At 40.3% G+C, this 1,153,433-nt stretch overlaps 4 protein-coding genes and 1 long non-coding RNA gene across 6 annotated transcripts in view; 2 read left to right on the top strand and 3 right to left on the bottom strand.

The window, feature by feature from the left end:
* The window catches only part of LOC126470304 (protein unc-79 homolog), an 857,658-nt gene extending 766,077 nt beyond the window's left edge, over nt 1–91,581 (top strand). The window contains exons 47-50 of the mRNA XM_050098074.1: nt 28,957–29,203; nt 55,792–55,932; nt 90,070–90,192; nt 90,414–91,581. Coding sequence (XP_049954031.1) covers nt 28,957–29,203; nt 55,792–55,932; nt 90,070–90,192; nt 90,414–90,608 — 706 coding nt within the window. The 3' untranslated portion in view covers nt 90,609–91,581. The remainder of the gene's footprint in view (nt 1–28,956; nt 29,204–55,791; nt 55,933–90,069; nt 90,193–90,413) is intronic.
* A 31,672-nt stretch (nt 91,582–123,253) lies between these two features.
* Nucleotides 123,254–131,413, bottom strand: LOC126470303 (uncharacterized). Its single transcript, XR_007586164.1, has 5 exons — nt 130,182–131,413; nt 130,024–130,058; nt 129,776–129,891; nt 127,838–128,156; nt 123,254–124,453 (listed from the first exon to the last, which is right to left on the bottom strand). It is a non-coding gene; the product is annotated as an uncharacterized LOC126470303 (long non-coding RNA).
* A 26,789-nt stretch (nt 131,414–158,202) lies between these two features.
* LOC126470302 (conserved oligomeric Golgi complex subunit 2) lies at nt 158,203–240,243 on the top strand. Its single transcript, XM_050098073.1, has 12 exons — nt 158,203–158,423; nt 158,516–158,743; nt 173,774–174,043; nt 178,396–178,697; nt 185,912–186,032; nt 186,135–186,274; nt 205,457–205,624; nt 211,236–211,302; nt 215,513–215,717; nt 216,454–216,736; nt 220,470–220,650; nt 240,025–240,243. The coding sequence occupies exons 1-12, from the start codon at nt 158,346–158,348 to the stop codon at nt 240,115–240,117; spliced, it is 2,136 nt and encodes a 711-aa protein (XP_049954030.1). The 5' UTR covers nt 158,203–158,345; the 3' UTR covers nt 240,118–240,243.
* Nucleotides 240,244–285,143: 44,900 nt separating this feature from the next.
* LOC126470301 (protein purity of essence) lies at nt 285,144–760,387 on the bottom strand. The gene is made up of 83 exons (XM_050098072.1): nt 760,116–760,387; nt 739,087–739,184; nt 722,094–722,339; nt 709,030–709,232; nt 694,783–694,964; nt 663,267–663,457; nt 661,840–661,973; nt 654,656–654,804; nt 652,203–652,446; nt 648,595–648,793; nt 643,969–644,144; nt 621,916–622,090; nt 607,310–607,524; nt 606,280–606,403; nt 605,941–606,167; nt 605,628–605,828; nt 604,167–604,339; nt 596,462–596,603; nt 595,994–596,138; nt 584,296–584,428; nt 584,088–584,186; nt 574,577–574,790; nt 574,326–574,483; nt 571,883–572,113; nt 566,928–567,148; nt 564,636–565,059; nt 563,733–563,924; nt 563,336–563,588; nt 560,526–560,744; nt 544,662–544,851; nt 542,596–542,798; nt 540,986–541,145; nt 538,116–538,297; nt 531,641–531,886; nt 527,637–527,789; nt 523,815–524,082; nt 517,960–518,157; nt 517,077–517,166; nt 515,399–515,524; nt 503,315–503,448; nt 502,931–503,088; nt 496,677–496,823; nt 494,657–494,861; nt 494,294–494,471; nt 491,182–491,304; nt 479,063–479,296; nt 454,232–454,363; nt 441,797–441,945; nt 440,429–440,572; nt 421,521–421,703; nt 416,910–417,084; nt 416,619–416,769; nt 416,283–416,523; nt 414,005–414,154; nt 408,510–408,776; nt 393,872–395,835; nt 388,334–388,478; nt 385,667–385,864; nt 385,399–385,573; nt 383,861–384,095; nt 377,295–377,514; nt 377,016–377,183; nt 376,327–376,677; nt 375,474–375,685; nt 372,854–372,989; nt 360,853–361,011; nt 356,694–356,894; nt 348,922–349,141; nt 339,645–339,842; nt 339,229–339,419; nt 334,101–334,277; nt 333,767–333,958; nt 321,039–321,254; nt 318,874–319,155; nt 318,621–318,734; nt 318,386–318,520; nt 315,776–316,012; nt 315,080–315,312; nt 311,543–311,704; nt 310,300–310,458; nt 309,668–309,992; nt 304,692–304,851; nt 285,144–285,829 (listed from the first exon to the last, which is right to left on the bottom strand). Exons 1-83 carry the CDS (start codon nt 760,232–760,234, stop codon nt 285,762–285,764), a joined length of 17,307 nt encoding a protein of 5,768 aa, XP_049954029.1. The 5' UTR covers nt 760,235–760,387; the 3' UTR covers nt 285,144–285,761.
* A 299,193-nt stretch (nt 760,388–1,059,580) lies between these two features.
* Nucleotides 1,059,581–1,153,433, bottom strand: part of LOC126470300 (host cell factor 2) — a 280,358-nt gene continuing 186,505 nt past the window's right edge. Inside the window, exons 13-17 of one of the 2 annotated variants that reach the window (XM_050098071.1) lie at nt 1,122,392–1,122,907; nt 1,121,993–1,122,252; nt 1,090,462–1,090,617; nt 1,089,979–1,090,183; nt 1,059,581–1,062,012 (exon numbers count right to left, since the gene is read on the bottom strand). In XM_050098071.1, the coding sequence (XP_049954028.1) occupies nt 1,061,996–1,062,012; nt 1,089,979–1,090,183; nt 1,090,462–1,090,617; nt 1,121,993–1,122,252; nt 1,122,392–1,122,907 (1,154 nt within the window). In that variant the 3' untranslated portion in view covers nt 1,059,581–1,061,995. Of the gene's footprint in view, nt 1,062,013–1,069,973; nt 1,074,426–1,089,978; nt 1,090,184–1,090,461; nt 1,090,618–1,121,992; nt 1,122,253–1,122,391; nt 1,122,908–1,153,433 lie in introns of those variants that run through there. The other variant, XM_050098070.1, reaches the window with a different exon arrangement.

Here is a 1,153,433-nt window from a genome sequence, read left to right as displayed (position 1 = left end):
GCCCATGTTAGAATTCAATAGCAGCGGAACTGTGACCTACTGAGGCTGCAACTGATCATTCTGCAGTATTAGCACTCACATTAATTGACATATGATACACTGCCATGCATGATCTAAATGGCTATGCATGATTAGTGCCCAATAGGACAGACATATTGATCCTCCACCTGTGCAGCATTGTACTGCCACATCAGATAACTTGAGCCTTGTTTGCAGTAGGAGAAGTATCCACATGGACAGCACCACAGACTATCAGCATGGTGTCCATCCTTGTGGCTTCTCTTGACACAGCAGCAGAGACAGGCATGATAAAAAGTATAGTGCACCCAATAAAAGCACTGGAAACAAGAGTGGTACTATGTGATCTTTTCCAATGAGTCACAATTTTGCTTGTACTATCCCAGTTCACATATATGAGTATGTGTGGATGTTCTGAGGAGAACAGATGTTGCCACATTTGCATTTGTCATCATCACACGCCCACCACCTAGCATGATGTTATGGGGTGCCACTGGGTACACAGCAGTATTACCTCTTGTTCATATAGTCAGTAATAATTGACAGCAATCATTACATCTCTGATGCGTTAAGGCCAGCAGATGTACCATGTTTTCAAGGTCTCCATGATATTGCCTTTCAACAAGATAATGCAGGGCTAAATTTCTCCCATCTTATACCAACTTACCACAATACAAAAGAGTTGAACTGGTGCCCTGGTAACTGTGTTCTACGAAACTATAAGCCAATGAAAATATTTGGTCATAGGCTGCAAAAGGCTGGAGCAGCTCAGCTTCTCAGCCAGCACTGTGAACTAAATTTTGCACCCTATATGCCTCCAAAGCAACTATGAATTTAATCATGTGTTCTTACTCCTATACTGTATATGCACAATAAATAAAATTTTATTATTTGCTGTCTGTCCTGGTGTTTCACTTATAATAGGCAGTAGTGTAATAAAAACAACTTTTAACAGCAACTTTCATATTATCAGTAATGCCATTAATTATCAAATATGGTATAAAGGCCATGCAAAACAACAGTTTTCACATGCCATTCAAAAGCATTTCTTTTCAATCCATTAGGTAGTAATGAATGTTGTTCCTATAAATTTATGGCCAACAAGTTACTATCTCTGTCACCAAAAAAGTGTTTTGTTATAAATGAGCATATTCTTATGAACAAACATAATCAATCTATAAATGGCCACAAATTGTACATTAGATCAGCATTTTTGTGTGAAGATTTTGCAGCATCACCTTCGGATAAGACAGATTTTGAAGGTATTTACATTACTCCAAACACTGCCAGGGTGTTGAATTTATTACTTAATGTATTTCCTAAATGTTTAATTCCACTTTTTATAGGTGAGACATCTTAACACATTATTTTAGTTCAGGGATTTTGCACACCTCCTGTGTCACACTCTGAGATACTTTTCATAAGGCTTTATAAGTTTATTTTGCAAACAGTGACTCTGACATGCCTATATTTATGACTGGGCCTAATTTCCTCCAGTCATCCATAGCAAAATGAACAAGCTTTTATTTATTGCTAAAATTTCTACAAAACTCATGACAGTGAAAGTGCTTTTGTCTTTGACTTTGACACTATAATTACACCCTCTTGTAGCAAAGATTTCTATGGCATCAGCCGTTTTTTTGTTAATGTCTGAAGATGTGAAATGACCATGGTGTTTGCTTAACATAAGTTATAGCTGTTAAGGTGTTCAGTATATACTACAAGTTATATATCAGTATATGGAGACAAGTGTTTAAATTAAAAATATTCAAATTATATAACCTTTATCTTTTCATTAACTGATTAAGTCACTGCACTTAATCTTAGAAAGAGTATCAACCTATGTTTTATCGTCAGCTTCAGTTTAGTTTGCATATCTGTCTGTTACAATAGTTCCATTATCAGTAGTTGCTAAGAAGCCATTTCTTTTCTGGATTACACAATATTAATCAACACTGTTGATATCTACATTTTTTATTTAATGATTCCATAAACAATGCTCACTTTCCACTTTTTCTTATTGGCAAGGTGCATGTCCAAGCACAAGTAAAGCCATCATCAACTAAAAGATTGATTCAAACACTGCACTGCATTACTAAACGTGATACTATTGGAGGAAGCATGGTCTTACATTCCTCCAACCTTTTGGCTCACTTACTTAGCCATTTATATAGGGACCCATAGTATAAAATGGACTACAAACCACTATGAAATATAGCATTATTCATATTTTTCTTTCACTGACAGAGGTGGAAGAAGTGATTAGTGATAGAAAAACTTCCAAGACCAACAAATAATTGAAGCACGCCTCTCTTTATTTGTACCCTGGCACTTACCTACATAGCAACCAAGCCACGCTAAGCAATGACACCACATACAAGGTGTTAGTGGTATAAGTGCAGATATTTCTGTTGATGTCTGAGGACAGTGTACTGAATGACATTACATTAGTATTTGCTTCATCTTCAGACCAATAGGTATAGCTGTTATAAATAGTATGTTTTTAGGTTGGTTAGTATTTCCAAGTATGTGTGACGTGAGCAAACCATTAATGTTTATTCCCCCCCCCCCCCCCCCCACCCAGGAAGTCAGTCAGATATTGAAATGTGGACATGTGGAGGCAAAACAAATAGTCTATACTGACAGGTGCAATCCACTTCATGGTGCAGTTACAACTGTTCAGAAAACATTTGATGTGTTTGTGGGTTTGTGGGAAGACTGTTAAACACAGAGAGAAAACAACTAACACACTGAAGTGGGTATAAGTTAACAATGACAACTATATCTGTAACACTCTGGATATATTTCCAGGAACCTTATAATGAAATTTATTACAATCCTCAGTTTTATGTCCTGGCAGGTAAATATTTTTCAGTATCCATGGCAGGGAATCCATACCCTCTGTAAAATAGATTGTCATGTATGTGGCTGGATGTGTGGGAACTGCAGCAATTGAGAGGTAGAACCAAGGACCAGTGTGTATGTGTGTACCAACTCCTCCCCCTCCCTCCCCCCAAAGCATATAATGTGTTACTGTTTCTATTCTTAGACAACTTTCTTTTTCAGTGTTAGGTGAATGACACTTTTGTGGTGTGATCTCTTGGTCCAGTGTAATTACATTTTTCTATTTTTTTTAATTTCATGAGCAATTGAATTCCCTTCATCTGAATAACTCCACTCACTTTGACTTGCACACACCTTCCATTGTACTCACAAGGTGCATTTTGTGACAATCGCCCATTAACACTGGAAATTCTAGACCTTGGTGACATACAAATTAATGGTTCAGTTGTCAGGATTGTGTACGGCTCTTTTTACCTGAGTGTTTGGGGTTCAGTGGGCTTGTGAGGGCTACAGGAATCCACTGGAGGAGTAAGATAACTGCAGAAAGCCGTATGGTGTTCGTGAACACTCTATATTGTTCTAACACACCTAGAGCAGCTACAGGTGTGCACCCTCATCATGTGGAACATCCTAGTCTCAACCCACAGAGTCCACATTCCACGGGCAAGGTCAGGCGTCAATCTCACAGACCTCAGCAGTGAAGCATTGTCATGAAGATGACAATAGCTGCTACTCTCAGCCCAGCCCAAGTGGATAGCAACCTTCCATGGTAAACATTCTTCTACAGTACTGTGTCAGGTACAGGTGTGGCAATCATGGTTCTTATGCTGCCAGTGGGGTGGCTGAGATCTGTCCAGCTGCTGCAAGTGACACAGGCATAGTTGTCTGGGGTGTGGTGCCAGTGTGGCATCTGGCTAGTGGTGTCTCACTGATGGCACCTGGCTGATGGTATCTGACACTGGCAGGTGCCAAGTGGATCAGTACCTGAGAGGGCCTCAGTTTGGCACTCAGCCCATCAATCCTGCAGCTGGACCCACTGGCAGGTAGTTCAGTCAGGATTATGGTGGAACAGTAGCAACCTCCTGATGGAAGTCGACACTGTGACATGTCTTACCAATTTGTTCCGGTGAGCTTCTCGGTCCGATAGTTAATATTTATATGCACCAGAGTGGGTTTGCTGTGATGTTTCTGCTGCTTATGTCACACACACCACCTGCCGAAGTGTCCTCGGTTTAAGTAAATAGCCAGGCACTGGCTGGCAGGCAGGTGGTGGCACCCAGTGATGACATGCCATAATTCTGTACCATCATGTGTCCTTTTTATGGATCAAGCCCTCTTGCGTAGGCACATGCCATTACACTCTCCTCTCTTCAAAGAATTTTGCTCCCCAGATTTTCTTTGCCGCTGTACCTGGAACTACTTAATGCTTTACATTTCATTGACAGCTCATTCAGTTATTGTTTGGTTCACATTAATTTTAGAGTTCCCTTCTGTAGCTCTTCAGTGGCTAATCTGATACATGGATACATTTCAAAACTTTCCACAGTCACAGGCTGCTCCTGGAAATTAGCTCCGGCCAGAGTGGCCGAGCGGTTCTAGGCACTTCAGTCTGGAAATGTGCGACCGCTACGGTCGCAGGTTTTAATCCTGCCTTGGGCATGGATGTGTGTGATGTCCTTAGGTTGGTTAGTTTTAAGTAGTTCTAAGTTCTAGGGGACTGATGACCTCTGCTGTTAAGTCCCATAGTGCTCAGAGCCATTTGAACCATTTTTTTTTTTGAAATTATCACTAGTCCAGTAAATATCAGGATAGCTGAGATGTGTTATCATGCTTTGACTTTATTTGTTACATACATGATTAAGTCCACTTTTTAATATTTCACTCACTGCTTCCTCTGACTCTCTCCAAGATATGTCACTAAGGAGTCCATAACACACGGTGTAAGACATTGACAAGTCTGTTAGGCAGTGGTGTCAAACCATCTCATATGGATTGGGTTTTTGGATTTGCAGCAGGAATCCTACCACAGCTACTTCCAATTGACTTCCATAACATTTCATAACTATTTACTTAATCTTTCCTATAAATTATCCTCCCCAATTCCATATCTAGCTTCATTTATGAATCATTCTTCATCATCAACTTAGTCATCCTACTTCCTACATAATACATTATCTTAATAGCTTCTTATGCCTTAGAGCCACATCATGAAAAAGCACAAAGACTTGGCAAGAAGAACTTGACATAAATTATATATAAAAAAAGGAATCCATGATATAGTAACTGCAGCCACATTTTGAATTATAATGTCTAGAGAACTGTCAATTAAATCCCAAAACTTCTCCTGCCATTCCTGGGAGACTGGCTCGGCATACTGTATTTCATGAGCTTCGTGATACCACTCCTGTATTTATGCAACCACTGATACTCTGCCAGCTACAACCTGTGCCACTTAATTCAACTCCTCTTACTCAAAAATTATTTTCTACTCATCATATTTCTCTGAAATCTGGTACATTCTTCCATTATTACTGATTCTGATAGTTATCTTAGGTAGAATATCTTCTATCATGCCAATTGAATTTCAAGGGACTACAAGCAGTATAATGACGATGTCATGGCCAATGGCCTATGCAATATCTCAGTGCCCTACTTTACTGTTTTAAGTATGACGTTGCATGAGGGAAAAAAAAAATTATTATTCTGCCTATGAAATCATCCTCAACAGACTTGGGTTTCATAAAGTTTGTGCAAGATGGGTCCCAAAACAATTCACACAGTTGCATAAACAAATGCACTTAGGCAACTGCAAAAAACATTTGGATCTCTATGGTAATGAAGGGGACAACTTCTTAAACAGGATCATTACTGGTGACAAAAGATGGATCCATCATTATGAGCCGGAGAGTAAACGGGAGAGTATGGAATGGAAAGATCCTAATTCGTCATGCAAGAAAAAGTTTAAGACCAAACCGTCCACAGGAAAACTGTTTCTTACAGTTTTTTGGGATGCATAAGGTCCAGTACTGGAAAACTATGGGGAAAGGGGCACAATAATAAACAGTGTACATTACAGTGAGATATTTACTGTCAGGCTAAAGCCTGCAATTCGAAGCAAATGCCAAGGATTGCTGTCAAAAGGTGTTGTGTTGTTGCACAGAAATGCCCGTCTGCATACTGCTGCCCAAACTGCTGAAACACTCCAGAAACTTAAATTTGAAGTACTGGATCATCCTCTGTATAGTCCCAATCTTGCTTCTTCTGACTATCACTTGTTTGGTCCACTCAAACAGGCATTAAGGGGCCATCTGTTTGCCTGGGACAAAGCAGTGAAAGAAGAACAATGGGCCAAGTGCACTGAAACGCAAGGAGACTATGTCGAAAAATGATGTTCTTGTAAGTTTCCTATTTGATTACAATAAAAATTTATAACTACTTTGTGGATAATAATTGACTTACCCTTGTATCTGCTAGTTTAGGCCCTTGAAAGACTCCTAAACATATACTTACATGACAGCAATATTTACAAGAAGTTACACCTTCTATCCCATACTACTTACATTTACCTAAACTTCCATAGTATCAATGTGCCACTTCATCTGAACTATTCTCCTTACACTTACTGCTGTAATGCCCTCTTTGGTGGCATGTCCAACATATCATGTCATGTGACTTAGTGCGTGGAGATACATAAACTTGCAGGCATTAATACAACTGGTTTCATTGGTTCCTCCCTTGGGCCCTTCCCAGGTACCACAACCAAATTTATTCATGACATAATTAAACAGGACAATAGGAAGAGGACAAATCCAGGGACAATAAACACGAGGAACTAACAAGTGGTTATAGAAGCATATGCTGCAACTTATTCTTGACTGGATTAGTGATGACTAAACTTCCATTGATCCCTCTTCTGGCACCAAAATGAAGTGGCCCGGTAGGTAATTACTGCTAAAGAGGTGCAGATGAGTTATTCTTCAGATTGTAGAAATGGCATTCAGCTCTCCCACTTAGGCATTTGTGAAAATTATTTCTTGTTCCAACAAGCTTAGAGCATTTTCAGGTGTGCATCCTCATCATGTGGTGCACCATGGTCTTGATCTATGTTGTACCTGGTGATCAAAAAGTCAGTATAAATTTGAAAACTGAATAAATCACAGAATAATGTAGATAGAGAGGTAAAAATTGACACACATGCTTGGAATGACATGGGGTTTTATTAGAACCAAAAAAATACAAAAGTTCAAAAAATGTCTGACAGATGGCGCTTCATCTGATCAGAATAGCAATAATTAGCATAACAAAGTAAGACAAAGCAAATATGATGTTCTTTACAGGAAATGCTCAATATGTCCACTATCATTCCTCAACAATAGCTGTAGTCAAGGAATAATTTTGTGAACAGCACTGTAAAGCATTCCGGAGCTATGGTGAGGCATTGGCATCTGATGTTGTCTTTTAGCATCCCTAGAGATGTCGGTCGATCACAATACACTTGCAACTTCAGGTAATCCCAAAGCCAATAATCGCACGGACTGAGGTCTGGGGGCCTGGGAGGCCAAGCATGATGAAATTGGTGGCTGAGCACATGACCATCATCAAACAACGTGCGCAAGAGATCTTTCATGCATCTAGCAATACGGGGTGGAGCACCATCCTGCATAAACATAGTACATTCCAGCAGGTATTTATCAGCCAGGCTGGGGATGATGCGATTCTGTAACATATCGGCATACCTCTCACCCGTCACGGTAGCAGTTACAAAACCAGAATCATGCATTTTCTTGAAGAGAAAAGGCTCGATAATGGTAGATGTGGTAAATCCAACCCATGCCGTGACTTTCTCGTCATGCAATGGGGTTTCCACGGCAGTTCTAGGATTTTTGGTAGCCCAAATTCTGCAGTTGTGGGTGGTGACAGACCCTCGTGAAATGAGCTTCGTCGGTCCACAACATGTTACTCAACCAATCGTCATCTTCCACCATCTTTTGAAATGCCCACACCACAAATGCCCTCCGCTTCACTAAATCGCCAGGTAACAGTTCATGATGCCGATGGATTTTGTACGGATAGCATGGGAGGGTACGCCTAAGTGCCAACAAAACAGTAGTGTATGGAATGCCGGTGCGACGTTCGACTGCACAAGCGCTGACTTCCCCATGCATAGACGAACCCGCTACAGTCTCCATTTCTTCCTGAACTGTCTCAGCAGCATTACACCTTGTGCTCGGTCGGCCACTACAGGGTCTATCATCTAAACAACCCATGACTTCGAACTTCGAAATCATTCTCGCCACAGCTGCATTTGTCAATGGACCTTTACCCATTCAAGTCCCCTTCCTACGGCGATAGGATCATAATGCTGAACTAGCACATTCCCCATTCTCATAATACAGCTTCGCTAAAAGCACCTTTTCAGGTAACATCAACATGCTGTGACTGCTGGCGCATCTGATTCTCTCCCTCATTACAGCTCCTTTTATACACAATTGTGATGCGCAGTCACTGACGTTTTGCTGTCCAGCACCATCTGTCAGACATTTTGTGAACTCTGTTTTTTTCTTTTTTTTTTCTAATAAAACCCCATGTCATTCCAAGCATGTGTGTCAATTTTTACTTCTCTATCTACATTATTCCATGGTTTATTAAATTTTCAAATTCATACCGACTTTTTGGTCACCCGGTATATGTTCCACAAGTGTGGGTAGATGATGATCTCACAGACCTGAACTGCAGAGCATTTTCGTGACATCAGTAACTGCTATGCTCAGTGGGGCCTGAGCATTGAGTTGCTTTCCATGGCAGACATACCTGTACTGTGCTGTGTCAGGTGTTGGCATGGTGGTCTGGATTGTTGTCAGGGTGTATACACCCTGGGACAACTGGGAAATCTGGGAAAAATGTGGGAATTTTTTCATCTGGGAGAAAGTCAGGAAAAACCCAGAAATTTTTCAGAAGTCTGGGAATTTATCATTGTTTTAGTTTTCAGTTAAATTTTTGTAAGTCTGACTGGTAAAAATTGATACTCTAACAAATAATATTACTGTATCCTACTACTGCAAAATAATACTGCACCAATAAAACATAAGTAAGAGAAAAATACTAAAATAAGACTTTAATTGCAAAGGAAATGCACCATTTACAACAACAAAACACTGTGCACACACAAGCGTCTGCCAACAGCAAAATGTGTCAGAGACCTTAGGACAAAGACTATGCAATACTTTGTAACAACAAACTGCTTCTGATGAGTGTGACATCACAACTGTTTACATCAGATTCGTTTGAACAGTTGCCAGCAGGCTCATGTGCATGCCCAGTTCAGTCACATATGAGCTGTACAGTCTCCCGCTTCTCTGGCTACTTGAAGCCACATGCTAACTGGAAAACATTTTTCTGGTGTTCCGGAGCTGCCAGATTCATGCATGCGCAGAGCAGTCTGAGTCACACTGGGGAGAGGGGTAGTCTCCACATGACCCATGTTTATGTTGAGTGATTTTGCTGTTTCCTCTTTGTGTACAGCTCCCACATCAAATGAAAACAAAACAGATTTCTGTGGCTGCGAGCTATCAAATGAATTAAAATACATTTGCATAATTACAGAAGGTGAAATATATTATTAGTTTCAGTTTTCTGATTTTATTTCATTTCCACATTTTTGGCAGTCAAACAATAATCACCGGGCAGAACAATGAAGTTATTTTTATCAAATGTTAAGAAGTTTGGTTTTTATTAATCTTTTCCACTGAAGGAGTCAGTTTATTTGAAACAAACCAGTTCATTCCACAGTGTAGGCTAGTTCCTACTGTTTGCTGAATTTCAAGTGCAGTTTTCATCTTCTGGCACATACGGAATTTTGCCATAATAAAGAACCAAAAATGAGATAGTACAGTACTGGTACTTCAAGAAAATTTACATCCCAAAAACCACACTGAGAAGCTTAACATCAGGTTGTGGCCTACTTCACCGTGAATCAGGACATATGAATGTGCACTTCAAGCAGAATTATGCAATTTAGTATGGTTTACAAACTCCCAATCCTCTTGGTGTATCCTCTGATATCCAGTATCTTTTGTGATGTAATATAAGATATCTTAATGCTTAATATGTATTAACATACAAGCTTCCATTGCCATTGTAGCTGCGCAAGTGCGGTAATGCCTACTTTCTGTCACACTCTGGCAACTGCTGAAATGAACTTATTTCTAACAGGTCTTAGGAAAATATTGCAAATGGTCATTTGAACAGCATTACTTTCAAAGTAAACTTCCTTTTACGTTACGTTTGGAATGTGTGATTAATATTTTAAATAATAGAGCATTTGACTCTCATTTAAAACATAACAATTTGAGGACCAGCCACTTAGAAGTATTTCAAGCCCAAAAGACCAGACATTTATGTCATTATTTTAAATTTTACTGGCACATTTGTGTGATGTATCTTAAAGCGTAACACACACAAAAAAGACCAATATTACATGTGAAAGTTTAGCTTCTATTGTAGCTTATTAATCTTCAAGATCAGTATTATACGTGAAAGTTTAGTTTTCCTTGTAGCTACACTATGTATAGTAACTTAAACCATTAACTTTTCCTATTTGTGTGTTTGCTCTACTTAAGTGCTGTTGCAATTGACTAACAATATCATGTCCTATGCTCTGAATATTAGCTGTCATCGGCTGGTGAGATCACATAACATGAGCTATGATTTTTTTTTTCTTTTTTTCTTTTCTTTTCTGGGTTTCATTTTCTAAAGTGGTGTTAGGAAGATCTATGCCATTGTATAAAACATTAACCATCCAAAGGATTGATAAGTGTAAAGAGTTCCATGGGAAAGTATACTGTCATTTAACGCTGAAAAAGTGTATTTTCACCCAGGAAAAAGCATATTTTGTAACTGGGAAATCTGGGAAAAATCTGGGAATGTTTTTTCTTTGTCCCTGTATACACTCTGGTTATGCTTTCAGCAAGGCACCTGGTACCTGCCCAGCTGTGGTGAGTGACTGAGGTGTAAATCTTCAGGGTGTAAGCCCCAGTCCAGCATGTGGCTGTGACCATGTAGGCTGCAGATTACTCAGCTTGCACCATAGGGTGATGGTATTTTGGTTTCTGCTAAATATGCCAGGAGACCATTACATGCAGAAGGTGGCTGCATGGGCAGTGGACACTGTGTGGCGTGGACTGGGCAATTTTTTAGGTTAGAATGTCTCAGGAAAACACAAAGATGGCTTCAGTCTCAAGGGGGGCATGTTGAACACAGGAATAACTTATATCTAGGAACTATTGGTATAACAGTGGTAAATTGTCATAGCTGTGCTGTGAAATTACCAGAGCTGCAAACACTAATAGAAATCAGTGATGCTGAAACTATTATAGGCACTGAAAGCAGGCCAAAGCCGGAGATGAGTTCAGACAACATTTTTATGAAGAACCTAACGGTGTTCAGAAAGGATAGGCTAAATACAGTCAGTGGTGGCGTGTTGGTTGCTGTTAGTACTAGTTTATCTTGTAGCAAAATTGAAGTAGATAGTTCCTGTGAGTGAGTATGGGTAGACATCATTCTTGGCAACCAGAACAAAATAATAATTTAATCCTTTTACTGACCTCCCAACTCAGATGATACAATTGCTGAAAGGTTCAAAGAAAATTTGAGTCTAATTACAAGCACATATCTGACTCCTACAATTATAGTTGGTGGTGACTTCAATTTACTTTAGTTATGTTGGCAAAAATACATGCTTAAATCCAGAAATCATCTGAAATTGTGCTAAATGCATTCTCTGAAAATTATTTCAAGCAATTAGTTCATGAGCCCATTCAAATAGTAAACAGTTGTGAATTCACACTTGACTTCTTAACAGCAAATAATCCTGAACTACTAACGAGCATCAAAAAAAGATACTGGGATAAGTAAACACAGTGTTGCTGTAGCCAGATTATATACCCTAACTCCCAAACCGTCCAGAAGCAAATGAAAAATATATCTAATCAAAAAATGGATAAAAATTCACTTGACACCTTCTTGAGAGATAATCTCCACGTGTTACAAATTAACAATGTAAGTGTAGATCACATGTGGCTTGAATTCAAAGAAATAGTATCAACAGAAATTGAGAGATTTATACAAAATAAATTAACAAACGATGGACCTGATCTCCCATGGCTGCCAAAACTAGTCAGGAAAATGTTGCAGAAACAACAAAAAGCATGCCAAATTCAAACAAATGCTAAATCTCCAAGATTGACAATATTTTACAGAAGCTCAAAATTTAGCAGGTACATCAATGCAAAATGCATATAATAGTTTCGACAATGAAAACTTGTTTCAAAAAATCCAAAGATATCCTGGTCTTATGTAAAGTATACCAGTGGAAATACACAATAAATGCCTTCTCACAGGTGATAGCAAGGGAAATGCTCTTGATGACAGTGCTGCTAAAGTAAAAACAGCCTTCTGAAATTCCTTCACCAATGAAGATGAAGTAAATATTCCAGAATTCGAATCTAGAACAGCTGCCAGCATAAGGAACTTAGAAGTAGATATCATCAGTGTACTGAAGCAACTTAAATTACTTAATAAAAGCAAGCTTTCAGGTCCAGACCATATATTAATTAGGTTTCTTTCAGACTATACTGATGCAATAGCTTCATACTTAAGAATCATATACAACTGTTCACTTGATGAAAGATCCATATCCATAGACTGGAACATTGCTCAGGTCACACCAATATTCAAGAATGGCAATAGCAGTAATCTACTAAATTACAGGCCCATATCATTAACAGCAATATGCAGGAGGATTTTGACTATACAGGGTGGTCCATTGATAGTGACCGGGCCAAATATCTCACAAAATAAGCATCAAACGAAAAAACTACAAAGAACAACACTCGTCTAGCTTGAAGGGGGAAACCAGATGGCGCTATGGTTGGCCCGCTAGATGTCACTGCCATAGGTCAAATGGATATCAACTGCATTTTTTTAAATAGGAACCCCCATTTTTATTACATATTTGTGTAGTACGTAAAGAAAGATGAATGTTTTCATTGGACCACCTTTTTCGCTTTGTGATAGATGGCGCTGTAATAGTCACAAATGTATAAGTATGTGATATCACGTAACATTCCACCAGTGCGGACAGTACTTGCTTCGTGATACATTACCCATGTTAAAATTGACCATTTACCAGTTGCCAAAAAGGCGATATCATGTTGATGTATGGCTATTGTGATGAAAATACCCAATGGGCTTGTACAATGTATGCTGCTCTGTTTCCGGGATGACATCATCCAAGTGTCCAGACCATTCGCCAGATAGTTACGTTATATAAGGAAACAGGAAGTGTTCAGCCATATGTGAAACATCAACCACTACCTGCAACAAATGATGATGCCCAAGTAGGTGTTTTAGCTGCTGTCATGGCTAATCCGCACATCAGTAGCAGACAAATTGCGTAAGAATCAGGAATCTCAAAAACATCGGTGTTGAGAATGTTACATCAACATCGATTGCACCCGTACCATATTTCTATGCCCTTGGAATTGCATGGTGATGACTTTGAATGTCATGTACAGTTCTGCCACTGGGCACAAGAGAAATTATGGGACGATGCCAGATTTTTTGCACGCATTCTATTTAGTGACAAAGCATTATTCACCAACAGCAGTAACATAAACCGGCATAATATGCACTATTGGGCAACAGAAAATCCATTATGGCTGCTACAAGTGGAACATCAGTGACCTTGGTGGGTTAATGTATGGTGCAGCATTATGGGAGGAAGGATAATTGGCCCCCATTTTATCGAAGGCAATCTAAATGATGCGATGTAAGCTGATTTCCTACGTAATGTCCTACCGACGTTACTACAAGATGTTTAACTGCATGACAGAATGGAAATGTACTTCCAACATGATGGATGTCTGGCACATAGCTCGTGTGCGATTGGAGCAGTATTGAATAGCATATTTCATGACAGATGGACTGGTTGTCGAAGCACCATATCATGGCCCGCACGTTCACCGTATCTGACATCCCCAGATTTCTTTCTGTGGGGAACGTTGAAGGATATTTGCTATCATGATCCACCGACATGCGTCAGGGCATTGTCAATGCATGTGCAAACGTTACGGAAGGCGAACTACTCGCTGTTGAGAGGAATGTTGTTACACGTATTACCAAATGCATTGAGGTTGACAGATAATTATTTTGAGCATTTATTGCATTAATGTGGTATTTACAGGTAATCACGCTGTAACAGCATGCATTCTCAGAAATGGTAAGTTCTCAAAGGTACATGTATCACACTGGAACAACCAAATAAAATGTTCAAATATACCTACGTTCTGTATTTTAATTTAAAAAACCTACCTGTTACCAACTGTTCATCTAAAATTGTGAGCCATATGTTTGTGCCTATTACAGCACCATCTATCACAAAGCAAAAAAAGTGGTCCAACTAAAACATTCATATTTCTTTACGTACTACACGAATATGTAATAAAAAATGGGGGGTTCCTATATTTAAAAAATGCAGTTGATATTCGTTTGACCCATGGCAGCACCATCTAGTGACCCAACCATAGCGCCATCTGGTTTCCCCCTTCAAGCTAGACAAGTTTTGTTCTGTGTAGTTTTTTCATTTGACACTTATTTTGTGAGATATTTGGTCCAGTCATGATCAATGGATCATCCTGTATATTGTGTTCAAACATTATGAATCACTTCGAAGAGAAAAATCTATTGAAACATAGTCAACACTATGAGCTCTTTACTCAGATGAAGTGCTGAATGCTGTCAACAAGGTATTTCAAATTGATCCCATATTTCCAGATTTCCAGAAGGCTTTTGATACAGTACCTCACAAGTGACATGTAATCAAATTGCGTGCTTATGGAATATCATCTCAGTTATGTGACTGGATTTGTGATTTCCTGTCAGATAGGCACCGTTTGTAGTAATTGATGGAAAGTCATTGAGTAAAACAGAAGTGATTTCTTGCATTTTCCAAGGTAGTGATATAGGGTCTCTGCTGTTCCTTATCTATATAAATGATTTAGCAGGAAAACTGGGCAGCTGTTTAAGGTTGTTTGCAGATGATGCTGTCCTTTACTGTCTAGCAAAGTCACCAGAAGATCAAAATAAATTGCAAAATTATTTAGAAAAGGTATCTGTATGGTGCAAAAATTGGCAGTTGATCCTAAATAATGTAAAGTGTGAGGTCATCCACATGAGTGCTAAAAGTAATCCATTAAATTTTGCTTACTCAATATATCAAAAGACAATTAATTCAACTAAATAGCTAGGAATTACAATTATGAATAACTTAAATTGGAAAGAACATGCAGAGAATGTTGTGGCGAAGACAAACTGAAGACTGTGTTTTCTTGACAGAACACTTAGAAGATGCAACAGATTTACAAAAGAGACTGCCTACCCTATGCTTGTCTGTCCTCTTTTGGAGTACAGCTGCATGGTGTGGGATGCTTACCAGATAGCATTAAAGGAGTACATTGAGAAAGTTCAAAGAAGGGCAGCACCTTTTGTATTATTGAGAAATAGAGGAGAGAGTGTCACAGACATGATGCAGTATTTTGGATTGATATCATTAAAACAAAAGCATCTCTCATTGCGGCAGAATCTTCTCACAAAATTTCAGTCACCAACTTTCTCCTCTAAATGCAAAAATATTTTGTTGACACTGACCTACATAGGGAGAAATTACTATCACAATAAAATAAGGGAAATCAGAGTTCACACAGAAAGATATAGGTGTTCATTTTTTCAACATGTTGTTCAAGAGTGGAATAATAGAGAATTAATTGTGAAGGTGGTTTGATGAACCCTCTGCCATGCACTTAAGTGTGATTTGCAGAGTATCCATGTAGAAGTAGATGTAGGTATAGAAGGTTGGTGTTGTTGGGTATCCAGTGGTCCAATGGCTGGGAGAGTCTTACTCACCCCTCAGCACATCAATGCTGTGGCTATATGCCCTATTGGGCAATCCTATCAGAATGATGGTGGGGTAGTAGTGACCTCACAGTGGGTTTGTTGTTGTGATATTGCTGCTGCTAATGCCACATACACTGCTTGCTTAAGTGTCTCTGGTTTCGGTAACACTGACTGACGGGCAGGAGGTGGCACCCATGGCCATAACATGAGTCTGTACCAGCATATTGCTGCAAGTGTCCTTTTTATGCCACTGAATCCTCATGTGTTGGCTCATGCAATTACATTGAATCAGATATAATGTTGACAGTTGCTTTTGGTACTTTCCACTATATTCTGTTGCTCCCATTAAATTGTTTTTGATGGAGTAAAACCAAACGTGACCACAATGTAAAAAGGAGTTGTCATTTGGACGATTTAATTATACCAATTTATATTTTGTTACTGCTGTTCTTCTGGACACTGTTGATGTTATAAATCAAGTTTGTATTTAATAATGAGGATTCATTTATTATTGCAGTAAATGTGTGATTAAAATTTGTGCATTTTGTTGCCTAAGTACATATGAAATCTCAAGTTGGCTTCCTCCTTTTCTATTAACTTGAAGAACAACTTCAAAGGGTGCAAGTGGAGACTGAAATACTCATGAAAATTTAGAAGCCCATTCCCAGTCATCATCTATTTCACAGATTTCCTGAATTAATTTGTCTGTTATTCTAGGAAAGATTAATTAAAGTCCATCTGTCCGCATTATTAGCCTTGGTTTCCTGTGACACCTCTTGTGCTATCAATGAAATTTCATTACTTAGCAGTAAAGGTCTTCTTCTAATAGTTTACTTTTAATTGCATCAGTTAGTTAATTCTTCTATGTATATCATTTGAGTTCATGTTGGTAAAAGTTTTTCCAGTCAGAGATCATTGTAACTGTAGTATTTTGTTTCACACAACAGATTGCACATGAGATGTAGGTGATGACTTTGACACTGGAAAGGTCTTATGCCAGATCTTTTTGTCTATAAAGATCTTAGTGTTGTATTTCTTACTACATTCCATGCAGCTTTCATGTTTCCTACTGCAGGAATGATTTTAAATATTTCCCCAATGCTAATAAAGTATGTCATCTGTAAAACTCTCATTGTCATCAGGCATTTACTTTTGTATCAGATGAAGGTAATGAATTTTAAATGTAGAAATTTTGCCGTGGTATCTGTACTAGATTTGGAAACTCATATTGTCAGTTGTTCATGACTTGATGCGTTGTCCATCTGAAAGGGGGCATCTCTTATGATGTGTATAATTCTCAAATGTTGTATCACTTCTGGACAAAGACAATTTTTAAACCAGTCTGTGAACATTGTAGCTGTCATTCAAGACATCTTGTTGGACTTCATTTTTATAGAAAGAGTAGATTTGTCAATGTTCATAAACATACAATGATATTTGGAACTGTAGATAAGAAAAGGCTTGGATCTTAAATGTCCTCTTGCACTGGTGCAGAAAAGTTTAGTGTAATTGACTTCATTTGCTTTAAATCGAGAAACTTATCTTTTAAAATTAATGTTTAGTAAGGCAAAGGTTTTAAGCTTAAACCAATCTTACCAGTATTAAATAGTTCCTCTGGAGTGTAGTCTTGATTTGCTATAGTTTCTTTTAATGTATCTATAAATAAGCTTGCTGAAGTTCCATCAGGAAGTTGCTGCATCTTTTCTGAATTTTATATTGTACAATTTATTTTGTTGTTTAAACCTACGTAGCACTCCTTATATGTGTAACTTTCCTTTGTTAACAGAAGTTTCACAGTCCTTTTTCTGAAATTATTATACAAAAGCTTTGCTTTTGTTCCGACAGTTACAGTAACTGCACCAATTTGTTTGTTATTATTGTCTTCTACTTATTTGTACAGAATTTCTTATAGTCTTTCAGATATAGGGTCATAGACATTTCCAGTGATCTTTCCAGAACTAGGGCTGTATTTGTATAAAATTGTGTATGGCAGAGCAGTCCTACTCATACTTCAGGACTACAAGAAGAAGCATTGTTACATAATGCTTCACATTGTGTGATCCAAGCAATCTCTCTCTCATTCAACAAGCACACAGAGCCCATTGTAGAAGTAGGAACAATTATCTGTAGACATAATTATTATTTACTAGTGGATGGGGTTATATGGCACAGTTGCCTTCCAAGATTTTTAGGCTGTATTTGTATAAGAATAAATAAATAAACTACAAATAAAAATTCCGTATTCACTAATATGCATCACCTTATTTTTTTTGACATGCATGGAGAACAGGAGTTACTAAATGCATCATTCAGAATGAGTGGAAGAAAATGGAAGAAATTAATTGGTCCTTCAAATTCAAAATCATGTTAAGCATTTCACAAAATATGTCGTCATTTATGTTCTAACAGCCTTCTGAGGTGCCATGCCTGAATAAAATCTTCTTGGTTTGCAAGCTGCAACACGTGAGCTTTTGATAGCTGTATTTACCATTGTCATCAAGAGTAAAAGCCACTGACTGCTGGAGCTGGCACGGTGCTTTGCGTATAATGGTGTTAGTGCAGCATTTGGAACCTCTCAGAGAGGGCTAAAGTGATGCAGGCATGGAAAGACAATTTGAGCAACTCCTAGTAGCTTTGGTCCACCATGGACACTGTGACATGCATGGAAAGACAAGTGGAGCAACTCCTAGTAGCTTTGGTCCACCATGAACACAGTGACATCAAGTGGCACAACGGTCTGGCACCCCAACTGAAGTAGATTAGATGTACTTTTCATTCCATTTGATCCATAGTGAGGAGATCCTCTGGAATGTGGAACATGACAGAAAACAAGAATACACAATAAAAATTTACAAAATAAGAACAAATATGTACCTTCCACAGATCCCAAATGAAATTGCCCTTATGGATGTGGAATCAGTCAAAAAAACTATTATAAATCTTGAGCCTATTTACATTTAAAAGGATATATAACTTTGCACCAAATATTAAATGTTCAATACACTTAGTTGCATATGATAATTCTTAGGCTGTTGGAGCAATGCAGCATCAAATAAAAAAATAAAATAAAAAACATCTCAGTGCACTTATTTGCAATGATTCCTTTAATGCTCAAAATTTATACAGAAGGCAGACTGTACACAATATTCACATTAGGTGGTATTATTAGTAAGATACATGCATCAATCAGTTCTGCTCAGAAATTCATCTGTGGAGTAGGAGATGGCCACCAATAAATCCTTTAGACTCTTCTCAAACTGAACTCTATTATTAGTTAAAGTTTTTGTAGCTACTGGGACTGTACACAATGTTCACATTAAGTGATATTATTAGTAATGTACACACATCAATCAATTCTGCTAAGAAATTCGTCTGTGGAGTAAGAATTGGCCACCAACAAATCCTTTAGACTCTTCTCAGACTGAACTGTATTATTAGTTAAACATTTGATGGCTACTGGGACTGTACACAGTGTTCATATTGGGTGATATTATTAGTAACACATTGAAAATGTATTTTGCTGAACAGTGGACACGTTTATGAACCAAAATAAGTGACTATAACCTTTGTGGAAGTTATTCTACTGATTCCATGAACTGAGCCGTTGGTTTGAAAAACAGATATTTTTTAATAAAAAATTTCATTCAGGAATAAATATACACTACTGGCCATTAAAATTGCTACACCAAGAAGAAATGCAGGTGATAAACGGGTATTCATTGGACAAATATATTATACTAGAACTGACATGTGATTACATTTTCACGCAATTTTGGTGCATAGATCCTGAGAAATCAGTACTCAGAATGACCACCTCTGGCCGTAATAACGGCCTTGATGCACCTGGGCATTGAGTCATGCAGAGCTTGGATGGCATGTACAAGTACAGCTGCCCATGCAGCTTCAACACCATGCCACAGTTCATCAAGAGTAGTGACTGGCATATTGTGATGAGCCACTTGCTCGGCCACCATTGACCAGACATTTTCAATTGGTGAGAGATCTGGAGAATGTGCTGGCCAGGGCAGCAGTCGAACATTTTCTGTATCCAGAAAGGCCTGTACAGGACCTGCAACATACGGTCGTGCATTATGCTGCTGAAATTTAGGGTTTCGCAGGGATCGAATGAAGGGTAGAGCCACGGGTCATAACACATCTGAAATGTAACGTGCACTGTTCAAAGTGCTATCAATGAGAACAAGAGGTGACCGAGACATGTAACCAATGGCACCCCATACCATCACGCCAGGTGATACGCCAGTATGGTGATGACAAATACACACTTCCAATGTGCGTTCACTGTGATGTCGCCAAACATGGATGCGACCATCATGATACTGTAAACAGAGCCTGGATTCATCCAAAAAATGATGTTTTGCCATTTGTGCACCCAGGTTCATCGTTGAGTACACCATGGCAGGAGCTCCTGTCTGTGATGCAGTGTCAAGGGTAACCGCAGACACAGTCTCCGAGCTGATAGTCCATGCTGCTACAAACGTCGTCGAAGTGTTCATGCAGATGGTTGTTGTCTTGCAAACGTCCCCATCTGTTGACTCAGGGATCAAGACATGGCTGCATGATCCATTACAGCAATGCGGATAAGATGCCTGTCATCTCGACTGCTAGTGATACGAGGCCATTGGGATCCAGCATGGCATTCCGTATTACCCTCCTGAAACCACCGATTCCATATTCTGCTAACAGTCATTGGATCTCGACCAATGCGACCAGCAATGTCGCGATACGATAAACCACAATCACAATAGGCTACAATTCAACCTTTATCAAAGTCGGAAACATGATGGTATGCATTTCTCCTCCTTACACAAAGCATCACAACAACTGCTGTTTGTGTATGAGAAATCAGTTGGAAACTTTCCTCATGTCAGCACATTGTAGGTGCCACCACCAGCGCCAACCTTGTGTGAATGCTCTGAAAAGCTAATCATTTGCATATCACAGCATCTTCTGCCTGTTGGTTAAATTTCACGTCTGTAGCATGTCATCTTCGTGGTGTAGCAATTTTAATGGCCAGTAGTGTATTAGGAAGCAGTATTTAGTATCCCCAGTTCCGTAAAGAGCCCTCTGCAGGATGTTCTTGAATTCACACCACAATGAATTCATATTGTTTGTTTTTGGGTTCAGGCGATTTTAGCTTGGCTTGATGAGTTACCCCAGAAAATAATCCAGTATGACAATATGGAACGAAAGTAAGCATAGTAAGCTAGCTTTTTTACTTTTATATTCGTATGTCTGACATCATCTGCATAGCGAATAGAGATTTGGTTAGGCACTTTATCTCCTTTCTTACACAAATACTTAACTTCAACATATTTCAAGCATTCAGGAAATGTTCCACAAATGAAAGACTGGTTACACAATGACCTTAAAATATCATTAAACTCAGAGGCACATTTTTTAATCAACTTTGTTGATATATTATCATATCCTCAAGAACTTTTTTTGTTTTAAGGATTTTATGGTGAAGATTACTTCTAATGGTATTGTGATGGTCATACTCATATTAAACAATGGAAATCCAGGATGGAATGTAGCGGTATAATGAGAAGGAAAGTTGCTACTCAGCATATAGATGAGATGCTGAGTCGCAGATAGGCACAACAAAAAGACTCTCACAATTAAAGCTTTCAGCCATTAAAGCCTTTGTCAATACTAGACACACACACACACACACACACACACACACACACACACACACATAAACAAACAAACAATCAAACACAACTCACACACACGACTGCAGTCTCAGTCAAAACTGTGGAGAGTCAGTGAAGCAAATGGTTAGTATCTATTATATAGGAGGGTAGATTCCGGGTAATAGACTGAATGTTATGGTCTACATCTGTGTAAATACAGAAAAATTTTCTTATTCCTAGCCCGATCCCAGTCCCTTATACTGTTCCTGCATTGTTGCTTGGCTCATGGGATCCCACCTAATGGTCTTACCATCAAATTACCCATCTTGGGCTGCCACCTCTCCTTCCCCAATGACTTCCACCTGTTCAGATTCTGTCAATCCTTAGCCCTCACCAACACAGTCCTGCAAAATCATATCAACCAAGCCCATAAATCCTTGCAGTACCTTCTCTCCATATGCAAAATTCTCCTGTTATGCAATCCCAAATTCCTGGAACGCATAACACACAGTGAAATTCTTGCCTTCCAGAACTTGAGCAACAAGCACAATCCACCTCAAAAAGCTCTCCATTCTGCTCACTTCCTACTCCCACCTTGGAGTACCACTGTCCACCACCTCTACAACAACCTCCAAACCTCCCCCACATCCTCTCATACCTGACAAATCCTCTCTCGCATACCTACTACATTTACCCTGCCCTCCAAAACTCCCTCCCACCACCACACAGAATTCAGAACCTAAACAGTCCCACAAAATGGTCATGAACCTTTCCTCCAGAAGCCTTAGCCCCACAGAGATATCAGTCTTTTTCAAAGGCCTCACCTTTTGCCCCACTCCCAAATTCAGTAATGCAGAACTTGTTAAAGACCTTCAGTGGAAACACTTTTTCACCTCCAACCCTACCAATCAGACTCAACCAAAGACCAATATTGAACCTTGCCTAACTCAGTTCACTCCTCCATCCAACTGTGATCCACCCCCACTGACCCCAAACCACCCCCTTCTAACTTTTCAGAGTTTCTTGATCTCAAACCTTGCCTCACCATCATTCCCCAAATCCCTCAACATGCAAACTAACCTTACATCTGCAGAAATAACCGCAGTCCACCACCTAAAAACTGATCCCATCCTTATAATCCTACCTGCGGACAAAGGCTGTTGTTTTGAACTGCAAGGATTACCTGGTGGAAGGACTCAACCAGCTGTCATATACTTCTACCTACAAACCTTGCCACAGTGACCCCATTCCAGTAATACAGCAGGATTTCCAGTCACTACTCAAATCCTTAGGCCCATCCCAGAGCCTCTCCCCAGAGTCCATCTCTCTAATCACCCCTACCACTTCTCACACTCCTACCTTCTACAGGCTTCCCAAAGTCCATAAACATAACCCCCATTGTGGCTGGTTATCGTGCCCCCACTGAGAGAATCTCTGCTCTCATAGACCAACACATTCAGCCTATTACCCCGAACCTACCCTCCTTTATAAAAGATACCAACCATTTCCTCCACCAACTCTCCAATGTCCCTGTCCCTTTTCCAGACATTGCCCAGCTCATCACTAGTGATGCCACTTCCCTGTACACTAACATTCCTAATGCCCATGGCCTCACTGCTATTGTACACAACCTTTCCCAATGCCTGATGGATACCAAACCAACAACCTCCTTCCTAGTCGCCATGACCAACTATATCTTTACCCACAATTACTTCTCCTTTAAAGACATTATCTACAAACAAATCAGAGATACAGCTATGAGCACCAGCATGGTGCCATCCTATGCCAACCTATACATGGGCAATCTAGAGGAATCATTCTTAAAAACCCAGAATCCTAAACCCCTAACCTGTTTCAGATTCACTGATAACATCTTTGCTGTCTGGGTCAAAGGTGAGGACATCCTATCCACATTCTTCCAGAACATCAACAACTTCTCCCCCATTTGCTTCACTTGGTCCTACACAACCCAGCAAGCCACCTTCCTCGGTGTTGTCCTCCACCTCAAAGATGGCTACATCAGTACCTCCATCCATATCAAATCTGCTAACCACCAGCAATACTTCCACTTCAACAGCTGCCAACCATTCCATACCAAGAAGTCCCTTCCATACAGCCTAGCCACCCATAATCATCACATCTTCAGTGGCAAGCAGTCCCTCTTGAAATATACCTAGGGTCCCACTGAGCCTTCACTGGCCATAATTATACTCCCAACCTTCAACAAAAACAAATCTCCTGGGCCTTATCTTTCCAGTCTCCCACCACCTCCCAAAGTCCCACCATCCAGCCACAGAGGAGCATTCCCCTCGTAACTCAGTACCACACAGGACTGGAGCAACTGAATCACATTCTTTGCCAGGGGTCAATTACCTCTGGTCATGCCCTAAAATGAGAAATGTCCTGTGTGCTACCCTTCGAACCCCACCCACAGTCGTTCACCACTGTCCACTGAACCTACACAATATACTTGTCCACCCTTGCACTACCCCTGCTCACAATCCCTTACCTCATGGCTCATACCCGTGTAATAAACCTAGATGCAAGACCTGCCCCATACATTCTCCCACCACCACCTACTCCAGTCCAGTCACTAACGTAACCTATGCTATCAAAAGCAGGGCTACCTGTGAAACCAGTCATGTGGTCTACAAGCTAAGCTGCATCCACTGTGCTGCATTCTATGTAGGCTGTCTGTCCACATGAACAGCCACTGACAAACTGTGACCAAGAAACAAATGGAGCATCCTGTTGCTGAACACACTGCCAAACATGATATCCTTCATTTCAATGATTGCTTCACAGCCTGTGCCACATGGATCTTTCCCACCAACACCAGCTTTTCTGAATTGTGCAGATGGGAACTTTCCCTGCAATACATCCTACATTCCCATTACATTCCTGGCCTCAACCTTCATTAGTCACTGTCATCACCCATCCAGCCCCTTCCCTGTTCCCATTCCATCACTACATTGCCGTCATTCCACCACCACATCCAGTCTCTTTATTTCTCTCCTTCTTTTCTGCTACTTCTCACCCTCCCCCTCCCCACCTCTCCCCAACCATCATTTGACCTGCAGCACTTCACTGTCCACCATCCTCCACCATACTGTTCCTCCCCCTCCCCACCCCAGCCTCCTACTTACCTCCACCCGGTCGCAACTCCCATCATGATCTGGTGCTGCTGCTCGCAGTGTGGTTTCTGTTTCAGTTGCCTGAGACTGCAGTCATGTGTGTGAGTTGCATTTGCGTGAGTGTGTGTGTGTGTGTGTGTGTGTGCGCATATGTGTGTCTAGTGTTGACAAAGGCCTTAATAGCCAAAAGCTTTAATTGTGAGAGTCTTTTCATTGTGCCTATGTGTGACTCAGCATCTCCGCTACATGGTGAGTAGCAACTTTCTTTCTAATAATATCATCATGTTAATATTATTGTCATTATTTGTAGTGACTGGTCTGAGATATTTCTTGGCAGCATCTACTGAACCTGACAACCCCATCTTTTGCATAACAGTTGTGAAGTGCATATTGAAAAGTTCAGCAACAGTGCACACATCTGTTACCCATGTATCATTTACTTTTAATGATTTGTGCTCCTCTTTTTCTCTGGTTCTACCAGTCTCTTCCTTCACTATATCCCATATTGTCTTTATTTTGTTTTCTGAAGTGACTATCCTTCTCTAATAATGCATTTGCTTTGATATTCGTATTACTATCTTCAATATTTTGCAGTATTTTTTACAATGATTTATAGCATTTACATCAGAGATGTTTCCAACTGATAGATATAGCTTCCTTTTTGTCTTACAGGATACCTTTATTCCTTGAGTAATCCATGTCTTTTTTATAGACTCTGGTTTAACCTGAGTTAGTTTTGGGGAAAAACAGTTTTCAAATAAGTTAAGAACATTATTAATAGAAGTGTTGTATTTCTCATTCATGCTATGAGCATTATACACACCATTCCAGTTTATGCCTTTGAGGAGTTTCCTAAAACAATCAATTTTTGACTTACTGACTACACTTTTGAACGCACATTTAGTAGAGTTTATACCCTGATCAGTATTAATATTTAGCAAAAGAAACTGCATGTCATGGTCTGGGAGTTTACTTATTATTGCGTTTGTAATATAGTTTTGTTCACTAACATTACTATAGAGATATGATCAATGACCATCTTTGAGTCCTTAGCTATTCTAGTGGGAAAGTTAACAGTATAAATTAAGTTGAATGACAATGCTACTGAGTGCAGTAAGTTCTTACATGAAGAGTTTTGAATAAAATCTACTTTAAAATCACCAGTAACCACTAATTCCATGTTTTCTGCTGTTAAATAGGCCAATAGAGCTTCAGAGTTATCTATGAACAGGTTAAAATTACCTGCTGGTACTCAGTTTATACTTACTGTTATGAATGGATTGTTACAAAATTCTACTTCTGTTGCACATGCTTCCATATGCTACTCTAGGCAAAATTTGTGAATGTCTATTGTATATATGTATTGGCCACGACATCTTGGTAGATGATTGTTGCAGTGCTGAGGCAGGAGCAGTGGTAGCATTGCAAAGCTTTTTCTGCCTTAATCTATCTAACAAGCCCTCATCATGCTTCGACATTCCAGATGATATATAATCACGCCACTCTGGTCTCATGCTAGCCCGTGCCTCCCATCTGTTTGTGTCGATTCCAAAGCTCTCCATATCTCGTTTACAGGAGTCCTTGAACCTCAATACAGGATGTCCTACAGGTCTTTTGGCTATAGAGATCTCTCCAAGCATCACCTCACGTGGAAATCTGTCAGGATCCATACGGTGGACATGTCCCAGCCAGCGGAGTCATCTCTGCTTCAAGATAGCTGAAATACTGTTGCAGTTAGTTTTAGATAGCACTGCTTCATTGGTCACTCGGTCCTTCCACGTTACTCTGAGAATGGATCTCAGGTACCGCATGTGGAAAGCATTAAGGTGATGTTCTTGTTTGGCATAGGTAGTCCATGTTTCTGATGCATACAAAAGGATGCTGAGGATGCAAGTTTGATATACAAGAATTTTGGTGGTCAAAGAGAGTTTGTTGTTTTTCCAAACATGTGTAGAGAGTTTGCCAAAAGTTGTCGCAGCTCTTCCAATGTGAGCATCAATTTCCTTGTCAACAGACATGTTTGATTCTATAGTAGATCTAAGATAGCAGAAGTCTATGTTATTACATTTATGGCAATAACTGATGAATGTGGCAATTTCTCCATTGTCCAATTCTGCCCTCCAAAAGTGAGAAGCTAACCTAACTACTGAAACACTTAACACATTTTCACCAGTCGTCACATGATGTTCAGAGATACAGACTATGTCAGCTGGGTTGGATGACTTAATCATCAATGCAGATAAGTAGTTCATTAATATCACTTCTTAGCCCTCCAGTATTTTGATGCACTAGAGATAGTTGTATTTAACATTGACTGATATAAAACTTGGTGGAAATTAAATGTCTGCTGATTGATGAAAATTTTTAACCAACAGCTGTGTTTGTTGATCCACTGTACCAGAATTATGTTGTTTAGTTTCTTTCTTGAACTGAAGGTTCATTTCAATCCTGAACTCTCTTGGAACTCAACTTCTTTCTTTTGTACCTATCCTAAAAAAAAGAGGCTGCTCCAATACCTGTAACCACTAGTATTTTATCACTCTGAAACTGCTGATCCTGCCTCTGTACAAGTGCAAGCATCTGTCTTTACTTTCACTCGATACCCAAAGCCTGCCCCCATGCCCTACTAAGTGTGTACCCCTGGCCTTGGTTAAAATTGTTGTGGTTGATTCTAATCTTTGTAGTCTCCTTTAGAATGGAATCCCAATAAAATGATGTGTGAGCCAAGACTCATGTCTTTTCAAATTGTATTTTATGTCAGTTTTCCAGGCACTGTTCAGATATGGCTGACTTCTCAAGATCTCTTTGTTTAATGGGTCACTTTTTCTCATTACAATGCTCAGCAATACTGGAAATAGTTTGACAAAAAATGCTGCCACATTCACAGCAGTCATATACACACTGGGCACTGAAAGAGCTATGTTGTCTTTAATGTGGAATAATTTACCTTGTATTTTGGAGGTGGCCAGAACACTGGTCTCCTGAAGAAATATTTCTCCACAACTTTCAAACAGAATATTTTATTAGTGGATTCATCTACTGTATTATATCAATGATATACATATTGACCACATACATAATTGTGTCAGTATAATTAAATTAAAAAGGAATTGGGAATATTTAAGATCAGCATTTGACTAGACGCTCTGAGGAATGATAAGTTTCTATTGTGTCACAATGTACTATAATTTGATGAGATCATTATCACTGTTTTTTTAAGCAATGCACCCAAATAGTACCAGCTGGTTACTATTTTCATTTTCTTCTTTAACAGTTATTTCAGATATTCTCCTTATGGGACAAGTTTGTCAATTGAAAATTTCATTTTCTCTCACTGTACTTGAAAAATGACATTGCAGTATCATTGCTCTTAGATAAGTCATTTTTGTTCAGTCACAGCTCCAGGCATTTGCTGCATAATACATCCACATTAAAAACACACAACCCTACAGATGAGACTTTGTCATTTGTTAAACACAGTGGACACCATATCAGTAAATACACTGGAAATATCCCAACAGACCAAGTGTACAAATGTTATAGAAACATAATTACAGGCACCTTGAGATTAGAGATGTGCAGAAAATTATTATGTTTGAAAAGACCTATTATATGGTCAGAAAAATATTGAATAAAAACTTATGGAACTACATAAAATGACTGTACAATTAATTTCTGTAGTAATAGAATGAAGCAATATCTAGTTCACAATGTTAAACATTAATGGGACTAATGGAAACTAAAAACAAAAGCATCAGTTCATAATTTACAAGAAAAAATCAAACACACATGTCCTTTACAAAAGGTTTGTTTAATTAACACTTCTACAGCTATGTTTTTCTTTTATCACTGATCCATTGTTCTTTGATGTAGGCAGTTGCAGTTGTTGTGGACATCAGCCTTCTGGCTGATACAAACAGTTGTAATCTAAATCTTACAAAACAGAAAATTAAAAATGTTGTCCTTAGTGATTAACACACTTTTAAAATCTCCATTGCTGCTAAAATTTCACTGTTAATTTCCTTCTTGCCCTGCTGGGTTTCCTTGCATGCAGAATTGAGAACTGCCTTATTGTGTTCCCTTCAAATGGTCTCATTTTCTATTGTCTTTTTCTCTGTTTTATCTAATAAAGGAACCTTTGGTTTCAAAAGTTTTTTGTTTGTGTGTTTGCTTGTCAGTACCTAATGAATGAGAGTCTTTTCTAGCTTTATGAAGATATAATTTAATTTTTGATTCTGTTTTATCAGTCCTTGTTACTCAACATCACATTAATTTACTGTTCCTTCTGAACATACTACTTATATTTTATGTATTGAAGTGAAAGGTTTGTGAGAGATTTCAATTTTTCTCAGGCCTCGTGAATTCATTGAGTGTGTTGGTCACATACGCTTACTTTCATGGCTTCTATTGGGAGCACTGACCCACACTGCACTACATAGTGGATCAGTGACAAGTCACACTCCTTGTCAACCAGTACCACAAGAAGCCTCCTGCCACATTGCTGACCACATCCAAGTCATTATGGCAGGTTTTGCCGAGCAATCAAAAGCATCAGTTTTGCATATGTCTTCTCTTTTCCATGCCTTCATTCTTTGTCAGGTATGTATGACTGCAATGTCTAAGATGTGCTGCTGTCAGGTAAGTTTGTTGTATAGCTTTAACAGTTAAATAATATTGCTGTCTTTTTGCAATTCAATTCCAAAGCTTTTTAAAAAGAAATAAAAGGATAGCAATGACAAAGAAATGATTCATAGTCATTTAATTGGAGATTTCAGCTGTATTTTAAAGTATCAGTAATATGTACTATATTCAGAGAGGTGTAGAGGGTATCAGATAGATTATGATTTTTGTACAAATTCCTCTTCAGAAGTGTACCTTTTCTGTTCTTTCAAAACAAACATGTAAGGTAACATGTTCCATTCATCTTTATCCGCTGTGTGAAACAGCAATAGCATTTAACAGTGACTCTGATATTTATTAAATTTGTAACTAACTAACTAATATGCTAATCATGGCTGGGACTAACCACTGTTGTAATGATGAAAAGGGGATGCAAATCATAAGTGCATGACACTAAATGTGTAATGTGACACATGCAGGGTGTTAAAAGAAAGTATTCCATATTTTGAGAGGTGGTAGTGTGGACCAAAAGAAGACAAAAATGTCCAGTAAAATGCATACCTTAAGAGCTATGAGCACTTGTTTATCTTCACTAATGTGTAATACATATCATCCAGTGAAAGCTATGTCAAATTGCCTGCAGAATGCAGTACACAAATGAGGACACTTTCCTTTATTACTATGCATGGATACAGCATGCAGTAAACATGTGTTAGTGTTGTTACTGTTCACTGGCAAATAGAAGCAACTGTCAAGCCTGTATTCTGAAAAAGTACCCAGAATGCAAGGTGCCATCTGGACAGTTATCCATCCATGCTTTCCAGTGACTAGCAGGCAAGTTCCGTACCTTCAACAATGGCAGATCATGGCAGAATTCACACCACTCTTACTTCTTTATGATATTTTGTGGTTGAATGCTTCTAGTTATTACTGTTAACATATAACAATCACTAACTCACTGTTCTGGCATAATGATAAGTGACAGCATAAAGATGAAGAATGCAAGAGCAGAGAAGGCTGTGAGATGTCAGCCAATAGCCTTCTGACCATGACCGCATCATGACAGGAGCGCCCTCTAGCCGAAGAGAATATAAGTGCTGCTCCTGCCAGCCTCAGTCGCATAGTACTAGATGGACATTAGTAGCGCAGTACTAGACTGGTTATAGCAGAGAGGCCTAGATGAACAGTAATATTAACAATAGTGGTTATTAGTGATCCATATTCATTGCTTGTATGGACATTGTCTACAGGAAAAGACATTGACTGTTTGCATGTTGCCCATCGCTTGTGACAGCATTGTAATTCAAAGTTAAGTATTGTCAATCTTCTTATTTGTAATAAAAACTATTAATGTTCTTTGTTTAATTGTTGAATAGCTATCCAAGAATGCAGAATCCTTTAGACACCCTATAAGCAACAAGTTGGCAGGACCACACACTCACATTCTTAAAACTGATAATATAAAATTGCTAGCGCCAGGTGAGGTTTGGAGGTAGTGTACAAATATAAAAATCTATTTTATGAATGCCACAAATGTGCTAGTATATTTTGAGTGTTTTAACCTAATGAATCACATTTCACAGTCTCATGAGAGCACTGTGTCTGGAAACGAGTTGTTGAATTGTGTGGGGGACATGAAATGGTTGAATGCTACCAGTTATTACTGTTATTCATAACTCTGCTGTGAAGGAGCAAGTATTGCAACAAGTGGAAGAAGATCCTGGAATTACAATACACAGAATTTCAGCATCTATTGGTGTTAGTCATCCTCTAGTCTGGGTGATCCTTTATGAACAGTCACTATAGCCCTTTCATGTACAACATATCCAAGCCCTTTGGCCACAAGAAAAGCCAGCCAGGATGCAGTTCTGCCAATTGCCATTGGAGAACTATGGTGAAGACCCATTTTTCACAACAAAGATACTTTTCAGAGACAATACCGATTTCACAGCACATTGGATTGTCAATTTTCATAACCAGCATGTGTGGGCTGATACAAATCCAGTGGAAAATGGAAGATGCAAGGCATCAGCACCAATATTCATTTAATGTATGGGCAGGAATTATTGGTGTAAACCAGGGCTTCACAACATACATGCTCGCGGAGCAAGCTGTGAGCAGCAAGGTGCAAGCACGGAGCAGCGCGAACACGCTACCCCCACTACCGGACCAGAGCGGAGAGTGGGGAGAGTCACGTGGGGCACACAACAGCTGCTGCCAGTCAATGTAAATCCGCAGCCACCTGCAGGGATATCACTCACGAATTATACTGCGACAAATGAAACAAATAAAGGAGAATGTACACGTGCCAGATAATTTTATTAGCTTAGTGTATGCCTCTACATTCGTATTAATTTGTGAACTGTTACACAATAAAAGGTGTCACTGAAGTGTGGGATTCTCGGTTATCTTGTACTTTTTGCCCTTTACAATTGCGTTTATGTTCGGAGTAATTGTTCTTGTGCATTGTAGGCGCAGCATGCAGTTTAAATTTCGATCAGAAAATGCGTTTCTCAGGCGCGTCTTGTTACATTTCATTGCAGAGAACAGTTGTTCACAAACATACATGGAACTGAACATTGATATTATTGTAGCCACCAGTTTGTGCAAACGAGGAAATCTATGCTGAGGGAAGTGTCTGTAGAATTCCAAAATGTTTTTCTTGTTCTGAAATTTGTCTCCGTATTCTCTGTCACACTGCAGGTCAATAATTTCTAGTTGCAGCTCAGGACGATTCTCTTCAATATTCGCTGAATATGGAGAGGAGAACAGATCAAAATCACTGTCTAGTGCTGTCAGATCTTGAAAGCGTTGATCAAATTCTTCCTTAAGGGCAACTAAACTATGTGAATAACATTCACAGTTTTTGTGAACATCTTGCATGGATGGTAATTTAGGAAAATGAGCTAGATTTCCTGTTTCCAGCTGACTCACCCAAAGTGTCAATTTCATTTTAAAAGCTCGTATTCGATCTATGAAATGAGTAATTAGCAGATCTTTACCTTGTAGTGAAATGTTCAAAGCATTCAGATGGCTAGTTAAATCTGCTAAGAACGCGAGATCACATTTCCATGAAGGTTCTTTTAATTCAGGAACACACATGTTATTTATTTTGATGAACATATTTATCTCATCTAATAGGCAAAAATTTCGATTTAATAATTCGCCACGACTAAGCCAGCGGACCTCGCTGTAATAAGGCAGGCTACCATACTGGTTTCCTATATCCTCAAGAAAGCTTTTAAATTGTCCGTGTTTTAGCCCATGCTTCCTTATATAATTGGTTGTATGAACAACAACACTCATCACATTTTTTAGAGTGATACTCTTTGCACATAAGTTTCCCTGGTGGATCACACAGTGAACACCGCTTATTTCATTCTGCACGGTCAGTTTTTGCATTTTCTCCTTCAACAACGCAACAAAACCTGATTTTTTCCCTGCCATCGCTAGTGCACTGTCTGTAGACACTGAAACTAAAGAATTCCACAACAATCCTATATTTTCAACACTTTCTTCAACACTACTTAAAATATCACCTCCAGTTGCAGTGTTCTTCATGACTACTACATCGAGGAGCTCCTCCCTCACCTGAAGATCTCTATTAACACCTCTAATAAATGTGGCAAGCTGTCTGTTCCAGTGATATCAACACTTTTGTCCAGAACTAGAGAATACGCCATAAAATCTTTACAGATATTTGCAAGCTAGCTCTGGACGTCGTCTGCCATGTCCTGTATGCGACGCATAATGGTCATGTTAGATAATGGCACAATCCGAAACTGTTCAACTTGAGATGGACACAAATGTTCCGCTGCAGCTACCAAACATTCTTTTATTAAACTGCCATCAATGAAGGGGCACAGGGATTTTGCTAAAAGCAAAGCAATTTTGTAACTCACTCTGAGAGCTGCCTCAGTTGATTTTTCTTCGTCGTCCAGATCTTCTTTGGATAGCTTCCTTTTAAGTTTAATAACTTCCTGTGCATGATCTGGTCCATCACATTTTCCACTTCCATAGTCTTTCACATGGTATGACATATAATGTCGCTGCAAATTAAATTTCCTAAAAGAATTCAGCGTTTTGTGACATACTAAACATTTTGCAACTCCATCTTTTTCTGTAAACAGATACAATTCCTCCCAATGGGGATTGAACTGCGAAAGCATGATTGGGGTTACACAATGGCGACTTGACATGATTCTTAACCAGCGAAGTGACTGTTAGAGCTGATTGTAGTACTTTAAACATTACACAGTCAGTGTGAATTCAATAGGCATGCTGCGGCCGTATTCAAACGTGCGCGCGCATTTCCCCTCCCTCCCCTCCTTCCCTACTCCGCAACCTTGCACATGCTCGCGAGCACGTGCCTGAGCAGACACGAGTACTCATGCTCAAAACCAGCCAGTTGTTAAGCCCTGGTGTAAACTAACAGCCTCTTACATCTTCAGTTCCTATCAAATAACTTACCTGTCTTGCTAGAGAAGGTACCTCAAATTTTGGAGGACAACAGTTCAAATCCATGCTGATTTCCCTAAATCAGGTGCCAGGATGATTCCTTTGAAAGGGTGCAGCCGACTTCCTTCCCCATCCTTGACAAAATCCAAGCTTGTACTCTGTCTCTAATGACCTCATTGTTGACCATATGTTAAACCCAATCTTCCTTTCCTTAGAAGAGGTACCATTCCAATAATGGCGGAAATGTGTTTCATGCAAGTGGTGCACCAGCCCATTTCCTCCTAAATGTCTGAGAAGGTCTGACATGGACATTTAATGGGCAATGGATTAGTCCAGGAGGTCCAGTACATTTGCCAGTGCATTCTGCCAATCTTCATATTTTGGTTATTGGGCCACTTGAGATCTTTAGTGTATGCAAGCCCTCATTAATGATGTAAACACAATACGGTAATGTACCATCAATGCCTGCCAGCAGATATCTAACCAACTTAGAATATTTAAGAGAGTCTGTGTTTTCCTATGATGTCAGACAGAAGCCTGCCTTACTGTGAATGGACGCTATATTATTAATGACTCACAAGTGCAGTTCATATGTAATGGCAAGCAAATTACATCAGAAATGCTGCTGTTTTGTAGTAACAGAATAATATCTTCTCATTTGTTTACTGCATTATGTAGATTGTTCATAATAGCAAAGAGCTTGCAGTAGAAGAGATATGCTTCACAGAAGTGAAGATGAACAAAGTATGTATTTTAAAACCCATCTCTACTGAACACTTTTGTCTTGTTTTTGTCCATGCTACCACCATGGATTTTTTTAAGCACCCTATATCCACTGAACGTTTTTCTGTGCATGTATACACTAGTTGCCAGAACAGTAGGTAGTGCAATAATTACTGGAGTTACATTAAATTACTATTACTCATTTACTTGGCACACACATAGAGTGAAATGCATGGGTATTCCTCTGCTGCTTTTGCCCTTGTATATAATATGTTTGGTCACTGTATAGTTCATTTCAGGAAATCCACGTGTGCTCTTTAAAATAAATGTTGATTATATTTACTGCATAGATCCCTAAGAGTCTGTCTCCATCCAACCCAAACAAACTTTCTTGCATTATGGGGTTCTAGTTACCTGTAACTTTGATGATCCTCTCTCCCTTTTCTTTTGTGCACATTTATAGTTCTCTAAAGGCAGCTTTTTCATAAGGCATCTCATTTGTTGTTACAGCATGCACTTGTATTAGACATATTAATTTGTATTGCCTTTAATCTTTCACAAGTAGGTTGTTAATTCTGAGAACTGGATTATTGAAGTTTCTTTCCTTACAATAATTCCATCTGTTTTCTTCCACTGACTTGACATTAGACAAAAAATTATCCAATTTGAAGTTTCATAGACGCATCTGTTGTAGGTTACTGTACTTAAAATGTTCATTTGCAGGTTTATCATTTCCCATCTGATAATGTTTAATTTCTTGAGACCCATATGCTTTATTGCTTCTACTATTCAGTGAATGGTCGCCTTTGCTTGTAAACTATGTTTACAACAAATAAATTAGCATTCTTTGAGAAATTTAAAAGGCTCTGTTAGTTAATGAACCTTTTGGCACTAGGATCACACTTCAAAGCAGCAACCAGTTCTGTCCCAGGCACTTTTAAGGCTGCTTCCAACTGTGAAATGCACTAATCCAATGATGTTCTTATTTCTCTTTCCATTCTCCAGCACATTTATTTAAACATGGAGGACATTTTCCATTTTTGTCTCTGATATTTTATATCTCTTGCTGGAGATCATAAAAACATTTTGGAACACAGTTATCTCTGCAGTTAATATTGGTATGCTGTACAGACAATGTTGAAAAGTTCTAACTAAAAATGGAAATAGTGTTCACACTAGAAACTGAAAATATTTTGTGCCTTTAAAAGGCTTTTGGCTGTGTAAACCATGATATCTTCACATAAAAAATTAGAATCTACAAACATACTCTGAAAACCACTGTGAAGTTCATGGCAGAGGATACTTCTCATTGTATCACGTATTAGGTTTTCTTCCCATTCCAGTCACACATGCAGTAATTGTTCTTGAAACTTTGTAAGTAGTCTTTTGTGGGATAGTTAATGTCTGCCTTTAAGTACCTGTCTGTTCAAGTTTTTCATTATTTCCGTGATGCTGCCCTGTGACCATTTGACACCCTTCTTTGTATATATTCAGTATCTCCTGTTAGCCATATATTTTATGGGTTCCACACTTGAGCAGCATTCTGGGATGGATTGGGTGAATGTCTTTTTTAGCAATCTTCTTTGTAGACTGATTTCATTTACTTTGTATCCTACTAATGAACCAAAGCCTGTCTCGTGCTTTACATGAGACTGAGCCTATGTAATCATTCCATTTCTGATGTTATGTTGGTAATCTGGCACCTTATTTCATCTTTGCTGCAAGCATAAATGAGGTGGTGGACTATCTTTAAGGAATATCCCAATCTTTTTATACAATATAACGCTGTTGTGTGAATAGAAGTATTTTGAATAATGTAATTGTCATTTATTCAGATCATCAAAACACCATCACATTCGAACATGCTCTATGCCCAGGGCAGTAAATCTGTGCAGTTATCTATGTATGTTATGCTGACAGGATTATAAATAACTGGACATGCATATTAGGTTATGTGACCACATTGTTTGTGATACTTAGTATGGTTTACCATTACATGATTAAGTGCATGTGAATTCAGGTTTCCAGAAAGTCTTCAAATTTGTCAATATTATGAGTAGTATACATTGCTGCTCACCATAAAGATGACTTGTTTTGTTGCATACAGGCACAATAAAAAGACTGTCACACATTGAGCTTTGACCACAGCAGCCAGAGATAGTGGCCATCTGTGCATGAGGTGTGCTTGTTGTGTGAATGTGTGTGTGTTTTCCTTTTTAAAGAAGGTTTGGCCAAAACCTCAATGTTTAACAGTCTTTTCATTGTGCTTATCTACAACTCAATGTGTCATTGTGAAGTATGATGTAATGTTTAATTAATAAGTGAAAGGAAAGTAAATGTTATTTTCAATACACAAGATATTAGGTAAGGTTAGGTTAGGTTAGGTTCTTCTATCAGAAATCATATATTTGTCCCTGGCTTGGCTTGTTCTCAGTTTCTGCTTTGGTTAAGAAAGGCATCAATGTTTTTGGCAAATGTGGGTGTAAGATGTTCAAAAGGGGTTATCTACTTTGTTCTGAGTCAGAATCAAATAGCATTTATAACTAAAAAATGTTGAACCTGTGTCAGCTGAATATGCTCTAGCTGTTAGTAAAATTAGTAACACTGAAGGCTTATGGCATCCTAGACTTATTCATCTTGGGCTTGGCACTTTCTCCAGAGGCAAGACAGAGTGAAGGGATGAAGTTGGAGTGTTGTGATTCTGAACCTGTTGACAAGTATAACTCATGTTTGCTTGGTAAGATGTGTAAATTTTCATTTAATATGGCTGGAAGACAAAGGACAACTGAGATACGTGACTTGGTGCATGTCGATTTGTGTGGTCACATGGAGCAAATATCACATTATGTGGTTAAGTACATGTATGTACTAGCGAATGATGATTGCAGAGGAACATTCTCTTTTCCTCAGTGGTAACGATCAAACATTTGGTTGGGGTTGAGCATTAGATTATTGTGTTGTATAGTGTAAAAAAGAATGGTGCTGTAGAAAGGATAAGAGATCAATTTGTGAGATGCCATGATGCATGTCATTTGATTCTGGTCTGCATAAGCAATATAGGGCAGAGGCATGCAAATGGCTGTATACATGAAGAACCTTGTTCCACATAGAGCACATAAAAGTAAGACATCACAGGAGTTATGGAAGGGTAAAGTATCTTCTCTGAGCCATTTAAAAGTGTTTAGTTCTCAAGCCTTTATGCATATACCAGTTAAAAAGAGGACAAAGTGGGATGCCAAGGCTAGGGAACTACTTTTGTAGGTTACAATGAAATGACTAAAGGTTACAAACTAGCTGATACCCAGGAACTCAAGAAAACTCTTAAAATCAGGAGTTTTGGTTCTCAAGAGAATGAGTGCAGGACTGCCAGTACCAGGGCACCAGCTGTAAGTGAAGATTACTGTGTGTTCTGGTCAAGTGAACAGCATGCTGAATGCTGTGAGACAGAGGATGTAGTGAAAGTCGTTAGCACTGGGAGTGACAGTACAAACACAGATCAAGACAGGGACAACATCTCAGATGCTCAACCAGTTGTGGACACAGAGGAATCTGATGTGGTTCTGATTTACCCTAATGTTCCAGCAGGTGATTAGCCATTCATAGTGTCAGCTTGTGTGCGGGAACCCAAGGAGTACCCAGATTATGCCACCTATTTTGTAAGTAATTTTTCCAGTTTTGGAGAAAATTCTGTGAACCTGGATGATAGCATGTTAAGGAGTGAGAGAGGAGACTGGATAAAAGCCTTGATAGAAGAAGTAAAGTCTTAACAGAATAATGGTGTTTGGGAACTTGTGGACACACTATTTCTTTAAATTTTTGTGTAATTTCAGTCAATTGGCTTAAAATTTTTAAGATCAGATGGCACTTATCTGTAATTAAGGAACAATATTCATAACTGAATTTTCAGAGAATATGTGCAACTGTTCAAATATGACTATCACAACGTCCAAAATGAAGCAACTTTGCATTGCTTTCCATTCTTGGTGACTGAAGTAGCCCCCATAACATTAGTCATGTCAGTGCTTTTGATTTTTTCTGTATGAATTTCATTTACTAACCAATTAGTACTATAATTATTATTCCCTGGAGTAATCCTACATAGTGTTTTGATGGCAATGTAAACATATGCATATATATGAAGGATTATTTGTAATAGTTGAAAAGCAATGGCCAGTTTTTTTATGAGATATAACATTATGATTTAAAAATCAATGTAATGTGTGTTTTTATTCCTTAAGTATGAGATTATTGTACTGTATATGGTGAAGTCTATTAATCAAATCATATGGAATTTCACTGTACATCTCCTGGCAGAAAAGACATGAAGTGTACTAGAAAGCTTAGGTTTTCCATGTGGCCACAAGTATTCCACCAGTGCTCATACACAGAAAAACAGGATCATCATCAGTGCATTTCAAAGGAAAATTAACTGTGAACATCATTTCATGACCTACTTAAATCATAAGTAATGTTTTGTAAACCCATTTAACTGTACAGGGTGTTTCTGTAAGAGCATGCATAAATGTAATAGGACATAGAGAATGCTCCACTGAACAATTTGAGGTAGGGAACCTGTGGCTGGAGAAGCCAGCTTAAGGGGATATGGAAATAAACTTGTCTACCACTTTGTCTTGAATTACTGTTTTCCAGCTTATTTACAACTAACGTGCATACAAGTTTACACATGCTGTGCTGTTTTTTTACATGTACATTCTTTATTTCCTGCAAGACAATAAGGAAGACAAGTCTGATTACTGCGAAGTCATGATGCAGGTTTTGTTTACTTGAGGTTTGTGCGAAGAGTTGCACCTGATTTGTTGGAGAATGTACCCTTGGCTGTTCATCAGAGGACGTGAATATAACACAATGGTGCACTACTTCAGTTCAGTGTGGATGTCCACAATGTCTCACTGCTGTATTTCCTGGTCACTGGATTGGAAGGGCAGGTCCTATTCCATGGCCTGCAAGGTCATCTGACCTGAATCCGCTTGATTATTTTCTATGGGGATATCTAAAGTCACTTGTGTATGAGACCCCAGTAGATACAGAGATGGAATTAGTTGCAAAAATTGGAGCTATCTGTGATGTGATTCAAAACATACCAGGGGTATTTGTCAGGGTGCATCAGAATCTTGTTCGCTGAAGTTATGCTTGCATTGAGGTTGATGGCCATCAGTTTCAGCACATTTTGTAAGATACAGTACAAATGGTATGTCCATTGTGTCAGTGATGTATTTGCAGTTAACTGTAACTAATGTGAATTAAAAAAGTACAGAGTAATGTGATTTTATGCCTATTATCTCCTTAGGCTCTCTTCTATAACCCCAGGTTTCATACCTCAAATAATTCAGTACCGCATCCTCTATGTCATGTTAAATTTTTGCATGCTCTTATGGAAACACCCTGTATAATGTTTCTAAATTCAAAATAACAAGTGAAGTGAATGTTGTTTAAAAATATGCATACACTGAAATGACAAAAGTCATGTAATACCTCATAATATAATGTCAGACCTCCTTTTGGCTGGTACACTGCAGCAACTTGACACAGCATGGACTCAACAAGTCGTTGGAAATCATGTGCAGGAATACTGAGCAATGCTGCCTCTATAGCCATCCATAATTGCAAAAGTGTTGCCAGTGCAGGATTTTGTGCATGAACTGACCTCTCAATTATGTCCCACAAATATTTGATGATATTCATGTTGAGTGACCCAGGTAGCCAAATCATTCACCCAGACTGTCCAGAATGTTCTTCAAACCAATTGCAAACAGTTGTGTCCCACTTTCATGGTGCATTATCATCCATAAAAAATGCCATCATTGAACAGCTGCAAGTTGTTTCCAAGTAGCCAAACTTAACCATTTCCAGTCAATCACCAGTTCAGTTGGACCAGAGGACCCAGTCCATTCCATGTAAACACAGCCCACACCATAATGGAGCCATCACCAGCTAGCACAGTGCCTTGTTGACAGCCTGGGTCCACTCAAACCCTACCATCAGTTCTTACCAACTGAAATTGGGCTCATCTGACCAGGCCATTGTTTTCCAGTCATCTAGGGTTCAATTGATATGGCCACAAGCCCAGGGGAGGTGTTGCAGGAAATGTTGTGCTGTTAGCAAAGGCACTTGTGTCATTTGTCTGCTGCTGTAGCCTATTAATGCCAGATTTTGTTGCAATGTACTAATGGATAATGTTTACACATACATCCCACATTGACCAAGCCGTGGTTTTCCAGTCATCTAGGGTTCAACTGATATGGCCACAAGCCCAGGGGAGGTGCTGGAGGCAATGTTGTGCTGTTAGCAAAGACACTCATGTCAGTTGTCTGCTGCTGTAGCCCATTAATGCCAGATTTTGTTGCAATGTACTAATGGATATGTTTGCACATACATCCTACATAGATTTCTGTGGTTATCTCATGCAGTATTACTTTTCTATTAGCACTGACAATTCTACACAAATCACACTTCTCTTGGTCATTAAGTGAAGGTCATCAGCAAATGAAATGTCCATGGTGAGAGGTAAAGCATGAAATTTAGCATTATTTGCACAGTCTTGACACTGTGGAACTCAGAATATTGAATTCCCTAATGATTTCTGATATGGAATGTCCCATGTGTCTAGCTCCAACTACCATTCCACATTCAAAGTTGTTAATTCCCATTGTCTGGCCATAATCACATCAGAAACCTTTTCACATATATCACCAGAGTACAAATGAAAGCTCTGGCAATACACTTCTCTTTTATATCTTGTGTATGTGATACTACTGCAATCTGTATATGTGCATATTGCTATCCCATGACCCTTGCCACCTCTGTGTATATTTTCATCACATAAAGCACACTTTTATTGATCATAAAGAAATATGCAATATGTGTAGTTTCAGGAGCCTGATCATCAAACTTTTCTGTTGCATTCAGTGCACTAGTAAAGATGTTGTGTCATATCTGTCCTAGCTGTATTGTCCTACACAGAAATTACAGTAATCAAATCAACATTTTAAAATGATTTTTTAAAGAATTTCTTTGGACTGTAAGTAATCCATCATGACTACCAGTTTGCCTATTTTCCATAAAGAAGACACTTTGAGTTGCAGACAGGCACAATTAAAAGACACTTACATAAAGCTTTCGGCCATGGTCTTCATCAGTAAAAAACACACACACCCAAGCAAGCACACCTCATGCACACACTACCATCAACTGCAGCATCTCAGGCTGGAATGCAACTATCATGTGGGATTCAAGCAGCAGGGAAGGGGAAAGGATAATAGTGTACACGTGGGGAGAGAGACAGATGCTGTCAGGTTTAGAGAGCAGGCACTATACTGCCAACAGGCACAGTGCCAGGAGGTTGTGGGGCAGGCTGGTGGGGAAAAAAGGAGCAAAATTGAAGAGGAGCAGCAAAGGATGGGCAGACATGTTGGCAGAGGACTGCAAATAAAGGGGTGGAAGATGAGAATTGGGGGGAAATGATAGGACAGAGGAGATGGAAACTGTTGGGTGGAGATTGTGGAGACAGTGTGTTACCATAGGTTGAGGTCAGGAAAATTACGGGAGAAGAGAATGTGTTGTAAGGATAGCTCCCATCTGCACAGTTCAGAAAATTTGCTGGTGCTTGGAAGGATCCAGATGGCTCATGTAGCGAAGCAGCCATTGAAATCAAGTGTGTTATGTTCAGTTGCAAGTTGTGCCACAGGGTGGTCTACCTTTCTCATGGCCACAGTTTGGCAGTGGCCATTCATCCTGGTAGACAGCTAGTTGGTGGACATACCAATATACAAAGCTGTGCAATGATTGCAGCATAGTTGGCAAATGAATGGCTGATTCACAGGTAGCCCAGCCCTTGATGGGGTAGGATAAACCTGTAACTGGACTGGAATAGGAAGTGCTGGATGGGTGGATTTGACAGGTTTTACACCTGGGTCTTCCATGGGAATATGGTCCCTGTTGCAAGGGGTTGGGACTGTGAATGGCATAGGAATAGACAAGAATGTTGTGGAGGTTGGCTGAGCAAGAGAACACCACTTTAGGAAGGGTGGGAAGTATCTTGGGTAAGAAGTCCCTGATTTCAGGATATGATGATAGGTAATCAAAGCCATTGTGAAGGATGTGGTTCAGTTGTTCCAGTCTGGAGTGGTACCGGGTGATGAAGGGGGCACTCTCTTGTGGCTGGTTCTTGGGGTTCGTGGGAGGATTGAGGGCATGAGGGTAAATGGCATGGGAGATCTCTTTGCAGACTAGGTCTGGGGGTTAGCGCCTGTCTGTGAAGGCCTTGGTGAGCCCCTTAGCATATAAAACAAGGGAGTTTTTGTCACTGCAGGTATGCCGTTTCCAGGTGGCCAGACTGTACGGGAAGGATTTTTAGTGTGAAAGGAGAGCTGTCAAAATGCAGGTACTGTAGGTGGTTGGTGGGTTTAATGTGGAGAGAGGTGCAGCCAGAGCCATTAGAGAAGAGGAGGTCAACATCTAGGGAGGTGGCATGCTGGGTTGAGGAGGACCACATGAATCAGATGGGAGAGAAGGTGTTGAGGAGGGTGTCTCAGCTCTGAGTCCAGATCATGAAGGTACCATCAATGAACCTGAAACAGACTAGGGGTTTGGTGTTTTGAAAGGTTAGGAAGGTCTCCTCTAGGTGGCCCATAAAAAGCTTGGCATAGGAAGGTGCCATGTGGGTGACCATGGCTGCATTTCAGATTTGTTTATATACCTTTCCTTCAAACAAGAAGTATTTCTGGCTAGGATAAAGTTAGTAAGGTGTATGAGGAATGAGGCCCTGGGTTCGGAGACTGCAGAACGTTGAGAAATGTGGTGCACAATAGCAGTAAGACCATGTGCATGAAGGATATTGGTGTATAAGGAGGTGGTATCAACAGTGATGAGTAGGGATACTGGAGGTAAAGGGGTGGGGATGGTGGAAAGTCGGTGAAGGAAGTGGTTGGTGTCTTTGACTTGGGAGGCTAGATTATGGACAATTGGTTGGAAGTGTTGGTGAATGAGGGCTGAAATTCTGTCAGTGGGGGCACAATAACCAGCCAGAATGGGGCATCCAGGATTGTTGGGTTTGTGGATTTTGGGAAGCACGTAGAAGGTGGGTGTGCAGGGTGTCATGGGGGTGAAGAGGAAAATGGATTCTTGGCAGACGTTCTGGGAAGGGCCTAAGCCTTTAAGCAGGGACTGGAGTTTGTGTTGGACTTCTGGAATGGGATCACTCTGGCAGAGTTTATAAGTGGAAGAGTCAGATAATTGGCAGAAGCATTCTGCCAGGTTGTCACTGTGATTTATAACAATAGTGGTGGATCATGTCTGCAAGTAGGATGACTAGGTCAGGAGTCATTTTTGGTTGTGTGTGGCCATTCTTTCCTCTGCTGATAGGTTGGTGTTCTGAGGAAGCGACCTGGGGAAGAATGGTGAGGCTAAATTGCAGGTAAGGGGTAAGGAATTCCTGGAAGGTGATCAGCAATAATCAGCATTTGGTTAGGTGGGAGCAGGGGGGGGGGGGGGGGGCATCACGGTTGTATGGTGGTATGAACTGGAAGAGACAGGTTTCAGTGTTGGAATTGGAGTTGTTTTGGTTGGATGGATTGGCAACAAAGGAATGCTTCCATTGCATTGATTGGGAGAAGGAGAGTAGGTCTTTGACAAGTCCAGTAGGGTTAAATTTGGGTGTAGGGCTAAAGGTGAGGCCTTTCGATAGGACTTAAACTTCTGTGGAGCTGAGGGTTTTGGTGGAAAGGTTATCAACAATGTCACAGGAATGTTTTGCATCTTGGTTTGGTGGAGAGTTGGTAGGGAGTTTTAGGGGATGTGACAAGTTGAAGAGGTCAGCTAGGAAGGTTTAGCTGCTATGACGGGTGGATGAGGAGGAACACTGTTGGTGCGATAGGGGTTGGATAGTGGTGCTCCAAGGTGCCAGTAGAATGTCAGCAGCCCAGGGCCGGCCGAAGTGGCCGCGCGGTTCTGGCGCTGCAGTCTGGAACCGCGAGACCGCTACGGTCGCAGGTTCGAATCCTGCCTCGGGCATGGATGTGTGTGATGTCCTTAGGTTAGTTAGGTTTAACTAGTTCTAAGTTCTAGGGGACTAATGACCTCAGCAGTTGAGTCCCATAGTGCTCAGAGCCATTTGAACCAATCAGCAGCCCAGATAACTTACCAAGGTGGTGTCTGGAATGCTCCTCCAGGTGCTGGAGAGCAAAGGATTCAATTTCAGAGATGTGATTATGGAATAAGTATTGCAAAGTAGTAGTATCTTGTGGAGGAAGCAGAGGTGGTTCTGGGATACCTGCGCCTTGGAGATGTGTTTTTGCAGTACCACAGTTGTTAAGACAAGGAATTGGCATAATCAGAAAAGGAGTGGGTCATTGTGAAAGGAGGGATGGGATCCAGAGAAAGGAATTTTAAAGTTAGGGCATTTGGAAGGACTCCATGGTTTAGGCAGCATTTGAGAAATAAGATGTGGGACTGGTTTTTATCCAGGGAAAGGGATACTCTTCTAAACTTATGCAGAAAGATGGACCAAGGCTCCATTTTGGCAGGAATGGTCTATAGGAAATGGGATTGACACAGAAATGGGCAAAATAAGTGTTGATATTTGTGACAGGAGCAGCTAAGTGAGAAGATGCATAAAAAATACATAAAGGCACGCAAAAACACGCACAGGTATGCAGAAAATGCACAGATATGTAAAAATATGCACAAATACATAAAAATGCATGAAACCACATGAAAATATGCACAAATACATAGAAAACGTACAGAAACGAGGGTTAAAGTAAACGATGAGGTATGTGTGTGTGTGTGTGTGTGTGTATGTGTGTGTGTGCGTTACGATAAGTGTGTGTGTTATGAGAGAGGGAGGGAGGATGGTTTAGGTCGAGGTTCAAGCCGCTGGTGAAGTATCAGTGCAGCAGCAGTGCAGTAGCGAGTCGCATATTTAGCTTTCACATTTGTTTTGTAGTTTGATTCTTAATTTCTTTCCGAGTGTTTGTGCTCTTCCATATTTAATTACATAAAATCCTTGCATATTCTCGTATTTGAGAGGAGTAATATTGCTTATTGATAGCCATAGGGTATAAATTCGCAGAGTTGTTAGATATTAGCAGTTGGATGGATAGGGTGTGTGCGTGCTGTGTGCAGGCGCAGGAGGAACTGGCCACAGTTCGTGAGCAGCTGAGCATGCTGTTGGTCATGGTCAGCCACCTTCGAGGCAGAAGGCCAATGTGGAGGCTGGCCGGGTGGCCTTGCCCATTCATCCTGTCAGTGGGCATGTGGCCGCTCCTTCAGCAGGGCCTGAGCAGGCTCACGGGGGCAAAGGCTTGCTGGTTATTAGGAGCTCCAACGTTATGCAGGTGATGGAGCCCATTAGGGAAATAGCATACAGGGCTGGAAAGAAATCCAAAGTGCACTTGGTTTGTCTGCCGGGGGGCCTCATCCAAGATGTGGAGGCAGCCTTGCCTGTGGCTATCGAGCGTACGGGGTGCAGTCGTCTGCAAGTAGTTGCTCACATCGGCACCAATGATGCCTATCGCTTGGGTTCTGAGGTGATCCTCAGTTCGTACAGGTGGCTGGCAGATTTGGCGAAGACCGCTGGCCTCACACGTGAGGTGCAAGCAGAGCTCTCTATTTGCAGCATCGTTCGCAGAGTGAATCGGGGTCCTTTGGTTTGGAGCTGAGTGGAGGCTCTCAACCAGAGGCTTTGTCGACTCTGTGACGGTCTTGCCTGCAGATTTCTAGACTTGCACAATTGAGTGGGGAATTGTAGGATGCCCCTAGATAGGTCAGGGGTGCACTACACAAAGGAAGTGGCTACTCGGGTAGCAGAGTACTTGTGGCGATCACGTGGAAGTTTTTTAGGCTAAGCAGTAGTGCGAGGTGTCCTGATGAACACCCAACAGTCGACGTGCAGGCAGGGAAATCAGGATGTGATCTGTGTAAAGACACTTATGCTATCAAGATATTAGCAGTTAATTTTCAGAGTGTTCGGAATAAGGTTCCTGAATTTACTGCCCTCCAGGAAGCATGTGGCGCGCAAATTACTCTTGGGACTGAGACCTGGCTGAACCCTGAAATAGTTCTGAAATATTTAGTGAGGGTTGGAATGTGTATCAGAAAGACAGAGTAGACAGCGTAGGAGCTGGTGTCTTCAATGCAGTTGACAAAAATATTGTGTCTACTGAGGTCGAAGTAGAGTGTGATTGTGAAGTTATCTGGACATGTTTAACAGGGCTAGGAGAAATAAAGTTAATTGTTAGGTGTTATTACTGGCCACCAGGTTCCACCATGAATCATTCAAAGGGAGTCTACACTCTGTATCGCAGAAGTACCCGGATCATGCTATATTAGTCGGAGGCGACTTCGACCTACCTAGTATAGACTGGGATGTCTATGGATTCATTACAGGTGGTACAGACAAGCCATCATGTGAATTACTTTTGAACACATTATCCGAAAACTGTCTTGAGCAGCTAAATTGACAGCCAACATGTAATCGAAATATTTTAGATCTGGTAGCCACGAACAGACCAGATCTCATCGACGGTGTCAGTGTTCAGACAGGGATTAGTGATCATGATGTTGCCATTACGACTATGGTTACGAAAGTAAAAAGTTGGTCAAGAAGGCTAGGAGAGTATTCTTACTAGAAAGAGCAGATAAGCAGTTGTTAGCATCCCACTTAGTAAATGAATTTACTTCATTTACTTCCGGTATGATGGACATGGAAGAATTATGGGCAAATTTTAAACACATTGTAAATCATGCATTTGACAAGTATGTGCCAAAAAAGTGGGTTACGGCCAGAAAAGATCCACCATGGTTTAACAGCGCAATGTGGAGAATGCTCAGGAAGCAAAGACAGTTGCACTCACGGTACAAGAAAGATCGGGAGAATGAGAACAGGCAAAAGTTAGTAGAGATTCATGCTGCTGTAAAAAGAGCGATGCGCGAAGCATTCAACCACTACCGCTGCCATACCTTAGCAAAAGATCTTGCTGAAAACCCAAGGAAATTCTGGTCTTACGTAAAATTGGAAAGTGGGTAGAAGACTTCCATCCAGTCACTCACTGATCAGTCTGGCCTGGCAATGGAAGACAGCAAAACGAAAGCTGAAATTTTAAATTTAGCTTTTGAGAAATCTTTCATGCAGGAGGATCATATAAACATACCGCAGTTTGAGTCTCGTACAGATTCCCATATGGAGGACATAGTGATAGACTTCCCTGGGGTTGTGAAGCAGCTGAATGGGTTGAAAATAAATAAGTCACCAGGTCCTGATGGGATTCCAGTTCGGTTTTACAGAGAGTACTCTACTGCATTGGCTCCTTACTTAGCTTGCATTTATCATGAATCTCTTGCCCAACGTAAAGTCCTGAGTGACTGGAAAAAAGTGCAGGTGACGCCTGTATATAAGAAAGGTAGAAGGACGGATCCTCAAAATTACAGACCAATACCCTTTACATCGGTTTGTTGCAGGATTCTCGAATATATCCCCAGTTCTAATATAATGAATTTCCTTGAGACAGAGAAGTTGCTGTCCATACATCATCACGGCTTTAGAAAGCATCACTCCTGCGAAACGCAACTCGCCCTTTTTTCACATGATATCTTGCGAACCATGGATGAATGATATCAGACAGATGCCATAATCCTTGACTTCCGTAAAGCGTTTGATTTGGTGCCCCACTGCAGACTCCTAACTAAGGCACAAGCATATGGGATTGGTTCCCAAGTATGTGAGTGGCTCGAAGACTTCTTAGATAATATAACCCAGTACATTGTCCTCAATGTTGAGTGTTCATCGGAGGTGAGGGTATTGTCTAGAGTGCCCCAGGGAAGTGTGGTAGGTCCGCTGTTGTTTTCTATCTACATAAATGATCTTTCGGATAGGGTGGATAGCAATGTGCGGCTGTTTGCTGATGATGCTGTGGTGTACGGGAAGGTGTCGTCGTTGAGTGACTGTAGGAGGATACAAGATGACTTGGACAGGATTTGTGATTGGTGTAAGGAATGGCAGCTAACTCTAAATATAGACAAATGTAAATGAATGCAGATGAATAGGAAAAAGAATCCTGTAATATTTGAATACTCAATTAGTATTGTAGTGCTTGACACAGTCACGTCGATTAAATATTTGGGCATAACATTGGAGAGCGATATGAAGGGGGACAAGCATGTAATGGCAGTTGTGGGGAAGGCGCATAGTCATCTTCGGTTCATTGGTAGAATTTTGGGAAGATGTGGTTCATCTGTAAAGGAGACCGCATATAAAACACTAATACAACCTATTCTTGAGTACTGCTTGAGCATTTGGAATCCCGATCAGGTCGGATTGAGGGAGGACATAGAAGCAATTCAGAGGCGGGCTTGCTAGATTTGTTACTGGTAGGTTTGATCATCATGCAAGTGTTACAGAAATGCTTCAGGAACTCGGGTGGGAGTCTCTGGAGTAAAGGAGGCGTTCTTTTTGTGAATCGCTACTGAGGAAATTTAGAGAACCAGCATTTGAGGCTGACTGCAGTACAATTTTACTGCCACCAACTTACATTTCGCAGAAAGACCACAAAGATAAAATAAGAGAGATTAGGGCTCGTACAGAGGCATATAGGCAGTCATTTTTCCCTCGTCCGTTTGAGAGTGGAACAGGGAGAGAAGATGCTAGTTGTGGTACGGGGTACCCTCCGCCACACACCGTATGGTGGATTGTGGAGTATGTGTGTAGATGTAGATGTAGTGTGGCACAGGCAGGTATGGAAAACAAAATGCTTAAGTACATCAGGATGAGGGATGAAGTGGGATCAATGGAATAAATATAACTATCAGAGGAAAGAATCTGGATCATCAGAAGCTCCCTCAACACCTGTAAAAGCAACCATGTCATTTATAAGCTATGCTGCCATCATTGTACAGCTTTTTATATTGGTATGACTACCAACCAGCTGTCTAGCCGGATGAACAGCCACTGCCAAACTGTGGCACAACATGCAGCTGAACATAACACACTTGATTTCAATGACTGCTTCAGTAACTGAGCCATCTGGATCCTTCACTCCACCACCAGCTTTCCTGAACTGTGCAGATGAGAGTTATACCTACAACACATTCTCTGCTCCCATAATTACTGTGGCCTCAACCTATCATAACATACTGTCCTAGCACCCTCCACCCAAAAGTTTCCATCCCCTCTATCCTGTCATCTCCTCCCCATCTCATCTCCCACCCTGTTTATTTGCAGGCCTCTGCCAACACATCCACCCATTTTCCCTCATTCCTTGCCTTTTTTGATCCAAAAAGGATGTCCTAAAACCTCCTGACACTGTACAGACAGCATTCATCTCTCTCCCCATCCATACAATACTATCCCTTCCCCTTCCCCACCCTCTCCAGATTTCTTCCTGCATCACACGTGATAGATAAATTCCTGCCCAAGACACAGAAGTTGCCAGTCATTGTGTGTGGCATGTGCTTGCTTGTATGTGTGAATGGTGTGAGTGCCTATCTTTTACTGTTGAAAGCTGTGGTTGAAAACTTTACGTAAGTGTCTTTTAATTGTGCCTGTCTGCAACTTGACGTGTTTTCTTTATGGTAAGCAGTAGAACTTCCTACATAGTTGACATTCCTACCTTTAGTTTACACTGTTTCATTTTTACCAAACAGTTTTCTTCCATCCCAAAACCCTGTGATGTTTTCCTTTGTTACTCTTCACTACAGCATTATTCTTGTCAGTGTCTGATCTTTCTATTCTTTCTTTGTGTTTCTTCACCGCACCTACCTCTGAGCCATACTGCATCCACAATCATCTGCACACAACACAGACTCTGTGACTCCAAAGATTGTTGATGCAGTATCAAATGCCCCAGATTCTTTCCTCTGATACACACACACACACACACACACACACACACACACACACACACAGACACACACACACACACCTCATCGTTTATTTCACCCATGTTTCTGTACAGTTTCAACATATTTGTGCATATTTTTAGGTATCTATGCATTACTTTGCATACTTGTGCATGTTTCTGAGTGCCTTTACATATTCTTTGCGCATCTTTATGCATCTTTTCACTTAGAAGCTCCTGTCTCAAATATAAACACCTCTTTTGCCCATTTCTGTGCAATTACCATTTCCTTTACACCATTCCTGCCACAATGAACCCTTGGTCCATCTTTCTGCATTAGTTTAAAAGAGTATCATTACTCATCACTGTTGATGCAACCTCACTATTCACCAACATCCCTCATGTCCATGTTCTTCTGTTATTGAACACTACCATTCCCAATGTCCTTCAGACTCAAAACCCACTACCTCATTCCTCATACACCTTACTAACTTTATACTAACCCAGAACTATTTCTCATTTGAAGGAAAGGTAAATAAATAAATCTGCAGCACGACTATGGGCACCTACATACACCCTCCTATGCCAATCTTTTTATGGGTCATCTAGAGGAGACCTTCCTAGCCTCCCAAAACACCAAACCCCTAGCCTGGTTCAGCTTCACTGATGATATCTTCATTATGTGGATTCACAGCCAAGATGCCCTATCTTTGTTCCTTCACAACCTCAACACTTTCTCTCCTATCCGCTCCATGTTGTCCTCCCCGACCAGTGTGCCACCTTCCTAGATGTTGACCTCCTCCTCACTGATGGCTCCATCCACACTTCATTCCACATGAAACCCACCAACCACCAACAGTACCTACATTTTGTCAGCTCTCATCCCTTGCACACCAAAAAATCACTCCCATAAAGCCTGGCCACCTGAGAATGGCATATCTACAGTGACAAAAACTCTCTTGCTCAGTGTGCTGAGGGTCTCACCAAGACCTTCACAGACAGGCGCTATCCCCTAGACCTAGTCCACAAACAGATGGCATGGGAGCATGCCATTTCCCCTCACACCCTCAATCCTCTGACAAACCCCAGGAACCAGCCACAAAGGAGTGTGCCCTCCATCACCCAGTGCCACCACAGACTGGAACAACTGAACCAAATCCTTCACCAGGGCTTTAATTACCTATCATCATACCCTGAAATGTGGGACTTCCTACCCAAGATACTTCCCACCTTTCCTAAAGTGGTGTTCTCTTGCCCACCCAATTTCCACAACATCCTAGTCCATCCCTATGCCACTCACAATCCCAACCACTTGCAACAAGGATCATACCCCTGTGGAAGACCCAGGTGCAAAATGTGCCCAGTCCACCCACCCAACACTTCCTATTCCAGTCCTGTTATGGGTTTATCCTATCCCATCAGGGGTTGGGCCACCTGTGTAAACAGCTCTGCTGCAGTCACTGCACAGATTTTTATATTGGTATGACTACCAACTAGCTGTCTGTCGAGATGAATGGCAAGGAGTAAAGTAGACCACCCTGTGGCACAACGTGCAGCTGAACATAACACACTTGATTTCAATGGCTGCTTCACTACCTGAACCATCTGGATTCTTCCCTCCACCACCAGCTTTTCTGAACTGTGCAGATGGGAGTTATCCTTACAACACATTCACCGCTCCCGTAATTCTCCTGACCTCAACCTATGGTAACATACTGTCCCCACACCCTCCATCCAACAGTTTCCAGCCCCTCTGTCCTATCATCTCCTCCCCATTCTCATCTCCCATCCTGTTTATTTGCAGCCCTCTGCCAACACATCCACCCGTCCTTCCCTGCTCCTCTTCTTTCTTTCTCCTTTTTTCCCCACCTCCCTGCCCCACAACCTCCTGACGCTGTGCCTGTTGGCAGTCTAGTCCCTGCTCTCTCCAGCAGGCAGTGTTCATCACTGTCCCCATCGGTACACTACTATCCTTTCCTCTCTCGTCCCTGCTCCAGATTACTGCTTGCATCCCATGTGATAGTTGCATTCCAGTCTGAGATGCTGGAGTTCATCATTATGTGTGAATGAGGTGTGCTTGCTTGTGTGTGTGTGTCTTTCTTCACGTGTTGAAGGCAGTAACCAAAAGCTTTATGTTAGTGTCTTTTAATTGTGCCTGTCTGCTACTTGAAGTCTCTTCTTCATGATAAATAGCAATCTGTCTTTTTCTACATTGTTGATATCCCTACCTGGGGTTTCCATCATTTGAGTTCACCTATTTTCTAATTCTGTAGAATTTATTTTCAAATTTCAGCAAAACTTGTAAATATTTGGTTGATAAACATTTATATTCAGGTACTGACTGTGGCAGAAAATTTTATTTTTGTTAATTTTTATCATTATTTTGAGTCATGTTATATGAAGTAGAGAATCCACACTAATAACTACAACCACTAAATATGATAAGGTATATCAAAATTAATGCTCATAGTGCTCAAACAAATAGGTCATTCATAAGGAAGTTAATTTCAGTAACAGTTCAATAAAAATAGAAAGCCTAGTATCTATTATATGTAGTTATTTCAGGATAGATCACTATTCACCACACAGAAGAAGCATTGAGCAGTAGACAGGCAGGTAAGAAAGGAAAATTAAATTATTCAGAGAGCTCACAACAACAATAAACAAACACACACAAACACACACACACACACACACACACACACACACACACACACACACACACACACACACACAAAAGCCACTTTCTACTTCACAGCTGTATTCAGGTCTTGCTGCAGTATTCTTCTTCTGCAGCTTCCGCTTCTTCTTTTTAATTCACTTTATAAAAATTTACTATGTACTTGTCTGTGAGTGTGTGTCTGTGTGTGTGTGTGTGTGTGTGTGTGTGCGCGCGCGCGCACACGTGCACGCGCACTTTTGTGCATGTGGATGGGCCGGTGGGTGAGTGTGGGTTTGGTATTGCCATGCTCATGTCCCATATTTATGAAGTATCTCATCTAAATGTCCAGCTAGAAATGTCCTTTTTAATTGCATGTCTACAGCCTCACTCCTTTCCTAATCAGTGACTAGTGATTTACCTGAGATAAATATTTATATTTAAGCCTGGAGTCTCCATCAGTTTTAAATGTAGGACAAATCAATTTAAAATTCAAGTCAAGGGATACAAAGTGAGGAAGAGTAGTTAGTAGAAAATTATTTGCATTTACTGAAATTATTTAAAATACATATTTATCTAATCACTGGTATTAGTTCCTTTTTGAAGCTAATATCATTGTTGTTGTAGTCTTCAGTCCAGAGACTGGTTTGATGCAGCTCTCCATACTACATGCAAGCTTCTTGATCTCCCAGTACCTACTGAAACTTACATTCTTTTGAATCTGCTTACTGTATTCATCTCTTGGTCTCCCTCTGTGATTTTTACCCTCCACGCTGCCCTCCAATACTAAATTGGTGATCCCTCGATGCCTCAGAACATGTCCTACCAACTGATCCCTTCTTCTATTCAAGTTGTGCGACAAATTTCTCTTCTCCCCAATTCTATTCAGTACGTCCTCATCTAATCTTCGGCATTCTTCTGTAGCACTACATTTTCAAAGCTTCTATTCTCTTCTTGTCTAAACTATTTATCATCCGTGTTTCATTTCCATACATGGCAACACTCCATACAAATACTTTCAGGAACGACTTCCTGAAACTTAAATTTATACTCGATGTTAACAAATTTATCTTCTTCAGAAACGCTTTCCTTGCCATTGCCAGTCTACACTTTATATCCCCTCTACTTTTACCATCATCAGTTATTTTACTCCCTATATAGCAAAACTCATTTACTACTTTAAGTGTGTCATTTCCTAATCTAATTCTCTCAGTATCACACAATTTAATTTGACTACATTCCATTATCCTCATTTTGATTTTGTTGATGTTCATCTTATATCCTCCTTTCAAGACACTGTCCATTCCGTTCAACTGCTCTTTAAGGTCCTTTGCTGTCTCTGACAGAATCACAATGTCATTGGCAAACCTCAATGTTTTTATTTCTTCTCCATGGATTTTAATTCCTACTCAGAATTTTTCTTTTGTTTCCTTTACTGCTTGCTCAATGTACAAATTGAACAACATCGGGGATAGGCTATAACTCTGTCTCACTCCCTTCCTAACCACTGCTTCCCTTTCATTCTCCTTGACTCTTATAACTGCCATCTGGTTTCTGTACAAATTGTAAATAGCCTTTTGCTCCCTGTATTTGACCCCTGCCACCTTCAGAATTTGAAAGAGAGTATTCCAGTTAACATTGTCAAAAGCTTTCTCTAAGTCTACAAATGCTAGAAACATAGGTATGCCTTTCCTTAATCTATCGTCTAAGATAAGTCTTAGGGTCAGTATAGCCTCACGTGTTCCAACATTTCTACGGAATCAAAACTCATCTTCCCCGAGTTCAGCTTCTACCAGATTTTCCATTCATTTGTAAAGAATTTGTGTTAGTATTTTGCAGCCATGACTTATTAAACTGATAGTCTGGTAATTTTCACACCTGTCAACACCTGCTTTCTTTGGGATTGGAATTATTATATTCTTCTTGAAATCTGAGGGTATTTGGCTGTCTCATACATCTTCCTCACCAGATGGTTGCGTTTTGTCAGGGGTGGCTCCCCCAAGGCTATCAGGAGTTCTAATGGAATGTTGTCTACTGCCGGGGCCTTGTTTCGACTTAGGTCTTTCAGTGCTGTGTCATACTCTTCACGCAGTATCATATCTCCCATTTCATCTTCATCTGTGTCCTCTTCCATTTCCATAATATTGTCCTGAAGTACACTACAACTTCTGGTTCTTTCAGTTTATCCATGTCCCATCTCCTTAAATTTCCATCTTTTTGTAGTTTGTAGTTTGTAGACCCGCTATATACTCCTTCAAACTTTCTGCTTTCCCTTCTTTGCTTAGAACTGGGTTTCTATCTGAGCTCTTGATATTCGTGCAAGTGGTTCTCTTTTCTCCAAAGGTCTCTTTAATTTTCCTGTAGGCAGTATCTATCTCACCCCTAGTGATATATGCCTCTACATCCTTACATTTGTCCTCTATCCATCCCTGCTTAGCCATTTTGCACTTCCTGTTGATCTTGTATTTGAGACGTTTATATTCCTTTTTGCCTGCTTCATTTACTCCATTTTTGTATTTTCTCCTTTCATCAGTTTAATTCAGTATTTCTTCTGTTATCCAAGGATTTCTACTAGCCCTCATCTTTTTACCTACTTGATCCTCTGCTGCCTTCACTATTTCATCTCTCAAAGCTACCCATTCTTCTTCTACTGTATTTCTTTCCCCCATTCTTGTCAATCGTTCCCTAATGCTCTCCCTGAAACTCTCTACAACTTCTGGTTCTTTCAGTTTATCCATGTCCCATCTCCTTAAATTTCCATCTTTTTGTAGTTTCTTCAGTTTTAATCTACAAGCTAATATCATAATGACATAAATTTATATTGAAAAATAAAAGATAACACTGGCAAAATCTTATATGTGAACATTATCTTTCAGTTGTGGACTGTATACTTGGAGCAAATTGCGTCACATAACTTGCCAAGTAGTGAAGCTCATTCATTGACCATGAGCATCTTATTTGACTTCTGGGGTAAGGTTACACCATGTATACTGCATCTTGTGGCCCATTCTAAAGTGGTGAGTGCAGAATAAATTACAAAACTATACAGATGTTATATAATGCATTTAAATGTTGCATGAGTGTAATTACATCCCTTAGTAACTATTCTAAACTATATTTCTCATATTTACATTATAATGAAATTACCAGTTTTTTGTTTCACTTTGCATCCAGTAGAATAATTTGAATTGTAATCTGAGTGTTTGCAAATGGAGTTGTTATTTTAAGGTCATTTTAGCTTTCAGTAAATGTTAATGATATTTAAAACACTCATTCTTACTTAAATCTCATATGTACAATAACTTGTGAATGTGAAAGAAATCTCTGAGCAAAGTCTTCCATTTGAAAATCTAGTTCCTAAAACAAACGTTCATCATTGTTACCTTTGCCCTACATTGTTTTTTTATTTTTCTGATCTTATATTAGACTTGTTTTGCTATAGAATTTTGTTTCAGATACAAATGTCAATTACCACTGCCTGAGTGATGCATGTGTCAACAAATGTTGACCTTCTCCAATTACGGAACTATTTTACATGGTCATAAACACTTCTGTGCTACCAAGTCACTCCTTGAATATAAGAGGAACATCTTTTCTCCAACACACTTTTCGTTTCATGTACATTATCCTGAATTCCTTATCCTAATATCTTTCTCCTCCTCTTCCCAAAGCTCACTATAGGAACTGGCTACTAAATCCTTGCTAACAATCACATTTTAAATCTTATTGTTTTTCTCCCACAGCACACTGTTCCCTCATATTTATAGAGAAAGTCTGGACTCTCAGTCAAGTTCATGGAAAGACCTGGAATTGCCCAAAAAAGGATTGCTTCGCAGTTTCTTATCCACATTCACATCTAAAATTACTTTCTTCCTTACAGGTTTACTTAAACTACCTACAGCATTCCTCACCTTTGTACATGGCACAGAGGACTCTTCTGTCTTCTCATGTTTAATAGTATTATAAAAAGATTCAGCAGTTCCTAAAACATTGCTTCCAGTGTACAGGAGGCAGTCTCCCACAATCTCCTCCATTTTAACTTTGATTACAGACTTGGGCTTTACAGTGGTAGCTTGAGATATGTGTTTCATTCAAAAAATCCTCTCTTATATCATGAATGCACTATTTACTCTCCCTTCTGTATTTTCTGTTCTTAGTCCTGTTCCTTCTGCAGCCTACTGTCCCATCTCTGGCTACAGCTGAGGAAAATTTCAGTTTTCCTGACTATGTTCTGACTACTCTGTTCTGCAAGATTTATTAAGGAATGCTCTCTCTTTAGTGCTGCACTTCTTATTATTTCTTTGGTAGTTGTTCCTTTGATAATTATTTGTGCTACCATACCTGTCCTTTTTGTCACATCAATTACTATTATCTCTCCTTTGATTTTCTGTCTCTGATTAAAATTCTATGGCTGGTTGTTTACTCATGTGAATTTTTATATTAATACTTGATACAGTTTTTCAATGTAAGCTAATAATTTTCAGCTGAATCAGTCAGACTGTGAATCAGCTCCAACTACAGCTGTTCTGACAGTGTTCATTTTTAACATAATGTTATCAGTTAAAATACTTAGCAGACTATCAAAATGAATTAGTTCTAGCAATTCTTCATGATAAAAGTCTGCCACTGACTGCCTGAACTATATACTGAGAATTTAAAAGTTTGTTCTTCGGATGGCAGTCTTTCACTTGGCTCCAGTGCTTATGCAAGAACAGCTGTTCAGACATCTATTATGATATAAAGTCAACTGAATGCTGATTTGCCAGGGTTTCTGCAAGACCTTCTAGCAGCCTTTTAATACATTTTACCTTAACTTCATCATCCATCCTGAATGAAACTGTCTTTATAAGATGCAAGGGATTCAACAGCATGATACCTATTCTTGCAGGATAAAAACTTAAAGTTTGTGTGTGGCATACTAGGAAAATGTACATTTGCCTGAGCACAATTTAATTCAAATTATATAGATTAACATTTCAAACTTCTTTTGAAGATCGTCAATGCTGCTAACTATTTCTTACCTTAAAACTAATTTAATTTCCTCATTACATGTCTGAACATTCCCATATACCTCTGCCAGAACTTCCCCAGCTGAAACTTTATGAGGATCTAACGGCCGCCTGCATAAACTAATTTCCCCTTGAAGCACTATTTTCACTGAATCTATTTTTGTATCCAGTCTCTCTTCAGCTGCTCCCATCTTAACTCTAATTTTCTCAATCATTATTTTATTTCCCTCTATAGCTTCATACTATTTTTTTCCCTAAGTTATCTTTCTATCCCTCAGTTCACCACTTAACTTCTCTAGTTCACCTCTGAATTCAGATTTTAGGCCTTCTATTTCACCACGTGGACTCCCTAGTGACACACTTCTCTGTTACATTGCATTGCTCAGTACAGTTGTCTAAGCAACCTCTGTTTCTACACCCATTTTACTTAGACATTTAACACAACTGATGTTGCATTGTCCAAAGCACTCATGTGATCTTATTGGCTGTTGACTGTTACTACGTAGAGACTGTACATATGTGACAGAGTCTGCCACTGCCTGCAAAATCATTAGATATTTGCCTATCCCTGTAAACTTTCTAAGTCCAGAAGTATGCACCACAAAAACTAAGTTAAAAGTGAAAAACTAAGTTAAAAGTGAGCACGAATTATTCAGAGTCCAAAGTCTCATTGAAAAAACTTCAGAGAATCCGCCAGAGTCAACACTGTGCAGCTAATGTGCAATGCATATCATGAACTGCTCATAACAACAGACCTCCAACCTGGCTGTCATGATTAACCCCAGCACCCATGTCCCAGCATTCTTTTATAGCCAAGGTTGGTAGATGTAATGTTGTCAGCTTCCATTAAAATTATATTTGGTGTCTTACTCAGATTTATCATATTTTATATAGGCATCTGACATGTGCATGGAATTTTGCCAGATATTTTGCTTATGTAATCAGAATTGAGGTATTATTAACAGTATTCAAATAATCTTAAAAAGAATTAGTAGATTTCTTGTCATATTTACTAATGACAAAGAAAACATCACTATTTACTATGTAGCACTATTATTTTATTGTTTCATGAGAAACGGCAGATCACTAGCTTTTATGTGGTGTGTGTTACTGGGACTGGGATCTGTTTTTATGATCTATTTTTGATGATCTAAACCCAATAGCTGATTTCTAGAGCTTGATTATGTGCACCATGCGTTGTGGCATGTCAATCACTCCATCTCTAAATGCTAGTTTTACATGCTGGTTTGGCATTACCTGTGTTTATTTTATCTATGCTATATATATTGTTTTTTTTTTTTTTTTTTTTTTTTTTTTTTTTTTTTTTTTTTTTTTTGTAAGGAACTACCAAAAATTTAATGATACACAAGAAATTCATTATTTTTGTCTAGAAATTGTTTAAAATCAGCAAATCTGCTACAGGATTCTTATTCTTCATTACTTTCCTTTAATTTGACATATCATTTGTGTCCCTGCTGCACATATTAACAAAGTTATGAATTTTTAATTTTGTCTGCCTTTAATGCTCTGTAACTCTTGAACCAATAAAATTATCATTTTCTACCAGGCCTAATTTTCTTTACCTCCTTGAGACTTCTTATTTGCATATCACAGTAGTATGTAAATCAATCAGCTCATTCACTTTCCTTGTTAGAATTGTGCTTTTTCACTTTCACTGGAGCTTTACTGGCCCAGGCAAATGTTTGGCAGACAATAACCATGCTAGTTATTTCCAGTAGCTCTAGATAACTTCTTTCCCCTCTTTCTTAGTCAGTCTCTGTATCTGCCCACTTGTTTTGGACAGACAAATGACCAGTCCTTCATCTTGGCCAGTTCTTTATTTCTGGTATGCACGTCACCTGTCTGTCAGATTCGTGTGACTGGTGCAGTGTCTCCCTCTCAGCTAGGGTCACATTCACCATTCACTTGCTGTTGTGCACATAGCCTTGAGAGCTGCCATCTTGTATGAGGTAGAAGACGATATAGCATGCTGACAAACTCGATAGAATGTTTATACTAAGGATCCCAGCAAGTGGTGAAATACAATAGAGGGCAAATTTTAGCTGAAACCTACCTATTCAGAGAGCTATTTATGATGATGTAATATGGGGGGAAGGGGTTAGAACTTCTCAAGGTGTAGATGTAAACATGAGAATTTTTGAAACTGAATCTGATTCAGTCTTATGAAAAACATCAATAGTCTACTGTATAAAGGAAATGTGCTACAATTAACCTAATCATACTAGGAACATTCTGGTAGAATGTAAATAATTAAAGAGTAAAGGAGGCCCCTCCTCAAATATCAGAAACACTGATTTGTCAACAGGCACTCACAAATAGAAATAAAACATTTTTGATAGAAACAATATAATGAAAAGGGATAGTTGCTTCTCATCATATAGTGGAGATGCTGAGTTACAGATAGGCACAACAAAAAGACTGTCAGAAGTTGAGCTTTTAGCCAACAAGGCCTTTGCTGAAAACAGACAACAAACACACACACACACACACACACACACACACACACACACACACACACACACACACACACACACATGACCACAGTCCCTGGCACCTGAATCCATACTGTGAGCAACAGCGCATGATGGGAGGGTCAACTGGGTGGTGGGGGTAAGGAGGAGGCTGCGACGGGGAGGAGGGGGGATATCAGGGTAGGGCTGTGGGACGGCAAAGTGCTGCTTGTGGGAGTATGCAGGAACAAGGTGGAGAGAGAGTGGACAGCTAAGTGCAGTCAGGAGGTATGATGGAGGGTGTGGGAGGGGGTTAGTGGACAAAGAGAGAAGTAAAAAGCCTGGGCGTGTTGGTGGAATAGAGAGCTGTGTAGTGCTGGAATGGGAACAGGAAAAGGGCTACATGGGAAGGACAATGACTGATGAAGGTTGAGGCCAGGAAGGTTACATGAGCATAGGATATATTGCAGGGAGATTTCCCACCTGGGTGGTTCAGAAAAGCTGGTGTTGGTGGGAAGGATCCACATGGTACAGGCTGTGAAGCACTTCTTGAAATGAAGAATATCATGTTGGGCAGCATGCTCAGCAACAGGATCAATCAATCAATCTCTTTATTCATTTGTTAACAATATACATTGTATGGATGTAGTCAATTACGATATAGTTTCTTATCTTTAATTTGTTTCAAAAACTTGGATAATAAATACAAATATTTTATATCAGTATATATAAATAATATTACTTTTCCATATTCAGATATTCTTCAATGCTATAAAAACTATGTGTTTGTAAAAATTGTTTAAGATCTGCCTTGAATTTATGAAATTCTTTTATTTTCTTTAGTGTAGAAGGCAATGCACTAAAATGTAGACTCCTGGAAATGGAAAAAAGAACACATTGACGCCGGTGTGTCAGACCCACCATACTTGCTCCGGACACTGCGAGAGGGCTGTACAAGCAATGATCACACGCACGGCACAGCGGACACACCAGGAATCGCGGTGTTGGCCGTCGAATGGCGCTAGCTGCGCAGCATTTGTGCACCGCCGCCGTCAGTGTCAGCCAGTTTGCCGTGGCATACGGAGCTCCATCGCAGTCTTTAACACTGGTAGCATGCCGCGACAGCGTGGACGTGAACCGTATGTGCAGTTGACAGACTTTGAGCGAGGGCGTATAGTGGGCATGTGGGAGGCCGGGTGGACGTACCGCCAAATTGCTCAACACGTGGGGCGTGAGGTCTCCACAGTACATCGATGTTGTTGCCAGTGGTCGGCGGAAGGTGCACGTGCCCGTCGACCTGGGACAGGACCGCAGCGACGCACGGATGCACGCCAAGACCGTAGGATCCTATGCAGTGCCGTAGGGGACCGCACCGCCACTTCCCAGCAAATTAGGGACACTGTTGCTCCTGGGGTATCGGCGAGGACCATTCGCAACCGTCTCCATGAAGCTGGGCTACGGTCCCGCACACCGTTAGGCCGTTTTCCGCTCACGCCCCAACATCGTGCAGCCCGCCTCCAGTGGTGTCACGACAGGCGTGAATGGAGGGACGAATGGAGACGTGTCGTCTTCAGCGATGAGAGTCGCTTCTGCCTTGGTGCCAATGATGGTCGTATGCGTGTTTGGCGCCATGCAGGTGAGCGCCACAATCAGGACTGCATACGACCGAGGCACACAGGGCCAACACCCGGCATCATGGTGTGGGGAGCGATCTCCTACACTGGCCGTACACCACTGGTGATCGTCGAGGGGACACTGAATAGTGCACGGTACATCCAAACCGTCATCGAACCCATCGTTCTACCATTCCTAGACCAGCAAGGGAACTGCTGTTCCAACAGGACAATGCATGTCCGCATGTATCCCGTGCCACCCAACGTGCTCTAGAAGGTGTAAGTCAACTACCCTGGCCAGCAAGATCTCCGGATCTGTCCCCCATTGAGCATGTTTGGGACTGGATGAAGCGTCGTCTCACGTGGTCTGCACGTCCAGCACGAACGCTGGTCCAACTGAGGCGCCATGTGGAAATGGCATGGCAAGCCATTCCACAGGACTACATCCAGCATCTCTACGATCGTCTCCATGGGAGAATAGCAGCCTGCATTGCTGCGAAAGGTGGATATACACTGTACTAGTGCCGACATTGTGCATGCTCTGTTGCCTGTGTCTATGTGCCTGTGGGTCTGTCAGTGTGATCATGTGATGTATCTGACCCCAGGAATGTGTCAATAAAGTTTCCCCTTCCTGGGACAATGAATTCACGGTGTTCTTATTTCAATTTCCAGGAGTGTATTTTGGGCTGGTGGTTCACCATTTTATGGTAGAGCACTCCTTTGTGGGTGTCTCTGTGAAAATCATCTCTGTTCCTTGTTTCATGGTTATGAACCTGATTATTTAATGTTGAAAATTCCTGGTGAGTTTTCAGAAAGTATACACATTCATAGATGTTTAAGCTAGGAAGAGTCATTATTTTAAATTCTTTAAATATTTCCCTGTATGACACTCTACAGGGAACTCCTTTCATTTTTCTAACAGCCCTTTTTTGAAGTTTGAAAGCTTGTTTTGCCATACCTGTATTTGCCCAGAAGATCACACCATATCTAAGGGAACTGTTCATGTAAGCATAATAGGATGGCCCAGCTGTTTCTTGGCCACAGTTTGTCAGTGGCCATTTCTGTGAACAGACAGCTTGTTGGTTGTCATGTCCGTGTAGAATGCAACACAGTGATTGCAGCTTATCTTATACATCACATCACTGGTTTCACAGGTAGCCCTACCTTTGATGGGATAGGTGATGTTTGTGACCGGACTGGCCTTCACAGGCCATAATTACCCTCCCAGCCGTGTACAAAATCAGAACTCCCATGCCTTATCTTTCCAGTCACCCACCACCTCCCAAAGTCACTCCATCCCACCACGGAAGAGCATTCCCCTTGTAACTCAGTACCAACTGAATTACGTTCTCCACCAGGGTTTTGACTGACTCTTGTTGTGTCCTCAAGTGAGAACTGTCATACTCACTATCCTTCCCATCCCTTTCACAATGGTATTTCATCATCCACCAAACCTTCACAGTAACCTCATCCATCCCTACACAACCCCTGCTCCCAACCCCTTGCATCATGGCTCATATCCCTGGAATAGACCTACACGCAAGACTTGTCCCATACCTCCTCCCACCATCACCTATCTATTCTGTTCATAAACATCACCTAACCCCATCAAAGGCAGGGCTACCTGTGAAACCAGTCATATGATCTTCAAGCTAAGCTGCAACCACTGTGTTTCATTCTACATGGGTATGACAACCAACAAGCTGTCTGTCTGCAAGAGTAGCCACTGACAAACTGTGGCCAAGGAACAGGTGGACTACCCTGTTGCTGAGCATGCCACCCAAAATGACATTCTTCATTTTAATGCTGCTTCACAGCCTGTGCCATCTGGATCCTTCTGACTTGCCCATGTGGCAACTCTCCCTGAGATATATCCTATGTTCTCGTAACCATCCTGGCCCCAACCTTCATTAGTCATTGTCGTTCCCATGTAGCCCTTTTCCTGTCCCCATTCCAGCACTACACAGCTCTCTACTCCACCAACACACCTAGGCTTTTTACTTCTCTCTTTGTCCACTAACCCCCTCCCCCACCCTCCATCATACCTCCTGACTGCACTTAGCTGCCCACTCTCTCTCCACCTTGTTCCTGCATACTCCCACAAGTGGCACTTTGCCATCCCTCAGTCCTACCCTGCTATCCCCACTCCTCCCCTCCACAGCCTCCTCCTTACCCCCACCACCCAGATGCCTCTCCCATCATGTGCTGCTGCTCGCAGTATGGATTCAGGTGCCAGAGTCTGTGGTCATGCGTGCATGAGTTGCATTTGCGTGAGTGTGTTTGTATATGTTGTCTATTTTTGACGAAGGCCTTGTTGGCTGAAAGCTCACTTTCTGACAGTCTTTTTGTTGTGCCTGTCTGCAACTCAGCATCTCCACTAAATTGTGAGTAGCAGCTATCCTTGTCATAATATTCTTACATCCCATCCCGGATTTTCCACTGTTGGATTTTTTAAAGAAAAACAGTCTAGGTTGCAGGGGAAAGAATACTTTTATCAATGCATTTCACTCTTCTGGGGCATCATCAGAAAATTTTAATGTACTGGAAAATTTTGCATTTGTCACATCTGTGTGTGGGGGGGAGGGGGAGGGGAGGGGGAGGGGGGGGGTATTGTGTGTACCTTAACATGTTCACACTAGCATGTACAAGTGGTGACTCACACTAGATACTCCCACTGGGTGACATGAACTACTGGTGGCTCACACTCAACTCTACCAATTATGTTACCAACAATACACTAACCAAATGCTGTATTACCTATCAGCTAGGTGCAATGAACAGTTGTGAATACAGTATTGTATGACCTTCCAAAAAGAAAGATTTTAGAGCAAGTGAGATATCACATAATTCTTCATTGATTTAGTGTAAATTCATTTTATGAGATCTCTCATTATTTTAAAAGAATCAGCTTTCAAAATAAAAGGTAAATATAATAAAATAATAGGTTAGGGTATTGAATATGACAATTGCCCCACAGAAAGAAACAGGGTTAGCAGCACCATCACATGCAGGAAAACTTTAATATGTGTGCTGCCCTAGAGCAAGAAACACAAGTCTCAGTGCCAGTGTGATTAAATGAAACACATTGGAGTCAGCTGAAAAGTAGTGTTGAAATATGACCACATTTATTAGTTTTGAAACTACATATCATAATCTGTACACTAAGCAGTAACTCATTCCAATGAGACTCATTTGCTAGCTTTCAGAGCAATCCTTACTTAAGCTAGAGTACAAATACACATACAAAACACACACACACACACACACACACACACACACACACACACACACACACACGCGCTCACCTGTGTCCCTACATAGTGCCGGCCGGATGCACAACATATGAGTATTACGGAGATACTTTGTAAACTCAAATGGGAATCCCTGGAGGGAAGACAACGTTCTTTTTGCAGAACACTATTGAGAAAATTTAGAGAACAGGCATCTGCAGCTGACTGCAGAATGATTCTACCACCACCACCATACATTTTGCACAAGAACCATGAAGATAGCATAACAGAGATCGGAACTTGTAGAGAGGAGTATAGGCAACCGTTTTTGCCCCATTCTATTTGCAAGTGGAAGAGGAAACAAAATTATTAGTAGTGGTACAAGGTACATCTATATATACATAGATACTCCGCAAATCAGTGTACATTGCATGGCAGAGGGTACCCCGTACCACTCTTAGTCATTTCCTTTCCTGTTCTACTCACAAACAAAGCGAGGAAAAAACTGCTGTCTGTATGCATCTGTATGAGCACTCTCATATCTTATCTTTGCGGTCCTTACATGCAATGGCTGTTGGCGGCCATGCACCATATGGGGACTTGTAGCATACATACGTAATGTAGCTGAGACCCCTGACATTATCTTCACAATTTGTATAAGTCATTTGTCTCTCTTTCTAATGTATGTCATAATAATGGACTGGCAAATAAACAAGCCATTTGGAAAAGCTTTGCCATGGTCAGTCATTGATAGGCAGAACACCATGCACCTGGTGAACACAATAAAGACACATGAACAGCCTGTGAAGTGCCCTCAGTGTACTGTGAAATATGTTAGGAATCACAGTAATGTCTTACATGCTTATACAGGGATCTTCTTTTATACAGTCTTTCTGTTCAGGCATTCAAGCAAATCAAGTATGGTGGTCCAGAATCTGTGATACTACAGATCCTGTCTCAACAACACAATGATTAACAGCAGCAAATATGGAATTACAGCTTCTTCTATTTGCAAACATATTTTTGTCCAATAACATTTGCATGGCTGTACATAAAAGTCACATCTGCCTGTTCTGGATATGAATATCCCATGTTGGTTAAATGGATCACTTAGCACACTGCTACTAGTCAAATGAAAAATAAGTGAATCAGCAGGTTGACTTGCATGGATGTGACTATTCAGATATGTATAGAAATGAGTTTTAATTATTGGTTACAAACTTCAGTTATTGGATTATATTGAGTGTCCTTGAATAAATTGATCTTAAATTTTCATTACAATTCAAAAATTAAGTATCTTTTGATGTATGTTGGTGTGGACTTTTATTCTTGTTTTGGTGTGAGAAATATGCCTCTAGGGTTTGTAAAGTTCTACTAATGGTTTCTGTAGATCACCCCAGACTTTGATAAGCATTTTTAATGTTTATTTCCTGTTTCTCCATTAAGAAGTGCTATTAACTAACACAGATTATATTTTATTGACATCTGTCATAATTGTTTCAGTTGTTCTGATTTTATTTTTATTTCAGGTTTTCAGTTTTCAAAGTCAAACAGATGTTGTTGGCATAGAAATAAACATATCTGTTGTGAAAATGTTTCTCAATTTGCGTTCTAAGGTTTTGATCATTTTGCTGAAAATTTATTGGATATAATCAAATTACGATAAAATTTCACATCATGAAGTTAACCTTCCAATAGGCGCGCCTCCTAATTGGACAAGGGCGGTCGCACGGATCTCACAGATACCACTTGTTGTTAATAAACTTTATGTCTTCTTAACCATTAAATTTTTATGATAAAAGTAATACTGGGTATTATCAGTGGGTCATACAAATAAAAGCAACATAATAAAGTTATGTTTCCAAACATACATTTTCTTCCCTCACCTTCTCGAGGTACAGATACTTACTTTCCGTGTACAAATGTCAAATTTATACAGAATTATGCTTGAAATTTTGGTTTCTCAATACACTAAAGTTATTTAGAAGCTGAATTACTATCAATGCAGACATTTTTGAATGCGGTAAGCAAATAAACTGCTGCTGTTGGTGTTCTTCTTCTGCATGCAACACACTTAAAACTTTTGTACGGAGGTTTCCAGCCTCTTTAGTACTTCTCCTTTTTACATGTTCCTGCACAAGTTCATTCAAAAGATATCTGAGATATTTTCTTCTCTTGAGATTATCACTGGCGTTTCCTTTCCAGGTTATAAATGAATTTATGGCAGCAATGTTCATCATAAAAAAAAACACCACCACAAGCCATCACTTTTTGTTTCTCATAATGTTGAAAGACCTACAAAATTTGTTGACAGTGTCAATGCTTCCTTTTGTGTGACTGTAAAAACTTATAATTTCTGGTTTCTTGAGATACCTGTTCCTTCATCAATTTTTCCATCATTGTGAAGGCTGGGTATCAACAAAACATTCTTGTACTTTTTTGGCATGTATGAAAGAAGTGTTGCCTCTTTGAGAAACATAAATTTTCATACTTTTTTTTTTTTTTTTTTCCATATATTAATGAAATCACATCTACCTCGAAAAGCATTGAGTTTTTCATCGATTGTGACATTTTCACCAAGTGAATAGCATTTTTGGCAGTTCACAACAAATTCTTCAAACATAATTCTTATAGGAGCTAGGCGGTCAGTTTTTCTTCATTCTCCTCCTGTTTCCTCATCATCTAAATGAATAGATTGCATTAAAAACTGAAATCTTTTTATACTCATGATGGCTAAGAAGTCATCCATCTGCCATAAGTAGTCAAGATTCAGATGATTCATGTGGTACACCCCAGCAAGATAAAGCAGCCCAAATAAAGCTTTCATTTCCACTGTGTCTGTCTGTTGAGCAGCCCTTTAATGAGAATAGTTGCCTTGCAGCGTAAGAATAAATTTGTTTGTATTTTCTGCAATACATTGAATCATTGTGTCAGAGATGAGGCATTTCCATGAATCTAGAATATTAGTCACATTTTTTGCAGGTCTGATTACTCTGGGCAGATGTAGTAAAATATTTTGTTTACCTCACCTTTGTCTGTTCCTTGGCTTTTTTGTGCCATGAGCAAACCTTGATAATTTTTTTTTATTTTTCCTTTGAACAGCTTGAAATGTCAATGTGGCACTCTCATCTCTGTTGTTTTCTGAGCTGGACTGAGCACTCAGTTCCATATCAGAATCTCCATCTCTTTCTGATATGTGCTCTTCTTCATCATTGTCACTATCCTCTATAAAACTGTTGTCTTGATCATCCTCATCATCAGTATCACACAGAATTGCATTTATCACAGCATCAACATCCAAAGGATTTTTTAAATTATACTTGTCTTTGTCCCCCATTGTACCTAAGAAATAAATATGAAACAAAACTCAATAAATAACATGAAACAAGCATTGAAGGTTGCGCGTATCTGGTACATACAATTTAGTTTAATTTCATTGTCAATTCAAGACACATGTAAATTCACCATGTACACTTCTTTAAATTATTAATAAGCACTAAACATTTAACAATAAATAATGGAAAATGGAAAGTTAAAATCTTACACAGAGAGTTGCACATATTCCTCAGATACAAAACACGTGTTACTAGCTTGCTGTTTACCATAGCAGGCAGCAACCAGGACTGAAGTAGGGTGGCATTGAAAGAGGAGGCTAGAACAAAGGGGGATTTCCCTCCTGCCCACTTTCCAAGGAAAGGTAACAAACATTGTCACTGCGTATCTGACACATACACACACATATCTCAAGGTTAAAAAGAGACATAAATAATCATATTATGATAACAATAGGATGTACATAGTACATACTTATGACATCATGTGTACCTTTCAGGCAACACAGTTATCTTCCAACAAAAATATTGAATTTATAGCTACCAATCTCTTGGAATATAACCATAACTCAAATTATATAATAAATGGCGAATTTAGAAACTCCACACTCCTTTTGGGTAGATAAACTTTAATAGTGCTTGTCTGCATTCACAATTTTTCGTAGTCTACTTGTAATTTGACAGAATAGGTTTTTTAGCACAGTAACAAGTCTAATATACAATGTTTCTTCACCATACATAAATAACAGATCAGTTGAATAATGACAGTAATTTTAAAATCATTCAGTATCAAGATACAAATAATGACACTAATTGAAATTAAGATGTAAAGCTGTTACCATGCAACAGACTTCATAATTTTCAGCTATTAACTGATGTTCAATGCAAAACAGGTTTGCAAATGTCTGGGAGACAGTTTGAAAACTTGTGTAGGCCCCTATTGTGTAGTTGATAGCTGGAAATCATTATCCATTAAAATATTCCTAGCCTTATATTTATTAACATATGATACTCATTGAAAAATACTGCAAAAGAAACATCATACATTAAAATAAATTCCTCATTTTTTATGACAGCATAGATAATAGCAACACTGTTTTGATATATGAAAATGTTATGTCTTCCCCAACTGAAGTTTACTGCAATTAATTAAAGATTATTTTCAACTGGATCTGTTTCACATTTATTTGCAAAACGTTTTCTGCAGCCATTCTGGAAATATGGATACATATGTTTTTACATTTTGGTTGTTATAGATTAAAAATACTGTTTCTTTATAAAGTTGGTGTGCAATTTACTTACAGTGTTTCTACCTCTTGTTCACATATTCTGCAAATCATTGTTTTTTCCATCAATGTTAGCAGAGGTTTCCAATGGCCTTGTCACAGTGGTAACATCAGTTCCCGTCAGACCAATGAAGTTAAGCACTGTCAGGCTGGTCTAGCATGTGGGGGTGACCATCCGGCGTGCAGAGTGCTGCCGGCAAGCAGGGTGCATTCAGCCCTTGTGAGGCAAACTGACCAGCTACGTGCATGAGAAGTAGCAGCTCTAGTGTTGTAAACTGACGTATGGCTGGGAGAGTGGTGTGATGCCCACATGCCCCTCCATATCCACATACAGTGCCACCTGTGGGTTGAGGATGACACAGCAACCAGTCTGTAGCATTGGGCTGTTATGACCTGTTTGGATGAAGTCTAGTTTAGTTAGCAGAGGTTGAGGATGATTGAAACTTTGTTGCATACATATGCTTGACAGTTTTTGCCTTTTTGAAAGCACTTTCTCGTATGCTGCATTGGCGTTATTTGCACTTCATCTCACTTTACAAATAGAACTGTAGTTACATGTGTTCTGCTTTCAGCACAGAGTGTGTGTGTGTGTGTGTGTGTGTGTGTGTGTGTGTGTGTGTGTGTGTGTGTGTGTGTGTGTGTATGTGTGTTGAGGAGGGAGGAAGAGAGAGAGACAGAGAGAGAGAGAGAGAGAGAGAGAGGGATGTAGTCATGTAGAGAACGTGTATTCCAATATACCAACAACTTAAACAATAATCTTTATTGCACAAAATCTTAAGACATACAGTACACTTCCATGTGAATACATCAAAGAAATAGTCAAGCTGCTAGAGCCAATAACAGAACAGAACTATTTCCAGTTCCATAATGATTTCTATTTATATAGTGAAGGATTATCAATAGGATCCCCAGTGTCTGGAACCATAGTAAGCATTTTTATGGACCATATAGAACAGGTCATATTTTTAAAAAATAGTGCCAAATAGGTACAACATCCTACACTGGATCAGGTGTATGGATGACACCTTTTGCCTGATAAATCAACCAAGCAATAAAATTGACCAGTTACTTAAATTCTGTTCATGAAAAGCTAAATTTTACAATAGAAAAAGAGCAAAATATGCAGTTAATTTCGTGGACCTTGCCATAAAGATCCAGAAAAACCAGCACACATTTCACATATGCCAAAAACTGTCAACAAAAGACACAATTATACATAAGACATCAACTCATCTTAATTGTCAAAAACAAGCAGCACTTACATTCATACTCCCTAGACTACACATGGTACCATTAGATATGGACAACTATCAAAAATTAATACATAGTACAAATAGCCACAATCAAAGGGTACAAAGATAACTTACTTCTGCATCTATACTCCACAAGCCACCCTAGGGTGCATGGTGGAGGTTACCACTTCCTGTCATCTCCTTTCCTGTTCTACTTGCAAATGGAACAGGGGAAGAATGGCTGTCTAAAGGCCTTCATAAGAGCCCTAATTTCTCACATCTTACATGAAATGCATGTTTTCAGCAAGAGACTTATTCTGCAGTCAACCTCAAACGCTGATTCTCTAAATTTCCACCATACTGCCTCCCAAAAAGAGCATTATCTTCCCACCTGGGATTGCCATTTGGGTTCATGAAGCATCTCTGTAATATTTGCATGCTAATCAAACCTACTAGTAACAAATCTAGCGGCATCCCTTTGAATTGTTTGAATGTTTTCCTTTAATCTGGTATGCTGGGGATCCCAAACAATTGAACAGCACTCAATAATAGGGTGCAATAGAACTCTGTATGCCATCTCCTTTGCAGATGAACCACACTTTCCCAAAATTCTCCAAATAAAACAAAATCAACGATTTGCCTTCCACACTACCAACCTGTCATTTTCATTCCATTTCATACCACTTTACAATATTACACCAAGATATTTAATCAAGGTGGCTGTGTCAAGCAGCACCTTGCTAATGCTGTATTGAAGCATTACAGGATTGTTTTTTGTACTCATCTGTATTCACTTACTTTTTCTACATTTAGAGCAAGCTGTGATTCAACACATAAACTAGAAATTCTGTCTAAGACATCTTGTATCCTCCTACAGACACTCAATTATGACAGTATCACCAGTAAACAGCCATAAATTGCTGGTTTCCCTATACATCATATCATGCATGTATATAGAGTGTGGTCCTATCACAATTCCGTGGGGCATTCCTGATGATAACCTCGTGTCTGATCAACACTTGCCTTTGGGGACAATGTACTGGGTTCTATTATTTAAAAATTCTTTGAGCCACTCACATATCTGGGAACCTAATCCTTATACTTGTAACTTCCTCAGCAGTTTACATTGGGTCACCATGTCAAATGCTTTCCAGAAATTTAGGAATATAGAATGTGCCTGTTGCCCTCCATCCATGTGAGAAAAGGGCAAGCTGAGTCTTTTACAAGTGATGCTTTCTAAATCCTTGCTCATTTGCTGACTGAGTGTCCATTCTTTCTGATATGGCTGAAAGAACAGAGACCATTTTGATCCAGCAGCCATTATGAACTAAGACACAAAGGAATTACTGACATTGGCTGCAAGTGGACATTGATTGAAATCAATGGGGAAAGATGAAAATTTGTGCTGGACCAGGATCTGAACCCAGATCTCCTTCTTACTAGGCAGATGCTCTGACCACTAAGCCATCCAGACACAGCAAGTATTGCAACTGCACAGACTCCCTACCACACTTCCCATCAGACCCAAATTCTCAACTTCTCCATACTACTAATGTAGTGCGACTTGCTGATTATCCCCATTACTCATGGCATTTTGCTGATTTCCATAAGAGTTTGAGCCTGATGTGCATCTGCACTGAAGAGATCATTGGCCGTCTCACCTGAATTTTACCTATATACATGATGCCTGAATTTTTATATCAGGCAAGATGGCCAACGATCTCTTCAGTACAGAGGCACATGAGGCCTGAATGCTTACAGAAGTTGGTAAAATATCTCAAGTAATGAGGATAATGAGCAGGGGCACTACATTAGTAGTGCGTGGATAAGTTGAGAATTTGGATCTTATGGGAGGTGTGCTAGAGTACTCAATGCAATTACAATGACCACTGTGTCTGGATGCTTAATGGCCAGAGCATCTTCCTAGTAAGAAGGAGACCTGGATTCAAATCCAATTCTGGCACAAATTTTCAAATTTCCCCATTGATTTCAATCAGTGCCGACTCACAACCAATGTCAGTAATTCCTTTGTATCTTAGAAGCTTTTCTGTCTCAAGGAAATTTACTACATTCAAACTGAGAATGTTTTCAAGAAATTTGCAACAAATTGATGTTAAGGATATTGGTCTGTAATTTTGTAGACCCATTCTCTTAATCTCCCTCTGTACAGGAGTCACCAGTACTTTTCTCCAGTCACTTGGGACTTTGCAGTAAGTGATAGATTTGTGATAAATGAAAGTTAAGTAAAGGGCCAGTGCCATAGAGTATGCTCTGTAAAACCAAATTGGGATTACATCTGGATCTTGCAACTCTTTTGGTTGCTCCTTTATGCCAGGGATGCCTATTTCTATGTCCTCCATGTTTGGGTCTGTGTGACAGTCAAATGATTGTATATCTGTATGATCCTCCTGCGTGAATGGTTTCTTAAATGTGAAATTTAAAACTTCATCTTTCCTTTTGCTGTTTTCTATTGCCACATCAGACTGGTTGATGAGTTACTGGATAGAAGCATTTGATCTGCTTGGTGATGTTACATATGATCAGAATTTTCTCAGGTTCTCAGCAATGTCTTTCTCTAATGTATGATAATGGAAGCTGTTGTATCCTTTGCACATTGATCTTCTTATGGACACACAATTTTCTACTAACTTTGCCTGTTAACATTTGCACATTCTTTCTTGAACCAAAAGTGCAACAGTCTTTGTTCCCTCAGCATTTTCCATATCTGATTATTAGATCATGGAGGGTCCTTTCCATCCTTAATCCACTTACTTGGCACATACGTCTCCAGAGCACAATATACAGTCAGTTTAAATTTTACCCATAATTCATCTACATCTGTCATATTAGTGCAAAATGATGAACATTCATTGTCTAAATGGGATGCTAACAACAGCTGTTCTGCTTTTTCTTGCATAAATATACTCCATACCATCTTGACAGATTTAATAACCATTGTCACAAAGATGACATCATGATCACTAATCCCTGTCTCTATGCTGACACTGTCTATAAGTCCAGGCCTGTTTGTAGCTACAAGGTCAAAAATATTTCCAATGGGTGTGTGTTGTCTAACTAGTCATTCAAGTTGTATTTGTAAAACATGTTCAAAAATACTTCACAAAACTGTCTGTCTGTACCACCTGCAGTGTATCCATCAGATTAAAGTCACCTCCAACTAATACTGCATGATCTGGGTATTTCTTTGTTACTGTGTGTAGATTTTCCTTGAATAATTCTGCAGCTCTTACGGTGGATCTTGGTGGCTGGTAACATCTGATAATTAACTAGAGTTCACCTGGGCTTTCTCCTCATGTCCAGATAACTTCACCAAGTAACAAAGCTAAACAACAAAAATCTAGAAACAGGAAAAAGCAAACCCCAACTTTCATCTACAAAAGGGCAGAACCCCACACAAACAAACATTCAAGACACAAACAGCAACAACACAGTGTGAGAAAGAAATGGAAAAGAAAATATGGTAATCAGTGATGTAAAACCATAAATACACACAAAGAATAAGCAATATTTTCAAAACAATAAGGCATAAAAATAGTCCACCAACCGAATAGTTCAATTCAAAAGTACTTTCCAAAAGCAATAGGGATAACTGACCCATGTCAGAAAACAGGAATATACCAACTGAAAAATAATAAACATGACAGAAGATACATTGGTCAAACCAAAAGGACATTTGACACCATATACAAAGAACATGTAAGAGCATGGAAGTATAGGATGAAACAGTAAACTTTTGGTGAACACTTACGCCAACATCAACATAAAATTACCATCAGAGACACAGACACGGGAATTATATGGATAAACATCAACAAAAAATACCTCTTCACCATACAAGAAAACTAACACATTCAGAAACTGTAACAGAAAAGAAACAAGTCATAAATGATAATACCAACCTGAGAAACCACACACTGTTTAAACTAATTGACCATTTAATACAATACCACTTAATACAGTCAGACCTCCACATATTTCACCCACTCACTACCACCCACTAGTCAGGCCTCATTCACCACTACCATCTCCTCCCAGTTTCTCTTTTATGATCATTATCCTCAAAGGTTCAAACCACAACTCTCAACCCAACCCCTCCCCCCAAGCCCCACCATATCTCTGCTGAACATATAAGAATGTCAAGTTTTAAGAGAAGTTAGGATTTAGACAAACCTTTAGTTTGAAAAAGAAATGAAAAAACATAATTCTAGCTTATTACATCAGCATAAACAGATGTTGTTTCAGAATTTTCAACAATCAGCAGAAATTTCAACTGTACCCAATTTTAAATCAGTCAATGTGAAGTGTCAGTTATCTTTATTGCATCAAAATATTCGAGGACTGAGAAATAAAATTAGTGAATTAATTATGTGCATAGATGACATAATCTGCCTCTCTGAACATCAAGTGACCACTGGTATAGAACTTTTAAGTGTTACAGGATTTAGATTAGCATCTCACTTTTGTACAGCACAAATGGATAAAGGAACTGTCATGAACTGTCATAAATTTAAGAACATAGACATTCATAAATTTTGCCTAGAACAACATATGGAAGCATGTGCAACAGAATTAGAATTTCACAAAAATCCTTCATAACATTAAGTGTATATTGAGCACCTGCAGTTAACCTTAATCTGTTAATAAACCACCTTGAAGCTCTACTGGACCATTTAACAACCAAAAACAAAGAAACAGTGATTGCTGGTGACTTCAATGTAGATTTCCTTAAAGACTCTCCCAATAAGAACTTACCTGAGTTAGTAACACTATCATTCAACTTAATTCCCACTGTAAAGTTCCCCACTAGGGTAGCCTATTGCTCACAAACAGCCATTGATAATATCTTTACAGAAAAGTCCAATGAACAAAATTGTACTACAAAACCAATAGTCACTTGCCTCTCAGACCATGACATGCAGTCCCTTCTGTTGAATGTTAATACAGAACAGGATATAAAATCTGTTAAAACTGAGCCCAAGAGTGTAATAAATAAGCCAAAAATTGATTATTTTAGGACACTCCTCAGAGACATTCACTGGAGTGATGTTTACAGTCCTCAAGGCATGAATGAAAAATATAACACTTTTGCTAATACAGTGCTTACATTATTTGAACACTGTTTTCCCCCAAAACTAACCAAGGTTAGAGCAAAGTCTACAAAGAAACCATGGATTACTCAAGGAATAGAGGTATCTTGTAAAACAAAAAGAAAACTGTATCTGTCAATCTGAAACAGTTCTGATCTTGATGCTATAGCACATTACAAAAAATACTGCAAAATATCAAAGACTGTAATGTGGATATCAAAGCAAATATATTACAATGAAAAGATAGTCATATCAGATAACAAAATAAAGACAATATGGGATATTGTGAAAGAGAAGACCAGGAGAACCATTCATGAAGAGGGACAAATAGCATTAAGAGGAAATGATACATTGGTGACAGATGTATATAGTGTTGCAGAACTTTTTAACAAACATTTTATAACTGTTACTGAAAAGATGGGGTTGTCAGGTTCTGTAGATGCTGCTATGGAATACCTCAGACCAGCCATTTCAAGTAACTTCAATAATATGAATTTGACCCTCACTACCCCAGCAGAACAGAAATAATGTCCATCATAAAATCTTTAAGCTCAAAAACATCTAGTGGGTATGATGAATATCAACAAAGTTAATTAAAGAATGTGATTCTGAGTTAAGTAACATATTAAGCTATCTGTGTAACCAGTCATTTAACCAGTCAAGCTAAGCTACTACTTTAAGAACGGAGATAAAGAAATAGCATCAAATTTCTGTCCAATTTCACTTTTGCCAGCATTCTCAAAAATTTTAGAAAAGATAATGTATAATTGGCTTTATAACCATCTTATCACAAATAACATACTGTCAAAGTCACAGTTAAGATTTCTAAAGCGTTCTGATATTGAGAAGGCTATCTACACTTACAGTGAAAATGTTCTTAATTTATTAGACAAAAAATTGCAGGCAACTGGTATATTTAGTAATCTGTCAAAGGAATTTGACTGCATAAATCACAATACCCTTTTAAGTAAATTAGAATGTTATGGTGTAACAGGAAATGCTGCAAAATGGTTCAAATCTTATATCTCTGCCAGGTAACAAAGAGTATTATTAGGAAAGAGACATATATTAAGCTATCAGGCATCATCCAACTGGGAACCAATTACATGTGGGGTCCCACAGGGTTCCATCTTAGGGCCCTTACTTTTTCTTGTGTATATCAATGACCTTTCATCAGTAACATTACCAGATGTCAAGTTTGTTTTGTTTGCCGATGATACAAACATTGCACTAAATAGCAAATCAAGTGTAGTCTTAGAAAGATCGGTTAATAAAATATTTGTGGACATTAATCACTCGTTCCTAGGCAATTCTTTGTCACTAAACTTTGCAAAAACACACTACATGCAGTTCAGAACTTGTAAGGGGTGTCCCACGAGTATATGCCTAACATGCAATGACAAGCAGATAGAAGAAGTGGACAGTGTCAAATTCTTGGGATTACAGCTTGATAATAAATTCAACTGGGAGGAGCACACCACAGAACTGCTGAAAGGTCTTAACAAATCTCTATTTGCAAAGCAAAATTGTGTCAGACATAGGGGATATAAAAATGAAAAAGCTGGCATACTATGCTTACTTTCATTCCATAATGTCATATGGGATTATTTTTTGGGGTAATTCATCAAGCCATGCTTAAGTTTTCCAGGCACAAAAGTGAGCAATAAGAGTTATATGTGGTGTGAACTCAAGAACTTCCTGCAGAAGCCTGTTTAGGGAACTAGGGGTACTAATTCCTTAATGAAATTTGCCATTAAAAATACATCACTTTTTCAAACCAACAGCTCAATTCATGGAATCAGCACTAGAAATAAGAAAAATCTTCACAAGGATTTAAAGTCACTTACCCTTGTACAAAAAGGTGTGCATTACTCAGTAACACACATTTTCAATATCTTGCCAGCAACCATAAAAAGCTTAACAACCAATGAAATTCAGTGTAAGAGAAGCCTAAAGGATTTATTGGTGGCCAAATCCTTCTACTCCATTGATGAATTTCTCAGTAGAACCAATTTTTGTGTGTGTGTGACTGTCTATATATATGTTGTAGTTCTATATGTTTATTACCTTATAAATAAATAAAAAACTTTTTTTATTTTAAATTTGGTGCATTAATGTGATCTTAGTAAATGAGTGTTTGTAAAATGATTCTTTCCTATAGTGTTCATTAAAAAAATGATCATTCCACTTGGGTCCTGTGGAAGGTACATTAGCTCATTTGCTTCAGTTGTACATATTTGTCATGTATTATTTATTTATTTATTTGTTTAGCATCCAATAGATCACACATGTGATACAGGATTTGTCATTTGATTACACGTAACACATAACAACGCATACACATAATAAATTGACAAACATACACAAACAGCAAACAAATTACATACACATAGTACATAAGTAGTGTACAAGAACTTATTACCCAAAAAACAAAAGTACGTGCTCATGATAAACAATTTTAGAACATGAACTATGCCTTATACACAAAACGTATTACAGATATACACAAAACGTATTACGGATATTTAACAGATTTTTCCTAGGTACCATAATTACAAAGTTGAAAACATCATTAAATTAGTTTGAATTTTTAAATAATAAGTACACCTTTCAATCCACAGTCTGAGACGGGTATTCATTTACACTGTAGTAGCATTTTTCCATCAAGTATTTTTTTACTTCATGCTTGAAATTATTTTTGCCTTTCAATTCTTTAATTTGAGATGGAAGTGCATTTAAAAGCTCTATTCCTAAGTGGCTAACATGTTTCTGACTTCTAGTTTTTGCTACATAGGGAATGTGGAAGTCTTTACAATGCTTTGTATTGTGATCATGGTAGCTTGAGTTGGTCTGGAGTTATTTTTACTTATCATTTCCAGGCATTTAAAAATATATATTGATGATATTGTCAGTATCTTTAGTTGTCTGAATAAGGGCTGTGTGTCATGATACGAATAGCTCTTTTTTGCATAATAAAAATGTTATTTAGTCTTGACCTGGTTTTTCCCCAAAAACTTATGCCATAGCTTGCAACTGATTGGAAATAACTAAAGTACACCACTCTAATACGTTCTTTGCTGCATGCCTTGGATATTATTCTTAAGGCAAAACATGCTGAGCTAAGTTTCTGAGTAAGATATACACTGTGTTAATTCCAGTTTAAATCTTGGTCAATTCGTATTCCCAGAAACTTTGTGGTGCACCCTTTTTCTATTTGTTTGCTATCTAGCATAAGGCACATATTTTCCTCTTGACACTTGCTTCCATACTGTATAAAGTTTGTTTTCTTTGTATTTAATGTCAGCTTATTTGAATAAAACCATGACTGTATGTATGAAAGCTTTTTCTCTGCTGTAGTACACAATGATTCTTTTATATCACTAATTATGATACTCGTGTCATCTGCGAATAGTAGAATTTTGGCTGAACTGTCTGGAGCCTGTATATCATTGATATAAATTAGAAATAACAATGGGCCCAGAATGCTGCCCTGTGGAACACTTACTTCAATTTGTTTTGGTTCAGATATGAGTTTAAAATTGTGAATATTGTTGGATGACCTCAGCTCAACAACTTGTGACCTGTTTTGCAGATAAGATTCAAACAATTTTTTAACAGTACCCCTGATGCCTATTGCTTATTGTTATATATATACAAGGTGAGGCAGCTAAGTCATAACACCCATTGTATCTCCCCAACAAAGATGCCATTTGGATAGTGAATTGCAGTGACAGGGCCTATTTGAATTCGTCACAAATCGTGTTTCTGCTAATTTTTTATTACAGAGGTATGAGGCCGGCCATCTTTGGTTTTTTCAAATCAAACTGTATGTTGAATTTACCGTAACATGATGGTTTTAAAAAGACAGTTTCAAATATGTGTATATTATAATATTTAGGCAAATAGTTTATGTAACACAGATATATTCTCATATTGTGTTCATCCTTCGAAGTGGCATTGTCCAATGTGACCTTTCCTTTTGTGCAGAGTACATGGCAAATGTTGCGAGTCCATCCTTACACAAACACACCCATTTACTCAACAATAGTATTACATACTGTGATATTTTACACAAAAATTAACTGATGGTGTCACGCAAATATTATTCAGTTATTTCACAACTGTGATACCAAAGTAGTAGACAACATACAGTATTAAAATACTAAAAGATTTTAATATATTTTAAGTAACAGAAATACAAATGTAAATGATGAGGCCCTTATTCATCACAATTATTTCGTATGTATTTGTTTTTCATTTGAAAATATTTACTATTGATCACAATACGAAGAAAATAAACACAAAGATGCAAAATACATACTATGCATGATACAAAACTAAACTGAAGCATGTGCTCAAAATGCTTCCCCTCTCCTGCAATGTACATTTATAGTTGCCGTTCGAATGATTTGTGAATGGCTGCGAGGATGTCACATGAGATATCAGCGCACGCTTCGATGATGTGTTGCTTCATATCATCTGGTGTAGTTGGTATTTGAACATACACTTTATGTTTTATCGCTCCCCACGGAAAAAAATTAAGAGGGGTCAAATTAGAAGACGGGGCTGGCCACTTCACTTCAGCACATCGTCCTATCCTACAATCCAGGAACTTTTCATTTAACAGCTCTGTAGCCACACAGGAAGAGTGAGCAAGGCAGCCGTCATGTTGAAACCACATGAACTGATGTGTAGTTAGTGGTACCTCTTCCAGCAAAATGGGAAGAACGTTTTGCAGAAACTGTGCATAGTTATTGCCATTTAGTATACCAACAATCCAGGAAATTTTCATTTAACAGCTCTGTAGCCACACGGGAAGAGTGAGCAGAACAACCATCATGTTGGAACCACATGCACTGACGTGTAGTTAGTGGTACCTCTTCCAGCGAAATGGGCAGAATGTTTCGCAGGAACTGAGCATAGTTATTGCAATTTAGTATACCCAGAATGACGTACATCCCCACAATGACATATCTGACGATGCTGCACCACACGTTCACACTCCACGGTTGCTGATGCTGTACCTGTCGAAGCCAGTGAGGCTTCTCTATTGACCAGTAATGCATATTATGCAAATTCACATTACCGTGGTTGGTGAAAGTCGCTTCATCAGTAAAAAGCACCCATTCAAAAAATGTTGGATCATCTTGTAGGTGCTGCAGAGCAAACTGGCAAAATTCCTGGTGCTGTTCGAAATACATACCAGTGAGTGCTTGATGTAATGAGAGGTGAAACAGGTGAAATTTATGCCAGTGACTTATACCACATTCTGAGGCGATATCTTGTAACGAAACAGTAGGGTCATTATGTGTGAATGCTAGAACGCTATCTTCATGTACCTCACCAGCTGCAGTTTTCTGCCTTATCCACTGTATGGCATTCCATGATCCCTATTCAAGTAGCTTCTTGAAAATATGTGCAAGAATCTCGTGCATAGGAGGCTCACGATCAGGATACAGCTCTCCATATTGCTTTATTGTTCTAACAGCATTTCTTCTGCTTTCACCATACACTAGAACCATATCTAACTTTTCTTCGTTGGTGTACATGTCTGCTCCAAGGAACTGTGACAGAAATGCGATGTCTCATTACCCGAGCAGCACATTTATACACTTTTCTCCAGCTACCTCGTGTATCACCTTGCGGCGTTATCGAGAAGCAGGAAAACAATGCCTTTTCTGTTAAGTTCCTCAGTGGTCAACAGGAAAGGTCATATTGGACAATGATGCTTTGAAGGACGAACACAATATGAGAACATATCTGTGTCTCAAAAACTATTTACCTAAATATTATGATATACACATATTTCAAACCGTCTTTTTAAGTCCATCATGTTATGCTAAAATTTAACATAGGGTTCCATTTAAAAAAACCAAAGATGGCCTCATATGTCTGTAATAAAAAATAGCACAAACATGAAATGTGATGTATGCAAGTAGCCCCTGTCCCTGCAATTCACTGTCCAAAGGGCACCTTTGTATCTATTATGGTTGGTGAGATACAAGGGATGTTATGACTTAGCTGCCTCACCCTGTGTGTGTGTGTGTGTGTGTGTTGACAGTGCTCATGATCTACACAAAAAATAAATGAACAAATATAAACACTGTAATACTGTTCTGAGAGCAGAACACATGTAACTGCAAGTGTATATGTACAACGAAGTTTCTGCTGATCTCAGCCTCTGCTACCAACGAGGGGGAAACAACCAGAATATAGCAGTGGAAACTACAAGTTGGAATATCAACAACATAGGGAAAGACAGACTGGTACTCACTGTAAGGTGACATTTTGAGTTGCAGTAAGGCACAATGAAAAGACACTTAAACATCAGCTTTCAGCCAAATTCTTCTTCAGAAAAGGAAACACATACACATTCATTCACACAAGCAAGCACACCTCACACATACATGACCACCATATCCTGACATACTTTTAGTTTCATCCATATGAGAATAAATATTAGGTATTGACAGATCATGCAGCAATGAAGTGGTTGTTAGGTTTGAAGGATCAATCAAGCAGACTTACACGTGGGCATTACAGCTAAGTGAGGTTGACTTTGAAGTGATTCACAAACTGACTAAGAACCATGGTATTTTAGATAGGGAGCATATGATGATGTATTACCTGGGCATGGGGGTGATAGAACCACAGACAGAAGAGTAACAGAATGTTAGTGTTGGAGAACAAGGAAACAATATGTAGATCAGTATGTACAAAATTCTGTGTCATTTTCACAATGTGAAGATTTAAGTCATCAATGAGTCATGCCACAAAGGTTGCCAGAGACAACTAAGACTTAAAAGATAACAGGGATGGGTATTTTAGCACCTTTTATCCAGACACCAGTGGGAAACTGCTACATTCTGACTATTATAGATCATTTCTCCTGGTGTATGGCATTGATCACTACTCCAAATCAACAAATCAATAGGTGGACAGGATAGTGTGTGTGATGGTAAATAAATAGCTGCTAAAGTTCAGAGTTCCAGAAATGCTAATCCCAGACCAGTGCACCAACTTCATGTCAGAGCTGACAAAGCAGTTATACCACTAGTTACATGTTTACAAACTGCAAACTAGCCTATTATCCATGGGCTAATAGAAAGTTGGAATGCATTGATTGCAGGATAAGTAAGATGCTGAGATATTACTTCAATAGCCACAATAATGACTGGGATCTTTTCTTATCATAGATGGTAGCAGCTTATAATTCAAAAATATATGACAACACAGATCTGTTACCATATGAGATAGTGTATGGAAGCAAATTACCTCCACCATATGAGGTTATCAAAGATGGGAAAGAATGGGAAACCTGTATGGAACTTCACTAGGGTATTGAAGGAGTTATGGAAGCGAGTGCAAAAGGTGAACACCAAGACCCTTAAATGCCAGGAAAGAATGGGGCATCATAATAATACATTACAAGAATGTTAGTTAGGGCAATGGGTAACATTGACAAGCCCGTATACCCAGGAAGGTAAGACAAGGAATGCCTTCACTCAGTATCAACATTCATACCAAGTTGTTGAAATGCCATTGCCAGTGCATGTCAAATTACAGTTACCTATGCGTATGACTATTGTGTATGTGGGGTGCTTTCATCCTTTTAAAGGTGCACCAGAAACACTGCTGCAGGTGGTAGCATTAATCTCTAAGAGGAATGTAGGGGGTAAGAAGATGAATAGACAACCAGAAGCACTCATGGAAGCCACATGCAAAATTCCATTCACATTAAGGTCTTAGAAAGAGGGGAGCATAATAATGTGTTTTATTTTTAAGTGAACTGGCAAAATTCTGTTATAAAATGACATCAGGTGACATAACTGGAGTTTTGTATATACTTGATAGTGTATTTCCAGGTGTGGATCATGGACACTGGATATTCTAAACAGGGGAAGGAAGAGTAATTGCAGCTACCTTTTCCCAGGCACCATCACCAGAATCATAGATGGTTGAGAGATTGACTGCATTTATTGTGAATAATTTTGTCTACTAATGTCTTATTTTTTGTGTGTGTGAAGTTTTGGTGATGATGGTAATTATAGGGTTCTTTATGGTATTCTGAATGTACATTTTTTTGTGATTTAAAGTAGCAGTATGTTTTTTCCATGTTTGCAATATGTAGTGGATTATGTTGTAGACTTCTGGTATCTGAAGTGATTTTGTCTTGTCCTATATCTCACTGATTGGTATATTGGAGATTAATCATGTAGTGCCTTTAGGTGACTTTTGTATGATGATTAGTAAGGGATTTATATGATTTATGGCACATTGAGGATTTCCCTGTTGTTACATGTAGAGGAATATACAGGATCTAGGAGAATCACTGTTAACAGTTATATTTCATTCTGATTTTTTTATTTTGTCTCGGTTATTTGTCTTGTTAGTATGGGGCTTTGGGAGATTGCTCATTTTGATTTGTTTCACTTGTCAGTGTACTTAATATGAGATTTGTTTTGGTGTAACTGATTATGTAGGGGGACATATGGTGACATACTATCCTTACTGTGGAAGTAACAGAAAGAGAATGGGTTTGTGTGTGAGCCTGACCCAAGTGCTCAAGAGTGTTACAGAAGCATGTGAGGTGCAGTTATTTCTAGGGGGAGCAGAGCAAAAGGATAATCATGGGATGTCCTGGCACTGCAACCCTATTTTCAAAAGCAGAGCTACATTAGATAAAATCCATGTATGAGCATGGGGTGGTTGTTGCAAGTCATTATGAGCAAGATCAACCAAGGGGTACAGTATGACTACAGCTGCAAGGCAGTGGTTTGTTAATCAATCGTACAACTTACGACATATCTGGACCAACTTTTCATCTCCTGGATACCACAACTGGTACTATCATTGTGAATATGGGGTAATACTTATTGTACTATCCAGATAAACTACTGGGAGTACTCCCAGCCCAGAAACTGACCCATCTCAATGACACCACTGGATACGACCTTCTTCACTCACTGCACAAGCTAATAGCAACTCAAAAAGAAGGGATGAATGTGGAGCAGATGCTCACACATGCAGCAGTACCATAATAATTGGCCCCACAGAGTTTTGATGATAAGTGTTTCAGTTTTTGGTACCACTGTAGTTTTAACTCTTCCTAGTGCAGCCTGTATCTATTTAAGGAGAAAAACTGCTCTCCCACCTGTGAGCCAATTACACCAGCTACCTGTCGACTGAGTCAACCTTAGGAAGTAAGAATTGGCTGAGTAAATACCCAATGGACATTTTGGTTCAAGCTGAATTACAGTAAAGAAAATCTAACATGTCAGGTGCAAAAAGTGAGTTGAGACCTTTTCCAGAAGGATGGACACTCTGTGATCTGGTGGAACAGATCTTCCAAATAGAGGACACACACTGCACCACAGATTTGTTTAGCCTAGCAGAAGAGACCCCTGACTGACTCAGCAGATAGACGTCACTGCAGAGTGACCTCAGTGCTAGGTGTTCTTGTGCAAGAACCTGTATTCAGACTATCTTGAAATTGCTAAATTCATCAGTCCGGTCTCCTGAAAAGTGAAGTTGCAACACCATCATGACACGCTACGCCTGTGGAAAAACTGGGTCCATGGGGTGGTAATGTCATGATTGCCCAATGAGTACACCTTGTGACCCAGTTCTGACGGAGGGAAAGCACTGACTTTTCAAAAACTTTGGTGGACTACATTCATGCAATAACTGCCCATTCTAGAGAAGCAGTACCAGTCACTACCAGTAGCCAGCTATGAGGGGAAGCCTACACTGATCAACATCCTGAAATGGATCATTAAGCTGTTGCTCCTAGACACTAGCAGCGAGTCTGCCTAAGTCCAAACGCTGCTGACTTGGTGCTTCCAGCTGGTGGGCCATCTGCTGATTAACTTTCATTTAGTGCAGGCTGCCTACCTTGGGGATCCACAGTTTGTTTTTGGGCCACTTAACAGCATAGCGGCCATCACCTTGTGCAGGCAAGCTCTGCTGTTGTTCATTGTCCTGTGCAAACACACCTCTTAGCTGTCCATAATGATGCTGTCATCTGTACTGTGCTCCACAGTTTAACTCTGTGTGCCTTGGCACATCCTGCACTGAGTCGTACATCTGCCCAATTATTGCAACTGACTAACAGTGTGTTGACCAACTCCTCAGCAGGTGATGCAGTGCTATAGCTCTCTACTTATGATCATGTAACCTAGCTACCAGATGGGACACAAAATAAAGCAATATATGAAATTACTGTTTTTATGACTGGATGACAGAATCACCAGGTAACTACCCACCATACCATTGCAAACACACCACAGATGGAGATGACCAACATCTTTGAAGTAATGTACTCCGGTCACATATTTCATATTGCTTTTTCATTTGACAACACAGTCTTCACACTATTGACATTTTCAAAATACTAAAACTGATTGTTGCAGATAATTTGTAGGAGTAGACTTAAGGTGCATTGTTGCACTATTTTTTATTATGCTCAGGCTACTTGAGCATTGTAAATCCATACATTTACAGCTGTGTTCTCTTTGACAGAAATATTGACATGAAACTCTTTAACAGTGATGAAATACATAGCTATAATGTCAGAACAACTGATTAATAGACAATCTACGCTGATGAGCCAAAACATTAGGACTACTACCATCCATAAGACTGAATGCTGCCTGGTGAACTTTCAGGCAAGTGACGCAGCAAGGAAAGTATATAAGCAGAGCACAGGTGAATTGGGACTTATTCTTGCAATGATACAGGCCACAAATGGGAAAATTCACAGACATAAGTAAATTAAACTTAAGGCATATTGTTATGGCTCAGGACCTGAGAATGAGCATCTCATAAGCACCAATGCTGGTTGGCTGTTAGCATGCTACTGTCATGAGCATCTACAAAAAATGGTTGAAGTATAGTGAAACTACAAGTAAGTGACCAGGTGTTGGACATCTGTACCTCATCATGGAATATGGAGGTCAGAGGCTTGCCAACCCTGTAGCAGGTCTGATGCAGATTTCAATATTGGTGCAGGCACAAATGTTATGAAGCACATTGTTTAGCACACTGTGGAACATAGGGCTCCAGAGTAGTTGACCTCTATATGTCACTATGTTGATCCAATGACATCATTAGTCATAACTGCAGTGGGTTGGAAAGACATTGAGATTAGACCATGGATTGATGGAAACATACCTCCTGGTTAGATGAATTACATTAATATTCACTGCACCTTGGATGTAGGATGGCAGGGAGTATTGTGCCTTGGAGAATGTTCACTTAGACCTCCATGGGGCCTGTAGAAGTAATCAAAAACTCCATGACAGCACAGCTGTGGACTACATGAACATTATTGATACTCATGTGCTTGATGTCTCCCCTGATGGCCATGTTATCTTCCAGCAGTACTATTATTTGTCTCACAAGGCCAGAATCATACTACAGTGGTTTGAGGAGTGTGATACTGAACACACATTGACACCTTGGCCATGAAATTTGCCTGACGTTAACCTGATGGAACACACCTGGGATCTTATCAGGCACTAGCTTCGCACCCACAACACACTCACCTGTAACTTACAGTAGTTGCATGACTTGTATGTAGACATCTAGTGTCATATACACTCAGAACTCTACTAAGGACTTGTCAAAGCCACACCATACACAACTGCTGCTGTGTTGTGTTCCAACACACTATTAAGCAAATGGTCATAATGCTTTTTCTCATCCATGTATTTTACAGTATAATAGAATTTTATGAACTAAACAATGCAGATATCATTTTGTAAGATAGTAACTGTACTTATGGTCTTGATTATTCTGCTTATGTGCTGTTGTTATTAGCTTCACAGATGATAAGTATATTCATTGTCTTATTAGCTCATCCTGTATATCTATTTATATTAATTTATTTATTGTATTTAAATGCTTGACTAATTACTTTACTCAGTGTTCTAACATATATTGTATTTAGTACATGTTTGTATATTAACAGTATTTATGAATAATATTCACTGTCATGTTGATTTTAATCATGTACCAATGACAACGCTTATCTTACTTCATGCGATAAATGGCTAAAAGGAATCCTGATTCTTGTCCAGAGTGACTACATGCAAACATTTTGTGGTCATTCACTCATAGACACAAGTGGTCTTCATATCTGAAAGCTACACCATGTGATCATAAGTATCCAGACAAATGGCTGAAAATGACTTACAAGTTCATGGTGCCCTCCATCAGTAATGCTGTAATTGAATATGGTGTTGGCCCACACTTAGCCTTGATTACAGATTCCACTCTTGTAGCCATATGTTCAGTCAGGTGCTGGGAGGTTTCTTGGGGAATGCCAGCCCATTCTTCACAGAGTGCTGCACTGAGGAGAGGTATTGATGTCGATCAGTGAGGCCTGGCACGAAATCGGCTTTCCAAAACATTTCAAAGGTGTTCTGTAGGATTCAGGTCAGGACTCTGTGCAGGCCAATCCATTACAGGGATGTTATTGTTATGTAACCACTCTGCCACAGGCTGTGTATTATGAACAGGTGCGCAATCGTGTTGAAAGATGCAATCACCATCCCTGTTTTGCTCTTAAATGTTGGGAAGCAAGAAGGTGCTTAAAACCTCAATGTAGGCCTGTGCTGTGACAGTGCCATGCAAAACAACAAGGGGTGCAAGCCCCCTCCATGAAAAATATGACCACATGATAACACCACCACCTCCGAATTTTACTGTTGGCACTACACATGCTGGCAGATGACATTCTCCGGGCATTCGCCATACCCACACCCTGCCATCAGATTGCCTCATTGTGTACCATGATTCTTCACTCCACACAACGTTTTTCCACTGTTCAGTCATCCACTGTTTTATGCTCCTTACACCAAGCGAGGTGTCGTTTGGCATTTCCAGTGTGATATGTGGCTTATGTGCAGCCACTCGACCATGAAATCCAAGTTTCCTCACCTCCTGCCTAACTGTCATAGTACTTGCAGTAGATTCTGATGCAATTTGGAATTCCCGTGTGATGGTGTGGATAGATGTCTGCATATTATGCATTACAACCCTCTTCAACTGTCGGAGGTTTCTGTCAGTCAACAGACGAGGTCAGCCTGTATGCTTTTGTGCTGTATGTGTCCCTTCGCGTTTCCACTTCACTATCACATCAGAAACAGTGGACCAAGGGATGTTTAGGAGTGGGGAAATCTTACATACAGACATGTGACACAAGTGACACCCAGTCACCTGACCACATTCGAAGTCCTTGAGTTCCGCAGAATGACCCATTCTGCTCTCTCGTGATGTCTAATGACTATGGAGGTTGCTGATATGGAGTACCTGGCAGTCGGTGGCAGCACAATGCCCCTAATATGAAAAACATATGTTTTTTGGGGGTGTCTGGATACTTTTGATGACAGTGTATGTGCTCCGACTCTGTATCTTGCCATGACCTCTTGACAAGATGGCATTCTAATCCTTACTGGTCATGGTGGTTGTCTGAAAGGTGTTGTGGTGGGGGTCAATGTGTCCTTAACCAATTGTCACTGAAACATTTTACAATGGAATGACTGGTTGTAGGAAGGTTCAAAACCTCCAGTTAATGCTGTCTGCTTTCTCTGATCCCTTTCTTCTAATACAGTATGGTAGTCACACCTGCACATCACATGCATTCCATAATTCTCCAAAAGGTCACACTGTTTCCTTAAAGTTGCATGCTGTGGATTTATTCTTCAGCTGATATCATGTGTGAATCTTCCTCTACAGTATTTTCCACTTGCCATGTGTCTAGCATGAGATATATATTCTCAGTTGCGACATCTGTCTTATAATATATGCTGTCACTTGTTTAAACAATCCTGCCTTTTCTATAGCTGTATAAAACGTGTTGCTGTTTCAGTTGGCAGAAATGGTCAATTTACATTTTCTAAGCCTCCTAGAAGCTCTTCTTGAATGCAACTCTGCTGTTTTGAGTAAACTTCTGCCAATTTGGAGTCCTGTTCTGTTTGCTTATCATATCCAGGTAAGAGTAAAAAAAATTGTATTATTTGAATTTCTACATTCGTTGAGATAATGCTGTATTTACAGTTCTTTCAATGCATTTCTTTAATTTTGCCAGATAATCTTCAAACTTGTGGTGTGTGATGACTCATATGAAGTCCAATCTTTTGATTCACACCTTGCAACCAGTTATTTGAGTTTCCTGTAGTAATTAGTGCTTATTGCTATTTCCATATTTCACAGCTTCCAGGACATCTGCATGTTCGCCTTCAGGGATGTCGTAACTTTCCACCTGTGGTCACACCAGCAATGCCACCTCCAGATGAGACTCATTCCTTGAGTAACATAGTCCTTCTACGATGGCTTCAGCGGCTTCAGTTTAAGATGGGACAAATAGAGTTGCAGTCATCTGCAGCAACACAGTTCTACTCTGTATAACAATGTTCTGCAACTGCTTTACAGCAGACCAATTTCCAAAAGAAATTCAGATCAACTCAGTGAATCTACTGGATAACTGCACCTAATATTTCAGTTCCAGAAAACAGCCTTTGGCCAATAGATACCATTAAAAGTGGTGTTCATAAAACACAACAGTTTTGTTGTTTGCACATGAAACATCAGTTGTAGTGCATAGGACACTTTTTGCCTTGAAATTAATTTAAAATATCTTACAAAATTTACTGTTTGCCATTACATCTCAGTATACACAGTATTTTATAAATGAGAGTCAAATTTAAAGAACAAAAAGGTACAAAGTAAAAGTTAAAATAAGTATTGAACTAGATTGTTTAAAAAGCCTTCTCTATAAAATAATACTACTCACACATTACTTGTAAGAAAAGAGTGGCTAAGGTTTTTGTGATCATGGGTTTGAAAAATTGTGTTCCATCCATCACATAAAGCTAAAATATTAAATATTCACATTGTACTAGCTATTCATATTGTAGTTTTTATATATGAGAATAAATCTGTTGTTACACAGAAGGAAACAATTCAATACTAGTGTCACTTCTCTCATAAAAATCTCATCACTGTCACGACAACAGATGGGTACACTTGCTTTTTTGTTATCTTTCCACCCAGAAATCAAGATCTCTTTTCCCAGCCCAGATGGACTCTTGTGCATAGATCCATTATTACTAGTATGTTTCTTTGATACTGAGTTGCTTTATATGAAAGAAACTAAAAATGTTCCATCTCTGATTCCATAGCAAGAATTTGGCTGTCATATTAAACATGCAGTCAGTTATATAACTACAGCTGTAGCACCACAACCAGTAATAACATTGATAATTTGTATTTTTTGTACTCATATGTATTTATTTTAAATGGCTATATGAAATACCTGCAAATTTTTATCTCAGCTACTTACTTGTTGTTTGATCATATATGATAATATTATGTAAGTTGTGTAATGTAAGCCCATTCTTTCTTTAAAATAGCAAAATATTAAAAGCATTTTGTACCATTTAATTATAAGTGACTGCACACATATAGATGTAGTATTCTGTCACAATTCCAAATCTCTTACCAGCTATAAAAAAACAGTATTTTAAGTCTGAAATTCCGACTTACATTCATATATCACTTACTTTCACAATACTTCACTTTATCTCAGAAAAACTCAATCAAAATTTATTTATTTCCTCCATGCAACTTATAATGTACATATATAAAAGATACAGGACAACAAAAATATATGCTGCACAAGAGCCAAATATAAAAAGAAGTTATATGCATAGTTGAACACTATGCATATAATATTTTTAGAAAAATTGTCTATTAATTAAATTATACAATGACCCATATACTTTGATTTCTGAGTACCTTATTTATGAACATGGTTTTTGCAGCATTTCCTATTAAAACAAAAACATAGTGCTAAGAATAAATAGCAAACTACCAGTGCATACAGGAAATTAACAATTTACAGCACTTCTTGAATTGTGTCAGACTCATCAAACATGAAACTTTTGAAACTTTTCATGGAAAGTTGGAAATAATGCAAAACCTGATAATTATAATAAAAGAAATAATAAAGTAGTGGACATAAGCATAAACAGGGTAATAAATATTTTTCAGCAGAAACTTAAAATATTCCAGATTCATGAGACATGAAACCTTTCATTGGTCAAACACTAAAGGAAAGAGATTCAAAGACAAGGCAAAAATATGAGATAATAGAATAACCACTACAAGTGCCCTAGAAAAGGAAAACATTTTAAAGCAAATATTGGAACTGCCTTTTGTTTGAATATTTTTACTATGCTTGGTGAGGAAGATGATACACAAACTCAGCCATTTGGAACATTCTATTGTGTGGCTGCTGTGTTCTCACAGAAAGCATGGACAATCTTGTAAATCGGTAGCTTCAGTCCAGTAGTTGTAGCTTAATTTCGTACATTATGGACAACAACCACTTCTTTTCCATAATTCGTTCTCCATTAGCAGCAGGTGCTTTGCTGTCACTGTGAATGCCACCTGCCTATGCTAACCGTCTCCTTGTTCCCACTGAACATTATTTCCTTCAACATTCAGTCAACTCCAAACCTCCTTCCTTGGTACTATGTCAACTGCAATTTCATGAATAATGCCTTCTCTTTCAGAAGCGAGATTTACAAAAGCTCTATGATACAACATGTGTCCTTACATTGCTTATTCCTGTGATAACATTCTACAAATAGCTTCATCCTTTGTCTAGTTCCAATTCTCTGAAAACTGAGATTTTTCATGCTTCAGTTGGGGTCCTAGTCTTGAGTGAATGTTCCTCAAAATTCATACAAATCCTTCACTTGCTGCATGACAACATGAGCACTACTGTCCTCAACAATTAAAGTGGATCCAGAGAATCTTTTAAAATAAAAACAGGAATTAAGCAAGGATATGCAAGGATTGCTCTTATCTTGTTTTCAATATTTGTTGGACCTTGACTACACCCTTTGAAAGTAAACTATCATCAGAAGTTTCAATAGTGTGCAGGATGGGTGGTGGGATTTTCATTTTTAGTAGACTAAGAGCTATGACTTAGTTGATCATAAATTCCTTCATCAAACTTCAGTATGCAGATTATAATGTGACTAACTCAGAGCCCTCCATGCAATTTTGAACATATTCATAATTGACCATCTGTCTAGATTTTAACAGCAGGAAAGCTTACATCTTGCATTAACCTTCACTATATACCAACTGTACAGATACGGTCATAACACTCAGTGGTGAAATCCTGCACTGTGTTGAGTACTTTCCTTACTGTAGTAGTCATCTCGTGACTAATCCAAATATTGTTGCTGAAATACAGTATTGCATAATGTCAGAAGTTCCATGAGGCTTTCCACAGATGATGTTTTTTTATACTGAGCAGTCACAGTGCTAGAAAATTGTAGAGAGCTGCAGGAAGACTTGTGGAGGACCTACAATTGGTTCAGGGATTGGCTGTTGACTCTCTACAAATGTAATCTGTTGTTCATAAACAGACAGAAAGACACAATTTTGTATGATTACATGACTGCAGAACAAGTACAGGAAGCACTGACATCCATAAAATATCTAGCAGTATGCTTAAAGAACAATTTAATGTGGAATGGCCTCATTAAACTAATTTCAGGTAAGGTAAATCCCAGACTGAGATTCATTGAAAGAATCCTCAATAAGTGTTTCCACCCACAAAGGAGGTATCTTATAAAATCCTTGTTCGAACAATACTTCAGTATTACTCATAGGCCTAGGATCCATTCCAGACAGGATTGATAGAGGAAGCAGAGAAGATCCAAAGAAGAGTAGTGCATTTCATTATAGCTTCATTTATTCAAGTGCAAAACCATCATGGAGATGCTCAGCCAACTCCAATGGCAGACACTGCAAGAGACACATTTGGCTTCACAGTGTAGTTTACTGAAAAAATTCTGAAAGCATACATTCCTAAATATTTTAAGTAGTGATTGCTCCCTCCTATTTATATCTCGCAAAAAGACCATGGAGATAAAATTAGAGAGATTTGATCTTGCATTGAGGTTCTTCCCACAAAATTCTGAGCTGGAACAGGAGAGGTGAGGACTGACAGTGGCACACATAGTACCCTCCACCATACACCTCAAGGTGGTTTCTGGAATTCTAATGCAGCTTTTGGCCATTTTCAGGAGGTCTTCAACAACCATGAGCTCAGCACTCTGACCAAGCTCTTTGTTTATGAGACAATCATTATACAGACTCTCACTTACAATTGTCAGGCATGGATCACCTATAGAATGGGAAACAGATCGTCAGTGCTGCTTCAGAAGACTGCTGAATGTGAAATGGCAAGACCAACATAACAATATTGGTATCCTGGAGGAAACAAACGCTATTGATCTTTGATGGGGTGGACATATTACCTGCATGCCAGACAGATATCTACCAAAACAAATAATATGTCCCCAATTCTACATGAATGATGAAAACAAGGAAGACAAATGAATGGTACGAAGCTGTTCTGAAGTCATAATTTTGAAAATGCCAAATCAGCACCTAAAACTTTATGAAGGTTTTTCACCCAAGAGAACTTGAACAAGCTAAATGCCCTCCTTAGTAAAGAAAAGTGGACAGAGATGTACACAGCCAATGATGTCAACATAAAATTCAACATATTTCTTGACAAAATGATCCACCACTTTGAAGAGGCCTTTCCACAAAAACCAGTAACAATAAATAATAATAGAAACAAGAGTTGGATTACACCAGCTATAAAAATCTCTTGCAAACATAAAAGAATACTCCACATGTTATGTACACAAAGTAGTGACTCTCCCCAACTAACAGAATACTATAAAAACTACACATGTATCCTAAGAAGAGTGATAAGACAATCAAAAAGGATGCAGAATGATGAGTACATCAACAAATCCAGCAATAAAGTAAAAGCAATGTGGAATATCACAAAAAGGGAAAGAGGGGAAATGAAAGCTTCACATACGAACATAGAAATCAAACTCCACAATGAATCTATATCTGATCCCGAAGTTGTGGTGAACTTATTCAACAATTTCTTTACAAGCATAGCTGAAAAACTGGTCCAAAATAATCCTAACACAAATTACCAACCAGCAAACCAAAAATATCACACATGTGCAGAGTCAATTTTCATTACCAAAGTCACTGAAAATGATGCTGCAAAAGCCCTCAGAGAGTTAAAAAATTCATATTCAGCTGGAATTGATGGTATCCCAGCAGTTGTAATCAAAAATTGTGAACACACAATTGCTGAACCATTAACTCACCTCTGTGACTGTTCTTTCCAGGCAGGTCTCTTCCCTGAAGCTCTGAAACTTTCTAAAGTAATTTCTGTCTTCAAAAAAGGTGATAATAAAGATATGAATAACTACAGGCCTATCTCAATCTCATCCTACTTTTCTAAAGTTTTTGAAAAAATAATGTCCAAAAAAATGGTGGACTTCATTGAAAAAAAAAGATTTACTAAGTTTAGCTCAACATGGGTTCAGAAGCAACAAATCTACTGAAACTGCAGTATATGATTGCATAAATACGCTTTTAGAACTGTTAGATAGAAAACAACCCATAACAGGCATATTTCTGGATCTGTCAAAGGCTTTTAACAATGTTGACCACAAAATATTACTGGAAAAATTAGAACACCACGGTATCAGAGGAATTGCAAACAACTGGATTGCTACATTCCTAACCAATCGGATGCAGAGAGTCAGTATGAAATATACTAATAGACAAAGCAACTCAATAACCGAAATACTATCAAGTAATAAAATTGTAAAGCAAGGTGTTCCACAGGGCTCAGTATTGGGACCCCTACTTTTCCTCCTGTATATTAATGACTTGAGCCTGAATGTTGATGCACACAAAACAATAATATTTGCTGATGACACAACTGTACTCCTCAAAGGGGAGAATACAGAGGCTGTGCAAAAAGCTGTGAACTAGCTGTGAACTATCAACACCAAAAAGACAGCTTCCATGAACTTCCACACAACACAAAATGCAAATTCCTCTCTGCCATCTGTCACTATAAATAACCAGTCAATAGAACCGACACTGTTTTCGAATTCCTAGGTCTGTGGGTTCAAGATAACCTGAAATGAAATACACATACAGGAAAGGTAAATGCCAGGATTTGTACTGGCTGTTATGCATTGAGTGTACTGAAAACATGTGCTAGCCTGAAAACATTAACCAGTGCATACTATGCTTATATACAAGCCCACCTAAAATATGGTGTAATATTCTGGGGAAATGCTCCAACTACTCTGAGCACATTCAAAATCCAGAAGAGAGCAATGAGGATTATTACTGGGAGCAAACCCAGAGACTCCTGCAAACCCATCTTCAGAAAGTTGGAAATCCTTACACTGCCTTGCATCTACATTCTTGAGACTCTAAAATTCTTCAGAAAACACATAGTGCCAACTGACCCCAGAGTCCTAAAAAATAATGAAATACATGAACACAACACCAGGAAAAATGCAAACCTACATGTTATATGTACAAACACTCAACTGTGTAAAAAGGGAGTTTACCGCATGGGCCTCCAACTGTTCAACAATCTTCCCACTAGTATTAAGTCCATCGAAGACAACATAAAATTTAGCAAAGCCATGAAGTCATATTTGTTGTGTCACTGTTTTTACTCGGTAAATGAATACTTAGAACACTAATCTTGCTGTTTGTGTTAAATTGAAAACATTGAGCAATATAATACATTAGGATACTATAGGCTTAAGTTAATACATGTTAACAATGTTAAATGATATTTTCCGACATCTGCAACACACTGTCTACCATCAGATCACAATGAACAAATAAATAAAGCAATTGGGAAACCACTGCTTCTGATTATCTGACATGGCATCAGATCATTTACAATGTCTCACAATACTTCAAACAGCAATGACAGACTCTACAACCAGATAAACCGAACCACAGAAAATAATGATAAAACCTCATGACAAACATTTTGCAGCAATCTGTAGCTGGTATTGACAGGATATGCCCTCACTGTAGTAGAAAACATGGTGTCAGGATTGGTCTTACCTTTTCATGAATTCATAGAAGAAAATGGTCCTCATGGAAAGAAAAAAGAAAAAAAAATCTTTTTAGTAAGCCATTGCCTATGACAATGAGAAACTTGACTGTGAAACAGGTCAGAACTTCCTCAAGTATGTCATTCACATTAGACCCTAATTTAAAAACTGGCATATTATCCACTACAATCCTTATGTCATCAGCAAACATTGTGAAATTATTTAAATTATTTATTTTGCTGGTGGGTAGGGGCAGGACATTCACACAACAGTAAGGTCCCAAGCACAGAACCCTCAGAGTCTCAGTTCCATATTGTGCCCAACTCTGAGGTCACTGCATTTTTGAATGTGCAATCTGAAACATATGTAATTCACTATCTTCTGCCATCTGTCTTGAAGGTATGCTTTTAATCAGTTACCTACAGGGCCTGTGATTCCGTAAGCCAGGCCACCTCTAAGGGTATCTTGTGATGTATCCAAGAGAAAGATCACATGAGACACTGATTGACAATTTTTACTATTTAAGAATACTAACAGATCATTGGCAAATTAGAAGATTGCTTGATCCATAGTAACCACTTTCTGAAAAACCAAACTGTCAAACATTACTGCTGTTTATGTTTCTGAAGTGTGCCAGTATTATGTTATATGCAGCTTTTTAAAGAACATTCAAAAATATGATTTAAAGCAATATGGGATGATAGTCTGCAACACTTGTTGGATCCCCAGTGTTGTGAAGAGGCCTAACAACAGCATATTGCATTCTTTCTGGAACAACTACTTTTTATTTGGACATGGTGCAAATATGAGTCAAAACTTTGCATTTTTCACTGAAACATGCATTAAGCACACTGCTGGAAATGTAATTTATACCAGTGGAGGTTTTACTTTTCAATGATTATGTGATTTTCCTTATTTTATCAACTATCACAGGGGATACACGTCTTTGGCTGTCTGTTTAAGTAGAGTTACATTTTTGTATATCTGCAGCTTTCTCTGCAGAACCATTTCACAGGCATGTGTGACTGTAACCTTCCCAACATGTTATGTGCCTTAGAAAAAGACAAATTTCTACTCACTGTAAAGAAGAAACATCAAGTTTCAGACAGGCACAATTAAAAGACACTTACATATAGCTTTTGGCCACAGCCTTCATCAGTAAAGGAGAGACACATGCACCATTCACATACAAAGGCAAGCACACTTTATACACACACAAGTGCCAACTCCAGCATCTCAGGCTGGAAAGCATTCCACCAACCAGCTGTCTACTAGGCTGAATAATGTAAAATTTGAAATTTTCCCAGTGAATCAACTGTTCAAAAAGATTTTGGGCTTGCAGCCAGTTGTCATAAACTTCATTGCATGATATTTCGGCAGGACAACGGCCAGCCATCATCAGGTGAACCCAACTAGCACTGACAAAGACATTCTGCCCTCCGTCTTATATAGTGCGCTGATAGTACTGCCACGCATGCATTGCAGTCGCGGAGACACAAGGGCCACACTGCCCAATGACAGTGCCCTTGCTGGTGGAAGTGCAATACTCAGCTGCCATTGGTATTGTCACTGGCCACAGCTATCAAAGTCTTGTGGCGTCTTCGTCTTGAGCAAATTTCGGAGATGATGAGATTCCATGCATTATTCAATTGGTAACCAATGTCACGGTTCATTAGATTTCCTGCAATGCATATTTCAATGGATTCTTTGAAAAATGGAGCCCCAAAAAGTTGTTGCTGTGGCCAAAATCAAAGTTTTGTTGTACTCCATTGAATGTCTGTTAGGAATACAATGTTCTGCAACTGCAGACTTACTGGATTGCAGTAGGTGAGTGAAACACAACATCGCCCTTCCACTGTATGCGTTGTCTGTCCCATATTGGCCATACCACATTGAAACGGTATTTTGTAAATTCCCGCCTTCTGCAGTAACAAATCATCCTTCACCGATCCCAGCAAATCCGAAATCTTAGAAGGAGGATGAAAAACCACTTTCACATGAAAATTATTAAGAATCCTCGCTATCTTGAAGGAGATATTTCCAACAAAGGGAAGAAAAGCTAGGGACTTGGCTGGCGCGTTCTCCTCTTTATCTACTTCCCGGTTCCTGGCTCTAATTGAGAAGGCTCTGTTAATTTGGCGGGTCAAGTATCCCAGCAAATTAACAGAGCCTTCTCAATTAGAGCCAGCAGAGAATGTCTTTGTCAGTCCTCATTCAGCTCACCTTAAGATGGCTGGCAGTTGTTCTGCCGAAATATCGTGTAGTAAAGTTTACAACGACTGGCTGCAAGCCCGAAATCTTTTTGGACAGGATGAATGGCCACTGACAAACTGTGGCCAAGAGCAAAGTTGACTGGACTTGCATTCGGGAGGACGACGGTTCAATCCCATGTCTGGCCATCCTGATTTAGGTTTTCCATGATTTCCCTAAATCGCTCCAGGCAAATACCGGGATGGTTCCTTTGAAAGGGCACAGCCAACTTCCTTCCCCGTGCTTCCCTAATCCAATGAGACCGATGACCTCGCTGTCTGGTCTCCTCCCCCAAACAACCCAACCCAAAGCAAAGTCGACCATCCTGTGGCACAAGATACAGCTGAACATAACACTCTTGATTTCAATGGCTGCTTCACTACCCTAGTCATCTGGACCCTTCCCTCCACCACCAGCTTTTCTGAACTACGCAGATGGAATTTAGCCTTACAACACATTCTCTGCTCCCATAATTATCCCAGCCTCAACCTGCAGCAACATACCATCTGCACACCCTCCACCCAAGCTTCCACCCCCTCTCTGCTATCATCTCCTCCCCATTCTCATCTCCCACTATGTTTATTTGCAGCCCTCTGGTAACACATCCACCTGTCTTTCCCCACTCATATGCTTTTTTGCACTTTTTTCCCCACCTTCCTACCCTACAAGCTCCTGACACTGCCTTTTGGCAGTCAAGTCCCTGCTCTCTCCACTAGACAGTGTTGGTCTCTCTACCCACCCATACACTACTATCCCTTCCCCTTCCCTGCCTCCTCCAGATTGCTGCTTGCATCCCACATGATAGTTGCATTGTGGACTGAGATGCTGGATTTGGCAATCATGCTTCCTGTGTGTGTGTGTGTGTGTGTGTGTGTGTGTGTGTGTTTGTGTGTGTGTGTGTGTGTGTGTGTATGTGTGTGTGTGTCTTTTACTGATGAAGGCTGTGGCTGAAAACTGTATGTAACTGTCTTTTAATTGTGACTGTCTACAACTTTGTCTTCTTTATGGTAAGTAGTAATCTGTATTTTGCTACATTGTTGGTATTCCTACTTGGAGTTTCCATTGCTTAATTATAAGCCAGTTAGGTTATCTTCTTCTGGTCATTGTTAGGTTCTTCAAACAGTTACTAATTATTCAAAACAAATATGTCAGGTTTACTTTTTAGTTCATTTAGATTCACTGTTTTGAAAACAATTTGCACTATCTCCAAGTAAAAAGTAGTAGTCCCTGAAAGAATACAATATGCTGCACTTAGACCTTTTCACAACATAAGGTGATCAGCTTGCAGTCCATATTGAAAAACAGATTAGTAACTGACATAGGCCCTAAGGAGCCTAGCAAAATTTTACAAGTGGCCTTTCATAACTAAAGAAAGTGGTTAAATATTACAGACAATCAAACAAGTTTCCATTTGAGAGCACAGCTGCAGCATATATGTAATGTAACATCAGTACCGATATGTAGACAAGGGATTCATGTGACATTCATGTCTTTCGACGTGCATTCAGAACCTGGTAGACATCCACCAGAGAATGAAGAATTAATGCAGGGAATGGTGCACCAAGTTCTGGGCTGGACATGATTCGACACAAGATGTCAGTCGATCTGGGATGCCAGTAAAGTTTTCCTTGCTGTTATAGCACCCTCAGTTTTTTCTACTGGGTGCCTATGGTCTGTATGTGAGTAGGCTGTCATCATGATTCTGTGTTTCATGTAGTCATGCTGAGTATCATCTAGCTGAAATGGGAACAATGTATCCATTGGTGTTTCAGCCTCATGACAATGAGGCAGATAGAACAGTGAGAAACGTGTAGTGTCTTACCTTGCTGAGTATATGCAAGTGTCACAATGGGCAGTATCATGTCCCAATATCTTATTAACGAGTTCTTTGAGGCCATTCATTTTGGGTGGTAGGCAGTTATCCTGTGGGTGATGTCACAACTTGAAATTACCTCTGATAGTAGTCTCCACGGGAAAAGTTTTCCACGATCACAGATCATCTCACTGGGTGCTCCATGCTTTAAAATGATGTCTTCTACAAGAAACCTTGCACTTAAATGTCCCTACTGGATTGAACATACATGTGGCACTTGCATGGGGGGATAACTAATGATACTATGGACAACAATGAAAAAATATTTGATATAATACCTCAATGTGGGGTACCTGATACTACTTGTTGTTGATTGTGACTTTGTAGTGATGGAAATCTTGTGTTGTTCACAGGATGTCAGAATACATAAAAAAAATTGTCCTACCCTTACAGAAAATTTAGGCTATTAAGCTTGATAAGTAAAATACTGAAGACAACAGTGTCACAGGTCTTGCTGAAATTTGATAGCATATGGTAATTTCATCTTGTTTGTTCATAGCTAACTATAGATTGTTTTTTTACATTTGATGAAGAGTTGAGATGTTTGGGGAAGCCTGATTGCTACTCATGTAGTAGATTATTTTTCGTTAAGTAGTTGGTAGTTTGAGATGTGGTTTATGTGTTTTAAAACTTTGGGTGGTGCCAAAGACAAATGAGGTGATAGTTGCAGGGTGCTGTGACAGTAGTTTTGATTGGTGGCTTGACAAGTCTCTGTTCCCAGGCAGTCAGGCGATGGTAGCAGATGATTGTTACTGTGAGCAGGAGAGTGTTATTAATGAACATAAGTAGCATAGTTATGAAGTCATGATTATTAGGTGTTGTTACAGTATGTGCAATAAATTTTGTATGGTATTTACTGTAACAATCACAAGAAAGAATTTTGCACTCAATACCATTTTCTCTCCAAAATAATAAATGTTATTTTGTTTGTGGTCCAGTAATGCTCCCAATAATGTGGTGTATTGGTTCAGCTTTTCACCCATGGCAATGGTACAACTGCGGCTTTTGCTTTTATCTTATTTATTCCTGGACCACACAGTTTATTCCATATTAAAGCTGCTCTTTGTGTGTTGTGTATCAAGGTTTCAGGATGTCAAAGTTCAACATTACTCACAGACTCAGACCAATATCTGCCTGTAGGTAACATGATTTTCCTTGAGATGAGACATTGGTTTTTATGTCTTGTGGGTTGCATCTCTGAGATTTGTGAGCCATTTAGTTCATCCATGATCCAAGGTGCAGATTTCAGTTTTCTATTTCTGATGATGATAAAAAGAATGTGCAGTGGAACCTCACTTTACAAGCACCCCCCATAATGTACAATTCTTGTATTGAGGAAAACAAATTGTAAAGAAGTGACTCACTTAATGAATGATGTTTCTCGTAATGAGTGACAATGATCTTTAGTACATACTGCAGTCTGGGTTTAGTGCTCTTTCTGCTACCATCTTAGTGCAGCTTTTGATCACACATTCTTCTGAACTTGTGTTCACACAGTGTTCTCTTTTTTGTCCATATTTTAATAACCTTCCTAAATATGTCCCCAGAGGCTAAAAGATGGCCATAAGAGAAAGAAAATGAACTTAGAAATGAAATGTAAAATCATTGAAAAACCTGAATGTGGTGTGAGCGTTGCTGATTTAGCATGCACATACAATCAGTCTACATCAAGTATCTGCACTGTCCTCAAGAACAAGGACAAAATTAAGGAGATGATGCTTCAAAGGGAGTGACAAGAATATCTAAACAGTGGTTTCATATTCTGGATGATGTCGAAAACTTGCACCTTATATGAATACATGAAAAGCCGTTGCAATGCGACTTATTAACAACATACCTTGTGAGAAAATGAGAATGATTTTCGCTGACCTTGTTAAGAAGATGCCAGGATCAACAGTAGCCAAAGAGGTGTTTAAGATAAGCTGGGGGTAGTTCGAGAAGTTTAAAAGAAGTACCAGCATCCACAGTGTTGTGAGGCACAGCAAAGCGGCCAGCACCAACACACAGCAGAGAACTTCATCAGCAATTTCAAGATGCTCGTAGATTCTAAGGGTTATCTTCTGCAATAGGTTTTTAACCATGACTGATGGCTCTGTTCTGGAAAAAGATGCCAAAGCATACCTTTATAACAGCAGAGGAGAATGCATTTCTGGTCACAAGCCAATGAAAGACCATCTCAAATTGCTGTTCTGTGCCACTGCAACAGGGATTGAAAAATTAAATTGCTACTTGTTTATGATTCAGAAACTCCAAGAAGTGTAAAGTCCAGAAAAAGGAAGTTAAATGTGATGTGGAGGTGCAAAAAGAAGGCTTGGGTGACACATGATCTTTTTTGTGATTGGATCAATGAAGTGTTTGGTACTTCAGTGAAAAAATATTTGCTTGAATAAATGGCATGAATAAGATAGAACTTTTAGTGCTTTTTCTGCATGGGATGCATTGTTGTATTTTACATTAATTTGTATGGGATAAATTTTTTCGATCAAGGAGTGTATTGCACTATGAGTAAGATTCTGGAATGAATTATGCTTGCTATGCAATGTTCCACTGTATGAAGTCATTGTAATGATGTGTCAATTAAATTAACAGAAATAGTTATTTGTATTCACGTTAAAACTCTGATAGCACAGCAAATCTGTGACTGACAACAGTTCTGTTGGTTTTGAAGAACAAAATTTTATGGTATGGTCAAAGGACTCTTTAAGATTTTTGCAGCTAGGAGTAAATTTTCACAGCTTGTTGGAATTTATGGTTATTATATATCTACAGATTCAATAATGCTCACCTAAATTATGATACTTTTCTACAAAAATTTTAATGTGTTTTTTGTTATATATGTTATAAACTCTGGGTGTGAAAAACTGGATCAACAGGCAGCCCTTTTCTACAGATGCAATATACACAGTTTTCAGGGACTGTGGTTTGAACCCTATCACACATTTCTCAAGTACGTTTCTGATTAGTTTCATGCATTAAGTCCAGCTCTGATGAGAGGAGACATAACTGCATAGCCTGTTAATGTAGTCTACTAATAAACTAATGTAATGCTTTGTGTGTTTTAAAAACTCAAGGCTTCACCATGTTCTGAATTTCTCAAACTAACTGGGTGAGTTACTCAACAGATTTGAGTAATATTATTTTTGTTAACATATGTAGATAAAAAAGAGATGGAACCATTCCGTAATCAAACATTTATTTTTTTAAATGAAATTAGAGTGTATTCAAGAAGAAAAATGGATGAGAAGCAGAAAAATGGATGAGAAGCAGAAACACTTTTTACTCAAATTTAATGAATTCACTGAAGCTGGAAAATTCAAATAAGCCATTACATACATAATCAGAGCACTTTTAGAGATTTCATGTGAAAGAGTACTGTGCAAAAGACCACAAAAATATTAAATTAATAATATCATTATTTACTGTAGTCAGACACAGTAATATAATAAATGTTATTACCCTAAAGAATGACCATTTAGCAAAAGGGTAAAATCTTCTAGTTCATTGTATCACATCACATTCCTCTTGAATTTCTTCTATATAATAGACGTTTTGAACCATTTACTGGGATATTCTTCGGGATCTTCTTGTGCTCACAATTAGTTTTTCTACTAATGGAAGTTTCCTCAAAATATTTTGTTGGGACAAAATGAGAGCATATGGGCAACAAAAGGATATCAAAACTTGTAGACTAAAAAGCCCTTTAATAGTAAGACATTGCCATAACTAGTATCAATAGGATACATAATCCTTTTCAAAGGGAAGCAGAAAGTACCAACTACAGTTTTGTTTATTTTTTAACACTTTCATTATTTTTTATATATTGTAATTTATCAAACAAAAGATAGTTAGTGAGGTACTACTTGTTTGCAATGAACTGTCCAACACTGAAACTACGAGCAAATTACTTAACCATGCCTAGCCCTCCCCCTATCTGGACTCCACAATCCATGGGTTCAATGATCTACTTCTTTTCTGTGAAATTTGAACACCTGTCCTTCTTTGAAGTCATTTCTAAAACTAATTTATATACTGTGGTAAGCTACACTTTGTTGAGGAAACAAAGTAGTGTAGTGAGTTATCTGAACAAGTGACAAAGAAATTTGAACTGCAGTGTGTTATTCTCTGAGTTTGCATTATAATGGGTTTGTCATGACAATTGCTTTGATTTATCAAGTGTACATAATATTTCTTTGATTTATGGTGTGTGTGTGTGTGTGTGTGTGTGTGTGTGTGTGTGTGTGTGTGTGTGTGTGTGTGTGTTTGTTTGTTTGTTGAAATAAATGAGTGAAATTATGTTTGGAAGTATGTATTTGACACAACTGAGTATAATACCTCCTTTTGTGTGAGTGGGGGAGAAATATTTTTTCCACTAAGCAGCTACTAAAATTTATTTATTTGTATACCAGTTCTGCAGCATTAAAACCATGTTTCCTTTAAAGAGACTATGGTTTCAAATCATCTCAAAATATTTGGAGAACTGTGTTTCTCATGTAGTTCTACTGTAATGGTTTTATCAATGTTAAAAAACTGAAAGAACAGTACTCAGATTAACCTCAAGTAATATAGAGTGGTAATGTAGTTACCCACGTTTATTTATGTAATTGTATTATGTGATTTCTGACCATTTTTAGGTAATCTTGTACTTTCATGTGATTTTATTTAGTACAGAAATGTCCTGTTGGCAGTTGTTAAATGGATATTAAATCAATAACCCACTAAAGATATCCTACAGCCTACGTTTCAGACATTGATTTTTTTTCCTGGATGTCAAAATCTGTGTTACTAAATATTTTATTTTCTTGTGAGTATTGGGAGTTCCTAGTGTTTGCGTTATTATTAACAAAGTGGTTTCATGCTTTGATAATTTCATGAGGTATTAAATAATGGCCACTATATTACTAATGTCATTTCATCCTGTTTCCAGACTAATATTTTGGTGGATATTTTTGTGTTTCATAAACCTGGCTCACAGTAATAATTCTTTGGATGCAAAGTAGGGAATCATTTATTAAGTACTGTTAACACATTGACCAATTGATGCTGTGAAATACCATAGTTCAGTGTCATTCACAAATGCATCAGCTTTAAAAAAACAGAAGTGAATGTTTTAAAAACTTCCTTCATCACTGTTCATGTCAGGTTTAGTGCCCAAATACATAGAACGAGTTAAAGTTCTACTACCTTTTGTAACGATCACATTCTTTTACACTGAGGCAACAAAAGTCATGGGATAGTGATATGCATGGATACAGATGACAGTAGTATCGCATACACAAGGTAGAAAAGGGCAATACATTGGAGGAGCTGTCATTTGTATTCATGTGATCCATCTGAAAAGGTTTCCAGTGTGATTATGGTTGTATGACAGGAATTAACATACTCTGAATGCGGAATGCTAATTGCAGCTAGGAATGTGGGACATTCCATTTTGAAAATCATTAGGGAATTCAATATTCTGAGATCCATAGTGTCAAGAGTGTGCTTAGAATACCAAATTTCAGACATTACCTCTCACCATGGACAATGCAGTGGCCGACACCCTTCACTTAACGACAAGAGCAGTGGTGTTTTTGTAGAGTTGTCAGTAGTAACAGACAAGCAACATTACATCAAATAACCATAGAAATCAATGTGGGATGTACAACAAATGTTTGCTTTAGGACAGTGTGGCAAAATTTGGCATTACTGGGCTATGGCAGCAGGCAACCAATGTGAATGCCTTTGGTAATGGCACATCACCTGCAGCACTTCTTCAAGGCTTGTTACTGTCTTGGTTGGATCCCAGGTGATTTACAACTGTGGCCTGGTCATATGAGTCCTGGTTTCAGTTCATAAGAGCTGATGGCAGGGTTAGAGTGTTGAGCAGCCCCTCAAAGCTATGGACACACCGTGCAAGCCGGTGATGGCTCCAAAATGGTGTGGGCTGTTATTACATGGAATGGAGTGGGTCCTGGTTATGTTTGACTACTTGGAGACCATTTGCAGCAATTCATGGACAACAAAGGAATTTTTATGACTGACAATGTGCAATGTCACTGGTCGACAATCTTTCGCAATGGGTTTGAAGAACATTCTTGACAATTCAAGCAAATGATTTGGTCACCCAGATTGCCCACCATGGATTCCATTGAACATTTATGAAACATAATTGAGAGGTCAGTTTATGCACAAAATCATGCTCCAGTAAAACTTTTGCAATTATGGGTGGCTACAGAGGCAGCATGGCTCAGTATTTCTGCAGGGGTCTTCCAACGACTTATTGAATCCATGCCACATCAAGTTGCTGCACTACACTTGGGCATAAGGAGGTCTGACACAATATTAGGAGGTATATCGACTTTTGTCAATTAGTATATTTTTGGTATAGGTTTCTGCTGCAGTATTGATTTATTTACTCGTAGTGATTACAAAGTTAGACAATAAGCCTGTTTCAGCATTTTTGCCATTTATGAGCATATCTGTGTACATTTTAGTTTCTGTGTCTATGTATGACACATTATACTTGTGTCTTAGCTGGTATGATACAGTCAATACTGTATCTTGTAGCATAAGTATCAGTTAGCGTGAAATATAATTTCCATTGTAAACATACAGCACTTTTGGAGACGGAGTTCATAAAAAGCTGTCAAAAGTAATTTTATCAAGATCACAAAAACAAAGGTGCTTAGAAAGAATGTGATCGTAACATACCAGAAAGATAACTGATGCTTACACTCAAAGATGCAGCTATGATGTAAGCATAATGTGCCATATCCAGTCACAGACACTAACATAGGCATAGGGAACAATATTATACTTATTAAACCATCTGTAAGGGTATGCTTAATAATGCCAAAAATGAGCTTGTAGTGTAACTTTGTAATCACTACGACTAAATAAATCAGTGGTGCAGCAGAAATCTCTGTCAAAAATACTATGTCATTCCTTGACCTCAGGCATGCTGTGGGACCACAAAAAAAGATATTGTGATCAGATTAATTACATTAGCAGTGAGTGTGCATAACTGAAGTACTTTCACTGTTAAATTTTATTGCATTCTCTTAATTTTTATGCAAACAATGTGGGAGTGTGGTACTTCCACATAAATATCCTTTATTGGTTTATTCGGCATTTACTTCACCAAAAAAAAAAAAAAATATTACTAAACAGGAGAAAACCATGGAGAAAATACCGAAGTTACAGAACAATCCAGCTGCACACAGGGTAATATACTGCACACAACAACAGCCACAAAGTCATTTAGTGTTATGTTGTTTAAATGACTAAATAATACACTGAAGCACCAAAATGATTGTGATTGCGATTTTTGTGATTTTTATTGGTCCCATAAATTACCTTTTGCACAGATATGTACTTGTATCATAGGACAGATTATTTGGCTTACAATCTAGGTAATATGAAATATAAAAGTATATAAAATAGCTAACACATTAAATATACATAGGAGCTTTCGCAGTATATATATAATATTACATGGTACACAATGACTTATGATGCAGTATATTCATAATATTACATGGTACAAAATGACTTACGATACATGATACATACAAAAAATAATAATAATAATTTTGTGAGATATAATTAGCTTATATTATACATCAGTGGTTCCCAATTATAGTTATTTCCTTAACAATGATTTCTGTTACTAGTTCTTTTTATGATGCATGTGACAAAGAAATAATGAACTCAATGTGGGATGTACAACAAATGTTTTCTTTCGGACAGTGTGGCAAAATTTGGCATTACTGGGCTATAGCAGCAGGCAACCAATGTGAATGCCTTTGGTAATGGCACATCGCCTGCAGCACTTCTTCAAGGCTCGTTACTGTCTTGGTTGGATCCCAGGTGATTTAAAACTGTGGCCTGGTCATATGAGTCCTGGTTTCAGTTCGTAAGAGCTGACGGCAGGGTTAGAGTGTTGAGCAGCCCCTCAAAGCTATGGACCCAAGTTGTCAAGAACACACCGTGCAAGCTGGTGATGGCTCCAAAATGGTGTGGGCTGTTATTACATGGAATGGAGTGGGTCCTGGTTATGTTTGACTACTTGGAGACCATTTGCAGCAATTCATGGACAACAAAGGAATTTTTATGACTGACAATGTGCAATGTCACTGGTCGACAATCTTATCACTCACAGGATGAACTTTTGATCTCTATTTGCTAATGTAGTCAGCTACACTATAAAATTCCCATTGTATCAGGAACTTTTTTAGAGTTGTGGGGAATGTTTTCTCAGTTTTGAGGTCTTGTAATTTCCTTGGCATTGCTTGTATTAACTTGATGCCAGGGTATGTGGGTTCTTTTTCAAAAATCTTAAGTCTATGTGGAATGCACCACAGTTGTTTTCTGTTCCTTGTGTAGTATGTATGAACAGTCTCATTAGTCTCCAGTTTTGTGTGATCACGTAATGCACTCACAATGGTCTTGAATATATACAATGATGGAAATGTTAGAATGTTTAGTTCTTTGAAACAAGTTTTACACAATTCTTTTTGCTTCTTTTTCAATATAATTCGAATGGCTTTCTTCTGTAATGTGAATATTCTCTTCATTCCTGTGATAGTTGAGTTCCCCCATACTGTGATTCCATAACGCATGTATGGTTCAGAAAGTCCATGATAGACAGTGCACAAGAGGTATCCGTGAGTGTACTGTGTGAATTGTTTCATTACAAATATCACTGAGCTTAGCTTACTGGAAACAGTATTTATCTGCTGTTTCAAATTTAGCTCACTGTCTATTGTAATGCCCAAAAACTTAACTGAAGGTACTTCTTCCAGTCCTCTTTCATCTAAGAAAACATCCATAAGTTCTTATTTTTGTTTATTTTTGAAGACCATGTACATAGTTTATTCAGATTAATAATTAACTCATTTTCAGAGAGCCATAGTGCTGTACTACTGACTGATATGAATATATTTTGCTCAAGTGCCTCCAAATTGTTGGAAACATTTAGCACAGTCATATCATCTGCATAAAGTATTTTGATTTCATTTTCACATGTTTGTATATTATTAACAAATAAATTGAAGAGAACAAGTCTCATTGCAGATCCTTGAGGTACACCATACTTAATGCTTCTAACTTCTGATCTGTATAAGTTATTAATGGCTACATATTGCCTCCTGTTACTTAGATATGATGTTATCCAGTTTGCTGCAAGTCAACAAATACCAGTATTCTCTAGCTTCTTTAATAGGACTGTATGATCAACTGTGTCAAACGCCTTGGATAGGTCAAGAAAAACTCCAGGCACTACCATCTTGTTGTCCAAGGCCTGTACAATTGATTCTGTTAATGATTCAATTGCCGTTTCCATTAGTTTCCCTTTCTGATATGTGTGCTGTGCTGGAGTTATTACATTATGTTTTTCCAACTAAGCAGTTAGTCTGTTTAGCATGAGAATTTCTAATATTTTGGAGAAGCCTGATGCTAAAGATACTGGCCTGTAGTTGTTAGGGTCGTCATATTTCCCTTTTTGTATACAGGTACTACTTAAACTAATTTGAATTTATCTGCAAATACTCCTTCTTGGAAAGAGCAGTTGGCAACATCCAGTAGTGGCATAATTATTTCTGCTGCCACCTGCTTGATTAGGTAGTTTGACACTTCATCATGTCCAGCGGACTTTTTTTGCTTTCAGCTTTTTCATAACATTTGTCACTTCCTTTTCAGACACTGGTTTCAGGAACATTGAGTGGCTTGGCTTATCTGTCACAATAGTTTGGCGAGTTCCTTGGCTGTTTCCAGAATGAGATTTTCACTCTGCAGCGGAGTGTGCGCTGATATGAAACTTCCAGGCAGATTAAAACTGTGTGCCCGACCGAGACTCGAACTTGGGACCTTTGCCTTTCGCGGGCAAGTGCTCTACCATCTGAGCTACTGAAGCACGACTCACGCCTGGTACTCACAGCTTTACTTCTGCCAGTATCTCGTCTCCTACCTTCCAAACTCTACAGAAGCTCTCCTGCGAACCTTGCAGAACTAGCACTCCTGAAAGAAAGGATATAGCGGAGCCATGGCTTAGCCACAGCCTGGGGGATGTTTCCAGAATGAGATTTTCACTCTGCAGCAGAGTGTGCGCTGATATGAAACTTCCTGGCAGATTAAAACTGTGTGCCCGACCGAGACTCGAACTCGGGACCTTTGCCTTTCGCGGGCAAGTGCTCTACCATCTGAGCTACTGAAGCACGACTCACGCCCGGTACTCACAGCTTTACTTCTGTCAGTATCTCGTCTCCTACCTTCCAAACTCTACAGAAGCTCTCCTGCGAACCTTGCAGAACTAGCACTCCTGAAAGAAAGGATATAGCAGAGACATGGCTTAGCCACAGCTTTCGCCCGCGAAAGGCAAAGGTCCCGAGTTCGAGTCTCGGTCGGGCACACAGTTTTAATCTGCCAGGAAGTTTCATATCAGTGCACATTCCACTGCAGAGTGAAAATCTCATTCTGGAAACATCCCCCAGGCTGTGGCTAAGCCATGTCTCCGCTATATCCTTTCTTTCAGGAGTGCTAGTTCTGCAAGGTTCGCAGGAGAGCTTCTGTAAAGTTTGGAAGATAGGAGACGAGATACTGGCAGAAGTAAAGCTGTGAGTACCGGGCGTGAGTCGTGCTTCGGTAGCTCAGATGGTAGAGCACTTGCCCACGAAAGGCAAAGGTCCCGAGTTCGAGTCTCAGTCGGGCACACAGTTTTAATCTGCCAGGAAGTTTCCTTGGCTGTTATATCCATACTTTAGTTTTTCTATTGCATCTGTGTAGTTATTATTCAGGTTGGCAATTTTTATTTTATCTGTGATGATTTTGTTATTTACTGTCATAATTTATATTTCATTTGTTTTCTGTGAGTATTTTTTCTTGCCCCTCTCAAAGTTAATTATATTCCAAGCAGCTCTCATTTTATTTGTTGATTTTGAAATAGTCTCATTAATTGCTTTTGCTTTTTCTTGTCTTATCAACTGCCTGTATTTCTTCTGGTGCTGTCTGTAGGTTTCAATATTTTCTCTCTGTTTCATTTCTCTTAAGTTAGCTCTCTGTTCTATTATTTCCTTCATGATTAACCGCTTATTTTCGAGATTTTTTCTTTTCCTCTTGGTTTTTGAAAATGCTAAATTGAAGTAATGTGTTATGGTGTCTTGGAAAACATTGTATTTTTCATCTGTTCCTTGGGCTTGAAGTGTGTCCGTCCACTGTTCTTTTCTTAACATCACTTTGAAGATGTTGATATTTTGTAGGCTGATAAGTCTAACATCTCTTTCTACACTTCTATCTTCCATTTATGTGTTCAGATTTCCATATACTTCACAAAGCTGTCCAAAATGATCAGAAATTCCTGTTTGTAGGACCTTTGTTGTATATGCATTGCTATATATATTATTATATTGTCAATAAGTGACTCAGTTTTCAAAGTCACTTTCGTTGGTTCCATAACAGTTGCCTTCATGTTGTATTGTAGTAGCAGCTCCTCAAATTTTTGCTTTCTCTGTGTCTCTCTTCCCATATTAATGTTAAAATCACCACATATTACACAATCTTTCATTTTGTTTTTTTCTAGTAGAATAGAGGAAAGGATTTATTTTGCCACTTGGTGATCGCTACATACAGAATACTCTTAACTCATTGTAGATCATACCTGTAATTTCAAAATCTGTTTCTTTGCAATTTGGTAAAGTTTTGTGTGTATCATTCATACTACTATCATAATTCTCTGCTGTTTGGACAAATATTGCTACTCCTCCACCTCTATATTCTGATCTGCAGAAATAGTTTACAAGAACATAATTTTTTATAGTAAGACTGCAAATTTCATTTTCTTTTAAGCCATGTTCACTTATACACAACATGTCTGGGAATATTTCATTTGCCAGTAGTTCTACTTCTAGTTTTTTATTACTCATGTATTGCAGATTTTGATGCAAAATTCTGAGCTTAATTTCTTTTTGCTTACTAATAAAATTCTCAGTCTCTATTTGATTAGCATATTCATGTTCTTGCCATTAATATTTAACTTCCAGTTTTTTGCTTCCCTTGGCTGTACCATGAAAAATCATCTCCATAATGTTGAGACGTAATCTTCCTTCTTACTAAAGTTCTCATGGGCACTGATTTACTAGGCTTTCCTTTATCCCTTTGTGCAGTAGTTTGCTGCTGTTCTTCATCTTTATTGCTTTTGCATTTTGGGCTTAGTTCCAGTAATATATGCTCTTCTTCTGCAGTGAGTTTTGGGTTTTTATTTAGTGTCCTTGTTTCTATTGTGGATATGTTACAATTCAGCTCAGTCTTATTAGGCCTAGCTATTTTTTGTTGCAACAGTTTTGCCTTTCAGATTAATTTGCAATGATATTGCTTTTTCTGGTGTTGGATATTTTGGATTTTGAATTGGTTCTATCATTTCTACTATGGAGCTCTCAAAATTCACCACTTTTTGGTTTTCAATTACTGTCTTCATTTATACTGTGGATAGGCATGCATATTCAAATACAGAGATATACAAACAGACAAAATACGGCACTGCAGTCAGCAATGCCTACATAAGACAACAAGTGTCTGACGCTGTTGTTAGATCAGTTCCTGCTGCTACAATGGCAGGTTATCAAGATTTAAGTGAGTTTGAACATGGTGTTATATTTGCCACACAAGCCATGGGACACAGCATCTCTGAGGTAATGATGAAGTGGGAATTTTTCCACATGATCATTTCACAAGTGTACCGTGGATATCAGAAATCTAGTAAAACATCAAATCTCTGACATCGCTGCATCCGGAAAAAGATCCTGCAGGAATGGGAGCAACAACAACTGAATAGAATCATTCAACATGGCATAAGTGCAACTCATCCACAAATTGCTGCAGATTTCAATTCTGGGCCATCAACAAGTGTCAGTGTGTGGACCATTCAACGAAACATAATCAGTATGGGCTTTCGGAGCCAAAGGCCTACTTGTATACCCTTCATGACTGCACAACACAAAGCTTTACAGCATCTCTACAGATGGTATTATTTAGAGGGTTTCCTCCAGCACTAGAAACAAAATAATTTTCAGAAGTCAGCCTATTCCACTGGATCAAACCAAGTAACATTTGTGAAAACAAGCCAAGGAGTCATTGTTGTGGTATGGATTGACAGTCATTTAATTCTGATGCAATGAGTCCACTTTCATTATAGTTTGGCATAGGCACTTCATTAAATGAGCTCTATATGATTATTGTGTGTCTTTTAAATATATGTAAGTGTGCATGTGGAAAATGAGTGTTATGTGTGCCCATTGGTGAAATGCACTGAGTATCTAAACTTGGATTATATGTGATACTGGCAGAGAATAGAAATCCCACCTGTCACATGGTTGGAATGAGTCTAACAAAATGACAAAAGTTACATTTTATGTTTTCCTTCAACAATTCTAAAACTGTGCCTTCTAGCAAACATATTTCCCAGTGCAAAATTAAGGTACATTGAATTTCCTACAAAAAGGGTCCTATTTATTTTTTCTCTATGCCTAATAGTTTCTGCATTACAGCAGGTAGAAAAATCACAGATTATTATTAGAAACAGTGCTTTAGTGGTATAAAATTTATGTTGACTGTTAAATGGAGTGAGTTAAAAACAAATATTAAATGTATGTAGCATGTCTAAGTGCCATGGAGCTGAGCTGTACTAAGGGATAAATAGTGTTCTGGGCGGGAGGTGGGGGGGGGGGGGGGCAGAACAGAGTGGAGGGTAAAAGCTCAAGGGAAGGTAGATCACTGAATTGCAGTCATGCAAATCTCTCCTTCATAGGTCTGCAAAAGAGCAAGCTGGTAGTTCCTCATTCCCTCTACTACACTTCGTCACTAAAATCAACTGGAAGGGAGGGGTGGGGCAGAGCTTATTTTCCACAAAGTGTGTTAGCACTACTTTGAATACAGATGTGAGTTGTTAATAATAGAAACACAAGCAAAGCGTATGGACAGATTCAACCTAAATCTCCACACACTTTTCTACACTGCCACAGAGGATATTGACTCTTAGTCATCCTGTAGGGCAGATGTAGCATTCTTCCAGGAGAGGCATCTTCCTGTACAATGAGCACCGCTTGCTTTTTATTTCGAGGACAGACTATACTTGTGCAGCATTTTTTCTCCAGCTCTCTTATGGAAGCAGACAAAATAACTTCACTGGGGTCATGATTATACAGGGTGAGTCACCTAAAACTTGCACCGCAAATATTGTGGAAATGGAGCATGTTATTTATGTGTGGTTTTAATAGAATTGATTGGTAGTCAGAGAACTGCTCTCATGCGCATAGTCATGTCATACCCCTCCCCATCCACCTCTCCCCCCCCCCCCCTCCCTCCTCGACTTATCTGGATGATTAACTGTTCAGTTGCAGCATATTGCCCAGCCTTCCCACACCACTGTATTTAGTGTTCACCTAGGGAATCAATTGCACTAGTACACAAATAGTTTTATTTTCCATGATAGAGTCATTAATCCATTTATGATTCACTTTCCCCACAGTGTGTGTTTACAAGAAGGTTATATCATATTAGTCAAAAACATGCCACATACTATGCACATCATGTGACAAATGGATATACAATGTATCCATCACAGAAAGGAGGTGACAATTGTAGTGTGACTCAACAGTGTATATCACGCCAATGTGAAAATTCTTACCACAAGGAGATTTAGTGTATATCACTTAAGTGTATATACATAATGAATAATGACTAACTGCCTAAAGAATAACCTGCGAGATGTCATTGGATATAGTTTCTATTTTGCTTCACGATAAAATGCTTTTAGTAAAGGAATGAAATCCTCTTCAATGTTTCAACCTTGCCTCATTCATTGGTATTATTACTTAAACCTACAGTGAGCGGATAGGGCAACACTACTCTAGGCCCTAGCAGACAGGAGTACTTCTTGTAAGCAAAAGCCGTATCTCCTCCAGTACCTATAAAAACAATAAAGAGTATGAAGGAAGAGGGTCACCAGATCACATCCTTGGCCTGTTCAAAGACCTGGTCATTGAATAAAAACTGTTGTCATCCTCATACAATAATCTAAATCTATTTGTTTGTCACCAACCTTTACCACAATTAACTCTTAACAGTCATATGACAAAACCAGACAGGATAAACACATCAAAACTTACTAAAATATTGGTCTTATTGCAATCAAATCTTGAAATCCTTAGTTCCTGATATGGTTTATGTATTAACCTTTAAGGGGTCATATCAGTAAAGTGACATGCTGCTGGACTACATGGCACAGTAGTACTGTTGTTGCACATAATAGGCCTTTAATTTTAGAATAGGGACTTGTCATCTCTTCCTCCCCCTCCTCCTCGTCTTCCTCCTCCTCACAGTCTTGTTACATAGGTTTGATTTATCTGACCTTGAGGCACCATTTTGTTTGGGGTATGCACATTGTTAGACCAATCTGCATCTTCTTTATATACTTTTAAACAAATGTCTGCCAGGTGGCTAGAGACTTAAGTCATCTGGTCTGCATAAGATGAGTCATCTAGTCTGCATAAAATGTAACCATACCATCTTTGTCTGAAAACAGTACCCATTACGGATCATATTGCAGGTTCCAAACTACCCCTTATATATTCATTAAGGATCTTATCCTTAAGGATGATCCCACTTGAGACATCACAGTTAATGCATCTCCTTTGAGTGTACTTTTTGCTCATGCCTCTTCTCTGTGACCTATACCTCACTGCCAAAAATCATTGTAGGACTAATAGCTCTTCTGTATAGTTTCTCTTGATTTGGTTCCTTTTAATTGGACAGAGACCTGAAGAGATCAATCCTACCTAATTCTGTATTCTGTTGTAGTTGTGCTGGTGGTCATACCAGCACTCTAACGCCTCTCACCACTTCTCCAGCAACTCTTGACTGTTTTGTTCGTCTTATATCAATACCATGTCATCAGCTTACAAAATATTCTGGTGACTTTTATAGTGAGGTACTCCGATAATTCATAATAATATTAAACAGGAGTGGGCACTAGAGTTCTGTATAGATATACTCCAACATTTACATTGAAACTCTCCCATTGTCCTTCTGAACCCCAGACATGCATACTAACATTATTGTACATATTTTCAAAATGCTCACATAATGTTCAGGCACATCAGGTTCTTAAGCATGCCATATTAACAACTGAAGCATGCAGTCAAAGGCTTTTCTAGACCAGTAAATCACAGCCACAGATTTACCCTTACCCATTGCCATTCTTACAGCATTTACTTTGTGTGGTGCCTTTGCCTAGACAGAAACAATATTACTTTTCTGTTCCTTCTCCTATCCTTCCTCCGCTTCAGCATTTTAGGTTACGCTTTTTCATCTTCCTCCCTGTGTGCTCCTGAAGACCGGTTCATCCATCTGACATGGTGACTTGGTAAAGCATAATTCCCAGCCGTGGGTCGACAGGTAGGGTTCGCATGTATTCCTTGGTACAGGCCAGGCCCAGGGAGGGGTGATTGCATCAGCTGTTACCTTCCCAAATTGCCAATTGATCCCTCTTTCAGGTGTTCAGGAGATGTGACCTGAGGTGTAAACAATCATTTAAGGTGTGTACGACCTCCCTCTGAGGGGGAGGGGGGAAAGGGGGGGGGGGCAGTTGGAAGGAGTGCACCATCAGAGATGCTGGCAATTGTGGGGGATTTTCTTGCACTGAACCAAAAATCTTCTTCACAGTCTAGGTCTACTAAACATAAACAGAATGAGGCTAACGATTCAAAGACGCAGGTTGAGCTTACTAAACAAGCCTGTGACGAAATGTGCTATTATTCTTCAAATCTTCTCTCCTTTCTCTATCAGTCCTGCCTCATAAGGGTCTCATACTGAAGAGAAATACTCAGGCGTACAAGGCAGAAACGCAACTGCTTTCAGGCCATTCTTCTGTCCGTGAGCACTATAATCTGACAACTTTTTCCCATTGAAATGGCGAGAATAAGTGGAGCAATAATAAGTGGAGAATAATTGGAATGAATTAGCAGAGGTTTTTAACTTGGCGGAGGCATCTCTTACAAATCGAAATCAGGTTCATTCAATTGCCGTAGATCGGAGACTGGAAGACTCGTGAGAATACGGCAAGTAAACAATACTCTGACGAAAGGGGATTTTAGGAGTGAGCCCTATACCGTTTCTTCTAAGTATTGTGGGCAGACATATTACAACCTCTTTCATACGTCTCATGAAGTGATTGTAATGAGAAAATTAGGGCCTAATATGAAGGCTTGCACAAAGCGATGATCAGCAGTATAAGTTCTGACTTTTGATTTTCTCGTTTAATAAGATACAATATTCTCCCATGAGTTTTGTGGACCTATAAATGGATGGACTGACGTCTTAATAGGTAGACTAACACTAATTTCTTGTATCTTATTTTTGTGGTCTTTATGCAAAATGTACAATAACAGCAGTAGAATCCTTCTGTGGTCAGCTTCAAATGTCAGCTCTGAATAGTGTTCTTCAAAAAGAACATCATCTTCCTTCAACTGGTTCTCAACTGAGTTCTCAAAACATTCACCCACTAATTTGGCGGCTGCCAATAGGAACACTTCTATAGGGCTGTATGCTGAAGGAAACCTAGGTCTTCAGACTCGTACATGTGTGGGATGTGGTGGTCAGTAGACAGGTATTTTGTTATTGCCCACTGTGTCAGCTTTTCTGGAATATTTCGAAAACACGTTTCGGTTTGCAGGAGGGCTGGGGGGAAGCATATTGTTCAACATCCTGGTATGTACCCCAACACATTTAAGTGCCCAGTCCTTCTGAGAAGAACAGAACTACTTTTGTGAGACTGGAATAATTAACAGCTGGCTGCCACAGCGAGCGAGGGGTTACAGGTACAGAGACTCCCCATCTCCTTACGATCCAAGAAAAAGTCCGCAATAGATGCTGCCTCCTGAAACTCCTCTTCGGCTGGACATGGGGACGGCATCGTTCCACCATCCTTCACATCTACAAATCCTTGATCTGCCCCATCCTTTGTTATGCCAGCATCTCCTGGATTTCCGCCCCTCCCAGATTCTGTAAAGCCCTCCAAATCCTTGAACGCCATGCACTCTGCCTCCTGTCCCCCACACAGATCCTCTACGACCTCATCCCCATCCCACATCTTCTTCTTTTACTCGAACACATCCACACCCTGTACATCGTCTACAGACTTGATCCCCCCCACCTCCTGGTGTCTTCTATCCTCTCTACCCCCAGCCCATTGCCGTGCCTTCACTGTTGTTTCCCCCCCTCTCTCCATCTCCACACCCTCCACCTTCTTTCCCAAGGCAACTTCCAGCACCTATCCCTCCCGCATGATGAGCTTCACCATAATATCTACCCCTCTTACCAACTCTAGTTCTACCTTCCCCCCTCCCACTCCTCAGGGATCACTCTGACCTCCTCTTCCCTTCCCCTGAGTGGTTTTCCTCCCTCCTCCACTCCCTCCCTTTCCAGTGCACCCCTTCCATGTCTCTGTGCTCCCTCCTGACTTGTCTTCCCTCTCCGTCTCCCACTGCACCCATCTCCTGCCCCTTAGTGCGCCCCCTGACCCACTTTCTTTTCATCCCAACCCCTCGAGCCCCCCTCCCCCACCGTCCTTTCTTGTCCCCTCTTTTCCCTTCTCACAGGCCTCTCCTCCCTCAGCAAGTCCCTCCCGGTGGGTTTTATTCTTTGTCGTGTGTGCTCCGTCCTGTGCAGTGGTTTTAAAGTGTCATCGTTCTGGAATGCATTAATAGTGTGCCCAACTTTTCACTTGTGCACATGACTTCAGTGTATTTTATGTGCTCTGCAAATAGCCATCTGTGTTTATTATCTTTATGTGGACTTTTTAAACTGTTCAACAATGAACATCTCCATGTGAGTGTGTATTTTAAGCCCCACTGTCTCCCCTTGTTATGTTGTTATGTCCCCTTTTTATCGCCTTTTATGTGTATCATTTCATCTTTCTATTTATACTGTCACTTGGCTGAAGAGCGATGGAGAGTGCCACTGACAGTCCTTCTGTGATCATATGGGGCTGGGGAATGAAATTACAATAAAGGAAAAAAAACAGGCACAGTGAGAAAGTGGGTTGCCGTTCTAATAGTATTATTACTCATCCTTATGTTCTTCCCAGCAGCAGCTATTCACATATAGAGCAGCAGGAGGCTACTCCCCTGTACTTCAGTTACAGCTTGCACTCCTGTGATTACTTCCCATGTAGGGGTATTGGCTAGACTGGCTGGAGCAACTCTTTAGTGCTCTCTGCTAGGCTAATAGAGAAAATATCCTCTCCACATCCAACAGTTATTGACAAATGTGGTGTAAGCTACTGTCTAGCGGCAACCGAAATTGTTTAAATAAAGAATATTCCGCTGTACATACAAAATGAAGACTTATTTCCATCCTAAATAGCGGCCCAGTACAGAGTGAGTCTTCCCAGATGGGGGAGGTGAGAGGAGAGGGCCAACAGTGCCCTGTGGTGGTGTTGTGAACTAGGTCAGTTGGTCTCCAAATATCGAAGTGATCACAAAATTTTACATTCCCTCTAATAAATTTAAATTTCCCTTCATTTTTTGAATTTCCCCTCCAAAATTTCAGTTTCCCAGGATTTCCAGGGGAGGGGAAAGGGGTGTACATGCCGGCTACGGAAAACCCGTGATATTATCAGGTGATTGGGCTAATTAATTGATCAATTAATTAATGTGCATAATTAATTTGATATCAAAATTGCACCCACGCTCTCATCACCTCACTAATATTGGTATTTCACAGCTACTAAAGCTAAATAGTGACTGCACAACTCTGCCTTATTCAAAAATATTTATGTTACGACAATTAGCCTTCAAGACTATGAATTCACTGGTGAAAGACAATGTTACTGCATACAAAACGTTTCAGTGGGTGAAATCACAAATTTTTTCTAATGTGCTTTTGGTTATTTATATGAAGAGTCGTTACAACTTGAATGCTCTCCATTACTACATGTTCCCTGCTCACTTTGTATGCACAGACTCAATTTGCTTAAAAGGAATGAACTCATTTCAAAGTATAAGCCCTGCTTTAAGAACTGTGAGTCAAATACGCAATGACAGATTGATGGACCACCATCAATTAAGATGTATTGTGTTAGAAGTATAGGTGAAATGACTAGTAATAAATAATGATGTCTGTTCCATAGTCACAACAGCCAAGTAAGATGTTACAATTTTTTAATAACCTGTAGCTTTACTTCATGGTTTCTATTATGATGAACATACTCACTTCATATTGAAATATGTTGCATTCTTAGTATACACAGAAGATGCCAGAATAATAGAGACACTCCCCGACAGCATTGAATCACTGTGTTCTTTCGAGGATGTGAAATGTAGTAGTAGTACGAGGCTCGGAACTTTACAATTGCCAACTACTTGTTTACATGTTTCAAAGTTTTACTGAGCTTCAAAGTAGTCATCAGCATTGTGTATAACCCATTGCCAGCAATGTGGAAGTCATAGGATAATCTTAGCAGTGCCAGTTGTGTTGTCAGTTCAAGTGGCGCGGTCTATTGCCTGACGAATTTGTAGGAATTCTGAAGTGAATGCCATGAAGTGTTTCCTTCAGTTTAGAAATCGAGTTTAGCTCACGAAGGCTTAAGTCAGGGGAATGCAGTAGGTGGTATACCACTTAGCAGCCCCATCAGTCAAACAAATTAGTAATAGCTTGCACTGTACGTGCTTGAGCATTGTCCTGCAAAATGATAGTCAGGTCCTGCAGAAAGTGTCCTCACTTCTGTCTCTATTCTGTTCATTTTTGGAACACAACCTACGACCAGCTTAGAAACAGAAGTGATGACACTTTCTACAGGGCCTGCCCATCATTTTGCAGGACAATGCTCAAGCACGTACAGTGCAAGCTGTTACTGATTTGTTTGACTGATGGGGCTGGCGAGTGCTATGCCACCTACAGCACTCCCATGACTTAAGCCCTCGTGAGTTAAACTCGATTTCTAAATTGAAGGAAACACTTCATGGCATTTGCTTCAGAACTGCTACAAATTTGTCGGGCAATAGACTGCGCTACACGAACTGTCAACACAAATGGCGCTGCTAAGTATATCCTACGGCTTCCACATCGCTGACAATGGGTTATGCACAGTGCTGGTGACTGCTTTGAAGGTCAGTAAAACTTTGAAACACGTATCTGTTTTGTACGAGCAGTAAATAAATAGTTGCTACTATTAAAGTTCCAACCTTTGTAGTAGTAGCTTTATTCATCCGTAGATCTCTTTTTACAAGGATATAGGACATGTCAAAGTATTTACAAATTTAGACCAATTTAAAGTAAGCTAAATGTGGAGGAGAAGAAAAGGTTGTCGCAAAATTCGCCAGTATCCCCTATAAACATATGATGATGTCACTTTGACTATTCAACCATCATATACATCAAGGAGAAGGAGAAGATGGCATGGATGCACCGAATCTTATGTTCGCTGCTATTCAAGACCCAGAATTCTACAGGTTTCCTGCTCTCCATCAACTCAGGAAGATGTGTGAAAATTGTGTTGCTGTGTCTGCTTATGAAAATATAAAATTACTTTTAGCTGGATGACAAATAAATGAATTTTTACCTTGCAATCTGTGTATGACTTTTCTTCAACCTGTTCCCACTTTGGTTGGTTTTCTTCAAGTACTGGCAATATAATTTTAGACATATTTGCTATATGTCTTTGAAAGTGGACATGGTCATGTGCCTCCTGCTCCCATAAGCGAATTCGTGCTGCACAATAGGAGTAATCCCATGCAGCCTTTCTGTATATTTTATTATCTTCCGTAATGAACTTCACCTTCATTTTCAAAACCAATGTCATTTGTGTCCTGAACATCATTTATATACACAAAGCAATAGGGGAAGGGTGTTTTTTGTAAATAATAACCACAAAGACATTCATTTATTCAATTAATACAGATGCAATTTTATTTTTGAGATAAAGTTCCGTTCTTGAGATACAATTTAGTTCTTGAGGTACAGATCAGTTCTTAAGGTACAGTTCAGTTCATGACATACAATTCGGCTCTGATATTTCAATTCATAGATGCTTTTAACATATATGCTATTACTAAAGCAAGGAAAAAATGATCCTCTCAACAGTAAAACTGACTGAGAATATTTTTACATTTTTTCCAGTAGCATTAAATGGGAATATTTTACAATTGTTTTATAAATCCTCGCTAAAAACTAATGCAGAGATACTTTTTTACTACAGTATAATTTCATACTCCCAACAGCATACGCTTTACAATAATTCTGATGGACTGTGAGCTATATACACTTAAAAACTAATTAGTCTTTGACAGCTAGTGCCATGTGAAACTTTAAAAACTATCTTATTTACATGGCACACATTGTACATTGATATGTAATAGAGGGAAACATTCCACGCGGGAAAAATATATTTAGAAACAAAGATGATGTGACTTACCATACGAAAGTGCTGGCAGGTCGATAGAAACACAAACAGACACATACATACACACAGAATTCAAGCTTTCGCAACAAACTGTTGCCTCATCAGGAAAGAGGGAAGGAGAGGGAAAGACGAAAGGAAGTGGGTTTTAAGGGAGAGGGTAAGGCGTCATTCCAATCCCGGGAGCAGAAAGACTTACCTTAGGGGGAAAAAAGGACGGGTATACACTCGCACACACATACATATCCATCCACACATATACAGACACAAGCAGACATATTTAAAGACATAGTACACCCATGCTGTCTATGAATAAATAATTATTTAGATGATATATATTTGCTTATGCTTTTATACATTTCTCAATACATTTTACTTTTTTAACTTTTCTCACAGCACACACACACACACACACACACACACACACACACACACACACACACAAACTCTCTCTCTCTCTCTCTCTCTCTCTCTCTCTCACACACACACACACACACACACACAATGCGGTGACAGGCCGATTTTAGACTGCAGCACAGTGTACACCTCATGTCGTCTCGACTGAATACTAGTTTTCCATACCATATGCAGTGGCTGCGGTGAAGCACTGTGAACACCATTGTCAGGCACTGCAAATAGTCTTTGATAGAGAGATCTCAATATCATATGGTTCACACCATTAGCCTGTCTCTGGGTGTCGCCTTCCAACCTGCGATAAACATACATTTTTGATTACAGACCCACAAACACAATCAGCAGTGCATTCACCTCATCTTTCATAAGGTCGATAAGCTTCTTGTTCTGTGAATATACCAACAGGGTTATTGGCCATGTAAGATGACATGTGGAATTCATTACCATGGTACCTCATTAATTCATATGGATTGCAGTTCATCGCCCAATATATGATGCTGTCTGTATCCATATGATGTAACTTAGGATCAGTGGAATGAGGTATCACAAACTCATAATGAAAGCAGTATGTGTGGAATTTGGACAGGTTTAGTATGCACATCTCCACACAGATAGGTCTCGTGAAAACTACTGCTACCTTTGCCATCCCCACAGCAACAAGTTCTTAATGAATGTTGTGACACGTTTAAAATTTTGTCTGACAATGCATTCTATCACTCCCCAAAGCCCATCCCATTTGGTGTTGATCAAAATTTCACGATATTCCCTCAAATTCACCATTGTTTTGCAGAAAATTTATTTATTCATTAATTTTAAAAACTCATTCTCAAAGTCACTCATTGTGGAAGCTCTCTGCCTCAGATTCAAGTCAATATACTCCTTCATCCAGAGGGACTGCTTGAAGGAGATAGCCCATGTGATTCTAACCAGCTTCATCTTGAATCTGAGATACTGTTGGAGAATACAGAATGAATCATATATCTCCACTTATTCCCCAGCATTGTTATCGGTTATTTTGGGGTGAAGCCTCCTCACCAGAGAAGTTGCTCTGGACACAGTGGCAAATCATGCATATTAATATGGTATTTGAGTTCTGTCTTCACCACATACCCCACATCAGAATCAACCAACATAACCCCCTTGATTTTTCCACCTAATTCCCTTGATTCATCTTCGGGCACCTGTCAAAACTCCTCAATCAGCAGTGATCGTTGCATGGCATGCCCATATGTTATTTACATTCAGATACATGACGTAACTCAAATCAAGGGATGCCCTGAACCTGTCACCCATCTGTGAGATATTTGCCTTGGTGTGCCTATGGACACATTGGCCAAGTCCACCATACATCTCTCGCTCAAAGAAAATAAGCATGTCGGTATCGGTCAGTAGTTCAATGCTGCACTTCATTTTCTTGAGCATAGCATCCCAGGATAACCCAGGTGCCATGCAATAAAATACAGGATCCAGAGAATATGTGGCTATGCATAGACTCTGGAATTTCTCGGAAACATCCAAAAGCAATCCCACGTGTGTGTTCTCGTGAAGTCATGCGTACTCTCCTAAAGATATGATCCTGAATTCCTGCCAGACATTCTCAGCATGCTCATACTCTACATCTGACATGGCATCACCTGTGAGGTTACTGCAGAATGCAGTTACTTCAGATAGCCTGGTTTCATTGAGTTTTACCGTAGTATCCAGATATTCATACAGGAAACTCCATTTCCTAGTCACAAGTTGAAACTTTTCCTCATGGGGAAATGCAGTTCGAGTGATGTGTATACCCTCCTGAGGTAGAGTTTCAACGAGTTTCTGGAGTGGCCCCTGGATAAAACGTAGCAAGTCAAGGAAGCGGAGTGTAATTCTTGGCATCATTCGTTTGGAGAATGAAGCATATTACTCGACATTGTCAGCCAGGACACTGACATAATTTTTCTCCCACCCGAAATAAGCCAAGTGCTCAATAAGAAAGTGAGTCATACCAGCTTAAATTATGGAGGAAAACGGGTATGTGCCTTGCTAACTGGTACTTCAAATTGCATGTATTGTGAGCTGGCCACAGAACTTACCCTAATGACAGTGGTACCTATGAGGAGTTTCAGCTTTTTTATCTAACAGCAGCCCACTGATACGACAGTCAACCAGGTTATGGTACAAACCTTCACTCTCCTTTGCTTTGGTCATGGGAAGGTTGTTGCTGTAAAGCTCATCAACCTTCCATGAAAGTTTTTCGAGCTCATTGAGAAGCCAAACAGCAGAATAATTCCCAAAATAAGATTTGTAATGGTTGAGACTTGAATCATAGTATGATAAAATTTAGTATGCTGCCACATATGGTATGTGTTTTTCTGTGAAGGTAGTATTTGAAGCTGTGCGTCATCTTCACAGCGGGTCACAGGAGCGAGGAGACATTCAAAGTTGGCATACACTACAAATGGGCATCACTCCCGATGATGAGCATTTTTAAACTTAATGAATTTGGTTTCCTCAGTAGCCATAATAACAGGTACCTGATCCTTGGAAGCGCAGTCGACTAGATGCTTTGCAAAATACTCGCTTTTGGAAAAAGAAGTCAAACATCTTAAGCAAATATGCTTTACACATGATTGGTTGACAATTGGCAGGAAAGGAGATGGGACATGTCTTTGATCCAAACGTAATGATAATTGCCTTTCTCCTTATATTTCTCATCGGAGAATAAGAACATATTTACATGAATCTTACACTCATCAGCAAATTTTGAGAAATGGAGGGGGCCGACAACTATACGCTTGTTCTGCTCATCTGACTAGCATTTCTCCAGGCCATAGACATGAACCAATACTCCAATATTCTGAGCCTCAAATTTAGGTATATCCTGGATCTTAATGGGAAATATTCGATACAATCAAAGCTATAACACTTACGAACATCAATACCTTTGCCATATCAAGATGAGCACTGCGAATCTTTTGGGTAATTTCTCTCACAAGCCAGAATGGACCATGCAAAATTAGCCAGATCGGTTTTATTTTGGACATTAATGCATGCCTTCTTATCAGCTATATCCTTAGGGAGCTTCATATAGCTAGACCCTCCTTTTACTGGATCATAGATGTGTGTATGTATGTCAAGGTGTAGTATTTGGCTGAGCACTGTAGCTGACACTGTAACTTCCATATTGGAAAACCAGGCCAGTATAGCTCTCAAGGTGGATTCACGAAACCACTCGGTGATTGATGTGTTCCATGCTATCACGAGAACGAAGACTTGTGTCTTCAACAGTAGAGGTGGCTCCAGGGGGGGATTAGGGGTTGGGAGGTGGGGTGGGGGTGGTGCGACAGTTCAATGCACACCACTGCACCACATCTAATGATGGGACATCACGGATCATTAACAACCTTGAGGAGTTCTGTTTCCATGAGAGGAAGACACACTCTTAGAAACCCACCAGGGTCGCAACACCCTCCAGCCGGATTCTGAATCCTAGTGAACAAGATCCACTCCTTCACTCCTCAAAGGTGTCTGCAGTCACTGAGTATTCTAACTGCAACACAGTGTAACTGATCTAAAGTCTTTCACTAAAGGAACAGGTGAAGGAGCTGCCGCTAGCCATAGGATCATTGCTATTACTAATACTACTACAACTACATGACGAAGCTGCTTGCAGTGAGGTTTTGTGAGGTATGTGCCCTACCTTGCGAGATCGGTGAGGACAAGAAGGTAGAGAAAAAGGAGATGCTGCGGTATCAGACCAGTGTGAGCATCCTGGCTGCGGCTGTTGCTGCAGCCCTGAACCACTTGCTGGAAGAAAAGTGACCCATGGATGTCAGAGCGGTGCTGGGGCGGCAAGAGTGGGGCAGTGGTGGTGGCGGCCGCAGTTTCCTGCATGGCGATGAGGTCCGTCTTACATGGCGAAGCATGCATCACCCAGCCCCGCTTTGGCAAAACAAGCTCCGCCGTCCTCAGTACCTCCGCTATGGCGTATTGAGGGAATTGTTCCCCTGATGCAACCGCTGTAGAAGAGAGAGATAATAAGGAAAATTAACTACAACATTTCAGACATCGCCAGCTGCTGCTGCTACAAGGAAAGAAATAACACTGACTATTATTATTTGTAAATAGAATGAGTACATTCATATACACTGAAGAGCCAAAGAGACTGGTACATCTGCCTAATATTGCATAGGGCCCCACCGAGCACGCAGAAGTGCAACATAACATGGCACGGACTCGATTAATGTCTGAAGTAGTGCTGGAGAGAACTGACAGCTTGAATCCTGCAGGGCTGTCCATAAATTCGTAAGAGCACGAGGGGATGGAGATCCCTTCTGACAGCATGTTGCAAGGCATCCCTCACATACTCAATAATTTTCATATGTGGTGCCTTTGGTGGCCAGCGGAAGTGTTTAAACTCAGAAAAGTGTTCCTGGAGCCACTCTGTAGCATTTATGGACTTTTGGGGTGTTGCATTGTCCTGCTGGAATTGCCAAAGTCCGTCGGAATGCACAATGGACATGAATGGATGCAGGTGATCAGACAGGATGCTTACGTATGTGTCACCTGTGAGAGTCATATCTAGACATATCAGGGGTCACACATCACTCCAACTGCACATGCCTCACAGCATTAGAAAGACTTCAACAGCCTGAACAGTTCCCTGCTGATATGCAGGGTCCATAGATTCATGAGGTTGACTCATACCCATACACGTCCATCAGCTCAATGCAGTTTGAAACGAGACCTGTCGGACCAGACAAAATGTTTCCAGTCATCAACAGTCCAATGTCAGTGTTGACAGGCCCAGGTAAGGTGTAAAGCTTTGTGTTGCACAGTCATCAAGAGTACATGAGTGGGCCTTCAGCTTCGAAAACCCATATCGATGATGTTTCGTTGAATGGTTCACACTCTGACATTTTGCTGCCTCTGGATCTCGGGGTCCCAAGTTCGATTCTTGACCGGGGTTGGGGATTTTCTCTTCTTGGGGACTGTGTGTTTGTGTTGTCCTCATCATTTCATCATCATCATCGTCATTCGTGACAGTGGCTGGATTGGACTGTGTAAAAATTCGACTGCATAAAAATTGGGACTTTGTGTGGACGCTGATCACCATTCAGTTGAGCACTCCACAAACCAAACATCATCATCAAACGCTGGCACTTGTTGATGGTGCACCATTGAAATCTGCAGCAATTTGTGGAAGGGTTGCACTTCTGTCATGTTGAACGATTCTCTCCAGTTGTTGTTTATCCCATTCTTGCAGGATCTTTTTCCGACCACAGTGATGTCGGAGATTTGATGTTTTACCAGATTTCTGATATCCTCAGTACACTCGTCAAATGATCATATGGAAAAACCCCATTTCATCGTTACCTCGGAGATGCTGTGTCCCATCGCTCATGTGCTGACTATAACATCACGTTCAAACTCACTTAAATCTTGATAACTTGTCATTGTAGCAGCAGTAAACGATCAACAACTGCGCCAGACACATTTATATAGACGTTGCCTTCCACAATGCCGTATTCTGCCTGTTTACATATCTCTGTATTTGAATACGCATGCCTATATTAGTTTCTTTGGCACTTCAGCGTAAATTAACTATTTCAAACTGGCTCCTTGGCATCTCCCTCACATCATCCAACAGCTTCTCGCACCGATGAAGGTCTTTCTCCATCTCCTCCACCCACTGTGTCATTTTGTCCTCGCCTGAGTTGGGGAAAAGTCATCTGTCCATCTCACTTATATCACCTAAAACCACATATTAATTTTTGTTAATATTAAAACATATGCACATGAAAAAAATTACTAGAAAAAAACATATTTTTAAAATATACACTCAAAGGAGATCTGTAATGGCTCCTGCTTATCCTCGACACATACCCCTCTCTGTTCCTCTTCTTCTGCCAGGAAATAGTCTACAACAACAATAAAGAATATGCACCATATTACATATACGACGAATTTTTTGTCAAACAGCAACATATTACGTATACACAGTACTATGAAGAAGAAAAATATATAGGCCCTATACTACTTACAATGCTGTTGCTGCTTCTCAGCATCAAGCTGGTCAATTATCCGTTGGGAAAATACTGAACCAATAAGCCGATATTTACTTGATATTAATACAAAATTCTTAGGGGAAGAAAAAGTTACAGTTACTGACTTTTGTCCCTAAAAATCGTCTACACTAGTAAAGCATATGCAACATATTATGTATATAAGAAAAGTGTTTAGAAAGAAATTATGTATACTACGATGAGGAAGAAAAATTCACCATTACTCTTTAATATCATTCTTGAAAAAATTATCAGGACATGGGAAAAAGAAGTCTAAGGAATCCAAATTGGCATTAGAAAAGATAATAGATTCAATGTGAAGTGTTTAGCTTTTGCAGATGACCTTGCAATCCTCACAAATAATAGAAACGAAGCCACTAACGTCATAGAGAAGTTACACGAAATTGCACAAAGAACTGGCCTGCAAATCTCATATGAGAAAACCCAATACGTAGAAAGAGTGCCACAAGACAAATTGCCTATTGTGACAACCCATGGGAAAATCGTACAATTACCACATTTCAAGTTTCTGTGAGAAATCATCCAGCCATCAGGGATCAACCTAAAGGCCAATGAGGAAAGAGTAAAAAAAACTACAGAAAGCATATAAACTCACGTGGAACTATTATAACAAAAAGTCCATATCCATTAACGCAAAATTGAGGCACTACAACACTGTCGTACTTCCGGAGGCACTGTATGCATCTGAAACAACACAAATAGGTGGGCAAACTAAAATCAAAGAAATAGAGAAACAAGAAAGGAAAATTCTCAGGAAAATTTTTGGCCCGATACAAGAGCAAGGAAACTGGAAGAAGAGACCAACATCAGAATTATATAAATACACAGAGAAGATTACGGATACAACAAGGAAAAGAAGAATGCAGGTCTATGGACATATCCACAGGATGAATGAAAACAGAATTTCAAAGCGAATTCTTAAAGTCTTCAACTCAAGCAGGGGAAAAACAAAATGGATAAAAGAAATTGAAGAGGACCTCAGACAAGCACACATAACAGTAAACGATGCAGAAAATAGAACTGAATTCAGGAACATCATCAAAAAACATAAATTTGACACCACAACACAGAAGAGACCAGGATGCAAATGGACAGCGGAGCGAAAGAAACAACACAGAGAACACATGAAGAAAATTTGGACTCAGAAAAAACATAAACAATCATCATAAAGGAATTCAAGTTCAAACGCTCTCTTTAAATGGGAATAATCGAAAATAATAATAATAATAATAATAATAATCATGCTACGATGTTTCTGCTGCTGTTGTTTTTCAGCACCCAGTTCGTCAATTATCCGCTGGACAAGTGCTGAAACAATAAGAAAGTTACGTTTATCGATTTTGGTCCCTCGAAATCATCTACAACAACTTCAGACACGTTGTCGCAACTGCGAAGATGAAGAAAGAAATATACATTTAAGACGCTATAACCATGGAGGTCTTATTTTTACCTCCATGGCTATAACTGCTGCTACTGCTGGCGCTGATGCATCTCAGCACTTTGTTCATCAGCTATTCGGTGGATATACGCTGAAACAATAAGACGACACGTGTTCAATAGTACGAAATTCTGAGTAAAAAACAAGTTGCAGTTTCTGATTTGAATCTGTACTTAAACAGATTATGCTCCATCCTCCTCTATGGGTCTCTGCCGCTTGCCGTCACTGGCACTACTGCTGCTCGATGCCGCTGAACACTTCATTTTAGGTCAGGACGAATAACCTAACGATTAACGCACACGAGTGAGAACAAGGAAATCGACCTTATGCAACAGCGATGAAGATGAAGGCAGAATGAGACTGGGAAGCCTCAGTCACTCTCATCTAATACTTTCCCCTCTTTGGGTAAGTCTGTGGGGGAGTTTGTAGCCTTACGGCTTTTACTCCACTTTGCACTTGCGTGTGGTTTATTTCTGTGATTTTTGGTTGTCTGCGTGATGTGATGATTGTTCTGTTTGTGTCTGGTACCTGCTGGGGGTTGGCGAGATGATTGATATGATCGGGAAGGGAGAAGGATCAAGAATTGGATATACGGATTTTCTCTTCTACTTAGTCATCGAAGATCATCATTGGGCGTTTGTGCTTGTCGCGGGACATGGCATACCGACCTAGGGACTGGATGAGGACGTTTTCTGACCTGGAAGAGCCTTCATAGAAGGCCCTTGCCAGATCTTGGAAACGCTCTTTTAGGAGTGGGATTTCAGCTGTGGCGTGCAGATCGTCAATAGGGAATCTGAGGGGTAGACGCAGTGCCCTCCTGAAGGTGTGGTTCTGCAGCTTCTGGAGTTTGTCCAGGTGCTCCTTCGCCGCATATACCCAGACGGGGCATGCATACTCCATTACTGGCTGTATCAGGGCCTAGTATACATTCACACCCACAGAGCAGGGAAGGGAACTGGTTGAGATTACGATTGGGTATAGGATGGACATTCTGGCACAGACCTTCCTGTGGACCTCATCTATCTGGGGTTTCCACATAAGGCGAGAGCCAAGGTTATGCCAAGGTACTTGGCGGTTGGCGGTTCTGCACCAGGGGAGTTGGGTTCAGTTTGGGTGAAGGCAGAGGGGGGTGGGGGCGTTGAGTTTCAGTGTCATCTAGAACCCTTTGTAGCCTACGGATGACCAGGTCTTTATTTGCATTTTGTGTGCACCAGGGGAGCAGTTGGTGTGTCCGCAGTGTACAGACTGTACAAAACGGGTCCCAGGACCGATCCCTGTGGCACCCCAGCACGAATATGATTTTTGGTTGAGGTGGCGGTTTATACTTTGACAGAGAAAGTCCTATTCGTGAGATAGATTTTGATCTGCTTAACTATGATTCCAGGAAACCCTTGTGAGTATAGCTTGTAGTGTGGCCCTCTATGCCATACTGAGTCAAAGGTTTTGGCTACGTCTAGTAGCACTGTCCCACACTAGCCTCTGTGGTTGAAGCCCTCTCGCCGTGCAGTGGCGGCATCCTAGCGCGTCTTTTTGTGAATTGCTTGGTTGCTTCCCATAGTGTGTGATCGTCTACTTCGAGAGCTGTGAGGCGGTTTTGCCATTGCTGGTTTTTGTGCTCATTGAAAACGACCTTCAGCTCTCTCTGTAGACGATAGAGCAGCCTGCTGGTGGCCTGATTTCTGGTGATCTTCCACTCTTTTGCCACTCTATTCTTATGTCGAATTTGAGCTAGCAACTGTTCCGGGAGCTGTATTTGTGGGGGTGGCCCGTCCCTTTACGGGGGTGTGGCCTCTTTCGATGCTTGCAAGATGGAACCTGTTAGATCGTGTAGCGCTTGTTCTACTGTTTCAGCAGTAGGTGGCGGAGCGCGAGCGATATCAGAGGCGGTATCGCTCCCAGTCTGAACGTTTGTAAGACGTCTGGTACCGTGGGAGTGCTACCCATTCTCCCACATCGATCTCTAGAATCAGTTGGTTGTGGTCGGAGGACATTCTGTTGACTGTCCTTGCGGTCACAAACCCCGCGATCCTCCAAGTGAGGGCTATGTCTAACACGTCAGGCCTACCTCCATTTTTTGGAAAGTTTGAAGTGGTGGTCACATGCTAGTCGTTGCAGTTTGGCGCCTGCTCTGGAGGTTACTATACCACGAAGAGGACGTGCTACAGACGCGAAATTTAACCGACAGGAAGGAGATGCTGTGATATGCAACTGATTAGCTTTTCAGAGCATTCACACAAGGTTTGCGCCGGTGGCGACACCTACAACGTGCTGACATGAGGAAAGTTTCCAATCGATTTCTCATACACAAACAGTAGTTAACCGCCATTGCCTGGTGAAACGTTGTTGTGATGCCTCGTGTAAGGAGGAGAAATCACGTTTCTGACTTTGATAAAGGTCGGATTGTAGCCTATCGCGATTGCGGTTTATCGTATCGCGACGTTGCTGCTCGCGTTGGTCGAGATCCAATGACTGTTAGCAGAATGTGGACTCGGTGGGTTCAGGAGGGTAATACGTAACGCCGTGCTGGATCCCAACGGACTCGTATCACTAGCAGTCGAGATGACAGGCATCTTATCCGCATGGCTGTAACGGATCGTGCAGCCACGTCTCGATCTGTGAGTCAACAGATGGGGACATTTGCAATACAACAACCATCTGCACGAACTGTTCGACGACGTTTGCAGCAGCATGGACTATCAGCTCGGAGACCATGGCTGTGGTTATCCTTGATGCTGCATCACAGACAGGATCGCCTGCGATGATGTACTCAACGACGAACCTGGGTGCATGAATGGCAAAACGTCATTTTTTTTTTGATGAATCCAGGTTCTTTTTACAGCATCATGATGGTCGCATCCGTCTTTGGCGACATCGCGGTGAACGCACATTGGAAGTGTGTAATCGTCATCGCCATACTGGCGTGATGGTATGGGGTGCCATTGGTTGCATGTCTCGGTCACCTCTTGTTGGCATTGACGGCACTTTGAAGAGTAGACGTTACATTTCAGATATGTTACGACCCGTGACTTCACCCTTCATTCGATCCCTGCGAAACCCTACATTTCAGCAGGATAATGCATGACCGCATGTTACAGGTCCTGTACGGGCCTTTCTGGATACAGAAAACGTTCGACTGCTGCCCTGGCCTGCACATTCTCCAGATCTTTCACTAATTGAAACCGTCTGGTCAATGGTGGCCGAGCAACCGGCTCATCACAATATGCCAGTCACTACTCTTGATGAACTGTGGTATCGTGTTGAAGCTGCATGGGCAGCTGTACCTGTACACGCCATCCAAGCTCTGTTTGACTCAATGCCCAGGTGTATCAAGGCCGTTATTATGGCCAGAGGTGGATGTTCTGGGTACTGATTTCTCAGGATCTATGCAACCAAATTGCGTGAAAATGTAATCACATGTTAGTTCTAGTATAATATATTTGTCCAATGAATACCCGTTTATCATCTGCATTTCTTCTTGGTGTAGCAATTTTAATGGCCAGTAGTGTAAGTATGCCTTCAATTTGCCCTAGAGCAGCTATGTCTCCCTCATCTATTTCGTCTTGTGGGGGTCGGTAGATTGCAACAATAGTTAGTGGTCCGGTGGCAGTGGTTACTTCCCCAGCCACTGCTTCGATTTTATTGGTAGCTGGTAAGAATACCTGGTGGTGGGGGATCCCTCCTTTTTATGTGAATGGCCACTCCTTCGCCTTGGGTTGGCCTGTCCTTACGGTAGCTAACACTGTTGGGGACTGTCGCTTTTATTCCCGGTTTTAGGTGGGTTTCCCCCATCATGCATATGTCGATGGAGAACTCCTTCATGAGTTCTCTGAACTCGACCTCTTGATTAACAATGCTGTCTGCGTTAAAGACAAACATTGTCAGGCCTTGGATGTTCGGTCGTTTATCCATGATGGGGTTTTGAAACTACTGAAGAAGTCGCGAAGGGAAGCGACTGCTGGACTGCTGCCTGAAGGGCAACGAGGATCTGCGTGTTCTACTTCTGGGCCTCCCTGAATTCCTTCATCATTTCTGTGACGAGGGTCATGGTCTGGACCATAATCCCTGACACCTGATCCGAGGGGGTGGACTGAGTGTGAGGTTCCCTAGGGCTTCCTCTGTATTGGTGGACCGGGTTGTTGTAGTTGTGTGTTTCCCGGTGTTGTTCTTGTGGGTTTGGTGTTGTGGTGATAGGGCTACGTTTTCATGGTTCTCGTAGGAGAAACCACTTCTGCGTATGTTGCCCTTGGTGTGTCTGGTCTTGGTTTTACCCAAGCCTTGTCAGTGTGTGTTGATGTGTTTTGTTTCTTTGTGTGACTGGTTTTGGTGGTTGTGTTTAGTTTGCGTGTGTGGCGGCCGGCCTTTGCGCCCTTTGCGTGCTGTGAGTGTCTTTTGTGGACCTCGCAACCTTGGTAACCCGCTGTGTAGTTTTTGTCACACAGCGCGCACCTTATGTGCGGTTTTAATGCGCAGGACCTGGGGTCATGGGCTTCAGCGCACTTGCTGCATCTTATCGTCATGATGCAGTGTGCAGCGATATGGTTTAGGCCTTGGCACCTGAAGCACTGCACCGTCTTGTTTCTGTGGCACAGTGGCTCGGTGGTGACAGGCACAGCCAAGACCATTTTTATCTCCCTTTTGTTTTGAGATATATCAGGAAGTGTGACCTGGAATAGGGGACACTTATTTTCAACTTTGCCCATCTGCTGGACAGCTGTAACGACGTACCCCTATGCAGTCAAGTCTGTTTTGATTGCCTGGGGGGACAGTCCTCTTGGGAGATCACTGATTACAATATTTTTGTTGCGTGTTTTTGTTGTAGGGAAAGTGTAGTGGGGTATGTTTTAGTTTGTGAGAAGTGTTTTGACTGTGTTGTAGTTTTCCAATGTGTGAAGTGTTATTTTTATTTTGTCACCACCAGCAGGTTTTGCCTTAAAACTGTCTCCCCTGATTTCCGATTTTAACAGCTCGAAGAGTTCCTCGTAATTCCGAGGAAACTCTGCGACAATCGGAAGGAGTTGGTGGGTGACTTGTTTCTGTGTTTGTGTTTCTGTCATGTTGTTTTGTGTTGTCTCTGGCTCACCAGCCACCACCTGAAACCTGTTCAGGGTGGGTTCCACTCTCCGGGGCGCAGGAAGCCTCGGCTGGCGAAAGATTTTCTTCGCCAACACGAAACCATCCAAATCCTGCCTAGTTATGTGGTTCCCTTCCAGAGCGATGGCTTCCTGTTTCCCTCCCAGGGCGACTATAGGTGCTGCCGGGGACGCACTCTCCTTAGAGGGTGAGGGAGTGGTTGTGATAGTGGTGGTGGTACGTTTCTTGCCCTTAGGGTGCTTGTCCTTGTGGTCCTCCTTTACACGCCGCTGTTTGGATGAGGTGGACATGTGTGTGTGTGGGGGGGGGGGGGGGGGATTTAAGGTATTTGGATTGGGTGCAGGGTTGGATCGAGGGAGTGGCTTTGCAGAGGATTTCGATCGGCAGATGGGTCGTCTGCTTACTTTTACTCAGGGATGCAATGTAGTCTGGTAGGTTGTTGGTGGCGTTGGCAAGCAGGAACCGACTTAGGACAAGGCGAGGAGGGGCGGGATCGCAAGTACTGACTATGTATGTCGATGTCGGCGTTTTGTGTGTTACAGCATTAGGTGTTTTTCTCGCCATGTCCGGGGCAGAAAAGGGGGCTGCTGCCAAGGGGGTGACAGTTACAGCCATTGTTGTCACTGTTAGGTTACTTGGCTGCATTGCTGGCCCTACTGCGCTGATGGACGCGGAGGGCTGGACGGCGGCGACGGAAACCTTCTCCTTGCTTCCGCGGCCGGCTTCCCGGTCCTGGCTCACAATTTACCTAACCTTATGGGGAGCAGAGACTGGCTCTGTGGCAGCTGGGGCACTCGAAACGGCCGACGACGCGGCCCGCGGCAACAAGACGCGCCTTCTGTCAATGCTTCGACCCCAAGGCACCACTGGAGCTCGACATCCCGCAAAACGAAAAGAAACACGACAATTCTGCTGTCAGGCGTCGCTAAACAAAATATCCTGCTCTCCGTAATCGCTTACTGCAGACCTTTAATAAAAGCAAATCCGAGGGTTCTGCTGATTTGTCACCAGTGCAAGCGGGGTCCTATGGCTGACAGTGCGCGAGTTAGAGGAACAGATGTTCAACCTTTAACTGCCACTCAGCGATTGAGGCTGGAAATGGAGGGGGCAGGGTTTACATACCTTCACTGATTCAGTGTCAGCAACAGGAACTCAGTATTCCGGAACGCTGAGCCAATAGGAGTGCAGTATTCTGAGACAAAAAAAAAGTGTGTGAAATCTTATGGGACTTAACTGCTAAGGTCATCAGTCCCTAAACTTACACACTACTTAACCTAAATTATCCTAAGGAAAAACACACACACCCATGCTCGAGGGAGGACACGAACCTCTGCCGGGACCAGCCGCAGAGTCCATGACTGCAGCGCCTTAGATCACTCGGCGAATCCCTCGTGGCATTCTGAGACACCTTGGTCTGATGCTGCAACTGGGAGTAGCCACTTGAGGTGGTAAATAAATTTAATTACATATACACAGTACTATGGAGATGAAAAAAATGATGGATATATAGTCTGAAACAATACGAAATTCTTAGTGAAAAGAAAAGAAGTAACGTTTTATCGGTTTTTATCCTCAAAATCAACTACATCAACATCATGTTACGTAAATAATAAAATTTTTGAAAGAAAATATGTATATACGACATATACTGCAACAATACGAAAAACTTAGTGAAAAAATAACATTTAAAGTTTTGGTCCCTCAAAATCATCTACAACAACCTTAGACTTGTTAGTCACAACATATGACACATATGATGAAAAATATGTGTATCACTTATGATTGTACTGCTGTTGCTGCTGCAGCTGCTGTCACTGCTGTTGCTGTTCCTGCTGGTGCAACTGCAGCCACTGCTGTTGCTGCTGGTACAGGTGCAACCACTGTTGTTGCTGATGCTGCTCGTATTGCACCTCTGCTACTTTTGCTGCTACTGCTGTTGCTGTTGCTGCAGCTGTTGCCTCTTGGTCTTTTCTTTTACCAGCTGGATATATGTTGAAACAATAAGATATATATTCAGAACGAAATCCTTTGTGAAAAAAAGTTATTGTTATCGATTTTGATCCCTCAAAATCATCTACAGACCAGTTGGCACACCAGTACTACAAAGATGGAATATATACCTATAATGCTGCCGCTGCTGCAGCTGCTGCCACTGCCTCTGCTGTTGCACCTCTGCTATCACACCATCCACGACTCTGTGGATACATGTTCTACATCTACATCTACATACATACTCCGCAAGCCACCTGACGGTGTGTGGCGGAGGGTACCTTGAGAAACCCTATCGGTTCTCCCTTCTATTCCAGTCTCATATTGTTCGTGGAAAGAAAGATCGTCGGTATGCCTCTGTGTGGGCTCTAATCACTCTGATTTTAACATCATGGTCTCTTCGCGAGATATACGTAGGACGGAGCAATATACTGCTTGACTCCTAGGTGAAGGTATGTTCTCGAAACTTCAACAGACGGCCGTAACGAGCTTCTGAGCGTCTCTCTTGCAGAGTCTTCCATTGGAGTTTATCTATCATCTCCGTAATGCTTTCGTGATTACTAAATGATCCTGTAACGAAGCGCGCTGCTCTCCATTGAATCTTCTCTATCTTTTCTATCAACCCTATCTGGTATGGATCCCATACCGGTGAGCAGTACTCAAGCAGTGGGAGAACAAGTGTACTGTAACCTACTTCCTTTGTTTTCAGACTGCATTTCCTTAGGATTCTTCCAATGAATCTCAGTCTGGCATTTGCTTTACCGACGATTAATTTTATATGGTCTTTCCATTTTAAATCACTCCTAATGCATACTCCCAGATAACTTATGGAATTAAATGCTTCCAGTTGCTGACCTGCTATATTGTAGCTAAATGATATGTGATCTTTCTTTCTACGTATTCGCAGCACATTACACTTGCCTATATCGAGATTCAATTGCCATTCCCTGCACCATGCGTCAATTCGTTACAGATCCTCCCGCATTTCAGTAGAATTTTCCATTGTTACAACCTCTCAATACACTTCAGCATCATCCACAAAAAGCCTCAGTGAGCTTCCGATGTTATCCACAAGGTCATTTATGTATATTGTGAATAGCAACGGTCCTGCGACACTCCCCTGCGACACACCTGAAATCACTCTTACTTCAGAAGACTTCTCTCCATTGAGAATGACATGCTGCGTTCTGTTATCTAGGAACTCTTCAATCCAATCAGACAATTAGTCTCATAGTCCATATGCTCTTACTTTGTTCATTAAACGACTGTGGGGAACTGTATGAAACGCCTTGCGGAAGCCAAGAAACACAGAATCTACCTGGGAACCCGTGTCCATGGCCCTCTGAGTCTCGTGGACGAATACCACGAGCTGGGTTTCACACAATCTCTTTTTCGGAACCCACGCTGGTTTCTACAGAGTAGATTTCTAGTCTCCAGGAAAGTCATTACACTCGAACATAATACGTGTACCAAAATTCTACAACTGATCCACGTTAGAGATATAGGTCTATAGTTCTGCACATCTGTTCGATGTCCTTTCTTGAAAACGGGGATGACCTGTGCCATTTTCCAATCTTTTGGAATGCTACGCTTTTCTAGAGATCAACAGTACACCGCTGCAAGAACGGGAGCAAGTTCCTTCGCGTACTCTGTGTAAAATCGAACTGGTATCCCATCAGGTCCAGCGACCTTTCCTCTTTTGGGCGACTTTAATTGTTTTTCTATCCCTCTGTCATCTATTTCGATATCTACCATTTTGCCATCTGTGCAACAACCTAGAGAAGGAACTACAGTGCAGTCTTCCTCTGTGAAACAACTTTGGAAAAAGACATTTAGTATTTCGACCTTTAATCTGTCATCCTCTGTTTCTGTACAATTTTGGTCACAGAGTGTCTGGACATTTTGTTTTGATCCACCTAACACTCTGACGTAAGACCCAAATTTCGTAGGATTTTCTATCATGTCAGTACATAGAACTTTACTTTCGATTTCGTTGAATGCCTATCGCATAGCCCCCCTCACACTACATTTCGCTTCGTGTAATTTTTGTTTTTCTGCAAGGCTTTGGCTATTTTATGTTTGCTGTGGAGTTCCCTTTGCTTCCGTAGCAGTCTTCCAACTCGGTTGTTGTACCATAATGGCTATTTTCCATCTCTTACGATCTTGCTTGGCACATACTCATCTAATGCATATTGTACGATGGTTTTTAACTTCGTCCACTGATCCTCAACGCAATCTGTACTTGAGATGAAACTTTTGTGTTGAGCCGTCAAGTACTCTGAAATCAGCTTTTTGTCACTTTTTCTAAAAAGAAAAATCTTCCTACCTTTTTTTTAATATTTCTATTTACGGATGTAATAACCTATGCTGTAACGCTTTATGATCGCTGATTCCCTGTTCTGCGTTAACTGTTTCAAATACTTCGGATCTGTTTGTCACCAGAAGGTCTAATATGTTATCGCCACGAGTCGGTTCTCTGTTTAACTGCTCAAGGTAGTTTCTAGACAATACACTTAAAAAAAGTTCACTGGAATCTTTGTCCCTGCCACCCATTATAAACGTCTGCGTCTTCCAGCCTAGATCTGGTAAATTAAAATCTCCACCCAAAACTATAACATGGTCGGGAAATCTACTCGAAATATTTTCCAAATTTTCCTCCAGGTGTTCTGCCACAACAGCTGCTGAGCCAGGGGGCCTATAGAGACATCCAATTACCACGTTTGAGCCTGCTTTAACCATGACCTTCACCCAAATTATTTCACATTTCAGATCTCCGTCAATTTGATTCGATACTATTGCACTTTTTATCGCTATAAACACGCCTCCCCCTTCACTCTCCAGCATGTCTCTGCAGTATACATTCCAATCTGAGTTTAGAATTTCATTACTGTTTACATCTGGTTTCAGCCAACTTTCCGTCCCTAGTACTATATGGGCATTGTGACCGTTTATCAATTAGAACATTTCTGGGAGCTTTCTGTAGACGCTCCTGTAGTTTACTATTACTACATTAATATTGTCATTCCCTGTTGCGTTTTGCCCGCTGCTACCTTGTCGCATCTCAGGAGGCGTTTTGTCGGGTCTAGGGGTGGGAATTCTCTAACCCAAAAATAACCACATGTGCATTCCACACATACTCCGCTACCCTTGTAGCCGCTTCCTGCGTGTAGTGCACGCCTGACCTATTCAGGGGGACCATACATTTCTCCACCCAATAGCGGAGGTCGAGAAATTTGCACCCCAGATCTCCGCAGAATCGTCTGAGCCTCTGGTTTAAGCCTTCCACTCGGCTCCAAACCAGAGGACCGCGATCAGTTCTGGGAACGACACGACAAATAGTTAGCTCAGATTCCACCCTGCGAGCTAGGTTTTCCGCCTTCACCAACTCTGCCAACCGCCTATATGAACTGAGGACGACCTCTGAACCCAGACAGCAGGGGTCTTTGGTGCCGACATGAGCAACAATTTGCAATTGGGTGCACCCAGTGCTCTCTATCGCCGCCGGCAGGGCCTCCTCCACATCTCGGATGAGACCCCTCCAGCAAGCAGACAGAGTGAACACTTGCCTTCTTCCCTTACTTTTCCGCTATTTCCCTAAGGAGCTCCATCACCTGCCTAACATTGGAGCCCCCAAACATTAATAAACCCTCCCCCCCCCCCCCCCTCCCTGTGCCTGTTCAGACCTTGCTGAAGGAGCGGCCACATGTCCACTCACAGGCAGAGCAGGCGATGCCACACAGCCAGCCTCCACATTGACCCTCCGCCTCATGCGATGCGAACGCTGTTGAACCCGTCACTCCCCTTGGGGTGAGGATGGCCTAACCGCGCCCAGTACCTGCGAAGATGTCTCAACAGCAGGAACTGTGGGTGAAGCATGTAACACCTGGTGTGTACCATGCAACGCATTAGACTCCCCACTGCCGCTACACTCCGAGGCAGCAGCCTGAAGATGGCTGACTGTGGCTGTCAGCACGTTCAGTTGTTCATGAACAGTGGCCAGCTCCTCCTGGGTCCATACACCAGTCACACATCCTATGCATCCTAAGAAATCAACAATTTACTGTAGAGAGTTAAGTAATCAACTTTTAACTAGACTGCTAATTCACTAAAGTCGGTTGATAGCTGACTAAACTGTGGTTACTAGACGCTTCTCGTTTGAAACAATAAGACAAAATTTATTCAATGTTACGAAATTCTTAGTGAAGAAAAAAGCTGTAGTTTCCTATTTGAATCTGTAGTTATTGGGTAATTCTCCATCCTCATCCTCTCTCTGCCTTGGCCGCTTGCTACTGCCACTGACACCGACGTTGCTGCTGTTGCCATGCTTCATTGTTCACCTACACAGGTAACACGCATGCAAATAAGGAGCAAACTGCCGACTAACGTACATCAGCAAGAATCAGACGATCCACCTCACACTACAGTGGTTGACTACAGAATGAGGGCGACTGGGGGTGGGGTGGCCTTCATATGCCCTCTGCCCCCTCCACCCACCACTTCCCCCAGGGAGCCAATAGGAACGCAGAATCAGCCCACCTGCTGATGAATGCTGGTCTGATTGTGCTCGACAGGTCGGTGCCGGTTTGAGCCCCCTGGAAATGTCTATGCTGGTGTGCGTGCACAGCCTGGGTCCTACTGGTTGTGGGGTTCTGTTATTCGACAAAACCGAATGTTATATTAAATGTAAGTAATTCTCCCCCCATTTCACGAGAACTATACATTCAGCTTCCTATGTATCTAGGGTTGCCATAATTTCTGTCTGACAAACCGGGACATTTCTCTCAAATTGACTAAAAATGGACGTAATTTGGGAAGGAGAAATCGGGACAAAGCGGACTACTTCTCTTAAGATTGGAGCAAATGCTGCTTTCAGTTGCGAACAGTTGCTGCTATACCAAAAACAATGGAACTCTGAAAGACCACTGCATATTTGTTTGACAGTGGCGGCCACTAACAATGATTTCACAGTTACTGTTGATTTTCTCATGCCCAACGTCACTTTTTTTTTCTTTTACCTTCGGAAACATTAAAATTTTGGAGCCTAGCATGAAAGTATAGTTCACTGATTTCAAAGATATAACGATGTTTAACGGTATGACAGCACACTGCTAATTTCGCTGCTCTTACTAATTGACCTTGTTTGACTGATTTGAAACGAAGGAACTGTGCATTTCTTTAAGTGCTTCCAGAGTGCACGTTTGATTTGTACTTTATGTTAGCTAAATGATCCTTACTATCTGATCTTCACCATCCGCAATGGTATCATAGCACTTAAAAATTACACATTCTGCTTCATAGCCATGCCTCCCTCGTTTTATGAAGAACCATTCATCTGAATATTTTCCTTGGCATCAACACTTCCTCTTCGGCATTTTGAGTTCACTTTTTACATTCAAATACTTTCATAAAAAATTAACCATGATACGACTCAGAGAAACAGTGAATCACGTTGCTGCAAACCTTAAACTAAACTTAGATAAGGGACACTGATGGTGGTCCATCAATCTGGCATCGCGCATTCGAGTCATGGTGCTTAAAGCAGGGCTCATACTTTGAAATGAGTTCATCCCTTTTAAACACGTCAGGTAGCAAATAAAATCTGTATGATGGATATCATACAATAACGGTACAAGTTGTGTAGGAAACATGTAGTAATTAAGAGCGTTCACATGGTGATGACTCTTAAACAGTTTCATACATATAGATATAGAGAGCACATTACACACATTTAAAGACACTATTAGCTATGCATAGCCACCTATGGCGAGATAACATATACCCATAAGCGACAACATTGGTAAGTCCATTCAAATCAGGAACATTGACAGGATATGCCAACTGCTATTAAAGCCTACCAACAGGCTACAGCAGGGAAGCCGACAAGCTCGCACGCTAAGGCACAAACAAACCACCAAAACTACCCTACACTGTCTATCCGATATACGACCTATCGGACACTAAATGATGATGAACCCAACTGTTACAGGCATGCTGATGCTGACCGAGAAGACAACATCGGTACCCAGCTGCAGCTGCCGAGTAAACCGCTCCATAACGTGAAAGGTATTCGCCAGCACGATACCCACTACTAACAAAGCCTACCCTTGCATGACCTGTCGCAGGCAACAAGAAAACCATTACTGCTCTTACAACCCGACCCAACTGTCGCAGAGGTTTCTTTCCCATGGCTCTTGACTTGGCACTTTTTTTCTTCTGCCCTTTAAACCGCTACCCTTTGTTCAACATTCAACCCAGTCTATCTCCAGATGAGCACGTGTTAATAGTTAATTATAACCAGACGTACGCAAACATCGCAGTACCCACATCCTGCGAGACTTTCCTTAGTGAAAACTAAGCAATATGCAGAGATGGCAGCAAACCCACCCTAAAACAATTATACACGTTTCTTGAGTTCACCCGCTCAAACACGTTGTAAGCAGAAACATTCTCTTTTACCAGCGAATCCATTAGTCCTCAACGCTGTCGTAACATATTGAGGAAGCAAGGGCACTAGAATATGTTTTTCTAATGTGTGGCTACAGCTCTGTTCTTCAATAAGCAGAGTTGTGCAGTCACTGTCCGACTTTAATAGCGATAACTAAAGCATAACCTCACTTTCAACAATACACTTACTACCACTCCTCAAATTTACTATCACAATTATGCCATTACCTTATTCATGGACATCCTGCACACACATGAGGTTTAATAACTGAATGATGGATTCATAGTGATTGTCTATTGTACGTTTGGAATAAGTGAGTCTTTGCATTCAAGCCGATCAGAGGTTTCTACATAACATGGTATTCCTTTCCAAAACTTCAGCTCCCACACACACACATGTTATAGGATCTAAACAAGTATGTATCATTATGTTGCCCTGCCTCGCACATGTACCAACCAAATCTTTGTATGATACTCTGACAGGCTCTTTTGTTTTTTCGTAACAAACACAATTTTGCCAGCTGCAACAATAGATCCGTCTCGCGGTGATCTTCATCCTACTTCAAAGTGTTAAACAGGTGTAGTGCTTAGCATCAGAAACTTAAAATGAGCTTAGAGTAGACACAGAACAGTTTTGTGGTTTCTTCACCCATTTGCTTGGCCCCTGAAAATTAATTCCGAACGGACATACTCTAGTATATATTGCACTCGGAATGATTTCTTAGTCAGGAGAAATTTCTATGATCTGGGTGGTAGGTCTAGGGTGCTATGCATAGAATGCACTGACACAAACGCCGACTTGGCGATCTGAATATATATAAGATGTCACTGCGTGTTGGCTGGATTTACAAGTATTAAAAATACGAAAACGTTTCGTGGAAGTGGCGAAATCGATAAAATAAAAAAGATGCTAGGGCTTTTTTAAACTGTGATTATATCCTTTATTCATCAATTAATATGTGACGGCGGGAGGCCTTTTAGCTACTGGGCAGTGCGAAAACGACACCCACCTGCCGAGAGCGGATATATTACAATTTTTTATACACTTATAAATGATAGTCAGAAATGTTATCAAGCTTGAACGTAACGGTACTGTGACTTATGTTCCAACATATCACCAGAAGTTTGTGGGAAGTAATCAGACTACTATTCATGTAAAAAAAAAAAAAAAAAAATACGTATGTCCAGTCGTAATGGGATGATAGATTTGATGTGGTGAATTGTGATTTCAATGCATTGAGGAGTATATCCAAACATAAGGAGTTAGATTCATTTCGGAAATAGCTGTGCAACATAGCAATACGAGGGTTCAACTGGATCTGCTTTAGTGTACAAAAGGATGAGGAATACGGCTGTAACAAAATGGATATACAGACTGTCCTATCATGTGCTACCCTATGTAGATCCCCAAGTTTTATTTTTTGTCCTGTCGACTGCGATGTTGATTACAGTACACCAACCCATACTGGTGATGTTTTTCCAATCCTTTTGTCCATGGGAGCCCTTATATAAACGATAACTACACTGCTTGTCTGAAATGCGTATATGTTGCAGTGTAAAGTTACTGTGGCTAATGTTCTGGCATGTGCAAGGAAAATGGCTTTGTCTAGTCGTAAGGGAGAGATTTTACATGGAAAATTATGTACGCTATAGATATTGATATTTCAACACGAGATGCATTCCAGAACTACAGCTGTCAAGATGAGACATTTCCAGTGTGTCGCTCAGTGTCAGATTGCAGCAGCAATCTTAATATGTAATTGTCATTACACTGATAAAAGATGTGCCTGGTTCCCAATATATTTGTGTGTCTAGAGATAGCAGTAGAAAGCATAGTAGCAAACAAACAGGTCGGGGCTGGAAACAGTAATGACTTTGTTCCAGGCTAGTGGTGGTCCATCCTTTGTACACCAGTTCAGAGAGTCCGAGAAAGCTTCCGATCTGTCATGGCTTATGACGATTTGGCTCGAAGCTCCCTCTTGTTGGATGAATAGTGAACTAGTACCTAGTTTGCATTAGCCACCTTCAGAAGAAGAAGATTCAATATGACGAGTGTTGGCACCGGGAGTATTGATAGCATTCGAACTCCTACCACTCAGATCATCCTGGGCGGAGGACCCTCCACTGCTGGTAGGACTCTCTCTGTGGCTGACATGCGCTTCTGCAGTTGTGGCCATGGCAGCCATGGGCCTCGTATAGGGTGGTAGTTTTCTCCGGTCTCTGAGCATTGGTTGCAGCATGGTGCACTGCGTGTGGACGTCCAGAAAGCAAGTACATGGGATGTAAGAGTGCTTCCAGCAATCTCAGACATCTAGCAGTGAATGGATCGTGTTTCTCAAAACAACATTTGTTGTTGTTACTATCCTATCATGCGGTAGACCCTTTCCTCTCTCCTTCTTTGTCTTGGTGTAGCTGAGAGAACCAGTCAACTTAGGAATTCTGTAGTACTTTTAAAAAGAAAATACACTTAGCAGGCCTGTAGTTGTCAGGAACTCCACAACTGTGACGGTATAAATTTATGTCGGAATTTGAAATTTCAACTATCATTTCGTACATCACCACTTCCAGTTGAGATATCAAATAATAATAGGTTTGGATTATTTAATGAAATTTCTCGTGAAAAACATAACACTATTTTTATGCACACAAACCACTACGCAGTGTCGATATTTTTATTTCGAGTAGTTTTAAACTGTGTATATGAGTGTGTGTGTGTGTGTGTGTGTGTGTGTGTGTGTGTGTGTGTGTGTGTGTGAAGCAAATTGTTTAAATGTCTATATTAACGATTTAATTAATATTTCCTATAGAACATATTCAGAGGCAACATTTGTGACATCTTCGAGAGATGATATACCACACCAGATTTAACATCTCGTGTTCAATGACAAGTGCACCACAAAGAAAGTGCGCCAGGAACGCTGGGGCAGTTTAGAGTCCATGACAGAAATAAAAAGTGTAATTCAAATATCCCATGTTAGTTGCTATGTCATCTGCAAAGTAAACTACAGCTCTCTCTCCCTCTCCCTGTCTCCCTCACCCTGTATACAATATTTAGTTCTGATCTTTTTTAAAGTGTATCCTGAGTCAGCCTGCTAGTAGTTTTGTGACATCGTCAATTAGTGTGCGTGTGTGTGTGTGTGTGTGTGTGTGTGTGAATGAGTGAAATAGATACCGTATCTGCCTTATATCCCCTACATCACGATCATGTGACAGGAAATTAATTATTTATGAACTTCAGCAGTATTTCTGGATCTGAAAGGAAGATAGCTCTCATGTGCTCTGGTATCTGACTGGTTGATTCATGCATACATACCACTTGAGATGACAGAGGATGTCAACAGGTTGTGTGCTTTTGTTCCAGGTATTAGCACCGTAATTCATGGGGCTGTGGAGCAGCTGACAGCTGACACCAGTGCAGTGAGCTGGCTGGTATTTCCAAGTCCCTCTAGGGCGTCCCGAGTCTGGCCAATCTGAATGGGTAGCGAGACACAAGAAACTTTTTCAGATATGTTTAAGCAGACTGTCACAGAGTAATTACGTTTCTCTTACGGAATTGGAATGGAAAAAAGCGCCCCAATTGTTTAAATATTCCACACACAGCAATCGATTTCCCGACAAATTTGTTAAATAAACTGTATTCCATACATCTCATGTATCCCATAAATTGGTTAAATAAACAATATTCCACACGTTGTCTAAATTGTTTCGGCAATATTCCATACACTGCAATCAATTTACGCCAATCAGTCAATATTTCCAGAATGGAGGGACAAGGAAAAGTAAAGGATATCGATTTAATTAATTAGTCAATCAAATTGATAGAGTGGTAGGGGAGAGGCTGTTCAATAACCTGAAGCAGCTCATGAATGCCGAAAGGGGCACAATTGAGCTATTTCCCACATATTCTTTTCAATCAATTTAATTAATCAGTCAATTAATTTGACATGAGAAGGGGTGCCAATTTCTGAGAGGAGTGGCGAGGGGGGAGGAGTAGGAGTGACATGGACAACCACCTAACTGAACAACAGGTTAAGGACAGATTATCCCCAGGGGGGTCATAATCAGCTTAGCAGAACAGTACGTTAAGGATCTGTCAATCAGAAGAGAACAACAGATTTGCCCCTGAATGTCCCTGATGTAGGCACTAACAAATTGTGCTCATGGTGCAATTACCCTAATAATATGGGGAAGGAGGAGTCAGAGGAATAACATTTCATTAGGAAAGCTTGGTTCAACTGGCCCTGATTGATAGAACCATGTCATGCCCTTTGCCAGGGTCTTGGTGAAGACCTTAATAGCACGAACAGTGGAGGAGGAGGAGATCACTGTTTAACATCCCATCAACAACCAGATCCTTAGAGACAAAGCACAAGGTCTAATTAGGGAATTATGCAGAAGGAAATGAGTCACGCCCTTTCAAAGAAACCATACCAGCATTTGCCCTAAACGATTTAGGGAAATCATGGAAAACCTAAATCTGGATTCCCAGACATAGGTTTGAACCATCATCCTCCAAAATGAGAGTCCAGTGTGCTATCCACTGTGCTACCTTGCTCGGTAGTGAAATTTCAGAATGATGAAGCTGGTGGAAGAGGCACCGATTCTCCTTGGGGGACAAATAGCGACTGTACTCCAGACAGACTCTGACTCATCGTGAGTGGTTGATTTTAGGCTGGGTAACCTACTGCCTATGTGCAAATTAATGGGATACTATCATATAAATTTCCCAAGCAGTACATGGTATACCTCTGACCGTGAAAGAGTCAGGAGTTAAAACCTCCCATCTCTCAGATCTCTGGGAGGGGAACACATTGAGAGAAAACGTATATGAAAGGAAGAAAGAGAAAATGAAGAAAGGAAAGATAAAGATAGGAACATGGAAGTCCACACTCAGCTTCAAGGAGGGAAACTTGAAAATGCAGAGTAGGAGACGTAAAGGAACTGATTAGATGCACTTGGCACATGGGAAGTAATATGGGGAGAGACTAGACAGGTAAAAAGTGGAGATTATAAACTTTTCTACTCAGGGGAAATCAAGAATGGTGAAAAAGGAGTAGGAATATATTTACTAAAGAAACTAAAAAATGAGGTAATAAAGGTGCAATATGTTCGGAAGATGTGGTATTAATGCAGGTATACATGCTGACCAGCTAGCTTAGAGGTGAAAAGTTGGAAGAATATCATGAGAAGATTCAAGAACTTATCGAGAAAGAAAGTAGAAACACCCGCATTATCATTATGAGGAACGTAAATACTGTGGTGGGCGAAGGAAGAGATGAAGATACAGTGGGAAATTTAGATTAGGGATAAGAAATAAGAGAGGGAACAAGTAATTAGTTTCTGCAAAGAAAACTCACTGGCAGTGGGTAACACATTATTTGAAAATCTCAAAAGGAAACATTATTCATGGATCTCAAATCTGAATAGAGAAAGGTATCAACTAGACTAGATTCTGATACAAAAAAAGGTTTGGAAACAGTCTGAGTGACGTCAAAGCTTACACGGGAGTAGACATAAGCTCAGACTAAAACCTCATAGTGGGAGATATATAAGTGAATTTGAAGAAAGTGTGGAGAGGTAAAGCAAAAGAAAGATTAAACTTGGAAATATTTAAGGAGAATGTGTAAATGACAAATAGGTAAAAATGAGGGAAGGACTCACGAACTCTGCCAAAGAAGTACTAGGAATTGATGACTCCAAACGTATGAGGAAAGAATAGATAACAGAAAACATCTTGACAAAGATGGAAGAAAGGAGAAAATCGAAAAATGTAGAAAATGAAGAAGGCAAAAAGTGATACAAGAAATGAATAATGAATTAAGAAGATAAACTGAAGAAGCAAGAGAGAGAGAGATGAATGAAACGGTAATGGGAAAAAATAGATTAAATGGAGAGAGAAAGAAATATTGAAATGATGTACAGATTACAGGGAGACAGTTTTTGAAGGTAAAAGAAGGAAGACTAACACAGAAATAGAAAAAGTGGATAGTACATTAGCTGAAGAACCACAGGAGGTTCTGGGCAGATGTCAAGAACATACAGAATGTCTGTATAAGATGGATCAAATACCAAGTGAATTCAAGCTTGAACAGGAGGAATGTGAACCAGAAGATGGAAAGATGTTCAGTATCTTGGAAGCAGAAGTAGAAAACGCTTTGAAGGAGATGAAAAATTGGAATATAACTTCCCAGCAGAAATGTTGAAGAGTTTGGAAAATGGGGGAAAGAAGGAAATAGTCTACATTTGTAGTCAGATATATGACAAAGTCAAATGGCCTGATGACTTTCTTGCAATGGTAACGACACCAATTAAGGAAAAGATAAATACCAAAAAATGTGAAGAGCAGAAGACTAGCAGCCTAATTTCTCATGCACCTAAAGTATTGCTGGGAGTGCTGAGTAGAAGGCCATTTAACAAGTTGAATAGCTGGATTGGGAAGGAACTATTCAGATTTATAAGGGTAAAAGGAACAAGATATGCTACTAGACTGATAAGAATCATAGGGGAAAGATGTACTGACACAAGATAGAAGTACACACATCAAAAAAAGTTTTGCATTACCTCAGTTCCGAGAATTCCGGAACCCGTACAAAAATTGGAATAGAGATCAACATAAACATCATTTGTGCCCTTTTTATTGCTCATGAAAACCACACATTGCATGTTGTACCACCATACAGTGAGACCTTCAGAGGTGGTGATCCATATTGCTGTACACACCGGTACCTCTAACACCCAGTAGCACGCCCTCTCGCATTGATACATGCCTGTATTCGTGGTGGCATACTATCGACAAGTTCATCAAGGCACTGTTGGTCCATATTGTCCCACTTCTCAACTTCGATTCGGCATAGATCTCTCAGAGTGGTTGGTGGGTCAAGTCGAATATAAACTGCGCTTTTCAATCTATCCCAGGCATGTCGATAGGATTCATGTCTGGAGAACATGCTGGTCACTCTAGTCAAGCGATGTCGTTATCCTGAAGGAAGTCATACACAAGATGTACATGATGTGGGCGCGAATTATCGTCCATGAAGACGAATGCCTCGCCAATATGCTGTCGATATGGTTGCACTATCTGCCGGTGGATGGCATTCACGTATCTTACAGCCGTTACAGCGCCTTCCATGACCACCAGCGGCGTACGTCGGCCCCACATAATGCCACCCCAAAACAACAGGGAACCTCCATCTTGCTGCACTCGCTGGACAGTGTGTCTAAGGCGTATAGCCTGACCGGGTTGCCTCCAAACACGTCTACGACGATTGTCTGGTTGAAGGCATATGTGACACTCATCGGTGAAGAGAACTTGATGCCACTCCTGAGTGGTCCATTCGGAATGACATTGGGCCCATCTGTACCGCATGCATGGTGTCATACTTGGAAAGATGGACCTCGCCATGGATGTCGGGAGTGAAGCCTATCGCACACAGTTTGAGTCATAACATGGCGTCCTATAGCTGCACCAAAAGCATTTTTCAACATGATGGCGTTGCTGTCAGGGCTCCTCCGAGTCATAATCCGTAGGTAGCAGTCATCCACTGCAGTAGTAGCCGTTACAGCGCCTTCCATGACCACCAGCGGCGTACGTCGGCCCCACATAATGCCACCCCAAAACAACAGGGAACCTCCATCTTGCTGCACTCGCTGGACAGTGTGTCTAAGGCGTATAGCCTGACCGGGTTGCCTCCAAACACGTCTACGACGATTGTCTGGTTGAAGGCATATGTGACACTCATCGGTGAAGAGAACTTGATGCCACTCCTGAGTGGTCCATTCGGCATGACATTGGGCCCATCTGTACCGCATGCATGGTGTCATACTTGGAAAGATGGACCTCGCCATGGATGTCGGGAGTGAAGCCTATCGCACACAGTTTGAGTCATAACATGGCGTCCTATAGCTGCACCAAAAGCATTTTTCAACATGATGGCGTTGCTGTCAGGGCTCCTCCGAGTCATAATCTGTAGGTAGCAGTCATCCACTGCAGTAGTAGCCCTTTGGTGGCCTGAACGAGTCACGTCTTCAACAGTTCCTGCCTCTCTGTACCCCCATGTCTGAACAACATTAATCTTCCAGGAAGTTTCATATCAGCGCACACTCCGCTGCAGAGTGAAAATCTCATTCTGGAAACATCCCCCAGGCTGTGGCTAAGCCATGTCTCCGCAATATCCTTTCTTTCAGGAGTGCTAGTTCTGCAAGGTTCACAGGAGAGCTTCTGTAAAGTTTGGAAGGTAGGAGACGAGGTACTGGCAGAAGTAAAGCTGTGAGTACCGGGCGAGAGTCGTGCTTCGGTAGCTCAGTTGGTAGAGCACTTGCCCGCGAAAGGCAAAGGTCCCGAGTTCGAGTCTCGGTCGGGCACACAGTTTTAATCCGCCAGGAAGTTTCATATCAGCGCACACTCCGCTGCAGAGTGAAAATCTCATTCTGGAAACATCCCCCAGGCTGTGGCTAAGCCATGTCTCCGCAATATCCTTTCTTTCAGGAGTGCTAGTTCTGCAAGGTTCGCAGGAGAGCTTCTGTAAAGTTTGGAAGGTAGGAGACGAGGTACTGGCAGAAGTAAAGCTGTGAGTACCGGGCGAGAGTCGTACTTCGGTAGCTCAGTTGGTAGAGCACTTGCCCGCGAAAGGCAAAGGTCCCGAGTTCGAGTCTCCGTCGGGCACACAGTTTTAATCTGCCAGGAAGTTTCAACATTGCTTTGGTTCACTCCAAGGCGCCTGGACACTTCCCTTGTTGAGAGCCCTTCCTGGCACAAAGTAACAATGCAGACGCGATCGAACCGCGTTATTGACCGCCTAGGCATGCTTGAACTACAGACAACATGAGCCGTGTACCTCCTTCCTGGTGGAATGACTGGAACTGGTCAGCTGTCAGACCCCCTCTGTCTAATAGCGGCTGCTCATAAATGATTGTTTACATCTTTGGGTAGGTTTAGTGACATCTCTGAACAGCCAAAGGGACTGTGTCTGTGATACAATATCCACAGTGAACATCTACTTTCAGGAGTTCTGGGAACCGGGGTGCTGCAAAACGTTTTTTGATGTATGCATATGCTGTTTTTGTTTATTTGGAGAAAGCTTTTGACAGAGTACAGCGGAACATTCTGAAGGATATTTTGAAGAGGAAAAGTGTAGCTTGGAAAAAGAGATGATGGATACAGAACCTACCAGGTGGCTATAATTAAACTTTCCCTGTTTAACATGTTAATTACGGTATGAGTACCAAACTTACTAGCATTAATGTCGAGAGTATGGGGCGCATGATTTCCATGTGTCACAGCACCCCATCCAGTTCTAACTATAGCCACCAGGTGCCTTGACCAATCATTGTGATTCATAGTCACACACAGCTGCCCAGTCACAGTGCACTTGTTGATGTGTCATCATGAGCTTGGACAAAAGGAGAAGGGCATTATTGGTGAAGCTCTATTGTCAAAATAACAGTAATGCTGTAGCTGCACTTGGAGAATATCGCCAGCTGAAAAGATTATGGAAGGATCCTCTTTTCACACCTGCTGTGCAGAGCATGGTGAAAAACTTCAAATCAACTGGAGAACTGGGGGTCGCTCCAGGAAGAGGCCGACCACCATTGCGCCACAGGTGGTTGATGATGTTGCTGTCACTGTGGCGGACAATGCTGCACACAATTCCCAAACGTCAGGCTGTGTGCGTGCTGTGTCACGACAGCTGAACATCCTGTGGTCCACTGTACAGAAGATTATTTCAACCATTCTCAAATGATATCCATAGAAGATGCATATCGTACAGCAGCTTGCACCACAGAACACACAACGACATGTTGACTTCGCTCTCCACTTCCTTGCAAGGATTGAAGTTGATGAGGGCTGGCACAGGACCATGCTATGGACAGACACAGCTCATTTTTCTGTTTGTGACCTCCAGTCACTGTGCATGAAGTTCCTCTGTATGGTGAATGAGTCATCATATGGTGTGGCTTCACAGCTACATTCATCATTGATCCATTCTTTTTTGAACACATTGGTGCTCAAGGACCAAAGATGTGGAATGTGACTGGCCAGTGTTACTGCTATATGCTTCGCCAGCATGTCCGTAGGAGGGAGATGCATTGAATTGAATAGTTATCATGGAGGGTAGGGCCCCACCACACATCACTTGTGAAGTTCACCTGCTTCTCCGAAACACATTTGGAAACGATCGAGTTATCAGCCTATCGTTTCCAAATACTTAGCCAGCATACCTATGGACATGCTTCGTTCTGCTGTGCATAATGCAATCCTGCGCTTTCAGACGCTTCTGGACACTGATGGGCGCCATATTGAGCTCCTTTTGGAGCAGTAATGGTACTGGCACATAATGGTGTGGTGTACTGTAGCAGCACATTAAAATTGTTTCAATTGAATTGATTCTATATTATTCTCTTGCCCATGTCCTTGACATTAATACTGCCAAATTTGGTTCTCGTACGGTAATTAGTTTCCGTGTTATGACATGTTAAATAGGGAAAGTTTAATTATAGCCACACGGTATATTTACAACAGAAATTAAGAATATGGATTGGAAATGAAATGCCTGAAGGAAGAAGCATTGGAAGGTGTGTTAGAAAAGGTTGTTGCCTCTCTCCTTTAACATTCAGATTACACCTAGAAGAGATTATATCGAATGATTTAGATGGAAAAAAAGGAATCTATATTGGTAGACAGAGAATAGAATGTATACGATTTGCTGATGAGATAGTGGCAGAAAGTGAACGAACTATAAATAAAATGCTAAAAGATCTGAATGATGCTTGTGTGGAATATGGGATCTAAACACAGAAAAAGCAAAGAGTATGGTGACCAACAAAGGAAAGATATGGGCACATATTAAGTTAGGACAAGTTGTTAGTAGCCAAGTAAGACCATTTAAATATTTTGGAAGTACAAATACTAAAGACTTGAGATATCATCGCATTGCTAAAGCGGAGGAGGCATTCAATAGAAATATTATTATGTGGCAAACTATATAATGATCTGAGAAAAATACTTGGCAAATGTTTTGTCTGGAGTGCGGCACTCTATGGGGCAGAAACATGGACAGTGAGACGAGAGAATGAGGAAAGGCTAGAAGTACTTGAGATGTGAATATGGAGGAGAATGGAGAGGATAAGCCAGATGGAAAGAGTAAGTAACGAAAGAGTGTTGGAAAGTGTCTGTGAGAGAGGATTGCCTTTTAATAAATGCTTTCGAAGATCTAGTTCATAGGAGGAAACTGGGAAGAAAGAGGAGATAAAAGATGATAGACAGCATAAAGGTAATGAAAATTATACGAACCTGAAGAGGTTGACAGAAGACGGAGAACATGGAGAGTTACCACGTGAAAACCTGCCATTGAGCAGAAGACTGATGATGATGATATTTTCTGTTTTCTTTCGAAGGTATTTTATTGTATAGATCGTATTACTGATTCAGAAAAACTTGTGTTTCATGAAGTCATAGATTTAAACACAGTTGATCTGAATCATACTTAACAAACAGAATGCAAAAAGTTGTACTGAATGATTCATACCATGTTGAAAGGAGAGAAAAGTTTGATGATTGGGGAGAAATCACTTAGTCCCACAAGGTGCAATTCTGAGTCCACTCCTGTTCCTTAAACCTAAGTATGACCTTCCACTTAACAGTCATCAAGCAGAATTGATACTTTGTGCAGACAATATTAGCGTTATAATAGAGCCCATTAGAGAGAAAACGACAGATGAGATTGTTAATGATGTTTTTCAAATAATTATTAAGTGGTTCTCTGAAAATGAACTCTCACTTAACTTTGGGGAAATACGTTATGTTCAGTTGTGTATAACAAACAGACACATACCTACAATTGATGTAGCACATGGACAGGAGTCAGTAATTGGGATAGAATGTTCCAAATTTTAGGTTGTATATATTGATGGAAACTTGGAATGGAAGAAGCATGTTACTGAGCTTCTCAAACGATCAAGTTCAACTACTTTTGCTCTTTGTATAATTGCTAGCCTTGGAAACAAACTAATCAACCTTATAACATATTTTACATGTTTCCACTCAATGTCTTATGGAGTAATTTTGTGAGGTATCTCAACACTTAGAAAGTGAGGAGTAAGAATAATATTTTTACCCACAGTCACCATGTAGGCACCTCTTTAAGGAGTTAAGCATATTAACTGCACCATTACAATTCATATAGCCCCTAATAAAATTCTTCATAAATGATCCATAAGAACTTCAGAAGAATAGTGACATCCATACCTACAACACTAGAGGAAAAAATAAACTTTATCACACATTATAGCTGTCGGTGGCTAAGAATGGAGTTCAATAGGCACCAACAAAAAGTTTTGATCACTTGTCCAATGATATAAAATATCTGACAGCTGGCAAAGAAGGTTTTGCACCTAGCCCAAAGTCATTTCTCCTGGACAACTCCTTCTATTCCATGGGCGAATTTGTATCTAAGAACTGGCAGCATGTAAAAAAATCCAATTTTTAGCAGTAGTTGCTTGATTAGGAGTAAAAATATCATATTCATTGATGTAAACAGTAATCACGTGTAATATATCCTGTAAAGCGACTCTTTTCACACCATTTCGATAAAAGAACCGTTCAAACAATCTATTGAACGTGTAACTAACAACCAAAGAATTCATCACAACTAACCAGTCAACCAGCCACTTTGCATGCACGAATGTCATGCGATCTATTATATTATCTGGAATTTCCATGCGATCAGCTACCTATCGGTCAACTGGTTCACACATATGACAGCCACGAAGGGATCGCATGCTCATACGACGGATCACTCCGATCATGTGTTGGGCACTTTCAGTGAGTCACTGAGCCCTTTGCATACATGCCAAAGGTCTAAAAGTTATCCAGCGCTCTCAATGCTATTGTCATAGTGTGCGGGGAGGTTATAACAGTGAACTGAATACTGAGCTCGAATTGCACATCCTTGTTCTTGTGATACCGAGGAACGATACAAGGAAGTGCAGAGTCTAATATCTTTGCGGCGAGTCTATTCAGATGCAAAGCCTTTGGTTGCTTGTTTTATTTGTTATTCGTATGACGTGTAACCTATGTTTACAAACACGAGTAGTTGATTAATGTCACGTTACTAAGTAAGTGTTTATTGTTGGGTCGACTTATTTTTCTCAAGTGAGTAAACATGCCAGTGGAAAGCGACGTGTATTCTCCACCTGTTTCATTGTATAATCTGTCATTCGACAGCAACGAATTTTTGAAGGTGAAGTACTGACAGTATAATTGTATTTCATAGTTGCTGAATATATCGTAATTTCGAAATAAATAAGTTTCTAGCAGTTTTTATTCACATAGAAATCATTCTCCGTCGATGAGTATCTTCAAGAGCACCGTAATAAGACCAGTTTGGAAACACTCAGAGATGATTTGGGAATATACCTAAGGATTTTACGATCGTCGATGATTGAACTCATAAACAAAGACTATGCAGATTTTGTAAATCTGTCTAGTAACCTCATCGGCCTCGATAGAGCTATAAATGGCATGCAGTTTCCGCTTGGACAGCTGAAAGAAGAAATTGTTGTAAGTATGATGTTGCTTGCCAGTTAGTGTAAGAGGAAATTAATTCTATAAATTCTCTTAACATATACACACAGATAGTCAACTCATTGAAGTCGTTCCGATCGCTCAGCGCTGGATTTGTTTGCCCAAGGAAAACGTTATTGTATAAACGTAATAGAAACATTATATCTGTTATTAACAAGAGACCTGTCTGCAATAATAATTGAAATTTCACAGACAGATCTTCTGTGCCATTGGAATACCACATTCCATATGTGATCCAGTCGTGTATCTCTTCACTGTGTTACAAGGCATGTGTCTTTTTTTGTTAGTGGATCAATGTGTCAGGTGCAACAACGGTAGATATCATAAAGCCTTCAGGAAGGAAAGAAGGGTGGGGGAGGGGAGCAGCAAAATCCTGCGTGAGCTCTACATCATTTCTGGCAAAATTTAAGGAGACTTAGGAATTCCACAGAGCAGTCACTTGTTGCCAATTCTGCTGAGCTGCAGCAGTTATTTATAAATACTGTAGAAATCATGAGTACATAAAACGATAATCTAAATTTTTTGTGCTAAAGTAGTGGAAACTTTCCTATCCAATTACTAAATATTAACACTTTCAAGCTAAGGTTGAAATAAATTTGCGTGGATTAGATTCAGTTTTCGTTCTATAGACCAAAAAAATTAGATGATTCTTGTGGGTGTGGAACATGTCAGAAAGCGTAAACTTAGAACATTTGAATATAATACTTGCTTCCCTTATCATTTCTCAAGAGATTGTCAAAATAGGGCCGGCCGCGGTGGTCTAGCGGTTCTAGGCGCTCAGTCCGGAGCCGCGCGACTGCTACGGTCGCAGGTTCGAATCCTGCCTCGGGCATGGATGTGTGTGATGTCCTTAGGTTAGTTCGGTTTAAGTAGTTCTAAGTTCTAGGGGACTGATGACCATAGATGTTAAGTCCCATAGTGCTCAGAGCCATTTGAACCATTTTGTCAAAATAGGTGAATTCCTTACAGTAAACTGGAACTGCTAATATTTGCAGAATTAATACACTGTCAGAATGAAATGTTGTTATGCACTTTTAATAAATTTATCACACACAAAATACCTAATCATGACTGTTGTGACCAAGTGCTGTAAAACTGAACTCTAACTGACACTTTTACTTAAGCTGGTCTAACAGTCCGTATTACGATATACATGTATTGAGCAGAAGGAGTTGCCTATCAAAAAGTCTTCCAAACTCTGTTTAAACCGTGCTTTATCTGAAACCAAGTTTTTAATGGTTGCTGGCAGTGTATTGAAAATGTGTCTTCCTGAATATTGGACCCATTTTTGGGCCAAGGAAAGTGATTTTAGGTATGTATACTTCTCACAAACATACATAGAAAATGATTTTCATGAATTACTTTTGTATAAAAGAATAAAAATATTTGTTTATTAGCTAAATATTTGTTATTCTATCAACTGCAATTTGCGATTACAGAAGTGTCTGATTTCACCCATCTGCTTTGACTCATGATGTCATCAATATGATGGAAATGGCTATTCTAAGCGTCTCCAGTATGGTGCCTATGACATCACTACACACACACACACACACACACACACACACACACACACACGGCAACAATACCAAAATATTTATAAATAAGACAATAACATCTCCCTCCAAAAATACAATCACACTAACGGGACAACGCAGGAAATTGGAGGTTTTAGGGTGAGGACAAGCTAAATATAACAGTAAAAAAACACACCACAATCCCAAACCACACAAAATGATGAAAAAAATTACAACATTCTGCTACACCAACAAAATCTATAGGAATCAGACATTGCCCTTTACCTACGAGGGTAATCTCAAAAGTAAGGTCTCCTTTTTTTTTTTTATAAGTTCATAGACCTGTTTATTTCTACAATGGTTGACATCGGTTTACAGCTTGAACAATTAGCTGTTTTTCGACATAATCACCATTTCTGTCTATGCATTTTTGTAGATGCTGTGGCAGTTTTTGTATGCCCATGTCATACCAGCTCGCCACCATGCTGTTCAGAAAGTTGTGAACCTCTCCTGTCACCTCCACATCGGAGCTGAATCACTGGGACCATAATTAACGCTGACAGGTACTGTGAGACTCTGAAAAAACTCAAACAGTCAATTCAGAACCGGAGCAAAGGCACACACATTCTCCATGACAATGCTTGTCAACACATTGCTTGGCAAACTGTTGCTCTCCTGCAATAGTTTCAGTGGAACATAATGACCCATCCACCTATAGTCCTGACTGGGCGCCCAGTGACTATCACCTTTTCCCTAGGTTAAAAGAACATTTGGCCAAAAAGCAATTCAGCTCCGACGACGAGGTGAAAGAAGAGGTTCATAACTTTCTGAACAGCATGGCACCGAGCTGGTATGGCATGGCCATACAAAAACTGCCACAGCGTCTACAAAAATGTATTGACAGAAATGGTGATTATGCCGAAAAATAGCTAAATGTTCAAGCTGTAAACTAATGTAAAGCGTTGTAGAAATAAACAGGTCTATGTACTTATAAAAAATAGGAGACCTTACTTTTAGGATTACCCTCATATATAGTTCAACCGCAGCTGATGATACCAAGACAACACCTACAGCTAAAAAGTACAAAAATTGGAATTGGACATTTCCCTTGACTGCAACTGACGATAACAATACACCAATACCTACACCTAAAACTACGAAAATTTGAATCGGTCATTTCCCGTGACCTCCATAGGTTAGCCACAATTATTGATACCAAAAAACCAACACCTACGACTACGGAAAAAAAAGCACAACACCTCAATATAAAAATCAAATATCCCTACATAAATTAAAAGACATTCAGTATGCCATAAATAAACAAAACATCACAACTTGAGAAGAATAGACACAAAATAACAATTACTTACCACCAACAAATTCCTATGCTGCAAACTAAGTCCCCCTGCCTCCTCCCCCCCCCCTCCCACACACACACACACACACACACACACACACACATGTACCCGTCACTGGTCTGAGACAACGGCACTCTGATCAACCTCATGTTCTCGCGACAAATACTACACTTCACAATCTCAGCAATCAGTACAATTTAATAATGGACAACATGTCCTCCCCGGTCTCCAGCCATGATATCAATGCCTAACAACAGAAACCACACAATTAATTAAATGTCTTAACGCACCTTAAACAGCAAACCAGCAATGCCAAACACATAAACAAAAAATAATAATTAAATGATAATTCACTGGGAAAGCTTCCAAACCTGACGTTCCTAACTACAAACACTGCCAACAATTTCACACATCCGATTCAACATATTACACACACACACACACACACACACACACACACACACACCAGCAGAGACACAACAAGACGACATCTGCAAACACAACCAGCTCATAAACGCCATGCCGTAATGACATCACGCACCGTAACACCCTTATGTCATGGGCCAAAGCAGACGGGTGGAATCGGACACTTCCATTGAACCAAAATTTTTTAATTGTTTTTATACATAACAGTTCAGTTACTACATTATGACTTTGGCTCAATTCATGATCCTTGAAGAAAACCAAACCCATGTTTATGCTGTCAGAAATGTGTTTATCCTCCTCCTTGCCTTGGCATTGGTGGGACACTCACCTACAGTTTAGGATTTCTGGCTTTATTTATCGATCTGGTTCGAACTAAAAATTTTGAAGAAATTTGAATTGTGTGTCCAATAGACAATCATAATCAACAGTGCTGATATTCCAGAAGTAATAACCTGTCTGCAAGTTTCACTTTGACCTAGAAGAATCTTGTATTTTATGTAGTCTTAAGTCCTGTTCTTGCAATTAACACACTAAATTGTCCAAAAGTCTGTCAGGGTCAATAGCTAGGTTCACTTACCCTACACGGAATAAACTGTAATTAGACTCCTTTGTGCTGTGACACCTTTAAACTTTCTATTTTAACTGGTGGTTTTACAACTAATTGCTCATTGCTCACTACTCACTTGGACTCAGATGTGGCTAATTTTGTGTTTTAATTTAAGAAGGAGACAAGAACAGACATTCACTCATTCACCCATCTACACATTTACACTTTGAATAATTGCGAATCTTGGGGAGAGACAAATGAGTAAGTTGACATATTTTGCATATTTTCATTCATTAATGTCGTATGGAATAATGTTCTGGAGTAATTCACCTTTAAGAAAGAAAGTGTTTATTGTTCAAAAAACACAATGTAAGAATATTATTTCATGCACTCCCATGATCATCTTGTAGACTTATGTATAAGGAGTAGGACATCATGACTACTACTTTGTAGTATATTGATTTCCTCATTAAATTTGTTGTAAATAATCCGCAGTAGTTCAAAAGGAACAATGATGTATGTAATTGCAATACCAGAAGAAAAAAGGACATTCATTACATCACATTGAGGTTGTCTTTAGCAAAACATGGGGTACACAATGCTGCAACAAAAATTTTTGATAACTTACCCAGTGATATAAAATGTCTGACAAATGACAAAGTAAAATTTGAAAATAAACTGAAAAAGTTTCTCCTTGACAACTCTGTCCAATCCACAGAAGAATTTCTATTACTGCAATTTCTAAAAGGTGGTGGCTAGGAATTACTAACTCACATATGTAAGTCTTCTCTCTCTCTCTCTCTCTCTCTCTCTCTCTCTCTCTCTCTCTCGCTCGCTCGCTCACACACACTCTCTCTCTCTCTCTCTCTCTCTCTCTCTCTCTCTCTCACACACACACACACACACACACACACACACACACACACACACACACACACACACACACATCAAACATACAAATTTGTGGTACCTGAAAACCAGAAATCATTTAAAATTAAATATAAGAAAGATCTACAAATGTTTGATGGCAGTAACTAAAATTAAGAAAATTGAAGATGAAAATATTTAATTAGTCTAATGTTGAGCAATAAATTTTAATGATGTGGAATGAATCATTTTACATTCATATTGAAAATTATTTTGTAAATATGGGTACATGCAGTTGGTAGTTTATTATTATTATTATTATTATTATTATTATTATTGCTATTACTATTATTGTAATTATACAGAGGTAGCTTCGTAATTCCTGACTTCTCTGCAGAACTACTAAAGTTCACTAATATACTTTGCTCATCAAAAAAGTTATTCCAGTCACAAAATGGTTCAAAAACTGCCACAATTTATTTTACTTGTCTTTGATCTGCTGTAGCCTGAAAATATGTAAAGACAAACCACTTGAAATTGCAATAGGATGTTGAGCACATCAATTTGTGTATGTAATCTGAATATCCCCCTTTACACTTTGTTTTAATTTGATGCCATCTTAAATTTGCTCAAAACTGTAGCAGAAGTTTTATGATATTTTCCTGTCCCTCACTGAAAGCCCCCTCAAACCTTGCATGTTTTGATGTTTTAACCAAAGTTTTGCGTAACATATTTTCATTCTGTGTAGAGCAACTGTGCAAAATTTCTTTCAAAATGGAGTACTAGGGACGGAAAGTTGGCTGAAACCAGATGTAAACAGTAATGAAATTCTAAACTCAGATTGGAATGTATACTGCAGAGACATGCTGGACAGTGAAGGGGGAGGCGTGTTTATAGCGATAAAAAGTGCAATAGTATCGAATCAAATTGACGGAGATCTGAAATGTGAAATAATTTGGGTGAAGGTCATGGTTAAAGCAGGCTCAAATGTGGTAATTGGATGTCTCTATAGGCCCCCTGGCTCAGCAGCTGTTGTGGCAGAACACCTGAAGGAAAATTTGGAAAATATTTCGAGTAGATTTCCCGACCATGTTATAGTTTTGGGTGGAGATTTTAATTTACCAGATATAGACTGGAAGACTCAAACGTTTATAATGGGTGACAGAGACAAAGAAACTGGTGAAATTTTTTTAAGTGCATTGTCTGAAAACTACCTTGCGCACTTAAACAGAGAACCTAGTCGTGGCGATAACATATTAGACCTTCTGGTGACAAACAGACCCAAATTGTTTGAAAAAATTAATGCAGAACAGGGAATCAGCGATCATAAAGCATTACAGCATCAGTGATTTCAGCTGTAAATAGAAATATTAAAAAAGGTAGGAAGATTTTTCTGTTTAGCAAAAGTGACAAAAAGCTGATTTCAGAGTACTTGATGGCTCAACACAAAAGTTTTATCTCAAGTACAGATAGTGTTGAGGATCAGTGGACGAAGTTCAAAACCATTGTACAATATACATTAGATGAATACGTGCCACGCAAGTTCGTAAGAGATGGAAAAGAGCCAACGTGGTACAACAGCCAAGTTAGAAGACTGCTACGGAAGCAAAGAGAACTTCACAGCAAACATAAACATGGCCAAAGCCTTGCAGACACACAAAAATTACACAAAGCGAAATGTAATGTGAGGAGGGCTATGCGACAGGCATTCAACGAAATCGAAAGTAAAGTTCTATGTACTGACATGATAGAAAATCCTACGAAATTTTGGTCTTATTTCAGAGTGTTAGGTGGATCAAAACAAAATGTCCAGACACTCTGTGACCAAAATGGTACTGAAACAGAGGATGACAGACGAAAGGCCGAAATACAAAATGTCTTTTTCCAAAGCTGTTTCACAGAGGAAGAGTGCACTATAGTTCCTTCTCTAGATTGTTGCACAGATGACAAAATGGTAGATATTGAAATAGATGACAGGGGGATAGAAAAACAATTAAAATTGCTCAAAAGAGGAAAGGTCGCTGGACCTGATGGGATACCAGTTCGATTTTACACAGAGTACGCAAAGGAACTTGCCCCCCTTCTTGCAGTGGTGTACCGTAGGTCTCTAGAAGAGCATAGTATTCTAAAAGATTGGAAAATGGCACAGGTCATCCCCGTTTTCAAGAAGGGATGTCGAACAGATGTGCAGAACTATAGTCCTATATCTCTAACGTCGATCAGTTGTAGAATTATGTTCGAGTATAATAACTTTCCTGGAGACTAGAAATCTACTCTGTAGGAATCAGCATGGGTTTTGAAAAAGACGATAGTGTGAAACCCATCTCGCGGTATTCGTCCACGAGACTGAGAGGGCCCTGGAGATGGGTTCCCAGGTAGATTCCATGATTATTGACTTCCGCAAGGCATTTGATACAGTTCCCCACAGTCGTTTAATGAACAAAGTAAGAGCATATGGACTATCAGACCAGTTGTGTGATTGGATTGAAGAGTTCCTAGATAACAGGATGCACCATGTCATTCTCAATGGAGAGAAGTCTTTCGAAGTAAGAGTGATTTCAGGTGTGCCGCAACGGAGTGTCATTGCTATTCACAATATATATAAATGACCTTGTGGATAACATCGGAAGCTCAGTGAGGCTTTTTGTGGATGATGCTGTAGTGTATTGAGAGGTTGTAACAATGGAAAATTCTACTGAAATGCAGGAGGATCTGCAACGAATTGATGCATGGTGCAGGGAATGGCAATTGAATCTCAATTTAGACAAGTGTAATGTGCTGTGAATACTTAGAAAGAAAGATCCTTTATCATATAGCTACAATATAGCAAGTCAGCCAGCAACTGGAAGCAGTTAATTCCATAAGTTATCTGGGAGTAGGCATTAGGAGTGATTTAAAATGTAATGACCATATAAAATTAATCGTCGGAAAAGCAGATGCCAGACTGAGATTCATTGGAAGAATCGTAAGGAAATGCAACCCGAAAACAAAGGAAATAGGTTACAGTACACTTGTTTGCCCACTGCTTGAATATGGCTCACGGGTGTGGGATCCGTAACAGATGGAGTTGATAGAAGAGATAGAGAAGATCCAACGGAGAGCAGCACCCTTCTTTGCAGGATCATTTTTAATCGCGAAAGCGTTATGGGGATGATAGATAAACTCCAGTCGAAGACACTGCAAGAGAGACGCTCAGTAGCTCGGTACAGGCTTTTGTTGAAGTTTTGAGAACATACCTTAACCGAGGAGTCAAGCAGTATATTGCTCCCTTCTATGTATATCTCACGAAGAGACCATGAGGATAAAATCAGAGAGGTTAGAGGCCACACAGAGGCATAACGACAATCTTTCTTTCCACGAACAATACGAGACTGGAGTAGAAGGGAGAACTGATAGAGGTACTCAAGGTACCCACCGCCACATACCGTCAGGTGGCTTGCGGAGTATGGACGTAGATGTAGCTGTAGAGTTGATTAGGGGTAGATAATTTCAAAGATTAGTGCAGTTGATGTGGAATGACCATGCTGATCTTGACATAAGAGTGAATTTTCCTCAAGAAGGCTCACAGACTAATGAATTTCAAAAGAAAATACTGTGCAATAGATGAAGCTGTAAGTGTCTCTGCAACATTGCATTACTCTAGATCATACTCCCTTCCCTTTTTCATAAAACGTATGGTCACTGAACTAGTGCCGGCCGGGGTGGCCGAGCGGTTGTTCTAGGCACTACAGTCTGGAACCGCGCAATCGATACGGTCACAGGTTCAAATCCTGCCTCGGGCATGGATGTGTGTGTTGTCCTTAGGTTAGTTAGGTTTAAGTAGTTCGAAGTTCTGGGGGACTGATGACCTCAGAAGTTAAGTCCCGTAGTGCTCAGAGCCATTTGAACTGAACTAATTTTAAGTGTTTTTATTTGACCACAAAATGCATCGTGTTGTAGTTTAGTGATAACTGCTTTATCTTGTGTATAGTTTCAAAACACGGTGAAGGCATGGATAAGAAACCGAAGGCTTTGTGACCATTGTTGCTAATCATGAACATTCCTGGGTATCCAGTTAAGTGCATTTTTACAAGAATATACATTTCTGCCATGTAGAAGAAATGCAGTTTGACAAGGTATAATTGTTAAGCTGAACCGTCCCCATGAATAAGAGTGAGCAATTGTGTCAACATGTCAGTAAAAGGCAACAGGACAAGTGGTGAAGTACAAATACCCAATACTTTTGAGCTCACAAACCTCAAAACTAGGAGCAGACATTATGATAATAAATGAGAGAAAATATTCTCTCTGGCCAAAAGACGAACAAGATTGTACACATTCGGTATTAGACAACTTTATCATGTACTGTTATGTGATAGATCATACATTGAGGGGCCTCCAAAAAGCAGAATTAAGAGTATTTTGAAGTGATCTGTAGGCATTATATTTTCCTAAAGTTATAGGAAACACAAGGAAACTGATGTGTTATGCAGCGCAATCAAAACCACAAGAAATTGTCAAGTTTGATGTGTTTTTCCCTACTTTAACTGATACTGAACCAGTGGGAAACACTTTATGTGCTGTGGAATGGTATAAGTTGATACTTTCTTTCCGATGTGACACCAGGGCAGTCCGGTGTTGGAAAGAGTAGAGGCAGCCCCCACAAGTGACTAAGACAGACTAACAGGTTGGTGGAACAGAAAGCATTTTGTGGACAGTGTGACATCCTGTACTCATAACTAGGAGCACCAGGTCACTTCAATTATAAGTTAATTTGAGTATGTATTAGTATTTAATTGCATAAACAATCAAAATTAGCCCGGCTTCTATGATGCTGTAATTATAACTGATTATTTGGCATCAACCGTGCAATTTTTTTTTTTTTTTGACACTGGAACTTCGATTTTACGTTCTTCAAGTTTACTTTTTTTGTGGATCTACACCATAAATTCGCAGCCCCTGTGAAAAACCTATAAGATCAATGCTAAAAAATTCCCAGATTTTACATTTCTTCCTAACAAAGTTTACATCTATTCTAAGTTCTTACTCGTCTTCGTCCTGTTTCTTCCTGTTGACATTTGATGTGACTAAATTAGTTATAAGTGACACAAAAGACAGATGGTTCGCACCATGGGTGTTGGTGGCGTCAAGGGAATATTTTAGGCCATTGTGGAGAGGGGAAATGATCAGTGTTGCCAGCACAACTTGCAACATTTAGCTTCATGGCACAATTATGATGCAACTACTTCTAGGTTGCAGCAGTAATGGAAAAACAAGACGGTAGATGCAAAGTGTTCCAGACTGAGCCAATACGTGACGAAGGAGCCCAGCCATCAGCTTTTCTCGTGCCATTCAAACCCAGTCGTTTTGCCTGTTTTTCAGATGTACTGTATTCAGTAATAGTATCAATCATCAACATTTTAAATTCAGACATAGTCTTGAAGAATATGCTCAGTCATAATCAAGGAAATGTCACCCATTTCTGGCAAGTGAACTTCTATCACATGTTGACTTGTTAAGCCACCCAATAGCCAGCGCAGTCAGCTCACCACATTAACTCACATAAAATGAGCTCGGCTACTGGATGTGTGGAGAGGGAAGTGGCCCTTCAGTTACCGGAGTTCTGGTAGGTGTTGTTGTTGTGGTCTTCAGTCCTGAGACTGGTTGATGCAGCTCTCCATGCTACTCTACCCTGTGCAAGCTTCTTCATCTCCCAGTACCTACTGCAACCTACATCCTTCTGAATCTGCTTAGTGTATTCGTCTGTTGATCTCCCTTTGCGATTTTTACCCTCCACGCTGCCCTCCAATACTAAATTGGTCATCCCTTGATGCCTCAGATCATGTCCTACCAACTGATCCCTTCTGGTCAAGTTGTGCCACAAACTCCTCTTCTCCCCAATTCTATTCAATACTTCCTCATTAGTTATGTGATCTACCCATCTAATCTTCAGCATTCTTCTGTAGCACCACATTTCGAAAGCTTCTATTCTCTTCCTGTCCAAACTATTTATCATCCATGTTTCACTTCCATACATGGCTACACTCCATACAAATACTTGCAGAAACGACTTCCTGACACTTAAATCTATACTCGATGTTAACAAATTTCTCTTCTTCAGAAATGCTTTCCTTGCCATTGCCAGTCTACATTTGATATCCTGAATACTTCGACCATCATCAGTTATTTTGCTCCCCAAATAGCAAAACTCCTTTACTACTTTAAGTGTCTCATTTCCTAATCTAATTCCCTCACCATCACCCGGCTTAATTTGACTACATTTCCTTATCCTCATTTTGCTTTTGTCGATGTTCATCTTGTATCCTCCTTTCAAGACAATGTCCATTCCGTTCGGCTGCTCTTCCAGGTCCTTTGCTGTCTCTGACAGAATTACAATGTCATTGGTGAACCTCAAAGTTTTTATTTCATCTCTATTGATTTTAATTCCTACTCCAAATTTTTCTTTTGTTTCCTTTACTGCTTGCTCAGTATTCAGATTGAATAGCATCGGGGATAGGCTACAACCCTGTCTCACTCTCTTCGCAACCACTGCTTCCCTTTCATGTCCCTCGACTCTTATAACTGCTATCTGTTTTCTGTACAAATTGTAAATAGCCTTTCGCTCCCTGTATTTTACCCATGCCACCTTCAGAATTTGAAATAGAGTATTCCAGTCAACATTGTCAAACGCTTTCTCTAAGTCTACAAATGCTAGAAACATAGGTTTGCCTTTCCTTAATCTTTCTTCTAAGGTAAGTCATAGGGTCAGTATTGCCTCACGTGTTCCAATATTTGTACGGAATCCAAGCTGATCTTCCCCAAGGTCAGCTTCTACCAGTTTTTCCATTCATCTGTAAAGAATTCGCGCTAGTATTTTACAGCCGTGGCTTATTAAACTGACAGTTCGGTAATTTTCACATCTGTCAGCACTTGCTTTCTTTGGGATTGGAATTATTACATTCTTCTTGAGTTCTGAGCGTATTTCACCTGTCTCATACATCTTGCTCACCAGATGGTAGAGTTTTGTCAGGACTGGCTCTCCCAAGGCTGTCAGTAGTTCTAATGGAATGTTGTCTACTCCTGGGGCCTTGTTTCAACTCAGGTCTTTCAGTGCTCTGTCAAACTCTTCACGCAGTATCATATCTCCCATTTCATCTTCATTTACATCCTCTTCCATTTCCATAATATTGTCCTCAAGTACATCGCCCTTGTATAGACCCTCTATATACTCCTTCCACCTTTCTGCTTACCCTTCTTTGCTTAGAACTGGGTTTCCATCTGAGCTCTTGATATTCATACAAGTGGTTCTCTTTTCTCCAAAGGTCCCTTTAATTTTCCTGTAGGCAGTATCTATCTTACCCCTAGTGAGATAAGCCTCTACATCCTTACATTTATCCTCTAGCCATCCCTGCTTAGCCATTTTGCACTTCCTGTCGATCTCATTTTTGAGATGTTTGTATTCCTTTTTGCCTGATTCATTTACTGCATTTTTATATTTTCTCCTTTCATCAATTAAATTCAATATCTCTTCTGTTACCCAAGGATTTCTATTAGCCCCGGTCTTTGTACCTACTTGATCCTCTGCTGCCTTCACTACTTCATCTCTCACAGATACCCATTCATCTTCTACTGTATTTCTTTCCCCCATTCCTATCAATTGTTCCCTTATGCTCTCTGTGAAACTCTGTACAACCTCTGGTGTAGTCAGTTTATCCAGGTCCCGTCTCCTTAAATTCCCACCTTTTTGCCGTTTGTTCAGTTTTAATCTACAGTTCATAACCAGTAGATTGTGGTCAGAGTCCACATCTGCCCCTGGAAATGTCGTACAATTTAAAACCTGGTTCCTAAATCTCTGTCTTACCATTATATAATCTATCTAATACCTTCTAGTATCTCTAGGATTCTTCCATGTATACAACCTCCTTTTATGATTCTAGAACAAAGTGTTAGCTATGATTAAGTTATGCTCTGTGCAAAATTCTACCAGGCGGCTTCCTCTTTCATTTCTTACCCCCAATCCATATTCACCAACTACATTTCCTTCTCTCCCTTTTCCTACTATCAAATTCCAGTCACCCATGACTATTAAATTTTCGTCTCCCTTAACTATCTGAGTAATTTCTTTTATCTCATCATACATTTCGTCAGTTTCTTCGTCATCTGCAGAGCTAGTTGGCATATAAACTTGTACTACTGTAGTAGGCGTTGGCTTCGTGTCTATCTTGGCCACAATAATGCGTTCACTATGCTGTTTGTAGTCACTTACCCGCACTCCTATTTTTTATTCATTAGTAAACCTACTCCTGCATTTACCCCTATTTGATTTTGTATTTATAACCCTGTATTCACCTGACCAAAAATCTTGTTCCTCCTGCCACCAAATTTCACTATTTCCCACTATATCTAACCTTAACCTATCTGTTTCCCTTTTTAAATTTTCCAACCTACCTGCCATTCCACACTCCGATCCGTAGAATGCCAGTTTTCTTTCTCCTGATAACGATTTCCTCTTGAGTAGTCCCTGCCTGGAGATCTGAATGTGGGACTATTTTACCTCCAGAACATTTTACCCAAGAGGATGCCATCATCATCTAATCATTCAGTAAAGCTGCATGCCCTCGGGAAAAATTACGACTGTAGTTCCCCCTTGCTTTCAGCCGTTTGCAGTACCAGCACAGAAAGGCCATTTTGGTTAGTGTTACAAGGCCAGATCAGTCAATCATCCAGACTTGCCCCTGCAACTACTGAAAACACTGCTGCCCCTCTTCAGGAACCACACGTTTGTCTGGCCTCTCAACAGATACCTTTCCATTGTGGTTGCACCTACGGTACAGCTATCTGTATCGCTGAGGCACGCAAGCCTCCCCACCAACGGCAAGGTCCATAGTTCATGGGAGGGGGGGGGGGGGGGGGTAGGTATGAAAGCATTTTGTGAAGTGCTGAAAATATACTTTTCATGCAGGTGATGTGCTATGATGGAGATTTCACACGGAAATAGTACAAGGGTTTTTTTGCGATAGCACCTTTTAAATAGTTTCATATTGAAAGCTGACCTGACGCAGTTGCAACAACTACATACACTACTCAGGTATATACTTTGTAACCCACACACCACACACTGTAGATTGGCAGCAGTGATAGAGGGCGTGAAGCGAAACTGTAGCTCCTGAGTTTTCTTTCACATTTACGTTTTACACAGTGTACAGAAATTCACTGAGCTGACATCTGATAAGGATGTAATTTTAATTGTTTTTCTTATCAAAACTAAAATAACAATTTAATGGTGGTGAGCATATGAGGTGTGATTCGTAAGAAAAGCTATAAACGATAACAGCAGTGGTGACAAAGTATAAATCATTAAGCAGATGTCCCCGTTTATGCTTGTGGTTTAACCTCTTAGCTGCTGCGATGGTTTTTAGTTTAATTCAACATGTTCATAAATTTTTGCTTTTTTCTGGATGAGCACAGAGGACAATCTCTCAAAAATGTGTGTTTTTGATGAATAATTTGTTGTTGTAGCTTGTTGGAAAACAGCTTGATTACCTTATATGTAGGCACCAATTTCAGTTTTTTGATGAATTTTTACTTGTTACACATCTGTGATTTTTTAAGAACTGATGAATGTCATTACCACAAATTATTGTGTAAACATTTTATTGTGCATTTAATTTCCTTCACTTAGACAGATTTTATGCAAAGTATTAGAGAGGATTGCAGTTTTTAATCATATATGCCAATTACATGTGTTTTTTCTTATATTTTGGGGGTTTCTAACATTTTCGTTGATTGTGCATTTTCCTCAGTTTTGCATTTTGTAAGTCTGGACCATACGGAAACATAGACTAGGGGTTTCACTGTAGATCTAAAAATTTCTGCTTCCTCTAAATTGATAGCAATTGAATGACATCAGCTAGTATTGACTGATTTCTGATCATTGTCAACTACAGCTTGCAAACAACACTGTGTTTTGTGCATCTGCTCTTACATAATCAGAATTAAGAGGTGGAGCCAACAATTGCTGAAATGTTAGCTGTAGTTAAATTGGAAATAATCTTATTTACTGATGTGTTAAATCCATTAAACACAGTTTTCAATTCTACCTGAAGTTAGTAGTGACTGAAAAGGAATACAAACTGGTCAACAACATTTGATTACCATCAATTCAGCTACTCCCATCAGCCTCCTTACCAATAGTACTCTTTAAAAGTCCACATAGAGTACAATGAGTTCATTTTAATTCTCATTATGTAATACCTGTTGTTAGCAATAAAGACTAAATTCCAACTGAAATAGTATCTCTTTTTTCATGCAGCAGGTAAAGATTGCTTTAGAAGACGCTCTGAATGGTGTAACAGATCTACTGAAGTGCCGCCACGATGTATTTGTGAAGAAGTTGTGCCTGCAGAATCTGATTAATGTTGAATTCTTTTTAAGTAAATTTGGCTATGTACTTGACTCAGAAGAAACACGTCATAAATATTTTCTGGATCCAGATTTCACAGAACGAGTTGCATCAGAATATAACAAGCTGCTGTTTTCTATTTCACAGTGTGAGGTTTATTTAACTAATTTACATTCAAAGGTAAATCTTTTGAAAACCATTTATGATACATACTATTTCTTTTGTCATAGATTGTAGTGCTGTCTGTATTATTATTATTTTCATGCTAGTATCAACTATTCTGTATTGATAGAAAGAAATATGGATTACTGATAGTTTGCAGCCACATTTCTGTATATGTTTGCCTTGCAGTTTTTGCACATGCTCCACACACTAAATAGATTGACTGACTTCCCTTTTGTGTATGTTAGTTGAAGAAGATAAATAGATTGAATGTGAATGCTGTTACGTTTTTTCAGTATAAGTCAGATAGATAAAATAACTTTTCTAAGACTGGAGTCATTTGTTTAACAGTGTAATATGTAAAACTGTATTATATTATTTTCAGTAAAAGGTGTTCATTAAACATGGAGCACAAGCTTGAATTGGATGAGGGCAGGATAACAGATAAGCTGTGTCCTTGTCAAAGGAACCATCCCAGCATATGCAATGTAGAGTGCCCAAGGAACTTTATAAATCTGAGTGGCTAGTCAAGGATATGATTCACACTTCTGTCAAATCTAAATCCAGGACTTTAGCTAGTTGGACACAGTGATTAATATTTCTTTTTAACACCATACCCAGAACCCTAATTACTATCTGGCCCGAAGTAGCAGTTGAAGTAAGGAAATCAGATACTTAAACATGATAAATCTAGATATTTAAAACTATATTCTTGTCTACTAAAAGAGGAAAGCAATATGTGATAAGATAACAGGAAAATGTTTGCAGAAACATGGATCAAGTTGAAATCTGAAGGCAGGAAAAAGAAGTCAGAATGTTTCTGTCTTGATGATGTCTAGCTACTATTTGTGTTGCTCTTAACCCAGGCTCTTGCATGAATTTCCTTCCACTCTTGTACCTTGCAACACATATTCCCTTATCACATAGTTTTATCTCCATGCGAGGGACTAACCATTATCAAACACTCATAGTTAATTGTATGATTGACCTGTTGTTACTCCTGTGTTCCAGCAGTTGATAAGTGTATTTTATTCTGTTATTGTTGGAAATTAATGCCTCCTATCCTTACTCTCATAAAATATTGTTATTGACACTGCTGCCAAAGTTCTGAGCTACAGTCCTAGCGTCTTCTGTTGAAACACAAGGTTGCACCGTAGTATGTAGAACATGGCTAACACTTACGTGCATATTATAATTCCTAAATTATGAAAGTGAAGTGCTAATTTACATTCATAAAAAACTGGAGACTGTTGTTTGGAGGTGCCACATTAGATATCAGCACAGTTAGATGCAATGTTTGTTGCTTTAGAGAAGTTACAGAGGAAATACTATCAAGTAATTGAAAGCAGGTGGTTGGTCACCACTGCAGTGGCTGTGTGAAAGATCAGTGACAGCACCTGTGCCAAATACCAGGTAACAGCTGAAGGAGTCTGTCACAGATTTTTCATTGTTCTAGGCAGTGTGAGTACCATATTGATTTACTACATTACTAAAAAGATTGTGCACACAGAGTGCTGTGAATGACTGAGCAGACTAACAAGACTAGAAAAACAGTAGGCACCAACTTAATGCACCTCTCCATAATTGAAGGTGAGTGGTGGAATATAAGACATATGTTCACATTTTTGAATTGGACTCAGAAAGACAGGTGTTGTTCTAGAAGAAAAAAAAAGTATTGAATTTTCAGGGAAATGGTGATGGATGGCATATAGGATCAGGAGGACATTGCTGTCAGTAAGTTGAATATTAAAACACGTTGTCATTAAGTTTCTGATGTCATATTTTAACTTTTAGTTTATCATCTGCTTCATTCCTTATTATAAAATAGGTGTGTTTTTTACCTAAACTCACTATCTGTTGTTGCCATGACCTTCTTAGGTATTAGTAACCAATATATTAACATTTTCTTGAATACATACACTTTTTGTGTTATGCATTGTGGCACTAGTGAAGTCAAATATGGGGTATGCCATTTCTCAGAGTTTAAAAATGTTTCAGCCTAACTGTATTACGTTAGAATATGACAAATAAATATAATCATCTACTTATTTAGAAGGAATGCGTTATACACTAAATGTTATTGTAGGTTATGAGAATAGGTTACAGTGCTGCTGTAAGACATTATGCAAAATACAAGAAAGAGTTCATTAAACTTCAGGTCTTAAATTTGGTATATAATTATTTTTCCAGTTTTGTTGTGTTTCCTTTTTTTCCTATATTTAATAGAAACTTTTACGTCAAGCCCTGAACACACACTAGTTTATCACATACACATATTAACACAAATTGTAATTGTTTGCCATTTGTATTACTAAAGTGATGGTTGATTTTCAAGTTTCATTTGTTGTATTAATACTGAAGACTACACTCCTGGAAATGGAAAAAAGAACACATTGACACCGGTGTGTCAGACCCACCATACTTGCTCCGGACACTGCGAGAGGACTGTACAAGCAATGATCACACACACGGCACAGCGGACACACCAGGAACCGCGGTGTTGGCCGTCGAATGGCGCTAGCTGCGCAGCATTTGTGCACCGCCGCCGTCAGTGTCAGCCAGTTTGCCGTGGCATACGGAGCTCCATCGCAGTCTTTAACACTGGTAGCATGCCGCGACAGCGTGGACGTGAACCGTATGTGCAGTTGATGGACTTTGAGCGAGGGCGTATAGTGGGCATGCGGGAGGCCGGGTGGACGTACCGCCGAATTGCTCAACACGTGGGGCGTGAGGCCTCCACAGTACATCGATGTTGTCGCCAGTGGTCGGCGGAAGATGCACGTGCCCGTCGACCTGGGACCGGACCGCAGCGACGCACGGATGCACGCCAAGACCGTAGGATCCTACGCAGTGCCGTAGGGGACCGCACCGCCACTTCCCAGCAAATTAGGGACACTCTTGCTCCTGGGGTATCGGCGAGGACCATTCGCAACCGTCTCCATGAAGCTGGGCTACGGTCCCGCACACCGTTAGGCCGTCTTCCGCTCACGCCCCAACATCGTGCAGCCCGCCTCCAGTGGTGTCGCGACAGGCGTGAATGGAGGGACGAATGGAGACGTGTCGTCTTCAGCGATGAGAGTCGCTTCTGCCTTGGTGCCAATGATGGTCGTATGCGTGTTTGGCGCTGTGCAGGTGAGCGCCACAATCAGGACTGCATACGACCGAGGCACACAGGGCCAACACCCGGCATCATGGTGTGGGGAGTGATCTCCTACACTGGCCGTACACCACTGGTGATCGTCGAGGGGACACTGAATAGTGCACGGTACATCCAAACTGTCATCGAACCCATCGTTCTACCATTCCTAGACCGGCAAGGGAACTTGCTGTTCCAACAGGACAATGCACGTCCGCATGTATCCCGTGCCACCCAACGTGCTCTAGAAGGTGTAAGTCAACTACCCTGGCCAGCAAGATCTCCGGATCTGTCCCCCATTGAGCATGTTTGGGACTGGATGAAGCGTCGTCTCATGCGGTCTGCACGTCCAGCACGAACGCTGGTCCAACTGAGGCGCCAGGTGGAAATGGCATGGCAAGCCGTTCCACAGGACTACATCCAGCATCTCTACGATCGTCTCCATGGGAGAATAGCAGCCTGCATTGCTGCAAAAGGTGGATATACACTGTACTAGTGCCGACATTGTGCATGCTCTGTTGCCTGTGTCTATGTGCCTGTGGTTCTGTCAGTGTGATCATGTGATGTATCTGACCCCAGGAATGTGTCAATAAAGTTTCCCCTTCCTGGGACAATGAATTCACGGTGTTCTTATTTCAATTTCCAGGAGTGTATTTTAAATTAACTTAATTTTATAACAACTTGCTGTTATTGTCTATAACACCAGTTTATTTTTTAGGCTGTACCTGTACAAAACAGTGAAATGTGTTTCTGTCTGAAAGAGAGCATGGGAAAACTGAGGAAGTTTGAAACATTCTTGTTTATTGGCTTTTGTCATTCAGAAATATCTTTATAGAGTCCCATAACTGAAATAGTGGTCAGTGAAATCAATTGTTGAAGCAAAAGAAAGTCAAGGAAATTAAAGTACTACAGAAGATTCACACTATTTTTCATTGTTGTTCATGTAATATTTAAAGTTTTTTTTTGTGTCTTGGGTCATGTTTCCCAAATAACTACAAGTTTTTAATTGTGTTAATTTTAAGATATTGGGAGTTTTTCAATTATTTGCAAATTCCTGTACATATTAGAGAAGAATTATCTGAGTTGCTACATGCTGTATATACTGTAGAGGAAACTCAGTTATTCATACATAGATTTCCATGTGTGACTTGCAAATCAACCATTTTTAACAAAGTTAAGAAGCTGTATTTTAATTGTAATATTTCTCTTGTGTCATCCATTAACTTTTTTCCAGAAAACAAGCAGAATATCTGAAGCCATGATGTTGGGCCTGGATGATATGTTTTTGAAGAGTTTGAAAATGAAAGACATGAGTTCCATTGCACGTTGCTTAAGAACCTATGCAGCATTAGACAAAGTACATGAAGCAGAAATGTTGTATCGTAAGAACATGGTTGCACCAGCTATTTCAAGTGTTATAAGTGAAACAGCAATGGAATCCAATATAATGGGCCTGAATGGTGTTTATAACAGATTACTTGACTTTGTAAAGGTTGACATGAGTAATCTTTTAGAACTCACCAAACTCACCAGAAGGTATGATAACTCTCTCTCTCTCTCTCTCTCTCGCTCACTCTCTCTCTCCCCCCCCCCCCCTCCCTCTCCATCTTCATCTCCCTCTTCCCTCCCCCTCCCTCCTACCTTCCCCCTCCCACCTCATGCCCTACACCCCCTCCGCACTTCCCTTACTTCCTTATCCTTCCTCCTTTCCCCCTACCACCCCCCTTCTCTCTCCCTCACCCACTTCCCCCTCCACAATGCCTCACCCCTTCCCCCTCCTCACCTCCTTCATCCTCAGCCTTTTCTCTCTTCTGATTTCATCTCAAATTAATGCGTCAATAAAAGAATGCTTGCCCATTGGGATTGCACATTTGGAAATACATTTGATGCACAGATCAGTCAACCATGCCTGGTAAGACTGCACTGGTTATTTGTAACAGTGTTGAATATGCAACATTTTTACATTGTGTGGTATATCTGCATATAAATACAAAACTCTACAAATGGTAGTGTTGTATGATTTACTAACAGTGATCAGTGAACCAAAGTGCAGTAATATTTTTCATTGTAACAATGAAATGTTTTCATATTTTTGAGCCACAGTCATGTAATAATGTTTGAGTGATATTACCGCAATTTGACTATACAGTCAGATGGCAGAAATATCATTCAAACAATGAAATGTATTTCATAGTCAGCACGAAGTAACTTTTACAAGTACACAACAGCCATTGTGAAATATGCAGGAACTTATCCGCAATATTGTTCATTCTTTATATTCATGTTTCAGTTCTTAATGTTTGTTTCAAAAATATGGCATCAGGCATGAAGCCTTCTCACTATTGACACACCAATAGAATATCTCATTTCTCTTTCCTTTCTTTCTGGACATGGCATATCATTTTGTAGAGTATTTCTTGAATGAAGATAGCACCATTTCATCTACATCTACATCTACATTGATACTCCGCAAGCCACCCAACGGTGTGTGGCGGAGGGCACTTTACGTGCCACTGTCATTACCTCCCTTTCCTGTTCCCTTTCCTGTTTTGGGAAGCAGCCTCCCTGGAGCCAGGTTAGTTTCCCCTTGTTAAATATAATACTAAAAGGAGAAATGATTTATACTATCTATCACTTCTTGTTAGTGTGGTACAGAAAGGATGAGGTATTCAGACATAAATATCCGTGACCACTTACCCAGTGCCGGCCGAAGTGGCCGTGCGGTTAAAGGCGCTGCAGTCTGGAACCGCAAGACCGCTACGGTCGCAGGTTCGAATCCTGGATGTTTGTGATGTCCTTAGGTTAGTTAGGTTTAACTAGTTCTAAGTTCTAGGGGACTAATGACCTCAGCAGTTGAGTCCCATAGTGCTCAGAGCCATTTGAACCATTTTGAACTTACCCAGTAGAGTGATGTAAGGAATTTAATAGATAATAAAATTAACTTCAAACAAATTCTGAAAGCATATCTGCTGGACAAATCCTTATGTTTTTCATATTTTGTTTTCATCTGCATGATGTCACAGTCTTTCCTCCCTGCAGTGTAACCATTCTCACATGCAGGAAACTCCTTACCAACACGTACTCGTCATTTAAAAAATAATGTATCTAAAAGTTAGGTCCACATGCACCTGTCTCTTTGGTACAACCAGTGCCCTTGTCGAGCAAATCTTAATAAAGTTCTAACACAATTCTTACTGAAGTTTGTCATGATGTCCTTACCATAAACAGTATAATTATATTGATGATGAAATTCCATAAGTATCCAGCGTTGCTTCTGCATGTATCGGTAAGTAGCCAGATAGTGGTGCACACGTCAGAAAAACAGGAGAGAAACGATGATGACCCAAGGCAGGAAAACCGCCTGCAGATGGGACTCAAACCCACACCAAAGTCAAGCAACAGGGCTGACTGAACAGCAGACCTGTCACAGCAAGAGCAAGTCAATAACAAACTATGCAGCAAAGAAGTGCAACAAACTTTCGACACAGTGCTGTCAACGGGTCAAGTATGAGCTACCATCCAAATAGAGACCGAAGAGGAAAACCATTACCAAAGCGAAGTTGTAGATGAGCAGTCAGTAGTGCAGTGGAGACTGCTATCAGATGAAGTAAACGACTGACTAAGTGGTCGAGGTGCGACGGTATTTATGTCAGCCAAGAGGGACACTATTGGCTGGTGTATTCATGTGGTGAGACGGAGGCGCACTCACTAGTGTGGCAACACTGCCCTCTATCGTCCATCAAGGCCCATTTGCTGCAGCCTGATACCAGAGCTTCCATCTGTAATCTTTCAACATTAAATCAACTTCGCTTCAACAAAATGTGCTGAATCCATTCCCATCTTCCTTACCAAAGTGCAAGAGATTTATCAACACAGATATGTTGTTTGGAAGTGTAGGAGAAATTTGACATGAGATGTTGAACAGATTTTTATGCAGCTTCTTTTTGAACACAAGAGTATCAAATGTGGAATTATGTACAAAATGGAGGCTTTTTGTATAAGATAGGTTGTATGTTCTTTGCACAAGTTTTGAGAAATAAAACTGGATCTTGGATTCAGGTTGTTCCCAGGTTTGTATAAAATTCCTTTGCAAATTAATAATCTGATCAGTGCCTTTGTTTCCTGAGCATTTATTTCAGTCAAGCTCCTAGTTCAAAAAATGGCTCCATGTTGGAATGTGATGTCAAATTCTGACAGATGGGTGTATCTCTTCAGCCACATTCTTCTGAATTTTTCAAAATATTACATCGTATTATCTTCATTTTCAAGAGTCCACCTACACATCACTAGTACCAATGTACAGTAGAACCCTGGTTAACCGAAATAAAGAGGGGAACCTGTTCCAGTTAACAGTTTTTTCAGTTAAGCCATAGACATCTGATATGTGCTACAGTATTTTGCATTGTATGTATTTTTGAAAATTTTGAAGCAAAAGAAATCTCTTTTCAGGGTGCTCTTAAATTCTTATGAAAGTTAAAATTACAGCATTATGATTACCATAAATTAATATACAGTGCACTGTACATCATTGTTTATAACATAGCACAAAAATACACTTGCAGTGGAAAGAAACAAAGACTCCAGTGCATTAGTGTTAGAAATGTAGCTTTGTTTAGACTGGTGAGTCAGTGGGTGTTTTTTGGATTCATTTCATATAACCCAGGGTTTGGTTGACCCCAGTTCGGCTAACCCGGGTTTTACTGTACATAGATTTTGAATGCATGACCCCATGACATTCAAAAGGTATTATCACTGTTTGCAGCTAATTTTTCTCTTCATACAATGTCATGTCAGCATTGAATACAATTTTTTTTTTTTTTTTTTTTTTTTTTTTTTTTTTTTTTTTTTTTTTTTTTTTTTTTTTTTTTTAGTTTATTCAACATTGTCAGGTCAGCCATCAAACTTATTTGGAGAATTACTCATTCACAGCAAGATATTCATTGTTGCATATCCTTCTGTTGTGATGTGCAGTCCCCCCCCCCCCCCTTTTTCCCTGACACACACACACACACACTGTCCATATTATTATTATACAACCACAACAATATTGATCAGACAGCCATACCAAACATGGTCATCAATAAAAATGACTTGCACATTTCACAACAGAGTCCATTCTAGCAACTATGTGAGTGAAGGTAATGTGGAAAGCAATTTCAGCAATTTCATGTTGGGAACAAAATATGAGGAAACAAAAATTTTGTCATACCGTGAGGAAATAAAATGTAGACAAACATGATCATAGTACACTCATGTCCAAGGGGTCTTTGAGATCCTTGAAACAACGTGAGACATGCCAATAATGCATGTGCTAATAGGTATACTGGAAAAATAGCGACATGTTGAACAGTTATTTGATTAAAAATCATACTGGAAAACTAACTGTGGTCTACAGGTAATGCTACATGGTTCAAATGGCTCTAAGCACTATGGGACTTAACATCTGAGGTCATAAGTCCCCTAGACTTAGAACTACGTAAACCTAACTAACCTAAGGCCATCACACACATCCATGCCTGAGGCAGGATTCAAACCTGCCAAGCACCTAGAACCGCTCGGTCACAGCGGCCGGCTAATGCTACATGTAGTGTCTCTTCATTGATTGACATTATGTCAGTACAAATTGTGAAGCCGTTGCGTGCCAGTATAGGATTCACAGCATCTGTCCAGACTGTGGAACAAGACAACAAGCATGGCCTATAGTAACACATCATTTTGATATGTAAAACCATCTCAATTTCAGCAGCTGGCACTTCGGCAAGATAATGACCCTAAGTCTGGGTTGTTACACATGGCAACCTTGACCATACTCTCGTTAAATATTTTTCTTTCTTTAACACTTTCGAGACGAGCGACGTAGCTCCTACATTGGTCCGACAGTACCCCAAAAAGATCACCGACATAGCTCCTACGTCGGCCGATTATCAGCGATGTTAACGACTCCCAGCGCATGACTGTCATATTCTGTAGGTTTAAAAGTACTCTCTGGTTATCCTAGTACCAAGAAAAAATTATAGATGGCAGCATATGTCACTGTTGGAGGTGGTACAGGAGTACATTTAGAGTAATTTGCTTTGCCGCGCTCACGCTCGACCTACAACAGGCGCGCGGCAGTTCGAAACTTTAGATTGTTGTCGGCTGATAGCTTTGCGCTTTATTTTCGTCATGGCCTTGTGAGATGAAGAAGTAGAGTTTTTATTGGACAATAGTGGTTCAGAATTAGATGAAGAAATTGCAGATTTTGATATTAGTGATGGTAAGCTATTTTTTGTCCGAATTTTCCGTAATTCTGTGGTTTGATTCCTGATGAGAAAAAAGATAATTTTTACGAATTTTCTTGTAGATGAAAACGATCCCTCGGACAGTGAACCATCAGGAAGACCTGAAGATGAGGCTGTTGACATCGTTGGCACAACAAACACAACTGGTCATTGCAATTTGCCATATTCTTCTGGCCAGTGGACAGATGACGATACAATCACTCCCCAGCTTCCTGTTTTTTCTGAATCCTGTGGAATACAAGATGGGATTGACCAACATTCTTCAGTGTTTGATTGTTTCACGTACTTTTTCAATGAAGAACTGGTGAGAGTGATCAAACGAGAGACAAACCGCTACGCTAGAATGACAATAGAGACACTAAGTGCTACAGGAAAACTGAAGCCTCAGTCAGTGTGGCGTAAGTGGACAACAGTGAAACTCAGTGAACTGTATAAATTTTTTGGTATTATTTTGCATATGTGCCTAGTCAAGAAACCAAAACTGTCTGACTACTGGTCAACAAATCCCATGTTGCAGTCCTCATTTGCGGCAAAGTGTCTGCCAAGAGAGAGATTTTTGTCAATTCTACGAATGTTACATCTCGTAGATAACGCAACATATATTCCTAAAAACCAGGTAGGTCACGATCCTATTCATAAGGTAAGACCTATATTCGACAGATGTGTGACCCAAAGTGGAAAGGCTTACAAGCCAGGGGAAAATATTATTATAGATGAAGGAATTTGCCCTTTTCATGGTAGACTGAGTTTTAGAGTGTATATAAAAAATAAACCTAATAAATATGGCGTAAAATTTTTTATGCTATGTGAAAGTGGGTACGTCCTGAACTGTGAAATTTATTCTGGGAAACAGTCTAATGCCAATAACAGCATTTTACACATTGTAGACAGATTGTGTCATTCATTTCATAATATAGGTCACACATTGTACATGGACCGATTTTACACCAGCCCTGATTTACTGTATTATTTATGGGGGAAAAGAACTAAGGCAGTTGGTACTGTGCAGAAAAATAGGAAAGGACTACCAAGGGATCTTGTAGGCCAGAAATTGAAAAAATATGAACTTTCGTTTTGCAGACGAGATCACTTACTGATTGGAAAATGGAACGACAACAGAGACATTTTTCTTTTGACAACAAAGCATAAAATGACAGCAACAAATGTCAGTGTAAAAACTATATTTGGAATGGTGGAAAAAATGAAGCCAGACTGTGTTTTGGACTACAATAGTAAAAAAGCTGGTATGGGTCATAGCGACCAGCTAATGGCGTACTATCCTTTTGAACGAAAACAAATAAAGTGGTGGAAAAAAGTTTTCTTTCACATTTTCATGCTCATGACTGTAAATTCATACATTTTGTACAAAACGTCGCGAAATACAAGCAAACATCTGGTTGAATACATTACAGAGTTAGCAGAGAACTTGGCTCACAAAGGTGGCCTCTTAGAGTCATGCGCTTCTCAGAATAGTTCGCCCATCAACAGACTAAGCGGAAGACATTTTCCAAAATTCCACCCACAAAATTGTGTAAGTGGCCTCAGAGAAGGTGCAAAGTACACGCAGAAACAAGCAAGGCCAGATATGGTAAAGTTTCACGCGATATTATTGTGAAACCTGTGACGTAGGGCTTTGTTTTCCAAAATGTTTCGAAATATTTCATACAAAAGCCAATGTAACTTTGTGATTATTAATAAAATAAAAGTTCATATTTCAACAGTTATTCATTTAAAACTAACAACTTCAATCCTATGTCCCTTAGAGGTCCTAAAACCTAAAAAAAATTAATATACAACCCTTGTCACTAATGTAAATGTTTATTTCTTTGCAATACTCTACAGGGAATGGACGTAGTTTCTAAATGCAAAAGAACAATCTACTTTCTGTGGTATAGAACCTGCTGTAGAAAATTCAGAAAAACTGTGAAATCGCTCAGTACCAGCCAGTTGAGCGTCCACACTCTCGCTCAGTCCTCAACTTGTTAAATTTTCTCCACAGCAATGATAATGTGCTACATGCAACATTTTTACTTCCAGCCCACATTGCAGTGACTATGGTCGGCATGTAATCTGCCAGTATGTTCACTTTACAGTCCCATTTCGTACAGCTGAAATATTCTGTGCACACAGAATGCAGTCCCAACTACTTCAAATAAAGTGTTGACAGACACAGAGTGTTTGTAAGCACTCTTAGTAGCTTTCTGCTAACCATCTATGTCACATGTTTCTGTGTTGCCCTGCACAGTTTACTGCACACGTTGTCATCATGACATAGTGTTGTTTTGTTGATCTCAATGATTCTTTAATTTATGGTCACAAGTGTTCTGTGATGTCATGTAACAAGAATGTATAGGTTGTTATGTTCAGTTAAATACTGCTTATTTTTGTATAATTATTTCTTTCTTATTGAATTTACAGATCTCTGTACATTTTAAATGTAATTTAATTTTTGTGCATACATGTTTCCAGATTTCCAGCTGTAAAGAGTTTTAGTTTTGTCTTGAACAGTTTTTGGCCTGAAGTTGAAGAGAGGCTTGAAATGAATTTATCATCTATATTTGCTCCAGGGAATCCAGATTTGTTTTATAAGGTTTGTTGATTTTGCTGTTGAATTTACACTGTGATTGAGTCAAATTTATTTATATTTAAAATAAAGAACTTTAATGTCAGATTTTAATTTAATTGATTTTAGCATTTTTCAGAAACTGAGATGTTTATGAAAAAGTTGGAGTACTTCTGTGGAGTGGAAGAGGACATAAGTAAATTCCGCAGTCACCCACAGTACCAGTCCTTCATAAACAAATGGAATTTATCCATATATTTTCAGATCAGGTAATACAATATATATATTTGGGTTACATATATGTAAAGATTGTTGTGTTTGTGGGTTAAAAGGAGACCATTCGCTGAAAGGCACAAGTGTTGAGTTGCACACACAAAAGAAAGAAAACTTCTTAGCTTTTGGAGTTAACCTGGAGTTATCCTTGACACGGTAACAGAAAAAAAAGAAACACACACACACACACACCTATGCCCGTGCCCCTACATCGTGCCAGCTGAACTAACAGTGCCAATGCTTCTTTTCAGCAGACAGGGTTGTGGTGGGGGTAGTGTCGGTTGTGGTGGGTAGAGCGAGAGGGAGAGGAACTTGGGACGGCAGCTAGCAGCTCGGCGTGAGATGGCCAGTTTGCTGGCTAGGAATGTGAGAGGGAGGGGTGGCACGTATAAGGGTTGGCACAATTTTAGAGGCCGGTGGGAAGCAACACATGCTGAAGGCGATGTGGGGACATGCATTGGGAGGAGGTGACAGGATGGACGAAGGGAAAATTGTTGGGTGGAGGGTGCAGGCACATTGTGTTACCTGAGATTGTGGCCGGACAACAGGAGTGGAGAATGCGTTGTAAGAATAACTCCCATTTGCATAGTTCAGAGAAACTGGTGATGGAGGGAAGGATCCAGATGGCTCAGATTGTGAAGGAGCCATTGAAATTGAGCATGTTGTGTTCAGTTGGATATTGTGCCACAGGATGGTCAACTTTATTCTTGACAACAGTTTGGCATTGGCCATTCATCCTGTTGAGCAGTTGGTTGGTAGTCATACCAACATAAAAGGCTGTGCAGTGTTTGCAGCAGATTCGATACATGACATGGCTGCTTTCACAGGTGGCCCAGCCTGTGATGGAATAGGATAAGCCTGTGACAGGACAGATGGAGGTGGTGCTGTGTGGGTGGATTGTGCAGGTCTTGCATCTCATTCTACGACAGGAATATGTCCCCTGTGGCCAGGGACTGGAAGTGGCATCAGGATGGACTGGGATGTTGTGTAAATTGGCAGGCGATGGAACAGCACTTTAGAAGAGGTGGGAAGGATCTTATGTAAGATGTCCCTCATTTCAGGCCAGGGTGGTAGATAATGAAAGCTCTGGTGAAGTATATGGTTCAGTTGTTCCCGTATAGGATGATGTTGGGTGGTGAGAGGGCACTCCTTTATAGCTGATTCTTGGGGGTGGTGGGAGGATTGGGGGTATGTGAGGGTATGGCATGGCAAATCTCTTTGTGGACTGAATTTGGGGAGTATTGCCTGTCTGTGAAGGCCTTTGTGAGGCCTTCCGCATACTGGGCAAGGGAATTCTCATCACTGCAGATATATCATCCACAGGTGGCTAGACTGTGTGGGAGGAATTTTTGGTGTGGAAGGGATGGCAGCTGTCAGAATGCAGTTACTGTTGGTGGTTATTGGGTTTAATGTGGACAGCGGTGTAGATGGAGCCATCAGAGAGGTGGAGCTGGCTATTGTGCTTCCATTGAAAGAATTTCTGCTCTTGTTGACCATCACCTCAGCCAATTGCCTGAATCTTAACCTCCCACATCAAAGATACTGACCACTTGCCCACTTACCAACTTTCCACCATCCCCACCCCTTTACCTCCTGAATCCTTACTCATCACTGTTCATGCCGTCTCCGTATGCAGCAACATCCCTCATGCTGACGGCCTTGCCTTTATCAACCACTATCTCTTCCAATGCCCTTCATACTCTAAACCAACCACCTCTTTACTTGTACACCTTACCAACTATATCCTATCCCACAATTAAACAATTTTTTCAGCCTTCAGTTGCAAGGTAATTTTTACTCGTTAACCTAGGTTTCGATTCCAGTAATGGAATCTTCTTCAGAACAAAAAATTAAATTATTTTGAGAGCCAAACACAGGCCATGTTACAGATTAAAAATTAAAAACAATAAAGACGCATAATCATAAGATTATGTCTGTCAAAATTAAAATCATTAAGGCGAACGTAGACGGAGCTACGCCGACCAGAAATAAGGACCACACGTGAGCAGCACGGAAACTTACTTTTCATTTGAAGGGAAGGTTTACAAAAAAATCTGCAACACAGCCATGGGCATCCGCATGATACCCACTTATGCCAACCTGTTTATGGGTCATCTAGGGGAAGCCTTCCTAGCCTCCCATACTCCCAACACCTAGTCTGATTCAGGTTCATTGATGGTACTGTCAGGATCTGGACTTAGGACCAGAGTGTCCTATGCACATTCCTTCTCAACCTCACCACCTTTTCTGCCATCTGCTTCACCTGGTTGGCCTCCTACCGAACTCATCACCTTTGCTTGATGTTGACCTCCACCTCTCTGATGGCTTCATCCACTCCAAAGTCCACATTAAACACATTAACAAACAACAGTACCTGCATTTTGGCAGCTGCCTTCCCTTACACACCAAAAAATCCCTCCCATACAATCTAGCCACCCATGACTGACATCTGCTGTGGTGAGAATTCCTTTGCCCAGTATCAGTATGCTGAAGGACTCACAAAGGCTTTCACAGACAGGCAATACCCCCCTGCCCCACAAACCCAGTCCACAAAGAGATTTACTGCACCATATCCCTCTCGCAGACCTAGTTGCAAGATCTGCTCAATCCACCCACTCAGCATTTGCTACTCCAATCCTGTCACAGGCTTATCTTATTCTGTCAGGGGCCAGGCTGCGTACAAAAACAGCCATTCATGTATCAGTTCTGCTGCAAACACTGCACGGGTTTTTATGTTGGTATGACTACCAGCCAGATGTCCGCCAAGATGAATGGTCATTGCCAAACTGTTGTCAAGAACAAAGTTGGCCACCTGGCAGCACAACGTGCAGGTGATCACAGCATGCTCAATTTCAAAGGCTGCTTCAAACCATCTGGATCCTTCCGTCCCCTGCCAGCTTCTCTGAACTATACATATCATTATGGGAGTTATCCTTACAACACATCCTCCACTTCCGTAATTGTCCTGGCCTCAATATCAGGTAACCTACTGTATTTGCACCCGCCACCCAACAGTTTCACCTTCCTCCATCCTGTCACCTCCTCCCAACTCATGTCCTCACATCGCCTTCAGCATGTGTTGCTTCCCACTGGTCGCTACATTGTGCCTGCCTCTATACCTGCCACCCCTCCCTCCTGTATTCCTAGCCAGCAAACTGGCGGTCTCCCGCTGAGCCGATAGTCATCCACACTCAATCCCTCTCCCTGCCTCCCCCTCCCCTTCCCCCCTCCCCTCCCTCTCCCCATCCCTCTCCCTCTCCCTCTCCCTCTCTCTCCCTCTCCCTCTCCCTCTCCCTCTCCCTCTCCCTCTCCCTCTACCCACCACACCTGAAACTACCCCCACCATAACCAGTCTGCCTGCTGAAAAATAGCATTGGCACTGTTAGTCCAGCCATTACCATGTAGAGGCATAAGTGTGTGTGTGTGTGTGTGTGTGTGTGTGTGTGTGTGTGTGTGTTTTATACTCTAGCTCATCAAAGGATAACTCTAAAAGTTAATAAACTTTTTCTTTTGTGTGTGCCTATTGACAACTTAATACTTCTGCCTTTCAGTGAGTGGTCTCCTAAAATCCAAAAGTATTTACATTCTTCGAGAAGTTTTGTACAACATTTAGAGATTGCTTCAATTATTACATACCACAGAATATACCATTACATAATTACTGCCATTCTGCTGTGGAAATTAGCATGGGTAGATCATATTGTGTGCATTTGATGCAGTATAAAATTATGTCACAGGTACCTGTAATTGAAAGAAATATTTTGGTTCACTGTGTGTTCATGTAATGAGAGAGTTATTGATTTAAGTAACTTTGACAAATGAAAGAGTGTAATGACTAGCATTCTCAAAAACATATAATGTGAATGGCAATTACTCATTGTTTTCTGTAAAACTGATGACAAAAATTCTGGAAGATTATAAAGCATTTAGTATCAGTTCCTTGTACAGAAATATGAATGTTGAAAGCTTCTCTGCTCTGTATAGTATAAAAAATTGTAATCTTTGTTACAACTAACAGTGGGTTGTAATCTTGGGGAAAAACATAAAAGTTTTTGCACACACCACTTGCACGACTCCAGAGCCGATGGTTTAACTTGAATCACTCTTGGCATGGAATCAACAGTTACTGTTGCAGTGGGCGTGGGTATATTGTGGTTGGAAATTGAAACAATGGAAAAAGAAATTTCTGGTCAAATGTATTGTGCTTCCTGTTCCAACATCTCACAGATTGTTTTCCTGATACATTGTCTTCTGGGAGACTACCTGATACGAGGAGCGACCAAAATGTAACTAGAATTCCATTCCTACTGGTGGAGAGGAGGTAATGACTGATTTTCCTGTTAAGTGCCACATTTCGCACTGGTTTTAATCAGTTGACCATGCAGCTGTTTATTTGGAGTACTTATTTTCACAGATACTTTTCTCATGTTCAGAATTTTCGAGTTCAGGCAAGAAAACCTACTAATATCAAGATTTTCTCAAAAATCATTATAGTTGAGATTTAGTGCTCTGAGTGTGACACAGAAATCAGTCAGTTTTCAAAATGTTGGAATACTGCTTAATCACTGCAATCAAAGGAATCAGAACAGATTAAAACTAGTGTGAAAACACTTTTTTACACACAAAGGGGATAGTTCAGTATGAATTCATTTCTTAAGGTACCACAGTTAATGAGGTTAACGCATTACTACTTTCAATTGTTAAAGAAATTTCATGTGGTACTGCTACAAAAATTCCCCATTTTGTGGTGATCAAGGGACTGGTTAATCCACTGTGACAGTGCTTCTGGTCCTACAGGATTGACTGTTAGTCTGTTTTTGACCGTAACCAAAGTGTGGTTTGAGATCCATCCTACACAATTTTTCTTGTTAATTACAGTTAAAATGAACAACAATTGGAATGTTTTCAGGACATAGTTCAGATGAACCAAAAATTATTTAATACATGGAATAGTTAATACACTGCAAGAAGACACATCAACAGATAAACTCCGTATCTTCCTGTGTGCAATCTCTGGGATCTCTAGCTGTCACAAAATGTGCTATAAAACTGTGGGCTGCATAATTGTTACTGCAAAGAACTTGGATGACTTCATGTCTGATGTCCCCCTCCTCCCAACGTCTCCTCCAAGTCAATATATTATTAGATGAGTGGTCATAATTTTGTAGCTGGTAAGTGCTCAATACGTCACTTCAACTGAAATGCTTAACTTGTTAAAATTTTCTTTGGAGCTATTCAAATTTATATTTGTATATATACTGGCTAGTGTGTAGCAGTTTCACCTACTTTTTAATTCTTTCTTTGTTGTTCTCGGTGTTGACGTACTGCGTTGCCTCACTGGCTGAAAAATTGGGGTTTTTAATGTGGACACTGACTACTGTAAATAATGTAGCCAACAGGTACACATTTGTGTTTCGCTGTAGTTTACTTTCACTTTGCACCCCCCCCCCCCCCCCCCCCCCAAAATAATACACAGTTATAGATGTATAGCCAGTGTACATTTGTTTAAACTTTTCATAAGCCTCATTAATAGTTTGCAGGCTAACCTCCACATACTGCTACAATAGTTTTCTGTTGAACATCTACGAGCAATAAAAACATAACCACATAGTTCACAGTCCTTCAAATAAGTTGAACAGTCACTGTCATTGCTTTAACACATGGCCTATTGGTGTAACACTTATTTCACTGTTGATACGTTGTTTTCGTTCTAAGCAACACAGGTTCCTCGACTGAAATTCAGCCATGGACTAACTGTCTTGTGACCAAAAATTGGGCCCTTATATATCATCACAATAATAGGTACTGAAACTACACATTGTTCAAAGTTTAATTTACAGAAATTACAATTAAAACTTAACTCATTAAATTAACTGAATCCATTGAAAAATTGGTTCCTTTTAACAGTTTCTTGTGCTATGAGGGTTAAGCCGAATTATTTGTTTAAATCATGAAATTAACATATATAGTTATGTAAACAATACTTTTGACAAAACTGTTAATTACTTTGGAATTAATTAAGGTCTGGCTTTGCTAACATGTTTTTGAATAGAGCCAAATAAATACTTTAAGAATACTATTAGTTGTTCCTCCAAATGTTTATAACTAGTACACAGTTTATATTTGTATATACATCAAATAGAATTTAACTTACTAAACAATCACTAATTTCTCTCTATAATAAAAGATACTAACTAGGAATAGTCAAAATAAATTATAAAATCAATTACATACATAAAACTAAGCACAAAATTAGATCTGGTGTTGTATTTTTTAAAACTGAGGGCCAACGTTTCTCCATTATGAAAATATAGATTATACTCATGTATGTTAATGGTAATTAGTTCAAAAATGAAAAAACCAATTTCAGTAGGCAGATGGCAAAAACAAGAGGTGAATTAAATATATTCCAGCTTGCTTCGTCTCTAGCAATTCAGTGAAAACTGTTGGCGCTTATCATTAGACATAGATTCCACAAATGATATAAATCTCTTTATTTAAATTTTCACTTTGTGACTGTGCTGCTCACCCATTCCATTCACAAAAGTCTCTGTTTTCATACATTACATATACATAGCTACATATGCCATCTGAGGGCTCTCAGCCATTAATGGCTAGGTTCAGGTTTGTTGAACTTGGGGTTCCTTTGCTGCAGGCTGAACAGTTCCACAAGTCATCTGTTACCATTAAACAGTGTATACTTCTGAGCATCTGTTGACTTGAAAAGTGGAATATTGTACACGAGTAGAATTGTGTGTGTGTGTGTGTGTGTGTGTGTGTGTGTTGTGTGTGTGTGTGTGTGTGTGTGTGTGTGTGTGTGTTAGAGAGGGAGAGAGCGGGGGTGGGGGGGAAGGTAATTTCTTCTTCTCATTCTTCACTGCATGTATAAGGCAAATTTCTGTTATGGCACTCCATCTCGTGTTTGGTCTTCCTACATCATTTCTTCTTCACTGCATTCATAATTGAGAAACTTTTCAGGAACTCTTTCTCTACCCATACGATCTACATTTTCCTTCCATTGTCTCCCATTTTCCTTCAGTTTTTATTTTAAGTCATATATTCCTTAATCTTTCCTTATATCTTCATTTCTTGTACAATCTTCCCTTGTACATCCTTCTGCTCTTCTTAGAAATCTCATTTCTGGAGCCTGTATTGTACTTTCTTTGTGTCTTGTCCATGTTTCACTTCCATAAATAAGTGTTAGTAATGCTATTGTTTAATAAAACTTCAGCTCAGTTTCTTTCTTGGCTTTATTTTGCAAACATTTTATGGTCATTACACATGTGGAAGTAAATTTATTTAATTTTTGGTCCATGTCGTGGGTATATTAGTAAGCAACATCACATCCTAGATATTTAAAATGTTTTAACTTACTCCGAGATTTTATTATCTAAAACTATTTTAGATCTTACTGGTTGTCTGCACTGAAATACCATTACTTTCATTTTATCTACAGCTTTCTCCCATCCCCTGCTTTTTCTCTTATGACTCCCCCACCCATTCTCTTCCTCCAGTCCCTGTACATGACTTTTTACAGCAGAGCGCAAGAACACACATGTTGGTAACTCTAAAACTGCCACTGAGTTATTTGATTTTGATGAAACTTGTCAAAATGGAAAACAAATTACTATGTGAAAAAGCTGCTGAACTCTTAATATGCCATGACAGGTGAATGAGGATTCTGTTATATTAAGGTCAATGGCTGTGCACTATGTACCAGCAGGTAGTATCGCTTGCTGCTGATTGCAGTTTATCATTCTTCAATATTTCTGCTCATATTGGTCATGACCCACAAGTGCTGTATAAATATGGAATCAGTAGATTTTTGAGGGCTGTAGTCAGTGCCATGCACAGTATCAATGGCCCTAAGTAATTAGTGCCCAAGAGGAAGGACACATTTTTCACTTGGTGATGCATGATCACACAGCCACATCCTGTTCCTTGGCTCAGGAAATGGACCCATCAACAACATTTTATTTTCAGATGAATCCTAGTTCTGAATACAGCATCATGAGGGACACGTGTATGCGGAGGCTTGGAGAAGACCGAACATTACCAGATTGCATTTGTCACTGTATGGGCTGGCAGCCAGTGTGATGGTATGGGATTTCATAGGGTACACAGATATATGGTAATTTGGACATCTGATTTACTAAGGTCAATGGCTGTGCACTATCAACAATATTACTTGAGAGACTGCATGTTGCCTGTGCTGTTGCAACCTGCCTCAGTGTGGATGGTGTTCGACTGTTGTCCTCACTGGCATGTTCTGCAGATGTGTCACCTTCTGAAAACATCAGGTCACAGAATGCCAAGAGACTGGCCTGCCATTACTCACTGGCCATTATGATTGATGAACTCCGACATAGAGTTGATGCATTATGGAATGATATACCTTTATCTATCATCCAGACTCAGTTCACTGAATGCCCAGCTGAGTTAAGAGTTATTGCTGCAGCCAGAGGTGTTTGCTCTGTGTACAAAATTTCACACCCTGTATAACCCCAGATCACCAACAAATGTACAATTTTAATAGCTGGTGTGTGTGTGTGTGTGTGTGTGTGTGTGTGTGTGTGTGTGTGTGTGTGTGTGTGTGTGTGTGTGTGTACTTCTGTTTATTTCACTGGTCATGGGGTCTAATGTGATGTCTTTGACACTCCAAATGAAATGGAATGTACTGTTGTCAGTTGGTACTGGCATCCAAATAATGAAAATAGTTACATGCTTAGTTCTCCCCAGAAAATAATGGAAAAGATGGCTTTTAATAGCAGTTACAGGTCAGAAGTTTTTCATAGTGCCTATATTGTTATGAAGATGGGGAATCTCTAAAAAGTGCCTAACCAAGGGTTGGAATCGGTAGCCATGCCTTTGAAGGCAGCTAGGTAGCTTTCTAGTGGAAAAACAAAGATGAATAGTCAATGTTGTTGAAGTGCATAACATACTTAATTTCATTACTTGCTATGGCACAATAGGGACTAAGACAGAAGAGTTAACGGAAAGATGAGCACATGTGGGGAGTTACAGTGCTAAAATCATTATGAACAAAAATTGTATGCTAAGAAAAGCCACAGTATTTATTTAACCTTTATTTCATTACCCAAAAGAAAATATCACAATCTTTCAATACTTCATAACCCTGAATGTTGAGCCAAACTGGCAATAGTCAGAAAGCAGTCAACGTGTTAGAGATGCTTGCTGAAAAGTTACTGGAGCTTTAAGGACAGTTCAAGGGATCTTAGACCATCTACAGTAAATTTTTGCATGTTATTTGAGTAGCAGATAAAACTGTTTTAAGCAGAATGAAAAAACTCTGTAGGTCACTGCTGTTAACACATTGTTTACAAACATTTAATAATGTACTTAAAAATTGTTGTTCTCAGTCAAGTACTTGGATCACAAACTTTTTCACTACCCACTTCTGTGTAATTGAAATTAGTTGGCACCATTGATCTGATCCCATCAAAGTAATCAGTAACAGCATGTTCTTGGTACTTACAGACACTCTATCATAAAACAGGTGTTAAGTGAACATAATTCCTTTACAAATGTTTCTAATGTTACATTTATTGAGAATGAAAAATTAATATATCTGAAAATATGGCTATGGAAAAACAAAAACTTTTTGCTGCAAGCTAGGGTGTGAGCATGGATGCTACGCACATCTCTTCCACACACTCTTCCTGACTGTGCAGCCTGCCATTGGTAGTGTAGTGAAATATGCCAACTGAGGTATTGATTATACAGAGTTGATTTTGGAGTAGATTCTGCCCTGGCATTAATGGTTTTCCTTTGTCAGTACAGCTTTGACAGAAGATAGGCAGCAGCAAAGTGTGTCAGGTTTTGGCATACAGGATCAACTATGCCCAAAATGGTAGTGTATTGATAGCCAATAGATTTTACACATCTGATGTTTATTGAGGGAGCATCAAAAAGTAGAGGGCATACCCATATCATCCAACCAATTCCGGTGCTCTTCCTACATTGTCAGGGAAACATTTTCTTCTAGCAAGGAGATGTCGATGCACACGTATTTTGCATTATGCAACAAACTCTTTCCCTCCCATGAGACACAGCCTTATTGAAGGCACCTTCAGTGATGGGTGGGAGTGACTGCAAGCTCCAGTGAAGTTGAGGACTATACCAGTAGCATAGCTATTGTCAAGGTCACCCAAGCCAGACAGGCCTGGACAGAGGAATGAAATGAATCATGTCTCACATAGGGCAGGGGGGGAGGGGCTCGATAGCCATTGGGAAACAATCACTGTAGGGGAGTAAACCCCAAGGGAAAATGCTGGTCCTCCAGATTGGGGGTTGGGCGAGGGGCTAACAATCTCATCTCATAAAATGAAATTTTTGCAGATACCACACATTGGTCTCAGAAGGTTACAGATACAGTATGATGACGTGTGATGAAGCAGGCTGGGATATTTTTAATTCCCCTCTTGTTTTGCCATCTGCCGACTTAAATTTGTTTTTTCATTTTCAACTAATTATCATTAACATACATGAGTATAATCTGTATTTTCGTAAAAGAGAAAGGTTGGCCCTCAGTTTTAAAGACTATAACACCAGATCTAATTTTGTGCTTAGTTTTAGATATGTAATTGATTTTCTAATTTATTTGGACTATTCCTGGTTAGTATCTTTTATTATAGGGTGAAATCACTAATTATTTTGTAACTCAAAATTCTATTGTTGACATATAAACAAATAAAAATTCTGTACTTATTATAAACATTTGGAAGACAACATACTAGTAATCTTAAAGTATCTATTTAGCTCTCTTCAAAAACATGTTAGCAAAGCCAGCCCATAATTAATTCCAAAGTAATTAACAGTTTTGTCAAAAGTGTTGTTTGCATAAGTATATGTGTTAATTTCATGATTTAAACAAATAATTCGGCCTAACTCTCGTGGTAGACGAAACTGTTTACAAGACAGAATTTTTCGATCTATTCAGTTAATTTAAAGAGTTAAGCTTTAATTGTAATTTCTGTAAATTTAACTTCAAACAATGTGTAGTTTCAGTACCTATTATTGTGAAGATATATAAGGGCCCAATATTTGGTCCTGAGACAGTCAGTCCACAGCCAAGTTTCAGACAAGAAACCTGTGTTGGTTAGAACAACAATATTGCTTCAGATTGACTGTGGAATAAGTGTTAAACAATTAGGCCATGTGTAAAAACAATAACAGTGTCTGCTCCACCTTTCTATTCTTCAAGAACTGTGAACTTTGTGGTTAGGCTTTGCTGCTCGTAGATGTTCAACGGGAAACTATTATAGCAGTATGTGGAGGTTTGCCTGCAAACTATTAATGAGGCTTATCGACAGTTAAACAATAGCACACTGGCCATATAACTGTGTATTATTAGGTGCTTGTGAACAGTGAAATGAAAGTACTGTGAAACGCAACTGTGCACCTGTCGGCTTCATTATTTACAGTAGTCAATGTCAGAATCCACAACCCAATTTTCAGCCAGTGTAGCAACGCAGTACGTCGACACAGTGGACAAGAAACGAAGAAATAAATAAAGCAGGCAGAACTGCTACGCATGGTGAGGAAAAAGGTTAAGGAGAAGGAAAATGAATATTATGTTAGCCACGTGGAATGTGGGGACATTTAAGAGACCTGACAAATGGCAAGAAATTAGAGAAGAAGTGGATTAGTATAGAGGGAAAATAGTGGCACCACAAGAAACATGATGGAAGGAAGAGGGAGTGATAACATCGGGGTAACATATACTCAGTGGTGGCTGCTGTGTAAGAGCAAAAGAGCATGCGAACACCCTACCTTTCGACACCTTGTGGATTTATTGATTATTTTTCTGTGAATGCTGTTAAAAATAAAATAGGTGCTTCAATATGAAAGATATGGCACTTACATCTACCATGCTACTGCTCCTATAGACTCCATGAAACTTGGCAACAGGGTCATGAGGATACCTTCAGTTGTGCACATTTTAAGGAGCTTTTGCACATGCGCAACTCACATGGTGTATTCACCTTATGGGCCAAATACATACAGGTTTGATAAACAATGTGCACTGTTCACGATGTGCACTTCTAGCCCTTGTCACTCAACTAGAGGTTTACATCAGTGCCAATGGGTGGCAGCACGCTGCAACAGACTTTTATCCCTGTTTGCTTGACATAAATTCTGCTAGATGATAGCACACTCTTCAGATATGCTAATTCACTCACTATATACTGCAGTAAAATTACATCAAATGTCAGTATATGTTAAAGTTGTACCAAAAGTAAACCTAGTTTATGGGTTTCTGAATGAGTTATAGTATATTAACTTATGAATTTTATCATCAGTAATGCATCTGAGGCACTGACAATGAAAACTCCCCCTCAGATTTAGTGCTAAGAGGGCCCAGTGAACAGCCCGTCAAAAACTGAACACAAATCAAGCATGAAAACAGGAAGAGGGTGTACTGAACTGTGAAAAAAAAAAAGCAAAATAGAAACAGTGAATTGTCCAAGGACAAGAAGTGCAGTTATAGAGAAAGTGAGCAGAGCAGTGACATCATCATTAAGTGCATACAGGTTGGACTGCAACGCGGTCGAGCCTTGTTCGAAACTCTGTCGTGCCAATTTTTTCCGCTGTATTCAAATTTGTGTCTGTGTCATGATGTGATGTCCGTTTGCAACAGCAAGGTGAAAGGACGGGACCAGTAATGACAATTGATTCTGGATTCTGCACAACTCCTCTATTAGCAACCCAAAGTAAGTGGCTGTCAAGTGGGAACCGCAAACATTTGATGACAAGGCAACAAGTCAACCAAATCCTCCACTGGAAAACATGTCTGGTGTGTCATACATGGCATTAGTGACACCATTTGTGTCACATGGTGGGAATCTCTTACCGATGCACCTAATTTGTAGCCTGGTGAGTGAGTGAGATATGCCTCCTTGGCCAATTTAGGTGTTCGTATGAATGTGATCAGGGGAAATGATGAAAAAAGCAGTTTCACGATCACACAGTTTCTCTGTGCTATGTAACATATGTTTTTATTGGTTTTGAAGTTGCTTTCTGTTTTTGAAGTTTTGACTGTTGAATTCCTTTGTTGTAACATAGTTGACACCCATTTATTTTTTGTGTTCATTTCTATGAGATGTCTATGTGTTAGCTCACGTGCTCTCACAATTCTCACGTTTACTTACAATGTTAACATATTTTTGGCTATACTAAGAAGATGTTTGTAAACAACAGATAAGATGGATTGAAATATTGTCATGACATGTGTTTTGTCACAGGTTTCAGGAGATTGGGGGTCCTGTGGAATTTATTTGAGGTGGTGACAGAAATCTTGCATTTTCAACAGCAATGTTAACTCATATTCTATATCGAGTCTATAGTATGACAACTGCTAATACTACAAAAAGACAACAAAGATTTCAGTGACTGGATGGACAGTTCACAGTGTTATGAAAAAAAAATGTAATTGCCATGAGGGAGTTTTGAACATGGCTCGCACGCCAAACAGTCTATCACTGTGACCACTTGACCACGATGCTGCGACTGTTTTCTTTCATTCAATATTGCACTTGTTAAGCTTGGATCATTTACTGTTCCTATTTTTCCACAGTTCACAATAATTTCTTCTTGTTTTCATGCTTGATCTGTGTTCAGTTTTTGACTAGCTATCCACCAGGCCATCTTACCACTAAATCTGAGTGGGGTGCGATGGGGAGTTTCCCTTGTGAGAATCATAAGGGCCTAAAGTACATCACCGTTGATTGTGAGAGTGTAGCATTTATTCTTGCTTTTGAAATCTGTTGATCTTATGGTGAGTCAGGTTTATCTGCGCTGTAGGCCCACATTGCATATATGAAAATTCATGAAAAGCTATATCACTGGTTTCTCTGATATTTGCTTAAATGTGTGATTGATGATAATGTGCTGTAGACCCTTATGAATCTGAGAACCTCATTTGTATTCTCATCAAATGACCATGTTGGTAGACGTTACTATACGAGTTTCATCATTTCGACAAACGGCACTTTGTGTTTGGAGTTGGTTATTTTACTGTGCGGGAATCAGCTTTCATGTGCAGTTTAAACATGAACTATGTTGAATCTATATTAAATGCTACCAGAAAAATAAAGCTGTGAGGATGGGTCGTGAGTTGTGCTTGAGTAGCTCAGTCGGCAGAGAACTTACCCATGAAAGGCAAAGGTCCCGTGTTCGAGTCTCGGTCTGGCACACAGGTTTAATCTGCCAGGAAGTTTCACATCAACATACACTCTGCTGCAGAGTGAAAATCTCATTCTGGGAACAGAAAAGTAAATTACCAAGAAAAGTTAGCCGCAAAGGAACTAGAGCCTCCAAGAACAGATCCGTTGATTGAGAGAGTGACGAAATCAAATAAGTGTGACTAAAAGTGAACAAGGAAAGTGTACAGTTAGCACAGGTTGCTGTGTGGGTGCAGCATAAGAATATCTAATTTTCAGTCCAGAGGTAAATTCGTGATCTGATGCATCTCTTAGGGATCTTGTACATTTGTCCAAACAAATGGAAAAGCGTGAAAACTCCCACTTACACAAAAAATGCAAAATGGAGAGTTGCAAAAGCTTACACATTATTTCATTATTGCCCTAAACCATACTTAATCATGTACAAAACAACAAAATTCCACAAAAACAATTCTTTCTTGTGTCAGATAAGTTATACATATTATTATTATTATTATTATTGACTTTTTTTTCTCAGACTTAAGTCTGTTAAAAATGGAACGTGATGCGGACCTCGGTCAAGCATGACTTCCTTGTAACTGTATGGTATATGTTATATTGCATTTAGGAACTTTCGGGTAATTGAACATGTATCAATAATTACAGATTTTTGTAGTTGTATATATATGTTTGGATGTAGCTGTATTGCATTGATGTACTGGTGGATATTGTGAGGTATGACTCCTGTAGTTGATAGTGATGTACTGGTGGATATTGTGAGGTATGACTCCTGTAGTTGATAGTATAATTGGGATAATGTCGACTTTATCCTGATGCCACATGTCCTTGACTTCCTCAGCCAGTTGGATGTATTTTTCAATTTTTTCTCCTGTTTTCTTCTGTATATTTGTTGTGTTGGGTATGGATATTTCAATTAGTTGTGTTAATTTCTTCTTTTTATTGGTGAGTATGATGTCAGGCTTGTTATGTGGTGTTGTTTTATCTGTTATAATCGTTCTGTTCCAGTATAATTTGTATTCATCATTCTCCAGTACATTTTGTGGTGTGTACTTGTATGTGGGAACGTGTTGTTTTATTAGTTTATGTTTTATGGCAAGTTGTTGATGTATTATTTTTGCTACATTGTCATGTCTTCTGGGGTATTCTGTATTTGCTAGTATTGTACATCCGCTTGTGATGTGATCTACTGTTTCTATTTGTTGTTTGCAAAGTCTGCATTTATCTGTTGTGGTATTGGGATCTTTAATAATATGCTTGCTGTAATATCTGGTGTTTATTGTTTGATCCTGTATTGCGATCATGAATCCTTCCGTCTCACTGTATATATTGCCGTTTCTTAGCCATGTGTTGGATGCGTCTTGATCTATGTGTGGCTGTGTTAGATGATACGGGTGCTAGCCGTGTAGTGTTTTCTTTTTCCAATTTACTTTCTTTGTACCTGTTGATGTTATGTGATCTAAAGGGTTGTAGAAGTGGTTATGAAATTGCAATGGTGTAGCTGATGTATTTATATGAGTGATTGCTTTGTGTAGTTTGCTAGTTTCTGCTCGTTCTAGAAAGAATTTTCTTAAATTGTCTACCTGTCCATAATGTAGGTTTTTTATATCTATAAATCCCCTTCCACCTTCCTTTCTGCTTAATGTGAATCTTTCTGTTGCTGAATGTATGTGATGTATTCTATATTTGTGGCATTGTGATCGTGTAAGTGTATTGAGTGCTTCTAGGTCTGTGTCACTCCATTTCACTACTCCAAATGAGTAGGTCAATACTGGTATAGCATAAGTATTTATAGCTTTTGTCTTGTTTCTTGCTGTCAATTCTGTTTTCAGTATTTTTGTTAGTCTTTGTCTATATTTTTCTTTTAGTTCTTCTTTAATATTTGTATGATCTATTCCTATTTTTTGTCTGTATCCTAGGTATTTATAGGCATCTGTTTTTTCCATCGCTTATTATTATTATTATTATTATTATTATTATTTGCAATGGCTGTAGTTGTATAAATTTGTTAGTAAGTGAAATTGTTATACAGCAGATGCTATTAATTTCACACTCTGAGACTGATCTGAATCTAAAAATTTGTGAACATCCAGAATGTATATTCACAAGCCGCCACTGCATATACTGATGTGTAGTGGAGAATGTAAAGGGCCATCATGGTACTGGCTTTCTTATGCATTGTGCAGTGAAGGCAGATGTAATTAGTTTCACAGCAATTTGTGGTAGGATGTGCCCTTTGAGACCTGGGGCAAAGTTTTTTTAATGTTACAATGATGTCTACTACAGAGGATGCAGATGAAGATGAGAAGGTTGTTTTTACTCCAAACTGGGGGAGGAAATGAGCAAAGTTCAAAGTTGTGATGTGAAAATGATACATGGGAATCTGAATGCAAAAATAGCAAAATAAGAAGTGTATAGAAACACAAAAGAAGAAGAAAGCCAGCATGAAGTCAGTAATGATAACAGACTAAGGCTGATAGACTTTGGCAGAGGGAAGAGGATGATGATAATGATAAAAAGCACATGAAATCCAAGACTAGATATTATGAAGTGCAGTTGGGTACCCCTGGACGGAGTTACAAGAAACCAGATAGGCCATGTAATTATAGATAAACGGCACACATCAGACATTATGGAAGTTAGTAGCTGTAGAGGGGAATCTGAGACACAGATCATTACTTAGTGTGAATCAGATATAGACAGGAGATAGAGCTGGTGAGAAACAGAAAGAGTAGGGGAAAAGTGAAACACAATACAGAAAGTCTCCAAATTAAAGAAAAGTAAGAAGAATACAAGAATAAATAAGAAGTGCTTTTCAAGAAAAGGAAGAACATGGAAGATAAGGGGACATGGAAACTAAATGGGAGATGCTAAAACAGCCATCAGTGTAGCCATAGAGGAAATACTGTGGAGGGTAGAATACAAAAAACAATAAAATGGTCCGATGGGGAGTGTTCACTGGTGTCCAAGAGAGAAATCAAACAAGGCAAAGAATACTGGGAAAAGAAAAAAAGAAAAAGAAAAAGAAAAAAGGCTAGCTGCAGAAGAATATTGAAAGCAGGAGAAAAGAACAGATAAGTTATGCAAGGTGACAGAAAGGCAATATGAGAGGAGGAAGATAAAGCAGTTCGACAAAATGAGGGAAAATAATGAGATATGGAAGTTCTATGAATGATCTAGAGAACTGAGGAGAGAACTCCAACTGAGAGCAGTCTTATGTAAGGATGAAGATGGTAACCTAATTCTAGATAAAAGCAAAGCTTTGGACAGAGAGAAAGCCTTGAATGAGGAATAGGAGGAACAGAATTTGAAATTGGAATTTGAAGTAGAAACAGAGGAGCAGGAAGTCAAACCACCAGACTTAGAGGGAGGGAATAATGCAATTAAAAACTTAAAAAATAATAAAGCAACATGAGAAGAATGCATAGAGGTTGATGATTGTCATGATTTGGCAAATTTAGATTATTTCAACTTCGTGAGCACATGCACTCCCTGTCACTACAGCTGTCAGTCAATCTGAGGAAGGGAATTAGTGTGCACTATCTATCAGTGCATCGTGTTAATGTCATTTTATGTATTATCATATTTAACTGGTGGTAGTTCATGTTTTTTGAGGTGGAAATGGGGGACCAGCCTAGCATTCGTCTAAATTAGTGTGAAAAATTACCAGACCAGTGGCCTTTTGCCTGCTACATAGATCTGATTCAGATCTGACCCACCCACATCCCTGTCTCTCAAGATAGTTTGCTGCACATTAAGCTATATGAGTCTAGTAGTGTTACGTTCCAATTTTTTGCTTCCATTTTACTGTTGTTTTATTTCATTTTATGTTTTTCACAATAATGTTTTATATGAAATTCAATGGGCAGTCTGTTTTTGTCAGAAGTGCTCAAAATGAGGATGTAGAACAAGATAATTTTCTGTAAGTTACCTCTTGTGTTATCAACAAAATAAAATAATTCTCTCATATGAAACAATAACATCCCTGCATCTTTCATAGCATATGGCTTCACAGAAATAAACTAGATGAAGTTGGCCAATGAACTAGTTCAATTCAGTTAACTTTTTTGTCCTTCACAAGATGACCAACTTCACAGCATTAATATTATTGATATTAAATCCAAATAATAAAGTGAAGGTAAATTTCTTTGGTCAGCTTTGTAGTAGTAAGACATACCTCATTGTTCAGTGATAATATATCACTTTAATATTCACTGTACGTGTTAAAACACACAGCAGGCTCTTTACAAAGACTCCCTCTAAGCTGAAACATGAACTAACAATTTCTATAGAAATTGACTTCAAAATATTTTGGAAATTGGGAAGGAATGTAAAGTATAGGAAGTATTGTCTCTACAAAGTTGTTGCCAATGGGATATTAATGAACTGAAACAGTAGAATGGAATGAACAAAAAATGTAAGTTGTATGTATAGCATTACAGGATGGTCTGCCGTAATTCATTTACTCTATGGAAGCTACAAAATTTTGTATAGATAACACAAAATGTCTATATTATGAAAGTTTTGCCACTTAACATGTTGAAAAATAAAACATTGAGAAGTACATGTGAATTAACCTTTGTTCTTCTTTCTTAGTCATCTTTATGAAGAATGCATATATTTAGTGCATTTAAATGTTCAGTAACAACATTTTAATTTAATGAACTAACATCATATTTATGATGTCTTTTTCCTTGTATGATAATTAATGGCTTATGCAAATAGTTTAATTTTATTTACCAGTAATAAATCTTCACTGGCAATAACATTGTAAACTTCAGTTCATAAAAAGAATTATACATTAATATAATTACTTATTTTTATTGAAGAGTGCTAATGTGATAACTTCAAATGCCACACTTGTGGGGAGGCAGCGTAGAATATCACATAAGTTATTTTTCGGGTATACTAAGAAGATGTTTGTAAACAACAGATAAGATGGAATGAAATATTGTCATGACATGTGTTTTGTCACAGGTTTCAGGAGATTGGGGGTCCTGTGGAATTTATTTTAGGTGGTGACAGAAATCTTGCATTTTCAACAGCAAGTAATTCCAGTTTGAAACTTGTGGCATCTGAAACAGTTTGGAACAACATTAACAGGTGTTGGTCTGATGGCATTTTTCTGAAGCAACTAACACACAAGTAAGAGCTCTCTTGATATAAAATCTGATCATAAAAGTGCCAACAAATTTTGAAAGGGAAGAAGAATAAGAACAAGGTGAATTTGCAAATTGTCATAGGAGTGGCTGTATCACTACACAGAAAATTTTGAACATTTATTTCTGTAAATCCTATCTTGTGGGAATTTTATTCTTTTACTTACATTTCTTTTTGCATGTAGTCATCAAATGATGACATCATTGAAAACATCATGGTATGTACATATAATATGTATAACATTTGTGTACAACTTTTACTACATATTATAATTATGTACAAAGGTCACTGTGTAACATATATAACTTAAAAAATCATGTCTGTGAACACACACATTTATTTACAAGAAAAGATTATAATTTTTTTTTTTTTTAAATTCCTGCCCAGGCATGCTCTTATGGATTCTAGCAATTTGTTATGCAACACTGAGCCCCTGATATATGTTCTGGGATCTATTCTTTTTAATTTTGTTTTTGTCTGTAGTAACTGTGCTTACTACTTGTGTTGTAGATCGTAACATTTGGGTGTGCCACTCTGATGGTCTACAGAAAAAGTGATAAGTCTGTATACATCAAAGGAGTATACAGTTAGATATTTGTTTCGAATAAGAGCATCATGATAGGTCTCATGTATGCCAGACCACGTAGCAGCTTAATAGCTCTCTTTAGTGGCACTAGTATTGTTCCAGTGTACTTCAGCAGCACAACCCCACAGTTCTATCCCATAATTTATGAATCGGAAACTGACCCATAGAATGCTGTTTTCAGCATTGTGTTACCTACTGTTTTGTACAGCTGTCTATGCAAGTGTAATTCACTGCATATTTTACTGCATACATATTTAACATGGTTTTCCCATCAAAGATTACTGCATACATACATAACATGATTTTCCCATCAAATAATGCCATCCAAGTGCGGACCAAGGAATTTACAGTCTTTGTTGTCTGTGTATGACATTCCACAAATATTTCCTTTACATCTGTGGCATGAGTTGCCTGCTTTGACCTCCTACAATTCTTACTTTGTAGTATTGATATTTACACCCTGGTTACAAAAATATTTAGTCACTTCAGATTTCCCATGTGTTGACGAATGAGTTACCTTCTGCTTGTTATCTCCATAAAACAACAGAGAAGTGTCATCAATATAAGTAATTACATGGAAATTATAGGTTGTATAATATCATTTAGACATACATGAGAAATAGAAATAGTCCCAGTTTTGACACTTACGATACATGCCACAGTTCTGTTTCTGGCATACACTGTAAGTTGAATTTTCTCACCCTATTTTGATAGCTTATGTTCGTGCATTGTTTACAGTTTTAAGGTATGTAGGTAGGAGTAAAACAGATATGTGTCTGATATTGCATGCCCTCAGTTTCTGTAAAAGCAGTGCATGGTTGACCAGATTGAATGCCTTTATAAGATCTAAAAATTTGCCCAATGTATTCTTCCCTTCATCTAGATAGCTATAGACTTTGTGCAAAAATCCTGTAACAGCTGTTATACTTCTGTGTTGTTTTTTTTTTTTTTTTTTTAATCTATGTTGGGTTTCTGAGCAGAGAAGGCAGTAAGCTGAGCAAAAATCACTGACTCAGAAATCTCACTAAATGTGAGAATCAGTGACACTGGTCTGTAGTTTGATGCTTCCTCCTTTGATCCTTTTTTATAATTGGTCTGACTATGCTTCTTTTCAGTGCACTGGGAAACATAACTTCTTTGACACCACAATTGACAAGATCTATAATTGGTGTAACCAAAGTGTTAACCCAGTTTTTAATTAATTTACTGTGCAAGGACCATCCTATACACTTGAGTGCAACTGTAGAATCATTTTGCTTATCTCTTGTTTTATTACTTCCTAAAATTTAAAGCCCTGCATTAGTCTGCATTTGTCTGTACCAGTCTATAGTCAAGTTTCAGTCTGTGCCTAATAAGATTATCATATTCCTGTACATAGCCATGAAGAGAAATGTATAGACACTCTGTCAAGTATCAGAGATATGTGAGAATAAGGTGAATGTACCAAGACCAAAGGAACTTCAGATTGTCCATTGTAAACAGCATCCAGAATCAAGTTACGTAATATCCATGCCTTTTTATTATTTTAATAAATGTGTGTGAAAATTAATCAAGTTCTGTTTAAAGTTGGTCGCCGTCAATCTGCTACTCTAAGCGTGCAAGTGGCATTTCTATCATCTGACCTAATGACAGAAGATAAACACGCCACGATAAGACCACGAGACATATTGCTGACACTCGCCTACTTCATTAGAGCGACAAGTCAAATAATCTGATGGTGTGTGTACCGAAGGTCTTACAGTTCGCACACCACACAAACTAAACTCACTTGGTTAAGCACAAACAGTCTTTCAATACTTGGAAGGAGAAAACAAAGTGTTATAGTTCTGAACTATCTTAGTCAACTGAGTAGGACATTAAAATAGTTCAACTGTGTGGTAATGAGGAAAACAAAGTGATGTACTAAGCCTTGGCTCTGAAAGATAGGAAACCAGCTCTGATCATAAATTGTTAACACACTTCAGATAAACATTTTTGGAGTAAAGCTCTTGAGTATCTTAGAAAAATAACTAAGTCTGTTCAAAGTTCACAACACATTTATGATAATGGCAAAGTCCGATAGAAACTAAATCTGACAACATAGTCCGGCTGTTAGATTCCAAGTTTCAAAGAAGAATGTTCTATGTCCAGTGAGGCCAAAAAACTGGCAGTCTCATAAATATTATGAAATCAAGAATCAGTCTTTCTGTGAGGGCCACAGGTTTTGTAAAGAGGCCATACTGCAGGATCAAGAATGAGGAGACTGTCTCATACAGTGATACCAGCATAGTGACAACCCCAGACTGAGCTCCTTATTGTGAAAATGCAGTAAGCATCTGGCACCAGGTCCAGGAAGCTCCCTCTGTGGGAACTCACTGCCCAGGACCCATGCATCACCCTAAATACAGCATTGGTGCCAGGATATATTCAGTCTTGCTTCCTGTCACATGGCTGCTGTAAGATATAGGTCTGTGGTGCCAGTGACCTCTGCTGGAGCTTTGGTCACCATCTGGCAATTGTGTGTGTCACGATAGCCCCGAATATCTTCTGCAAGGAAGCAGGCTGCCTATGTAACTGGGATGTAGTTTGGGTTGTAGGCTGGGTAAGCAAAAGGCCTAACCATAGCAATTTGTTTTCACAGACATAACCACGATGAAACACATCTTTGTGAGCCAAGGCCCCTTGCATAAAGCTTCAGAGATGCCTTACCAAGGCCCCTGCCTGGCTATTGAGTGTGGTGAGTGGACACTGACTTTACAGATAAAAGGGCAAAAGAAAATCGTGTCCATCGATCTTTGTGAACCAGCATACGAGAGTACTGACAAAGTGCTGAATCACAGGCCACTACTGCATGGGCCTACGTTCACCCCCCACCACCAGCAACTCAACTGGCAGCTGCCACACAGCCAGACCCAGGTGCTGCACCACACTAGATGTCAACAGAAAAAGGGACAACTGTGACAATGTGATATGGACAATGAGAGCAGTTCCAACTGAACCCATAGGCGATTTCAAAAACTGACAATTGTTTTTTGATGACTACTGGTTTTTTTATAAACTCTTTATTAGCCAAGGTCACATATTGGAAATTTCATAACTGATTTTGACCATTGCCAGTCATATTTAGATCAAAATATACACAGCAGGATTGGCTGTTGACAATGCAAAGGTATGTCAGCTTCAACTCATACTTGTAATATTTATAAATCATAAGTACAGACAAGCATTGTCATCGTGCCTTTCAAAGTAACAAACCTAATAGCCAAGCTGTCTGTTGACAGTGACAGTCAAAGCCAAAAATTCCTAGCAGTTGAACGAAAGCTCAGGTCACATCCATCTAGAAGAAGGGCAGCAGAACTAACCTGTTCGAGACAAACAGGTCTATTTGCCGATCTGCCCATGCGAGCTGGCTCATGCTCATGCCTCAGCAGTGGGCAACCAGACGGTGTAGGGCGAGTGATGAAGGGTGAAGGGGACGGGAGCGGAGGGATGTATCGGAGAAACTCATTGAGGAGTCCATTCTACGACCACTAATGTTAGTTCTATGGAGATATATTGCTTTATGGTGGTTAATTACTCCCTTTCATTGCAAATTTATTTTCTAGACTGTTGCAGTGATGAGAAATGACAACAAAATGAAACTTAAATTTCTTTTAATTGATGAAGTGAAGAACGTGGCACATCTAAGTATGAAATGTGACATTTCTTACGATTGATGCTGCCTTATAATGAATATCGTTTTCAGATGATTTTCATGATCTCCTATTTTAAGCTTTTAAGTTGAAGTGTGTCAGTGAGCTTCTGAGTTTTCATTCTCATCATTGTGGAAAGCAGCTACTCATATGAGTATGTAGGTCCAAACATTGATGTAACTGTAGCTGCACTTAAAAAGTCATGGAAATTTATGTTGAGGAAAATTTTCATACACATCTTTGAGGGTTATTTTATAATGAAACTTGTGATGTGGCTCTGTTTGCTGATCTGCTCATGTGAGCTGGCTCATGCTCGTGCCTCAGCAGTGAGCAACAGGCTGGTGTCGGGCATAAGAACAGTGGTTGTGAAAAGATTCAACCACAGGGACCAGAGGTGAATGTCATGCCTTGTCAATTACAACTGATTTCAAATTGCTGCTGCCAGTGAATGCAGGTCCATCTCAAGCAGTTTTTGAGCAAACACTGTGAAGGGAATTGTTTGCATTGGATATTTGGAGTTGTGTACCTTGCAAAAGGTCATTGCTCACAGCAGTTTATAAAGTTGCATGTTTTCAGTGGGCCAAACAATAACAAAAATGGTCAGTACCTGACTGGAGAAGTGTATTATAGTCAGACAATTGGTGACTATGTCGCTTTTCAAATTATGTAAGGTGGAGTGCACCAGTGACCCAATGAAGCATTTAACCCAGTAAGTGTGCAGAGTGTAGTTCAGGGTGGAGGTGATTCTTTATTATTATTATTATTATTATTATTATTATTTTCTTGATATGTGGTGGCCCACTCATTCAGTGTACCGTGAACATGAATCAAGAAGTTTATTTCATTCTTGGTGACCAACTGTTGCATTTTCTTCTACATCTTTTCGATGAATGTGCTGTGGACATTCTCAATTCTCACCTTCCAAGTTGACAGTAGCTGTGTCACAGGGCTGCACACACATGTTCCTGGCTTGATAAACATGGAGGCACCCTATAACACCTCGACTGGCCTGTTAAATCACTCGGACCGAATCCCATGGAATATGCATGGAACTTTTGGAACAGCAGGTGAAATGTGGTGTTGAACGTCCCTGCAGTCAGGTAGCTCTATGGGATCTAATCATCAGTGTGTGGCTTTAGCTGAATGTGGTATGCCTGAAGGAATTAGTGGACTTTCTTACTTGCTAAATTGCGGCCATTATTAAGGTCCGAAACTCCTGAGTGTGACTGATCTTTTATCAAATGTGCTTATTTGATACTCTAATAATCAACATGATTAGTATAGGCTGTGAAGGATAAAAATTAGATAAACTTGGATGAATTATCCTTTGCTGTTTCAGGTTTTGGAAATTAAATCTACTGATCCTTGCAAGATACAACTTTTGGATTAGTGCAGTATTACATAAGGTAAGTTTGTTGTGTGAACAGATTTTTGCAGTAAGAGAAGAGGCATTTTGTGTAAAACTAAAATTTTGAAACTTACTGTAAATAACAGTGATCTCTCTCTCTCTGTCTCTCTCTCTCTCTCTCTCTCTCTGTGTGTGTGTGTGTGTGTGTGTGTGTGTGTGTGTGTGTGTGTGTGTGTGAGAGAGAGAGAGAGAGAGAGAGAGAGAGAGAGAGAGAGAGAGAGAGGGGGGGGGGGAGGGGGGGGGGGTTAGTATTATGAACTATCTAGTTCCTGTGCATATGATTTATTTAAACCTGTTCTGTATAACATTTTTGGTAAATAGGGCATTGCACATGGCACTAAAATATGAATAAGAAAACATTATGATTTATTAGCATTCTGTTCAAAAGGAACCTTGTTCAAGTCCCAGGTTAACAAACAGAACACTTTTGTTTATTACAAGAGTTCTGTAAAAACGTAGTCTATGTACACTGCACCTAAAAGTATTATTTTCTGTTGTTCTAGTAAATGGGAGTCTTCTTATGCCCACCAGATGGAAGAGATTGAAGGTACTGACAACTGTACTGTTAGAGTTGTAAAGCATCACACAGAGATACTCTGGAAATTCAGATTGATGTCTTTAGGTGGTGGATTCTTCTCATGGAAAGGGAGTAGCTACCTTATATGGGAATTGTTATACTCAGGGGTCTATAAGAGTGGAGAGAGGAGCAGTAGCATTTCAGAAACTGTGTTATGGCTAGGTAAAGGCAAATTTCTTTTGTATGGGGACAGGTAGAAAGAGTGAGAACACATGGTGAGGTTTGAAGGTGCATCAGTACTCAATGCTTTGTTTATGGTTGTACACAGTGGCCAACACTTTTTTTTCCAACAGTCTCTGCCACTGTCATTAACACCAAGTTTAGACAATTTAGCACTTGCTGAAATTGGGATAAAGCCAAGTACAGAGCAGAGAATCTTGATATATTGCCTTTCTTAGTGCAGAATATTTAGCCTGTGCTCCTCTGTAACAAAGTAAATGACTGTCTTTGTCATCATCATCATCATCATCATATAACAACTTCGTATATGATTAGGTTTATGCAGTGCTCCAGAACAAATAAACTGAAAAATTGCAAAGGGCCTGTGCCAGAAGCTGTACGTGGACATATGTTTTCATATAATAGTCACTCTTCCTTACATTTTGGTTTATTCCCATTTGTTTTTCTGTGAACACTGGCATTAACAGTTTTTTTTTTAGTGTAAAAAGTGCTATAAGGAACATTCTCTGTTCATCTCTGAAGCTGCTAAGTGAGATTTATTTATCTTATGTTCATATTATAAAAATTTTAATTGTCGGTGAAAAATGGTCAGAATTGGATTGAAAACAGCATATTCTCTTGGTCACTGAAATTATATATGAGTTTGCAGTGATGCGTAGAAAAATTTATTTTCTGTTTCACAACTTGTAGTAATTCTTGCAGTTGGCTATGTAATGTTACTAGAAGTTGGTTATTCAAAGATATTTTCAGTACATCATATGCACATTGCCTCTTAGCCTAATCTTTCTGTGAGTTCTTCCTGAAAAACAATTCTTTCTTGTTATGGATTTTCTTCATGAAGTTTATCAGCAGTTAAATATTTATCAACTGAAATCTGTTTCTTATTCTATCTCTAATAACCTTGTGACAGATAGAACATTAATCCCATACCTTCCTTTCTACTTCCCCTCTTTTGCATTATCATTTGAACTATGTCACTGATTATGAAATACAAACTTCAGATCTTGCTATTGTCATTAGCAGCCTTCTGAATGCACCTTACGAGGTTTTCTTTCACATTTTGCATGGTCATACCATCTTCCTCACAAACATAAAAGTGTTTACAATACTTTTGGCTGCAGTTTTGCTTTTCAAATGCAGAGAACATAACGCAACATGAACTTTGAACTATGCAGGACTTGAGTTTGTGAACTGCAGTACATGCAGGAATGAAGTCCATGATGAAAAATCATCTTTTCTCAAATTTATTTTAACTTTACTCTGACTTTGCAAATGTTGCTTATAGTTCAAATGTTAATCTCAAAAGATGCTCTGTTGTGAAGTTACAGACATATTAAAGGCTGAAAGATCCCATATATTAACATTTGTGAAGTTTGTAGATTTGTGTGCTACCTTAATAAAATAAACAATCATATTTTGAAGGACTTACACAACCAAGCTCAGCTTGCTTTGTTGTCAGAATACTATTTATTTTTATTATTTCTGTGCTTGGTGGGGGGAGAATAGTTACCAGTACTGAAATTTATCAGAAAATTGGTACGAATAACTAAGATAACTAACTATAATTTTGTGTACAGATAGGTGGAGGGGCCTCTTCATGACTGAACACATTTATATCTTCATACCAATGATTAGCTTGTCCAGTGGAAGACCACTAACAACAAAAGTCAATTTTGACCAGATTAAATTATAAAGTATTAGGGCACACTGTAGGAAAATAATTTTATTGCATTTTTGCATCCCTCTTTGAATTTTGCATTTTCTGACATTAACAGACTAACACAAAGTGGAAACTGCATTCTAAGTAGTTTCCGAAGAGGAAAAGAAGTGTAAACCACAAGTCACAGCTTCTATAAATGAAGATACAAATGCCTATTAGACCACACTATTGGAAGGTGTGTTGCAGAATAAACCTCCATCTTGTGTTGTTACATACCTGCAGTTGTGTACATGGAATAAAGGGTTCATTAACTGTCTTATACACTAATATACACTGAAGTGCCAAAGAAACTTATAGTCACATGTATCCAAATACAGAGATATGTAAACAGGCAGAATACGGAGCTGCGGTCAGCAACACGTATATAAGACAAGTGTCTGGCTCAGTTGTTAGGTTGGTTACTGCTGCTACAATGGCAGGTTATCAAAATTTAAGTGAGTCTGAACGTGATGTAATAGTTGGTGCATGAGTGATGGGGCACAGCATCTCCAAGGTAGTGATGAAATGGGGATATTCCCATACGACCATTTCACGACTGTACCATGAATATCAGGAATCCGGCAAAACATCAAAGCTGTGACATCACTGTGGCCAGAAGAAGATCCTGCAAGAACAGGACCAATGATGACTGAAGAGAATCGATCGGCATGACAGAAGTGCAACCCTTCCGCAAATTGCTGTAGATTTCAGTGCTGGCCATCAGCAAGTGTCAGCATGTGAACCATTCAACAAAACATCATTGCTATGGGATTTCAGAGCCGAAGGCCCACTCGTGTACCCTTGATGACTGCACGACACAAAGCTTTACACATCACCTGGGCCCATCAACATTGAATTGGACTGTTGATGACTGGAAACATGTTGCCTGGTTGGACGAGTCTCGTTTCAAATTGTATTGAGTGGGTGGATGTGTATGGGTATGGAGTCAGCCTCATGGATCCATGGACCCTGCATGTCAGCAGGGGACTGTTCAAGCTTGTGGAGGCTCTGTGACGGTGTGGGGCATGTGCAGTTGGAGTGATATGGGACCCCTGATACATCTAGATAAGACTCTGACAGGTGATACATATGTAAGCATCCTGTCTGATCACCTGAATGCATTCATGCATGTCCAGTGTGCATTCCAACGGACTTGGGAAATTTCGTCAGGACAATGCGACACCCCACACATTCAGAATTGCTACATAGTGACACCAGGAACATTTTTCTGAGTTTAAACACTTATGCTGGCCCCCAAACTCTCCAGACATGAACATTATTGAAGGTATCTTGGATGCCTTGCAATGTGCTGTTCAGAAGAGATCTCCACCCACTTGTACTCTTACAGATTTATGGGCAGCCCTGCAGGATTTGTAATGTCAGTTCCCTCCAGCACTACATCAGACATTAGTTGAGTGCGTGCCATGTCGTGTTTCGGTACTTCTGCATGCTCATGGGGGCCCTACATGATATTAGGAAGATATACCAGTTTCTTTAGCTCTTCAATGTAGAATACATATGCTAAGTAATTATCATAGACACAAAATTAACATTAATGGTTTTCTGTAGTAAATGTTTTTGGAGGGAATACCTCTTAGCAATTCTGCTTCATAGTGCATACACGCGTGCTTCCCAGGTACACAATGCTCTTCGATTTGCAAACTTTTGGTTTTTTTCACACAAAATTTGTGCTTTATCCACCTAAGATTTGAGTATTACAATATTTTGACATTATATTCTACTTTTATGCAGTGGCCATTAAGTGTGGAAAGTGCTGGAATTGCTTCAACATCTACTGTTAAGGAAGGGCATGAAAAAAGTGCAGTACGGAGCCTCCAGTATCTTGTGTGTCTGTACAATGATATTGAAAAACTGATAGAAATGCTTCCTAGTCTCCAGAGCATTGTCATGAGCAAAGCAACACAAATATCACAAGAAGCTCAGAAAATATTTGAAAGTAAGCATTAAATTTATATACAGGTAATCTAATATAGTATTTATAATAATATAAGGAAAAGGAGAGAATGCTACTCATCATAAAAATGACACATTGCGTTGCGGACAGGCACAATGAAAAGACTGTGAAACATTTAGCTTTCAGCCAGTGTCCTCTTCATAAAAGAAAACACACACCTCATGCACAGATAACAGCCATCTATAGCAGCTTGGACCAGAATGCATTCCAGTGTGTGTGTGTGTGTGTGTGTTTTCTTTTGTGAAGAAGATTTTGGCTAAAAGCTAAATGTGTAATAGTCTTTTTGTTGTGCCCCTCTGCAACTCAACATGTCATCTTTATCATGAGAAGCAAACTATCCTGATAATGTTGATATTCCAAACTGGAGTTTCTGTTGTTTAAAATAGCATTTCTTACATCACAGTTTGAACACAGACACCCTTACTGTTTCATAAGTAGTAGAATACTCTTAAGTATAGTCAGATTAAGTTCTGAATTTATTATTGCGTGTATGCATGAGTGCATGCAACTGCATGCACCCCCTTCCACCCCCCCACCCCCCACCCCGCTCTCTCTCTCTCTCTCTCTCTCTCTCTCTCTCTCTCACACACACACACACACACACACACACACACACACACAGAGAGAGAGAGATGAATTTGGAAACTTGGAAACTATAAGATAATTTTTATTGCCATGTACTCTGAAAAAAAAGTTCATGCTTAACTTCATATTGCAGGGAGCCAGCATTCAAGCCAAGAGCAGTTGAAACAGCAGCTTCCGAAAGTCACACAAGAGATAGTGAATGCAGTAAGCCATCAGAGTATATTACAGCTCAAACAAGTTAATGATATACCTCGACTCTACAGACGCACTAATCGAGAGGTTCCTACCAAGGCATGTTCATATGTTCTTCAGATGTTAACTCCACCGACAAAGTTTTGTGCAGCTAGTGCTTCTTCAGTGTCTTCTAAGCTGCTTGATCACTGGTTATTGCTTATATTCTCAGCTATTACAAAGCAGTAAGTTTAATTTTACAACATTAACAGCATTTATTCCAGCAATTGTGGTCTAGTTGTCTGTTATCATGTGGTTTGCAGATTTAAGAAAATGCTTAAACCATGAACTTATATTAATTGAATAGTTTCCATTCAGGAGGGAAATGTTTGCAGTTTTCATTCATGAAACACATTGCATTAAGGGTGGAACCAGTTTATGGTTCCACTCAGTTCTGTCCATTTACTGAGCTAGGTGGCACAGTGATAAGACATTAGATTCTTAATCAGGTTGATGGTAGTTCAAGTCTCTGTCTGGCCCTCTAAATTTAAGTTTCCTGTAAATCCAGTAATTTGCGTAAATTCTTTAAGGTGAAAACTGAGATGGATATTTTGAAAGAGCATGACCAACTTCCTTCCTCTATCTAAGCTTTTGGTCTGTCTATAACAATCTCATCATTGACACACAGCTAAACCCTAACCTTCCTTACTTCCTTTCCTTCCCAAGTTCCCAATTCATTAATGAGACCTGAATTATGTGTAACATGCGGAACCAAGGCCAAGACAATCTGTCCCCATTCCTCTACAGTCTTAACACCTTCTCTCCTATTCATTTGCATGCCACCTTTCTGGGTTTTGACCTACACCTTTTTATGGTAGCTTTAAAACCTTCTCCCAAATAAAGCCCACCAACCATCAGGAGTACCCCCACTTCAATAGCTTTTATCCTCTCCACACTAAAAACTCTTAAAGTGTAGCTGCCCAGCAATGATGCATTTACAGCGACAAGAAATCAATTGCCCACTATACTGAAGATCTTTTAAGCTCTCCTTCAAACCTATACCTCCCCTCTCATATCCACACATGCTCCAGATTCTTCAACCATTTTCATGAGCCATTTGCAATGGATCATGTTCCTCATTATCAGATATCACCATGGGCTCTAACAACCTAACCACATTGTTCACTATGTCTTCGATTGCCTGTTATGATGCATTGAAATGAGGAACATACTGCCAAAAATGCTATGCAATTCTCAAAACAGTATTTTCTCATCTACTGAGTCTATGAGTACCAAATACCACATGGGTCATATCCCTGTGGAAGACGCAAGTACAAGATTTGTCCTGTATACCCACCAAGCACATCCTGTCCCAGTCTTGTCACAGACAAATACCACTCTATCCAAGGCAGAGTCACCTGTGTAAGCAGTCTTGCCAAATTCCAGCTCTGCTCCAATTTCTGAATGAGTGACAACCATCCAATTGAGGCCAAAACAAATTTGACCACCCAGTGGCATAGCATAACATACTACTGAGCTCACCATGCTCATCTTCATTGACTAATTCACAACCTGTGCCATTAGACCCCACCCCCTCTCCAAATTACAATCATCTGTGAATTATATAGATGGGAAGTGTTCTAACAACACATCCTTTGATCCCACAAATCCCTCGACCTCAATCTTTGCCAGCCCCTATCCCACATCCACTTCCACTCCTGTCTCTTATGAGTTCCTACCTCACTCCATTAATCCACACCCATACTGGTCTCTCCTCAGTCTAATTTTCCATATTCAACTTCCCCTGCCCGTGCCAGAGGGCAGGATCAACAGTACCAAAATCTTTTGCTGCCTCTCCCTCCCAGTCATCAGTCTCCCTTCCGCCACATCTCTCTTTCCCACCCCTTCTCCTAGTTCCTGTCACTCCTCTCTGCCAAAAACAACCCCTCACCCTAGTTGAGCTGCAGAACCAGAACAATGTGGCTGATTAGGGTACAATTTCTCTCTCTCTCTCTCTCTCTCTCTCTCTCTCTCTCTCTCTCTTTCTGTGTCGGGGTGTGTGTGTGTGGGGGGGGGGGGGGGAGGGGGTGCGCATGCACTTGTGCATGCATGCATGCATGTCAGTCAGTCTGTCTGTCTGTCTGTCTGTCTGTCAGTCAATCAATCAATCAATCAGAGACAACTTTCAGGAAGGACATTATTCGAAAGTATTGTATGATTTATTCTTGTTATCTCGTTTATGTTCCTGTCAGCCGCACAATACCTCAACTATACAGTGAGTGCCTACCTTTACTCTTTCCGCTAACTGTTTGAAAGTTTCATAATCCAATCCAGGCATATGCTAACCTTTTCTCTTTGAGAAATCTGTAATTCTTGATTCCAGAAGAAGCATCTGCGTTTGTCAGAAGAATAAAATTGTAGTTTTGTGAAAGTAAAGTCCTGAGGTACACTATCTGATCAGAAGTATCCAGACAGTCCTATGTAGTGCAAAGTTGACCAGTGGATGTCACATATGGTGGATCTATCAGTATAAAAGGAAGCTTGACAATAGAGAAGCAGTAACAGCAGAATGGGTTGATCAGAAGAGCTCAGTGACTTTGAACTTAGACCAGTAATTGGATGCCACCTGAGTAACAGAGTCATCAGGGACATTTCAACTCTAGTAAAGCTGCCTAAGTCAACTGTTGGTGATGCGATTGTGATTGTGAAGTGGAAGCACAAAGGGACAACACAGCTAATTCCAGACCAGGGTGACCTCATGTACTGATGGAAAGGACCATTGAGTATTGCGGGGCTGATTCTAAAAAAATCACAAGAAATCAGTGGGAAGAATCACTTGTGAAATCCAAAATTCTACCACCAGTCCAGTTAACCCAGTGATCGTGTTTAGAGACTTAAATCGAATGGAGTACAATGTTCAAGCAACTTCTCAAAAGCACACATTTCTGTAGTCAGTGTTAAGTGACACTTGAGTAGGTATGTCGAGCGATGCCACTGGACAGTGGATTACTGGAGACAAGTGATTTGGATTGATGACTCGAACTTGACCCTCAGGTTATCTGATGGAAAGGGTGGTGTTTGGCAAACGCCTGGAGAACATTACATGCCGTCACAAGTAGCGCTAACAGTGAGGTACAGAGGAGATGGTGTTACAGTATAGGAATGTTCTTTGTGGTTAAGGTGTGGTCTTCTCATTGTGTTTGAGAGAACAATAAATGCGGAAGGATATGAACACATTTCATGGCAGGCTGTAACCCCATACAGTAGAGGAATAGTTCGGATACAATGATTGATTGTATGAGCGTGAGAGTGCACCCTGACATAAAGTAGCATCTCTGAGGCAGTGACTTGTAACAATAACACTCAAAATGTACTGGCCTGCTGAGAGTCCCGATCTGAGCCCAATGGAACACCTTTGGGATGAGTTTGAACATTGACTTCACTGCAGACCCCACCTTCCAACATCACTATCGTCTCTGGTTTCAGCCCTTGAGGAAGAATGGGCTGCCATTCTTCCACAGGCATTCAGACATCAGAAAGTGTCCCCAGCAGAGTTCTAGCCATCATAAAGGTGGGGTGTGGAAATATCCTATATTAATGTACACTAATAGGTGCCAAGATACTTTTGATCAGATAATGTATGCTTAGATAAGGCAGTTCTTGACCTTCGAGATCATATGTCAGTCTAGAAATTCTGCTCTAGCACAAACTTATAATCTTTCATCAATGAAAAACCTACTCAAGGAATAACTTAATTTTAATATAAGATGTCCATTTCTTTTATAATTTGTATTATTTACTGTTCTTTCTCATGCCAGACCCAAGGACATAAAACATTCATGACTATAATTAGTAGAGATGATAAAATACATAGCCAGTGAATGGACTTTGATCTGTAATTTTTTAAATTTATTCATTTTTTTGTTGTTTTCTTAGGAAGTTGCCATATTTCATCTCTTTTACACTGTTATGTTTCAGATATTTTATAGCTGTCAGTGATGTGTTAACATCCGTGCAGAAAACTGAAGAAAGCCTTCGTCGGCTGAAGAAAATTAGAGATAGATCTACATCAGCAAATCTTGTTGAGGGAAGAGGAATTGGTGATGATGATAAAATCAGACTACAGCTTGCCCTTGATGTAAGGACTTTCTGTGAAGAGGTAATTATCAAAGGAGTACAATGATGTGACATCATAACTTTATTAAACAGCAAAATGAAGGTCATTTCAAACTGTTAAAGTGCAAAACCATGCTTGCCATTAATTCTGCTTAATGCATTGAGAATCAAGGAATTTCTGATGAAATTGACAATGTGACAGAACAAACATGGTGCTTGGTAACTATGCTTACGGCTTAGGGAGGAGATGCTTGTTGAAACTGCTGGAAGCTGACTAATCGAGAAAGCATGATGATAAGCCCGGTGTAGCATTATGTATAGACCGTGACTGGTAAATTACAATGCATTGTGGAAATGACATTTTGAAGACGAATCAGATTTCTTTACATTCAGCAAATGTAAACAGCTTACTTTTGATACATCTGAGTGTGCCTTCTTTTCCAAGGAAGCATTGTGTGCAGAGATGGATAGTCTGAGGAGAAATAACATTATAGATAATCCTGCTATCCCTCCACTCAAGATTTCAACTGTTAGAGTGCTACTACAATAAACTGCTGAATTTTTAGAGTTGTCAGGTATTATTTAATGGTAGAAACAGTAAGGGAAGAGGTACTATAACAAGTTGACAAATACCAGTTATATGCTTTAATAAATATTTGAATAAAATTTTACATATTGTCCAGAAAGTCAGTGTAAGTGCAGTTGCAGTGTCACAGCTGCTTCAATGGAATTTTGCATATGTTACCAAAGAAATTTACATTTTTCATAGAAAAATAATAAAATGACAATTTTGCTTGCTTCTTGCAGACAACAAAACATCTTTTGCAGAAGTTCATAGACAGAGTTAACTGAAGGTTCTTTATGAACATATCATTGAGGGACTTGTAAGATAAATTCACAGCTCTAAAAGAATAGTCAGACATGGTAAACATGTGGCAGAAGTTTCCTAGGCTCAAGACAATCTTCAACCCCCATAAAAGATACACTATATGAGCAAAAGTACATGAACACCTATTAGTGGACACTAATATTGGATATCCACACTTCACATTTATGACAGCTAGAACTCTTCTGGGGACACTTTCAGTGAGGTATCTGAATGTCTGTTGAGCCCATTATTCCTCAAAAGCCAAAACCCAGGGCAAGTAGTGTGTTGGACTCTTGGGTCTGAGATGAAGTCAACATTTTGACTCATCCCAAAGGTGTTCCATTGGGCTAAGGTCAAGATTCTGGGTATGTTAGTCCATTTTGGGAGTGTTATTGTTTACAAACCACTGCTTCACAGATGTTGCTTTCCAGTAGACTGCATTGTTTTGCTGATACAAACAATCGTATTCTCCAAACTGTTCCTCCTCTATTGTGTTCATATCCTTCCATGTTTATCATTTTCTTAAGCACAGTAAGGGGACTACATCATAATCGTAAAAAATATCCCCATACCGAAACGTCACTTCCTGTGTACATCACTGTTTACACTACACGTGATGGCAGGCAACATTCTCCAGGCAGTTGCCAAACCCAAACTAGGGACAGGAAAAACTGACCAGTCAAAACCAATACAAGTATTTTAGTTCTGAATAACTGGTATTTTTCATTATTTACTAATAACCAGGTAAAAAATTATTTTTGCATGAAAGCCTGTACCTTAATCTACTTTTCTACATAATTTCCATCAATATTGAGGCACTTGTCATAACGTTGTATCAGTTTTTGAATACCCTCCTCATAGAAGTCTGCCACCTGACTTGTTAACCACTGCATCACCATTGTTTTGACTTTGTTATCATCTTGAAGATGCTGACCGCCTACGTTTTTCTTCAAGTGCAGGAACAGATGATAGTCACTGGGCGCAAGATCGGGGCTGTACGGAGGATGATCTAGAGTTTCCCATTGAAAAGATGTGATGAGATCTTTGGTCTGATTCGCCACATGCGGACGGGCATTGTCTTGCAGCAAAACGATGCCCTTGGTCAACTTACCACGTCTTTTGTTCTGAATCAAACGGCGCAGATTGTGCAATGTCTTACAGTAAGCTGCTGCATTCATTGTCTCATTACGAGACAGAAATTCCACAAGCAATACTCCTTTTCTGTCCCAAAAAACTGTGCACATGATTTTCCGGGCAGAAATTGTTTGCTTAAACTTCACTTTACTGGGTGAATCTGAATTCTGTGATTCCGTGGATTGTTGCTTTGATTCTGGTGTGATGTAGGCCACCTATGTTTCATCGATCGTAACAATTTGGCTTAAGAAATCATCACCGTCATTGTGGTACTGCTCAAGGAAAGTCAATGCACTGTCTAAATGTTTGGTTTTGTGAACATCTGTCAGCGTTTTCGGTACCCAATGTGTGCACAATTGTCGGTAATTCAAGTGCTTGGTCACAATGCCATACAAAACACTACGAGAAACATTAGGAAAGTCATCCTGCAAGGAGGAAATCGTAAAGCGTTTGTTTTCTCTCACCTTATTGTGCACTTCCTGCAACAAACGACCGAAGGACGCCCACTCCGTTGTTCATGCACATTTGTGCGGCCATCTTTAAATGCTCTCACCCACTTTCTTACCATTCCATCACTCATAATGTTTCTCCATAAACTGCACAGACCTCACGATGAATATCGATCGCTTTTAGGCCTTTAGCACTAAGAAATCTTAAAACAGCCCGTACTTCACAGTCGGTGGGACTCACGATTATTGGAGGCATCTTAAACACTCAGTACACAACGTAAATAAGGAAGAATCAGACTGTAATGGCGTCAGTGCGTAGACAACAGATGTAGGTACCCAGTGCGCATGCGCAGAACATCGACCGCAGCGCTGCGGCCGTGGTGTGGCTAAACGGTACCCACAAAAAAAAAAAAAAAAAAAAAAAAAAGACTGTTGACATAGCTCAAGTTCACAGGCCATGCACTAAGTATTACGGAATAGTGTGGCATAGCGTACTGAGAAGATAATAGGAGTCTTTTTCTGATGACACAAGTTGATATGTTATTGTATGATTCAGAATTGTGGCAAAAGCAGATAAACAGAGCTATGCTGCATCACTCCCAATAAAACTTAGGCTGTTCATCAGATAGAATGGTACAAGATATGATCCTTCTCTTATAGGGGTAAGAAAAGGAAATAATTTTCTGTTGAGTCCTAGGAAATGTAGTCATCCAGAGAAATGAAATTGCTGATGATGTTACTGCCAAGGAAGTTTGATCCTTCCACCTCCTGATCTCTGTTCAGTCCCCCTACAAGCTTTTACCACATACATGACCCAATTTTTCAATCTCTTTTATGTGCCTATTGACAACTCAACACTTCTTTTATTTAGTAAGATGATACATTCGTTCCTGAAGTACTTGTGTTCTGCTAGAACACTCCATTACCATATTTATATACAATATTCTCTTCTTTTTTTTGTGTGTGTGTGTGTGGGGGGGGGGGGGGGGGGGACTTCCAGATTTACACATTCTGGCATGAGGCTAGATTACAACATTGGACCTGCATGTTGCATGCCAGCAAATACCTGTCACACCACCGTGGATGACGCACAGTCTTCAGCTCTTTTGTCCTTCCAGTGAAAACAGCAATCTGCAGCACCACAGCCTTTTTCTGAGATGATTACATACTCCTGGCTTGGATCTTGTCAGAGTTCCATATACGGCAGAAGTTAAGCATTCCATAGTCATATTCTCACAAACGGAGTACAACTATGACATTCAAAGAAAGTAATTTTTGAGAACATTTCTCATGGAGAAAAATAGGGGTCTGCCTAAATACTTTAAAAATGGATTAGAAGCAGTCTTGACTGCAATAAATATTTGTAATCCATTTTTAAATTCAAAGATAGCTTCTCCGACCAAGACTATCTGGTCACAGAGTAGGTCTTCAGGTATCTGAGTTTTTAATAAGATTGTAATCCTTGGCTTTGCATGTAATAATATCTAGCAAAAAATATAGGATTCTGTAGGGCCTAAGGACAAGTTCAACAATTATTATGACAATTGTATGGGTGTAAAAATTCATACTCCACTCTATAAGATACTGAACAATGTTTGATGTTTTGATACTCTTGGTCTATAGTCTTGTTGTTCAAGGTTTGTGTGTGGGCCACTTGTTCTGCTTTTTCAGTTTTATTTTAAGTAATCATTCTGAATATTATCAGGTAGAAACAAAATTAAGATGTTCATTGTCGATTTGGCCTTGTGACAGTGGTACAGAAAGAGCATAATGAAATGTACACTATCTGACAAAAACAGTGAAGCACCCAAAAGGGGAGAAGACGACAAAATGAAGCTTCACAGGTTGAGAGGGTATGTGATATTATTTCAGTGATTACAAAACTGAGTCAAATTTACTAAGAACTTGGCAGTATGAGTCCACATGTCAACATGATGTTGCATCCCCTCTGGCCTAGGTGCATGCACTGATTCAGTTGAGAAGGTTGTCATAAAGCCATTGTATCCTCTCCTGAGGCAAGCTAGCCAACTGTTGTAACTGAATACTGTCACTGGAATGGAGGTGACATCCAAGCTGGTCCATCATGTGTTCTTTTGATGACAGGTGCTGGGATTGTGCTAGCCAAAAGTGTACCTCAACATCGTGCAGACAGTCCATGTGGTGACGAGCATTCTCCTGTTGAAAAATGGCACAACAATACTGTCACATAATGGTTGACACATGAGGATGTAGGACGCCTGTGATGTAATGCGTGTTGTTAGAGTTCCCACGATCACACCATCAGCAGTCTGAAGTCATACCCAATGGCCACCCACACTGTGACACCAGGAGTAACACCACTGTGACTCTTAAAAATCTACATCTACATCTACATCCATACTCCGCAAGCCACCTGACGGTGTGTGGCGGAGGGTACCTTGAGTACCTCTATCGGTTCTCCCTTCTATTCCAGTCTCGTATTGTTCGTGGAAAGAAGGATTGTCGGTATGCCTCTGTGTGGGCTCTAATCTCTCTGATTTTATCCTCATGGTCTCTTCGCGAGATATACGTAGGAGGGAGCAATATACTGCTTGACTCTTTGGTGAAGGTATGTTCTCGAAACTTTGACAAAAGCCCGTACCGAGCTACTGAGTGTCTCTCCTGCAGAGTCTTCCACTGGAGTTTATCTATCATCTCCGTAACGCTTTCGCGATTACTAAATGATCCTGTAACGAAGCACGCTGCTCTCCGTTGGATCTTCTCTATATCTTCTATCAACCCTATCTGGTATGGATCCCACACTGCTGAGCAATATTCAAGCAGTGGGTGAACAAGCGTACTGTAACCTACTTCCTTTGTTTTCGGATTGCATTTCCTTAGGATTCTTCCAATGAATCTCAGTCTGGCGTCTGCTTTACCGACGATCAACATTATATGATCATTCCATTTTAAATCACTCCTAATGCGTACTCCCAGATAATTTATGGTATTAACTGCTTCCAGTTGCTGACCTGCTATTTTGTAGCTAAATGATAAAGGATCTATCTTTCTGTGTATTCGCAGCACATTACACTTGCCTATATCGAGATTCAATTGCCATTCCCTGCACCATGCGTCAATTCGTTGCAGATCCCCCTGCATTTCAGTACAATTTTCCATTGTTACAACCTCTCGATACACCACAGCATCATCTGCAAAAAGCCTCAGTGAACTTCCGATGTCATCCACAAGGTCATTTATGTATATTGTGAATAGCAACGGTCCTATGACACTCCCCTGCGGCACACCTGAAATCACTTTTACTTTGGAAGACTTCTCTCCATTGAGAATGACATGCTGCGTCCTGTTATCTAGGAACTCCTCAATCCAATCACACAATTGGTCTGATAGTCCATATGCTCTTACTTTGTTCATTAAATGACTGTGGGGAACTGTATCAAACGCCTTGCGGAAGTCAAGAAACACGGCATCTACCTGTGAACCCATGTCTATGGCCCTCTGAGTCTCGTGGACGAATAGCGCGAGCTGGGTTTCACATGACCGTCTTTTTCTAAACCCATGCTGATTCCTGCAGAGTAGATCTCTAGTCTCCAGAAAAGTCATTATACTCGAACACAATACGTGTTCCAAAATTCTACAACTGATCGACATTAGAGATATAGGTCTATAGTTCTGCACATCTGCTCTACGTCCCTTCTTGAAAACGGGGATGACCTGTGCCCTTTTCCAATCCTTTGGAACGCTACGCTCTTCTAGAGACCTACGGTACACCGCTGCAAGAAGGGGGGCAAGTTCCTTCGCGTACTCTGTGTAAAATTGAACTGGTATCCCATCAGGTCCAGAGGCCTTTCCTCTTTTGAGCGATTTTAATTGTTTCTCTATCCCTCTGTCGTCTATTTCGATATCTACAATTTTTTCATCTGTGCGACAATCTAGAGAAGGAACTACAGTGCAATCTTCCTCTGTGAAACAACTTTGGAAAAAGACATTTAGTATTTCGGCCTTTAATCTGTCATCCTCTGTTTCAGTACCATTTTGGTCACAGAGTGTCTGGACATTTTGTTTTGATCCACCTACCGCTTTGACATAAGACCAAAATTTCTTAGGACTTTCTGCCAAGTCAGTACATAGAACTTTACTTTCGAATTCATTGAACGCCTCTCGCATAGCCCTCCTCACACTACATTTCGCTTCACGTAATTTTTGTTTGTCTGCAAGGCTTTGGCTATGTTTATGTTTGCTGTGAAGTTCCCTTTGCTTCCGCAGCAGTTTTCTAACTCGGTTGTTGTACCACGGTGGCTCTTTTCCATCTCTTATGATCTTGCTTTGCACATACTCATCTAACGCATTATGTACGACGGTTTTGAACTTTGTCCACTGATCCTCAACACTATCTGTACTTGAGACAAAACTTTTGTGTTGAGCCAACAGGTACTCTGAAATCTGCTTTTTGTCACTTTTTCTAAACAGAAAAATCTTCCTACCCTTTTTAATATTCCTATTTATGGCTGAAATCATCGATGCCGTAACCGCTTTATGATCGCTGATTCCCTGTTCTGCGTTAACTTTTTCCAATAGTTCGGGTCTGTTTGTCACCAGAAGGTCTAATATGTTATCGCCACGAGTCGGTTCTCTGTTTAACTGCTCAAGGTAGTTTTCAGATAAAGCACTTAAAAAAATTTCACAGGATTCTTTGTCCCTGCCACCCGTTATGAACGTTTGAGTCTCCCACTCTATATGCGGCAAATTAAAATCTCCACCCAGAACTATAACATGGTGGGAAAATCTACTCGAAATATTTTCCAAATTATCCTTCAGGTGCTCAGCCATAACAGCTGCTGAGCCAGGGGGCCTATAGAGACATTTAATTACCGTGTCTGAGCCTGCTTTAACCTTGACCTTCACCCAAATCATTTCACATTTCGGATCTCCGTCAATTTCCTTCAATACTATTGCACTTCTTATCGCTATAAACACGCCTCCCCCTTCACTGTCCAGCCTGTCTCTGCGGTATACATTCCAATCTGAGGTTAGGATTTCATTACTATTTACATCTGGTTTCAGCCAACTTTCTGTCCCTAGTACTATATGAGCGTTGTGACCGTTTATTAATGAGAGCAGTTCTGGGACCTTTCTGTAGACGCTCCTGCAGTTTACTATTAGCACATTAATATTGTTATTCCCTGTTGCATTTTGCCTACTCCTACCTTGCTGCATCTCAGGAGGCGTCTTGTCGGGCCTAGGGAGGGGATTCTCTAACCTAAAAAACCCCCATGTGCACTCCACACGTACTCCGCTACCCTTGTAGCCGCTTCCGGCATGTAGTGCACGCCTGACCTATTCAGGAGGACCCTACATTTCTCCACCCGATAGCGGAGGTCGAGAAATTTGCACCCCAGATCTCCGCAGAATCGTCTGAGCCTCTGGTTTAAGCCTTCCACTCGGCTCCAAACCAGAGGACCGCGATCGGTTCTGGGAACGATACTACAAATAGTTAGCTCTGATTTCACCCTGCGAGCGAGGCTTTGCGCCTTCACCAATTCCGCCAACCGCCTGTACGAACTGAGGATGACCTCTGAACCCAGACGGCAGGAGTCATTGGTGCCGACATGAGCAACAATTTGCAGTCGGGTGCTGGAAGAATGGGACCTCTCCCAAGGTCACTGCCGTACTCATTGACAGTGGTCATCCTGGCTAGTGCAGACTACAATGTGACACCATTCATCAGCAGTCCATGCTTTCTGACCACAACAACACTAAATATAGCCTTTTGTGTTGTGGTGTTAATGGCAGCCTACCAATGGAATGGTAATTCCATAGTCTGGCTGCTGCTAGCCTCTGATGATTTGGGATGACACGAAACATTGCAGGCAGTCCGTTACGTGTTCTCAAATTGGGAGTCCATTACTTGTTCTCTAGTGGCAGGCATAGATGTGAAGGGGCTACGCTTTTCGTAGTGCACAATATGGTGATCCCCCTTGTAGTGGTCAGATATGGTTGGCTGGAAAAGTGACAATTAATATGCCTGCCTTCACATTCTTGTGCATTCCAACATTGGACCACTGTCTCATCCGAATGCACCACAAATCTGGATATTGTATGATTCAGCCAGCTGGCCAAATGGAGACCCACAATCAGGACCCCTTTAAACTCTGGCGGGTGCTGACAATACTGTCTCACACAATTATGTAGCGTATCTGTGTCCTTCACAGTGATCACTCAACATCTGACGCTGTTCACACCCTTCATATATCTTATGAGGCCTGGTAACAACACTAAAACATGAACAACACGAGTGCACTCTGGTGGCCATTCTGTGTGTCACAGAGAATTCCAACTCTGATCATTCACATACCTGCCATTGGTGTGAATTTATATGAAGTTACATTTACATCTGATCACGTCTTGTGGACGCTTCCCCTTTTTGTTAGTCAGTGTATATTTATTGCAATGGCAGTCATAGGTACACTTGCTTCAATTACACAAAAAGTAAAAATAATAAATAATTTTGTGTGTGTGTGTGTGTGTGTGTGTTTTTAACAAAATAATATTGTTTTTAACAAAATGATAAAAACAAAAGGAAAATTTGATTGAGAAAACTAAGAAATTATGGAACAGAAATGCTGTACAATACCTATCTTCAGGAGGTAAAATTCATTATACATATATCTGTTGTGTCACAATAGGTGGGACATTCTCATCCTGGTGCCTGACTGGCCCTTCCAATTTCAGTTTCTGTACCTCTTCCACTGTACGTGAAATTTGTATTGGAATCAAACACAGCAGTTTAAATCTTGTTGGAAAGTATCTCTACCCAACTTAATAAAATAATCACAAAAATTTAACTGAAGTTGAGGACAAGAGGACAGGCATGTTGTGTACTGCACAATGAATAATGTTCTCAGGGGTTTAAGAAAGACAACAGGTTTATTCAAATAACTAAATTACAACATGGACGACTGAATGGTCTCAAAATATAACAGATTAGTCATTTGCTGATATGGTAACACTAAATACAACAGCGCACGAGAATAGGTTCTGTAGTGGTGACCCGCCCAAAAAGTAAATGCTCTACAACTGTTCCAGTAATTATAGAACACAAAACCGAGTGTCACTTCTTCATTGCTGAGTATTCACCTGCGTGAACACAATTTTCACCAACACAATGTGCAGACTCAAATGTCTCTCATGGGAGAAATGGCCAGGGCAAGAACCAGAGAAATGGAACACAGTTATCACATGAATGTACCAGCTGTGATGGGTGTGAGCTTGAAATTCAGTTAGTATCCACATCTTGACAACCCCAGGGTTCCTGAGCTGGGGACTGGTAAGTACCACCGGTCCCCTGTCACCGTAAGCTATGGGCATGCTTCAGCAACCATTCTACAGTGTGGGTGTGTCTCAGGAAAGGTCTTGGCTTGACTGTCCGGATTGTGAGGATTGTAAAAATTTCTATAAAAAAACCCTCAGCCTCAAGGTGTGCTGCACATCGATGAGATGCTTGGCTGTTGAGGTGTAACAGCCATTAGTAGGCAACCTCTGGGGAAACTACAGAGCCTCATTTGTTTAAGGCTTACCTAGGCACATGGGGCTCTGTCTAGGTGGACTTTTATTTCCCTACATGATAGCGAGACCAAGATGTATCCTTCAAAATTTTCTCTTCCTCCTCCATGCGGAAAGGGTGGACCACTAATAAGTACCAACACCCAATGTAACAAGAGGGCTTGTGTAACCAATCCTCCTGACTCAGATATTATACAGAGTTCCTTAGTACATAATAACAGAATGCACACTGCTGGTCAGAATGTGTTTTTGATTGTGAAGTGAAAAGAGAGCAGCTTTGGGAAGGTTTCACATTTTTATATTCATAAAGGTTTAGAGGGTGTCACAGGTACTCTGAAATCAGTGAAGTGATTGTGTAATTGCATGCTGTTGGTTGCAACTGCAAGTTCCCAACAAGTCACCAATCACTGGAAAGCAAGTCCCTTGGGGAATATGCCATAGAAATGGAGCTCCACAATAGCTTGAACTGTAGCAAAGGTGTTGTGACCTGTAGAGATCTGTTCGACATTCCCAAGGAGGAATTGAAGGATGATTGGGTTTAGAAGGGGGTCACTGATGTGCAAAATATATTGAAAAGGGTGAATGGGGATCTCATAAAATCTGATTCCTTCATCCTTACATTCAGTAGCATATAACTCCCAGAGCATATCAAGGCAGTTTTTGTTCATCTAAGCATACAGCTATATGTCCCCAAACCAGTGTGCTGTTTTCAGTGGCAGCACCTTGGGCACACCACTGTAGGATGTAAGGGTGAAACCACTTGTGACAAAAGTGGCAAGATAACCCATGATGAAGTTGGATTCTCCTCCCCTCCAAAATGTGTAACTTGCTCTGGGAATCATCCTGTCTTGTCTGGAGTAGCATTTGCAGTGTCTTCCATGAAGAATGGAAGCTGCAGGAGATTAAGACATGGTAATGCATCCCATATGGAGATACCAAGAAGATCTATTAGGTCATGCAGCCTCCCCCATTCACTACATCTTTTGCTTTGCCCTTGAAAAGCCTGTTTTGACAGCCAGTGCTTCTACACAAATGGAGGTTGCTAGTGTCAGCACTAGTACCTGTGTTTTTCAGTGCACGTATCAAGCTGCAGTTCTTTCAGAGCCCATAGCCCCTCAGAGAACATCAGCTAAAGCGATAGTTGCCACCACTGCATACATTGCAGTACCTCCAAAGGCAGAGCCCAGTAAAAAATATCGCATTGCCTCCACCACTGCTGCGATACCTCCTCCAAAACCCTTCCAGTCTAACAAAAGCAAATGGGTAGCTCCTACAACAGAGAAGAACAGACAATAAATCAGATGTCGGTGTCATTTGACTTGATGCTCTGCTGATTCTGCTTCAGAGCCAATGGACTGTGAAGTCTGCCTGGAGCAACCATCTTGCCCAAAGGCTGAACCTCCATCTGTTGTGGGCTCCCCACCATACTACAGTGGAAGATGAATGGGTTCGGGACTCATGTGAAGGAGCTGAAACTCGTGGCACAGGCATTGTCCCTGTGCTTGTGTTTACAGGAAACGTATTTCAAGAGTCACTGATGCCTCTGTGCTACGGGGCTATGCTCTCCACCAAAAGGATATTACTGGGGATGGAACCAAGAGGGGTCTTCCTATGTTTGTCAATAAAACACACCATTCCTGTGCTGTCTCCTTGGTTACTGACCTACAAACAGTAGCTGTTGTAGTTCATGTGGATCAGAAGGTCGCTATCTGTTCCCTGTCTTTACCTCTCCAGGATGCAATAGACTCTGAAGCTCTTGTGGGCCTTATTGAACGCTTCCCCTCTCCCCCATCTGTTTCTCCTACTGGGTAATTTCAGTACCCACACTGTATTACGGGGCTCAAACTATACTAGCCCCAGGGGCCAAGTCTGAAGGACCTTGTGAGCTGTGCATCCTCAACACAAGCAGTCCCACTCATTTCTTGGCTGCTACTGGGTCACCCTCAGCCATCAACCTCTCATTCTGCTCCCCAGCGCGTGCAGACTCAGCACAGTGGGAAACAACTGAAGACTTTCATTCCATTGACCATGTCTGACTGTGGATCCACCTAATGGACAGAGGGTTAATTGAACAGAAGCCATCAAAATGGATGATCAGCAAGGTTAACTGGGTGCTGTTCAGCCCGCTGGCTGTGCTTGAACACTGCAACAGTTTCCAGGAATGGGTGGACCACATCACACATGTGCTGCTGACCTATCCATCCCAAAGTGTTCATGTCATCATAGCAGGCAAACTGTTCCTTGGTGGACAGATGAGTGCTGTTCTGCAATCCAGGACGGGCATGTAGCTCTCGGACAGTTTAAGTGCCGACTGACGCAGACAACCTCAGAGCCTTTCACATTATTAAGGAGAGCAAGAAGTGGTCATGGCAAGCATTCCTATAATTTATCAACCATTTTACTTGTTCTACTAAAGTATTGGAAGCCATTGGGAGGATTTCTGGTAAACATATTCGCTTACCAATAGCAGCAGTGCTGGGACAGGGATGTCTCCAGACAACACCTGGAGACATCACTCAGGTGCTGGCCAAGCATTTTGCAAAAACTACTGCTAATGCAAGCCAGGATCAGGCATTTCGTCAAAACAGTGTGGCTGAAGAGAGGGGCAAGTTGGACTTCAGATCCAGTAATTCTGAGTCCTTCAACTTCCCTTTCTCCATTTGGGAACTGGAATCAGCACTGTCTGAGACTTGTGACACTGCACCTAGGCACAACCAAATCCACTACTGCATGATTCAACATTTGCCAGTGGCATCAAAGGAAGTCCTCCTCAAATTTTTAATCATATGTGGCAGACAGGTAACATTCCCAACTCATGGAGGGAGGGAATTTGGATACCTCTCCTCAAACCAGTATCTCCAAGTAGTTACAAAAGTATTGCCTTAACGAGCTGTGTGGGAAAGGCCCTGGAGCGAATGGTTAATCGTCATCTCATCTGGTGGTTAGAGATTAGGCAACTCCTTAGCCACTCTCAGTGTGGATGCTGGAGGTTTTGGTCTGCTGTCGACAACCTGACACTACTAGAGGTGGCTATTCAGCAGTCCTTCCTATGTAAATGTCAATATGTTGACATATTCTTTGTATTCTTTGATATCTGTTATGCATATGACACTACTTGGAGGCACAGTATTCTCGTGCAACTGCATCAATGGGGCTTTTGTAGCCGTGTCCCCATCTTCCTATGGTCCTTTCTGTCTCAGCAACCTGAGTTGGTGACTTGCTGTCCAGTGATTCGGAACAGGAAAATGGTGTCCCTCAAGGCAGTGTTTTAAATGTCACCTTCCTTGCCATAGCCATAAACTGTGTCAAGTTTATGGTAAGATGTCCTGTACAGTGCTACTTATTTGTGGACGGTTTTACTGTTCCTCCTCCAGTGTTGCAACAGTGAGCCATCAGAGTGTGTGTGTGTGTGTGTGTGTGTGTGGGGGGGGGGGGGGGGGGGGGAGGGGAGGGGGGGGCACACACGCATGCGCATTTTAATTGTTCACGTCATATTTTTAATTTACCTGACTTGCATAAGAGGGACACCATCCTACATTCGTGAAATCTTCTCGGGTGATCAGCCGAGTAAAGGCGTCGTCTTCTCGCAACGTTTCGAAGGGTTTCGTACCCATCATCTTCAAGCGAAGTGTCGAGATGCTGTGTTGCGCGGTCCTATAAAGGCTCCTGGACCAGTGACTGATTCCGGGCGCCGACCAATCAGGTACCTGCGGAATCGGCCGCCGCGCCAGCGGTGGAGGGTTCGCGGCGCGGACCGGGCGTCGAGTCCCTGCCGGTTCCTAATACGTCTGTGGCCGCTACCGTCTTCGTGCCAGAGCGTTCTCTTCTAATTTTAGTTATTGCGGGATTCCAAGCTGTACTGATCACCCGAGAAGATTTCACGAATGGAATACGCCGAGAAAGTCTCAAATCACATTTACCATCCTACATTTTAGAAACTGAGTGTGGTTTCTGGGCCTCATTTTTTACTCCAAATTGTCGTGGTTGACATACCTGCGAGAACTCTCAAGGCACTGAACATCATAAAATGCCATGGGCACAGGTCTTGGGGAGTGGACAGTGCACATCTTCTCCAGGTTTATAGGACTTTCATGTGTTCATGACCAGACTATGGGTGCATGGTGTAAGGATCGGCGAGGTCTGCTTATTTTAAGATCATTGGCGCTGTTCATATGAGGGGATTCAGCTGGCCATGGGTGCTTGTAGGATCAGTTCCATAGCAAGTCTCTGTGCTGAGGGTGAGGAACTGCCACTCACCACCTTGTGGCAGCTCCTCATGGTGCGTCAGCCATGTAAGTTCCTCACAGCTCAGTTTTCACCCACGTACTATACTGTTGCTTGTCCGCCTCTGGAACACCTTTCCTCCAACCGTCCATGAGCCACAATGCCAGTTGGAATCCGCATGCATCATAAGCTGGAGTCATTCCGTTTAGAGCAAGTGCAACCCCAAATCCAGAGTTTTAACTGTCTGCTGCCCTGGGTACTGCAGAGGCCTAGAGTAATTTTAGATTTGGTGCAGTGAGAGATTAGGTGAGAGACTGCACTCCTGCTTATGTTTTTAATGCAATATGTTCTGACATTTTATATGACCTCCACAACTATGTAGCTGCCTTTACGGGTGGGTTTAAGCAGTAGGCCTTGGCTGGTTGCTGTGTTGTGTTCCTGGATCATGTCATCAAGGTCCTGCTGCTTCAGTACTTTACTGTCTTTGACACACAATTATATGCAATATTGGGAGCACTGGAGCAGATGAGACATTCTTCCAGTGCTACATTTCTGATCTGTTCCGATTCTCTGAGTGCCCTTCACTCTCTGCAACATTTGTACCCAGCAGGTAAAGTCGCCCACAACATCCAGGGTGCCCTCCTCCCAACTATGACAACTCAGGAAGAAGGTGTCTTTGTGCTGGGTACCAGCATACTGCGGGGAACAAAAGGACAGATCTTAGCAGCCAAGGAGGCATGTTGTGATCCTCAGTTATTTCAGTGTTCCATCCCTTTGCATGCTATAGGCTTGCTGTTGAGCTCCGGAGTCTTGCGTTGGTGGGAGGACGAGTTGCTGTAAGTGACAGACAATAAGCTCCATCCAGTAAAGTCCACAGAGCTGCCTTGGTGTTCCTGCTTCCAGCCATGATGACAGGGTGAGGTCCTCCTTACATGTTTTCACATAGGCCACAGCCCTATGGTGCCTGGGTTCTTGCTCTGGCTAGAGAGCCCTCCAATGCGTGGTGCTTGTGGTATACAGATCACTCCAACATTTTCCCTAAGATTTTAAGAAAATGATTTAAATGTGTTAACAGGGTGACTGGCTCACCCAAATTTTTTTTGAAATTGGACAGCCAGTGACGTTTGCCTATGCCTTTCTTTTAGCTCGTTTGTCATTATACTTATGTTTTAATTTCATGTATAGCTACTTTTACTCATTTCCATTGTTTTAGTGCATGTGGGATAGAGTGATTGTGTGGTCAGTTCGATTGCATGAATGAGGAACAATTTTAGAAATTTTATTCACATTCGTTTGTTTTAATGAGTGTAAAGACACTGAATACCTTGCCATTGAGCACCCATAACACACACACACACACACACACACACACACACACACACACACACACACACACACACACACAGGTGTCAGGTTGAATGGGGTCAGGTTGAATGGTGTGAGGTCAGGGAGCATATAGTTGGGCTTGAGCCTATCAATTGTGGTGCTGGTACGTGTGCCGTGGAGATGAAGGAACATCTTGGGGTCCCACTTCAGGACCCAGTGGGGGCTGGTGAGCATTTATGCACAGTATTACTTGGGTGAGCAAGTCTAGGTTGCATGGCATTGAGGGGGGAGGGTGTCTCGCAAGTGAGCCATGCAGTCCTGTAAGCTGTGGATGAACTCGGACATGACATCACCTGCAGGCAGGTTGGTGGGCTCCAGGAAATAACCCGGAACAGCAGCTGGCTAGCTGTGACCAGGTCAGTGGTTGATGTCTCCACGTTGGTCTCATGAGCGACGTAAATGCCGAGAAGTACCAGTGCAGTCTACCTGCTAGTGTGGTTGGCAATGGTGAGAACGTAGTGTCTGCTATCAGAGGAAGATAGATGGCTGCTGATTTTCATGTGAATATGGGCAAAGTGATGCCCAGCATCTGGGAAAATCGCGACAGGGATGTGTATGTGGTGACTGACATTGCCCACTGGCAGGCAAGGTAGGTGTGGGCCCAGGTCTTGTAGCCCCTTTGAACACCTGGCCACACAAAATGCTGTATCACCAGAGTGGTGGAAATGTGCACACTGGGGTTTTTGAGGTTGTTTAACTAGTTGAATGCTGCCTTGCAGAAGGCAGCAGATAGGAACAGGCATGGCGAGCCAATGGATATGCTACGCCAGATACTGCTGTCTGAGCCAGGGGTCAACATACATTGAGGCAGTGGCTGAAAGTGACACCTAACCAAGGGCAGACGAGTTTTGAGTTGTGCTCCTGGGTAGTATTGAGTACCTGATAGTCAAGGGATGAAGTGATGGTGCAGGTGCAGCTGAAACAGTCAGTGATGACGTTGCCAATCATGGCAACATGACTTACGTTGGTGATAAACTCAGAGATTAACAACTCGCCGAAACTTACATGGGGAGCAGTGGTCAGTGTCTTTCGAGAGGGCAAACATTATAGGCTTGTGGTCGATGAAGACTGTGAAGTGAAAGACCTTCACTGATGGCCAAAAGTATTTGATTGCCTTGTAGATGACAAGGAGCTCTTGTCGTACACACTCCAGTGGCATAGTGTGGCAAAGGGCTTGCAGGAGAAAAAAGCGAGTGGCTGTCAGGTGTCACTGACATGCTCCTGCAGGATAGCACCAGTGACCATCTGGCTGGTATCAACCATGATGGAAAGTGGGATGGTGGGGTGGGGCTAGATGAGCAGAGTAGCATTTGCCAAGTCATACGTGACAGCAGCAAAGCTGTTTTCCATTTGGGGCATCCATGGCACTGACTTGTTCCCCTTTGTTTTGAAATCAGGACCAATCGGCTCCTGCACAGTAGTGACAGCCCATAGGTGTCGGTGGACAAAGTTTAACAAGCCGAGAAAGCAGCAGAGGTCCTTCAAATTCTCAGGGCGTGGGAAACTGAGGATGTCTTGCACTTTGTTGGACAGTGGGTGAGAGCTGGTGGCGGAGGTGGTCTGGCTCAGGAGTACCACCTTGCTGACACCAAAAATGCACTTAGCTGTGTTGACAGGGATGCCGGTTTCCTGGAGGTTCTCAAAGATTATGCAGAGGTGCTTTCCATTTCCTTGGGCATTGTGCAGAAATCAAGGATGTCATCCAAATAGGCGAAGCATTAGTTCAAGCCTTGCAAGGTGCCATCCAGGAAACACTTCCGCATTTGGGCAGCTTTACAGAGAGCAAAGGTCATAAAGGCATTCTCATGCAAGCCAAAGGGTGTGATAGTGGCAGTGTTCTGGTTGTCCTTATGTGAGACAGGGATCTGGGAAAAGCCTTGGTGCAGTCAAACTTGTTGAAGATTGTAGCATCTGCCAGCAAATTGTTGTAGCTGCGTAGGAGTGGCACACGATACCAGGCAGGAATGGTGCTGGAGTTTAGCACCTGGTAATTGCCCCATGGGCACCATCTGTTCTTGACAAGGTGGAGAGTGGATGCCTACGGGCTCTTCAAAGTGTGCAGCACACTGGCAGTGACCAGGTTGTCAAACTCTGCCTTGACAATTTTGCAATCATGACCTTTTCTGGTGGTAGGGGTGATGGTCAGCAGAAAAAGGGATGTCTGAAAGTTAAGCATAATCTTGAAAAGAGGACATACTGCCTTATCAGTATGGCAGAAGGGTTACTGGACAAGCTACAGTTTAATCACAAGACATTTGACATACAACAGTGCCCAAAACAGACTGTTAAAAAAATCTGATAGCTAAGATGAACGTTTGTAAGAAAATAAAACAACTAGGAAATAAGAAGAATAAACTGTTAATATGTGATATGGTTACCCCTAATAACCATACATGCTGCACTGTGACGGTAAGATGTTTCAAGGACTCTCTTGGCGATCGACCCATTCCTCAGAAGAGCAATGTGGAGGTCTGGGGTTGTCCTTGGTGGAGGCTGACAGGATGCTGTTCATCTCCCTAATGCGTCCCAGGCATGTTTTATATGATTCAGGCCTTTGCTGTCCACTCCGTGCAATGGATATTGTTATCTTAAATTCATTCACCAGAGCAACTTGATGCGGACGAGCATTATCGTATGTAAAGAGAAAGTGTGGACCAGTTGCACCTTTGAAGTGGTGAGTGTATGGTAGTAGCACCTCATCTCTGTAGCTGAGTGTTTAAAGTAGTCCTTTGACCACCAACGAAGATGTGCATCTCCATATGGTCATTCATCATAATGTCACCCTATAGCATAATGCCATCACCATCAAACCAGTCTCTTCCTACAATGCTCCTGGGGTTGCATTGGCTCTCTCCAGCATAATATGCAATGAAAATTGTTTTGTAACCTGAAATTGGATTGACTGTAAAGAGCACATTCCTCTCATCATTCATGGTCCATTTTGATGTTGCTGACTCCACAATACATGGGCCTGTCTCTGTGCTGTAGTGAGTGGAATGCACGTGTCCTGCTGTTCTGAACCTCTGATACATAGTTTGTCAGCAAACATCATTTCCTGAGGCAGGTGCAAGCTTTGCAACCATGCAGCCAATTGTCTTGCAGGTGTACTCTGATTTTATCAGACACTTATGGCCTGATATCAATCCTGCTGTGGAGGACAAACATCTCCCATGTCTTGAAACCATCGTCAAAACCTCAAAATGACACTGGCACATACAAGGATAGTGAGATTTCGGTCTGTCTCTGGCCTGCTTCCAGGTGGCCCAGTATTCTGCCCTGCATAACAGGTTCCAAATGGCGTCTTTGTTGGATTATGTTGTCAGCTTCAGCAAGAGATTACACTCCGATCACTATGAATTGACAAGTAAGACTGAGACGCACATTGTTTGTGTTTACCTTTCAGTTACACCACTGTTCACAGCAGGGAATACTCCTTTCCTGTACAAAGCAGGGATTGTAGGTAAATATTTATGGTGACATTGGGTGATTACTCACCTTTTCTCTTTTTATTTACGTGTTTTTGTGATTATGCTTAACTTTTAGACATTAGTGTATAAAGAAAGTTTTTGAAAGAAATGCCATTCAGATACAAAGTAGTGCTTGGTAGTAATCATCATATGATTTTTTAAAGATCTCATATTAATCTCTACTGGTCTCTTCATAAGATTTTTGGTGAACTTGTCCATCATATTTTTGTGATATTAAGTAACTTACAGCAGCTCCCCCTCCCTCTCCCCCTCCCCCCTCCCTCTCTGTCACACACAAAGTAAGTTGTTATTATATTTGCCATATTATGCAATTGTTTGTTTTTCAGGTTGAAAATAAGGGCCTAAACAGATCAGAAGTTGAAAAACTGGAAGAACTTATTAACCTCGTTGAAGAGGCTACACTTAAATCTGAAAAATGACCATCAGTCCAGTGAATAGAACAGAAAATACATGTGTCAGATGAAATGTAACTTATATTAAGAAAGATGTAAAAGTAAGGTTTCAAAGATTGAAGTTATGGCTTTAATAAAGAAAATTGAGAAATATATTGTAATTAAAATTTTTCTGCATCACGCACACAATATTTACTATTTTTGATAGTCATGAGATCTAACGAGATATCTTAATCAGTTGTTACACAATGAAATATCTATAATCCCACGTATATGCCACTTAGTTGACAATATCTATGACAGACCTAATTATTCCACTTTAGAACATGAATTGGTTTGCCATACACATCCTCTTCCACCAGCTCTTGGAAAACATGTTTGTCCAATAATACTGACAAATGGAGTGATATGTAAATGGCACTGTGTGTTAAAAATGCATCTGTGGCAGGCCTGGATAAGATTTTTGCTATTGGCAAGCACTTGCACTTTGGGAGTGCAGTCAAGCCTGCTCAGCACTGGAGCTTCCACCAGCACTGCACTATTTTGAGGAGGTGTGTAATAGAGACAGCTATATGCCACAGGTTGCACAAGTGGGAAACATAGGAAGATATGATTGCAACACAGTGGGTTTATTTCTGGGAGACAAATATTGCACATACTTTTATAATCAGGATTTTATCACTAATGTTTATTTTCAATCTTTTATCTTTGTACGAAAGCAATAAATTTAATACTTAGTTAAATGAATATATTATATAGTGTTATTATGATGAGTGAAACTAAACATCCTTTTTGCTAAACAAAATACTTTACATACAGGCACATAACATTAGTTGTAATGTTTATAAATTTACACTTATTCCAATAATATGATGTGTAAGATCTGAAACTATGGTTCCTGATACAGCCAAATGTGGGGAGCTATGAAGTGTAAAATCTGTTAAACCCAGATGTTGGCCAGATTGTCAATTTCATAATTGGAGTGCGTGAAGGGGGGGGGGGGGGGGGGGCAGTAACACATCACATCTATACACACATGCTAACCTGACATCAGACATCGAAATAACTTTGACAGCTTGCCTGTGCACTCAAGGGTATTACTCTTGGTGCAACACTTTATTAAAGTCTTGTAAATTTGTGGATTGGACAAACAGGCCGTACAGCCAGGTGCTACCCTATTGGTCTATCAGCTCAAGTTGGAATTAATGGCATACCAGCAGCTAAAAGCAAGAACTGTCTTAACAAGTAAATTGAAATTAGTCTTCACTCTTAAAAAGCCTTGGAATCTCTTTGGGAACTAATGATGAAAAATGTAATGATATTACAATGCGTGTTTTTTCCAGCTCATAATAGTGTGATGACATGTCAAGCACATTGGTGTTCAAGTGATATGAAAGAGTGAAACAGTTCCCATTTCACACTGAATGATGTGTTTCTGTGGTTTCTCCACTTCCTCCCCCCCCCCCTTCCCCCCACCGCACGGACACAGTAGCATTCCTAATGCAGACTGGAAATCAAATTTAACACTACTGGTTTACCTAGCAGATTGTTTGGCATGTAACAAGGCAACTGTCTTGCTCTAGTCGCATCTGGCTGCAGTCTTCCTTTTCCTCCTCACCCTTCTTCAGCCCCACTTACTGCTGTGCTGGGAGTGTTAGGTAGGCGTGCAGCCAGAGACCTCGCACCACTGGTGTGCTCATCTAATTTTGCTCTTTGTGTAATTGCTTATCTTTGAAACAAATTAATCAACCTCCTGATGTATTTTGCATATTTGCACTCAATAATGTTTTACAGAATTCTAATATTTTTGTAAGTCATTACTTAGGGAAAAAAGTATTGACTGTACAAAAATGAGCAATAAAAATAATATGTGGTGTTCACCCACGGTCATCCTGTAGCCTCCTCTCCAATTTTGGACCATTCGCCCAATAATGTAAAATGTCTGACGGGTGGCAAAGCAAATTTTAAACCTAACCTAAAATTATTTTTCGTGAACAACTCCTTTAATTCCAATTCAGTTGTGTGACACAACCACAAAACATTCTTTATATGTGGCTGTGACATCTACCTCTGGTGTTGTGTTCTGTTCTTCAGGTGTTCTTAAGCTGTGTTGACCTATTGCTTGTTGTTGCCAAATGCCATATTAACTTCCACCTGTAATTTGTCCCAGCTCCTGAGCTTTTCCTCATTGTTGTCAATCCCCTGCTGGGCTTTATTGCCCAAGTAAAAGCAGAAATTTGTGAGACACAGTGTTTGATCCTATCTATTGAATTTTCTGACATGATCACATTATCCAATTGGATCCTGCCCAGGATCTTTCAAACCTCTGTTGTATGCTCAATGTACATTTGACCCGCTTAAGCTTTGGTATCCGTTGGTACCTTGGCAATGAGGACCATCTGAGGAATGTATTGTTTGTGTTTGATTCCTACCGGTAAGGGCAACAGCTTTTGTGTAGCCGTATGGGAGCTATGGCAACGTTGTTGTCTGAGATATCCAATGTCACCACCAAACTGTCTCATGTAGAATTCAGTACCAAATACCATTTACAAGAGCAGTTTCAGTAGTGCGTGCTTCTACAGGGTGATTCCTTGATGATGTTACAAACTTTCAGGAATGATGGAGAAGGGTAAATGTATCAAGGGACCCTGGTCCAGAAAGTACAGATTCAAAAGTACAAACAAAAATCACTCTGATATCTCTGGCAATGGAATACATGTAACGGTACTGTGTTGTTAAGGTTGTAGGGTAGTTGACTTTCAGAGGTTATAGTATGGATCAAATCAAGGAAAAAATGTGTAGCAAACATGGGCTTTAAAATGGATACCTTAAGAGCTATGAGCACTTTTCCGCCTTTGCTACTGTGGAACTCATCTCTTCTACTGGACAAGTGCCCATAGCTCTTAAGGTACATATTTTGGAGCCCATATTTATCAGACCTTTTTTCTTGTTTTGGTATCTATTATGACCTCTGGAAGTTGCCTACCCACAATCATATTATCAACAATACTGGTACATGTATTTCACTGTCAGTGGAGGCAGGACAATTTTCACTTATAACATACCACACGACTCACTTATATCCAAACCAAACCCATACCTCAAACTGATACATTTACTCTCCTCCATCATCCCTGAAACTTTGTATCATCATAATCACAGAATCACCTTGCATACGTGGAATGTTATATCAAATTACAATATTTCATAAACAAGTAAATCCCACAATGTTTTAGAAATAAAATGTCAAATCCTAAATAACTGTAGAAGGCGAGAATCAAACCAATGATTAAATGTTGCCAGCAGCAACTATAACCTCAACACCACAATACATGATTCACAACATGTGGCAATATTAAAAGTTTGGATGGTACAGCTAGTCACCAGAGTTAAAATTATAGTAATAACTTTATGAGATTCTTTATTACAGTAACTTCTTGTTTTCTGTAGTGCATTGAGGACTTGAAATAATTTTCTACATAAATTGATACACAATCTTACCACTATCTCAAAGAAGGCCATTTGAAGTTTTGATTTTGACATTTCATTCAGTTGTGCTGTGGTTTGGCTGTCACTTTTATGGCCTTGCTGCAGTGTGAGATGTAACTATCGGATTAGGAGATTCACATAATGCAAGTCCCGATATCGGTGCCGTACAGGAGTAGGTGATACACTTTTTGTTTGTGCTGTACAGTACATATGTCTACACGATTACTCAAAACATCATACTGTACTTTTATTATTTTTATCTGTGTTTTGTGTTTGTGCTTCTTACTTTCACACATATTAAATGTTATTTAAGATCATTTAAAGAAGATTACTAAACTACAAAAATTTAGAGATGTTAACTTCTAGTAAACAATATTAGGAAAAGGATAGATTGCTACTCACTGTAAAGATGACCTGTTGAGTTGCAGACAGTCACAACAAAAAGCATGTTACACATTGTAGCTTTCAGCCAAAGCCTTCTTCAGCAAAGAAAACACACATTCACATAGGCAAGCACACCTCAAGCACACATGATCACTACCACCAGCAGCTCTGATCACAGACCCAGGAGCTGCCGGTGGTAGCGGTAATGTATGCATGCTTGTGTGTGTGTGTGTGTGTGTGTGTGTGTGTGTGTGTGTGTGTGTTTTTTCTGTGCTGAAGAAGGTTCTGGCTGAAAGCTATAATGTGTAACAGTCTTTTTGTTGTGCCTATCAGCAGCTCAATGGGTCATCTTTACAGCAAGTAGCAAATATATTAATATTGTTGATATTCCAACCTGGAGTTTCCATTGTTTAAACTTTGAGTATACACATTTCAGTTCAGTCTATTTATTCATTTTAATGTCACCGCAATTATTTGATTCAACCTTTTGACAAAAATATGTGTCACTGAATTTTCTAGACAATAATGCAGTACAAGATGGGTGCACATTCAATATATAGCACTTAAACATTTGAAATATTATCAACTTAATGACTTTAAAAACATTTCTGCTTGTGAAATAATAGTGCCTTCGTCTTGGATATCTTTAAATGAAGGCAAGTGGAATCTATAAATATTTTTTTCCATAAAATTAACGTCTTCACATTTCATTATTCAGATATAAAATTTTACAAATTTTTCAGTAGAAGAAGATAATGTTTAAAAAAACGGTTTGTCTCAGATTTTTGTGTCATTATACAGAATATGTAATCCTCATACTGGGAATTACACTATTATTTAATTTTCCATTATAAATTTGCAAATGTATTGTTGACAGTAATACCTGTCATTATTATTTGCGTATGTAAAGGATAACACTATGAACACAAAAGTTCCATTTCTTTATGATGTTTTTTTGCACGGTCCATGTCAGTCTAAGTTGAGAACAGATATATGATACTGTGACATGGATATCAGCGTCATATTTCATAGTTCGTAAAAGTTACCACACCTCTCCCCAAAATATGGCAATGAGCTGATTACATGAAGAAGTCTTTAAAAATTCTACATATTACTCCTGTCATAACATGATGTGCTGAATTATTTTTTTTTTTAATTAACAGGATTGTTCAACAGCATATTTTATTATTGACTGGATAGTCTGTTACGGACGTCAGTTCATAAGTCAGATTAAGGCTTCCTTTATGGAGAGTGCATTGTCATCATTCGATAGCACACACTAATCATTGCAACTACTGTTCATATTACATGTGAAGGATGAACTCAGCAGATAGAAGGTAGCAGTAAAAACTTTAAACATTACCATTTGAGATGCCAGTAAAATGATGTATTTATGTTCAGTGTTAGTGGAGGAAATGACAGTTGCTTCTGTGCAGTAGGCTTCTTACTGCATTTAACTTGCTCTGGGAAGTTTGCTATCAGATCTCTGATGAGATGCTGCTCAGTAACTACGAGACACAAAATTCCTTGGTTAACGGCTGGCAGTTCAATCACCTAATCATATTCTGCTGTTTCTGCAGCAGCTATGTGCCAATACTCACTAACTATATCTGCGAAAGAGCTAGTTAATTCATGTTGTCAGATATCTCAAACTTTGTATTAAGTGTGCACCAGCAATGAAGATTTCCATAGTTATCAAAAATGTTTAAGGATTAGAGCATCCTGGAATATAAGAATGTACTAGTTACTACGGTTGATAAGAATCATTCTTGTCTATGTTTCATCACTTGAAAATGTATGTGGGTATTGCAGTTAGGTTGTGAAGCATATTTTTTTGCTGCCTTATTATACTGCAACTTTCTAAACTCTAGATAAACTTGCAGTAGTGTTACTGTTGTATTATTTCAACTTTATCTGCATTATTGAGGGTGAAATTTATTGGCACATGCCTATGAGCACATTACTCCAACTATGTCAGCTTGATGCACATTCCTTAACTGGATAAGAGGACCTGTTAACCATGTTTACTTTTCCTGCTCCAGTATGTGGTTTGATAGTTGTATTCTGACAGTTTTAGCTTTATTTTCATGTTACTGGAGGAAATATTTCCAGTGCTGCTGAGACTTGCAGCAGTTTGTGGTCAGTGCACTCAGTAAATAGCATCTGAAATACCAGCAGATAATTCTTTTGGAAGTGTGTTCTACTTTTGTTTCTGCTGGTGTCCTATGACGTTCCCCAATTATATTGAGCTCTGGCTTACATCTATGATTGTTTCTGTTGCACTTGGTGTGCATATTTATTCCTGTATTATCCCTTTAATCCATCAACACTTTCAACACTTCTTCCTGTTTACTCTGCGTAGGTTTCCCATTCCAACAAGCAGATTTCCCACTTCACAAATCAGAAGAAACCTCAGAGTAAAATACCATATATACTCAAATAATCTGTGTTCTCGAATAATACGTGCACCCTAATTTTGAGGGAGGGATTTTTTTTCTTTAATTCTATAATGATGTATTCAAAATTACATATAATATCAATTGGTTTGAAGAAATGTGTCATAATCTTCGCATGCTGTTGTACAGGTTAATAAATCATTAAAACGCAACCAGTTCAGTGGCGTGCAGCTGGCCAGCTGTCGGGCCTGCCGACTTGCCCATTAGCTGGGCGGCTGGCCTGGGAACATTATCTGCGCCATCTGGGACTCTGGGCCTACCTGCAATAGGAAAAAAAAGTGAATTACCATGTTTAAGAATTTAATGTTGATATATGCAATAAAATATTTTAGTCAATACGTATGCTCCCTTACCTCTCTATTCATCATCACTTTCATTGTCATCACTAGTGGGAGAATAACTGTTGTCTTCACCATCTTCCCATAGAGCGTCGTCCTCTGCTCCATCCAGTGAATTTGTGATACCACATTTTTTGAAGGATTTTTTTCCACCAGTGGGCAGAATGGAGTCCCAGGCACTTTTCACCCACTCACAAATCTGGCCATTTGATTTTTCCACTCGGTCCATTGTGTGTATCACTGTTTAAGTGCAGTTTTGAATGGTCAATTTATACACACATCTAGTGGTTGTAGGATGGATGTTAGACATCCAGGGATAGTGACCAAGTCAGTTTTCCATTTTTGTAATTTGTCTAGCAGTTCCTTAGTTGTATGTCTTCTGAAGCCACCCAGGACCAACATGTTACATAAATTCAGTAACACATCAGATTGACATTGCCAAACATGCGTCACCCAGTCAATCATAAGGTCACTGTCCATCCACCCTTTCAGATTCGCTCTCATTAGTATGCCTTTCACCGATATTTTCGGAATGTTTTTCCTTTTAAATATCATGTAAAGTGGTAGCTTTCATCTATCGCCAATCACACACAACATCACTGTACACCTTTGCTTCTCACTGCTGCCAGTTTGTATCATGATGCTAGACTCTCCTTTCCTGTTCACAGTGTTGTTGAGCGGATCTCAAAATAGACTGGCATTTGATCTGTGTTACCAATTTGCGATAACATATAGGACTCTTTGTGTAACAGATTTATCACGTAATGATGGAAGTGCACTATTTATTTCTTCATAATCGCTGGGAAGCCATTGAGCAATGGTACTTTTCCTCCGGAATTCTAATCCATTTCGGTTGAAAAGCTGGAAAGCCATTGAGCAATGGTAGTTTTCCTCTGGAATTCTAATCCATTTCGGTTGAAAAACCTTGATAGCCAGCCCTGGCTAGCTTTGAAACTGGTAATGCCTAGTTCTTTGGCTAAAGTCAATACTTTAAGCTGGCACACTTCACTTGTCACCGCGCATCTGTATTGTCACTTCTCATCTACATAATCGCAGAGCCTTTTTTTGAGATCCAGATGCTTTGCTTTTTGGCTGCAAAATGCCTAGTAATTACTGTTAGTTTCTTGAAGCCGCGTTTTGTTTTTCCATCAGTCATGAGCACAACTCTCACTCACGCCGTACTTTCTTTTCGCTGCACAGTTTCCAGTGTTCTTGGCTTCTTCAATAATTTCTGTTTTTCTCTAGTATTGTAAGAGTGATAACAAGAACTTGTAGCCATGATTAACAAGTTTTAAGACATCAATACTTCACTTCTATCATGCTACTGATGTGTTACAGATTGAGCCCACAACAATGCAATAGTGTAATGGGATGTGTTATTGGAGGCGGAGCAGTTCCAATATTGTTTCGAATAATCTTCGTATCCCAGTTTTTCATCATTAAATTCGGGAAAAAACATGTGGATTATTTGAGTATATACAGTATGTACTATATCGTCAGCTTATGCACAATTCCCAGTTAGTATACCTTATGTGTATGAGTGGGCTTGCTTGTTAATCCCTCTCCCTCAGGCATGTTTCCTGGCGATGCAGGTTGGCTAACTACTAACTGCAAGTGCATTGTTGTGCATTATGTCCATCCAGTTACATTGTGTGAATAGTACTGTTTGTATGCCATATGTTTCCCTGCTGTTTTCATGAAATGATTCTGTGTCTGTTTCCCCACATTCCTGCTCCATATACGCATGAAGTTGCTCTGAAGGAAGAATTCATGTGTAGCATGACTCATTCTTCTAGTACATGTACTCTTTGTGGGCATGCTCACAGTATAATGTTAACTGTTGCAGTGTTTGGTGACTATTCACAATGGCTGATATTTGTTTTATGGGCAGAAGGCCATGGTCTAAGGCATAATTCTCTGCCTAATGTTTTGTCTTCCAATGCTGGAGACATCATCAGAGCATTTAACGACTCAGAAAACTGTTCTAGTCTCAAATAAGCTCAGAAAACAGAACTTTTTATATGCATCTATGCAATGGCAAGTTCATGACATCATCAGACCTCTGCCTAAGATTGCAGAGTCACTCCAGAGTATGTTATGGAGCTTGTAGTGGGGACGAATTGGCTCAGTTTGTGTTATTTAGCACTAAGGCACACAACTTGTCTAATTTCAATCCTCCTTCCTTTCTGTTAGGCAAGAATTATGCCTTGGACCACAACCTTATGCCCACAAAACAGCTATCAGCAATAAAGCAAATACTAGTCATGGTCCGCAGCTCGTGGTCGTGCGGTAGCGTTCTCGCTTCCCACGCCCAGGTTCCTGGGTTCAATTCCCCGCGGGGTCAGGAATTTTCTCTGCCTCGTGATGACTGGGTGTTGTGTGATGTCCTTAGGTTAGTTAGGTTTAAGTAGTTCTAAGTTCTAGGGGACTGATGACCATAGATGTTAAGTCCCATAGTGCTCAGAGCCATTTGAACTGGTCATGAAAGCCTGCATTGTATGATCTATTCACAGGGTTCCTCAGCAGGAGTGATAGTGCAATCTGTTCTCACTGCACCCAAGAATTAATAATTCCTTGTACAGTGCAGCATGACTAGATTTGTGTATGAGTGCTAGGCTAACTGTGAACCTGTTTTTATCTGTAATTCCTCAGACTCATGAAAGTAGTGTAATACTATAACCTCTACTGCTGCCTCTTTGGAGATTTCCTCACTGTAGAAATGCATTGCTCTTAAGTCATATAATCTGTTGTTTGAAGTCTATTATAATTTTAGAAAATTGTAATAGACTTCAAACAACAGATTATATGACTTAAGAGCAATGCATTTCTACAGTGAGGAAATCTCCAAAGGAGACTGTGAAGGTTGGTCCATTCTACTAATATTAGATACACTCCTGGAAATTGAAATAAGAACACCGTGAATTCATTGTCCCAGGAAGGGGAAACTTTATTGACACATTCCTGGGGTCAGATACATCACATGACCACACTGACAGAACCACAGGCACATAGACACAGGCAACAGAGCACGCACAATGTCGGCACTAGTACAGTGTATATCCACATTTCGCAGCAATGCAGGCTGCTATTCTCCCATGGAGACGATCGTAGAGATGCTGGATGTAGTCCTGTGGAACGGTTTGCCATGCCATTTCCACCTGGCGCCTCAGTTGGACCAGCGTTCGTGCTGGACGTGCAGACCGCGTGAGACGACGCTTCATCCAGTCCCAAACATGCTCAGTGGGGGACAGATTCGGAGATCTTGCTGGCCAGGGTAGTTGACTTACACCTTCTAGAGCACGTTGGGTGGCACGGGATACATGCGGACGTGCATTGTCCTGTTGGAACAGCAAGTTCCCTTGCCGGTCTAGGAATGGTAGAATGATGGGTTCGATGACGGTTTGGATGTACCGTGCACTGTTCAGTGTCCCCTCGACGATCACCAGTGGTGTACGGCCAGTGTAGGAGATCGCTCCCCACACCATGATGCCGGGTGTTGGCCCTGTGTGCCTCGGTCGTATGCAGTCCTGATTGTGGCGCTCACCTGCACGGCGCCAAACACGCATACGACCATCATTGGCACCAAGGCAGAAGCGACTCTCATCGCTGAGGACGACACGTCTCCATTCGTCCCTCCATTCACGCCTGTCGCGACACCACTGGAGGCGGGCTGCACGATGTTGGGGTGTGAGCGGAAGACGGCCTAACGGTGTGCGGGACCGTAGCCCAGCTTCATGGAGACGGTTGCGAATGGTCCTCGCCGATACCCCAGGAGCAACAGTGTCCCTAATTTGCTGGGAAGTGGCGGTGCGGTCCCCTACGGCACTGCGTAGGATCCTACGGTCTTGGCGTGCATCCGTGCGTCGCTGCGGTCCGGTCCCAGGTCGACGGGCACGTGCACCTTCCGCCGACCACTGGCGACAACATCGATGTACTGTGGAGACCTCACGCCCCACGTGTTGAGCAATTCGGCGGTACGTCCACCCGGCCTCCCGCATGCCCACTATACGCCCTCGCTCAAAGTCCGTCAACTGCACATACGGTTCACGTCCACGCTGTCGCGGCATGCTACCAGTGTTAAAGACTGCGATGGAGCTCCGTATGCCACGGCAAACTGGCTGACACTGACGGCGGCGGTGCACAAATGCTGCACAGCTAGCGCCATTCGACGGCCAACACCGCGGTTCCTGGTGTGTCCGCTGTGCCGTGCGTGTGATCATTGCTTGTACAGCCCTCTCGCAGTGTCCGGAGCAAGTATGGTGGGTCTGACACACCGGTGTCAATGTGTTCTTTTTTCCATTTCCAGGAGTGTAGATCTTTATTTTCCACTTTCTTAAGCAGTTCAACTGCTAAATTGCAATTGCTCAAGGTCTCAGTTAACTAACTCCAAAGTGCATCACCCAGCTGGGGATTAACATCATCAACTCTTGGATGTTTGCACAATGGATTGTGCTATCTTTACCATTTGGTGGCCCCTCAGGAGCTCTGGTTTTCGGCATGCTGTCAGGTTGATTACTTGGCAGGTCAGTGACCCAAGTGCTAAATAATCTGTGGTGGTGGTCCACATTAGCATGTGAGTGCTGATAAATATTGTCATTGCAACTTCTTTCACTTTAGTCATATGTCTGGATTGATGTCCCAGGAATGGTTTCTGTCCCATACCCTCAGACGTCAAGAAGAATATAATTATTCCAATTCCAAAGAAAGCAAGTGTTGATAGCTGTGAAAATTACTGGACTATCAGTTTAATAAGTCACAGCTGCAAAGTACTAATACAAATTCTTTACAGACAAATGGAAAAACTGGTAGAAGCCGACCTCAGAGAAGAACAGTTTGGATTTGGTAGAAATGTTGGAACACATGAGGCAATACTGACCCTACGACTTATCTTAGAAGATAGATTAAGTAAAGACAAACCTATGTTTCTAGCATTTGTAGACTTAGAAAAAGCTTTTGACAATGTTGACTGAAATACTCTCTTTCAAATTCTGAAGGTGACAGGAGTCAAATACAGGGAGTGAAAGGCTATTTACAATTTGTACAGAAACCAGATGGCAGTTATAATAGTCGAGGTGCATGAAGGGAAGCAGTGGTTTGGAAGGGAGGGAGACAGGCCTATCCCTATGTTATTCGATCTGTGTATTGAACAAGCAGTAAAGGAAACAAAAGAAAAATTTGGAGTAGGAATTAAAATCCATGGGGAAGAAATAAAAACTTTGATGCCGACAACATTGCAGTTCTGTCAGAGACAGCAAAGGACCTAGAAGAGCAGTTGAACAGAATGGACAGTGTCTTGAAAGGAGGATATAAGATGAACATCAGCAAACGCAAAATGAGGATAAAGGAATGTAGTCATATTAAATCCGGTGATGCTGAGGGAATGAGATTAGGAAATGAGACACTTAAAGTAGTAGATGAGTTTTGCTATTTGGGGAGCAAAACAATTGATGATGGTCAAAGTAGAAAGGATATAAAATGTAGACTGGCAATTAATTGCAAGGAAAGCATTTCTGAAGAAGAGAAATTTGTTAACATTGAGTATAGATTTAAGGGTCAGGAAATCTTTTCTAAAAGTATTTGTATGGAGTGTAGCCATGTATGGAAGTGAAACATGGAAGATAAATAGTTTAAACAACAAGAGAATAGAAGCTTTCAAAATGTGTTACAGAAGAATGCTGAATATTAGATGGGTAGATCGCGTAACTGATGATGAGGTACTGAATATAATTGGGGAGAAGAGGAATTTGTGGCACAACTTGAGAAGAAGGGATCAGTTGGTAGGACACAGTCTGAGGCATCAAGGGATCATCAATTTAGTATTGAAGGGAAGTGCAGAGGGTAAAAATCATAGAGGGAGACTAAGGCATGAATACACTAAACAGATTCAGGAGGAGGTTGCAGTAGTTACTTGGAGATGAAGAAGCTTGCACAGGATAGAGTAGCATGGAGAGCTGCATCAAACCAGTCTCTGGACTGAAGACCACAACAACAATTACAAGCAGTATTAAAAGTATCACAGCCCACTTATGAGATAATTTTGTAGTCCACTACTGTAGCATGCATCAAAGAGCATACAAGAAGGATATATGCATTTTGAAATGGAAAGACTGAGGTTATAACAGTTAGTTTCTGTAATACGCCCTCCAAACCTATATGTGAGGAAGTATCTTGTACATATACAGTAGACAAGACTCAGAATAAGTTTTGAAATTCCAAGAAACAAATAGTTTAATATGTTCAAGAATGCAGTACCTTCTGTGACTTGGCAAATTTAAAATTCTTCAATAGCCATTGTGACAATTGCCTCTAACCCTGGGTTAGGGTTGAATCATGACACTCAGTTCCACATAGAGACTAGCAATGGTTTTGTATGGCAGAGATCTGGAACTGACTGAGCATTAGGAGTTACTACTGGATGGCGAGTGGCAACTCCTCAACTTCATCACAGAGGCTTGGGTATTGCTGGATCTGTAGGAACATGTTGCCAGCTTTATACCCTCGCAATAAATGGTATAATTTTTCTGCTTTTCTTAACAGTATGTAAAACATCATAATTTACGTTGTATGTTATTTTAAAATGCTGGAAACTGCAGCCAAACTTCAACATTTTGAAAGAAATAATCCGCATTGGCTGTAGAATAGTTTTTATTGCAGTAACTATGACTGTAACTAACTGCCTTACAACCACTCCCCATAATTCAAATCATGTTGTAATCACATAGCCTGCTAAAAGCTGTAGTCCTTATTTAAAATGGAGAGAGTAGCAGAACCCAGTAAATAAGAACAGCCTTACTGCATAACCTTCTTTTTATTTTGTAAATAAGTACTAGCACTTTTAGTGTGTTATTTGTTTACAACATGATGTGAATGATGGGGAGCAGCTCTAAGCCAGTTAAAGATACCTTTTGGCAATGGCCTAGTGAAAAGAATCCTTTTCACCTGAGGATGCATCTTCTAGTGGTGCAAAACCAGTTGTGACTTTTACTAAAAAGTATTCTACAGCTAAATTGTATGGGTGGTTTTCTCTAAAAAGATTATCTCCACAGAAAAAAAAAAAAAACCAAAAGATTGAAACTTCTGTAAATTTTTGAAATTATTAAACGTGTAAAACAGGACACCAGCTTAGTTTTCAATGGTCAAACACAATTACTATGCAGATTGTAGATTACAATAGTAAATTCAGTTTTATTTTTTATCTTTTGTTTCATGTAATAATTTACACATAAGATAAAAAAGCTTGACTTTTGTTAAAAGTAACAGTCTGTGCATAACATGAAAAAGTAACATTTTTCCTTTGTAAGCACTCTGTATTTTATCATTTTACCCATCATCTGTATAAGTTAAGTTGCATGTCATTTTGTGTATGATTGTGACATTCACTTACTTATAACCTGACTAAAAGCCGTTTCGTAATGAAATGAATAACGTTTTTCAGAACATTGGGAAAGTGTTTGTTTCTTTTTAATATTACTGCCATGTTCTGTCAGGCATCGATGCACAATTCGGTTAATGTTAACGATTTAGGTTACTTTATAATTAGAATTACCTCTATAATGCAATAGTCTCTTGTAATGTTAAGTTATATCATTGCCTTGCACTTAAATTACATTAAATATATATCTGACTTCCTTCTACATTCCAAAAATCATGTTCTGTGGGATCCATGGATTAAAACTAATGTAATATATTGAGCCATACAGCAACAAATTCAATCATTGGGAGGAATGGGCAGAGGAGTATTTTATAAAAACACTGAGGACTTTTTGGTCCAAATCGTCTGCTGTTAACAGATAAGTGGGAGCATATCCTGGTGACAACTGCTTTAGCCCTGTTCTCACCATGGTCATGCTGTCCAGTGTTCCAGTGGTGCAACTTTTTACACCATTCACATTTTTATTAACATGTTAATTTTTTGTAGTAGTTACTTCACTTAAGTAGCAAGTTAGACTGAAAAATGAGGCACTTGCCATGCCTCCTTATACACCTTTTCTCCTTTGCAAAATGTTACACATTTGATCCCTTCAATTTCCTGGAGTGTCTCCTCCTCCAGGTGAATGAGACAAATACTATTCCAGGCAGCATGGCTCTCAGTGGAATTAACACTTTGTGGTGCAGATTAGCATGAGATGCAAGACTTATGAGCTGCTTTGTCATGATTTATGCATGCCGCCCTACCATTATGTGCCAGTATAATGAGTCTGAAATGCTGACCCCTAAACATTTTAAAGCCTTTGATATTCTGGAAGACTTATGTTGAAATTCAACAAAAATGACGATCACCTGCAGTTAAACATTAACTTCCAACGTAATGTAGCATTTTCCAGTTAAACACTCCCTCCCCCTTTCTCCTTTGCTTTCTGGAAATTCTTCACTGTTGTCTAAATCCCTTACTAAAATTAATGATGATGTGCAATTTTGCCAAAATAGGATACTCTCCAAGTAATTTATATTCTGCAGCAGAGCAGCTTGATGCAATGTGACTGTTACCACTAGTGAAGTCCCAGTTCAGAGACTTCTCACCAGGTTTAGGATTCCTCCTATTCTGTAGAGTGCTTTCTGTATTTTTTTAGTGTACCATATTCTCTTTATATGACTCAAAATATATTCTGACTATTGATGTGTAGTTTGTTACTGTTGCCTAGTTGGATTTTGATGTTAAAGCTACACAGCAGCTCACCCCAAGCAACTGTGACTGTTTTAATAAAAATTATGTCCACCATAGAAGTTCCACATGTCCACATGGAGCTGGGGAAATAAAAGTTGACTTGACAAAACCCCAGAGATTGCCTTTCACATTAACAACCATCTGATCAACATTGCACACTGAGGTTTGCAGCACCCTCACAAAGCAGGAGTTTCTTACAAAACACAAATTTCCATTCTACCATCGACTCTGGTCATGGAAACATGACAACAAAACAGAAAACACATGTGACATATCAACCGTTACAAATACATTGAGCATTACAACTCAAACTATTGTTGTCATAAATAATGCAAAGGTTTTTCTTCTGAAAACAGGTTGGTTTTATTCAGGATTCAAATAAATTATATTATTTCTCACTCTTTTTGGCTACAAAACCCATTTCTCAACATAATCTCCATTCAATGTGATGGCTTTACACCACCTTACTGGGAGGGGCTTGTATGCCTACATGGTACCACTCTACTAATCGACATCATAGCCCTCATCTTGCTTCATCAATAACCTCCCCATCATACATGTACTGCTTCCCATGGATTTTTCTTTGGCCAAACAGATAGAAATCAGAATGTACGAAATGTGGACTGTAGAGTGTATGAGGAAGAACAACAGTCCAATCAAGTTTAGTTGAGTTCCTCTCAGGTGTGCACACTTATGTGAGGCCTTGCATTGTCATGGAGAAGGAGAAGTTTGTTTGCATTTTTATGGTGACAAACATGCTGAAGTTGTTTCTTCAGTCTCCTGAGGGAAGCACAACACACTTCAGAGTTGATCATTGCATCATAAGAGAGGACATCAAACAACATAACCCCTCAAACAGCATAACCCCCTAAGAGTTCTAGCACCATCACCGTGAGTTTACCAGCTGAGAGTATGGCTTTGAACTTTTTCTTTGGAGAAGAGGTGCTGTGGTGCTACTCCATGGATTGCCATTTTGTTTCCAGGTCGAAGTGATGAGTCCACGTTTCATTGCCTGTGATGATGTTCGACAAAAAATTGTCACAATCAGCCTCGTAAAGTGCAAGCAACTGTGCACAGATCGTCCTTCACTGCTCTTTATGGTCTTGTATTAAGCAGTGAGGAAACCAACAAGCACACACCTTTGAGTACCCTAACAGGTGTAGGAATGTCCAACTGTGCAGCGAGGTGTTTGTGACCTGTTGGTCACCTCACATGAGTGTGTCAAAATGTTCTAACGTTGCAGCAATCACAGCTGCATGTTCCCGTCCAGCACGCGGGATATCGGACAGGTTTGCGTGACCTTGTTGTGATGATGACAGATGCCTTACGCAATCACTCACTGTGCTTTTGTTCCCTGCCAGGTTTCTGTAGACAGTCCACAAGCACTTATGAATATCTGTGATATTCTGGTTTTCTGCCACAAAAAACCCAATGACAGCTCTCTGGTTGGAATGCACCTCCATTACAGATGCCATTTTCAAGGCTATACATAGCACTGCCACCCATCAGCACTTCATGGAACTATAGAAGCTGAAGGTGGAATATTCCATGTCTCACAACAAATTCCGAATTTTTTCAGCCGAATTGGCCAAGAAAAAAGTGTTACATTACTTACTGAACACACCTTGTAGTTAGTATTCAATCTGAAAATGGTCATTTGGAAGCTTTACAGGTAATGTACATGGGTCTGGAAGGCATTTTCAGTTAATAAGGTAACAGATATTTTTCAAAAGGTACAATTTATGAATGTGAGTACAAATAAGGTAGTGACTTTGAACATTAGGAGGAGACACAAATCACAAGGTAATGAATGTGTACAGTATGAACAATTACAACTGCAACACCAGCAAGGATAGCAAATAAAATTTTACATGTGGTGCATATGAAATATAGTAGGAAGAATGCTTGATTAAATTTGTAGGTAAGTTGAGGATATACAGAATGTGAAATTTAGTGTACAGAGCTGCTACCTTGGAGTAAAAAAGGCTTTAGCCATCCCAACTACCAAGTGAAACTGAGCTTGGATGACAGGCATGGGTTCATCATTTCTTGCAGTTTCAAATCTATGGCAGAGTTCATCAGTCACAGTGGCTGAAGAGTCATGGCATAGCAGTGCCTCAGCAACACATGCCCGTATGTTTTCAGTGTGTGAGGGAACTGCAGTACCTGCTAGCTGGGGCAATAGTTGAACTCTGTCTGTATCAATCTACATCAGGACAGCATGGGCAACACGCAGTCTTGCATTGTCTAGTCCCCAGATAGAGCACAATTACTGGCCTTAACACATCAGAAATATATCACCTACTGTACTCAATGGTATCTCACACCATTATTCCAGCTGCTAAGCCAATATGATGACAACAAATGCAATCCAGCAAGGTTCTTTCTCCTTGGAGGCTCCACACATGGATATGTGCAGTGTGATGCTGTATTCAGAACTGGAACTCACCTGAAAACATGATGTGTGTGCCACTCCTGTGTCCATTGGTGTCATTTTTGAAGCACCTCTGCCTGCTGTTGAGTCAAGGAAAACAGAAACAATGGTCACTGTGCTGACAGTCCTCAGTGCTCCAGATGTCATCACACTGCCTATTATAATAATTATCTTCCTGCACACAAGCCCATTTTCTGACACACAGCTGTGTGATCTTGAATGGGTGAGTGACCAATATGTCCAGTCTCTTGGGAGTAAGTCTCACAGGGTCATTAAGATTGTACATGATATTGAATATGGCCCTCCTGAGCTCACTGACTCCATATTCGTATAACACCTGTGGAATCCTGATGACATGAGCTGCCAAACAACAGTAAACTGTAGTCTCGATTGGCCACAATCCTGCTGCTGAGGAATTCTGACACTTGCCAACAGACACTTCTCTTGCTTACATGAGACATGACATGATCTCCTGACAAACAACATTCAAATATGATTTCTGAATGAGAAAACCATTGTACAGTCTTTGTTTGTATACAGAATGTAGATGGCACCACTTTCACTTACTTTTTGTGGTTGCATGAAATTTTAACCATTTGGGTAACTGAAAATGTAGAACTCTTCATGCCATTTTGACATCTGTTGCATGCTGCCTTCATGATGTTGCAATTTTGATGGCTAGCAGTATATTCGCATGGTGTAAAGTGCAGTGCAGTGTGGATGAAATAAGTTTTCTTCTGCATGATACCAGTAATATCATATTTTTTCAAAATCTTTCTTGTCTTTAGACAATAGAAACACAGGGTCTAAAAGACAGTGAATCAGTCCTGTTAAAAGCACTTTTTTTACTATGATTTGATTGTCACTTCATCTCTATACTTCAGGAAAACAAATTATTGTAACATAATATTATCACATTACATGAGATCATAAGTGGAGTACTACAGCATTAAAAGCATCCCTTTCTAGTACGATAAGTATACCAATCAAGAGGCAAGCCTCAGTACTTTATTGACTAGCAACTAGACTTGCCTCAGCACTCGTTATTTGACATGCATCATTTCTTGATTTTTCTGTTCAGTATAGTGTCGGTGTATGTACCTGACTGTTGCACAAGTACAGTTCACGCACTGGTCACTGTGTTATGCAATGATGGGAAAAATACACTTGTTTATTTTTCCCATGGCACTGTGCAGTGGAATTGCATTTGTAATTCCAGTAAATTCTGTTCTACAATCATGAAGAGAGAGTGTGAAAAATGATAAATTACTTGAGTATTCTCATAGTTTAAATTGTTTAGCAGAAATCACAATCAAAGTCCTACACAGCCTCAAATGAAATGCAACATGTCAGTGTTTGAGTCTATGTGGGAAGAACCATTCAGAGGAACTTAAAATAACAAAGTTCTCAAGTTTTTAGCTGAGTGAGTTCATCAAAAAGGTGCCGGTTGGAAATCGGAAAACTTTATATGAGAGCCACTCACTTTGGGAAAAAAAAGAGAGAGAGAGAGCATATTACTTGAAATATTATGTGACAACAGTCCTCTTGACATACCAGTCCCATTCCAAGTATAACAAATACTTCCTTGTAAACAGATTAAGCTGTCACTGTCTAAAGATACACTGCATAGCTACTTAACAGGTAAATATTTGCTGTTGGTTTCTGTGGTTGGATGGTCAACATACGTACTTTCCATAGAGGGGCCTGCCCTCTGCAGGATGTGCATATGCCTGGCTAGACAACTGTGTATGACAAAATATCATTACGTTCTGTCAGTTTCCTACACTAGATGGTGTGTTGACTACAGATAGATGGTCATGTCCATTGGGAGGGATGATAAAACTGTTGGCAATGTAGCAGCTCAATGGCAGCATCATCTACCCACTAACTAGTAGTGGCTCTGATGTGGCATTCCTAGCTTCTGGGAAGTACATGAAGGATAATTACTGACAATATGAGAACTCTTCTCTGTAGTTTTCATACCCCTGATTAATCACAATAATGCATTTTTAATGGAATACCATAGGAAATTGTGGCAACTGCACACTATCTGTTGGGGAATATTATTCATAGCCCTCTTATACGGACTCCGCTTGCAGAAGATTTTGTCTTGTAATTGCATTGGTCACACATACCTTTACTTTGAGAGATGATGTCTGCAAGACAATCAGCAATACAAAACTAAATTATTTGAGAATTATTTTAATAAGTTACCAATTACAACAAAATGTTATGTTGCAACTATTTTTGAATAACTTACCCTCATTCCTTATCCAGAATATTAGCTAGGGTATTTCAGGAGGAATAGTAAATATTCTAGGAAGTGGAAGTACAGACTAATGTGTTAAAACATTCTATTTAAGATGTGTCCAATTTTTATTGGTTACAGATATGCAACCTGGTAGTACATGTAAGTTTTCATTTCACTTGTCAGTACTCCATCTTCTATGGGTTTATTAATCAGCTGTCTTTTTCGTTTTGTAGTCCATGTTGTGGGGCTGTACTTGAGTTTACGTGACAGAATTTGTCAACTATGGTTGTGATTTGTTGGTCAATTCTACTGTTTCAGTTACACACATCTCATCTCACATATTAACAAATTCTGAGTATCCCAATATGATATTTTTGTACAGGCTTTGTAATGGAAATGCTGCTGTGTTTGCAGAAAATATTCTAGACAATTGTATAACCACAGTTTACTGACTCAAGAGTATTTATTCATGTTTTCACTAAACTGCATGAGACTGATACAATGCCCAGCAGTCAAATTTCATCTGAACATACAAATGAATAGTTTGGGGATGTAGTTTGACACTCAGTCAGTAGAACATATTGTGATATTCAGTCAGTAGAACATATTGCTTCAGCAAGCACATAAAGAATTTCTACATGTATCAATGTTCCACATACAAGAATATGGTATACGTTATGTATGCATGACCTCTATCCTTATCATTTACAATGGATACAACACCTCCAAGGAGGAGATGGAATTTTGTCATTGGCTAATTGCGAATTACTAAGTAATGCCATTAATACTGTTGACTGGCGAAGTCACTACCACCTGTGATGGTATCAGCAACACATTTAACTCTCATGAGTAGTCTGACAAAAACCCACATGGCCTGTGAAAACATTTTTTCAAGAGCAATTCTTTGTAGATGTGTGGTGTGATATGCTAAACAATCAGATGATGAGCCTGTTTCATTAACTGCATCATCTTATAAGGCCTCATTACCTACACTTTCTTGAAAATAAGCTTCCAGCATTATTGGAAGAGGTTCCTATGACTACAAGATTGGATGTGTTCTTTCAAAATGATTGGGGCTTGGAGACCCTAATCAGCAAGCAAAAATATAGTTGCCAAGGAGAGACTCTGCAGTAAGTTGATGACAACTTATACTGCCAGGCAGTATTTGTATATGCCAATGATTGTATGATAATGGTATACGGGCCATAAGACAACTCACAGGGCTCATTCTCTTTCTGTGGGCTCCAAATGATTTGGATGACTTGATTCTACTCATTATCCTCATATTGTGAATATCATGATCCTATTAATATATGTAAGGTAACATTATTTGTTTCTTTTTAATCTTTACAATGATTTGAAAATTGGATTGCAAGCTGTGTGTATTTTATTGTAACACATTATCTCTGCATATACAACATTATGATTAAGGTTAAATTGATTAGACCTAGCACGAGTTAAGGGATCAGAAATTAATGTCCACTGTCTTATTTTATTTATTTTATTTTTTCCACATTGTTGAAACCATAACTGTGCATTACTGACAAGAATGATACCAGTGCCATATACTATGGGCACCAGAAGTCTTTTGAAAGGCAACTGTGATTCACGGGAATTGCTGAATTGGTGTGTGTGTGTGTGTTTGATTTTGTGGGATACAAGTCATGATAAAAAATTTGTTTTTTACCTACGGTTATAGAATACAGGGTGTACATAAAATCTGGGAACACTTTCAATTATTTATTGCACAAGAACCAAACAACCAAACGTCGTACAGATATCATACATACGTCATTTTGATCATTTTGATGAGAAACCCTGAAAGTGTTTTTTTTTTCCCCCCATGTATACCGCCACAGCGTAGTTTGGTAATTTGCTGATAGTCAGCACTAGTTGCAAACATGGCGAGTTCAGGTGCGTAGCGACCTTTCTGTGTGTTGGAGTTCAACAAAAACAAGTGTGCTACAGCTGTTCAACGGATGTTTAGCTCAAAGTACAGTAAGAAGCCACCAATAAGGAAGGCCATTTACCACTGCCACAACAAATTCGTTGCGATGGGTTGCTTGTGCCTGGTAAAGAGAAGCGGACGTCCCAATGTGAGGGAAGTGAATGTGGAGCACGTACGAGACACATTCATAAGGAGTACAAAGAAATCGGTGCGTCGTGCATCCTGTGAACATTGATATTGGGCCACGATTGATGGAAATGTGTTGTCTGGCCAAATAAATCACATTTCTCACTACATCAGGTCAACGTTTGTGTCCAGATAAATGTCACCCAGGTGAATGGTTTTGCACTGTGCCATGGGCACAGGTCTTTGGGGGCAGTATTATGCTATGGGAGAATCTTATCTGGGCTTCTGAGGGAAATTGTCCATATCACATGGCCAGAATTGTGCTACAGTGGTTTGAGAAGCATGACAAGGAACTAATGTTGATGTCTTTGGCCACCAAATCCACTTGATCTGAAACTGATGGAACACATCTGTGTCACTATCGGATGCCACCTTCATGCTCACAAACCACTGGCCCACAATTTACAGGTATTGCATGATCTGTGCATAAATGTCTGATACCACATACATACAGAAACCTACCAATGGCTTGTTGAATCCACACTATGCAAAATTGTTGCTATATTGTGATCCATAGGTGCACCAACAAGCTATTAAGCAAGTGGTCGTAATGTTTTAGAGTATCGGTGGATGTATAGTCACGGTTGCCTTGTAGTGTGTAGCAATGGAAATGCAACTAATATGAGTTGCAAAATTTAACCTAGAGAAGGTTATTTCTGTCTTTAGCCATCACCTTGATACATTTGCAAACATATCTCTTGTAAAGTATGTACTATGTAATGTTTTCCCCATATGATTATTTCACACCATTATATTCTCCTGATGGTTTATTTGCAGGTTTGAATTTTTACTACCCCAATGTTCACTGTATTTTTGGATATTGGTCTATTTGCCACAAATATGCTTCAAAATTGTTTATTTTAATTACTTTATGCAAAATAGTTACATGCTTCAAGGACAATATATGATTGTGGCTGGTTACCCCCGGAGCATTACTACTATGTTACAGTTATGTTACAGACTGTTACATCCATTTACCTTAGTTCAATCACATTCCAATAAACATTAGTGATTGTGTGCAAACAGCATGAAACTGCTGTTCTTGACCATCTTCTTCTTATGGACCAGCTCCATTGAAAATGTATGGATGGTGACAGTGACACTCTACACAGCAATGGATATAACATCTGGAATTTCACACTAGCTGTCTACGTAGGAGATGGAAGAAGAAAAGAGATTTAATGCTTATCTCATAGACTTCCTTCTCATAGAATTTAGAGTATCATTGAAGTTAAGACTGCTGGACAGGATATTTTGAGGCAAGAAAACTACATAATTTTTTAGGATTCACATTATCTTGATGAGAACTATTGAGTTCACATTTACATATATCTACACAATTTCTCAGCAAGCCACTGTACAGTGCATGGCAAAGGACACTATGCAACAACATTAGTCCATAAAGTGAGAGAAATGAGTGTATGTGCCTTGGTACATACTCTATTAACCTGTATCTCATTCTCAACATCTCTATGTGAGATACAACAGAGGAAGTAGAATTGTTGTATAGTATTCCTTAAATGCAGTGTCTCTTAATTTACCCAACAGGGTTGAACCAAAAAACTTCCCTTTCGTCAAAAGATTCATCATTTAAGTTTCATGAGCAACTCTGTGACACTTCCATATGGGCTATATTACCTGTTAAAATCCTAGCAGTCATTATGGGATGTTTATATGTCTGCTTTTATGCTTGCCCGATAAGATGTCTAAAGTGCTGGATCTGTATTTGGTTGTTGTACTCGGTTTCCTTTGCACATACACTGCAGAATCTTCCCAACAAATTTAAGTATCCCATTCATCTTCCTTACAACTGATTTTAAGAATTACCCCTAAATAATTAATCCAAGTGATGGGGTTAAGAAGTTTACCACTAACTTTATAATCAAATACTATCAGGTTCTCTCTCTTCGAGATATTATCTTGCAATTATCTACAAATATACAGAAGAACCATTTAGTACACCAATTGGAAATACTAAGTCACTGTGCATTTATTTATGGTATTTTTTTTCTGATAAGTCATTTGCGTGTGTTAAAAACATTACTGGTTTTATTACACCATCTTGGGGAACCCCTGATGTTACATTCATTCCTCTGGTGTATTTGGTAAAACATTCTTTGAGCCAATTAAATATTTATGAGCATAAGCTGTATGATTGTATCTTAGTTATTAATTATTGATCAACTATCTCAAGAATTTATAAAAACTGGATATACCTGTTCACCTGCATCTACTATTTGGAAAATTGGTCTTCATTGTTCTTCAGTAGAGATGCTTGTTTCAGTACCTCTCATTTGTGTGTGTGTGTGTGTGTGTGTGTGTGTGTGTGTGTGTGTGTGTGTGTATGATAGTCTAACAGAGATAGGGCAGTAACCTCCACTGTGAACACATTTTTTTACTACTGAATTTAATATTTCAACTTTTTGTCTGTTGATTGTTTTTCTACATCAGGCTGATTCATACAATGTGCTGGAAGGTTTGTAATCCACTGATTCCATATAGGATCAGTTTCCGAGTCTTTTCTGATAGATCTTACACCAGGATCTGACAGAGGAATTTATTGTAGATTTGTCATATAGCCCTTTTTATGCATGCATATTTTGCCACTAACTTTTCTCTGCCAGTTTCCTTATATACTTTTTAGCATTGAGAACATAACAAAACGTACCTGTTTTTGCTCCATTATCCAAATGGTACAAATCAGAACACATTTTTTTAACATATTTCATTACAGAGTAATTTGAAGTATGTTTGAGCTTTATTTGCTACCTTTTATTAATTTACTTCAAACATATTTAATTACAGGGTGATTTACAGTACATTTGACCTTTATTCATAATTCAAAATGTATTGTATTATGACTATAAGTTTTCAGTTTGTCTTTTTTAAGTAGGGTACCAGTGACTTGTCTATTAGTTCTACCAACTGCAAACGTTCTCCTAAATTATTTGAGAATGTTTTCACTTTTGGCGACAGTCAGTGCAGTGAAATTAAATGAAATGACCATATGGCATTGTTAGCCAGGATGTCCCAATCGGGTATGGCCGGCAAAAGCAAGTCTTATTTCATTCGGCGCCACATAGAGCGACTTGTGACTGATGATGAGGATGAAATGATGTTGAGGACAACACAACACCCAGTCCACGGGTGGAGAAAATGTCTAACCCAGCCGGGAATCGAACCTGGGCCCACTGCATGGGAGGCAAGCACATTACCACCCAGCTAAGCAGGCAGACACTCGGTGCAGTAAAGTCAGTATGACAGCTGATCTTTATCTCTCTCGTGAAAGAAAGATCAGGTCTGCTTGTAGCCTCTCAGATGTGGGTTGTCAGACTATCTGTTTGAATCTGTTGTCTGATAACTTGTTCAGTATTACTTCACTGTTGGATAACTGGGGCAGGTTAGAAATACCCAAGTTGTTGAAATGCCATCCCATTGAGAGATTTGCAGCAGTCCATTCAGCCATATGAACTTATTATTACTTCACAAGGCTGTTTGTCCTTACTGCTACTAGCAACATAGGCATAATTTTCCAGTTAATATTTGGCAAATTAAAATCACCTGCAACTGCTACTACATAATTCAGGAAGAGACATCCAACTTTAACAGTTCAATAAACAGGCTATGGCAGAATACTTAATCAACATTGGTCACTCTATGCTGTATGACAATGTCAAAATTCTAACACCAATTTCTTAACTCTAGGAACTTGGTGCTGAAGGAAGTAGCAGAAATTGTTTATCTAAGTATTTAATTAATTGAGGTCCTGGCTTCAGCCTGATCAAAGTGTTGAAGCTAGCAATGTGTGAGATTAATTCCGTAACATGTTGCTATAGTGTAATTTCTACTGACTCACCAATATCCCATCCCAGCATGGATTGGGTGCCACCCACAGATTCAGTTAATAGAAAGCTGTTTGTTGCTGATCATCATCACAGGCCCTTGAGTATTCTGTGACCACAACTACAGGGTAACTTTTACGTGTAATATAATTAGGCCTTAATAAGTGTGCTGTAGCTTCAGTCTGTAAGCCAAAAGATATATGGCCAAAACATTAGTTGCTCTAAATGAAGCAAGTAACAGAAACAAGTTTTTATTCTTACGTGAGGTTGAACTTTTTTTTTTTTTAAAAAAAGCAGCATCTCCTTTCATATGACCCACCATTGTATTTGCATCATCACATACAAACGAAATTAAATTTTTCCAGGTAATTCCTTTTCTTTGCAGCTGGTCATTCAAGAGATTAAAATTTCCTTCACCAGTATTTAAAACTGATCTTTTCCTGTCTAACATCAAGGTAAGTAAGAACAATTGGATACACTTTAACATCTTTAGTGTCTGTGCTATTATCACTTGCAAGAGAAAAGATGTGTACTTTTAAATATTATACTTCATTCTGTGTTCCAGACGACGGCAAATGCAGCTATTTTAGTTCTACAACAACTGTATTTTTTAGCAATCTGAGAATCATGACATTCTTTTGAACAACTATGAAGTATGATTTGCACAAGAAATCGAACGGCCATGTTCAACAATAAATGAAATAAAAAGCATTTCTGCAGTGGTGACAGTCATCCCGATCAGTTTTTATTCCAAATTATGACAATGGTGTCTGTTAGGTCTAGATGTACGTTAGAGAATCCTAAACTCAGATTGGAATGTATACCACAGAGACAGGCTGGACAGTGAAAGGGGAAGCGTGTTTATAGCGATAAGAAGTGCAATAGTATCGAAGGAAATTGACGGAGATCCAAAATGTGAAATAATTTGGGTGAAGGTCACGGTTAAAGCAGGCTCAGACATGGTAATTGGATGTCTCTATAGGCCCCCTGGCTCAGCAGCTGTTATGGCTGAGCACCTGAAGGATAATTTGGAAAATATTTCGAGTAGATTTTCCCACCATGTTATAGTTCTGGGTGGAGATTTTAATTTGCCGCATATAGAGTGGGAGACTCAAACGTTCATAACGGGTGGCAGGGACAAAGAATCCAGTGAAATTTTTTTAAGTGCTTTGTCTGAAAACTACCTTGAGCATTTAAACAGAGAACCGACTCGTGTCGATAACATATTAGACCTTCTGGTGACAAACAGACCCAAACTATTTGAAACAGTTAACACAGAACAGGGAATCAGCGATCATAAAGCGGTTACGGCATCGATGATTTCAGCCGTAAATAGAAATATTAAAAATGGTAGGAAGATTTTTCTGTTTAGCAAAAGTGACAAAAAGCAGGTTTCAGAGTACCTGATGGCTCAACACAAAAGTGTTGTCTCATGTACAGATAGTGTTGAGGATCAGTGGACAAAGTTCAAAACCATCGTACAATATGCGTTAGATAAGTATGCGCCAAGCAAGATCGTAAGAGATGGAAAAGAGCCACCATGGTACAACAACCGAGTTAGAAAACTGCTGCGGAAGCAAAGAGAACTTCACAGCAAACATAAACATAGCCAAAGCCTTGCAGACAAACAAAAATTATGCGAAGCGAAATGTAGTGTGAGGAGGGCTATGCGAGAGGCGCTCAATGAATCCGAAAGTAAAATTCTATGTACTGACTTGGCAGAAAATCCTAAGAAATTTTGGTCTTATGTCAAAGCGGTAGGTGGATCAAAACAAAATGTCCAGACACTCTGTGACCAAAATGGTACTGAAACAAAGGATGACAGACTAAAGGTCGAAATACTAAATGTCTTTTTCCAAAGCTGTTTCACAGAGGAAGACTGCACTGTAGTTCCTTCTCTAGATTGTCACACAGATGACAAAATGGTAGATATCGAAATAGACGACAGAGGGATAGAGAAACAATTAAAATCGCTCAAAAGCGGAAAGGCCGCTGGACCTGATGGGATACCAGTTTGATTTTACACAGAGTACGCGAAGGAACTTGCCCCCCTTCTTGCAGTGGTGTACCATGGGTCTCTAGAAGAGCGTAGCGTTCCAAAGGATTGGAAAAGGGCACAAATCATCCCCGTTTTCAAGAAGGGACGTCGAACAGATGTGCAGAACTATAGATCTATGTCTCTAACGTCGATCAGTTGTAGAATTTTGGAACACGTATTATGTTCGAGTATAATGACTTTTCTGGAGACTAGAAATCTACTCTGTAGGAATCAGCATGGGTTTCGAAAAAGATGGTCGTGTGAAACCCAGCTCACGCTATTCGTCCACGAGACTCAGAGGGCCATAGACACGGTTTCACAGGTAGATGCCGTGTTTCTTGACTCCCGCAAGGCGTTCGATACAGTTCCCACAGTCGTTTAATGAACAAAGTAAGAGCATATGGACTATCAGACCAATTGTGTGATTGGATTGAAGAGTTCCTCAATGGAGAGAAGACTTCCGAAGTAAGAGTGATTTCAGGTGTGCCGCAGGGGAGTGTCATAGGACCGTTGCTATACACAATATACATAAATGACCTTGTGGATGATATCGGAAGTTCACTGAGGCTTTTTGCAGATGATGATGTGGTGTATCAAGAGATTGTAACAATGGAAAATTGTACTGAAATGCAGGAGGATCTGCAGCAAATTGACGCATGGTGCAGGGAATGGCAATTGAATCTCAATGTAGGCAAGTGTAATGTGCTGCGAATACATAGAAAGATAGAGCCCTTATCATTCAGCTACAAAATAGCAGGTCAACAACTGGAAGCAGTTAATTCCATAAATTATCTGGGAGTACGCATTAGGAGTGATTTAAAATGGAATGATCATATAAAGTTGATCGTTGGTAAAGCTGATGCCAGACAGATTCATTGGAAGAATCCTAAGGAAATGCAATTCGAAAACAAAGGAAGTAGGTTACAGTACGCTTGTTCGCCAACTGCTTGAATACTGCTCAGCAGTGTGGGATCCATACCAGATAGGGTTGATAGAAGAGATAGAGAAGATCCAACGGAGAGCAGCGCGCTTCGTTACAGGATCATTTAGTAATCGCGAAAGCGTTATGGAGATGATAGATAAACTCCAGTGGAAGACTCTGCAGGAGAGATGCTCAGTAGCTCGGTACAAGCATTTGCTAAAGTTTTGAGAACATACCTTCACCGAAGAGTCAAGCAGTATATTGCTCCCTCCTACATATATCTCGTAAAGAGACCATGAGGATAAAATCAGAGATATTAGAGCCCACACAGAAGCATACCGACAATCCTTTCCACGAACAACATGAGACTGGAATAGAAGGGAGAACCGATAGAGTTACTCAAGGTACCCTCCGCCACACACTCAGATGGCTTGCGGAGTATGGATGTAGATAAAGATGTAGATGTAGACAAAACATGATGTTGGTAATCATCACAACCACCCCCAGTGTGCTTTATAGAAATGCCTTGTGAATACACTGTATGAAACACAGGCTGGTATGATTTATTAGATTTTATCAAACGTGGCCATTCTATACTACACTGTTTCTGAAATTTCTGTCCAGTTCTACGTTTTTTTTGTAACAGTACCATCCACTGCATTAACACTTTCGTATTTCCCAGTATTACTATCTGAATTTGCTACATTACTTAGGCCTATTTTTACTTTTTTATTGTGATTGTTTTTCACTTTCCTTCTTAATACAATCAACATATGTAAATCCATGACTATTGGTACTCAGAACATGTACAGAAGCTTCCATCTTATTATTTTTTTCACTTTCATTTCAGACATCATTTTCACTGATAATTTCGCATTATCATTTGTTTTGTGCTGTGTTTACAGGAACTTAACAGTGGCTGAAGGAAAAAAAAGACAACCAATGCCTTGCATTTTTGAGAAAGCAACTAAAAAGTTGCTAATACTATATGAACAGTGTTCTTGATTTCTAGCCACTAAACAAACAACATCAGAAAATTACAAAAAATTCAATTGTCTACAATAATTTGTGCCTGGCACAGTAAAAGGGAAGGAGAGAGGATGGAGGAGAGGGATGGGGTAAGGAAGGGGAGGGAGGAGAAGAAGGTAGGGAGTGGGAGAGGGTACGGAGGGGAAGGGGTAGGGAGGGGGAGAGGGTACGGAGGGGAAGGGGTAGGGAGGGGGAGAGGGTACGGAGGGGAAGGGGTAGGGAGGGAGTCGAATGGGGTAGGGATGGCGGGAGAGAGGAGAAAGGGGTAGAGAGGGAGGGGTAAGTAGGTGGGGAAGGAGGTGGGAGGGGAAGGAGGTGGGAGGGGAGAAATGAAAGCAGATGGCCATTACTTTAAGTGTCAGCATGTTGTGTATTATTGATTATGGATAAATAGGTAAATTGCATATCTTGTGACATCTGCTAGTCAGAAAAAACAGCGAGAGCTTATAGATGAATGCCTTGAACCTTCTGACGTCACTTGGTACAAAGGCAATTTTATTCCTACCCTTTAAGTTGACATGCACAGAACAGAACATTTTCACCATTACTCAGCATGAACTATCTTAGTAAGATGTAGTGATGAAATCATACATAGACAGGTTTACTATGTACTCAGGAAGGAAATCATTACAATCCATAAAACTTTTAGTAGCATAGGAGTAGGGAAATTTGAACAAATTGTGGTTATAAATCTGTAACAATTAGTTGGCACTCATGGGTGTGTAGTGCTATTGAATCGGATATCAATAACTCATTAGGGAATAAAAAATCCAGGACGGAATAATGACAATACTATGAAAAGGATAGATTGCTACTCACCATATAATGCAGGTACTGAGTCGTGGACCTGCACAACAAAAAGACTGCTAAACATGTCAGCTTTTGGCCAAAAGTCTTCCTCCTGATCCCCCCCCTCCACACACACACACACACACACACACACACACACACACACACACGACCTTTAGACTGGACTGGTAGTCTGGCCTCAGAGATGGTGGTCGTATGTGCACGTGTGTGTGTGTGTGTGTGTGTGTGTGTGTGTGTGTGAGAGAGAGAGAGAGAGAGAGAGAGAGAGAGAGAGGAGAGAGTGAGTGTTGTGTTTGCGTGCATGTGTGTGCGTGTGTGGTCTAATTCACTAATTCAGAAGAAGGCATTTTTTTGATAGCTTACTCATTTCACATTCATTTTGTTGTGCCTGTCTATGACTCAACATCTCCCTTGAATGGTATCAATCTGTTTTTCCATAATATTAAACACCATCTACATGCAAATGATATAAGGAAGTTATTGAAGACACTAAAATTAGTGTGCCTATACTCAAACTGGACTCTAATCTATCAAAAGTTAGGAACATTGTGTGTTGGAAAGACATTGGACAGATAAGCATAGTAAAGGTCAGTATGGTAGCTAGAAACACAAAATATTTCTAGCAACATAGTTCAAATTTAGAATGGTAAAGAAATCATAAACAATTTTATCCAATTTGGTGTTAATATCTCATCTCCCTCTTACCACGAAAACATCACAGAAGCCTACAATAATGTAAAAGTGCATATGTTGACATACATACTCCATTTGCAGTTCTTCAAAAATTTATACATGGTATATGGAGTTGCCTGAATCCCAGATTACATTATTTATATAATGGATCTTCACATGTACACCCCATCTCTTATGCACATTCTTCAATATGCAGATGTCTGCATTTATACGGTCTGCTAATCTCAGGGTCAGAGGAAGATCTGAAAAGGCTGATAAAGGCCATTAATAAACAGCTTTTCAACAATGAGGTATTAATATCAGCAGAGGAATTATCAGTTGTTCCATTTCTAAAGAAGGTAATATAACTTAGTACTTTGTCACATGAATCTGGACTTCAGACTACAGTAACTGATAAAAAGTATCTTGACATTTATTACTGGATACTAATATGGGGTGTGTATGTACTCTTTGCCTTAATGCTGGCTTCAATTCTGCTGGGAACACTTTCAATGAGGATCTGAATGTATCTGGTGGCAGGGCAGATCATTCTGCCTCAAGAGCTGAAAGCAGAGAAGGTAGTGATGTTGGACGCTGGGGTCTGAAGTGAAGTCTGAGCTCTAATTCATCACAAAGGTGATATACAGGGTTCAGGTCTGGACACCAGGCATGCCAGTCCATTTCAAGTGTGTTCTTGCCAACAAACTACTGTCTTACAAATTGTGCTTTACGACAGGGGCCATTGTCATGTTCATACAATCCATCATCATCATCATTTAACTGTTCCTCTACTGTAGTGCTTTCTTAAACACAATAAGGGACCACACCATAATTACAAAAAACTCCCTCATATCGTAACACCACCTCCTGCACAATACATCATGGCAAGTAACGTTCCCCAAACACAAAACCCTTCATAATATTGCTAAAAGGTATAGTGTGAGTCATAACTCCGAATCACTCATTCCCATTCATCCACGGGACAGTGGCATCGTTCTTTACACCAACTCAAGGGTCACTTAACACGGATTACAGACGTGTGTGACTCATTAGGAGCTGCTTGACCATTGTATCCCATTCTTTTTAACTCCCTACACCCAGTCACTGTGCTACCAGGATAGCTGCTAGTATTCTGGAACTCATGACTGATTCCTCTTGCTGATTTCATGTGACTTTTTACAACCACCCTCCACAATGCTTGCCTGTTCCTGTGCTTCAGTAGATGAGGTCCGCCTTGTCCTGGTTTAGCTGTGTCTGTTCCTTCAGGTTTCCATTTCACAATTACATCACCACAAGTTAACTTGGCAGCTTTAGAATGGTTGAAATGCCTGATGGATTTGTTCATCAAGTGACAGCCAACACCTAGTTCACTTCTGAAGTCAATGTGTCTCCTGACTGACCCATTCTGCTGACAACACAGACTCCCCACCTTCTTTTATACTGATGAGTTCTCCTCTCATGACATTTAGTGGTCTGTTCTGCATTACATAGGAAAGTCTGTATACTTTTAATCAGATAGTGCATTTGCAACAACACCGTTATTCAGCTTCCTGGGAGTGACATTTGATATCTAGTTCAGCTGAATGTCCTATACCAATCCTGTAATCAGGAAGTGTGAATTGGCATTTAATGTTACTCAACCCACCTTACGAATAAGATGGAGAATGCACTCCAGCATTTTGCTTGTTATATATGGGGCACTTGTCATATGTAGAATACATTTTATACCATTAATCCTAGTGACACCTGCCTAAGAAAGTTAACCGAATTTCAGTATACAGGGTACCCAGTGAAGGAGTCCCCAATTTCAAAATTAAATACCTCTAAAACTAAGATCAATAGAAGAGTGCAACAAAAATGGTGTTCATTGTGAAGGCTGCTGACAGATGGTGGTGTATACTGTGCAGTTCATACAGTATTTTGCATAACTAAACTCATTCTCTGCATTCAGTCATTGTAGTCCCATCACAATCTTTTTGAAATTTACACCACTCACAGTACGGAGGTTGTGCAAATGAACAATGAATTTTCCTATCACAAACTGTGGTGTCTCAGCAGAAATGGTTTCAGATCCACACAGATAGAAGATTCAAGCTCATCCAATATGGTGGGATGGTTCTTGTAGACAATGTGCCCTAAAAGGAGTCAGATTGGGCAAATATGGAGGCCAATCTATCTCTGTGCCAGTAAATTTGCAATACAAAGTGAAACACTTGGTCGGTGCAATGTGGACCGGCCCCATCTTCATTTCTCACATTAAAAAAGGATCAATAATCCATCTGTTGCAAACTGCAGCCCAAACAGAAACTCTGGGAGAATACAGTAGTTTTGCCTCAAAAAATAGGGATTTTCAGAACCCCAAAATCACCAGCTTTGTTTATCCACGACTCCATGCAGGTGGAAATGTGCTTCAGCTGAGAAACAGATGCAGCAAACGTCAAATCCTTAATTATCAATCATTGTGAGAACCTGGTTCAAAAACTCGGCCCTCTATCGCACATCTTGTACAGGTATGGCCTGGTATGGTGGCTTTCGATTCTGAATGGAAACGTGCATGCTCTATCTCATTATTTTCTGTATTCTGGATCATTTTAAACCAGTCTCTGCCACATTTATTCAGATGGATTTTGCAGAATAATTCCAGAAACCATGGCGACCTTTTCAAGAGTAATTAAGTTTACCTGGGGCCAACATTCCCCATCTGAGCATCAGCCATGCTGCCCGTCCACTGGAATTTGGCGATGAGTTTGTGAAGGGTTTTTGCATCGTGTCCTTTTACAACATTAAATTGTGTTTGAAAACTGTGTCTTGTTGCCACAGCATTCTATTCTAACCTGTGATATTCCAGTACCAGAAAAACACATTGTTTAATGGAATACACGATTTCAACATCTTCCTTCGGTACATTAATCTTCATTCACAATTCTGCGGTGGATTACACTGAGCTGCAGTGCACTATTTATAGGCACTATCTAGTGTTATTACAGCGCCATCTGGTAGCAGCTTTTCAACTATTTCAAAATGTCTTTATAAAATTCTTACAGCTTTGGCAATAAACATACCCTTTGTTGCACTCATCTACCGTTTTTAATTTTTGAAATATGTAATTTTGAAATCAGGGAATCCATCACTGGACACCTTGTAGATGTGAAAGTACAAGTCTAGGAACAAAAAGGGGTATACCTACAAATTCACAGATAATACAGGCATCAGAGAACTAGCTGAACCGATAAAGAGAGCAGTTATCCGGTAAGTCCCTTCTTTCTGACTCACAGTTATAGAACATCTAGCTTATGCAAAAATATGGGCATTCGTAGCTATGCTAAGTCAATAACAAATTAACATATAACTATAAGCATTGTATTACTTTTATATGGCTTCATATAGCACAGTCAATTGTGAAGCTATGATATATATCAACTCATAATGGAAACTGAAGAATTTCAAGACCCCTGTTACATTTAAGATTTTTTTAAATACTACAAAATATATGGCCATGTTATTTTCCATTTCATACAGAGTTTTCTAAAAGAAAAACTGAAACTCATAGAGGACCTGCAAGAAGCTGTAACAGAAGCAATGAAATTTGTTAAAATGAGTTTGACAGTTAAAATCATGAGTTTGGTGGTGCCAGTGTCTGTAGCAAATTCTCTTGAAGGCACTGTTGCAAAAGAAAGAAGCTATTCCATTTTAAAATAGTGGAGGAGCATATGGAATGAAGAAAGTACAATAAAGCATTAGAATTTGTTTGCTCAAAATCTTATTTGGAGATCATCATCAGCAACTGAGAAACATGACAACTGAATAAAAAAATCCATTTCAGTTGTAGCTAATGTTCTTTTTATTGCATGACTAGTTTCAGAGGCTGGCCAATTAATCACAATGGATCAAACACTCACTTATTTGACATGAGCGAACAGGGTAAAGTGAATGAGGTTTTTGACTCGCCACGTTGTCTGCTTGTGTAAAAAAAAAAAAGGGCGTAGATTAACTACAAGTGAAGTGGATTTCAATTCAGTTACCACACTTTGCTTCGATTTAAACTCATTAACTGATAATGTGAAAGATGTCTAGATGACAAAAGGAAGCATTCAATAATGAGCTGAGTAAACCTGGAGAGGGAGGGAGGGAGAGAGAGAGAGAGAGAGAGAGAGAGAGAGAGAGAGAGAGAGAGAGAGTACATATATGTACATATACAAAACAAAAAACAGGGCTGCATAAATTCAAAACTGGATATGAATGGTAGGAGGTACGGATCATACCAAAAATCAATAGTGGGTGATGGTGAGCAGAGCTACAACCTCCAACAATAAGTACAGTCCACTTTATGTAGGACGGCACTTCCGTACATAGAGGTGGAGCTATAGGGAAGCATGGAGGGGATGGAGGCTTGGGCATGGATGGCAGCAGAGTGTGGGCATACGAAGTCTGTGTTGCCGAACTATGTTGCTGTGGACAACAATCAGGTTCATTTGCCTTCAATACAATGTATTATACGTTCAAATCTATGACAGAATAATACATTTTAAAACCAGTTTCGATAATTTGTCTACATAAGAGAAATCTTTCTTACGGCTCCACAGCAATTGTCTGTGTGACGTTGGAAGGCAAGAACAATTGATACAGCAATGTGAAGACCTCAAGTACATTTTTTCTCAAAACAACAATAATCTAAAATAGTTGCAATAATTGCCACTTATTGAAATTTGGAATATATTATAAGTAAAAATGTAATACATAACAAAATAAACTTCAGACTCAAACCGAAATCATTATATTTGTTTGACAACTGCTTCCCCCCCCCCCCCCCCCCCCCCATATGATTTTTTAAATGTGTCTAATGCACATGCGTGGCTGTTTTTCACTGCAGTTCAATGTAAATCACTAGGTGTAAAAAAGAATTAGTGGTAGCACACACTAGTGCAAAATACGATTGTAAAAATTGTCAGTATATTGTCATATATTTTGGTGTCAACAGGCATTATGAGTTTAAACTAACTCATTCGACATTACAGTGGGAGAACACATTTATGATCCATTGGAAAAGCTAACAACTTGCCATCTTCTGTGAATAACTTGACAGAATGCTGGCAGATAACGTCAAAAACCACTGATATCTCAACAGGTAACTGTCCCTTTCATTTTAAGGTATTTTCCAATTCGAGCCATGAAAATGACGGGGGTTTACATGTTGAAATACTGGAGTTTTTGACGAATTTATCCAGCCACCTTATCACGAGTAATACAACAGGCTGGGAAAAGCTTAACTTCTCCTTTGACAATGTGTTGAACATTACAGTCTGAATACTTCACAGGCTACACATTCTTAATCAATAAAAGCTAAGAAGTTCTCGGGTACAGCGCACGCAATTGATATGTTGACAAAAATGTTTTTAAACCATGAGTCTTTAAAACAATGAAACATCATTACTTTACTTTGTTCCAAAGTGTACATCATAATACTATCAGCTATCCGAGTCCACGTACGAACCATCTGATAGTAAATTTAGGATGATACGCACAATCTTCCATCTTCACCTCCCTGTGAGAGTCTTATTTCTGAAACTTTTCAGCGCGACACACACAGTGTGCCCAAGCTGAAAGGGGATGCTGTCTATTGGTTCATGCTCAAGCCTTTCAGTGTCTTATCTTGAATGTGTTTTTTTCTGTTTTCACATAGCTTGTAACCTGTGTGACCACTCTCACAAGCAAGAAAGTCAAATTTGTACATTCTGTTGCGTGACTTTATAAATTAATGAGCTGCTGGAGTTCAGCATGACCCTGGCTTATATTGTCCGGAATATTTTCAGTTTTCAGCCAGAGCACAATATTCCCTTTTCTTGGTCTTTTCTCTGTAACAGCTGAACGACAACTGGTATGGTAATTACAATGACTGACTTTGAAGCTAGGTATGGCAAGAACTGTTTAGAGAATCACTTCTTGAAAGTGACAGCATTCATTTCTGAATGGTAGTCACTACTGTTTTTCTTACATGTAAGTAAAGGTTTGCTATCAGGAACCATATGAGAAGAAGAGCCAGCATGCGGAATAAGTATCTGAGAAACTTTTCCTAAGGGAACTTTAAAACCGCCAGTACCATCACTCATTTTCCAGCAGGTATTCATGGAATGATTCTGATTCACCCATGTTTCATCAAGGAAATATGCTCTAGAACTACTTTTGTTGATTAATCCTATCTGCTGTGAATCCCACACTTGACAGCAATACTCAAGAGGAGGGTGGAAAAGCATAGTGTAAGTAGTCTCTTTAGGAGACCTGTTGCATTTTCTAAGTGTTCCACCAATAAATCAACGCTTTAAAGTCAGTACCACCATTAAACTGTTGTTTATTTACTGTGTTACATTTAAACTTACACAATCATGATTTCGGCTTCAAAGTGCCATTATCAAGTGTTTTCTGAAAGCAGATTAGACAATAACAGTGAAATACGTAACATGTGATATAACCATATAACAATCCATCCATATTTGTAATGCTTACTTACGAGTGTAATAAATTGCCTAAGATGGTATACTGTCATATTAAAATACTCTATTAGACACATTGTCAATGACTAGCTGGACTTTTATATTTATGGATGCAGCGAATATTATAAAGAGGTTTGTTACTGTTTATGTTTATGAGCAGGCAACTTGTTGTATACTAAGATAAACAGGTACTGCAAAGATGTAACAACTCCCATAGAAAATAAATTGCTCCTAACTTTTCCTTTGGACACTGAACCCAAAGACTAAAAAAGGTCACCTGCTTGTAACAGGAATTTCTTTGACCAAGACAATTTGACACTTAGCCAATTGTCATTCAGCCAAGATGGTGTACTCAGTAATTAAACAAAGCAATTTGGCTCTGCCAGAAATATCGACTCTTAGACAATGTGTCTAATAGAGTATTTTAATATGACAGTACGAGGTGCATTCAAGTTCTAAGGCCTCCGATTTTTTTTCTAATTAACTACTCACCCGAAATCGATGAAACTGGCGTTACTTCTCGACCTAATCGCCCTGCAGACGTACACATTTTTCACAACGCTGATGCCATGATTCCATGGCAGCGGCGAAGGCTTCTTTAGAAGTCTGTTTTGACCACTGGAAAATCGCTGAGGCAATAGCAGCACGGCTGGTGAATGTGCGGCCACGGAGAGTGTCTTTCATTGTTGGAAAAAGCCAAAAGTCACTAGGAGCCAGGTCAGGTGAGTACGGAGCATGAGGAATCACTTCAAAGTGGTTATCACGAAGAAACTGTTGCGTAATGTTAGCTCGATGTGCGGGTGCATTGTCTTGGTGCAACAGCACACGCGCAGCCCTTCCCGGACATTTTTGTTGCAGTGCAGGAAGGAATTTGTTCTTCAAAACCTTTTCGTAGGATGCACCTGTTACCGTAGTGCCCTTTGGAACGCAATGGGTAAGGATTACGCCCTCGCTGTCCCAGAACATGGACACCATCATTTTTTCAGCACTGGCGGTTACCCGAATTTTTTTTGGTGGCGGTGAATCTGTGTGCTTCCATTGAACTGACTGGCGCTTTGTTTCTGGATTGAAAAATGGCATCCACATCTCATCCATTGTCACAACCGACGAAAAGAAAGTCCCATTCATGTTGTCGTTGCGCGTCAACATTGTTTGGCAACATGCCACACGGGCAGCCATGTGGTCGTCCGTCAGCATTCGTGGCACCCACCTGGATGACACTTTTCGCATTTTCAGGTCGTCATGCAGGATTGTGTGCACAGAACCCACAGAAATGCCAAGTCTGGAGGCGATCTGTTCAACAGTCATTCGGCGATCCCCCAAAACAATTCTCTCCTCTCATGTTGTCAGACCGGCTTGTGCGAGCCCGAGGTTGTTTCGATTTGTTGTCACACAATGTTCTGCCTTCATTAAACTGTCGCACCCACGAACGCACTTTCGACACATCCATAACTCCATCACCACATGTCTCCTTCAACTGTCGATGAATTTCAATTGGTTTCACACCACGCAAAATTCAGAAAATGAATGATTGCACGCTGTTCAAGTAAGGAAAACGTTGCCATTTTAAGTATTTAAAACAGTTCTCATTCTCGCCGCTGACGGTAAAATTCCATCTGCCGTACGGTGCTGCCATCTCTGGGACGTATTGACAATGAACGCGGCCTCATTTTAAAACAATGCGCGTGTTTCTATCTCTTTCCAGTCCGGAGAAAAAAAATCGGAGGCCTTAGAACTTGAATGCACCTCGTATACCATCTTAGGCAATTTATTACATTCGTAAGTAAGCATTACAATTATGGATGGATTGTTATATGGTTATATCACTTGTTATGTATTTCACTGTTATTGTCTAATCTGCTTTCAGAAAACACTTGATAATGGCACTTTGAAGCCGAAATCATGATTGTGTAAGTGTAAATGTAACACAGTAAATAAACAACAGTCTAATGGTGGTACTGACTTTAAAGAAATATATTATGACTGTGGTCCCACATTATGAAAAAATTATTAAATAAATCATTGACTTTGGTTTGCTTTCCACACAACATTATCCATGTGTTAGTTGAATTTTAATTATTCGTAATTATAATCCCTAAGTATTTAGTTGAATTTACAGCCTTTAGAATAGTGTGTTTTATCCTGTAAACCAAATTTAGCAGATTCCTTTTAGTACTAATGTGGATGACTTCAGACTTTTCATTACTTAGAGCCAATTGTCACTTCTCACCATACAGATATCGTGACCAAGTTGTTTTCTAATTTATGATGACTTTATAAGATGGTAAATCACAGCACCATCTGGAAACAGTCTAAGAGGGCTGCTTAGATTACCTCCTAAGTCATTTATTAGATCAGGAACAAAGGAGCGCCTATAACACTTCCTTGCAAACGCCAGACATCAATTCTGTTTTACTTGATTATTTTCAGTCGATTACTACATACAGTGACCTTTCTGACTGGAAATCATCACGAATCCCGCCACAAAACTGACAATACTCCATATGCACGTAATTTAATTAAAGTTGCTTGCGAGGAACTTCACATTTAATTCCGCCACATGACACATCACACTAAAACGTTTACAAATACACATTCATAGCTATACTGCTACAAGAAAGTAACATCAACATCTGAATGAATAATTCGGTCGCACTGTGAATGAAACTGCATTGTTACAAAATATGGCAACTGCGCGGCATGTGGAAGAGAGATTTTTGCAGTCTAATTTGTAATTCGCGGCTAGCCACTTGGAAAGAGAACGATTCTTATTGGTTGATAGCAGTTGATGGTGGAGGAAACACAGAACAGCTGAAAATAGGGCCGTCTTCCAACATGACGTGAACTATACGTCTTGGTTTGAAGACTCAATTTGCCCAGAACTACCGCTACAATCTGCAGAATGTGAATAGAAGAACGGAAGAAGAATAGGATTCAATGTCCTGTTAATGACACGAACATTATACACAGAGCAAAACTGATATTGTGGAAATACAGGCAAGGAATTTGGCAATGTCCTTTTCAAAAGAAGTATTTGTGCATTCGCCTTAAGTGATTTAGGGTAACTATGGAAAACCTAAATCTTGATGGTCTCCCAAACATCTAGTAACATTGCCACTGCACCAGAATAAGATTTGCTTATGTGCTTTTCCCCCATTCACATCTGTACAGAATCAGCATAAAGGAAACCATATCCTGTGTCTGAGAAAATACATTAAATGGAGATATAACACCATTCTCATGTTGGAAGCATAAAGCTCTGAAGGGGGGGGGGGGGGGGGGGGGGGGGGCAGATCACCCAACAACAAATGTTCAGTTATGATACAATAAGTAATTTATTGAAAATATATACGAGAGACCATAATGTGCTAAAACAAAGTATTACTACCATGACCATCCAATCTTATCCAGCTAAATGCCAATTTAAAGAGTGTAATTCTAGGAAGAAGCCAGTGCAGGTTTTCTAGTATATTTAGCAGGGTGTGTCATCATGCTGTTTAAGAAGAAGCTCACATTTACAAATAATAATACTCTTAATGAGCAGTACTGGATGCCCTGTAAAGCAATTGGGTTTTGTGTACCATGGCAAGCCCAGCTCAAATTTCAGTACTAACTGTTTTTTTATGCATTTTAACACAGCAAGTGTATCCTGCAGTAGAGATAATTTTCTATAATAAAGGTGCCATCTACCAAAATGAAAATGCCCCAAATCACAGTCAGGCAAGTTCGAACAACAAACAGATGAAATCTGACATTTTCACGGGTCTAACAAACCAAATGATTACTTTACCAGACAAAACAAAAATTTACATACAACCCACATCATAAAATCTCTGTGCCAAAAAGGCACTTTCCACATGGGAGTTTATAACAAGCTTCCTGAAAACATAAAAGCTATTACTGATGTCAAAACCTCTGGAAAATTCTAATATCATACTTACAGTAACTCTGCTTTTACTCCATTGAAGAATATTTAAATTTATGAAGTGTGTTATGTAAACACCTAATGTATGAAGTGCTTAGTTGTAACCTTAAATAAGTACGCCTAGAAATCACTTTCAGAAGTGTACTTATGACTTGATTTGTCCAACATCTTATGCAAAAGACACTTTTGCACACAACAGGAGCAATAAATACACAATACAATTGAGGACTTTTAGACAGATCAGAAGTAGGTGCTACATTGCATGCCAAACAATAAAAATTTCATTTGGAAGCAATCGTAACTTGTATCCATGATGAATCACAACTGTGAGACAGGTTAAATGAGATCTATTTTGATATCAATTATTTCCATTCACACCGTCCCATTCTCTTTGAAGATATCAGAATTAATCTCTACCTCTCTGATGGCTCCATCCATACTTCTACACCTATCGAGCCCACTAACAACCAACAGTACCTGCATTTTTACAGCAGTCATCCCTTCCTGCCCCCCCCCCCCCAAAAAAAAAAAAAAAAAAAAAAAAAAAAAAAATCAATCACATATAGACTGGCCACCTATCTGCGGTGCATCTGCACTGATGAGAATTCCTTTCTGAAGGTCTCCTTAAGGCCACCATAGACTGGCACTATCTCCCTAAACCTAGTCCACAGGCAAATTTCCCACGCCATATCCTCATACCAGATGCAAATAAGCATCGCACTTACCAATCAATACAATCCCAGACTGGAAAAACTGAACTATGTCCTTCACCGGGGCTTGAATGTCTATCATCGTGCCTGAAAATGAGGAGCATCTTACCCATAATCCTCCCATCTGCTCCTGATGTGGCATTCTGCCATCCCACCAGTCCACACAACACCCTGGTCCATCCCTATGCCACACCCATTCTCAGCCCCCTGCCACAAGACTCAGATTCCTGTGGGAGACCCTGTTGGAAGATCTGTTTGATTCACCTATCCAGCACATCCTACCCCAGTCGTGTCACATGCTTATCCTATCCCATCAAAAGCAGAGCAGGGCCATATGTAAAAGCATCCATGTCTTATACAAGCTCAGCCACAATTTCTGCATGGCATTTTATGTGGGCATGACCACTAGATAACTGCCCATATGAATAAACGGCAACCACCAAACTGTCACCAAGAGTTAAGTTAACAACCCAGTGGTGGCAGAACATGGTGTCGAGGACAATGTGTTTGATTTTAATAGCTGCTTCACACAACCCATGCCAATTGAAATCTTCCCCCCTCTCCACAGCACTAGCTTTTCTGAACTACATAGACAGGAGTTGTACTTGCAACACATTCTCTATTTAATCCTCCTAGCCTCTATCTCTGATAACTGTCTGCCCCCCATCCACCTGACCATAACTTCACTCATCTTCCACCCACACCTCTGCCCCAGTTTCCGTTCTGTCACCTCCTCCCAGTCCGCTCGATCATGTAATTATCGTGCGATGCACAAACTCCCTGGTGCCCACGTGTCACGTTCCTATTCTGTGCACCTGCTGCCTCTTCTTCCTATATTCCCATCCCATACACCTCTTCCTCCCTTCCTCAACTCTCCCTCCTGATCTCTGCCTCCTTTTCCCCACCCTCGCAGACTCCACTCAATACAACCCCTCAACCCCAGTCTACCTGTCGAAATGTGCTCCTGGCACTGTGTACTGAATGAAATGGTACAGATCTGGGTGTATGTGTACTCTAGCATGATAAGGGATTCGACCAAACGCTAGCAAAATTTTCAGTCTTGTTTATGTGACTGTTGACGACTCCATGCCTCTACTAATCGATGAATTGTTACCTTTTCTCCTAAATTATTTATCAGAATTATGATGAAAGTGGTAAGATGAAGTTCAGTGTAGGTTGCATAAATTTGGCACTGATTAAACTTAAGAGAATGTGATGAGGGTAGGTCTACCCTCATTCCCACTATAGGTGGGTCCCTCTCAGTTGGGGGGGGTCTGACTGATCTGTCCTTCATTTCTAACCTTCCCATCTCTAGCCCTTTCTCTTCACATATTAGTTATAAAAGCTAGAGTACTTTTTATTGACAGTACTCACATTTCTCACGAAGGCAAGTACTGGTCAGAAACTGTTTTATTGTATAGTTTACTCAAGAGAATTGTCTTTTTGATAAAATTTATCATTCATTCTGGTGATGTACATGACATACTCTTATACAGAAATTTGCCCTTCAATGTTCACCCAATACCGCTTTAATATTAACATGGAAGCATACAATGAATATACCTAGCATTGACGACATACAGTGAGATTCAGATAGAAGGAGACAACATACAATCCAAAAACACGTATCACAGTAATTTTATTGTATGATTAAAAAATAAGGGCACTTCAGCTGGTAAGGCAACTCTTGGCCTCATCATGATGTAAAACTCATTAAGTTACAACATAGCACACCGCCATATGAAGATATAATTATTTATTAATGGCTGGAAAGATGAAGACTACGGCCGAACACTCAGTTTAATCAACCACAGAGTGTTAGCCACCTTCCTAAGCAACTTATCTTCCCAATGGTGCCTTGCAACTAATCTGACTAAGGAACTTTTGGCACATACAATGACAGCACACAAAGTCACGCTATGAATCCTACTTGAAGATGAGGCTGCACTATCTACTATTGAACAGAAGATACACACGTAAGAAACCTTTGTAACTTCCTGAATGCTTGAAACTTAACTGCAAGGTCACATCTTTCCTCTAACAAAGTCCGACACTGCTCTTGACTTAAACTACAAGAACTTAGAATTTTGCATTAAGATGTATAATATGACAAATTATTATTCAGATGATGATAATCAGTTCTAAGTACCTTTAAAGAATGAATAAGTACTGTTTTGCAAGGACTACAGACTCATGATAGTGCACAATGTGATGCTTTAACTCTGAATAGCACTTTCCTCTCAAAAATATTTCTTTATTTGAACAATTATTTCTGAAGAATACTGTATTTGACTATAGAGAGTTTGTAAGCATACTAATATGCTACAGTGATGCACTCATATCACTAACTGGACTATTGTTACCTACATCAATGCCACAAGAGACCTAGATTGTGTAACATATTGACCTTACCATAACTGCATCTGCTTCAAAAAATCGATGAAATCATAGGCCACACTACAGAAATATCTTTAAAAAACAATTTATTCAACACTTGGGGTACTTCTGATTAGACATACTGCAACAGTAGTGACTTTTTTTTAAACTGTTTGTTGGGCTTTGCATATGTTTCTTGACAAGCAAACTGAGTATCAGGGATACATACCATTGATTTTACGCAAGGCAGAAGCCGTCAGTTCCTCTCTTCAGGGGTGGAATAAACAAAAGGATGAAGCACCTTCTCTCAAATTTATCACTGGGAGTAATTATATAGGAAATAATTTTCACTCGGGCTGAAACACTACAATCTACACTGCATGAAAGGTTACACAATGTTATGTTCACTAATTATTATTAAAATGTCACTTTCTACACGGAATTTTGTAATTTTTATTCCAAAAAGTCCACACTTTATAGACACTCCTAACATCCAAGGACTTAAAAATAACACCATCAAATTTGCTGTATTTGTACAGTCCATGTCACAAGTTCACTTTTCATTATGTACATCTGTTCACAAAAAATTGCACTATTTAATTTTTTGAAGTCACATGGTTTCATGTTTACGTAAACACAATGTGTAAAATCACAAATTGCTTCTCCAAAGGAAATTACGAACGTCTTTTCGATATTCGGGGCTGGTGACTAGGCTCCATATGAAAGGACGAGCTGGATGTGTGCTAATGGCTCTGTATCCAATGATGCTCTTAACTCTGTAACAGAAATAACTGGTATCACAACTTAGTACATCAGGAAAGTTTAAATTTATAAGCTAAAAAATTTCATGTGGATCGAAAAGGAGACCTAAAGTATTAGTTACATAGACAAAATACAGGTGCTTCAGTGGTTTCCTTATTGTTGATTTAATACTGCTGATGGCAATGACAAAAAAATGATATTACCTACTCTTGCTTGGGATACACCATTCACTTGAAAGAAGCAATTTGACACCGTGTCTCTGACACTATAATGCAAGTAACATTTTATCAAAGAAGAAGTATAAGAAGAGGAAGGTGTCCTCATATTCCCAATCGATCAAGTGGATCAGCAATTTTGTGCTTTCAAGATAAGCTTTCTCAATATCAAAGAAGACTGCAGTAAGGTGGTATGTTCTAAATCCATATTGGGAGCAGCTACGTAGCTTTCTGGATTCCAAAACCTAGACAAGATGATGGTTAGTGATCATTTCTAGAGTCTTTCCCCATGCAAGATGTAAGGGTGATATCACACACTATCCTTTTTTGATTTTAGGAAAGGCATTAATTGCAGTAGTGGTCATCACTCCAAATTCTCCTTAAAGCAGCTAGGCTGGGTACTTCTGATCACAAATTGGGATTATGTAGAATGCTACACTGAATCTTACCTGTTTCTGGCAAAGTAGGGATTGTAAATGGATAGTTGTACACTTGACAGCAAAAGAACTGAAGCACTGTGACAAACAGCAGAAAAATTGGATCACTTGGCAACAGCAGCATAAAAGTCAGGCCAGGGCATGATATCAGACAGGGCAAGTGGGTCACTGATTGAGATGATAACTTATATCTGACACTCACTATGTATTCACCTATGCCCTATGTGCTAAGGATTGCTTACTTTACAACATGACTACAGACCTGACAATGTTCGAACTGCAGCAACAACATCTGGATAACTACAAATATGAGGCACAGAGGCTACAAAAGTTTTAAGAATGTGCTTATAAGGCCTCACTATGTACCATTCATGATTAATCAAGAATAAAAGATCAATTTTACAACTATTTTTTTTCTCTTTTTTTCAAAATTGCTCATTCTCATCTTTTGCAAGCTGAAATGATAAATTCACACATTTTAGAATGAAGTTCAAAGCCACAAAATTACATTAGATGAACATATGTTCAAGGAGACTTCTCCAACACCCGTCTTTCATTACATAATCGTTAAAGGAGTGGAATGGTAATCTGAAGGTGCAGAGTTCAAAGCTCCATGTTTCTATTTTTTTTTATTATTTGTATGAATTCACTAGAATATAAAAGATGGCGAAAGCTTGGACAATGTTCATTCAAATTTTGAAATCAAGTATGAGAGTAATGAAATAGCTCACCTTACTGCACATCAGTTTCACTATAATTCAAACATTTTTCTTCCAGTAGCTTATGTTGTGAAAGATATGGTGCCTTGGGTCAGAGAAAATATCCAGCTCCAAAAGCAACTTTTGGAGAGCTATTCTCAAAGGACAGAACCAAACTTTATAAATCCGTACAGCTAAACTTAATACTTAACACCCCTGAGTGTTTGGAAGCAGTGATTACATTTTCCCAATAAATTAACAGTAGAATACTTCGACCAGCAGTGCACTAGTAAGGATGTTAAAGAGTACTTATACACCTCTAAAACAGCTATTAACCCGTAAGTACTTGCATGACAAGAAGTAACATAAAAAAAAGAAATGCATTGATCTATGGATGATCTTTGGACATAAATGAAGAAAACAGCATGTAATTAACAACATTTAATGACACTTTGATTTATTATGTGAGGAACAAAAGAAGTGTAACCTAATACTTAAAACTGCTATACAGCAGTAACACAGAGCTTTTCAGAACATCAGAATATTTCAGTGAGCTAAGCATCTTATGTAGATAACTTTGGAATGCACTTTGCATACATGTTCCATACAAGTAGCACACACTGTTTAATGCTTGTTGTCATTTGTACTTTGACTGATGAGGCATCTCTTCTGTTTGTGCAATGTTAGTCCAATTTCTGTTTGCAGTGTTTGATGTTGCTGATCCTGCTGTTGTATTCCTGTTCCTATGGCCATCAGAAACTACGTTATTCTGTTCCTAACATTGAGGGGTATATGGCTGTTACCTATTCTCCTGATAACACTCCCCATGATGAAGTTGGTTGGTTGGTTTGGGGGATTAAAGGGACCAGACTGCTATGGTCATCGGTCCCTTTGTCCAAAGGCAAAGAACACCCACAGAGAATAAAAACGAGGAACAGAAGAGATCACAGACGATACAGAACAAGAGAAACTGAGACAAAGACAAGACAAAACGAACTAAAACCACACAGAGTGTGACGGTGGTTGGCCGACCATAGAAATAAAAAAGGAAAAGCCAACCACTTAGAAACACATTAAAAAAAAATCTGTTGAAAATCATAGGCCAAAGGCCAGCATCAACACAAAACAATAAAATAAACAGAAACACTCAAATTAAATGATAAAATCCCCCTGCCCGAATAAAACGTAAAACTAAGTCAGCCATAGTGGAGTTGTCTGTTAAAAGGGCAGGGAGCATATCAGGCGGCGCAAATGTCTGCCTGACCACAGTTAAAAGGGGGCAGGCTAACAGAATGTGGGCCACTGTCAAAGCCGCCCCGCAGCGACATACAGGAGGGTCCTCCCGGCGCAGTAAATAACTGTGTGTTAGCCGGGAGTGGCCAATGCGGAGCCGACAAAGGACGACGGAGTCCCTGCGGTTGGCTCGCATGGATGACCGCCACACAGTCGTCGTCTCCTTAATGGCACGGAGTTTATTGGGTGTAATCCGATCGCGCCATTCAGCGTCCCAAAGCGCAAAAACTTTTCGGCGGGGGACCGCCCGCAAATCAGTCTCTGGGAGGCCAACATCCAGAGATGGTTTACACGTGGCCTCTTTCGCCAGGCGGTCAACATGTTCATTGCCCGGGATACCGACATGACCGGGGGTCCACACAAAGACCACAGAGCGGCCGCAACGCGCAAGAGTATGCAGGGACTCATGGATAGCCATTACCAGATGAGAACGAGGAAAACACTGGTCGAGAGCTCGTAAACCGCTCAGGGAATCGCTACAGATCACGAAGGACTCACCTGAGCAGGAGCGGATATACTCTAGGGTTCGAAAGATGGCGACTAGCTCAGCAGTGTAAACGCTGCAGCCAGCCACCAAGGACCGTTGTTCGGAATGGTTCCCCAGAATTAGCGCATACCCGACACGACCAGCAACCATCGAACCGTCGGTGTAAACAATTCCAGAGCCCTGATACGTGGCAAGGATGGAATAAAAGCGGCGGCGGAAGGCCTCTGGAGGGACCGAGTCCTTCGAGCCCTGTGCCAAGTCGAGCCGAAGGCAAGGGCGAGGAACACATCACGGGGGTGTACACAGAGGTGCCTGGAAAGGAGGAGGAACAGGGAAAAACCCAAGCCCGCAGAGAAGCTCCTTGATGCGTACGGCGATCGGACAACCCGACCGGGGCCGACGGTCCGGCAGATGGACGACCGACTGCGGGAACAGGACACGGTAATTTGGATGCCCGGGCAAACTAAAAACATGGGCAGCATAAGCAGCCAGTAATTGTTGGCGTCGTACCCGCAGTGGAGGTACACCTGCCTCCGCTAGTACGCTGTCCACAGGGCTGGTGCGGAAAGCACCAGTGGCAAGGCGTATCCCGCTGTGGAGAATTGGGTCCAGCACCCGTAACACAGATGGGGATGCTGAGCCATAAGCCAGGCACCCATAATCCAGACGGGACTGGATTAACGCCTGGTAGAGCCGCAACAGGGTAGAGCGGTCGGCGCCCCAGCGGGTGTGGCTCAAGCATCTCAGAGCGTTTAGATGCCGCCAACACGTCTGTTTAAGCTGCCGGATATGAGGTAGCCAAGTCAACCGGGCATCGAAAACCACCCCCAAAAACCTGTGAGTCTCCACCACAGCAAGAAGTTCGTCGGCAAGATAAAGCCGCGGCTCAGGATGGACTGTTCGGCGCCGGCAGAAATGCATAACGCGGGTCTTGGCTGCCGAAAACTGAAACCCATGTGCTACAGCCCAAGACTGCGCCTTACGGATAGCGCCCTGTAGCTGACGTTCAACAGCTGCAATGCCAGTAGAGCTGTAGTAAAGGCAGAAGTCATCAGCATACAGGGAAGCGGAGACAGAATTTCCCACGGCCGCAGCAAGCCCGTTAATGGCTATTAAAAACAGACAGACACTTAAAACAGAGCCCTGTGGCACACCGTTCTCCTGGACGTGGGAGGAACTATACGAGGCCGCGACTTGCACGCGGAAGGTACGACACGACAGAAAATTGCGGATAAAAATCGGCAGAGGACCCCGAAGACCCCATCCATGAAGCGTAGAAAGAATGTGATGACGCCATGTCGTATCGTACGCCTTCCGCATGTCGAAAAAGACAGCGACCAGGTGCTGACGGCGGGCAAAGGCAGTACGGATGGCTGACTCCAGGCTCACCAGATTGTCGGTGGCGGAGCGGCCTCTACGGAACCCACCCTGAGACGGAGCCAGAAGGCCCCGAGACTCCAGTACCCAATGCAAGCGCCGGCTCACCATCCGTTCAAGCAACTTGCAAAGAACGTTGGTGAGGCTAATGGGACGGTAGCTGTCCACCGCCAGAGAGGTCTTTCCAGGTTTCAAAACGGGGATGACAATGCCTTCCCGCCATTGCGACGGAAACTCCCCCTCGACCCAAAGACGGTTGTAAAGATCGAGAAGGCGCCGCTGGCAGTCCACTGAAAGGTGTTTCAGCATCTGACAGTGGATGCCATCTGGCCCAGGAGCGGTATCAGGGCAAGCAGCTAGGGCACTGCGAAATTCCCACTCACTGAATGGATCATTGTAAGATTCCGGGTGGTTGGTGCGAAACGAAAGGCTCCGACGTTCCAGCCACTCTTTAATGGAGCGGAAGGCCTAGGGGTAATTCGCAGAAGCGGAACTTATAGCAAAATGCTCTGCTAAGCGATTTGCAATGACGTCGGAGGCAGTACAAACGGCTCCATTCAGTGAGAGCGCAGGGACGCTGGCAGGGGTCCGATAGCCGTAGACGCGTCGAATCTTGGCACAGACCTGCGAGGGAGTGACATGGAGGCCAATGGTGGACACATACCGCTCCCAGCACTCCTTCTTGCCTTGGCGGATAAGGAGGCGGGCCCGCGCACGCAGCCGTTTGAGGGCGATAAGGTGGGCTAAGGAGGGATGTCGCTTGTGACGCTGGAGCGCCCGCCGGCGATCTTTAATCGCTTCAGCGATCTCAGGCGACCACCAAGGCACAGCCTTCCGCCGAGGGGACCCAGAGGAACGGGGAATGGCAGATTCGGCGGCAGTAACGATGCCGGTGGTGACCGATTGAACCACCGCATCAATGTCATCAGTAGAGAGAGGCTCAAAAGCGGCAGTGGAGGAGAACAAATCCCAGTCAGCCTTATTCATAGCCCATCGGCTAGGGCGCCCAGAAGAGTGACGCTGTGGTAGTGACAAAAAGAGCGGAAAGTGGTCACTACCACACAGGTCGTCATGCACACTCCATTGGACAGATGGTAAGAGGCTATGGCTACAGATGGAAAGGTCAATGGCGGAGTAGGTGCCATGCGCCACACTGAAGTGTGTGAAGGCACCATCATTTAACAGCGAGAGATCGAGCTGCGACAATAAATGCTCAACGATGACGCCTCGACCTGTGGCCACTGACCCACCCCACAGAGGGTTATGGGCGTTGAAATCGCCCAATAGCAAGAAAGGTGGCGGCAATTGGGCGACCAGTGCAGCCAGGACATGCTGCGAGACATCACCATCCGGTGGAATGTAAAGACTGCAGACGGTAACAGCCTGTGGCGTCCACACGCGTACAGCGACAGCCTCTAAAGGCGTCTGGAGAGGGACAGACTCGCTGTGCAGAGTGTGAAGGACATATATGCAGACGCCACCAGACACCCTTTCATAAGCTGCTCGGTTCTTATAATAACCCCGATAGCCACGGAGGGCGGGGGTTCGCATCGCTGGAAACCAAGTTTCCTGGAGAGCAATGCAGAAGAAAGAGCGAAGGCTGAGAAGTTGGCGGAGCTCAGCTAAATGGTGGAAAAAACCGCCGCAGTTCCACTGGAGGATGGTATTGTCCATGGCTGAGAAAGACGTGAAATGACTGGGAAGGCAATTTACGCCGCTTGTTCACTCACTGCCACCGATTCAGTACCCGTACGAGAGGCATCCATGGCGTCTGAGGGACCAGCGAGATCAAGGTCCTCAGTGGACGCTAGAATCTCGACTTCATCCTCAGACGCAGAGCGCGAAAGGTGCGGTGGGGTTGGTGCCAACGCAAGTTCTTTGGCCTTAGAGGTCTTTCTCTTGGACTTCTCTCGGTGAACCTTGGGTTTCACCGGCTGGGAAGGCTTCACCGATTCAGTCTCCGGGACAGAGGAGGATCGTGACGCCCTACGCCCAGCCGCTGGTGAGGACTTATGCCACTGGCGGCCGTCATCCTTCCCGCTGGTGGAACCCTGGGAAGGCAGGGTCCCAAGGGAACTCTTACGAGCGAGAGTAGCCGAAGAAGTTAGACGCTTCTCCGGCTGAGAAGCGGGGACGGACGTCCCCGACGGGTGGGAGGAGGTTGCTCCCGAGGTAGGTGGTGCAGGAGCAACCGGTTGGGTAGAGCCCCCCATGGGCAAGGTGGCAGGAGGAGTCTTACTGCTTATCGAGCTGGCTGGAAGTCTCGAAACTGATGGAGCTAGCACAGTTGTTGTAGCAGCTGCATAAGAAGATGTCATTCTCACAGGATGGAGTCTGTCATATTTCCGTTTGGCCTCAGTATAGGTCAGCCGGTCCAGGGTCTTATATTCCATGATTTTGCGCTCTTTCTGAAAGACTTTGCAGTCAGGCGAGCAAGGTGAATGGTGCTCCCCGCAGTTGACGCAGATGGGAGGCGGGGCACATGGAGTATCGGGATGAGATGGGCGTCCGCAATCTCGACATGTGAGGCTGGAAGTGCAGCGGAAAGACATATGGCCGAACTTCCAGCACTTGAAGCACCGCATCGGGGGAGGGATATAGGGCTTGACGTCACATCGGTAGACCATCACCTTGACCTTTTCCGGTAATGTATCACCCTCGAAGGCCAAGATGAAGGCACCGGTAGCAACCTGATTGTCCCTCGGACCCCGATGAACGCGCCGGACGAAATGAACACCTCTACGTTCTAAGTTGGCGCGCAGCTCGTCATCAGACTGCAAAAGGAGATCCCTATGGAAAATAACACCCAGGACCATATTTAAACTCTTATGTGGTGTAATAGAAACGTTAACATCCCCCAACTTGTCACAAGCAAGTAACCTGCGGGACTGGGCGGAGGATGCCGTTTGTATCAGTACTGACCCAGAGCGCATTTTAGACAAGCCCTCCACCTCCCCAAACTTGTCCTCTAAATGCTCGACGAAGAACTGAGGCTTTGTGGAGAGAAAAGACTCCCCATCAGCTCTCGTGCAAACTAAGAATCAGGGCGAATAACTGTTACCTCCATCCTGAGACTTACGCTCTTCCCACGGCGTGGCCAGGGAAGGGAACGTTTTCGGATCGTACTTCTGAGCATTAAATTGAGCCCGAGAACGCTTAGAGACTGCTGGCGGTTGGCCGCCAGCGAGAGATGATGTACCACGCTTCATTGCGGGTCATCCGCCCTGATGCCACCTACTCCGACCAAGGGCCCTCCCCACGGGCGCCACCCAGCCACAGCAATAGCCACCTGGCAGGATGGCCATTGCCGGGAGTCCTGATGCCCCAGGGAGATGGGCATCTACTCCTTGGCATACGTGGGGAGTGAACGGCGCAGGCATCAGCAGAGCGATCCCTGTGTTGTCAGGGGGCTACAACCAAGATGGTACATGGCGGCCCCACCACAACGGACTGGCTACCGTGCTGGATGTTAGGTGACATGTGGTCCATGGGCGTCGTCAGTGCAGAAAATGGCCCTGCACAGTGCTTGGCAGAAAGTGCACGCAGGGGCGCATCGATGCCCAAGAGATGGAGAGCGGGCAAGACTGCAATGCAACGACGAATAAGATGGCGAAAGTTCTCAACACAACACGGACACAATGCACCAAGTAAGGCGCCCTTCCCCAATCGGCTCGCTCTTCGGAAAAATTTTGAGATATGGAGGTCAAACCCGACAGGGGACCATCACATAAGGCCGAAACATTTGAGAATCCTTTTAGTCGCCTCTTACGACAGGCAGGAATACCGCGGGCCTATTCTAACCCCCGAACCCGCAGGGGGTCATGATGAAGTTGTTTGCAAGCTTCTCCAGACATGTTGTTCTTTGTATATTTTGATTAGTGTTCATTTTGTAAATGGTATATGAGTTTAGAGCAGAGAGATTTAGAAAGTCGAACAACACAGCTAGATGTCATCTTCTTCTTTGGCCTACGCTATAATTGCTGCATACCTGGTCACATGTGTCCACTGCTTCATTAGTGTGATTGTAGAAATTCACAATGTGTGTGTGTGTGTGAGGGGGGGTAACAACACCTGTCTCTGAATCTATCTTGGAATCAGTTTGAATTGATGATGTTAGCACATTTCTTTCGCGAAACCAAATGAACTTTAACTCGCATTCGTGTTTTTACTGGGCAGGAACTTGGCAGGAATTTCATGCTCTCCCCCCCCATGATGTTTCCACTAAAGTAAGCTTCATGTCCAGCAGTGTTCTGGCAAGTGGGACAATGGTATACCAGTTAATGGTATACCAGTTATCAACAGTTATGTTCCTTCCAAGTCTCTTATGTGAGCAACAAGGCATTGAACAACATCTGAAGGACTGTAACACTGCCTGAACGGACCATCAGGCAGCATTCTTGCATACACCTCAAATGTGTGCAAGTAGAATGTTCTATTATATACTAAGGCAAACACTTTTATTCCACATTTCTTAGGTTTTTCAGGCAAATACTGCCTAAATGAGCAACCACCTTGAAATGGAATGAGTTGCTCATAAATCGCCAAATAATCCGTAGAGGTGTAGACTTTCATAAAGTTTACTCCTGTGAGTAGACGAAATGCACAAATAGCAGCCAATTTGCCAGCCTTCTTTCTCTCATCTCAGTCAGTGGCGTTATCAAACTGAATAGAGAGAAGCAAGAACGAAAATCCCTGGTAAGACATAGCCTGGGAAAAAAGTTCCATTTCCGTCCCGCTCACGCGTATCTCTGAAGTGGAGATGGTAAGCTGTAGGTTCCAGCAAACAGTAATAAGCCAAGCAATGCCTTCATTTCAAATTGACCTGTAACTTGAGCATCACGACTCCTCTCAAAATTTGTGGCAGTTTTCATAAAGCAAGTAACTAATCTCTCAATTATATTCTCGTCAAAGTAAAGAAAGAAGGTCTGTTCCGATGTTTTTGTTCCCTTTGCCACAGATGTGTGTTAATAATATTGTGCTTTTTAGCATGGTACTTCAACTAAATGGCTGGCTGCTCAATTTGCTTTTACCATCTCTGCCCAGAAAAAAAAAGTGTGTCATTTTTTAGAGTCACCATTCCACCACCAGAAGTAACAGAAATGACTGAATCAGTTTCATGTTCATTTTCTTCAACACAGTTGTCTTCAAAATCAGAGAATCTTCCCACAGATTCGCATCATCTTTGTGAAGTAATTCTGCAATACTTTCTTCATCAGTCAATATTTTAGGCATTCTCTGACAGGAAATGAAGAACAGCCAGTCTCTTTCCTTTTGGCTAAGAAAGAAAATGTGATATAAAAATAAAATTGGTAAGTAATTAAATTTACTTACGCCAAAAAGAAGACACCCACTTCTTCAAACTCTGTTATTTGTGGCCGAAGACACACACTCGCGTAGGGTCACAGACTAATTTAATAATGTTTATTCAGGGACACACAGACAGGCATGCATGGGTGAACACGAACTCAAGACAAAATCATCAATTTCATAGGCGGGATTCTACTCCACGATCTCAAAAAAAAAAGCACCTTAGTAACTTGGCTCACTCAACCTCCACAAGCTGAAGCCACATTGGCTTAAGGGCAGACCTAAAGCAGCAAGAATTTTTGAACATGTCTTCCTCGGTATGACACAACTACTGCTCCTTTTGACAGAGATATAAATGTTTATTTCTTCCCTCAGGCATCAGTATAAGAATGGCAAGCAGAAATTGCCCTTGCAGGCTGTCAGTTGCAACTGCTTACTGATAGCATTCAGTTCAAGACAGAGTCAAGCTCTGACTGAAGAAGGTAAGTTTTCAGGTAGAGATTCTGCAGGATGTGTGGTGTGCCACCTGCCACTGCAAAGAGATGTTGGAGGAATTATTTTGAAAGATGCACTACCAACAGATTTCCTGACTCGGGTAGGAACAGACTGAAAATGCACCAGGACAGAGAACTTGTGCAGAAGAGCCGACAGCTTGCTTCTTACACATGAAGCAGTTGTGAGAGATCAACTCCTACAGCTAAAGTGGCACTGTTCACTGAAGGGTGAGGCAAACTGGACTGCATGCACACAGACCTGCTGTAAAACAGGAACTCAGAGAGCAAAATGTTTAATACCAGGTGGCATTTGTGGAGCTCCACCTGAACGCAGCATGTGAAAACAGAATTTTCATGCGCAACGATGGTTCAAGAGCGATTTAAAGGTCATGAAGGGCAAGACATTGTCAAGACTATGTAGTGACTATAAGGAGAAGTCGGTAGCTATCAGCTTCCTGACGGAGCAAGGAGAAGTTGGTAGCTATCAGCTTCCTGACGGAGCTGGATTTCTGCAAAAGAATCAGGAGGGCTTCACAGAATCTAGGGAACTCATGGTATCAAGCCGTATGCCCATATAGTGAAGAATGTGAGGCTTCATTCAGTGCAAATGGTATGCACTGAAGAAAAAAATGAAATGTGTGTAAGGCATTAATGGCCAAGAGACCCTAGTCGCCAGTTGCGGTTCAATTCGTTTTTATTTTATGCCACTTCAGTGAATTGCATGACAATGATGAGAAAAAAACACACACACACACACACACACACACACACACACACACGCACGCACACACGAACGTTCCGAGCACAAAAAAAATCCTCGATGCTGCCAGGAATTGAACCTGGAGCACCATGACTGAGAGCCATCTATCAATGTAACCATGAGCTCATGACCTATGCATAATTCTGCATTTGTTCAGCATCGAGACAATCTTACTAGGATGAAGCATAAAAAAAGGGGATTTTTAGGATTGATCTAATGGGTTTTTCACAGGGACTACAAATTTATGGTGTAGAATAATGAAAAAAGTAAAATTGGAGAATGTAACATCAAAGTTCCACTCTATTCTAATAATCATGTTGTTATAAGACATGTATTATACTGTTGGGCCTAAAGGAGAAAAATTGTTGATGATATCAACCAATACAGTCTGGGGGTCATAATTCTGACTGGGGAGAAATCGTGCACAGGAGTTCCCCCAAGGATCAATCGTTGGTCCACTACTGATCCTCATCTACGTAAATGATCTTGCATCTAATATACAACAAGGAGAATTAGTTCTTTTGCAGATGACACTAGTATTGTAATCAATCCAAGCACATATACAAGAACAGAAAAAATTGTAAACAAAATTCTTAAAAGTTTCATTGACTGGTTTTCTGTGAATGGTCTCACCCTCAACTTTAAAAAGACACAACATATTCATTTCTGCACATCTAGGGGTACTACACCAACGATAAGTGTAACATATGGCAAGGAAATAATAAATAGGAGGGAAACTTCAAAATTTTAAGGTGTCCATAATGATGAGCACTTAAATTGGGAAATGCATATTTTGGAACTCCTAAAACAACTCAGTTCAGCTACATTTGCATTTAGAATCATTGCAAATCTTGGGAAGACAAAAATCAGTAAGTTGACACATTTTGCATATTTTCATTCAATAATGTCATATTGAATAATGTTTTTGGGCAACTCATCTTTAAGAAAGAAGGAAAAACATGCTGTAAGAATATAATGTCATGCTTGCCCATGATCATACTGTTGGGCATCCTGACCACTGCTTCATACTATATTTATTTCCTCATGAAGTTTGTTGTAAATAATCCACTACAGTTCAAAAGGAACAGTGATGTACACAATTACAATACCAGTGACGTTCGTAACTCCACATGAAACTGCCTTTTGCACAAAAAGGGGACACAACACTACAACAAAAAATTTGACCACTTAACCAGTGATATAAAATGTCTAACAGACAGCAAGATAAAGATTTGAAAACAAACTGAGAAGGTTTCACATTGACAACTCCTCCAATTCCATAGAAGAATTTCAGTTACTGTAATGTGCAGAAAGTGGTGTGTAGGATTTACTAACTGTATATCTTTTTTCTTTTTTTTATGGGAGCAGGGAAGAAAAAAGCTGAGAAATGTTCAGAATGTAGCCATACGTACACATTAATTTGTGGTGTGAATTTAAAATGACTCATTCCATATGACTATGATCTTTTGGGCACAATGGTTCATGGAACACGAAACTAAATAACTAAGGAAAACTTCTTTTGATGCACTTTGAGACTGCATTCTTGAAGCCTGGAAGAAAGTTGTCTCTTCTGGCCATTATGTCCGACTTCTCACAGAGTCCATGTCAAGATGCATGATTAAAGTTACAAATAATGAGGAGAGTCTGGACAAGATATTACTGCACTGAAAACATTTTATTTTCTTTACTCGTATTTTCTCAATTTTCCATCAGTGATAGCTGGTGGAAGATCACTTTGCGACAGAAATGTGTTGAACCCGAGGTGATAAAATATGAGTTAGTTTTCCTTTATTTTTAAATATTAAATTTATCTTTCATTTGTTCTCTGCATACATACTTGAAAAGTAATAAATTATGAGGGAATTTTTAAGGCTATTTTTTTGTTATTTCAAATTCATTTCTTCTTGTCCTCTACTGCCACCTTCTGCATCCCACGCAAAATATGTAAAAGATTTCTTCTAATGTTTGTTCAAACCCTCCACCTCTTTTGCTCACTAACAAACTATGGGCTGAGAATGGTAGGCAAGCTGGATGTTTCCATTTGTATACAACTATTAATGATGTGGGTTGGCCTGGATCTGATGTGACAGTTTCTTGTGATATCTTGAGAACTTTTCTGATGTTTACAGTGAGATAGTTACCTGAGATTTGGTCAAAACTCGGCACATTGTACAGTAGTAGTTTTAGGGGCAAAGTAGCCTATAGTAGTGTAAAGCCTCATGGGTGCATCAAGACACCAAACAAATAGTAGCTACAGTGGCAATTAGCAAAAATGCATTAATCTTAAAACTTCTGCGAACTGGTAGGAACTCATGGAATTGACGAGTTGGTTGTTGTCCCTTGTTGGGGATAGAAGAGAAGTCTGTGGTCAAATCGATGCAGATTTATTTTTGCAATATATCAGTTTATCAAAGCTGACATATGGGATCAACAGAAATTGTTTGAGCTCATTCTGGGTACCGCAAGAATACAAGAATAAATTCTGTTTCTGTGTGTGGACACAGAATTTCATAACCAGTAAACATCTGAATATGAGCATTGTGATTTAGTGCAGAAGTGCTGGACGTGACAGTGGGAGCTTTAGGTGCTCAGCAGTTTTTCCCCCAAAGCATAATGTATGGAGACAGAAGAAGATGGTGTAACTAAGCAAAGGTAGCCTTGCAGAGCAAATGACTAGCTATGGGAGTTAATGGCTGTTACAAGACTTGTTGCACTGAGAATAAACCATGTTATTTTGTTTGACCTGCTTCTGAGTTTAGCCAAAATTCTGACGACATTGTTACATTTTCCAATGACTTTTTCATGTTTGTCTGTGCTGGTGTCATCTGTGAGATTACTAAGTTTTCTGTATATTGGTCATTCTGATTTTGCACTAGTTGTCTGCACAATTCTTTCAGTTAAAAAGTAGCTGGTGGGCTGCTTCTGCAGACAAGTAAATGTGCTCTAGGCATTATTAACCACAAAGTAGTGTACAGACTTTATGACTGTTTTGGGACATGCTGAAAAATGCAAGCGTTGAGCTCGGGCAATGATCGCTAACTTATTTCACTAATTGCTAGTTAATATAGCAGTTTGTTCTAACAATTGCTCCTTGACGATTCTCACATAAATACTGCGATGGCCTAGAGAGGTTAATATCGACCCGTCAGACAATAACCTAACAAAAAATTGGACAGGCTGCAAGGCACTACATTGGTAATATGAGCTCTACTCTCAACTAGATAAACTTCTTATTGCTATTTCTGTCTCTTTCTATTATAAGCCTACTGCAAACTGAACAGTTTGTTAATATGGATGTTCTTGCTTTTAAGAAAGTACCATCAACAATGATTGCTTTGTAATCATTATGGTCAGAAGTTACTTAGCATTGTTCTGTTTATTATAGATTACTGACAGTTTTACTTTAGAATGACATATTAAAAGATTGTGGAGTCAGCATACTGCATTCCTTTTTACTCATACACTCTCTGTTTTAATTTCTGGAACCTTTTGCACCGCACTTTTTCAGTAATTGCGAATATTGAGCATAGTTCCTTTGCACAGTTAACTTGTATGATATGAGGCTTTTTATTATAAGTAGCTTGCAGAATTTCATTGTTGATGTTTGCATTTTGCAATGAATGCTCTGTTATTGGCTTTGCGTTCCTCTGTTTTGGGGTAGTGCCAATGACACTGTTTTCATGAAATCTTTTTGAAGTCTATAATGATCATAAGTTGTGTTAGGTGTGTATAATTCTTACACTACAACCAGTGATTGAATTTTCAGTTTTCAGCATCCCTGAGAAAGAAAAACAATAATAATTGTTACAGCTATTGATTAAGGATTTTCAGCTTGCAGTCAGTGCACCTGAGTGATTTTAGTATCTACATCCTAGCCCGTAAGCCTAGTTTCAGAAATGGGAGTAAAAAGTCATTGGTTAACACTGGTGATATTTCTGCCCTTTGTCAACTGCCAAACGCATCTTTGAGAGGCAAGATACATTCTGCACTTTCAAGCCTGCTCAAGGAAACATAGGCAGCATAAACATACTACTCCTGTGGCTATTAAAACTGGCAACACTGTATGATATGTTTGGCTACTCTGCGATTGTCAACTTGCTTTCAGGAATGGCACAGATTTATCCTGCTAAATTAACCTGATTTTTTCTGTCACTTGCATTAAATAATCTAAGCGATTTTCATTTAATATGCAAACTTGGGTTATTAGATTTATGGTTCTGAGTCCAGAAACGTCATTCCATCGCAAATTATATGTGTCAGCTGTCACTATGGCGATGACAGAGCACGAAAAACAGCACTGGCTTGCTAACATTTAATGTGATCACTGTCTAAAGCAATAGCTGTTTTTGCTGTGGGTTTGAAGCTCACTGGAGGACTATTACTTAGCATTTACATTTTTCATCTTCTTTAAATTGCCAGACCAACAACTGGCAAGTAATATTCATAAAACCTCTGCATCATACGTCTTCTCATAAACTTCACTCATAACTTTACTGGGAACATCAACCTGTCTTCTCATACTACTGCTCATCAGCTCTTGCTTAAATGAAAAATTGTGGGTCACGTAAATATAACATAAGGGAGCGACAAACAGATATCTGTGCCTCATATTTGTTTGTATGCAGACTCTGTCACTGCGATTCAAACATTCAGTCAGGTCCATAATCTGTGTCGTACAATAAGCAATCCTTGGCACAAAAGGATAGGTGAATACACAGTGAGCATCGGATATCTCTCATATCCTCAATCAGCGACCCACTTCCTCTGTCTGATCTCTCACCCAGACCCAGTTTTTATGCTTCTATTGCCAAATGGTCAGATTTTCCTACAATTTTGTTTACAGTGGCCAAGTCTTTTTGCTGTTGAGTGTGCACCTGTGTGATGTCCAACACAAAAATTTAGCCTCTCCCTGTTTATAGTGTCATGATGCAGATCAAATTTGTGACTAAGCTGGTGATATGGATGAAGTGTTGTGCCACACATCTGTTGGACTGGACACTAGGATCTCATTATTCAATGCAGTTGTGACAGGGTATATTTATGATGTCTCAGAAATCTTCCTTAAACACCTTTCGAACTTTAGCTCTGGCTAACTGAAACATTGTTATATTTTCTATGAATGGACTGCTTCTGGATCTTCATAGCATCAGCTGTCTGTTTCTTAATGAATATTATAACTGCTATACCACCACAGAACAGGTTGTCCCATAAAACAAAAGGCAAATTTCTGAATGGACCCATCAATGGCTTTGTGGGTTACTTCTGTAATATGGTCTGCCCATTCCTGGACAATGTCACAGTTAGGCTCACTGAGCATCTATTTCTGCTGCTGTCATTCAGAAATTTCTCTCTTTTCCTCTCTTGAAACTTCTTGGCTGTGTGTTGCTGGACAAGAAGTCACTTCCTAGTTCCCATGAAGCATTATCTGTAAGGGCATGAGAGCAAATATGATTGTGTTTGGAATAACACCAATGCAGTGCTGAAATCCATTATTTTATCCACAGTTAGAAAATGAAGTTCTTATAACTGAAGCAGATCTTCTAAAACTCAACCTCTGGGGCAGGTGCTGGAAGAGTCTCAAAGCACACTGTGTCCGTTAATGTATACAAGGAGAATAAATGGCAGAGATTTCTTTAGGATCTCACTATCAATATAATTATGAGGGAGTAAGCAGACACTGCACAATGTTACTAAGGGTGAAGTATGAACTGATACACCACATAGTCAAGTGGTGTGTGTGATTTAAGTCACTGATAAACACAATGGTGCCATCATCCATACATTCATCAATGATGTCATTGTTCCTATGTCATTATTCCCATAAAAATTTTAACTCCGTGGTACAGGAGATTCAGGGAGCCTAAAATATCTCTCTTTTGGACATGGACCAGTGTTGTCCACAGTAGAAGTTACAATTTCTCCATGTAAGTTCTGCTAAAATCATCAGTGCCATCTTTCCAATAGATTTCTGTATCTCCTTCTTTCATCATCGTGATAACTCTGCAACAAGAGAGAGAGAGAGAGAGAGAGAGAGAGAGAGAGAGAGAGAGGAGCAATATGAGTAGGTCGTTCCGTTACTGGTGCTTCTAAGTTCATACCCCCACAGCCTTACGGCTTTCACTATACATTTTTAGTCCACGGTTCTCCTATTGATGCAACCTTCCTCTTCTTTAGTAAAGATCGTTGCACTGTCCTTGGATATAAACTAGTTCTAGCCACTAGTGATTGATCTCTTTAGTTGCATGAATAATTTTAGAACTGAGTGTGGATTTTTTTCTCAAATGCAGCATTGTATGTTTATTTGCATATGCTGATCTTGGTGCCAGAATTACATCTTTCTACTTGAATTAAGCTGGCTTAAGACACTCAGCATGTCATCAACCATTTTTTACATTGCATCCCAGGGATCCTCTTCTGGTTCCCATTCTTTCTATTGTGTCTATATTCATCATATCTTAGCATGTTGCAACCCCTTTATTTGAATTACGTGTTAAGTGCAGCTAAACTATGAATGCGTACTTTCCAGTTTTCTTAATTTTTATTAACTTTATTACTTCCTGTACTGCTATTGTCTCAACAAAAAGATCATTATTTCCTAGTTGCTTAATGGATTTATGTAACAGTAATACTTTATCAAATGATCCTCCATTTTTATCATAACAAACATGTTTTGTATTATGGGGTATGTTCTGTTACTATCTCTAAGGGAATATTCCAACAAGCAGCTGGTGAGTACAGAGTCCATCGATGCAGGGCCATGTCAGGTTCCCCAGAGGTTGCCTACTAGTGATCGTTTTGCCTCAAAAGTGTTCCATCTTATCAACAAACATTCTGATGACAAAAAATTTTTTTTTCATTTTTCTAATTGAGGTTTGTACTTTCATTGCAACCAGGGCAGTCACACATTCATTCCCACAGGTTGTCACTGAAACATGCCCCAAATTAATGGTAATAGACTGGTGGCATTTGGCCATCATCCAGCTTGTGGCCTTGGGGTCCTCACACTCTTACACAGCCATTACTACTAGCTAGCCCTCTAAAGGGAGGAATACATAGGACAGTCAGAGTTACACTTCCCATGTGCAAAGGTTAGTAATGGAACAGTGGCTTGGGATCCCTTTTGTTCATCAATCATGTAGTCGAGACGTGAACCCCCTGAGGACAAGAAAATTGATTTCATGGTAAGGAATGATACCATTTGAAATGACAGAAATTCTAGAATAAAAGAGCCTGTATGCCCGATGCACTATCTGCTTTTGCATGGTAAATGGCATGTCTGCGGCCTCATCACAAAGGATGTCTATTAAATTGTCCTACATGCATCTGTGACCAGCTTAATCATATCAGTGTGGAAAATGTTGTTGGTTTTGGGCTATGTAGGTCATACTTATCTGCACACTGAGCATCCAAAATGAAGCAAGAATAACACAAAAGATTTATGAAAATGGAGCGCACACATCCTGTCTTCTCTCAAAGACCCCTATTTAATGCACTTCAGAGATGTTCAGTGCCTTCATTGTTCTTGTCCTCTGATTTCTTGTACGTAGTAACTATTAAGAGCCTGCAATACCGTGACGTCCATAAATATCATTGTATATTTGTAACTTCAAATAGTATCCCTCATGTGCAGGAAGGATACACACAAAGTACTTTCTTTATGGAGAGTTTTCATTATCATTTTCTCTTCACGAAGAATTACTTCATTTGATGTGGGATCAGAATAAATAATGTAAAAAAAAAAAACTTAGCATTTTCATCACAAAGTTCATAGGTGCAACCAAGAAAAGTAAATGAAAAAACATACTTACCTAACACATCAAACGCTTCTTCAAATGAAGCACATGGTAAGAGGTCTTCTGTGTAAAAGGCGAACATTTTTTCTGACATCTTCAATAACAACTCATCGTTATGTCGCAAAAATGTTGAGAGAGTCGATGGCCACAGTTTCTCATAGGACACTGCCAAATTCTGCAACACATCATTACACAATATCACTGAATTTCATTAACTTTATACACAACAATGAAAGTAATAGTATTTAGTTTTTTGCATGTTGCAAAACATCAGCTTTTTCTTGTGCTTTTGTCCCAGATCAGAGCAGTGCCAGCAGAGTTATGGACAGATTTGGCATGGTTAATTTAAGGGGTGGCTGCATGCACTTCCTGTTGTCACACTGTTACCCCCTGGGAAGGGTTGTGTGCACCCCAACTGTCTGCATGTAGTGTTATTCTTGTGAAAGAATCACGCACCTAGTCGTATGTAGGAAACATCCTAAAAACCACATCCAGGCTGAGCATCACACCGACCTTCATTGTTAATCCACTGGGTAGATTCAATTTGGGGCCAGTGTACCACCCCATGCTGGAACTGGTGCTTTAACACTTTAATGGTGCTTTACTTGATGAATATAACATCTGACTGAAAAATAAATCTACAAATAGTATTGATAAAGTGAAGGGCAGTAGCTCTTTTATAAGGGAAAAAATAATTTGATATCCGTAGGGTCCTCTTTTAACAGAGAAGAGCATGTTTTGATTAATATGGCAGGAACACTGAATTACATATTTTTAAGAGAGAAATTTAATATTAAAAGATAATAAACTATCAAGAAAGTATTGTTTTAAGTTGTCAAAATGACACTGGATAAAGTTTTACTAAGAAACAGCAATGATAAAAGTGAAATTAAAAACACAGACAAAAAGATCCTAACAAGAGTTCAGTGTAGTAACTATAAATACTGATAAAAAGGAAGTGTGAAATTTATAGGTGATGACTGTATGTGGATATGTGATGTGTATATTGTGGAAGCACGTGAACAAAGTTTTAGAAACAAAATCTTAAACAAAGACAAAATAACAAAGCTTCGCAGAGACATAGACATATTACAAAAAAATAAAAGTATATGCTCTGAAAGCAAACTTCATCAATAAAGTAATGTGCTGCCAAAACACAGTTGCTAACATCAAATGCTTTAAATCAAACACCAGAAATACAGTAAGCAAAAGATAAAATTGGCAACAGAATTCATAGCTCTTGATGTGAAAGCTAATCTACAAACCATAGTGCAAATTCAAGATGGTTTATAGTTGTAAGCTACATTCAAGTTGGCAGCACCATTTGCCAAACTTGTGAAGCCTGGCAAGCAAGACAATGTAAGTGTTTTATCAACTAAATGGCCATACCAGAGGTTCAAATGAGGTTCCAAGAAATCAAGCAATTAAGCTATAAGCTCATTACAAAATAGCCTCAGGAAGTGAATTCACACAAAAGTCATTATTGTAAATATTCCACATGGATGTGATCTGATATGGCAGTTTGCTGGAGAAAAAGCTGTAAACTAATGACAATCTTAAAAGCATACATACTTATCTTCCTAATGCAGCACTTGTTCAGCCTAAGCAGTTTAAATACAAAAAGCCGTTGTGTGATGCGGTGCAATGGTTAGCACACTGGAGACGCATTTGGGAGGACAATGGTTCAAACCTGCGTCTGGCCACCCTGATTTTGGTTTTCCGTTATTTCCCTAAATTGCTTCATGAAAATGTCAGGATGGTTCCTTTGAAAGGGTATGACTGACTTCCTTCTTCATCCCTCCCTAATCCAATGGCACCGATGACCTGGCTGTTTGGTCCCCTTCCCCAAAACCAACCAACTGACAGGTCCTTACAAATTGGGGAGTGCACCATCATTAACCTTGTGGAAACAAAGGCTAGTAAATTAAATACAGGAGCTATGAGAGGCAGCCAATAACTGTACTGCTGTGGAACAATATAAACCAAACACACATGAAAATTTTAATAATCAGACAAATTTAAGAAACCAGGCAAGCATGCCGAGTAAGTTGAACAGTTTGGCAGAACCTAATGTGATCCAACACACAAAAAATAGTCTTAAAATAATTAATACACATTTTGGAAGCCTCAGAATTAAGTATAAAGATTTAGATACAGCATAAAACTTATAAACTCGTCATAATTCAAAACTGCGGTAATTGGCACTTGTAGCCCACAATCCGTGATCTACTGCATCACTTTCAATAGAAAATACAAGCTAAACAGTTGCTTAGTGACTATCAGTGTGCAGCAGATGTCATAAGCTATAGGTTGAAGGGCTTGCAGACTATAGGACACTAAATTTAAAACCGAAAAAATGGAATGCCTGATAATCACTGTTGTATAGATCTTGAGAAGTGTTGATAGCTTCATAACTACATTTAGAGACTTGCTAATGCATACGGACTGCGAATGCCATGGGAAAGGAATGTCTATAAAACTGTAACTACTGTGGTCATATACAATGTAGACAACTGGCATCAACAGAAAAGTTATCTTGCGTACTTACTTAATCTGGTCTGAATTCACTAATAAAGGAGCTAATTAGGGACTTGAGAAATATCTTATTCACCTAAGAAAAACAATTAATGATTCTTAAACCTGCAAGTAGTTTATGATCTGAAACTACCAACATTAAATACAGCTTCCCTCTACATCTACATCCACATCCATACTCCGCAAGCCACCTGACGGTGTGTGGTGGAGGGTACCCTGAGTACCTCTATTGGTTCTCCCTTCTATTCCAGTCTCGTATTGTTCGTGGAAAGAAGGATTGTCGGTATGCTTCTGTGAGGGCTTTAATCTTTTTGATTTTATCCTCATGGTCTCTTCACGAGATATATGTAGGAGGGAGCAATATACTACTTGACTCTTCGGTGAAGGTATGTTCTCAAAACTTTAACAAAAGCCCATACCGAGCTACTGAGCGTCTCTCCTGCAGAGTCTTCCACTGGAGTTTATCTATCATCTCCGTAACGCTTTCGCGATTACTAAATGATCCTGTAACGAAGCGCGCTGCTCTCCGTTGGATCTTCTCTATCTCTTCTATCAACCCTATCTGGTACGGATCCCACACTGCTGAGCAGTATTCAAGCAGTGGGCGAACAAGCGTACTGTAACCTACTTCCTTTGTTTTCGAATTGCATTTCCTTAGGATTCTTCCAATGAATCTCAGTCTGGCATCTGCTTTACCGACGATCATCTTTATATGATCATTCCATTTTAAATCACTCCTAATGTGTACTCCCAGATAATTTATGGAATTAACAGCTTCCAGTTGCTGACCTGCTATTTTGTAGCTAAATGATAAGGGAACTATCTTTCTATGTATTTGCAGCACATTACACTTATCTACATTGAGATTCAATTGCCATTCCCTGCACCATGCGTCAATTCGTTGCGGATCCTCCTGCATTTTAGTAGAATTTTCCATTGTTACAACCTCTCGATACACCACAGCATCTTCTGCAAAAAGCCTCAGTGAACTTCTGATGTCATCCACAAGGTCATTTATGTATATTGTGAATAGCAACGGTCCTATGACACTCTCCTGCGGCACACCTGAAATCACTCTTACTTCGGAAGACTTGTCTCCATTGAGGAACTCTTCAATCCAATCACACAATTGGTCTGATAGTCCATATGCTCTTACTTTGTTCATTAAACGACGGTGAGGAACTGTATCGAACGCCTTGCGGAAGTCAAGAAACATGGCATCTACCTGTGAACCTGTGTCTATGGCCCTCTGAGTCTCGTGGACGAATAGCGCGAGCTGGGTTTCACACGACCGTCTTTTTCGAAACCCATGCTGATTCCTACAGAGTAGATTTCTAGTCTCCAGAAAAGTCATTATACTCGAACATAATACGTGTTCCAAAATTCTACAACTGATCGACGTTTCTGTCTTGTATGTGTTATTGATAACAAAGTTCTAGTCCTAAAATAGTTTTATGAGCAGGTGATATGCCTGATATTCACAAAAGTGCAGTCTGAATTACAGATCTGCTGTGAATTGGTATTGTACAGCATTTGAAAGACAGTGCTCAATATACTGGTCATGGAATTTAATATACAAATGCACGAACGACAGTGGAAGAGTACATTGACAATACAACCATACAAAAAGGAATAGAGCGTAAAATATCTGGGAATATATAAAGTTTTTTGCAGGTCAAGGCACTGCAACCAAAAAACTTATTTATTATTATTCTTATTTTTAACTGCATACACTGTTCTTTCAAGCTACACCTATTCACTGCAAATTTACTGAAATACTAATACACAAATCACATCTCTCTCTCTCTCTCTCTCTCTCCCCCTCCCCCCCTCCTCCCACACAGACGTACATATACAGGGTGAGAGCATTACTGATTCTGAACAAAAAACTTGATCTGGACATATACCCTATTCTGAATGGCTTCCGAGATAGAACACTTTTAATGTACATTTCTATTTATTTTCTGTATTATTCATTGTCATTATTTACACTGTACCACAGTAGTATAGAGGAAGTTGAGAACAACATTTTGGTACAGGATGCTTGTGGTCTATCAAGTCAGAAAACTACACCATACTGGCCTACAAAAAGTACTTAAGCTACAGTGCTCGCGCGTTACACAAGGTTTCCAATATTCTCACGATCTCTTCGTGCAAACTGTTAGTCCTAGACAAAAAATAAATAGGACCTTTTTTGCTGCAAATTTAATTTACTTTAATTGTGAACTGAGACACGTTTTTGTTGGAGTGTGTGATTTTCGAGTTATTAAAGACAATCATACGAAAGTGATACTAAATGTGTTCTATCTCGGAAGCCAATCGCAATAGGGCACATGTCCATAAAAAGTTTTTTATTCAGAATCACTAATACTATCGCGTTTCAAAGCATGTATCTTTCCTCCTGACTCACCCCGTATATATAAACATTTCTTACAAGAGTGAGTTTTGTTACTAACCTTCAAAATGTATTTGTATATGCCATCAACAAGACCAAAGAAGACAACGTAAGGTTTGTAAACTGAGTAGTCTTTGACTTCCAGATCCAGCAGTCGATTTTCTGGCCCTGGACCACTGGGTTGTGTTGCACGAGCTTGAGCCAAAACTATGAGCCTGTTAAGGTGACGGAAGCGATCCTCCTTCCACCGGGCAGGTGAATGAAGTAGTAAGTACATGACACACTTATATAATGGACCTTCTGCAATGTAACAGTCTTTTATCCAGCCATGTGGGTTGGAAAGATAACTAATCATTTCTTCTTCCTCACGTGCCCATGAACGTGTTCTATAAAGACAGAAAACTATTTTTTAGAAACTAAGTACTCACTGAAAACACACACAAAAAGAATAATTTCAATTGCTCAGTAATGCACAAGGTGTTTAGAATTTACATTAGGGCATTGCTTTTTTCATGATTTTTTTCCAACTACATACAGTACCAAAATACTGAGTACAGTATTGTGACTAAAGTGGATTGATTTATCATTAAAAACTCGCGATTTAAGTACACACTTAAGAGGAAGACCAAAGAGAAAAGCATACAATAAATCAGTTGGGCAAGGAAAAATCAGTGTTCCAGTAACAATACTTACGTAGTGAATATATATAGTGCCATATGCAACAAATATGGCACAAGAAACATGTTGGACTGTGGACCACCACCACCTGTATCTTCATGGAAACTCTTCTCCTGGGCAAAGCGCAGAAGTAGCAGTTTCAAGTCGTGCACTGTCGATCGGTATGTTATGTCCCTGTTGACAATGATACAACAAAGTTACCAAAAATCAATTTCTGCACAGTTATAAAAAAAGTTGCTGCACAGTTATCCATGAACACACTCCAGCCCAATTACACAGAAGTAAAAACAAAAAATTATGAGAAACATTAATAGCTCCAAGTCTTACAAAGAATAAAGGGAATGTGTTTTACTTTCCCAGTTTAGGATTAAAAGTCACAGGTATGCTGCTTTCTGTTCTATTATTAACATTTATTTTAGACATCAACCAAAAATGTTGCAAAATGAGCCACAGTTAATGAACAAAACTTCAAAAACTAACTGTTACAACAAATTGTTTTTGATTTGAAGTTATTCAGTGGGGACCTACAAATGTAACATCATAAATCTACAGTAAATGAAAATTAGCATTATAGACAAGCTTTTGTTCATTGTTTAGATAACTGTCGAGGTTATTTTGAGAGAAAAAAAAAGTTACAATGTTCAGATTCTGGTGAAACTCTGTAATGCGCAATTCCCAAGAAAGTGGCCTGTTTAATTCAAATCTCAGAAACTTCAGGTGTTCAACTTCAATTACTTGCCCATCGTAGTTTGAAACTGAATAAGTTTTATTTTAGTGTCTTTTGTTTTTGGCAAGGAATTTATTTTTAAAATCAATACGCAAGTTATTATGTAACCCATTTTTTAAAAATTGTCATCTTCAGAGATGAAAAAGTACACTCACAGAACTTTAAAAAGGAAAAACACTACAAAAAAGGACATGCTTATGTTAATTTTAAAGATTCCAAGTTAAATGTTCCTCACCGACATGGAACAAACTGAAACACATTTTCATTTAATACGTAATACAAAAACTGCACAAAAATGAATTAAATGCATATACACTGAGGACGATAATCTTAAGTTACTGTAGTTGTGCATCATTCAACAGAAAGCTGTTTATATCATTGGCTAAATTCCTGCACTGACAATCATTTTGCCATGTTTTCTTAGAGATATGCGGTTAAATGAGAAAAATTACAGCCAAGGATCAATGAATGTTCACATGAAATAACATTTATCACAATGAACATCATTTTATTTGTTACAAAGAACCTAACCTGTGTCCAGTGCCTTCCTGAAGATACGTATTGTGACGCGCCAGGCAACTTGCGAAAGCTGATTCTGGGACATGTGGACCCCAAACTGGTAACAATCCATTGCATCTTGTGTTGGCATTCTGCAATGCAGCTGAATCCCATTCATCTCTAGTACGAGCCAATCTGTAACATTGAGATGAACACTCAATGAGGAAGATAACGGGAGGTAGTTAAAGCACTGATGTAGCTAAACTTCTGATGAAACACTGCTGAAATGGGACTGGGAGGGAGGGAGTGTGGCATGAAGAGAGGGAGGGAGGGTGGCGTGAAGAGAAGGAGAGGAGGTAGAGAAGGGAGGGGCTGGAGAAATCTCATGAACTTCTTTTATGCTGTTACATAAATCCCATTTTGTTATTTTATATATCTGTGTAACATTTATAGTTGGTTGGTTAGGAGTTTAAGGGAGTAAACAATGAGTTCATCTATCCCTTGGTCAAGAGAGTGTGATTTCATCCAAAAAATTGACTGAATTATGAAATTATGTAAGAATGGTAAAATGTAGGCATTGTAAGCAATATTGATGCCAGAGCTGAAAAATAATTTAAAGAGAAGTAACAGTATATGAATCAAGTCAGTACATAGGTCAGAGAGCAGGCATTGGCTAACTCCACCTATATTTGACTCCCCACCAACCCAGTTAAGAGTGAACACAGTTACTATTAGATTTATAGTTTTCCGTAAGTTCCAGATTTAATAGTCATGCTGATGGTTGCAGGCATGTCCTATAGATGTTGAAACTGTGTACACAAATAAATGGGCCATTATTTATGATTTTCTAACTGAACTCTACAGAGATCATCTCATGAAATACAAATATTCTGACACCAAATGCACATCATTACACTTAAAATGACACTACTGACAACTTTAAGAACATTAATAAAACATTCTTGGGGTTCAAGCTGCATCAAGTGGTTTACTGCCCACGAGCTTTCGGCAGAGATCCCCTCTGCCATTGTCAATTGGATGACTGTCATGTAGTTGTCACTGCCATGCTTATATAGCTGCGCCGTCGCTCGTGACGTCACTGGTGCTCGGTCCCGCACCACATATGGTAATGTTTTGGATGTGCGACCGCCGGGCCTGTTTCAACTCCTTCTTCACCGGATCCCATGCTGTACTTAGCTGAAATCCACCATCTGCAATGCACCTGAGTACAGCATGGGATCCGGTGTTTAGGAGTTGAAGTGGGCCCGGCAGTCGTGAGACCAAAACATTACCATATATGGTGCGGTACCGAGCACCAGTGACGTCACAAGCAACGTCACGAGCGACATCATGAGCAAGGGCGTGGCTATATAAGCACGGCAATGACAACCACACGACAGTCGTCCACTTGACAATGGCAAAGGAAATCTCTGCTGAAAGATTGTGGGCAGTAAACCACTTGACGCGGCTTGAAACCCAAGAATGTTTTATCAACGGTTATCGCCGCGAAAGCATGTATTCATACATAACTTTAAGAACAAATTGTACTTACCAGTTTCAATCAAAAATTACTTGAAGCGGCTTCAATGAAAAGGGATAAGCAAAAGAAGAAACTGAACACAAATATTGTATAAAACAGGCCCTTTACCAAGTTTACAACTTGAATGTGACCAAATTCCACTATGTGAAATATGTTTCGGCAATATGACCTGAAGTAGCAATGAAATGTGGCTGCAAAGTATGTCACTGAAGATGTTTAACTTAAAATCTTTTTGTCCTTTTAGAGAGTCTGTGATGACTATGAAAGAAAACATCTGAGCATCTGCAATGTGGTGTCAGTCAGATTTTTGCAAAATTTATCACACACAGTGATGATGTCTTATTGCTATTATAATAAGAAAAGGACTAGTACAGGATGTATTAGATATTCTTCTTTGCATTTTCTCAATGATCTTAAATTATGTTCCGGTACATATAACCTAATTCCTGCAGAGATACACTACAGGAACTAAACACACACACACACACACACACACACACACACACACACACACACACACTCTGTGCATTTCACTGGAGAAGGTGAACAACATTGTGGGCAGCCCACATCATCAATAGACCAAGCAACAATCTCTATTGTCCATATGTGGATTCTTGAAGAACACTGAATACGTATTAAAAAGATACCCAAAATGCTGGACATCTACCAGGAGTTGGGTTGGTTTCATTTTTAACAATTTCTTTGACATGAGAAAGTTTTCAGTGATGTGAGTGCCAAAATGTTTTAACATTTAGAAGACAGCAAATGTTGGGACATCGAGTTATTTTGGACCAATCTGATATTTAATGGACTTCTTGGCTAGGCTAGAGACTGAGAATTACAGCTGGTCCTACATTAATGATCCCCAAATCAAGGAACAGTCAAAGTAATGATGGCATAATGTGTTCTTATGACCGAAGAAATTCAACACCCAGAAATCTGTCAAAAAACAAACGGTACCATTTTTCTGGGACAAAGATAGTATTCTGTTGGTGGTCTATCTAGCTAAGGACCGTAATATAAACAGAGAGTATTACATCAGCTTTCTTAACCAGCTGATTTGGGCAACTATGATGAAATGCCTTGGCAATTTTACCAAAGGAATTCTTTTGTTGCATGGCAATACACCACCACATTCTTCCCCAGTTGTGAAATTAAATCAAAGCCACATTTTTTCCAACCTGTTCACCACTGTCTCCCCCTTCCTCAATTCACCTGGCCTGGTGCCTCTGAACTAGCTTCAATTTCCTAAGCTGAAGAGACACCTGAAGCAGCAAAAAGTTATCATTGTGATTACACTGACGGTGTCAAAACATGCTGTTGAGAGCTGGTTTGATGGTCTGTCATGTGACTTCATTTGAATGGATTACAAGAACTGCAACAATGACAATACAAATGTATTTGTTTGAAGAAGGGAAGGGGGAAATGTTGAATAAATGTATACTGGCAAAACTCTGATTATTCTTCCTGTGCAAGCAAAATGCATAGGACAGATGACACAGATCTTTCCCATTACACTTAAAATTGTGGACTGGCATCTACTTGTGAAATAAAATGTTAGAATACTTAGTGTATGAAAACTCCACCCAACTTCTCCCACTTCCACAGATCTGACTAAGACTACTACGTTTTTTATCACAACTTTAAGCCTATATTACACAGCCACATATCAAGTACTGATTCATTCTTCACTTTTCTTGCAGAAGTGCTGTCCATAGTGGTGGTGGTGGCGGCAGTGGTGAGAGGAGAATGAAAGGATAAGACAAAAGCATAAAGAGAAGTTAAGCATATTATCAGTTCATCACTTTCATAAATAATTTTCATAGTTTGAATGTGTTCAATGTGTTTCCACTAATAGTGATGACATAAGGTCAATTAAAATCCTCTCTCTTGAGCTAAGTAAAACCAAATACTTATTGAATGTGCTACTACATAATATTACAACTAATAACTACAATAATATTACAACTAATAACTACACTAATAATAATAATAATAATAATAATAAATAATAATAATAAGTTTTTTACCTAACTGCTGCCATATGACAATCGACATGAACTACATTGAAATGAGTCACTGTAGTATACCCTAAACTTCTCCTGTGCTTTGGTTCAAATTCTTCAACATTACATCGTTTGCTAAATGTGTAAATACCTAAGACCTTCTTGGGCTGAAACTTATAACCTTCACGGCATATAACACACACAAGACCTGTTTCTTCACCAAGATCCTCCATCAGATGAGGGCTCTTAGATGTAACCTATATGAAAAACAAAAGAAAGAACCATTCATAAATATTTATACTATATTCTATCTACTTGCTCCAAATTTCTCTCTTACATTTTCTATACTTTGTATACAAATTTTCGAGGAAGCATTTCTAAAATCAGCTGATCATGTCACTAGCCATTACAAATGTAAATGCAGTTATCTCCAAAGTTCACTTGTCTGCATGAAGTCTATACTAGAACAAGCATGTTACATGAATATAAAGACTACATTAAAAACAAAATAAAACATTCCACCTCATGTTTTTTTTTACAAAAAATTGTCTAACAAATTAGAATCAGCTCATATATTAATAGGCTATTACAAACATATCAACAAAAGATCTTCCAGCCACCGATGCCGTAACTTCATCCAAGAAATTTCATGGACTGGTTGAAACCAGCGACACTTAAATACATAAAACTGATAATGTTCTAAATTTATAAGCTTCAAACCTGTCCTTTTTCATTGCTTCTCATTCCAAGTGCTCCTAGTTGTTTCTCCCGCATAGCCATTGCAAGACGTTTTTTCTCTGCACGGGTATACTCCCGAACCTCTTCAATGCGGGAAGCCACTTCTGGATGCTGACGCAGAGCTTCCAGTAAGTTTTCAGCCAAGGAACCTACATGTTCATCTGATGACATTTGTTCGAGCTGATGGATGATTGGTACACACTCTGCTGAAACTGCCAGCTGAAACACAAAAAAATCCACAAACTGAAACAGAAGTTCGAGTTGGGAATGAGGGTGTGGGACAGATTAGGAGAGAAGTGGGGGCAGAGAAGACAGGCATGGGGAAAGTTTGAGCACGGGAGGGGAGACAGACAAGAGGACAGGAGAGAGAGGAGCTGTAGGACAGGCGGAATGTAGAACGGAGGAGAGGGCCCATAGGACATAGCGAAGAGGAGCTGTAGAACAGTGGGTTTTGGGGGGGGGGCGGGGGGGGGGGGGGGCGGGGAGTTAGAAGAGGAGTAGGGAAATAGGGATAATGTGGGTGAACAGTAAGAGGACAGTGAAGGAGGAAGTAGGTAGGAAGGAGAGAGAGAAGAGGGGACAGGGTGAGGAGAGGGAGGAGGAGGTAGGGAGAGAAGGAAGAAGATGGGGGGAAAAGGAGAGATGGGATAGGGATGAGAAAAGGGATAAGGGTTGAGAAGAGGGGGATGGGCGCAATGGTGGATATAGAGGGAAGGGGAGAAGGGAGCAATAGGGAATATAGGACAGAAGTGGGCAAGGGGTGGCATGCGAAACGGGGCAGAGGAGGGAAAGGGGAGGTGGAGGGGAAGGGGAAGACTGGGAGGAAGGGGGAAAAAGGGGCCAGAAGGGACAAAAGAGGGGGCAGAGGGAGAGAGAAGGGAGATAGGAGGAGGGGGCGGAGGGAGAGAGACGGGAGATAGGAGGAGGGGGCGGAGGGAGAGAGAAGGGAGATAGGAGGAGGGGGCGGAGGGAGAGAGAAGGGAGATAGGAGGAGGGGGCGGAGGGAGAGAGAAGGGAGATAGGAGGAGGGGGCGGAGGGAGAGAGAAGGGAGATAGGAGGAGGAGGCGGAGGGAGATAGGAGGAGGAGGCGGAGGGAGATAGGAGGAGGAGGCGGAGGGAGATAGGAGGAGGAGGCGGAGGGAGATAGGAGGAGGAGGCGGAGGGAGATAGGAGGAGGAGGGGGGGGGCAGAGGGGGGGGGAGGGACACAAACTTGAGACACCTACAAAGAATAAAAACAAACAATGGAGATGACAAAAGATGACACAGGTAAAGAAAGACATGGACAGAGACCATAAAAAAGAAATTAAAATCACACCGAGTGTGGCAGCGGTTGGCCGACCACACAAAAAAGGAAAAGCCAACCACCAAGAAACGCACAAAAACCCCAGTCTAAAATCGTAGGCCAAAGGCCAGACTAAATACAAAAACAGGATAAACACTTAGATCAAGCGATAAAAACCCCCTGCACGAATAAAACTATATCTGCAATTGCAACGTCATCTGATAAAAGTGCAGGAAGCGTATCAGGCAGCGCAAACATCTGCCTGAGCAGAGTTAAAAGCGGGCAGTCCAACGAAGAGGGAGCTGAAGCTTTGGGGAAGAGGGAGCGGAGGGGTTGGGGAAGAGGGAGCGGAGGGGTTGGGGAAGAGGGAGCGGAGGGGTTGGGGAAGAGGGAGCGGAGGGGTTGGGGAAGAGGGAGCGGAGGGGTTGGGGAAGAGGGAGCGGAGGGGTTGGGGAAGAGGGAGCGGAGGGGTTGGGGAAGAGGGAGCGGAGGGGTTGGGGAAGAGGGAGCGGAGGGGTTGGGGAAGAGGGAGCGGAGGGGTTGGGGAAGAGGGAGCGGAGGGGTTGGGGAAGAGGGAGCGGAGACTAATAGACTAATATACAATCAATGCTAAATGCTCTATGTACAGCCCTCAGCGCATTCTACATACAGACACACAGATCTTCTTCATTAAGAAGAAATGTATTGCTACAAAAGCTAAGAGTCCCCATTTCTGCTTGAGGTGTGTGTATTGGCAGTGCAGGTGGCTGTTCATGCTAAATGTTAGTACTGGCCAGTCTTCCTAATTTTATCCATATTCTTAAGTGAATTTCACTTTTTGTTCCATACACTGTTGGAGGATGAATACATACAGATCATAGTTTCAAGAAATCTTCTTGGTAATAATTTTTTCCCCCCCACATTCTGCTATCTTCACCACATTTTTCCCCACAGTACATGTGATCATTACATCTTATGTAACTTTTATTTTCAATTGTGATATTTCATACACATATATTTGTATTTACAACCTCTAAATTTAATCTTTTAACTTTCAACGCCTTAATACTAAGGATAGAAAAATTTAAGACTTATGAATATTTAATTTGCATTTTTCTGTTTGCAACGTGAGTACTGGTGGCACAAACTGGAAAAAGTTACCTATTCAGATTCATGAAACATTAAATAGGTTCTGGGAACAACAGTTATGTTGATCGACACACTAGATTCCAGTTACTTAACAAGCGGATTCTCTAAGCAGGAGCCAATATTTAATGTACTAGATTAATTTAGAATACTTTGACTTTATAATTAACTGCGCAACTCACCTGTGTTGCAGGGTGATTTCCTGCAAGTCCTGTCAGGAATCTTAGAATGTATTTAAGTGAAGGTTTCGAAATAAAATCCTTCCACAGCTCACAGTCACTACGTACCAATATTGGCTTATCTGTAGGTGCACGGACCTGAAGCACATAATAAAATGCAATTTTTTAAAATAATCTTTTTTACAGTTACTGTACTAATTCAGTCAAACCATAATCATAACGGCAATGAACAACTTACCATTATATAGTCCAATGCTTTCTGTACAATACCAAGGCTTATAATGTAATCCTTCAATGTGTTTCCAATGTCATTTCGTTCAATTCCATCCGTTAGTGTACAGAAAAGTTCAAGCTGCAACATAGTATCATCATAGTAGCCACAAAGAGCTGTTGTACAATATCAGTTTCTCAGACAATAACAATAAATGGTAATGAGCAGAAGAAGAAGAAGAAAAAGAAGAAGATGATGATGATGATGACCACAAACTAACCTTCTGTTCATCATCTGGTGTATGCTCAGAATCAAACTTATTGAAGTCTATCACAGACTTGAAATGATTACACAGCAAAGCCATTCTCTCCTCATTGCAGTATGTAAGAGCTGCCAAAATCCGGGTGAGATGCAACAGCAATGGTGGGTTGCTTGTCACAGGAGGAACTGATGTAAAAGGCAACAGTGCCTCTACATGTAAAGTACCTCCAAAAGAAGCAGAAAATCTCTGAAAGTCTTCAACAGGTCGTGAAGTGGCCTTCAGCAGTATGGTTTCTGTGATCTGAAAGATTTAACTTGTCAGTAACTCAACATGCACAGAACCGAGATGTAATATTAATAACTACAACCTTAAAAACTAAAACATTGGCTAAGTTCATGATAAAACTTTTCCCAGTTATATTTTAGATATGACTACTGTCCTGTTTGAAGTAGTCCTAGCAGTATAACTAATGCACCTACAACCTTACTTTCTACAATTAGTTGACAGATTTTGCAGATAAGGATTCAAAAGTGTTCTACCAGTCATTATTCTTGCCACGTCACACGTCTGTTTTGTTTTTCCATATCATAATGATCAAACACACAAAGGACAAATGTAGATGAAAGATCCTAGCAATCACAAAAATTGGTTAGGAAAAAAATCATCTTGGTTAAGGACAGTATCACCAACAGCATGCGGCTGTTGAAAGGGCTCTAATAATCCAGTATCCTGGGAATTGTAAAGGCATCACCGAACTTTACTGTATGGATTTGTCTCTAAAATGTTATCATTATGGACTCAACCACAATGAATCCTATTTAAAAACACCTTACCATGCAAAGGAATCAAGAATAACAGAGCTGGGGTATACTGATGAATAGCCGGTTGTTTGTAAGACATTTTATCATGAAAAATTGTGTATTCCAGACAGAATAATGTTTTTGGTGTTAAAACAAAAGCAAGTAATTAGTGTGCTTGTTCTTAAAGTTGAGCAAAATGTAAGCACTTAAAGCACAGAAAGGAACAGGTCTTTCAGTTTAATGACCTGTTTCCAATACAGGCGTAAGATTTTTCCCATCAGGCATGAATATATCAATAACAAAAGATTTATACAAAACATTTAGCACCAACGAAGGAGACATGTCTATCTGTCTGTCTCTGTGTCTGTATATCAGCTAATCTTCAAAACACACTGTAATTTATGTTTCCACCAGATTGAAAAAGGAACATGCCACACTTGTGATTTGAATGCTGCAGCACTGAGACCAATGGCATATGGCCCAGGACAAGAAATTTTTGAGCATTAACAGCACCCATAGGGGACAGAGGAAGCACGCCCTTATTGTAAGCAGATTTTTGAAATGGCAAAATGAAGTAATGGAACAAGACGTGTACTGAACCTTTATTTGGAGAAGACATTACGAACACCTTTGTTGTCAATTTGTGTAGCATATTATGACGACACATGATGGACCCACATTCCTGGGATACACAACAATGTACACAATTTTTGTCACATGCATCTATGAAGTGATGCTATCCTATGCATCATACAGTGCCAGACAACCGTTTCAGTTCTTGTGACACTGAATTTGTCACCACTGTGGAATGTCAAAAAGTACTATCTTAATGTTTATAATACAGTAGAAAACTGGTTAAGATTCACCTGAATCCTTTTCATTTAGTCATACTTTTCCCAAAATATTACTGTTGACAATTTTGAAAACTGGTTGGCTAATAATTTCACAATAGGTATACTGTGTTTACATTAGTCAATTCTGAACCAGTTTCTGACAAACACATTACATAACAGAAATTTTTTTGTTTTGTTTGGAGTGTGTATTAGTAACTCACTGATTTACTTTATTGAGAACAATGATTTGCCTCTTCTACAACTAGTAATTTTCTAGCATAGATTTCTACTATTCTTGGGTATTGTACATCGTACCTGGATGGCACGAACAAACTTAAAAATATGCATTCCATCTCCTCAAACTGTGTTAACATTCCTTTTACTTGTTTACAATGATCAAATTATTGTGTAACAGAAAATATGAATTAATTTATAAAATATTCTACTGGAGAAATTCCTTGCTGGTAATATCAGACACAAGATTATATTCATTCTCAAAATATTATTAAGATTTGAATGTACACTGCTCTTGCAGTAAAAATATCCTCACCTGTAATAGCTGTTCTGTGATGGTTTTCTCACATTTATTTACCAAGCACAAGTGGACTATTCTGAGAAGAACAGGAACAGTTCCTAATTCAGGATCGATCAGCAACTCCTGATTACGTTGTACCTTAAGGCAGAGCTTAAATAATTTCAATAGTACTTGAAGCAATGGTTTTGACTTTGTTGTCTCTTTAATAGCAGCAAACCGGTCAAGCATAATCTGAAAGTAAAATTTTGATAAGTCACGGATCAAATAATTGTCACAACAATAAACTGTAAATATACACAACAATATGAAAATCCTGTCTGCTCTTTGAGACTGAAGACCTGATAATACACAAATACAAACCTTTTGTAAATGCTAAATTACTACTAATGCATTATGATTTACTCTTAACAGATGCAATCCTGTAACACATGTGAAGGTGGACATGCATGGAGGCTTCTGTAGCTGTTGTAAATTCCAATATGAAATTTTGTCTGGATGCACGGCCAAAGTCATTTTGGCATAGTGTCTATAATGTTTTGCCCACTGCTACAAGTGTCATTCATCAAGCTTGTTTATTTAGTAATTACATCATGCCATTGCAGCCACACATCGTATTTACTCGAATCTAAGCCACACTTTTTTTCCGGTTTTTGTAATCCAAAAAACCGCCTGTGGCTTAGAATCGAGTGCAAAGTAAGCGGAAGTTATGAAAAATGTTGGTAGGTGCCGCCACAACTAACTTCTGCCGTTGAAAATATGTAGCGCTATACAGGCATGCTTTGCAGGCATAAAGATAAATACTGGTGCCAAAACTTCTGCGTCAGTAAAAAAATTAAAAAAAAGTGGGAGACGAGCTTTTTTCTCCGCCCCGAGTTTCGACCACTGCATTTTCATACATTATCCAACAAAGTAAATACAAATTCCGTATTGTTCATCTTCAAATGTAGCAGCATTTCAATGTACTACGAAAATCCTACTGTCAAGACTGTTCAGGATGTTTATCAATATGGCCAACTCTACGTTCTGAATTTTTTGCTCCCTGTGAGAAGAGATGGTTTCTAATAGGAACTTTTATGAATTGTGAATCACATGCAGCATTCTCTTCACCATAAGAATAATACGAATATAAACATTTTGCCATGTATTCTTTCGTGTTTGCTGCTATCTCATTTAAATCCTGTCTGCCTAATAAACTACGAAACTAGTGTGAGACAACAGCAAATGCGGAAGAATATACATATCATGTCATGTTTATATTCGTATTATTCTTATGCCTAATAGTGATACAGTCAGAAATGAAGCACGGAAATTGACTAGATTTTTAAATCTAAGATGACTCTAATTTCTGTGCAGAATATAATGTACAAAAGAGGTGTCTGCAAAGATTTTCAAATGGAGAAAAATTTTAGCTAAACTCTCGTTCAGAACGTCTTCTATCATACGCAGTCTATTATTTGGTTCTTGTTGATCATTATCAAAGAAAGCAGCAGTGTAAGTAACAACAAATAGCAGTCTCTCGCCATTGTTTTGCTAATGAGACAATTCCTCTCTTTTTTTAATTGTAAGCAGCGACAGGGTGCACAAAAGCAAGCCATGCCGCGAGCGGCGACAGGTCGTAAACACACATCATCAGAATGTGACAAACAATGCATGACACAGTACAATAATGCATTTTCAGCTAGAGTGATGTAAACACCCATAACAAAGAGAACGGCACTTATCAGATCAAAGAAAAATAAGCAAATGATTCAAACCAGACGAAGCACGGGGAAAAGGAAGGGAACCCATATAAATACGGACGGAGTGCCTGACGCATAGTAATGGCTACCTGGTGAAGCGTAACTGCTAAGCTTATGACTCGAACCAAACTACTGTAGCTGTATCATCATTCATTCGACCTAAATTGTGTCTCATAGTTTAGCTTTGTTTCGATTTGGAGGTGCGGCCTTAAACTTTTCTCTTCCCTTGAATTTCGAGTCTCAATTTTTAGGTGCGGTTTAGATTCGGGAAAATTTTTTTCCTTGATTTCGAGTCACATTTTTCAGGTGCGGCTTAGATTCGAGTGCGGCTTAGATTCGAGTGCAGCTTAGATTCGAGTGCAGCTTAGATTCGAGTGCAGCTTAGATTCGAGTGCAGCTTAGATTCGAGTGCAGCTTAGATTCGAGTGCAGCTTAGATTCGAGTAAATACGGTACTCAGAGGACCAAGAAAAAGGAATGGTATATCAAGGTTAATCACATTTTTTATTTTTTGCAGACCACTTTGTAGGTAGGTAAGAGTGAAACAAATAAATGCAAAATATGTAGGGAATGTAGAGGAGTTTCACTCAGACTCTGAAGGAATCATAGGGACATGAGCTGTCCAACAAAAACAAAAACCAACCATATTCTTCTCATGAAATCCAATCACCAACTTTCTACTCCAAGTTTTCAGCGCTTTTTTTTAGTTACACACACTGACATGCACACATGGCAATGGAGAGACTGATTATTGATGAGCAATTTTTGAAAGCAGTTTCCTCTGCTGATGGCAGTGGGGAGGGGCTAGGGAAGGAAGTAAGGAGGGTTTAGTGGGAAAGAGGTATCATCCTTCCCACAGGCAAAGGATTCACCATCGTGGTCATGAATTGTAGTGGCTAGGTGGCTGAGGGTCTTCACCAACGTTTGAATACCTATGCATACAAACCCTGCGACAATGATCCCAATCCAGAAGTGCAACATGACCTCTAACTGCTCCTCAAGGCCTTAGGTCCATCCCAAAACCTGACACCTGAAATCCATCTCCTTCCTCACACCAGCAATCGCTGTCCTCACATCTTTTACCTACTCCCTGAACTTTACAAACCCAAACCCACAGGTCTCTCTAACGGTCATCCCACTGTGGCTGGTTACAATGCTCTCACAGAAGGAACGTCTGCCTACTGCCCAAACTACCATCCATAACCTCCCATCCTACCTCCCAGACACTGCCCACTTCCTTCACAGCCTCTCTACAGTTCCTGTCAAATTACTACCAGATTCCTTGTTGGTCATGGTTGATGCAACGTCCTTGTACACTAAAATCCACCCATGCCTATGGCCCTGCCGCCATGGAATACCTTTTCCAATGCCCTTCCAATACCAAACACACCACCTCTTTCCTAATCCTTCAAGCAACCACATACTGACCCACAATTATTTCATTTCCAAAGGCCAAATGTATAAACAAATCTGTGGTACTGCTATACGTACTTGCATGTTACCATCCCATGCCTGCTTATTTACAGGCCATCCTTCCCATCCAATCAACACCTAAAACCCTTTCTCTGGTTCAGATTCACTGATGACATTTTCTTGATTTAGAGTCACAGCAAGAACAGCCTTTGCACTTTCCTCCATAACCTCATCACCTAATTCCAAATTTGCTTCACCTGGTCTTTCTCAACTAAGTGAGCCACCTTTGTAGGCACTAATCTCCACCCCTCAGATGGCTCCATAAGTACACATTTCATATGAAGTGCACCAACCACTAACAGTGCCTCCATCAACAGCTGTCACCCATTCCATGTCAAAAAGTTTCTTCCTCACATGTACACACCACATCTGCAGTGGAGAGCAGGAGTTGTCGAAATATACCGATAATCTTATCAGAGCCTTTTTTTGATGGACAATATCCCATCCAGCACATCCATAAACACATCTCCTGTGCCATCTCTTCCTCTGTTAAACAGCCACTGGCCACACTCCTCTGATCACTCAGTATCACCCTGGCCTTGAAAGCCTCAACCACATATTCCACCAGGACTTTGATTATCTCTCTTCGTGCCCTGAGGTGAGAGATATCCTGTCCAAATCCTACCCACACCACCTTGAGTAGTGTTCTGCCATGCACACAACCTAGAAAATGTCCTTGTCTGTCCCTATTACTGCTCTTAATCCTGTGCCTCATGGGTCAATTGCCTGTGGTCAGCACAGGTGCAAGACCTGTCCCATAAACCCATCCACCAATTCCCATCACAGTCCAATCACAGGCATTTCCCACCCAAAAAAGGAAGAGCCATGTGTGAAAGCAGCCAAGTTATATATCAGCTATGATGCAATGACTGTACAGCACTCTATGTGAGGCATAACACAGCCAAACTGAAAACTTGTGGGCATATTCTCTCTCTCTCTCTCTCTCTCTCTCTCTCTCTCTCTCTCCCTCCCCCCCCCCACCAACACACACACACACACACACACACACACACACACACACACACACACACACACACACACAGTGGCAACAATGATAGCTTTCCGATCTGTAGAGTCCTTTACATGGCAGGGAGGAAGAAAGTAATTTACTTAACTTGGCAAGATTAGAGCCATCAAGCCCTATCTTACATCTAACCACGCATTCTACATATTTTGTATTATATGTATAATACACATCGGAAAAGTAGTTGGATAGAGATATGTGCATATACAGACAGCGGTAATACTGCATACACAAGATAGAAAAGGACATTGTATTGGCTGAGCTGTCATCTGTATTCAGGTGATTCATCTGAGAAGGCTTCCAGCGTGATTATGGCCACATGCTGGGATTTAGTACTCTGAAAACGGAATGGTTGTTGGAGCTAGATGCATGGAATATTCCATTTCAGAAATTGTTAGTGAGTTCAATATTCTGAGATCCACTGTGTCAAGAGTGTGCCAAGAACACCACATTTCAGGCATTACCTCTCACCACAGACAAAGCAGTGGCTGACAGGCTTCATCCAACGATGAAGATCAGTATCGTTTGTTTAGAGTTGTCAGTGCTATCAGACAAGCAACACTGTGTGAGTAACTACAGAAATCAATGTGGGATGTACAAATAATGCATCTGTTAGGACAGTGTGGCAAAATATGGCCTTAATGGGCTTTGGCAGCAGTCAATGGACGTAAGTGCTTTGTTAACAGCATGAAACTGCCTGCGGCATCTCTCCTGGATTTGTGACGGTATCAGTTGGACCCTAGATGACTGGAAAACTGTAGCCTAGTCAGATGAGTTCTGATTTAAGTTGGAAAGAATTGATGGTAGGGTTCGAGTGTTGTGCAGACCCCACAAAGCCAGGGACCCAAGTTGCCAACACGGCACTGTGCAAGCTGTTGGTGGCTCCATAATTGTGTGGGCTGTGTTAACTGGAATTGACTTGGTCCTCTGGTCCAACTGAAGTGATCATTGATTGCAAATGCTTATGTTTGGCTACTTGGAGACCATTTGTAGTCATTCACGGACTTCATGTTCCCAAACAACGATGATGTCACCAGGCCACAACTGTCTGTGACTTGCCTGAAGAATATTCTGGTCAGTTCAAGCAGATGATTTGGCCACCCAGACTGCCAATGTGAATCCCATCGAACATTTATGGGACGTAACTGAGAGGCTAGTTTGTACACAAAATCCTGCACTGGCAATACTTTTGCAATTATGGATGGCTATAGAGACAGTATGGCTCAATTTTTGTGCAGGGGACATCGAACATTTTGTCGAGTCCATGCCATGTTGAGTTGCTGCACTATGCTGGGCAAAAGGAGGTAAGACATGAAATTAGGAGGTATCCCATGACTTCTTGTCACCTCAGTGTATTACGATAAGCATGTTGTAATGTTTGTACATGGTAAGAACAAAAATAAATAGACATCTACATTGCTAATCTGCAATTCACACTTAAGTGCTTGGCAGAGAGTTCATTGAAACATCTTCAGATCATTTCTCTACCATACCACTCTCTAACAGTGCATGGAAAAATCCAAACACTTACCGTATTTATATTTACCCATGTATAAGACGACACACCTTTTTTTTCTTTTTTTTTAAAAGCTCCTAGGTAAATGTGTACTTTTTTAACATATTCCTACTAATAAAAATTAAAGACTTCTATTGAACTATGGTAGATCTTTGCTGTCACAAATATTTAGCTGTTTCTTCCAAATATGTTAATTTCTGAGGTTTTGGTTACAGTGGGACTTGAGAAAGTAGCTTTTTTCTCTCTCTGAATAAATAGTGGATTTTGCTTCTGTACTGATGTGAGAATGTTACAATGTCTGTTGCTTCCAAACATATTGTCTGCCCGCCACTCTCTCATCGGCTGTGTAGAACCAGCAGCTGACGCCCTCCCTATCGTTCCTGTTACACCTCATAATAAGCATCAACAACATTGTTGCATAAAACATGAACTATGCCACTAGCTCCAATCTAGACTTTTACAATTTCCTGCAGAAAAGTGTGCTATTGTTGAGTATTTGTCCAAGATAGGTGGTTTACCTAGTTCGGGTGCATACCGGAAGATCAACAACAAGGTGACAATAAGGACTGCTGCCTTGCTGAAAGTCTCATCACTACAAAAGGAAGTCATAAGAAGTTTAAAAGTGCGAGATACAGTAGCACAGAGATTTTATGGGCTTGCTAAAGTTCACAAGATGGATCAGGATGAATTTCTAGAGGATCTGTTCATGAGGCATGTAACGAGCACTACTGGCTCACCAATATATTTTTCTGCCAAATATTTAGCTTCCTTATTAAAACCATTGGTAGGAAAATTTAGTCACCACATTCGTAATTCTATGGATTTTATTCAGTGACTCAGCAAAATCAGGCTAAATAGTACGGATGTGCTCGTTTGTTTTGATGTGGTACTATATACCAAGGTACCTTTAAAGGACTCTGTCTCTTATCAGCCAACATTTTGATAAGAACATCATGGTCTTATTTGAACATTTGCTTTTGTCATGTTATTTTCAGTTTAATGGTGAATTTTATGAGCAGATTGATGGAGTTGCTATGGGACACTCCCCTCTCCCTTCTGATAGCTAATTTATGCATGGGAGACTTCGAGGACAAGGCCCTGGACTCAGCAAGTTTTAAACCAACTGTCTTCTGGAAGTACATGGACGACACATTTGTGGTACAGCCGCATGGGATGGATGAATTACATCAATTTCTTGAGCATCTGAATTCTATACATGTTAGTATCAAATTTACTATGGAAATAGAAAAAGATTGCTGCCTCCCCTTTTTGGATGTTGTTGTTCACTGTAAAGTTGACAGCACATTAGGACATGCCATGTATCATAAACCTACACACACACACACACACACACACACACACACACACACACACACACACAAAAATCTATATCTACGAGGGTATTTCGGAAAGTAAAGATACACCGTACGCCAGAGGAACAGAAGAGTTTTGGCGAGCAAGTTGGCAACACTGGTGTTAACCTTGAACCGTTAGCTTTCTCCTCGCAGTTGTTCGGCAGTTGAACATTGCTTCTGGTTGGAGTAGGTCGTGTTTAAGATGGCTGCACCGATTCAGAATCCCGCCAAATGCGAAGTGCGCTCTGTCATACATTTTCTTCATGCAAAAGGTCAGCGACCAGCGGATATTCACAAAGAAGTTTTTTCTGTTTATGGGAACATTATGAATTGACAAAATGTAACAAAATGGTGTCATCATTTCTCTGAAGGTAGGACTGATGTCCATGACGAACAAAGAACAGGTCGGTCATCTGTGATCTCTGATGCCCTTCTTCGGAGAACGGAGGAAGCAATTCGTGCGAATAGACGTCTCACATTGAAAGAATTGCATCAGATCATACCGGACGTGTCAATGACAACTCTTTATGACATTGTGACTGTCAAGTTAGGCACAGGAAATTTTGTGCGTGCTGGGTTCCAAAACTGTTAACGGAAGAACACAAAAAAAAAGGAAGGGCTTTGCACTCGCCTTTCTCACATGCTATGCTGAAGCACGTGATGAGTTCCTTGATCACATTGTGACAGGTGACAAGACGTGGGTTTATCACCATACACCTGAATCCAAGTAACAATCAATGCAATAGAGCCATTCGAATTCACCAAAAGCCAAGAAATGCAAAACGTCGATTTCAGCGAAGAAAATCATGGCTTCTGTTTTTTGGGACAGACAAGGCATTCTCCTGTTGGAATTTATGCCTCCTGGAACGACAATTAATGCTGCTGCATATTGCCAGACTTTGCAACGCAGGGGAATGCTGACAAGTGGAGTCTGCTTGCTTCATGACAACACTCGGCTTCACACAGCGCTTGTAACCAAAGCACTACTCAAACAATTCAAACGGGACATATTGGACCATCCGCCATACAGCCCGGACCTTGCGCCCACCGACTTCCATGTCTTCCGTTACCTGAAGTCACATCTTGGTGGAAAATCATTCCACGACGATGAAGTGATCAAAGATGAAGTTGAAATGTGGCTCTGACAACAGGCGGCAACCTTCTATGACTGTGGGATACAAAAGCTTGTGCACCAACTTAACAAATGTTTGGATAACGGGTGTGATTATGTCAAAAAATAACAGATAATCCAGTTAATAAGATGTAACTGACGTTTTCTAAATAAATGTTCTATTGAAGGACTGCGAGCCATCGTATCTTTGCTTTTCGAAATGCCCTCGTACATGCCAGTAAGCTGCCATCACCCTTCAAAGACTACAGGTGTCCTTAAGACCTTAGTGCACAGGGTGCACTGTATATCCAATAAAGATAATTTGCAAGAAGAGCTCACACATCTAAAGAGCATTTTTAAAGCAAATGCATTTTCTCTGCAGCAAATTCGTAAAGCATTCAATGTAAAACCTAGAATGCAGGTATGTGATGGGGGAAGAAGATGGTAATTCCTTCAGGTCAAGTGGGTTTTTGGCCTATGTGGGCTCTCTTTCCTTGAAGACAGGCCATATTCTCGAGAAACACAGCATTAAGGTGACGAAGATTGCAGCTTTACTTGGCTCTGTAAAGGACAATTTATTGCTTTCCTTATGGAAATTGTTGTCCAACAATGTAGGCCAAACAACACACTCCGTTCATGAGAGGTGTGTGGAACATCAAAGATACACACACTTATCGCAGCCAGACAAGTCAGCCGTGGCCAAACATTGTCGTGATATAGGGCATTCCATGAACTACATCGATGAGGAGATCTCAACATCCACCTCTTCCTTTTGGGATTCTGTCTTCAAGGAAGCTACAGAGTTGGATTAGGTAATAATTTAATTTGGACAAGGCATGGAATACAGTTCTTGGGGTAAGTTCAAATTTGTGTCTTGTTTCCAGTACAGTGACTTGTGACAAAACAGCATACACTATGGTGACAGTGAAACTCTAGTATAACACAACTGGTCCATTATTTACATGACATAATGAGTGCTCCTGACAGGTGATGTCAAATGAAGAGAGGGCATTGAGTGAAACAGAAGTGATATCTTGGGTCCCCAGAGAAGTATTATAAGCCCTCTGCTGTTTTTAATCGATATAAATGATTTAGGAGACTACCTGAGCAATCATTTATGATTGTTTGCAGATGATGCTACCATTTACCATATGGTGAAGATCAAAACCTATTACAAAATGATTCAGCCAAGATGTCTGTATAGTGAGAAAAGTGGCAACTGTCTCATAAGAATAAATAAATAAATAAATAAATAAAAAGTGAGGTCCTCCTTACAAACAACAACAGGAATACATTAAATTTCAGTTACACGATAAGTAACACAAATTTAAAGGTTGTCAATTCAACTAAATACCTTTGGATTACAATTAGGAACTACTTAAATTAGAACCTTCACACAGGAAATGTTGTGAGGAAAGCAAACAACAAACTCTGCTTTGCTGGCAGAACAAATTTACTAGACTGCCTACACTACATTTGCCTGTCCTCCACTTGAGTATTGTTGGATTGAGTAGTGTCCTTACCAGATAAGGTTGATGGAGGACATCATCAAAAGTTCAAAGAAGGGCAGCTTGTCTTATATTACCACGAAATAGGGGAAAGAGCATCACTGATACAATTCGGGAGCTGCGTTGGCGTTCATTAAAACAAAGGTGTTTTTAGTTGTGGTGAGACCTTTCCACAAAATTTCAATCACCAATTTTCTCTTCCAAATGCGAAAATATTTTGTTAATGACCACCACCACAAGAAGAAATGGTCATTGTAATAAAATGACAGCAATCAGAGATTGCACAGAAATATTTTCGTGTACATTTTTCACACATGCTATCTGGGGATGGAACAGGAGAGAAATGGTCAAAGTAGTTCGATGAAACCTTTGACAAGGACTTGAGTGTGAAATGCAGAGTAGTCGTGCAGATGTTTATGATGAGGATGATATGTTTGAGTGGGCACATGACAGCTAGGTTTTCAGTGTCCATACATCACTATTATGAGACAAGTGTTGCTTAAAAGAAGATAAGACTAAAAAATTTATCAATGAACCCACCAATAGCTCTTTATGAACTAGCTCTGAAATTTTTGTTATCATGAGAAATAGAACAATGAAAAATGGCAATCGTAAAATGAGGCTGGCTGATCTCCAGACTTAAAAAGCATGAGCCAGACCTAATGTTACACAGAACAGGCTATAAGTTTAGGCACAAGTCCAAATAATACACTAAATTGTCAGAAATTACTATAATTGTCTTGTCATTGCCCAAGACAGAAAGCACATCTTCAATTTACAGATATCCTGTCATCATAATATAAAATGCACTTATAAACTATGACACACTAAAATGTTTATGTCACAAACACCATAAATGGGTGGGCCCTTGCACTGGAGCACACTTGTGTAAGGAGGCTATGTCATAAGCAGAGCCAAGTAACTAAGACCTGCCATCAGAAGCTTTACAATAGTGATGCTTCGTTTTGAAACTGGTGTGACTGGTGGACAGGAGAACACTCCAACACTCCATTGATGGTTACTCATTGTAATGAGTGTGACTAGTACTTTTTTGTTATGGTGTCAGATAGTTGACTTGTTATGGCTCATAATCATTTCAGCTTATGAAGCACAGGTTTCAGTTGTTTCAAAAGAAACCATAAAAAAAAGTAGATGTGCTTGCTGTGGCCAGATGAATCAATGATAAAGCAAACAATAAAACTTATTTCTAGTCTTTATTAGACCTGTGACAGAGAGCTAGTGATGGATTGTATGCAACTCATATTAAAATCAAGTTTTAATATTGTACATTTGACCTTTGTTGAATTACTAAGAACAAAAGGTGAAGCAGCCAATTATGGTGATACATGCTCGCAAATAGCTATATACATTGAAGCATTTTGACAACAGTCTTCATAGATATGCTTTGGCCTCCCACAATCCAGATTTGGCAAGTAGCAATTATAATTTCTAAACAAAAATAGAAATGAGAATATTAATGAATAGTTGACAAAACAACTTGAGTCCTAATCAGCAAATTTCCTCAACAAAAGTATACTAAATCTTGTGTCACATGATGCCAGAGGCCATAATAGCTTTCTTCTATTAATTTTTTCTCCCTTTCTCCATGTAGCAAATTGAGTGCTATACACACATGTTGGAGCAGAGGAAATGCCTGTTTTTCATTACTGAATAACAATTACTGCTTCATTTAGAGAAAAAATTGCATTAAAAATAATTTATTATTACATTTTTTAATTTACATACATTACTTAGGCTTGGAAAACAATGCCTGGAAAATTTTCAGGTCACAGAAAAATCACTGAATCATGAAATGTTATGTCCAGGAAGCATTTGTCGAATCACTTACACAGATGCTCTGGCAGTGAGAGCTATGTCACCATCTTGTTGGAACCACATTTATCTATTTATCTCATATTCATCCAATTCCTTTTCAGTTCTGAATGCATGAAGTTATTTAACATTTCAATGTAGCAAGCTGATGTCAGAGTAACTGCAGCCCCCCCCCCCCCCCCCAAAAAAAAAAAGTTTTGGCTGTGGAGTAGTTTTTGGTGTAGTTCACATGAGCTGTCTGATGCCCAGTACCAACAGCTCTGTACATTAACATAGTCACCCAGATGGAAATAGACTTCTGACACCCATCATTATTAGTATTTCCGCATCTTCCGTAAGAATTGAGTCCGTTATGTCACAAAATTCTTTGCATTGCACAGAATCCCCTTCACTTAGCTGTATGACAATCATTATTTTTATAGGTGAAAGTTGATATCATCAGGTAAGATGTAAAGAAGTAAATGATGTGACACACCCAGTGTTACAGCCTATTGCCTAACTGGCCATTTCGGACTGTTCTTTTCACTCTATCTATATTTTCCAGAGTTTGGATTGTATAAGGAAGACCAGATGGTTTTTTCCTTCATCACAAATCCATTAGTTGCAAAACACCTCAGCTCATTTGAGTAGAGTGTTTCATTCTGAGACTGCACCTTGACATTTGATATCAAAATTTCAACAGGAAAGATGTTGAACTGTGATTACAGAACCATTGTTTCAAAAATACCCACCAATTGATCGACAACAAACACACAAGGCTCCACACTCCATAGTAGTTGCAACTGCGTTGTATGAGCTCTCTGCCTGATGCTGTTCAAGGCGAATAGCCCCAGTTCCTGCTGAGTACTAGTAATTTACAAAACGTGTTTCCTCTGCTCGACCCTGTACAGTGATATGGAAGATGGACAAAACAAATGTGCCATAAAATATACATGTACCATTTTAAGCAAAAAAGGTAACCACTGAGGTAGTTTGGAAAATGTCCATTAAGCACTATCATTAGGCACATGTTGGATGCCAGCTTGAAGTACCTTTATGGAAAATAAGGGTGCATATCAAATGGAAATGACACATGTATCTAAGTAATAAAATATGATACCGTAATGAACGCAGTCAAAAAAGGTAAATACTTATTTTATTGGCCCATTAAATCTGCAGGGCATAATACATTATATCATTACATACCTGTAAGCCTCCACAGTCAGCCATGACATTGGCCATCTTGTACAAATCTTCATCATTTACTTCTTGTTCACTTTTGGCATCCAAAGTCTCCACAAATTCTTCTGTAGCATCACCAAGAAGACCTCGCATTCTGTATACAACTCTCATAGCATCACCCTCACCCCCTTCTGCAACCCAAACCTTTTTGTAAACCTGTATTAAAAAAGAGAAAGTTTTTTAAAGAACCTATATGTAGTGGGTGTAAAGTTTCTGTTTTAGTCTCTCTCTCTCTCTCTCTCTCTCTCTCTCTCTCTCTCTCTCTCTCACTCACTCACTCACTCACTCACTCTCTTACCTCTCTCACTGGTAAATCCAGACTGATTATCTTGTTGTTAACTAATAATTCCATTCCATTATCATCTTCTAATAATGCCACAAGTTCACAGTCCTGGCAGATTTTATTTTTCACATCACGCATCAGAGGGCCAAGTCCTGGTTCTGTGCTTGCATATGGGTTCCCAACCATTCTACCCTGTAATTATACGGACATTAATCACAAATTTCAAGACATACTCACAAAGTTTAGAAATGTATTATCCTATTATCAATTCATTAAGTAATTATTCTGGTTCTGAATAATGGATTAATCTACATATAATTTACATACTTCCCACTTCAAACCTGTTTTGTGTGTGTGTGTGTGTGTGTGTGTGTGTGTGTGTGTGTGTGTTGGGGGGGGGGGCATCTGCTTTAATTTTCTCACACTACACCCAACTCTCAAAACAGATGATAAAAAGTTTTATACCATTTTCCTTAAAATAAGGTATTATACTTCCAGCATTTTGCAAGAAAAGGTTCCAATTCTTGCAAAGATTCTCACTTAAGTTTCCTGAATGTCTCTGTTACCACTTTCATATGCCTATACCAATTTGTTATGATCCAGTAGCAAGTCTGTGATATTTTTGACACCTACTGTCATACACATTTGACAAAGGATTGAAATACTGCACCAGTATGCTGGAATTGGTGGAACTCAAGTGCTGTATGAGACTTCCTTTACAGTTACTCAGTACACTCCCAGAATCCAGAACATACATTAGCCTCCATTGCCCCTCTATACTACTGACCTTACTTGTTGGTCACATTTCATATGGCTTCTTAACATTATCAATAAATATTGTTATAATGGGACATGCACCAGATGTTCACCATTAATGTAGTAATATTATACTATTGGGTTGTTTGACTTTGTTATGGATATTATCTGGCATTTTCTACATTTAGAGACCTAATATTCAATATACCAAGCAGAAATTTTGTTCAATTCTTTCTGCATTTTGTCATGATCCTCCACTGGCAACAATACTTTCTTATGGACAACAGCACCCTTAGTGAACAATCTAATGGTGTGTGGAGCATATCTGATAAATCATTTATGTATATTAAGAATATTAGTGGTTGTATTATGCACAATTAAATTACTTTCATCTCTGTTGAACTTGTCACTTTCATACACCGGAGTATACTAGCCAATCTGTATCTGCAAAACCGATATGATCAAAAGCTGACAATGTGATACAGTGTCTGTTACTTTTCCGTTCCATAGATCGTAAGCATGATAAATTAAAATGATGTGGAATGAGTCATTTTACATTCACATCACAAATTATGTTGTTGTTATGTGCCGGCCGGAGTGGCCGAGCGGTTAAAGGCGCTACAGTCTGGAACCGCACGACCGCTACGGTCACAGGTTCGAATCCTGCCTCGGGCATGGATGTGTGTGACGTCCTTAGGTTAGTTAGGTTTAAGTAGTTCTAAGTTCTAGGGGACTTATGACCACAGCAGTTGAGTCCCATAGTGCTCAGAGCCATTTGAACCATTTTTGTTGTTATGTCTACATGCTGAACATTTACATTTATTTAATTTATTACATATAAATTAAATATACAGAATGATAAGTAATTCCTACACATCACCTTTTACACGTTACAGTAAGAGGAACTATTCTATGAAACAGGAGAGCTTGTCAAGGAGAAACTTTTCAGTTTGGTTTTAACTTTTGCTTTGCTATCTGTCATACATTTTATAACAAATTTTAGTTGCAGCACTGGATACCCCTTTTTGGACTAACGACAACCTTAACATGGAGTAATGAATGTAGTTTTTCCTTCTGGTATTGTAATTATGTACAGCATTGTCCCTTTTTAACTGCAGTGGATTATTTACAAAAAAATTTCACAAGGGAAAAAATATACTGGGTAACAGTGGTCAGAATGCCTAACCCTTAACACTTTGGAGACCAAACCCAAGCGTAGGTCAGGCTGCAATTTTCTCACCGTATGAGCCACTTATCGTGTGAAAACTGGACTCATTCTGTATGAGAACGATATATGCATGTCTCATGACCTGCCCCTTGACTGGTGCTGCCTTCTGTTGCGAATTTCTAGAACTATTTTGAAAGAAACATTAGCGAACAGAACAGCTGCTGATGCGAATGGCTGACCCAATATGATTACATTGACATAATTTCATGTGTGTATTCGTTAGGTTTCACAGTTTGCTGTAATTCTGCTACAAATGTGTCACGTCCGTCTAGTGCGAAAGAAATTTTTGAAGCTCAAGAGGAAGAAATTATTCGATAAATCACATCACACTTTTTTCTTGAGAGGAAAATTGTACTTTCTGCTATCATTATTTTAAAATTTGTGGTCTATTAAAGAACTAAAGTAAATACGAAAATTGAACCTAGGTTCTTTTTTACTATTTATTATTCTTAAAGATATATCAATTACGTAAGTGCCAGTAACACATTAAAAAACAGCATAAATGGCTGGTTCCCTAGGCCCAATATTCTTCTAAATAGCTTGACTCCAGTATTAAACAGATGTCTACACATATGTTTTTGAGCAATGAAGACTTTCTTAAAAGTGAGTTACTCCAGAAAATTATTCCGTGTTACATTATTCAATGAAAATATGTCGACTTGCTGATTTGTCTTTCCCCAAAATTTGCAATGAATCTATGTGCAAATGTGGCTGAACTATGTTGTTTTATGCATTCCAAAATGTGCTTTTTCCCAGTTTAAATTCTCATCAACATGGACACCTAAGAATGTTGAACGTTTCCACTCTATTCATTATTTCCTTGCCATGTGTTCCACTTATCGCTGATCTAGTACCCCTAGATGTGGAGAACTGAACAGAGGTTTTAAAAAGAACTGAGGGCAAGACCATTTGCAGAGAAATCAATCATTGATACTTCAAGAACTTTGTTTACAATTTCTTCTGTTGCTGCAAAAAGCATTAATTCTGTTTGTTGTGTATTAGATGAAAGATCATTTACATATGTGAAGGACAATAGCATACCTGACATTGGGAATTGGGAAACCCCATATGTGACAAATGGCTTTCGGAAATCTACAAAAACTTGTTTACCTGTGACTACTACTTGCAGTACATAATGTCTGAACAAAGAAAACTGTGTTTCGCTAAAGTGGCTTTTCCTGATACCATACTGATTCTTTGAAGCTTCTTTACTCTGGGCATATCATAATAACTGAGTTCGAAATATGCTCTATGATACGGCAACAGCATGAAGTTGGCAACACAAGTCTGTAATTTTGTGGATCCATTTGTTTGTCCTTTTTGTACACAGGAGGACTTGTGCTATTTCCAGTTATATGAAACTATTCGCAGTGCAACAGATTCCCAATGAATATGATGTTGAAAGTGGCTATTCACTCAGCATGTTCAATGTAATATCTACTAGAAGTTCAGTCTGGAACAAGCCTTGTCTCACTTCCATACTAGAGGACGGTCACCTTAACAAAGGTCATATACATATGAACAAACTGCCCCCCCCCCCTCCCCCCGGTTATCTGTGGTGCAACAGAAATTATAATTTTCACATTTCATTTTTAATCTCGGAAAGAGTCAACAGTGGCAATTTTCTAGGATGAAAGGAATGCACACATAGTAAAAACCACAATAATCAGACACACAGAACTGTGTCTCTGTTTAAAGCAAAGACGGTTCAAAATTAAAATAAACAATGGAAATTGTGACTAATATTTCTAATAATGAGTGCAACAACAACAACAACAACAACAACAGCAGAGTGCAAGTAATATCGAAAGAAATTTCTCATCACTAACACTCAGAAATTTATTTCAACAATCAAGTGTTGTGGAAGATGTAGAGCACAAAACTTGCAGATTTTATACATTAAATTTCTGTGAGAATACTTTTCATTCATGGCATAAATTAAAACTCACATAATTCAGTACAAATTCAAGTGAAATTATGAAATTAAAGTTAGTCAAAGTGTGCAAACTTAGGGTAGTTACTACGCTTCAATATTTATAGAACCTCTTAGGAATTTTGTTGTCATTAATTTTTTGAACATCACGATGACTGTACTGAAGGACAACTGTTACAGTTATGAATCATGGACATGAAGAAAATATTTGCTATTAAGAAATTAAAAACCTGAGACAGTCTCAATGGAAGAAACGAGAAACGCTTTATTAGACATTGGAGAAACACACACTGATGCAAGTCTATGTCCTTTTTTTTCTTATTTCTTGTATGGAACACTTAAAAAAAAATAAATAAATAAAAAAAGGGGATACTATGCAGATGACACTACTACAAAACAAGACGAAAAACATCAACATCCATACCAACTACAATTATAAGTTAATAGTTAATGGCAACACTAACTCATCAGGAAAAATGGGGCGTTACCGGTGTTTAACTGTACTTCACATGTAAAAAGGAAAATACTAATTAGATAGGAGTGCAGCTCCAAAACTCAACATTACTGATGCAAAAATCAGGAACGGCATGCCATGCCCTAAATTAGGACTCCAGTTAACAGCGTAAAACATCACTCCTGGAAAAAAAGAAGTCTACTAATTGGATAAAACCATGTTAACCCAAAATTGCTGACAATATCTATCAAGGTGACAGTGAATATGCACACGAAAAATCCCTATGTAACAGTAAGGCAGCTATACTCAAAGATATGTCCTTAACTAAAATGTTACAATTGTGGCTACAGAAATAAAAAAATTTCACACTTCAATTTACTTAATGACTATATAATTACTCTACAGATATCATCATGAAATAATCTGAACGTTAAGCAATTGGAATGTGCAATCACTAAACAACCAACATTCTTTTTCCCAACAATATAAGGAAGAAGAAAGATTGCTACTCACCATAAAGAAGACATGTTGAGTTGCAGACAGGCAGTATGAAAAGACTATTACACATTTAGCTTTCAGCCAGTCTTCTTCATAAAAAGAAAACGGATATATAGACACACACACACACACACACACACACACACACACACACACACACACACACACACACACACACACACGACCACCATCACCAGCAGTTTGAACCACAACCAGCCAGTACACATTGACAAACTATATGAGCACTCAACTTTCTAAAGGGTGTAGGTTTTACCTGTAAAAAGTCTTCTTGCTGTGGATCCTTCTCAAGTGTAAGATAAAATTCACCTGTATCACTATCTTCAGGATAAATTATTGAACATATTCTTTCAAATATGAAAACTGGTGTACGCATATCATGCAGACTATACTTTTTAACAGCATCAATACAAATTGCCATAAATTCCTTTGTTTCATCTTCTGTTCCTGTAAAATATTTTTGATACATTAAGCCTACTTCAAATAAACATAATTTATAATTCATGGGTATCTACACTTCTCTATATTTTCAGCATGAGTTGCTTGAGACATAATTTTAGCTTCAGTACGGCAGTTGACAAATCAATACAGCAAAATTGCAAGTATTAGTATTAGCTGCAAATTTGAAATATAAAATACAATTTCTCTTTAAAGCGTAATCTAATCTCTTACCTGTTGTTATTTCCTCCAATATTTCAAGGAGCTTCTCTTGAGTTTCATCAATAAGCCTTGTTCTCTGGATCACCAGTCTTCGAAGAGATACATAGCCATTAAGAACAGCACTGACAAGCTGGCCTTTATATTGCTGCTTGATACAGTCTTGTTCCAGGAACAGTGCAAGCAGTTCTGTAAGCATCTTCAGGGCATACCCTAAAAGCACAATTTGTAGGTTCAGTATTACAACCACAGGCAGTTAAGTTTTACTTCTGTAATGTTAATTCACAAAGCTCTACTGCACAGGTAATGAGAAAATTGAACTACTTTGGAAGTTTCAGTTTCATAACTTATCTCACAGCAAATCTCAATGTACCTACTATAAATTTTGGTATAATTCAGCCAACATGAAAGTCATCTAGCCTCAGAAACGTCTGTTGGGTGTTTAATAGGAGGTAGGTGGAACAGGGTACGAAAGCGAGGCCATTTGTTTACATTCCGTTGTACTTATTAGTGAAATTTTCATTCTACTAGGTTAACACACTTTGTGACTGTGAATGATGACATAATTAGGAAGTTTAGTGCTTATTAAAAAGAGCATTGGCCACATACAAAAAAGTACATGAATGTAATGTGGAAGAATTAACTGAACAGAATAAAGTGATTAAGTTTGAAGTTTATCATCAGGTGTTGGAGAAGCTGATTACCCAACAAAAGGATCACAAAATGAATTACTACTGAATTTGAACAAGTTTACTAGAACTTTCCTAGATGTCTTGACCATAAGTACCATATGCAATCATTCAACCAATAATGTTGTTACTGCTGAGCCCCTATGGCCAGTGTTCTTGGCAGTTGGGGTATGTGACCACAATTCTTAATGTATTCCCAAAGAAATAAATCACAAGACGTTACATCAAGTGACCTAGGGGGCCAAGGGAATAAAGCCACATTTTCACCTCTATGAGAAATCCAATGATGCAGAAGTTCATTTTTAGGTAGCGACAAACATCGATGCTCCAATAATGGGGGTGCCCTATCTTGTCAGCACATGAAATTAGCACTCATGCTGGGGAGGGGGTGAGCAACGACAACCCACAACTGCAACATATCAAGGCAAGAGGGAGCTGTCACTTTCTTTTCACGGAAGAAAAATGGCCCATACAGCTTTGCCTGGGGCACTGCATGGTATACATTAACCTTTTTTGAATCTCGTTAATGTGCCACAATTTCATAAGGATTTTCAGTGTCCCACATGGGAGGTTGCTTTGTTGTTGACTATCAGCTTGCAGGCAATATATTTATCCTCAAGTGCTTCCTAGTGTTACTTAAACATCGATAGTTGACACGTCCGATATTATCGATTTTATTTTTAAAAACAGTCGATGTATTTATTAAACATTGATTGTGTTGGGCAGGCATTTTAAATGAAAAATATATTTCTAAGAATTTTTATTGCTTAAAATACAACAATACAAGATATGCAAATTTTGTTTTATAAAAATTAAGGTATTTAAATTCTTGTCCCTTGGTCTGTTGTTTGAAATACAATATTACAAGATAATCTAAGGTGTTTAAATTCTTCTCCTTTAGTCCACTGCATTTTTAAGTAATTATTATATCCTGCCTTGGAGAAAACCCTTTCTGCAGGAATTGAAGTTGCTGGACACCACAAAAATTTAATGGTCATTACATGCAACATACTGTTACATTTTGCACAATATTCTAATACACAAGCAGGCTTGTCTGTTACAGGTTTTTCAAAATACTGATGTAGGTCAATTATGGAATCACCGACTGGTGTAACAGCATCGACATTACACTGTTGCTAATTGGACAAAGAAAGTAGATCATCCGATTTCAAACTGTTAGACTATCAGTAGGTGTATCAGCACTGCTCATGGATGCTCCTGTTTCAGGTATTATTCTTGTAGTTGATGCGATGATAGCAGCATACTCTTTCTGAAGTACTTGTGCAACATTATGTTGCTCGTGAAATGTCCTGAAACAAGTTTTTTAAACCTAGGATCTAATAATGTCACAGGCATATTAACAGTCAATGAGTTACACGCTTTCACTCTTTCACTGACTGATTTAATCAGGGAATTCAGAACACTTTGTCTTTCATTAGTTGTTAAGGTGCTTTACAAGTCTGAAAACTTTGCAGCAATACCTCGTATAGGACGTATAATTAAAGGAAACAGTGCTGTACGACTTAACTGAGATGGTGGTTGTTGTTGCTTCTCTTGTATAGCTAAGTAATTTTCTCTGTGAGGCTAGGCAGTGCTTTTGAACTTTAATTGATCGCAATCTCAAGCTAACTTTGTACTTCCAAAATTCTTTTGACCAGGTGGCATGAGCTGTTCCATCGAGTTGGCACCTCTTGTACCAGTCTCAGTTCTTTTTTGTTTGCTCTTTTTCAAACATTGTGCAATTTGTCACTGGCTAGTGTAGAGTTATGAAAGAAAGTCACAAATGGTCGTTGTTTTCAGTAAAAGTTTTTGAAAATATTTCTGCTCTGAAACAATCTTGTACTGTTAAGTTCATGCAGTGGGGAAAACAGGGTGAATGTCGAATCCTTAAGATTTAGGCAGCTCTTTCATAACTGCAGCATTGTCTGTAACCACTACTACTGTCTTATCACAGATATTGTATTCTAGTAAGATTTGATAGATGACCTGAATAAAAAAAAAAGTAATTTAATGTCAAAGTAACCTGCCAGAATGTCCAAAATTTTGCATAATACTGTCAAAAAATGTCTTTTTTTTTTTCTTCAACGTCTTGTTATCTGAAAAATTACTTTCATATATATAAAAAAAAAATTCTCATAAAACTGGGGAACGTATTTATTGTCGATGTTACGTTGAGCTTCAGCGTCTAGAAGCATGGGGAAAGCATGAAGAGGAAGAGGAAGAAGAAGAAGAAGAAGAAGAAGAAGAAGGTCACCATAAGGAATAGGGATGCGAGAGGGGTAGTGTTTACTGGTTTGCCATGCAATGCTGCTACCTTAGGTGTACATGCTTGCTGATGAACTGCAGCAGATACGATATAAACTGCACATGGGAGTAAAACTGCACATGGGAACAACAAGATTCAAACTGCATTGACGAGATCAAGGGCGGCTTCTTGAAGAGATCAAGGGCGGCTTCTTGAAGAGATCAAGGGCGGCTTCTTCACTCCTTATGTTTTTTCTCCGTAGAAAACAGAAGGGCCATCACACTACCGCAGTTTTACAGCTGCTACATCTCTGAGATCGGACTTGTGATCTTAGTGCAGTCGACATAAAGTGTGTAGTTTGTAGAGGAGGAGGAGATTAGTGTTTAACGTCCCGTCGACAAAGAGGCCATTAGAGACGGAGTGCAAGCTTGGGTGAGGGAAGGACGGGGAAGGAAATCGGCCGTGCCCTTTCAAAGGAACCATCCCGGCATTTGCCTGAAGCGATTTAGGGAAATCACGGAAAACCTAACTAAGGATGGCCGGAGACGGGATTGAACCATCGTCCTCCCTGTAGTTTGTAGAAGTTTTGTTGGGGGAAGCGGGCAAAGTGGTATAAAAAGCACAATACGGTATTAAGGAACACTAAGGGAAGGTGTGGCGAGACACAGCAGTCCTGCCACCTTCACTCATCATACCAATGTATTCCTATAATATAGCCATGCCACTCAAAGTTTGCACTTGACAGAACGTGACAGAGTTTCGTTGCAGTAAAAAAAAAAAAGAAGCAGGGGTACATCCATGAACTTGGAATATTGTGACAAACCATGGAAGATTTTGTGATGGCAGTTACATTTACCACTGTACCGTCCACAGCTCATGCACCAATTAAAACTACAAGTGGCGCTTTCAATTTTCCATCACAGTGCAGCAAACACTGGTGTTACTTAAACATCGATAAACTATCGATAGTATCTGCACCATCATCACTATCGGTAGTCTGGTTTAAGTATCAGTAGTCCTATCATTTATAATAAAATTCTTTTTGACTTGGCGCCTGAAAAATTGTTGGTCTTCCAGTGATGACAACTCACAGTTGTGTGCATCTCATACTCATCATCAGATTCTTATGGTAAAACCTACACACGTAAATAACATGGATTCGTCAATGCTCGTTATACTGATTTTCATCTTCAAATGTGTGAGCTTGCTTACTTGTAGCAAGGAATACAAATGTAAATAAGGCTGTTGTAATACAACGCATTTAGTAGAGGAAAAAATGACATTTTAATGTTTGTTAAGTGTTCTGATTGTACTGTGTAATGCATTTTAAAATAAATACAGTTCTTGTTGTTATTAATTAAACACACCTGCTACTGTCCTCTTCTGTTTCTGAGTTCTCATGCACTAAGAAGTGTTTCCAGTTGTACGTGTTAATGTGTAAAGTGATTCGAAAATGCAAAACCCTGACTCAATCCTAATGCCCCTGTGTCACTTCTGCTTTTGCCCATGATGTGGTTGATTAGCGGAGTTTGTTCCTTCAAGGTCACATCAGCTCCCTCAAAACTGAATATAGTAAAGGCACAACCCGTCGAGTGTCAAGTTTTTTTATTTGTATGGTGACTGGACATAATCACTAAAATACTCAGCTGTATTTACATGCTATCTGCTTTCAAACCATTGCAGTGCATATTCATAAGTAATTCTGGTGAAATGTGAATGTTTCAGTGGAGTTGATTGTGAACTCCAGATCTTGTAGATATTTCAAAGCTCTTGCCCATTAATGCTGAAACCCCTTGTTTGAAATTTGTGCAGGGGGTGATAAACTCACCATTATTTTATTATTTTTTTCTTTTAAATTTTATTTTATTTCCCAAGGTGCCTCGGCAGCAGAGCCCACGGGCAAAACAAGTGACACCTGAGGTGTCCCAAGTGACGTGCTGGATTCTCCACCACTGCTACATCCTGAGGCAGCCATAAGCGCATTCAGCTATTCGTGAATTGTAACCAACTCCTCCTGTGTCAGCACATAGCATGCACATGTCCTCATCATCCTGAGGAAGTGAACTATAGAAACAGACAGAATCCCAGATATGCAACTTGCTACCCTCCTGATGTGTCACCAATGGACACTGATGCATTAAGGAGTTATGTAGCTGGCTGTTCACAGAGCAACTACTGCACTATAGACAATGAATTTACCCTAACAAAAACATGAGATTTAACCTGTTAAAACAGAACAGCGTGCACAGAAATTAATAAACATACTATGAGGAAAAGATAGAAAAAGATGAACATTTAACTTGCCACTCTGTAGATGAATATCAGTGGAGAGCTAGCTTACCTTGCAAACTGGAGATGGAAGAAGGAAGATTATGGTATAATGTCCCATTAATGACAAGGTCAACTGGCACATAGCTCAAGCTTTGTCTAGGGAAGGAAATTGAGGCCTATCATTTTCAAAGCGCTATCACGGTATGTGCCTTAGCATTTTAGGCAAACCATGGAAACCTGAATCTGGATGGGAAATTGTAATGCCCTTATTCGACAAGCAAATTCAGCATTTTAACGACTGCAGAACATTGTTCAACCACTGCAGATGGAGAGATGAACAAGATAGAAATATGAGCATGGCATTAAAATAAGCAAAACAGAGAAAAATCACTAGAAGAGCATTATGTCTATTCATATAAAAGATTTAACTCTTTTTTTTCTCAATACACTGCTCTGTCCAAGAAAATATGGTAATAAGAATATACTGCTAGGTCTGGTACTGGACTGAGAATTACTTCCAAGACAGATGCAGCATACTACCCTGTACCAAGAGTTATTCACGGACAGAGAAAAGTTTATGTGTACTACAGGGAAGTTGCTGTGGCTATTTCAGTTCATGTTATACATTAATTACTTATTGGATGATATGCTTTAAAAGGCTGACGAACCATGGAGGAATTATCCTAATGCGACGGAAATTGGTAGATGTGATGTACATGTACAGACAAACAAATGATAACAATTTCAGAAAAGGGATGCTTTATGCAAAGAGAGAGCACTGTAAATTGATAAAGTCAGTAATGTATTGGTCCATCTTTGGCCCCTAGGCATGCAGTTATTTGGCTTGGCATTGACTGAAAGATGTGTTGGATGTGCTCCTGAGTGATATCATGCCAAATTCAGTCCAACTGGTGTGCTAAATTACATAATCCTGAGCCCATAATGCTACAAAATTCTCAGTTGGGGAGAGATCTGGTAACCTTGCTAGGCAAGGTAGGATTTGGCAGGTGCGAAGAGAAGCAGTAGAAACTCTTGCCATGTGTAGTCGGGCATTATCTTGCTGTAATGTAAATCATGGATGGTTTGACGTGAAGAGCAACAAAATGGGGCATACAATATGATTGACATACTACTGTGCTCTGGATGACAACCAAAGGGATCCTGCTATTAAATGAAATGGCACCCCAGACTATCTTGGGCGTCAGGGCCATATGGCGACAAATGGCTCTGAGCACTATTGGCCATATGGCGACAGATAGGTTGGTATCCCACTGCCATTCTGGGCATTTCAGACATGTCTTTGGCCTGGAATCTCAGTGATAGCAGCGGAATTGTCTGCAGTGATGAGTCCTGCTTTGAACTGAGCCCTGATATATCCAGCAAAGATGTGTCTGGAGCTGACCTATACAGCAGAGGGTACCAACCTGACTGTCACCTCCCATACAGACCAACAACCAGGAGTGATGGTCTGGAGTGCCATTTCTTTTCATAGCAGAACCCCATTGGTTATCATCTGTGGCACCCTTAAAACACAGCAGTATGTTTCATGGTCAGGAATCCTGTGCTTACATTTCACCAAGATAATATCAGCGCACACTCCGCTGCAGAGTGAAAATCTCATTCTGGAAACATCCCCCAGGCTGTGGCTAAGCCATGTCTCCGCAATATCCTTTTTTTCAGGAGTGCTAGTTCTGCAAGGTTCGCAGGAGAGCTTCTGTAAAGTTTGGAAGGTAGGAGACGAGATATTGGCAGAAGTAAAGCTGTGAGACCGGGCGTGAGTCGTGCTTCGGTAGCTCAGATGGTAGAGCACTTGCCCGCGAAAGGCAAAAGTCCCGAGTTCGAGTCTCGGTCGGGCACACAGTTTTAATCTGCCAGGAAGTTTCATATCAGCGCACACTCCGCTGCAGAGTGAATATCTCATTCTGAAGTTAATACCTACCTGCACACAGTGAGATTTTCTACTGCTTATATTCGTGCTTGCCAAACCCTACCTTGGGCAACAAATCTCTCACAAGTTGACAACATTTGGAGGAGTATAAGCAGGGCCCTCCAAACAATCCCAGGATTTTGATGATCTAATGTTCCAATTGGACAGAATTTGGCATGTTATCCTTCAGGAGAACATCCAACAACATGATCAGTGCCAAGCCAAATAACTGCTTGCATAAGGGCTACAGGTGGACCAATGCATTACTGACTTGCTAAATTTGTGAAGCGCTTTCTCTTGAATAATCATATCATTTTTCTGACATTGTAATTATTTGTTTGCCTGTACAAGTAAATCGCATCTTTCAATTTTTGTCCTATTTGGAAAGTTCCTTCGTGATGAAAATTGGCTCTGAGCACTATGGGACTTAACATCTGTGGTCATCAGTCCCCTAGAACTTAGAACTACTTAAACCTAACCTAAGGACATCACACACATCCCTGCCCGAGGCAGGATTCGAACCTGCGACCGTAGCAGTCGCGTCCTTCGTGATGAGGCTTCTTTTTCTTACAGTGTATTAGTTGCCATATCTGATTTTTTACAGCTATGGAGAAGCATTATTATACAAAACTATTTGAAACAAACAGTAAATTATGTCACTGTACCAACCTGGTACAAAAACACAAAGTGACATAGTGAATTTCATGAATTTTGAAGTACAGACTCAAGGGGTCACAAATGGAGCCAACCAAGTTAACAGGAATAGGAGTGGCAATGTGTAGATACACACAGTGCAATAAATACACAGGTAAAGTATAGGGGAACATAATATTAGCCTTCAATTTAAGGTAGGATGTTGGGAAACTACATTATGTCTATGAAAGAAATTGCTTAAATATAACTTTAACAGCCTGTAGTGGAATACTGATTGAATATGAAAGGACCATATGTGTGCCATTTTGAAGGAAACCATTCCTGCATTCACATTACTTGATTTAGTGCAAAACAAAAGAAATCTAGATCTGAATGGCTAGATAGGGATATGAGTGTTACTACACCAAAATCCAAGTCCAGCACTAACTCACTGTGTCACCTTGTTCACTGCATTCATATTAAGGGAAAAAGAGGGGGGAGGGGGGGGGGGGGAGGAGGGTCACAACATTAATAGTTTTGGAAAAAAATAAATTGCAATGAAATCCAGACCATTAGCTGCTTACAGGCGTTGATAAATATCAACGGGGACAGTCGAAAATGTGTGTCCCGTCATGTCTGAAAGAACAGATCCCATCTTCATATACACAAGACTTACCAGCCAATGATCTTCAGTGCAGATGCACTCACATTACTCAAACTCTTACGGGAATCAGTATACTGGCTGCCACGAGTGATGAGTATAGTGGGCAGGGGCGCCACAAATGTAGCGTGTGGACAGTAAGTTGGAAATCTGGGTCTCACAGGGAGCATGCCACAAATAAGTCCCTACAGTCGCACTATCTTCTGTGTCCTCATGAGTCAGTCCGATAGAGCATCTGCAATGTAAGCAGGAGATCCCGGGTTAGAGTCCCAGTCGGGGCACACATTGGCGCACAATGGTCTGGATTTCATTGTAATTTCATTCGTTGAGAGCTGCAAGATCTGTTCTTTCGGACATGTCCAAAAGAACAGATACCATCTTCAGATAGTTTTAGGCTTGTTCATTTCAGAAGAGAGTGTAATGCAAACACTGAAAAATCTGAAATGGCATTCATTCTGAGAAAAACATCACATACCTTATGAAAATTTACTTGCAAAATTTTCAAAAACCACTTTAGAGAGTAGAAAAATATGAATATTCTTAAGCCCTGTACAGGTCATTAATGGAGATGAAATTACACTAATAACAGCATGCACAGAAGCAGATAAGTAATAATTATTCCCACACACCATCCATAAATTGAAAATGATGAACCCCTTACTATTATTATTATTATTATTATTATTATTATTATTTTTTTAAAAAAAGAGACTTCAATATATACCAAATTGTAGTTTGAAGAGTATGGATGTGGAGGTCAATAATATCTAACATGGAATTTATCTCTAATTACAGTTTACGGTGATTCTCGCAAATCGAAACTATATGCATTGACAATATACAGCAAGGATCATCCATTACAGTACCTTGAGAAAGGTTCGAAGTTAGAGTAGTCTCTTCAAGGTGATGTAGCTCCTCAATCTCCTGTGTAAGAAGACCAGCTATGTGTACTAATATGCCTCTCAACGCTAGGTACTCTTTCCATGGAGGAGGCTGAATTAAGGACTGATACAATGAGAGATATTCAGCAGCACTCTCTCCAGCAGTACTAAGCTCACTAAGATATGCTGTTAAGAGATCAATTATCTGCAACATAAAGACAACATGATCAGCAAACAAAATATTTAGTACACATAAAAGTTGAGTATTCATTAAACAGCCCTTACTATACTAGTTCATAATACTTAACCAAGGGAATCTCCCTGCAGCCTGATGAATTCCACCTGAAGGTTTGATTTCCACATACAGTAAAACCCTGTTTACACACTTTTCAGTGGTCTGACCAAAAACATGTAAAATGTAGGAAAGTGTAAAATACAAGAAAGAATAAGAAAAACAACAAGCAAAAATGAATAAATTACTCTTGCTGTCATTCTCTTTATAATGCTCAAATTATGAAATTAAAACAAATTGTACTTTTTTAAAAGTTCTAACATAATTGTTTTTATTTTTTTCTAACATCAATTAGCTCTACTCTTTCATGAAACCACACTAAAAAGGCATTCATGTTCTAATATGACACTTATTATTGATAACCGTTATAAACTTATGGTACATAAAACTTGAAACACAATACTGGTTAAAGCACTAAGTTGGTAGTCTACGTAAACATAGAACAATAAGCACAAAATACAAAGCTTGTTGCCAACAAGGTGGTCCCTCGGTTCAGAGACATCCAGGGTGAGAAAGAGGGCAGAAATTGTCGTTATGTTACAGAGCATCTTGAGGAGGAATGTTTACGACTGATATCATGTTGTACCAACATAAGACTGCATGCCTAGTGTGGATTAGTGTATTTCATGCAGAAGTAACAACTATTCATGATGGCCTATTACAGAGATGGCCATCTTCAAAAGTGGTGTTTATTTGTATACATGTCTGTGCAATCAAATTAAAACTGTTGTATTACAACACCGTGAGCAGAAGAAGATACCTGCTAGAGTCATTATTGTCAGATTGTGATTACCATTAAGGCAGTGACTCAGCATATTTATACTTCTGCGCACTTCCCAACACAACATACCTATAATACAGGGACTATGATGCAACACGCTGACAATGAAAATCTGGCTTACTGTGCGAACGGTGCTTTATGTGATCAATAACTTTGTGTATAATCTGCGTTTTCTGCTTTTTCCAAGGCTGACTTTGAGCAGAAATATGATGCACTTTTTGCAGAAATCTGTATGAAAATCAGTGTTAAAGATCGTGATAACGTCAAAGAAAACTTAAAATGTGGGAAATGTACCACAGAATTGTTAGTGACAGGAAAGCATTGTATTGAGGTAATAGGAGTTCTGTTGTATCCGACAAAAGTGAATGTAAAAAGACGGAAACGTAAAATGTGGGAATGTAAAAATGGGTTTTTACTATAACAGAATGGGATTACTTCTTGGTACAATAGGGGAATGTAGTCATTGTACAACAGCAAAAGCTGGAAAATAATATTAAATACAATTTGCTAGTCACACTGTTCAAAATAAGTATGCAAAGCAAAGTGAAATGTGCACTTTTAACAGCAAGCAATATAAAGCATTCGGGAAGGAGTTGGTGATGAATTTTTAAAGCACTAATGACAATCGTAGCACAGCACTGAAAGGTATTATTCAACTTTAAATGACAGGTATAACTGATCTTATGATAATACATACTGTTTTTTTTTTTTTTTTTTTTTTTTTTTTGTTTAACACTGTTATCCATATTTACTTTAATTACTTTTGGAAATATCCTCAACTTTGTCTCATTTAAACCGTTTAAAGTCGTTATTACATAATTTATTTATACAAAAAATGGAAATAAGATGATGCTGATGATGATGTGAAACATCTTTGGACAGGTCAGCTGTGTACCAATGAATTCAAGAGCCTAAAATTTTGGTGATCCAGTTTTATTAGCACATTCTTTTTACTCCGCTTGGTTCAAATCAACACCAACACAACTGCTTACATTATAGACACTGTTCATGTATTAAAATGCTATTTCAATTCTCTTTAACAGTTAAAGACTTGCAGAACAGTGGAAGAACAGCTTAACATTGACCTTTCCAATGAAGTGTTAGGTGGCAACGAGGCACACAAAATGACAGAGTCCTACTTTCTGTGTGTCTATCTGGCATATAATACTTCACTTCATATTGGAAGCAGGAGATGGTCTACCCTTACATCAGCAGATAACTACCATCCGCGAGAAAGAAAAAGGAGCGAGTTTAGTGTCCCAATGACAGAGATGTTATTAGAGATTCAATCTCAGATGGGCAATGGCAGATGCATATATTGGCCATACTTTCGTTAGTGAATTTATCTCAATAATCAACAAAAGAAAAGTTTCTCTCTCTGTATTTCTGTTTTATTTTTTGATAGCAGAAATTTATTCTGATTACATATGAAGGACAGATGCACAAGATGATCAGCAGTCACAGTGCCATAAGACACCTATCCCTTTTCATGCAAGTGTATAATCATGAAAGACATAGCCATGGTAGCTCTCGTATATGGATCTCATGGCTAAACCATTACTGTATCAGAAACTGAAGATCACTGATTAGATATGAAATGTTTACAGAATACTTGATGTCTCATGGTTGCAACTTCATTTTTATAGTGGATACAGAACTCTCTTTAGAACAGTTCTTGAGCATTGTTCATCAGTGTAAGACCCTTACCGGTAGGATTAATAGAGGAATTTGAGAAGACCCAAAACGTAGTTAATCAAAGTTTCATTTAGTAAGTGCAAGAGCATTATGGAGTTACCCATTAAACTACACTGGCAGAAACTACAGGAGTGCCACATGCATCATGGAGATTGGAGATATTTTACATTTCATGAAATGATAATGATGGGAAAGTCAGAGGGATCAGAACTCATATGGAGGCTTATCAGCTCTCATTCTTACTGAGAACCATTTTCAAATGGAAAATTCATGAGTTTAAATGGGTTTGTGGAGTATCGATGTATTTTGAACAATTAAACCACAGTATTTGTTGGACCAACACAAAATGGTGCTGATACACACGTGCACAGTCAGGAACAATGGGGTAAAGACTATTTAGTCTCTACATACATTCAATCTAGCTATGATGTATAATTTCAACAGAAACTTTATGTACAGAGGGTAAGAAATCCAGAAAGATGCCTCTTGTTGTTTCACCACTGTCTTCCAAGACCCTATGATGGATATGGGAGAAGTTGTATGTTAACCATGAACACCTTTTTTGTATCTACACATCATAGTAGCATTTGTACAATCAGGATGACTGTGCAATGAACATACTGCTCAGTCATGTATGCAATGAACATACTGCTCAGTCATGTATACTTTCATTGTACAACCCTATCTGAAAGTACCCATAGTCATTTTACAATACAGTTATGTCGAAACCACATTTATTCATTTATTGCATATTCAAAGACCTGTGACCTAGTATTTTAAAACATGTCATACATTCTACAGTTTTCATCATGTAATAGCATAAATTATTCCACTGTATTGTTCATCAGTGTAAGACCCTCACCAATAGGATATTTTTTAGCAAAAACTGATTAAGGAAATAATAATGAGTTGAAAAGAAAGTTAAACAAAACAGAAACTGCAAATTAGTTACAGGTTACAGTGTGTGATAAGTAAAAATGTCAGTAAAGTAGAAGAGGAAAAAAAGAAGATAGGTAAGTGCAGATCAAATAGTTGCCTGCCACTTACAATGATCTGCTCTCAAAATAGTGTCTACTGTTTTGTCTAGGTCTGCCCACTGATCTAGATTCCTACGCAAGTTATAAGTGTTGTCGTTTGCTATCCTTTGTCATCTAACCTGTGTATGAGAGATGAGGTGTGGTATTCCATGTTTGGGGTGGCCAATTTCACTACATGCATATTCTTGGCTCAGATGGATGTTCATCCGATTTAAGCATGTTGGATATGGACCATGTCCGGTTAGTAAATGTATCATTTTTTGGCTTGGAGTAGTGTGTTGTATTCCTAATCTTTCCCGTATGTTGGAGAAGAACTTAGACTGTCTTGGCCTTCTTACATTCCCCTAACTCTATTCTTACAACTATTCTAATTAGCAAATAAAAATACTCCATGATTTTGTGCAGAAAAATTGGAGGCTCGTCCACTATTAGAAGCTCAAGTATGACGAAGTGTTGTGTTCAAGGAAATTGTTAGTTAATTTTTTGTGCATAGGTTGTTGCAATATGCCACTGGCTTTCTCCTCATATCGTGCATGGGAGACTGCTGACACTACCACGAACAGGTTATTGCCATATACTGTAATTCTGTCAGCATAGTGAATGCTCTTTATGAGATGTAATAAAGGTTCTACTACTAGATCCCAAAAGATGGGAATACTTGTTGGTTCTTGTGAGGATCTCTTATGGAGTTTTTTGACCACTACTAGTTCCATTTGCCATTCAACAACCCTGTTCCAATATTACCTCCATAGGCTGCAGTACAGCATGGTGTTACCCACAGATCCATTAGATGAGCAAAAAGAGCAGGCCAACCGAGGCTGTCCAATGTACGTGCAATGTCTACCATTATGGCTATCACATATTTCTGAACTGTGTTTTCCACTATGCAGGCTGCTTGATTTATTGCATTGTCGATTGATTTGTTTTTACAAGGCCTATGAGGAGCACGTATTTGCTATTTTCCACACTACGGGTATTGTCCCCTGCCACAGGGAATCAGTTGGAAAGGGGATAATAAGCAGCGTGATCTGTTGTAGCACTTCTAGTAGATGTTGTCAGGTCCAGTGGGCTTATTTCTTCTTCAGTCTCGGATTACTCATGTGACCTCCTTTAGCACAAAGGGACAAGTGATGGTTTCAGTTCCGTAGTAAAGCTGCTGTTCTGCTCGTAGGTTGGTGAGTATATGTACAGCTGTATTTTGATCATCACGTAGGAGTTTTTGGAGTAAGTATTCAGCAGTGCCTCTCCACCTTTGCATTTGAGTGCCACCATCTTGTTGCAGAGCTGACAAGGCCAGTTGGGTTTTGATGTTTTCCGCTGAAATTTTGTAAGGTAATCCTTACACATTTTCCTGTAATTGTGTCTGTGTAAAGCTGTCCCAACGTTATTTCTTTGTATGAAAAATGGCTATTCTGTATCTACTTTTCACCTCTCTGTGCATATCCAGTCTTGCCTGCCTTTCTATAGCATTGTTTGTTCACTGGTAGTAATTTTTAGGTTGCCTTGTTTGTTTTCTTAGGATTGTAAGCTTGAGCTACCATGGGATTTTAGAGTGTTGTTTTGGTTTATTGTTTGTGTGGTGTTTCTGTCATTTGTGCTGTCTGTGTCAGTTCAGTCAGTGTACGGATTTTGTAGTCCATGCTTGCAGTTTGCAGAGGCTAATCTGATACAATTTCTCAGAATATACCCCAGTCTGCTTATGGAGTAAGAGTCTCTTCTCAGAGACATCATCTGCTGCACTGCTGGTCTGGGTTTTTACTGTGATTACGTTTTGGTCACTTTGTTGGCAATCTTCAAGAATGGCCCAGTCTCCTATTTCTGTGCGAGCTTTATTATTAATAAACATATCCATGTTAGTTTTCTTTCATGTGATTCCTTGAAAGGTAGGTGGTAGCTGAGAATCAGTAGGTTCTGTTCTTTAGTGTACTGTTTACCACACAGGGTGGATATAATTACACTTTTGCCATATGAGAGAGTTTCTCACGAAAAATTAGTGATATTCAGACAATGAAACTTTGTGGACACATTTGCAAGGACGTGCAGAAGAGAAATAATGAACAAACCACTGAAAGAAACAAATTTTAACTTTCACATGAAATTTGTTAATTGTGTACCATGTTTACATTCAAGGTTACAAATGTTGCCCAATGTGCCGACCATCTGCATCCACAACAGCCTGCAACTGCAGAAGAGATACCATTCCACAATTTTTCATAGCAATTTTCCACCAATGAACCATGGAATGTTATAATAATGTGAAGATCACACATTGTGTCTGGCATTCTCAACCACAGCAACAGTAATTTTTTCAACAAACTGTGATGCTATTGGCTGTCGGTCTCTCCCAGGAGTAATTCCCTATTTGCTAGTTAATTTGATCATTTGAATTAGTCTTCAACTCCAGTGTGGAAAGAGGACCTCTCCGTTTTCCTTTAGTGGGTTGATACTCTCGAAGAGCAACAGCACTATTGCTGTTGTTTTGATAAAAAATCTTTGACTGAAGCCCTGCTCATCTTGAGTGGACCCATTTTGACTATCTGCAACTGTAATGCACACTGATGCTCGTGTTTCAACCCTACATCACCACACCAGTACCAAAGCTTAATGGGAAGTTGTGATAGTAACACTACAAACACTGCAAATCCTGCCACCCACAGTCTGAACATCATTCCCACAAAGCTGGATACTCATATGGTAAAGAGCTATCCATCTACACTGGCTCAAGTAATGAAAGTTAAATTACAACCACCCCATACTTCCTCTATCGGTAGTTGTGTTGGAGTGCCATAACATCGACTTTGCCTTAAAGTCTGCACATACTTAAAGGCTTTCGTTTTGTGCAATGTTCCTAGTGTAATGTACATATGGTTCTATACCGTTAGAGTATTGTGCATAGACACAGGCTATGACCCAGATGGTCCTATGGTTACCATATGCTCACCACAGTTTTTACTTACTTCGGTTGCAACATTTTTATAGAGTACTATCATGACAACCACTGGCATTTAGTCACCAGTAATTGTTATTGTTCCCAAAGGAAGGCATGAAAGCTAACCATCTTTGAAGTATAGGTCTTGGGGCAAATTACATTTGCATCGAGTTCCACATCAACATTTGTTTGTTTTGCAATAACGGGCCTACTTCTTCTGGCATTAAGCTGCATTATTCTCATCACGGGCATTTCATAAAGACATAGCAGTGCGGCATTGTCTTTGTGTGGTTGAACACAATTCTTTCATGTATTCTGTAGAGGTTTAGTTAATCAGAATGATGCCCCATCAATTAAATATAATACTTAGCAGATAAAGCACATTCATTATTACATCAACATACAGCCAGAGCAAAACTGAACTCATGCATGAAGAATGTTGCTATTTATAGAAAAGATCAACTGTTCCAGAAGATACAAGCCTTACAAACGTAAGAGATTTTGAGAACATTCTAGAAATGACATATACTAAATAACAAATATGGAGGCCAGCTTCAAACTGGTGCCCCAAAGCACACCAGCCAGCAGAATTAACCATTACACCACACTGCATGCAGCATAGCTTATGGCAATATTTATACAGACACACACACCACATGAAACATTCTCACAGTATTGCGAGGTACATAGCTACAATATGTTTATTATATATATCCAATTGCCAACTAAGGCACTGAAAAATCTTTTTTTAATTTTTTGAGTTAACACATTATGACACTTTTGTTGTATAAAAAGCATATCATGAAAGCAGAGCAATATATTTACAGGTGGGTTTTAAGCTGCTTACACACACCAATCATACCTAAGATGTGTTGGGACATGCTCGGTTGAGAAAGCAGTAAAGATATGCATGCAATTCATTGATTTTCTTTCAAGCCAGTTGCAATACAACACAGAGCGAGTCATCTCGTCCACCTCATGCAGAGAGATTTAATGAAATATTGTTACTGACTATTAACATACCTTTCGCTTTCGTACAGCTACTTGACAAAAACTTTCAAGCATGTTGCAAGTAACTTGTCGTGCTAATCTGCTGCAGGGATTGAACAGGACATTTCTCAACCATGATCCTTCCCATAACAACAAGGGTTCTGGTTCACCAAAAACTTTACGGTGCCAACGGCCAAAGTATTTTTCTGCTAGGTATATCTTCCTCCATTCATTCTGTTAGCAAAGCAAGTAATTACAACAAATTCACCATTTTGTCATAATATATAATATTCTCTTAGATTATGCAACTATAGAAAAATCGAATACAGGGAATTTAATTGATCCCAGTATATCACAAATGGTGTGTGTGTGTGTGTGTGTGTGTGTGTGTGTGTGTGTGTGTGTGTGTGAGAGAGAGAGAGAGAGAGAGAGAGAGAGAGACACACACACACACACACACACACACACACACACACACACACACACACACACACGGGCGCGCACACGCACACAAGATAATTTTTCCACAATGGGAGCTCTACTTCTGTTGTCAGTGAAAATAAATATTATGCTAGAGTGCATAACTGAAGGGCTTATTATAAAAATCCTGAAAGGATATCTTCCAAGATTCATCACAAAATATATTTCTTTTCACATAATACATCTCACTTAACGATGATGGGAATAAAATTAGAGAAATGTGAATTTATAGAGAAGTGATGTTATAGTCAGTCTGCTGATTTATTTACCCAATGGGGAAACCCTCATTTTCTACTTTATGGGATCACACAGACTTCTCTTTGATCACATCTGTTGTTGTTGTTGTTGTTGTTGTGGTCTTCAGTCCTGAGACTGGTTTGATGCAGCTCTCCATGCTACTCTATCCTGTGCAAGCTTTTTCATCTCCCAGTACCTACTGCAACCTACATCCTTCTGAATCTGCTTAGTGTATTCATCTCTTGGTCTCCCTCTACGATTTTTACCCTCCACGCTGCCCTCCAATACTAAATTGGTGATCCCTTGATGCCTCAGAACATGTCCTACCAACCGATCCCTTCTTCTGGTCAAGTTGTGCCACAAACTTCTCTTCTCCCCAATCCTATTCAGTTACTTCCTCATTAGTTATGTGATCTACCCATCTAATCTTCAGCATTCTTCTGTAGCACCACATTTCGAAAGCTTCTATTCTCTTCTTGTCCAAACTATTTATCGTCCAAGTTTCACTTCCATACATGGCTACACTCCATACGAATACTTTCAGAAATGACTTCCTGACACTTAAATCAATACTGGATGTTAACAAATTCCTCTTCTTCAGAAACGCTTTCCTTGCTATTGCCAGCCTACATTTTATATCCTCTCTACTTCGACCATCATCAGTTACTTTGCTCCCCAAATAGCAAAACTCCTTTACCACTTTAAGTGCCTCATTTCCTAATCTAATTCCCTCAGCATCACCCGACTTAATTAGACTACATTCCATTATCCTTGTTTTGCTTTTGTTGATGATCATCTTATATCCTCCTTTCAAGACACTGTCCATTCCATTCAACTGCTCTTCCAAGTCCTTTGCTGTCTCTGACAGAATTACAATGTCATCGGCGAACCTCAACGTTTTTATTTCTTCTCCATAAATTTTAATACCTACTCCGAATTTTTCTTTTGTTTCCTTTACTGCTTGCTCAATATACAGATTGAACAACATCGGGGAGAGGCTACAACCCTGTCTTACTCCCTTCCCAACCACTGCTTCCCTTTCATGTCCCTTGACTCTTATAACTGCCATCTGGTTTCTGTACAAATTGTAAATAGCCTTTCGCTCCCTGTATCTTACCCCTGCCACCTTTAGAATTTGAAAGAGAGTATTCCAGTCAACATTGTCAAAAGCTTTCTCTAAGTCTACAAATGCTAGAAACGTAGGTTTGCCTTTCCTTAATCTTTCTTCTAAGATAAGTCGTAAGGTCAGTATTGCCTCACGTGTTCCAGTGTTTCTACGGAATCCAAACTGATCTTCCCCGAGGTTGGCTTCTACTAGTTTTTCCATTCGTCTGTAAAGAATTCGTGTTAGTATTTTGCAGCTGTGACTTATTAAACTGATAGTTCGGTAATTTTCACATCTGTCAACACCTGCTTTCTTTGGGATTGGAATTATTATATTCTTCTTGAAGTCTGAGGGTATTTCGCCTGTTTCATACATCTTGCTCACCAGATGGTAGAGTTTTGTCAGGACTGGCTCTCCCAAGGCCGTCAGTAGTTCTAATGGAATGTTGTCTACTCCGGGGGCCTTGTTTCGACTTGGGTCTTTCAGTGCTCTGTCGAACTCTTCACGCAGTATCACATCTCCCATTTCATCTTCATCTACATCCTCTTCCATTTCCTAACATTGTCCTCAAGTACATCACCCTTGTATAGACCCTCTATACACTCCTTCCACCTTTCTACTTTCCCTTCTTTGCTTAGAACTGGGTTTCCATCTGAGCTCTTGATATTCATGCAAGTGGCTCTCTTTTCTCCAAAGGTCTCTTTAATTTTCCTGTAGGCAGTATCTATCTTACCCCTAGTGAGATAAGCCTCTACATTCTTACATTTGTCCTCTAGCCATCCCTGCTTAGCCATTTTGCACTTCCTGTCGATCTCATTTTTGAGACGTTTGTATTCCTTTTTGCCTGCTTCATTTACTGCATTTTTATATTTTCTCCTTTCATCAATTAAATTCAATATTTCTTCTGTTACCCAAGGATTTCTACTAGCCCTCGTCTTTTTACCTACTTGATCCTCTGCTGCCTTCGCTACTTCATCCCTCAAAGCTACCCATTCTTCTTCTACTGCATTTCTTTCCCCCATTCCTGTCAATTGTTCCCTTATGCTCTCCCTGAAACTCTGTACAACCTCTGGTTCTTTCAGTTTATCCAGGTCCCATCTCCTTAAATTCCCACCTTTTTGCAGTTTCTTCAGTTTTAATCTACAGGTCATAACCAACAGATTGTGGTCAGAGTCCACATCTGCCCCTGGAAATGTCTTACAATTTAGAACCTGGTTCCTAAATCTCTGTCTTACCATTATATAATCTATCTGATACCTTTTAGTATCCCCAGGGTTCTTCCAGATGTTCACATCTGTATGCCACAGAATATCATCGTAGGCCAAAATATCATTAGAATTATACTATATTCCTTTCACTTGAAAGAAACACAAATTTGGTTTCATAGCTTAATGAAAATATGGTGTTACACACACACACACACACACACACACACACACACACACACACACACACACGATAGACATTACTTTTATTTATTCATTGCCAGACTAGTATCGACAGAATGTATTTTTATTTGTTCACTGCCAAACTAATACTGAGTACATATGCCTATCAGTAACGGTATCGGCAACATAGAAGACAAAATATCTTTCAAAATACATTTACCTATAGTGCATTTGATATATATACACTAGTTGCTTAGCATATGCCAAAGACGCTTGCCATTAATGTTCATCTAATTTTATATACCATGTAGTGTGACCACTGTGTCCGGATGGCTTAGTGGCCAGATCATCTGTCTACTAAGCAGGGGACCCAGGTTTGAATCCTGGTCAGGCTCAAATTTTCAGCTTTCCTCATTGATTTAAATAAGTGTCCACCCATAGCCAATGTCTGTAATTCCTTTGTGTATTAATATCTAATTATTTGAGAGTGATAATCAGCATGAACAACAGTGAATGGCAATGTGCTTTGCATCCAAAGATAGTGACTGACTTGCTTATATCATAAATATAATTTGATTTCTAAATTGAATTATTTGTGTTAACAAAATATCTAGACAAAGGAATGTACTTTGGTGGTGCGTAGGACTGACAAGCATTGTCTTATATCACTGTCTCTGTGCTTTGGTGTCGATAGATTCGTGCTAATGAAATTCACATGTTCTCTGAATCTCGTTTTGAAATTTGTTCCGATATGTTGTACATCTATTTTCTTGCATTTATCGTAGTTTAGCTTATAAACACAGGTTTGTTATAAGGAATGAGAAGTACTTGATCACACTAGGTGGTGAGTTCTGAAGCTTAATCCCAGGTTGTTATTTGAAGATGAAGTTTCATTTTATTTGAATTTTTTCCCCAATGTGATATTTGAATATCTGAAAGCTGCAGAGCACTATATATACAAGATAATCTTTCCAGTACTTACTTTGTTTAGATTCCTTGATGACAAATCTGCAATCTTTTCTGGTTTACGCATGTACCAGTAGGCATAGTAATATTTTGGATCTCCTTGTAAATATTTTTCCAATACTATATTGATTCCCTCTTTAGGGCTGATATTAGCCAGAGCGTCCACTGTCTTATCCTAATAAAAAAAGAGGGTATAATAAGTGGCTTGTTCATTTTAAACAACATAGAATGAAGTAATATGATTAATATATACACACAGTGAGCATAAGTTTATGGTTAAGAATGTGAAGTACCAGCTGCATTATAATAATAAAAAAAGTGATCTGTTGTTAATAGAAATCACATGAAAACTGACCAAGAAACAAAAACAGGTTTTTATTATTCTACTACAATGTGTAGAAAATCTGAAACTTTTGCTCCTCCTGGCATACCAAGTATTCAAATAACCTAAAAGAATGGAATTTGGTAACAGTCTCGAAAACCACTGATATTTTGAGATGTGAAGCAGTCCTCTTGCATACTGTGTGTGTCTCAAACACACGATGATGACCTTTGTTCATCTGACAAAGTATCTAGCACTACTGATTTTTTCTAACTTAATCCTGCCTTTATTAATTGTCAACCAGAAAGTGCAAGGTCTTGGATATCAAGTAAGTATGGAGTACAGGTCACACAGAATTTACCCAAATATTGCACAACTCAATTCATATCATTACATCGCAATGAAGTACCCTCCCATTATGATACAGTTGGGGTCATTTCTTTGAAACATGGCTCTTCAGTGTCACAGCACAAATGTTAATTATGCTCTCTCAGTGGTACTTGGATGGGGAAAATGTGTTGTAGTAAATCCCCACCTTACATCTGATGTTAAATGTACAAATTCATTACTTTGTACGTCTTGTTGCACATCATCTCCATTTTGTACAATATGAAATGCATGCAAATGCTACAATGCACACCACATGTGTGTGATGTTTTAGGCCTGATGGACTTTTCTGTAGAAGTGGTATAGCATATCCTAAATATTACAAATGTTTCTGAACCTACTGGCTGGCCCAGTCGGGGCATTGCTATTGAAGCAACTCTATGTAAATTGGAGTTATTTTAGGATGTCACAATCAAATCTAGACATCACAAATCTATCATTATAAATGCAAAACATGGTACTAACAAGAACAGCACATTAGAGCATAAATTTTATTATGCCCATTATAGCATACATAATGATGACAAACTAACAATATAAACTGCTACTGTGCCTTCCAAAATTTCTATAATTAGCAGTATTCAATTTTCATTTCAAAAAATCAACTTGCAGTTACAGATTTCTCATTGAGTAAATCTGGTGAAAGCAATTATACATTTCAGTTAAGCACACAGCCATTAAATTCTTAGATGTAAATAGTGCACAGTCAAGTGCTATGTGTGAAGTGTAAGAAGAATCTGATGCAGGGCACCCACTGACACGACACGGCATGGCATGACATGACATGACATGTCACGTGAAGTAACACTTGGTGTGACAGAAACTTGTCAGCAACATGTAATTCTTTTGGCCATACGCCAACAGAAGGAACGAGGTGCCATGTTTTCTTTGGATGACGACTGCATTCTGGCTTCAGTAACTTAATGTTTTACGCAAATGAACCAATTCTACATCCATCTCTGTCATTAGTTTCTCGTAAAATTTTTACTTTTTAAAAACAATTGTTTTTGGATTCACATGTGTTCTCCACTATGCAATCATCTTTCTCATTCTATTTCAAGGAAACTATATGATACAAAAAATTGGGTCTTTTGCACCTGATGTTTGACATTGCAGCTTGACAATGATCTGGCGCTCTATGTTATTGCTTGTAGTTATTATGCTACTTCAAAATTAAGTAAACTACCAACCTATTTTGTTAAGTTCACAGTGAAAAATATAACTGCTGGCCAGTTTACATTTTAGGCCATATCTGGATGCATACAAAATCTAGCTAACACATCGAAATTTTTTTAACACTGGAAGACGAGTCATAAGTATTTCAGCTCTCGAGTAAATAGGTGATACTCCTGGTATTCTGCCATGATGGGCTCAAATGTGCCACACTCAATGATGCTGTGTGGATTTCTGGTATGTGTTTCTCTTTTGTATGTGCTTTATGAAGTCAGTTACAGTCACATTTTTAACATTGCATTAACAGTTATTTTCATTTTAGAACTAGAGATTGACCATCACATATCCAGTGGCAGAGTTGGTATATACAGTATGCTCAATTTTCCTTGCCTGCACTAATATCACTAGTCACAAAACATTCAGTAACTATTTTTGTTCAAATACTGTTGAACAATTGGCACATGTTATAGTGAGCAATGAATGTGAAATTGGATTTCACTATTTCTATAACTAAAGCATACCATGTTCTGGACAGCATGCCGTGTTCTGCGCAATACATGAGAGAGATGGCCACCAACTTGAAGACACATTTACTGTGAAATGTTCTGAGTCTGCCACAAACGTGGCTGTAAGAAGAAGAAATATGTCAGCTGTAAGACAAAGAGATGCAATGCAGTGGCCAGTTATTTTGTAAGTGAGACTGAAAAGAGGACAGCAAAATCCGAAGTGTTACATAAGGCAGAATATAAGCTGTCATATGCCATTCCATTTGCATGTGTATCAACATTTCCATGAATACTCTGCAGTTCACAGTTAAGCATCTGGCAGAGGGTTCGTCATGTCATCTTCAGACTAATTACCTACTGTTCCACTCTTTCACAGCCTGAGGGAAAAATGAACTCTCAAATCATCCTATGCAAGCTCTGAATCCTATTATTTTATTACGTTGATGTTTACGAAGGAAATGACAAAGCTATAGCAGCTGCTATTTTTTTTGGAAATAGCTGACTGGACACGGAAATGAATGATCACATTGATCATTTCTCCCTATGTAGGTGAGCATCAATAAGATATTTTCACATTTGGAGGAGAAATTTTGTGACTGAAATTTTGCAAAAAGGTCTCGCTGCAAAGAAAAACACCTTTGTTTTAAATATTACCAACTGAACTCTTCTATCATATCCGTGACATTTTTTCCCCTATTTCGCAATAATACAAAAGTAGCTGCACTTCTTTGACGTCCTACATCAAACCTATCAGGTAAGGATCCCATACCATGCATCAATACTTCGGAAGGGCATGGACAGGTGTAATATCGGCAGTTTAATATATCTTATTACGTAGAGTCAATTGCCCCTTTTTATACCACACAGATATTTTGTCTAAATCACTTTGCAATTGGTTTTTGATCTTCTGATGACTTCACTAAATGGTAAACAACAGTATCATCTGCAAACAATCTAAGAGGGCTGCTCATATTGTCCCCTAAATCATGTGCATGGATTATGAACAGCAGAAGACCTACAATGCTTCCTTGGGGAACATTAGCTATCACTTCCGTTTTACTCGATGACCTCTTACTACAAACTGTGACCTATCTAACAGGAGATAGCAAATCCAGTTGTACAACTGTGATGATACTCCTTAGGCACATAATTTGATTAGGAGCTGCTTGTGAGAAATATACTATTTTGTTGATTTCACTGTAAAATTAAAAGCCTTCCACAAATCTAGAAATATGGAATCAATCTGAGATTCTCTGTTGGATAGCATTCATTACTTTATGTGAATAAAGAGCTCATTGTGTTTCACAAGAACAATATTTTCTGAATCCGTGCCGAAAGACCATTTTCTTCAAGGTAAGATATAATGTTCAAAAACAGTACATTTTAAAAAATCCTACAGCAAATTGATGTCAGTGATACTAGTCTGTAATTCAACAGATTACTTCTATTTACCTTCTTATATACTGGTGTGACCTATACAACTTCCCAGTCCTTAGACACATGATCTTTCATTGGGCAAATGGTTGTATATGATATCAGCATACTCTGATAAGAACCTATCTGGACCAGAAGACATGCTTTGGTGAGTGATTCAAGTTTCTCTGCTACACCGAGGATAACTACTTTTGTAAGTTATTCATATTGACAGCTGTTTTATTCGAATTCTGGAACATTTACTTCGTTTTCTTTGGTGAAGGGATTTCAGAAAACCATGTTTAGTTACTCTGCTTTAGTGCCATGGTTATTCGTGCAGTGAAGGCATTGATTGTACGTTTTATATACTATTTTGTTGATTTCACTGTAAAATTTTTATTGTTGTTTCCAGTAGTTGTAAATTCTTCTAAAACATAGTATAACAAATTAATCTGCTATTGGTCTCTCTTCCTCACACTATCCAAAAATCCATTTTAAAGCAGTGCTTACTGATCATGGTTTGTTTAAGGCTGTTGGTTTACTGATTTAGGTATCACTCTTTCCAATAACATCATTGTCTAAGGAGATCCTGTGGCTCACTTCATATGATGCCAAGGAGTCGACACCATTAATGTTGCTTGTTCATGAAATGAGTGTGGGAACAGTGTCATTTGTCACACCTTGTAAGAAATTATACGCATGCTGCAACCAATGATTGATTCTTATCCTTCGTTATTTAATTTGTTATGCATGTTCATAATATAGTAATTCATAAATTACAACACAATTGTCTTTATATAAAAAATGATTGTATTAAGACATGTTTCTCAGTATCCAACCTCTGATCAATCACACCAGGTGTTGTATGTGTTCCATTCATAATGTACAAAATATTCTATCCAGAACTGATGGAACAGTCAATCAATGAAATCTCATAGTTTTGAATTTTTGTAGTTATTTTATGTGTCTTGACCTTAACTGCTGTGTTAAGAAAAAACTCAGTATCAGATTCTGTCATAATTGCAATGGAATTTTTCTATTTGTTAGATTGTGTCAAAAGAAGCATGACGCAACATGCCAACAATAAGAGAAATTTAGGAGTTTCTCAAAACTTCACCATGCAGCTCACTTTTCACAAACACTCCACTTATGTGAACTCAGCCTTAGGTGTTCAAAGAGTTGAATACATATCCTGCTTTCCTTTTATTTTATCTGAGGATACACTACCATTAGAAGAATTGTGGCTTAAACAGCAAAGCCAATTTCGAAGCATCTGCAGTCTGAATACTTATCAACATCAACTCAATAATTCTGTAAGAGAACAATTGATTATTTGTGCAAAACAGAAAGCACATCTGGGTTGAAACTAATGGAAATCTTGATCAACATTTTATAATTCCAACCCATAGTTGTCTCAGCTGTTTATATATGCAGCTGCATTATTTTCATCATTTTTGACATCGGGGAGCATGATTGCAAGAGTGATTATAGAGCATTAAACGTGCTTCCAGGATCTAAACCTGTAACTTTTGTTTTGTTATAGATGAAGCATTTCCTCTCACAAAATACACTATTTCTATATATAGAAGGCAATGTCCTGACTGACTGGTCATCACCCAGCCAAAACTGCTAAGAATAGAAACTTGGAGAAGGTCTGGATCTTCTACTGGAGGCATCGTTTAAGAAGGGATTTTTTTAAATTCCAACCCTTAGGGGGTGAAGGTTTTTCTCTTTTTTTTCCCCCTCTCTTCACTATTAAGGCAATTTTGAAGCTAGACCTATGAAGATTGGTATTTGGTTTCTCAGTCAGAAAAAAAGAAATAAGTTTTTCAGGATTTTTGGTAATTTAACCCTAAGGGGATGAAATAGTGAGTGAATTTTTTTTAAATATACCATTATTAAAGAACTATTAACTCATATGAATGCATGGTGTCTGTCGTTCCAGACATGTCCGAAAGAACTGATACCACATAGAATCTGCAACTGTGATACACTAATGCATTGAGTCATCACGCAAATCATTGGTGAAGAGTGAAAATGTGTGCCGGATTGTGATTCGAACCTAGGATCTCCTGCTTACCAGGCAGGTGCATTAACCACTGTGCCATCTGGGACAGTGTTATCACAACTGCGCAGACTATCTCAGCACGCCTCACGGCCGAATACGTGCTGAGATTTTTTATGAAAAATATTTTATGATGAAAGCACATTTAAAGCTAAATCTATGAAAATTTAAATTTGAGTTCTCAGTTACAAATAAAGAAATACATGTTTCACTGTTTTTGAAAATTCGACTCCTAGGGGGTGGTGAAAAGGAGGATGAAAGTTTTTATGGAAATATTTCACTGTGCAAGCACTTTTGACGTTAAATCTATGAAAATTTATATTTGGCTTCTCTGTTAGAAATAAAACAAACACATGTCAGCATTTTTGGAAATTCAATCCCTAAGGGCGTGAAATATGGTCAGACTGATTCACTGACTTATCATTGCCTAGCCCAAATTGCTAAGGATAGAAACTTGAAGTTTGGAGAGGGTGCAGATCTTATACTGTAGGAATCGTTTCAGAACGGATTGTTTGAAATTCCACTTCTAAGGAGGTGAAATAGAGGATGAAAGGCTTTTTGGAACTATGTCACTGTTCAGGGAATTTTGAAACTAGAACTATGAAATCTGGTATTTGGTTTCCCCGTCAGAAAATAAGAAATACACGTTTCAATATCTTTGTAAATTCAACCACCAATGGAGTAAAATAGTGGGTGAAAGCTTTTTTGAAAATAAATAATTCCTAACAAACTATTAAAGGATTTTTAAGGTTACATCTATGACAATTGGTATTGGACTTCTAGGTTAGAAATATTTCAGTTTTTCTGGAAATTCAACCCCTAAGGGACTGCAATTATAATGGACAGTAGTGTATTCTATGCCCTGTTTTGTTGCCCACCCTGGGCTTAGATTTCAGCAAGATAATGCCTGCCTGCACATTATGAGAGTTTATACTACTTGTCTTTGTGTCTGCCAATACCTACCTTGTCCAGCAAGATTGCCACATCTCTCCCCAATTGAGAACATCTGGAGCATTGTGGGCAGGGTGCTCCAACCATCTCGGGATTTTGACAAACTGACATGCCAACTGGATAGAATTTGGCACAATATGACACCCCTAGCAATTAATGCTGGCCAAATAAATGCTTGCATAAGGGCCAGAGATGGACTAAAATTTTACTGACTTGCTCAATTTGCGAAGCTCTTTCTCTTGAATAAATCATCCAAGTTTTCTGAAATTGTTATTTGCTTGTCTACACATTTACATCACATACACCAATTTCCATCCCAGCCTCCAGTGGGGTGTATCTTTTTCCCTCAGAGTGTAGTTTTTTAGCCCACTGCAGGTAGTTTTTCAAATGATAGTACTGACACGGTTTCTAGGTTACCCTCTGAGAGACTGGCATCAATCTGTCAACGCAATTAAAAAATAGCCCCTCATAGTCTACATTGGAACACTGAATCTAAGTAGCCTTCAATGCCACAATTAAACATTTGGTTAACATCTCCTGTTGCCTGCAGACATTTGACTATGCCAACATTTCCTGATTGCACAGACATTTGATTTTCAACAAAATTCTGAAGAGATTTATACCTTTTCAGAATACCCGCACTAGTGCGGCCAGTCATTCCAGGTACAAAGTGTAAGATCCTTGTGATGGCTACATTAAAGGGGTTCAAACTTAATATCTCAGTTAAAACATGAATCCAAGGTTTTGAAAACAGTTGAAATCTCATCCGAAGCTGCAACCTTTTGTGCTTTGATCCTCCTTAACTTCATTATCTTTTAAAAATCTTATTTGTTTCATGAGCAAAAATTCCTTCATCCATAATACTGAAACATTCTTCAAGCTCTTGTATAAAGTTCTTTTGAAGTATTTTATTTCGAAGCAGACAGTCACATTAAATAAGTCACTAGAACGTACTCCACAAAACATGGTCTCCAGAAGAAAGTGATTCACTTTGTTGTTTGCCAGTGAATAATGCCTGCATCCCATAGGTTATCACTGTGGAAGAATTCAATTATTTTTCAAAATATTCTGCCACGTAATTTGCCGTGGATAGCAATGAGTTTGAATGTGTCAAATTGGAAGACAAAAATCCTTTAAAACTCTGTTGTTTTCTTTTGTAAAAAAAAGAATGTACAAATGTTTCCTCTTCCTTATGTTCAAGAAAGCACTCTTTGAATAGCTTTTTTTAATATTGCACTTACAAAATTCCTTTACAAAAAAGGTCACTATCACATTCTATTTATATGCCGAGCACTGAACGTATTTTAGATAACTACTGATGATTGTTTTCAAAGAGTCAACAAATTATTTTTGTTCATGAATCTAACATTGTAACTCACTATTGTTTTCACTTTATCATACTGTATATTTTATTCCTGAAGAGGAACCCCCAACCCCAAAAGGTTGCACGAGCGCACGTGTTGAATTTTCTGTCTTGAAAATCTGTATACTAGCTAAAAAATGTTTCTACTTGTTTCACAAATCAACTGTCTTCAAAAAAACACATGGCCTCTTCTGTCATCAGCTAATACAATCTTTACCTGCTAGCTGTTCCACTACATTATTTTTCCGTCATCATTGTACTAAAGGCACAATATTCTCCCTCGTTGTTTCTGCATGTGGGATGTTACCATCAGCCAAAAAGGAACAGTTATTCTATTTGTTACCAAATAATTTCATATTACACTAGAGTAAAATATATTACTTGGTTTAACTTTTAATAGTGCGAAGGTCAAACTATGTTTTTATTGTGAACAATATACTGCTCACCTTCAATGAATTCATTCATAAACTGCCAAATGTCTTCATTTTCCATTTTCTCGAGTGGAATGTTGGCCATCAAAAAATGATTCCACAGTCCTTTGCGACAAACGAAAACTGTTGTTTTCTTCTTTTTCACAGCTTCAAAGCTGCTACTAATAGAAGAAAGCCACTTTGCTGGCAAAACTGACTACTTCATTTTGTATGCTTTCACTATGTATGTTTCAAAATAATGTCTTTACACTCGAAATTCTGCAATTTCAGTATTTAAAAAAACTACTGATTTATCAGGAGCGTAAAACCCTTTGGTGGTTTTGAATTCCTGTGCTCCATCACCAGCAGTCACTGCAGACTGGCATTTTCAGTCACAAATTGCAGGGGTGGACAAAAACATGGAAAAACTGAAAACACAAGACATTACCATGCGTCAAACAGCTTCCAGTCATCTCAGAAAGGATGAATACCATTCTTCCTGAAAAATAGTGGCCAGTTGTGGTAATGATGGTGGTGGAAAGACATTATGCACCCTTCAATCCAAAGTAGACCACAAGGCACAATAATATTGATATCTGGTGACTGTGGTGGCCCAAGTAGATGCAACAATTCATCCTCGTGCTCACAAAACCAGTCCTGGACAATGCTAGCTGTGTGAATAGGGACCTTGTCATATTGGAACACATCATCACCATTGGGGAACAAACACAGTGTTCCATGGGATGGACCAGATTAGCCAATATGGTCACATAATCCTGGGCAGTAATGCAACTATGGGGCTCATGAAATTCCAATAGGGGCTGCCCAAATCATCACCGAACCCCCACCACGTTTGACTCTTGGGACGTAAACATGGCCAGAAGTTGGAAACAGCATGCAACTTACTCATCCGGCCATACAACATTCTTTCATTGCTCCATAGTTAAGGTTTTATGGCTTCAGCACCATGTTTTCCTGTTACAGGCATTTACATCTACATTCATCTACATTTATACTCCGCAAGCTACCCAACGGTGTGTGCGGAAGGCACTTTACGTGCCATTGTCATTACCTCCCTTTCCTGTTCCAGTTGCGTATGGTTCGCGGGAAGAACGACTGTCTGAAAGCCCCCGTGCGCGCTCTAATCTCTCTAATTTTACATTCGTGATCTCCTCGGGAGGTATAAGTAGGGGGAAGCAATATATTCGATACCTCATCCAGAAACGCACCCTCTCGAAACCTGGCGAGCAAGCTACACCGCGATGCAGAGCGCCTCTCTTGCAGAGTCTGACACTTGAGTTCGTTAAACATCTCCGTAACGCTATCACGGTTACCAAATAACCCTGTGACGAAACGCGCCGCTCTTCTTTGGATCTTCTCTATCTCCTCCGTCAACTCGATCTGGTACGGATCCCACACTGATGAGCAATACTCAAGTATAGGTCGAACGAGTGTTTTGTAAGCCACCTCCTTTGTTGATGGACTACATTTTCTAAGGCCTCTCCCAATGAATCTCAACCTGGTACCCGCCTTACCAACAATTAATTTTATATGATCATTCCACTTCAAATTGTTCCGCACGCATACTCCCAGATATTTTACATAAGTAACTGCTACCAGTGTTTGTTCCGTTATCATATAATCATACAATAAAGGATCCTTCTTTCTATGTATTCGCAATACATTACATTTGCCTATGTTAAGGGTCAGTTGCCACTCCCTGCACGAAGTGCCTATCCGCTGCAGATCTTCCTGCATTTCTCTACAATTTTCTAATGCTGCAATTTCTCTGTATACTACAGCATCATCCGCGAAAAGCCGCATGGGACTTCCGACACTATCTACTAGGTCATTTATATATATTGTGAAAAGCAATGGTCCCATAACACTCCCCTGTGGCACGCCAGAGGTTACTTTAACGTCTGTAGACGTCTCTCCATTACTGCTGGGTGGTTTTGGAATTCAAGCTCGCCCTGCAATTCTCTGCTTATATTCACATTGTTTTGGTGTTGACAGGGTTCATGAGTGCGACACTCAGTTCTGCAGTGACTTTTCTAGTTGACATCCTCCACATCCTCTAACTGTTCCTCACAATCGTCTTCAATGACAACCGGTTGGGATTGCTCAATGCACAATTTTGTCCACATTGTGACTTAGTGGATGATGCTTTTTCTGCTTTCCCTGTATGTGACTTAAATGTTTGATATGTAGCCTCTTTAAACACTGAACACTTCAGTTCATCATGTTATGGAAGCACCCACCACTGGAGCACCAACAATTTGCTGTGTTCAGATTCACTTAGCTCCAACGTTATGCACTCACAATTACACAGGACACTATTCTGACCATAAATGACAATTGCAATGTCTTGACAACATTAAACAGGTGTCGTTCGTGGTCAAATACAACAGTGCAACATGCACACTTGGCTAGCATCCGATTAGATGTTTAAGCATGTATTTCTCACTATGTTTCCATATTTTTGTCCACCTCTGAACATTAGCATACAGTTGTCATCAAGTTTAGGATATTCTGAAGAGAGAGAGAGAATTTTGTCCTCACTTGAGATTTCCCAAGAATTTTAGAGAAAACTGTAGTGCCACACTGCTTTGAATTTTGAAGAGCTGTGCGAAACAGCTACATGACTGAAAAACATGCAACGAGACAAATTGTGACTTGATAAATAGTCGCACAAATTTTTCTCTGAATGCAGAAACTCTTCAAATGACTTTTGAAAACAATATCCAAACAATTATCGAAATATTTAATAATATTTTCAAAGTTGGTATCCATCAACAAGTTGAGTATATATGGTGATAGTTCTGCAGTTTGTCCTCCTTTTACCATATGATGGATGCTGGAATATTGTATTCAATTTAAATTTAAATAATGTACTAAATTTACATGTTCAATAATGGAATTTTGTTACAAAAGCACACATTAGCGGTAATTAAAAACAACTTTCAGCCTTGACTGCCACAATGCTGCAGCATACATACAATATTGTGTAATAGCCTAGGTTGGCATCGAGTACACACAAAGCACCTCTAAGTCGCATTTCTTGGTGCATGAAGCGAACTGTTACTTTAAACTAGGTTATATGGCTGATGATAAAATCAGTACCTAATTTCAACATTAAATAGCTATCAGCCATCACTGATGTCCTCATATTTATGACATGTTTTTATTCAGGAAGAGGGGAAAATGCTATTTTCTGCAAAATTTCATTAAAGACAGTCAATTTTATGGACAACACACAATTTACCGGCTCCTATGTAGGGTATACGAAAAATCACACTAATGTTGTTTACCTTGTTGAAGCACTTTCCAAAAAGATCTAACATTTCAACCTTAATTAACAAATTCCTAGCTTATTTTAACATTACACATAGAGAAATAATAAACTTTTCGTATTTTATTGACCAACCTTGTTCTTTTTGGATAACGGCTGGTCAGGTTTAATGAGACTCTGAAGCATTTTGAGGCATGGCAGAATAATAGATTGCATGACAACAGGTGAATGAGAATCTTCACACGCAATAATGAACAGCTGCATCACACACCTAAAACAAAACCATAGCAGCTTATGTAGCTTTTTAAGACTATTTTTACATGTCAATAAAGTAAAATAAAGCTTGACACATAATTTCTATATCCAACTACTGATTTCACACACACACACACACACACACACACACACACACACACACACACACACACACACAGAGAGAGAGAGAGAGAGAGAGAGAGAGAGAGAGAGAGAGAGAGAATTATACGTATATTCTAAAGGTGTTTTATTTTGAATGTTTTTTTTTTTTTTTTTTTTGCTGTTTTATCTTTCACTTCCTCCAACTCAAATGATTTTATGGTACTTGATATTGCTCTCTTTTTCTCATTTTTACAAACTGGAAGAAGAAGAAATTTTCATTAAAGAAAAATTTAACCTCGCGCCACAAAACAAAGTAGGTCCATTTATAAGAACAAATTGAGCAGTTTTACCTACTCCCCTTACTTCGTTCTTTTTGCCCTTCGCGGAAGATGTCGAAGCACCAAGAGTGCCGTCCACATTTACAAGTGTTTTGTAAACAAGCAATCGTCGGCGACGACGATAACAACGTTTACGAACCATTTTAAGAAGCAGTGCCTCAGTGGCTATTCACTCACACAAGAGTGAATGCGCTGGCAGGACAGTGTGCTCCTTATGTAGCATCAGTCCTGGCGCACGCAGAGGATGTGGACTGATAAGGCGGCCCATTCATAAACAGCCGCCGGAAGTTGCGCAATCTTGATAAGCGTTTTATTTTAGTGCAACGCGGCCCTAGTAATACTAGAGGCCGCGTTGCCCGGCTGCCTCGCTCAGCGGCTAAGTCCCACTCAAGGTCACGAGTTCTACTGTGAGAGCCATCTATTGAACAGCCCAGGGAGTTACACACACACACACACACACACACACACACACACACACACACACAGAGAGAGAGAGAGAGAGAGAGAGAGAGAGAGAGAGAGAGAGAGAGAGAGAATTATACGTATATTCTAAAGGTGTTTTATTTTGAATGTTTTTTTTTTTTTTGCTGTTTTATCTTTCACTTCCTCCAACTCAAATGATTTTATGGTACTTGATATTGCTCTCTTTTTCTCATTTTTACTGGATAACCAGATTTTTTTGGTACTTTTTCCCCATTTTTGTAGGCATCAAATATTACCATTTACTGTGAATCATATTTAAAGCAAAGCTGCCCTCAAAACAAAACCTGGTTTGGATATCACAATGCTTTAATAGATATGGTCTATGTGGGGGTGATATGTCCTTGCCTTCCTTAGACCTCTGAAATAAATTACCCAGCCAGTTATAGGGGGACTTACAGTTTAACATTTGTATTTTACCATAGAGCTACTTCACACTTTTTCTCATCACCAAATCAGTGACAGAGGTAGCAAGAGAGATTAGTGACATAAAAAACCTAAGACCAACTGGGGACTGATTTTGGACATTAGGATTCAAGTATAAAACTAACCTACTGAGAAATCGAGCCACATTGAATTTAATGTAATTACTTCTAATGACTGGTGTCATATTGTTCATCAGGTTCTATGGTGACTTTTTTACAGCATTTTTTTCCTTTTTTGTTCATGCTCTCACAGCTGATCTTGTAGGTCACGTGACCATTTAGTGTTTATGTGTATGCGTATCCAAAATTGCATTGGCATAGAATATCAGTAACTCTGTTATTCATATATGTTTCCATTACTGTTACATATAATTTTTAATGGTGACTAGTTTTGAATGCTTGTGTTCACTTGCAAACCATTACCTGCAACAGAAATGTTTGACTGTAACGTAACTCCTATGCATCATTAAAAAGATTTGTTCACTAGAATTACGTTACAGTCAAACATTACTGCGGTTTGAAAATGAACATAAATATTCAAAACTAGATGTCATTAAAATTATATGCAACTGACAGAAACATTAATAAATGAGAAATTTAGTGTTCAGCTATTAGTGGTCAATATCAGACCTTTGAGTCACGTCAAATGCAATAACTTGAGTTTTGATGTCAGGACTCAGAACACAGAGAAAAAAGGTGAAGCTCAGATGGGTAAGTGTAGAAACAGGAAATTTATTTCAGTGCAGGTAATTTCAGGACACGAGAAGGTAGCTAGTTACACACAATCCATTCTTAGTTACACATCACCCACTTCTAAACTATTCACCATATTTTAATGTTATTTATTAAATGTTGCTCTTAAGTATTTCAATTTATTGAGGCTGTGCCACCTGTGCTTCAAAGGAAGCTTTCACGATATTTTTAATAAATAATACATAAATTCATGTCATTTAAATGACTTCCTTGACATTTTAGTTACTTAAAGTCAGCATTCTCCATTTTCTACTGTTTTGTTTGACGTTCACGTTACACAAAAACGAAATTACTGGACAATACTTTGCCAAAACGTCAATCATCAAACCAGTGACAAATATGCTAAAAGCTATAAAAAACAACTTGAAGACAAATTTACCATGGAGTAATAAAAGTTAATACCTTATCTTCTGCTCCCAACATGAGTCATCTTTTTGCACCAGAGTAGACAACAAATTCATTTCATGGCGAACGGCAAAGGTAAGTTCTACACTCGCTCTGTGTCCTCTCAGTGCTAGAGAGATACGATCCATCAGCATCTGACGTAGATGCTCAGTTGCTTGTAGGTTATCACGAGTTAATAAACACAGTAATTGTCTGACCTCTTCTTGTACCTACGGGTAAAGATTAAAATATACTGAAAATGCAAACTTTCACATTTTGCAGACATATTTTGTTCATGGATTTTCAGAGACGAAATTAGAGAATGCTACAAAGTTATATTGCTGTATGAAGGTCACAAGTGACTTCTTTATATGTGTACAGCTGCTGTGCTGACTAGATTTTCATATTTTCTTGTAGCAGTTTTACAGCAAAGAGAAATAGTAATTAAAATCTAAACCTTGGTTATTTAAATTCAAATCCAGTAAAAATTCTGCTGAAACATATTTTGGCCTCATCCAATGCAATAACTATTTCAATTATTAATAATGAGTACAATCATATTTCAATTGATATAAAAGTTAAACCATGGTATTGGGATGAGTGACACTTCGAAATGATTTACTACTATCAATATTAGCATATTTTCAATACTTATTTTCTGACACTATATCTTTATACTTGTATTAATATCAACTATAGGCATGAATTATTATCTCCGTCACTGTTCTAGAAAACTTTAGTACTCTTCTACTACAGCACATTTGGATACCATTCAATCAACATGAATTCAAATGGAAATAAATCACCACTTGTTCATTTAATACACATATCATCTTAAAACAACTGAATACACTGAAGGAGAATGAAATACCTGTCCAGTTCCACGACGCAAATTATATTCAAGAAGTTCTGCAATTAGGCCTTCAGAGATAAGCAGAAGTCGTGACTCCTCCTTAGATGCAAGAGCACGAAGCAATGTGAGGCAGAGTTCAGTGGCTGATGATGCACAACCATAACAACTGCTGATTAGAGGCTGTGGCAGAACACGAATGTTTACTTCAAGTTCTTCCTCTTGTAATTGCAAAGGCGGCAGTGCCTCTGATTCACAAGGCTGTTGCAATTCATACTCTTGATCGGTTACACTATTAGCTTCACCTGTTTCACTGTACACTCGGTCATTTTGGTCATATGCTAAGAGCTCTCTTCGGCATGCAAGCACTTTCTGGAAAAAAATTTTGGATGAAAGAGAAACAATTGAGCCAATTCAGTACTAGAACAAAGCTGACAAAAAAGCAATTATAGGAAAAAAATTAAGCGGATGAAGATCAAATTAAGCGGATGAAGATCAAATTAAGCGGATGAAGAGCAAATTAATATTGATGCAGAGCAAAGTATGATCATTTACATAAAGAGAGAAAGAGGTAACATGTAATTCTCTTTCCATGGGTAGCTGCAATTTCACAGCAATGATATCGGAATAAATGTAACTACACCTGGTTTCAAATATTTAAATAGAGCCTATATAAATTCAAGATAAAACACAAAAAGTTTCTGAAGTACCTGCACAATTTTGCTTAGTTCTTCAAATGAATTTTTACATTCACCACAATATCGTTGCGCTAACAGTTGGATAGCGCGATTAACCTGTGTGCTTCCTGAACTTCCAGTTTGTATTCCATCTTCAACTGTGCGGTCCGAACGGTGCTCACTGATTTTCAGTAACAGGAGCTTAAAATTAAGACAGATGCAAATAAAGGTTTAATGAAAACTTCATTTACAACAATTCTTTCAAGCTTCTACATTACAAAATTCCTAAAACCCAAAGAAATGTATTATTACCTCCAACGCTGGTTTATTTGTCATGATAGTTTTATAAATTCTGTCAGCTTTTTCAAGGAGTGTGTTTATAACAGAAATTGTCTTCTTACGGTCTTCATCATTTTCAATTTTGTCCACTGCACAGCATGGTCTTGCAGTCAAGGAATAATCAAATTTTGCATACTTGCAGAATCCACAAGCATGACATAAAAATGGGTCCTTTTCATCATAGTTAATTGCCCTGTAAAAAGTGTCAATTTAGAGAATTCAAGTATCTACAAGTACTCAATCTGAGGGATAACATGCTTGTGTCTGTGTATGTGCGGATGGATATGTGTGTGTGTGTGTGCGCGCGAGTGTATACCTGTCCTTTTTTCCCCCCAAGGTAAGTCTTTCCGCTCCCGGGATTGGAATGACTCCTTACCCTCTCCCTTAAAACCCACATCCTTTAGTATTTCCCTCTCCTTCCCTCTTTCCTGATGAAGCAACCGTTCGTTGTGAAAGCTTAAATTTTGTGTGTATGTTTGTGTGTGTTTGTGTGTGTGTCTATCGACATGCCAGCACTTTCGTTTGGTAAGTCACATCATCTTTGTTTTTGGATAACATATTTACATTTAAATAAAATTGAGCAGAACTTCCTCTGTCGAAAACATGATTTTGGCATCTAGTTACTTAATGTCATTTCAGCTTAACGCCAATGCCGACTGAGAACCTCTGGATATAATACTAAAAACAATACCAATGGGACATACATTAGAACAATAATTGTTTTATTTGTGGTGGAAATAGAAAATGTGTTACTGCGGGTTCCATTACAAAAATAATAGTTAAAAAAACCACATATAATGTAAGCTGTGACAATGATGATGTTTGGTTTGTGGGGCACTCAACTGCGCAGTAAGCAGCACCCGCTCTCTCCTGGAGAGAACACGGGAAGCGGCTGCCACAGTCGACGATGCCATACTGGGAGGGGTATGGCAAGAATTCGATTACCATATTGATGTCTGCAGAGTCACTCATGATTCGCTTATCGAATATTTGGGAAAAAAAACAAACTTTCAGAGTTTCTCTTCAAAATGCAATATGTATGGCATCTGTACAATGTTTAGTTCTTGTGCAATAAATAATTGAAAGTGTCCCCAGACTTTAAGTACACTCTACATAACAATCTGCGTGTGTTCCTCCTGTGATGAAGAGCTCACACTGTAAGGAACAAATCATACAGGAAAGTATCAAAGAGATCTCATACAACAATAATCAAATGAAAAAGTAATTTCTGTAGATCAAAATTAATGCCAATGAAATTAAGTGATATCACAAACAGTTTGCATATCTCATTCATCACGTGACTTAATAGGACAAATTGCACTACAAAAACACTTTATAGTAAACTACACTCCTGGAAATGGAAAAAAGAACACATTGACACCAGTGTGTCAGACCCACCATACTTGCTCCGGACACTGCGAGAGGGCTGTACAAGCAATGATCACACGCACGGCACAGCGGACACACCAGGAATCGCGGTGTTGGCCGTCGAATGGCGCTAGCTGCGCAGCATTTGTGCACCGCCGCCGTCAGTGTCAGCCAGTTTGCCGTGGCATACGGAGCTCCATCGCAGTCTTTAACACTGGTAGCATGCCGCGACAGCGTGGACGTGAACCGTATGTGCAGTTGACGGACTTTGAGCGAGGGCGTATAGTGGGCATGCGGGAGGCCGGGTGGACGTACCGCCTAATTGCTCAACACATGGGGCGTGAGGTCTCCACAGTACATCGATGTTGTCGCCAGTGGTCGGCAGAAGGTGCATGTGCCCGTTGACCTGGGACCGGACCGCAGCGACGCACGGATGCACGCCAAGACCGTAGGATCCTACGCAGTGCCGTAGGGGACCGCACCGCCACTTCCCAGCAAATTAGGGACACTGTTGCTCCTGGGGTATTGGCGAGGACCATTCGCAATCGTCTCCATGAAGCTGGGCTACGGTCCCGCACACCGTTAGGCCGTCTTCCGCTCACGCCCCAACATCGTGCAGCCCGCCTCCAGTGGTGTCGCGACAGGCGTGAATGGAGGGACGAATGGAGACGTGTCGTCTTCAGCGATGAGAGTCGCTTCTGCCTTGGTGCCAATGATGGTCGTATGCGTGTTTGGCGCCGTGCAGGTGAGCGCCACAATCAGGACTGCATACGACCGAGGCACACAGGGCCAACACCCGGCATCATGGTGTGGGGAGCGATCTCCTACACTGGCCGTACACCACTGGTGATCGTCGAGGGGACACTGAATAGTGCACGGTACATCCAAACCGTCATCGAACCCATCGTTCTACCATTCCTAGACCGGCAAGGGAACTTGCTGTTCCAACAGGACAATGCACGTCCGCATGTATCCCGTGCCACCCAACGTGCTCTAGAAGGTGTAAGTCAACTACCCTGGCCAGCAAGATCTCCGGATCTGTCCCCCATTGAGCATGTTTGGGACTGGATGAAGCGTCGTCTCACGCGGTCTGCACGTCCAGCACGAACGCTGGTCCAACTGAGGCGCCAGGTGGAAATGGCATGGCAAGCCGTTCCACAGGACTACATCCAGCATCTCTACGATCGTCTCCATGGGAGAATAGCAGCCTGCATTGCTGCGAAAGGTGGATATACACTGTACTAGTGCCGACATTGTGCATGCTCTGTTGCCTGTGTCTATGTGCCTGTGGTTCTGTCAGTGTGATCATGTGATGTATCTGACCCCAGGAATGTGTCAATAAAGTTTCCCCTTCCTGGGACAATGAATTCACGGTGTTCTTATTTCAAATTCCAGGAGTGTATAATATGGATGGTCTACATCCCTCTCACACATGGTACACATCAGACTTCCTGGCAGATTAAAACAGTGTGCTGGATGGTCTACATCCCTCTCACACATGGTACACATCAGACTTCCTGGCAGATTAAAACAGTGTGCTGGACTGAGATTTGAACCCAGGACCATTGTCAGCAAAAGGCAAAAGTCTCAAGTTTGAGTCTGTCTGGCACACTGTTTCAATCTGCCAGGAAGTTTTGTATCAGGACACATTCTGAAAACTTCATTCTGGAACATCTGTATTCCTTCAAACATTAGCCTATGAGAAGTGATCTATTAATTATTTGTGTAGCTATTGACAAATTTGTTAATATCTTGTGCTATAACAGTGAGGAATTTATGCAAAACAATTATTATACGCATATTGCAAGAAAATAATGGTGAACAACTGAAATGATCCAGAAACAACATAGCCTGCTGAATTTTAACATCTCTCTGAATTTGCCATTACAATAACCAATTGGAAATGCCGTGTGGCTACGGCCTCCCGTTGGGTAGACTGTTCGCCTGGTGCAAGTCTTTCGAGTTGATGCCACTTCGGCAACTTGCGTGTTGATGGGGATGAAATGATGATGATGATGATGATGATGATGATAAGGACAACACAACACCCAGTCCCTGAGCGGATAAAATCCCCGACCCAGCCGGGAATCGAACCCGGGCTGTTAGGTATGACATTCCGTCACGATGACCATGCAGCTACCAGGGCTGGACAGTAACAAATTGATACAGAACGTTCCTAGTAAGAAAGGGAGGAGAATCTACCAGTTTCTTCCTAACATAAAAGAACGTTAAGAATGACATACTTCCTTCCCACCAAGGGAGTTATATACTACCTGTTGAGACATGGTCCATATCCCAGCTACATACTAAGAATACAACAGCGCTAAGCAGACACTTGTGAATGGGGAGCATTTGGCAGCCCTGATTGTATCTTCTGATTGTTAATCCCTTGACCCCTCCCCTTCCCTTAGTTGCGACATGGAGATCTACAGTGTTTGTTAATTACAGAAAACAATTTTATTGTAATACAACTACAGAAAGTCTATGGACGGTATTTTAAGTGGGCCAACTTTAAGCAATTCCCTTGCAACCCTCTAGTAATCTATATAATTTTAACTTTTATTAAATCTTCACAAAATTTTACTTATGGTATTAATTTATGTGCTGTAAGTTGTAAATAAAATAATTGTTTGTTAACTGACTGTTGGCCCAGCGCCAATAAACGTGCTCTTCCACTGTATTGGGGGGGGGGGGGGGGGAGGTTGAGAACCTGTAACACATCGTTCTGTAAAGTAAGATCTTTAGTAAAACATTGTAACTAACTCCCATAATAACTGATGAAATTTTTTATACGTTGGAATGAAGAAAATTGATTGTTCACAAAAAAAAATTGCAGCATGTACCACACACCCAGCGCCGCCTGGTGGTTTTTTCACTTGGTAGCAGGTTACACTTGTCTCGTGCTCGAGAATGTTGACGTGATACAATGTATCTAATGTTTTTGTATGACTAACATAGAAATGGTAAGCTAGGAAGTCAAATTCTAGTCATTGTAATATGCCTCTTATCAATGGTGAAACACATCATATTTTAATATCGTCTGGTACCAGTTTTATGTTGTATTTCTGTAGCCTTTGAAAATGACGGAAAGTCAAAATGTGTGAGGATGATGAAAAATAAAAGTGTGGTCAAGACTTCACTAAAGTTATTAAAAGTGACCTCCTATTAGTATAGCATGGAAAGCAATGAATTCTGAAACAATGGGACATAAAACTCACTAAATCTTAAGATATAGCCAGGAAAGCCACACTGTGCCTCTGATGATAAACCCCTTGTTCAGCAGGATCTGTATCATAACAAATAGAGAGAAATTCTATTCAAATTACATTAAATAACAGTCAATCTTCTACTGTCACATAGTGAAGTAGAATTCAAGTCTATCAATTCTACATTGACATCCCCAAACACATACACTGCCTGACAAAAAAAAATTTTACCCAGAATGGGAAAAGGAATCGAAATGAGACTTCACAAATTCAGATAGTATGTGCTGTTGTTTCATTGGTTACAAAATAAGAGGCAAATTTAGAAAGAAGCTTGCAGCATGAGCCCACTTAAAAGTTTGAAGTTGCATTCCACAGGTTGAACGCATGCACCAATTCAGTTGGAAAGGGTGTCAGAAAACCATTGTACCTTCTCTGGCCCACAACTGTTGTAACTGGTCCTTGATATACTGGAAACTGGCACTGGGATTGAGTTGTCATTTGAGATCTTCCTAATCACGGGAGTACCTCACCACCATGCAGACAATTCAGAGTCATGTGGACAAGCATTGTCCTGCTGAAAAATGGCACCACAATACTGCCGCATGAAGAGGCAACACATAAGGGCGCACGGTGTCTCTGATGTACCACTGTACAGTCAGATTCCCTCTTCGCTACCAGCTGTGAGCTGAACAGATTCCCAATGGATCCCCACACCATCATGTCAAGAGTAATACTGTTGTGCCTCTCCAACACACAGGAAGAATGATACCTCTGCCCAGGTCACCACCACACTTGTTGACAATAGTCATCTGGTGCAGTGCAGAACTGCAGTTCATCACTGTTCACAATGTGGTGCAATTCATCAGCAGTCCATGCTTTCTGGTCACAGCACACCTCCAAATACAGAGTGGTGTTGATGGCAAGGACAGTAATGCCCCATTCTGGTTGCTGCTAGTCTCCAAACAATGGTGCTGGATGTCATACTATGTTGCGGTGAGTCCATCACTTCTTATCAGATGGCAAGTGGAGATGTGACGGGGTTACAATGTGCCTGGTGCAGGATATAGAGATCCTTCCTTGTGATGATCAGATGCCGTCAATAGGAAGCTGGACGACGAGCATGTCTGCCCTCACGTTCCACACAGTCTAATATTCGGCCACTGTCATATCCATATGCCCCATTATTCTGGATACTGCACACTTTAACCGGCCAGTGAAATGGAGACCCACAATGAGTCCCCTCCCCCCGTTAGTTGCCAATAACAGTGTGTTAACGTGAGTACATGGCATCTCTGTGTCCTTCACAGTGATAACTCCACATCTGATGCTGTTCAAGCCCTTATATAACAGTACTCTGCTGGGCCTGGTAACCACAATACATACAAACACAAATGCACTCTGGTGGTTGTTCTGTCACAGAGAATACAACTTTAAACATTTATATACCAGCTGATGGTGTTTTAAGTGAATGAAGTTACATTGACATCTAACCCTGACTTCTAGGTGCTTCACTTTTTTTGTCAGACAGTGTACTTACTGAAAAGGTTTATTGTTAGTAATGAACCAGGACAAAAAGAGGGTTAGCATTTCTTCAGCAATCGACAAAAAATTACACTGAACTCTGATAATACTCATTTAATTGTTATGCAGAGAGCTACATACTATTTTACATCTAGGTGCAATAAAACCACAATACAAACAGCAGTGACATCAGCCTCACATGATCAAATGGTTCATGAAAGTTCAGATTTGTCAGTCCTGAATCTAAATGCAATTCCACCAAGATAATACTACCTCTGTTTCTCAAGAATTGAAACTAACAGAAAATTAATGAAACTTCTCACCTAAAAGTTATATGTATTCTCAGTGTAATGTTTAGCACATCCACATAGACACACTGGTTTGGCTAACATAGTAGAGCAACAAACAGATACAGGAGAGCAACAAACAGATTTAGGATCTTACCTGCATTTGTGGCACTGAAAAACATTTTCACCACAGTTTGTGCAAACACCAGGATTAGCAGGTACAGATGCTGAACACCTTGGACATTGGAGTGTTTCTGTGGAGGCCTGGATATTTTCATAAAAATCTGCATACTCGATCATAAGGTTGCATGCAACAATTGGCAATGGGAAGTCAATTTTGGATTCTGTCTGTCCAGATGTCAACGTCACTTTCTTAGCTTTATTCCACATAGCTACAAGAAACACCAAATAAATTAGCAGGTGATACGCAATCCAGCATATCAAAAATTTCAGTTTATACACTTTCAACTACAGTATAGCCCCACTTTTACATTCCGAGAATTAACGTTTTCCAGACATCTATGACTTTTTTTTTATCAACCCCAACAAATTTCCGATGTGGACAATGTTAATTCGCACTGAATTTTGTGTTAACATATTTATAATTTTCATAAAATGATACTGTTATAGTGTTGCCCTTCAAGTAGTGTTTGCGAATGTTACGTGATTAAGTTTCTTAACACCAGGATGCTACAGTCAGCAACTCTGGATCAGTGAAAGTCTAAATAATTCATATTTTATCTCTTGCTGCTGTCAAGCTCTACTTGGTGCGGTAGGTGATGTGAGTAATTAGGTCCATTTGAATGATGACCGACCCCGACTGTTTTCAAACTGTCTCTACTGTGCACGTGCAACTTCATGAATGTTATGATCATCATGATACCTCGAATGCATATTTCATATACTTTATTGTTTGGCCACTTGTAGCATTTCTTGATGTCTTTGCTTTGCTTAAACATTTCTGGTTTAAACAACAAAACACTACAACAGTTACGTATTTTTCCATGCTTAGCAAAATATGTTTCGAGAATTTATTCTTATTGCCAAGCGAAAATATTTACGTAAGTATTTTTTGTTGTTTCACACACAAACAGTATGAGTGATAGTCTGCATGTGTGTGGTTTTCTGCATAATGGAGGAGGCACAGTATCTTATAACCTCAAAGAGATGACTGCAGTGCAAGAGACATAGAACAGCATAAGTGCAATCATCATACAAAATACTTATGTAAATATTCACACTTGACAAAGAGAATAAATTCTCAAAAAGTGTTGTGCTAAACACGAAAAAATACGTAAGTAATGCAGTATTTGATTACTTAAATAATGAATGACACAACTGCATGCTTTTCAAAAACATTGATTATGATGAATCGAATTAAGTAAAACATTTCTGCTTCCCAGACAGTTACCAGTCCCAGTTATGTCAGTGACTAAATTTAGTACAAAATTCAGATAATCTTTATTGGATAATAAAGGAGCCCTTGACAAGTATTTTGATGCCTATTATGGAACTATATCACACAAACTACAAAAATGGAAAATGGAAAATAACATTTACGGCTTCCACATTTTACATTTTCCTGCATTTTACACCATATTTTAAAAAGACCCTTGAAAAGTGTAGAAGTGGGGTTTCACTGGGCTCCTTATACCTTAATTAGTATTCTGGTACACCTGCAAATTTCAGACTCACCTGGTTTATTTTTCAATTCAACAACAGCTTGCACTGTTCGATTGTTGTAGTAAATATTGATTGTTCGCACCATTTTTGTCCTTTTCAATTCACTTATACGAAGTGTGATTCTGCTAATCGTATGACTTCCAATGAGTTTCACAATCTGAGTATGAGTTGTAAACTTTGAATCAATCTGTAACAACAGGTTTTTTTTAAATACAAACTAAAAAATTACAGCATAGCACAATTGTAGCATAGCACACACAATGATATTTACTGTACTTACCTTTATAGTAGAAAGTTTAATTGAGGTATATGGTACCTCTGGGTTATTACACACTAGGCATGGCTCACTTTCCAAATAAAAACCATCAAGTTCCACAAATTGTGCCACTTGGCTGTACAGATTGGAATTAGGATGACAAGATAAAACTCTGTTCTGGGCTTGCAGTAAATTTACAGCCTCTTCTACATACTCCGACAGCTGTGGACACGGCCAAAAATGATCATGGTTCACCAAGAATTTACAAGATCTTATTTACAACATTTATGTTGTAAAGTCCTGCAACAGAAAGTATTGAACATACAGAAGTACAAACAAAAACATAAAGGGTTTCTCTCTCCACTGAGACAGATTATATGGACTCCATATGTTGTTAGAAGCAAATGTACCGATTTCCCTCCCTTTCACATGAGTTACAAAGTTAAATAACCTGACATCATAACAAAGTGGCACTAAAAACAATATATCTGGCAAAATAAACAACAGTGCTCTAGAGGTTAAACAATTTGCCTGAAAATTCACCCAGAAGACAATTGGCAGGTATGTAAATGATTATAGAGTTGCAATTTTCTGTGACAGGTAGAGCAGCCACACAATGCATTAGTATTATTTGTGCTTAGTGGTGTTACCAAGCCTGGTAGAATCCATAAAGAGCGTGAACAGAGTCAGATGTTGAGTGATCAAGAATCCTGCGTACTTGTGAAAGACAGTATTATCAGCACCTGACACATTTGAAAGGGGCCTTATTATGGGTCTCCATTTTGCCACTGGTCAAATCATGCAATATCCAGATTTGTGGGGCATTCGGATGTGACAGTGGCCCAATGTTGAATTGCATGGGAGCATATGGGTACACAAACTTAATGTCAAGATACCAGTCTATCATATCTGACAACCAGAAGGGAGCCTCACCTTATTGTGCTCCCCCCCCCCCCCCCTCCACACACACACACACACACACACACACACACACACACACACACACACACACACACACACACACACACATCCCCTTCACAACTGTGCTTGCCATCTGAGCACTAGTAATGGACCCACTGCACAATTTGTGTCATCCTCACCATGTATCAGAAATAGCAGCAGCTGGACTGGGAAAAAACATCTCGTGTTGACCACAGTTAACGTCACAACACAAATGGCAATGTTCACAGTGGTGTTGTGACCAACAAGTATGGACAGCAGATGAATGGTATCACATAGTGTTCAGCAATTAATCATAGTTCTGCACTACCCGTGATGCCCGTCATCGGCGAGTACGGGAGCAACCTGATGAGATGCTCCATTCTCCCAATGTTTTGAAGAGGCACAGCTGTGTTACTCCTGGCATCAGGGAGTGGGGAGCCTTTGGGTACGACTTCACATCATAGACGGTAGTGACCAAGGGAACTCTGACAAAATTGTATCACAGACGACCTACCTCCTCACCTGTTACCTCTTGTGTGACAATATTATCGTACCATTTTCTCAACAGGACAATTCTTACCACATTTGGCAAGTCTCTCTATGAACTGTCAATGTGATGTTGAGATACTTCTGTGGCTAGGAAGATCCTCAGAGACGTTCCCAACAGAAAATATAGGACCAGTTCAAATGTTCTCCGCCCCGGTGCCAATATCGATAATATCAAGAACCAGGTACAACAGCTGTGGGACAACTTGCCTCAGGAGAGTACACAACAGGTCCCGGATTCCCTTCCCAACTGAATCATTGCATGTAGCCAGGCCAGACAGGGTGCAACACCATACTGGTAAGTGGGCTCATACTGTCAACTCCACTGTAAATATGAGTAGATTTTGTAACCAATGAGGTAATATCACACACCTTCTCATTCTATGAAGTTTCATTTTGTTTCACCCACCTTCTGGGAGCTTCTTTTATGGCAGTGTAACCTGATGTAATGAAGACTTAGCACAACAACATTTTTGTGTGAATTTTTAAAATCCATGGACAATCACCGACACCAGTGCAGTATAATACCAGTGATCATTTAAACATCAGTATTTGCATAAAAAGATGGAAATTTTGTATCTGTATTCAATGGGTTTAGAAAAAACAATAAAATAGTTTATATATTGGAAACAAGAAGGAAGGATTTGTCCCGGCATTTGCCTTAAGCAATTTAGGGAAACCACAGGAAACACAAACCTGGCTGGTCAAAGCACAATTTTATCTGCCATCATCCTGAATACAAGTTCCTGTAACAACTGCATTAAGGTGAACCTGGGTTACTATAACAATGACAGTAGGATGAGATAATAATTATATTAAATGTTCTTGTAACTGAATTTTATTTTAATTAGTATCACCTGTGAAGAATTGTGCTGGTACTGAAATATTCTGAAAATTCCACCACTGTTGCTAAATCTAATGATGCTCTACAATAAGCTGTAGAATGTAAAGGTCGATGTAACTGCACACCATCTACATATTGATTTTACACCTGTCATAATTCTGAACATATCTGTTACCCATTAAGATAAAGGCTTCTTTTTTGTGTGTGTGTGTGTGTGTGTGTGTGTGTGTGTGTGTTTCTTTCAAAGATATCTGATTTTCTCACAACTAGAATGCCACTGAATGGGACAGATCATTACATAAAGCTTTCACTGCTTTTTGATTATTTTAAGACATATTTGAAACAATTATACAACTTACATCCCTAGGAAGATTTTCTGTGTTTAATGTGAAATAGCCCAACAAGTCCACATACTGGGCAGCTTTCCGACCAAAAGCTGATAACTGAGGCCATAAGCTCCACATAATCTCCAATAATATATCACACTCTGCTTCTTGGGAGTGCCTGTAAAAACAAAACACGTAATGTCACACATAATACAAAATGTCATTGTAGATGTGATTTAATACAGCATTATGATATATTTTGAACCATGAACGAACACTGAACGATAATGGCAATAAGGCTAATACCACTACATCATTTGTTTACAAAGTTTAGCAGAATACAAAACATACACAGGCCCTCCCTGAAGACTACAGATTTTTCTTGATACAGATGTAAGGAAACAATAGATAAAGATAATGTGAACAAATAGTATGTACCATGCAATCATTTCCAAGTCATGTCAAGCTTCTGAAATCACATTACTTTACTTTCCTTTTTGGGATGATTCAGGTATCTAAACAACTCTTTACTTGAACTAAACCAATAAAAATGTTATTTTGGACTGCTGAATGACAATTTAAAGGAAAGAATGTGGGGAAAGATAATCATCTTGGTCTTTTACATCTATAATATATATGACAATAAAATATGCATGTAGTCATAGTAGAATTGGCAGATTAAACAAACAATGTTAAAGTCTTTACACTATTGGTGGAAGATTCCTAAATGAAAAATGGAATTTGGCTTCCAATTTCCCCACTTAGAATAAAAGAAAAAAAGAAAGACAGCAGAATGTGCAGGCATGGGTGGATGGGCAGGATAGGGTGGAGTATGCTACTAGGAATCCAGGAAGCCTAATCTTGCTAGTCAGTGATATGTTCCACTATTATTAATTTCCATACACTACCTATCTTCTTCTTCTTATTCTTGAAGAAATCATCTAACCTCAAAATTTCTCTCAACTGATGTGAGTGTAAAGACTGTGTACGACACTTCTGTTTAAAAGCCAAATATCTCTCAAATACATAAATATGATCATCGATGAGGAGCAAGTAAAAAGTAATAGCACTCAACTTATAAGTCCCAAGAAAGAAACAATTAGAAGGAACCTTTCCAACACTATTTTTACAGCTTTAAAATTAGAAGGAAGTGTCCCAACAATGTTTTCAAATCTTTAAAACTGAAGGGAAACATTCCCTCTTATAAAACTTTTATCCATTCTGGATCTGGAACACTGTGACACTCTTGTTAAAGGTTTCAGGAATTACTGCATCCAATCACCGTTTTTTCTTCAGTTTTTATTTATTCATGACTTGTTTCAAATTACCTGGCGATTCATCATCAGATGATACAATTTAGTTTGAAGTATTGTGGGGGTCATGCTCACCTAAACACCATCCCCTTTGCCTCTTTTTTACTCTCTCTCTCTCTCTCTCTCTCTCTCTCTCTCTCTCTCTGTCTCTCCCCCCCCCCCCCTCTCTCCCTCCTCCCCTCCCCATATGTATACTATCCTCTTTATTGAGCAATGAGAAACATGCCAAACAGAACTTCTCTACCAGAAATATTGTCCTAAACACTTTGTTGTAGATTTTGTAAATAGCATAAAAAAATTTGCAATGTCGAAACATAATACTATTTTTTTTAAAGAAAGTCATGTAATAAATATATATTTTATTACAAATGCCACACAAAAGGAAAAATGAACAAAGAAAATCTCTGCCTCAACAAAACTCTTTGGAGACAACAGCCACACTCTTTGGTTTGTTTATATGTTGTAAAGTATGTGGGAGTCTCCAACAGTGGAAAAGTGTCTGTTTCACTTGATATTTAATGATACTGGAAAGCATACATTATGTTTTCCAGAGCAGTGCTTGCAACAAGAATAAAAACAGTGAGTAATACCATCAAATTAATCTTACAATCTGAATATTCTTCCCACATACTGTGCTCACTTTTTCGTCTCTGTATTTGCCACAGGAGCATGACCCCAACAATACTCCAAACTAAACTGTATCATCTGGTGATGAATCGCCAGGCGATTCAAAACCAGTCATGAATAAATGAAAACTGAAGAAAAAACAGAGATTGGTTGCAGTAATTCCTGAAACCTTTATTCCCTTTTATGACCAGCTACCTCATAACAACTTTGTCTACAACTAAAACTGAAATAATGAACAAATGGGATTTTATCCTCACTGGCCAGCCCACAACTTAATGTAAACAAAACTTTAGTGAGATCATTTGTATACAAAACCTAATATTTTGGCTTGGTTCTCTAAGGTGCCCGGTCAGTCCAATTTGTTTAACAGTACTGTTGCAATTTTACTTGTATTCAGCAAATTGTCCAATATTTCATATTTTAATGTATTCTAATTTGACATACATCCAGAGCATTTTTTCTGGGGGAATGATTGCAGACGATTACCCCTAAACTTTTCTGTCCGCAAAGTAAGTTCTTCACAATGCTGGAGAGCTTCAGCAGGCAACCAATCTCAGTAACTGAATCTCTAGCACCCTGTCAGTGAGTCAACTTTACTGTTCTGTGAGTGAGCCGACATGTGGGACATTACATACTTTATTAATCACTTACCGTTCCTTTCTCATAGGTTATATGCATGACTGTACAGTGTGTCCTGCCTTTCATTGCAAGTTAGCCTAAGAGTTTCAGATAAGATGAGCAGCAAAATAACGAACTATTTTATTTGTTCTCCTGCATCTAAAAAGGTAAAACTTGCCAATAATTCTTGTATGAAGGAAAAGTCTGGAATTTCGACATTGTCAGTGGATGACAAAAGATGTAAACCTGAATACTGGACCCATGGGTAAAAATACAGTCAATGAACTTACGCACAACAGAAAGTCAAGTGATCATCTAGAATGTTGGACCTTGGCTCAAGAAATTGCATTTTGGGAGACAAATGACTGGTTGATCGTTTCAAACAAAAAACTTCATTGCAAAATTTGCAAAGTAGTAAGAAATTTGGACAAAGAAAGAAATAAACAAGGCATAAACGCTGCACAACTGTTGGCTACCATACCTGTGGCATCTCCAAGTGATTGAAGAAAAGATGAGATGATTTCTTCGCGGGGAGGGGGAATATTAAAAACAAACTTCCATTCATCAAGCTGCTGTGCAAATACTACTTTGTGCTAAATAGAAGACTTTGGAAAATGCCTGCACTAAGGCATTTCAAAACGAACAGGAGGTGACAGCAAATATATTTCACACTGCTTTTAAAGTTGCACAAAAGAATTGATATGTCATAGTTATGTTCTGAGGGAACACCAGAGTCTAACTGCATCACCAGGTGAAAGTGACTTGCCCTACCCTATTTGGAGATCGCTCAATCATCTTAGGGTGGGCGTTCCTCTATGCAAGACCAACATGCAAAAATGGCGATACATCCTGCGAGTGTGGAACAACACAAGACCAGACCCACCTGCTAATTTGTCCTCAACTAGAACAACCCTGCACAACACAGGACATCTTGAGCCAAGCAGATTTTATGGTTGTTTAAAACAGCAGATGGAGAATCATCATCTGCAGACAGACGATGTTGCTATCTCTGAATGTGCAGAAGTATTGGACTAATCGACGTGGCCTAAAAATCGCGGAATATCATATGATAAAACGAAGTATAAAAACCTTATGTTGTTGTCATTTTGGTCTTCCAGAGAGAGGAATGCTTAGAGGATTTCGGGAGTATTTGATTGAGAAGAGAATACCAGAATCCCTCCTTCCTCTCCTCCATGCAGGGCAATGTGTTCCCATATCATGCAGGGCAATGTGTTCCCATATCTACTAGTGAATGTGTTTTTTCGCAAATGAATCTCATTATCTCACCTTTCCATCTTTTTACTGTCAGCAATCTCACGCTCGTTAAATTGGTTGGCCCTCAACAGCAGTCGTTTCAACCTATGCGTTACGTACACTCTAAGTTTATGAAACCTACTGATACCATGAGTAAAATAGAGGGTTCACCAGCCAGAACTAATGTCAATCTGGAAACTGTTATAATGCTAGGTAATGTTAATTACAGTGTAGTTTTATAGTTAAACAAGTTATCAGTTTTACTGGAAAGTTCAGCAATTGTCACCGCATTATATCTCGTGCAAGAGTACCCCCTTCTTTTTCTGTTTTTTGAAAAAGAGCACTGTATATTCCATTTCTGAAAGCATTGAAATAAAGAACTAATTGTGATAAAACAAAGTTTAGTTCAAAAGAAATTCACAAATGCACAAAGCATTAAATATGTTTCTTCAAAAATCATTCCATTCCTTGGTGTACTTCCTAAAAACTTTTCAATCCTATTTTGTGACTAGATAGCCAGCATGAAACTACTGCACCATTTGTATTTCAAATATCTGCATGTACAGTCTGTTAACTAAGATCGTGGTCTGGTTACTGTGACTAGATAGCCCGCATGAAATTACTGCACCATGTCAGGTTAATCACCAGAAAAATGTATCTGGCAACAACAAACTAAAAGATATACATACATCATATATGAATGAAAGAAAAACGTCAGGTTAATCACCAGAAAAATGTATCTGGCAGCAACAAACTAAAAGATATACATACATCATATATGAATGAAAGAAAAACAAACAATTGCAACTAATAATACACCCAGTCACCCACAGCGTCAATAATTGCTTGGCATCTCCGACGCTTGCTCGAAGCAAAGTTTCCCCGCATATTCATATGGAATAGATCTCCAAATGCATCGAATTTGGATTGACAGCTGTTTCAAAGTGAAGACCAAACTTTTAATTACAACTTATTTTTTATGCAAGACCAGAAATTTTCAATAGGGTTGGCATCAGGCGACTGTGAGAGCCAATCCAGAACTTGCACACTTTTCTCCTTTTTCCAGTCGCTGCAAAGCCTGCTACAGGGCTTCAGATCATTGTCCTCCTGCAGTATCCAATCTTCGTTTTTGACAATGAATTAACATTTGGCAGCCAGCATCAAACATCGTTGATAAATGTGACACATAAGCTGCACTCACATCTCTTCCTGTGTATCTCAGTCAAGAATTCAAAGTAAGCTAATGCTTTATGGACATTGCAAGAAGGACAAAGGTTCCCCCTGTCAGGTTGTGAAAGAACTAAGGCGATATCTTTTACCATCTTTGTGTAATGTCGATCATGCTCTTACTTGACAGACTGTAGCTTGTATTTATGAAGAAACAAGATACCTGTGTGGCATTTACATACTGAAATGCGGCAAACCACTTAGAAAATATACAGAGGATGCAACAGGAGAAGTATCATTTTTACAATACAAAGAGTGAAAATGGATTTCAGTAACTTGTCTGCCTCATATGCTAAATACAAGGAGTGCTAAAGTTCTAGCAACTCGAGTTGTAATACTAATTTGGTGTAGTAGAGGCACAAATAACAGAGAAAATATTTGTCAGAAAATCACAAACATCTACCCAAGCAGTATAGCAATAACAATTCCATTCTGTCAACAATAACCAGCAACTAGAAAAATTGATCAAGTATCTAAAATAAATTTTAACAAACAATTGTTGGTATACTAAACTTTTGTAACAATTACTTACTTGAATATACCCAGAAGCAGTGCATGAGTCTGCCAGCGAACAGCAGTGGCATTTGTCTCTAAAAGGAATGTCCTTACAAAGCGTGTGAGGAAATCCCTAGAGACCTGAGAGAAAATTGAACTAACGAACACACTACAGAGGTCTTCCTGAAAGCTAGCTTCACTCAGCACACACTCTATTTTCTCACTTTCCTCTGTTCCTGTTGTGACACCTGTCACTGATGATTCTGTTTCGAAAGGTTCTACTAGTTCCACTGAGGATGAGGAAGGGTGCATCCATGTTGGTGGGCCAGATTCTATAACAATTGAAGGCTGCTGTTGTTCTGATGTAGAAGGACCTTGGTCAGCACCACCAGAGGCATCAGGTGCTGCAGACAAGGAAGGTCCAGGAGCTCCAGCAGATGTGGATGGCCCAGGAGCTACAGATGTAGAAGGACCAGGTAGACCAGTGGCCGGAGTACCAGATGTACCAGAAGCTGATAGTCTGGGAGAGACAGAAGTAGAGGGCCCAGCGGCACCAGAGGTTGATGGTCCAGGAGCGCCGGAGGCAGACAGTCCGACAGAGCTAGGAACTGAAGTGCCTGGGGCACCAGAAGAAGATGGGCCAGGAGCTCTGGAAATTGCAGAGCCAGGAGCTCTGGATGACAATGAGCTGGGGGCCCTAGAAATGAAGGTGCCAGAAGCACCAGGCACAGATGGACCAGGAACTGTCCATGTTGACTGTCCTGGAGCTGTTGGTGCAGACGTTCCCGGAACAGGCCAAAGTGATGAACCTGGGGCTGCCCAAGTGGACGGACCAGGAACTGTCCATGTAGATGGACCTGGGACAGCCCAGTTTGATGGGGGCAAGAGACTTGTAGACAGTGGGCCAGTTATAGTTGACAATGTCACACCTGATGTTGGCTGGGTCCTGGGTGAGGACTGTAATGAATATGATGTACTAGTTCTTAAATAAGTTGTTGGAACAGGCCATGCTCTTGCGGCAACATCTGGGTGCACATTTCTGAATGCAGCCCCTTCTTGGTCTTCCGCAGTGGCTGACTCAAAGGTGCCAGATGAAGGTTGCGTTGTAGTGGGCGGCATCCTTGCTGTGGTCGATACAGCTGTTGGTGCACTCTGCACTGTACTTGTGGCACACACACCTTGTGCAGTGGAGCGTGTTGTTGATGTTGTTGAGTGTCTTTGAAAAATTACAGTAACAGGAACTGAATCAAGAGAAGTAGATGAACTAGATGACAATGATGCATTACCAATTGAGATCCTCGATGTGGATGGTGATAAGGGTAAATTAGTCGAACTGTAAACAGTGTGTGCACCAAGGGAAATTGCTGAAGGAGCTGCTGTCACGAAAGACAGAGTTCCTGGGGAGGGGTACACAAAGGCTACTGACACAGGGAAAGATGCACTACATGTAGTGGGAAAAGATGGGTTATAATCTGGGAAAGATGCACTACATGTAGTGGGAAAAGGTGGGATATAATCTCGGAAAGATGCACTACATGTAGCGGGTAAAGGTGGGTTATAACTTGGGAACGATCCACTAGTAGTGGGAAAAGGTAGGTCATAATCTGAGAAAGATGCACTACATGTAGGTGGGTTAGCACTACATGTAGTGGTAAAAGGTGGGATATAATACGGGAACGACGCACTACATGCAGTGGGTAAAGGTGGGATATAATTTGGGAACGATGCACTACATGTAGTGGGAAAAGGTGGGTTATAATTTGGGAACGATGCACTACTTGACACTGTTCCTGCTGATGACAGGGATGATAAGGATATAGATGATAACAATAGTGATGAACTTGACGGAGTAGTTGAGGGCACGAGGGATGTAGTTGAGGGTGCAGATACTGGTAGAATCGTCAGTGTTGAGGCAGCAGCTGCAGCTCCTGCAGATGTAGCTGCTGGTACTGAAGTTGCTGATGCCACTGATCGAGGTGTCCTTGCACTCTGAACAGATTCCTGGGAGAACACACAGAAACAAGTATGTATGAAAATTTAGAAATGGAAATGAACTAGACAACTATAAACATAAAGTTAGCTAATTATGATGTAAGGGAGGGGAGGGGGGATTTGGCTATAAAATAATGAGACTACTGCTGCAAAATATTTTATTTCAAAAACACACTTATTTAGTTACTGTCATCCTCAATATACCCCCTCCTCTATTCCTACAACACTCCATGTGAATTTTCCATTGATGGAAACTGCTGGAAGTCTACCTCTGCAAGCTTCTTTATGACTCTTGCCACTTTTTCTTTCACTGCTTAAATGGACAGAAATCTTGATTCTTTTAATGCAGATCTGACATTGGGGAATATATGAAAATCACAAAGTGCTAGGTTAGGCAAATAAGGTGGGTCGTCTAACACTGGGATGCTGTATTTCGCCAGAAACCTCTTAACAGACAATGTGGTACGAGCCACTGCGTTATCTTGATGCAGAACCCATGACTTGTTCTTCTGCAATTCAGATGATTTTTCCTTATTTTATTTGGAGTTGAACAAGAATCTCAAACTAGTAATGTTGATTAATAGTTTGACATTCAGGAACTCAGTGAAGATACCCAATTCCATGAAAATAAAAAAAATAAAATCAAAATCATCATCATCATCATCATCATCATCATCATAGCTTCGAATCTTGACTGGTCATTAGAGCTTTTTCTGTTCACAGTGAAGTCGGGTGCTTACAATGCATGGATTGCTGAAAAACTTAGATTTGACATATTTTCATACTTTCCAAGAAATGAAGACTACTTTCAGTGGTATAAAAGGTGATAGTACAAACATCTTCACAAGTTACTTTTTGTTTTATCGTGATAATTTTTGGCACCTGTTTTACACACACTTTTTTCATGTTAAATCAGTTACATAAAATTTGCCTTACACATTCTTTGTCAATTCCTACAGCTACAGCAATTGATCAAATACTCAACTGGTGGTCAGATCAAATAATATTACCTACTTTTTTCGATATTTTCACCTGTTTTTGATGTTGAAGGGCATCTGACGCGTGGGACAACTTCATCATCATCTCAGCCATCTTGGAAATACTTTAAGCACTCAAAAACTTTTATGTGATAAACAGTCTTCGCTGTACACTTCCTCTACTAAAAGATAGGTTTTATTAGAAGTTATTCAAAGTTTCACATGAAAAACTTCATGACAATATGTTGTTCTATTATTACACTTATTTTTCTGGCAAAACAAAATAACAGTTCCTACAAATATTATGGTCACGGCCATACTGATTTGTCTACCAACACCAGATATGCTACATTCAACTCAGAAAGCTTTACACTTCACAGCTATCGATCGTTCATATTCCGCGCATGTGTACTTGGTGACAGTGTCAGTCCCACTATTTTATAGCCTCATCTCATATGTTAAGTTTAAATACATTACTACTCACCATTATGAATAATAAGTTTATGAAACACTTCACTGTTATTACTACATACATCTTCAATATATACATAATTCTTAAAGTGGCTCAGATCTTTAGAAATGAATACTATTCATTTTTAGTACTTATGCTCACTAAATCAATCAATAGGAGGGCTAGGATGGAATAAGAATATTATGAAAACAATAAGATTGCTACTCACCATAGAGATGAGGCACTGAGGCACAGATAGGCACAGAGGAAAGACTACTAAACATTTACGATTTTCACCAAAAGGCCTTCTCCTGCTAAAGAAATAGCACACCACTATCTCTGGCTGCTGTGACCAGACTGTGGCTTAAATATTTAATAGTCTTTTCTAAATATTGTATTTATTACTCACAGTCTTACATACTACATTTCAGGTGACATAACCAAATTTACAATGCTCTTATGATATCTCCACATACAGCCTAATGACTCCGTGTTGTTGTTGTGGTCTTCAGTCCAAAGACTGGTTTGATGCAGCTTCCTCTCCTCTAGTCAGGTTGTGGCACAAATTTCTCTTCTCCCCAATTAGGTCAATACTATGTCTACATACTTCCAGAAAGTACATAATATAATTTTTTAGACACAGGTACATTTCTTAAGAATTTTGGCAAGACTATAATTCAGACACTTGTGACTGCCACTGTAGTAACATCCAGTTCTATAAATCACACACATATGCAAGTATGTTCATTTTTCACTCTTCATATTTTTGTGTACCTGTACATCATGTGTGTGTGTCTTTGACTACATACTTCAAGAATAATATTCAACAATACACTTTTGTGACATGATGCATCTCTTTGTATGTCTAGCATCGAGGAAATTTTTTTTGTCTTCTAAAACAACTAATTTATCTTCCACTCCTTTTCCTCTGCCTCACAACCTCTGTTTAGAATAGTAGATAATTTTAAGTGCTGTGTGTTCCTGTCTACACTCCTCCAGTTCCTTAGAATGTTTCTGTTGTATGTATTAAGTTTCCCTTTGCAATTCTACAGATGATGAGTCTATGATCAAGATCCACCCCACAAAATCATCCAAGGTCACCAGTGCCCACGTACAACCTTAAAACACTAATACGGAAAAGCTTAAAAGCTATTACACATTAAGCCCAATCCACAAAATATGCCACAGAGACAGCGGAGGTCCCAAACTAAAAATTACAGGTGCTTCATCATATTTCTGCAACAGTTAAAAAGTAAAACACGGTCAAACAGCCTGCAAACATACACTAGAACACAAATGGTTAAAACAAGGGCATTTGGTCAGGAAATGGCAAACCATCGAAGGTTGATGACAATGAGCACAAAGCAATGGGGGATCACCTCCTAACAATTGGTGATGGCTGAAAAGACAGTCCCAGAGGGAACAGACCACTCAAGACGGCGGGCAAGCTAGGCAGTGCACACTCAGAGGTCCAAATGGGAATAGGTGTATGTGCAGTCTGAAAGGATTTGGGTGCTGCAGTGTTAAGACAAATAAAGTCGAGTTGATTGAGAAGGTCATTCAAGAGGGCACCTCTCAGACATGTTCTGGGAGAGCCTCAAAGGAGATGGCATGCATTAAAGTCACTGAGTGGCAAAGAAGGGGTGAGGGACTTGACCAATAAGGTGGAGAAAGTCAGCCCTGGTGACACCGAATGATGGAGGGATGTAGACGTCGCAAAGAGAAATGATGGGGCAAAGAAGGATAATGCGGACTGCAACAGCTTGCAGCAAAGTGTTTAGTGAGATGGTTTGGCTATAACGTCATCCAGGATGAGCAGTGTGACTCCCTCACGAGATTGAATGCCGTCCTCAGAGGGGGGGGGGGGGGGGGGGGGGGGGGGGGGGGGGAGGTCAAAGTGGACTGGAAGGAAATGCGAGAGTTCGAAGTGGTTGCAAGGGGACAGTTTTGTTTCTTGGAAGCAGAAAACAAGCAGATGCTTCAGTTCCAAGAGCAGCCGTAATTCCTCCTTATTGGATCTAATGCCACGAATGTTCCATTGGAAAAGAGTAATAATGAGGAATGAGGAGGAGGGAACAAATGAAGGGTAGTCACCTCAGTGGCTGCCAAGTACCAGCCTTCGAAAACTCACTGCTACAGGGTGCAGAGACTGGAGGGTCCTACAGAGGCGTCAGCATTATCCCTGCAGATCCCAGGGCAGAAAAAGGGTAGGCGGTGCACACCAGCAAAACGGAGATCTGCTGGGTGAGAGTATCATGCGGCAACACCGTTTAAGACGATCTCTGAGTCGGGGAAGGAGAACATCATTTGTCTTTGATTTCTTACAACCTTTTCGGCTAGCAGCTGAAGACTCGGATGTTTGTTGGCTGGATGGATGCAAAAAAATCTTCATGGGAATATCCCTTTTCTCCTCTCCGGTCTGCTGGTTGTGTAGCAGGTGATTTTGCCGCTGGCAGTGAAAATTTAGTGATCTGTTGTGCAGCTGGAGGAGGAGGAGGAGGAGGAGGAGGAGGAGGAGACAGGGAAGCTACCGCAATACTGGGCAATTTTACAACTGCAGTACTGAACTGAAGGTCGCAAGTCTGTGTGGCCATGTCCTTTGTGGAGCAAGGCATGTCATATCGTAAAATGCAGGGCTTTTGACTAGCCAACAACTTGTGAGCAACAGGGTAAGGTCCTTTTTCCTTCACCGGATCTCCTCGATGTCCTCTCATTGAGATACACAGGACATTCTTGGGATGGTGGTGGTAATGATGATGATGATGTTTGGTTTGTGGGGCGCGAAACTGCACGGTTATCAGCGCCCGTACAATTTCCTAACCTTTGCTCAGTCCAATCTCGCCATGTTCATGAATGATGATGAAATGATGAGGACAACACAAACACCCAGTCATCTCGAGGCACATGAAAATCCCTGACCCCGCCGGGAATCGAACCCGAGACCCCATGCTTGAGAAGCAAGAACATGACCATGAGACCGCGAGCTGTGGACCTCGGGATGAGGCTGCATGGTCCCCATTGCAATTGATCCAGTAGGGCGGAGGAGGCGGGCTATCACCCTCATGAGCATCCCTACCACAAGTAACACATTTGGCCGAATTTTTGCAGGGCATGCAAGTGTGGCTGAAATGTTGGTACTGGTAACAACTCACTGGGTTTGAAATGTTCAGTCAGACCGTGATGACTTCATAGCCTGCTTTGATCTTCAATGGAAGCATTACGTGATCAAACGTGAGAAAAAGAGTGCTTGTAGGCACTAAGGTAGCATAAACCTTTTCCATTACCTGATGAACTGCAGTGATGCTCTCATCAAAGAAGTAAATTTGGATTTCTCCCTCAATCAGACCATCAAGCAGCTCAGCGTAAATAACACCATGTGAAGAATTCAGTGTTTGACTGGCCTCAACATGAATAGGATGCCTGTGGAGGACCAAAGCTGTAAGCAGTTGTTGGGCTTGAAAAACCACAACTGGTCTTCGGAAGCTAAGTCCCATTATGTAAACGAGAGCAGAATTTCACAGGGCCTGCAACTGCATCAATGCCTTTCAGAATACTAAATGAATTAACCATAGCAAAGGACTGACCTCCTCCAGTATGTGATACAACAAGGAACCGAGATGCAGCTGGGAGATTCTTTGAATCTTTAGCATCATTCCATTTACGTTAATTAGACATAGACTGAGATGGTGATTGGCTCACTGTGAAAAAATCCTCCACGATTGCCAGTGTCTCAATGGCTCGCTATCCCCCCCCCCCCCCCCCCCCCACAGGAGGGCCACCTGTCTTAGGTGATTGTTCATACCTCAGGTCACATCTCTCGAACTCTTGACAGAGGCACCAACTGACAATTAGGGAAGGTAACAACACTCGTGCAGTCACACCTCACTGTGCCTGGGCTGTACCAGGCAGTATGTGCGAAACTTACCTGTCAACCTGTGGCTGGGAATTATGCATTACCCAGTCACCTGCTGTGTGTCAAACACATGGGCTGGCATTCAGGAGCACACAAGGAGGAAGAAGAAATGTAGGGAGACCTCAAATGCCAAAGCAGAGAAAGGGTAGGAGGTGTAGAACAAAGAAACAGATGAGGGGCTGTTCTGATGTCAGGCCATTAAAACTTCAGAACAAATTACCAAAAATATACCATACATGTTGCTATAGGGAGGGGGAAAAGGAATGGTAGCCAAGCAAGAACTCACCCAAGAGTGGTGAGGCCCACAGGAGGGAGGTTGTGATCAAGTTCATCTCACATTCAACATAAAGTGCGTTAAATCTATTCAAAAGCATTGTTGATGCAAGTTCGTGGTTCTAGTAAGTGTAACAGCAAAGGTAGTTAAAACACACAATATTTCATTGGTAGTCAAAACACACAATATTTCATCAGATACTAGACAGAACAACATTTAGCATTCTTGACATTCAGGAATATGAAGCACTTCAAGCTTGTGACAGTAACCTGCAATGAACTTTGTGGAATCTAGAGTAGCACTGCAACTTGTGAGAGGTAAAGCAGTACCAGTTTCTCTTTAAAAAAACCTCAGCATTAACAGATTGCAATCGACAACTTGAAATCTTTCAGCAATGTCATAAACAGTATTGCCATTTCCTCTGGGCATTATCACCTCAACTGCTCCTGAATCACACTACTCTGATTTCTACCAATTCTAGCAAACCACCCAGTAGTTAAATATAATAGTAGTGGATAATATAAAAGGAATCAAATTTTCAATAAATAGCATTATTTGTAAAATGCCTGTTTACTTACTTATGTCTCAGCTATAAATGTGAAACAATGGAAAGTCTGGGATGGAATGACAATAATATGGAAAGGATAAATTGCTACTCACCCCATACAGGATGCGTTGAGTTGCAGACAGACACAATGAAAAGACTGCTAAACATTCACACTTTTGGAGAAAAAAGTGGTCCTTCCGAAATAACACATATGCATGCGCAAGCGCACGTGCACACAGCTGCTGTCTGCAGCCACTACAATCCAAATGTGGGCTGCGCCTACATCTGATGTGTGCAGCAATCTGATGTAGGTGGTGGGGTAAGGAGGCGGCAGGGGCTGGGGAGGGGGCAGGATAGCAGGGTAGAGGTGGAGGAACATGATGTGCTGTTTGTGGAAGTCTGCAGGAACATGGTGGGGACAGGATAGGGCTTCTAGTTCTGGAGAATGTGCTGGGAGGGGCGATGAAAGCTACAGAGAAGGGGAAAAGACTGACAATGTGTTGGTGTAACAGAAGGCGTGGGTAGTATTGGAATGGGAGCAGGGAAGGGGTTAGATAGATGTAGGACAGGGAACCCTGGTGGAGAATGTGGTTCAGTTGCTCTGGTCCTGGTTGGTACTGAGTCACGAGGGGAGTGCTCCTTTGTGGTTGAACTATGGGTATGTGAGGGGTGGTGATGGTGGTGGTGGTGGTGGTGGTGGTGGTGGTGGCAGGTTACTGGAGAGACAAGACATAGGAGATCCTCTTTCTGAACCAAGTTGGAAGGGTACTTTCAGTCTGTGAAGGTGTCAGTGAAACCCTCGGTATATTTGGAGAGGGACTGCTCATCACTACAGGTGCAATGACCATGGGTGACTAGACTGAATGGAAGGGACTTCACTGTATGAAATGGGTGGCAGCTGTCAGAATGGAATTATTGTTGATGGCTGGTAGGTCTTATGTGGACGGAGGTACTGGTGCACCCATCCTTGAGGTGGAAGCAGACATCGAGGAAGGTGGCTTTTCAGGTTGAGGAGGATCAGATGAAGCAAATGACAGAGAAGGTGTTGAGATTCTGGTAAAATGTGGATAGTGTGTCCTCACCCTCGGCCTAGATCACAAAGGTGTCACAAATTAATTTGATCCAGGTGACAGGTCTGGGATTCTGGGTGGTTAGGAAGGATTCCTCTAGATAGCCCAGGAATGGATTGGCATAGGATGGAGCCTGGTGGATGCCCATTGCTGTACCATAGATTTCTTTGTAGGTGATGCCTTTAAAGAGAGGTAATTCTGGGTGAGGATACAGTTGATTATTGTGACCAGAAAGGAGGTTGTACGTTTGGAATCAGCTGGGTGTTAGGAAAGGTAGTTTTCAATACTGGCAAGGCCAGGGCCATTTAAGATGTTAGTGCAGAGGGAGAAGGCATTGACAGTGATGAGCAAGGCATTAGATGGTAAAGGAACAGAAACTGTGGAGAGCTGGTGGAGGAAATGACTTGTATCTTTTATACAATAGGGTAGGTTATGGGTATCAGGCTGAAGGTATTGGTCCACAAGAGCGCAGAGAACCTAAGTGGGGGCACAGTAACCAGGCACATTAGGGGCCTTACCAAACCACCCACCACAGGTTGCTGCACATGTCAGGCACAGGCACAGGCACAGGCACAGTCCTCAGTTGGGCCCCAACAGCCGGAGACAGTAGCCGCCTACTCTATGTTGAGAATAGTAGTTTATCCTTTCCATATTGTAAATATAAATCACAAATTTTCCCTGAAACTCTCTGACTGTACTATTGTACACTGTGTGCTATATATTTGGCATCTACATCTAGAGGAAGGGCAAAAAAAAGTGGCCTCGACGAGTCGATATAATTGGACGTGAATGTATGCATATATACCAAACTCAATGATTCACACACACTTGTGTCCTGAGAGTGTCCCACAACATTTTATACAAGAGGGTAGGTTATGGGTATCAGGCTGAAGGTATTGGTCCACAAGAGCACAGAGAACCGAAGTGGGAGCACAGTAACCACGCACAATAGGGGCCTTACCAAACCACCCACCACAGGTTGCTGCACATCTTCTTATCCACTCCTAGTCCTTACCTAATTCCCTTTCCCAACCCAAGGTGTGATGCGATCCGTGCCAAGGGGTGCGTGGCATGTGGGAAGATGTGTTGCAAATGGAGCCTCAGGTATACCAGGCGACCTCCATGAGTAAGTAACTTTACACAGCGCGGGGTTGCCATGGGGTGGACCATGTAGATCCCCAAATCTCATGGGACCAAGATGGTTATGACAGACGAAAATAAATTAAAGAAAACTGAGACCTCAGACATCCAAACATAAGGGTCAGGACTGACAGAATACACTCCCACTACTGAATCAGGGTCTAGACCTGAGCAAGAGGAACTGGGAAGTTGGACCAGATGAAGATTAAAGCCTTGTCTGGGACCCAGAGAAGGAAACCTCTCAGGGAACAGAAACAAAAGGAAGGCAAAGAATGGCTTTCTAGACATAAGTGGAGGGAATTAAAAGGGCTTTAGCCCAAGACCCCCCAAGAAAAAACTGTCTCAGGTTGAAGGGGATAAGCAGACCCCCACAACGTCGAAGACAGGTAACAAGAGGATAAGGGAGGAATCTAAAGCCGTTGGCACACAGACCATACATCTGAACATAGAGCGTGCCGAGTTTCAGATATCATAGCGTGGAATAGCATGTTCAGGAGTCTTTCCAAACGTGCAGAGCAATATCTAGCATGTCAGATATTCTGAGCATATGTCTGAACATTGACCAATGAGATGGCACAACGCCACCTACATCACATGCACTCCATCTCCAGTCAGCACAGAGTTGTGAGGCACCATACTGGCATTCATTTCAAGCCTATACGTATATATGCTGTTTCTGAGCACCAGCAAATTGAGAATCACTCGAAAACCCATTGTTAACTGTGTGATTTGTTGCAATAAAATAATGAGAATCATCAGATTCATGGCAAAAGAATTATTGTAACTTGCGTGCTGTGAGAGTATGCTATATGAAGGCAATGACACACTGAGGCTCCACCAAAAATGCATTGTTCTTGGTACAAGTTGTTATAATTAAATTTCAATTAGTAACATAACTATGATTAAAGCTTTTAGCAAGTGGCAACATGCTAGGATTGGCTACCGACACTGTTATGTTGATTTACCATAGTGCGTAGCGTCACTGACCCACATGAAGATGCTTGACAGGGCGGTGGTTCGTGTCTCGCCACGTCAAACTTTTTTTTCCCTAACATTTGCATTTTTATTAGGTTCTGATGCTTCATTATTAGTTTAATATAAGTATATACTATAATATTTGATGTTATGTAAATATAAGTTGAGGGGGCCTTTAGTAACACAACCTTTGAATCCATGGTTAGGGCAGCAGAGGTGCATAACCTAGGGACCACTATATGTAGGTGGCCTAGGGCCATGCTTAGTGGAAGGAAGGTAGAGGCCACCATGATGAATGAAAAGATGGTAATTAACATCACTAGAGGTTGTCTACAAGGAGGAGTTTTGTCCCCTTTATTGTGGAATCTAGTGGTGAATGAACTCATTGAGAAACTAAATTCCAGACAATGCTTTTGCCAAGGATACGCAGATGAACTTGCCATAGTAATACTTCGCAAATTTACTGACACAATTAGGAAATTGGCACAAGGTGCACTGGACATTGTGCAAGACTCATGCATTAAACAGGATCTAAGGGTTAATCCTAAGAAGACTGTTGTGGTACCATTCATGAAGAAGCATATCCAACAACCAAGTTGGAATCTAAAGCTCTTCGATGAAACTCTACCTGTGAAGGGGATAGTGAAATATCTAGGGGTAACCTTAGATGAGAAATTAACATGGGCCCCTCACATTAAGAGCATCTGCTCCAATGTGAAAGGTACTCTAGTGAGTATTAGATGGTCTTGTGGCAAAAACTGGGACCTAAGCCATAGAGGTATGCACTGGATATACGCAATGGTGGTTAAACCTAGGATCGCCTATGGGGCTGTAGTGTGGTGGAAAAAGGTAAAACAGCAGGTTGCAGCTAAGGAGCTTGCTAAGGTGCAGAGACTAGCCTGCTTAGCCATAACAGGCGGAATTAGCAGCACGCCAACTACTGGGATGGAAGCCATGCTGGACATGCCTCCACTGCACCTTTGGGTGAAGATGAAGGCAGGAGCTGGTGCATACAAGCTCAAAACTGGTAAAAGCTGGATCCCATTGGGATATCCAGAATCACACACTAAAATAGTAAGTGAGGTAAATATAGGAATGGCTGGGGAAATGCCGGCCAACTATATAACAACTCCCAACTGCTTCAACAAGCCTTACAATATAATAATTGGAAGTAGGGAGCAGTGGGAATAAAACAGTTCGACACCGCACGGGGAACATTGTCTGGTTCACTGTTGGGTCGAAATCAAACTAAGGCGCTGGGGCCAGAGTGTACGGGGTTCAGCCAAGACTGGAGGGCATCATCTCTCTATGAAAACTGGCCTCAGTATTCCAAGCTGAAATTACTGCAATGTGTGGAGGAGAGTATGCATAGGTGCTACAAAGAACGTAGCATCTACATATATTCAGACAGCCAGGCAGTCCTGAAAACACTGGCAGCTCCTGCAACACGATCTAAGATTGTTGGAGAATGTCACAGTGCTCTGGTGGAGCTCGGGGGAAGCAATAGGGTAAACCTAGTGTGGGTCCCTGGCCACTCAGGGATCGGTGGCAATGAACAAGCTGACAGATTGGCCAGGATGGGGGCGAAGACTCCATACGTTGGACCAGAACCTGTCCTGACAATCACCAAGGCTCTGATCAAACTAGAACTACGGATCTGGCTTAGAAGTCAGCAGAGAATACTGGACCAAGGTCTATAAACAAAAACATGGTAAGGTAGTGATGCCAAAGCCATGTTTTAAAAGAAGCTCTGTAATCCTGGGCTTGAACAGGAAAGAGATTAAACTCATGGTTGGATTGATGACCAGCCATGGGAATTTCAAAAAACACCCACGTACAATGGGTATAAAGGAAGAAGACCCTAAACGTAGGATCTGTGATGAGAGTGAAGAAACTGCATCACACCTATTCTTCGAATAATGCACAGCATTGGAGAGCAAGAGACACAGAATTTTCGAGACAACTAGACATGAAGAAATTGTGTCTAAAAAAAAAAAAAAAAAAACACTGGTAAAGGGACTCCTTGTACAATTTATAGGCATTGGTTGGCTTTACTAAATAAACAGGAAGTGATATCCACAATCAACTTGGTTTCAGTGTGGGAGGGGGTGGTTTAGACCAAAGCTGTTTTAGCTTCCCTGCCAAAATCAAATCAATCCTACCAAATCGACCCAACACCTGTGTTTCTTTGTACCCCGGACCTCTGTTCACTGGGCCACTTATTTGCCCCATCTTGTACATCTATACTCAGTGAATCACTGTGAAGTGCATGGCAGAGGGTATGTCCCACTGTACCAGTAACTAGGGTTTTTTCCCCTGTTCCATTAACATATGGAGCGTGGGAAGTATGGTTGTTTAAATTGTTCCGAGTGTGCTGTAATTAATCTAATCCTGTTCTTACAGTCCCTAAGGAAGCACACATAGGGTGTAGTTGCATATTCCTGCAGTCATAATTCAAAATTGGTTCTTTAAACTATAAGTAGGTTTTTTAGGGATAGTTTATTTCTGTCTTCAAGAGTCTGCCAGTCAATTTTTTTTCAGCATCTCTGTGACACTCTACCACAGATCAAACGAACTGCAACAGTGCACGGGCAACTGTCTTCTTGTGAGATAGTGTGTAGATCCTTCTAAGAGACAAGCATCACAATGTTAACCATGTTTAGTGTTTCGTAGAATCTGCAAGTCATCATCTAACTGCTAAAGGTTTTGTTTGCGTCATTCAAGTCAAATGGTAATTGGTATTTAAAGGCATTATGTAGTAAGCTTTTTTTATGGTGTTCACTTTCTTGCTGAACTGCAGTGAAGCCATGTATGCCCGATACTTGCAATACTACCACATCATAAATTCCATCCCAAAAATTTTCATTCATGATATATGTTTGAGCATGCTTCACTATGTTGCTTTGAGCACTGTCAGGTCCACAACATTGCATAAAAATGCCTGATGACTGGCTATACCTTAAATTAGTAGCATTTATGTCTAGCATTCCAGAGATTATTCAGCATACACTAATTACAACAGCTGCAAATAATGCTACACTGGCCGCGCCAAAATCTTGTCATTAAGATTCCTTAAAACTGCTTTATTAAACTGAGCTATTGCACTATCTCCAGTGCGTTAAATATTACTGGAATGCCATACTTCACTAGATGTTACATAATCATGTGCAGGATTTTTGGCAAGTTGTTAACTGCTTGCAAAGGTTAATTTCTAAACATGACTTAGTACATTCCTGGAGCAATAACTAGCTACTGGATTTAATTCATAAAAGAAATTACATACAAATTATAAAATACATCATGTCCTGAAACATACATCAATGGACTGTTATTTACCTTGTCACAAACAAGGCACTGTAGCAGTTGCAATATAGTTGGAGCAACACCTTCATCCAGCAAACAACATGCCTTAATGAGGAATGGTACAAGTTGTGTGTCACGTGCACAGTATGTTTGCCAGTGACCAACACGAGAAGATGCAACTTCGACACATGCCTTCAAATGTTCAACTAGTTCCACCAAAGTATCATAAGGCAGTGTATTGCATCGAGGATATGGAGACTGTGGGTCTAATCCGTGTGAAGAACATACTTGCTGAATCCACTGTAACAAAAAGATACAATATTGATTTTGGAGAAAACTAACTAACAATTCACTTTGTACATTAATCTCTTAACATTTTAAATACTATTGTATATATTAGGTTGGCACATAAGTTCATAACATTTATGTTTTGCATGTTGGTATTCAAGTAGCGACGGGTTTATTTATCGACTGTCTTTTTCTTTGGTAGTTCACTGTTACTATTTCAGTTTGTATACTGTCATTTTCTCATGGAGATAGCGAGTGGAGCTGTGCATGCTAGAAAATAGAGTGAGAAGTAGAGAAATCTGAAGATCTGACATTCTTCTGTTTCAATTCAATAGAGCAGTGACAGCAACAGAGGCAGCCAGAAAAATTTGCGACAAGTATGGATAGAATGCCATTAGACAGAGCATGGCAAGAATTTTTTTTCTTTTGTTAACAAGGATAGTTTTGACATTAGTGACTCTACTTGTTCAGGAAGGCCTTTGGGGTTTGATGAAGAGCATTTAAACACATTAATCCACAATGATCCATATCAGTGTATACGAGAACTGGCACATGTGATGAACTGTGATCACTCCCCCATCCATTCTATTTGCATTCTATTTGCATGCAATGGGGAAAGTTTAAAAATCAGGTGTACAAATACTGCACGCTCTGCTCTAAGTCAAAATCACAAAAATCGGGAGGTGGCCATATGGGTTTATCTGCTTGTTTGTTATCAACTGGCTTGTGAACGATACTGATCATTCCTGTCTTGTATCATTACTATAGTTCAATTCTTTTACCTTGGCGGCTCACGCATGCCCGCCCAGACGCGGGACATTGCTGCGTTGCCAGTTGCACACGACGCACGCGCCAATAGAAGCAGCGCCATAGTATAGCATAGTTCGCAAGCTTACGTTTAGGGGGGAGTGCGCAGTTCATGAAGTAAAGCCACCACGGCCGCATTAACCCTTTCGCTGCTACAAAGACGTGCTCCCTGCATTCCGCGCTGTGCGAGATTTTGTCACTGCACTGCTCGCCTGTGCAGACACATCGTGTTCCGACTGCTTTAACACTCTTATCATTCGATTCCACAAAAACTATTTGGCCTAAAAATTAGATTTCTACACATCTTCTTGACTGATACCTTCCCCCCATAAATGACTTAATTTTGTTTCGATGTTCAACGTAGTTATTATGCAGCATTAAATATAGTAAACCATTGCACGAAATTTTGAAGAGTTTGCAGAGGTAAAAGTCCATAGAGTATACTTTCCGTATGGTCGACTTTAGTTGCTATAATGTTGAGAATGAAATGTGGGCAAGATACCTAAATTTTATATAAAATTTACTGTATAACAATATCTCATTTAAGTACCACATAGGTGTCGTATGTAATATTGAGAAATATTCCGTCTTTCGCGACTGTAACAAAAGTTTTATTTACACTGAGCACGTTTGGATTTATTTTAAAGCACTTCAATCAATCAAAAGGAAGTAGACAAAATACATTAAACAAAACTGTGGACTTACAAAAACATTAGGACTTGAATATACCGTCTATCAGTGAAGTGCTCTGAGCTATGTCAAATATAATTTTTGTGTATGGCGCACACACAAACATCATTTATTTGCTAAAACACTGATCAGCCAACACAAACGTTGAATATTGTGTTACCGCAGCACAAAACTACGAAAGGTGACTTGGCAATGGAGGAGACAAAATACTGTCCACTGAAGATGCTTCAAAAGAGAGAAATGCGTCTGGTCTAAATAAGTGGCTTATTACAGTTGCAGAAGAGGAATATATTTCAGTACCATTGATAAACAAAAACAAGAAAGAGAACATAAGTACCATTGTGAATGTGCCATACCTTTCATTAATTGAAGTGCTTTAAAATAAAGCCAAACGCGTCCAGTGTAAATAAAACTTTTATTACAGTCGCAAAAGACGGAATATTTCTCAATATTACATATGACACCTATGTGGTACTTAAATGAGATATTGTTATACAGCAAATTTTATATGAAATTTAGGTATCTTGTCCACATTTCATTCTCAACATTGTAGCAACTAAAATCGACCATACGGAAAGTATACGCTATGGACTTCTACCTCTGCAAACACTTCAAAATTTCGTGCAATGGTTTTACTACATTAAAATGCTGCATAGTAACTGCATTGAACATCGAAACAAAATTAAGTCATTTACGGGGGAAGGTATCAGTCAAGAAGACGTGTAAAAATCCAATTTTTGGGCCAAATAGTTTTTGTGAAATCGAATGATAAGTGTGTCAAAGCAGTGGGAACACCATGTGTCTGCACAGGCGAGCAGTGCAGTGATGACAAAATCGCGCACAGCGCGGAATACTGGGAGCACGTGTCTGCAGTAGCGAAAGGGTTAATGAAGAGACAAAGCACTAGAAATTTCAAAAAATTGCATTCAAACGAATATAATTCGTGAAGTAAGACAGTTCGATATTGTTTTTAAATAATGAAAATATTAAGCACCACACAAGGTTTGAACTCAGAACCTTTCACGTAGAAGCCCAACACCTTAACCGTTACGCTAACGCAGCTCGTCTGCCTACAGAACGCCATTAGGTCTCTAACACGTCCCGCAAAATACTGACAAACACTGTTGGTATGACTATGAATTACTCACGTTTCGTCGACATACAATAGGAAATAAACAATTACCGCCGTTCTTTATTGCGAAAAAGCAGTTCGTGAGATTGATACGAACACCTTTCCTTGCTATCGCCTGAATTAGGAGTCTTATTACTTGTTTTGTTTAATTAATTACTAGAATATGAAGCAATTGGTATAAAGAATGCTTTTTCCAAACTTTCTATAAAAGAAAGTCTGCTATCAAGACATTGCTTTTGTTCTATTACTTTATTTATGACTGAACGTATCTAAAACTGAAGACACTCGTCCATGCTCTGGACTGCAGTCGAGGTCTGGCAACGTCGTTCTCTGTTCATTGGCTGACTGTGTTTTGTGACGTCAGATGCGCAGAACGAACCTAAACTCGGCCGCCAACATAAATGACGCGCACTTTAGTGAAGAGAAATGGCATCTTTATGGTAACATAAGGAAAACAAAGGGATGGCTGAGCAAAACAGCAACTCTCCGTACAAAGACCTGTGCACATCCACAAAACAATGTAATGCGTCCAGCAGAAACGCACCAGTGTAGTGTACTACAAATTAGTTACCCAACGTGTAACCATCAATGCTGACATTATTGTCAACAATTACCAGGAAGACTGTGTGAAGTGATTCTCCACCACAATACCCCCTGCTTGCATACTGACAAAAAAAACACTATACAAGAGTTGGGTTGGGAAGTCATTCTGCAACCACCTTATTCATTTGATCTTATGCCCTCAGATTTTCACCTAAAAACCGCATGATTTCTACAGTTGTGGAAACAAAAAGTTACTGACTGGTAGTCAGTAGACTGGTAGACTGTTGTAAACAGTGGAGGAGAATATATTACTGACGACTAAAGTCTCCATTACATTTATTTGTTGTGTTTATTAAACTTTTGGAAAAATGCTACATACTTATGCATCAACCCAATAATTCACATCAGAATATAATGTATGCTGTTCACAGTAAAAACCTACATTTAAAAAAGTTTTCAGAAATTCTCATTTGTAACACATACCTATCGACTCAAGCGTAACTGCAAAACTGGTTCAAGAAAAAGTTTTAGATAATTCGTAGTTTTTTTGGTTGATGATTTCTGTCTCCCTTCTAGTAATTATACAAAGGGAGTTACGGTTTCAACACAAGCCGTATAACTACACAGAAAAGCTACATTTTTATAATCAAGATAAGAAGATAGGTCCAGGAGGAAAAACGATTGTTGTTATTGGTACATGAGGTGAACATCCAAAGGTTTCTCAGAAGTGTTAGTGTTAGGTTTCTTCCTGCTACTTGCACACACCATGATGTCAATTTCAATTCTTGAGAGAAATAAGGTAGTGAAAGTTTTACAGGCCACACACACCTTTGTTTTTGATGCAGGCTGCAACATGTAATTGCTGTAGAAGATTATTTCCCTGGAGAACAGAATGCTATCACAAGTTTTTCCTGTGAGTGTATGACACTCCAAGATTTGGTTTCATACAATGACATCATCTTAACTTCTACATCCCAGATGGGTAGATCTGAACTGTGTAATGATTTTGTAGATGAATAATCTGACATAAATAGGGTTGGTAGTTGTAGTTTTTCTGTAGCTTGAGAAACTTCTGCTTCTCCAGTATGAGCGAGTCCGTTCTTTTCGGCATCAAGTAGTTTGAACAAAAACTCAGCAATATGTTATTTTGAAAGAAAGAAGGGATCCACCATTCGATTAACAAAATAAAAAAGGAGTTTTTCAGGAGTTTTCCATAGTTACTCAATTAATCATTTCCATCCTGTGCCATTGATTGAATAATACAAGTCCTTAACAATAATAAATCATAATTTGAACTATATGTGTATTAACGAGTAAATCCCTAGGCATTTGATGACAAGATCTTCTAATAGTGGAACAAGGAAATTGCCTGTGTAAATGCAAAATTAAGAATATATATATAATTACAAATACAAATATTCTCACACATAGAGAAACCACACAAACTGTTACATATTCTATTACACATACTTGTTAATTTAGTAGCTTGTTAACTTTCAAAAATGTATTAACAAGTGTAATTTAGATTCATTCTTCTCATGTAAATTTTTGCTAATAAGAAGGGAAGTGTGCCTGTCATAAACCCCATCTCAGTTTTCAAATGTATGTCAGATGACACAAATTAATTTTAATGTGATTCTTCAGTTTCTTTCAGCGTATTTGTTGATCGAAGAGTCCATTGGTGTACTGCCAATTTACAGTGTTTAACTACACCAACACTGCCACAGACACCGACCTCTGCGACTCCGCAACTGCCAACGTGTGCCAACCACATAGGAAATGGCCTGTAAGGCAGCATCCCGCCCTCAGGAGATCAGTGCACCTGACGATGACGACATGTCTGATTGCCGAAATATTTTGCCCGTTGGACCCTATGAACTGACAATATGCCCGTGGACTCTTCAATAAACTAATTTTAATTTTCCACTGTCCCTTTATGTCCCCCCCATTACCACGCACGAGCGCGCGCGCACACACACACACACACACACACACACACACACACACACACACACACACAGAGAGAGAGAGAGAGAGAACTATATTTTGAAATAATGTCATCACTTACATTGAAATGCGAGTTCAGAGAATGCAAATCCCGCAATTGCCGGTATTCTTCTTTTGTACCACAGATAGAAAGTAGTAATTTTCTAACTTGCCGACGTACGAAAGGCGTCTGCTGAGTCATCATATATTCGCAGAGGTAATAGCGCCATTCCTGTTGTATAGATAATAAAGAACATTGACACAAATAACTACATCGAATATTTCTTGTAACTACTATTACTACAATAATAGCTGTAACACACGAGTAACTATTAACTACTATTTTGACATCCATCTAAGGGACTCACAATTCCTCCCAAATCTGATAATATAAATTCAGATAAACAAAAGAAGAAGAAGACGAAGAAGAAGAAGACAGGTTTAAATACTTGAATGTAAATAATTACGAGACATGTTTTTTCAAGTATCATGTTGAAAATCTGCTGTTGCAGCACCAAAGTCAGTATTTGGTGTATGCATGCAGTGTAATACACTCTGTCAGCAAGTCACAGACACCATTACGGAGTAATTTGGTGTGTTTACATTTGGTTGTGAGTACTTGATATATTTTGTCAGATTGAGAATCCTGCCGACTGTGAAATATGCGCTGATATTTGTTTTCTTAGTGCTAAATGTGCGTAGGTGATCAGCATGATGATGATGATGATGATGATGATGATGATGATGATGAAGATGTCAAAACAGAGGAAGATTTCTACAAGGATGGTTTTGAAAAAGTTGGTTTTACTATATGATAAATGCCAGTGGGAATTATGTCAAAAAGTAGATTAAAGCACAGGAATTCATGTAAAAATAAAATTGCAACTTGTTTTATTTTAATGTCAAAATGGTACTTACTTTAAAAAAACACGTCTTGTATAAATTATGTAAATGATATCCTATGATAGGGCTGAGTGCAAAAATTATGTAAATGACTTTCTATGATTGGACTGAGTGCAAAAATTATTTAAATGACTTTCTATGATTGGGCTTAGTGTAATACGATACAGCTGGTAACAAGCCTTAAAGTGTACAGCTGGTAACAAGCCTTAAAGTGTAAACTTTGAAACTGCCAAGTCACAGCACTGTAATTTGCTGTTAAAGCAATCAAAACAAAATGGTGCAGCACACTTCCACTTCATCAATGGACTGCATCATTTCATTTTGGCTTCTCTAGCAGCATGCTACGATATTGTAGCACGAGGATAAGTGTGTACCAGGACTGCATATAGGTACCTGTAAGCACACAATACATTAATTACGTAACCGTATCTTTTTGAGGTGGCAATTAAACTATATGACTACCCCTTGTACATAATGTTGCTGTACCAAAAATAAGCAACTAGCCCAAATTTAATCCTCATTTTGTCATCAATTTTGCATACTATACAAGAATCAGACATAATTCCTAGCTACAAATGTGTGTCCAACTACCTAATGGTAACTTCCACATGCAAAATATTTGCAATTTCTTGGAATATGGCTACTACAGTTCCTTGTGACGTGTTATAGGAGGTAGAAAGCCACCGATATTCCTATTCAAACTCCCATATTAAATGGCAGTGATTTGTGCACTCTGACATGGATGTATTTTATAGGGTAATTATACAGAAAATCAGGGTGCTTTGCAAAAAGGAGATCTGTCATGAAATGGTGCAAACAACAACATAAAATACTGTTGTAGTCAAAATGTCTCATGATGCCACCTGCAAGAACCAAACATCCATGGTATCTCAAGTAAATACACCCCACAGCATAACAACTTGCACTAACAGCCTGCGCTAAGTCCTGCAGTGAAATATCTCAAACTGTCTCTCTGAAAGATTTCACCTTCTAACACGATCAAACAGATAATTCGTCTGAATAGGGATATTTCACTGTCGTTCCAGTGTCTGATCATAGGTTTCCCCACATCCACTTAAACATATCAGGGTTTAACACTGTTGACAATACAGCAATTAGAAATAGAGTACAATCTCTGACTGGACATGAGTAGCAAATGAAATCAGCCATTTTTCCAATGACAGATGTTTTCATAATACTACAGCCGACCATAATTTCCCTTGTCAACACTGCTAAAACTGGTGACTCCACCGTTCTGCCTACAACTAACAGATTTTTCTCTGTCCCCAAACTCTTGTCATATACCTTTTATATCACAAAATGTGCCCTCTACATGACTGACAAGTATACATTTCCCTGGTAGAAGGTGAACACAACATTCTGAGTAATCAAAGTTAACAAGTAATAAATGAATAAAAATATCACATTTTAAATGTGCCAGGAAATTTCAAAAATACCTGTTCACTTGCCTCATCAACAAGTATGGTCTTTGCTTGATTCAAACTACTCTTATGGATTTGATAAGGTAGTCTCAACACCATTTCGGTCAACAATTGAGGATAAGCTTCAAACACATCAGCTGCATGGCTCTTCACATACTGTCGGAGGAAGAATGGTGCCATATCAGGTGGTGGGATGGTTGGACGAGCCTTAAGCAAGGTTCCACCTACTATAGAAGTTCCTTCTTCTGGCGATGAACTGAAACAGGGGAAAGCATTACCTTTCAGTTCAGAAAGAAATTTCATGATGGTGGTGGTAATAATAATAATAATAATAATAATAATAATAATAACCTCTTCCAGTAATTTAAAAGTGACTTCAGTAATGCCAAACAATAGTTAATTAGATCAGATTCCCTCAAGGTGGTGGAGGTAACACTTGATACAAATGATGTATTCTCTGTTGTTGCCTTACTGGTTGACTTGGTACGAGATAACATAACACCTGAAAGAAAGATGAAGTTTTCTGTCAAAGTACAATAAAATGAATACATGATTTCAAATAGTACCAAAAGGTATTTCACACATTCAATCAATAATGTCTTTATTTGAACAAAACTAGAAGATGCACACTTTGAAACTTACTAAGAAGCCTCATGATTACTAAACACACTTCACGGTTCTTATTGCGCTCCGACACATTGCTTGTATCAGGTTGTTTCAGGTTTAACTCATTTAGAAGTGCAGATAGTAACTGTTTCAAGCAGTCCTGACTTCTTTCTTCATTGCCATAAAGATCACTTGTCAGCATCAACACAACCTGTACGACAAACATAGATGAATAGTCAAAATTTGAAAAAGTTAAATTCTTTAAAGAACCAAATGTATACTATAAATGCAACATACTTTAAGGACTTCAGTTTTCTCAACACAAAACACCTCTACATCAGAAATGTTAGTCAAATGGACACGGGATAACATAAGCTATAAATTTTGACTGAATTTTCTCATTCTGAGAGAATTGAAGGGCGATCTGTTTAACTGTTAGAAACCTTTCAACAGCCAAGATCACACAAAATATTTTTTCATTTAAGGCAACCGGTTTCAACAGACTATGTTGTCATCTTCAGGTCTTTCACAACAAAAAGACTTTAAAATCTGAAGAAGATAGCATAGTCTGTTGAAACAGGTTGTTTTCAATAAAGAAATATTTTATGCTATCCACGAACTATGGACCTTGACCATGGACCACGCCATTGATGGGGGAGGCTAGCATTCCTCAGTGATACAGACGGCGGTACTGAAGTGCAACTACAATGGAGGGGTATCTGTTGTGGTTCCTGAAGAGGGGCAACAGTCTGGATGATTGCAACATCAACCAAAACAGCTTTGCTGTGCTGGTACTGCAAAAGGCAAAGAGCAAGGAGAAACTACAGCTGTAATTTTTCCCGAGGGCATGCAGCTCCACTGTACGATTGAATGATTATGGTATCCTCTTGGATAAAATATTCCGGAGGTAAAATAGTCCCCCATTCAGATCTTCAATTGGGGGCTACACACGAGAATATTGTCATCAGCAAAGAGAAAACTGGCATTCTACATATCAGAGCATGGAATGTTAGATCCCTTAATTGCAGAGGTAAGTCATAAAATTTAAAAAGGGAAATGGATAGAGTGAAGTTAGATATAGTGGGAATTAGTGAAGTTCGGTGGCAGGAGGAACAGGACTTCTGGTCACGTGAATACAGGGTTACAAAGACAATATCAAATAGGGGTAATGCAGAAGTAGGTTTAATAATGAATAAAAAACTAGAATGCGGATAAGTTACTATGAACAGCATAGTGAACATATTATTGTAGCCAAGTTACAGGAGGAGGAGGAGATTAGTGTTTAACGTCCCGTCGACAACGAGGTCATTAGAGACGGAGCGCAAGCTCGGGTGAGGGAAGGATGGGGAAGGAAATCGGCCATGCCCTTTCAAAGGAACCATCCCGGCATTTGCCTGAAGCGATTTAGGGAAATCACGGAAAACCTAAATCAGGATGGCCGGAGATGGGATTGAACCGTCGTCCTCCCGAATGCGAGTCCAGTGTGCTAACCACTGCGCCTCCTCGCTCGGTAGCCAAGTTAGACAAAAAGTCTGCTCCCACCACAGTAGCACAAGTTTATATGCCAACTAGCTCTCCAGATGATGAAGAGATTGAAGAAATGTATGATGAGATAAAAGAAATTATTCTGGTAGTTAATGGAGAGAAAAATTTAATAGTCATGGGGCACTGGAATTTGATACTAGGAAAAGGAAGGGAAGGAAAAATAGTAGGTGAACATGGACTGGGGGAAGGAATGACACAGGAAACCGCCTGGTAGAATTTTGCACAGAGCATAATTTAATCATTGCTAACACTTGTTTTAAGAATAATGAAATATGATATGTGGAAGAGTCCTGTAGACAGCGGAAGGTTTCAGATTGATTATACAATAGTAAGATAGAGATTTCTGAATCAGGTTTTAAACTGTAAGACATTTCTATGGGCAGATGTTGACTGACCACAGTTGGTTGTTTATGAACTGTAGATTAAAACTGAAGAAATTGCAAAAAAAGGTAGGAATTTAAGGAGATGGGACCAGGATAAACTGAAAGATCGAGGGGTTTCAGAGGGAGCAGTAGCGAATGACTGATACGGACATGGGAAAGGAACACAGTAGAAGAAGAATGGGTAGTTTTGAGAGATGAAATACAAAAGGCAGCAGAGGATCAAATAGGAAAAGAAGTCAAGTGCGAGCAGAAATCCTTGGGTAACACAAAGAGATATTGAATTTAATTGATGAAAGGAGAAAGTATAAAAATGCAGCAAATGAAGCAGGCAAAAGGGAGATCGACAGGAAGTGCAGAATGGCTAAGCAGCAATAGCTAGGGGACAATTGTCAGGATGTAGAAGCATATATCACTAGGGGGTAAGATAGATGCCACCTACAGCAAAACTGAAGAGGCCTTTGGAGATCAAAAAGAACCACCTGTATAAATACCAAGAGCTCAGATGAAAAACCAGGCCTAGGCAAAGAAGGGAAAGCAGAAAGGTGGAAGGAGCGTGTAGAGGGTCTATACAAGGGGTATGTACTTGGGGGCAAATATTATGGAAATGGAAGAGGATGTAGTTGAAGATGAGAGACATATGATACTGCATGAAGAATCTGACAGAGCAATGAAAGACCTAAGTCAAAACAAGGCTCTGGGAATAGACAACATTCTTTTAGAACTACTGATAGCCTTGGGAGAGCAAGATGTATGAGACAGGTGAAATACCCTCGGACTTCAAGAAGAATATAATAATACAAATTCCAAAGAAAGCAATACTAACATGAATTTTTTACAGACGAATGGAAAAACTGGTAGAAGCAAACCTCGGGGAATATCAGTTTGGATCCCGGAGAAATGTAGGAACACACAAGGCAATACTAAGCCTACGACTTCTAATAGAAGATAGGTTAAGGAAAGGCAAACCATTTGTAGACTTAGAAAAAGCTTTTGACAATGTTGACTGGAACACTGTCTTTCGAATTCTACAGGTGGCAGAGTAAAATACAGGGAGTGAAAGGCTATTTACAATTTGTACAGAAACCAGATGGCAGTGATAAGAGTCAAGGGGCATGAAAGGGAAGCAATGGTTGAGATGGAGTAAGACAGGATTGCAGCCTATTGCCAATGTTATTCAATCTGTACATTGAGCAAGCAGTAAAGGAAACAAAAGAACAATTTGGAGGAGGAATTAAAAGTCCATGGTGAAGAAATAAAAACCTTGAGGTTTGCCGATGACATTGTAATTCTGTCATAGATTGCAATGGATTCGGAGGAGCAATTGGAAGGAAATTGACAATGTCTTGAGAGGAGGATATCAGATGCATATCAACAAAAGCAAAATGAGGTTAATGGAATGTAATCGAATTAAATCAGGTGATGCTGAGGGAATTAGATTTGGAAATGAGAGACTTAAAGTAGTAGATGAGTTTTGCTATTTGGGGAGCTAAATAACTGATGTTGGTCGAAATAGAGAGGATATTAAATGTAGGCTGGCAGTGGCAAGGAAAGCATTTCTGAAGAAGAGAAATTTGTTAACATTGAGCAAAGATTTAGTGTCAGGAAGTCTTTTCTGAAAGTACTAGTATGGAGTGTAGCCATGAATGGAAGTGACATAGACGATAAGTGGTTTAGACAAGAAGAGAATAGAAGCTTTCGAAACGTGGTGCTACAGAAGAATGCTGAATATTAGATGGGTAGATCATGTAACTAATGAGGTGGTACTGAACAGGCTTGGGGAGAAGAGGAATTTGTGGCAAAACTTGACTAGAAGAAGGGATTGGTTGTAGGACACATTCTGACGCATCAAGGGATCACCAATTTAGTACTGCAGGGAAGCGTGGAGGGTAAAAATCATACAGAGAGAATAAGAGATGAATACAGTAAGCAGATTCAGAAGGATGCAGGTTGCAACAGTTACTCCGAAATGAAGAGGCCTGCACAGGATAGAGTAGTACGGAGAGCTGCATCAAACCAGTCTTTGGACTGAAGACCACAACAAAACAAAAACAACAACAACAACAACAACAAAAACAACAACAACAACATGCTGTCATCTTCAGGTCTTTTATTACAAAAAGATTCTGAAACCTGAAGGCGACAGCACAACCTGTTGAAATAGATTTTCTTCAACAAAGAAAAATTTTATGCCATCTTGGCTGTTGAATTGTTTTTAACTGTACAGTTCCATGAATGACTTACAGAACCAACTGCAACACACCACCCTTGTGTGTGTGTGTGTGTGTGTGTGTGTGTGTGTGTGTGTGTGTGTGTGTGAGAGAGAGAGAGAGAGAGAGAGAGAGAGAGAGAGAGAGAGAGAGAGAGAGAGAGAGAGAGGGGGGGGGGGGGGGGAGATGAGGATGACGATTACAAAAAAGTCATGGATGTATTGCTTGTACATGTCTTGTAAAGTCCTTTACATTATTTCCCTAAAAAAAGGAATGGCAATAAAATGAAGACTACATGCAGTTATGGGACACACAGTTTAAGATACGACAGACCATACTAGACGTCATCTGCAGCACTAAGATTTGTTGATTTAATTCAAATATAAAAGTAGTTCTGGGTTTTATGACACTTCATAATGTATGTAAGATGTTCAGCTTTGTATTCATTTAACAAGTTGCAAGTAAACTTATCAAATCATAAAGCATCATTTTAGTACAATAAATATATTTACTTGCAAAAAGGGTACAGATTTGACTCCTCCCAGGTTTTTGAGCTTAGAAACGGCACCAATGAAGTGCTCCAATAGTGCAAGCCGAAGAAAGTGAATACGTGGACTACTTGTTTCTTCTTCAGCATCTGTATCTTCATCATGTTCCTGTTCCACCTTCTGTTCTGGTTCATCTGCATCCTGCATCTGAAAACAGTAACAATACTAAGTAACTGACTTGAAGAAATTAACTTTAAATGTAGAATAAACAAAAGTTACTTATGTTTGTATTATTCAAGAGCATATACGAACAGTTGGCTGTAGCAATTTTGATAAGGAAGATTTTAAGCAACATTTCCACTTTCATACAGTTAAACTGACTATTTTTCCCCTCCTGCTTATGTAACACCTGCGCAAAAGTGTACTAATGAGATTTCTTCTCCTCCTCCTCCTCCCTCTCTCCCCCCCCCCCTTCCTTTTTTTATTACACTGACTTCAACTTCAAAGGATGTGAATAATGCTCCTACTAAGATCTGTGAGTATTTACTGAATGATATTAAATGTTTTCGAAATAGCACAAATAAATTCATAATTAAGTTAAAACAAAGAGAGATCCTATAGGTCAACTCCTTATATACCACAGAAGACTTTTATTGAGGACTTTTTAGCTTATTCACTGTTAAGTATTATATAATTGGTTTATAAAAACAAAAACAATCAATCTTTGACACAATAATTTAATTGGACGGATAAAAAAATACTCACCAAGTGGCGACAGATCTCACACATTAAAAATGGTTCTAATTAGGCAAGCTTTCAGAGCCAGTGGCTCCTCTTCAGGTAGAAGGGTTGAAGGGGAAGGAAGAGGGGTGAAGGAAAAGGACTGTAGAGGTCTAGGAAAACAGGTAGATTTTGGGAAAGTCACACAGAACTGTGGGTCAGGAGAAACTTACCGCATGGAATGAGAAGCAAAGACTGATTGGTGAGGACTGCATCAGATGAGATTGGAAAACCTGAGACCTTAAAGGTGGAAAATAGGGTAATATGCAAGACAGGGATTACTGCTTAAACATTGAGCATGAATTAATAAGAGTGAAAACCTAAGTGTATTGTATGTAACGGAAGTGGGAGGAGGGAGCATTAAAATAGACAGGTAAGACAATGAAAGATGTAGAAAACTAAAATGGAGTGAAGAAAAGAGCAGTTACTGTGAAGAAATGCTGAGACAGAAGAAATTAACGTAAATTAAGGCCAGGTGAGTGGAGAGAATTAAGGACACATTGTAATGCTAGTTCCCACCTGCATAGTTCTGAGAAACTGGAGTCTGGAGGAAGAAACCAGGCACCAAGATCACGATTGTCATGTTGTAGAGCATGCTCTGCAAGAGGATATTGCGTGTTGACAGAATGAACATACAGCCGTACAGCCTTGGCACTCAAGGCAAACCTATTTGTTTGGATGCAGATTCTTTACAGCAATACACCACCATTCTCATGCGAGTCTTCACTGTACATAATCACCCCACCAACCTAGTTCAAAAGCAGATTGACTGGGCCATCACATCCCATCCTGGTACTGCTGATCTCTCTCTCAAAACTTTGGAGCACACCACTAGTCACTCAGTATTTTGCTGGTGTGGAATGTATTAATCAGCTACTTCGACAAGGCTATGACTTCCTAAAATCATGCCCTGAAATGAAACCCATTCTGTCTGAAATTTTGCCCACCACACCTAGAACAGCTTTTTGTCACCCTCCCAATCTCTGCAATATTCTTGTCAGACCCTATGCTCCTTCTGCACCCATCTCCCTACCCCACGACTCCTACCTCTATGACCATCCCCACTGCAAGACTTGCCCTATGCACCCTCCTACCGCCACCTATACCAGTCCTGTAACTGGCAAAACATATACTACTAAAAGGAGAGCCACTTGTGAAACAACACTTGTCATACACCAGGTGTTACGTAAACACTATTCGGCCTTTTACATTGCAGTGACTACCACCAAATTATCAATTAGGATGAATGGGTGTAGGCAGAGAGTGTATACTGGCAACACACAACATCCTGTTGCAGAGAATGCTCTACAACATGACAACTGTGATCTCAGTGCCTGTTTCACCACATGCACCATCTAGATTCTTCCTCCAGACACCAGTTTCTCCACAGGAGGGAACTAGTGCTACAACATGTCCTTAGATTTCGTCAACTACTCAGCCTTAATTTACATCAATTTCTTCCATCTCAGCACTTCTTCACAGTGTCTACTATTTTCTTCACTTCGTTTTAGTTTTCTACATTTTTCATCTTTCATCGTATTACCTGGCTATTTTTCGTGGCCCTCCTCCCATCTGTGTTACATACAATGAACTTAACTTTTCACTCTTATTAACTCATGCATGATGTAATTTTGAAGGCAAACTTTGGTTTAAAACTTCTCCTGCAACACAGCTCAAATTGTTGTGCATTTGTCCACCATTCAAGCATTTCATATAATTTGTTATTTACATTTTATTCAAGTTTTAGCTTCATTTAACAAAATTGATAACAACAGTTGTGGACTGCCTATACTCGAGATGAGAAGAATCTTTTCAAAATATAGAACTGACAAAGGTCCCAAGTAGCAATTGTTATGGGAATTAGCAAGAGATAGGAACAGTGTTACAGGTACAGATTAGTTACACATTCCATGGGTCACTTGTACGATATATCATAATGATGTGGACAGGGTCTAATAAGATATTATTATTTTCATTTGTATTTGAATATAGCTACATGCTAATTATCTGCAGAAGAATTAATGTAGCTGCAAATAATATTTAGTTAAATAGCTAAAGCAAGTCTGAAATTCTTTGACACTAAATGAACTAACAAGTACTGAACACAAATTCTTCTATGGAATACAACGAAGTTGCACTGTATGAGCTCTTTTAGCTTTATTACAATTTTGGTTTGGCCATCTGTAAGGCATTTACCATCACTGGATAAATGCTCAAAGATTTAATAAAATTTCATATAATGATTGATATTGGTTGTCAGTTATATCATTTTATTAACTACGTATAAATTAAAATGAAATTAATGAAGGATCCTATGGAAGAAAGTAATGCAGAGTGGTTGCTGGATTCGTTCCGATGAGCACGTATTTTCCATGTCAATCAATGATACAATATGACAAGAGATCTAATTTTTGCCAGCAGTTGGCCAGTGTTGGTTTCAAAATTATTATTGAATGGCAGTGAAAAAAAAATTTTAATACATCACTTTCATTTTATTTTAAACATCCTGATGACTTTTCTGTAATATGTAGTTATATACACAAACCTTCCTCGTGATTCAGTTTATTAGTGAAAACTATTTCGAAAATGTCATGCTGTTTTACTTAAAAATTAAATAGTTTTAATTACTCACCACTTCGCATAACAATTAGTAATCAGTTTTACACACTGGAGACACATGTGAGAATGCTGCAATATTGTCCTGGAAGAGTAGGTTAGATGTTGCCTTTCTCCAGCTTGGTAAAAAGTTTTAAAGTATCATATTTGTATCCAAGTTGTGTGGAGGAGGTTTTTTTTTCCTCTTTAAGAGCTGCTTTTCAGAAGGGGCCCCACAGTATGCACTAGGCCAGTGAATGAGATATTAAATATTTTTCTGTTTTCTGCTGCAGACTGATTTCAGTATCTCATTACCTACATATGAGTCTCATCCTGGCAATTTAAGATTTTCAAATAATCCTACAATACATAGCTTTTACCGTATAAATTTACATGAACATAAATTTGCTTGCTTATGCGTATTTCGGTAGATATTTATGTTTTATGGATAACAATATAGTGTGTTGGAACCATAGAATTTTCATTGCATTTTTTATGTCTGTATTAATTGTACGTAAAATGAAAATATAACAAGTAAAAGTAAAAATTCAAATTTTCTCAAACCCAGGAAATTTATAAAATCTCATGTGATGATTGTAATCAATTTTACAGTGGACAAATGGCTAGGAACTACTCTATTAGATTTAAAGAACACATGTGAAATTGTGAAAGTCATGAATCCACGCTTAATAAATGCTTACATGAGCATATATACTTCCAGACAAAATTCATAATGAACAAACAGAATTAAAGCACAAGCAATATTTTGACAACCTTACTTATTTCCTAAAAGAGAAAGGATAATTTTCAGCAGCTCGTGATGCCAAGAAATAAATCAAAACAATAGAACACTCAATGGAAATTATATATCTGCAGAGTAAATGAAAGTGCAGAATAATATGAGCTTTTTCTCAAGTTACTGAAATTCTGTGAATATGAATTGTAAATTTATTGTGAACATACAGAGTTATTACAAATGATTGAAGCGATTTCACAACTCTACAATAACTTTATTATTTGAGATATTTTCACAACGCTTTGCACACACATACAAAAACTCAAAAAGTTTTTTTAGGCATTCACAAATGTTCGATATGTGCCCCTTTAGTGATTCGGCAGACATCAAGCCGATAATCAAGTTCCTCCCACACTCGGCGCAGCATGTCCCCATCAACGAGTTCGAAAGCATCGTTGATGCGAGCTCGCAGTTCTGGCACGTTTCTTGGTAGAGGAGGTTTAAACACTGAATCTTTCACATAACCTCACAGAAAGAAATCGCATGGGGTTAAGTCGGGAGAGCGTGGAGGCCATGACATGAATTGCTGATCATGATCTCCACCACGACCGATCCATCGGTTTTCCAATCTCCTGTTTAAGAAATGCCGAACATCATGATGGAAGTGCGGTGGAGCGCCATCCTGTTGAAAGATGAAGTCGGCGCTGTCGGTCTCCAGTTGTGGCATGAGCCAATTTTCCAGCATGTCCAGATACATGTGTCCTGTAACGTTTTTTTCGCAGAAGAAAAAGGGGCCGTAAACTTTAAACCGTGAGATTGCACAAAACACGTTAACTTTTGGTGAATTGGGAATTTGCTGCACGAATGCATGAGGATTCTCTACCGCCCAGATTCGCACATTGTGTCTGTTCACTTCACCATTAAGAAAAAATGTTGCTTCATCACTGAAAACAAGTTTCGCACTGAACGCATCCTCTTCCATGAGCTGTTGCAACCGCGCCGAAAATTCAAAGCGTTTGACTTTGTCATCGGGTGTCAGGGCTTGTAGCAATTGTAAATGGTAAGGCTTCTGCTTTAGGCTTTTCCGTAAGATTTTCCAAACCGTCGGCTGTGGTACGTTTAGCTCCCTGCTTGCTTTATTCGTCGACTTCCGCGGGCTACGCGTGAAACTTGCCCACACGTGTTCAACCGTTTCTTCGCTTAATGCAGGCCGACCCGTTGATTTCCCCTTACAGAGGCATCCAGAAGCTTTAAACTGCGCATACCATCGCCGAATGGAGTTAGCAGTTGGTGGATCTTTGTTGAACTTCGTCCTGAAGTGTCGTTGCACTGTTATGACTGACTGATGTGAGTGCATTTCACGTACAACATACGCTCCTGTCGCCATTTTGTCTCACTGCGCTCTTGAGCGCTCTGGCGGCAGAAACCTGAAGTGCGGCTTCAGCCAAACAAAGCTTTATGAGTTTTTCTACGTATCTGTAGTGTGTCATGACCATATGTCAATGAATGGAGCTACAGTGAATTTATGAAATCGCTTCAATCATTTGTAATAGCCCTGTACAAGTGTCACTGGACTGGATTGTGCTGCCAAACAAATGTGGTAAGTGCAATTAAAAAAGTGCACACAAGTCAAAGTTCTGACGAACGCCAACAGCACAGAAACAGACACGCACGCATTATATCAAGTGTTTCAAAATGAATGTAGGAGTTTTAAGGCCTTGTAGTATTTACTACATTCAACTTGTAGTATTTATTACATTTAACTTACAATTGCAACTAAAACACTCTTAGGAAAAAAAGGAAAAGAAAAAAATATACACCACAAACAAATTATCCAAATGGGGCGGAAATCGGTAGATGTGATGTACACATACAGACAAGCAAATGATTACAATTTCAATCACAGAAATGTGTTAGTCAAGAGAAAAAGCTTCACAAATTGAGCTAGTCAATAACACACTAGTCCATCTCTGGACATTATGCAAGCAGTTATCTGGCTTGGCATTTATTGATAAGAGTTGTTTGATGTTTCCATGTGGGATATCATGCCAAATTCTACCCAACTGGCATGTTAGATTATAAAAATCCTGAGCTGGTTGGAGAACCCTGTCCATAATGCCCCAAATGGTCTCCTTTCAGAAGAGATCCAGCAAGCTGCAGGCCAAGGTACGGTTTGGCAAGCACAAAAACAAGCAGTAGAAATTCTCGCCATGTGCAGGTGGGAAATATCTTGCTGAATTGTATCCCACCGCTCTCTGGGGTGTCTTGAGGTCTGTCTTCACTTATCTTTGGGGCTCAATTTGAAGTGGGACTCATCAATGAAGACAATTTTACTCCAGACAATGAGGAGTGATGGTCTGGGGTGCCATTCCTTTCATAGCAGGACCTCTTTGGTTGTCATCCGCATTACACTTACAACACTGCAGTATGTCGACGACATTGTACACCCCATTTTGTTGCCCTTCATGGCAAGTCATCCTGGGCTTACATTTTAGCATGATAATGCCCGTACGCATATGCCGACAGTTTCTACTGTTTGTCTTCGCGCTTGCCAAACCCTGGTTTGGGCAGCAAGGTCACTGGATCGTTCCCCAATGGGGAATGTTTGGAGACCTCCAACTAGGTCAAGATTTTGACAGTCTAACATGCCAATTGGATATAATCTGGCATGAGATACACCAGGAGGTCATCCAACGACTATCAATCGATGCCAAACCGAGTAACTGCTTGCATAAGGGACACAGAGAGCCTCACGTTTTCTGTCTTAGTGTGTACATCAAATGGAAGAGAACCAGTGTTGTTTGTATACCTGTGCATTTGTGCGTGTACTGTTTCCTGTGCCACCCATCAGAAAGCATTCATAGAGCCTCACGTTTTCTGTCTTAGTGTGTACATCAAATGGAAGAGAACCAGTGTTGTTTGTATACCTGTGCATTTGTGCGTGCACTGTTTCCTGTGCCACCCATCAGAAAGCATTAGTAGCAAAGATGGCAACTCGTGAACTGAAAGCTTATTGTGTTGGACTGAATCTGTTGCAGTTCAACATGCATTCCACACTAAGTTTCATTGTAGTCCTCCAAATGATAGTAACATTCATAGACGGTGTCATCAGTTTGAGGACAGTAGTTGTTTTTGATAAGGGAAGAGTATGGGACAACCAGGAGTGACTGAAGAATGTGTTGAAGGATTCAGAGACTTTTATATGTAGCCCCAAGAAATCAGATTGGAGGGCTAGTTGCGAATTAGCAATTCTGCTGATATCTGAGAGAATACTTTTAAGATACGGTTTACAACTATGTCCTTATTTTTTGCAATTGTTACAAGCTGTAAAGCCTGCAGATTACAGTTTACAGCATTGTATTCGACCGCTGATTGGCTGCAAGGGGCCAGATAACAGATCTTGTTTGACAGATCTGCTTTCGTATGGTATCCAGGTTCACTTAGTGCTATTTTCACATTTGGGAGTTCGTAAAAGGATAATGTTTATGTACCTCCACTATTAGCTGATCTACCCGACTTAAAAAACAAGACTGAAGCACTTGTTGCAACAATTACTTCAGACGCACTGATAACCTTTTGGGAAGACAGTGCCTACTGGATCGATGTGTGTCAGGTGACAAATGGTGTTAACATTGAATAACTGTAAGATAAACTGAGCAGCTCTTTCATTTGATGTACTATTTACAGCTGTGGAAGTTGAATGTAATAAACGCTACAAAGCCTTAAAACGGCAATATTCATTTAGAACACCCAGTATTGTAACACATAAAACACAAATATCTACCAAAATTAATATTCTTATAATTTTATATGAAAAAACTTAATTTTATATTGCAGAAATGCCTGAATATGGGATACCACCGAGTTGAGACTTGTACGTGAATAATGAGATGATAACTTCAGTATGCAGCACAAAACAGAAAAATATTTAATATGTCATTTACTCTTAGCTATGAGAGATGAAAACCAGTTAACACAATTATCTATGATACCACAATATTTGAGCTGCTCTAGGAGAATAATGTGAACTGCATAATCAAATACTTCTTACAATCCACAGAAAATACTACTCGCAATACTTCGTCATGTCTTCTTATGGATGGATGAATTTCTACTAACTTTTGCCTGGCAACATTTGCGCATTCTTTTTTGAACTGAGACTGTAATGAACTGCATTTCCTCAGCATTTTCCAAATTTGATTATTAAACCATGGAGGGTCCTTTCCATTCTTAATACACGTACTTGGCACATACGTCTCCAGAGCGTAATTTACAATCAGTTTAAATTTTGCTGATAATTCCTCTACATCCATCATATTGGAGTTAATTGACATCCATTCACTGTCTAAGTGGGACACAAGCAACTGCTTATCTGTTTTTCTAGCGTAAATACTCTCCTAGCCATCTTGACAAATTTATTAACTTCAGTAACCATCACTGCTATGAGGACATCATGAGTGCTAATCCCTGTTTGTATGCTGACACTACTGATAAGGTCAGGCCTGTTTGCAGCTACAAGGACTAAAATATTTCGATTGTGTGTGGAATGCCTAACTAGTTGCTCAAGGCAGGGCAGGTTTCAATAAAGTGCACTAATATACATCAATTTTCACAAAACTAATGTAACTTACAAGATAATTAATATCATATTTTCTATTGTAAATTTTGCCACTACACTCGTTAAATTCTGAATTTTGACAAGATACTTTTGTCACCATAATTTTTATGAATCCAATGACTCCTATACTAATTAATTAAGCCACTAATTAAGAATTTCTATGCATGATTACAATTCTAAAAAATGGCTGATGAATAGTACAATTCTCAAGGCTGTCAATTCAACTAAGTACCTGGGTGTAGAAATTACGAACAACTTCAGTTGGAAAGACCACATAGATAATATTGTGGGGAAGGTGAGCCAAAGGTTGCGTTTCATTGGCAGGACACTTAGAAGATGCAACAAGTCCACTAAAGAGACAGCTTACACTACACTCGTTCATCCTGTGTTAGAAGATTGCTGCGTGGTGTGGGATCCTTACCAGGTGGGATTGACGGAGGACATCGAAAGGGTGCAAAAAAGGGCAGCTCATTTTGTATTATCACGTAATAGGGGAGAGAGTGTGGCAGATATGATACGCGAATTGGGATGGAAGTCATTAAAGCAAAGACATTTTTCGGCGCAGCGAGATCTATTTACGAAATTTCAGTCACCAACTTTCTCTTCCGAATGTGAAAATATTTTGTTGAGCCCAACCTAGATAGGTAGGAATGATCATCAAAATAAAATAAGAGAAATCAGAGCTCGAACAGAAAGGTTTAGGTGTTCGTTTTTCCCGCACGCTGTTCGGGAGTGGAATGGTAGGGAGATAGTACGATTGTGATTCGATGAACCCTCTGCCAAGCACTTAAATGTGAATTGCAGAGTAATCATGTAGATGTAGATGTAGAATGCTATGGAGTATATGCTACTGTTTCAGAGATAACATTCTGCAACAAGAGTGTCAATTATAAATAAAACCTGACGCACCTAAGAATAAAACATACCAAGTGCAAATCCACAGTGTTTAGAAATTATGTGATTAAATATTAAAATAGATGATGTGTGTCAGAACGCCAGGCAGCAAAGACTTGGAACCATAATTCCTTTGAGAGTGCAGAAAAGGAACAAGTGGTTTCCATGATTTGTTGATTTGGAATCCCTTGTTTCAGTTGAGCAGATTGTCTGCTAATTGTATTTCCAGAGCTTTCTTGACTTCTGTAGCCCAATAGGATGAGGCTGTGCCCAGTATCTTCAACTTTCCCATAATCCACAGAAGGACTAGTGGAAATGAATATTCAGCCATTGCAGATCTGTTGAGCTGTACAAGGTGGGAGTGTCACTGGTGTTTGATTTGTCATTCATGTAGAGCATGTATTATTTGTTCTGGGTACGTTCCTTTAAAAAAAAATAAAGGTCTGCACCTCTCTCTCTCTCTCTCTCTCTCTCTCTCTCTCTCTGTCTCTCTCTTTCTCCCCCCCCCCCCCCCTTATTTTGATGTTATCATAATACTTCATGTAGACAAAACAGTGTGAGTGATGAAACTTCCTGGCAGATTAAAACTGTGTACTGGACCGAGACTTGAACTCGGGACCTTTCCCTTTCACGGGCCAGTGCTCTACCATCTGTGCTTCCCAAGCATAACTCACAACCTGTCCTCATAGCTTTACTTCTGCCAGTACCTCGTCTCCTACCTTCCAAACTTCAGAGAAGCTCTCCTGTGAAACTTGCTGAAGTAGCACTCCTGGAAAAAAGGATATTGCGGAGACATGGCTTTGCCACAGCCGGGGGATGTTTCCCCATGCAAGGCAAAGGTCCCGAGTTCAAGTCTCGGTCTGGCACACAGTTTTAATCTGCCAGGAAGTTTCATATCAGTGCACCCTCTGCTGCAGAGTGAAAATTTCATTCTGGAAACATCCCCCAGGCTGTGGCAAAAGTCATGTCTCTGCAACATCCATTCTTCCAGGAGTGCTAGTTCTGCAGGACAGCATCTGTGAAGTTTGGAAGGTAGGAGATGAGGTACTGGCAGAAGTAAAGCTGTGAGGATGGGTCGTGAGTCGAGCTTGGGAAGCTCTGATGGTAGAGCACTTGCCCGCAAAAGGCAAAGGTCCCGAGTTTGAGTCTCGGTCGGGCACACAGTTTCAATCTGCCAGGAAGTTTCATATCAGTGCACACTCCACTGTAGAGTGAAAATTTCATTCATTCAGTGTGAGTGATGTGTGTGAATTTCTACACACTGAAGGAGGCATAGTACCTGCAAAGGAGATAAACAAAAATGCTATTTTCTAACATTAGCATTTTTTTTTAAATTCTAGATCTATATTTTTCAATTGCAGTAAAACCATAAAAAGATAACTGGAGAGTACGAAATGTAGTCACGTCACTACAATGGAGGGGTATCTATTGAGAGACCACACAAATGTGTGGCTCCTGAAGAGGAGCAGCAGCCTTTTCAGTAGTTGCAGGGGCAACAATCTGGATGACTGACTGAACTGGTCTTGTAACACAAGCAAAACAGCCTTACTGTAAGGGGAAACTAAACCATCATTTTTCCCAGGGGCATGCAGCTCACTGTAAGATTAAATAATGATGGGGTCCTCTTGGGTAAAATATTCTGGAGGTAAAATAGTCCCCCATTCATCAGGGCAGGGACTACTCAGGAGTATGTCGTCATCAGGAGAAACATACTGGCATTGTGCAGATCAGAGCATGGAGTGTAAGATCCCTTAATTGCGGAGGTAAGTCATAAAATTTAGAAAGGGAAACAGATAGGTTGAAGTTAGATATAGTGGGAATTAAGTTCAGTGGCAGGAGGACAGGACTTCCGGTCAGATGAATACAGGGTTATAAATACAAAATCAAATAGGGGTAATGCAGAAGTAGGTTTAATAATGAATAAAAAACCAGAATGCGGATAAGTTACTATGAACAGCATAGTGAATATATTATTGTAGCCAAGTTAGACACAAAGCCTGCTGCCACCACAGTAGCACAAGTTTATATGCCAACCAGCTCTCCAGATGATGAAGAGACTGAAGAAATGTATGATGAGATAAAAGAAATTATTCTGGTAGTTAATGGAGAGAAAAATTTAATAGTCATGGGGGACTGGAATTTGATACTAGGAAAAGGAAGGGAAGGAAAAATAGTAGGTGAACATGGACTGGGGGAAGGAATGACACAGGAAACCGCCTGGTAGAATTTTGCACAGAGCATAATTTAATCATTGCTAACACTTGTTTTAAGAATAATGAAATATGATATGTGGAAGAGTCCTGTAGACAGCGGAAGGTTTCAGATTGATTATACAATAGTAAGATAGAGATTTCTGAATCAGGTTTTAAACTGTAAGACATTTCTATGGGCAGATGTTGACTGACCACAGTTGGTTGTTTATGAACTGTAGATTAAAACTGAAGAAATTGCAAAAAAGGTAGGAATTTAAGGAGATGGGACCAGGATAAACCGAAAGATTCAGATGTTCCAGTGAGTTTCAGAGGGAGCATTAGGGAATGACTGACAAGAACATGGGAAAGGAGCACAGTAGAAGAATGGGTAGCTTTAAGAGACGAAATAGGGGAGGCAGCACAGGATCAAATAGGTAGAAAGACAAGGCCAAGTAGAAATCTTTGGATAACACAGGATATTGAATTTAATTGATGAAAGGAGGAAATATAAAAAGGCAGCAAATGAAGCAAGTGTAAGGGAATAGAATCGTCTAAAAAATTAGACTGATGGGAAGAGCAAAATGGCTAAACAGGAATGGCTAGAAAAGAAATGTAAAGATTTAGAAGCATATTTCACTAACTGAAAGACAGATATTGCCTGCAGGAAAATTGAAAAGGCCTTTGGAGAAAAGATAAGCAGTTGTATGAATATCAAGAGCTCACATGGAAAATAAGCCCTAAACAAAGAAGGGAAAACTGAAAGGTGGGAGGCGTATCGGAGTGTGTATACAAGGGAGATGAACTTGAAAGCAATATTATAGAAATGGAAGAGGACATACATGAAGGTGAAATGGGAGATACGATAGTGCAAGAGAAATTTGACAGAGCACTGAAAGATCCAAGATGAAACAAGGCTCCAGGAATAGATGACATTCTGTCAGAACTACTGATAGCCTTGGGATAGCCAGCTATGAAAGAACTCTTTGATCTCGTGAACATGATGTATGAGACAAGCAAAATACCCTGAGACTTCAAGAAGGCAATACTGCTTCTACGACTTATATGTTATTGTTGTTGTGGTCTTCAGTCCTGAGACTGGTTTGATGCAGCTCTCCATGCTACTCTATCCTGTGCAAGCTTTTTCATCTCCCAGTATCTACTGCAGCCTACATCCTTCTGAATCTGCTTAGTGTATTCATCTCTTGTTCTCCCTCTACGATTTTTACCCTCCACGCTGCCCTCCAATACTAAATTGGTGATCCCTTGATGCCTCAGAACATGTCCTACCAACCGATCCCTTCTTCTGGTCAAGTTGTGCCACAAACTTCTCTTCTCCCCAATCCTATTCAATACTTCCTCATTAGTTATGTGATCTACCCATCTAATCTTCAGCATTCTTCTGTAGCACCACATTTCGAAAGCTTCTATTCTCTTCTTGTCTAAACTATTTATCGTCCATGTTTCACTTCCATACATGGCTACACACTCTATACAAATACTTTCAGAAATGACTTCCTGACACTTAAATCAATACTGGATGTTAACAAATTTCTCTTCTTCAGAAACGCTTTCCTTGCCATTGCCAGCCTACATTTAATATCCTCTCTACTTCAACCATCATCAGTTATTTTGCTCCCCAAATAGCAAAACTCCTTTATTACTTTAAGTGCCTCATTTCCTAATCTAATTCCCTCAGCATCACCCGACTTAATTAGACTACATTCCATTATCCTTGTTTTGCTTTTGTTGATGATCATCTTATATCCTCCTTTCAAGACACTGTCCATTCCATTCAACTGCTCTTCCAAGTCTTTTGCTGTCTGTGACAGAATTACAATGTCATCGGCGAACCTCAAAGTTTTTATTTCTTCTCCATGAATTTTAATACCTACTCCAAATTTTTCTTTTGTTTCCTTTACTGCTTGCTCAATATACAGATTGAACAACATCGGAGAGAGGCTACAACCCTGTCTTACTCCCTTCCCAACCACTGCTTCCCTTTCATCTCCCTCGACTCTTATAACTGCCATCTGGTTTCTGTACAAATTGTAAATAGCCTTTCGCTCCCTGTATTTTACCCCTGCCACCTTTAGAATTTGAAAGAGAGTATTCCAGTCAACATTGTCAAAAGCTTTCTCTAAGTCTACAAATGCTAGAAACGTAGGTTTGCCTTTCCTTAATCTTTCTTCTAAGATAAGTCGTAAGGTCAGTATTGCCTCACGTGTTCCAGTGTTTGTATGGAATCCAAACTGTTCTTCTCCGACGTTGGCTTCTACTTGTTTTTCCATTCGTCTGTAAAGAATTCGTGTTAGTATTTTGCAGCTGTGACTTATTAAACTGATAGTTCGGTAATTTTCACACATGTCAACACCTGCTTTCTTTGGGATTGGAATTATTATATTCTTCTTGAAGTCTGAGGGTATTTCGCCTGTTTCATACATCTTGCTCACCAGATGGTAGAGTTTTGTCAGGACTGGCTCTCCCAAGGCCGTCAGTAGTTCCAATGGAATGTTGTCTACTCCGGGGGCCTTGTGTCGACTCAGGTCTTTCAGTGCTCTGTCAAACTCTTCACGCAGTATCATATCTCCTATTTCATCTTCATCTACATCCTCATCCATTTCCATAATATTGTCCTCAAGTACATCGCTCTTGTATAGACCCTCTATATACTCCTTCCACCTTTCTGCTTTCCCTTCTTTGCTTAGAACTGGGTTTCCATCTGAGCTCTTGATATTCATACAAGTCGTTCTCTTATCTCCAAAGGTCTCTTTAATTTTCCTGTAGGCAGTGTCTATCTTACCCCTAGTGAGATAGGCCTCTACATCCTTACATTTGTCCTCTAGCCACCCTGCTTAGCCATTTTGCACTTCCTGTCGATCTCATTTTTGAGACGTTTGTATTCCTTTATGCCTGCTTCATTTACTGCATTTTTATATTTTCTCCTTTCATCAATTAAATTCAATATTTCTTCTATTACCCAAGGATTTCTACTAGCCCTCGTCTTTTTACCTACTTGATCCTCTGCTGCCGTCACTACTTCGTCCCTCAAAGCTACCCATTCTTCTTCTACTGTATTTCTTTCCCCCATTCCTGTCAATTGTTCCCTTATGCTCTCCCTGAAACTCTGTACAACCTCTGGTTTATTCAGTTTATCCAGGTCCCATCTCCTTAAATTACCACCTTTTTGCAGTTTCTTCAGTTTTAATCTACAGGTCATAACCAATAGATTGTGGTCAGAGTCCACATCTGCCCCTGGAAATGTCTTACAATTTAAAACCTGGTTCTTAAATCTCTGTCTTACCATTATATAATCTATCTGATACCTTTTAGTATCTCCAGGGTTCTTCCATGTATACAACCTTCTTTCATGATTCTTAAACCAAGTGTTAGTTATGATTATGTTGTGCTCTGTGCAAAATTCTACCAGGCGGCTTCCTCTTTCATTTCTTAGCCCCAATCCATATTCATCTACTATGTTTCCTTCTCTTCCTTTTCCTACATTCAAATTCCAGTCACCCATGACTATTAAATTTTCGTCTCCCTTCACAATCTTAATAATTTCTTTTATTTCATCATACATTTCTTCAATTTCTTCGTCATCTGCAGAGCTAGTTGGCATATAAACTTGTACTACTGTAGTAGGTGTGGGCTTCATATCTATCTTGGGCACAATAATGCGTTCACTATGCTGTTTGTAGCAGCTTACCCGCATTCCTATTTTCCTATTCATTATTAAACCTACTCCTGCATTACTCCTATTTGATTTTGTGTTTATAACCCTGTAGTTACCTGACCAGAAGTCTTGTTCCTCCTGCCACCGAACTTCACTAATTCCCACTATATCTAACTTCAACCTATCCATTTCCCTTTTTAAATTTTCTAACCTACTTGCCCGATTAAGGGATCTGACATTCCACGCTCCGATCCGTAGAACACCAGTTTTCTTTCTCCTGATAACGACATCCTCTTGAGTAGTCCCCGCCCGGAGATCTGAATGGGGGACTATTTTACCTCCGGAATATTTTACCCAAGAGGACGCCATCATCATTTAATCATACAGTAAAGCTGCATGCCCTCGGGAAAAATTACGGCTGTAGTTTCCCCTTGCTTTCAGCCGTTCGCAGTACCAGCACAGCAAGGCCGTTTTGGTTATTGTTACAAGGCCAGATCAGTCAATCATCCAGACTGTTGCCCTTGCAACTACTGAAAAGGCTGCTGCCCCTCTTCAGGAACCACACGTTTGTCTGGCCTCTCAACAGATACCCCTCCGTTGTGGTTGCACCTACGGTACGGCTATCTGTATCGCTGAGGCACGCAAGCCTCCCCACCAACGGCAAGGTCCATGGTTCATTGGGGGGGGGGGCTTATATGTTAAGAAAAGGCAAAACTGCATTTATAGAATTTGCAGACTTAGAGAAAGTTGTTGACAATGTTGACTGAAATACTCTATTAAATTCTGAAGGTAACAAAGATAAAATACAATGACTGAAAGGTTATTTACAACTTCTACAGAAACCAGGCAGCAGTTATACAAGTAGAGGGGCATAAAAGGGAAACAGCAGTTGAGAAAGGAGTGAGACAGGGTTGTACCCTATCCCCGATGTTATTCAATCTATAGACCGAGCAAGCAGTAAAGGAAACCAAATAAAAGTTTGGAGTGGGAATTAAAGTTCAAGAAGAAAAAACAAAAACTTTCAGGTGTACCGATGACATTACAAGACTGGGAACAGCAGCTGAATGGAATGGACAATGTCTTGAAAGGAGTATATAAGATGAACATCAACAAAAACAAGACAAGGGTAATGGAATAGGAAATCTTTTGAGAAGGTATTCGTCTGAATTGTAGCCATGTATGGAAGTGAAACACGGATGGTAAGCAGTTTACACATAAAGACAATAAAAACTTTTGAAATGTGGTGCTACAGAAGAACACTGAATATCAGATGGATAGATCATGTAAATAATGAGAAGGTACTGATTACAATTGGGGAGACAAGAAATCTGTGGCACAACTGACTAAAAGAAGGGATCGGTTGATAGGACACATGCTGAGACATCAAGGGATTACCAGTTTAGTGGTGGATGGAACTGGTGTGTGTGTGTGGGGGGGGGGGGGGGGGGGGGCGGTAAACATTGTGGTAGATGACCAAGAGATGAATACAGTAAGCAGATTCAAAAGGATTTAGGTTGCAGAGGGAAGAGACTTCCACAGGATTGAATGGCATGGAGAGCTGCTTCAAACCAGTCTATGGACTGAAGACAACAACAACAAATATTTGTACTTGATAATGAGAATAAATTCCCAATATGTGCCTTATTATGCATGAAAAAACATAACTGGTTCAGCATTTCATTACTTAAACCATTAATGACACAGTTTCAGGCTTCCTATAATAATAATAATAATAATAATAATAATAATAATAATAATATATCATCATCATCCTAACTTCTACCACACTGACAATGGATTTCATGGATACCTATCTTTTGTAAAAAGCAGGTGATCTTTCATAGTTCTCCTAAGAGCTGGCAGTGGGCGAAGATTATATTCACTGTAGAAGAGCGATGCATCCAACACGAGCGATACACCCACCTTCTAAAGCCCAATTTACTAAGGAGTTGGAAAAGGATAAATATATCCTTTTTCTTGTATATCACAGTTCAAAGATTGTGACATGGTGCCTTTTGCAAACCGACATATTCAGATCTGTACAGTTATCAACACCCTACACAGAAGAATGGTGTGCTGAAAACATTTGTACAAAAGGTGCATGTTACTGCTGTAAAGGACCACACACAAGAAGAACTTTAATATCTCAAAAAAGTTTTTGAAGATATGGAATCTGTACAAGGCTTTGCAAATCCAACCAAAGGCTCATGTCACACCTAAAGTAGCTGATGGGGAAGGATCAAATTCATTGTCTTCATACGACCTGTAGAGAATTTTTCTTCACAATCGGTCATATCCTACGTAAATACAAAGCCGAGTTTATTTTTCTGTCAACAACAAAGACAGCCATGCTCATTGGCTCTGTATACAATGACCTGATTTTATGGAAGGCAGGTATGAATATGATTACCATCAATGTGGACATACCTTAGATACAGGTCAAGAACATGGCACAAAACATCAACACTACATCTGCCTGCTACAGTCTGATAAATTTATTGTGTCGAGCACTGTATGCTGGCAAGCCACAGAATGGGCTGTAAAAATATCCAGATTTTAACATAAATTTCGCTCTTCTAGAATTCGTTTTTCAGGGATTCTTTTGAAACATGTTTGATAAATGATTCAATTGACTGTGATGATGGTTTTAATCTCGACAAAATGAGGAATTCAGCACTGATGATGCCCAACTCTCAGAGAACAGTGCAATGTTTGTGTAAACAAGTTAAGTCCTCCAGTCATGGCTTTGAACACCGAATAATTTTATATAAACTCAATGAAAATTAAACCTGGGTTAATTTCTGTTAACAGGCACTAAGTACTCCAATACTTAGACTTTTACATGAAACAGAAATGCAAACAAATAAAGCAAGCAGATTTTAAATTCTGTTTATGATAAACAAATTTAAACCTGGAAGTTCAATTATCTTCTTACAAACTTTCTCACTTTTAATATGTCTGGACACATGGAACTTTTGTATTATGAACTGGAACAGACACTATAACATTTATTTACTATGTAACATAGATAATTAACTGTGAAAACCAGATTAAAAACTTGATTTTATGACAGCACAAAATTACTGTTTGTTAATTATACTGATAACATGGAAGCAATATAAATTATGTGTTCATCAGAAAATTTATTTCCATTATTATATTTGAAGAAATGCCTTCCAGCAGTTACATTTATAAATTAACAATTTCATGCTGAAGTCTACCAAAAAGACAGCCACCCTGTATCTTCAATTTGAAATGTGTACAATAGGTACAACTGAACAAAAACATTATCCACATTTGATGAAGCTGCTCAATGCTAGTGGTTTCAAACAAAATCTTTATCACCATAACCATGGATAGAAAAGCTCTGCTACAGACAGCATTCTATTCAACACATTGTTTAAAAAGTAATTATCATAAAAATGTATGCACTAGTATTGTCACCTGTTCAGTGGGAGAAGTACGTAGAGTACTACCGTCAGTAGCAGCAGTGGACCCTTCATCATCTGATCCACCAGCAGATGCTGTAGTATCCGAATAATGACCAGCCTCCTGATGAGTTCCTTGGGCTAAACTAGGATCCATTCCCTATGAATATGGAGAACAATTTTAATATTAAGTTCTACTTCAAAATAATACTACTGACATGAAAAGTGCACTTTTAAATTTAATATGATAATGGAAATTTGAAAGTCAAGAAAACATTGCATGAAGAAATCTGGGACTGTTGTCTTGATTATTCTTACAATTCACACAAACCAAAACTGAACAAAAGTTTAATACAAAATCTAAAATAATCTGCTTCTTTGTGTCCCTAAAGACTTCTCAATGTTTTCATTCCACAGTGAGTGTTTGCCTTTAGTCACACCATACTTTACATTGAATTGGCAAAATACATATCATACAATGAGTGCAGTTCCATGAGAAATAGAAATAAATAATAATAATAATAATAATAATAATAATAATAATAATAATAATAATTTTTCATGCACTTTAATTCTGGAAGAAAGGATCAAGATTACGTCTATATTTTTAGCATATTTGTGTCTCATCGTTTAGTATCATTATCATGGTATGAACTGCTGTTTATTATGAATGCCTTTTTTAAAAATTTTATCAGTCATGGAAATTAGCAATTAAAACGAAGTTTAAAGATATGAAACACAATCTCCCATTCAATTAGAGGACAAAGTATTTTTTTGAAAGTGAACAACAGTCACCATGCAAGGATTATTCAGGCATCAACTTGACAATGATAGTGCAAATCACTAAAGGTAAAAGATGAAAAGTTAAAAAGTTCACATTAAATAGTTGACTGAATAAACCTTTTATAGGTGCCTCTATACGTATACCACCATGCCACCATCAACATACAAATGGAACGCTACTCATTCTTCCAATTCTTTAAGGACCAAATTATGATGCATATCTAACCACTGTTGAAGTAATGTACACTTTTTCTGTTTTAATATCACAAAAACTGATTTAATGGGGCACACAACAGGCCATAAACTTAATGAAGGAACCATTCATACATCATACTTTCTTTTTGAACCCTAAACACAACACTGGAAAGTTGACTTCTCTGATACCTTGGGATATTATGCTCATTTTTATAAAGCACATCCTTTAGCACTGCCTAGCAATATGTGCATTACAAAGCAGTTCCCCACATCCAAGAAAATAAATACTTCAATTGCTGCAGACAAATTCAAGTACACCTTTGAAACAGTGGATTAGCGGCTTAGTAGAATTGATCAGAAATAAAAAAAAAAAAAAAAAAAAAAAACACATACATTAAATACAGACCTGTAAACTGAGTGCTATTGCCAGTTCAACTAATGTTTCATCATCAGTGTCAGGAGGTATGTCCATCAAAGCTGGGAAGTTACCGGCAGCATTCAACAGGGTTTCTACTGACCCATCACTTATTGAGCTTGAACTAGCACTATAACCTGCTGAAAGAAAAAGTACAAGTCTTACCTTAAATGGTACACAATTTCCACAATGTCACTGCTACTACAATTTTTCTAATAAAGAGCATCAATGTTTCACACAAGACCTGTTGTTAACAGTACTGTGTGTGTTTCCTCAGCTCCTCTTCCAACACTGGTTTACAAAAGTGATGAATATTTAAGGTCTAATCTTTGGTAATGAAAGGCTCTCCCTCTTGATGGGCAGCGAGTTACCTTAAGTTCAGGCCAGGAAGGTTACAGGAGCGATGGATGCGCTGCGAGAATAGCTCCCATCTGCGCTGCTCAGAAAAGCTGGTGGTGGTGGGGAGGATCCTGATGGCACTGATTGTGAAGCAGCCATTGAAATCTTGAATGTTGTGTTCTGTTGCATGTTGTGCCACTGAGTGGTCTACCTTGTTTCTGACAACAGTTTGGTAGTGGCCACTCATTCTAGTTGACAGCCAGTTGGTTGTCATGCCAGTGTAAAATGTTGTGCAGTGGTTGCTGCAGAGCTGGTATATAACATGGCCACTTTCACAGGAGATCTCTAATGGAGTAGGATAAGCCAGTGACAGGACTGGAGTAGGTGGTGCTGGGTGGGTGGATTGGGCAGGTCTTGCATCTGGGTCTTTCACAAGGGTATGATCTCTGTGGCAGGGGATTGGGGGTGGGAGTGGCAAAGAGGTGGACTAGGATGTTGTGGAGATTGGGTGGTTGGCATAACATCACTTTGGAAGGGTCAGAAGTATCTTGGGTAGGATGTCTCTCATTTCAGGTCATGATGATAGATAATCAAAGTCCTGACGGAGGACATGGTTCAGTCATTCCAGTCCCCGATGGTACTGGGTAAAGAGGGGGCACTTCTTTGTGGACGGTTCTTGGGATCACTGTGATGATCAGGTGTGTGTGAGGATATGGCACAGGAGATCTGTCTGTGAATTAGATCATATTGCCTGTCTGTGAAGGCCTTTGTGAGTCCTTTGGTATACTAGGCAAGGGAGTTCTCATCACTGCTGATGTGTCTATCATGGGTGGCCAGGTTGTACGAGAGGGATTTTTTGGTATGGAAGGGGTGGCAGCTGTCAATGTACAAGTACTGTTGGTGACTGGTGGGTTTGATGTGGACCGAGGTATGGACAGAGGCATGTGAGAGGAGGAGATCGACATCTAGGAAGGTGGCACGAGGGTGTAGGAGGACAAGGTGAAGTGGATGGGAGAGAAGGTGTCAAAACTGTGGAGGAATGATGATAAGGTGTCCTGGCCTTGGGTCCAGATTATAAAGCGGTCATCAACAAACCTGAACCAGAGTGTGTTTCCTCTATGTGGCCTCTGAAGAGGATTGCCTAGGAGGGTGCCATGTGCGTGCCCCTGCCTTTGCCATGAATTTGTTTGTTTGCTTCCCTTTCAAGTGTGAAGTAGTTATGGATTAAGATGTAGTTGATTACGTGTACAAGGAATGAAGTTGCGAGTTTGGAATCTGCAGGACGTCAGGAGAGGCAGTGTTCAATTGCGGCAAGGTCATAGGCATGAGGGATGTTGGTGTATAGGGAGGTTGCATCAACAGTGACTAGTAGGGATCCTGGAGGTAAGGATGTGGAGATGGTAGAGAGCCATGCAGGAATGATTGGTATTTAACGTGGGAGGCTTGGTTTTGGACAATTGGTTGGAAATGTTGATCAACAAGGACTTAGATTCTTATGGTGGGGGCACTGTAACCAATCACAATGGGACACCCAGAATTGTTAGGTTTGTGGATTTTGGGGAGCACGTAGAAGGTGGGTCTGCGAGCAGTTGTTAGTGTGAGTAGGGAGAAGGATTCACAGAAGAGGTTCTAGGAAGGTCTTAAGGATTTCAGCAAGATTGAAGGTTATGTTGCACTTCTGGGATGGAGTCACTTTGGCAGAGCTTGTAGGTGGAGGTGTCGGACTACTGGCGGAGGCTCTCTGCCAGGTAGTCGCTCTGGTTCATGACAAAAGTGGTGGAACCTTTATCTGCTGGGAGGATGATCAGGACCGGATCCATTTTTTGGTTGTGTAGGGCAGTCCTTTCTTCTATTAAAAGGTGGTTGTTCTTAGGGAGGGACATGGGGAAGGATGATGAGATCGGGCTGGAAGTTAGGAACTCGTGGAAGGTGACCAGGGGATTGTTAGGTGGGAGTGTAGGAGGGTCATAGTTGGATGGTGGTAAAAATTGAGACAGGCAGGGGTTTGATGGTGGGATTGGATTGGCTTTGGTTAGAGGGGTTGGTGGCAAAGAAGTGTTTCTTCTGAAGGGAGCGGGAGAAGGAGAATATGTCTTTCACAGGTCCAACATTGTTAAATCTGGGAGCAGGGCTCAATGTGAGGTCTTTGGATAGGACTGAAATTTTTGTGAGGCTAAGGATTTTGGTGGAAGGTTAACACCAGAGTTCTGGGATTGTTTAAGCTCTGGATTTCATGGAGTGTTGGTAGGGGTTTATGGAGGATGTGGTAGGTTGGAAATATCAGCTAGGCAGAGTATATAAGGGATTGAAAAGGAAGAACACTATGGGTAGGATGGGGGTTGGACAGTGGTGGTGCCCCAAGGTGGGAGTACGATGTCAGCATGTTGGATAATTTGTGGAGCTGGTGTTTGGAATGTTGTTCTATGTGATGGAGTGCCTGGATTTCAATTTGGGTGATGAGGTATAGGTAGTGGGGATTGTGCAAAAACAGTATTTTCCAGATGTGGTGGAGGTGGGTCAAGGATGCTGTGCTATGGAGATGAGTGTTTGTAGAACCAGGTTTGTGTGGGAAAGGGACTGGCAGAATCAGAAAAGTTGGAGATCATTGATGAAGGTGGGGTGGGATCCAGAAATACAAGCTTCAAAAAGGAAGTGCATTCTGAAAGCTAGCCAAGCTCTGTACCTCTTGTTTGTGTACCTATCAGTGATTTAGCATTTCTGCCTTTTGGCGAGTTATCTTCTTTATTCCTAAATAATTCAAAAGTTTTAGTATGTTACAATTTTATTGGCTACCAACTAAAAGATGCATTTACTGCAAAAAGATTTGCATCTGCCACAAACTTTAATGAAAGAAGAAGAAATGCCAGCAAAATGAAACAGAGATGCAACGTCTAATTATTTTGTAACTGAAACCGATAAAGTGCCTGTGCAGAACAGCAAAACCTGAGGCGTTACATAAGGTGAAATGAGATGTATCATATCACTTCTTTCATCTGTTGCAATGTTTGTTCATGTGAAAAATGCTCGCGCAAGGGGTGGGGGCACCCGATAAGTTGTGTGCAGGAAGGGAGTGGTTCCTCAAAGTCAGCTGTCGACAATCTCTTGCACATCTGCTCAGCTCCCGAATTCAACACAGGGTAGAAAGAGGTTGTGGTCAGAGGCTTAAAGCCATTTCATAGATGTTGTGTGTTGTTGTTGTGGTGGTCTTCAGTCCTGAGACTGGTTTGATGCAGCTCTCCATGCTACTCTATCCTGTGCAAGCTTTTTCATCTCCCAGTACCTACTGCAGCCTACATCCTTCTGAATCTGCTTAGTGTATTCATCTCTTGGTCTCCCTCTACGATTTTTACCCTCCACGCTGCCCTCCAATACTAAATTGGTGATCCCTTGATGCCTCAGAACATGTCCTACCAACCGATCCCTTCTTCTGGTCAAGTTGTGCCACAAACTTCTCTTCTCCCCAATCCTATTCAATACTTCCTCATTAGTTATGTGATCTACCCATCTAATCTTCAGCATTCTTCTGTAGCACCACATTTCGAAAGCTTCTATTCTCTTCTTGTCCAAACTATTTATCGTCCATGTTTCACTTCCATACATGGCTACACACTCCATACAAATACTTTCAGAAATGACTTCCTGACACTTAAATCAATACTGGATGTTAACAAATTTCTCTTCTTCAGAAACGCTTTCCTTGCCATTGCCAGCCTACATTTAATATCCTCTCTACTTCAACCATCATCAGTTATTTTGCTCCCCAAATAGCAAAACTCCTTTATTACTTTAAGTGCCTCATTTCCTAATCTAATTCCCTCAGCATCACCCGACTTAATTAGACTACATTCCATTATCCTTGTTTTGCTTTTGTTGATGATCATCTTATATCCTCCTTTCAAGACACTGTCCATTCCATTCAACTGCTCTTGCAAGTCCTTTGCTGTCTCAAAAACCCTAAAATGCAGATGCTGTGAACTGAGGCCCAATGTCGGAAACCAGGGTTTAAGGTGCCTCCTGACTGAGAGGGCACGGATAGTAGATACTGTGGTGGTGGTAGCCATTCATGCCACATATGGAAAGTTAGAGAGGGCATCAACAACTACCAACAACATTGCTCCCCAGGATGGTCCAGCCAAATCAAAATGCACTCTTTGCCACAGGTGGTCAGGTAGCGGCTAAGGGTTTAATTGCTGTGATGGGGCTGGCTGACTATGGGTACAGGCCTGATAGTTCTCGATGGTGTATTCTATGGTGGCATCAACACCAGGCCAATATACTTTATGCTGCAGTATTACCTTCATTCTCCACATTCGCTGACGTGCAGTGTGGAGTACTTTGGTTATGCAGGGGCAGAGAATGGGAGGAACTACCACCCGACATTCAGAATCAGCTGTAGCTAACAAAATGACACCCCAAGTGATATTAAGCCTGTGCCATAATGACAATTAGATGCACCACTCCTTCTCAGTGCCCTTAGGCAGATGCTCTGGTCAACCCCGCTGTGTCGCAGACAACATCCTGAGGAGCAGAGGATCATGGCCTGTTTCTGCTGCTACTTCACACACTATAACCAGGAATTCATAGAGGATATATCAGTGACTTGCATGCAAGGCAAAAAACAGCACTTTGAGACTATCAAAGTTTGCATTTGGAATGCATGGCAAGCAGGAAAGGGCATATGCATATCAGTGCTGTGTGGCGGGCCGATAATGGATGTCATAGGTATAGTTACTCAGTAACAATTCCCAGCCTTGCATTTGCTACACTGACTTACAGGGAGGTGTTGAATGAGGGCCAAATAGCAAAGCAAGGGGCATGTGACTGGTGATCAGTTGAAACATAGTACCACAGAGATACACTTGAGACTTCTCAACACTGTATGTGATAGCCAATGCCTCTTTCTCAGTTTGTGAATAATTCCTCTGGGCTACATTTAAAGTTTTACATGCAAACGTAATGGGCTGTTCCAGCTTATCGGTGTATATGTGGGACAACATTAACATCAGTGCCACAATCTAACACATCAGTCACAAGCGTTTAGCATTTGCAAGGATGGAACGTTGCTGAACAAGGGATCAACATAAGGTTCTTTTTAAGTTGCATGAAATTCCTCTGGTAAGTTTCTGGTCACACAAATTACACACCATGTTTACTCAATTGATAAAGTGGATTGGAAATCTGGGCAACGTTGGGAATAAATGTTGCATAACAATTCATTTCCTCTGGAATGACTGAAGTTCTTTCAGGTCCTTAGGAGCCAGTAAAAGAGCAATTGCATCCACATGAACCTGTAAGGGTGTGAGCCCATCTTTACTTAATACCCATCCTACGTACTTTTCATTTGGTTCACAGAAACTACAATAGTTGAGGTGACAACAAATATCATGGACCTGGATCAGCTCAAACAAAATCTGTAGACTACACAGGTTCTGCTCCCACATGACCCTGGTAATCAGCAAGTCATCTAAATAATTAAGACAGGCATTTCTGAAATATCACGGGAGAGCTTTGTGCCCAAAATTGCAACCTGTTATAATGATACAAGCCGAATGGCATATTATCCCCTTAAAACTGTTTCATCTGAATCACCTATACGCACCTGAAAGAATGTGACAGCGAGATCTATCTTTGAAAAATAATGGCCCTCAGCATGGGAACTGGATACAGATAACATTTGCTTGAGCACTAATAGTAGACTTAAAATCAACAAAAATTCTAAGTGATCCATCGGGTTTCTTAACTAAAACCATAAGCATTGCCCACTGGCTAGACAATGCTAGGGATATTACTCTCATAGTTTGCAATCTATCTAGTTCAGCTTCAACTTGATTGCGCATGGCGAAAGGCATTAGATGTGCTCTGCAAAACTTATGCACTGCCAACTGCTTGAAGTATACAGGGGCTTGGAGACCTGTTGCACACCCTAATGTAGGCTCAAGCAGCTGCTTATACTACACACATAATGTACTAAGTTTTGTGAACCGTTGGTCAGGAATTTGGAAACCAAAAAGTGCATAAGCGTCTAAGTAAAAAATGTTAGTTGTCATCCACGAGCTGACTACCAGCAGTGTTAGTTGCTGAGCTACATAAGGTTGGACTGAAAGCTGACCCTGCAATGGGATCAACTGACCATTGTGCATCACTACTCTGTGTTGAGGGTACCAAAGCTATGGGCAGCCGATGCACCAATACCTGTCCACGTTCATCAGTCACATGGCCACTCTTGTCCAACTGCAAATCTGTCATTGCTTCATTAGTTTCAAGCTGCAGCATGTGCTTCTGCATCCAATCTGCAACTGCTATGAGCACTGGCATGCAGTGTACCAATGGTAATTTTTTTTTTTGTTGCACACCGAGGCAAACATTTGTAGATGCCCTGGATTGCAGCATGCAAACCAGGTTATGTCACAGAAAGAGCAGTGACTCCACTGATGCTGTGGGCTGCAATTGGTACACAATTTGACGGCACAAACTCCTCTGGGTGCCTTCAACAACAGCAGGAAGGAAACTGACGTATGAGCCTCAGCTTGCTTTGGGATACACCAACAGCAAACAAAAGTTCTTCTGTGTTTGGGCATCTAGCAATAATGAGATCGGTGAATCGCAAACTACTGCACTAACTACTCAGAAACCCGTGTCTTTGGAATACAAAATGAACACGTGTTTGGTAAACTGGATGATGACGTTGACTGGAAGTTCTCACTTGATCATGGAGCATAACGGCAACCAATACTGCTAACAAAGTTGACACAAGAAGTAACATAAAACATAGCTTGAGCTTATGCGGTTACTTCTAAAGGTTTGGCAATTTTTAGAAAATTGTTCTGGGTTGGATGAGATGACTCTAAAGCCTTCTTTCTTACTTCTCTATCAGGAGAGAGATGTATATCATCATCATGGATTAAGGAGTCTGCATATGATTGACCACAACGTTTATAGGGAAAAATAATTACACCTCTGTGTGAAACCTTGCAAGTCAGCAGCCCATGCTCTATTTGTTTGTTTATGGTGCTTAACACATTTGTTAAATTTGAGCCTCGCTTCGACTATGTGGGTTTGGTGACCGTAATAGTCAGCAAACCACAAACATCAGGAAATCTGAAACTGCTGGGGTCGTAGTGTGGGTGGAGCTTCTTCATCACTTTGTACATATTATTGCTAGAAGACTATAAGAGTGCATTCTACGGTTCTGCATCAGTTATTTTACTTGCCTTACAGTGAAGGAAAAACTGACATAAACAGACCTCCAAACACTAGTCTGCCTTGTTGGAGCAAGCGAATGGCAGAGTGGGAGGTGATGAAGTTTTAGCTTTAGGCTGTTGTTGGCTTTGCAGTAGTTTTAAAAACAATTTATGTTATTGCTGTCTGAATTTCCACTGCTGTTCTTCTCACAACTGTTCCTGTTTCTAGAATTTTCACTGCTTTTCTTGCTGTTGTTGCAGCTGTTGTTGTCGCAGCTGCAACCACTACTCCCACAACTGTAGAAACTTGAGGGCCATGCTTCACTAGATAGTTGCAGAGTAAAAGTCCTTGTCACCAATATTTTATCACACTCCGTGTAAGTAGAACAAAGTTTACAATCCTTCGCAATGGCACTAATGCAGAGACCGGTGGAATGACGGTTCCTGAGGTCAATGACTGTGGAGTTCATGACGTGAATGTCTAGCCAAAAATGAAGTCCAGAGCATAGTGAAAGTCATCATAAGTGTACACAAATGTGAATCAAAACATTACACAGGCAAGATCAAACACACTATTAATCAATGGTGTGTATCTAAGTCTTCAATAAGCCATGGAAAATACGGGATGGAATAATGACAATATTATGGAAGTATAGTTGTCACTCAGCATATAGCGGACATGCAGAGTCACAGATAGGCACAACAAAAAGATTGTCAAACCAAGTTTTCGGCAAAACAGGCTGAAAGCTTTGTTTGGCAGTCTTTTTGCTGTGCCTCTCTGCGACTCAGCATCTCAGCTATATAATGAGTGGCAACCAACCTTCAATGAACTAGCTGGACTGACTGGATGGTCTCAGGATATTGTATTTATCGGCACACTTGCATCAGTGAATGGGCCCATGCGATATGTCTGCACCTGCAGTGGAACCCCTCGTGGCAACAAACTACGATCTGAGTACGAATCAATAGTCGATCTGGGTAGGGAACCTGAATCACTGTTGGGAACGAAAACCGGAATGTGTGTTCAAGGATAAAAACACAAAACTTGTTTTCTTTAAGTCCTAATTGTCAAGAAAAATACAGTGGTTGCTTTTTTCACTAAATGAGAAGTGTTGACATATGTTGTATTTAAATCTCATTTGAAAGTGAAATGCATGCTCGCTCTATATTGGAAAGTGATTCATCTAATATTGAGACCAAATTGTTGGATCATTCATTGCACAATATTACTCAAAACTGGTACTGACAACTTAGCTGCAGTAGACTTAGCATGGTTTTGAGACTGCTCTCTGTAGACCTGAGTGTGCACAAAATAATTTTGACCCATCTTCAAAAGTGGATGCTCAGCTGAGAAAGTGAAAGCCAAAGAAAGTTAATAGTGAGGAAAGCTATACTGAGTGTGATGAAAATTATTTTGGGAGTAAATGAAATAAATAGTGCTGTATTGTAAGAACCAAAGTGAAGCCTCCAGGGCATGTTGGTAGTCATGCCTGGGTAGCTTAGCTTGGAACAGCACTGCCCACAAAACTCCAGGTTATCGGATTTGAACCCTAGCCTGATCCACAATTTTAGTCTGCCAGAAATACGTTTACTCCCACTATTATACAGTTAACAGTTTTTCAGCTTCCTTTATACCCCATCCCTCTCTCTTACAACCCAACAATATTTTCTTACACAAATGTTGACAAAAACAAATCCCAGTAAGTATATTTAAAATATTTTTACACACAAAAATGTACTAGTCCTTCTTCTTTATTGCCTGATATTCACCACCCCTTTTCCATCCAGTAGTCTTGTTTCAGTGGTTATCTTGGTGTGTGTGTGTGTGTGTGTGTGTGTGTGTGTGTGTGTGTGTGTGTGTGTATAATTATCTTTCAGCACTGTTTCACTGGAGAGCATACCATAAAATCTCTCTATTTGAGTACAAAGAAGTTCTAAACAATATGTTCTCTGCAAAACTATTAAGTAACATTTTAACAGGTGGATTTGAGGGCAAGCATATCTACTGCATCAAGGAATCTAAAGAGTGTGAGAGAACCTTTTTGTCAATATGAATAATAAAAAAATCAGAGTGCACGACTTCAAAGAATTGAATGAAATGCAGGAAAATGCAAAATATAGGAAACAACTTTTTAAGCAATGAGCATTATGTGCAAGATCCCCCTTGCATTTTTGTAGTTTATGTATGATACATGTGCATGATAGGCATTAAAATACTCATCAGGGACTTTTTTATTATCATCCAGTAAAGGTTATCTGAATTTTGTGTTATGTTTAGCCACTGAAGAAAGTGGAAGTGGCTATCTGTTTGGGACACACAAATGTTCAACTTAATTTCACTCATCATAATCAATGTTTTTAGAAAGCCTGCAGTCGTGTCATTCATTATTTAAATGATCACACAATGCACCAGTTACATATTTTTCATGTTTAGTGTGACATATATAAAGAATTTATTCTCACTGTCAAGCACAAATATTTACACAAGTATTTTTTGTGATGTTTGCAGATGTGCTGTTCTGCTTCTCGTGCACTGCAGCAGTCATCAATTTGAGGTTATACAGTACTATGCCTCCTCCATTATGCAGAAAACCACACATATACAAACCATCACTCATGTTATTTGTGTGCGAACAATTCACAAAATATACTTACATAAATATTTGCATCTGACTACGAGAATAAATTCTCAAAACCTGTTTTGCTAAGCATGAAAAAAATATGTAACTTGTGTAGTGCTTCATTATTTAAACCAGAAACACTTGAGCAATGCAAGAAACACAAAGGTGGCAAAACACCATGTGAAATACGCATTTGAGAAATCATAACGATCATACAGTTGCATATGCAGAGTAAAAGCAGTTGAAAATGGTTGTGATCAGTCACAATACCATTACTTGAACAAACCTAGCTATTCCTATCAGCCACCAAGGTGAGTAGAACTTTGAAGTGGCAGGAGGTAATGAACTGGTTTGAATCTTACCTATTCAGATCTGCTGAGCAGAGTGTCATGGTGTCTAAACTTAACTGTGTAACATTTGTAAACAGTACTTGAAGGCCAATGCCATGATAGCATCATTTTTCTCCACAGACATTGTTTCTTAAAGCATGAATCATGGGAAAGTTATAAATTTGTTAACACAAAATCAAGTGTGAATTAACATTGTAACCATTTGATGGGAGAGATACAAAAGTAAAAAAAATCGTAGAAACGTAAAAGAGGGTTTATACTGTATATGTAAAATAATTTCACCATGCAGGTACTAAACAAGTTTATTTATCAGACTCTCCTTGAATTGAAAATGGAGCTATAATGCTCCAAAACCTCCCTGCAATATATATATATTTACTAACTGCATTGTGGCTCCACCCCCCCCCCCTTTTTTATACAAGGAATCTGCCGTAAGTTGTGAAAAGCCTTAAAATATGGATACCTCTATAAGGAAAGAAAACTAACACAGTAGTTTCAAACAATGAGACGATACACCACATCAGGGAATAAAGTTACCACAATAGCAAAAGCAGGTGTTTTCAGAAGACATATATCATGACACAAGCAAAAAGTGCCACAGATTCAGACACATTTGACACAGTAGACAACGCTCTTCAGTGATATGTTACACCAATGACTGTGACAACAGTACTGAACACTATTTTCTTCTCAAGTATAAATTTTTTAAAAATGCACATCATAGCTTGGATGTTAAACCATTAATAATTAAATGTTATGAAGACAACTGGAAGGAGGCACCTAATACCACTAACTACACCACATACAACAATTTCATTTTTCCAAGGGAAGATAAAAATGCTGATGATGGGTATGCCAATTGTGCGTTTGACTGACCAACACAATATCGCTTCACAGGGGAGGTCTCTCTCTCTCTCTCTCTCTCTCTCTCTCTCTCTCTCTCTCTCTCTCTCTCTCTCCCCCCACCCCACCCCCCTTCCCCAGCACAAAGGATTTGTGCAAAAACTAGCAAAGTTTTAATTCTCTTTCACGTGTCAATGATACAGTGCTTCTACTATTAGGTGAGGGTCCCTTTCACCCTATATCAACTGAGATGAAAATAAGCAAAGCAAAGCAGTGGAACTATTTATTTTGGTGCGATTCATCTACATGGATAGAAACATGTACAGGAGGTTCACCAAAAGTGCAGTATGATGACATTCACTTCAGAAGGAATGGAGACCTAAATTACTTCTGAATCGATAGTTTTTGAATGAAATATTATCCACAGATGAGCAATTTCAGTGGAATATGAGTGAATTTAAAGACAACAAAGCAGGACTATGTAAGAAATGAATTATTAACTAACACTACTGATAAGTATCAAATTACTGTGAAATGTATGGGATCATGAAATGACTTTCATTTGGAAAGAAAGGGGTAAAAGGGGTAATAACATTTAGGGCTTTCAATACAAATTAACACAGCAAACAAATTCAAGACTTAACTTCACAACGGAACTGCTGTGTAATAATCTTTGATATTAAACACAGTCATTAATTAAAGATGTGTTTGTCAGCACATTGTAAAATATCTGTATCAAATTTTCTATGTATTTTGGGGAAAAAACTGTTATAAATCTTATAAAAAGTTCCTCCGATTTTTTCTTTGTGGTTAAAGAAGTTAGAAAGAAAATGTTGTCATTAATTGCCTCGTGTTTCACTGCATCATGAAAATTACGATATAACACGAAAAAAAAGTATATTAATTTTCTTTGATGACCTATAATTTTAAAGAACAAGAAAGTATATTTCAAAGACTATCCCACAGTTTAAGACAACTTACACTTTGTGTTCTGCCACGCAGCAGGTCTTGTCATGGGATAAGCCTTGTCAGAGAGGTCCACAACATGAATAACATGGCATGGTAATAAAATAATCTAGATACAGCACTCACTCGGTTCGGGAGCCAAGCTGACAGTCGGTTCTGGAGGCTCTATAGCCTCGGCCTGCTCCTGCTGTGTGCGTTCTTGTGACTGTACAGATCCTGGCGACTTTTCATATGTAACTTCTGTGACAGTGAGACCACCTGCAATGGAAGAAGTATATGTTATGACCTTGTATGACAATGGGAAGACATGGAAAAAATAAAAACAACAGTAGACTCAACTCCCCAGTAATTATTAACAAATGAACACAGTAACTATTACAAAATTTATTCGACAAAAATGTTGGATCATCCACAAATAATCAAAAGTTCCTAGCATTGCGAATATAACAAATCAAGTATACAACTTGTTAAACATAAACATATATAAAATTATTCCCTACCCCTAATAACTGGCACTATGTACTGTGATTATGATATGAGTTACTTTATGGGTTATTCTACAAGAGTAGATATATGAGCAGATGCTGACCATAATCAAGTATAGACGTTAGTGTAGAAATAATAAATGACTGATTCTTTAAAGAATTGAGCTCCCATGTATAAAACAGATTCAAATGTCAGTTATGCTTGAAGATTTTTGGAAGTCACTAAGTGCTCTCATTATGGAACACCAGAGGAATATAGACTGAGCAATTTGGGCTCCATTATAAGGAAAAGCAAATTTTTCTTGCATTTCAATGTTTATGATGTCATATCTCCTGAACTATGTGTTGTACAATGGTATAATTTTGCAGGTACATTCAGTTTTGTTTGTGGGTACTGTCTGCAAACTGTGTTGCAAGAAGTCAGTAGTAAAGAAAAGTAATAAATTAAAACGTCATGTCTGATCCTGAAGTTTTACTGTATGAACAGCAAAAATGAAGTAGTAATAACTTTTTTCCTCTCATCGTGTGTGTGTGTGTGTGTGTGTGTGTGTGTGTGTGTGTGTGTGTAGCTTGTAAGAAATTGCTAAGTGCTCTCATTCTAAAATACTAAATGACTGAAGTCCAGGTATTTGCATACCATGAATTATGCTGCCTGAAGACATATACTTACTGTATTAAGCTTTTAACCTAGCATTATACCTCTTAATGTGTAGATTTGACTGCATTTTAAATTTTTTAATACACTCAATAATTATGCAAAATATTGAAAATCAAATTTCTGTCTCTGGAAGCCATTACATATGCAACCTGCAACTGGTACTGGGTTCTGAGACAGTTTCTTAATTATACGGATACTAACACAAATACGAAAACACTCCTATGTAGAACATAACTCATTTTCAGAAGATATATAACTACTTAACATGTAGCACTCCCTCTCTTTTTCTAAATGCTGTGACGGAACTACAATGGAATGTACTTTGAGGTGACAAAAGTCATCGAATATCGACATGTACGCACAAAGATGGTGGTATTGTCAAGTACACAAGATATAAAAGGGCAGTGCATTGATGGAGTTGCCATTTGTATTCGGTGAGTCATGTGAAAAGGTTTCCCATGTGACTATAGCCACACAGTGGGAATTAACAGACATTGAATGTGGAATGGTAGTTGGAGTTAGATGCATGGGACATTCCATTTTGGAAATTGTTAGGGAATTCAATATTTCAAGGTCTACATAGTCCACAGTGTGCTAAGAATACCAAATTTGGGCATTACCTCTCACTGTGGACAATGCAGTGGCCAACGGCCTTCACGTAATGACAGAAAGCAGCTGTGTTTACATACAGCTGTCAGTGCAAACAGACAAGCAACACTGAATGAAACAACTGCAGAAATCAATGAGGGACAACGGCACAACATCGCCTGCAGTGTCTCTCCTGGACTCTAGACTATCGGTTGGACGCCATGTGACTGGAAAACAATAGCCTAGTCAGACAAATCCAGATTTCAGTTGGTGACAGCTGATGGATGGGTTTGAGTGGGGCACAGGCCCCACAAAGCCATGGACCCAAGTTGTCAACAAGGCACTGTGCAAGCTGGTGATGGCTCCATAATGGTGTAGGCTGTGTTTACATGGAATGTACTGGGTCCGCTGGTTCAGCTGAACCAGTTATTGACTGAAAATGGTTATGTTTGTCTACTTGGAGACCATTAGCAATCATTCATAGACCTCACATTCCCAAACATGTCACTGGGCCACAATTGTTCACAACCGGTTTGTAGACTAAGCCAAGTCATGTTGCTGCACTACACCCATCAAAAGGACGTCCAATACTATGTTAGGAAATATCCTATTACTTTTGTTACCTCAGTGTATATACAGGTGAGGTGAGCAATGTGGGAGAATTAGGATACATGAGCAAGAACAGCTTCCACAAGTGTATTTAAGGGTATTGCAGGTTGGTAATATGGTTGCGCTCGCTCGCGTGTGTATGTGTGTGTGTGTGTGTGTGTGTGTGTGTGTGTGTGTGTGTGTGAACACACTCACGGGCTACAATTACTTTTAAAGTGCCCTTGTATCTTAAAGGATAGGTTACACCAGTGATAAGTTCGGAACTGTATGCAATATGTAAATACATAGGATAGGTCTCGTGGTTTGTTCTTACACATAGGTACAGTCTGGGATCGCAACAGGCATAACAATGGACAAGGATACTTTGTAAATTGGTAGAAGTGGAAAGATACTTTGGAGTGAATAGAAACAATTTCGATCAGGATGTCTAGGCATTGTAAAAGATAGTTCTCTTTTTCATGGGGTATTGGGATTTAAATGTTCCCACCCAGAATAGTAATCTGTAATGATGAAGGTGGACCTGGTTAGAGGGTTAGTAGGAGTATTTATATTGTATAAGGGGTGATTGAAAAGGGTTTGTTTGAGGGTGTTGCTGCAGCGTAGATTCAACATAGCATGACTCAGATGCAGGTATATAAGCACCAACATGTAGTGGAGGGATTAGTGTTGCATTTATGTCTTCCTGATGTGCATGTGGTAATGTGGAAAAGCGATTCCACATAAAACACCAGTTGATGTGGGAGGCTAGCCTCATCCAGTAACGAAATGCAAAACTTATGTCAACTCCAGTGGGAGACACTCATACATCTGCCCTGTAGTCTTGATCTCTTTCCATGTGATCATCATACCTTCAGTCCCTTACAAAAGGCCTTTGAAGGGTTGACAATTCCTGTCAAATGAGGATGAGTAGCAAGCAGCTGCAACTTCTTCACACGGCAGGACATTGTGTTTTACCAAACAGATATATTCAACCTGGTACGGCGGTGGGATGCCTGCCTCACTGGCATACTGACTGGACTGTGAATCCTTTGAATGGATACTATTTGTTCGCCCCTTATAGGATGACATGGCACTGAAGCAGCTTTTGTGAGCCATATTTGTAAGGCAGTTCCTGCTCATAAACATCTCTGAAAGATTTTCAAGTAAACTTGTAAATTTTTAATATGCAAAAGGTGATAAACTACTTTTGGTGGTAGGTTGATGAATGACAGACATTTTAAATAAGTTATGATACGGATTGTGGATATAGTCTATTGAGGTAGCTTAGAATGCAAAATCGAACCAAATTAAATAGATTGGACTGATAATAAGGTTTTGGTGAAATAAGGATAGTATGTCTTAATCATTAGCCCACAATTTTTACAGCAGCTTATGAGGAAAGATGTAATAGGTTTGGCTCCTTGCAGCCAATTCATCGAAGGTGACTTGTCAATGATCAGGGAAATCCTTTTAGTGGAAGCCACAAAAAGTTGTCTTCGATGCCTATGTTTGTTGATACTGAGAAGTACACAAATGGTACGTGTACCAGAGAGGGGAAATGGGGATATGGCAAGGGAGAGAGGGTTTCAAAAAAGAATATAGACTCAGCTGAAAGGTTTTGATATGGACTGAATACACAGTGACGAACGAACTTCTAATATGCTTTAAGTTTGCACGTAGTGCACTGGGAAAACTTGATAATATCCTCTGCCCAGGTTTTACTGCTGCTTATTGCTCCCTGAATTTTCTGAAGTTAAATAATGTTATTTACTGAACTTGTGAAACTTTCTTGTTCAAGATACACTTTAAAGAGATGTCTACAAGATCAGCATTAGTTATCACCAAATACTATTTCTACAGCATGGTTTCATGCAATGAGAGCTTTTAAGATCTTGTAACAGAGTATACCACATTCTGGGGCCTACATATTAACTCCGAACCATATATTACTACATGTAGCATATAGCTGTTCTCACTCACTCCCTGAAACATAACTCAAGTTGGGATGGCATCTGGAGCTCTTCCTTTTCTTTTTTTTTAAAAAATAAGCATTATCATTTAGCACTCTATTCATAATATATGTGCCAACTGCAAAATACGGACTAGCTCTGCTGCTTGTATACCGAAAGGAAAATCATTTTCTGTAACAGTTATTGTGTAAACTCATTTTTCCTATTAAGATGTAATGATTTATACGGTAAGCGAACTTGCATGTCACAAAAATATCAAATATTGCTGCATGAACCATGGGAAAATTTATTAGCCTATCATAAGACTATTCTTTTAAAGTCAAAAACACACTTGTTTTCAGATATTATCCCCTTTTACTTGACACTTTATCCAATGAGTATATTCTATCCCTGAAGTGGAATTCTGGAATGTCTGCATAATACATATCTATGGTTGTAATAACTTCAGGAGTGAAGGAGGAGTGAAGGAAACCACTCACTGAAAAGCAGAAGCATTGAGTCATCAACAAGGACACACAAAAAGAAAGAAAACTTACTAGTTTTCAAAGTAATCCTTTTTTGTGCTAGACTACAAACACACATGCCTGTGCTCCTAACTGGCACTGGCTGGATGCACAGTACCACAGCTACATTTTAGCAGGTGGGCTATGTTCTTGTGAGGTTTGTGTCAGGTGGGTAGAAGGGGAGAGATGCGGAACACGGGAAGAGTGGTAGGGGCTGTGCGACTAGTGGCTCTGAGGGAGGCAGCTGCTTTGTCAGATACAAATGTGGTAGGGAGGGGTAGCAGGTGCACAGAACAGGCATGTGATGCATAGTTGTCAGAGCCAATGTGGAGCAGCACACGCTGAAGCTGATGTGCGGACATGAATTCAGAAGGAGTGACAGGATGGAGAAAGGGGTGGGTGTGGAAACAGTGGGTTACTGGAGGTGAAGGCCTGGATGATTACAGGAGTGAAGGCTGTGTTGCAAGGATAACTTCCATCTGCCTAGTTCAGAGAAACTGGTGGTAGAGGAAAAGATTCACAAGGGCTGTGTTGTGTAGCAGCCATTGAAATTGTGCCTTTTATGCACAGCTGCATGTTGTGACACCAGGTGTGCAACTTTGTTCTTGGCAACAGTTTGGTGGTGGAGTTTCATCCTGGTGGACAGCTGGTTAGTAGTCATATCAGTATAAAAAGCTGTTCAGTGTTGGTAGCAAAGTTGGTATATGATATGACTCAGTATCTGTTGGGGTAGGATAAGCCTGTGATGAGACTGGAGTATGAAGTGCTGGGTTGGTGAATTGGGCAGATCTTGCACCTTTGTCTTCCACAGGAATACAACCCTTATGGCAAGGAGTTGGAAGTGAGGGTGGAATAGGGATGGACTAGGACATTGCATAGGTTGGGTGGGGAATGGAACAGCATTTTAGGAGGCTTGCGAAGGGTCTTAGATAGGATGTTCCATTTCAGGGCATGATGAGAGATAATCAAAGCCCTGATGAATGGTAAGGTTCAGCTATTTCTGTCCATGTTGATACTGGGTGTCAAGGGGGAAACACTCTTGTAACCTCACCCCAATGACAACCTGCGTACTCACATTCTACATGCTTCCCAAAATCCATAAATCCAACAGTCCTGGACCCCCCACTGTAGTGGGATATTGTGCGCTCACTGAACAACTTTCCACTCTTGTTGACCAACACCTCCAAACCAGTTCCCCAAATCCTAGCAACACATATCAAAGACACTAACCACTTCCTTCACTCAATCTCCACCATCCCCACCCCTTTATCTCCTGGATCCCCATTTGTCACTGTTGATGCCACCTCACTACATACCAACCTCCCTCATGCCCATGGGCTTGCCACAAATGAACACTTACTCTCCCAATGACCTTCAGACTCCAAACCTGCAATCTCATTCTATATACGTCTTATCAACTACACACTTACATACAACTACTTTTCCTCTGAAGGGAAGATATTTAAACAAATCCTCTGCACAGCCCTGGGCACTTACATGGCACCCTCCTTTGCAAACCTCTTTATGGGCCATCTGGAGGGAACTTTTGAAGCCTCCCAAAACTCCAAACCCCTAGTCTGTTTCATGTTTCTTGATGATATCTTCATGATCTGGACTCTGTACCAAGACATCCTATCCTTATTTCTTCAAAAACCCTACACTTTCTCTCCCATATGCTTCATCGGGTAGACTCAACATGCCACCTTCCTGAATGTTGACCTCCACCTCTCAGATGTCAACGACCACACCAAGGTGGATAAATTGGTTCTCATTGGATTACCAAAGTTAAGCACTGTCAGGTGTGGCCGGGACTTGCATGCATGACTGACTGTGTACACCATCCACTGTCGACAATTTCCCCTTTGCCTTTATGGCATAGGGGATCATAAGGGTGGTGGGGTGAAGACCCTGAACTCCAGTCTTTGCACCAATGCCCCTGATTAAATTCCAAATGTCTCCACAGTATCTTGTGGAATGAGAGCACGTGACACCAGACACCATTGTCATGTACTACCGTTCACCCTCTACCTTCTCTCATCATCTCAAAAAAAAAAAAAAAAAACAAACACACACACACACACACACACACACACACACAATAGCAGTCATCAACAATAATACACATAGCTCTCGCACTTCACGAAGGAAAGGTGCCTGCGGGCATAGAGGATGGGAAAAACCTTTCTAATGTGGCATTTGAACCTGTTCTGGGAAGTCTCCCAACTATTCATGCCATACGACTTCACTTTACTGACCCTTGTGATGGCTCCATCCACACATCTGCCCACATTAAACCCACCAACCACCTACAATCCCTGCATTTTGACAGCTGACATCCCTTCCACTCCAAAACATCCCTCCCACACAGCCTGGCCACCTCTGGGCGGTGTGTCTGCAGTAACAAGAACAAGAACTCCCTTGCCCATGATACTGAAGGCCACATGAAGCCCTTCACAGGCCACAGGCACACACTACCCCCCCCCCCCCCCCCCCGGACAACAAAGAAATTTCCTGTGTGTCATACCCTCACACACCACCAATCATCACACAACGCAAAAAGAAAGCATGAAGGAGCACCCTTTTCCCCCTTGTCGCCTAATACCAACCTGGACTGGAGCAACTGAACTGTATCCTTTGACAGGACTTTGATTATCCCTCACCATGCCCTGAAATGAGGGACATCCTACCCAAGCTCCTTACCAAGCATCCTATAAAGTGGTGTTTCCCACCTCACCCAACCTTCACAACATCCTAGTCCACCTCTATGCCATTCCTACTATAAACATCTACTATGATCCCTGTGGAAGAAATGCCCAACTCACCCACAACCACTCCCCACAGAAGCCCAGTCACAGGTTCGTTTATCCTACCCCATCAGAAGCTGGGCCACCTGTGAAAGCACCCATATCATATACCAACTCTGCTGCAAATACTGCACAGCTTTTTATGACGGTATGACTGCCAACTAGTCAAATTGTTGCCAAGAGGAAAACTGACCACCCAGTGAAACAGCTGAGCACAAGATTCTCAATTTTAATGGCTGCTTCACAACCAGAGCCATCTGGATCTTTCCAGATTCTCTTAACTATGCAGATGGGAGTTATCCTTGCAACACATCCTCACTCCTGTAATTGTCCTGACCTCAACCTCCAGTAACCCACTGCCCTCAAAGCCTCCACCCACCACAACCAAGAGCTTTCCTCCCCCCCCCCCTCCCCCCTCTGCCTGTCATCCCCTTTCAATTCACATCCCCAAGTTATCCCATCATGCACCACTCCGACAACTGTGCATCATATGTCTAGCCCATGCACCTGCCATCCGTCCCTTCCACATTCCTAGGTGGCAAACTGGCTGGTTCCCTCAAAGTTCCTAGCCACCCACTCTTTACCCCTCTCTCTGCAATTCTCCTTTCCCCCCGCCCCCTCCCCGTACCCAACCAACCCAAACCCCCACCCCAACCTAGTCCACCTGCTGAAATGCAGTTCTGGTATTGTGTGTCCAGCCAGAGACATATTGGAGCATAGGCACGAGAGTGTTTTTCTGTTTGTATTTGTATTCTGGCTTGAAAAAGGATTACTACAAAAGCTAGCATGTTTTCTTTCTTTTTGTATGTGACTCTAGACACATCAATGTTTCTGCTTTTCTGTGAGTAGTCTCTTTTACATTCTACTGTCCGCCTGCTTAGCTGAATGGTAACATGTTTGTCTAGCACGCAGTGGGCCCAGATTTGATTCCCAGTCAGATTGAAGATTTTCTCCGCTCATGGACTGGGCGTTGTGTTGTCATCTTCATCCTTTCATCACCACCACCACCAATGTGCAAGTCGCCCAATATGGCGTCACCTGACAAAGACTTGCAACCCGGTGGCTGAACTTCCATGGATGGGGCCTACCGGGCCAACAATGCCATACGATCAATTCATTTTTTACATTCTACCACAACTTTCATACAATATAGCTGTAATAACCTCTTTACTGTACTCAACTTTTTTTCTTATCCACAAATTTCTTTGTGTGTGAAACAAGTGTATTCTTGAAAATATCAAATGTGGCAGTCAAAGTGACTGTTCGAACAATTTAACTTCAAATCTTTCTTTTTCCAGTGCCACAACATACTTTAGGCAGACATCTGAAGAAAGGCAACACTTTATTTTGTGATTCAGTCCGCTTCCACTGTAATTTTTAACCTGGTTGACACAACGGGCTTGTACAGTATTTGCAAGGTTTTTTTGTGATGTAATCAATAAGAAGAATCACTTTTCCATGGCAGAAAAGACTCACCATAACCTTTTTGATAGATGAAATCAATTTCACATTTCATTTGTGGTGTGAACTTGACTCATACACAACAACAAATCCACACACAAAATCAATTGGCTTCTTTTTAAATTGGTTTTAGCACTGCTGACTTTTCTTCCAAAAATTGTGTAAGTAAAGCTATTCTACAGATTAAGATGCCATTTAAATTATAGGGCAACACAAGATACTGGTAAGCAAACCATAACTGGTAACAGACCCGTTTAATTCCACCCAGTCTTTTCAAAAGGTTTTTGAGAAAGTGTCCTATGATAAAACACTGACAGATTAGTTGGAGCACAACTTGTAAACTGCTTCTCGGTGTGACTTTTGTCACGAATTCTCCACAGATAATGCAGTTCAAGACCTCACAAGACCTGGCAAGCTAAAAAATATCCCACTGGTGTATTATATGATCTTGCCAAAGCCTTTGTGTGGATTACAAAATTCTATTTGGGAAACTACAGCACTATATGGCATTAACGGAATTCCTTTTGTACAGATAAAAGTCTCACCAGAACAGAAAGCAGATAACCACACTAACATGTCACAGGAATGAAACTATCCTCAAAAACAGGGAACATAAAATATGGGGTACCAAAAAGATCAGTACTGATACTACCCGTTTTTAAGATATATTAATGATGATCTAATCTTCATAGTAAACAGTCAAAGTCTTCATCTCGCGAAGACTCATAGTTTATGATTTCAAACAAGTAAAAATGACTTGCTCCTATCAAACAGGCGTTAATAGTTATAATTAAATGAAACCCTTGAGATCCAGGTGGAAAACAAGTTAAAAAGGAATCCATGCATGTTTTGCCCTTAATGGTATACCTCACTGTGTTGAGATACAGACACAAGTGTTGATTTCTTTTGCATATTTTCACTCCTTGTCATCTTATGACATTATCCTTTGAGGCACCTCACCTAAGGTAAATAAAGTATCTATTCAGCAGAAGCAAGCAGTAAGAATACTGTGTTAAGTACACTTCTTGCAGAGGCCTTTCTAGTGATCTCTGAATTCCCACACTCCCTTTCCAAGATGTTTATTCCTTAATGGTCTGTTTCAATTATGCCATGACCCATACAATCAGAAAACACAAAAATAATTTTCATTTACTCTTTGACCCTTGTCAAGGGTTCAGAGTGAAGTTACGTACTCTGGAGCAAAGGTACTGAACAAGCTCCCAACCAACATAAAGCAAGAAATACGAAAATTAAAAACATACCTCACTAGCCACTCTTTTTAGAAATTATCAGAGTAGCTACATTTGTGGATTGAAAAGTTCTGTTACCTACATAGAAAACAGCAGTATGCTATGAACAGGACACTATTTACAGTTATAGGTCAGTTATTTATCCTGAAATACCGATGTAACTGATAGTAAATTAAGCTACCAATGGGAGATAAAAAGCAGCTGTGTAGTGCAAAAGCAGCAGCCCTTCTTCTTCTTCTTCTTCTTCTTCAAAGTAGCAGCTTTCTTTCTAATTTGAATTTACTGGCATAATGACAAATAGCATTAAGTGGAATAGTGATGGTTTGAAGTTAACAGTGTACTGATTAAGTTTCCATGATTCATTTGCCTTTTGTTAATGTATACCTTGATCATTCTACTTCCCTGAATGCTCTCCTACTTGATGGCATCAACAGAACAGAAAGAATGTTGTGCCAGGCCGAGCAATTTTCCCCTTGCCCTAGTGCTATTTAACTTTAGTAGTAGCATTTCTTAAGTTAATGTGTAGGTGCCATTTTTCAGTTGACAAAATTTGTGAATTACAGATAGATTTACTAAATACATTACTAATGTACATCACTAAAATACACTGCCCATCAAAAGAAAGTGATGCACCCAGAACAGACAAGGAAATGAAACAGAATTTTGCAAAGTGAGAGGGTATGCGACGTTATTTCAGTGATAACAAAATCGAGTCAAATTTACAAAGAACTTGGCAGTTTAAGACCACTTACTGGTAGAACACTGTGACCCATCTGGTCTGGATACATACACTGATTTAGTTGTGAAGGGAATCAAAGTCGGGACATCCTCTCCCGAGGCAAGCTGGTTCCCAATTATTGCGACTGGCCCTTGATATCGTGGTTATTGGTACTGGGGTGGAGTAAACATCGAAGTTGGTTCAATGCATGTTCTATCACCTACATCTACAATCTGCAAACCATTGTGAGGTGCATGGCAGCTGGTACATCCCATTGCATCAGTTATTAGGGTTTTCCTTCCTAGTCCATTCTCGTAAGGAGTGCAGAAAGAATGACTGACTGAATCCCTCTGTGCATGCAGTAATTACTCTGATCTTATCCTCAGGATCCCCATGTGAACAATATATAGGAGGGTTGTAAGATATTCCTAGAATCATCATATAAAGTCAGTTGTTCAAATTTTGTTACTAGATTTTCTTGGGATAGTTTATGGGTATCTTAAAGAGTCTTCCACAGTGCAGTTTCTTCAGTAGCTCTCTGACACTCTCCTATGGATCAAACAAACCTGTGACCATTTGTGTGCTCTTCTCTGTAGACATTCAATATCTCCTGTTAGTACTATCTGGAGTAGGTCCCACACACTTGAACGATATTCTACAACCGATTGAACGAGTGATTTGTAAGCAGTCTCCTTTGTAGATTGCTTGCATTTCCCCATTATTATGCCATAAACTTAAGTCTACCACCTGCTATACCCAGAACTGAAGCTATGTGATCATTCCATTTCACATCCCTAAAAAGTTTTACACTTTGGGTATTTGTATGAGATGGCAGATTCCAACAATGACTCATAGATATTATGGTCATAGGACACTACGTTTTTTCATTTTGTGAAGTGCATAATTTTACGTTTCTGAACATTTACAGCAAGTTGCCAAACTCTGCACTACTTTGAAATCTTGTAAAAACCTGACTGAAAACTTGTGCAGCTTCTCTCAGAAAGTAATTGATTATAGATAACTGCATCATCTGCAAAAAGCTTGATTTTACTATTACAAGGTGTATATGCAGACAAGGAAAAAAATTCCCGGATTTCCCAGTTAAAAACACACTTTCTCCCGGGCGAAAATACAGTTTTTCCGTGTTAAGTGGCAGTATACTTTTCCTAGAAACCGTAAAACTTATCAATCCTTTGAATGGTAGTGGTTTTATACACCGGCGTAGAATTTCTAAGCCATTTAGAAATGAAACTCAGAAAAGAAGGCCATGTACACTGCATATTTTCGTATTACGAATGTATAAATTCGAATTCCACCAAACACCGCATGTTACTTTCCAAAGCATTGAAATCGAGATTGCGATGCGCTTTTGCAAGCCAGTCATTACTCATGTCACGTGATCTCGCCAGCCGATACAGCGGATATTCAGAGCTTAGGACACGTGATGTGGTCAGCTAATAGCATTATCACTGTTAAGTGGCGCATACACACAAATAGGAAAAGTTAATGGTGTACATTACCGTATATACTCGAATAATCTGCGCCCTCGAATAATCCGCGTACCCCAATTTTGAGGAAGAGGAAAAAAATTTTTTTTTCCTTTAATTTGTTTTATTTACAAAACGAAATTGCTCCAACGTTATGATGTGTTCAAAAGTATGTATAATAACTACTAGTTTGAAGCAACGCTGCTGTACAGGTTGATAAATCGTTAAAACACAACCGATTCAGCGGCGTGCAGCTGGCCAGCCGGCGGGCGGACGGCCAGCGGCGTGTAACTGGCCGGCTGGCCCATTACACGGGCGTGCGGCCGGGGATCATCACCACCGCCAGCCGGGACACTACGCGTACTTACAATAGCAAAAAAGAAATGTGAATTATCTTGTTTAAGAATCTGTTAATACAGAATGTGCACTTTAATATTTTAGTCAATACCGGTACGTTTCCTCTCTTACTACTCTATTCATCACTTCCATCGTCAACACTAGCGGGAGAATCATTGTCGTCTTCACCATCTTCCCATAGAGCGTCGTCCTCTGTTCCATCCAGTGAATTTGTGATTCCACATTTTTTGAAGGATTTTTCCACCATTGGTTGCGGAATGGAGTCCCATGCACTTTTCACCCATTCACAAATCTGGGACAAATCCGGCCGTTTGATTTTTCCACTAGGTGTGAACTTATGGTTTTCATCAGCCATCCATTGCGTATACCGCTGTTTAAGTGCAGCTTTGAATGGCCGATTTATACACACATCTAGTGGTTGAAGGATGGATGTTAGGCCTCTAGGGATAATGAACAAGTGTCCGCAGTAGCGTTCTCGCTTGCCGCGTCCGGGTTCGATTCCCGGCGGGGTCACGGATTTTCTCTGCCTCGTGATGACTGGGTGTTGTGTGATGTCCTTAGGTTAGTTAGGTTTAAGTATTTCTAAGCTCTAGGGGACTGATGACCATAGATGTTAAGTCCCATAGTGCTCAGAGCCATTTGAACCATTTGATAATGACCAAGTCACTTTTCCCTTTTTGCAATTTGTCCCGCACTTCCTTAGTAGTACGTCCGCGGAAGCTGTCCAGGACCAACATGTTGCGTAAATTCAGTACCGCACCAGGACGATGTTGCCAAACATGTGTCACCCAGTCAATTATAAGTTCATTGTCCATCCACCCTTTCGAGTTCGCTCTCACGAATACCGGTAATTCCTTTTATTGTTATTTTCGGAATAGTTTTCCTTTTAAATATCACGTAAAGTGGTAGCTTTCGTTCATCGCCAGTTACACACAACATCACTGTACATCTTTCTCACTGCCGCCAATTCCTATCGTGATGCTGGATTCTCCTTTCCTGTTCACTGTGTTGTCGAGCGGCATCTCAAAATAGATTGGCGTTTGATCCGCATTACCAATTTGCGAGAATATACAGGGTGGTCCATTGATAGTGACAGGTTCAAATATCTTACGAAATAAGCATCGAACGTAAAAACTACAAAGGACGAAACTCGTCTAGCTTGAGGGGGGGAAACCAGATGGCGCTATGGTTGGCCCGCTAGATGGCGCTGCCATAGGTCAAACTGATATTAACTGCATTTTTAAAAATAGGAATCCCCATTTTTATTACATATTCGTGTAGTACGTAAAGAAATATGAATGTTTTTTCGCTTTGTGATAGATGGGGCTGTAATAGTCACAAACGTATAAGTACGTAGTATCACGTAACATTCCGCCAGTGCGGACGGTATTTGCTTCGTGATGTGGACTGTTTGCCAATTACGGAAAAGGTCGATATCGTGTTGATGTATGGCTGTTGTGATCCAAATGCCTAACGGGTGTGTGCTATGTACGCTGCTCGGTAACCTGTGTCCAAGTGTCCGGACCGTTCGCCGGATAGTTACGTTATTTAAGGAAACAGGAAGTGTTCAGCCACATGTGTTACGTCAACCACGACCTGCAACAAATGATGATGCCCAAGTAGGTGTTTTAGCTGCGGTCGCAGCTAATCCGCACATCACTAGCAGACAAATTGCGCGAGAATCAGGAATCTCAAAAACGACGGTGTTGAGAATGCTACATCAACATCGATTGCACCCGTCCTATATTTCTATGCACTAGGAATTGCATGGCGACGACTTTGAACGTCGTGTACAGTTCTGCCACTGGGCACAAGAGAAATTACGGGACGATGACAGATTTTTTGCACGAGTTCTATTTAGCGACGAAGCGTCATTCACCAACAGCGGTAACGTAAACCGGCATAATATGCACTATTGGGCAACGGAAAATCCACGATGGCTGCGACAAGTGGAACATCAGCGACCTTGGCGGGTTAACGTATGGTGCGGCATTATGGGAGGAAGGATAATTGGCCCCCATTTTATCGATGGCAATCTAAATGGTGCAATGTATGCTGATTTCCATGGTAATGTTCTACCAATGTTACTACAAGATGTTTCACTGCATGACAGAATGGCGATGTACTTCCAACATGATGGATGTCCGGCACATAGCTCGCGTGAGGTTGAAGCGGTATTGAACAGCGTATTTCATGACAGGTGGATTGGTCGTCGAAGCACCATACCATGGCCCGCACGTTCACCGGATCTGAAGTCCCCGGATTTCTTTCTGTGGGGAAAGTTGAAGGATATTTGCTATCGTGATCCACCGACAACGCCTGACAACATGCGTCAGCGCATTGTCATTGTCAATGCATGTGCGAACATTACGGAAGGCGAACTACTCGCTGTTGAGAGGAATGTCGTTACACGTATTGCCAAATGCATTGAGGTTGACGGACATCATTTTCAGCATTTATTTCATTAAAGTGGTATTTACAGGTAATCACGCTGTAGCAGCATGCGTTCTCAGAAATGATAAGTTCACAAAGATACATGTATCACATTGGAACAACCGAAATAAAATGTTCAAACGTACCTACGTTCTGTATTTTAATTAAAAAACCTACCTGTTACCAACTGTTCGTCTAAAATTGTGAGCCATATGTTTGTGACTATTACAGCGCCATCTATCACAAAGCGAAAAAAGTGGTCCAACTAAGACATTCTATTTCTTTACGTACTAAACGAATATGTAATAAAAATGGGGGTTCCTATTTGAAAAAACGCAGAAATATCCGTTTGACCTATGGCAGCGCCATCTAGCGGGCCAACCATAGCGCCATCTGGTTTCCCCCTTCAAGCTAGCAAAGTTTCGTTCTTTGTAGTTTTTTCGTTTAACGCTTATTTCGTGGGATATTTGGCCCGGTCACGATCAATGGACCACACTGTATAGGACTGTTTACGGCGCAGATTTATCACATAACGATGAAAATTCACTACTTTTTCCTCGTAATCGCCTGGAAGCCGCTGAGCAATAGAAGTTTTCCTCCGGAATCCTAAACTATTTCGGTTAAAAAATCTTGATAGCCAGAGCTTGCCAGCTTTGAAACTGGTAATGCCTAGTTCTTTGGCTAAAGACAATGCTTTAAGTTGGCACATTTCACTCGTCACCGCGCATCCGTATTGTCGCTTCTCATCTACATAATCGCAGAGCCTTTTCTCGAGTCCGGATGCTTCGCTTTTTGGTCGTGAAATGCCCGGCGATTACTATTAGTTTCTTGAAGCTGCGTTTTATTTTTTCGACAGTCGCGAATACAGCTCTCACATACGTCGTACTTTCTTCCTGCTGCACGGTTTCCAATATTCTCGGCTTCTTCAATAATTTTCACTTTTTCTTTAGCAGTGTACGAGCGATAACGAGAACTTGTAGCCATAATTAACAAGTTTGAAGACGTTAATACTTCACTCCTAACGTGCTACTGATGCGTCACAGACTGAGGCTGCAACAACGCAATAGTATAATGGGATGTATTGTTGGAGGCGGAGCAGTATCAACAATGTTTCGAATAATCCGCGCACCCCAGTTTTTCGTCCTAAAACTCGGAAAAAAACATGCGCGCATTATTCGAGTATATACGGTAATATACATGGTGTTGGTAGAAGAAAAACACGGCTTTCACATATAATACTGGTCTTGATGATTAATAAGCTGCAAGAGAAGTTAAATTTTCACGTATAATGTTGATCTTTTTTGCACGTGTTACACTTTAAGATGCATCACACAATTGTGCCAGTAAAATTTTTAATACCGACATAAATGTCTGATTTTCTGGGCTCGAATTTTTTTTCTAAATGGTTGTCCTCAAATAGTTGATTTTTCAATGAGAGTCAAACGCTCTGTGATTTAAGAAATTGATTGCACATTCTCACACTTAGTTCATCTTGCGTAAAAGGAAATTTACTTTGAAAGTAACGCTTTTCAATCAATCATTCGTAATATTGTCCCACAGCCTGTTAGAAAGAGGTTCTTTTCAGTAGTTGTCACAGAACGCCAGATAACAGGCGTCACTGCGCTTGCACAGCTACGATGACGCAGGAAGCCCATACGTTCATACGTGTAAAACATTAAAAGATCTTACATAATTTCATAAAAGAAACAAGACATCAGAGGAATTTCGTGAACCATACTAAAATGCATAAATCGGCTTAAAAGTGCACACTCGTAGGTCCAGATTCGGTTGTAAATTGTCTATGAGTACCAGTACTGTATTATCTCATTTTTGGTTCTTTATTATGGCATAATGCCATACGTGCTAGAAAACGAAAGCATGTTCTTTTGAAATGCAGCGAACAGTTGAAACTAGCCAATAGTGTGGAATTAAACACTTCGTTTCAAATAAATTGACTGCCTCAGCGGAAAAGCCGTATTTCTTTAGCAAACCGACTAAAATAACTTCATTGTTCAGCACGGTGATTAATGATTGGCTGAAATTGCCGCCCAGGGCAGATAGCCCGGTTTGCTCCCAGTGAATATGGCAGCTTGGGCACGCCAGTAAAACTTTTCCAGGTAGCATCTTGCTGCTTGCTTATACAGCTAACAGTCACACTTTTGTGGCCAGAAGCGGGAGAAGGTACATGCCCGACTCAACTCAACTGCGCATGCACATGGGCCCGCTTGCAACTGCTCAGTAACTAATGTAAACAGTTGTGACGTCATGCTCATCAGAGGCAATTTGTTATTATAAAGCACTGCATAGTCTTCCTAAAGCCTTTGACACATCCTGCTACTGGCAGACACTTGTATGAGCACTGTGTTTTGTTGTTTACATGGCGCATTTCCTTCGCAACTTAGGTTTTATTTTAGTTTTTTTTCTCTTGTTCATATTTTATTGCTGCAGTATTATTCTGCAGTAGTGGGATGCAGTAATATGCTTTGTTAGAGTATTATTTCTTACCAGTCAAAATTACAAAAATTTAACTGAAACACCCTGTATTAATATTGCCTGAAAGGTCATTAATATACAACATGAACAGCAAAGATCTCAACACACTTCCCTGCGACATACCTGAAATTACTTTTACATCTGATAATGGCTCTCCATTCAAGATAACATGCTGCATCCTCCCTACCAAAAATTCCCCAATCCAGTCACTAATTTCACTTGATACACCATATGGTCATACTTTTGACAATAAACATAGGTGTGGTACTGAGTCAAACACTTTTCGAAAATCAGGAAGTACAACACCTATCAGATTGCCTTGATCCAAAGCTTTCAGTATGTCATGTGAGGAAAGTGTGAAACGGGTTTAACATGATTGATGTTTTCGAAATACATGCTGGTTGGCATTGTGGATGTCATTCTGTTCAAAATACCTCATTACGTTTGAGCTCAGAATATGTTCCAAGATTCTGCAACAAATCGATGTCAAGGATACTGGACGATAATTTTATGGATCACTTTTGCTACCCTTCTTGTAGATAGGTGTGACCTGTGCCTTTTTCCAAGAAGTGGGCACATTTTTTTTGTCCGAGGGATCTATGATAGATTATAGTTAGAAGAGGGGCTAACTCAGTCGCAAATTCAGTATAGAATCCGACAGGGATTCTGTAAGGCCCTGGTGCTTGGTTCAATTTTAAAGATTTCAGCTGTTTTTTCAACACCACTGACACTGATACTTTTTTCATTCCTCTTTTCAAGGCAATGAGAATTAAACTGGGGCAATTCTCCTGGATTTTTCTTTGTAAAGAATCATTTGGAATTGGAGTTAATCTTTTCAGCTTTTGCTTTGCTGCCCTCAACTTCAGTTCCTGTTTTAACCACTAGGAACTGGACACTGACTTTGGACCACTAAGAGCCTCTACATACAACCAGAATTTCTCTGGGTTCTGTGAAAGATCACTTGACAATATTCTGCTATGGTAGTTATTGAAGGCACCATGCATTGCTCTCTTGACAGCCAAACGCATTTCAGTCAGCTTCTGTACCTATAGCCCTACACTTTGTTTTATACCTATTATGCAGTAATCTCTCTTTCTTTAGAAGTTTCTCTACGGTAACTATATACCACAGGGGTTCCCTCCCATTATGAACTGTTCTACTGGGTACGTATCTATTCAAGGCACGGTCAACTATTCTTTCAAACTTGAGCCATAGATCCTCTGCATGCTCTTGCCCTATGCTTAAAGTTTCAAGTTCCTCATTGAAATATGCCACTACTGATTTTTTATCTAGTTTATTGAATATGTATATCTTTAATCTTGTTTTAGTTGTCCTTTGTACTATGGTAATCATTGTTGCCACAACCTTGTTATAGTCACTGATACCAGTCTCGATGTGGACATCCTCGAAGAGGTCAGGTCTACTTGTTGCCATTATCTTCAATATACTTCCATCATGAGTGGGGTTCCTAACCATCTGTTCCAGTTAGTTTTCGGAGAAGGCATCCAGTAAAGTTTAACAGCATGTATTATCATGCCCATCTCTAAAAAACTGTAATTTTCTCCAGATAATTGTTGGATGATTAAACTCTCCAATTGATGATTATAGTATGACTGGGGAACTTACATACAAAGTGACCTGAGGTTATCTCTAAAGTGTTTGGTTACATCATCAGGAGCTGAGTCTGGCAGGTGATAGAAGGATCCAATCATCATTTTATGCCCACTCGAGATACTGGGTCTTGTGCAACAACCTCACATGCAGCTTGAATTTCTGCCTCGGTGGATTTGAGTTTCTTGTCTACTGCAACAAATAACCACCTCAATCTCCCATTTGCCCGTCCTTACAATACACACCTAAATTTTCCCACAAATACCACTGCTATCAATTTCCGGTTTCAATCAGCTTTCTATACCTAGTGTTATTTGAGCTTCACTGCTTTTCATGTGTGATTTAAACTCAGGCACTTTATTGCAAATGCTTATGCAGTTTACCATTCAGATTTTACTACTCTTACTTGTGGGAGGCAGTTCTTTCCATCTTACACTGATACTTCTGGGTTTCCTACACCTAACATTGTCTGAATTGGATGTGCAGTTGCCTAATCTAAAAAACCATTGTGTGGACCCCACACACAGTCAGCTATCTCAGTAGCAGGCTCTGATGAGTAGTGCACACCTGACCCATTTAGGGGACCCTACAGTTCTCAACCCTATGGCACAAGTCTGGGAAGTCGCCACCTAGCTTGTCACAGAACTTTCGAAGTATCTCACTGAGTCCTTCCACTTGACTCAGAACCAAAGGGCCACAATCAGTTCCGAGGACAATGGTGCAAATTGTGGGCTTCCTTGAAACTTCTTGTGCAAGGCTGGTCTTTTCAACCTTCTCTGCCATTCACTGGAATGACCCAAGACTGACCTCCGAGCCAAATGACAGGCATAAGTTGTTCCAATGTGCACCACAATCTGGAGTTGGTAGCACCCTGTTGCCTCGATGGCTGCTGGAATAGCCTCTTCAGCATGCTGAATGATGGCCCCAAGCACACATACTGAGTGCAAATGGTGTCCTTTCCCGTCCCTTGCTGCCATTTAACTAAGGGGTACCATCATTTGCCATACATCTGAACTGCCAACGATTAATAGAGCCCTACCCTTTTGAGTTTGCCTTCTGAAACCAGACAAAACAGGTTTCCCCAAAACAGGTGAAGTGAGTCCTGCTAGTTCAGCTTCAGTTTCAGTGAAAGACAGCACCTCAAACTTGTTGGTTAATTGAAGTAAATACACAAAATGAGATTTCTTTTAAGGCAACACAGAAACCTATGGTAAAAACTACTTGTCACCTAAAACGTTTTGAGGTTAATTGTAGCTGTTAGTTAACTTGAAAACAATGTTAATTTATGATAAATACTGGTAATATATAGGGCTACTCCTCTTTAAGGGAACTTGATGCAACACAATACATAGCTAGAAAATCTGTTACAGTAACTAAATCACAGAAGCTGATTAGCTACCAATTGCTCATAGATTATGGAAGGGATAATGGTAGCTTCCGAGAAGTCTCAAAAATGCATGTTTATTTACACTGATACAATCATAATGTGTATACGTAGTCAAGGGGGGAAAATGAAATTTTCACCAATTTCCTGGTTAAAAATACACCATTCTGTGTTAAGTGACAGTATACCTTCCCTTGGAACTGCAAATCTTACCAATCCTTTGAATGGTTAAGGTTTTATACACCGGGTTGGAACTTCCCAGCACTTTAGAAAATGAAGCCTGGCAAAAACAAGTACACTGTATATTTTCATATCACAAAAATATAAATCCGAATTCCACTAAACACAGCACATTAGTTTCTGAAGCCAGAATGAGATTTTCATTCTGCAGCGGAGTGTGCGCTGATATGAAACTTCCTGGCAGATTAAAACTGTGTGCCCGACCGAGACTCGAACTCGGGACCTTTGCCTTTCGCGGGCAAGTGCTCTACCAACTGAGCTACCGAAGCACGACTCACACCCGGTACTCACAGCTTTACTTCTGCCAGTACCTCGTCTCCTACCTTCCAAACTTTACAGAAGCTCTCCTGCGAACCTTGCAGAACTAGCACTCCTGAAAGAAAGGAGTGAAAATCTCATTCTGGAAACATCCCCCAGGCTGTGGCTAAGCCATGTCTCCGCAATATCCTTTCTTTCAGGAGTGCTAGTTCTGCAAGGTTTGCAGGAGAGCTTCTGTAAAGTTTGGAAGGTAGGAGACGAGGTACTGGCAGAAGTAAAGCTGTGAGTACCGGGCGTGAGTCGTGCTTCGGTAGCTCAGTTGGTAGAGCACTTGCCCGCGAAAGGCAAAGGTCCCGAGTTCGAGTCTCGGTCGGGCACACAGTTTTAATCTGCCAGGAAGCTTCATATCAGCGCACACTCCACTGCAGAGTGAAAATCTCATTCTGGAAACATCCCCCAGGCTGTGGCTAAGCCATGTCTCCGCAATATCCTTTCTTTCAGGAGTGCTAGTTCTGCAAGGTTCGCAGGACAGCTTCTGTAAAGTTTGGAAGGTAGGAGACGAGGTACTGGCAGAAGTAAAGCTGTGAGTACCGGGCATGAGTCATGCTTCGGTAGCTCAGTTGGTAGAGCACTTGCCCGCGAAAGGCAAAGGTCCCAAGTTCGAGTCTCGGTCGGGCACACAGTTTTAATCTGCCAGGAAGTTTCAGTTTCTGAAGCATTGAAAGTGAGATTGCAAAGTGCTTCTGAAAGCCAATCGTAGCTCATGTCGTGTGTTCTCACCAGATGATGACAGCAGATGTTCATAGCATAGGACACGTGAGGTAATCAGCCAATAGCAACATCATTGTTACATAGTGTGGACACAGAAATAGTAAAAGTTTTGGTTTAAATTAATAAACAAGTGTGGTTACAAGAAAAGGTAAGCTTTCACATGTAATATTCGTCTCTAAGATTAGTAAGCTACCAGAAAAGCTAAGTTTTCATGCATAATATTGGTCTTTCTTTAAGTGTGTTACATTTTAGGATAAATCACACAAATGTGCCAGTAACATTTTAAATAATGACATAAATGCCTGGTCCTCTGGGCTTGAAATTCTTTAAGTGGCTGGTCCTCAAAGTGTTAACTTTAAATGAGGGTCAAACAATCTGTGAATGTTCATCGCATATTCTCACATGCAACATAATTCGCCTTGCATAAAAGGAAATTTACTTTTGAAGTAATGCTCTTCAAACCACCAGTCTCAATATTCTCCCACAACCTGTTAGAAAAGCATTAGGTCATAAAAGAAACAGGACATCAGATGATACTCCAAGAGCATCGGAATTTTGTAAACCATGCTAAAATGTATAATTTCGGTTGAAGTGCACATTCGTATGTCCACATTCACAATGCAGTAGGCCCCAACCTGATATTAAGCTTTTCCATGTGGCTTTCGGGATGTAAATTTTGTTGTAGTACCTGTTCTTTATTATGGCATAATGCCATACCTGCCAGAAGATGGTTGGTTGGTTTGTTTGTTGTTTAAAGGGGCTAAACTACTAAGGTCATCAGTCTCACCAGAAGATGAAAACGTGCACTTGAAATTCAGTGAACAGTTGATGCTAGCCCATAGTGTGGAATGAAACATTTCGTTTCAAGTAAATTGACTGTCTCAGCAGAAAATATTAATACAAGCAACATTTCTTTACGAAACCAACAAAAAAAAAACTTAATTGTTCTGCAAGGCGATTAATGCTCAACTGCCAAAAACATGGAAGTAAAATAAAATCAGAAAACTGAAACTAATAACATATTGTAGCCTTCCATAATTATTTGAATCTATTTTAATTCAACTGATAATACCCAACCACAGAAATCCATTTTGTTTTCATTTGATGAGAGAGCTGTAAACAAAGAGGAAACAGCAAAATCACTAGACATAAGTATGGGTCACGTGGATACTACCCCTCCCAACACCAACTCAGGCTGCTCTGCGCATGCACAAATCTGGTAGATTGGGCATGCCAGAAAATTTTTTCCAGGTGGTATCTGGCAGCTTGCTGCTCCTGCTGATAAAGCTAACAGCCATGCTTCAAATAACCAGAAGTAGGAAAACGTACTGCTCATACAAGACTCAACTGCACATGTGCATGAGCCTGCTAGCAACTGTTCAAACAAACCTAATGTAAACAGTTGTGACATCTTGCTCACTGAAAGCAGTTTGTTATGGGTACTGCGTAGTATTCATTGTCATGCCTTCGACAAATTTTGCTGTTGGCAGACACTTGTACGCGCACTGTGTTTTGTTGTTGTAAATGGCACATTTCATTGCAACTTAAATTTACTTCTTTTTCTCTCATTTATATAACATTCCCAGGTTTTTCCTGGATTTCCTGGTTGTATACATCCTGAATTAACAATAACAGCCAGAATTTATTGCAGCACTCACAAATGTTCAAAATTTCACAATATATCACAATACAAATGGGTATTGGTACAATCAATGAAAGAAAGACTACGCAGAAACGACATGAACAGTAAAATATGCGAATTTAAAACTTTAAATCGACATACGATCTCGTGAACACGGTTTCACACAAAGGAAAATTCGTAATTTCATTTTTATATATAAATAAATATGTGTATTGCACGGATTTTTCATTTAGCTGATTCTGTGTACACTTCTACACTCACGTGCCAAAGAAGAACAGCAACAGGTATGGGGATCTTGCTGAACACAGGAGTATCTCAACAACATGTAGACATTTATAGACACATGCCGTGTGGACAAATATTGTCTTGTTGAAAAACTGCAATTCATTTTTCAACACAATTTGACGCCATTGGTCCACAGTGTATGTTTCCTGGTCATGGCACTACTCCAAAACAGCTGCATGTGGTGTTGTGTTGACTGCAGCATACGCATGGGACAGTGATAACCGAGACATGCTGCTCTTACTTTCTGACTAACGGTGCAGGATGACACAGAATGTTGCAAGGAATCCATTACTTGTTCTTAGATTGCAGGTGCAGAAGTGAAGGGGCTACAATGTGCTTAGTGCACTACATGGAGACCCTCCCTTCTGGCACTGAGATGTGGTTGTCACATTCAAATGCCCCACAAATTTGTACAGATAAGAACAAGTAATGGATTCCTTGCAACACTCTGCGTCATCCTGCACTGTTAGTCAAAAAGTAGCAGCAGCATGTCTAGGTTATCACCACCCCATGCAAATGCTGCAGTCAACACAACGCCACACGCAGCTGTTTTAGAGTAGTACCATGACCAGGAAGAATACATTGTGGACCAATGGCCATAATTTGACCAACCAGCCAAATGGAGACCTACAAAGAGGTCCATTTAAACTCTATCAGGTGCTGATAAAACTGTCTCATGTTAGTATGTGGCATCTCTGTCCTCTGAAGTGATCATTCAACATCTAACATGTTTGCAAACCTCACATACCCTACCAGGACTGGCAACAACCCCAAACACAAAATGACACTAATGCACTCCAGTGCCTAACCTACCTGTCAGAGACAATTGCAACTCTAAATCATTTATGTACCTGTTACATTGACATCTGACCGTATCTTCTGAGTGCTTCACTTTTTATTTGCCAGGAAATGTACTAGAATTTTTCTGAAACAGTCAATCCCAAAAGAGTACAAATATAAGTTAAACATACCTGGTGTGCTACAAACTGGTGGTGTTGCTACAGCACCTCGCTGTCTCTGAACTCTTGGTCTTAAGACTCTAAGTAATGCCTGTTTTGCACTGAAGCTCACTAGCACATCCTCACACAGCAAAAGTTGTAAGTAGAGTGCTGCAGCAGTTGGGAGTGTATTTTCAGGATCAGAAATTGTGAATGCATGAATAATTTCCACAACAGCCTGTACAGTTGCTTCTATCTGTGTTAATCCTGGAAGAAATATGAAAAACAAACAAAAATGTAATTTCAACTGCTAATTTGCTCAATGTAAATAAAGGTATCAATTCACAAGATAAGGTACGGGACACACTTCATACTGACAGGTTGTAAACAGTAATTGAAGCTGCTCAGAAGAAAATAAAACATTCAAACACTAAACCTAGCATACAACCTATTTGCACATTTACTTTATCTCTTGGCTTCCTTCAATAGGTACAAGTTCGGAGACTTAGGACATATGACGTACCTGTGCAATCAACTGTATGTCGTATCAATGACAGCTAGGAGAATAGTAAGGATGAATAACTCGAATACAGAAAAAGTAATATACAAGGCACATCTGCAACTCATTCTTGAGTACTATACATACTTTGAGCCTTATTTTGTCAAAATGATGTCATTGTAATAATTCAATGAATCGTAATGGGGCTAATGGTCAGTGTAAGAATGTTAAATGTTTCTCACTACAAGAGTATATACAGAACACATTCACCTTCTGCCCGCAACCACATCAGAATAGAAAACAAATTCATAACATTTCTTATTCCTCCTTCAGTACATTGAAGTTAGTTTTAAATGACATCAATAGCCATGTTCTTCAACACAGACAACTTTATCAGTTGCATTATGTGACAAACACTTGATAACGACTTGCTGAAGGAACTGTGTACCATTTTGCTGAAATGAAAACAGACTGCCCTTGATCATACAACTCATTCATGATACTGCCAGTTATGTAAAGGAAAAGTACAGCTGGTATCAACTGGATGTTTATTCTGAATGTCACAGCACTTTACTAGGCATATTACTGGAAGTGGCATTGCCTAGATGGACTCTGTCCTGAGCACTTGCTAATTCATTCCAATTTAACAAGGATTCCAAACCATGGAGCAACTTTCTGTTTGTACACATTCAACATCCTGCCAGAGACAAGTGCCAATTTAAACCTTTGACTGCTGCGGACAAGTTAACTCGTCATGGTCCACTGCTCCCTACATGCCAGGGATGTATTTAAATGCAGCCTCCGGGTTTTCCTTAAGAGCTACTGATGTGTATACATGTCCCGTTACATTCATGCTCTCACTACTGTGGATGAGATACTTACATATCTTGGTGAATAAAAAAGTTTCGAGTATTTATCATACAACATATGAGCTTCTTTACAGGCTATCATTTGCATAAAACGTTTCACACATTTAAGAAATATGACTGCTTGACCTTGATTCCCGATGCACACGGACAGAATATATAAACCAGTATCTCGAGAACAAAATGAGATAACACTGTGCTCTCATAAAAAGTCTACACAGTGCATTCTTCCTTTGCAAACTCTTTAAAATTTTGTGCAATGCTTTAATTAATTGGATGCAGCACAGTAACAATGCCGAATAATTAAAACAAATTCAGTCCTTCACTAAGCAAAGGTGTCAGACTGTAAAATGTGCAAAAATCAAATTTTTTCGTCCAAACAGCCGGAATGCCATCTCTCAACAAGGGTAGCAGCATTAGGTGAGCAGTAACAGCAACAACAAAGCTGTGCACAGTATAAAATGCAGAGTGTACATCTCTAGCAGTCAAATGGTTCATTAGGAAAAAATTCTAGGACTTGGCATGCAAAGAAAACATGAAATAAATGCTTCTCAGAATGTTTTGGTTTTGTCCTAAAAGTGTTTCCCCATCTACTACAAAGCTGTCCAGCATTTTTGTTTTTGAAAGAAAGTAAGAGAGACAGAAATGCTCCACTAGACTTCAGACAGGCTGTTATGTGAAAGAGTTATTCTAAACATGTGTGCTATCTGGCTGAAAATGAATGTTTTAATCACTGCTAATGAACTGCAAATTTCATTAATATTGCACTGACTGGCTTTTATGCTTTATTTACACCTTTTTTGGTAGATTACTGTGAAGTGCTTTCTTAAGCCCTGTTGCTTTCCAGTTAAGTACCACTCTTCCAACTGGATCATCAAAGTGAAACCATACATACAGGCACTTAGAATAACTTCTCATGCCTTTGAGGTCAGGCTTCATCATCTGAAATTCTTAGCAGTGATTTTTCAGCCTCACTGGACACCTGTTTGGCACTTGTAAGTCCGAAAGCAAGCCTGCTGTCTCATTATCATCCCCTCCTCTTCTAATGTTCATTTCCAGAAAGCTACTGAATTACTTCCACTGAAAGGTATCATACAATTTCCAGCATACATTTTTTGATATGCGAGATAGTGAAGAAAGAAATGTAATTTGCTAATGCAAGTTACTATCATCACATTGTGATGCATAGCAAACCAAAATTTAAAAACAACCTGAAATCTGATAAATTTCTGGAAAGGCTGACTACTTATGAGTACATTAGTTCTAAAGATGAACACCACACTAGATGTTTGTATTGAGCTTCTTTAATGACCACTCCACAACCAGACGCAGTTTGGGGTTCAGTATCTCATACACAGTAACTAGTAGAGCTTAAGCAGCCAGTGGTGCTATTCTGCTCATCTGATTTTTATTTTTTTGTCTGCATCAAAGGTGCTGAAATCCAAGATAAGTGGTGGATAGCTGTATGGCATTGTTAAATAATTTAGCAGTGACTGCATTCAGGGTGATGGATTTGTTGTGAGATGCCATATTTGTAATGTCTAAATCATAACAAATAAAAATCAAAAACAAAATTATGTTCAGCAGCATGTAAAAGGCACAAAGCATGAGAAGAATATGGTAATAACACATTGAAATAGCAGTTTATTAGTGAGGCAAGGTATCTTCAGGTTAAAAAGGTATAAATGACTTTTCTAAATATACAACACAGCAGCATCATTTGCAGCATGTGGTATCTGCCTATTCAAGCTCAAAAATCCCATAATGAAATATCTGGATCAGTATACTGGCAAGTTTGTTCCTGATGAGTGTACTTTAGGACAGTATCTTCACTGTCCATATGAACAAAAAAGTATCGCAAATCATAAGAAGAACAGCTAATGATCCAGTTAATTCATTCTAGATGAAACTACCAACAGGAAGAACAGATATGTATTGAATATTTTAGCAGGAGCCCTAAATAGAGAGTAAGTTAATTTCATACCTTCATTTACCCATTTTCTTGTGAATGCAAACACTTTGAGGATGCAATGTTTCAATAATGCACATTTTGTGCTGTGGCCTGGTGGAGCAAAATAGTATTCTGTCCTGGATAGTGCTTTAAGATCAAGCTTTCTTATCTGCATTTTCAAATTTCAAGCCTATGATATGTAACTGCAAACACTCGAGTTTGGTGGCCATTAAAAGAGAAACACCAATATATGAATGAATTTGTATCTTGTGTTAAGAAAATCTTTAAAAGAGCTTCTGCCAGAACATGAAAGGACATACAAATTATAGGACTTTCTTAGCCACCTTCTCCCACCATCACTAGAAGAGGCACTGGGTTGCTAGCCTTCATCTATAACAATTTTCAGGTATATCTTTTTCCATCATATTTTTGCACCTATCAATCCTTAGTATAGTAATGACTAGAGACCGGATTATATGCATCATAAAAACTTTAAAATGAGCATGAAAAATGCATGGTTCAAATGGCTTTGAGCACTATGGGACTTAACATCTGAGATCATCAGTCCCCTAGAACTTAGAACTACTTAAAACTAACTAACCTACGGACATCACACACATCCTTGCCTGAGGCAGGATTTGAACCTGCGACTGTAGCAGTCATGCGGTTCCAGACTGTAGCGCCTAGAACCGCTTGGCCACTCCTGCCGGCCAAAAATGCACGAAAAGTGTCAAAATATGCACGAAAAATACTTAACAGATGCATGAAAAGTGCCGAAATATGCAAGATCAAGTAATAAAGAAACATGGCAGTTACTGCATGCATTATATCTCAAATTCAAACCTGTGCATATCAATTACAAGGAAGAGCACCGGCCACGCAAAAAATCAGTACATTTAGAACTACTATCATTTTCTGAATACTTTCTGGTAGAGTTTAGGAAAGGGGCTTTTCTGGGATTATTTTCTAAAAATCTGCAAAATGGGGACGCATGCCATGTTTCAAGAATTGTTCCTTCTTTGCTATTGTTGTTGGTAACAAGCAGATGCGATGCGAGATAGTCGCAGCATAAGAATCGATATATACAGGACCAAATTGAAGATATATCGCATGCAGGGGGGGCACGCACAAAAACACCACAATATTTTATTTAAAAAACAACACACGATCATTAATTTTTTGGAATAGTATTAACTTTTAATTAATACTATTGGGCCAAAGCATCATCTACAGTTTATTTTGCATTTTTCTACCACCGTAAACAAACTACCAAGTACTGTTACAAATGTTCGGTAGTAACATTGTGACTTTGATCAATCAAAACATTTTTATAAGCAGAAAAGAACTGTACTACATCAACTGAGGTAACTGGGCAGTATTTGAATTTGGGTGCTATGTTGGCACTTATTGTTTCTGGTGAAAGTTTACCCGTCCCGTTAATAAAACCATCAATTTGGCACAAGGGTTCAAAGCCTGGGTTATTGTTTAAAATGTTTTTAAACTTTTCTTTAAGTTTTCTTGGGAACACCTCGGGCAATGAAGAGTTCACTAGAATAATTTTATTCATTAACTGAATAGATTCATTCTACACCAAACCCTGAATTTCAAGCTTTTTGGTGCTTACAGGCATATGGGAAAAATGAGTGCTAATCACAGCAATATATATTTTTAATACCGATATCATTAAAAGCTTCCTTGCACTGGTAAACTGCCAAAGCCTCTGCACTCTCAAAGTCATTTACTATCCCTCTAATGGCCTCAAAATATTCACTGTAAAACAACACCGGTTTGACCCACATACCCCAATTTTGAATTACCACTGGTTCGGGAGGTAAAGTTTTTCTTTGTAGGTCTTGATGCGAGCAGGAACCTTTAGAAACACTTTCTTTGTGGATGAAATCAGTTTATTTACATTCACAAACATGGAACGTACTTCTTCAGCAAGGTGATGTACTCCACGAGCAAAGCATGTCACATGACTCAAATTGGGATAAAATACTCGGGGGAGGGGGGAGGGAGGGCTTTTCCTGCTTTGATCGTATATGGAACAGCATCTGAAATAAACACGAACACCCTTTCATCTGCGGAAGATTCTGGAAATATTTTTCTAATACCCTCATTCACAAATCTGGCAATCGCAGAATGATTTACTTTTTCAAATTCTTTGCAGGCCACTAAATCGTAGAAAGAAGTATCTTCTTTTAAAACACCAACAATGAAATTCAGAATGTAATGGCCAGAAGTGCCTGAAGTTTCATCAACTGAAATCCAAATAACGCTGTCCTTGAGTTCATTGTGTATTTCTTCCAGAACATTTATGTAAATTGCTGGTATGCAATTTTTACACGTGTTGACTGATCTGGTATATTTTGATTTAAGCAATATTTATGCAGGAAGCATTTGAGGATAGGGTTTGTAAGTTTGTGAAGAGGAATACTACTTCACATAGATCCATGTTAAACCGATTTTTTTGATTACCTTTGGACAGACCCCTGCTACTGCAACTTGCTGTTGTCATAAGTTGTTATTGTGATCCTTTCTTCTACATTCCTGTGATATGAGGACTTATCTTGACATGCTGGTCTATCGAAACTTTTTTTTTCTTTTTTCTTTTTTTTTTTTTTTTGCACAAAATGCTTTTTTCGCAAACTCTACAATATAAAACAATTCTGTCATTTGTAAATGTCCCAAGACGGTCAACTTCCCACAGAATAATGTTTCATTTTTCTCACAGCACGGCGCACAACATGTCTCACACTAAATGTTGTAAACACGTTCAACTGTGTACAAGTAAATAGAAAGCGCAACTGAAACAATGGACATGCAACTGAAAGCTTGCATAGTTTAATTTAATTGTTGCCGACGCATACAATATAACAGTGGAGGCGATCAACTGGGGGCGCAGGCACAGGAGTGTTGACTCTGTCTTCCTGTTCCTCTTCTGTAATGATTTCGCTACGCAGTGGCCTCTCGGTTAGCGATTGCACGCCGTTTTAGGTTGCGGTCAATCTGCGAGACATCGAAACTAGATTGAGCTAGAGACTGCCTGACTAAATTTTTAAAATATTTTAAACATAGAGTGAAAATATGCATCGTCACTAGTTTTTAGCTGAAATATTCAATAACCAATGAAAAGGAGCAAAATATGCAAATGAATATGCAACATGCAAATGCATATAATCCGGTCTCTAGAAATTACTAACTATGGTGACTTTCATGTGGAAATAGATTGTGAGTTTCACGTGAAAATAGATTCTCTAACTTAAAGAAAAAAATTCTGTTGTGTGATACACAATGTCATTCTTGTTGATTACCTCACTGCATAATACACTCTGAAGGTAGTGGTGGAGGGGGTTGGCCAAGATGCTGCCACATCACGAAGGAATTATCTGAATAGCTGAATGGGATGGAAATCAGTAAATGTGATGTACATTTACAGACAAAGAAAGGACTAAAATTTCAGAAAAATTGGATTATTTATTTAACAAAAAGAGCTTCACAAACTGAACAAGGAGATAACATGTTGGTCCACCTCTGGCTCTTGTGCAAGCAGTTTTAAGGGTTGCCATTGATTAATGGAGCCAGTGGATGTCCTCCTGAGGGATGTCATGCCAAATTCTGTCCAATTGGAATCTTAGATCATCAAAGCCTTTAACTGGTTGGAGGGCCCTGCCCGTAATGCTCCAAACATTCTCAGTTGGGGAGAAATCCATTGACCTTGCTGGACAAGGTAGAATTTAGCAAGGACGAAGACAAGTGGTAGAAACTCTCACTGTGTGCGTGTGCAGTAAGCCCAAGATGGCTTGCCATGAAGGGCAACAAAACAAGGCATAGAATATCATTGACGTGCCACTGTACTGTAACCAAATCGATCCTCCTATGAAAAGAAATGGCAGCCCAGAGCATCGCCTCTGGTTGTTGGGCTGTATGGAGGGCGAAAGCGAAGTCGGTATCCTAACGCTGTTCGAGGCATCTACAGGCACATCTTCGATGGTCATCGTGGCTCAATTCAAAGCGGGATCTTGTCTGGGATTCCATTTCTTTCCATAGCAGTATTCTTTTGGTTGTCAGCCACAGCACCCTTAAAGCACTGTGGTACATTGACAATATCCTATGCCCCTTTTTGTTGCCCTTCATGGCAAGCCTTCCTGGGCTCTCATTTCAGCAAAATAATGCCTGCCGCACACGGTGAGAGTTTCTACTGCTTGACTTTGTGCTTGCCAAACCTTACCTTGGCCAGCAAGTTTGTCGGGTCTCTCCTCAATTGCAGTGGCAAAGCATCCATTAATGCTTGAAGGCTGAGCTAACCCAAAGAATTCCAAAGTAATTCATTCAAACTGAATTTAATCCAATTTGATCACACGCCCTCGTAAATGTTTCCAAACAGTTTACATTTGAACTTTGTACATGCATCCGCTTGTACAATGCATCACTTCTCTAGCTCTGCAACCAATAACAGCTTGGAATCCCATGCATGTTACGAGCAAGTGACATAAGCTTGTTTCTGTGTTGTGGCTGGCTGAGGTTCCTACAGCTTAGGTACGATTTTTAAAAGCTGGTGTTTGATTTGTTTCTGCTTCTTGCCTGCAAGTGGATACAAGCATCAGTGTAATGACAAGTCATTCAGCAGTTCCCTGACAGACAGTGCTACTTTGCATCATCTATCACTGTAGCAGCAAGCCGAGCAAAATGAGAAACCATTAACTCTTAATTAAACTTTTTATTTAAGACACAAAGAACAAGAAGACATTCATAATCCACAGAAAATAAATGTGAGTGCATCACTGGATGTTGTTGCCAGATGATAGGAAATAGCCTATGTATTTTCACTGTTCCTGAGATTAAAATTTAGTGGCCTTACTTATTTCAAAAGTTGGTAGTTCCATAGCGTGTCTGTAGGTTTTCATATCAACAGTACTAGACGGGCTTTGAAACACTGAACATGAATTGTTTCCTCATAATAAGATTTGCACTCTGCAGCAGACTGTGCACTGATATGAAACTTCTTGGCAGATTAAAACTGTACGCTGGACCAAGAGTCAAACTTGAGACCTTTTCCTTATCTCAAGCGTATCAGTGCACACACTGCTACAGAGTGAAAATCTCATTCTGGAAACATTCCCCAGGCTGTGGCAAAGCCATGTCTCTAGAATATCCTTTCTTCCAGGATTGCTAGTCCTGCAAGTTTCACAGGAGAGCTTCTGTGAAGTTTGCAAGGTAGGAAACAGGGTACTAACAGAAGCAAAGCTGTGAGGACGGGTCGTGAGTTGCACTTGGATAGCCCAGTTGGTAGAGCCCTTGCTCACAAAAGGCAAAGGTCCAAGTTCGAGTCTCGGTCTGGCACATAGTTTTAATCTGCCAGGAAGTTTAATGAATTTTGTAGTTACAATGTAGTTAGTAGTTAGTGATTAACCTATTAGTGAAGTATATTTTGGTATGCCCTATCACGTGTGAGGTATCATCATCAATTTGTCTTGTCACTGTGTTGCCGGAAGGGAAACTGTAAGTTGTCTAACATTTTTAAATCATTATCTTGTAATGGACGGTATTGCGGACTACCTCAAACTGGATCACAAGATCCACTGAATATTTTAACTGAACACCCAGTGTTCTTCACTCGTCTTACTTTGGATGATAAACTCTTGGTGAAAGAGTGAAAGCCGACACAGAGTTTGTCTATTAAAAACATCTGATGGAAAATCTGTATGACATTTCCAAACACAATGGTACAATTCTAAACCATCATTAAGTGGCAACTTTGTAAGGAACAAAACTTTTTTGTTTTTACTGTGTACTATTTGGAATGGGTAATGGCGGCTTTGAATGGCATAAGTGGCGAGTAGGTGAAAAGAATTTTCACAATTTCCTTTCGAAAGCTAAAAGCTATGAATGTTCCATTTCACATACCACAGCAGTTGTTAAATACAATCAGCTAGGTACAGTAAGAATTGACAATGTTCCCTCAGAAGAGACACATCTGTAAGCTTTGAAACATAATGAGAAGGCTGATCGAAACGAAAGTATATAATGAAGAGACATTTCGACTACCTGCTTCTTAGCATGGCAAGAGTTGGCTCTTTGAGGTCACGAAGACTCTGAGATGTCAGTAAATAAAGGAAATTAGTCAGAACTTCTGGATTCCTTGGTAAAAAAGAACTATATATGAAAGATCATTTAGCATCCGATGGAATATTTAAAGGCACTTCCTCTGAGTCAAAGAAAGCATCAATAGCTTGTACGATCGATGATGATGAAGAACAAACTTCATTTGAAGTTACAAATAGTCCTTTTGTATCAATAGAAGCTAACTAAACAATGGATGTATCAACTATAAGTCAAATGAGTGTAATTTTTTGTTTTGCAAATAATGAATCAGATGAAATACAAGAGAGATTCTTAAGGTTTTGTAACGTAGCCAGAGGTCAGAGTGCACAAGCCAATGCCATTGTTTTGTTGCAAGTGCTAAGCAGTTGGAATATTGATAAATAAAATTAGTAACGAAAACAAATGAAGGCTGCAGCGCAATGTTGTCCATTCTATTGTTAAACAAGCATATCCTCCCGCTCTTTTATCCACTGCTACGCACATCAGTCGAACCTAGTCCTCCTCTACGCTCGTAAGAAAATTACAAAAGTAAATATTGTTGCGGCAAATCTATCAGGATTTCATCCATTTTTTAGGCATTCCAGTAAAATAGGTGAACGTTTGAGGCAAAGGGGATTTAAACTACCAAGCCCTAAGGTGGAATTTTCATTTATGTGCTGTACAAACCATTTTTCTTTTTAACACAGACCTGAAAGCAGCATTTAATGATGTGCTGAACAATGTAGGTTGGGATGGTAATTCTTTACATCAAGCAATTCGACTAAATTTTATACTAAATTATCAATCCCCCCCTACTGTGGCTGTACAATTCGATTTTCCAGTATAGAAGTATTGCTTGTAATCTTGCAAAGTAAAACTGTGGGTATACGACACTGTAAGCTTGAAACTGCAAACTGTGTTAAGGCTGTTGAAAGACTAAGGTGCGAGGAAATTAGTCTGAAATGCATAGACGAAGCATAGCCTTATAAATTCAGGAGGGGTATCTGAAATTAATTTTAACACAACAGATGCAAGTACTCAGAAGGTTAACATTCGAAATAACTGATACAGTAGTAGTAAACATGGCAACTAGATTCCAGGACTTTCTTGAAACAGATTTCACAGAACTTGTAATCAAGAAAAAGCTCTCAGGTTATAGTAGGCCAAACAATTTCACAAAATGTGAAGTTGAAAAACTACTTAAATATATCATTTCTTTGACAGTGAAAACTGGAAAGGGAGCTTACATTTATTAACAGCAGTGGGGATAAATGTCTACAGCCTCAGGGCCTCCTTAAATCCATTATAAACAATGGATTAAAATACGTGGTCTCTGAATGTGAGAAATTACTGTCATTGGTTCTTACAATTCCACCAACCACTGCATCTTGTGAAAGAAGCGTAAGGACATTAAAATGCGTTAAAACCTACCTTTGCAACACAATGACAAATGACAGACTGTCAAACTTCGTGGTTTTGGCTACAGAGAAGGCAACTGTGAAATCTTCAACCAAAAGGCAGGAGTTCATATCTGATGTTATCAACTTTTACACCCAGAAAAACGACACGAGAATAGAACTAATTTATAAAAATATGTAACAGTGAGTTACTGTGTGTTATATTTTTATAAATGTGTAGCTGTTCAATATTTTCATGCATTTATTTATAACAATTTCTGTAGTAGTTTCAAACTGAGTACAAATATGTAACTAGGTTACATTTGCAGCGTTTCTATTTTACAAGTTTTTGTTTTAAGTTTTTTTCGAAATTCGTTATTCTCAGCCTACGCTACAAAAAATTACATGCTTCACCACTGAACATTTGGAGAAGTGTGGGGCAACAACTAAGAATAGAATAATTTTAACATGAATGGAATGTTTCAGTCAAATATAAATTACTGTAAAACATATGGAACACGTAATATGTTTGAGATCTCGCTCTGCTGTGAAAACAAAAAAAACGTAGTTTCGTATCTACAATATATGGTTCCATAAGGATTTTAAAAGAATGTACACTACTTTCAACAGTTTACAAATTATTAACAATTCAGTTCTAAGTTCCCAGAATGAATTTTCACTCTGCAACGGAGTGGGCTTTGATACGAAACTTACTGGTAAATTAAAACCATGTGTCGGATCAAGACTCAACTTGTCTCGGAAACACACAACTTAGATGGTCAGAAAAGGATTTGAAATGCTGTTTTTCTGAATGTGAATCCAATGTCTTTAATAAATTCACTAACTTACTCTGTGCTAAAAAAAGAGAGAGAGAGAGAGAGAGAGAGAGAGAGAGAGAGAGAGAATTTGTTATGCCATTTAAGACCTCATGGAAACATTCCAGATCACAATTTTAATATTTATTGGAAGGAATATTAAAAAAAATTAATATGGGGTGCCAATGACGATCATATTGAGCAAGTCCAAGACACCAGAAAAGTACCTATGACATGATTAACATTCTAAAAATCTTACTTAAGAAATGTGGCTACAAACTCAGCAACTAAGTCAAGCAATAATCAAAACTAGATTTACATTAAATGCAGTACTCTTCTCTTGTGAGTAAAAATATGTGCCACATGTATTCTTACAAACTAAATGCCACAACTATTCTTGCAAACTAAATGTGTATCACTGTAACAAATGGAATACAGAATTAAAGTAGTACTTATTTTTCAAAATCAAAGCCCCCTTACCAAAATCTATTCAAAAGTTATATGACTACTACATAATAATACAAAGTAACTTGTTCTCACCTATTATATACACTGGAGCTAATGTCATATTCACTGGCCGGGCTGAATGAATACGCCACAATGTTTCGACTACTCTCACTATAAAATGTTTTGCTCTTTCTGCAGCTTCACTTGGACATGATGCTGGAAGTAATGAAAGTAATTTAGAATGTAAGACAGCACTTATCATACAAGTAACAATAAAACTATGCGCACGCGCACACACGCGCACACGCACACGTGCGCACGCACACACCACTCACTAACACACTGCAGATGTGGGTGTTTAATAAGAATGTATGCTAATTGACTGATGTCCATTTGATTCTTTCTGTGAATTTTATTTTACTGCCCCATCTTACTCAGTTTCTTTCTTCCATGAGAACTACTCCCAAAAGGCACGCAGGAGAGCTTCTGTGAATTTTGGAAGATAGAAGAGGAAGTACTAGTAGAAGTGAAGTTGTGAAGGCAGGTATGAGTTGTGCTCTGATAGCTTGGTCAGTAGGGCACTTAAAGGGGACAGTCTCAGGTTCAAGTCCTAATCTGGTAAGTAGTTTCAATAATCATTTCAACAAATACAAATTTAATTTTGCCATCTGCATCTGTCTGGATGTTTGGACTAATCTCAGGAACTCCTGTAGGGATTTTTATATGGTTTCTACAAATAGGTAGACTGATTTACGAAGAAAGTCTGTGAATATATATTATAAATATTTCATGCAAACAAGCTGAACTATAACAAACTGAAGTCAACTGATGCCATTTCCATGTAGTGGGGAATAGCACAACTCACAGTGCAAGGTATTGCTGCACCAATGAGAGTATGCATTTCATCTTAACTGCTCCCTGCAGGCGATGGGGGGGAGTGGAATAGAGGGGGGGGGGGAGATGGCCAGGTGGGCGGGGGAGATGGCCAGGTGGGCGGGGGAGATGGCCAGGTGGGGGGGAGATGGCCAGGTGGAGGGGGGTGAGATGGCCAGGTGGAGGGGGGTGAGATGGCCAGGTGGAGGGGGGGTGGAGATGGCCAGGTGGAGGGGGGGGGGAGATGGCCAGGTGGAGGGGGGGGGAGATGGCCAGGTGGAGGGGGGGGAGATGGCCAGGTGGAGGGGGGGGGGAGATGGCCAGGTGGAGGGGGGGGGGAGATGGCCAGGTGGAGGGGGGGGGGAGATGGCCAGGTGGAGGGGGGGGGAGATGGCCAGGTAGGGGGGGAGATGGCCAGGTAGGGGGGGGGAGATGGCCAGGTAGGGGGGGGGAGATGGCCAGGTAGGGGGGGGGAGATGGCCAGGTAGGGGGGGGGGAGATGGCCAGGTAGGGGGGGGAGATGGCCAGGTAGGGGGGGGGGAGATGGCCAGGTAGGGGGGGGGAGATGGCCAGGTAGGGGGGGGGAGATGGCCAGGTAGGGGGGGGGGAGATGGCCAGGTAGGGGGGGGGAGATGGCCAGGTAGGGGGGGGGAGATGGCCAGGTAGGGGGGGGGGAGATGGCCAGGTAGGGGGGGGAGATGGCCAGGTAGGGGGGGGAGATGGCCAGGTAGGGGGGGGAGATGGCCAGGTAGGGGGGGAGATGGCCAGGTAGGGGGGGGAGATGGCCAGGTAGGGGGGGGGGGAGATGGCCAGGTAGGGGGGGGGAGATGGCCAGGTAGGGGGGGGAGATGGCCAGGTAGGGGGGGGGAGATGGCCAGGTAGGGGGGGAGATGGCCAGGTAGGGGGGGGAGATGGCCAGGTAGGGGGGGGAGATGGCCAGGTGGGGGGGGAGATGGCCAGGTGGGGGGGGAGATGGCCAGGTGGGGGGGAGATGTCCAGGTGAGGGAGGAGATATCCAGGTGGGGGGGGAGATGGCCAAGTGGGGGGGGGAGATGGCCAAGTGGGGGGGAGATGGCCAAGTGGGGGGGTGGTGGCCAAGTGGGGGGAGAGGTGGCCAGGTGGGGGGGAGGTGGCCAGGTGGGGGGGAGGTGGCCAGGTGGGGGGGAGGTGGCCAGGTGGGGGGGAGGTGGCCAGGTGGGGGGGAGGTGGCCAGGTGGGGGGGAGGTGGCCAGGTGGGGGGGAGGTGGCCAGGTGGGGGGGAGGTGGCCAGGTGGGGGGGAGATGGCCAGGTGGGGGGGGGGAGATGGCCAGGTGGGGGGGAGATGGCCAGGTGGGGGGGGGAGATGGCCAGGTGGGGGGGGAGATGGCCAGGTGGGGGGGGGGGAGATGGCCAGGTGGGGGGGGGAGATGGCCAGGTGGGGGGGGAGATGGCCAGGTGGGGGGGGAGATGGCCAGGTGGGGGGGGGAGATGGCCAGGTGGGGGGGAGGTGGCCAGGTGGGGGGGGAGATGGCCAGGTGGGGGGGGAGATGGCCAGGTGGGGGGGAGATGGCCAGGTGGGGGGGGAGATGGCCAGGTGGGGGGGGGAGATGGCCAGGTGGGGGGGGGAGATGGCCAGGTGGGGGGGGAGATGGCCAGGTGGGGGGGGAGATGGCCAGGTGGGGGGGGAGATGGCCAGGTGGGGGGGGGAGATGGCCAGGTGGGGGGGGAGATGGCCAGGTGGGGGGGGGAGATGGCCAGGTGGGGGGGAGATGGCCAGGTGGGGGGTGAGATGGCCAGGTGGGGGGGGAGATGACCAGGGAGGGGGAGGAGAGGGTGTGAGGGAGAGTGGGAGGAGAGGGTGTGAGGGAGAGTGGGAGGAGAGGGTGTGAGGGAGAGTGGGAGGAGAGGGTGTGTGGGAGAGAAGAGAGAGGGAGAGAGGGGAGAGGGGGAGGAGAGGGTGTGGGGGGAGAGTGTGGAGAGAGGGGAGAGGGGGAGGAGAGGGTGTGGGGGGAGAGTGTGGAGAGAGGGAGGGAGAGGGAGAGCATGGAGCCCTTGTTCAATTGCATTTTTTAGTGTTGAACACCCTGAAACTGGCAAAAGTAGTGCACCATTAAAATAGTTCCAAAGTACCATTTTATTTACCTACATCAATCATTAAAAAGTTATTTCACGATGTGTCATAACTGAAGTAAGTCCAATTAGTCAAAAAAATCCGCAAAATACATTACTTGGGGCAAATTGTTTCTGCTGAATGGATTATGGCTACAATACAGGTGGAAAAAAGTTGTTTGAAAAATCAAACTGTGTTATATATTGAACTATCTGTACACAGTCAAGAAAAAACCAACTTACGTGGATGTTCTTCATTTACAATTTTCTCAAATTTTGCTAAATTGTGGGGCCTTGCAACAGCTATACTTCTTATGGTCATAACCAGTTGGTAAAATGCCTCTGCATCTATGGTCTTAGGATCTTGTTGATCTCTCATAAGTGCAAACTCTGTGTTTACGTGGCCTAGAAGAACATGGTCCTGCAAACAAGAAAAACAAGTTCCAAAATTAAAGAGAGAGCAAATCCTGTTATTTTACACAACAGGAAAGGAGAGACAAAGGTAAAAGTAGTAGAAGAGTAGGAGAGGGAGTAGTGAAGTGAAACATGTGGTGTCTGCTTTTAATCACCAATAAAATGAACAGTAACAGTATATAATTTACTTACTTTATAATTGAAATACGCAGTCCTTGTTGGATGTAATGTTGACAGAAGTGATTCTGCAGCAGTCTCAACACAGGATGGAACAGGTATATATAACAATAATGTAACAAGGTCCTTAGCATGAGATTTGAACACCTGGAGATCATCTGTAGCTGGAAGGTTTACTCCAAAAAAGTTGTCAATAACAGACAATATAGAAGAGAGGACCCTGAAAAATGAAAAGAGTACAGTAAATCTAAGACAAGACTGATTCCCTCATGAGCATACTAACTTTATTATTGATTCAATCAGTCACATGACATCAAGTCTTCCCCTGAAAACAAAATTTATGAAGACCTTACTCATTCGTTGTCTGAGCTTCGGCTCTGCCTCTTTCACAACAAACGTAGATATTGACCATTTTTTTAAGTACCATTTCTTCTGCGAGCATATAGAATTCCAGAATATCAATCAACAAAGGATGCTATAAATGCAGATTAATACTGCGATTCATGTAATGCCACAAAGATATCCATCTTAATTGAACTTAGTATTATGAAAAGGATAGATTGCTACTAACCACAGTGAGGAGGCACTGTGTAGCAGACAGGCATAATGAAAAGGCTACGAAACATTTACGCCTTCAGTGAAAAGAGCTTCCCCCCTCCCCCCCAAACACACACACACAAACTGGACAGTGTGATCTCCTTTAGTGGAAACTCTTCAGAAACAGGGCATATATCAACTTATGTTAATATACTTATTAACATGTACATTGAAAGAAAATTTAAAGAAAGTCAGACACAGTTATTCCGTACCCATCAAAATATTCTCAACAGCAATAGAGTATACCTTCTAATCTGTAAACTGAGAAAAAGAAGGACTGTGAGTTAACTACTTATGTTTTCCTAATAACATACCATTTGCCTCTAGTCCAGATAAACTTTAACAATGAATGGTAAAATTTAAGTCTGAAAGTAAACTATAGTAAGAAAATGGTACAAATTAAGAATGGAGCCACAGAAGCAACTGATAAATACCTGTATTTAGGGCCACTGAAGGAAAGTGGAAGGGGCAGCAAACGACATAAACAGAAGAGTAAAATTGCCCTGGAACACTTTTGATAAACTAAATTGTGTATACAAAATGAAACTTCTGATTTATTTGAAAAGGAAAGTTTATAATCACCTTGTATTATCAATTTTGACTTACAGTAGTGGTACACAGCCTTTTAATTTGGGAACAATTATAAATGGGAGGGGAGGGGGGAGGCTCACTGAGTAATAGGGAGATCCATGTTGGGAATTACTAGGAGAGAGAGGAAAAGAAATTTATCAAGAAACGGCCTGGGGTGGAAGACTTAAGAACAAAGAGAAAATGAAATGGAAGGTGGGTGCACGACATTTAACCAGATAAATGGGTAGTAGCTAGATCAAGAAAGTTCATTGTTCAACTCCCAATGATGATAAAAGATTGAAATGACAATCTGATTTAAGGTGTAAATGACAATAGAAAATACATATATATAAACCGATGAAGACTGTGATGACATGGAACACTCTAGAGGAGGCATTTATCTTGCACAGATGTCAAAATCCCTGAGGATGATGACAGCTATTCCAATACAGAGAGACGTGAAGTTGAAAACACGGGACCAATGTGAGTAAGACTCTCACTAAGACGGTTCTGCACAAACGACATTATGCATACATAGTGGGTTCATGTATAGGTTTTGACGGGCGAGTTTGAGATTCAAAATATGTGACAAATGGTCATTTCTCTCAACTGCATTGACATTAAGACTTTTTTTTACACCGTCAAGGCAGTACAGATGTTACTATTTGACATAAATTTAAACTGCCCCCCCCCCCCCCCACACACACACACACACACCAGGGGGCAAGGGGAGGGGGAGGGAGGGAGAGGGACACACACACACACACACACACACACACACACACACACACACAGAGAGAGAGGGAGGAGAGAGAGAGAGAGAGAGAGAGAGAGAGAGAGAGAGAGAGAGAGAGACCAAAATACTTACTTTTCAAGGCATGACAGATTCTGTGGTACATCAATACCACTATCATCTCCATCAGTTGCTGCTGCAGCTTGTGGATGGGCCGTGGCACTGGTTACCAATTCTTCAGTGTCATCACTCCAATTGTAAATGTCTTTTAGCTTCCCGTAACTAGAAAAAAACATAGTCCCAACATTTTTTAGCTACAACAAGTCAGTCAATTAATCAATTTCCAACTACACTTCAAAACAAGTACAGTTTATTCCAAATTGATGTGTGACTCAATATTTCTGTCTACACTTACAGTAAAATAATTTTACAGTTAAGAGTACAAAATTTGTTAAAAAAGACACTAAATCAATTAAGACATTAAAGCCTGGAATTCAGATTATTGGATAACATATCTTTAAGTGTTTACCTAAGTCATATCATAATTGCTACTTTTTATGCACTGAATAACATTCTGCTATCTCATCTATAATTTTACAATAACTCCATTACTTTATAACAATATGTCAGATCGTGATTTCAATCTCTCCGCCCCCCCCCCCCCCCCCCCCCCCCCCCGTCCCCCATTTTCTTTTATATACAGGGTGAGGCAGCTAAGTCATAACACCTCTTTTGTCTCCCCGACCGTAATAGATATAAAGATGCCGTTTGGACTGTGAATTGCAGGACAGGGGTTACTCGAATAAATCACATTTCATGTTTGTGCTATTTTTATTACAGAGATATGAGGTGATCTTTCCTTTTTTTTTCTTTTTATGGAACCTTATGTTAAATTTTAGCAAACAAGACGGGCTTAAAAAGACGGTTTCAAATATGTGTATATCATAATATTTAGGCAAACAGTTTTTGAGACACATATGTTCTTGTAACGTGTTCATCCTTCAAAGTGGCATTGTCCAATGCCACCTTTCCTGTTGTGTAGAGTACATGGTAAACATCGCGAGTCCGTCCGTACACAAACAAGTCTATTTACCCGACAATAGTAATACATACTGCGATATTTTGTGCAAAAATTAACTGATGATGTTGCACAAATATTATTCAGTTATTTGACAACTGTGATACCAATATAGTAGACAACATACAGTATTAAAATACTACAAGATGTTAATACATTTTAAGTAACAGAAATACAAATGTAAATGAGGAGGCCCTTATTGGTCAGAATTATTTCATACGTATTTGTTTTTTATTTGAAAAATATTTACTTTTGATCACAATACGAAGCAAATACACACAAAGATGCAAAATACATACTGTACATGATACAAAACTTTACTGAAGCATGTGCTCAAAATGTTTCCCCTCTGCTGCAATGCACATTTGTAGCCGCCGGTCAAATGATTTGTGAACTGCTGCGAGGGTGTACACACATCAGTCCATGCTTTGATGATACATAGCTTCATATCATCTGGCATAGTTGGTATTTGAGCATACACTTTATGTTTGATTGCTCCCCACAGAAAAAAAATCAAGTGGGGCCAAATCAGGAGACCGGATTGGCCACTTCACTTCAGTACGTCATCCTATCCGACAATCCGGGAACTTTTCATTTAACAGCTCTGTAGCCACACGGGAAGAGAGAGCAGGATAGCCATCATGTTGGAACCACATGCACTGACACATAGTTAGTAGTACCTCTTCCAGCAAAATGGGCAGAATGTTTCGCAGGAACTGTGCATAGTTATTGCCATTTAGTATACCCGGAATGACGTACGGCCCTCACAATGATATTTCCGACGATGCCACACCACACGTTAGAACTCGATGGTTGCTGATGCTGTGCCTGTCGAAGCCACTGAGGGTGCTCTATTGACCAGTAATGCATATTATGCAAATTCACATTACTGTGGTTGGTGAAAGTCGGTTCATCAGTAAAAAGCACCCGTCGAAAAAATGTTGGATCATCTTGTAGGCGCTGCAGAGGAAACCGGCAAAATTCCTGGCGTCATTCGAAATTCACACCGGTGAGTGCTTGATGTAATGAGAGGCGAAACAGGTGAAATTTAGGCTGGTGCAATATGCGTAGAACACTGACTTCTACCACATTCCAAGTTGATACGTCGCGACGAAACAGTAGAGTTGTTATGCGTCAACACTACAATGCCCTCTTGATGTACCTCACCAGTTGCAGTTTTCTGCCTTGTCCTCTGTATGGTGTTCCTTGATCCCAATTCAAGTAGTTTATTGCAAATATGTGCAAGAAGCTGATGCTCACGATCAGGATACAGCTCTCCATATAGCTTTATTGCTCTAATAGCATTTCTTCTGCTTTCACCATACACTAGAATCATATCTAACTTTTTTTCGTTGGTGTATATGTCTGCTCGAAAAAACTGTGATGGAAATGCGCTGTCTCATTACCTCAGCAGCACATTTATACCCTTCTCTCCAGCTGCCATGTGCATACCTTGCAGCATTACCGAGAAGCAGGAAAACAACGCCTTCCCTGTTAAGTTCCTCAGTGGTCAACAGGAAAGGTTGTATTGGACAACGCCACTTCAAAGGATGAATACGATACGGGAACGTATCTGTGTCTCAAAAACTATTCGCCTAAATATTATGGTATACACATATTTGAAACCATCTTTTTAAGCCCATCATGTTACGCTAAAATTTAACATAGGGCTCCATTTAAAAAACCAAAGATAGCCTCATATCTCTGTAATAAAAAATAGTACAAACATGACATCTGATGTATTCAACTAGCCCATGTCCCTGCAATTCACTGTCCAAATGGCATTTTTGTATCTATTAGGGTTGGGGAGATAGAATGGGGGTGTTATGACTTAGCTGCCTCACCCTGTGTGTGTGTGTGTGTGTGTGTGTGTGTGTGTGTGTGTGTGTACTGAGAAAATGGACAGATGCTATTATTTGTCTCCTCTTCCAATGTCCATTCTCTACATCATTAAACAGTTTTAATTAAAAAATAAAAAACAGGTTTTGTACTTATGAGTTATATTTTGCTATGTCCATTCATCCTTATGCACTGTTTTATGTACATGCACATTTTTCACATACCATTTAGTATTTCATGTTGCCATGTTTCAAAATTTGGTTTCAAAGCAAATACTCCATCCTTCACTGCACTTCCAAAAGAACCAAATCTAAAATTTAGAAGTCAAAAGTTCTGTGCATGTATGGAGGTGGTACACAGTCTTCCAAAATAGTCTGAAAATTATTATCGAATTTTTAAAGCTGCTGCTACCACATTCTTAGTTGCATGATTTTATTTTTATATAATCCTGCACTTTTCTGTCACAACTGCTTCACGTTTCAGTAAACTTTTCAGTGTATCAAAAAGAAACACCTTAGTTATTTTTCCTGCTGACATAGTTCATGTGAAGACTATAATCCCATATCCAAACACAGTTAAATATTTTTAAGTCTTTTGATATTGCACCAAACGTTGGCACTATTGCTGAATAGCATTACTGAAGTAGAAGTGTGGAGAAGGTCATGTGACTGAAGTGGACATGTGTGTAGAGTGAGCAGAAAATCAGTTGTTTCTGGGTAGTCAGACTGTATGGTCGATACTCTCAGCTGTGTGGCTGGACAGCAGTTTATATGAGTTTCCCATGTTTCAGAAGTGACTATATGGTATGGAGTGCGAGTTGTTCCGGGTGGAAGCAGTACAGTATGACAGATGTAAGCAATGGTGAGAGTGCTAAGCATGTTTTTCCTCAAGTGGAGCCTTAGGAGCCTCTGTCAAGTGTAACTGGTGTGTACAGCATAGTGTGATATATGTGGATACAGGATCACTGCCCCACTCCTTACTGATGCATGTTGTAGTGAAGTAGACTCAACATGATCCCGTATTTACATGGTGCATTCTGTATGTTAAGCATTGGTGGCATTTTATTGGTGCATGGATGCCATCTGGTAAGAGTAGAATAATTACGTATTATATGTGATTATTTCATAACTCTCAAACAAATATTGATATCAACTCTTTGTTCAGCAAAACATTTTACATTCATGCTGATGATATACATATGTTGAAAATCTATGCAGAATACACGTGCCTGTCGCTTTTCACCTATTAATGTACAGCCATATGCCTTCCTGCTACTTATTTTACATGTTTGCCTCTTACATGAAGCAATTTATCAGAATGGGGAAAATTTTTCTCTATCCCTACAGTATAAATTTGCTGCCAGTGTTAATAGCCAATGAATGACATTATTTGTTTATTTCATATTGGCAGCCAAATGTTAGCTGTAAAGTGGAGAAGTGTGGTGATGAACGATGAAAAGGGGGTCTATGTAACAGTGGGATGGGTGTTTACCGATGAGGTGGCTAGCACTCACACAAGGAGTAAGAGCATGAGAGTGGGCTACTGGGAGAAAAAGCAAGAAAACAGTACAAAGAGAAGGCGGAGGATCACGGATAAGACTGTAAAATTTAGAAAAGGAGATAAAGATGAGTGTGAAGCTTGCGAGGGAGAACAGATTGATGTAGAAACAGAAGAGGGAGAAGAGACAGATGGAGGTCAGTGACTTGTGGAGACTGAGCTGTGCACAATTGAGAAAACCATTTTTGAAGCCAAGGATCACGATTATATGCCTTGTGCAACAGCAATTTACATCAACTACATTATATAGAGCCGTTATAATTATGCTCTTCAATCAGGTGGGGGCTACCTGGACCTTAGCAACAATTTTGTAGTGACCATTCATTTGGGTGGATAGTTAGTTTGGGAGTTATACCTATATACCATGTCAGACAAAGGTAATAACAAAGTCGGTAGAAGACGTAACTGATGAATACTGTAAATATCAGTGGCGATGTGTGTGGGACACATTTTACATCTAGGCCTTCAACATAGAATGTGACCCATAGATAGAACCTGAAAAATTTGCATTTTGCGATAAATGCAAATTAGATGCAAATTCTGCATCAAAATGGAAAAATCTGAAAGTACCTAATTAGATGCTATTTCACTGCAAACCGTATCTAGATGTACTATTTTGTCAGAGATACTTTGAAACAGCATTCTTTTCTGCATACAAATATGGTTACTGCTACTGATTGTCATTTAGCAAAGCCTGATTTGGAAAGATAATGTGCGTAAGAAAATGTTTGCAAAACAAAAAGTGCACAAATGCAACGACATATTAATGACTCGAGTGTCTGGTGCCACGCCAACTGTGAGCAGCAAAGATACATGCCACTTAATGCAACATGGTACTCAGCTGTGGAACCTAACATCTTAGAACAAAGGCATGTGTATGTTTGTCTACTAGACAAAGTTCACAAGTTTTACTAATGTGGATACCTTTAACATGGCAGTTTTAGGCAGTGGGTGTTTTGAACTGTTGTTGCATCAAATACTGCAATAGGTCAGACTGTAACTATTTTCTTTAAAACACTCTGTCAACTTCAGCAAGCAACTAACTGCAAAGTAACCATTTGATGGCTTGCTGTTTTCTTTTCTTATTTTGAAATGAGTGAAAAAGACTCATCCTGGTTCATCAGAGATTTCCATTATGATCCTCACAACACCAGAATGGATCGGTGATTACTGGTATCATGTGCCAGTTCTGCTTTCACAGAAACACAAAACATGGATGTAGGTTGGCTGCGCTATGAGAGAGAGGTGGGGCTTGTTTCCTTGCAGCCCCCTCCCCCCTGTGGAGATCAGATTTCAAGTTTGTTTATACTTGCAGGCGTCTGCCCACATATAGTATCCAAACTCTGCACTACAGTGATCAGATCACAAGATGTGTCACTGTATTTTGACTGTGCCAAAATTCTTCCCCTAACATGTAAGTAGAGTTATTTTGATTTCTATTTTTATGCTAAGTGCCTTTTTATTTCTATCTGTAATGTCATCAAGTATGGGTAGCACGGCTATTAATGCCAACAAAGGGGTCAAAATTAACAATCTGCAGATTTTGTCATTATCGAATTGGGCTGGAAAAGAAAAATAATGTCGAGAGAAATCTTAAATTTGAGACACCTTCATTAGAATAATCATTTATTGAAAGCTTAAATACACCCAAAAGAAGAAAGCAAAGGCCATTTTGGAAAAGCTGCTAAAGCTTTTCCAAGCCAACAATCAATTTCGAAGTAAGAAGGTGTTGTCTTCAGGCACATATTGTGACAACCTTTTAAATGTGTGTGCCTAACCATTTACCAAAAAAAAAAATTTGTGCGAATTTTGCCAAAAATAGGTGCAAATTTCAACCCTTTTCCCACATACATACCTCTTGCTTTTCTAAGGTCAAGTAGTGATTATTCTCAAACATAATTAGAACTATACTTACATTTTTATGCAGTCAACCATGGATATATGTTCCACATCTGCTGAAGGTCCAAAAGTGATGGTGAACTTTTTATCTGCCTGGAGACTTTCTTCTCTAGTGAAAGGCACATCAAACCATCTGCTACGTGTCAGATTTGTTTGGACAGTTCTACCAAATACCTGAAAAAAAAAAAAATATTTCTATAGACAGACAGTGTGAGTCTCTCTCTCTCTCTCTCTCTCTCTCTCTCTCTCTCTCTCTCTCTCTCTCTCTCTCTCTCTCTGTGTGTGTGTGTGTGTGTGTGTGTGTGTGTGTGTGTGTGTGTACACATGAACATGTTGGCATGAAAACAATCCAGCAATCTCAAGTATACCTCACAATTGTAAATTATATACTATTATGTACCTCAATGTAAGTTGGAGCTTTCTGCACATCTTGTGTACCAAGCAGAACTCTTATCCCCATTATCATTGTAGCAGGGTCAGGGTTGGTAACTTCAATACTGAATCCTGAAGCTTTTGACGATGCAACATACAAACCTGTAAAATTAGAATAGTGAAATTACATACGTTTACTGAAAGAGGAATTTTGCATTATGAGTACTTGCAATATTATTTCTTGTTTACATGACCAATAATGCCATGTTCAATAATATCAATTGTAATTTCTCTGATATGGTGTAGTAGATAAAATCATCATTGAATGAAAGGTATAGATGAGTCAATATGAAAATTTTCTTTTCACCTTGCACTGTAACCTATATTTTGAGTTACAGTGTGTCTGTAATCACTATGATGATGTGCTGACCTACTGTCATGTAAGGCCACATACATTTCCAAGACAATACATCAGCAAGCACACAGTTCGCACATCTGTGCAACAATCACAAATCAGTCAAGGCTGCCTCAAGTTACTACATCTAGTTCTTTTGACAACTCACAGAGTTTACGTGAAAACACAATACTGAAAGGAAAAACTACACTTACTGACAGAAGTGCAATGAAGCAGCTAGATTGTTCAGAATGTTTATCATCAGCCATTCAGTATTTTTTAACACAACACGCCTTGTCCACAAATACAGTTGACACTATCACTTTGCACAATTCAGTGCTTAAATCTAACAATGTTAATTAAATACATTGTGGACACACACACACACACACACACACACACACACACACACACACACACGCACGCGATAAGGCATAATTCTTGTACAGTACTCGCCAAGAATTCATTCACTGGGTATAATTCATGCTCTTTCAGACCGAAGTTTCTAAAAAAAATTTAAATTTGTGCAAGGGCATCAAGTGCACTATTTTTTGTAGTTAGTTGAAGAATTTCAGACGCGCGCGTGTGTGTGTGTGTGTGTGTGTGTGTGTGTGTGTGTGTGTGTGTGTGTGTGTGTGTTGGGGGGGCCGCTATTTTTGTATTGAGCAAATGAACATTATTTCTTACTCCAAGTTTGTGTAAATTTTCTTTGGCATAGCTGAAAGAACTATAGGTGTAAAGGCTGGGGACTATCATTATATTAAGTGACCTGAATTGAATTCTACCAAGTGTCATTGGAAGGCAAACCTAAACACATCTAATAGGCTTTTCCCTGTAATTGGCAAATGCAAGCCAACTCCATTATAGTTCTCCATAACAGTATTCCATACTGCAGATGTGAGTGGAAGGGTGTGTAGAAGGATATAGTAGTACAGTCATACTGTCCTTTTTCCTTAATTTAAGTGTAACTAAATCAGTATTTGTGATATATTGCTACTTAAGTAAGTTCACTTGTCCATTCCATGACAATCTTCTATCAATCATAAGTCCAAGTAATTTCACATTCTTATTCTCAGACTCAACTGCTCGGTTTTTGTTTTATTGGCCAGACACCAGCAATTAGTCATCTCAATTAGATCTCTGTTGTAATGTTTAACACTGTGTACATTTTCACCTAATAGCTTAGAGTACATTCTCACATGGATAGGACTTGAGAAATCATTTAAATAAACAATGAAGAGAAAGGATCTAAGAACCAACCCTTGTGAGATTCCACATTTTATCTCGAATAATTGGGTTTGACTATTTGTACATACTTCTTGTAACCCATCAGACGAACATTCCAAATAAACTTAGTGACTTATCTCTTACGCCATAGTAAGCTAACTTTATTATTATAGTCACATGTGTCATCATGTCAAATGCTCTGCCCAAGTCTACAAACATAGCACCAGTAATCTGTCCATTTTACCATCCCATCATATATGGTATCTAAAAGGTTTGCTATGCCTTTTATTGTCCACAAGACTGACCGGAAGTAAACTGGCTTCCTTTCAGTATTATGTTGTTTTCAAAACACTCATATACATGTTTGTGTATATAGATTTTTATTATTTTCGATACAATTAGAACAATGGGGGTTGGTCTCTGGTTACTATGGAGGTGTCTTTCTCTTTTCTTAAACACTTGGAATGAAACATGGATATTAAGAGCTTCAGGAAAAATACCATCTGCCACAATTCTGTTGGCAAGGTAAAGCAATGGCATTTTAATTTATTTGCTATGCTTTTTGTCATAAAGTTACTAATTCCATACTAGTCCTCTGCTTTGGAACTCATTAAAACAAGGGATCAGTTGTTAGGTCGACGAACAACGACAACCACCACCACCAACTTATTAATTGCTGTGCTATAAGCGACAGTCAAATGAAAATGAGGCAGATGGTAAAAAGTAAGTAAACTGGTTGTTATTTCAAAAGTAATCGCCATAAATGTTAGTAAATTTATCCCACTGTGAGACAAGACAGTCAATGCCTTCACGGAAAAATATTAGTGGTTGCCTATGGAACCACGATTGTACCAAGGTGTGCACCTTTTCCTCTGAAGCAAACCGACAATGGGAAGAGATTGGCACTGTATGGAGGATGTGTAAGGGCTTCCCAACAAAACTTCTGCAGCATAGTCAAAACAATCTTGGCAACATGGGGAGGTCACCACAGTTCACAAAATATTCATTTGATGCATCACAATTATTTTTGAATTTTAAAACGTAGTCACTATTTGCTTCACATTTGGCTATTTTAACTTTAATTTTGTAGATTTTTCAAGTTTTGTGTAGATTTTCTAAATTCAGCACTTTTACTAGATCTGTGTTTAGGTATAAAATGCAGAATTATTATTTTATTCAGTTTCTGAGTACACCATATTTTAGTATTTTGTGATCTACGTTTAGTGCTGTTAATATTTTTCTCAGTGATGGTTGGTCAGATTCTATTTAGCATATACTGAACATTGGCTAGAAAAATAGAAGTGTGTTCATTAAAAGTTCTCTTGGTGGCCAATTACAGGACCAGACAACACTGGTTTTAGTTCCCTTATCATATTGTAATGTCGTTTGTATTTAGTATAATTCACAAACTTATTTTCTAATTTTTATAGAGTATTCAATAATTAGCTATACCTAATTTAACCACACTACATTCTACATAGTCTCTATGTCCATTGGTAATTATTTTGTCTAAGTGTGCTCCTAGTCTTATGCATTTTTCATTCAGGCAGTAGAGATTTAAGATACTTCATTGTATTTATTAAGTGAAACATATTTTCTTTTTCCCTTATGTCTGTGTTGATGTCAGCAGCTACAAAAAGTCTATGCTCTTTGAATTTTGGGATTAACAGTATTACTGTATTAAGTTTATCTAGGACAGTTCTTTCATGAGAGCATCATGTAGGAAAGAGTGATACACTTTCAAGCTTTTGGGGATATACTACTACTACTACTACTACTACTACAAATATACCTTCTTGACACAGGTTACTAATATCTACAATTGAGTACTTCACATGTAGATTGTTTCTAACATAATTATATTGATATCCCACATGTGCAATGCTTGTTCTCCAGTAACTATAGACAACTGAGTAGCTAACTCAACACACAAGTCTATACCTGAAATATTTAGCAAGTTTCATTAATACAAAGTATGCTACATTTTGTTTATTCAGTCCAGTACTGTAATTCACTGAGTTTACATCTGGCTCACTGGACTCTAATGTGAAGTAAAACTTCCTCACTTGTGGTGCATTTAGTTACATGTCCTTCATTGTAATTTCTATTTCTTTCTTTCTTCCTTCCTTCCTTCCTTCCTTCCTTCCTTCCTTCTTCTTTTTTCCCTTCTCTTTACAAATTACATGGTTGGTTTTTCCCTGACTTTTGTGGAATGACTGTGTTGAAAAACAGGACATTTCTTTAGTGCTTCTTTGCGACTTCATTGCGGAATGAACTAGCTAACAATTTCTTACCTAGTTCATTCAGACGCAAAACCATATGTCGTATGCAATCTACAGCCTGTACAATTTACATCTATAACAGATGGAGTGTTTACATATTCTCACATACTATTTGTTTTCTGCACTAATTTTCTGGTTTACGCAGGACCACTGCAGTAAACCACATTCATGTGCAATGCTGAACAATCTTACATTAGAGGGAGCTAGGAGAAACTGACATTTCTTTAATTCTTGACAGACGATTGGTATGCCTTTTTTGTAAATGTCATTTGAACCACCAAACAACATTGGAAGTTAGCTTGATGACTTCTGATAACTTTAGAAGTTCATGAACTTCACCAAACAGCATTCCTGGCTTGATGAATGCTGCAGCAGTTATGTGAGATGCCAAACTGTGTCCGTGGCTATCAGTAATAACCGAGTTTTCTCCTTTGCTAGAATTTCTGACAACAGTGAAATCATGTCAATGTCTTGAAGAACTGGTGGAGATCCCATATTGAATTTGAGTTACTAGCAATCACCTCGACACTGTTTTCTGAAGACAGTCTGATGAACCTTTTTTCTTTTTTTTTTTTGTGAAGCTATCCCATTGAGGACACCAAAACTGTTCTTTCAGGAGGGTTATCAGAAAAGCACTTCATTACAGTGCTGATCTTCACAGTCTGACAAGGCATAGTCCCATTACTGTATCTAAATGAGGTCTGCATGACTCACATTTCCATTGCCGAACATAATCTGTTTAGTAAACAAAACTGCCTTTTCTTTCTGTGCTTGCCGCGAAGAATTGTTATCGAAACAAACTTGATAATCTGAATTATTTTTGACAGGCGGATCCATCTTACCATACCAACACTGCTACATTTGCTAGTATTGGATACACATTGTACCAGTCTTTGAAACAGGCAAACTTTTTACTCACTTTCGTGTGTAGCTGCAATCGTGTGTGTTCTCTTGGGACTTGGTTTCACTAGTACACCTACTTGTAATCAATTCACTCCCTAAATCATGTCCTGGTAATTTCTGTTTTAAAATCGATGTGTCTTCTCATAGAACAGAGAACTGTGCCTATGCAGTTCTTTCCATTCAGGATCGTGGCTAATTTCTTGTCCTTGCATTTCGTAAAAAATCATCTTTTGTTTTGGATCAGCTCTCGCACAACTATAGTGAGAGACTTGCATGTAAAGCACATTATTCCTTTATGTACTTGTTTTTCACAAGAATAAAGTTCTGGGTATCACTTTTCTCGCTCAAGTTTGTAACAATGTGATCAAGTGCTTGCAACACATACAAAAAACCTAATGTGGTTAATCCCTCTGTTGTACAGATTCTAGCCACTATCAATGTATCATGAAATGTACATAGTGCCTCTGTGTGTATCAAATTTTCTACTCTTCACAGCGATTTGTTTACAGTGTAAAGTATCTCTTAATTTCCACTTGGTGCCACCTTTAGCACTGACTACTGTTACCTCTATTAAGACTAATACTACTATGAAACTGGTTGCTGTGCTCAATATCCACCTAAAGAATGCAGTGTTCATGGAAACAAAGCAGTGCAATGATAACTACATAAACAAAACATCCAATGTGCAGTAGCGAGTGCCATACTTTCTGTAAACATATGACGGGCACCAAACCCGGAGAACCAACCCCTTTACAGACTTACCTTAAGGGTTACGAGTGCTTTTTCATCTTCTACTATACTGTGAAACACATCTCTTCTACTGCAAGCTCTGTGCTTTCCATATTTTGGGAGGCTCTAAAAAGTAAACTTCAACAACTATGAGCACTTGTTCATATTTACTGCTGTGAAACATGCCTTGAATAAGTGCTCATAACTCTTATACATACATTTTAGAGCCCAACCACTTAACCTTTGTGCACATCGTTGTCTACCACCCCAAGTTCACCACAGGATCAACATAGCCCAGCTATAACCAACACCTTTTCGCCTTTTTTCACATCAGATCTCCAGTTGCTTTCTAGTTCACCTTATCTCTCGCCATATATTTTTATTTTCATTTTCATTTCAGCCTCATGTTACACTTTCCTCCTTCTAATACCATGTCACCCTCACAATATCCCCACAACGACCCCATTAAGTTTTATTTACATTCCCTCCGCAAACATGCCTTCGCCCTAGCCAGATTACACTCCCATATTTTATTTTCCCAGGCTTGTCTGACATTTGGCATTACCCCCAAAGGCCTCACACTTAAAGTTCCCATCTCTGGCTGTAATCCTTCTTTCCATCAGTCCCTATACCAGTTCCAAACTGAACAATCCATTGCCCTCACCCATCTAATCCTTCACCTACACATCAACTCAGCCAATGAACACACCTGTCAACTCCTATCCTTAATAAAAGTCCTCAATCTTTCCTCTCCCACATCCACACCGGCTGTTCAGAGCATCCTCCTACAGGCCAATCGCAAATTAGAACAGCATGCCACCCTCCACCTCAAAAAACTATCCAATCTCCTGGTTTCCCACCTCCGGAAAGGCAACTCACTCACCCTTCACAACCTTTCCAGCAAACCTCAACCTCCTCTCATTGCACACACACCCAGTCTCTCCCATCTACTCAATCTCCCACTTCCAGCTCCATTCTCCCCAAAACCTCAAAATTCCAATCAACACAATCTGGAACCACAACACCCTAATTCAGTAGTTAACATTTCCTCCAAACCTCTCTCCCAATCCGAAACTTCTGTCCTATCCAAAGGCCTCACCTTCAGCCCCACTCCCAGATTCAACCAAACAGCCCTTGTCAAAGATTTACTGTCCTACACCCGTACTCTCTGCTGGAAATATCACTTTGCCATGAAGAAAAATGATCCTAATCCTACTCCTAATGGTCCAACTCCCCAAGACACTATCCAAATTGAACCCTGCCTGGAACAGTTCCGTCCTCCGTCACAGCGGGACCCACCTCCTCTTCCTCAAAAACACCCTCTCCAAACTTTCCAGGAATTTCTGACTTCCAGCCCTGCCTCTCAATCCTTCTTAAAAAACCTTAATCCTACTCCCAACATCACCACTGCTGAAGCCCAGGCTATCCGTGATCTGAAGGGTGACCAATCCATCGTCATTCTTCCGGCGGACAAGGGTTCCACAACCGTGGTACTTGATCGTCGGGAGTATGTGGCTGAGGGACTGCGTCAGCTTTCAGATAACACTACATACAAAGTTTGCCAAGGTAATCCCATTCCTTATGTCCAGGCGGAGCTTCAAGGAATCCTCAGAACCTTAGGCCCCCTACAAAACCTTTCACCTGACTCCATCAACCTCCTGACCCCACCTACACCCCGCACCCACCTTCTACCTTTTTCCTAAAATTCACAAACCCAATCATCCCGGCCGTCCCATTGTAGCTGGCTACCAAGCCCCCACAGAACGTATCTCTGCCTACGTAGATCAACACCTTCAACCCATCACATGCAGTCTCCCATCCTTCATCAAAGACACCAACCACTTTCTTGAATGCCTGGAATCCCTACCCAGTCTGTTACCCCAGGAAACCATCCTTGTAACCATTGATGCCACTTCCTTATACACAAATATTCCGCACGTCCAGGGCCTCGCTGCGATGGAGCACTTCCTTTCACGCCGATCACCTGCCACCCTACCAAAAACCTCTTTCCTCATTACCTTAGCCAGCTTCATCCTGACCCACAACTTCTTCACTTTCGAAGGCCAGACATAGCAACAATTAAAGGGAACAGCCATGGGCACCAGGATGGCCCCCTCATACGCCAACCTATTCATGGGTCGCTTAGAGGAAGCCTTCTTGGTTACCCAGGCCTGCCAACCCAAAGTTTGGTACAGATTTATTGATGACATCTTCATGATCTGGACTCACAGTGAAGAAGAACTCCAGAATTTCCTCTCCAACCTCAACTCCTTTGGTTCCATCAGATTCACCTGGTCCTACTCAAAATCCCATGCCACTTTCCTTGACGTTGACCTCCACCTGCCCAATGGCCAGCTTCACACGTCCGTCCACATCAAACCCACCAACAAGCAACAGTACCTCCATTATGACAGCTGCCACCCATTCCACATCAAACGGTCCCTTCCCTACAGCCTAGGTCTTCGTGGCAAACGAATCTGCTCCAGTCCGGAATCCCTGAACCATTACACCAACAACCTGAAAACAGCTTTTGCATCCCGCAACTACCCTCCCGACCTGGTACAGAAGCAACTAACCAGAGCCACTTCCTAATCTCCTCAAACACAGAACCTCCCACAGAAGAACCCCAAAAGTGCCCCACTTGTGACAGGATACTTTCCGGGACTGGATCAGACTCTGAATGTGGCTCTCCAGCAGGGATACGACTTCCTCAAATCCTGCCCTGAAATGAGATCCATCCTTCATGAAATCCTCCCCACTCCACCAAGAGTGTCTTTCCGCCGTCCACCTAACCTGCGTAACCTCTTAGTTCATCCCTATGAAATCCCCAAACCACCTTCCCTACCCTCTGGCTCCTACCCTTGTAACCGCCCCCGATGTAAAACCTGCCCCATGCACCCTCCCACCACCACCTACTCCAGTCCTGTAACCCGGAAGGTGTACACGATCAAAGGCAGAGCCACGTGTGAAAGCACCCACGTGATTTACCAACTGACCTGCCTACACTGTGAAGCTTTCTATGTGAGAATGACCAGCAACAAACTGTCCATTCGCATGAATGGACACAGGCAGACAGTGTTTGTTGGTAATGAGGATCACCCTGTGGCTAAACATGCCTTGATGCACGGCCAGCACATCTTGGCACAGTGTTACACCGTCCGGGTTATCTGGATACTTCCCACTAACACCAACCTGTCAGAACTCCAGAGATGGGAACTTGCCCTTCAGTATATCCTCTCTTCTCATTATCCGCCAGGCCTCAATCTCCGCTAATTTCAATTTGCCGCCGCTCATACCTCACCTGTCTTTCAACATCTTTGCCTCTTTACTTCCGCCCGACTGACATCTCTGCCCAAACTCTTTGCCTTTACAAATGTCTGCTTGTGTCTGTGTATGTGCGGATGGATGTGCGAGTGTACACCTGTCCTTTTTTCCTTTTTCCCCCCTAAGGTAAGTCTTTCCGCTCCTGGGATTGGAATGACTCCTTACCCTCTCCCTTAAAACCCACATCCTTTCGTCTTTCCCTCTCCTTCCCTCTTTCCTGATGAGGCAACAGTTTGTTGCGAAAGTTTGAATTTTGTGTGTGTATGTTTGTGTTTGTTTGTGTGTCTATCGACCTGCCAGCACTTTCGTTCGGTAAGTCACATCATCTGTGTTTTTAGATACATTTTAGAGCCCATGTATGTATATACTTTTTCCTTGTTTTAGTGCAAGGAACCTGTCCTCAAAGTCTCTAAAGGAAATTTAGTTAAATCCCTTACTGTCTTGACAAGTCAGCGTTTACTCTGTTCTCTTCCACAGCAAGTGTAGATATATGGAGAATACCAGGCCGCCAGTTTTTAATTTGGATGTTCTTCATCCAAATACAAATAATGGTGCACATTTATAAAAACTTTGCGCTAGTCATATGGTGATCTCCAGTGGGTCTCAAGGACACAACAAAAGGAAAGAAATGATAAGATGGATGATAACTATTTATGTGATTACAATCATAAAAAAGATAGTGGACAGGGTGAAGAAGAAAGCAACTAAAGGTAGGTTTCAACACCCCATCAACGATGACGTCATTATAGATGAAACACAAGCTATAACAGGGCAAGAATGAGGAAGGATGCTATCATATTTGAGTTAATAACATAGAAGAAAAATCACCATTCCCACAAAACACAGAAGCATTTAAATTTTCAGAAAATGTTTGTAGTGTGATAATGAGCAAAAAAAAAAAATTATGAAAGAAAAAGAAGGGTTATTTAATTTTGAAAAACTCTGTGGCTAGTAACAGGTTTAAGTTGACATCAACCGCAGATCTTTTTCTGTGTACCCACATCACCATGTTGCCTCTTTTGTAGAAATATGGGCAACTTTGAGAAGCCAGGAGGTAGGATGGCAAAGTGAAGTATATTGTATTGTGTGTTACACATGATTTCAGATGCAGAGAAAGCTCTGGCCTAAAAGTACAAGACCAAATTTACACAAGAGATTTTTCCACATAATTTACAACCTTCTACTAAGAGGATGATCTGCTCCAAAGCAAGACACCATTCACAATAATGAAAGGAACCAGTCATATACTGCTTCTCTTGATATTTCTCTGTCATCAGTAGAAATCAGTCTGCTATGCTTTGAACTAGCCTTGCTCTAGTGTGTTAATCACTCAATCTTCAGAAGTAAATGCACTGAAGGTTGATTGTTGACCTCGGAGAGGACCACAACTAGTATTTCTCCAAGCACAAGACCACAACTATAATGATTTCTGAAACAAAATTTTGGGAAATTTCATTCATCAATATTCCAACAGACTGATGGTTGCTGTGTTACTAAAGGACCATAACTTATGTACACTGATGATCCAACTGCTATGACCACTGGCCAATGCGAAATTGAATGATGGCTTGTGGCACTGTTGGCGCATCCCAGTGTGCAAAGTATATAAATGGAGCAGAGATAAATGGGGAATCATTCTAGCAATTACACAGACTGAAAATGGGGAAATACACTGATATAAATGACTTTGAGAAACAGCACATTTTCGTAGCCCATCACCTCGAAAGAAGTATCTTGAAAGCAGTGAATCTTTTTGGCTGTTCCATTCCATTGTCATGACCATCTATTTGAAATGATTGAAGAACTGTGAATCCATGAGTAAGGGATTATATGTTAGACGCCCACACATCACGGAATGTGGGGGCTGGAGGCTTGCCACTGGGTAAAGGATAAGCAGTGATCTGTAACAGATCTGTCCACTTATCATAAAGCTGGTGTACGAACAAGCCTTTTGGGGCACAACATTCGCCACACATTGTTGAACATGTCATTTCACAGCAGATGGCATCTACGTGTTCCCATGTTGACTCAACACCGCGGTCAATTACAATTACAACTGCAGTGGGCATGAAATCATCGAGATTTGACTGGGGATCAATGGACATGTGTTGTCAGGTTGGAGGAATCATGTTCCTTGATACACCAGGTCAATGGTCTTGTCTGGATATGCCTTCACCCAGGTAAACAGCAGAAACAGCAGCAGAAATCATGCACCATACCAAGGACACAAACTGTTGGGGGCAGTATTATGCAATAGCAACCAGTCACCTGAGTTTCCCTGGGACCTGTAGTATTACTCAAAAGCACCATGACAGCTATGGACAACACAAACATTATTGCAGACAATGTGCATTCCTTCACGTTTGATGTCCTTCTCAACCGTTATGGCATCTTCCAGAAGGACAAATGTCTGTACTACAAAACCAGAACCATACAACAGTGATTTGAGGTGGGTGATAGTGAACTCATGCTGATATTTTGGTCACCAAATTTACATGATCTAAATATGATGCAACACATCTGGAAAACTATCTGGTACCAGCAAAGCACCCACACACCACTGGCCCATAATTTACGGGAATTGTGTGTGCTAAGCATCCAAATCTGGTGCTGCATACATCCAGAGAACTACCAATAACTTTTTCAATCCACGTCACACACAACTGCTGCTGTATTGGGTTACACAGGTGGGATAACGTGCCATTAAGCAGGTGGTCATAATGTTTTGGCTCACTGGTGTATTCTTAGCATTATCTAAATTACTATGTACACTATAATTCCATAGGAAGGCACACACTTCTGGAGTATCACTTCAGAAGAAATCAAACTTATCTTCCCAAGATCTTCAGAACCTATTTAGCTGTTTTATAAGTCTTAGTTCATAAGTCTAACAGAAAATTAACTGGACAGAAAAACACTACCAACTACACTTTCAAGACAATAAAATTGTTTCAAGTATTGTTTATCAGGAATTTATTTAACACTGAGTTTATGTCTAAAAAAGGAATTACTAGTCTATTAAAATTAAACTTGATAAAGGTCCACATCCTGTAGATGATTGATTTTCCACAAGCACAAGACCTCAACCAATATTGTTGAACAAACAAAATTTGAAGGAATTTCATTTACCAATATTTAAAGTGATTGTCAGCTTTGTTACACTAAATAATAGTATCCGATAAGTCTTCAGCATTGGTTGAAGTACCATGTATTTACACTAAAGAATTTTAGTACCTTTGCTTTCAGTACTTACCTGTAGTATTGAGTCGATGTTTTATTTGATGAGCACTGTATATCTGTAGGAGGTCATTACCTCCAAATTCAACTGAATTTATTGGTTCACAATGTTCAAAGAAATCAACTGGAAACACAACTGTGCCTAAAATGAAAGAAATAAGCTAATAGTCATACTTATGTCAAAAAATATTTTTACAGTTTCTTTTTTTTTTTTTTTTTTTTTTTTGCGACATCTACAACATTACAGTATTATTAAGAAACACAGATAGTTTTGATATAATTCTGAATCATGCCAACAATCTTTCTTATCTATATTTGAAACACATTTTTATAGATGAAGTACTTGGATTCCGATAGCAGAGGAATTCAAAGTGTATTTCAAGTAGCTCCAAAAAGAATGAAGTAATAAACAGCATTTTTTTAAACAAATGGCAATATTATGAAAAGGACAGATTGCTACTCACCATTTAGTGGAAATGTTGAGATGCAGACAGGCACAACAAAAAGACTGCTGAACAAGTGAGCTTTTGGCCAAAAGGCATTCTTCTGAATTACGTCTCTCTCTCTCTCTCTCTCTCTCTCTCTCTCCCCCTCTCCCTCTCCCCCCCCCCCCCCCACACACACACACACACACGACCACTGTCTATGGCTGCCAAGGTCAGCCAGACAGTGTTCATATGTGTGTGAGTTGTTTGCATGAATGTACGTGTATGTTGCCTAATTTAGAAGAAGGCCTTTTGGCCGAAAGCTTACTTGTTCAGCAGTCTTTTTGTTGTGCCTCCCAGCAACTCAATATCTCCACTGTAAGGTAAGTAGCAATCTATCCTTTTCATAATTCTGTCATTATTCCATCCCAGATTTTCCATTGTTTGTTTTTTAACACATGTTACACTGGAAGTTGTATGTGAGGCAACTATAAAATAAAACAATTTAAAATGGCATGCTGCTTCCACACAAATTTTTGCGGATGCCAGCCTAAGAGTGGGTGAAGAATTCCCCAAATCTATTGCAACAGTAGATGAAACCTGGATGGAGAACTGTACACCAGAATTAAAAAAAGGAAGTGATACAGTGCAAACATTCTATGTATCTGTCAGCAAAACCCTCAGAAGGCTTCAATGAGCAAATCAAAGAAAGAGATGAGAATAGTTGTCAAAATAGGTCAGTTTTTTGCAGGATTATGCTCTTTTGGCTAACACGGCATGACAGACTGCCGAGTTCCTCAATAGTTGTTGAGATATTCTAAACCATCCAACCCATAGTCATGATCTAACACCAAATGACTCTCTTTCCATAGTTCTGAAGGTACACATATTCTAAACCATCCAACCCATAGTCATGATCTAACACCAAATGACTCTCTTTCCATAGTTCTGAAGGTATACATATGCACCAAATATTTTTCAAATGACCACATAATTGAAGAATGCTGGGTGTAAGTCACGGGTATTGGCAGCAAAGATATTCAGTTTCCCCCAAATAATTATTATGTAATGGCAATTACATAGAAAAAGCGGTATACGTGTGTCTTTCTTTCCAAATATGCTTTTCAACAAAACTTATTAATATTTATATACTTGGTTTTATTCAAGACATTTGAAAATTACACACTGCATAATACACTTAAAAATGTTTCACCTTTTTTATGCACTTTCTGTTTGCATAGTCTGAAAAGTAATATAACGAGAACTTACCAGTAGTTTTTCCTAATTTATATGGTTTCTTCTTCTTAGGAACTTTGTGTGTCTTGGCAATATTTTTGATACTAGGTAACAGCCAATACCCTGCAACATTCGAAAGTTCATGGAAAGAAATTTAAATTCACAAGGAAGTGGATTCACACACACAAAACACACACACACACACACACACACACACACACACACACAAAACACACACAGAGACAGAGAGAGAGAGAGAGAGAGAGAGAGAGAGAGAGAGAGAGAGCGGGGGCATAAGGTAATTACAACACTATGGTACTTTTAGCAAAAACACCAGTTTTACTTTTCTTACATATGTTTATTGGATTCTGAGCTCTTTAAAGCATTTAAGGTTTTAATTCATTTCTTGTTTCATTTCCATACAAGTAAATATCACCTTTCCATCCATTCCTGGTGATATTTAAAATTAATATGTTTTTCAAAACTAAGTGAAATTAAGGCCTCCTTATAACATCTAACCTTCACAGACGTATATGGGCTTCTGTCCCTAAACTTTATACTACTGCTTATTCCTGTATTCTACTTATAACACTTTTTCTTCACTAATATCTTGATAATCCCATTTCTCCAACATCTTAGACCACTCGATAGATATCCTTTTTGTTCAGTATATCCATAGAGAGAGTACCCTGAAAGATGTAGAACATCTCACTTATCTTTTCAGTGTTACCTTCCTACAACTCATTCTATCGTTCCGAGATTCACTGTCCAGGTCTAACTCCTGCAGCTCTAGCTACAGCTTCCACTGCTGATAACAACTAACGCCCTGCAACTACTCCATGTCACCCCCCCCCCCTCTCTCTCTCTCTCTCTCTCTCTCTCTCTCTCTCTCTCTCTCTCTAAGAACTCCACATACCTGTTGATTCCAAACCAGCCATATATATTCTCAGACTTCCATCCTCACAAAGTAAGATTAGTGTTGTGCGATATTCACAACTAGACGAAGGATGACGAACTACAACCATGTCCATAATTTTAGCCTTTGATGGTACAACTTTAATTTCTTGCACCAGAAATACATCTGGTTTTAACATCAGTATTACAGGATTGTTACCTGAAATAAATAAATACATACATACATAATAATATTTCAATAACTCAAAAAATTATTTGAATTATTACAACTTTTAAGGAATGTTGGCAGCACAGACTTTGCAAACTTACTTATAAACGAGAGTAGAAAAACATTTTGCACTACCTGCATATACGCAAATGTCTGTGGGCTTAAATTTAAGGGTGGCAGAGAGTGAAAGAATAAGCCTTTCGAAACTAGGAAAACTCGTCCAAAACAGGAGTGATCCAGTACCCTGCTGAACCCCCCAAATGCATTCCTAAGTCATGCATTGCTATCTGGCCACCTCCCCATTCTTCTATGATGTAAGACAAATCCTGTACTTGTCAGTGAGGTAAACCCAATGCCATTAATCTAGGTTCCATTCATGGTGTTCCCCAGCCCACCTTCACACACGATGGTGGCTAGGGTGTTTATACTGTTGTTGGCAATGGACACCTAGTAGCAAAACTGATCGTGTCAAGATGGTTTCATACTGTCTTAGTCAACAAAGCTCTTCTAGTTGCTTCGAAAAAAGGAAGTATGCAGTTCTGTTAAGCTCCCCTCATGATACCCATGTACCATAATTTGTAGGTCGCACTTTATCAGCTGGAGTTGTTAACTTCAGGGGTACAATAGCAGTTAAACAATGAAGTGACATCGCTGTAGTGTATGCGAATTCAGCAGGTAACTTTCAGATTGTGCACGCAACACACTACACTTAACAGTACTGAGAATGTAGGTTTACTTTTCCCTCCATTACTCAGGTGACTGTACATAACGATTTTGTGTGATCAAAGGAGTACTGAAAGAAAAGTTTCTGATTTAAAAAACACACACAAAGTATGCAAGTAATGAAGAACGTTTTAAAGATTTGAATAATTTTAAAAGACATTAGCTGCATATTAAAACACCAGATTTATTCCCATCTCCGCACGATGAAAGGTAACAAGGTTAAAGTTAAATAGCATGAACTCTGTGAGGGACTCAAGTTACCCAGATTCTCCCTAGTGGCAGTTTACCATGCATGTATAGCTGTCCTAACCACTGTGGACAACACTAAGAGAAGTACCAGGAAGTGCTTCCTGCTATTTCCCCTATTTGCTAAGGGTTGTTGAGATGGCTGCCATTCATAAGTTAAGGAAATTGCGTTAGCTAGGTTCAGTACACTGCATTTCAGGGATGGTTCTAAGATTATTTTCAGTTTGAATAGTGTTGTAGCATAAGCTTATTTTCAATAATTTAAATGAATGCAATACATTTCATTTTACTTCACTTTCATTAACCATGTGGCACCGTGACTAGAAAAATTTGTGGATATGACATTTAGATGCAAATCAATAGAGTTTAAAAATTATAGAACTGTGTATCGTTACTAATTTGGGAGTTTATTTGTTCAACATTCCATCACACCCAAGCATGAAGCCAATTAGGCAAGTACAGTCACTAACAGCCTTCTTAATGCAGCTGACCTAGCATTTACCTTTTAAGATTTCCAAAATCAGGTAAGCTGGACTGGCTACTCCCAATTATGAGGTCAGTCAGAAATCTCTGGAGCCTTCCTGTCAATTTTATTTGATATAGGCCCAATCACAGGAAAAGGAAGGGAAAACGAGTTTCAACATGTTGTCAGCAAGGCCATCAGGGAAGGAGCCTGGGTTTGACAAATACAAGGCAGAAAAGTATCCATAACCTTTACAATATAATCATCACCATGAAATAATTGTGGATGACTGAATTGGCATTTGAACCTCAGTCCCCCCAAATCAACACTAACAATTGTACCATCTTAGCCATTACAGTCACGTGACATGGATATTCAACATCTTATACCAGACCTCATAGCAAAATGCTATAGAATTGTGATTATTCAATGCTATGGAATTTTGATTATTCAATGGGACATCCATCTCCTCTTCCCAGAGGAAGAGGACACTGCCTGATGTATTTTTTATGTCATGATGAAAACACAAACAATAATATGTTGCTTTATATGTATATCACAGGAGAACAGAAAATGAACAACCTAAAGCTATTGTTCCACATGAATGAGGTTTAATTGGACTATTATACAGACATGCACCACATATGAGTATAATCATAGTCTCATGCACTTCAGAAGTAATTTGTTAAGTAATAATTCTACAATTGTGAACAGGCTTCTCTATTCACAACATAGTTCTTTGATCTCGAATAGATGAAACTATATGTAAGATACAGTCCCATAAAATTTCCACATGTTGTCATGAATGGTCACCTGATGATGTAATGGATGCCAGACTACACACCATTCCATACACCACACATATACTCAATGAAGGAGCTTCTCTCGTGATCAATTGACCACAAAGTCAACAAATACTTTTGAGGATGCTTTGGGCAACACGAAAAGAGTGTTCAAGGGCATATTCCTGCCAGATGATTACTTCTCCCTGAAACTAAGAATTAACTGGATAGCAGTCTAGATCCATGCTGCATTGTTCACTGTTCCCTCCAAAAACATTAGACTATGGTTCCACACACTATGATGTCCCGAGTCGGTCCTATACGTTGCTGTTTGGTATTATCCAGTAGGTGCTCCTCTTCTGTTTGATGTTACCCTTGCAAATGGTTATTTCTGACACCAGGGCAGACACTTATGATTAAATATAGTTTTGCGTACTTACCCCTGCAGTTGTACCCTTTGGTGCACCATAGGTGGTGGGACAGAGAATGGTTAGATATAAACAGAAGCCTGGAGAATGGTACCTTGCTCATAACCTAGCATACAGCAAACAACTGCTGATGTATTGGGTGCAAAATTGGTCCTAGTCTCTGCTGTAGCCACAATGTAATCAGCAATGGCTGCTTTTATACCATGGTGGTTCAAGTGTGAATCTGTATGTGCCTGTCAACCTGAACCAAAACATGTGCACTGTCCTTGAACTACTGACATTGTTAAATATAGCAGACACATCACAACATTCAATGTGTTGGGGATTACTTCAGGACCATCAAGCCTCCCAATGGCACATAATATTACCTGGCCAGTTAATTGTGGAAATTGTGTTCAACAACACTACTCTCACATGTCTATGTTTTCTAACCCAGCACAATACTTGTAATTAACGACAATTTTAGCAGTTGTTATGAGTTCAACATTATACACTCAATATTCATTCTTACTCTGTCCACAAAACGGCACTTTCAATCATAGCCTTTACTGTTCCCTGCTGGTTTTCATTTAACATGAAATCCAAACCATGGAATGCAAACTGGCATTTTTCATAAAGGCAGATCACTGTTGGAAGTGACAGTCATGTTAAATTACAGAAAACATCCCTATGCCAATAATCATCCAGTCCAAATCAAATTTCTCTTATATTTGTAGTCCTTATTTGAAATCTAAATATGCTGGCAGTAGGTTCGTTCCGCAATCAGCTTCTCTCAATTGTGTTCCTCAAAAAGAATACTGTCTTCCCTCCACAGATTCCCACTGGAGTTCCCAAAGTAACTCCGTAATACATGCATGTTGTTGAACCTACCAGTAACAAATCTATCAGCCTGCCTGTAAATTGCTTTGATGTCTTTCTTTAATCCAACCTGATGCAGATCCCAAATACTTGAGCAGTACTCAAGAATGAGTCACACTAGTGTCTCATATCCACTCTCCTTTACAGATGAACCACACTTTACTAAAATTCTCCCAATAAAATAACGTCGACCATTCACCTTCCCTACTACAATCCTTACATGCTCGTTCCATTTCATTTTGCTTTGCAATATTATGCCTAGATATTTAATCAACATGATTATGTCAGGAAACTTACTAATAATGCTTATTTCAACATTATGGGTTTGTTTTGCCTACTCATCTGCATTAACTTACATTTTCCTTCATTTACGGCCAGTTGCCACTCACCACACAACCTAGAAATTTTTATCCTCGTATAGTCACTCAACGTCACCTTCCTGTACACTACGGAATCACCAGCAAACAGCTGACGATTGCTGCTTTCCTTGTCCACCAGATCATTTATGTTACTAGATAATAATAGTGGTCCTATCACACTTCCCTGGGGCACTCGTGACAATACCCTTGTCTCTAACGAAAATTTGTTGTTGAGAACAATATAATGGTTGGTGACTCCATGGAGTATAGTGTAGACACCACGCAACAAGCACCTCGTTACAAAAGAGGTACATTATATAACAATATAATGGTTTCTATTACTTGAGAAATCTTTGATCCACTCTCATATCTGGGACCTATTCTGTATGCGCGTACCTTCATTAACAGTCTGCAGTGGGGCACCACGTCAAATGCTTTACGGATATCTCGGAATATGGAATCTGCCTGTTGCCCTTCATCCATAGTTTGCAGGGTATGTGTGAGGACAGGGCAAGCTGAGTTTTGCACGGGTGATGCTTTCTAAAACTATGTGATTTGTGGGCAGAAGCTTTTCCATCTCAAAGAAATTTATTACATTCAAAATGAGAATATGTCCAAATTCTAAAACAAACTGACATTAAGGATACTGGTCTGTAATTTTATGGGTCTGATCTTTTATCCCTCTTATATATAGGAGTCACCTGCACTCTTTCCAGTTGCTTGGAACTTTGTGCTGTATGAGAGATTTGTGATAAACGCAAGTTAAATAAGAGAACAATGCCGTAGAGTACTCTTTGTAAAACTGAATTGGGATTGCAGCTGGACATGACGACTTATTTGTTTTCAACTTCTTCAATTGTTCCTTGATACTTATTACTATGTCGCACATACAGGAGTCTGTTCGATGGTCAAAAGATGGTGTCTTTGTATGATTCACCTGTGAGAATGATATTTTAAATGTCAAATTTAAAACTTGTAGCTTTCCTTTTGCTATCTTCCACTGCCACACCGGATTGGTCCAGTGACTGACCAGAAGCCTTAGACCCACAGTTATTTTACATAGGACCAGAATTTTCTCAGGTTCTCAGCAAGATCTTTTACTGAGGTACGACAGTGGTAGTAGTTGTATGATCTGTGCATAAATCTTTTTACAGATGCACGAATCTCTACTGACTTCTGCCAGTTGTCATTTACAATTGTCCACCCAACCAAGCTCTGCTGCAATCATAATAACTAGTTTTATACTTGTCAATGGCTTATTTCACTTTATAAAAGATGGAAATCTGCATTGCCACTCTATTACTGGAAAAAGTTATTGTCTATACCTTTCTAATTTTACGCTATGGAATCTTTTTTGGCTGGTACTTACATAAGAATTTGTACTGACATCACTTATTTATATTTTACGTAGTGTTTTTTGCCATGTTACACAGGACACGTAATGCCACAACTCAATACAATATTTCTGCCAGAGATGAAACAAGATTGTGATAGCCAATAAATCATAATATGTTCGTAAAAATAAAATTGAGTAATAAATGCCATTAATCTACTGGAATTTCTCAATTTGAATACCTTTTACACACTGGCATAAACTGCACCAATGCATTCTTCATAGGTCAGGAAACAGACTTGAGACACGCAAAGAACTAAATAACATAACTTTTTTTAAAAATAACCATATATGGAAGTGAAATACACACAGAAACTAAAATTAAAATCAGTGGAGACGTGAAGGAATTGCATTCATGATGTGTACTTTAACAAATATTTCTGAATTTATACTTACTTCCTTGCATGAGGCTGCAAACAAGTCCGGGGTGATTTGGCACTTCTGTCCACTGGCACAAAGGCTGAGGTTGAGAATTATTTGCTTTATTGCCATTTGTTGTTTGTTTTCCAAACTGGATTGGAAATACAGCTGTAACACAGTCAGCTAAACAGCGCAATGGTGCCATAAAGCTCTTTCCATTTACGTAGCTCCAAAATAACATCTGTAGGCTATGAGAGTAGTAAACAGAAACTCCACCTTGGGATGCGATTTGTCCAACAACTTCCTAAATTAACACAGAAGAAACAAATTATTACAGCAGGGAAAAATTGCACAAGATGATAAACAAAACTGTCTACTAAACATGGGCTCCAAAAAGCATACATTAAGACCTACGAGCCACTACTTCATCTTTCATATTGTGAAACAAATCTCTTCTACTGCAAGCTCTTTGCTTCCCATATTTTGGGAAGTATAGAACAAAAACAAACAAAAAAGCATGTCCAGTAAATATGCACTCTAAAATGCGTACCTTAAAAGCTGTGAGTACTTGTTCATCTTTGTTACTGTGAAATATCTCTTCTACTGAACAAGTGCTCATAGCTCTTAGGGTGTGCAATTTAGAGCCCATGTTTATTAGACATTATTTTCCTTGTTTTGATACATACTACTTCCTCAAAAAATATGGAAACCAAAGAGCTTGCTGTAGAAGAGATTTGTTTCATAGTATCAAATATGAAGAAGTGTTCATAGCTCTTAATGTATGCACTTAGAGCCCATGTTTACTCAACTTTTTGCTTTGAATGAATAATTTGTGTCCTACCCCTGAATACTGACCTTTCCTTCTGGAATATATTATATGTACAGCAGCTTCCCACAATATTAAACTGAAGGAAAGCATAAATTTGGGAAAATTCTGTAAATATTAGTCAAAAGTTTTACACCAAACTTCTTTCATAAACTACAATTGGTGCAATTTATATTTCTATAGCTGGGGAAGAATGGGTGAGAGAAATAATCAGGCTGGTAGCTGGGTGGGTGGGTGCAGTCAAGAGCCACTGGGGCTCAGAATGTGGCGGGAGGTGTCACTCCCACAACTGTCCCAGCCCAGATGCAATATAATAAAAGAGTTATAAATGTGAATAGAATACACTCTCTTGCAGGAAGCATGAAATAATGCTTTACAGCATTGTTAGTGTGTTCTCTGTCTCTGCCCCACACCTCCCATTCCACTCATTGCCTACCCTGATAACTGACAACACTCGGTAAGAGCTGCACTGGACTGCTATTTCTGCTTCTGACTTGCCCTCGTAGAATTTACATGCTCAGAAAACTCACTTAGTGTCTTCGTAATGTAATACTTGTTGTGTTCACTTTATGCCTCCCATAATGAACACTGCATTGGCTAAGTAACCTCCCCATGTCTAAACACGAAAATGAGTGCTATATGTTCTACAGAGACCCAGAAGCCCATGTTACATGCCGGCATGGCAGAACGACTATTGGCTGGAGTGTTACATTGTACACTGTTCCTTGCCACTGCGCACTGCCCCTCAAGCTGCCTTACGTGCACACGAGGGATAATGAATACTTACGGTCAAGAGTGTTATATGAAAGGGCACTCCTAACGAAGTAAAACAAGGTACTGGAGAAAAAAGACTAATCACATCTAAAGGTAATTAAAAAACGAATGACCAGGGCAGCTGACAGAGGAGATAATGTCAAGGATCCCCGGGTCTAGCACATGGCAGGTGATGGTAATGTCCAACCATCCCAAAAGCATTTTAAAATGTCAGGTCTGAGAATGAAAATGGCTTTCTCAATGGGGAGGGGGGGGGGGGGGGGACCACATCACTAGTTCAACTACTCATAAGTCATGCACCAATACTAGGGGCTCCGTGTGGAGAGCCAGGAGGAGGTTACTGTCTTTGCTCCGTGGCCATAATATGTGGGTGACCATTTACGTAAGATAAAGCAATGAGTTAATCTGGTACAACTGATACAGAGGCAAAACAGAAATTTCTCCTGGAAGGAGGAACACCATGCAGCCTTACTCTCCTTGTTAGTGCCAAATTTATTAGAGGAGTCAGAAGCCCACCAGGTGCTTTTCAAACTCTGAGTGAGTAAAGGCTTTATCTGCATCCAAAATTCTGCACCTCACATTGTCAAAGTCACTGCTGGACAAGTAATCAGCAAGTGGGCAGCGAGTGCATTCCCGGGATACCCATGACATACGTCCCAGAGAAAGACAACTGAGCAGCTATTTCGACTAAGGTCAGAGAGAGGATTGTGAGTAACAGATATTACAGAGTGAGAAGATTAACATCAACAACAGCCTGGAATCAGCTTACTGAGTCAGTACAAATTAAAACATAGTCAAGGGAGGTTTGTTCACTAAAATGAAGAGCTCTTTTAATGGCTACAACCTCCTCCACAAAAACACTAAATGTTTCTAGAAACAAATGTACTTCCTGGTAAGCAGGATATGTAGAAGCATATCCACTCCTATCCACGGTTTTAGAACCGTCAACGTAAATAATGGTAAAACTTTGATACTCCTGAAAAAACTGAGAGGAACAGACACCAAATGGTCACAGGGGGGTAGGACTGGAACTTACATCACCGAAATATATTGGTTCTAGCTCATGGAGCGGATGTGCATTCAGCCAATCAGTTGTAAGGAAGCAGATGTGTGACAGTAATGTGTCAACATTGTGGTGTCACAAATCACAATGGAGCAGCATTTCTAAAATCATTTGTTCAAGACATTCTCCAGAATGTTTTGAAGAAGACAAGTGTGTGCAAGATTTGTCCCACACACCTTGACTGCCGAACAAAAACGATGACACTCAGATGCCTGAAGTGACTTGACTAAAATGCATAATGTGGACATTTCTTTACTGGAAAAATTCATCACTGGTGACAAGACTTGGCATTATCAACAAAAACCTAGTGTAGAAATTCATATGATGGGTCAACACTTCGACAACATAACTGTCATTCAAAGTAATGTGATGCTGGATTTGAAAAACATTTGAAAGGACTTTTCTGATGGGAAGTGCACACTACAATTAAGTGGAGAAGGACTAGGTAGGACTCGAAGCATTAAAACCACAATATTAACACTTTTCTATTTTTTTTTATCAATTCAGTCTCAATACTTTTTGGACTGCTGGGGTATGTTATTTCATCTTTTGGGTGTGCATCTGGGATTGTATTTTTTCTTCTTCCAATATTTCGACTGATAACCTTACAGGCATCTTCAAAGTGAGTCACTGGCAGAATTTAAACTAATTGACACAGTACTATTCCAGATGGATGTCCAAAAGATGAGGGAATATTTTAGCCACCAAAAAAATTCAAGACACACATGGAATATGTCCTCAGCGGATGCATGGGACACAAACAGGAATTGAAGATGCTTCTATCCACGGCAGATTTAAATTTTGCTTTCCACAGTTATAAATTGTAATAAAACGGATTTGAAATCATGCATCTACTTAATTTCTCAAGCTACCATAATGCAAATTTATTACATATCCAGGAAAACTAAGGGGAGTATCATTAAAAATCATTTCATTTTTCACCTAATCCCCAAGTGTAATTTCCAGGTAAAAATAATGTGCAGTACTTCATTCTCTTAGCGCTCCCTGTGATCCAATTGCATGACACTAAACAGACACACACTCAACATGTAACGTAAGTCTAAACTGAGGTGTTAATAAATATATGCAGGCAACAATATATAATACACAAAATTCTTGTATGCTACTTGTAAATTTTAAGAAAAGCACAGAAAAAGTGTGCAGAAATTTCTTTCAATAAGCTGTAATTACTCACTCCAATTTCTGGATGACAAAGTGTCAATGTATTGGTAACATAGAACGGACCATTCAGTGCAGAGCTTTCCTCATTCATAACCTGATCATATATATGACCATTTGAACACATCAGAAGCATATGATCACAGCCATCTGGATTTCTCTCCAAATACTGAAAATAATTAGTGAAAACACGAAACAGATTACCTTTCTACATACACAATCCAGTTAAAGCAATACAAAAAGTTATATTACTACAAACTATATAAAGAATTTTTCAGTTTGGTTAAATTAAGTGCTTCCCTTACCACCGAACTTTAATACCAGGAATAATATGGAAATTTGTAGCCTACATTTAAAAAAGTTGCATTTAATAGGAAATTGGAAATTTGTGGAAAGATCCTATGGGATCAAACTGCTGACGTCATGGGTCAGTAGGCTTACACACTACTTAATCTAGCTTTAACTTACACTAAGGACAAAACACACACCCATGCCCGAGGGAGGACTATAACCTCTGACGGAGGGGGAGGATGGGGGGGGGGGGGGGGGGGGGGAGAGCCACGCGAACTGTGACAAGGCACCCTAGACCATGCAGCTACCCCGGGTGGCACATTTTATAGGGTATTGCGTTATTGTTTCACAATAAACTTAGACTGTGATCTCTGGGACTGGTAATAAAACAACTTGTAAAACAATTAGAAATTGTGATAACTGGAAGAGTAAAGACTGTGAAGATTCAAGGTAGGAATATCAAATTACTTACAATAGAGGAAATGCCCAGCACAATACAGGATTAGGAAAATAATGGTTAAGACCACCTTTAGGTGCTAGATATCAGGGCCATCAGAAAAGTGTGATGTAAAACCAGAAGAAATGAAGTAGTTAATTCCATGTACCATACATAGATCAGAAACACAGTTTCTGTCACAGTTATGCAAAAGTTGTCAGTATTATTCTGTATTCCTAGATTTCCAGAAGGTTTCTGACGCTGTCCCTCCCAAGTGGCTTGTACTTTTAATTGTGTGCTAATTGAATATTGTCTCAGTTATGTGAAGGGATTCATGATTTCCTGTCAGAGAGGTCACAGTGTTATAAACCCTCTGCTGTTCTTTATCTATATATACGACTTAGGAGACAATGTGTGCAGCCGTCTTACATTGTTTCAAGATGACATTTATCGTTAATAAAGTCATCAGATGAGGGAAACAAATTTCAAAACGATTTAGAAATGCTGTAAATTCAACTAAATACCTAGGAATTACAAACAACTTAAATTGGAAAGAATACACAAATAATGTCATGGGGAAGGCGAACCAAAGACCGCTTTATATTGGCGGAATGCCTAGAAGAGGTAACACAGCTACTAAAGAGACTGCCTACACTACACTTGTCTGTCCTCTTTTGGAATACTGCTGCACAGTGTGGGATCCTTACCACATAAGATTCACAGAGTACATCAAGAAACTTCAAAGAATGGCGGGGCGTTTTGCATTATCGAGAAATAGGGGGGAGAGAGTCACTGACATGATACAGGGTTTGGAGTGGGCATCAATGAAACAATGGCTTTTTTTTGTTGCGGTGAAATCTTCTCATGAAATTTCAATCACCAACTATTTTGTTGATGCCAACCTACATAAGGAGAAACGATCAGTAAAATAAAATAAGGGAAATCAGGGCTCGCACGAAAAGATATAGATGTTCATTTTTCCTGCACGCTGTTCGAGATTTGAATAATTGAGAATTATTGTGAAGGTGGTTTGACGAACCATCTCCCAGGAACTTGAGAGAGATACGCAGAGTATCCACACACACTACATGATCAAAAGTGTCCGGACACCTGGCTGAAAATGACTTACAAGTTCATGGCACCCTCCATCGATAATGCTGGAATTCAATATAGCGTTGGTCCACCCTTAACCTGGATGACAGCTTCCACTCTCGCAGGTACATGTTCAATCAGGTACTGGAAGGTTTCTTTGGGAATGACCACACAGAGGAAAGGTATCAATATCAGTCGGTGAGGCCTAGCACGAAGTCGGCGTTACAAACCACCCCGAAGGTGATCTACAGGATTCAGGTCAGGACTCAGAGCAGGCCGGTCGATTATAGGGATGTGATTGTCATGTAACCACTCTGCCACAGGCCATGCATTATGAACAGGTGCTAAATCGTGTTGAAAGGTGCAGTCACCATTCTTGAATTGCTCTTCAACAGTGGGATGCAAGAAGGTGCTTAAACATCAATGTAGGCCTGTGCTGTGATATTGCCACACAAAATAACACGGGGTGCAAGTGCTCTCCATGAAAAACACGACCACACCATAACACCACCGCCTCTGAATTTTACTGTTGGCAATACACACGCTGGCAGATGATGTTCACCGGGCATTCGCCATACCCACACCATGCCATTGGATCAACACATTGTGTACTGTGATTCGTCACTCCACACAACGTTTTTCCACCGCTCAATTGTCCAATGTTTACGCTCCTTACACCAAGTGAGGCGTTATTTGGCATTTACCGGCGCGATGTGTGGGTTATGAGCAGCCGCTCGACCATGAACTCTAGGTTTTCTCACCTCCCGCCTAACTGTCATAGTACTTGTAGTGGATCCTGATGCAGTTTGGAATTCCTGTGTGATGGTCTGGATAGATGTCTGCCTCTTCAGCTGGTGGTGGTCTGTGACAGTCAACAGCCGAGGTCGGCCTGTACATTTTTGTGCTGTACGTGCCCCTTCATGTTTCCACTTCACTATCACATCGGAAACAGTGGACCTAGGGTTGTTTAGGTGTGTGGAAATCTCACATACAGACGTATAACATAAGTGACACCCAATCACCTGACCACGTTCGAAGTCCATGAGTTCCGCAGAACATACCATTCTGCTCTCTCACAATGTCTAATGACTACTGAGGTTGCTGACATGGAGTACCTGGCAGCACAACGCACCTAATATGAAAAATGTATGTTTTTATGGGTGTCCAGATACTTTTGATCACACAGTGTACATGTAAATTGATACAGGTACTTAATGTGTTTGTGTACATAGGTGCTGGTAATTTACATTAAAAGAAATTAGATTTAAGATTTACTTTGCTACCTTAAAAACATTTTAATGTTATTGTACAAATAAGGGAAGTTGATGTTCCTGGGGTATTTCATTGATTGCTTGAAATTAAATGGTGAGAATCTGTCGTGGTGGTAACCGAAAATCATATATATAAAGATTTTTCTGAAATTCTCAATAGATTATTTATGATGAACTGCGTTCAAAACTGAAATTGAACAGGTCTGGTTCTTCCAAAATATATGAATGTGGATCACCACTGACAGCTTCTCATGGTTGACCTTCCAGCAATCAATGAATGATCCCAAAAATTATTCAACAAGCCACTAATGACTGGAAAAATGGAATATTCAATATGTTGATTTTTAGTATATGAATGTCCATGAATATGAAATTATTGGTAAGACTCAATGTCACGTTTGAATTCTCATAAAACATTTAAATTGTTTTTAGCATATACGGAATTTCCAACCTTGCTTTACAGCTTAAATGCTGGCATGGTGAACCTTACATTTAGAATATAATTTGAAGTGTCATGGTGTGCCACAGCACTGATAAAAAGACGGGTAGAGTGAAGTTTAAGAAGGGGGAATTATTAACACATAGTAACTCATTAAAGGGCTACAGAGAAAGATAACATGATGGAACCACGGAGATCACAGTGCTCAGTTCTGGGATATTTATTTTAAGCAGGACATTTGAAAAGCACAACAAGTTCAGAAGAGTGCTACTTTCCGTCATCAACCTGAAATACTACATAAACAAAATTTACGTATGTATTCTTCAAAGCTGCAGAGTTTGGGATGAAAGGTACTTTGCATCCTTATTAGTATTTTCTTTGTACGTCAGTTCACATTTGATACATGTAAGGAAAGGTAGTTTGTAAGTCACAATTACTATTTCAGTGCAAAATTACAAAATTTCAATGGCACTAACAGATATGACACTCACCTGTGATGAGACAAAAGTGCAATCCCTAACTTTCCCCGCAGGAATTAGGAAAAAGTACTGTGGGCTAAGAGCGTCTTTGCTTAAGTCATAGATTTTAACAAAATCAGCTGTAACCAATGCCAAATTTGTTTGTGATCCTGGCAGCCATATGGCTCTTATGATGAAGTTTCCAGTCTCTAGTTGAGGATGAAGAACCAAATGATCAACAACAGTTCCACTGCTGCTAAATGTCAGAACATGGCAGTCCTGTAAAAATAATTATGAAAATGTGTGTGCTAAGTGTGAAATAAAAGTCAAAAAATTATTTGATATTCAGTGGAGTACAAAATATTTGCCTCAATATCAGTAAAATACACGAAATTCGTATATAACAGCCACAATATATTCCTCATATCTGTTTTTATATATATATAAACAAAGATGATGTGACTTACCAAATGAAAGTGCTGGCAGGTCAACAGACACACAAACAAACACAAACATACACACAAAATTCAAGCTTTCGCAACAAACTGTTGCCTCATCAGGAAAGAGGGAAGGAGAAGGAAAGACGAAAGGATGTGGGTTTTAAGGGAGAGGGTAAGGAGTCATTCCAATCCCGGGAGCGGAAAGACTTACCTTAGGGTAGGATTGGAATGACTCCTTACCCTCTCCCTTAAAACCCACATCCTTTCGTCTTTCCTTCTCCTTCCCTCTTTCCTGATGAGGCAACAGTTTGTTGCGAAAGCTTGAATTTTGTGTGTATGTTTGTGTGTCTGTCGACCTGCCAGCACTTTCATTTGGTAAGTCACTACATCTTTGTGTATGTAGTGACTTACCAAATGAAAGTGCTGGCAGGTCAACAGGCACACAAACAAACACAAACATACACACAAAATTCAAGCTTTCGCAACAAACTGTTGCCTCATCAGGAAAGAGGGAAGGAGAGGGAAAGACGAAAGGATGTGGATTTTAAGGGAGAGGGTAAGGAGTCATTCCAATCCCGGGAGCGGAAAGACTTACCTTAGGGGGAAAAAAGGACGGGTATACACTCGCACACACACACACACACACACACACACACACACACACACACACACACACACACACACATATCCATCCACACATATACAGACACAAGCATATATATGTTGTAACATTTGCTTGATTTTACTACATTCTGAGAAAATATAAATTTTGGAAATCTCAAAAACATCCCTTTTGTTTCTTGATAAAGAATATTTTTTTTCCATATGTGTGTTTACAAATGCAGTGGTTTAAATGTCAAGATGGAGAAAACATGATTTTTTGAAACATAAAATTAAGAATATAATGTAATCTAAGAGATTTTAGTAACAAATTATAAAATCGGCATTTACCTTGAAAAACCCAAGCTCCAATATTAGGCTTATTAAGATCTAGTCATACAGTATAAACACTATAAGATATTTAAATAACAAAACTTACATGAAAAAGAAACAATTTTTTGAGAACAACCTTAAATAACAGCATTTTAATTTTTTGTCACAAGAATTTTAAGCTATCTTTATTCTGATACAGAGAGTAAAATCAAATATAAAAGCTCCAAAAAGGAATCACTTGCAGTATGATACTTAAAGTATCACTCATATGATACCTTTCATTTTGGCCTGTTTTTAAGAACTGATAATACCTCATCCATGGTCAATGTAGATCCTCTTCCAGTAGGCATCCTGGGCTCAACGTTACTGAAGATATGATCAGCTAGCACATTTAAGGTTTAATGTTTTATATCCCTTTTCACACTGGTCTGCACAATCACGCAGCTTTGGTGTCGCAGTTTAACTACATAACTTTTGTGTGTCACTGCTTAAGGCAATTGTAACCAATCCAGTTTACATGATACTCATATCATCTTAGGAAGTATGCTGTTTACAATCAATTTGGATATTTTATTTTCCACTCAAGGATTAAGGCTTAATTTCAATGTGTTATTCACATACTGGATTGTGAATGTGTAGTACAAGTCCTAGAGATGATTTTTTGAATTACTCAATATGGAGCGCCTTTTTCTTTTGCTTTTACCCTGTACTTACACACAGGGTCAGCATGGTTATTATCGAATTTGGATCATTAATGTTAAGTGTGTGGCTGGATGCCCTTTGTCTCACCAACCCCTTACCCCTTGAAAGAGAAATTGAGTAAACCAGTTGTCTGCGTGAAACTTTTCTAAATGTTTGTGGATGATGTAACTGAGGCTGGATGTGGGTACCAGCCTGCTATTCACCTAGTCTGATGTCGTGTGACGCCTAAAAACCACAATCCAGGCTGGCTGGCACACTGCCCCTTGTCATTAACACGTCATACGAATTCAATTTGGGGCCTGTGTGCCTGCCCAAATCCCGGAAGCGCCAAGCAACCACACACGGATACCCAGGTGGGTGAATTACTGAATATGGATAGTAAATTTATTTCACTTTGTTAGTATTTGTCAGTTGTAACAATTTACATTTGATGCCAGGAATGAATGGCTTTTCCAGGCTTGCTTTAACAGCAGGTCTTTACAGTTACCCCATGTCCATTCCAAGCACTTTCACCATGTGTATGGCAAAATAGTGCCATTCTGCGCAAGTTTTGTAATTCTTGTGTAAGGTATATGTTTCGAATTTTTTCCTGAGTGCATATTGTGTAACATTACCACTAGAAAAGGAAAACCTCTTTTGTATGTTAGGCAATTTTTTTCAATACAAACATAAGCTTTGAATGGAAAATATTAAATGTCACTTTATCATGTTCTAAGCAGTCAGGAATAAAGACGTAATTCAGATCTTGAATCACAAATGAGCAGTTTGCACCGAAATCATAGATTAGAAGAACTTTCTCCTTTAAGCTATTTTATACAACCAGAAAACTGGTTCATCACATTTTGTACATTATATATGAACCATCAAAGGAGCTGTGACTTATTTTTTTCAAAAGAAGTTTCTGTGGGGGACTAACATCATTAGTAAGTTGTCTTTACCTGATTCGAAGACGAGGTTTCTTCCCCAAATTTGTCATTCGAAAAACATAGTCTTATTATAGTTACAGATTAAACTATTGCTGAAGAGGTCAATATTTTTGAGTAGCTTAATACATTACTATAGCATTCATCTTACATTTACTGATAAAGCCTTGGCTTCTGAGGTCACTTGCAGATTTATTTTGAAAAATTCTGAAGAGCAGAACTGGGCAAACAATTCTCTCATTTGAACGGGATCAAAATTTTCTGATACACCAAAGTGCTTGATACAGTATTGACCTTGCTCAAACAATCATGTGACTTTTGACTCACATGACGCTCGTGCAAGAGATGCATGGGACACTATTAGCTAGCCACTACAATGATCTAGTGCTCTGCTTAAAATTTGAAGATTTTTTGAAACATGAGACAAAATCGCATTATATTCTATCATCTTACAAACTCTTGTTGTATCTGAACAGGTTTACAATGAAATTTCTCATACACCTGTCGATACTGCGTACAAATACTTATGCCGCTTTTTAAGTAGAGGTAACACTGATAGGGGAAAATGTTGTCCTTCAGAAAATATTACTCAATTCTAAACCAAATTCAGTATTTTATTTGATGATGAGAGACTGTAATGATTTCCCAAGTGGGTTGCAAATGAATCGGCTGCTGTCCACATGTTACAGTACCATAAAAACATTACTAGCTTTTAATCAGCTTTACAACAAGATGGTGACATTCAGATGAAACAAGAATGAAAATTAGTTGCTGTTGTTACATAGGTCCCGAAACCTAGAAGACACTGCAGTCTATGTTTCACACTTGCTCAACCACAGCACTATGAAAGGGTTGGGGATGGAACTGGGATACCAGTTTGGCTGAGAACTAGGATGAGTGCAGAAATGGGAGTGGTGAGTGAGCAGCAAATTTTGTTGTGCTGCCAACCATGGGAATCTATATCATGTACTTTGAATTTTTATGAACATCTACCAAGTTTAAGCTGCAGTTTGTCTGAATCAATTTGTACATAGAATTGAAATGACTTTGAACTTGGACAAATACGCAACAATAGCATACATTGCTGCAGGAGACGGTAAAACTATAGATTAGGGCCAGTGGCATGCTTACATGTTTAGTGCAGCAATGTTGTCGAGGCTCACCATGAGGTATGATGGGAATATTTTCACTTGAGTATAGAAGCAAAATCCTCTATGTATTCAGGAAAAAAGCTCAGTTTTCAGTTCTCACCATAACCAACACCTCAGAAATCACAATATACATTATGTGATCTATAGTATTCGGACAAGTTTGTGGTGTCCTCCATCAGTAATACCGAAATTCAATATGGTGTTGGTCCACCCTCAGCCTGGATGACAGCTTCCACTCTCGCAGGCATATGTTCAATCAGGTGCTGGAAGGTTTCTTGGGGAATGATAGCCCATTCTTCACAGAGTGCTGCACAGAGGAGGGGCATTGATGTTGGTCGGTGGGGCCTGGCATGAAGTCGATGTTCCAAAACATCCCAAAGGTCCTATAGAATTCAGGTCAGGACTCTGTGCAGGCCAGCCAATTACAGGGATGTTGTTATTGTGTAACCACTCTGCCACAGGCCATGCATTATGAACATGTGCTCGATTGTGTTGAAAGATGCAATCGCCATCCTCGAATAGCTATTCAACAGCGGCAAGCAATAAGGTGCTTGAAACATCAATATAGCACTGTGCTGCGATAGTGCCACACAAAACAATAAGAGGTGCAAGCCCCCTCCATGAAAAACACGACCACACCATCACATCATAATACCATAATACCACTGCCTCCTAATTGTACTGTTGGCACTACACACGCTGGCAGATGATGTTCACCGGGCATTCGCCATACCCACACCCGGCCATCGGATCACCACATTGTGTACCATGATTCGTCACTCCTCACAATGTTTTTCCACTGTTCAATGGTCCAATGTTTACGCTCCTTACACCACGCAAGACATCGTTTGGCATTTACCAGCGTGATGTGTGGCTTATGAGCAGCTGCTCAACCATGAAATCCAAGTTTTCTCACCTCCCAGCTAACTGTCTTAGTACCTGCAGTAGATCCTGTGTGATGGTCTGGATAGATAGACTAGGTCAGCCTGTTCACTTTTGTGCTGTACGTGTCCCTTCATGTTTCCACTTCACTATCACATCGAAAACAGTAAACCTAGGGATGTTTAGGAGTGTGGAAATCTCATGTACAGACATACGACACAAGTGACACCCAATCACCTGATCAAGTTCCAAGTCCGTGAGTTCCGCGGAGTGCCCCATTCTGCTCTCTCATGATGTATAATGACTACTGAGGTCACTGATATGGAGTACCTGGCAGTAGGTGGCAGCACAATGCACCTAATATGAAAAATGTATGTTTTTGGGGGTGTCCCAATACTTTTGATCACATAGTGTCTTTGCAAGAAACAGCCAAATATTTGTGACAACAAAGATAACAATTATACAACTATGGTGATGATTAAAAAATAGTGATACCACAGATGTCAGGCTTAGTGAGCAAAAAAGGCAATTATTATAAAAATTAATTTTGTATTATCAAAATATACACAACCAATAAGTGGTATAATATTAATTTTTTAGGCAGATACTTTATGTCAATAAAACAGTTTGAAACTTTGCTTAGTCAGCATACGTATATTAAAAATAAATTTTTCTCAAGGAGACTCATCTTTTTCTTTAAAAAAAAAAAAAAAAAAAAAAAAAAAAAAAAAAAAAAAAAAAAAAAAAAAGAAGGGGGGTGGGGGGAGGGGGCAGGGTGCCATTTTATACTCAGGTGAATCTTGTACTTTAATGGACTAACCCACCCCTGAGAGGTTAAGCAAATCTCATATACTTTTTATCTGTAAAAACTACAGAGGAGACACTATCATCCAAATGTACAATAAAAGCTCCTACAAAAATTCCAAATGTTTTAACTGCTAATCATTACTTGCAATATGAGCTGACAAGAAAAATGCAATTCTATATTAGAAATCAGTTTCGCTTTCAATCCATTATTTCCTTTATCTTCAAATTTTAACAAAAGCAAACAAAAACACAATTAGAAAACACACACTTTTCTGCAAAAGATCAGAAGGAGCATTTTTGAGATTCTGAAAATAGCAACTTTTTGGATTTTTGCATTATCAAATCACTCTCACAGAAGTGTTATGTTGTGTAACAAATTAAAGCCCAATTTAAGAGCACTGAACAACAACAGACTGACCTGTGCCTGTATTTAATACAAGTGACAACCATATAACATTCACCTCATACAATTACTGACACAAAGTGCTACAACAACATCAAAACATTATTTATAAGACAGATAATAAAGAATAACATATAAAGAACAATAAAAGAATTTCAACACACTTTCAAAAATAATATACAAAAATTAGAAAACGGGAGTGTTACAGAATATTATACAAATGAAACAAAAAATAATGTAATGTATAACATTAGTTAATTTACTTACCTTAAGTCCACATACTGCTAGAAAGTCTTCATTGCATGGATTGCCTGTTATTGACAAAACTGTAAATGGAACTGGTGCAGAGGATAAACGAGTTAGAGTCAGTTTCCTCTTAGAAGCCTCTGGTTGTTTCAACAATGCACTTAACTGTAAAACAGTTATTTTTCCTTTCTCATGAGAAACCGCTGGAAAAAGTAGTATTACGAACATAAAAATTGAAACACATTCTGGAAAATTAAATGGCTATAATCTTTTTAGTTTTCAATATATTTAAACTTAATATGGATTATCTTTACATTTTCAACAGTAATATTTGTTACATTACATAGATATATGGTTAGTGAATATGAAAGCCCCAAACAATTATGTCTAGCATTCCCAAAACAAAGAAAACTGTAATTTAACCAAATATTAATGAACCTGTGATTTCCTGTGTACATGTACAAATCTGTATATGAAAGTACACTTTATATAACTTGACTGTAAATTTTAACTACGAAACATTCAGAAAGATTTATGCTGACAGCAACATAACAAATCGCTATGCATAGGTACCTCCCCCAATAAGAGAAACTGTGAGACAAGGCAAACTGCTCAAAACAGAAGTGTCAGTATAACAACATGTGGAAGTGGCAGGTGGATAAAACATGAGAAGTAGAAACGTAGTTAGTGATTTTCGTGTTTCATGGACCATATTTGTGATACAGGTTTGCATAGAGAAATGGGAACATTTGAAGTTGATGTTGGCAGTCCTGTAAATGTTCAAGAAGTGGGGGAAAATTAAAAACTGCTGAGTAGTAATGGACACTGTAATGGAGTAGTGAGGCAGTGCAGAGAATGCTGTTGCTGTGAGTGCTTATTACCAACATAGTGACAGCTGCACAAAGACTGTTTTGGCATCACTATAAGATCTCACCTCAAAATCAAGTTTTTCTTCTTCTCACACAATCAAAATGGGGGATATGTAACTTTGTAGAGACTTTTTTTTTTTTTTTTTTTTTTTTTTTTTTTTTTTTTTTTTTTTTTTGGGGGGGGGGGTTAGTCCTAGATGGTGAGTACTGTCTGCATGGAAGCCAGAAAACAATGATGTGTAAATAATCCTTGTTGTTTGGTGTGAAAAACTGTCTTGTCAACTGCGCTCAATCACTGGGGCATGCAAGAAAACTCCATAGCCTTCAATTTCATACTTACAAACATCAACTTGATCAAGAACTGAAACCAAATGATTGTGTGTATAATTATGAGAAAATCCGTCAGCTAAAATCAATGAGAATACTAATTCATTAAAATTTTTTGGATGTCAGATGAGCCTATTTTCACTTTAAGATGATAAAGGAATAAGCAGAACATGCGTTACTGGGCGGACTGTTGTGTCATGCGGTGATAGGCTCTTACTTCTTTGAAGATGAGGAAAGCTCCACTATTGGTGTGGCATTTCAATGCTATGTCAACATAATAAACAAATTTTAACTTAAAGTCTCCATTCTCTTCCAAATCTTGACAGTCAGCATACTGGTTTAAACAGGATAGAGTCCCCTTACACACTGCCAGACTGTCTATGGCTACAGCGTAACATCTGTTTGTGGATCATGTAATTTCTATGAATGCTGACATCCTGTGGCTGCGCCAATCTCCAGACCTCTGCCTGTGACTATATTTTACGGTGACAGCTGAAGAGTGTTGTGTACCTGAATTGACCAATAAACCTTGCCCTGCTCAAGACCAAGACTGAAGACAAAATCATCAACCTGCCACAGAATATATTGTGCCATGCTGTGCATATCTCTAGAATAGACTTCCGGAATGATTGTGACAGAATGGGCAGCACTTAAATGATGTAATTTTTTAAAATGTGAAGCCTAATAAAATTTCCACTTTTTTACAACACACTTTTCAGCATCAAATAAAGTTTTGAATGTTTATTCCATTTTTTGTAATTATTTCAAATTTTATCATTTATCTGTGCCATCCTGCACATTGTTATGGTGTGAAACATTGTAAGGGAGGGAGAAAGTAATGAGGAATTATATGCAGAAGTGAAAGCAGAAGACACTAGCTTCTACATCATCATCCATCGATTTTTCCATTATTCCATAAAGTGTTCTTTGAAGAGAGAGTGCCAATAAAAAGTCTGAGGCAGATTAGATAAGAAACCACTGCACTTATAACCTTGCCATACAAGAGTCAGTCAAAAAGCAATACCTCCTTTTTTTCTCCTTACCTTAAGTTTGTTAAGTACAAAATTTGAATTTGGTAGTATTCTGCAAGGTTTCTTCTCCAGTCTACCGGAAAAAAAAACTGTGACTGGAGGTGCAACATGGATTCATTTTTTTGAACTACACTCAAAGAGGCAGTCAATGGAATGGCATCACAAAACTCGCCACAGAAACAAAAGTTCAAAACTGTGTGATCGTTAGAGAAAGTTCAGCTCTAGTATTTTGTGATGCCGAGGATGTGATTATGGCTGACTTTTTGGAGCAAGGATGGACAGTAAATTCTGTCCAATACACCAAAAGCCTCAAACAGATTACAGCACATCTTCAGCGAGTTCGCTAAACAAAAGTTATGGTGGATGATGTAAATAAATTTGCTTACTGATATGCTAGAAATTATTATTTAATAATGGCCCGAGTGCTGAAACACATATCCAAGTTTCTGCTGGCACTTCGCACATGCTATCATCTATAACTGTTTCACTCATGTACTGCAGAGAGAAGATTTATGTGCATTACATTACACAGGAAACAACACCCGCACTTTTCCAGTTACAGTAAAACCCAATGCTGACGGGAACACCACATTTCATGCAACACGCAAATGAAATGTTCTTTCAGTGAATCTAATGGAAAATGAAGGAATGTTACAACACTTACCAAGATGATGTCTCTTCCCATGAGGGGATGACATACAGCACATTGCTACCCTCCTGATCATCTGTGCAGATAACAGCTGTCTGATAGTTTGACCTTGCTCTCCAGAATATGTCATACGCACATTCTCAAAAGCACCTTCTTGAGAGCCAAGTGTTGGAACCTGAACAATAATTCAAACAAGATTTCAATGTACTGCAATGAATGCTCAGCAGAATATTACATTTACAATGTTCTAGTGTCCATACACATGTGCATTTGTGAGCAACCCCTCTCTCTCTCACACACACACACACACACACACACACACACACACACACACACACACACAGAGAGAGAGAGAGAGAGAGAGAGAGAGAGAGAGAGAGCGAGCGCCTCTTGTGAAGTTAAGTATGCACTGATGCCCTGTTCAGACTAAGGACTGGAACTCTTTGTTGCGAACGTTTTGCAGCAGACTTCATCACTCAAAGAATCATGACCGCATATGGGTATGATTCAAGGAATTCAGAGAGCTGAAAGTTTAATCATCTGCTATGCTGCTGAAAGAAGTACTGTATGTAAATGAAGCAAAGCTGCATACATTGCTATTGCTGAGGCAGTTTTTTGGAAAACTTTTCCCTCTTAGTATAAAAAATTAAAACCCACAGATTTTTGATTCACTTTTTTTCATTACACAATTGTTCTCAAATGATAGCAAGGAAACTATTGGATAAAAATATCTGGTTCACTCACATTTTAAGTCAAACTTCACAGCCTGATTATGAGGTGGTACTCTTTTCACTCCAGGTCATATTTGGTATGGTATGTTCAAAAAACTTGCAGTGAATTACGAGAGTGAATTGTGATTGTTAATGTGAGGGAAGCAGAAATCGGTACTCTGAAATTATCATTTTTTGACGTGTGTCCATCAACCATCTGTTAAACCATTGTGAAATCTTCTTTCATCAACCTCAAATAATTTCTGAATCCCATCCAAGAAGATCGTGCCCACATCTTTACGATCTTTAAAATACCTAAATCTCCTTTTTGCCAGCAGAAATTCCTTTACCAGTGTTCTGTATAGTATGGAAGTGTCCAAACAAATACTATCTTAATATGTTAAGGCACATGCACACTGAACACACTGTGCTGAACACATTTTGCCTATTGTTGGTAAATGAAAGGAAGAGCCATGCTGTGGAGAGCTGTGGGTCCAACGAGTTCTGCCATTCAATGCTTGATGGCTATGCCTTTGTTTTCACAGTGGCAGTTGACTAATTCACCACAGTAAAGCCAATCTGCATGAAATACTTATAAATTATATACACGACCCTTCCTTGAAAATCAGTCCACCCATTTTTAAAAATCATATCAAAATCACTACAGTATTTCTTGAGATTAATCTGAGCACACAGAAAGAAGCAAGCAGAGGACTTCAATTTATATTTGCAGAGAAGAGATACTACTCTGTATCTTTGTGAGCAAATACATAAATATTCTGTTGTTACAGCTGTAAGAAGGCATCAATATTTGGCAGCTGAAGATTTCAGCACTACAAAATGAAACTATTATCTGCTACTTTAGCTTCTAAACTATTTCTTATTCCAGCAAAAATTTTTCTCCTGACTGCTTACCATTAACGTCTCTGTCAATTCAAATTTCTTTGGGGTCAGATGCAGAGTAAATAAAGAATCTCTTGCTCTTTTGTAGCTGCCAACAACTTTGCTTGTTCTACAGGCACATTGCATAGCTGGCACAAACCCAATCAATAAATCCATTAGGCATGACATAACACGGTTGTCATTAAGTTCATGAAGAATTTCTTCTCTATGGTTAGCTGGAACACACAAATTTCATTTTTATAAGCAACAAAGATTTTACAATAAAAGAGCACTGACAAAGCAACTTCGTTCAACTACACATATTTCTATCTGCTGAGCAAAAGTTTTAATTTGCTAGTTACTTCAGGATGGTTTGATAAAATAAATGTCAAATAACATAATAACTACATACATCATTTATCAGTCTTAAATTACACACACACACACACACACACACACACACACACACACACACACACACTCACACTCACACTCACACTCCATGATAATTAAAGCTGCAAATATGGCAAACCATACGCAGTTTGTACATATTTTTCAATCTAATAGGTTAATAAAAGTGGTTTACAAGAATATGCAAAAATATACGAAAGATACAAGAATGATAAAGGAGAAAGAACAAGGAGCTACAAAATATTTGATTTTTGAATTAAATGTAGATACCATGTGAAAATTTTTTGAAATGGAGTAGCAGGAGAGTAGTGGGGCACAATAGCAATGTGTCAGACAGAAGAAGACCAGATATTCATGACTTTGGAATATCTGAACACACAAGCAAAAGCAGTCACTATATACCCAGCACTGGTAGATTTCTAAACCCTAACTGGAAAATATGACATAGGTGCTTTCACCACTGATAACGTACAAGGTCTCTTAAGTTTCAAATTGTTTAATCATTTTTTGTTTGTGTGTACACATATTCATTTATGTCTATTTTTACTTCACCATCCCCTTCCCCTGAACACCACCACTTCATTTCTAACTACTATTCCCGCTCTAATCTTCTCTATATGCTACTTCTTTTGCGTTTAGCAACCACTTTTGAACTCATTAGCAACAGCTCACCAACAGAATTCTTATGCCCACCTATCTCTCCTGAAAATCATATAAAATGCCAGCATCATTCCTGGCAAATACTTTGTGTACAGACAAAGCAGTAGCTAATAACTGTTGATACATTTCACTATTTTGAATGACCAGTTTCAAATGGAGTAAGTGCCATCACAGTATGAAAATGAGTTGAGAAGAGTCATGAAACCCCCTGTGATAATAATATGGTAAACTGACCATCGCCTTCTCAAAAATAATGTATGTTGAAAGCTACAGTAGCACAGCAACACTAAACTCTATAAAATCTGACTGACTGCTACAGTTTCGAATATCACCTAAATACTGTGGAATTACCACAGGCCAAAATTATGAGGGACAGCCATGAGCACAGACAGAGCTTGCCACATTTTGAGCCTAATAATGCTTCCCAGTTCTCATCCCAGGACCCTGTATTTGCCAACTGTATGCTCACTCAATGTGGGACATATTTCCCAGGGAGCTCACCCCAAGGTAACAGCCACAAGGCATGTATAACTTAAGAAATTCTACACAGACAATGAGAAACAATGTTTCTTTTAACACTTCCTGAATGTAATGAAATTTCTATTGCTATAATAATGAATAGAAATGTGATCGTTATAATTCTGAATGAACAAATCCATTTCTTACAATCAACCATCCTTATCACACGAGTTCTGACAAAACCTCACTAATTTACTCTACAAGATGAACTCAACAGCATCAATGCCATTTTAAAATATACACCTGCACTATTGAAATGACTGCCAAATAATCCTCAAAATCCTATTAAGATGCTTAGGGCAGAAACATAAGATGGAGCAATGTAACTAAGAAGCACAGCTTTGGTAGTGTCTGAAACTTCAAAAGCAAATATATAATCATTTGTGACAACTAACATCCCTTTGGAGAAGGCTTATTTTGAAACTTTAAAAAGCAGTACAAAGGAGAGGATGGAATATTTAGCCTTGTAAAACATGTTTAGTGTCATCAAACAGAAATGACACACTTACCAATTATTTTTGAAGTATGATGAGACTGCTTTGCTGCTTCTGCATTAGCAGTTCCTTCTGTACCAGATTCCACATGAACAGGAGAGACATTCCGCTGCTGCATTGGAGTGGATGACAATGGCTGATCAGCCGAGGGCATGTTCTGTGTATGGGCATCCTCACTTGCCAGACGGCTACGTTTTGATAAAGCCTGAAATAATTTGGAAACAGCATATTTTACTGCCTTTGTCAAGTTATTTTCATATATAACCTTTACATAATTCAAAACTTCATGTTATGTCTTTGTGTTTTGATCAATACTGTAGAAAACAGAAAGTGGATTCAATCAGAATGTTTACTGTGGTCTAGAATGTTATCATACAAGAATGGAATATCTTTATGATCCCTCTCACACCTGAAATAAGTCTAATTCAACAAAATGGGTGTCATTTTATTTCAGAACAAAAACAGCAACAGTCACTTTAAACAATTTTGATATTGCATACAATTTGGTGACTTGTTGGCTCTACAATAAGCACACTTCACCCAAGCCCTCAGATGTGTTCCTGGCACTGGAATTAATTTTTTGTAACATTTCTGTACTCCGCTTTTTAATACATGGTTTAGCTCTATAAAACTCCTAATTATGCACAGCAGCACAATACTCATTGCTTTTATGTTTCTGCCTGTCTGCCCAGGTTTCTTATGTGACTGCCTTTTTTTGAAATACGCCTAGGGTGAGGAGGCTTTGGAAGGGGGCAACTTCACTAGGCTGGATACGTGGTGGATAATATTTCTACAGCAAAAAGATTGAGATATTGTTATTTATCAATAATAAGTTTTATTAGTACACGGACAATCACACAAGACATGGAATATTGGCAAAGATCAGCAATTACTGTGTTCAGCAATTCAGTAATTATGTACATATTGCTGTAAATTCACCATCACCCACATCTGTGGTACAATGAAATACTACTACTACTACTACTACTACTACTATTAATAATAATAATAATAATAATAATAATAACAATAAAAGTAATTAGATGACAATCTCAAATAAAAAGGTTACTGTCAATATGCACAGAAACTTATACCGACATAAAGGTGGAAAAAGGAAAATTAGGGTTTAACATCCAGTTGTTGATGATGATGATGATGGAATACAAACTCGATGGTGGATGGTGGGGTAGGGAAGGAAAATGGTCATGTGCTATTCAAAAACACCATTTCAACATTTGACTTAACGACTCAGGGAAATCACATCAAACATTGAACTGTGTGGTCAGATGGGAATTTGACCCTCAGTCCTCCCAAATTCAGAACTAGGGTGTTAATCACTATGTCATGTCATTAATATCTTAATTATGGCATTAAGAAGCCCAGCATGCACAAGTTAACCTCACAAAGAATATGACACGTAATTTGAATGCCCAGTCTGCACAGAACACAAATGCTAACTGATTTAATGTGGTGCTAGCCCGAGAAAGGAGACTCAGTGTCCATCAGATGGGTTAACAAAACTTGCCACCAAAAACAAGTCATAAATGAGAGGAGACTGATAATTTCTTTTAAAAGATTTTTGTTTCTAGCCACTAATGATGCTTAGTTATGGTAAAACAAATTTTAACACACAAAGAGCCCAAACAAAAGGCATCAGAAAAATGTGTTACAATACTTTTCCACCTAATCAGAGTACCATAAAAAAATAAAATGAGTCATCAATCTTTTGCTTATTTTGGAGTGAGACTGATCATATCTATTTCTTGTTACAGCAACCCCAAGTGATTCCTCAAATATCTTGGGAACTTTGGTTAAGCCATTTTTGAGATTATACAGAAAATTAAGTGGGGTGATGAATTAGAATAATAAATTGTTCTAGATTTTTTATTTCAATTGTGTTGTAGAAATAATATCAAAATTAAAATGAGAAAAACTGAGATGTTTATGGCTATGAATGTTTAGCATTCCTTAACATCAGTAGTCTTTGGAAATGCATACTTTAAACAATCACATCCTTCAATAGAAGGTAATGGTAAGATGCATAAGATGACCTGCACAGACTGTACTGAGATGTCAGTTTCTTCAACTCTACACAATTTGTGAGACTCACCAATTTGTCTCATTCCGAGTACCTCGATTTCCCAGTCTTCCAGAATTTCTGGCACTACACACGCAAATCTGTAATCTGTGGGTTTTTTCTATAGCTTTCTCAAAAAAAAATTCACAGGTACAAATGAACATTTCTATAAATTGTCTACAATTGCTTCTGCAAGATCCTGCACATTATGTTCACTTTACTTGTTGACACCACCTCCCCCTAAGACCCTTCTGAGTACACATCTCTTCTAGACCTGAAGAAAGCCACAGATTTTTTTGCATTTGGTGGCATTCAAATATATTACACTATGAACACTACAAAGAGAGAGAGAGAGAGAGAGAGAGAGAGAGAGAGAGAGAGAACATCTGGACTGAGGTGAAATAGTAAATAGTCTCCCAGAATAACTTTAACACCTTCCAGATGCTAGGCATACGAAAGAAAAGTTTTCTCAAACCAGTCCATAAATGTTGGCATTCAAATTCAACTATGTGAAGTACAATTATATCAAGCCGTAGCAACACACCATGATTTGTTGCAGCAAAGGTTGGCCTTTGTGAACATTTTCCAGCCACAGTTTCTGAAAATACTCATACCTCTGTCTATCACATAGAGAGGGAGTAAGTCACCAGCAACTGACCCCAAAGATAATGATGCTTGTTTCAGACTTATAGTGACTGGATATCTGTTCATGGCATTTCTTACCATGTCTATCAGTAACAAATGATTTTCCAAGATCGACACTGACATTGGTTTAATCATAATCTAACACAATACATGGAGGGACACTAGCAAGGTTATCTTTAAAATTTATTACTAGCTATACGACTGCGTATTGCATTACTTGTATAGCACTACAGTGTGGTCCGTCTCACCCTATTGGACTTATATGGTTCTAGATAAGAAATTGTACCACACTGCAGATAAGACTACTAAAATAGACAGAAAACAATAATATAAAATACTATGTCCAGACAATAACACACAAAAACAATTCTCACTTATACTCAAAAGCATTTTGCACCACAAAAATGGGTAAAATTGTAAGCAAATTTTATCCTTTTAACAGACTGCACAGGTCAATACTAGATTTGCTCACCAATGGGAATCCCCTTTGAAGACATTTAAGTCTCTGCCAACATGAAGAGAGCAAACATTTGTCTTCATATTATCTGGAAATTAATTACCCCACAGACAACTATATAGTCACCATTCTTATCGTGTAGTATCAATCTCACCCCATTCTATGATATGTAAACAAACACAAATGTGAACCAAAAGTACAGATGAAAAGTAATCATCACACAATATGTGGATTATACACTAATGGTTGGTCATAGTGTATCTTGGGCAGCTGTGTTCTCTGACAATTAACTTCTGCCTGAACTTTTTGATTAACAGTTTCTACTGTTCTCTTAAATTATATCAGATTCAGAGGGGCTTGTGAATTCTGCAGATGATTTATAATACCATGATAAAAGATTTACTTGTCTCCTGAAACTGTAGACAGACAGAGGATCTAGCACTAAAATCTGCAGACTGAGTATGTTGATCATTGTATATGGTCATTCAGAAAATTTATTATTAATAGTGATGTATAATGGAAAGTTGACAACAAATTTTAATAATCCAAAGACATTTTCCCTTGAAATTGATCTCTGGCAACCCATTTTGGGACTCATTAAGTAATTATTATTATTATTATTATTATTATTATTATTATTATTATTATTAGTAGTAGTAGTAGTAGTAGTAGTCTTCTTAATCTGTAGATCTCTTTTTACAAGGATATAGGACATGTCAAAGTATTTACAAGTTTATATCAATTTAAAATAAACTAATTCGTATACACATATATTTACAGACTTCTAGTTAGAGACAATCATTAGATTTACTCCTGATATACAATAATTTTTTTTTACAAATAACTTTTTAAATAATGTAATGCCACACTGTTCACTCATATCTCACTATCAGTCACTGCACACACTATACACACACTGTTTCATAACATTTCACTCACTACACACACTAATTAAGAAGAACATACAATAATTACTAACATACAACATCTGTTAAGTACCAACCATTGGTCATAATTACCACAGGTACCCAATTACAAAATGTGTCAAATTCTACATTCTTGTGCTTAAAACATAATACCACCCTGTTTACAGATAAACCTACACCACTGTCACATGTATACATGCTGCACTCACATACATTTAACTGTTTTAGCACCTTATAGTAATTGTCATATGTGTTCCAAAATTTTATCTGCTTCAGATTCACTAGTATCATCATCATGGTCTCTCAACTTCTTGTGTTGGCACCATTTTTTTTAATGCATTTCACCTGATCCTCTCCACATAAACTTATCAACTTCTTCAATGTTAACTCCTATCTCTCTGATGGCTCCATCTGTAGTAAAACCACTTCAAGTAACTCTGCATTGGAATATGTCACGCCTCCACAGCATGGGTATATCAGACAATGTATGTGAAATATCAAATATTATCTGTTGAGTTCCCTCAAGGGCCTGTTGATGCCTTTACTTATAAGAATACCTCACAAAGGCCAGCCACAAATCTCTCAGTATCAAGTTGTAAGAGATATTAGCAATGTTCCTTACTTTTGCCAAACCTGACAGTTATTGCAAAGTGAAATAGAATGTTCTGCATCACCATCCTCATTCAGTCTTGTAAGGTGAGACCATGGATTTGGTTTCTAGTAAAATGGCAAAAATCAAACAATGGAAACCCGGGATGGAATGTAACAATATTATGAGAAGCAAAGTAGCTACTCACCATATAGTGGAGATGCTGAGTCGCAGATAGGCACAACATAAAGACTCTCACAATTATGGCATTCGGCCATTAAGGCCTTCGTAAAAAAAAGAGGACATCATTCTCTCTCTCTCTCTCTCTCTCTCTCTCTCTCTCCACACACACACACACACACACACACACACACACACACACACACACACACACCCGTGCGCAAACGCACGCACGCACGCGCGCGCCTGCAGTCTCAGGCAACTGAAATCACACTGCAGTGGTCAACACCACACACACACACACACACACACACACACACACACACACACACACACACACCTGTGTATGTGCCTTAATGGCCAAATGCTATAATTGTTGTACCTATCTGTGACTCAGTGCCTCTGCTATATGGTGAGTAAAACAGCAAAAATATTAGAAGTAAACACAGTAGGTAGCAGTTTCTTGATTATTTCTATCAATCAGCATATTTCTGTAGAGACGACTGATAAATCTGATGCAAACTTAATTTCTTCAACTTTTGTAGAAATACAAGTGGGCCAGCATATTTGTTACAAGATTTCCTAACTAATGTCATAATTGGAATTAATATCCACCACAGCAATGATTAAACTAAAAGTTCAACACTGAGTCTTTCGGATGTGCCTCACTGCAACAGGGTATATACTGCAGGCCAAATCACACTGGCCGTCACATCAAGGCACTGTCACTGTTATGTCGGGTGTGTTCATACTGTCTGTCAGGTCACATCATTTCGTTTAGCCCATTCCCAACTGCAAATGTGAGGTTATGAGTTACCATCTATGATATCAAAAGTCCAAGGGTGGTAGCAGAATTGAGGAACTAACGGTGAAGAAGTTTATCAAGGGCCAAAGCAAACTTCATAACGTATGACCTTCATCAATTTCATATGATACTGCACTGAGAAGTGAAATAACATTTCAAAACATCAACAATTATTTGCTAGCAAAAATATATTACATGAAATCTCATTGGCACATTCCTAATTACCATGTTTTCTAGCTTAGTGCATCCAGTTTTGAAAGTCCCAGTTATCTTAAACAATCTGTTTGTACATTATCGCTTCTCTATTAGTGCGTACAAACTCGGCAGCACTGGTACCATTACTGTTTGCCCATAGCAACTTTTGCTGCCATGACTTCTGAAAGTGGTGGGAGTAGCAGTGTTTGTAGCTGCAGGATGCAGAAATGTGCACGGAGACAGTGTTGTTTAGTGCCAGCAACTTTGTTTGCTATGGTAGAAATGATGTGCAGAAGTAATTTTTATAGGTTGGCTGTAGTTCTGATGACTTCTTAGTGGTCTAACAGTAAAACAAATAGCATTTAATTCTGTCACTGATGTTCTTTGTTGGTGTTTAGCATTCGACTGACTCTCGGTCTGTGATTTTTTCGTGTTGGATGGTATACCAATAAATCATGGATAAAGTCAGTGAGACAGTTAACAAATGAAGGAAAGTGGAACATTAATCAGGAAAGGGTAAAAAAATCTTCACATGAAATGTGTTGATAGTGTGTGGAAGTCAACATTCCTCCATCAACATTAAATACAATATTCCCCAAATGAAAAATAATTTAAGCAGCATGTTTGGAAGGAGGAAATGGCCAATGAAAATGAATGCACAATGGTCAGCTTCCACAACTGGAAAATGTGCTACTGAAGCGGATAAAATAAGCTTGTGTTTTGAGTATTCCAGCTGATCGCAATGTGGTTCATGCTAAAGCAAAGTATTTGGCACTAGAGTTCGGACTCGCAGATTTCACACCTTCCAATGGTTGGATTGAAAGGTTAAAAAACAGACATAATTTAGTGTATAAACGTGTTTTAGGTGAAGCTAGAATTGTAAACACTGACACTGTTCAGTCATGGAAAAATACTCTTCCATCAATGTTTCTAATGCACATGAAAAGGGCTTATTTTTTCACCTTCTCCTTGATAAAACTCTTGAATTTAAAGGAGAAAACTGCCATGGCAGAAAATTTAATAAAGAGAGGCTAACTGTTTTATTATGTTGTAATGAAAGTGGAACAGAAAAGTTGGAGTCGCTAATAATTGGGGATACAAAGAACCCACAATTCTTTAAAAATAAATGAACATTTCCATGTAAATATAACTCTAATGTGAACGCATTTGTGACAACTACCATATCTGAACAATTCATGTGTGTCTGGGATGCAAGGCTGTGTGTTAGAAATTGGAAAATCCTCCTGTTTATTGATCAATGTGCAGTGCATCCCAAGATATGACATATGTACATAGCATAAATTTAGTGTATTTTTCCTCCCAATTGCACAAGCCACATTCAGCCACTTCACCAAGGCATTATAAAATGTCAAACAAAAATATAGGATGAAACTTGTACAGAAGAGGCAGACCTGGCTAACTATGAAAAAAGTTATGATCTTAAAAGCTGTGCATTTTGTAAGAAGTATCTGCAATTCTGGCCAAGAAAGTACAATCTCAAACCGCTTCAAGAAGGCTGTCTTTCACTGGTAACTTACAGAAGAATTCACACCTGGAAAGGAAGAAATTGCAATTGAATAATGGCAGCAAATACTGGAGCATGAAGAAAATGCTGATTAACTTAGCTTCAATGAATATTTTGAATGTGCCGTTTGTCAGTCCATGACAATTAATGAAGTCTTGAGGGAATAGATGGCATAAAAACAAGAAGTGAATACTAGGATGATCCAGAACCTTTTCCAGACTCATTGTTGAATATATTAACTAAGATGGACAATAAAATATTAAAATTATGACAAATGACATAATTAACTATCGATATGTTCCCACACCTTTCTGAAGACAGGGCCATGCACTTTACCTTATTGTGTTACAGTGTAGGTAGACTAACAAGATGTAAAATATAACAATAGTTTGTTGAAATGACATCTCCTATTCAGTTACCAGTAGCGATTTACCAATGGAGAGACACTAGATGAACGAAGTTCATTTGTTTTGAAAAGTGTAATAAAAATTGAATTTTAGTGTATTTTAGTTTTTTAAATTGCAATTTTAGTTTTTTTCTGCATCACAAGCCACGTAAACATTTTGGACACTAGAGGTTCTGAACTCGAATCTCATGACTTTCCTGCATTCCAACTGGCTGATGGTACAGATTCCACAGTTTTGCTTAGCACCTTAATGGACGATGCTGAGAGCGAAATCATTTGATTGGCTGCAACTGGCTGCTGATTAAAGGCCAGCCTCCTCCTCTCAGGGCTGCCAGCTTATAGCTTATAAAAGAAACAAACATGTAATAGACTACTGCATCATAGAAGTGACATGAAAGTTGATGGTGAGTCAATAGAAGGACCTGGTACAGCTTCTTCGTTCATTTTTTAAAATAATATTCACAATCACTTCGCACAACACAGCACTTGAATCAACACTACAATCACAACAGCTATGGCACATAATATTGTTTCATAGCTAAGGTTGGTAAAGAAAGTAAACATTCCAAAGTGGCATAAAATTGTTCAACTATCACCAATCACAGGGAGAGGCCAAGATAAAGTGTGCGACCGGAAGTAGTGTCACATGTTCAATATACTGGATTTAAGCAATATCGCCGTACTTAACACATCTCTGCTTCTCGTATTCTAATACATAATTTTTAGGGATTCTGGGTGCGATATTCTGAACCTGTTCTTGAAAAAGCACATTCTCAATTATAACTGATCGAGATAGGGTGCACGAAGTGTGGCGTTATGAATTCGCATATTACCCCTAATATGCACCCTTAATTCGGTATTTTTAATTACAAAAAAAATCAAATTGTTACAGAATTAGTTATTTTTTGGTAGTATGTTTCTCCGCTTATAATGTTCAGAACCTGTGGTCCTTTAAAAACATGCTACCTAGATTCCACAGTACGTACAAACTAATCAAACAATATTTATATGGAAATAAATAGATCCAGACTACCTTACCTATATTTTTTTTCCCCCTCACATTATTAATAATGTCATAAACAACTGTATTTCTCTCCTTCATTATAGCTGACATGTACACTTAAAACATTATTTAATGAAAATTGCTTCATGAATTTATGTTCTTATTTACATAAATGTGGGTGTCAGCTTTGTTCTGTTATTGTAAAATTTAAATAATTTTTCACTTTCAGATATCTGACCCCACTTGTCGAAGAACACTCAGTGGAAAATATATCGCAGTCACCACGGATCATTTGCAATTTGTCGTGAAAACAAAGCGCAATAATAAAGTAAATATTAAGAAGACACAAAAGCACTACTGTAACATGAGTGAGTGTGGTGAACATAGGACAACTTCCGATGTTATCAGACGATGAAACCATCAAAACTTTCTTCCCAAGAAACCGTGATGCGATGTGACAGTCTCTATGGATGCTACAATTTGAGATGCATTGTGGAATGTTTTGATGTGATGTGGCAACTGGTGTGAACTGGCCTTAAAACAGCTGAAGCAGCACCTGCTTTTCCATTCTCACTTTACAGTATCAATTCTACAAATATCTTTTTTTCTGCATATTCTACTCCCAAGGAAAATGGCATACAATATAATCTGGATAGTAAGATTAATTTAAAATTATCTAGTTCCTGTAAAACTGCGTCTTTTCTTACAAATTCACTGTCTAATATGTAATTACATACAACAAAACTGCAGCTAGAGCTAGACAGAAATGCAGGCAGAGAGAGATACAATTTTTGCAACAGAGATCATGTTATATTGCTGATTCTCTAATAGCATTTAAAATTCTCAGTTTATAAGATGTAAATTTTAAAGATGTGGAGAAGAGAGGACAGGAACAAAATCAACAGACAATGGCAGTAGGTCTAAAAACTGATTTAACTTATTTGGAGAGAGAGATTTATTGCCATTAACTTGCTTAAGATGGTTGTATAACTGTAGTAACACTGTTCACGTTTACGTAGCACTTCACTTAGCATAGACTGGGACTGTGTCCTAGGAATGCCCGATGTTAACTGACTGGGCACAGCCCGTGCTGCCTGAGTTGTTGTTGTTGTTGTTATGCCGGCAGAGGTCGCGTCTGAATTCTCGCATGCCCTCTGGTGGACGGGACTCTTCTTGCGGCAACTACCGTCCGTGACGCACCGTGCCGATGTGCGCCTCCCGCGATTTTTTTGGTGGCTAATGCACTCCTCCTCCTTCGGGGGAGGGGGGGGGGGGGGGAAGCCACTGTGATCCACTGTGTCGGAAGGTGGAGCGTCGGGCACGAGCGATGACCTCCACATCCATTGAAAGGCCAGAGTCGAGGGGATCTGCCAACCCTCGAGCCGGAACCTTCGAATACGGCTGGAAGTGACCCACACGAAGAGGCCCCCGTCGTCCCACCACCAGAGCCCGGGACAGAACGGGGACAAGCTGTCGAACTCCGGATCCTGTTCCACCTCTGGAGGGGCAAGACCCAGTGGCGGGGACGATGGGGAAGGGACGACCACAGGTGAACCAGCCTCCTGAGAAACCGGGCCTGCAAGGGGGGCCGGCTCACGCTGGGGCATCTCGAACGATGGCGATGCCGGTGTTGGAGCTACTGGGGGCTGCCAAGGCTGAGAACCATCGCAGTGTGGTAGAGTCACAGCGGGGAGAGGCGTTAACGTCCCCTGAGAAACCAACACTGGTGCCGGCAATGGGGAAGCCGGTGTCCGAGAGGTTGGAGGGTGGGTGCCCAAACGTGGACGTAGCTGATTTTGGTGACGACGTACCACCCAGTCCCCAGCCTGCAAGGTATAGAGCCGGCGGCCATTTCGGCGAAGGACCACCGCCGGTATCAAATGTGGATTGCGACCAAACCCACGGGCCCAGACAGACATACCCAGTGGAAAGCCAGGTACTCCGTTTTGCAAAGACTGGCGAGGACCAGGCCGGAGGAGGTGCAGCAGAGTCCTAGGTTGGCCCCCATGGAGGAGCTCTGCGGGGCTGCGTTCTCCCATTGGTGTGGTCCGGTATGCCGTCAGGAAAAACGTCAATGCTTCCTCCGCAGGAAATTCGTGCACATACTTTTTCATCTGCGTCTTAAATGTGTGCACCATGCGCTCGGCTTCCCCATTCGATTGTGGATGGAAGGGGGGAGAGCAAACGTGCCGAATACCGAAGCGCCCACAAAAATCCCGGAAGGTCTGCGAAATAAACTGCGGTCCATTGTCCGAGACCAGGGTGATTGGCAGACCTTCCACAGAAAAGACTTTTGCTAGTGCCTGGATTGCAACTTCTGAAGTGGTTGAGGAGCAGCGAACCACATATGGGAATCGGGAATAAGCATCAATGACAATGAGCCAAAAGCCATTGAGAAACGGGCCCGCAAAATCGATGTGAACACGTTCCCATGCTTGGGTTGCTGGCGGCCATGAAGAGAATGCTGCCATGGGAGATGCCTGTTGGCTCGCACACTGGGAACAGGCGGCCACCAAGTGCTCAATTTCTCTGTCAATACTGGGCCAGTACACATGTCTGCGAGCCAAGGTTTTAGTACTGGAAACACCCCAGTGCCCCGCATGTAATAATGTGAGGACCTCCCTTCGTAAACTTGCAGGAACAACCACGCGAGGAGCTGTATCATTGGCAGCCAGAAGGAGAACTCCTCCCAAGAGCGAGAGGCGGTCTCGTAGAATAAAATAATTACGAAGAGGGTCTGAGGCCCGGCCTGGAGGGCGGGATGACCACCCCTGCTGAATGAGGCGAACTACTTGCCGGAGAACCGGGTCAGCTGCCGTTTCCCTGGCGACTCGAGAACTAGTGATCGGGAAGCCATCAACCGCTTGGCGGGACACCACATCCAAATGAAAACACATAATCTCCTCTCGATCGAACGTAGGATCCGGGCCCACCGGAAGACGGGAAAGAGCGTCGGCGTTGGCATGCTGTCCGGTAGACGAAAATGAATGTCATAATGGTACTTAGAGAGGAACAAGGCCCAGTGCTGTAGTCTGTGGGCCACCCTATCCGGAATCTGAGAGGCGGGGCCAAATAACGATATTAACGGCTTATGGTCAGTGATTAACTGAAACTTCGTGCCATACAAGAAAGGGTGAAACTTGGTAACAGCGTAGACAATGACCAAAGCCTCTTTTTCCACCTGGGAGTAATGGGCCTGCGCGGGACAGAGTTTTAGACGCAAACGCCAGTGGTTGCTCTGAACCATCTGCGTTGCGATGGGCCAGGACCGCCCCCACCCCATACTGCGAAGCATCTGTAGCCAGGACCAACGGCTTATGGGGGTCAGAAGTAGCCAAACAAGGCGCTGACGTGAGGAGGCCCTTCAACGAGGTGAACGCTTGCTCGCATGCAGGCGACCAATCAAAAGGAACACCCTTGCGCAGAAGGCAGTACAGGGGGCGGGCTATGGTGGAAGCCCTGGGAATGAACCAGTGGTAATAGGCTATCTTGCCTAAAAAAGCTTGTAACTCTTTCAGCGAAGCGGGCCGAGGAAGGTTGACGATACCGTGGACCAAACTTCCTAGTGGCTGGATGCCATGCCTAGAGATGGTGTAGCCCACATACTCAATGAACGGTTGGAAGAAGTTTGACTTATGCAGGTTGCAACGCAAGCCAACAGACCTGAATTTGAGAAAGAGGGTGCGAAGGTTGTGCAAGTGTTCCTTCGTGCTGCGGCCTGTGACAATTATGTCATCCAGGTAATTAATACAATGAGGGATTGTCGACGTGACGTGCTCAAGATAACGCTGGACTATTGCCGGGGCACTGGATATTCCGAAGGCCAACCGCTGGTATTGGTAAAGGCCAAACGGGGTGTTGACAACCGCCAGCCGTTTGGAGTCCTCATGAAGTGGTATCTGATGATAAGCCTCCGAAAGATCGATTTTCGAAAAATATTGGCCTCCCGCCACGGCGGAGAACAATTCATCAGCACGAGTCAAAGGATAGGTGTCCACCACCAATTGGGAATTAATGGTGGCCTTGAAATCGCCACAAAGACGTAATTTTCCGGAGGGCTTCCTTACAATAACGAGGGGCAAAGCCCACTCACTAGAAGAAATGGGAAGAACGACCCCTAGGGCTGTCAGCCGGTCTAGCTCTTCCTTTACCTGAGGGCGGAGAGCCAAGGGGATCTGCCTCGTGCGTAGAAAACGCGGGCGAGCCGACGCCTTCAATGTTAAGTGAGCTTCAAAATCTGAAACACGCCCCAGGCCCTCCTCAAAGATATCTGGAAAGTCTGAGATCAAAGATTCCAACGATTGATAGGGAACGTCTTCGGAGACCAACTGTATGGTGTCAGCGATAGAAAAACCGAAAGCTTGAAAGGCATCCAGGCCAAACAGGTTAGCGGAGCTTGCATCACTGACAATAATAAAAGTAATAGGCCGAGTGACTGATTTGTAAGTCACGTCGGTAGTGAATTGACCCAGTAGGGGAATGAACTGTTTACCATAACCGCGTAGACGCCGGTAAACTCGCGCCAACGGGGGCGATCCAAGGTCGGAATAAATTTGTGATTTCAACAACGAAACTGCCGCGCCTGTATCTACTTTCAGTTGTAATCGGTGTGACCAAACCGACACCTCGATAAAAAGTTTGCATGCCGATGCGCCGGGAGCCTGGCCCCATGAAACTTCCTGAATGTCTACGTCCATGTCCTCTGTACCTGCTTCCTTCGATTCTTTTGAGGCTGAGCGGCAAACTTTAGAAATGTGACCTTTCTTATTATATTTGCGACAAACGGCCCAACGCTGGGGGCACTCTGACCGATCATGATGTATATAGCACGACGCACAGGACAGCAACAGGGGCCGGCAGCCAGAATTCTGTTTACACGCCGTGCGGGAGCGGCCATAACGGCCGGATTGTACCGCTTGCACGTCGTCCACCCCGGACACAGTGGACGTGGACGCGCCGCCCTGAACCGCCGCGACATCGCACCACGCTTCCAGCTGTTGACCTGTGGCGTGAGAGACTTCATACGATTGAGCAATGGACAGGACTTCCTCCAGGGAAGGGTCTTCTAACTGCAGGGCCCGTTGCCGGACCTCCCTATCAGGGGCCGAACGAACAATGACGTCGCGTACCATACGTGGGCATACGACTCTCGCGACTGCTCCGTGACAAAATGACACTTGCGACTAGACTGTGCAGGGTAGCAGCCCACGCCCGGTAAGACTGATGGGACTGTTTCTTGCATTGATAGAACTCGACCCTAGCTGCCACAACATGCGTGCGGCGGCGATAATATGAAGACAGCAATGAACACAATGCGTCAAAAGACAAGGACGAGGGTTCCTGCAACGGCGCTAGCTGCCGCAAAACGTGATACAGCGAGGGAGATATCCAAGACAAGAAGAGAGCATGACATACCTCTGCATCGGCAATATGAAACGCCTGGAAATGCTGCCGAAGTCGATGTTCATATGCGTCCCAATCCTCCGCCGGCTCGTCATACGGGGGAAGGGAGGAGGGAACGGCGCTGGAGCAGACTGTGTGGAGAGCAACGCCGGAAGCACTTGTTTCATGGTGGCCATGAGCTCCGTCTGCTGCTCAACCAAAACCCGCACTAAATCCTCCATGCCATGGAGAAGCTGCGAAACCGGAACAACGACGCAACATGCGAAAGAACGACCCTACTCGTCGACAATTGTGTAGTAACATTGTTCACGTTTACGTAGCACTTCACTTAGCATAGACTGGGACTGTGTCCTAGGCATGCCCGATGTTAACTGACTGGGCACGGCCCGTGCTGCCTGAGTTGTTGTTGTTGTTGTTGTTGTTGTTGTTGTTACGCCGGCAGAGCTCGCGTCCGAATTCTCGCATGCCCTCTGGTGGACGGGACTCTACTTGCGGCAACTACCATCCGTGATGCGCCGTGCCGATGTACGCCTCCCGCGATTTTCTGGTGGCTACTGCAATAACCTCTTAAACTTCTTTGTGTATATTTACTTCGGGAAAAATGCTTTGATAATTGTCTAAATTGCTGTAATGAGAATTATGTTTTACTGGCCAACCCCGGACATATTAGAATATTTTTTTGGGTGCAACCCAGGACATGATTCTGAAATTACTTAGAAATTTAAAAGTTTCCTGAAACATTGAACTTTTTTTCAGTAGTATTTTTCATTTTTTTCATTATACATTACTTTTTTCAGAAAAAGTTTGTTTGTTTTAATTATATCATAAAATTTGCAACAAGAAAGTTCAGACTTAATTCTAACATTTGACAGAGGTTTTACCTGCTTCCATAGAGCAAATGTTTCCCATAAAGGGAAAATACCCTAAAACCCTCTCAACTGGAACAGGTGTTCCTGATAAACTCAACCATTTTAGAAGTACTGCAACATAAATATCAGTCTTTAATAATAATCTTTCCTTTATGTGCAATGGAAAATTCTACAGTAGACAGTGTGCAACAGACACATTCATTGTTGCTATCATCACACAACTTCAGAAATGCGCATTCCTGTTGCAGGTTAACATTAAACACACAATCTCTTTGGCCTGTTGCCAAACGATGAAACAAAAACAAATAGAGATTAAATGATCTGAAACGTATAGATAACTTAGGAACTTCACACATGAAAACAACATAAAGTCATTGTCCTCATTTTGTTGGCAAACGTTTAACTGAAAAGTTGTGACACAAGCAATAGCCATGCCTCACCACCGGCACCAGTGCTCGTTCCATGATTGGCTGAGAGAGGCATGGCTGTAAGAGAAAAATGTCCTCAGCAGTAAAAATCCTCAAACCCCCAGCATTAAACTGGACATCACTAAAAAATCAGAACTGTCAGAGCTAATTCCAAATGTATGGTCAAGTATGATAATACACTATATAATTATTTAATGAAAAATGTTCCCTTAGTTGTATATAATACTCCAACAGTTATCATTCAATGACGGAATAACTGGATCTTTTCCTTTAGAACCCTGGGCCATTTTCGTTTTTATACACCTAAGAAAAGCAATATCTGTACAAGAAAAATTAATCAGCTCCTGGTCCAAATAAATGCAAAAACTTACAATGCACGAGTTGTCTTCTTGAGCACCACAATCACAAAAGAAATTGCCATACTTGGCGTAAGTAACATCATGTCCCTTATGGCATACACGGGCACAAACTGAGCAAACACCCACACCATCAACCATCTTGCATGTGTGACAGTGATACCAGTGCTGGTTCATAAATTCTCGCTGAGTAATCGTAAATGTGCATAATCTGTTACACAAACTATCTTCATCCTGAAAATAAAATCTATGTTATTTTTTTGGCAGCAGACAAGATAAACCACTAAAACTAAATTATTACATTTACAACTATGAATTTATAGCAACTGTTATTATGTACTGTTACTTTAATTATATGTAGTTATTGTCCCCTAGTGAAATTAGGTTAAGAATTTGCACAAACTGGTGAAATTATGAAAATAACTTCTTTTCTGGCATGGCAAAGAGACTGCCTCTTTGAATTTAATCAGTGAGTACCTCTCGAAGGTAAAATCTACACTATTTGAAACACTAACACAAGTGGCTTTACTATCTTCAATGAACATGTGCTGCTATACTATCCATGTATGAGACGACCCAAAATATAAGACGACCCCATTTTGTAAGAAAATCCATGAGAAAAATTTATTTTTAACATTCTGGCTAATCAAAATTACAAACTTTTATGGATGTCACATATCTGCCTAAAAAGTTAACAATGCCTCTAGTCTAAATTTATGCCATTTATTGTTGTCTATATTTTGATAATACATGCACAAATAAAATAAACAAAAATCCATTTTTATTTTTACTGTGTTTTGTTTACTGTCGTCTGTGGTATCACTATTTTTAATCATGAATGTCATCATTCTAATAGGAGAGCTGGAAATATGTACCTTTGCTGTCACAAATATTTGGCTAGTTCTTCAGAATGTGTTGTGATTTCTGAGGTTGTGGTTACACCCATTTTTTATTTTTGAACACACAGCAGATTTTCCTTCTATACTGACATGAGAAAGTTACAATTTCTCTTGCTTCCAAACAGACTGCCAGCTGCTCTCTCATTGGCTGTGTAGAATTGGTAGCTGAGACACGCCCATCATCCTCGTCATACCTCATGGTGAACACTGACAAGAGTGCTAAAAAAAAATTTTTAAGTACACCACTGGTCCCAATCTAGATTTTTAGCATCTCCTCCAGAAATGTATGCTGTTGCTGAGTATTTGTCCAATTTGAAAGTAAATTTCATTCAGAGTGCAAATGGATTCAGGCAAACTATAGTTTAAACATGGTAGATGTTCATAAAAGCCTAACTATCCAATATACATTCCCGTGGGTGGCTGCATGATGAAACTTTCTCAGCCTAGATGGTGTCTTTCACAGTGAACCACGGACGGCAATATCTTCTGGGGTACAGGCGAAGTTTCGCTCATCCTGCAATCGACTAACATCTGTGGTACTATATCCACAACAGGTCTTTCTGTTGTAATTTATTCTTGTGATAACAATAGCAGTCGATTTCTCTTGTACAATATCTAATTCTAGATTAACTTTCTTTCTAGTTTCATTTGAATGCCACCATCTTGTTCTAAAGTGGGTTAACAAGCTCGTGACATTTTTTTCCAGTGTTCTAATACGTGAACAGTGACCGAATTTCTCATTTGCAACGCACTTGGGAAATCATTACTGTTTCTCATAACCAAATAACATACTGATTTGGTTTCAGAATGAAGTAATGGTTTTTGAAGGGCATGATTTTCGCCTTTGAATGTCACCTTTATTTAAAAAGGAACGCAACTGTGTGCATATGGTATCCATACATTAATGAGAATTTTTATTGCAAACCTGTTCAAATACAACAAAAGTTTGCAAAATGATAGAATTTAATGCTATTTCCTCCTGTGTTTCACAAACCCATCAATTTTTTAGCAGATTGTTGTAGTGGATAGTTCATAGTCTCTTGCATGTCCCTTGCACTAGCACTGCAAGTCGACAGTCAGATGATTGTTCAAGTAAGGTTGATATTGTATCGAGTGCTTTGGCGCATTGAGAAACCTCGAGCCTATTCGATGAAAGCATTGCTATGCTCAATCACTCAAAATTCTTCAAAATAAATAGTCAAACCTTCATTTGTAAGTGTAAGACGATCTTTATAATAATCTATTAAACTACGCAAAAATGTTGCTCTCAGCAGCAAAGGTTTAATCTACACATATAAGACAACTCTGTATTTTTCGAATGGCACATTCGGGAAAAAACCTCATCTTATAATTGGGTAAATATGGCAGATGAGAAAAAATTATATTTTATATTATATATATAAAACACAATATATATTATATATATAAAACACAAAATCATTTTTAACGACTTCCACATGAGAGGTGTTCAGTCTTATACGCCCTTAAAATACATTTTTGGTATTTCATTCTCCATTGACATGGTGGGAGGAAGGATTATGACACATTTATTCAGTCTCATTCTGATCTCCAATACTGATCTCAGGTTACAATTAGTCAGAGGACTGCCAAGTGAGGCTAATAGAAGACTTATGGAGAGAGGAGAGTAACATGGGGGTTAGGGGAAGAACAGGAGTGAGGCGGGGTCAAGGGGAGGGGTATGATGGAGGCAAAGGAAAAGTCACAGGGAAGAAGAAGAAGAAGAATTGTGGTTCCCCAAATAATTGTCCCTGGCGGTACAGCACACCAGCAGCATCAAGATGTAGTGTAGTTTGCTTCATAATCACACTGTTCCATGCCTATTATACATTTTATTACCTTACCAATTAATTTCCATACAAAGCTTGAAATTTTAAAGTACTGAAGAAAGATTATTCTATAACTCACAGAATCATCTTCTTCACTTTCATCGTCTTCTGGTTCCATGTCTTCAATGAGGTCAGACTCTCTATCTGATGTCATATCATCATCCCAAGGCGTTTGATTCTGCAGTCCTAGGCTTGGAGGGCTGATTGCCTCAAAAACACAGCTCATAAAATTCATAATACCACATGCTGCCTCACACATTCCTTTGTGCTTCAGAGGTGATTGTTCCTTTTCTAACACTTGTTGTATTTCCCAGAGGTTTAAATAAGACTTGCTGAAAGCAAAATATAAATAATATTAAGTTGGTTAAGTGTGAAGAGCGTGTGCACGTGTGTGAGTGTGTGTGCGTGCGGGCGGGCGCACGCACGCATGCTCACACCCGCAAACCAATAAGTAACATAAAGGATGAATACTATACCATATGTCAAGCCAATCCGTAGCAGCTTTGAAGAGCAGAATGAATCCATTTCCAGTGCCACTTTCAGCAAGTGTCCTCATTGTGACCATAAGATCAGCAAAACCTTGGCCATCATAAGGAGATGTCAAAAATGTAGATGTAACTTTTATTAGCGCTTTTAATAAAGTTATGGCAACGTCTTCTGATATACCACTGCAAAATATAACTTGTAGACAGTATTTCTTTAGTACTCTACATACAAGACTACTAAACGATATGAAGACTCCAAGAGCATGCAACAAGATTACATACTAACAATGTTAAATATGACCACGTAAGTTATGATAGCATAGTAATTTACTGTTATAAATAAATAAAAATACTGAAATGTAAGTATTAAATAAAGCAAAACCAAAGTTGTGAATCTTCAGATTCTGGCGGCGTAAAGACTGTTCCATGAAGTTTCAGGAGTGCAGCCACAAGAATTCTCCTTCTCCCTCTAATATTTCGGCTGTATAACGCGTGGTACATGAGTATAAAGGGACGAAGCTGCACTGGAGCAGCAGTCTTGTGGCTCACTCTGAAGATGGCTGAACGTTATACAGCCGAAATATTAGAGGAAGAAGGAGAATTCTTGTAGCTGCACACCCGAAACTTAGTAGAACAATAACCAAAGTCGTTCACACTAAACTATTTCAATGTTTAATTTTTATGAAAGAAATATTCAACAAAGTAATGAGGAATATAAGGATATTACATATTCACAATAATAAGAATTTATTATTATTATTATTATTATTATTTGTATAAAGTTTCTGCCCTAAAGAGGAATTATACATCTCCTTTTTTATCACCCAAGAGAGGTGGTGATAGCAACATCACTACCACAAACAAAACCCAAGATGAGTAAGTATTCTGACTTACCTGTCTTCTTTTACAAAGTAGGCACACAGACTTTGTAGGAGCGTATAATTTTCCTTCACAAGATTCCTTTGTTCTTCAGTTGTGGCTGGGACATCCGGGTCAGGTGGAGCTGCATCTGTGGAAGATTTGTTCTGAGGTGTTGATGACTGGCCTGCTGATAGTGAATCTCCCATGGGAGACAGTGTTTTCCAATCTGCCGGGGCATAGTTTGTGGATGGCTGTGTAGCCTGTGTAGAACTTGGTTGTACACTTGGCATTATTACGACTGGCTGCATTGCTAAATCCGCTATTTCATCACTGCTAGGCCCTGTTAACAGATGCATCAGCCAGCCATGAAGAACTGCACTGTTCACCTTGGTGATTTCGGAGAAAGTGCCTATCACTCCTTTCACACTTGAGTACAGTGTGGTGTGGGCTGGAGATTCTGCAATTTAAAAATGTAATACGTTTTAAATTCCTTGAAAACCCCAAATAATCAGTGATTATTTTATTTTCCCACTATAATATTAATGTGTCACTTTTTTGAAATATAAGTCAATCAATCTCTACAGCTCCTATCTTTTAAAAGTTATGTCATAATTATTAGACATTACTGACAATGTAAAGGAATACAAAACTTTCAAAATTTTGTGTTCCATATTGCAAAGATAGTCACTACGAGTATTTCAGTGGTAACCCAGGATAAATCAGTGGGCTGTTATCTCACCTACATCGTCTAGCTTGATCATGCGAAAGAATGCAACAAGAAATGAAGGAAGATCAGGGTTTGACATCCCATTGACATCAGTCACAAGAGGCAGAAAGAAAATGACAGGTTGATATTACATTTCCAGATACTCTCTTATCAAGTATAGTGACAGTCATTTTCACAACTTCATATATCATTGAAATTTCCACAATTAGCTTTTCTCAGACCATTTCAAATCAGATGTAATGGCCTTTATGGTTAAAGTTAAACTTCTAAGCAGATGTATTTTTTTCCTTTTTATTGTTACAATAGAAAGTTGGCAGTTTTCCCAAATTGTTGGCCGTGAGGCCCCAGAGTGGGGAGGGGAGGGGGGAGCAAGCTTCATTGCATTTGCATTTTTGTGTCACATGTATATGACAACTCAGGTGACTTGAAGAGTGTATGTGTGGAGTTAAATATTATGTTTGTCCTGCTGATGTTAACAATCGGAGAAAAGAGTGGCTGCTGCTTCTTGAATAACTCCAAGAGAGCACCTCACTTATCTGAATGTCTTTATGTGATGGACAGATTACCATCAACAGCTTCACATGCCGTCTTTCTATGGCACACTGCAGACAGATTCAAAATTTAACTACAGTCAATGTCTAGTGTGTGGTGATCATTAAGTGTGCACACCACCACCACCACCACCACCACCACCACCACCACCACGCCACTCCTTGCTGACCAGTGACTGGCAAATGAAATTTTTTCTCCATTTCTCCAGTATGATTTAAAATGGCAACCTTACAAGGTGACCGACACCACATGTGTATTCACAGCCTCTGCTATGGAGGCACATATATTTTGCTAGTAACATATGGATTAGCTGGCCGAAGTGGCCGAGCGGTTCTAGGCACTGCAGTCTGGAACCGCGCGACCTCTACGGTCGCGGGTTCGAATCCTGCCTCGGGCATGGATGCGTGTGATGTCCTTAGGTTAGTTAGGTTTAAGTAGTTCTAAGTTCTAGGGGACTGATGACCTCAGATGTTATGTCCCATAGTGCTCAGAGACATTTGAACCATTTTTGAACATATGGATTGTTATAAATTATCATTTATGTAAATACAGTGGGATTTACTAGGTAGGTAGGGTAATCTTGCAACTACTTCTACAAGCATTTACCACAACTTTATTATTCTTCAACATCTACAACTCTCTCATTAAATTTCACAGTCGCTTTAAGCACAAAATATTCTTATCCTCTTTCCATCATACAACTTCTCTGCATCCACCTTTGTCTCTTCCTCTTCCATCTTCACTTCCTTCTCTCCTCCTCCATTCTCATCTCCTTCATGTCACCCCCCCCCCCCCCCTGCTACCTCCCCCTCAACAAATGTTTCAGTTAGTAGCAGGAAATGACTCTTGCATTACTGCCATAGATGCAATGAAGTTTTAGAATGCTTCATACAAAAAAATTAACATACATTTACAAAACCAAATATACACTTCCAACATCTCAATGAAAATTTCACAGTCTGCATTGTACATAATGTAAACCATATTTTCTGTCTTCCAGAAAGAAAATTTTCATTCAAGAAAAGCTGGCAAAATTCTGCTCTTACCTCCAGCACACATTTTCTGCAACATCCTGAGACTAAACATTACATATGTGGTTGACAGAGTTCCTTGCGATGTTGGTACAAATTGAAATAAGTCCAAAAATGGATGATTTGAACTTTCTTCAAAAAAGAACTTGTTTAACGTTCTTATACCATAAGGTTTCTCCAACAAAACTTCAATAAATTTAAGGCATTCTATTAATGCAACTTCATCAGCTGGTAATCTGAAATCCAAATTAATGTTAGCAAAAATTAGAATAATCTACGAAGTTACATCCACAGAGAACTCAGAGTGTCAATTTAATGTTCTTTCAGTAAGCCACAATTAAAACAATATGAATTACATTTACCCAGACTTAACAAGTAGTTCCACAGACCATATGAAAGCCCTCTACCACTGAAAATATCAGAAATTCTCAAATGCAAGGCTGAAATCCTGCTCCATGGATAATGGTATGTAAAACTAGCATTTATAAAAACAGATCAAAATATTACTGTTTCAGGGGAAACACGACCTTACATGCTAGGGCTGTTCAAAAAGTATCCGATCCTATTTTTTTTACAGTTAAAACCAAGGATGGTATCAGGGCATGCACACTCTCTATGTTTGTAAGCATACATAGTGCACACACATGATTTCTTTCCCTACCAGGGAAACAACCAGTCACAGATTAGCCACTAACAAGTCAACACATGTATGTGGTAGTCATTGGATTTTGTGTTGTGGACAAAATAACAGAAAAAGCGGAGTAATTTTATTGCATCAAATTTTGTTTTATGCTTAATTTTCCTGTTGAAACAATCCACAAGATTTGACAAGTGTTTGGGGACGAAGCAATGGGTATCACACAGTTAAAAGAATGGTACAACTGTTTCAAAGATATCCCCTCATTAGTGAAGAGTGAAACACATTCAGTAGGCCCTCAACATCTGCAAATGATGATGATATTGATCGTGTAAGGGCCCTGTTGATGCAAGATAGACGAATCATGATCAGAGAATTTGCAGGAGGAGGTTAAAATTAGTACTGAACCCATTATTCCATTTTAATGGAACATTTGGACCTCACGAAGATCTCATCAAAATGTTTGCCAAAGTTGCTACCAGCACATCAGAAGCAACTTTGGTTGGGCATCCACATTGAATACTGTGAACAGTAATTCCAACTTCCTTGATACAGTGATCACTAGTGGGTGATAAGTCCTGGGTTACGGGTACGATCCAGAAACAAAGTTCTAGCTATCACAAAGGAAGCTTCCATCAACCCTAGAGACCCAAAAAAAGCGACATAACTCTGCAGCAATGTGAAACTCACGCTGACCATCTTTTTTTACTCTAATGGCATGGTCCATCATGAATATGGCACACAAGGTACTAATATCAATAAAGAGTACTACCAAGAGGTTCTGCATCGACTTTGGGTAGCAGTGAGGTCAAATGGCTAGACTTGTGGGGCGATGGACGCTTGGCATTTTCACCATGATAATGGACAAGCTCATTGTTCGCAACTAATTCAGAGTTTTTTGGGCAAACACAACAAGGCTGTGGTTTTTCAGCTACCCTATTCCCCTGACCTAGCACTAAGTGACTTCTGGCTTTTCCCAAGACTCAAAAGGACCATATTTCTGAACAGGCACGACAGTATGCAGAATTTCACAGAGCAGCTGCACACCATATCAAAAGAAGCTTCCCAGCTATGTTTTCAGCAGTGGCAGCAGCCTTGGGAGAGGTCTGTAGAAGCTGAATGGGACTTACTTTTAAGGTGACTAGGGTCAGACAGTTGTATCTAAATCAAGATTGATTTTATAAATAAAAGTCAGATACTTTTTGAACAGCCCTTGTACATACAAGCTTAGTCAATAAAATGTAGAGTTTTAACAGGTGTTAGGGTTCGAACACAAAGAAAGAAGGTTACTGGCATGTTGGGTGACAACTTGAATCATCCTCAAGCGATGGGAAGAACATTCAAGTTATAAATAATGGGGAAACACATAGTGGCAGTCAGGCGCCAGCACTGACAGCTGCTCAGAGCCACTGAACTGTTAGCTGAAAACACTTTTTGCTGATTTGAGCACAGCCAATGGCCAAGAGAATACCCTGGGTGAGCAGTATGTTCATGCACAGGTTACTTTAAAGAAATTAATTGGGGGAAAAAAAAAACTCACATCTTATAATGTCACATGGTGAACTGCCCATATTCCCATTAATGGTCATAGCTACTGAGAATACTTCGAAATTATGTAACCCACTGAAAACAATTTAAATGGTTTGCAATGTACAATTCAACATCAGTTCGCATACGGTTCACTTTAGGTCATACATTGCTACGTATGGTATGTAGCTAACATATTAGTATTATTTTTTAACTTGGGTGACATATATTTCTATTTCCAATCTCAATAAAATAGATAACATATAGCTCAATTACATCTGCCCAGCCACACACAACTATGCAGTGAGTGTTAACTTTTCATAACATCCACCATATTTCACAAATGGTTCAAGATGCAAAATAATCAAATTATTTTGGAAAGCAGTTTTCTTAAATCATTTGACACATATTGTAAAGCAGCTGATGTACTGGTACTTCTGCACCTTGAGTGGTAAGTTAACCAGTAATTTTCTGCATGTATCTGCAGGTACACATAGCTGCACAGGACCCCATGGTGAGTCAGCACACACAATACCGGTTTTCTTTGTGCTCTTAAATCTTACCTTCAGTGACCGTAATTTATATATACCCTAACTCCAACTTTAGGATTCATCTGAGCAAGCTTGAAATTCTAAGTTCTACTTACAAGAATAAAATTTCTACAACAATACTGTTTTTCTTAAAAAGAAAATAGGAAAGTAACAGCACAGCTATAGATCCTATACCTTTTTAAGTGATATTACTGATGGAGCACTGATCTTAGCACTGGGAAATATTGGTAAGTAGAAGAAAATATCACTTTCTTTATAACTTTTTTTCGGATTATGGTGGTGTATCCTTTTTTTTGGTTACAATGGTTTTCTTTCCAATAATGTATTTTCATTTTGGGTCATTCTTTGTGCATTTTTCTCTGGTATCTTGAAAAAAGTCTATATCTACACTCCTTAAGTCATGGTATCATGTAACAGAGGATACTTATGTTCCACCTTTCTCCCTTTGTTGGTTTACATTACATGTATTAAACATTGCATTTAGTATAGTTAACTGAGAACCTAAAAGATAATGCTAAACCTAAAAAAGAAGATGTCATTTTAAGCAAGGAGTTTAACTACACAATTTATTTATTTATTTATTTATTTTTAAATAAGAGAGCAGTCTTCCACGAGATTGTGCTATTCATCCATCAACACACTGCACTGGGAAAATAGGTCCTTATTGTTTATATATTAACATGGGAGCCAAACTGCCTTCATTACTGTAACATCAAGCTGGAAAAAAGCGCTTTTGTCATCTGTTACTTTACGAAAATAACAACATTTCCTTGTATCACGGGGATGACTTCAATTGACTTATGAATAGCAAAATTAGAGTGGCTGGAATAATTTTACATTAAACAGAAAGTTACATGCACAATAATGACTGGGACCTGACTTAACATCATACTCTTACTAAGAATGCTCAATGGGCAAATTTTTCCAATTATTTTAACAGTTAAATTTTTCAAATGATGTTGATAGTCAGTGTGAAATTCATTACTCACATTTCATGAAAAGATATTTGACGTTGACATTCCATTTCACTAATGTGCCACCGAGTCTGAACCAACCTTTAAAGTTATATATCAATCGCAAATTAATAATCAAACTTTCATGGTGGAAGAAGGGTTTCATTTTCTACGTGGTATCTTTTCACACCTACCTACAGGTGTCGACACGTCATTTTCCAGTACTAGTAGTTTATTTGTACACAATATGGCTAAATTTAATACTTTCAATTGAGCAAGTGATGGAGATCTAATTCAATACATGCTGCTACAAATTATTAGACGTAATGATTGCCACATATTGCAAACCACAAACCCAACATTAACTGCTGCCCTTAATATTAATTTACCCTCTCAGTAACCGAAAAAATTCTAAATTTCACAATACAACATTACAAACCACAAAAATCTTAATGTATTGTTTAAAACAAAAACTTTCAGGGGGAAAAAGAACTCTAATCTCAAGTAAAAAGAAAGCACTAATTGGACAAGGGCATGGCTTACAGAATTATCAAACCATCTGTTGTAGATCACAATAGATAATACAGGAATGCTATTAGAGTGGGATAGAATAGGTTCTTTGCAGGTAAGGTATATGTTTCTCAAACCAAAATGAGAACACTACAGAATACAGTGAGGACAATGCCAGGAATGCAAACAGTAAAGTCACTGAAAGGGGAGAATGAAGATTATGATCATTCCTTGACTCTTGTTATAAACTGACTCTAAAGTTCTTGCATATAAATTACCCTAAAAGCTCTCTCATAACACCAGTTACACAGATTTCACATCTGAAAGAAATTACCATAGTTGGATGAATTTAAAAGTATGAAACACTTCTCAAGTGAAGAGCATTCAGGTTTGTTTATTTTACCGGACCATCTTGACTTGTATTTTCTATGGTTTTCTCAAATCCTTCTATGAGAATGCCATGATGTATCCTGTGTAGAGGAGATTGCCAACATCTACCTCAAATTCTAGCCTATTATTTAACTTGTAAAATTTCATATTCCAATGCTTAATAATTATTATTGTCATCACTATTTTCATTTTTACATTTTAGCTGATCTTTTTCATATATTTTTCCTCTTTAAAAAATCCTGGATGTACGACATTTTCTATCTATGACCCTCTGAAAAAGTAACAGGACACACACACACACACACACACACACACACACACACACACACACACACACACACACACACACACAAGGGAGGGGGGAGATGAGTAATACTATAACTACATATTTATTGAACTAACATTTGCTCCCCGTTTTTAATGCGACGGTCGACCAGTTTCATTAGATTTTCACAATGCTCCAATACAATGGTGTAACAGTGAACTAAAAATTGTTCGTTATCACTTGGACCATCAATATCTTCGAGAATTGGAAGAACTTCACGCACAACATATTCTGTGCGGATATCTAGTGTCAGCGGCATGAGTATTTTTGCACCCTGACGTTGCAGATCTCCTTTATATGGACATCTCCTGCAACAAACAAAGCAGTAAATATTACTTATCCTCTCATCGACCCAGACTTAATTGTCATACTAAGTGTCAAAAATTGAATCCCTTACCACTCTTACTCCTACAGTGCTCAGAAAACTTAATAATAGAAAAGAAGAAATGATTTCACACCCACAGTTATTAATGTTTTGACTACCTGATGATGCACACACTACACAATACTGAAATTTTTGTATTTGCATTTTATAATGAGATACAAAAAGGCGAAAGTTATATCCATTAAAAATTAAACATACTGTCCATATCAATAAGTTACTACACAAGAAATTACACATGATTGGTTTTAAAATTGTATTGTTTTCTTTACAACTAAACTGAGAATAGGAGAAACGCTTATTACTAGCGTATATTCAAGTACCAACACATCATCACTGAATCTCAAATTCAATTACAGATTTTGCCATGTAAAATTACAGAATAAAAATTGTCATTATTGTTGAGCTTTAAATTTTCCTGAATATTTGATGAAGTCTCTAGACAGCAGCCAACAGCTGCTTTCTTTCAAGCACCATATTTCAACTTGACACTTGCCAGTCATCTTCAGATGAGTTAGCAATGACCAACAAACTATACATACTGCAGTATTTATTGATGATGATGATGATGATGATGATGATGATGATGATGGGTCCCATACTCTGAGGAGTGTAGGGGACGATGTGGGAGACCTTCACCTCCGACTAGGCAAGGTCCTAGCAGATGTGTTTTGCCATTGCCTTCCTCCGACCATAATGGGGATAAATGATGATGACGTGCAGACGACACAACACCAACCAGTCATCTCCAAGCAGGGAAAATCCCTGACCCTGCCAGTAATTGAACCCGGCACCCTGTGCATGGGAAGCAATAACGCTACCACAAGACCATGAGCTGTGGACAAGCACACTGTAAATTTCGCTCATGTAGTAAATGGAACTCAATCCATGTAATGCCAATGACTTACTTAGATTTGATATGGTGTTGCTTTTCACAGCAGTTCCACCTACAGGGTCTTTGTCAATACATTTACAGCAGGCATGTCTGCTTTGTTCTTGTATGGAATTTCCTCAACATATTTCATGTTTATACATGATTTTTTTAAATAGATGAGTGAAACACCACAGGAAGTCCTCTGTCTCCCAACACGGCCAACTTTTGCAGCAGTGAACTTTGAGGAGAGGCCTTGAATGAACCTTTGTTTTGGAGCTCTGCTGATACTTTCACAGTACAGCATCATGGAGAATGGAAATGAATAGAGTTCTAATAGAATCTTAACTCTATTGATCAGAATACCCAGCTCAAAATACACACAGAAAAAGATCACTGTTTGAAATTCCTGGACATTCTCAGCTGGCAAAGGAATGATGGCTCTTTGGGGCATCCGGTTTATCGTAAGAACACACACATTATAAGTTGAAATCACCCACTGCAAACAGTCGTTGTACTGTAAATACTTGTTTGCTGATCTCCGACATGTGGAAGGTGATGTAGGGCCACAACATTAGCTTAAATGAAATAAATGGTTGGAGTACTGTTGTACGTTGCATTTGGAAGTCATTGAATTCAGTTATGCATGCATGGAACAACCAGTCAATAATACAAATGGTAATACAGATACTTAAACATACAATACAGAATTTAAAAAGAGCAGTGCAAAGAGAAATATGACCGAACACCAATTTTGGTTACAGCAACATTCTTCGGGTTCCATTTGTAGCGATTCTATTGAGATAAGCATTTTACAAAACTATATTAACCATGTCAGTGGTTATCAGTTCCACAATACACAAAATATGTTATTTCTACTGTCTGCTCTCAGCACAAATTATACAAAATATCAAAAGCCAAGGCCATCAGACAGCTCAGTTTAGCACTTTGACCATTGATGGTGCTGATCATGTCACTGAACAGCACAGTCAGTCTCATTATTACATTCATCAACAATATACAAATTACATACAATACATTAATAAACAGCACAACACAGAAATGCTGCATCAGTATTTGTTGACTCACATGAAGATGACTGTTCAATAACACCCAAAAGAGTGTACTTGGAAGTAAACGATAACCAGCTCCAAATACTGAAATTTAATTGAGTTGTCCTTGTGTTTATCTGACAAAGGTGACAATATAATAGCTGCACTTCACACAATGAGAGATTTGGAATTATAACTGTGATAATGTCACTTACTGTATATGTTTAGTGATAAAAGTCACAAGTGAATTTGTTAAATATTTCAGTGACATATTAAGGCTAGAAGACAGTTCACATGAGAGGGCTGTGACATGATTTCCTAATATTTCCATCATAAAACTCTCAGGAGGGATGATGTCACCACGGTATTTCACCTGCAAAATAAAATGCAAAATTTTAAACAATTATGACAAATGTAAATTAGGGAACTACATAGTGTAATAAGAATGGATAAAATGTATCATTACCCAATCATATTTAACAATGTCTTGTCCCCATTTGTCCAAGAAGCTTATTACTGTGTGAGGTAGAAGACCCAATAGCGTTGCTGAAATTGCAAATGTTTTCACATTTCTGTTTGTGCTAATGAATAACATTTCTCCAATGGTTGAAAGATCCTGTAGGTAAAATCGATCAGTTACAGAGCTCATCATGTGTTCAATCTGATATAAAATGCCTGACCTAAAAAGAGAAAGAAATTACAGACAAATTTTAAAAATTATTAGTGTGCCAAAAATACAAAATACAATTCCATTTTTTTAATCACAAGATATCAACTCTTAAAATAAGGAACACATTCACAACAAGCACAGAAAAATTGTGAAAATGAAGTGTATACATTGTTACAGATTTCTCGTAATATAAGGTACTTCATTTTTTTAATTACTGACAAGTAAGAGTGTTTACTTGCTCACCAACCTTTAAACAAGGACACACGGCTTACAAACACAAAAGACAAAAACTGTTGAACAAAAACAATGAAAAATTTACCATTCCTTTGTTAACACAAAAGACTAAGTTTTAAAGGATACTAATCAATAAATATTTACCTGTATTGTGACTGGAGATGAACCTAACTATTGAAAACACTATGTTGGAATTAAATATCTATTTCATGAAAAGAAGAAAATGTCCACATCAGGGATCTCATATGCTCCAACTATCAGGTAACAGCTTTTTATTTTTTGAATAATCAGTTGCCTGGCAAATAATTGAGTTTCACTCATACCTACACTTTTCAGATTTTAGTAAATGAAATGAGGAGGATGAGAGCTGTTCAAAACTAGTTGAAACACCTTCATCAGCAACAAAAAGACAGGGAAGGAGTCTACTTTTTGCGACAAATTACAGTCCATGTGTCCCTGAACCTTATTGAGGCACGAAAAGGAGTGCATGTATGAATGTATCAGCCATTAAAATTTTAGATGACTTATCCATTGATGCAATGACTCTTGACTGACGATAGAATTCTCTTCAAACATACGTTGAAATCATGACTGCTTGATAGTTCCTACTCCGTACAGGAATTTCTGAATATAATACTGTACTGCACTGAGTGTTATGATTAATTTTAAAGGCAATTGTTTGAACCATCAGCTACTAGAGACAATATTTATGTATTTTAATATGATCCAGTAACGAAATGTCAAATTTATTAACAATACTCTTCAAGACCAACCATACTGACAGCAAAAGACTAGATTTGTAATAATATGGCACATGAAACTTGAAATAAATACATTGGATTATGGTCCTTATTACTCAAAATTAAACACCAGAACTAATATTAAGAGATGGGAGATCTATACTGGAAATTCACATGAAAAAATTGGCAAAAAATGTATCAAAGGATCTCATAGCTTACCAATAGCAACAATAATAAAGTGTGGCACTGATCTCCATTGAGCAAGTCTGTATTTGAGCGAGTCTGTATATAGGAGTTTGACATAACATGTAGGTGTTTCATCCAACTACACAGACGGTACTAAATTATAGAAATATCAGCCGAAAGTTGGAAAGTGTCAGTGAAGAGAGCCATCATTTGCCTAAAATTTAAACAAACAAGTCCTGAACTGTAGCTATTAGAATCTTTCCACTCGTGCAAAACTTACTCCAGATTGAGTAGTAGTGCAAGTGACAGATAATAAGAGTGGAACAGGTCTAGTGGTTCTATTGTATCAAGATATGCTGCCTGCAGCAGCTGGAGACAAATATAAACCCTTGTTTGCATCCTCAGCAAAATATGACTGCCTAACAACTACATCCATCAGGGTGAAAAATAAGCCCTTGATGGAAACAGATTACATAGATAGATATTCTTCTACTGAGCAGCAGTAATTGGGAAAAAGAAACTTCGTTAATTTGTTTTCAAATGTAGTTGTGCTGTCTATTACACATTTTATATCACTAACTAAGTGATTAAAACTTTTGGTGGCAGCACTGTGCACCCCTTCTAGTGCTATAGACAACCTTAATGTGGAATAATGGTCATTTTTCTTCTGGTATTGTAATTATGTATACCACTGTTCCACTTGAACTGTAGTGGGTTACTTGCAACAGAATTCGTGAGTGAATAAATATACTGTGAAGCAGTAGTCAAAATGCCTAATTCCTGAAACAGATGCCTACAAGGTGATTGCTTGTGAGCATGAAATTCTTACTGAATGTTTATGAAATATAAAAACTTACTTTCTCAACAGTAGAACACCCAGAGGGGTCAAAATGACTGGAGCAACATTTCCTTTCACAAAATTTATATATTTGGAATGTATTAACAATATATTGAAAAACAATGTATTTTGCACAATGATTATGATATTTTCCAGCTTTCACCTGTAACACCCATAGTGCTCATACTGAACCCTTTATGATAATACTATAATTTTGTTTATTGGTGTGCCTTACATTTATTTCAGGCACTTCCAGATTTCAACTATTTTACTCTATGCTGCAATAATTAACTTCTGTTCATAATATTGATGTATGAATGGACAACAATAGTGTGTCTTGGGGCCTACCTTTTCGTGTGGAAACCCTGAGTAGAGAGAGATTCTGTGAAATTATGAGATTTATGAGGTTAGAGGAGAAGTCAACACACTCTATATGTTTACAGACTGATAAATTAGCATTGGTTCCAGTAGCCTGAAACAAATTCGTAGAAAACTGCATGTGTTACACAGCCGGATCTGACGTAATGATAGACAAGCAACTCTTCCCGAACAAAACTAACTGTGTGTCCATCCGTACAATTCATGGCTTCAAAGCCTGACAAGTTTGGACAAAAGTACTGGATAAATGTTGATAGCAAGTACCTTCTCAATGGTTTCCCTCATCTCAGTAAGGACAACGCACAATCCAAAGATGAAAGGGTTCCAGATTATGTAGTGATGCATCCTATGGAACCATTTCCATCCAAAGACGGAAATGTCACTATAGTTAATTACTTCACTTCCGTCAAACTCACCAAGAAATTGACATAATAGTCAATCTCCATTGTAGGAACAGTAAGTAGAGCAAGAAGAGAAATACCACATGCTCTTAAGTCTTTGAAGGCCTGTCTGCATTAGGCAACATTCTTAAAATGTGATGGTGTATCAAGGAATGAAAGTAAAAAATGTGCTTTTAATGAGTTCCTTTCATCCTACAACTTCAGAAACTGTAAGTTATTATAACAAGACAAAGTTAGCAGTTGATATTGTAAATACATGGCCAGGCTATATTCAGTCAAGGTCTCCTCAACAAGATAGCCAGTACACCCATTCTACAATACTCTTGATCCAGTAGGAATAAATCCATCTGTAGTATTCAGGGCTGTTACTGGGAAGAAGATCAAAATAAGAAATTTTATTCAGCAACTTGCACAGGAGCTACACACCAAGTGTCTGAAGAGTCACTCACTTTGTGGGACGACAGATTATTATGAAAATAATGGAAATGAAAACTGAGACAAAATAGTACAGAAACATCAAAAAAAGTCACACTCTTAAACTTAGTGAGTGTAATGAAACTATTTCCAAGTTCACTGTTTGTAACAAGATGGTTTGTGGAAAATAGACAAGAAAACTGAATAGACATGTATCAATTGTATGGAAGTATGAATAGCTAAATTACTGTAAACATGAATAATTCAACTTTTCTAAGCATTTAAAACTTCATAAATGCCCCTCACTTGCTTAACTCTTGTTTGAGTTTTACAGGTTCCAGTCCAATTTGATTATTTTTTAACAAATGATGTTATTGAAATGATAATTAAATCAAGACCCTAAGCTGTCAAAAGGCGTCAATATACATCAACGGAGACAGTTGAAAATGTGCCCCCTGACCGAGACACAAACTCGGGATCTCCTGCTTCCATGGCAAACACTATATCCATCTGAGCCACTGAGGGCACAGAGGATAATGCGACTGCAGGGATTTATCCCTTGCATGCTCCCCATGAGACCCACATTCCCAACTTAATGTCCACACACTACATCGTTGTGCCCCTGCCCATTACACTCACTACTCGTGGCAGACAATCTTACCGAGTCCCATATGAGTTCGGGCAATGTGTGTGCTTCCAGCACAGAAGGATGAGGTCAATGGCCGGTTAGCCTTGACTATATTAAGATGGTGTATGTTCTTTTGGACACTGATATTATTTGTCATCTGTTAAATTTCATTTACAATTCTGTATCTTAAAAGGTTACAAATCATGTAAAAACATTAAAATGTAATAATTGCAGACAGTTTGAAATAATAATTCAAAACATTACTGTCACAGAGTGGGGGTCAAAATGACTCCTCTGGGCCTTAGAGGGGACAGGAAAAGGCTGGGCATCCTAGTGTCAAAGATGAATTATCCAGAACATTATTCCATACAACATTATTAAAAGAAAATGTGCAAAGCATGGCAACTTAGTTATTTGCTTGCAATGATATGAAGTGAAAAAGGAGCCGAACTGAGTTGTTTCAGGAGTTAAAAATGTTGTTTTTCCCATTTAAATTTTCACAGTTTCCAATAGAGTTATTATTTCTCACCATGCGTTATATTTATCATCGCTGCAGTACCTTTACATGTGTTGAACTGAACATGTGTCTTTTTGAAGTTGAGAGAGATCATTTGCAAACAACCACTAAATAATAATTTTAAGAACATTATCAACCTTTTATTCAGTTGCTTTATGTATGTGTGGACTGATTACAATACTAGTGTCACCTGCAAAAGAATTACTTCAGTTTCTTGTATATTAGACAGAAGACTGTTGACATATACACTATGGATCAAAAGTATTCTGACACCTGGCTGAAAATGACTTACAAGTTCGTGGCGCACTCCATCAGTAATTCTGGAATTCAATACGGTGTTGACCCACCCTTATCCTTGATGACAGCTTCCACTCTAGCAGGCATACATTCAATAAGGTGCTGGAAGGTTTTTTGGGAAATGGCAACCCATTCTTCACGGAGTGCTGCACTGAGGAGAAGTATTGATGTCTGTTGGTGAGGCCTGGCACAAAGTCGGCGTTCCAAAACATCCCAAAGGTCTTCTATAGGATTGAGGTCAGAACTCTGTGCAGGCCAGTCCATTATAGGGATGTTGTCATGTTGAAAGGTGCAATCACCATCCCTGAATTGCTCTTCAACAGCAGGTAGCAAGAAGGTGCTTAAGCTTTCAATGTAGGCCTCTGCTGTGGTAGTGCCATGCAAAACAACAAGGGGTGCAAGCCCCCTCCATGTAAACCACGACCACACCATAACACCACCACCTCGGAATTTTACTGTTGGCACTACACACACAGGCAGATGATGTTCACTGGGCATTCGCCATTCCCACACCCGGCCAACAGATTGCCACATTGTGTACTGTGATTTTCACTCCACGCAATGTTTTTCCACTTTCAATCGTCCAATGTTTACGCTCCTTACACCAAGTGAAGCGTCGTTTGGCATTTACCGGCGTAATGTGTGGCTTATGAGCAGCCGCTCGATCGTGAAATCCAAGTTTTCTCACTTCCAATCACCTGACCACGTTCGAAGACCATGAGTTCCGCAGATCACCCCATTCTGCTCTCCCACAATGTCTAATTACTACTGAGGTTGCTGGTATGGAGTACCTGGCAGTAGGTGGCAGCACAATGCACCTAATATGAAAACGTATGTTTTTTGAGGTGCCTGTATATTTTTGATTACATAGTGTATAAGACTGAGCCTTGTGGAACTCCTAAAGACAATCTCCTGCAACAGTGGGAAGTGTCAGTGTGGCTGTGCTTTGCGCACTTAAGTTTCCCTGAGCTGGCTTCAGGTGGGCAGAGTCTGTGCATGCCTTTAGCTTCCTGCCCAGCCTCTAGCTGTGCGCTAACAGTTCTTCTATTGCCTACTGCTGTTCCTCCGAGGTCACCATCTTGCTTTAGTGCCTAGTTCTCAATGGTTTGTCCAGATACAAATCATAGTTTGTATGCGAGGATGGAAGTGTTAGACCACTCATGGTTCCGTATCATTCACACTGCTGGAACTTCAGCACATGTTTAGCCTATAGATCACATCTGGGAATTTGAGTAGGATCATCATCTCATTTTCATCTTGGATTTCAGCCAGAGTCAATTCCAGTTAATGCATGAAAATCTTGTTTATGTTGTGGTTCACAACTTTTCTAACACAAAAAGCTGTCTAGTGCTATTAGAAATAAACACACATCCTTAACAGAACCAAAGAAGACAACATTGGAAATATTTTATGAACAATAGGAAAGGAGGGAGTATGTTCAGTTGTGAAGCACAGGCTCAGATCAAGGGCAGGAAAGAAAACTGGCCATGTGCATTTCAAAAGAACCATCTTCATATATGCCTTGATCTATTCAGGAAGATGACAATACTCTGTCGTCTATGGCCCAAAACTAGCTCTCCCCGAATGAAAGACTAGTGTACAAACAACTGCACCACCTCACTTGCATTTTTGATTAGTATGTTGTATGCAGCAAAGTAAAGAACAAAAGTATATTTTTAATACTACAGTAAATAACTCTAATGCCAAAACTAGAGAAGGTAAGGGATTTGATTTCACAGTAGACTATGGATTGTGCGAAGTCAACCAAATCAGAGAGGCTATACCCATTTTGCCAGAGAGAAGGGCTAGGTGTCTGAAATTTTGATGTCCCTCCAGAAACAGTGATTAAGCACATGGATCCCACTGGAAGAAATTAAGCCTGGGAGAGTTACAAGAGCATCAGACTGACTTCACTGTTAAGGAAAGACTTAACAATATCTTAAAATGCGTAACAATACATCCTGGAACATATACAGATTATGATCATGTCCCATTAGTTAAACACGAGAGACTGAAATTTAAACTGCTTAGCCCTAAATTAAACTGAAACATTATTAACATTTCAACAAAATGCAACACAAAGAGGTAGTGAAAAATATCTTGATAATGACCTGCCAGGCGTAAAAGTCTATTACAATACTGGCAAGGGCACTGGGGAAGCCTGGATAATGTCAAAACAATGAAGGGGACAAGAAATAAGAGTGCATGCAGGTGAGATTCGGACTCTGAACATCACAGGCAAGCAGAAAACAAAGCAGAGGGTCACCAATGTGTACACGGAGAAATTAAGAGACAATTTTGTTCAAAAGAGACAAACAGTAAAAAAATGTGTCGAAGTGAAACCATGTCAGGAAACACCCTCTTTGATGACACAATAATCAAGTCTAGATGAACAAGAAGCAGAACACACTGAAAGTCAGTACATAAGTGAGCTTCTAGATGATGGAACTTTTTGATAATAAGCAATTTCAAGACGTAGTTGCAGCCACAGATAACGAAATATGAATTACTGCATGGTGCAACCCTAACCCTCTCCCAGTATTTGGGTGTTCTTCGGAACAACCACTTAAATATACCGAGACTGAGATACAGATTATAAAATGTTTTAAATAGTTTTTTATTTGTTTTAAACTCTGCTACATGGTCTAAATTTCTGTCAAATATAAACAAAATATTGTGGTTTCAGAATAAATGATGTGATTGTGTAATATGTAAGTTGGATTTCAGTCAAGTCATCATTCCAGAGAATGCCTCAATTAACACTTGGAAGATAATAAATTACCAAATTTTTCAAGGATTCAGGTTCCTTGACTCACTTTAAAAAAACAGCATTCAATAAAATATTTTGTGTTACCACTGATAACACCAATAGAGGCTCTACTGTCACTATCAACACAATATTCAGTCAGCAATGAAGCTACGATTGGTGCACTTCCATACAATAATTTTATGACTTTAAAGTGGGCTTGACAGGGAATTGGTTTGTTGAATAACTGAATTTTCATTCGAGCATTATGCCAATTCCAAGAAAACAGACGACACTGGACCAACAAATTCAAGCAGAAGAAATTCCCTGTAAGATCAAAGTTCGTTCATACAGCCAGTAAAAGTCCCAATTGTTGAAGCCATTGCCAAATTGCCCAGGAAACAAAATAGAAGTTATGCATATGGATCTCGAACAAGAATGCACATCTCACAAAAGTGGAGAGAGCAAGGAACATGAAAATAATTCTACAATCATACCTGAATGAGGTAGCTTAATAACAACATTTTAGTGTGCCTGAGTACACCCTCTTCAAAGAATAAAGGAGAAGTGGTTAAAGGCAAATCAACTTAGGACATCATTCTACTCAATGTATTCTTTGAAAGGTGCCCAAAATGCAACTATTCCTTGAAGAACACAAAGTCCAGATGATTCTGCATCCCCTTCAGCAGTCTGACAAGGAAGGGTCTGCAGGTCATTCCACATCCAGCTTCCATATCACCATCAGACGCACATATGTTGGGCAAGGAATTGCTTGTGGTCAAAATATCTGCTCTGTGACTCCACCGTACGCGGGGTGAGTGTTGCTTGCATTTGGCAGTCCCTCTTGAGTTGCAATCTTCCTGCTTCAAACACGTGTACTCCAAATCAGTCACACACAAGTGCTGCCACAGATCCTGCTAACTCGATCTTCCGTCGCTTGCATTAGCGTTGTGAATTCTTCTCGCTTTTGCGCTCTTACAGTTTCCGAGTTTTTTCTTGATCATGCTTTTGGACTCTTCACTTGCCAATTAGGTTGGCTCCCAGGGTTTTTGCTGACACCAAGTGTTGTGGTATGCCGTGCTCATCCTGCGTAATTTTTGTAGATGCTCATTATCTCACTACGCAAGATATAACACAAGCTAAGAGGGCTCCATCTTGTAATAAGGAGGAGGCAGGGTATCACCCCGAACCAATTCCTCTTTCCTCCATAGAGAAGACATCTGTGGTCCCAAAAGTTACTACTGCTGTTATCTATTTTCTTACATGTTTTATCAGCAGGACTGAGAGTTATGCTAGCTGTAGGTAAGTGATGGCCAATCCACCTGTCTTCTGTGAATTTAATTATTTCTGAGTGGGATTTTTCTTATTTCTGTATCCATTAAACAGTTTAAGAGACTGTGCATAAAACGTAAGAGGTGTACATTTAGAAGGCGTAATACAATATTTTTGGAAAACCAGACTTAGCTACATCAAAAAATTTCAGGCTGTTTCTCATATTCAGGAGTCTTTCTATCATTTACAATTTTATAAATACAATTTAGCAAATACTAATGACAGTGCTAAAATCTGTAACTGTGCATACATCTATTGTATAATATTTAATGCATCCCAGATATTGTTTGAAAATTTATTTTTGTCAGGCTATCCCATTAACTGTGGAGGCTGTTATATAAACAATGTGCATATTCAATTTAGACAAGAATGTGAAAAGCAACATACTAAGCATTTATTTAACGTCATTTACATAAACCATAAAAAATTTACAAATTTAAATACGGATTACTACCCTACGTTTACAGGCCCTTTTTGGGGAGTAATTCAATATTGACTAAATTCAATGTTCAAGCATATCTGATTTCAGTAGGACATTAAATTAATCAACATATTTCATAATGATTGCTGTAATATGTGGAGAATTTAGTTTTTACCTCATGCAGGCTAGTACACAGTCCAGAAGCTTAAAAATGTGTGGCAATAACTCTTCAGTATACAGTGCAGCAGCAGTAGCTACAGCAACTGACTCTGGGCTGGAAAAATGATAGATTATATATAAAAATTTTAAAAAATAAAACAATGTGACTAATGTCTTAAGACAAAGTATGCATGTTTGCTCTTCATTTTTAAAAGTCTGTTTACCCTTGTGTGTCTGAATCAGAGTCTTCATTTTCGAGGAAACCATCTTCAACAGTAACATGAAGCCTTGTCATCAAAACATCTAATAAGAACACATCTGTCAATTTTGGCATACTGGACTTGGGAACAAGTTGCTCTATAACAAAAGAAATGCGGCATTAACAGTTTCATATTTCACTTTCTACATAAAAAGATCTCTGACTGTCAATATTTTATTTATTTATTTTTCCAGGTAAAATTAAGGTCACCAGGCCCTGAGTAACATCTGGCAAGGCATTGCACATGTTTTACATTATATTCATTAGGACACACATGCTATAAGAAGTCTTACATTTACTAGTGGATAAGGAATAACTACAAAATAAATTGTGGGAACCTTACTACACACAGTACAAAAAAAAAAGAAAACTTACACATATTTTATATTAATTAATGAAATATAGCTGCAATTAGCGAACAATCTGTTCTACAACTACAATTAGCGTCAAACTGTAACTATAGTAGCAAAATTTATGCAATACATGTCATATGTTTATGAAATAACTTCCCGCAAAGAAAGTTCTCTTAAATGTAAAAAGTAAGTTTCATATTTTCTCCTATTACGACTAGATCTGCCTCACCCAAACATCAGTTTTCATTCGAGCAAAATAATGAGCCATGATTGACAGAAAGATCTTATTCAGGAGCTTACTCGTAACTATACTGTTGTGAGTCTCAGTTTTTTGTGGTGTTCTGACAAAAAAAATGCATTCACAGATTATTTTTCTTTCCAGCAAGAAAAACAGTTCTGAAAAGTCAGATACTGAAATAATATGGCCATGTAAATCAGTGGTTTTGCTTATTTTCTGAAACTATATACCCATCCCTTACAAAAGTGTATCTTGTTCAAAATGGCTGATTGAGTATGAAAGTAAATGTTTCTCTTGTATCCTGGCCAGGCAAGTTTGAAAGCCCACCAGAGCGTATGGAACTCTAGGACAGCTGTTAGACAGCACTGCAACACCTATGGGTGTTGGTGTTGCCGTTGTGATTGTCACCACGAGGACATGCCCGCCTTGCTGGTCTATCAGAATCCACTACTGCCCTTTAAAGCCAGCAGCACAGCATCTCTGCAGTCAGACATGATTTCTATGGACTGCTGCATTGATCTTGTTACGCACTGATGTCTTTGTTCTGAAAGTGGTACGTCTTACATTCTTTACTTGCTGGACATGTTATTCTGCTGTGCCGTTCCCGCTGTTTGCCTTCCTCTCACTGTTGTCCACCTGTTTACTGTCAAGTGACTTGCTGTGATACCCTCAGCCAGTCGGTCTGTTACTACTGGGTCTTGGGTCGTTTCCAGTCTTGTCCAATTCCACTGATCAACATAACAGACGATAAGGTAAAAGGTTAGTGGTGCTCCAGTGGTGGAAAACTCATGCAACTCATGGAACAGCAGCAGCTGCAGCAGTAGTTCCAACAACAGTTCCAACAGCTATTACAACAGCTACAGACATCGTTGCTCTGTCAGGATATTCAGCAGGCTCAGGGTACCTAACCCCTCCAGGCTGTGGTCACTATAAGGTGGAAACCTGCCCACCTGTGCTTTTGCTGCTTAATGATAGCAAAGAGGATTGGGGCATGTATTCACAGTGGTTCAAACATTACTTTGCCACTTTTAGGTTTCCAACAAAACTCTCAAAGAGATGCTTTTCCTTTCTTGGGTTTCCTCAGAGACATTTTTCTTGTTAAAGAAATTGGCTACACTCTAGATTCAAGTTGTGCTCATGTTTGAGGAGATGTGATTGATGCAATCAAATTATTATTAGTAATGATTCCATGCAGTCTGATCACATTTCGAGTTCCATCAATACCACACACAGCTGGGGTAGTGATAATGCTCGTGGGTGAGTGAGTGAGAGAGAGAGAGAGAGAGAGAGAGAGAGAGAGAGAGAGAGAGAGAGAGAATTGTCTTTGCTCACATTAAAAGAAATAAATGTCAATAAAAAGAGGAGGGAACCTATAAAATGCCAATCATTCACTCAATCCCACCCTACTCGCATTGACACACACGATCACTATCTCACAAGCTTTAATACAACAAAGGGGATTAAAAAATAAGTAAAACCACAGAAGAGCGAAAAGAAAAGCACAGGGAAATGTGACTAGCTGACTTCTTACAAAAAAACACATTGGTGAGTCAGTCACCCAGTTAACACATTACGAACATTAGCATAAAATTTTTGGAAACAACAAGTTGAACACACTACAAAATCTTAACACTATAACCACATTCATTTCAACATCATTTAAAATAGAGGGCAGATCTGCCAGTTAATCTGCCGCTGTCCTCTGGACAAAAATAAAACGAAATCTAGTAAAATTTGGTGCACACAGATTGTATGTCACAAGCACCACACATTGGAGGATCCTCTCACTGGAGCAAGAAGCCATGTGGTTGGAAGACTGTGGCCTATGTGAAGACAAGTAAGCAGGGCCTCATCCATCTTTGTGACCGAAAGGAGGTACACCACGGTCGCAGAATGTGGTTTACAACACATAGCTTATTATCAGTCCCTTCCAGTCAGTCTTCTTCCAATCGACACGACTCTGTGCATCAACAGCGAGGTGATAGCATGTAGGAGGATGGCACACTGAAATAACTGAGGATCAGGACACGCCTCCTTGGCTGCGAGATCCACCCTTCTGTTCCCCGCAATATCCATGTGTCCTGGAATGCTGCAGAATGACACCTCCGTCCCCAGACGTTGTAGCTGAAAGAGGGCACCCTGGATTCTGGACTACTTTATCTGCTGGGTGCAAGCATTGTAGAGAGTAAAGTGCACTCATAGAATAGGAACAAACAAGTAATTTAACACACAAAGCATGCCCCATCTGCTCCAGTGCCTGCAAGATTGCATACAGCTCTGCATCAAAGACAGTAAAGTCTCAAGGCAGTTGGGCCTTGAGGACACGATCAGGGAAAAACAACAGAGCAACCAATAGAGTCCCCCCTGTTTTGACCTATCCGTAAAGACAGCTGTAGAGTTGTGATGTTCAGTTAAAATGGCAGAAAACAGAGTATTACAACATTTGCAGGAGTGCTATCTCTCCTGTACTACACTAAATTTTATTTATTTATTTATTTACACGTCAAGTTCTGTAGGACCAAATTGAGGAGCAAAACTCCAAGGCCATGGAACATGTCAGTACATGAAATTACAACATAAAAATAATAACAAATAAAAATAAAATGTTTATGAACCCAAAAAAGTCTATCCATGAGTTTAAGTAAATGCTATCAACAATACAAAAAGAATCAGCTTAATTTTTCAAGGAACTCCTCAACAGAATAGGAGCGATCCATGAGGAAATTCTTCAGTTTCAATTTGAAAGTGCATGGATAACTGCCAAGATTACTGAATTCGAGTCGTAGCTTATTGAAAATGGACGCAGCAGTGTACTGCACACCCTTCTGCACAAGAGTTAAGGAAATTCAATCCAAATGCAGGTTTGATTTCTGCTAAGTATTAACTGAGTGAAAGCTGTTTATTTTTGGGAATAAGCTAATATTATTAACAAGAAATGACAGTAAGGAATACATATATTGATAGGCCAATGTCAAAATACTCAGACTCGTGAACAGGGGTTGGCAAGAGGTTCATGAACTTACACCACTTATTGCCCGAACCGCCCGTTTCTGAGCCAAAAATATCCTTTTAGAATGGGAAGAGTTACCCCAAAATATAATACCATACGACATAAGCGAATGAAAATAAGCAAAGTAGACTAATTTTCGTGTCGAATGCTCACTCACTCCAGACACCAAATAGTAAAAATGGCTGCATTAAGTCTTTGAACAAGATCCTGAATGTGGGCTTTCCACAACAGTTTACTATCTGTCTGAAACACCTAGAAATTTGAACTGTTTAGTTTCACTAATCATATGCCAATTCTGTGAAATTAAAACATCAGGTTTTGTTGAATTGTGTGTTCGAAACTGTAAAAACTGAGTGTTACTGTGATTTAGCGTTAGTTTATTTTCTACAAGCCATGAACTGCACTATTTGAAACCGAGCCAATGTTGCACACAACATCCCTTACTACCAAGCTAGTGTCATCAGCAAACAGAAATATTTTAGAGTTACCCAAATACTAGAGGGCATATCATTTATATAAATAAGGAACAGGAGTGGCTCCAACCATCCATCCCTGCAGCACCTCCCACTTGATTGTACCTCACTCAGACCCCACATCACAGCCATTCTCAACATTGTTAAAAATAACCTTTTGCTGTCTGTTGCTAAAGTAAGAGGTGAACCAATTGTGAGATACTTCCCATATTCCATAATGGTCCAACTTCTGGAGACATGTTTTGTGACCAAGACAATCAAATGCCTTAGTTAAATCAAAAAATATGCCTAGTGTTCAAAACCTTTTGTTTAACCCATCTAGCACTTCACAGAGAAAAGAGAATATAGTATTTTCAGTTGCTAAACAACTTCTAAAGCTGAACTGTACATTTGATAGCAAATCGCGTGATATAAAATGATCAATTATCCTTACATACACAACCTTTTCAATAACTTTAGCAAACAATGTTGGCATAGAAATAGGTCTAAAATTGTCTACATTGTCCCTTCCTCCTTTTTTATAAAGTGGCTTTACTACTGAGTACTGTAATCATTCAGGAAACTGACCATTCCTAAAGGAAAAATTACAAATATGGCTACATACAGGCCTAACATGTGCAGCACAGTACTTTAATATTCTGCTAGGCACTCCATCATATCCATGAGAGTCCTTAGTCTTCAGAGGGAAGTGGTCACTGGAATGAAGGTCATCAGTTGCTTCCCACTGTGCTGCATCAGCAAGGGCTGGAGAGAAGAAAGAGAGGTTGATGGCTGACGATGACCTAGTAGCAGCTGAGAAATGATTGGGACTGCCCACTGCACAATTCCTGAGACACCGTTAAGTTCTCCAAAACTTGACCTATGGAACAAGTATAGTTCAAGGCCCATAATACATTGTGGACATTGAAATCACTCATGAGGAGAAACAGATGGAGGAGTTGTGCAGTAGGGCCTCTGAGTCTATCGCATCTGTGGAGCTAAATACAGGGATCAGATAGTGATCTTCTGACCTACATGAACAGCAGCAGCTACTGCTTGGAGGTCAGTAACCAAGGAGAGAGCAGCAGATTGGTTTGTGTTATTAACAAACACAACAATCCCTCCACTGGCTCTTCCCCCCAGTCAGGTCATCCTATCAGTGGAGGGTATAGCCCTGTCGCATAGGGGCATCAGTGGGTTTGAAACATGTTTTCTGTAAACACAAGCACATGGGGTATGCTTGTGTCAGGAGTTTCAGTTCCTCCACATGAGTCCTGAACCCAATTATGTTCTACTGTAGTATGCAAGCCATTTACCATGGGGGTTGCACTTTCACACTGTCTTTCCACTGGGGTGGGGAGCCCACAACAGGTAGAGATTCAGCCTTGGCGCAAGATGGTTGCCCTGGACAGACTTTGCAATCCATTGCCTCTGAGGTAGAAGCAGCAGAATCATCAAGTTGAATGACGTTGACATGACCTGTTTTCGCCTGTGGTGGAAGTTTCTCATTTGCTTTTTCAGTCTGGGAGGACTTTTTAGGAGCTACCACAGCAGCAGTGGAGGCAAAGCCAGACTTTTTTTTTGACAGACAAACTTTACAGTACTGGGAGCTCAACAATGGTGGCAACTGTGGCTTTATCTGATGTTCTCAGGAGTGCTATGGGCTCCGAAACGAATGCAGCTTGACAAGTGCACTGACAAATGCAGGTACTACTGCTGATACTAGCAAACTCCATTTGTGTAGAAGTGTTGGTTGTCAAAATAGGATTTTTAAGGGTCGAAGCTAAAGATGTAGTGAATGTGGGAGGCTATGTGGCCTTATATATCTTCTTGGCCTCACCATATGGGACGCGTTTCGATGTTTTAATTTCCTTTTTTCTTCCTTTCTTCAATGAAGATCCTGCATTCTCCACTACAGAACGGGTGATCCCTAGAGCAATTTACACACTTTGGAAGAGAGGAGCAACCAACTTCATCATGGGTGGCCTTGTCACATTTGTCACAAGTGGCTCCTTCTTTACATCCTAGAATGGTGTGCCCACTGGCATTTAAATCAGCACATTGGGTTGGGGACATAGGGCCGTATGCTTAGGCGAAGGAAACCTGCCTTGATACACTTTGGGAGTTTTGTGCTATTGAAGGTAAAGATGAATGTGTCAGATTGTACGAGATCCCCATCCGCCCTTTTCAAAATATTTTTCCACATCAACGACTCCTCCTTGAGCCATTTCATCTTTCATTTCCTCCTTGGGAATGTCGACCAGACCTCAACACAACACCTTTGCTGTAATTCAAGGTGTCATGGAGCTCCGTTTCTGTGGCATATTCCCCAAGTCACTTAGCTTTCCGGAAGTTGGTGACATGTTGGAAACTAGCAGTTTCAACCAATAGGGTGCCACTATGCAATCTCTTGACTGATTTCAATGTCCCTGTAATGCTGTCTGAACCTTTCTGAATTTAAAAAGTAAGACCTTCTCAAAGTTGCTCTCCTTACATTTCATGATCAAAAACACATTCTGACCAGTAGCATTCATTCTGTTACTATTGACAGAAGAAATCTGCGAACATCCTGCATCTGGAAGACTGGCTACATGAGCTCACTTGTTAGATTGAGGGTTGGTGCCTACCAGTGGTCCACTCTTTCCGCTCGGTAGATGAAGAGAAAATTTCGAAGGATCCATCTCAGTCCTGCGAGCAGCTAGGGAAATAAAGGTCCACCTAGAACAGAGACCCCCCCAGGCATGCCTAGGTAAACCTAATAAAACTGAGTTGTGTCAGATTCTTTAGAGGTTGCCCACTAGTGACTTTCCATCTCAACAGTCATGCATCTCCTCAGCACGCAGCACACCTTGAGATTGAAGAGCTTTTTATAGAGGTTTTTACAATCCTCACAATCCAGGTGGTCACTGAAGCATGCCCAAAGCTTAAGGTGACAGAGGACTAGCGACACTTACCAGTCCTCAGCTCCAGAGCCCTAGGGTTGGCAAGCTCGTGCCCAGAAAACGAATTCAGAGCCCCTAACAATGTGGGCAATGGATTTGCAAAGGTTGATTCAACATTGAGATTTCACTGTCGTGAAACTGACTTGTAAAACCTCGTATGCAGATTCTTTGATTGACAATTTAGTGATCCAAATACCTCCCCACCCGAAAGTACACACTGCAAATTTGAAAGTGGACAACCCTTCCTTGTATGATATCTTGAAAATTGTGTACGCTTTTGAGATTGCAAATGCCTCATGGCTTGTCCCCAGGTCACAGGATCCAGCTACTGCCTTGGGGGTGGAATTATCTTTAAGTCTTTTACCCAAAGGCAGAGTTGTGATTCTTCACTTTCAGACATGTCAATGGCCTCTGAACAGCCAGTATGCAGCAGGGTCTCCCATTGTGGCCCCGACTGCTTCATGGGACACTCGCATGCAGACTGTCCAGAATGTTGGGTGCACTGCAACCATTGTGTGCGAGACATGGGCATCTCTGAACAGTCCATGATAAAACATTGAGACAGTTAGATCCCAGTCCCCACAAGTGCCAAGAAACTAAGAATGGACTTCAGGTGGCTGTTTCTCATGGTGATCCTTTTGCTACTAAGATGTTTAGCAATCTAACAATTGTGAATCCTTGATAAACCTCCAAATATATGCTCATCAGTGTTCCCCGACTTGGACCTGCCTTCCTGTGCACTGGTTGCATATGGTGACTGTTTGATTCCTCTCCGTGGTCAATTCACGATCATCACGGCCTAAGGATATGCCACACGAACAGTAACACTGTGGTCAATCGTCACTCTGCTGGCACCATTTTTGGTCTGGTTGTCTTGTCACGGTTTGGATTTCCATCACTGATGAGGTTCAGGTCGTCTCTGATATAGTTTCCTTCCAGAAACTCTACGAACTCTGCATTCATGCCTTTTTTCATACCTGGCCTGAGGTGTACCACACATCTACAGACTCATATCTCCTTAACATTAGATGCAGTGCCCCATTTCTAATGAGCTCATCCTATTCCTGTCTCCCTATAGACAGCCATTAAGCAGGCACTCTTTCATCCCCACGAAGCTAGGGTTATTTAACGTGTAAAAACCAATGCTTCGGCCACACTTGTGTAAAGGATCCCAATGGCTCCCTCCGGCTATGTGGAGGTTTTAAATTGGCAATCAATGCGCAGTCGCATGAGGAAATCTAACCAATACCATGCCCACAGGACCACCTCATAAAGTTTGTTGGAGATTAATATTTTTCGAAGATCCTGCTGACTCCTATTTGCATATCACACTGGATGAGGAATGACAACACATTACAGTCATCAACACTCCCTTTAGAATACACAAATATGAGCACTTACCCTTTGAGATCTCTTCCGCACCAGCAATCTTCCAGAGATACCTGGAACAGTTAGTAGGTTCTACCATTGCATGTACCAATTACTTTGACGACTCAATTGTCATGAGCACTTTGTCTCAGAATCACTTGCAGACCCTATGTGCCCTCCCTATTATTTTGCGTAAAGCAGGGCTCAAGTGCAACCTATACAAATGCTGTTTTTTTTTTTTTTTTTCAGGAGCAGGTGGAATGCCTAGAACACTTTCTCAACAAAGAAGGGATCCATCACACAGCTGAAGCATCTGCTGTGCTCAGCGCCCTGCCTTGTGCACTGTTCTCAGATGTCCCCTGGTTTTGGCTGCTGATACTTCCCCTTATGGCACTTTTGCAGTGCTGGCTCATAGGAGTGATAACAGTACTGCACCTGAGTCCCTGAGACCTGCTCAAAAGAGCTACTTCTAGATTGAAAAATATAGCTTTAGTGATTATCTTCGCTATTAAGAAGTTCTATGTTTACCTTTCCAGGACTAAGTTTACATTCATGACAGACCACATATCATTGGTAGCAGTCTTTAGACCCTACTCTCGGTTTCCCGAGTGGACAGCTAAATGGCTCCAGTGTTGGGCACTTTTGCTCAGCTCCTAAAATTACACCAATAAGTATAAGTCTACAGCACAACATGCAGAAGTGGATTCTGTCTCTTACCTGCCCTCAGGAGCAGACCCCGCACTTGACCAATGAGAAATATCCCATTTCCACACTGATGTTGAATGGCAGCATGGCTTGGAAGGATTTCCTATTACACATCCACACTGCTGCAGACACATGCCACAATCCTATCTTCTGGTGTGTCATGCACTATGTGCTCCATGTGTGGCTGACATTTTTTCATGTCTACTGATCCAGAACTCTGGGTCTTGGCTCCCCTCTCACACCACCTGTCAATCATCTCTGATGTTCTCTTGCTTCACACAGCAGTGTATAATTACAATGTTGTCACCCTGCTTACCCTGCACCCTCATATTTTGCGACTCCTCCATCGTGGGCATTGGGGTATGCCACAGATGAAAGCTCTTGCAAGGTGCCATGCCTATTGAGCAGGACTGACAAGAATGTTGAGGCCATAATGTGCAGCTGCTCTGCTTGCACCTGGCACTATGTTGCTCCACCCCAGCCTTTCACCCCAAGGCCCAAGCCCCCACCCTGTCACCCCCTGGGTATGCATTCGTCTGGACTTTGTTGTCTATGTGGCCTTGTCATTGACGTTTATTCTAATTACCCCTATGTGGTCACCATGGTGTCCACCATCACTGATGACACCCTCAATGCACTCATCCAGATTCTAGGAATCAAAGTTCTTGCCAGCACCACTGTGTCTGACAACGGGCCTCAAGTCACAGTGACACCTTCTGAACAGTTTTGTGTCTCCAATGGCATGAAGCTCCCATTTAGACCACCATTTACCTGTCCTCCAATGGAGTAGCAAAGCATATGATGTGAAGACAAACAGCAAATGTTAAAGGTGGTGAGCACTTCCACTGCCAAATCTGTGGTCATGATTTTACTGAGCCCGTACAGGACCACCCTTGTCCACAACCGTAACTAGGCATAACTGTTCCATGAGTGAGTGGAAGCCGTGTACTTTCCCCCATCTCCTGTACCACGAAATAATGGATTCGGCATTCCAGGTGCTTTCTGCTGGGTTCAGCTCTGTGGGCAGGGTAATATGGGGCAAAATGCGAATGGGTGCAGGCCACAGTTGCTGCCACCCATGGGTGATGCCTTGCAACAGTGGACACTCCAAGGGTTTTGGAGAGCCAGCATATCAACCATCTCTGCCTGTGCCTACCAATTGCATCACAGTTGCACAGTTGGTCGGCCCTGGAACGCCTGCCCTTCCTGCTCCCACAGCCGCACAGGTATCAATAGTGCTCCAGAGCACCAGAGGCAGTTCCTGTAGGTGTAGGCATAGAGGTGGTGATTTCAGAGCACACTTCACCCTCTTGTCCATCATCACCCACAACATTGTTGCCCATACCACAGTGCCCCAGCACATTGCCAGATGCCCTGGTTCCTTTCTATAGGCCAGTGGGTTTCTGTGCCAAGACTCCACCCATGCAACAGTTCGCCTTCCCATGCACTGTCCAAAGCACTTCCAGCCCTATGTGCCCATTTCAGGGGGAAGGGATCTAGTATCTTGGCTGGGTGAGCTTGAAGGCCCACCACAGGGTATGAAACTCGACAACAGCCGCTAGACCATGCTGCACCTCTGCGGACACTGGTGTCATTGATGCAAGTGCCACCACCAGAATATGCCCATCTTGCTGGCCTAGGAGCACCTGCAGCTGTCCTTTAAAGCCAGCAGCGCAGCAGCTCTGCAGACAGTCAGGATTTCTATGCACCACTGTACTGCTCTCCCAGCATATCATTGGGTTTACTTGTTAGCCTTTGTACTCTGGTGTGCTGTCTCCATCGTATGTTTTCCTCTCCTTGTTGCCCACTTGTTTACTCTCAGGAGACTTACTGCGAGTCCCTTGGCAGGTCAGGCTCTTTTTACTAGTACTTGAGTCATTCCTGGTCTTGTACTATTCTGGTCACTATACATTCTCTGCGACATTAAAACAGTGACGCCATTTTGGACTGTTAACACATCTAAGAAACAGCATAGTGGAAAAACCATTGAGAAGGCTGACTATCTGAAGAAAATGATAACTAATAACACCATAAGCAATTACTTGGGTACCTGGGCGGAGTTAAAACATGGTACAGTGTAAATTTGGGAAGGTTCCATTTTGTGTGAGTTAGCTGGAGGCACATGTGCGGGCAGATGAGTGAATGTGAAACTAGACACTTATCAGAGACAAAAATCTTCAAAAGGATCTCTGACAAGAAGCAGTGAAATGGTAGAAAAACATAACAAGAAGCATATAGTGAACTGAGAAAGGAATAAATAATGTACAAATAGAAACAGGAATGTAAGAAAAATTATAATGAGCCCAACAAGCATAAACCCAGAAAGATAACGTTTAACAGTGGCCATGGTTTATGGGAAATGAGATACAGAAATGTTAGTGAGAGACTGTAAGGAAAGAAACTAAACAGTATAGGTTAAAATATACGGTTAAATGACAGACTGACTTAACCAAAAACTAGGGAGTGGCAAGATGTAGCAATTGTGTTGAAATGTAAAATTAAAGATGAAATATAGAAGTATATTACGTAAAAGTATATTAGCAAAAAAAAGTTACCAAAACCCACACAAATGATTTTTTTGTGTGAATAACTTACTTGCATTAGTGACTTTGGGTGTAAATCTTGCAATAAATTCTTTCACAAGTGAAATATCCAGTTTTGTTGTAGTCATGTTTACATTTACATTTTGAATAACATCTTCCAAAACTTGACCATTTGCTGTCTGTTTCAGAAGGTATTCCTGGAAATAAAATAAAAATGATGTGGAAGTGGAAATTCAGAAACTATCAAAAACATCATGATCAATACAGATATAAAACTATGTGAAAATTGTCAAGGTTGCTTCTAATGTAGGCCACTAAAGCAATGGCCGTGCCCACACACACAAACTGTCTGCTCTACGCTAGGATCCTTTTATGGTGTAACGCTAACCTCTCAAATAAAAATGATATTAACTTCCTCCCCCCCCCCTCAAATTCCATGCTGAAATTATCATTAACAGCACTATAGTTAAGTCAATGGAAAAAAATGGTTGCTTGTAATAAATTGAGGATTTTATCATACCAGTATCCATGTATTAAAGTTCCGTGCGCTCAAACGTGGTACCCACAACGTATGGTGAAGTCCATGAGAAGCACAACATTTATCTTGTGCTCTAGTTATTCTCTCCATAAATTGTATAGATGGTGGCAGCATCTGAACTATCCTGGAAACAACAGCACTAGGTAAAAAATATTCACCACAAGGGAAACAACAACAATCTCCTTCCCCTACGCGCGCATGCATACAGACAGGCAGGCAGGCAGACAGACAGACAGACAGACAGAGAGAGAGAGAGAGAGAGGGTGGGGGTTGGGGTGGGGGAGTTAATTTCAAATAGACTTATTTTGGAAGGCAATAATAGGCCAAAAGACTTCAAAATGTATTACATTTTCCAAGTACTCGTGCAAAAATGAACACTGTGATCTACTACTGCATGCATATTCTGCAAGCCACATGGTGCATGGTGGGCCTTCTACCACTATTAAGTCATTTTCTTTCCTGTTCCACTAGCAAATAGAACGACGTACAAATGACCATCTATATGCTTCCGTACAAACCCTAACCTCTCGTATCTTGTCTTTGCAATCCATACACAAAATTTGCGTTGACAGCAGCAGAATCATTATACCAATTCTCTAAATTTTCTCAATAGTGTTGTTCAAAAAGAACATCACCTTCCTCCAAGCATCTCCATAATACTTGTGTGTTGTTCAAACCTACGGGGCAGTGCTGTAGAGTACTCCCTGTAAAATAAAACAGGAATTCCAAGCAGAACTGGCAACTTATTTGTTTTAAACTCTTTCAGTTGCTTCTCTGCACCATGTTTAACTATTACTATGCCCTCCATACAGGAGGATCAGAATCGAACAAAGAAGCTTTAATGTAAGAATCAAACAAGTCAGCAGAACATTTTCATTTCTTATGGAATCAACGAAGTACACCTTCCATGACCTAGTGCATGGATTTTAATATTGCTAACCATATTAGACATTCAATATTTCCTATGTAGATTGTTCTTGTGTAGATGCTCCTGCATAGCAGCTATATTCATAAACTGCAATAAAAATAAATACAATGTGTTGTGTGTTACAGTCTTCGGTCCGAAGACTGGTCTGATGCAGCTCTCCATGCTACCCTATCCTACGCAAGCTTCTTCACCTGCAAATAACTGTTGCAACCTACATCCATTTGCACTTGCCTTACTGTATTTATCTCTTGATCTCCCTCTACAATTTTTATCCCCCCCCCCCTCCCCTCCCACCACACTTCCTTCCAATACCAAACTGATGATCCATTGATGTCTCAAAAATGTCCTATCAACTGATCATATATATAATAAAGGGAAACATTCCACGTAGGAAAAATATATCTAAAAACAAAGATGATGTGACTTACCAAATGAAAGTGCTGGCAGGTCGACAGACACACAAACAAACACAAACATACACACAAAATTCAAGCTTTCGCAACAAACTGTTGCCTCATCAGGAAAGAGGGAAGGAGAGGGAAAGACGAAAGGATGTGGGTTTTAAGGGAGAGGGTAAGGAGTCATTCCAATCCCGGGAGCAGAAAGACTTACCTTAGGGGGAAAAAAGGACAGGTATACACTCGCACACACACTCATATCCATCCGCACATACACAGACACAAGCAGACATTTGTAAAGGGTAAAAAGGAGAAGGTCAATACAAAGTGAAACTACTGGCAAAAAGAAAAACAGAAAATAAGACGACAGAAAAGATTTCGAAATGCAACAGTGACAATAACAAACTTAATTGTTGGGTTCATATCATTAATTCATATCATTAATTTGAACCCAACAAATACGTTTGTTATTGTCACTGTTGCATTTCGAAATCTTTTCTGTCGTCTTATTTTCTGTTTTTGTTTTTGCCAGTAGTTTCACTCTGTATGGAACTTCTCCTTTTTACCGTAATCTACAGCTTTACAAATGTCTGCTTGTGTCTGTGTATGTGCGGATGGATATGAGTGTGTGTGCGAGTGTATACCTGTCCTTTTTTCCCCCTAAGGTAAGTCTTTCCGCTCCCGGGATTGGAATGACTCCTTACCCTCTCCCTTAAAACCCACATCCTTTCGTCTTTCCCTCTCCTTCCCTCTTTCTTGATGAGGCAACAGTTTGTTGCGAAAGCTTGAATTTTGTGTGTCTATCGACGTGCCAGCGCTTTGGTTTGGTAAGTCACATCATCTTTGTGTGTGTCTATATATATATATATATATATATATATATATATATATATATATATATATATATATATATATATATATATATATATATATATATATATATATATAATTTCTTTTCTTCCAATTTCCACTGAGCACCTCCTCATTAGTTACATAATCCACCACTCTAATCTTCAGCATTCTTCTGTAGTACCACATTGCAAAAGCTTCTATTCTCTTCTAGTGTAAACTGTTTATCGCCAATGTTTCACTTCCATACAAGGCTACACTTCAAACAAATACCTTTAGAAAAAGACATCCTAACACACAAACCTATAGTCAAAGTTAACAAATTTCTCTTCTTCAAAAGCACTTTTCTTGCCATTGCTAATCTATGTTTTATATCCCCTCTTCTTCGACTTTCATCAGTTACTTTCCTTCCCAAATGGCAAAACTCATCTGCTGCTTTTAGAGTGACATTTCCTACTCTAATTCCATTAGCATCACCTAATTTAATTCAAATACATTCCATTACCCTTGTTCTGCTTTTATTAATGTTCATCTTACATCCTCTTTTCAAAACACTTGCTCTTCCAAGTCCTTTGCCGTCTCCAACAGAATTACAATGTCGTTGGCAAACCTCAAAGTTTTTATTTCTTCGCCCTGAATTTTGTTCCCTTCTCCAAATTTTTCTTTGCTTTCCTTTACTGCTTGCTCAATGTACAGACTGTGAACAACATGGGGATTACAATACAAACCTGCCCGCTACATTCTCAACCTATGCTTCCCTTTCATGCCCCCTCGACTCTTGTAACTTCTGCCTAGTTTCTGTACAAGTTGTAAATAGCCTTTTGCTTCCTGTATTACAACAGAGAACTACACTGCTGCAGAGATTATAAAACCAAGTTAAATGTGGTGTCTCCTACCGAGATACTGAACTGTATATGGAATTATCCATCACTTCATCTCTATGAAATGCAGTTACAATTGACTGCAAAGCATTGCATAGTGAAACAGGAAAGGAAACAATCAGCCTAGGCAGGAAGAGGGGAAAGCATACCATAAAATTGTTAAGACATATTTTGTGAAATAATTTACATCAAAATAAATATATCAATCCACAAAAAACTAACCTAAGCATCATAAATGAGTCAAGAAAGGAACTGTCAATTAACTAACATAGTTAATCAGTATAATTTCAGAGAAATGTTTGTGGCTTAGATACCCTAAAATGTGTTGCTAATACTGTAATTTACAAAAATAAAAGCTATTTAATCCTGTAGCTATGCTTCATATAACACATTTATAACGTACTTATTATTATATACTGTACTACAGAAACATATTTCATGGTGTACTACTCTTGATATTCCTACATTCATAAAATGAAGACAAAGCCTTCAGTGTGCACAAAACACAGTAACAACAGCACATAAAGAGAGATTTTACATAATTAAAAAATGAAAAACTGTAAGTACAGCTTTCAAAAGATGGTGTTGTATGGCTTTTTCACCACCATTCACAAAACTACTTATTATTATATCAAAATCTGATTACCTGTTGCCACACATCACAACAAAGAGTAAATGCTCAACATTCTGTTGTCAATTTCACAGAGAAAAATTTGGACAATGGTCTGCTGTATGTATTAAGCAAGTGATTCAATTTTGCACCAACACCTACAGCACCACCTTTAATAAGCTATACAACACCTTCCTTTGGATGTTGCAAAACAAATAAGACAGGAAACTTGCCACACTTTTTTGAAAACTGTTCCTCAAAATAGTAACTCAGCCTCTGCACAAAACGCAGTACTACGAAATCTACAAAAGGATCCTGATGTAGTACTGAAGGCTGACAAAGGAAAGTAAACATTTCATTACCTCTTAATTTGTACAATGACAAGATATATGGACTACTAAGTGATTCTACCTATGGAGGCACTGATTACAACCTTACAGGATGTGTGAAACAGGAAACTCCTGCACTCCAGAATTCCTCCTCCTAATCTCAAGAGTTCATCAGGATGTTAAGGCCACATGTTTGTGTACCACGAAGACTGTATGGCCTTCCAAAAACTCACAGTCTACCTTTACATCCAACAGTGAGCAACAATGGAGCTCATACAGTTTAGCCAAACGCCTAGCTTTTTCGCTCAGACCTTAAATTAGATGACTGTATCAACAGCCTGAGGGCTCTGTTTCCGTGCAGTCTGGATTGTTTAGTTAGCCTTGATGTGGAATTTTTACAAGAGTCCCGCTTGCAAATTCTTTGGCACAAATTAGTAATAAGTTTCAGGTGAAGAACGTCACTGGTTTGTTTTGGCATGCTCTTTCCTTGAACTATTTTATTTTCAACAAAGAATATTTTGAACAGATTGACGGCATGACCATGGACATCCTTTGTCTCCCTTACTGGCCACCTTTTTATGGAGGATTTCAAGGAGAGAACACTTGAATCAGTTGCCGTGAAACCACATTTTTATAGTGTGGTCTCATGGAAAAGATTATTAATAGAGTTTCTTCATCAACTCAGCATCATTCATAACAATGATCGATTAACTATGGAAACAGACAAAGAAGGTTGTGTCTCTCTCTCCCCCCCCCCCCCCCCCAGTACTAATGATTACATTACATTCATGTTTCTTACGATACACCACTGTAACACACACACACACACACACACACACACACACACACACACACAAACTCACTTCCAATCTTCTATTTAGATCACCATGTTTTATTACATCAACTATCAGATTCAATCTCTGCAACTGATCATCTTAGAAAATAGATGGTAATGTAAGTACATTATTGCCTGCATTCAACAAACAGTTAAAAGCAGCAGCTAAACTGAATTACAGTCTGGTTAGTAAAACGAAGTAGGATATAACTAAATTCCTTTAAATTTAATATTGCAAAATGATGGCATTCAAAGATGTGTTACATTAACCCTTTCATGGCTGCAAGGACCAAGCATCCTGTCTTGCCAGCCGGTTGAAGAGGGTGAACGTATTGTGCACCTCACCAGCAGGTGGGTTACACAGCCACACAACTGCTGCAGGCTACAGCCACTGTGGACTAACCACAAATTCCATCTTACATAGAACCACTCTTCAATACTACCTTATAGAACAATCAGTACCACAATGTGTGGTCACAGTGGATGCAGTTTCTGATAACGATGAAAGAGAACTTCAAAACTAACACATGGTTTCTGTTGTAAATTCATCCTGGCTGAGGAAGTTATTTCCGAAAAATGACAAGAATTTTCAAGATATAGTTTTAAAGTGAACAGTTCCTAGTGAAGACCTGCAGAACTTGGACCATCTTGTGTTCCACACGACAGTAAGTGTTGATGAGAAATGGCACATATTTTGCTCCCCTGTTCACCTTTATTAAGTATCCAATATGGCAGCTCTGTAGGATAATTCATGCCCTTTCACACTGTGTGTGTGTGTGTGTGTGTGTGTGTGTGTGTGTGTGTGTACTTTGAAAAATAGGAAATCAAATTACATTTACTTGGCCATGTATGTGTGCCATTTTCTGTTCTACATGGCTGCGAATGTTGGTGAGAATCTGCATGTATCTACTGCACTGTTCTCCTTTTGTAATATTTGATACGTATGCTCATTAGGATAATTTATTCCCTTCAGATTATATATGATGCTGACATTTGTCTTGTGTAGGTCAGGAAATCAAATTTTATCTACTAGATTGACTCTTAAGCAGAAAGGAGATAGGAGCAGGTGTATACTGTAGCACTTTCTGACAATACAAATAAGAGAAGATAATGGCAGAGTTGGCAGGAATGTTGAAATGCGGAAAGCAGAGTGTTGCCATTCTATTGTGCACTTTTACCTGCTCCCATGCCCAGGCATACATGAATACCCTTAGCCACCAGACCTTCCTATCTGATGGGTTTACATAAATGCCTATAGCTGTCTGAAAGTTCTACCTGCCAGGTTTAAATGAATGCATTCAAAGCTATTTGGGCACTAACTGCTGGGCATACATGTATGACCATAGTCACGAAAGGGTTAAACCAATATGGATGTACTGCGAAGGTTTACCAGACTACAGCAAAGTTTTAAATTATATCTTTTTAGGGCAGACCTATTCTAGAGCCATACTGGAATCCTTTGCCAATTCATATTATTTAACTCATCTCACACAATTTGAAATCAGCATTATGGGAACCAGCAACACTTCTATTTACATTCTTGTTATGATCATACTGATATGGCCATAGCTTCAGTTCTACAGATAATTTTCTCTTAGATCATGAAACCAAAACCCTGACATTAAATATAATTATTTATGATATAAACACCAAGTAGAAAACCTGAAGAGTAATAAAAGAAAATTAAGAAAAAAAAATAACGCTAAAGTAAACAATTACTGGCCCATCTCAGTACTGTCAAGAAGAGAAACATTATTAGCGACAAACAGACTTCAAAATGGACTGTCAACAGGTTCTCTCTCTCTACACACGATGGATTTAGAATCAATAAATCAAAAATTATTTTAAAGTATTATGTATACACACAGCAGATCCAGAGAAGTTCATTTTATTTGAATGATCAAAAGCAGTATCAGTTTCATGTTAATTATGTAGCAATAGGCAGTAGGCAGTAAATAACCTTCCACTTGCACTGTCAGAAGAATCCATATCCTTTCTGTCTGCAGATGATACCAATTTAGGACTTAAGAAAGAGGTACTAGTCCTCTCACTAAGTGGAGCTAATAAAAGATTTGAAAACATTAGCAAATGATTCAAGGCAAGTGGATCTTATCAGATTTTTTATAAAACTAATAATGTATACTTCAACACTTCTCACAGAACTCCACAACCCATGACCAAAGTCCATTCAAACAATGACATACAAATTGCATATAGTGTTCAGTTTTGGGACTACAGATAGATCACAACCCATTTAGGAAAACCCATACCCCAGAATTAATCGAATGCCTCCATTCAACTACACCTTCAGCAATGATGATTTATTTTAAAATGATAAAACAAAGTTTATTCTAGATCTTCTACACCATAATGAGTTATGGAACAATTTTCGGCAAACTTGGGCTGCTTACAGGGTAACACGTTATAAAAAGTATTTGGTGTTAGTACTGGAACATCCTGCAGTAGTACGATGTAGGATGGTAATATTAGGAAAGAAAATGACCTTGACTATAACCTCCAAAAAACATTGTTGGGCAACTCATCATCAATTGAAGAGTGTCTTCACAATGACATATAAACTTAAAGTATTACATTATAATACAACTAATTCCAGTTCTGCAACACCACAATACTTCATACTTGCACTGCACTTAAATGAAATGTATGTCCTTGATTATTTCCATATCCGACTGACTAGTCTTCAAGAGATCCCCAGAGTAAGGCTCAGGTTACATAACACCATGTTAATTTTTCTACTTGTCCCCACAATGTCCTTTCAATCATCCCTTTCACAATCTTTTAACTTAAAATAATCCTAGTAAGAGTTATAACAAGGAATTTGATCTAGTATAGCTACCTCCAGCAGACAGTGAAGCAGTATCTCACTGAACAATGTCCAATAACAGACATTTCCGTCTCCCGTTTCATTGCTGGGCACAATTGATCAGCTACATTAAGAATTTCAATCACTGAATTCAAAAGAGAGTCATAACTCCACTTTCCAGGTGAACCAACAATGAAGTTACATGCCTATAAACAAAAAACAAAAAGAAATATCAATATTTTGTATCAATTTTGATGTGTCAGGATGGTTTAAAATAACACTTAATTGATATAATGTACAACAAGAAATGCGTATTATTTTAGCAAAAAGTAAGCCAGAATTGATAGCAAACAAGTAACCCAATTTATGGTGGCCATCACAAATAGTAGAAATAAATGCAAATCTGTTAGAAGAAAGGAATCCACAACAACAAATTGCTGTCAATCTAATCATCCACTAATTATGGTGAGCTGGGAGAAATGGTCCACTGGTACACTCTAACAGTGTTTTGCAACAGCGATCAAGTTCTAGAATTAAGAAAATGTACACTTTCACGAGTATATATTATTTATAGCCTAGAAAGAATATCCTAGCAATACTGCCATCCAGCAGTAACAACAACTAGCAAGGGGAGGCCACGACACTGGGACCACGGATTTACATCATCAAACTTTGTACACTTTTAGTAGGCCATTAAAACAACATAATGTGCAAGTAGTAAGGTGCACTACTCCAGCAATTCCATAAAAATCACAAGAGAAGTTTTACACATCTTTTATGTGGTTAATGTACCTGTGCGAAGTAGGTACTTTTAAGAAGTCATTGTGGTCCAGATGTTGGCGTTCGCGCAATGCGAGAGGTTGTGGACAAGGTGATGGTTCGAATCTTGGCACCTGATCTGCGCATTTTCATGATGATGTAGTGAATTTCATGTGCTATTTGATTATTATTTTTAATTAAATTTTCAAGAACTAGTGACAGTCTTGGAAAGCCCACATGAAACTTCAATAAATAATTATGTGAATCACGTTATTCAGTAATACAGTGAGTCACAATGTGGCAGACCACAACAGGTAATGTACAATTACTCGTCAGATGTGCTCTCAACATCACACACTGCAGGACAGTGTTTGCATACTGACATGGAAAATATAAATTGAAACAGCATCTACTACATCAAATGAAAGCATTTTTCCTGTGTTTACAGAGAATGTTCAGAGATTCTAAGGGAAAACACACCTCCACTAGGACCCCACAAAGTAGACTAGATGGGCTTTCCTTGAGAGGCAGAGCTCAATATAATGTACTAAACAGAAGGTTATTACCTGAAAACAAATGTCATATCTAGAATGTAACAGAGAATGACTTAATACATAGGTTGCATTATGTTGTCATTGCTAGGGAAGTGGTCTTTCAAGAAACCTGATGTGACTTCCAGTCAACTTTAAGAACAAACAGCAGCTGAAGTAACATATTTAGCCCTTCATATCTTACCAGTCCATCCAGTTTCGGTACATCTTGATTGCTTCCCTCTGGCATGGTCAGGAAATAGAATCTTGGGCGGAACTGGCTCTCTTGTTGGTTTGCAAGTCTTTGGAATGTTGCTTCAACTTCAGCAGCAATGAATGCATGCTCTGATTTATTTCTGCTATTATCATATACAACAGCTGGTGCTCTAAACAGTATCCAGTCAACCTATAAGCATGAGAGACTCAAGAATTTCTAATACACTAAAATAAGCAGGTCTCCTGCAAATGAAAGGTGAAATAAGTTTACTGTTTAACTAAATCAGTCAGCAGGGCCTTACCCGTTCCAAAAGTGACTGTGGAGCTTCGTACAGATATTTCAGCTGATATTCAAAGAGAAGAATCAGTCTTGAAAGATATAAGATTTGCAAGTCACTCATTTGCTGCTTGACTGCATCAGCACAACGAATAGCTGCACTGGCAGTCATTAACATAACTGATTTCCTTGGTATTAAGTTCAGGGAGTGAAACAAATATAAGAGAACATAAGCATGTTCAATGTTTAAATCTGCAAATATTGAAAAGATACAAGCAGTTCAGATTAATCATAAGGAATTAATCATAAGGAACATGTTCTTAAGTCAGACATTGACATATAGTGGCAAACTGAAACATCTTACCTTCAGAGTCTGGTTCATACACACCAATTGGACGTGTGACACTTTCTACTATTGTATTTATCAATCGTTTCCAAACATTTAATACTGCATTTGTTCTTTCCTGCAGAGGCTTTAACATAATCATCTAAAAATTGAAAAACAAAACAACAAAAAATTATCATTAATAATTATGACAATAAAAAATAAAAACTCAAATATTTTCAGTCTGACAACATGATCAACACTGTAATTATTATTATTATTATTGAAAGACATGAGGGAGTCAAAGTGGATACCCAGTCCATAACATGGACTCCAGCAAATATCATAAGCTTCATAATAAATCTTAGTAGTTTATGTGCAACAAAAGATGGAATGAGAGGTAACACAGCTGAAATGCAGACACAGATTAAAGAAAGGGGAAAGAGAGTGTAGATGAGCTAAGGGGCAGAACCGGGGAGAGGGGCTGGAGTGGGGGATGAGAGCAAAGCTGTGAGGGTGGAGAAGATGAGGTGCAAGGATGTAAGAATGAGGAAGTAGTGGTAGAACACGGCAGAAGATGAAAGAGGTGATACGTAATTAGGAAGAAGGACAAATTAACAGTAATTATGAATTTACATTATGGTACTTAAACATATACTTTTCAGCAATGGTGAACTTGGATGTGCACAAAGTATTTAGATGGAATGAACACACTGGAGTGCGTAAACTTAAGTAGAGGGGTAATTGTCACAAACTGCACATGCCTGATATAACTATTATTTTTATCTGTTTAAACATGATGATAACAGTTGCATAAGAATATTTGTGAAAGCCAAAATCTCTCAGTTTTTAACTGTGAATAAGACAGATAACTGATAGTGGAGTTATTTATTTATTCATCCACGTATCATTTCAAAGTGATACAGAATTTGTCATCATAATGCAATGAAAACAGATAGCTCAAAATACACACACACAAACACACACACACACACACACACACACACACACACACACACACGCACACGCGCAAACGTGCTTTTTTGTTGACAGAACTTCTAGTACACACCTGCGCTACAACTGCCAAAGAGCGACAATGTAGTAAGAGTGGCCACATGCTGGGATTACTGTGATCCTTCACCAGAAGATTTAGAAACTGCTTCTGCATTGTGTCAGTCAGAATGCGGCTCATCACCATATTATGTGTGAATTGAGAGAAAGCTCCTGAGAAACGATTGTACAGCACTTCCAAATTAGAATATATTGTTTCAGCTGCAGAATCTTCTGTAAAAATGAAAGACAAGTAAAGATATGGTTGTCTGAAGCATATTCAATATTTGGAAATAATGGTTTGGCAATTAACATTAATTACATTAACAGTTCTGGCTGGTCATTTGGGGGATTTTCTTAGTTACATGCAAAAAGGAAAAACACTCATTTGCCACCAGTTCTCAGTCAGAGAAGAGTGTGTTCTCATATTCTGGAGATGGGAGAGGTATGCATGAGCTACAATAATGAGTTGGAATCTATCGCTATGGTGTAAAGTTGTGTATGCATTGGCTCTGTTGAGAAAGACACTGTAATAGTAAAAACTGGACATATATAATGATCTCTCATTTGGATGACTGTTCTGACAAGTTACTTCGATGAAGTAAAACAGACCTTCATAACTGCATGTCACAATTCTGTGTGGCAAATTATGCATAAGTTGCTCAGAAATTAAGTAACATATTTTGCCATGCATAACAACATATTTACAATCAAGTGAAATTTGGACTGTTTAATAACAGGTGATAAACCTGAAGTAACTACGGAATGCTAGTGGGAAAGTCACATATGCTACTGCAGCAGAACTCCGAACAGTAATTTTTGAATAGTGCACCACACACTTGTAGTTATAATTAAAGCAAAGGCATTGAAGCAGTTTTGTGATTTGGTTAGCCTGCCCCCCCCCCCCCCCTTTTCAATTTCAATCGACACACAGCTGCTCTCATCAAATGTCATGCCAAGTGTTAATTGTGTGTATTGTGTAGCATTGTGTGTAGCCTTGCATAAATGATCGAAGTATGGTGTTGTTTGTTATTTCCTTCAAGCAGAAGTTTAGTCTTATCCTGTCGCAATGTTAAGATGGAAAATACAGGTATTACCAAACAAGGTGGGAAAACCCTTTTGATGGAAGAGAAAGTAAAAATTCTCCCGAAATAGTTTAAGTTCATCATGGAACATGCATTGCATTAGCACAGAGTTTAGGAATATCTGTGTCTACACGGAACACCATTGTCAAAAACAAAGACCACTGTGGAAATTGTAAATAACAGTAGAACAAATTAAAATGAAAAAAATTAAGTATCTCGGTTATTCTAAATAAACAGAACTGAAAGAAATTACGAAGAACTGGTTTCAGACAGCATGTGCTTTGAACATCCCTATGAATAGTGTGATGTGTGAAAAGGTGCTGAACATGGACAATGTGCTTGAAATCCAGGATTTCTCCGCACCTAATAGGGGGAGTGACAGGTTCAAGATGTGGTACAATGTAGTGTACTAAACTGTATGTTGTAAAGGAGACAGTGTAAATCTAAAAACTGCTAGTGAATGGCAGATTATAACAACTTATAAATCAACATAAACTGAAGGATATTTTCAATAAATATGATACTGGTCTTTCAGCATCCTTCCAAACAGAACACATGCCTTCAAAAGTGAAAATAGTCATGGGGGGAAACACAGTAAAGAGAAGTGGTTATTATCCATGGTGTCAAAACCTACTACAGGAAAGCCATTGTGCATAAGGCATTAACTTTGACAGAACCTGGAAAAGAACCAGTCTCTTTTAAAGCATAAATTTTAGCTGCTTTGCACTATATTACCAAGGCATGGACAGAGGTTAAGGAGTCCACCAAATCCAAATGCTTTCGAAAAGTGTGATTCATTCAAGTAGATGAAGGAAATGAATCTGACACAGAAGACCTGAGAAATAAATGTTTTCACTGTTTAAAGCAAATCTGTTAAAAATGTGACTGACTGTCATATACAGGAAAACAATGATAGTGCAGAAAGTGATAGTGATGACTATAGTGGTGGTCCCTCCATCACAGTTGTAAAAGCAGCAGTGAAGACAATAGAAACAATATTTCTGCTGCCAATGTAGATATCAAAGCTGTACGCTGTGTTTACGAACTAGAAAACCATGATGAAAAATTCCATAAAAAATGGCTTATAATGTTTTATGAAGTGTGATATGGCACCCTCCCCCTAAAATTTTAGCTGCAGTGACAGACTGATCTGTGTCATAGCCGAGGTCTACAATGATTTGAAGGTTGCAATTTGGTTGTGAGTTGGTGAAGCCAGTGACTGAAATAAAGGCTACGAAGAAAGACTGATCTACAGTGTAGTGCTACATGCAATGCACTTAACAATTTTTCAAGCGCTTTCCATTACACAATCAAAAACCACTACATAAATTCAATGTAGTATGTTCACCCATTGGCATCTTTTTTGCAGGACACGTTACAGTAAAACTGATATCTTTTGGAGAGATCTTTAATGTAGCGTACACTAACTGCATTTTAATAGGCTGCAAGCATAAATACAAAAGCTGCAATATGGCGTCTTCACTTTGCAAGCCAATAAATCAACATGACAGCTGCTCAGTTTGCTCTCTCCACAATGCCTAATTTTTAGTGTGATTTGTTGTGCTAAAGTTTGGTAAATGACATGTAAGTGACTAAGCATAGCATAAAATGCCGATAACCTTTATTAGATAAATAATTAGTCCTTTATGAGTATTTGGACGCCTATTATGTACATACATCATACACTCCTGGAAATGGAAAAAAGAACACATTGACACCGGTGTGTCAGATCAACCATACTTGCTCCGGACACTGCGAGAGGGCTGTACAAGCAATGATCACACGCACGGCACAGCGGACACACCAGGAACCGCGGTGTTGGCCGTCAAATGGCGCTAGCTGCGCAGCATTTGTGCACCGCCGCCGTCAGTGTCAGCCAGTTTGCCGTGGCATACGGAGCTCCATCACAGTCTTTAACACTGGTAGCATGCCGCGACAGCGTGGACGTGAACCGTATGTGCAGTTGACGGACTTTGAGCGAGGGCGTATAGTGGGCATGCGGGAGGCCGGGTGGACGTACTGCCGAATTGCTCAACACGTGGGGCATGAGGTCTCCACAGTACATCGATGTTGTCGCCAGTGGTCGGCGGAAGGTGCACGTGCCCGTCGACCTGGGACCGGACCGCAGCGACGAACGGATGCACGCCAAGACCGTAGGATCCTACGCAGTGCCGTAGGGGACCGCACCGCCACTTCCCAGCAAATTAGGGACACTGTTGCTCCCGGGGTATCGGCGAGGACTATTCGCAACTGTCTCCATGAAGCTGGGATACGGTCCCGCACACCGTTAGGCCGTCTTCCGCTCACGCCCCAACATCGTGCAGCCCGCCTCCAGTGGTGTCGCGACAGGCGTAAATGGAAGGACGAATGGAGACGTGTCGTCTTCAGCGATGAGAGTCGCTTCTGCCTTGGTGCCAATGATGGTCGTATGCGTGTTTGGCGCCGTGCAGGTGAGCGCCACAATCAGGACTGCATACGACCGAGGCACACAGGGCCAACACCCGGCATCATGGTGTGGGGAGCGATCTCCTACACTGGCCGTACACCACTGGTGATCGTCGAGGGGACACTGAATAGTGCACGGTACATCCAAACCGTCATCGAACCCATTGTTCTACCATTCCCAGACCGGCAAGGGAACTTGCTGTTCCAACAGGACAATGCACGTCCGCATGTATCCCGTGCCACCCAACGTGCTCTAGAAGGTGTAAGTCAACTACCCTGGCCAGCAAGATCTCCGGATCTGTCCCCCATTGAGCATGTTTGGGACTGGATGAAGCGTCGTCTCACGCGGTCTGCACGTCCAGCACGAACGCTGGTTCAACTGAGGCGCCAGGTGGAAATGGCATGGCAAGCCGTTCCACAGGACTACATCCAGCATCTCTACGATCGTCTCCATGGGAGAATAGCCGCCTGCATTGCTGCGAAAGGTGGATATACACTGTACTAGTGCCGACATTGTGCATGCTCTGTTGCCTGTGTCTATGTGCCTGTGGTTCTGTCAGTGTGATCATGTGATGTATCTGACCCCAGCAATGTGTCAATAAAGTTTCCCCTCCCTGGGACAATGAATTCACGGTGTTCTTATTTCAATTTCCAGGAGTGTACGTAAACTACAAAAATGTAAGGGGGGATCCTATATGTAAATTTTAACACTTAAAACATTATTTCCCACATTTTACATTTTCCCCACATTCTTTCAAGTACCTTGAAAGGTGTAAAAGTAGGGTTTTACTGTAACTCTGAATTAAAATAATACACAGAGAAATAAAATAAACAAAAAGTAATGGTTTACATCAACTTTTATCTTCGCTTCCTTTTTTGCTTACTATATAGGCTAGCCATCTGTAGTACCACTACTTCTAATTATGATCAGCAGCAGCAGCAGCAGCAGCAGCAGCAGCACTGGTATCATTATCTGAGTTGATAGTTTCATCTAACTAATGACAAGTGAGAACAGACGCAATGTATTTCTACAGTGTGTTGACTGTAACTTAGCCAATGCCTAAGGAGGATTGTAGAGAGTGCATGAAGCAAGCCCAGCCTCCTCATAGACCACCATGGGGGTGAAGAGCCATGCAGCTGACACACCTCTTTTTCCCCAGTGAGCATTTCCAACATTGCTGCACAAAACACAGAAGTACGCCACTGACCCCTAGGTAAACTTTTACCGTCTCGTGCAGAAATGTACACTGATGGGCCAAAACATTATGACCAATGGCCACCACGAAGTTGCATGCTGCCTGGTGGCACTGAAGGCATATGATGCAGTAAGAGAAGTATATGAGTGGAGCAGAGACGAATGGGGAATCATTCTAGCAATGATAAGAGGCACACATGCGGAAATCTGCTGACATAAGCGACAAAGCCACATTGTCGTAGTCCAGTGCCTACGGGCAAGTATCTCGGAAATGGTAATGCTGGTTGGCTGTTAGCATGCTACTGTCTTGAGCATCTATGGAAAGTGGTTGAAGAATGCTGAAACCACGAGTAGGTGGCAAGAAGTTGAACGTCCATGCCTCAATCGCACAACATAGAGATCAGAGGCTTGCCCATACTCTCGGTGAGATGAATCCCGTTTACTGTTCAACTCGGTCAATGGTCATGTCCAGATAAGCTGTCATCCAGATAAATGACTGCTTGAAGCATGCAGCGTACCGTGGACGCAGGCCACAGGGGGCAGTATTACGTTATGAGGGACAGCCATCTGGCCTTCCATGCGACCTGCAGTAGTAATCGAAAGCGCCACGATAGCTGTGGACTACGTGAACATTACTAGGGACCACCTGTAAACCCTTATGTTTGACGTCTTCCTCACCAGTGATGGCATCTTCCAGCAGAATAAGTGTCCATGTCACAAGGCCAGAATCGTGGTGCAACGGTTTGAGGAGCATGATAGCAAACTCACACTGATGTCTTGGTCATCAAATTCAACTTATCTGAGTCTGTTGAAACCCAACTGGGATGCTATCTGGCACTAGCTCCACACTCACAAACCAACTGCCCGTAAATTACGGGAAGTGTGTGACCTGTGTGTAAGCACCTCATGCCACAAACCTCTGGAAACGTGTCAAGCATTTGCTGAATCCACGGCACGCAGAATCACTGCCGAATTGCATTACAGAATTGGACCACACTTTTATGTAGGGGCTTATAATGCTTTGGATCATCTGATTACAGACTTCAATTCTGACTGCAAACAGATTCTGGCACACTGCAATTTAAGTGTGATAGGTGTTGATAAAAGCCATGGTATGTGGTACACATCCTTGTTGTTAGTAGCACAACAAAATATGTTGCTCGCTCACCACTTCTCTCGCCACACACATCCTAGCTCTCAGCTAAGATAGTGTCACTGTTCCCTCTCCAAGCTTTCCAAAGTCTTCAAAATAAAGTTGCATATGACCTCAATTACCAAAGCTTCATCTGGGAAAAAAACCACCTATATTAATCTATTAAACAACATAAAAACATTAACCTCAGCAGCAACAGTTTAATCTGCAAATGTAAGATGACCCCGTATTTTTCAAATGACTAATTTCAGGGGAAAACCACATATTATACACAGGTACATTAGGGACATCATTTCTTCTTTACAGTCCTTATTTCGAGTAGTAGAACCTAATCCCTAACCTATACTGAATTTTTGGCTATTTCAAAGGGAGTAGTGCCGACAGGGACTCACGCATTGCAGTCATAGTTTTTCACAACTTTTTGTTGGCTGAAGAACTTTGTGATGCCCTAGGTCATTAAAAAGTATGTGTTGAGCTTATTCAGGTGAATGAAACCATCTCTTGCAGTATTACCGTAAAATTATATTATGTTATATGACTTAATTTTATATTTATTTATACATATTCAGGATGGATTTTACATTAAACAGAAAGAACACGAATTTGTCATACAGTTTGAAGAGAATCTGTAACATAGGATGCAGGGAAGCTGAAATTCATTTGTAATCACTGAACAGATATAGTTTAATGATAATCAAAAAGTAACTTCACGCCAGGAAACAACCCAAAAACAATGCTACATTTCGAGACTATCACTACAGTTTGATGGTCGGAGGGGGGGGGGGGGGGGGGGGGGGGGGGGGCGGGACAGAAAAAAATACATATGAGTTTTCAAACAAGATACACTACAGAAAAACGTTTCTGAAATAACTGCCTATGAATTCAGCAGGAAATGTTAGAATAAGAGAATTAAAAATATTATCATATTTAACCTCATTTCCTCAACAGCGTATACAAAACTGCTATGAGATAATTGTTAATGATTTTCAGGGCAGAAACTTTGAAAACATTCTGTAAAATATTCTAATGATACTTGAGGAATGAACCTACAATGTATTTAATTTTATTATGTTAATAGGACTGTCTTCTCTTCAGTGCTGTACTGCTCATAAACAAGTTTTGTTTGAAAATGGTGCTATGTCTGACTGTGTGTACATTAATACCAGAAACATGTAAGTGTACATGCTGTGTAGTTTTATTCCACATTACCATAAAATATGTTATGATACCCCAGACCTGACCCGATTTGATTGAGACAAATTTAAACAAGTTAAATGTAATGTAATGACAAAACTGATCTCAGCTGCCTCACATGGGGCTGCACAACTGAAAGACAAAGTGTCAAAACAGGCACTTTTTCTAGACAAAAAAACATCCTCTCTGAGAGCTACTGTTCCTACAAGTTTTTTTGTAGACACCCTGAGCATTGTACATGGCTCTGTATCTACTAGTGGAAATTATGAAACTGACTATATTTGCACCTGCCAAACAGCTCATCTGCAACCTTCTTTTTAAACATGCTTCAAATGTCTGCAGAGAGAGATTTCCTTGGTTAGTGGACCAAACAATTTCACGGCTATGTTTTCCATACCCACTGAAACACAGTAAGGGATTCATAACTTCTGTCAGAAGTTCGGTATTTGTTAATTACATCAATATTCTTAAAGAGAGAGAGAGAGAGAGAGAGCTACCTCATAGTTGCACAGAATGGTTCATCAGATTATGAAAATATGCTAAATATGTTAACTTCACATTTTGTGTATCCCGTTTGGTACATTAATATTCACTGAAAATTTTATATTGTTGCAATATTAAGCCAATTGTAAAGTATCATATCAATGTTGCAACATTTATTTGCAGAAAGTCATTTATCATGCAAAGATCCGGCAGGGAACACGAGAAAATTCTGGACCTATGTAAAATTGCTAAGTGGGCCTAAGGAATCCATTCAGTTACTTCTTGATCACTCTAGGGTGGCAGTTGAAGATAGGAAAATAAATAAATAAATAAATAAATTTCACGTTTAAGAAATCATTGACACTGGAAAATTGTACAAACATACCATTGTTTGAGCATCAAGCAGACTCCAGTATGGACAACATAGTAATAAGCATCAATGGTGTAGAGAAACAACTAAAAATAGTTGAAAACAAATAAGTCACCAGGTCCGGATGGAATCCACATTTGCTTTTTCAAAGAGTACTCTACAGCACTGGTCCCTTACCTAGCTTGCATTTATTGCAGATCTACCACCCAGCGCACAGTCACAAGCGACTGCAGAAAAGTGCAGGTCACTCCTGTATATAAGAAGGGCAAATGAAAGGACCTGCAAAATTACAGACCAATATCTCTAACATCGGTTTGCTGCAGAATCCTTGAACACATTCTCAGTTCGAATGTAATAAATGTTCTTGACTGACAATCTTATGTCCACAAATAAGAATAGTTTTAGAAAGCATCACTCCTGCGAAACTCAGCTTATCCTTTCCTTACGCGACATACTGCGAACTATGGATGAAGGGCAACAGGTATATTCCATATTTCTAGATTTCCGGAAAGCATCGGAGACGGCATCCCACTGGAGGCTGTTAAATTAGGTATGAGCATATGGAATAATTTCCAAGATATGTGAGTGGTCGAAGACTTCTTAAGTAATAGGTCCCAGTATAATGCCCTCGACGGCGAGTGTTCATCAGAGACAAGCGTATCATCACAGTGCACCAGGGAAGTGTGACAGGACAGCTATTATGACTATAGGAAGATACAAAATGACTTACATCAAATTTCTCGTTGGTGTGGTGAATGTCGGCTAGTTCTATATGTGGAAAAATGTAAGTTAATGTAGATGAGAAGGATAAACAAACCCATAATGTTCAGGTACAGCATTAGTTGTGTCCTGCTTGACTCAGTCACATCATTTGAATATCTGGGTGTAATGTTGCAAAGCGATATGAAATGGAATGAGCATCTGAGGATTGTGGTAGGGAACGTGAATAGTCAACTGCAGTTGGAGAACTCCAGGGAAGTGTGGTTCATCTGTAAAGGAAACCGCGAATAGGATGCTAATGTGATCTACTCTTTAGTATTGCTGGAGTGTTTGGTATAGGTAGCCGGTCAGATTAAAGGAAGACATCGAAGCAAATCAGAGGCGGACTGTTAGATTTGTTACTGGTTGATTCACATAACATGCATGTGTTATGGACGTGCTTCAGGAACTCAAATGGGAGTCCCTGGAAGGGAGGCAATACCCCCCCCCCCCCCCAGTAGCAGTACTGAGAAAATTTAGAGAACCAGCATTTGAAGCCGATTGCAGAATGATTCTATTGCCTTCAACATGCATTGCACACAAGGACCACAAAGATAAAGATATGTGAAATTAGGGCTCATAAGGAGGCATATAGACAGTCGCTTTTCCCTCACTCTATTTGTGAGTGGAACAGGAAAGGAAACGACTAGTAGTGGTACAGGGTAAACTGCGCAAGCGCCATATGGAGGATTGTGGAGTATTTATGTAGATGTGAACAGGTTTCACAAAAATATATTTACAGTTATTTCACAACTGCTTCTTTGACAATCCAGATGCTTGCACAGTTGTGAAATGTAAATAAATCTACCTATTACTTCAGATACAATGGGAGCTCATTTGAGTGTAGTACGTTAGCTGTGATGACTGAACATCATGGAACACACCCAGCACACTATCCCCCACATAACAGATAAAACAGGGTCTTCACATAAATTACTTTAATTACTTGAGTTACCATTTTGTATTTTTCTTTATACAAAATTCACAGATAAATTCTGCTACACACTACCAGCCCCATTAAGATAACTTCTTCAAAAGTACGTCTTTATACCTACAGTCAGACACCTTGGATAACTCACAAAATGTCACCCCTAGAATATCCATTACATTATCAGATTTACTACACTGATGGTGCAGCCATAAAAATGTCATACAATGGGGCTGTCCTCTGGAAATTCCAACTTCTTTACACAAATAACAGTTTATGGTTACATTATTGTAGTTACATCAGTTGCAAATTAAAACTCATTGTTAGTATGATAACCACACTCCTTTTCATCAAAAGCGAAACACAGCGGCCACATCCATGTATCCTCAAAGCTACTACTAGACCTGGCGAAATTCCTCAAAGCCATCATCATGGCTCAAAATGGGGCTCACGTTACCTGCAGTTGGGGGGAGATTAAATGCTGAACAGATCATTTGCACCATATAAAAAGCTTAGCAACCACAAAAAATCTGTGGATGCAAGAACAGACTGGTCAATGGGCACAACATTAAAGATTTGGCTGCTAAGGTTTCCACAGGTGCTGTGACATCTTAAAGCACAAGAGTATTTCTGTCATAAGTTGCAAAATTCAGATTGTTTAGCTAGGATATTTGCAGATTTTTACTATACGTGTTGCTGGCTATTCTTCTGCATTGAGAGATTATAGTTATCTCTGTTATCCTTATCTATATAGGTAGAGTACTTATTTCAGTTTCTATAAGACTGTCAACTTGCATAGATGGTGAAATGCTACAGATAATAGGCATGACACTGAGACCTAGTTTTCAGCATCAAAAATTGTGATGATCTTCCATAGAATCCTAAAGTTAGAGTTCTGAACCACAAACTTCAGAAAGCATAGAGACTACCATTCGAAAACACAGTAAAATGTATTGGAGATTTAAAAAAATCTCCTCAAACAGCAGTGGCAGGAAAAAAAAAAAGACAAATGATGTGGAAGTGAGCTTTTGAAACCAGTCACTCCTGCTTCTGGCAGAAGAAAAAGGAAGAGGGATAAAGGAAAAGGACTGTGAGGTCTAGAAAATGGAAAGCGTAACGAGAAAGCCACCCAGAACCCAGAGTTTTCCATAAATCTTCCCATTTCCTAAACTTAACCAGTCCTTTTCCTTCATCCCTCTTCATTTCCATTGAACCCTTTTCCCAGGAAGATGAGCCACAGGTTCACATTCACACATCTTTTGTGCATTTTCTCCTGCCACTTCATGTTGAGTAGATTTTTTTTATCTATCCACATTTTATTATATTTTGAAACATTGATTATTTTATTGTTATATTAGACCACTATTTGTTCAACAGAGTTAGCTGATAACTGTTCATAATCTGATAGAGATGTGAAACTCTCGAGAAAAAAAAAGTTCACATGGCTCTGAGCACTATGGGACTTAAAATCTGAGGTCATCAGTCCCCAAGAACTTAGAACTACTTAAACCTCACTAACCTAAGGACATCACACACATCCATGCCCGAGGCAGGATTCAAACCTGCGACCGTAGCGGTAGCGCGGTTACAGACTGAAGCGCCTAGAACCACTCGGCCACCGCAGCCAGCAAACTCTCGAGAAAGAAGCATGTTTTAATGACATGCTTTATTGAGAAAAAACGATTTTCATCCATTTCCTTGTGCATCTCATGATCTGACTTCTGTATTCAAGTGTCAAGCAGGTAATGGTCATCTTCCATGGAAGTTATAACATAACACCTGATGTTATTTATAGCAACTGAATCCAATGTATTTTATTCATAAACACGCAAATCTGCCAAAATCTTTGTATTCTTGGTTGTCAGAATGGAGAGACATGGAATAGGAAACTCTGCCTTGCTTCATTGACAACTTCTTCTCATGGCTCATGGGAAAAATCTGCATATGATCAATTTCAATTAAAACACTGCCAGTACCATAGAAATTCAAAATTAATTCAAAATTCAAAATTAGGAACATTATCACTGAAGTTCAAAAGACAACCAACAGTGCATCTTATCCACATTGAAAGTGTTTCATTTACCAAAACCTATTGTACATGAAACTGTATGTTCTTTTTAACAATTTATTTCATACAAATGAAGTCCGTTTCATTCTGACAAGTAGTATGAAACCTATACCAATTTATTTCATCCAAATGAAGTCCGTTTCATTCTGACAAGTAGTATGAAACCTATACCTCTTTCTCTGTATTCTCAACCAACAGGAAGACATGGTGGTGGAGGGAGCGGCCACAGGGGAAATCAAGGGACTGACATTTGGTGATTAAATTACACGGCGGTTCACCTACCTGACCTGCCACAGAGTTCAATCCGGTGATTAGTGACAGTGAAGAAATTTCATTTTATACATTCTGAACCCATGCCTGCCCCCCCCCCATAACCAACACTATTTGGTTCTGTATGACAATGGTCCTGTGTAAAATGTGTACTGACTTCTTGTTATCAATTCCACATACACCATGCATACACTAACAGCGCAAAATTTACTGAATGAAAGAAGGAAGGAGTTTAAAATTCCATCGACAGCACGATTATTGGAGATGCAAACAAGCTCCGATTGCAAAAGGATGCAGAAGGAAATCAATCATACCCTTTGTTTGCCTGGATCAATTTAGGGCAATCACAGAGAACAGAAATTTAAATGGCCAGATGGCAAATTGAATAGTCATTGTCATCCTGAATGCCACTCCAGTGTGTTAACCATTGCACATCCCACTCTGTTACAAAAATTTGCTGGCAAATATCATTGCCATAATTCATGACCACTACTGCACTATAAATATGAAATGCCACAATTCAGGTAGTCAATTTATTTGGCGCGATACAGAATGAGTATTATTACGTCAACATCACACAAAAATGCCTGTCAGTATGACAACATGGCACAAAATTTTTCTGCAAATGGAATGTATGAACACTATTTACAGCACCCTGCATAACAACTGAATTAGTGGGCTTGGGGTTCCCTTTCAGTGGTAATATCTATAGCTGGTCAATGTTTAGTGGGGTCATGACAAGAATCTCAGGCTCAACTACTCCCAATCACAAATAAGTCTGGCGTTAGAATTGGATATCTATTAATTTCAATATACATTAAATACACCATAAATTGTAAAAAAAGTGAAGCTAATTTCCTCACAGTCAAGATGATGCTATTTTCGTCTAGATATCAAGAAGGGTGACTTCCGCAGCAGTAACAATATAAATGATTGCAGCTCCCGACTTCTATCAGGAATAGCGAGAATTATTATTGATGAAAAAGGGCAAATCAGCACACTATATTCAGCATTTTCATTCTATCAATAGTCTGTATAGACTAATTTACAGAGATAAAATGCTTAACTCCTGTATTAGAACTCATCACATGAACTGAAATAGTATTTTGGAGCGATTTATTACAAAACAATATTGCACATTACACACCATACCACATATAATAGAATTATCCTGCTGCAAAGAATGAAAGTCAAATCTGGTGAGTTATCTGCATGAATCATTCGCTCTGTGACAGGACATGACTCAATAGGATATTATTGCACAACCTTACTTCTGGGTACAATTTATCCACAAGTCATGCCTCACCATTACCTGGGTATCTGTGGATGCATCATTGCTCTTCCATGGAAAGAGAATTTCATATCATAGGTCAATGCATGCTGTAGAACACCTGAACATATGAGACAGTGGCAAGAACAGTATCAACAGCTGTGGAATTCAATAATCATGCAGGAACTTTGCTTTGTCATATTACAACATTGTCTTCAGTATTTTCTTGAATAAACACTATTTCAGTAATGTGCCTGAACATATTAGTAAATTACAGCCTTCCCACTGTGTTTTTCTGTCCAAGTAAAAGATAATGTCAGAAACTACTTTAGGGATTTTTAAAGCATTTTCACTAATTGATAGATTGATTGACAAGGAAGGTATGTGTACATAATCTATTACTGCTAAGTCAGATGAGTCACCCAGTCGTAGATACTGAAGCCAGAGCGCGTCACTAGTAGTTGAGACTCATATGTCTCAAGGGAAATGTTATTACATCAGTTAATTGTTTTTGTTTCTTTTTAACAGCAATGAGCTCTACATGCTGTCCACCGTATACAAAGCATCAATCACAAAGGCAGTGGCTGAACACTGACACACACGAACGTGCATGTGGGTTTCCCTCTTCGGCCCAACTGTGTCCAATGGTGTAAATAAAGCACAGAAGTAGAAGTCTCTCATTAAACCACATTAAAAACATATTTGTGTCCTACTGTGAAACTTATTATTCATAATCATTACAAAATTATATTACATAAAATTTGAAACACAAAATTGATAAAACACTAATGTTGGCAGCCTTCGTAAACAGAGAACAATAGGCATGAAATCTACAGCTTGCTGCTGACAAGGAGGTCAGCTGGTTCTGGGCAAGAAAGAGGGCAGAAATTATTGTTGTGTTACAAAGCATCTTGAGGAGGAATGCTTACATCTGATATTGGGTTGTACCAACCTAAGACTGCATGCCTAATGCGGATTAGCATATTTCATGTGGAAGTAACAACTATTCATGAATGCCTATTACAGAGACCATCATCTTCAACATTCGTGTTAATCCACATAAATGACTGTGCAATTAAATTACAGCTGTTTTAATACAACACAATGAGCAGAAGGAAGTTTTTCCAAACACTGCAGAACTATAACACAGGCAGCCATGACCCAACATGCCAACAATGAAAATCTTGCTTACTGCGCTAATGCTACCTTATATGATCAACAACTTTGCTCACACTCTGAATTTTCTGCTTTGTTACAAGGCTGACTTTAAGCAGGAATATGATGCACTTTTGTAGAAATGTGTTTAAAAATCAATGTTAAAAGTCGTGATAATGTCAATGGGAAATTGTGGAAAATAAACAGACATTATTCGAAAATGTAACTACAAAACAACACCGGAACTCACCTTGTGTGCTGCTCTTGCTGGACTCTCTATCCAAGTCCCTAATTATACCACATATTGAGGCCAATTGTTGCTCTCCAATTCCTTCCTGAATGCTAGGTACCAATGGCCGTGGTGTTTCTACATTGACCATATATTTGTTGAGGAATCGTATAATTTTTAATCCCAATGACAGGAACTGAAAAAAAAAAATAAAATAAAAAAAATTACAGGAAACAATTTCTTAAAGTATCATGCTTTTGCAAGCATAATATTTAAATGTATATAGACTGAAGAGGTGAGTTAAAATTTGTACCACGGGTGGGTTCAATTCCCAGCCTTCATACAAATTTTCACTTGCTGCTTCAGTCTATATACATATCTGTATGAGACCAGTTAAGTCACTGAAATTTTGTCACTTCATTTGTATAATATTTAAAGCTCTGCAGCAACAGCCATGAAAAATATCCATCACACTATTGCATAGTTCACTGGAACACTATTCACTAACAATATGCCAGGTGTGTACCCTCATAGAAATATGAAAATGGTTCAATGGATAATTCAAAAACAAAAACTGAAATATATTTGAGTAAGTCCTAGAAGCAATAATGTTGTTCTCTGTTATACACTGACACAATGTGTCTGAATAATATGTAAAAAGAGCATTGTGGACACAGCAGCATTACCTAGTTTAAGGAACACACCGACAGTCAATGAAACCGTATAAGGAATTAGACTGGCCCATTCAATGGGATTTGTGGACTTCAGGTCTATTTGATGTGTGTATGGAGACTGGTTCTGTGACTATCTTCATTAGAATGCCTAATATCAATCACAGTCATTTTAAGAATAATTTTAGAATCTTTTGTCTTGACGTTTTATATTCCTTTACGGAATGACTGTACAAACATTCCGATCTGCTAATCGACGATTTTTATTAGAGATAGTCACAAGTTCTACAAAATTAAACACATCTCATGTGAAAATTGCACAGTTGCTATGTTTAACAAATCTTGGCTAGATGTAGTGTAAAACATACACCTTTAAAATTGTAAACATCTGTAGTATCATAACAATATTTGGTATATGAAATATATGGTTGGTCAGGGAATTTGTAGTTACCCCTTGAGCACCAAAGGGGGAAGTTACATTGCTACTAAACAATCTTAGATTACACTACTCAAAATTTTATTCAAAGGAAGTCGTCATTTATATGTTATGCACCAGTTAATTACAATTATTAGATTTCCAATGGTGATACATACAAAATAAGTACAAAATATCCTGTTTCATACGCTATAATGACAATTTTACAGCTCGAAATATTATTGGAAAAGAAGTCATTATTTATATTTCACCATAGTTACAAATTATTATAATTACGACAACTCCAAGAATATTTTACACAGAATGAGTAGAGTATTCTGCTTTAGATGCTATTATTATAATCTAAGCAAGACCTAGCTCAGTGTTTCTTCCACATTCACCCAAGGATTCTTCTTCTAGTTTCTCATTTTCATCATTTGCTCCTTTAAAGCCTGGGTCTACATCACTGTTATCTGTACACAGAAAATTTTTCTTGTCTCTAAATTCCCCATTGTCTGCGTTTTTATCAGCTTCTTCAAGCAAATGACCCAGTATCTTTAGAGTCAAAATCAAAATCATATGGATGGGACTAATTTCAGTAGTAAAAGACAACATTTGCACTAAAAGGGCCTAACTGATATAAGCTAACACTCTTCTGACCGACTGCTTGATATTTAACCCAAGATGCCATACTGCAATAAATTCTAAGGGATGGAACAAACATGCAGACATCAGAAAACAGGCATACGCATACACATTCATAATATTTACAACAGCAGTGCCAGTGTCAGAAAATCACTGGAGTTGGGCAATAAATAATTCAGCTATTGTTACCAACACTGTTTGCTACAAAGGTACTCAAGAGAATGTGTCACTCAGGTGTCCAGATTGGCAGGATCTGTGATGAGATACCAATTGCAATCTTAAGTTTTATGAGAGTATAGTAATCTAGGAGTGAATAGTACCTAATACATCAATCTAATCAGTGGGGTGCTAGAGAGTCAACAACAATTATAAGAAAGGCTGGAACTGTTGTTCAAACAATACATTAGTGCTTTAAAAAACTGCACAATGTGCTACAACTATTTACAGGTAAAGCTGCTGGTTATGGAAATTTTATCCTCAAAAACAGTCACAAAAAAAAAAAAAAAAAAAAAAACAACCCTGCATGTTATGCAACCAATGGCTGCTGAATCTGTATGACTAGTAAGTTGTTTCACTTGCTTTCATATCATTGATGTTCCACAAAACGAATGATGTAAATAAATGGAAACCATTCAGATTTTAGTCAGAACATTATAATTATTTGGAATATAGGATATTGTTACTGGCAGAAATGATACTGTGAATGTGGATCATGAATTGTGCCTGGATAGGTCCATGGTAAAAATATTACTCATACAAGGCATGGGTCAGATTTGTGTCTTGGCCCAAACTTGGTCTGGTGTATAGTTTAAATCTCTCAGCATATCTCACTACAAATGCTTGTGTGTCTGGTTTCCACCTCATAACATGTTCAAGTGGCAACCTAATTTGACTGACACCTATTGTATTATGTCTTCTGTGATGGTTCAACACTAAGGATGATACCGGTCACCAACTGTCAATGACTAACACTCCATGTGTTACTGAGATGTTAACACATGGCTCTACTGCGAGAGCCATCTATTGAGCACCCAGAGAGCTACAACACCAAGAAGAATCGCTTCTCGGCTTTTGGCAAGATCAATGTGTAGTATTGTGGCCCTTAAAAGGGCCTTTTTTGAGGACTGCTTTCAATGGTTGTACAGAGTACAGTCACCCACAATGCGACAATCTTCCAAAGAGGATGACCCACTGGCCTTAACCCATAAGTGAATATTACAATCAGAATTTATCTTCACACGTCTACGACAAGTCAAAGATAAACTCCCATGTGGCATAAGGTAGGAACCCTCACCAGAGATAATAATCTCAGATACAGGTATAGTACGGTAAGCCAAAATTTCACGAGTTTCAAAGGATTCCAAACCAGCTCTCCCTGCACTATTACAAGCAACGAAAGCAACAGTTATCCATCCATTACCTAAACCTGAAGAAGTAGAACTTTTGTTATCGTGTTATGTGCTCAATAGATGGCTCTCACAGTAGAACGCGTGACCTTGACTGTGCGAGAGAGAGCGCTGTGGAGTGTGTGAGAGAGAGGTGCCGCGAGCCCTAGTATTACTAGGCTCGCGGCGGGCTAAAATCAAGTTTGCGGTTGCGCAACATCCGGCGGCTTATGAATGGGCCGCCTTATCAGTCCACATTCGCTGCGTGCGCCAGGACTGATGCTATATAAGGAGCACACTGTCCTGCCAGCGCATTCACTCTTGTGTGAGTGAATAGCCACTGAGGCACTGCTTCTTACAATGGTTCGTAAACGTCGTCGCCGACGATTGCTTGTTTACAAAACACTTGTAAATGTGGACGGCACTCTTGGTGCTTCGACATCTTCCTCCAAGGGGAAAAAGAACGAAGTCAGGGGAGTAGGTAAAACTGCTTAATTTGTTCTTATAAATGGACCTACATTGTTTTGTGGCGCGAGGTTTAATTTTTCTTTAATGAAAAGTTCTACTTCTTCAGGTTTAGGTAATGGATGGATAACTGTTGCTTTCGTTGCTTGTAATAGTGCAGGGAGAGCTGGTTTGGAATCCTTTGAAACCCGTGAAATTTTGGCTTACCGTACTATACCTGTATCTGAGATTATTATCTCTGGTGAGGGTTCCTACCTTATGCCACATGGGAGTTTATCTTTGACTTGTCGTAGACGTGTGAAGATAAATTCTGATTGTAATATTCACTTATGGGTTAAGGCCAGTGGGTCATCCTCTTTGGAAGATTGTCGCATTGTGGGTGACTGTACTCTGTACAACCATTGAAAGCAGTCCTCAAAAAAGGCCCTTTTAAGGGCCACAATACTACACATTACTGAGATGTTAACACATGGAGTGTTAGTCATTGTTACTGAGATGTTGGGGGACAAGAAAGGAGCCTCCACGAAGAGTATGTGAATGCAATACACATACTCGGGCATCCCCTGGGCGGTTGTATACAGGCTGATCCTTTCACTCCAGAAGCAACACGACAATCCTACAGAAAAGGACATTATCAGGCCCAGCACTGACGATTATCTCTGTAAATATTGAAGGCCTGTCTGCATGCAAAGAACGTCTACTACTACAAGACCTCTGTCAGAAAGAGAAATGTGACGTCCTGTGTCTACAAGAAACTCACAGAGATAGTACACTCAAAAGACCCAAGATGAACGGCATGCGACTAGTAGCTGAAAGGCCACACTGACAGTATGGCAGCGCAATCTTTACCAGGCCAAACATACAGATCCTTTCAAGCAGTATAAACGACATCAATGATACTGAAGTGCTAACCATTGAACTTAGTGACTGCACTGTTACATCAGTGTACAAACCACCAACTGTGGACTTTTCCAGCTCCAACGTAAACAATTTTAATAAAGACAGAATTAATTTTGTAATCGGTGATTTCAACAGCCACAGTACGCAGTGGGGCTACCAAGAAGACGACGACAATGGCACGGCTGTGATCTGCTGGACCGAGCTAAACAACCTAAAACTGATACATGACAATAAACTGCCTGCTTCCTACAACAGTGGCAGATGGGGGAGAGGTTATAACCCGGACCTCATCTTCGTTAGCCATCAAGTAACGTCCCAATGCTCAAAAGGAGTTTGCTCACCAATACCAAACACCCAGCACCGTCCAATAATGTGCCAGATCACATCTGTTGTTAAACCCCATAGCATACCATTTCGCCGTAGGTACAATTTTAAGAAAGCAGAATGGTCAACCTTTCAAAACCTCATGGAAGATTCTGTAAACAACCTACCACCTGAACCAAGATTCTATGACAATTTCGTGAGGGCTGTGCAGTGGTGTTCCAAGTAATCGATCCCTAGAGGATGCAGAAGCAATTATGTTGAAGGCCTTACGCTAGAAGTAGAGGATCAGTTGCAGCAATACCTGACACTGTTTGACGCAAACCCTCTATCCGCGGAAACTATCACTGCGGGCGAGCAGCTAACCGAGTCACTAGCTAAAACCAGGAGAGAGAAATGGCTGAGGACAATAGAGGAATTGGACATCAAAAGGAGCAGTCAGAAAGCCTGGACACTCCTTAAATGTCTCAACAATGACCCGACTTTCTCTCCAGGACATGCACCCGTCACAGCCGACCAAATAGCCCACCAACTTCTCAAGAATGGGAAACCTGACACCAAAATCAGGAAGTCGGAGACCAAAATAGACAGGATTGAACACCAAGAAAATTCAACTCTGGCCACCCCTCTCACAATGGCAGATCTGGACAAAGCCATAGCGAAATGCAAGCTAAGGAAGGCCCCGGGCCTGGATGGGACTTTTGTTGAACAGATTAAACACTTTGGTCCCAACGTTAAACAATGGCTACTGAAACTGTTTAACAATTGCATGGAAACAGGTCAGATTCCCATAATCTGGAGGAACGCTAAAGTTATTGCCATTTTAAAACCAGGCAAAAATGCTGATGACCCCAGAAATTTCCGACCCGTATCACTTCTCTGCAATATCTTTAAAATCTTTGAAAGAATACTCCAGGATCGCCTCTCCAGTGCCATAGAACCCTATCTAATCCCCCAACAAGCAGGTTTCCACCCAGGGAAAAGCACTACATCTCAGGTAATTAACGTCACGCAGCTGATTGAAGACGGCTATGAGAACCGGAAAATAACCGGTGTCGCCTTTATAGACTTGACAGCCGCATATGACACCATCAACTTACGTCTGCTAATGAAGAAGCTGTATGCCATTACCAGGGACTTTAAATTCACATCCACAGTTAGAAGTCTGTTAGAGAACTGTAGGTTCTCTGTGGAATTCCAAGGGATGCATAGCAGGTGGCGGGCCCAGAAAAATGGTCTCCCTCAGGGCAGCGTACTGGCACCCTTACTTTTTAACATATACACCAACGATCAACCACTGCCAGCTGGTACAGAAAACTATATCTACGCCGATGACCGTGCTATGGCCGTACAGGGTGACTCCTTTGAGGATGTTGAGACAAAGCTCACGGATGCGCTAGACATGCTGTCAGTACTACGCCGACAATCAACTCAAGCCGAACCATAGCAAAGTTGCGCCTTCCATCTCCGTAACAAGCAGGCATCCCGTAAGCTGCGTGTCTTCTGGAAGGACACACTCCTCGAACACTGCGCTAACCCCAAATACCTAGGAGTAACCCTAGACAGGGCTCTGACGTATAAACAGCACTGTATTAACACCAAAATGAAGGTGAGCGGCAGAAATAATATTCTTCGGAAAATAACGAACTCCTCCTGGGGCGCAAAGCCAGAGGTAGTGAGGACCACAGCACTAGCAGTTTGCTTCCCAGCAGGCGAATATGCAAGCAGTGTCTGGTACAACTCTACCCATGCTAAACAGGTCGACATTGCTCTGAACGAGACCTGCAGGCTCGTCACTGGATGTCTGAAACCGACGCCAACAGACAAGCTCTACCATCTTGCTGGGATTGCACCTCCTGCAGTGCAAAGAGAAGCGGCAGCCTATAGTGAAAGAGCGAGGGCTGAGATGGCAGAGAGCCACCCCCTCCACAAAACTCAGCCAGCCACCAAACGCTTGAAATCTAGATGCAGTTTTCTGAGAGCAACCGAAGATTTTAGTGACCAACCTGGATCTAGGGTGGAGAAATGGAAGCGGTCGGGAAAAGGGCACTGGATGGAACCAAAGGAAGAATTGGCACCAGGTTACGATGAGGACTGGGTGGTCTGGAGATCACTAAACAGGCTACGCACCAACACTGCACGGTCAAGAGATAACCTTCTGAAGTGGGGATATTCTACTACATCTAATCTCTGCGACTGTGGAGAGGTGCAGACGATCCAGCACATGTATAACTGTCCTGAATGTCCTTCACACTGCACTTTAGGGGATCTGATGTTGACAACCCCAAATGCTGTCGACGTAGCCTGCTTATGGGCCAAATGCCTATAACATTTTGTTTCTGTGCACACATATTTGTATATATATTTATATATATTTTCATATGCCTGTATTTTTTTTTTTTTTTTGCTATTCATTTTTTTATATTCCTGTATCCATGGTGCTTCTGACACGAATTAAAAAAAAAACTGAGATGTTATCACACTCCACCGTGACCTACTAAAATACAATATAATGTATGCTGATTTGCCCAACTCCTTAATGTTCTGCGGCTTGTGTATAGTTCTGTGGCTGGAGATAAAGCAATGATGGCGGGGGTTAAAGATTATTTGACTGACTTAGTTCTAAAACAACGTTGCACAGTCAGGAGCTGCAACTAGATAGAAAGTGGTGGCTCACGAGCTTTGGCACAAAGGCTAAGGACAGGCTTGTTCTTGTTGTCAGTCTGTTATCCACGAGGTGTACTGCACACAACATCTGTAAACGTGCAGGCTGGGCTGAACCGTAAATGTTACACCTTTGGTCTATACTGGATGAGACAATTGCTTTATAAAATAGTTGTAGCTTGGAACTGCCTGCACATAGGACCTACCCACCGAGACACTTTAAAATGCCTAAAGCTAAATGCTTTTACTAAGAAGTTCATAAAGAGTGGTAATCACATGAGCCTTTGATGAAATATGTGCACCAGGTTTAGATTAGATTAGATTTACTTTCATTCCAGGAACCTGAAAGACTCACTAAAGTGGAGAATGGTATCATTAAATTGGTGTTCTGGATCATTAAAAGTGTGACAAATATAATTAAAACAAACACATACTGTTTTATCCACTGAAAACTTAAAACCTGTCCTTTGTGTACAATCTTTCAGTTCCTGATTTGTCAACTGTGACTGACGAGCTGTTAAGTGTGAAGGGAGGAGGAAAAGTAAAGCGTAAGATCACCAACAAACAAATAAGTTTTCACTTTACTCTTCACTTTGTTGGTATGCTATTACAGTAAAACCCCTTTTTAATGAATCTCAGGGGACCAAAAAATTTGTTCCTTAAAAGAGGGTTTTCCTTAAATTAGGGTTTAGGTCAAAATGCACTAAATAAGTGTTCCAGAATCAAATTGGAACCTAGGCTATTTAGGACATATAAATACTCCATAATCACAAACTCACCTTGTGCTGCATACAAAAATACAGTGAACATGAAAATGTTTCTTGGCAAATTTAAAATACTCTATATATTTATAATACTTTTTTTTTGTAAGATATTTTGGATGTTAGCTCACATCAAAAGTCATCAACTGGTATCTTGATTTAAAAGGAGAAAATTTTATTTAGCCAATGGCACTCAATGAATTAGATATCACAATAATGAATAAAACTGCTATGCTGTCATTATTTATGAAAAAGAATCTAGAAGAGTAGTCTGCTGCTTCCTTCCAGCACAGCGTACTCCTAGAAGTTGTCGTTCCAGCTGGTTAATACTGTTAAGAACTGACTCATCCACAACGAAGGATGAGAAATACCTTCTAACAGTCTCAAGTCCTTCCACAGCTGCAGAAAAACTTGGTGTTGGTGAGTCCACATCTTCATCATCATCATCATCATCATCATCATCATCATCATCCTCGTCACCACCACTGTCACCACCAATTTCAGTTTTGTCACCAATATCAGCAGCAAACAGCTCACTCATGTCCATAGTGGGTGTAGAAGTAAGTACATTATCATCTCATCACACGAAATAAAATCTTGTAATTTCACAGTCTCAGGAACATCTATAACATTCCAATCTTCTTCAGGAATATCGTCCTCCACAAACAATGTTGCACCACAGCCAGCATTTGCAAAGCAGTTTATGACAGTCTGCTGTGTGACTGCATTCCAGGCAGCAACAAACATATGCATGGCCTGTAAAATATTCAATTTCATAACTTGCTTCCTCTGCACGAATGAAATTGATTTCTGCACTACAGCCAGTCTATATTTAGCTTTAACTGAATGGATTGTGCCTAAGTCCAGTGGTTTCAAGTGACTTGTGCAGTTAGCAGGAAGGTACACAACATTTATATTTCTTAAAAATGAGGTATCTTTGGGATGAGCAGGGCATCTATCTACCATAAGTACAATATTTCTTCCTGCTGCACCCATCTTTGAGTCCTAGCTCCTCAGGAACCTTATAAAAATATCTGTCATCATCCAGGCATTTTTGTTAAACTCATATTTGCACGGAAGTGTCTTTATGTTCTTAAAACACCTCAGAGTTTTAAATTTACCAATAATTAATGATGGCAACTTTTCACTTCTGTCATTGTTTACGTACAATAATGCTGTCATTCTCTTTACTTTTTTGTCCCCCATGAAATTTTTCACCCTTAATTGAAAGTGTTTTAGATGGAAGGAGGTTATAAAATACACCAGTATCATCGGAATTAAAAATTTTTTGGAATCATACCTTTGAATCAGACGTGGCAAAGTACAACTTCTCCAATGCTCCACACTTTCATTGTCCACAGACGCACTATCTCCACTTAAATTTTGGGTTGAGAGATTGTGACGTTTTTTAAAACGATCTAGCCACCCGTCAGATGAACTGAAGTTCTCATATCCCATCCTCAGTGCAATTTCTCGCACCTTCTCACGCAACACATTTCCACCTATGGGAATATTTGCGGCTCTTATTCCCTGAAACCAGTCTAAAAGAGCAGTTTCTACGGCTTTGAAAGACGACTCACAAATATTCTTCCTTTTTGATGAACATGAACTGTGTGCTTCTAAATTTAATAAAGCCTACTTATTTTTTATTATTCCGCACAAAGACGATGGCATCAAATCGTACTTCTTTGCAATGTTGCATAATTTCATACAGGTATTGCGATTCTCTTCAAAATACCAAATAATTATTAGCTTCTGCTGTATCGTCACTTTTCTTTGTTTGCTGGCCATATCACACGTACAAAAACAGTACTGTAAGTAGACTACACAACTACAGTATACACTTCATGCTTTCACTTTATAACGTCAGACACAACAGCTGGAGCGTGGTAGTGCGGAAGAATTGTGTTTTCAAATGATCAGTTTAACATTCACCAATCACGATAACTTCAAAACTATTGATACGAGACCAATGTCCGAACGCTAATGCGAACATCGATTTTAAGAATGCAAATGATCAAAGCCTAACGTTATGATTTAATGTCCGAAAACTAGAAGTGCAGCTGCAGACCGTATTTTAATTTGCGAATTGTAACACACATATTCCTTAAAAGCGGGATTTAAAAGAAAGAGCGATTCATTAAAACCGAATTTCAGGAACACTGTTTTTTATGGTGTTATTGCCGGGACCAATGCAAGTATTCCTTAAAAGTGGGATTTCCTTAAAAGCGGGTTTGTTAATACGGAGTTTTACTGTAATAGCAATGGTGAACACGGTTACACTTAAAATGCTCCCTTGAGGGACACCATTCTCCTATATAAAAATTTCTTGACCATGCTCTCCTATTTGGTAATAAACTGATTGCTCTGTATGGAAAGATTCAATAAAATTAACAATCTTCCATGGAAGCTCCAGTTATGAAGCTGGCTGAGTATGCTGGACCTCCAGGCTGTGTCATATGCCTTTTCAATATCAAAGAATAACCCTACAAGGTACTATCCATGTAGCAAAACAGACAGTCACTAACTATCTGTTCATGGGTTTTTTCTATGCCGTTTATAAGGACAGCGCTAAGAAAACTGCTTGTGGAGGTACGTTACACTTTATTATGGCTGGCTAATTAGCTTTTATTGAATTAGGCACAATACTTATAAGTGACACAGATACATCACAACACTGTTTTTCAGTGTAGTCATTAGTCTTTGTAAACAATGGCTGGAACATTACACCAATTGCTCAAATTCTCAATGACAGAAATCCACTCCTTGGTCACAGAGCCATTTGAGTACTGCTGTATGAACATCCTCACTGTCAGAAAATCTGAGACTGCTGCAAATCAATTCCGTGAATGTCTGGAAATTGTCGTTTTTGGTTTGATGTCTATGGCTTTACCTCCTGATCAGTATCACCCACATCTGTACAGCCCTGATCAAATTGTGGGAACCATTTCACGACAGATGGAGTCGACACTGCATTTGGTCCATATACAGTGGAATCTCATTAACACGTTTTTGAAAGGACCACACATTTTGAATGCCATAAGCATGAAAACATACTTCCAAAACATACATATTTTTGTAATGATTCGATTTTGTCAGTGAAAACGCAGAATTAAGGGTACCATAGTTGGAGTAATGTGCCATCACATAACACCCACTTTCTGCCACGGCACCTCAATAAATTATGATTCAAAAGACACTTTTCAAGAACACATTCAGAATATTGCACCCAGAAACTCTCAAAATTACTTGTTACTATGTTAGAGGCAAAAATATGTTAAATACGGCAGCACTGACTAAATCCTATACGATACAATATTTTTTATATATACTTCTGCCCTCAGCCAACCAAAGTGTAGGAATGTCATGTGGCACAAGAATGTAACCTCCACCATCCAAAATATGTACATACCTGGTACATGATGCAGAAAGAATAAAATATGCTAAAATTGCAATTTTTATTACACTTCTAAAAACAAACCAAAGTCATTCATTTAGCATCACTCCATTAGTGAATCAGTACAGTAACTGAATAGGGGTTGTCATTTCAACAAACTACTATTATATCATACATCACATTAGCCTAATTACATAACACAGTAAGATAAAAGATACAAGTTTAAAAAACATATCAAGAGCTGACTGTTCCTTTTGTATTAATTTTAATGATGTATTGTCCAGCTTAGTAAATACATTCATCACTTCTTCGACGACTGCAAAACTCAAAACATAGGCTTAACTGTGTCTATTCCTTTGACAGCTTCTGACATTTTAGGAACTGGAAAAGGTTCTGATTCATCCATGTCTTCAATTTCTTCTTGTATCTCTGCCATCTGTTCCTGCAGGACTCCATCAAGTATGACGGAATAACAGACAGAAACACCATCACATTAAACATGAATATCGTAGGTCAGGTAGTCAGTCTTTTCTTCTTTCGCCATCATTTGCTGCAATTCCTGCATCTTCTGTAAGTATCCAATAAAAGCCAGCTTTCTTGAAGCAGCTCAAGATTGTGCTTTTTTTGTACAGCATTCCAAGCATCTCTTACAATATGCATAGCATGTAAGTTTGTAGCCTTTCTCATCGTAGTATCAAGACAGGTCTGCCTCTGCTGTACAAGTAACATTGTATATTTTTGTTTCAAGCATTTTATAATGCCTTGGTCAAGTTGCTGAAGGTGGCTTGTATATTTGGGAGGAAGAAACACTAAATTTATATTACATAGGTACGACATATCTTGGGGTGCACTGCACAATGGTCAATAAACAGGGGGATTTTCCTATTCCTAACACACAACCTTGCCTCCTAGGCAAGCATGAATTGTTCGAGTACAGTAGTTATTACTAATGAGTTCACATTAGACATATATTTACATGGAAATGTCTGCACATTTTTCAAGCATCTTGGACTCTTTTGTCTTTCCACTTATTAGTGGCAATAAATTTTCTGCCATGGCATTTTCCTCCTTTAAACTCAAGAACTTTGTCAAGCAGAAGGTGATAAAATACGTCCATTTCATGGGCATTGAAAACATCATTGGGACTATAATTTTCTATGATTAATGGAACACTTATTTTTCCATGACTGAACAGTGTCATGTTCATGCTTCCAGCCTCACCTCCAACAAATTTATACACTAAATTATATCTGTTTTTTGAACCTTCTGATCTAACTACTGGATGTTTTGAAATCTGAGTGTCCCAACTTTTGTGCCAAATATATTGCCTTAGCACAGAGCACAGTGCCATCAACTGGAATATTCGAAACAAGAGCTTGTTTTCACCATTTCAGTAAAAGTGACTGTCATGTACTCGTTTTCATTTGGAACGTCATCATTTCAAATGTGCTGCTTCAATTATTTATCATTTGCTGACTATTATATTTGATGTTGATGGACAAATGATGAATTTTCACATAATGTGAACACATTTCATGTGAGGATATTTGACCACTTTCTGAATACTGACTGAATTACACACTATTTGGTTTACTGTTTGGTCGTTACAAAAGTCTGAAGTAGACAGAGCTACTGCCAATCTCTACAAAACATTTGTACAGTAGCAAAAGTTTTGTACGACTCATGAAGTTGCCAGCACTGAACAACACCTCTCCATGTACATTTCTGCTTCCCGTGGCCGCAAACATCTTATTCCCACCACTCGCAAAACTCTCAGCAGCAAACGTTGTAGCAGCCAAACAGCACCAATACCGCCAAACTTGAAAACACACAACGGTGAGGGAAAGCATGAAACCGAATCATTTAACACGCATTTAAAGAACTGGAACCACCAAAATTGGCCATAACATGAAGGAAAATACAATTATGAGGAACATACTAATGAGATCCTACTGTATCACCAGAATTTCATGATGAATCTGTGTGCAATTCAGATACTCCTCCCCACAAGTATCATACTGTCCCGTATACTTCAACTTTGGATAACATTTTCACCTGCCATGTCATTTCACTCCTACAATGTGACGTACCTATATCCATACCATAACAGAACTGTCTGCAGGAAACTGACCATGCACACTCTTCTGACAATGCAATATTCTTGCTGCACAGCAGTCTTAGCATGGGACAACAAGTGTAACTTACTTTTTGAAGTCCCCTCATACATACCTTTCCTAGTTTTAGGAGAGGTACACTTACAAGATTCCTTCCATGAATGAGGGCATAGTCCCTGTGACCATATACCATTGTTATACCATTGTCTGAACATGCTATACATAACAGCATCTTGTCCTTGGGCTTCTTTCTGAAGGAATGTAGGCTCTTTTTTTGTGACTAGATGTTACATTATGTCTGTGCTACACTATGTGATCAAAAGTATCCAGAAACCTTGTTGAAAATGACTTCAAAGTTCACGGTGCTCTCCATCGGCAATGCTAGAATTCAATATGGTGTTGGCCCACCCTTAGCCTTGATGACAGCCTCCACTCTCGCAGGTATACATTCAATCAAGTGCTGGAAGGTTTCTTGGGGAATGGCAGCCCATTCTTCAAAGAGTGCTGCACTGAGAAGAGGTATCGATTTCCATCAGTGAGGCCTGGCACAAAGTCGGCATTCCAAAACATCCCAAAGGTCTTCTATAGGATTCAGGTCAGGACTCTGCAGGCCAGTCCATTACAGGGATGTTATTGTCGTGTAACCACTCCGCCACACGCCATGCATGTGCCTGTTGGCTCAACACAAAAGTTTTGTCTCAAGTACAGATAGTGTTGAGGATCAGTGGACAAAGTTCAAAACCGTCGTACATAATGCGTTAGATGAGTATGTGCCAAGCAAGATCGTAAGAGATGGAAAAGAGCCACCGTGGTACAACAACTGAGTTAGAAAACTGCTGCGGAAGCAAAGGGAACTTCACAGCAAACATAAACACAGCCAAAGCCTTGCAGACAAACAAAAATTACGTGAAGCGAAATGTAGTGTGAGGAGGGCTATGCGAGAGGCGTTCAATGAATTCGAAAGTAAAGTTCTATGTACTGACTTGGCAGAAAATCCTAAAAAATTTTGGTCTTATGTCAAAGCGGTAGGTGGATCAAAACAAAATGTCCAGACACTCTGTGACCAAAATGGTACTGAAACAGAGGATGACAGACTAAAGGCCGAAATACTAAATGTCTTTTTCCAAAGTTGTTTCACAGAGGAAGATTGCACTGTAGTTCCTTCTCTAGATTGTCGCACAGATGACAAAATGGTAGATATCGAAATAGACGACAGATGGATAGAGAAACAATTAAAATCGCTCAAAAGAGGAAAGGCCTCTGGACCTGATGGGATACCAGTTCAATTTTACACAGAGTACGCGAAGGAACTTGCCCCCCTTCTTGCAGCGGTGTACCGTAGGTCTCTAGAAGAGCGTAGCGTTCCAAAGGATTGGAAAAGGGCACAGGTCATCCCCGTTTTCAAGAAGGGACGTAGAGCAGATGTGCAGAACTATAGACCTATATCTCTAACGTCAATCAGTTGTAGAATTTTGGAACACGTATTGTGTTCGAGTATAATGACTTTTCTGGAGACTAGAAATCTACTCTGTAGGAATCAGCATGGGTTTAGAAAAAGACGGTCATGTGAAACCCAGCTAGCGCTATTCGTTCACGAGACTCAGAGGGCCATAGATACGGGTTCACAGATAGATGCCGTGTTTCTTGACTTCCGCAAGGCGTTCGATACAGTTCCCCACAGTCGTTTAATGAACAAAGTAAGAGCATATGGACTATCAGACCAATTGTGTGATTGGATTGAGGAGTTCCTAGATAACAGGACGCAGCATGTCATTCTCAATGGAGAGAAGTCTTCCGAAGTAAGAGTGATTTCAGGTGTGCCGCAGGGGAGTGTCATAGGACCGTTGCTATTCACAATATACATAAATGACCTTGTGGATGACATCGGAAGTTCACTGAGGCTTTTTGCGGATGATGCTGTGGTGTATCGAGAGGTTGTAACAATGGAAAATTGTACTGAAATGCAGGAGGATCTGCAGCGAATTGACGCATGGTGCAGGGAATGGCAATTGAATCTCAATGTAGACAAGTGTAATGTGCTGCGAATACACAGAAAGATAGATACTTTATCATTTAGCTACAAAATAGCAGGTCAGCAACTGGAAGCAGTTAATACCATAAATTATCTGGAAGTACGCATCAGGAGTGATTTAAAATGGAATGATCATATAATGTTGATCGTCGGTAAAGCAGATGCCAGACTGAGATTCATTGGAAGAATCCTAAGGAAATGCAATCCGAAAACAAAGGAAGTAGGTTACAGTACGCTTGTTCGCCCACTGCTTGAATACTGCTCAGCAGTGTGGGATCCGTACCAGGTAGGGTTGATAGAAGATATAGAGAAGATCCAACGGAGAGTAGCACGCTTCGTTACAGGATCATTTAGTAATCGCGAAAGCGTTACGGAGATGATAGATAAACTCCAGTGGAAGACTCTGCAGGAGAGACGCTCAGTAGCTCGGTACGGGCTTTTGTCAAAGTTTCGAGAACATACCTTCACCGAAGAGTCAAGCAGTATATTGCTCCCTCCTACGTATATCTCGCGAAGAGACCATGAGGATAAAATCAGAGAGATTAGAGCCCACACAGAGGCATACCGACAATCCTTCTTTCCACGAACAATACGAGAATGGAATAGATGGGAGAACCGATAGAGGTACTCAAGGTACCCTCCGCCACACACCGTCAGGTGGCTTGCGGAGTATGGATGTAGATGTAGTAGATGTAGATGCATTATGAACAGGTGCTTGATCATGTTGAAAGATGCAACTGCCTTCCCTGAATTGCTCTTCAACAGTGGGAAGCAGAAGGTGTTTAAAACATCGATGTAGGCCTCTGCTGTGATAGTGCCACACAAAACAGTAAGGGGCGCAAGCCCCATCCATGAAAAACACAGCCACACCATAACACCACTACCTCTGAATTTTACCGTTGGCACTACACACACTGGCAGATGACATTCACCGGGCATACGCCATACCCACACCCTATCATTGGAGTGCCACAGTGTGTACCGTGGTTCATCACTCCACACGACGTTTTTCCACTGTTCAATCATCCAATGTTTATGCTCCTTACTCCAAGTGAAGCATCATTTGGCATTTACCAGTATGATGTGTGGCTTACGAGCAGCCACTCGACCATGAAATCCAAGTTTTCTCACCTCCCACCTAACTGTCATAGTACTTGCAGTGGATCATGATGCAGTTTAGAATTCCTGTGTGATGGTCTGGATAGATGTCTGCCTACTACACATTACAACCATCTTGAACTGTCGGCAGTCTCTGCCAGTCAACAGACGAGGTCAGTCTGTACGCTTTTGTGCGTTACGTGTCCCTTCATGTTTCCACTTCACTATCACATCGGAAACAGTGGACCTAGGAGTGTTTAGGAGTGTGTAAATCTTATGTACAGATGTATGACACAAGTGACATCCAATCACCTGACCACATTCAAAATCCTTGAGTTCCGTGGAGTGCCCATTCTGCTCTCTCACGATGTCTAATGACAACTGAAGTTGCTGATATGGAGTACCTGGCAATAGGTGGCAGCACAATGCACCTAATATGAAAAACGTATGTTTTTGGGGGTGTCCAGATACTTTTGATCACATAGTGTGTGTCAGGTTGAGAAATCAAAATAATCCCATTATTCATTCTGGCAAGAAAAAACGTCAAACTTACTTTATTAGAAACCCTCGTTATCAACTTCCATATTCTTGAGGCTGGTGTGGAATGTATTTCATGAACTCTTGCTACAATCTCTTCCTGTTGACTTTAATTGTTCACCATACCTTTGCTTTCTCAACCCAAAAGGCTGTTAGGTTCACTCCTGATGGTCTGACCTTAAATCTTTACAGTGCTTCTCATGTGATCCTAACTGAATGTTGGCATTAGGGAGTTCTACAGTCTTTGGTACAGATACCTTAGCTGCACGGTCGCTCACACTTTTAACGTGATCCACCCACTCCTAGATGCTGTCTCTCTGTTCAAACTTACTAACTGGCAACAGTTTCCAGTACACTAAGCTGAGCTATTTTGGCGACTACCTTTTGGGTTCTCTTCTGTCTGGAAAATGTATCCAGAAAGGGATGTGATCATTTGAGTGCAGCAAGTGTCCACTTCCCACTCTCCTCCACTTAGCTGTAAGGGTAGGGGACAGAAAGTACACTCAATCACCAGGAATGTGCCTGTGGTGAATCTAAAATGTGCTGCTTGAATCCTGTTCACAAATGGTGTCTTCTGATACAATGAGGCTCTCAAAATAGTGACCCCTGGGGTACATGTGTAAGAACCCGAAAGCACATCACATGATGTACCTTAAAATCCTCAATAAGCAGGAATAGTCTGGGGAGGTGGTTAATTAGGTGGGAAGCACACTTAGCAGAGGTGATTTTCAGCAGAATGACAACAGCTACTGCCTTCAAGCCTGTTGTGTGGGAGACAGGTAAGAAGTGGTATGTGTTACTAAAGAATAATGCCACCCCAACCATAGCTTTGTCACCACCAAGGTTATCTTGCCTGACGGAAAAGTAGGTTCCTTCAACAGTGCACATCATCTTTTTCATGTGTGTAATCTTGCAGACACAGATACAGTGGTTCTTTCTGTGTGTGTGTGTGGGGGGGGGGGGGGGGGGGGCGCACGCACGAGCGTGCATTTTTCTTTTTTTTTTTGGGGGGGGGGTGAGGTGGAGGTTGCAGTTGCTTAGGTGTGGCCAAGACCAGGGCGAGGAGGAGAGATTTTATATGGCGGCTTTTTAATTATAAAGTAAATATATACACAGTGGCACCACTATGAGTCATACTTTCTGTTTGTGGCCTACAAGAAATATTATGTAGTATCATCATCATGCATGGGGGAAGGGAAATTGCAACAAAATACAAAATTAAGTGGACTACTGGCATAATGAAGTCAGTAACTCAGAGGGAACAAATAAGATTGCACTAATTCCACCAAATAGTGAAAAGCAAATACTGTCATATTAGCCAGTATCTACAGATGGGAGTCAAATTGACTCCACATTGTTCCTCAGATTCGCATTGCTGTACTTACGTCAACCACACCTTGCTATCAGTACCTTCAATTTAATCTTTTCTCAGTCTGCACTGTGCAGCAACGAGGTTCGGTACCTGTTTCTTAGTGGGTTTTTTTGTTGCTGAATTTAGTGATGTACCAGGTGATCAAAAAGTCAGTATAAATTTGAAAACTGAATAATGTAGATAGAGAGGTACAAATTGACACACATGCTTGGAATGACATGGGGTTTTATTAGAACCAAAAAAATACAAAAGTTCAAAAAATGCCCGACAGATGGCGCTTCATCTGATCAGAATAGCAATAATTAGCATAACAAAGCAAGACAAAGCAAAGATGATGATCTTTACAGGAAATGCTCAATATGTCCACCATCATTCCTCAACAATAGCTGTAGTTAAGAAATAATGTTGTGAACAGCACTGTAAAGCATGTCCAGAGTTATGGTGAGGCATTGTCATTGGATGTTGTCTTTCAGCATCCCTAGAGAGGTCGGTCGATCACGGTACACTTGCGACTTCAGGTAACCCCAAAGCCAATAATCGCATGGACGTAGGTCTGGGGACCTGGCAGGCCAAGCATGATGAAAGTGGCGGCTGAGCACACGATCATCACCAAACGACGCGCCCAAGAGATCTTTCATGCGTCTAGCAACATGGGGTGGAGCGCCATCCTGCATAAATATCGTACGTTCCAGAAGGTGTTTATCAGCCAGGCTGGGGATGATGCGATTCTGTAACATATTGGCATACCTCTCATCCGTCATGGTAGCAGTTACAAAACCAGAATCACGCATTTCCTCGAAGAAAAGTGGCCTGATAACAGTAGATGTGGTAAATCCAACCCATACCGTGACTTTCTTGTCGTGCAATGCTGTTTCCACGACAGTTCTAGGATTTTCGGTAGCCCAAATTCTGCAGTTGTGGGCGTTGACAGACCCTCGGAGCGTGTAATGAGCTTCGTTGGTCCACAACACGTTACTCAACCAATCGTCATCTTCCGCCATCTTTTGAAACGCCCACACACCGCAAATGCCCTCCGCTTCACTAAATCGCCAGGTAACAGTTCATGATGCCGATGGATTTTGTACAGATAGCATCGGAGGGTGCACCTCAGTGCCAACCAAACAGTAGTGTATGGAATGCCGGTGGGATGTGTGACTGCACGAGCGCTGACTTCCCCATGCAAATACGAACCCGCTACAGTCTCCATTTCTTCCTGAACTGTCTCAGCGCCGGCCGAAGTGGCCGTGCGGTTAAAGGCGCTGCAGTCTGGAACCGCAAGACCGCTACGGTCGCAGGTTTGAATCCTGCCTCGGGCATGAATGTTTGTGATGTCCTTAGGTTAGTTAGGTTTAACTAGTTCTAAGTTCTAGGGGATTAATGACCTCAGCAGCTGAGTCCCATAGTGCTCAGAGCCATTTGAACTGTCTCAGCAGCATTACGCCTTGTGCTCGGTCGGCCACTACAGGGTCTATCGTCTAAACAACCTGTGGCTTCGAACTTCGAAATCATTCTCGCCACAGCTGCATCTGTCCACAGACCTTTACCCGTTCGAATCTCCTTCCTATGGCGATAGGATCATAACGCTGAACTAGCACATTCCCCATTCTGATAATACAGCTTCACTAAAAGCGCCTTTTCAGGTAACGTCAACATGCTGTGACTGCTGGCGCATCTGATTTTCTCTCTCATTACAGCTTCTTTTATATACGATTGTCATGCGCAGTCACTGACATTTTGCTGTCCAGCACCATCTGTCGGACATTTTGTGTGTTTCCCCCCCCCCCCCCCCCCTTTAATAAAACCCCATGTCATTCCAAGCATGTGTGTCAATTTTTACCTCTCTATCTACATTATTCCATGGTTTATTAAGTTTTCAAATTTATACTGACTTTTTGATCACATTTTACAGTCAGTTTAACTCCACATCTTTGATCGCATAACAAAAAACTGTAAAGAGTCATGCTTAATTTATTTCCTTAGGAAAAGATTTTAATTATTTAAACACAACAAAATATCTTTTAACCACTAAACCTCATATTCACGATGATGTGAGATCATCAATCATGAAGATTCTTCATCAAGAAGAGGAGCAAACAGTATCAGCTGGAGATAAGATGGAACTAAAAAATATTGCACGATATGTCCCAAGAAACTAAAAAGGGAAACACATACAACACGAAAATGTTATAATCATCTAATCTGTGGACAGTGCTAATCACCTGTGTGTCACGATTGTATCTGATATAACATTTTTTTTCTAACAGAGTATTATTTTTCATTATTTATACCTGATATAGTGACAAAGAATGCTTACTGCTTTCTAAGGAATGAATGATTCATTATGTGAAGTTCCTCTCTGATAACTGCATATTTTTATAACACTAGCAACAGTTTTTATGCCTTAGAAATATTTTGGTGTTAAATAGGCTTTGATTTACCAAATGTGGTAACTTCCTTCCCTAAGTCTTCTTAACTCTTCTAATAATACATAAAATAAAGAAAAGTTGTGATAGTAAGGAGTAAAAGACACACAGAATATACAGAGTCAATTTGACTCTGCGTCTGTAGTTTCACATCTGTAGTCACAGGTTAATCCTGTTGAATGGACATCCACAACTGAGCATTTTAGTGAATTTGAAAACAAATCACTTCAGCTGTAAAAAGTTTTTATTTTTTCAATATCAAGACCAGTTTCAGGCTAACATATGCCCATAATCAGGTGTAATATTACCAAATACAAGAAAGAGAAAACGTTAAGGTAAAACTTTTCACAAATCCTTGTACTCATAAAGCAATGAACACTAATAAGAACTATCTTAGCTAAAACTCTACTTGTGGTTGGGCTAATTGCAGTGAGAAATATAAGAAACATCACAAAACAGCTGTGACTGAGGAACCAACTACTTACAGTAAACATAAAAGAGAGAATATTTTGTTGCATATTAAATTGCTACTATAATATCAAGAAATAGTAATGAATTCGCATTACTTTACAAAAGCTGCCACTTGTGTAAGTAAGGTATAAATATATGTACTACCTACTAGTCCATATCATAGGAGCACATGATTATTAAACATACTCCCAATTTTGTATCCTACAATGTCTGCAACATCACTATAGTTTTACTTAGCACAGTCCTATTAGAGGTGGGAAGGACCTGTCTTCCTTCGACTGTGAACTAGCTCAACCAATATTGTATACTGAACCTTTGGATTTGTAGTTTCATGCTTAAATCAATGAGCCAACAATCCAACAAATAATATCAGTTATATTTTTTGGCATTAGAAGGCACTTACAGCATCAGGTCCCTTTGATGGAATGTGTGTGTGACATGGGCCACCTGTACCTCCTGTACCAGTTGCACCTGGTCCATCTTGTTTCTCTCTACTGCTTTCTGACAAAGCAGCAACTGAAGATTCAGGGGCCAAGGTTTCCTCAAGCCAAAGACCCAATATAGGTTCACTGTCTTCATCTGGAAAATAACAGCAAACGAAGGAAGAGTAAAAGAAAAGTGAAACCATCGCTCTTTTGGCTGACCAGCTAAAACTCAAAATTAAATATTTTCATACTAATATCAATCATCCTCAGCAAATAGGCTTCAGATTTCATCCAACACAATTATTCATTCACCACTGCATACATAGAAACATCTATGAGGTTTTTATACATCTAGTTTACCAGCAAAGTATCTACAAGGAAAATGGCATGACCATAGAGGAATAACAATAGATGGAGAAGAAATTGATGTTCATCATCTTGAGCTCCACAGCTTTTACTTGCTAATATTAATCAGAAACCACCACAGCAGTTTTGATGCATGTTTATTAGGTCACAAATGGTTTTGGTGAAAGATGATCAAATTACACTACTAAGAGTCTTCATAAAAAAAATCCCCACACAGTTGTGCCAGTATCATGACTTAATGAGTCTAGTTATCTTAAGTAACATAAAAGGAAAATTCTGGAACATGACGATCACACGAACATTCTGTCAACTGCCTGGCAGATGCATGGTGAACAGTGAGTGCAGGAAAACAGGAGACTGACTATGAAAGTTGGCATCTACATTGAGAGCTATGAGAGGGAAAACAACATGAACATAATGTTAAATGAAGGTATGGGAAGGAAAATCAGCATTGGGAAGAACAACAGTTGAACCTCTAGAGCTTAAGGAATGGCGGAAACGGTAGACAAGCAGCTGAGAAAAGGGTAGAAGAGCATGACTACAGAAGAGTAGATCAGGCAAAGATGGACAAATAAATCAAACAAGGCAAGAAGAATCATATAGTTAAGGACAACAAAAAACTAAAATCCTGTAAGAAAACTAGAAGGAAAAATTAAACACAAACAACGTGAAAAAGGAAGAGAACAAATAATCTAGGAAAGGAAAACAAAGTACAACCCAAAGGTAAGTGGGCAAACTATAACAATGGAACACTCAAGATAGTGGGGGAGGAGGAGTGGGATGATCGTCATCCCAAGTCGTGTCTACTTTGTTTAGGTGTGACTAATATGATATGGGAAAACTTGCAGTGGGATTAGTTCAATAATACCAAGAAACAAAGGCAATGTATGTGTGTAGTATCTCAGCACAGGACCAGAAATATTTACCCTTGAAGCTTAAGTTACAGATAAAGGAGCATTTTAAACATGGATCATTGGCAACTTTCCAAAATTCTGAGTGGAATACAAACAACAGAAGGATTAGTGATAGTCAGTTCATGTACAGTCAAGTTTTTTTACAATGTCCTTCCTCAGAGCTAACTGACACTACAGCTCAATTCGGTTAGCAGACAAATAGCTATCACTTGGTTTATTTAAATGTTAACACGTGCTATTATGGAAAATCTATCATGTTCCAAAGTTCATGGTATTCTCAACTATCGTAAAACTCCAAATGAACAAATGTATTTTCAATAAATTCCCAGATTTGACAACTGGTTCCTTCAGTCTGTGTGTTACTGCCATACGAACAATATTCATAAACTTGTTTCTAACAAACACGACTTTGGTGAGAAATTTTGCTTTTAAGAAATAAATATGAAACAATTTAGAAATTAAAGCCAAATTTTTCAAAATTCCTAACACGGCTGGAAGGGTTTCCTTTTACATTTTTGAACAGGTCATATTCAAAGCAAATGGCAGTATCTGAAGTTTATTCTTTCAGGTGAAAGGTAGGTCATAGGTGTTTTGGTCAATATTTTCATACTCCATCCCAGTGAGTTCAACTGGAGTAGAGTGACCTACATCAGTCTTTGTGAAGTAATAAGACCACATTAAACAGTTGCACAATCATCAGGGTATGAATTATTTGTTTTTGCAGGTAACTGCACATTAAGGTTTGAACATGAAATATGCATATTTGTACAGCATAAATGTGTTTGGAGATACTTCAAAACTCATCAACATCCTTCTGTTGGAACAAAGAACTAAGTATGGAGAGATAGAGAGATAGAGAGAGAGAGAGAGAGAGAGAGAGAGAGAGAGAGAGAGAGAGATACGAGACCAAGTAACAATGGCGAAAATTGATTTTTTTTTTTTTTTACACAATCAGAATGCAAAAACACACACAAAACCTGCTGCCTACGCCTGAATGTACTGTGTGATGTAACCACATAATCTAATATCACATATGTTGCCTTGAAAAATAATCGTGTGACTGCAATACTTTCTGTTTATTGAAATCTGCTATTAGAAACAACAGTTTCATTTTTAATATCAAAAAGACTTGCTTCAGCGAGTCGTAATTTTTATTTAATTCATGTACAATGTGTTTCAGGAGACAATCAAAATTTCAAATGTATTTTTCATTAAGCCACAATTGAAATTTAATTCTTGCTGTGTGTGAACTGCTGCACTGCATCATCGTGGAAACTTCATTCTAACCCAAAAATGCAAAAAATTATTGCTTTTGTTCTAAAGATACCGTAAAGTAAAATTTCTTACACATTTCCGAGGGTGCAAATCTGTAGGACATCAGTAACTATAAATTTTCACTTGCTTATATTACAATGAATTTTCAATAATGAAGCAACAGCTCACACATTAAGTACAATATTTAACTCACCATAATGTATCAAAAAATTCTTTTGGAAATGGGAATCATTTTCTGAAATGCAGCATATATAAGAAAAATTAAACTAAAATAATGTCCAGCAGTATCAAACAATTTTATGGTACAAATGAAACAATTATCACAGTCTATTGTTCATTAAAATGTTCAGTCATGCAGCACCTGAGATATTATAATGTCAGTAAATGAAGAAAATTTACTGTTCTGCACATATAGATTCCTGATGTTGAGGACAGTTATGATTTTAAACTCACTACCATTGCAAAGAAGTGCAAATTGTCATCACCTTTTTTTATGCAGTCTGCTGAAATGCATTTACAAATACTGAAATTCAACATTCTGAAAACTAAAAATGTTTGTGAGTCATCACTCAGAGATTTCCATTCTCCTAAACAGGTTCCACAAAACAGGGAGTGAAACATTTCTACAGGTGGCAATTTATTGCAGGAAAAGGTGCAAGAAACCATGTTCCAGTTCGGAACTGAAGATTAAGACCACTGAATGAAAGGGTAGATCAGTTCAAAAAAAGTCAGATTTACGTAGAAAACGTGACGCTGTGGAATACTGGAAGAACAATATTTTGCTACTGATGATACAAACATTTTGTTTCACTGGAGTTTTTTACACTTTGTTTCTCTCAGAAATCTATTCTTTTCAAATAGGAAATATGTGAAGGAGGCAAAATGCGTAGAGAAAAAGTTGTGGCCATTGATAAATAATGGGAAACTGTACAATCAGATGCTATAAGACTACGTAAACACTACCTTTCACTCGAGCTGTAATGTAATGTACAGATGACTGCAGACATTTTTGGAAGACTGCCCAACAGTTTAGGTGACAAGACTGGAGCAGAGCAAAAAACACTGTTTTTATGACTCTACACCACAAGGCAATTCATTTATCATGAACATTAATTTTGTGTTTTTCGTGCTATCATAACAGCCCAAGTCACCTGCACATCAGGAGGATAATCCAATCTGTGAAAGCAATTTTGATTGCTGCATAACACAGAATTTCATACTTTGAGAGAAAGACAGTCAAGAAAATGAGCATTTTACAGGCTACACACTATGTTGAGACTGAACAGACAGCATTGAGCTGTTTTGTAAATTCTGGATTTGGTATAAAACTATTTGCAGTTGAAGTAGATTTCTGTACAGAATGGAAACTCATCACAGATATTTTAGCAAAGGAGACAATGTGTAGGACTGTTTCTCACAATGGGAGTTTGACTTCCATATGCAAGATAGATAAAAGTGAGATTTGAATTCTTTTGTATATGGACCAGATAAAATATATTATGGCACAGGTGTCAACAATGATGATGAAAAGGAGGATTCACCTGCAAGAAGTTTTTCTGTAGCTGTGCAAGAACTTGATACCGTAATGAACTATTTTTCACCAGTTTAGTCAGTTTCTGCAATATCAACCAGATGTAGCAACACCACCTCTCAGTACATTGTATTGGCCAAAAGCGGGAAGCTATTTTTTTTTCAGTTTTTTTTTTTTTTTTGTGCAACAAAAGACATTATTCAAGGAATCGTCTTTAATTTCCTGTATGGTCATCCTGTTGCATTTGTCAAATAACACATTTTTGATATTTTCTTTAAATCACAATACAAACTGGTAATTTTATCTGTACTTAAAAATGACAACCTTTTGAATTCTTGCTAAGCTATACTTTATATCTGTAGGGTAATAAAGCCAGCACGACAACTATCCAAATAAAATTTCGCTGCTTAAGTACACAAAATGATGAAATAAAAAGCATTAATCTGAATCCCCTAAGCAAAAATATAAATATCTTAAATTGTACAGATTTAAATTTTTATCACGTTTCATGAAAATACCTTCTTCTCCACGACGGTTATCATGCTGAGTGTCCTCCCTGTTTGTTTCATCTCTCTGAGATGATTCTTCATTAGATCTGTCAGCTTGTGGTTGCTCACCACTCTCCGCAGAAAAATCATCATCATAATCTGTAGATGCTTCCACAGGTACAAATTCCTCCTGGTTTGCAACAGATGTAACTCTCTTCAAAGCACATGCCTTAAAAAGAAAACCAGAGTGTTACAAAACATATAAATTACACTCAAATGAGACATGTTAACGTAACTCTTTCAGCCCTTCCCTTATAGCCCTGGCTCAGCACACTTAATTTCCTCTTCCCTCAACATCATTCTTCTTTCACATACCCAGAACCCCATGTTATATTCTACTTTCCTCCACTCCCGACTAAGTAATGCATTTTCCTTAATTTCATTTTCACAACCTTACTGGTCCCTCTCCACCTTCTTAAACCATGGTCTTCCTTCTTCCCCTCCCCTTTCTGTCCACCCCTTTCCTCACTCTCTTTCCCCTATTACATTTCATTTAATTTGGAACTGCTTTAGCAATTTTCTTAATTTGTCATTATTTGCCCTGCTATTACATTCTTTGTTAACACTAATAACATATTTTTAAATCATAATATTTATTTGTCCACCCTCTGTTTAACAACATTTTCTCTTTCTTGTGTCACCAGTATTGTATATGTAATAGCATACTGCAACTGTTATTATAATGTACATGTTTACTTTCTTCTGCTTCCTGTAAAGGAAAAAAAAAATCATAAAATGATCCCAAAGAGATTTCTCCTTTCGTTTGTTTAAAGTTTTTCATTAGTCACACAACTGAGTTGTTAAGAGAATCAAAATGCAGGGTTTGTTTAACGCTATGAGTGTGGTGGGCTGTCACAGTAGCTGAAATGCGCCATGCCTAAATTCTGTACCTGTAGTGCCTTCACCTACTGCATACCCTTGTCAAAGGGTTAAGATTTTTTAAAACATTCATTCTGGAGCTGCAATATGGAAGTGCAAGGAGCAGAGGAAGAGAGCTCATACCAAACTGACTGTTACAAGGTGATAGGGCGTTCAGAGAGAATAAGCTGTGCATCCCTTGTACAGGGCAGCCATTAACAAAAACTTGTCCTTAATACACAGCATGTATGACGATAAAAATGGCACACACAAGAACAAAAAGTTTACTTCATTTCGTTCAATCAACATTGAAACATTAACAGGTGAAGATGCTGTTGGCCATGCTCAGCCATCTGCAGGCTGCTGCCTTGGGGTGTAGTGGTGGCAGAGATACTGACGCACTGCAAAATGCACCACAAGCGTCACTCAGTTCAGCCACGTGTTCTGCTGCTGAGGCACCTTAGAGCATACCCAACTGAAGGGACCAGTGCTCAAGTCAAGGTCATTGGCAGTGTGCAACTCGTTCGCAGTACTAGAGGTGGAGGTGGAGGGTGAATGTGGAGACTGCCCATCTGCCCTCACGCATTTCCCCTAAGAGTGGACAAAGGGTTGCTCCATCAGCAGGGTCCAGGCAGGCAAACAGGGGGAGTTACAATGCTAGGCACCTTACGGAGCCCCTTAGGGGAACAGAGGACAGGGCTAGAAAGAGGTGCAATGTGAGCTTGATATGTCTGCAGAGGGGATGCATCCCGAGATGAGGCGGCGGCCCTGCCTGCAGCAACCAAGTGCGCAATGTGTAATCATCTTCAAGTTGTGGCTCATGTCGGCACCAATGACTCCTGTTGCTTAGGTTCTGTGGCCATGATCAGGTCCACCACGTGGCTGGTGGAACTGATGAAGCCTGCCAGCCTTGCTTGCAAGGTGCAAGCAGAGCTTACAATTTGCAGAGGTGATCGAAGTCCTTTGATGTAGATCTAACTAGAAGACTTCAACCAGTAGATCTACTGATTCTAAGACTCGGTCACAGATTTCTGGACCAGCATTATGAGGTGGAAAATTGTAGGCCTCTGATTATTCCACAGGTGCATGACACAGAGGAAGAAGCTTCTAGGGTGGTCAGTAAGATTCAGCAATACCATCAGGCGCGACTAAATTCCAGATATTGCTAACAATATAGGTACAAAAGAATTTACGGCTTCTGATAGTGGAACTGGACACTTCAAAATGATGGCATAAAATTGTGTCAGGAAAAATTACAAAATTTTATTGAGAGACAGACCAAAAATGAAGTGATTGTAACTAAAGTGGTCAATGACTATTACAAACTCACAGCAGAACATTTTTAGGGTTCCAGAATCTTGCATTTACATTGCACCTAAGTCTAATTTTGAAAAAGGAATGGGAGCTCAAAGGATGTTTTCACTGAAGGGAGAAACTATACAGCACTGACTGCACAGTCCACAGTTGCACTCACACATCCACACATAATGCCCATAATCAGTGTGGATGGTCCATTGCTATCTGTGCATATATTTTTGCCTTCAAGAATTGAAAGGAAATTTTCGACTACGTGAGAAAAGATCAATGTTCTTCACTGATGTACTTTGGGTAAACCCATCAAATCCTGGAAAATTGAAGATGAAAAATACTTTTAATGTGTCACACATCTCTTCCATTTCGTGGACACAAGCCATCCTCCTACATCCTTGTCAAGTTATACAAGTTCTGAATCATTAATTGCTGCATTTCAAGCTCATCCTGACAAGGAGGTAGAGAGACTTCAGATCCAAGCTCATATGATAAATGAACTGAGAGAATTTTTCCATCAACGGAAAGCATTTTAAAGAACATTCACAGAGAAAATTAGCATGGGCATATCATTGCAGTTTCCAGTCCACCACCGTGACAATGTTCTCAAGTTGCAATCACTAGTAGAAAAGTTTTCTTCTCCTCATTTCCAAAATCTGATTAAATATGCATGGCACTCCTCAAAACATATCAGCATGAGGCCCAATTCATTCATAATTCTGATCCATTTTTGTCTAAGAATGTCTACAAATAGTTGTCAAATTTCATTCTTAATTGGACACTCATGGTACACACAAAATATATATTTGGAACATTTCAGTACTATTTCACATTTTTGCAATTGTTAAAAGGAATAGAATTAATGGTGACATGCTGGAAATGTTGTAGTTATTATATATACCAATTTGGGAGGATAAATATATACACTGAAGCATCGAAGAAACTGGTATAGGCATGCATATTCAAATACAGAGATATGTAAACAGGCAAAACACGGCACTGTGGTTGGCAACACCTATATAAGACAACAAGTGTCTGGCGCAGTTGTTAGGTTGCTTACTGCTGCCACAATGGAAGGTTATCAATATTTAAGCATGTTTGAATGTGGTATCATAGTCAGCACACGAGCGATATGGCACTGCACTGTATACATTTAGAATGTATATGTTTGCTTTTAAAGTCCTGTGTCATATATTTACATTCATGGCATACATTACACATTGTAAGTAATGACCAATGCAATACGATGGCTTAAACCATTTTAACCCTTCATCCATGAAGATGGTCGAAGACCGAAACTGGTAGATGTTTGGGTGTAAAATAAAAACAGCTGATGGTTCAAATATACATTTTATACATTACTTAACGGCTGTTGACAGTAACCTTCCAAAAATGTTTAAAACTTATTTTACCTTTCTGTAACTAACAGTTGCCAAGTTAAGTAATAACTGGGCAACAGGAATGCCACACAGGAGACGAAGGACTCTTTGCAATGCTGTGTAATTTCCCATAATATTTAGATTTGCTGGTTGCTGATCAGATCCAGCGTCATCCTCCAAAGACAAGCACTCTGTCATCATATCACTCATTAGTGACTTCATGAATTTCAACAATGAACTTGTTACAGCCACAGACAGTACATTGAAACCTTGTTGTCTGGAACAGAAAGGAGAAAACAATTCAGATCCCAAAATAACTGTTGTATATATATATATATATATATATATATATATATATATAGAGAGAGAGAGAGAGGGGGGGGGGGGGGGGGGGGAATATTCCAACATTCCCCGTGGGAAAAATATATCTAAAAACAAAGATGATGTAACTTACCAAACGAAAGTGTTGGTATGTTGATAGAGATAGACACTAACACACACACACACACACACACATTCAGGCTTTCGCAACCCATGGTTGCTTCATCAGAAAAGAGGGAAGGAGAGGGAAAGACGAAAGGATGTGGGTTTTAAGGGAGAGGGTAAGGAGTCATTCCAATCCCGGGAGCGGAAAGACTTACCCTATAGGGATAAAGGGACAGGTATACACTCGCGCGCGCACACACAAACACATATCCATCTGCATATATACAGACACTAGCAGACGTGTGTGTGTGTGTGTGTGTGTGTGTGTGTGTGTGTCTCTATCAACATACCAACGCTTTCGTTTGTTAAGTTACATCATCTTTGTTTTTATGCCATTTTCATATAGATGTAGAGAAAACATTACACATTCTTCATGGTTTTTACTTCCAATTTTAGTGAAAACAACGATTTACCTGGCAAATTCACACATTAATGCCACACAGAAGTGCACAAGAAAGGAAGTCCAGTCAGAAATGTATTTACTGCAACCAAACACTTTACTCACATCTGCTGCCCTTTTGTATTCCAACCATACTATGTAATGACCTAGCCAGTCAACCAGCAGTTTATTAAGTAAGAACACAGTATGTAAACTGATTATTATAGAGCTTATTAAGTTTCCTCTACATTAATAAAGATTATAAATATTACTTAATGCCAGGTCTGGGAAAGTTGACCACTCCTTTATTGCTTCAGTTCATTAGTAAGAGTTCCCAGCCTTCAAACACACATGGGACAAGGTTAAATCAATATCAACCCCTGCAACAGAGTATTTGAGCTGTGTGTGTCAGATCAAATTTTCAGATACACTGGAAAATTACACTAGAGTGAAACACAATGTTAATCTTAGAGAAACAAGAAATATGCTGGTTACAGTACATAACAGTTTGCTTGCATTTCATTTTGATTTAAACAACTGCCTTGACAATGGCTCAACTGTTCCCAACTGAAATATTGGTACAGAAATTACACCACAAAAATTTTAATATTCCTGTGCACTGTTTAAGTGGAGCTGTAAAACTGTTGTATGATGGTAAAATATATCTGTTAAAATGTCTACCATAAGACAAGTGGATACAAAAACAGTGCAATAGCTGAGCACCAACAAACATTCACACAATTTTATGGACTGGAGTATGCAACTATACACATGCTATTACACCTCCACTGAGTGTGTAACGTGTTATAACACCTTCACTTGTTTGTGCAAATTATTTACATCACCAGGAGCTCTAAAAAGCCAAAAGAGTTTGCAGCACAAATTCAAGACAGCCACTTTATGTCAACATTCAAGTACCAAAGACATTACTGAGAGGTTTAAGTTAGTGATTAAGTCCTTAATGTTGCAAATAATTTAGGAGTAAAGGAGACCACTCACCAAATAGTCATTGACTGGCAGACACAAAAGAGAAGGGAGTTGCTGTTTTCGGAAATAAATCCAAGATAGGCTTTGCATGGTGTGTAGAGGGGGCGGGGGGGCACGTGCCTCTAACTTGAGAAACGATCTACTTCTGAGGACTAGCAAGTTTTGCTCATCTTTTATGTAAGCATGTTGATGACTCTACACCTCTGCTATTTGATGAGTGATCTCCTTTACTCCTAAGATATTTACAGTCTACCAGAACTTTCCACTAAATTTATGAACGATGATGGAAGTTTGCCAACCTTGATATAGTTTTTTCACACAGTAACATGTTCATCAAAATTTCATTACTTCACTGTTTATAGTTCCAGAAACACGAGTCACAAGTGTCTTTCCCTGAACACAATCTCTGTATCACTTCAACATTCCACTGAGAGACTTCTCTACTGAACAGTATCAAATTACCATCAACATAGGTACCCAATGTGAGATGAAAAAATTTCACCATATTCTTTAGGTTACACACATGATCAAACACATCTATGAACTACTACAATTATGACCAGTGACCTTAAAGATAATGTTCCTTTATCTATTTTAACTACAGCTACAACTTTTACAACTTAGGCCTACTTACAGTTTAGTCAAGTTCATTTTTTCAGCTGCTTTTCTGGGTGACTTCCCTCTTTCTTCTTTAGGAAGTGGGAAATTGTTTGAGACATGTAGCTGATTGTGAAGTCCTGTTAGCAGGACCATAATACCTATCATGGCATGATTACTTGGTATCTGCAACATGTAAAATAACACAAATAAATGATTCCTGCTAAAAGGATCCTGAGCAACAGGACAAGCCAATCATATTCACTGCTGTATGAAGATTACATTCTTCAATATCACCAATTCAAGATGTTTAACTTCAGAAATTTGGGGAAAATGCAATCAATCTACTATGAAAATAAGCAGTAGTCTTCATGAGACTAGTTCTCTCTCTCTCTCTCTCTCTCTCTCTCTCTCTCTCTCTCTCTCTTCTTTGTATTTTCAATGTTATCTCCCTGCTTGGAAGAATCTAATTTTCGTAGTCTTGAATTTTCACTGCATCATTCTTGTCCTTGCTCACAGATCATGTTTCAGGCCAACAATTGGGTCAATTCTTGAGTCCCTCACATTTTTAAGCATTAACTGGTGTAACATGGATGTTGATAACTGATTCCCACAAAGTAGCAATGCTTTCCTCCTTGAGAGTAAAATACTCATTTTTGCCATGAACATGTTCCAGTTATGTCCATGCACTTTGTAACAGCTTCTGCTACCACCATAAAATTATACCATTTACATTATTCTAATCTCTCTACACAATGCTACCCCCCCCCCCCCCCCAATCCATCCATCCATCCATCCATTTCATAACTGCATTCATTCAGGTTTCTTTGGCACAAAGGTTACTAGATAAATTATTTCATCTTTGACAACATCATGGCATATTATGTTCTATGTTATTTACAAACTTACAAATCGTTGTTCTCCAGGAACATAATGTTTGAAATGGAATATAATAAGAGACCTGTGGTTTTGAAATTCAGGAAATCAGGGATATATCACATAATATCACAGTACTCTTAATTAATAAACTGCTGAATTTGATCGATAGAGACTGACTGAGTGAGGACTACAGGTGGATAATACCTCTTATCCTGGGGTCTGAGTGACTTGCCTTTCCTTTCTAACCTTTCCCACCCCATCAATCTCACCTCTCTGAGGAAGAAACAAAGTAGTTCCAAAAGCTAAGATAATGTCATCACTTTTATTTGCATCTGCCAGAAGTATTAAACATTTATCCTCCTGGAACCTACCTACAGCTGTATGCTTGTCTAGAGTCCCCAGAGCTAGCCCCACCCACCTTCCCATACGTTGGTCGCATATAGTGACAGTTCGATTCTCCTCCGGAGTCAATTCAAAATCACTGCCATCCACTAGAAGGTCCTACAGCTGGCCCCACTGTTTGTTGTCAATAAGCACTCAGCCAGCAACAGCTGGGGTTTGAATGCCTTCTCGTTGTTTGGATTCTCCATTACTGATGAGGTTCAGGTTATCTCTGACAGTTCCCTTCCAAGAACTCTATGATTTTTGTGCCACTTTTGCATATCTATTCATACCTGGCCTGAGTTTGCCATAGATCTGCAGGTTCATATCTCCTTGCATTCAGACACTATGCCATGTTTGTGCCAGGTACAACCTATTCCAGTTTCCTTGCAGATGGCCATTAAGCATCAACTATAGCCTTCAAAAGTCTGGGGTGATTAAACTTGTTAAATCCAGCACTTAAGTCCTGCCCCTGATAGTAGTAACAAAACCAAATGGCTTGCCCCAGCTACGCAGACACTTTAAATCAGTCCTGCCAAAGCACGGTCGTGAAGTATTCCTCTCCAGTGAGTGCTTCCCCCACCAACTCCACTGGTGTGGTGCTGTCACAGCCTGCAACAGCCACACCGGCCAATTTCAGGGGAGAATGTCAGTCATCGTGGATCGTAAGCCTTAGCTACTTCCTACACGCAAACTTCGTAAGATATTAATTGCTAAAACTTTGAGACTTTTAGTTCTATTTGTCTCAAACTCTTGTACATACGTTAATGATATATTTAAATAAATGGTCTTTAAATACGTCTGCTTGTGTCTGTATATGTGTGGATGGATGTGTGTGTGTGTGCGCGCGCGAGTGTATACCCGACCTTTTTTCCTTTTTTCCCCCCTAAGGTAAGTCTTTCCGCTCCCGGGATTGGAATGACTCCTTACCCTCTCCCTTAAAACCCACATCCTTTCGTCTTTCCCTCTCCTTCCCTCTTTCCTGATGAGGCAACAGTTTGTTGCGAAAGCTTGAATTTTGTGTGTATGTTTGTGTTTGTTTGTGTGTCTGTCGACCTGCCAGCACTTTCATTTGGTAAGTCACATCATCTTTGTTTTTAGATATATTTAAATATTTAGGTAGACTTATTTAACTTGGTGTCAACATGGTCTATAACATTAATTTGGGTTTTAGCAGAATGAAGCTGAAGCTCCAACAAGTCATTCATCACTGCATTATACTGAGCTGATTTAATGTACTTTATTGGGGGGGGGGGGGGGAACATAATTTCACATGGGAATCCTTCAATGTCTATTAGCATGTAAGAAATAATGTTTTCCTTTCCTTGCAAATGTAAATTAAAATTAGTTAAATGAGCTGTAAAATCTGCCAGAAATCCTAATTCTGATTTTAGAAAAGTGAGTCCTTCAGCTTACCTTCAAATTCCAGGTTTTACTTCTTTATTCAGACTTCAAAAGTTCTTTTCTAAGAGCAGGAAACAACAAACATTTTCCTGCACTCAACACATGAATTTCAGACTGAAGAAGAGTGTGTGTGTGTGTGTGTGTGTGTGTGTGTGTGTGTGTGTGTGTGTGTGTGTTCTGCCTCAACTTCTTCCTTAAAATTGTTTCAATTTTCGGTGAGATTTTAATCAATTTCCTGCATGTATTATAATTTTAGTTTTCATTACCTCTTTCACTGTGGACACTTTTGTCGCAACAGAAAGTTAAACAGTTAATCTCATTTTACCTTAACCGACCAATGTAGTCGTTTATCCTACCCATGAAACTGGTGCACCATTGGTACAAATTACAGGGCATTTTTTAAAACCACCAATTTTGTAAACCCAGTTTTAACTACATTAAAAGCACCCAAACCTGCTGTTCTAAGCAGTGAACCAAAGTGAAAAACTCTTCATATACAGAAAAGTCATCCATAACAACACAGATAAAAATTGGTAGTTGACTGAAATCTGTTCAATGAGTACTCTCATCCACACACAAAGCCTGATACAGAGACTTTGCAACTAAATTGTTTATGCTGTGTCCCATATCAAAAATTTGACTTTCTACATTAGTTTACACTAGAATCCATTAATATTCATAAACAAATCTGCTGTTTTAAAATGTTTAGCGGCATCATCATAACCAAATGATTTTGCCATTTCTACTGGACATTCATTCTGTCACTGAAGCATTTCCGACCATTTGCTAACTTTAAGCATACTGCATATGATGCAGATAAACTCCCTTTCTTCTTAACCACTAAAGTACATTGGTCGTTATGGGTGTAACGTCTGTGTGTTGCTTCAGGGAGTCAAGAGAAACACTGAGCAAGATTACTACCTTTGTTTTGACTACAGCATTTTTTACATATTAAGTATTGAGGCTGTTCAAAGGAATAGTGTACAATAAAATCTCCCACTCCTCACTGAAAATATTTTTCAGAATTCTTTCTTTCCTAAATTCTTGTCACAGAAAACACAATAAGAGCCGGAAACAAAACCAGAATAATAACCACAGTAATAACCAAACTAACAACCTGAGCAATAGGACAATGTTAAGGTGAGTAAATCTGAATAAACATCAAGAGCAAGTTGACTACCAAAACAGCAATGCCTCTACAAAATCTGACAGTGAGTGAAGGTGTGAGAGCCTATGCATTGAGGAAATAGTCTAAGAGAGGCTGCGCCACTTGATTGCTGATAAATAAGTGAACCGTAAGCTGTGCGAGTAGAGTTGAACAGGGAAGCACTCACTGGAGGAGAATGGCTCGCAAGCCTCTCTTTTCCAGGCCTGCTTCAGACCAATCACCATCACATTGGCGTAAGTGGAAACCTACCCTATACAACATCCTGAATGCTACCTCACAGAGCTTGTTGGAGGTGCATATTTTTCTACGACAGACCTTGCCGATGCATATTTGCAGATCCTGCTCAATGAGGAGTCACAATGCATCATGGTTACCAACACTACCTGCGGCTTATACAAATAAAAGTGCTTGCCTTTTGGGATCTCTTCTGCTCCAGTAATTTTTCGTAGATACCTGGAACAATTAACCCCATCCTTACCAGCTTGAACTTTCTTGATGACTTACTGTCACGAACATTAAATGTCAGGACCACCTGCGAAGCCTTTGCGCGCTATTTGCTACAGCATATGATGCTGACCCAATGTGTCATTTACACAAATACCAGTTTTATCAGTAGCCAGAGGAGTATCTTGGGTCCCTGCACAACAAAGAAGGGATCCATCCTATTGACCACAATGTCACAGCTGTTAACTCTCTACCCTGCCCCCAAAACTTAAAGAAGAGGCAAGCTTTTTTGGGAAAGGTAAATTATTATTTTAAGTTCCATCCACAAGTGATCCATATCATGCATCCGGGAAACCAAATGTGGAAGAAAGGTGTTCCAAGTACGAGTGGACAGCTGCCTGTAAGCATGCTTTTATGCAGCTGAAGCATATTCTACATTCAGCACCACACTTTACACCCTTTCTCACTATCATGTCCAATGGTTCTAGTTACGGAAGCCTCTATGTATGGCATCCATGCAGTGTTAGTGCATAGGAATGATGATAGTAGTGAGCAACCAATTGCCTATGTGTCAAAGACACTAACACCCACTCAAAAAAACTACTTGCAGGTTGAAGAAGCAGCTTTGGCAAATGTGTTTCCCATTAAACAGTTCCACATTTACCTTTTCAGGACTAAGTTCACTTTAATGATGGACCACAAATGCTGGTAGCACTAGTCAGACCACAGTTCAGTCTTCTGGAACGCACGTCACGATGGTTCCAGTGGCTGGAAATCTCCTGCTTCCACATAGACATGGAATGGCAACAAACCTTGGATGGGTTTTCTATTATGGCTGCTCATCCTGCTGCAACTGTGTGCTGTAATCCTGTCTTATGGTGTGTTATGCACTACATTCTCTATGAGTGGGCCACATACTTTTAAAAAAAAGTCAATCTGGAGCTCTGGGTGTGGGCTCGCCTTTCTCACCATCTGTCAGTCATCACCAATGTTCTCCTGATTGACGCTGAGGCATATATATACTCACCAAGTCATCATCCCAACTGCCCTGAGGCCTAAAGTTTTACAACTCCTACATCATGAGCACTGGGAGTAACCCATCAGGCTGATACACACCAATCTTTTATTCCCTGGCCCACCCCCAGTGACCAAACTCATTTGGATTTTGTGGGCCCATTTCTTTACTTTATGTGGCTCGCTGTGATGGAGGCTTAACCTAACTACCCCTATGTGATCAGTATGGTGTCCACAAGATGCAACAATTACTGCACTCCTTCACATACTTTCCACTGAAGGGCCTCCATGAAGCATGTCAAACAATGGGCCCCAGATGACAGTGGCAGATTCTGAACAATTCTGTACCTCAAGCAGAATCAAACATATCCAATGTGAGCATGCTTGTAGGGGGCAAGAGATGGGTGGACATTAGCTACAGTGGTTACCATCCATGGGCAGCACTTTACAACTGTTTACACTCCCAAGTGGTTTGGAACGCTGTCATAGCAACCAACTCCACCCGCGCCAGCTGACTGTGCCACCACCGGTGGTGAAAACGAACCTGGAAAGCCGACCTTAGCTAGTCCCACAACAACACAAGTATGACTTTCGGTCCTGTACACCAGCGAGAGTTTCTGTGAACACAGACATGGAGGTGGAGGTCTTTACTATTGTCGCCCATGTTGACGCATCCCAGCACATTTAATGATGCTACCAGTTACTCACACCAGACAGCTGGCTTTCGTGTCAGGACACCTACTGTGCCACCAGTTCTCCATCAGAAACACTGCCCAAGTCCCATCCGTTCCTATGCACGTGTTTCTGGGGGATGATGTGGTATGACGACCCAGTGATCTTTAAGCCTGTCGGAGGGCATGGAACTCAATGATGGCCACTAGAGAGCACTGTTACATCTTTGAGCACTAGTATCACCACTGCAGTGCTGGTCAATTAGTGCTTGTGGATGTACTATAAAGAAAGCAGCACCACTGTAGTATATTCACAGTGCTCTTCTACCAGCACATTGTTTATTTGATCTCAGATTTCCCTGTGTCTTAGGTTTTCAACTCTATGATTACTCATTTGGGCTTTGTTATTCTGCTGTGACATCTCCACTGTCTGTGTTCCTCTTGTCATCAGCTTCTTGTTTGCACTTGGCGAACCGCTGTTGGTGACTTCTGGCTGGTCGATCCAGTCTCAGCGGGTTCTTTGGTCTTTCCCAGCTTTCTGTCAAATCTTGGCCAAAAAAATTGTCAGTGTTTAATTTTTCCATTATCAGTCAAAAGTATGAAGTGATTACCAAAGTGGGCTTTGTTGTGCCCCTGATGATTATTGAGGAAATGTACAGAGATAAGACAGTTTTACTAACTGAAATGTCCAAAGAATGTAAATGAGATTTCATTATTGAACAAGGGACACGGGCAAAGCAAGACGTAAGATACATTGCAGGAAGCTGCTGCTTGAGGAATGACATTGCTGTATTTGTAAAACTTAATATGAATGTCATCTCAGCCTTGACAATATATACAGACAAGAGACTCAGGTAGGGTCCACAAAGTCTACCAACAACTTAAGTTAGCTCCAGCTTATATAAGATTAAAGGTAGCTCCAAATACAAAGAGGACCAAACAGGAGAAACCTCCAGTAATTTGCTTTCCAGACACTCCAGTAACAAGACATCCAAAGCCCATGGAAAGATCCTTAACAAGAGCCTGTAATCTGGAAGAGTCACGTAAATCTGACAGAATTATCAGGTGACATTCAAGTCCCAACAAAAGAAATTATTACAAATTTACTTTAAGTTTCTGTATAGTAAATCTTAAATTAAGGGATACAGACAATAAATACAAGGATACCTCGCCATAGTTCAGAATCACTGTAAAACAAAACCACTGATTCAGATGTTTATTCAAAAAGGGTGCAGAGTATTAATCAATCTCAATACTTACATGCCCACCAGCTTTAGATGAATTTTTCATCAAAGATGACACATAATTGAAGAAATCCAGTGCTCTCTCCACAATCGCCACAGCATGTTTATCAGTCGCAATTTCATCATCATTAGGTCTCTGCGTGCCAGTACCTGAAATAACAGTCACAGAAAATATTAAATTTTTCCAAATTGGTTTTAAACAGATTTTGCAACAGGTTCAAATAAGATGAATAACTGTTAAAACAACAGTATTATCTACAAGTGACAGACGAATCGTAAAAGGAAACGGGCATGAAAAAATTACAGAAGCTCACTGAACAAAAAAATTAGTCACCACTGGAGAAAGTGTAACAAGCATCATTTAACAGTGCGTAATTCTGCCCCTGGACTTGATTGTTGTTGTTATCGTCACCTTGAAAAACAGGGGTATCAATAGCATACTCATCACACACATGTTGACTGGAAGAAAATGTCTGATCATTCTGAATGTTTAAATAAACATGCTGGGTCATGTTAGTGGTCACCTGAGTGGGGTCCAATTCATGGAAAGAAACACACCCACAAAGCACCACAGACCCACCTCCGGGTTGAACTTGACCTTACACACACACACACACACACACACACACACAGGGTGAAACACTTAATTTGGCCTTTGGAGAACACGATGACGTATGTCATTTGAATATAGACAAAAACATGATTCGTTGAATCACATTACATTCCACCAGTCAGCTACTGTACATGTTTGATGATTTCTGGCTCACTGAAGACACACAGCTTTATGTACCTATGTGAGCAATCACCTCTTGTGAGGTGACTGACTCCAAACGGTCATTGCATGTAGTTCCCGTCACAATGTCCTGTCAGGTTTGGAAGGAATTTTGATTCACAAGCCGTGGAATGTGTCTTCGGTTCCTCTCAGTCAAGATCTTATTCTGACCACAATTATAATTCTAACATGTTTTGTGGCCATGCATGGTAAACCAGTGCTTGTAGACACATTGAACAGTCCACCACGAAACACCAACAAATCCAACAACTTCACAAACCATATAGCCATGGACACAGCCCTTGTTTGTCACTCTGTCAGTCCTTAAATTTACCCATGCTAACATACGATGTCCACTGGAAACATAAATGTCTCACTGATGACTTCTACTTCCCTGTACTCACATAGGGGCAATGCAAACAAGGTTAAGCATGTGACGCCATCACTGCATCATCTGTAAAGGCTTAATGATTCGCATGTGCGTGCGCAATGGGGTGATTAATTTTTTGTCCTGTGATGTTACACTATTTTTGTGTTCCAACTCAAAGTCAAAATTAATACAAAAGAATATATGTATGTACACCATAAACCAAATCTGATGAAAAAAAAGTACTCAGATAAGTGTCTTGAATTTACTAATAATTCAGTTTTTTTCCAAAATAAATTCTTACCAGACTGCTTTGGAACTGAAGACATCATTATCCCATGTATTGTTGCAGCAGTTGCTACAGATACAGCTATGTACAAACTTGCCATTGTCAGAATAGTTAATTTTTCAAGTTTGTCAGGAGTCAGTGGCTCCAGGAGTGGTAACTGCAGTGTACTATGTAACACATTCAAATCGTTCTCCAGTAAACTCAAACTGTAAAATATTTCATATTTCATATTAGTTCATACACTACAATTTATAAAAACTTCCAACATGCTGAAGTAGCTTGGTCAGCAACTTCTGTTAGTCAGTAGAACAAAAAACCAGACTAAGTTGCAAATTATTATTTTTTATTCATTTGATGACTAGTTTCGAGGTGAGACCCATTTTCAAATCATCACAACAAGATCGAAAATGGCATTTCTGAAGATGCCAAATGTGTGTACAGTTTTGGCATCTTCAGGAATTGATGATTTGAAAATGGGTCTCGGTCCAAAACAAGTCACCGAATGAATAAAAAGTAATGATTTGCAACATGGACTGGTTTTTGTTCTACTGAATAATTTATAATTTGTGCAAGTCCTCAATAAATTAAATTTAAAATGCGTTCAAAATAAAGTTTTTCATGTATAGAATGTTTGCCATATGAATGAAAATTGTTTTTCAATATATTCTCCAATATTAATCAGAATACCTCTAATAATTACACCAAATATGAATACTTAGTATCATTTACAGTATCTTACAGAAATACAGAGGTGCCAAATTACACTAAAACACACCATCAAGTTAATTATGTGGAGTAGGGGCTGTGTAGATTTGAATTACTACAGGAGCACATCAAAATTAATAACTTTGCAACAACTTTCAAACACTCAATTTTTGCCCTTGATGGGAAAACCTCTGGATATACATGGTCAGCATGTGGGAGAGAATATTGAGGGACACAGACTTTCAGTCAGGCTGTTAAGTGTGCCTAACGGTACAGCATCTGCTCACGAAAAGCTGGAAATCAAGTTCTTCACAAAGTGTTCAACTGTTACTAAATTTTGACACTCTAAAGTATAGGTTGTAGCATAAGAAAGAATAGCTCTATCTTAAGAACTGAAAATCTACTTTCAGATATCTTTTTTGAGCAATAACTAGCTTTTAGCCTGTGTGCTGCAGCACTGAGAACAATACAGGTGGCATCCAGACAGTAAGAAAGCTGTTTAACTCTCACAGCATACTCATTTAAAGTGTTTTGCCATTTTGGTAAATAATGTTGAAATATTCCACACACTAACAGAATGTTCTATGAAGTTATGTATTTTATCACAGCTTGTATGAAGAACATGTCTACACATAGAAAATTGTTTGTAACTACTCTTACATCACACACGCATCATAGTCAAGTAATTCCTTGTGTACATTGAATTCTGATAACTGCATGTCATTTTGGAAAACATTTGGTGAACAGACTGTAACAACCTGAGTAATGATTATAGCAAGCATACAGGTAGAATAGTTAAACAGTATGGTCCTGCTGCTTCTCATAGTGTGAGCTCTGTCAGTCATTGCTAAAGATGGCAATGCCCTGGCACATGATTATTACAATATTCTGATTGCTTACTTAAGACATTAATATTAGAAATAGGAAGTACTATGCATACCAGTATGAAAAATCTTCTGCCCATACAATAATGGTTTGCAGGGAGGAATGATTTCACTACAAGGTGCTATCCAAAATTTTCAGGACTGGTGCTGCCATCTGTTGAAAACCTTACCTTTGGACTAATGGTTACCATCACCCTCGAAGTAGTTCCCATCCGCACGAACACACCGGTCCCAGCACTTCTGCCACCGGTCAAACCTTTTCTGGAAGTCCTGTTCCTTGAGGGTGTTTATCTCCGCCAGTGATGCTTCTTGACTCCTCTCTAGAGTGTCGAACCGACAGCCTTTCAACATGAGTTTCAGTTTTGGGAATACCGCGAAGTCCCAAGATGCCGAATCTGGTGAGTACGGAGTGTGGGATACAACCCTCATGTTGTTTTTTGCCAAAAAGGTCCTGGTGAGCAAGGACGTGTGACAGGGTGCTTTGCCACGATGCAGCAGTCAGTTTCCTCGATGTCAAAGTTTGGGCCGTCATCGCTGCACGTTTCCACGGACCCGTTGCAAAATGTCACAGTAGTATGCAGAATTCACTGTTTGGTTGGGTGGGACAAATTCTTTGCGCACAATTCCCTTGGTATCAAAGAAAACGATGATCATGCTCTTCACTTTGCTCTGCACGTCTCGCTTTTTTTGGGTCTTGGAGAGCCCAGGCTCTTCCACTGGGACGAATGTTGCTTTGTGTCTGGGTCATAACCGTAAATCCAGTTGAATCATTGCAAGGTTCTCCGTAGTACTTTTCCCGAGATTCGCACAGAATTTGTTACAACACACACACACTGTTCTGTTCCCGGATCCATCGTAAAATCACCACACACCATACACAGAGTATTACGGAAATCACTGAGGACACACAATATGTCCTCCCAGCTGAATGCCACTCCGCACACTGACTCACCAGATATGCAGCTTTCACCACCTAGCAGTGCAAAGATCTTCTACTACTACTACTACTACTACTACTACTACTACTACTTTCCAGATGGCAGCACCAGTCCCGAAAATTTTGGATTCCACCTCCTATAATAGCAACATGAAAATAATAATAAATTGTAGTTCACTGGCCAGTGCATCAAACTAAATATTAATTGAACTCTAATAAAAATAGTTCACTGGTTACTAGAAATTATCAATTTAGTGTCAGATCCAAAGGAGACTCACTGCCTTTGCCCACTGAACGTATCCATGCAAGAGGGATAAACTTACCCCCCAGAAAACATTTGACACTCAAATCCTTAGTATGGCAACAAAGCCTCTCCTGGGTACACCGAATTGTCTCAGCATCGGCTGTACGGATGAAGAGACTTGCTTATTCGTATGAATCTGAGGGCTATGCCAGCTGTAGAGCAGTTACTGCCAAGGTCTCTCTCCCTCGACAGGTCCGAGTGGATGAACCAGATGGAACATGTCCCAAATGCCCCATCTCTCCCACATCCATTCCCAAAGTATGATGTGATCCATGCCGAGGGGTGTGTGGCTTGGCTCTGAGCACTATGGGACTCAACTGCTGAGGTCATAAGTCCCCTAGAACTTAGAACTACTTAAACCTAACTAACCTAAGGACATCACAAACATCCATGCCCGAGGCAGGATTCGAACCTGCGACTGTAGCGGTCGTGCGGTTCCAGACTGTAGCGCCTAGAACTGCTCGGCTACCCGGGATACCAGGCAACCTGCCTGAGTAATTAGCCTTGAACTGCACGGGGCTTTGCTAGTGTCGACCCGTATTTCCTCAATTCTTGTGGGACCAAAATGGTAAACACAGAAGACAAAACAAAAACTGACGGACTTGATGAGACCTCAAGCACCCAAGCATCAGGGCTCGAACTGATGGAAACTGTTTCAACAGCCAGATTGGGTGACAGACCACTCCACGAACTGGACCGGATCAAGATCAAATATATGACTGGGGTTCAGAAGAGAAAATTTCTCAAAGAATAAAAAGAAAAAGAAGCCTTCCAAAACATAAATGGAAGGAATTGAAAGGACTCAAACCTAAGACCTCCAGGAAAGAGAGTGCCTCAGAATTAAGGGGGTATACAGACCCCTTCCACTTAAAAGAAAAGGAACAAGAAAACAAGGGAGTAGTTAAATACTCCCAATACTCAAAATATTTGGATACAGAAAAATCCGAGGTGATAAATGGCAAAACAGATCTATAGTACTACTGTGGCATTCCTAACAAAGAACACCAGCAGCTGCATGTCTGCCGGCCACATGATTCAAATGCTCGCAGCTCCTTTTAAACCGTGGCAGGGCCAAGAAGTCAGTGAGTAGACCAGAGGTTCCCAAACTGGGGGGCACGCCCCCCTGGGGGGGCGTGATGATGTTGCAAGGGGGTTGCGGGTGGAGTTAGCGCTATAAACCTAATATTTCTTTTTAGTATTGATATTTTAATAAAAATGAATGAGCAGGTATTAATGATAGATTATGGTGCTAAATGCAATCGTTTGGCGTCCCACTTCCTGCAATCCTATCTCAATAACCTATCCTAGAACGTACAGCTTCTGATGATCACATTTAGAATGTCACGTTTAGAATGTCACACACAGAAATTCTCAAAATTACGAAGGCGATATGCGTTAATTCTAATATATCAGATTTGTAAACAACTTACTTCTGACAATTGGAAAACAGGAAAGTCAGGTATTAACTATTCCGTACATTTGTACACATGAACTGAACATAATCATGTTACAACTTTTAGCCGTAGTAGGCTATGTTCATCAGAGTAATAATCACTTATACTGCGTAACTGCAAAAATGCCGTTTTATTACCCTGTCAACTCGCGGATACCCATGTGATGCGATTACAGTGACTTTAATAGACTGTATACGCTTCAAATGAACTGGCGGGTTCGTAATTTGGACGCCAGGGTTATGCCCTTTGTCACCAGAAAAATGTGCACGACATGAGTGCGAAACAAGTACAAGTGTTTGTTCTGAGCAGAGTACTTCATACAGAAGTACGCTGGCTCTCAAAAGGAAATATGCTAGGAAGATTATTTGAACTTCGAGACGAAGTGATGCAGTTTTTGGAAAATACCAAACAAACTGAATTGTATGTGGAATTTAGAATGCTCGGTGTTCATGTTGCATTGACTTATCTGTCAGATATTTTCGAATCTTTAAACACATTGAATCTGAAATTACAAGGTGGAGAGTCAAACATAATTTTTCATCGTGGTGCCATCAAAGCGTTTACTGATAACTTGCAACTATGGAAACGTAAAATTTTAGCCTGCAATTATTCCTGCTTTCCCAGATTGTTTGGAATCGTGGAAGAAGCCTGACTTCAAAACGATATTAAAGATACTGATACTAAGAGTAAAATATCAAACCATTTGCAGCACCTCACTGATGAATTCAAACGATACTTCCCTAACAGTTGTGATGATAAAATTTATCATAGGTTAGCGATGGATCCATTTCATGTTGACATGGATGTGTTGCCAGACAGACTACAAGGGGAAGTCTTAGAAATTAAAAATGATTCTGCAGCGAAGTATGACTTTGAGAAAATGGATAAGCCTTTACTTTGGGTGAAATATCTCATGGTGTATCCCAGCACAGCAGAACAAGCACTGAAACTGTATCTACCATTTTCAAGCACTTATTTGTACGAAAGAGCATTTTCAGCAGTAGTGGCGATAAAAAATAAGCTTAGAAGCAAACTCAGTATTGCCAATGATTTATGTTGCGCAGTTTCTACTATTCAGCCAAGAATTCAAAATCTTGTAAAAAATATGCAAGCTCATCCTTCACATGGATTTATTTGTTTGTTTCTTGCCATATGTGTGTGGAAATAATATTTTTATAATAAATACGTCACATTATAAGAGAACTTGTTATTTTCCTCCTAACTATCCTTACATGTAGGTAATACTGTAAAATTATAAAAAATTATTTCGAAGAAATAATATAAAATAAACATAGTGAATCTGATTTAAATATAAATACTGCGTGTGATCCTTATGGATTCTGATGTTACGTGTGGTATGTTATTTCAACTAATAATAGTATTTCTTCTGCATGAAGACACAGCGAAAGTTTATCCTAGATACGGCAAGCGAAGAGTAGTCCTAAAATCGTATATGGGTGAAGAAATGGTGTGCAGCAAGGGAATGTAATCAAGGTAAGGAAGTTGTTTTATTCATATTTTTTAAAGTTCTGTGTAGTCTGCACGATTATTGCGTAAAACTAATTTTTTATTTTTTGTCTGGTTCTGGGAACTGGGCCTTTGTCGCTGTTCGGTTGCTGTCGTCATTGACATAAATGCCAACCTATGCGCAATGACAATGGGGAGCGCTATAGGCGTACAAATCAGTGATGTTCGTTAACACCGTGACTGAGTGACTATTTTTGATAATGAGTGAAAGTAATAAGCTACACTAAACTTAAAATAATAGCCGCATCCACTAATCTGCAAATGTCGCAAATATTTTTCCTTGTTTACCAAGGACTTTCTTTACTTTCGGAGTGGCTTATAATCACAAGACTAGACTGATTATGTAATAACTGCGACTCCATACATTAACAGCCCACCATGTTACATGACGTCACCATCACAAATTTTTCAATAGTTTCTTGATAATTAATAAAAATCTTTTTTTTGTGGGGGGGGGGGGGGGGGGCACAGAAGTTTTCGTTTCGGCAGAAGGGGGGCCATGACAAACAAAAGTTTGGGAACCTCTGGAGTAGACCAGTAAAAGGCAACACTGGCAGCCACATCAAAATCTCAATCATCATGCGCAAAGTGCATCATTCAAGACTATGTTCTGCTTCCACGGCCCAGCCAAGCACAAAAATGCAGTACTCCTTACATCGAGGATTTAAGCTCGCACCGGGACAGCAGGCAGCAGGGACACTGCCAGCCCGGAAGTGATGAACTTCACTAGAGGCACTGCCTTTGTCGCTGTCTAGTCCACCATCCACCGCTCTCTTCAACCAAGACAATGCACCCCCAGGGACCAGACTCTGCCAGCTCAGCATGTCTAGACTGTCATTGTTTCATTGACTGTAACTAGGAACATTCACTTTTTCATTACTTGTGCTCAGCACAGACTTAGCATTCATTCACAACAAATGCGCTCTACAGTGGATTGTCTGAACTTTAACTTTTGTTCTACCTGTTATAACATCCAGCAAGCGACTTCATTATTCATTATCTGAATATGGTACCTGTTCTTTCAGACATGTACCAAAGAAAAGATAACATTGGTGACCTTGCAGCTCTCGAAGAATGAAAGTACAATGAAATCCCAACCATTAGCTGCTTACAGGTGTCCCCATTGATATTTATCAATGCCTGTAAGCAGTTAATGGTCTGGATTTCATTCTTCGAGAGCTGCAAGATCACCAATGGTATCTTTTCTTTCGGGCATGTCCGAAAGAACAGATATATCTTCATATAGATAAGGTTTACCAGCCAATTATCTTCTTCAGTGCAGATGCACTCACATTGCTCAAACTCTTACGGTAATCGGTAGATTGACTGCCCTGAGTAATGAGTATAGTGGCCAGGGGCACTACAAATGTAGTGTGTGTGGACAGTAAGTTGGAAATGTGGGTCTCATGGGGAGCATGCCAGAGATAAGTCCCTGCAGTCACACTATCCTCTGTGTCCTCGATGGCTCAGTCGGATACAGCGTCTGCTGTGTAAGCATGAGATCTCGGGTTTGACTTCCAGTTGGGGCACACATTTTCAACTGTCCCTGTTGATATTTATCAACACCTGCAAGCAGCTAATGGTCTGATTTCATTGTAATTTCATTCATTATTTATTTTCCAGTTACTGACTTTTGTAAAACTGTGCTGTTTACCGCAGTGTTCAAGAAGATTTGCCACAGTAATTTTTCTAAAGAAGTATTTAATTTCTATGGTGCTAATTGATAAGTTTTGGAAGACACTTCAAGAAGCATCTTTTGCTTTGTTGTTGTTGTTGTTGTTGTTGTTAATGTTTAGTTTTATGCTCAGAACTATGTGCATTCATCGTTTTCCCAGTTTAGATTCAGAGTATCAATTACATCAGACATAATACGTACTGTTTGTCCATGAGAAGCTGGCAATTTGTGCTATGGATGTCAGGAATGACAGGAAGCACGACCTACCCCCACATTAAGACTACCAAGGTGAAAGGCAGGGTGAGGGGAAGGTAGTGTAGCCTCCTTGGTACAGTGCTGGCATTGTTACCCTTATCTCTAACAATGTTTGCAGTAGTATTTTGTAACTGGGAGCAGCTTAACATTGGCAGTGCTCCGAGATAAACCAAGATATTTCAGCTAGTACCAATTTTCTCCACTTCTGGCAGCACCATTAAAATTGTCCGGTTATTGTGTACAAGCAGTACTGCAGTCCCTGTTTTTAGGATAGCAATTATCATCCACTAGTCAACATCACCCCACAGCATGAGGCACTAGTTCAGATGCTCTCTTTGATAAGATTGGGTGGAGGGGGGGGGGGGGGGGGAGTAGAGGCCCCATAATCAGAAAGGTCTATCTGGGCGAAGGTGCTCTACTCTTCCTGAGGGGATGGGAACAGCAGACTGGATTGGCTCAAAGCAATAGTGACCCAAATATCTCCATGGGAGGAGGCGAAGTTTCTGGTCAAGACAGCAGCTGAACCAGCTGAACTCTTCAAGGCTGCAGAGATATTAATTTGGATACTGAAACTTCTTAAGGATGCTCCTCCAAAAACTTTGTTTCAGAAAATATGTGCACAGAACCAGAAGGTTTCAGAGAACTAGAGAGAAATTAGATGGAAGGCTGTATCTAACAGCCAAACCCTTATGGCAGAAATAGCTGATGAATTCCTGAGGACTATGCAAGAACAGGACCAGGAACTGTATTTAGCAATCTTGCACATTACTGGCAGGATAATTAAAGACATTGGAAATGATAATGGTGGCAAGCTGATGACTACAAGTGTTACAGATAAACCTCAACACAGTAAAGGGACAAGGCCACCCTGAGTCATCGTCTGAAGACAGGAAGTGGACATGGCCCTGATCCAGGAACCCTATTTATATAAAGGGGGTGTATCAGGTATCAGAGGAACTGGGCTTACGTGATTTAAGCTAGAAATCTAAAAAACAACTACAGAACATACATTTATGTCAAGAATTGAATTCCTTTCATGCCAATGATGGAACTTAGTGACTACCAGGATGAAACAGCATTAGCAAGGAAGCACAACGGGAAATTGTATTGGCCTCAGCTTACATTCCTTATGAAGACAGTGCTGTTTCTTCCTAGGAATTCAGGAGAATGGTACACAGCTGCTTACAGCTTAATGAACAACTGTTTGTTAAGAAGCAGCGACACAAACACCGGAGGTGAGTGCTTACCTGAATACCTATTGGAGAGCCATCTAGAGGTCTTGAATATGGGTAAGGAACCCATCTTCAAGAACAGACAAAGGGAAGAAGAAATTGAGGTAACTTTTGGGTTCATTTTAATAGGCAGTTATGTCAAACAATGGCATGTAGCAATGAAGCCATCCTTATCTGACCCCATGTTTATTGAGGTTGAAATTGGTGTTAAACAGACTATGATCTATAAGAGTCCCTTGGGTGGATGTTTCAACCAGTCAGTTCACTAGACCCAGCTTTACTGCAATCCAAACGACAGGGATTAATTAATTTATTAGGAAGAGGGTTTGGAGTCAGCTTAACAGCAGGAGTCATTCCTATCTGTTGGAGAACAGTGAAGGTAGATTTCATTCCAAAGCCAGGGACAATTAATCATACCAAGGCTAAGGATACAAAACTAACCAATCTGTCCTCCCTTCTCCTAAAGACCTTAGAAAAACTGGTTAATGTGCATGTTAGTGAAAGGAGGTTAACTGAGGTTCCTTCACATGCAAACCAACACACACATCAACCAGGCAAACCATGTGACACAGCACTTCAACTTATTGGGAAGGTGGAAAAAGTTCTGAACTTTCATGAAATTGCTTGCTACATTTCCTCTATAGCGAGAGGGGCTTTAATAATATGACTTTGGAATCTGTGGTTAGAGATGCAGAAGAACATGCTGTTGGTGATCAACACCACCAGAGAATGTCCCCAAGGAGAGGTTTTGTCCCCACTACAGTGGAACCTATTGGTGAATCAATTCATTGAAACATTAAATACTAAAGCAGTGGTTCTCAAAGTGTGCGCCAGGGTGCACTGGTGTGCCCTAAAACACTTAAGGGTGCGCCCTACAATATTTTAGGAAAACATATGGCCATATAAAAGAACATATAGCTACTCAGTTTTATCCATTTCACAACAGGTATAATATGGAACAAGTCCTTAAGTTATGTCGAATAGTTCAGTTTGCTTAAGAAATAAGGTAGCTTATTCTTCTTGCAGTGTCGACAGTATTCAGAACGTTTCATACCGACTGTCTTCTCTCTTCCATTGCTGCTGATCTTAGCTATCTAACAGTAGCACCTGTTTGGGTACTGGGCAAAGGTATTTCAAAATAATGAGTGATGATAAAGCCATTGCTAGCCTATCGAGGTCATCCCTTACACCACCGAGAAGTGTAAGGAATTCTAGGGAAAGTGTAATTCGCAGTGGGGCGAGAAAAATAATTATTCAGATGGCACAATGCTGTGGTCTGGAGAAACAGAATGGTTAGATAATTTTCACATTGCTACAATCATAACAATATGCAGTAGTGGGAGTGATTAATGCATTTAATAATGACTGTAACTGCATTTATAAATGTAACACTTCATCCATGGTAAAGTTTGGCGTGGCCAACACAGTAACTTATTTGATACATTGCAAAAAAACTTGCAGTCCAAGACTGCAACCATGGACTGCAAGTTTCTTACAATATAATGCTTCATGGTCATTCATAATTAATAAATGCCTCACATGCCAATTTCTTCAACTCCTTGCACTATAACTGCACTACAACAGCATGAACTTAATTTCACAATTTTTGATAGAAATAATGTGCTTTTAGCGAACCCTCTACACTTTTGTGTGTGAAATATAACTATCTTAGTCACTGGTCAGTACCAGGTGCACAGGCATCTGTGGATGGAAGATGACTAGCACTGGTTGTGAAATTTTCCTAATCATACCCACTCTCACCACCCCTCGCCCTGTGCAAATTATTTTCGCACGCCTCATTCCAAGCTTTCTTTCCATAACCAAACGGTATGACACATGTGTCGCCCTTGAAATTTGTAAATAAACATTGAGTTAATCCACAGTGTTGTCAAGTATTAACGGATTTCTGGCGAGATAAAAATGTTCAGAATCAGGAGAAAAGGCTGAAAAAATATTTGAGGACTGACGGATTTTTCCGATGGAAACTCTTACGAATATTATCTGATTGTGTCGTACTTTTGTTTAGCAGTTGATTTGACTATGGATGTTTTTCTTTTATGACGGTAGGCATGCTGAAATTGAGCCTTGTGTGCTACACATGTGATCACGAGTTGTCCACAGAATTCGGAAGGTTTCTTGTTCCCAATGACTGCAAACCTATTCCGCCTAACTCCAAGTGGCATTGCAACAGTACATAGGAAGTGAATTGCATATTATTATTATTTCTTTACTTTCTCAGACGTTAAGTCTGGTTAAAAATGGGACGTGACGCGGACCTTGATCAAGCGTCACTTCCTTTTAACTGTACGGTATATGTTATATTGCATTTAGGAACTTTCGGGTAATTGAACATGTATCAATAATTACGGATTTCTGTAATTGTATATATAAGTTTGGATGTAGCTGTATTGTATTGATGTAATGGTGGATATTGTGTGGTATGACTCCTGTAGTTGATAGTATGATTGGTATTATGTCAACTTTATTCTGATGCCACATGTCCTTGACTTCCTCAGCCAGTTGGATGTATTTTTCAATTTTTTCTCCTGTTTTCTTTTGTATATTTGTTGTATTGGGTATGGATATTTCGATTAGTTGTGTTAATTTCTTCTTTTTATTGGTGAGTATGATGTCAGGTTTGTTATGTGGTGTTGTTTTATCTGTTATAATGGTTCTGTTCCAGTATAATTTGTATTCAACATTCTCCAGTACATTTTGTGGTGCATACTTGTATGTGGGTACATGTTGTTTTATTAGTTCATGTTGTATGGCAAGTTGTTGATGTATTATTTTTGCTACATTGTCATGTCTTCTGGGGTATTCTGTATTTGCTAGTATTGTATTATTATTATTATTATATTGTATTGTATTATTATTATTATTATTATTGTTATTATCATTATTATTATTGGTCATTATGACCTATTGAGGTACTGTGACAGTGTATAAAAAATTATAAACAACATACACAACCAGTCACTTTTTAATAATATTTTATTGAAAATGGATGCCTTCCTGTTGTCAATAAAATATTATTGAAATGAGAAACTGGGAGAGGAAATTATGTATGAGAGCTGCTTACTATTTGATCTCGAGCTATCCATGACTAAAAGAATTTCATTTCATGTTCTTTGCTGCAGATGAGTAGTACATGTGAACATGATCATCACTGTTCATGAAGCCTTGCTTCTGAGCTTCATTTCCACTGCAGTTTAGTGATCTCCAGTGGATTCAAGACAGAAGCTTCCAGCAAGGTTAACAGAACTTGAAAATTATCGTTGGCAGCACTGTTAACCCTTGGAGGCACAAGATTCCATGCCCAGAAGGAAAACATGTTTCCACTGGTGTGTGCTCCACATTATCGCAGAGCTTTCAGGTGATGTGTCAGTGAGGTGTCATGCTGTATGTGGGGCTCATGATTTGTGTACAGTGTACTGCTTATTTTCAAAGCACTAGAAGCGAATCTTATATGCAAAATACAATCATATAAAATGGGCAGATTTCTGAAAAACAAGCACATGCCATTGAAGAAACTGATTCTGGAAATGAATAAATGCTAAGTGCAAGGAAAACTGCAAAAGAGCGGCCTACTTGTAAGTACAATGAAAGCTACTTAAGCTATAGTTTCACTTGAGCTGGGAGTGAGGGTTATCCTTTACCACTAGGCTTATTATGTGGGTATAAAATAGCAAATGAATCTCTGCTTCTTAGTGAACTGAGCAAACATTTTAAAACATTGCATTCTTATTGACAAGATAAACCTGTAAGCTGTTTCAAGAGATTGTCTTAACAGCAAACAAGGGCAGCAAATTCTTTTAAAAGTGTAATGTCTGTCTCTGATAAAGTTTTGATCGCTTCCCACCAAGTACCTGAACTAATAGTAAAGAGTATGAAAACTCATATCATTGGCGAGTCGCTTATTTTGTCCGTTTGCAAAAAAAATGAGCATGGCGATGCTAGGAAATGAAGCAGCTACGAAAATAAGCACGATTCCTTTGTTGAACGATACAGTTAACAGGTGTATTATACGAATGTCTACTAATATTGAGAAAAATGTATGCTGTAATAAACTCAAGCACTCAAACTTTGCATTGCAAGTTGATGAATCAACAGACATTACCAACCAATCACAACTATTAGCATTTGTCCGTTTCATTAATCAAGATCAAATAGTAAATCAGTTTCTTTTTTGCAAAGAATTAAGTGTGTCTACTAAAAGTGAGGACATTTTCAACATTTTAAATAATTATCTTAATAAATGGCAGTTAATATGGAAGTCGTGTACAGTCTTTTGTACAGGTCACACCCCTTCAGTGGTAGGCTGTGTTAAGAACATTATTTGTTTTGTGTAAAAATTAAAAAATTAAAATAAATGAAGATGTTATCGTAACTCACTGCCTCCTTCACAGGGAGGCCTTAATAGCAAGGACATTGGGAGAAAAATTGAGAGAAGTCTTACAGCAAGTTGTTCTTATGGTAAATTTCATTAAAACAAGACCTGTCAAAACACGTTTATTCGAAAAACTTTGTATCAATATGGAGTCAGAACACAGACGGTTGGTTCTACACACAGAAGTCACGTGGTTGTCGAGGGGGAAAGTACTTACATGTGTGTATGAGGTACGACAGGAACTTCGTGTTTTTTGAAGAAATGAAACATTTACTTTTTGCAACCTCCTTCCGAGTGAATTTTGGACTGCCAGATTGCTGTATTTGGCCGATATATTTCAGCAGTTCAATATTTTGAACACTAATATGCAAGGGAAAGAAGAAAATATTCTCACATCCACCAAAAAAATTAAAGTGTTTCACAGAAAACTACAAATATGGAAAAGAAAAGCTGTTTCAGGTAACTTGGAAATGTTCCCATTGGTAAGGAGCACTTGGATAAATGAAATACTTCCAATAGTTATAGATCATTAATAAGTTTAAAAAAGAAACTGAGTTCATATTTTCCATCCCTCAATACAAAACAGTACGACTGGATTCGAAACCCATTCATGGAAACCTCAGGTGATTTCGGCTTAACATTAACAGCAGAAGAAGAAGAAGAAGAAGAAGAAGAACTGGCAGCTACATCTACTAAAGTGCGCGTCATTTATGTTGGCGGCCGAGTTTAAGCTCGTTCTGCGCATCTGACGCCACAAAACACAGTCAGCCAATGAACAGAGAATGACATTGTCAGATCTCGACTGCACTGCAGAGCTCGGACGAGAGTCTCCAGTTTTAGAAACGTTCAGTCATAACTAAAGTAATAAAACAAAAGCAATGTCTTGGTAACAGACTTTCTTTTATAGAAAGTTTGGAAAAAGCATTCTTTATATCAATTGCTTCATATTCTATTAATTAATTAAACCAAACAAGCAATAAGACTCCTAATTCAGGCGATAGTAAGGAAAGGTGTTTGTATCAATCTCACGAACCGCTTCTTCGAAATAAAGAACAGCGGTAATTGTTTATTTCCTATTGTACTTCGACGAAGCATGAGTAATTCATAGTCGTACCAATTGTGTTTGTCAGTATTTTGCGTGACATGTTACATTCCTCATGGACTTATACTGCCAGACGAGCTTCGTTAGTGTAACGGTTAAGGTATTGGGCCACTAAGCAAAAGGTTACGAGTTCAAACCTTGTGTGGTGCATAATATTTTCTTTATTTAAAAACAATATCGAAGTGTCTTACTTCACGAATTTTATTCGTTTGAATGCAGCTTTTTGAAATTTCTAGTGCTTTGTCTCTTCATTAATCCTTTCGCTGGTGCAGACACGTGCTCCCCGTTCTGCGCATCTGACGCCACAATTCATCACTGCACTGCTCGCCTGTGCAGACACATGGTGTTTCCACTGCTTTGACACACTTATCATATGATTTCACAAAAACTATTTGGCCCAAAAATTTGATTTTTACACATCTTCTTGACTGATACCTTTCCCCCATAAATGACAATTTTGTTTCGATGTTCAACGCAGTTATTGTGCAGCATTAAATGTAGTAAACCATTGCACGAAATTTTGAAGAGTTTGCAGATGTTGAAAGTCCATAGCGTATACTTTCCGTATGTTCGATTTTAGTTGCTACAATGTTAAGAATGAAATGTGGACAAGATACCTAAATTTCATATAAAATTTACTGTATAACAATATCTCATTTAATTTAAGTACCACATAGGTGTCGTATGTAATATTGAGAAATATTCAGTCTTTCGCGACTGTAATAAAAGTTTTATTTACACCGTGCGCCTTTGGCTTTATTTTAAAGCACTTGTCCACATTTCATTCTCAATATTGTGGCAACTAAAATCTACCATATGGAAAGTATACGCTATGGACTTTGACCTCTGCAAACTCTTCAAAATTTCGTGCAATGGTTTACTATATTTAATGCTGCATAATAACTGCGTTGAACATCGAAACAAAATTAAGTCATTTATGGGGGAAGTTATCAGTCAAGAAGATGTGTAAAAATCAAATTTTTGGGCCAAATAGTTTTTGTGGGATCGAATGATAAGTGTCAAAGCAGTCGGAACACCATGTGTCTGCACAGGCGAGCAGTGCAGTGACAAAATCGCGCATAATGCGGACTGCAGGGAGCACACGTCTTTGTTGCAGCGAAAGGGTTAATGCGGCCGTGAAGGCTCTACTTCATGAACTGCGCGCTCCCCCCTAAACGTAAGCTTGCGAACTATGCTATACTATGGCGCTGCTTCTCTTGACGCGTGCGTCGTGTGGAACTGGCAACGCAGCAATCTCCCGCGTCTGGGCGGGCATGCGCGAGCCGCCCAGATAAAAGAATTGAACTATAATCATGGACTGGTGATTAAGCATAAGGAATTGTCTCTTGAAGCCTTTTGGATTTATATAAAAGAAGAATATTGTCAATATCTAAAATGACTGAATCTTTTACTTCAATTTTTGACATTATGTTTATGTGAATTAGGATTTTCTGCCATCATTACAATTAAATGTAAAAAGAGAGGAACTTTTCAATGTATTGATGAGGAAATGAGAGTTTGTCTTTCAAATTTATCACCAAACATTGAAGAAATTGCGAGGACACATCAGCCTCATGTTTCTCTTAAACACTAGAAAGAGTACACGTAAGGTACAGTTCATTTATTAGTTTTCTCTGCAATCTAAATTAATCATTAGTTTTATTGTATTATTTCAATTCAATACATTTCACTTAATAGCTTCTCTTGCCTTTCGTCTTAGCAGGGTAGGAGGCAACACGGCGCTCTGCCATCGCATTTGGGTGACAATTGTGCTTCATGAACTCTCACATTTTCTATACAAAAATTATTTGTTCATATTGTAGCATGTTTTTCATTCATTTAAGTTGTATTTTCTGTAGTCTGGATGCAAAATTCAAAATAAAATGACTTGTTATTTTATCACAGTATTTATTTCCTGTATTGACTGTTGTAAAATATTCTTCACAAATGTGTATATAGTGCACCAACAATTATTTGCGGCCTTTTAAATGCACCCAAAGCTCAAAAAGTTTGAAAAGCACTGTACTGAATAGGAAAAAGAATCCTGTAATGTTTGAATACTCCATTAGTAGTGTAGCGCTTGACACAGTCACGTCGATTAAATATTTGGGCATAACATTGCAGAGCGATATGAAGTGGGACAAGTATGTAATGGCAGTTGTGGGGAAGGCGGATAGTCGTCTTCGGTTCATTGGTAGAATTTTGGGAAGATGTGGTTCGTCTGTAAAGGAGACCGCTTATAAAACACTAATACGACCTATTCTTGAGTACTGCTCAAGCGTTTGGGATCCCTATCAGGTCAGATTGAGGGAGGACATAGAAGCAATTCAGAGGCGGGCTGCTAGATTTGTTACTGGTAGGTCTGATATGCGAGTGTTACAGAAATGCTTCAGGAACTCGGGTGGGAGTCTCTAGAGGAAAGGAGGCGTTCTTTTCGTGAATCGCTACTGAGGAAATTTAGAGAACCAGCATTTGAGGCTGACTGCAGTATAATTTTACTGCCGCCAATGTACATTTCGTGAAAATACCACAAAGATAATATAAGAGAGATTAGGGCTCGTACAGAGGCATATAGGCAGTCATTTTTCCCTCGTTCTGTTTGGGAATGGAACAGGGAGAGAAGATGCTAGTTGTTGTACGAGGTACCCTCCGCCACGCACTGTATGGTGGATTGCGGAGTATGTATGTAGATGTAGATATACTAGAGGTTAGAGGTTAATTTTGCCAAGGATACACAGATGATTTAGTCATAGTAATACTTGGCAAATTTGCTAGTACCGTTAGAACAATGCACAATGCACATTGTACGAAACTGGTGCAGGAAAGAGGATCTAAGGGTCAATCCAACGAAACTGTTGTAGTAGTGTCCACAAGGAAACATATCTATGGCATGTTCTGGAATCTTAAGCTTTTTAATGAAACTACACTAGTAGAGTGAGCAGAGAAGTTAAACTATCAAAGACTCCTGACAAAAAGAATGTATGTCACAAGGTGAAAGGAGCTCTTATATGCACTAGATGGGTGCCATGGCCACAGTGTTCTAGGTGGAAGTATCTGCTATGAGTGTATGCACTTAGGAAAATATGTGTACGTGCTGCAAGAATTATGCCATGTACAGTCATTTAGTCAGTCAAATGGCTCTGAAATCTCTGCCAGACCCTGTAACAAGATCAAAGATCATTGCAGAATGACTCTTGAGGCTAGGGGAAAGTGACAGGGTAAACCTGCTATGAGTCCTTGGCACTCAAGAATTAGTGGCAATGAACAAGCTGAAAGGCTGGCCAGGACAGGCGCTATGATTCCATTTGTTGGACTGTAACCTGTTAACTAAGGCAATGGTAAAATCAAAACTATGTAGCTGGATCAGAATGCAGCACCTAGAGTACTGGACTAAGATATAAAAACAAAAACATGGCAAACTAATGATGCAAAAGCCATATTCCAAGAGAAGTTCTGTAATCATGGGTTTGAACAGGAGACAAACTGACGGAAGGAATAATAACTGACCATAGAAACTTTAAGAAATGCCTACACACAATGGGTATAGAGGAAGAAATCCCTAAGTGTCAACTACGCAGTGAGGGAGATGAAACTGCAACCACACTTGATCTTCCAACGTGAAGCATCGGAGATCAAAAGGCACAGAATATTTGGTAATTAATTCCTTAAGAAACTGTGTCCAATAAAGAACTAGTAAAGGGTCTCCTGCTACTCATTAAGTGTACTGGATGGCTTTACTAGAATCACAGGAAGAGAAACCGTGCAATAAGCTGAGTTTCGGCTACGACCACTATTGTTTTGTCTTCCTACACAAATCAATCAGCCAGCCAACCAATGCTAACAAACAATGAGCCACATAGCAATTCCTTATTTGAAATGGAGGTGTAAGCCAAGTGGAGGTTTGGTTACTTTTAATCACACTGTAATATGATGCATTTATGCAAAGTTGACACATCAGCCACATTTTCCAAATGATTCCAGACATCATCTTTGTAGTCTTGCAACACCACAATGAGTTTCTCCCTAATATTATGCACTAAACATTAAACGCCTCTTCTGGCTTACATGGCATGCAGCAATAATAGATATATACTGATAACAATGGTAATTTTGTTTTTACACATTATTGCTATTCAGTCTGTCTACACTACCTAAAAAGAATGTTTATTACTTCTTGTGTATCTAAACAACTCTTGTACCTAATAAATAAAAGTTTAAATTCTTATTGCAGATACTAGAGCACTGCAGCCATGTAGCAAATCCATGTGAACAGCACTCGTCTACATCACTCGCCATGCACACGCATGCGGTACTACGCAACTGGCAGTTCACTCCCTATTACATGGCCTTCACTCATGGTGCATTTAGTATTAGAACTTATTTTTATCTGTCAATTTCCCACATTTCCTATGGAGATGGTGTGCAACGTATATCTAAGATTCACCAAGTGTTACCACAGTATAACAAAAATTAAAGTGATAATCGAATATTGAATGTTATTGAAGTTCGTTGTTTCAGTTGTGGAACTGTATATTTACGTGAAATAACAGCTGATGAATTAATGCTCGCTTTCAGTCAGCTGCTAAAATTTCACTGCCATTTAGACATATTTTGAAGAGGGCAAATTAAAAATATTTATGTTAGAGTGTTTCAACAGACTATAATTATCAACTTTGTTTACAATTAACTAAAAAGTTAAATGTGTAGTGGTGGAAAGAAATGAGTATTATTTGAATACATTTCTGTCTGGATAATTATCTGAATAAGTAGGGCATTCAAACAAATTTATTCGCTATTAAATTAAATAACAAACAACATATAATACCACCGCATTTGCTTTTTTACTTATACAGAATAAGTATTTGTTTCCTTGGCTAAGTAGAGTTTGTGTTTTATATATAACTTATTAATGTTTGTTCAGAAATGGACCTTTGTGGCTCAGTGGCTTAAGTTCCATACTACAAAACTTAGGCTTTGGGTTCGATCCCTGGTTGGTCCTGCGATTTCTCTGTTCTCATTGCTTCTTTCACCTATAACAATGACAATAATCTAAAGTTGTACCTTATTTTGGAGTACATGTTGAAATATAGATCCTCCTCTGACTGGCTTTATCTGTCAGAAGTGGGAGAAATCACAGGCACACCATCATACCTAGCAAAGGCACTGCAGTACTGAAGCCATTCAAGTTGAGCACTGCCTTACTTGATTTACAGCATAACAAATGAAACAAAAAAATGCTTATTGGCAGACAGCTTTAGCAGTTTGGGCTATAATGTGCTAGGCAGCAACAACGTTAAGCAGCCAATTTAGTCAGGCAGCTGACGGTCACTCATGACCAACCAGCCACGGAAGATAGACATAAAATATGTTATGCCCCTTTTTTTCTCGTAATAAACTTACTTTACTATAATTATAAAAATAATTTTTCCACATTTTACTTGCTTTATACACTGTGCATTATAAGTTCACTTACATAGATGTTGGAGCTCTTGGAAAATATAGTGACTCATCTATCTTGAAGCGATCAGTTTTGCATGAACATTTTGTTAGTAAAAATTTATAAATATTGGAGAAAAGCGCCATATCAAACAAAGGAGTACCGATGGAGGAGGAGGAAGAGATTACTGTTTAACATCCCATCGACAACGAGGTCATTAGAGACTGAGCACAAGCTCGCATTAGGGAAGGAAGGGGAAGGTAATCAGCTGTGAAGGGAGTGCCATGCATCACTGCCAGAGACGAGACATTTGGTGTTTCTGAAATTTTAATGCGTCCTTATGGAGGAAGGAGTTTAACACACAAGAAGAAAGAGTATTTGAAAGCCAAATGTCTAGCAATAGCCTGTTTATAGAATACACTCTGGCATATAAATGGCGAACAGAGAATTTATCATCATTCAATGGACACTCAAGATGAATTTGCAATTGTTTTTTGTTTTGTTTTGTTTTAGGGTGCAAACCCGACTGGGGTCATACATGCCCACATCAAAACTACAGAACACGAAGACAGAGAGGAGTTAAGAATGGCTAAACATCAATTCCAATTGATGTAAGAGAAGACAGCTAAAAACAGGGATGTGGAGAAAGGGCTACAAAAGACACCACACAAAAATGGAAGTCCAAAACTAAAAATTAAATGGCCTTCACCATATTGCTTTGACAGATAAAAAGTAAAACGCAGTCGACAGCCCATACGTCATTTGCTGAAATGGCTGATAACTCAGACGGCAAACCCAAGCGGGAACATAAATGGTTAAAAAACGGACATTCCCTCAGGAAGTGGCAGACAGTTAAAACTTGTGCACAATGTGTACAAAGTGGTGGGGGAGCAACACTTATCACATGATGATGGCTACAAAGGCAGTTCCCAATACGCAACCTAGTTAAAATGACCTCCTCCCAGCAGGAGGGCCAAGAGGATGTCATCCAAGCCGCTGGGAGAGGCTTAAAAATCCTGAGTTTATTCCCATGAAGGGAGGATCAATGGTGATGCCAAAGGGACACCACCTGCTGGCAGACAGCAACACAGAGAGGGAATATAGGAATTAGTGGGCTGAGGCACAAGGGCTGCAGCCTTGGCAGCAGCATCAGTAACCTTGTTTCCTGGCAGACAAACATGACCAGGAACCCACATAAACTTCACAGTGACTCCACCAAGAGTGAGCAAGTGACAGTTTTCCTGGACCCGTTGCACTAATGGATGGGCAGTGTACAGCACACACAGACTTTGCAGGGTGCTAAGAGAGTCTGAGCAGAGGACACAACTGAAAAGGCTGTATCACCAGATGTACTCTGTGGTCTGATACAGGCAAAGAGCTCAGCTGTAAATACTGAGCAGTGTGCCGGACACCGATATCTAAAGACGTGGGCTCCAATGACAAAGGCACACCTGACACCATGGTCAGTCCGAGAGCCACCAGTGTACACAAATGTACTATCGCGAAATTCTGTGCGAAGGTCGTGAAACTGAAGGTGATAGAGCGAGGCTGGAATAGTGTCCTTAGGAAGTGAATGAGGGTGGACAAAGTAACGAGAATGGCGCACTCAAAATACACACTGTGCAGTCGTTAGTAAATTGTGAGACTCGAGCCACCATACCAGCCGGGCATGAATCATACGTGCCATCACCTTGCAAACACAGCTGGTGAGAGAGATGGGGTGGTAGCTACAAGGAAGGTTTTTGTCCTTACAAGCCTTAGGTACAGATATGACGGTGGCTTCACACCAACATCTGGGAAATACGCCCTCTGCCCAGATGTGATTGTATGTATTAAGCACAAAGTGCTTGCCCCCAAGAGAAAGGTGCTGCAACATCTGAATGTTGACAGCGTATGGCCCTGGTTCAGAGGATCGGGATGAACAGAGCATGATCCAGCTCCCTTATAGTAAAGTTGGGATTGTAGCACTCATGATTCTGAGAAGATAAGGGTATCACCCAGGCCTTTCTGCTTGTTTCTGATGGAGGAAGGCAGGGTGATAGTGGGAAGAGCTTAAAATTTCTGCAAAATGGCGGCCCAAGGTGTTGGAGATGTGTACTGACACACTCTATCGCACACCATAGGAGCGTGCGGGCCACGCGGTTGGGCCGCGCCATTACAGGGCTCTAATGGATACTATTAATTCCATCACCTACATGTTAAGAGATGTTTTATACTTTTGCTTGAACAGCATATCATTAATATCCTCATATTTTACCACTTTTAACTTAACCTAGACTTCTTGTTATGTATCTCTTTTCCTTACCACATGAAGCAGAATTAAGCATAACTTCCTTGTGCTCCTCCTACAAAGGAAACAGATCCCTGAAAGTTTCTTTAAATGCTACTCAATGTGTTTAATCACAAACATCAAGTAAACTGTTCTTTGTCTCCAACCGTTTCCTTCTCCCTAGTCAGTTTCCAGCTGCTGCCTGTGACAAACTAGGACACCTGCAATTACATATTTAGCTTTTTCTGTGGTTTTCATAGTTTAATTCTTAAATTCTGAATGTGTTTTTGCATTTACAAGGTGCAATATCACGTTTTAATAATTGTATAGTGTAGAACTGCGCAGTCTGTGGCACAGCTGCCTTTTCTTTCAAACTGCCAGCAACACAGCTCAGTGAGGTGTCAGCCTCCATTGGTGACATATCAGGAATGTAGCAAGTTGGATATTTAACTTTCCACGTATGCTATAATAGTTAATTTTTACAAGGGTAGAAGAACAGATCCACAAAATTACACAAGAGTATCTTTAACATCAGTTTGCTGCAGAATTCTTGAACATATTCTCAGTTCGAATATAACGAATTTCCTTCAGGCAAAAGAGTTTCTTTCCACAAATCAGAACAGATTTGGAATCTTGTGGGCCATGGATGAAGGGCTACAGGTCGATTCCAATTCCTACATTTCTGGATACAGTACCCCACTGCAGACTTAATGACGGTACGAGCATACTGAATAGGTTGCCAGATATGTGAGTGGGTCAAAGACTTCAGAAGTAAAAGAACCCAGCAAACTGTCCTCAATGTCGAGCATTCATCAGAGATAAGAGTACCATTAGGCGTACCACAGGGACATGTGGTAGAACTGCTCTTGCTCTTTATGTATATAAATGATCTGACAGTTAGGGTAAAAAGCAATCTGCAACTGTCGGCTGACGATGCTGTGGTGCATGAGAAGATTTCACCATTGGGTGACTGTAGGAGGATATGAGACGACAAAATTTCTAGTTAATGCAATAAATGTCAGCATGTTCTAAATGCAGAAAAATGTAAGTTAGTGCAGATGAGTAGGAAAAACAACCAGTGTACTCCTTGACAAAGTCAGATCAATTAAACATCCAGAGTAATGTTGCAAAGCAATAAGAAATGAGAATCCCTGGAAAGAAGATGACATTCTTTTCTCGGAACACTACCGAGAAAATGTAGAGAACTAACTCTTGAAGCTGACTGCAGAATGACTCTACTGCCGCTAATGTACTTTTTGGATTAGGATCATGAAGATAAGAGAAATTAGGGCTCGTACAGAAGCATATAGGCAGTCATTTTTCTATCACTCTCCTTGCAAGTGGAACAGGAAAGGAAATGACATTCAGTGTTACAAGATACCCTCCACCACACACGCTATGGTGGCTTGTGAATTACATATGTAGATGTAGGGTAATCTGAAACATATCAAACATTTAATTCTGTTATACAAATCATGAAAACCTACTAGATAATAACAAACTGCCCTTTTTTCACATGTCATCATTGTGCTGGCCAATGTACAACCATCATTCTTTTTCAGTGCATTCTACTATTCTGAAGTTACAGCCAAAATTTTTTCAGAAGATTACAAACAAATGTTTAATTCCTTCTGCTTTTCTTTCATTTGTTCTCAATCCATGAACCTTTCAACCTGCACAATAAAGGAATGTGGTCAATACATTAACAATCACCCTTTATTCTTATGTTTCATATACTTCCAACTATTCAATATCTTTTCTTTACTATTTTGCAAACATATTTGACTAGTTCAATAATCTTTGGTGTTTCCATTTTAGTTCCATCATACTGACTCTGCTGAAAATAATTTCTTCCTATATTCTTTTTATTGGGAGTTTCATGTATTACAGCCAATAAATAAATTACAGGTAGAGCATTACAACACTACTGATGAGAAAGGGTATACTTGTGGCAATTCTGATAAAGTCATCAAGACATTTATAGAGAAAACACACTGAACCAAAAATAAGAGCAGAATTTCAACTTAGTTCTTCACCAATATTTCAATTTCTATCCCTCTATTTGCAGTACAGTATTCTGTACAACAACAAACAGTTTTAATGCTTATGAGATTACAGTTTCTGTGGTACATGTCTGTAACAGCAAACAGCCAAAAATCTGAAGTAATATCATAACCATTACAGATAACAGAATTTAGTAACTACAAAGTACCGCAGTTGAGTTCGACAGGAAAAAAAGGCTGTCAAGAGATGTTTGGAATTCACAGATGGGAACATTGTTCAGGTTCCCCCGCACTGGCCCCAATATCTTGGTTCTCATTACGATGTTAACTGAGAACATAAACTAATAAGCCAAAACATTACAACCACTGCCCACCGCAATGTTGGGTGGCAGTTGGTGGAACTGCAGGCACATGAAATGGTAACAAAAGTACGTAAGCAGAGCAGAAACAGACAGAGGATCCCCCTAGTGAGGATATGGGCTCCAAATGGGGAAATCTACTGAAATAAGCGACTCTGACAGAGAGTAGATCATCATTACACAGGGTCTGTGAGTGAATATCTCGAAAATGGGGAAGTTGGTTGAACGTTCATGTGCTACTGTTGTGAGCGTACACGGAAAGAGCTGGGCTATGGGAGACATTGTCCTGTGGGTGCATGGCACATGTGCTAGTAACTGAAAACACACTGACAGCTGGGAAACATCTGCATCTCTTCATGCTCGATGTCTTCCCTGACAACAATGTCATGTTCCAGCAGTATAATTGTCCATGTCTTGGAGCCAGAACCATCCTACAGTGGTTTGACGAGCGTTATAGTGAACTCATGATGACTCAGTTACCAAATTCGCCTGATGTAAATCCTATTGAACCCATCTGGGTCCTTATCGGGCGCTATTACTGAGTGTGCAAATCAGTGGCCTGTTATTTAAGTGAATTACATGAACTATGCATTGAGATCTAATGCCACATGGCTCCATAAACCTATCAACTAAATGTCAGCTCCCTTATACACTATGCGATCAAAAGTATCTGGACACCCCCAAAAATATACGTTTTTCATATTAGGTGAGACCTACTGCCAGGTATTCCATATCAGTGACCTCAGTAGTCATTAGACATCGTGAGAGAGCAGAATGGTGCAGTCCGCAGAACTCACGGACTTCGAACGTGGTCAGGTGATTGGGCGTCACTTGCATCATAAGTCTGTACACAAGATTTCCACACTCCTAAACATCCCTAGGTCCACTGTTTCCAACGTGACAGTGAATTGTAAATGTGAAGAGGCACATACAGCACAAAAGCATACAGGCCGACCTCACCTGCTGACTGACAAAGACCGCTGACAGTTGAAGAGGGTCGTAATGTGTAATAGGCAGACATCTATCCAGACTATCACACAGGAATTCCAAACTGCATCAGGAACCACTGCAAGTACTATGACAGTTAGTCGGGAGGTGAGAAAACTTAGATTTCATGATTGAGCTGCTGCTCATAAGCCACACATCATACTGGTAAATGCCAAATGATTGCCTTGCATGGTGTAAGGAGCATAAACACACTGGGCAATTGAACAGTGGAAAAACATTGTGTGGAGTGATGAATCACGGAACACAATGTGGCGAACCAAGGTCAGGGTGTGGGTATGGTGAATGCCCAGTAAACGTCGTCTGCCAGCATGTGTAGTGCCAACAGTAAAATTCGGAGGCGGTGGTGTTATGGTGTAGTCAGGTTTTTCATGAAGGGGGCTTGCACCCCTTATTGTTTTGCGTGACACTATCACAGCACACGCTTACATTGATGTTTAAGCACCTTCTTGCTTCCCTCTGTTGAAGAGCAATTCGGGGATTGCGACTGCATCATCTATATCTACACACATACTCCGCAATCCACCATACGGTATGTGGCAGAGGGTACCTCATACCACAACTAGCATCTTCTCTCCCTGTTTCACTTCCAAACAGTACGAAGGAAAAATGACTGCCTATATGCCTCTGTACGAGCCCTAATCTCTCTTATCTTTGTGGTCTTTCCGTGAAATATATGTTGGCGGCAGTAAAATTGTACTGCAGTCAGTCTCAAATGCTGGTTCTCTAAATTTCCTCAGTAGCGATTCACGAGAGGAACGCCTCCTTTCCTCCTGAAGCATTTCTGTAACACTCGCGTGATGATCAAACCTTCCAGTAACAAATCTAGCAGCCCACCTCTGAATTGCTTCTACGTCCTCCCTCAATCCGACCTGACAGGGATCCCAAACACTCTAGCAGTACTCAAGAATAGGTCGTATTACTGTTTTATAAGCGGTCTCCTTTACAGATGAACCACATCTTCCCAAAATTCTACCAATGAACCGAAGACGACTATCCGCCTTCCCCACAATTGCTATTACATGCTTGTCCCACTTCATATCGCTCTGCAATGTTATGCCCAAATATGTAATCGACGTGACTGTGTCAAGCGCTACACTACCAATGGAGTATTCAAACATTACGGGGTTCTTTTTCCTATTCATCTGCATTAATTTACATTTATCTATATTTAGAGTTAGCTGCCATTCTTTATACCAATCACAAATCCTGTCCAAGTCATCTTGTATCCTCCTACAGTTACTCAACGACGACACTTTCCCGTACACCACAGCATCAACAGCAAACAGCCGCACATTGCCATCCACCCTATCCAAAAGATCAGTTATGTAGATAGAAAACAACAGCAGACCTACCACACTTCCCTGGGACACTCCAGATGACACCCTCAACTCCGATGAACACTCACCATCGAGGACAATGTACTGGGTTCTATTACTTAAGAAGTCTTCGAGCCACTCACATATTTGGGAACCAATCCCATATGCTCATACCTTAGTTAGGAGTCTGCAGTGGGGCACCGAGTTAAATGCTTTCCGGAAGTCAAGGAATATGGCATCCGTCTGATGCCCTTCATCCATGGTTCACAAGATATCATGTGAAAAAAAGGGTGAGTTGCGTTTCGCAGGAGCAATGCTTTCTAAAGCCGTGCTAATGCATGGACAGCAACTTCTCTGTCTCAAGGAAATTCATTATATTCGAACTGAGAATATGTTTGAGAATCCTGCAACAAACTGATGTTAAGGATACTGGTCTGAAATTTTGAGGATCTGTCCTTCTACCCTTCTTATATACAGGCATCACCTGCGCTTTTTTCCAGTCACTCGGGACTTTACGTTGGGCAAGAGATTCGCGATAAATGCAAGCTAAGTAAGGAGCCAATGCAGTAGAGTACTCTCTGTAAAACCGAATTGGAATCCCATCAGGACCTGGTGATTTATTTATCTTCAACCCATTCAGCTGCTTCACAACCCCAGGGATGACTATCACTATGTCCTCCATAAGAGAATCTGTATGAGACTCAAACGGCGGTATGTTTGTACGATCCTCCTGCGTGAAAGATTTCTCAAAAGCTAAATTTAAAATTCCAGCTTTCGTTTTGCTGTCTTCTGATGCCAGGCCAGACTGATCAGTGAGTGACTGGATGGAAGCCTTCTACCCGATTACCGATTTTACGTAAGACCAGAATTTCCTTGGGTTTTTAGCAAGATCTTTTGCTAACGTATGGCAGTGGTAGTGGTTGAATGCTTCACGCATCGCTCTTTTTACAGCAGCATGAATCTCTACTAACTTTTGCCTGTCCTCATTCTCCCGATGTTTCTTGTACCGCGAGTGCAACCGTCTTTGCTTCCTGAGCATTCTCGGAATTGCGCTGTTAAACCACGGTGGGTCTTTTCCGTCCATAACCCACTTTTTCGGCAAATACTTCTCCAATGCGTGATTTATAATGTGTTAACAATTTGCCCATAATTCTTCCACGTCCATCGTACCGGAAGTAAAAAAGTCGATTCATTTACTAAGTGGGATGCTAACAACTGCTTATCTGCTCTTTCCAGTAAGAATACTCTCCTAGCCTTCTTGACGGACTTTTTAACTTTCGTAACCATAGTTGTAATGACAACATCATGATCACTAATCTCTGTCTCAACACTGACACCGTCAATGAGGTCTGGTCTGTTCGTGGTTACCAGATCTAAAATATTTCCATTACGTGTTGGCTGTCGATTTAGCTGCTCAAGACAGTTTTCGGATAATGGGTTCAAAAGTAATTCCCACGACGGCTTGCCTGTACCACCTGTAATGAATCCATAGACATCCCAGTCTATACTAGGTACGTTGAAGTCGCCTCAGACTAATATAGCATGATCCGGATACTTCTGCAATACAGAGTGTAGACTCCCTTTGAATGATTCTAGAACTGTCACTGTGGAACCTGGTGGCTGGTAATAACACCCAACAATTAACTTTATTTCTCCTAGCCCTGCTGAACGTGTCCAGATAACTTCACAATCACACTCTACTTCGACCTCAGTAGACACAATATTTTTGTCAACTGCAATGAAGACACCACCTCCTACGGTGTCTAATCTACCTTTCTGATACACGTTCCAACCCTCACTAAATATTTCAGAACTTCCTATCTCAGGGTTCAGCCAGGTCTCAGTCCCGAGAATAATTTGCGAGCCACACACTTCCTGGAGGGCTGTAAAATCAGGAACTTTATTCCGAACACTCTGAAAATTTACTGCAAATATCTTGATAGCATCAGTCTGTACACTGAGCGCGTCCTGATTTCCCTGCCTGCACGTTGACTGTTGGGTGTTCATCAGGACACCACACACTACTGCCTAGCCTAAAAAAAACCATGTGCACACCACAAGTACTCTGCTACCTGAGTAGCTGCTTCCTTTGTGTAGTGCACCACTGACCTATCTAGGGGCGTCCTACAATTCCGCACCCAATAGTGCAAGTCTAGAAATCTGCAGCCAAGACCGGCACAGAGTCAACGATACATCTGGTTGAGACCCTCCACTTGGCTCCAAACTAAAGGACCTCGGTCCACTCTGGGAACGATGCTGCAAATAGAGAGCTCTGCTTGCACGCCACATGTGAGGCCAGCGGTCTTCAACAAATCCGCCAGCTACCTGTACGAACTGACGATCGCCTCAGACCCAAGCGACAGGCATGATTGGTGCCGACGTGAGCAGCTACTTGCAGACGACTGCACAGCGTATGCTCGATAGCCGCAGGCAAAGCCGCCTCCACATCTTGGATGAGGCCTCCCTGGCAGACAAACCAAGTACACGTTGGAATTCTTTCCAGCACTGTACGCTATTTCCCTAAGGGGCTCCATCACCCGCCTAACGTTGGAGCTCCCAATAACCAGCAAGCCTTTGCCCCCATGAGCCTGCTCAGGCCCTGCTGAAAGAATGGCCACCTCCCCACTGACAGGATAAACGGCCGAGGCCAGCCGGCCACCCCCCACATTGACCATCTTTCAACTCGATCAAGCACCTGTTCATAATGCAAGGCCTGTGACAGAGTGGTTATACAACAATAACATCCCTGTAATGGAGTGACCTGACCTGAATCCCCTATAGAACACCTCTGGGACGTTTTGGAACGCCGACTTCATGCCAGGTCTCACCAAGTGACATCGATACCTCTCCTCAGTGCAGCACTCTGAAGAATGGGCTGCCATTCCCCAAGAAACCTTCCAGCCCCTCACTGAACTTGTTGCAAGCTGTCATCAAGGCTAAGGGTGGGCCAACACCATATTGGATTCCAGCATTACCAATGGAGGGCACCACGAACTTTTAAGTCATTTTCAGCCAGGTTTCTGGATACTTCTGATCACATAGCGTAAGAAGAACAGGGATTTATTTCATTCAAAAGACTGGCAAACAAGCTATTAAGCTTTTGGCTCGTAAGTGCACATGTACGTAGTCTTACTCTATAAGGAATTTTAATTCCAAATCTTTATATCTTTTCAACTTGTTAATGTACATTCCAATTTCTATGGTCTTCATGATGACAGAGTTCCAGTAATTCACAGAGTGGGGCAGAACCCGCATCTGCCCAAATATAATCTTGTGTTTATTCACAAGGCTGTATTTAATCACTCCTTATTTTCCTAAATTTCTGTACTTGCATGGCACTTTTTTATAGTGCAGTGTTGGAAAATGATTCGAGAAATTCATCATGTAACCACCAATAAATTTACACAGAAAATTACATATACCTATTGCTCTGAATCCATGACTATCCTTCACAAGGCACATCATCTCATTTTCTTAAGGTGAAACTGTATCTAAGATCCATACTACTTTACTGGTTTGTGCTCCAGAGAATAACTGAATTCTGTACATTGATCCTCTCCTGTTACTCAAGATAGTCTTGTGCATTTTCCAGAGAGCACTAGCTCTCTTAACAAAGCTACAAAAAAAGTTCCGTTTGGAGCCAAGATGGTTGTTGTCTGATATGGTGCTGGCTCTGAGAACTGTGAGCATATGACACACAGAGCAAAAACCGTATTATATAATTATCACTTTTTCTACAAAAGGATATACGCAATCTGTCTGCTCCTATGATAATGGCTATCAGACAAATCATATCAGGTCAGCAGTCTCTGGGAAACATAGATGTTCACCTACTCAATCAAAACAAGATATTCAGTATACAGTCATCCTGTGGAGCAACAATCACCAGTAAAATAGAACAAAGATTGAACAGTTAACTGATCAAAACTTGTTTCTGTCCCCCCCCCCCCCCCCCCATCCCCATTAAAATGAGGGAATTTTCTGAAGGATGGTCACAGACTCAGTTATGGTTATTTAGAATCCATGTGAATACGGTAAAAGTTTTGTGGGGAAATCTATTAAAAGTGTTTCCCAGCACTGCACCAAATTACCAGTCTTGCATCAAGCACACAAATCTGGAAAAATGTGCCTTGGCTGAACATCTTTTTATGAACAGGCACAAGGTTTTATTTGAGCAGACAGATTCAGGGACACACATAAAATTACTGGGACTAAGAGATAATGGAAGACTGAAGTTGGAAATACAGAGAATATGCTGCACAGTGTGCATCATGATGTCTACCATATTGCTGCAAGTGACATCAATGGCTTTTGGTGTGATCTCTGGGCACCCAAAGCACATTTACAGCCCTCATATTTGTGCTTTTCCACCATCTTGGTGAAAGTAGTGTGCCTTTCTGCATGAGGACTGTAGGAAATGGTAAACATCTTAAAATTTTATGCTAATTTGATGAAGAAAGTTAACTCAGTTTTTTCCCCATAATTTAAGCAATCTTGAAGTGCCATAGCAACTAAAATGATTTTCCGTTACTTATGACAAAACGTCTTTTAGTGGGTCTGTGACTAGGCTTGGCTAATAATAATTTTGTTTTGATGAACAACAATTGACTGTAATCATGCCATATTACTAAGACTTTTCAGTCTCCTGCTCCAATGAAATACACAGAAACTTACCTCTGTCGAATTAGCAGAGTCTCATTAGGCAAAAATGGTAACAAAATTGTATTTCTGCTCAAAGACTCCTTAGCTTTCAAAACGTAACGATTGATGTGAGGCAGTGCCATGCAAACATCAATCAAAACTTCACCAGCCCCCAGCGATCTCAAAATCCATATATTTCTGTCAGTGTAAAAGGCCTGTAACAAAGTATTTAAAATTCAACAATGAAATTTAAGACGTATCAAAACTTAATGGGTAAATATGTACCTTAAGAAAATTAAACAACATTGTATCATTATTGCTGCACTAGATATAGGAATTAATGTACTTGGAAACCTCAGTGGTCACCAATATATACTGTGGAAGCAACTAAATGCAGAGCATATAAATGAGGTTTAGGATTACTTAACATCTGTAAGAGCTGGATGCACAGAAGAGACACTGCAATCTAGTCTCTTCCAGATAATGTGCCAAGGCAAGAAGAATGTGTGTCAACCATTTTTGATTTTCAACCTTATCAGTGACCTATCTTTTAATGACTAAAAAAATCCAGATAAGAAAAGTTGGCATAATGAAACTACAAAATTAAAATGATACAAGTAAAAACACTAATAATAACAGTACACCCTTCATAAGAACTGAATTCTCTTTGCAGTTCTTAATATTATACAAACCAAATTATTAATGTAAAGCAGGAAACAAAATTTACTAAGTGTAAAACCCTGAGGAACATCCCATATTATACTTTCCCAGTTATATGCCAGCTCACTTCCAACATGTGATCATGTCGGTGAGAGTTTTGAAGAAATATTAACAAGAACATGAGAGAATATTCAGAATTTAATAACACTATTTGGAAATGCTTTCAAGAGGCTGTGAGCAAGTACGATGAAAATTTGCTAAGAGAATGAACTGAAATCAATATGGATACAGACAAAAAACCATTACAGATTTATGGTCTACAGATATCACATTTAATCTGTTAAGCTGGAAGATTGCACTGTGATTAACAAAGAAATAAAATTGTTAAGAATTCAAAGATTTCTTTACATGTTAGCATAATACACTAGATGAATAAGAAACATGCATAGTTAACAACAAAAATAATGATGGTGCAAAAACAGTGACAAACAAGGTGCATAAGGCCATTTGAGGTATGGAGAAAGGAAGTACACGTGGAGATGATGTTTCAATACAAAGGATTACAGTTAAAGAAAAAGAGGTAAAAAAGAAATTTGTATAACTGTTTACACAATGTCTGTGGTGGAAACCCCTCCACAAACTGGAACAATTTATTCAAATTCATAGGATAGGAGAAACAATAAAAATTACAAACCTATTAGTCTCCTCTCGATAATGAACAAGATATTCACAAAAATTATCACAACCACATAGAAAAAATGTTGGATTTTAATCAGATAAAGGAATAACTGGGCTTTAGAAGTGGATATAGTACACCAGACTCTTTGCAAGTCATAAATGAAAATACAGATTGGAACGATGACAATGCCTGCTTTGTCTGCAATTTCTAGGTTTTGAGAAAGTTGAGTGCAATTTCAGTAAAATGTGTACTAGCATCCTTTGAGAAACCAGACACTTATTCAACACATGTTATTACACTGAAGAAGATGCCATCAATGCTACTACATCTTCAATTAGACTTCACCAGGATAGTAACAAACATAGAACAGAGAGAGCCTCTTCCAGCTAATGTGTCAAGGCAAGAAGAATGTGTGTCAACTGTTTTTGATTTTCAACCTTAGCAGTGACCTATCTTTTAATGAGGAAAAAAAATCCAGGTAAGAAAATCTACTCTATAGGAATCGGCATGGGTTTCGAAAAAGACGATCGTGTGAAACCCAGCTCGCGCTATTCTTCCACGAGACTCAGAGCGCCATAGACACGGGTTCCCAGGTAGATGCCGTGCTTCTTGACTTCCACAAGGCGTTCGATTCAGTTAACCACAGTTGTTTAATGAACAAAGTAAGAGCATATGGACTAACACACCAAGTGTGTGATTGGATTGAAGAGTTCCTAGATAACAGAACGCAGCATGTCATTCTCAATGGAGAGAAGTCTTGCGAAGTAAGAGTGATTTCAGGTGTGCCGCAGGGTAGTCTCGTAGGACCGTTGCTTTTCACAATATACATAAATGACCTTGTCGATAACATCAGAAGTTCACTGAGGCTTTTTGCTGTGGTATATCGAGAGGTTGTAACAATGGAAAATTGTACTGAATTGCAAGAGGATCTGCAGCGAATTGACGCATAGTGCAGGGAATGGCAATTGAATTTCGATGTAGACAAGTGTAATGTGCTGTGAGTACATAGAAATAAAGATCCCTTATCATTTAGCTACAACATAGCAGGTCAGCAGCTGGAAGCAGTTAATTCCATAAATTATCTGGGACTATGCATTAGGAGTGACTTAAAATGGAATGATCATATAAAGTTGATCAGCGGTAAAGCAGATGCCAGACTGAGATTCATTGGAAGAATCCTAAGGAAATGCAATCCGAAAACAACTCCAGTGGAAGAATCTGCAGGAGAGACGTTCAGTAGCTCGGTACGGGCTTTTGTTGAAGTTTCGAGAACATACCTTCACTGAGGAGTCAAGCAGTATATTGCTCACTCCTACATATATCTCGTGAAGAGACCATGACGATAAAATCAGAGAGATTACAGCCCACACAGAGGCATACAGACAATCCTTTTTTCCACGAACAATACGAGACTGGAATAGAAGGGAGAACCAATGGCGGTACTCAAGGTACCCTCCGCCACACACCGTCAGGTGGCTTGCAGAGTATGGATGTAGATAGGGGGGGAGGGGGGGGGGGGGGGAGTCCGGCTAAGAGATCTCATTTCACTGAAACTATCTCAACAACCTTTGAGAACATTTTACACATATAAACAGATAAAACAAGGAATGGATAAAGGTTAATGGAATGTACTTCAACCACCTACATTTTGCTGATGGCATTGCTTCTAGTGCAGATAAGCTTTGACAGCAAATGCAAAAATTTAAAGTTTGAAACTATGTCTGAAAATCAGTTATTAAATGAGTAAAATAATCTAGGCATCTGAAAAGGTACATTTACAAACAGTACGAATTCGTAATTTTGACTTATGACAATGATGCATGGACATTTAATGCAAAAACCACTCAAAAACTGAATGATGCTCACTAAGCAATGCACAGGTGCATGCTGGAATTAATAGGAAAGATAGGAAACTATAGAGATTGAGGAACATGCTAGGACAATATAATTAAGATGAAATGAGGTTTGCGGAACATGTTCCCTGGTAGGCAAATTGATGGTAGATAGACCAAGGGAGATCTCTGCTGAATACCAAGACATAGGAAAAGAAAGTGACAACGATCTTGTACAAGACATGCAGCTGAGTGGCTGTGGAGCTATAATTCCACTGATGCACAGGTTGCATTATTAGCAGGTTACGGTTGGGCAGCCCGTTCACACCTTTAAGTGCTGCAGTATGCCAGCAAGTGGCATCTGCAGTTTATTTCATTTAATTTATATGAAAGCGATGATGTTCAGTTACCTAACATTGTTGTCTGACCTTTAATCATAACTCCATGTTGTGGCTCATCAACAAATTTACTGCTGCACCAGGTGAGTCATCCAGCGATAGATATTTAGTATTACCCATGCAAAGCAAGTGCAGGTCACCAGTGAGTACTATAATTTGAAATAGCTTTCATAAATCGGGATAGAAATCTGTATTAATGTGTGATATGTATCACCCCCCCCCCCCCCCCCCCCATGAACCATGGACCTTGCCGATGGTGGGAAGGCTTGCGTGCCTTGGCGATACAGATAGCCATACCATAGGTGCAACCAAAACAGAGGGGTATCTGTTGAGAGGCCAGACAAACGTGTAGTTCCTGAAGAGGGGCAGCAGCCTTTCCAATAATTGCAGGGGCAACAGTTTCGATGTTTGACTGATCTGGCCTTGTTACATGAACCAAAACAGCCTTGCTGTGCTGGAACCGCGAACGGCTGAAAGCAAGGGGAAACTACAACCGTAACTTTTCCCGAGGGCATGCAGTGTTACTGTATGGTTAAATGATGATGGCATCCTCTTGGGTAAAATATTCCAGAGGTAAAATATTCCCCCTTTCGGATCTCCAGACGGGGACTATTCAAGAGGACGTCGTTATCAGGAGAAAGAAAACTGGCATTCTACGGATTGGAGCGTGGAATGTAAGATCCCTTAATCAGACAGGTAGGTTAGAAAATTTAAAAAGGGAAATGTATAAGTTAAAGTTAGATATAGTGGGAATTAGCGAAGTTCAGTGGCAGGAGGAACAAGACAATTTTTTTCAGGTGAATACAAAATCAAATAGGGGTAATGCAGGAGTAGGTTTAATAATGAATTAAAAAAAATAGGAATGCGGGTAAGCTACTACAAACAGCATAATGAACGCGTTATTGTGGCCAAGATAGACATGAAGCCCACGCCTACTACAGTAGTACAAGTTTATATGCCAACTAGCTCTGCAGATGACGAAGAAATTGATGAAATGTATGATGAGATAAAAGAAATTATTCAGATAGCTAAGGGAGACGAAAATTTAATAGTCATGGGTGACTGGAATTTGACAGTAGGAAAAGGAAGAGAAGGAAACATAGTAGGTGAATATGGATTGGTGGTCAGAAATGAATAAGGAAGCTGCCTGGTAGAATTCTGCACAGAGTATAACTTAATCATAGCTAACACTTGGTTCAAGAATCATGAAAAAAGGTTGTATACATGGAAGAACCCTGGAGATACTAGAAGGTTTCAGATAGATTATATAATGGTAAGACAGAGACTTAGGAACCAGGTTTTAAATTGTAAGACATTTCCAGGGGCAGATGTGGACTCTGACCACAATCTATTGGTTATGAAATGTAGATTAAAACTGAAGAAACTGCAAAAATGTGGTAATTTAAGGAGATGGGACCTGGATAAACTGAATAAACCAGAGGTTGTACAGAGTTTCAGGGAGAGCACAAGACAGGAATGGGGGAAAGAAAGAGAGTAGAAGAAGAATGGTTAGCTTTGAGGGATGAAGTAGTGAAGGTAGCAGAGGATCAAGTAGGTAAAAAGACGAGGGCTAGTAGAAATCCTTGAGTAACAGAAGAGATATTGAATTTAATTAATGAAAGGAGAAAATATAAAAATGCAGTAAATGAAGCGGGCAAAAAGGAACATAAACGTCTCAAAAATGAGATCGACAGGGAGTGCAAAATGGCTAAGCAGGGATGGCTAGAGGACAAATGTAAGAATGTAGAGGCTTATCTCACTAGGGGTAAGATAGATACTGCCTACAGGAAAATTAAAGAGACCTTTGGAGAAAAGAGAGCCACTTGCATGAATATCAAGAGCTCAGATGGAAACCCAGTTCTAAGCAAAGAAGGGAAAGTAGAAAGGTGGAAGGAGTGTATAGAGGGTCTATACAAGGGTGATGTACTTGAGGACAATGTTGTGGAAACGGAAGAGGATGTAAATGAAGATGAAATGGGAGATATGATACTGCATGAAGAGTTCGACAGAGCACTGTAAGACCTAAGTCGAAACAAGGCCCCGGGGGTAGAGAACATTCCATCAGAACTACTGATAGCCTTGGGAGAGCCAGTCCTGACAAAACTCTACCATCTGGTGAGCAAGATGTATGAGACAGGCGAAATACCCTCAGACTTCAAGAAGAATATAATAATTCCAATCCCAAAGAAAGCAGGTGTTGACAGATGTGAAAATTACCGAACAATCAGTTTAATAAGTCACAGCTGCAAAATACTAATGCGAATTCTTTACAGACAAATGGAAAAACTGGTAGAAGCTGACCTCGGGCAAGATCAGTTTGGATTCCGTAGAAGTATTGGAACACGTGAGGCAATAATGACACTACGACTTATCTTAGAAAATAGATTAAGGAAAGGCAAACCTACATTTCTAGCATTTGTAGACTTAGAGAAAGCTTTTAACGATGTTGACTGGAATACTCTCATTCAAATTCTGAAGGTGGCAGGGGTAAAATACAGGGAGCAAAAGGCTATTTACAATTTGTACAGAAACCAGAAGGTAGTTATATGAGCCAAGGGACATGAAAGGAAATCAGTTGTTGGGAAGGGAGTAAGACAGGGTTGTAGCCTATCCCCGATGTTATTCAATCTGTATATTGAACAAGCAGTGAAGGAAACAAAAGAAAAATTCGGAGTAGGTATTAAAATCCATGGAGAATAAATAAAAACATTGAGGTTCGCCAATGACATTGTAATTCTGTCAGAGACAGCAAAGGACTTGGAAGAGCAGTTGAACAGAATGGACAGTGTCTTGAAAGGAGGGTATAAGATGAACATCAACAAAAGCAAAACGAGGATAATGGAATGTAGTCGAATTAAGTCGGGTGATGCTGAGAGAATTAGATTAGGAAATGAGACACTTAAAGTAGTAAAGGGGTTTTGCTATTTGTGGAGCAAAATAACTGGTGATGGTCGAAGTAGAGAGGATATAAAATGTAGACTGGCAATGGCAAGGAAAGTGCTTCTGAAGAAGAGAAATTTGTTAACATCGAGTATAGATTTAAGTGTCAGGAAGTCGTTTCTGAAAGTATTTGTATGGAATTTAGCCATGTATGGAAGTGAAACATGGACGACAAATAGTTTGGACAAGAAGAGAATAGAAGCTTTCGAAATGTGGTGCGACAGAAGAATGCTGAAGATTAGATGGGTAGATCTCATACCAATGAGGAGGTATTTAATAGAATTGGGGAGAAGAGGAGTTTGTGGCACAACTTGACAAGAAGGAGGGACCGGTTGGTAGGACATGTTATGAGGCATCAAGGGATGACCAATTTAGTATTGAAGGGCAGTGTGTAGGGTAAAAATCGTAGAGGGAGACCAAGAGATGAATACACTAAGCAGATTCAGATGGATGTAGGTTGCAGTAGTTTCTGGGAGATGATGAAGCTTGCACAGGATAGAGTTCCATGGAGAGCTGCATCAAACCAGTCTCTGGGCTGAAGAACACAACAACAACAATGTATCATTCAAGCTGAGTGCATTGCACTACTGCTAAAAAGTTTAATAGGCAAGTGGGTATGTGATTTTAAATTTCTTGAACAGCTACATTCTCCTTGTTTCTTCTGCAATTCCTGCAAATGTCAAGATCAGTTCCCATTGTTTGATAACCCCTTTAGTAATTGCATCAAACATAGTTTATTCACTAATTATATGTCAACAAAAATCCTATCTACTGTAATGCTGGTGCTTCACTGCATTCTTGTCAGAAATATCACAGCTGAAAAGAAATGCAAAAAAGAAGAGAGATGCTTTTTGTGTGTCTGATATCTGTAAAAGTCTCAAAGTTCTGACAGCATTATACTACTGTTTTTCATTTAAGGGAGAGTTAATGATTTGAATTTTTTAAGCATATATCTTTGTAGATCAGCTGTTAAATTTGGCAAGAAAGACAACTGTTCAATCTGTATATGTAAATACGTGAAGAAGCAACTGGCTAAATATATCTCCCCAAAGAGAGTCTGACTATATCTTCACTTCGAAAGAGATCTGAGGAAAACAATATACAGTCAAACCTCTTATTAAAAAAAAATCTCAGGGGACGTGAACGGCTTTTTTTCCTTTAAATGGCTGTTTAGCTCAATTACACTGATGAAGACTCCGAATCTCCACTGGAACACTAAGTCATGTAAGTACTCTATTATCACAAATTCACAATATGCTGAAAAATTAAAAAGAAAAAAGTACCTTCGCATCAAATCAACAGGTTCTCTTTTTTCCAATTACATGAAAGATGTAAATGGCATCTTGATTTAAAGCAAGCATCCAAAAAGAGGGCAAAATAGTTTTGCAGGTGCCAGAATAAATAAGTCTTTATATGCAGATGAGCAGAGACAGTTGAAAAAGGGACACAGTTTTTAAGAAGAATGAAACATCAGATTTAGATCGGCAGTAGTTATATAGATTAAATTTAATCTTTTTAATCTATATTATACTGTAAATTAATGATGGCAAAGTGACAGTGTGCTACGAGTACAGCAGGGTGTATACGATCCGGGATAACCGGGAGATCCGGAAAAACCCGGGAATTTTTTCATCCGGGAGAAAATCGGGAAAAATCCTGGAATTTTTTAGAATTCCGGGAATTTTTCGTTGTTTTAGTTTTCAGTTAAATTTTTGTAATTTTGGCTGGAAAGAACCGTTACTCTAACAAAGGATATTATTGTACCCCGCAACTGCAGAATAATACTGCAGCATTAAAACATGAATGAGAGAAAAAAAACAAAAATAAAACTTGAATTGCAAAGGAAATGCACCATATAAAACCACACAGTGCTTGTACAAGCATCTGCCAACAGAAAAATGTGTCAAAGGCTTTCGGAAGACTATGCAACGCTTCATAACAACAAATTGCCTTTGATGAGCGTGTCGTCACAACTGTTTAATCAGTTACGAGCGGGCTCATGCACACGCGCAGTTGAGTCGCGTATGAGTAGTACCTTCTCCCACTTATGGCTACAGAAATGTTGCTGTTGGCTGTGTAAGTAGCAGTAGCAGCAACCAGCCACATTGTACCCGGAAAAATTTTACTGGTGCGCCCAAGCTGGCAGATTCACACGTGTGCAGCAGGCCCAGATCTAGTGGAGAGTGAGGGCAAACCAGGGTATCTGAACTGGGCAGCAATTTTGGGGAGGAGGGGGCAAATTCATATTCTTGAGGGGAAAAAAAACCTTGTTTCACAAAGCACCTAGCATCCATAGCAGTCGGTCTATCAATTATTCATACGATTTTGAAACGCACCCCTGCTGGTTTTTGAACACATTCTAAGTTGATTTCTGAATCAATTACAAGTTGATTCTTGAATGCGTGCATAGTGTATGTGATGTCTCTGCCTGGGGAATCCTTGTCACATCTAGAAATAAGCTTTCCTGCAGACAAAATGGGACGGGGCTATACGAGCTGAGCGGAATAAAGCCGAACCGGTGAATGCCAAGTGCTGCTTGTTTATGTGGTTGATTCGGTTTGCAAATGTTCAGCGTCGTTATAATTACTAGTGAAATCCATAGATTCAGACTACCAGAGTGGAAATAAACGACTAGCAGGTAAGAAAGATAACGTATTATCTTCTCGGTGTATCCAAGAAAGTGAAATTTTGACAGAAATTTTTTGGCCAGATCACTACATGAGACAGGACCAGTTTTAGTCCCTGGCTAGCAGCCACTTAAGTTCCATTCTAGTAGCAGCGTGGAAAACGCATTGGACGCACACGTATTAACGCCTAACCGGAGAATAATCGCTGGATAACTAAACCGGTGATTGTAGCAGGGTTAGTGAAGTTAACCAGAAAACGAGTTTTGACAGTGGTAGCAACAGTTACAGAATTAGTGATGACAAAACTGTTTGTTAGGAAGGAGAAGAAACGGGGACATCACACAAATTATGGAAGAATATGACGATTCCTAATTTATACAAAAATTTCGTCCTACTACTTATCGGTCCCGTGCCTGAGAAACTGGAGTGTATGAATGAAATGTGAAACTATTTCCTAACGTAAAGCTTCTTGCTTGTATCAGGCCAAATAGGTATTTCGTATTGGTACTTCGTGAATTATATTCTGACGTATTATAAAAATGATCATTATTACCAAAACAGTCTCGCTTTTTTGTGTGTGTTACAATTGCTGAAATATAAGAAAGGCCTATTTTGTTTTCTCCAGCACACAGTGACAAATTAGACTTAATCGGATCGAGAAACCACACCAGTCTTGGGTACTATTGTATTAACAGCTTTTTCAGTATTAGACAACATTTCTATTTTTCATGTAGCAAAACGTTTGATGAACTAGGTAATAGTCCTTTCGCAGAAAGGAAAGCACACCATGTAAAGCTGTAGCAAGATTAGAGAGAAAAATCGCTAGGACCCAAGGATTGAAGAACTGTGTACTGTCTTGCCTGTCCCTTGTCTTTACTGGTTTTAGTTGTCCTATATTTAATTTTGTGTCACACAGAAGAGCAAGTTATTAGGTAACAGGCAATAAAGATTCCAGTTTTTCTGAAGAGTTCTTGTTCTCCTGGTTACAAATAATCCTATCCAGTATTAATTGTGAGGGTTAAAAATAAAATAAAATAAAATAAAATGGGGGGGGGGGGGGGGCAGGATGTCAAATGTCAAAATGGCCGACTGGAAGCAGGAGAGGTGCCACAGGACATTTTAATTTGCACTGTCCTGAAATAGTTTGATGGCATACATTACAAAATACACACGTTTTTTCCTCGAAGATCTTTTATGTATCAGATTCTTCAGAAAGATGTGCGCTACAAAATGAACTATTGGCTAGTTTCAACTGTTCACCGCATTTCAGGTGCACGTTTTCATCTTCTGGCACATATGGCATTATGCTATAATAAAGAACCAAACATGAGATAATACAGTACTGGTACTCCAAGAAAATTTACATCCAGAAAACCACACTGAAAAGCTTCATATCTAGTCGAGGCCTACGTCACTGAGAATCTGGACATACGAATGTGCACTGTAAGGCGAACTATGCATTTTAGTATGGTTCACGAAATTCTGACACTCTTGGAGTATCCTCTGGTGTCTTGTTTCTTTTATGACAGAATGTAAGATCTTTTAATGTTTTACACGTACAAACATATGGGCTTCCTGCTTCGTCGTAGCTGTATATTATATGCGAAAGCTTTGCTTTTCTTGTAGCAACCCTATGTATATTAATTTAAACCATTAACTTTTCCTTGGTGGAATTCGAATTTATACTTTCGTAATACGAAAATATGCAGCGTACATGTTGCTGCACATCAAAGATATTTCGAAAACGTGTTTTTTTTCCCCAAGTATCGTTTTCTAAAGTGCTGGGAAATTCTACGTTGCTTTATAAAACCATATCCTATCAAAGGATAAGTTTTGCATTTCCGAGGGAAAGTATACTGCCACTTAACATGGCAAAAGCATATTTTCACCCGGGAGATCCAGTAAAAATCCAGGAATTTTTTCTCCTTGTCTACGTATACACCCCGGTGCAGTCAGTGTGCTACAAGTGCAGACAAACAAAACTGCGAGTCAACAATTCATTGTTATGAGTACAGGTGATGACATAGGTTTCATTCCAGGTGCACTCCCCATATGACTCAAAAAGAAAAATTTCATATCATCCAGAAATTGACATCAAAAATTTTCAAAACTATGTAGCATCACAGCTTATTCTAGTATTAGCTCCAAAAAATAACCTTTTTGATAATACTCCACATCACAATAATCAGGAGAATAAACCATCATCGTCCAGTTACTTAAAATGTGAAATACAGTTCTGGCTGTGTAATAAAAACACACATCATGAGCCAGATCAATACAAACATTTGTCATTAGATTTAAACTGTAATACTGCAAGAAATAATATTTGTAGTCTACATTTATCAGGGACATTATGCTTTTAGCTGGGGTTGGGGGGAAGAGAAAAAAAAAGGAAATGATGGCTGATGCTTTTGCCGCCACAGAAAACATCGCATGGAAGGTAGCTCTATAGATACTGACACTAAAGCTTCACGAGCACTAATGTGAGATAGATACTGTAAGTCTCGTTTCTGTTCAAAATGGGCGTTAAATTCGGTGAGAAAAATAGCAGGGCTCCACATATTTCAGACCTTTACAGTGCTGAATGAACTGTGCAGTATTTCCACTACGAATCAGACTATCATGGTACACTGCACTAGACAAAGATAGGCAGTATCCAATCAGACATGCAAAGCTACTGGTAGGGTGGGGTCAATATGCATACATTCAGCTGCCTTCAGTGGGTGCAATGGCCATCTCTTAATGACAGAAATTCATGAAGATGGTTGCTGATCAGCCTCATATCTGGCTTTTCACAGGATATCATATCATTTTCTCCACATTCATTTGAATATCTTCACAATGTGGGAGAGAAGCCAGATTGGGCTGTAGTTGGTACAGTCACCAGTCACTTTTACCCTTAAAAATTGCTACTGTGATACTATATGACAAATCGGTAGGTACAGGACCATGATGGAGCTAAAAAACTCTGCCAGCCAGTTTGTCACTTTGTCGTTAAGGCCCTGAATTTTCCACATGTCTGGAGGAAGGTGGTCGTCGTCCTGGAGCCTTTCCATTTCAACAGTAAAACCTCATTGGACGACGAGTCGTTTTCATTTTCACTCTTACTACACACACTATCACTTGTTTCCACACTATTTTCCTCGAAGTCACAGCCCGTAACTGATTACCCAGGAGGAATGTCTAGTTTGCGGCAGCAGGAACAACAAAGCTTATTTGGAGGATAACGAACTTCTTTGAGCATTTCTTCAAAACTGGAAGTCCATATCTCTGTGTTGCTTCGCTGGTCCTCCTCGATAGCAGGCAATTTTTGTAAGACATGATCTGGATCAATTGGGATTAGCCTATGGTGTGAAATCCACTCTTGATGTTTTCAACAGAATTTGCTGAAATCTTAGTGTCTGTTCCAGGATAAATGGAAAAACATCCTTGAAAATGGTCCCACGAGTGTACTACCTCCATTCAGTTAATATGACTCGCCATGCTGCTTTCATTGGTCTGAACAAGCTTAAATCCAATGGTTAAAGGAGGTGGATGCTAGTAGAGAGAAAGAGAAAGAATGAAATATTGTTCCGCTCACACTCTTCGATGAAACATAAAGCTATGCGACAGGATAAACTGACCTGATCATCACTGTTGGCACATTATGCTTCTTCAAATAGGGCAATGTGATTCTAAGGAATGTGTCTTTAAATACCAGAAGATCAAACCATACACACTTATTCCTATTGAAACGGGCTCCTTGTGGGCCACCTTCTTGCACCATGTCCCACAAATGCTCAGATTTATAAAAGACATGTGAAGGAAACTGTTTACCATTGGAACTTGCTGCTCTCATTATCAAAACACTAAATTTTGATGAATCCATCACTTTTTCGGCTTCCTTACTTCCTCATTTTGTAATTATCTGCTGCCTGTCCAGATCACCTGACACATTGGTTTTGTCATAGTTGATTAAGATGCTACGTGGGAGATTTTCCAGCATTTGCTGGATGTTGGAGAAATGCATCTCAATTGTCTATTGTCACTTCCACATGAGCTCTTTTAATATTTTCACTTAAGCAAATGGAGAGATGATCTGAATGCCAATTGAGGAATAAATGAGCTCATTCTCCTCCTGGTAAACAGTTAAGAATTTTTTCTCTTTTTGGTCAGATTTATGAAGGTAGCCTTTCACTAAATATCTAATACCCAATTTAGGGAAAGGGAGTCCCCAATGTGCAGCCCTGAAGACGTCTTGCTTCAACATTTCTTCTTCTTCCCATTTGGTACTGGTTGGCCTCCCAAGTTTTTTGAATGTATTTCCCGTACTTTATCTTGTAGGATCAATATGGGTATACCGTATAAATAACACACTTTTCTAGACAATAATTTATGACCATGAATATCATGAACAGCTTTATCTAAAAGTTCCGAGTCATAATTACACTGTACTTTAGCACCTTTTCTGCTTTTGTGTGTTCTCGGCATTGTCTGAAATCACCCCAGGCAGTACATAGTTTTGTAAAAACCACTGCTATTTATAACGTTACATGAAAAACTCAACAAACTTGTACAGGAATCGTGTCAATGCCACAGGCTACTGAGCTCATTGAAAACTGCAGTCATAATACTTTAGTGCTAGTCACAACAATTGAAAGTTTTCACTTGATGATACTGCATAGCTTTCAACAATGGGGCTGTTCATCAAATACATTTGCATTTACTTAGGTAAACAATCAACCCAAAATAAAAGTCACAGAATGCAACAAATACAGTCTCGTGCTTAAAATAACTTGTGCACAGAAGTGAAAATGAGTGGAAATTCAGTGTTATGCAGCAGGAAAGATCAAGTAAACCATACTGTCCAAAATCCACCTGGTGTCCAAAATCACCTCACTTGATGGAACACCATTTATGTTCCACAAGTGACACTTGGAAAACTTATATTTTTTTTAAGTTAGCAAACACTACTGATGCCTAACAGGTAAAAATGACAGCCAACATAGCAGTCACATTTGGAAATCAGGGAACATGTAACAGCATCTGGTGCTCAAGAATACCAATCATCACCACCACCACCACCACCACCACCACCACCACCACCACCACCACCACATTCTGGACATATTTAGACAGAACTGTTGCTTTAAATACTGACATACCTGTAAATTTGCTGTGGTATCAGGTGGTGGTGCATCTGCCAAGCCACCAGCAGAGCCTCCCGGAGATGTTGTAGTATCTGCACTGGGGGACTCCATACGATCCTCCATTGTATCGAACTGTGGGGTAGTGAGCTGCTCCAAAATCAGTCTTGATTTATCGAGTCTGGTTAATGCAAAACCTCCACTATTAGAATCAGGAACAGCTGCAAAAGAGTACACAGAATATGTATAAAAGTAAAAACGAATAATAACCACCATCCAGATTACACACTATTTGGAAATATTATGAGTAATACCACAGCTGAATCAAAATGTAACAGCACTATTCCACCAAAAATAGTAAGTACAGGGGAATAAACTTTCTGCTTCTGAAATATCATGATCAGAGCGCTATAGGACTTTTCTGTCATCTATACATATTATAAATTAAATTCCTCACCACATCTGTCTATCTCTCCGTGAAGGCTAATCTCAGAACTATAACACGCAGTCAAATGAAAACTGAATACCCACCACAATGGGACCATGGAATAGTTCCATACAACAGTAATCACAATATGTGTTAAAACATTTGCCCCGCTGCAAGACTAGATCAATTCCCATTTTGTTGAATGCAATCGGCCACTGATGGATCCACAACTGCATCCATTCCCGCATTTCCTCATCCAACAAACTGGCGTCCATATACATATTTCTTAAGCCGCCAAAGAAGTTAAAATCACACAGTGAAAGATTAGGGCTGGATGGAAAATGTTGCATTGTTTCCCAACCAAACTGCTGAAGCATAGCCTTCATCTGATTGGCAGTATGGGGTGGGCATTACTGCACAACAGGATGAGTCCGTCCAACAACATTCCTGGGTATTTTGACTTTATGGCATGTTGCAGTTTCTGCATCGTGTCTTCAAAGCATCTTTTTCACAAATTTCCTCATTCACTTTCTCAATGAAACCATCACTGACACAGAATCCTACCCACTATGTGCTTTGTCACTAAAATTGGTTCATCCATCATTTAATTCTATCACCTACTTTTTCACCATTCCACCTGTCATTAAGTTTTCACCATCAATCTTTAAAAGTTGACAGTAAATTTCAATTGGCTAAACATTCTTTGCATTCAAACACCATATTACAGAATGCACTTCAAAATCGGTCTACTCAGAGATTTTCTTAAGCATTTTGAACAATCATGAACAAATGTAAACACTAAACAATCTGGTTGTAATGGCGTCAGTGGAAAGACAATGAACCAGAGAGACGAGTGCAAATGTGCGGAACTGCGACAATAGTACAGTGGTGGCAGTAGAATAAAAAGGTCTTACTTTATGGAGACACCAATTTTGATACAAAATGTATTGACTTGCTATTTCATTGTTTTCAATAAATCATTTAGACACCACCAAACAATTTCAATTAATATTTGGTGACACTTTTTAAATTTTAGAAATAAAAGAATGAAACAGATAAGGGAAATCATTAAATGTTACAATAACAGCAAATTAACTGGAAAAGTTTGCCTCCATACTAAATGATTTTATACTCAATAAAACAAAAATTAACTCCATCATTGCTGGGCCCGAAGTCTGGGGCCTCGTCTCATAAGTGATGAGGGAAGAGGGGGGAGGAATAACACTTCATGAACAAATCTGGGTCCACTCAGCTCTGGATGGTAGCACCTGGTAAGGGTCTCTGCCTAGGGTTACTAGGTGAAATCTGGTCAACTGTCTCAAAGGCGGAAGAGGAAATTCAAGATTCCCAGTGGCGCAGAGAGAGAGAGAGAGAGAGAGAGAACAGAAGAACTACCTCCAGGACTCTCAATCTTTATTGTATCTTCTTGTGATCCTCAGGCTACTCCCAAAATAACTTTCATCAATCGTGGAAGTGTGTGATGTAAACTATTTTACCCCAGGTGGACAATCCAATTACGTCAGTAGACATTCAGACTCTGGGGAGTCTGCAACATTGCACAAAGACACGTCCAAATTTCAACATAAACAATCAACGTACTCAGCAACTTCTAATGTAAACTCATTGTTGAAGATTGAAAAACTAAAACATCTTACAGGTACACTAAAGAACCACAACATATTCATAGCAGATATTCAAGAAATGCAGTACATGGATACAAATACCTTTGACTCTAAAGGTTTTCAGATATACAAAGGGAAATTGGGACCGAGAGTGATGAAAAATATACCATATCTTGGAACAGCCTTCATAATCGACAAAAAATCTTAATCAATAGTTGACTGATTCCCCATTAGAAAGACAAGTCTTACATTCACAAGCACAAACAAAATCTTCACAATCATCAATGTCCATGCCCCTATAAATGAAGATAACTTAGAAAAACAAGGAAAAGTTGAAGCCTTTTGGAATCAACTGTATGTTATTATTCAGAAAATTCTGGATAAAAACATTATCACTCTTCTTGGAGACTTATGTACAGATCAATACATAAAAAAATATAAGACAATTGTTGGAGAATATCCTGCCCACAAAAGAACAAACAGAAATGGTACCAGGCTAACAGAACTTTGCCAAGCGCACCACCTAATTCTTAAATTTACAGCTTTCAAAAAACTATCACGAAAACAAAAGACATGAACATCCCCAAATCCCAGCCTAGGGGAATTTCAACCTGGTCGTGTGGCAATTAAGAAAATTTCTCACAATCATGAATGTTAGGATACTCAGGGGTGCAAACTTGGATTCAGACCACTACCTCTCTAAAAATAAGTTCAAAATCATCTCAAACGAGAAATGCAACGTGAAATAAATCAAGGGTTGAAAGAACAGCACTGAAAAATATTAAAATCAGATGAATTCACAAAAGCAACAGAATTGATTCAGGGCCAAAGTTTGAAGGATATCAAGAAAAACCTTACTACTACTACTACTACTACTACTACTACTATGGGCGAACGGATAGCACCCAACATAAAAAGCAAAATACACACCTGGTTGTCACTAGAATGCACTGATGCTCTCATTGAAATATGAAAACAGGCATGGCAAAATTGACAATCACAGAAAACAAAAGAAATTAGATTAAATTTCATTATAGTTAGACAACTGATACATAATAGTATAAAAAGGATTAAGACGACTCATGAAAACAAAACTCTTCTCCAAATTGATGAAGAATTTACTAAAAACAACACAAGAAGCTTTAACGCAGTGTTCAAACAAAGGTTATCAAGATAAAAAGCTCACACCCTCCAATTTTGAGATGTAAATAGGACCATTGCTCGCTACAACACGGAAATCTGCAAGATACAAGCAGGCTACTTTGACAAGCTCCTGAACTGAGAACCGGTCTTTGAAAATTTTGAATCCATCGCAAATAACAGTGAGAAGCCAGATTCAGAACCACCAATGACTGAGGAACTACTAAAAGTAACTTCAGACTTGAAAAAACAACAAAGCGCCTGGAGAAAAGCAAATAGTGGCCGAACTATGGAAAAAAGCTGACAAAACTGATATTGCATCCCTTCAATGTGTTTTTGATCAAATCTGGAAAGAAGAAGAGATTTCAGCAGAATGGAGAATAACTCTCATCCGCCCTATCCACCCCAACAATTACAGAAGAATATCACTGCTGTATACAACATACAAGATTCTTCTAAAGTCCTTTTGAACAGAGCACAGCCCCAATTGGGCCCACAAATTGGGGAATATCAGGGAGGTTTTAGAAAGGGCAAGTCATGTGCGGAACAAATACTACACCTCGAAAACGTTATGACATACCAAAAATAAAGGGCAAAGACCTATGTAATCTCCTTCACTGATTTAGAAAAAAGCACATGATTCGATTGACAGAGAATCTCTGTCAGGAGTCCTGGAAGAAATGAGTTTGGATAGCAAATCAATTAATATCATAGAAGTGACCCTTACAAATACATTTTTGAAAGTTAAATTCATTGGTGAACTTTCAGAACCCTTCGAAATATAAATGAGGGTGTGACAGGGAGATGGGCTCTGACCACTGCTGTTCAACTGTGCACTTGAGGAAGTATTCAGAGAATGTAACACAAATATAAAGCGTGGTATAAGATTGGGTTGCAAAAAGAAGAACATTGCCTTTGCAAATGATATGGCCCTGTTTGCTGAAACAATGGAAGAAGCACAGGAGTAAATCTTTGAATTAAAGAAATAAGCAGCTAAAATAGGTCTTCACATCTCCTTCGAAAAAACTAAGACCATGAAAAACATCAAGAACTCACATAAACACCTCAAAGTTCAAGAACAAAAGGGTGAAATAGAAAAAGAATTTAAATATCTCAGAGAATGAATTAGTCGGAATTCTGGGGAAAGCACAGTAATGGAATCCAGAAAAAATAGACTTGAACTGGCCTTCCAACTAACGGAAGATAGGTATAACAAAAAATCCCTTTCATGGGGGTTTAAAATTACACTTTACAAGACAGTAATTAACCCAGAAGCACTGTATGCAGTGGAAACACTAAACATGAACATCAAAGGTCAAATGGAGAAACTTGAGATAACAGAAAGAAACATTTTAAGGAAAATCATAGAACCAAAACTCCAAGATAAGATAATACACATCAAAAATGAAACTCTCTACAAGAAAATCTAAAAATTTTCAGATACAATGCAAAAAAGAAGGATAAATTTTTATGGGCATCTTCTCAGAATGAACCCTTAACATATTAATTACACAAATCTGACTTTTTCTTCAACTGCAAAACAAAACCCAACTGGTTTAGAGAAGCTGAGAAAGACCTAGTAGAATAAAGATTTCACAAAAATCACTAATCGATTGAACAGCTAAATTAATTACTTAAGGTGAAAATATAAAGTTCCAAGACAAATCTGCACAAAAACCCAAACACATCATCTTGGTTCATTTCATTAAGGAGTGCCGTGGTCCCATGGTTAGCGTGAGCAGCTGCGGAACGAGAGGTCCTTGGTTCAAGTCTTCCCTCGAGTGAAAAGTTTACTTATTTTATTTTCGGAAAGTTATGATCTGTCCGTTCGTTCATTGACATCTCTGTTCAATGTAATAAGTTTAGTGTCTGTGTTTTGCGACCGCTCCGCAAAACCGTGCGATTAGTAGACGAAAGGACGTGCCTCTCCAATGGAAACCGAAAACATTTGATTGCAAGGTCATAGGTCAACTGATTCCTCCACAGGAAAACACGTCTGATATATTCTATATGACACTGGTGACGGCATGTGTGTCACATGACAGGAATATGTTGTCGACCCACCTAGCTTGTACACTTGGCGAATGGGTAAAAAGATTTCTTCTACCTTGCCTGATTTAGGCTTTCTTGTGGATGTGATAATCACTCCCAAAAAAGTGATGAAAACATAAGAGTTTGTCGCATAAACTGCAACAAATGAATGCAACAGTTTCACAGACACACAGTTTTCGCTGTGCTCTGTCAAAACATAGGTTTTTAACATTTTCAAATTTTTCCGTGTGTAGACCATCAAATCCTGCATATGTCCCAGCAAATCTGAACATGTCCTGGAATTTTGGAGAGTGAAGCTGATTATGCCTGAACTTTGATAATTGACACACGATCATGTAAACAATACTGCTCTGTGTACCTTTGCAGCTTCGCAAAATCATAGAATCTTTTCACAAAGTATCTCACTTGCCGGAAACCAAACACATCTAATGGTAACACAAGAGGTGTACAACCTGGAGGAATGGTAATCACGTCTACTCCCACACTAAAATTGTAAAGTGCCTGATCCTTCTGTCCTGTAGTCGACTGACGTCATGTGTTTCGACGTTTGTTTAGGTGTAGCGTCCCCATACTACGGCGCAGTTACCTCGCATCGGATGGATCGACAGACAGATAATAATTGTCTGAAAATAAAAAATTAAACTTTTCAGTCAAGGGAAGACTTGAACCAAAGACCTCTCGTTCCGCAGCTGCTCACGCTAACCACGGGACCGTGGCGCTCCTGAGCTCACACTATCCTTTATGTTGCCTATTTTGCGCATGGACTACTCACTTTGTATATTTTGCTTATTTTTTTCATAGTTCCACACAACTTCTTCCTGTTTTCTCGATTGATCTGTGTTCAGTTTTTCAAGGCCTATCCACTGTGCCAACTTATAACTAAACCTGAGGGGGTGCGATGGGGAGGTTCCCTTGTGAGTTGTAATAACATGTCACATTCTCACTTTACTTATGTCCTCCATTCACTTTCTGTCTCTCTGAAAGCACAATGAAATAATAATTTTTCAATGTACTGTTAATTAAGTCAGAAATCTATAGTAATAAAACTAAAGAAAATTTCGGAAAATTTGATTCATGAGCCTATCCTCTAGGTTATAGTTTCAGTTGATGCTATAGATGAATACATTACAGTACTTAACTCGGTTTCACAATGACAGAATGCTTATTGTGTGTTTAAGGTAAAAATTTATACCGCCGAAAAATGTGAAGTTATCAATTTGAAATTTTAGCAGTATGGTTCTATTATCCTTAGAATTTGATACACTAAGAATGAAAAAGATCGCTTAATATTTAATAGTACTTCTTCAAATCCACAGAGTACATGTAACATACTGCACACAGCATTAAGCAAGTACAACGGCTCGCTCGGCCCAGTGGCCAGTGTCAGCTGTGCAAGCGTGAAAACCGAAACCTGCTCTCCTCCCGGCTCCATTGCAAGCTACAACAAGATAACAAGACAGCATAATAAACTATCCCTTGCTTGAGGGTCTGATGACCTCGCTATTTAGTCCCTTAACCACCAACAAACCTAACTTCCTTCACCAGGCTTGCCCTATGTGAGTTATGTAAGACATTACACCTTAATCTTTCTTCTCATTTTTGTAGATGAAGCAAAGAAAAAAGTGTGCCAAATTTAAAAGACCACAAAATCTCCAAGATTGGCAATGTTTTACTGAAGCACAAAATTTAGTGCGGACTTCAATGCGAGATACTTTTAATGGCTTCCCCAATGAAGCTGCCTTGACACTCAATATAGTCATTCAGGAGTCGTCTTCTGTGTTAAATCGCACTGATCAAATTTGTACCAAGAGGAACAAACCTGCAAGTTTGATCAGTTCTCGTGTAGTTGATGAAAAGCATTGTTGAGTATTTTGAGAAAGGTTGAGCTTTGTGAGTGATTTATTTTAGGAGATTTCACGTGTGAACATTTCAAGTGGTACATAAACTCTGTCTGACACATTTCATGCAAATTACAAGACATTCTTTCAAGCACTTCCATACAAGAAGATTTCTGAACAACTGATTGTGTTAACTTGCAAAGAGTCATGGGTCAGAGACAGTTAAGAACATTTAAAATATTGGGTCGGACTAAATCCCTTCTGCCTGCTTTTGGGCGTGAACTTGTTACAAAGACAGTAACATTGCATAATTAGTGTCCGGGTATTAAATACGGATTTCATAGACATTTTCCTTGTTTTAGAAATAATCAACCAACTAAAAGGAAATTTCAGACTTTTTTCACACGAGTCATGCAAGAATCCCGAACACTTGATTGTTTAACTAACTTTCAGCTACTGCCCATGGACTGGAGTTGTGTGGCTTGTGTGTGGTAGGTATTTAGTCGAGTTCTTGTCAACACTGCATTTGTCGGCTAAACCAGTATCTACATCGCAGAGTGAAGGGACAGACAACCTGAAACCTACCTCGGTTGGTGGACTGATTGTTTAAAGGATAGCGAGATAACAACCCGCCCCGCCGCACACTCACTGATGAATCTGCACAAACCAATGTACAGATCCCTTCTGATGCTCTCTAGGGCCAAGTATGGTTCTGAGGTTCTGAAAGAAACCACAGTAACCTTGAGAAGAGTTAGGGAATGATCATCGCTGAATTGTGTTTGTTGGATAGCAACACAGATCGCAGACCAAGAGGAAATTAGTTTTTGTAGTTCTGGCAGATGACAGTAACATCCATTGCAGATCCACTGGATCATCAAACTGACAGTGTTCGGGTTCTACATCTACATCCATACTCCGCAAGCCACCTGAACGTGTGTGGCCTGAAGAGGCCTGGCAGGTCACACCCCAACTTCAGTGTTTGTCACATGTGGGAATGGAACAATGTCAATGAACATCCTCCTCCTCCCCCTCTTTCACAACTTTTAGCAGCAGAGATTCTTGTGAGGGCTTATCTGCTGTGAGTGCATGGACAGAAGAAGAGCAGGAAGCCCTGTGACCCCACAAGCTCTGGCTCCTTCTTCAGCCAATGGCTAGTGTGGATTTCTAATCTGTGTGAATCTGAAGAGAGGATTCCCAAAAAGAGAGCCTTGTCATCAATATACAGGACGACGATGCTGCCTCTCCGACTGGATGCATGGAATGATTCCCACACATGATGCCACAGGAACCATGAGAGGAAGGTCTATTGCCCATATGGTCAATTCTATTTGCACAACAACTGGACATCAATGATGAGGGAGTAAATACACCAGCTACTGCCAACTCTGATTTGGTCAATATCATCAATACAAAATTTTAAAAAAAATCATATTTTCTCCAAGCTTCAAAATATGAGAGGTGACCCATGACCATCAACTTCTGGATTTTGGGTTCCCTCTGTACGTTAGAAGGCTTTAAGGATCACGTGGGTTGGTTGTTCACACAGTTGCTACAGACAGGTGGCAGCGCACATGGTGAACTTTTGTCAAGTGGACGAGCACAGCCTCCACAAATCAGTATGTACCCCGGGCACACATGACTGAAGTGCTGGCATTAAATACACCTCTACAGGGGTAGGAAATATGGTTTCACATTGCAGCAGTAACACATGGTGTAGGTCTTTTCTGGAAGCCAATCTCCCTAAGAAGTGAGGATGAATTCACTGATGTTTGCCTTGTTATCTGGCGGGTCTCAACAAGTGGATCCTTCACCTGTGCACATGTTTGTGTTCATCTGTCTGCAGTGTTATTTCCTGGTGAAAAATTAATCCCTGAACCATGCTGAGGTTCTTACGGAATGCAATGGTAACAGATATGTCAGTAAGTTGTTTTCAAGAGTAACACCTGGGACTTGGCATGATTTACCCTCTTAATCAAAATGGGATTACTTCATAAATTGCAGAGGGAAGAGATTTTGCCAAACACATCTCCCATATTCTCCACAAAAATATTGGGTTAGTAGAGGGAAAGGACCCTCCAAATGTTCAGGTGCAAACCAGGAGCTGAGGGGAATAACTGTCTGCAAGTCACTTTGTTTTGTTTTTCTGCCATGTTGTAGCCAAAGGGGGAAGGTTTCTAGAGTTGTAGCAATTGACACTGAATTGTGGTCAGTCTGAAGAGACTGCCAGGGCTTCACTGCCACCATCTGATAAGTTTAGTCATTTCAAAATACCAAATATCTGCCTGCTCCGAATAAAGTGTCTCCCCATGGGTGCCACCCAGGCAGAGCAAAGGCAGGCTAGTGCAGTGGCCAGTGCCCAGAGTCCTAATGCCTCTACAAAAACAGACATCTACTCCGCAGCATGCACGGTTAAGTGACAGCTCAGGCATGAATAGTGCTACCTGTGGGGTCAGCAGACTACTACCATAAGGTTATCTGATGACCCCACACACAGGCTTTACACCTCACTGTGTACTGAACAACCTTTCTCACAGGGCCTCCACAATAAAAAAAAAAAAAAAATACTGAAATGATGCAGCACAAAACCAGATAAGGGGACTGAACATAAGTTAACCAAAATATGTGGTGTAAAATAAGGGAACAAAGAGGGAGGAGGGATAAGGCAGAATTGATGTCCCACAAATGAGGTAGGTTGTCAGCAGGGAATGTGTCCAAGAGAATAATGTGGAGAAATGATGTGGTCAGAGTGTAAAATTACAGCACAAGAATGGAAGAAGTACTAAATGGCTTGGGGACCCATCTCACTACACACATACTCACAAAAATACTTCCGAGTCCCTAGACGGCAGGAAATTAGGCATTTCCCTTCCCGACCAAACGAGCTGTCCCAGCATTTACCCTGATCAATTTAAGGAAATCTAAATCTTTATTGCCAAATGGGAATTTGAGTCGAACTTCTCGTGCATAGAAGTCAACTGTGCTAGCAATCTAGTTTGCTTCCACAAAAGTCGATGAAAAAATGGAGTTGCTGTCTCAATTTCACTATGTGTTGCACTTATGGAATGGCCAAAAGCTGCTGTAGCAACAGTGTAATGAAACTGCCCAGAACTTGGTATCTGCCCTAAGATATTTTTCTGTGAAGTATCAGCACACCCAAACTTTAATAGGTGAATATGTGCAAATTTGGAACATGTTGCACAAGAATGTGGACAGATGTATCCTCAATATCCAGATCATTAAAGATGGGCAATAGCTCTTAATGTTACTTCACATTATGGTGCAAAATAAAATTAAGGTCTATTTACATTATGTAACACTTATGGTGGTGACTGGGGTTATGTTCTTTAATTCCTCTCTAATGAGGCATTTGTGTGGTAGATGTGTGTCTTGTAATATCACATCATGGAGAAGGGAACTCTGAAACTATTACATGCAACTTGTACACCAGGATATTTAAATTCTGGAAATAATTATGTGGATTTGTCTGCTACCATAAGTACCAGTCCTTCAGAAGTAAAGATAATACTTAGAATCTATTTTTAGCCATAGGTTTATGTTTGTTGGTCATTTCACATTTGGGCCGTTCCATACCGAGTGGTTTAATTTCAGAAAAAGTTCCTGAAATTGTGTGTTAACATTTGCACATGTTCCCAGTAAGCATTGGTAAAGTTTTACTATCACTAATTGAATTCTTTCAGATATATAGTCATTTGTTTGACTCAATAGCACAGCTATCGACTGTGCACCTGCAAGTTGAGAAATAATATTTCTGGCAATATTATCTCGAAAGAAACAAAACTAGGCCATCTTGTACCACTTTTAAGCTCTCTTATGTAAAATAACAAAGAAAAAAGGATTACCTGACCATTTTTGATGTGAATAATTTGAAGCAAGGTTGGTCAAAAAAATATACATGAAAAAATGTGAAATTTACCTCTTTATATTTCCAAAAGAAATTGCGGGATAAACTTGAAACTCTGCACATATAAACTTACCAAAGCAGGATCTTAGAATAAAAAAATTTATTCTCCTACTGCTTTCCAATAGCTCCCACACTGAGGGCAATGTTGACAGTTTTTCTAAAAGTAGCTATTTTCGACGCAAAAAAAGAAGTCTTCTACAAACTCTTTTAAACCATTTTCAGTAGAAAGATCATGGTCTAAAAAACCTAAAAACTGTACTTTGTTCATAAAATACACGATGATTGGTCAGTAGCAGTAGTTCTCATACATTAGGGTTGTTCCGCTCTTGGAAGTAGATCCAACTTATGTATTAGATATCTTACTACTATGTCACTGAAAATAAAACTTTAAGACATTCTAATGTATTAACAGCCATCAATGTTTTTGTTAATCTAGGGTGTATACGTGGATGAGGAGGAAAAAAAGAGTTCCTGGATTTTTCCCCGATTTCCTGGTTAGAAATACACTGTTTCCCAGATGAAAATACACTTTTTCCATGCTAAACTGTAAAACTTATCAATCCTTTGACTGGTTATGGTTTTATACAATGACATAGAATGCACTTTAGAAAATGAAACTCAGGGGGAAAAAAAACACGTTTTGGAAAGATGTCTTGTGTGCAGCAACACGTACACTGCATATTTTTGTATTATGAAAGCATAAATTCAAATTCCACCAAACACCCCATGTTACTTTCTGAAGCATTGAAATCAAGATTGCGATGCACTTTGAAGTAAGTCAGTGATAGCTCATGTCATGTGATCTTGCCAGCCGATTGCAGTGGATATTCAGAGTATAGGACACGTGAAGTAGTGAGTCAATAGCAACATCACTGTCAAGTAGCATGAACACACAAATAAGAAAAATTAATTGTTTAAATTAATATACATAGTGTTGCTATAAGAAAAGAAAAGCTTTCACATATAATATTAGTCTCTGAGATTAAGAAGCTTCAAGAGAAGCTAAGATTTCACATATAATTTTGATTTTTTTTTTTTTTTTTGCGCGTGGTACACTTTAAGGTACATCACACAAATGTGCCAGTAAAATCTTTAACAATGGCAAAAAAGTCTGATCTTCTGGGCTCAAAATTATTCTAAATAGTCGTCCTCAAAAAGTTGATTTTTAAATGAGACTCAAATGCTCTGATTTAAGAAATTCATTGTACATTCGTGCACACAGTTTACCTTGCGTAAAAGGAAATTTGCTTTGAAAGTAATGCTTTTCAAACAACAATTTGCAATATTTTCCTGTGGCCTGTTAGAAATAAGTTTGTTTCAGCAGCTGCCAGAGAGTTCCAGATAACAGGTGTCACCAGGCTTCCACAGCTACGACGATGCAGGAAGCCCATATGTTTGTACGTGTAAAACATTAAAAGATCTTAAATTATGTCATAAAAGAAACAAGACATTGGAAGATATTCAAAGATCATCAGAATTTTGTGAACCATACTAAAATGCATAATTCGGCTTAAAATGTACATTTGTACGTCCAGATTCGGATGTAGATTTTCTGGGAGGAATAGTAGTGTATTATCTCATGTTTGGTTCTTTATTATGGCATAGTGCCATAGTGCTAGAAGATAAAAACTTGCACCTGAAATGCAGAAAACAGTAGAAACCAACCAATAGTGAGGAATTAAATACTTCATTTCAAATAAATTGACTGCCTCAGCGGGAAAGATTAATAAAAGCCAAATTACTTTGGCAAAACGACAAAAATAACTTCATTTTTCTGCAAGGCAATTTATGCTCGACTGTCAGAAAGGTGGAAATAAAATAACATCTGAAACTAATAACATATTTCATCCTTCGGTAATTATACAAATGGATTTTAATTCACTCGATAGTTCCCAGGCACAGAAATCTGTTTTGTTTTCATTTGACATGAGAGCAATAAACTACAAAGGTCGTAAATTATGGCGTCACAAAAAGGTCCAAAAAACCAATCCACACAAACTCGCACATCCACCCCCCCCCCCCCCCCCACAAACACACACAAATATATATATATATATTAAAACTGTGGGAAAATTACTTACTCAAATGTTTCACAGTTGCCTCGGGCACCTTTGATGATGACAAAATAGCAGTAATGCCTTCACTCTCTTCAGCACAATTTGCTGGAAATTCTAAAGTGCACATAGTCCGTATTGTCTGTAGTACTCTTTTCGAAGGCAATGTGAGTGTGACAGATGGATTGTCAATTTGTTTTCGCAGGTATTGCACCAAATACTGGATTAACACGAGCGTAGAGCGGAACACATAATTTGTATGAGAAACTGCTCCTGTAAATAGGAAAGGAAAGTACTTTTACAAAGTTTTGTTTTAAGCTGAAGTACATCTTACATATCACCTAAATATATGAGTCTTAATTACTTCTAAACATTAATCAATAAAACTGCAAAAAATTCCATTTCCCCCCTTAAGATTTTCAACACACACAGGGAATACACACTATACATGTCTGCTAAGAATTATGCTTACAATGACATTTTATACTTGAAAAAAACTTCATGTGACCATTACCCATCATTTTTCATGCGATTCCATTGCCAGCCTCATACTGTTTCCTCACCAACTTTAAAACTAAGAAGTACGTACACACACACACACACACACACACACACACACACACACACACACACACACACACAGAGAGAGAGAGAGAGAGAGAGAGAGAGAGAGAGAGAGAGAATTTATTAGCTTAAAAGTTTTTGAACAATTTCCTTTTCCATCCCAAAACCATACGACTTCTGTCCTTCACTAGTGTCTCCCATTTTCTATCAATTTATTTCCTGTGATTCCTTCCTCGTCTTTCCTTACGCATATAAAGAGTCCCCCCTTACAAACTCAAATGGTGCCCCAAAACTTTCATGATTCCCCGTTGCAATAGGCACACCCAGATGAAATGCACCGTCCGATTTTGCCTACCCTGACAACCACCACAATAGCCCATTTAAGACCATTATGGTGACCACAGAGGAATATTTTTAAGGCAAACCAAATAGCTGCATAGTTAACACTATGACACTTTTACTTTTGAAAATTAAGATAGAGCAAGTGGCAGGAAGTTATAGTTTACCAGTACTCTCATGTGCAAAGTGGATCCATGTTTGTTAGTTTTACTCAGCCCCCTGTGAATGTGCACTATTAAGTTCACTATTTAAGATCACAATAGTTCATCATTCTTTTGTACTTTTCCTGTGATAGCTTCAGACATTCTGCTCAGAGCAGCACAGAGAAATAACGAAAACAATTCTAATGATTAGGTTAGCAGCTGTAAGCATTATCGGCAACTGATTATGTTAACTGGCACCCGAGTTAGTGGAGGAAAATAAAAAACAGTGAAGAGACCAGAAGGTGTCACAATGCTTGTATTCTGATTGTTTGTTGGTATGTTAGCTACTAGCTGTCAATGACTGTTATTATAGTCCAGGTACAGTATGAAGTTCTACACACCACTAGAAGTCACACTTACAGTTCAAGCCTTGAAAGGAGAAATACATTTTGCTTACTGAAATACAGCCAGTTTTTGACAATTACAGCCAACTATACTCCAAGCTTGTAAAACAGTAAATATATTAGGAAATGCTTAAATTTCATGTTGAAACTAAGTTATTTGATCACGAAGAGTAATAAAAGATGTCTAGCCTGTAGGATTATCCTGCTGTTTCAAACAAGAGAAGACTGTTCCCATCAGTTGTCATGTTTCCACAAAGGATAGTATTCACATATTGCGCTGATGCCACCATCATCACCACTGTCCCCATTCCAAGTAGTTCCATATTATTTGATGGGTTGGCGAATGAGGCTCCTCCAGCAATTACAGTTCAACTACTCTGCCTCTTTGAAACTGTCCACATATGTCCTTTCTGCTCAATGTCAGATATCACCCTACACTTGTACCTGAAACTGTCTCCGAGTTTTAAATCATATGTTACTCTCGATAGCTGGTAGTATCCATGAGTCACGTATGTCAATACCATCTCAGATGCTATGAGGTTTTTTGTCTTGAACTCTTTACAGCTTGAGCTTGTTTTTCAATTATCATGGGTGATATGAATGCCCAAGTGGGGACTGCAAGAGGTGGGTATGAGAATATTCTAGACTAACATGGATGGTGGTCCAGGGAAATCTAAAGATAATACACTCCATTACTTCAGTACGAAAAAGAACTTTGTGGTAGGGAACTCTGTTTCAAAATTAAAAAAGCCATAAGATCATTAAACCTAAAGACATTAGTTGCCAGTTGGCATTGATTTGTACCAATGGGGCTAGCTGAAAATTTTTTGACAGACTGGGATTTGAACATTCGAACATGTCCAAAAGAACAGACACCACATATATCTTATAGACGTATTCTGATAGAGAAACGAAAGCAAAATAGACTGTTGGATGGTAAAGTGACCTCTAGTGTTTCCTTGGAAAGAGATCACAGACTCCTCATTGGCCACTTTATGTTCAATAAGCTAAAATAAGTAAGAAGGACACAGATGGAAAAAAAAAAAGAATCAGGACATGGAAACTGAAGGCCAGTGATAAAGTGGTAACGTTCCAAGACAATGTCAAGACTATTTCCAAGGTCAAACACAAAAACAGCCAAAGAGGAATGGAAAGATCTGAAAGGAAATCTTGTTCCAATAACCTGGAAGGTCTGTGGGTGAACCAGTGGCACAAGAAAATGGAAGGAAACTCGATGGTGGAATGACAGAACTAGAACTGTGGTCCTGAATAAGAACAACATGTTTAGAAAACACTTTAGAGACAAGACTGATCATAATAAGGAACAATCCAGAATCAATAAGAATCAAGCAAGGCTAGTTGTTCCAGAGGAACAAGAGAAGTGGCCAACACAAAGAATGATGAACTGAGAGAGATAGTTAACGGAAATAAGAAAATGATATATGGGATGATAAAACTAGAACATTCCAAATATCTAACAGGCAATAATGGAAATTTCATTGTGGATGTTATATGATTAAAGAAACTTTGAAGTCTTACTTTGATGAGATGTTAAATGTAAATTATATACAGTGTACACAAGAAGACAGTGTTGTGTTACATCCATCTGACTCACGCAATGGGACAGACATAACTTGCAATGATGTTGAATATACATCTACATCTATATGCTGCAAACCACTGAAGTGCATGGCACAGAATACCTCCCACTATACCAGTTATTAGGTTTTCTTCCCATTCCATTCACATATGCAGCACAGGAAGAATGATTGTTTAAATGCCTCTCTGCATGCTGTCATTAATCTAATCTTGCCCTCACAATTCATATGTGAGTGATACATAGGGGGTTGTACTGTATTCCTCGAGTCATCATTTAAGGCTGGTTCTCGAAACTTTGTAAGTAGGCTTTCCAGGGACAGTTTATGTTTATCTCAAGAGTCTGTCATGTCAATTCTTTCCACATCTCAGTAACATACACCCGTGGGTCAAACGAACTTGTGACCATTCATGCCGCCATTCTCTGTATACATTCAAAATCACCTTTTAGTCCTATTTGGTATGGTTCCCTTGACCAATAAACTCAAGTCAGCTACCGGCTTTACTCACGACTGAGCCTATGAGACCCTTACATTTCATATTCCTACAAAGTGTTACACTCAGGTATTTGCACGAGTTGGCTAATTCCAACTGTGACTTTCTGATATTATATAGGACACTATGCTCTTTCATTTTGTGAAACGCACGATTTTACATTTCTTAACAGTTAAAGCAAGCTGCCAACCTTTGAATCACTTTGAAATCTTATCAAGAGCTGACTGAATATTTATGCAGCTTCTTTTAGACAGTGCTTCATTACAGATGGCTGCATCGTCTGCAAATAGTCTGAGGTTACTATTAATATTGTCTGCTAGGTTATTAATATACAACATTAACAGCAAGTGCCCCAACAAACTTCCCTGGGGCACATCCAAAATTACTTTTACATCCAATGATGACTCTCCTTATAAAATGATATGCGCTGCAATCTCCCTACTAAAAAATCCTCAATCCGGTCATAAATTTCGCTTGATACCCTGTCTTACTTTTGAAAATATGTGTGAATGTTGTACTGAGTCAAATGCTTTCCAGACATCAAGAATTACGGATCTATCTGACTGCACTGATCCAACGCTGAAAAGTATGTCATGTGAGAAGAGTGTAAGTTTTGTTCCACATGATCATTGTTTTTGGAATCCATGCCGGTTGGCATGGAGGAGGTCATTCTGTTCGAAATATATCATCATCACTATGTTTATGTTCCGAATATGTTCTAAGATTCCATAACGAACAATGTGAAGGATACTGGATGGTAGTTTCGTGGATCACTTCGACTACCCTTCTTGTAAACAGTTATGACCTGTGCTTTTTTACTACTGTGGAGCACAGGTTTTTGTTTGTATATAATCTGGTAGGGATTTCATCAGGCCCTGGAGCTTTGTTCCGTTTTAACAACTTCAACTGTTCCTCAACACAACGGAGCCTAACAATTATTTCACTCATATTTCAGTGGTATGATGATTAAATTTGGGGGATTCTCATATGTGTTGCTTCATAAAGGCACATTTGAAAATGGAGTTAAGCATTTCTGCTTTTGCTTTGCAACCCTAATTTTCAGTTCCTGTCTCATCCATGAGTATCTGGATACTAACTTTGGTGTCGCTAGCAGCCTTTACATATGCTACGAATTTGTTACGGTTTTGTGGTAGATTGTTCAACAATACTTTACTAGGGTATTCACTGAAGGTGATATGCACTGCTCTCTTGACAGCTAAACACATTTTATTTGGCATCTCCCTACTTATAGCCCTATGCTCTGTATCACACCTACTATGCAATAGTCTTTTTTCTTCACAAACCTCTTTACAGTGACTTTATACCAAGGAGAGCCCCCCTCCCCATTATGAACTGTTCTTCTGCAAATTGTGAGCTTTGTTGAAACTCTGTCCGCAACGCTGATCTTCTCAACCTTCTCTGCCAGACACTGGGATGATCCAAATATGACGTCACAGCCCAGACAACAGCCATCATTTGTTCCAACATGAACCATAATCTGCAGTTGCCAGCATTTGTTTCCTCAACGGCTGCCGTGATAGCCTCTTCAATATGTTAAATTAGGCTCCCAGCCATACACAGAGAGTGCACCTGGTGTTCCTTCCTGCCATTTCACTAAGGGATACCAGTATTCGCCGTATGTTTGAACAGCCAACAATTAATAGGCCCCTACCCTTTCTGCATTTGTCTCCTCATGACACACGAAAAAGGAGGTTTCCCCAAAACATGAAGTAAGTATCAATGGCACAGTATCAATTTCAGTGAAAGACAGAACCTCGAACTTGTCAGTTAGGAGGATCAGTTAATACTCTGAGCAATCCCTGGTCCCTGTCTTCCCTGTACAGGATGCACAGATCTATAATTTGACAAGCCACTCACAGTCAAGCGGTCAAGGAATGGAGAAATGATCAAATCCATGGAAGTTGTGGGGAAAACAATCGATCTACTCTTTTGTAAGGTATGGAAAGGAGGGAAGATACCTGCTGATTGGAAAATGAACATCACAATCCCAAATGTGAAGAGAGGGTATAGATAGAAATGCTGTAATTTGAGGTATCATCTCAACATTTCCAGTGGTTTAACTTAATGAAAGAATTATAGAGCATATGATCAGAACCCTCACGGAAGAAAAACTCCTGGAACAAGAGTATAGATTCACAAGGTGTATATGCAGACAAAGAAAATAAATTCCCCAATTTCCCAGTTAAAAATACATTTTTGTCGGGTGAAACTACACTACACCCTTGGTGAACATATATTTTTTTCCATGTTAAGTGATAGTATACTTTTCATTGGAGCTATAAAACTTATGAATCCTCTGAATGATAAAAGTTTTACATACTAGCATATAACTTCCCAGCACTTTAGGAAATAAAACCCAGCAAAAAACACCGCATCTTGGAAAGACTTCTGATGTGTCACAACATGTACACTGCATATTTTCATATTATGTATAAATACAAATTCCACCAAATACAGCACGGTAGCTTCCATAGCACTGAAATTGAGATTGCATTGTGTGAAGCACTTTTGTTAGTCAATCATAGCTTATGTCACACGCTCTCGCCAGCTAATGACAGCAGATATTCAGAGCACAGGACATGTGTAGTAGTCAGCCAATAGCAACATCACTGATAAAAAGCATGGACACACAAATATGCAAAGTTTATGGTTTAAATTAATATACATACAGTATTGCTACAAGGAAAGCTAAGCTTCCACGTGCAATATTGGTCATCAAAAATTTTTTGCTTTTTTTTTTTTTTTATCTGAGGGTGTGATTAGGCAGGATCCAAAAGAGCACAGCTTAAATTGCAGCAGCCGAATATTTTTGACAAGCATGATTATAAATTTCACTGCTGTGCACTGAACAGTTTGTGGTTACCTGGCTGAATACATATTCCATTGAGCACTCCAATCTTTCAAGAGAACAGCCAATTATGTGTGACATTGCTCAAGAACTCACCTTACACTGTTCTGAAGGATAATTACACTTTCTGACACCATTACTGCATAATTTGTAATCTACGAAAGAACTAAAATAAATATGAAAGACCAATCTCAAAGCCTGGTCTTTTTTAGCCTGTGTTACCCTTCAAGATACATCAAACACAAATGAGCCGGTAAAATTTTAAATAATGGCATGAATGGCTGCTCTTCTGGACCTGAAAATTATTCTATGTGACTTGCCCCCAAAGCGTTAAGTTTTGAATGAGGGTCAAACACACTGATTGTTCTCACACGTAACATAATTCGTCTCCTGTAAAAGGAAACTTACTTCGAAAGTACAACACTTCTCAAACCATTATTCACAATATTATCCCAAGCTGTTAGAAGCGCCAACAGTTGTGATGCCATGTTCATAGAATGCAATTTATTGTTGAGAAGTATTGCACAGTCTTCATCCTAAAGCCTTTAATACATTTTGCTGTTGGAAGACGCTTGTGTGTGCACTGTGTTCTATTGTTGAACACGGAACATTTTCTTTGCAACTACTCTTTCATTTTGGAATTCTTCTCTCATTTATGTTTTACTGCTGCAGTATTATTCTGCAGTAGCAGGCTAAAGTAAAATTCTTTGTTAGACTATCAGTTCTTACCTGTCAAAATTACAAAAATTTAATTGAAAACTAAAACAAAAAATTCCCACTTTTTCCTGGATGCAAAAATTACAGGGTTTTTCCTGAATTTCCCAGTTGTCCAAGGCTATGTACACCATGGATTCGGAAAGGGAAGATCAACAACTAATTTAATATTTGCTCACTGCCAATTAATGTAAAAATACTATTAAGTGAGTTTGAATGTGGTGTTATAGATGGCACACGAGCGATGGGACACAGCATCTCCGAGGTAGTGATGAAGAGTGGATTTCCAATACAACCATTTCACGTGTGTACCGTGAACATCAGGAATCTGGTAAAATATCAAATCTCTGACATTGCTGCGGCCAGAAAAACATCCTGGAAGAATGAAACCAACAACGACTGAAGAGAATTGCCCAGTGTGACAGAAGTATGACCCTACCATAAATTGCTGCAGATTTCAATGCTGGGTCATCTACAACCATTCAACGAAACATTATCAATATGGGTTTTCGGAGACTACTGTTTTCATCTGCTGCTGCTTGTGCTTCACAGTTGAAAGCTGGTGTCAACTCTAATACAGAATATTGATTTTTAACAGCACAGACAAATACAGATATTACTGTATTTTACAGACTATAAAACACACTTTTTTCTCAGAAAAATTGCCTCCAAAATTCAGATGCGTCATACTCAAAATTAATATAAAGACGTCCAGTGTTTGATTTAAAATTCCTGCCAGTCTTAAAAATGGCCTATATTTGATGATACGGGAAACCTCTCTCTATCTGGCAATACTGGATTCAACTGGCAGCAGCAGTGCACCGATGTGATGAACATGAGTTGCAAGGATTCACAAGCTTTCTAACACTGCCCCCTCCCACTCTGCCATCAAAAACCCAGAAAACTGTGTAGCCCATGTGTCATTGCAATCTACAGTGCCAATGAACTTGAACTGAAAGTGATGTGTGTTACTGGTAATAATACAATACTTTTATTTTTTCCATTATGAAACTAGCTACCAATAAAAGGTATCATACAGTATAGGCTAGAAGCTGCAAGTAATAGCATATGCAGAACATGGAAAAAGAGCAGCTAAGTGGCATTTTGACCCTCCATCAACAGAAAAAACTATTCATGGCTGGTGGGCTAGTAAAGCAGAACTGAAAAAACTGAGAAAGACTAAATGTGCAAACAGATGATTGAATGCAAAATGACAACAGATGATTGAATGCAAAATGACAACAGATGATTGAATGCAAAATGACAACAGATGATTGAATGCAAAATGACAACAGATGATTGAATGCAAAATGACAACAGATGATTGAATGCAAAATGACAAACTATAAGATGACATGTTGAAATGAACTCAAGGACAATGTCAAAACAGCATTGGAATTAATACAAAAATGATTCAAATATACGCTTGTAAGCTAGCACTACAATGGAACTTAACAGACTATAAGAGTGAAGTTGGTTGATGCTACAGGTTTATGAAGCGTCATGGACTTGGAATGCAAACAAAAACCAAATCATAATTTTCAAGCACAAAACAATGCCAAAACCTTTTGAAATACCACCAGTATTGTTCACGTAAATGACAAGGGTTGGATGGACGAGGCTAGTATGAACTTATGGATTAACAGAGGGTGGGAGAGAAGGAAAGGTACTTTATTAAAGAAGAGTTCTCTTCCTGTGCTAGATCAGTTTAGAAGCCATTTGAAAAATTCTGTGAAAGAGAAATTGAGACAGGGAAATATAGAGCTTGCTGTTATTCCAGGATGACTTGCTTCACAACTGCAACCTCTTGACGTCTCAATAAACAATTTAAAGTTTATATGAGAGAGGAATGGAACAAATCAATTATAGATGAAACCCAACATGTATTAACACTGAAGGAAGCTTTAAAACAATCTACAATCAAACAAGTGTGTCAGAAGATAAAACATTCATTCATTGTCTAGAGCGAGAGAAGACATTATCCTCAAATCTTTCAAGAAGTGCAACATAAGTAATGCTCTTGATGGCAGTGAAGATCATATCATATATGAAGAGAACAACTATGATGAAGAGGAAGAAGAAAAAGAAGAAGGAGGAGGGGGGGAGGGGGAGGAGGAGGTTCAAATGACAATTTTCAAAGATTTTTAAGGGTCATATAAACTAAGAATTTTTGTAGTCTGATTTTGCAATCTAATAATAAAAATGGTAAAAACATTATTTTCAAAAAATTGTTTAAAAATTAAAGTGCCCCTAATAGTCTGTGAAATATGGTACACACAGTATTCTAAGCAGCCTGTTACAGTAACTAAATACCTGGGGCAGCAGATGGACCATTAGTTTGTATCTCATCTGAAACCTTTGCTACACAGATATCCTGAATAAAACAGTTAGGTTGCTTTTCCGGACTTCAACTTCGATTTTGACCTCTAATTGTGCATGTGTTTAAGACAATTTTGGCTTTGTTCCTTGGTACCGATTTATGGTCACATTATTTGTATCATAGTCCGCGATGGTATTTGTGGCCTCTGGACCGGCGAACTGTTATCAGCTGCACAGCTAGCCACTCAGCACTCAGTCTGTTTCCATATTTCGTACTGTGTAATGTTCCGTCACAACTGCGTGTTCTATTGTGTTTTATGTGTGAAGTTATGAATGACTGGGAAGTGTGTGTATGTAACACAGAAAAACTGCATAAAAATTACTGGAAAGAAGCTGTTAGTGACGAAATAATGGATTCATTAATTATCAATCTGGCACTCACATCTAGTGACTCCATTTCTGAAGACAGTGGCAGAGAAACATCTGAATAAAAAGGTATGTGAACGGAATGTAAATTTATTTTGTACGTTTCTCACTACGTTTACCTTCTTGTCAAGCTGTTTGTAAAGTAGAAAGTAGTTCTGAACATTATTATAGAATCCATTCTGCTGTGCAAAAATCTGTATCACCGGTTTCTCTTCATCTCACTATGGTTGCAAAAGATTGAATACATATTCCATTCTGTAATGTGTATCATGAATGGCTGAAAGCAAGGGGAAACTACAGCCGTAATTTTTCGCGAGGGCATGCAGCTTTCCTGTATGATTAAATGATGATGGCGTCCTCTTGGGTAAAATATTCCGGAGGTAAAATAGTCCCCCATTCGGATCTCCAGGTGGGGACTACTCAAGAGGAAGTCATCAGGAGAAAGAAAACTGGCGTTCTACAGATCGGAGCGTGGAATGTCAGATCACTTAATCGGGCAGGTAGGTTAGAAAATTTAAAAAGGGAAATGGATAGGTTAAAGTTAGATATAGTGGGAATTAGTGAAGTTCGGTGGCAGGAGGAACAAGACTTCTGGTCAGGTGCCTACAGGGTTATAAACACAATATCAAATAGGGGTAATGCAGGAGTAGGTTTAATAATGTATAGGAAAATAGGAATGCGGGTAAGCTACTACCAACAGCATAGTGAACGCATTATTGTGGCCAAGATAGACACCAAGCCCACGCCTACTACAGTAGTACAAGTTTATATGCCAACTAGCTCTGCAGATGATGAAGAAATTGATGAAATGTATGATGAGATAAAAGAAATTATTCAGGTAGTGAAGGGAGATGAAAATTTAATAGTCATGGGTGACTGGAATTCGAGAGTAGGAAAAGGGAGATAAGGAAACAAAGTAGGTGAATATGGATTGGTGGTAAGAAATGAAAGAGATAGCCGCCTGGTAGAATTTTGCACAGAGCGTAACTTAATCATAGCTAACACTTGGTTCAAGAATCATAAAAGAAGGTTGTATACATGGAAGAATCCTGGAGATACTAGAAGGTATCAGATAGATTATATAATGGTAAGACAGAGACTTAGGAACCAGGTTTTAAATTGTAAGACATTTCCAGGGGCAGATGTGGACCCTGACCACAATCTATTGGTTATGAACTGTAGATTAAAACTGAAGAAACTGCAAAAATGTGGTAATTTAAGGAGATGGGACCTGGATAAACTGAATAAACCAGAGGTTGTACAGAGTTTCAGGGAGAGCACAAGACAGGAATGGGGGAAAGAAAGAGAGTAGAAGAAGAATGGGTAGCTTTGAGGGATGAAGTAGTGAAGGTAGCAGAGGATCAAGTAGGTAAAAAGACGAGGGCTTGTAGAAATCCTTGGGTAACAGAAGAAATATTGAATTTAATTGATGAAAGGAGAAAATATAAAAATGCAGTAAATGAAGCAGGCAAAAGGGAATACAAACGTCTCAAAAATGAGATCGACAGGAAGTGCAAAATGGCTAAGCAGGGATGGCTAGAGGACAAATGTAAGAATGTAGAGGCTTATCTCACTAGAGGTAAGATAGATACTGCCTACAGGAAAATTAAAGAGACCTTTGGAGAAAAGAGAGCCACTTGCATGAATATCAAGAGCTCAGATGGAAACCCAGTTCTAAGCAAAGAAGGGAAAGCAGAAAGGTGGAAGTAGTATATAGAGGGTCTATACAAGGGCGATGTACTTGAGGACAATATTATGGAAATGGAAGAGGATGTAGATGAAGATGAAATGGGAGATACGATACTGCGTGAAGAGTTTGACAGAGCACTGAAAGACCTGAGTCGAAACAAGGCCCCGGGAGTAGACAACATTCCATTGGAACTACTGATGGCCCAGACAAAACTTTACCATCTGGTGAGCAAGGTGTATGAGACAGGCAAAATACCCTCAGACTTCAAGAAGAATATAATAATTCCAATCCCAAAGAAAGCCGGTGTTGACAGATGTGAAAATTACCGAGCTATCAGTTTAATAAGTCACAGCTGCAAAATACTAATGCGAATTCTTTACAGACGAATGGAAAAACTGGTAGAAGCCGACCTCGGTGAAGATCAGTTTGGATTCCGCAGAAATGTTGGAACACGTGAGGCAATACTGACCCTATGACTTATCTTAGAAAATAGAGTAAGGAAAGGCAAACCTACATTTCTAGTATTTGTAGACTTAGAGAAAGCTTTTGACAATGTTGACTGGAATACTCTCATTCAAATTCTAAAGGTGGCAGGGGTAAAATACAGGAAGTGAAAGGCTACTTACAATCTGTACAGAAACCAGATGGCAGTTATAAGAGTCGAGGGGCATAAAAGGGAAGCAGCTGTTGGGAAGGGAGTGAGACAGGGTTGTAGCCTGTCCCCGATGTTATTCAATCTGTATATTGAACAAGCAGTAAAGGAAACAAAAGAAAAATTCGGAGTAGGTATTAAAATCCATGGAGAATAAATAAAAACATTGAGGTTCACCGATGACATTGTAATTCTGTCAGAGACAGCATAGGACTTGGAAGAGCAGTTGAACAGAATGGACAGTGTCTTGAAAGGGGGGTATAAGATGAACATCAACAAAAGCAAAACGAGGATAATGGAATGTAGTCGAATTAAGTCGGGTGATGCTGAGGGAATTAGATTAGGAAATGAGACACTTGAAGTAGTAAAGGAGTTTTGCTTTTTGGGGAGCAAAATAACTGATGATGGTCGAAGTAGAGTGGATATAAAATGTAGACTGGCAATGGCAAGGAAAACGTTTCTGAAGAAGAGAAATTTGTTAACATCGAGTATAGATTTAAGTGTCAGGAAGTCGTTTCTGAAAGTATTTGTATGGAGTTTAGCCATGTATGGAAGTGAAACATGGACGACAAATAGTTTGGACAAGAAGAGAATGGAAGCTTTCGAAATGTGGTCCTACAGAAGAATGCTGAAGATTAGATGGGTAGATCACATAACTAATGAGGAGGTATTGAATAGAATTGGGGAGAAGAGGAGTTTGTGGCACAACTTGACAAGAAGAAGGGACCGGTTGGTAGGACATGTTCTGAGGCATCAAGGGATCACAAATTTAGCATTGGAGGGCAGCGTGGAGGGTAAAAATTGTAGAGGGAGACCAAGAGATGAATACATTAAACAAATTCAAAAGGATGTAGGTTGCAGTAGGTACTGGGAGATGAAGAAGCTTGCACAGGATAGAGTAGCATGGAGAGCTGCAACAAACCAGTCTCAGGACTGAAGACGACGACAACAATGTGTATCACATATTTATCAGGTACACTTACTACATTTATTGCAAGACGGTTTGTAGCACACTATGAACCAGACTGTAGCAACATAGATTAAACTTTCACTATTGCAGCTGTCTGTAACATAGTTACCGTTTACACACTTCCAGCTGAGTTGACAATGCAGCATTCTTGGTATGCTGTGCGACTAGAGACCATTAATGCTGTCGCCAACTGCAGTAATGTTCACTCCACCATGTTTTTGGCTGTCAACTTAGCATCAGGGTTTCCATACACTATGTTGTTCACAACTTTGAACTGCTTAGATTATGTCAGGCTGTGACACAAAACCAACAACTCCGATTTCCAAAATTTGCTAACTTTGAGCAACATCTATTGTGCTGGTGGTACCACACACACACACACACACACACACACACACACACACACACACACGCCATAAATATTTTAGAATGTTAAGTACCACCACGAGCTGCTGATGCAATAAACCTTTATTCTCCACCAGTTTTGACCAACCAATCACCACCAGGTAAAATAATATACTTACATTACTCTGTGGAACTGTGCCACCCCATGGAAACAAACCCTCATGTCACGTGTGATTTACCAAATATACAGCTTTTATCATCATAAATCTACATCTACATCTACATTGATACTCCGCAAGCCACCCAACGGTGTGTGGCGGAGGGCACTTTACGTGCCACTGTCATTACCTCCCTTTCCTGTTCCAGTCGCGTATGGTTCGCGGGAAGAACGACTGTCTGAAAGCCTCCGTGCGCGCTCTAATCTCTCTAATTTTACATTCGTGATCTCCTCGGGAAGTATAAGTAGGGGGAAGCAATATATTCGATACCTCATCCAGAAACGCACCCTCTCGAAACCTGGCGAGCAAGCTACACCGCGATGCAGAGCGCCTCTCTTGCAGAGTCTGCCACTTGAGTTTATTAAACATCTCCGTAACGCTATCACGGTTACCAAATAACCCAGTGACGAAACGCGCCGCTCTTCTTTGGATCTTCTCTATCTCCTCCGTCAACCCGACCTGGTACGGATCCCACACTGATGAGCAATACTCAAGTATAGGTCGAACGAGTGTTTTGTAAGCCACCTCCTTTGTTGATGGACTACATTTTCTAAGCACTCTCCCAATGAATCTCAACCTGGTACCCGCCTTACCAACAATTAGTTTTATATGATCATTCCACTTCAAATCGTTCCGTACGCATACTCCCAGATATTTTACAGAAGTAACTGCTACCAGTGTTTGTTCCGCTATCATATACTCATACAATAAAGGATCCTTCTTTCTATGTATTCGCAATACATTACATTTGTCTATGTTAAGGGTCAGTTGCCACTCCCTGCACCAAGTGCCTATCCGCTGCAGATCTTCCTGTATTTCGCTACAATTTTCTAATGCAGCAACTTCTCTGTATACTACAGCATCATCCGCGAAAAGCCGCATGGAACTTCCGACACTATCTACTAAGTCATTTATATATATTGTGAAAAGCAATGGTCCCATAACACTCCCCTGTGGCACGCCAGAGGTTACTTTAACGTCTTTAGACGACTCTCCATTGATAACAACATGCTGTGTTCTGTTTGCCAAAAACTCCTCAATCCAGCCACACAGCTGGTCTGATATTCCGTAGGCTCTTACTTTGCTTATCAGGCGACAGTGCGGAACTGTATCGAACGCCTTCCGGAAGTCAAGAAAAATAGCATCTACCTGGGAGCCTGTATCTAATATTTTCTGGGTCTCATGAACAAATAAGGCGAGTTGGGTCTCACACGATCGCTGTTTCCGGAATCCATGTTGATTCCTACATAGTAGATTCTGGGTTTCCAGAAATGACATGATACGCGAGCAAAAAACATGTTCTAAAATTCTACAAGAGATCGACGTAAGAGATATAGGTCTATAGTTTTGCGCATCTGCTCGACGACCCTTCTTGAAGACTGGGACTATCTGTGCTCTTTTCCAATCATTTGGAACCCTCCGTTCCTCTAGAGACTTGCGGTACACGGCTGTTAGAAGGGGGGCAAGTTCTTTCGCGTACTCTGTGTAGAATCGAATTGGTATCCCGTCAGGTCCAGTGGACTTTCCTCTATTGAGTGATTCCAGTTGCTTTTCTATTCCTTGAACACTTATTTCGATGTCAGCCATTTTTTCGTTTGTGCGAGGATTTAGAGAAGGAACTGCAGTGCGGTCTTCCTCTGTGAAACAGCTTTGGAAAAAGGTGTTTAGTATTTCAGCTTTACGCGTGTCATCCTCTGTTTCAATGCCATCATCATCCCGTAGTGTCTGGATATGCTGTTTCGAGCCACTTACTGATTTAACGTAAGACCAGAACTTCCTAGGATTTTCTGTCAAGTCGGTACATAGAATTTTACTTTCGAATTCAATGAACGCTTCACGCATAGCCCTCCTTACGCTAACTTTGACATCGTTTAGCTTCTGTTTGTCTGAGAGGTTTTGGCTGCGTTTAAACTTGGAGTGGAGCTCTCTTTGCTTTCGCAGTAGTTTCCTAACTTTGTTGTTGTACCACGGTGGGTTTTTCCCGTCCCTCACCGTTTTACTCGGCACGTACCTGTCTAAAACGCATTTTACGATTGCCTTGAACTTTTTCCATAAACACTCAACATTGTCAGTGTCGGAACAGAAATTTTCGTTTTGATCTGTTAGGTAGTCTGAAATCTGCCTTCTATTACTCTTGCTAAACAGATAAACCTTCCTCCCTTTTTTTATATTCCTATTAATTTCCATATTCAGGGATGCTGCAACGGCCTTATGATCACTGATTCCCTGTTCTGTACATACAGATTCGAAAAGTTCGGGTCTGTTTGTTATCAGTAGGTCCAATATGTTATCTCCACGAGTCGGTTCTCTGTTTAATTGCTCGAGGTAATTTTCGGATAGTGCACTCAGTATAATGTCACTCGATGCTCTGTCCCTACCACCCGTCCTAAACATCTGAGTGTCCCAGTCTATGTCTGGTAAATTGAAATCTCCACCTAAGACTATAACATGCTGAGAAAATTTATGTGAAATGTATTCCAAATTTTCTCTCAGTTGTTCTGCCACTACTGCTGCTGAGTCGGGAGGTCGGTAAAAGGAGCCAATTATTAACCTAGTTCGGTTGTTTAGTGTAACCTCCACCCATAATAATTCACAGGAACTATCCACTTCTACTTCACTACAGGATAAACTACTACTAACAGCGATGAACACTCCACCACCGGTTGCATGCAATCTATCCTTTCTAAACACCGTCTGTACCTTTGTAAAAATTTCGGCAGAATTTATCTCTGGCTTAAGCCAGCTTTCTGTACCTATAACGATTTCAGCTTCGGTGCTTTCTATCAGCGCTTGAAGTTCCGGTACTTTACCAACGCAGCTTCGACAGTTGACAATTACAATACCGATTGCTGCTTGGTCCCCGCATGTCCTGACTTTGCCCCGCACCCGTTGAGGCTGTTGCCCTTTCTGTACTTGCCCAAGGCCATCTAACCTAAAAAACCGCCCAGCCCACGCCACACAACCCCTGCTACCCGTGTAGCCGCTTGTTGCGTGTAGTGGACTCCTGACCTATCCAGCGGAACCCGAAACCCCACCACCCTATGGCGCAAGTCGAGGAATCTGCAGCCCACAAGGTCGCAGAACCGTCTCAGCCTCTGATTCAGACTACAGACTACAGTACAAATAATTTCTTATGCCTCAAACATCTTTCACCAAGATAGAGCATCGTAACGTAAAATTTCTACAGCATAATATGGCACACAAAATCGTCTTTCAAGAAAAACATACCTCTAATTGGAGCAAAAAAGTAATTGTATTTTTGTTATCGACACTAACCTGTTGATATGGCAGTAGAAAAGCCATCTGCTGCCAATACGGTGAATGATGTCAGGAAAGGTTCATCGTCTGGATCAGGGTTCATGAAGACTATCTCACTGAAAAAAATAAACAAGAAAGGGTAAATTAAGAAAAACTATTGCAGAAATTACCACTATTCATTAGATTTTTTGTGAAGGTTTAGTGAGGACAGTCTCAAAAACAGTGTTTTAACGGTAAGTTTCAAACGTATCCCTTGAAATATACTGTCTGACAAAATAGTGAAGATCTCAGAAGGGAAAGAGCACACAAAATGGAACTTACAGGTTTGAGATGTTATCTGTCATTATCGCAGAGACAAATAACCTGGCAGAACGAGTTCAGTTACCACCCCCCCCATGGCCTAGATGTATGCACTGATTTGGTTGGGAAGGATGCAATAAAGCCACTGAATTGTCTCCTGAGACAAAATGCCCCACAAATGTTGTAATTGATCCTGGTTATCGAGGATACTAGCACTAGGTCAGAGTAGAAGTACAAGCTAGCCCACACACACTATCACGGACGAATCTGGTGATCTTGCTGGCTACAGGAGTACCTAAACATAATGCAGACAGTTCAAACACTTGCCAAGCATGGACGAGCATTGCTCTGTTGAAAAATGGCATCACAATACTGTCGCACAAGATGTAACGTATGATGATGCAGGATGTCTGTGACGTACCACTATGCCATCAAAGTTTCCTCACTCACTGCCAGTTGTGACCTCACATCATACCCAATGTCTCCTCACACCATCATGCCACGATTAACAACGTTGGGCCTCACCAAGATGTAAGGAAAATGGTTCCTTTCTCTAGGTCACCCCCCTGCACTCTGATGTTGGTCATCCAGAGTAGTACACAGCCATGTTTGATGACTGAACACAATGTGATGCCATTTGTCAGCAGTCCACATATCCCAGTCACAGCACCCTTTCAAATGCTGCAATCTGTGCAGTGATGTCAACAGCAGCCTACACAAGGGGTGGCAATTCACTAGTCCTGCTGCTGCTAGTTTCCAACCGATGGTGAGATGACACAGAATATTGCACAGGGTCCATTACTTGTTCCTTGATGATAGGCGTAAAAGCGAAGGTGTTACAATGTGTTTGGTGCACAATACAACAATCCTTCCTTGCTGTGGTCAGATGTGGTAAACAAAAACCTTGACAACTAGTATGCCTGGTTCCACATTCCCATGCAGTTCAACATCGAGCCATTGTAAAATCTAAATGCTCCTAAAAATCCGGATATTGCACAATTTGACCAGCTGGGCCAAATAATGAAACATAATTAGGCACCTTTCAAACTACACTATGTGATCAAAAGTATCTGGACACCCCCAAATACACAAGTTTTTCATATTAGGTGCATTGTGCTGCCACCTACTGCCAGGTACTCCACATCAGCAACCTCAGTAGTCATTAGACATTGTGAGAGTAGAATGGGGTGCTCCACTGAACTCAAAGACTTTGAACGTGGTCATGTGATTGGGTATCACTTGCGTTATACGTCTGTACGCGAGATTTCCACACTACTAAGCATCCCTAGGTCCACTGTTTCCTATGTGACAGTGTAGTGGAAACGTGAAGAGACACGTACAGCACAAAAGCTTACAGGCCGACATCGTCTGTTGACTGACACACTGCCAACAGTTGAAGAAGGTCATAATGTGTAAAAGGCAGACATCTATCCAGACCAACACACAGAAATTCCAAACTGCATCAGGATCTCCTACAAGTACTATGACAGTAAGTCGGGAGGTGAGAAAACTTGGATGGTCGAGAAGCTGCTCATAAGCCACACATCACGACGGTAAACGCAAAATGACACCTCGCTTGGTGTAAGGAGTGTGCACATTGAACGACTGAACAGCAGAAAAACTCTGTGTGGAGCGACAAATCACGGTACACAATGTGGCGATCCGATGGCAGGGTGTGGGTATGGCGAATGCCTGGTGAACGTCATCTGCCAGCGTGTGCAGAGCCAACAGTAAAATTGGGTGGCAGTGGGGTCATTCCATGTCAATTCAACCAATTTGAGAAAATGTTACAGCTGATAGTCTCAGATTTGGCTGAAATTTAGCACACCAATGCTACCAAGTGTAGAACACTCATGTACAAAATTTTAAGTTCCCCTGCAAATTAGTTCCAGAATTATGGATTGTGAAAGAAAGTGGCGTGAACCAGAAACTGCAACCCTCATCTGGCAATCTATCTTCAGACCCAGCTTCAGATCTTAATAACTTTGGAACTATTCCACACAGTCCACTGAAATTTTTACAACCCAATAACATCCATTTAGAGAACACACTCTATGAATCAAAACACCAACAACATATTTCTGAGGGAGAATAAAAAAATTCCAAAATGTTATTAAAAAAAATGCAATACGTTAAAAGGTACATGCTGTAGGTGCCCTCTATGCAAAATATAATTCACTCAAAACGGGTATAATTTTTTTTGTGCTAAGCTTAATGTGGCCTAAACACACACACAGAACTCATCTTGCCCATATCAGCCACACAAACAGAGTTACATGCACACGAAAATACAAAAATTTGAAAAATTACCTGAAAAACATGGATTTTCGAAGTGTGGTAGCACAAAAGGGACAAGTGATATCCAAGCCAAATTTCACACAGCATAAGTAGACCATAATATAATATGTGGCAAAATTTCAACTTGTTATTGCAAGGCATTTGTGTACAATAAAAGGTGACATATGTATTTGCTTATGTTTCTTTTAACACGATTTAGCAAGTAATAGTGATGATGCAGACAGATTGTTTCAGATAAAGCTGCAGCAATTGTTGGGAACCATTAGGCAACAGAAAGTTAAACAATGGTAGTTTTCAGGGACAGAATGAGTCATTCTTAGGCAAGAACAACAAAGGAAACAAGTAACAATTACAGGTTACTCATGTTTTTAAGTTTCTAGTTCAGACTGGTCAGTACTGTTGTGGAAAGTCAGTATGGAGGCAGAAGAGTGTACTAGTGGTGCTTTTGTTCAAACGAGTTGCAGTATTGGTAGAGCACAAGCATCTGAATGTCATAAAACAACGTATGGAACAAAATGTGGCATTCGCTTTGTACCGTATGATCTGGATGAATCGGACTAAGATTTGTTGCTATGGAGATCTGAGATACACCCTGTGGGCACAAGAAGTACAGTTCCAGGAAACTTTAGTGTTTGTTATCATCATATGAAAGTGTTTCTGGATAAGTATTCTTTCTTACAAAGAAGTTGTTTTGATCCATTTCAGATTCATAAGAAGACAGTGAAATGTAGCCTCAGAAAAATTGATATAAAATCAGTATTGAAAGTGAATCAGTACATGGGACTTAACATGAAACCAGGACAAAAGTTATGTTCCAGGTGTGTTACACAGCTAAAAAATGAAGAATATTCTGATAATTTACATGACAGTGACGAAGATTATCAGTCACCTACAACCACAGCGGATGAGCAATTAAGTACTTCAGTGACTGCTCTTGGTTTGTCTCCCACGAAGACGCACAAAGTTGGGAAAAGAGACAGGCCCAGTTATGGTAGACGAAAACTACAAGACGCTCAAATGGAATTAAAACATAAAATAGGAAGAACTACCTGTTCCAAAGGAACAGAAATCGTGCCAAAAATGCTCTGATTTGGACAAAATTGTGTATGATTTGAAAGAAAAATGTGCCATATCCACACGCCAGAAAAAAGTAGCTATTCTTACCCTTGCACCTTCCAGCTGGTCTACTGACTACACTGCAAAGGAATTCAAAGTTTCTACATATATGGTAAAGCAAGCTAGGAAAATAAAAGCAACCCAAGGAGTGCTTCCACAACTTCAGCAGGCTCAGGGTAAACAATTGAGTTCAGAAATAAAGACGCTAGTGTTGTAGTTCTATGAAAATAATGACTACAGCTGAATAATGCCTGGAAAAAAAGACTATGTAACAGTGAAAATGGAAAATGTACGTGTACAGATGCAAAAAAGACTGTTGCTATGCAACATATCAGAACTATATGTAGAATTGAAGGAAAAGTATCCCAATACCAAAGTAGGTTTATCATCTTTTTTCAATCTTTGGCCAGAATGGGTTGTGCCTGTACGTGCAAGGGGCACACACAATGTTTGTGTATGTGAGACCCATCAAAATGCTACGCTGATGTTTGCTGCTATAAAGGATTCTGGTCTGGATTACAAAGATGCAATGAAGCTGCTAGTGTGTGACAGCAGTTCCTACCAGTGCATGATACACAGGTGTGAAAAGTGTCCTGGTAAGGCAAATCTTGCAGAACACATGAATAACAAACTGTATGGTGAACTCCTTATGGATGATGAGCAACTTGTTTCTTATAAACAATGGACACATATGGATCGCACAAGTCTTGAAACAAAGCAAAGTACAGTGGAAGATTTTTTTGAAATGTGTTGTCAAAAAACGGACAAACTGACCACACACAGCTTCACAGCAACAGCGCATTCGGCTTATCTCCAGTTTTGTAAGGATAATTTGAAACAAGATGAAATTATAGTAATACTAGACTTTTCTGAAAATTACGCATTTATAGTTCAAGATGCCATCCAAGGATATCATTGGGACAAGTCAAGCAACTCTCCAACCATTTGTGATTTACTATAGAAGTGAATCAGGTGATGTGTCTGTCACGAACCTGTGCATTTTTAGTGACTGTTTAATTCATGATGCCATTGCAGTTCATGCCCACATTCGCACTGTCAGGGCATATGTGAAAAACAAGCTGCCTTACATACATTTTGCGAAATACTTCAGTGATGGGGCAACTAGTCAATACAAAAACTGTAAAAATCTCAAAAATTTATGCATGCATTACCATGATTTTCAGATTCACGCAGAATGGAATTTTTTCGCAACAAGTCATGGTAGAAATGTATGTGATGGTATTGGTGCTACCATTAAGTACATGTCATCACGAGCTAGTCTGCAGCACCCTACAGAAGGTCACATTCTAACACCTCTTCAATTATTTACCTGGGTACAGAAAAATATCTCTGGCATACAATCATTCTATGTTTCGAAAGATGAGGTGAAATCAGATGAAAGGTTGCTAAAAAGCAGACTAGAACACGTTAAAACTGTTGCAGGCACAAGGAGCCATCATCACTTCTCTCCAGCGGACTCTGACGATGTGCAGATGAGCAGACTGTCTGGTTATAACTATAGGTTCATGCACAACATGTATCTTCACAGTGTGTCTGACACAGGATTCAGAAGCAAAAGCAGCAACATACAACCAGGTTGCTATGTTATTGCTGTTTATGATGACTAATGGTACTTAGGATGTGTTGCAGAGTGCTGTGAAGCAGAAGGTGATGTATTTGTGAAATTCATGGCAACAGCAGGACCAGCAAGATCATTTCATTGGCCACGCTTGGCAGACAGATGTGGAATTCCATTCGAACATATTCTTACGACAGTTCCAGTTCCTACCACAGTGTCAGGAAGAGAGTACAATTTGCCACTCAATGTTCAGAGTACAGTTGTTAAAGTGTGGGAGAACTTCTGTTCGAAGCACAATCGACTGGTTTTTAGAAGTTAAGGTGCAGTAAACATTAATGATAGGTTGTGTTAATCTGTCTCTATGTTGTTGCTTAGTGATTAAACAGTTGTGGGAGAGGATAAGAAGAGGCGGAACAGTTTACAATATGTTTTTACAAAATTGTGTTGTGGAACAATGGCCACATCACCAAATACATCTGTCAACTTCAATTGTACACAAATGTCTTGCAATAACATGCTGAAATTTTGAGATGTGTATCATTATGGTCTAATTACGCAGTGTGTGAAATTTGGCTTGGATACCACTTGTACCTTTTGTGCTACCACACTTCAAAAATCCATGTTTTTCAGGTAATTTTTCAAATTTTTGTATTTTTGTGTGCATGTAACTCAGTTTTTGTGACTGATATTGGAAAGATGAGTTCTGTGTGAGTTTAGGCCACATTAAGCTAACCACAAAAAAATTTGTACCCTTTTTGAGTGAATTATGTTTGGCATAGAGGGCACCTACAATATGTACCTTTTAACGTATTACATTTTTTTAATAACATTTTGGAATTTTTTATTTTCCCCTCAGAAATATGTTGTTGGTGTTTTGATTCATGGAGCGTGTTCTCTACATGGATGTTACTGGGTTGTAAAAATTTCACTGAAATGTGTGGAATAGTTCCAAAGTTATTAAGACGTGAAGTTGGGTCTGAAGATACATTGCCAGATGCGGGTTGCAATTTCCGGGTCACGCCATCTTTCACAAGTCATAATTCTGGAACTAACTGGCAGGGGAAACTAATACTTTGTACACGAGTGTTCCACACATGGTAGAATTAGTGTACTAAATTTCAGTCAAATCTGAGACTATGAGCTGGAGCCCCTGGATGAACTGACATGGAATGACCCAGTGGTGTTATGGTGTGGTCGTGTTTTTCATGGAGGGGTCTTGCAGCCCTGGTTGTTTAGTGTGGCACCATCACAGCACATGCCTACATTGATGTTTTAAGCACTTTCTTGCTTCCCATTGTTGAAGAGCAATTCGGGGATGGCGAATGCATCTTTAAACATGATCGAGCACCTGTTCATAATGCACAGTCTGTGGCGGAATGGTTACAAAACAACAACATCCCTATAATGGACTGACCTGCATAGAGTCCTCACCTGAATTCTATAGAACACCTTTGGGATGTTTTGGAGTGCCGACTTCGTGTCAGGCCTCATCCACTGACATCGATAACTCTCCTCTGTGCAGCAATCTGTGAAGAATGGTCTCCCATTCCCCAAGAAAGCTTCCAGAATCTGACTGAACATATGCCTGCAGAAGTGGAAGCTGTCATCAAGGCTAAGGGTGGGCCAACACCATACTGAATTCCAGCATCACCGATTGTAGGCACCACGAACTTGCAAGTCATTTTCAGCAAGGTGTCCGGATACTTTTGATCACATAGTGTATATCACTTGTTGATAATTATGTTTCACATAAGCATATGGCATATTTATGTTTTTCATGGTAATCACTAAACATCTGATGCTGTTCATACCCCCTATATGCCTTACAGGGTCTGATAATACTAAACTTGAACACCACTAATGCACCCTGGTGGCCGTTCTACCTGTCACAGGCAATTGAAACTCTCATCATTTACATATCCACTGGGGGTACATACATGTACATAGTTACAATGACATGTGACTACGCCTTCTGGATGCTTCATTCCTTTTGTCAGTTAGTGTATTACTATGTCTGTCTATTCTCTACACGTTAACGCACCAGTATGACTCCAGATTGAAAGACATACTATTTGGAAAAGGACGGAATTGTTTCCCCCCTTACTGGACGCAACTTATTTCCTTGATTGGACATGAAATCATGAACTACTGCATAAGACAGCAATCGGTTTGATGTTTATATAGCCTAAGTTCTAAATATTGGAATTACTCCGAAACAAGTATTCAGAGTTTGAAGAGTGAAAAGTCGCTAAATCCATCTACTTTACAAATACAATAATAGCAGAAATCGCTATACTTCAATTCAAAAAAGCAAAGCTGATAAAGATCTCTCTGTAATTAATACACTACTGGCCATTAAAATTGCTACACCACGAAGAAATGCAGATGATAAACGAGTATTCATTGGACAAATATATTACACTAGAACTGACATGTGATTACATTTTCACGCAATTTGGGTGCATAGATCCTGAGAAATAAGTACCCAGAACAACCACCTCTTGCCGTAGTAACGGCCTTGATACACCTGGGTATTGAATCAAATATAGCTTGGATGGCATGTACAGGTACAGCTGCCCATGCAGCTTCAACACAATACCACAGTTCATCAAGAGTAGTGACTGGCGTATTGCGACGAGCCAGTTTCTCGGCCATCATTGACCAGATGTTTTCAATTGGTGAGAGATCTGGAGAATGTGCTGGCCAGGGCAGCAGTCGAACATTTTCTGTATCCACAAAGGCACCTTGTGTGAATGCTTTGGAAAGCTAATCATTTGCATATCACAGCATCTTCTTCCTGTCGGTTAAATTTCGCGTCTGTAGCACGTCATCTTCGTGGTGTAGCAATTTTAATGCCAGTAGTGTATAACTGCGAAAAGAGACTAAATGCCATTTAGTGAGGACTTTATCACAATTAACATGAGTGAAAACAGAATTACGAAAGTGTAAATGGTTCCAGAAATATTTCTACATCTACATCCATACTCCGCAAGCCACCTGACAGTGTGTGGCGGAGGGTACCTTGAGTACCTCTATCGGTTCTCCCTTCTATTCCAGTCTCGTATTGTTCGTGGAAAGAAGGATTGTCGGTATGCCTCTGTGTGGGCTCTAATCTCTCTGATTTTATCCTCATGGTCTCTTCGCAAGATATACGTAGGAGGGAGCAATATACTGCTTGACTCTTTGGTGAAGGTATGTTCTCGAAACTTTGACAAAAGCCTGTACCGAGCTACTGAGCGTCTCTCCTGCAGAGTCTTCCACTGGAGTTTATCTATCATCTCCGTAACGCTTTCGCGATTACTAAATGATCCCGTAACGAAGCGCGCTGCTCTCCGTTGGATCTTCTCTATATCTTCTATCAACCCTATCTGGTACGGATCCCACACTGCTGAGCAGTATTTAAGCAGTGGGTGACAAAGCATACTGTAACCTACTTCCTTTGTTTTCGGATTGCATTTCCTTAGGAGTCTTCCAATGAATCTCAGTCTGGCATCTGCTTTACCGACGATCAACATTATATGATCATTCCATTTTAAATCACTCTTAATGCGTACTCCCAGATAATTTATGGTATTAACTGCTTCCAGTTGCTGACCTGCTATATTGTAGCTAAATGATAAGGGATCTTTCTTTCTGTGTATTCGCAGCACATTACACTTGTCTACATTGAGATTCAATTGCCATTCCCTGCACTATGCGTCAATTCGCTGCAGATCCTCCTGCATTTCAGTACAATTTTCCATTGTTACAACCTCTCGATACACCACAGCATCATCCGCAAAAAGCCTCAGTGAACTTCCGATGTCATCCACAAGGTCATTTATGTATATTGTGAATAGCAACGGTCCTATGACACTCCCCTGCGGCACACCTGAAATCACTCTTACTTCAGAAGACTTCTCTCCATTGAGAATGACATGCTGCGTCCTGTTATCTAGGAACTCCTCAATCCAATCACACAATTGGTCTGAACAACTCAGCTAAATCATCCTGAATATGTACTAGCTAAGTTAATATCATATTTAATTCTTGTACTCTACCATATATGCTACTCTGTTTATGAATAAAAAAATATGCATGGCTTTCCCAGTATCTGTTGCATAACATTCTGACATAGATAAAAGGGCTAATTCAGGAGAATATGCAACCACAATACGTATTTTTGTGTATAAACCTAGCCACCAATTTCTGCCATCTCTATATTTCATACCAACTGGTTTTTTGGGCATAATGTGTGCACATATTTTTTTTTATTTTCATTAATAGTTCTTTAAAGAAAATTGTACTTTTATTGTGCAAAAATATTTTTTATTGCTGAAACTGCCCTGCCTTTATGTAAAATGTTTTGCTGTATAATTAACATTTTGTGGTTATCCACCCCATACCTCTGTTGAAACAATACAAGATTTCTGGACACACACACACACACACACACACACACACACACACACACCTGGTGAGTTCTATAAAACCATTTTTGGTTATCATTATCATCTAATAGCACAGCTATTGCTTCCAAAAGAGGATATGTTACGAGACATTATGACCCCACCCACTAGGCTATTAATGTGCGAAGTGAATTTGATGAGCCTGAAGATACAATAGAACATCCCTCTCTGACTTTTATAATGCAAATTGAATACTGTTGTACCACTGTGGTTCATACTGAAAAATAGTTTAGCAGAAAATTTTCTACGGGCAGAACGTATAAAATCCCAATGACTACCATTCAGATGTATATATGTCAATCATCAAAACTTAAGAAGTTTTAGAGACCAAAGCTGGTGCCATACCATATTCTATGAAAGAAAAACATTTGAAATCCCTGTAACAATATGGGTCATACTGTTGCATACATCGACGTTCGTGAATGGTGAGATAGAATAAATATTTAATATAGTAACTGAAAGGTGATGAAGCAAATACAACTTAATTCCCATGGTCAAAGAAAAAGTCACAATACTGTCTCAGAACATACTCAATGTTGCTCCCATTCATCAAATACTAAAAAAGATTATTCTGATAGTGAATATTCTTAGTGCCATACCAACAATGGAATGAGTAAAGAGGACTTTTCACTCTATAGATTTGATGTTCAGCAGTTGATACGTGTGTAAGTCAGGTTTCAAAACTTTTGATGTTTAACAGAAAAATGAAATATATAAAAACTGGGTCTAAAATTGGCTTCACTGGTATGAAGGTAGCCACTACAGGCGTAAGGTAATAGCAGCCAGCTCAAATAGCTTCAAATGACTTTATGAAATAGCTCTGTATAAGTCAGACATTAGTTGACAAACAGATAGGAAAAGAATATTTAGGGAATAAACGTGAGAAAGGGAGGTATTAACAAAGAACACAATGAACAGATGGATAAGGCATAGTAAAACCACAAATTTAAAACAATATGCATGGCATGGTCTGATAAATACAGTACAATACAATAAATGAAGCATTGATGTTGGTTAACACAAAAAGGCCACACAAAAATTTCTTGTATAGGTGAATATATATGTCTAGGATATTCTCTGTATGTGGAAAGATTCCACTAGACAACTTCATAAGATCTTGGACAATAAGAATCAATAGCAACTAGCAAAGAGGTCAATGTGGAATTAGTAAGTTTCAGTATTAATTTCCTGGATATCAGCTTACAGATAGAAAACAGCAACCACAAATTTGAAATTTAGAGGAAATGATGTCTTCACTAACACATTCCCACCTTCCTCTCAACATCCTACAAACATGCAGCATTCCACAACATGATCCACTGTCTCCTTTCTATCCCCACTATATAAGAAGACTGCGAGCAGGAACTCAATGCAATGAGAACAATAGGCACAAATAATGAATTTGATTCCACCATTACTGACAAAATTCTCAAGAAAAAAAGAAGAAGCAAACCAGATCGCTACTGTACCCAGTGAACACCAGAGATCAAAAATGAATTGGTGCAATTTACCTTTTATAGGTGAAACTTCAAACAGGACAAGCAAAGTTTTAAAAGAAAAGAATTTTCCTCTACTTTTCTAAGTCCCAGAGACAGTAGGTAGTTGTGTCTACATTTCAAAAGATAAACAAATAGACACCATGCAACAAAGGAAGGGATTTGTAAGATCATTTGCTGAGAGTGGCAGCATTGCTATTTTGGACAGACAGGGAGGTCAATCTGCTCAGAGAATACCACAGAATTTTGCAATTAAAGAAGACAGATTCATCCATTGCCAAACACTGCATAAATTAAAATCACAGATACACAATCTATAGATACAGAAGTCCTATACATAGGAGGACAGGGTGAAAAACTAACTCAGTTAGATATTTCAGAAATTAAGAAACATGCATGTATCCCCACATTTATTGCCGAATGAACAAACTCAGTTCAATTACTAGGCCCTTCTAGACAATACTGCAACCCCTACACCGAAGAACCTTGGTGCCCTCATTCACATAAATTCCATTCCTGTGCATAACTGTACTCCTAAGTATGGTTAACCATAGTTATCATCAGTGCTGTCCTAATGAATTTTGTAAATTCATAAATAATTTTGTCAAAATTGTCAACAGAGGTAACTTTTACTGTTTAAGTAAAAAATCAATAGTTTAAAAATTAGACACGTTTCTCTTTGCTCGGTTCTCATCTTTGAGATCAGTTACTTATTAGAAAATGGGTTTACAACCCAAAACCTAGGTTGCACTGTAATGATAAAGTTTGTGAAACAAGGATAAAAAAGTGTTTCATTTAAGTTAATACATATGAGAACAGAGTAATGTGGAAAGTGTATCTAACATAAATTGAAGAGAATGTGTGGGAAAAGTTTTGAACACCTAGAGGATACAGCTAATCTACTGCCTACACTAAACTTGTCCATCCTCTTCTGGATTATTGCTGTGTAGTATAGGATCATTACCAGATAGGACTGATGGACATCAAAAAAATTCAGAGAAGTGCAGCTTGTTTTGTATAGGGAAGAAAGTGTCATGGGGAAATATTGAAGTGTCCGACCCCGCCCGTCTGCTTTGACCCATGATATCACAAACATGGCAGAAACGACCATAAACCACGATTCCAATATGGTGCATATAAAGTCGTTACGTACACATTATGAGGACGAAAATACATCGAAAAACAAACACGCACACATTCCACAAAAAGCCTAATGACACTAACGGGACAAGTGCGGGAAATAGGGTGTTTTTGGGTGGGGACAAACTAAATATAAACAAAGTTAGACACCCGCCCCCATACAAACCCACGCAAAACGACGATAAAAAGACATCACAAAACACAATATCATCTGGAATCGGACACTTCCCTTGACCTACATAGCTCCACAGCAGCTCCAGATCCCATAAATTGGGATACAACACTTCCCTTGACCTGTTATCCTTATGACATCTCCACATACAGCCGTCCCTGGTCTGAGACGCCGGAACTTTAAGTAAGCCTCATTTCTTCACGACATACTACACACTTCACGACTTCATCCAAAAATCCGAATAGTTGAAGAAATTTTATTAGAGACAACGCACTGTCCCCAATCATAGCCGACAACCGAAAACTGTTGACCCTGTCAGTCATATCCATACCTACCAAAGACATAAAAAAAGCAATTTACCAAAATTCACACACGACGCCACACTCGCAAACTAAACCAAAAACATCAACTAACACACCACCAGAGAGCACCACCGATCGCATCAAAATGACACCTACAAACATGCCACTCTCACAAACTAAATTCCGCACCGTCGTGACGTGACACACCACAACAGCCTTACGTCACGGGTCAAAGCTGGCACGTGGGATCGGACGCTTCTGTCGACCCTGTCATGGCTGTGATACGCAAGTTGGGGACAGCAATTATTAAAACATAGACATTTTTCTTGAATCAATATTTTTTCATGAAATTTCAGGCACTAACTTCTCCTTCAAATGCGGGAAGAATCAGAGCTTGAACTTAACCTTGCGGCGTACAGAGTTCACTAAAGTTGACAGCAGTTGATGTTCACTTCATTGGTGTTATCAGGCAGTCCTTCAGTCCTGACAGTGCAAATGCACATAGCCCACTGCAGTGAGTACTCCCCAGGTTTTGTGTTCTGCGTGCATTTGCAGTGTCATGATTGACTGGAAATGCCAAAGAAGGGACCATTAAAAGCTGTCCACTGCAGTGGAAATATTGCATCATAGGGTTAAATGTGAATTGCAGAGTAGTCCTGTAGGAAGAGAAAGATAAGGAAGGAATCTGTGATTTTGTTGTAGAAATCATCCCAGCTTCAGATGCAAATAATTCGGGTATACAATGAGAATCTTAAAACAAACTGCTCTAATAGGTATTTAAAGGAACTGTTTCTAAAAACACAACCACACACACACACCCACACACACACACACACACACACACACACACACGAGAGAGAGAGAGAGAGAGAGAGAGAGAGAGAGAGAGAGAGAGAGAGAGAGAGAGAGAGAGAGAGAGAGGGGGGGGGGTGGGAGAGGGGGGTGGGAGAGGGGGGTGGGGAGATTAAAAAAGTTAAGTAAAGGACTTGCAAATTAAGCATAATGGTATGGTGAGAATGTGGAATGTGTGACAATGAAGTAAGAAATGTGACAAACATACAGCAAAGGTAAGGCTTACAATAAGGTGTAAAGTTGGTTCTCTTGCACAACACAGTGTTTCTACGATCAAGAAGTAGTAGCGCTTGTGAAAGTTACACAGCTAAATCTGCCCTTGGGGTTTCCCAGCCATTTCATGCTAAACAACTTTAATCACTTTTACCTGCAAGAAATCTTTGATAATGCATGGGATAATAACTGCAGAGAAAATTTACTGATCAAAGTGGGAGACAGTAGGTGAAAACAAGGCACCACAGGTACACTACACTGAAAGGTAAAAATGTCTAGTAAAGACAGTCAGACACGGCTAAAATAATCTGAAGATTCCAAGATGATTTTTGTTCAGAAAACTTAAGTGCCTGATAAACGGAACAGTATGTGAAATATTCATGCTATTTATGAGCATACAGCATATCCATCCCATATACTATTGGGGACAACAACAAACATACAATGAAGTTAATCAGTCCCTAAGTTCAGAGCATATGATGGGCACATAGAGACTCAAGTTTCTGAGCAAGACATATCCCAGTACATGCATCAAATACAATGAATCTGACATAATGAAGATCTGAAACTCACGACTGTGTCATTCAAAGTTGGATTGTGATATGGCACGCACATTAGAACTATGCGATGGATATTACAAAAACTGAGTGTTGTCTGGAACAAAAACTTTAAGCCCAATGAGTTTTTTTCGTTTCCTACAAATACTGAATTTGTACTAACAAGTCTCCAACAGACAAAGCACCCTCCAAAAACATTGACTGCTGTGCAGCGCCACGTTGTTATTCCACAGACTGCAACAGACAGCAGACAAACAACTTACATGCCGCTCAAACCTGTGTTTCATGTGTGCTCTGCTTATTTATTATGGTGTGATATCTTTAACATGTTATACACTTTTGATAAATCACAATGGAAGCTAACAGAAACTTTAAAATATATGTCATTTCAAGCAGCACCTAAGTTGGTTGTCTATAGTGTATGTGTACGTACACACACACACACACACACACACACACACACACACACACACACACACAGGTGTATATATAGGACACGATTATGGTAATACATCCTGAGCAGAGAGAGAACATGAGAACCACTCTATTTGACACAAATGTAAAATTCAAAAAGGGGAGTGGAAAAAAGAGATTGTGAAGAAGAAGAAGAAAAATTCTGGACAATGATATGTTTCTCTGAAAATCTGAGTTCAGCAAAGAACGTTATAAAAAGGAATGTTTTATAAAAATAAACTCAAAAGATTAAGACGAGATCCACGAAAGATTCAGGTCAACAGCAGCGCCTGATTCCACCCGGCAGCTTTTGTGGTGTGTGACGCCACGGAGTTTAGTTTGTGAGTGTGAGGCATTTATAGGGGTCGTTTTGTTGCGGTTGGTGGTGCCCTCTGGTGGTGTGTTTATGGGTTGCATGTTATGTGGTGTATTGGGTTCATTTTCGTGTTACTGCTTGACCCGTGAGGTATTGTTTTTGACTGTGCTTCGACAGGAATTAGTTTCAGTGAGTTAACAATTTAGTTTTTGTTGTTTCTAAGTTATAGAAGTGCTGTTTGCTGTATATCTGACCTAGAGTACAGCGCCGGAACTTTTTTTGTGGTAAGTAGTCGTTCTTTTCAGTGTATTTTTTGCGTGTTATGATGGTTGGTGGGGTACTTCTGAGTTGTTTGGTTGGTGGTATCGGTGATTTGCCTTTGTGAGTTGCTGTTGACCTTTACAGGTGAAGTGTTCGATTCCAATGTGCGGCTGTAGCTATGGATGTTTTGATATTGTGAGCTGCTGTTGACCTATACAGGTCAAGGGATGTGTTCATTCCAGTTTTGTTTGTTTTTGTGGTACCAATAGCTGTGGCGGTGGTGTAATTTTTGGAGTTTTATAATGTGGTATCAACAACTGCGGTTGAGCTATATAGGTGAAGGGAAGTGACCGATTCAAGAGGGTATTGTGTGTAGTGGAATTTGGGAATTTTGTGTTGTCGTTTTATTTTGTTGTTTTGTGTCATTTAGTATGGTGATGTGTGTTTATATTTAGTTTGTCCCCACCCAAAAACCCCCAATTTCCCACGCTTGTCCTGTCAGTTTGATTATATTTTTGGAGGAAGATGTGTGTGATGGTTTTTTGATCTATTTTTGTGTTTGTTGTCATGTTCACGCAATGACATCATAGGTGTGATATTGGAGTAGTTGTGAATGGTCGTTTCAACCCTACTGGTGACTTCGTGGGTCAAAGTAGACAGGTGGAATCGGACTCTTTTTGTATTTCCAAAGATTCTGCACTACAGGTAAAAAGAACATGCAAGATACATTGATTTTAAGTTTGATTAAAAATAAAAAGATATCTAGGACAGCTAGTGAAACTAAGCCTTTTCAGAACTGTAGCTTTTCATATATTTAACATCTAAAATGCAACAAGAATAACACTGTAGTCTATAAATTATTATCCCAAAGTGTTCGGTAAGTTATTGAGAGTTGTTTAAAACCAGTTTTAAAGGAGTTAAAAGCTGTTTCTCTTATTGTAGAAGATAATACAGGGAAAAACAGCTAACAGACCACATAAAGTAGCATTGGAAATATGGAAAATGGTCTGATCTCACTGGGACCAGTTTCCTTCAAAGTCATCACATTATTCCCAAGTCAAATCTCAAAGGATATATTTTGACAGTCTTGGCCTTAGTGTTGTGAAATTATTCAAATTATTCCAAAATCACGTTCTCTGTGAAACTAATACAGTGTTCCAGATGAAGTATAAAACTTTTAGATAGAATACCTTGTATTCATTTTGAAACATTTTGTAATTTGTAATACCTTCAATTTCTGCCAGGAATGTGAATTTAAATTACATGTCAGCACAAGTATAGAAGTATATGAAGGACACAAAATAAATGTTGTGCAGTACAATAATCTACAGGAAAAGTATGTGTGGTCGCCCAAACTTTACAAAATTAAGTGCAAAACTTGCCCTTGTCTAAAATGAGCATTACTGCACAATTCTACAAGAGGCCACTGTGGCGGTATGTATTTAACGTTCCCTGTCACACTGACCAATCAAGTAAATTATATTGTCTTCTAGAAGGTGCAGCAGAAAACCTTCAAAATTGTTTTTTCCCTTTCCATATCATTTCATAAGTAGTAAACTCCAACATCCAGACAATATATGATTATGATAAGATTTTGTACTTGGCTTTCAGAATCAAAAATCATAACCATACAACGTTTCCACTTAGGTGACACTCATTCAGTCAATAGGACCTTAACTTCAGCCTGCATGGAAAAAATTCTAAGAGATACTGAAAACATTGAGAATATGAACTAATATATTACAGTTCTACTGAGCTGCAGAAAGAAATCCTCTGGAGTGGTAGAAGGAACGAACATCATTGAGAACTGGGCATCAGCTTTATTGCCACACTAAGACAAGAAAGCCAAAGAAAAGACAATTTGAAACACAAAAATATGGTATTGAGAGAGAGAGAGAGAGAGAGAGAGAGAGAGAGAGAGAGAGAGAGAGAGAGAGAGAGCGCGAGCGAGAGAGAGCGCAAGCTGTGTTGTATGTGATATGATGTTCTCTACATGATGCTGCAGTTCATGAGACAGCAAGCACAATCTGTCAGCCATGCAAAGACACAGTCATTGCAGTTAAACAATTATGAAGTGTTTGTTGTGGAGAGTTAAATGTCCACCGTCACTGATGTCTATATGAGGAGACGGGCTGTACATTTCGCCCGAAGAGGGAAGACCCTCATATGCCTCTGTAATAATGCAGCAAAATCCGCTAGAAGTTTACACTGATTAACATATTAGATTTACAACTTCTGCAAAGTGTCTTAAGGCCCAAGAACACCATCTCTTAGTACTGATGATTAGTTTGTGTTATGGACATTCTTCTGAAGTGTAGCTCCATTCTTAAACACAATCACGGACTTGTGAACCAAATCTGTCCCTTTTAGTGCTATTTACATTACACAGTTACACATAAAACAAATTTTGACAAAGTATTAAAAAAAAAAAAAAAGTCACCCCAAACACAAAACTTCACTATCAAATCTCTGGGCACTACCTACTGACTGTACAGTTTTCATGTTTCTTTCTGAAACATGGTTTTAGTCTAGCAGAAAAACAATCACACTCAAAAGTTCAGAATTACTATTACTCCATAAGCAACACTTACAAAACAGTTAACTCATTCCTGATTCCAAAAACTAGCACCATAAGTAAAGAAAGTAAGTTAAGAGTAAAGTCTTAAATAGTCACAAAAGAAAGAATGTATTTCATTCAGTTTTAAAGTTCCTATCATTAATTTTCTATGAGGATTTCATAAATGTTGCTAGAACTATAAAAGAACGGACATTATGTCCAACAGCAGACACAAATATATGTAGAGAACTGAACGTTTGAGTTTAAGACCCTATGAACAATGAGGTAATTAAAATACAAGCTCAGATGGCAAAGGATGGGGGGGGGGGGGGGGGGGGGGGAAGAAATGACCATGTCCTTTTCAATAGAACCATCTCAGCCTTTTCCTTACGCAGTTTGGAGAAACCATCGAAAATCTAAATGTGGACGCCAGACAATAATTTGCACCAAAAGCCAGTCCTGTGTCTTACCACTGCAATATCTCATTGTGTTTTGAGTATGAAAACAAATACAAAATGCACTACAGCTGTATTTCCGAAGTGCCAACAAAGATATATCAATTAAAAAAGCTAGCACATGGCATTAAGTAATCCATGCTATTAACTATCAATATCTTAACAGAAATAATCAACTTAAACTAGTTGCTTCATATGATCAAACTGCACAGAATGATAAATGTCTGTAAAAATACAAAACTAAGCAATAACTCACTTCACTAAGATCAACAACTCTGTAAAAGTTACATACTTTTCAATATGGCATGGACCTAAACATTAGGCTGTATTACTGGTCAATTTGTTACCACAACCTTTATTTGGCTTTCACATTCATTGGTTTCGTCAACTCATTATCAGTTTGTCACTTCCCAACCTAACTCGAACGTCGGGCTGTGCTACAGATCAGTCCATCACCACAACCAAGATTTCAGGGAGAGGGAGGAGGGCCACTATCACACTTTAATCCACAGTTGTTCTACAGTTTTAGATAATAAACCACAATAAGTACAAGTTTTCCAGAAAATGTGATTTAAATAAGAATTAATAACACTGTGGTATACAATTACTGGTAAGCTCATTACAGAAGTTAATTTAGCAAAAATTAGCAGTGTTAAACTCAGAAAGGACCCATATTGTTCATGGTAAACAGTCTCCTGCATCACTGAAAAACGAACTAGTCAATTCAAAAGCCTCTCACGATTACAATGTACTTCACAAACGAACCATTCCAAAAGTCACAGTGATTTACGCACAATACAGGGAATACAAAGCACAACCGAGCGAGGTGGCGCAGTGGTTAGGCACTGGACTCGCATTCGGGAGGACGACGGTTCAATCCCGCGTCCGGCCATCCTGATTTAGGTTTTCCCTGATTTCCCTAAATCACTCCAGGCAAATGCCGGGATGGTTCCTCTGAAAGGGCACGGCCAATTTCCTTCCCCATCCTTCCCTAATCCGATGAGACCGATGACCACGCTGTCTGGTCTCCTTCCCCAAACCAACCAACCAACAAAGCACAATGGTTGATCAAGGAGTTGAGTGTCCACTCCTCCCATAAAAGGCCACAATATCAAACACTGTGACTGCTCAGATCAGGGCTACTCAACCTTGTCTTAATAGAAGAGTCAATTGTGGTACCCAAACATGTGATACAGAATGTTCACGACACTACTGTACTTTCTCATGAAGTCACAATGATCTGCTGTTGTGCATATATTCCATGAACAGGATCCTAAACACAAGAAGTCGTTAAGACTCCCAAATGTAAGTTGCACAGCCAAAACATTTTTTACAACCATATATATGATAAAAGTAGCAACTGCTAATTACTATTTGCAGTTAAATCCATCATGATACAAGGAACGAAAACTGGGGTTTAACATCCCATTGACAACAACTGAGGGACCGATGACCATGTAGTTTGGCTCTTTTAAAAATCGAACCGACCAACCAACAACAACTGATATAAAATATATTACAGACAGCAAAGTAAAATTTGAAACAAACTGAAAAAGTTTCTCATTGACAACTCCTACATAGAATAATTTCTATTACTGCAATGAGAAAAGGGTGGTAGACAGGGATTACTAACTCACATCCAACTCGTTCCACATTATTACAATTTATCATACACAACATGATCCATGCAACACAAAAAAACTAACGAAGTATGGTGCTACTATTATACATAATTTATGAAGCCTGCATGAAGTAATACAATAAAATATATTGACTCTCCCACTTGCCTATCGAAAAACATGAAGACATAGCTACATACATTTACCTTACCATTGTTAGCTCCAAAACGACCATACAAAATTAACTTTTATTCTCATTCTATTTCTCTAAGATTCAAAACACGCTAAATAACACTTCCATGAATTGACCGCACCCGGGTTGAGAAATGTTCTTTGGGGGAAAGGGGCACTTTCCTCTTCACTGGATCTATAACTTTCCTTCCGAAAACATAGTTAAATAGTTACAAGTTCAGGTTTAATACTTGGATGGTAAAAAGCAGAACAAGCGCGAGCATTTTTGACAACATCTACATGTAGACATTACGCGTCATACATTAAAGTCCGGCACTTTTAATTTTCAAGGAGTGAAAAATGATTTGTATGGCATTTATTTTAGCTGGGTGGTCCTACAGAATGGTCGCCTGTTACATGCAAAGATGGGAATCGATAACAATCAACGTACAATTTACACAATGTGCAACTACTGCGAGTACTGTATTTTAATATATGTTCTATATGCTAACAAATGTTTGCAACGATACAACCCAGAAATTATAGTATGATGTTACTTCGTTCTGTAGTGTCACATATATCGGACGTAGCATTAATACAGAGCACAAAAATGTTTAAAGTCTTTCCATTTACCTGACAAACTACGCGCACAAACAATTATCGGTCCTAGGCAACTTGTTATTCATCATGACAACATACACAACAGATGAACACGACATCAAAAATAAACATAAAGCCATACCTTTTTTTAATATGTTTTGTAAGTTCGACTACGTCGTTTTTGTTGGGGTGTTCCCTTAAATCCAGAACGGTTTTCCTCATCCCTGGAAAATCAAAGCCGCCGCCGCTCTTTGATGCCATGGTCTCCTGAATCTAACGAAACTCTGTAATTAATCTTGCGAACTCTTTACTTTCCTTCCATACTGCATCACATCAAACTTTCACATCAACGTATTAACGATTACTTTTCACCTCACATATCGCATTCTTAAACCACCATTCCCACAAAGCTTGCCGTCATCTCACTAACTGTTCATCAAAGATCTTCACCAAAGACACATCTATCAAAAACGGCAAAGATAATCCACTGTAACCAAATGCCAAATGCCCCTCCACAACAAATTGTACGTTTCCAAAAACTGTGAGCGAAAATGTGACGTTTTATATCAATATACAAATACAATGTAAGAAACATTAATCTCTAATGCACTCGACTTCATAGAAGGAAATTCACTGTAACAAATACAAGAATAATTTGTGTTTAATGTAAAAATAAATACAATCCACCAATGGGACTGTATAACATGCTGCTACGTACCCCGTAAGATATTGGATTATTTACTTAAATCAGTAGACACCACTCAAATGTAAACAAAATGTCACAAAGTAAAAGCTGATTCAGACTAGACCGTTATTTCAGTACACGCCTCGTCAACTTCATGGTGTATTCACACTGGACGTCACGTTATATTACGCCATATCACGTCACATAGTTTGCTTAGCCCAGTACCACAAGGTGTAATTATGTTATGAATTACCATGCGTAATTCAAAACTCGAATTTTATTATCGGATTTGAGGAACTAACAACAATGAAATTTATTAATGGCCAAGACAAACGTCATAGCGGATATTCTCGATCAGTATTGCATAACAAAAAATGCCCGCCGGCCGAGGTGGCCGAGCGCTTCTAGGTGCTACAGTCTGGAACCACTCGACCGCTACGGTCGCAGGTTCGAACCTGCCTCGGGCATGGATGTGTGTGATGGCCTTAGGTTAGTTAGGTTTAAGTAGTTCCAAGTTCTAGGGGACTGATGACCTCAGATGTTAAGCTCCATAGTGCTCAGAGCCATCTGAACCATTTGAACCTAATTTGAATTTGCAAGCCGTAGTGTGCGATAAGTACACTTAATTTAAAAAGTCTCCTGATTTAGTGTTCAAATAATCAATATATTGCACACAGCAGACGTTAATTGACAGTGAATACTTCTCAGTGAATAGTTGTTCTGCCATTAAATGTGTTACCTATTATTCACAATACACACCAATGTCAAAATTAAAGCCATAATTATTGAGCAGTAGTATTTCAGAAAAAAAATACTTTACTAGAGATTCACCAACAGACAATTTCATATTGATCATACGTAAGTCTCAAAATCTATGTTGAAAACAAGTACAATGATAATCATAAAAAAGAACTTCTCTCAGAAGGACCCAGCCAGTCCACTGCAAATTGTGAGGGTATGTTGTACACTATCAGCTATGTCAATGATTACTACCGCAGAGTTGGCTCTGTACTTAGCATTCATGAGAGGGAAATGACATTGGGAGCACTGGTTGGTATAAGAGGTCCCCAAACAGCCATGGCGATCAGTACAACAGTGGGCAGTATCACCAGAGCATCACCTGAATGTGCACTATGCCCAGGCAACGTGTACAGCAGCAGGTTGACCATCTAGATAAGTTTGAGAGCATCCGCACTTTGGGGCTGTGGAAGGCTGGGTGGTCTTATCATTTTACTGTGCCCCACACCAACCATACAGACACCACCACATGCAAAGAGATCCACTGGCAATGGCAGCGGCAATTCGTGGACTGTCCTGTCTTGTACATAACACACCATATGTGTTAGTGTCATTGGCAGGCGGTTACATGATGTAGGGCTCATCAAATGCCGACCATTTTGATTCCTGCCACTGTCAACAACACACCACTGTGCCCGACTCACTCGGTGTGAGCATCTATGGACATGAGGCACTGCAGATCGTCAGTGGGTCATCTTTAATGACGAGTCCTGTTTCTACCTTGGGAACAATGACAATCAGGTCTGTGTCTCTATGCACAGAGCAGAGCATAGTGAAGAGTGGTTTATGGTCTCTCATCACGCGTCTGGTCAGCCTGGTGTGATGGTGTGTCAAGCAGTATTCTATGGTGCTTGTACATCATTACTATTCTTAATGGGGTCTGTGACAGCCACATGGTACTGGAGGAGGTCATACAACCATTGGCTCTACTATTCATAAACATATGCGCCTATGCTCTATTTCAACAGGACAACATTTGTCCTCATACTGCTGCCATCTATCGAGCATGCTTTGCAGATGTGGATAACCAGCCATAGCCAGGAACTGAACACTCAGGTGCAAGCAGCATGGGATGAAATACCAGAGGATTACATCTGAATCCTGAACAACTCCATGCTGTGATCTCTGGATGCTTCTATCCACAAGAATGGGGACCGGATGCCATGCTAACATGTACATTTTGTGGCCATATAACACTATAAATACTCGCCCTTAAAAGTTGAAACTGTAATCAATTTGTATACAGGGTGGTAAACTGATCGTGACCGTGCCAAATATCTCACGAAATAAGCGTCAAACGAAAAAACTACAAAGCACGAAACTTGTCTAGCTTGAAGGAGGAAACCAGATGGCGCTATGATTGGCCTGCTAGATGGCGCTACCATAGGTCAAACGGCTACCAACTACATTTTTTTAAATAGGAGCCACCATTTTTTTATTACGTATTCGTGCAGTACGTAAAGAAATATGAATGTTTTAGTTGGATCACTTTTTTTGCTTTGTGATAGATTGCGCTGTAATAGGCACAAACGTATAAGTACGTGGTATCACGTAACATTCCTCCAATGCGGACGGTATTGGCTTCGTGATACATTACCCGTGTTAAAATGGACCGTTTACCAATTGCGGAAAAGGTCGATATCGTGTTGGTGTATGACTATTGTGATCAAAATGCCCAACGGGCGTGTGCTATGTGTGCTGCTCGGTATCCTGGACGACATCATCCAAGTGTCCGGCCCGTTCGCCGGATAGTTATGTTATTTAAGGAAACAGGAAGTGTTCAACCATATGTGAATCGTCAACCACGACTTGCAACAAATGATTATGCACAAGTAGGTGTTTTAGCTGCGGTCGCGGCTAATCCGCACATCAGTAGCAGACAAATTGCGCGAGAATCGGGAATCTCAAAAACGACGGTGTTGAGAATGCTACATCAACATCGATTGCACCCGTACCATATTTCTATGCACCAGGAATTGCATGGCGACGACTTTGAACGTCGTGTACAGTTCTGCCACTGGGCACGAGAGAAATTACGTGACGATGACAGATTTTTTGCACGCATTCTATTTCACCAACAGAGGTAACGTAAACCGGCATAATATGCACTATTGGACAACGGAAAATCCACGATGGCTGCGACAAGTGGAACATCAGCAACCTTGGCGGGTTAACGTATGGTGCGGCATTATGGGAGGAAGGATAATTGGCCCCTATTTTATCGATGGCAATCTAAATGGTGCAATGTATGCTGATTTCATACATAACGTTCTATCGATGTTACTACAAGATATTTCACTGCATAACAGAATGTTGATGTACTTCCAACATGATGGATGTCCGGCACACAGCTCGTGAGCGGTTGAAGCGGTATTGAATAGCATATTTCATGACAGGTGGATTGGTCATCAAAGCACCATACCATGGCCAGCACGTTCACCGGATCTGACGTCCACGGATTTCTTTCTGTGGGAAAAGTTGAAGGATATTTGCTATCGTGATCCACCGACAACGCCTAACAATATGCGTCAGCGCATTGTCAATGCATGTGCCAACATTACAGAAGGCGAACTAGTCTGTCGTTACACGTATTGCCAAATGCATTGAGGTTGACGGACATCATTGTGAGCGTTTTTTGCATTAATGTGGTATTTACAAGGTAATCACGCTGTAACAGCATGTGTTCTCAGAAATGATAAGTTCACAGAGGTACATGTATCACATTGGAACAACCGAAATAAAATGTTCAAACGTACCTACGTTCTGTATCTTAATTTAAAAATCCTACCTTTTATCAACTGTTTGTCTAAAATTGTGAGCCATATGTTCGTGACTATTACAGCGCCATCTATCACAAAGTGAAAAAAGTGGTCCAACTAAAACATTTATATTTCATTACGTACTACACGAATATGCAATTCAAAATGATAGTTCCTATTTTAAAAAACGCAGTTGATATCCGTTGGACCTATGGCAGCGCCATCTAGCAGGCCAACCATACCGCCATCTGGTTTCCCCCTTCAAGCTAGACAAGTTTCGTTCTTTGTAGTTTTTTCGTTTGACTTTTATTTCGTGAGATATTTGGCCCGGTCACAATCAATGGACCACCATGTATGTGGTATCATCTACCTGCTCGCTAACGGTGTCTATAATCCATCTTGTTCTTCTGGATGCAACTATTTTATGACAATCAATTTATATCATGGAGATACACACTCACTTCAGGGACGTAACAGTCAGTGACATAAGTTGCTTACAGTGGAGATGCCATACTGAATTTAATGATTGTATCACCTTGTCAAACCGTTTGATGACATTCCTGGCTAGTCTCAGTGTTACTGAGCATGATTTGATAAATTGCTGTACATCATCCCTGGTATTTGAACTTCACCTATGCAGTTGCAGGCCATCATAACCTTAGCTATTTGTCGTCACTTTAACCACTTTTCTCTGACCCCTCCCCCACACTCAACACTTTATGACTAATGACCTTCAAAATGGTTCAGATGGCTCTGAGCACTATGGGACTTAACTTCTGAGGTCATCAGTCCCCTAGAACTTAGAACTACTTAAACCTAACTAACCTAAGGACTCCACACACATCCATGCCCAAGGCAGGATTCGAACCTGCAACCGTAGCGGTCCTGCGGTTCCAGACTGTAGCGCCTAGAACTGCACGGCCACCGCGGCCAGCCACTAATGACCTTTACTGCATGCCATTATCATGAGCCACTGTCCCACCTGTCACTGCATTCATAATCACTCTCTGTATTTGATGAAATCTTTTCCCCGACAGTCAGCTACTGTCATTGCCTGACATCAGCACTGACAACTTTTACCCCTGTTGTTATGTGAATCGTTCACAAATGCACCAACCATACTGGCATCGTATGCAGTACTGTCATCATCATCAGCTTAAATACTGGAACTAATAGTACTGCCAGTACTATCTCCAACTCCATCACAAGCTCTGCTGACATCACCATCATCAATGTTATCGCCACTCTTCTCAGCCAGTCTCTCACCCCATACACGCCTATCTGCTTTCTGAACTTGACCTTAATCCATGAAATCTGAAAAGTTCCAGAACACACTTAGGCCTATCCATAAAATCCTTAAAATCATTCACGGCAATGATCGTGCCCAGATGAAGTTATTAGATTGTTGTCCTCCACATGCAACTACTCCAGTAACTTCCTGCATTTGGATCCACGTCAAGCTCCCTTGTCTCGAATGCCAATCCAACTCATTTATCTCCTCTACTTTCCAAACAGCCTCTGAACTAGGCCATTCCAGTCTCCATGTTCTAGAAAGTTAATCCAAAGATCAAAGCAAAGGAAGTAGTGTGGGAAATAAATACCAGCCCTTACCTGGAGATCCACATTGCTGTTTTATTCTCAAAAACTATAGTCTATCCTAATGTTTCACTTGTTTACTGTATGTACTTCACCCTTCCCACCTATTAACAAAAGAGCAAACTCAAACATCCTCTAACAAAATCAAAAATCCATCATTGCTATCTGACCAGTCAACACCCAAATCCATCCCAAACACACCTTTTGCCTCCCTCTCCTCCCCTCCCCCCATCCTTCATACAGGAGAAGAAGTTGTCAAGTTTATCACTACAGTGCTTAAAAACATTAAACCTTTCCAGCATCCTTACACACTTCAAGAAATTTCCCAACCCATCCAATTTGTCTTCATCTCTACCAAAGAGCCACCTATAATATCAGCTAGGTGCACTCCATCTTGAACTGCCAATCCACCTCACTTTAATAGTCCCAATCCCACATCCTACTCTCCCAGCCCCAATGACATGGTGTGATGACCATTTTCCCTGTGTCATTCCTAGACATCCCTGGATGGAATGCACAAAGCTTATCTCCAATATCTCTTTCTTATCCATCCCATTCAACAGGGGTTCCAACAGCAACACCCTCTCCGTTCTTTCCATTCCCCTATACATACAAATTCACCTACAGCAAACGTCTGTGTCACTCTTATCTCATTCAAAATTTCTATGCCATATCTACCAGTAGCCTTCCCAATATCATCCAGATACATCATGAAATAACACACTCTATCAACATTTTATCAAACATTTCTTCTTCACTTTATTTTATGTTTTTTAAAGAAAACTCTATGTTGGCAGTTGTTGTAATTTACAACAGAAGCATCATACACTCCTGGAAATGGAAAAAAGAACACATTGACACCGGTGTGTCAGACCCAACAAACTTGCTCCGGACACTGCGAGAGGGCTGTACAAGCAATGATCACACGCACGGCACAGCGGACACACCAGGAACCGCGGTGTTGGCTGTCGAATGGCGCTAGCTGCGCAGCATTTGTGCACCGCCGCCGTCAGTCTCAGCTAGTTTGCTGTGGCATACGGAGCTCCATCGCAGTCTTTAACACTGGTAGCATGCCGCGACAGCGTGGACGTGAACCGTATGTGCAGTTGACGGACTTTGAGCGAGGGCGTATAGTGGGCATGCGGGGGGCCGGGTGGACGTACCGCCGAATTGCTCAACACGTGGGGCGTGAGGTCTCCACAGTACATCGATGTTGTCGCCAGTGGTCGGCGGAAGGTGCACGTGCCCGTCGACCTGGGACCGGACCACAGCGATGCACGGATGCTTGCCAAGACCGTAGGATCCTACGCAGTGCCGTAGGGGACCGCACCGCCACTTCCCAGCAAATTAGGGACACTGTTGCTCCTGGGGTATCGGCGAGGACCATTCGCAACCGTCTCCATGAAGCTGGGCTATGGTCCCGCACTCCGTTAGGCCGTCTTCCGCTCACGCCCCAACATCGTGCAGCCCGCCTCCAGTGGTGTCGCGACAGGCGTGAATGGAGGGACGAATGGAGACGTGTCGTCTTCAGCGATGAGAGTCGCTTCTGCCTTGGTGCCAATGATGGTCGTATGCGTGTTTGGCGCCGTGCAGGTGAGTGCCACAATCAGGACTGCATACGACCGAGGCACACAGGGCCAACACCCGGCATCATGGTGTGGGGAGCGATCTCCTACACTATCCGTACACCACTGGTGATCGTCTAGGGGACACTGAATAGTGCACGGTACATCCAAACCGTCATCGAACCCATCGTTCTACCATTCCTAGACCGGCAAGGGAACTTGCTGTTCCAACAGGACAATGCACGTCCGCATATATCCCGTGCCACCCAACGTGCTCTAGAAGGTGTAAGTCAACTACCCTGGCCAGCAAGATCTCCGGATCTGTCCCCCATTGAGCATGTTTGGGACTGGATAAAGCGTCGTCTCACGCGGTCTGCACGTCCAGCACGAACGCTGGTCCAACTGAGGCGCCAGGTGGAAATGGCATGGCAAGCCGTTCCACAGGACTACATTCAGCATCTCTACGATCGTCTCCATGGGAGAATAGCAGCCTGCATTGCTGCGAAAGGTGGATATACACTGTACTAGTGCCGACATTGTGAATGCTCTGTTGCCTGTGTCTATGTGCCTGTGGTTCTGTCAGTGTGATCATGTGATGTATCTGACCCCAGGAATGTGTCAATAAAGTTTCCCCTTCCTGGGACAATGAATTCACGGTGTTCTTATTTCAATTTCCAGGAGTGTATTTTGGACCACTGTCATCCCATCATTTTTTTTTTAAAAAGTTCTATAACTTTCATGTAGTTCACTTTAATTAGTTAGGGAAGGAGTAATTGGCTAAAAGCATATTGGAATGTCTGTCAATGAAATGAGCTGAAGATAGTAAAATTATGAAGTTGTTTCAGATGTAAAGTACAGAGATGACAGAAGAACAGCAACTAAAACTACATGTGTTGAGGAAACCAGATAAGTGACAAACATCAGGAAAAAAGCAACACATTACCAGATAATGACAAAAACCAAAATACAAAATACTTGCAAAATCTTCAGAAGAATGTGTCAAAATATACAGTGCCTCATGAACAAAGTGTTAGATTTAGAAGTAGCTTTAAATAATTTTTCTGATGTCCCATGTATTTGAGTATCTGCACACTGGTCCAAGGGTAATGAAATAAGTCTTATAAATATAAGAAAATTTAAATTAACGACTCATTACTGCCACAGTGTATGTAAAAATGCTGGCATATGCGTATATACAAGAGTAGGATTACAGTTTAAAGCAAAAACAGAAGTGAGTCATCAAAATACTGAAAAACATTTTGAATCATGTCCCATAGAGATAAAAACTGAGGAGAAGAGTTAAAAGCTAATTGTCATATCTACATACAGATCACCAATGGATGATGAAAACACATTTTTTTTTAAATCTGGAGATAGTGTTAAGCACTTTATACAATAATGAAATGAAATTATTTTTATGTGAGGATTTTAATACTAACATGATAACTGAAAGTGAAGAAAAGAGACAGCTTCTGAGTGTCCTAAACAGCTTTCTCATGAAACCACTCCTCAAGGACTCCTGTAGAACAACAGTTTTCGTCTTCCCTTTTAGATAATATCTTCACAAATATAGAAAATGGCGTCACTGAGGCACTGTAACAAAATATAAGTGGGAATATAAAAGGCACTTCTGCACAGAAAAGGTAAATGCTTTTATTCAGATGTTAGCAAAGGATACCTGGGAAAATATATTTTCAAAAACAACAACAAAGGACACATATGATGTTTTCCTTAGTATTTTCATGTCCCTGTTTGAGATGAGTTATCGAAAAAGTTTATAAAAATCAGTGCTATGCAAAGAAAAGCAGCCAGTGGATATCATCTGCTACCAGAGTATCTGGTCAAACTAAGAAATCTCAGTCAAATCAAAAAGGACAACCAAGATAAACACTTTGCAGACTTTGTTAATACGTGTAAGAATGTCTATAGGAAGTTGATTAAAAAAGGTAAGACAGTGCACAATGACAGGAATTTTAGGGATAGCATACACATCAAAAGCAATATGGAATGTAGTGAAAAAAGAAATAAACAAAAATGTTAAATGTCAAGATGATCACATTGTGTTACACAAAAGTCTTGCTCTAATAATTTAGTTAGTTAGTTAGCTGGTTGAGTGTTCCATTGATCAATCGCATGGTACGGAAGCTGTTATGGTATAGAAGGAGTTGTCAAGGAGATATGACTTCAGTTTAGTTTTGAAGCTGTTACTGCTGTCTGTCAGACATTTTATTCCATCTCGTAATTTCTCAAAAAATTTTATAGCATCATATTTTACCCCTTTCTGTGCCAAAGATAGGTTGAGTAAAGGATAGTGTAAGTCTTTCTTTTTTCTGGTATTATAATCATGAATGTCACTGTTGGTTTTGAACTAACCCATGTTGTTGAGAACAAATTTCATAAGTGAGTAAATGTACTGTGAGGCTGTTGTAAGAATTCCCAATCTTTTAAAAAGATGCTTACAAGATGTGTGACTATGAATGCACACATCATTCTAAGCACTTTCTTTTGAGGTGTGAATAATTTTTGTCTAAGTGTTGAGTTACCCCAAAATATTATTCGGTATGACATCAGAGAGAGAAAGTATGCAAAGAATGTTAGCGTACTAATTTCTATATCCTCAAAATTGGTAATTATTCTGATTGCAAAAGTTGCTGAACCTAGTCGCTTTAGAAGATCCAAAATACGAATTTTCCGATTAAGATTCTCATCTATATGTACACCCAAAAACTTATTATCCTCTACCCTGTCTACTGACTTCTGTTGATGTGTTATATTTATTGAAGAAGCTGTACTTTTTGCAGCAGAAATTTTGATGTACTGTTCTTTTTTTCTTTTTTTTTCTTTCAAAGTTTAGAGTAAGCCCATTTGCAGAAAACCAATTAATGACTTTTCCAAAGACCTTATTTGTATCGTTTTCAATTGGAGTATCTTTTACTGGATTAATAATGATGATTGTATCATCAGCAAACAGTGTCAGTTCAGCTTCTTATTTTAGATAAGAAGGGAGGTCGTTCACATATATCAAGAACAGAATGGGACCCATGATTGAACCCTGTGGAACACCTAATGTAATTTCACCCCAGTTAGATGAAGTGGCAAACATCTTTAAATCACTTGACCCATATAAAGAAACTTTTTGTTTCCTGTTCTGTAGGTATGATTTAAACCACCCATGCTATTCCATTTATACTATAGAATTGTAATTTCTCTAACATAATGTCATGGTTTACACACTCAAATGCTTTAGACAAGTCAAAGAAAATTCCTATTGGTGACATTTTACTATGTAAAGACTATTATGTAGACAGTGAAATAGTATATTGCTGTCTCAGTGGAACAACATTTTTGAAACCCGAACTGTGATTTACTAAGTGTCCCTTTGCTGTTGAGATGGCTAATCACTCTTCAGTACATTATTTTCTTGAAGATTTTTGAAAATGCTGTAAGCAAGGATACTGGCCGATAATTATTGACATCTGTGGTGTCCCCCTTTTTGTAGAGAGGCCTGACAATGGCATATTTTTTCCTGACTGGAAAAATACCTTGATTAGCGATGCATTACATATGTGACTCAGAACTTCAGCTGTAATTGCTCCACATTGTTTTTATATCTTAGTAGAGATGTCATCTACTCCAACAGAACATTTATTTTTCAAAGATTTAATAATTTTACTTTTTTACAAGAGGTTGTTATTTGAAAATTAATCTGACTAAAATTTTTCAAAACAGACTCTTCCATGTACTGCCTGGCTTTTTCTTTTGAACTGTTCTCACCAAATTTTCCTCCTACACGTAAAAATGGTTGTTAAATGCGTTAGCTACTTGTGTACTTTTTGTTATGATGGTCTCATTCTCTTTAATAGTAGTACTACCTACCTCAGTGGTTACTTTTCCTGTCTCCCTTCTAACAACATTCTATTTTGATTTGATTTAATTGCCAGAGTTGCTAATTTCTTCCCTAACATACATATTTCTTGATTACCTTACAACTTTTCTCAGTGTGTTAAAATAATTTTTATAGTGTAAAACTACTTCTGGATCTCTTCTAGTTCTTGCTGTCTTATACAGTTTTCTTTTTCTTTCTCAAGACACTTTAATACTTGTAGTAATCAAAGGTTTCTTCGAAAATTGTGTGGTGTTACATTTAACAATTTTCTTTGGGAAACAATTTTCAAAAAGGGATATAAATTTATCAAGAAATATGTTGCATTTATCATTATCATTTGGCTCATTATATACATCTCCAGTTAACATTTCTTAAACTTTCTCTCTTGTGTTCTATAAATACCGAGCTGAGTAACCTCACACTTTTACTTAATGGTTTCCGAGCTGTACACCCTGTTAGGTTTTGTAAGTTAATCAGTTGTGCATCATGGTCTGAAAATCCATTTACCACAGGGAAAGCTTGTGTTTGTTTTACATCCTCTTTCTGTACAAATACATTATCTATCAGAGTGCTACTGACTTGAGCTATACATGACCACTGATTCTAAGTTATATGTTGTTATTAACACTTCTAGTTCATTTTTCCTATCAGAATTACTTAGAAAGTTTACATTGAAATCACTGCAGATTAATAACTTGTTCTTTTTGTCTGACATACAGCATAATAGGGAGTTAAACTTTTTTATGAATAGCTCCCAGTTTCCTAATGGGGACCTGTACACTGTTACTAATATCAGTACTACATTATCTAACTGAAGTTCATATGCACAAACCTCAAAGTGCTGATCAACACAAAATTTACTTACTTCTACAGTTTTGTAATTATACCCTTGTTTTATGAAAATGGCAACTCCTTCTTTATCCATCCTAGACCTACAAGTGTAAGATGTTAATTTATACCAATTTATACTGACACTATCCATCCCCACAGTTACATGGTGTTCAGACAGACAGAGTATATCAACCTCATTTTTATTTTTGAGATCATCTAAATACACTAATAGCTCATCTACTTTATTTTTTATTCACCTGATATTTTGATGAAGTAAGTTGATACTGCCCTTAGCTTTGCCCCTATTTACTTTACATGAAGTTTCTTTTATTTATCTTGATTGTTGTCTGTCTGGACTTTGGCTTTAACCTAAAAGACTTGTCTGCCTGGACCCATTAACCACTGGGATTGTCCCTTGTGTGACTGTGGCGCCCCTTACAGTTTCTGCTAATAGACAAGCTAACTTATTTTTCCCCTTCCTATTTAGGTGCAGGCCATATGTAGCGTGTCCCCACCTACCAATAGCATGAATTGGAACAACACATATGTGAGATTTTGCCAGTGTCTGGAGCATCCTGTTCAGCTCAGTGTTAACATGCCTTACAGCAGTGTTTACCTGGGGCTGATCATGGTGCTGAAAGACCTCCACAAACCCCACATTTGTGTGCCCAGTTTCTGCTCCTATTTTATCCAGGTCACTCTAGGAAATTACATGACTACTTTATAAATACTCCAGTCAGCTTGAGTGAATATTGCATTAGGAAGAGCGAAACCTCTGTTCCAAGAGAACAAAGTATCAATTCAATATTGCTATGCCCCATATATAAATCAGAAGTTCTAAGTATAACGAAAACAATGAGGAATAAACTATCTTCAGGGACTGATGAAAGACCTGGTCCAATCATAATAAAATGTGGTAATGTCATATCAGATCTGCTGTCACACACTTACTAAATATATCATTATCAGAAGGAGTGTTTTCGGAAAGATTCAAAATTTAAAAAAATAAAACTACTGTATAAAAAGGGCAATATAATGAAGTGGGAAACAGCAGACCATTAGTTTTGTTATCTGTACTTTTAAAAGCGATACAGACAGTCATGAAATATAGAATTACAAATTTTCTTGAAAAATTCAATCTCTTGTCTGCAAACCAAATGATTTTCACAAAGGAATTGAGTACAGAATCAGCTATTATCCATTTCATTGAAAACGTCATAGTGGGACTAGACAGAAACAACAGCACAATAGGAATAAGTTTGATCTTATCAAAGGCATTTCATACAATCCAACGTGATATTTCGGTATGCAAATTAGAAGCTATCAGTATGTGAGGAGTTGCAGAAAAATGGTTTCAGTCTTATCACCATAATAGAAGACAGGTAGTAGGAATTACCTCAGCCTACATTAAAAGCCAAAGTATTGCTTATACATGAAATGAAATGAAATGAGATTTTTATTTCTAAATTATGCAAATGACATCAAAATTCCAGCCAGTGCTGCTCATGTAACTCTGTTTGTTGATTGACTGATTAATTGATTTATTTATCTGTCGAACAATATACATTGTATGGATGTCACTATAGTGTTGTTGTAACTGATATAAACCAAGTATTGCCAACATCTGGAACTAGAGTTTTGGAATACTTATAACACTGGTTTGAAATGAACAAGTTAACCTTATTTATTTATTTATTTATTTCATGTTCCGTAGATTTCGTTTTGTGAGCACGTCACATGAGATGTGGAATGAGTCAAACATACAAAACAACAAACATACAAAAAGATAGAAAACAGTCTTCATTAAATATATAAAAAATATTTCAAAAGCCAATCATATTGATTAAAGGAGTTACAAAATGACCTAGACCTCAGGATACAAAATAAAGGAGTTAAGAGAGCAGCTGTCATCAAATTTTTAGGTGTCTATATAGATAAAACTTTAGATTGGGAAGTCTATGTGTAATTAGTCATGTGTGTAGTAAACAGTATAGCAGAATTGTCTACTTTGCTTACATTCACACTGATATTAAATGCCTCATGTTCTGGAGTCATAATAAGACAAATGGTTCAAATGGCTCTGAGCACTATGGGACTTAACTGCTGCGGTCATCAGTCCCCTAGAACTTAGAACTACTTAAACCTAACTAACCTAAGGACATCACACACATCCATGCCCGAGGCAGGATTTGAACCTGCGACCGTAGCGGTCGCGCGGTTCCAGACTGTAGTGCCTAGTACCGCTCGGCCACTCCGGCCGGCCAATAAGACAAATCTAAGAACCTTCTTCACACTACAAAAACGAGCTGTTAGGATAATTACTAACAGTTCAAGGCTAACACCCTCCAAGCAGTTATTTCAACAGATAAATATTATACCTCTACCATGCCTCTACATAGAAAAAAATGTAATTGATATAATAAGGTATACTGACAGTTTCAAAACCATCTCATTTCTGCATTCATATAATACAAGAATGTCAAATAATATCCACTTAAAAAGAATAAACAAGGCTGCTGAAAAGAAAGAAACAAACATTCGAGGTACTAAATTATATGGAAAACTTCAGTACCTATAAAAGAAATAAAAAAAGTTTATGTTTAAGGAAGCAATATTCAAATTTTTAATGAACAACTGCTAATACAGTGTAAACAAATATCTTCAACAACCTAATAGCAAATATTTATATTCATGTAATATATGCCATAGTCAGTGTCAACAGCATTTTCAGTCAAATTAGTATTTTGACCAGAAATGTTACAACTATTATGTGTTTTTATTTAAATCTTAATTAAGTACCGTTATTCCATAAAAATATCTTTTATGTATTTAATCAAAGTTGTATGTGCAAAATTAATGTGAAATTGTGTAGGGTACTATGTATCCTTGTATTTGTAGGATATATGTGTGTGTGTGTGTGTGTGTGTGTGCCATGCAGGATGGCCACGTGGTTATATACATAAAACACACACACACACACAGATATATATATATATATATATATATATATATATATATATATATATATATATATATATATATGTATATATATATGGCCAAACTTTCAGGAAACATTCCTGACGCACAAAGAAAGAAAATATGTTATGTGGATATGTGTCCAGAAACGCTTACTTTCCATGTTAGAGCTCATTTTATTACTTCTCTTCAAATCACATTAATCATGGAATGGAAACACACAGCAGCAGAATGTACCAGTGTGACTTCAAACACTTTGTTACAGGAAATGTTCAAAATGTCCTCCGTTAGCGAGGATACATGCAGCCACCCTCCGTCGCATGGAATCTCTGATGCCCTGATGCAGCCCTGGAGAATGGCGTATTGTATCACAGCCATCCACAATACGAGCATGAAGAGTCTCTACTTTTGTTACCGGGGTTGCGTAGACAAGAGCTTTCAAATGCCCCCATAAATGAAAGTCAGGAGGGTTGAGGTCAGGAGAGCATGGAGACCATGGAATTGGTCTGCCTCTACCAATCCATTGGTCACTGAATCTGTTGTTGAGAAGTGTACAAACACTTCGACTGAAATGTGCAGGAGTTCCATCGTGGATGAACCACATGTTGTGTTGTACTTGTAAAGGAACATGTTCTAGCAGCACAGGTAGAGTATCCCATATGAAATCATGATAACGTACACAGAAAATCTGTGTTGATGACGTGATTGCACAACTGCGTGCAGATTCTTGTCAACCCACACATGTTGATTGTGAAAATTTACAATTTGATCACGTTGGAATGAGGCCTCATCCGTAAAGAGAACATTTGCACTGAAATGAGGACTGACACATTGTTGGATGAACCATTCGCAGAAATGTACCCGTGGAGGCCAATCAGCTGCTGATAATGACTGCACTCACTGTACATGGTATGGAAACAACTAGCTTTCCCATAGCACTCTCCATACAGTGACATGGTCAACGTTACCTTGTAGAGCAGCAACTTCTCTGACACTGACATCATCCATTGCAGGTGCCCTCATCATTCTAGGTCCTGCCCAGTCGCGAGTCATAGGCTGGAATGCTCCCTAAAATGCCGATCAATTGCTTTGAACGTCTTCCTGTCGGGACACCTTCGTTCTGGAAATCTGTCTCGATACAAACATACCGCGCCACGGCTATTGCCCCGTGCTAATCCATACATCAAATGGGCATCTGCCAACTCCGAATTTGTAAACATTATATATATATATATATATATATATATATATATATATATATGGGTGGGTGTGTGTGCGTGCCGAGTGGAGTGGCCATGCGGTTAGCGGCGCCATGTCACGAATCCCGTGGCCCCTCCCGCTGGAGGTTGGAATCATCCCTCAGGCAAGGGTGTGCATGTTGTCCTTAGTTTAAGTTAGTTTAAGCAGTGTGCAAGTCTAAGGACCGATGACTTCAGCAGTCTGGTCCCTTAGGAATTCATACCCATTTGAATATTTGTGTGTGTGTGTGTGTGTGTGTGTGTGTGTGTGTGTGTGTGTGTGTGTGTGTGTGTGTGTGTGTTTGTGTGTGTGTGTAAATGGATTTGCAGCATGTACAGTAGCATATTGCATTACATTAAATTAACATTTGTTCCATAGATCATGAATACGACATTTTGTAATGATGCAGAATGTTTCAGTTTAACATATGTTTTCATTACACTACATTTTTTCAGTTAATACTTCATATCTAAAAATATATCTATTAAACAGAAGGAGTTGTCATTCAGAAATTCTTTTAATTTGTTTTTAAATATTGGTTGGCTATCTGTCAGATTTTTAATGCTATGTGGCACGTGAGCAAAGATTTTTGTGACCGCAGAATTGACACATTTCTGTGCGAAAGTTAGATTTAACCCAGAATGGTGTGGATCATCTTTTCTTCTAGTGTTGTAGCTATGCACTTAACTAATATTTTTAAACTGGTATGGGTTATTAATAACAAACTTCATAAGTGAATATATGTATCGTGAAGGTACTGTGAATATACCGAGTTCCTTAAATAATTGTCTGCAAGGTGATCTTGGGTAGGCTACAGCTGTTATTCTGTTTACACACTTTTGTGCAATGAATACTTTTTCTCTTAATGATGAATTACCCAAAAATATGATGTCATATGAAAGCAGTGAATGAAAATAGGCATAGTAGGCTAATTTACTGGTGTGTTATCACCAAAATTTGCAATAATCCTAATAGTATAAGTAGCTGAACCTAACCTGTTTCAGCAGATCATCAATGTTTCTTCCACTTAAATTTCTTATCAATGCATACACCTGGAAATTTTGACTATTCTGCCTTAGCAACAGACTTCTGATCAAAGTCTATATTTATCAATGGTGTTATGCCATCTACTGTACAGAATCGTATATACTGTGTTTCTCAAAATTTAGTGAGAGTCCATTTGCAGAGAATCACTTAATAATTTTCTGAAAGACATTTTTTACAATTTCCTCAGTTCATTCTTGTTTGTTAGATGTGGTTACTATACTTGTATCATAGCAAAAAGAACTATCTTTGCATATTCATGAGTACAGAGTGGCAAGTAATTAATATATATTAAGAACAATGGGGGATCCATGACTGAACCCTGTGGTATACCATTCTTGATACCTCCCTAGTTAGAGGTCTGCTGTGATTTTTGCAGACTATCTGTCCTGTTAATTTCAACCTTCTGCATATTTACAGTTAAATATGAATTAAACTATTTGAGTACTGCCCACTCGTACCACAATATTTCAGCTTATCTTGAAGAATTTCATGAGTCACACAGTCAAAAGCCATTGAGAGATCACAAAATATCCCAAAGGGTCATATTCTGTTATTCGGAGCATTTAATATTTGATCAGTGAAAGTATATATAGCATTTTATGTTGAAAAGCCTTCTGAAAACCAAACTGACATTTTGTTAGTGCTTCATTTTTGCAAATATGTGAAACTACTCTTGAATACATAACTTTTTCAAGAATTTAGGATAAAGCTGTTAGAAGTGAGACTGTGTTGTAGTTGCTAGCATCAGACCTATCCCTTTTTTTATGCAATGGTTTAACAACAGCATATTTCAGACTATCTGTAAAAGTGCCCTGTTTCAATGATTTACTACATATGTGGCTGAGAAGTCTACTTATCTGTTGGGAACAAGCTTTTAGTATGGAATGTAAATTGTCTCTGAATGAATAAACTACTATTACTACTATTACATCTCAACATATTAGCCAAAAAGCATATACAGAAGAATTTTTTTATGTACACAGTTTAATTTTCTTACATAAAATGGCTAATAAAAGAAAGCAACACATAGTGTGATTAATTTAAAATAACAGGACAAGTATTTCTCTATAATTAAATCTCTTATAATCCCTTAATAACAATATAGTAAAATATGTAAGTCAAGTAGATAATTTTTTCCCATATAAGAGACAATTACATGGAGACTTAGAATAGTAGATGTTGAAGAATGCTGCTTATTTATCTATTTCTCTTTTTTTCACAAACAGTTCATCAGACACACTAAAACACTGCTTTTGACTGCTAGAATGTTAGCTCATTAATTACAAGGTTGGGAGCTAGCTGGCTGCTGGTATAGAGTTCAAGTTTTCCTTTTTGTTCAGAATGTAATATGGAAAGGCTATTTTAAGTTGTCATGGTTGGGTGGTTCTGCTCTTTCAAATGATAGCCTAATGCACTACTGTTATTCACAAAGCTGTGCTGGATGGCGGTGGGTGTAAGCCACTGCTAAGCTGTCGGGAACTTGTTGCTTGGCCCGGATCTTGGAGACAATACCAGGTGCTTGTGGCCCTGGACTCAGACAGTCAGGTGGCACTCGCTGCTTCAGGACCCAGATACGGAAAATGTAATGGTGTCATAGGTACACCGATGACTGGTGTGAGCTGTACACCATAGTAGGGTCCAGCTGTGCCAGTGACAATGGGGTGGACCTGTGGGTTTAAATATTGAGTTTGTGGAAGATCTCTTTTTCTGTGTCACCTGAAAAGCTCTGGAATGGAGGCCAATGACCACGGTCCAATGGTTGTCATGTAACAGTTGATCACACTGCAGAAGCTTCCTGATGTCCCAGGTTGTTGGCACCTGGAAAGAGGCCAATGTGAACAGCAGGTGGCTATGTTGACTTGTGAGGGCAGACCCTGACTATGACCTGATTTTGGTTCTGGGTCGCCTTCCATGCCCCTAGAGCTTTAGGCCACTACATTTCCTTCTCTTTAGATTAATCTGGTTCACCAGGTTACTGCTTAAGAGTCAGGCTGTAAGAGAAATACAGATTTTTCCGTTATCATTTCTACACTTTACATTCTACTGCAGGATGTCAGAGTGAAACAAGTTTTCATAACTTTTCCCTTTTTCTTGTCCTTCCTCCCTTTTTATATTGTAATATGTACACTGTCTCATTCTTGTGATGTTCAAGCATGTAGTTTCCAGATCCACCTTAGTTTCTCCCCATTTTCAAAGTTTAACTCCACTCACTGTGGTTGAGTCACTTCTTCATAGGTGCTAACACAACTATTATGGACCCACAGTTTGAACAAAGGTAAGGGTGGGATGTGGGTGACTCTAAATCTGAGGTGGTAGTACACACTACTTATTATTATCAGATTTATGTTGGCAGCTGACTTGATAGTTCCTACACAGATAATTTGGTGGCAGGATTCAATCTAATATTTCTTCATCTGATTGCGCAGGTGTTCCATCATCATGCAATCATTTTGTGCTGCTGTCATCTGGTCCGAGGAAGCAAGGAGGACAGGGGCTAACATGCCATTTGCATAGGTCAGGTTTTACTTCAGCGAAATCTCAAAGGGTAGGTCTGGCAAATAGATTAAGAGTAATTGGTGTTTAGGATGGTGGCTCCAGTGATGGTGGCAGGCAACCCAAAAGGAGATCCTGAGACATTGCATCATGTACCATTTATCAGCAATCCCTCCTCCTCCATTTCTGTTCACTGTGAACTGCGGAAATGACCTCATTTGTAGCAGGTGCAAATGATAATTACTGTTTATGGTGCAGGGAATATTCTTTTGCATGAATTCTTTTTCACTTGAAATAACCTTCTTGGGGCACTTGGTAGCTGGCTTCTCAGGGCAAAACAGTATGTACTCACATGACCTAGGAGCTGTGTGTATTCTTTTTGTGAGGCAGACAGTGACTTGCTCAATTCAGCATTGCAGTAATTCCACACTGGAAAGTAGGGTGTATGCTTTTCTATTGGGTAATACCAATAATATTTTGTATAGCCATAAGTGCACAATTTTTTGCAGTGTTTCTCATGCTACTAGGCATGTGTGGATGGTGAAACACTCAAACCAGAAATCATAACATGTTAGTGGTAACAGCACCAAATCCCTTAACCTGATACCTTCTTGCAAACTGGCTATACTGGTCATGTGGTAGTATTGTGGTAAGGATTCCTCCTTCACTGCTGCTAACAGTTGCTGGCACAGCTGCTCCTTCAGACACATGAAGGGTGATTTTAAGTTGATATCCCCTTCAGATATCATTCAATCCCTTCCTGCTTTGAATTGCGAACTGCATCATTTCCAAAGATATCTTCAAGTCACTGAATTCCATTTTATACTGTTTATGTATCGAAATCAATGCTTAATGACCACTGATGTTCCAAGATTAATACATCCCGCTGCTGTGTAAAAAGTACTTCACCACTCAAAGGATGTGAGCTTCTGCCAATATATATCTACCCACAAGGCTCATGAATGCCACAATGGTGACACCACTTGCTTTCCTGTTCTCCTTTGTCTTGCACTTGATGACCAGAGCTGAAGTTCCTACTTTCTGTTCTCTGTATTTTGGCACTGCATTGGGTCTCAACTGAGTCCTATGGGAAGAGGCAGTTTCCCGTTAGTTTGTGTGTCCATTTTGTGTCCTAATATCATAGGGATTGGTGAGAACAATTGCAGTTATATCTTGCTTCACTTGCAAAGTGAAACACTCAAACCAGAAATCATAACATGTTAGTGGTAACAGCACCAAATCCCTTAACCTGATAACTTCTTGCAAACTGGCTATACAACTATATATATATATAGTTGTGTAAAATCTGAATATTTGTAATAGGTACGATGTAACACCCATTTGGTGTCTCCATGCAAAAAAAATTACAATAAATAAATAAATAAATAAATGTCAAACTACTCTTTCTGAGCTAAAGCACAGTTGTGCATGTAGGTAGAATTCATCCATTTCAGGGTGAGCTGGAAGCACTGTCTAGGTTGCCAGTAGCCCCTTATGTTTAATAAGTGAAAGAAAAGAGCAATCAGAATTATCCATGGATTAGGGTATAGAGATTCATGCAGGGAAATCTTTGTTCATCATAAATACCTCACAGTCTACTCACTGTATCTTTACAAATTAATTATATTTTTTGTGACACATCAAAACAAAGCAACAAAGTGCTCTGATATGCATGCCTATAATACAAGAAATAAAGACTGCTACTACAGACAAAGAACAAAATTAAAAACAACAGACCATAGTCCATGCATTAGTGGTCAAATATGGTACAACAGATTACCGAGCTCTTAAGGTGCCACAAAGGGAACTTATTCAAAGTGAAACTGAAATATTTCTTGATTGACAAGTGTTTATATTCTTTAAGTGAATATTAATATTAAACTAAAATAAATTATTGTATATATATATATATATATATATATATATATATATATATATATATATATATATATATATATATATATATATATATATATAGACACACACAATAATTTATACATATATATACACAATAATTTATTTTAGTTTAATATTAATATTTACTTGAAGAATATAAACACTTGTCAATCAAGAAATATTTCAGTTTCACTTTGAATAAGTTCCCTTTGTGGCACCTTAAGAGCTCGGTAATCTGTTGTACCATATTTGACCACTAATGCATGGACTATGGTCTGTTGTTTTTAATTTTGTTCTTTGTCTGTAGTAGCAGTCTTTATTTCTTGTATTATAGGCATGCATATCAGAGCACTTTGTTGCTTTGTTTTGATGTGTCACAAAAAATATAATTAATTTGTAAAGATACAGTGAGTAGACTGTGAGGTATTTATGATGAACAAAGATTTCCCTGCATGAATCTCTATACCCTAATCCATGGATAATTCTGATTGCTCTTTTCTGTAGGGTTAATATTCTGTTCATATGTATGTCGGCAGCACAACCCCATATCTCTATCCCGTAATTAATCTGTGCAAAAATGGTTCCATAATAAATTGTTTTTAATGTCTGATGTGGGACTACTTTTGATAACTGGCTGATTAGATGTAATGAACTGCTGATTTTATTGCATAAAAATTTGATATGGTTTACCCATCTTAGATTTTCATCTAGGTGAATACCTAGAAATCTGCAGCCTTCTGTGTCCACTACTTCAATTCCACCTATGTCACTGATAGAGGTTTGGTGTGAGTTTGTAAGTTTAAATGGCAATAACTGAGATTTACTGATATTAACTTTCAAACCTTGATCTTGGAAATAAGTAGTTATTTGACGTAGGCCCTCAGTTGCTACCAACGTTAACTCATCATTAACTGTAGACTACTTGCAAGACTGCTAAGGTCCACAGTAAAGAGAAATGAACTGTTTTGTTTCTCATTTTGGCATATAAAGGTTAGATAACATTACCCAATGCCCAGTGTGGTACTTAGGCAATTTTGCCATTTTGTTATGGGTGCCTTCCTGTTTTTATAGAGTCTTTGTATTCCTCTTTTTAAGCTGTCACTAGGTATATTTTAACTTTTTAGCAAAATCATGAATGGAAAATATATCTCCTCCTAGGGTAGGTTCACATAATTTGAAAGGGCATACTATTTTTTTGACTGAAAGTGACCTTATATGGGGATAAGCCTGTGTTTTCATGAATTTTCAAGTTATAAGTGGTCATGATGAGTTTTAAATGGACATTTCAACTATCATGACTACTATTTACATAATAACTTAACATTTCACCCTCAGTCCTGTGAACTCTTTCAGTTCTGCCATTCACTTGTTGGTGTAGAGCACTAGATTATAATTCTTTATGCGTAATAGTCGACATAATTGCTTCAATAACTCAGACAAAGTTAGTACCTTGGTGCATTATTACGGTCTGTAGTGTTCTCAAATCCAACAAGCATTTATTATTATTCATAACCTGTGTCACCATTTATGCCTGTTGATTTGGTGCGGTGATCATGGCTAAGTAATGTGAAAAATTATTAATTATAATTAACACATACGATCCCCTGTTGGTGTTTGTGTGAAGGGGCCGTAGACATGGAATGTCTATCTGCCTCAGGTAACCTTTGTAATGGGACTGACTGATTTCAGATTTTTGAGCATGAGTGATGCAATTCTTCACATAACACTCTGCATCTTGTTTCCTTTTGGGTCACCAGAAATATTAAGAGGTATCCCATGACTTTTTTAACCTCAATGAAGAACACCATGCAGTAAATGGACAGAAACAGCAGACAGTGTAGAAAATGGTTAAGTATTTAGGAGTAGGTGGGTAGTATGTAATGAGAGAGATGAAAGTTATTCCACAAGATCAGAGATCCTTTTGGAGGAGTGCAGGAAACAACTACAATGGGGTGTTTTTGGTGATTAGACTATACTAGATATCACACTGGAGGTCTGCAGCAGAGCTTATAGTTGGATGACTCTTACACATAGTACAGGCCCTCCACAGAGTAATTATTGTGATTTATGACCACATTGGTGGGGACTAAACCTGTGGAAAGATAGGGAGATCAAGTATTTGTTTTGAGATGGGAGTGGTTCTTGAGCCATTACAGGAATGTATTTGTCTATCTATATCAGAGAGTGATCCATAAAATTTTGGGCATGCAGTCGTATAAATTTGGCTTCTTCTTCTGATATTTCAGCTGAATACCTTCCAGCCATCTTCAGAGTGAGCCGAGGTGACTGACTCTCCAGCATTTGCTCCGTCCTTTTAAACCCATGGACTGCACCACTGCACTTGTGGCCACAGATACACATGGCACCAGAGATGTTGATTGGCAGCAAAGAGGTATGACATTTGCATAGAATTAGATCTATGGCTGTGCAATCGATCCACACAGTGATATAGATGTATCACTGTGAGCTGCACTGTCATGACATCTTTGTGATTTTATTACAGAAATTGCTGGATTCCATGATTTGTCCAAGCTGATGCCACTATCTCTATTAATTAAATTCATTGCCAACCAAATTTCAATTGCTTCCTTCACTACTGAGTCCCAGAAAGGCGAAGTCATGGCTAAGGCATAGAGTGTCCAGTGTCAATACAGTGCTCTACCACCACAGATTTATTAGATTTTAAGAGCTGGGTGCACCTGCTGTGCTCTGTGCATCTCTCCTGGACAGTACATGTTATTTGGCCAATGTATGAATGGTCACATTCACAGGGGATCTTGTAATCCCCAGGCTTACAAAGCACCAAATCATCTTTAATGGGATCCAGGAGTGCTGCTGTCTTCAGTGGAGGGTGAAAAATCACTTTCACTTTGTGCTTACTGAGGACCTGGCCTGTTTTTGATGATAGGCTTCCCACATGTGGCAGAAAAGCCATTGATTTAAAACTTTACGTGTCTTCTTCTGCTTTTCTTATACCCTCAGTTGGTTTCATTTGTAGTGCCTTATGTCTCTGCTGTGGAAAGTACCTGTTGTATTCAAAAACTCTTCTCAGGTGTAGAAACTCGTCCTCCAGACTGCTCTCATCAGCAATGTTGTGTGCTCTGTGTACCAAAGTTCTGAGTACACTCATCATCTGCAAATAATGGTGGCAGCTATTTTCATGTAAATATAAACCCATATGGGTCAGTTTTCAATATACTCTGTGTCCCAAAGTGCCATCATCATTGCGCTGTACCCACACATCCAAAAATGGAAGGCATCCATCTTTTTTTATTTCCATCATGAATTGAATTTGTCTGTGGATGAAATTCAGATGATTTAAAAATTCTTTTAACTTGTCTTCACCATGGGGCAACACTGCAAGTGTGTCAGCAACATACCTCCAAACCACTGTGGGCTTCAAACTAGCATATTCCAGCACCTTCTCCTCAAAGTTCTCCATAAGAAAGTTGGCCACCAGAGGCGACAAAGGCCTACCCATGCTGACACCATCAGTCGGTTCATAAAATTTTTTACCGAATAAAGAAATTTCAAGGTCAAAACATGTTCAAACAAAGCTGAAATCTCTTTATAGAAAGTTTTTCCAATGAGAAACAATGATTCCAAAAGAGGAACCTTTGTGGACTATGACAATACATCAAAACTGCCTAACATATCAGAATTGTTCAGTTTGAGTGATGTCAGTTTGCCAATAAAGTCCACAGTGTTATGTATGTAATGAGCACATTATCCCACCAGAGGACTTAATAATGACACTAAATGTTAGGCACAACCTAGGTTGGAGAGCCAATGTTGCCCACTATTGAACACAGAGGAACACCATTCTAGTGGATCTTTGGAATTCCATAAAGCCTTGGAGGAACCGCACCATTTGGTTTCAATCTTCCCACAACTTCTGGTGGAAGGGGTGAGGTGTTCAGAAGTGAAACAGTCTTCCTTACCACCTGGTTTGTGGGGTATTTACTGATCTTCCAGTGTGTGCTGTCACTCAGTAAGCCATTCATTGTATCATGATAGTCATCATGAGACATTAAAACAGTGGCATTACCTTTATCAGGTGGAAGAACTACCATCTTGGTATCCTGGTGAAGTTTATGTAGTGCAGCCCTCTCTGCCATAGATATGTTACTCTTTGTGGGTGAGCCTTCATAGCTGCTTGATAAGTTTCACATTTTATTTTGTCTGCTGATTCCATAGAAAGAAGGTGAACAGCTTCTTCAATGGCACTGATGAAAGCTGGTATTTGTAAAACCTTCAGTGTGGATGCAAAGTTCAGTCCTTTTCTTAAAAACATCTTTGTAGTGTCATCCAAATCTTTATCCAACATATTAATGATGGAGCATCAAATAACAGTTTCTTGCTGTAAAGACATATCAAGCTAGCTAAACTTTGTCATCTGTCTTGATGTGGCTACCTCACAAACCCAGTCTCACTTGGCCCACATTATACCATCAGTCCCGTTCCACGAACTGTAGCGTAACTCCACAGATATCTTTAGATGCAAGCAATAAAGTTGTTCCAAAACCAGGTCCAATTTTCAGCTGGTAAAATGGATCTTTTCCTTAACAATAGCATTGTCCCTGGCACCTTGTGTATCTGTGGCCGCATGGACAGTAGTGCCGTACACAGGTTTAGAAGGACGGAGCAAGTGCTGGAGCGTCGGTCACCTTGGCTCACTCTGAAGATGGCAAGATGGTATCCAGCTGAAATATTAGAAGAAGAAGTCGAATTATGTGGCTGCATGCTCAAAATTTTATGGACCAGTCTTTGTGCCAGGAAAATATGAAGATGTATATCAGAGAGGCTTGCCACGAGTACAGTGTGGCTGATGTTATCATTGGCAAGGAGGAAGTGTAAATGGTTGGCTGGCAAAGAGGTCAACAAGCATTCTGGTGAGGGTAGTGCCAAGGTATGGCACTGAGTGCAGGCTGTTTGACTGCCATTTGCCTCTGTCATGTATGGGGTACAGCAACCAGATGGATGTCACAGAATTAAAAGCAATGAATGCAAACTGCCTGCCTGCTACTTCTCATTGCTGTGTACAGAAAATGGCACCTGGGTTGATACTAAGTCTGTCATATCCCAATTGGTGTTGCTGTGGAAGTGGTGGTATCACATTAGCATGGTGCTCAGCTATGACTGCAATAATGTAGATAGCCCCTATACCATTAACTGCTAGATTGAAGTCATTGTCTCCTTGTTGTGATTCACCATGTGTTCTGTTCTAGTAGAAGCTATTTAATCTGTTTTCCACTTCACTGGTGTGGGATGGTACAGGAGTGTGACAGGTATGTAAAGTGGAGTTCCTCAGTGTTTGAGCATTGTTATTTTACAGATATTATCACTGATCAGTATTTTGGTTATGATAATTGGCAGATATTGTCGTTGATCAGTGTATCAGCCATATTGTGTTAAGCTGTCATTCTAGTTCACTAAGGCATTATCCTTCTAGTTGTCTCTCTTCCATCACATTTTTGTCATTGATTGGGCTGAGTTAATGTTGCCTCCTCATATGAGCTTGAGTCTTTGTTAAATCGTGTATGGTAGTGCATTGGTCTCTGGTATAACTGAGGGGCTTGCTTTGAATGCCAAGATTCTTTCTTGTTCATTCCTTGTTTTAAAATTAGTGTTAAGTTTGGCTTGTCTTTTGCTTACATATGCCTGCCTTTAATCATGTGTCTTTTAAGTGATGCAAAGGACTATGATGTTTTGTTGAAAGCTTAATTTATGAAACTTGTGACCATTTGATTGCTTTCAAATATTTATTGTTCTGGTAGCACTGAGACTGTGTAACAGAAGGTTTGACATATGTGAAAGCTATTGCTCTAAAGTTGCCTCAATTTAATTGTGTAAAGTTTAGTGCTCCAATTGTGCCAAGGTTATGTCAACAGTTTAGTGTGTGCCAAGCTAACTGGTTTATATTTGTCACATATATTTTTAGAGAGTTCTTTGTCAGAGATTTATTTTTAAAGACTACTAAAACTTACTAAATAATTACAAGTGTCTTCAAATGTTTGTCATAACATGCTTCATTTTGAAACTAGTCTTCAGTTTTGTTATTACTTTTGGTGAACAATTGTGCCTTAATGGTGTACCCACTGTATGACTGAGTATTGTTTTTTTTATAATGTGTCTAAAAGGTTACAACCAAATATTTTTGGACCAGCTTTAAATCAAAAGATTTGCTTTCTTATTGCCAGATGAAATGGAATATATCTGGAGATGAAATGCATTACAATTGGTGAAATGGCTCTTACAATGAAGTATAATGTTCAGGTTCTGTGTTTATTAATAAATGATGAATTGATGATGGCCAGTAAAACCACCAGTATGTTTCATTTCACCACTCCAATGCTCCCTGCTGGAAGAGATTTTCTTTTCACTTTTTTTCAGTAGTTGTCTGGTTGACACCATCTCAGAGAGATCTGAGAAACACAAGTTGATATTGGAGGCCAAAAACTCCTGGAATGTTTCTCAGTGGCTTCTTAGGTAGGAATCCAGGAGAATCATGATAGGATATAAGAAAAAAACAACTGAGATGGAGTCCAGTGTTAACTTGGAGCTGATTCTGGTCTGTTAGGTAGGTGGTAAAGAATTGTGACTGTGGCAGCTGGAGAAGGTGAGTATGTAAGACCAGAATGGTTGAATTTGAGTTTGGGGTTAAAAGTAAGATCTTTGGACAAAACATTTGAGAACATATAGATGTCTTTGCTATGGGCCTGTTGGGTTCTATTTGGTGGAGGAGGGAATCGATGTATGAGAAGTGTAGTCTGTAAGCAAGGCATGACTTAGGAAGTTGATTGAAATTTTTCAGAAGGATATTGTGATAATGGAGGGAACTTTGCTATCAGCATTATGTTTGTTTGCAAAGCCACCCTAACTTCAGTCTTTGCTAATGTCTGCCTTCCAACTGCCTTAACTTCTCTTTCCATCCAATTTCATCCCCCTGATTCTATACCATTTTCACTCTCATCCTGTTACTTTTCTATACCATTCTGTTCCACCAATATCTTTCGCTTAGTATGGATCCTCCACCTCCCACCTGTGGTATAGTTATCCCCTATTCTGCTGGCCACTTGTGCATTTATCAGTTTCATATCTGAATTATCTTTCCTAATTCATTATGGCATAATCTTCTGTAGGTATTCAACAACTGCTATGAGGCTCCCATTATTAAAAAATAAAATAATTAGGAACATGTGTGTCAACAAATAAAGTATATCTTGTCACCCACAGTTTAAAAAGTTAAAAATATTATCACTTCCTTCCCTCTGCACGTATGATGCCTTGATTTTCTGGTACAAAAACATGTACATTTGAAACTTTCTATTTTCAACATTTCATACAGAGCAAATTGAAAACTTCTCATCCATTATTTAAAATTCTATGCCCAAACACCAGAGTATATGGGATTAAAAATTTACAATAAATAAAATATCAGTAATACACTCAAAAAGGAACTTGGTTAACTGAAAAGACTGTTCTTTCCTCTTCTAGTAAGAAACAAACAATAATAACTAAGATGACATATTACATTCATAAACAATATTGTTACTAAAATGAATTGAGTAAAGTATCAAAATGTGTGAAGGTTCAGGAACCGTCACATAATTAATTAAGGAAGGTGTTTTCCTGACTGTTTAAAGGTAACTTTTGTTCTGACTGTGAATAAAAAGGGAGATGGGGAATCATTAGGAAATTATGGGCTATTCCTACAGTTCCACCAATATCTAAAACCATTGATACTGTAGTCAACATAATAGTCTTGAAAGATCCAGCAACTGCTTAGATAATTAAAATAATTCTCATTTACTGTTCTACCTTAGTTGCACATTTTTAATTAGCATATATGTTTCAATCACTGGGTCATCCTCAGACCCAAGAGAAAGTCAAACTAAATATTTAGCATCTAATATTTTACAATAAATAGAAAAAACAAAATTTGAACACTAATGTAGAATTTACCTAAGTAGTTCTGTCAACAACTCCTCTTGTCTACCCAGAACCTCATATCAGAGTACTGTGTTTTGTAACTGTGATCAGTGTTTTAAATGACTATATGTTGGTAGGGGGAGGGGATGGAGAAGGAAAATGGAGTGAGGATGATTGGGGGAGGGGAAAGGAAGCATGGAGCGGTGGTTGGTATGTCATGAGTTTAACATGAGAGGTTGTCCTATAATTATAGAATGTACACTTATGCAAAAATTCTCATTGAAACACCAATAGAGTAGAATGATGGGTATGTAAAATGTAAACAGTGTCTAACAGTGAAATTGTGAAGCAGAGGTGTAAGATATACCACCAGTCTGAACGACTATCCATGAGAAATTCCCTAGCTGGCATTATGGCTGAGATTTTCCTTAATCATTTAGAAAACCAATTTTCACTAACAGTCCTGCAATAGCCAGTAAAGTTCTCTATTATTATCACAATGATGACGATGCTATTTTGTTAGTTAAAGGAGATCAAAGCAATGTTAATGACATATGGAGAGAATGAGTGCTACTCACCCAAAAATAAGTTTCACAGTTGAGCTCAAAGATAAAGGAGCCACCCACTATCTCAACATTACAGTTACAATAGAGGTGGACAAACAACAAAACCTTTTCTGACAGACGTATGTAACAGTACACATTTTGCAATCAACTGGAGAAACAATCAGTTTACTTATGGTATGAGATAAATCATATGTTTGATTAAAAATGTAAATTAATTATGAAGCATTATGCAAAAATTATTACTCAATAGTACAAGGAAAGAACAAGTTATTTCTTTACTGTATGTGGTAACATGTAATTTAGAGTTTCAAACTAGTACAAAATTCCTAAGTTTAAATGCACTAATCTCTGTACTTTACATAAATGTAACTAGTCTTGATGTTTGCAGTATGCAGACTGCTCCATAGTGAATCTTGAAGTGTGCAGTATGCAGACTGCTTTATAGATAATCTTGAAGTTTGCAGTACCCAGACTGCTTTTTAGAAAATCTTGAAGTTTGCAGTATGCAGACTGCTTTGTAGAGAATCTTGAAGTTTACAGTATGCAGACTACTTTATGGGATGAAATTTCTGACCAATGGCCAATCTTACTATTTTTCATTTGTCGAGACATTTCCAACTTTTCACTTTCCCACCTTCACAGTCATTCAAACATTAACTGATGTATTTTTTCAGGAATATTTGCACAACGCAGTTGTTGCTTTTCCCTTCACAGTAAGTGCTGAAAATAATGGAATGAGACATAAGAGTGCGGTTACATATTACTTTGAGTGACAATATACAATAACTTGAATAAGTGACTAATACATCATATTAGTTGTGTTTTATAAGTAATTGAAACAGCACTAAAAACTATGTGGTTGGGCCTTATATACAGGTATGTGTTAACTACTTGGGTGAGAATACACAATAAATGAATCATAAATGATTGGTACATCATGACAAAACACGGTTAGGTATTATAAATTGGTAATTGTTCACCACTTAGGTGTGAATACACGATAAATGAAATATAAATAATTGGTACATCATGACAATTATATGGTTGAACATTATACATTGATAATTGGTTCATAAGTGATAGGTGATACATCATGAGAATTATGGTTGAGTATTATACATTGGTAAATTGGTACATATGTGACAGATACATCATGACAAAAACATGAATAGGTTTTATACATTGGTAAGTTGGTTTGAGCATTATATATATATGTAACATAATTCATTAAATTCAGTATCTTCAATAGTGCAGAAATACTAGCTTGTTTCCCAGATTCTCCTATAAAATAGGCTTTAGTCACTTAATAAAGCTGACGCGGTAAATTATAATGATCTCAGCAATAGAGGTATATGCATGTGGGCTGGGGAAGCATAGCTTTGTACTCTGATGAGAAGTAAGAAAATAAATAGAAAAATCAGAGTGTCGGAGTTGAAGAAGAAAAGATGATACAGATGTGTGTGAAATCTTATGGGACTTAGCTGCAAAGGTCATCAGTCAAAAGATGATACACCTCTCAGATTAGAACAGCATTATACACGAAACATAATTATGTGATAGAGAATAGTGTAATCAAGTCATTCCTCATGACAATATAGTTACAAAGCTTACTCGTATATAAGTGAGTGCTGGTATATACAAAAAAAAAAAAAAATTACATACAACAAACTCAGACATTGATAAATATAGAGAGTAGTTTAAGTGAGCCATTTCTCATGATAATTAAAAAAAATTAGTAAGTGAGCCATTCCTCACGATATTTAACAATCATTTGTGAGTGAGTCATTCCTCACTACAATTACAAATATTAATAAGTGTTCACAGCTTTGAGTGCTGGTATGCAGCAAAATAAATACACAAGTGAAATGTTTACCAATTCAGAGACAACATACAATAAAATCAGACATAAATAAATAATACAGTAAGACAGAGCATAGCTATATCTAATAACGCAGAAATGCTAGCTTGTTCCCCAGATCCTCCTAAAAAATAGGTTTTATTCACTTAATAAAGCTGACACAGTAAATTAGAAGGGTCTCATCAATAGAGACATATGCATGTGGACAGAGGGAAGGATAGCTTGGTACTCTAATGAGAAGTAAGAAATGAAATAGAAGGTTCGGAGTGTTGGAGTTGAAGAAGAAAAAACGACAGACCCCAAAGACAGGCAATCCCCCCTACCCAGTATCCCCACTGTTCTAGTACTTCACTATGGCAATGGAGGGAGAAGAGTGGTCGGCATTCCCTGCGGAACAGACTTGCCACAGTTTCACCTTCCCAGTCCCCGAAAATTAACCCCAACACTCCCTATTGATTGATCAACAAAGGGTGAAAAAATAGCTGGACAGAGTAAATGACAAATATAATGCTGTATTTGTTAACCTAGTAACAAATGCTAGATCCTACCAGTTGACTTATAAGCAGTCCTTCTAGTATCTAGGTTTGATCAAACATAATCAATTACATAAACATAAAATATTGAAACCTATGACATATCTGAGACATATACAAGAAAATTACTAAAGTGAGGTACAGAATTACTGTGTTTCTCTGACATCTGTTGCTGCTCAAACATAAATTATTATATAAACATAATAATATAGAAATTAGGTAGCCAAATGCATTGAATTACAGCATATCTCATATCAAAATTAAACAAAGTCAACTGCCTCATTGGGCAGATCATCCAAGTGTTACAATGTTCACATTATGTGAAGTACTTTCATATGCATCAATATATTTGCCAAACACCACAGAGTCAAGTGTGATGAAGACAAAAGAAAATTCTTTTGTTACGCTTTCAAAATTAAGCAAGAGGCAGGTCTGAGATATAAAATTAAAGTTACTGGAATCTCAGCCAAGTGATATACAAGTTCCCTTTCCAATTTTCATGGCGTATATAAGTCTTACATTAAGTTCAAGAACATATTTCATGTGTTTATAATGTTAAAAAAATTTATATAAGGCGAAGAGGCTGTATGCCACAAGAAAGCAGTTTACCACTTATACAATGAATAATTACAGAGAATTAGGTTGCATGTGACAGCACATCATAGTCTATGTCAATACATCAGTAGTTCTAATTTTGTGCCTGTAAGTTGTAGATTAATCAAATTGAGTATATATCTTTTGAAAGGAATAGAGCATTGATAATAAGTGATTACTGAGAACCATGTTGCATGTAACAGTATATCATTGTCTTAAGTATAGGCAGAAAATATAACAAGCAGGAGCATGTATAAATAAACACTCATAAGCTTGAGAATACATTGACAATGGGTGATTAAAAGAATTATATTGCATGTAACAGTATATCATTGTATTAAGTCTAGATAGACCAGATTAAACAGATGATTATATCATGTATAGGTAGTTGTCAAGCAATTTACAAGATACAGTAATTGTTAGCCTTTCAGACATCTATTTTCATGGAAAAATTATGTCAGTCTTCAACTGTTGAAATGCACATAGACATAATGACCGTACCACTTGTAGGACCAAACGTCCTCATTTCTTTACAAGTCAAACTCAGACTTTAGAGCAACTGAACCAACATGAACATTTCAAGTCAGGAAACCACAAGGACGGATAAAGGGATTTGCCCACAATAACTTTCAAAGGCACCTTGTTTTTGTAGCACGAAACTCATCATCCCAAATTTTTCAGCATCTTCTCATAGAGACTGAGAGCCACCATGGCCATATGCCACTGTAGAATCAGATTTACATTGGCAAGTTAAGTACCAGCAGGTTACTTCCAGAATACATTCTGCTCAACAACAAGGTGACAGATTTCTCATTGGTCATCACCACATTAGACTTGATGCAGCAACATCAGATTAGACAGTAAATAAAACTGTGCACATATAAAGTAAATTCCAACATAAGTTAAGGCAAAGGGTAAAGTACCAGTGGTTAAATATGAATAGGTTAATATTAGGAGTAAAATGGTTAGTTCAGCCACTCTAAAGGTATGATAAATATATATTCCCTCATCAGTTACATATTAATGAATCAACTAGACTTCAGCTGAAAGTAGATATCTGCAAGAACCATAACTATACCATGAATACAAATCCTCAATCTTTAGTTTTTTTCACTGCTACTCATTACACATGAATCATTAGTGCTCATCAGAGTATTCTCAATAAGACATTGGAGAAATTTAACCAGTTTTCATTAAGAATCAGATTGTAAGCTAACATTTGTATATATTGAAAAGCATTGACTTGCTGTAACATACAGCAGTATTGAACAGTTCAGATTTGTGTAGACATTGTGACAAAGAACACCTTGTATCTATACTAAGGAGATTGCATGACTTATACAGATACCAGACATATAGCAAACCTTATCCCTAATTTATAGTACTAAGATGGCAAAAGAAAAATTAAATAAGACTACCAATGGTTGATCATAATGGTCATTGAAGTAGTAGAAATAACATGAAAATAAAACTGTGTGAATCTTAAATTCTGGGAATCAGAACACTTCTGTCCCAGTAACTATCTCCAACATAAAATTCCATTTTCTTTATGCTCCACTGATGGATTACAGAAGTAATACAAACATAATAAATTTCTTTCTGATAAATGTTCCTTTGCCAATTACACCATAGATCTAATACATGTTAAGGACAAGATCATAACAGAGTGTATTTTCATACTTGATAGTAAATCAACATCTATCCAGTGACTTTCACATAATAGGTATAGTAACAAGTCAAGCCAAATGAGGACACATAGATAAAACTACAAACAGTCTAACCTAATTGTAGTTACATCTCAGTTGTAAAGTGATAGAATGTCATTATAACAGCACAGATATCTTAAGTAAACTTCGCACCTACTCTAAACATTTTCTCAACTTTTCACAAAATCATCAGCACAATGAGAATACAACATTATCATCACAGTGAGAGTATCACATCCCCAATGTAAAGTAACAGAACCTCATTATAACTGTACAGATATGATAAGTAAATATTACACCATCTCTCCTCAAAATTCATACTCTGGTTGTATTATTAAACCACACGTTATTAAACCCGCCCAAAGTTTTTACTCATATCCATATAACCAGAAAAAGGCAGCTTGCTTAGTATAAAATACATGTACCAGTTCCTTTTGGCATCTAGTCTCTAACTACTTGTCCAAATCAGAAAGTGGAAGAGGGTGAGTTTGTACAGAAAAGTAAGAGAGTATATGACTTGAAAAGGAAAGAGTCACACCAGCTTGAAGCCTTGGGTTCGTCACCCCCAAATTACAAAAAGAGCTTGCAACCTCCTGAGGAAAGACAATTCTTGTGATATTATATGACTGATGAAGGCTGTTTGTATAATTTCAGCTGCGTAACATCCCTGAGTCCAAATAATCTTTTGGACTTAGGATATAAAAGTCTATAAGCATTTGGGTATGGCTTTTCAACAATTTCAAATGACCCTATATAAATATCAAAAAGTTTATTTCTCTATTTAGTGCTTTAGATTTGGTGTAACTTTTTGTCAAACCTAGGCCCCAACTTTGAATTCCATGTTTTTTATCTGTTTGTCATGCCATTTCTTTCTTTTTTCATAGTAACCTTTCATAGTTCTTCTATCTATCTCCTCTCTTTCAGCTGCTGTTATACTTTTACAAGCTGGAAACTCTATCAGTTCTTTGATTAAGTAAGGTGGTTTTTGGTCAAACATGATCTTGTGGGAGCACGCAGATGAATAGTTGCATGTGCACAGTAGAGGGGCAGTGGCAAAGACTCTAGTGTGCACATAATGATTTACTCTTTGCTTTATGTTTGTTTTTGTCTTAGATGTTCTATGTTAATGTCTGGCTCATTGCTCCACAATAAAGTTGAACATTAAGAATACGAACGAGTCTATCATTACTAGAATGGAGCTATGTAGTGGCTACAAAGTGGTGACCCCAAAGTCAAAAGAACACATATGACAAGAGGCAGAGGAGAGGGACAATGAAGGTACATTACAACATACATCAAACGGCAGAAGCTCCACAGCACAATCAGTACACCAGCAGGGTACGCTGGAGCGGTCAGGTTTGGGAATTATGGAACGACATTTGACACCACGGAATGGATTCAACAGAGCAGGACAGTGATATTACGAGGACAAAATCTGTGGCTGGAACACATATATGAGAGGAAGATTTGCTGGGACAACATGTGAAAGTACACCCACCACTGTTCCTGGCCGATAAACCGGAACTTTGGTTCTCCATGTTAGAACTTGCTTTAATGCATAATCGGGTAACTGATGACCAGGAAAAGTTCATGATAGCAGCAAACAGTCTGGATGCCAGGGCAGTGATATTGGTTGAAGAGATTATTAGACAGCCATCAGAAATGCAGCAATATACAACATTGAAGGGCTTTTTAATAAGCCGGCTTACTAAACTGCTAGATCAAAGAATCTGCCAGCTGTTGTGAAGTGAATGTAGAGGTGACAGAATTCCCTCCGGATATTGGAGGCATCTGGGTGGAATCATGACGGAAAATGAATTTTCGAAAACTACACTTCATTCCGTTTGGGCAGCACAGCTTCCGTCTGCAGTAAGAGCAGCAGTGGCAGTGAATGACGGATACGATATACAAGCACTACTCCAACTTGCCGACAGGGTTCATGTGATGGTTGAACCAACGAATTCACTCAGTATAGCAAAGGTGGAGGTGACAACGGAAGGATATGAAGCAACGGCGATTAATAAGCAGCGGTGTGCTGATACTGGTACACAACTTCAAAAACTCAAGGAGCAGCTTGACAGGCTGCAGAGGCAGATGGAGGAGTTGAGAGCTACTGGTTCGGAGGTCCTGCCAACACATAAGGATAGCGGAGATGCCGGGAAGGGGCAGTTGTGCTGGCATCATCAACGATTAGAGGAGCGAGCCTCAAAGTGCATTCTACCGTACAGTCATGCTCGCCGCGTAAATAACATGGAGACTGTAAGTGCAGATGTTTCTATATTAACGGTATCTCGGTGACTTTATGTTCGGGATGTGACGGCTTCATGTTAGTGTTTGATAGACACGGGGTCTGATGTCAGCACGTGGCCAAAGGGGAAATGTACTTCCCTCAGTGACAGCACATTGTTTTGCCTCAAGGCTGCAAATAAACAGCCCATAATGAAATATGGCAGTTGTGTCAAAGAAGTGAATTTGGGACCTAGTATTATTTGTCATTGGGCTTTTGTCATTGCAGATGTGGCATAGTGCATATTAGGAGCAGATTTTCTATATGCATTCAGTATTGTGGTGGACATACAGTTATCGCAGCTTAGAAGGGGCAAAGAGGTGGTGCATGGTTATGTAGGAATAATCACAGAGAAGATACATGGTTCAGTTGGAGTGACAGAAGTATGCCGACTTAGAGAACCGTCAGTGCAGCCGATAGCCATGGTGGCTCATCATACAGTTCACCACATAAACACCGTGCCTGGGCCTCTGGTCTCCCTCAGACCAAGAAGGTTGGCCCCAGAAAGATTTGCAGACACAAAAACTGAGTTCAAAGAGATGTTAGAAATGGGAGTGATACGAAGATCTGATAGTGGATGGGCCTTGCCTTTACATTTAGTGCAGAAGAAAGACAGAAGTTGGAGACCTTGTGGTGATTATAGGTTGTTGAATGCCCGTACGATACCTAATCAGTATCTGGTTCCCAACATTCATGGCTTTACAAATAATTTGGCAGGAGCTGAATGTTTCAGTGTAGTCGACCATAGAAAAGCATACCACTAAATACCGGTGGCTGACAGTGACATACCGAAGACAGCAGTCACTACACCTTTCGGTCTTTTTGAGTTTTTAGTCTTGCCGTTTGGTTTAAAAAACGCTGTACAGACATGGCAACATTTCATCGATGAGGTGCTGCGAGAGCTGGATTTCACTTTTGCCTATTTAGATGATATACTGGTGTTCTCAGTGACAGCAGCCCTCCACAAAGAGCACCTCCGGACAGTTTTCGAGAGGCTACGTACTTATGGTGTAGTGGTGAATGACACCAAATGCAGTTTGCGTAAAGATTGGGTGACTTAAATGGGTCACACAGTCTCAGCAGCTGGCATCCATCCTTTGGAGGAGAAGGTCGAGGTTATACAGCAGATTCCTCGCCCATTAGATTTGCAACAGTTGCAGAGGTTCCTAGGTGTCTTAAATTTTTACTGCAGACATCTTGCAGGAGCTGCAGCTTTACAAGTGCCACTCATGGAGGCTTCGGCGGGCATGAACACCAGGAAAAATCCGAAGCTACAATGGACATCAAGCATTCAGCACGTGTTCGAGCGGATCAAGGAAAGCCTAAAGCAAGCAGTTTTACTAGATCACCCAGAGAAAGATGTGAAGCTACCTATTGTTGTTGATGCAAGTCAGGTGGTGATTGGGGCAGCGTTGCATAAGTGGACTGCTTGTCACTGACAGCCTTTAGGATTCTTCTCCAAGAAACTCACAGATCCACAGCGGAATTGGATTGCGTATGATAGATGCATCAAACCAATCTCGGGACTGAAGACCACAACAACAACAATGATAGAGAGCTGCTGGCTGCTTATGAAGCCATTAGGTATTTCCGGCCTTACATGGAAGCCAGACCATTTACATTGTTTACAGATCACAAACTGCTCACTTTCGCATTCTGCAGGCATACAGATACTTTGTCACCTAAGCAATTCACAACTGGAATATATAAGCCAGTTCACTACTGATTTATGACATATTAACGGGGCAGAGAATATGGTGGCAGATTACTTCTTATGAGTTGTGGCAATAAAGTATTCCGTGAACTATGCTACAATGGTGAGAGAGCAGAAGGATGATGCAAAACTGCAAGTTTTTTGGCAGAGCACGTCCACCAGGTTGATGTTAAGATAACTGTGTCCTGAAGGTGAGACAATACAGTTATGGTGTGATACCTCACAGGGATGGCCTAGACCTTTCGTGCCGGAGAGTTTGTGCCAGGAAGTATTTGAAGGGTTACATGGTTTGGCTCATCCGGAACCCCGAGCGAGTGTAAAATTAATGACGGAGCATTTTGTGTGGCCAGAAATTAAGAGAGACTGGCGGAAGTGGGTGCAGATGTGTCTGGATTGTCAGCGATGTAAAGTGGGACACCATGTGAAGAAGCCAGTGGGTAAAGTTGATGGTCCAACTGGTTGATTCAAACATGTGCATCTGGATATTGTTGGACCATTGCCAATGTCCGAAGGCTATCAGTATCTATTGACAGCAATTGACAGACTTACAAGATGGGCAGAAGTAATCCCCATTTCAGACATATCAGCAGAGACAGTCAGTCAGGTGTTCTTGACGACGTAGATAGCACGGTTCGGATGTCCGGTACATGTCATGATGGACCAAGGACGTCAGTTTGAATCCTCCTTGTTCCTGGAGCTGCCAAACATGTGTGGGTTCCACCGTCACCATACCACAAGTTATCATCCGGAAAGCAACGGCATGGTAGAGCGGTGTCACCGAACACTTAAGGTTGCGTTAATGTGCCATGGTGAGAATTGGTCAGCAGCATTGCCACTAGTGTTACTAAGCTTATGCACTGTTTTCAAACCTGACCTCAGAACATGTACAGTGGAATTAGTGTATGGGGAAACCTTACACCTACCTGGAGAGTTTTTTCATAAGAGTACAGGTGAGACAGACCTACTGTATTTGTTAACGAGAGTAAGGCCTCAACTGGCTGAGCTTAGGCCACAACCAGTGACACAGCATGGAGTTAGGCCGTCATTCATACATCGAGATTTGAGCAAATACTCGCATGTAATGTTGCGAACTGATGCAGTCAGAACTCCATTGCAGCCGCCATATACGGGACCTTATAAAGTACTACACCGTATGGACCAGGCCACGACTATCCTAGTTTACGATAAGAGTGTTACTGTGTTAATAGACCGGGTGAAGCCGGCTCACTTACTGCTAGAAGATGTAAGACAAGAAGAGGAGGCGGGCCTGCAGCAAGACGAGGGGCCCCTGCAGCATGCAACAGATGGTAGTACAGTGAGCCGGATGAAGCCGCGAGAGGATACGACGATGGAGGAAGTACAACCGGAAATTCGCACAAGAGACAGGCAAAGGGTCTGGTACAAGTTTCCACACATGCCTGGAGCTACACTCTTGAGGGAGGGGGCTGTGTGGGAGCACGCAGACAAATAGATGCATGTGCACAGTACAGGGGCAGCGGCAAAGACTCTAGTGTGCACATAATCATTTACTCTTTGCTTTGTGTTTGTTTTTGTCTTAGATGTTCTATGTTAATGTCTGGCTCATTGCTTCACAATAAAGTTGAACATTAAGAATACGAATGAGTCTATCATTAATAGAATGGAGCTACATGGTGGCTACAATCTCATAAGGAGAGTATTCTGTGATAGTATGTTGTAGGCTACTCATAATGTCTTCAAATTCATCAATATAACATAACCAATTTGTGTGATCTTTCTGACAGTAAGTTCTACATAATCTACCAATTTCCCTCATCTAACGTTCAGTTGCATTTAGGTGAACAGAATGATATTTAAATGTGTCTGATGTTATGTTCTTGTACAAATTCCTTCCAAAATTTTGAAGTAAATGGGCTCCCATTGTCAGATAAAATTGCCTTAGGTTTACCCACTTGAATGACGTAGTCCTTTACAAATGTAGAAGCTATTTTCTTACTAGTTGCTTTCTTTAAAGGATAAAATTCCACATATTTAGAAAACAAATCTACAATGACAAAAATATACTGAATTCCCCCTTTAGCTCTAGGAAGTTGACCATACAAATCTATCCCTACCAAATCCAACTGTTTATGTGACACCACATTTTGTAAAAGTCCCTTGTTGGTTTTGTTATTAACGTTTGTTCTTTGACATCTATCACAGCAGGCGAGTAAGGTCCTAACTCTCCTAGACATATTATCAAAATATATACACTCTTGTGCCGGCCGGTGTCGCCGTGTGGTTCTAGGCACTTCAGTTTGGAACCGCAAGACCGCTACGGTCGCAGGTTCGAATCCTGCCTCGGGCATGGATGTGTGTGATGTCCTTAGGTTAGTTAGGTTTAAGTAGTTCTAAGTTCTAGGGGACTGATGAGCTCAGATGTTAAGTCCCATAGTGCTCAGAGCCATTTGAACACTCTTGTATCTTTTGAATACATTTCAATGTACCACAGTGTCCGAAGCTTTCACGTGTGTACTTTATCAAAGTGTTTATGTGAGAATCTGGCCAGCAAACTTTCCTGTCATCACTATCTGTGCTGTGTCCACAAAACAAAATACTTTTAAAGACCTGATAGTACATTTGTACTCTCTCATGACCTTTCTTCCCTAAATAACTTTTAACAAGCTTCCAATGATAATCACCATTTTGATATCTTCTCAATTTACAGATTTTTCTAATTTCGCTTTCCTCTTTGACATCTTTAAAATACATTATTTTAAACTTTCCCTCCTGACTATTGTTTCCATTATCATTTCCATTCCCCACTGGCATTCTTGACAGGGCATCAGCGATGACATTTTCCATACCCTTTATAAAATGAACTGTGTATTTAAACTGCTGTAAGAACATTGACCACCTGGTAATTAATTCTCCCATGATACAATTTACACTCTTGTAAGTAAGTTAATGCTCTATGATCTGTATAAACTTTGACTTCATGCCCAAACAAATCATTTTTAAATTTTTTGAATCCCCATACAATCGCCACAAGTTCCTTTTCAGTTATCATGTAATTTCTCTCTTGTCTCTGTAAGGTTCTGCTTGCAAATGCTATAGAATGATGTTCAATTTCCCCATTAATTTATTTCTCTTGGAATAAATGTACCCCCAGTTCATAATCACAACTGTCTGTCATCAAACAAAATGGTAAAGATAAATCAGGTCTATGGAGGATTTCACTTTCTGCCAATTCTGTCTTAATTCTGTCAAAAGCTATCTGGCATTCATCAGACCAATCCCACACTGCATTTTTTCTTAACAGGTTGTTCAAGCATGGTGCACTAAGTGCCAGTGTTTTCACATATTTTCTATAGAAGTTTACTAATACAAAATAAGACTTTAAATCTTTTTTATTTCTAGGTTTTGGGAATTTTGTGATGGCTTCAATCTTTTCTCCATCAGGCAAAATCCCTTTTTCATTTATGCAGTGGCCAAGAAATTTTAATTCTTTCATTGCAAACTTACATTTTTCTAATTTCAAAGTCATACTCCCCTGTCTCATTCTCTCTCCAATTTCCTTTAAAATTTGAATATGTTCCTCCCAGGTCTTACTTGATACCAAAATGTCATCCACATAAATAATTAACTTTTCTAAGAGTTCTTTACCCAAAACAAACTCCAGTCCCCTTATAAATTCTGCCATAGATACATTTAAACTGAATGGTACAACACAATATTGAAAACATTTCCCATTAAACAAAAATGCAGAGTATTTTCTAGAATATGTTTCTAATTCAATCTGGTGAAATCCAGAAGTCAATTCAAGGCTAGTCATATATTTTACATTTTCGGAGCTATTTAGTAGTTCATCCATACTTTCAGGGTGGTCAGTTTCTCTCTCCAAATATTTATTCAGGTGTCTAGAGTGAAGCACTAAGCAAATACCCCCATCTCATTTTGAAACTACCACTAATGGGTTATTGTAAGAACTACAACTTCCTTCTATTATTTTCCACCTTTCCATTTTCTGAAGTTCTCTTTTTACCTCCTTTCTCTTACAGATAGGGGTAGCATATGGTTTTATGAAAAACAGGTCATAAGCTTTCAATTTTAGTCTACATTGATATGCTTTTACTCTCCCTGGTTTTATATCAAATATGTCATTATAATCCCACAAAAAATTTTAAAGCTCTCTTCTGTTCTCTGCATTAAGACTTTCAGTTTCAGATACTTTTTTAGCTACTAGTTCACTGTAATAATTAACACTACCCTCATCAATACCAAATTCTTCCCCTTCCTCACAATAACCATCACCATTAGTCTCTTGCATCCTTCTAATCAGATTACTTAGCCATGATCTTCCATTACAATACTCGTTTCCCCATGATTTCCACTTTTTGGTTCAACAAATGTTATTTTCATGTCATCCCAGATAAAATTTACTTTAGCCTTAACAATCCAGTTCATACCTAGTATCAAGTTTTCATTCAAATCATCAATTACTAAGCAACCTTGTATAAATTGTACATCATTAATCTTAAATTCAAGATAGACTTGTCTGATAATCAACTTACTGCTTTTTCCTGTTGCCCCTTTTGTCCTTACCCCTGTTACTGGAAAGTCTGTGAATTTTTTATTATTCTTGATCCTGTCTCTTAGCTTTCTCAGTATTCCTGTAATTGGGGTGCCTGTATCCAGAAGACAGTTTCCTATCCAATCATTAACCTGTACTACAATATATGGACTTCCAAATTCTGTACCCATTTCATTGACCTCATTTTCAAATAACAAATCCTCTTCTATGTCTTGAAAATTCACCCCTTTATCACAATCACTACCTTTTATTACAGATTATACGCAATTACTAATCATATTACCACCAGGAGACTGTTCCAAATTTTTCATGGCAATTCTATCATCTGAGCGTACACTTTGACAAATTTCACTTAAGATCTTGCTCTTTTGGTCATCATACTGACATTGACTACACTTAGTATTCTATCACTAATTAGATCTTCTTTTCCATTTTCACAAACACATTCAGACACAACATCACTACCATCAACTGGTAACATTAATCTATCAGGCACTGCTCTACTGGTCTCTAACTCATTACTCAAATGCACGCCAAAATTTACAGAATCATTCAGCATCAAATCATCATCTTTAACTTCTACATATACCATCCCATCTAATTCTGTAGGTAACATATCATCATCAACATCATTATCATCATCATCTGAAACATTCTCATTAGAAACATCACCATCACACTTAATATTATTTTCAATACCAAACTCATTTATCTTTACACACACTTCTATAACAACCTCAACACTGTGACTACTCGGGTCACTATTAACAACTACTGCTGCATTACTACTGTTAAAGAAATTTCTCAAAGTTTTTTCTTCTAATTCAAATTCAGATTTTCTACTTTTTTCTTATTTTTGTTTTCAGATAAAAAAATTTCCCAAAATTTCCTATCAAGCTTTATTCTATTCACTTCAGGTTGTATTCTGGGTACAAAATTTTGGTATGTCCTATTTGCTCTGCTCCTTCCCCTTCCGAAATTACTGCAATGCACCTGATTGTAATTCCCATGTCTATTTGCCCCATTTTTCCAGGCTCCAAAAGATGCAGATCTTAGTTTACTGGACCATTTCTTCTATTTTCAAAACTGATGCTATTGTTTCCCTGATTTTGCCCCCACTGTCTATTTCTTGGTTCCAAATTCCTGTTCTCAGGCCTCTGCCTATCATTCCTCTCCCCATTTTTTCTGTCATCTTTTCTGAATCTGCTATTAAAATGATCATTGAAAGCTCTGTTATTGTTATTCCTGCTATCATCAGGTCTGTCATTGCATCTGTCATTTCTCTCCCATGCTAAATCCAATTTATCTATATATTTAAGAAATTGTTTGAGTGTATCATCAGGTCCATAGACAAGACTCCACTGTAACCTGTTTGGCAATCTACGTTTTAATGTATCTATTTGGATCATTTCATCAAGTGGTTTATCAAGATGTACTAAAGTTCTTAACTGTTGTTCACAAAAGGTTTTCATGTGTCCACAACCCAGTTTGAAATTTGGCCTAGTCAAAAATTCTGACTTGTTTAGTTTCTGACCAGAATTTGTTCATGAAAGCTCATTCTACCTCATTAAATGAGATTTCAGGTTTGATTGATTGGATCGCCCATGACAAAGCCTCCCCATCTAAAAACTATTTAAAAAATTTAATTTTCAAACTATTGTTCATTTTATCAGTCAAGTTATCTTTTATCTGGTACATGAAATCAACTGGATGTATATTGCCATCCCCTAAAAATGTTTTTATGTTAACATTATTCCACAATGGACTGTAACTACATAAAGATTTCACAGCAACAGAATCTTTGATTTCTTGAAATTTAGATTTGAAGTTTGAAATTTCACCTAAACAAGTGCCTCCATGTTCTTTTAACTCTGTGAAATTCTCATTTGCAATTTTAGTGAATTTTTTTATATTTTGGTCTGCTTCTGTGAATTTCCATATGAAATCTTTGTTGAGCTTTTCTAATTGTAACACTTCAACAGTAGCAACTTTTTCAAAATTTTCCAAGGAATCTAGCTTCTCTTCGAATTTTTGGTATTCCTGTTTCAAGGTAACAATTTCCCTTCTATAGTTGACACATTTTTGGTTTTCCCATCTCACCTCTCAAAAATCTCTTTCAGCTTGAAAATTTGATTTCCATGTTTGTCTAATTTTTTACAGATACAATCAAGCTTTTGATCAAAAAAGGTTTTATGTTCATGAAATGATTTTTCAACTGCCTTTTTCTGTTCTTCCATTAACTGAACTAATCTATTCAAGGCTGATACATTACATATTATCGGTAATATCGATGCTGTTTTCCAAGTTTCAATTAACCTCCCCATTATTGTCAACTTCCCTATTGTTGTGAACCTCCCTTTTATCCTCCATAATGACAATGACAATGCAGATGAATAACAATTTCCAAAAGTAAAAATTCAAATAATTTTTTGTACTTACAATTGGTTCTCCGAGTTGCGTTTTCACATAAGCATCATTATGTCCTTTATAGTGTTACTCACTTTCTTCATTGTTCTGGTCTCAAAAAAATGGAATATTATTTCTACAAGCGGGTTAATTCTGAAACAAAATACAAGATTAGTTTACAGAATTACACTGCATCCCAGCTCCTCCACCAATTATAACATTCTATGAGTTGTTTTACTCATCGTACCTGGCAATCTGTCGCAGAATAAGTTCTGGAGACAGTTACTGTAAAAAATAATAAAAAATAAAATAAAAAAATTATAAAGTTATTTTTTAAATAATTAATCCTGTTTTTTTGTTTCCACCGAACATTTGTTATAATCTCAAATTAATTAAAAGCATCTTGACAAATCTGAAATAAGTTGTAACATACTTACAATAATGAAATAAATCATTCACAACAAGCTACATGCTTTCTGTCCAAAATCACACAAAGTACTGACCTACACTACCAACATGACTGTAACTATTTATACTTTCTTAACAATCCTGAACAATCCTCGGCATTGTTTAAAATGAATATTTGATTAATTAACAATTAAAATTGATACAAAAAATTGAAAATACATATCTGATTGTATAGTTACTCCAGAACAGATAGTACACTTTGATATTAATACATGTCTGTTATTTTATTCAAGAATAAATTCTCACATAAGAAATTACAATAATACATTTATTTTTTTTTATTAATTACTAGAGACTCCCTTCATGGAAATTGTTCCGTTCATTTACAGAGCTTGTACACTTTGAAGTGAAAGAGATTAAACAGTTATTTTAAATGATTAATAGAAAATCTCATATAGAGATGTGAAACAAATACTAACAAAGAGATAGAGGGGCTGGCCAGTACTTACCTCAGCTCAGTACAGCCGATAGATACACAAAACAGAACAGAAAATTTTTATCCTAGCTTTCAGAACTTTGTTCCTTTATCAGGGAGGAGACAGGGGGAGAAAAGGGGAAGAACGGAAAGTGGATTCAGTTACTCACAACCCAGGTTATGAAGCAACAGGGGAAAGGTTCGCAAATCTCTGAAAATACTCTTTACTACACACTGTTTATTACAAAACTGAAAATTTTTGACACAACTATACAAATCAAATAGTAAATAAGATATAAAAATGAAAATCACACACTAGAACGGTACTAGAAGTCCATTTTTATATTTTTATGTGATAGATTGCGAAGCTTGGTGTGACACACAAGGAGGTCTGGCACTGGGGGCAGTAATATTGTGTTTCTCTCCAGACGCACTTCCCAAGTGTATCCTCCTTCTTGGAGCAAATTGTGCACATTTGTTTAGGAGTGTTCTTCTTCACTGTTGACTCAATAATTTCTGGGAAAAGTATTTCTGTCAACCATAGGGATTGGGGCCTTCATCGTGGTCGGCCTGGCTTAAGAGATATGACGCTCCCTTTGCGTTTCTCAGATATTTTTTCTGAGAGGGTGAACATGAATTCCAGTGAATGCTTTTCCCCCCAAATTTGCCATACAAGATAAAAGAATTCCACACAGAAATCTCCAGCAAACAGACAACGATTTTCTTGTAATACTTCTTGCCTCGATTTCTGGGTATTGGATACAATGCCATTCTCTGATCAGCTTGATTCACTCCTCCCATTGTGTTGATGTAGTCAAACGCAAGCTATGACATCATTATTTTATTTGATCTTTTCTCAGTCTCCATCATATCCATGGTGTGGACAGCTGAAATAAGTACCACATCTTTCTTGTCTTTCCAATGCAATGCAAGAACTTCTTCTCATCTTTCACTTGCAATTTTCCCCTTTCATAACGTTTTATTTCTGGGAGATTGTGACATCTCTTTTTGTGTCGTATCTAGCAGTGGACTTCAAAATTAGGAAATCTGCTAACTGTGGGGATGTGTATAAGTTACGTGTCATTAGACAGTATCCTAGCTCTAGGAGTGGTTTTACAAGTGTCAAAACAACTCGGGGCAACATTGGAAAATCTGTGAAGTCTCCCCAGCTTTGTCCCATTCCCCGTATAAATAATCAGGGACCACACACATCCTATAAGTAGTTTTGAGTTTATTTTCAAGATTCTGGTAAACTGGCCAAATTTTGTTCAGCTTCGGATTTGGGTGATTTGCAGAATCATACATTTCGTTATCAGAAAATGAAGATACTTTTTATTTTCAGAACCTCTTGTAAGACATCACATCACCAAAAAATGGAGTTGACCTGTTTGCCTACCATGTCAAGTACGTCTGCAGTTCAGGTTTCTGAACAACACTTTGCAAAATGGTTAGAGCAAGGAAAATCTGAAGTTCTTCACATGATGGTAGCAAAACATTACATCCAGTGGTTGAAACACATTGGCTGGTATATTTAGTTATTTCCATCTGTATCATTTCCATCACATCCATATCAAAAAATGTTCAAATATTTCAAGTTCATCATTAGCAGAAGGAATTGTATAGCTGAAATTAACAGTAAACGGAAATCTTGGTGAAACACAGTCAGTATTTTGATCAATAACATGCCACACTCTCTCCTGAGACCAATCTATATCAGTGTCTTCCTCACATTCGTCCTCACTTAATGAAAGTTCAAAAGAGTCATCACCAGACTCCTAAACAGGGGTGTCTTTCCACTGCTCTTCCTCACTGTAATAATCACTATTCATTTTAGAAGACTGCAAGCAAATGTAATACTGCAACAACTCCACCAAAAATGCTGTGAAACAACACAGTAATATTGCAACAGCATCGTGAGCACCAGCAAATAGTAATACACTGCAATAAAATGCAAAACTGCAAAAAATGTTAACTAGTGACAGCAGAAGGAACTACAATGATTGTAATGTGGATCCTGGTGCTAACTAGCAACAGTGAAAGAAATTACAATGTTTATAATTGGGGTGTTGGTGCAGGGATGCATAAAATTTGGAGGTCTGAGTTATCTTGGGATAATACACACATCAAAAAAAGTTTTGCATCATCCCGGTTCCCAGAACTCCTGAAGACAGACATTGACTGTGGATATTGTATCACAGACACAGTCCCTTTGACTGTTCAGAGATGTCACTAAAGCCGTCCAAAGATGTAAACAACCCATGCATGAGCAGTGCCTATTAGACAGAGGGGGTCCTACAGCTGATCATTTCCAGTCATTCCACCAGGTAGGAGGTATACAGGATGTGTTGTCTGTATTTCAACCATGCCTAGACAGTCAATACCATGGTTCGACCATGTCCACATTGTTACTTTGTGGCAGGAAGGGCTCTCAACAAGGGAAGTGACCAGGCATCTCAGAGTGAACCAAAGCGGTGTTGTTCCGACATGCAGGAGATACAGAGAGACAGGAACTGTCAATGACATGCCTGCCTCAGGCCACGCACAGGCTACTACCGCAGTGGATGATCACTACCTGTGGATTATGGCTTGGAGGAACTCTGACAGCAATGTCACCATGTTGAATAATGCTTTTCATGCAGCCACTGGATATCATGTCACAACTCAAACCGTGCGCAATAGGCTGCATGATGCACAACTTCTCTCCCATCATCCATGACGAGGTCCATCTTTGCAACCATGACACCATGCAGTGCGGTACAGATGGGCCCAACAACATACCGAATGGACTGCTCATGATTGACATCATGTTCTCTTCACCAATGAGTGTCGCATATGTCTTCAACCAGACGTGTATGGAGGCAATCTGGTCAGGCTGAACACCTTAGACACACTGTTCAGCGAGTGCAGCAAGGTGGAGGTTTCCTAATGTTTCGGGGTGGCACTATGTGGGACCAATGTATGTTGCGGGTGGTCATAGAAGGCTCCGTAACGGCTGTACGATACGTGAATGCCACCCTCCAACTGATAGTGCAACCATATCACCAGCATATTGGCAAGGCATTCATCTTCATGGATGACAATTCGCACCCCCATTATGCACATATTATGAATGACTTCCTTCAGGATAACAACATTGCTCGACTAGAGTGGTCAGCATGTTCTCCAGACATGAACCCTATCAAACATGCCTGGGATGGATTGAAAAGGGCTGTTTATGGACAACATGACCCACTAACCACTCTTAGGGATCTATGCTGAATCACCGTTGAGGAGTGGGACAATCTGAACCAACAGTGCTGTGATGAACTTGTGGATAGCACACCACAACAAATACAGGCATGCATAAATGCAAAAGGACATGCTACTGGGTATTAGAGATACCAATGTCTACAACAACTTGGACTGCTACCTCTGAAGGTCTCGCTGTGTTGTACTACAGCATGCAACGTGTGGTTTTCATGAGCAATAAAAAAGGGCGGAAATGACGTTTGTGTTGATCTCTATTCCAATTTTCTGTATAGGTTCCAGAACTCTCAGAACTGAGGTGATGCAAAACTTTTTTTGATGTGTGTATTTGTCAGCAAAACACTTTAACCAGATTTATGTCAGGATATTCAGTTAGGAGGTTAACACCTGGTCCAACCTGTCATCATTGGTTCAGCTGGCCATATCATGATCCACAACCCATGCCAGTCATCAATGAACTTATGACTTAGCCATGATAACCATCTCTGGTCCATGAACCAACGACTGCCGTTTGACTGCCTGAGGTTCAGTACCAGGAACTGCTACCATCTGCAGCTGCCCTCCTGACTGCAGTTTTATGTTCATCACCTGGATAGTCCTGTTAGGCATGCCTGCCTAGCCCGCCTGTCTCATTGCTGTCTCACTGCCCTGCCTCATGCTGCTGGCAGTCCATAGTGGCATGCTCAGGCTGAGGGTCAGTGGCCACTGCCTGTTGCCTATCTACTGCAGTTACACTGTTTTATATTAATGATTGTTAATTAAGAGTTTTGGCAACAAACAGGCTGCCTACATTACTTGCATCTCCACTCACCCCCAGCAGAGAGCCACTTGCCCACAACTTTCCAAGCTAATACCCTCTTACAGTTCTATATGTAATCATGGGACAAGAACCAATTTGAGCATACATTTACTAAGTAAAAACTAAAAAAAAACAAAATAGCATTCTCTATCAGGAAATAAAACTGTGTAATAAATTTCCCAAGAAAATGAAGGAGAGTACTAGAATACATCTGTTTAAAAGGGCAACTAAAACATTCTTCATAAATAATACACATTACACAACTAAAGATTACTTAATAATGAAAGCGGATAACTGCAACAGCCTGAGGCATACCATGCTCTTCTCAAATACCAGCATTCAAATGTGATCTCTCATTGAGAAACCCACTCCATAACTTCCCTTACATACAGAATGTCCAAGATACTTTTTGCAGTTGCAATGAAATCATATATGTAATATCCTTCATCCTAATTTGATGTTAGTTGCATGCTGCCTTCATGATGTTGCAACTTTAATCATCAGCAGGCTAGAAATGTATATGAGATGCAGTGCTAGAAATTTTAAATTTTTTCTTTTTAAGGGATACAAACTTCAAATTTTAATTAAATGGGAGTTGTTAATGAAGGGGATTAGAAAAACACTGCTCTAAGAAAATGTGTGGTATTGCCTGCACATTTTTAGCTAGCAAAGAAAACCTTTTTTAAACCAACCAGTGTGAAGCTGTTTTCTATCTTAATAAATACAATTTTTGATGTGTTTGTTTATTTATTCATTTATTCTTTGACGGATAACCTCACAATGATACAGGAACTGTCATCATACCTACATCTACATATATATGATTACTCTACAATTCACAATTAAGTGCCTAGGGGAGGGTTCATCAAACCATCATGAATCTACTTCTCTACCATTCCACTCTTGAATAGTGTGCAGGAAAAACAAACACTTAAATCTCTCCTTGCAAGCTCTGATATCTCTTATTTTATTATGATGATCATTTCTCCCTATGTAGGTGGGTGCCAAGAAAATCTTTTCACAGTTGAAGGAGAAAGATAGTGATTGAAATTTCATGAGAAGATCTTGCCACAATGAAAAATGTCTTTGTTTTGACAATTGCCACCTCACTGCACATATCATATCAATCACACTCTCTCCTCAGTTTCATAATAATACAAAATGAGCTGCACTTCTTTAAACTTTTCCAGTGTTCTCTACAAATTCTATCTATTGTTGATACCACATTGTGCAGCAATACCCTAGAAGAGGACCACCAAGCATAGTGTAAGTAGTCTACTTAGTAGACCTGTTGGAGTTTAGAAGTGTTAGGCCAATAAATTGCTGTCTTTGATTCACTGTCCCCACATCACTAAGTATGTGATCATTCCAAGTTAAGTTATTCATAATCGTAATCTAAGTATGTGATCATTCCAAGTTAAGCTATTCATAATTGTATCTGACCAGATGGCGAGGAGAGCTGTGTCAGAGAATAGATCGGCACTGACCAGGGCACGTAGCCGTCTCCAGAGCTGGGAAGGTTTGTTGTTCCTAGTTGCTCGCCGTGGAGCACTTGCCGTATTGCTGCCTCAGTTGAGCATGCAAGCCGTCTTTTTGGCTAGAGTGTACCGGGTAGATGAGTCCGGGGCGTCGACCAGATCAGCAATCAAGTCCTCCTGGTCTTGCAGATGGGTGATGAGGCACAGAAACCTGGTTGACTCATCGAGTTTGTAATGGTCAAACACTTTGTCCACAATTTTAAACCAGGTTGTTGCTCTGTCGGGATTAAACGGCGGCAGCGTCGGTAAGCGTTGTAGAATGTTCGGAAGAACAGGTTGAGTTGAGTTTGTCAGGGCACTGCCTGAATCAAGCTGTTGTTGCTGTAGTATTCCAGGAGAGTGTGCCTTCAGGGGATGTGGCACCGACGGCTGTTTGGGTGGCAGTGTGAAGGTGACACGTTGTGGTTGAGCGTAATCCGTCGTGATGCGGGTGAGACACCATAATGTGTTGATTGTGGTTGTGGAAGCTCAACACGTTGTGGGTGTGTTCGGATTGATGTGTCACAGAAGATCAACATGGAAGGGGCACCAAGATATGCCAAGAACGGTAGCGGAAGCTAGACTGGAGCCGGCATGGGGGCGACAGGTAAGAAAAAGTTCAAAGTTTGAGAATGCGTGTTAGTCCGCGGAAAGCTCAACGTATGATCAGAGCCAGGGCCATCTGTGTTGCAGGGAGGCTGTGGAGGTGTGGGCTGTCCAGAAGCACAGTGTGGGAAATGATGTTGAACGTGAGATGGAATGTGTCAATGTTCACTGTTCAATGTCACTCCACTCAAAACGGTGTGCGGATAAGGTGAATGTCATGGTACAAAACACTGAGGAGTAGCAGTGGAATGGAGGTGGAGGTCAGACACAGATAACAAGTTATTGTTCCTGTTGCAGGCCGAGGTATCAAAGTAGGAAGGCATGTGCTGATGCTGAACTGAGGCAGGCGCGGGCATGGTCGGATGCTGAGGAGGTAGACGTGTGAACGAAGCAGTTCCGGCCATGTGGCAGGTATCTGCATGGTACTGCACGAATTGCAGCGTGGCAAATCATTGTCCTGGTGGTAGTAGGTTGTCCGACGAAGCATTTTCAGAAATCAGCATTGGTCCCGCACTGCACGGATATCCGTAAGAGGTAACTGCACAGTCGATGAGGGAGGGCACATGTGGTGGGAACAAAGGCGTTTGATAGCCAGAGTCATGCGCACTCCTCAACTCACTTACTGTTGCAGGCTTGAAAACGTCCGGTGAAATCGGCGGTATCATCGAGTGAGAGGCATCGTGTTGCAGTCCTGGTGGGTGTACATCACCCGCAACACGATGCATGTCGATCACAAAATCCGGCGTTAGACGCTGGGCCGAAGTCATTGTTTGAATGCTGTGTCGATGTAACACACATAAAAATAACCAATGCAGGAGGTCGCGGACACAGTAAAACGGCAAAAACGGAAGATGTTACAACTCGGGGTCACCAGTGAGGAGGATTACCGGGTCGGTTGCACCAATAATCACACCCATTTAGCAATAGTTCATTTATTGACCTTAACTCATACAAGCATCACAAAGAACTGAACTGAACATGGTGGAACAGCCAAAGATAATGCTTAGAGTCCAAAGATGAATGCATATTGATGTTGGTGTCAATTTCATCGGTGCCACAAGTATTTTGCATTCTTTAAATTTGGCATGCTTCCTTCTTTGCTCCTTTTGCATCCTGCCTGGAAGGTGGCGCCTGGGTAGGAGCAGGAAAAGATGAAAATCTCTTGGTACTGCAGTGTGAATTAAAATCACCTTTACTTTAGCAACAAGAGTAATACATAACTTTGCCCTGAGGAGTAAAGCTGAAACGAAGTGTCCCGGCCATCTGCTCTAGATCAAAATGGGCAGAATCAGGAGCGGAGCTCATAGATCTCTCTCACTCCAGCTAGAGTGTGCTGTCGTCGGTGTCTGTCGTAGTGCCAACTTTAGAACTTGTATTTACACTGTGGCTTCATTGCTATCGATATCACAGCTCCTGCAACATTGTTCTGACCTGTTTTGTATATCATGGGGGATACACACAATTTCTTATCAATTTATTTGGTTGATACCTCTCAGTTGCTGTCAATACTACTTCTTTGAATTTAAGCTATATCTGGTCTATGCTTATATAATCAGGTTAGAAGGAGTGCAGATTGCCTCTTACAGAAGCCACATCATGTACTTTAAAAAATATTGTTGGTGTTACTTTAAATGACACAAGTGCAATATGTTTGATCTGTGACTGCCAGAAGAGACACAGTCCAAGCTGGTTTCCGGTTCCTGCATAATTCTTATAGCCACCCATTTAGCGTTCTGGTCTAGACATCAAATTCAAATGAAAGTTCATGTCTTCACATACAAGAACATTGTTTTTTAGTTAATTTTGTCAACTTCAGAGTATATGAGTATTTCTATCACCTTTTTGTACTTCAAAATCCTTCCTCTACGGAATATTGCGAAAACATGCTTAAACTCTCACAATAAAGTCGGTCATTCAGGTGACAGACATGTTAATACTCCTTCAAAAATAACAGTATTCTAGTATTGATCTGTGATTTCTTTTGCAGTAGGCTGACAATTTAATGTCTGATCTCCTAGTGAACTGTTAATGTCACTGCATTTGAAGTAAAGCCGGGTACCACACACTGCATCATCAGCAAGACATGCTGAACTGGTGAAATCAATATTTAGAAACAAGTTCTCTTCAATAAAATATTCTCAGGTATCAAGCCATTTCAAGTGGTTAACTGCCCATGTGCTTTCGGCAGAAATGTCCACTGCGACTGTGAAGCGGTCAACTGTAGTGTGAATGATGCCACCATGCTTTTAGAGCTGTGCCACTGCCAGTGACATCACTGGTGTCAATCCTGCACCATATATGGGAAATTTTTGGTGGTGCGAGTGCTGCACCCACTTCAACTCCCCAGTGGTAGGATCCCAGCTACAATCAACCATCTTTATTGAGGATGTTGTCCAATATTTTGATCTCTGTTGCTTTGTTTATGCAATTTGGTGTCCATTTTCCAGTGTGTGCTGCACTACAATTGATTTTTCAGGATAGCGTAGGTGGAAACACCTTTCATGTTCTATATGGTGCTATTCAGTAGTGGTAACAGTTTGAATGACATAAAATTGCCTACACCCAGATGATATTTTGTACATTCCAGGTGTTCTGAGGCCTACATCATCTTTCACAGGCTTCATTAGTTGCTGGATCTTTGCTGGGGGCCTGAAGACTATGTTGATATTATGTTTCTTCAGGATCTGGCTAATCTTCCCTGTTATTGAGCCATAAAACCTCAATCTTTTTTGTGTCTTCTTTGGAGGCCTTCTGATTTTACAGCTTAGATGAAAGTGTTTGCAAAATTTGTCTGTTGTTATAACATTTTCCTTGAAAACTTTATGTAAGTGGCTCAGTTCCCTTGGTGGGTTTTTGGTTTCAGTTCAGTGTACAAAGGTTCACAGAACAGACTGTTTCTGTACTGGATGATTGTAGCTCGTCATATGCAGATACTGATCTGTATGCATGGTCTTGCAGTAAATGCTGTGTCTGAGACATCCATTGGGTTTACAGCAGACAAGGATGTCTAAGAATGGCAAGGAACCAACCTTCTCTACTTCCATCATGAACTTTATTCCATCATGAACTTTATGATGTCATGGATGTTGTTGATGTGTCCCAGGAACTCTTCCAGCTTTCAATGTCCATGAGGTCATTTATGAATGTATCATCAATGTAGTCCTCAAAATTGAGCTCTGTCATTTAATGTCCCAATGAAGGGCAAAGCAACCTGAGTGCAGTACAAAAGATGATAAAATTAATTAGAAATGGAACAGAACTATTTACAAATGTTGATAAGGTATCTGTTGTTTTCTTCAATAAAATGGATATTGATAGTCAAATAAGTTACATCTGTAGGCTTGATACTTCAGGTGCTGATTATCCACAGTTTATTTATGTAATGGATACAGTCAGTATATTACAACATCAACATCATAATGGCTAATGAGCACTTAGAAAGAATAATGATAAGAAGTAGAAGAAGCTACACATTGCAGCTTACAATATATTAGACTGTGATCGGATACTACAGTACTGAACCATGTCATGAAACAGATAGAGCAATCCTATTTGGCACGCGTTGGGTTCATCATGCACACTTGTCAGCATATAATACTTTTAGACAAAGAAATAAACATCATTGTAGTACCTTTGACATTTATACTTACACAGTTTTATAATATTAAGTTCATACTCCCATGAGTTGATTAAGGAAAACAGATTTATCATGAATTGTAATTACAACCATGTTTACAACATGTAAATATCTGATGATAACATCTTGAGAAGAAAATAACTGTGGTTAGTACTTGATTTACTTTGACAATGACCATACATCTTCTATAAAAACTGGAAAACCAACCAAACCATCAAAGAATACAAACTGATACATAGTCTGACAAAACATATAGCTTTGAACATGCACTTTAAATCGTGACAAAAGTGTTGTGTTGGATTGCAATCCAAGAATTAAATACATAACTTACATCTGAAACTGAAATTATAAGATACACTTAATTCACAAAACCAAAAGTCATTTTCAGAGAAAAGTCAACATTAAATTGTAATTTCATGTTAAGAGTATCACAACTGCCAAAATCAATTTTTGTGATAAATTAAAAACAGGAATGATAAATTATACTTTTTTTAGTTATTACTTACTAGTAAGAAATAGAAATACTGCTATGGGGATGGAATTATTTACACTTCCATTTTATATTTTGATGCAGATGTATATTTAAGTACAAGCATCTACACACATATATACAACAAAGTCACATAAACAAACTGAATCATCTCACACTTTTCGTACAAAGAACTCATAAGTGGAGGGAGATAGTCCTCGTTTGCGGGTTGCTGGTGTCGTGGCTTGTGGGCTCTGCAGCTGAATGTGGGCAGAGGCAAGCTCGCTGGACATGAGCAAAATGCAGCGTTGGAGCTCGTAGGTCTCCCAACAGATTTTCATCACAGACTCGCACTCTAACAGTAAAACATTCACTCTCCTCAGAATGTCACCCATGAGGGCAGAACACTCACGCACCAAACTATTCACTGCGAGAACACTTGAGTGGGAAAGAGCAAGGCAAGTTCACTCTATGTGTGTGTTCGTAGAGTGGTGTAGCACCGGGCCCTGAATGATGTTTGGAGAAAGTTTGTCGTGTGACAAGCAGTCCACCCCTAGGGTCAGGTTGTCTATGTCAGCTATGTAAAAAGTTCAGGGTAAACATAAGGATTGTAATAGGTGAACTTTAAGTTTGACCGGGCCCAAAGTTTTTACGGTAGAAGCATTGATTGCTCGGAAGAGCAAAGTCGACAGAGAAGATGTGGGTGGAGCCATCGATGCAGGGAATATAGATACATCTGTGACTGTGTCAACCAAAAAATTGAGTGTCGAAAAATGTCTGTTACATACATTCGGCCATTGGGAAAAATGGGGGAACGTACACAGTGCAGCGTAAGGGATGCCTGACGGATCCCTCACAGGGTTCAGTGTCTACTGTGCCCTGCAAACAGCGATTGGTTGCTGGTAACATGATCTGCACTTCTGTACTGTGTCGCCAAAGACCTTGTGATACCAGCAGTATGGGTGAGCTGGATGTGGTGGAGGTGGAGACTTAGCAAGAGGGGTGGCTTGTCATTGTTGATTGCTTTGGGTAGGTAAACTAGCATGTGCGGGGTGTGCATGATCCAGGAATGTTTGGAGAGTGGGAGTGTGAGCTCAGGCTGCCAGGCATTATGGAGGTCAGAGTAGTGTAGCGGGCCCTGCTCCTACCAGCAAATGGACGAATCTCCGGTGCAGGTGTACCAACCTGTGGCAGAGAATCCAGAGGTTGGCACTGTCACAGGAGAGAGTACAACTGATAGGCGGTCCATAAGCACGATTCAGTCGACTCGAAGGAATGTGGTAGCAGGTGTATCTGGAGATCAGTGGGTAGCTTAGCAGACCACACTGCTAAGAGTGTTATATTTGGCATAGTTTGCTCATTGACCAGTAACTGTAGGCAGCGCCAGAGTTGCAATGGTGTCTGGTCCCCGAGGTGTTCTTCATATAAAATTTTTAGGATGAGCTCCTGGGGAGGAACAGGTGATGTGCTTGATAATCATCTTTTTGGCGAAGTTATACTTCTGAGCCGGCGGCAGAGAGAGGAGCAGGTCACAGATCAGGTCTGAGTGGTTGTGAATGTGAGGCACAAGAACCTGGTGTTGTAATTTTTGCCTTCTGACAGCGGCGGTAACTTTGGTAGGGGTCCAGGGGGAGGAGACAGAAGAGAATTAGGAACCTCTGGGAACACCGAATTGTTTTGGTGAGCCACAAAATCCCGATCTGGCCAGAGAATGGTAGCATGGCAGTTTGGTGCGGCAGCCACAGGCGGTCCTACGGAGAAAACTGGCATAACAGAGGAGGGGGGTTATAGGTCCAAAAAGACGTTTTTCACAATTACCATGTGTGTGATCACTGAGCATACTTGTTGTGTCGCAGAAGGCCATCGCGGCAGGCATGGTCGGTACCATGGAACAAACAGGCTGAAGGGCAGCAGGAGCCAGGGCCCCGAAACTGATACACAGGCCAGTGGTGTCATGTTTAAATGTCCAACTTTGGAGAAAACATGGAAGGCTGTGATGGCAGGCACAGGCAGTGCTGTGGAAACATTGAGCAATTTTATGGCAGGAACCGGAACACTCTGTGTGGGCAGGGGTGGCAGAGGTGGGTCAGATTGTGAACATGTGTTACATGAATTAAAGTCCATGCCACACGGCCACAGCAAAGTTTGTTGTGTGGTTATGTACATCACTGGATGAGGGTGGGGGTATGCGTCCATTGGTTGCACAACACTAGCAGCAGGTGCAGGTCCATAAACTGAACTCACACTATTATGGTCAACTGCCTGTGAAGAAGTCCTGGGGAATGCTCATGGTGCACTATTAGTGATGATATGCCCTTGGCTAGTATTCACGGGAGTCATAACAGGTGCGGAGGACAGCTGATTGAAACATGTTCCACGTTGTGGTAATGGTGGCATTTCACATGACACTACAGTAACAGCCATGGGAGCACTCTGTGAATGAATGTTCAGCTGTGGAGACAACCTAACCTGTGCATTCTGATTACGATCGCAAGAAACACTGTTCTGAATATCGTCTGAGTTGAACTGCACACGGTGATGAACACAATCTGGTGATACAAATCCTGAGTCTATTGTTCTGGCCAGAGGTGTAGCAAACAGCCATTGTGGTGAGAAGAACATCTCATGTGATGTGGGTGTGGTGGATGGATTGCAGTCAGCACGAGAAAATCCAGCTGCGTGAGATGTGACTAATATGTCTGGAGAGTTGGTTAGAGCTTCCAAGGAAAGCATTGTGTGGAGAAGTCATGGCAGTGAACAGTCACTTGTAGCACAATGAACTGGCATGGGAGACAGAATGTACTAGAAATTCGTAACAGGGTCACCACTGTGGGGATGGAATGGTTTACTATCCTGAAATCAAACACTTCCACTTTATATTTTGATACAGATGTATATTTAAGTACAAGCATCTACACATGCATACACAACAAAGTCACATAAACAGAGTGAATCATTTAAAACTTTTCATCCAAAGAACTCATGAGTGGAGAGAGAGTTATTGTTTGTGGGTTGATGTTTACATTGACATCACACTACTTATGGAAATTACCAACATCCATTTTATATTTAATAGAAATCTGAAAATTTATGTTTATATTGAAAGGATAGGCCAATGGGAAATGGAACTGCTGTATTTGTTGCAGTAGACAAGAAACTCAAATCTACCAAGATAGGAACTGAAGCTGCATGCAAGATTGTTTGGACAAAACTCAGTATGAGAGGTGGCATATATTTATAATCAGATCCTTCTATTGCTCAGCAGACTCCCCTTCTGATTAAATCAAAGATTTTAGACAGAACCTCAATTCATTAATATGTAAGTACCTCAATCATCCTGTAGTCATTGGAGGAGACTTTAACATCCAACAATCAATTGTGAAAGTAACACTTTTGGTAATAGTGGGCATTACAAGCCATAATCCTATAAAGCATTGCTGAATACCTCATCTGAAAACTACCTACAAAAGTGGTATGGAATCCCACTTATGTGGAAACATATTAGATCTGTGGGAACACCATATCATGTTAATCTAGATAGTGAGTGCTCATCAGAGACAAGAGTACCATCAAGAGTGTCCCTGGGAAGTGTGAAAGGACCACTATTGTTTTCTATATACTTAAATGATCTGGCAGACATGGTGGACAGGCCGGCAGGGGTGGCCGTGCGGTTCTAGGCGCTACAGTCTTGAACTGCGCGACCGCTACGGTCGCAGGTTCGAATCCTGCCTCGGGCATGGATGTGTGTGATGTCCTTAGGTTAGTTAGGTTTACGTAGTTGTAAGTTCTAGGGGACTGATGACCTCAGAAGTTAAGTCACATAGTGCTCAGAGCCATTTGAACATGGTGGACAGCAGTTTGTTGTTGTTTGCTTATAATGCTGTTATGTACAGGAAGGTGTCAAAGTTGAGGACTTAGGTGGATAGAGGATGACTTAAACAATTTTGCTTGTTGGTATAATAAATGGCATCTAGCTCTGAATGTAGAAAAATGTAAGTTAATGTGGAGCATTAAGAAAAGCAAACCTGAAGAGTTCAGACACAAGATTAGTTGTGCCCTCCTTGACAGAGTCACCTTGTTTAAGTATCTGCACATAACATTGCAAAGTGATATGAAACTGAGAGAGCATGATGAAGATTGTGGTAGGGAAGGTGAATGGTCAGCTTCAATTTATTGGAAGAATTTTAAGAAAATGTGGTTCATCTGTAAAGAAGACCACATACGAGGCATTAGTGCAAGCTATTCTCAAGTACTGTTAGAGAGTTTGAGATCAATACCAGATTAGATTAAAGGAAGATATTGAAGCAGTACAGGGGCAGGCTGTTATATTTGTTACTGGTAGGCTTAAACAATGCACAAGTATTACGGAGGTGCTTTGAGAACTCAAATGGGAATCCCTGGAGGGAAGGTAACATTATTTTTGATGAAAACTATTGAGAACATTGAGAGAACTAGCTTTTGAAGCTGAGTGTAGAACAATTCTACTGCTGCCAATGTACATTTCACATAAGAATCACATAGATAAGATACGAGAAATCAGAGCTCATACAGAGGCATACTGACAGTCATTTTTCCTCCACTCTATTTGTGAATGGAACAGGGAAGGAAATAACTAGTAGTAGTGCAGGGTATCTTCCAACGTGCATTATATGCTGGTTGGTAGGGTATGTATGTAGTTACAGATGTGAATATCAATTTTGATTTTGCATAGGCAATCTTTGAGATAACTACAAGTAGAGCATGTGTAGTATGACTGTGTCTAGTATTGAAGTGTTCCAGCATTGCCATTACTTGTGTACTAAAGAGTGTGCTATATCATATCAGAATGTTCTATCTGTCACCCAGATTCTATCCCAGGGTAGGGTTGTACATTGGTGACCCGCAGTGACCATGTACTGTTTAATTTTCATGCTGATTTGAATACTATGCTTTGACAATGCAGTCATTATGCGATCACTGTGCATCACAATTCACAATACAATACAATGACTTCAGTGTTGAAGTGTATAGTGCTTTGCAATTCACTCTTTAACATCTTACATTCATCAAAAGTGAAAATGACACCCACCATTGCAGTAATCCAACAGCAGGCAGTAGCATGCTGCAAATTATTTACTGTGTGACTTCATTGCCATCCCCACTTCACATGTAAACTTAGCACATACCAAACCACAACAATCTAATCAGCCAGATTCATGATCACTTGCTCTGGCTGATGTGTTGTCCATGCGACATGCAAAATTGTTTGTCCTGGTGTTAGTGCAGGCAGCTGCACAATCTTTGAACATTTCTACTGTGCTCCCCACTGCACTTTGTGTGGATATGGAAGACTGATCTGCCATAGTCCTACATATGTTGCCCTGGCAATTGACTCAACTATCCATTGACATTGCCTCCACCTGCTTTAGTGCACTGCTCCCATTTTATCTGAACTAACCAACTGTCTGATTTGGGAATGTGAAAGAAAGCATTCTTGGCACATATGACATCATTAGTGATGTTGATAAACTTATTATACTCCTCAGTCCAGTAGGAGAGCATGTGGATGTGATAAGTGACATTACCCTTCCACCCTCCACAGATAACATTGCTGCAGAATTGGATCTTCTTCAGTACCTCTCAAGGATACCTTAAGAACTGCTACAACAAGTGATTTTTAATGAACAACCAGGGAACAGGACTCTGGCACAGCTCCGGCATACGTCATGCACAGTATTAGATTATGAACTGATGCTAGACCACACACTTTGGACCTTATGGATGATCAAACTCCTATAACAACTGCAATTCACTATGACTGCCAACAAATATGAACCACTGGGGCCCAAATTAGTGGAGAGAATCTTTGCTATGCTTCAGCTCCAAAAATGCATCAGTACTGTACACAATAACAGCTGCACATGGATCACATCATCAGCTTCAATGTGCCCTCCCCCTTACTGCAGCCAAACCTGGCTAACAGCAACTAATCTCTGCTGACACTGATGTCATGGCCTCCATCTGTGACAATGACCTTCACACAAACACGAAATCACCCACACATGTGGAAATCGTGCCCCTCACACTGTCATGCCTGTGCAGGACCAAATATGCTGGCTTCGCACACAGTATGGTGAAACAGTCCCATGTGGGGTTTGCTAGTCCCCCATTGGGTGCCTCCCCAGGTGGTGGATAGGTCTCTAGATATAGAGGGTACAAGGGAAATAAAATAACCTGGGTGGACCAAAACTAGCATGGGCAGGAGAGGCTCGCTCAGCTGTGGTGAAGGCAACCCTCCTAGGTGCCGAGTACCCCAAAATCAAGACACCTGGTCCTCCAGGATGGAGGTTGGTGAGTGGAGCTAACAACCCCTCCACTGCAAAACAGCATATTGTTCAGCAACCAATGCACAGAGAGAACTCGGCTCTCTCAAACTTATGACAACCAAGGCACATCAAACAGCAATGTTTTGGTATCAGAACATGGAATGCTAGAAGTATCTTCCAGGCAGGAGCCAGCAGGAAGCTCGAGGAGGAATTACTGAGGTAATGAATTGACGTTTTAGCATTGCAAGAGATAAGATGGAAAGAAACAGAGATGGTCAACCTTCAGTATTATACCTTGATCAAGAACGTGGAAGACGAAAATAGATTAGGAACAAGTTTTATGATAAAGATGTCCATTAGTCATGCCATGGTGGAATATGAAACAATAAACCCCGAATTATGTCGATTGAGGCTGAAGGGAAAATTCTCCAACTTGTCGCTGATTAGTGTGCATGCAACAACTGAGGATGCAGCTGAAGAAGAGAAAGAATAATTTTATGGGAAATTGGAGCAAGTATATGATAAGCTACCAAAGTATGATGTCAAAATTATCCTGGGGGATTGTAATGCTAAAGTAGGTAAAGAGAAAGAGAAACATCCAGTGGTAGGACTTCATAGTAAACACCTGGAATCAAATAACAATGGCTGGAAACTGATTGAATTGGCTTTTTATAAAGGACTGGAGATTAAAATTACATCCTTCCCACACAAAGACATTCATAAGGAGACTTGGATATCACCAGATGGGCTGACAAGAAATCAAATAGATCATGTACTGATAAATGGACGACATGTCTCGTATATTTTGGATGTGATCAGCCACTGAGGAGCAGATATTGACTCAGACCATGTTTTGGTAAGAATCAAAACCTTAGAAAGGATTGCAGTAAAAGCCAGAGGGGCTGGGTTGGAGACAAATAAGGTTTACAATGTGGAGATGGTTAAAGACCAGAAGAAAGAATAAGAGTATAGGAACAAAGTGCAAGAGAAGTTGGAAAAGATCAGCACAATGGAGAGAAAGGATATCAACGTACTGTGGGAGTAAACTAAGTTAGCATTAAATACAATAGCTCAAGAGGTACTCAGAGAAAGAGGAAAACAGAAAAGATACGGATGGTTTGATGAGAAGATGGCAAAGGCGCTGGATGATAGAAATCAAGCTCGACAGAGAATGTTACAGAGACCCACATGAAATAAATTGACTATGTTTAAAGAGAAGAGAAGGATAGTTAAGAATTTAGTGTGGAATAAAAAGAGAGTAGAGGAAAGGGAAAGGATGGATGAAATTCATAAGAACTATGAAAATAAGCAGGGGTAGAAATTCTTTTATGGTGTGGGACAAACAAAGAGACGATATCAGCTAAGGGTGGACATGCTGAAAGATGAGACAGACAGTGTGATAGTTGGAAAGGAGAAAATAATAGAAACATGGGAGCAACATTTTGAAGTGTTACTGTCAAACAGACACATCGTAAGTGAAGAGAGAAATGGAGGAGCTAGAGAAGAAACTGGAGAAGAACAAGATGCGGATGGAGATGATGATGCAGTAGATACAAAACCACCCTCGATAGAAGAGTTAAGAGAAATTATAAAGCAACTTAGGAATAATAAAGCTCCTGGATATGACCTCATAACAGTGGAAATGATAAAACATGGAAGTGAAATATTAGTAAGGAGAATACATAAAATTACAATGGCCTGGGAAAGAGAGAAAATACCAGAGGACTGAACGTTAGCAACCATCTGTCTTACACATAAGAAAGGGTCACGCTTGTAATGTAAGAACTACCAAGGAATATCTCTGCTGAGCACCATCTACAAAATCCTTTCTATGGCTATACTAAAGAGAGTAAGTAGAAGAGCAGAAAGGATCCTAGGTGAGCACCAGGCAGGCTTCAGATCTTGGAGGTCTACAGCTGACTATATGTTTACAGTACATATGATGCTGGAGAAGACCTACAATTAGAATATCTCTTTATAGATTTTAAACAGGCCTATGACAGAGTTATAAGATCAGCACTGTGGGAAACAATGCAGACATTCAAATTTCCTAAGAAGTTGATAAAGTTAACTAAGATGACCCTGAAAACAGCAGAAGGCAGATTAAAGTTCAAGGATTCCTGACAAGTTTGTCTCCAATGGAAGAAGACCTAAGACCGGTACCTGGTAGTAGAGAATGCAGTAAGATCACTAACCACAAACCCAGGAGGCAATATTTACAATAGACTTCTTCAAATTTTAGACTATGCAGATGATGTGGTAATAAGTGCTAGAAGTACAGAGGTGCTTACATCAGCTTTTAAAGGGTTTGAAGCCGCTACCAAGAACCTTGGTTTAGAAATTAGTGAGACAAAATCTAAGTACATAGTAACTGAGAGAGTTAGAAGAAACATAGATGATCTCCACTTAGAAGGGTACAGCTTCGAAAAATTAGAAAGTTTTATATATCTTGGCTCAGTAATAACATCAGAAAACAAAGTGGAGGCCAATATATCAAACCGAATTAAGGCTGCCAACAGATCATATAGAGCACTATACTCCATGTTCAAAAGTAAGAACCTAAGCATGGAATTAAAGCTGACATTTCACAAAACAATGATCAAACCTGTTCTTATGTATGACAGTGAGGCATGGGTACTGACAGAGGCTTTGGAGAAGAAGCTAAACATCTGCGAAAGGAAAGTGCTGAGGAAGACTTTTGACCCCGTAAAAGAAGGAGAGGTATGGAGAATTAGGACTAATGAAGAAATAAGGTTTCTGTACAAAGAACCTGATTTTGTAACCTAAGTCAAAATGGGAAGGCTAAGATGGTTAGGACATGTCCAGTGGATGACAGAAGAAAGGCTCCCGAAGAAGCTGATGTTGGGCCATGCTGTTGGTAGAAGATGGATAGGAAGCTGACTTGAGAGCAGTGGGAGTGAGGAGGTGGTGCAGGCATGCTGAAGACCAAGATGAATGGAAGTCTATGATTGAGGAGACCAAGGTCCTTAGAGGATCGTAGTGCCATGGAGTAAGTAAGTAATGGTGAAACTGTGCACAGCTGTCACCCACCTTGAGGCTACCTGAAAGAATCACGCAATGTACAATAGGTGTACTGGACCATGAAAGCTTTTCAAATCACCTCATCTCCCACCATGTCAATGAATCATCCTGCATGCTATTGCCACAGAATGGCAACAGACTTTACATCCTTGACCAGTCATGCCAACAATATTATCTCATCAATTCAGCAATTCAGGTTCCGCCATGAGTACTAGACTTCCAGCCCATCCTACTATATCATGTGACAGGTCTTCCATGCAGCTCCAGTCTGCAAATTATGTTCACTATTTACAGCTCCAAGTCTTGCACACTGGACATGGGTCTCAGAGAGGTGACTGCGTGAAACTTCCTCATCCCACACGTCAATGAACCTGTAGCCAGAGCTGATTTCCTCCATCATTTCTGATTACCATTGAATTTGGCTAGTGGTATATTGATTAGCTGAGACAGTGGTCACAGATTAGCTGGCTGTTTTTCAAGGAGTTCTTTCGGAGTGGGGGAGTGGCCATGTACCTAAAAAACAGTATTCCATTTGAGTCCATGGATGTATCATGGCACTGCACTGAACAGATATTTGAATGTTGTGCAGGAGCAGTTGAATTTAGTGAAACTAAACTTCTAATTTTTGTTGTTTATGTGTCCCATAACTCTGACTTCAGAGTATTTATGCTCAAGCTAGAGATGGTTCTCGATTCACTTTTTAGGATGTACCAGAAATTAGTTATATGTGGTGACTTCAATATTAATTTTATATATGATGGTGCAAGAAAAAGGATTTTGGTAGATCTCAAAAATTTGTATGATCTGATGCAGACTGTGTTTTTGCCAACTAGGGTGCAGGGGAACAGCAGCACAGGCATAGACAATATTTTTATTCAGTCTCCATTATTAGATGGGCATTCTGTTAGTAAGAGGGTGAATGGTCTTTCAGATCATGATGCACAAATTTTAACACTAAAAGGCTTTTGTACCCAAGCAAGTGTCACATATAATTACAAACCATGCAGGAAAGCTAATCAAATGGCAAGAGAGAGTTTTTCATACCTCGTCAAGGAACAAGAGTGGCAGGATGTTTATAGTGCCGATAACATAGATGACAAATATAATGCTTTCCTTAACACATTTCTCATGCTCTTTGTATGTTGCTTTCCATTAGAACATTCTAATTGAAGTACTAGAAGTAAAAGGCAGCCTGGGTGGCTGACTAGTGGGATAAGGATATCATAGAGAACAAAGCGGGAATTATGTCAAAATGTTTGATAGCAGTAGTCACAATCAAGCTACAGCAGCCCATTACAAACAGTATTGTAAGGTGCTTAAAATGTTATAAGGAAGCCAAAGAGTATGTGGTATGCAAATAAAATAGTACTTCACAGGATAAAACTAAAACCATATGGTCAAATGGTTCAAATGGCTCTGAGCACTATGCGACTTAACTTCTGAGGTCATCAGTCGCCTAGAACTTAGAACTAATTAAACCTAACTAACCTAAGGACATCACACACATCCATGCCCGAGGCAGGATTCGAACCTGCGACTGTAGCGGTCACGCGGTTCCAGACTGAAGCGCCTTTAACCGCATGGCCACACCGGCCGGCACCATATGGTCAGTTGTGAAGGAAGTGTCTGGTCAGCAGCACAAAGTCGATGATATAGTTAGTTCTTAGTAAAAATATTTCTATTACTGATAAATCAGATATATGTTCACTATTTAACAATTGTTTTCTGGGCATTGCTGTTGACTTAAACAAAAATTTAGTTTCTACAGGGAATCATATAACTCTCTTGCAAATGCCTTTTCAAGCTTGATGTCTGAAATACTCCTTTGTGATACAGACAAGGGGGAGATTGAGTTAATAATTAAATCACTGAAGACAAAGGACTCTCATGGATATGATGATGTGCCTAGCAGAATATTACAGTACTGGGCTGCACATGTTAGCCATGTACTTGGCCATATTTGTAATTTTTCCTTTAGGAATGGTCAGTTTCCTGAACAATTAAAGTACTCAGTAGTAAAGTCGCTTTATAAAAATGGAAAAAGGGATAATATAGATAATTTTAGACCTATTTCTATGCCATCAGTGTTTGCTAAAGTTATTGAAAAGGCTGTGTATGTAAGGATAATTGATCATTTTATATTGTATAATTTGCTATCAAATGTACAGTTGGGGTTTAGAAGTCATTTAAGAACAGAAAATGCTATATTCTCTTTTCTGTGTGAAGTACTGGATGGGTTAAACAAAAGGTTTTGATCACTAGGCATATTTTTTGATTTGACTAAGGTTTTTATCGTTGATTCACCTCTTACTTTAACAACAGACAGCAAAATTTCATTAATCACAGTGCTGAGAATGACTGTAATGTGGGGTCTGAGTAGGCTATTGTCAAATGGGGGGGGGGGGGGGGAGGGTTGCCCCAGGGATCAGTGTTGCGGCCACTTCTGTTCCTTCTTTACATAAATGATATGCCCTTTAATATTATGGGTAACTTTAAAATATTTCTGTTGGTAGTAAAGGTTTCAAATAGTGTAATTCATGACATAAGTTCATGGCTCGTAGAAGATAAACTAATGCTAAATCACAGTAAGACTCAGTTTTTACAGTTTCTAACACACAATTCAACAAAACCCAACATTTTAATTTCACAGAATGGGCATATGATTAGTGAAACTGAACAGTTCAAATTTCTAGGTGTTTGTATAGATAGTAAACTGTTGTGGAAAGCCCACATTCAGGATCTTGTTCAGAGACATAATGCTGCCATTTTTGCTATTTGAATGCTGTTTGAAGTAAGTGATCATTTGACATGAAAATTAGTCTACTTTGCTGATTTTCATCCACTTATATCATATGATATTTTGGCTCAGAAACTGGTAGTTTGGGCCATAAGTGCTGTAAGTTTGTGAACCTCTTGTCGATCCCTGTTCACTAGTGTGGGTATTTTGACATTGGCCCCTCAATATACGTATTCTTTACTGTCATTTCTTGTTAGCAATATTAGCTTATTCCCAAGAAAAAGCAGCTTTCACTCAGTTAATACTTGGCAGAAATCCAACCTGCATTTGGATCAGACTTCCTTAACTCTTGTGCAGAAAGGTGTGGAGTATACTGCTGCATCCATTTTCAATAAGCTACCACAAGGCTTCAAAAATCTTAGTAGTAATACATGCACTTTCAAATCAAAACTGATGAGTTTTCTCATGGGTCACTCCTTCTATTCTCTGGAGGAATTCCTTGAAAACTTAAGTTGATCCTTATTTTATATTGTTGACTGAGTTTACTTAAACATATTGCTTGACTTTTTTGGCTTCATAAAAATTTTATTTTTATCTGTTATTACTTTTATTTTGTATTTTCATGTACTGACACATTCCATAACCTTGGAGATTTGCTTCTCAATTTGGTCCTATGGAACTTGATGTGTAAATAAAATTAATTGATTGCTGGCATCACTGACCACACTTTTCTGACAGCACAGCACAAACTCACTGTGTCCCCTCCAAAGTACACACAGTGTAGAATTTTGATGGATTATCATTGTTGTTAACTACAAGACTGCATCATGTCACTTGTAAAAATTCAAAAAGTCCAACTATTCTACTTCAAGACACAACTGGATTCTCTATGCCTATGGTAAGATGGGCAATCTACAAGATGTCAAAGGAACTATCCCAGCACAAAGGCTTCTACAAGTTTATCAGACACAACAGCCATTACCACTCATTCATGACATAGTAATCGTGTCATTCACAATGAACTTTGAATTGCTATTTCTGGGTGGGGTGGACGTGCCACCATTGGTTGGGTGGGATTTACTGTTAGACCTACCATTGCAACCTAAAGAGATGCTAGCAAATTTGGAAAACCTTGGTGCCTCCTTGATTGAGAAACCATTTGCTTTGTTTGTTCAAAAGCCTGAATAATAGATAAACATTCATCAAGTATGGGGTTATTTAAGTGGATATGGTCATTCGAAAACCCAGTGTCAGGTTCATGAAAAACGAGCACATCCATGATCACTGTATCTGGATAGGAAAGGTTACATTTGGATTTCCATGCCTAGATTTACATTCCCAAGTGAAACCTTGAAGCATGGCTGCCCATTCCTTGAAAGCATGTCTGGTTTTTTTGCAAGCCCTATAAAACCTATGGTGCGTCAAAACCATAAGAACCTTACTTTCAAAATATTCAGTCAATTGTTCCTTAACTTCCATATAATGTAACACCCATAAGTCTTTATCCAGCTACAACTGTTGCACTTACCCATAAATATGACCTACAGCATTGGATAACAAGAAAGCATGTATGGTAATATCACCTGTTGTCCTGTGTGCCATGAAGTGTTGCTCCAGTCTGATGATGTAACTAGATCATGTTTCCTTTGCTGCATCAAATGGATGGAACACCAGCAGCATCTACATGACTTCATCTTGCTTTAGGATATGTTCATTCAGCCATTGTAACAGCTTTTCTTTTCTTTGTAGCACTAATGTACTTGAAACCTGAGTTTGGGCAGGATACAAATGGTGAAAAGCTCCAATAAGAAAGCTGGTACAAGAAAACGTTCCATACTTCCTGATGCAATTGTGTCCACACCCATAATGACCACTGACTGTCCTGAAGTAAGCACTATCCACAGTAGTTGGTCCGATACTGATGCGACTAGGATGTCATAGCAGCAGCAGCTGCTATACATGTAAATTTATGAATAATTTCCCCTCTACAACTTACAGTGAAGTTTTTCACAGAAGAACTGAACTGCAGCTCCCTATTGAGCCACAGGCCACAAGTTAAGTAGCCATGTGGAAAGATACAGTGACTCTGTGTTATTGGTTGTTGTGACATAATGCTTCAATTTTATTGGCTTCCCATACAGAGTGATAGCACAATTCTGTCTGACAGAGTGATCATACACAGCAGTGATCCACCCCAGGCAACTGATATTGAAGACCAACAAAAACTTTCTGTGCTTTGATGTGTACAGCATCTGGTTGCCACCCATGACTGAAGGGCAGACTAGATGGGAGAGGCATGGGTCACAAGTGTCACAACAAGTGCACTGCTCATTTGATTGGTTTCTATGATCTCCGTATCTTAGGGTACCTGTTTTATATGTGGATACCATTTTTTCTTCTAATGGTTACTTTATTCAGCCTGACATGAAATCCCAATTAAAGGAAAGAGTTTTAAATATTCATTCAGTTAATAATTGGTTTTCTTTAATATATTTTGCTAAATACATTACCAGGAAAATGTAGTTTTGAAAATTTGAGAAAAATTTAATTGAAATGGGTTTGTGTAGAAATTTATTCTCAGGGCCTATTTTACACCTTGTTGAACATAACTAAATGATTTATTTCACCACAAAATTTTTTATTAAGAGAAAATTCCCAAAAAGTTTTGATGTAAATGAATCTTCTTACACAATATTTCTACAAAGCTGCAAGTTATTAAAATTAATTCTCATATGCATGATTTTAAAGTTCCTATTGTCTTCTTTTATGTAAAAAGTTGAGTCTGTCAAAAATTATTAACCTTCAAAACTGTCACTTCCCAGTAACTTCAGAACTAAAAACAAAGGTATTTAAAATATTTTCCTAATTTTTATGTTCATGAAAATATATATTATTTTTATAACTGATGCCTTAATTACAAACTTACTATAGTAAGAAACAACTTTGTGTTTGAGAATGTTCAGTTTCGAGTAGAGAAATTATAAATACATAAAAAGTGAATCAAAGGAAACTCAGTTATAATTACCATGCATTCAGATGGCATGTTAGGTCTGATTGGTCAGTTAGTCTTTCTCTATTGTCATGGTTTGATGTCAACACTGTAACTGGTATGGTTCCTTTGTCCTGTGTGTTTCGGTTTTATATAAAGTTTGTAAACATGATTCCAGGCTGTTCTGTTGTTATTTATTTGCTGCTATACAGAAAGGAATTTGTAAAATTTTGTGAAAATATGAAGGAGAAATACATGAGAGAATAAATAATGAGAAATAAAAAATATATGTTTCATTCAAGCAGCTAAGTAAAAACCTGCGACTTACTGCATATTGATATCAATATTCTACTCCTGACTTCATGAAAAATAAGTATAAAACATTTTTTGTAAACTTTCCTTCCCTGCTGGAATTGATCAGTGCCTGAAATGTAGATAACTTGTGAAATGAACTGTGTAATTTATGTAAGTCATTATTATTCATCATAAATCTGTTCCACATTTTAAATGTTTTAGTAGTATTCCTAGTTAAGGGAAGGAAGTTAATAATTGAGGCCTTGTCTGAGATCAAATATAGAAAGAACAAAACATTAATGTTGTTTGTATTTTTTCAGGAAAAGAGACTAAAATTACTTTACACAAAGGTTTAAATTTAGAGATTTGACTATAAGACAGACATGAAGATAATTACAATTGTGGGCTGGGACAAAATGGACAAAAAAAAATTATATGAATATAAGTGGCACATTAAGATGATCAAGACTGCAAACTGGTGATGAACTGGACTCTAAACAAAAAATGAAGAAATTTAAAACCTTGTCTTTTTGTTTTGTAAATTTGTCTAACATTATCAGTGAACATTAAACTGAAAAAAATGACAATAGTTGAAATTAAGCCACACTCTGTCTGTCACAAGCCAGAACAAAGGGGGAGTGATAGAGGAGTAATACTTCTTTATAAAAACCTTGGTTCATCTGGCCCGGCTGATCGTACCTTGTGAGGGCTCCTGCCAGGCTGACGGTGAAGATGGTCAATGGTTTTGAAGGTGGAAGACGACTACCATGTCCCAACAGTGGATTAAGCAGATGAACTATCTTCATTTAGCAGCATCTGTTCTTCAGAGAAGTGGCTGCGAAGGGCATCTGACTCCAGAGGAGTGGCCTATTATTGACCTCTGGGGCTTACAACCTCGGTTCTATTACCGGGAAGGATTTGTCCAACCCACACTAGTTTGAACAGCCAAGCATCATTGAATGTCATCACAAAGAGGACACTACCCCAGGTAGTACCTCTTTGAGGAAATCTATGATTCTTAGGAGTGCAATTAGGCCTATGGATTCTGGGGGGACTGAACCTAGATGCTTTGAAGACACAGTTATGCATACAAAATTCAAGACAAAACAGAACTACTATTTTGGGACTTTGAACGTCAATTCTCTATTGAAAGTTGGGAAACACAAAGAGTTGATGATGATGATGGACAAACATGACATAACCATCTTGGCCATTTAAGAAACCAGATACCTAGATGAGAACAGAATGGAAATTGAAGGTTACAGGATTTATAAAGGCAAAAGGGCAGTCAAAATAGGTAAGAACATGCCTGTACTTGGCATAGCTTTTGTTGTTCATAAGAAGGTTGTCAGTTCAATCATGGAGCTCTTCAGCCCTTCTGAGAGACTTTCTATCCTAACTCTCAGCTGTGTCAACAAAGGATACACACTGATCAATGTACATGCACCAATCAATGAAGACAACAGGTGCAATCCCAAGAAAGTTAAACAGTTTTGGGACCTTCTTGAAGAACAGTTGGAGAAAATACCATCTAAGAACATGCCTGTACTTAGCACAGCTTTTGTTGTTCGTAAGAAAGTTGTCAGTTCAATCACCCTATTAGGTGACTTCAACACTCAGCTAGGAATAGAACCGCAATGCAAATCAACAATTGGAAAGTATCCTACTCACAAGATGACTAACAGAAATGGTATAAGACTCATCAATCTGTGTCGATCTTTCAATCTTCAGATAATGTCAACATTTTACAAACACAAGCCAAGTAAACAGTAGACTTGGCAAGCACCAGGCAAAGTGTGTGGAGAGAAACAGATTGATCATGTAGCAATCTCTAGGAGAGCAATTAAGGAAATAATGAATGTTAAAGTACAGAGCGGTACCCAGTTTGACTTGCATCAATACCTCTCCAAGATCAAAATGAATTTCATCCCTCTCAATAAGGCTGTGAAAACTGGCAATAAAATTCATAAATATGACATTGCAAAGCTCAAAATCCATCAAAACATATTGGAACAATACCACCAGAAACTGACATTTGAATCCCATAAATGGATGGACATTGCCTCCAAGATCCAACAAGCAGCTAATACAGCAATCCTGACAGCTAAAAAGAGAAAGCATAGATGGTGGAATGAGGTTCGTGGTGAGGTGGTGACCCAAAGAAAGAATGCATGGTAAAAGTGGAACTCAACCAGGAGACCTGAAGATTTCGATGTATTCTGTGAAGTCTGAAAATATGCAGCCAGAGCTCTACGAAGGGCTAAGCGATTGTATGAGAAACAGCAGTTAGAACAGATTGATCAGGATTTCAAGAAAAACAATGCCAGAGACTTCTATCAGACATTCAAATTGAATATGAAAGGATACCCAGCCCCTAGTCTTTGTTTTAGAGACAAAAATGGAAAGCTTGGCCTCACCAACAAAGAAAACTGCACCATCATGTCTCAGTCTTTTGAAAAACTACTTAATTGTGATGAACCAAAAGAAAGATTCCCTGTATGTCCCCTGATCCACAAGCTACCCAACTCATCTCCACCTAGTAAAGAGGAGATTAAAGAGATCATAAACAACCTTAAGAATGATAAGGCAGCTGTAGAGGATTCAATAGTGGCGGAACTACTGCAGCTGGCAAATAATGAAACTGTAGATGTACTAGTCCAACTTTTTGAGGAGATCTGGAGAACTGGGATGATACCAATTGAATGGCAGTCAGCATTAATCCGTCCCCTACACAACAAAGGTGATAAAAAGATTGTCAATAACTATAGAGGCATCTCATTAGTATCTGTTCCATATAAGATTCTCTCCAAAGTGATAAAGAACAGAATAGAAGGTCATCTTGACCAATTGATTGGGGAATATCAATCTGGTTTCCAAAAGGGCAGTTCTTGCCCAGAACAGATCTTTAACCTGAAGAACATCGTCAGGTACAAAAAAACTGGAAGAAATAACTATATGATCATATCTGTTGATTTTCAGAAGGCATATGACCCCATTGACTGACAGGTATTAATGAATATTTTGGAAGACTTTGGGGTAGATGATATATCAAGGAAGCTGATCAAACAAACTCTCACTAACACAGGATCAAAAATAAAACTTACGGGTGAGATATCAGAACCCATTACAATCAGAACTGGCATAAGACATGGAGATGGACTATCCCCACTCCTTTTCAACTGTGTCTTCGGATAGGTCATTCGAGAGTGGAGACAGTTGTTATTCCAAAAAGAAACAAATGAAGAGTGGTTCAGACTTGGTCCTAAGAACAAAGGGGTGTACATTTACTGCTTGGCTTTTGTGGCTGACCTGGCCATTTTTGCTAACAACATAGAGTCAGCAGTCAACAAGATAAATAGGCTGTCAGAAATTGCCAAAAACGTTGGACTCCAGATCTCTACTCAAAAGACAGAATAAACGACCAACATCTGTGATGGACCTGAATAGATGATCACCAACCTGGGAAAAATCAGACGAGTTAAGAATTTCAGGTATCTTGGTGAAGTCATCTAGGAGAATGGATTAGAAGAAGAAGCAATTAATGCCAGGATGAGGAAGTTAGACCAAGCATACCAACTGACAAAGAATACCTATAACAAAAAGTCTGTGAGTATAGGGGCCAAGTTATGGCATTATAATGCAGTTGTAAAACCTGAGGGCTTATATGTATCTGAAACTTTGACCATGAATAGACAAGGTCAAGCTGAGCAGCTGGAAAAGTGAGAGCATAGGATATTAAGGAAAATCCTAGGTAATAGATGGGTTGATGGACAATGGTGAATGAGAGCAAATGAGGACTTGTACAGCAAGACAGAACCTATCACAGCATCCATTAAGAAGAAATGATTGTTATTTTATGGTCATCTCATGAGGATGGATGGTGACCGACTAACTAAAAGAATATGGAGTTTTATACAATCTAAGAAAACAAGCCCAAGATGATTTGAAGAATGTGTAAAGATCTTAGGCAGATTGGCATCTCAAAAAGAGAAATTCCTGACCGGAACAAATTTAGAAGATTTATGAACAACTACCAAGGTTTTAAAGTGGCATCAATGTCCAAAAGACGGAGAGGACCATTATCTGAAGATCATAAACAGGCACTTCTTGGTGGGCTCAGAAGATACTGGCAGGAAGTCAAAGCTGGAACAAGAACAAGACCTAGACACTAAAATGAATTTGGTTGTTACCACGCAGTCCATAGAGGCTCAACTCGATAATAAAAAAAATGTAAGCAGGATTAAAATGGGGCAGTGGGAGGTTTTTTTAGAAATAGATAATGCCATAACAAGGTGGTGAAAGAAAATGAGATTTAGATTTGGCTGAAGTGTTATGAATAATTTCAGGTCAAATAAGTAAATTATGAGGGTGGTTTGAAAAGTTATTGGAATCACCATGAGAAGTCAGCATTAGCACAACAAGTTCTTCACATGATATTCATTGGACTGTTGCCTGTAAACATGTGCCACGTCAGTGCTCTTGGAAAAGAGTTGTGGTGGTGATGTTGCTCTGTTGTTGTTCCTGTGAAGCGATTTGTGAAGATGGAAAAAATTGAGATTTGAACAGTAATTAAGTACTTCGTAAAGAAAGGTATGAAAGCAGAGGATATTCGTGCTGATTTCCGGAATACACTGGGGGACTCTGCTCCTTCATATTCAACTGTTGCTGAGGGGACAAATGAATTTAAATTTGGTCGGGAGAGCTTAGATGATGATCCTCGCAGTGGTCAGCCAAGATGTGTCACTACTCCAGAAATCATTGCAGAAGTGCATGTAACACAACTTCTTGTTTTTCATTCTTCTGTACTACACGATTTCTTTGACTTTTCTGTTCATGTTAAGAAGTTATCTTTTTGTTTATCTAATACAAGTCAGTCCAATGGGATGAAGTCACACTGACCAACTTCTGAATAGGTCACTGTCTCTTAACCATTACTTCAACTTTGCCAAAGGGACCGCACTACCCTAATCTGAAATCACATGTCTGTAATATTAAAATCACTATATACTATATTTTAACTGAATGTACTTTATGGTGCCATGGCAACACAGAAGTAAATTTAAGTCAAGTCGTGCACTTCATTCTATCTGACGATGATATGAGGATGTAAAACACTGAAAATTTTGTTTACTATCTGGGCTCAATATTAAGCTCTTAGGCTGGAGGTTTTAGTACATCTCAGACATTTTCAGTCTAGTGATCAGCCAGCCACTGAATTTCCCTATTTTGCATAAAGTTTTTGAATTGATGGTAAACATGGTTTTTAATATATGTATCTCTCTCTCTGTGTGTGTGTGTGTGTGTGTGTGTGTGTGTGTGTGTGTGTGTGTGTATCATGTACAAACCGAAACTAACATACCAAACAGCACCCTAGTGAAGTACGTGATTTGTGAAAAATTTAATGTCTATTACCATTGACAGATGAAGATAAGATGTGATCTCTCAGTTTCTCAGCATGATTGATTAATGGTGTGCTTCCGGGTGGTTTGCTGAGTTGATGTTTCCATTTTATGCACGATATGTCAATATCTTCTTGAGGTGCTGTGAGTTTTGCTGTTATATTTACTCGCTGCTTGGACTCCAACCAGACTGTGAACTATTGCTGACATCATACCACTGTTGATAGTTGATTCAATTCCTGATGGCCACTATTTCCTTTGATGCTCTTTTGTTTATCAGAGCCCGCACTGACATTCCATTAAACACAAATTCTTCCAGCATTTCCTAACTGTGATGGGTGTGATGACCTGCAGGATATTAATAAATTGTGTTCTGCACTCCAAACTTTGTTTAAATTGAAACCTCCATCTCAGTTTATTAGGTTTTCTGATATTTTTACTTTGATGGTTTCCTTAATTATACTCTACCAGAAACTTGGTGTTTGAACCATGATATGGTCTCACCATATTTCATTTAATTTTGATAATTAACGTAATAAATCTTAATAATGGGCAAGAAAAGGGGAAAGTGTACTGACAGTTCTATGAGAAGAAGTGGGGGGTAAATGTGAATATTGCTTGAATGTCTGTCATATTATATCTGTGATTTTCAGTGAATGCATCTGAGGTTTGTGTAAAATCTGCAAGCTTTAAGATGACATATAGTGGCCATTAAGCCAATCACTCATTTTGTCCAGATAAACAGTTAAAATATTAATTCTTATACTCTGAGCTCAAATTTTGTGTGTTTAACAAGGCAACATGCATGCTTCAAGGTTGCCAAATAAAATCCAGCTGTTTACTACCTTTCTCTATGAGTTTGGTTAACATCAGGGCAGACAATGAAAAATATTCTCTGTCATTTATGTGCAAAGGCTTGGAGGCAGCCAGAAGCAGCACTGTGAACTATCCTTGTGAAAGAATAGATGCACCTTTCATGGAAGAAATATTTAGTTGTTCTGATGAGTTACAATGAGTTGCAAATTGTCTGCTTGAAGTTGAGTGCTGGCATGAAAGCCAATATTGATTCAATAGAATGACTGGAAAGTATTCAGAGTTTGGAGAAGTGATCTATGGCCTACAAGAAAGGAAGAGAAGTATACTGATAAGAGAAGTATGAACTAAGTTGTCAACTCCATGTCAGAGGGTGGCAGAAGGCTGATATGGTTTGCAGGCTGAACCTGATTGGTCATGCATAGAACAAACACTCTTGAGTTCTGTGAAAAGCAAGACTATGGTGGTTCTTGAAGAAAGTGAGGAGCAAGCAGGAGATTTATTTGTTAAAAATATGGTCCCCATATCTGAGGAGAGATTAAATTTACTTCTTCTATCTCACTACAGTAGGCAACACACATGGAGGAATTGAAATATTTCATACTGATACCAAGTCATGTGACTTATTCCTATCAAATGTTCACGGCACATCCAAAATGCAAGAACTGCAAATGTTCTGAATACACAGTAAATGACTGCAATATTCCTAACTGTCAATATTGTAATGAAGATGGGCACCAGAGAGATGACTGTGCACCTGATGAACAAACAAAATATGTCTCACAGAAATCAGAGGTCTAGTATTATGCATATGTAGGAACCAATGCCTTAGAAAATATACTTTTTGTGGCCCCTCTACTAGGGGAACAGAAGTAACATATCCTTTGGGGTCACACTATGTTGATTGGAGCATGGAAAGAGTGAATTAGAAATGTAAAAAGTATATTCTGAGGCAAAGAAGTCATAATTTTTATGTTACACTGGGAAATTATTTCTTATATCACTTTAAGAGTTTGGTGGACTTCCAGTCATAAGCTGCTCAAATAGGTGGCACCACTGTCCGGTTCACAGTTACAGCACTGCACAGCTACATCTACATCTACATACATACTCTGCAACCCGCCATACGGTGTGTGGTGGAGGGTACCTTGTACCACAACTAGCATCTTCTCTCCCTGTTCCACTCCCAAACAGAACGAGGGAAAAATGACTGCCTACATGCCTCTGTATGAGCTCTAATCTCTCTTATCTTATCTTTGTGGTCTTTCTGCAAAATATAAGTTGGCGGCAGTAAAATTGTACTGCAGTCAGCCTCAAATGCTGGTTCTCTAAATTTCCTCAGTAGCGATTCACGAAAAGAACGCCTCCTTTCCTCCAGAGACTCCCACCCATGTTCCTGAAGCATTTCCATAACACTCGCGTGATGATCAAACCTACCAGTAACAAATCTAGCAGCCTACCTCTGAACTGCATCTATGTCCTCCCTCAATCTGACCTAATAGGAATCCCAAACGCTCGAGCAGTACTCAAGAATAGGTCGCACCAGCGTTCTATAAGCGGTCTCCTTTACAGGTGAACCACATCTTCCCAAAATTCGACCAATGAACCGAAGATGACTATCAGCCTTTCCCACAACTGCCATTACATGCTTGTCCCATTTCATGTCGCTCTGCAATGTTACGCCCAAATATTTAATCAACGTGACTGTGTCAAGCGCTACACTACTAATGGAGTATTCAAACATTATGGGATTCTTTTTCCTATTCATTTGCATTAATTTATATTTATCTGTATTTTGAGTTAGCTGCCATTCTTTACACCAATCACAAATCCTGTCCAAGTCATCTTGTATCCTCCTACAGTCACTCAATGATGACACCTTCCCGTACACCACTTCAGAAGTGAGAAGAAACTGCACTTCCACAAGACTCAAGTGTACCACATACTTCAGTTTGAAGTTCAACACAATGGAAAATATTAATGCTGGAACAGGAACATCAACCCAGGACTCAACATAAAAGGACCAATTGGATTGGTTTTTCTGGCAGATCCTTTCATGTGCCTCCTTGCTCATGCCATGTGGTTAACACCTCAGAGAGCTTAGTCTTCTTTGACTGGGTATAGGTTGTGACACCCATAGTTCCTGAGCTGGGGACTGGTGAGCACCACTAGTCCCCTGTAACTGCACGCTCTGGGCATGCTTCAGCAAGCAACTTGCAGCATGCTGGTAGAACATTTTGTGTCACGGGAACTATAGATTTTGGCTTGATTGGCTAGATTGCAAGGACTATACAAACTCTATAAGAAAACTTCAACCGCAAAAAATGCTGTGTGATGATGGTGTGAATGGCTGTTGATACTAAACAGCCATTAGTGGGTAACCTATGGCATACCTGTTGGACCTCAGCTGGATGAGGCTTACCCAGGCAGATGACGTTCTGTCTGGATGGACATTTACTACTCGTGGAAACACCATGGCACCCTCAGTTTTTCAACAAATCACTCCCAAATGGTCTAGTAGTCCATTGGGCAGTAAAACATCCATCGAACAAAGGGAACATGAGAGGGAAGTCCTCCTGAGCAAAGTAATGTTCTTTCTCAGACAAGCCATAACCATAAAGTTGGAGATAAATCATTATAACTGCAGTTTTGGTTTAACTTTAAAGCAACATTTCACTATGTACACAGTTCAGTCACATTAATGTGACAGCCACCTACATTTGACATCAGTGTGCTATAACCACTTACAGACAACAGGTGGCAGCACTACCAGTGGAGGGTATATAAAGCATGTCAGGGTAACATGGAAAACTCAGCAATCATTGATGTAATGCAGAAATGGAGCAATTTTTCTAACGTACAAAAGGGCATGATCATTGGCTTTCAGGCTAAGGGTGGAAGTATTTCAGAAATGTCTAATTTTGTGAACTGTTTGTATGTCCTAATGGTAAAAGTGTATCATGCATGGCTAAGTGGTGCTATCCAAATTGGCACTGAGACAAATGTGGTGCACTACAGGCTATAGATGACAGGGGTGAACAATGGATGTGTACGAGTAAACAGACACGCAACTGTTGAGCAACTGACTGCCCACATGAACCAAGGTGCCTCCAACAGAGTCTCTTCAACAATCATTCAGGGAGCATTGCTGCATGTGAGCCTCCACAGTAGGCACCTGGTTCACACACCATTGCTGATTGTTGTTCATTGGAGATGATGGCTGGAATAAGCATGTCATTACTGTAGCTCAACATCTACTGAGTGGCAAAAAGTGGCCTTTTCAGATCACAGATGGCCATTGCTGGGTACGGAATGAAATGCCTGAAAGCAAACAACTTGCAACAATTGTTGGAAGGGACCTGGCCCAGGAAGGAGCACTGTGGTCTGGGGAATGTTTTTATGGCAATTGTTGGGTGATTTCATCATTCTGAAAAGCACAGTGGGTCAATAGAAGTATGCATCTATCCTTGGGGACTATATCTACTCCTACGTACAGATTGTTTTTCCTCGACCTGATGACGTCTACCAGCAGGACAATGCAACATGTCACATAGCTCGCAGTGTACATGCATGATTTGAAGAGAACTAGGGTGAGTTTACCTACTCTCTTGGCCCCCAAACTTGGCAGAATTAAACCCATTTGAGAATTGATGGGACCACTTTGATAAGACTGTTCATGCCATGGTTTCCCAGCTGAGAAACCTAGCACAGCTGACCGTGGCACTGGAGTCTGTATGGCTCCACATCCCTGTCATTACCTTCCAGAACCTCACTGACACTTTTGCTACATGTCTCACTGTGGTATGCACTGCAAAACATGGTTATTTAGGATTTTTACCTATGGCCACATTAATGTGACTGGACAGTGTACTTTCAATGGGGAAGAAATAATTACAAATACTAAGTGACTGTATTTATCTTTTCTGGCTGTCTTGTAGATAGCTTGGAGGGCACCTATGTCTCATCTATACAGGTGGGTTCATTGTTGAACTGACCAAAACACTTTTCATCGCTTTAATTCTTGACATTTATTTTATTCCAGTACACTTCTTAGAAAATGAGACTATGAAAATATGCATCAGAAAAACATTGTCATGAAACTCATATTACCAAGATTTTTGACTGAATAAATGAATTTCTGAACATGTCAAAAACACGTGACTGACTAAACCTTGCATTCGGTGCACTTTGCATCTATTTATAACCTACTTGTTCATGCCAGTACCTTCTACAAAATACATCTTTTAATTACAATAATGTTCTAATTAAAACACCAGTTACAGCAAACTCTATTAATCATGTAATAGTATGTATAACCGAAGACAATAGTGTGAAACAGACGGAAAAATATTTCTTTTTTATTTCTAAGTATCTCATTTGTTCCAAAATAAATGATGAGATGATGAACCAATATTGCCATATGCTACACATATTTATTGCATGTGACAATAACCCTAAAGAAATCCTTCAGATAGCTGCAATCCACACTGAGTGAAATGATTGCTTTTATGATTACTTTTATTACTTTTTATAAATGTTGTAAAGTATACCTGAGTTTTGAATCAACTTCTTCATCAATAGAATTTTACCAACCAACAATATTGGCCCTCAGAATTTTACCAACCAACAATATTGGCCCTCTCTGCCCCCTTCTAGAATGTCATGCATATAAAATGTGTTTAAGATCCTGGTTACCAACAGAAGTGTGTGTTGGCAAGGTTAGTCGTACCATTTTCTTTTACATCTTTTTCAAAAGAAATGTGATTTACTGTTCTCTCTTAAAAACATTTTACATATTGTGAAATAAATACATATTTAGATGTGTAAATATATTACTATTTTATAGTATCATAATATTGAAAATATATTGCCTGACAAAAAAGTGAGGTACCTGAAAGTGGAGGAGAAAATGAAATGAAACTTTGCAGGTTGAGAGAGTAAGTGATGTTACTTCAGTGATTACAATATCAAGGCACATTTACAAAGAATTTATTGGTATGTGCCCAGTACGTCAGATCTCTGATTTGACTTTGTATGCTATGGGATAATAAAAATTCTGATTCTGATTTCACTTATCAGCATCAATGTTACACCATCTCTGGCCTGAATGAACGCACTGATTTGGCTGGGAAGAATATCATAATGTCCTTTACCCTCTCCTGAGGCAAGCTGGCATGTTATAGTTGTAATTGGTCTTCGATATCTTGGATACTGGCACCAGGGCACAGTTGACTAGTGAGTTGGCCCCACATGTATTCTACTGAGGACGCACCTGTGGACTTTCTGGCCACAGGAGTACCTCAACATAATGTTTATGATTTATAAAGGCACATGCCACATGTGGGAAGGGATTTTCCTGTTCAAAAATGGTACTCCACTACTGTCACGTTAGAAGTAACACATGAGGATGTAGGGTGTCCATGACATACAGTTGTGCCATCAGAGTTCCCTCAATCACTATCAGCCATAGCCTGAAGTCATATCCACCAGCTCCTCACACAATGACACAGAGGAGCAACACCACTGTGCCCTACCAGATATTGGAAGAATGGGGCCCCTCCACAGGTCATCACCATACTCATTGACGGTGATCATCCAGCACAGTGTGGAGCTATGATTCATTGTTGAACATGATGCAAGACCATTCATCGGCAGTCCAAGATTTCCCATCACAGTAACGTTTCAAATTCAGTTCTTTGAGTTGTGGTGTTAACGGCAGCCTACACGTGAGATGGTAATTCCCTAGTTGATCCACTGCTAGTCTCAGACCAGAGGTGCAGCATGACACAGAACTTTGTAGGGAATATAGTATTTGTTCCCACATGGCAGAAGCAGATGTAAAGGGACTATGATGTGCTTGGTGAACAGTAAGGCAATCCTCCCTTGTGGTGGTCAGATATGATCAGCGGGAACTTTGACAATGAGTATGCCTGTAATCACATTCACATCCAGTAAAACAATGAGCCACTGTCACATGTGAATGCCCCACAAGTCTGAATATTGCAAGATTCAACCAGCTGGTCAAAAAGATACCCACAATGAAGCTCTCTTCAAACTCTGTCAGGTGCTGATGATGCTGTGTTACATGAATACGCTGCATCTCTGTGCCCTTCAGAATGATCAATAAATATCTGACATTGTACGTGTCCCTTATATACACTACCAGGCATTGTAACAACACTAAATACAAACAACACTAATGCACTCTGGTGGCCGCTCTACCTGTCACCAAGAACTGCAACTCTAATCATATACATATATAACTGCTTATGGCATGTATGCATTTAAAGTTAAATATATATCTTGCATGCCTTCTGGGTGATTCACCTTTTTTAAAAGGCAGTATATAAAAATATTTTAAATAATATTTTAGAGATTTAGGAAATACAAGGGTTGACTGAAAAGTAATGCCTCCACCTTCATAACACTTCAACAGTTGGCAGCATTGGTATGCAGTAGGTACTGGCATGTTCCATAGCCTCTTCTGTACAGCTCCATTTGGTGGGAAGCCTTAGCAGTGAATGGATGTATTGTTACAGTGTAAAGTAAGGAATCCTGTGCAGATGGTCGGTCAATGTAATTTAAGCAACGTGTGGTCATTGAATTCTTGACAGCAGAAGGTGTCACCCCAACGAGATTCATAAGAGAATGAAAGCAGTTTATGGTGATTGTGTTGATGTGAGTACTGCATGTCACTGGTGAGTAAGTTTAAAGATGTTGAGGTGGGAACATCTGACCTGTGTGACAAACAAAGAGGTGGACATCCTGTGACAGCAACCACCGAGTTACACAAGCAAAATGTTGACAGATAGATTCAGGACAATCATTGTATCTCCGTGTGGATCAAATTATTGCTTTACTTGGATATCAGAAGATCTGTGTACAATGTGTACCCTGGATGCTGACTCCTGAAATGAAAGTGCACAGACTTGAAATTTGCCAGGACTCCTCTTGCATTATGAGAATGAAGGTGATGCCTTTTTCCATTCAATTGTGACAGGAGACAAAATGTGGGTGCATCATTACAACCCTGAGACAAAACCTCAGTCGATGGAATATCAACACAAAGACTCACCCCAGAAAAAGAAATTCAAGATGCAGACATCAGCTGGAAAAATCATGGCCACAGTGTTCTGAGATGCAGATAGTGTTATCCATGTTGATTACCTTGATTGTGGTACAACAATAAATTCAGGGTGTTGCAGCACAACGCTGCAAATGTGATTTACTGTTCTCTCTTAAAACATTTTACATATTGTGAAATAAATACATATTTAGATGTGTAAATATATTACTATTTTATAGTATCATAATATTGAAAATATATTGCCTGACAAAAAAGTGAGGTACCTGAAAGTGGAGGAGAAAATGAAATGAAACTTTGCAGGTTGAGAGGGTAAGTGATGTTACTTCAGTGATTACAATATCAAGGCACATTTACAAAGAATTTATTGGTATGTGCCCAGTACGCCAGATCTCTGATTTGACTTTGTATGCTATGGGATAATAAAAATTCTGATTCTGATTTCACTTATCAGCATCAATGTTACATCATCTCTGGCCTGAATGAATGCACTGATTTGGCTGGGAAGAATATCATAATGTCCTTTACCCTCTCCTGAGGCAAGCTGGCATGTTATTTCACAAAAAAAATCTTTCTGCATTTCTTCAATTTCAGCAGCAACCCTCATCCGCAATAACTTTTTTATTTCTGATATTTTCCCACCGTTATTACATCCTAATTCCATTTTAAGCATATTTCTATTTTTTCATTCAGAAGTCAAGCATTCTCCAACACCACCATCTTATTATACAGTGTCTAGTCACATTAATGTGACCACCTGTCAAAATCCGGGATAATCACCCTTTACAGTACGGACCATTTCGAGATGAGCAGAAAGAGTCATTGAAATTCTGGAAGGTACTGGCAGGAATGTGGAGCCATTCCAACTCCAGTACCATGGGCAGCTGCTCTAGATTTCTTGGTTGAGAATCCATGGCGCAAACAGCTTGATTAAGGTGGTCCCACAGATTCTTGAGTGGGTTTAAATACAGGGAGTTTGATGGCCAGGGGAGTACAGTAAAATCATCCTGGCACTCTTAGAATGAAGCACGTACACTGTGATCTTTGAGATGCATTTCATGTCATTGTGTCAAGGAAAAATCAAACTGCATGTAGGGTGGCTGGGGTCCCCAAGGACAGATACATACTTGTGTCGATGCATTGTGCCACCCACAATGATGAGATCATCCAGGGAATGCCCTCCAGCCTGGACCCTTCTGATGATTGGTGCTGTATGTTTGCTTTCAGACTTTTCACTCAGTACATGCCAATGGCCATCTGCCCAATAGAGCGTAAAACGTTAAATCTAATAAAGTCACCTGTCAAAATTTCACCTGTCAAAATTCAATAGACACCATGTGATACTGGTATGCTAATTCCAGCCTTTGTTGCCAATGAACAGCAGTCAGTATGACTGAATGAACCAAATGCCTGGTTTGGAGGTCCATATGCGGCAACATTGGCAGAACAGTCATTGTGGAGAAGTTGTTGGTAGCCCCTTGATTCATCTGGGTGTTCAGTTGCTCAACAGTTGCATGTCTATTTGCCATACATTGTATAGTTTAACTGTGGTGGGAGGTAGACCATTTACAAACTCTGCTGTTTCAGAACTGCTTCCACCTTTAAGCCAAAAGCCAATCATCATGGCCTTTCAGACATCAGATAAATTGCTCAATTTCTGTAATACAATACTGATTCCATTGTTTTTCTTGTATCCCAGGCATTTTTTGTATACCCTCCACTGCTTGTACTGGCACCTACCATCTGTGAGTGGTTATTGCATGTTGACTTTGACCATGGGTGGTGATCACATTAATGTGACTGGACAGAGTAAATCGAATTGGAACTAGCCAGTTAACATCACCAAGAGTTACTTACATCAGATGGTAGTGCAGAATCAAAATTTGTTCTAAAGTGATCTTTAGCTTTGTCTGGTTTGAACTTCGTAAATAAAACCTGAAAATTCTGTATGACTGCTCTTTTATTTATTAACTGACTTTAACAACACTGTTCATATTTACATTGCACAACTGTCATCTCATTTTTAAAAAAATTAAACATTGTACATGACTCCACAAAAATGCTGCTCAGTACCCTCTGTAAACCACTGTCTGAACTGGCTCTACTGAGTGTCTGCATACTAACCAACTGTGGCATGCACTGTTGCCCAAAATATATATGGGAATAAAACAATTCAAATCTTATAAAGCATTATTCCAATGGCACACAATTAAGTTTATGATTAAAAATTATTATTTCACGAGAAGTCTGGAAGTTGTTTAAAATGTTCAAATGTGTGTGAAATCTTATGGTACTTAACTGCTAAGGTCATCAGTCCCTAAGCTTACACACTGCCTAACCTAAATTATCCTAAGGACAAACACACACACACACCCATGCCTGAGGGAGGATTCGAACCTCCACCAGGACCAGTCGCACAGTCCATGACTGCAGCGCCTTAGACCGCTCGGCTAATCCCGTGGCTCTGGAAGTTGGATGGTATACATTTTCAGCTGAAAGCTAATCAAACATACTCTCCAAGCACTCACATTAGATGAGCCTTTAATTACATCTTAAAAAGGTAATTTTTTTTACTAATGATTGTAGTGAATCTTGATTTAAAAATTTATAGTACCCATCTGTCATTTCTAAGATAAACAAATAAGAATGAACAATTTCAGGAACTGGTGACATTCTGATCTTTCTAGAATTTCCTATGAAATTAAATTTGTGTAAGATATTGAATTGAAAGCCAAAACATATATATTGGACAAAACATAATTATAAACTCATAACAAGGTGAAAAGATTGAATGTGTTTTAGTTATTTACATAATGCATGTTCTACTTGAGTCCACTGGATCAAGATGTTTGTCAGTCTTGGCACCAATAGCCTTATAAAGTTGTTTCCTTGTATGCCATTTTACACCTGTCCTCCCTCACAGCATCCTGCATAAAATGTATCCATGAGAGACTACCAGGGCATGCTTGGAACAGAGCATGAAGCATGAAAGAGTAATGTATACATTAAAAAGTTTTTGAAAATTAGACTATATCTGTGACGAACCAGGATACATTTAATGCTACAACAACATTAATGCAAACTGGTACTGTAATCATTAGCAAAAAATAATAATATAAAAATTGTACATTTAACCCCACTAATGGTTTATATGTTTGTGGTTTTTTTTTTTTTTTTTTGGCTATAATGACGGACCATGCACCAAAAACTCCAACATATTATGATAAGACACTTTTATTAGGGTTCATATAATTACAGAAACACAAGAAAAACAATGCACAATTTCACGAGACGTGTATCACTCTGTCAAGTCGCAGACAGCACTGCCAAAGAAGCTCGAGTCTGCAAAGACCGTTTACTCTGCGTTTCGCCAGTGAAGTTACTGGCGGTCGACTGTCACCACAGAGCCCCCCCCCCACCCCCCCTTCCCGGGAGAGCGGAGCACTGGGGGAAGAACGTGGGTGTCTTCCTGTGTAGTGGCGTTGTGGGATGCTCACTGGTTGATAGCAGCGTGTGCTAAGAGTCCATACTGTCCGTGCAGGGTGGACTAGCACTCGTATTGTCCACAATCCAGTGGGGGGGCGGGCGGGGGGGGGGGGGGGGAGGGGGGACTGGTCGACCTGCACGCGTGAACTGGACTGGCACAGGAGATGTCGTCTTTGCAGTACTGGTGGAGAGGGGGATGCGAATCTTGAGCATCCCATCGGTGCTGAACGTTGCAGCTATGGCAGCCGTATCCACCCCATTTGGGATAGGGACTGTGCACAGGGATGGTGATATGTGACGTGGGTGTGGACCCATGTGAAGTGTCCCCTATGCAGAGGACGATGATGGATCCCTCGTGGAGCTACAAGGAAAGCTCGTAGCGTGGGCACTAAGAGGCATTGATTGCAATGCAAATTTCGTCAACAGTGGATGTAGGGGGCACCTGGGGGGGGGGGGGGGGGGGTGAGGGCGAAAAGTAACGTAGTTCAGGAGAAACATTGGAACACTCTGTGGAGGTATTGGGTGCCAACACTTGGGACGGTGTAATGTCACACACAACATGTGGTTGAGCCTGAGGTTGTGGATTGTCACACACAGTGCCTGTTTGAAACGAGGGTAGAGTATCATCGTACGCAACCACTGAGTTGCCCACAGGTATAGGCTCGGTGCACATACGATCATGGTGAGGTGCAGGGGAGTGGGTTGCTCTGTGTGGGATCGGGGTCATCACCTGATGGAAGAACACTTGACTCGGGGGGGCGTGTTACAGATTCTTCGATCATCCAGGCTGGTTTCATGCGTTGGAGGGAAACTGTCTGCTGGCGATCACTGACGAGAATGTCCATAGTACTGTCCATGCGAGCCACTACTCGATGTGGGCCACAGTAAGGTGGCTGTAATGCCAGTTTGACTGTGTCATCCCGTAACATAACGAACTGACAAGAGTCCAGTGCCGCATGCAGGAACACCCGAGGACGGGTATGTGGTCGTGGAGGAGGCGTGCGGATCATAGCTATGTGTGTCCGGACACGCTCAACTAGCATGGGGAGGTCAGATAGGTCGGCGATTGCTTCATCGTTGATGAGCTCTGCGGGGAGGACTAGGGTCTCACCATACAGGAGCTCTGTGAGTGAAGCCTGGTCTGTCTTGTAAGCCATGCGTATTCCTAGCATAACCCAGGGAAGGGCATTGCACCACTCACCACCGTGGCACATGAGTGCCACTTTCAGCATCCTGTGCCACCGCTCGACCAGTCCATTGCTCTGGGGGTGGTAAGCCGTAGTGCAGAATCTATCTACCCCACAGAGGACGCAGAGTTCGTTAAACAGCAGGGATTCAAACTGTCTTCCCTGGTCAGTTGTGATGGATGTAGGACAGACAAATCGAGCTATCCAGGAGGATACAAATGCGCGTGCTACGGAATCTGCTGTGATGTCCTGAAGGGGTATTGCCTCCACCCAACATGTAACGCGATCAATGACGGACAGGATATACCTGAAACCATCAGACACGGGTAATGGTCCTACGAGATCCACATGTACATGATGGAAGCAGCCTTTCAGGATGTCGAATTTACCTAGACTGGGTTGTGTGTGCCTGCCGACTTTGCTGCGCTGGCACTGTAAACAAGCACGAGCCCAAGTATGACAATCCCTCTTCACACCTGGCCACACAAAGCGTTCTGTAACCAGGTGCATAGTAGCCTTAGCACCAGGATGTGCCAGGTTATGTAAAGTAGTGAATACTTGGCGATGCAGCGCAGGGGGAACAATAAGTCGAGCAGTGCTCATGGATGTATCACACCACAGTGGCTTGGCCGAGCCTGGTAGGTTGCACAAAACGATCTGAAGGGAAGTATCTGGGTCCTGTCAGAGGTTGTACAATTCGGTGTCACTGTCCTGTAAGTGGGCCAATTCATCGAATTTAATGGGGGATGAAATTGCAGTGATATGTGATAGGTAGTCAGCCACCACATTTTCTGAACCTTGAATGTAACAGATGTCTGTTGTGTATTGGCAAATTAGGTCAATTTTCCGGAACCTATATGGGGGAAGGTCAGTAGCGGGGTTACAGTTAGCCTCCGCGAGGGGGCAGTGGTCCGTGAAAATTGTTATATTCCTTCCTTCAATGTCTGTGCAGAAATATTTTACAGCTTCATAAACTACAAGCAATTCTCTGTCAAATGCTGACCGTTTAAGTTGAGCTGTAGATAGTTTTTCGGAAAAAAACCGGGCTGGTTGAGTCGTGTCATTGACATGCTGTTGGAGGACTGCACCGATTGCGAAATCACTTGCATCCGCTGTAATCGAGATGAAGGCGCCTGGAAAAGGGTGGGCGAGAGTGACACCACATGCTAATGCTGATTTAAGGTCTTCAAAAGCTCTCACCAGGTTGTCAGACCATGGTACTTGGCGACTGCCCGAGGTTTGTTTCCCGGCCAATGCATCAGTCAAAGGGGCTTGAATTACTGCCACCATCGGCAGGTTATGACGGTAGAAATTGACAGTTCCTAAAAACTGGCGTAATTCATGAAACGACACTGGGAGGGGTAGCTCGAAAATGCAGTCAACCTGCTCCTGCAGGGGGCATATACCGTCCGAGGAGACGGTGTACCCCAGAAAAGTGACAGTGGTGCAGCGGAGTTGTGACTTGTCATTATTGATCTTGACTCCGTTACATGTCAATAAGTCCTGTATCGTGGTCAGGTGGGGTTCATGTTCCCTGTCAGAGGGGGACAAAATTAGTATGTCATCAAGGTATGCGTAGCAGTATGTGCAGTTAAAAAGAAGTGAGTCTATAAAACGCTGCCAAGTTTGGGCCGCGTTTTTGAGACCATAAAGCATGCAACAAAATTTGTACAGGCTGAAAGGTGTGATTACTGCTGTCTTTGGTATGTCACTCTGTTCCATTGGTATCTGTAAATATGCCTTGCGGCAGTCCAAGACACTGAAGATGCGTGGTCTGCTAAGTACTTGCGCAAAGTCTTGTATGTGAGGTATCGGGTAATTGTCTAATACCCTCCGCACATTGAGGTGACAATAGTCGCCGCAGAGGCACACAGTGCCATCCTTTTTGGGGACTAAACGTATGGGCGAGGACCAGTTACTATCCGATGGGCGAGCAATACCTGCCCGTAGAAGTTCCTCCACTCCAGCTTTAGCAAGGTGTAGTTTATGTGGTGGCAGTCAGCGCGCTTTATGGTGCACTGGAGGCCCATCTGTCATGACTATTTTGTGTGTTGTGCCATTTGTGATAGTGTTCAGCTCGGCTGGCAAACTCACTCGGGGGCCGTCGTGAACGGGAATTGGTAGCACACAAGAGTCACTTACCTGATGTGCCGGGGAAGCTGTCTGTGTCGGTGGTGACAAAGTACCACGAGGTGAATCTCCGGTGTCAGATGGTGGTGGCGTTGACAGTCATTGTCCGAGACATCATACCTCGGTGAGGGCTTGCATAGCCGACGATCTGGCACGGTTCCATTCGGCGTTGTGAGCACGGAGATCATTGACTGCACGGCGTTCGGGTTGGAGATGGGCAATTGAAGTTGTGAGGCTGTCCGCCAATGAAGAGCACTTGATGGGAGCTGTGTCAAAGTCGTTGGGCAGCTGAGGGGGAGGGGAGGCTGAAGAGGCGACTGAACATGCAATGTGCGTGGACGAGGCGTGGTGCAATAATGCAGCTGACTGAAGATCTGGAGACAGTCCGAAATGGAAAAGGAAGTCAATGCCTAATACTGGATCTTCAACATCAGCCACGTAGAAGAACCAAGTGAACTGTTTGCCAGGTATGAGTTCAATAGGTAACTTGGCCAAACCCTCAACACGAAGTGTTGACTCATTTGCTGCTCGAAGGGACAGTTTGGTTGGTGTCGTGTCCTTTGCAGAAAATGTGAGAGGTATGACACTAACGTCTGCTCCGGTATCGATGAGAAAATACTGGCACGAACCTACATCCAAGACGTGCAGACGTCCTCGTGAGGTGAGGGATCTGACAGAATGCAATGTCTGTGGGTGCACCTGCATGTATCCGCAGGCTGTGGTGCCTACTGCGACCCACATGCGGCGTTTGGGAATGCGCAGGGTGGATGGCAGTTGCGAGCAGCGTCCCTGAAAGTGGTGTGAAACCAGCATATGCGTGAGTCAGCTGTACTCATCCCGCCAGTCGAAGCGTCAGGCGGGAGGAAGGCAGGACGGGCAGGCGCTAGCCCGGTTGGGGTGGGGAGAGGCTGTTGCCGACCCGCTGGCGGTTCCCGGTATTGGCCGCTAGATGGCTGCTGTTCCGTGTGCTGTCTGCAATACACACGCGCCCAGCCTCTACCGCCTGACGGTGGAAGTATACCCACAGGATTACCAACCTCGGCGGGGAGAGGTGGCTGTGTTGAATAATGGTGTATGCCTGGTCCGCCAGCCGTAGTTTATACTCGAGTGACGCTGCGGCGCTGCGGTATGTGGAAGCAAATGTAACTGTAGTTCTCGCAGCAGCTTCACCAACCACAATGCCCAGAGCGCAAAGTTCGGCAAGATCTCCGTACAGATCTGTGCACGCAAGCATCGCCACAGCTGTGAGGGTGTTCTGTCGCCTCAAATCTCGTCATAAATTATGTTGTGAATCGTATTGGCTGGCAGACGAGAGAGGCATTCGATGAGTAATGCACGAGCAGAGGCATATTTGTTGCTCTCAGGTGGATTCAGCAATAAGTCACTGATGAGATCAGGGTGGTCGTGTAGGTGGTTCACTAAACACACAAAACGAGTTCTGTCATCTGCAATACCGTGTATGTCCAACATGTTGTCCGCCAAGGTAAACCACATCACTGGGTTGTACGATTGTAATGGCGGCAGCTTCGGAAAATGGCTGGGGGCCAGTGCTTGCGAGGCTGTAGGAGAGGCACGAAATGTATGGGGATTCTGCACGGTGTTCACTGGTGCGAAATGTGCCTCAGTGGCGGGCGATGTGTTGCGTTGAACGTCTGTTAGCTGTGTAGGCGAGACGTTGTATCCAGTCCTTGCAGGCACGGAGTCAGTACGGCCACACGACAAGCACGGCGCGGCAGACGTGGGCAGATCAACTGCCGGTGCAGCTGACATCTCGAACAGAGGCGCAAGATCGCGACTGAGCGCTGAGTGATGGGGCGGAACCGCAGCAGGTGCGTCACCCGAGGTGTGTGCGGGGCGGCAGGACGGATAGACGTATAAATGGTCCAGCGCGGTTGGCGCGAGTGTCCCTTCATCCGGCGTGAAGGGGGACACGTTAAACGGCGGCCGTGCATGTGGACCCAGAAACTGGACAGCTGCGTGGTCCATGTTGTGTGGTGGAAACTCAGGGTTTCCGGGGTCCTGTGCTGATGTGCTGGAGGAGCATTCTGTTGAGTGTAGAATGCCGTAGAAGGTGTCTGTGACAATGTGTACAGCGCCCAGTGTGGTATGCCAGCAGAGGTTAGAGTCGTCCGGCCAGGCGAGGCAAACAGTGTATTAGTAGCACACGGGGTAAAGCGTTGCACTTCACAGTCAAATGTCCATTTTGCGGTCGCTGCGTCGTGCACTGCCAGGAAAACTGGAGGCTGCAACATTGTCTATTAGCATGAAACCGGTGATACACAGCAAGCAACGGCAACGTATTTTCGTGACTTGGGGTCACCAATTTGGGTTTTTTTTGGCTATAGTGATGGACCACGCACTGAAAACTCCAACTTATTATGATAAGACACTTTTATTAAGGTTCGTATAGTTACAGAAACAAAAGATAAACAATGCACAATTTCACGACACGTGTATTACTCTGTCAAGTCACAGACAGCACTGCCAAAGAAGCTCAAGTCTCCAAAGACCGTTTACTCTGCGCTTTGCCCATGAAGTTACTGGCGATCGACTGTCGCCACATGTTCTTTGTTGAGTTGAGTTGAAGTCTTTTCACTTTGCTTTGTTACCTTCTCCATCAGAGTCCATCTTTTTGATTTTCTCAGGAGACCTTACAAAGTGGTATGTGCTTCTCATGTCACCTCATGTGAAACAAATCATAGTTCTTAGAGAGGATATATCTGAAGTAATATACAAGTTCATCACCAGTAGGTACAATTAGGGCATACACAGTGAAAACAGTGATATTTGACAACTGATGCTTAAACATTGACAATGCTGTAATTCTAAGCTTGAGTACACAAAATAACTTAATTGTTTAACACTATAAATACTTGCTTTTTTAATCATAGATTGGTATTAAAGTTTGTCAATTCCACATGATCTGAGTTCTTCCATATATTTAATGCACAAGAACTTCATCATGGTACAGATAGTAATATAGCAACATAGCAATGTACTGACATAATGAAGTAACAAAGAACAAATGTGGCAACATAGTAATGCAGCTACATAGTAATTTAGATATGTAGTTATGTAGATGCATGCATAACTGCCTACACAAAGTAGATGTGAGCCAATGTTTGAACAAAAAACATAAAATATATCAATTCAGTAAAAAAGGCGATCAAATATATGCAATTGTATACAATGCACGTACATCTATTTGGGTGTCAGCACCTCTTTCAGGACCCCAGAGATGAAAACATTACTTCAGACATAAGTTGTTGCATAAAAACCTTCATCTTTATTGCTAAACATCTTAACTATTACTGTGTTTTAAATCAAAATGAAGTTTAAACAAGTCTGTTTTATGCAGTGGTAATATCAATTAACCACATACTTTAGCTCAGCATTCTTCTCTTCGGTTACTTCTCTTTTCATTAACTACAATAAGTTATAGGTGTAATGATATCTGCATCTACAGCTACATACATACTCTTTCTTTCTCATCCTGTACGGTAAGTCTCCCATGACCTGCAGATCTGGGTGACTTTCCCAAAATCTACCCCTTTTCCTAGACTTCACTAGTCCTTTTCCTTCACCCTTATTCCTTCCCCTGCAACCCTTCGACCCAAATAAGGAGCCAATGTCTCCAAAAGCTTGCCAATTACAATAGTCTTTTACGCATGTGTTCTGCCGCCACTTGGTGAATAGATTTTTTTATCTATCCAATTAAATAACTTTGTCAATAATTGATTGTTTTTGTTGTTATACACACACTCTGCAGGATACCGTATGCTGCACAGCAGAGGGTACCTTGTACCACTACCAGCCATTTGCTCTCTTGTTCCACTCACAAATGGAACAATGGAAAAACGACCATCTATATGCATCTGTATGAACCCTAATTTCTCTTATCTTATCTTTGTGGTCCTGATCCAAAATGTACATTGACAATAGTAGAATCATTCTGCAGTCAGCCTCATATGCCAGTATTCTAAATTTTCTCAATGGTGCCTCATGAAAAGAATGTTGGCTTCTCTGCAGGGATTCCCATTTGAGTTCATGAAGCATCTCTGTAATTATTGTGTACTGATTGAAGCTACTGGTAACAAATCTACCAGCATACCCTGAATTGCTTTGATGTCTTCCTATAATCTGACCTGGTGGGAATCCCACTCACTTGAACAGTACTCAAGAATGATCCACAATATGATCACGGATTCATTTTCAGACTATTTATCTTCAATTGATACTTAAGAATGGGTCACACTAGTGTTATAAATGCTTTCTCCTTTGTGGATGAGCTAAGCTTTCCTACAATCGTCCCAGTAAACTAACGTATACAATCCACCTTCTCTACTACCATCATTATGTGCTTGTTCCATTTGATATTGCTCTGTAACTTTATGCCTTGATGTGTAATTGACATGATTGTGTCAAGCAGCACACTGATTATGCCATTTTTTAACGTTACAGGACTGATTCTCCTACTCTTCTGCATTAACTTACATTTTTCTACATTTAGAGCAAGCTGCCATCCATCACACCAGCTAGAAGTTTTGTCTGAGTCATCTTGTATCCTCCTACAGTCACTTAACGATGATACCCTCCTGTACATGACATCATCAGCAAGCAGGGGCACATGGCTGCTCACTCTGTCCATTAGATTATTTATGTATACAGAGAATAAGAGCAGTCCTCTCACACTCCCTTGGGCCACTGATACCCTTGTCTCTGATACAACATTTCATTATTTAACTTTCTTTCAATAATTTTACATTGATATGGCCTGCTTTTACTTCATAAAAACTTAGCTTGTTCATTAATATATATTAAGTTTAATCAATGTAGTCACCACATGACATTTTTCAAGTTAGTGACAGTCAATGTAGTTTACTACTGAAGCTGCTCCAGTGGAGGTGGAGGGGGGGGGGGAGTGGGGGTAGGTGGCTTCAGTGCAGGAACGATGGTAGGTGGGGACTATGGTGGTACTGCAGGCCTGTGGCATCCTAACAGCATTGATGTCCAATTATTTTCTCCCAGAAGAATTTGTTTTACTTCCACACTGTGTGAATGTGGAGAATGTAAATCACACACAGTTCAGTTACTAATCCCATAAATACAGTAGTAGTCAACTATACATCTGTTTGCTTATCCCTGTAGTCATTAATAACAAATTTAATACTCATGGAAGAGTGGTAATCTGACTTTAAGTATGTTATAAACATAGTCTGTGTGTTTTGACAGCTCTTACCTACAGTTTACCCTCACCGTGAAGCTTGGATAAATTGTGAACATGCAGCTTTATTCTATTTGTCAGTATGCAGAAACTAATGGTGGACACTGTGATTTACACATGTGACCATATAAGCCATTAAGGCATGCAAGCTCACATTGAAAATAACATTGCACATGCATTTGCAACATAGCCCCTCAAAATGTACACAACACACATGTGACCTCAGCAGCATTAATTTAAAAGACAAATATAGTTTGAGTAAAAGAAAAATAAGTAATGGTGGGTTAGCAAAGTTCCACTGAAAGTTAATAGTTCACTTCAAGCAATTTGATTTGCCTAGCAAAAGTTAAGAAAATAAGTAGAAAGAAAATAGCTCTATAATGAAACAAATGATTTAGAATCTGAACTGCAAAATTCTATTAATCTTTAATTGGAGAGAATGCACAGTGATGCAACTTATCTGTTCATTACTGGAGAGGCTTGGCAGAGAGATGTGGCTTGTGATGTTGCAGAAAAAGTTATTACAGCAACTCTGTTCATTGTAGTTTCATGATGAAGTATGCTGGTAAAGTCACTTATTGGCTAAGCTGTAAAATCATCTGCAGTGGCATTTAACAGGTCACTGGCTGAATAGACATTATTGTTGGTGATAATCCACAGGTTTAGCATGTGCATGTTTATTACTCATTATATACACCTAGTTCTTGTTTCAGTACCTTACACACTGTTCATGACAATTTCCAATCATATTGTAACTTTTCAATGAGGAAAATTGCCAAACAGCTAACCAATTTGAGAAGTTATTTTATTTTATTTTTGCAACCCATATGCACCTCATGTATAGACAGTTAGATGTAGCAATGGCATTCTGGAGCCATCAGTTTCTGGTTGTCATGAATTTGTATTTCAAGTGCTTCCTCCAAAGACTTCAAATGATATAACTGTCCGTCACATTTGCATATAACTACCACAATCACAAACTCACAGTCAATAAAACCGTTCTTGTATCTGATCCCCAATGTTAATTGTGTTTAAAAGAAGAGTTGTGGCTTCAAACACTTAAGTCTTTATTAATAATACAAATGGAGTGCACAGTTTTGCAGAGCCTTGGCTTTTGCTACTTTCACTATGAACTGCAACAGCAATCTTAACAGTCAGTAGTAATGTTTGACAATTCACTGTCTCAGCAAATTTTTGCATCTCAATTTGACAATGTGTGTCCTGCCATATTGTCGCACACACACTCACTGACTCTCTCTCGCAGTATATGGCTGCTACACTGTCACTCTCAATATCAGTCAAGATGCTTTCATGCCTATGATTTACATAGCAATTCTTCATATCACAATTAATATTACAAATGCAGACAAAATAAAGAAAAGAATTTAATGACTTTCCACATTCAAGTAATATTATGAAAATTTATTTATCAATTAGAGAAATGAAATAAATTGTAGTTATATTTTAATGTTATTACAAACTATAGCTATGCTACATCATCAAAGACAAGAATACTTAGTTTAAGACAGCAAAAGAAATGACAGAAAGAAGAGAAAAAATTTACCTATCACAAATTGTTATAGTTTCAAATGTGCTCCTCATTTTATCATTAGATGTTCCCAAGAACCTCTCAGGATAAAATATTCTTGGTGTGTGCAAGATATTCAGTATCCTAGAATGTGTTAGAGTTTCTGTAACTGTTAACTTGAAATATTTAAAATTACTGTTAACAATTTTGGCATGAAAAATTAACCAAATAATAAAAAATGGGTAATTTTATCTGAGATAATTAACACAATACCCTACAAAATTTGACATTAAGAAAAGAAATATTCAATTAGTTAATTAAGTTCTACATTATGAAATTAACACTAAACAATGTATGAGTTGTAGCTCAAAATTTCAAAATTTACCTTACCTATTGGTGAAGCCTAATTTTGTTAGTTCTTTACTTACCAGTGGTCACTTTTTGTCATCCACATTCGAGTAGCATTGTAAGTTGTCCATTTTTCACATTTCCGTATATCCACTTATTCACATCATTTCTATAGTTCCATACTCTTGACTTCTAGCTATAATAGTATTCTATATATTCCTTTTTTAAAACAGGTTACTCATTTCTATTGCTGTTGCTGTTGCATATATCATTCTCATTTTATATTGTGCCTTTCAAAAGTGACATGTCAGTCAGTGAAAACAACTAAAATCTCAATGCCTAAAGCTATCAGTTTATTGTCCTATCATATTACCACACATCTCACCTCATAGGTCGACATGCAGGTTTATTTCATTCCACTGAACAACACAATCCATCACACAAAAAAATTATCCTTTAAATATAGTCCCTCAACTAATTAAGCTTTGTCATTGTTGACTACTTTTCTGTGATTACCAAAGTAATATTTGAACCCATTATGATACAAAGTTCTATATAAGAGAACTCATCTTTAAATATCTCCTTCAATTATGTCATCAATACTGCAAATGGGTCCACCATCCGGATCACAAGTACTTCATTTGTGAGCTACCACATTCACCAAATTCATATTCTTTGTCTAGAAAGGAGAATAACACACACACTACCTCAACACATTCATTCAGGACACTATTAGTGGGCAAATATATCTAGTTATGGGCAACATTTTAAAATCCTGTGCTGTTTAAATTTTTAGGTTACTGTTATGTTACTTTTTCATTTTTATCATTATGCTGCACATACTTTTCAGGTTTCATAATATCTACTCCTTCTTCAGTTTCTGTTGATGTACAACACTTCATTAATCATCATCTTCTGCATCGTTTCCTGACCCCACAAACCATATTTCACATTTATTGTACTTTTTACTGAAGTCAATCATTCCTCCTGACTACATTATGGCAAGGCCTTAACAACTTCAACTTATAACATTCCTTACTTCTCATCTTATCTCCTTTTTAGCTGTTTATCTTTATCTCATATTCCTACCATCATCATTTCTCTTCTTACATTACCTATATCCCCATTAACTGTTATTCTCATTTACTCCTTTTTCATTTTACTGATTATCCAAGACTTTTCCTTATCGATGTTCATGACTTCATCCAGCAATCATTCTTACTCTTTCATTCATAATTGTCAGCAAAACAGTCACATCCCTCAACTAGTCTCCTCCACATACCTATTATATATCATTAATTCCTTCCCTTTTACAATCATTGTTGCTAAATATTTTATTTAAAAAATTAACAGAGGGAGTGTATGCGGAGTATCTAAAAATATTCATAATCAAGCCAGTCCATAAGAAAGGTAGTACATCATCACTCAACAATTACCGACCCATTTCAGTAGTCCCAATTATTTACAATATAACAGAGCACTGCATGCACCAGCAGATGAACCAATATTTTGAACATAAAAACCTAATCTGTCCTGCACAGTACAGCTTAATATCTACCCTCTCTACTATGAGAGCAGTTGACAGCATTATAACTAAAGTATATAACTGTTTTTAAAATAAGTCAGTAAGTTGTGCAGCACTACTGGCCTTAAAGAAAACCTTGTCTCATGTTACCCTAATAAGAAAGTTACAGTACTGTGGAACTGGAGAGAAGGCCCTCCTCGTACTGCAGTCATACCTAAGTAATATAAAACAATTAGTGTGTGTGAATAATAAAAAATCAGATCCTTTACCTATTAAAATGAAGGAGTGCCACAGGGCTCCGTTCTTGGGCCCTTTCTATTCATTAGATATGTAAATGATCTGCCTTACATACTGCCCTATGACACTGTACTACATGCAGATGACACCACATTAATAGGTCAGAATACTAACATGGATGAGTTACAGCTGAGTGTAGCAGTAGCAGTAGATGTGTGTACCTCCTGGTATCAGGCTAATGCACTGCAAATAAATAATAGCAAAATGGAGAACATTGTATTTAATCTGATTTCCCCCCAAGAAGGAAATTAAATCAGTGAAATTTCTTGGATTCCATATTGATCAAAAAGTTTAAGCTGGGATACACATACAGATAAGTTATACTCCAGATTCGCACATGTGATTTATCTGTTGTATAAGCTGAGAGGCCATGTAAGTGAAACTCTGCTGCTCTATGCATACTTTGCTTTCTTCAATCCCTTCTAACATATGGAATTTTGCTATGGGGAAACTCACCTGGATCTAGGAATGTGTTGAAATGGTAAAAAAAGGCCATCAGATGCATTGCAGGACTCACACCATGAGAATTATGTAGACACTGCTTCAAGGAAATGAATATTATGACAGTACCTAGTTTATATATTTATAGTTGCCTAGTATACAGGAAAGAAAACTTGGATAATTTTGACCTTAGGATATCAATACACCATCACAGCACTAGATAGAGACATGCAATTGACAAGTCTCAAGCCAGACTAGCAAAGATCCACACTAGCTATAAATATCTTGGTGTCACATATTTTAACTAACTACCTAAAGATGCTCACTCAATGCCCCTCAATAAATTCAAAAGTGTAATAACAAAGTGGGTAAAAAGCAAAGCCTTCTATACAGTGAGAGAATTTGAAGAATGTGTAATAGATGATTTGGAGTTTTGAGATGAGACTATACTAAATTATAAATTGTAATATTTTATGAAGCTACCAGTGTGGTATGTTGATTCACTGTGCCATATTGTATAAGGCAACATAGAGAGAAAATTTATGATTATTATAATTGTGTACAGATTATTTAGATACAAAGAGAACTAACATGATATGCTGGTTTATCGTGGCATACTGTATTTGGTTTGCAAAAAGTGATCAGTTTGTGTTACAATGTACTTTTCTTGTGTAAAAGCCTCCTTGAAACATAATTAGGCAAGAATAATTGTAAAATAACTGGACAGTGTGATAGAACGTCAATCCTAAGGGCCCAGGTTCAATTCCTGGCTGGATTGGAGATTTTCTCCACTCAGGGACTGGGATGTTGTGTTGTCCTATTCATCATCATTTCATCACCATCAACATGCAAGTTGCTGAATTGGCATCAAATTGAAAGACTTGCACCTGGAGAACTGTCTACCTGACAGGAGGCCCTAGCAACATGACATTTATTTATTTTACTATAGAACATATGATAACACCAATTACATGTAAACATGTTCAAAGGTGAATAAATATTCTGTTCTAGTCTATTCTATTTTACAGTTCTAGTAAATTTTTTATTCCATGTACAACCTATTGTAGAAATAAGATTGATGAGTCATCTGTACAATAAATCAATGATTTGACATGAATATTATGAGGAAATAAAATTCTGATTCTTATTCTGATTCTGCAACAACTACTCAAAAGTCTTTGTTGTTCCTGTTCAAATTACAAAGCTCAAACAAAATTTAGTTATTCAGATATTGCCACACTAATATATCGGTCTTGTTTTTTACCAATACTCCCAAACTCCTAAATAATGTTGTTGACAAATGTTTAGCTTATTCTTTTTGTTTCTCTTATCACTAATTTATTCATTTATCATCATTAGGAATTATGTCTCATTTGGGGAATACTGTCATGTCTGGTTATATCTACTTGATTCTTACCCTGAATGGTTGAGTAGTTGAAGAGTTGTTTTGATAGATTCAAAGGATAATATGAGGGTTGAATGAAAAGTAATGCCTCCACCTTCATTAATTGCGTTTGGATGGAAATATTTTAATAAATCAAATGCAGAAATAATCCTTAGAATGTAATCTTTAATTACCAATATTCACTTTTCCACATAATCACCAGCCAATTGGATACATTCTGATGATCAAGTTTTCCGAAGCTGTCACAAAAGAAGTCGATACTCTGTTTCCACAAACAGTATCACAGTTCTCTCAACGTCTTCATCAGAAGCATAATGAGGACCCTGCAGATCGTCTTTCATTACTGGGAACAGATGGAACAGACGGTGCTGAATCTGGACTGTATGGAGGATGCCGTAAAGTGGTGAGATTCAGTCTCTGAAGTTTGGCTGTGGTGACACATGAAGTGTGTGGTTTGGCATTGTCATGCTGTAGGAAAACATTTCCCTTTTCCTTTTGGACCCTTGTTAGCCATTGTTTCAAAGTTCACAGCGTTGTGATGTAACACTCTGAATTTATTGTTGTTCCACAATCAAAGAAATCAACATGGATAACACCATGTGCATCCCAGAACACTGTGGCCATGATTTTTCCAGCTGTGTCTTGAATTTCTTTTTATGGAGTGAGTCTTTGTGTCGATATTCCATAGACTGACGTTTCATCTCTGGGTTGTAATGGTGTACCCACATTTCATCTCTTGTCGCAATTGAATGGAGAAAGGCATCACCTTCATTCTCGTAATCTGAGAGGAATTCCTGGCAAATTTCAAGTCCGTATGCTATCATTTTGGGAGTCAGCATCCAGGATATGCATTGTGCACAGGTCTTCTGATATCCAAGCAAAGCAATAATGTGATCCACACAGTGATACAATGATTGTCCTGAATCAATCTGATCTGTCAACATTTTGCTTGCAAAACTCAGTGGTTGCCATCACAGGATGTCCAACTCTTTGTTTGTCACACAGGTCAGATGTTCCCACCTCAACATCTTTAAACTTACCCAATGACACACAGTACTCACATCAACACAATCACCATAAACTGCTTTCATTCTCTTATGAATCTCTTTGGGGTGACACCTTCTGCTGTCAAGAATTCAATGACTGCACATTACTTAAATCACATGACCGACCATCTGCAGAGGGTCTCATACTTTACACTGTAACAACACAACCGTTCAATGCTAAGGCTTACCGCCAACTGGAGGTGCAGAGAAGAGGCTACGGAACATGCCAGTGCCTGCTGCATACCAATACTGCCAACTGTTGAAGAGTTACAAAGGTGGAGGCATTAGTTTGCAGTCAACCCTCGTGGAAGAGTAGGAAGCAGTGCAGAAAACTAAAGAAAGAAACAGCACTGCCACATCTTGGGGCCCAATGCACACTACTGCACATATTCATAAGAGTAGTGAATCTCCTGAGGTTTGCTCTGTCACTACTGAGCACTTCTCAACCATTCCTCCTGGGTCCCACAATTTATTGTCTTTATTACAGTTTTCCTTTCCCTCCAGACAACAGTTAGATTGCAATTTACCAATATCCATCACTTTGCTCAAGAAATTCTTTGGTCTATAGTTTGACATCCCAACTCATGCGCCTATTGACAAGACAAATTCTCTACCAACATTTCTTTTCCATGTAGCGTCTGAATGTTTTAATTTGTTAATTATTTCCTCACTATATTTATTCACACTTTCCTTAGGCCTAATATGATAGTCTGTATATGTCCAATGATCTTTCATCATATCACCCTATCTATCATCGAACCAGGTCACATCCAAAAGTTCTGTGGTAAGTTCCTTAAAATAATTGTACCTCTCTGTAATACATGCCCCCCATTTCAGTCTTTTTCTTTTAAAGGTAACACCATCTCTTCTCAACTTAATCTTTTCTGAGTATTCAACTGTAATTTGACTCCTAAGAGAGTATACAACAGAAAAGAATTTACTGCTACACTGAGGTCAATAGGTATGTTGTCAATGATACTACCATTCTGCACTTGGATTACTGAAGATGCCACCAATATAATTTTGTCCCCAATGCTCTCTTACAAATCATCTAACTTATTCTCATTTTTTGAAATGGTCTCTTTAACTTGTTCCACTTCTGCCTCATTCTTTCTACTACATTCTTGGAAAATCTGATCACAGTGACCATCTACTTCAGCTTCCTCTCATTCATCCTCAACAGCTTGGACTTCAATGTTTTCATCCAAGCATTCTACCTCTTCATTTCTAATACTTTCTGAGTCATCTTGTTTTACAAACATTGTTATTTTAACTTCTTTAAATGTCTGATATATTGTTTTACCTAGCTCCTTTTTGACTCATCTACCTTTTTACTATGAGTTTCTATTTGCCCCTCAGTTCTTCCTGCCCTTCTTCCATTTTCTCCTGCAATCTGCTAACGGCTTTTATCTGCTCACTCAGTTCTTTCTTCAGTTCTTTCTGCTCTTCTTCAATTCTCCACTGTGATCTGCTAATAGCTTTTATCTGCCAGCTCAGTTCTTTCTACCTTTATTCCATCTTCTCCTGTGATCTGCTTATCTGCCCACTCACAAGGGAACCTCCCCATCGCACCCCCCTCAGATTTAGTTATAAATTGACACAATGGATAGGCTTTGAAAAACTGAACACAGATCAATCGAGAAAACAGGAAGAAGTTGTGTGGAACTATGAAAAAATAAGCAAAATATACAAACTGAGTAGTCCATACGCAAGATAGGCAACATCAAGGACAATGTGAGCTGAGGAGCGCCGTGGTCCTGTGGTTAGAGTGAGCAGCTGCAGAACAAGAGGTCCTTGGTTAGAGTCTTCCCTCGAGTGAAAATTTTACTTTCTTTATTTTCGCAAAGTTACCATCTGTCTGTTCATTCATTGATGTCTCTCTTCACTGTAATAAGTTTCATGTCTGTGTTTTGCGACTGCACCGCAAAACCATGCGATTAGTAGATGAAAGGACGTGTCTCTCCAATAGGAACTGAAAATATTTGATCGCAAGGTCATAGGTCAACCGATTCCTCCACAGGAAAACACGTCTGATATATTCTATATGACACTGGTGATGGCATGTTCGTCACATGACAGGAATATGTTATCGACCCACCTAACTTGCACACTTGGCGAATGGGTGAAAAGATTCTTCTACCTTGCCCGATTTAGGTTTTCTTGTGGATGTGATAATCAATCCCAAAAAAGTGATGAAAACATAAGAGTTTGTCACATAAAGTGCAACAAATGAATGCAACAGTTATACAGTCACACAGTTTTCCCTGTGCTCTGTCAAAACATATGTTTTTTATGTTTTCAAATGTTTCTGTGTGTAGACCATGAAATCCTGCATATGTCCAAGCAAATCTGAACATGTCCTGGAATTTCGGAGAGCGATGTTGATTATGTGTGAGTGCCTGAACTTTGATAATTGTCTGAAAATAAAAAATTAAACTTTTCACTCGAGGGAAGACTTGAACCAAGCACCTGTCGTTCCGCAGCTGCTCATGCTAACCACGGCGCTCCGAAGCTCACACTCTCCTTGATGTTGCATATCTTGTGCATGGACTACTCAGTCTGTATATTTTGCATATTTTTTTCATAGTTCCACACAACTTCTTCCTGTTTTCTTGATTGATCTGTGTTCAGTTTTTCAAGGCCTATCCCTGTGCCAACTTATAACTAAATCTGAGGGGGGTGCGATGGGGAGGTTCCCTTGTCAGTTCTTTCTGTCCTCCCTCCATTTTTGCCAATAGCAATTAAAACATGTTTTCTACTCCTTCCTTACCATCTACTTCCCTTTTAATGACTGGCTCCAGTTTAATGGCTAATCCTTTTTCTACATTTTCCATAACATGCCCTGTATCTTCATCTACCACTTTTTCACTTCCACATGTCTGGAAACTAGAAACTCTTTCATTTTCTTTAATCATCATTTTGCATACTCAATGAAAACAACATGAAACAAAACAAGTTACCTCCCACCAAATTTAAAACTTCAGTCCTAAGATTAACAGATTTATCAAGTCAGTATTAAAATAATACTGTCTCATCCATACATGGTCAAGATATGTGGAGAAAATGATTCCCAGGGATGTACATTGCAAGATTATAGATTGTGTATTTACTGAAGGTTTTGTTATAAATAACCCAACTGGGTAGATGTCTGATTATTTCTACCAAGAAGAGATCACTTTAGTTCCAGATTGTGTGAATGCGAGTCCACCTAATCATTAAATTATGAAAATCACACACAGTTCTGTTACTAATCCCATAAATACTGTAGGACTCGTCTATATTTCTGTTTCCTTATCCCTGTAATTGTCTATAACCAAGTTATTGCTCATGGAAGAGCGGTAACGTGACTTTAAGTATGCAGTAAACATTGCCTGCATGTTTTTACAGCTGTCACATTCAGTTTACCCTTGCAGCGAAGCTCAGATCAATTGTGAACATGCAGCTTTATTTTGTTGGTCAGTACCCAGAAACTAACGGTGGAGACTGTGATTTACACATGTGACCATATCAGCCATTGAGATATGCAAATACACTTTCAAAATAACACTGCACATGCGTTTGCAACACCTCCCTTCAAAATGCACACAACACACATGTGACTGCAGCAGCATTAATTTAAAAGACTAACATAGTTTGAGTAAAAGAAAAATACTTATAAGTAATGGTGGGTAACAAAGCTCCACTGAAAGTTAATAGTTCACTTCAAGCAATTTGATTTACCTAGCAAAAGTTAAGAAAATTCATAGAAAGAAAATAGTATTATAATGAAGCAAATGATTTACAACCTGAACTGTAACATTCTGTAAATATTTAACTGGAGAGAATTTACAGCAATGCAACTTACCTGTTCATCATAGTACCATGATGGAGTATGCTGATAAAGTCTCTTTTTGGTTATGCTGCAAAATTATTTGCAGTGGTGTTTAACAGGCCACTGGCTGAATAGACATCATTGTTGGTGATAATCTACAGGTTTAGCATGTGCATGTTTATTACTCATTACACACACCTAGTTCTCATTTCAATACCTTACACACTCTTCATGATAATTTCTGACCATGATATAACTGTCCATCACATTTGCAAATACTTCAGCAATTGCAAATTCACAGTCAGACATAATAAATGCAGTGTCACTTCCACTGCTTGCTGCATCTTCTACAGTAAGCGTTCATAAGATGTATGGAACTTTTCACATCCCCCAGAACCTCCTCCAAGCACACCTCTGTTCTTGGATTCCTGTCAAAACACAGAAACCAACTACTCCAGCTCCTCATTTCATTTCTTAATTGCCATGCATTAAAACTAATCTCAATATCAATTGTCAGCTGGTGACTACTACATCGTTTTGCTTGGCAAAAAGAACTCCTCCCTTCAGATGCTGAGTCCACAGCTCCCCAACTCTGCTCCAAGTTATGAGCTGCAGCACTGCCATGACTGACATCCCTTCCATCCTCGCCCTCAGTGTACAACAACTTGAGGACAGGTACTACCATTATCCTCCCTCTCCCCACAGAAGGGCTACTGCTACCAGTCAGCACTCTCATACCAATAAAATTAAAAGAAACCCTCATTCTAAATATTATTATACACATAAACTTATCCCTTACACTCAAAATAATTCAACCCAACACTCCTCCCATAATACCCTAAGCAATTACTGAAAAACACAACAAAATACTTCTGTCATTTACTTGGCACCTCCTGCATGGGTCCATCCACATTCTCATGTGCACTCCTCTGCATTGTCTTTTTTGTGTCCTTCTCAGGCCTTGGTTCTAAGACTCCCATGACTGACACCACAGCACTCCAGAATGACCATAGGCATCCAACATGTGCTAGGGTCACCATTGCCTTGATCACTTGATAAGATCCATGCTACCTAGTGACAAAGCTTTTAGCCCAACTCTTTGGCATGTAAGGGCTGAATAACATTAATCACTGCCCTGCCCTATACTGTGGTAAGCTCTGTGTGTGTACCGAAGTTACCCCCTGCCTATCAAACGCCTTCCTGCACACGTTTCCATACTACTCTCACCGTTCTTGTGAAATTATGAACCAACTCTTCATACTTGCCCCTTTTTGATTTAATCATATGAAATAGTGAGATCATTTTCCTGCCACATACTACCACATGTGGATATAATCATACATTAGTGTGGATCTTTGAACTGTATGCTGCCACAACAAATGAAAGGTATGTGTCTCAGTCTTTATGATGAAAGATCACATAGTAATTTAACATTCTCCCAATGAAATGATGCACTCACTCCATTTTAAAAATTGTCATTGGGTGACGTGAAGTAATTTCCAACTTCTTCACAACTTTCATCAAGTCTGCAATAAAATTTGTTCCTTGGTCTGTAATCATCATCTCCAGCATACCAAACTTAAGCATCCACTTGTTGACTACTGATCGTTTGACTGTAGCTGGTTTGGCATTGTGATCATCTTCACACACTGAAAAAAGTGGTCTTTTAGTGTTAAAACAAAAGAGTTCCCCCACAGGAATATGGTTAAATGGCCCTAACATGTCCACCCCAATCATCTCAAACGGTTTTTATGCTTCTGACAGCCTCTTAATGGTGTTCACTTACAACTCAAGTCTTCACACTATACATATTGCACACAGTTTTTCACTTACAGGGGATAGGCAAAATAATGTGAACACTTATACTTACTTGGGAATGGTTTATTAATAAGGGGTTGGAGACCCATTTGCCTGAAATACAGCTGCAGTTCTTCTTGGAATACTGGCATATAATGATTGTATAGTCTCCAGTGAAATGTTATGCCAATCTTCAATCAGAACCTCTTCTAACTCCTGTAGTGAAAAGGGAGGTGGAAATCTGCTCTGAAGTTTGTGCTCCATTGCCGGCCGCCCCACACCGAACCCAGGGTTATTGTGTGGTTAAGCCTCCGGTGGACCCCCCCCCCCAGGGAACGTCTCACACCAGACGAGTGTAACCCCTATGTTTGCGTGGTAGAGTAATGGTGGTGTACGTGTACATGGAGAACTTGTTTGCACAGCAATTGCTGACATAGTGTAACTGAGGCAGAATAAGGGGAACCAGCCCGCATTCGCTGAGGCAGATGGAGAACTGCCTAAAAACCATCCACAGACTGGCCAGTTTACCGGACCTCGACACAAATCCGCCGGGAGGATTCGTGCCGGTGAACAGGTGCTCCTTCCTGCCCAGAAAGCCGTGCATTAGACTGCACGTGCCAAACACAGTTACTGTTACTTAAACATAGATAGTTTTTTTTTAAATTTGGAAATTTGTGGTATGGTCTTATGGGGCCAAGCTGCTGACGTCATCGGTCCCTAACCTTACCCACTACTTAATCCAACTTAAACTAACTTATGCTAAGGACTACAATTACACACCCTTGCTCGAGGGAGGACTCGAACCTCCGACAGGCGCAGCAGCGTGGACCGCTACAAGGCGCCCTAGACCGCACAGCTATTTCTTGTATAGCTAAGTAATTTTCTGCTGTCAGGGTAGGCAGTGTATTTGAACTTTCATTGGTTGCAATCTCAAGCTCACTTTGTACTTCCAAAATTCTTTTGAGTGTGTGACATGAGCTGTTCCATTACGTCGGAACCTCTTGTATCAGTCACAATTCCTTTTTGTTTGCTGGTTTTTGAACATGGCGCAGTTGGTCATTGGCTAGTGTAGGGTTATGAAAGAAAGTCACAATAGCCTTTGTTTTCAATAAAATTTTGGAATATCTTTTCTGCTTTGAAACAATCTTGTACTGTTAATTTGATGCAGTGGGCAAAACAGAGTGAATGTCGAATCCTTAAAATTTAGGCAGCTTTTTCGTAACTGCAGCGTTGTCTGTACCCACTATCACTGTCTTATCACGGACATGATATTCCAGTAATGATAACCTGAAAAATGTAATGTTAAAGTAACCTGCCAGTATGTCCGAAATTTTGCATAATATCGTCAAAAAATTACTTTTTTTCAACGTCTTGTTATCTGAAAAATTACGTTCCTATATATAAAAAAATAATTCTCATAAATATTGACCAATATTTTACTTGTCGATGTTACGTTGAGCTTCAGCGTCTTAGAAGCACGCGGAAAGTAGGATGAAGAAGGAGAAGAAGAGGAAGGTCATCATAAGGAATAGGGACGCGAGAGGGGAAGTGTTTACTGGCCTGCCACGCAATGCTGCTACCTTAGGTGTGCATGCTTGCTGATGAACTGCAGCAGATGCGGTACAAACTGCACATGGGAATAACGAGATTGAAACTGCGTTGAAGAGATCAAAGGTGACTTCTTCGCTGATTATTTTTTTCTCAGTTGAGCTGACACTCAGTACAAAACAAAAGGTCCATCACTCTACTGCAGTGCTACAGCTGCTACATCGCTGAGGTCGGCAGCCCTTGTGATCTTAGTGCAGTCGACATAAACTGTGTAGCTTGTAGAAGTTTGGTCGGGCGTTTCGCCTTTTGTCAGGGGAGTGGTATAAAGATCACAATACGGTATTAACGAAGGATAAGGAAAGGTGCGGCGAGAGAAAGCAGTGCTGGCACCTTCGCCCATCATACCGATGTATTGCTATAACATACCTGCGCCGTTCAAAGTTTGAACGTGACAGAACCTGATAGATAGCGTTTCGTCGGCTTCACTGTAGCGGCGATACAACAGATCCCATTACACAATAGCTGAGAGTTTTCAATTATCAATAGAAAGTTCTGAATCGGTTAGTGAGGCCTATATTTTCAACTTGCTGTGGTTAGTCTATTTGACAAATATATGCATTAATATTGACGCTGTTTTTATAAGCACCGAACGTTTTAATTCTGTTCCGATTCGCTAACATAGTGGAAGCACTTCCGAATAAATCACCACAAAAGCAAGTTGTTTATATACTCGGAAGACAGCGAGACAGTAATTGTAACGCCACTGGCAGCTGATTTTGCTATACTCTATTAATTTTGGTTCAGACGGTGTTGGCCGTTGGGGTTGACGTTCGTTTCTTACTTGTTACTCTGCTATTGCACAAGCTCTCAAGTGAAAACTTTGGGCACGGAAGAAACAATGTTCTGAGAAAGCACATTATAGAGACATCTATGTTTAAATGTGTTGCTTATTTGTAGTAATGAATAAGAAAACATAATAAGCATGTTGTAACGCAATTATTCAGTGATTTGTTACGCCTGGCAGTGTCCCTAAACAGAACGCAAATCACACGATGGTTTCAAATTTCTATCGACAAGATTGGTGAGGGGGAGTGGGAGCGGGGAGGGGACGGATGATACTGCCAAGAATTGACTTACATCGACATGTACCGAATGAAACGAAACTTAGCAGGGCATTGATGAGTTAAAGAAAGAAACATTTTAAAGATCGTTAGTTACTTGTGCATAGATTCTGCATTGTGATGACCTGCAGTTTCTGTGACTTTTAAAAGGGATTGAACTAATTTTTCGTCTATAATGAAGTGGCAAGTCGACATCAGTATGCCTTCATTCGCGTTGCTGTTCCACATGTCCGTTGTAACACTAAAAAATTACATTTTCTAAGGGCTTTCTCTACATGATTTTTTCTCTCTTCCTATAGTTTTGAGGTCAGTAATAATTTAAATGTGATTTTATCTGGCAACTCATATCTGCTGTCTAAGGCATGAATAATTTTTTTCAAACCTTGATGGTCGGAAGTTTTGTACTGTAGCGTATTGATAGCAATCATTTTTGCATAAAAAGAATGAAGTCTTTTTTTTACTTTTGAACTGGCATCGTACAACTGACTACTATTAAAATAATTTTTTGTAGAGCTCCTCGATTCTTTTGGTTGCATCTCTGGCACTCGATCTACACTATGTATATCCGGACACCTGGCTGAAAATAACTTACAAGTTTGTGGCGCCCTCCATCGGTAATGCTGGAATCCAGTATGGTATTGGCCCATCCTTAGCCTTGATGAAAGCTTCCACTCTCGCAGCCATACGTTCAATCGGGGGCTGGAAGGTTTCTTGGGGAATGGCAGCCCATGCTTCACGGAGTGCTCCACTGAGGAGAGGTATCGAGTCAATCGGTAGGCCTGGTATGAAGTCGGCATTCCAAAACATCCCAAAGATGTTCTATAGGATTCAAGTCAGGACTCTGTCGAGGACAGTCCATTACAAGGATGTTATTTTGGTGTAAACACTCCGCCACAGGCAGTGCATTATGAATGGGTCCTCAATCATGTTGAAAGATGCAATCGCCATCCCCGAATTGCTCTTCAACAGTGGGAAGCAAGAAGGTGCTTAAAACATCAATGTATGCCTGTACTGTGATAGTGCCACGCAAAACATCCTCACGACCACACCATAACACCACTGCCTCCGAATTTTACTGTTGGCACTACACACGCTGACAGATGAAGTTCACCGGGAATTCGCCATACCCACACCCTGTCATCGGATCGCCACATTGTGTACCGTGATTCGTCACTCCATACAACGTTTTTCCACTGTTCAATCGTCCAATGTTTTAGCTCCTTACACCAAGTGAGGCGTCGTTTGGTATTTACCGGTGTGATGTGTGGCGTATGAGCAGCCACCCGACCATGAAATCCCAGTTTTCTCACCTCCCGCTTAACTGTCATAGTACTTGCAGTGGATCCTGATGCAGTCTGGAATCCCTGTGTGATGGTCTGGGTAGATGTCTGCCTATTAAACATTACGACCCCCTTCAGCTGTCGGTGGTCTCTGTCAGTCAACAGACGAGGTCAGCCTGTACACTTTTGTGCTGTACGTGACCCTTCATGTTTCCACTTCACTATCACATCAGAAACAGTGGACCTAGGGATGTTTAGGAGTGTGGAAATCTCGCCTACAGGCGTATGACACAAGTGACACCCAATCACTTGATCACATTCGAAGTCCTTGAGTTCCGCAGAGTGTTCTATTCTGCTCTCTCACGATGTCTAATGGCTACTGAGGTTTGCTGATAATAAGTACCTGGCAGCAGGTGGCAGCACCATGTACCTGATATGAAAAACGTATGTTTTTGGTGGTCTCCAGATACTTTTGATCACATAGTGGAGCTCACATGTTGATCCATCACCTTAATTCTATTACTAATTCGTGATTCCTAGTTTTTCGCCATGCTTTCTTTTTAGTGGTCTCTTAAAGTAGTCCTATTACTTGATCATGGTACAAATGGCTCTGAGCACTATGGGACTTAACATCTTAGGTCATCAGTCCCCTAGAACTTAGAACTACTTAAACCTAACTAACCTAAGCACATAACACACATCCATGCCCGAGGCAGGATTCGAACCTGCGACTGTAGCAGTCATTACCTGATCATGTTTACAATCTTTAATGCAGATGGCACACTTTACAAACTGACAATTGTCCCCTTCTTGAAAAAATTCCACACAGATGATTCATTCTTACAGTTCATTTTCAAAACTGTAACGTAAAAACTCTATAATCTTGGAAGCACGGAATTTCCTCAGCCAATAGACACTTTCGCCGGCGTGTGAAAATTACTGATCATTTCATGTTGGCATCATTCGGAACACTTCTTCACTACAGTGCTGTTTGTCTCACTGCTGCTAACGACAGCGATTCAACAGCTGTGGCTCTATAGCTGCGTGGTGAAGAATAATCCTGTTGTTGTGTGACGTTCAAATAACGAAGTGTGTTACAAAGAAGCCATTGCTGGCACATTGAGGTCACTTCCTACAATACCCCGTAGAGTTAGAAGCTTTAGAGGCCGAATTCCTCCCTGTGACGCTCGAAGAATTATTAATCAGGTTGAAGAATGGTGTAAACTCGAAAAAAGAAAAAAAATATAGTTATGGTGAGCTTATTCACCCACTGCACGAGTTGAACCAAGGAGTTTCAGCATTAACGGGCAAGAGTTGAAGAAATATCTACTGGATTTCAAGTTTTGCAAAAAACATTCCTGGACATTCACAGTCAGTTATTTGCGAGAAGAGATTAGTGTGGTGTCACCGTCAGACACCACACTAGCTAGGTGCTAGCCTTTAAATCGGCCGCGGTCCGTTAGTATACGTCGGATCCGCGTGTCGCCACTATCAGTGATTGCAGACCGAGCGCCGCCACACGGCAGGTCTAGAGAGACTTCCTAGCACTCGCTTCAGTTGTACAACCGACTTTGCTAGCGATGGTTCACTGACAAAATACGCTCTCATTTGCCGAGACGATAGTTAGCATAGCCTTCAGCTACGTCATTTGCTACGACCTAGCAAGGCGCCCTGTTCAGTTACTATTGGTATTGTGAATAATGTACAGTCAAGAGCGACGTTCACCATTTATGGATTAAAGTTAAGTATTCCACTAGCTACGTCCGTTTTTTCTAAAGTCTAATTTCCTTGTCCTGTTCCAGACCTCACGCCAGTCTGCGTGAGCTAAAACGCGTGCCTTTCGGCTTCCTCTAGTAACCCGGTGTTGGCTCTCCTGCCAACCCACAACAATTAGCTTTGTGTCACATCCACTGAAACATTCACATTTCGCCCAAATTACTTATGAATATACGCTCCAATTCTGTGAAAGGCGATTGCATGCTAATAACGCTGTATATTTTAATGGTTATGTCCAACCACCATACAAATAAAATACTTGACACTCGTCAGGTTGTGCTTTTACAATATTCAGTTTTGCGGGAGTTGGTTTATCTTTGAAGGAACAAGCTCCACTAATCGACCACAACATGGACAACCAACATATGAATGATATTTGTGCTTCTGCAAAACCAGAAGTGGCCCAGGGGAATTAGGACTCCGTCAATGTTAAGTGTTTCCGAATCACTTAACACATTAACATGTACAACTGAAAACACTTGCAAGTACAGTGAGGACTCAGAACGGAGGGGGCTCGCACCCCTTGTTGTTTTGCGTGGCACTATCACAGCACAGACCTACATTAATGTTCAAAACACCTTCTTGCTTCCCACTTTTGAAGAGCAATTCGGGGATGGCGATTGCATCTTTCAACACGATCGAACCCCTGTTCATTATGCACCACCTGTGGCGGAGTGTTTACACGGCAGTAACATCTCTTTAATGGACTGGCCTGCACAGAGTCCTGACCTGAATCTTATAGAACACCTTTGGGATGTTTTGGAACGACGACTTCGTGCCAGGCCTCACCGACCGACATCGATACCTCTCCTCAGTGCGGCACTCCGTGAAGAATGGGTTGCCATTCCCCAAGAAACCTTCCAGCAACTGATAGAACGTGTGCCTGTGAGAGTGGAAGCTGTCATCATGGCTAAGTGTAGGCCCACACCACTTTGAATTCCAGCATTACCGATGGAGGGCGCCACGAACTTGTAAGACATTTTCAGCCAGGTGTAGAGACTTTTCATCACATAGTGTATCTGTCACTGGTACCTCAGACCACATTACATCTTCCGACGGCTGCCTTCCCAGCTGATGTAAGAAGCACTTCTCACAGCTGAATATGATGGCTGTAAAGCCAGAAATATTACACATCCCCTCCTTCTGAAGTATCCAAAAATTTGGATGTTCTCGCAGACAACAATTAAAGTAAATTCTTACCCTCACTTTTATAAATTTTTGAGTTATCATCTCTCAAGAGCCACACTTTTCCACTGTACTTGTGTTCGTTTTTATTTTTCAAAACCTGAATCTGCTTTATATTTTTCATTCTCGAATTATTATTTAATTCATATAGACATAGAGTTAGAAATTTTGTGATTAGGAAAAAGCCAGTCGTTATCCTCAATAAATTCGTGTATAACCATACATCCCAAAATCATTAATATTTAGTTACACCATCTATACTAATTACATTATACTTTTAATGGAAAAGACTTTCAAAGTAGCATTATTCTGCATCTTTATGTTGTTGGTAGTCTATTGTTAACTTACAGTGTATCATTTCCACAAGAACACTCTATAGCAGTCCACTATCTCCTAGTTAAGTTTCAATCACAAAATTTTATTCTGCTCGTAAGCTACTATCGCGCATTGTCGTCCATTAAATGCAACAAAATTTTGTCTCTTGAAGATTTTAGTTTGTTATTCACTTTTGGCACATTGCCATTCTTTAAACTGACTAACTATTTGACACAGAAAGTGGCACTGCTATAAACTACTATTGGTGCATTGCTGTCCTCTAAATTCAAAGAAACGTTCTTTACAATTTACACTTTTCCTCACTCTTATGTCGACACCATGCTGTTCTGCACTTATTTATATCTGCATCATAAAGACGACCTCTTCACATGGTTACAAATAGAAACAACGCAACACTTATACATGTTACAAATACGTGGAGATGGAAGATTATTACACTCACAATTTTAACCATCAGCAAACACATATCGATTATTCTGTTGTCCATAAATGTGGACTTGCATGGTAAAACTCCAGTCTCTCACAAATGGTGTTGAGCCACGTGTGGTAGCTGAGTGGTCTGAGGCACGTTGTCACGGTCCGCGCGGCTTCCCCCGTCGAAGGTTAGAGTCCTCCCTCGAGAAACAGCCAGACAATCTTTATCCTTGTAAAGGAAGGCTCTGAATTGTCAAATTACTTAAGTGGTGCTCTGACATACCAATAACGTCAGAGTCAACATCAATAAGCAGTTCACTAACTTTGTCTCTAATACCTCTTACATTTTCATGAAATATGCTAATTCCTTCACTACTTGGTTACCTGACCTCAATTGAAGGTGATTCGTCTGCTAGAGGGACTTCCTTTAAGCAGGTATAACGATTAGTTGACTCCAGTTTAAAAAAGGTGCAGCTCTAACACCACCTACTACAGGAATTTTTCCATGAGTGATCCCACCTCTGGCCACTACACTGTCACCTATAAGCTTTGTCAGCCTTCCCTTCACATACCTATTGAGGTGCAGGCCATGCCTAGTGAAACCCGATCTACTGACAGACTTCACTGGCACCACTGGAATGTGCACCATGCCCTCCAGCATCAGCGCCTTCTTCAGCCCCATGTTAACATGCCTAACAGCAGCCTTCAGGTGAGCCGATCATGATACTGAAACACTTGCACGAAATGCACGTTAGTGCCACCAATTTAAGTAGCTATCGCCGGCCGGAGTGGCCGAGCGGTTGTAGGCGCTACAGTCTGGAACCGCGCGACCGCTACGGTCGCAGGTTCGAATCCTGACTCGGGCATGGATGTGTGTGATGTCCTTAGGTTAGTTAGGTTTAAGTAGTTATAAATTCTAGGGGACTGATGACCTCAGAAGTTAAGTCCCATAGTGCCCAGAGCCATTTGAACCATAAGTAGCTATCTCTAACAGGGTACCACCTACATCATACTCCCCATCCATATAAAGATTATTCCCAGCTCCACACACAATCACTACCTGATCCTCTTTCGTAAAATTCCTAACTAACTCCCCTATGCTAACACTCACCTGACCCAACCCTGTACTAGGCTTCAGAATGCTGGTGACCTGATGCTCACTCCCCAAAAGTTTCTGCAACTGCTGGCTCACACCTACATCTACATCTACATTTATACTCCGCAAACCACCCAACGGTGTGTGACGGAGGGCACTTTACGTACCACTGTCATTACCTCCCTTTCCTGTTCCAGTTGCGTATAGTCCGCGGGAAGAACGACTCCCGGAAAGCCTCCGTGCGCACCCGAATCTCTCTAATTTTCCATTCGTGATCTCCTCGGGAGGTATAAGTAGGGGGAAGCAATATATTCGATACCTCATCCAGAAACGCACCCTCTCGAAACCTGGACAGCAAGCTACACCTCGATACAGAGTGCCTCTCTTGCAGAGTCTGTCACTTGAGTTTGCTAAACATCTCCGTAACGCTATCACGCTTACCAAATAAGCCAGTGACGATTCGGGCCGCCCTTCTTTGGATCTTCTCAATCTCCTCTGTCAACCCGACCTGGTACGGATCGCACACTGTTGAGCAATACTCAAGTATAGGTCGAACGAGTGTTTTGTAAGCCACCTCCTTTGTTGATGGACAACATTTTCTAAGGACTCTCCCAATGAATTTCAACCTGGCACCCGCCTTACCAACAATTAATTTTATATGACCATTCCACTTCAAATCGTTCCGTACGCATACTCCCAGATAAATTTACAGAAGTAACTGCTACCAGTGTTTGTTCCGCTATCATATAATCATACAATAAAGTATCCTTCTTCCTATGTATTCGCAATACATTACATTTGTCTGTGTAAAGGGCCAGTTGCCACTCCACGCGCCAAGTGCCTATCCGCTGCAAATCTTCCTGCATGTCGCTGCAATTTTCTAATGCTGCAACTTCTCTGTATACTACAGCATCATCCGCGAAAAGCCGCATGGAACTTCCGACACTATCTACTAGGTCATTTATATATATTGTGAAAAGCAATGGTCCCATAACACTCTCCTGTGGCACGCCAGAGGTTATTTTAATGTCTATAGACGTCTCTCCATTGAGAACAACATACTGTGTTCTGTTTGCTAAAAACTCTTCAATCCAGCCACACAGCTGGTCTGATATTCCGTAGGCTCTTACTTGGTTCATCAGGCGACAGTGCGGAACTGTATCTAACGCTTTCCGGAAGTCAAGGACAATGGAATCTACCTGGGAGCCTGTATCTAATATTTTCTGGGTCTCATGAACAAATAAAGCGAGTTGGATCTCACACAATCGCTGTTTCCGGAATTCATGTTGATTCCTACAAAGTAGATTCTGGGTTTCCAGAAATGACTTGATACGCGAGCGAAAAGTATGTTCTAAAATTCTACAACAGATCGACGTCAGAGATATAGGCATATAGTTTTGCGCATCTGCTCGATGACCCTTCTTGAAAACTGGAACTACCTGTCCTCTTTTCCAATCATTTGGAACCTTCCATTCCTCTAGAGACTTGCGGTACACGGCTATTAGAAGGGGGGGGGGGTAAGTTCTTTCGCGTACTCTGTGTAGAATCGAATTGGTATCCGTCGGGTCCAGTAGACTTTCCTCTGTTGCTTGATTTCAGTTGCTTTTCTATTCCTTGGACACTTATTTCGATGTCAGCCATTTTTTTCGTTCATGCCAGGATACAGAGAAGGAACTGCAGTGCGGTCTTCCTCTGTAAAACAGCTTTGGAAAAAGGTGTTTAGTACTTCAGCTTTATGCGTGTCATCCTCTGTTTCAATGCCATCATCATCCGGAGTGGCTGGATATGCTGTTTCGATCCACTTACTGATTTAATGTAAGACCAGAACTTCCTAGGATTTTCTGTCAAGTCGGTACATAGAATTTTACTTTCGAATTCACTGAACGCTTCACGCATAGTCCTCCTTACGCTAACTTTGACATCGTTTAGCTTCTGTTTGTCTGAGAGGTTTTGGCTGGGTTTAAATTTGCAGTGAAGCTCTCTTTGCTTTCGCAGTAGTTTCCAAACTTTGTTGTTGAACTACGGTGGGTTTTTCCCGTTCCTCACAGTTTTACTCGGCACTTACCTGTCTAAAACGCATTTTACGATTGCCTTGATCTTTTTCCATAAACACCCAACGTTGTCAGTGTGGGAACAGAAATTTTCGTTTTGATCTGTTAGGTGGTCTGAAATCTGCCTCCTATTACTCTTGCTAAACAGATAAACCTCCCTCCCTTTTTTATATTCCTATTTACTTCCACATTCAGGGATGCTGCAACGGCCTTATGATCACTGATTCCCTGTTCTGCGCTTACAGAGTCGAAAAGTTCGGGTCTGTTTGTTATTAGTAGCTCCAAGATGTTATCTCAACTAGTCGGTTCTCTGCTTAATTGCTCGAGGCAATTTTCGGATAGTGCACTCAGTATAATGTCACTCGATGCTCTGTCCCTACCACCCGTCCTAAACACCTGAGTGTCCCAGTCTATATCTGGTAAATTGAAATCTCCACCTAAAACTATAACGTGCTGAGGAAATTTATGTGAAATGTATTCCAAATTTTCTCTCAGTTTTTCTGCCACTAATGCTGCTGAGTCGGGAGGTCGGTAAAAGGAGCCAATTATTAACCTAGCTTGGTTGTTGAGTATTACCTTCACCCATAATAATTCACAGGAACTAAGCACTTCTATTTCACTAGAGGAAAAACTACTACTAACATCCAGAAACACGCCACCACGTGTTGCATGCAATCTATCCTTTCTAAACACCATCTGTGCCTTTGTAAAAATTTGGGCAGAATTCATCTCTGGCTTCAGCCAGCTTTCCGTACTTATAACGATTTCAGCTTTGGTGCTTTCTATCAGTGCTTGAAGTTCCGGTACTGTACCAACGCAGCTTCGACAGTTTACAATTACAATACCGATTGCTGCTTGGTCCCCATGCCTCTGCCATGCGAACTACCTAGCAACAGAACCTTCTTCTTTCTATTTGAATTTGCAACGGATTTAGGCTCCCTAACTGCTGAGGACTGCTGCATGTATCCTACATCTACAGTTACAAGAGGCTCCTGTCCACTAATCTCTGACAGTTGCTAAAATCTACTGGTTATACACAAAGTACAACTCTCTATCTCCTCCCCCTAGCTGCCCTCTTAGCAACTGCCAGTTCCCATTCTCTAGTGCCCTTCATCATCCTCAACCTATCTAGTTCCTCCTCTGTATTTTGTAACTGCACCTGAAGGGCATAGATCTTATGCTCCTGTTCCTCTATCAACTTATTTCTGGTATGACTTCTGCATTTCCAGGTGCCCTATTCTGTATCGATCATATCGATCGGTGTAGTAGGTTCGTTTCGGTAGTGACGTGATTTTCAGTTCTTTATCGAAATATCCTATTCAGTAAGCTTCTGAGACCTGTTACCAAATGGTCTTCCCACCGATTTTACGACAATTGTACCGAGAGGTTTTGGATTTCGGTGTGGCCTTGTCGATCGGTGAGCTGTGGTTTATGTGCACCTATAATTTGTTATTTTAAACATATTTAGCGGTTTTAGCTTTGGATTTAGTGATTGTGTTACTAAAGAATCACCAGAGGATGCATCCGGTTGGAAAGTGAGTTCATAATAGACTATTTTCCTTTGTTAGGAATATGATTAGGTTAGGTTGTTACTGTGAATGATTACGTGAAAAAAAATTTCGGTCGATATTCTCTCAAAATACCAGTACGTGTTGTTTTTATGCAAATAAGAGTTTAAAGATCATTAAATATCAAGACATCGGCTGTGCTTACGTATATTACATGAGTGTGAATTGACGTTACTAGTGACTTTGTGTACTTTTTCCCCACAAATGGTTTAGTTAGCAAGTATCGAAACGTGTTTACAACTTTCAAGTAACGATGGAAAGCAATTATGTGAATCTTGATATTGGAAAACTTCCAACTATCACGCATTTATGACTTACACAGCACCGTTTGGCAACGAAGTCAAACTACGTTCCTCGACGCAGTAGTAAGAGATTTGAGCACCATGTCTGTGTTGTTTGCCGGCGCCAAGTTCTTTGCCGGCACGATAGCTCAGCGTGTTCGGTCAGAGGGTTAGCTGCCCTCGGTAATAAAAAAAACTGAGTTTATCGATCAACAATGAACTTAAACGGATGTCTTACGACGTCCGCCCCGAGCAGATGAAACGAAGTAAAGCGAACAAAATGAGATTACCAAAAAAAAAAAAAAAAAAAAAGTGGTTAGTGCACGGGAACGCGTCACAAAAGGACGCGGGCTGGCGTTGAGATGGATACGAAGATTTTTTTTTTCCGTCTTCATATATGCAACACGTTCTGAGACGTTGCTATTCGTGTAGGTTAAAATTTTTCTGCAATATTCATTATTCCCTACATTTAAGAGCGCACTTCCTCCGTAATGATTTCGTGATTTCTGTGTGTTTAAAAAACGAAATATGAAATTGCTGGAGAAGAAATTGCTGTGAGTGAAACAACCGATAGTGACCATTATATTTTTTCTTGTCAGAAATAATTCACCATTTCTTCCGAATATGTAGCGATTTCCAAGTATACGGTTAGACAGGAATCTAAGAGCACAACTTAAATTACTGGGAATGTAACTAGTAACAGTCATCTTCATAATCTTGCTGGTCACAAGTATTTATCTGCGATTGAATCCTCAACAGCAGTAGACAGGGATGAAAGATCTCCGCCGTAATATTTTTAGACTGTAGCACCATGTACGAAACATTTTCATTCATGAGATGCAGGTTATAAACTTCGACGAACTGCAGGAGCTCTCAAAAATGCGTTTTATCAATTTTGTTTTTAAGACTCAAATCGTTGACGTATCATATAGGGAAGTGGGCTACTTAATCATCTGGATCTCTAGGAACGAGTCGCAACCTCATTCTGTTTATCTTCTTATTCTTTGAAACTTTGAGTCAATTATTCTGGTGTTTTTATAGATGTATTAGTACAATGTGGTACCACACACTATTCCTAACTAATTTTCCGAAACGTAAAATCCAAAACACGATGTCAGTGTGAATGTGAATAAGATGACATAATGCGGCATTTACGACAATCTGCAGAATACAGTCAAATACGCTGTCGTTATTATGCATGCATGGAAACATGCGGTCAGGGAAACTAAAAATTTCCATGCATTCCACCTGACAAGGGAACCTCCCCATCGCACCCCCCTCAGATTTAGTTATAAGTTGGCACAGTGGATAGGCCTTGATAAACTGAACACAGATCAGTTGAGAAAACAGGAAGAAGTTGTGTGGAACTGTGAAAAAATAAGCAAAATATACAAACTGAGTAGTCCATGGGCCACATAGGCAACATCATGGACACTGTGAGCTTAGGAGCACCGTGGTCCCGTTGTAGCGTGAGCAGCAGCAGACCGAGATGTCCTTGGTTCAAGTCTTCCCTCGAGTGAAAATTTTACTTTCTGTATTTTTGCATAGTTATTATCTGTCCGTTCGTTCATTGACGTTTGTGTTGACTGTAATAAGTTTAGTGTCTGTGTTTTGCGACCGCATCGCAAAACCGTGCGATTAGTAGACGAAAGGACGTGGCTCTCCAATGGGAACCGAAAACATTTGATCGCAACGTCATAGGTCAACCGATTCCTCCACAGGAAAACACGTCTGATATATTCTATACGACACTGGTGACGCCATGTACGTCACATGACAGGAATATGTTGTCGACCCACCTAACTTGTACACTTGGGCGAATGGGTAAAACGATTCTTCTACCTTGCCCGAGTTAGGTTTTCTTGTGGATGTGATAATCACTCCCAAAAAAGTGATGAAAACATAAGCGTTTGTCACATGAACTGAAACTAAAAAATTAAAGTTCTCACTCGACGGAAGATTTGAACCTAGGACCTTTCCGTCCGCAGCTGCTCACGTTACCATGAGACCACGGCGCTCCTGCGTTTCAATTATCCTTAATGTTGCCTATCTTCCCATGAACTACTCAGTTTGTATATTTTGCTTATTTTTTCATAGTCCCACACAACTTCTTCCTGTTTTCTCAATTGATCTGTGTTCAGTTTTTCAAGGCCTATCCACTGTGCCAACTTATAACTAAATCTGAGGGGGGTGCGATGGGGAGGTTCCCTTGTGAGAATCATGGAAATGGATATATTGCGCCTGATACTCTTGAGGAGGAGGCAAGAGTGATGAAGGCGGCCACGTCAGCTCGATGGAATGCGGCGTCATACGTAAAGGCAATTTTCGGTACTCCGAGGAATAGCGCGCCTGTGTCGTCTGCTATAGTTCAATTCTTTTATCTTGGCGGCTCGCGCATGCCCGCCCAGACGCGGGAGATTGCTGCATTGCCAGTTGCTCACGACGCACGCGTCAAGAGAAGCAGCGCCATAGTATAGCATAGTTCGCAAGCTTATGTGTAGGGGGGAGCGCGCAGTTCATGAAGTAGAGCCTTCACGGCCGCATTAACCCTTTCGCTGCTACAAAGACGTGCTCCCTGCATTCCGCGCTGTGCGCGATTTTGTCACTGCACTGCTCGCCTGTGCAGACACATGGTGTTCCGACTGCTTAGACATCTTATCATTCGATTCCACAAAAACTATTTGGCCCAAAAATTTGATTTTTACACATCGTCTTGACTGATACCTTCCCCCCATAAATGACTTAATTTTGTTTCGGTGTTCAATGCAGTTATTATGCAGCATTAAATATAGTAAACAATTGCACGAAATTTTGAAGTGTTTGCAGATGTAAAAGTCCATAGAGTATACTTTCCGTATGGTCGATTTTAGTTGCCACAATGTTGAGAATGAAATGTCGACAGGATACCTAAATTTCATATAAAATTTACTGTATAACAATATCTCATTTAATTTAAGTACCACATAGGTGTCGTATGTAATATTGAGAAATATTCCATCTTCACCACGACTGTAACAAAAGTTTTATTTACACCGGGCACGTTTGGTTTTATTTTAAAGCACTTCAATCAATCAAAAGGAAGTAGACAAAATACATTAAACAAAACTGTGGACTTACAAAAACATTAGGACTTGAATATACCGTCTATCAGTGAAGTGCTCTGAGCTATGTCAAATACAATTTTTGTGTGTGGCACACACAAACAGCATTTATTTGCTAAAACACTGATCAGCCGACACAAACGTTGAATATTGTGTTACCGCAGCACAAAACTACGAAAGGTGACTTGGCAATGGAGGAGACAAAATACTGTCCACTGAAGATGCTTCAAAAGAGAGAAACGCGTCTGGTCTAAATAAGTCGCTTATTACAGTTGCAGAAGAGGAATATATCTCAATACCATAGGTAAAACTGCGACTGTGGAACAAAAACAAGAAAGAGAACATGAGTACCATAGTGTATGTACCATACCTTTCATTGATTGAAGTGCTTTAAAATAAAGCCAAAAGCGCCTGGTGTAAATAAAACTTTTATTACAGTCGCAAAAGACGGAATATTTCTCAATATTACATACGACACCTATGTGGTACTTAAATTAAATGAGATATTGTTATACAGTAAATTTAATATGAAATTTAGGTATCTTGTCCACATTTCACTCTCAACATTGTGGCAACTAAAATCGACCATACGGAAAGTATACGCTATGGACTTTTACCTCTGCAAACTCTTCAAAATTTCGTGCAATGGTTTACTACATTTAATGCTGCACAATAACTGCGTTGAACATCGAAACAAAATTTAGTCATTTATGGGGAGAAGGCATCAGTCAAGATGATGTGTAAAAATCCAATTTTTTGGGCCAAATAGTTTTTGTGAAATCGAATGATAAGTGTGTCAAAGCAGTGGGAACACCATGTGTCTGCACAGGCGAGCAGTGCAGTGATGACAAAATCGCGCACAGCGCGGAATGCGGGGAACACGCGTCTGCAGCAGCGAAAGGATTAATGAAGAGACAAAGCACTAGAAATTTCAAAAAACTCCATTCTAACGAATAAAATTCGTGAAGTAAGACACTTCGATATTGTTTTTAAATAAAGAAAAATTTATGTACCGCACAATGTTTGAACTCATAACCTTTCACTTAATAGCTCAGCATTTTAACCGTTGTGCTAACGCAGCTCGTCTGGAAATTAAAATCCATAAGGATTTTAATATGTCAAGCAAAATACTGACAAACACTATTGGTATGACTATGAATTACTCATGCTTCGTCGAAGTACAATAGGAAATAAACAATTATCGCTGTTCTTTATTGCGAAAAAGCAGTTCGTGAGATTGATACAAACACCTTTCCTTGTTATCGCCTGAATTAGGAGTCTTATTGCTTGTTTGGTTTAATTAATTAATATAATATGAAGCAATTGGTATAAAGAACACTTTTTCCAAACTTTCTATAAAAGAAAGTCTGCTATCAAGACATTGCTTTTGTTCTATTACTTTATTTATGACTGAACGTTTCTAAAACTGGAGACACTCGTCCGTGCTCTGCACTGCAGTCGAGATCTGGCAACGTCGTTCTCTGTTCATTGGCTAACTGTGTTTTGTGACATCAGATGCGCAGAGCGAACCTAAACTCGGCCGCCAACATAAATGACGCGCACTTTAGTCGCCTTGTGTTCGTGGCACTGTGCGCGCTGCAGTGCGCATGCGCGGATTGCGGCAGCTTGCTTTTGATTGGCTTGCACGACGCGAACCGACAACAGCGCTTCGGTTCTCTAGACCCGAACGGTATCGCTACCGGAATGTGTACTGAATAATGCTGGGGCTGTAATTCGAGTGCTCTTGAGTACCGAAACGATCGGCACAATAGTGGAAAGATAGAGAGTAGGCACCCAGGAGAGGATCTCACTAGAACGTCCACTGGCTTCCCCACTGCATTCCCCCCAATGAAAATATTTTGAACAAATCTCACACCGCAACCCACTACCCACAAACCTACAACAAAGCTCACACTTCTCACTCATGGCAAAATATTAACATTTACTCAAATAACTAAATGTCCATGTTACCTAAGTTCAGTTACAACAGAAGAACTATTTAAAAAACTAACAATAGTAATCTAGAATTTCGGTCACTACTACGAAAGCAACTACCTTTATTAATACTACTAAACCACAGTTAGTACCAATACTATAAAAACTTCACACAATTTCTTATCTGAAACCAAAAATTCAAGCGACCACTGTAACACTCAACGAAATTAATGTATTACTTGACAAGGCGAAGTAGCTGTCTGGCAGATATGTCTACAAAGTTACGAACTGGTAACCTCGCGGTCTAATGTAAATATCCTTGAAGTCTGACAGTATCGTGATGGTGGCGATGCCAGTGCTCACGGCCCTTCCAGCCACAAATCATCATCGTCAGGTGAATGGTGAAATTGATCACAGCTGTATGCACTGTTTACTACGGCTGGGGCTATAGCCCTTTTCATTCTTGAAGAGCTGGGTGCTTGCTCGCACCATCTGGTGCTACTGACACGTTTTGGTAATGACTCCCGCGCCCTACACAGTATCACCTGCTATGCCTTTTAAATCTTATATGCGAGGGCTTATGATTGAGATTTATAGATACATTGAGAGATTCAGATTTTTGCTTCAAATACAGGGTTATTACAAATGATTGAAGCGATTTCACAGGTCTACAATAACTTTATTATTTGAGATATTTTCACAATGCTTTGCACACACATACAAAAACTCAAAAAGTTTTTTTAGGCATTCACAAATGTTCGATATGTGCCCCTTTAGTGATTCGGCAGACATCAAGCCGATAATCAAGTTCCTCCCACACTCAGCGCAGCATGTCCCCATCAATGAGTTCGAAAGCATCGTTGATGCGAGCTCGCAGTTCTGGCACGTTTCTTGGTAGAGGAGGTTTAAACACTGAATCTTTCACATAACCCCACAGAAAGAAATCGCATGGGGTTAAGTCGGGAGAGCGTGGAGGCCATGACATGAATTGCTGATCATGATCTCCACCACGACCGATCCATCGGTTTTCCAATCTCCTGTTTAAGAAATGCCGAACATCATGATGGAAGTGCGGTGGAGCGCCATCCTGTTGAAAGATGAAGTCGGCGCTGTCGGTCTCCAGTTGTGGCATGAGCCAATTTTCCAGCATGTCCAGATACATGTGTCCTGTAACGTTTTTATCGCAGAAAAACTTTAAACCGTGAGATTGCACAAAACACGTTAACTTTTGGTGAATTGCGAATTTGCTGCACGAATGCGTGAGGATTCTCTACCGCCCAGATTCGCACATTGTTTCTGTTCACTTCACCATTAAGAAAAAATGTTGCTTCATCACTGAAAACAAGTTTCGCACTGAACGCATCCTCTTCAATGAGCTGTTGCAACCGCGCCGAAAATTCAAAGCGTTTGACTTTGTCATCGGGTGTCAGGGCTTGCAGCAATTGTAAACGGTAAGGCTTTTGCTTTAGCCTTTTCCGTAAGATTTTCCAAACCGTCGGCTGTGGTACGTTTAGCTCCCTGCTTGCTTTATTCGTCGACTTCCGCGGGCTACGCGTGAAACTTGCCCGCACGCGTTCAACCGTTTCTTCGCTCACTGCAGGCCGACCCGTTGATTTCCCCTTACAGAGGCATCCAGAAGCTTTGAACTGCGCATACCATCGCCGAATGGAGTTAGCAGTTGGTGGAACTTTGTTGAACTTCGTCCTGAAGTGTCGTTGCACTGTTATGACTGACTGATGTGAGTGCATTTCAAGCACGACATACGCTTTCTCGGCTTCTGTCGCCATTTTGTCTCACTGCGCTCTCGAGCGCTGTGGCAGCAGAAACTTGAAGTGTTTAGAAAGGATAAATTGCATGCAACCGGTGGTGGAGTGTTCGTCGCTGTTAGTAGTAGTTTATCCTGTAGTGAAGTAGAAGTGGATAGTTCCTGTGAATTATTATGGGTGGAGGTTACACTCAACAACCGAGCTAGGTTAATAATTGGCTCCTTTTACCGACCTCCCGGCTCAGCAGCATTAGTGGCAGAACAACTGAGAGGAAATTTGGAATACATTTCACATAAATTTTCTCAGCATGTTATAGTCTTAGGTGGAGATTTCAATTTACCAGATATAGACTGGGACACTCAGATGTTTAGGACGGGTGGTAGGGACAGAGCATCGAGTGACATTATACTGAGTGCACTATCCGAAAATTACCTCGAGCAATTAAACAGAGAACCGACTCGTGGAGATAACATCTTGGACCTACTGATAACAAACAGACCCGAACTTTTCGACTCTTTAAGAGCAGAACAGGGAATCAGTGATCATAAGGCCGTTGCAGCATCCCTGAATATGGAAGTTAATAGGAATATAAAAAAAGGGAGGAAGGTTTATGTGTTTAGCAAGAGTAATAGAAGGCAGATTTCAGACTACCTAACAGATCAAAACGAAAATTTCTGTTCCGACACTGACAATGTTGAGTGTTTATGGAAAAAGTTCAAGGCAATCGTAAAATGCGTTTTAGACAGGTACGTGCCGAGTAAAACTGTGAGGGACGGGAAAAACCCACCGTAGTTCAACAACAAAGTTTGGAAACTACTGCGAAAGCAAAGAGAGCTTCACTGCAAATTTAAACCCAGCCAAAACCTCTCAGACAAACAGAAGCTAAACGATGTCAAAGTTAGCGTAAGGAGGGCTATGCGTGAAGCGTTCAGTGAATTCGAAAGTAAAATTCTATGTACCGACTTGACAGAAAATCCTAGGAAGTTCTGGTCTTACGTTAAATCAGTAAGTGGCTCGAAACAGCATATCCAGCCACTCCGGATGATGATGGCATTGAAACAGAGGATGACACGCGTAAAGCTGAAATACTAAACACCTTTTTCCAAAGCTGTTTCACAGAGGAAGACCGCACTGCTGTTCCTTCTCTAAATCCTCGCACAAACGAAAAAATGGCTGACATCGAAATAAGTGTCCAAGGAATAGAAAAGCAACTGGAATCACTCAATATAGGAAAGTCCACTGGATCTGACGGGATACCAATTCGATTCTACACAGAGTACGCGAAAGAACTTGCCCCCCTTCTAACAGCCGTGTACCGCAAGTCTCTAGAGGAACGGAGGGTTCCAAATGATTGGAAAAGAGCACAGGTAGTCCCAGTCTTCAAGAAGGGTCGTCGAGCAGATGCGCAAAACTATAGACCTATATCTGTGACGTCGATCTGTTGTAGAATTTTAGAACATGTTTTTTGCTCGAGTATCATGTCGTTTTTGGAAACCCAGAATCTACTATGTAGGAATCAACATGGATTCCGGAAGCGGCGATCGTGTGAGACCCAACTCGCTTTATTTGTTCATGAGACCCAGAAAATATTAGATACAGGCTCCCAGGTAGATGCTATTTTTCTTGACTTTCGGAAGGCGTTCGATACAGTTCCGCACTGTCGCCTGATAAACAAAGTAAGAGCCTACGGAATATCAGACCAGCTGTGTGGCTGGATTGAAGAATTTTTAGCAAACAGAACACAGCATGTTGTTATCAATGGAGAGACGTCTACAGACATTAAAGTAACCTCTGGCGTGCCACAGGGGAGTGTTATGGGACCATTGCTTTTCACAATATATATAAATGACCTAGTAGATAGTGTCGGAAGTTCCATGCGGCTTTTCGCGGATGATGCTGTAGTATACAGAGAAACTGCAGCATTAGAAAATTGTAGCGAAATGCAGGAAGATCTGCAGCGGATAGGCACTTGGTGCAGGGAGTGGCAACTGTCCCTTAACATAGACAAATGTAATGTATTGCGAATACATAGAAAGAAGGATCCTTTATTGTATGATTATATGATAGCGGAACAAACACTGGTAGCAGTTACTTCTGTAAAATATCTGGGAGTATGCGTGCGGAACGATTTGAAGTGGAATGATCATATAAAATTAATTGTTGGTAAGGCGGGTACCAGGTTGAGGTTCATTGGGAGAGTGCTTAGAAAATGTAGTTCATCAACAAAGGAGGTGGCTTACAAAACACTCGTTCGACCTATACTTGAGTATTGCTCATCAGTGTGGGATCCGTACCAGATCGGTTTGACGGAGGAGATAGAGAAGATCCAAAGAAAAGCGGCGCGTTTCGTCATAGGGTTATTTGGTAACCGTGATAGCGTTACGGAGATGTTTAATAAACTCAAGTGGCAGACTCTGCAAGAGAGGCGCTCTGCATCGCGGTGTAGCTTGCTCGCCAGGTTTCGAGAGGGTGCGTTTCTGGATGAGGTATCGAATATATTGCTTCTCCCTACTTATACCTCCCGAGGAGATCACGAATGGAAAATTAGAGAGATTAGAGCGCGCACGGAGGCTTTCAGACAATTGTTCTTCCCGCGAACCATACGCAACTGGAACAGGAAAGGGAGATAATGACAGTGGCACGTAAAGTGCCCTCCCCCACACACCGTTGGGTGGCTTGCGGAGTATAGATGTAGATGTAGATGTAGATGTACAGTGAATTTATGAAATCGCTTCAATCATTTGTAATAGCCCTGTATAATGCATAAACACTCAGTCATGAAATCGTTGCTTCATTCTACAGTATGAGGTATCATTCCTTCCATAATTGAGTGTCACTGTTACTACAAATAGAACTAGTGGAACTGTATTCATGTAATGACTGTATTTTTTACTGATTTTCAAACAACAGCATTATGTGACTTTGCAATATGTAGGGCTAATTACATTATTCTTAGCTAGACCTTCACTACACATTCGTTTCATAATCAAAACCAATTTGTGTCATTGCTCTCTATATATCATATTACGTGGCCTTCTATTTAAATCTTATTTACTATATATATGTCTTTTATGACATTTCCGTGTCAGTGTTGTCTTATGTCGACAGCATGTCTACCCCCTTGTAATTCATAAAAGAGTTGGCGCAAACCACTTCATCCATAAATATACTTAATGGCCGACTTCCTCGTCGCGTTTTGCCTTTCCTCCCTCTCTTCATATCTGATTGGCCGACTTTCCTGCCTTCTAATAACCATACTTCCCCTTTCTCTTTCTATGTAAATAAATGGCCGACTTTTCTATCGCCTAATCTATACCTCACCATTTACCTGATGATGATGATTTATAGTTGAGGGCGCTAAACAGCAAACCATTTACCTCTTTCCTCGCTTCGTAAATAACAGGTCGACTTCTCTGCCGCTTAGTAACTGTTCCTCTACGTTTGCCATAAATCTCTCTGACACAACTATTCCTAGCCTGTCAGTGTATCATAATTCGTTACAGCGGCCACCATTCTGCCTTTTCAATCCATACTAAAGAGTAATGATGTGTCTGTTGTTTCTTGACAATGTTCAGTTATTTCTATTATTTTTGCCACCAGAATTCCTTCTATTGTGCAGTGTCATATTAACTTATTGGGCTTAGCATCGTCCTTTTCTTCTGCAGCCTGCAGCTTATTTTTGTGTGTTATTTCATCTGTGTTTTATATAACAGCCCTCGTCTTCCTTTCCTATTCTTAAAATATTTTCAGGTATAAAGGTTTGTTTACCATTGTTATAAATATTTAAAAATTGTTCCACTACATACTTTATGACATGATTTTGTTATGTACGTTAATATGGTACTGGTGTCTTGTTGGAAGTACATACTATGTTCTCTTGCTGGTGTATCTGTGATACTATACTTAGTATATTCTGGTCTGTCAACATACAATCCATTAAATGTCTGTTTTTCAGCAGTGCTATGCGATGTTTATTCTGTTGTGTCACTTTGTTTGCCTTATAGCTTTTTTGTTGTTGTTGCATTCAATGTAAGGAAATTTTCTCATATTAACCTTGAGAGTGAAGAATGTTAAATAAGACAGATAATGGTTCTGAATGAAAGAAGAGGAAGAACTAACAGCAGGAAAAAAAATGAAGTATGCTACCAGTTAACTCGGGCACTTTGTAATCGTCGGTTATCTAGTAATACAAATAACGTCATTGTACCCTGAGGTTAGTAGTCATTATATTTTCTCATGTCACACATCGACATTTCATGTAATATTTGTTATGGCGGTATTTCCGTGGTAGATTGAGGCACTTGATTCACAGCTTTCTCAAATTCAACGACGTAATCTACCCCCATATGACGCTTCTTAAAACTGAACTGATAACTTTGTCTCCCATATACGAATGCAGTATACACTTGACAATTTTGCTAGTGGTCTATGACAGAAGATGGCTGTCAAATCTATGTTTATTGATATCTTGACGTCACTGAACTTCGGTACAGAACCTTCTAGTACCTTATTCCTATCCATTTGTGGTATAATGGAATTTTCACCATAAAGTTACTTCACCCCTCACTCTATTTTGTGTGTTGGAAAACCAGTATTGATGCAAGCATGCTTGAACAAATCATTCATGTATCTTACATCTATTACTAGTAGTAGGACAAACCATGTTGTGGTACATTTTGTTAGTGTAATTTGCCTACACCAGGGGAAGGTATGCACTCAGAGGCAAACCTATTGTTCTCCTTTGATTGACAGGTCATTCACCTATTGTTCTCCTTTGGTTGGAAGGTCCTTAATCTACTGTTCTGCTAAAAGGATCCTTCCTTTTGATTGACAGGTCCTTAACTTATTTTCCCCTGCCTTCCCCTCCCCCAACCCCTCAGGGAACCACCAACCCACCCCTCCCCCTCGCTGCTACAAGTACACTGAGTTATTGGAATAGCCCCTATCACTCTTATCAATTTGATTCATTACTTAATTAAATTGGTCAATCAATTAACCTCCCCCTCTGGTAAACCAACTCCCATCACCACCCTCCCTCCCAGAAATTGATGTGAAAAGACAGTTGATCAGGCATTTGGAGGGAATTCGATTGCAGTGTATGGAATATCGTTTAAACAATTTATAGGTGAATTGGGCTACCTCCACTAACCTAACCTCCTCCTCTCCCTCCATTCCCCACCTCTCCCTCCTCCCTCCCCCAGAAAAGGCGGGAAGTTCAAAATTTGGTGGAAAACGGTCACTTGGGCTACCTCCACTAACCTAAGAAAGTGGCGGGAATATAGTTCACATAGGCTACCTCCACTAACCTAACTCATCCGACCACCACCTCTCCCTTAGAATGGGTGGGAAAAGGACTCAGCCTGAGCTGGGCTGCTGGATAGGATGTACATAAGTATTCATTTTGCATGTCATGTTTATTTAAAGAATTTGAGTTGTCATAGGCAGTTGCTCCATCAAGTGAGTTCACCATTAGGTCCGGAGTCCTACTGATCTAGTACAGAGTACTGCCACCAGAGGGCACTGTCATTCCATGGCGGTCTGGGAAAAGATGGTGGGAAAAGGACTCAGTCTGTGTCCAACTGCTGGGGAGAGGAAGGGGTGTACTTTATTTATTTTGGAACAACTTATTTATGGATGGATTTTACGTAGTTTATTTACTTATTACATGATACAAAACATTCGTCCTGATGTGCCTGGGGTCACACTAGCCCCATAGTCTACAGACCTGCAAACTACTCGTAAGTTACCGAAGAAATCCAGTCCACAGATGTACAGACCCGAAAACAACTCGTAAATTGTGAAAATAATGCATGTAAAAGGATTTGCAAACATGCTCACTAATTGTAAACTGTCTTTATTTTCCATGTAGTGTTTATTTAAACAATTTGAGGTGTCATAGGCAGTTGCTCCATACAGTGTGTTCACCACGAGGTCCAGAGTCCTACTGACCTAGTACAGAGTACTGCTGCCAGAGGGCACTGTTGTCGCATGGCGATCTGGGGAAAAATGGCGGGAAAAGAACTTGGTCTGTGTCCAGCTGCTGTGGAGAGGAAGGAGAGTACTTTACTTATTTTGGAACAATTTATTTAGGGATGGATTTCACGTACTTTATTTATTTACAGTATTACGCTGATACAAAACACTCGCCCTGATGCGCCTGGGATCACATTACCCCCATAGCCTGCAGACCTGCAAGTTACTCGTAAATTATCTAAATAATGCTGTACACTGATGCACAGACACGCAAACAACACGTAAATTGTGAAAATAATGCATGTAAAAGGCTCTGCAAACGCGCTCACTAATTGTAAATTGTCGAAATGATGCAATGCACAGCTTACAGACCGGTTCAAAAAATAACGCAACAGACATGTTCAATACACGTAAAAAATTGGCAAAATAATTAATGTATAATGCTCTGCAAACATGCTCACAACGCATAAACAGCCGAAAACAATCCACTGCACAAACACTCATTGCATGTGAAACGACTTTCGAATGATTGTTAATAAATTCGACCGTGACGTGTCAGCGATCTGTTCCCTACAGAGGCACCAAGGTGCGCATACTGGTGCAAAGGACTCCTGCTGGTCCCATATGTGAGATGCCTTCAGCTGCACATGTGTTTACCAAACCACCACTGCTGGCATGATGATGCATAGCCTTTGTACCTGTGGTCAGACAAAGACCTAATTGCTGACCAACTCACCAACACAAGTGCAGCTAAAAGGTTGTCAATGTTATGTTGACATCACAGGTCAATGTAAATCAGAAACAAGTCACACTCTGCATGCCCTATAGAAATATTTTGCAATGCTTCCCAGAATAACACAGGATGCAATCTTCCTAGCAACCCTAATGGGGCAGCCCGTCCAGCATGCGACATGCATTGGGCTGCATGCACATGTTTACCTACCCAGTGTAGCTGATGCATAGATGTGAGATATTTAAGTAGCTTGGGTGGAGTTTTCAGTGTCCTACAGCTACTGGTCTGGAGGTGTCCTAATGCCACAACATGGGTGGGGAGGGGGGGGGGGTCAGCATCACGCCAGAGATGCATGGTCTGCTTCAACTTGTCCTTGAACACTTGAACAAAGAATATATCACATTACTCTCAGAACTTTCGTAGAGATCTTGCCCCAATCCTGTTTGAATCAGTCTGTAGAGGGTCCTTTAACCCAGAACAAAAGATGTCTTGTGAATGAATGGCGCAATCTGATTGGTTCTTACTGAATTTACCTGCCATACTGCTGCTGCTGCTGGTGTGTGAGCCATGTCCGCCATTTTTTACTGCAGACGAGACTTTCAACAGAAAAACTATTTTGTACAGATCGCAATATTGCACTGACAGTTAAACCCAGAAAATTTGGTCTACAGATCGTCAAATATGGGAAGACACTTCCTCAGTTACACTGCTCTGCCACTGACGACGGAAGCTTGAATATTTCAGCGTGAAACCGATCTCCACGCATCATATCAAAGTGGTAAACACAGAATTCGTATCCTACGCCATACAAAATCGCAACTTCTGCATCCTGCATAAAGCTGTCAACCACCAGACACTCGTACATATACCACAAAGACAGACAGCATAAGCAACTGCACCGTATATACTCCTCGAAGCACTAGATATTTCATGCGGTCATCCACCGCAGCGGATGGTCGCAAGTCATCCGCCCCTGCACACACATTGGTCCAACACATGACCAGAGCGCCCTCAACAGACTGAGGTCACTCTCCAAACTGTTGTACAAAGGCTGTGTCGGTTCCCCTTGGCACAAATGCGTTACTGTTTTTGGCCCCTAGCTGCTTGCTTGCTTGCTTTCTGCACCCATCTCCAGACTCTTGGATCACAAGAACCTATGTACTTTCACATGGTTTTCCACAACGTCATACCATTTTCGTGATGCTTCTCAATATGAAGCACAAAGCAGTATCCTAGCGATCACTTGCACATTATACAGTTTACATGGGAGGGAATAATGGTCGAGTGCAAACACATGTCCATATTGAATCTTCTCAAATTTCCATGGAGAACACATGTGATCAAGAAGGCTGTCCAACACATACTGAGTATAAGTTCACTATTCAGCCATGTAGAGGACAACACGGTTATGTCATGTACATTCCTGTACCCCAACAGGCTTTTCCATTCGGATAGCTCCTGCTGTTAGCCAAAAAAGTGAACCATTCCCTCCACAGGCCACCGCCGCTGCACCACACCCTCCCAGACAGAATCATCCTAGGAAACTGGCAACATACATATTTAATCACCATACTTACAGTTAAGTATTACGACTGTGCTCTCAATTGGATGTCATTCGACAATGAGCAAGGCATCAGAAATATCCCCTACTGACTGCTGTGGCTCTGGAAACAGAAACATCTGTACCATTCTTATGACATGACATACTTATCCTTATACGCTATACTACAAGCCTTATAAATCTGTATAAGCCTTATAAATCGTGGTATGGCATTACCTCCAAATGAAGTGGTTTTTCCACACAAATACCGCGACACTTAATATAGATGGTGATCGTTGGATGTATATTAACAGACCAAAAGTGTGATTACACACCGCCGACGGTGTAAGCTCGTAATAAAATCACCGAATTTAGAAAGTGATTCGGCTAAGGAACGTGATATGAAGCCGATATTTGCAGCTCCTTCATGCTGTCGCTACCCATTCCTCTAGTAGTTGTAATGCATTCTGTCTCGACATCATTTCAGAGGTTCTGCGATGTATCCACTGGGTTATAGGCCATTGTTGATTGAGAATGATCACAAACAGCAGATGATGTGCCGATTGGGGTCGTAAGAAATGTACACAGGCTTTTCAGATCGCTAGTGCCACGCTTTCTGGCAGAAATGCTGTGTGCGATTTGGAATCAAGTTGGATTCTATGTGGATGTCTTTTAATGATTACAGCCACTACTGAATCACATTTCTGGCACTCTCGTATCTCGAAACGAGTCACCTTTTTGGAACCTATCTGCTATAGTAACATTTCATTGTAGTTTTAGGTAGTCCCTATGCATCTTGCAACTGCCCCTCAAACTCTGCACTTCCGTCCCAGCAGTTTTGCACATGTGATCGTTCCAACTTAAGTCAGAAGTGAGTAGAAGTTGGAGATGGCTATATCTACCATATTCAGCAGTCTGTGTAGAAACAGGCTAAGCTTAGTTAGTGCGACAGGACCGTGTTTTGACCATTCGATGGAAATGGGAACATGTTGTTGTAGCTCTGCCAGCCGTGCACGGTGTGCAACGTCGACCCCAAACGAAGCTCGCTTCCGTAACAAGAGGTAGCATAAAAACGGTACGAACAGTTATGATGCGGTTTCTTATTGGGAAAATTAGGATGACTCAACTTCATACAGGTACTGCAGTCCAAAGCAGATCTGTGCCCCTCTGGGTGCATTCACGTCTATCACCCCAACGTTCTGTCGTCGTTATTCTGTACCATCCAACAGAGAAAAATTACGAATTTTAAAAGCTTCGCTGACTTCATCCGATAGAGAACTCATAAGATTTTTATCGCATCTCCCTCTTCCCGTATATCGAAAACAAATACCATCTGCGTGCCGGCATCGAGAACACGTGGCAATCCTGTTAAATATACAGGTATTGATCCACTGCACAGACCAGTGTAAAGTTTCATCTTCCGTGTTGTAGGAGGATGGCCACATCCCACAGACTTAACTATCAGTTGCAAGAGAGGCTCTCTGTGACGCTGTGTCGTTTTTTTTCTGCTGTAACACGCTTTGTACACAGTCATACATTTTGTTTTTCCTGCCATGACTTCAAAGTCTGTGTCAGGTACTAAACTGACATTAACACATTCTGATCCTCTCACAGAAAACTAGACGTCACATGGTGTATATCATCTTGTTGCTGCTGCTACAATAACACACACACACACACACACACTCACACTCACACAGACACACACACACACACACACACACACACACACACACACACTGGATGATTTTAAATAAAAGACAGTCACAACATGAGGAAACTGGAAGAGTTTTATGGCGTTGTGTAGCGTTTCCAATCTGCTGCCGGAAGGTGATCGACGGCTTGTACACTTCAACTCATCTGTCAGAGTGACGGAATAGCTGACGGCTCAGTGTTCCATTTCGACTGATTCCTCATACCGCAGTTATGTAAGCGATCACTTTTTTGGTGTTAGCCATCCCCAGAAGGTGTTAGCCCTCCATCACGACTCTTTCTCCATCTCAAACGAGTGATTTCAGTCAATCATTACATGGTAATCAACAGTGTGCCAGTAGATGGATGGCACTAAAAAGACACCGTTGATGTACTTCAATAATAAGCATCACAGTTGATGGTGCGAAAAATTTTAGCAATTTTACAGTAATTTCAGTACCGACCAGTGATGTGACAGGATGCTTCACAATTTCAGTATCATCAATAAACCGCCCCTCATCTATTTTACGAGTACCGTCGCGAATGTAGATAGATGTTAATTCTCGAGCATATACATCATCAAAATATACCAGACAGCAAACTACATATTTCTAGCTCCTCAAGCATAGTGCGTAATTTACGATCTTTCTCTCTGTGGATGGGAGTCACAGGCAGTCTCGCATTCTTAGTATAAAGTTAGAGACTCAAAGATCCCCTCGCACTGTCTTTGACCAACCCACCCTGCAGCACCGTTACCAATTTAATCTGTTTCGACACTTTCCTCTACATGAACGAAGATTTATGTGACCTACTCCATTCCCCTGTTGCATCTTGGGTATAAAACCGAGACTTCAGTTTCATAACTAAGGTGAACCTAAGTTAGTGACAGATGTTTGTAAGGCACTTCAATCCCTGTGTATACATCTGCTTGACAGATGTCCTGTTTACAGAGTTAGAGGTGGCATGATGTGTAATTTCACATGTCAAACGCCGCTACTATGCATTTATCTGTTTACTTGTAGGAGGAATTCTCCATTACTAACCATCATTTTATGAAGGACTGATGCTGGCACAGTATAATTTCAGAACCGCGATCGGATTTGAACAGTGGACGCTATACATATTGTGCATGTATCATACAGAATCGATGTTTAAAGATGTAGTTTTTTTCTTTTTACAGTCTTGTTACCATAGTTCATCATAGAGAAACCTGCAACAAGTTTGAATGTCATGCACTGGAAATATATTTCTATAAGAGGGTAGTCTGTGTTGTTGCCCCAGATGATGATTACATGAATATTTTGTCAGGATTTGTAAGCTGGGGGTCCTTGAGGTACAGCAATACACGAACACCGAGAAATAAGTTTAAGCAGTTTTATTAACAAAGGCGGATTATAAAACATGCAAGCTACATCCAAACAGCGGCTAATTACAATCGTACTAAAAGGCTAAGAAAAGAATTATATTCGCGCCCGAGGCCACGCTAGTCAATACGGCGCGCTGCTGTCAACGGCCAATGGCGTACTGAGTGTCGCAGTGCAGCCTGATGCACGTCTACTGACGAAGCAAATTGTCAGCATTCCAGACAGGTCGGCTGGCGAGCGTATGTTACGTACCATACAGCTGCGCGCAATCCGTAGACCCTTACATCACTGCCGGCTGAAGTGGCCGTGCGGTTCTAGACGCTGCAGTCTGGAACCGCGAGACCGCTACAGTCGCAGGTTCGAATCCTGTCTCGGACATGAATGTGTGTAATGTCCTTAGGTTAGTTCGGTTTAACTAGTTCTAAGTTCTAGGGGACTAATGACCTCAGAAGTTGAGTCCCATAGTGCTCAGAGCCATTTGAACCATTTTGAACCTTATCACTCTCCCCAGAGAATAGGAGCAACCATAGGTGGCTCAAAACGACCTCCTGGGCGTTATGAATCTATTTCGCTACTTGTGGCATCAGAAGGCATTGAAACATGTATTTCATTTGCAGACACTTTATCATTCGGTACAGAGAAGCATGCCTTCAAGATGACAATTTCATACATAAGAAATGCTGTTGACGAAAGACAGATTAATAAAAGGGATAAAAACACAATACTGACAATCAAGTATGCATTAACATTACTGGATGAATTGGAGGACTTAATTCTATTTGCTGCTTCAATGAAGTTTAACTCATTATTGGAAGAGATTACATTTTCAGGGATGTCCTTAGTTATATTATTGTCTTCAGAAAAACTTGATAAGGAATGCTTTCCATATGTAATTGTAATAAACAGATAACATCCTCGTTAATGGCAAATGTCCAGTTGCATGAAATGTAACTGGCAATACACTAGGCATATCAAATAGTTCACATGATAACTCACAATGTGTGGCATTCAAGATTAATCCACTATTATTCAATCTGAGTGTAAAGGGTAACTCAAGTGTATCATAATTTTTACACGTAAATGTGCCATCAAGGGTGGAGTTAAATGAGAAAATTATACATTCAGAACATCGTTTAAGAAGTGGATGATAATGATGCATTAAAATTCTAGGGCAATTATCTCTTGGGGGATGATTCATAAACAGCTGTACACTCTACTATCTAAGAATATTGCTGATTCAGGGCAAATTAATTTATGACTACTTTTACACATATGCAAATCATTTTCATTTAGGGACACAAAATAACTTCGATCCTTGCTTATCAGTAGATAATCATTCAGTACATACTTTACTTGAATACCTGCCTATCTCCGTTTCACATGGTAAGTATAAATATTACACATTTCAAAATTTTGCTTTGATCTAGCAATGAGAATAGAAATAATAACAGTTAATTCATTTTCAATCATTAAAGAGTGTGTGGTGGTTAACTTGTAGTAAACATATAAACTGTAAGAGTTAACAGGGTAAATCATAGTATATGTTGCATCTAGCTTTCGTTCAATTGATAGTGGGATCTGTAAAAATTCTCCTGGATGTAGTAGTACACTGCTGAAACAATCATTTGAACTACTTTCTAAGGCTGTTCTTAAGCTAAGGGCTTCAATCCTAGCATTTGATAAACTACCAGTAATCTTTAACAAAAGAGTGTTTAGGTCTAAGTGTGCACTCACAGCATTTAATCCTTGGAATAGTTCTTGGATATTTGCACTCGTTTCATTACGAAATATGTGAAAATGTGAGACAAATTGCCTTACAGTCTGTTCAATGAAAATGTGTGGTTAGTAATGGTTCTTTGCACATTCTTTAACATGATAATTTCATTAGAGGGGTTAGTTGAATCTATACTGGATTGTTGTTCAAGAGCTAATATTTTGCCTTTAACTTCCAGTAGATCTCGACTAGTTAAAGTACCAAATACAGTACGAAGGATACTCCCTCCAAAATCAAACCAGGCGCGTTTACGCCTAATTAAAGTTTCGTGTGGCAAAAGCTTTAAAAACAGTAAATCTCTTGTTCATAATTAGCAAATGTAGACTCTACCTGCATTTTGGCTGTGATCCAGTTATTATACCAAGATGTACTCATTTCCAAAATTGTGTCATTACCCTTCACAGAAAGAATTAGATCAATTTGCTTCTTGACAGAATTGAACTGTTGCTGGATTTCACTCAGATTGTACTTGAGGACAAGTTTTGCATTACTTGTTGAAACTACCATGTCTGATCATGGTACAAACAAAACATCTGTACTCTGTGGTACTATTACTACAGCATTTGTAGAACACACTATCATAGCAAACATTATAAGAAAAATGAACATGGTTAATTACTTCTAAATACTAGAGTTAACAATAAACATAAAATGAGTTTCTTGTGGCAACCTGTGGAATAAAAGGTTTAGTTTCACTTGTGCACTCGTGCAATAGTTTCAATAGTAAATTTTCACAACACATGCACATAAGCACATGGCTGAAATAAACACACGCATTGCACTCTCACACATTTACGCAGATTGTAGGAGTGTCTGGAACAGGATCGCTCAGAACGTGGCAATGCCTCGGCCTCGAAGTCTGGACTGCGAGCTCGCGATTCTCGCTAGCCTGGGTTTGAGAGCAGCAGGTCTGCCTCTCGGTCGGTCCTCGTCATCTTGCGATATTACAGGAAATCTACCCAGAAATGGCTTTACACGATTGACATGAACAACAATTGAACGAAAGGGCAGTTGGAGCTTAAGAGTGACTGGCGACAACACCTCCAAGATTGGATATGGTCCTTTCCAAAATTTCTTAATCTTTTTGACCTGACTCTTCTTTAACACCACACTGCTCAGATACACAAGATCTCCAACTTGATACTCTAGCACTGCTGCTTGGCGATCGTGTTGTCTTGCTTACTCAAGAAAGGATTGATGATTTCACTGTTTCACTCCCCGCCATGCTTCCTTTAGCTTGCGTGCTAGATCCCTTACGTGTTCATTGCTGATTCCGGCAGTCGATCGTGCGAAGTCCAAGGGTGAATGCATTCTTCTTCCGTAGACGATCTCATATGGACTTAGGCCAGTTGAGCTGTGCATTTTGGCATTGTAACAACTTACCAAGTACGGTAAACAGACATCCCAATTGTAGTGTTTGCTGCTCACATAATGGCTATCCATATTAATAATTGTTCTGTGGACTCGCTCGACTCTACCATTTGCTTCAGGGTGTGCTGATGTAGTCCTTAACTAAGTTATTTGCATGAACTTACAAGTCTGTGTAAGTAATTCACTCATAATATTCGTTCCTTGATCACTAATTATACTTAATGGTGATCCAAACTTAAGAATCCATAATTTTACAAAAACTTTAGCTATAGTCTCAGCGCTCTGATCATGTATTGGTATTATGAGAAGGTATCTAGAGAAATGATCTAACGTTGTCAGTATGTATTTGTTTCCATCTTTAGTCTTAGGAAACGGTCCTACGACATCTAGTACTACTCGTTGAAATGGTTCACTTGTCTATGGCAGTTCTTGCAATGGTCCTCTACTTTTTCCTACATTATTCCGTTTGTTACTGAACTCAATTGTGAAACAAACTCGAAAACGTCAACTTTCCAGCTCAGCCACCAAAACAATTGAGCTATTTTAATGTTTGTTGCTTTTCTATCACAGTGTCCTGATAATAAAGAATCGTGTTGTTCTCTCATGATTTGCTCTTTCATGCTTTCTGGAATAACTAGGCGGTTTCATTTACTAGTGATTTTGTACAATAATCCATCTATTTCGACAAAACGTTGATCATTTTTCCGTAATTTGCATTGTGGATCTTCTTCTTGAGCTGCCTTTAACTCTTCTTCTCGACTTATTGCAACACAAACATTGACTTTTCGACTCATAGCATCAGCGTTCACATGTTGTTCACCAGGTCGGTGAATAACCTTAAATTGATACTTACTCAGTCTTAATGCCCATCTTGTTAATCTGGAACTTGGATCCTTTAAGCTCAATAACCATTTAAGTGCAGCATGATCTGTAATTACTGTAAAATCTGTTCCTGTTAAAAAACATCTGTTATGTGTTATACCAAAAACCAAAGCACAAAGCTTCTTCTCAGTAGTAATATAAATACATTCTGCTTTGTTTAATGGTCTGGAAGCAAATGAGATTGGATGTCCATGATCATCAACTTCTTGAGACAAGCTTGCACCTATGGCAAAATTGGATGCATCTGTTGAAAGAATAAAAGGTTTACTGAAATCCGGATAGGCTAACACTGGGCTGTGGTTACAGCAGTTTTAAGTTCTTCCATTGACTTTTTGCACTCTGTTGACCAATTAAATGTGGCTCCTTTCTTCAGTAGCTGTGTCACTGGACGTGCTATATTCGCACAACCAGGTATAAATCGTCTGTAGAAATTTGACAATCCCAAGAATGATTGTAGTTCTTTCAAATTCTGTAGCACAGGAAAATTCTTTTCATCTTCAATTAATTTTGGATCAGGTCGAACACCTTCACTGGTTTTAACATGACCAAGATAGTTAACTTTACTTTGTGCAAAATGACATTTATCTATTGATAAAGACAGGTTTGCGCTCCTTATACGCTCAAAAACAGAAAGTAGTCTCTCAGTATGCTGCTTCATGTTTTCACCAAAAATTATTACATCATCAAGGTAAAAAAGTGCTTGTGTTGGGGTGAGCCCTCTTAAAACTGAATCCATCAGGCGTTGAAATGTAGCTGAAGCATTACGAAGTCCAAACAGCATACGAAGATACTTGTATACTCCTGTTGCTGTTACAAATGAAGTTTTTGCTTGATCATCTAGATGCACTGTTAACTGGTGATAACCATTTGTTAAATGACATACTAAAAAAATTCGACATCTGCCCAACTAATCCAAGATTTCTACTAAATTTGGTAAGGGGTAAATGTCGGGCGTGGTCACAGCATTCACAAATCAGTATTCAACACAAAAACGGAAGTGTGGTTCTCCAGAAATTGATTTCTTCTTTACAATTACAACAGGTGGACACCACGGTGGGTCTGAAGGACCTCTTGGTTTTATAATTCCGGCTTCTAATTGTTCTTTAACCATGTCTTCTACCAACTCTCTTTGACTAAATGGTATACGGTAAGGTTTCTGTGTGATTGGGGCTGCATTCCCTGTATGCATACGATGCTGAACTAAATGAGTGACAGGTAAATTTGCACGTTCTCGGAATAAATCTGCATACTCCAACAAAACAGACGCTAAAATTATCTGTTCATCAGCTGTCAAATGTTCTACCTTCTTCCAAATCTTGCGCTTCAGTTCATTAATAACTTCGTCTCCTCGTTGTAATTTTGAGGCACTGTTACGAAAATATGTGTTTATAACTGCAGCATTTGTTACCTCATCTGGAATCTGTATTACGTCACTTTTACTTATTCTAGACACTTCAGCAACTTTCGTTCCTGGTGGCAAAACAACATCCTCGTTGCTCATATTCGTTTTTGTCACCAGGACTTTTGCGACAATTCTGTCTCGCCATTGTAGCGACACCTACACTTCTAGCAACATAACAATGCATTGTATCCAGTAACTCACTTTTCTCGGATCGCTCAATTAACAACAAAGTTCCTTTCTTGCAACGGGGTGACTTAACTTCAACGTAGATTGTCTTTTCTGCTCCTTTGGGAATTTGCTGATGCTGATCAATTTGAACATCGACTCGGACGGTTTGAACTGATGCATCGTTTGGGCGGTCCATTCCTACGACGTCAGTATTGCTGCTCCTTTGATTACGATCTGAAGAACGATTTCCTAGGTTGTAGTTGCTACGGCCTAGTGTGATCTTTCTTTTTGCGATAAATATCTCTGCCTCGTTAGCGGACAAGAAATCAAATCCAAGTACACCGTCGTAACGCGGTTTGTTGTTTGAAACTACTTGCACCCTTGTTGTGTATTTATCTTTACCTTTATTTTCATCTTCATCTTGGCCTTGGCCAAGAATTAATTCTACGTCAACTTCTCCATAGTTACACAGGTTTCCTCCATTTAACCCTCGCACTTTCAATAGCGGCGGTTTCAATTTATCCCGTTTATCTATGCAAACACCACATTTATGAGGTCTGTGCCCCTGTGTCAATAAGTAGTTTGATGTTTCTCCCGCGATATACAGCACCTATCACGAAGTCGAATCACTGTCTCTGGCAAGAGGCGGACGAAGTGGTTGCCCGTACGTCCCCGTACTCGTTTAAAGATCTGGCATATTGTCTGTTGTTCGCATTACCTTTCTTCTTGTTGCGACAGTCTCTCGAAACATGACCCTGCAGATTCGATTCTCTTTACAATCCTTACGCTTGTGACCCAGCTTATTGCATCTGTAGCATTGTAGCATTGTGTTGAAAACTCTGCGTTCTTGTTTCTGCATCTCCTTCGATTGTCTTACTGCTTCAACGAAACCAACAGCTGATTCTTCTGCTTCCTGAAACGTTTTACATCGTGCCAGTCTAACAACTTTGCTTACCTCTTCTCCGTGCAACCCATGAATGAATGTGTCCAAGGCTCTCTGGTCAGCTTCGAACAACTGAATGCGGTATTCGTATTCATCTTCTACTAACTCGTACGTTTGAGCGTTGATGTTTCGAATTCTGTCATCACTCTGCTCCATAGATTCGTCTCGCCGCATTCGCAAACTGTGAAGCTGCTCTCTGTAAAATCTGATCGCGTTTCTGAACAACAATCCTTCTAAACTCATTGCAATCATCTGTTTTCACGCAAGTAGGCTCCGCGCTAATGAAATCTTGTGCTGCTCCCTGAATTCTTAACTAGGCAACCATTAGCTTATCGGAATATGTCCATGATCCTAACAGGGCGACACCTTCAAGTTTATGAAAAAACACTTTCACATCATCTTCGGGTTTCCCGCTAAACAGTGGTATTGATGGCAATAATGAAAAATTCTTTATTGTAGTTGTATCTGTACTGCATGAACTATCATTTGACAAGTCTTTCGGAATGTTACACTCGCTTCTTTCTGCTTTTAACAGCCGAATCTCTTCTAGCAGTTCATTAATAACAGTTTGTAGATCGACAACGTTACTCTGACTGGATTGCGACATTTTGGCTAATTTAACGCCAATGAGTCGCTCAAATGTAAAATAAAAATCCAACACTGCCTTTCGTATTCTAGCCAAACTGGAGTAGACCAACCTGACGTTGGGTGTCCCCACATAGTCGGAAGATGTTCATGCTGCTGATGTTCGAAGTTCACGTTGTGCTGCACCTCTTCAGGACTGTAGATTATCCAGAATTATCCCCTTCTGACACCACTTCTATAAGGGGGTAGTCTGTGTTGCTGCCCTGGATGATGATTACACGAACATTTTGTCAGGATCTGTAAGCGGGGGGTCCTTGAGGTATGGCAATATGCGAACACCGAGAAGTAAGTTCAAACAGTTTTATTAACAAAGGCGGATTATAAAACACGCAAGCTATGCGACCCATCATCAATGTGTCTGACATCCTAACAGCGGCTAATTACAGTCGTACCAAAAGACTCCATAGTGAGCTAAGGAAAGAGACATTTTCGCGCCAGAGGCCACGCTAGTTAATACGGCGCGCTGCGGACGGCGGCCAGTGGCGTTCTCTGCATCGCAGTGCGGCCGGACACGCGTCTACTGACCAAGCAAATTGTCAGCATTCCAGCCAGGTCGGCTGGAGAGCGCGTGTTACGTACCGTACGGCTGTGCGCAATCTGTAGACCCTTACATTTCTTACATTGGAATATTAACAGTGTTTTATTCCACACGACTAATAGGTCCGAAACTGAAGTGATCCAACATTATAGCCTGTTTGAAGTGCAGAATTTAGAAGCCTTAGGAGTGCATGTGTTTATGTTCTCTCTTACTAATACTTCCCTGGCACTGATTCCAGACGCTAGAACTATACTTAAGAACTGATAGTGTAGTTGATTTATCATAAAATGCTTCGAACTTCTTCTGTCTGGAGCTCTATCATGCATAAAAACCACCCATTTCTTGTTCTTCTCAACTGTCTGTTATTACATCACAACACTTTCAAATCTGCTACTATAGACCGATAATAGTGCTAACCTCCTCAACATGTGTGCATCTGGAGAAGTCTTGTGTACTTGGATGGGTATGGCAAGCTCCATTCATTCACGAGAAGCAGAATGTAGCACTCTACCTCTGGTCAGCTGCAGAGTAAATCAGTAATGGTTATGCTGGGCGGATTGGTCAGAGACAGTCTCTAACTTTATACTAAGAATGCGAGAACGTCCTGGGATTGCCATCCACATAGGGAAAGATCGTAAATTACACACTATGCTTTAGGTGCTAGAAATATATAGATCACTGTCTGGTATACTCTGATGAGGTATATGTTCAAGAATTAACAACGAATGGACATAGTGCACAGTCATCTGTCTACATTCGCAAGCGTACTCGTAAAGTAGAGGAGGGGCAGTTTAATGATGATACTGAAATTGGGAAGCATCCTGTCACATCCCAGGTCGGTACTAAAATTACTATAAAATTGCTAAAATTTTTTGCACCTTCAACTGTGATGCTTATTATTACAGTACATTAACGGTGTCTTTTCCATCCCATAAATCCAGTGGTACTCTGTGTCTTACCATGTAATGATTGACTGACATTGCTCGTTTGAGATGGAGAAAGAGTCTTGGTGGAGGGGTAACACTTTCTGGTGATGGCTAGCACCAAAACAGTGATCGCGTACGTGACTGCAATATGAGGAATCAGTCGAAACGAAAGACTGAGCCATCAGCTATTCTGTCACTGTGACAGATGAGTTTAAGTGTAGAGGCTGTCAATCACCTTCAGACAGCAGATTGGAAACGCATCGCAATATCACAAAACTATTCCAGCTTCCTTATGTTGTGACTATCTTTTATTTAAAATCACCCAGTGTGTGTGTGTGTGTTTTATGGTAGCAGCAGAAACAACATGATTTACACCATGCGTCGTCTAGTTTTTTGTGAGAGGCAATGGATCAGAGCGTGTTAATGTCAGTTTAGAACCTGACACAGATCTCGAAGTCGTGACAAAAAAAAATCAATGGTAGTGTACAAAGCATGTTATACCAGAAAAAAAACAACGACACAGGGTCACAGAGAGCCTCTCTTGCGACTGAGAGTATAGTCTGTGGGATACGATCATCCTCCTACAGTACAGGAGATGAAACTTTACACTGGTCTGTGTAATGGATCAATACCTGTATACTTAATACGATCGTCATATGCTGCACACAGAGGTAATTGTTACTGATATGTGGGAAGAGGGAGATGTGGTAAAAACCTTATCGAGTTCTCTATCGGATGAAGTTCGCGGAACTTTTATAGTTCGTAATTGTTCTCTGTTGGATGGTACAGAATATCGATGATAGAACGTTGGGGTGACAAACGTGGATGGACCTCGAGGGACGCGGATCTGCTTTGGACTGCAGTACCTGTAGAATGTTGAGTCTTCCTAATTTTCCTCATAAGAAACACCACCGTATCTGTTTATTCTGTCTTCATGCTACCTCGTGTTGCAGAAAAGTGTTTCATTTGGCGCCGCCCACAACATGTTCCCCTTTCCATCGAATGGTCAAAACACAGTCCTGTCGCACTAACTCAGAGCACCCTGATTCTACACAGACTGCATAATGTGGTAGGTATAGCTTTCTCCGACTTCTGCTCAGTTCCTACTTATGTTGGGACAATCACACACGCAAAGCTGCAGGGATGATATTGCCGAGTCTGAGGGGCAGTTGCAAGATGCATAGGGACTACCTAAAACCACGTTGGAACTTTACTGTAGCAGATAGGTTCGAAAAAGGTGACTCGTTTCGAGATACGAGAGTGCCAGAGATGTGATTCACTAGTGGCTGTAGCCATTAAAAGGCTTCTCCATAGGATCCAACACAGGTATGTGGTTGAATGCAAGACCTTGATTCCAAATCGCAGACGGCATTTCTGCCGAAAAGCGTAGCACTAGCGATCTGAAAAGCCTGTGTACATTTCTTATGACTTCAATCAGCGCACAATCAGCAGTTTGCGATCATTTTCAGTCAACCATCGCCTATTACCCAGTGAATATATCGCAGAACCTCTGACATGGCATCGAGACAGAATGCATTATAAATACTGGAGGAATATCTAGCAGCGGCATGAGGGAGCTGCAAATACGGGCTTCATATAGCGTTCCTTAGCCGAATCACCTTCTAAATTTGGTGATTTTATTACGAGCTTACGCTTTCGGCGACGTGTAATCGCACTTTTGGTCTGTTAATATACATCCAACGATCACCGTCTATGTTCAGTGTCGCGGTATTTGTGTGAAAAAACCACTTCATTCGGAGGTAATGTCATACCACGATTTATATGGCTTGTATAGTTTTTAATATGGATATCGTTAGCTATACTTGTGAGCACCTGTATATCCAAGACCGCTTGTGACATTAACATAGTCGTTGCGATTGTTTTTTTTAACATCTGGTGGCTTGTAAGGCGATTACGTCTCTCTTTCTAAGGCACTGTGGTACCACTCGCAAGAAAAACTTGAGACATGTCTGCCCATCGCTGACTTTCGCTGAGTATTTTTTCATATCGACAGCAATTAGTTATTGGTGAAGTACTGTACTTAGCATTAGGGGATGCGTGATAGGTTTGACTTGAGCATCAGGCTTATAAATCATGTGTGTGTGTGTGTGTGTGTGTGTGTGTGTGTGTGTATGTGTTCCGACATGTGCAAAGAAAATGATTATGTCCTGTCGTAAGGGAAGGTATGGATTTGACGTGGCACACTGAGATAGCCGCAAAGGGAATGAAAGATTTTTTTTTAATTGGAAAAGTATGTCAAGTCATAAGGATGGTACAGATGTTTCTATTTCCAGAGCCACAGCTGGCAGCAGGGGGTATTTCCGATACCTTGCTCATTGTTGAATGTCGTCCAATTGAGACCACATTCGTAATATTATCCGTAAGTATAGCGATTAAATAAGTATGTTGCCAGTTTCCTAGGACGATCCTGTCTGGGAATGCATGGTGCGCAGTGGCGGTGTCCTGTGGCGGGTATGATTCACGTTTCCGGCTTACGGCAGGAGCCGTCCGAATGGGAAAGTCTGTTGGGGTACAGGAATGTACCTGACCTAACCATGTTGTCCTCTAGACGGCTGAATAGCGAACCAATAATCAGTGTGTGTTGGGCAGCCTTCGTAATTGCATGTGTTCTCCATGGAAATGTGAGAAGATTCAATATGGGCCTGTGTTTACCCTCGACCATCATTCCCTCTCACGTAAATTGTCCGGGTGACTACTTCTGTATGTTTCACATCTTTATTTGGTTGAGAGAACATCGATTGTGGTGTGTGTTGTGTGCATCTAGCAGGTGAAAGACGGGTGGAAGACACGTTTGCTGGTTCTCTACATACGAGAAACACCTTAGTTGACTTTGTAAATTATAACTATGATTTCGAACCTGTTATATTACCGACATCGGTACTCGTGAGTGGAAATATCAGTTCCCTCTATTTTTTCGAGTTTTCACATGAAGGTCTTCGCAGACAAGATAGGTTTCTAGTCACCCAGTGGTTTACACCACGCTCCACCTCACCAAAGTTTCGAGTTTCTATATAAATAATTTCCAGTCTATATCTTCGAAGTTATAGTGTGTAAGCGATCGGTACCATACTGCTAAGTGCTTGATATCGAGAAGTATCACGAAAATGGTCTGATATTCTGGAAAACCATGTGAAAGTACATTTGTTCGCGTAATCAAAGAGTCTGAAGATGGGTGTAGAAAGCAAGCAGGTAGGGGCCAGAAACAGTAACGCCTTTTTGCCGAGGGGAACCGACACAGCCTTTGTACAACAGTTTGGAGAGTGACCTCGGTCCGCAGAGGGTGCTCTGGGCACACATCGGGCCGGTGTGTGTGCGGGGGCGGATGACTTGTGACCATCGGCTGCAGTGGATGACCGTCCAACCTCACGGGAGATATCTAGTGCTGCGAGGAGTGTATATGGTGCAGATGCTTATGCTATCTGTCTTTACGGCATATGTACGAGAGTCTGGTGGTCGATGACTATATGAAGGATGTATAAGTGGCTATTTTGTATGGCGCAGTATACGAATTGTGTGTTTACCACATCGATATGGTACACGAAGATCGGTTTCATGCTGAAATATTCAAGCTTCCGTCGTCAGTGGCAGAGCAGTGCAATTGAGGAAATGTCTTTCTTTTTTTTGACAATCTGTAGACCATTTTAGCCGGGTTTAACTGTCAGTGCAATATTGCGATCTGTACAAAATAGTTTTTCTGTTGAAAGTCTCGTCTGCAGAATAAAATGGAAGACAGTGCTCCCACACTGACAGCAGCAGCAGTATGGCGGGTAAATTCAGTAAGACCCAATCAGATTGCTCCATTCATTCACAAGCCATCCTTTGCGCTGGGACATAAGAAACTCTACAGACTGGTCTGAACAAGATGGGGGCATGGTGCCTCCTGAAGTTCTGAGAGTAAGGTAATGTATTCTTTCTTCAAGTGTTCAAAGACAAGTTGAAGCAGACCATCCAACCCTGGCATGATGCTGCCACCCTCATCTGCCATTGTGGCATTGGACATCTCCAGACCAGTAGCTGTAGGACACCGAAAATTCCAGCCATGCTATGCAAACATCTCACATTTATGCATCGGCCACACTGGGCTCGTAAACATGTGCGTGAAGCTCGATGCCGGCCGGTGTGGCCGTGCGATTAAAGGCGCTTCAGTCTGGAACCGCGTGACCGCTATGGTCGCAGGTTCGAATCCTGCCTCGGGCATGGATGTGTGTGATGTCCTTAGGTTAGTTAGGTTTAATTAGTTCTAAGTTCTAGGCGACTGATGACCTCAGCAGTTGAGTCGCATAGTGCTCAGAGCCATTTGAACCATCTGAAGCTAGATGCGTCCCACATGTATGACAGGCTGTCCTGTTAGGATCTCTGGGGAGACTGCATCCTGTATCATTCCGGGAAGCACTGCAAATATTTCTATAGCACATGCAGAGGGAGACTTGGCTCTTATTCACATAGACCTGTGACATTAGTATAACACTGCCAACCTTTTAGCTGTGCTCGTGATGGTGAGTTGCTTGGCAATTAGGTCTTCACCTGACCGCAGGTACAAAGGCTATGCATCATCGTGCCAGCAACAGTGGTTAGGTAAACATGTGCATGGCCAGAGGCTTCTCGGATATGGGAACAGCGTGACTCCTCTGCGCCAGTATGCACGCCTTGGGGCCTCTGTAGGGAACAGTTCGCTGATACATCATGGTCGAATTTATTAACGATAGTTCGAAAACTGTTTTACATGCAATGAGTGTTTGTGCAGTGCATTATTTTCGGCTGTTTAAGCGTTGTGAGCGTGTTTGCAGAGCGTTATACATTAAATATTTTGCCAATTTTATGTGTAGTGAACATGTCTGTTGCATTATTTTTTGAACCAGTCTGTAAGCTGTGCAATGCATTATTTCGACAGTTTACAATTAGTGACCGCGTTTGCAGAGCCCTTTACATGCATTATTTTAACAATTTACGAGTTTTTTGCGTGTCTGTGCATCAGTGTACAGCATTATTTCGATAATTTACGAGTAATTTGCAGATCTGCAGGCTATGGGGGTAATGTGACCCCAGGTGCACTAGGGCGAGTGTTTTGTATTAGCGTGATAAATAAATAAAGTACGTGAAATCCATCCCTAGATAAATTGTTCCAAAATAAGTAAAGTACACTCCTTCCTCTCCCCAGCAGCTGGACACAGACCGAGTTCTTTTCCCGCCATTTTCCTCCAGACCACCATGTGACAACAGTGGCCTCTGGCAGTAGTACTCTGTACTAGGTCAGTAGGACTCTGGACCTCATGGTGAACACACTGGATGGAGCAACTGCCTATGACATCTCAAATTGTTTAAATAAGCACTACATGCAAAATAAAGACTTACATTCCTCCTATCCAGCAGCCCAGCACAGGCTGAACCCTTTTCCCGCCAATTCCAAGGAAGAGGTTGTGGTCAGATGAGTTAGGTTGGTGGAGTTACTCCAGGTGACCTATATTGCCGCCACTTCCTTAAGTTAGTGGAGGTAGCCCAAGTGACCCTTTTCCGCCAAATTTTTAACTTCCCGCCTTTTTCGGTGGGGGGGGGGGAGGTGGTAGGGTGGGAAAGTGGGGAGGGGGTTAGGTTAGTGGAGGTAGCCCAATTCACCTATAAATTGTTTCAACGATATTCCATACACTGCAATCGAATTCCCTCCATATGACCAATCAACTGAGTCTTTTCACACGAATTTCTGGGAGGGAGGGTGGGAAGGGAGGGGGTATACCAGGGGTGGTTAATTAATTGATCAATTTAATTAAGTAGACAATCAAACTGATCAGAGTGAGAGGGGCTATTCCAGTAACTCAGACCTGAAAGTGTACTTGTAGCAGCGAGGGGGAAGGGATGGGTTGAAGATTTTCTAAGGGGTTGGGGGGGGGATCGAGAGGGGAGGGGGAGCAATAGGTTAAGGACCTGTCAATCAAAAGGAAGGATCCTTTTAGCAGAACAATAGGTTGAGGACCTGTCAATCAAAGGAGAACAATAGGTTGAGGACCTGTCAATCAAAGGAGAACAATAGGTGAATGACCTGTCAAAGGAGAACAATAGGTTTGCCCCTGAGTGCATACCTGCCCCTGATGTAAGCAATCCGCACTAACTGTATGTGCCACATCATAGTTTGCCCTACTGCTATTACTGCCCCGTGTTTTCTATGATTTTGCTTCTTCTTCTAACCTCAGTGTATGAATTTGATTTTTTGATGTTCCCCACCCCCGAACTGTCTAATGAAGTCTTCTAGATGTATAGTTCCCTCATAAGAGAAATGGTGGAATTGAAACACATTGACGTGATTTGCTGTTTCCTTTCTTTTTCTTGTTCACAGCAAATTTTGACGCTTTGTTTAACTTTATTTTCTATTTTGCCTTGTATCTCAGGAAGTACTTTTCACTCTGATTCTCTCAATTTACAAAGAATTGCAACTGTGCTGCCTTTACAAGAGGATTCTACATGTGAAATATTATGGCTAAGTATTGCATGGTTATTATTAATACTTTGTAAATGATTCCACTGTATTGTATGTATATCATTAGATGATTTGATAGCCTTGCTTTGCTCTACATTTTGCTTTGCATTTCAAATTTCATTTATTGTCGTTTCTGTCACCCAATTTTCATCTTGAAAATTCTTATTTAAGTTTTTTGATTTCATGGTCTACAGATGTACATACATAGTCCACAAGCCACCGTACAGCGCATGGCAGAGTGTACCCTGTACCACAACTAGTCCTTCCCTTTCCTGTTCCACTTGCAGATAGAGCAATTGAAAAACGACTATCTATATGCCTCTGTATGACCCCTAATTTCTTGTATCTTGTCTTGGTGGTCCCCATGCGAAATGTATGCTGGTGGCAGTAGGATCGTTCTGCAATCAGCTTCATATGCCAGTTCTATAAACTTTCTCAATAGTGTTTTTCGAAATGAATGTCTTCTTCCCTCCAGAGATTCCCACTTGAGCTGCTGAAGCATACCTGTAACACTTCCATGCTGATCGAACCTACCAGTAACAAATTTGACAACTCACCTCTGAATTGCTTCCATGTCTTCTTTCAGTACGACCTGGTCCAGATCTTGAACACTCGAACAGTACTCGAGAATAAGTCGCACTAGGGTCCATATGTGGTCTCCTTTACAGATTAACTACACTTTAGTAAAATTCTCCCATTAATCTGAAGACGACCAGTCCCATTCCGTGCAGTGATGCTTACTACTGTGTCACCCATACATGCCTCTATACGATGGTCAAACAACACTACATTTATATCATTCTCCTGCGTGAACGATTTCTTAAATGTGGAATTTAAATCTTCGGCTTTCCATTTGCTGTCTTTTACTGTCAAACCAGACTGGTCAACGAGTGACTTGGCGATTTTACATAGGACCAGAATTTTTTCTGGTTCTCCACCAGATCTTTAGCTAAGGTATGACGGTGGTACGGTGAAAGCTCTTGTATGCTTTGCGCGTAGATATTTTCACAGACCCACGAAACTCTACTAATCTTTGCCTGTTGTCATATGTGTGTCGTATTTTGAAAAAAAATTGGTGGTAAGTTCCTATGGGACCAAACTGCTGAGGTCCCTAGTCTTACACACTACTTAATTGAACTTAAACTAATTTACGCTAAGGACAACACACACCCATGCCCAAGGGAGGACTCGAACCACCGACGGGGGTAGCCGCACAAACCGTGGCAAGGCCCCTACACCGCGCGGCTACCTTGCGCCGTCGTCTTTTGAACTGAGAGTGCAACAGCCTTTGCCTCCTCAGCATTTTTCGAATTTCGTTATTAATCCATGCTGGGTCTTTTCCGTGCTTAATCCACTTACTAGGCACATATTTGTTCAGATCATGATTTACAGTCTGTTTAAACTTTGCCCATAATTCCTCTACATCCGTCATTCCATAATTGCAGTTCATTGTCTTTGTGATATGCTAACAACTGCTTTTCTGCCCTTTCTAGCAGAAACTCTCTCCTAGCTCTCCTGACTGATTTATTGACTTATGTAACCACAGTCATTATGATGACCTCATGATCACTAATTCCTGTCTCTCTACTGACACCATTGATAAAGTCTGGCCTGTTTGTAGATACAAGGTCCAAGGTACTTCCATTGCGTGTAGGGTGCCGAAGTAGTTGTTCAAGAAAGTTTTGGGAAAATGTGTTCAAAAGTACCGGGTGATCAAAAAGTCAGCATAAATTTGAAAACTTAATAAACCACGGAATAATGTAGATAGAGAGGTAAAAATTGACACTCATGCTTGGAATGACATGGATTTTTATTAGAACAAAAAAACAACAAAGTAATGCTAGACGGATGAAATATCTCTTGCTTGCCTCGTTTGGTGATGATCGTGTGCTCATCCGCCACTTTCGTCATGCTTGGCCTCCCAGGTCCCCACACCTCAGTCCGTGCAATTATTGGCTTTGGGGTTACCTGAAGTCGCAAGAGTATCGTGATCGACCGACATCTCTAGGGATGCTGAAAGACAACATCCGACGCCAATGCCTCACCATAACTTCGGACATGCTTTAGAGTGCTGTTCACAACATTATTCCTCGACTACAAATATTGTTGAGGAATGACGGTGGACATATTGAGTATTTCCTGTAAAGAACATCATCTTTGCTTTGTCTTACTTTGTTATGCCAGTTATTGCTATTCTGATCAGATGAAGCGCCATCTGTCGGACATTTTTTGAACGTTTGTATTTTTTTGGTTCTAATAAAACCCCATGTCATTCCAAGCATGTGTGTCAATTTGTACCTCTCTATCTACATTATTCCGTAATTTATTCAGTTTTCAAATTTATACTGACTTTTTGATCACCCGGCACTTCACAAGACTGCCCGTCTGTACCAAATGGCTCTGAGCACTATGCGACTTAACTTCTGAGGTCATCAGCCGCCTAGAACTTAGAACTAATTAAACTTAACTAACTCAAGGACATCACACACATCCATGCCCGAGGCAGGATTCGAACCTGCGACCGTAGCGGTCGCTCGGCTCCAGACTGTAGCGCCTAGAACCGCACGGCCACTCCGGCCGGCAAGCCCGTCTGTACCCACTCCAGTGAATCCACACACGTCCCATTCTATACTCAGTAGGTTAAAGTCACACCAAGTAGCATTGCATGATCAGATTAGATTAGATTAGTACTTGTTCCATTGATACGACACTTCGTAATGATGTGGAACATCTAGGTACTTATCCACAACTGACAATAGACTTTCGTTGAATGACTTTAGAACTGTCACAGCAGAGTCCGACGGTCGATAAAAACATCCAACAATTAACTTTGTTTGACCTAGACCTGTTATGCACGACCATATGACTTAACTATCACACTCAATTTCAACCTCAGTAGAGACAGTATTTTTGTCGACTGTAATTAACACTACCTCTCCTATGGTGTCTAACCTCTCTTTCCGATAAACATTCCAAGACTCGCTAAATGTCTCAGAGCTTTTTACTTTTGTTTTGGCCAGCTGTCGGTCCCAAGAATAATTTGAGGTACAGAACTTTCCTAGAGGCCAGTAAATTCGGGAACTTTGTTACGAATACTTCGTCAATTTGCTGATAAAGTTTTTACAGTCGAAATGTCTTTTCTCTAAATGCAGTCTGATTTCCCCATGTGTGCATCGAACAGCGAGTGATCATGAGAGTACCTCAAGTTACCGCCTAGCCTAAAAAGACCCTATGTGCACTCCACAACTACTCTGCTACCTGAGTAGCTGCTTTCTTTGTGTAGTGCACTCCTGAACTATCAGGATGAGTCCTACAAATCCCCACCCAATAACACAGGTCCAGAAACCTACAGCCGAGACTGTCACAGAGACGACAAAGCATTTGGTTAAGACTCTCCACTCGGCTCCAATGCAAAGGATCCCGATCAACTCTGAGAACGATGCTGCGAATTGCGAGCTCTGCTTGCACCCCACGTGCAGGGCCAGCAGTCTTCACCACTTCCGCTAGCTGCCTGTAAGAACTGAGGGTCGCCTCAGAACCCATGTGACATGCATTGTAAGTGCCAATGTGAGCCACAACGTACAGACAACTGCACCCTGTACGCTCGATATCAGCGGGCAACGCTGCTTTCACATCTCAGATGAGGCCCCCTGGTCGACATACTGAGTGTACATTGACTTTCTTTCCAGCCCTGAACGCTATCTTCCTAAGGGGCTCCATAGCGCTCCTAACATGGGAGCTCCCAATAACAAGCAAATACAGACACTGCTTTACACTCACAGGTGAACAGGCGAGACCATACAGCTATTGTCCACATTGGCCCTCCATCTCAAGCAACACAAAGTGTTACCTCCCGCCACTCACCTCATGGGTCCACTGCATAGGGTACAATACATGGTGCCTCAGCAGTGGAGCCCTGGGCAAAACAAGAGTCACCTGAGGTGTCCCATGCAATGCTCCAGAATCTCTGCCACCGCTATAACTTTTGATTTATTTCTGACTTAAAAATATAATTTCTTACCCAATTCTTTTGTTTCATGATCTATTTTCTTCCAACATCCCTCAGTTTTAGCATCAAGACTTGAAAACTTTCATCCCAATTCGTTGAACTTAGCATTAACTTGAGCTATTCTTACACTAACTTCATTTAACTCCTTATCTATTTTCACTAGTTGGTTATGTCCTGCATCTATTTTCTTCTGTGGTTTTCTTCATTCCCCCATATTTTCTTTTTGTTCTTGCAAAATTAATTTTAGCACATCCCTTATATCCTGGTCATCTTCATGAGTTGGCAAAATGTCAGCTGATGCTGTACCCTGACTTAATATACGTAACTCATCTATTGGCTCATTAGTAATGTCTATGTCAGTCATTTTCTGTAGCATCGTCACTCCAATCAACCATTTCATTATGATTAGGTGCTACACATCTTGGGTTTACATTATGATTGTTTGCCACTAAATCTACATTTTGACTGTCTTCCTTATTAGTTAACTCTACACTCCCAGTGAAATCATTCATGGGTACTTCACAGTTCTCAGTAAGATCATTGGTTACTGAATTTGCTGTTTCAGATTCATCATCAAAGTCTGAATCTAAGATTTCACTTGGATTATTTTTGACTAAATTTGACATATCATTAAACCCTATCTGATTTCACTTCCATTTATCTGTATCTGACTCACCGAATTGTCACTACTACTGTGAGAGTGAACTCCTTCTCCACTTCTGTAAGCGTAGTTTACTTCCTTTTACCCAGACATTTTACTAATATTATTGTTCTAATTACAAAGAGGCCGACACGCCAGGTTAGCCGAGAGCACTAATGCGCTGCTTCCTAGACTCAGGTAGGTACGCCGGCCCCAGATCGCGTCCGCCTGGCGCATTAACGACGTGGGCTCATGTGCCAGCCAGCCTGGATGTGGTTTTTAGGCGATTTTCCATATCCCCCAAGTGAATACCGGGCTGGTCCCCACATCCCACCTCAGTTACACGACTCGCAGACATTTGAAACGCGTTCACACTATTTCATGGTCTACACTCGACACAGACAGCTGGGTTCACTGATTCTGCCCCAGGGGGTATGGAGTGTCGGCAGGAAGGGCATCCACCCCCCCTTTAAATTAACCATGCCAAATCCATTGCAACCATGCCGACCCTGCGACGACTGCGGGACAAAGTCACAAGTGAAAGAAGAAGGAGATAGTTCTAATTACAAATCTTAGACTGTTATATGCATCTTAGACTGCTGTATGCAAGAGCAACACTTACACTGCTTTTCTTCCTCGACATACCGCCGCTGATCCTCGTAGCCGTGGACCGCACTGCTGGCTGCAACTCCGCTGTCGTGGTTTGCTGAAGCTGACACTTAAAACGCGCGGTGTACTATTAACTGCACTGGCTACTGCCTGCGTCCGCCACGTCTGTTGTCCCTTGTTGTCTTGTGTTGCTCTGCATGTTGCGCCTATTCGTAGCATGAAGAACCTTGAAGCGATGATTTATAAGGTAATTCCATGGATCGTGCACACAACGTAAACTTTTATTATCCAAGCATTTCAGCACCTTTTATTCCTGATCTACACCGATTTTCCTGCCCAGTTTGGACAAGTGCACGGGGTGGGTATGCTTTTCATTGGGAGCTCCAATGTTAGGCGGGTGATGGAGCCCCTCAGGGAAACAGCAGGCGAGATGGGAAAGAATGCCAGTGTGTACTCGATATGTTTGCCAGGGGTCTCGTTCGTGATGTGGAAGAGGCCCTGCCGGCGGCTATTGAGCGCACTGGGTGCAACTGGCTGCATATAGTGGCACATGTTGACACAAATGACGCCTACCACTTGGGTTCTGAGGGCATCCTCGGCTCCTTTCGGCGGATGGCTGATTTGATGAAGGCAACCAGCATTGCACATCGGGTGCAGGGTAAGCCTGTAGCATTGTATATAGAGTATTGTACCGCAAGGATGTAAGGAAGAGGATGTTGTTATGGGTGGCCGGTATCCTGTTTCTACAACACAAATGCACATGTGGATTAATATGGTTTTTTATTTTACATGAACTTTTACTTAACTTGAATAGAGTCCATGTGTTGTGGTACAAGCTCCTCAGTAATAGTCCTCTTGCAGACAGTATCAGTAATCTTGCTATTACAAACATTGTTCTCACAGCTAACTCCACTATAGACACTAATCTGGCCGCTATGTACTGCCATAGCCTGTGGTGAACTAAGCGCACACTACGAATCACTGACAGACGCCAATATGGATGCCTGAATTGTTAAGGCTTTCGTGGCCACTTGTTGACAAACTGCCTATTGGCTTCTGTCTCGGGTTCTTCGGCCGACGTTCATCTAATGATTTTTCTGACGTTTCGCCAGCACGAGTGGCTGGCATTGTCAAAGCTTCACCCTCCATTGCTGGTGGTGAACTGGAGCCGAGCTCGCGGGCGCAGACTATATGTACCTGGCGCGCCAACGTCCGACGGCTTCTCCGCGGTCATTTCCGGTGCGGTTCTCCTCTTGCTACCTGCGACGGTCGTTCGCTGCAGTACGGGAAGCCAGGATCCGTTTACCTTAAGGCTTTCCTCTTTCTTGTTCAAACTGTTCGCGTGTTTTTGTATTTCTACAGCTTCTCTGAACAAGCGCGTGTGATAATGCTTCTCTACAGCCAGAACTTCCGTGTCGGCGAATTTTATTACGTGGTCGGTCTCATTCAGTGCGTGCTCTGCCACGGCCGATTTCTCCACCTGCCCCAACCTGCAATGTCGCTTATGCTCTTTGATCCTGGTGTTGATGGATCGTCCAGTCATTCCGACATAAACTTTTCCGCATGTGCATGGTATACGGTATATTCCCGACATTGCAAGTGGGTCTCTTTTCTCCTTCGCCGATCTAAGACACTCTTTGATCTTCCTTGTCGGTTTGAAAATCGTCTTTACGCCATGTTTGCGCAATATACGGCCGATTCTGTCCGTCACTCTGGGAATGTATGGCAGAAAGGCCGTACCCGACATTTCTTTTTCTGGTTCCTTACTTCGCCGAGTGTTTGGCTCTGTTACACTTCTAATATAATTTGTGGAGTACCCATTGCTCCTCAGGACAGTTTCCAGGTGTTGCATTTCTCGTTTGAGGTGTTGCGGCTCACATATTCGTCCTGCTCTCGTTACGAGCGTACTAATCATGCCTCTTTTCTGGCTCGGGTGGTGGTTTGACAGTTTGTGCAGGTATCGGTCCGTGTGTGTCTGTTTTCGATACACGCTGTGTCCCAGGTTTTCGCCGTCCCTTGTGACCAGCACATCTAAAAATGGCAGTTTCTTGTCCTTTTCTACTTCCATGGTAAATGTTATGTTGGCATGGAGGCTGTTCAAGTGTCTTAGGAAGTCACCGAGCTGTTCTTCACCATGGCTCCACACCACGAAAGTATCATCGACGTACCTGTACCACACCTTAGGTTTGCAAGTCGCCGAGTCCAGTGCCTGTGCTTCGAATTGTTCCATGAAGAAGTTGGCCACCACTGGACTGAGAGGACTACCCATGGCGACGCCTTCTAGCTGTTCGTAGAAAAATCATTAGATGAACGTCGGCCGAAGAACCCGAGACAGAAGCCAATAGGCAGTTTGTCAACAAGTGGCCACGAAAGCCTTAACAATTTTGTATTACGCCTTTACGGGGAGGAGATTTGCAGATTGTACCGACGCCCTGACCAACGACGGAAGAAGAAAGCGCGACTGATGTCCTCTCTCGCCTTTCTGTCACGGTGCCGAGATGAATGTGCTACACCGAAGTTCTTGAGCTGTAAGCGCCTATTCATCACTGCCCAAGCACATCGTATCTACGACAGAATGGAACGAGCTTTTCTTCGTGAGCGAATACATACAACACGGATAGACTTGGCAAGAACGGATCAGGAGCTTCTGCACATTTTCTATCAACTAAGTAGCAGAATGCATCGAGATGACTGGGACAAGATCGACAGCATCACTCACAGGAGCATGCAGAACGAACTCGAGCGCTGCACCGAGCGACAGAAGAAAAAGTTTGAAAGATGCCGAAAGCAGACCGACAAGGCGATTCCCGACATGTCACACACAGTGGTCAACCTCACTGAACGACAATTGACCGAAGAGGAAGTGTCTGTTCTTCAAAAAGGAGGGAATTTCGCTATCACCCAGAGAACTATACCTATGGAGGATATCATTGCCAACACCGAAGCAGCCATTCGGACCCTTCCTTGTGAAAAGGCAGAGGAAATTCGCACGGAAACAGCCAGGATACTGCGCCGAGCAAAACCACCAGCTTGCAACCTGAAGAAAGAAGAGGTACAAGCCATTAAGAATCTCAACGCCGACAAGAGTATATTGGTACTGCCTGCCGATAAGGGGAATGCGACCGTCGTAATGAAGACCGAAGATTATGAGCAAAAGACCGAGACCTATTAGATCCGACGACGTACCGAAAACTAAGCGCAGATCCGACGCAGCGTATCACACGGAATACGAATCGATTAATCAAGGCGTCTTCTTTGCCGGCGGACATACAGACAAACCTGCGCCACACAGAAGCCCTACCACCTCGGCTGTATGGATTACCCAAGATTCATAAGAACAACGTTCCACTGAGACCGATCGTTAGCGCTCCTGGATCACCGACATATAAACTGGAAAAACACTTGGCCTCTCTGCTCCAGTCACACGTGGGGAAGACCGACACATACATTAAGGACTCAGGACATTTCATTGAGAAGCTGAAGAAACTGAAACTTACACCTAATGACATTTTGGTCACTTTTGATGTTGTTTCGTTATTTACGAAAGTGCCACTCAGTGACGCTCTGGAGCACATCGGTTCCATTTTCCCGCAGGACATCAGAAAGCTCTTCCATGCATGTCACACTACGAGCTATTTCACGTGGAATGGCGATTTCTACGAACAGCTAGAAGGCGTCGCCATGGGTAGTCCTCTCAGTCCAGTGGTGGCCAACTTCTTCATGGAACAATTCGAAGCACAGGCACTGGACTCGGCGACTTGCAAACCTAAGGTGTGGTACAGGTACGTCGATGATACTTTCGTGGTGTGGAGCCATGGTGAAGAACAGCTCGGTAACTTCCTAAGACACTTGAACAGCCTCCATGCCAACATAACATTTACCATGGAAGTAGAAAAGGACAAGAAACTGCCATTTTTAGATGTGCTGGTCACAAGGGACGGCGAAAACCTGGGACACAGCGTGTATCGAAAACAGACACACACGGACCGATACCTGCACAAACTGTCAAACCACCACCCGAGCCAGAAAAGAGGCATGATTAGTACGCTCGTAACGAGAGCAGGACGAATATGTGAGCCGCAACACCTCAAACGAGAAATGCAACACCTGGAAACTGTCCTGAGGAGCAATGGGTACTCCACAAATTATATTAGAAGTGTAACAGAGCCAAACACTCGGCGAAGTAAGGAACCAGAAAAAGAAATGTCGGGTACGGCCTTTCTGCCATACATTCCCAGAGTGACGGACAGAATCGGCCGTATATTGCGCAAACATGGCGTAAAGACGATTTTCAAACCGACAAGGAAGATCAAAGAGTGTCTTAGATCGGCGAAGGAGAAAAGAGACCCACTTGCAATGTCGGGAATATACCGTATACCATGCACATGCGGAAAAGTTTATGTCGGAATGACTGGACGATCCATCAACACCAGGATCAAAGAGCATAAGTGACATTGCAGGTTGGGGCAGGTGGAGAAATCGGCCGTGGCAGAGCACGCACTGAATGAGACCGACCACGTAATAAAATTCGCCGACACGGAAGTTCTGGCTGTAGAGAAGCATTATCACACGCGCTTGTTCAGAGAAGCTGTAGAAATACAAAAACACGCGAACAGTTTGAACAAGAAAGAGGAAAGCCTTAAGGTAAACGGATCCTGGCTTCCCGTACTGCAGCGAACGACCGTCGCAGGTAGCAAGAGGAGAACCGCACCGGAAATGACCGCGGAGAAGCCGTCGGACGTTGGCGCGCCAGGTACATATAGTCTGCGCCCGCGAGCTCGGCTCCAGTTCACCACCAGCAATGGAGGGTGAAGCTTTGACAATGCCAGCCACTCGTGCTGGCGAAACGTCAGAAAAATCATTAGATGAACGTCGGCCGAAGAACCCGAGACAGAAGCCAATAGGCAGTTTGTCATGAATGCCTGAGTCAATGAATGAGGACCTCTGGTCAGCGGTGTCAGACTTAATACGTACTGTCGAGAGGGATGGTGGCATGTTGCCTGTCGGTGTGTCTCTGGCCTATCTCATGATAGGCGCGCTTGACCCAACCGCTGCTATCAGTCTTCTCTTCATCTTTGCCGACTGGTGTGCTGGCGACAGCTTATACCAGCAAATTGTACCCAGGATTGGCTGCGCTCCTCAGGTTAGAGGCTCAGCTGACTCTTTAACAGTATCGGATGTGATTACTCGACCTCAGCTATCTGGTACAGAATTCTATGGTTCCCCTTAATAGGTCAGGTGTGCACCATCTGCTGGAAGGGGCTACTAGGGTAGTGTAGCATGTGTGGCATACACATTGGGCTTTTTTACGCGATTTTAGTAAACTGCAGGAGGATCTAAGGAAAGATCCCAGAATTAGTGTCGTTTACTGAATGTTACACCACTGACAATTAAAATTGCTACACCAAGTAGAAATGCAGATAATAAACGGGTATTCATTGGACAAATATATCATACTAGAAGTGACATGTCAATACATTTTCACGCAATTTGGGTGCATAGATCCTGAGAAATCAGTACCCAGAACAACCACCTCTGGACGTAATAACGGCCTTGATACGCCTGGGCATTGAGTCAAACAGAGCTTGGATGGCGTGTACAGGTACAGCTGCCCATGCAGCTTCAACACGATACCATAATTCATCAAGAGTAGTGACTGGCGTGTTGTGACGAGCCAGTTGCTCGGCCACCATTGACCAGACGTTTTCAATTGGTGAGAGATCTGGAGAATGTGCTAGCCAAGGCAGCAGTCGAACATTTTCTGTATCCAGAAAGGCTCGTACAGGACCTGCAACATGCGGTCGTGCATTATCCTGCTGAAATGTAGGGTTTCGCAGGGATCGAATGAAGGGTAGAACCATGGGTCGTAACACATCTGAAATGTAACGTCCACTGTTCAATGTGCCGTCAATGCGAACAAGAGGTGACTGAGACGTGTAACCAATGGCACCCCATACCATCACGCCGCGCGATACGCCAGTATGGCGATGACGAATACACGCTTCCAATGTGCGATGTCGCCAAACACGGACGCGACCATCATGATGCTGTAACAGAGCCTAGATTCATCCGAAAAAATGACGTTTTGCCATTCGTGCACCCAGGTTCGCCGTTGAGTACACCATCGCAGGCGCTCTTGTCTGTGATGCAGCGTCAAGGGTACTGCAGCCATGGCCTCCGAGCTGATAGTCCATGCTACTGCAAACGTCGTCGAACTGTTAATGCAGATGGTTGTTGTCTTGCAAACGTCCACATCTGTTGACTCAGGGATCGAGACGTGGCCGCACGATCCGTTACAGCCATGCGGACAAGATGCCTGTCATCTCGACTGCTAGTGATACGAGGCCGTTGGGATCCAGCACGGTGTTCCGTATTACCTTCCTGAACCCACCGATTCCATATTCTGCTAAGAGTCATTGGATCTCGACCAACGCGAGCAGCAATGTCGCGATACGATAAACTGCAATCGCGATAGGCTACAATCCGACCTTTATAAAAGTCGAAAACGTGATGGTACGCATTTATCCTCCTTACACGAGGCATCACAACAACATTTCACCAGGCAACGCCAGTCAATTGCTGTTTGTGTATGAGAAATCGATTGGAAACTTTCCTCATGTCAGCACGTTGTAGGTGTCGCCACCGGCGCCAACCTTGTGTGAATGCTCTGAAAAGCTAATCATTTGCATATCACAGCATCTTCTTCCTGACGGTTAAATTTCGCGTCTGTAGTACGTCATCTTCGTGGTGTAGCAATTTTAATGGCTAGTAGTGTATAATGCAGAGCTAGTATTAGTGGCAGGAAGTTGGTTGAAACCAAACGTTAATGACAACGAAATCCTAAGTTCAGACTGGAATAGTTATCATAAGGATATTTCTGTTGCCAATGGTGACGGCGTGTTTATTACAGTAAAGAATTCGATAAAATTTGGGTTGTCACGGATTTCGATTATGAACTAATCTGGGTGAAGTTCAGTATCAGAGATCGGTCAAAAATGGTACTAGGATGTTTTTATCGACCGCCGGGATCAGGGGCTCTAGCGTTAGACCGCTTCAGACAGAACTTGCAGAATATCATTAATAATTTTCCTGATCATGCCGAGACAATGATTCATGTGACATTGTTCTGGATGTCTTTTCCGAAAATTACTTTGAGCAGACAGTTAGAGAACCAACTAGTGAGGGTAATGTCTAAGATCTCCTGGCACAAACAGACCTGAATTTACCGAATCAGTTAGCGTTGAGGAAGGTATCAGGGATCATAAGGCTGTGGTGGCATCTATAACAATGGGTCTGACAAAGAATGCTAAAAAAGGTGGGAAGATATTTTTGCTAAGCAAGAGTGACAGGATACAAATTTCACAATGTCTGAACAGTCAGTCTTAAATCGGTGATGAGGGCGAAAATGTGGAGAACAAATGGATAAAATTCATAGGAATCGTGCAATATTCCCTAGACAAGTATGTTCTGAGTAAGGTCTTAAGGGATGGGAAAGACCCACCACGGATTAATAGCGTGTTAGAAAACTGCTACGTAAAGAAAGAGAACTACATCTCGGATTCAAGAGAAGTAAAAACCGAGCTGACAAACAAAAACTAAACTAAGCGAAAATGAGCGTAGGAAGAGCATGGAGGGAAGCGTTCAATGACTTTGAAAGTAAAACTTTGTCAACCGATCTGAGTAAAAACCCTACGAGGCTTTGGTCATATGTAAAATCAGTAAGTGTGTAAAAGCATCTGTTCACTCATTTAGTGACCATACTGACATCGAAATGGAAGATAACACATAGAAGGCCGAAATACTGAATTCGGTCTCTCGGAATTGTTTCACAACGGAAGATCGTAACACAGTCCCTTCTTTCAATCGTCGAACGAACGTCGAAATGGCGAAGTTGAGATAACCGATCGTGGAATAGAAAAATAACTACACTTGCTTAGTAGTGGAAAGGCGTCAGGGCCCTATGAGATATCTATAAGACTCTACAAAGATTATGCAAAAGTAGTTGCTCCACTTCTAGCAGTAATTTATCATTGATAGCTTGAGCAACGCTTAGCGACTGGAAGAAAGCACAGGTCATTCCTATTTTTAAGAGAGGCCGTAGGACAGATGCACACAATTATAGACATATATCATTGACATCAATCTGTTATAGAATTATGGAACGTGTTTTATGCTTAAGAATTATGACGTTCTTGGAAAAGGAAGATCTCCTCTACAAAAATCAACACGGATTCCGCAAACAGAGATACTGCGAAACTCAGCTCGCTCTGTTTCTGCATGGGATCTACAGCGCCATAGACAATGGCGCTCAGGTTGATGCCGTGTTCCTTGACTCCAGGAAGGCATTTGATACCGTCCTGAATTGCCGTTTAGTGAAAAAACACGAGCTTATCGAGTATCGGAGCAGATTTGCGACTGGATTCAAGACTTTTTTGCAGACACATCGCTCTCAACGGAACGAAATCGATAGACGTAAAGGTTATACAAGATATAGTAGAAAGCGTCAGATGTTCTCTAAGGCTGTTAGAAGATGATGCAGTTGTCTATAACAAAGTAGCAACGCCAGAATATAGTAACGATTTGCAGAATGACCTCCCAGAATTGATTAATGGTCCAGGCTCTGACAGTTGACCCCAAACGTAAATAAATTTAACATATTGTTCATATATAGGAAAAGAATTCTACTGCTGTATAGCTACACTATTGATGACGAACCGCCGGAAACAGTATCTGCCGTAAAATATCTAAGAGTAACTATCCAGAGCGATCTTAAGTGGAATGACCATATAAAACAGATAGTGGGAAAAGCAGATGCCAGACTCAGATTCATAGGAAGAATCTTAAGGAAATGTAACTTATCCATGAAGGAAGTGGCTTATAATGCGCTTGTTCGACTGATTCTTGACTATTGTTCATCTGTCTGGGATCCCTACCAGATAGCACTGACAGGAGAGACAGAGAAGAGTCAATGAAGAGAGGCACGTTTGGTTGCAGGATCGTTTAGTCGGCACGGAGCGTTATGGAGATGCTCAAGAAACTCCGTTGCCAGACGTTATAAGAGAAGCGTTGTGAAGCACAGAGAGATTTACTATCGAAATTTCGAGACAGCACTTTCCGAGAAGAGTCGGACAACGTACTAGTTCTCCCCACATACGTCTCGCATAAGACCATGAGAGAATTCGAGATATTAGAGCCAGTACAGAGACTTACCGACAATCATACTTCACAGTACAGAGACTTACCGGCAATCATAAGAGGTGCATTCAAGTTCTAAGGCCTCCGATTTTTTTTCTCCAGACTGGAAAGAGATAGAAACATGCGCATTGTTTTAAAATGAGGCCGCGTTCATTGTCAATACGTCCCAGAGATGGCAGCAACGTACGGCAGATGGAATTTTACCGCCAGCGGCGAGAATGAGAACTGTTTTAAATACTTAAAATTTCCTTACTTGAACAGCGTGCAATCATTCGTTTTCTGAATTTGTGTGGTGTGAAACCAATTGAAATTCATCGACAGTTGAAGGAGACATGTGATGATGGAGTTATGGATGTGTCGAAAGTGCGTTCGTGGGTGCGGCAGTTTAATGAAGGCAGAACATCATGTAACAACAAACCGAAACAACCTCGGGCTCGCACAAGCCGGTCTGACGACATGATTGAGAAAGTGGAGAGAATTGTTTTGGGGGATCGCCGAATGACTGTTGACCAGATCACCTCCAGATTTGGCATTTCTGTGGGTTCTGTGCACACAATCCTGCACAACAACCTGAAAATGCGAAAAGTGTCATCCAGGTGGGTGCCACGAATGCTGACGGACTACCACATGGCTGCCTGTGTGGCATGTTGCCAAGCAATGTTGACGTGCAACGACAGCATGAATGGGACTTTCTTTTCGTCGGTTGTGACAATGGATGAGACGTGGATGCCATTTTTCAATCCAGAAACAAAGCGCCAGTCAGCTCAATGGAAGCACACAGATTCACCGCCACCAAAAAAATTTCGGGTAACCGCCAGTGCTGAAAAAATGATGGTGTCCATGTTCTGGGACAGCGAGGGCGTAATCCTTACCCATTGCGTTCCAAAGGGCACTACGGTAACAGGTGCATCCTACGAAAATGTTTTGGAGAACAAATTCCTTCCTACACTGCAACAAAAACGTCTGGGAATGGCTGCGCGTGTGCTGTTTCACCAAGACAACGCACCCGCACATCGAGCTAACTTTACGCAACAGTTTCTTCGTGATAACAACTTTGAATTGATTCCTCATGCTCCCTACTCACCTGACCTGGCTCGTAGCGACTTTTGGCTTTTTCCAACAATGAAAGACACTCTCCATGGCCGCACATTCACCAGCCGTGCAGCTATTGCCTCAGCGATTTTCCAGTGGTCAAAACACACTCCTAAAGAAGCCTTCGCCGCTGCCATGGAATCATGGCGTCAGAGTTGTGAAAAATGTGTACGTCTGCAGGGCGAATACGTCGAGAAGTAACGCCAGTTTCATCGATTTCGGGTGAGTAGTTAATAAGAAAAAAAAAATCGGAGGCCTTAGAACTTGAATGCACCTCGTACTTCCCACGTGCTATTCGCTCAGTTAGCGGTACAAAAAGTACCCTTCGCCACACACCATTAGGTTGCTTCCGGAGTATGATTTAGAAGTAGATACTACTTTTATGGTAATAAAAATTTGATTTTGCAGCAGCTATGATTACAGTTCAACAAAAGCTCAAAAACAGTTTAAATGTAGTTCAAAGCCCACTTATCACAGTTCTTACACATTTCTGTTGTTATTTATAGTCCACACACGTCTCAATCCTTACACTGTTCACTGGTCGGTTACAGCTCACAAGAAGTAGAGAAATGGAGCTACGACTCCACTTTTGATATAAAAATTGATATGCAAATTAATGAAATTGATCAATTGATCACCCCCACCCCTGCCCACGGATGAAGTCACGTGTTTTTCTCGGCCTGCACGTGTGACCCAGCCCCTCCCCCTCCCCTGCCCATCCCCCAACCTACCCTATTGGCGGACATTTTGAATTTTGGCGGGAATTTGGAATTTTGTTGGGAATTTCTTTGGCCTAAGGCTGTGCTGACATGCCACCCCGCCCCCCAACCAGGAATTGGCGGGAAATTAAAATTGGCGGTGTCTTTTCTGTGAATCAAACCCTGGTCCTCCTGGGTGGAAAGCCCAAGGGCACCCATTGACACATTTAAATCACCAGAGGAGCGTGGCATTGACGGGAAATTACAAATGGCAGTGCAGTTTCCAGGACTTGAATCCTAGTCCTCACAGGCGGAAAGCACAAGTGCACTCCCATAACACAATTATAACAGCAGAGGCGCTTGAAGTTGGTAGTAGCCAATAGGAACGCAGCATCCGTTCACAACGGGGATATAAGGCGGGCCCAGCAGCTCTGCAGCTGCAGTCAGTCACCCAGAATGAAGCGACAGTGGAGATCGTCCAGTGCCATCCAGTCACAGCAGCAACAGAATACGAAGAAGCCGCGGAAGAGTAAGTACCACCTGCTTAATGCCTGTGTTTACTGCAGTGTGAGGGTCTTTGCATTTCGACCATCACTTGTAACGGTTTTTCTTCTTTGCTCATCAGCGGATGCGATGCCCTCCAGCCTGTAGCAACAGCTACGTGTCCCAGTCCGTCGGGACTTGCAGCAGTGGCAGCATACTGGGATCTTGTCGCGCATCTGGTCAGCTTGATGGAGCAGGACAATCAGCTGTTATTGTCGGTTGAAGACACCCAGCCAGGCCCTGACTCGCTGAAGTGCACTGGGGGCCCTAATCAGCATAATGCAAGGCGTTAATTGCCTTCACCATACACACCATTGCAGAATATTCCAGTGATACTGTAGGGACAGAGTGAGGATGTAGTGTATGAGAAGATACAAGTTGAGCCCTGTGGAGCACAACTCTTCTCTTCAGTGTATAACTTAACTGCTAGTGGTTCGAAACGTTTACATATTGGTATAGAAGCAACCACAGACAGAGAGTGGCGTCTTGTGATAGAGATCGAATAAGCTGCTAAGTATTAAAGTGCGGTTTGCAGAGGTGGAATGGGATGAACTCTGTCATGCAAAAGTGTATATCATGCAGGAGGTGACCACAGAGTATCACCCGAGCCGTCCTCCTCCGGACATTTACTGTGCTGCTCTAATTCTATCCATTTTGCTTTAATTTTGAGGGATAATATTGCTTAAGAGGCAGTGAACAAGCCAGCAATTTAAATAATTGAAATAAGTAATCAGTTTTCTTTCAATATTTTTATATGTTTACATTAAAATTTTAATTTTCATAGGGAGTTAAGCTGTACTCTTGCTTCCCTTTTTGTAATTAAATTTTTTTCATTCATTAACATTCAAAAAAAATTTAAGTAGAGGGTGTTGTAGGGAAGCAGCCTACTCACGCCGTATAAAATTCTCATCAGTCTTTCCATTGTGTGCCAGCCTAGTCCGCTGTAACCAGCTCTGACGTCATAAATGTTGCACAATACTTTAAAAATCAAGTAAATAACCTGAAATGGTTCTAGCATGTCAGGAGTAATACTAAATCAATATGTGTTGAATGTCAGTTCAATAACTTTAACCATTTTCGAAATTTGGACGTTTTTCTGTAAAAATCATTGGCGCAACAGAAAAGAGCTAGAGACTTAAAAATTGATATTTAGATTCCTTTTTCATAATAATTTAATAGAAACAGTACTTTGGATCTCACAAATTAAAATTTTAGTGGAAATTCATGATTTTCTGGTTTTTGTCTTAAAAATTAAGGAAGCAAGATGGATTAATTAGGCGAATAAATAAGGCTAGGATGTTTAAATTTAAGTAGAAGGGAGATTCGCTATAATCATAAAGATGTGAGAAGTTTCAATTGAATAACTATAAAACTATAGCGATAGCGTATCTCCAAAGGGCAAGTTCAGAGCTCGTCTACTGCGTGTAGTGTAATTAAATTAATTCTCTCGCCCAAAATAATTTACTTAGCCACGTCAGAGTTTTATTACGATTACTTACCTGTGTGCTGAATGCACATTTAAATTGAGAGCTTCATCGGCCATCAGCAAAGGAAGCGATGATTTGGATTGGATTGGATTGTTTGGGGGAAGAGACCAATCAGCGAGGTCATCGGTCTCATCGGATTAGAGAAGGACGGGGAAGGAAGTCGGCCGTGCCCTTTCAAAGGAACCATCCCGGCATTTGCCTGGAGTGATTTAGGGAAATCACGGAAAACCTAAATCAGGATGCCCGGACGCGGGATTGAACCGTCGTCCTCCCGAATGCGAGTCCAGTGTGCTAACCACTGCGCCACCTCGCTCGGTAGCGATGATTTATTCTATAACTTAATGTGGTGCATTACTAGCCCAGCGGCTAGTTGGGAGAGCCGATTTGATCAAGCGTTCCCTTAGCCGTCCGCACCGCGGCTTTATATATAAGAACGCTGCGCGACAGAGAAAGGCCCCAGTTCTCTCCAGACGCTGAATAGCACACCATCTGTGTCAGGAGTCACGTCGCATCGGTATCATTGCTATAAACAGCCTCGGATGCCGTATTAAGTTACTCGGGATACGCGTAACCATGAAATCATTTTCGAGTGAAGTGTTAATTCTGGGATGACTTTAATGATCTATCTTCAGTTTAGCCAGCCGGAGTGGCCCAGCGGTTCTTGGTGCGTCAGTCTGGACCCGCGCAACCGCTACGGTCGCAGGTTCGAATCCTGCCTCAGGCATGGATGTGTGTGATGTCCTTAGGTTAGTTAGGTTTAAGTAGCTCTAAGTTCTAGGGGGCTGATGACCTCAGATGTTAAGTCCCATAGTGCTCAGAGCCATTTGCAGGCGGTGTCTCCACCACAAGCTTTACTGTCCAACTGACACACTACACATTACTGCCATCAGACTGTACTGTCATTTCTCCTATGACCTAATACCAGATGGTGGTCTGTCGGGGCGAGAATCATGCTAAAACTACTCAGGCTGTGCTGGCTGCTGGGGAGAGTAAGGAAGGAGTCCACAGTATTTACTTTCGAAAATTTTATTTAGAGATCGAATATATTTATCACACTGAGGCAAAACACTCTCTATCTTATGCTTGCACTCACAATACACAGTCTGCAGACACGCAAACAACTCCTACTTCATGCAAATAATTTAATTACAGACACTCATACTCCTCCTAAATAATTCAGCACAGCTATGTCTAGACATGCTCAGTACTCGTAAACTGTCCAAATAACTCATAGCACAGCCTACACACTGTGGGGCGGCGGGTGGAATTTTTTATGCTGTTATATAATGTTTATTATATAAATGTAGAATTGTAACGTAGTAAAGAATGCATTTCCCGGCCGATTAACCATATGTGGGACGGCGGGTGGAATTAATTGTTACATAAATGTTCCTATTATATAGCATATTTCACTTTAACATTACTATTTTCATGCATATTTACACTTGAATCGTTGTCTCGATTTGCAGTTCCCTCAACAGACATAGGTTCTGATTTAAGTTTAACCTCAGTTTCTTCTGGCAGTTCCATTTCCGACAGTCTTTTAGTGCAGGTTAGTAAAATTTTTAACAGCTTTTCACTTAACTTAGTTCCTTCTGCACGACGTATGACGTTGCCTGCGCGGCGTACCAGGATTACTGATGCGACGTGGCGCTTGAACTGCAGACGGCACTTCGACGGCTGCTGTGTGTTTGCGTGGCCCGCAACTGCAGGCACGGCTCTGGTTTCTCCGGCGGACGACTGCGGTGAGGCGAAACTGGCTTCTCGCGATGCCGGCAGTGCCGCTAGACTCAGTGCCAGCTCCGTCAATCCAGATGCGTTGTTAATCCAATTGCGTTGTTCACATGCACACGTAACACTATCACTGTTCTATTACTCAGTTGCGTGACGCATTTCACTCCCGAATCCGAATATTTGAAAATCACTTTCACTTTTACTCAGTTTAATTTCCCGGCCGATGCACCAGTTGTGGGGCGGCGGGTGGAATTTATGCTTTTCTTTAAATGTAGAATGTTATGTAGAAAAGAAAAGATGCTTTTCCCGGCCGTTGCACCATTTGTGGGGCAGCGGGTGGAATTTATTGTGCTGTTATACAATGTTTATTATATAAATGTAGAATTGTGACGTAGTAAAGAATGCATTTCCCGGCCGATTAACCATATGTGGGGCGGTGGGTGGAATTAATTGTTGTATAAATGTTCCTATTATTCATGCTGTCTTTTGCCATTCTCAACACTGGCTCTCTAACAACAATATTGGCAACCAGAAAGTGATTAGCAAAACGTGAAGCCTGTAATTAGAATTCCTAGTGCCCACTTCATCTGAGAAATACACTTACAGCTACAGCTTATAGCTCTGAGGAATTAGGAGATTGTCTGGGATTCATAATCAAAAACGATCCTGTAAAAACGTTTGCTATATTCTGAAAGTCACAGATAAAAAAAAAAGGAATCCACACAATCCAACTACCAGAGCAGTTCAGAATCTAATGCGCTGATGTAACTATAACTGTTCAAATTAAATGTATAAGTGAATGCTCGCCATAATTTGATGATAATGTTCATCAAATGCCACGCTACAATAATGGTAGAATGTTTGTCCCGCGGCGGCACATGAAAATACGACATACGCAAACTGAAGATAGATCATTAAAGTCATCCCAGAATTAACACTTCACTCGAAAATGATTTCATGGTTACGCATATCCCGAGTAACTTAATACGGCATCCGAGGCTGTTTATAGCAATGATACCGATGCGACGTGACTCCTGACACAGATGGTGTGCTATTCAGCGTCTGGAGAGAACTGGGGCCTTTCTCTGTCGCGCAGCATTCTTATATATAAAGCCGCGGTGCGGACGGCTAAGGGAACGCCTGATCAAATCGGCTCTCCCAACTAGCCGCTGGGCTAGTAATGCACCACATTAAGTTATAGAATAAATCATCGCTACCGAGCGAGGTGGCGCAGTGGTTAGCACACTGGACTCGCATTCGGGAGGACGACGGTTCAATCCCGCGTCCGGGCATCCTGATTTAGGTTTTCCGTGATTTCCCTAAATCACTCCAGGCAAATGCCGGGATGGTTCCTTTGAAAGGGCACGGCCGACTTCCTTCCCCGTCCTTCTCTAATACGATGAGACCGATGACCTCGCTGTTTGGTCTCTTCCCCCAAACAATCCAATCCAATCCAAATCATCGCTTCCTTTGCTGATGGCCGATGAAGCTCTCAATTTAAATGTGCATTCAGCACACAGGTAAGTAATCATAATAAAACTCTGACGTGGCTAAGTAAATTATTTTGGGCGAGAGAATTAATTTAATTACACTACACGCAGTAGACGAGCTCTGAACTTGCCCTTTGGAGATACGCTATCGCTATAGTTTTATAGTTATTCAATTGAAACTTCTCACATCTTTATGATTATAGCGGATCTCCCTTCTACTTAAATTTAAACATCCTAGCCTTATTTATTCTCCTACTTAATCCATCTTGCTTCCTTAATTTTTAAGACAAAAACCAGAAAATCATGAATTTCCACTAAAATTTTAATTTGTGAGATCCAAAGTACTGTTTCTATTAAATTATTATGAAAAAGGAATCTAAATATCAATTTTTAAGTCTCTAGCTCTTTTCTGTTGCGCCAATGATTTTTACAGAAAAACGTCCAAATTTCGAAAATGGTTAAAGTTATTGAACTGACATTCAACACATATTGATTTAGTATTACTCCTGACATGCTAGAACCGTTTCAGGTTATTTACTTGATTTTTAAAGTATTGCGCAACATTTATGACGTCAGAGCTGGTTACAGCGGACTAGGCTGGCACACAATGGAAAGACTGATGAGAATTTTATACGGCGTGAGTAGGCTGCTTCCCTACAACACCTGCTCGCAAAATAATTCAATCAATGCCCGCAGGCACCCTCCGCCAACCCATGTCCAGTAGAGTGCACAGACAAGCCCAACGACGAGGCGCGGCCATCAGCTGTCAAACCACGCACACGCAAGCGGCGACATCTCATTCATACTTAATTTCTGAGAAATTCATATCCAAATACGTGTTCACCTAGACGCCTACTATGACGCGGCCGTCAGCGATCAAAGCACACGCAGACGTCCGTTCAGGACCACGCTCCATCACAGCCCCAAGCCGCGGCTGGTGAACACAGGTGAAAGTCTGCTCTATACAGTCACCATTATACCAACGTCGCAGAATTCCAAGGCGCAGTCCCATTCTCGAGACACCTCATGCCACCATTGTCTTTATCGCAGATGGCCGAATAGTGCAGCATGCTTCCATCTAACGGAACATACGCGACGTGTTCAGCTTTACTTGAGCACCACAGCACGGCTCATGCTGTGTTTCACACCTAAACGTCCACGTCGCGGCTCGCCACGTAACAGCGCTCCCAATTTTATTCTTATGTCACATTCCTCGTTAAAAAAAAAAAAATTGCCAACTCGACTTCTCTGCAATTGTATATACTCCCAGAAATAGTTAACGCTAGCTTTCTATATTTCCCAGATAGTATGCACGGAAATTCCAACTCTAACAGAACCTCATTACGAAAATAACATCGAATGCACTCATCCGAGCGGTCCTAACTTTTTTCCCCTCCAGATTTCAACATACGCAAACGTTCCCTCCGCTATGTACAGAGACTTATATCCCAGCACAAACGATGGAGCATTCAGATTTGCGATCAGCGAATGTACATGCCCACTTACTTATGCAGTCGGTATCGAAGTATGATCCACCTATTTTTTCTGGTGCTTGTAGGCGTTATATTACACAGAACGCTAAATTTCATTCAGAGTTAAACCCACAAAATTGTCTCCCCATTATCAAATACATACCAGACTCACGAGAATATTGCAAGCTAGGAACATATTTACCACTGTAACTACAATTAAATATTACTATTCCTGCTACAGTCTGACACCAATCAATGTACACGTAATCTCTCCTCTTGACGACTGTGCTTCAGTATTTATAGCCAATACAATTTTCCACTTACAAATTCTCACTCATAGCCTTGTCGTTATCAATCTGCTCTATCTATACGTCCCACACAGTCATCCTCTCTAGTCATACCATAACATAAACCATACTATCTTTATAATGCAATATACACTCCTGGAAATTGAGATAAGAACACCGTGAATTCATTGTCCCAGGAAGGGGAAACTTTATTGACACATTCCTGGGGTCAGATACATCACATGATCACACTGACAGAACCACAGGCACATAGGCACAGGCAACAGAGCATGCACAATGTCGGCACTAGTACAGTGTATATCCACCTTTCGCAGCAATGCAGGCTGCTATTCTCCCATGGAGACGATCGTAGAGATGCTGGATGTAGTCCTGTGGAACGGCTTGCCATGCCATTTCCACCTGGCGCCTCAGTTGGACCAGCGTTCGTGCTGGACGTGCAGACCGCGTGAGACGACGCTTCATCCAGTCCCAAACATGCTCAATGGGGGACAGATCCGGAGATCTTGCTGGCCAGGGTAGTTGACTTACACCTTCTAGAGCACGTTGGGTGGCACGGGATACATGCGGACGTGCATTGTCCTGTTGGAACAGCATGTTCCCTTGCCGGTCTAGGAATGGTAGAACGATGGGTTCGATGACGGTTTGGATGTACCGTGCACTATTCAGTGTCCCCTCGACGATCACCAGCGGTGTACGGCCAGTGTAGGAGATCGCTCCCCACACCATGATGCCGGGTGTTGGTCCTGTGTGCCTCGGTCGTATGCAGTCCTAATTGTGACGCTCACCTGCACGGCGCCAAACACGCATACGACCATCATTGGCACCAAGGCAGAAGCGACTCTCATCGCTGAAAACGACACGTCTCCATTCGTCCCTCCATTCACGCCTGTCGCGACACCACTGGAGGCGGGCTGCACGATGTTGGGGCGTGAGCGGAAGACGGCCTAACGGTGTGCGGGACCGTAGCCCAGCTTCGTGGAGACGGTTGCGAATGGTCCTCGCCGATACCCCAGGAGCAACAGTGTCCCTAATTTGCTGGGAAGTGGCGGTGCGGTCCCCTATGGCACTGCGTAGGATCCTACGGTCTTGGCGTGCATCCGTGCGTCGCTGCGGTCCGGTCCCAGGTCGACGGGCACGTGCACCTTCCGCCGACCACTGGCGACAACATCGATGTACTGTGGAGACCTCACGCCCCACGTGTTGAGCAATTCGGCGGTACGTCCACCCGGCCTCCCGCATGCCCACTATACGCCCTCGCTCAAAGTCCGTCAACTGCACATACGGTTCACGTCCACGCTGTCGCGGCATGCTACCAGTGTTAAAGACTGCGATGGAGCTCCGTATGCCACGGCAAACTGGCTGACACTGACGGCGGCGGTGCACAAATGCTGCGCAGCTAGCGCCATTCGACGGCCAACACTGCGGTTCCTGGTGTGTCCGCTGTGCCGTGCGTGTGATCATTGCTTGTACAGCCCTCTCGCAGTGTCCGGAGCAAGTATGGTGGGTCTGACTCACCGGTGTCAATGTGTTCTTTTTTCCATTTCCAGGAGTGTATACACAGTTTACACAGTGTAAGCCACAGTAACATTACAATACAATATATACACATTTTAGACAAATAGTGCAGTTATCTTTTATATCTGTACAGCACCAGGAAAAATTTTGTCTACAGATCATAAAATACATGCCAGACTAACAAGAATATCGTGCGTGAAACCAATCACAATCCCAGCAATATATCACCGAGTATCTTGTCGATGTAGTAAACATACAGTTCACATCCCCCTTTTAAATCAGTGAACCGAAGTCACTCTCAGAACTGTTCTACAAATTGGCGATCGTTTCCCCTCGACACAAACGCGTTACTGTCTCTGCTTCCTTGCCTGCTCGCTTTTCTATACACATCTCCAGTCTCGGGGATTACAATAACACACGTATTTTCTCCATAATACACCACTGACAATTAAAATTGCTACACCAAGTAGAAATGCAGATGATAAACGGGTATTCATTGGACAAATATATCATACTAGAAGTGACATGTCAATACATTTTCACGCAATTTGGGTGCATAGATCCTGAGAAATCAGTACCCAGAACAACCACCTCTGGACGTAATGACGGCCTTGATACGCCTGGGCATTGAGTCAGTGCTTGGATGGCGTGTACAGGTACAGCTGCCCATGCAGCTTCAACACCATACCACACTTCATCAAGAGTAGAGACTGGCGTATTGTGATGAGCCAGTTGCTCGGCTCATCAATTGGTGAGAGATCTTCAGAATGTGCTAGCCAGGGCAGCAGTCGAACATTTTCTGTATCCAGAAAGGCCCGTACAGGACCTGCAAAATGCGGTCGTGCATTATCCTGCTGAAATGTAGGGTATCGCAGGGATCGAATGAAGGATAGAGCCATGGGTCGTAACACATCTGAAATGTAACGTCCACTGTTCAAAGTGCCGTCAATGCAGACAAGAGGTGACCGAGACGTGTAACCGATGGCACCCCATACCATCACGCCGGGTGATACGCCAGTATGGCGATGACGAATACATGCTTCCAATGTGCGATGTCGCCAAACACAGATGCGACCATCGAGATGCTGTAAACAGAACCTAGATGAATCCGAAAAAATGACGTTTTGCTATTCGTGCACCCAGTTTCGTCATTGAGTATACCTTCACAGATGCTCCTGTCTCTGATGCAGCGTCAAGGGTAACCGCAGCCATGGTCTCCGAGCTGATAGTCAATGATGCTGCAAACGTCGTCGAACTGTTTGTGCAGATGGTTGTTGTCTTGCAAACGAGTCCATCTGTTGACTCAGGGATCGAGACATGGCTGCACGATCCGTTACAGCCTTGCGGATAAGATGCCAGTCGTCTCGAATTCTAGTGATACGAGGCCGTTGGGATCTAGCACGGCGTTCCGTATTACCCTCCTGAACCCACCAATTCCATATTCCGCTAACAGTCATTGGATCTAGACTAACGCGAGCAGAAATGTCGCGATACGATAAACCCCAATCGCGATAGGCTACAATCCGACCTTTATCAAAGTTGGAAACGTGATGGTACGCATTTCTCCTCCTTACAAGAGGCTTCACAACAACATTTCACCAGGCAACGCCGGTCTACTGCTGTTTGTGTAAGAGAAATCGGTTGGAAACTTTCCTCACGTTGTAGGAGTCGCCACCGGCGCCAACCTTGTGTGAATGCTCTGGAAACCGAATCACTAGCATATCACAGCATCTTCTTCCTGTCGGTTAAATTTTGCGTCTGTAGCACGTCATCTTCGTGGTGTAGCAATTTTAATGGCCAGTAATATATTGTACCATTTTCACTATGATTCTCGATATCAGGTACACAGCAGTAGCCTCCCGATAGCTAACGCACATAATTCCCGATATATAGACAGGAAATCATTTCTCTGCAAAAACTGAGTAACTAGAAACAAACATATGAAAACTCATATTTCCAACCGCGAATACCGATCTCGCTGATCTAACATACTCCAAATCATCCATATAATTCACAAGTCATCTAAGGTCCTTTCCATGTCTAGAGAACAGGCGAACGTATCTTCCACACGCCACATTCGATCTTCTCTCAACTAAATAAAGATGCGAAATGTGCACAAATAGTCAAACGAACAATTTACATCCATCGCAGTCATACCATCTTCTCAAAGTTCCACTTGATCACGAAAGCCACCCAACACATACAAAGGGTTAGTTCGCTATCTGGCCGTCTAGACAATGGTAAAATTAACTCATATACATTCCTACAATCTAACAGATGTCTACATTCGCATGGATGATGCTGTTAACAGGCAACGTGAATCATTACTACCATGGACTTTTCATACATGTATTCATTCCGGAAAACCAGTCGCATGTATGTATACCATTATACTGACAATTAAATGTTACGATCGCGCTCTCAATTGAACAGCATTCGAGAATGAGCGAGGTATCGGAAATACACCCTCTTGTTGGCAGTGGCTCTGGAAATAGCTGTACCTTCCTTACAATTGGAGATACTCCCCCCCCCCCCCCCCCCTTCATTGCTATCACACTACTCCAAGTCAAATCCTTACCTTTCCTACAACAGGGCATAGTCATCTCCTTTCCACAAACGCACATACTTTATAAACCTGATGCTCAAATGTGAAGATATCACACTCCCACCAATACTACTAAATATTTTTTTCGTCAATAACTGATTACCTACCATACCAAATAACAGTGATCGAAAATCAGCATGTCTCTTACATTCTTCTTTCGGGTCCTACCACTGTGTCCTAGAAAGAGACACGTAATCAGCGAGCTGTGTAAGTAGGCAGTTTAGGTTTTTATATTGGTGACGCACAGTAATTCTTAAATTTTTCTAGGGGGACATTTCATATGGTGACCCTGTCAGGATACCTCACTGGAATCTTCTGATTTTTTCTTGTAGTTTGTGCAATTAGTGTACCTGTTGTTTATTGCTAATGCATAATTATAGAGAGAATTTCCTTTGTAGTTGTAGTTTTTCATTGTTGTACAGTAAAACAGTTGTGGCATGCATGTAGATTTGCACCAAGTATTTCGCAGCTGTGCTTGCAATTAACTAGATATTATTTTCAGTGCTATGTTAATGTGTTTTCTTATGTTGCTCTTCAAATTGTGCTTTTCTGTGTTATCGTGTGAAATATTGTGGCAATAATGGCTTGTGAAAAACGTAACACTAGGCTCCAAAGTAATCTGAGAAATGACAGTGAAGACAAAAGCAGTGTGTTAGCGCCACTGTGTAATGAATTAACTAATGTTCAAAGTAGTAATTTGGTAATTGGGCATAGGGAAATGGAGTGGGCTGCAAATAATGGTGTAGACAGTGAAACAATTAGTGTACAGGGAAGCATTATCGATCGATCGGTCGGCAACAGCTCACCTCAGGAATCCGAAATGACAGGACACAATCTTGCAAATACTGTAGATTCAGGATTTGCATCCTCACCATTTTCTCAAATAAGTCAAGACACATTTTCTGCTTTTCAAAATGCGAACATTGCCGGTTCAAATGCACTGAAAAGTTAGACACAACACTTGAACAAAATCAGAAACAAATGGGACAAAATCTTCAAAAGTTAGCCACAATGGAACAAATCTTCAAAATTTAGACACAATGGAACAACACCAGAGACAAACACAGCAACAGTTAGACGCAATGGAACAAAATCTTCAAACGTTAGACACCATGCTTGAACAAACATGAAGGTTTAACTACTGAGTTACATAAAATCGAATCGAAATGTCAAAAAGTCTGTAATGACGTAAAAACACAAATTTGTGAGCATTTCCAACCTATGTTTTCGGTTCATGAAAATGCATTACAGAATCACGAAGCAGCCATAAAGGAACTGCAAACTATTGTTCATGAAAATCACGACACCTTGCAAGCTAAAATTGACTCAGTTGCATCTACCGATTCGGTTACGCAACTTGCAAAAACTCAGGAAAACTTAAGGACACAGTAGATACGATTTCAACACAAATGGACACTGTGAAACTTGGTTCAGAAATCACACTGAGGAAATAAGTTCACTATCGGAGAAAGTAGCCGAACTTTCGGATCAGTTCACTAACTTATCTACAAAATTAGATGATGATCTGAATTACACAAGACCTGTAGCCATCACTGACACAGAAGAGTATGAACAAATTAGAAAATTCAAACAAAATCAGAATCAAATTAATACGCAACACAAAAGAGAAAACCGGGAAGTACAAGATCAGTTGCCACAAGTAATACAAGAATTACATATTTCAGAGGACACTCGCATTCCAACGTGGGAAGAGGGACTTAGAAATACGGAAAAGTCACAAAATAATAACACAGGGCATTTCGGAAATTATGAAAGAAATTGGCAAGGTGCACCGAATTTTGAGATGAAACCGCCGACACGACGTAACAATGACCGATATGCGACTCGCCGACACAATGATTTTGACTATAAGCTGTTCATTACTACATGTAAATTCAAAACATTTAAGAATTCTGGCAACGACATTCATCCACAAGCGTGGCTTCATCAATTCTCTCATTGTTTTCCTCCCAACTGGTCATTAGAGCACAGATAAGAATTTATGTGTGGCTATGTGGAGAATGAACCAGCTGTGAGAATGTGATCGATCATTCACGATTGTCACAGTGAAGGAGAATTTTATCATGCCTTCCTCTCAGCATATTGGTCTCAGGCTACACAAGACCGAGTAAAGCATAGCATCATAATGATGAAACATTTCAAACAATCTGAATTTTCCAGTCTCGTGAAATATTTTGAAAACATGTTGCATAAGAATCAATACCTATCAAACCCATACAGCCCCTCAGAACTCATCCGCATTTGCTTAATCAAATTTCCTGAACATTTACGACATATTATTTTGGCAGGACATTGCAAAGACGACATTGAAGCTTTTCAGGGACTGTTACAAGAATTGGAAATTGACACTGACAATCGCAGGACGCGAAAACAGGAACACAATAATTACAGGTCACATCCGTCACAATTCCGCGACGACAGAAATAATAACTGGACATGACAAGGCTATTCTTACAATGTAAATCGTGGCCAAAACAGACACCACCCATATGACAACCGTTGGCAGAGTAGTAATAATTACAAGGGAAGATCACCTCTGTGCGGTAATGACTATCAGAGAGACAATCAGAGAAACAGACAATATGAGAACCAAGATAATTATTATCAAGGGAGAAAGAATAACTTCAGATGCAACGGTCCACTGCGCAGTTACGATTCCGGGAGAAATTATCCACCACATGACCGACAAAAAAGAAACTGTAAACTACCGACAAAACGACAGACCTGAATTTCATCAGAACTGGCGGGATTCAAACAAGGCTGAGCCCTCTCGACAAGGTGAATTTATAGAAGTTAGACCTCCAAATCCCAATAACGATGCGCGCCAACAAAGAGACAGATGAATCGCATTACAGGCAGCCATGTGCGACGGCTGGCTCAGAGAAAAATAACAGACGCTAACCTTGAGAAAAATTTTAGCATTCCTTACCGACGTATACAACATGATAATTGCTTTGAAGTTGAAACTCTGCATACTAGGAAGAGTAAAGGATTGCACCACATTTCACATGCAAAACCATTTATTGAGAGATAATCCGTTTTTTAACTTAATCTTTGCTATAACATTTTTTACTTCACGATACTAGTACTCTTTGTCATTCTTAGAAACTGTTAACATGCAACTATGTTTTAAAGTTAACTATCTAGTCAAGAACCTAGGGAACTTATTTAAACAGAAATTACGAATGCACTGTTATTGTGAACAGACGACACAGTGTTGTTATTTGTACATTCTTGCTTGTTAGATGCACGATTATGTAACGAATGTACGGCTTACATACTTAGGACATATGCTGTTAATAAGATTTTAATGCAACATTTTGGTTTACTTGAAAAGACGTTCTTTATTTGAAGTACTTTCTGTGAGATTAAAGATGACTTAGTATTTGGTTTCTTTGACAGCTACACGATTATATCACGACGCTACTAATGTGTGACGCAATTTACATTGTTGCTTTTGTGCTGTATCTGTTTCATATCTGCTCAGTTTTTCTGAATTCTTCTGGAAAGTAAAACATGTTTTAGTAGTAACTTTTGTGCTACGGCTACAATGAGACAGCCTTTTCCGCAGCACAACAATACGTTACAGTGTAGTACTTTCTTGATCATGGTACTGTACATAGTAACTATGATATCTATACGCATAGCATTTCACTTTTGTTTATTACAAGGTAAGTACATTGACTTCCACAGAACTTTGCTTACGGACGACGATAATTACGACACTTGGCACATTTTTTACCCTTAAGTAATGACAGAGATTATGTTACAACAAAACGCACAATTTAGCACTGCTGTACGCGTATTTGAGTGATTAATTTTGTACTTAAAACATTTATTTTTAAAGGTGTTTGAATTACAAAGAAAGTTTTCCGTGATACATTTTATTCCATTGCTGTAATCTGTAACACCTGAGGGTATAATTACATTAATCCTCAGGGACCCTATTTAAATGAGCAGAGAATTTTTTTAGGTTTTGAAATTATTACAGAAAGCTACAACGTTTTTGAGATTTGACTGATTTGTTATGATGTTATTATTACGACGACAATGTGTATTATGCTGTTGAGGTATGTTTATGATCAATAAGCTGATGCTATATGAGGAATTTGATTATGCTATGTATTTATTATGATGAAATATTGAAGAAGTGTCTACGAATATGTATATGTGTAATAAAGTAAGGAATAATGAGTAGTGGTTAGGGACTCTGGTTTGTGAAAAAGGATGTTGGAAACCAGAATCATACTTTAAGAGTTATGACATGTGTGTATATGCGTGAATGTATCACAATGCCGGCGAAAATTTTTTGGACGCTGTTATATTTACAGGATTTTGTTTCTACACATTTGTAACGCAAATTCTCGACCTGTGAAATTTTTATATGAGACTGTCACTGTAGCGGAAACTGCTGTCGTAAATACACTCCTGGAAATTGAAATAAGAACACCGTGAATTCATTGTCCCAGGAAGGGGAAACTTTATTGACACATTCCTGGGGTCAGATACATCACATGATCACACTGACAGAACCACAGGCACATAGACATAGGCAACAGAGCATGCACAATGTCGGCACTAGTACAGTGTATATCCACCTTTCGCAGCAATGCAGGCTGCTATTCTCCCATGGAGACGATCGTAGAGATGCTGGATGTAGTCCTGTGGAACGGCTTGCCATGCCATTTCCACCTGGCGCCTCAGCTGGACCAGCGTTCGTGCTGGACGTGCAGACCTCGTGAGACAACGCTCCATCCAGTCCCAAACATGCTCAATAGGGGACAGATCCGGAGATCTTGCTGGCCAGGGTAGTTGACTTACACCTTCTAGAGTACGTTGGGTGGCACGGGATACATGCGGACGTGCATTGTCCTGTTGGAACAGCAAGTTCCCTTGCCGGTCTAGGAATGGTAGAACGATGGGTTCGATGACGGTTTGGATGTACTGTGCACTATTCAGTGTTCCCTCGACGATCACCAGTGGTGTATGGCCAGTGTAGGAGATCGCTCCCCACACCATGATGCCGGGTGTTGGCCCTGTGTGCCTCGGTCGTATGCAGTCCTGATTGTGGCGCTCACCTGCACGGCGCCAAACACGCATACGACCATCATTGGCACCAAGGCAGAAGCGACTCTCATCGCTGAAGACGACACGTCTCCATTCGTCCCTCCATTCACGCCTGTCGCGACACCACTGGAGGCGGGCTGCACGATGTTGGGGCGTGAGCGGAAGACGGCCTAACGGTGTGCGGGACCGTAGCCCAGCCTCATGGAGACGGTTGCGAATGGTCCTCGCCGATACCCCAGGAGCAACAGTGTCCCTAATTTGCTGGGAAGTGGCGGTGCGGTCCCCTACGGCACTGCGTAGGATCCTACGGTCTTGGCGTGCATCCGTGCGTCGCTGCGGTCCGGTCCCAGGTCGACGGGCACGTGCACCTTCCGCCGACCACTGGCGACAACATCGATGTACTGTGGAGACCTCACACCCCACGTGTTGAGCAATTTGGCGGTACGTCCACCCGGCCTCCCGCATGCCCAGTATACGCCCTCGCTCAAAGTCCGTCAACTGCACATACGGTTCACGCCCACGCTGTCGCCGCATGCTACCAGTGTTAAAGACTGCGATGGAGCTCCGTATGCCACGGCAAACTGGCTGACACTGACGGCGGCGGTGCACAAATGCTGCGCAGCTAGCGCCATTCGACGGCCAACACCGCGGTTCCTGGTGTGTCCGCTGTGCCGTGCGTGTGATCATTGCTTGTACAGCCCTCTCGCAGTGTCCGGAGCAAGTATGGTGGGTCTGACACACCGGTGTCAATGTGTTCCTTTTTCCATTTCCAGGAGTGTATTTCGGTAAGAAAGGTAAGTGACCTTGATGTAATGCGTTTTGGGCGCCCAGCTGAGAGATAGTCGTCTGAAAAAAGAAAGCCATTAGGTGGAGAAAAAAAGAGGCCATTATCCTCGCTATTGACATTTCTTTCTAGAAAGCATCGCAAATACGACACGCTCAAACTTGAAAACAATTGATTACACTGTGTGGCTCTTAATTTATGATATTTACTAAAATGCCTAATGAAACGATGAGAAACATTTTACATCTATTGTCTTTCTAATTGAGAGATTTTTTTACTGCCTTTGGAGACGCCATTTGCCTAGTGAATGACGTTGCATGCCTTGATATATATTTGCTTATTTCGTTTAATATCTAGTTTCTAGCTTCACTGCAGCATTGGTTAATTTAATAGATGTACTAATATAGATATTTTATGCCTACAGATCCACTAAATAATAATTTTATGATCTACTTCCAAAAAAAACGAGGGAGCACAAAAAGACATTTCCCTTCACAGGAATTGCATGTATAATTTTTGTCAATGACTGGGTAACTTATTTCCTAGAGTAAGTCAAGGTGATGCATCACTCTAGTGTTAAGATGTGACATAGGTATTAGACATGGTCATCTTTACTGTAATATTCTTTCTGCTTGAGCTTTATCATGTTTAGGTATAAGTTGTTGCATTTGTTGCTGCTGTTTGCCAGGCTTAGTGCTACTGAATTTCACTTTGTATTACTCTGTTAAGCCAGTTTTACTACTGATTTATTTTTGTTTTTGCTGCACATTGCCTTATATTAGTTGTAATGTTGCATTTGCTTTGCTAATTTAGATATACTGCCACTTACTTTGCCAATTTGCATTTTTTTGTCATTGCTGTTTGTGCTAATTTGTTATGCAGCTGCTGCATTCCCTCGTCCCTTAGTATATATATATCTGAGCTCAGTAGATTTAAGTTAGCTTAAGAGGGGGTATGCTATATAAGAGAATGAGTTGTGATGAATTGGAAGTAATGCATTGACAAGGTATAAAGAAGAAGTGAAATAAGAGGAAACATCTATGAAATGAAGTTTTGGGTTGGACTGCAGTGCCAAATGTCACACTGAAAACAAACCCTGTCCTGTCCTTTTGTATTATTCCACTATGTGTCTGTGTATCTTGTGTATTTGTGTTTTTCCTGTCTTTATGTGTTTATCTGATAAGACTTATGTTGTAGAATTTTTCTAATACTCAGCTACATTCATTACAATATGTTATTTACTTTGTAAAGATGTTTAGACATTATTTTCGAAAACTGTTCTGATCTTTTATGTATTTACTTATATCATAATTCCTGTAACACTGATGTATATGTTTATTTCTATTCTTTTGTAAAGCCTGTGTTATTACAAATGTTATCCGTATTATTATGTTTTAGTGATGTTTTCTGTACCTTTGTAATTGTATTCTCATGTCGTAAATTTATAATAGTATAGACACCAGTTCTTCAAATTAAGCTTCATTTCAGTGCACACATTTCTGTTGGTCATAGTATATACACAATATGTGAAAAAAGGGACTTTTAGTGCTTGCACATGTGTTAATAATTCAGCAAGGGACTGATTAACAGCATTGCTGGTTCTAAGGACAATTCCAAAAACTTTGTGAGTGCCCAAGTGGTGGTTTACAGACTTGCTATATTGTCTGCAAGACTCTTCGATGGTGATTGTGCACCTGCACAGTCACAACAGATGGCTGCTGGCCGTCTTTACAAGGACCACAGTGGGTCTGTTTCTTTGATGGCCCACCAATACCATTATTTCTACAAGGACTGCAGTGGGTCTGCGCCTCTGGTGGCCCACCAATACCATAATCTCTAACAGCACTACAGTAGTCTGCTCTGTGATGACCTACCTACCAATATTCTTCAACTTCAACTGACTCTGCTGTGGATTTGCTCTGTTGTGGCCCATTACCTCTCTGCATGTCAAGAGTCAGCACTGTCTTTCCGTTGGAAGGACAACACTACTTCTTCAAGACTGCATGGAAATCTACTACTTCCGTGTGCGTTTTCTTTTACTACTCAGACTTTGAGAAAAACACTGCAATTTTACTGTGATGAATGATCAGGACTGTCTTTATGGACTGTGAGAAAATTTCAGCTTTTAACCAACATTGTATCAATAAGTGTGTGCATTTGATATCTTTGTTATTGTAATTGTGTAAATTTTTTTCAAATCTGTATTGGCCACTGCCCAAAACAATTTGTAAAATTTTTTGTGGGGAACATGGGGGCTATGTAAGTAGGCTGTTTAGGTTTTTATATTGGTAACGCCACGTAGCGCTCTGTATGAAAATCACTGGTTGTGCTGTGTGCAGTCTGTGGCTGGTTTGCATTGTTGGAATTTGCTATTGTAGTGTTGGGCAGTTGGCTGTTAACAGCGCGTAGCGTTACGCAGTTAGAGGTGAGCTGCCAGCAGTGGTGGATGTGTGGAGAGAGATGGCGGAGTTTTGAGAGCGGATGATCTGGATGTGTGTCCATCAGAGACATTAAATTTGCAAGACTGGATGTCATGAACTGCTATATATATTATGACTTTTGAACACTATTAAGGTATATACATTGTTTGTTCTCTGTCAAAATCTTTCATTTGCTAACTATGTGTATCAGTAGTTAGTGCCTTCAGTAGTTAGAATCTTTTATTTAGCTGGCAGTAGTGGCGTTCGTTGTACTGCAGTAGTTCGAGTAACAAAGATTTTTGTGAGGTAAGTGATTCATGAAAGGTATAGCTTATTGTTAGTCAGGGCCATTCCTTGGTAGGGGTTTTTGGAAGTCAAATTGCGTTGCGCTAAAAATATTGTGTGCCAGTTTAGTGATGATCAGAATAGGTAAAGAGTGAAATGTCTGAGTATGTTCAGTTTTGCTCAGCTGTTTGAAAATCAAATAGCGTAAGAGTTTTATCAGCACAGTAATTCTTAAATTTTTCTAAGGGGACGTTTCAGATGTTAAAGAAAAAACCGATCCCAGCAACTAGTGCATGTTACTGTCACAATCAGTCATGGTTGTACATGTGCACACAAGTATCCATGTTAAAACCTATACCTACTTAACGAATCGAGGTACGACATTACCTCTGAATGATGTGTCTTTTTCTGGACAAATACCGTGACGGTGATCGTAGGAATATGTATTGTAATTTTCACATGTCGGATGCTGCTGTTTAGCGTTTATCTGTTTCCTTATAGGATGCATCCCCCGCTTCTAACTATCATTTTATATAGGCCTGATGCACTCATGGTATAATTTCTGAACTGTGATCGGTTGTGAACAGTGGACACTACACGTCTCTGTAATGCTATATTGTGCTCATATGATGCAAAGTAAATGTTTTACGGAAGTAGTTTTTTCGTTTTACGATTGGATAAGATAGTTCAGCGTAATGTTGAGTGGTACTTCAGTAAATAAATTAGTGAAATCAAAGTGAACTAGAAATTAGAATATAAATGGAAAACTTGGTTTAGTTTGGAGAGTTACATACTCACATTCAGCGGGCAGAACAGCAGAACAGAAGAGACAATGACCGTGAAGTCAGCAAGTTCCACATAAGCGGGCGCTGTCGATTCAGCCGTCAGGGCATCGCCCGACCGGCTCACGTGTTTCTCAGTTGTCGCATGTGAGCAAAGGCCCTCGCCTACATTCCAAGAGCCAATAACCGACGTTAAGAAGATTCTTCGAGAAGCTTTTCAACGTGACGGAAGAGGCAATGACCGGCTCACGTGTTTCTCAGTCGTCACATGCGATCAGAGGCCCCCGCCTACATTCCAAGAGCCAATGACCGAGGTCAAGAAGATTCTTCGAGAAGCTTTTCAACGTGACAGAAGAGGCAATGGCCGTGAAGTCGTTCACCTCCAGTGAACTGAAGTGAATAAATACGCGAGACGCGGTGGGCCCGAGAGATGAAGACGGGGACGAAGCCGAAGACGGAGACGGGGACGGAGACGAAGACGAGAGATGAAGGAAGAAAAGAAGAGTAGCAGTAGTTTTCAGTCAGTTTCGGTGCTGAAGACCGTCATGCAAGAAGAGACTGCATCATGCACAGACGCACCAAGTCCGCCGCTGTAATGGAATAGCAAGCAGCAGCCGCGGCGCCAGAAGACAGAAGTTAAAAGGTATTGGAAGTCTGATTTTTACGTACCCGGGTGACTCGTGAGGACGGGAAGGAGACGGCCTCACCTCAGCAGTCACCTGTGAGCTGGGATGAAGACCTGACAGCCGAAGACTGGCAAGCGGGAGTCCGTGGTTCGAGTTCGGGACACTGGCCTTGCCCCGCCGTGCCGCGCCGCTCCGCTGGTCGACGCACAACACACGCGGCCGCTTAGAGAAGAGGAACACTGGGACGCCACATCCAAGGTATCACCATCCGATGCACGACTTCGCTCGCAATAATTAAACGGGCCACCTCGCGCTGCACGTCTCCAGTCAACTGGGCGAGACGGCGACACGAGATACACACCGCTACGCGTAATCAGACGCCGCCGCCGCCGCCGCTGCCGCAGCAGAAGACTTCACAAACGACACAGCTGCCGCTCTCCGAACCAGAACATCCCATAAGATACAGTTGTACAAATCTTCAATAAAAGTTATCTTATGTAAAAATGATGTTTCATTCGACCTCATACCCGAGCCAAGGAAGAACTCACCCTGCCCACATGTTGTTAAGAGAGAAAAGTTAATTTATTTAATATTTTCACCCTGACAGAATGCTTTAGAATGCTCATCCTGACAATTGACAGCATCAAAAGAGAAAACCCAGTTACATTGAGTGACAGAAGTGTCACATTTAGTAACGCAACTGTTACAGTAGAGAAACTGTGAAGAAGGATGTATGTCTGATAGGCCGGAAAGGTATTCGATCTAACATTAAGCCCGTTTTTAAGTGGAGAACGTTGTAGTCTTAGGAGTGCTTGTGTTTATGTTCTCTCTATTACCAATATCTTCCAGGTACAGATCCTAGACTCTAGAACAACAATTTAGAGTTGATAGCTTCATTGATTTAGGTAAAAACGTGTCCAACTCGATTAGTCTCGAACTCCATCACATATAAAAATAAGTCTTTTCTTGTTCTTCTTAACTGTATTCTATTACATTACGACACTTTGAAATCTGTTACTATACATCGATAAGGAGTGCTAAGCTCCTCGTCATGGACATGATCACATATCGAGAAATCTCGGGCACTTGGACGGGTTAGGACTAGAAAAGCTCTATGCATTAACGAGACGAGGAGTGTAGCGGTCTTCTTCTGATCGGTTGGAGATTAATTCTCTAACGGTGCTGCAGGGTGGGTTGGTCAATGACTGTGTGAGGATGGTCTTTTACTCTAAGACGGTGAGAATGCTCTGTGACTCCCATACGCAGAGAGATGGATCATAAATTAAGTACTATGCTTGAGGTCTTAGAAATATGTAGAGTGCTGTCTGGTATACTTTGATGATTTAAGTGTTCGAGAATTAACTGTGAATGGGCGTACTGAGTAGTCATCTATCCATGTTCGCAATGATACTCGCAAAGTAGAGAATGGATGGTTTAGCTATGATACTGAAATTGAGGAAACATACTATCACATGATTGGCCGGTGTTGAAGTTAGTGTAAAATTCTTCGCGCTATCAAGTTTCATGTTTATTATTAGAGTACATGGATGGTGTCTTTTCCATTCCATCACATCCATAATGATTGACTGACATGGCTTGTTTGAGTTGGGGAAAAAGTTTTCGTGGATGGACGGTAACTTCCGGGGGTTGCTAGCAGCGAAACAGTGATCGCATACATGAGTGCAATATGAGGAATGAGTCGAAAGGGAGCGCATAGTCGTCAGCTATTCCGTCAGTGTGAGAGACGAGTCTAAATGTATAGGTCGTCGTTCGCTTTTGGACATCAATTTGGAGACCAACGCCAACGCCGTAAAAGTCTTCTACTTTCGTTATGTAGTAAGTGCGTTTTTTATTTAAAATAAGCAGATGTGTAGCGTGTTGTGGTAGTTGCAGTAACAAAATGATTTACACCGTGCGATGCCTAGTTTTCTGTGAGAGGCCATGTATCAGGAAGTCTTAATGTTAATTTAGAACATGAGACAGGCATCGAACTCGTGGCAGAGAAATGAGATGTTTGGCGCTGTACAAAAGCGTGGTAGAAAACAGTGTTTGAGACAACTAAACAGGACCAGAGGGAACGTGTCATACGATAACTCGCCTAGAGTATAGGTGATCAAACTTTAAAGTGGCCTCGGCGGTGTTTGTATATTTAATAGCATCATGTCATAAATGTTTGAGGTGAGAGCCGGTGAGGAAGGGGTCATACGGCTAGGAATGCTTTTGGATGGCTGCACGCTACGCTATTGTGGGAAGTATTGTGAAATCTGTTTCCCCGCGCTGGAGGCCGACCGCAGCTATGTGTCATTGCGCCCGCATCGCTGCCTTTGGGGACTTCTAATTCGTATGAGCTTTAATAGTTCGTAATTTTTATCTGTTGGGCTGATTGATTTGAATGGACGTGGATCTGTAGTACTTGTATCTAGTTTGGGGACGTACCACATTGCGTGCATTTCCAGTGAATGGTCAAAACAGTGAATGGTCAAAATAGTAAACTGTAGGAGCGTCTACAGAAAGGTTCCAGAACGGCTCTCATTAATAAACGGACCCAATACCCACATAGTACTAAGGACGGAAAGTTGTCTGAAACCAAATGTAAACAGTAATGAAATTCTTAACTCAGATTGGAATGTATACCGCAGAGACAAGTTGGACAGTGAAGGGGATGGCGTGTTTATAGCGACAAAAAGTGCAATAGTATCGAAGCAAATTGACACGATCCGAAATGTGAAATAATTAGGGTGAAGGTCACGGTTAAAGGAGGCTCAAACATGGTAATTGGATGTCTCTATAGGCCCTCTGGCTCAGCAGCTGTTTTGGCAGAACACCTGAAGGAAAATTTGGAAAATATTTCGAGTAGATTTCCCAACCATGTTATAGTTTTGGGTTGAGATTTTAATTTACCAGATATAGACTGAGAGACTCAAACGTTTATTATGGGTGGCAGGGACAAAGAATCCAATGAAATTTTTTTAAGTGCATTATCTGAAAATGCCTCGGACCTTTGGAGGTGACGGAGTCCCACCTCTAACTGACAAACCAGGGACTCCTAAGATACGACTCGGCAAACAAATGGTAATGAGATGGGGAGCTATTAATATCAATGGGGGCTACTCTGGGAAGAAGGTAGAGCTGGCAGCGGCTGCAAGTAAGATGGGGCTGGATGTTTTAGCTGTTAGTGACAATCAGGTAAGGGGTGAGAAAGAGGAGGAAGTGGGAGAATACATGGCCTACTTGTCAGGAGTCAAAGCAGGAATAGCACCATGGGGTGTAGGGCTTTACATCAGGAAATAAATGGAACACAGCGTAGTTGCAATAAGGTATGTAAACGAACGACTGATGTGGATAGATTTGACAGTGTCTAGCAAGAAAATTAGGATTATGTCAGTATATTCGCATTGTGAAGGGACAGATCAAGATAAGATGGATAGTTTTTATGATGCACTCAGTGATTTAGTTTTTAGAGTAAAGGACAAGGACAGTGTTCTGCTCATGGGTGATTTTAATGCCAGGATTGGAAATCGAACAGAAGGGTATGAAAAGGTTATGGGTAAATTTGGAGAGGATATGGAGGCCAACAGGAACGGGAAACAACTCTTGGATTTCTGTGCCAGTATGGGCTTAGTAATCACAAACTCCTTTTTTAAACATAAGAACATTCACCGGTATACTTGGGAAGGCAGGGGAACCAGATCTGTCATTGACTATATAATAACAGATCAGGAATTCAGGAAGGCTGTGAGGAACACACGTGTATTCAGGGGATTCTTTGATGACACTGATCATTATTTAATCTGCAGCGAAATTGGTATTGTGAAGCCGAAAGTGCAGGTGGTCAGGTCCATATGTAGGAGGATAAGAGTGGAGAAACTTCAGGATAAGGAAATCAGGCACAAGTACATAACAATGATCTCAGGAAGGTACCAGTTAGTTGAATGTTGTCAATACAGTCATTGGAAAAGGAATGGACAAGGTACAGGGACACAGTACTAGAATTGGCTAAAGAATGTCTTGGAACAGTAGTGTGTAAAGGTAGGATGAAGCAAACAGCTTGGTGGAATGACACAGTCAAGGCAGCCTGTAAAAGGAAAAAGAAGGCGTATCAAAAATGGCTACATAGTAGAACTCAGGTAGACAGAGAAAGTTATGTTGAAGAAAGAAACAAAGCCAAACAGATAATTGCAGCATCCAAGAAGAAATCTTGGGAAGACTTTGAAAACAGATTGGAGACTTTGGGTCAAGCTGCTGGAAAACCATTCTGGAGTGTAATTAGCAGTCTTCGAAAGGGAGGTAAGAAGGAAATGACAAGTATTTAGGAAGGTCAGGAAAACTGCTTGTGAATCCTGTGGATTTCTTTGGCAGATGGAGGGAATATTTTGAAGAGTTGCTCAATGTAGGTGAAAATACGATCAGTAATGTTTCAGATTTCGATGTACAATGGGATAGGAATGAGGATGGAAATAGGATCACATTTGAGGAAGTGGTGAAAATGGTCAATAGATTGCAGTGCAATAAAGCAGCTGGGGTGGATGAAATTAAGTCGGAACTCATCAAATACAGTGGAATGTCAGGTCTTAAATGGCTACACAGGATAAATGAAATGGCCTGGGAGACGGGACAGGTTCCATCAGACTGGACAAAAGCAGTAATCACACCAATCTTTAAACATGGAAACAGAAAAGAATGTAACAACTACAGAGGTATCTCTTTAATCAGCGTTGTGGGTAAAATCTTCTCAGGTATTGTTTAAAGGAAAGTGCGAGTATTAGTTGAGGACCAATTGGATGAAAATCAGTGTGAGTTTAGACCTCTTAGAGGTTGTCAGGACCAGATCTTTAGCTTACGGCAAATAATGGAGAAGTGTTACGAGTGGAACAGGGAATTGTATCTATGCTTTATAGATCTAGAAAAGGCATATGACCGGGTTCCTAGGAGGAAGTTATTGTCTGTTCTACGAGATTATGGAATAGAAGGCAAACTTTTGCAAGCAAGTAAAGGTCTTTACATGGATAGTCAGGCAGCAGTTAGAGTTGACGGTAAATTGAGTTCATGGTTCAGAGTAGTTTCAGGGGTAAGACAAGGCTGCAACCTGTCTCCACTGTTGTTCATATTATATATGGATCATATGTTGAAAACAATAGACTGGCTGGGTGAGATTAAGATGTGTGAACACAAAATAAGCAGTCTTGCATATGCGGATGACTTAGTTGTGATGGCAGATTCGATTGAAAGTTTGCAAAGTAATATTTCAGAGCTAGATCAGAAATGTAAGGACTATGGTATGAAGATTAGCATCTCCAAAACGAAAGTAATGTCAGTGGGAAAGAGATATAAACGGATTGAGTGCCAAATAGGAGGAACAAAGTTAGAACAGGTGCACAGTTTCAAGTACTTAGGATGCGTTTTTTCACGGGATGGCAACATAGTGAAAGAACTGGAACCGAGGTGTAGCAAAGCTAATGCAGTGAGTGCTTATCTACGATCTACTCTCTTCTGCAAGAAGGAAGTCAGTACCAAGACTAAGTTATCTGTGCACCGTTCAATCTTTCGACCAACTTTGTTGTATGGGAGCGAAAGCTGGGTGGATTCAGGGTACCTTATCAATAAGGTTGAGGTAACGGATAAGAAAGTAGCTAGAATGATTGCAGGTTCTAGTAGATGGGAACAATGGCAGGAGGGTGTCCACAATGAGGAAATCAAAGAAAAACTGGGAGTGAACTCTATAGATGTAGCAGTCAGGGCGAACAGGCTTAGATGGTGGGGTCATGTTACACGCATGGGAGAAGCAAGGTTACCCAAGAGACTCATGGGTTCAGCAGTAGAGGGTAGGAAGAGTCGGGGCAGACCAAGGAGAAGGTACCTGGATTCGGTTAAGAATGATTTTGAAGCAATAGGTTTAACATCAGAAGAGGCACCAATGTTAGCACGGAATAGGGGATCATGGAGGAATTTTATAAAGGGGACTATGCTCCAGACTGAACGCTGAAAGGCATAATCAGTCTTAAATGATGATGATGATGATGATGATGATGATCTGAAAACTACCTTGAGCAGTTAAACAGAGACCCGTCTCGTGGCGATCACATATTAGACCTTCTGGTGACAAACAGACCCGAACTATTTGAAACAGTTAACGCAGAACAGGAAATCAGCGATCATAAAGCGGTTACAGCATCGGTGATTTCAGCCGTAAATAGAAATATTAAAAAAGGTAGGAAGAGTTTTCTGCTTCGAAAAAGTGACAAAAAGCAGATTTTAGAGTACTTGACGGCTCAACATTAAAGTTTTAATCAAGTACAGATAGTGTTGAGGATCAGTGGACAAAGTTCAAAAACCATCGTACAATATTCATTAGATGAGTATGTTCCAAGCGAGATCGTGAGAGATGGAAAAGAGCCACCATGATACAACAACCGAGTTAGAAAACTGCTACGGAAGGAAAGGGAACTTCACAGTAAACATAAACATAGCCAAAGCCTTACGGACAAACAAAAATTACACGAAGCGAAATGTAGTGTGAGGAGGGCTATTCGAGAGGCGTTCAACAAATTCGAAAGTAAAGTTCTATGTACTGACTTAGCAGAGAATCCTAAGAAATTTTGGTCTTATGTCAAAGCGGTAGGTGGATCAAAACAAAATGTCCAGACACTCTGTGACTAAAATGGTACTGAAACAGAGGATGACAGACTAAAAGCCGAAATACTAAATGTCTTTTTCCAAAGCTGTTTCACAGAGGAAGACTGCACTGTTGTTCCTTCTCTAGACTTTCGCACAGATGAATAAATGGTAGATATCGAAATAGATGACAGAGGGATAGAAACACAATTAAAATCGTTCAAAAGAGGAAAGGCCGCTGGACCTGATGGGATACCAGTTCGATTTTACACAGAGTACGCGAAGGAGCTTGCCCTCCCCCCCCCCCCCCCCCCCTTCTTGCAGCGGTGTACCGTAGGTCTCTAGAAGAGCGTATCGTTCCAAAATATTGGAAAATGACACAGGTCATCCCTGTTATCAAGAAGGGACGTCGAACAGATGTGCAGAACTTTGGACCTATATCTTTAACGTCGATCAGTTGTAGAATTTTGGAACACATTTTATGTTCGAGTATAATGACTTTTCGGAGACTAGAAATCTACTCTGTAGGAATCAGCATGGGTTTCGAAAAAGACGATCGTGTGAAACCCAGCTCACGCTATTCGTCCACGAGACTCAGAGGGCCATAGAAACAGGTTCCCAGGTAGATGCCGTGTTTCTTGACTTCCGCAAGGCGTTTGATACAGTTCCCCACAGTCGTTTAATGAAGAAAGTAAGAGCATATGGACTATCAGACCAATTGTGTGATTCGATTGAAGAGTTCCTAGATAACAGAACGCAGCATGTCATTCTCAATGGAGAGAAGTCTTCTGAAGTAAGCGTGATTTCAGGTGTGCCGCAGGGGAGTGTCGTAGGACCGTTTCTATTCACATTGTGAATAACATCGGCAGTTCACTGAGGCTTTTTGCGGATGATGCTGTAGCATATCGAGAGGTTGTAACAATGGAAAATTGTACTGAAATGCAGGAGGATCTGCAACGAATTGACGCATGGTGGAAGATTCTTGAAGAGAGACGTTCAGTACCTCGGTAAGAGCTTTTGTTGAAGTTTCGAGAAAATACCTTCACCGAGGAGTCAAGCAGTATATTGCTCCCTCCTACGTATATCTCGCGAAGAGACCATGAGGATAAAATCAGAGAGATTAGAGCCCACACAGAGGCATACCGACAATCTTTCTTTCCATGAACAATACGAGACTGGAATAGAAGGGAGAACCGATAGAGGTACTCAAGATACCCTCCGCCACACACCGTCGGGTAGCTTGCAGAGTATGGATGTAGATGTAGATGTAGAACACGGTCCTGTTGCAGTAATTCAGGAAGTTCTGCTTCTACAGACGTTGCTGACGGTGGTAGATATGTCTTTCTCCGACTTCTGCTCAGTTCAGACTTAAATTGGACCGATCACATGCGCGAAGCTGTAGAAATGGGATCAGTTGCACGACGTGTAGGGGTGACTAAAACCACGTTGGAATTTTACTCTAGAAGCTAGGTTCGGGAAAGGTTTACTTGTTTCGAGATACGAGAGTGCGTCAAATACGTTTGAGTAGTGGTTGTAATCCGATGCAGGTATGTGTTTGAATGGAGAGAGGTGAGTCCAAATGATTGACATCATTTCGAATATATAGCGTAATACTAGAGACCTGGGAAGATAGTGCACATTTTTTTCTTACGACCTCAGTCAGCACATTATCTACTACTGCTGTTTATGTTCCTTCTCAGTCAGTCACCGCCTATAAATCGGTGGATATATAGTAGAACCTCTGATATGATGTTGAGACAGAGTGCGTTACAAATACTAAAAAATTATCTAGTTGGGGGTGTGGGGTGTGAGGGAGTAGCAAATACCGCGTACATACCACGTTCCTTGGCCGAATCACTTTCAAAGTTCAGTGATTTTATCCCTAGGCTACACCGTTGGCTGATAATACGTATTCCTATGATCACCGTCACTGTATTTGTCCAGAAAAAGACACCTCATTCAGAGGTAATGTCGTACCTCGATTCGTAAAGCGGGTATAGATTTTAACATGGATACTTGTGTGCACCTGTACAACCATGACTGATTGTGACAGTATCATGCTCTAGTTGCTGGATTACGTGTCTCTTTTTACGACACAGTGGTAGGACTCGAAATATGAACTTAAGAGACATACATACCCATCGCTGATTTTCGATCACTATTATTTGGCATGGTAGGCAATCAGTTATTGATGAAGTAATGTACTTAGTTCAAATGGTTCAAATGGCTCTGAGCACTATGGGACTCAACTACTGAGGTCATTAGTCCCCTAGAACTTAGAACTAGTTAAACCTAACTAACCTAAGCACATCACAAACATCCATGCCCGAGGCAGGATTCGAACCTGCGACCGTAGCGGTCTTGCGGATCCAGACTGCAGCGCCTTTAACCGCACGGCCACTTCGGCCGGCAATGTACTTAGTAGTATTGGTGGGTGTGTGATATGTTCGCATTTGGGCATTAGGTTTATAAAGTATGTGTGTTTGTGGAAAGTGGATGACTATGCCCTCTTCTAGGAAAGGTAAGGATTTGACTTGGAGTAGTGTGATAGCAATTGGGGGGGGGGGGGGAGGGGGGGTTTGTCCAGTTGTAAGGAAGGTACAGCTATTTCCAGAGCCACTGCTGACTAGAGGGTGTATTTCCGATAGTTCGCTCATTCTCTAATGCTGTTTAATTGAGAGCGTGATCGTAACATTTAATTGTCAGTATAATGATATACATATATGCGACTGGTTTTCCGGAATGAATCCGTGTATGAAAAGTCGGTGGTGGTAATGATTCACGTTTCCTGTTAACAGCATCATCCGTGTGAATGTAGAGGTCTGTTGGATTGTAGGAATGTATATGAGTTAACTTTACCATTGTCTAGACGGCCAGATAGCGAACTAACCCTTTGTATGTGCTGGGTGGCTTTCGTGATCAAGTTGAACTTTGGGAAGATGGTATGAATGCGATGGATGTAAACTGTTCGTTTGACTGTTTGTGCACATTTCGCATCTTTATTTAGTTGAGAGAAGATCGAATGTGGCTTGTGGAAAATACGTTTGCCTGTTCTCCAGACATGGGAAGGACCTTAGTTTGCTTGTGAATTATATGGATGATTTGGAGTATATTAGATCAGCGAGATCGGTATTCGCGGTTGGAAATATGATTTTTCATATGTTTGTTTCTAGATACGCAGTGGTCTAGAGGACGCTCCACGTAGCTAAAGTTTCGTGTTTGTAGAGAAATTATTTCCTGTCTATATGTCGGGAATTATGTGCGTTAGCTATCGGGAGGCTTCTGCTGTGTACTTGACATCGAGAATCATAGAGGAAATGGTATAATATTTTGGCGAAAATATGTGTGTTCTTGTAATCCCCGAGTCTGGAGATGTGCATAGGAAAGTGAGCAGGCAAGGAAGCAGAGACAGTAACGTGTTTGTGTCGAGGGGAAGCGAACGCCAATTTGCAGAACAGTTCTGAGAGTGACTTCGGTTCACTGATGTAAAAAGGGGATTTTGTATGATGGGGGATGTGAACTTTCGTATCCCACCTGGAAGGCGGCGTGTGGGTAGGGACAAGAAAAGGTAATACAAGTCAGTACTACAAAAACGTGGTTTACTGGTACAAAAACAAGGTGATAAACGATTACATAACTTTGTGTGCAGGTGCGATGCTGAAACGAAGAATCCTGGCTGGCTGCACCTGATCAAATCGGCTGAAGCAGTCGCGGAGCTCGTAGACCTCGATAGCACCAGCTAGAGGGCGCTGCCGCCGGTGTCTCGTGGTAGTGACAACCTTTGAAACTATGTGGCATCGTTACTATCGATACCACATCCCTCCCTCGTGAAATGACGGACTGTCGTTGAGTATGGCTTCCGACGGCGGGTGGAGGGACCCAGGGACGCGCAGCTGAGGTGGCGGATAGCCGAACTGCCGGGGCGTGCTGTCCACCCGCGACCCCGAATTGCTCGCGAGGGGGCGAGGAAAACGCCCCGTGGAAAACGTGCCCAGGCCGCGCACTGCTACTGGGTATGCTCGGATGAGCGGAGCAACGACCTCCATGGGCGACGGCGGTGGCGGCGGTGTGACAGCAGCCTCAGCGTCCATCGGTTCTGGCACCGCGAAGGAATGCGGCGGCGGCGGCAGCGGGAGGCGTCCGTCCGGTGCAGGTGACCGGACCGGCAGCGGCGACGACTGGAGGCGCGACCGCGGCGGAGGCGCCGTCGGTGGAGTCGTGGGCCGTGGTGGCGAAAGCCGCGAAGCCTCCAATTCTGCCGGAAAACAAGCAGCGGCAGAAAACCGAGGACGGCACAAACGAATCTGGTTCCGGTGTCTCTTGATAGTGCCGGAGGGGCCAGCAATGACAAATAAGGCGCGGCCAAGCCGGCAAAGAATGCGCCCCTGCTCCCAGCGCTGCCTGCCTGGGAAAACGCGATAGAACACCAAATTGTGCGGCGCCAAGCCAGAACGAGGCGAAGCAGCGGGAGCGTGCGGCGGCTGGTGCAAGAGCTGCAGGAGCAATTCCGCTTGGGAATGGGTGCCGCTTGGCTGAGAGCGATACGAAGCAAGGAAAGTCCAGAGCGCGCGCTCGCGAGAGTGGGTGGCGAGCAACGAAGTCGGCGGCGCAACCAAGGCCATCAGAAAACAGTTCAGCAAAGTCATTACATAGTGCGGCAACACTGTCTGCATGGTCACTAGCGCTGACGCAAAGTACATTGTCCTGGATTGCGAGGCCGAAAAGTACAAATGCGACCATGCCAAAAATGTTCGTAGCATCACTAGAGCGGAGCACATGGAAAGACAGTGTACGGGGTCGTTGCACCATACGTGGCTTGCAAACTACACATGCCGAGCACGGAACGGGGGTGAACCAAGCAAGTCATACGTTGATTTGTTCAGTATAGAAACTGACGCACCAGTGTCCAGCTGCGAGCAAACAGAACGTCCACAAATATGCAAAGTAACAAAAAGTTTCCTCGCATCGCGATAAATGCTCTCCGGCAAAACTTGATTCACGCAATGAGCTTTCGAAGCACATGATGCAGAAGGCTTTAAAAAAATGGCATTAACGTCCATCGGCTGACGTGAATCATTATCATGGCGGTTTTCATTGCGGTGACACCCACGCGAATCACGCGAACGGGAGACAAGTTCGGAATTATTGTTTCTTTTACTGCACACAGCTTGCACATGACCTTTCTTATTACAAAAGTAACACTGTGCTTGACGGGATGGGCAACTGTCCCGTGGGTGGGCACGAAAGCAGTTCGGACATGATTTCACTTTATTAGTGGGTGCCTGGTTTGAACCATGTTTACGTGCGCGCAAGCGGCGCGGCGTGGCTGGCTGGGATGGCACGTGTTGTGCCGCGCTAACAGTACACACACCCGGGGTCACGTCGAACGTGGTAGTAGCCATGTCTAATGTATCTTGTCTGTCTAGCAAGTCCTCTACTTCCTGCAAAAACGGCTTTTTAACTCTGAGGATTTATTCGCGGATGGGGTGATCCGCCACATTCTGCGCAATAGCGTCTCTAATCATTATATCTGCATATGAGCGTCCACACGAACAATTAAAGTCACAATCAGAAGTTAGTTCCTGAAGGTCAGCTAACCAAGATTTATTAGACTGAGTAAGTCCACGCCGGAGACGAAAGAGTTTGTAACGTGCAATTACCACATTGACACTGTCACAGAAGTGGGAGTTCAAAGCATCAATAACTTCGTCGTAAGTTTTCGTTTCTGGGCGGGCGGTGGGAAACAATTTCACGAGCGCACGGTACAACACAACACCCGCGTTGGCAATCAAAAAAGCAAGCCACTCTGTACCTGGTACGTTGTAAGCTGTGAAGTGTGCCTCGAGCTGGGCGATGTATTCTGGCCAGCGTTCAACATCTGGATTGAAGGCGCGAAATGGCTGTGCCGTCGGTGACGGCGTCGGTACAGGCGGTGGCGTCGAGGGCGCCATAGTAGCTGCAATTTTTGTAGCATTACCAGTCCATTTATGGCAGCAAGCACCTGCGTCATTTGCTGAGTCTGAAAACGTACAAGATCGGGCAGCGAAGTCTGTTCCTGTGGCGAAGCCATGGTTACATGGGGAAATCACAAAAAAGCTAAAGCAGTACCGAGCAAAAAGGAAAGGAAATGATAGGAGATGAAACAAAAGTAGCCTCGTCGCCAAAATTTTGTATCCCACCTGGGAGGCGGCGCGTGGGTAGAAACGGGAAAAGGTAATACAAGTCGGTACTACAAGAACGTGGTTTACTGGTGAAAAAACAAGGTGATAAACGATTGCATAAGTTTGTACGGAGGAGCGATGCTGAAGCAAAGAGTCCTGGCTGGCTCCACCTGATCAAATGGGCTGAAGCAGTCACAGAGCTCGTACACCTCGACAGCAACGGCTAGAAGGTGCTGTCGTCGGTGTCCCTTGTAGTGCCAACATAGCAGAGCGGACGTACTTTGTGGCATCGCTGCTTTCGATACCACACGAACTGTATGTTTACTAGATCGACAAGGTACTCGGTGATATATTGCTGGGATTGTGATTGGTTTCACGCTCCAATATTCTTGCTAGTCTGGTGTGTATTTTATGATCTGTAGACAAAATTTTTTCTGGTGCTGTGCAGATATAAAAGATAACTGCAATTTTTGTCTAAAATGTGTATATATTGTATTGTAAAGTTACTGTGGCTTACACTGTGTAAACGTGAGAGGTGGCAGAAGCCCCCTCTCATATTTCTATCTTACTCTGAGAAATTCGATTTTCCTCTCTAATTGCATGCGGTGACTAGTTGCTATTCCTTTACATGCGGACTTTCCATGCAGCGTCTCCTTCACCCGGGTGGTCCGGTGACAGGCGGGATCTCCTGATCTTCAAAGGGTTAAGCCACCGGGTGTGAGGGAGTTGAGTGAATGCTTTCCAGACGCCGACATTGTCATAATAGTGGCGGAGACACGCCTGCAGGGGCCTGAAGGAGCGGCTGGGCTAGAGATTCCGTTACTTCGCAGAAACTTAGCGAAAACACTTTCTGGCGGGCTACCAGCGAGGCGTGGGAATGACTTGTGTTCCCATGCAGTCTTGGCGGGCAAATTCGTGCGTTTTCTGCAAAATTGTAACTGTGATTGGCTTGCTCAGGGCATAGCTCCGTGACGTAGCAAAATCGGCGCAGAAATTGGCGCCAAGAATCTCCAAAAGTGGAATGGTAGTGCTTCGGCAATAGAGTGGAATTTTCCACCGGTTTTCGAGTTGCTGATTGGAACGTTTAACCACGACCACTGTCGTGGGGGCGGGAATGTTCTGTGTTCGGTTTGTACGGGTGCTCTTGTGGTAGTCGGCTCTCGCCTTTCAGTCGGAGTAGGTTACAAGACTGAGCTCTCGCTGCTCTGGACAGCCTGCCTTCCGTTGGCTGTCTAATATACTTTTATTTAATTGTAACTGTTTGACGAAGTTGCTGAAGTTTCGACTTCAACGTAACTTTCCAAGTACAGTTGGCAATTGAGCGTTCTGCGTACAAGCGGCCTATGTTGTCTGTCTTGAGCAGTTTTGGCTAAAGTTGACTGTATCGGAGTTACTGTATGACTTCGCTTGTTAAAATCAATCACTGTACCGTCAGTGATTGTGTGGCGAGCCTTTTGGTGTCCCTCAGAGGCGCATTTGTATTGACAGGAAGTCTTTAGTCTGGAACAACCAGACCAGATTATTTGTTTCGGGCTATACTCGCGACATTATCATCACCATGACAGGACGTTGAAGCAACCAGCCATCGCTTCCGGTACGCCAGATCGTGTTCTTGCAGTTAAGAAGACAGCTTGGTAATGTATGGCCGCAGCACCGGCAGCTTAGGGAATTTTGCTAGGTGATAATCAGAGCTCAGCAGAGCGCGCCTGTTCGTCTTTTCTAACTTTGTTCTGTCTTGGGTGTTCATTGTCTGAGTTCTCACTACTGTAGCAGCAATTAATGTTGGGTTGGCTGTGTGTTTCTCTTAAGATTTGAGTTGCAAGGAATTGTTCCACATACCACTTCATCATAGATATCACAATCTAGTTTATGGACAATTTCACCTTCACAGCATTTATTTGAGTATCCAATTTGATCCAATTTGATGTATTGTAAATGTTTCATGTGTTTTGTTTATTATTTTGAGTTTAGTCATAATAAATCAAATTGTTATTTTGGACAGAACTTTCATTCTGTTAATCGGTAGAGCAAACCTTTCATTTCTCACTATGTTAATGAAACTTTCCTTTATTTAATTATTTTCTAACAAATTACATTATTGCAGGTGCAAACTCTTTTCTACTCCACTTGCAGGGTGGATTACAGTCAGTTCCCGTTTCTTCTTAATGCATGTGCAACAGCAAAAGTCGGTCTTAGAATAAGGGGGGGCTTAGAGCATCATTTACGTATGAAAATTCTAGAAGAATTTAGTGTTAAATACACTGCTAGCCCGGTACCTCGCATAAAATGGCGACCCTTATCCTCGGTTCTTTCCTGTGAATCACTGATAAGCAAACAGTATTCTTAGTAGGAACATTCAAATTTTTTTTCTCTATTTTTTTTAATGATTAATACCCAACTTTTTCTTGTTGTTCCGTGATTAGTTTTAAGTAGCGGCGCATGATTACTGTTTTTGTTTTCAGCGTATATATTTGTTTGTTTGTTCATTGTTTTATATGTTTCTTTGATGTGGTGTCCGTACCACATCACACTTTGTCGGGTTTGTGTGCAGTTTCTGTACCACAATAAATCGTTCATGTAATTACAGCGTTGGAACGGCGTTGTTGAAATTTTATGTTTATGTGGAAAAATATGGAGCAGATTATTTTTATTGTGCATTGTAGATAAATTAGTTTTTCATGAATGATCACGAGAAGTGAGGCACGTCTATTATCCAGCGAAGCTAAAACAAAAGAGGATAGCATAATGGATAAGGGGCAATTTACGAACGGGGATAGGTTCGGAGAGCCGGCCGGTGTAGCCGAGCGGTTCTAGGCGCTACAATCTGGAACCGCGCAACCGCTACGGTCGCAGGTTCGAATCCTGCCTCGTTCATGGATGTGTGTGATGTCCTTAGGTTAGTTAGGTTTAAGTAGTTCTACGTTCTAGGGGACTGATGACCTCAGAAAACGTCCCGTAGTGCTCAGAGGCATACGTTCGGAGATGAGATGGTCACATTTTTAGCAGGACAGGACGACAGGGTCATTGATGAGGACGGTGATTTGGACGCGATCTTAGAGCAACGGCGCGGCTGTGATTATGATAGTGAGGTAGAGGATGAAACAGAGACAGGCACACAGGTCGAGACGGTAGCAGAAGTTTATAATCAAACGAACGAGAGCAGACAGGGGCCAGCTCAGTCACGTCAGAGCTCTAGCGCCCAGAGTTACATCGCCCATGTGTGACGGGGATCAAAAAGATGACATTAACCCAATACTGAGCTTCCTACGATCAATGAAAAAAGAAGCTGACGAACAACATAAGAAGGAGAAAGAAGAAGCTGACGAACAGCGTAAGAAGGAGAAGAAAGAAGCTGACGAACAGCGTAAGAAGGACACTGAGGCAATAGGCCGTGCGGTTCTAGGCGCTACAGTCTGGAACCGCGTGACCGATACGGTCGCAGGTTCGAATCCTGTCTCGGGCATGGATGTGTGTGATGTCCGTAGGTTAGTTAGGTTCAAGTAGTTCTAAGTTCTAGGGGACTGATGACCACAGCAGTTAAGTCCCTTAGTGCTCAGAACCATTTGAACACTGAGGCAATAATTCCGCATATAGGGGAAATTCGTGGGAAATTACTAACAATAACGAAAGAATGTGGAGAAGTAAGACAAATTTCAATGGTAGCACAAAAAGTAGCAGGCCTAGCCAAAACGGCAGCAACAGGGGCAATGAAAATCGCAAAAGTAACTTCTCAACTCGCAGGTCGCTTGCGACGTGCGACACAAGCCCACTCAAAATCCCTAGCGTTCTTAAAAACTCAAGGTAATATCGCGGTTACGAACATCACGAAACGAATGAAAGAAGTAGAGCGTCGAATAGCAAAACTAGAGCGAAACGGGCACACGAGCACTGCGCGTTCAGATACCAATGATGGAGTACACAGAATTGTGTCTCTGAGGAAAAGCCCGCCGTGCTCTAGCCCAGTGACAGAGTGCGGAACTAACAATGCATACGCAGAAACAGCGAGTAATAGCTCCAATAATTGCAGCCCACTTAGAAGAGTGAATGCTGAATGCCGCTTCCACTGTGATACAGAGGTAGCACATCACAGTTATCAGCAAGGTAGATCAGGACACTCAGCAGACGTGCAAGTATCGGCAACGAGTGACAACACCAGTGCGAGGATCGGAGAGGATTTTGGTCACAATCACTTCCTGTCGATACTAAAATTCCAAACGTTCAGAGATAATGGAGGGTCGATGCATCCAAAGAACTGGATGATGCAATTTACAACTTCATTACCGTCATCATGGCCAACCCTAGCAAAATTAGAATTCATGTGTGGACACATCGAAGGCCAAGCCGCGGAAAAGATGCGGCGGGGTGTGGCAGCGATGTGTCAGACTTATCAGGAATTTGTTGATGCGTTCCTGCGGATCTACTGGTCAAAGGAAACTCAAGACAGGATTAAAGAGGAAATAATATTTTGTCCTGAACTGGAAGTGTCCGGGCAAAGGAGCGCAACCAAATTTTTTGATGATTTACTCAAGAAGATTCAATTTTTAGATAGTCCCTATAGCAAGGGAGAAATCATCAAATTTTGTTTTTCCAAACTGCCAGTTAGGTACCAACAGACACTTGTCGGGAAGTGTGGATCGCACATAGAAGCATTCTAGAGTCTATTGCGTGAACTCGAAGTTGTCATTGACAAACAAGACGCAAAGGACAGGAAGAAGGGGCAGAGTAAGAAATACCAACGACCAGCAAGGGAGGACGACAACAGATGGCATAATCGCACTGGTCATTTAGGAAACCAGGGTTATGGAAATCAGTATTACGCTAACCAAGGTTTTGGAAACCAGAGACACGGAAACCAGAACGTCAGGGAACAGGGTCAATCTAGACAAGGAATCTGGGGCAGGAGGAATAACGAACGGCAAAGCGACCGTAATTGGAGAGAGCGAAATCAAGGACAACAGGAGAACCAGGAGATTGAAATTAGACCTGCAAATCCTAATGCACGTCAGAGGAGGGGTAGTCTGACAAGGGATTGGCGCTAGTCCATAGGACTCCACCACATCTCTCACACAAAGAAGTTCGTGGAATAATAGTAGTTTAAGTGGTGTACATAGTAGAGTAGGCAAATATATGAACCTTTCTTCGGGTAAAAATAATCGTTGCATTAATAGATTAAGATTGTTAAAGTATTAACACGCTGCGTTGTCTCGCATAAGAATTTACTGCTGCTATCCTTTTTTGTTTACGTTCGCGACTTCCAATGTCGATGGAATAGGAGACACTACCTTTCCATGAGCAATGTGTTTGTCCTTTCCTGTCTGGTGTCCATGTTGAGGGATAATGATGAGTGAGGAGATGTCGGACAAACGGGTGCATACAAGAACGTGCCCTTAGAAGCGTTCTGAGAAGTCGTGATACGCTCCATAGCGGCCACAACCAGTTCGCGAGACGTTCATACCAATGCTTGCAGGCGCGCGTCAGTGCACTGCAAGATTGTGGTAATTGCGTGATTTCGAGGATGAATATGGGCAGTATAGTTTTTACAGTGATGCGCCAGCATCGTTGTCTTGCAAATCGGTGTGAACCTGTGAGCGTTTGACTCCAATGGTGCCCTAGACGGTAGAAATGCGGGCATAAAGCCTACCATGCCAATGTGCTGGTTGAGGATTTAGCGTGCTGCTTGTGACTGTCACAGATGAATAACCAAGGAATTATACTTGGAGATTCGTGACATACTGTGTAGCTGGTGTGTGGTGGGCGACGGAATCCTCAACAGGAACCAGTCCTGGCTTGGTCATATTACATTGCCTCTGGAAAGGTGTGCTTTGATCGCGAAAACCGCATCACATAGAAAAAGAAGTTGCAACTATAAATTTATTGTCTTGTATAGCCATGGCTCACCCAGTCTCTGGAGTTTCAGTGAGGCGTAGTGAGAACTCGGAGGCCATGTCGTACGGCGCGCACATCACTGTCGTCAATAGCGGCGAGCAGCGAGTCATCTCAGCGTAACAGGAATTATGTAAGAGTGTTGTATAAGGCAAAAAAAAGAGAGAGAGAGAGAGAGAGTACCATACGCTAGGATAAGTTAAGCTTTAGGATTTAACAATAACTAGATCCTTAATATTGTGGGGGGTTTTCTACCACAAGTGTTTGGCGCGCGCCTGTTGGGATGCTATTTTTCAGGTCACCAAACCACAGACCCGAGATGGAGGGACGACGGGCGAGCGAAAGTAGAATAGTTGCATGTTCTTTATAGCACAGTAGAACTTCGACCTGCATAATAACATAATTTATTCAAAAGACATAGAATGTAGATCCTTGGCAAGTGGTAGTTAATTCTTGAGCATGTCTACTGTCGATCTATATAATTAATAGTAATATTAGTGCGGGCCCGCACATTTAGTTGTTCATCCAATATAGCGTCACACACCATGTACAGTAGTGAGATCGGTCTCTACACAAATAACAAGATAGATTATTTCCATGTCTAGATTAGATATACCAAGGTTTTGTTATAATGATAGCCATAGATTGATAACTATAAAATTAAAATAAGAGTGTCTCAAATGACAGACCATCAATGTATCGTTATGTAAATTTATTATAACATAGAAGGTCATGGGAAAAAGTTAGGGATAAGATTTTGTCAGAACTGTGCAGATGACGGGAATTGTGGCAATGCAGAGGCCGGCCGGAGCAAAACAAGAGGTCATCGGCTATCTGCAAGAAGGGGAGCATCAGCGCGCCACCTGACGAGAAGGGTGCGGCAGCGTCTGGTCCTACAAGCTGACAGTCACCGGGCCGTATACCTGAGGGATTAGGCGGCAGACAGCCCTCGCTGGGCCGCAAGCGAAAGTGTGGCTGGCCGTTGACACTGACACACGACCAGCACGCAACAGCCAGCTAGCTCTCCGGACGCAGCAGCCGTTTGGAGGGATTCCCTACGGCAGACCACGTTGTCGTGAGTACACGAAGATCACGTAAGGTGTCAGAACCTGCACCTCATGTGCCTCAGAACAGAAAGGGACGCTATGTAATCACCTATCTGAGTTTTTACAACTCACTAGCACTGGCCAATGTGCATACACAAAGTAGTATCATGCCACAAACTCTAACAAATGAATTTTCTCATTTCTAACTTCTCCTTTCACTTAGAGAGCAGTTGTAGCAATCGTCGCTCCTAGTTCGATCCTGTCTGGATGACCTCACACAGTTGTGGAGTCACTCTACGTGCCATCATCCCTCATCGAACTGCAATATTGGGAAATGTAAAGTACTGTCCAGGGAGAGAAGAGACCTGGACTAGTGATGTATCCCAACTAGTAGACCTCAGAGACAATTAATCGACGTGAGGAGAGCCTATAACTATGTCTTCCTACCGTACTGCCGTGATCATATGCGTGAGTCTTGCTGCAATCTCAGCAGAGTACTGCAGATGCTCCAGCACACCCTATTGCTGTTGCAAACAACGTAGCAACAACAGCCGACTTTTAGCCCTATGTGATGTCAGTACTGTGGCCCCATCCCAAAAGCCCCCCTCCGATGCTCAAGGCATGGAACCACGTGCATCAATGCATATGACTCAACATACCAAACCCCTCGGAGAAACTAACGAATTTGTGAAGTGCTTCGAATATTTCTAACAATGTGATTTAGTGCCTCATTCTCAGCACAGTCACGAACATTGTGCAATGTGCAAGCACAACTTGACACCCCATGAACCTTGTTTTTTTTTTTTAAATTTCTTTCCCTAGTGTTGTTTTTGTAATGTATATTATACCTTGTATGTGTTTGTGAATTTGCACTGTAGTTCTTATGTAGGTGATAGAGTAGGGCACACAAATTACAAATTACTGTATTGTTCTCTACACCATGTTTTTTTGTATTCTGAATTTTTTGTTGTGTGTATGCAAACTGTGCCTGAAGTCCCCATAAACTGAAGCAGATACCACCACTGTCATTGTGAATAGACCATCAGTTCAGGGAACATTTTGTAAAGGTTATTCTTGCTGCAGGGAGACAGAATGAATCGGAGGTTGTAATTAGATTCTGAAAGCTCACAAAGATATTGTTAACTTAAATATTATCATGTGTGATTGAGTTCAGGTTAGTTTAATGATTGAAATTGTTGTAACATCTTGGGCATTTAATTGTGGAGCACTCCAACTCTGATTGCAAAGTATAAACTGCTCCATATTTGGCTCACGTGCCCGGGCCATATTTGGAGCGTGAATGTCTGTGTGAATCAGTGTTTAGAAGGGGCTCCCTGGGTATGGATGTGTGATGTGAGTGTTAGAGTTCCATATTAAGAAGGTGAAGTTGGCTACATCATAAATAATCCTCCCTTTATGAGCTGCATTTTTCAGTTGCAGTGATTTTTTTTATAGAGTGCGGCATGTGGAGTCAGTTTGCAAGATTGTTCTTGGGCGATTGACTCACTACCTTGCTCCTAAGTGAGCCAACCACTCACCAATTACAATATAAAATGGCGTAGGGGCTATGAGAGGTGGCAGAAGCCCCCTCTCATATTTCTATCTTACTCTGAGAAATTCGATTTTCCTCTCTAATTGCATGCGGTGACTAGTTGCTATTCCTTTACACGCAGACTTCCCACGCAGCGTCTCCTTCACCCGGGTGGTCCGGTGACAGGCGGGATCTCCTGATCTTCAAAGGGTTAAGCCGCCGGGTGTGAGGGAGTCAAGTGAATGCTTTCCAGATGCCGACATTGTCATAATAGTGGCAGAGACACGCCCGCAGGGGCCTGAAGGAGCGGCTGGGCTAGAGATTCCGTTACTTCGCAGAAACTTAGCGAAAACACTTTCTGGCGGGCTACCAGCGAGGCGTGGGAATGACTTGTGTTCCCATGCAGTCTTGGCGGGCAAATTCGTGCGTTTTCTGCAAAATTGTAACTGTGATTGGCTTGCTCAGGGCATAGCTCCGTGACGTAGCTAAATCAGGGCAGAAATTGGCGCCAAGAATCTCCATTGGTGGAATGGTAGTGCTTCGGCAATAGAGTGGAATTTTCCGCTGGTTTTCGAGTTGCTGATTGGAACGTTTAACCACGACCACTGTCGTGGGGGCGGGAATGTTCTGTGTTCGGTTTGTACGGGTGCTCTTGTGGTAGTCGGCTCTCGCCTTTTGGTCGGAGTAGGTTACAAGACTGAGCTCTCGCTGCTCTGGACAGCCTGCCTTCCGTTGGCTGTCTAATATACTTTTATTTAATTATAACTGTTTGACGAAGTTGCTGAAGTTTCGACTTCAACATAACTTTCCAAGTACAGTTGGCAATTGAGCGTTCTGCGTACAAGCAGCCTATGTTGTCTGTCTTGAGCAGTTTTGGCTAAAGTTGACTGTATCAGAGTTACTGTATGACTTTGCTTGTTAAAATCAATCACTGTACCGTCAGTGATTGTGTGGCGAGCCTTTTCGTCTCCCTCAGAGGCGCATTTGTATTGACAGGAAGTCTTTAGTCTGGAACAACCAGACCAGATTATTTGTTTCGGGCTATACTCGCGACATTATCATCACCATGACAGGACGTTGAAGCAACCAGCCATCGCTTCCGGTACGCCAGATCGTGTTCTTGCAGTTAAGAAGACAGCTTGGTAATGTATGGCCGCAGCACCGGCAGCTTAGGGAATTTTGCTAGGTGATAATCAGAGCTCAGCAGAGCGCGCCTGTTCGTCTTTTCTAACTTTGTTCTGTCTTGGGTGTTCATTGTCTGAGTTCTCACTACTGTAGCAGCAATTAATGTTGGGTTGGCTGTGTGTTTCTCTTAAGATTTGAGTTGCAAGGAATTGTTCCACATACCACTTCGTCATAGATATCACAATCTAGTTTATGGACAACTTCACCCTCACAGCATTTATTTGAGTATCCAATTTGATCCAATTTGATGTATTGTAAATGTTTCATGTGTTTTGTTTATTATTTTGAGTTTAGGCATATTAAATCAAATTGTTATTTTGGACAGAACTTTCATTCTGTTAATCGGTAGAGCAAACCTTTCATTTCTCACTACATTAATGAAACTTTCCTTTATTTAATTAATTTCTAACAAATTACATTATTGCAGGTGCAAACTCTTTTCTACTCCACTTGCATGGTCGATTACAGTCAGTTCCCGTTTCTTCTTAATCCATGTGCAACAGCAAAAGTCGGTCTTAGAATAAGGGGGGGCTTAGAGCATCATTTACATATGAAAATTCTAGAAGAATTTAGTGTTAAATACACTGCTAGCCCCGGCACCTCGCAAACTGTGTATATATTGCATTGTAAAGGTAGTATGGTTTATGTTATGGCATGACTAGAGAGGATGACTGTGTGCCCTATCGAGAGGTACGTATAGATTGAGCAGGTTGATAACGACAAGGGTATGAGTGAGAATTTGTAAGTGAAAAATTATATTGGCTATAAATACTGAAGTACAGTCGTCAAGAGGAGCGATTACGTGTACATTGATTGGTGTCAGACTGTAGCAGGAATAGTAATATTTAATTGTAGTTACAGTGGTAAATATGTTCCTAGCTTGCAATATTCTCGTGAGTCTGGTATGTATTTGATAATGGGGAGACAATTTTGTGGGTTTAACTCTGAATGAAATTTAGGGTTCTGTGTAATGTAATGGCTAAAAGCACCAGAAAGAATAGGTGGATCATGCTTCGATACCGGCTGCATAAGTAATTGGGCATGTAAATTCGGTAAGAGCAAATCAGATTGCTCCATCGTTTGTGCTGGGATACAGAGGTCTGTACATAGCGGAGGGAATGTTTGCGTATGTTGAAATCTGGAGGGGAAAAAAGTTAGGAGCGCTGGGATGAGTGCATTCGATGTTGTTTTCATATGGAAGTTCTGTTAGAGTAGGAATTTCCGTGCATACAAGCTGGGACATATAGAAAGCTAGCGTTGATTATTTCTGGGAGAATATACAATTGCAGATAAGTAAAGTTGACTATTATTTTTTTTTTTTACAAAGAAATGTGACATAAGCATAAGATAATAAGATTGGGAGCGTTGTTACATGGTGTGCCGCAACATGGTCATTTCGGCGGGAGACGCAACGTGAGCCGTGCTGTCGTGGGCAAGCACAGCTCAACACGTCACGTATGTTCCGTTAGATGGAAGCATGCTGCGCTCTTCGGCCATTCGCGGTAAAGACAATGGTGGCCTGAGGTTTCTCGAGTATGGGGCTGTGCCTTGGAATTCTGCGACTTCAGTATAACGTCGACTGTATACAGTATACTTTCACCTGCGTTCGGCGGCCGCGGCTTGGAGCTGTGACAGAGCGCAGTCCTTAAAGGCCGGTTCCCACTAGGGCTGCCGCGCGTCAAAACGGCGCGTCAGCGGCGTGGTTGCCATGGAAACGGCGTCAGCGGCAAGGCGCGACGGGCTCTGCGTCGCGGTTTGAGCATGTCGAACCGCTTCCGCTGCAGCGTGCCGCGCACCAGGTGCGCGTCGCCAATCAAGGCCGGTTCCCACTAGAGCGCGGCAGCGCGGCGTGCGGCAACGGCAGCGGCAAGCGTTTTCCGCTTTGACGCGGTGGCTCGCGGAATTGGCGTTCCCATCTGGAAGCGGCAGACGCTAGCGGTAGCCAATGACGGACAGCCACTGAGGTACGGGGCGCGACCCCCTGAAACGCCCGGTGCGTTTGATTAACTATATCTTACACCTACATGAAGGAAAGACGAAGTTGGGTGAAGACATACCAATTTTTCATTTTCTGTACAACGTACTGTTTCACATATTTCATTATTCATGTTTTCTCATTTCACCATAAACAGATTTCATGACTACCGTTCATGATTGCTTACTATCTCCTAACACATTGAAACAATATACGACAAAAGAGTTTATTCAGATAGTTAAACGAGACAAAAATTTAAAATTCGATACGGTAGCAGGTACAGGAAAACACTAAGAACACAAAGGCTTGGGGGAATGGATGAAAGTGGAAGCCACTGATAGAATTTCGCACAGAGCATAATGTAATCATCGCCAGCACCTTGCTTAAGAATCATGAAAGAATAATACATATTTGGAACAAAGTTTTCGAAACCAGATTTTAAATTATAGGACATTTCCCGGTGCAGGCGCAAACCTACAATACTTTATTGGTTACGAGCTGCAGTTTACAACTAAAGAGACAGTAAACGATAAAAAATTAAGGAAATGTAACTTGAATAAGTCAAGACCTACAGTTTTTCGATAATCTTAAAGTTACCATAATGCAACGACTGACTGAAACAGGAAAAGGAATCCGCTAGAATACGAATGGATACTTTGAGAGAAGAAGTGGTGTATACAGCAGAGTACGTGAACAGGAAGAAGGTACAGTAGAAATCGTTAAATAAAACTTGATATTAAATTTGACAAGAGGGAAAAACATAAAAATGCAGCAAATAAAGTAGGCCATGGGAAATGTCTAAACATGAAGTTGACAGAAGGTCCAAAATTGCAACGCGATTTTGCACTTGGAAAACATAGGGGAATGAAAATGAGAAAGAACAAAGGAAACTTTGCTCAAAGGAGAAGCAACTGTCAAGAACTCATTTGGCAAGCCAGAACTTAGCAAATAAGAGAAGGCTAGAAAGTGGAAGGAATATGTAGAGAGGAGAGGGGGAGGGGTTGTACAAACTAACATAAGCACAATGTTAGATTCCTGTGAGATGTCTGAACACGCAAGGCAATACTGATCCTACCACTTAGCTAACTAGACACACTGAAGAACTGCGAAACTGTGTTTATAGCATTTGCTTGTTTAGAGAAAGGTTTTGACTATCTTAATTAAAACATTCTTTGAAGCTCTGGAGTTGTCATAGATAAAAGACAGGGCCACAAGATTATCTACAACTTGTACAGAAACCAAACTGCATTTCTAAGACTTAAATGACTTGAAAGGGAAGCAGTAATTGAGAAGGCAGAAGTAGAGAGGATATAAAATGAAGACTGTGAATAGCAAGAAAAGCGTTCTGAAAAAGAAAATTTGTTCACATCGAATATAAATTCTAATGATTGGGTACTATTTTACAAAGGTATTTGTGTGGAGTGCTGCGTTTGTGAGGAGTGCAGCCTTGTATGTAAGTGAAACGCAGGCGATGAACAGTTCTGTCAAGAAGACAATGGACGCTTTCAAAACGTGGTGATCAATAAGAATGCTGAAGATTAGATATGAGGATCGTGTAACTAAAGAAGAGGTAAGGAATTAAATAGAGGAGGAAGAGGAAATTACGGCACAACTTTGACTACAAGAGGGGTAAATTGCCAGGACATTTTATGAGGCGTCAAAGAGTGAGGACAAAGGGGCTGGGTGATATATTCTGATAATAATCATCTGTTGAAATGCTATTCTACTATTTTATCTATTAATGTAAGCAGTGAATTTACTCTTCCATGCGCTCCTCCACAAAACATGTAAACCAAAACTGAAATCAGCTGAACACCAAATCTTTCAACCACTGTCTGACAACTACTGCATTCAGTTTCAACTTTCTATAACTATCACTGGCTAGCCACACACACATGCAGATATAAGGAGAACAGAAATAAACAAACATTAGTTTTCAGCATATAATTCTTTAGGTCGGCAACATGTACATAAACAAACCAAACAGGAAGGGACATGAGGTGAACACACTGTAGTTACGACTGCGATTGGCGGCGCGCACCTGGTGCGCGGCACGCGGCAGCGGAAGCGGCTCGACATGGTCAAACCGAGACGCAGAGCCCGCCGCGCCTTGCCGCTGACGCCGTTTCCATGGCAACCACGCCGCTGACGCGCCGTTTTGACGCGCGGCAGCCCTAGTGGGAACCGGCCTTCACAGAACGCGCTGAGCGTGACGTCAGGTACGGCACCCCGGGCCACACGAGCTTTCGCCGAACCGCTGGCGCGAACGCGGCGGCAGCTATGAAATACTTATCATCCGATTCCAAGGAAACTATTCGGTAGAAAAATTTGATTCTTGGGCATGTTACAGCCTGATGTCTTCTCTCGATAAAGGACCGAATTTCTTTTCGTTATTCGTCGTGGTTACTCGCTGTATCCCATTTACGTAAATCTTTACACGAAATTTTAATGAGTGTGCAGAGGTAAAAACGCATTGCGTGGACTTTGCGTGCAGTTCATTTTAGGTAATACATTATTGCGTATGAAATTTAGTCAACATATCGAAATTGTTTTTAAAGCTGAGAGCAGAACGATAGCTATCACCGTTCTCGAGATATTGAAGTGCGCGCGCGGGTTGCTCGCGACGCGACCTGTACTTCGTCCTGCTCGTCGTAAACCATGTGGTTGTATCAACTGCAAATTTCGTAAACGGTTCAAGAAATCGAAACGCGTTTTTTTTGCAAACGATAACTTGTAAACAGTCATGTATTTCGTCACATGATAAATATTCAAAATCTGTTTATCTACCGAGATATGAAAGTAACTACAGTTTTTCAGAAGGGATAGATGAATTGTTTTAAACGGCATTTAATAGCATGTGGAATGAGAAGTTAAACCGATACTAATTTGCTGGTACGTCATAAGATGTCATTTGCTAAGTATCTACAGCTATTGATTATTTCCTTTCGTAAGTAACAAACGTTTTTTTATTTATCCAGTGTACTTTATTGGTTCAAGACGCGTTTTGCCTTTTACTTTAAGGCATCTTCGGTGGAATCTAGAATGATGATTGGTTCAAGACGCGTTTCGCCTTTTACTTTAAGGCATCTTCGGTGGAATCTAGAATGATGATTGGTTCAAGACGCGTTTCGCCTTTTACTTTAAGGCATCTTCGGTGGAATCTAGAATGATTAAGTTTTGTTTTGATATGTGATACTCGCAGATTATGAAACAGTTCACATCTTTTTTTACGTGAATAACTGATTACTTACAGTGAATCGAGTTTTTGGCGGACATCTGCTTTTCCCCTCACCTGGTCACATGCTGGAGGTTGAACTAAAACTTAGATTATGGAACATAAGCACATTTTCATGTTAGCTCTTTTTTCTTCTGTCACTGTTACCAAAAACACTGATTTGAAGTCGTAACTACAGTGTGTTCACCTCATGTCCCTTCCTGTTTGGTTTGTTTATGTACATGTTGCCAACCTAAAGAATTATATGCTGAAAACTAATGTTTGTTTATTTCTGTTCTCCTTATATCTGCATGTGTGTGTGGCTAGCCAGTGATAGTTATAGAAAGTTGAAACTGAATGCAGTAGTTGTCAGACAGTGGTTGAAAGATTTGGTGTTCAGCTGATTTCAGTTTTGGTTTACATGTTTTGTGGAGGAGCGCATGGAAGAGTAAATTCACTGCTTACATTAATAGATAAAATAGTAGAATAGCATTTCAACAGATGATTATTATCAGAATATATCACCCAGCCCCTTTGTCCTCACTCTTTGACGCCTCATAAAATGTCCTGGCAATTTACCCCTCTTGTAGTCAAAGTTGTGCCGTAATTTCCTCTTCCTCCTCTATTTAATTCCTTACCTCTTCTTTAGTTACACGATCCTCATATCTAATCTTCAGCATTCTTATTGATCACCACGTTTTGAAAGCGTCCATTGTCTTCTTGACAGAACTGTTCATCGCCTGCGTTTCACTTACATACAAGGCTGCACTCCTCACAAACGCAGCACTCCACACAAATACCTTTGTAAAATAGTACCCAATCATTAGAATTTATATTCGATGTGAACAAATTTTCTTTTTCAGAACGCTTTTCTTGCTATTCACAGTCTTCATTTTATATCCTCTCTACTTCTGCCTTCTCAATTACTGCTTCCCTTTCAAGTCATTTAAGTCTTAGAAATGCAGTTTGGTTTCTGTACAAGTTGTAGATAATCTTGTGGCCCTGTCTTTTATCTATGACAACTCCAGAGCTTCAAAGAATGTTTTAATTAAGATAGTCAAAACCTTTCTCTAAACAAGCAAATGCTATAAACACAGTTTCGCAGTTCTTCAGTGTGTCTAGTTAGCTAAGTGGTAGGATCAGTATTGCCTTGCGTGTTCAGACATCTCACAGGAATCTAACATTGTGCTTATGTTAGTTTGTACAACCCCTCCCCCTCTCCTCTCTACATATTCCTTCCACTTTCTAGCCTTCTCTTATTTGCTAAGTTCTGGCTTGCCAAATGAGTTCTTGACAGTTGCTTCTCCTTTGAGCAAAGTTTCCTTTGTTCTTTCTCATTTTCATTCCCCTATGTTTTCCAAGTGCAAAATCGCGTTGCAATTTTGGACCTTCTGTCAACTTCATGTTTAGACATTTCCCATGGCCTACTTTATTTGCTGCATTTTTATGTTTTTCCCTCTTGTCAAATTTAATATCACGTTTTATTTAACGATTTCTACTGTACCTTCTTCCTGTTCACGTACTCTGCTGTATACACCACTTCTTCTCTCAAAGATATCCATTCGTATTCTAGCGGATTCCTTTTCCTGTTTCAGTCAGTCGTTGCATTATGGTAACTTTAAGATTATCGAAAAACTGTAGGTCTTGACTTATTCAAGTTACATTTCCTTAATTTTTTATCGTTTACTGTCTCTTTAGTTGTAAACTGCAGCTCGTAACCAATAAAGTATTGTAGGTTTGCGCCTGCACCGGGAAATGTCCTATAATTTAAAATCTGGTTTCGAAAACTTTGTTCCAAATATGTATTATTCTTTCATGATTCTTAAGCAAGGTGCTGGCGATGATTACATTATGCTCTGTGCGAAATTCTATCAGTGGCTTCCACTTTCATCCATTCCCCCAAGCCTTTGTGTTCTTAGTGTTTTCCTGTACCTGCTACCGTATCGAATTTTAAATTTTTGTCTCGTTTAACTATCTGAATAAACTCTTTTGTCGTATATTGTTTCAATGTGTTAGGAGATAGTAAACAATCATGAACGGTAGTCATGAAATCTGTTTATGGTGAAATGAGAAAACATGAATAATGAAATATGTGAAACAGTACGTTGTACAGAAAATGAAAAATTGGTATGTCTTCACCCAACTTCGTCTTTCCTTCATGTAGGTGTAAGATATAGTTAATCAAACGCACCGGGCGTTTCAGGGGGTCGCGCACCGTACCTCAGTGGCTGTCCGTCATTGGCTACCGCTAGCGTCTGCCGCTTCCAGATGGGAACGCCAATTCCGCGAGCCACCGCGTCAAAGCGGAAAACGCTTGCCGCTGCCGTTGCCGCACGCCGCGCTGCCGCGCTCTAGTGGGAACCGGCCTTAACGGACGTCTGTGTGTGCTTTGACCGCAGACGGCCGCGTCGACCGCAAATGCGCGCGAACGAGATTCTAGCGTTTGCGCTGTGTAAATATGTCTTCGCTCCGCCCTATCGCGTCATCTTAGGCGTCTAGGTGAACACCTAATTGGATATGAATTTCTCAGAAATGAAGTATGTATGAGATGTCGCCGCTTGCGAGACCCGGGCGGGTGCCTGTGCGTGGTTTGACAGCTGACGGCCGTGCCACGTCGTTGGGCTTGTCTGTGCACTCTGCTGGACAGGGTTTGCGTAGGGTGCTTGCGGGCATTGACTGAATTGTTTTGCGAGCAGGTGTTGTAGGCTGTGCTATGAGTTATTTGGACACTTTACGAGTACTGAGCGTGTCTAGACATACATGTGCTGAATTACTTAGGAGGAATATGAGTGTCTGTAATTACATTATTTGCGTAAATTAGGAGTTGCTTGCATGTCTGCAGGCTTGTATTGTGAGCGCAAACATAAGATGGAGAGTGTTTTGCCTCAGTGTGATAAATATATTCGATCCCTAAATAAAATGTTCGAAAGTAAATAGAGTGGACTGCTTCCTTACACTCCCCAGCAGCCTAGGGCAGCCTGAGTAATTTTAGCATAATTCTCGCCCCTATGGACTACCATCTGGCATTAGGTCATAGGAGGGATGACAGTATGATCTGATGGCTGTAATGTATAGTATGTCAGTTGGACAGTAAAACTTGTGGTGGAGACATCTCCTGCAAAATAAAGACTTGCGTTCAGATCTGTTTTCCCATCATTTCGCCCCACCATCTAGGATGACGCCATGTGCTGTGCATGCTAGTACAGGTTAGTGCATGTAAGCCCGCCACCATGGGTCAGTAAGGGGGCGTGGTGCTGGGTTGAGGATCGTGGTTGAGAATTTAACTAATTGTTTCCAAGTACAGGTGGGTGTGGCATTGGTGAAAATTGATTCCAAGTCCTAGATTCTATGAAGTCGAATCATGTGACTAATGCAGTAGCCAATAGGAGTGCTGCATTCTAGGGGTGAGGGATGCTAGGTCATGAATGAACACCGCACTCATAGTGGGAAAATGTGAAACTTCTCATTTGATCATTGAATATTGAAAGTGTAAATTGACTTATTGAATATGATTAAAATTGAAATGGAATTAAGTACTTCAGTAATTGATAGGTTAGATGCGTAATGTGGGTGTTACTTTAGTTAGCATATTTACAGAAGACTATGTCGAACAGGAGTATAAATGTGTGGGCTTGAGGCTATGATGTAAGCGGTCAGACCCCCATGGGCCGGTGGCATGGCGCGGCGCAAGATAGAGCGGATGATCTTGTGTCATCATGCGACTTCATGGTAGTGTGCTCTGGTGGCCACGATATGAACTAAGTCAGTTGGGCTCTGGAGCTCGCAGTTAACACAGTGCGTGCCGTCAGCGGTACTTGCATCAATGTTACCTGCGTCATGACCCGACATCAGGAGAGTGCCCTCTGGTGGCACTGATATGAACTAAGCCAGTTGGGCTCTGGAGCTTGTGGTGGATACACTGGGTGCAGCCATCTTAAATGACGGTACTTGCCTCATCACATGATGATGTGGTGGCGTCCTCTGGTGGCACCAATATGAACTAAGCCAGTTGGAGTCCAGACCTAGTGGCGAACATACCTGCTTGAAATTGGTTAAATAATAAAGACAAGCTCTTATTTCCCGAGTTTCCTTTCCTTAGTAGAGATAAGTGTGGTGTGATGTATTATGACATTGGAATTTGAACTTCATGCCATTTTTCTGGGCGAGGGGGCGTGGCTCTTTCCCCCCAAAATTGAAACTTCCCGCCAGAATCCGCCATCTTGATTGACGTCACAGCTCCATCTTGATTGAAGTCGTCGCTGCCATCTTGGAAGACGTCATCGCCGCCATCTTGGATAATGGTGCTTTGGACTGGTACGCAGGTTGTTGCAATATTTACAATGACTCTGCACTCAGTGTGAATCATATCACACATGTGCGTATCTACAGTACTCCACCGTTAAAAACTTTATCGCTCTACAGATGGTGCTATCCATTGTCTTGGAAAGACTGAACAGAAGGCTGCCTAGTGTTAAAGTTGTGTATAGAGGCATTGCAGTGTGTCTAAGTATGACAAGTTCTTAAGCAATTGCCCCAGTAGTTTCACTGTAAACATGCAACAGCATCAAATTATGTCATTTAACTCTGTAAAAGCCCATTGCCCGCCAGTACCTGAAATATTTGGTATCGTGGAAAGGGAGTAGTGTTCATTATTTTCTATAAAAACCCTTTGCACACCAGTACCTGACGTAGAAGTTATCATGACAGGGTGAGTGAAGCATCAAGACTTTGTTGTAAGCGACTGGAGCTGTGATGGTGCACAAGAAGACTGGAAGAAGAAGAATGGCGCACTCCTTCAGAACAGCATACGTGCAATAATTGTAGGTCCATCCAACTGCAGCAAGATAAATGTTCTCGTGTCACTGCTAACACATCCGGGTGGAGTCTGCTTTGAGCATGTATGTGTATTTTCAAAAACACTGTTTCAGCCCAAATACCAACTATTACAGGAGATTATGCAGGGTGTAGATGGTGTGACATACACGACCTTCAGTGAGAGCATCGATGTCCCTCCACCGGAAAAAGTAAAGCCAAAAACAGTGTTCATATTTGACGATGTTGCTGTGGAAAACCAAGATCAAATTAGGCGCTATTTCTGTTTCCGTCGCTATACGGATGTTGATGTATTTTATCTGAGTCATACATATTCCAGAATCTCAAAACAGCTAGTGAGGAATAATGCACATCTAATTATAGTATTCAAACAGGACGATCTAAATTTAAAACACATTTACCAGGCTCATGTAGGATTCGAAATGTCGTTCACTGATTTTGTGAAGACATGTGCAGATTGCTGGAATCAATAGCAGTATGGGTTTCTTATTATTGATAAAACAAGAAAAATGAATGATGGCAGGTACAAACGGAACTTCCAAGAGTTCATATATATATATATATATATATATATATATATATATATATATATATATATATATATATATATATACTTACTTATCGCGAATGGACCCAGAAGGATCACGCAAAGCTTTCTGACGTCGTTTCTTCCATACTTCTTTCATTCGTTCTCCATGTTTTCTTTTTCTTTCTTCTGTCCATTTTGTTCCTGGTCTCTTTAGTGCTTCCTTCTCCGACAATACAATCCACTTTTCCACCTTATTTCTAAAAGTTTTTCTATCTTTGACATCTTTAAGTTCAATATTTGCTTTTTGTAAATCTAATTTTACTTGGCTAATCCATGGTGTTGTTGATTTGACTTTTTCTATGTAAGTGAGAATTCTGTTGGTGAGTCGTGTGGGGGGAAGTCTAGTGACATGTCCATAAAATTTTAATCTTCGCCTTCTTATGTCTGCTGCCAGGTTTGATATAGTTTCTGTGGTTCTTCTTGATTGTATCCGGTATCCTTCTTCTGTTAATTTTGGACCTAAAATCTTTCTCATAATTTTGCGTTCTTCTTTTAGTATTTTTTCTAAATCACATTTTGTGTGGAGTGTGAGCGTTTCACTAGCATATAGTGCTGCTGGCTTAATTACTGCGCAGTAGTGTCTGATTTTTGTGTTCGAGGAGATGCATTTTTCATTGTATATTTCATGTTTCATACCATATGCTCTCTTCATTTTCTGTTGTCTGATCTTCTGTGCAACTTTCTCTCCTCCGGTTGGCTCCAAAATTTCACCTAGGTATTTAAAATGTTTTACTCTATTTATTTTTCCATATTTTGTGTTCAAACTGTGTATATGGAATTTCGTACAGAAAAATTCTGTCTTTTGAAACGAAATTTGTAAACCTACTTTATCCGCGCATTCCTTAAGGATCTCTATTTGTTTGGTGGCGATTTCTTCATCATCTGCAAGTATGGCCAAGTCATCCGCGAATGCTAAACAAGATATCTCCACGTTGTCTTTGGTTCTACCAAGATGGATTGGTTTCCAGTAGGATTGATTTTTTAATTCTTTTTCCCATTCCTTAATGACTTTATCCAGGACTATATTAAACAGAAGTGGAGATAGCCCGTCACCTTGACGTACTCCAGTTTTTATGAGAAAAGGTTCAGAGATTTCTCCCCTGAATTTAACTTTAGATATAGTGTCTGTCAGTGATTCTTTGATAAGCCTTAGTGTTTTGGAGTCAAGTCCAAGTTCCTCTAAAATGTTAAACGAAGATTGCCGGTCAATTGAGTCATAGGCTTTCTTAAAATCTACAAATGTACAAATTATGGGGGCATTTCTAATTGCTTTGTGTTTTAATATTGTCTTTAAATTAAATATTTGTTCTATGCATGAGCGACCGGGGCGGAAGCCTGCTTGATAATCACCAATTTGGCGTTCCAGCTGCTCTTGTGTTCTTTTCAGCAGGCATGTTGAGAGAATTTTGTAGGTGACTTGTAAAAGTGAGATTCCCCTGTAGTTATTGACATTTGTTCTGTCTCCTTTTTTATGTAACGGGTGAATAAGGGCACATTTCCAATCCTCTGGTAATTTTTCTGTTTCCCATATTTTTGTTACTATTTTTGTGAGCTCTTGCAGCGTCTTTGGTCCTAGGTTTTTTAATAGCTCTGCAACAATGCCATCTTCGCCAGATGTTCTATTATTTTTTAAGTTTTTAATGTGACATTTGATTTCTTCCTGTGTTGGTGGTAATGAATCCGGTTGAGCGTTGGCACAGATTTCTTTGGGAAACCTTAAACTAGGTTCTGGGCAATTTAGTAGGTTAGAAAAATATTGAGCCAATACTTGACAGTTTTCCTGGTTTTCCTATATATATATATATATATATATATATATATATATATATATATATATATATATACGAAGGTTGTTTTTTAAGTAAGGGCCGTTTTTATTTTTAAAAAAATACAAATACTTTTGTAAAAAAACTTTTATTTTCTGATTCAACACACTTTTACCTATTTTTCTACATAGTTGCCTTGTTTATTTAAGCACTTGTCGTACCGTACAACTAAGTTTTTAATTCCCTCTTCAAGGAATTCGGCCGCCTGCTCCGACAGCCAAGAGTTCACGGCCGTTTTCACTTCATCGTCGTCATTGAAGCGCTGCCCACCAAGATGGTGTTTCAGGTACCGGAAAAGGTGAAAATCGCTAGGAGCAAGGTCGGGGCTGTATGGTGCATGGTCCAAAACTTCCCAGCCAAAAGAATCAATCAAATCCCGAGTCTTTTGACAGGTGTGAGGCCTAGCGTTATCGTGCAGGAGCAAACTCCTTTTGTCAGCATGCCGCGCCTTTTGTTTTGAATTGCTCTGTGGAGCTTCTTTAGAGTTGCACAGTAGGCATCTGAGTTGATTGTCGTTCCTCGTGGCATAAAGTCCACTAGCAAAACACCGCGCCAGTCCCAGAACACAGTTGCCATAATCTTGCACTTTGACAGCGTCTGTTTGGCTTTGACCTTGACGGGTGAGGTTGTGTGTCGCCATTCCATCGATTGTCGCTTGCTTTCGGGAGTGATATGGGATACCCATGTTTCATCTCCAGTGGCAATTTGACTGAACATGTCATCCCCTTCTTCCTCGTAACGAATCAAAAAGTCCAATGAAGTGGCAAATCTCTTTCGTTTGTGGTCCTCTGTGAGGAGTCTGGGTACCCACCGAGAACACAGTTTCTCAAAGTTTAGGTTTTCAGACACAATTTTGTACAAAACCGATCTTGAAACTTGTGGAAATTCCAAAGAAAGAGTGGAAATTGTGAATCTTCTGTCCTCACGAATCTTTGTTTCGACTGTAGCCACCAAATCATCAGTGATCACAGAGGGCCGTCCTGAGCGTTCTTCGTCATGGACGTTTTGACGGCCATTTTTAAACTCTCTAACCCATTGACGCACTTTACCTTTACTCATTGCATTCAAGCCATAAACTTCTGTTAACTGACGATGAATTTCTGCAGCTGATAGGCTTCTCGCGGTCAAAAACCGTATCACTGACCGTATCTCACACGCGGCGGGCGATTCAATAATCGCAAACATTATAAAGTAGCACAGCGATGCGTACACGTCAGCTACAGAGCTGCAACTTGCATCAGTGTGAACGGGAAGGATGCCGGCAAGTGGCGCGGTGGCTTGTTGCAGCGTCCGCGCGAACTACGGGACTATACGCGCGAACGGCCCTTACTTAAAAAACAACCCTCGTATATATATACCCATGCAAAGAGGTGAGTACATCAGTATCGCATCACCAAGGATAAATTCGCACGCATGCTGGGAGCACAGATTGATACGATGGGTGTACAATGATAAAAAATTCGCTTGCACATGGACGCGAAAATACAAACTCTCGAACATAAAGCTGGAGGTGTACACAAGGAAGTAGAGACGTATTGCCAAACCCTTCTGAGACTGAACAGTACACTGAATGATTGGGTTAATGCAATTGAGAAGGAAGTAAACGGCTTAACTGAAGGGGGAATAGCTATCATTGAGAACGGAACATTGTCCGAACGGGTTAACGCAACTGAAAAGAAAATAGGCAACTTAACTGAAGGGAAAATAGCTGTTACCGAGAAGGGGGAGCAGCAAAAGAAGAAGAGCGCATTTATAAAACCTCACGCTGCACAGAAGTCCGATTAGTATACACCGAGATGTCGACAAAGCATAAAGTCATCGATGCACGGAAGGCCATTAGCGAGAAGTTACGGGTGTTGAGGTTACGGAATTTGAAGCTGGAGCAGTCACTGCGAGAAACCTTTAAACTAGTTACTGAATCTCTCGATGAACTCTTAGCGAAATTCTGCAACGACGACGATGATGCTATTGCCGATTTCATTAACCGTCACAGCGACGCTAGGACAGACAAAACATTCGATGTTAGTGGTGAGAAACAGCCTGTAACTTTAAATGAAAAAACGATACACATCGTCGATTAACAATTTCAAAGAACACCCGGTCTACTGAGCCTTATTTTCCTAAAACCCACAAAAACTGTAAATTATTCGCGTAACGATCTGGAATTTATCGTGTAATATTGGTGTTAAGTGATCTGCATAAGAATGCAAAAAGTCGAAGCAATGTGAAATACAAATCCATCATAAGACCTATTTTGGATGGTGCAAAATATAGCAGTGGTGATGGTATTGACATTCAGCATAAAAGAGTGAGCAATCGACTCCCGCTGTATATACAGGGTGACAAGTATTTAAACCGACAAACTCTGGGAGGTTGTATGGGACATCAAAACAAATACTTTTCCCTAATGTCATTTTTTCCTATGAGGATTATTTAAACCGTTGGAGGCCGTATTACGCTCTTCAGTTGTTAGAGGCCGTATAACGATCTTCAATTGTTAGAGGGCGTATTACGCTCTTCAGCTGTAGGAAACTGCTGTCCACCAGTGTAGTAGTGCATTGTCTCTGTTTACTAATGGAGCGATAGACCTGGAGTGAGTACACTGATGTGGTTGGTGCGTACTACGTAGCGCACCACAACGGACGAGCTGCACAGCGGGTTTATCAACAACAGTATCCTAATCGCCGTATCCCGCATCATACGACCTTTGCTGCTGTGTACCAACGTCTACGTGAGACCGGGTCATTTAGCAGATTACCTGGACAGAGACGCGATCGCACCGTAAGAACGCTGCAATTTGAGGAAGCTGCCTTGCAACACGTGGAGCGGGAGCCTTCAATCAGCATTCGTAAAATTGCACGTAACATTGGGACGAATCAGACGAATGTAAGAACAGTCCTTCGAGAGCAATTGTTACGTCCATTTCACTTACAGCGTGCCCACAGTCTGGAACCAGTTGATTATCCACCCAGAGCACAGTTTTCGCAGTGGTACCTGGAACAGTGTAAAATGCATCCTACATTTCCATCCTCTGTGTTGTTTACCGATGAAGCAGCGTTCGGGCGTGATGGAGTCTTCAACATTCACAATTCACACTCCAATGTTTAGAGTGGGGATAACCCACATGCCACGGTTACTAGCGCTCATGAAGTGCGGTTCTTCGTTAATGTGTGGGTCGGTGTTGCTGGGGTCTGTTTAATTGGGCCGTATCTGCTACCTAGGCCATTAAATGGCAGGCACTATCACAATTTTCTCGCCGCTCCCTACAAGACAACGCGTGTGGTTTCAACATGACGGGGCGCCGGCACATTTCAGCCGACGTGTGCGTCGATTCCTGGACCGACGGTTCCCAGAAACGTGGATTGGCAGAGGTGGTCCTGCACCATGGCCTGCTCGATCTCCAGATATATCCCCTCTGGACTTTTTTGTGTGGGGGAGATGCGCAACCTTGTTTCTGCAACTCCTGTTGCATCAGAAGAGGATCTGGTTGCCCGGATAGTAGCAGCAGCAGGAACAATTCAGAATAGTCCTGGGGTTTTTGCCGTGTCAGACAGAACATGATCCGACGGTGTAACCTTTGTTTACGTGTCAATGGAGGCATTTTTGAAAATCTGCCGTAATTGAAACTGGGTTGTGTTAATCTGTTGTCTCTTGGTCATAAAAAAATGGAAAAGTGTTTGTTGGTTTTATTGATCTGCCGCCAGAGAAATCTTCCTCTACTGGTTTAAATACTTATCATAGGAAAAAATGACATTAGGGAAAAATATTTGTTTTGATGTCCCCTACAACCTCCCAGAGTTTGTCGGTTTAAATACTTTTCACCCTGTATATTACGACGACCCCAATGAGATAACAGACCGGCCATGGCTGCTCATGGCTCTAGCTGCGGCTAGTAATACAGCTCGTTTAAATGCAGTTGTTTCAATAATTTCTGAGCTTAGAGAGAGAGGCATCATGGAATAAGTATGGAGACTGTAGTTCGAGAACTGCACAAACCAGCACGCAAAACATACCCTCAAACATATGTTACGATTAAAGGTTTGGATGACCTGTGGCTGGCGGATCTTGTCGATATGAGGAAAGACTGACGTGTGAAAAACGGATTCAAATGAATTTTAATGGTCATTGATACTTATTTTAAATATGCCTGGGCGTTACCTGTAAAAGGGAAAACAGGGAAGGACGTCACGCATGTGTTTGACGTATTGCCGTAGACAGGGACAAATCGAAGCCCTGACAACCTTCAAACAGATCACGGCGTTGAGTTTTACAATAAATATTTCAAGGCTGTGATGGAGCAATAAGGAATACATCACTACTCGGCGTTCACCCACCTGAAGGCGAGTATCGTGGAACGTCTGAACAGAACAGAGAAAACCCAGACATGGATGCAATCCAGTCTTCATGGCTCACACAGATGGATATCCTCCCGCAAATAATTGCACAGTCTAATCGAACCAAACATCGCACAATAAAAATGAGACCAATCGATGTCCCTGATAATAGATTTCTAGATACAGTATAAAATCGTATTAAAATGGTAGATCCGAGCAAACATCAATTTAGTGTAGGTGATTTAGTACGTATTTCAAAACACAAGACAACATTTGAGAAGTCAACCGAGATATTCACATTTTCCAAAGTGCACAGAACGAATCCTAGAACCTACCTCTTAAAGGACGGCAGTGGTACTGGAATTGCAGGATGCTTTTACACTCAAGAGTTGCAGAAGATCTCGGAACGAGATGTGCATCTCGTAGAGAGGGTCATACGGCGTCGGGGGAATAGAGCGTTGGTTAAATGGCTTGGTTTTCCCGCATCACAAAACAGATGGATCGACGCTGACGATTTGTTATATAACAGGGAGCGCAGACCACAAGCACCTCAGGAGTACAACATGCGTGATAGGAGACGCATTAGAGGAGGAGGCGGTATTCTCGACAAACTACCAGTCGAATTACACATTCCTGGATATAACTACTGTAGACCTGGAACAAAACTTCATAAAAGGTTGGCACGCACTGATAAGGGGATAAATCTACTCGACGAAGCATGTATGGAACGCGACGTCGCTTACGCTGCAAATAAAGATCGTTACACCACTGATCGAATTTTAGCTGATAAAGCTAAGGTAATAGGTGCGAGAAAGGATACTGGTATAGGTCAACGCATTGTAGCATTTGCAGTTGAAAAAACTAAACGTGGTAAAGTTAAGTTGGCTTTGGATGTGAAGAAGTTCAGCCAAGTTACGAGCACTGCACGTAGAGCGCTAAGGAAGAAGATGAAAACCAAAGGGTGCATGAAAAACTGTATCCTGACAGCGTTGTGTGCAGCTAAAAGCGCCCTGAAGCAGAAAGGAGTGAGAAAAAAATTATCGATTAAACCACCCAGGGTTCTACCAATCCCCAAGACGTTGGGTGGAATTATTCCCTTCCTCATTCCTGTCTAAGCCGGTCTCTCAGCGGTGGGTTCACTGGCTGGGGGTGCTGCGGCTATTGCCAGGACAGTCAAGAATGCACAAAGCTCTCAGGAACAACTGCAGGAGGCACGAAGAAATAACTGCATGATGGAGGCAGCAGCCATCGGAAAAGGGCTAACTTGAAATCATACAAGAAAGAACTAGGTCTCTTCATAAACAAAAACATGCCCCCTAATAGTCCTACCAGACAGGGCGCTTACAAATACTGATCTGCTTAAGTTTGTTACGAAGAAATTCAAAATTCCGAGATTCCGAGGTGTGATTATGCGAGATACATTACCGAAGAGGAGGAGAATGCGGAATTGTGAATCCGGATGTAGCAGGAGGACCTGGAACGCACTGGGTAGCATATGTTAAAAAAAGAAATACAAATAACATCTACTATTTCGACTCATTCGGCGACCTACAACCCCCAGAAGAATTACAACAATACTTCACAGGCAGAAGACATGTGTTCTACAATTTTCGACGCTACCAAGACTGTAATACATTCCCATGTGGTCATCTATGCATAATGTTTCTTCTGACTTTTACGAGTGATATACAGGGTGTAACTTTTAAGCTGACAAACCAGAATAACTCGAAAAATAAGCTTCACACGAAAAAAATGTGTAGAATCCAAAGTTGATTATTTTCGAGGGGGACATCTGCTGATGCTAAAATTAGCCCACCACCCTAGCCCCCTAGCCCCCTGGGGGTGGGGCGGGAGGCAACTTTAAAATTTCAAATGGGAACCCTCATTTTTTATTGCAGAATCAGATTCTACATAAAAAGCTACGTACATTTTGTCTTAAGCGTTTGTTTTGATTCTTGGTAGTTGGCGCTGTAATTCAAGAAAATCCATGTTCTCATTTTTGCGTGGAATATTTGGGTCAACATTTGTAAAACTCTAATTCCTCTGTCTCAAACCCCACCCTATGGGGTATTTTTTATTTATCCGTAACCATTTTCCACGCAAAAATGAGAACATGGATTTTCTTGAATTACAGCGCCAATTACAAGAATCAAAACAAATGCTTAAGACAAAATGTACGTAGTTTTTTATGTAGAATCTGATTCTGCAATAAAAAATGGGGGTTCCCATTTGAAATTTTAAAATTGCCTCCTGCCCCACACCCAAGGGGCTCGGGTGGAGGGCTAATTTTAGCACCAGCAGATGTCCACCCCGAAAATAATCAACTTTGGATTCTGCACATTTTTTCATGTGAAGCTTATATTTCGAGTTATTCTGGTTTGTCAACTTAAAATTTACACCCTGTGCAAGGCTGGGTATTAAGGACCCATTCACCAATCGATTTTTAGATGCAATGTCATACACTCTGACATTAAAACAACGATCGTCTGTACTACGTGCGAATTACTTCCCATCAGTTGATTTAAGCGTTGGAGATTGAAGCATCGCGCTGATTGGACTGGAGACATACATCATTCCAAATATCACAGAGGCTAACAATAAACTACGTCTGGAAATTAATGGTAAAGAAGAAATTGTAGAAATTGAACCTGGTTCATACGATACTGACGATTTAAACCATGTTTTAAAACAGTCTGGAAACGGGAATGAGCACTGTACAGTACACAGTACACTTTAATCTGAAAAATGGACGGTGAATGCTTGGGTTGACTTTAAGCAGAAAGGTTCAATAGGCCCACTACTGGATTTCACAAAGGAACAGGTTTTGAAGACGGATCCCAATAAATTTTACAAATCTAATCAGAAAGTGGATATTCTCCCTGTCAGTAGAATCCGTGTTGAGTGCAGTGGCGTAGCGTGAGGGGAGACTCTGAGACTTAGTCTCCCCTGTATTCGTGCTTAAAAAAAAATGCAATAGTAATTCATAACAAAAATATAAATAATTTTCTGCTAAGAGCTCTAAATGTGCGAAGACATCAGTTTTGTAGCCCGCGCCGCCGCACCCTGACAAGGGAACCTCCCCATCGCACCCCCCTCAGATTTAGTTATAAGTTGGCACAGTGGATAGGCCTTGAAAAACTGAACACGGATCAATCGAGAAAACGGGAAGAAGTTCTGTGGAACTATGAAAAAAAAAGCAAAATATACAAACTGAGTAGTCCATGTGCAGGATAGGCAACATCAAGGACACTCTGAGCTTAGGAGCGCAGTGGTCGCGTGGTTAGCGTGAGCAGCTGCGGAGCGAGAGGTCTTTGGTTCAAGTCTTCCCTCGAGTGAGAAGTTTAATTTTTTGTTTTCAGACAATTATCAGAGTTCAGGCACTCACACGTAATCAACTTCGCCCTCCAAAATTCCAGGACATGTTCAGATTTGCTTGGACATATGCAGGATTTGACGGTCTAGAGACGGAAAAATTTGAAAACGTTGAAAACATATGTTTTGACAGAGCACAGGGAAAACTGTGTGACTGTGAAACTGTTGCATTCATTTGTTGCACTTTATGTGACACACTCTTATGTTTTCATCACTTTTTTGGGTGTGATTATCACATCCACAAGAAAACCTAAATCGGGAAAGGTAGAAGAATCTTTTTACCAATTCGCCAAGTGCACAAGTTAGGTGGGTCGACAACATATTCCTGTCATGTGGTGCACATGCCCTCACCAGTGTCGTATAGAATATATCAGACGTGTTTTCCTGTGGAGGAATCGGTTGACCTATGACCTTGCGATCAAATGTTTTCGGTTCCCATTGGAGAGGCACGTCCTTTCGTCTATTAATCGCACGGTTTTCCGGTGCGGTCGCAAAACACAGACACTAAACTTATTACAGTGAACAGAGACGTCAATGAATGAACGGACAGATCATAACTTTGCGAAAATAAAGAAATTAAAATTTTCACTTAAGCGAAGACTACTACACATGGACTACTCAGTTTGTATATTTTGCTTTTTTTTTTTTTCATAGTTCCACACAACTTCTTCCTGTTTTCTCGATTGATCTGTATTCAGTTTTTCAAGGCCTATCCACTGTGCCAATTTATAACTAAATCTGAGGGGGGTGCGATGGGGAGGTTCCCTTGTGAGTATTGGTGTATCTGCCTGCTTGAGACTCGACTGCTCTGTCTCTGCCTCCCTTCCCTTACCTGGCTGTTTGCGCCTGCGGCCCCTCCACTTCCCCTCTTACACGATGGCCGGTGCGCTGCACTTGCTAGCAGGTATCGAGACTAGTCTCTGCCGCTTCTATGCTGGCTTTTAGCACGGAAGTGAACAGCCGCGCGGTTTGTGTTCACAGTCATTCTTGCGTGATTTTAGTTCATATTTTCATTGTGTAGCCAACATGAGTGAGCGAGCAACTAAAAACCTTACAGAATTTTTATTAAAAAAAGTGCGATTTGAAGGGCAAACTGCCTACTCCTATACACAGTGTAGTTTTAAGTGAAGCCAAACAAAAACTCACTTTTAAGACAGCGTGGTACGAAAAGTATACTTGCCTGACTGCGAATGCAGTTAATAACAGATTATATTGTTATATATGTCTTCTGTTTGGTGGTGAAAAGGAATGGTGTAATGAGGGCATTTGTACAATAAAGAACTTTGACAGGAAAGCACCAAAGCATCAGATATCAAAACGTCACCTTCAGAACAAAGAATCATTTCAGTTACTTAGCAAAAGTAGAATTGAGCACACCCTTTCTGAAGCCGTTCGTCTGACAGCAATAAAATACAACAAACAAGTTGCATCCAACAAGAGAGTGTTGGCTTGTATTATTCAGGCAATTGTATTTCTTTGTAAACAAGAACTAGCCTTTCGCGGCCATCGAGAAGATGAATCCTCCAGCTACAAAGGTAACTATCTGGAGTTGTTGGATTTACTAGATTAAGGAGAGCAGTTAATCCGAGACCATCTGTCATCATCTTCAAGCTTTAAAGGAACTTCTCCAGATATACAGAATGATGTAATAAAAATGATAACTCTGGCAGTTAATGAGAAAATAAGATCTGAAATTCAGAACTGCAATTTCATTTCGATTCAAGCTGTGTCATGCAAGTGTCATGCAAGAGTCAAATGAGTATAATTTTCTGATACTGTATTGCAGACAAAATTGAGGAAATTTTCGTTGGCTTTTACGATGTTCCTGGAGATAAAACTGCTGAAGGTTTGTCAAACATTATTCGTGCAGTATTGAAAGAATGGAATGTGGAGAGAAAAGTGGTTAGTCAAACATATGATGGCACTTCAGTAATGGCGGACAGAGAAAGAGGACTACAACAATTGGTGAAGCAGTTCTGTCGCTATGCGCTGTTTATTCATTGTTATGCACACCAACGGAATTTAGTACTGTTACATGCCTCCAAAATCATACGACAAGTACGCATGTTTGTAAGTGATTTTACTGCATTCCATTCGTTTTACAGCAAATCATCAAAACGAACTGTATTGCTAACTGAGAAAGGATTTACACTGCCACATGCAAGCAACATTCGCTGGAACTTTCATTCCAGGGCAGTTTCAAAAATACCTAGTCATTTCTCAGAGCTATATGGTGTTTTTAATTATACAATTGATGATACAGACTCTCAGTGGGACCCAGAGTCTTCGAGCTGTGCTGTGAGATTGAAACGACGGATGGATGATCCTACGTTTCTCTATTTGCTTTGTTTCTATCGAGTGTGCTTTTTTTCTGTTGTTCATTTCTTTAATGTTCTTCAGTCAAAATCTGTCAGTATAACTGCTTGCCACAACGAAATAAGAACTGTTTTGAGAAACTTACGACAATTAAGGACGGAAACATTCGTTGATGAATGCATTAAATGCAGTTTGTGTTTGAATGGCAACTTATCATACCGTGGCAGTCAAAAGACATCTCTCAGGGCACTAACTTACGAGATACTGGATTTGCAAATTGTTCAGATGGAAAGAAGATTTCAAGAGTTTCCCCAAATTCAGTTTGTGAACTTTTGAACGAAAAGTGTTTCCCTAACTATCAAAAAGAATTCCCAAAGTTGAAACTGCTTCAGTTATTAGAATAGTACCCTTTTTTCAAACAAGAACAACTTGAACATGCACTGTGTAACATATACGCTGATGTGAAAAAACACTTATCTCCAAGAATCCTCTTAAAGTACATTTTCAACAATGATTTAGACTCTGTTTATGAAGAAACAACGAAGTTCCTTCGTTTTGTTTTGACCCTACCCGCAACTACAGCAAGCAGTGAACGAAGCATGAGTACTCTTAAACGAGTGGAGAATTATTTAAGGAATTCAGTGTCCAAAACCCGGCTGTCGTGTTTGAGCACGTTAGCAATAGAAAAGACACAACTTGGAGAGCTATCCGGTGATCAGATCTTTTTAGACCGAGTTATAAACTCATTCGTGGAAAGAAAAGACAGGCGCATTGCACTTGTGTACAAGAAAATATAAGTGCTTCTCCTCTTGCTGCTGGAGTTCTACAAATTTGTCATCGTTTCTTGAACAAGTTAGTTATTATTATTATTATTGATGGTGGTAGTAGTATTAGTAGTAGTAGTAGTTGTTTTATTTGATACATTTTGTTTCATTTGTTTGAATTATTGTTTAGTGTAGTATTTTGTCTTCCTGTAATAAATGTAGAGTCTCCCCTACCTTTAAAACCACGCTACGCCACTGGTTGAGTGTAACATTGCAACGAACTCATATCTCAACAAATGACTGTTTCATTCAATTTACGGATTCCTCCCATCAGTTGGAACAGGGCATAAGATTGTTGAGACTCCTACTACCGCTATATACCATCCAGTGACAGTTCAGACACTAGACTATCTGCAGCTGCGTATTGTGGATCAGAATAACCAATTCGTTGACTTTCGTGGCGAGGAAATCATTGTACGACTACATCTACGACAAGATGGGCGTAAGGTATAAAACTAGCGCACGCAGCCCACAGCATAGCTCTTCGCAGCAGAACAGCAAGGTGATAACATGTGCGAACTACAAGTTTCTTAAATCAGTAGGCTTGAAGCCTCGCAATGACGTCGTCGCTCAATATATCCCACCCAGTGGAAGATGATGAGTGAATCATACGCCAGGAATACTTCTCGCATAAACCTTATGCTTCAACGAAATTTAACAAGAACGGTGAAATTACAGTACAGTATTTAATAATCACTTTCTGAATATAGCAGGTGAATTAAATAGAAACCTAGTCCCAACAGGGAATCATATAGCGCTCTTAGAAAAAAGTGTTCCGAGACTGTTACCTGAAATGCTCCTCCATGATAATGACAAGAGGGAGATTGAGTTAATAATTAAATCACTAAAGTCAAAGAACTCTCATGGATATGACGGGGTATCTAGCAGAATACTGAAGTATTGTTCTATGTATGTTAGCCCAGTTCTCAGCAATATCTGTAACTTTTCCTTTAGGAGTGGTCGGTTTCCTGACCGATTAAAGTACTTGGTAGTGAAGCCACTTTATAAAAGGGAGACATTGATAATGTTGACAATTTTAGACCTATTTCTATGTCATCGGTGTTTGCTTAAGTTATCGAGAAGGTTGTATATACAAGGTTACTGGAGCATTTAAATTCACATAATTTGCTGTCAAATGTTCAGTTTGGTTTTAAAAATGGTTTAACAACTGAAAATGCTATATTCTCTTTTCTCTGTGAGGTTTTGGACGGATTAAATAAAAGGCTGCGAACGCTAGGTGTTTTCTTTGATTTAACGAAGGCTTTTGACTGTGTTGACCACAAAATATCACTGCAGAAGTTGGACCATTATGGAGTAAGGGGAGTAGCTTATAATTGGTTCGCCTCTTACTTTAAGAACAGAAAGCAGAGGGTAATTCTCCGCAATATTGAGAGTGGTAGTGATGTTCAGTCCCAATGGGGCACTGTTAAGTGGGGCGTTCCCCAAGGTTTGGTGCTGGGGCCACTGCTGTTTCTTATTTATATAAATGATATGCCTTCTAGTATTACAGGTGATTCAAAAATATTTCAGTTTGCTGATGACACCAGCTTGATAGTGAAGGATCTTGTGTGTAATATTGAAACAGTAACAAATAATGTAGTTCATGAAATAAGTTCGTGGCTTGTGGGAAATAATTTGATGCTAAATCACAGTAAGACTCAGTTTTTACAGTTTCTAACTCACAATTCAACAAGAACCGATATTCTGATACGACAGAATAGGCATATTATAAGCGAGACGGAACAGTTCAAGTTCCTAGGCGTTCGGATAGATAGTAAGCTATTGTGGAAAGCCCATGTCCAGGATCTTGTTCAGAAGCTAAATGCTGCTTTATTTACCATTAGAACAGTATCTGAAATAAGTGACACTTCAACACGAAAAGTAGTCTACTTCGCATATTTTCATACGCTTATGTCGTATGGTATTATTTTTTGGGGTAATTCTTCTGATTCAAAAAGGGTATTTTTGGCTCAAAAACGGGCTGTTCGAGCTATATGTGGTGTAAGTTCGAGAACCTCTTGTCGACCCCTATTAAAAAATCTGGGAATTCTGACATTGCCCTCACAGTATATATTTTCTTTAATGTTGTTTGTTGTTAGCAATATTAGCTTATTCCCAAGAGTTAGCAGCTTTCACTCAGTTAATACTAGGCAGAAATCAAATCTGCATGTAGAATGCACTTCCTTGACTCATGTGCAGAAAGGAGTGCAGTATTGTGCTGCATCCATTTTCAATAAGCTACCACAAGAACTCAAAAATCTTAGCAGTAGCCCAAACACTTTTAAGTCTAAACTGAAGAGTTTCCTCATGGCTCACTCCTTCTATTCTGTCGAGGAGCTCCTGGAAGAGCTAAAAAATTAAGCAAATTCCAGTGTTACATTGTTGATTTTCTTCATTTAAACTTACGACTTGTCACCTGAATATGTTTTTTTATATTTCATTTTATCTGTTTCTAATATCGTGTTATAATTTCATGTATTGACTCGTTCCATGACCATGGTCCCACGGAACAATAAATAAATAAATAACAAAAAGAAAATAAATTAGGATTGTCATCCAGTGTCAAGAAGCTTTAACTCTTCCATGCAAGAGTTTCATATATTTGGATGGATCCTTTAACATAAAGGATGGTAGTCATACAGTGGGATCAAGGCTTACACGTAATACTTTGGCATTCCTGTTCTAAGAAATACGTTATGAACTTCATGGGGTAGAGATTGATCGTACACGTAATGTTGGCATAGCATTAACCCTTAAAACATATGTCTCATCATCACCCTCGGATCTGAATGGCTTAGAAAATGCAGGATGGCTCATAGACGAGCCTGTGAACAGAACAGCAGAAGAGTACCGCCGATTTACTACATGCATACCTCTAAAAATGCTTATGGGGTACTTTGAGGACATGCAGCGAATTATTATGAAATATGGACAATGCCGCACATCACTGTGGCAGATGAGGAGCGTTTAAAGCTTTCAAAAGTTCTGAATACCGGTACATATCTGCCATAAACTTTCTACTCATGGGAGGTTTTTGAGTACCCGGTGCTACTGACAGTGAACAGGCAAACATGGGCTATTAAAACCTCAGTACAGCTGGAAACACCAAGATACACCATACTTGCATTCCTGATGAATAGAAGGAGGAATTTAGCAAATGATCCACCGTATTTGACAACTGTAACTTAACTAATGCCAGAGTTTACTTGAATTCCGAGTTCTATCCGAACGACAGTTTACTGCCACAGTGGGATGGGAATGTATACAGGCTAGCATTTGACATGTATACAAGGTTCCGTGCTTCTAACAATGAAGGTGTTGAAGAGGAAGGATGCCAACGCAGTCCACGGAAATTCAAGGAGCTGGCACCAATCATCGTGATAGTCTGTTCTAAGAAGAATGAGATAAGTAAATCAGGACCAATAGATGTACGAATCGAATTTGAATCATCATCAAGTATCCCAGAACACTGCACAGTATGCTCTAGCTCTACATGACTGTGTGATTAATAATTGTCCACTTACTGGTGCTGTGCAGCATGCTGTATAAATGACCAAGTGCTGTAGCATGCCCAGAGCATTTCACAATGACAACTTGCAGAGTGAACGCCGTTGCAGAAATTCAAGGTTTCTATGATAATGAGTGTAGATAATTCGTATTTAAAGATGTTGCACTCATAGCGTACAAAGAAGATGCTGGTATAATAGAGACATTCTCAGCAAGAATTGCATCACCGAGGACTTTCAAGGATGGAGTGCAAAGTGGCTAACACGTTTCTTTCATGGACTACACTGGGATGATCCTGATATACCTTTTAAAGATATGATGAGGTCACTTCGAATATTCGATCATCGTGAGACCACCATCTATGTCAAAGGCGAGGAGAAGATTGCATGGATACTGCGAATCTTCAAGACCTGGAATAATGCAGGTGTCCTGCTATCAAAATGGTTCAAATGGCTCTAAGCACTATGGGACTTAACATCTGAGGTCATCCTGCTATCCGTCAGCTCAACAAGAAGAAGATGTGTGAAAATAGTGTTGTGTCTGCTTATGGAAATGTAAAATTACTTTTAAGTTGGATTAATGAAAATAAATTAACTTTTCTACCTCACATTCTGTGTTTTTCTTTCTTTCTACCTAGCTCCTACTTAGATAGGATGTAGCCTTGCCTAGATCCTATGTCTGTGGATTTGTTCAAGCGCAGGAGACACAATTTCAGCCATGTTTGCTATATGTCTTTGGAAGCTGACCCGATCACGCGCCACCTGTTTCCAGAAACCTATACATGCAGCACAATAAGCGAAATCCCATGCAAACATTACATTGCTTTCCCTCCATTTTAAACGTCACCTCCCTCATACTTTAAACTAATATCTTGTGCATCTTGCACAGCCTATAGATTCATTTGTAAGGATAGGGATTTGTGAAATAACAAAGATGTATCGTAACGAATAACAATTTTTTATTCAGACATAAATACTCACAATAGTAATACAGATTTACACCCACAAATCTTGTTTTTACAGTACACGAAGTAATAATGCTTTTAAATTCACAGTTCTTGTAACTGTTTGAATTTTTTTATTTACAGTTCATAGTTTTTAAAAATAGTACTGTTTGAAAAAAGTTTTGTGCTTTACATTGCAGTACTGTTTACAGCTATTACAGAGGCATAGTTTCTCTTACACTATTTCTATTACTAGTGAAATTCCACCAAAAAAGAAGACTTAATTTATACTTTTAACTGGGTGGATCTAAACATTTTCCACCTCAAGCAGCTGAAATAATTTAATAACACAATGAAGCAGATGGCCCTAAAATGTTCATCCCAAGCAACTGCACTAAAATGAATTGGGTGGAACTCACACTTAAAACTAGTGTGATTTGGATAGCTAACGGTAGGTGAAACTTAAATATCTAATCTATTTACACATGCAGTCATACACTCACACACGCACATGACGCACTCACAAGCATACACACGGACACACATAAGCACTCGCACATGCATTCACGCCATAAATCACAAAATCACACATACAATATTTAAACTATGATAAAAGAGCCATACTATTAGGTCAAGCTTTCACTCAGCCAGTCACTCACTCACACTCTCTCATTCACACTGTCTGAGTCCCCCACTCCCTGTTGCACTTCAGGTAATTAGTGTGAGCATGGGAGGGTTCCATACCGTCATCACAAATGGCACTTTTATCATCATGAGGTGACAATCCGACTTTAGATTGGAGCACAGTGTATACCTCGTGACCGAATACAAGTTTTCTGTACCAAATGCAAAGGTTGTGGCAGAGCACTGCGAACTCCACTACACAGGAACTGCAAGTAGTCTTCGACTGTGCGGACCCATGATGCTGCACGTGGCGCACCCTTAGCCCACCTCTGGCCAGTACTTTTGGATCTTAGACACACAAATTCCACAATCGGCAATCCATCCACCTCATCTTTCATTAAGCCAATAACCTTCTTGTTCTGAGGCAAAATACTGTAAGGTATGTGATTGGAGGCTTTCCCAGCGTATGTGTTGTTTCCAGGGCTCTCGGGTGTTCAGCCAGACTCGATCGTTGAAGTCCCAGGATATTTCGGCGAATAAACTTTCTGGCATCATCAGGTGTTTCTGATGGAATGGTCTGTCTGCTCCCTCAGTCTCATCTGTTACTTTCCTCTCTTTGGGAAAGTGTGTTGTGGAGTTTTTAACCTTTAGGCTTTTACTCCACGTGTTCACTTGTGTATGTGATTATTTTCTGTGATTTTTGGGTGCATGTGTAATGTGATGAATGTTCTGTGTGTGTCTGGTACTTGCCTGAGGTTGGCGAGATGATTGACAGTATGGGCAGAGACCAGGATAGGGATTGGATATAGGAATTTTCCCTTAGACTTAGTCGTGGAAGATCGTCATTGGGCATTTGTGCTTGTCGCAGGACATATCATATACCAACCTAGGGAGCATATGAGGTCATTTGTTGATCTGGAAGAGCTCTCATAGAAGGCTCTTTCAGGAGGGGGATTTAAGCAGCAGCGTGCAAATTGTTGGTAGGGAATCCCAGGGGTAGAAGCAGTGCCCTCCTGAGAGCGCGGTTCTGCAGCCTCTAAAGTTTGTCCTGATGCTGCTTCGCTGCGTATCCCCAGACAGGGCATGCTTACTGCATTACTGGCCATATAAGGGATTGATATACATTCACTCCTACAGAGCACGGAAGGGAGCTGGTTGTATTGAGGACTGGATATAGAATGGACATTCTGGCACAGACCTTCCTGTGGACCTCGTCTATGTGAGGTTTCCATGTAAGACGATAGTCCAAGGTTACTCTGAGATACTTGGCCGTTCTGCGGCATGGGAGTTGTGTTCCATTTAGGTGAAGGTGCAGGGGGACGGGGCGGGGGTGGGGGGGGGGGGGGCGTTGAGGAGATCTGCGCCTTCCATGCCTCTGGGTGATTAGCATAGCCTGCATCTTCTCAGAGTTGATGGTGATGCGCCAGCGACAAGCCCAAGTTTCTTTGTCATCTAAAACCCTTTCTAGAACACAGATGAGCAGGTCCTTGTTCGCATTATGTATGTAGGAGGCCGTGTTGTCCGCATATTGTGCAGTGTGCACCAGGGGGGCCATTGGTGTGTCCGCAGTGTACAAACTGTACCATATGGGCCCCAGAACCGATCCCTGCGGCACCCTAGCACGAATACGCCTTTTTGTGGAGGTGGCTGTTTCCACTTTCCATGAGATAGCTTTTTAATTTGCTTAACTATGCTCTCATGGAAGCCTTGTGTGTATAACTTGTAGAGTAACCCTCTATGCCATACTGAGTCGAAGGCTTTGGCTACATCTAGTAGAACTATCCCGCAGTAGCCTCTGTGGTTGAAGCCCTCTGTGGCTGCTTCAACCGCTCTCATGATCTGTTGCAGGCAGAGTGGTTCTGTGGGAATCCGAATTGGAAATCCAGCAGAAATTGCTCTCTGGTGATTCGTTCCTGTATGGGTATTAGCAGGGGGCGCTCATAGATCTTACTGAGAGTTGGCAAGATGCTAGTCTGCCTGTAGTGCTGCGGGAATAGAGGGTCTTTCCCTGGTTTGTGTATAGCGACCACTTCCATGTGTTTCTAGCAAGCTGGGTACTCATGGGAACGAGTAATCTCATTGAAGACGTTCGCGAGGTGTGTGATCGCCGAGGGCGGGAGGTTTTTAACTAGCTGGTTGGTCACAGTGTCGTGTCCTGGCGCCTTATTTTTAATGGAAGGGACCTAATTACTTTTGCCATGTCTTTGGGGGCGAAAAGTGATAGTTCATCTTCTGGGTCTTCCTCAGCATTGAGGAAGACAGCCAGTTGACGGTGAACTACCTCTTCGTGTTCGTCGTCTTGGGGTTCTGCTGCCTGGAACTGCTTCTCCAAAGTATTGGCTAGGGCGTTGGCCTTATCAACATGGCTGTAGACCTTACCCCGCTCGCCATGCAGGGGCGGAATTCTAGCGCGTCTTTTAGTGAATTGTCTGCTGGCTTGTCAGAGTGTGTGATCTGTTTTGAGGGCTGAGAGGTGATTTTGCCATTGCTGGTTTCTGTGTACATTGTGCGCTGCCTTTAGATCTTTTTGTTGACGATTGAGCAGCCTCCTGGTAGTCTGATCGCTTGTGACCTTCCACTGCTTTGCTACTCTATTTTTGTGTCGAATTTCAGCTAGCAAATGTTCCGGGAGCTGTATATTTACGGGTGCGGCCCATACCTTTGTGGGGGGTAGCCTCTTCCGCTGCCCGCAGGATGGTGCCTAATAGGTCTTGTAATGCTTGTTCTACTGTTTCGGCAGTAGGTGCTGGAGTGCGAGCGATATCCGAGATGAGCGTTTCTGTCTGCTCTCTCTCTCACCTTTTAGTTTCCCTTCCTTGCGGAAGGGTATGGAGGAGTTTATAGCCTGTTGGCTTTTACTCCACAATCTATGTACTGTGTGTTTCATTTTCTTGGATTGTTTTGACTGTCTGTGTATTGTGGTGGTGTTCTGATGGTGTCTTGTACGTACCTGAGGTTGGCGAGATGTTGGGTATTTTATGGATAAAGGATTGGTATTAAGACTTGGAGAATTTGGGATTTTTTTCCTTCGACTTAGTCGTTGAAGATCGTCGTACGGCATATGTGCTTATCCTGGAACATGTCATACCGACCTAGGGAGTGGATGAGGTTATTACCAGATCTGGAAGAGCTCTCATAAATAGCCCTGGCCAGATTTTGGAATCTTTCTTTGAGGAGGGGGATTTCGGCAGTGGCGTGCAGATCGTCAGTGGGGAATCCCATGGGTAGATGCAGTGCTCTCCTGAGGGCACGGTTCTGCAGTCTCTGGAGTTTGTCCAGATGCTGCTTCGCAGCATATCCTCAGACAGGGCACGCATATTCCATTACTGGGCGTACAAGTGCCTGGTAAACATTTACTCCTACAGAGCAGGGAAGGGAGCTGGTTGTGTTGAGGACTGGGTTGGGATGGACATTCGTGTGGCGCACACCTTCATGTGGACCTCGTCTATGTGGGGTTTCCATGTTAGTCTCGAGTCCAAGGTTGTGCCGAGATATTTGGCGGATCGGCGCCAGGGGACTCAGTATCCATGCAGGTGCAAGTGGAGGGGGGGACGTTGAGGTGGTCCGTGTCTCCCCAGCCTCTGGGTAATCAGCATAGCCTGTGCCTCTTCTGGGTTGATGGTGATGCGCCAGCGATGGTCCTAGGGTTTCTGTGTTATCTAAAACCCTTACTAGCCTATGAATGACCAGGTCCTTATTCGCATTACGTGTGTAAAATGCTGTGTCATCAGCATACTGGGCAGTGTGCACCAGTGTACAGACTGTACAAAACGGGTCCCAGGACCGATCCCTGTGACACCCCAGCACGAATACACCTTTTGGTGGAGGTGGCTGTTTCTACCTTGACAGAGAAAGTTCTTTTCGTGAGATAGCTTTGGATTAGTGTGACTATGCTCCTGGGGAACCCCTGTGTGTATAAGTTGTATAATAGCCCTCTATGCGATACTGAGTCAAAGGCTTTGGCTACAGTAGCACTATCCCACAGTAGCCTCTGTGGTTGAAGCCCTCTGTGGCTGCTTCCACCAGTCTCATGATCTGTTTTGGGGGAGAGTGCCTCTGTCGAAATCCGAATTGGACATCCGGCAGAAGTCGCTCGTTGGTGATGTGATCTCATATGGGTATTAGCGGAAAGGTTATTCGCCGAAATATCGTGGGACTTCAACGATCGCATCCAGCTGGACACACGAGAGCCCTGGAAATAATACCATAAGGATTACTGGCTGCATATCTCGATGTGTTGAATTCATTACCGTGACACTTAATTACTTCATATGGATTGCAGTTGTAGATGAAGCTATCTGTTTCCATATAAAGTAACTTTGGTTTGACGAAATGAGTTTTAGCAAGCTCATAGTGGAGGCGGTACATGTGGAGTTTGGAGATATTCAATATACATATACCCATATATACTGGTTTTGTAAACTCTACTGAAACCTCCGACATTTCCACAGCAACAAAGTTCTCATTGAAAATTGTGACCCACTTAAAATTTGGTCTGGCAATGCACTTTCTTATGCCCCACGGCCCATCCCATTTGGTCCTAAGCAAAATATCGCGTTCATTTCTTACATTCTCCACGGTTTTCCCTAAAATGGAATTATTCATTTATTTGTAAACGTCTTTTTCGATATCACTAGTCACGACCGCCCTCTTTTCGGTATTTAATTCAGTACACACCTTCAACCAGGTGGACTGATTGAAGGAGATAGCCCGGGTGAGTCTACCTAGCCCCATCCCTAAGCTGAGACACTACTGGAGATTACAATAGAGAATTACATACCTCTGCTTGTGTGGGAAGTCGCTTGTCATTTCATGCAAACTAACAGGGTATATGAGGTCTACCTCCATCACATACCCCGCATCAGATTCAGCCGACAGACCCAATATTTTTCCACCTAATTCCTCTAATACGTTTTTGGACACCCATTGAAACCTATCAACCGGCAATGGGTTTATCATAGCGTGCCTGTATAAGTTATTCACATTCAAATATAGAAAATAACTTGAATCGAGAGGTGCGTGAAACCCCACGCCCATACGTGGATTATTTGCCTTGGCGTGTCTATGGACACACTGGCAAAGTCCTCCACGGATCCCATACTCAAAGAAAAGAAGCATATCATCACCCCTCAAAAGTTCGATGCTGTGCCTCGTTTTCTTGAGCATTGCGTCCCAGGACAACCCAGGTACTGTGTAAGAAAAGGCAGGGTCCAGAGAGTACGTAGCCATACATACATTCTGGAACTTTTCAAAAACATCCGCAACCAAGCGTATCTCGGTGTCCATGTACAGTCTTGCGTATTCATCCAAATTTGGAATGTTGAATTCCCAGGTGCCGTGTAAGAAAAGGCAGAGTCCAGAGAGTACGTGGCCATACATACATTCTGGAACTTTTCAAAAACATCCGCAACCAAGCGCATGTTGGTGTCCATGTACAGTTTTGCGTATGCACCCAAATTTGGAATGTTGAATTCCCGCCAGACATTCATGGCATGCTCATAATCTGCACTAGTTATGGCATCGCCTGTGAGAGTAATGGTAAATGCAGTAGTCTGGTTGCGTCGAGTTTCGTCTTACTATCGAGATAGTCATACGGGAAAACTCCTTTCCTAGTCACAAGTTGAAACTTTTCCTCGTTGGGGTAAGCAGATTGTGTGATATGCACATCCTCCCGAGGTAGAGTTTCAACAAATTTCTGGAGTGGCGCCTACATAAAACGTAGCGTGTCAAGGAAGCGGATCATAAGTGTTGGCGTCATTCGTTTGGAGAATGAAATATACTTCTCAACACTCTCAGGCAGTACACTGACCTAATTCTTCTCCCAATTGAAAGTGACCAGTTGCTCAAGTAGAAAGTGAACGTCATACCCACTTAAGTTATGGAAGAAAACGGGTATGTGTCACGGTAACTGATACTTCAAATTGCATTCGTTGTGAGCTGCACCACGGAACCACCTCGTGAGATGACAATGATCTCTATGCAGAGTTTCAGCTTTTCTGTCTAATGGCAGCCCCCAAATATGACAGTTAACCGCATCATTGTATAATTTTTTATCCTCCACCGATTCGGTCATGGGGATGTTGGTGCTGTAACCTATCAACATCCCATGAGGGTTTTTCAAGCTCAGTGAGCAACTAAGCCGCAGGATTATCCCCAACATAATATTCATAGCGGTTAAGACTTTAATCATATGAACATGCAATTTGGTATGCCACCAGATACAGTAGGTGTTTTTGCGTGAAGGTGATATGTGAGGCTTAGGGGTTCCCTTCACAGCAAGTGATGGGAACAAGGAGACATTCGAAGTCTGTGTATACAACAAATGGACATCATTCCTGATGGTGAGGATTCTTGAATTTAATGAACTTGTTTTCTTCTGTAGGCAAAACAACATGTACCAGTTCCTTGGATTCTCAGTCCTCCAGATGTCTTTTTAAATAATTTTCTTCTGAAAAGTTATTTACATACCAGAAGCAAATGTGTTTTTTTATGTTCATGTTTCGAAAATTGGCTGTAAAAGAGGCGGGACATGTCTTTGATCCATACGTAATGCTGATTATCACCTTCAGAGAAGAGCAGCATGTTTACATGAAGATCACGGCCACCTGCACATTTCGAAAAATAGAGTGGTCCAACTATAGTATGCTTGTCATGCTCATCTGGCTTGCTTTTCTGCTTCTTCTTCAGGCCATAAACGTGAACTGATTTTCCGCGATTTTGTGTCTCAAATCTTGGTATGTCCTGACTCTTTATGGGGAACTCGATACCATCAAAGTTATGGCATCCACGAACGTTAAGACCTATTCAGTAGCGGGATGTGTGCTCCGGATGCTGTTTAATTTTTGTTTCACAAGCCAGGACTGACCATGGAAAACAAGTGTTACCTTTTACATTTTGAATGTTAATGCGAGCCCGCTTCTTCTTAATATCCTCAGGGAGTTCGGTATAACTGGACCCTCCATTTAACGCAGGCCAGTGTGGCTGAGCGGTTCTAGGCGCTTCAGTCTAGAACCGTGCAACCGCTACGGTCTCAGGTTCCAATCCATCCTCGGGCATGGATGTGTGTGATGTCCTTAGGTTAGTTAGGTTTAAGAAGTTCTAAGTTATAGGGGACTGACGACCCCAGCTGTTAAGTCCCATAGTGCTCAGAGCCATTCAAACTGTTTGAATCTCCATTTAACGGATCACAGACATGAATATGGGTGTCGAGTTGCGGTACGAGGTGCATTCAAGCTCTAAGGCCTCCGATTTTTTTCTCCGGACTGGAAAGAGATAGAAACATGCGCATTGTTTTAAAATGAGGCCGCGTTCATTGTCAATACATCCCAGAGATGGCAGCACTGCACGGCAGATGGAATTTTACCGCCAGCGGCGAGAATGAGAACTGTTTTAAATACTTAAAATGGCGACATTTTCCTTACTTGAACAGCGTGCAATCATTCGTTTTCTGAATCTGCGTGGTGTGAAACCAACTGAAATTCATCGACATTTGAAGGAGACATGTGGTGATGGAGTTATGGATGTATTGAAAGCGCGTTTATGGGTGCGACAGTTTAATGAAGGCAGAACATCGTGTGACAACGAACCGAAACAACCTCGGCCTCGCACAAGCCGGTCTGACGACATAATCGAGAAAGTGGAGAGAATTGTTTTGGGGGATTGCCGAATGACTGTTGAACAGATGGCCTCCACAGTTGGCATTTCTGTGGGTTCTGTGCACACAATCCTGCATGACGACCTGAAAATGCGAAAAGTGTCATCCAGGTGGGTGTCACGAATACTGACGGACGACCACATGGCTGCCCGTGTGGCATGTTGCCAAGCAATGTTGACGCGCAACGACAGCATGAATGGGACTTTCTTTTCGTCGGTTGTGGCAATGGATGAGATGTGGATGCCATTTTTCAATCCAGAAACAAAGCGCCAGTCAGCTCAATGGAAGCACACAGATTCATCGCCACCAAAAAAATTTCGGGTAGCCGCCAGTGCTGAAAAAATGATGGTGTCCATATTCTGGGACAGCGAGGGCGTAATCCTTACCCATTGCATTCCAAAGGGCAATACAGTAACAGGTGCATCCTACGAAAATGTTTAGAAGAACAAATTCCTTCCTGCACTTCAACAAAAACGTCCGGGAAGGGCTGCGCGTGTGCTGTTTCACCAAGACAACACACCCGCACATCGAGCTAACTTTACGCAACAGTTTCTTCGTGATAACAACTTTGAAGTGATTCCTCATGCTCCCTACTCACCTGACCTGGCTCCTAGTGACTTTTGGCTTTTTCCAACAACGAAAGACACTCTCCGTGGCCGCACATTCACCAGCCGTGCTGCTATTGCCTCAGTGATTTTCCAGTGGTCAAAACAGACTCCTAAAGAAGCCTTCGCCGCTGCCATGGAATCATGGCGTCAGCGTTGTGAAAAATGTGTATGTCTGCAGGGCGATTACGTCGAGAAGTAACGCCAGTTTCATCGATTTCGGGTGAGTAGTTAATTAGAAAAAAAATTGGAGGCCTTAGAACTTGAATGCACCTCATACTTGGCTGAGTGCTTTAGCAGACCCTCTTACTTCCATCTCGGAAAACCGGGCCAGTATAGAACCCAAGGTGGATTCACGATACCATTCGGCGATTGATGTACTCTGAGATATAACTCCATTATCACCCCAGATGTTGAGAAAGGTTTTCTCCTCAGCAGCACCTTGCTATTTGGGCGTGTGGGTCAATTCGCAGCAGAGCACTGTATTACATTTAATGGCAATATATCTCGGATCGTCTAGGGCTTTCAGGAGCTCTGCTTCTAGCACTGGGAGGTATGCTTCTAGAAACCTGTCTGAGTCACGATACCCCCCAGCTGGATTCTCTATTCTGGTAAATGAGATGCACCCCTCAAAGGCCCTAGCAACCGCCGAGTATTCTAGAGGGGTCACGACGCCACTAATCCGTTGTCCTTCACTATCAGGGCGGGCTAGAGGACTACCACTAGCCACAGGTTAATTATTATTAATACTACAGCTAGGTGACGACTGCGTCCAGCCAGTGGATGAGTGCGGTGGGGATGAGGCGCCTTCGGGGGGAAGGGGTATGCGTCGAGGCACACATACCTTTTGTTGCCGGCGAGGGCGAGCAGCCGGAGCGTGAATAGTAGGAGGCGGTAGCGTTGACCTCCTGTGGGGCACCAACGCTGCAGCGAGGGCACTCCTTGATGGTCCTGTATGTTGGAGCCTTCACCGTCACCAGACTGGGGGATGGGACATCGTTGCTGTGACTGAACCACCCAAGGACGCCAGATGGTATGCAGTGGTTAGGGGGCAGGCACTGCAGCAGCCGCGGCTGCCTCCCACGTGGCAACGAGCGGCCCTTTGCATGGCTGTGCACGCCGCTCGGGTGTGTGTGTTTGACACCTGCCCCCACAACCACCGCTCTAGCTGCACGTGCCACAGCCATCTCCTGTAGTGGTAGTGTTGATGTCACCCTGTAACATACGAATAACGGGAAAAATTAAGCACAATGCTCAAGTTTTTTTTTCAAATATACAGAGTGTTACAAAAAGGTACGGCCAAACTTTCAGGAAACATTCCTCACACACAAAGAAAGAAAATATGTTATGTGGACATGTGTCCAGAAACGCTTACTTTCCATGTTACAGCTCATTTTATTGCTTCTCTTCAAATCACATTAATCATGGAATGGAAACACACAGCAACAGAACGTACCAGCGTGACTTCAAACACTTTGTTACAGGAAATGTTCAAAATGTCCTCCGTTAGCGAGGATACATGCATCCATCCTCCGTCGCATGGAATCCCTGATGTGCTGATGCAGCCCTGGAGAATGGCGTATTGTATCAGAGCTGTCCACAATAAGAGTGTGAGGAGTCTCTACATTTGGTTGGTTGTTTGGGGAAGGAGACCAGACAGCGTGGTCATCGGTCTCATCGGATTAGGGAAGGATGGGGAAGGAAGTCGGCCGTGCCCTTTCAGAGGAACCATCCCGGCATTTGCCTGGAGTGATTTAGGGAAATCACGGAAAACCTAAACCAGGATGGCCGGACCCGGGATTGAACTGTCGTCCTCCCGAATGCGATCTGCATTTGGTACCGGGGTTGCGTAGACAAGAGCTTTCAAATGCTCCCATAAATGAAAGTCAAGAGGGTTGAGGTCAGGAGAGCGTGGAGACCATGGAATTGGTCCGCCTCTACCAATCCATCGGTCACCGAATCTGTTGTTGAGAAGCGTACGAACACTTCGACTGAAATGTGTATGCATCCATCGTGCACGAACCACATGTTGTGTCGTACTTATAAAGGCACATGTTCTAGCAGCACATGTAGAGTATCCCGTATGAAATCATGATAACGTGCTCCATTGAGCTAGGTGGAAGAACATGGGGCCCAATCAAGGCATCACCAACAATGCCTGTCCAAACGTTCACAGAAAATCTGTGTTGATGACGTGATTGCACAATTGCGTGCGGATTTTTGTCAGCCCACACATGTTGACTGTGAAAATTTACAATTTGATCACGTTGGAATGAAGCCTCATCCGTAAAGAGAACATTTGCACTGAAATGAGGATTGACACATTGTTGGATGAACCATTCGCAGAAGTGTACCCGTGGAAGCCAATCAGCTGCTGATAGTGCCTGCACACGCTGTACATGGTACGGAAACAACTGGTTCTCCCGTAGCACTCTCCATACAGTGACGTGGTCAACGTTACCTTGTACAGCAGCAACTTCTCTGACGCTGACATTAGGGTTATCGTCAAATGCACGAAGAATTGCCTCGTCCATTGCAGGTGTCCTCGTCGTTCTAGGTCTTCCCCAGTCGCGAGTCATAGGCTGGAATGTTCCGTGCTCCCTAAGACGCCGATCAATTGCTTCGAACGTCTTTCTGTCGGGACACTTTCGTTCTGGAAATCTGATACAAACGTACCGCGCCACGGCTATTGCCCCGTGCTAATGCATACATCAAATGGGCATCTGCCAACTTCGCATTTGTAAACATTGCACTGACTGCAAAGCCACGTTCGTGATGAACACTAACCTGTTGATGCTACGTACTGATGTGCTTGATGCTAGTACTGTAGAGCAATGAGTCGCATGTCAACACAAGCACCGAAGTCAACATTACCTTCCTTCAATTGGGCCAACTGGCGGTGAATCGAGGAAGTACAGTACATACTGACGAAACTAAAATGAGCTCTAACATGGAAATTAAGCGTTTCCGGACACATGTCCACATAACATGTTTTCTTTATTTGTGTGTGAGGAATGTTTCCTGAAAGTTTTCCGTACCTTTTTGTAACACCCTGTATTCTGTAAACAAACAACGACAGTTAAGCAGATCACCATTCTCGAATAATAATTATGTTCTTAAACGATGACAGTCACATTATAATCATCTTTTACATTCTGGGTCCCAGGATTGAGCAGTTCAGTCGATCTTTCCGGTAGTTCTCCCACTCAATCAAACATCTCCATCCCCTGCTCGAGAAGGGAGAGCTCGCACTGTCTTTCAGCAGCCACCATCTCACGCTCCCACTCAGGCATCTCACCCTCGCCAGAATTTTTGTTGTTACTGTAGAGCCATCGATCCGTCTTACGGGAGTCTCCTACAACAAGATATTGATTATTAGAAACAACAACAAAAAAATTGTACTGAATTTGACAACAGCGAGATACTGATTATAACTACGAAAAAATTAAATAAGCAAGTAAAAAGTTCGTACCAGATGGAAGTGATGACTCCTGGTCATCATTCTCGACGCATATTCCTACAGGAATCTCATATCCCTCTTGATCACTAGCAACATCTACAACAATGAATTTATATATACCTCACACAACTGTATGTGATGAAAAAAAACTCTAATGGCAACATATTACAAGTGTACTTACTTTCTTGTTGCACTTCGGACTCCAGCAGCAGCAGTTCAATGTCCATCAGCTGCCGGTGTGGCCGTGCGGTTCTAGGCGCTTCAGTCTGGAACCGCGTGACCGCTACGGTCGCAGGTTCGAATCCTGTCTCGGGCATGGGTGTGTGTGATGTCCTTAGGTTAGTTAGGTTTAAGTAGTTCTAAGTTCTAGGGGACTGATGACCACAGCTGTTAAGTCCCATAGTGCTCAGAGCCATTTGAACCATTTTTTTTCCATCAGCTGCCGCTCTAATGCTGCAACAGCGAGATCAAAAGTTTTATAGGCACTTGTTACGATCTGAATACATCAAGAGCTTTTTTCTGAATATGTAAACTACCACACAGAATTTGGAGATGTACTTACATGATGGTAGCACAAGCTCTTCCACTTGATGGAGACTTTCAGTTTCCAGTTGCTGCTGCTCTAATGCTAGAACAACAATAGAAATGTTATAAGCACTTGTTACGATTTGAATACTTTAAGAGACGCTTTCTGAACATATAACTATCACACATAGAATTTTGAGATTTACTTACATGATGGTAGCACAACCTCTTCCATTTACTGGAGACATTTAGCTTCCAGCCGGCGTTCTAATTCCAACAAAATTTCGGTAATGAATGCTGTAATAGTAAGAAAAAAGAACTTTTATAACCACTTGTTACGAAAATGTATCACAATCTCGAAAAATTTTGAATAATTTCCTAGGAAATTTTATAAGTGTCTCAATTTGAGCTCATAATTTTTTTATGAACACTTACATGGCAATTGACCAAGTTTGGCTGCTTCCCATCACCACTGCCACTGGCATCATTGCTGGCTGAGCGTTTCATGGTGCAGGAATCACACTGACACTACTATGCACTGTCAAAGACTGATGATGATTGTGGTGGGGGTTGGGCTTCATATAGCTTCGGACTCCATCCTCTATTTTCTAGAGGACCAATAGGAACTCAGAGTGCCATACCAGCAAGTTATAACTTGCATTCTTTTTTTTTTTTTTTTGTTTCTTCAATCAGGCTTGGTGCGGCTGTTTGAGGTGAAACCTTCCCGTCTCCTCTATACCTCTCTTGTTAATGATAACCTTACCTTTTACAATAACCTATGTAACCTCCCCTTAGGATTTCTATCTCTTGCTTCATAATAACAAATGAAATCTTCCCTTTGAAATTTATTCTCTTTCTCAATATTCGCTTACAAATTTAATTGTTCGGATTATTTCGACGAAACATAGAATGTGTCGTCGTCGTGTGGCCCTCAGTCGTTATCTGCAACAACCCAAAACTGTTCCTTACCTTTTTTACTGTTACTGGATCGCCATCTGACTGCTACATCGAACTGCGACATGAATATACTTACTCTGTTTTACTATACTCTATTAGCTGCTGGTGGGCTTTCATAATAAGTGGTTGTATTTATTACCAAAGCTGACTTTATTCTTTAATAGCAAAGCTGACGTTATTCTTTAATTAATTTGACTGAAGTTACGTAATTCATAGTTACACTTTTTCTTGAAAACAATAAAATGTTTGCAAAGTTTTATATTGATGGTTTTTGGAATGGATTATAATCAGTAACGCAACATTGCTGGCAAAAATTAATTATATTCTGAAAACGCTTCAAATATTTACTGTTCGTAATAAAATGATTTTACAAACGTTTAAATGGGACTTACTTTTTACAATAATCTTACAACTAGCATTGCGCAAACATACCTTCAGGAGTCTCGAGTTTCGCAAAGAAAATAATTCAATAATATTAGTTCCTCTTATGATAATAGTTAGTTGATGTCTCTGTACATCCGTTTATAATCTCTTGTAAATCATAGCTAGTGGCTGGCAGGCACCCCACTCCTCTCAACCTCTCGCTTCAGACCTGCTACCGACTCGCTTCACTTCTCGCTTACTACTGACTTCCTACGAACGCTAAAGCGCTGTCTCTCCTGCCAACAATGCTTTCTGGTGCAGACAGTCCCTGCTACCATTACAAAATGTATCAATGCACGGTCTTTCCCGCTCTTTTCTTAAAATGTATCCATACGCGGTCTCTCCCGCCCTTTTCCAAATTATATCAATTTGCGGTCTCTCTTGTCAACAATACTTTGGTGCAGACATTCCCTGCTACCACAATTATTTCCAACATGACAAATATTAATTATTCCTACTTAATCCAATTAACAGAATATAAACATCTTTCATAAATTGTGACTTGACAATAGACAATAGAAATACACACATCTTACAGAGGAAAATATCACATCTGTAGGGAGAGGAAAGAAGGATCTGAGACAAACATCCTGTATTTGCCTGCAGGTGGATGGAATATTGGATGCAGCTGCTAGCTTTAGAAAAACACTCTTTGTTCATTGTCAGACAGATGGATAGTCTGACACGCCCGATGCCAGCTGCATCCCTCGAAATATATGTTGCTGTTTTCCTTAGGACAGAGATAGGGAGGAAGACGCTAAAATTGCTTTCTTTTTGTTCTTGGTGCAAGCACTTGCTGTGAGAGACAAAAAAAATCTGTGAAACAAGTAGAGGCCCCTTTCCGAAAACATCCTGTATTTGCCGTCAAGTCGATGGAAAATTGGATGCAGCTGTTAGCCTTTGAAAAACACTCTTTGTTCATTCTGAAACAGAGGGGCCGGCCGGAGTGGCCGAGCGGTTCTAGGCGCTACAGTCTGGAACCGCGCGACCGCTACGGTCGCAGGTCCGAATCCTGCCTCGGGCATGGATGTGTGTGATGTCCTTAGGTTAGTTAGGTGTAAGTAGTTCTAAGTTCTAGGGTACTGATGATGATGAGCGTTTGGCGTCATTGGCCGGGAGGCCCCTCGCGGGGCAGGTCCGGCCGCCATATCGCAGGTCTTACTACATCCGGCGCCACATTGGGCGACCTGCACGCCGGATGGGGATGAAATGATGATGAACACAACACAACACCCAGTCCCTGAGCGGAGAAAATCTCCGACCCAGCCGGGAATCGAACCCGGGCCCAGAGGACGGCAATCCGTCACGCTGACCACTCAGCTACTGGGGCGGACAGGGTACTGATGACCTCAGAAGTTAAGTCCTATAGTGCTCAGAGCCATTATTTTGAAACAGAGGGATAGTCTGATATGCCCAATCCCTCGAAATATATGTTGCTGTTTGCCTTAGGACAGAGCTGGGGAGGAAGACGCTAACCTTCGAAACTGGCAATGACCAACAACGCGCGCCTTAAGAGCTGCACTGTATGCCAATTCCAGCTGCTGTCTGGTGCCCCCCTGACGAAGGCAGCCAAGTGGTCACCAGTAGACTGCCGGACATGAGGCCGAGTGGTGCACGTGTCGCCGTTGCGTCAGTAGTCCGCCTGAGAGTTACGAGCTTGCCCGCAGGTGGTCGGGGGGCAGGTGCAACACCGACTCAAAGGAAGGCCTCGGCGCTTGTTGGTGACGTCACGTCAGCTAGGCGCGGTGAACGCCAGGTCTGTTGCAGGCAGGAACGCCCGGGCGCGCTTATCACTATAAATCTCTTATTTTTGACAAAATGTTTGGTATTAATTTGGGTTCTGCAGTTTTATTTAGATGAAAGATTTTCTTACTATCGTAAAGCTACAAATGAAGATCATAGTTCTGTATTACTGAATCCTGTCGAAACAAACGTAGATCAATATGAGAAGACGCTTTGCCCCATTGCAAGCTTCGGAAATTTTACGTTCAAGTAACTATATTTACTTGATCCATTTTGTTATCGAAACTTACCCCAACCCCCTTGCAATGAACTCGTTTCTTTTATTTATTTATTTATTTTCGTTTGACATCGTCACTGGAAATGTGAACTAATTTACATGTTTAAATGTCAAACTGTTGCAAGTTATTAGATTACACTGATTACAATCAAGGAATTCTAAACAGGAAACAAAATAGCTTCATACATCGAAAATACTGCTGAGCTTAAACTTTTTTAAACATGCACATTAGAAAAGATAAATATTCCCCTCTTGCAACTGAAAGGAGAAACTTTATAAGATAAAAAAATTTTATTTGATAAAACAAGTATCTCTCTTTTGCCTCTTCTTCTGTCCCCCCCCCCCCCCCCCCCCAACGTGTACAATCGCAAGATATTTCATTAACATTCAGTGCTCCTCACCCCATAGTCAACCAAGATACCTAAAGAAGAGCACCAATATGTTCACAGTTTCTTGTAAAAGCAACCCAGTACAAACGTAACTTCCTCAGATTTACAAAAAAGGAAAAGAAGCACGAATTCCGTTGCTGCTAAACCATGAAGTTGTTTTTGTATGTCAATCCTTAAAACAGGTGGAAACTTAAGTTCAGGAGTACGCTAATTGTTAAGAAGTGTAATGAATTGCACAATTAATTGATTGTAGGAATCTCTCAGAACAATGTGTGTTGGTCAACTACCGCCAATAGTTTCACGTTTTCCTGTGTCAGGGAGGGAGACACCACCATTATGAGTATGCCTGCAACAGACCCGGCGTTCGCTGTGCCTAGCTGACGTGACGTCACGAACAAGCGCCGAGGCCTTCCTTTGAGTCGGTGTTGGCTGGTGGCAGTAGGCCACCTCCCGGGCCGGCAAGGGACTGGTACCTGATGCGGGGAGGCTGGCGGCCGCTCGGAGTATTGCATTCGAGACCTGCAGAGCATCTCGGAGAATCTTAATGACTTTGCGACCACACTATATGAAGCGATGAAGCGATCAGAAGTTAAACAAGAGTACGCATGTCCTACGAAATGCAAATTGTGTCCTTTTCAGAGCATAATTCTCCGATTTGCCAATCCTCTGAATGGTTTTTCTTTCCGATTTCTACCACCTTTTCCCGTTTTACAAACAATTTCCATCAATAATTTCCATTAATATTATGCCCTCTGAACTGACAATTGATTTGCACAGCGAAAATTCGGAATTGTCGTTAAAATTCGAAATTCTCACCAAAATTCAAAATTTCCGCCAATAGGGTAGGTTTGGGGAGGGGGAGGGGTGACGGATTGGTGGAGGAGGCACTGGAGCACACATGCAGGCTGAGAAAAACAAGTGACATTGTCTGGGCGTGGGGGTGGGCATGGGGGGGGGGGGCGGGGATGGGCGTGGGTGGGGGTGATTAATTGATCAATTTAATTAATTTGCATATCAATTTGATATCAAAAGTGTCCTGGCGCTGCCACTATCCTATCACACTCACAGTTCTCTCTAGTAAAATCTAGCCTCATAATTCCAAAACACTTCGACTTCAGATATTTCCCACAGAGAGAGAGAGAGAGAGAGAGAGGGAGGTTTACTTTTGTATGACAAATTCCTTCCTCGAAAATTTCCCTCCTTCATACCTCCTCTGTGTTAACATCAGATGACGTGTCACTGGTCTCATTTGGACTAAGATTGCAGTACACGTGAGGTGCCTAGATGCTTCCACTGCACTGAGTGGAATGCGTAAGTTCTGAATAATATTCACTAACCTCCAGTCTTCTATAGTTGTTGTCTCATGCGCAGAAAACAACATGTATGTCTTGAGTCTGTTATCTTGAGGCTGTAATAAACTCTTAGCGAGGAACTGGTATTGTATAAATAATTAAATTTTCAATTACTTTGTTTATACTGGACGCCACTAGCACTCCTTTTTTTAACAGAATATGAGAAAGCGCAAATTTATAGTTCACTTTACGAATCAAAATTAATTTCCATTCTTCACGTTTTCGTAGGAAAAAAAACAATGAACTGTGTATTTGCGGATTTACTATCAAACTTTTCTCAGTTACACGTCCAAATGAACAGAGATTGATAATTAAGTTGTTAACCTATACCGACCAAGGCAGACAACATGTCTGTCTTCCGAGACTGCCGAACCAGCTCTGATCCTACAGCCGAAGCACTTCGCCCGCCAACCAAGTTCGGCGATCAGAAGATCTCCGAAGTGCTTCGTCTGCCTTTACGTTTAGCAATTGTTTATTATTCTGCTGGTAATTAACACTTCTGAAATAATGGAATGATAGCCTGCTATTGAGAGACGCTCTTATACGAAAGGCAAGCAAATTCACTGTTTAGTTTTTCTAATATTGATAGCAGAAGTTTAACATTTTGGCGCATTACTTCCGAACACAGCAACCAGTCACGAAGGACCGCAATTTAGGCGCTGTTTCTCACGATACACGTACCGAATAAACTATCTGTCACCGATACCTCACACAACATTACGTGATCTTCCCACTGTTGCCTTCTCAACTGCTCTAAAAAGAGCTTCTTGTAGCTGAATATGTAGCTGTAAAGTCAGAAATATTACAAATGACGATTCTGCATAAGTCGCACAGGGTATGTGGTCGTTTGCGACTTCCGAAAACAGTTCGTTTCGGTCTATCCCACAAATGTTTGATTGGGTTCATGTCGGGGGAACAGGCAGATGCTGAAGGAACGCCTTCACGAGGAAAACATGATGTGCACGCGAGTTATCATCAGTCTGGATGAAAGTGTCAACAAAATGTAGGCTATAGAGTCTCCATCTAGTCCCTGTTTCGTAGAGCAGTGAGATTTTCCAACAACCACTAGAAGTGTACGGTGGCCCCCTGTAACGCCACCCTAGGACATAATTCCACCACCAACTTCATGTATACGTGGCACAACATGTACCGAGGCGTTCAATATTACTGGGTAGTCTCCAGACACTTTGATTGCAATTATTAGGTTACAAACAAATCCGAGTTTCGTCCATAAACAATACCCGATGCCAGTCCTGAGGCAGCCATTCTGCGTGACTTTTTGCTCATCTGTAACGGAGGCCTACTACATCTACATGTACATGATTACTCTGTAATTCACATTTAAGTGCTTGGCAGAGGGTTCATCGAAGCACAATCTACTATCTCTCTACCATTCCACTCCCGAACAGCGCGCGGGAAAAACGAACACATAAACCTTTCTGTTCGAGCTCTGATTTCTCTTATTTTATTTTGATGATCATTCCTACCTATGTAGGTTGGGCTCAACAAAATATTTTCGCATTCGGAAGAGAAAGTTGGTGACTGAAATTTCGTAAATAGATCTCGCCGCGACGAAAAACGTCTTTGCTTTAATGACTTCCATCCCAACTCGCGTATCATATCTGCCACACTCTCTCCCCTATTACGTGATAATACAAAACGAGCTGCCCTTTTTTTGCACCCTATCGATGTCCTCCGTCAATCGCACCTGGTAAGGATCCCACACCGCGCAGCAATATTCTAACGGAGGACGAACGAGTGTAGTGTAAGCTGTCTTTTTAGTGGACTTTTGCATCTTCTAAGTGTCCTACCAATGAAACCCAAACTTTGGCTCGCCTTCCCCACAATATTTTCTATGTGGTCTTTCCAACTGAAGTTGTTCGTAATTTTTACACCCAGGTTGAATTGACAGCCTTGAGAATTGTACTATTTATCGAGTAATCGAATTCCAACGGATTTCTTTTGGAGCTCATGTGGATCACCTCACACTTTTCGTTATTTAGCGTCAACTGCCACCTGCCACACCATACAGCAATCTTTTCTAAATCGCTTTGCAACTGATACTGGTCTTCGGATGACCTTACTAGACGGTAAATTACAGCATCATCTGCGAACAACCTAAGAGAACTGCTCAGATTGTCACCCAGGTCATTTATATACACTCCTGGAAATGGAAAAAAGAACATATTGACACCGGCGTGTCAGACCCACCATACTTGCTCCGGACACTGCGAGAGGGCTGTACAAGCAATGATCACACGCACGGCACAGCGGACACACCAGGAACCGCGGTGTTGGCCGTCGAATGGCGCTAGCTGCGCAGCATTTGTGCACCGCCACCGTCAGTGTCAGCCAGTTTGCCGTGGCATACGGAGCTCCATCGCAGTCTTTAACACTGGTAGCATGCCGCGACAGCGTGGACGTGAACCGTATGTGCAGTTGACGGACTTTGAGCGAGGGCGTATAGTGGGCATGCGGGAGGCCGGGTGGACGTACCGCCGAATTGCTCAACACGTGGGGCGTGAGGTCTCCACAGTACATCGATGTTGTCGCCAGTGGTCGGCGGAAGGTGCACGTGCCCGTCGACCTGGGACCGGACCGCAGCGACGCACGGATGCACGCCAAGACCGTAGGATCCTACGCAGTGCCGTAGGGGACCGCACCGCCACTTCCCAGCAAATTAGGGACACTGTTGCTCCTGGGGTATCGGCGAGGACCATTCGCAACCGTCTCCATGAAGCTGGGCTACGGTCCCGCACACCGTTAGGCCGTCTTCCGCTCACGCCCCAACATCGTGCAGCCCGCCTCCAGTGGTGTCGCGACAGGCGTGAATGGAGGGACGAATGGAGACGTGTCGTCTTCAGCGATGAGAGTCGCTTCTGCCTCGGTGCCAATGATGGTCGTATGCGTGTTTGACGCCGTGCAGGTGAGCGCCACAATCAGGACTGCATACGACCGAGGCACACAGGGCCAACACCCGGCATCATGGTGTGGGGAGCGATCTCCTACACTGGCCGTACACCACTGGTGATCGTCGAGGGGACACTGAATAGTGCACGGTACATCCAAACCGTCATCGAACCCATCGTTCTACCATTCCTAGACCGGCAAGGGAACTTGCTGTTCCAACAGGACAATGCACGTCCGCATGTATCCCGTGCCACCCAACGTGCTCTAGAGGGTGTAAGTCAACTACCCTGGCCAGCAAGATCTCCGGATCTGTCCCCCATTGAGCATGTTTGGGACTGGATGAAGCGTCGTCTCACGCGGTCTGCACGTCCAGCACGAACGCTGGTTCAACTGAGGCGCCAGGTGGAAATGGCATGGCAAGCCGTTCCACAGGACTACATCCAGCATCTCTACGATCGTCTCCATGGGAGAATAGCAGCCTGCATTGCTGCGAAAGGTGGATATACACTGTACTAGTGCCGACATTGTGCATGCTCTGTTGCCTGTGTCTATGTGCCTGTGGTTCTGTCAGTGTGATCATGTGATGTATCTGACCCCAGGAATGTGACAATAAAGTTTCCCCTTCCTGGGACAATGAATTCACGGTGTTCTTATTTCAATTTCCAGGAGTGTAGATCAAGAACAGCAGAGGTCCCAGGACGCTTCCCTGGGGAACACCTGATATCACTTCAGTTTTACTCGATGACTTGCCGTCTATTACTACGAACTGCGACCTTCCTGACAGGAAATTTTTTGTTGTGGTGTACGAAGTGGTTCTCGTCATGGTCGTCGGGAACGGAGTTCCGCATCGTGCAATCATCTCTAATAGTTTCATGCGATACATGACATCCTGTAGCCTCTTCACGCGCCGAATTCAGTTCTGGAGCACTCAAGGTCCATTAGATCCAATAGTAATAGACAACGACCAACCTGTGCACATATTGAACGTGGACGGCCCGTGCGGTGTAAGTCCTCAGTTCTGCCTGTCAATTGGAACCGATTCCACGTCCGCACCACATCACATTGACCTTGAAGCGCACGTCGAGCAACTTCCCTGGTTGATAAGCCTTGTGCGTTGTCCAAGGCGCGACAGCGGCTTGTGGCAGCGACAGATCCCCGCGGCAAAATGGGCTCCCTACAAGCCTAGTATACGGCGACACGACCGAATTTCATCCGCCGTCACCGCTGTTTCCCAAAGCGCGGCCCAGGTGCAGCCGCGGCACCAGCGGGCGGTTGGCAACAGGATGGAGAGAAGCATGGCCGAATTGGATCATCTGCCTTTGAACTACTTACATATTTTACTGCAAAAGGAAGAGGATGACACGGTAATATTGTTGTGGCTCCTCAACACGAAGAAGAAGAAGAAGGACATTAATAGTATTTTTGCGGCAGTGAAGGTTGTTATAATATTTTGATTAACAAGCACCTTTTAAATGACGACACAAAATTCAGACTTTATTTTAGGTTAGTCTGCGCATATTTTGCAACTTAAAGAAAAAAGAAACGTACTGCCTGCTCAAGAAACCCGTCAGTGTAGATGAAAAACTCTCAGAGACGCTAATATTCTTCTCTAACACACACATTTTTGGCTAACATTACTACAATTTTTTTCTGTTTGTCACTATTGTAATGTTTTAACAACTCGTAACGTTTTTACATATTATGGAACGTTAATAATTTCTCATTTCTTACTTATATTAAGAACGAACGTTTTCAGATGGTAATTGAACCCATTCCGATTATATGCAGTCATATTTCTCCTTCTAGGTGAAGACAGTGAAACGTTTCGAAAATAACTGTGTATTAACATTCTTGCATCTTATCTGGTTAATAATTTATGCATTGTACTGAATCACTGTGACGAAGTCCTTACTTACTCTCTCACCATCGACAGATTTACAGCAACAAAGAGAGAGAGAGAACATATTATGAATTGTATTCATTAAAATGACCAGATGTTTCTCAGAAACAAAATGAAGTAAAAAATTAACCAACATTTTCCTTTATATTAAAAGAAAATAAATCGCGCCCTTAAGATCACCAGTCTCAAATAATATGTCTGTCCTGACGTGCTTTTAAACTTCTCATTTTTGAGTTATACATCCATCACTTAATTTCTAAATTCCTTATGCATTTCTGACTCAAGTAAAATAGAGGGGTGGGGTCTTTTCATAACCGTGCCCATGCTCAGTGGAAATAAATTTATATCTTCCTCTAGATATTTTATTTTTAGTTCTGCGGATGCTTTCTCCCTTTCAGAGCGTCTCTCTTTTTCGAGCAGGAGATACAACTTGTCCTCAACACTCATCTTCTTCCTCCTACGCGAATTTATGCCACTGGGATCAGGACCTTTGTTTATCTGCACGGAAATTGTATGTTCATCCGAAACATTTTATGGAGCTAGTATCTCTGTCTCATCTGAGACTCTTCCAGGTTAAGTGATATGGATACACCTTTTGCACTGTCTCCTTCCGAATCTCTACAGAATACATTAGTAAAATTGTTGAAGTAATGTTTGCATTTGTTCACAAATTGTCTCCTATTTATTTCCCAGTTCGTTGAAAAGAAAAACATGTGGAAAAGGCAAAGGAATTTTCGACCAAATGACTGTTTTCCAACTGTCACAGTGCTGGAACAAAGCGCCTTTGTGCTTGTGACGCTATGAATCTAAACACATTGGTGCTGAATGACTAACTCACAGAGTATTACTCTCTGTGAGTGTATCATTTCAGTTTTCTTTAGATACACGGCATGTGACAACACTACTCAGAAGGGAAAAATCCCAATCGCACCCCCCCCCCCTCCCCATCAGATTTAGTGGTATGAGGGCCCAGTGGACATCCCGTCCAAAACAAAACATAAATCAAGCATGAAAACAGGAAGAAGAGGCACTACACCGTGAAAAAAAAAGCAAAATAGGAAACAGGTGGCCGTTTGTGACAGAGCTGCGAGGACGTGTGCTTGCCGTCCTACCGTTCTAGTGACGTACGCGAGTACTTCTCGCGAGCGCGAATCGCTTACTACACGCTCACTGCTTGCTCGTAACATGGCGAAATCCTTTAGGAAGAACACTATCAAGATTACGTTCCAAGCTGAATATCCAAGACAGCCAGCATATGAAGTAGAAAACTTCTTGCGCGATGAACTATGTCTAGATCCACAGGACATAATTAGTATTCACTTTTCGATCACGGCCAGTGTAGTCAATGTTAAGATGATTAACGAAGAAGCGCTGCCGGCAAACCTCAGTTTAGGCACTCAGATGGACATATCGGCGTTGTTACCATTGAACAAGCAGGCCTAGGCATGAGGATGCTTCGGTTATTCGAGCTATGTTTTGAGGTACCTGCTGAGTCCGTTATCTCCGCTCTTAAGCCGTACGGGACTGTTATTAGCCACGTGGCTGAGAAATGGCAGAGTTTTAAAACGTATCCCTTAATCAGCGGAGTAAGACAGGTCAAAATGGAACTGACGAAGCATGTTCCTTCATACTTAAACATTACCAGTTGTCGTGAAGTTATCATGTACAATGGGCAACCGTGCACATGCTCAGGATGTGGATAGGAGGGTCACATTCACTCCGATTCACAGCGGCGGATCACCCAGATTCCATTAGGAGAAGCGGTACAACATATTCCTCCATCGATTCTACTAATTACTTATGCACAAGTGACGGCTCCCACGATATCTGGTACACAAGTGGCAGCACCTGCGAAGTCGGCCGGTGAGGATCGGGATAGGCTACTACAATAGACAGACGGACACGTTACTGATGAGGCATATACCGTCTGCTCAATGCAAACAGAGTCGCCAGATAAACCCGAATAGCAACTGCCACAACACAACGAGCAGATGGATATTGATTCACGAGTCGTGCCAACCCGAGCTTTCCTCTCTGAAGGCGCAGAGGAGTCGGATCTACATTCACATTCTGACATAGAGACGCACATCCAAAAGAAGCGCTCGCGCCGCAAGCACAAGAAACGCCGCCTGATGACTGTCTCTCACGGACAGATACAAATGATCGTACTGATTTCGACAGTGTCGTGGGTGCCCCTGCTCCGGAGGTGTCGGCTGACACTGCTTCCTCTTTAGGACCTGAGACAATGGACTTTTTTTCTCCTGGACACCAGTTCAGAGATAGAGGAGGCGACGGAACACCATCGCAGCCACAAGGAATCACAGCAATGGCCTCTCTGGTAGCTGATGAACCACACCGACAGGCTCTCTCCAGTGACTCGTGGGCGGACAACGTGGAAGACGACTCTTTGTTGGGCACATCACAAACAGAAGAGGGTGAGTTACAAAATCCTCCCTAGCATGATAATAGAAACGACAGGGTGGCGTGGGGTTGACCAGACCTGTCGCCACTGCGTGCACCGATGACTGCCGCTACCTTCAAGGGCGAATAACAGCCATATCGATTCGCAATGATTAACATCAATACCATCCAGTCCCGCGAGAAGCTGTCATTGTTACACGACACACTTTATGCGGCCAACATTGATGTGGCCTTATTGCAGGAGGTATTCGTTCTTGGTTTCCAGGACATCTGCAGATACATGGCATGCACATCACACACATCGGATACGGGCAGTGGCATCGCAGTACTTCTCAAAGAAGGTTTAATGGCTACCAGTATATGTTACCTACCGAATGCCAGGGGCATGGTGCTTACGGTCCAAGCAATACACCTCGCCAATGTTTATACAATGCCTGGTACCAGCAAAAGGCGTTAACGTTCGCTATACTTTACTGAGGAATTAACACAATTATGCCAAGGGAGGATATATGATATGGTGATCAGGGGCAATTTTTATAGTACACTATCTCCCAAGGACACATTCCTGAGCATTCACCATGCCCAGCACTTGGTGCTATCATTCGCGAGCTCGGTTTGGTAGACACTTGGAACATCACCTATGCTGATAGGGTTTCACGCACTTTATGGAACATTCTTCTAATTGAATTGATATAATATATACCATCCACTCTCCCAGGGATGCGGTCACGGCAGCCGAGTTGTGGCCAGGAGCATTGACTGACCACATTGCTTAAATCAGTACCATCACGCTTCAACGCCAACAAGTGTGGCACAGCCACAGACCGAGTAAATTTAACGTCACTCACCTGGCTTCAACGGACTGTCAAGCAGCAGTGGGAGGCACGTGGAGACTGTGCCTATGACAAGGAGGTGCATATACATCTGCACTACAGTGGTGGCTGGAAGTAGTGGAGAAAACTATGTACCACCCCACTCTGCATTGTTGCCAGAGGTATTCAAGATGGCGGCGATGACGTCATCCAAGATGGTGGCCTGTAGACTTGGCAACAGCGCATGATGTCATCCAAGATGGCGGCGATGACGTCATCCGAGATGGCGGATTGTGAGAGGATAGGTCAATTGGGATACCTCCACTAACCTAACCCCCTCCCCTCCCCCATAAAATGGCAGTAAGTTTAAATTCCACCAGGACAGTACAACACACCTCTACTGACGTAAGAAAATGGCGGGAAAATAGGTCACTTGGGTTACCTCCACTAACCTAAGTCACCCAACCGACATCTCTTCCTAGGAACTGGCGGGAAGTTCAAATTTTGGCGGTAAAGAAAGGTCACTTGGGCTATCTCTAATAATGTAAGAAAATGGCAGCAAAGAAAGGGCACTTGGGCTACCTCGACTAACCTAAGTCACCTGACTGCCATCTCTTCCTAGGAACTGGAGGGGAAAAGGACTCAGCCTGTGCTGGACATAAGTCTTTTGCATGCACTATTTATTTAAACAATTAGAGGCAGTACCACCACCAAGTGCAGTCGTCATGGGGTCCAGAGTCCAAATGACCTAGTACACAGTACTGCCACCAGAGAGTGCTGTCGTCCGTTTCATGATGTAATCCAAGATGGCAGTCTGGGGTGGGGGGAAATGGTGGGAAACAGTCTGGTTGCCATGGGGTCCGGAGTCCAACTGACCTAGTACACAGTACTGCCACCAGAGGGCACTATCGTCCATTCCATGACATAATCCAAGATGGCGGGGGAAAATGGAGGGAAACAGTGTGGTAGCCATGGGGTCCAGAGTCCAACTGACCTAGTACACAGTACTGCCACCAGAGGGCACTGTCGTCCATTCCATGATGTCATCCAAGATGGCAAATGGAGGGAAACAGTGTGGTCACCATGGGGTCCAGAGTCCAACTGACCTAGTACACAATACTGCCACCAGAGAGTGCTGTCGGTTCCGTGATGTGACCCAAGATGGCTGTCTGGAGGGGAAAATGACTCAGCCTGCACTGGGCTGCTGGAGAGAAGAAGGAGTGTACTGTATTTATTTTGGAACAATTTATTTAGGGATGGATTTTAGGTAGCGTATTTATCACACTGATACAAAACACATGCTCTCACATGCTTGGGGTCACACCACATGGCCTACAGACCTGTAAACTACTCGTGACTTACTGAAATAACGCTCTGCACACTCAAACAACTCCTAAATTACCGAAATAATTTCAGTATGCAGCACACAGACATGCAAACTCACCGGCCGTGGTGGCCGAGCGGTTCTAGGCGCTTCAGTCTGGAACCGTGCAACCGCTGCGCTCGCAGGTTCGAATCCTGCCTCAGGCATGGATGTGTGTGGTGTCCTTAGGTTAGTTAGGTTTAGGTAGTTCTAAGTTCTAGAGGACTGATGACCTCAGCTGTTAAGTCCCATAGTGCTCAGAGCCATTTGAACCATGCAAATTCCTCATAAATAATGCAGTACACTGATGTGCAGACACAAAATCAACTCATAAACTGTCCGAATATTGCACAGCAGAGCCTACAGACCTGCTCACAAAATAATGCAACAGACATGCAAACATTGTGCACAGCACCGCCTGCCATCCCCGGTCCACTGAACCGCACAGGAGGCTATCGCACATGCTCCCAGAAGTTGGGATGCACCAGCAACTACCAAGCATGCAGAGGTGCCCATTCGGGTCCCTCAAGCATGAGGTGGTAGCATCCCTTTCATACTTGACACCTGAGAAATTTCTCTCGAAATACCTGATCATGTAGGCACCATTGCGGACGTGGCTGAACGAGAGCGAAGACCTATTTCCAGAGCGCAGATGCTCCAAGGGCGTGTGCATGTCGACACCACCGCAAGCCACTGCTGGACGCAAGCCAGTGTGAGCCATCACTCTCATGCTGCTGCCGATGGCATGTCAAAGTCACGTCTACAGTTAAAGTTCTTCGAGTGTTATACTGATGTCACATGTCTATCTAAATAAGTGCCAAGTCATCCTCTGGGCCACGCATGTTTGTGTTCACCGCTGCTGGTGTGATCCCTCTCCCTACCTGTGGTCCAGCAAAGACCTAATTGTTGAGCGAATCACCCTTGCAGATGCTGCAGAAATCCGTTCCAAAATAGTCCAGGCTGCTTTCTCCCTAGCGATTCTAATGGGACATGCATGACGTGTGGCTGAAGCATCGCTGCGCATAGCTACATACCATCTAGCAACGTTCTCAACGTTATACTGAAGCCACATGGCTATCCAAAATAAGAACGAAGTCGAAATCTCGGAAATTGTATAGTGCCGCAGATATACTTAACGTGCGCTTTTGTAGGAGCTTTCGTGATGTCTCGGCTTGAATGCACAGAAATTCTTGCCCTAACAGAACATGTTTATTACGAAAATAGCGCAGAATAACGTCAAAGGCAGTCTTCCTCATGATCCTAACATGACACCCCGTCCATCACATATTATCTTTCCTGCTTTCAACATATGCAAACGTTCTCACCACTATGTAGAGACTCCTGTGTCCCAGCACAAAGGATGTCTTGTGAATAGATTGTGCATTATGATTGGCTCTTATCGAATTTACCCACCGAATTACTGATGCCGCTGGTGTGGAAGCACCCCCCGCCTTTTTCTTCTTTCTGCAGACGAGGCTTTCAGTGGCAAAAAACTATTTTACACAGATCGCAATATTGCACCGACAATTAAACCTTGCAAAGTGCCCGTAGATATCGTCAAATACTGAAAAACTCTTACTCAATAACACTGCTCTCCCACTGAGGACAGCAGCTTGAATATTAGAGCGCGAAACCAATCTCCAACCCAGCAATATATCACCGTGTACCGTGTCGATGTAGTAAACATACAATTCATATCCTGCGTCATGCAAAATCAGCCCTTTTACATCATTTGTACATATACCCTGAAGACAGGAAGCACCATATACACTGCTCGCAACACTAGGTATTTATCTCTGAGGGCGGCGGTCATCCACCCCTGACGGCTGACCAGAGTGCCCTCAGTGGACCGAAGTCACTCTCACAACCGTTCTACAAATTTGTGCTCATTCTCCTTCAGCACAAACGCGTTATTGTTTCTGGTCCGAACCTGCTTCCTTGCTTGCTTTTCTACACCCATCTCCAGACTCTGGGATTACAAGAACACATGTATTTTTTCATGGTTTGCCATAATATTATACCATTTTCGCGGTACTTCTCCACATCAAGCACACAGCAGTATCCTACCGATCGCTCGTGCAACATAATTCCGAAGATACAGACTGGAAATTATTTCGCTACAAACCCTAAACTTTTGTGAGGCGGAGCGTGCTCTAGACCACTGAGTAACTATAAACTTATCCCGACGGCGAAGCCCTCTATGTGGAAAAAACTCGATAAAAGAAAAATAGAGTAAACTGATATTTACACTCGCTAATACTGATGTCGGTGATGTAGCAGATTTCAAATCATCCCTATAATTTACAAAGTTGTCTTCCACCTGCTAGATGCTCACACCACAATCGATGTTCTCTCAACTAAATAAAGACACAAAATGTGAAGAAGCAGTCAACTGAACAATTTACATGGGCGGAATAATGGTCCAGCGCAAACACACCTCCATATTGAATCTTCTCAGATTTCCGTGCGATCACGAAAGCTGTCCAACACATACTAAGGGTTAGTTCGCTATTCAGCCATCTAGAAGACTACACGGTTAAGTCAGCTACATTCCTACACTCCAACAGGCCTTTCCATTCGGACAGCTCCTACCCTTAATGGGAAACATGAATCATTCCAATCACCGGCAAGCACGTATAGCCAGAATCATCCTAGAAAACATGTCACATATATGTTTTATCACTGCACTTAAAATTAAATGTTACAATCGCGGTCTCAGTTGAACAACATTCGACAACGAGCGAAGTATCGGAAATACACCCTGCTGACGGTTGTCGCTCTGGAAATAGAAATATCTGTACCATTCTTATGACCTGACATACTCTTCCCTTTGATGTCACAGTGTTCCATAACAAATCCATACCTACCTTTGCACACGTCTGAACACAAACACATACTTTATAAGCCTGATGCTCAACGCGAACCTATCATGCACCGCCTACTACTCAGTATAATACTTCGTCAATAACTGATCACTGGCGATACGAAATAATACTGACCAAAAATCAACAATGAGTGGACATGTATCATAAGTTTTTCTCGCGAGTGCTACCACTGTGTCTTAGAAAGAGAGGTTTAATCATCTTACAAACTGCCAGATGTTAAAAAACCTGATCCCAACAACTACTGTATGTTACTGTCAGAAGCGATCTCAGTTCTACATGTGCACACAAGGTATATCGGCTTTATAAATCCACGTTGGCATTACCTACGAGTCATGTGGTTTTTCCAGACAAATACCGAGATGGTGATCGTAGGAGTGTATATTATCAGACCAACAGTCCGGTTACACGTAGCCCACGATATACCTTGTCATAAAATCGCTGAATTTTGAAAGTGATTTGGGTAAAGAGCATGGTATGAAACCAACATTTGCAACCCCCTCACGCCGCCGTCGCTACATATTTCTCCAGTATTTGTAACGCATTCTGTCTCGATGCAATGTCAGAGGGTCAGTGATATATCCACTGGGCTATAGGTGATGGCTAACTGAGAAGGATCACAAACAGTAGATGGTGTGATGATTGAGGTCGTAAGAAATGTACACTAGCTTTTCGGATCTCTAATGCCACGCTATCTGCTAGAAATGCTGCCTGGGATTTGGAATCAAGTCCCTCCAGTCAAGCACATACCTGCATTGGATCCTATGGAGAAGTCTTTTAATTATTACAGCCAGAAGTGAATCATATTTCTGGCACTCTCATATCTCGAAATGAATCACCTTTCTCGAACCTATCTGCTACAGTAAAATTACCACCTCGTTTTAGGTAGTCCCTATGCATCCTGCAACTGCCCTCTCAGACTCTGCGCTACCATCCCTGCAGCTTTGCGCATGTGATCATTCCAATGTAAGTCTGAACTGAGTAGGAGTTGGATGAAATCTGTATCTACCACCTTCTGCAACCTGTGTAGAAACAGGCGAAGCTGAGTTACTGTGACAGAACTGCGTTTTGACCATTCGGCACAAACAAAGCCTGCTCTTGCAACACGAGATAGTATAAAAGACAGTACGGGAACTGGGGGGAAGGACGTGGATTTTGCTACTGCATTGTGGTGCTTCTCCAAACTACAAGCATGTGCAATAGATCCATGTCCCTCAGGGCCCATTCACGTCTATCACCACAATATCCTATCATCGTTATTCTATTCCATTCACCAGAGAAAAATTACGAACTATAAAAGCTCTACTAACTTCATCCGAAAGAGAACTCGATAAGATTTTTACCGCATCTCTCTCCTTCCATATATCGAAAACAAATACCACATGCGTGCCGGCATCGAGCACATGTGACGATCCTATTAAATATACAGGTAATGATCCACTGCACAGACCAGTTTAAAGTTTCATCACCTGTACTGTAGGAAGATGACCATATCCCGCAGACCATACTGTAAGTCGCAAGAGACGCTCCCTGTGACCATGCGTCGTTGTTTGAAACATTGTTTTTTTCTCCTGTAACACGCTTTGTACACTGCCATACACTTTGTTTTTCCGCCACGACTTCGAGGTCTGTGTCAGGTTCTAAACTGACATCAACACGTTCTGATCCATTGCCTCTGGCAGAAAACTAGAAGTCGCACAGGGTAAATCATCTTGTTACTCTGGCTGCCATAACACACTGCACACACTGGATGATTTTAAATAAAAGACAGTTACAACACAAGGAAATAGGAAGAATTGGGTGGCGTTGTGGAGAGTTTCCAAACTGCTGTCCGAAAGTGACTGATGACCTTTACATTTAAACTTATCTGTCACAGTGATGGAATAGCTGATGGTTCCACGTTCCGTTTCGACTGATTCCTCATATTGCAGTCACGTACCAAACCACTGTTTCGGTGCTATCTGTCACCAGAAGATGTTGTCCCTTCACCAAAACTCTTTCTCCAGTTCAAACAATCGCTGTCGGTCAATCATTATGTCGTAACCAACAGCATGCCAGTGCCTCTGCAGGGGCCTGTTTGACCCCACTAAGGTGCGTCACGTACCGGTAGCGCTGGCTGCGATAGACTTCAGTCAAGCATTCCATCGTGTCAGTCATATGTACTTAACTGCTGTTCTTCAGAATATGCATTATCTGGGCGCTTTTCTCGAGGTGATACTCCACCTCCTATGTGCCGCAACATCGAAAGTGCTCGTCAACGGTAGACCGGCAAACACCTTGCAAATTTACTGCTCTGTTAGATAGGAATGCCCATTATCAACAATACTGTACGCTTTAGCGTGAGAGTCTTTGTGGTGCGCTCTGGACCTTCATCAACGGACCGAATTTTTTAATGTCTATCAGGCATCACGGATTCCGCATGTAGCGCAAACACCACCGATGCCAAAACACATAGCTCGGAGCATCATGGTGGTATTCGGTTCCTTTGTCAGCGCTGGAATGATATTTACGGTTTGATACGACTCCCTCACTCTTCCTAAAGAACAGGGAGGACTTGGACTTGTCAGTGTTCATGATCGAGCAGTGTCTCTATAAGTAATTATGCACCTTAAGCTTTGGTGACAATGTCCGACTAGCCTCACGAGCTTACAGATGGAGGCTCTGGGACTATATTCCCTTGACCATCTGATGGCGCTTAATGAAATACCAGTGTCTTTTTCCTACGTTGGGAGAGTTTATCTGGATTATAGCTACCTATAGGACATTCTCCCCGTATCTCGCTTACCAATGGCCAGTGACATCTATTGCACACTACTTCACCGCCGGTCGCCTAATGTTGTCGAACTGACGTAATGCTAGATTCAGACGAATGTTTGACGTGGTACTTCACGGTGAACATAAAACAAATTACTCGAGGGAGACTCCATAGGATCCATCTTGCAGATTCACCTTTATGTGTGCACTGCAACGTCCAGGATACAGAAGAACACCCGCTCCATTGTGGGCCAGCAGAAGAGATGTGGTATTTTGTGCGTAAAATTTTGGGTCTCTTTTTATGGATGTCGCCCTCTTACGTCGATTCCCGCACACCCTTCTACCCGGACGCTGTTTGTCACCTGCACACGAAACACAACGTTGTCAAGTGGATCAGAGATCATGCGATTCATTATTTATTTGGAGGTGGTGTCATAGAACCCATGGATTTTAGGCACTATTCAAACAGTGGAATTGTGCTATTGTGAAGAACCATAAGTACAGTCAATACTTTTCGAACTTCTTGCGGAGCATCTTCCACGACCCGTCCCGTAGCTGGATTATTCATCCCAGGAGAGAAATATGATTCATTCACACAAGGAGATGAACTAATTACGGTACCTACACGACATTACAAGAAAACATGCCATGAAAATGGGGTGGCGGCGTTCGTGGAGTATAGACGCCGCATGTGCGTGTTACAGAAGTGTAGCTTTTTGTTTATTTTTATTCCTTTCAGAGACAAGTCACGGAAAAGGCGGGTTTATTTTTTTGTCAATAAATAAATGAATAATTCTCCTGTGGCCAATTGCCCTTTCGACACGTTCCAGTTTGGCGACGGAGACATTGTGGCCAGGCCTCGTACAATGACCCCTGCCCACTTTGCCTCCGCCCCTCCCCCCCCCCCCCCCCACACACACACCATTTCATTTATTCCTTTACCCTATAACAAAAAAGTGGTTACGATGTTGGAGTGCCAAGCGGCTGAGCCCTGTTCAACCTTTCCTTTTCCCAATTTTTTTTTTCGCTGTTCGGTTTCTTCAATTTTTTGTCTCTGTTGTGGTGTAACGTCCGTTTACAACAGCGAGGTGTAAGGTAGGGACCTATAATGAATGTTGATTCTGCAGTACTACTCTATTAGCAGCCGAGAGGAAGTGACTTTCGAATGGGAACCGTAAACCTTTGATGACAAGGCGACAAGTCTACCGAATGCCCCACCGGAAAACACGTCTGGTGTGCCACAAACGGCATTAGTAACAGTACATGTGTCATATGATAGGAATCGCTTATCGACGTACCTAATTTGTACGACTGGTAAATGAGTGAGACATGCCTTCTTGCCCGATTTACGTGTTTGTATGGATGTGAATGTGATCACTCCCAAGGAAATGATGAAAACATAATAGTTTCCCGTATAAGGTGCAACAAATGAACTGCACACCCGTTTATCTGTTGTCTTCATTCATGTGAGACGTTCATGTGGTATCTCGCCTGCTCTTCATCACATTTGCTTGTAACGGCAAAGTATTTTTACCACAAAATGGTTCAAATGGCTCTAAGCACTGTGGGACTTAACATCTGAGGTCATCAGTCCTCTAGACTTAGAACTACTTAAACCTAACTAACTTAAGAACATCACACACATCCATGCCCGAGGCAAGATTCAAATCTGCAACCATAGCAGCAGCGCGGTTCCGGACTGAAGCGCCTAGAACCGCTCGGCCACAGAGGCCGGCTTCTTACCACATGTCTCATATTCTATAACCAATGTATAGTATAACAATTGCCAAGGCTACAGAAAGAGAACAAACATTTCAGTGACCAGACGGATAGTTCATAATGTTGTGGATAAAAAGCTACATGGCATGGCGGAGTTCTGAACATCGCTCGCCCGCGTGAGAGTCGAACACCATGACCACTTATCCACGACACTGTTGCTGTGTTAGGATGCTCTTTATTGCAATTCATGTTCTTGGACCGTTCACTGTTAGTATTTTGCATTTTTTTTCACAGTTCAGTATATCTTCTTCCTGTTTTCATGCTTGATTTGTCTTCAGTTTTAGACGGGCTATCCACTAAGCCATCTTACCAACAGCGGGGGTGTCCTGTTACAGCCGTAAGCCACTGGCGCACCTTGGACAATGCAACATAACGTGATGATGTAGACCCGATCATTGGTTGTGATTGTCCTTCGTGGCATGTTGAATGTTCACTCCATTATTCTACAGACGCTTTACTTTTATCTGAAATGGTGTGACCCATTCGAGTGCAGCCTTCTACCCGTAGGCAGTGCTCACGGGAACTGTGTGAATGTTTGTTTGCAAACAACGTCAGGGATTATCTTCCGATCGGTACAGGAACAGTCCACAATAGTAACACACCTGTTCGGCCTATCGGGAGGAAGCAAAATTTTTGTTGGTGAGTCTATTAGATTTCAATAAAATAATAAAAATGCTGAAAGTGGTACAATTTATGAGCCTTTACCCTACCATTACATTACGGAACAACATTGTTGCATTTCCCCTAAAGACACGCGCGCTAGTCGTTCTTGCCAACATTAAAAGAATAAAATGTTGTGTCATAAGTGGACATAAAACACAAACATGTCAAATACGACGTAAAATATAAAAAATGAACAGTTTTGTGTTTTACTTTATGCTGCAGGCTGCGCGTAAGCGGGAACACGATAAATAGTTTTCAAAACAGATGTTGAAGCTTGTGATAGTGGCTCAAAAGCGTCAAATGTGGGAAATGTTATCCACAGGACATTTTTGATGACAGGAAAACAATTAACTGAGAGAAAAAAATGGTTCAAATGGCTCTGAGCACTACTGGACTTAACATCTGAGGTCATCAGTCCCCTAGAACTTGTTGTTGTTGTTGTGGTCTTTAGTCCTGAGACTGGTTTGATGCAGCTCTCCATGCTAGCTTCTTCATCTCCCAGTACCTACTGCAACCTACATCCTTCTGAATCTGCTTAGTGTATTCATCTCTTGGTCTCCCTCTACGATTTTTACCCTCCACGCTGCCCTCCAATGTTAAATTTGTGATCCCCTGATGCCTCAGAACATGTCCTACCAACCGGTCCCTTCTTCTTGTCAAGTTGTGCTACACTCCATGCAAATACTTTCAGAAATTACTTCCTGACACTTAAATCTATACTCGATGTCAACAAATTTCTCTTCTTCAGAAACGCTTTCCTTTCCATTGTCAGTCTACATTTTATATCCTCTCTACTTCGGCCATCGTCAGTTATGTTGCTCCCCAAATAGCAAAACTCCTTTACTTCTTTAAGTGTCTCGTTTCCTAATCTAATTCCCTCAGCACCACCCGACTTAATTCGACTACATTCCATTATCCTCGTTTTGCTTTTGTTGATGTTCATCTTATATCCTCCTTTCAAGACACTGTCCATTCCGTTCAACTGCTCTTCCAAGTCCTTTGCTGTCTCTGACAGAATTACAATATCATCGGCGAACCTCAAAGTTTTTATTTCTTCTCCATGGATTTTAATACCTATTCCGAATTTTTCTTTTGTTCCCTTTACTACTTGCTCAATATACAGATAGAATAACATCAGGGAGAGGCTACAACCCTGTCTCACTCCCTTCCCAACCACTGCTTCCCTTTCGTGCCCCTCGACTCTTATAACTGCCATCTGGTTTCTGTACAAATTGTAAATAGCCTTTCGCTCCCTGTATCTTACCCCTGCCACCTTCAGAATTTGAAAGAGAATATTCCAGTCAACATCGTCAAAAGCTTTCTCTAAGTCTACAAATGCTAGAAATGTAGGTTTGCCCTTCCTTAATCTTTCTTCTAAGATGAGTCTTAAGGTCAGTATTGCCTCACGTGTTCCAACATCTCTACGGAATCCAAACTGATCTTTACCGAGGTCGGCTTCTACCAGTTTTTCCATTCGTCTATAAAGAATTCGCGTTAGTATTTTGCAGCTGTGACTTATTAAACTGATAGTTCGGTAATTTTCACATCTGTCAACACCTGCTTTCTTTGGGATTGGAATTACTATATTCTTCTTGAATTCTGAGGGTATTTCGCCTGTCTCATACATCTTGCTCACCAGATGGTAGAGTTTTGTCAGGACTGGCTCTCCCAAGGCCGTCAGTAGTTCTAATGGAATGTTGTCTACTCCCGGTGTTGTGTCTAGACAAGACAGCCTAGACACAATGAGAGGAAGCCGAAAGGCACGCGCTAAGTTAAAGCTGGATGGCGTGAGGTCTGAAACAGGATACGTAATGAATGCTATAAAGAAAAGTACGTAGCTGCTGGAATACTTAACTTTAATCCATCCTTCTGGTACATCTGGAGATTGTGGCGATACAAGTGAGACTCTGTAGATACATGCAATGTTACTAATGGCGCCTTGCTAGGTCGTAGCCATTGACTTAGCTGAAGGCTATTCTACTATTGGCTCGGCTAATGAGCAATGCTTAGTCCATGTAGTCGCTAGCAAAGTCGTCCGTACAACTGGGGCGAGTGCTAGTCCGTATCTCCAGACCTGCGTTGTGGTGGCGCTCGGTCTGCGATCCCTGACAGTGGCGACACGCGGGTCCGACATGTACTAGTGGACCGCGGCCGATTTAAAGCTACCACCTAGCAAGTGTGGTGTCTGGCGGTGACACCACACCCGGGGCCTTGTTTCGACTCAGGTCTTTCAGTGCTCTGTCAAACTCTTCACGTAGTATCGTATCTCCCATTTCATCTTTATCTACCTCCTTTTCCATTTCCATAATATTGTCCTCAAGTACATCGCCCTTGTATAGACCCTCTATATACTCCTTCCACCTTTCTGCTTTCCCTTCTTTGCTTAGAACTGGGTTTCCATCTGAGCTCTTGATATTCTGTCTTGCCCCTAGTGAGATAAGCCTCTACATCCTTACATCTGTCCGCTAGCCATCCCTGTTTAGCCATTTTGCACTTCCTGTCTATCTCATTTTTGAGATGTTTGTATTCCGTTTTGCCTGCTTCTTTTACTGCATTTTTATATTTTCTCCTTTCATCAATTAAATTCAATATTTCTTCTGTTACCCAAGGATTTCTACCAGCCCTCGTCTTTTTACCTACTTGATTCTCTGCTGCCTTCACTACTTCATCACTCAGAGCTACCCATTCTTCTTCTACTGTATTTCTTTCCCCCATTCCTGTCAATCGTTCCCTTATGCTCTCCCTGAAACTCCGTACAACCTCTGGTTCTTTCAGTTTATCCAGATCCCACCTCCTTAAATTCCCACCTTTTTGCAGTTTCTTCAGTTTTAATCTACAGTTCATAACCAATAGATTGTGGTCAGAGTCCATATCTGCCCCTGAAAATGTCTTACAATTTAAAACCTGGTTCCTAAATCTCTGTCTTACCATTATATAATCTATCTGATATCTTCTAGTATCTCCAGGATTCTTCCATGTGTACAACCTTCTATCATGATTCTTGAACCATTTGTCAGCTATGATTAAGTTTTGCTCTGTGCAAAATTCTACCAGACAGCTTCCTCTTTCATTTCTTTCTCCCAATCCATATTCACCTACTATGTTTCCTTCTCTCCCTTTTCCTACTCTCGAATTCCAGTCACCAATGACTATTAAATTTTCATCTCCCTTCACTACCTGAATAATTTCTTTTATCTCATCATACATTTCATCAATTTCTTGATCATCTGCAGAGCTAGTTGGCATATAGACTTGTACTACTGTAGTAGGCATGGGTTTCGTGTCTATCTTGTCCACAATAATGCGATCACTATGCTGTTTGTAGTAGCTTACCCGCACTCCTATTTTTTTATTCATTATTAAACCTACTCCTGCATTACCTCTATTTGATTTTGTATTTATAACCCTGTATTCACCTGACCAAAAGTCTTGTTCCTCCTGCCACCGAAGTTCACTAATTCCCACTATATCTAACTTTAACCTATCCATTTCCCTTTTTAAATTTTCTAACCTACCTGCCCGATTAAGGGATCTGACATTCCACGCTCCGATCCGTAGAACGCCAGTTTTCTTTCTCCTGATAACGACGTCCTCCTGAGTAGTCCCCGCCCGGAGATCCGAATGGGGGACTATTTTACCTCCGGAATATTTTACTCAAGAGGACGCCATCATCATTTAACCATACAGTAAAGCTGCATGCCCTCGGGAAAAATTACGGCTGTAGTTTCCCCTTTCTTTCAGCCGTTCGCAGTACCAGCACAGCAAGGCCGTTTTGGTTAGTGTTACAAGGCCAGATCAGTCAATCATCCAGACTGTTGCCCCTGCAACTACTGAAAGGGCTGCTGCCCCTCTTCAGGAACCACACGTTTGTCTGGCCTCTCAACAGATACCCCCTCCTTTGTGATTGCACCTGCGGTACGGCTATCTGTATCGCTGAGGCACGCAAGCCTCCCCACCAACGGCAAGGTCCATGGTTCATGTGGGGCCCTAGAACTTAGAACTACTTAAACCTAACTAACCTAAGGACATCACACACACCCATGCCCGAGACAGGATTCGAACCTGCGACCGTAGCAGTCGCCCGGTTCCGGACTGAAGCGCCTAGAACCGCTCGGCCACCGCGGCCGGCATTAATTGAGAGAATAGAACTTAAAGGGGGATCGACAGAAAATAATTTAAATGGTGGGAAAACGTAAAATGTGGCAATGGAAAAAAGGTTTTCCTATGTTATACTGTTAGTTGGTTTACAATATTTAACTAGTACAAAACGTTCATCGTAAAAGCTAAAAGTAGAAATGATGAGCATATAACACGGGCCTGCAATTTTCTAACTCACGTGCATGAGGAAAATATTTTCCCTCCTACTGAGATAAAAACCTGCTGGCGTCCCTGAACCTGGACTTACATTTTAGCAAGATAATACTCGCCCGCACACGGCGAGAGTTTCTACTGCTTATATTCGTGCTTGCCAAACCCTACTTTGACCAGCGAGGTCGCCGGATCTCTCCCTAATCGAAAAAGTTTAGAGCATTATGGGCAGAGTCTCCCAACCACCTAGGGATTTTGACGATCTAACGTGCCAATTATGCATATTTTGGCATAGCCGACAACTTTATCAGTCAATGCTAAGCCGAATAATTGCTTCCATAAGGGTCAGAGATAGACTAACATGCTGTTGACTTGCTCAGTTTGTGAATCTCTTGCGCTTGAAGAAATCATCCAGTTTTTCTGAAATTGTAGTCATTTGTTTGCCTGCACATGTACATTACATCTAGCAATTTAGGCTCCATTCGAATAAGTCCTTCGTGGTGTGTTTTCCTTTTTTCGTCTTAGAGTGTGTTATAACAGATTTTGACGTATTCGAAACACAATAGAGTCTTCGTAATTGTCTACGTGGCTAATAAGCCATAGTTTGTTTCTGAGTCGGGATTTTCAATTCCATACGTTAAGTCTACCAGCAACCTGTTCAAGACTTTTGCACCAGAATGCAAAACTCCGTTCTGAATTCTAGACAGGGATTCATAGTCTGTCTGAAAATTTTTATTTCTAGTACTGTGGCAGTGAATTCTACATTTCGCCTCTAAATCACTCTTGTTATAAATCACATATTGTATTAGGACGTAAAACAAGTCTCTTAATGCCGACCGCTGTGACCGAGCGGTTGTAGGCGCTTCAGTCTGGAGCCGCGCGACCGCTACGGTCGCAGGTTCGAATCCTGCCTCGGTCATGAATGTGTGTCATGTCCTTAGGTTAGTTAGGTTTAAGTAGTTCTAAGTATAGGGGACTGATGACCTCAGATGTTAACTCCCATAGTGCTTAGAGCCATTTGAACCAAATCTATTAATCCTTATAGCCCCGAAGCCACTGTTGCAAGATCTTCCATTATCAGCTTAACACAATTTTCTTGACTGCACGCTTCTTTTTTGCTTTTTTCGCTACACTGTCACATAAGATTATGGCATAGGACAGTACTGAGTGAAACTAAGCTAGCAATCCCCTTGCGCTAGATCAAATAGATTCCGTGACTTCGTTAGCTCTTTGCGATAAACAGTCCGCAACGAATTTTTTTTATTTCAGTTTCCGTTTGCCGCAGAGTCAACCACTCGCACTTTCCCTATTAAATGGTTATAAGCTGCTGCGTTCTTCTCTCTACTGCCGCATTCCCTCCTCTTGAATTTCCACGGACATGTATCACTACTACACATTTCGATAAATTATGTAATGAATTCTCTACAGCACCGACGTACATCTGCTATTTTAAGATTCATTATGCACCCACAGACAAGAAATACCGGACTGAAAAAAAAAAGCTTGATCTTGAGTTGCCTAGTTGTAATACTTAACCAGCATACAATGTTGACATATTTATGAAGCCTGTTCGTCAATAATACTGTCTACATTGTCAACAGCGTTTGGTGAACATTGTTTTCCTCAATTTTCACCTGTCTGCCCAGTTTATGCTCTAACGAGACGATTGTTCTGTAGTGATTACTGAATGCAGTGAGACGCATTCCATTTCACTAAGACCAACAACAATGATTTTTTAAGTCGATGGTTTCTAGATTATGTAATTCCTGAACAGTGGTCAGGCATATAGCAGCACAAATTTGTTTGCATTCTGTCCTCCACAGCGATCGATACAACAGAAAATGATGTTTACCATTGCAGGGAGATGTTTATAATATTCACACAAACAGCTTGCTATCTCACAGCTTCCTCATTTTCCCTCTATTTCCGACCACATGATGCAGTTTTCTTGTTTTGATTTTACGCCATACACTGTAAAATAGAAGATTTCAGTCGTTGCTGGTAAAACAGAGGGTCGTTGGTGGGATCAGTTTGTATCAATAAAACTTGGTAGAGATCGAAATTTTAACTTAAAAAAAGTCGTATCTGAATTTGGTGCTCGGTCCTTGTATCGTTTATTACCCTAGCGCACCTCGTCTTTTGCTAAAAATTGAGTATTACAAAGAGGTGTCACTCCATCTGCATTGACCCCAACGATATGGTAGGCCATTTATAGACGACAATGGTCATTTTTAGGATGATGAAAACCGAGACTGTACTCCTCTGAAAATGTCTTACTGTAGATGTGGGGTGTAGCTGCTTCAAGACTGTTTCATGAGATCGAAAACAGAGGGAAAACGAGGAACCTGTGAGACAGCGAATGTTTGTACGAATATTTCAAATCTCTCTGCACTGGTAAACCACGTTTCCTGTTTTAGTGATCACTGTGAAGGCCCGAATCTAAACTAATTTCTTGCTGTAATGTACTTAGCCACTATTCAGGAAATATCTAATCTAGAAAACATTGATTTAAAATTTATGATTGCTGGTCATAGGGAAATGGAATCCGAGTAATGCTTTCGGCAGTCACTACAGAACAAAAACAGAGTCGGGAAAGTGAACTGGCCTGCTAAATGGAACATTACGTTGTTGACAAAATAACCCATGAGAAGATTATCGATTGGAAGTTCCATCTGAATCGCCATATGACTGTTACGGCTTGTCTCCACTAGCAAAAATGGCTCTGAGCACTATGGGACTTAACATCTGTGGTCATCAGTCCCCTAGAACTTAGAACTACTTAAACCTAACTAACCTAAGGACATCACACACATCCATGCCCGAGGCAGGATTCGAACCTGCGACCGTAGCAGTCCCGCGGTTCCGGACTGAGCGCCTGAACCGCTAGACCACCGCGCCCGGCTGTCTCCACTAGCAAATAACTTCTGCACGCACTTACATTAGAACGAGAATATGCGGAAGTTTACTTCTGCAAATCACACTGGCAAATTAACTTCTGGAACTTGGTGCAAGTACTTGCAGAAGTGTTTCCACCAGAGTCGCATCGTGAGATGCAAGTGCAAGTTTACAGTGTCGTGCAAACCTAGATACAGCTGTTGTCCTTCAGGAAGGATTTTTACAGAGTAGCTTATAACTTCTTATACTACTTCTTTATTCTACCTTCCACCATACACTGATTAGCCAGACATTATAACCACCTACCTAGTAGTCAGTGTGTCCACCTTTGGCGGCAACGCGTCGTGGCATGGAAGCAATGAGACCTTGGTAGGCCACTGGAGGAGAGAGGTGGCATCAAATCTGCACACACAAGTCACGTTATTCCCATAAATTACGGGGAGGAGGATGATGAGCTCTGACGTCGCATTCAATCACATTCCACATGTGTTTGATCGGGTTCAGATCTGACGAGTTGGGGGGCCATCACATCAACTGGAACTCGCCACTGTGTTCCTCAGACCACTCCATCAAACTCCTGGCCTTGTGACATGGCGCATTATTTTGTCGAAAAATGCCGCTGCAGTTGGGAAACATCATCATCATGAAGGGGTGTATGTACTCTGCAACGAGTCTATGATGCTCCTTGGCCGCCATGATGTATTGTACGGACTCCACTGGATCCATCGATGCCCACGTTAATGTTCCCCAGAGCATAATGGAGCCGCCGCTAGCTTGTCTCCATACTGCACCACTGGTTTCAGCAAAGCTGTTGCCCTGGAAGACGACGGATTCAGGCCCTCCCATTGGCACGATGAAGAAGGTATCGGGATTCATCAGACCATGCAATGCTCTGCCACTGCGCCAATGTCCAATGCCAATGGTCACATGCCCATTTCAGTCATAGTTGCTGATGTGGTGTTAACACTGGCATGTGTATGGGCCGTCGGCTGTGGAGGCAAATCGTTAGGAGTTCGGTGCACTGCGTGTTCAGACACAGTTCTGCTTGCCCCAGAATTAAAGACTGTTGGTAGTTCTGCCACAGTTCGCCGCCTGTCCTGTTTTACCAGTCTGACCAGCCAGACATCCGACACCTATAATGAGCTATGGCTGCCGATCTCCACGACGTCTGGACGTGGTTTCACCTTGGTTTCGCCACGTGTTGACACCGCAGCACACCTCGAACACCCGACAAGTCGCGCAGTACCCGAAATGGTCGTGCCAAGCCTCCGGGCCATCACAATCTACCCTCGGTCAAATTCAGATAGATCCCGCGACTTCCCCATTTTACACACGGCCAGCACACTCACTGATACTACTCGTACATACACCGTGCGTGCGTCTGACTAGCAGTCATTCCTCGCCAGGTGACTTTGCTATCTCCTGTATCGGTATATATTGACAGTAAGTCGGTGGTAATAATGTTCTGGCTGATCAGCGTATGAACTTCATCCAACTGACCCATACTATTGTTTAAAGCAACATTTAGCTTTCTTTGTTGAGTCAGCATTATTGTGTGTGTATGAGACCACTTGGTTTGCTGAAAATGGATTATATCCCTGATCTTCTAGTTCTGTGCACATATGTATTTGAGAAATAACTGTTCACATATTCTTTCAGAATGTTAGATTATTACAGTAAAGGATAATATAGGTATTTGCCTGCCTGACACAACCTCACTGACTGATTGTTTCAGCACATTTTCTAGAAGGATATCAGTTTTATGCAAACAAAAACCGGGAATAATATTTTCTGGCATTTCTTTTATGCTGTGACATGTGGTTATACTATATTGTAAGAACAAAAGCATACTATAACTTTGAGAGTCACTAAAATGTAAATAAAACGCTCTTAATCAAATTTATCATCATTTCGAAAGTATGAACTTTCATTGTTTTTTAAATCAGATTGAGAACCCAAATTTATGTTACTGTTGTTTCATAAACACACACATAAGAATCCAACTTAGGACATTTGCTTTACATGAGGCATTTTTTATAGCAGGCCCTACTGCTCTTATTTCATTATATGAAAATAAAATGCAGTAATAAGAAGTGAATTACTGTGAAAAGTAAGGGAGAGGAACTGAAAAAGAGACCCAGAGGGGCATCTGATTTTAGATATGACAGTTGAGGCAATATATTAGTGGCTTCATGGAATGGTGGTGGCAAGTACCTATGGGACCTAACTGCTATGACAGTTGAGGCAATATATTAGTGGCTTCATGGAATGGTGGTGGCAAGTACCTATGGGACCTAACTGCTGAGGGCATCGGCCCAGTTGACAAGGGCATAGTGACGGTCGCAATGAACTATGATACTATAACGCAACTTATCTGGGAATGTGATATTCACTTTGGTAGAAAAGACGGATAGCAATTCAACAACCAAGAGTCATTTACCACTACAACAAGTTAATGGGTGGCAGTGGTGGAGCTGACCAAACTACACTCCTGGAAATTGAAATAAGAACACCGTGAATTCATTGTCCCAGGAAGGGGAAACTTTATTGACACATTCCTGGGGTCAGATACATCACATGATCACACTGACAGAACCACAGGCACATAGACACAGGCAACAGAGCATGCACAATGTCGGCACTAGTACAGTGTATATCCACCTTTCGCAGCAATGCAGGCTGCTATTCTCCCATGGAGACGATCGTAGAGATGCTGGATGTAGTCCTGTGGAACGGCTTGCCATGCCATTTCCACCTGGCGCCTCAGTTGGACCAGCGTTCATGCTGGACGTGCAGACCGCGTGAGATGACGCTTCATCCAGTCCCAAACATGCTCAATGGGGGACAGATCCGGAGATCTTGCTGGCCAGGGTAGTTGACTTACACCTTCTAGAGCACGTTGGGTGGCACGGGATACATGCGGACGTGCATTGTCCTGTTGGAACAGCAAGTTCCCTTGCCGGTCTAGGAATGGTAGAACGATGGGTTCGATGACGGTTTGGATGCACCGTGCACTATTCAGTGTCCCCTCGACGATCACCAGTGGTGTACGGCCAGTGTAGGAGATCGCTCCCCACACTATGATGCCGGGTGTTGGCCCTGTGTGCCTCGGTCGTATGCAGTCCTGATTGTGGCGCTCACCTGCACGGCGCCAAACACGCATACGACCATCATTGGCACCAAGGCAGAAGCGACTCTCATCGCTGAAGACGACACGTCTCCATTCGTCCCTCCATTCACGCCTGTCGCGACACCACTGGAGGCGGGCTGCACGATGTTGGGGCGTGAGCGGAAGACGGCCTAACGGTGTGCGGGACCGTAGCCCAGCTTCATAGAGACGGTTGCGAATGGTCCTCGCCGATACCCCAGGAGCAACAGGCAACAGTGTCCCTAATTTGCTGGGAAGTGGCGGTGCGGTCCCCTGCGTAGTATCCTACGGTCTTGGCGTGCATCCGTGCGTCGCTGCGGTCCGGTCCCAGGTCGACGGGCACGTGCACCTTCCGCCGACCACTGGCGACAACATCGATGTACTGTGGAGACCTCACGCCCCACGTGTTGAGCAATTCGGCGGTACGTCCACCCGGCCTCCCGCATGCCCACTATACGCACTCGCTCAAAGTCCGTCAACTGCACATACGGTTCACGTCCACGCTGTCGCGGCATGCTACCAGTGTTAAAGACTGCGATGGAGCTCAGTATGCCACGGCAAACTGGCTGACACTGACGGCGGCGGTGCACAAATGCTGCGCAGCTAGCGCCATTCGACGGCCAACACCGCGGTTCCTGGTGTGTCCGCTGTGCCGTGCGTGTGATCATTGCTTGTACAGCCCTCTCGCAGTGTCCGGAGCAAGTATGGTGGGTCTGACACACCGGTGTCAATGTGTTCTTTTTTCCATTTCCAGGAGTGTATTTCACTCTATAGATTACCTATCAGGGTAAGTTCCACAGGGAGGATAGAGGTAAAGTAGACCACATGGCATTTGATTAAAGAATCGTCACTGCAGTTCTGGAATAAAATTGTCATGTTGCTATGAGAGAGGAAGACAATCTAAAATTGCAAAAATTGATTCTAGACATGACAAGCTGGAACCTTACGTAACAGATCTGCAACTAGATCCCGTTTTGAGAAAGAAGAAACAACTTCACTGCTTCCATTGCCAGGAAAAATGTACCGCTTCATGTTTCTTGTTTCATACTGTTCCATACGTGATAATGAGACAGTACTGATTTGACACTCAAATAGTGACATTGTGTTAAGTGCATGTATCTACAACTGAAGTCCTTCCAGAAGGATGAGATATTTTTCAAAAACTATGCAAATAAAAAATGTAAAAATATTACATACTGGTTGGTGTAAGTCTTATTACAATTAAATGATTAATTATAGTTTTCATTAAAATGCGAACAAAAGTAAATCAGCCTAATCTGAGTTAAAAACCAGGACAGCCGTCACCGTTATTTACGATAAAGTTAAGAAACAAATAAATGTTAGTGTGAGGTGTGAATATTAAAGTTATCAAGAAACACTGTTGAATGAACTAAAATCCCAGGATCTGGCTCAGATTATAAACTTTCTGAGAATGTTGTATGCAGTTTTCGAAAATTTCTTGTATATTGTACAATAAAATATTTGGAACGAGCAACGAAGAAGTCTGCAAGCTGTATCACCAAGAGATCGCTTTTTAATAACGCTTCGATTTTTGCAGACAGTGTGCAATACAAACGTTATGCATTTACGGTCACACCGAGATTTAGAAATCACTTGCAATTTAAAGACCTCGCTACTGCCATTCTATTTCCCCTTTTCGTGAAACAAATCGGTACGTTCATTTCGCACTTCCTTGGCTGACGATGGACAATTATATATGTTTATGGACACCCTTGGTACATTAGTTTCGGTTCATCTGTCTTTGTACCATTCTTTTAGACTCTGACATTTTCGTAAAAGTATTGAACACACAAAACTTGTGGAGGTTTGAGAAAATCTTCCAGCAACTGGCTACTACTTGCAGCAAGAGGCAAGAAACTGTTCCACCAACTTGTGGAAGACGACTTTCTGTGGTGCTTCGCCGACAAGTAGCTTCTGCAAGCGAGTTGCGGAAGTTTGTTTGCTAGTTGACACACGCCTTTTGGAAAGAGTTTGTGAACGAGAAGCCAGATGATTGACAGAGGATGTTCTGCCTAAACTTCACGAAACAACATCCGTTCGTTGCGCGATTTAAAAAATACTTTGACCAAGAGTTTACAGCTCTACGTCGACATTGTTATCAGTTCCTAAATATTTGTGCACGTACGTCCTGACTATAACAAACGAAAAGAGCGATTATTTGATGTCCCTGTCTGTGCTTCCCACAATACACGCGGAATTTTGGCCATTTTACGAAAACCTGCCACATAAGGACATCCAGAAGGATGTAACTCGTCATCTAAGATGCACTGAATGATTTCTGATAAGAAAACTGTTTTTGAAATTTCGTGGTACGTTTGAAGACGAAAATGTGAATGAATAACAGTGTATTTCTGAAGATTCGACATTGTAGTGTGTGACTAAATCATTACTTACATATTTCAACATTACTATGTTTCTTTGCAAATAAATATGTTTATGATAGCAGTTGGTTTATTTTGGAAATCACAAAAAGGTAACTCGCTTTGTGGACCAGTGTAACAATTAGGTATCTCCTTCTTTAGCAGAAATAAATCAGTTTAGCAAGGAAAATCAGACCAAACCTAAAAACACCGCCTTTTTCAAACTAAATAAACATATCGTATCAGAATATCAAACACTCTCTGGGCAGTGAAGCTTTAAAATTCCAAGAAATTCTCAAACGCGAGCATCAGCTACTTTAAGTTATCTACAGTGCGCAACACAATTAAAGGATCACTTTTTCGATATCCCGTAATTGTCTTCCATTACGATGCAGACGTTTGAAATTTGACTAAAATGTGCCTACAATCCTCCTCTGTAATTGAGTAAAAGCGTGACGGTCTGCGACGACACCCTCGGGCTCGGCGATGGTTCAAACAGCAAGGTTTCGATACATGCAGAAAAAGGCCACAGCTTGTAAGTTCATGTGAAGCGTAAAGCCGGCCGCTGTGACCAAGCGGTTCTAGGCTCATCAGTCCGGAACCGCGCTGCTGCTACAGTCGCAGGTTCGAATCCTGCCTCGGGCATGGATATGTGCCATGTCCTTAGGTTAGTTAGGTTTAAGTAGTTCTAAGTCTAGGGGACTGATGACCTCAGATGTTAAGTTCCAAGTGCTTAGAGCCTTTTTTTAAGTGTAAGGTGGGTTGATGATGACACAGTGGCAAAAAATTTCACCACAATTCTGCTGAACGCCATAGTGGACGTGTCACATTATGGGAAGGTCGTCACATCCCTTCTTACTCAAATTTGGCCCGTTATCTTGGTGCCTCTGCGATGGAGGTTAGAACCGTGACACTCGGCGTTGAAATCACTCGGTATTCTTAAGGGTGGCCACGGAAAGCATTTGAAACGCCGCTACTGAGAATCGACATGAAAAGGCCTCAGCGTAGGGCTTAAAGGGCGTCTATGAAACCATCCCTTTCCTTGGGGCGCTGTTTCCTACACATTTCGCGGTCGAAAACGACAGTTTGCAGTGCGAAGAGCAACAGGACGACGCTCTTCACAACCTTTGACACTGCTGACATCCCTCGGACGATTTGACTCTTCTCTAAGGACATCGTAGGCCTGCAGTCCCAATGAACGCGATCACACCACTTTGGAGTGTAGCACGACTGCAATTTTTGCTCTGTGTACAGGGCGGAATTCAAAACAATTCGATCAAATTTGAATGATAACCGAAGCAGCAAGGGTGTTTACGATTTTTCAGGCTTCTTGTTTCGCGCCATCCAGTGGCATGGCATGGGGGTGAATAAAATAGCAAAGGGTCCCTCTAAGATCCCCTAGTTTGGCTGTACTATCTACACACACTTTAGAAATGTAGCTGTACAGAAACAGTCTGACAGATTCCTATGCGCCGCCTGCAGGTAGGCAACCCAATCAACACCCCTCAGATTCCACATGCCCACAAGCAGATGCTACAGCAGCAGCTTAACGCCACTCAGCTAAATGGTATCAAGGAGTTGCCATCCTGCAGGTGCCTAGGAATCTGTCACAGCTTATGTCTGTACAGCGATATTTTTGAAGCGCTCAACAAATATGTGCACGTAGCACTGAGGGTGCTGCCGAACAGGGGGGCAGGAGGCGGTGTCTTAAAGGGACACTTTATTCACCTACATGCCAATTTAGCATGTGTATATGCTTACATACCAATGTTGTATCCCGTCTCCCCCATGACCATGCCACAGGAGGACTGAAAAAGCATAAACACCCTTGCTACTTAAGATTTCGTCGTTTTGTTGCCCTTTGCACAGCAAACTGTCGTTTTCGACAGCAAAATATATGGGAATCAATCTCCCAGCGGGAGGGGTGGTTTCATTGACGTCCTTTTTGCCACCCCAAGGCCTTTTTGCGTTGATTCAGAGCGGAAATATGCCTGAAATGTTTTCCTGAGCCACTGAGATGTCAAGCGGAGGAGTGAAATGTGAGGGGGTGTAGGAACCTTCCCACCGTGAAGCACATCCACGATGGTATTGGGCAGAATTTTTGTGCCAATTTGATATCATTAACCCATCTTAAACCTCACATGAACTTCTGAGCTCTGGCCTTTCTCTTTTTTTCGCATTTGTCGACACCCCGCTGTTTGATAAGTCACGGAGCCTGAGAGTGATATAGCAGGGTGCCACACTTTTGTACCACAACTGAGGAAGATTGTGGACAAATTTCAAACTTGTTCGTCACAATGGGTGACACTTATGGAATTTCGAAAAAGTTAATCTTTATTTGTGCTGCACAATGTAGCAGTTATACCAAGGTAACAATATTATTTGTTTACGTGCATGCATATTTTATTACACTTTTCATAAAATGTTATTGTTATTGACTAAAGTGGCCTGCCATGTGTACAGAATACAAAAGTTGTCCAATGAAGAAATATATCACCAACTATAACATGATAGTGAAATTTATGATGGAACTTCAAAAAGTCAGTTACACACACTGTCCCACATTTAGACCACTACACAAAAGTGGCACATTGTTAGAAGTGACTGCATGTTGCAGGTTTCCTGCAGAGCAATAAAGTAAAAACTATCTGGAAATTTGTAAAGAAGGAAAGGGGGAAAAATGCAGTTTGTAGTGAAAATATCCAAATCAAAAGTGAGGGTAATCTTGTTAGCGATCAAAAAACAGTTGCAGACACATCCAACAACAATTTTTAACAGTAACAGAAAAAATAGGTTTACAAGGGTCCATGAAGCAAGCCATCAATCTTTTGAAAGCTAGAGTACCTGGTTCAGTACAACACATGAAGGTAAAAACAGTCACTGTTCAAGAAATTGAAAGAGTTATTAAATCCCTGAAAAGTAAAAACTCTGCTGGAATTGACAACATTTCTAACAAATTATTAAAATAGTGCTCCAGCTATGTAAGTAAAGTCCTTTGCCACATTTTTGATGTGTCACTTGAGCAAGCAATAGTTCCTGAGAGGCTTAAGTATGCAGTTGTAAAGCTGCTGTATAAGAAGGGGGATAAGATGGATACTGCTAACTATAGGCCAATATCACTACTGACAAGCTTTTCAAAGGTTTTAAAGAAACTAATGCATGCCAGGATAGTTAAGCATCTCGGTGAACACAATTTCTTCAGTAAAAGTCAGTTTGGATTTCAGAAAGATTTGTCAACAGAAGATGCAGTATTTGCATTTACTGGCAGACTCTTGGAATCTATCAACAAAAAACTGAAAGTGATTGGCATATTTTGTGACCTAACAAAAGCATTTGACGGTGTATATCACCAAATTCTTTTACAAAAAGCTGTACATCTCGGTATAAGTGGTGCAGCAGGGAAATGGCTTGTCTCATATCTGTCAATCAAGAAACAAAAAGTTGTAGTAGATAGTCAAGATGGTGTCCCATTATCTTCAGAATGGGGTACCATGACATTTGGAGTGCCGCAGGGCTTAGTTCTGGGCCCCCTACTTTTTATTATATTTATAAATGATCTCTTTCTCTGTACGGAATATTGTAGATTCACCATTTTCGCTGATTACACTACACTCCTTATTGATAATTCAGTAGATAAACTTGAGGTCACAGCAAATGAGGTTTTAAATGACACGGTGAACTGGTTCGAAGTTAATGGTCTTTCTTTAAATTACTGTAAAACAAACTACATTCAGCTCCACACAACATCCAAAGATGAGGAAATAGTGGTAAAAGTAGGTGAGCAGACAATAACCAGGGTAGATTCCCCAAAATACCTACGCTTGCATATTGATAGTAAACTGAATTGGTCAAACCACATCCTGGACCTATGCAAAAGACCAAGTTCAGTAACATACACATTGTTTCTTCTTATAGAAATATGGAAACCATGAAGTCAGCGCATTATAGTTACTTTCATGCAATTATGGCATTTGGAGTTCTATTTTGGGGAAATCAGCCACTGGCTAAAAAAGAACTGTGTGTACAAAAAAGAGCCATAAGGATCATGTGTGGAGTCCATCCTAGAGCCACATGCAGGAACCTTTTTAAGAAGCTTGAAATACTTACATCCACTGCGCAATATATATTCTCTTTGATGTGCTTCATAAGTAAAGAAAAATCCATCTTTAAGCTGAATAGTGCATATCACAGTCACAATACTAGAAGGAAACATGATAATCCACTATGATCAGCCAAATTTAAGTATGGTGCAGAAAGGAGTCCGTTTCAGTGGCTGTAAGATTTTTAATGCCCTCCCTTCAAGAATTAAGTGTTTGGTAGATGATGATCTCTTGTTTTAAAAAACCTTACGGCAGTTCCTATTGCAAGGATCATTTTATACACTAGAAGAGTTCCTGAACTACAGTGTTTAGCATTTCTTGTATTTTAAATTAAATGTATGCCCAAATTTGTATTTGTAATACCGAATATTTTTATCGTAAACATATATTTTGCAATATTTATTTCTCTGTAACACTTATTATCTTGTAATCTTTAGCTATCTCTAAAATGTATTTTTTTTAGTGGGGCCTAAGTTACTGTTTTTGTTTTGTTTTGTGTATTACCATAAATTCTGGCCAAAAGCTTGTAAAATTGACACGTTCCATATCCTGTGATAGTGACACAACATGAATCACCGGAACAAGAGATAAATAAAATAAAATAAATAAAAATAAGACAGTTCTGCCTCACTGCAAATTACAGGTGCATCACAGTGTGGGAATGAAATAATAGAGCTATTGGAAACCTATTCCAAAGTTGAAGTACAAAGGATACTATGACTCTTGTGGGCAAAAGTCTCAGTAGGATATGGACCAAATGCAGTGTTGTATCTAGCTGTAGTGAAATGCTGCAAGCAATTTGTCCAGGGTCACACAGGCATGGATCATGTCAATTGGGAAGAAAGACAATCAGCACTGTGCACATATGAGAATATCCGGGCAATCGAGGAACTGATTCACAGCAGTCGCAGATTTTCCAGTGATGAGGACATTCACACAGCAGTTCACAAACAGCTCTGACCAAGGAAAGGGATTTATGTCATCCAGGAATTGAACAATTGATGGAATACTCCAATTATTGTTGACAGAGACTTGGTGACAATCTTGAAAAATAGTCTCATGTATCTATATCCCTTTGAAGTTTAATGGAGCATTCTATACAACTTACTGGACTTGTCAAAATAATGTGTAAATTAATCCTTGTAACACCCAATGCATGGACCTAAGTCTTTCTCGTTTCAATAAACTGTGTGCTACATCCAGTCACAGTGTGCCTTCAAGTATACCAAACAGTGTCAATGGTATTGCTTAATCTCGTTATTCAGCTTTTGTATTTACTTGCATTAATAGCTGCTCTTTTGTGGGAACTGCTGCACATCTCCATAGTAGTGCTTGTCCAGAAGAGTATGAGGCATTATATATTATCAATTCAGCCATTGGATGCAGTTAGTCGATGGTCTTGTGACACATATGAATGGTAACAAATTATTCAACTGATGAACGACAGCATTGGTCTGCTCTGAATAGCAGCTAATACCCTCTCTTGAATATAATGGATATGGTCAATGTGTATTACTCCAATTCCTCTCTCAAATATTGGAGCATCAGGTTTCAAATATTCTACTAATCAACGAGTAGAAATATCTCTTTTAACAGCTATCAGAGCCTGATGCATTCTGCTGTAGAGGTCCTCTCTCACAAGACCCTACACTTTAATACTGCTACTACATTCAGCAATTTACACAGCTTAATGTGTGAATTTTTAGTCATGCTCATGCTACCTACATTGATATGCATCACAGGTACACTACAGCCATCATAAATGATTTGGCAGACAGGGTAGGCAGCAGTCTGCAATTGTTTGCTGATGGTGCTGTGGTGTATGGTACGTTGTCAAAGTTGGGTGACTGTAGGATACAAGATGACTTAACAAAATTCACAGTTGGTGTGATGAATGGCAGCTAGCTCTAAATTTAGAAAAATTGAGATTAATGTGGATGACTAAGAAAAACAAACCCATTATGTTCAAATACAGCATCAGTAGTGTCCTGCTTGACACAATCACATCGTTTAAATATCTGATCATAACATTGCAATGCAAAGCAATACGACATGAAAAGAGCATGTAAGGATTGTGGTAGGGAAGGCGAATGGTTGAATTCGGTTAATTGGGAGAATTTTAAGAAAGTGTAGTTCATCTGGAAAGGACACTAGAGGAAGTTATTCTTGAGTACTCATCTAGTGTTTGGGATTTGTACCAGGTGGGATTCAAGGAAGACCCTGAAGCAATGCAGATGCAGGCTGAAGGATTTTTGTTACCGGTAGGTTTGAACAATATATAAATGTTATGGAGATGCTTCAGGAACTGAAATCGGAATTCCTGGAGGGAAGTCTATATGTTCTTTTCCAGGCACACTACTGAGAAAATTTACAGAACCAAAATTTGAAGCTGACTGTAGAACGATTCTACTGCGCCATCATACATTGTGCATAAAGATGACAGAGGTAAAATATGAGAAATCAGGGCTCATATGAAAGCGTATAGTCATTTTTCCTTTGCTCTATTTGCGAGTGGAACAGGAAAGGAAATGACTAGTAGTGGTACAGGGTACCACTACTAGTACCGTATGGTGGCTTGCAGATTATGTATGTAGATATAGCTCATTTTACTTAGATGTACAAAATGTGGAAATTGATAATTTCAAAGAAGGTAAAAACCTTTGAAACTTTAATGTGTTTACTCACTTTGCTAGGATTTGGTGAAAAGTAATGTGTGAATTTTTTTTGGTGAAAACTCTTAAAGCTTTTTAATTAAAACTAATTTTGTCAAAATCCTACATCTTTGTTCTTCATGGCTACATATTTGCTTCTGAACATAGTCACCCTGGTCATAAACACATTTCTCCCAGAGGGCAGTTTGTTGACACTGTCACCATTAAATTGGGGTTCTCAATGGTGTTATTTAAGCTTTGGAAACAGATGAAAATTAGATTCAATGGTGGATGATCAATGACAGTGAACCCAAGGCATCAGATTGTTGCAAACACAGGGTTCGTGTGTGGTCTGGCAGTTTTATGCTGAGAGAGAGAGTGCTCCATGTGTGGATGAGCTCTTCTATGGTTAGAAACATGATTACAGCACACTGTTTCTAGCACACTGACATAATTATGTACACACTGCCATGTCACATGCTACACTTTGTAGACCTCTAGCAGCAGATGGTTGCAACTTAGGTCACTGAAGTGGAGAAAGCTGAGCGAGTAATATGCATGACATGTAATACCTCAACTGACACTGGCAACAGAATACAAAATTCGGAGGCACAACTTTACAGCACACCCTCATATATCTTATCCCTGCTATGCATTTCACAGTGCTTTGCAGAGTATACATGTAAATATATGTTGTGCACATTATGTAGGAACACTTCAAAGCTTTCAATTATTTAATACACTACAGACTACAAAGGATATTTGCAGTAGTTGTTCAAGTAACATTTCATTTGTTCAGAAGGTTCTTAAATGTTGTTCATCTCTCCTGAAGTTACTGTAAGCAGAAGTGTCAAACATTTTACTTCTCATCAGTCTTCCTTTTTCTGCAATACTACTCAATATCTTTATTTTTAGAGTAAATAATTTCGAAGCATAGAGATTTTCACATGTGGCTCTGAGTTGTGTTGGATTTGACACTTTTGTCTCTGATAATAATCAAGATTCAATAGCTAACATGTTAAAATGTCAAACTGATAAAAAATTATATAAGTGTAATGAGAACAATTGCTAACTCCCATTCCATTACATGATGTCACACAGTCAACCTGACTGCTATAAGTGCTAAGACCATGTTTATATGTGTTGAGCCTGCCAATGTCATATCTACCGATGTTACAGGGAGTAAGTTTTATTGGGATTGGGTTGTAATGTGTAGAGTTTTTGTCCAAAACACATTACAAAATACCATTTATTCATTCTATTCAACAGCTTGGGAACTGCATTGGTTCTACATTAGTAACATTCATCACTTTCACAAATAACTAATGTGAATAAAACATATATAAAATTAAAATTAATTTACAGGAGGGAAAATTCTATGAAATTATGTACCACATTTATCAAAACAAAATACAGAAAATTTAAACATTTCAGTAAATGTTGATTTGATATGAAAGCAGCCATATGTACTGTACAAGATTTAACCAAGACTAGCTCTAGGCTTTAAAAATATGAATGCTTCATTCATAGTTAAATGTTCAAGTTATGATCACTTCCACAGAGGCATTAGGTAAGATCTTAAATTACTACTATTTTCAATTCAAAAACATACACAAATTCGGTATATATCAATGAGGCAGTATAGTTTCCCACTGGACTACTATTTACACAAATTAGATTCAATTCTCTGTTTTACATCTCTGAACAAATAAAAATTGAACAGATATGCAATACAACAAATGATAAGTAACATTTGCTAAACAAAAAATTTATGAATGTTTATTTATTAGGACACAGTAAGCACATACAATATCGGGAAATTTTTAAGAAAAATTTGTGTATTCTAACAATCATTGTCAAAATCTTACTCAAAATTCAGCAGCAGAAAGTGAAAAAGTTGCACACTCAATAACACCAGAGCAAGGGGCACAGGAATATAAACCATCAAAAATCTACAATGATTTATGATGCAAGCGAAAATTATGCCACATGTACAGGAATGCTTGGTAAACATTGTATTTTTGTGCAAACATATTTCATGTCTTCAGACGCACACTATGGACAAACAGAAAGAAGGCTGTTCCTTGCAGTCACATTAATTGATATACATTTCTTTCACAGCAGATGTAATTCTGATTTTCACTTGAAAAGCATATATACACTCACAAATAGAAACAAACATATGAACCCATCAGGTTGAACTTCACGTTACTTTTTCCAACAAATTAATGTGTTTCCATGCCTAAGTTATATTTACATGTGCACATTACGTTTATCATGATTACTTGAGGTACATAAATGATGAAACAATTATTTTTTTATTGTAAAGATGGAAAATTGTATTTTTTCAATTGGTGCAACATACACCGTTTTCATATGCTCTTAACAATCATTAAATCAAAATTAATGACATAATGTTTTAAAAGTCTTCTAAAAATTCCATTTCAACTAAGCTTTAATTGCTATAGCACATGTATCCTCAAAATTATATAAATCCCTTCTCTGAACATTTTCTAATGTAATTATGATTTGCATCACTCCAAGATTCTGAAAGTAAAGTGGCTATAGAAGCACTCTGATACAAACTAATATAGTTATAGCTTTTATTGTAACCCATTTACGACCAACCAACTGGACAGAAGCTGAATTTTTGTAATATGTGATGGTAGTTAAATTCCTTGGCAATAAGTTGACATGAAAGTTTATTAGAAACAGAGTATTACTTGATTATGCATTTGTTTTGCAAATGAAATTGGTCATGATCTATGTGAATGAAACATCCCAGCATTCACCTCGAGTGATTTAGGGAAGCCACTCACCTTTCATGATATTGGTCCCACTCACAAAATGAGATCTATTTGAAGTCTGAACAAATGATAGGTACTTTTAAGCAAACTGTAAATTTCAGACTGGATCTTTCAAAAGGAAGTGGGACATATGCTGACCAGCAACAGACCTGTATTAATCACTTTCACATGAATTTCTAATAGAACACTTTAAAGCTTCTGCCAGCCAGTTTACCTCTCTCCTACTTTTCCATATTCTCATGTCGGTACAATGGTACCACTGGGAGAAAATGAATGGCTATTTTTGTTTGTTTCATGAAAAAAATTACTCTACAATGGAGTTTACAATGAAATGGACCATCTATATATAACAGTGTGCCAGACAAGAACTCAAAAACAGATCTTCATCTTCCACAGGTACTTTAACACCTAGGATCACAGCAGGGAGTGCTGTTTCCAAACAGGTAAAGACATGACTGTATATTCTGGTATGTCTGGCAGTTTTTGACTCCCAGTGTGGATGATAAACTGGATTTATTGAAAAATATTTAGCTTTACTGTAAAGTACAATAACTCTTACGAAACTTTCACCATATTAAATAAAACTGTAAATTGAAATTTCTGCAGCTCTTAATATAAAACAGGTGAACAGTGGTGCTTTTTACACATCTATTTTTATAAAAAACAAGATGGTACGGTCACACTGTTGAGTTAGACATGAACCAATTGTGTATAGAAAATTTATAATGTGTGTACCAATCAGCCCTGCATTCACATTAAGTGGCAGTCATACTGCCAATTCCAATATTCACTGAACAGCTTATACAAGTGAAGGGATGTCAGCATGCTGAGTAAGTCATCACATTATTTCTTGCCTGAAACTGTTGACAACAAAGACTTAATTTCATGTATCAATGAGGGGAGAGGGGTTACATAAGATTTATGGTCAGAATTTACTTTCCAAGTATTAATTAGTTTGTGACAGTTAATAAAGTTAGTTGAAAATATAAATTGATGGCTACCACATGCAATGAAATAGTATCTATTACTGGAACAAAGACAATGAGCAAGTCCCACAGCAGCACACAAACAGTTAATAAATTGAGAAACATATAGAAAGTATGTATGAATTGGTGATGGCGATGGAAAGAACTTCACAATCCTACATCATAATATTATGAAAGTGCAGTAAAAAACAAAACAGAAATTGTTAGAAAATGAGCTAGCAGTAACTTCATCTTTTATCTGCATCAAAATTGTCAAAATTCTGTATCACTTTTTCTATCCTAGTACATATGACATCTGAGAGTTCTACTTCCTTCATTACTGTTCCAGCAATTGACAAGTATGCACTCTTATCTTCAGTTAAAATGCGCGCGCCCACACACACACACACACACACACACACACACACACACACACACACACACACACACACACACACACACACTTTTTTGTTGTGAGAGTTGCATCCATCGTTAAACTTTTCTAAAAAAAAAAATTAATATAACGTAAGACACTATAATGTTATAAATACTTTCAATAAAGGGCAGACCTCAAATGATTTATTTCAATCACATGTCACTCTGCATAACAATGAAGACTATTTTCTAATCTATCAAGGATGCTACAATATAGAATAACCAATGAGAAAAATAAAATCGCACAGAATGATTACTCCATGAATGGAATTTCCTGATGGTAGTACAGTTCAATATGTACCACTGTCCCACTGGAACAGTATCCTTGACCTAGGGAAGTTAAATACGTATATTAAACTAATGTATCTCAACCATTCTCCATAACATTATTGTATCTAGTCTTCAAATTACACAAAACTTATCTTTTTTAGCCAGAGATTGATCTAATTTAGGCAGTCCACAAGTTTTCTTTCTGTGGGAGACTTAGTATACTGTTTTTCAAAATTCTGCAGCACAACGACTATACTAACTCATTATTTATATACAAGTTTCATTGTGACTATTATGACATTTTCAAATGATCATTTTAGATCTTACAATATAGCATCACGGAGTGCTTTGTTGAGATTATTTTTCAGTCTTTGTGCTGTTGGAAATCATTAGAAATTTACACATTGTTCTCACTTTTGTATTCAGAACTATTGACTGAATGTAGGCGGCAATACAAAAGCAAGCAGAGCATTCCATGATGCACATTGTAAAACATAAAACGATCATTTGAAAATGATGTAACAGCCAAAATAAAACTCACTGTTTACAAACAAAAAGTGAATAAAGCAGTCATCCTGCAGAAACCTGGGACACTATATATCATTCCTAAGCAGTACTGAAACCTGTTTTCCAAATAACATGCCAATTTCATGTGTATTGCCATTTAAGACATATCATATTCTGTCATCCAAAGCATTGCAGTCACGTAATTTATTTTGCATTTTAACTTCTTAATAGCATAAAAATAGCTGCATAACTATATGAATGCAGGGCAATGAATAGGAATGTATCGATGACTTCAGTATTTCATTTTTCTATTCCTGAAAATGTATATTTAATGACATCATACAACAAAATTAAAAAAAAAAAAATTATGAATGTTTCAGGAGTGACAAATTAGCAATTTCATCCCACATTTCTGAACCACACATTGGACGTACTGCACGTTCCAATAACAGCCATTCATATCACATTGGAAACTGAGTTACACACATCTCAAATATTCCTAATTGGGAACCCTTTTAACCCATTATTCAAGTCACTGGGATTTGGCAGAAAAGAACCTATAGTTCCACAAAAACCAACCCTGTCCACTTGAAATAGACGCGTAGAAAAATTGTTGTTAAGCCTGGAAAACTATGCTCATCTGCTACTTCTAACATTTACTTCTACTAATATTAGATTCCCTTATATTCAGATAACAATGGTTGACCTCTCCAAATTTTTGTGCACTCTTCTTACAACTATAGATGTTGAATGCCAGATCAGCTGGTCATCTCACTTAGACACATCACCATCATCAAAGGTTTCTGTTATTTGTGTGACCACTGGAAATAATTTATTCCCATAAAATCTGTGTTGACAAGTGACCTCCATCATTTGTTAACATGTCCTAGTAAACGGGACATCAAAAGCCCAGAGAAAAGTCCTATGTAGCAACTGGCCATCCTCCCACTCCCCTACCTCCTCATGTGCAAATTATCCAGCGTACAGCAAGAAATAGATATGCTTGTGATGGCTCAGATGTACAAAAGACATTAAACACAATCAGTGAAAAAATAAAGTGCACATTTTAAAAAATTGAGAGGTAGTTTAGTAACTCCTTTGTTCACTAAAAGCAGGTGGCCTGAGGATGCCTCAGTACTGACCACGTACAAATAGGGCAGTTTTAAAAGGGGGTTTGTTTATTGAATAAGAGGGGGACAGAAATACTGGATGGTCCCCTAGTGGACACTAACACAGAAAACTTTTCAAATACTAACCAAATCATGATGAAACCATCTTTGGTATCTATCAAGTATTGTAGCGGTTCTGCATGGTATCTATCAAGTATTGTAGCGGTTCTGCAGAGAATTCGGCTCTTAGGTCAGTATAGTGAGACAGCCCCCAGACAATACAAAGGCTGCAAAATAGTATCTTTCAGAATTACACACCAACTTAATGTAATTCAAAAAAGTATTTTACTTTAATTTGGGTATGTTACAGGCTATTTCCTAATTTCTCCTTACAGCCAAAACACAAAGCTCACTATTAACAAATTCATGACCAAATCATTCTTTCGGTGCATACAGTGCAAGAATATTGAAATAAAACCTGGAATGAATGGTAATCTTGCTTGTCTTTTTTTGTCAATTATTTACTTATTTTAAAACAGTCATGCAATAAGAAAAAAAAAAACCTTAAACAGCTTACGTCTTTGGTGCCCAGTATGTATGTATGTATGTATGTATGTATGTATGTACAGCAAACTAATGATAAGAATGTTTCATAAGTAATACAAAAATGGAAACTTCTGTGTACTATTTCTCAGCTTAACTGCACACACTGATACAAACCAGATTAAATCTGTTAATTTTTATTTCTGTATGCTTCAAATTTCATTTTTACAACTGAATTTATAACTGAACTTGTTACATTCTGTGACACTTTACTTTAAAATTCCCAACTGTGTTTTATAATAAACAACTTTATTTCATTGCAAATTTTAGTCCATGAATTATCATCACTCTCAATAATTTAATGAATTATAAATCTTTTTTATAAATTCCTCACTTTTTATGGAGACAAGCTGGAACAGCTGGGCTTGAAAGACTGATGAAACTAGCATCTAGTCACATGTTACTGAATAACCAAGTATGGAGAATAAAGAAGACACTCCCTCCAGGAAGTACATACAAGATAATTACATAAAGAATTATTGTTGTTTATGTATCTTTGCAGCAGAGGTTAACAATATGCTAAAACTACCTTAAAGATGTCACTACAGAGGCAAGGAAGCACACAGTTCTAAAAAATCTACTGAACTATTGATACTCCAATTATCAGATTGGTTTTCAGGGGGGAGGGAAGGCAGTGGGAAATGAAAGTGATCAACAATCAGCAAAAGGAAAGGAGGCTGTGTAAAAGTGTGCAACCAAAACAAGTAGTGAAACAAAGATGAAAAAGTTAAGTCAACAAGAGGGGACAAGGTGGATACCTGAGATGCACACATGTATTCAACCTCAAACACGATTTCCTGTGTTCTACCTGTTTTTGTTGCACATAACCCATAGATTATACTGTGAGCACTCATATTCAGCCACCTAGCAACCAAAGAATGAGCTAACACTGCACAGATGAACCAATGTCGTAGCAAGTGTAGACAATTTCAGTTTGTTGCTAGCCTGTTTCAGATGCTATGGTTCTCTCCCAAAAATGTGTCAGATATTGTGACAATTGGGGTTAAACAAAAAGTACACTGAACTTTAGAGAATCTTAGCGCACGGCTTTGTTGACAGGAACCTGACATGTTTCCGATACCATCCACTAGTGCAAACAGATCAGCAATGCTTCATGTTAAGACTCTGAAGTCTGATATTCAATGTGCCATCTGCTCCGTTATTTGGAGTGGTAGAGGAATGCATCCAGTCTTAACTAATAGGCAATGAAATTTGTTGTTAAAATCCGGTACATTGCTCAGATTGAAAGCTATTACTTAAGTTACTAACTGAATTCTAACAAAGCAGTGAGTGAAGTATTTTAACAGACTAAATAGTGATTCACACAGCACACAGTATTTATGCGACACTTTGCTTCTGTCTACTACATGGATTACAGAAATTTCAGTTTTATACCAAAAGTACCTACCATTGTCAACCTGGGAAAATTTACAAAATAGTGACTTTAGCAATACAAGAACATGGTAATGCACTGGTTCACTACATAAAATGGCAATGTAACAAATTCTGTTGTGATACAATGTGTCTCCAATGCTAATAAATATGAGGCTGTTACAAATAAACAAGGTGAACTGGTGTATTTTTTACTACTACTACTACTACTATTACTACTAGTAGTAGTAAATACTAAATATCGGCAGTACTTAGTCAAAAAGGAATGCAGGTATGATGTAAGTGCTGTGTTACAAAGACATCCATGCCATCCTCAAACAATATTTCATTTCAACCCCAGAACACTTACTGTCCACCAGGCTATTGATTCCAGTTTCCCCTGGGTCTTTTAGTGGACAAAATTTCAATATTCTAAAGTCCAATTGTAAAATGCAGAAAACATGCAATCATCTGCAGCTTGATGAAAGTCTCTAAATTTCTAATGCTTGTTGAATTTCATTGTTGGTGATTTTAATAACAGGCAGTCTAAGTAACTGGTTATTTCTTCGATAAAATAAATAATTTTCTTTATTAAATGGAGCACTTCCCTTTCATTTTATAAACTATATAAATGATCAGTATTTCACTGCCATCTGTTTGTAGCAAAAGTTCCTAGTCACTGTAGCCATTGTAAACAGACTACCCAAATAACACAGGACTATTATATGTAATGGAAGTAGTGAAGTTAATGACTCATAGTTGAATCTTTGAGTGGTCATTACCTAACACTAACTCATTCTTCCCTCGTCCCATCCACTGATATGCCACTATTGAGCTGCAGTGCTAGTATAATATAGTCCATAGGTGATGGTGGTTTTGTGTGTGTGTGTGTGTGTGTGTGTGTGTGTGTGTGTGTGTGTGAGAGAGAGAGAGAGAGAGAGAGAGAGAGAGAGAGAGAGAGACCGTGTCCATCTGTTCATTAGTTAGTTCCAGAGGTTTAGCAACATTTACAGTCTTGTTTATGTGCCTATTGACTGATCAACATACATTACAACTATATTATTTACAGTCCACCCAGGACTTTGTTATCAATCTATGAACTCTTATTTGTGTATATAAATTGTCAAAAAATGTATCTGCAAAATCTCGAGAAATGATATATTTTAAACACACCTGATGTATTGTGAGGAAAGTTATGTTTCTTTGACCAAATTTGGAAGTGGGGCAAATCCACATTGCAGAGTTCTAGCACTATCTAAATATTTAAAACAGGGAATCATGAAATTAAAATTCAACATATAAGCATGTTTATGGCTGATCAACCTGCTTCATCTACAGGAACAGCACCATGCCAACAAAGTTTAGCATATTACACAGTCCCCATAACAGTTATTAGGCACCTTCCCTTACAATTCTTTATTTCAACAAACTCTCCTGAGGACATCTTTGTATAAACCTAATTTGGTAATGGTAATCATTATATACTTGTCACTGATAAACAATGGAAAGGAAACATGAAATACAGTATCTATATGAACTGATCATAGCATTTCCAATCTTAAAGCCAACTTAAAAGTTATAATGCTATAGATTTGCTTACTTGATTTTGGGGGAGGGGACCAAACAGCGAAGTCATCAGTCCCATCGGATTAGGGATGGACAGGGAAGGAAGTCGGTCATGCCCTTTCAAAGGAACCATCCAGGCATTTGCCTGAAGCGATTTAGGGAAATCACAGAAAACCTAAATCAGGATGGCCAGATGCGGGTTTGAACCATCATACTCCTGAATGCAAGCCGAGTGTGCTAACCACTGTGCTACCTCACTCGGTAATGGTATAGATTTTGTGATGCAATGAATATCAAAGGATTAACATCACTAGACAGGCACTTATAGTACCTGCTATGTCAATATCAATCTACAACCGGTAAGGTATCTAGAGCTTAAACATAAAGTAACATTTGATTTTTATCCTGTTATATAAATAGATGTGCCCAAACAATGGGTCTCATGGTGAAGGAATGTGAAACTGAATGATGAGATCTTGGACTTGACACAATGATCCTTGGATAGGTATTCCCTGCACAGCCATCAGAATGCCTTTAACCTGCTTATCAACTTTGGGTCTAAATATATGTGACTTCCATGATGTTGATTCTTATGTCAATCTTCAAGAAGTAACTACATGCAGTTCTTACTACTGTCATGCAATTTAGACAACCTTCTGACAGTCTCATGTGTGGCCTGGTACACAGTAACGATCCTGAGGTATACTGATAAATGCATGGCTAATTCAAAGCTATGTATTCAGTTCTTTAAAACGCAGAATATTCCAGGGAACACTCCCATACCTACACGTTTTTGTTCTAATATAACTGAAATACAAATAAAATATTTCAAACTGCAGAAGTGTTTTTATTGATGGCTACTTATTGTTTCACACCTTACTGACTGCCAGAAATTCTCTGTTGTTCTACATTAAATAATAATTTCATCTGTATTCTCTCAGTGTCATGTGAGGACTCAGTAACAAAGTAGTATCATTCATTTTAATGATATGGCCAAATGGAAATCTGAAGTCACTTTACATATGATTTGATGTGCTGAGGAAATTCTGTACATGTACTAAAAAAATCTTTTGCATATTAGCTTCTGGAGAGTGTTGTAAAAACACTTTCAAATTAATTAATAATATCTTGAGTTAACAGCAATCTGTGTGCAATATATCATTATTTAACACACTGACTGCCACAAGGCTGCTGGCACTCACAGCAGAGGTTCACTCCTCTCACTGTGTGCCCCACACACTCCATTCTGTTTAGATGATCTGTAAAGTTGGGAAAAGAAAATTTCCAGATGTTGAACAATGTACAGTATCCAAGTTCCTGCACACCAGAGTCAACTAAGAGAGAGAGAGAGAGAGAGAGAGAGAGAGAGAGAGAGAGAGAGAGAGAGAGAGCGTGTGTGTGTGTGTGTGTGTGTGTGTGTGTGTGTGTGCGCGCGCGTGTGGGTGGGTGGGGGTAGGAAACCATAAAAATTATTGTAACAAACATGGATGTGCTGGTACTCTGTAAAAAAGAATACAAAAAAAATTTGTTTTCACAGGTAACAATACTCTTAACGTTTTCTACTGACTGGTGACAGTCAAAAACACTAATCTGTTAACATATCCAGTGTCTATCAAACTATTCCTTCTTATCTAAACAAAAACAAATTTTTAGTAATGCCACATTGATAAGCCATACCACTTTTTAAGAAATAAGCAATGCCTTTACTTTAATCTCACAATATACTTTGTATATTAAAACATTTGTTTATAAATATAATATATTTAATAAAAAATGTGTCTCATGTACAGACAATAATAATCAATAAAAACAAAATGCTGGACTTTAAGAACATGGCTACAGGGCTGTTTTCAAGCAATGTATCAATAGTTTGATGAAAATAACAACAAATGGCAGTGAACATGTAGTTCTCAGTGTCCCATTGCAGCACACCAAGGCAAAGGGAAAGGAAAGGGGAGGGGGATTTTTTACATGAGAAAAATAAAAAAAGCTAAATTAATATTTAAGCAGTCATATACATTAAAATATGTTCTTCTCTGTCATATACATTAAAATCTGTGGCTCAGTGTCAGCATACTACTTCAGTTTCAGTCCCAAATTGACTCTGAAGAGTCAGTGAGTATAATGACACCACAATACAATCATAAATATATTAACAAAATTACACAGTAACCAAAAAATGTACATAGAACATGCACCAACAAAGGGACCAAATGTTAAATAAATATATCTAAAGTCTTTGTGCTGTGATGAGGAGAATTTAGACACACAACAATATCATTTAAACACTGTTGCACATGCAGCCATCTTATTTGTGCCACTAGCTAGCACTAACACACTAGAAAGATGCACTGCTTCTTTTCTTATTACACACATCTTAAGAGCTTTACAATACTTTAACAGCCATTATTAAACATTGTAGTTGTCAATGTTTCTAAAAACAGAATGTTCCCTCTCCTGCCTCACAACTGAGACTATAACAAGAGCCACACTCTCTCTAAAGTATTACTCGTCAAAGCCAAATGAAGTCTTGGATGTAGTAAAACTTAGTCATACTACTAATTTCAGTCATATTCAAAGTATTGCACTTCGTTACTTAATTGCTATTTATGTAATTTAAGTCCTGTGTGGAACTATGATGATGGAGTCCCATTACCCTGAAGGTGAAATCAATTTCTTATCCCTGTTACTCTGCTGAATGGCATGCTGAGTGATTTCATTTAAAGCAGCCAGGACAATTTTTTCTTATTACTATTTTATTGTTATAATATCATCACAGAACAATTACATACTCAAACTGCAGGTTTGCAATATGTATGCTCTGGCAACTGTTGGTGTGATGGGCATAATCAGTCAATGGTGACAGAAGAAACACTAGATTACCAAATGCAGAATGTGTATGTAGAACACCAATAAGGATTATGTATCCACTGTATCTCTGCATTTCTTTGCATGCATCAGTAAGAGAGCTTACATGTGGTGTTTACACAATATACTGCACTGAGGTTTCTGGTATTTTCTGAAGCTTGCCACATCTCACCCACATATCTACCTTGTCCACTTAATGCTTTGCCTCTCCACTACTAAAACAAAACCATTGTTAGTTCTACAACATAGTTTCCCCACTTTTTTCTGGAATAAAATTAATTCCCATCCCACTTAATAGCTTGTGAAGGACTATAATGGTTGGTCTACAATGCCCCAGTGTCATTTAACACCTTGATTTTTATTGATAAGGATTATCATCACCTAACTTGAACTGAAGATAAAACCAGAGTAGCTTCATCACTGTGTTGAAAAGAGAGACTAGGACAGACACCTCATACACTCTACTATTGATTCAAGCGGATGCTGTAAACCTCTATTCAATTACACAAACACTGGAAGACTGCCAGGCACAGTAGTTAGAAGAATAGAACTGGACCATCTATTTCCTCTGTTGTTCATGATATTCCATAGGCAGTTCCTGGGCAATTATTTTCTACGCTGACATAAATATCGCTGTTGTTTGCTGCTTGAACTTCAAATTATAACTTGGACATATTGTGTGCAGCATTTCATGCAGCAATTGTTTCCCAACACTGACTAGAGTTTTCTGAAGCTGCTTCAGGCACATTTCTGAATCGGGTTTAAATGATTTCTGACAAGATTCAAGCACAATGAGTACTAGATTTCAGGCTTTAATTACATTTTCCAATACAACCAACAATAATTTTGTTTGTCTCCTTTACTTCACAGTCCCAGGAGCACAGAACCTGCACCACAATAATGAGATCATTTCATCTCAAATGCGAGGCAATTCTCAGCAATAGCAAATTTACTGAGATGTTGCATGTTCTTCACATCTTCATTTAACATTTCTTACAGTCTATTCAGCATACAACATCCTATAGTCATAAGGTACACAGAATATACTCTGATTTTGGAGGCCTAAAAAGAAGAGAATAAATGAAAAACTTGGTTTCCTGACTATATCGGACCCTTTTACAAAACAGGTCAGTTATGCTTTGTTAAATAAGATCTAAGCCTTTAATATCTGAATTATACTGCATATCACACAAGTGCCACATGCAGGTTTGACAAATTATAAAACTGTATCAGGAAGATATAGTCACAAACAATATTACACCCGATTCAAGCAGCTAATTAAACTTGATACTAGCATCTTAGCGCCAACACTGAACTTTTAGGACAGTGTAATAAAAGAGACAATTGAGATTACTGTGCCAATGAAGGCATTCAATATGCTTAGATCTTTTGGAAGGAAGATAAGGATTTAACATTCCTTTGATGAAAGAGGTAATTAGGTATGGAACACGAGCTCAGACTTGGTCAAAAATTGATAAAGTCCTAGCAAAAACCTTCTGTTACCTTAGGCAATTTAGGGAAACCATGGAAAACCTAATCTGGATGGCCAGAGAAGTATTTGAATCCCCGATCCCCACACTCTGCTAAAAAATCAAAGTCTTGCTTGGTATATGTGCAGAAATTGTATGAATTTAATACAAAGAACACCAGGGGAGCAGACTTTCAATGAGATACTACTGTCAGCATCAGAAACAATCACGACAGTGCACAGCTTTGCCAGTTTACAGTTTGGAGTCCTTACAGCAAAAATTGAAGTCTTTCCTCAGCACAGTAAAAAAGACAGATGGAAAACTGTTAAAATATTGCGAAAAATGACACTATCAACTTGGGTACAAAGTCTAAAGGCATGATATAATAAGTTCCTTTCAGTTAGTACAGATGATAAAGCTCACCTCAGATTTTAATGTGTAATTTTTCATGTAATATTTTATGTACCATTTATGACTATCAGAGTACAGTATCACTACAAAAATATATGAGTACTTTTTATAAATAATTAAACACTTTCCTTCTTTCATATTATAAGCTAGCTGAAAATAAGTTCAAGCCCCCCTTTTTTTTAGAGAGAGAGAGAGAGAGAGAGAGAGAGAGAGAGAGAGAGAGAGAATTAAAGTGGGGCTGGTTGCCATGTATTTTATCATCACTTATGCATCAAATACACAGGACAAGTCATAAAATTTAAATTCTGGCTAGTACAGCATACTGCAGCTTCGTTAGCACTGATTCACTGAGTAATGTGTGAACGTACTTTTTGTTTCGATTCCGATGTGTTCTATTGTAACAGTTCAGTTTGTTACCCATGTTCTGTTCTTTACACTTCACGATTTATCTACTCTGGAAACCTTAAAATAAAATTGCAATTGGTCAGCTGAGCGTGAGTGAAAACTTCGTCTTTACACAAAAATATCATGTTTCCACAGAAGCATCATCCACCTTGTGCTGCTCCAGTAAACACTTCTTTTAACACGTGTGATGCCAAAACTACAAATAACAGCAAGCCATATGGCTACACTGTGTCGTGATGAAGCACGAATCCTCAACTGCCTCTTCTACATTTGGCTTTGCCAAGTAACATAAAAACAGCAGCGAGTTCAGTTTGTACTGCTTTTTTGTTTTCAAATATTCTCATACAAACACCTAATCAGAGAAAATGTTCATATTAAAATTATGATGGTATGCTTTGTGTAAAATTCTTGTTACAAACTAAAATTAAAAGCAGTTTCTACATATATGCAAAATCATTACAGCAAAATTATTCCACGTTCTTACGTTTATTTGCATGTACACTTTTCTGACACCTCAAGGGACACTACATAAAATATATAGGGGCAAGAGAGAGATCAGCATGACAACACGATGGAAGGTGGGCACTGCTCTCCAATATACTGAATTCAATGACTCACAAAAGGTCTAAATTAACACTTTAATAAATGTAGGGGCAGAAATGTTGTTCATGAATAATTCAGCCTTTAGAACACACATATCTGTCCACATTTTGGTCAATTAGACATACATGAATATTAATTCAAATACAATTTAAAATGTACTTCAGCATTTTATAACCTTTGGAATAGAACATTTTATCATATTCAGATAAAGTGCTTTATGTTGAACATTTAATAAGAATGGATATTTCTTTGACACAAAATTAATAAAATTATTTACAAAATGCTGAAGCTCTATATGCTCCAGTGTGCAGAGAAAGATTGTAACACTGCTATACTTCCTTGGTGTAAGAAATAACACATTTCCACAAAGATAATCAAGACAGCTGTAGAAACTTTGGACAAAACACAAATTTGCAGAATGCTTGAATTTATCAACCAAGCTTCACAAAAATTAAGATGATGTAACTGAAATGACAACGAGTCTAGATACCATTACAAATTGTTTCTGGAATTTATTTCTGGTTCGACTTAGAACTATTTGCACAAGTGTTCCACAACTCTCCAAACAAATGGCATTTTCAAGACTGGTCTTCTGGTTTTCTCCTTTTTGCTGGATTACCTGCTGTGGCAGTCGGTGGTTTTATTGCTGCCTGTCGTTTTAGAATGGCTGGTTTGGTTTGTGGTGTTGTATCTGAAAAGTGCACGATTATTTAGAACCTGCAAATGCATGCAATATTGACACTATCATAAGTGGCCGTGAGGTGAAAGCAGACAGACCGAGAATATTATTAAACATCAGAAGACTATGAGACGAATCTTCTATTTCCAGAACATGTGCCACTATGTGCAGAAGAGTAATATTCTCAGGGCAGTCACTGTTCATACATCTGACAGATGAAGAACTGAAGTGGCCAGCACAATGACATAATATGAAGAATCCTTACATTCCTGGGGGCCTTTATACAAAATCGAAGGAAGATATATCAATGCAGTTTTCCTGAGCAAGAACTTTCTCTGTTCTGTATAAGTCCATAGAAGAAAAATAAAGGATTTCTGTCCAAAACTTTTCTGATAGATGTGTATGTGAAAATGGATCCTAAACATTTTTTGTGAATGCCTGTATAACACATATAAACATTACAAATTAAAGTACTGACATATACTGTTACTACAATACTAACGCCACATTTCCAGGAAAAGTAAAAACCAAAACTCTAAAGTATCATGGTTGTGGCTCAAAAAGATATGCCAAAAGCAGTCTTTGGATTTGAAAAATATATCACAAAATTTTGAGCAACATTTGGGGCAGTAGCTAAAAATGAATGAATGCATGTTATTTCCTCACTGTCCATTCCAACTAAGAAGATTTATTTTTATAGCTTTTTAGACCTCTGTTAGAGACAGTACAATCAATGCATCAAACACACAACAGCACCATAAAGAAAAAAAAAAAGTGTGTGTAAGTGTTTTTTTTTTTTGACATTATTTGTTAATAAATTACAGTTTTCACTGGGAGATACACCTCTTGAGAAGATAGAAAACTGACTGCAGACCTGTGAAATGTACTAATCCAAAATTCACTTTTAGTAATAAGTTCTACAGGCAGTCCAAATGCACACAGTTGGACGACTTCCGAGTCTACCCTAACTGAATTCGGGTTTGTATTTAATTTCCTGTGAGCTCACTGATTAAGGCTACATATGTATGTTTGAGTCTTATGACTGGTGAAGGATGCATAAATTTAACAATTCTAGCATTGCAAAAATAGCAGAAACCTACATACACATATTTGTCTAACTAAAGTTCACTTAATACGATTCATTCTTTTAAGGCTGTGCTACCTTGTTTCCACATTGCAAAATTAAGCTTTGTAATATTGCTATTTAGTTCTGTGTATTCCTACTTTTTTATGAGTTAACTCTGGATAAAGTTAGTCATCCACACTTTAAGTAGCTCTTTCTGTAAAAGATAACAGGAAATACAGAGTTTGTCACAGAAGTTTTGACAGTAAAATTCTTCAGCAAACCAAAAGTGGTAGAGTGATGTGGTTTACGGTAGAAAAAAAGGGGTGAGTGATCTCAGATGATGAATACAGCTTGGCTTTTAACGATGAATACGACTTGGCTCGGTTGCCTCTTGGCAGTGGTAGACTGAGGATCGGGTTTCACATGTAGTACGATTCGAGATGTAGTGGCTCATCAAACAGCAATACAAAGTCAAGTTTTGCATTAAACATGAAAGATAAGACTCTAAGATGGTGAGCCTGATTCAGATAGCCTTCGGCAGGGGGTCATGTCCCAGCCAAAAATTTATGAGCGGCACAAGATGTCCTGGAAAGACCAAGAAAATGTAGATGACAGTCAGCAATTTGTGCGTTTGTAAATGTCCCAAACACACAAAAATATGGAGAAAGTATGAAAAGTTTTGAACGGGAACTGACAGTTGAATTAAGAATGATAAAGGATTGCAATATGCTGATCTCATGTGTTTATCTAATTTTGAAACACTAATTGGTGATGAGAAATGGAGATGGTACCAAAAATGTGAACTGATTAACAGAAGGTAATCAGTCTGGTGAAGTGTAGCGAGTTGTGAGAAGGCCACACGAGTGACCCTAATACTTCAGGACCAAGCAGCAGCAGGTAATGAGACATGGATTTTTGAGTATGAATATAAATCCGAAAGACAAAGCAGTAAGTGGGAAATGAAAAATTCACCTCACCTGAAGGAGACCTGCATGAGCACACCCAAGTTTAGGGCAACGCTAATAATCATTTTTGACTCCACGAGTATGACAGCGGTAAATATGTACCTCAAGAAGAAAATGTTAATGGCCAGTTTTATACTAAAATCTTCACTCAGTTGTGGGATAGGGTGAAACACAACAGGAAAGACATTGTGAACAACTATATTTTGCATCACGATAATGGGACAGGCTGTTCACCCCTTGTCATGCAAGACTTTCTCATCAGTCAGTAACAGCATGGCAATGCTACCTCAGCTGTCACACAGCCTTGACTTGGCACCAACCGACTTCATTTTGTTTCCCACGATAAAGAGAAACTTGAAGGGACACTTTCACAGGTTGTTTAAAGGGAGGGTGGGGGGGAGGGAGGGGGGGGGAGGGGGGGGGGTAAAAGATATTTTGACACAATGCCTTAAGGAAGTTACCGATGATGCCTTGCAGAAAGACTATGCAGGCTAGGTGAAGCAGTGGACGCTAGGCGTGGATGCAAACGGAATGTACTTTGAAGATTATTAAGGTGTTGTACGTAAAAAAAAATTCTTGAAACTTTTGGGATGGACCCTATATGTGTTTTGTCAGCATGAGGCTAAATTGACTGAATACCAAATTATGGTTCGGAAAATATAACAGCAATGTTTACTTTATTATATTTAACTGTGTTCCACAAACAACTCACTATATTTGATTACATGCAGAACACCTCTCATAAATGCACAACAATAAAATCACAGAAAGTGTCATGGTATTTAATATTTTGTCAGTATTAATTATGCTGGGACAGTGCTCTTGCATATAAGCTGTTTATCATGAGTAGTGTCAGGACAAATTAAACTGCATAAGTGTTAACTCAAAATTGTTACATCAAATAATGTTCTTTCTCTCGAGTGATGTCAGAGAGTAAATATCTCCTACTGACAATGTGTGATATCATTTCACACCATGTAATGAGATTTATTTGTAGACAACTTATTTATTAGGGGCAATTAAATGAAAAAAAAGTTCCCGAGAAGCTTTTTATTCTAAAGCAATCACATACCAATTGACAAATTTGTCTCAATAGAAAAAAAATTATCACTACTAATGTTACAGAAATTTTAAAGCCACTGACAAAACTCATTTCCAAAATCTGTTTTCAGGCAATGAACCTGTTCTGTAGGTGAAATAGGTGTAAGGATCTCTCCTAAATGTGGAATCATTTAGAGATGTAACAGTGTCAATGTGACATCCATGGCAACATATCTCATTTTTCAACACATACAGTGGTTAAGAAGCTTTAGTACAACCACCATCGAACATCACAATGGATGCAGAGGAGATGGCACAGTTATTGCAGGGAAATAGTAAATAATGCTTTCACAGAGTGCGGGTACAAAGTGTGGCATGGGCAGAGCCATTGAACCATGTGTTTACCCGCTGGTGGCAATAGGCCTTGTAGGCAGTTCTAATGCGGATTTCAATGACTGCGGACCAAGCCGTCGCCTCATGCAGTTTCCCTGTGTTCAGTTGTCAGTTGCTTGCAATGGTGGTCAAATATTGTGTTTTCCTCCAAGCTCATTCTCTACATGGTGTTCAGGGTCTCTGCTCCCTAGTACACAGAATCAAATGTTGAGATTCATTCTCTCTTGCAGGGTTCAGCTTCCAAACTCGTTATAGGGTGGGATAAACTGACTAGTTCTGAATAACTGGTATTTTCGCTTTGTTTGGTCTCGGTTATAACAAATTCTTTTATTTTTTTTACTAATAGCCAGGTAAAAACCCAGTATATCAGTTTGCCAAAGCAGTAATGCTAACATTTTTGGTTTTTAAATAAAACATTCTTTTAAAAAAAAGCTTGTTATTAGCGCCAGTCACCTCAGGCTTCAGGCTCACTCATAGCGCCATGAGTCATACTCACAGCCACGAGGGTCAATTGGACTGCACAAATCTGCTACGGCTCATCTGCTACGATTTTCCACTGCACTCTTAAGACTTTTAGACACTGCAGTGCCATTTCTTACAGACGCTCTGTGAATGTTAGCCAATGAGACACACTTTCTGCTGGAAAGACCCAGAACATGCTATAGTAGTTCCTGCTGGGATAAGTTCAAGGCATTAGTTTAATTTTATTAGGAATTTGTGTCATTTCGTATTAGATGAACGAGGTGTCCATGATAATGTTATCTGATTTTCCTGAAGTTTATTCTCTTACAGCCATGTCAAACAAGAGTGTTCAAGATTTATTTTCATATCTGTGAACAGTGATGGGTTAAAGCTGATGGTTTACTTTCAGATGTAATTATGAATGCGGATTTAACAGATGTGCTTTGCGAGTAAGTTAACTGAAGTATGTTACGCTGAATTAAAACTTTTGTACTGCAGGCTGCAATCCTTCCACTTGCTGACCGAAAAAGCTGATAAAACTAAATTTAATTTGATCCACGTTTACTTCTAGTGTTCGCTTCATCTGTTTAAGCCTTCCTAGGAAAGGTATGACCTATATTTAGTAGTGGAAATAAATGCATGTCTACCAGATATTTTGAGTGCAAGATTTAAATTATTGCATCACCATGCAAGTTGAATTAATTAGTGATATACTTAGCTGAATGCACAGTTTTTGAAGAACCATCAGCCCCATTGAATGAAAGTTTATCAAATGGCCCCTAGCTCTAAATTTCCTTAAGTGCCTTCTGGTCTAATGGACTACTAACCTTGTGGCATGTAGCACAGCATTTTGTTTATTAGCAACAGGTAGACAGGACAGTGGTGTGCACACTACAAACCATAAAAACTGATGCATTCCTCTCACTCATAGTCTAATTTAACCCAGTTCCACATTAAGCTAAAGAGCTCAGTCATGGACGAAAGTCACTGTTAAAAATAAAATAAAACAGACAATACTTTTTGCACATAGAATTAGAATTGACTTCATCAAGAGTTGAATGATGTTTATAATGTACTAAAGTGTCTGTACACCAGATTTAAACTTAAGTCTTTATGGGAATAATAATCATAATATTTTCTGCTTTACTTTTTGTTGCCTTATAGTTCCCAAAAAAATTGCTTTATTACGTTACACAGATATGAGAAAAAAAAATAGGAGCTGTATTCGACAGAGCAGACGTTTATTACTGCTGTTTTTAATTCCAGATAGTGGCTGAAAGGGATATCTGTGATCTTGTGGATTATGTTCAGGGCCGAAGAGAGGGAAGCGAAGCGTTAGTCATGTACAATGGAAGAACCACGAGCATGAGAAGACATACAGGTAAAGGTATCACACATTTGACTTCTTCAACAGTTTCAAACAGTGATAAAGAGAGCGTCAGGGACAAGTATGTGCAAGTGTGCATGTTGGATCTATGGTCATTCAACACTGTAAGTGGGGCAAGGTTTATTGGTCTTTCACAAGGACTATATGATATTGGTGCCTAGTATGGCACAGTGGGAGAACAAGAGATTTTGCATTCTCCGAGAACTGTCTCTTGACATATAAAAGATATTGTTGTTCAAGTAAGTGATAAGCGAGATCTTGCCTCAAGTAAAGAAAGCTATTGACCAGAATGAGTGTTCTATGATGTGTGATCTTTGGACTGACAATTATCGCGAAATACATTATTTTACTGTCACATCTAGTATTACTGCACACACTGAGGACAGGTGTGAACTGAGAAACGATGTGCTCTTCACAACAAAGTTTTATGACATTTCAAAAACAAGTGAAAATACTCTGTAACAGTTAAATGAAAAATTGTCTGAGATAGATATATGTCCTCTGGAACTAATCAAAGTGACATTTGTGATGGATCAAGGGCCGAACATAAAGAAAGATCTTCAACACCACAAATGTATGCCATGCACAGTGAACTGTATACACACAGCATTAATGTAGACTCCGGATGACAATTCCTTAGTGAAAAAACTGCCTGATATTAATGAATCATCTACACAGTGTATAGAACTATAGGATAAATGAAGCACTCCAGTTTGGTGGCAAGATTAGAAAAAAATTGCATATAGATGTTGAAACGTGATGGACTAGCATCATAAAAGCAAGTCAGAAATTTTTTGTTTGTAATAGCCTGCATAGTTAAATTACTTGAACGTTTTTAAGAGGTCGGAAATGACCTGGAGGATGAAACAGAATGGGCCCCGACTTTTGTGGTGCTGCGAGCATTTAGTTTACTAGATACATGCCAAAGTGAAGACAGCAAGGCACTAGTTAAATTGCTAAAAGGATGGGCAGAAACCTAACTAAAAGAGAAGGCCATTAACAAACTACATGATTCTCATTACATGGCTGTAGTTTTTCATCCATATTTCGAGGAGCTCTAAGTACTGAGTGAAGAAAAGGAAGAAAATATTTCCCAAACTGTTCATCAGAAGCTAAATATTGTAGTCTTGGAAGAAGAGGAAGAAGATCTCATTCCCTTTCCCATAAAGAAGTTCTGAAGCTGGCATTCATCAACTTATAAACGCATAAATGAACTTCATAAATATTTCAACATGAACGTCCCAAGTGATAATGTCAATAACGTTTTACTGTGTTGGAAGGCCAATGTCTGTGACCTACCCAAGCTCTTCAAAGCGGTGAAAGAAATCCTCTTCATTAATACTAGCAGCACTGCTAGCGAAACAAATTTTAACACAGCAGACTTAATTGCATTCAGGAAGTGCTGCTGTATCAACCCTGAATGGAATGATGTTTTTTAATTCATAACAATAAAAGGAACAAGGAAATTATTTTATGAAGACAACCATATCATACACGGCACAACACAAATAATCTGTGTAAATAGCCTCCACTTGCATAATACAAATGTAATATACAGGGTTGTATTCAGAAGTTTCTGTTACCAATAGATTTTTTGCATTCAAGAGACAGATGTCATGTACTGTGTTATGTTATCTTCAACCTCTGTTTCATTAACAGAGTCCATTTGATCACTCATTACTCTAATAGTTTTAATATTATTTTTTTCATTTAAGTGTAAAGACTGTTGTTTCTTCCATTAAACAGCCAAGAAATGACTTCATTAACTGTGTTTGATGACAGGAGAGAAAAGTTTCACTTCTAGTCACACACTTGATGAACAAACTGTGTGACCATTTCCTACTTCTATGATATTTCTAAACACGATAGCACAAAAATTCAAACGTCAAAATATTATGAAGATGAAATATTGAATTCATCAAATGTGTGTACATCACGTGCAGTTTTCATCACAGGCATTTGATTGCCACACTTCACCAATTTCCTGTCTGGTGCAAGTATGACTAAGCCCTGTTGCTCATGAGTCCCTCTACTTGAGCCATGTGTTACTAACTGCCCCACTCTTATGCAGTTGCCATGCTCAAAAGCAATGAGTTAGCTCGATGCGAGTACTGACTCGACAAGTAATGTTTTTCATAAAATTTCATTTGTTCTGAAATATTGGCTTATCACACCAAATGGGGAAAAGTAATCAGTGCTATTTCAATGACAATGCCAAGCAACAAACATGACAAAAAAGAATTGGTACAGCATTGCTGAGACAATATTGTAGCTGTTGATGCGTGGGAGGTCTATTAGATGATACGTGTGCACATGTACTGTGCAAGACTTTCCCACTCCTGGTCTCTGTCTTTGCTGAGAAAATAATTCATTCAATGTTTATAATAAAAACAGAAAGTCCCTGATCAGCTGCCTGTGTGTACATAATATGCCTTGATCTGCTTATAGCCCCTGGAAATGGACAAATTAATACGAGAAATAGTTGTCTAACCTCAATTTTCACCTTTTAGCACTGACTACTAGTAATGCCCCAATACTGGTACGATTCTTGATTTGAGCACGATTTTTGAGCAGAGTTAAAAAAAAAAAAAATTAGAATCACAAGGAGAATACTGGTAATTTTATTAGTATTCAACCCCTCATTACTTTTTGAGAAAAGTAGCCAACTATGGACAGACAAAGTTTTCTTGTATTTATCTATTTTATTTGATATTTTGATACCATGTATCTTGAAATGCATAATGCAAAAATCTGTGGGACTCTTAGAATTTTTCAATCTATCTTCAATGTATTAGTTTTTTTCTCAAAATAATACCAACGAAAAACAAAAATTCAGTTATTTAAGAAACTGGTTATTTTGAACAGTTTTAATAGTCCGATTAAATTGGAGATGAAAATAAACAGTATTACTGAAAACCAGTTGTTTCATAGATAACTGCTTTCCCTTGCTTGTAGTTGACCCACTGTTGACTAGTACAGTTACATTCATGTCAACAGTGACTACTCTGCTGTGTTGTTACACGCATGCAGACATTTAAGTGGCAACATAGGGTGTTCTTACATGTGTGACACTTTTATTTTTTTGTGTAGTGTTAAACTGTGAGCACCACAGAGCCAGCAGTGCAGAACACTTCATACCTACACCACGCTGGCAGCAGGAGAGGTGCACACTGAATATTTTTTACCCTCCCATTCCCAACACAATTTACCAGCTTTAATAGAAAGGTGGAAGAATTACTTGTGTCAGTTATTGCTGTTCTGCCAGGTATGGCATATCGTCAACCCATTTGTTAAGGCTGCCTTGTTACTGACCAGCAGTGCATGCTTATATGAGATTGTATGGAAGCTGAAGCCCTCTACCGACCCTGAGAAACTTAACTTTGAGGAATTTTTCATCAGTTGCTCATGCAGTATTTTGGTCATGAAACCCATGTCATGGTGGCACAGTTACAGTTCAACCTGCTCCACCAGTGCACCAGGTGTTGTATATGGCATAGATCACCAACCTGCAAGGTCTCTTGCCCATGCATTGTTTTGCATGTTTCCAATGTGCTACCTCTTGTACCATCTTGCTAATTAGGGACATAATCATAGGGTCAACACTTGACCCAGAGATCCAAACTAGGGCACCGGCCTTGTCCAACCCTTCTTCAGCACAAGTTGCAAAGATTGCTGAATCGCATGGACTTATGACAGCCAAAAGGGACATACTTTCCAACAATTGGCACATGTCACAGTTAAATGTGCATGGGGAAGAGTCCTCAGCGCCCCCTGGGATGAACCAAGCAGCCTTGCCTTCTACTGAGCCACAGCAGGTCGATGCTGTTGACGTGTGAGTGCACTGATGTCACAGTGCTGACTGTTTTCGCCCATGTTGGGCTCAGCAAGTATGCATAAATCACAGACTCTTACTCTCTGCTCACAACATTTTTCTGTCTTTTTGTGTCACTTTCCTTAGACATCTGTTTCTGCTCAATGGGCAAGCCAGCCGTCTTGCCCCAATTGTAATCTGTTACATGTTCAACAGGACTGCCTACACGTAGAAGCCATGTTTGGGGTCTGCTGCAAAATACGCAATTTGGCAACAGTTCATGACACTCAGCGAGCCACAGAATGGTCACTGAAGGCTCCAGTGTCCTCCCTGGACTCAGGCGCTACCTCCAATACGTCCCAGCATTTTCTGCTGTAGTTGATAGCGGACAGGTGACTGACTGAGTTTCATGTAGACATAGGAGCAATGGTCAACCTAATTAACTTAAGATACATACTGGCCCTTGGGCTGCCCTAAACTGCAATGGCAACTACATCGAGTTGTGTCTCATAGTAAACATGACAAATTCTCCCTCACTGCACATTACACAAACGTAAAATGGCAACTTACGTTGTTAATTGTGAACTCACCATTGGTGTAAAATATTTTTGGGTCTTGTCCCTAGGGGTGTGCATCTCAAAGCCATTTATTTGCCAGCACCTATTAACCTGATGGAGCTTCAGTTCTTTTTTGGCCAGATTTTGTATTACACCAAGTTCATTCTCCAAACCATGCACATCTGCCATCCTCTTAACCAGCTTCACCAAATGGGCACCAAATTTGCCTACTCTGTTGACTGTTGATAGGTTTTCACAGTCCCTCAAGCAGTGTTTGTGTTCCACTCTCTGTTTGACTCCTTTTACGCCATGTAAACCTTTAACCCTGGCATGTGACACATCCCAGTATGGCACTGGTGCGATTCTTTCATTTCAGAACCTGGATGGCACCAAGCAGCCCATCGCTTATGCATCAGAGGTGCCTTCTTTGGTGCAACGTAATGATTCACTGGTGGGAAAGCAGGAACTGACCATCATTTACAGAATTTAAAAGTTTCACATTTTCTTATATGAGGCAAAGTTACAATTATCACTGGCCACAAGTGGTTTTCTTATTCAGTCCACATTCCAAACTGTCAGATAGGACTGCCCACTGACAGCAGAGGTGCACTCTCTTCCTCAGTAATTATTGTAATGACATTTGATACCTGTCCACTGCCTGGCATACAAATGCAGATGCACTATCATGATTGTCAGTGGGACTGAATTCCAAGTTCAAATGACATGAGGCTCTTGTTTTTGCCTCAGATGATACCTTGCAGTACATTTCGCTGGATTTTCCTGGCCACGGCCACCAATCCACTTTTCCATAAAATTGTTTCAGCTGTATAGATGGGATGCCCAGAATGCATTCTTTTGGGAGTGGAATTGGCATGGCACAAGCGTTTTCTCCTATGTGATCAACTCGAGATTTGGGTAGGCCATCCTCATGCTTGCCACAGAGGAGCAAAGTTGCCGACAGGTCATCCCTCTGGTATTGCGTTCTCACATAGTCCAGCTGCTGCATGTGTTGCACTGGGGTTTTACTCTTAGGAAGTCTTTGGCACTTTGTTACACCTACTGGACGATGATCACTCGTGATACTGAATACCTTATGTGGGCTTGTGCTGCTTGTGCACAAAACCAAGATGTGCTGCTGTGTCAGTTTTCCCCTTTGCCAGACACGGAGCACCCTTGGGACAGGATGCATGTTGACTTTGTGGACCGCATTTTGGGAAGCACGTGGCTGTTGGTGATCAATGTATTGTCAAATCTGCTGTAGACTGCAAAGCTGTCCTTCATAGCATCAACGGTTACTGTTCATGTGTTGCCAGACACTTTTGCTGTCAAAGGCTTTTCCATGAACCTCGTATTTGATAACAATTGGCACTTTGTGTCATGACAGTTTGAAGACTTTTGCATCTGCAGTTTTATCCAGCATCAGACTGCCACCTCATTTTACTCGGTGTCTCTCTCTGAGGTGGACTGCTTCATGCATACATTCGAGACACAAAAGAAGAAGTCCGTGTCTGCCCCATCTCAAAGCAATGTTTTGTCAAGTTTTCTGGCTAAATATTGGGCATCACCTGTTAATGGGTGCCAGCCGAAGGGTCTTTTGCATCTGTCACAACCCGAGTCGCCTGTCCCGAACCACTACGGCCTGTCATGTATTCGCCATGGGGCTGCCGTTTTGGCCCAGTCTTCTAAGCCAGCAGCAGGGACGACTGCTGGGTGCAGTGGTGGGCCACAAAGCTCAGCAGCTGTTTCTTGTGGCTGTCAGTTGGGAGTAGCTGAAGTGTCATTACAATTGGTCACAGCCTCAACCTGTCAGACTTACGATGACATCATCTCCAAGCCAGCTGGGAGACGGGGTCAGCTGGGAGACGGGGTCAGCTGCTTTGTTGTTCTGGTGGGAGGCTCCCTAGTATGAAAGCATACTCACCCACTGCTGCCCCAGCATGCTCTCTCCCATCCTACCTTCGACCACAGAATAGTGTGTCAGCAGAGCTAGGCTCCCATGACTACCACTATGGAGACCACAGAATTTGAACCAGTGCCCCCTTTTCCCTGCCCGCCATTGGTGGACTCTTGCTCACAACTGAACAGTGGACCAACTGTTACCACAGCAATCTTCCGCCACTCCAGCAGGTGCAAGATGCTTTTTTCATTGGTTGTTCCGCTGCCGAGCACTCTAGTGTCATCTTTGGTTTTGAGACGGTGGTCACAGCATAAATTGGGAAAATTCTGGGCCTACACAGCCTTTTCAAGGGGGAGGGATTTAGTATCCTCACCAATGGACATTGAGATGGATCCAGAGGCACTAGCATGTTACCACAGTGAAACAGTACAGAATGTTGCCACAGAATGTGCATGTTAAGCACAGCATGGGCAGACCCATTGAGCCAGGAGTTTATTTACCAGTGGAAATAGGCCTGGCCCAGCAGATCTAATGCTGATTTCGATGCCCATGGACCAAGCCTTCGCCTCACGCAGTGCTCTGTTTCTGTGTGCTCAGTTGTCAGTCACCTTCACTGGTCACGTGTTGTGCTTTCCTATGCGCTCATTCTCCACACAGTGTTTGGGCACTCCGCTCCCCCACAAATACATTAAGATTCAGTCGTCAATGTGAGATTCTGCTCCCCAGCTGGTAGTCAACTCACTGGCAGCTAGCAGTTACATTCACTCCGACAATGACTACTCTGCAGTGCTATTGTGCCCATGCAGAACAATAAATTTATCATTTGTAGGCAGAATACACCTACAAGAGGAACCAGTTATCAAATAATTTGCACAATAGGATTCCAATGGAAACTTGTTTATGTCTATTATATGCCATATGACTTACCAAGGCTCAGGTTCACTACTTCCCATTATCCAAACAATGTACAGCCACATAGAAGATAAATTTGAAAAGTAAGCTTCCACTGGGTACTTCAGAAAACACTGGCAACATGATGACACTTTATTACATACATGTTAAATATTAAATTATTACTCGGCATACTTTCCTGAGACATAAAGAAGTTGCTGTAGCAGTGGTTAAGAATCTGAATACCCTCAGCATAGAACATTGCTACCAGTGACTTGTTTGTCATTTGGCATCATCTTAAAGCTCCTTATTACTTTCAAAATGCTACAACAACAGCAAGTTTTTTTTTATCTTGGAGAAGAGGCAGCAATTGATATAAGCCAAATCAGGGCTTCACTGATGATGGTCAAAACAACTTATCTGAAAGCTGCTTAGAGTATAACTATTATTATTTCATATTTACATTTACATATGAAGCTCATGTCCCAACAGATGTAACCATCTGCACATCAAGAACATAAGACCATATATATTCAGTGGATCTTATGAATAAAATGTGGTTATCGAATGAACTGTTCATGAAAGATGATGACAAATGCCCAAAATCTCATAGTTGATAATCATAATTTTTTTACAAGTACTTGCATGAGTTAACTGGTGAACAGAACTTGCTTGCCTGTGAACATTACTTCCTCCGTCCCAATGTAAATAGCACCCTCACCCTTAACACATACTAATTTCAGGTTGGATGTCTGGACAATGCATACAGTACTTTTCTTAACATCTGGGCCACAGAGTTACTGATATCTTAATTATCCACATTTGAAGCATCCGCTCACAAAATTTTGTTTTCAGCAACATGCAGCTTTTGAAAGATGGCAAGGCCCAAAAATAGTTGGTCAATAAATAAAGAGATCTTTGTTGCAAACAATTGGAAATTGTCTTTTGGTCACCTCTATGGTTTCTCTCCAATCCGGCAGCCTTCTTTAATTGAACACGTGAATGCATACTTCATTGTCAAGTTATTAGTGCTGAACAGCATCCACAGTTTTTTGTCCCCTCAAGACTTTTGTAGATGTATATATTTTCGCTTGGCACGGATGTTATAATATTTTCTGGAACTCTATCACTTTGCTACTGCCATTTTATCCTTCATGGTCTTCTGTACCACTTGATATGCAGCACTTTTTGAACTACTTCATTATGGAGTCACCTTAGATTCTGCTCCAGGCATTAAGGGTCCACTGCACAAGGACAGATGTCGATAGCTTCTTGAGCAAGCCACTCACCAAAGCTGTCAGATGTGAACCTAGAAAGGTCTGTTCACAACAACATCCACTGCTTGAGGCTTTGAGAACAAGCAACTAGGAATTATTACTAGGTCTGTGTTGAAATTTGATATCATATGCTTAGCTTCCTGATTGAGGTGTGCCCTGAAAGGTGTCAGCACCAACATTTTTCTTCTATTAAGAAAATAGGCTGGTATTCGGTTGGAAACAACCTTCGACCAACAACCAATGAAGCATTCCTTTCCTTGACACCTGAAGAGGAGTCCTGTAGGCAGTTTATCTTTCGTATGGTTTCCCTCTGAAGAATAAAGGGGCAGCTTCCTACCATTTGTCAGAGCACCGAGCATTACTGTTATTCTGGGCTTTTCATTGGCAGAACTTGTTATAGTAGCATCCTCTATGATAACTGTAATATCTGGAAGAACATCAAAATAAATTAGCTTAGCAGTTGTGCAGTTTCCTTACACTGATTATGTGGCACTGAAAAGTAAGCCATGGGAAGTTGCTGAGCTGGGGCTGTTCTTCAGCATAACGTAAGCTCTGCAATCTTCATTATCCTTGCACACCAGCCAGTGCTTGTTTTCAATTCCATGCTGCACACTGTCAGAAAATTCCTCTATTTCCAGTGCCTTCATTCTGTTAACTTCCTGAATAATCAGGGGGTCTTCATTCCATTTCTCTTGCACATACTGCACAAACTTCGGCTCCAGTCAATGAAAACTACCCTGCTTCGATCATCTGAAGATTAGGTATGTAGAACTGGTGTTCTTTGATTTATTCTTGATTTGATACCATCTACAAGCATAAACTTCTGCGACTCCAAATTTCCTTCAGTCAGATAGTTGTTTATAATCTATGCTTCATGGACACATTAACTTAAAAAAATTAGTGTCATATTGTTTGTATGAACCAACAGTGAACCTCAAAGTCTCAGATCCATGTTTCTCAACAATGTAACATAAATAAGAAAAGTTGCAAATGAATAATTTTCTAGGCAAGAATTATATTTTAATCATGTATTCATCCACTGATGAGTGTGGTTATGAAATCATGTCCAAAATTGACCATTCCCTTTGATTGTTTTAATTTTCCCCAGCAGCAAATTTATACTACACTGACAGCCATTAAAATTGCAACGCACTGAAGGCAGCATGCAACACACATTGGCACAAAGCATACTACATGCAAGAGCACAATTTTAAGTATCTTGTCATGGGTGACAAAGAAACTGACATGCCACCACTCACCAGCCATTACAGTTGACGAACTCTGGCTTACAGCTGAAGCAGCACGGAACAATGTACCTGTATCTGTCAACCAAGTTTAGTCTGATCCAATACCCTGCTCAGTCAGAACTGCTGTTCCTACCAGATGTGCCAGCTCTGTGCACTAAATTTCACACCCTATACACTCCTACAAATTTAATTATGTATTTATCCTACTGTGCTCTATACACACCATAAGTAAAATTTTATTTGTTTTCTATTCTTCCTGGTGTTGTATTTTTAAAGGCCAGCAGTGTACATTACATTTCTGATCATTAATAAACCTAACGAGCTCATCACAAGCCTCAAACTGAAGAACTATAGAAGTTATGCTACTGGACAGGTGAAGTGCATACTGTAGAGAGAGAGTGTATAGAACAGAAGTTTATGTAACTACTAATGGTGAGTTCCAGTTTGGAAACCTATGCAATCTGTCTGTGGCAGATGTTTCCAAACACAATTCAGAACACACTGTGCTGTACTTACGTGGAACAACACTTTTCTAAGCCTAATGAATATAACATATTGAAGAAAAACATACCTTGAAGCCACCTCACTTGTGTAGCTGGCCCGTATCCCCTCTCATTTCGAGCAGCTATTCTGAATATAATGGCAGGCTTTGTGTTTTTATCAATGTGAGCTTCAGCAATTTGATGAGGTTCTATCCTGCAGTTACTGTTAGGTCCACAATAGACTCTCATAAAAGCTAACTGGGTGGATGTACTCAAGACAGTTTTATTTTCTCCCTGAAAACAACAATTTATAAGCATTTCAAAAACTGACGTTAGTCAAGGCACACAGAAATTTAGGTTTATTTACTACCATTCACAAACTAGTAGTTCTGCACAGATGCGAAGTGTATTTTTCTACAAACTCATTTACGATTAATTTTTTTCCTCCACTTCTATGAATATGTACAACAAAATTTACAACAAATATGAAATTAACAATTTCAGTTACTTTATTCAAACGCTAGATGCTACACAAAGAAACAGTGTAAAGTTACACATATTGAAAATCTTACCCGTACTTGAGAAGTGGCACTGCGTACTGCAAGATATACAGAGTACTCTATAATGACCTCATTTGGTGGAGGGTCCCAAGACAGATTAACACCATCATTTACCTTTAAAATTTTTATAGCTGATGGTGCTCCTGGCAGTTGTGTGACCACAGGGCCCTTAAAAATGAAAATGTGCAATTTTTGGAAATTTAATTTGTACACAGTAAATTAATAATACATAGAATACTGAGAATACCTGCAGAATGTCCAAAAACATCACATGGAAAAAGAGAAATGTACAAACATAGAAGTCACACTGGAGCAAACAAGATCTTTAGGTACATTCATGAAAGTTTAATATACACCAGTCAATAAACATCCAAATGAATAGTACACACATATCTCTTATCAAGTTTCATGTATAACCGCCCAAAAGAATTTTATTTATTGATTCTAGTGCTCTTGTGTTGCACTTATTTGTGAAAAAAGATGTATAAATATGTGTGATTTACTGCCTGGTGTGCGCAAATGGCAGTACTGCTATTATTTAGCCATACAGGGGGAGAGGGCAGGAGGGGGGTAGGGAAGAATATTGAATACTGAATAAAAGAAGCTAACACTCTTGACAAATTACAATGCATTCTATGTAGGGACACTAAAATTTGATTTATAATAATCTTTCATGAGGTGAACGAATGAGATGGAGGAATAAGTAGTCTAATGTTCATAAATCTGCACAGAAGTCCATAGATCACTGTTCACAAATAAAGGCAATAAATTTAAAACTTTCTTATACAGTTACAAAATGTAAGAGTTATTCATTTTATGGCATGCTTTATATTCATTTTGATACAAATAAGACTGATTTAAAGCACCATTTCTACTTCATAAACAGATTTTGTTGAAACAGCATTCATGTTTTCAGTGATGAGAAGGCTACATGTCAATCTCATAAAAACTAGAATCAATAAATATGACACTTTCGTAAAACTACAAATACAATATTAAATGAAAAATGTTACACACACAGCACAGTCTCACAAATCTCGGACAGGACACCTTTTACACACCCTACAAGATGAGAGTCCTCAGTGCCACATCTGCATTGTATGCTGTGTGTAATTACACAGTCAAATCAAATAATGTTATAAACTCACAGCTCACAAGAATAGTTAAATTCTTATGTTATCATACTTAAATGAAAAAGGAATGTTCTGATATGGCTGAAGAAAACTCAGACCTTCAACTTAAGTCAAGTGTCTTCTTGTAGCACTCACTTATAATCGATACATTTTTTGTATCCCACGATACCATGGAATCACACTCTAGCTACACAAAAAGAACACTTATCAATTTAGACATTGACAATTGTCTCTAGAAGTTTGTTGCGTATTCTCATTTAATGGACCAGCTTTTGGAGACTGACTTTTAGTGGTGAAATTGTAGTTTTCTTTCTGATGACTATATGATTCAGGCAACTGTCATACTATGTCTGCTAATGGTTCAGTGGACCACGCTCAATCACTTCTATTACCAACATAATTTTTCACACAAGTGAGTGATAATCCTTTTACATAGTTCCCTAGCTACACACCATCAGTCTTTATGGATGGATCCCACTGTGGTGCTGTTCACTGTGAGATGTGTAAACTAAGAAAGGATGTCCAAAAAATGTCTTCATCAGATCGCTTACTTTAATTACAGCTAATGTGCACAACATGCTGTCTCAGTAGGCTCACATCTATCATCACCATTAACTTTTATTACAAATCACTAGATATCAATGGGTACAATTTGCTCTCCATGCACGAATTCAATTATATCTTTTGCATGCACAGACGCATGCTGGACACCATTTTTACAGTTAAATCTACATTTTACTTCATAAGCCACAGCATAGTGTGTGGTGGAGGTTTTCCGCTGTAACAAATATTTTAAATCAAAATTAATGCTCCAAAACTAGCTCCAATGAGGGTATATACTTTTATTCATATTTTATACAACAGGCCTTTTTCGACTCACTGCCATTATCAAGTGATGTCTAGTTGAAAGTGATGACATATTGCATCTATAGTAAAGTCTACCTGTCATGTCTTGGCAAGTATAATACTTTTTGTAGTTACAAAATGTAAAAATATGTTTTTGTCAGATATGTTGACAATTCAGTAACTACAAGAAGTATTATACTTACCAAGACATGACAGAAAGACTTTACTATAGATGCAATGTGTCGTCACTTCCAACTATATGTCACTTGATAATGGCAATAAGCTGTAACAGGCCTGTCGTGTAAAATATTAAAAAACATATTACTTTATTGCAGCTGGTTTTGGAGCATTCATTTTCATTGTCTTATACTGATGTATACTATGCTGCGGGCCCGACAGAACATAAGAAATATTTTGTTTTGTCCTGTTTCATTAACAGATGCTATGTGAGAAATCTGATTATCATTCCCACACTCTATGCAGAAATATTTCTAATTTTAGCAGTACTTTTACTACAAATGATTTACACACACTGACTAAAAAACCTGTCAAGAATTGTGCACATCTTTAAACTATTTCTGATTCAACTTAGTAAGAACTCCACCCCAATTAACGACACTTGCGACTTGTTTTAAGAATGACTTTTACAAAAATGCTTCCACAGATAAATTACACTTTCTTGGATTCATCTGATAAATCCTGGTCTATCATCTGTCTTCCACTAAAGTAGATTTGGGCAGTTATTCCACCTTGAATTGCCATGGTTAGATACTTTACAGTTGTGTTCCATTCCAGTGAACGATCACTGATTGTGTAGTAAAATGGAATCCAGTTTCTTCACCTTATGCACTTTACATAATATGTATTTATGATTGTGGCCAGCACCCTGTACATTTGCAAACAGCCCGAAAGTTACCATTTTTATCAGGCACATAATTCATTTATAATTTCTTTAGCTAAAATTAACACTACTTTTGCTTGTAACATTCTAAGTACTATTTCCTTTGAAGTCTTCAATCCAATCACATACCTATTCTGAAACAAATTTTGTTTACTAAAGTACACTGCAGTAACGTATCTAAGGCTACCTCAAAGTCAAGAAACAAGTTACCGATGTGGCCTCTACTCTCTACAACCTACTGGATTTCATTAACAAAGTGAAAGCTCAATTTCGATACATTTGATGCTTGTGGAATCTGTGTTCACTCTTACACAGGAGCTATTCAGTCTTCAAAGAAACTAATCATTCACAAATCGAAAATATGTTCTGCAGTTCTAAAACAAACATATGTGAGGGACACAGGTCCAGGAGTTCTGTACATCCACTCTGTAACCCTTCTTAAGGCCTGGAAAAAAATTTGCCTTTTTATAATCATGTAGGACCCTCCATCGTTCTAGTGACCTGCTAAAGAATGTTGCTAGAAAAAAGGTCAGTTATTTTGCATCTGGTCTTTCCTCTCTGAAGTGACTTCAATGGTATTCTAATTCCATGCTGACATATTTCTACAGCCATCATTTCTGTATCCATGTGACGACTGAGTTCTGCAATCTTCTCTGGTAAAATTAGCTGAAATGATGTATTCTGTCTTGTGAAATTTCCTTTTATATTCTTCCTGTTTTGTTGCTATCACAATCAATGAGCACTTGAACAGATGACAATTATCAAGTGACTGAACTTACATAGAACCAAACCAGAACAGCCTCACAGATCAGATTTTGTTGCAAGTTCACTGAATGTTTCTCTATTGCTCATCTTGGATCTTTTTGGGCGTTATTCAGCTTTCAATGTTTCTCTGTTGCTCATCTTGGATCTTTATGGGCATTATTCAGCTTTGATTGAATCTGACACGCAGCTCTGCCAGTGACCTTGATACCTTTCTGTTGGTATTTAATTATTGTGGGTTGTTCCCATCCCTCACTATCTTCCATGCCATGAAATTAACTACATGTTGTCAGCAATACATCAGCATACGTGCAACATATTCTCTACATTTTCCTACCTTCAGGAGACCACTCATTACTGGCTGCAGAAAATGTTAGTAATATTTTTGCTGTCATAGTACGTAAGAACAAATATCTTGGTTCTGTAAGTGATCAATGTTGTTCCAATAGCCTAATGGTCTGTAATTCTTATTTCTTTTTTAATTTAACATGGAAGTTTGGGCTTGTTTGTTTCCAGCAGATCTAATGTGTTCCCCCTCATTTGATGTTTGTCTAGCCAACTGCTAAATACAAATCTCAGAAAGACATTTGCTGCACTGCCAACAATTCTATAAATGTTTCTCTCTCAGCTTATGGCTGGACTAATTGATTAGGACATTTATATGCAATGTTTGCCAAGCTTTCCCAGAAGCACTCCTGACTTCGATATTTTATGTGAGTGGTCAACAGAAACTTTGTTACTACTTCGGGTACTTTAAGGACTGTTTACTTAACCTAATGATCTTGTATTCTGACTCTGAATTTATCCCATTTGACATTAGTGTTTTTAAGGCAAGAAGTACACTACCGATGCTGTTGTTGAACAAATATATCTGGTACATATTCCATTCAGAATTAAGATTTCAATGCTGTTTAGTTCTGGTTACAGTAAGCCTTCTGTTTCAAGTATTACCACTGCTATAAGTGACAAGTTAAAATTAGAATGGACATCCTGCTGAACGATTATGCTAGACTGCCTAAAGCCATAAGGCAGTGAAAGTAGATTGAAAGTAGAAGCATCAATCGCACCACCACCACCACCACCACCACCACCACCACCACCACCACCACCACCACCACTGCCTTCATAAAAAATCATTTATTGAATATATTTGTACAAATAATCAAAAATTTTCAAAATCACGCCCTCTTGCATCAATACACTTCTGGAGGCGGTGTTTCCATGCCTGTATGGCATCCTGGAATGTCTTTTCCAGAATGTCCTTTAGTTCTGGTGTAACATGTGCCTGGGTGCTTTCAATCATGTCCCAATGTTTTCCTTTCATGACTCCTTTTAACCGAGGAAACAAAAAACAGTCAGCGGGAGCCAGGTCAGGACTGTAGGGAGGCTGGGGAACCAATGGGGTCCTGGTCCTGGCCAGGAAGTCGTTGACAACAAAGGCACTGTGACTCGGCACATTGTTGTGGTGAACTTTCCACGTGTCCTTGATGTCGCTTCGGCAGCATGAGACCCTCCTTTTCAGTCTTTTGTGCACTTCCAAGTAGAAAGCCGAGTTCACTGTAGTCCCAGTAGCTACGAGTTCATGGTGGACAATGCCTCTGACATCAAAGAAGACAATGAGCACGGTTTTAATCCTGGACTTGCTCATGTGCGCCTTCTTGGGACAGGGCGACGATGGGGTGTGCCACTCTGAACTCTGCCTTTTTGTCTCGGGGTCGTACTCAAAAATCTATGACTCATCACTAGTGATAACTGAGTTTAAAAAATGAGGATCATTTTCACACATTTCCAACATTTCTCGGCACCAAAGCACTCGCATGTGCGTGTGTTCATCGGTCAACACTTTTGGGACGAGTTTGGTACACACCTTTCTCATGTTCAAATCTTCAGTCACAATGCAGGAAACAGTTGTTTTTGACATGTTTTGAGTTTGTGCTATCAACTGAAGGCTCAGCCGTTTTGTCATAGTTCAAACAATCATGCACATGTGTCACAGTTTTGTCAACTCGTGCAGTTGATGGCCATCCACTGTGAGGTTCGTTGGTGATCTTCTCTTGGCCCACCATGAACGACTTGTGCCATCAGAATACTTGTGATTTGGACAAGCAATCAGTCTCAAAGGCATGCTGAAGTAATGGAAACGTTTCGGTGGTGGACTTCCCAAGCTAAATGCAAAATCTGATAGTGTACCGTTGCTCTACAGAATGATCCATTGTGCCGTGTTACATAAACTCAAAATGGGGTTGACGGAAACGCACGTCCTGACTCTCCAGCAGCTCGCAGCCGAATGACACAAAGAGCGTTTTGAAGCTAATACTCCCCTTCACTTAGCCCAGCCAGTTACAACACGCTGTGGTGTACCATTGTGTCAGAAATAAATTGGTCGCATTACTTATGGAATGCACTGTGTGTATCAGCACAAGAAATAGGAGGCATAACTGTTAACACTAAATTTTGTTTGCCTTTTATTCCAATTACAGTCATGTATCACTGCTGGATACGAGTGTACTCACAAACATATCAGCTTCAAAGAACTATATTTTATGAAATTTAATCATCTTGTCAATACACGAGTGTGTGTATGTTAGTCTTCCACAGTTATTATATCTCTCAACTGAATGATATCTCACTATCGTTCAGGCTGGCTGTTCACATTCAAAATTTTCTTCCTAGTGGTGATTCATTAATTCAAATTTCTAATGCAAGAGATGGGTACATACTCCAACTTGACTTCTGTCGCTAAACAGCGATCAAGGTGATCTGATCTGATATCTCTATCTCTATCTCTATCTCTCTCTCTCTCTCTCTCTCTCTCTCTCTCTCTCTCTGGGCCATCTAGCTATTAGCCTTCAGTAAGCAACACCACTAAGATAATTTACAAGATCCTAAAGAAACTACATAAAGCCTAGACCAGGATGGCCAATTGGGAGACTTAAACCTTATTCCTCCAGAATGAGACAATGGGCGTTAATCACTGAACCACCTTGCGCAATGGAAGTGATTTCAGAATTGCCAGAAAACCGGTATCAGACCACAGAAATCAAAATAGGAGCAGCAAGTAGAAAGTCTTGTCTCTTCATTGGTCTACGTAATGACTGGCCTATTGAGTTTATTCCTGTTTGTAACATAAGCTTGCAAAACTACTTGAGGAGTTTACTTGCCCAGCTTCTTGTAGTAGAATTTAGCATCCTGTAAGTACAATGGCCAAATTACACACAGACATAAGACTAACAGGTCATAGCAGTGCCCAGTTTACTGGTAACATTATTCAGGTATGTATGTAGATTTATTTATTACTCAAAAATGTATGTAGTTTTGCAATTTGGTGTCAGGTATAATTCTACATACTTCTCTGGTTCAGCTTTTAAGCGCGGATTAATCTGATCTGCTGAATTTAGATTTACTACATCTTAGTTCATTATATACTACCTGATCACATGTATCTGGACACTCCTACATAATACAGAACTCATCAAAATATGTGACAAGAAGCAGGCCTGACAGTATAAAAAGAGGCACGGAGTTGTGTTGTCAGCAGACAAGCAGTAATAGGCAGAATGGATCAGTTGTGCGAATTCACAGACTTCAAATGTGAACTAGTTGTTGGATGTCAACAAAAAAATCTCTCAAGGACATTTCACCCCTTCTAAAGCTGTGAAACTCAACTGTTAATGGAGTGATTATGAAGGGAAATGCAAAGGAGCCACAGCTAAACAAAAACCAGGCAGACCTCATGTACTGACAGTGAGGAACCATCAAACACTGTGGAGGGTGGTTGTAACAAATTTTTTGAAATCAGTAGAAGGAATCACTCAAGTTCCAAAGTGTTATCAGCAGTCTAGTTACCACAATGACTTTATGTAAGGAGTTAAAAAGCATCGAGTACAAAAGTCAATCCAGAAGAACTGGGTTTAGTGACTGCCTAGAGAATTTTACTTGCCATGTATGTAGTGGCAACAGTGAAGTACAGAGGATTTGTGTGTGTGTGTGTGTGTGTGTGTGTGTGTGTGTGTGTGTGTGTGTGTGTGTGTGTGGGGGGGGGTGTGTTTAGGGCGCACCAACATCTAAGGTCATAAGCGCCTAGTATAGAACCATAGAAAGCTGGGACTGTGAGGGTAAACAATTGTTTCAAGGTCCAATACAGAAGGAAAGAAAGAAAAAACAAATCTAAAAGAAGTCGGCAAGACACCAGAGTCACCAGGTAGAAATCAAATCTCTTTTGTCATATTACTGCTTTTTTAAAACCTTAAAACGTAAGCCACAGCTTGCATGTCACCCGCTAAAATGTGTGGCAAAGCGGGCGGCAGCTCGACCCTGAGACATAAGTGGCTAAAATGGCGGCTGAGGATCAGGAAATGTCTTGACTGTTAATGGCTGGCTACAGAAAGGACAGCTGGGTGCAGGGTCACCACTCAACAAGTGGCAGTGATTAAAGCGGCAGTGCCCTATTCGCAACCAAGCTAACATTACTTCCTCACGGCGAGACGGCCGGGAGGAAGCCGACCAGGCTGTTGGGAGAGGTTTGTTCCCATGAAGGGAGCACCAATGGTCATGCCAAAGTCACAGTTACGCTGATAGAGAAAAGTACTAATATCTTGCAAGGGAACAGGGTAACAGGTGGGCCGACCGAGATGGACTGCGGCCTTGGCTGCAGCATCAACAGCATCATTCCCAGGCACACTAACATGGCCAGAAACCCACATGAACATCACCTGGGGTCCCCCATCTGGGAACAAATGGAGGCAGTCCTGGATCCATCGAACGATGGGGTGGACTGGATCTGGATCACCTAAACTCTGAAGGGATCACACAGCAAGTGAGCTGGTGCCTCTGGAAGTAGTGAACAGCCTAAAAGAGGGCAAAAAACTCTGTGGTAAAAATTGTGCACTGGTCGAGAAGCCGGTATTGAAACTACCATCCTGACGACAAAAGCACAGCCAACACTGTGGGCGGACTTGGAACCACCAGTGTACAAAAATATGCTATCAGCAAGTTATGAGCGAAGTTCAAGAAATTTGCAGCGGTAGGTCAGCTCGGGAGTCAAATCCTTCAGGAATCAGTTGAGCCAAAATGAACACAAAACTGTGCTTGAAGCCAAGGTGGTGAAGTGCTCTCACCGATTCGGAAAGTGGCAGGAAGTGTGAACTGCAGCTGCTGAAGCAGGTGACGAAAGCGGACACCGGGAGGCCGCAGATAAGAAACGTACATCTCATATTGGCAGTCAAGAATGTCATCAAAAAAAAGGGTCAAAGATTAGATAGCCTGGCATGGAAGAAAGCAGACACGCATACCTACTGAGTAGGATGTCGCGTCGGTATGACATTGGTAGGACAGGCTTCTGCGTGGAGACTCTCAACTGGGCTAGTACAGAAGGCACCAGTGGTGAGACGGATCCCCAAATGGTGTATTGTATTTAGACAGCATAAGATTGATGGCCATGCAGAGAAGTAGACAATGCATCCATAATCCAACGTGGAACAGACAAGAGATTGATAGAGACGAAGGACAGTCCGGTCAACTCCCCAAAAGGTACCACTCAATACACGAAGGATATTGAGGGACCAGGTGCATCGTGCAGCCAGGTAGGACATGTGGGGAGACCAACTGAGTTTCCTATCAAACGTAAGCTCTAAGAACTTCGTTGCAGCCACAAATGGGAGAGCATTTTGGCCCAGTCGCAAGGGATGGTGGAAGAAACGCCTTGTACTGCCAGAAGTTGACACAAACAGATTCGGTAGCAGGAAAGCGGAAACCATTTGTAACACTCCACGAATACAGACGGTCCAGATAATGCTGAAGATAGCATTGCAGGAGACACGTCTGCTGGGAGCTGTAAGAAATAGCAAAGCCATCAACGAAAAAGAGAGCCAGAAATGCCAGCTAGAAGGCAGTCCATAATTGGGTTGATGGCTATGGCGAAGAGGACGACACTCAGTACAGAGCCCTGACGCACCCCGTTCTCCTGTGAAAAGGTGTGGAATAAGGAGGAACCCACACGTACCCAGAAAACTCGGTCTGTTAAAAATTCCCGGATGAAAGTGGGAAGGTGACCGTGAAGGCCCCATGTGTGCATAGTACATAGAATGCCTGTCCACCAACAAGTATCATAGGCTTTCTCCAAATCAAAGAATACAGCCACTGTTTGTCGCTTCTGCAGAAAATTATTAAAGATGAACGTCAACAGGGTGACGAGATGATCAACCACTGAGCGGCACTTTCGGAACCCACATTGAGCGTTAGTGAGAAGATGGTGTGACTCCAGCCACCACACTAATCGACCATTGATCATGCGTTCCATCACCTTACATACGCTGCTGGTAAGGGAAATTCGACAATAGCTGGAAGGAAGAGATTTATCTTTACCAGGCTTAGGTAGGGGAACAATAATAGCTTAACGCCAAAGTGTGGGAAATACACCATCAGTCCAAATACTGTTGTAGGTATCGAGGAGAAAGCATTTTCCCACAGGAGGAAGATTCTGCAGCATGAGGATGTATCGGATGCAGGAGCAGAAGACATGGATGAGGAGAGAGCACGCTCGAGCTCCCTCACAGTAAAAGGAGTATTGTAGCATTCTCAATTCAAAGAGAGAAAAGGGACTTGCATGAGCCTCTTCCGCCTGTTTCCGAGGAAGGAAGGCAGGATAGTAGTGGGTGGAGATGGAAACCTCAGCAAAGTACTGGCCCAAAGCATTGGAAACATCGACAGGGTCGACTATCATGTTTCCCGCCACAGTCAGACCAGGGTTCGGGGAGTGGGCGGTAAGTCCTGGAAAGCTGGCGCAGACTACCCCAAACAAGAGAGGAAGGAATAAAACTGTTGAATGAGCTGGTGAAATACACGAAGTGCATGTTGTCGGGCACAAATCGCAATGTCGCACTCCACAGTCCACCAAGGAACCAGGACCCGATGGGGAGAAGTAGTAGTACGAGGGATAGATGATTAGGCAGCCAAGAGAACAGCTGGAAAATGGCCGCTCATCAAAGACTGCCAAGGAGGAATATAGCCTCCAGTCAGCAAGAGAGAATTTCCAATGAGCGGGCGGCTGTGGTGGGGTATGATTGTACAGGCGAGCCACACAAGGGAAGTGGTCACACGAGTAAGTATCAGAAAGAGCTCACCACTAGAGACGTCGAGCGAGCTGGACAGAGCAGATCGAGAGGTCTAAGTGGGAATAAGTGTGCGTGGAATCAGAGAGAAATGTGGCTTTGCCAGTGTTAAGGCACACAAGATTAAGATCATTAAGTAGATCCACCAAAAGAGAACCTCTCGGGCAGGCGACAGGCGAGCCCCAAGGAGGAGGATGATGGGCATTGGTGTCACCGAGGAGCAGAAAGGGTGGAGGAAGCTGAGAACAAGCTGCATCAGGTCCACTCTAGTGACAGCAGAAGACGAAGGAATATAAATGGTGCAGAGGGAGAGGTAAATTTGGGAAGGAAAACACGGGCAGCAACTGCTTGCAGGTGGGTGTGCAAGGGGATCGAACGATGACAAACATCATCTCGTAGAAGCAGCATGACCCCACCATGATCAGGAATCCTCGCTGTAAGAGGAAGGTCCATCCGTAGTGAAGTAAAATGGGAAAGAGCAAACTGGTCTTGAGGACACAGCTTGGTTTCTTGGAGACAGACTACAAGTGGACATTGCGATCGCAGGAGCAGCTTGAGGTCTGCCCTATTAGACCGAAGGCCACGGATATTCCACTGTAAAAGGGTCATAAAATTTAGGAACACTGGAGAATGAAGAAGAAACACTCACCTGGATGGCCGCTTAGGGCGAGCCATCGAGGGAGGATGGCCACGGGAATCCACAGGAGGAGGATCTTTGTTCAGCAACTCAGTGGGATCAACGGAGCTTCCCCAGTGTCGGTCAGTTTGAAAAGGACCGATGAGTCAAAGAGGGCTGACGAGTTGGAGAGAGGGAAGACTGTTTGTCTTTGGATAATTGTTTTGACTTTTGGCGATTAGCAGAAATCTTCCTGTGAATAATCCTTTTTGAATTGACAATTCACTGGCTGCGTTGCCACTGTCTTTGCCAGTGAGAGCGAAGAACAGGTAGCAGAATCTACAGCCCAGGAAGCGGGAGAGCTTGAAGGCAAGGCAACTTTACCACCATAGAACTGAATTGTAATTCAAAAGTTTGTGGAGCCATGTTTTTCGTGGGATGGGGAGAGGCTAACATGATGCTGTAGATTCCAGATGAAGGGACATTCGGTTTACGGCTTGCCAACAGTTTCCGGGCAACAGGAAAAGGTACCTTCTCCTTCACCCTTATCTCCTGAACAGCCCACTCGTCTTGATAGATGGAACAAGAAAAAGAAGCAGCAGCATGTTCTCCATGACAATTAACGCAGTTGGGTGAAGGAGGTGGACAGGTGCCCTCGTGTGCATCCCTGCTACAAGTGACACATTTGGCTGCATTTTTACATGATGTGCTGGTATGAATGAACTGGAGGCATTTATAACACCTCAATGAATTGGGAACGTAAGGACGCACAGAGATGACTTCATAGCCTGCCTTTATCTTGGTAGGAAGCGTTAACCGATCGAAAGTCAGGAACAATGTGCGGGTGGGCACCAAATCAGCAGCTTCCTTCTTCATAACTCTATGAACAGCAGTAACACCTTGATCCTACAGATAATTAGTTATTTCATCCTCTGTCAAACCGTCCAACAGCCAGGTGTAGATAACACCGCGGTACGAGTTAAGTGTCCTGTGAGCCTCCACATTTATAGGGTATTCATGGTGGAGTTGGGCCTTGAGCAGTTTCTGGGCCTGGAGAGTACTATCAACTTCCAAAAGCAGAGTTCCACTGTGGAGACGAGAGCATGACTTCCCAGGGTCGATGATACCATCCACGCCTTTCTGTATAACAAAAGGGTTTGCAGTAGCAAAAGTCTCATTTTCGTCTAAATGTGAGGCTGGTAGATACAGAGGCGCAACAGAAAGAGACATTGAGGCAGGAGCTTCATTCCACTTTCTTTGATGTGAAACACTAAGAGAAAGAGAAGAAAAATCAGTCCTTGGGAAGAAGTAACCCCATGATTGCAGCGTCTCCGATGGCACGCTCCTTCCAGCAGGGGCCCTCCAAAGGGGAGCCCCCTGCCTTAGGTGATTGTCCTCACCTTAGGTCACACTTCCCAAACAACTACTGGAGGGACCAATCGACAGAGGAGGAAGGTAACAGCTCAGGCACTCATGCCTCCCTGGGCCTGGCCTGTACCAGAGGGTACGTGTGAGCCCCACATGCCGGGGCTGGGAATTAACCAGGGGAAGGGCGGTACGTGGGGGGAAGGGCGGTACGGGGAGGGGAGGGGGGTACGGGGGTAAGGGGCGGAAGGGCGGTACGGGGGTAAGGGGCGGAAGGGCGGTACGGGGGTAAGGGGCGGAAGGGCGGTACGGGGGTAAGGGGCGGTACGGGGGTAAGGGGCGGTACGGGGGTAAGGGGCGGTACGGGGGTAAGGGGAGGTACGGCGGTAAGGGGAGGTACGGCGGTAAGGGGAGGTACGGCGGTAAGGGGAGGTACGGCGGTAAGGGGAGGTACGGGGGTAAGGGGAGGTACGGGGGTAAGGGGAGGTACGGGGGTAAGGGGAGGTACGGGGGTAAGGGGAGGTACGGGGGTAAGGGGAGGTACGGGGGTAAGGGGAGGTACGGGGGTAAGGGGAGGTACGGGGGTAAGGGGAGGTACGGGGGTAAGGGGAGGTACGGGGGTAAGGGGAGGTACGGGGCGGGGGGGGGGGGGGGGTAATGTGTGGTACAGGGAAAGAACTGGACAGGGAAAGAGTAGTACAAGACAGAATATTCCTACAAGCAAACCAACGCAAATTAGCTTCAAGAGCCCATGAAGGCACAAGAGGGGAAAATGAGATAAGCAGCATAGAAAGAGAAACGATTTATATCTTTCCTGAAATGCAAAGTTAACTATTGCATGCAATGATTTCTAAAAGGCGCAGCCCCCTGCAAACCTCTGCATCCTCAAACTGGCCCCATAGCCAAAACTATTACCCACCCTCGTATTGTGGTATGTGGGTGTTTTTTGTGGTTAGCACATGGCCCCCTTATTGCATTTAAGAAAACATTAAATGTGGAATGACATGGACACATTTTACAGCATTGTGTACTGTGTACAGTAGAGGAACAATTCGTAGATGACTGACTGTATCAGCGAGACAGTGCACCATGTCAAAGCAGCATCTGTGAGGCAATGGTTTGTGGACAGTAACATCCCTGAAATGGACTGACCTGCCCACAGTCCCAGCCTAAACCGTGGAACACTTCTGGGATGTGTTAGAATGTCAACTTCACTCCAAACCCAAGCATCCAACACTACTATCTCCTTCATTTTCAGCTCTTCAAGTAGAATGGGCTACCATTCCTCCATAACATTCAGGAACCTCACTGGGAGTGTTTCCAGCACAGTTGTCAGAGAGACAAAGGGTGGAAACACTCCACATTAATGTCCAGTAAGAGGTGTATCATCACCTACAAATAGCACTGATAATTCTACAAACTACATTATGAAAGATAAAAGATATGTGTATAGAATGAAAATATGCTGAAGTTGTGGCATCATGGAAAAATTAGTAACAGATGTTCAACTGGAAATGTCACCTGTTGCGATACACTGCAAGAACTTGACAAAACCTTATCAGAGAAGTTAGACTCCTTCCTGCTTCCACCACACATATTACAGACCTGAATACATCACAGTTAGCACACAGAATTCAGTTATTTACGAAGTATTCTAGCATGCCAGTTTATTCCTATTTTTCTTAAATTTGATGAAATTTCATAAAAGACTGAAACAGGGTTTTGGACACAGACTGGAACATGCACACTTGCCTTTCATACACTGACTGTGGCAAAATTTATAGCCAGATGTTCTACATCTGTACAACCAAAGGATTATATAAAATGGGCCAAAGATTGCTATGTATACAATGGAAATGGAACTAAAACCCCATCTCAATTACAGCCTGCCCTCGATACAGCCAGAAGAAGACTGGTATTTACTGTCTTGTACAGAAGGCTTCATGAAGGTGGTATTTATGTGAAATTTCTAACCTCATATGTATTGGTCCTTAGAGAATTGTTGAGGAGGGCATTAAAATATTTACACTAGACTGAAGACCATTAAAGAACCATTTGCAACCATTTAAAACACATCATTGATTGGATGCTGCTATTGGTTTGAAACAATGTAATGTCACTAAGCACAAATTTCATTAGCATGCAGACATACAACAATCACAATATAAGAAACCCCACTGTTCTGAGAGAAGCTTTCTCCACTTAGACAATTAATAGTCTAATTGTATAAATGGCAGTATTCGTTATTCAGCTTCTGCAGCAGGGTGCAAATATGTGCAATTCCTGTGAGCTTTCTGTCTATAGTTAGTCCCAAAATTCTGGTGCCACTGCTTTTCTAATTATGATACCACTACAAGAAAACTGAATGTCAGCAGCAACATGACTCTGTTAAAATAACTGGCTATACTTTTTTTTCCCTTAAAGTGTTTACTAATGATTCTATCAACAGTTGCAGTACTTACATTAGACGATTAGTTTCAACAAACCTTAGAGGTTCATTTTGAATACTGGCCTACTGAGGATACAATAAGCCATACCTAGTTATCCATGAATGGCGAATACAAAAGTGGAATATAAATGTTTGCAGAATGAATGTCACAAGCCTCACGCACCTCTTACCAAGTCAAAAATCAAACTGGAGGTTGACATAGCCAGCTACACCAGGAAACTTTCAGTGGAACTAGTGTTGCGCCTCATGAACAAGTGCATGACCGCAGCCAATGGGCATGTCAAATTTTAAATGTGGATGCATCTAAGCACCTTTATTAAACATAATATCAATACAGTGAATAAAAACAACAAATGTACAAGTATTACACAAATACAAATACTAGTGTCACATGGACACATTACATATTTGAACTTAAGGGAAGAATTTCATGTTCAGGAGTGCATCCAAGTGCAATAAGCACATCAAATTAAAATGTTGACATCGCAGCACCTTTATTAACCAATCACATTTAATATGAAGTACAATGAAACACACAAAAATCACATTTGTTGCTGCATTATGAGTTTTGCATAACAGGCATTGTATGCCTAAATACACCTTGTACTCAAATTGCTATTTACGAAAACCAATCCTTAAGTTGTGTTTTTAAAAGCACACAAATGCACTGAGAAGAAACATTTATATGTGAGGGGTACATTGCCATTATACACTATTGGATCCATCCTTGTGGTAAGCAATAATACAATGTACCATGCCAGTGCTGGTGTACGTGAAGCAGTGACATTTGTTGTCATGTCATGGTTACACTAAGCCCACACTCCCCAAATTAAATTTCGGGCTTGTGTGATTTCTTGAACTTCTTAATACTATGCACATGAGCAAGAACACTGTAATGTAAACACTACGTACCTATCTGCATACTTAGTTGCACAAGGACATTTCATTGAGTGCCCGCTGAATGTCACCAGTGTCTTTATCACATGTTCTGGGACACCAATGCCATTTCCTGATAACTGCTAGATGGTAATGCAAGGACATTAACAGAGGCTCAGTTTTGTATGCCATGATCTTTGGGGTTAGATGGTTTTTAAATAAAATGTGCAGATGATGTGCAGAAGGGCATGTACACAGAGGCCAGACACAATGGCCTGATTTTTTTTACAATTTTATCTCTAGGATTTTTAAATTTTATTTCTTAATTTAAATTTCATTTCATTTTTTAGTTTGAGTACGTAGATTTCACATGCGGGCTACACATAAAGACCTCTTCAATTTTTAATTACTGCATTAGGTACCCAAAATAGTGTATGATGATCTCACACCGAATAAATAGGAAATACAGAACTGTGCACTGTATAAAACAATGTTTCATATGAGTGTGCTTCGTAGTGTATATCATATCAGCTGAATGTAATCCGTAATTAGATATACCAGGTGACCAAAAAGTCAGTATAAATTTGAAAACTTAATAAACCACGGAATAATGTAGATAGAGAGGTAAAAATTGACACACATGCTTGGAATGACATGGGGTTTTATTAGAACCAAAAAGAAACAAAGTTCACAAAATGTCCAACAGATGGCGCTGGACAGCAAAAGTCAGTGACTCCGCATGACAATTGTGTATAAAAGGAGCTGTAATGACAGAGAGAATCAGATGCGCCAGCAGTCGCAGCATGCTGACGTTACCTGAAAAGGCGCTTTTAGTGAAGCTGTATAAGCAGAATGTGGAATGTGCTCGTTCAGCATTACGATCCTATCGCCATAGGAAGGGGATTCGAACAGGTAAAGGTCCGCTGACAAACGCAGCTGTGGCGAGAATGATTTCGAAGTTCGAAGCCACGGGTTGTTTAGACGATAGACCCCATACTGGCCGACCGAGCACAAGGTGTAATACTGCTGAGACAGTTCAGGAAGCAATGGAGACTGTAGTGGGTTCGTCTATGCATGGGGAAGTCAGTGCTCGGGCATTCACACGTCGCACCGGCATTCCATACACTACTGTTTGGTTGGCACTTAGGGGCACCCTCCAATGCTATCCGTACAAAATTTATCAGCATCACGAACTGTTACCTGGCGATTTAGTGAAGCAGAGGGTATTTGTGGTGTGGGCATTTCAAAAGATGGCAGAAGATGACGATCGGTTGAGTAACTTGTTGTGGACCGACGAAGCTCATTTCACGCTCCGAGGGTCTGTCAACGCCCACAACTGCAGAATTTGGGCTAGCGAAAATCCTAGAACTGTCATGGAAACTCCATTGCACAACGAGAAAGTCACAGTATGGGTTGGAATTACCACATCTACCGTTATCGGGCCTTTTTTCCTTAGAGGAAATGCATGATTCTGGTTTTGTAACTGTTACCGTGATGGGTGAGAGGTACGCCGATATGTTACAGAACCGATCACATCCCCAGCCTGGCTGATAAACACCTGCTGGAACGTACGATGTTTATGCAGGATGGCGCTCCACCCCATATTGCTAGACACGTGAAAGATCTCTTGCACGCATAGTTTGGTGATGATCGTATGCTCAGCCGCCACTTTCGTCATGCTTGGCCTCCCAGGTCCCCAGACCTCAGTCCATGCAATTATTGGCTTTGGGGTTACCTGAAGTCACAAGTGTATTGTGATCGGCCAACATCTCTAGGCATGGTGAAAGACAAGATCTGATGCCAATGCCTCACCATAACTCCAGACATGCTTTACAATGCTGTTCACAACATTATTCCTCGACTACAGCTATTGTTGAGGAATGACGGTGGACATATTGAGCATTTCCTGTAAATATCATCATCTTTGCTTTGTCTTACTTTGTTATGCTAATTATTGCTATTCTGATCAGATGAAGCACCATCTGTCGCACATTTTCTGAACTTTTGTGTGTGTGTCATATATATATATATATATATATATATATATATATATATATATATATATATATATATATATATATATATATATATATATATATATTTCCTTCCCCTAATAAAAGCCAATGTCATTCCAAGCATGTGTGTAAATTTGTGCCTCTCTATCTACATTATTCCATGATTTATTCAGTTTTCAAATTTATACTGACTTTTTGATCACCTGGTCCTTGCCAAGCTGGCAAATATATCAGTTCACGATGTTAGAATTTGAAACAACATTTTGTAGGAGAGCACTTAAGTGCATCTGTCATTGTATTAGCATGTCTTGTTAGTAAATTATGTCAGGTCATGATGCCTGTATCCAATAGGTGCCATAATTCATAAGGACACCATATGAAGAAGCTTGTTCATGCAGCATGCATGACCAGTAACACAAAATTGTTTAGAATTAGTTAAAATGTTTGAGTATCCATATTTGAGCATGTGGGTTACAACAACAGGACTCGTATGAACAGATTCACACTATGAGTACTTGATAAGGTGATTTTGATGTGGTCGTGCATGATGAGATGTCATAATGGTTCTGTACCACGAGATACTGTTTTAAAAGGGCTATGTAACTGTTTTATTACAAAACTTATTGTTTGAACAAACAATATAAACTGTTTTTTTTTTTAAAATCTTTTATGTATGTAGACTTTTGGAAGATAACCGTTTGTATGTATGATGGAAAATTTGTAATGGAGCAACACACATGATTTTTATTTGTTTCATTATACTTTATATCAAATGTGATGTGTTAGTAAAACCACTGCGATGTCTGCATTTTAATTTGATGTGCTCATTGGCTGTGGACGCCCACCTGGACGTGAAATGCTTGTCTCAAGTTCAAATACGTAATGTGTACATGCGACACTAGTATTTGTATTTGTGTAACATTTGTTGTTGCTATTTACTGTATTGGTGTCATGTTTAGTAAAGGTGCATAGATGCATCTACTTTAAAATGTGACACACCTGTTGGCTGCAAACATGTGCTTGTACATGAAAAGTGACACTAGGGCCATCGAAAGTTTCATGGTGCTGTTGGCTATGTTGACTTCCAGTTTGATTTCGATTTGGTAAGAGGCACGTGTGGCTTGTGACATTGTTTCTGCAAACATTTATAAAGCATGTGTTGCCACTTTGATGTTTATTATTAAGATAAGACACTGTCAGTGCATGTATGTTTGTATTCAAATAATTAATTTGTTACATTGGAAATGTTTATTGTAATTCCATTTTTATATCCACTGTTCGATGAAGACTGTGTACTGTTTTTTGTATCCTCAGTAGGCCAGGGTTGAAAATCAATGTGTAAGGTTTGAAACTAGTCATCTAATATAAGTACTGCAACTGTTGACAGAATCATTAATAAACCCTTTAAAAATTTAATGTAGTTGCTAGTTCCCACTAAACAAAATGCTGGTGGAAAAAAAAAAAAAGACCACTGATCAGCAGAACATTGTGACCACCTACCTAAGGGCCAGTATGTCCACCTCTGGCAGCGATAACAGTGACTATGCATCACAGCATGAAACTATGAGGCCTTGGTAGGTCATTGGAGGGAGCTGGCACCACATCTGCACACACAGGTCACCTAATTCCCATAAATTCTGGGGGGGGGGGGGGGGGGGGGGGGATTAAGCTCACGACGCCACGTTCAGTAACATCCCAGAAGTGTTCGACTGGGTACAGATCAGGTGAGTTGAGGAGCCAGCATATCAACTGGAACTCGCCATGTGTTCTTCAAACCATCCCATCACACTCCTGGCCTTATGACATGGTGCATTATCTTGTTGAAAAATGCCACATCTGTCAGGAAACATTACCATTATGAAGGGGTTTACGTGCTCTGCAACCAGTGTTCGATACTCCTTGGCTATCATGGTGCCTTGCGCGAGCTCCACTGGACCCATGGATGCCCACATTAATGTTCCATAGAGCATAATGGAGCCACTGCCAGCTTGCCTTCACTGTGTGAAAGAAGAGTGAAAATAAATGGACACCCACATTGTTTACATGCCGACACTCAATAGTTTCTGAGAAAATGATAAAAGTTTCTATGCCACTCCCTCAGTCCACTTGTACAGTGTATACTTGAGCAGGTCTGCATCTGGTGAGGATGAGCTCTAGTCACTTTAGGTTGTTTCTGTCTCCTTGATGTCTTAAGTAAGGGGATATCTTCATTTTGTTAGAAGTGAATAACACATTCAATACAGCCTCTGCACGGAAATGGAGGATGGGGTACAAGAACTCCAAGATATTGAAAGTGATTTTGTAGCAGAAACCTCAAAATCAGTTTCCCAAAGCACAACTATTGAAAGAGAAATCATTCACAATGATCTGGAAGTGTGTGAAAACAAGAGTCCAGAAACAAAAAGAGAGAGAACTGGAGCAGTGTAATATTTTTTTGGACTTTTGGAAAAACTTAACATAAAAAAATTATCTCCAAAATTGTGATTTATTTTTTCCATCTATGTTGCTCATTCCCAGTGACAGATAATAGGAGTTTTATTTTTGATTGCAGTTAAAATCAGTAAGATTTCATAAGCTTCATCTGGAGTGGTTATTGAAATCAGTAGTATAGAAAAGTATCTGCAAGCTCATAAGCACAAAACAGACAAAACAGCTACTGCAATGGAGAACATAAGTGGTAACTGGCAGATCAACTCAAGAGTGTATATTTCACAGGGGTCAGAAATATTGGCCATCTGCTTACTATAAAAGCACTGCAAGAGTGGGCAGTTAGTTACATGTTCCATAGATCATTTGAATGATTCTTTTATCGAAATGATGTGGAACGAGTCAGTTTACAGGATATGTATACATAATTAGTATTAACATTAATGGACACATTATTTTTAGTCTTACACAAGCAACTACACTCGAAAACAAGTTTTTAAATAGAAATTTATCCAAGGAACAGAAGGAGTTATCCAGGAGAAATGATTTTAGGTTCAATTAAAACCTGTTTTGCTACTTGTTGGACATTTTGTGTTATTGGTCACATGATCAAAAATTTTTGTTGCTGCATATTGAACTCCTTTCTGAGTCACTGTTAGCTTTAATAAAGGGTAATAAAAGATTTTTCTTTCCTTCTAGTGTTGCAGCTAAGGACATCACTGTTCTTCTCAAATTGTGACTGATTACTGATGACAAATGTCATTAGCAGATATATATATTGTGATGGTGCAGTTAAAATGCCTAAATCCTTGAAGAGGTATCTACACAATGATCTCAGGTGAACACCACATATTATTCTTACTGCTTGCTTTTGTGTAATCAATATTTTGATTACAGAGTGGAAATATGCAAAATATTTTAGGAGGTTGACATATTTGTTTCCAAGACTAGCAATTATATGAAGAGCTGGATGGCTGCACCAGCCTCATTGCAAATAACTTTCTGCAGAGGGCAACCACAGTTCAGAGACACTGTGAAAAATAATACTCAACACTCAATAACTGTTCAAATTACCATAAAAACTAGCAAAATTAAAAATTCAAGAATGATGAGGTGTTTCCCAGTGCCACATTAGTGTATGAAGGTGCTTTATTTACAACCACCAGTTTCACATCAGTATACAGGGTGTTACAAAAAGGTATGGCCAAACTTTCAGGAAACATTCCTCACACACAAATAAAGAAAAGATATTATGTGGACATGTGTCTGGAAACGCTTAATTTCCATGTTAGAGCTCATTTTAGTTTCATCAGTATGTACTGTACTCCCTCAATTCACCGCCAGTTGGCCCAATTGAAGGACGGTAATGTTGACTTCGGTGCTTGTGTTGACATGCAACTCATTGCTCTACAGTATTAGCATCAAGCACATCAGTACGTAGCATCAACAGGTTAGTGTTCATCACGAACGTGGTTTTGCAGTCAGTGCAATGTTTACAAATGCGGAGTTGGCAGATGCCCATTTGATGTATGGATTAGCACGGGGCAATAGCCGTGGCGCGGTACGTTTGTATCGAGACAGATTTCCAGAACGAAGGAGTCCCGACAGAAAGACGTTCGAAGCAATTGATCGGCGTCTTGGGGAGCACGGAACATTCCAGCCTATGACTCGCGACTGGGGAAGACCTAGAACGACGAGGACACCTGCAATGGACTAGGGAATTCTTTGTGCAGTTGACGATAACCCTAATGTCAGCGTCAGAGAAGTTGCTGCTGTACAAGGTAATGTAGACCACGTCACTGTATGGAGAGTGCTACGGGAGAACCAGTTGTTTCCGTACCATGTACAGCGTGTGCTGGCACTATCAGCAGCTGATTGGCCTCCACGGGTACACTTCTGCGAATGGTTCACCCAACAATGTGTCAATCCTCATTTCAGTGCAAATGTTCTCTTTACGGATGAGGCTTCATTCCAACATGATCAAATTGTAAATTTTCACAATCAACATGTGTGGGCTGACGAGAATCCACATGCAATTGTGCAATCACGTCATCAACACAGGTTTTCTGTGAACGTTTGTGCAGGCATTGTTGATGATGTCTTGACTGGGCCCCATGTTCTTCCACCGACGCTCAATGGAGCATGTTATCATGATTTCCTACGGGATACTCTACCTGTGCTGCTAGAACATGTGCCTTTACAAGTACGACACAACATGTGGTTCATGCACGACGGAGCTCCTGCACATTTCAATCGAAGTGTTCGTACACTTCTCAACAACAGATTCAGTGACCGATGGATTGGTAGAGGCGGACCAATTCCATGGCCTCCACACTCTCCTGACCTCAACCCTCTTGACTTTCATTTATGGGGGCATTTGAAAGCTCTTGTCTACGCAATCCCGGTACCAAATGTAGAGACTCCTCACACTCTTATTGTGGACAGCTCTGATACAATACGCCATTCTCCAGGGCTGCATCAGCACATCAGGGATTCCATGCGACGGAGGATGGATGCATGTATCCTCGCTAACGGAGAACATTTTGAACATTTCCTGTAACAAAGTGTTTGAAGTCACGCTGGTATGTTCTGTTGCTGTGTGTTTCCATTCTATGATTAATGTGATTTGAAGAGAAGTAATAAAATGAGCTCTAACATGGAAAGTAAGCGTTTCCGGACACATGTTCACATAATATATTTTCTTTCTTTGTGTGTGAGGAATGTTTCCTGAAAGTTTGGCCGTACCTTTTTGTAACATCCTGTATGCATCTTCAGCATTATCTATCAAGAATATAAATCGCTATGTGAAACTTTGAAATGGTATAAATACAGAACCATAGTGTTGGCATTTAACAAAAAAAGAGTGACAAGTACTCACAATGGTTATATTTCCATAATGTAGATGGACAATTATGTAGTCCCAGCTTTCAGGAAGTTATCCACATTAACAGTCAAACCACACTGGTGAGTGGTCATAATAAAATTGAGTACACACAAAAGATTCTTTCAAAATATACAAAGCATGACTGGTAACTGAGGCATGCCTAGAAAAATGTTGAGGAAAAAGATGAAGAATGGGACACTACTGTGAACAGGGCAAAATGTATAAAAATTATCTAACATCTAGGTTAAGTATTGTAAGTACACAGGAAATATCATCCAAAAAATAATACTCTCATATGGAACTGATATGCTGAGAATGGAAGAAATCTGAAAAATAGTTTACCGGGAACACACCGTAGGATATATTAGAAAATCTGGGTGATGCCAACTGTATAAAATCAATGCAAGTTAAACTTAAGATCCTGTGTGATGTGCATACTTCTGCATATTTCTAACAAGCCGATGTGGTGTAAGCAGTCTGTGGAGGTTAGCAACAACTGGAAGGCTGAAGGTTGTGGTCCCAAAGAGGAAACCAAAACAAACACATGGACAGCTGAAAGGAGGAAATCATAACTACGGAAACAACAGAAGGTTGGGAACCACATTACATTGTGAGTATTTGTCATGGATTTTTGAATGCCCAAATTATGATTCTGTATTTGTAACATTTCAAAAATTTAACACAGTAATTTGTATTCTTGACAGATAAGCCTGAAGATATGTCTATACTGATGTGAAACCAGTGATGTGTGTAAAGGACCTTCATACAGCTACATGGCTTTTGGAAACACATCATCATTCTTCACTTCTTAATTGTTATAACTTTTATGATAATATAACTTCTATGATAATTTGAATCATTATTCAGTGTTGAGTGGTGTTATTGTTATTCAATAAGTCTCACTGCAACCAGAAAAATTGAATTCAAAGCCTCAAAAACCTGCTGCAATTCTGTCAAGGAGAAAAACAGAATTCAGCAGTGTCATATCACCAAACATGTCAGTGTGAAACAAAAGTGTATGTTTGATGACGTACTGGAAACAGCAAGACTGATTCAGCTTCAAAGTTCCACTAGAATTCCATAACTCACCACTTATTTAATTATAAACATGGATCAAACTCCATGTGTGTATCACCTCTATAGTAAGAGAACGTTCGAAGGCAAGAAAGTTACAGAGATAACAGCAGGCCAACTGAATCAACGGTCATACTTGTATACTGCCCAGTATGGATTAATACTTTCCAGAAAACTGTTAGCAATAGTTTTTGTTCATCTCCAAGAAGTCAGTGGCACATATGATCCTTGAGTGCATTTAGTGGAATGGCATTAGAATGTGCATGCGACAGCCACAAAATCTGGAAAGCTCAAAAAAAAAGAGAACCCTACCATTAGTTTCTGGACAATGTTTTACAATGTTACATAAGAATGGAGATGTTTCTATACATTATTGACTCGTGGGGGTCAGCAACGTGATCCCTCCTTATAAAATGGGCTGTCTGTCAATGCAATCAGAATTTTTTTCCACTCCCCCCCCCCCCCCCCAAATTACGTTGATCCATCATCAATTGCAGGTTCTAGCTTTCAAGAAAGTGCTTTGATATGCAAGAGTTGTCACAAAATTATCACCAGATTACAAGGTATTTAGCAATGTTAACAAAGTTGCTGTCCCACTGATATTCACACTAAAACAAATGTGGCTGTGTTATGTGTGCCTCTGCATGTTGCTCATGATGTTCCAAATTTTTATGCTTTGAATGTTTTTATGATAGATGACACCCCTGGGAATACATTGGTACTCTTGAAGTATAAAAGTAAAAATGAAAGGCAAAAATTGAAACATTATTATTTATACGTTTTTCATTTTCAATTACTGCTAATTATATGACATCTGTGATGATGAACTTTATTTTTAATTAGGCCTGAAATTCTTACTTCTTTTGTAAACAATTCCATTGTATTTCACAATGTCACAAAAAATTCCTCAACAATAAAAGAAAGAAAAACTTAACACTGTATTTGAATACAGAGCACAAAAATTCAAAACTGTGCTCGTAGCCACTGCACTACTGACTCATTTGCTTTTACACCATGTGAGAAGGCTCATGAAGTGGAGTCAATACTTTGACTATCACTTTATCGGAATCTATTGAATGTTGGTACCTATGCCAAAATAGGTGTCCCTTTATTTTCACCTGTCTTTCATCCTGTGACATACTGAGCGTGTCAGAAAGCTACCTATGGTGGGTTCCCTTTGTCGGTCATATGATGGTGATGCTATTGTCAGTCATAGTACTTACAACCATCTCCTGCATCAACCATTCTGTGTTTAGCATTTTGAAGCTGTACTGGCATCAGAGTAAGATTAGTGATTCCATGGGGTGTGAAGAATGCAAATGGTGAAATTGATTTCTATTCCAACACCAGAAAATTTCAGACTTGGCAGTTGGCTATGGTTTAGCCAATCACACCATATATGCCCATCATCATCTTAAATATTGCATTTCTTCTGAAAAGATGTTCCGTACAGTGTCCCAGCGACTTGTTGACACAGGGTCATTCACAAAGACGTAAAGGGATTACGTTAGATCCCTCACCAATAGTTCTCACACAGGACATTGAGGAGAGTTTGTTCTGATGGGTAGATGATCTTCAAACAAATGTGCAAAAAATTAGGGTGGCTGAAAGCATAACCTACACTCTTGGATAATCAATTCTGCATAAGCAGTTACTTTATCCATATCACATGAAGTGTGAGGAAACTCTCAGGCTACAAGACACTACACCAATGGATTCTATGACAGATCATTGAACATCAATATATCTGCATTTTATTTATAGGCGAGGTGAGATTCACATAGAAACAGTTAATTCACAGCGACAGTGACACAGGTGAGCAGATGCAAATCCTCAAGAAATATTGGAAGAAAAGGACCTGGATCATTATAATATTAATGAGATCTGTGTCAAATCAACAAATGAAAGTAGGGTTTTCAACACGACACATTTAGATTTATTTGAAATTAAGTATGCATGTAGTATTCATAAATAGTAACACAAAACAATTTTTTCGCATTTTTCTGAGGAAAGGTTACTGAGTAATGGGTGCTTAAAAAACATGAATTTTGTTTCGCAGAACAATGTTAATTTGTTGGCAACTTGTGTTCTAACTAAGCTACACCAATGAAATTGAGTTCATCTGAAAGCTCTTTTAAAGGGCTTTCATATAATATAAAACATAAGTAGTTGAATATATCAACATCATTATTGAATTTACTGAATTTTGAAAAAATTATTTTTAAAATTCCCAAAAAATGTATGCAGAAGATACTGTTTTTCTCTCATGTTCTGAAAGTCCCAACTTTGAATGAGCATGGTGTCACTATCAGAAGTAACTTTATGCTTAGGATGGTGCAGTGAAACACCTTCAAATATTAATTTATTTTAAATATTAGGCCTACTTCTCATCAGCTGTGTGTTACCATATAGCTAAATCAGGACATCATAATACAATAGCTTATAACAGATAGTCTAAAAAAAAAAACAATATTTGCCTTATCAGTGTTTAATTAAAAATACAAGAAGTTGTAAATCTTTAAAAACCATCAGTACAGCTGAATACCAGAGATAGGTTTAAAATCAGTTAGTTATTAGTTCTTTTTACTGAGATGAGTCATATCAGTCCAATTCATCGTGTTTCTATCCCATCAGTCTGTTGCTCATCAGCATTTCTGCATGGGATAATGTACATGTTCGCCCTGTAGCAGTTTGAGGGTTCAAGATTGCTTTTACTTTCCTGCTGCGGAAAAGTATCTGCATGACTGGGGCATTTTTGCCAACTAAACAGGCTAACAACCCACGTCCATTATATTCAGAAGCAATATATCCTTCAATGTCATCAATCAATATTGGATCACTGTCAACAGCTGTAGTTAGTTCAATTTTGATTCATTACAATCTGAACACACTTTTTCTGTTATTTTGTTCTTGCTTACGGGAATAAAGGTGTGAAGTTTGTCTCTCTTTCTCTCTCTCTCTCTCTCTAAAATTGTGCAGCATTACTCAAATTTCACTTCTTCATTTTTATGATCTTCCATAGTAGCATACTTGAAATTGATCCCATCAAAATTATCCTTGGTAAACACATCAAGCTGTTCGGGTGTTACGATTTGATCAGTGCAAGGGGGCTGCAGACTTTCTTGGGCAGCCAGTCACTTGACTGTTCCACCAACATCATTGCTAGCTCTTTTTCCATGAGAGGTAGCTGAAAAACGCCCCTGAACTTCAATACTGAAATCACCTTCATGATAGAACATGTTGATGAGGTTCTCTCTCTTTTTACACAGAGTTTCTGCTCCTAAAGAAGTGATATACTTTAATTGGTTTTTCATTATGTTGTCCGGTTAGGGGGCTGCAGACTTTCTTGGGCAGCCAGTCACTTGACTGTTCCACCAACATCATTGCTAGCTCTTTTTCCATGAGAGGTAGCTGAAAAACGCCCCTGAACTTCAATACTGAAATCACCTTCATGATAGAAGAAGAACTGGAACAGATGCACAGCAACAGTGCCATATGTGAGGCATTCTAATAGGATGACACAACCTGTGTGGTCAAGTTTGCTGCCATCCTTGTAATAAGCTACAAAGGACTGAAATATTGCTTGTGTGTTGGTACAGTGGTAGCCCTGAACTTCATCCAGTACAACAAAAATGAATTCTCAGCAACATCACAAACCACAAGCTCATTTTTCAATCTTTTCTGGAAGGTTGATTGGTGGCTGGCCACAAAGGAATGTCATGTAAATGATTTTAATTAAAAAAAAAAAAAAAAAACAGTAAAGTTTTCAGAGAATTTGAGGATTTTGTGATGGGTCCTAGACATGTGCGATCAACAGACAGCCACTGTTTTTAAGTTATCTGGTCAATATCATTAGTATCCAACAATTCTTGTAAACTCTTCCAAGTGTTTCTTGTCCTGAGCAGAACTGACATTCACCAAATTGACAAGCAGGTAATTATGGGTTTCACACAACTCTTACAATGCAATCTTTGTAGATTTTTACTGGAGCAACATCATTCATTGTCAGCTGAGGAAAGTTACACCATAAGTTTGAAGTTTTGGTGAGTAGCATGAACACAAACAGCATATGTACCACTGCTTCCAGTTAAACACAATTTTTGGGACGTAGCTCAGCAAACTTTGAAAACCCATTGTGGAGGCCTGAATACTTGTCTTTGATGTCTGCATAAATTTCTGTCAAATTACTTAGAACTAATAGTTTTTGTATTTGAATTTTCTCTCCATCAACTCTTATGAGCACAAAACCTTTTTTACCAGGCACTGACCTGCTTATTTCATCACATCAATAAAGTCAGCAGTCCATTCACTAAGAGTCTTGACAGGTTCTGGATTGGGAGGGGGGAGACAAAATACCCTTTGCCTTCACCAAATCTTTTACTTATGTAGCCACCTAGTTAATTATTTAAATTCCTCTTTGAGCTTATTATCACTCCAACTTTAAGGTAAAATGGTGAGAATTTCCTTCTATATACTTCGCGATGTGCAAGAACTAAATTTCTTTTTCAGCTAAGTTATTATCTCTGACTCTGAATGATTAACTAACTCTTCTTCCTCGGAAGGCAGCAACAATACTACTACTTTGGATTGTTGAAGTTACTTTTATTAGTTTTTCATTACAATACTTCACCACACAGTCATTTTTCTTCACTGGCGATTCGCCAAGAGACTGCAAAGAAGCATTCACAGTTTCTAGGACTGCACTTACAGCAATGTCTTGTTCATCACTGCGGTTCAACATTTTTCACTCTTTTTTGTTTCTGACCTCAGAACACACTAGATTACCATCATTTTTCTGCGCTAGACTTACCAGAAACTTCTACTAGTGGATTTTTTTTCTAGTACTTGTCACATAGTTTCTGATTTAATATTAGGAAATGTTTCCTTTCAATCATCTATTGGGAAACAGGAAGCAAGTTTTTCTTATTGTTCTTCATTTTCATTTCTTATGGTTATTGTCACCCTTTTCATTAAAAGGATTATAGTACAAAGCTGAAATTTTAGACATTGTATATCATTCACAAATGAACAGTCTCATTTTTATGAAATGTTTTAAAAGTTCAATATGTCAGCTTCATGTAATCAGTAATACACAACATTAATTCTCCATTTTTTTTCACATCCTGGAACAAAATTTAAGGTTATGTTCATAGTTTGCAAATATTAACTGGCTGTAGGCACGCAAACTTCTACATTTTTGTGAGAATTGTAAAAAAGTACCTTTAATCTAATTTTAAAACACAACATTGCAGAATTACTCACATTATAGGCTACGTCACATCAAAAGAAAATGTACATTTCACTTTCATCATCAACTGACAATAATTCACAACTGAATACTATCATATATATATAGTTTCTGATTTAATATTAGGAAATGTTTCCTTTCTATCATCTATTGGGAAACAGGAAGCAATATATATATATATCTCTAAAAACAAAGATGATGTGACTTACCAAACGAAAGCGCTGGCAGGTCGATAGACACACAAACAAACACAATCATACACACAAAATTTTAGCTTTCGCAACCAACGGTTGCTTCATCAGGAAAGAGGGAAGGAGAGGGAAAGATGAAAGGATGTGGGTTTTAAGGGAGAGGGTAAGGAGTCATCGCAATCCGGGGAGCGGAAAGACTTAGGTTGTTAGTTCATCCCTGTTAGTTCATCACTATGAAATCCCCAAACCACCTTCCCTACCCTCTGGCTCCTACCCTTGTAACTGCCCCCGGTGTAAAACCTGTCCCATGCACCCTCCCACCACCACCTACTCCAGTCCTGTAACCCGGAAGGTGTACACGATCAAAGGCAGAGCCACGTGTGAAAGCACCCACGTGATTTACCAACTGACCTGCCTACACTGTGACGCATTCTATGTGGGAATGACCAGCAACAAACTGTTCGTTCGCATGAATGGACACAGGCAGACAGTGTTTGTTGGTAATGAAGATCACCCTGTTGGCTAAACATGCCTTGGTGCACAGCCAGCACATCTTGGCACAGTGTTACACCGTCCGGGTTATCTGGATACTTTCCACTAACACCAACCTATCCGAACTCTGGAGATGGGAACTTGCTCTTCAATATATCCTCTCTTCCCGTTACCCACCAGGCCTCAATCTCCGCTAATTTCAAGTTGCCGCCGCTCATACCTCACCTGTCATTCAACAACATCTTTGCCTCTACACTTCCGCCTCGACTGGCATCTCTGCCCAAACTCTGTGTCTTTGAATATGTCTGCTTGTGTCTGTATATGTGTGGATGGATATGTGTGTGCGTGTGCGCGAGTGTATACCCGTCCTTTTTTCCCCCTAAGGTAAGTCTTTCCGCTCCCGGGATTGGGATGACTCCTTACCCTTTCCCTTAAAACCCACATCCTTTCGTCTTTCCCTCTCCTTCCCTCTTTCCTGACGAAGCAACCGTTGGTTGCGAAAGCTAGAATTTTGTGTGTATGTTTGTGTTTGTTTGTGTGTCTATCGACCTGCCAGAGCTTTCGTTTGGTAAGTCACATCATCTTTGTTTTTAGATATATTTTTCCCACGTGGAATGTTTCCCAGTCACACACAGCAAAACAAAAACAACACAAAATTACGTTTCAATTTTTGAGCACCAATTACTCCCATTACTCTGTAACCTTCCATCAGATAAATGTGAAACAATAGTATTGTTTAATATTTAAGAATACTACATGTGTACTTAATTTCAAATAAATCTGAGAGTGTCTGGTTGTAGCATTTGCTGATTTGACATGGAACAACCCGGGCAGGGATTGTGGGTGATGAGAATCACAGGGGCTTAAACTTTACTCTTGTGGAAAGACAATGGATAATACGGTTTGTGCACAATAGGACACCAACCCATTTTCTACATTTACAGAGTCTAACACATATGTGTAATGAGCATTATAGCAGCAAAGGTGGTCCAATAGGATCACCTGACATATAATCACTTAGGACTGGAGTAAGAAGTTTGTGTACAATTGATGTATACTGAAGTTAAACTCAGTCATCCAACTGTAAAAATTTTGTGCAGTAATATAAGGCATGAAAATTTTTTCCATTATTTACAATTTGAATATCAGCAGTACCTTCTGCTCCGCAGGTTGAACAGGCGCTCCATTCGTCGGTGCCTGCTTGCAGCCCAGTGCTGCAGATGCTAATGTGGACAGAGCATCAGACTCCATTTCACCTGTCTTCATCAGTGGCAGAGAGCTTGCACTGCTGTCAGTCTCACGCAAATTGAATTCCGAATCTCTGTTTTCTGTCAGTCCAGATTTGTTTCCCAAACTGCTTTCTCCTTGTGCTGCACTAATAGCACTGTTATCAATGTCTGTTCCCTTTGTAGGGTCTGGAACAGAATTCTTCTTTTTTTGTAAACCCAACTATTACATTACAAATAAATAAAAGAATTTGTGTATTCTCTACACTTTCAACATACTACTTAAAATGCATAAAAATAAGAACCATGCTTCAAAATAAATGTTTACCTTCTATGGAGGGCTCACTTTGGAACTTCATTGCACTTATTGGAGAGTGACCTGCCATTTCTGCATGTAAATTTCCATCAGTACACGATTGTAAAACATCATTTAGGCTGCAATCTGCACTTTCACCGAGGCCAGACGAATGACTTTCCTTAATAGATCTAAGTTCATCTGCCAAGCTACAAACTTCTGGATTACTAAGTTGCATCAGTTCTGAAGCAGCTTTGGCAATATCACTGTCAGCACCCGTTGTACTTCCGCTGTCCAGATTTTCATCGATAACTAATTTGTCACTGTTTGTACTGTTCATTCTTACACCATCACTTCTGTAGTTGTCTTGGGAGGTTGGAAACTGGAGCTCATCACCTGTTAAATTTGGTGACATTTCACTCCCGTCACCCTCAAGTTCTTTTTGAAGAAAAGCTGGTGATAAGTTTTCTAAGGGTGGGTCAAGGAGTCCAGCTTCTGCGGCCAAAGCAGCCAGTGCAGCATCTGTAGTAGCAGGTCCTTCACTCGAAGCTGCAACCGAATATTTAACACTCACTTATAGTATGGAAATACTTTATCATGGTTTCTTTTAAGATATGACAACAATCAGTACTGCATTATCTGTAAATGTGTTGTAACAAAACACATTTACAGATTTTTCTTCTTAAGGGCCAGCAGCATAATATGTGTCTGATAATGACATGACTGTTACAGCAGATATACCAAATAGCTCATTATAAGCTGCTAATTGGTGTATCTACTATAACAATCATGTCATTATGAGACATTTACAGATAATATTCAGTAGTTGAAAATAGCAACACGATAACACAAAATGGGTAGCTTTGGGACAGTCTTTTAAAAATTAGGTTCTACTGAAATAATTGACAGAACTGACATCAGCAGTTTAATAACGAAAGAAAAATGCAAGGCCCAAATTCAGTAACAGATAAATACTGAAAAGAGAATGTTTGCTCATCTTTTTACATCTCTCATCCTCTTTTCTTTACCCTCAATGATAGGGACAGTTCATCTTTCGCCTTCATGATCACGAGTCACTATATCATTTTGTGTGCTGCTGATGCATGGGCAACAGTTGCATTAAAAAGCACACTAATAATAGTTTATTTATCTACTGATACTTAATGCCTTTACCTGGCAGTATTATTGATGAGGACAATCTCATCCTTCACCTGATTACAGGTTTGTGGTGGAAAAATGGAGAGAAAAGGATACTGCAAAATATTAGCAACATTTAGGTAATGTTTATTAACAGAACATTTTGTTAAAAAAGTTAAAAATATTACTTATAGGAACTGGAAGTAAATTCATAAGACTCACATGGAGATGGTATTGAGATAAATTAAATTATCTTTTCCTTGCAATTACTTCAGACAAATGTCAACTACCAGCAAAATAGTCTTGTTTGCATTGTTTTCAAACATGTTGTGTGCGTTTAGTTGAAATGGAGAAATTCAAATCTTGTACTGTCATAAGTGTCTGTTGTGAAGCTTATCACCTACATCAATTCATCCACATATTAACATATAAAAAGAGACTACTCCTTCACTTTCAAACAGCTAAGACCTGGTTGGACAAATTCAAACAAGCAGGACTTGTGTGTTCAAGGATGTTCCACATGAAAATGTTTCAAAACGGTAGGCACAGATAAAAGCCAGTGGGAAGTACACAATGTGGTAATGGACAGTCAGCACTCTAAGGTGTACGAAATTGCTGGTGCCAGCATAAGGATATCTATGGAGAGACCCCAGTAAAATTTACACCATTAACAACAACAACCGTTTGTACAAGGTGGGTGCCACATTTATTGAAAGCTAACCAAAAGTAAACAGAAAACTAATTTTTCAGCATGGGTTTCGAAAAAGACAGTTGTGTGAAACCCAGCTCGTGCTATTCGTCCACGAGACTCAGAGGGCCATAGACACGGGTTCACAGGTAGATGCCGTGTTTCTTGACTTCCGCAAGGCGTTCGATACAGTTCCCCACAGTCGTTTAATGAACAAAGTAAGAGCATATGGACTATCAGACCGGTTGTGTGATTGGATTGAAGAGTTCCTAGATAACAGAACGCAGCATGTTATTCTCAATGGAGAGAAGTCTTCCGAAGTAAGAGTGATTTCAGGTGTGCCGCAGGGGAGTGTTGTAGGACCGTTGCTATTCACAATATACATAAATGACCTTGTGGATGACATTGGAAGTTCACTGAGGCTTTTTGCAGATGATGCTGTGGTGTATCGAGAGGTTTTAACAATGGAAAATTGTACTGAAATGCAGGAGGATCTGCAGCGAATTGATGCATGGTGCAGGGAATAGCAATTGAATCTCAATGTAGATAAGTGTAATGTAATGCGAAAACATAGAAAGATAGATCCCTCATCATTTAGCTACAAAATAGCAGGTCAGCAACTGGAAGCAGTTAATTCCATAAATTATCTGGGAGTACACATTAGGAGTGATTTAAAATGGAATGATCATATAAAGTTGATAGTCGGTAAAGCAGATGCCAGACTGAGATTCATTGGAAGAATCCTAAGGAAATGCAATCCAAAAACAAAGGAAGTAGGTTACAGTACGCTTGTTCGCCCACTGCTTGAATACTGCTCAGCAGTGTGAGATCCGTACCAGATAGGGTTGATAGAAGAGAGAGAGAAGATCCAACGGAGAGCAGCGCGCTTCGTTACAGGATCATTTAGTAACCGCGAAAGCGTTACGGAGATGATAGATAAACTCCAGTGGAAGACTCTGCAGGAGAGATGCTCAGTAGCTCGGTATGGGCTACTGCAATTTAAATTTAGCACATTTTGCGATGTGTGCAGGATCACCAGAGACAGTACCCTGATTGTGGGGAAAAATGGGGGGGCTGTATGCTCAAATCACTTAACACTGTTATATAACCCCCACAGGAGAGACGCTCAGTAGCTCAGTACAGGCTTTTGTTAAAGTTTCGAGAACATACCTTCACCGAAGAGTCAAGCAGTATATTGCTCCCTCCTACGTATATCTCACGAAGAGACCATAAGGATAAAATCAGAGAGATTAGAGCCCACACAGAAGCATACCGACAATCCTTCTTTCCACAAACAATACGAGACTGGAATAGATGGGAGAACCGATAGAGGTACTCAGGGTACCCTCTGCAACACACCGTCAGGTGTCTTGCGGAGTATGGATGTAGATGGTTTGAAATATCTGAAAAAATAATCCAACTGTTTTTGTGCACCTACTATTTGTCATAGAGGAAATTGCATTAATCACCTCACATGATCAATAGACGGCAGTGAATATAAATCAATGGCCCTAACACAAAAAATGGGCAAATCAATGTCAACTGCCACATCATTGTTTCCGTGATTCTTACCTTTCTAAAGGAGAAAAAATAAGTTGTCTATAATATCAAGTTTTTCATGGTTATCTGGGTCAAAAAATATGATGGTAGAGGCCTGAATCGCAAAAGAAAGAAGATTTTCTGTCCTTAGAAGAAAATACCTCCCACAAAAATCCTTTGGCAGTGAGAAAACTGAGGTATTTGAAGTATGAACTGTTGGAAAATCCACTTTATTCAACGAATTTGGCACCCTTTGAATGCTACATCACCCTATATCTATAGTAAATTAGGTCTGAGAAGCTTTTGAGCCAAATGAAGAGGTTCTGGTAACAACAGTTGGGTGTTTTGCAGGCCTCTCAGAACAGTACTTCAGAAAAGGAATCTGCTCACTGGAAAAATGTTCAACAAAGTACATTGACTTAAAAAATTCCACTGACAGGCTAAAAAATTTCACCTTTTCCATCATGTGCAAACCATGCAACTGTGTATTTCAACAACAATTGTTCAGATACTCATTGCTAATTGGTATTCATCCTGAATTAAAATTATGTGCCAGTTCATGTATTAATTCAGTTTACATATGCAGAGTCGATCTACTATACAAACTTTAATCTATGCCATAATTTCATATAATCCATTGATTGTGTTCATTATGTTTCCTACATATATGAAATTTTGGCAAGTAACAGATCTCTGATGAGACTGATATATGTAACTTTTTGTATTAGCCTTTGCATTTCACAAATCATCATCATCATCATCATCTTCTTCTTCTTCTTCTTCTTCTTCTCCTCCTCCTCCTCCTCCTCGAAACTTTTTGTATTAGCCTTTGCATTTCACAAATCATCATCATCATCATCATCTTCTTCTTCAGACACTGGTGGAGGTCTGCCCCAGACTATCATGTTTACACTACTGACAAGAACAAGAAATTGCACCATAGCCATTGCTGAGTGCTTTGTGTACTCTGCTTTATTTAGGGTTGAGTGATGTTTTAGTTTTCTTATTTTGAAATGAGTGAAGAGACTAACCCTGGCATCAGAAGGTATAAGTGATCCATATGACCAATAAAGAGTTCTACTGCTGTTGCAGAAGCACAAATTGTCAGTGTAGGTTCTCAGCTCTGCAAAAGGGAGGTAGGGTTTCTCCTGCATTGTCCCTCTCCATGTAGGCAGTCTAAGTACTTGTATGCTTACACTCGAAATTAATTGCTACATTAGTCAGCACTATAGCATTTCAGTACATGGCAGTATCCAAACAGTATGAGGAAGGGGGAACACTTCCCGCAATCCAAGTGCACAAGGATACATTTCAGCTGGACAAGGACAGACAAGGAGAATGCCCTTGCATTATTTAAAGCAACCATCATGCCATTTGTCAGAGATAATTAAGCACAACATCAGAAAACCTCTCTTGTTTACAAATGCAACTGCTGTATCTACAATTTTTTTACACAGTTAAGCCATAGTCTTCCTGCCGTCTTTATTTGACTATAATTCTAAATGACAATCCTCATTTACTTCTTACCTTGAATTCAAAAGACGTCTTCATAGCACAACATTTACAGATTTTTTTAAGGCCAGATTGTTGCATAAAACATCAGACACAAGAAGCATAGAGTAACAGTATGTCACAACTGACCAGACATAGACTAAAGGCGGCAATAACTGGAGAAAGTGACAAACAGTACAGGGAAAGTAAGACTGATATACCACATTTTCCACTGTATCAGACTGAACACACTAACACTTCACTTCAGTTGTGACATTTACTATGTAGATATTTCTCGAATGAGATAATTACTCTGTCAACTATAGTCACAAATAAATTCTGTGCAACTGGTGGCATTTTGCAATTCTCCATCACAGTACAGTTTTGGTCATTCCTGCAGTCACGAGGGATAAATTATTATACTTATCATACGACATGTATCTTCAAACACAATCTCAAGCAAAAATTATGATCTACCTGTGAAACATATGGAAGCAAGAATGGGCGAAGGAAAATGTGGGAGGAAGAGGATGGGCAGGAGGAAGGGGATGAGGGGATGGGCAGGAGGAAGGGAACAAGGGGAAAGGCAGAAAGAAGTGAAGTGAGGAATAGGAATGGAAAAAGGCAGGATGAAGGTAGTAATGAGCCATACACAATGATACAAATGAATAACAGGTTGCAAATCCTTTCACACGGTCACAGCAATAACTTATAACAGGATGTTCACCAGTTTAGATTTGTGAATTTGAGGAAGAGTACAGAATACTAATGCGCACACAATGGAGTTGAACAATGTACAAAAATCAAGTTACAGGACAGAAGCGAGTCAGGTGGCAACATTAATAAGAGATTGAAAAATCCTGAATGGAATACTGACCACAGAAAGACTAAACATACTCGTTCTCAGCATAGTGGAAGTAATGAATTGTTAACAGTGCTCCGTCAATTGTGCAGACTGATGAGAACAACACATGACGAGAACAACACAAAGTCAGCAAACATGACAAAGAGCAGGCTGCTAAAGAAAGAGAATCATTGGCATAATAATAATGATTCAAGGATGAAGCCACTGTCAACATAACGTGTGCAAGAGATGGCAATAAGAAGGCTAGAATAGTTGCCTACCAATAGTTGAAAGACATGTGGGGGCAGGAGGAGGAGGAGGAGGAGGAGGAGGAGGAGGAGGAGGAAAAGAAGAAAATTATGAGATAGAACAAGTGGAGTTTTTCAAGGGTGACTAGTTCTAAATCTGAGCTGATTTGTGGGCACAAGCTTTTCTCTGTCAACAAAATGTATCATATTTGAACTTTGAATATGCTCAAGACTTCTGCAGCAAACTGACATAAATGGTAATGGCCTGGAACATGTAACTAAACTCAGAACAACACATTCATATAATAAGAGATGGCTGGCACCCAGGTTCCCATAAAACAAAACTTCCGGGAAAAAAAATTTCATGTCCTATTTAAAGGAATTACTCCTTTTCTATGGAGCCATACCAATATTCACCTTAAACAAATTGAAGAAAACTAGAAAAATCTCGATGGCCAGATGGAGATCTGAAACTTGCTCTGTTTATGTATGAGTCTAGTGCCTTAGCCCTCAACCATCTCACCTGATATTAGCAGAATGGAATAGGAAGTGTATGTGTTTTATACTTTGGAAAAGGAGCTATCTGTATTAGATCCAACTTCCCATATCTTTCATTTTCAAGAGAGTGCTGGATAAAGCATTTGGTGAAGAACTGTGTAAAGGATCAAAATCATTAGTTCATCTCATTACAGCAGAAGGCATAATACCACACCCAGAGATGATGAAAATACGAGCTAATGTTTCGCAGAATGCACCACCAAGTGAAAAGAGGAGGCTACTTTTGTTCAGTATGCCCAAGGACTTACATTAAACAGAAGCTAAGCCTACAAACTGCAATAGCATACTCTTATTAAGGAATAGAATTATTTCAGTTGATAGACAAGAGGAGCAAGAGACTATGAGTGTTGGAACTGACAAAAACAGCACTCACAGACTAAAAAGGGACCTTCATAACTGATCTGTGCACTACATGAGTTAAGATATTATCTACTGTAAAGTAAGAGTTCATGTTTAAGAAGAACATAAGATTTAGGTTTAACATCCTTTTCACATCAAGCTTAGGTTGGAGAATGGTGGTCCCTATGGTAGAGCTAAGCCAATTTCCTGTCCCATCCTGGAATTTGATTTAAAAGATTTAAGAAAATCACTGGGAACCTAAATCTGCAACACCAGACAGGGATTTGAATTGCTGTCCTCCTCAATAAGTGTCCAATGTCTTACCACAGTGTCACTTCGGTCGGTGGTTCGTGTATAGTCATAATGTAAGGCACTGCCATTCACACAGTGTTAAGGATTTACATAAGGTAAAGCTATCCTCAAACCAAAGATTAAATGAAAACCACAGAAGTCACAGCATCCATGAACCACAAGCTGGAAATGAATTGCCTTCATTGGCAGTCCTTCCACATCAAATGAATCAATGAACCTATTTACAATACTGATATACTGATTGTTTTGTTGAATAACTACACTCCAAATAGAAAAGTTCCCTCAATATCGGTTTGCAAAAGCGAGCCACTCTGCAAAGCCAGACCACAATATTTACACCTCTGGTCCACGGGACAGGCTGACAAGTGGTTACAGTCATCAGGACATAGACCACACAACTACTAATAATGAACATCTGAGCACAATTTAATTTCAGTCTGTGCTCAATGATTTGTTGCCCCCTGTTGTTGGTGAAAATGGACACAATTCTTGATAAATTACTGAAAAAACAGATAGGAACAGCACATCATTTGGATAATCCCTATTCCAAAGCACCTCTCATCAAATAACACAGCTCAACAAATGCCAAAAGACATCATGTGCATTTGCTGAACTTACAACTCAGAATAGTAGAGCATGGGGAAATATGTTCACAAGACAATTGAACTTGAAAAAGCAGACCACATTCAATAAATTTCCAGTAAAAAGGCAAATCCTTTGCAGTTGACAATGTGATTTAGTGTGCTAATTCAGGCAAACAATAAATCATCAGTACAGGATGGCCAGAACAGCATAAACACAAGCAGTGCTTTCTGTGATGTTGAAATTTGGTAAAAGTGAAGGCATAAACACAGATAACACAGGGAAGGAAAAGTTTGGTTCAATATCCAAATTCATTAAATGAACAAACTCAGGTCAGACACGGACTGGGTGTGAAGTCAGCCACATCTTTTTTGAAGGAACCACTCTGGAATTTGTCTTCAGAGATTTAGGGGAAACCACAAGATACTTAAATCTGGAAAAGGAGGGGGGGGGGGGGGGGGGGGCACATCTGTTTTTTGTCGATTTGAGGCCAACGCCTTGAAGGGTCTCAGAAATGGTGCTGAGTAACCATAATCATTACACTGGGTACAAACAATATTGGCATTGTTTAATACTTATATATTTGTGAGCATATGGCAATTTGTTTGAAACAGATAAAAATGAAGTATTTGATGAAATCCAGTGTGAATCCGTCATGTATGTACTATGCAAATTTATACTGGTATGTATACACATGGTGGAAGATATTGACGATGGTTAGTAAATAAGTTAATTAGTGAATAGGAGTGGGAGAGGAACACATCACTGCTGCAAGAAGTACACCTGTGCGCGCGCGCGCGCACACACACACACACACACACACACACACACACACACACTAGGTACTTGTAAACTCTTGTGCTTGCAATTGCAAACTTTTCAACTAGAACACTGTAGGTCACAAAGGTACATAGGGATGCTCATGGTGTGATTCAGTAATTGTAAAAGCAAAATAATAATAATAGTAACTGTGATGCATGGGTTGCTCGTCAGGCAGACTGGCAATGTGTCTCACACCTGCAGCCTAACCTGGAAGGTGTTACATCAGCAGATGACAGAACTTCAATCACGGATACTGACTAGGCCAGCATGAGGCAGTCCGCAGCTCGTGGTCTAGTGGCTAGTGTTACTGCCTCTGGATCATGGGGTCCCGGGTTGGGGATTTTCTCTGCCCGTGGACTGGGTGTTTGTGTTGTCCTCATCATCATCATCATCATCATCATCATCATCATTAGCAGCAGCAGCAGCAGCAGCAGGAGGAGCAGGAGGAGCAGGAGGAGCAGGAGGCAGTGTGAGCGTTGCTAGAGGTTACCGACCCTTTACACCTGTCAGCTTCTGCAGGCTGCATGATCACAAATATTTCCTCAGTATCTCTACACAGCCTGGGTATTTAGGGCAGGGTAGCGCAGCGCTACTTGAAGTGAGTCTTCCATCGAGCTCTGGGCCAAACAGTGACTGCACTCACAGTCCTTCAATCAGAACTTTCACTACAAACAATGCTGTGCCGCACCAGCCACTGTTGGCTAAGGGAGCTGCCAGTGTGTGCCTTCACTATAACCAAGATGTGGTCTCTGCATAGGAGTCGGCAAGAACTTGGGTATTGGCCATCATCCGTATCTTCGTACATTGTTGTTCTGTCATGTGAATCTCAGACTGTATATTGTTCCGTTACCAAGTGAATCTCAGACTTTGGCCCTCCATTATGCAAGTCTTCAGACTGGTGTAAATCAGGCTGGTTTTAATTTATACTGATCCAAAAAAACCATGCTTTCTTTAAAACAAAAACCAAGAAAACCCAACTATATTTAACTGTGAAAATTTAATTAACATACAAAATATTGCATAGGTAGCCTTACACAAATGAAAGAGAGCAATCATATTTAGTGGAAACAACTATCTACAGTCACAAGAATTTATTTTATTAATACTGGGTTTGAATTGTTCTTGCACTACAAAAAACAAAGTTAAATAACATTTACACTTCCAGAAAAAAAACTAATTTGTTATATAATCATAATGGCTGTAAAGTACAATTTACTACTTTTTGGAAGCATACAGAAATTTTTAGATCTTCACTAATTTCTCGAGTCTTTTCTCTGCTAAATTATGTCTTAATTTTGACCAAACAAGCCTGTAGGAGGAGAAAATTCTCCAATGGATGTAGTGCTGACAGTGCCAGAAAACAGGTACTTATAAAGTAGTTATAAGAATGGGGTAGTGTTTTGAATAAATCAATCACAACAATTTAAATTGAACTATTTAATCAACCCAAAAGTAACTACCGTTTCTTTTTTTTTATAAACAAAATATAATTGCCCAATGTTATATGTGTATGTACATTTGTTCTACTTCTTGTTTTGGTAACCACTATTGTTGAAAGTAATACTTATATGTGAATATATGGTTTTGTATAATGGAATAAAATAGAGACAGCAGACATGCTAGGCCAAAATTAATGTGAGCATATACACTGAAGCGCCAAAGAAACTGGTATAGGCATGCATATTCAAATACGGAGATATGTAAACAGGCAGAATACGGAACTCTGGTCAGCAACGCCTATATAAGACAACAAGTGTCTGGCGCAGTTGTTCGATTGGTTATTACTGCTAAAATGGCAGGTTATCAAGATTGATGTGAGTTTGAATGTAGTTTGTCAGCGCACGAGCGATGGTACACAGCATCTCCGATGTAGCATTTAAGTGGGGATTTTCCTGTACTACTATTTCACTAGTGAATATCAGGAATCCAGTAAAATATCAAATCTCTGACATCGCTGCAGCCGGAAAAAGATCCTGCAAGAATGGACCAACATCAAATGAAAAGAATCATTCAACATGCCAGAAGAACAACCCTTCTGCAAATTGCTGCAGATTTCAGTGCTGGGCCGTCAACAAGAGTCAGTGTGTGAACCATTCAATGACACAACATCGATATGGGCTTTCAGAGCCAAAAGTCCACTCTTGTACCCTTGATGACTGCATGACACAAAGCTTTATGCCTCGCCTGGGCCCATCAACACCAACATTGGACTGTTGGTGACTAGAAACATGTAGCCTTGTCGGACTAGTCTAATTTCAGATTGTGTTGACCGGATGGATGTGTACGGGTATGGAGCCAACCTCATGAATCCATGGACCCTGTATGTCAGCAGGAGACTGTGCAAGCTGGCGAAGGCTCTGTAATGGTGTGGGGTGTGTGCGCAGTTGGAGTAGTGTGGGATACCTGATATGTCTAGGTACAGTTCTGACAGGTGACACGAACATAAGCATCCTGTTTGATCACCTGGACTCATTCATGCTCATTGTCCATTCAAATGGATTGGGGCAATTCCACCACGAGAATGTGCTACCCCACACACATCAAGAATTGCTACAGAGTGTCTCCAGGAACACTCTTGAGTTTAAACACTGCTGCTGGCCACCAAACTCTCCAGACATGAACATTATTGAACTTATCTGGGATGCCTTGCAACATACTGTTCAGAAGCAATCTCCAACCCCTCGTACTCAAACAGATTTATGGACAGCCTTGCAGAATTCATGGTGCCAATTCCTTCCTGCACTACTTCAGACATTAGTCAAGTCCATGCCACGTCATGTTGCAGTGCTTCTGCATGCTTGCAGGGGCCCTATACGATATTAGGCAGGTGTACCAGTTTCTTTGGCTCTTCAGTGTAAATACTATGGTTGTAAGAACTGTACCAGTAGCTTGGATATCACGAAAAGTATTTTGAAGTTCTTTCTCATCGTTATAGGCATCACCACTCATTTACCCACAAGAGTTATCATTCGCTATACTATGTACAAATATGTCAAAGTATTTCCGCAATTCTTAACAATCGTCCAATGATATACACTGAAGAGCCGAAGAAACTGGTACCTGCCTAATATTGTGTAGAGCCCCAGCGAGCACGCAGAAGTGCCACAACATGACATGGCATGGCATGGACTCGACTAATGTCTGAAGTAGTGCTGGAAGAAATTGACACCATGAATCCTGCAGGGCTGTCCATAAATATGTAAGAGTATGGAGGGGTGGAGATCTCTTCAGAACAGCACATAGCAAGGCATTCCAGATATGCTCAATAATGTTCCTGCCTGGGGAGTTTAGTGGCCAGTGGAAGTGTTTAAACTCAGAAGAGTGTTCCTTGTGCCACTATGTAGCAATTTGGGATGTGTGGGGTGTTACGCTTTCCTGCTGGAATTGCCCAAATCCATTGGAATGTACTATGGACTGAATGGATGCAAGTGATCAGACAAGATGCTTTGTATGTGTCTCCTGTCAGCTTCATACCTAGATGTATCAGGGGTCCCATATCACTCCAACTGCACATGCCCCACATCATTACAGAGCCTCCACCAGCTTGAACAGTCCCCTGTTGACATGCAGGGTCCATGGATTCACGAGGTTGTCTCCATACCTGTACACGCCCATCTTCTCGATACAATCTGAAACGAGACTTGTCTGACCAGGCAACATGTTTCCAGTCATCAACAGTCCAATGTTGGTGTTGACGAGCCAGGCAAGGCATAAAGCTTTGTGTCGTTCTATCATCAAGACTACACAAGTGTACCTTCAGCTCCGAAAGCCCATATTGATGACATGTCATCGAATGGTTTACACGATGACACTTGTTGATGGCCCAGCATTGAAATCTGCAGCAATTTGCAGAAGGGTTGCACTTCTGCCACACTGAATGATTCTCTTCAGTCATCACTGGTCCCGTTGTTGCAGATCTTTTTCTGGCCCCAGCGATGTCGGAGATTTGATGTTTTGCCAGATTCCTGATATTCATGGTACACTCGTGAAATGGTCATACAGGGATTCCCCACTTCATAGCTACCTCGGAGATGGTGTGTCATCGCTCATGCGCCAACTATATAACACAACATTCAAACTCACTTAAATCTTGATAACCTGCCATTGTAGCAGCAGTAACCAATCTAATAACTGCGCCAGACACTTGTTGTCTTATATAGGCGTTGCCGACCGCAGTGCTGTATTCCGCCTGTTTACATATCTCTGTGTTTGTATATGCATGCCCATACCAGTTTCTTTGGTGCTTCAATGTATTTTCCAGTACACAACAGAATTGTCACCAAACAATCTTACAGAGCTGCTGATCCTGCCTGACAAATCGTTTGTGTACATCAGAGATCCTATCGTGCTTTCATGAGGTACATCCAATGTTGTTTTTATTTATGTATAATGTAGTGGGTTATATTAGTCAAATATTCCTCAAGTCAATACATATTTGCTACGATACTCTGTACAACCTCAACTTTGTTAGTAGTTGATGTGATTTCGGAAATCTAGGATGACAAAATCTTCCTCTTCACCTGCACGCATTATTTGCAAGATAATGTGTAAGACCAATGGAAGTTGTGTTCCACATTAGTGGCTTTCCTTGTATATGGGCTGCCTTTGAGTATCTTCTTTTTCTTTTTTTTCTGTTTTTTTTTCTTCAAGAATATCATAATATTCTAGTCTACAAGTATGCCTCTGGATCCTGCAACAGACAAATGTCAGCAATATTGGTCTCTAATCCAATGCTGCTAATCTTTTATACTTTTTGTAAACAATAGTGACCTGCACTTTTTTCCAGCCCCACAGGACTACTTGCTACATACAGCATTCTTAATAAATAAGAGCTAGGAAAGGAGCTAATTCCACAGCATATTCAATATAACAACGAACTGGAATGCATAACATGGATATCTCTCATTTGTGAGTGTTTGAGGTGGTGAAATATTGGTATGGTCTTATCCTCATACATGAATACATTTTTAATTTCCAAATTTCATATTTCTACTTTCTATCTGGTGTCTTCAGTTTCTAAACCAGACAGGCCCACGAGGAATTGGATGGAAGCTATGGACCCATTCATCAATGGCACATTGTAGAATATTTGAACTAGCTCACCATTCTAATTTCAAATCTGAGACTAGTATTATACTGGTTGAAGTATGGAATGTTGAACACCTTTATGTTGTAGTTATGTAAGAGAGTTTGAAAAGGAGAAAGGGTCATTCTGTGTAATTTCACATGGGGTAATAAGGTGACCATTCCACAATTTAGTCATATCTAGTTCACCGATACCTACATGTATTAAGAGTAAAACTACCAAATAGCATTGTCCTAACTCTAATCATTTTTGGTATGTTCAGGTTTGAAGGCTCAAGGGTGTGTACCCACTCATTAGTCAGGCATCAATTTGCCTATTTTGAGAGACCTACTATTCAGTAATGAGTTGATCTACTGACCTCAATTTTTATGCATCTAATACACTCCTGGAAATGGAAAAAAGAACACATTGACACCGGTGTGTCAGACCCACCATACTTGCTCCGGACACTGCGAGAGGGCTGTACAAGCAATGATCACACGCACGGCACAGCGGACACACCAGGAACCGCGGTATTGACCGTCGAATGGCGCTAGCTGCGCAGCATTTGTGCACCACCGCCGTCAGTGTCAGCCAGTTTGCCGTGGCATACGGAGCTCCATCGCAGTCTTTAACACTGGTAGCATGCCGCGACAGCGTGGACGTGAACCGTATGTGCAGTTGACGGACTTTGAGCAAGGGCGTATAGTGGCCATGTGGGAGGCCGGGTGGACGTACTGCCGAATTGCTCAACACGTGGGGCGTGAGGTCTCCACAGTACATCGATGTTGTCGCCAGTGGTCAGCGGAAGGTGCACGTGCCCGTCGACCTGGGACCGGACCGCAGCGACGCACGGATGCACGCCAAGACCGTAGGATCCTACGCAGTGCCGTAGGGGACCGCACCGCCACTTCCCAGCAAATTAGAGACACTGTTGCTCCTGGGGTATCGGCGAGGACCATTCGCAACCGTCTCCATGAAGCTGGGCTACGGTCCCGCACACCGTTAGGCCGTCTTCCGCTCACGCCCCAACATCGTGCAGCCCGCCTCCAGTGGTGTCGCGACAGGCGTGAATGGAGGGACGAATGGAGACGTGTCGTCTTCAGCGATGAGGGTCGCTTCTGCCTTGGTGCCAATGATGGTCGTATGCGTGTTTAACGCCGTGCAGGTGAGCGCCACAACCAGGACTGCATACGACCGAGGCACACAGGGCCAACACCCGGCATCATGGTGTGGGGAGCGATCTCCTACACTGGCCGTACACCACTGGTGATCGTCGAGGGGACACTGAATAGTGCACGGTACATCCAAACCGTCATCGAACCCATCGTTCTCCCATTCCTAGACCGGCAAGGGAACTTGCTGTTCCAACAGGACAATGCACGTCCGCATGTATCCCGTGCCACCCAACGTGCTCTAGAAGGTGTAAGTCAATTGCCCTGGCCAGCAAGATCTCCGGATCTGTCCCCCATTGAGCATGTTTGGGACTGGATGAAGCGTCGTCTCACGCGGTCTGCACGTGCAGCACGAACGCTGGTCCAACTGAGGCGCCGGGTGGAAATGGCATGGCAAGCCGTTCCACAGGACTACATCCAGCATCTCTACGATCGTCTCCATGGGAGAATAGCAGCCTGCATTGCTGCGAAAGGTGGATGTACACTGTACTAGTGCCGACATTGTGCATGCTCTGTTGCCTGTGTCTATGTGCCTGTGGTTCTGTCAGTGTGATCATGTGATGTATCTGACCCCAGGAATGTGTCAATAAAGTTTCCCCTTCCTAGGACAATGAATTCACGGTGTTCTTATTTCAATTTCCAGGAGTGTATGTAGGCCACTAAGTTGATATGATTTATAAAAAGTAGGATCCATCACTCAGATTTTTTACAAAAAATGTTGAAGAATCACTTTTTCATGCTCTGCTTTAAATATATGATTTTTTTAAATCCTAACTGTGCCCAGGGGAATAGTACAGACCTTAGTCTGTGCACTGTAACTCGTTAGCCCTAGTAATAAGTATAAATAACAATAAAAAGAAATTTTCATTGAAATTAGTATTTCTTACCTTCACCTAAAGACAACTCCATTCCAAAAACAACTCAAATTTCACGAACTTCAAAGTCCTGAGAAGTATGTAGACAGTTGAATATCAACTTGATCTTTTGCTGAAATGATTACGTATCTGGCAGCAAACTTAGTTGCAAAGTATTCTAATGCACTTTATTCATTGGCAAAAAATAAAACAAAAATGACACACACACACTAGAGAATTGGTAAATAAAAGCTTATGCATTCCTTGATAAATTGTTTCTAAAATATTTGCGGTTGACCAGTGGATCATGACTAAACAGGTGGGAGCTGAAAACAATTATCAGTCACTTATTTTAATGTATATGTTGTATTTCACTGTTAAATGTCTTTTCAGTATAAAAAATTACAAGAGACAGCTTGGGTGCACAAACGTGGTGATATGTCCTCATTCTATCATTATAAATTAAAAAAATAACTTCAGCGAAACAAAAGAAAAGATGCAAGCAGTAACGAGAGACATTAATCACTTCTTACGTATACACATCTTGATCTAAAAATGAAATGAGTTCATTAAAAAGGTGAAAAAGATGATTTTGCCATAGCACTTATTGTCGAGTTTATACAATTGTGCACTTTACTTTGTAATGATGGGACATCCATCTTACATATAACACTGGAGGAGGAGACGCAAACAGCACCTTTACAACTGGGCCAGGAAAGGAATTGTGATTCAGCAGGAGACATGCAGTTTATTGCAACATCTTTAAATTCATATGATACCTGGGAAATGTGTCCTTATGTACCAGTTTTCATCATATTTGAAAGCTATATATTACCCAACTCACAACTGTTCCAAAAAAGCTTTTTTTATGAGTGTCAGTAGCAACAGTGCTCTCATTTGCATCCGTTGAGGGTCTCTTAATTAGAAATGTGTTTGTAGCAATGACTAGAAATGTATGATGCGATCATGTTCCTGGAACTGTCCTTATTGTACCGTACATGTGTTCCAAGAAACCTTCATACGATTTGATCTCTTGTGAATAAACAAAGAACATATTAATGCCCCATATATTGTGTAGAACTCTTTTCAGATTAATTAAAGTAAGTCTTTTCTGCACATGAGGCTTTTATTTATCATCATAGGAACATAATCTTTCCTTCCTTGCATGAAGTATTCAAAAACTGCCATTTCTGTAAAGCATCAATATGTCTGCTTCACAATTTCAGGTAACCACTCCTGCATTCTGGAGAAACAGTTACACCACTACTGTCTAACTTTGCATACCATGTGTTCCATGACACCAACAGTAGATGCTACTCTGAGAATGCTCCATGAAGGCGGAGCAAGAGATTAAACTGGAATCAGTTCACTGCGAGTTGAATTCTACATTTATGATTGAGGAGCTCCATTACATTGGATAATGGTTGCACTGTTCACACAGGCCTTCCACAAAATACAGGGCATTAATATGTTCTTTGTTTCTTTGCAGATCAAGTCAAATGAAGGTTTCTTGGAATACAGGCACAGTACAATGAGGACAGTTCTGGGAACACTATTGCACCACGCATTTCTACCCACTGATACCAACATTTTTCTAATGATGAGAGAGTCAGCAGATGCAAATGGGAGAAGTGCTGCTATGGCAGTTTATGAAAATGCTTTGCGAGAACAGCCGCAAGTCGAGCAACATGAGACTTTCAAATACGATGAAAATTAGTTTTAAAAATACAATTTCCTTCTTTATATTTGAACTTGTTTATGAAACCATTCTTTGCAGAATTCTTATACCCATATATACTGGTATATACGTAAAAAGTTGTTAATGTCTCTCATTACTGCCTGAATCTTTCCTTTTGTTTCACTGAAGTTGTCTTTTTAATTTACAGTAACAGAATAAGGATGTATCACCACATTTGTGAATCCAAGTTCTCTCTTAATTCTTTACACTGAAAAGACATATAAAAGTGAAATACAACACATACATTAACACAAATTATTGTAATTGTTTGCAGCTCTGACCTGTGTATTCCTGATCCACAGGTCAACCACAAATATTTTAGGGGCAACTTTTCAACAAATACATATGGTTTTTATTTGACAATTCCCTGTAGTGTTGAAAGTGAATGGAATGTGTGTGTGGCATTTTTATTTTATTTTTTGCCAATGAATGAAGTGCATTATGATAATCTGCATCTAAGTTTGCTACCAGATACATAAACATTTCAGCAAAAAATCAAGTTGAGATTCAACTGTCTATGTACTTCCCAGGACTTTGAAGTTCATCAAATTTGACTTTTTTTGCGATGAAGTCGTCTTTAGGTGAAGGTAAAAAATGCTAACTGAAATGCAAACTGATTTTCATTATTATTTGTACTTAATACTAGGACTAATGAGTTACAGTGTAGTTTCCCAGTGCAGAGTTATGATTTTTTAAAAGTTACGTATTTTAAGCACAGAAATTTTTTTCGTCAACACTTTTCATAAACAATCTGAATGATGAATCCAAATTTTTACACATTATATCAACTTAGTGACCTACATACTAGATACATAAAAAAATGAGGTCTGTAGATCAACTCATTACTGAGTAGTAGGTCTCTGAAAATAGGGAAATTGGTGCTTGACTAATGAACAGGTACACACTTTTGAGCCTTTAAACCCTAATTGATCAAAAATGGTTAGTGTCAAGACAGTGCTATTTGGCAGTTTTACTAACACATGTAGGTATCCATGTACTAAATATGACAATTCTGAAATGGTCATCTTAGAATCGACCAAAATATCTGAGTTTACACAGAATGATCTGAAATGAATAGGTTGAGTTGGTTATAGTGACAACTGGTGAAGTGCCTGACGAGACAGAATAAATTTTACTGTACATTAAGGGAGATGAACATTTAATTGTGATGAGTCATAAAGTCTGTCAGTAACACTTGGTTTAAAAATCATGAAAGAAGATTATATACACAGATGAGATCTGGAGACACTGGGTGGTTTCAAATACCTATATTGTTAAGACCAGACCTCTGGTAAGAAATAAGTACCTGTATGAACATCAAGAATTCAGAAGTTTAACCTAGTACTAAGTAATGAAAATATGGTGGAAAATTGGTGGCATATATAGGATTATATAAATGAAACAGACTTTTAAGAGAATATTGTGGCGTGCAATGTAGAGTGGCGGTTAGTCTCTGGCTGGCATGCTGCAGGTTGCCACTTCAAATCTGATCACGGGCAAATATTTGTTATTTAGTATTTGTCATTTCTCGAAGGTTCTCAAAATTTCTTATGTTTGTATATTCTGGAATATTCTTAGTTTGTATAATTGTAACAAACTCCATCCAGGAGGCAGTTCAATTCTGTCTGTTCATTGGTGTTTATAACAAAAATAATTTCAATGACAAGTGTTTTACTCAATTACTGTTCCTGCTTTCAGGTTTGGACTTGATCATGGGTTATGGGTACTTCAAAACACCGATATCACTGTGGTTCCAATTACGCAATGTGAAAGCCATTACCTACATGGACAGGAAGCAGAACAGGAAGCAGTAAATCATGCGCACTTTCCATTTATTCAGGAGACCAATGGATTCCAAAACAAGAGAAGTCAGTTGCACATCAGGTGTCAATCAGTGTTTTCCGGACATGCTGGCCAGGACTCAAAGAAATAGATGAAAGGATTCAACATTGGCAGACATAACATGTGGGATGATATCATCTGTTTGGCAAATTAGTACTGTTATGTGGTCAGCACAGCCCAGCAATGGTTCGAAAACAGTGGAAAGAAGGTATATAGTTGGGACAAATTCCAGGCCAAACTGAGGTGAAAATCAGCAGCAAGTTTATGTAGCAGAAGAACAGAACACAATGTTATGGGAAAATGACACAGTCCTACATGCAGGAGGTTTTTGTCCTATGTCACATCGTGAATACAAATATAGCAGAAGCTGACAAAATTTCACACTTGATTAAAGGAGTCTCAGAAGACATGCACAAAGGAAAGGATGTCACAACAGAGGAGTTCCTCAAGTGGTGGCAGCGCATCGAGGAAATGCAACATAAAAAGAGATGGACAGAACAGGTATGACTGACTCCCGAATGTGTTCCCCTATCACCGTTATGGAAGATCACCATGATATCACCTCTCTCATATGCCAGGTAGTAAGAGAGGAGATACAGCAGTTATTGCAGCCAGGAATGTGACTGAGTATGCAAGACAAAGCAGCCAAGAACATTGACTCCAAACTTTAGGAGTTGATACAGAATGTTGAAGAAGAGGTGTACTGATATTTAGCACCAGTCTCCACCACCAGCCCAATGTGCCATGAAGAATGGACCACTAGAACTTATGGCGTAGTCATCAAATAACAGCTCAGTACCTAACCAATGCATGTACAACCTCCTCAAGACATTTAGAGGACAGAGGACAACACATAGGTATGTTTCCATTGTGAATGCCCTTGACGTGTCTTACACTACCGCACAGAAAGAAGACGAGCTTTCAAACACTTCTACACAACAAGATATCAACCGTCACAACAGTTCTATTCAAGCCCATCCACTGCAGATGATTACAGTCGACATGTGGGATAAAATACATTGCCATACCCCTGATGAGGTCACTCACCAACACTTTGTAGCCATTCCCTGTCGCTGTACAGAGGTACCAGCCTCTCACCTAGCCACTGCATTCTGGGAGAGTAAGCAAGATGGCTGATTGCTGTGTGGTCCCATGGTAAGTGCTGTAGCCTCAAATTAAGGGCTCAATTGTGTTCTGGAGGTGTGACACAGGAGACTTGCCCAGGATGGGGGTGGGTGCTTGTTTTCCAAAAAAAGCGGTTAACACTACATGGAATAAGGTTCGAGTTATTAATAATGCTAACACAAGAAACAATTACGGACAGAATCTACGTAAATCTCTGCACACTGTTCTTCACTGCTGGAGGCTAAATTTATTCTTAGCCATCTTGTACAGCATCTGTAGCTTTCTTTATCATCTGTAGCTTTCTTTTGAGAAAGACAACTTCCTCCCAACCCCCCCCCCCCCCCCCACGAATGTGGCTCCCTTCCCCCCTCCACCTACACCCCCCCCCCCCCCCCCCCAGAACACAGTTTATCCTTTAATATACCACTACTGCACGCAGACATGGTACACACATTTAAAATTTGTTCTTAACCCACTTTATTTAACAATAAACATTAATTTTATACCATTAAAATACTATTTTTAATAATCTGCCACTTTCCATCCCATGCAAACTAGTCTCACGGAAAAAATGAATAGGGTCATTTTTTAAGCAAATTTAATGGAGTTTAAATTAGTACTGTGAAACAGTTTCACTAGAATCTGTGCTTTTTGAGCAACTAAACATAATACAAAAAATTTAAATTAAACACCCTCCACCACCCCACACACACATCCCACCGATCAGTATTCCTACTATGTTGTTCTTGGTACTCTCCATTGTACAAAAATTTTTGACTGCACGAATTTTCTACCCTAATTTTCCTTTGTTGACTGGACTATTACTGATGGTCAAGCAGAACTTTAGTCTAATCAGGGACACGCATCTTGTGTGACGTGCATGGCGAGCACGGGGCCTCAAGCTGGGCCTGGCATTGCTTCCACTTACTTGTGCCAGGTCCCTCCTGTTATCTTTCCTATCGACCACTATTTCCCATTTCCGACCCCGATGGTATTAGGGCATACGAGGCCTAGGGAGCCTCATTTTCCTCTTTCTGCCTTTCATGGCCCTTGCCCTTGTGCTTGTGCTTCCGATAGCTCATTCTTCAACTGTCAGAGCTCTTTCTCTTTCCATTTCACTTGTAGTTAGTTAACAGCTTCAACAGCAGACGAGGTCTGGAGGCCCAATGGTGAAGGTGGAAGAACCAACTTCAGCGGCGTCTGAACTTCATATAAGGAGCGGCCTTTCCCCCTGCTAGCAATAGCTATAAAATGCTTGGTGACAGGCTATGTGATGAGCTGACTGTAAAAATGGTGCCACATGTTTATGGAAATGTCTTCTGGATCTGGTACAAAGGCTAGGGTGTCCCCTATAGGCGATGCACGTTGGCACAGCCCAGTCAGCGTGAGAAATATGCAAGGGTTACGTCGCACGGGTGGCGACGGCTAAGCAAGCTAGCCCTCACATCCAGTCTTGCACCGTGTAATGTCCCCACAGAAAATACCCTCTACCACGCACCAATTAATCATTTACAATCAAACCATCCACATTCATTCACTTTGGAAGAGTTATCTGATCTGATTTTCTCGTAATACATGCGGCGACAGCTCGTCGACGCCAAAGTATTTTCTAGTGCGTTTATTCTTTGAAGTAACAGAGATGCATATTTGCATTCTCCATGGTTGTTAAGAATGGTAACTAGGACAGCTTCTGGAGTATCTGTTGAGGGATTGACGTGTTTCTGGGAGATACATATTCTGCTTTTCTTCTCGCTAAAGCGAGCCAATTAACATTTGTGCCGCTAGCGGTTTGTTTGAAGAGAAAGATACTGTAAACAGAAAATAATTAAGGCGTGGAATCACCGGAGATCTGGACATGTAATGGAGATGGATTTAATACACAATTTCCTCCATAAATAAGGTTTGTGACTTTTTTGTTCTGGAGTGAATGAACGAATGAGTTTTTTCTGAATCATTTGATGATCATGTTGGCCCTGTAATTAGTGGGGAAGTTTCAGCTGTGTCGAAGCGAGCCTGCAATCACTGAGTCTGTGTTAAATTGTCCAAAAAGGCTTCGTACACATCTGGAATTCGCAATCTTTCGTAATAGGAACAAATTGTCCGGACGATTGATTCTCCCGACTGACTGCAGTGTTTAACAGTAATAATAAATGTAAAGATCTCTTACAGCAAGCCAGCCGCTGATTACCAAGATGAAGGACTCCACCAAAGATCCTATTTGACTGATTTCACGTAATGAAATATTATATTAAAAACTGTACATAGATAAAGGAGAGAAAGAGAGAGAGTGAATGAAAATAGAGATAATACTAATAATCCTCAATTAGTCTAATTTTTCGCCTGTCTTATCACGGATCAGCCAAAAACGGGAAGGGCCTTACTTTACTGTATAGATTTATGTGTGAAGGTGAAGTGATCTTAAAGGCATCATATACATGTCTATACAGACAAGACATTACACAGAGATAGCGGCTAGCTGCATTCATCATCTATTCTTAGATAAAGAGACGGCAACTTATTATCCGAACATTTAAAAAATGTTAAAACCGCTCAATGTCAGCACCGTGACTTGACGGCACAATGAGCTATCTAAAGCCCTTGGAACTCGACGCATAGACGTCTGTGGAGTTCAAGAAACATGCTGGAGCAGAAGCAAATCGTACGACATTGGATGTGGAACAGCTAGTAGTGTTGGCATTGTATTATCATCCAAGTTTGACGGTAATATCTCTGAAGTGCAAAGATATGATGATCGCCTGATGAAGATTGTGTATATCTCAGGTGGCAGAAAAATCTACTTTTTCAGTGCTTACGCTCCACAAACTGGCCAAGTAACTTCCATTAAGGAAAACTTTTGGAGGAGGCTTGATGCAAAGACTGCTCTAGTACCTCCAGATGATTACATCATCATCCCTGGTGATCCGAATGGGTACATAGGCTGCAGACAGGAAGAACATATTGCTCACGGCGGGCATGCATTCAGAGAAAAGAATGACAACTGTCAGTGTATCCTCCATTTCTCAGAAGCTTGTAATCTGGCAATTGCAAACACATGGTTCAAAAAGCGTGACTCACATCTAATCACATATTACAGCAGCACTAATGCCACACGGATCTACTACATCCTTGTGAGATGCTGTGATCTCGAAGATGTGCTTGATGGAAAGGTCATCCCCTATGAAACAGTTGCAACACAACACTGTCCATTGATCTGCAAGCTACAAATCAAGTTGCCAAGAAACAAGCACGTAGACCACACAGGACCTGCGAGAAACAAATGGTGGAAATTCAAGGATAAGGAAGCCGACATCACAGTAAGAATTACTTTGCCACCAATTACCACAGTTGAAGAAAGCTGGGGGAAACTGAAAGAGTCTGCTCACGAAGCTACACATGCAATTCTTAGGACAACAAAACCAGGTCGACGGAGGATGGATAGAGATACATAGCTTTAGAACGACACTGTCAAAGACGCGGTACACACAAAGAAATGATTGTATCACGTGCTTCTAGCCGATAAAACATCAGAGCTATGGAATGCGTGCAGAACAGCCCGAAGAGATGCAAAACAGGTTATAGCAGCAAGCAAATCCCAACGTTATGGTGATCTAATGGCAAAACTTGACACACGTGAAGGACAGTGGGACTTATATCGAATCGCTAAAGCAAGACATTGCTATTTGGAAGATGTTCATCAGTTCTGAGAAGTCAGTGATGAGACTGGTAATCTGCTAGTTGACTGGAAGAAGGCCAGAGAATGATGGTGCAGCTACTTCAAGAATATCCACCAATGCCCACAGGTCATGCTTTGAGGGCCCGCAACAGAAATTGCAGTCGAAGAGGTCAAGACTGCTTTCAGGAAGACGAAGCCTGGGAAAGCCACCGGCCCAGATGGCCTTCCAGCAGAGTTATGGCATTCCCATCATTGGAAGGCAGCTGAATGGTTAACGGAACTCTTCAACAAGATCAGTGACGAGGGACAAACACCAACTGATTGGCAACAGAGCACCACTGTGCGTATCTTTAAGAAGAAGGGAAATCCCGTCCAATTCAACTTCTCTGCCACACCATGAAAATCTTTGAGAGTGTTCTAGATCAAAGGATCCGCGAGATCACACAGATTTCCAGAAACCAAGCTGGATTTGTGAAGAACTGCAGCACAACTGATGCGATTCATTCTGCAAGACTCTTAGTCAAGAATCAGCATGAGAAAGCCAAGTCACTGTGTCTAGCATTCCTGGATCTCGAAAAGGCCTTTGAATTGGTGCCACACAGTCTCATCTGGCTAGCACTTCGACAGCATGACGTGCCAGAGCAGCTTATTAACTGGGTGCAGTTACTTTATGCACAACCAAGAAGTTATGTCTGTACAACCACCTCAGGACTATCCATGGACTTCCCCGTCACAGTCGACATCCATCAAGGTTCTGCTTTATCACCACTTCTGTTCATTCTCGTAATGGACACCTTGGCAGCTGACCTACACCGGCCATTACCATGGACCTACTTTATGCTGACGACGTGATGCTGACAGCAGAGAACAATCTTGAGAAACAGAGCCAAACTCAAAAACGGAGTGCCCGGTTTGCATCTTAATCTGAAGAAAACAGAGTACATGACATCAGACAGACATGAAATGGGAACCATCACAATTAATGGTTAAAGTCTGACTTGTATGAGTAAGTTTAAGTACCTGTACAATCACTGTTGACGGTCGACTCACTAAAGAGATCAACACCAGAACTCAGGCAGCCTGGATGAAGTGGCGAACCACAACCGGAGTCACTTGCCACCACAGGATGAAAGATAATTTAAAATAAAAAATCTATCGCACTGTCATCCAACCGGTCACCTTGTATGGTTGAGAGTGCTGGCTGACTACAGTTGAGACAGAACTCCGCCTATGTGTAACGGAAACGAAGATGCTAAGGTGGACAACGAGCCTCACTAAATAGATCACAGCATTAGGAAACAGTCTGGTGTTGCACCGATCCAAGACAAGATGCAAGAGAGTCGTCTTCGTTGGTTTGGGCATGTTTAACGGGCCGGTGACGACTATTCCCAAGGAATAGTCATTGGCAAAAGACCCAAAGGACGACCTAAGCAACATTGGGCTGATATGACTTATAAAGACCTTAAATGCGAGAACATCCACTCAGATGCAACCCGTGATAGAGTGAAATGGAGACAACGGACCCATGTAGCGGACCCTGCAAGTATGTGGGACAAATGCTGAAGGAAAAGAAGAAGAAGCAGAACTTTAGACCACTAACTGTCATTATTAAGCAAAACTTATCTTGAAAGGAATGTGTGTAAGCACAGCTAAATCAGTCAAGGATTGGGAATTCAGTGTCATCAACAAAAAATCTTGCTCTGCTGCCACTAAAAAAAATTGTCATGGAGAAACTGACCTGACTAATGAACAATGCTGATGGGTGTTTGCTGTTCTGTGCCATTTTAAGGATGCTTTCATATCCAGAGCAGAGGAAAGCCAGATCAAGTGAGGAAAGGCAGTCCAAGTGGCCCATGGTAAAACACATATCAACTCTGAAGATAATCCATGAATGAACCAAATCACAAAAGAAATACGACTCCCCATTGCCACATATTTATGACATCCTATTCTGCTTAAAAAGAGCAAAGCATTTTTCAATTATGGCCATGCAGAAAGGCTACAGGCAAATCGAGGTTGAAGAGGCCGACTGGGAGGAGACTGCCTTCATGATACCTGTGAGCCTCTATGGGTTAAAAGTTATGCTATCTGAACTACGTAACACTCCAGTCACCTTCAAGCATGTAAGACTAGTTGCTTCAACACCTAAAATGGACAATGTGTCTTTGCCATCCAGATGAAATTTATTTTTTCAAAGACATTTGAAGAACATCTAAGCTGCCTGGCAACAATGTTGAAGTGCATTCAGAATAGAAGCCTTCACCTGAAACCAAAAAAGTGCCTCTTTGTTACCTAAGAAATAAAAATCTTGGGGTACCTAGTTAACAATGACGTAGTCTGTCTCGACCCACAGCAAAGAAGAGCTGTCACAAGCAAAGGTTAGCAGAAATTCATGCCTCTGTGCAAAGCATGCAACTATAACCATCATACCTTAGCAAAAGATCTGGCTGGGAACCCAAGAAGACTCACGTCTTTGTAAAATCACTAAGTAGGTTCGAGGTTTCCATCCAGTCACTTGTTGACCAGTCTGGTGCGGCAGTTGAAGATAGTTAATCAAATGCAGAAGTTTTAAATTCCACATTTAAGAAATCATTCACACAGGAAAATCATACAAACATACCATTGTTTGACCATCGACAGACTCCCGTATGGACGACATAGTAAGAAGCATCCGTGATACAGAGAAACAACTGAATGAGTTGAAAACAAATAAGTCACCAGGTCTGCTTTCTCAGTTTGATTTATTCAAAGAGTACTATACAGCATTGGCTCTTTACCTAGCTTGCCTTTATTGCAAATCTCTCACCCAGCACAAAGTCCCAAGCGACTGGAAAAATGTGCAGGTGACACCTGTATATAAGAAGGGCAAAAGAACAGTCCTGCAAAATTACAGACCAATATTTCTAACATCAGTTTGCTGCAGAATCCTTAAATATATCCTCAGTTCAAAAATAATAATTTTTTTCGAGACCGAGAATTTTGTGTCCATGAATCAGAACGGTTTTAGAAAGCACTGCTTGTGCAAAACTCAACCTCCCCTTTTCTCACATGATATACTGTGAACTATAGATGAAGGGCAACAGGCAGATTCCACATTTCTAGATTTCCAGAAAGCGTTTGACATGATGCCCCAATGCAGGCATTAAAAAAGGTACGAACATGTGGAATAGGTTCACAGATATGTGAGCATATCGAAGACGTCTTAAGTAACAGAACCATGTATGATGTTCTAGGCGGCGAATGTTCATCAAGAGACAAGGGTACCAATAGGAGTGTCTCACAGAAGAGTGATAGGAGCATTATTATTCTGTATATACGAGGGCCGTTCAGAAAGTAACCTCCGGTTGATTTAAAAAAATACACCAAGTTAAATAAAAATATTTTAATATATACATCTTACAACTACATCTTTGCACTATTTTTCTACATAGTCTCCATAGCGATTGAGGCACTTATCGTATCTCTTCACAAGCTTTGAAATTCCTTCTGCATAAAAATGACCCGCTTGTGCCTGGAGCCAGCCTGTGACCGCATCTTTGAGCTCTTCGTCGTCATCAAACCGCTGTGACCCGAGCCATTTCTTCAAATGCATGAAGAGGTGATAATCACTTGGCGCCAGGTCTGGGCTGTAAGGTGGATGGTTGACAACGTCCCACTTGAAGGACTCAAGAAGGGCCGTTGTTCTGCGAGCAGAGTGAGGACGGGCGTTATCGTGCAAAAAAACGATACCGGAAGTCAGCATACCACGGCGTTTGTTCTGTATAGCCCGTTGTAACTTTTTTATTGTTTCACAGTACACGTCTTGATTAATGGTCGTACCACGTTCCATGAATTCAACCAACAACACCCCTTTGGCATCCCAAAACACCGTTGCCATCAGTTTTCTGGCAGAAAAATCTTGCGAGGCTTTTCTTGGTTTGGTAGGCGAATTTGAATGTGCCCACATCTTTGATTGTTCTTTTGTCTCAGGGTTCACGTACTTAATCCAGGTTTCGTCACCGGTCACGATTCTGTTTAACAGTGGTTCTCCTTCGTCCTCATAACATGACAGAAAGTCTAATGCAGAGGCCATTCTTTGAGTTTTGTGGTGGTCGGTAAGAATTTTGGGCACCCATTGTGCACAGAACTTACGGTAACCCAATCTTGCTGTCACTATCTCGTACAAGAGAGTCTTAGAAATCTGTGGAAAACCAGTAGACAACTCCGACATTGAGAAACGTCGATTTTCACGAACTTTTGCATCAACTGTCTGAACGAGTTCGTCAGTCACCAATGATGGTCTACCACTCCTCTCTTCATCATGAACGTTTTCTCGTCCACTTTTAAATAAACGTACCCATTCACGGACAACTCCTTCACTCATAACTCTTGGTCCGTACACGGCACAAAGCTCACGATGAATAGCTGCTGCAGAATATCCTTTGGCTGTAAAAAACCTTATGACAGCACGCACTTCACATTTGGCGGGGTTTTCTATTGCAGCACACATTTCAAACTGCCACAAAAACTAAACTAGCGCAGGTACGACGTTCACTCGACCACGGCTTGATGCCAACTGACCTGTTGAGTGCGTGAACGCACAGATGGCGTCGCTACTCCCCCCACAACCCGCACTGTGACCAATCGGAGGTTACTTTCTGAACCGCCCTCGTACATAAATGATTTGGTGGACCTGGTGGGCAGCAATTTGCAGTTGTTTGCTGATGATAGTGTGGTATACAGTAAGGCGTTGAAGTTGAGTAACTGTAGGAGGATACAAGAGGACTCGGGCAAACTTTTTAATTGGTGTCACATGAATGGCAACTAGACCTAAATGTAGAAACACTTCAGTTAATACGGGTGAGTAGGAAAACCAAACCTGTAATGTTCAGATACAGCATTAGTACTGTCTCGACTCACACATTCACATCATTTAAATATTTGGGAGTAATGTTGCAAAGCGATATGAAGTAGAACAAGCTTTAGTCTATTGGGAGACTGCTGTGAAAGTGTGGTTTGCCTGTAATGGAGACCACATATACGATGCTAGTGCTATCAATTCTTGAGTACTGCTCGAGTGTTTGGGACCTGTCAGGGTTAGATTGAAGGAAGACATCGAAGTAATTTGGAGGCATGCTGCTAGATTTGTTACTAGTAGGTTCGAACAACACGCAAGTGTTATGGATATGCTTCAGGAACTCAAATGGCAGTCCCTGGAGGTAAGGCAACATTCTTCTCATGGAACACCACTGAGACAATTTTGAGAAGCAGCATTTGAAGCTGACTGCACAATAATTATACTGCCTTCAACACACACTGCATTGCACCTAAGAATCACGAAGATAAGATACAAGAAATTAGGGCTCACACAAAACATGCAGACATTTGTTTTTCCCTCACTCTCTTTGTGAATGGAAAAGGAAAGGAAATAATGTAGTGTTACAGGGTACCCTCCACCACATGTCTTACGGTGGATTGCCGAGTATCTACGCAGATGCAGATGTACAGGGTGATTACTTTTAAGTTAAACTTTAAAAACGCTGTAGAAATAACACCACTGGTTAGAATGACGTCACATTGCAATGGAATATTATCGAAGAAGGGGGAAAACGTGTGGCAGAAGAAACAAAAAGGTGTGAAAATTGATCAATAGATGGTGCTGTATGTATCAGAATACGTAAATGAAAACACCTGTCATGCGCACAACCCCATTGAAGTTCGTATAAACATGCTGGGTACATGGCTTTTCCTCCTTTCACATCTGCAATGTTCGCCATGACTCTCAATGCAGGATTGCGCTCTGCTTGTAAATATGTATTACAGGAATGATGACTGTGCACATGCCGCTCTGCAGAAGTTCCAGACACTGAAGGGTTTGAAAAAAGGCATTGGTCTGATGACTGCTGTGGGTCTGGAGAAAACGATTCAGAAATTCGAAAAGATGGATTCTTTTGGTGAAACGAATTGATCTGTATCACTGGAAGCAGTGGCCACAGCAATGCAGGAGGAGACAAGTGGTGGTGTGCAAACATATAGTGCATAGAGAATTGCACGAATGTTGGACATACCCATGAGCACAATGTGTAAAATCCTAGAAACATCCATCTTTGCCATCCATTCAAAATTACCCATGTGCATGAGTTGCTTCCCATTGACCTGCCAACAAGAGAGACCTTTGCTTTGGAATTACTTGCTCACTTGGAAGTGGACAATGATTGGCCATGGAAGATTTTGTGGACAGGCGAAGTCCACTTCCATCTTGCATGATATGTCAATAACAGAATTGTCAAATATGGGCAACGGAAAATCCACACATAAATCAACCAGTACCACTTCATCCTGAAAAGGTCACTGTGTGGTGTGGGTTTACGGCATCATTTATCATAGGGCCATATTTTTTCAAAGAGACAGGTGCTTCCAGTCCTGTTACCTGTACCGTCACTGGTAAGTGCTAAGAGTATCTTTCGGGCAATCACATCAATCCAGCTCTCCAACAGCCTGGATGGGATCATTTTTATGCAGGATGGCACACCTCCGCACATTGCAAAGCCAGTTAAGCAGCTGCTGAAATGCCATTTCGGAAATGCTAGAATTATCAGCCACCATTTCCCTACAGCCTGGCCGTCCCAATCATCTGATCTCAATCCATGTGACTTCTGGCCGTGGGGATATCTGAAAGAAGTGTTCTGTGTTCTGCCTGCAAACTCAGCTGCATTGAAGGCACGCACTGCACAACACATTCTGTACGTGACCCTGGAAACACTTCGATCAGTTGTGGGACGTGCTGTTTCTCTATTTCAACTTGTTGTAGGAAACGGTGGACAGCATACTGAACATGTTTTGTGCCAGTCACATGGAAATGAATAATATGATGTGATTTTGATTTATGCTTTTTATGCGGTTTTTGGCCTCAGGACAATTTAAAAACCGATGTGGGTGATGCTTTTTATGCAGATTTTGGCCTCAGGACAATTAAAAACCGATTTTTCCCATCCAGTGGAACTGTGGGAGCTTTTTCCACCATCTGGCTGAGCTACAATGTCTATTAAGAGTTTCCTCTGCTT

Source organism: Schistocerca serialis, chromosome 3 (assembly GCF_023864345.2).
Source record: "Schistocerca serialis cubense isolate TAMUIC-IGC-003099 chromosome 3, iqSchSeri2.2, whole genome shotgun sequence".
NCBI lineage: Eukaryota > Metazoa > Arthropoda > Insecta > Orthoptera > Acrididae > Schistocerca > Schistocerca serialis.
Note: the sequence above shows the minus strand (reverse complement) of the source record. Positions and strands in the feature narration are given on the sequence as shown.

Excerpts from the sequence above, each read along its gene's own strand:
- LOC126470302 (XM_050098073.1), top strand. The coding sequence starts at position 158,346 with ATGCCAGTGGAAAGCGACGTGTATTCTCCACCTGTTTCATTGTATAAT. Across the intron at positions 205,625-211,235 it reads CTGAAGCAACTAACACACAA|GTTTTGGAAATTAAATCTAC; the intron begins GTAAGAGCTCTC and ends TTGCTGTTTCAG. Across the intron at positions 220,651-240,024 it reads TAAGGACTTTCTGTGAAGAG|GTTGAAAATAAGGGCCTAAA; the intron begins GTAATTATCAAA and ends TTTGTTTTTCAG.
- LOC126470301 (XM_050098072.1), bottom strand. The coding sequence starts at position 760,234 with ATGGCATCAAAGAGCGGCGGCGGCTTTGATTTTCCAGGGATGAGGAAA. Across the intron at positions 375,686-376,326 it reads TGCGTCGTGGAACTGGACAG|GTACAAGAAGAGGTCAGACA; the intron begins GTATTTCATTCT and ends CTTTACCCGTAG. Across the intron at positions 304,852-309,667 it reads TATACAAATACATTTTGAAG|AATTTGGCAGTGTCCTATGA; the intron begins GTTAGTAACAAA and ends GATGTGTTGCAG.